The sequence below is a fragment of the Leopardus geoffroyi genome, chromosome A2, assembly GCF_018350155.1.
Source record: "Leopardus geoffroyi isolate Oge1 chromosome A2, O.geoffroyi_Oge1_pat1.0, whole genome shotgun sequence".
Taxonomy (NCBI): domain Eukaryota; kingdom Metazoa; phylum Chordata; class Mammalia; order Carnivora; family Felidae; genus Leopardus; species Leopardus geoffroyi.
In genome coordinates, this window is record NC_059331.1 from 138122871 (window position 1) to 138941108 (window position 818238).

General features: G+C 36.5%; 2 protein-coding genes, 3 long non-coding RNA genes and 1 pseudogene across 7 annotated transcripts; 2 read left to right on the plus strand and 4 right to left on the minus strand.

The window, feature by feature from the left end:
• The first annotated feature begins 184368 nt into the window (after window positions 1-184368).
• KCND2 (potassium voltage-gated channel subfamily D member 2) lies at window positions 184369-675318 on the plus strand. The gene is made up of 6 exons (XM_045495417.1): window positions 184369-186665; window positions 657572-657734; window positions 666156-666251; window positions 667114-667206; window positions 670638-670885; window positions 672664-675318. The coding sequence occupies exons 1-6, from the start codon at window positions 185551-185553 to the stop codon at window positions 672839-672841; spliced, it is 1893 nt and encodes a 630-aa protein (XP_045351373.1). The 5' UTR covers window positions 184369-185550; the 3' UTR covers window positions 672842-675318.
• Window positions 361560-364503, plus strand: LOC123606759 (annotated as a pseudogene).
• Window positions 613640-625818, minus strand: LOC123606760. The gene is made up of 3 exons (XR_006716489.1): window positions 625807-625818; window positions 616145-616150; window positions 613640-613773 (listed from the first exon to the last, which is right to left on the minus strand). It is a non-coding gene; the product is annotated as an uncharacterized LOC123606760 (long non-coding RNA).
• A 28083-nt stretch (window positions 675319-703401) lies between the features above and the next one.
• Window positions 703402-769552, minus strand: TSPAN12 (tetraspanin 12). 3 transcript variants are annotated; one of them, XM_045495419.1, is made up of 8 exons: window positions 769439-769552; window positions 768337-768472; window positions 755719-755801; window positions 754365-754500; window positions 733578-733652; window positions 729756-729863; window positions 725248-725391; window positions 703402-704806 (listed from the first exon to the last, which is right to left on the minus strand). In XM_045495419.1, the coding sequence occupies exons 2-8, from the start codon at window positions 768400-768402 to the stop codon at window positions 704501-704503; spliced, it is 918 nt and encodes a 305-aa protein (XP_045351375.1). In that variant the 5' UTR covers window positions 768403-768472; window positions 769439-769552; the 3' UTR covers window positions 703402-704500. The 3 variants fall into 3 exon arrangements, with proteins under 3 accessions (XP_045351375.1, XP_045351376.1, XP_045351377.1); XM_045495420.1 differs by lacking the exon at window positions 769439-769552 and adding an exon at window positions 768691-769290; XM_045495421.1 differs by lacking the exon at window positions 769439-769552 and adding an exon at window positions 768661-768906.
• On the minus strand, window positions 730404-733205 carry LOC123606763. The gene is made up of 2 exons (XR_006716491.1): window positions 732561-733205; window positions 730404-731689 (listed from the first exon to the last, which is right to left on the minus strand). It is a non-coding gene; the product is annotated as an uncharacterized LOC123606763 (long non-coding RNA).
• Window positions 747895-753629, minus strand: LOC123606762. Its single transcript, XR_006716490.1, has 2 exons — window positions 751746-753629; window positions 747895-751506 (listed from the first exon to the last, which is right to left on the minus strand). It is a non-coding gene; the product is annotated as an uncharacterized LOC123606762 (long non-coding RNA).
• Window positions 769553-818238: the final 48686 nt, after the last annotated feature.

Sequence of the window (818238 nt, forward strand, 5' to 3'; positions counted from 1 at the left end):
CCTCTTACACTGTTGGTGGGAATGCAAACTGGTGCAGCCAATCTGGAAAACAGTATGGAGGTTCCTCAAAAAGTTAAAAATAGAATTACCCTAAGACCCAGCAATTGTGCTACTAGGTATTTTCCCAAAGGATACAAAAATACAGATTTAAAGGGGCATATGCACCCCAACGTTTACAGCAGATTATCAACGATAGATAAATTATGGAAAGAGTCCAAATTTCCATCATCTGATGAATAAAGAAGATGTGACATTATATATATATATATATATATATATATATATATATATATATATATATATGAATATTACTCAGCCATCAAAAAGAATGAAATCTTGCCTTTTGCAATGATATGGATGGATCTAGAGTGCATTAGGCTAAGCAAAATAAGTCAGAGAAAGACAAATGCCATCTGATTTCACTCATGTGGAATTAAAGAAATAAAACAGATGAACATAGGGAAAAGGAAAAAAAAAGACAGAAGAGAAGAGGAAAACCATAAAAGAGACTCTTAACTATCGAGAACAAACTCAGCATTGCTTGAGAAGAGGTGGGATGGGCTAAATTCAATGGCATATTACCCAATGGTGATGAGTATTAAGGAGACATTTGTTGTGATCACCACTAGTTGTTATATATAAGTGATGAATCACTAATACTAATCATAATCAAATCACTATCACTAATAATAATCAAAACACTTGAAAATTCAATTTACCAGGAAACTATTGTTATAGCAAAGCAGCACATTTAAAAATTACTCAACAACATTAGTTCTTAAGGATATGCAGATTCAATTACAAAGTGATATCACTACATAGCTATTAGAAATAAAAAAAAATTCTTGCAAGTACCAGTTATGATGGAGATGTGAAGTAATTGAAATAATCATGTATGATTGATGGGAGCACAAACTGATGCACTTTGGAAAATTTAGCAGGTTCTTATCAAGTTAAACATACACTTCTCATTTGACCTAGCAATCTCACCACTAGCTAGTTACAGAGGAGGATTTAAAACATGCTTATCAAAAAACCTGTTTGCAGTTGTTTAGTGTTTTTATATATAACCTTTCCATTCCATTTGGGAATGAAAACAATCAAAATGTCCTCTAAATGATAATAATATTACACCCATACAATAAAATACCACTCAGCAATAAACACAAAATACAGATTTAGTTTTAATGTGTATTACATCATAGATGCATTATTCACAGTGATAGAAGACAGACATATTCAGTGTTTAGATAATATGTGCACCTTCACATAGGGAGTAAGTATACAAATGTATACTTCCTTTTCCCCTTATTTGTTGCTTGTGTCATTGTCATCATATATTTTACTTCTGCGTATGTGTACATATCTGTTGGGTAATATGTGGGAGTGATATGGCTGAGTAATAGGGTAGGTTTATGTCTCACTTTTTAAGGAACCTCCAAACTGTTTTCCCAATGAACTATATTTTTACATTCTCACCAGAAGTTTGAGAGTTCCAGTTGCTCTAAATCTTTACCAATATTTGGTACAGTTTCATTTTAGTTTTCTAGTGGGTGTATAGTGGCATGCCGTTATGGTAAAAAATTGCATGTCTCTAATGAATAATAACATTCAGAATCTTTTCCTGTGGTTATGCCATCAAATATAAACTAGTAGGAATAATAGTCAACTTAGCACAGTCACTGCACACAAAATTGGTATAAAAAATTGCATTTCTATATACCAGCAAAAACATATGGGGAAAAATACCATATACAGTGTCATCAAACAAGAACAAAAATACATTATCAAATATCTAATAAATGTAAGGAGGGTACCTGGCTGTCTCCATCAGTAAAGCATGAGATTCCTGATCTTGGGGTTTTGAGTTTGAGTCCCACATTGGATGTAGAGATTGTTTAAAAATAATTCTTAAAAAAATCAAGGACATATATGCAAAATTTCTTCCTTAAAAACTGCAAAATATTGATGAGTGAAATTGAAAACAATGGATGAATAGATATACCATATTCATGGATTGAAAAACTCAAGTAGACATACATGCTAAATTATCTCCAATTTAAAATATTTAACACATTCTCAAAATCTCAGCAGGTTTTTTTGGGGGGAGGGGGATGGGGTGAAGTTGGCAAATGCTATTTGTAAAATTCATATAGGAATTCATTTCACAAGGGCCAGAAATAGCCTAGGTAATTTGAGGGAAAATACCAAAGTTGGAGGATTACATTACCTATATCTAGCCTAAGCTATAAAAATATTTTCACAAGGGTAGAACAGAATAGAGAGTCAGGAAACAAACACATTTGCAATAATCTGCATTATTGCATATTGCAATAATTTGTAACAAAGGAAGCACATCAGCGTAGTAGGTATAAAAAGGTTCTTTTCAACAAAGACCCTATGTCAATTGGAAATACCAATGGGATAAAAATGAATCCTGGCCCCTACACTATTCACACTTTTTACGCTTCACACATTCTAAAAAATAAATTATAGGTAGATTTAATATCTAAATATTAAATATAAACAAAACATTTACAGAAAAAAACAATGAATTTGCCTTCATGACCTCAGATAGAAATAGGTTTCTTAAACAAGACAGGGTGCTAAGTATAAAAGAAAAAGTGTTGAAACAAATTAATATTGTTTTTTTTTGTTTTTGTTTTTTTTAAAGCTCTTTATTTTTTATTAAAGTATAATTAACATATAATGTAATATTAGTTTCAGGAATACAACCTTTTTTTTATTTAACTTTATTTTTTATTTTTTAAAATTTACATCCAAATTAGTATATAGTGAAGCAATGATTTCAGTAGATTCCTTAATGCCCCTTACCCATTTAGCCCATCCCCCCTCCCACAACCCCTCCAGCAACCCTCTGTTTGTTCTCCATATTTATGAGTCTCTTTTGTTCCCCCTCCCTGTTTTTATATTATTTTTGTTTCCCTTCCCTTATGTTCTTCTGCTTTGTCTTTTAAAGTCCTCATATGAGTGAAGCCATATGATTTTTGTCTTTCTCTGACTAATTTCACTTAGCATAATACCCTCCAGTTCCATCCACGTGATTGCAAATGGCAAAATTTCATTCTTTTTGATTGCTGAGTAATACTCCATTGTATGTATATACCACATCTTCTTTATCCAGTCATCCATCGATGGACATTTGGGCTCTTTCCATACTGTGGCTATTGTTGATAGCGCTGCTATAAACATGGGGGTGCATGTGCCCCTTAGAAACAGCACACCTGTATCTCTTGGATAAATACCTAGTAGTGCAATTGCTGGGTCGTAGGGTAGTTCTATTTTTAGTTTTTTGAGAAATCTTCATACTGTTTTCCAGAGTGGCTGTACCAGCTTGCATTCCCACCAACAATGCAAAAGAGATCCTTTTTCTCCACATCCTCGCCAACATCTGCTCTTGCCTGAGTTCTTAATGTTAGCCATTCTGACAGGTGTAAGGTGGTATCTCATTGTGGTTTTGATTTGTATTTCCCTGATGAGTGATGTGGAGCATTTTTTCATGTGTCAGTTGGCCATCTGGATGTCTTCTTTGGAGAAGTGTCTATTCATGTCTTTTTCCCAATTCTTCACTGGATTATTTGTTTTTTGGGTGTTGAGTTTGATAAGTTCTTTATAAATATTGGATACTAACCCTTTATCTGATGTGTCATTTGCAACTATCTTCTCCCGTTCTGTCAGTTGCCTTTTAGTTTTGCTGATTGTTTCCTTTGCTGTGCAGAAGCTTTTTATTTTGATGGGGACCCAGTAGTTCATTTTTGCTTTTGTTTTCCTTGCCTCCAGAGACATGTTGAGTAAGAAACTGTTGCGGGCAAGATCAAAGAGGTTTTTGCCTGCTTTCTCCTCAAGGATTTTGATGGCTTCCTGTCTTACGTTGAGGTCTTTCATATACTTTGAGTTTATTTTTGTGTATGGTGTGAGAACGTGGTCCAGGTTCATTCTTATGCTTCTCACTGTCCAGTTTTCCCAGCACCACTTGCTGAAGAGACTGTCTTTATTCCATTGGATATTCTTTCCTGTTTTGTCAAAGATTAGTTGGCCATACGTTTGTGGGTCCATTTCTGGGTTCTCTATTCTGTTCCTTTGATCTGAGTGTCTATTCTTGTGCCAGTACGATGCTGTCTTGATAATTACAGCTTTGTAGTAGAGGATAAAGTCTGGGATTGTGATGCCTCCTACTTTGGTTTTCTCTTTCAAGATTGCTTTGGCTATTCGGGGTCTTTTCTGGTTCCATACAAATTTTAGGATTATTTGTTCTAGCTCTGTGAAGAATGCTGGTGTTACTTTGATAGGGATCACATTGAATATACAGATTGCTTTGGGTAGTATCAACATTTTAAGAATATTTGTTCTTCCTATCCAGGAGCATGGAATCTTTTTCCATTTCTTTGTGTCTTCTTCAATTTCTTTCATCAGCTTTCTATAGTTTTCAGTGTATAGATTTTTCACTTCTTTGGTTAGCTTTATTCCTAGGTATTTTATGGGTTTTGGTGCAACTGTAAATGGGATCGATTCCTTGATTTCTTTTTCTGTCGCTTCATTATTGGTGTGTAGGAATGCAACCGATTTCTGTGCATTGATTTTATATCCTGCAACTTTGCTGAATTCATGAATCAGTTCTAGCAGTTTTTTGGTGGAATCTTTTGAGTTTTCCATATAGAGTATCATGTCATCTGTGAAGAATGAAAGTTTGAACTCCTCCTGGCCGATTTGGATGCCTTTTATTTCTTTGTGTTGTCTGATTGCTGAGGCTAAGACTTCCAATCCTATGTTGAATAACAGTGGCGAGAGTGACATCCCCGTCTTATTCCTGACCTTAGGGGGAAAGCTCTCAGTTCTTCCCAATAGAGGATGATATTAGCGTTGGGGCACTCATATATGGCTTTTATCATCTCAAGGTATGCTCCTTCTATCCCTACTTTCTTGAGGGTTTTTATCAAGTAAAGATGCTGTATTTTGTCAAATGCTTTCTCTGCATCTATTGATAGGATCATATGGTTTTTGTCCTTCCTTTTATTGATGTGATGAATCACGTTAATTGTTTTGCGGATATTGAACCAGCCCTGCATCCCAGGTATAAATCCCACTTGGTCGTGGTGAATAATTTTTTTAATGTATTGTTGGATCCAGTTGGCCAGTATCTTGTTGAGGATTTTTGCATCCATGTTCTTCAGGAAAATTGGTCTACAGTTCTCCTTTTTAGTGGGGTCTCTGGTTTTGGAATCAGTGTAATGCTGGCTTCATAGAAAGAGTTTGGAAGTTTTCCTTCCACTTCTATTTTTTGGAACAGTTTCAAGAGAATAAGTCTTAACCCTTCCTTAAATGTTTGGTAGAATTCCCCTGGAGAGCCATCTAGCCTTGGACTCTTGTTTTTTGGCAGGTTTTTTGTTACTAATTCCATTTCCTTACTGGTTATGGGTCTGTTCAAATTTTCCATTTCTTCCTGTTTCAGTTTTGGTAGTGTATATGTTTCTAGGAATTTGTCCATTTCCTCCAGAGTGCCCATTTTATTGGCATATAATTGCTCATAATATTCTCTTATTATTATTTTTATTTCTGTTGTGTTGGTTGTGATGTCTCTCTTTCATTCTTGATTTTACTTATTTGGGTCCTTTCTCTTTTATTCTTGATCAAACTGGCTAGTGGTTTATCAATTTTGTTAATTCTTTCAAAGAACCAGCTTCTGGTTTCATTGATCTGTTCTACTGTTTTTCTGGTTTCGATAGCACTAATTTTTGCTCTAATCTTTATTATTTCCTGTCTTCTGCCAGTTTTGGGTTTTATTTGCTGTTCTTTTTCCAGCTCCTTAAGGCGGAAGGTTAGGTTGTGTATCTGAGATCTTTCTTCCTTCTTTAGGAAGGCCTGGATTGCTATATACTTTCCTCCTATGACCGCCTGTGCTGCGTCCCAGAGGTTTTGGGTTGTGGTGCTATCATTTTCATGGACTTCCATATACTTTTTAAATTCTTCTTTAACTGCTTGGTTAGCCCATTCATTCTTGAGTAGGATGTTTTTCAGTCTCCAAGTATTTGTTACCTTTCCAAATTTTTTCTTGGGGTTGATTTTGAGTTTCATAGTATTGTTGTCTGAAAATATGCACAGTATGATCTTGATCTTTTTGTACTTACTTAGGGCTGATTTGTGTCCCAGTATATGGTCTATTCTGGAGAATGTTACATGTGCACTGGAGAAGAATGTATATTCTCCTGCTTTAGGATGAAATGTTCTGAATATATCTATTGAGTCCATCTGGTTCAATGTGTCATTCAAAGCCATTGTTTCCTTATTGATTTTTTTATTGGATGATATGTCCATTGCTGTGACTGGGGTGTTGAAGTCTCCTACTATTATGGTATTACTATCGATGAGTTTCTTGATGTTTGTGGTTAATTGATTTATATATTTGGGTGCTTCCACATTTGGGGCATAAATGTTTACAATTTTTAGGTCTTCTTGGTCTATAGACCCCTTGATTATGATATTTTAAACTCTTTATTTTAACGTCTAGATTGTCTGATATAAATATGGCTACTCCGGCTTTCTTTTGTTGACCATTAGCATGATAGATGACTCTCCATCACCTTATTTTCAATCTGTAGGTGTTTTTAGGTCTAAAGTGGGTCTCTTGTAAACAGCATATAGATGGGTCTGAAACAAATTAATGTTAAGAACTTATGTTCATCAAATAATAGCATTAAGAATGAAATACAAGAACAGTGTGGGAAAGATACATTAATAATGTATCTAACATATAACTAGTATTTATAATGTATCTTAAACTCCCTCAGATCAATAAGTCAAAGAGTATACCTACTAGAAATAATGTGCAAAGGATATGGTTTAAAAGCTTTTCATACAAAAGGATATTCAAGAGACCAAATAGCATGAAAAGATGTTCCACTTCATATAGTTGTCAAAAAAATGCAAATTAAAACTTTATGGTGATACCACTACATACCCACCAAAATTGTCAAATTTAAAAATAGTAAAATCTAGGTGCACCTGGATGGCTTAGTTAAGCATCCCACTGTTGATTTTGGCTCAAGTATGATCTCACAATTTATGAGTCTGAGCCCATGTTAGGATCTGCATTGATGATGTAGAATCTGCTTGGGGTATTTTCTCTCCCTCTCTCTCTGCTCTTCCTCTGCTCACGTTCTCTCTCTCTCTCTCTCTCTCTCTCTCTCTCAAAATAAATTAATTAATTTAAAATATTAAAAAATAATAAAATCTAAATGTTGCTTATGATAGAGAACAACCTAAATTTTCATATATTGCTGGTAGGAATATAAACAGTTTGTATAAGTGTTAGTCAATATCAGGTAGAATTGAACATATACATACTCTATGACCTAGAATTCCATTGTAGGTATATACTCAAAGGAAATACCAAAATAAAAATAGAATAGTCAGGTAAAATAGAACAATCTTTGTAGCAACACCACCTGTAGAAATCAAAAAGGCTATCAACCGTAGAATGAAATTAAACTCTAGCAAATTCACACAATAGAATGATATATAGCAAATAGAATGAAACATCTATGTGTGGCAGTAGAGTTGACTCTCATAAGAGTAATGTTGAGTGAAAGAAGCCAGGTGCAACACAGTGTTAAAACTATTCAGTGCTGTATGAAGTCAGCAAAGCAGTTACCCTTGGAGGTGGTAGTGAGGGAAGGAAACACTCAAGAAGATTTTTCTTGAGTGATGGGGATGTTCTGTTTATGTTTTGTTTAAAGATTTTATTTTTAAGTAACCTCTACACCTGACGCAGGGCTCAAACTTACAACCCAGAGATTAAGAGTTGCATGCTCCTCCAACTGAGCCAGCCAGGAACCCCAGGAATATTCTATTTATTAATGTAAAGGATGATTATATGAATGTGTTCAACTATGAAAATGGATCTCCTCTTTCTCCTCTTTCTCCAACTTCTTCTGTTAGCTAAAATTTAATGTTTTGTGCAGTATAGAACAAAATGCAATTTAGATTTCTTATAGAGCATTTGGACATCAGGCACATTATCTGGAAGTTGATCAGTTGACCTTAGAGAACAGTTTGCAGATCCTTTGGGATATCAGCTCTGATTGTCTTATGTAATGCAGTTCATTCTCAGAATCTGTGCTTTCATTAGTGGCCATTCACAAATGGATATTAAAGGAGCCATTTTAAAGCTCTCAATTATTATTAGCATTACTCAGGTCTAGGATTAAATCTCCTTTGTTAAATGTATTGCTTTTAGATAGTTCATTGAAAAGTTGGTGCATAATAAAATAGCCAAAATTATAAATGAATGTATATGATTATGAACCCTAGGGCATTCAACCACTTATAGACCAGTTATCTGTCATTACTTGATTTTGAAATTACTGAATATTTTGAACAAAATATAATATTAGGTAATTAAAAATTGTGCAACCAGACAAACAAAATAAAAAAAAAACTGTGATCTACATTATATGGAAAACTCCTCTGGTACTCTATTTTATAGTAGGCTTTCAGTGATGTACACATTTCAGTATCATACTTTATTATACTTTGACTTCAACTAGACATTGATGGAGTTTCAGCATTCAGTAAATTAAATAAATAAAAAATATTGAGATACATACTGCTGTGGTAAGGAAATTTCCTATACATATACCCATTAACTTAAGTTATGGAGTAACGGACTTCAGTTGAGTTTAAAGGCAAATCAATGTCATGTAGAATGGGGTAATAAAAGTGTGTCCCATAAAGCTCTTCTTGAATATCAGCCAAATCATGGAGTATTTGGCAGAATTCCTAGAGTTTTCTTGCAGAATATAACTTTAAAATTTCTTAAAATGCTTATAAGTACATTTGATGTACATGTTGCTAGTAAACTAAGGAACTGCAATAACTTTTCATTACTCTGATGTTCAGAAGCCAGTTGTTATATGCTCCAGTAGATCAAAATGTTTAAATCACAAAACAATGTGAATCTCTTAGAAAATGAAATTGTCCACATCTAGAGAATGCACTGACCACAATATAGCTCCGATAGCCTGGGCTAAAAAAATTGAATGGAATGCAGAGTTTACCCAAAGCAGTAAGGGTCTGAAACTGGAAGGTGGCAGATGGAAATCAAATGTGTAGACTGAGTTTGTTAATCTAAACAAGTAGATTAAACTGGAAAGATATTTAGAACTTGAATCCTGATTTCACAAATATATGAGGCAAGGTGATGCACATGAAGAGAAGATTCTCAAACAGGACATCAAACAAAAACTTTAAAGAATTTTAGAAGAGGGTTATGATAGGTATTGCATTGGGTTCAGAAGCCCAACAACTGTATCCTCAGAGAGAATGGTAGGTTTGAATGGAGTTAGGCAGAGCAAGCACATTTCTACATTTGGAAATTTGGAATTTTTAAATTCTAGCCAGTTTAAACTATCATTGTGAAACATCTAGATGCTGTGTCTTCATTTATTCATCCTGCTTACCACTTAGTTGACCCTGATTTTTTTCCCTGCATTTTGTCAATTTTGATTTTCTCTATTATCTCTTTAAAAACTGCATTTTCCAAGAGTTCCTATGAGAAAGCAAGTTAGAAATTTTGTACCTCCACATCAATGCCCCGATCTCTTGAACTTTTCTTTCTTTTCATCTATTGACTTTTATACTACATATTAAAGCCTGTCTGTTGCACATGGCAAATAATCACTTAAACTTCTTCAATCTGAAAAGGAATTCATAAGCTCATCTAAATGGAAAGTCAAGAGTAATACTGACTACAAATGGACCTGATGCACTTTCAAAGTCGCGTAACTTGGTTCTTCATGTCTCTTAGCTAAGCTTTTCAGACTGTTGCCTTTGTTTTCAGAAAATATTTCTCCTTGTGGTCTCTAAGAGGACAGCAGGAGCAACTCCAGACCTCATGAGACTCAGGAACTGAGAGTGAAGGAGGGGTAGATTTTCAAAAGAAAATGAAGATGTTATCACAAGAAATAGAGGGTACGAGTAATAGTTTCAAAGCAACAGTCACATAATGCACACTATAACTTAAATGAATTCCTGGGCTTACTAATTTTTTTTCTTTAGTCTTTCTTGCTTTGCAATTTTTAGCTCCTATTGCTAGGTCCTCGGTGGCGATACCTGTTCTCTGACTTAGAGGGCTTTTCCATACTCCTGGATTCATCAGCTGTTCAGCCAGCTCTGCCTCTTTCCCTGGTTCTCACACTCACTGATCCTGGTTGGGGGTCAATATCTCTGCTATCCTATTCGACATTATTTACAAAATGTTTATTTGCTTGGCAGATTCTACAGCAACCCTCCAAAGGTTGATTCAAATGTTGACTCTGGTGACTAGCAAATCATGTCTTTTATCTTTTGCATTAGATAAATGCTCCTGCTCATTTGGAGTTGTGGTTTCCTCCTTTATTCAAGTCCAAGTATCTCTTCTTATGAATATGTCTTATTTTTTTTACAACTTTTACTTATTTCTAGGGATTTGGGCCAAAATGAAGAAACTATACCTATCTGCTACTGAATTTTCAGTTTTCTTCTATCCATAGTACCGAAATACACATCATGGTGCTTTGCCACCTACTCTTCCCATATTCTAGATACCTTATTCCTTTTCAAAAATAATGTATGTTTTCCTTTGTTGAGATGAAATGTTTGTTTTCAGACACTGACTGATAAGTACTGATGTTACTGATTGTAAATCATTAGGTTTTCATAACATTCAGTTTATTGTCTATTCTTAGCATTCTTATTTACTTTTTTATCTGTGTATGTTTTACTTTGGAATATGGCTCTCATTTATATTGTGGACTAAAATTATATCTTTAGGACATTTTAAATCATAGTAAATATCAAGAAATACTAGATTGAAACTGATAGTTTCCAGGAAAGTAGCCATTTTTATGAGAAAAATATATTTAGTTATATAAAATAATTAATTGGATTTTTATTGTTCTTCTTATTAAACTATTTATGTATTCATCATCATAGATGCCACTGAATAATTACATTTAAACTATTTTGGGAAAAAGGGAGATGTGCTTCCTTCAGTTCTTATTTAGCTGGTGTTCTATATTCTTTCCATGTTTGTTCATCTTTAGAATTTGAGAACAGTTTTCATATCTAGTATTGTGCTCATACAGCAGGTGGGAGTTCAACCTACTCATCAGCTACATTTGTATAGCACTTAAAGCTCAGCTGGTATAATTTATAGTGTTCTACAGTATGGTTTCTCTTCTCATGTGTATAACATAGAATGTACTTGCCAGGGAGACTTTATCATCACAGGAATTTTAAAAAGCATGAACAGCTAACAACACAATTACAAACAATTATATAGTTTTTACACACTAATCCACTTTTGGCAAATCATCAAAGACCCAAAAATGAATGAAAGAATGAAAGAAAGAAGAGAGAGAGGAAGGAAAGGAAAGAATGGAAGACTGCAGGTAGAAAATTTAACAGGAGATGGTATTATTATATTACTGACATATATATGATCACAATTAAATTATGTAATTGTAAAGTGCTTTTATATTACTGAAATCTTGTATAAATTATTGGTCATTTGATTTACCAAAGCTACTAGTTAATTCAGAATAAAAACATTTTGCAAAGTATTTTCTCTAAATTCCTTTTATAAAATAGAGATTTAATGAACGGTCTGGTGCTCAAATAACAGGGCCTTTCAAAGAAGAGGATTGCCTAAGGTTTGCCTGAATGGTTTCTTTACTCATTACAACAGGTATAGAATCATGTCAAGTTTGTTCTCTCATGAATTATATACTTACCATTTCTTGATTTTATAAGAGGTATGTCCACAGTTCACAGTCCATCAGTATTGGAACAGATACATGTCTTCTGCTAAAGAAGACATGCGACAGTCATAATGGCTCTCCATTATCTTCTAACATTTTACTATTTAAACCTTTAGGAAATTGAATGTTTATTAATAAAAATAAAATTTTATGAGAGTGATTTTTGCGGGACACCTGGCTTGCTTAGTTATCGGAGCATGCATTCTTGATCTCAAGTGCAAGCCCCACATTGTACGTAGAGATTACTTCAAAAGAATCGAAGTGAAATAAAAAGAATGATTTCTGAGAGCCTAGTGGCACCAGATCCCTATCTGCCTAGTTGAGACTACCAGACTTATTTAGCCTGAGCAAGGTTAAATAAACCCAGCAGGGTGCTTACTGGAGGATTTAGAATAGCACTATTTTCCCTGCTGTCCTATGAAAAAGGTAATTTCAAACCTACATATCAAAACAAGTGAAATGGGGTCTGATAGCATAAAATGTCCATATAATTTTTGCCTTTGTAAAATAAATAAATAAATAAATTGTGCCTTTGTGATTCCATATATATATATACATATACAGAGAGAGAGAGACAGAGACAGAGACAGACCAACAATGTGAGGTGTGAAAACCTAATCACATCACTTTTTTGATCCAGTCTGGAAAGACTAGCTTGAATCTCTTTGATTTTCTTATTCTTATTGCTTACTCTTGGTGATTTTGGAAAAGAAAACAAAATGAGCAGCACTTTGACTTAAAAAATATATTTTCTTAATATAAAAGTTAAATGGAAGGCAAGGAAATCACAGAACTGAACAAAAATAAAATTTGGGGAATCCTAATGGGGAAAAATACTGAGCCACAGAAGGAAGTACTGGTAAAATACCATGCAGGTAGAAACAGCAATTCATTGTGCTTGTCAAACATGTTAGGACAGATGAAAGACTCTTAAGTCCTTCTGTATATTCCCTCATTTTAGCAAAAACAGTATTCCCATAGAAACCAATTGCAGTAGAGTTAATGTTAAATATCACTGAATGAAGACCAAAGGAAAGAAGGAATTATCTGTACCTTTCCAGGATACTTCCAGAACCTTTATGGAAAAGAGATGAAAGGCATGGAAATCTGAAACCAATTATACCTTATTAAAATGTATCTCCTTATTAGAGGTTAATGAAAGATAGACAATTATAGCCAATTTGACTATGAAATGGAACCCCTTACAGTCTTTTTGGAATGTTTGTCAACACTTCAGTGTGAACCTCTCCCAATAAACCATCTGCTTACAATTTACTTGAGTCCCATTACCAGCAACATGTACCAAATTGGTACAAAAAGCAAGAGAATTTATGTGATCTGCCTACTGAGATCTTGTACCTCATATTTCTTAAACAAATCATCTCTTGATAGTCACATACCTTATTTTTATTAACGATGTAGCTAAGTCTTCTTTATCTAGAAAATAAATAGCACCACACTATGAAATCATGATTTGCCAAATCATATAAAAGTCTATATTCTTTTCCACTTTCCCTGTGTGATCCCCAAATACATTTGAGATTTGTCAGCTGACCCATTCTGAACTAGAATGGCAATCTCCCCTACCCATGTCCTTAGACAAAAAATTAAATATTCTATAGTTGCTATATTCAAGTCCAGTGAATCACTGGGTAATGACCTAATCATCTGATGGTGATTTTTGAATGCAAGATCCTATTTCAGTAGCACCTATACTTTTAGGTTTTTTTGTTTGTTTGTTTTCAATGTTTATTTATTTTTGAGACAGAGAGAGACAGAGCATGAACAGGGGAGGGTCAGAGAGAGAGGGAGACACAGAATCCGAAGCAGGCTCCAGGCTCTGAGCTGTCAGCACAGAGTCTGATGGGGGGCTCGAACCCACGGACTGTGAGATCATGACCTGAGCTGAAGTCGGACGCTTAATCAACTGAGCCACCTGGGCACCCCGATATACTTTTAGTTTTTAACAACAAGGAAAAGTCTTTTATTTACCTTCATGAGCCCCCTGTTTCCGTGTGAGTCATATTGCCCATATGATACAAATGGAGCACATGGGAACTGATGGCAGGTGCGTATGTTAATTTGAACTTGGTGGTGTTTGGATCATTAAGGGTGGAATGGGCAGCACAGATAAAACAAGGAAAGCATAGCTTAAGGTTTTTGGCCCTAAATTAGTACTTGGAGGTTAGGTCATACACAGATTCACAGTCTTACATAAAACAATGATAGAAATAAATATTTGAAAGAATTCTTTAAGAAATGTGTTCTGTTTTTATTTTTGTTTTTGTTTTTGTTTTAACCAGAGGTTCCCATAGGTGCTTATAATTACACCTGGAGAAGATTTTGTTTTATTTTGCTTTTTTTAAAGAAGGAAGCTGTAGTCCTGGCCCTAGACATCTAGAGATTCTGGATCATGTATCTGTGGCAGACTCTGAATATCTGTTTTTAAAATCGCTCATGTGATCCCTGTGACTATCTAGGTTTGGAACACATTTTGAAACCAACTCTTAACCAGTTAACATGATTCTTTGGTTTATTCAGTAGATGCCTTTGATATTTTTAATATACTAGATTTCTTTTCTCATTTGGCAGAAATTGACTTGCAGCATAACTTCGTCAGTATTGTTCTAACATGAGATAATATGATGGCTGTTTAATTTATAAAAATACAAGGAAGTAAATACATAATACTATATACATGGTGTGTGTCCATTCATTTAATATCTACTTTCAAAAACTTAATTTCTCAAAAATTTGAAATTTATAACTGGAAATGGACTAGAGAAAAATTTGGACCATGTCTGATACAGCATATTACATTGCCAGACTTTAATCCATTTCCTATTAATTTATATTTTAATAGATTTAACAAGCACTTCATATAGCATGTACTACCTGCCAAGCTCTTTTCCTAGTACTTTAACAAATACTAATATAATTTTCAATACAGTGTTATAAATTGTTTTTCTTTTAATTCTTATTTATAGATGAGGAAACCGAAGCACACAGATGTGTTAGTGGTGTTTCATCGTTTGTTTGCTTTAACAAATCACACAGCTGATAAATATTAGAACCAAGAAGATTTGATTTTAGGTACTCTCTGGCTTATCAGTCTATAGATTTAAACTCTGAAATATACAGCTAGACTTAGCTTCAAAACAGATGGAACAACTTTATAACATTGCAATGATTAATACAACCTTAATTTGGTATGTATAAAACATTTACCTTGTATAATAAAAATGTTCAGTTTGTGTTTAATTTACAAACAAATGTAATTTAAAAACATCTGATGGCCCTGTGAAATAATTGAAATTATTCTCATAATTTACATGTAGGGATTCAAGGTTATAGAGAGTCAAGGCAGAAAAGATAGCTCTGACCTGTTCTTATCTCTTTAGTAATTCAGAATGAAAGATAGGTTCTCATTTCTCAGTGGTCAGTAATTGATGTCACTAAAAGTGATCAAATTTATATAAGTTAATGGAGTCTTCATGACCTTATCCCTTATTCTTTCAAGGGAAGAAAGTGTTTTATACTCCAAAATGGTGTGTGTGTGTGTGTGTGTGTGTGTGTGTATATATGTATATATATATATATATACATACATACATATACATATATATGTATGTGTGTGTGTGTGTGTGTGTATATATATATATATATATATATATATATATATATATATATATCCTTATACTAGGATTCAAATATTTCTCATAAACTCCTGATTTCTAGAATTTGTATTAGTTACTAAGCCTTATGAGTTAAAAGCATAATTAAGTAATCCATGCTCATGGTTTTTAAAAAATCCAACTTGAAAGTAGATTTCCCCCGCCCGGTTCAATCCTGTACTCAAATAAATGTATGTATTTAGAATTTAACACATGTTTTTCTGCAACTGGAATTTTTTCACATGATAATATATTGGAATATCTTTCTTGGTCAACATATATAGATTTATTCTATGTGATTGGATCTTTACATCCCATTGATGAAATGCATTATAATTCATTAGCATAAAAATAACTTATTTTTTCCAATATAGTGATGATATATACAAATGGTAATAATTTTCAAGTGGCCCAGAAGAATATAGAATTCAAAATAAAAGCACCTTTCATCTTTCTCACTCACAAAGGCAACCAGTGCTAAAAGTTGTTGTTTTTAGCTCTTCTAATCTCTGTATATATGTATATATGTGTATATTATATGTGCATATGTATGTACAATATTTTGCCTATCTTGAGCCTATTTTATAATTTATTATTTCATAAGAGTATTTATTGATGTGCCATCATGAATTAGAACAGTTGCATCTTAACTGTTATTCCTTACTGTGCCCATATATATCACTGAGGATATTTTTTATGAGGGTTTTTTTATTTCCTCTTATAAGGGTTATTTTTATGATTTAAATCTTATATTAAAGCTTGATATCTTAATTTATAGACTGTTAGTAGACACTGTTGCCTGTATAAATGTAAAATTGCTCCAGGAATTATCTATATTTTTTTCTCCATCCTTATTTTTTTTTCACTTTTTATTGGATTATTTCCATGAGCAAACACAATTATCTACATTTTTCCCTCCATCCTCAATTTTTCCCCCTTTTTATTGGATCATTTCCATAAACAAACACACAGTCCTTTAAAAAGTACTGTTCTTATCCCCGCTTTTCCCACCAGCTACTGTGTTTCGTATTTGCAGCAAATCTCCTTTGAAGAAGTTGATTATACTCATTTTCTCTAATTTCTGCCTTTCTAGTCAAAGTATCTCTATTCGTTTTAAACCATTTGATCTAAGACATTTGTGAGTTTTTAATCAGAAGGAACCTGTGCTTATTGAGAGGTCTATAACATTTTCATTTTTTATGATTACTGATTTATTTGGAGTTACTTGATAGTTTTTTAATCCAAAAGGAGCCTCTGCTTTTTAAAGGAACATTTAATCTACGCATAATTATTATAGTTGCTGATTTATGTGGGATTACTTGAAATATACTATTTTGTGTTTTGTATTTAAAATTTTCTTTTGCTTGCTTCATTCACCTTTCTTGATTTCTCTAACACTTATTAGATTTAACTTTCATTTTTCTTAATTTATTGGTTTGGATAATATATACCTCTACATATACTTTCAGGGGTTTTTTTTTCTTTAAATTTTAACCAAAAAATACATATATATCAATATGTATATATCCATAAATTAAAAGCTTACTTTAATTTTCAAGTTTCTCTTTGCTAATTTCTATATGATCAATATCTAAATTTTTAATTCCAGCTAGCTCTTAAAAACATCAAGTTGGATTATTCTAATTGCCATGTTTAAAAATATAGCTATATGGATTAGCAATATACTTAACTGATTTACTTGCTTACCTGTTCTCCTTGTAGCTCATTGCTTTATTCTCTGATGCTTTTTAATTTTCTTTCTGGAATGCACTTATCCCCTGAGAGTTTGCAAAGTACATTTATTTTTCTAATGAAAGACAGACTGTTATTCCATTGTAGCCAATCTAATCCTTGAAGGTTATCTATAAACACATGCGTGCGCGCGCGCACGCACACACGCACACACGCACACACACACACACACATATATTTCTTTTCTATTTTTGTTTGGAGATCTTTTGTACTCCATAAAGACTTTCCTTTCTTGTTCTCAAGATGCAATACGGCTTTACTCCAATAATTAATCACAAATCTTTCCCTTTTTACAGGAGTTGCCTTCACCTTTGGAGTAAACTAAAGTATTGAGAATGTTTCAATGAAGTATTTTGTCATTCATAGTTTAGAAGAATATTCAAAGAAGGAAATATTCCATCTTTTTGCTATCATCCAATCTTACATTATCAGACACACCCAATATACTGAATAAATTTCCATAATAATGTACACTTCACTGAACTATTTCTCTTTGTACAAAAAGTGCTAGGAAATTAATTTCTTCTGAAGGAGTTAAAGGGTCAGAAAATGTTTTTCTTTTGCTTCTGATATTAGTGCCCTTTCTTGAATGATAACTGCTTTTGTCTTCATCCCCTAAAAAAATAAGAAGCTGAGGAAACTGAGTTAATCACCTTCCATCCCTTGTCCCATCAATACCATTTCTCAGTTGCCTGTGTTTGCAAAAGTTAGTTCATTAATCACTATCCCTTGTCTACCTGGTTCAACAAATGGAGGAAATTGACCTTGTTTCAGTCACCCAAATCACCAGTTCATCTTACAGCCCCTGGAAATGCCTACACCTCTTATACAACATATCTTTGGTCTGGGATAAGCATATCATTCATTTCTTTAGCTTCTCTTAGTTCATACAGTGTCTTCTAGATTCTCTTCATACTGAGCCTCTATGTACTAGAATGCATTGCTGAGTGTATTTGTGTTCCATGTGATTATATTTTAGAGATACAGACACATGTAGAAAAGATTACACATAACCTAATTTCTCTAGGCTCTGTTCTAACTCTCAGATGTGTTTCATTCCTTCCCCTTTATTAGAAATCACCCCCTCTCAGAGAAAACATGTAAATTAAATTATTAACCATACATTTGCAACTTGGAAGTATTCTCATTTTTAAAATTTTCTAGTCTTTTTCCCTTGCTTCCTATTATTATTATTATTATCATTATTATTACTATTATTATTACTACTACTACTACTAAAGGCATGTTTTCTTTCTTCCTTTAGTCCTTAATTACATTTAATATAGGAAACAAGTATACAATTAACACTTCAATTGCTCTGCAGATCTTCTGTCTATGGCAAGAGTTATCATTACAGACAATCTTTCAATACTGGAAAAAAATAGCAGCCATGTGATTCTCCACACCCCTGTTTAAATATTCTATTTTTATATAATTTAATAAAGCCATGTAACAGTTGTTTTTATCTGAAAATATCATGACTGTCTGAATGTTGTGGTTACCAAAAGGATTATTTATTGAGGGAAAGATTAAGGATTGAAAGAGGCATTGTTTTAAATTTCACAAGGGCAAATAGAAGAAGTATGTTTAGATTCTTGAAGTACAGTGCTCATAAAATAATTATTACAGTAACAACTTCATTAAAAATAAAAATGAGCTCATTTAATTGAATTACTTGTAATTGCTAATCAATTAGAAACACTTTCAAAAAGGTTATGGTATTCTTGGGTTTCCAGTTAGAGAGCTCTCAAGGGAAAAAAGGCTCATTAACAGTTCTGTATTTAAAGATGAAATAAATTAAGACCTGCAAAGAATTAGACAATTTCTTAGAACAGTTAAAATAAAATATTAAGAAAAAGAATACAGAATTCGAAAAAGAATGAAAGAATGAAACAAATTTCTTCAGTGTTCAAGGTTGGAATATAGTTCATATCCAAACAATACATGGCTATATAGTATTTATTATTCCTAATAAAGATTGTATTTAAATTTTATACAGTGGGTATTATGTTGTTGTTAAAATCACATCTTCTATCAGTAATCTAGAATTGTCCTGTAGTTCAAGGTCTCTGCTTGTTTACCAGTGGTGTGACTCTAGTGAATTGATTGAACGATGTGTGTCTGTTTCCTGATCTATAAAATGAGGTTAGTAACAGTCAGTGCTTCTTGATTATTTTGAGAATTAAATAATATGTTCAAAGTACTTAAAACAATGCTTTAGAATTGGGGAATATTTAGTAACTTTAGTAGTTGCTGTTATTATAATAGTTATAATAATTATTACTACACGAGTAGTCATTATTGCACTTTGCTTTCTACCCACTTGTACATTTCCCTTTTTGGTTTCATTTTAAAGGACAATTTATCATCGAGAGCTCCAAGTACAATCCATTATTTCCCTCAAAAATCTCACCTTGTACATCTCTCCTTGAATGAGGCAGCACCCTCTTGTGACCCTACTATCTGATCATCTGTAACTCTTGACATGAGAAAGATTTTTCAAAACAAGCATGAACTGTTTTTTTCTGTCAACTCCTCTTTTCTAGAGCTTTATTTGTGGGGACTGTATAGCTGAGAATTTAAAATGCCATCGTTAGCACCCCCACCCCCTCAAACACACACACACTCTTCTTTTATCCTCTGTGATTTCTTTTCTCTCCTGAGAATCACTACCTTTGAATGCACGTGAAAAATGGTAGGTAACTGAAAGGTCAATACTTTGTCTAGGAAAAGAATCAGCAAACAGCCAAAATATATTTAGCTGCTCAGTTTTCATGTCATCAAAGACTGATTCTTTGATGTGGTAGATAGGCCATAAGAAAAATTTAAAGCATCTTCTATCATTTTCCAGGCAGCTGCTGTTTAATGAGAGTGAGAGAAAGAGAAAGGGTGAGAGGAAAAGACGTGGGCAGAGAGAGGGAGACAGAGAAGTAACAAAAGAAACAAAAGAAACATCCTATGTAATGAAGGGAAGCTAGGTAAATTCTTCATGATGAAATTGCTAGGGTTCGGATATGGACTCATATAACAAGATTCTGGAATTGTATGCTGCTGTTTATTCTGGTATTTACATTTGTGGGTTTTCCTCACTTTTTTAATAGATATTTTAGTGGAGTGGTAGAAGATGTTATATTAGGGGTTCTTGAATACTGTTTTAATCTACAAGATTCAATCATTCTGTTTCTGAACTACAAGAAAATGTTAAAACTTGAAATGAGTGGGTGGATGTGCATGTATGTGGCAGAGAAAGAGGGACCATTGAAGTTGTAAGTTTTGTGTGTGTATGTTTAAGAGAGGAATAGAAAAGAAGAAAAGGAAGAGAAAAAATTTAACAAAATGGTTGGTTTCTTGGTTTGATCTGTGTCAGTAGTCCTCTCCCTGATGATGCATATATTCATTTTCTATAATTTTTTATACATCAAGACTTACAAAACTTGAGTTGATTTTTTTCCATAAATAAAAATAATTGTGACCTATAACAAATAGACTACATAATTTTATGAACTGAGAACTACCTAGGGCAAGACAGCCTTTTGCAGGAACATTACCCTGTCAATCAATTGATATTATACAACCACGCTTTCATTAACTGGTTAAGGTAGTATTATTTAAGTATCAGCTAAGTATGGTTGGAAATATTTCAACTTGAAAAGGGCCTGGTATTTCATATAATACAGTCTAATTATTAGACACAAATAATGTCAACATATTACCTGATAAGATGCAGACTTAAGGTTTGCATATTCTTCATTCTTTAAAGAGTACAGTATTCCTAGGTTGCACCCAAGGTTTTCATCAGTGCAGTGTCTGGTGTTAGAAGTTTCAAGCTATGTTGAATTGTTCCCCTTTATGCAAGTATTTTCCCCTATTTGGTAGCTACAATAATTTTTGCTCAAACTTGAATTTCTGTAATGTTTCTTTATAATCTAAAGGACATAAAGAGTCTATGTGATTATGCTAGTTGCCTTGTCCCTTCTGTTTCTTGATATTTTTAATTAATTTTATTTTTTCAAATGTTATTTTTGTCTTTGACTTTTTTTTAACCTGCAAGTTACGTTTAAATCCCATCTTTTTCCCTCTGTAAATTCTGTTGTAGAGGTACTGTTTTATTGGATATATTATTACACTATTTACAGTGTTCATATCATTTATGGGAAATTTGTCTTCTGTGTCAGCATAAACTAATATGCTTTGTACATGATAAAATCCTTTGTGTCATGTGCATATATTGGTCGGCACTGCTACTGTTCCATATCTTGTCACTTTTTTCCCACTTGGGTAACTTTGTCCAGATCTTTTCTTTGCTCCTTGACATGTTTTGACAATGTTCTCACCATAACCATGTTGCTTGTTTTTCCTACTTTGTTACTATTGAATACCAAGTAATTTTCTGTTTTAACCACATTTCTATAGCCTGAAAGCATGACAGGTAAAGGAAAAAGCTTGAGTGAAGCAGTATGCAAGTGTTGTTAGAAAACCCAGGGTATGCTTTGGTTTCTGTCATGATGCTTAATGCCCACACGCTATGTCCTCAGTGCCTGCCATATTGGCACACTGTAGGTCTCAACAAATGATTATTAAATAAAACAAAGAATAACTATCTTAGACAAGAATACCTGTCACATAATTGGGTGTTTATTACCCTTCTGCTACACGATGTTTCTTCTATTCATTATGTACTTCGAAATTCACACTTCAAATTGAATGAGCAAACTCACGCAATGCTACATAAAACTGGAATTGGCACACTGCATTCATTCATATTTTATTAGTTTAAGCAAGACATAGGATTGAGCCTGCTACTGGGTAAGACATACATCTGCTGTCCTCAGAGAAGTACTAGAAATACCAATGGGAACAGGTATTTACTTATGTAGCCAGGCTGTTCTGGAACTAAACATTCTTAAATGTTTAGTAAGATGTAAATGTAAGATGTAAGATGTAAGATGTAAGATGTAATGTAAGATGTAAGATGACAAATGTAAGATGTAATGTAAGATGACAAACTTCAGATTTTTATTCTTTATATTTGAAGCTTATATTAAGAATTTCCTGGCCTCTGTTTGCCTATGCTGTGTCCCCCTGGGTTTGTAGGCTTCAATAATTGTGACTGCCAATACTGTTGGCAGTTTTTCTAGTTTCTAGAATCATGTTAATTTGTTAGTAGCCATTTTTAAGTTTTATATTTATAATGTTTATTTTAGTCTTTAAAGAAAATGAGTGTTGCAGTTGAGTTCTTCCATTGTTTTCTATAATTTGTTTATTTTTTATAATTTACATCCAACTTAGCACATGGTGCACAATGATTTCGGGAATAATTTCCTTAAGCCCCTTACCCATTTAGCCCATGCCCCCTCCAACCATCCCTCCAGCAACCCTCTGTTTCTTCCCTATATTTAAGAGGCTCTTATGTTTTGTCCCTCTCCCTATTTTTATATTATTTTTGCTTCCCTTCCCTTATATTCATTTGTTTTGTATCTTAAAGTCCTCATGTGAATGAAGACATATAATATTTGTCTTTCTCTGACTAATTTCACATAGCATAATACTCTCCAGTTCCATCCACGTAGTTGCAAATGGAAAGATTTCATTCTTTTTGATTGCCAAGTAATACTCCATTGTATATCTATACCACTTCTTCTTTATCCATTCATCCATCAATGGACATTTGGGCTCTTTCCATACTTTGGCTATTGTTGATAGTGCTGCTATAAACATTGGAGTGCATGTGCCCGTTTGAAACAGCATACCTGTATCCCTTGAATAAATACCTAGTAGTGCAATTGCTGGGTCATAGGGTAGTTCTGTTTTTAAATTTTTTGAGGAACCTCCATACTGTTTTCCAGAGTGGCTGCACCAGCTTGCATTCCCGCCAGGAGTGCAAAAGAAATCCTCACCAACATCTGTTGTTGCCTGAGTTGTTAATGGTAGCCATCCTGACAGGTGTGAGGTGGTATCTCATTGTAGTTTTGATTTGTATTTCCCTGATGATGAGTGATTTTGAGCATTTTTTCAAGTGTCGGTTGGCTATCTGTATATCTTCTTTGGAGAAGCATCTATTCATGTCTTTTGCCCATTTCTTCACTGGATTATTTGTTTTTTGGGTGTTGAGTTTGATAAGTTCTTTATAAATATTGGATACTAACCCTTTATCTGATGAGTCATTTGCAACTATCTTCTCCCATTCTGTTGGTTGCCTTTTAGTTTTGCTGATTGTTTCCTTCACTGTGCAGAAGCTTTTTTATTTTGATGAGGACCCAATAGTTTATTTTTGCTTTTGTTTCCCTTGTCTCCAGAGACGTGTTGAGTAAAAAGTTGCTGTGGCCGAGGTCAAAGAGGTTTTTGCCAGCTTTCTTCTCTGGATTTTGATGGCTTCCTGTCTTACATTGAGGTTTTTCATCCATTTTGAGTTTATTTTTGTGTATGGTATAAGAAAATGGTTCAGGTTCATGTTTCTGCATGTCACTGTCCAGTTTTCCCAGCACCACTTGCTGAAGAGACTGTCTTTATTCCATTGGATATTCTTTCCTGCTTTGTCAAAGATTAGTTGGCCATACGATTGCAGGTCCATTTCTGGCTTCTCTATTCTGTCCCATTGATCTGCCTGTTTTTGTGCTAGTACCATGCTATCTTGATGATTACAGCTTTGTAATACAGCTTGAAGTCCGGGATTGTGATGCCTCCAGCTTTGGTTTACTTTTTTAAGATTGCTTTGGCTATTCGAGGTCTTTTCTGGTTCCATACAGATTTTAGGATTGTTCTATCTCTGTGAAGAATGCTGGTGTTATTTGACAGGTGTTGCATTGAATATGTAGATTGCTTTGGGTAGTATTGACATTTTAACAACTGTTTTTCATATCCAGGGGCATGGAATATTTTTCCATTTTTTGCGTGTGTCTTCTTCAGTTTCTTTCTTAAGCTTTCTATAGTTTTCAGTGTATAGATTTTTCACCTCTTTAGGTTAGATTTATTCCTAGGTATTTTATGGTTTTTGATGCAATTGTAAGTGGGATCAATTCCTTGATTTTTCTTTCTGTTGCTTCATTATTGGTGTATAGGAATGCAACCAACTTCTGTGCATTGATTTTATATCCTGCAACCTTGCTGAATTCATGAATCAGTTATAGCAGGTTTTTTTAGTGGAATCTTTTGGGTTTTCCATACAGAGTATTATGTCATCTGCTAAGAATGAAAGTTTGACCTTCTCCTGGCCAATTTGGATGCCTTTTATGTCATTGTATTGTCTGATTGCTGAGGCTAAGACTTCCAATCCTATGTTGAATAACAGTGGTGAGAGTGGGCATCCCTGTCTTATTCCTGAACTTAGGGGAAAAGCACTCAGTTTTTCCCCATTGAGGATGATATTAGTGGTGGTTTTTTTGTATATGGCTTTTATGATCTCAAGGTATGATCCTTTTATCCCTATTCTTGAGAGTTTTTATCAAGAAAGGATGATGTATTTTGTCAAATGCTTTCTCTGCATTTATTGAGAGGATCATGTGGTTCTTGTCCTTTCTTTTATTGATGTGATGATCACGTTAATTGTTTTGCGGATATTGAACCAGTCCTGCATCCCAGGTATAAATCCCACTTGGTCGTGGTGAATAATGTTTGTAATATATTGTTGGATTGGTTGGCTAGTATCTTGTTGAGGATTTTTACGTCCATGTTCATCAGGGAAATTGGTCTCTAGTTCTCCTTTTTAGTGGGGTCTTTGTCTGGTTTTGGAATCAAGGTAATGCTGGCTTCATAGGAAGATTTTGGAAGTTTTCCTTCCATTTCTATTTTTTGGAATAGTTTCAAGAGAATAGGTGTTAACTCTTCTTTAAATGTTTGGTAGAATTCCCCTGGAGAGCCATCTGGCTCTGGACTCTTGTTTTTTGGGAGATTTTAGATTACTAATTCAATTTATTTACTGGTTATGGATCTGTTCAAATTTCTATTTCTTCCTGTTTCAGTTTTGGTAGTTTATACATTTCTAGGAATTTGTCTATTTCTTCCAGATTGCCCATTTTATTGGTGTATAATTGCTCATAATATTCTCTTATTGTTTGTATTTCTGCTGTGTTGGTTGTGATCTCTTCTCCTTCATTCTTGACTTTGTTTATTTGGGATCTTTCCTTTTTCTTTTTGATCAAACTGGCTAGGGGTTTGTCAGTTTTGTTAATTCTTTCAAAAAACCAGCTTCTGGTTTCATTGGTCTCTTCTACAGTTTTGTTGTCGTTGTTGTTGTTTTGATAGCATTGATTTCTGCTCTAATCTTTATTATTTACTGATTTCTGCTGGTTTGGGGTTTTATTTGCTGTTCTTTTTCCAGCTCTTTAAGGTGTAAGGAGGTTGTGTATCTGTGACCTTTTTTCTTTCTTTAGGAAGGCCTGGATTGCTATATACTTCCCTCTTATGACTGCCTTTGCTGCATCCCAGAGGTTTTGGGCTGTGGTGTTATCATTTTAATTGACTTCTATGTACTTTTTAATTTCTTCTTTAACTTCTTGGTTAAATGTGTATTCTGCTGCTTTAGGATGAGATGTTCTGAATATATCTGTTAAGTCCATCTGGTCCAGTGTGTCATTCAAAGCCATTGTGTCCTTGTTAATTTTCTGTTTAGATGATCTGTCCATTGTTGTACATGGGGTATTGAAGTTCCCTACTATTATGGTATTATTAATAATGAGTTTCTTTATGTTTGTGATTAATTGATTTATATATTTGAATTCTTCCACATTTGGAGCATAAATGTTTACAATTATTGGTTTTCTTGGTGGATAGACCCCTTAATTATGATATAATGTCCTCTTCATCTCTTGTTACAGTCTTTATTTTAATGTCTAGATTGTCTGATATAAGTATGGCTACTCCAGCTTTCTTTTGTCCACCATTAGCATGATAGATGGTTCTCCATCCCCTTACATTGAATCTGAAGGGATGCATCTTGTTTTCTTATCCATTCTGTTACCCTATGTCTTTTGATTGGAGCATTTAGTCCATTGATGTTTAGAGTGAGTACTGAAAGATATGAATTTATTGCCATTATGTTGCCTGTAGAGTAGGAGTTTCTGGTGGTATTCTCTGGTCCTTTCTAGTCTTTGTTGCTTTAGGTGTTTTGTGTGTGTGTGTGTGTGTGTGTGTGTGTGTGTGTGTGTCTTCCCTCAGAGAGTCCTCCTTAAAATTTCTTGCAGGGCTCGTTTAGTGGTCATGAACTCCTTTGATTTTTGTGTGGGAAACCTTTAATCTCTCCTTCTTTTTGAATGATAGCCTTGCTGGATAAAGAATTCTTGGCTGTATATTTTTCCAATTCAGCACATTGAATATATCCTGCCACTCCTTTCTGTCCTGCCAGGTTTCTGGGATAGGTCTGCTGCAAACCTGATCTGTTTTCCCTTGTAGGTTAAGGACTGTTTTTCCTTTGCAGCTTTCATGATTCTTTTCTTGCCTGAGTATTTTGTGAATTTGACTATGACATGCCTTGTTGATGGTTGGCGTTTGTTGAATCTAATGGGAGTCTTCTGTGTTTCCTGATTTTGATGTCTGTGTCTTTCCCCAGGTTAGGAAAGTTTTCTGCTATGATTTACTCACATAACCTTTCTACCCGTTTTTCTCTCTCTTCATCTTCTGAGACCCCTATGATTCTGATGTGTTCCTTTTTAATGAGTCACTGATTTCTCTAATTCTTAAATTGTGCTCTTTTGCCTTAGTCTCCCTCTTTTTTTCTGCTTCATTGTTCTCCTTAAGTTTGTCATCTATATAGCTGATTCACTGCTCTGCTTCATCCATTCTTGCCACTGTGGCATCTATCAAGATTGTAGCTCAATTATAACATTTTTTATTTCATCCTGACTAGATTTTATCTCCGCAGAAAGGGATTTTAATCTGTTTTCAACCCCAGCTAGTATTCTTATCATTGTGATTCTAAATTCTGGTTCAGACGTCTTGCTTATAGCTGTGTTGATTAAGTTCCTGACTGTCATTTCTTCCTGTTTTTTTCTCTTGGCGTGAATTCCTTCTTTTTGCCATTTTAAGGAAGAAAAGGAACTAATAAGATAAAAGAAAAAATTAAAATTAAAAAATGTAAAACAACACAAAAAAATCAAATAAAGGATGCTAGATCCTAGGCGTGTTCTGGTCTGGTTGTTGAAAAGAACTTGATAGATTAGAGAAAAAAGGGAAAGATAAGGAAATAAAAAAGGAAAATGTTTGGAAATTTGAAAAAATGAATAGAATGAATGAAATAGAATAAAATTAAATGATGGGAGTAAAAAGTAGAATTTGAAAAATTTACCAAAAGTAATAAGTATAGTAGAAAAAATTTTAAAGAAAAATATTTTAATAGTAATGGAAAATAAAAATATTTTTTTCTCTTTCTGTAGTTAAGACTTAAGAAAAGAAAAAAAATTGAATCGATGCACTAGCAAACAGACTGAAGTACGATTGAAATTACATCAATTTCTCCTAGAAGTTGAACTGTGATGCACTTTATAGTCCATAAACTAAGCAGGCAGAGACATTTATGTTGCTCCTGAAGAGCGAGGTTGGCCCAGTTGGGCGGGGCTTAGTGTAACGACTCCATTCACCACTAGATGGTGCTGCTTAGCTTACTGGGATGGATTGTTGTGGCACCTGTAGTTGTGTATGCGCGTGCACAGGAGGGGTGAAAATGGCATCACCCAGCTACCCAGTCTCTAATATCAGAACTGTATGTTCTCCCTGACCAGCAGTTGCACACCCTTTTTGTCTCTGGCTTCTGTCCACTCCTTGTTTTTACATTGTCCATGAACAAGCCATCAGTTTGCCAGGCAGCACCTCCCTCCTGAGTTTTATCTCAGATGTGGCTGTGTTTCCCAACCCCTCACTTCTGAAGGACTGTGACTTTGACCCACTGGGACCTTCTGGGGGAGGGTTTCACTAAGCAATGGCCAGATGCCGCCCCACCCCCAGGAACGATCGGGAGACCACACTGCTGCCAATGCCCAGAGACTGTGGCTGGGTCCCAGCCCGCTACAGAAAAAGTTCCCATGATAGTGTAGCAGCAGCGTTTCAGGGATATGGAAAATCACAACACACTTCTGGTGCCAGGCTTCACCCTTAAGGACCTTGTCCAGCACCAGTGAATGTGATTGTTCTCCAGGGTCCACTGGGACCTTTGCCTGTGGGGAGGCCGCACAGCCTGTGTCTACCAAATGTCCTCCCAGCAGGGGAACGACCTCTCCCATGTGTCCTACAGACCTCACTCTCTGCTCCTAAAGATTTGCCCTTCCTACCAGAGCATGCAAGATATCGAGCTGCGGAGTTTCAGACTCTGAACTCCCCCTGTTTAGAGTCTTAATGGAATTTAAACCCTCTTCTTTCTCCTTCCTCCTGTTTTTGTTCAGTCCTTTGTGTACTCTTTCTTTTCTCTCCAGCTGCTTTTGGGAGGGGGAACGGGGAATGCTTTCTGTACTCGTCCCCTGTCTCTGTCCTCTCTCTGAAAGCAAAAACAGTTCCCCTCCCTCCTCAACTTTCTTCCCCAGTTCACCTCTCCACACCAGGTACCTGCTGAGTTCTCTGGTTCAGGTTGTGCAGATTGTTGTGTTAATCCTCAAATGAGTTTTCTAGATGTGCAGGCTGATTAAGTGTTGATCTGGCTGTATTTCAGGGATGAGAGATGCAAAAAAAACCTTCCATCCAGTTCCATCATCTTGGCCCCTCCTCCAAGTTCTGCCATTTTTACATTACTGTTCAGCTCAGATGTTGGCCAAGATCTTTAAAGCAATAATATGTAGTCTGGTATTCTTTTATCCTATCATATATCAACATTATCTTATTTGTATGATAGTTTTATTTAATGCATATTTTTACATATTTAATATGTGATACATTCTAAATGGTTAGTACAAGGTTGGTGCTTCTTTTAGTATTTTCTTTATTACCTATTAATATTATCTGTATCAGAAGATTCAGAATTTCATCTGTTTAATTAGGAATCTAATTTACACTCTACTTTAAAAAGTTCAGGAATAAGGACACATTTTCAAATTTGCTGATATTTTAAATTGTACAGTAACTTCTTCATCTAATAAATGATGTGAAACGTTGGGGTTCAGCAGCAAATGGTCAAGATTTCTTGAGACATCTTTGGTGCAAAAGGGTAGTTTTATTAAAGCACAGAGGCAGGACTTGTGGGCAGAAAGAATTGCACTGGGATTGTGAGGAGTGACTAATTATACACTTTCAAGTTGAGATGGGGTTTGGTATAATATATGTCTCCAAAGAATTTGTAAGCCAGTTTTCCAGGACTTTGAGGGACTAGCTGTTGTTAGGATAAGGTTATTTACTACTGTCTAGTAGTGATGACCTCTTACTTATGAGACCCTTCGGATGTATATCAGTGGGTCATATGTTTGGGGGATGATTGCTAACATATATTTTGGGGGGCACAGATAAAGGAAGTCTCCAAAGGAATTTTTGTATGTTAAAAAAGACTTATAGGATCTGGAGATCAGGCCAATGTCAAGCTAGAGTTTCTTTTTGCCTGTAGCAAAATATCAACATTGAAGAAGTTGAGCTCCTTGAAGAAGGTCACTCTGTCCCAAGTACTTGTCAATGGGCTAAGTAGTAAGGAAGTTTATTTTGTTCTAAATTTCTTTTGTCTTTGGACCCCACATCACTAAACCATGTTTTGAAAGCCATTAATTTTCTTTAAATATGCCTTTCAACTTAAACACTTTTGGGAATATGGGATCATATTTGCTGTGTTTTCTTAGAATCTGTAGGAAAACTACTAGGTTGTAGGTCATACTGTGGGTTACAGAGAGTGATCTCAGAACTTGTGCATAACCAGAATCTATATCCTCACCAGCATTTGTTATCTTTTCTCTTTTTGATGACAACCATTCTAACAGGTGTGAAGTGATATCTCATTGTGGTTTTGATATACATTTCCTAATAATTGGTGATGTTGAGCATACTCCTTAACTCCCTGTTGGCCATTTGAATATCCTCTTTGGAAAAATGTCTCTTTAGGTCTTTTGCCCATTATTTGACCAAATCATTTTCTTGCTTTTTTTTTAACTCCTTATCAGATATATGGTTTGCAAATATTTTTTCCCATTTTATTGTTTTTCATTTTATTAATCATCTGTTTTGCTGTTCAAAAGCTTTTTAGTCTGATAGTTCCATTTTTTTAATTTTTAATTTGGTTGCTTGTGTTTTAGATGTCATATCAAAAAAAAAATCATTGTCAGAACCCATGTCAAAGAGATTTTTCCCTGTGTTTCTTCTGGGATCTCTCTGGTTTCACTTTTTATATTTAAGTCTTTGTTCTGAGTTAACCTTAACCTTTTTAAAGATTTTTTAAAAAGATTTATATTATTTTTATTTGTTTTAAAGATTTTATTTTAAGTAATCTCTACACCCAACGTGGGGCTCAAACCCACAACCCCAATATCAAGAGTTACACATTCCACTAGCAGCTAGCCAGGCATCACTGAGTTAATTTTTTTTTAATGGCATAAGATAGGGATCCTGTTTCAATTTTCCCAGCCCTAATTATTGTCATTTCTTCATGGAATATTCTTGGCTTCCTTGACAAATATTAGTTGTTACTGTTTTTAATCCTTTAACTACCTCTGTCTCTTTTACATTACAGAATATAAATATATCCACTTATTGTTCTTTCTTTCTAGTTTTAATGTGTAATTTTTTTTTCACTGTAAGGTGCTTGAATTTTATAATAGCTTAGAAAAATGTGGGGTGTTTGATACGAGAAAATATGTCGGTGTTGTTTACGTTAATTGCCCAAGATTTATAAGTGAAGACACATTTAAAGGCATAGCAAGTGTGATAATTGCTGCAATGAATGCTGCGAACTTTCAGTCTATTGTTACACAGTGCCCTAGAGAGGTGTCATTTCTAACACATTATTTTTGATACCACATCTCTTAGACATTTTCCAGCAAATGCCAAATTTATAATTTAATATATATTTCTAGTTATTGTTTATTAAATCATCCATAATCAATTGAAAAATTATCATTACAAGTCATATATCTAAGTTACAATCTAGTAAAAAATGTGGAGAGTTAGATATTAACATTTGTGGCTGTAAAACATCTCAAGATAAAACCAAATAATTTTACTTGGTTGAAAAGCAATTTTGAGGGAAAAAAACGACTAAGATGATTAAAAGTATAATAATACCACAGCCACCTGGTTTTTCAAAGTAAATACAAATGACACAGCTTGCGTCATTTAAAATATCAAAAGCCTTAGTGAACTATAATTTTTAATGTTTAGTAGAGAATAAAAACAATTTAGAATGAATTGTTTATCTAAATTATTATTAAATTAGAAGAATAAATTATTTAATTTAGAAGGATAAATTGTTTTTTACTATTTAGTTCTACACTCTGTGAAAGATGAATTGCAACCACACATGTTAACTCAATCAAAAAAACAAAAATCTACACCCTTCCAATGGCTGAAAGTCGATATGCATATCTCTGAATGTAGCTGATACTGAAACATCCCTCACTGAGAGGGGTTTAAATCTCATGCTGAGGTTACAAGGGGCATCATTTGGAAGATCTTTTTGTTTGAGATTTTCAGTTTGTATCAATCAAGATGCCTTTAATGGTCCCGGTCATCCTCACTACACTTTAATGAAAGCTTCTTCCTGATTCTAGGCCCCTGACCTCCCCTTTCATAGAGCATTTACTTTAGGAAACTTGTAATTGTAAATTCTTTCTCAGCCATGTTGAGATGTAAATCTTTTTAAAAGCCTCTTGCAAGTTTTACACCCCAGAAATGGTTTTCTCAAGGAAGTGAGATGCATTTATTTGAAATGTAATCATCAAAGGTGACAGTACTCTTATCTCTCAGTTTTGTGAGAGAATGGGGACCTAACTTCTGCAGGTGCCTTGCTCCAAGTTGTGAAACTACCTTCTGTTGTAAAGATATGACAAGCTTATTTTTCCTCTGGATAAGCCAATTGAGCAAACACAGATGACCTATAACATTCTCCCATAAATTTCCACAAGCTCACTCCAGCCCTAAGGAATACTCCCTCCCTCTACCTCATAGGAATTAGGTTCAGACTCAGTTCCAACCTCTCTTCCCCCATCACGATAGCCTTTAAAATCTTCCTTGCCTGACTAACTTTGTCCAGTGTAATTTTTTCCCTTCACAGAATCAGTGTTCAAATTATGTTGGTAATTTATGAACTTATTTTATACAGTGGGGAAAAAAGCAAAATAAATAAAAATACCTGACCATGAATAAGATAACCTGGATTTGAGTTCATTTTCTCCATTTGCAAATATTTAAAGGATATAGTTCATATTTCTTCCTGTGATCATCAAGTAAACATTAGCAACACACTTAAAGAAGAGATAAATGAATTTCCTAGCACTTTCCATAGACTGAATGTTTGTGCTCACCACCCCCTTCCCAATTCTTAAATTGAAACCTAATCCCCACTGTGATGATACTTGGAGTGGGACCTTTGGAAGGTAATTAGGCCATGAAGGTAGAGTCTTTGTGAATGGAATTATTACTCTTATAAAAGAGACCCCAGAGAACTATCTTACCCCTTGTGCTCTGTGAGGGCACAGCAAGAAGAAAACCATCCAAAGTGGGTTCTCACCAGGCACTAAGTCTGTTGGTACCTTAATCTTGGATTTCCCAGACTTCAGACTATAAGAAATTTCCATGTGTAAACCACCCAGTCTTTTGTTATAGTAGCCCAACTGGGTTAAGATAGCACCTTATATTAATTTAGCATCATCAGATCCATTTTTGTTTTCCTTCAAAAGGACAGGCATAGAGATGGCACAGTGTAGGAATAATTAAGCAGGAGCATGCATAAATTTGGTCTGAAAATTATAATATTTTGTGAATAGATACCTCTAAGAAAAAAATATACTAAGATATGTTCTTATTAGAGTTTGAATGTAGTTCTGGCAAATATTAGCACATCAAAAGGTGAATTGGTTTAAATGTGAAAGAACAAGATTTATATATAAAGCATATGCTAATTATTAGTCTAAAATGGTAAAGTAGAGCCCTTGTGAGATCTGTGTAGACATATCTTCAAATGGCAGTGTCTGATCAGCAGTGAGAACACACTCTCAGCCTACACATCGTTCCTAGCTAATATGCCTTTGGTATAATACTAATGTTACAAAAATTATAATCCCACTTACTAATTTATAGTTGCTTTATGAAAGTGTTCACCATTGAGTTTTTCAGCCAGAGTTCTTGCTGCTCAATTTTATTTTGGTTAGGAAAGCCAAAATGAAAGTCAGAAACTATCAACAAAAAGGCCAACAGATTTGCTTACATAAACATGAAGATATTCTCTGTATTTAAATATGGCTAATAGACAAGCAACATTTAGGGGGAAAATATTCACAAAAAATATAGAAGGCAAAATATCAATATATAAAGATTTCCAGAAGTACAGAAAATTAGCAGGACAAAGGAAAGATATAAGCAGTTGATTTAAAGAAATAAACTATAATTTGTCAACAGAGATACCCAACAAAACTACCAAATATTAGTGAAAATTAAGAGTTTAAATTGTCCATATGTTAGTATATTTGAAAATATAAGATTGTTAATACACAGAAGTATTGATATTAGGGTGATATTTTATCTGAAAAGTTGATTCCTACAGAAATATTCAAAATTTTTGCATATATATGAATGTTCGCTGTAACATTGTTTATAATGGCCACATATTACAATATAATATAATGACATCCATATCCACTTAGTAGGGAATGTTTAAATAAACTGAATTTTTCATATAAGAGAAAATTATAAAATCATTAAATATAATTACCAGGAGCAAAGAGATCTAAAAGTATGCTTAGGATGCAAGAGTTTTTTAAAAGTAATATAGCAAGTTGCAAAGTTACATATAAGAAAGTATATATCATCCCAAATGTATTAAAAACAAATATATACACTTGTGTCTACACATACAAGCAAATGTACAAAAATATTTTGCACATTCATATCATATTTTTTATAATTGTCACCTATAGGGTGTTGAGAGAATTAAATCAGAATGCATTGATGTACTGTTAGTTTGCTTACATTGTTTTACTTGTGAAAGAGACAAAATATTAAAGGTTGACATCAAAATTATCCCCTAATTTATTTTAGGATAGCAATTTTATTTGGACTAAACATTTATATAAAGTTATATTTTTAAAAATTTCAGTGATGGGGAAATAACAGTATTGAGTTACTTTTATTAGATATTTCTTTGTAAAATTATATCATGTCCTTACAATTTTTATGCTGTGAAGATGTAAAATTTTTAAAGTTTATTTTGAATTGATCACTTTGGGGGAAATGATTAAAAAGTTGTTATAATTTACTACAAATTCTTATAAATGTTAGAGTTTACTATGAATTCTTATCAGTGGTAGTTGACTGGAGTCCCAAGGTAATCACTTAGATAAAACCAGATGCTCTTAGGTCATGTCTGATAATCACATTTTTACCAGATAACATTTATTTCTGACAACAACTTACCAAGTGGAACCCATATTACTGCTTCCATAGGATATCACGTTTGAGAGAGTGGGACTGTCTAGGATCTTGAACTAACCTTAATTTTCAAAGCCAGCCTAGCTGGTCCAAGAGGTGGATATAAACTCCCATCCGCTTTTAGTATTTGACTCCACTATCTTGCAGAAACTGAACTTTAGTTTGTCAGTCGTATAACCTAGTTCTTGTGTTTTCAGCTGGTATTATAATTCAATCACATCTTCTTTTGTTTTTGTTTTATGAGTACTTGTATCACTGTTCACTACTACAATTTTAGCGTTGTCATTGTCAAAGACCTTCAGTTTAAGCCCTCCTTGCATATTCATTCATACTCAAGTAGAAAACAGTTCCAGTGGAGACTGCGTTTTTTGCAAAGCATATGCTAAACCTGAAGCCCTCAATGAACAGTAGCTCTTTCTGTCTCCCGGTTTCTGAATAGATTGATGGCAATTAATAGCTAACATTTCTAACGTTCTTATAATGTACCAGGTAAACTTCTAAATTATACTCTTTTTCATTCCTCAGAGCTAGTTGAGGTGACTGCAATTTTATTCTTTCTTTACAGATTCAAAAAGTGAAGAACAAAGAAGTGAAAAAAGTTATCCAATATCTTATTTCTGGTAAGTAGTGGGACTCTGATCTGAATCCAGGCTATTAGCCTTCAAAGTTTTGTTTTCTCTCCTTTTTTGTTTGTTTGTCTGTTTGTTTGTTTGTTTTGTTGTATTGCATTGTATTGTTTATTTCTGCCTTTAGACTGTACTTCAGATGGGTTATCAACTCAATTCAAAAATATGAAACATGTTAGAGAGTTGAGATTCAAAACCAAGCAGTCTGACTCAGACGCCATGCTGAACTATTGATCTGTACTATCTAAGCCCATTCCCATTATCTGTATCTATGGTTTTATCTACCTGTCAATGTATTTATATTTACAAAGCCTATATATGGACACACACGCAGATGTATATATGCTTAGTTTGCATGGCATGCATAAAGAAATAGTTATTGTATTTCAGGGAAAACATATACTTCATGAATTACATTTTCCTCAAAACTAGCTCATCCAGACAAATGGAGACTGAAACATGGGGCTCATCTTGTTCCTCACACAGGTCTACATATGGAATTAGTTCCTTTGCTGTGAGCAGAGACAATTTACTATCACCATCTGGGATTGAAAATTAAGAGTTTCTTTGTTCTCCAAACAGAAACAGAGAATCTTCAGGAACCAGCATAGTTGCCCATAATTGACCACTTCCAGGGAGTCAAGTGAGAGTGGTGCCTCTAAGAATCTCTAGAACTGAACTTAGAGGTCTTCTGTCTTACCACCCACTGTTAATACATGGCAGTGGGTCATTTGTGGGTTGGAATTTGTGATTAAAAGAGAGGCTATAGGGACACTGGACAAAGTTACTCAACTTCACTAAACTTAAATTTCCCCCTCTGTAAATAAAGAATATGAACTAAATACTCTACTGTTTGTAATAAGCTTCTGATAAATTATAAGTCCCCAACAAAAACATAAATTTCCACAAAAATAAAAATTACTGTCATAATATCCATCAAAGAAGAAGTGGTCTTTTCTGAGAGAAAGGAGAGAGTGCAAACGGTTACGGGCAGAACAGGAACATAATCTGAGGTGAGCCTGAGGAAATGTGCCACTGGGGAGAGCAGAATTAAATAAACAAGAGCCCTGAAATGGGAGAGAGACCAAGGATTCCTTTCATCCTGTACCTACAGTATAAAGAATATGGAGACAGATGCTGAAATTTGAAGAACGTCTTTCATTTTTAAATTCAGCATTTTGGGGGATGACTCAGGGGTATTTGACCATTCTTTAAAACTATGAAGAAATTCCTAAGAATATTTATTTTCATTCTCTTATATAAGAATGTGTTGAAATCTGAGAATTCTCAGGAAAAAAGTTTATAATTGGAAACAGATCATTATGAGTTCTTGTGAAGAACTCTGTTGTCACACACACACGAAAAAAATAGCCATGATGTAGACATGGTTTTGTTAACCTGAAATCTCTTGTTTCAATGCTGGGGTGCTTGGGTGACTCAGTCGCTTAAGGGTCTGACTCTTGGTTTTGACTCAGGTCATGATCTCACAGTTCATGGGCTCAAGCCCCACATTGGGCTCTGCGTTGACAGTGTGGAGCCTGCTTGGTATTCCCTCTCTCCCTCTCTCTCTGACCCTCCCTAGCTCGCTCTCTCTCTTTCTTAAAAAAATGAATTAAAATAAATAATTAAATCTCATATTTCAATGCAATGAATAGAGGTAGACTGGTTTCCACACAGAGGTAAGTGTGAATATTAATAAGTTTGATGTCTTCTCTTTCATAAATTGAAAGGAGTCAAGTGACGATATATCATAAAAGGCAATGAGAAATACCAGAGATAACATATGGATATGTATATCTATATGGATATGTATATCTATATCTATTTATCTAAAAAGCTAAAGATTCAAAACATTATACATACAGAAGTCCTAATACATCTGTGAAGAGTGAATTACTAAGTCTGCCAAAGTTTATATTGATCAAAATGCATGAGGATATTTATACATATATGCTTGTTGCATTGTTTTTAATAGCAAAATTGGAATAGTTTTTAAAAAGTTTAAAATTAAAACACACCAAAGAAAAAGTTTTAAATAACAAAATAATTTTACTAAATGTAAAAACATTATTTTTGAAAAATACATATATGAGTTTATCATAGCTGAGCAGAATATAGCTTATTTGAATCAGTGAATAAAAATATTTTTAGGAGCTCCTGGCTGACTTAGTCAGTGGAGCATCTGACCTTTGGTCTCAGGTTGTTGGTTTGAGCCCCATGTTGGATATAGAGATCGCTTAAAAAATAAAATCTTTAAAAAAATATTTTTAAAACAGCAAACTTTGTCATTTCCAGACTAATCTATACATCCCAAGTACTCTGATTTTTTTTCACACAATTCAAATAACAAATCGTCTTAAACTCAATGTCCTAAAGAAGAGAGGGAAGAGGAGGGGTATACCTTAAAGTTACTATGTTTAAAGTCACTTTCCCAGACTTGCTTGAAATTAGCAAGGCAATAGAATCTCAAAAGATGATTGAAAATTAAACTGGCTAAAATTAGTCAAAGGATGTATCTCACCAAAGAGTATTTTAATAACTTTGTTATTCATCTGTACTTCCATAAGCCTGATTTTTATTCGTGATATATATGTGAAAACATTCCTGCTTCAGAGTCAAGTGTGGACTCCTAGGGGAAAGTTATGATCAGAAATGGTTCTTTTTTTATTTCTTTTTAATGTTTATTTATTTTTGAGAGAGAGAGACAGAGACAGAGTATGAGCAGGGGAGGGGCAGAGAGACAGGGAGACACAGAATCTGAAGCAGGATCTATGCTCTGAGCTGTCAGCACAGAGACTGATGCGGGGCTCGAACGCCCAAGCCGTGAGATCATGACCTGAGCTAAAGTCAGATGCCTAACAAACTGAGCCACCCAGGTGCCCTGCAGAAATGGTTCTTTAAGGCTCTGCAGCAGGCAGAGGATTTGTCTTTTACAAAGACAAATGTCTTTTCCCCATGACTAGCCTCGGATGATGATGTCAGGTTTCCAACATGACCCTCAGATTGAGTAATTGCAAGAGAGTTTAATAAATATACTATTTTACCAAAATATGGGCAAGAAGCCAAATAAGGAAAATGCAAGTAGTAATGGACTGTCCTTGTGCTAGCAGTAGTCCACCAACAACAGACTGAAGCCTAAGTGGTGAGCAGAGGGATTCGCAGAATAATGCAGAGAGAGAGAGAGAGAGAGAGAGAGAGAGAGAGAGTCAGTCATGAGATATAGCCAGCCAAAGCAGACCCCACAGAAGAGAACCAGGATTTACCTTTTTCTCCTAACTCTTCTGGTATTTCTACTAGTACTCTTTATTCTCCAGTCTTAACTGTAGCGCAAGGGATCCCATTAGTGAAATCCATAGAGGTCAATCTCCCAGGGCATAAAGCAGAATAGGGGAAGAGTGAACATGTATCTGGAAGGCCAGGCAAAATAAATGTAGCTCACATATGATGAAGAAAGATACAAACATGGAAAATGGGTTTTGGCCTTAATACTAAGCCTCAGAATTGACTGGCCTATATAATAATTCTTCATCTTTGAGAGAGCATTCCAGTGCCTCAGTAAAAGAGAGGGTAGTGAGGACATTGATGATACTGAACCAGATATAAAACATTGATATTTTCAATTGTATTCAGCCCTTTTGGCAAACCACCTTTAGAAATATCTTAGCCTCTTAGTGAAATAGATTTACACTCAATTAGGCCATTTAAGCATACTTTTCTACTTACCCTGAGGAAACACAATGTGATAACAAAATATGACCTCCGATCAAGATCTTGCAACATAAATGCCCAGGGAGAGGCAATTGTTATCCTCAGGCTAACTTTCTTCCTGCAGCTATAGGAACCGCCTATATCTGCCAGAATGGTAGCAGCTGCCTTCCTTTTTAAAGAAGTGTCATATAGACTTCATCAATTTTGATTTGAGTATTATGTTGTTTAGAATATGCAATGAATTTGAGATAGCATACAAATTGGTTTAAGAGAGTAAGAAATGTTTTAACTGCTAAGTAGTAATACATGTTGTCACTTTAAATAAATTAAACATTATGACAATAATATAATTTCCTGCTTTTTAGAGCATATCTTAGAAGTGTATAGCCCTGTTTCTGATCTAATCAGAGATGTGATCCTGCTGGGGGTAGTTCTGCTTTACCAGCCAGAGTTGCAGATTTTATCCAAATCAGGGTGCAGGGCTGGTGTGGTGTGGACAAAAATTAGGAGAAAGCTTTGGGGGAAAGGAGGACTAGTGTATATATTTTGCTTGTTGAAACAGATGATGTTTGAGAGGCAACTGGAAATCTATCATTTTCCACAAGAAACACTGGGAAATGAATATAATTTCAAATGGTATACCAAGATAATAAGTAATAGTCCAAAAGAAGACATTAATAACAGACATTAGTATAAATATATCAGAGCCACATCCAAGTCAGAAGATAAATCCTAGGCCATAAGTAGTGTCTATCATGATACTAAGAGGAATAAAATGGGACTCCTCCCCAAGCCTTTAAAAGTCGTGTTATATTTGGGTTAAGTTGAGCTTTAACTACGTTAGAAGCATATGGAATACATTGGAAACCTTATATAATATAAAAGTGTCTTTATTCATTTTTACTCCGTTGGGTATTTATTGAATGCTATTGTGTGCAAGGCATTGTTTGGGGCACGAAGGATATAAGATAAATGAAACAGACAATAATCTGATCTAATGGAGTTTACATTCAAGTTCACAAGACAGATAATGAGTACATAAAACAAATAGATGCATAACAAAATACATGTAATGTTATATCCTTTGAAGGAAAAGTAGGATAAAGGAGGTGGAGTCCATGGAAATTATATCAGATAGGGTGGTGAGAAGGTGACATTAGAACATGAACTTGAGTGAAGTTTAAAAGCCAAGCATACAAGAACCTGGGGGAAGACCAATCCAGAGGAAGGAAACATCAAGAGCAAAGGTTTTGAAATTGATTGGTAATTGGCAAGTTGGATAAACAGCAAGGAGTCCCCTGTGTTCTATGTATGGGACAGAAATAGGCTGATAGAGGATTGGTCAGGAGCCAAATCTCAGGGCTATGCAGGCAAAGGGAAAGGATTTGAATTTTATTCTAAATGTGATGAAAGGCCTTGGGAGATTTGGGGTAGAATAATTAGATGGCCTGAAACAAAAATTGGCCACTCTGTATTGTCTATGTAGACTAAACTCTAAGGGAGGAAGATTTATTTAGGGAGGCCAGTTAGGGAGTAATTATAGTAGTTTAGGTGAGAGATGATGACAATTTTATGCCCTTAGAACTTGTGACTTGCCCTTTTAATACTAATGCCATATATTTGTTTTATGCTTTTTTGAAATCAAAACTCTATTCCTTTTATATTTCTCAAATCATCATAGAGCTTTTTCACTTAGAGGTAAGAGGGCCAATGGAAACACTAGGTCTGGAAAACACATATAACCTAAATGCGATTTGACACCTGCAATAAGTCTCTGATGGTTTCTCTCATTACTTGCCAAAACATCCTCCACTTACTATTTTGCATTTGCTTCATACAACTCAGCATCATCTTCTGTCATCTCTGGACCAGCTGTTCTGATTGTGAAACTTCAAATAGTTTCTCTAATCACCAACCTCCCATGACTGTGTTTTAAGTTCTGAAAACAACCTGGGATAAATTTAGAAATCAAGAACAAAGCATACATGAGACTCTAGGTTTAATAGCTTGTGGTTTTTAATGGCATCTGTCAGCATGTCTTTGAAAGGCTATTTATCACAATTCCCTACTGTACTGTTTTGAAATGGTGGCCTTTTTATCTTCTTCACCCAAACATTTCATGTAAACAAAATCACTAGGATGAGAATAGGAATATCATATTTGATAAAGAACTAATTTCTGCTTTGGAAAAACTTAAAGGTATCTAGCATCAGATATTCAGACAACATGAAATATGGAACTGGGGCCCCTGGGTGGCTCAGTTGGTTGAGTGTCTGACTCTTGATTTCGCCTCAGGTCATGATCCTACGGTCGTGAGATTGAGCCCCATGTGGGGCTCCACACTGAGCATGGAGCCTGCTTGGGATTCTCTCTCTTTCTCCCCCTCTGCCCCTCCCCTGTGTGTGTATGCATGCACACACATACTCTCTCTCTCTTTCTCTCTCTCTCTCAAAAAAAAAAAAAAGGAAGAAAAGAAATTAAATATGGGACTGAGCTTTCATAATGCTCATTAACCAGTATTATGAGATCACATGACATCACATTAGACATTTTCTCAGCTTCACACAAGCACTGGCAACATGTGATACAGCAGAACAGAGTGTCAGGTACGAGTAGGAAGTTTGATGTTAGTGGTTTGTTCCATGCCATTGAGCATGAGCATCATCCATATGGGCTATAATTACCTCATTTGAGAAATTAGAAATTTCAGTTAAATATATTTAAATTCCCTTTGGGGTCTGAACATTTACATATTTTTGAGCAATAAGATAAATCTTCTAGGTTTGGTTCCCCAAGAAAATGATAGCATGAATCACTAGGAAAAGGATAGATTACATCTTTAGCTCTACTAATTTAATACAATTCATTACCAAGATAGAATTTTACTCTTGAAGTGCTTATTAAATTAGTAACACACAATACAGAGTAATTTAGCTCATAGTAATTTTCAGTATAGTTGCACAATGAGATTTTGTACTATAAGGAAAACTGTTGTTTATACACATTTTAATGCATAGGTATGACGAAATTTTCTTGAAGATGAATGTCAGGTTTTGGGTTATGTTTACCGCCCCCCCCCCAACCCGCATTAACTCATAATATAAGTTTCCCCTTCTTCTTGTTTTTGGCATCTCTCCAGTGTTTTCTGAAGAGTGTCAAAGCTTCTTTGGTAGCAGTCGATTGTAAAACAAAATAATCACATCATTATGAGGATGTCATTAGGCTCAAAATCTTGCCTGTCTAGGGACAGTAAGGTGTTCCATAAGGGCCCAGCCACCACTGTCTTCAGAAATCCACTTCTATGGACTCTTTGTCTGAAATGAACATGGCAACTCTGTGAGTTATGCTCAAATGTCCTCTCACTACCCTTGGCCTTTATTATTCATTTTGCAAAACCTCTCAGACCACATCAATTGAAACTATGAATAAACTCCATATCTGTTCGTGGAATGATAATTCAAGGCATTATTATTTTGCAGACAATTTCCCATCTACAAAAAATTAATATTTAATTTCAGAGGGAAAGCTTTAGTGTAAGACAGAGTGTCACAATGCCAGTATGTGTCAATTTGCTATTGTGGTGTTTTCTGAGTGATAGTGACTGATGTATCAGAAGGACAAACCAAGGTATTCTATTCATCCCTCCAGGCAGGGACGAACAGGCCTCTTCCTGCAGTGAGATGACAGCCGGTGTGGGCATGAGCCCTAGCAGAGAAAGGAGTTTTACAGTTTTAGAAATAAAGAATGAGCTCGGTTTTTTTTTTGGTTTTTTTTTTTTTTTTTTTTTTTTTTTGAAGGAAGGGACACATCATCTGTTAGTCATAGTCCTATACATGTGAGGGTTAAAATTCACTTTCTAAAGCCTCACCAGAACCCAAATAAAAAGCAGAGGACCACTAGAAGCAGCATGACTGCTACATGTGCTTTTATCAGTTTCTAATGATAAGTATCAATAAGTTATCTGGATAGGGACTTCAACTTTTCACTTAATTTTTTTCTGGTTACATATAGCATTGTATGCCATATGTATGCTTTGTTTATTTGTTTTTTCTTTATCAGGAAGACTTGACTCTTCCTTACACTTGGACACTCACATGCCCTGAGACACTGTCCTTGGGCAGTTCACACATTGCAGAAGTATAGGCGTGATAACAAAAAGGAGATATTACTCCTATCAGATTCCTTGATTGAGAGTCAATAGGTTTTATGATGATTCCTATATTAATTTCAGATTTCAGCTGTCAATTTTAAATTACCAGTCTTCCCTGTATATATTATTTCTATGTGTTATGACAAAGTGCCAATTATTTTGTACTATAGCTTGTCAGAATTTAGTAAACCTTCAGTAGAGATGAAGCTAAACAAGGAAAAATCAGAAATAATGATTCGTATAATTATGACTAGGTTTTAAGAAAAATATTCCTAGCCGTTTATAAAACGAAATTTATGCACCTGGATATCTTATTTGAAGTGATGAGAATTGCCATTTAGATTACAGAAGCCCCTGAAACTAGTTTATTGGGTCCTATAGATCTTGGAATAATTTGAAATAGCTGTAAAATACATGTGCTATTTCTTTGCCATACCTTGTCAGTTTTAATTGGCTATTTTGGAATTGGAATCATTTGATGTGTATTTTATTCTGTTGGTACTTGATATGATATTGTAGTATTTTTTGATATTTAATTAGAATCATAATTCAATTATACCAGATAAATATTTACTTACATACATGTATGTAAGTTATTGTATGCATCCGTATGACTTTTTTCAATTTTTTCTGTAAGTTGGTTTGGTGTACGAGGTAGCACTAGAATTGTTGTTTTTTTATCCTCTTTATTTATTTATTTTACCTTTTTTTTTTAAGTTTATTTCTTTATTTTGAGAGAGAGACAACATGAGCAGGGGAGAGAAGAGAGAGAATCCCAAGCAGGTTCTTCACTATCCGCACAGAGCCCGACGTGGGGCTGGAACTCACAAAACTGTGAGATCATGACCTGAGCTGAAATGAAAGGTTGGATGCTGAACTGACTGGGCCACCCAGGTGCCCCCGCCCCCTTTTTTAAGCTACTTTTTTTTTTTTTTTTGAGTAAGCTCTAGGCCCAACGTAGGGCTTAAACTCACAACTCTGAGACCAAGAGTCACATGCTCTACCTACTGAGCCATCCAGGCATTGTTTTTTATATGTTTGTCTTATTTGAAGGGTAAAATGAGTCTGAAACAAATACCTTAAATATTTAAGGTATTCATTTTACTCATGTAATTTACTTTACTGGAGGTTCCTCTCAGATCTGATATTTTATCTATAGCCTATTTTGTGAGTGTAAAAAGAAAAATTCAATCCATTTAGCTTAGCAAATATTAATTTCAAAATCAAAGAATTGTTCTATAGTTCACATGTAAGTGTTCACTACTAAATTGTTAGTTTTCTCAAATTATAAAATATTTTAGATTTATTCAAATTCACAAGATAATTTTTAAAAATTAGATTAAAAAGTTTTCTGCATAAAATAAGACATGATTTTAAGGATTCATTTTTGACATGTTCATTATCCTGGCCTGGCCTCACGTCAAGTGTGCAATCCTATTTCATACCCCTTGATACACTTAAAGAAGTGTATCCTCTTTCTGTTATACTCTCAAGTGGGGCACAGCTCTCTGGAGTTTCTCATGGCTTATATTTCGTCCAACAATTATGAGTATAGGTGCTGTTAGATAGAGACCCCCTCATTCCTTAACCACAGTGGCAAATTGCAGATTTCTGTTAAATGTAACCGCAATAACTAAACTCACTTCTATGTAGATCTTCATGTGACCATCACTTTAGAACCAAACAGCATATACATGTTCTTAAAATATAAGGATGATTTTTTTGACAAGTAAAGCCATATTTAATATTAGTATTATCTTTGAATAGCCAAAAAAAAAGGATTTGAATATAATTTTTGGATGCACATTAGGATCCAGGGTAATACCTAGGTAATGTTTAGTTTCTAAATGTAGACTTACAGACTCAAGTCTAATAATGGCCTCTCATTATATCATTATATCACTTTATCACTTAGACTTGAAGTGAATTATCAGACATTTAAAAAGCTTTCTACAGTGGAATTTAATGGACATTATGCTAGTGAAATAAGTCAGAGAAAGACAAGTACCATGTGATCTCATTTATATGTGGAATTTAAACAAACAAAAACACAAACTCATAGTTACAGAGAACAGATTGGGGGTTGCCAAAGGCAGAGGGTAGGGGGTGGGCAAAATGGGTGAAGGGGGTCAAAAGGTACAAATGTCCAGTTATAAGTCATGGGGATATAAGGTACAGCATGGCAACAATAATTAATAATTATGTAGTGCATATTTGAAAGTTCCTGATAAAGTAAATCTTACAATTTTTCATAAGAAAAAATAAGCAACCATATGTGGTAAAGAATATTAACTAGACTTATCAGGGTGATCATTTTGCAGTATATACAATATGGATTCATTGTTTTACACTTGAAATAATATATTGTTGTATGTCAGTTATACCTCAAAAAAATAATAAAGGCTTTCTATAAGAGTAGCTTTTAAATGTAACTTTGCTATATATTTTTAATGAATCATCAACTTGGTTTTTTATATCTCAAGTTACAACTAGAATCTTCAGAAATAAAATATCCTAAAAACTCATTAGGCACTCATTGCCACCCATGGCCTAGCAATTCAGGGTGATAATCATTAGATAAATTAGGTTCCCAATTGTCATAAACTAGAGATAAATTGAAACTCAAGAATCATTTTATTTTAAACATAATTTGATCCCAAAAGGGTAATCTTAATTTTTTTTTTAATGTTTATTTTTGAGAGAGAGAGTGAGACAGAGCATGAGCGGTGGAGGGGCAGAGAGAGAGGGAGACACAGAATCTGAAGCAGGCTCCAGGCTCTGAGCTGTCAGCACAGAGCTAGACGCGGGCTTGAACCACGAACCATGAGAACATGACCTGAGCTGAAGTCAGAAACTTAACCAACTGAGCCACCCAGGAACCCCCCAAAAGGGTAATCTTAATGAGAGCATCGTAATGATTCTTAAGAAGATTCCAGTTAATTTACCATGTGAGCTACAAGGGAATAAATTGAAGCACTACAAGGAAGGAAGGAAGAAAAGGAGGGAGGGAAGAAGGAGAATTAACATAACAAAAATTGTCTTGGTGAAGGCAATTACACTTATATTTTCACCAGAAAAAATAGTGGAAAACACCAAGTCATCTGTCAGTGGGTATCACTATGGGGCACATTTTCAATAATCAGAAATAAAAGCCAGATTGGTTTTAAAAATTAATTTATTTTCAACAAATGTATTAGATAAAACGGGTTTAAAGTAAACTATCCCCAGGCCCCCTGGGTGGCTCAGTTGGTTGAGTGTCCACCTCTTGATTTCAGCTCAGACCATGGTCTCAAGATTTGTGGGATCGAACCTGGTGTTGGGCTGTGCACTGACAGATCTGAGCCTGCTTGGGATTCTCTCCCTCTCTTTCTCTGCTCCTCCCCCACTCATGCTTTCTCTCTTTCTCAAAATAAATAAATAAACTTTGAAAAAAAACTTAAAAAAAATAATTAACTATCCCCAAAATGATTACTATCCCCAAAAGTTTCCTTGACTCTTTAAGACCTCTCCTATACCTCAAAGGCAAACACATTTAATACTGATCTATTTGGGGGGCACCTGGGTGGCTTAGTCAGTTGAATGTCTGACTTTAGCTCAGGTCTTTGTCTCACTTATACCTTATATTTTCCTCTCAATATAAGTATACCTTAATTTTTCTTAAAAACATTGTATTTCCATGATGACTTTTCAGATATTGTTCACTGTGAACAAGAAATGTGTTCTGATTACATTTCCTTCCTCTGCATTGATTTTGTTACAGAAGTTAAAAATTGACAACCCCCACCCTGCTTTGATTTGGTTTTCTTTGAACTTATGAATAAGTCACTCCAAACACTCCAAAGGTCTGTAAAATGCCTCATTATAAAATTTTCCATATGGTCACAGCTTTCATCTCATTTTCAAGCATACTTTATTTTGCTGAACACATGCCTAATGGAGACGTCTGAATTCCTGCTAAAATATGACCCTGTGCACTCTTCTCCTACTCTACAACTACCACATGGATACTTCCTTTTTGCTATGATCTCGGGAATTTTTTTCATCTCTCTACTGTGTTGCGTCCCCTGTTTCCTGGATCACAATTCTATGTTGGTTTATTTTCTTGCTTTGGCAGAAATCATCCTCACATAGCTTCCTTTAAAAAGGTACAGAGAGTCAAATGTTCTATACTTGGAAAGTCTCAAGGACTTTTATTCTCTGATATGTGTTAGAATATCTAATGGAAAAAGAATTTTAGGTTGTAAATATATTTTGCCTCAGAATTTGGAAAACTGGCTCAAACTTCTTCCTGTTGCTACTGCTGCATCTGAAAAATCTGATATTCTGATTTATCATCACTTGTATTTGACTGTTTTAAAGTTTTTATTCAGTTATTTTGAGAGAGAGAGAGCGTGTGCAGGCGTGTACGTGCACAAGTTGGGGAGGGGCAAAGAGAGAGAGGGAGAGAGAGAGAATCCCAAGCAGGCCCCACACTGTCAGCACAAAGCCTGATTGCAGGGCTCAATTTCATGAACTGTGAGATCCGACCTGAGCCGAAATCAAGAGTCGGTCACATAAGCAACTGAGCCATCCAGGCACCCCTTTATTTGACTTTTCTGTTCTTTGAAATATTTTAGTGTTTCAGTTGTTCACCTTACTCACCCCATTAGTGAGGGGAGGACTCACTCTGTGGTTACAGGGATGTCTGAACTTGTGGCACCTGACAGTGAGCAGAGGAGATTCACAGCATTTTATAAGGCACATGTGCTTACAGTGCAGGGGGAGGAGGGTACTGCAGGGCCACAGAGGGGTACATTTTGGAACAGAGTAAAGGACAAGAAGCTGTGGGAGGCAGGCTTTTCAGGACCAGGAGGTTAGGGTTCCCTTCATTCCTATAAAAGGACGTGATTATCTTGTTTGAATAACACCATGGGCCTAAATAATCCATGAACTGACACCCACTACTCAAGAATAAGCAGGAGCTGTGCCTGCTCCCTTTGTTAAGGGTGTAGCAGCAGAATGGGGTAAGAAGGGACTTGCACTGTGGGACATTCGAGGCAACCCCAGTTTTACCAAATGTCAAGGAAGCAAATGTTATTTATTTTAGGACTTCTCCACTATGTGCGACCTTCCCCTTACTTTTTGTGTTCTGTAAGTGCATGATAATACACTTTAAATAAGGGTCTACTTCTCGTTCTCTGTGCTGAGCATGTTTTGGACCCTGTCACTGTGGAATCCCCTGCCCCTGCTTCCAAGTTTGTTTGCTTTAATGATTGCTTTCAAGAGTTCCTTTCCTTTAGTTTCACTTTTCTCCTTTTGTTGAAGTTCTGTTAGCCAGATTTTGGATTACTTCAATTTCTATACCAATTTCCTTTTCTATTTTCTCTTACTGAAAATCATCATCTTTTTTCTTTCCCTGAGAGGTAAGATTTGACTTTTCTTCCAACCATTTTACAATTTTACAGCTATTTGAAATTTCCAAAGTTTCTTTTCTTTTTCTCGGAATGATTTTTAAAATATTGTTTAATAGCTGCTGTATCTTCTCCGCTAGCTCTGAAGATATCACTGATATATTTTTCCCTTCCATCATTGTCACCATTTTTCCTCTTTGCTTGCTTCTGTCTGGATCATTCATCCTTAAATGTTGGCAGCCCATTTATATTTACCAATGAGGCACTAAAAATTGATTGGAAGCTCTATGTGCACTGAATTTACTGTAAGGCCGTCAGACCTCCTGCATGTGTGGTATAAATCTGGCTGCTGTTTTTCTGGATCTGCTTAGGAAAAAGAGTGGATAGGCAGAGACTGACCTAATGCAAAAAGCAGACTTCCATATTGTGCACCTGTGTCACATATAGGACATAAGGGACAAAATTCAACTGCCTTTTTTGGTTTAACCAACTTCCCATCATGCTCTCATTTTCTGTACTGCTGCCCATACTCTCACAGCACTTGATACATCAGTTCCTGAAGCTCTCCAAAGGTTATGCTAGGTTTTTCTCCTCTACCCCAACTTGAAAGCAATTAGGTATGACTTCTTCCTCTTTCCTAAGTCATTTATTATGCATTTTTCTGTCTCATGTATTTAAATACTATGTGCTGGGCTTGCAGGTTTATACTACTTTCATTGAGGATTGGTTTTGTGATGGTATAGCCTTAGGTTTATTGTTGTTGTTTTTTTCCTTTTTTTGATTTTCTTACTGTTAAAGGAAATATTTTAAGTGTTTATTTATTTCAGAAGAGAGAGAGCACACGCACATGCGCACTCTCCCTAGCGGCAGAGAAAGAGAGAGAGAGAGAGAGAGAGAGAGAGAGAGAGAATCCCAAGCAGGCTCCATGCTGTCAGCACAGAGCCCAATGCGGGGCTCAATCCCAAAACTCTGAGATCGTGACCTGAGCTGAAATCAAGAGTCAGATGCTTAACCAACTGTGCCACCCAGGTGCCCGTAAAGGAAATATTTTTAAGATTAAGATCTAAGGTCCTTATGTTCAAAAATACCCTTTATTGTGAATCCTATGGCTGTTTCTTCCATTAAACTCTCTGGACATCACTTCCTTAATACTTAGAAAGAAAAAGGAAAAATAATAATCTAGACCTCATAGATATGTTCTGGGAGTTACATCTGAAAAAGCTTTAAAAATGATTGGCACAAAAAGAAATAACTGGCACCATGGTTAGCATGTAATGTGATCTCCATCTTCATTGTCAGCAATATCGTCTAAGGTCTGTGTATCACCAGTCCAATATCTTTGTTCTTCAGCCTGACTTCTTTCTTTTGCTTACCCCCTTTCATTTAAACTAGGCATTCCAAGCAGTAACATCTTTGAATTTCTTTTTTATAGTTTCTATCCTTTGAGTAGCATTTACTTCCATTGTTTCAATCATTTCTGTAGTGTTGACTATCAATAAAACTTCACTTCTAGAAGTTTCCTTTTTCTAGAAACCCTGTCTTTTGATTACAACTTTATCCTACTTAGCTTCCCCTCAGTCTTTCCTGTGTAGTTGGAATTTAGCAGGTTCTGAAACACCAATGACTCTACTGTTCTTACAGTGTTTTAGTTTGTATTTTGATGACTTGTTTTCCATTCTTTTAAGTCCTCCTGATCAAACCCTTGGAATCAAACCTTTGATTTCCTTTTTTTATCTTAAATTTCAGTATTTGTATTTATTACCACTGCCCTATCCTATTTCATGCCTTAATTTCATTTTTTCCCCAAGCTTTAAATTTAAATTCCAGTTAGTTAACATACAGTGTAATATTAGTTTCAGGTGTAGAATTTAGTGATTTATCACTAACACACAACTCATCACAAGTGCTCTTCTTAATCCTCATCACCTATTTAACCCATTACCCCACCTACCGTCTCTCTGGTAACCATCAGATTGTTCTCTATAGGTAAGAGTCTATTTCTTGTTTTTCCTCTCTTCCCCCTGCCCCCAGGTTTGTTGTTTGTTTTCTTTCTTCAATTCCACGTATGAGTGGAATAATATGGTATTTGTCATTCTCTGACTCATTTTACATAGCAAAATACTCTTTAGCTCCATCCATGTCATTGCAAATGGCAATATTTCATTCTTTTTTATGTATGAGTAATATTCCATTTTATATATATACCAAATCTTCTTTATTCACTCATCACTCTAAGGACATTTGGACTCTTTCCATAATTTGGCTGTTCTTGATAGTGCTGCTATAAACATCAGGGTGCACATGTCCCTTCAAATTAGTATTTTTGTACCTTTTGAGTAAATACCAGTAGTGCAATTGCTGGATGGTAGGGTAGGTCTGTTTTTAACTTTTTTTTTTTTTAAACGTTTATTTATTTTTGAGACAGAGACAGAGCATGAGTGGGGGAGGGTCAGAGAGAGGGAGACACAGAATCGGAAACAGGCTCCAGGCTCTGAGCTGTCAGCACAGAGCCCGACGCAGGGCTCGAACTCACAGACCGTGAGATCATGACCTGAGCCGAAGTCGGCCGCCTAACTGACTGAGCCACCCAGGCGCCCCTGTTTTTAACTTTTTGAGGAACAGCATGACTTTGCACTCCCACCAACGGTGTAAGAGGGTTCTCTTTTCTCCATCATGCCTTAACTTTTAGTTGTTTAGAGAATTATAGTGGTCTTCAAAAAACTTTAATCATTTCTGTACAATTTATTCTCAATCATTGGCAAACACTGTTTTGCATTTATTTTGGATGTGAAAGGCTATACCAAAATCTGTAAATAAGTGCATTCAAGGTGTCATATGAGGCATATATAGATATGGAAAGAGTAAAATGATGAACTCAGATTTAGGAATACATTTTCCTATATGGGAGGATTATTCTTTAATCCACATAAAAGCCTTTGAAAGATAAATGACTTGGACAAATGGCTCATGCAATTCATTCTATACACAATTACTGTGTTAAACTTTCTTCTTCCTATCCTTATTTGAACAGTTTTAGTTTCTCCATTCCCTATCAAGTAAAACCTGGCACATTTAGCTTGACTTTCAAGATATTAGCAATATGACTCAACCATACTTTTCAGCTTCCATATTCCAGTACCTCTTTAGATGCTTAAACCATCATCTAATGTACCTGGATTGCTCACAGTTACTTCGTACACTAGCCCCATTTATTTTGCGCACTTTCTTATTTCTTCATTTTCTTTACCTCAAGCTTTCTCCTCTGACATTTCTGCTTGTTAAGCCCTATTCACTTCCTTCATGAAGCATTTTCTGATATATTCACCCATATTACCTTCTTTTCCTCAAACTTTCCCTTCTGTATATTTCAATGTCTTTTGTAGCATTGATGGTATTCAGCCTTTTTATTTTATCTGTACTAGATTATAAACTCCTTGGGAACATCCCCCCCCATTTTTTATCATGTGTGTATTTCATAATACATTAGTGCTGTACTTTCTAGGCATTCAAATATTTACTGATTTATATTTATATTCAAGTTAATTTTTTTTCTAAAACAAAACCTTTGCTGGAAGTTTTCATTTTCATAAATATTGTGTCTTCAGCAATTACCCAGAATGTAATGTCTATTTTTTTTTCAAAGTAAGGGTATTTTAAAATAACAATGAGGCCTCCAGTGCAGGTATCATTACTGAGTTTCTTCAGAGGTAGGAATTATGATAAGATGTTTCCTACATAAATTTCAGCTTAAACTGAATTGCCAGGAGGCAGAAAAAGAATACAAATTGCCTTAAAGGTAAGAAGGACCTCAAGTTTTCAATACTTCCTAGAATTCATATCTCTAAAAAAATATGCTCTGTGAATCCAATAGTTTTGTCCTGCTAGGCATATTAAATAAGTAATGTAATTCATGGTTTGATGTATGCGTGTATGTGCATACAACTCATGCTGACACTCTTATTTTTAAGAAATGCCACATAATACAATACAAAGTCTATGTTGTGTTAATACAGAGTTTAACAAGAAATACTGTATTTTATACAATCCTTTGTGAATAACACAACTATGTAGCTAACAATTACCAAGAATGTTTTAAAATGTCATTATTAGATTTGAAGCTATTTATAGAATATTTACATTTATGTATAGTTCTTTTCAAGGTCCTATACTTCATCATTTTAAGATGCAAAATGTAATTCTTAGCTGACGTATTTAATTATATTTATTTTTGTCATATTTACTATATTTATTATTAGCATTTTGTTATGCTTTGGCCTATTTTTTTTTATTTTTGTTTATTTATTTTCAGAGAAAGAGAGAGAGAGCACGAGCACACAAGCAGGGGATGGGCACTAAAAGAATCCAAGAAGGCCCTGTGCTATCAGCCTAGAGCCTGACATGGGGCTCAAACACACAAACCGTGAGTTCATGACTTGAGTTGAAACCAGGAGTCAGATGCTTAACCTACTAAGCCACCCAGGTGCCCCATGCCTGGGACTAATTCTAACAGAGATGTTACTTTGGAGGTCATGATTACACATGTGTCAATTTGCATGTTTCTTGTAGGAAAGATATCCAAGTTCATGTAGGATGGCTTGCATGAGATCTCAGAAAGGAATGAATCCATAGTATTTTCTTCTAGTCAGTACATTTCTTGTCATTAGATTTATGTCATTCTATTTTCAACTTAATAGCTATTTTGATCATAGGAATGGAGAGATATTGTGTCTTTTTCAGTCCCCATTATAATGTCTGTGATGAGAGTATAGTATGGAAATGTTAATGTTTTATGTATTTCTGACAGTCATAATGTACAATTCGATTTTGACCTTTCCAATATGATACAGATCAATTGGCTGGGCACTTTATTTCTTCCTTTGTCTACTACTGTAATAGTCTATTAAGAATAAGGGCAAAATGATCAATCAATCAAACTTTCTAATGTGTTGGATAACAGTCCTCCCATTTTGCCCAGTAAAGATAGACATATGTTCATTATTTAAATACTCCATAAATATATTCATGTTAGCATAGGTGTTCTATTATTTTGAATATACCATCATATATTCTTATGAATTATAGTTTTGTTTATATCTAATCTCATGCTTTCCATTGCCAGTTACGGATTTTGGAAAAAAAAAAAAAGAAATAAAGTAGTGGTTTTTAGCTGCTAGCTTTTGAAAATTTGGGTGCTTTGTTTGACAAAATGGAATGATTTCTCTAGATACAATGGACAAAGTAGCAAGGTCCCCAGATGTTATTTCAAAATAACAAAAGGTCTTGAGGTTTGTGCACACACATGCAAGGTAACTGAACTGAATGCATACTCTCAAATGGTTTACTTGTGATAACACTGAAAAAGAGGAAAGAACAATTCAAGTCTCATTCAAAGAGTCAACCCATTACTGTGTAGTTTAAATTGATTGGTTCTTATTTGTTTCATACAAAGGCATCTCTGCTCTGGAAACCAAACATTTTCCTCTAAAAACTCTGTAAGCGATATCAAAATCGCTGTATTATGAGTGGGAGAGAGGTCTAGTAAGTAATGTCCTGGGTCTGCCTTACTCCTAAAGAAATCAATTAATAGCAATAAGTGATTAACAGCACTGTAGGCCTGGTTCCCAGAGTCAATAATTTCCATTTTCACCACTGCAGGGATATCATAAAAGAAATACAATATGTTATCTTGAAGTTAAAATAAGTGTTTTTGCCACCTATTTGGCAGTTTTCAAAGCATTACAAATTATTGAGGGTCATTGCTTATATAGTCCAGGTGACTGTTACACTTTTGATTTCCAGGAGGAACATATCATTCGAATACTTGGAACAAAACATGTAGTATATACTTCTTTCCAAAGTGAAACGAAAAATGTAATGCAACCTCACAGTGTTTGGAGGGCTTAGCATGGTTTGAGATACTCTAAACACAAAGAACTGAATTGCTTATCTTGTTGCCTGGTAATCTTTGATGTCCACTTAATTTGTCCAACACAAGGTGAATCACAACATTTTGTTAGAGAAAGGAGAAAGAAAGGAGAAAAGGAGTTACGAGGTAACACTTGTGTTTATATGGAGGTAAAGGGTATGATTAAACACTTAAGATGCATATCTGTAACCCTGGAATCATTTACTTCTGAATTATCCCAAGGAGAAATCTCAGTTATCTTGATTACTTTGGATATGCAAGGCTATGCATCCCCTTCTTACCATCTCTACAACCACTGTCTCCTTTTCATTTAGCAAATATTTGTACAGTTCCCAGTTTATGATAGGCACTATGTTTTGAATTTCACCTGGATTTTTGCAATTTTATGTTGCTCGTGCCTCCATCTTATTAGCCTCATCCATAACATTCGCTATACAGCCATTAGATCATCTTAACATCTCTAGATACAAATTTTTTAATATGAAATTTATTGTCAAGTTGGTTTCCATACAACACCCAGTGCTCATCCCAACAGGTGCCCTCCTCAATGCCCATCACCTACCCTCCCCTCCCTCCCACCCCCCATCAACCCTCAGTTTATTCTCAGTTTTTAAGAGTCTTTTATGGTTTGGCTACCCCCCTCTCTAACTTTTTTTTTCCCCTTACCCTCCCCCATGGTCTTCTGTCAAGTCTCTCAGGATCCACATAAGAGTGAAAACATATGGTATCTGTCTTTCTCTGTATGATTCATTTCACTTAGCATAACACTCTCCAGTTCCATCCACGTTGCTACAAAAGGCCAGATTTCATTCTTTCTCATTGCCAAGTAGTATTCCATTGTGTATATAAACCACATCGTCTTTATCCATTCATCAGTTGATGGACATTTAGGCTCTTTCCATAATTTGGCTATTGTTGAAAGCGCTGCTATAAACATTGGGGTACAAGTGCCCCTATGCATCAGCAGCACTCCATTTATCCCTTGGGTAAATTCCTAACAGTGCTATTGCTGGGTCATAAGGTAGATCTATTTTTAATTTTTTGAGGAACCTCCACACTCTTTTCCAGAGTGGCTGTACCAGTTTGCATTCCCACCAACAGTGCAAGAGGGTTCCATTTCTCCACATCCTCTCCAGCATCTAGATACGAATTTTAAAGGGCTTCACATATCCTTTAAAGTTTGGATCCATAAGCATGAGTGGAATTACATATTACTTAAAGAATTGGCCAGTAACTCTTTCTCCAACAGAATCTTTTTTCTTGCCTAGAGGATATTCAAAATTACTTAACAATACTCAGAAATAGTATGTTCTAGACTAAACTACATTGTTTGCATAAACTGATTTTTAAGCCTGGAGTGCTTTAATTTTACTTGCTAATTGGCTATTTCTACTCAAACTCTTTAACCTGCCAATCTTGATTATTATAGCCCTACTATGTGCCCTGTAACAACTCATGCTTTCTTTTATCTTTGCACTTATCACTTTGCATTTCAGTTGTAATTAAACTTTTTGTTTTGAGATCATTGTAGAATCATATGCAGTGGAAAGAGATAGTACAGAGAGATCCCATGTATCCTTTATCCAGTTTCCCCCTGTGGCAATATCTTGTAAAAGCACAGTATCCCAACCAGGATATTGACATTGATATAATCTAAAGATCTTACCTAGATCCACTCAGACTTATGTGTACTTTGTATGTGTGTGTGTGTGTATTTAGTTTTATGCGATTTTAACACAAGTAAGTTTGTGTAACGCCAGCCAAGCGAAAAACAGAACAATCCTATTGCTGCAAGGATTTCTCAGTTTGACCTTTATTGTTAACTTTCCCTGTATAATAAACTCCATGAGTTTATATGGCCAATTGGTAAGTTTAATCAATATTCAGTAGTAAATTTTCTGATCATACACATGTGTATGTCTGTGTGTGTGTATGTGAATAGATGGATAGATAGACATATGTATGTATACATATATATGCATATATAGTTCTTTGAATTGGTATTTTGTTAAGTTAATTTTGATTACAGTTCTAGTCAGTATTTCTGTTTTATATGTCCAAATGTTTGCTTTTTGTGTAATAATTTCTATATAATACTATAACAAATCATGTTGTAAAGTGTGTGTGTGTGTGTGTGTGTGTGTGTGTGTGTGTGTATGTATTTGATGTGACTCTAGAAGTTTGACCCTTAAAAGCTTAGAACTTGTGGTACATGGAATATAATGTTTTTGATAGCTTGGATAAATCATGAAATGTATGATTTAGCACTTCACATGATTACTGTGATTCACACATATTTGAATTCATGCTGATGCTCTGTGCTAAATTCAGTTAGGTGCCAAGATTTGGAATTTGGGTGCATCCACAATATTTTCCCCTTTTCTGTTTATCTGCTTGTTGTGATTGGTGATTACCAGCAGCTGCTGTGCACATTTGCTGATAATAAGAAATGTTTAGAGCTCTGTATCCAGTTTCTCTTGCTTCAAACCCTCCATGATAATCAGCTTATCTGCATTTGGCTTTCACATGATAAGATTATCTTACCCCTGTGAGTTTAGTCCTTCCATCATGGGTATAAATCATTATGATTGGGCACACAGAAATGTTGGCTAGAGAACAAGTGAAAATAGGGCTCATTCTGGCTCAGTAATTGGAATCAGCCCCCATCCCTTGGAGAAGATTAAGAGTTGGTCATCAAACATGCTTTTCTACGTATCTCTTCATTGTTAACTGGTCCCTGGAGTTGGAGGACTGTTTCTTAATAGCGTTTCTGGGGAGAATGCCCAGCCATCAGCCAGAACTCTGTCATATTTGGATGTTAGTGTGAGGTTGGTTACCAGAGGACCATTTCAGACATGGTCAGCAAGTATTCTTCTGTTCCATTTTCATACTTCAGTCCTGATATGAGATTCAGAACATTGTATCTGGAAGAAGTGTCTAAAAAGTCATATACTCTGTTTTAGTTAATATCCCTATAAATATCTTTGTGTCAGAGAAGATAATACAAGAGAGAGCTAAGACAGAATGAGAACAAATCTATTGATTGAGGAGAAGTGGTAATCTTCATTCATCTTAAGAAATGTAGCTTCTTTAGCAAATCTCGTATCATTTAGTTAAGCAGCATTAAAAGATGGATCCTCACACCCACCTTTTAATGGTTTGTGTGTTAAATCATTTATCTATGTCAACAGCATCTATTCAGCAATCTGAAATACATCAAATGCTTCTAAAGCCATCTTTGTTTAAGTAAGTGAATTTCATTCCTCTGGCTTCAGATCAACCAAGAATGATTAATTGTTGGTTCCTCAAATTGTCGGTTCCTCACCTGTGAGGCATTCAACACTCCTGATGCCCAGGTGATACCCTCGTCCAATTGGCCTCTGAAAATGGGACCCAGGCATCCATAGTTTCTATAAAACTTCCAAGTAATTCCAATGAGTGGCCAAGTTGAAGAACCAGCAATTAACTGCTCATTCTCAGGCACTTATATATCAAAATAGTCTCCTACGGTTTATTGGGGTAAGAAAAATCTTTAATTTTCTTTCTCATCTCTGTCATACATTTATATATTTTAAAGTTGCTTTAGTCTTTTTTTCAGGCTCCCAGAAAGAATATATAGGCAACAAACTTCTCCTAATTTCAGTTCAGGATACAAGAGGAAACTGGTAACTTGTCTGGATGGCATTAAAGTCGACTTAGCTAAGTTATAACAAGTTAACACTAAACAAACAAGAAATCTCTGGCTTAAGAGAAAAAAAGAAACAATGAATTTACTCAATATGAAAGCCAAGTTCCAATTTTTAAATTTTATTTCAAGCTAAATAATGCACAAGTCTCCCCCCCTCCACCCCCACCCCAGGAAACTGAGCCTTAATGAAAGTCCTGGTAAAAGTTATTTGTAGGTATTTTAGTATTTGGATCATGACTACCCAAAGAAGGGATTTTTGTGAGTTTGTTTGTGTTATTTTGCTTTTTGGTTTTTTGCTTTGTTTTGTTTTTGCTTATCTGTACAAAAAGTAAGATAAATGCAATGGGAAGAAATTTGCCTTGGCATATATAATGGAAGCCCATAGGACTCCTTCATATGCATAGCTGTAGACCAAGGGCTGCCAGGGACCTTGACCTTCAATGTTCATGGCATAATATGTACAGCTTGATAAATCAGAGCTCCTCTGGAACATCTTGGGAAATTTTAGCAACTTTAGAATCATGACCAGTATTAATAATTTTCCAATTAGGTGCAAAGATATTTTAATAATATACAGCACTATGGCTTATTAATAGGTTTTACATTTTTAAAATGTTTAAATTTTTATGTAAAAAAACTTTGATAACTGTGCTTCAGAAGAACACACTAAAGTCCATCACACTTATATGATATGTGTTGAAATATAAGAGAGAAAATTTCAGGTCTAAAGTAAAGCTTTATCATTTAGAATCATTATTTTGATGGTTATAGAGAAACATTATAAGAACTCAATTTCATATATTCGGAATACGTGATTAAGAGTAGTAGGACACTTCAAACAAAAAGTGTCCTATAAAAGAACTTTCCTTTAAAATATTTTTCTTGGGTGAAGAATGTTCTTTTCTAGGTTTTGCTTGTATGAATTTAAAATATTAGCTGTAAAAGTAAAGTAAATGTACAAAGAACTATTTTTTTATATTATCAAAGGAGTTTAATTGATAAAGAGGTTAAGTGAATCATATTAATAGGCTATAAAGTTTTATTTATCTGCAACATAAAATGCTTCACAAATGTAGAATGAGAACTTAGAGATTCTGTGTCTGTTAGGGTAGGCTAAGTTACAGAAGCTAATATATAAAATGTTAAAGACTCACGGAAAGAAAAACATATTTCTCTCTAATCTTAATAGTGTAGTGCTGGTATTCCAGGTCAGTGAGAATAGTGTGTGTGTGTGTGTGTGTGTGTGTGTGTGTGGCGATTAGGGAAGTGGCAAGGAGTGGGGAAGTCTTGCTCCAAGCATTCATTCAGAATCCCAGACCGATAGGAACTCTTCCATCTTCATATATAGTTTCTCTAATTCTAGGCAACAAAAGGGAAAAGATCATGGAGGAATGAACATAGAAAAATTTAAGGGTCTGTGCTAGAGTTAGCACGTATCACTCCCTTCACATCACTTCAATTATAGCTGAATTTTATAGCCATATCTGACAGCAATAAACGTTGCCCAGGTGAAAAACAAGAAAAAACATTTTGGTAGATAGCTTGTAGCTTTTGCCATGCAAGCCAGTGTGCATTACTAATTTCTAGATTCAAGTTTGTTTTCTTTATGTCCAAGGATCTTAAATATTTTAAGAGACTGGTTTCCTCATAAACATGATCTGTTCCTTCTTTTTAGAATACTCTACAACATAACCTAGGCAGAGCACAGCCGTGTGGCTCTCTTACACACACAAAGACATAGACACAGACGCAGACACACACACACACACACACACACACACACACACACAGAAAATGATTCTGTACTGGAAGAAAAAGAAGAAATTGAAAGCTAATCTTTCTGACCCCAGGTACTGGTTTGATTTTACCTTGAACAGTCATCTCTGCTACATCATCCAAGGAAAGACATGGAGGCAGAGAGTGCCTATGAGTGGGAGATGTGGCAGCTGGAAGGAGGAAGTCACTTGTACTGTAAGAAGTGGGCACAGCTCTGGCAGCTCTCCCCTCTTATGAAAAAGGGTGTGCTTTATGAGGGCAAATAGTTGGGACAATGAAATTCTGTTGACGAGTTTGGAGCCCAAGGCGGAGTAAAACAGGCAAGAAGAATTCTGCCCTCTTACAACCATGGCCTTCTTTAGGGCCTGCTGCAAAAGCTTTTCTATCCTTTGCAGAAGTGTGAATGAAACACAAAGACTTCTGACTGACAGCAGTTGGAGTCCCTCAAGCCCTTAACCATCTAGTCCTGGATTATCATTCAAGAATCCTCATACATTTTGAAGAATCTTCCTTCCATGCTGTTCTGTTTTGCAATTCCTTAAAGTATTGTATCACTTGTTTGGACCATTCTCCTCCTTTTTCTACCCCTACCATCCCCTCAAATCTTTTGAGTTGATAATTGTGCTCTTCAGAGCTCAATGCTCTTGATTTCTGAGCATCCTAGACTGAATTAGCTCTCCCAAGTAGAGATTGCTCCCTTAGCAATGTGTACTTTACCATTTAGACAGACACTACACTTACAGTGATCTGTTAAATGATTGACTTCCCCTATTAAAATGTAAACTCCCTGAGGACAAAGAGAGGAGTATCTGCAATGCATTGCTTAGAACAGAACACAGTCCGTGGCAACAGTAGCTGCCAGTAAAATAGTTATCAGATGAAAAAAATAATATATATATATATATATATATATATATATATATATATATATATATTTTCAATGTATAGCATATATTATCCAACCCTTACTATAGGCAGTCATTCACATATAACTACTTGAAGCAATTTATTTTAACCTTAGCATTTCTAATGCTAATTTCAGAAAATCTATAGGCCTCAGAGTTAAAGTTATTCTGATTGATTCTAAAATGAGGTGTTTCCTATGTTGTTTATCTTAGTGGGCCAAGCATAATATGTGTGTATGTATATGTGTGTGTGTGTGTGTGTGTGTATGTCTATATACAGATCATATATATAAATATATATGTACTTATAAATATAGTCAAGGCTATGGGATACCATAGATTATCTTGCTAGTATATGTTTTCACCATAAGTGATTACAAGCATGTGAATGGACAATGTGATTCCATCACTATAATTAAAAAAAATAACTTAGAACAAATATTCCATCTCTGAATCAGTAGATTCCTGTGTCCAAAAAAGTTCACAGAACTACACAGATAGTGTTAGGGAAACAGCATTTTCCAAAGTTATAGAAAGGGTGGTGTAACATAGTAGTTAAGAACATACGTCCTGAGGCCAGATCATGGGGGTTCAGATCTCAGTTCCACTACCTGTGTGATTATATAACTCTCTGTGCAACTATCTCATATAGGATACATCACAAAATATTCCTCTCCTTTACCTCCTCATCCTCCTATTTTCTTTTTCATTTTCCTAATTTTAGGAAATGCTGTGCATAATTACCATTGTTTATTGTGGGAAGCATTAACGGAACATGATTTATGAAATTATGAAATAAACTGACCAGTGAAATAAGAACTTTACTGATGTGTTAATTAATACAATATTATTTTGTTAGATTACACTCTTGAGTAGTGGTTGTATATGACAAAGTTTAAATACCATGATTGTATTCTTTTTAAAAAGCTACCCTGTCTGCTGGGTACATGAACAATAGAAACTAAAATTTAGGACCAAGATTTTTTATCATAATTATGTCCTTACTCTCTTTCAAATGCAGCAGTGTTGAAAAATATTAATTATATTTAATGACAGTATCTCAATTAAATTAAGAAAACTATATTGCCAAGCAACATTTTGCTTTGTGCAATTTAGGTTTTTTCCAATAAATGTCTATCTGCTCTACATGAATCAAACCTGTAGATACTACTTGCAAAACATTTTTTTTCAAATAAAAGAAAGGAAAAACGGGAGGAAAAGTTAGGCCCCAAACAGGAAAAGCCGCTCTAAGTACTAACCAGAAAATATTATGTGTGACAAGGTGTGTGCAACTACTAAAAGACTTTGTTGCAACCAGAATGCACTAGCTTTGGGCACCAACCATAGCAGAGTAGTTCTGCTCAATATGCTGACACACAGGCAAGTTGTGCAATTTGCCCTGATTGTCACAATATTGCTTTAGTTTACAATACTATTCTGTGGAAGCATTTATTACTAGTTTAAATGCTCTAGAGTTTTCCTGTAAGGTTCATAAGTATTGCGTGGCGTTTGACTATTGAATTATAGCTATAACCTGAAAGTGAGTTGCAATATAACTTGAAACTTAGCATCAGTAGCCTAGAATTTTTTACCTCACACTGTGCAGATTGTCATTTTGACCATAATTTGTAGTTGAGATTACTAGTTACAGTTATTTCAGCGCAAGCAGTCACAGGGATCCATTTATCCAGGTCTGCTTATAGAAGACATATGTGATCATCTATAAGAACAGAAAGAGATTTCATGCTCTAATTCTGGAAAATGTTCCTTCCCGGGAACATAGAAACAGAAAGAGATACTTGGCTTAATAATGTATAAATAACATACGTAAAACAATGTTAACTATAGTATAATGCTTATGTCACAAGATTCTATAAGGACTAAATGAGCAAATGCTTAAAAACCATTCGCCACATGCCTAATAAGAGCTTGTTTAATAGGCATTACATATTATGACTAATATTTTAAGCAAAAAAAATTAATTCCTTTTTCCCGATATTCTTTCCACAAAACTCCTGATTCCTAAGTAATAGTCTCTTAAAGTAATAGGCTTATATGTGTACTGTTCTATCTAAATTAAGGATGATGAAATAACAATAAATATAGTAAGGTAAATTTCAGGTAGAAGATTTCAAAAAGCAGTTTTATGATGTATTTTAAATAATGTAACTCTTTTAAAATTTTGTTTTGAATTTTTTGAATGTTTATATCTGAGAGAGAGAGACAGAGTCTGAGCGGGGAAGGGGCAGAGAAAGAGGGAGACACAGAACTGGAAGTAGGTTCCATGCTCTGAGCCGGCAGCACAGAGCCTGACGTGGGGTGCAAACTTATGACCTGTGAGATCACAACCTGAGGCGAAGTTGGATGCTCAACTGACTGAGCCACCCAGGCATCCCAGTAATTTAACTCTTAAGAACCAATTTACCTTTCTATTTTTATTTTTTATTTTCTTTTTTTTAATTTTCTTTTTTTATTTTTTAAAATTTACAGCCAAATTAGTTAGCATATAGTGCAACAATGATTTCAGAAGTATATTCCTTAGTGCCCCTTACCCATTTAGCCCATTCCCCCTCCCACAACTCCTCCAGTAACCCTCAGTTTGTTCTCCATATTTAAGAGGCTCTTCTGTTTTGTCCCCTTCCCTGTTTTTATATATTTTTTTGTTTCCCTTCCCTTATGTTCATCTGTTTTGTCTCTTAAAGTACTCATATGAGTGAAGTCATATGATACTTGTCTTTCTCTGACTAATTTCACTTAGCATAATACCCTCCAGTTCCATCCACATAGTTGCAAATGACAAGATTTCATTCTTTTTGATTGCCGAGTAATATTCCATTGTATGTATGTATATATATATATATATATATATATATATATATATATATATCACATCTTCTTTATCCATTCATCCATCGATGGACATTTGGGCTCTTTCCATACTTTGGCTATTGTTGATAGTGCTGCTATAAACATGGGAGTGCATGTGCCCCTTCGAAACAACACACCTGTATCCCGTGGGTAAACGCCTAGTAGTGCAATTGCTGGGTCGTAGGGTAGTTCTATTTTAAATTTTTGAGGAACCTCCATACTGTTTTCCAGAGGGGCTGCACAAGTTTGCATTCCCACCAGCAGTGCAAAAGAGATCCTCTTTCTCCGCATCCTTGCCAACATCTGTTGTTGTCTGAGTTGTTAATGTTAGCCATTCTGACAGGTGTAAGGTCGTATCTCACTGAGGTTTTGATTTGTATTTCCCTGATGATGAGTGATGTGGAGCATATTTTCATGTGTCGGTTGGCCATCTGGATGTCTTCTTTGCAGAAATGTCTATTCATGTCTTTTGCCCATTTCTTCACTGGATTATTTGTTTTTTGCGTGTTGAGTTTGATAAGTTCTTTATAGATTTTGGATACTAACCCTTTATGTGATATGTCATTTGCAAATATCTTCTCCCATTCTGTCGGTTGCCTTTTAGTTTTGCTGATTGTCTCCTTCACTGTGCAGAAGCTTTTTATTTTGATGAGGCCCCAGTAGTTCATTTTTGCCTTTGTTTTCTTCACCTCCAGAGACATGTTGAGTAAGAATTTGCTGTGGCCAAGGTCAAAGAGGTTTTCGCTGCTTTCTCCTGTAGGATTTTGATAGCTTCCTGTCTTACATTTAGGTCTTTCATCTATTTTGAGTTTGTTTTTGTGTATGGTGTAAGAAAGTGGTTCAGGTTCATTCTTCTGCATGTCACTGTCCAGTTTTCCCAGCACTACTTGCTGAAGAGACTGTCTTTATTCCATTGGATATTCTTTCCTGTTTTGTCAAAGATTAGTTGGCCATACGTTTGGGGGTCCATTTCCGGGTTCTCTGTTCCATTGATCTGAGTGTCTGTTCCTGTGCCATACCTTTCTGTTTTTAAGTGCGACACTTAAAACATTAACAGTTCTCTTTTTAAGAGATTATATTAACTTATATTAAGCAGTTTAGAATTACCAATAAGCTATTTAATTAGTATTTTATAGAGTGATCTTAACTTTATTACATTATAACTAAGCAAACATACATATTCCCAAGAACTCATATATTAACAGCATGCAGCTGTCAAGTATTTTTTGAAAAGGCAATCAAAATAACTGAGAAACTTTTTTATGGATGACAGAATCCAAATGCAGAAATGCATTCGAACATCATCTGCATATTCCATAGCTTAATGACCAATCTCATCTTCATTCAGCATTTTTCAAGTCCTTGTGCTTAAAAGGATGAAAGTAATTCTAAGATCATCTTTCATACAAACACAAAACACCTCTGCAAATTACAAGAGCTACAGGGAATGCAAATGTAATATATTACCTGAGCAAAACATGAGCCCCTTAACTCTGATATTCACAGCTTTTCCTTTGAGAGGTACTACCAATTACATATCAGCCAAATGTGTGAAATCTTTTTATAGTGGACGTGCCCCCAAATCCAGCAAACATTAAAGTTAGATAGAGTTAAATACAACAAAGCTGCTTGATAAAGAGAATGAGACATCTTTTCTTATAAGTAAATCTATTGGGTGCAGATAACATGTTAGTGACATTCTTATTTGACCCTTTCTTCTGGGATAGGGACTATCTTTGGCCTTTGGATACAGAGGAATCACATGTTACCATGACAAATGGAAAATGATCAAATGATTTCTTTACCCAGCAATTAAAAGCCTCATATAACATAGAACATTTTTATTTAAAAAGCCCTTCAATTTAACGTTTTTCATTTAAAGATAAGTGTCTTCCCTTGACAATAGTGTTAACTTTATACATTAGTTTTAAACATATGTTGTGTTTCCTAAGCAAATATCTCTTAATTCATCTCAGAAGACTGAATTTTGAGTCCTTTTCATCAGCCTCAATGATTTTTTTTTAAACTAATTGATTTGTATAAGCCTGGCTTTCAACTACTTACCTCAGTTACAAACCGTCTTTTAAGGACTAGGTTTCAATTAGGGGCTTCTTGTGATTTTAAACATAAAATTTTTAGGTTTCTTAAATTGTTAACCGAGTATCTTTTTAAATTAATTATTACATGATATTCATATACTTAACTAAGTGAAGGAGTGAGATGTGAGGAACCTCAGTGTCAGAATTGGGTTTCCTTGTCTTATGAACTCAGCCCCACTCATCCCCAACCTTTTTCCTATTTCTTTGAGTAAGGTAATGAACTGAAAGTATTCAAATTGGCAATGTGCCCCTTCTGATTAGTTCAAAATGGGTTCCTCATCGTTATTTCCCCGTTCAACAATCTATTCAATTCCAGGATTGTGATAATGATGTTTTCTCTTACAGAGCTATTGTGCTACTTAATTAATGTTTGTTATATACTTGGAGATCCTTGGATGGTAGATGATATACTGGTGCCAAGTACATTATTATTTCATTAAAATTAATGCCAAGATAAAACATAATGTGAATGGTGATGGCCTGGAAATTGTTTCCTATTACCAAGTGGAAAGGATAGATTTGTTTGGCACCTTTCTAAGTTACAGTGTAAACAGGTGGCCATCAGCTAACTGATACATAGAAGAGAAGTATTTCATCCAGATGATTTAGATTTTAATTGGATTATTAGCAAAGTATATGAAGTTTGAGTTTCTTTTGCAAGGTGGAGATTTTGATGAACTACTTTATAAGAGGGCAAACAGAGACCTATAAGGAAAAAAATAAAGCACAAATGTTTACTTTGGTGTAGTGAAGAAATATGAGCTTGGTGTTAAAGAAGACAGTCTTGAATCCAGGCTCCATCAATGTTGATGTTCCCAGCACACAGACTAGACCTGTCTTTTTCACTGCCATTTTCCTAGTATATAAAATGTATCCGTGTTTTACCTACTTCATACACTTCTTAAACAAATATTCTAGTTTTTGATATAGTCAGTTTCACCAGTTTTTTCCCACAGGCTTTGTAGTTTTCATATCTTTCATTAAAAAGTCTTCTCTCAGGGCACCTGGCAGGCTCAGTCAGTAGAGCATGCAATTCTTCACTCTCAATCTCAAGGCACACATTGGGCATGGAGCTTACTTAAAAACCAAAAAACCAAGAAAGAAACAAGTCTTCCCTTACTTGAAATGATTAAAATAAATCCTCATATTTTATTCTATAAATTTTACTTTCTTTAAAAGTTTATTTATTTATTTTGAGAGAGAGAGAGAGAGAGAGAGAGAGAGAGAGAAAGTACACAGGGGAGAGAGAGAGAGAATCCCAAGCAGGCTCTGCACTAATAGTGCAGAGCCTGACATAAGGCTCAAACTCAGTGAACCGTGAGGTCATGACCTAAGCCAAAACCAAGAGCCAGACACTTAACCCACTGAGACACCCAGGTGCCCCTATAAACTTTACTTTTTATATATAATCCATTAATCCATGTGGATTGCATTATTTTGGAGTAAAAATTGTAAAAGGTAGAAAAACATGAGCAGTCTAATTTGAATTTCAAAAATTAAAGATGTATTTGGAGAGAATTCACATACTATCTTTTTTTGTTTGTAGTTTACTTTGTCTTCTAATAATGAATTAGAGTATACTTTTTTCATTTATTTTAGTTTACTTTTTGTTTCCAATAAAGTCCTATACATATTTTGCTAGAGTTATTATAGGTACTTAATTTCCTGTGTTAATACTGGAAATGGTGTACTTTTTCAAAAGGAATTTAAATATCTGATTAAATGCACTGAAATTAGAAACGTACTTCAAGAAATATCTCTGTTTTTATCTAACAAGTGCCTTTAAGTAAATTGTTTAATCTTTCTTCCCTGCCATAAATGACTGCTAAGATAGAAGCCATCACTTTCAGGAACACTTTTAGTTATAGAAACAAATTTTATCTCCGTAATTATAACTCACTTTGAGATATTAAAATGATGGCTCCAGTGTAGAATCCAATTAAAAATTTAAATGTCCAGTCAAGTTCATAGATTTTCCCTTTCCGTGGTTCAGGGCTAACTTAAGCCCAGGATGCCTGGAGTAGAAACTTCTTTTTTCCTTCCTCATTCCTTCCCCAGCCAGTCAACAACTTCTGGGTTCCCATTCCTTCTCTAATGTAAGTGTGATGTGAAAGAAAAGATGGCAGTGAGCAAAGTTGAACAGGAAAGGAGTATTTTTCAAGACTGTTGCAGTAGGACAGGTGGCCAGAGCTCAGTAAAGGATTGGAGAGTTTTTAAGAGCAGGAGTGGGTGGGTCTTAGGCCATCTATGTTTGCTAATTGGCTTTGCCCATAGGAAAAGTAGACATTCTCTTTCTTCACAGAAGGAAGTAGTTTTACAACTTGGAGCAAGGCTCCCACCAAAGTTTGGTTCCTGATAGGTGCTCTGTCTTTCTTGATGAGTACATTTCAAAGGATGGCTCTCAGGTCCTCTAGAATAACATTTTAGGTTGTAAAACTGGCAAGAGGCTTTTTTTTTTTATAATATATGAAATTTATTGTCAAATTGGTTTCCATAAAACACCCAGTGCTCATCCCAAAAGGTGCCCTCCTCAATACCCATCACCCACCCTCTCCTCCCTCCCAACCCCATCAACCCTCAGTTTGTTCTCAGTTTTTTAACAGTCTCTTATGCTTTGGCTCTCTCCCACTCTAACCTCTTTTTTTTTTTTTTTTCTTTTTTCCTCCCCCTCCCCCATGGGTTCCCGTTACGTTTCTCAGGATCCACATAAGAGTGAAACCATATGGTATCTGTCTTTCTCTGTATGGCTTATTTCACTTAGCATCACACTCTCCAGTTCCATCCACGTTGCTACAAAAGGCCATATTTCATTTTTTCTCATTGCCACGTAGTATTCCATTGTGTATATAAACCACAATTTCTTTATCCATTCATCAGTTGATGGACATTTAGGCTCTTTCCATAATTTGGCTATTGTTGAGAGTGCTGCTATGAACATTGGGGTACAAGTACCCCTAGGCATCAGTACTCCTGTATCCCTTGGATAAATTCCTAGCAGTGCTATTGCTGGGTCATAGGGTAGGTCTATTTTTAATTTTCTGAGGAACCTCCACACTGCTTTCCAGAGTGGCTGCACCAATTTGCATTCCCACCAACAGTGCAAGAGGGTTCCCGTTTCTCCACATCCTCGCCAGCATCTATAGTCTCCTGATTTGTTCATTTTGGCCACTCTGACTGGTTGAGGTGATATCTGAGTGTGGTTTTGATTTGTATTTCCCTGATAAGGAGCGACGCTGAACATCTTTTCATGTGCCTGTTGGCCATCTGGATGTCTTCTTTAGAGAAGTGTCTATTCATGTTTTCTGCCCATTTCTTCACTGGGTTATTTGTTTTTCGGGTGTGGAGTTTGGTGAGCTCTTTATAGATTTTGGATACTAGCCCTTTGTCCGATATGTCATTTGCAAATATCTTTTCCCATTCCGTTGGTTGCCTTTTAGTTTTGTTGGTTGTTTCCTTTGCTGTGCAGAAGCTTTTTATCTTCATAAGGTCCCAGTAATTCACTTTTGCTTTTAATTCCCTTGCCTTTGGGGATGTGTCGAGTAAGAGATTGCTACGGCTGAGGTCAGAGAGGTCTTTTCCTGCTTTCTCCTCTAAGGTTTTGATGGTTTCCTGTCTCACATTCAGGTCCTTTATCCATTTTGAGTTTATTTTTGTGAATGGTGTGAGAAAGTGGTCTAGTTTCAACCTTCTGCATGTTGCTGTCCATTTCTCCCAGCACCATTTGTTAAAGAGGCTGTCTTTTTTCCATTGGATGTTCTTTCCTGCTTTGTCAAAGATGAGTTGGCCATACGTTTGTGGGTCTAGTTCTGGGGTTTCTATTCTATTCCATTGGTCTATGTGTCTGTTTTTGTGCCAATACCATGCTGTCTTGATGATGACCGCTTTGTAGTAGAGGCTAAAGTCTGGGATTGTGATGCCTCCTGCTTTGGTCTTCTTCTTCAAAATTCCTTTGGCTATTCGGGGCCTTTTGTGGTTCCATATGAATTTTAGGATTGCTTGTTCTAGTTTCGAGAAGAATGCTGGTGCAATTTTGATTGGGATTGCATTGAATGTGTAGATAGCTTTGGGTAGTATTGACATTTTGACAATATTTATTTTTCCAATCCATGAGCAGGGAATGTCTTTCCATTTCTTTAAATCTTCTTCAATTACCTTCATAAGCTTTCTATAGTTTTCAGCATACAGATCTTTTATATCTTTGGTTAGATTTATCCCTAGGTATTTTATGCTTCTTGGTGCAATTGTGAATGGGATCAGTTTCTTTATTTGTCTTTCTGTTGCTTCATTGTTAGTGTATAAGAATGCAACTGATTTCTGTACATTGATTTTGTATCCTGCAACTTTGCTGAATTCATGTATCAATTCTAGCAGACTTTTGGTGGAGTCTATCGGATTTTCCATGTATAATATCTTGTCATCTGCAAAAAGCGAAAGCTTGACTTCATCTTTGCCAATTTTGATGCCTTTGATTTCCTTCTGTTGTTTGATTGCTGATGCTAGAACTTCCAGCACTATGTTAAACAACAGCGGTGAGAGTGGGCATCCCTGTCGTGTTCCTGATCTCAGGGAAAAAGCTCTCAGTTTTTCCCCGTTGAGGATGATGTTAGCTGTGGGCTTTTCATAAATGGCTTTTATGATCTTTAAGTATGTTCCTTCTATCCCGACTTTCTCAAGGGTTTTTATTAAGAAAGGGTGCTGGATTTTGTCGAAGGCCTTTTCTGCATCGATTGACAGGATCATATGGTTCTTCTCTTTTTTTTTGTTAATGTGATGTATCACATTGATTGATTTGCGAATGTTGAACCAGCCCTGCATCCCAGGAATGAATCCCACTTGATCATGGTGAATAATTCTTTTTATATGCCGTTGAATTCGATTTGCTAGTATCTTATTGAGAATGTTTGCATCCATATTCATCAGGGATATTGGCCGGTAGTTCTCTTTTTTTACTGGGTCTCTGTCTGGTTTAGGGATCAAAGTAATACTGGCTTCATAGAATGAGTCTGGAAGTTTTCCTTCCCTTTCTATTTCTTGGAATAGCTTGAGAAGGATAGGTATTATCTCTGCTTTAAACGTCTGGTAGAACTCCCCTGGGAAGCCATCTGGTCCTGGACTCTTATTTGTTGGGAGATTTTTGATAACCGATTCAATTTCTTCGCTGGTTATGGGTCTGTTCAAGCTTTCTATTTCCTCCTGATTGAGTTTTGGAAGAGTGTGGGTGTTCAGGAATTTGTCCATTTCTTCCAGGTTGTCCAATTTGTTGGCATATAATTTTTCATAGTATTCCCTGATAATTGTTTGTATCTCTGAGGGATTGGTTGTAATAATTCCATTTTCATTCATGATTTTACCTATTTGGGTCATCTCCCTTTTCTTTTTGAGAAGCCTGGCTAGAGGTTTGTCAATTTTGTTTATTTTTTCAAAAAACCAACTCTTGGTTTCGTTGATCTGCTCTACAGTTTTTTTTAGACTCTATATTGTTTATTTCTGCTCTGATCTTTATTATTTCTCTTCTTCTGCTGGGTTTGGGGTGTCTTTGCTGTTCTGCTTCTATTTCCTTTAGGTGTGCTGTTAGATTTTGTATTTGGGATGTTTCTTGTTTCTTGAGATAGGCCTGGATTGCAATGTATTTTCCTCTCAGGACTGCCTTCGCTGTGTCCCAAAGCGTTTGGAATGTTGTATTTCATTTTCGTTTGTTTCCATATATTTTTAAATTTCTTCTCTAATTGCCTGGTTGACCCACTCATTCTTTAGTAGGGTGTTCTTTAACCTCCATGCTTTTGGAGGTTTTCCAGACTTTTTTCTGTGGTTGATTTCAAGCTTCATAGCATTGTGGTCTGAAAGTATGCATGGTATAATTTCAATTCTGGTAAACTTATGAAGGGCTGTTTTGTGACCCAGTATATGATCTATCTTGGAGAATGTTCCATGTGCACTTGAGAAGAAAGTATATTCTGTTGCTTTGGGATGCAGAGTTCTAAATATATCTGTCAAGTCCATCTGATCCAATGTCTCATTCAGGGCCCTTGTTTCTTTACTGACCGTGTGTCTAGATGATCTATCCATTTCTGTAAGTGGGGTGTTAAAGTCCCCTGCAATTACCACATTCTTATCAATAAGGTTGCTTATGTTCATGAGTAGTTGTTTTATATATTTGGGGGCTCCGGTATTCGGCGCATAGACATTTATAATTGTTAGCTCTTCCTGATGAATAGACCCTGTAACTATTATATAATGTCCTTCTTCATCTCTTGTTACAGCCTTTCATTTAAAGTCTAGTTTGTCTGATATAAGTATGGCTACTCCAGCTTTCTTTTGGCTTCCAGTAGCATGATAAATAGTTCTCCATCCCCTCACTCTCAATCTAAAGGTGTCCTCAGGTCTAAAATGAGTCTCTTGTAGACAGCAAATAGATGGGTCTTGTTTTTTTATCCATTCTGATACCCTATGTCTTTTGGTTGGCGCATTTAATCCATTTACATTCAGTGTTATTATAGAAAGATACGGGTTTAGAGTCATTGTGATGTCTGTATGTTATATGCTTGTAGTGATGTCTCTGGTATTTTGTCTCACAGGGTCCCCCTTAGGATCTCTTGTAGGGCTGGTTTAGTGGTGACAAATTCCTTCAGTTTTTGTTTGTTTGGGAAGACCTTTATCTCTCCTTCTATTCTAAATGACAGACTTGCTGGATAAAGGATTCTCGGCTGCATATTTTTTCTGTCTAGCACACTGAAAATCTCGTGCCAATTCTTTCTGGCCTGCCAAGTTTCAAAAGAGAGATCAGTCACGAGTCTTATAGGTCTCCCTTTATATGTGAGGGCACGTTTACCCCTTGCTGCTTTCAGAATTTTCTCTTTATCCTTGTATTTTGCCAGTTTCACTATGATATGTCGTGCAGAAGGTCGATTCAAGTTACGTCTGAAGGGAGTTCTCTGTGCCTCTTGGATTTCAATGCCTTTTTCCTTCCCCAGTTCAGGGAAGTTCTCAGCTATAATTTCTTCAAGTACCCCTTCAGCACCTTTCCCTCTCTCTTCCTCCTCTGGGATACCAATTATGCGTATATTATTTCTTTTTAGTGTATCACTTAGTTCTCTAATTTTCCCCTCATACTCCTGGATTTTTTTATCTCTCTTTCTCTCAGCTTCCTCTTTTTCCATAACTTTATCTTCTAGTTCACCTATTCTCTCCTCTGCCTCTTCAATCCGAGCCGTGGTGGTTTCCATTTTGTTTTGCATTTCATTTAAAGCGTTTTTCAGCTCCTCGTGACTGTTCGTTAGTCCCTTGATCTCTGTAGCAAGGGATTCTCTGCTGTCCTGTATACTGTTTTCAAGCCCGGCGATTAATTTTATGACTATTATTCTAAATTCACTTTCTGTTATATTATTTAAATCCTTTTTGATCAGCTCATTAGCTGTTGTTATTTCCTGGAGATTCTTCTGAGGGGAATTCTTCCGCCTGGTCATTTTGGATAGTCCCTGGCGTGGTGAGGACCTGCAGGGCACTTCCCCTGTGCTGTGGTGTATAACTGGAGTTGGTGGGCGGAGTCGCAGTCAGACCTGATGTCTGCCCCCGGCCCACCGCTGGGGCCACAGTCAGACTGGTGTGTGCCTTCTCTTCCCCTCTCCTAGGGGCGGGATTCACTGTGGGGTGGCGTGGCCCATCTGGGCTACTTGCACACTGCCAGGCTTGTGATGCTTGGGATCTGGCGTATTAGCTGGGGTGGGTAGGCAAGGTGCACGGGGGCAGGAGGGGCAGGCTTAGCTCGTTTCTCCTTAGGTTATCCACTTCAGGAGGGGCCCTGTGGCAGCGGGAGGGAGTCAGATCCGCTGCCGGAGGTTTGGCTCCGCAGAAGCACAGAGTTGGGTGTTTGCGCAGAGCGAGGAAGTTCCCTGGCAGGAACTGGTTCTCTTTGGGATTTTGGCTGGGGGATGGGCGGGGGAGATGGCGCTGGCGAGCGCCTTTGTTCCCCACCAACTGAGCTCTGTCGTCCGGGGGCTCAGCAGCTCTCCCTCCCTTTGTCCTCCAGCCTTCCCGCTTTCTGAGCAGAGCTGTTAACTTATGACCTCCCAGACGCTAAGTCGCGCTTGCTGTCGGAACACAGTCCGTCAGGCCCCTCCGCTTTTGCTCGCCAGACTCGGGGGCTCTGCTTGGCCGGCGAGCCGCCCCTCCGCCCCGGCTCCCTCCCACCAGTCCGTGGAGCGCGCACCGCCTCGCCGCCCTTCCTACCCTCTTCCGTGGGCCTCTCGTCTGCGCTTGGCTCCGGCGACTCCGTTCTGCTAATCCTCTGGCGGTTTTCTGGGTTATTTAGGCAGGTGTAGGTGGAATCTAAGTGATCAGCAGGACGCGCGGTGAGCCCAGCGTCCTCCTACGCCGCCATCTTCCCTCCTTCCCCCCTGGCAAGAGGCTTTTTAAAAGATTTACATGTCAACAGGGCTGAGAAAGAATTTACAAGTACACTTTTTTCTAAAGTAAATGTTCTAAACAAAGGGAGGTCAGGGCCTCCAGTCAGGAAGAAGCCTGTCTAAAGTTTAGTTGTGCCTAGGGGAAGGTTAAGGCCATCTTGTTCAATGGGTGCACATTGCTGTCCTCTGTCTTGGGCCATAGACAAAATTTATGGACAACAGGAAAATTCCTTTTTCATCTGTAACTTTTTCTAATTGTTTATGCTGGTGTTTAGGAATACAAATAATTTTTGTAAATTGATTTTTGTATTATTCCAGAAAATTTGTGGAACTCCTTTTTTTATTATAATGTGTTTTTTTTTGTAAAGTCTGCTTGGTTTTGTATATAAGCAATTATTTTTCCAGCAAATTATGAAAGTTTTGTTTCTGATTAATCTTTCTCTTTTTCTTCTTTACTTTCTGTGCCCACTAGAACCTCCATTACAATGTTCAGTATATGCAGTAATGAAAGGCATTCTTTCCTTCTGCCTGACTTAAAAGAGAATGCTACTAGTATCTCACCTTTAAGTATGAAATCTGATGTAAGATTTTTAGGAGGATTCTATAGAAACAGGCAATGCCTTTATGTTTTTATTTTATTAAAAGCTTTTCCCTAGGGATTGAATTTCTCCTTTTGTTATAGGTTTGGAAATGTAATACAAATTTAATATAGTCAAAGATATCAATGTTTTATTCTGTGTGTTTTTTTTTCTTTTAGTTATTTATGCATTTTTTTTCATTTCAAGATGACCTACAAATTCACTGGCACTTTTTTCTAGTACTTTTGGAATATTATCTTTTATACTTAAATATTTAATGCCTCTGGAATTAATGTTAGTGAATGCCTTGTCACAGGGCTCCAGTAATTGTCCTCATTTGTGATGTCATTAGAATTATCACTAACATGGTGTTATGCTAGGATTTGTTCCTTGGCACAATTCTTTATGATATAATGACAGATATCACAGACTCCAGAGACAGAATACTCAGGTTCAGGATCCAGCTTCTCTACCTTGGCTCTATGTCCTTGATGGATATTTAACCACTTAGTGCCTAGTTTACTCATCTGTAAAATTGAGGTAAAAATAGTACTATGGCAGGAAATATTGTAATGATGTTCCCTCAAGAGTCTCACCTTCTGGTTATTCCATCAAATGCAAACCTAGGTACTACTGTCATAAGGCTTTGCAGATGAAATAGAGAAAGTATCTTGAATTATCCAGGTGGGCTCAGTGTAATTGCATAAGCCCTTCAATTCAGAAGAGGAAAGAAGAACACAGCCAGAGATATTTGGCTAAAGTAGAAAGCAGGAGAGGGATTCCATATATCAGAAAGACTCATCCCACAGTTGCTGGCTCTGAACATGTCAAGGAATGTGGGTAACCTCTAAAAGCTGAAAATGTGGGGCACCTGAGTGGCTCAGTTGGTTAAGCATCCAACTCTTGATTTCAGCTCAGGTCATGATCTCATGGTCCTGAGATCCAGCTCTGCATCAGGCTCCACATAGAGCCTGCTTAAGATTCTCTCTCTCTCTCCCTCTCTCCCTCCCCCTTACTTGCTCACTCTAATAAAATTAAAATTAAAATTAAAATTAAAATTAAAATTAAAATTAAATAATAAAATAAAATAAATAAAATAAAAGCTGGAAGTGGTACTTGGCTGAGAGCTAGCAAGGAAATGGGGACCTCAGTTCTACAACCACAGGAAGTTAATTCAGACATCAATCTAAATGAGTTTGGAGGTCGATTCTTCCCCAGAGCCACCAATAAGGAACACAGCCCTGAAACACCTTGGTTTTAGACTGGCAGAAATCTTGTTGAACATCTCGAGCAACTATGAATGAATAACCTCCAGAAACTATGAATAGTAAGTTTGTTGTTTTAAGTCCCTAAATTTGAGGTAATTTGTCATGGCAGTGAAGGGTTTAAAGAAAGCTCCCCTGCCCCCCCCCCCCCCCCCCCCGCCAATGTGCTGCTTTGGCATGTAGATCATTTTGAGTTGAAGGCACTTGAGGCCCTGTGGGCTCAAGAGAAACTTCTGTCCCTCCCCTTAACCGCACAAAAGAATCTAAATTGGGGGTCTTTCCTAGAATAAGGGTTATTAACAGAGATAAATTTTATCTGAGTAACCCATCTGTATGGTAGGGCAACATCTAATTACCAGACATCTGTTCTTCTTATCACCCTGTGAAATGTATTCCTGTCTCTGAAATCTCAGACCCTTTTCCCCTTCTCCTTAATTCAGAATGACATATACCTCATTTTGCCTAATTGTCTTTGGAATTTCCATGTCTGTGTGGACTCCCTGTAAGTACACCTGTTAAATTTGATTTTCTCCTATTAATCTGTCTCATGTCAATTTGATGCTCAGTCCAGTAGGAAGACTTTTGAAGGGGCAGGAATTCTTGCCCCCCCAAATGGCAGCAACAGAAGACTAACACAAGTGCATACATGAAAAAATTATCATGCATGCTAAATGAGTTTATTTGTGTAAAACACTAAGGATAGTGCCTAGCAGGAATTAAGTGATAAATTCTGATTTTTATCCAGTTACCCCCTATTTTATTTCATTCACTCAAATCAGGTTATTTATTATATTTTTATAATACATATTAATCTTTGGTGTAAAATGTACTCATATGGTCTTTTTTTAAAATGTGTTCTTAGATATCCTTATTCATTTATTCTTCCTCATTCTTTCAAATTTAAATCACCATTGGAGTTTTTATTAGGAATACTTTAACATATATACATTTGATTCTACTTTCTGTTTGACCCTATTGATAAAAATGATAGCTTTTATAGCCAGATTATTGTTATTGAATACTTTTATTATGTTTGTGCTCTCTCAGGAATTATTTTTGCTACATTTCTTACTCATATCCATGTTTATATTACTTATATCATTTTTTCTTTTATTTTCAAGGATCCATGTTATCCTTTAGTTGCATGTTATTCCCTGTCCTTTATGTGTTAGTTATTGTTGCATGATCAGCACCCCATACTTAATATACTAATGTTCTCCCATTCTAATTATGTGTCTTTATTCTCCAGACTAAAAGGACATCCTTGCGATTCTCATCTGCATCACTCATTAAATTTGATGTTTTCGTTCAAAAATAGGTCAAGTTTTATTAACTTAAAATTTTCTCATATAATATTTTCTTATCCCAGTGATATTCTCCCACCCTTTCTCCCTATCCACTCACCTGGGCTTTGTTTCTATTACTTACCTTTTTCATTTGAATTAATTGTTATCATCTCATCTTTTATCTATTTTAGATAGCGTTTTGTTGAATTTTTTAGGAATACTCAATTATATTTTTCATATTTACCTTTGTTGCTATTTCAGTTTTTATGCTGGCTTTTTTCATTGATTTTAGTAAGGAATTCAGGAGTTCTTTGTTTCTCAACTATTAAATGGAGAGAGCTCCGACTTGGCTTAGGTTTTGACATAAACAGAACGGGTAAATTGTTTCTGCTTTTCTAATTCTTTGAGTCAGAAAAGAATCTGGATTGTAAAATGTGTCCTCAACTAACATTCTATTGAAATGAAAGGGCTTTCCTTTTTTCAATGACAGGGATTTATTATTGTAATATTTGAAGCAGGCTACAGTTCTTTCCTTTTCAGAAACAGTACATGAGCCACTGTAACCCCTCACATAAAACACTCCAGGTTTTTCCATGTTTGCCCTCCCTGTGATGGATTTCACATCCTAGACTGCAACAGGTCATTGAATGTTCAACTCAGCTCTGAAACGGAAGTGGATGAGAACTAGAGCATCCAATGCGGTACACATTCTTGGGGAAAACAAACAAACAAACAAACAAACAAACAAAGGCTACTCCTGTCAGGTATATACATGTATGTTTCAACTAGAAAAAGGATTAGATTTTTTTTTTCCTTTCTAGTCTTGGAAGATTTGTTTCTCTGTGATTGGATGGAAATCTGCCATCATCTTCTCAATATTTTTCATTTTTGTATTAGGGTCCTTACTTGTGCTATGATTAGTGACAGTTTCTTTAGGACCTGGAGAATTCTTGACAAGTGATTCAGTTTTTAGTGGTTTTACAATGTTGTATCTCTATCTGTGTTCTCATGGGTATTTCAATTGGAACTGAATAGCCCTTCCTAGAAGTCATTATATCAAATTGTAGTAGAATTTCTTTATTTTTGTTGTATATTTTATCAAACCAATACAAAGTAGAAAATCATCTAAGGTTTTGGCAATAGATTGACTGTTTGCCTTTCTTACAAAGGAAGAAATTTGGGGTGCTCTTTAGTATTTTCTCAGGTATTTGAAATATTTTGTGAAAACTGGGTAGTGCAATGTCTAGTGACATCTTAAATTCTGATTTTTACTTTTTATTTTTCATGATCACAAAATAAACCAACTAATCTTTCCATATGTTTTCAAATTATTTGATCACAGTACAGAAGATATTTTTGAAATACCGTTTTGTCACACTGTTCAGGGGAGCAGTCCTCTATAGTTATGAGTCAGTCGTAAGCCAGCATAAGCCGACAGATAATGATGTGAATATCCACAGAATCTGTTTTATTTCAGTGATATTTTCTCAGTGCAATGTAACTACAGAACAGAATTCTATATGGTACACGGACTAGGAGACTACATGTTATTAAACTCATTTTGAACAGTTGACATCAAGAAGTCTCAAATGTTTTGACCTGTTTTAAGTAGGTCATAAAACTGCGTCTCACCCAACTTCCCTCTTCCTATTATTGTTTTCCATATCACTCTTTTGAAAATAATTGACTTTCATGCAATCCTTTTATCTTTTTTAAAAGCTGAAAGAGGGTCTTTATAAGCAGCAGACTAGGCAAAAAAGAAAGAAAGAAAAAAAAAAAGCTTCAAAGGAAAACTGAAGCAAAATTTGAAACTGTGTCACAGAGCTGGGAGTTGTTGAAACATAGAAAATGTTTTCAGACTTATGGTGAGCTGCCTGAATGGATCATGACTTCTCCAGTAACTTCTTGGGAGAGTTATGAGCAGTGATACATTCACTAAAACACACCTTCAAACCCTAGTTGAGGAAATATCTAGCCTTTAGTTCTGTGCTAAAGTTAGTTGACAACAACTTGCTAGCTTTTGACCCTTTCTTCTAAGGTTGTCCTATTTTTACATGTGCACTCCTGCCCTAGGCCTGTTCCTTTTCTGGAATCTCAAAGGAAGGGAACAAGGGAATATATCAAGGTTTTTGATGGAAGAAACCATTCAGTGCTATCCCCTCCTCTTTCCTCAACTCATACCCAGTCCAAGTCACAACTGTAATATATAGATATGAAATGTTATTGATAACGTGAAAGATACACAGTAGTCATATAAATAACTAAAAGAAGCCTAAGTAGATATCTCTCATGTTCATAGGGCATGATCTTTATATTTATTGATGAGCCATGGACTACTAAATGCTTTAAACAACAACCACTTTAATATGCTTCACTGTTTTGTAAGGTATAAATATGGGGTGATTTTCCTTTTTCATGTGGCAGCAATGCCCCAGGGATAGTATTTTGCTGGCAGACTGATCTAGATGGTTCAAGATGGCTTCACTCATCTGTCTGGCACCTTGGGAAGGAAAGACTGAAGGCTGAGCTCAGCTGGACCCTTCTTCCATATAGGTTAAGGGCCTTTCCAAATGATGTCTCCACCTAAGCAATTGGATATCTTTCATGGTAACTCAGATTCCAAAAGGCTTAGAAGTTGCTGCATATTTTAGAGCTTACACACAAACTGTCACCTTTGTTGGTCAAAATGGTTTTGAGCCAGCCTAGATTCAGAGGAATAAGAATACACTCCAACTCTCAGTTAAGGGAGAATTAAATAATTTGTGGCATTCTTTTATACACTTTAGGACTCAATAATATGTATTCAGTGTTTAATAACAACTTATGGAATATTTAATATCCTTCACTTCTGTTCCATCTGTGTTTTCAGCTCAATTTCAGCACTTGGCAGACAGGAATTCACATATTAATACAGCGACCACATATTCCCTGTTCTGTGTATGTGTGCTTGCAAGCACGTCTCTCCCCCTGTCCTCTGTCTTCATACAGTCTGTGTTACAGAGTGAATTTGAGCCTGAGTTTCGAAACATTTAAGTATCATGTGGTAAAAGTTGAAGAAGATAATTTCTCTCTAAGAAACAATATGGCATAAGCACCATGTATTCAGAAGTGAGTTAACCAAATGTTATTTTGGAATTATAAATGAAAAACAAATTGCCAGTGGATGATGGACTGAAGCCTAATCTCTTTGAGCCCATCAACTGCTGTATCCTTTGTAGAACACATTGGTGGGAAAGACAGCAAAGACAGAGCTAGTGAAATTGAAAGTGATAGATCATAATGTGTAGAGAAAAATAGCAGGGTTTTCTTATTTGTTTTCCTGACCATAATAGAACGCAATTAGGCAAGGGAGAAAAGGAGGGAAGGAGGTGAGCAAGGAAGGAGACAAGAAGGGGAAAGCTGAAAACATGTTGGGGGGAGGTGGGCAGGAAGAGGAAGAATACAAAGATAATGAAAAAAAGGTGGAGGAAGGAAACACTTCTTCTAGTGACTTTCTTTATCTCAAACCCAAATAAATTGTGTCCTACCAAGTATCCATCAATACAAAATGAGGTTTATTGCCATGGTGGCTATCCTCAGGTAAAACATGTTAAGCTGTTATTAACTACTAGAAGGGAAGAATTATTGGTTTCATTTACTTATCCCATGTCCTTTTCAGTATTTGACACAATGCTAGGAACTGTGTACATATTAAACCCAAGCTAAATGAAAGAAAAGATAATTTAATATAAACATTTGACCAGATTGGGATATAATGAATGGATCGCATGTTTTGGCTTTATTGTTATGTTAAATGTAACAGATTACATCACCTTGGTAGATATGATCTAAGTAAAGTAAAATTATTAAAATAATTAGATATTTGAGAATGGGCATAAGGTCCTTTTTCACTTTCTTGATAAATTATTGCAAACTTGGTTGAGGATATGTCTAAGACAAGTAGGTAAGTATTAACATATGTTCATTAAGCATCACACTTCTATTTAGAATTAGACTTTTTTCCTCATAATGCATGGTTTCTCATATTCATCATAAGGCTTATTCAACACCAAGCCACCATTGCCCAATAGCATGACACTACCCATTTGTGTAGCAGAAATGTGACTTGCTTCCAGGCTTCTATTTTAGGAATCTGGAATTAAAATGTCATCGTAAGGAAGGCCATTCACAGAATCTCAAGTCATTAAAAACAAATCTACACAGAGCTATATTGGAGATCCAAAGGAATCCTCAATTAAACACGAAGAATACCTTCTGAATGTAGATTAAGAAATATATAATCTCTAATTTTATAATAATTCTCTTTTATAATGTATGATATAATATATATATGTAGATAAATTTTTAAAACATACATATCAAAGGTGTATGCAAATCCAAAAAATGTAGCTTGACAAATACTATTATAAAGTTTTATATTTAATAGAAAAGATTTCTGGAAAGTAATTAATGTTTCCATGACCATATTTTGAAGTTGTTTGTCAGTTTATTATATCAATTATAATATATATGTAAATATTTTGAAAAACTTAATTTGAAAGTGTTGAATTATAGTGCTTTTATACAAACTTTGTTAACTACTGGAGAACTTAACGCCTCTGCATCATGTGTGTAAATGTGTGTGTATGTGTGCATATGTGTGTATGTGGGTATATATGTAGTATATATAGTAAGTATCTTGGAATGTCTGAAGCTTTATTAGCATTATAATATATGTGCCTTCTCAGTTGTTTAAAATGTTTACTTAAGGTAATCTACACCATATTTTTCAAAGAAGAAGAAACAAGAGAGGCTATATTTATATAGCACTATTGTTTTATTAAAACTATTCCTGGAGGCAAGAATCTCCACTATTTATTTAGAGGCTTATGATTTTTAATATTATTTTCTGGTTCATAGAAAAATAATCAAAAGAAGACAGCAACTTCTTTAACTTATTATATATGCATCTCATAAATCTAATCTTCTCCTAAAGTTTCTGGTATTTACATATAAAACTCACTTTATATAGGAAATTTTAGGAGCTATGTATTTGGGGTATGCTTTTCACTATCAACCACCAGTTTCAAAAGAAATTAAATATCACTGTAATGAAAACTTTACTTGAACAGTTTCTATTGCAGAACACTCTCAATTAAATTTTGGGATAATTTTTTTTCTCTTTCAACTCTTGCTGCTAACTTTCAAAATTTAAATATATGTGGAAGAAAAAGTGTATGCAGAGATAGCTTGATAACAAATATGGAAATTAAAATGCTTATATAATAATAATTTCAAGATACTTAAATTGATGCTTAAAATAAGTCCATGCATATGTACTTTGGACAGATAATGTAGCATGTATTACATGTCAGGTGCTATGCTGGGAGATGGAGATTTAATAATAAATGTATATGCTCTGGACAGAGTTAAGGAGATTTCCTGCAAGAAAAGGTATATCCAACTTGAATCAAAGCATATTCTTTGGTAACATGAACTATTTCAAATATCATTCTTTAACTGTAAAACATAGTAAGAATTTTTGCAGGTTAAATCAATTATCTAAACAAATTTTAAAATTAAATCACTATTTCTCTCAAAGATGTAAAAGGGTTTATCATTTAATCAAACATCTCATATAATCTAGTAATTGTTCTACGTTAGCTTTGATGAATAAAAATTCATTCAAGAGGCAGTCTGTTTCATTGTTTTCGGGTACCTGCAGAGCAAGATATTTACTTGTAATGAACCCAAACCTGCTGGGTGTCATTCTCAGGTGCTTGGAGGAGTGGGGGAAGAGTATATAGATAGTTTTACTATCTAAATCTTAACAATTCTAGGGGCACCTGAGTGACTCGGTCAGTTAAGCAACCAACTTTGGCTCAGGTCATGATCTCACAGTTTGTGAGTTTGATCCCCACGTTGGACTCTCTGCTGTCAGTGCAGAGCCCACTTTGGATCCTCTGTCCCCCTCTCTGTGCCCCTGCCCTGCTTGTGCTCTGTCTCTCTCAAAAATAAAATGTTTTAAAAATTAAAAAAAAAAATCTTAACAATTCTGTCTATACCACTTAATTAAATATTCATTTTTTTCTAAATTCTGTCTTCCCCACTGGAATGTGATTTCCACATGGGTGGGGATTTTCTTTTGTTGACTGTTGTTTCCTGAGCAGTTAGAACATCTCTTTCCCAATAAAAGGTGTTGCATAAATATTGGATGAATAAACAAATACAAGGTAATAATAATAGAGAGTGGAAGATGCTATTGATGAACCAGGACATTTGCCTTGGGCTATCTGAGGTCACCTATAGCTACAGACAGTTTCCAACTTGCTAAATGCTTCTTAACTTAGATGCCCTGCGTCTGTTTCCCTTCTCTGCTTGAGAGCTTACTCCCCACCATCTGATGCAATTCTATCCTGTGCTCCCCCTTGAGGGCAATGCTCCAGCAAAGCAGGATGGGAGTGAGTAGACAAGTGCTAGAACCTGTCTGCCTTCTGGTAAGACAGTCCTGAGGTTGATTCCACAATGTTTCTCAGAGGGCCCTGAACCCAGGCAGGATTGAGCCACAGTTGCTCTTAGGAGCAACTTCCTCGTTAATACACTCTGTTAGCTTTTGCTCTGTCCTACTTTCCCCACTTCTTTGCCTGTGCTTCTCAGGACTACATTTTGGAGAACCCAAACTATGGAGACTTAAAAGTCATCGATGATGATATTTCCTCTGGGCAATCAATGCTTATTATTTCATCACATTAAAGGTAATGACCAAGTCCATAAAAATTAACTTTATTTATTTTGTTATGCATCAGCATTAGGGAAAAAAGACAAATTTGGGAGCCATTAAAATTATTCATTAAAGTAACTGGGTCAATACTTTAAAAGTACTAATAGATTTCAAATATGTTTTGTGCAGAAGTGTGTATTCATCCTTGTGCTTTATGTCAGTGCCTACCTCCCTGCTGCTCCTAAGTACCCTTCTAGATTTAAGTTGTAGAAAAGAACGCAACCTTTGTACAGCATAGATCATCTCATTTCATGTTTAACAATTATCTTCCCTAGAGCTTAAAGAATTACACTTCAAGACAAGTAGGTAAAACATAGAAGAACGAAATTCTTTGTATATTATCAATAAGAATTTTTAGACTTTGTGTATAATCCTTATACTTCCAAATGTCAGTTGGAATATTACTTGTTTTCTAGTGAATTTTCTACTACATTCCATTTTAAAACACCTCATTTTGAAAAGATAAATTTTAGAAATGAAGTTGAAAAGAACTTTGAAATAACTTACTTTAGAAATGAAGTAATGAAATGAAGTTGAAAAGAACTTTGAAATAACTTACTTTAACTTTAAATGAGAAATATCAAAGGGCACGTGGGTGGCTCAGTCAGTTAAGCGTCCGACTTTAGCTCAGATCATGATCTCATAGTTCATAAGTTGGAGCCCTGCGTCAGGCTCTGTGCTGACAGCTCAGAGCCTGGAGCCTGCTTTGGATTCTGTCTCCCTCTCTCTCTGCCCCTCCCCAACTCACGCTCTGTCTGTCTGTCTCTCTCTCTCAAAAATAAAATAAACATTAAAATTTTTTTTAAAATGAGAAATACCAAAACTGATGTGCTTTTATATGTATGTAACTACTAAGTTACATACATATAATTGGCATATTTATTTTGATGTTTGGCATATTTATTTTGTGTGATTTAGCCAAATAATGTAAAATGAGATCTATGCTTTTCATTATCAAAACCATATTACTAGTTAAACCATGTGAGGAAGAAGTGAAAAAAAAAAGAGAGAGACTCTATATTTGATGAGAGGATTCGATCTTAACATCTCTTTGTGCATGTGCTATATAAGAAGGTAGTATTAAAATTACTATGCTTTGTTTCTAAATGAAATGACCATAATGAGTTCCTTGGTGTTTATAGAAGCCTCATAACTACAGTGTTTGAAAAAACAGACAAGTTTATTTCATTTTATGTAATAGTTCTAAATTAATAGTCAGTGTTTACAAGACAATTTTGCTCTGCATGAACATTCAAAAACTTGAATATCTTCCACATCATGGTGCAGCCACATCCCGTAAAGCATTTCCATTTTCTCAAAGCTGAATCACTGTGGGTCCTGACTGTTCTGTCAATGGAAAGAATAAGGCCACTATCTTGAAGACTAAACACAGAAGTGGAAAACATCACTTCTGTTCACATTCCATTGATAATCACTTACATAGACACACCTCACTGCAAGGAAGTGGGAAGTAAATTATTACCATGTTACCAGAAAGAAGGAAAGACACATTTTGGGGGACCACTCACTGTTCCATAAGCAAATGATTAGGGCTTAGTTACTAATAGGTTTAAAAAATTTCATGTAATGTTAGAATTCTTGAGATTGGCATAAGTTTAAAAGGCAATATTTGTAGTATTCATTCCCACTGTGTTTCTTAATAAACGTTGACTAGTCTTATGAACAAGGAACTTAATTTCCAATATATAAATTAAATCTAGTTTATGACATGTTTTAATAAAATATTAATGTAAAGCAATTAGTAACTTGTCACATTCAAAGAAGTTTAGAAGCAAGATGTCTCATGTAGTCACGTCTAACTGCTTGAGCATAGATTCATTTCAAAATTACTACAGAATCATTTTAAGTTATAACATTGCTAGATTTTTGTCAAAGCTGAAATATAGAAATAGCAATCATTGTACACATTCTTCCTGGGTGATAAAATTCATGAAGCTGAGCATGTAGGCAAGGACACCTTCATTTATTTTCAGAAAGCTTATGTGTAATTTAATAATATAACAAACAAAGAATCCTCAAACCCCCTTCTACTCCAACCCTTAGAGAGCTGAAAATATCAGTAATTTTATCTTCCAACACATCCTAACATATCGTCGGAGAAATTGGTTATCCAAACACACAACATAGTTAGGAAACATTTACACTTTAAATATTTACCACTATAATTATAATAAATTAATAGTAATTGTCTTAGTCTTTTGTTTCAGAAATATCAAGCTTCTATTATATAGAGATTGAAAACTATATTTTTATTTTTTTATTTTTTAAATGTTTTTATTTATTTGTTTTTTGAGAGGTAGAGAGACAGAGACAGAGCACGAGCGGGGGTAGGGCAGAGAGAGAGGGAGACACAAAATCCAAAGATGCTTCAGGCTCTGAGCTGTCAGCACAGAGCCCGACATGGGGCTTGAACTCATGCATGACCTGAGCTGAAGTCTTAACCAACTGAGCCATCCAGGTGCCCTGAAAACTATATATTTAAAATGGATAATTTGTATCCAAGACTATAACATTAATTTTACAAAACAGAAAGTCAAACGAATCAACTTCATAATGGTTTTATCGAACTTCATGAAATACTTTTTCAATGGTACTTATTTCTGAAATAAAGTAGACCTAATAGGATATAAAAATGCAAAGGTTTATCTAGTTTACTCTATGTGTAGATTGTATTATTTATCTATGATACTTTCTCTCTTTCTCACTTTTGCCATGGTTTAGGGTAGGAAAAAAATCTATTTTCCCACTAACTTTTGCCTTGGCCAGGTGATTTTATTTTTGATCAGTGGAATGTGAATAGAACAGAATTTGCCACTACTGAGCAGAGATTTTTAGAGACACTGTGTGTTTCATTCACCACTCTGGTTTTTCTCTCTTCCACATGATAACACATCTCACGTAAGATGGTTCCCAAAGTGGGGTGCCTGGGTGGCTCATTCGGTTAAGTATCCAACTTTGGCTCAGGTCTTGGTCTCACGGTCTGTGAGTTCGAGCCCCATGTCAGGATCTGTGCTGACAGCTCAGAGCCTGAAGCCTGCTTCGGATTCTGTGTCTCCCTCTCTCTCTGCCCCTCCCTCACTCACACTCTGTCTCTCTCTGTCTCTCAAAAAATGAATAAACGTTAAAAAAAAAAGATGGTTCCCAAAGCAAGGAGACACATGGAGCAGTGTTTCACCCAACTTGCATCCTGCATCCACGTCCACCAAAGATAAACCCAGAAGAGTTCTGAACAGTCACAATAAACTCTCAGACACTGAAGTAAGACATAAATTCAGGGCATTGTAAACATCAGAGTTGTCAGTAGAATGTTGTGCATAATTATAACAAAACCATACTAATACAGAAGGGGACACCAGATGTAGAATGTCGCCGTAACAAAACCTTAGCTGTGTGACATTGGCATTGGAGATACACGGTAGTCAGCCATTGTAGACAGAAAATATTCAACCCATGTATAATAGTGGAACAACAGTTGATAAAACTCTAATCTGAAATAACTTCAGGGTAGAAATTGTCCCAATGAATTCCTGAATGAGGGCAAGGAGGTTTCTCGAGCTGAGGTGATCTATGCAAATTGTGAGCAGAGACATTAAAAGGCATTGCATGTTTCTATTTACTTCTCTTGCATTCTTCCTCTCATGAAACTCCATGTCCCAGAGGGGATGGGCTCCTTCGATTTGTGTCCTAGAATGGGGAGACATGTGGCACAGACTTAATCCTAACACTGAGTCTGTGGCCAATCACAGACAAATCTAGCAGAAATAATCTCAGCAAATCACAGTAAGCAGCCAAACATGCATAGATCTGTGAGTGATTAACAAACATTTGTTGCTGTAACTCATTGTGTTTCAAGGTCAGTTACTATACATATATGGCATGGCAGATATAGATAATTAAAATTTCACTTTTCTTGCCAGAAATATTTTGTTATTAAAATATCTTGAAAACAAATATTTTTTCTAAGATAATATTGTACAGTATAATGAAATGGCTGTATCTGTAATCCATCTAAATGTTTACCCTTTTATAATTTTGTATTACATTGCTGCCTATATTTTAGAATCCTCAAATAGATTAGTACATATTTTTTAAGTACTATTTGCCTAATGGATATGTCTGGGATTTCATTCTAGATTCTTTTTTAATTTTTTTTAAGTTTATTTACTTTTGACAGAGACAGAGTGCGAGCACGAGCTGGAGAGGTGCAGAGAGAGAGAGGGAGACACAGAATCGGAAGCAGGCTCCAAACTGTCAGCACAGAGCCTGATGTGGGGCTCGAACTCACGAACTGTGAGATCATGACCTGGGCCAAAGTCGGACGCTTAACCGACTGAGCCACCCAGCCACCCCTACATTATTTTTTTAATGTTTATTTATTTATTTTGAGATAGAGCACTAGCAGGGGAGGGGCAGAGAGAGAGGGAGAGAGAGAATCTCAAGCAGCTCCGTGCTCAGAATGGAGCCCAACATGGGGCTCGATCTCATGACTGCAAGATCACAACCTTAGCCAATATTAAGAGTCTGATGCTTAACCAACTGAGCCATCCAGGCACCCCTCATTTTAGATTCTTGAAAGGAAAAATTAATTGTCGGTTTCAATCATTGGTTGAGCCAATTTAAAAAAATAATTTCTGCTAAATGAGCTGGTGTCTGAATTGCATATAACATTCTCATTAAAGACACACATCAATAATTTACCTAGAGACAATGTTTTAGCATTCACTGTCTAAAAGAGTTTGGACTAATGAGTTACAAAATCATTCACAAAATCAGTCATTGTCTATAAAAGATTCCTTCAATAATTTGTCTAATGTCCAGATTTTAGACAGGGTTTAAATTACAGGGTTTTAAAAGCTACTGCAATCAGTTATATGCATCGATAACTTTCCAAACAAATAAAACATTGTATACTAAATCATAATTTCTATGATGATTAAAAGGTAAATGTATTTCAAAAATGAATGTATTTGTACTAATATGCAGTATTTTGATCTAAATTTCAGGTTACACACACACACACACGCACACACACACACAAAGTTGGTAATAAGGAGAAGAGAATATAGTAATAGTTTTGATGCAGGCCAGCTGAGTCCAAGAACCTGGGGGAAAATCCAACAAGAGGGTCCTTGGCTTCACTGAGGATAAAAATCAAACATGAGCCAGAGAAACTGAAAACAGAGGTTATTGAATAGTGTTAAGTGACAGGTAGAGAACATTGGATGCTGTGTCTGGAAGACTCAGAAAGGAAAGGAGAATGAGCCTCATCATTGCTTGCGGCTAGGGGTTTATATTAGGAGAGGGTATGTGTTCCTCCAGGAATCCAGGGTAGGGTCCAATCGAGGCAAGCCTCAAGTGAAAACAGGTGTTCTTCCACAAATAATCAAAGGTAAGGGTGTTGATGCCAGTGTCAGCCAAGGTTTGCTTGAAGCTGATGTCCTGGAACATGTTTGGGATCTGACTCTTGTTAGGTGTTATCAGGTATTGGGAGGCTAAGACAAAACTCACAGAATCATCAGCTTTCTTGCTTCACTTTTGAAGTAGGAATATAGCTTCTTTGGCTTATTCAGAGGCAAAATATGGAACAAGAGTCAATGAGGCCTTGCAGAAAAACAGCAGAGATGGGTCCTTTCTAAAATGGAGTCCCTTTAGCTTCCTTACTTGTTTCAACTCTTTTTTGTAAAATGACCCCTAAATAACTTATGTATCCATTTTGAGAAACCTGATTTTCCTGAAGGTGATTTTGTTCTTGTGTCATCCTTAAATTGGGTCAATTCAGTTCCTCTTTCACTTATAAAATATTAGCTATAAATCTCAAACTGTTACCTATTAGTTGTGCAAAGTGAAAAAATTCATTTGTGCCTTATTTCCTCATTTAAATGTGGATAATAATACCTCATTTAGTAATTGGGAGTACAATTTCTTAACACAAAACAGAGTATCTAGTACATAATAAGTATCATATAAATGTTTATTTCCACCTCACTGAGAAATCCCCATCTCATCCCTGTGTAATCACCAATATTGTTTCCCAAAGTCTTATTTATTCTTAAAAGTAATTTTCTTTTCATACTTAGCACTGCCTATGTGGAGTAGACAAAATATTCTGGTACTACCTTATGCAAAGGAGACCAGTATGTATTTGTACACATACAGGTTACAATCCTCAACACTTATATTTGTAGCTATATTCTTAGAGAATTAAATATGAATATGTATGGGTATGTGCGTGTGTGAGTTTGTCAACATATTCATATTAGTAAAAGAGAGGGAGAAGGGTATGCCTTGTATAGACAATCCAGGCTCTGTTAGAGTACAAATGATAAAGAAATAACAGTGATATGGGCCTTTGGGTTCATTTTTGAAATGACTTCCCTTCTCAAATTTAAGTGAATCAAGTCAACTGTTTTTTAATTTGACCATAATTAAAACTCAGGTTTCTAACAAGAGCCCATACTGGGCTGTAACAATAAAGATCAACACCAGCATTTATTAAACCCTGAATCTTTTCTCTGGGTGGAACTGTCTTGCCCATTGTTTGTCATGAGCCCTGGCTCTACACTTTGAGAAACTCCTCATTATCCGTTATGCTCTTTGACCACAGTGGACATGAATGAATATTTGGGGGCACTCCATCCTTGTTACTGTACCCTCTTTAAAGCCTACTACTCATGGAAGACTAGGGATCTAAATGATTCTAAAATTCAGTGGTGTTTTTAGTTCAACATTATGGTTATTTTACTAATAATATCCCTTACAGATTTACTAGTATCACATTCGTCGCTAACCACCCACCGAGGTTTTCAAAATCATAGGTCTCAAATCTGCATTATTTTCTGCCACTTTGCTTCCATGCGCCCCATCTTCAACTAATTTCTCAAATTTGAGCACTCCCTTGTGCTCTCTGCCTCTCTTCTCTCTCTTTCTTACACATTGTTCAATAGAGATATTTTACCAAAACTTTGGTTTTCCTATCCCTTTGTTTGGAGTTAGAACCAGTGGCTTCAGCTTGAAAGACCCTTTATCCCTTCATCTCTGACTGCCAACTGGCCAGTTTGTTCATGTGTTAACCCATCTCTAATGACAAGTGTTTTAAATCCAGCCCACAGGAAGTCAACACAACCGAACAAGGTTTGGTATTCTAAGTCCCGTTTCTAGCTTCTCCCCTGGAGCAGCTGACCCAGCAAATACATGGTTTTTTTCCTTCCTTATCGCAGATGATGATTAAGTAAATCTTTTGCTGTTACAAACATGGATTACTCTTTTTAAAATCTCCAATATTAGTTTTCTCACTTTTTGCCATGCAGCTGTTAAGTCAATGCCACATATTTTTGGGTTTTGCTAAGGCAGAATCCTGCTTCAAAAAGCCACTTTCTGTATTAGTTAGGATGATAATTTTCTATATCAGTTAGGAACTATATTTAATAATGAGAAAGAAAAACTATCCATTCAGTAGCCTCTATCCTAGTATTTCAAAGAAGTCAAAAAGAATGTTCAAGAAACCAATTATTTTATGGTAAATAAATAAAAAATGCAAGATATGAAAGGTAACTTGAGAAATAATGGAAATGAAACACAATAAGGGTGACACCCCATTTTTAAAAAAGAGGATTTTTTTAATTAGTCCTTTGAAAATACCTACTTTTCAGTTTAGAATTATGAATCGAGTGTTATGCTTATATAACTAAATCTTCCTCCAGCTATCAAGGAGGCAGATGAAAAAAAAAAGCCTTCAAACAGAACAAATTGTTTCCTTACTACTAAGCCAATGTCTTTATACACTCCTGACTTTTTAGATGAATAATAAATAATAAAGAAATTGTTTAGAAATGGCTAGTGATACCCATTTCTTTCTAACCAAATAAGGATAAAAACATAAGCTATAGAGTAGAAGTTGTATATATAACACAGGATTAATTAAAGGCATATAAGGCATTATTCAAGGGTGGAGAGAGGCAAGTTTGAATGAAGACCCTCTAAATATAAACAGAACGGGGGAAATTACTTCGTTAAAGAAGCGAGCTTCAAGAGATTGATTTTTACTAATGATAATAAATAGAAATGTTCTCAGGAAAGCAAGTTCAAAAGGTAAATGAGTCCAGGAAATCACATTGCCAACTTTCAGAAATAATTACAGCTGTATTTTCTAAATGTTTATATAGAATAGGAAAAAGAATAAAAGTAGACCATATGAATTCATAGCTACATAATAATGTGAAATTTATTTTATTTTTTTTTTAATTTTTTTTTCAACGTTTATTTATTTTTTGGGACAGAGAGAGACAGAGCATGAACGGGGGAGGGGCAGAGAGAGAGGGAGACACAGAATCGGAAACAGGCTCCAGGCTCTGAGCCATCAGCCCAGAGCCTGACGCGGGGCTCGAACTCATGGACCGCGAGATCGTGACCTGGCTGACGTCGGGCGCTTAACCGACTGCGCCACCCAGGCACCCCAATAATGTGAAATTTAAATCTGCTAACATGGAAATAGGAAAGAACAATCAGGACAAAGGTAGTTAATTCAAAGATGTATTTCTCGGGGCACCTTGGTGATTCGGTTGGTTAATCTTCTGACTCTTGATTTTGGCTCAGGTCATGATCTCACCATTGTGGGATCTAGCCCTGCATCAGGCTTTGTGTTGTGCTGAGCATGGGATTCTCTCTCCCTCCCTATCTTTCTCTCTCTCTCTCCCTCTCTCTCTCCTTTTCCCCTCCCCCACTCATGCTCACAAGCTCTCTCAAATAAATAAATAAATAAATAAATAAATAAATAAATAAATAGTACTTCTAGAGTATAAAACAGAGGAAACTCCTTTAAGATATATTTTGGGTCACCACGTGGCTTAGTCAGTTATGCGTCTGACTCTTGGCTTCACCGTTCAATGGAGCCCCGCATCAGGCTCTGTGCTGATGGCATGGAACCTGCTTGGGATTCTCTCTCTCCCCCTCTCTCTGCCCCTCCCTTGCTCATGTGTGTGCATGCTCTCTCTCTCTCTCTCTCTCTTAAAGAAGTAAACTTAAAAAAGAGATACATTTTGTGTTTAGGAGGAGATAACCAAAATAAAGCAGCAATACTGTATTTGAAAGTAAATAAGATAGATTTTCTACTAATGATAGCAAACAAAGGGTATAATTCTTTTAATATTTTATTTATTTTTCCATTGGCAACAGTAATACATGCAATATAGAAAAACAAAATTCTGTCTTAACACTGCCCCTAGTTCTTTTTTTTATTATTCTCCCAAAGGCAGCCACTGTTATCTGTCCTTGGTAGTGCTTTCAAAGATGGTTTCAAATTATTTTAGGTACATATAGCTATATATGCACAAACATTTATACACATAGGCACATTTATACACCAAAATATATTGTTTTGTTTTGTTTTTTATTTTTGAGACAGAGAGAGACAGAGCATGAACGGGGGAGGGTCAGAGAGAGAGGGAGACACAGAATCGGAAGCAAGCTCCAGGCTCTGGGCCATCAGCCCAGAGCCCGACGCGGGGCTCGAACTCACGGACCGCGAGATCGTGACCTGGCTGAAGTCGGACGCTTAACCGACTGCGCCACCCAGGCGCCCCTAAATTTTTTTTTCAACGTTATACACCAAAATATAGCCCACTCTACACAGTAGTCTATACATTGATTTATTAATAAGTGATATATCTTGAAATTTTTGTATAAATATGTATGCAGCTTCTATATACTTTTTAACAGCTACACTTGTACATATTTATGTACACCTGTGTATAGCTGTATCAGGGTTAAATATCGTCACATCTTACAATAATACAGGTCAAATTATACAATTACTATATCAGAGGGTATGCAAAATTAATTTTGATAAATATTTCTAACTGCATTATAGTTGTATTCCAAACATCCAAGTACAACAGTGCCTATCGTCTTACTTTCTCTAAGTATGTTATCAAAATATGATTATACCTAATGAAACTGTGAGCAGTGGCATAATGTGATTTTGATTTTTTTTTTATTATGAGTAAGATCAAACACTTCTATATATTTGAAAGCTATTTGTATTGGCTTTTAATTGAATTCTCTGTTCATATCCTTTGTGTTTTTTATTGTGTTCATGGATATATCATGTTCACCTTTCAAATGCATTTAACAATGAGAGAATTTAGCCCTTTTTATGTGATATGAATTACAAATATATTCTCATCTTTCCTCTTGTCGTTTTTATGCACTTTCTTTCTTCATGCAGGTCTTCAAAAAGTATATGAAGGTATCACTTTTATTTTATGATGCCTAGATATTGTGTCAGACTTATTTACTCCAATATTATAAAATTATCCCATATTTTTGGAACTTTTCTGGTTTAATTTCTCATATTTAAATTTTAGATCAATTTGGAAATTTGAAATGTATCAGGTGGCAGAAGAGGATGGAACTTTGCTTTTAATGATGACACTCATGTTGTCCCAACATTATTTATCAAGTATTTCTCCGCTGACATAATACACTAAATTCAAAATTGTGGCATTTTTTTGGCCTTTCTACTCTATTTATTTACCAATAAAATACTTCTAAACATATTTTAATGGCATTACTATTTTATATTGAACTCTGATAAGCCACATAATCTCTTCTTTTTTTGAAGTTTATTTAATGGCTTGACATATATATCCATATGTGTGTTTCTAAGTCCAAAAATTGCTTTTTGGTATTTTATTGAGCCACAGAAAACTTATATATAATTTATATCTAAACTTATGAAAAATTAAACTGTTTAGGATGTTAAGGAGTTGACCAAAAATCATGGCGTGTTTTTCAAATTTTTTATGTAATTTGTATCCCAGGATACCATTTTTTGTCTTTTTTGTTTTGTATTTTTGTAGTTAAGACAACTGTAGATTTACATGTAATTGTAAAAAGGTTTTTTTTTTTAACTATTGATATCACGATGTGATTTTTTATCTTTAGCCTATCATGGTACATTACATTAATTGATTTTTGAATATTAAACCTGCCTTCCATAACGAGAATGTCCTACTCAGTTGAAGAGTATTATTCTTTAACATTTATTGGATTTTATTTGATAATATTTTATTGAGAGCTTCTACATCTATATTAAAGAAAGATATTGACCTGTAGTTTTTCTTTTTTGTAATGTATTTATCTACTCTGGTTATTAATTATTCATCAAATTATTTAATACATATAGGTCCATTCATATCATTGATTTCTCCTTATTTGAATTTTGGTAGTTTGTGCTTTTCAATTATTCTATTTCATCTACATTATTAAATTTAAGGTCATGGAGCTATTAGTATTATTTTATTATAATCCTTTTAAGATCCATGAGATCAGAAGTGGTGACACTCTCTCACTTCTGATATTTGTGATTTATGTCTTCTCTCCTTCACCTTTGTTAGATTGACTATGGGGTTTTCAATTTTATTAATCTTTTCAAAGAGCTAGCTTTGGTTTTGTTGATTTTCCTCATTTTCTTGTTTTCAATTTTATGTATTACTTCTATAATTTTTATTATATATTTCCTTCTGTTTGCTTTAGATTTAAAATTGCTCTTTTGCTCTAATTTCCTGATGGGGGAAGGTTTAGGTTATTGATTTTGGATCTTTCTTTTTTTTTCATATATACATTCAATGATATAAAATTCCCTCTAAGCACTGCTTTTGCTGCATTGCACAAAGGTTTATAAGTTACCTTTACATGTTTAATACATTCAAAATACTTTATTTTTATGAGAACTTTTCATTGAATCATGTATTCTATTAGAAATATGTTGTTTAATCTCCAAATATTATGTAATTTTCCAGTGATCTTTCTGTTATTGATTTATAGTTTAATCCAGTGTGTTCTGAGAATATACTTTGTATCATTTCTTTTAAATTCATTGAACTATGTTTTATGGTGCAGAATGTGGTCTATCATGGTGAATATTCCATATGAACTTGAGAATAATGTGTTCTTTGCTGTTGTTGGTTGGAGCTTTCCATAAATGTCACGTTAAGAAAGCAAGAATTTCCTGTAGGAATGAGTTGAGTAAGTTGTTTTATTCTCTGCTTCCTTTGAACCAACGAAGATCGGCAACTATATGGCCATTCACCCTGTTGTCTCTTTCATCACCCCTACCTCCTTGCCTCATTGAGAGATTGATTCCCTCAAAATTGCTTATGTATATAATTCCTCCATAAACATTATCTCTTTTGCTTATCTTTAGAATCTTTTGAAATCAAATGGAATCATTCCAGACCATGCACATGTATCTGTTGTCTCAAATAAGATATGATGGGTTTTTCAGAGAATACTCCTCTCTTTGGAGTATGGCAGATCCTGTTGGTTCTACAGGATTGTCTGACATCCACAATGATAAGTAGGTCAATATGCTGTGGTTAGTCAGATCTTTTATAGAGTTTTGTCAGGTGGGGCCACTTACATAAAAATTGCTTGACATTAATAGGAATAATTTTCTAAAAAACATCTTAAAGTAAAAATATTTCAAAAAATTTGTGAATAAATAGTGTAACTATGGGCTAAGTGTATAAAATAAAAGTTCAATAAAATGTGTTGATAAACTGCAGGGCAGCAGAATAAGTAATTAGAAAAAAAATTACTCGAATTAAGCACACACTTTATTATATGCTAATTATAAAAACCAATATTTGAAATCACCACTTTATGTTTTGTAATGAAACATTTGTTATAATGAATGTAATTTAAATGAAATAGAGACAGTGATGATGTAACGGGGCTTAAATGATCTCAGTGTTCCTTCTCTTAAGAGAATGTGCTCCACAATCATTTATAATATGCATATCCACCTCTTATAAATGAAAACTGTGATAGAAAACTTTAAACGTAGTAGAAATTTAAGCAGTTGGTTAGGAAAAAAAAAGAAAAAGATCTCTGTAACATTACATAATCTACTGGTACTGAAGCATATATTGTTTCAAATTACTGTTATTTACTTAATAATCTATGAAGAGTCATCTGACTCCTCCATAGATTTTTCTCTTGCCAAAGCCTATTAGAGTCTTTCCAGTGAAATATTAAACCCTTAGGTTATAAAACTTACAAATGAGTCATTACTGTCTATTAGGTCAGTACAGGTGTAAGTATGGGCCATCTCTTGGTTAAAATGGCTTTTAATATCTCAAAGATAAAAATATCAAGCTGGCACTGCAATGATTTACTATAAAAGATGCCATAAAAATAAAATGCATACATTTTCAAGAAGAAATCACTTGTTAGATGTTTGAAAAAATTTAATCTCCAAACATTTTTAAAGTATTATATTTCAAAAAATATTTTGCAGCCATAAATTTTTTAGAAAGATATATATATTTAGAGATTACTCAGATGCTATTCTAATTTATTCCGTTATATGGGAACAAAACTGGAGGAATTGTCCTAATTTATATCTGAGGCTGGAAGAACAAGACCAGAAATGAAGATGGAAAATTAGCGATATTGGAAAGAGGAAAAAGCACAGAAGTGAGTTCAGATATCTGTGTGTTAGTCTGGTCTCTGCCGCTACTCGGTCTGTTATCCTTGCAAGGCAGTTCACTTAGTATGCATTCAATCTTACTATCTCTAAAACAAGGAGCTTATAGTGTCATGTCTAAGGACAATCTCTGTGCTAAATTAAGTTTTGTTTCTTTTTAAGTTTATTTATTTAGAGAGTGAGTGAGCAGGGCAGGGGCAGAGAGAGAGGGTGAGAGAGAGGATCCCAAGTAGGGATCCCCGACATGGGCCTCAAACTCATGAACTGTGAGATCATAACCTGAGCCAAAATCCAGAATCAGGCGCTTAACTGACTGAGCCACCCAAGCGCCCCCTAACTTAAGTTTATAATTGTAAGTACCTTAATCAAAAGAAATTGAATTATAAATTCCAGTGCAATTTTTAATAAAATAAACATATATGCTTAAAATATCTAAAACTAACAATAGAGTATAAACTAAGAAAGCTCTTTAAGTAAATGGTATAGAAAAAACATTAAAACAAGTATACATGAGAAAATATAAGTTTGTTAATCAAAATTGAGGTTGACAGTGAATTTCAGAGGTAGAACAATCACATAGTTCCTAATTGCTTTTGTTAAATGAATGTGGAATTCTGGAGTGGATCCTGGAATAACAAAAGGTCTTAGGGAAAAACTAAGAAAATATTAATGTTAAGTATGAACTTTAGTTAATAATAACATGTCTGTAATATTTTATTAATTTTGATAAATTTATATTACTAATGTAAGATATTGGTAATAGAGGAAATGGCTTGCGCATATGGAAACTGTGATATCTTCACAAATTTTCTGTAAATCTAAATATATTCTAAAATTAATCTTTTCTAGATGAAAATTACTTTTGTTACCCTAGCTAGTTTATCAATTTTATTGTAATTTTCAGACAACCAGCTTTTGGATTTGTTAAATTTCTTTTTCTTATTTTTTTTGTTTTAAATTTAATTGATTTATATGCTATTTTTTTATGTTTCTTTTCTTCCACTTGTTTTAGGCTTAAATTATTCTTATTTCTCTGGTTTCCTAAGGCGAAAGCTTAGGTTTCTAATTTTAGATCAACCTTCTTTTCCAATATATTTGTTTCAGGCTATAAATTTTCTTTTAACCACTGCTCTTGCATCCCATGGATTTTTATACAATGCATTTTTATATTCACTTATGTCAAAATATTTTAATTTGTATTATAAATTTTTCTCTGACTCATTAATTACTAATCATTTGGAGGTTTTCTAGTTATCTCTGTTTTTGAGTCTAGTTTAATTCCACTTTGTTCTGAGAACAAACAGATTGGAATATTTTCGAATTTGTGTAATTTGTATAAAAGTTATATACTTTCTGTTTTTAAATTTATGAAAGTATGTTTTATGGCCCCAAAGGTGGTAAATCTTGGTTAGTATTTTATATAACTTGAGAATAATGCAAATATTGTATATTCTGCTGTGGTTAGATTGAGCATTCTATAAATGCCGCTTAGAACAGTATATTTATATTGATGTTTTGGTCAACTGTATCCTACTGATATTCTTTTTGTTTGACTTGTCACTTACTGAATAAAAAGTGCCAAAGCCTCCAACTAAAATAGTGAATTTTACTTTTAGTTCTTTTTAAAAAAAATTTTAAATGTTTTGTATATTTTTGACAGCTAGAGCATGGGGTCGGAGGGGGAGGTGCAGAGAGAGAGGGAGACACAGAATCTGAAGCAGGCTCCAGGCTCTGAGCTGTCAGCACAGAGCCCAAAGTGGGGCGTGAACTCATTGGCTGTAAGATCATAACCTGAGCCAAAGTTGGGCATTTCACCAACTTAGCCACCCAGGTGCCCCTATTTTACTTTTAGTTCTATCCGTTTTGTTTATTTGTTTGTTTGTTTGTTTGTTTTCTCATGTGTTTTGACACTCTACTGTTGGGTTTATATTATTTGGGGGGTTTTATTTTCTTGGAGGATTGCCCTTTTATCATTATTCAATGCACCTCTTTATCCTTGATAGTTGTCCTTGCTCATGTCTGCTTTGTCTGTAATTGATATAGCTAATTCAGATTTATTTTGATTAGTGTTAGCATAAAATATTTTTCTCCATCTCTTTGCTGTCCTTATATCTGTTCCCTCATATTTAAAATGAGTTACTTTTAGGGGTGCCTGGGTGCTCAGTCAGTAGAGCATCTGACTCTTGATTTTGGATCAGGTCATAGTCCCAGGGTTCTGGGATCGAGCCCCTTGTCAGGCTCCATGCTTGCTTAAGATTCTCTCTCTCATTCTCTTTCTTTCTCTCTCTCTCTCTCTATTTCTCCCTCTACCCCTGTCTCCTGCTCATGTTCTCCTTCTTGCTCTCTAAAATAAAATAAAATAAAACAAAATAAAATATGAGTTACTTTTAGACAACATAGGAGTTTGTTTTTTATTTATCAATTCTGACAATTTATCTTTTAATTGATGTATTTAATATAATTTATATTTAATTGTTGATATAATTTAATAAATATATACCATATACCATATTTATAACTATTTTTTGCATTTGTTCTTTGTTTCATTTCCCCCTCTTTACATTTACTGTGTTTTGTTTTTGAGGTAGAAAGAGGGGGGTGGGGCAGAGAGAGAGAGAGAGAGGGAGAGAGAGAATCCTAAGCAGGTTCCATACCCAGTGTGAAGCCCGACACGGGACTCAATTTCACAACCATGAGATCATGACTTGAGCAAAAATAAAAAATCAGAGACTTAAATGACTGAGCTACCCACGCACCCCTTCTTTTTTTGTTTGTTTTTTATTTGAACATTTTATAAGATTATCTCTCTTAGCACATCAATTATACTGCTTTTTTAAAAAATTTATTTGTTGCTCTAGAAATTTCTTTTTTTCTCTAGAATATTCAATAACCCATTTAACTACTCTAAATCTACCTTCAAATAACAGTATACTGCTTTGCAAGTAGTACAAGTACTTAAAATAGAGAATTCCTAATTTTTTTCTCTCACTCCTTGTAATGTCACTGTCATTCATTTTACTTATCCATATGATATAATCCCCAAAACATTGCTACTATATTAAAGCAAGCAATTGCCTCTAAGATTAATAATTTTAAAATAAGGTATTTCACCTTCATTTACCCTTTCTTCGTGTTCTTTCTCTTTACATTGATTCAAGTTTCTGGCCTATACATTTTTCTTTCTGTGTTTAGCATACATTTTAAGAGTTGCAGGGCAAGTCTGTTTAGCAATGAATCCCTCAGTTTGTTTTTCATGAGAAAAATCTTTATTTTTCCTTCACTTTTGAAGGATAGCTTCAATAGACATACAGACCTTTTTTCAAGGTCTGGATATGTATATAAATCTTATTAAATATTTCACCTTCTTACTTCAAAGGTTTCTTATGAGAAGTCCACTGCAATTTTATATTTGTTCCTCAGTGAGTAAGGTGATTTTTTTCATCTGGCTTATTCTATTTTATTTTTTAAGTAATCTCTACACCCACTGTGGGCTCGAACTTGAGATCAAGAGTCACATGTCATATGCTCTACTGACTGAGCCAGCCAGGCACCCTTCATCTGGCTTATTTTATAATTTCTCTTTGTCTTGTCTTCCATTGGAATATGATATATTTAGCTCTAGCAGGTTTATTTGTTTTAGTTTAGACCCTGTTATTATTTGTTTGTTTACGTTGGTCTTAAAATTCATTCTGTTTGCTGTTGTCTGAGCTTCCTGGTTCTGTTGTTTCATATCTGTCAGGACTTTTGGATCGATGGCTACTTCTTAACCATTGCTACTTCAAATACTTTTTTTTAATCCTGATTCTTTCTCCCTTTTCTCTCCTGTCATTCATTACACATATTTTATACTTTTGAAATTGTCCCGAAGTTCTTAGGTACTCTGTTCTACCTTTCCTCATTCTTTTTTTTTCTTTGTATTTCATTTCAGTAGGTTAATGAGGTGTGAGGAGGGTGAGAATAGTCTTCCAATTAGATCTCTTTATTTAAAAAAATTGTTAATGTTTTATTTATTTTTGAGAGACAGAGTATGAGGAGGGGAGGGGCAGAGAGAGAGGGAAACACAGAATCTGAAACAGACTCCAGGCTCTGAGCTGTCAGACCCTGACACAGGGCTTGAACTTGTGAACTCTGAGATCATGACCGGAGCTGAGGTCAGACGCTTAACCAACTGAACCCCCCAGGGGCCCCGTAAATCTCATTATTTTAAGAGCTTATTTCTTAGAACTATGACCTTCACATCTGTTTCTTCAGTGATATAGCCCCCACCACACCCACAACCAATCCCCCAGCCACCTATTTCCTTCTCTAGCTACAGTGTTCTAGAGCCCTCCGGGTTCTGTTTTTCTCTCTTCAGTTAAAACAGGAAGGCTGTATGGGGCTAAGATTAGGGTCAGAATTGTGCTTAAATTCTTTCCTTGAGAGTATGCCTTTATTATGGTGAAGGCTCTGAATATATTGTCTACTGATACTCTTTCCTTCTCTCTACCAGAGACATGAAGGTATCTTTCTTGGATCCTCACAGTGAGAAATTAATGAGTTTTTTTAGAGGTAAGCCTGTGGTCCTGAGGACTTTCTCCCTCTCGCACTAGTGCACATTCAGCAATGCATTGAAATTACACGGTAAGTAATTCCTGCCAGTTTATGGTTCCCATGCCACTTACTTCAGGTAAATAGACCTCTTGGCTAGACAGGTTGCATCTGTTTCTACAGATTTGAAAGTCTGTACCCTCAATTCTCTGATTTGTCCTGGATTCCTGACTTTCACTTTTCCATCTTGTTCTTATTGTAAGGATGATGTGATGACTTTTAAGTTCTTTAAATTAAGAAGTGAACCTCAAAGTGTAACTAAGTGCTTTTAAGCATAAAATTCTTAACTAGTGGTTTCCAAAGGCCTAGCTTTTTACATTTTTTTAAAATCAGGATGACTATGAAAATACCATTTAGGAAGCTTCTTAGAAAAACAAATTTCTAGAGATTCCCTTTCAGAAATGTTGTGATCTAGACACCAGTATTGTTATAAACTGCCCTTGGTGATTCTGTTGTGCAACCAGGTTATGGAAACTAATATTCTAGAAAATAAATGTTATTTTTGAGAGGTGCTATCAATTCATGATTCTCTGTTTTCTACTTCTAATGTCTAACATACAGCTTAACTTATTTTACAACAGTTACTATGATCTATTTTTTATATTTCTTTAATAATTTGGTCCCATAGACTACTATAATCAAACTTATGGTTATCATCCATTTGTCTCAGGCTTAAGGTCGCATATTGGGTCACATTTAACTGGAATAAAGGTATCTGTTAAAATTCTAGAAAGACTTTCAAAAGATGATACATGGAAGTATTAATCAATTTATTTAAAATGATAGAAGCAACCCATTCAATTCATGAAGGGAATACCCACAAGTACATTTAGAATTCTATAGTAAAAAATTATGAAAATTAATTAGGAAGATATAATTAGGGTGTTAAAAAATTTGATATATAAAGTAAAGTTGCTTAATATTCTATTTGCTAATATTCTTAATATTCCATTAATATAAAAATTAATTCAGGGGCACCTGGGTAGTTCAGTCACTTGAACATCTGACTCTTGATTTCAGCTCACACTTTGTGAGATTGAGCCCCACATCAGGCTTTGTGATGACAGTGCAAAGCCTGTCTGGGATTCTCTCTCCCTCTCTCTCTGCTGCTCCCATGCTTGTGCTCTCTCAAAATAAATAAACTAAAAAGAAAATTTAAAGACAATTAATTTGGATCCCAGAGTACACTTGATCTGTCTCTATATAATACAACACTAAACATATGAGTAGAACCCTGGAGTGTTTGATGAAATAAACCTCAAAACTGAACCTCATATTTGATATAAATTTTGTTTATTGTATTAAGTACTATATATGTGTATGTGCACATATATTGTAGTTATATGTTGACATACATACTTTTCCACCAGGGGAAAAGAATATAATATTTGCAGAGACAAGCAGAAAGAGAGAAAAGAGAAAGTTAGGAAGCTATGTGCTTGAAAAGCCTAGTTTTTTATTTTCTTCCAGGCAAAGCTTAATGGAAGAGATAAACCTGGAGGGCACTGTTCCTGTTTTTAGCTCTGAAATTCTTAGTCCTACAGAGAGTGCTACTTGTCCCCAAATGTTGACATGGATAAGGGAAAATTTTAAATGAAAGTTCGGTACTGCTAAAATATTAATATGCAAGTTTCAGAAGCCTGAGTAACAGATGTCAGTGGGACACCAATCTATGAAAATCTTACCAACACTAGAGATTCTATGATAGTAATAATTTCTTATATCCAAAAACAATGAGGGTATAATGGGGGTAGCCTTGACTAAAACATTTAGAGACTCTTGGCCAACAAAGAGTGCCTAAAACAAAAGCAAAGTGTATTTTAATGTATATTGCCAGTGGGGGAGACAGGAAGGAGGAAATAAAACTGTAGTTGATTATGTACCACATGATGTTCTGGGTTTTGAATGTTTTGCTGCCTACCAATTGTGATATTAACAAAGAAAGTAAAACAAAATGTGAATCTAGTAGCATGCGTTTGATTGTAAACTAACTGCACTGAGAAGATGCTGCCTTAGTCTCAGAAGGTGAGTACAAGCTCATTTAAAGTCATTTTAGCTAGCAAGTTGTCTTCATGGTACATAATAAGGTTTCCCATACCCTGGATAAGAATCAAGAGATAAAACTTAATCATAGTACATGACACTTCAAAAGGTTTTTTATCTCACTTAATTTAAGATTCATAACTAAAGCCAGGCTATGATTTTATTCTGACATTTCATCTGCTTAGCATAAGGAAGAGTCATCATGACCTCAGAATCTGAGCCAGCCACAGTCATTCAGCAATCTAATTTTATACTCAGTGGGCTGGAATACTTTTCATCATTCTGGAAATGTTCTGGTTCATCTAGGAAACACTGGTTCTTGTATTTTATCTTCTTAAATAGATAATGGAGTAGTAGTGATCATGCAGTTTAAGATTAAGTTCGTTTAATGGTCTTAAAATGTAGATTTAAAAAATCTTGTTAATGAGAATAATCCTCTTTAGGTATTTTGCCAGATGCTTGGTAACAACTGTTCTCCAGTGCAATTTATCCTGAGATATTTGCTTTTTGAAGTTTTCCTGATTAAGTGAATCAAAAGCACTTAGAATGCAATTTATACTCCTCTCAGTTCCAGATTGATCTGCAACACAGATTGAATTAGAGTTAACTGCTTAAAAATGTTCATTTTCATGCCTTCTTTTTCAAATTCTTGTGTACTTAATATTTTCCCTCTTTAACTTTGCTTTAATATGATGTGATTCTCTTCAACATATATAAAATCAGTGATATAAGACCAATCCATAGCTTTTTCAAAGAATTATATATCAAGATTCTAGCCCTTCTGCAGGTATATAGATGATGGATATGTTTTTGAATGGAGTGATTCATCCTACCACACACTAAGTAAAAACTGAGGCCCATTTGTGATTAACTAAAACATAAGCATACTTTGAATGAGGGCCTTGGGGAGGAGATGAAAATAATAAAGACTACAGTCAGTGAGTTGGGTATATGTGGGTAAGATTTCTAAGGAAAAACCAAGAGGGAGCAGTCCCTGATTAAGTAAAAATGCTTTTGTTTCATTGTGTTAGCATTATGAAGATGAATTTAGATTGCATGTTTACTTGGAAAATAAATAAAAACAGTAAATTTGTTAAATGGACAAAAAATGCTTTTAAAAATTAAATAGATCTGAAATTTTTAGTCCTTTTTAAAACATTTTTTTAAAAAAAAACTCCCCACCACCAATTTCCAGAGAGTGGAATACTATGACTGAAGCAGGAACTCAAGGAAAGGAGAAATACCCTACTAGCCAATTATCTGCTCTTTCCTCTCTCACAGTAGCCCCCAAAATATCTCCAAATAATCCAAAGATTCTGGGTAACAGAATTGAGAAACTACTTTTCATTTTTTTGTATGCCTATAGGTCATCAGCAGCATTTTTTTTCCAATTCTTTTGTTCAATATTATGCCTCTCAGCAGTGCTTTTAGAAGTGTCTCTTAAAGAGGATGAGGTCAAACAGAGTTGTGACATTTTTTAATAATGTTTAAAAGGTCAAAAACATAGAGCATGTGAAGCATGAAGTAATATAGCATTCTATGGCTACATGTATTAATACCTTACAGTTAGGAGCAGAGTTGGATTGAAGCATGTTATCGCTGAGACTATTGGTAAGAAGGACATAGAAGCTCACAGACATGCACTGGACAGGATTTATAGTTCTCCAAATGTGATTTACAGGAGACTGGTGGTCCCCAAGGACATCACAGGTTGTCTGCCAGCCCAGGTGTCTCGGCTGAATTAATGTTAAAGTATTTAATTTATTTATATCCTGCATAATTCCAAAAGTGATTTGGACTTAAAATACATTCAAGAGGAATAATTGAGTAAATAGCTTAGCTTATACCCAGAAGTTGACAAAATATGGTACATCTATGGAGATGTTATTACTTAAAATAATACATGAGGTCTTCCATCATTGTTAGAATTGACACAGATTAGGATGAGTTCACAAATGTCTACCATAAGAAGGGACAATAATTATATTAATTAAAGGGTCTATGACATAATACCTACCTTCTTAGTACTTACAATCTAATCTGTTGGACAAATATGGAGACAATTTCAATCCACTGTCTAAATATTGTGATAAATTGCTTAAACATGTGGCCTATCATAGTTCAAGATAGGAAGCAGTGAAACATGTTGGAATGCTGTCAAAGTGATCCAGGCAACTGAGGAGTTGCAGTGGGAAGAGAAAGATATAAAAAAAGGTAGAATTTATAAAATTTAGTCATTGCTTGTTTATGGAATATGAAGAAAGAAGAGGAACCAAGAAAGGATAGTGCCGCATCCGCATCTTTAGTTGATTGCACCATTCTCCAAGATTAATAAACAGGCGGGAGGAGTATGTTTGGAAGAAGGAGAAGTGAGTTACATTTTGGACAAATGGGGTTGGAGGCTACTTGGGAGAAATACAATGATTTCTGGAACTAAGCAAAGAGTGAACTTTCCCCCATGGGTCTTCTTTAAGACAGTTATGACACACTGAGCAACTTTCTCAACAATGTCTTTGTAATTAATAACATAACGAATTTCTTTGGTCATTTCTTATATATTCTTCTACATAGTCAAAAAATAATATTTAAATATAGTTAAGTAAAACAAATTTGAAGGTTTCCAAAAGTATATCGTCCAGGTAGACAACTTGGAGGGTTGGGCTGTGAATAATTTTCTTTCAAATTCTTTGGATTATTATAATGGAAACTTCCTCCCTTCGGGGATTATCAGGAAAGCTATTTCTTCCTCTCCTTTAACCCTTGTGATTATTGTTACTCAGGTGGAGTGATTTCTCTGATTTGTAGAATGACAAGAATCTCACAGCTAGTGGGATCCCTTTCTCTATTATGAAGGGCAGAGGTGTTAAAGATGACTGTTTCAATGTTGTTTTCTCTTTTCACTTTTAGGCTAGCTTATGGCAATAGATCATTCTTCACTGAATGTAGGTTTCATGAAATATGCACATCTGGGTACAAGTCTAGGGTCTGCCTTTTAGAAGCAAGTTTGAATTGCAGCCTACTTTATCCCCACTCTCAGGACAAGAGGAGTATAAAAGAGTGATTTATTTTAGGCTGCCTGAGTAAATTTCCCAACTGCAGACAAATTTCCTTATGCATGGGTCACAGATCTGGATTTTGAGAAAGGTGGCAGAAATCTTTATTTTTGCATCTTTTAATCTAATCTAGTCTTTCCCATAACTAAAACTTTTTTTTTAAGATTTTATTTTTAAGTAATCTGTACATCCAACGTGGGGCTGGAATTCACAACCCCAAGATCAAGAACGGCATGCTTCACTGACCGGGCCAGTGAGGCGCCCCAAGAAAACTGTTGTTACTTTGATGCCAGTCTGACATTTGTGTTTATATTTCAAATATTTAAGAATCTGTAGTACTAGGTGTGTAGTTTTTATCCCAAAAAGAACCCAAACACAGATCTTTCATTGGGGTGACTTTTAGAGTATTTGGAGTGGGTGTTACACATTGCACTCAAAATGGTCTAGAATAGCATTTTGTTAACTATTTTTTTGGAAGTGTTTCTGAGTATTTTAGTACTTAAATTTTGCTATAGAAATGGTAAAAATGCTTTTCCAACTCTAGCCACAAAAATACAGATAAAATTGATCTGGAGTAGAATCCAGTATATATATCTTCAACAAGAGCCACAGAATATTCTGACTCAAATATCCATGAACCTTACCTAGGAGACACTGTTATAAGTTTAGAATCAAACTTTTTTTTTAAATAGAGCTTTTGTTAAATATTATCTCAAACAAGCTTTTGCTAAATATTATCCATCTTGGAGTCTAAAACTTTACTCTCCAATAGCTACTGAAAACTAACCCCCACCCTAGTCATTGTTAATTGAAACGATGTTGGGTACCTGAATTAACACCAATGATAACCAATATTGTGGACTGAAATGTAATCTAAGAGAAAAAAAGTAAACATCATTCTCTTAATAATGGGAACTAGAAAACACAAAAAGAGTGAGTAGGTACAAGTAGGATCAAAAACTACAGAGTCAGGGGGCGCCTGGGTGGCTCAGTCGGGTAAGCATCCGACTCTTGATTTCAGCTCAGGTCCTGATCTCATTGTTTGTGAGATGGAGCCCAGCGTTGGGTTCTGTGCTGACAGAGCAGAGCCTGTTTGGGATATTCTCTCTCTCTCTCTCTCTCTCTCTCTGTCTCTCTGTCTCTCAAAATAAATTTTAAAATAAGCAAAACAAAACCGCAAAATCACAATATAGAGAAAAACTTGACAGACATAATGTATTCTCTTTCAACTAAGTTTTGTGAAAACACAAATCAGAAAATGTGCATATACTGTTATGAAACTGAGAAAAGATATTAGAGCAGAGAATAAACCAGTGGTGACAGGATAGAAAGAAATCACCATAGAGCAATGGAGTCATGCCCGTGTCCAGTGATTATCAAAGCTATAGCAAAATTCCAGCCTATGTTTTCTACTCTTCCCAAGTCCTGTTATTTGACTTGTGTGTGTGTGGGGGGGGGGGGGGGGGGGGAGAGTTGATGCATGTTAATCGTTATAGTAAATTCCTTTTACTTGGGATAAATTGCATTATCTTTATTTTTTAAAAAGTGTTAAAACAGATGCCTTTTCTGGACATGATTTCCTACAGTATCCAATCCAAAAACCATTCACTTTATTCATTTTCTATTTACCTACATTGTATATCATATTAATAAATAATATTTTAAATTAATCATTATAGTTTATGTGTTATTGTTGAATAAAAACTCATGGCATAGGATGCCATCTTAATATTTTGTAACTCAGTTCACAAAATATTTTCAGAGAACTCTGTTACCTGAAGAATCACCTAGTTATTTGCTCTTGTGCATCTGCCTTCAGTGTTGTCACCATTTTGCTATAACTTTCACCAGCTTAAATTATAGACTGTTTTTTTTTTCATTCATCCCATCTGTGGGCATTATTTAATACCATGAGATATGATGAGAATACTTACTTTTTGCTCTGTAGCAAACTTATGGACATCAGCAAATATTAGCATTAATTCTGTAAATTTCTAGGGAAGATTTTAGATTAGTCTTCATTTTCCTCTTTTAACAGGAATTGAATCAGTCAAGATCCATTAATAAATTGGAAACCACTCTTGTCGTTCTAAAAAGGAATATTGGTTACATGCTTGTTGCACGACATAAAGAGTTGAAAAAGGGATTAAGAGAAAATAAAAATTAACAATTGTAGGAAGCAGCTACCACTTCTAAGTCTAAGGGAAAAAAGGAGGAGGTCGAGTTATAAGAACCTAGTAGCACTGAGGAAGGGACCCAATAGAGCTGATTTTCAAGCCTTTATGGAGGAGATACTTCTCAATGCTTCTGTAACCTATGGGGAACACAGTCAGGTTGGCTCTGAAAATGACAAATAATGGAAATATGGAGATTTGCCTGCTGCTGCTTCTAGGGCAACAGCTAAAAACGGGAAACAGGAAGTAAATACCTTCTCCACAACTCCTACTTCCCAGGATTTCTCTAGTGCCTACTATCTAACCTAAATTGAAGCCAGCTCACAACAAAATGAATGCCAAGAGACTCAAGCAGACTAGACTAGAGAAGGTTTAATTTAGAGCTGACAAACAATAGATAAATAATCTTCACTGAAAAAAATGAATTTTTATGTAGTTTTAATATTATATACATACCACACGCTTATCATAATAGTGATTAACTTTCCTTGCTATGTGTATAGATTTTTTTTCATTTTAAGACAGTTGAAATCATTGTGACAATAGAAAATATATAAATTATAAACAAAACTATGATCCTTGCTGAGAGTAACTATTCTGTACGTGGAATGAGACTGGAACACAGGAAATTTCATGACTATTCAACTTGTATCTTCTTGAAATGTTTCATTCTTTCTTCTTTTTCCAACATATGCATTTAAAGCTGTAATTGTCTCCATATGCTCTGCTTCAGCTGCATCTCACAAGTTTTGATAAGCCATATTATTTGTTTTTCAGTTCCAAGTATTTTATCATTGCCATTGCAATTTCTTTTTTGACCCATGGGTTGTTTTGAAGTTTATGGTTAATGGCTAACCTTTGGAGGATTTCATAACTATTCTATTATTACACTGAATAAATTCCAATTTAATTCCACTTTAATCAAAAGTCTTATGTATTATTTTAATAATTTGAAATTTCTTTATACTTAAGTGTCTAGAACTTATTTTGAGAATTGTCACATCTTTATCACAAATGATATGCATTCTACTTCTCTTTGAGTGTAGGGTTATATAAATGTCAAATAGGACAAGTTGGATAAATGTGTTGTTCAAACATTATATATTTTTAAAATTTGTGTCAGCTTTTTCTTAAAATTAAAAAAATATATATTGTTTAATTATAGTGAGAGAGAGAGAGGGAGAGAGACAGAGCACGACTGGGGGAGGGGCAGAGAGAGAGGGAGACACAGAATCTGAAGCAGGCTCCAGGCTCAGAGCTGTCAGCACAGAGCCTGACACGGCTCTGGAACTCACCAACCACAAGATCATGACCTGAACTGAAGTTGGAGGCTTAACTGACTGAGCCACGCAGGCTCCGTTGTGTCAGTTTTTTCTAATAGTTACTAACATTTGTGTCCAGATATTCATTTGTATTATAAATTTACCTATTTTTCTTATATCTTCAAATTTTGGCTTTTTGCATTTTGAAACAGACTTAGGATTGTTATACCTCCATTTTTATAAGGACAATTTTCCCAGATACAATGTTTTTCCTTGCCCCTAATAATATTTCCTACATTAAAGTATTTTATATTATTATTAGTTATATCAAATGATTTTTCTGGTTAGATTTGCATATTTCACAGTATCCTTTTTTTCAGTCACCATTCCTTCAAATCTATTTATGTTCTCATCTACACTGTGACTTTTGTAATAAAATAATCGGGTCTTTTGTTTTTAATCCTTTCTGAAAATCTTTGTCATTTAATTAGAAGGGGTATTTTTTTAATGTTTAATTTAACCACTGATATAGGGAGATTTAAATCACCATCTTGCTATTTATTTGATAATTATTCCATGTATGATTTATTTCTTTATTCTTTTTTAGCCTCCCTTTGAATAATTATCTTTTATTATTTGGTTCTATCTCCTTTATGAACACATTATTTATGCTATTTTGTATTACTCTTTTACTGGTTAGTTAGTAATGTAGAGATTAAAATACGCAACTTTTGCTGCTTATAGTCTACCTTAAATAAGCACTCTTAACATGTCTCAAACAACTTGAGAACCTTACAACAGTTCAATGCTGCCTACCCCATTCCTCAACTTTGTGCTATTATTATAGGTTTTACTTAATTGTTTTAAAACTCACACACCATAGTTAATTTTTTTCTTTTTGCCTATTCAGAATACTTTTCATATTTGCTTACATATTTGTCACTTATGCTGCTGTTCATTCCTTTTGGCATCACGGAGCTTCTGTCTGGAAGCACTTCCCTCCTGTACAGGATGCACCTACAAATAATAAGCCAAAACAGTGTCTCAAGTGACTGGTAATTTACAAGAGGAATAGGAAGACCCCATCCAGAAGTTACCTGCAGATCTTGCCTCTCTGCATAACTTCCTACCCTTCTCCTCATGAAGGATAGGCAGAAAAAAAGCATCAATAACTTGTAGCACTATCCAAACAGATAAACTGTGGAAACAGACACAAAAGCATATAGAACAGAAAATTCAGATACAAAGAAAGTACAATCGAGACTCAACAAACATATCAGGAAAGCCAATAACATAAAAGGCCAATAGTGACAAATGAAAGTAATTACAATTGCATAAACTAGTATAAAAATCTAACATGAGGAAACAGTTAAATCAACCCCTACATATTATAATCTCAACGTTTCAATTTAGACTTTCTATGTTGACCCTATGTTAGAACTTTCCTTCACTGTTATTCATTATTTTTTCATACTATGTATATGTTTGACTTCCGGAGTAGGGCCAGAAAATAAAGCATTCGTGCATTTACTTTGTCTCTCCAGGGGCTTAGATAAATTTTGATTAAAATAAAAATTTTTTAGCGTTTATTTATTTTTGAGAGACAGAACCGAGCACAAGTAGGAGAGGGGCAGAGAGAGAGGAAGACACAGAATCTGAAGCAGGCTCCAGGCCCTGAGGTGTCAGCACAGAGCCCAATGGGGGGCTCACACCCACAACTCGTGAGATCATGAATTAAGTCGAAGTTGGATGCTTAACCAACTGAAGCAACCAGGCACCCTGATAAATTTTGATTTTTAATAAATAACTGTTTGTAACTTTAAAGCCTGAAAGAGAAGTACCTATGGGATTCTAAAATGAATGCAATTTTAAATTAAGTGCAAACAAATAAAATCAACAAGACAGCTCGTCAAAGAAAAGATAGATAAGTACAGTTGAAAATTTTAAGTGGTTGTTGAAATTGTTTTAAAATATTTAAATGTTAAATAGTAAAAGAGTAGTTATGCTGGGTTTATTTTTTAAAGCTGAATAAAATATTACTTTTCTAAAAGATCTAGCGATGGAATCTTTCCAAAATGCAGCACAAAGGGGTTGATAATGCAAAATATGGAAAAGAAAGACAAGAGAAATAGGAAATTGAAGCAGACATTCTAAATCTAATGGAGAATGAAGGAGAAAAGAGAGATTGGGAAAAAAGGTTCTCTTTAAAGAAAAAAGGAGAAATATCCTCCAAAACTGAGAAGGAGTGGCATACACAAATTAAAAAGACATGATGGTACAGTGTAAAAAATTAAATAAAATAATAAGATACAACCAATAAAATAAACATATAAATAAATATATATCTGGCAAAACTTATAACATTAACAAAAAAATATCACATTATTAATTATAGTAAACCAGAATCAAACAGACATCAGACTTCTCATCAAAATAGAATCTAGGAAACAGTGAATAGCATTTTCAAAGGAGAATTAACAGATTCTATACCTAAGCAGGTAGGATGTTGAGGTAAAAATTATTCAAACATGATAATTCTCAAGAGAGTATATCACCTGTGAATTCCCAGTGGAAGAATTTCTAGAGTAAACAGTTCTTTAATCCAAGAATTAGGTTTCAGGAAGATAGTAGGAGCAATGAAATTTGTAAAGCAAAATGCTAAATGTTATACATATAAGTACATACAAATGGGAAGAAATTAATAAATCTGGAAATAAATTGCCAGAGAAAATCATTAGGGGAAGTGAACACTGATGATGATAAGGAAATGGCACTCTCTCCTTGACCAGTTTGACTGAAGATATCTAAGACAATAAAAAGGTGTTAGTTGTTTGTTTTTCTGAGACATAGAATATAGATACTGATTAATTTTATACATACTTGGACAACATAGGTTAAAATATGTGTGCAAAATATCAAATGCTAAGAGACTTTTGATTCTTAAAGACTATATACAATGTTAATAGCTTTGAATTTCTACAAGCATACCTCTTATAGCATTTCTGGGTTATGGGAAAAAATAAACACCAGGAGGAACAAAATAAATAAGAAAATATAAGCTGCATTGATTGGTTTAATCAATGCAAACAATTGCTTCACCTTGGGTCAAATGCCAAAGAGAGGCTAAGATCTGGAAATGAAGCCTTGAGTCCACACCAGGCTGTGAGCACATTAGCGTGGAAGTTTCAAAGTTAATAAAATTGTTGCAGATAAGTAGTATCATTGTTTTTTCCTAGCAAAAACAGATGCAATCACAAATCTCATGTACATCCAAACGAAGCATATCCCCAACTCACATCCCCAAAAATCTCAGCAGCCACTGTGATGCCATTTGACAAGAGGGAGTCTTAAGGGGAACCCAGACTGGTAAGTGGTGAGGGGAGACTAAGGATCACATATCTTCTAGTTGAAAACTTGACAAAAGGAGGTGATCCAAGAAAACATTGCTAGAACTCCTGTTGTTACAAAAATGAAACATGGGGGTTTTGTTGTTGTTGTTGTTGTTGTTGTTGTTGTTTCTGCAGAGATCCAGCCAAACTAGGGGCCCTGCAATGTAAGTTTCTCTAGCTTCCTAGTTGAACCATCTCTGTTGCCCCGGCCTCATTCCTCCTTCCCACATGTATTTTTCATCCATCCATCCATGTTCCGTGAAGTAGCCCTTAGGAGATGCTGCAGATGGAAACTAGGCATTAATCATAAATTTGTCAGAATATGTAAGGAAATACCTGAGTTCAGATAATGCTTATTTAAATATACTTCCCATGGCTTGTAGTCGCTTTGACTTCTGAAACACGATAGAGAAGACCAGGTCAAAAAGAAGAAAGAAGAAACTTTAACTCATATACCTCAAACAAAAGTAGTAACCTGCTGAACCTACCTAGCCTATCTAGCTATTTTTCACAGACTACAATGACAAAACTTGAGGAATGGTATAATTTTTGAAAGTTTATACATTTTGAATGATCCAAGCTCTGATAAGAACATAAAATAGGGGCACCTGGGTGATTCAACCGGTTGAGCACCCAACTTTTGATTTCGGCTCAAGTCATGATCTCACGGTTCTTGAGATCCCCGGAGTGAGGCTCCATGCTGTCAGTGCAGAGCCTGCTTGGGATTCTCTCTCTCTGCTCCTCCCCTCCTCCTTCTTTCTCTTTCTCTCTCTCACTCTCTCTCTCTTTCAAAAAAAAAAAAAAAATGTGTGCGTGTGTGTGTGTGACACACACACACACGCACACACATTTTTTTAAAAAGAACATAAAATAATAGGTGCACCAAGGTTGATCTTGGGGTTGTGAGTTTGAGCCCCATGTTGGGCTTAGAGATTAGTTTTTTAAAAAAAAAGGAGCATTAAAAAAATAAAAAATTAAATTAAATTAAAAAATAAAAAATTTAAAAAAGGAGCATAAAAATCATAGAATAATACCTAGACTAGGAAAAGAAGGAGACTGTGTTTCTTTTTTTTTTTAATTAAAATGTTTTATTTTTGAGAGAGAGAGAGAGAGCACAAGTAGGGGCGGGGCAGAGAGAGGGAGACACAGAATCTGAACCAGACTCTAGGGTCCAAGCTGTCAGTACAGAGCCCCCACACAGGGCTCCAACTCATGGACCACGAGATCATGACCTGAGCCGAAGTCAGATGTCCAAACGACTGAGCCACCCAGGTGCCCCAGGAGACTCAGGTTCTAATGTCAATCTACATATTGACTAAAATAACTAACTTAACCTGATTTTTCTGACATTTTTCTTTTTTTGTAAAAAAAAAAAAAAGCAAAACTGAGTGATAAAAGGCACACAACTAGATTAAAAGGGAAAAAGTCTCTTATGATACAAATGCTCTCAGAAAACCACTTTGATATTAAAAATTTCACAAGCGTGTACAGAAATGCAAACCCATTGGTGCATATGTGTTGTTTGCTTAACAATGATGGAAAAAGATTACAGAGCAAAGGAAACAAGTTACACACTGAAACAGTACAATAGTTTATCTAATAAATTAGAAACAGCAAGGAAGAAAGACACAGAGGAAAAGGACAGAGACTAAAGTGATAAGAATGAGATAATAGGTACAAAGAGACTGATGACCTCACAGAAGTTTCCTAAAATGGAGAATGCATCAATTGAAACCTTAAAAATGTATTCAGAGAAATGACACAGCAAAATTTCCCTGAAGTAAAAAATTGCATAAGTAGATTAAATTATGCCAATTATACAAAAATGAATTAAAAGATAAAAATCAGCATTGAGTTATATGCTGAATGTTGTAAAGGTCGACTCACTTTAAAGTGTACTTGGTTCATCCAGGTAGAATATGAGAGTCACCTGCAGAGGGAAAATTGAGCTGAACTCAGACTTATTCACAAAACCAAGAATAGTTCAGCAAAATTTTAAAAGACTGAGGAAATATTATTACCAAGAAAATTATATTTAGCCTAATTTTCATTCAAGTATAAACACAAAAGGAAGATAGACTCAATTATGAAAAACCTCAAAGAAGAAGCATTCACTAGTACTTTTTGGAAAAACTATTTGGAAGAACTGAAATTTCGCTAACCGATAGTCAAAATACACACTTTGGAAATGAAGATGCCATTTAGAAGGACTGATGTATATTGACATCCTGGTCAATATTGACTGGTGTATATTGAAATCCTATAAATATAAAACTAAGATTTCAAAATAAGGAGAATTGTAGGTACACACCAGAAATGTGACTACTACAAACTCTGACTAATTAAATCTATTTTAAAAACTCGGAATTTGTAGGAAGGGAATCATTGCAGTGAAAGTTATAGTGCAAATAATTTCATCTTTCCTAGCAGGGAGTTAATAATAATAAATTAGTATAGAAATATTTTAATAGAACTATTATACAAATAATACCTTAACGATTAAAAAAATAAACAGAGTTTTAAAAAGAAAAAGGAATGACTTCAACATCTCTGATACCCATTTAGAGCAAAACTGTGAATGGCTATGTTCGCTGTGTTTCTCTCCTAAACTTGATACAGTCAGTCCTTCATCCTGCTCTCCAGAAACTGCTTTTCTGAACTCCATGTTACCATACCCAGTGGTCATTTCTCAGCCTGCATCTTATTTTCTTTATCTTTAGCATTTGACACTCAGATTACCCTCCTCCTGGCAAGACTTACTTTCCTCTCAGAGGACATCAATGTCTTTCCATTTTTCTTTGCCTTTATGGCCTGCAAGTTTTTAACATTTCAATTAATCTTTCCCGTGCTAGCAGCTATAAAGGTTGTAGTGCTCCTAGATTTAGTGCTTAAAGTTCTTTGTCTATGTGATTTCTTAGGGGATCCCATATGATTTTATCAAGAATGAATGACAAAATGAATTGACAGCATCTATATCCTGTCAGTTTTTAGAAGTATATCCAGCCTAAACCGCATCCTGGATTCTAGACTCAAATATTCAACCACTTCCTTGACATCTAAATTTGAATATCTGATAGATATCTCAAACTTAATGTGTCAGAGTGGAACTTCCCACCCCCTACTCCTTTCTCATCTTGCTGCTCATCCAGTCTTCTCCATATTAATAAATAGCAACAATATCCTTTCCATTGACTCTTCTCTCTCATATCCCATCCACAATTACTCATCAAATCCTGTTCACTCTACCTTCAAATTTATCTATCTCTACTGTAGCTTGTACAATTCATGATTAACTGTCAGTGTATCATTCTAATAGATGCCTTACAGGCTTCTCTGCTTTTATCTTTATTCCTACAATCTAGTCTTAGCAGAATGTCTAGAATGAGCATACTAAAAATTAAATCAAGTTACTTACTTTTGAACTCAAAATCTAATGTATTCCTGCCTCATAGTGAAATGTGTTCATTGGTTTTTAACAATGAGAATGTGACCTCCATTACATCTCTGCATTGTAAGAAATAACCTTTGGTCATCTGGAATGAAGAGATTATTGAAAGCAAGTCTTTGAAGGACCAATAAGCCAGTTTTTTAAAAAATGTGTGAGAGGGGCACCTGGGTGGCTCAGTCGGTTGGGCATCCAACTTCAGCTCAGGTCACGATTTTGCGGTTTGTGGGTTTGAGGCCAGCATCAAGCTCTGTGCTGATGGCTCAGAGCCTGGAGCCTGCTTTGGATTCTGTGTCTCCTTCTCTCTCTGCCCCTTCCCCACTCATGCTCTGTCTCTCTCTGTCTCTCAAAAATAAACATTGAAAAAAAATTTTTTTTAATGTACGGCAATGAGTAATTCAAGAAAAAGTTAGTGGGCTGATTGTCTCTAACTACACTGAAATTTTTTAAAGCAAGTGAATTTTAAACTTAAAATCCAAAATTCTTAGCTCAAAATCTAACCAGCACATATGAAGTTTCTCTGATTTTGTAAAAGAATTTATTGTAGCCGTAACATTTAATCTATAGTTTACTAAACTACCACATCAACTAAATTCAGACTCATGACCAGACTCATCTGTGAAAAGAAAAGTGCCTATGAATTGAGGGGGGGGCATAACAGAGAAATCAGGGTCTCCACTGGAAACAGGAAAAGTTTTTCTTCTCCTATTTTATGAGGGTCTCAATAGCTTCCCAGAAGATACTATTATGATGTCTCGAAGGTATTTATTGGCAAAGGGAAACACAATTTTTTTCATCACTTACTTGCAAACACCCTTCTAGAATTCTAGAGTCAGAGTCCAGTATTCCCCAAAGGAAGATATAAGTTTAAGCCCAAGAAGGTATGAACTCACATCTCAAGATATGCTAATTAATATTGAGAAAAACCTTGGAATGCGTGGGAATGTATTCTAAGACTATAGACCGGAGGGCTAAATTTATTAATCTGGATACATGTGCCAGGGATTCTGAATTCAAAAAAGTGCGTGATGTAATTTCTGGTTTTGTTAGTTGGTTGGTATATAGGCTCAATGGTTAGCCTGAACTAAAAGTGAATTCCCAGGGTTTCTTGGTGTGTCATGTATACTTTGTAAGTATGCCCAAACCAATGCATTCTATGTCACATGTTTTATTTATAACATCATTTTATAGGATGACAAATCCTGACATTTACCACCCTCCACCAAAAAACACAGTTGTATTTGTATACTTCCTGTATACTTATTCATGCTATCCTGCCACACTGTCCTCAAATCACACGTACAGCCTCATGAGTATTGCTTGTTACAATATCCAAGTTATTAAGGAGGAAAAAAATAGGGTCTTGCTTGACAAAAGGTTCTTGGCAATATGCTTAGATCACCTGGATTGATAGTCCTGCAGTTAGGCAACTTTATTCAAGAGTAGGGCAGAATGAAAATCCTACCAATAGTTACAAATTCAACTTGTTTACCTCACAATCTACTTAGTCCAGAAAAAGAGAAGCATGAATTCATGGGCAATAGCTAAGAGGTTGGTCAGATGTTCATAAATTGAAAGAAACATGACTGAAGGATTAGAGGCAAGGAAATTGCTCATATTGCAAGAAATGCTGTATCTCATTTAAAACTCACCAAATCATGGGGCGCCTGGGTGGCGCAGTCGGTTAAGCGTCCGACTTCAGCCAGGTCACGATCTCGCGGTCCGTGAGTTCGAGCCCCGCGTCGGGCTCTGGGCTGATGGCTCAGAGCCTGGAGCCTGTTTCCGATTCTGTGTCTCCCTCTCTCTCTGCCCCTCCCCCATTCATGCTCTGTCTCTCTCTGTCCCCCAAAAATAAATAAACGTTGAAAAAAAATTAAAAAAAATATAAAAAAATAAAACTCACCAAATCCTCTTCTGAATAAGAGTCTCATGTGGACAGTATGATCCACTTCATATCAATCAGCCATGTTTTTATTCAGGTACACCAACGTTGATCAATAGGTTTATGAACAAATAGCTATGATAACAATTACCGTTTATACTTCACTTTAACATGGAATTCTCACCATGTTTGAACTGGATACAACCAGTATGTTGATGTCAGCAACTGTCTCTGAGATCCCAATAGAGTATCATACCCAGAACAACCAGAGAGCCAACTGGTACAATATGACTTTACAATTTCTCCCATTGAGAGGGGCTGGTATTGTGACTTCCGTTGGCCAGGAGAATGTAGAATAATTATGACATGCCATTTCCAACCTCATGGATCTGGGAAACTTGTATGTAATCTTGCCTGGTTGCTGTGTAAACGGGTCCATGCTAGCCTGTTGGGGATTGAGACACCACATGGAAAAGAGTCATCTTTCCCACTTGAGCCCATCAGAGACCAGCCCAAGTTCAGTCAGCCAGTTGCTGACTGAAAATACATGTGCGAGCTCAGCCAAGACCAAAAAAAGCACCCATCAGAGCCTAGCACAAATAGTTTACTCAGAATTGTAAATGAAATAAATTATTTTTAAACCATCTGTTTTCTATAAAATGATCTCTCTACTTGTCTACCTTTCTCTTTCATATTTTCTCTTTTTTTTCATTTTTAAATATTTGGTAGAATTCACCAGTGACACCATGGGCCCTGGGATGTTCTTTGAGGGAGAATGTATTCTGTGTGGGTGTGTGTATGCACCATCCCCCAGCCCCCATGCTCCACTATATTTCCAGCAGTTAAAGTAGACTTTTGTAATTAAAGTGTTCTTGGATCAGTTAGAGTCCCAGCATGAAATAGATGGCATACTCTGTTTAGGCTAATATAATTCAAGGAATGTTTAATGAAGGGAAAATAGGTGTGATAAGGTAGAGGAGGGGATCCTAAGAAATATCTCAGTGCCTAGGTCTAGTGGCGCTAACATTCATACCCAAAGTATCAAACAGAATAGAGTGATTACTGAAATTTGGAAGAGAGAAGCTGTATATTCCTTACAAGACAAGAGCCATACTCATCTCAAGGAAGCCAAACAGAAAGGGAGCCTTAACTTTACTTTCCTCCCTCCTTCTGCCTTTTTTTGTCACATCTTTTAGGCTGAACCCAATTTGAGGCCAGAGAGTAAAGAAGCCCATTCCTACAGTTAAATAGATGATCCTCCTGGAGCGGAGAACAGGGCACAAAAGATATGATGTATCTGGAAAGCAAAAAAAGATGTTATAACTGGTATAGCACTGAACAATACATGAACATATATATATATATATATATATATATATATATATTTGAATGAATTAGCAGATGCATGGATATTGCCATATATATTGTTGCAGTTACTCTGAAGGCAATTTGGAAGCAGTTATTGGCATTTAAAATATTTGATTCCATATCTCAGAATCTAAATTAAAGAAACACTAGTACAAATGAAACAAGAGGTAAGTTCGAGAAAGATAACTTAAAGATACAACTTTGGTCACCATGTGAGATTAGTGTAGGCTTTGTGGATAATATTTTATCTGTAATTTTTTTAATTAAAAATATATTTTTTACATATTCAACCTGGGTAATTAAATGATTATTTAAGTTAAAAAAAATACAGGGGTGCCTGGGTGGTTCATTTGGTTCAAATTCAGCTCAGGTCATGAGCTTGTGGTTCAAGCTTCAAGCTCTGTGTCAGGCTCTGTGCTGACAGTTTGGAGCCTGGAGCCTGCTTCAGATTCTGTGTCTGCCTCTCTCTCTGCCCCTTCCCTGCTCATGCTCTGTCTTTCTCTCTCAAAAATGAATAAACATTTAAAAAAATTAAAAAACAACAACAAATACAGTAACTATACTAGAGCCAAGATAAAATAATTCTTACAATTAATCATTCTACTCCTGTGACTCTTCTGAGGTTCTTGGCAGCCAAGGCAAAATGAATTATATAAAAGATTATATAATACTAATTATCAAAGAAAAGCAGACCAGACGAGATAAATGTTTTATTTCTAGTAAGCTCCTTCCAGTATTAAACACGATGTTCCTATAATTTTTTTAAAATATAAGCTATCATAGAAAGAACATTTAAAGTACCATCTTATTGGAAGTTTAAAACATCCCATCTGATTGGGAGTTTAAAACAAATTGCAAAAGCATCCTTTTTCATGAACATTTTCTTACACCAAGTAGTTAAAAATGATAGACATTGCTATTTGAGGGCCCTGTAAAACAGTTAACGTAATCTAAATACATCATTTTCAAGTAGTGTAATGTGAGCAAAGAATAAAAATGCCATATTTTAATTTTATACAGTATGACTTACTATTTACATGAAAGTGGTTTTATAACAATGATTATATAACTTCACCTTTTTAATTAAATATTCTCACCAAAAACAATGATATTCCAACAATAAACTGAAACTAAGTTATAGTAGATGATCTGCTTCTGCTTTCCATTTATTCATCTTTCATGAATGAGTAGAAAAAGCAATTAATAAAATAACACATGAGCCACAAATACATCGTGTATAACAAAAGTGAAATTGTATGATTTTTCTATGCAACTCTTCTCACCTTGATCATGTCACATTTTTTTTTTCAACGTTTATTTATTTTTGAGACAGAGAGAGACAGAGCATGAACGGGGCAGGGGCAGAGAGAGAGGGAGACACAGAATCAGAAACAGGCTCCAGGCTCTGAGCCATCAGCCCAGAGCCCGACGCGGGGCTCGAACTCACGGACCGCGAGATCGTGACCTGGCTGAAGTCGGACGCTTAACCGACTGCGCCACCCAGGCGCCCGGATCATGTCACATTTAAGTGCTCCTTACTAGGATACATTTCTAGTATTTCAAGAAGATATATTTTATATTCATTATGCATACATTGGGACCGCAGCATGGCCAAACTAGTTCTGGCATAATATACAAAACTTGTATATTTGGCATTATATTTTTATGGCTTTCAAGAGTTTTATTACTGAAAGCACTGTGTGAAAGAGTTGTAGCATTACTGAGGCATGAGTTCTTGTAAAGGGCTGTATTTTACTTGCTTACAGATACCAAAATCATCAATTAAGTCTGAAAACACAAATATAAAAATATAAAAATGAGGATCTCTTTTTCAAATAAAAAGTTGATTATGAATATGTAAGCTATAATTCCTGAATTTCCTACCAAAAATATAATTTCTTGGTATGAATGCTTATTTGATTATATATTTTGGTAAATAGAATATCCTAGTGATAGTTTATTTCCCATGTATATAAATATTTGCAAAAAAGACCAGTTTAATAAAACACATTAAATATTTTTAAAATTTTCATGTATTATAGCCCACCCTCACCCCAGGAAAGGAATTTAGGAATTAGAAAAGGTAGATTCATACTCTTGCCCCTTCCCCCCACACTCACTTTATGTTGTCCCAGATGACAGTGAATATGTGTATCTTACTGGACTTTTGAAAAAAAAGAACTTAGGCAATAAAGTCAAGTTATAGGATTTTTTAAAATTCCTTTTTTAAAATTTAATATTGAAGAAAGTTTTTCTATTAAGTCAAACAAAATGTTATTTTAAAAGTTGCATTCAGAAATAAAAGTATAAATCAGATAACTCAGCTCTTATCATTGGTTAAACTGATGAGAAGGGGCATAGGCAGAGAATCCTCATCAATCTGGTATGATGGGGCTGACTGGATTGACAGGGGCATTTGGGGTAAGAAGTGCTAAAAAAAAAAAAGTCAAAGAAAGTGGATGGGGTAATAACTTAGAGCAACATAAGGTTAAGTCCACTAGATATTACTGCAAGGAGACATACAAGCAATGGTGAGTCGTCCATTAGCAAGTTACTTGAAGTTTCCCTAAAAATCCCTGTCTATATTACATCATGTCCTCATTCCAGACAAATAAAAAATGAATATTAACTGCATTATTGATACTTGATTCATCTCTGGAGGATGAGGTCAAAGTCTCAGCAATGGGGATTTTTAGCAGAGTCCTGACAACTTCAGGTCTTAGGCCAATGCTTAGGAGAACAAGCCTTTTCTGCATAGTGATTATTCTCCCACTTTAAAGGTAAGGGATTTCCTTAAATATGATTTACCCTATTAAAAATTTACATTTTCTTAATGTATGGACTCAGTCCAATTAACTTCTGCATTACCTTCCCCAATTTGGCACAAGAATCACTTCTTTATCTCTGGATAGATTTGTTATATTCTCTCTTCCTTTGGAAATGCAGATACAGGGAGGGAGGAGATGACATCTACTTGGCGCCATCTTGGCTTTAAATAAATTAGTTTATCTGAAATCATCTGAGATACCTCTTACCCAGATTTTACAAAGAACAGTGGATCACTGGCCCAAGGTCAAATGGGAAGGAAGGAATTTCAACCCACGTCTTTAATTTCAAAGCTTTTTCTTGTTCTAATAAATGATAATTTCTACTAACACGAAGCATCTATTTAGTATTCTAAGCTACAAATAATGTAGTGGATTGAATAGTTTCCTACAAAAATCCATGTCCACCCAGAACTTCAGAATGTGACCTTGTTTGGAAATAGAGTTATTGCTGATATAATTAGTTAAGATGAGTTCATACTGGATTAGAGTTGGCCTTAAATACAATGACTAATGCCCTTATGCAAAGGTCATGTGAAGACACAGAGACATAGGTGCACATACAGGGAAGAAGACCATATGGAAACAGAGGAAGAGACTGAAATGTTGCAGCAACAAGCCAAGGCATCTGAGGATTGCCAGCAACCACTAGAAGCCAGGACAGGCAGGGAGCCATTTTTCCCTACAACACTCAGAAGAAACATGGCCCTTCTGATGTTTTGATTTCAGACTTCTAGCCTCCAGAACTTAAAAGGGTAAATATCTGTTATTTTAAGCCACCAAATTTGTAATATTTTGTAGACAATCCTAGGAAACTAAGAAAAAGTCAATTAACAAAGAAGTTATAATTTGCTTGTCACAGTGCTACTGGAAATAAATATCTTTTAATAATTTAGAGGATACTTTAGAATTTGTATTTCCTCAAAATCACAACGAAAATAATTACCAATCACAATTTTTAAATTGATTTTGCCTATTGCCTCATTTGACTGCTCTTCCCCCACCTATATAGCTAAACCCAAGCATTCAACACAGCATATTCTAAGTGTTCCTATGTTTTGGGGAGAAATTCTTTAACAAAGCATTGGCAGAAGTCATCATTGAAACTCAGAGTATATGTATAGAAAAGCTGACTAGTAGAAAGTCTTAATAAAATTTTGGCAAAACATTTGGAGCAAATATGGGTCCTATGTCACTGACCTTTTCTCTTATGTATACAAAAAAACATATAAATGTGATGAAATGGGTAAAGAACTAAACTCCATCATTTTTACTCACAGCTACTGCCTCTTGAAAGAATACTTGCCAAAGTGGCAAGGTAAGAATGGGATGTATGATTTGAGACCATAATTCTGAGATTGCCCCATCTCAGTTACAAGAGAAGTTATTACCAGAAGTATCTGCATTTAGATAGAAGTCATGTTTCCAGTACCTCCAAACTCTCGATAACAGTAAGAATGGAAAAATAAAACTATTCCAATATAAGTTGATAAAGTTTCTGCATATTAATATCTTAACTTTAAACAAGTGCAAAGTACAGAATTCTTTGTAGTCATGATATTACTGTTATTCAAGTATCTACCTGGAAAAATGTGAACTGATTTGGAACTGGCTTATTAAAGAATATCCCTAATGCCCTAGTTTGGTAATTAATTTCACAACTCCACCTTTAGATATATCTATATGTTATATATTTTTTGTCTTGATATTTATACTTAAATAGTTTTTTTTAAATAATGTGTCTTTCATAACACATCTCTCTGTAGTGGGTAAAACTGTTTTCTCATCAGGCAAGAGAAAATAAAACTCGCAACCCCGAAAACAGGGAGAAGAGATCAGCTAAATCTACTGTGTGTGCTTTTTATTTCCTTGGTTTTGCTCTTCTATAAAAAAGAAAAATCCCCTCTTCCATTCATATATTGAACATATGCAGTAGCTCTCAGCTCTGCATCCCACAATTTATCACTTTAAATCAAGCTTGAACAAAAGGATTGTGACATAACCAGATATATGATCCAAGAACCTAAATTGTCTTTTGTTAAGCCCACTTGTTTCCATAACTTCACTGAATTCAAAAACACTGAATTCTAGGAGCTGCTGAGCACAGTTGATAGTACATATAGTAGGTGTCTAGAGCATCCTTGATGTTAACACCACAGGACAAGAGAGATCTATCCTTGTACACAGTACAGATCTCCACAGGGACAGCTCATTTTCTTTTGTTTTCTTTTGTTTTCTAACTTGCCATAAAACACATTTTTCCTAGAACTCAATGTTTTAAAAAATCAAGATTAAGTTCTCCGCAGCTGAAAATTGATATAGAGTACTTATAAATTTATTAAACTTGATTAGACCCACTCAAAAGTCCCTGTGTTTTTGACAATTTAAATAAGAATTGCTAAGTAGATAAATTTTTTCATCTGTTTTGACATATCATATTATACAAGTACTTCACAGTGGAGATAAAACATTGTATATAGACATTTCCAATAAAATATATCCCTTGTGTGGAAACCACATTAAACTAGCAACCAACATCTTAGCAGCAGTGTATGTCAATAGAACGCTAACTCCGAAGGCTCAGGTTTTTCTTGTACCATTTATGAAAATGTAACCCTAGGCAAGTTATTTATTTGAGCCTCTTCGAGGCTCAGACTCCTATCTGAAAACTGGATAAGAGATACACACTGCCCAACCTTATGAACTAATAACTGAGTTACTAGAATTGAGGATGGACAAGAAAGCACTGTGAAATAAATGCATCCTTAAGATATATAGATCATTCATGTTTTACTGTAAAAAATTATTTTGTTTAATAAGATAAGCACATACTTTCAAAGATTGATATCCTACTATGAGTTATTTAGCTCTTTCAAACCTTTTGCTCCATCTTGAATCTCAAACCCCCTACTCTACCCATTGCATCAATATTGAAATTGTTGGATGGTTGCATTACTATTCACTGTGTAATGTGCTAGCATTAAGTTTCCATTCTTGTAAAACTTTTTCCCCTGGATTTATTAATTACTTATTTTGGTTATCTGTAGTGAATTTTTAATTTTCTCTAACAGATCTGTCAAAGCACAACAATTGTTCTAAATGCCTAGGCCATCAGGTTCCTTTTTTTTCCTTGCACATCACCCTTCCATAGCTATCTTCCTATGCTAATTTTGACTGTGCAGCTGTTATTGGGAATGCCTTCCATCATTCACATTTGGGAATCTATTGTTTCATGAATGACATCTCTCTTTTTTTTAGTTTATCTATTTATGTTATTTATTTATTTAGAGAGAGGGAGAGAGGAAAAGAGCACAAGTGGGGGAGAGGCAGAGAGTAAGGGAGAGAGAAAGAATCCCAAGCAGGCTCCACACCGTCAGCGCAGAGCCCAATGTGGGGCTGGAACTCATGAACTGTGAGATCATGACCTGAGCCGAAATGAAGAGTCCGATGCTTAACCGACTGAGCCACCCAGATGCCCCAAATGTCATCTCTTTTTGTTTATGTTTCTTCCTTAACATATTCTCCAGTCTCTTCTAAAAAGGATTACAAAAGAATTACAATTTTCTGATTCCTTGCGTGTTTAAAAATGTTATATTGTATCCTCTCATTTGAGTGAATTTGTCCAACCATAGATATCTATCTCCCCACAATCAGTGGATTTTCTCCCTCTTCAGAGGCCATAGGGAACAGTGGGCTGTTGAGAGCTATAGTCTTGATTCAGCTGACAAGTACCGCCAAAGGCAAGAAACCCAATGCCTTCCCACATAAGTCCTGTCCTTGAAGGAATACAGACAGGTATCAGACAAAGCAATGTAGAGAGGCTCATCATCCTCCATGCCATGAGAGAAACAAAAGGTCTACAGTACCCAGAAGTTCCCAAAAGTACAAGCTGGGATTTAACTGTACAACTAATTATTTTTGATCCACCTTTTGATCTCACCTAACTTTCCACCCAATATCTTTCTCAGGGTAGAGCCACAGACTGATCACTTCTCCCCCTGCCCCAAATCAGACTGCTTACACATAATGCCATTATAATATACCAAATGAACGGAGGTTTGGGCTGTATTTTTCATGCTTCAACAGTTTTGTTTGTTTTGTTTTGTTTTGTTTTGTTTTGTTTTGTTTTGTTTTGTTTTACTATGTATCTCTTTAAAATCTTTGTGGAGAAACAGAACATTCTTTTTCTTTTTTTTTTATTTTTTTTTTCAACGTTTATTTATTTTTGGGACAGAGAGAGACAGAGCATGAACGGGGGAGGGGCAGAGAGAGAGGGAGACACAGAATCGGAAACAGGCTCCAGGCTCTGAGCCATCAGCCCAGAGCCTGACGCGGGGCTCGAACTCATGGACCGCGAGATCGTGACCTGGCTGAAGTCGGACGCTTAACCGACTGCATCACCCAGGCGCCCCAGAACATTCTTTTTCTTAATACCTTATAGATAACAGTTGGTATTAAACAGAATCGGTCTGTTTGGTTTTTTTCCTACTCTCTGTACTTTGGGCTCCATTTTTAAATTCAAGCCATCTTTTTTTTCATATTGTTAGCATACTTATAAAATACTGTGTTAAGTTGAATTTATTTAGTATACTTTATCGTCAATTTTGTCTGTCTCCAATTTACTATCCAAGGTTGAAAATTAAATGCTTTCAGAAACTTGAAGTCATGACTCCATTGTCTTCTAGAACCCAATATTGCTTTCCATTCTGATTCCAAGTTTGGATGTGTACTTGTATCAGGATGGACTTCACTAAAGAGTAGGCAATTTAGTTAGTTGATCTTGTTCTGAGAGTGTCCAGAAGCTTTAAGGTAAAAGGGTGAAACAAATCATTCAGAAGTAGAAATCTTTGCAAGAAGACCTGGGATTTCAATTACTTCCCCCACTTTTATGGTGTCAAAGTTTAACTTTTTATAACTGTACTAGGAAATGAAATATAGAAACAAAACACAAATATGGAGATTCATATAAAAATATATACATGCACATGGAAATGTGTGTGTGTGTGTGTGTGTGTGTGTGTGTGTATCTTTGGTAGCTAAAGGATTCTTTATTATACTCTTTGAAGAGATACGTGATTACTTAGCATGAAATAGTTTACTCTTTCTCTTTAAAACGTAAAATGCCAGTAATTCCAGCTAATTACAACAAATATGGTACTGAGTTCTGTTTATTGGCCTGTTTTCCTGCTTCATTGTAATTGCCTCTGCCTATTGTTTATTTCTGTTTTTGATACGTCCAACTCAAAGAGATATGTGAGCCTAAGGCTTTTTTAAACAATTGAGGAAAATGGGAAATTGAGGAAATGAGGAAAATGGGAAATAGAAACCAATATAAATATATAATCAAGAGAAACTGCCAAATTAAAAAAACAAAAAGATGGAAGTACTGCATGTCCAAAATTTTGTATATTGACCATCTGCACAATCTTAACTCATCAAACAACTTCCAGCTTTTAACCTCATTTTTCAACATGTTTTCATTGAGTAATAGTGAGAGTTAGAGAAATTACCAAGTTCTTGTCCTTTCTGATCCATTGATTTGTTCTATGACCTTTTGTCTTGACACTGTTGGACCTCAATTTCACAATCTATAAAACCATTCCTGTTAGATTTACTATTGGACCAATTACTCTGGTCTTGGGATACTTTAGAAGACAAACAAAAAAGGAGAGATGAGATATCTATCCCACATCTTTACAGTATGCCATTCCAAATAATTCATTTCTATGTCACCAATGTTACCTTATAACCTAAATTTTTTCACAGATTATATTTTAATTATTTTATGTGTTTTATATAAGTTTAAGATACTGTATTAGTAGTGACTGAAAAAAGAAACATCTTCAATCTAAATTTAAATAATTTAAAGTACAATTGGAAAACTACAGAAAGTGTCATAGAATATATGATGGCAAAAATTATATTTGTACAATAAATGTTTTACATTTTTTTTTCTTGGAAAAAAAATGAAAGTTCTCCTCTAATGCACTGAAGACACAGGTAATACCTAGAATTCTCAGTACAAAATACAACCTCCATGGACTCCTTACATAGAGTTGATGTGCCATTCTCCCCTCTGCAGATGAGAGTGTTTTCAGTTCTCTAATCTATGTGTTATAAAGGAAAGAAATCCACCCAAGAGACATACAGAAAACAATGCTCATAAATTTGGGGCAAAATATATCGAACTATACTCATGTGCTATCATTTCAACTTGTTTAGTCTTTATGCATTTCGATGGCCTTTGCAACAACATTGTAATGACAATCTCTTGCATCTTCTCCAAACCTTTGTCCTTAAATCTAAAATATCACTGCATCAATAAAGCAAATCATAGGAGTATTTGAAAACTTATTTCACTCCTAATTCAGTATTATTAGTCATGAAATTATTGCAGTTGACTGTTCAAATATTAGTCACTTTATATCTTCATAATGAAAAATTTGCTTTTATGTCATTAAAAGTGAAACCTCACCTTAAACATTTACTTTAATTATCAGTATTCTTTCCTCCTTTAGTGTAAGTTTATGTGAGTAGGTAGGATCATTAAGAAGGCAAAAAGGAAGCACATGTGCACTCAGTGTCAACAGTCACTCTACTCTAAGGTTACTTTCAAGAAAGGCTTCCTCACTAACTACATGAATAGAATTAAGACAGGCTGAATTTGGCTTTCTTTACCCCATGGCTAAGCATCTGGAACTCTTGCCCCTTCCTTCCTAAGATGACTGTTAATACTGGACATTTCTTCTTAAAATATTTATAGGCCATTTATTAAAAATCAGGAAATGTCAGCAAGTAGACTCCAAGTCAGAGGATACTTTATTAATGTTAAATATCTTATGTGTAACTTAGCAAGAATAAACTGGATTTCATAAAAGAAATTTTGGCTGAGGGGTGCCTGTGTGGGTCAGTATGTTAAGCAGCCCACTTGGCTCAGGTCATGATCTCATGGTTCGTGGGTTCAAGCCCCACGTCAGGCTCTGTGCTGACAGCTCAGAGCCCGGAGCCTGCTTCAGATTCTCTGTCTCCCCGTCTTTCTGCCCCTTCCCCACTCATGCTCTGTCTTTTTCTGTCTCTCAAAAATAAATAAACGTTAAAAAAATTTCTTTAAAGTAAAGAATTTTTGGCTGTGATATTGTGTATTAATTTTATAGTTAATATCAATGTATAATTAATAGAATATATTTGTAGCTGTATGTACTAATACAAATATAATTAGTACAGTTGAAACCATGGAAAGGCAATTGAATCAATTGATGTATAATTAATATAATAATATATAATTAATATAGAGAAAGGAATTGGAGGAGCAAAATTTTCCACTGATGAAGATATCTCTGTGTTTAAAGACCCAGAATTATTTTCCTAAAGTGTTCCTTTGGAAACATCTAATTGTAATTTTGTAACCCTAAGCAATAAAATACACATATAAAATCAACTTTTAAATATGACCCAAATTTGTTTAAATCTTAAACATTCAGTTACAGTAACTCTAGAATCAATATGAGAGAGTTGCTTGAAGAGTTATCAAGAGAAGCAGCTCCCTATTTCTCTAAAATGTAGACACTTTATCTATAGTAACATGTCATCTGCATATAGGGACAGTTTCACCTCCCCCTTACCAATTTGGATGTGTTTTATTTCTTTATGTTGTCTAATTGCTATGGCTAGGATTTCAGTACTGTGTTAGATAGAGGTAGTGAGAGTGTACATCCTTGTCTTGTCCCTGACCTTAGGGAAAAAGCTCCCAGTTTTTCAATATTGAGTATGATATTGGCTGTGGGTTTTTCATATAAAGCCTTTATTATATTGAGATGTGTTCCCTCTAGGTCTACTTTGCAGAGGGTTTTATACAACTCAATACCCCTCCCCCAATAATCAATTAAAATATAGGCAGAAGACATTAACAGACATTTCTTCAAGAAGATATCCAGATGGTCAACAGACACATGAAAAGATACTCAACATCATTCATTATCAGGAAAATGTAAAGCAAAACTAAAATGAGATATCACCTCACACCTGTTAGAATGGCTAAAATCAAAAACACGAGAACAAGAGGTATTGGCAAGTATGCAGAGAAAAAGGAATCCTCCTGCACTGTTGGTGCACTCTTAGGAGTGCAAATTCATGCAGCCAGTGTGGAACACACTATGGATGTTCCCCCAAAATTAAAAATAGAACTATCCTGTGACCCAGGAATCACATTACCGGGCATTTACAAAAAAAAAAAAAAAAAAAAAAAAAAGCCAACACTAATTCAAAGTGATACATGCACTCCTATGTTTATCGCACCATTATTTACAATAGCCAAACTATTGAAGCAGATCAATTGTCCAACCATTGATGAGTGGATAAAGATTTGGCATATATATACAATGGAATGTTATTCAGTCATAAGAAAAGAATGAAATCTTTCCATTTGCAACAACATAAATAGAGCTAGATGTATAATGCCGAGCAAAATTAGTCAATCAGAGAAAGACAAATACCATACCATCTCACTTATATGTGGAATTAAACAAACAAACAAAAAAGAGAGAGGCAACCAAGAAACAAGAGGAGGTACTGGGTGGGGGATGGGGGAAATAAGGGATGGGAATTAAAGAGTACACTTATCATGATTGAAGTAAATAAAATAAATAAAATAAAATAAGTAAAACAAAAATAAATAAAATGTAGACACTTTAGGTTGTTTAATACTTATTCAACACACTGTGCTTTATTTTCTTCTCAAGGATATTCCACAAATCCCATTTCTTAGATTGAGAGTTAAAAAGCTTTATATACAACTTTTACCCTACTCTATGTATATATAGTTAAGTATTTGTAAATATAGATTATATATAATTTATCGATCTAAGTGTCATAGCATTTGATTAAATGGCCAAGAATGTCTATTAGTTAAATAAGATGACTCACACATCAAGTTATTGACTTACCTTTATATACAGCATTCTGGTGTTGTTTCAACATAAGAATAAAGAGAAAATAGTTCCTGATAAATGAAATTCCAATTTCAAATTGTGTAATTTAGGGCTAAATTATCACTTTGCCTTATTTTACCAAGCAATTAAATTAATATACATATTTTAAATGGGCTGGACATTTGCCCTCCTGCCATAATGTAAAATAACACCCTTAATGCTGCTTACATGGTTTTTATCATCTTAATTGTTAATAGACTCAGGAAAGAGCCTAACCATCTATCACCTCTAGGTTGTACTTCATCCTGGCCCTTTGTACAGCCCCACCACATTTTGGACGCTTGTGATAAAGAAGACAGTACAGTGATTTTCTTTTCTGGGGACCTTTCTATAAGCAATTTGATTTGCTATTTAGGCCCTGGTATCCCTGCATGGTGTATCTTAATGAGTACAAGAGAGAAGAAATTGTACAGGATATGTGTGTACTACTATTGTATAACATTAGGGCAACAGAAGGCTGAGCAGATTCCAGTTTTATATGATGTCTGGCTAGCAATCAATATTTTTGGAGTTAACATGAGTCTACATTAGCTCCAGATTGCAATTCCCATGTCAATTACATGAGATGGCAATTTTGTTGAAAATCTGGCAGTAGTTTGGAATTTAATCTTTAATTCTGAGTGCTTTGACTTTTTGCTAAATCTTCATAGATAATTTAGAGGGAACATAAAATACCATAGGAACAAACCTTACTATGGTCAAGTAGCTATCAAAAAGGATATATGAGTGTTCTTCCTTGCTGACTGCTGCTGCTATCAAGATTCAAATTATATATCAACATAAAACTGGGTGATGATCTTTAGTTTGGATTAATATTAGACTAGAGAGCTCTATGTTGGCTAGAGTAAAAGATAGCCATCCATTTGAAATATGCACACACATACACAAATATGCGCATTCCTACACATTTGCACACAATGTGCTATTTTATACACTATATCTGAAATCTGCATTGTAAGTAAATGATATTGATAGGTAAATAACAAAAATTTTAATTGAATTGGGAGATGCTTTAATCAATATGATGGATAACAAATTTGTGGATTTTTGTAGCATGAAAAGGAAAATGAAAAAGAAGATAAAATGCAAGGATTGTATGGGATAGATATGTCAAAAACAAAACAAAACAAAAAAACCAACAAAAACACTTCTAAGTAAAAAATTATAGGTATTTCTCAGGAAGAAGAAGAATAAATCTCTGGAACTATACAACCTACCAGGACTAAGTCATAAAGAAACAGAAAATATGAAAAGACCAATTATGACTAAGGCTACTGAATCATCAATCAAACAACTCCCAACAAAGAAAAATCCAGGACCAGATGGCTTTGTTAGTGAATTCTATCAATATTTAAAGAAAAATTAATGTCATTCCTTCTCAAACTCTTCTAACAATTTTAAGAATAGGGAACACATCCAAACACATTTTACTAGCCCAGCATTATCCTCATACGAAAACCAGACAAGAACACTATAAGAAAATCCCTGATGAATTTAGATGCAAAAATCCTGAACAAAATATTAGCAAGCTGAATTTAACAGCATATTGAAAGAATTGTACACCAGGATTAAGTGAGATTTATTCCTGGAATGCAAAGATAGTTCAACATTCATAAATGAATAAATATCACACACCATGCTAACAAAATGAAGGATAAGAATTATATGCTCATCTCAATAGATGCAGAAAAAGCATTTGACAAATACAACATCTTTTTATGATAAAACTCAACAAATTAGATATAAATGGAATGCATCTCAATAAAAGGCCATATATGACAGGACCACAGCTCTCATCATTTGTAGTGGTGAAAAGCTGAAAGCTTTTCCTCTAAGATCAGGAAAAAGAGAAGGATGCTACTTTCACCTTTTGTATTCAACATAGTACTGGAAGTCCTAGCCAGAGCAATTAGGAAAAAATAAATAAATAAAAGATATCCAAATTGATATCTATACAAAGGAAGAAGTAAACTTGTCTCTGTTTGCAGATAACATGATTATACATATAATATATATATTATATATAATATACATATATAACCATAAAGACTCCACAAAAACAAATTGTTAGAACTACTACATGAATTCAGTAAAGTTGCAGGGTAAAAAAATCAGCATAGAAAAATAAGTTACATTTCTATACCATGAGGTCAAAATATCAAATACCAATTAATTCAGGATAGTAAATGCAGAGAAGAGGGTCAAACATGTTTTACAGAATTTACAAGGATATGGATGAATTCAAATTACTCTTCTAACCTTCTCCTTTTTATCTTCCCTTTCATATATGTGTGCATGACTCTAAGAAGATGTTAACTAAGGAAGAGGATAACTAATCTCTTTTCCCTTTCTAAACATGAGTCAAATAAAGGGGCTCCTTTCAAGGAAAATAAAGAGAATCCAAGAGAACCACTCATAGGAACTGATGGGTGGGGAGTGAGTGGGGGGGTGCGAACATGAAAGGGAATGTGCCATCTTAGTTGATAGCTGGACATCTTTTTATATAGTAAATTGTGCTTTGCCTTCTGTACTCATTTGAACAAAGTCTGAAGAGACTGGGAGAAACATGGGTTAGTGAGGCATCCACAGAACAGTCTACCGTACCCCCACTGGTAAGACAAGTACATACAAGTTTCCTGTGGGTGAAGTGTAGGCAACTGCAGTAGTGGGAGATGGGTATGGAGTTTAGGGTGAAGAAGTTTGATCACAGATAATGTTCAAGGACAATGAATTGTTCAGTTGCAGGTTCCCTGCTGTGCTCCCATAACAATCATATATACGGCTCAGTAGTTGGAAAGCTGCCCCACAGAGTCTGTTGTCAGACAGCCATTGTTAGTATAATGTTCTCTGCCATTCCCCTTCTTCACCCCAGGCTGCTAGAGCAGTAGACTACAAGAGGAAGGAGAGAAGGCATTAAACTATTTCAGGAGGACTTTTTTGCATTCCGGGTCATTTGAGCATAAGTCTAAACTAGTGTGGATGAGAAAGGAAGAGGTCACAAAGCTTTAAACTGGGTATGGAATTGGAACTTTTAAATAGACTAGACTAGGGGTGCCTGGGTGGCTCCGTTAAGCATCTGACTCTTGGTTTCAGCTCAGGTCAACATCACACAGTTTGTGAGTTCAAGTCCTGTATTGGGCTCTGTGCTGACAGTGTGGAGCCTGTTTGGGATTTCTCTCTCCTTCTTTCTCTGTCCCTCCCCGGCTTTCCCTCTCTCTTTCTGCAAAACAAACAAACAAACAAACAATTTTTAAAAACCACTTAAAAATAGACTAGACTGAAGTTTATGAAAAAGAGATTAAAATCTTTGGATTTTCCAGAGGTATCATTTAGGAACGACAAAAGAAAAAAAAAAAAAAAAAAAGGAAATTCACCAGCGTAGTACAAGGCAGTGATTGGAGAAAGTAAAGCCATTTCTGTTCGGTTGTGCGCCGATTACAGATAGTTTAATAATTGGTTAACGTAATTGCTTGACAAGAAAATTAATAATGGAAAAATAGCCTAGCATTATCACTTGTACCAAAACTCCACATAATAATTTTGACTGCAGTCTTGGAAAAGAGTATGCTAAATAATTTCATTCAGACAGGTCAATTATTTAATAATCTAGGAATGGGGGTGGAACTCTTTATAGCTAACATTTTGTGACAGGCCCTATGTTGATAGGCTTAATAATTTCTATTTCAATTAAAGTGTCTAATGTCTAATACCTAACTTTAAAATTTTAAATACTAAATTATCTCTTCAATCTATGACATTGAAATTGAGGGCTTCAGCCCATTATTTGAATAAATAAATATAAAGATACCTTTTAGGACAGCTTTGGCCTAGCCTATGGCCTCCTTATGAATAGTTCTTCAGATTAAGAGGTGATGGCAATTCTGGGAAGCAGATGCTGGCTTACTCTTTTATGACTTAATTTATAGCGGTTCTGTGAAAGCACAGGATCACCTACCAGTAACCAGAACATGCCCTTACCCAGGTCCTAATGGTTCATGATAGCACAGTAATCTGAGGTGAAAGTGCTAGAGTCAGACTACCTGAGACCAAACCTCAGCTTTGCCCCTTCATGTTTACGTTACTTTGGGCAAATTGCATAACCGCTCTGTGTCTCAATACCTTGATTTTTGCAAAAGGGGCTAATAAGCTGTTTTATTTCATTGGATTATTGTAAAATAGAAAGTCAAAATAATGTATAATGAATAATATTCATTCAGAATATTAGTATTAGCCAAGACACCAATTTTGAGTGTGCTATAAGCAGCTCTTGTGAAAAACTGACTCAAATAATCATTATTTGAGAAAGATAAAAAAAAAAGGATAAGTACATATTATTCTATCTTCCCTAAGTTTTATTCCTGTTTTTATCTTCCTAACTGAACCATATTATTTTAACACTCTGAAATTTTTCTGTATTTCAATACTTATATAGCTCAGTAGAAGAAATGGGTAATAAAGAAGATTGCATAGGCATGCCCTTATGTAATGATATGCATGATTCTTCAATAATTGAATAGCAGCAATTTTTTTTCTCTCTCGACAAAAGGATATATACTTCCTTTAACACGCAATAGGATTATATCCTTTTTTCAGTTTGATATATGGGAAAAAAGATATTCATTTTAAACCATATTCATCTAGAATCCTTATATGATCTTTCCCTTTCACATATTTTACATTTTATTATTGCAATTATAGGAGTTCAAGTTAGCTCAAACCCTATTGTTGAAGCAGAAAGAATTTAAATGATAAAATTAATTTAGAGGACTATGTGTAAACTACTGAGGTGGACTTTCCTATTCCATAGAACTAGCATTTCTTTGTAGAGTGAAATGTAGTCCAGTTAATATTTACCAGGAATCTATATATGAGTAGGGGGTGGTATATAATAGAGTTTGCCTTTGATAAAAGAGTCCAGCTAAATCCTTTATTTCTGGTGGCCTGGATAGAAACAGAAGAGAAAACAAAAGAAAGACAGATTGAGGGAGACAGGTGAGAGGGAGAAGGTGAAGGAGACAAAAAGGAGAGAAAGAAAGGGGAAGGGAGAGGGAAAGTTTAATGTTAGGTGCAAAAATCATAGACCGCAGCTTCCACAATCAGTCATGGGCTAGGGGTTAGTAGGAATAAGTTATCTTTGTTTCTTATTGCTAACCTCAAGTATAGTAGAAACCTTGGGATTACTTTTAATTGGGAAAACAGCATACAGTTATACATGGATTTGGTTATGGCCAATGATTATTTTCCACAGGAAATACTCATATTATATATGAGCATATATATTATATACTCATATATAATATACTCATACATGCATTATTTTTACTTTGTTTAAATACATTAAATATAAACTCTGTGTGATATACAGTCATTGACTCCGTTTCAATTTGCCTTGCTTTAGGAATTAGAAGATTCACAGGACACAAAACATACCCAGTTTATTTAAATTCAAAATACACATTATTCAAATGTGATATAGCATTCAGACAAACAGCAATTGTATCAGGAGTTCTTGCAACATCTCAGGTGCAGATTCTAGGCCCTCTGCCTCATAAGAGGCATTCTATTGCAAGAGATGAAACTGAAGCATGTATGGACCACTTCAGTTTATGAGCCTCTATCATTCATCAAATAACTTTTGCATTATTGCAAGTTACACTTCTTGGAGAATGTGCCACTTGAGTACAGCCGAACCCACCAATCAGAGGTTTAACAATGAACACTTCTGATACCTGAATACAAGCTACTTGATACAGCATGAACTAATCAACATTCCACATTATCTTAACTCAGTACTCTTCAGAAGGCAGAGTTATAAGAAGGCAAATCCAGGGACTCCTGGGTGGCTCTGCCAGTTAAGCTTCTGACTTCAGCTTAGGTCATGATCTCACGGTTGGTGAGTTTAGCCCTGTGTCAGCCTCTGTGCGGAAGCTCAGAGCCTGGAGACTGCTTCAGATTCTGTGTCTCCCTCTCTTTCTCTGCCCCTCCCTGACTCGTTCTCTGTCTCTCTCAAAAAAAAAAAAAAAATTAAAAAAATTAAAAAAGTTTAAGAAGGCAAATCCAGAATCATACAACCAGATCTCCCTGGAGTTCAGACCAAATGAATGAAACAGTGAAAACCAAATTTCCTTAACTCTTTAAGCATTACCTACAGATTTTACAGATTACCTATTGGTTGTATTGATCAAATTTAAAGTGAATAAAATTTTTCATTACAGTACCTTTGAACATCCTAAACAGCAGGTAAACAATTTCAAAAACAACTAATATTAAAAACTTAAAATATTGTATCACTTAACATATAACCATCATGGGAAGTATATGTGTTCATTATATCTAATATTTTGTTTATAACTTTGCTTACAGCTTTAATTGCTTGATATCCCTTATGATTCTTCTTGTAATATACCTTTGATACTTTATAAGAAGTTTACATTATTCTAGAAGTGAAGGTAAAAGAATACCAAATCAAACTAGCTAGGGATTTGAGTTATCCCTCTACTGATTCTTGTCTGAATACAGGATTAGGATTATTTTCCTTTGGAGATTCGAACGTGAGATACTCACCATCAGGCTGAGTTTAGCGTTTAACAGTTAAACTTATTAAAATGTAGGGTGTAGGTACCCATATCCCAAACTTGGAGAGCAGAGTCTGAAAAGTAGTGAGTGCTCAATTAACAAGCACATATTTGTTAAATGTATTAATTTGTTAATTGGCACTTTTTGCTTAATGATTTATAGAAGTTTTATTTTCAAAGCCTACTTTGAGTTTCAAAACATATACCATCCATTTGAAATTTTGTTGGGGCGCCTGGGTGGCGCAGTCGGTTGGGCGTCCGACTTCAGCCAGGTCACGATCTCGCGGTCCGTGAGTTCGAGCCCCGCGTCGGGCTCTGGGCTGATGGCTCAGAGCCTGGAGCCTGTTTCCGATTCTGTGTCTCCCTCTCTCTCTGCCCCTCCCCCATTCATGCTCTGTCTCTCTCTGTCCCAAAAATAAATAAACGTTGAAATTTTGTTTTACCAGTAATATGAAATCCATTACCTTAATATCATGATATCTTGACCTGTCCTGCCAGCACTATTAAAAATGTGTGCAATAAATAAATAAATAAATAAATAAATAAATATGTATACATGCCTCATTAGTATTTTATAATTAATAGTATCATTTAGAAAATGTGTCTCCTAGGAGATGAGGACTTGTGTCTTCCCTACCAATTCTTCTTTTTTTGACACATTTGGCCAAGAAAACACTTCAATCACAAAATTTAAACTTTTTTTTCTCTTTGCTCATTGTTTTTTTTTAATGTTTATTTATTTTGAGAGAGAGAGAAAATGCTTGCATGTGCACACATATGCACAAGCAGAGATGGGCAGAGAGAGAGAAAGAGAGAGAGAATCCTGAGCAGGCTCCATGCTGTCAGCTTCATCTCATGAACCACGAGATCATGACCCACGCCAAAATCAAGAGTTGGACACCCAACCAACTAAGCCACCCAGATGTCACTCTTTGCTCATTGTTTGTGACAAGTAATGTTGATTAACTGTTGGGCCCCAGGATAATCTGTCTTATCTAACTGATATTACCATTACTTATCATGTTCTTCCTTTCCCTGTAACAAGTGTGATTGCTTCTGAAATACCTGACATTATTGTTTGTTCTTCATGCTTATTAATTGCTGCCTACATCCTACTTTTTTTATACCCAACTTTTGTATCCCAATAACTTTTGATTTCCTTTTATTATCTCTTTCGATTTTGAGGATACCAGTCAGGGTAAATAATGTTAGCTGAGTAATAAACAACTCTCAAATCTTGGAGGATTAACAATATAAACGTTTATTGTTCATTCATGTCAAAGTACAGCATGGTCCCCAAGAATGGGGAGAAAAAGTTCTTCTATGTGGAGAAATTCAGAACACCAGTATAATGAAAGCTTGGCCATCTCTAATACATGGCTTCAAATTAATTCATTCAATAGAACAGGGTAAAAAGAGATTGAGAAACAGCTTCTAATTGCCTTATACCAGAAGTGACATATCATTGGTATCAACCAGTCATACAAATCCAACTATAATCAAAGGGATGAGAAAACTGTTTAACTACACTCACAAGAAGGGGAAAGTTTAGTGAGCATCTGCCCAACATTTTACATAAATTTCACATAAGCTCATGGGTTTTACAGACTCAGCTTTTTCCACAGAATTATTCTTTATCATTATCAGTATCATCCTGATACAAAACTTGCCATGCCATTTCCAGTGTAAGCTTTAATACTATTTTTTAAAAGATGTCATGTTTGATTCTAGGCAATGAAAACATATAAAATAACCCTCTTAATCTTTTTCTTTACTCAAGACAGGGATTCATCTCCCTATCCTTTTAAATGGAGAATAGTAATAAAATCAAACATAAAGGCATGAGGTATAGACATGGGCCAAGATTGCTACAACTGCTGGGTCAGTTTTAGTAGTGACATAATGGAAGACATGTGTATTTAAGGTTACAAATTCAAATTTATTTCTTAATTTAATGTATTTTGTCACAATACTTTTTTTTTTATAGTGATGAGGTTTCATTGACAACTAAGGTTTTCTACAACTTCGACAATCGTTATTTTGGACTTCAGTTAAAGCTCTTCCAGACTCAGTTGGGAGCCTAATCAAGGTATTTTCAGGTGAATGATGCTTGAGTCCAGTCATTTTTGAAATATACCTTTTCCAGTTATGACTATAATCAGAAAGCTGTCTGACTTCTTTAATTAGAAGTTAATAAGCAACTGTGTCAAAATTTTCCTTACAAGATAAATGGTTAATTGTACTAAAGATGCACTCTATTCTCTTATAGGGAGAATTGAGCTTACCATGCAATCACAAGTTGGTATAAAATTCTAAAACTTACGTAAGTTTCAGGTTTCCTTTTTCCCTTCACACTTTGAACGGAAAAGCATCATCACTTATTTTTATTACTGGAGCCTGAAATTCTAAAAGTTATTTTGCGTGTACTTCATTTGCTGGGCCTTTTCTATTCCCAAATTCATTCATATGCAGAATTGCCATGATATTCTGAAGAAAACAGGATGTCATTCTCTAAATGAAACACTTGGAAGGAGGATTATTTCTATTTCAAGCCTCCAGTTTATTTTAATTTATTTGCTGATGGAGCCAAGATCTGCAAGAACAGTCCCACTTTCTCATGCTGATTCTAAGTGCAAAAATCTACATCATGACCTTTGTATTAACAGACACAATATATCTTTAAAAATAGAGTATTCTTGCCATATGTGCCAGGGCCCTAGTGACTTCAAATATGAACAGACAACATTACTACAGAAAAGCTTCGGTCTTGAGAAGAATGGCTTTCACACAGCTGAATGAGAATTAAAAAAAAAAATGCTGAGCTCAAAATACATTGTCAGAGTACCAGAATCCAAAATAGAGTGAAAATGTATGCCTCAACTCAAGCAGTTTTTGTCTGTCACTCATCTCCTGGTTTAGAATCATTCTCAAGTGAATATTATTAAGAAGGTACTTTTATCTCCTCAGGCTCCATTTCCCCTAGGTACTTTTCTGTATCCCCATGAACAATCCCCAGAGGAACCTTAGAGGGTGACTGAGTTTGCTATTCACATTTGGATTGCATGAGCTCCAGGGATGGGGTCCAATCAATGACTCAGCAGCCTTCTCTCTGCTCATGCTTATTCTTCCCACTTTTCTAGGACCACAGAAGAAGAGAAATAACCAGTAGCAAATTTTGGAGGGAGCTACATGATATCAAAATAATTGAATAATTGATGTTCTCTTAGGATATACATGTCACTGAGTAGTATATCCTTGGAAACCAGTATAATTACTTAAAAGGAGAAGAAACTGTTGAAATTGTGAGTAGTGGTCAATGGGACTAGGGAAACCCTTAGAAGAACTAGCAGTCTGGATTCTTATCTCAGAATATAGGGAAATCAATGTCAAGTACAACGGTGTAGAGCATTGCATGGTTTCCTGTGGACGACGTCTCATTCAGGTGTTAATTATATAGCACAGGTATTATTTACAGTTAACAGCTGAAGAAATGAAGATTTGCAGAATTTAAGTGATTTAGTCTGTCTTCAAGTAATATGTGCCAGAATCAGCATTTTATAAAACTTCAATCCTATGATTCAAAATCTTATATCTTTGTTTTCTCATTTTCTTTCTTTCTTTACTTTTCTTTTTAAAACTACAATAGTGATTTTCAGATTGTATTTTGCAATGATATGGGTCTCTGGAAATGAATTTTGGGATTACTATAGGGGAAAGCATAGAATCAAAGCAAGTAGGAATGCCAATATCCAATATCCAATATCCAATGTCTCCTCTTACTTCAGTCAAAGCAACACTACCTTTTAAATGTTTATTTATTTTTGAGAGAGAGAAAGAGAGGATGCATGAGCCTGTGCACACACGGTTAGGGCAGAGAGAGAGAGAGAGAGAGGGGAGAGGGAGGGAGAGAGAGAATCCCAAACAGGCTCCACCCTGTCAGCACTGAGCCCGACATAGGGTTCCATCCCACTGCCAGGAAATGATGACCTGAGCTAAAATCAAGAGTCAGATACTTAACCAACTGAGCCACGCTATTGCCTCAAAACAACCCCATTTTTATTGATATTGAAATTGGGATTTGATGTTAAGATTACATTTGAAAAATTTTGGGGTGCCTTGGTGCCTCAGTTAGTTGAGCATCCGACTTTTACTCAGGTCATGATCTCATGGTTCATGAGTTCAGGCCGCACATAGGGCTCTGTGCTGACAGTTTGGAGCCTGAAGCCTGCTTCAGATTCTGTGTCTCCCTCTCTCTCTGCCCTTCCCCCATTTGTGTTATGTCTGTCTGTCTCTCTCTCCCAAAAATAAACACTAAAAAAATTTTTTTAAATAAATAAAAAACAATTTTAAAATTAGTTCCAATAACTAAACAACAGTAACAATAGGTTTTCAGTACAAAATATAGTACTATGTTTTGTTTTTTTCCAAATAGAGACTACTAAAAGTGATTCCTAGGTACAAAGTACACTCATCAACCATCCTGGAACTCAAGACCTTTAGATAATAAGATTAATGAACAGCTGGCTGCACTAAGGGGCAGCTCTAAATTTGCCTTAAAAAGCACAGGAATTATAAGTTCAGCAGTTTCATTTTTAAATGCTTATTTATTTATTTGGAGAGAGAGGGAAAGCATGCCCAAGTGGGGGAGGAGCAGAGAGGGAGAGAATCCCAAGCAGGCCCCACTCTGTCAGCACAGTCTCATAGGAAGGCCCTATGCCTTGGACCTGGAGAGAAGAGGGCACTTCACATATCTTTTAGCACCCATCACTATTAAATTAAATGAGATCATGACTGAGTCAAAATCAAGAGCCGGATGCTTCACCAAATGAGCCAATGAGGCACCTCGAGGTCAGGATGTTTTTAAGCTAACAATTTATGTATATCTTTTCTCTGTTAACCTTGTTTATTTTTAAAAAAAAATTTTTTTTTTCAACATTTATTCATTTTTGGGACAGAGAGAGACAGAGCATGAATGGGGGAGGGGCAGAGAGAGAGGGAGACACAGAATCAGAAACAGGCTCCAGGCTCTGAGCCATCAGCCCAGAGCCTGACGCGGGGCTCGAACTCACGGACCGCGAGATCGTGACCTGGCTGAAGTCGGACGCTTAACCGACTGCGCCACCCAGGCGCCCCTGTTAACCTTGTTTAAAGATAAAATTATAAACTCATTGTTTGGATATAGCAAATGTCCTATTAACCTGCTGGAATTCTGCACGAGCTTCAGTAGCTCTTTGTTGAGAAGGGCACATGAATCCCTTGATGACAGAACCAAGACTCTTGGCCAATTGAATAGACTGGCATCTAACCCAGGTTGGGCTAGTTTCATTACTTTGCACATGTAAAAACCAGGTACAGCAAGTTATATCTGGAAGCTGTCATATTGATAGTATAGCCATAATAAACTATAAAACTGTCCCATTTTCTGTCCATTATGAAACCTTTATTTTTTTTATATTTCCTTTGATTCCATGACATTCTCTTTTATTGCTTAAGTTAACTCAAGCTTTTGGTTTTCCTCTTTTGAAACCAACAATATCTTACTTAAGAGAGCAGTAACTTAAAAATCTATTTATGAAAGCAATACAAACTCTTTATTTGTTTCTAGTGTATTTTTTTTTTTTTAATTTTAACATTTATTTATTTTGGGGGAGAGAAAGAGGAAGGGGCAGAGTGAGGGACACACAGAATTTGAAGCAGGCTCCAGGCTCTGAGCTATCAGCACAGAGCCCCACACGGGGCTTGAACCCACGAGCCACGAGATCATGACCTGAGCCCAAGCCAGGCACTCAACCAACTGAGCCACCCAGGGGCCCAATTTCTAGTGTATTTTTAAAACAATTAGAAATGATATGAATGCAGGTAAAATTAAATTTTTGTAAAGCCTATTAAATAAATCAGTGCAGTGTTTTTCAGATATTTAATTCAATTTTTTTTCTTTTCTTAATTTCTACTGCTTAGATTAGAACTGCATTCCTATGTTTGAGGAAGCTTGAGTTTTTGTATGGTTATTACTCAGCTAACATATTTGAAAATAGACTACTTAATTTTACATCATTATCTCAAATATCATTATTGCATATGGCATTTTATCTAAGTACATACTTTAAAATAGGACTATTCTTAAATGATCACCATATGAAGTAAAATCCCTATTTTATATCTTACTCTATTAACAGAAATGTGGACTATACAAAATAAGTAATTGTGTATAAAGGAAGATTTTACTGATGATGATTAAGTTTCTGAAATTTTATTGTGTTTCACAGGGTATTATTTTATTAAGCTGGAGAGAAGAGGACACCTTGCACATCTTTTAGCACCCATCATTATTAAATTAAATAGACTATTTGAAAAATAAAATTCTCACGGTAAACTGCTGAATTGGGTCATTCTGAAAGTCTTCTAATCATTTTTATGGTTTATTCTTAATAGTTGTACAGTATTGCCCTATGTTCCCTTGGTTCAGGTACCCATCAATTCAGAATTTATTACAATAACCTCTCGACTGTCCTCCATATCTCTGGCGGCTCCTTTCTTTCTTGTCACCCCAAATCCAATCCAAACTACACCCAATCCATAAATTAATCCTCATAAACACCGTCTTCTCTGGTCAGCAGCTTTTGAAAAACAAAAACAAAAAGTACTTAATTTAATTTTAAGAGAACATTTTAATACTTTTGGGAGTCATTCAAGGTCTCTAAATTGATACTAGCTGGTCCAATACAAACCAATTTTATAAAGTCAAGCATTTGTAATGCATATTCCCTAATGCTCATAATAAACTTCTTAAGCACATTCAGTTATTCCAGTTTTACAGCTGAAGAAACTGAGGCCCAGAGAATTTAACTAATTTTCCAAAGCTATATAGCTAATAGAGCCATCTATTTTTGAACCCAAGCCTGGATTCCATAAAATACATCATGAAAAATAGGTCCCAAGGTCAAAAAGTTTTGAAAATAATGTAGAAATATATATCTATCGTAGAAATTCAAAGTTCCCAGTAGCATTTTAGGGAACTTAACAGTTGTATAGTAATAAATGCATTCCAACATGATTACTCCAGCATTTTCCAAACTTATTGGACCTCACTATCTTTTTCATGTTCCACTAATACACTATTGCTAGAAGACTATTGTAAAAGTACTTTTTGTCTGCCTACTAGGCATTCACTTTTCCCTTTTCATGGCTTCGCTGGAGACTCCCTGCTGTGTATGGCCACAGTAATTATCAATTATGCATCTGCCTTTTCCCATTGCAATGGTAGATGCACTACCCTGGTTGTTCAATGAGAGTCCCACATACTGTAGGACCCAGTAATTATTTCAAAATAAAAAAAATCAAAATTATTTCAAAATTATGGGCATGGCTCCTTAGAATCTTTCCTGGGAAATAGGAAAGAAAACTTACCTTTACAGAAGCATCTTTATATGTATGAATAATAAAGTTAAATAAATTTGAAGGATGGAGACAGTAACTGAGACCCTTAGGTCCAACTATAAAGGAAATTTACCCTTGACTTCCACAGACACAAAGGATAATGAATTTTCTTTTGGACTAAGTTAATTTGAATTGAAATTGTATCACTGGTCATCCAAAATAGTCCTGACACATAAAAACCTGTGAAATTTATGTACTATGCAATATATTTTGGCAAAAACTGCACTGGTCTATGCTAAAAAATAATGCCTTTAATTTCTTTATAGTATTATAGACCCTACTAAGCAATTTTTCCAGATTGTGTCTTTTCATTTATCATTTCACTGAGATGTGACACATACATACTTATATGTCGAAAATTATGTTCGTTTGTTTGTTTGTTGTTGTTAACCTGTAATGAACTTGAATCATATTGCTATTTAGCTAGTTATTACAACCTTATCTTAGATTCTCTAGAAGCTTAGTTTCTGGATGAGGATTCTTGAGCCGGTGAGTTATTAAGGTGCTATTCTCAGATGAAACATATAAGGGAGAAAAATAGGTGAGGGGAAGGTTTGTAAACCTGTGTGTATAGATAAAACTCCAGCTTCAGTCTGATCCCATGGGAGTTCTTGCACAGGAATGTCCACAGAGCCATCCTACCCTGAAGCAAAGTATCTCCCATACCCTGAGGGTAATTATAAGGAGGAATGGAATTCAGCTTTTAGCAGCCACCACTCTCAGAAACTGGGAGATGGGTGACCTCAGACCAGTAAAGGGATCTTGGTAAGGCAACAACAGCCTACCACAACCACCAACTTGCTTCCAAAACCTACATAAAAGAGTTTTGAGAAACCGTGCAGTATAATTTAGTAAGACCTTGATTGTTACAATAGGATTAATCTAGGTTAAATTCTAGCTCTTGAGTATAATTTCTGGGTTAATTTGGACAAATTGTTTCACATCTATTGGCCTAGAAACATTTTTTTGTGATGACTAGAGGTAGTAATGTATTTAAAGCTTTGCCACATACTAGGTACCCGATAGCTAATCAGGGTTAGTAATACGTACAAAATCAAGCACTTGGTGGCTTTTTAAAACTCTGCCAATTCAAAGAACAAATTTATTCAATATACAAAAGCAAATTAAAATAATTTGAAAGTATGTTTTGCTATAACCTCTCAAAAAAAAAAAAAAAAAGAGTCCAGTAGGGATCACATAGCTAGTACCTGTCAAATTGCTTTACAGTCTTCATTTGTAAACCCTGTCCTAAACTCTAAACCACAAGGCAGCTGTCTCTAAAGTTTCAGTTCTTCCTCCTTCTAGACTACCAGAAGCTGTCTCTCAGAACACAGCCTATATTAAGCCATCTTGAATTTTTCCTTTTGTATTAGTTTGCTAGAGCTACTATAGCAAAGGACCACAAACTGGGCAGCCTAAACAGCAAAAGTTTATCGTCTCACAATTCTGGAGGCTGGAAGTCTAATATCAGTCAAGGTGTTGGTTTCTTCTGAGGCCTCTTTTCTGGCTTGGAGTTGGCTGTCTACTACCTTTCTTTACTTGGTATTTCCTCTGTATGTGTCTACATCCTAATCTCCACTTTCTGGATAGTCTTGGGGGATTAGGAACAACCCTAATTATCTCATTTTAACTTAATTGCCTCCTTAAAGGCCCTAGCTCCAAATATGGTCACATTCTAAGGTACAGGGGTTAGGAATTCAACATCTGAATTTGGAGGGGACACAAGTCATCCCTTAATACCTTTACTGGTCCTGTAGCTACCATTTACTAGATGCTCTCTGTTCTTTTTAGAGGCTCTCTACTCTTTCCAGTGTGCTGGTCTCACAACTTTTGCTTGTTACTCTTTATTGTGATGTGTATAAAAATGGCCCCGGAGTCACTCTGGTAAAGGAAAACTCTAGTGGGCACTTCTTGGACAAATGAGAGTGAGCAAATAAGAATGGTTATGAATGAAATTTGTTCATGTCATATTCTTTAATAAAAAATAGGTTTAAAATAATTTAAAAATAGATCTTATAGTAAAATATCTGTGATATTCAACATTGGTAGCAGTAATATATGTTAAAGCAGGCACTGGTCATTCTACCCAGGATGTGAGGGAGAGCTGAAAGAACTTATTCTGTGCACTTGAGAATATTAGTTGAGGATAGTATGACTATTTCACCTTTTCCTCAGGCAAGGATTTGTTTTACTTTAATTTCAAATTCAGAGTGAAAAATACACTGAACTCTTACAGCGATGATATTTACTTTATAAAATGTAAAGCTCTTGCAAACAGGTAAGATTACTGGAAAGAAAATTACTAGATCAAGATTATTTTGTTTACATATATATCATGTCATAGTTCTAGAGAGCTTAGTGTTATATTTGCCTGCAACCTCTGTCTGAAGACTGTGCCAGGCTGGACAAACACAGGTCACTGGAGAGAGAGAGGATCTCTGACATTTTTGTAATGGAAGAGTCAACTGCTATACTGCCTACCACAGGAAAGAAGTCACTTGTCTGGGGAGAATAGTGTCCCCTCCAGTGCAGAGGAGTGGAAATCACTGCTGAAAAGAAACAGCCTAAGGATCAAAATCGAGGACCAAAGAATGAGGAAATGAGAGGTAGAGGCTATCAATTTATAAATTATTTAAACTAAGAGAGTGAAAGAGAGAAACCTAAGGCCAGTTATTAATATTTTTATTTAAGTTAACACTAATTTCTTCTGTAAACCATATTTTCTTTTCATTCCATAATTCTCCAAGGTCTATCTGATTATTGCTAAATAATCCAAAGCTTTCCATTCCTTTATTTCTTTCCAGTATGAATTTTTAAAAATGAGCTCAATAGCTCAGACCCTTCAGAATCATCATTAACTTACTAGTCTTTATTTATTAATGCCCCTTCCTTACATCTTATGCTCCCTTTTCTCCAAAGTATTTGTAAAATTCTATTCTCTTCAGACCCTTTGGCTACCATGAATTATTTCTGCTTTTTTCCCCCTTGTACTGAAAACTACAAATAATACAACATATCTTTGTTGTTTCTTCTTTCCTTCTTTTTTTTCTACTTTCAATATCAGTTTTTTATTATAATAGAAAATAGAACCATACTCGGATTTTTATAGGATCATACTAATGACTTAATAGAACAGTTTGTCATAATTATCTGTATATTTCTAGGCTCTTTGAAACAAATAAATGTATAAAGCTCATCTAATTTATGATGGCTATATGTGTGTGTGTGTGTGTGTGTGTGTGTGTATCCATGTACAATGGTGCATTCACTTGTTGTTAGTGACATTTTATACTAATACTAGCAATATGTACTAGAAAGATTGACAAAGTATGTGAAACAAATCTTATTTATATTAATCTGACTTAAAATATATGTTTATTTACTGGAGTGGTGTCATGTACCACTTAGATTCCCCTCCTAGATTGAGACTCACCTTTCCCCAGATGCTGGGAGTGTTGGCTACGAATAGCTCTTTGCTGATTCCCTCTCAGGAAATTGTCTTTGGCTGAAAAGAATATCCTTGTCTGAGGTCACATCTTCGTGGAGGTCAGCATGCAATGAGTAGCTGATACTGAGATATAAACACTTGGTACTCTTGCCTCAAACTGGAGCAATCCCAAAGCATTATCCCATCTCTAGAGTCCCCATTATATTGACTGAGACCTTTGGTGCAAATACATCAATAGTTTGGTTCTTCTGTCTGTCCAATCTTCTTTCCTTTATTCTTCTACAGATGTTGACCCTGAGGGTAGTCCCTTATGAATTTTTGGCATAAAAATCTCTGCCTCATAATCTCTTTCCCAGTCAAACAATTATAAAACTGTTGTTACAGGAATGGTCCAAGGAAGCAGACTCTAAAACAGGGTTTTGGAACTGGACCACATAACACCCAGGTGCAAAATGAGACCCCATTGGTTGCAGGCAGTTGCATTGCAACTGTGAAATTTTGCCAATAGTTAATATTTTTGAGATAAGATAAATATGCACTGGTGGTATAATATTTTTTAAAGTTCCTTAGAAGTGCAAATTATAAGAACAATTGTATTCTGATAACTCTTGCTAGGTGCCATTTATGTACTGGAGAAAGACATTAAAAGTAGAAGGTGATTAATCACTGAATGAAAGTAAGTGTCTAAGGAAGAAGTCTTCCTTGGCAGCATAAAAAGAGACTCATCTCCTACAGCCAGAGGGCAGAAAAACCTAAGGAAGAAGTCTGTGACTTAATTAGAAAGAGTAGTAGATTTCCAGGGGAGAGAGGAAAGAGAAATCTAATGAATTGGACCAGGCCTAATTATATGAGTAGCAAAGTTGACAGAAGGTTAATTCTTAGCTCCCTCTACATGTTCCACATGTGCTGTGCCAAGCATGGTTGAAAAGAGTGGGATATTGATACCTGGCTTGAGGATATCTGTTCCGCTGCACTCAAAAACCTTGGGACTCCAGACTCCACTAAACTCTCTGTGGACCTGCAGATGTGGCCCACTCCTTACTCTTAGAGGGTAAGTCTACCTTCTTTCTAAAAGCTATAGCAGAAGCTTGCCTTTCAAGAAACATGTATACCCTTTGGGATCAACCCATACCTGCCCTCATTGCCAAACACCAGTTACTAAAGCCAAGTCACAATATGCCCAGGGAAGTTCTGGGCATTCTCTTATGATACAGGATATAACACTCTGGCAAGGATCTCAGGAAACAATATTAACATGCTGCTCTTGGAAATATGGAGAAAGTAATGGTCCATGCTATGTTAAATAGAAACACCCATGGCAGATGCCTAAAGAAAAGATCAAAAGGCTCAGAGAAGTAGTTTAGGGTGGATATACTATGTAAGACTGAAAAATCTGCTAGTTAGCAATGTTCTGCAGAAGGACCTCAATGAAGAGCACCCCAAAATGGTACAGAATACACTAATGAGAGGAACACTGATATTACAGTAAACCTCAATGGTCACTGTCCTCTAAAACAGGGGCTGATGATAATAGGCACTTTTTTATAATTAAGCTCACTGATAGCAATGGAGATTGCACATTCCCCCCATCCCCAGAATAGAGGCCAAGTAGAAGCATTTCATTGTCAGAAGCAAGTAGAGTTACAATAATCCTAGTGAGAGACAAGGTTGTCATGAAAGCCAAGAAAGCTTGATTGCAAAGAGGTATGGATATAGTTAATAGAACACAGCATCTCTAGGGTCAAGACAGTTGTCAGCCAATGAGCTCATTGTTCAGTTTGCACAACCAAGGGGTGAGGAGGAGTAGAAGGGAGAGAGAGGGGAAGAGGAAGAGAGGAAGAGGAGGGGGCAAAGAAGGAACAAGGAGAGAAAAGGGAGAGAATTATCAGGAAATGGAAGCCCACTGTCTCAGTCATGATCCTGCACCAAGTTTATGGATCTGAGCCTATTTCCAGACCCTGATCCCATTGACTAAAGGAGATAGCTGGTACTTAGATGGAGTAAACCTGCAATACCACATCAGAAGCATGTGGCCCAAATCCCTGCTGCATTTACAGTTTCACTAATGCCTTTCTCTGCCTTTCACCTATGGCCACATGGGATGGAATGCAGTCTTATATCACTAGATGCCAGAGGAAGAAAAAGAGAAAACTTTGTTCAGAGATAGTTTGGCTCTGTGAATGTAGGATGAAATGGTCTACTGCTGTACTTCTGTCCCACTGAAGAGAACAATAAGGGGAATTATTTCAGTGAGCAAAGCTTCAGGTGGGATGCTCAGTCTTGCTTTATGTAAAAAGAGAAGTGCCCGAGGTAAGAATATTTAAAGACACATGTAGGGTCAGTTGGCTTGGCTAATTGGTCCAGGCCTGGAAAAAGAAAACTCTGAAGATCAGGGATAAGAAAGTACAACAAAAAGGCATGCTGATAGCATTATCAAAATGGGCACTAAGGATGAGGGTCTTTGTATTTCTTATTAACCCTCACCAAAAAGCATCCACTGCAAAAATACACTAAACAGCCAAGAAGATAGAATTACTTGACCAATAATTCTGACTTGATCAGCTGGCTTCTGTCATTGTCCACCCCACTGCAGGCATAATAGATTCAGGAAGACTCAATAGCAGTAAGGATGGAAGATGTACATGGGAAATGAGCTCCCACTCAACAAAGCTGATTTAGCCACTGCTGTTGCTAAACATCCAGCTTCCCAGCCATAAATATCAGCATTTCAGTCCTGATATGGCACCCTACCTAAAGAAAACAAATCAGCCACTTGGTGGCACATTGATTACATTTGACTCCCTCTACCCTGAAACAGTCAATAGTTAGCTTTGAACAGAAAGAACTCATATTTGAGGTATATGTTTGCCTTTTCTGCACCACTGTTTAAAAACTTTGAAAGTATTTAATCATCTGATAGACCCAGCATGACATTGTTTTTACCATTGTCATTGTTTTGGACTAAGAAACCATTATATAGCAAAGGGGTGCAGTAAGAGGCACATGATCATTGAAGCCCGTGATCTTGCCAGATACCACACCTCCCAGCAGCTCTTAACATGCTGTATCCTCAGGGGGTAGAATATATATGTCCAGGAACAGTGCATGGGAAGAGGAGTGAAAAACCTATTTGTAATCTCATCAAATGCTTTCCTAATTATTTTGAGGAAAAATTAAATAAATCTCCAATGTCGAAATACCTTGAAAGAAGACTAAGAATTTCAATCTTGATCTTGTTGACTTACCATTTTTCTTTCCACTGAGATTCACTACCTTTTCATATTTGCACCTAGATCAAAGGGCTGAACAAACAGGAAGAACAGCAAAAATAGTCTCTCAGGAATAGGTGGTCAAGAATGAACTTTAGGGCCTCATTTGTATACAACATTCACATATTTTTTTTTAATATTAACAAACTGAAATCAACCAAATATCCATCATAAGGGAATTAATTATACAAACTATGTAATAAATACATGATGCATGAGCATGCAACTATTTAAATTTTTGTTGTTGTTGACTGATTTACCCAATTGTGGTTAGTACGCTGTAGCATCAGATCTGTAACACATGATGTTTGGTGTTTAGTCCAATGGGCTATCCACCATATTTAGCTGGATGGGTCTTGATCTCCTTAGACATCACATTCTAGCACTACCACTCTTCCATGCTCATCCCATTACCTTTCCTTCCAAATTATGTACTGAGGTTGAAAAAAGAACTAATCAAGTTCTGATTAGTTAATACTAAATGTGCATATAATTTATGAATAAGTTTGATCTCTGCCATTATTAAAAATGAATACATTTTTCATTTTGTTTTTTAAAGTTCATAATAGCATGAGATGAATATCGCTATATAAAATTATGTAAAAAAATATATATATAAACTGTATAGCATGGCCTCATTTATAAACACATAATCACTGGATATTAACCAGAATATGATACAATTTAGTGTGCATTTTCTCTTTTATATTTTTCCATATTTTTCATATAATCTTATAATTTTTAAATCTGAAAACAAGAGCTATAGTAAGACAAGAATAAGGAAAAGTAAGCAAGAAAGAATGCAAAAAAGAAAACCGCAAGTTAAATGATGTAAAGCCCTACCCAAGATCTCCTGTGTACATTTTAAAGGCATTTTTTGAAATGTTGTTTCTTTTTTGAGCATTATTTCTATAATCTCTAGGTGAATTGAAGTAAATAATATTCCTCCTAAATGAATGCTAGCAAAGTTGTTCTCCAGGGAATAAAATTTGCTTGAAAAAGGAGGGGGGGAGCCCATTAGGGTTTGCAAATTACACACGAGTACACTAGGTCAAATTTAAGCAGAAATTGCTCCTAAGGCTTGATGTTGCTTCCTTCAATCTCCTCCCAATCCTTCTGTGTTAGTTTACCAATAGAGCGGAAAAGAGTATTTGTCGCATTTTTTTCTCAATTAAGAAGTTAAAAGCAACACCATGGTATATAACAAGAAATAAGGACTTAAATCAGGCGATACATTACTTAGCCACTTTAGTTTTTGCCTTTATTTTGTATTTTACCCAAGTGATACAGCTATGTTAAAAACAAAGCTATTCCCTTGGGTTCTATAACAATTGGCAGAAAGAAAGAGAGAAAGAGAGAGGGAGGGAGGGAGGGAGGGAGGGAGGGAGGAAAGGCAGGCATTGGACATGATGCATGATATTTATATACATCCGCTTTTTATGCAATGATACTTTGTAGTAGCTTCATCACAGTGCCCGATCATTTCCTGCTTTACCTCATGACTTACATGAAATTAATTATTACAGTTTCTTTGCTTATTGTTTAGTTGAAAATCTTGATATACTAATAAATAGTATTTGTTCTTTGAATAACCACATTAAAGTTCAAAGTAGCTTTGAAATTACTATCCGTATTAAAATAAGCCATAACGGGGTGCCTGGGTGACTCAGTCAGTTCAGCTGCTGATTCTCGAGTTCAGCTCAGGTCACTATCTCATAGTTCTTGAGATCGAGCCCTGTGTTGAGCTCTGTGCTGACAGTCCCAAGCCTCCTTGGGATTCTCTGTCTCCCTCTCTCTCTTCCCTGACCCTCCCTGGTGCTCTCTCTCACTTGCTCTCTCTCAAAATATAAATAAACTTTATAAAAAAAAATAAGCCATAAAATGAGAAGGTAAGGAAGTGGTTGTTTAATGTCTGATATATTTAATCATATTTTACTATACCGGTCAGATTCCCAACAGAAATCCATTAGCACACTCAAAATAGGGTATACTTCAAGGGCTGTTTATGGACCAGGAGTAGAGGAGCCTTGGATAGTGCAGTCACCTGGAGTTAGTGAGCTGGAGATCAGAGGGAGAAGGACAAAGACTCGTTGCTAGAATCTGGGAGAAGAGAGTCCTGGAGAATCAAAAGCCTTGGGATGAACAGTAATCTTCACTTGAGAGGTGTAGCCAAACCAAGGCATCCTAGCAGGAGTAAAGCCACATAAAATACCCTGACCTCACTCTCCTCTTTTCCTCTGATTTCTTACAGTGGTTGCCCATTTTCAAAATCCAATCTGATAGAGAAGGCATGGATGCTCATAGACATATTCTATATGTTCAGTTTGTCAGGGCACAGGGACAGCGAAAAGATGAAACGTGTACCTGGAGGGACAAAAGGAAAACATTCCACATAATTGGAGGCCTTTTTATCCAACTTTAATATAAAAATATAATGATAATAACAATAAGAGTAACAGTTTACATTTGGGTAGATCTTTGGTCAATTTACATGTATTTTTTATAGCGTTCATACTAGCTTTTTATGGTGTTTTCATCTGCTTCAATGTGACATGGTATCCAGAGTGGTTTAGCTTTCTGGGGGCTCACTAATTCAAAGCCTTCTAGATTTTTAAAAGTAAAGTCAGAGAAAAAAAAATGTTTGCTCTACATGATGCATTTATTTAACCAGTCAAGAAAAGTGCATAGTTTCAAGGTTTAGTTTTAATTGCTGTCAAAATTATTCATGTTTCTGTTTTAACAAGTCAGTTATATAAGGTTTGTTGTGGAAAATAATAGTTCACGCCTCTACTCTCCTTGGTTATCTCTCTCTTTTAGCATTAATTGATCTTTTTTGCTCATAACATTCTTGTATTGTGACTTCTTGATTGTTCAGTTTCAGGTATTTATTAGTGTGCTAGGGCTGTCGTAACAAAATATCACAGACCAGGTAGCTTCAACAACACAAATTTATTTTCTCATAGAAAGGCTGAAGGCTGAAGGCTACAAGTCTAAGACCAAGGTGTTTTTAGGTTTGGTTTCCTCTAGGGATTCTCTTCGTGGCCTGCACATAACCAGCTTCTCACCATGTCCTCACATGGTTGCCTCTCAGGCCATGTCTGTGTCCTCATTTCCTCTTCTCATAAGGACATCAGCCATATTGGGTTAGGGTCCACCCAAATTACCCCATTCTACCAATTGCCTCTTTATTATTTTTTTTAATTTTTTTTTACTGTTTATTTTATTTATTTTTTTTTCAATGTTTATTTATTTTTGGGACAGAGAGAGACAGAGCATGAACGGGGGAGGGGCAGAGAGAGAGGGAGACACAGAATCGGAAACAGGCTCCAGGCTCTGAGCCATCAGCCCAGAGCCTGACGTGGGGCTCGAACTCACGGACCGTGAGATCGTGACCTGGCTGAAGTCGGACGCTCAACCGACTGCGCCACCCAGGCACCCCAACTGTTTATTTTTGAGAGAGAGAGAGAGAGAGAGAGAGAGCATGAGCAGGGGAGTGGTGGAGAGAGGGAGACACAGAATCTGAAGCAGGCTCTGAGCTATCAGCACAGAACCCAAAGCAGGGCTTGAATCCACAAGCCATGAGATCGTGACCTCATCAGCCATATTGGGTTAGGGTCCACCCATGTTACCGCATTCTACCAATTGCCTCTTTATTATTATGTTTTTTGTATTTTTTATTTTACTGTTTATTTTTGAGAGAGAGAGCACAAGCAGGGGAGTAGTGGAGAGAGGGAGACACAGAATCTGAAGCAGACTCCAAGCTGTCAGCACAGAGCCCGATGTAGGGCTTGAACCCACAAGCCATGAGATCATGACCTTGAGCCAAAGTCAGATGCTTAACCGACTGAGCCATCCAGGTGCCCCCAATTGCCTCTTTATAAGCCAAATCTCAGATATAGCCTCATTCTGAGGGACTAGAGATTAAGAGTTCAACATATGAACTTTGAGCGGACACAATTCCAGCCCTAAACAGGTATTGTCTATTGACATCTTACTAGAAAGGTGATATAAAAGGCTATTTGTAATTTACCCAGTAGCACCACACAAGCATGCTTTCTGTCTTCTCATGTATTCATTATGGTTACTATGCTTAAGTCAATATTTAATGTTCACATTATTAACCATATGTAAACCAATTCATAGTGAGTGCTAAATTTACTTTCACTTTATCCTGAAAATTTTTTCACTTTCCCTAGAGTTAGCAAAACTATTGTTTTTGCTTAGTTTTCTATGCAATTACATTATTTTAACCCCAAACTGTTTGCTATTTTAAAAAAATACCCTATCCAGACACCTGGGTGGCTCAGTCATTTAAGGGTCTGACTCTTGGTTTCAGTTCAGGTCATGATCTCACAGTTCATGGGTTCGAGCCCCGTGTTGGGCTGTGCTCTGGCAGCATGGAGCCTGCTTAGGATTCTCTCTCTCTGTCTCTCTCTCTCTCTCTCTCTCTCTCTCTCTCTTTCTCCCTTCTGCCCTCTCTCCACCTCTCTCTCTCTCTCTCTGCCCCTCTCCTGCTCACACACACACACACACACTCTCTCTCAAAATAAATAAAAAAGAAAACAAACCAAAAAAACCTGTAAAATATCCTATCAGGACATTCAGAAGCATGTGAATTTCATAGATTTTATCTTCCTGGGGTAACCTTCCCTGAGCCTTCTGACCTGTTCCAGGCATGTCATCTGCTCCTGATGTGTAGTAATGTTCTGGGATCTCCATTTACCAACACTGTGAGTATTTTTCTTGCCTCTTTTCAATTAGGGTCTCTTAGATCTTTCTTCACATATCCTAACTTCACACATGGCTGAAATAGAATTCTAGTTGGGAAGAATTACCCTTCTGAATTTTAAGGACATTTCTTTTATTGCCTTCTAAATTCTAACGGTGTTGTCTAGATGTCCGAAGCCAGACTTCATTGAGACTTTGTGTCTGTGTTTTATGCTTTTCTCTCTTTGAAAACTTGTATAATTTTCTCTTGATTTCCTGTTTACTTAATTTTTTTAATGATTTGTCTTCCTCAGTTTGTTTCATCTGTCTTGTTAGGCACTGAGTATATACAACCTTTCTGCTTGGCAACATTTCCTTTAGTTTTAGGACTTTAAAAAAAAGTATCTCGTTGACCATTTTTTCTTCTCTTCTTTTCAAAATAAATATGTCCATACATAAGATCTCCTTTCCTCCCCAGGATATGTATTTTTTCTCTACCCCTCAATTTTCCTTTAAGAAACAAGCATTCTTATTGCTGAGGTCAGACATAGATTTTTCCTGTTTCCTTCATCTTTTTGCTTCATGCAATATGCCAATCAGTCTTACTATTTCTTCCTTTAAATTATCTCTCAGGATTTTCACTTTCTTGGCTTTCTTAGTAACTCTATTCTGGGTCATCTGTATGTCACTGAAATCCCAGATCAGTAAATATGAGAGCATTCAATAAATTTGTGTTGTATTATCCAAGTGAGAGATCTTGCACACCTAATGATCAATTTCAGAAGTGAATGTTGGAAATGTTTCAAACTTAAATTAAGGTAAAACCAGCTTCTATTAATTTACTCTATGTAAATATTATAATTTATTGATATCTGAAAGTGAAAGGAGATATAAGAACCAAGTGAATAAATGGTCAGCTTTTTATTACCGTTGATTTAATTCGTATGGACTTTAGAAAACACTTTCTCCAAATTGATTATTAAGCCCATCTATCTTTAAGGCAAAAGCAGATTACTATTTATTCAACATTGTCTAGTTTATATAGTTCCTACCATGTGTCAATTATTGTGTTGGAGTTTGGTCAGATTTTGTTGGAATGAGGATACAAATGTGAATAAGGAAATTAGAATGTGACTTCCAAGTCTTCCAAGTCTCACAGGAACGACATTTTACACAACAGAATGTGATATGGTGTGCTAAGTGGTGTAATAGAGGTGGGGACAAAGTGGGTAGAGGATAAAAAGAGTATAATTTTAAACTCTACCCAACTGGGTCTTGGAGTTAAGGATGGCTTGGAGGAGAAAACATTTGCAATGGTATGGATATTATGGGGGAGAGCATTCCAAGCAAACTCATCAAACAATGAGGTAGGACGACATGTCTAATCAATTGTATATTTAATTATCTTTTCACAGTTTGTATTTCCATCACCTTTCCAAAAAATACTATATACTTATTAAAATATTATTGAAAATACATTACATTTCATTAATTTAAGTGATCGTAGCATACATGTTAGTTTAAAAAAAAATATATACATATATATGAAGGTAATATTTCCTTGTGTTTTTGTTGGGTATCATTTATATTTGTGCTTGGAACTAGGCTCTATATGCTGTAGCCCCTGCCCTCAGAATGATGAATATCCCTGTTAAAAAAGAAAGACTTGTGCAAATAGCACATATTAGAACAATGTGTTCAGTATGTAGGCAAAGTAGGAGGTTTTGTAGAAAGAGCTCTGAACCAGAAGTCAGGAAAGCTAGGTTCTATTCCCAGACTTCTCTCTAATTAGCTGGGTGACCTTTTTAGAATCAATTATCATTCCTATGTCCCATGTTCTTAATTTAAAAGAGTGTCTTGCACTAGATAACAACTACGTTTCTTTTCAGCTCCTAAGTTATATGTCAGTAAAATGACAAATGGATAATTTCCCCTGCCTCTATTCTTTCCTAATTGTCTCTGGCAAGTCTTGACCTTTGCTTCTAAGGTCAGCACAGAAGCCAGTTTGTCTCTTCTGAACTCACATGGAATTGTATTTCTAGCTCTCTTAAGGTTTAGGGTAGACTACAATTTAGAATATAGGTTCTGGAGCCAGACTTCCTGGTTTAACAATCCAGCTTTGCCACCTACTTACAAATTGTATAATCTTAGAAAAATTATCTTTTTTTTTCATGTTTTTAAATGTTTGTTTATTTATTTATTTATTTATTTGAGAGAGAGAGTCAGTGTGTCAGCAGGGGAGGGAGGGGCAGAGAGAGAGACAGACAGACAGACAGAATCTGAAGCAGGCTCCAGGCTCTGAGCTGTCAGCACAGAGCTCAATGTGGGGCTCAGAATCCACGAACCACGAGATCATGACCTGAGCTAAAGTCAGATGCTTAACCCACTGAGCCACCCAGGCACCCCTTAGAAAAGTTATCTTAATATTTATTTCTTCATCAATTTATTCAACTCTTATAGAAAACAAATGAAGAGGAACCTCATTTTTATTAGGCCAGGTTTACTTTGATAGTAAAACCAGACAGTTATAAGAAAGTTGAAGACCATTTTTTTTTTTTTTTGGTCATGGATGCATAAATCCTTATTAGCAAATCTAATATTAGCAAGTCTAATCCAGCATCATGTAAAAAGGAAAACCATCAAGTTTATTTGGGCATGGTATGTTGGTTTCATATTAAAAAATCAAAGTGTATTTTGCCATATTATGAGTATAAAGAAAAAAACATCTTAATATTTCAAAGATGCAGAAAAATAATTTCACAAATTGAATACCCATTCATGATAAAAATGCTCAACATATTGGGGTGCCTGGGTGGCTCAGTGGGTTGGGCAACCAACTTCAGGTCAGGTCATGATCTCACAACTTGTGAGTTCAAGCCCTGCATCAGGCTCTGCGCTGACAGCTCAGAGCCTGGAGCCTGCTTCGGATTCTGTCTCCCTCTCTTTCTGCCCCTCCCCCACTCAGGCTCTACCCCCCCCATCCCCATCAAAAATAAATAAACATTAAAAAAGTTTTTTAAATGCTCAACATATTAAGAATAAAAGGGAATTTCCTCAACCTGGTAATGGTAATCTAGAAAAACTATACCACTAACATCGTACATAAGGATAAAAGACTGAATGCTTTTTCTCTAAGATCAGCCACATGGCAAGAATGCCCATTGTCACCACTTCAATTAAACATTGTGTTAGAGACCCAAGCCCCTGAAAAATAAGTCAAAGTTTTATAAATTGTAAAGAATTAATATTATCTTTATATGTAGACTGTGGCCCATGTGCACTGAAAAAAGCAAGCAAACAAGCTACAAAAAAAACTACTAGATTTGTCAGTAAGTTTGCATGATACAAGATCAATACCAATATGATTGTGTTTCTATATCCTAGGTAGGAACAGTTGGAAATGGAAAATCTTTAAAAATACTTTACAATAGCATTCAAAAATACAAAGTAATTAGGTATGAATTCACAAAATGCTCTGCCAATTAAAAAAACACCGCTGAGTGAAATTAAAGAACTAAATAAATGGAGGCTATACTATCTTTACTCATCATATTGACAATTATCACCAACTGATCTATACATTTATTGCAGCTCCAACAAAACTTCCATAGGCTTTTTATGTAGAAATTAAGAAAATGATTCTGCAGTTTATATAGATATACAACAGGCCTGGCATAAGCAAAACAATTTTGAAAATGTGAACACAGTAGGAGGACGTAGACTAGCTGCTTTCAAAACATATGAAGTCACCCAGTATAAAGCTACTACTGTAGTCCAAAAATACAGCTATGGATGAGTGGAGCAGAACACAGAATCTAGGGATACACCTGCATTTGTACAGTCAATTACTTTTCAAAAGTTACCAAGGTGCTTCAATGGAAGAAAAAAGTTTTTAATAAAATGGTCCTGGGAAAAATCTACATATTCATATGGGGGAAAAAAACCAACAACTTCAACCCTTAGCTCTTGTCATATGTACAGGTTGACTCAAAATGAGTCACACACCTAAATTTAAAATCCAACAGAATCTATAATTAAATGTAAAAGCAAGCCACTGACCAAGAGAAAATATTCACATTACATGTATCAAACTTTGAATTTGTGTGATGAATATTTTTTAAAAAGTTATGACTCAAAAATAAGTAAATAACTTAATACAAAATAGCCAAGAGATTTAAACAGATGGCTTATAAAAAAGTTTTATAAGTGAACAAAATGTATATGAAAACACTCAACATATCTTATCAGGGAAATGTAAAGTAAATTCACAATTAAATATTGCTACACACATGGTATTAAAATAGCTAAATTTGTAATGATTGACCATGCCGACTATTGGTGAGATTCCTTGCTGAGGGTAATATAAATTCTACAACCACCTTCCCAAACTTTTTTAGCTGTTTATTAAATAACTAAATATATTTATATATATATAAAACCTAGAAGTTTCAATCCTAGATATTTACTTAGGGAAATGAAAGCATTGTATATGTCCCAGAAAGACTTGTAAACAAATCTTTCTAGGACCTTTTTGCAGACATAAGGGATATATTCTATGATTGCTTTTATATGAAACTCTAGAAGGGAGAAATCTAAATTCATAATGAAAACAAACAAACTGAGGAGTGATTGCCTGGGGTTGATTGCAGGGGCTTAAAATGACTGGGAAGGGACATTGGGCATATTTTTGGGTGATACTGGTATTCCAGTTTGCTTTTGGCTACTCATTAAAATACACACTACTCGGGGCACCTAGGTGGCTCAGTAGGTTAAGCGTCCAACTTCAGCTCTGGTCATGATCTTATGGTTTGTGGGTTCTGTGCTGACAACGCAGAGCCTGGTTCAGATCCTCTGTCCCCTTCTCTCTCTGCCCCCTCGTTCATTCTCTCTCTCTCTCTCCCTCTCTCTCTCAAAAATAAAAATTTAAAATATACACTAACTCAAGGTGGTGGGTGGCTCAGTTGGCTGAACATCCAACTCTTGATTTGGCTCATGTCATGATCTCACCGTTTGTGGGATTAAGCCCCACATCAGGCTCTGAGCAGACAGCATGGAGCCTGCTTGGGATTCTCTGTCTCCCTCTCTCTCTGCCCCTCCTTCATATGTGCTCTTTCTTTCTCTCTCTCAAAATAAATAAATAAACTTTAAACAATAATAAAATATACACTATTCATAAGGTGTATTTAAACGAGACATTATATTGTATGTAAATCAAACTGAACTTTATTTCAAAAAGTTTCAGGGAATTTTTTTTTAATATTTAATTTTGAGAAAGAGTGCAAGGGAGGGGCAGAGAGAGGGAGACAGAGGATCCAATGTGTGCTCTGCACTGACAGCAGAGAGCATGATGTCGGGCTGAAACCTACCAACCATGAGATCATGACCTGAGCCCAAGTTGGATGCTTAACCGATGGAACCACCCAGCACCCCTCAGAGGTTTTTTTTGTTTTTTGTTTTTTAATTGAAATATAGGTGACATTCAATGTCACATTTATCTCAGGTGTTGTTTTTTGCATATGATCTTAATTGAAATCAACTAATCATGTCCAAATTACCACATCTTTTTATATTCTATGGTGTGAATTCACCTAGGTGAGCCCTGAAGATCTGAGCCAACATTCATAAGCAATATCCTTGTCTCTACCAAGATTCCAAGATACCTCACAATGGACACCTCAAACTTAGTGGAGGAAAAATCTATGTACATATATCCATAATCCTGCTGTCATTTCTCCTCTGGAAATAAATTTAATGATATTAAAGTTTGTACTTAAAATGTATACTTTGTTTAAGCTATTCATGCATTATATTATATTTCAAATGATAATTATCTGTTTGAATATTTTTAAAAAATGGTAATGCTTAGAACTCCACAAGTAATCAGTGATTATATTCTGTCCAACCTGAAATACATTTTTAAAGGGATTTATGGAGATTTTTAAGCAAATTCTATCAGAAATATGTTTAAATTTGAATTACTTCCAAATGTTCCCCACCCTCCACCCTGCTTCTTTCTGTTTCCAGAAATTACCTCCTTTGCTGGGTCCATAAACATGGAATTAATCATGAGGCAGTAACTATGGCCACAGAGTCTAGACTAGACAAGTCATATAATTATTATTCAATTTCCAATAGAATACGATAACTTTTACCCACCAATTTAAAGACACCATAGTATTTTTTAATGCTCATGTTTGTTCTTATTAGAAGTGTTTTCACATTATTGTAAAAGTCAAAATGCAGATATGTTTCACTGATACTCCATCAGAAAATAATTCAGGAATGAAAGCAGAACATATCCAGCTTTTCATCAGATAAAAGTGAGAACCACATTGTGTGTGGTGCTGGCTACCTTCACTCTTTCATATGTTATCCAGACGGTTTATTCGTGATGCCCAGCTTAATGATGCACACCTTAAATTGACCATGTTGGACTGGCTGGCTTGTAATCTGCTGTGTCTGTTTATATATCCAATTCAAAAATCTTTGATAAATTGAGCATTAATCATGATTTTCTTGTCACATATTTTTTAAATCTACATTATGACTCATATAATATGTGTTAAATTATTCAGACTCTAACATGGCCGTTTGGACATTATAAATTGCCTGCAGATTTTTTATTTTGTTCAAATCAGTATAAACTCGCATGTGGATGGAGATATCCCTATTGACTACACATATGAATAGGCTCAACAGCTTAATGTAATCCTTCTAAAGATTATAAAAGTTTGCCTAGACATAAAAATTCAACAATGAGCATGTTTTGTAAACTGAAATTGATGAGAGAATAGATCTGTGTAGAGTCTAGACACTTTACAGCTTGTGACTTGAAGTCAAATTTTATTTTTCTTTCATAAAATACATTTCTTGACTATAAGTGGCAATCTACTAACAATACTCTATTCACTGATAGGATTAATGCCACCAAAGCATTGAGGAAGGAGAGGTACATGTAGTTTAATGAATTTGGAAAAATATAGCGTCACCATGTACCTAAATCCTAATACCAGTTCCAAGTAATATGGTAATTATATAGCAGAAATCCATATACAAGCAATGTTAGCTTTAAATTTATACTGGTAAATATTTTTATGGTGCTATTTAGTTCCTTCAATCAATTCTGCAATCTCTCATTAATATCTCTGCCTATAAACATGCCTCTAAAATGATGGATAGAGTCAAAGTTCTTTTAAGGTGGTGTTTTATTGCCTTTTCATAACTTAGTGTGTTTTAAATTATGTTTAGTAACTTGGTAAATGCTTCTCATGGTTTCCTTTTCTCAAGAAGTAATGTGTAATGGAACAGTAAAAAAAAAAAAAATCACTGTAGTTAGGGTCAGAAGATAGCACCAACTATGGGTTTGCCAAGCAAGATGTGAAGATAATTGAATACCATTCCATCCGTGCAGAATTTAAAACATGATAGATATCATTATACAGACATAAGTTCTATAGGAGTAAAGAGGAGGAAGCATGCAACTTACGGCTTTGAAGAAAAATTTTAAAGAGTAAGATGTATTTGAGTAAGAAGTTGCCAGATAGAGAAGGGGAGAAATAGCATTTAAATCAGAGGATACAGACACAACATGCCAAAAGACATAAATAGAAAAATCTTGAAATTTACAAGTATTCTGACATGGCTATATTACAGTATGCATGTGTTGGTAACCATTTCGAGGGTATGAGGAGGGGAGGGAGATGAGCAGATTGCAGGAAATGAAATGGGGTCATTGCAGAGAGCATGGTAACTTTATGCGCCAGATAATTATAAGCTCTTCAAGATTCAGCAGAGGAATGAAGTGAGTCTGTTTTTCTTTTGTGTAATTTTTAATTTCTAATCTATCACTCTGCACTGTAGATCTTGCCTGGGTAGAAAGAGAACCTGTTGCAGGAGGCTAGTTAGGAGATTATGGTCATAAGCCACATGGAAGAGAGTTTACAGAAGGAATGGGAATGAAAAGGAATGGGCAGATTTGAGAGTAACTTTATACCTTTTTTTTAAGTTTATTTATTTATTTTGAGAGAGACAGAGGCAGTATAAGTGGGGGAGGAGCAGAGAGAGAGGTAGAGAGAGAGAGAATCCTAAGCAGGCTCCACACTGACAGCACAGAGACAGATGCAGGGCTCAAACCCACAAACCATGAGATCATGACCTGAGCTGAAATCAAGAGTCAGATGCTTAACAGACTGAGCCACCCAAGGTGCCCCTATATCTTTTTAAAAGCACTTTGCCTTTACTTACAAAAGTAGTTTGTAAACTTTTTGTTGACTCAACACAGAAAATGTTACAAGTATTTCAATTCAAATTCTTATTTTACCCTATTCAATCAAACTTTTCTTATACAGCCAAGGGTCACACTGTTACTTTGGGAAGAAGTCCCACTTTTTTTTTCCTCATCCAAACTTTCTACCTCATTATCCAAAAATGACTCATATTGTTAAATCACTTACATATCCTAATACATCATTCTGATTCTCTTCATCATTCCACCCAGGTCAGAATTTATTTATTTTCCTTCTTTGCTCCCGTGTTCCATATTGCCTACACCTTCTATTCTAGCTTTTGTTTTCTTTGCTATATTTACTATCTTAAAGGATCCTTAAGGGTAGGGACCCTGACATGTTTGACAATCTGTGACAGATCTTTTATCATAAATACTTGATAAATGTTGCTGAAAAGAATAATTGATTCATACTCAACCTATTTCATAATGTTATTTCCAAGTGATAAGAAGTTGCCAAGTTTTATCTGTGATATAATCTAACACAGAATCCCTAGTGTATGATTTTTATTCATCTTTAATCATATCTGTATACAAAAAATAATCATGCCTTTAAGTCCCATTCATCAATGTGAGAATTCTCTCTTGTTCTCAAATATCTTCATGTAAAGTCTTTCATATTTACTTTATTATAATTTTGATTATGAAGAGTTTTATCATATCTAACGTTTAACCTGACTTATTCAAGTCATCATTGCTACTAAGAGCAAACTATTGGTCATATAGAGTATTACTACATTTAAACAACATCATGTCAATGACAGAACACTAGAAAAAAAGTATATACCTAATTGTACCATAGTTTATTAATAAGGCTTTGAGTATGGAGTTCTGAGAACTTACTGTAACTATACCTTGATTATAAAGGCTATTTTAATTTGAGATCTTTATTTAAAAAAAAAAATCAAGTCTCTAGCATGTGTCATTCATTATTTCATAAATATGATAGTTTATACCTCAGATACATGGTAATATTTTCCCATTCATTGTAGTTGTGATAGAGTGTACTTTTAAAAAATGCCTACAACAATATTTCTAGTCCTATGTGATCTTCTAGAATCTTGCCTCTCCTCCATCACAGGGCGAAGTCTGCGTCCACTCCTCTTGATCTTGAGTGGGCCTCTTGGGGCAATAAGGAAGTAGAAGTGGCACTCTGCGATGATTGAGGTTAGTCATGTAAGTGGTAGAGCTGTCTTGCTCTCACTCTGAATGCCATCATGCTGTGAGGAAGCCTTGGCCACGTGGAGAGCTCTACATAGAAAGGAACTGTGGCCACATGCCCTCAGTTCTGTCTGAGCCTCCATCCAACAACTATCGCCAATTGTCAGCTATGTGAGTTTAAAGGTGAGCCTTCCCTGCCAAACCTTAACCATATTACACATTTACAAGCAAAATGAAATGATTGTTGTTTGAGCCCTCGTGGTATTGAGGTGTATTTTTTTAAGGTTGTTATTTATTTTGAGAGAGAGACAGATAGAGAGTGAGCAGGGCAGGGGCAGAGAGAGATGGAGGGAGAGAGAGAATCCCAAGCAGGCTCTGCACTGTTAGCACAGACCACAGCACAAGGGGCTTGATCATGAACCATGAGATCATGACCTGAGCTTAAACCAAGAGTCAGACGCTTAACCAACTAAGCCACCCAGGCACCCCAAGGTGGTTTGGTAAAAGGCAATAGTAACCTGAACGAAAGTAAACAAAGCATTAATAAGAGATATATTTTGCATTATAGAGTATTTCTTTATAATGCAAATGTGACCTCCAGAACAGCAGCACTGCTGTTTGGTTCGCTTCTGTCTTTTTGGTCCTTAGTACAGGGGGTGGCCCATAGTATTCAGTACATAAAGTAATGATGAATTTATAATGATATATATATATATATATATATATATATATATATATAAACAATAATAAAAGCTTTTGAAAAACTTATGCAATCAAAAGTGCTTGCAAATTAAAATTTTTCAGAACGTTACCCAAATTGATGAAAATGTTAGTATACATAAGAATTAGCAAAAACCATTTTTGTACATTTAAAGCTATGAGACTCTCAAAATATAATGCATACCATTATGTCACATTCAGTTCATGTTTCATTTCAAATATATATTACTTATGTTGACCCTCAACAATATTGCTGAGTTTTACATACCAAGTTTTGATTTAATAGTCTGTATTTGGTTTATTTATTTACTAGTTCCTGAGATATAGGAATTGATTTAAATATCTCAAAAATGTATTTTTATGTGTTCTTTCAAATATCATGAAATTTTGATTTAAAATGTGCTATGTTATCTCCCCCAAAGCAACGATCCTTCTGATTTCTTCATTTATAATGTAGGCTGCAAACTAGGCATGTCTTAATGTTTTCTCCTAGATGAAAAGGTCCCTGCAGACAATATCAATCCAGAGATTCAGATTCAGCCATGTGTTTTCCATCTTATCGACTTGAAGCAAAGCATATTCTCTCTCAGCAATGCATAAGGCTTTGGGGAAAGATTCCATAACTAAGAAACATGTTTTATTATTTACTCTGCATTGTGATGCAGAGCTCATTCCAAGTGTGATTGACAAGGAGGGACATTAAATAGGCAGAGGCACATAAAAATCAGTGTCAGAAAAATTATGGGATAAAAAGTCACTGAATATGATACTATTAGCCATTTTTTATTTCTGTACTAGAAAATTATCTAAGATGAATCTGAGAAGCCTCCCACAAAGATATTCAAATATGTTCTAAAAAATAGCAAAACCATCCATTGATTATTGTCGTTTATAATCAGTGGCTCAGTAAATTCAACTGTAATTTAATTTTTTTTAAACTTAAATTTATTAAATTATCAGAATATTGCCCTATTGGGGCACCTGAGTGGCTCAGTCGGTCAAGCGTTCAACTCTTGATTTTAGCTAAGGTCACGATCTCATGGTTTGTGAGTTTGAGCCCCACATCGGGCTCTGTGCTAACAGTGTAGAGCCTGCTTGGGACTCTCTCTCTCTCTCTCCCTGTCTCTCTGTGCCCCTCCCCTACATGTTTTCTCTCTCTCTCTCTAAAAAATAAATAAACATTAAAAATGATAATACTGGCCTATTTATGGACATGCTATGTCAAACAAAAAGAAATATTTATGAAATAATATAAAATTTCATTAAAATAATATTTTGTGTTTTATTTTATTCAAATAATTATCTAATGCAGTAAATACCTTAAAGTCTATTAAAAGACAGATCTGTGTTTTTAAAACCAGAAATACTCTATGGTTAATGTGAAATTGCAGTTAGTCCGGTTTCGCTCTGAAATGATCTCCCATGAGAAATTCTTGAAATGAAAAAAAAAAAAAAAAAACAACTAAGAATAATTAAATAAAATAACAACACCAAAACCTACCACAAATGTATTTAGATCCAACCGACTGCTCTCAATGTTTTTTCTCAAGGTGGTCTAGCAAAGAATGAAGATGAACAGCCTTGTTTTTCAAAGGCAAACATTTAACAGCCTCATCCATACAGACACTATATTTTACAGACACTGTATTTTAAGTTGTTGACAGAGTATTTCATATTGCATACAATACATAAGTGATAAATTTCATTTTGTAGATGTATTATATTTTGAAACTTATAAGGTGGTTCTAAAACTGACAAACACCCCAAAACATATAAAACAAAATGGTAATATCACTGAGTAAAGAATGTCAAATTTATTGCCTCTTCTGATATTTATCAGAATTTATGAATAAGGGAAAAATGTATCATAGTCTATTGCAAGAAAGTTATTAAGTTGAAGAGAACTTATATATGATTCTGTCTTTGAAAATATAAAATACCAAATAGCTAATTGGTTAATAATTTTTCAGAGTATTAATAATTTACTGATAATAGCACATAGATTTTTACTCAAAGGTGTGAATAATAAGGATAAAAACCTATTATTCTTTTTCTGTCCAAGATATCCATTGAAACACTCAATTTTAGTTATTCCCCATTCTGAATACTTCCTAAACTATTAAGATGTAACATTTAATAGAAGAGCTTTTGAGATCTGCCTTCTCTTATATTTTTGGACAAGGCTTTCCTTGAACTTTATTGCTGAGGTAACAATGAATTAGTTATGGATCCCCCTCTGCTCAATGACGTGTTGATTCCCACTTATGGTTTGTTTAAGGTGTTTCTTCTGTCCAGAAATGCCCTAAATTGCCATTTCACTTTACAAAGTTGGTTCAGTGGACTTAAAACTCAGTTCAGGAGTGTGTTTGACGTCCCCAGGACCACTCCCACTTTCAGAGACGGGCTAGAAAAACTCATAGGAGTCAGCACATAGGTGTACTCACCACAAAGACTTATACAGTGATGTCATGAGGACACATGGCTGGATCATATGCAAAAGAGGTGCAGTGTCTGGAAGAATTTATGTGGTGGTTTTCTTATGCTCTCTCCATCCCATGAGGTGTCACATAGGGTGTCCTGTTCTTTCAGTAATGAAATGCAGTGACCTGTGTGCAACATTTCTGCCCAGGGAAGCCCGTTAGGGACCTAGCCGGGAGCAGATGATGCAGGACCCTCTGCCTAGCATGTATGAATTCCAGACTTCGAGAAGGGAAGAAGGCGTTTAGCATAAAGCTTATTGGTTGCACAGTCTAGGCATAGTGAACCTTCATCAGTTAACTATGTATTGGGGGCCAAGTTTCCAGATGCAAGCCAAGGGCCAATGGTTCAAGCAGATCCTTCTATAGATAGCAGTCTCAGGTAACTTTTTTTCCCCCTGCACAAAAAGCAGCCCCCTAGGGATTCTGTCTCTTGATTCCTGGAGCGGTAGCTACTGATCTTCAGTGACCCCATGCCTATATATCTCATAGTACTTTCTACTTTGGAGTACCATTACCAGTATATTTAGCTTCTCTCCCATATTACTCCTGATTATTTTTTACATGAAACTTGGATACACTGTATGTTAGCCAACTTGGCAATAAATTATATTTAAAAAAAAATGAGTTACCCATCAGGACCCCAGTGCAGCTCTTCCTGCCCATGGGTCCTGTCCCCATGCTTTAAAAAAATCACCTTTTTGCACCAAAAAGAAAGAAAGAAAGAAAGAAAGAAAGAAAGAAAGAAAGAAAGACTTGTAAAATAGTAGACACTTAGAAAAAGCTTGTAAAAAGTTAAATAATGAATCAAGTCCCTTTTCTTTAAGGTTTAAAATCTATATAGTTCACCCCTTTTCCCATCTCTTCTTTCCTGAGCAATGTATTCATAATATCATTAAATAAGGCAGAGCAAAGTATGTGTTCACATATGAGGTGGAAAGGAAGCAGGTTGAGTTGTAGTGGACCAAGGCAGGGTCTCAGAGCTATGTGAGATAAGTAGGAATAGAACTGCACAGGGTAGGAGTAGAATAGCACAAGATGTTGAAGCCCAAGTATGATGAGGAAGGCATCCCTACAGGAAGACAACCCAGCATGCTGTGTCAGAGCCTAGAGGGTAATGGGGGAAGCCACACAGGGAAAGGCCCAAGGCAGGATTTTGGATCTTGAGGAAGGGAGGTGGGGTGACCACATAGTGGTGGACAGTGTCCTGCAGAAAGTATTGGAGGCAGCCGTGGGAGACTGGTTGATAAAAGAGGATCAATAAACTAAGTGAACTTGTGTAGGATAATTAGAAACAGGACTTTCACTGTCAGAAAGGTACTACAACTATGGAAAGGAAGATAATAAGGTTGGGTTGGGAGTAACAGGGTAAACTCATGGTTCTTAGAGAGACAGACAGGAAAACAGAAACACAAACCAACATAGAAAGATAGATAGGTAGATAGATAGATAGATATTTGCATAAATATTTAAATTAGATATTTACAATTTAGTAGGCTACATATATGTTGCTATTCTTAGTGGTCCTAATATATAAGAGAATTGTAAATAATTTTTTTTCAACATTTATTTATTTTTGGGACAGAGAGAGACAGAGCATGAACGGGGGAGGGGCAGAGACAGAGGGAGACACAGAATCGGAAACAGGCTCCAGGCTCCGAGCCATCAGCCCAGAGCCTGACGCGGGGCTCGAACTCCCGGACCGCGAGATTGTGACCTGGCTGAAGTCGGACGCTTAACCGACTGCACCACCCAGGCGCCCCAAGAATTGTAAATAATTTTAAATACTCTAACCAAATAGTCCATTGGTTATTTTGATAAAAATATATTCCTTCATTAGGAAGAGAAAAGTTATTAAGTAAATAGAATATGAGCACCAGTGAAAGGCATTATTTCTCTTGATCTCTAACAAGTTCTCAAAGGTTTTCATTTTCACCCTTTCAAGATTAATTTATTGTATGTAAGAGAACTAGAAGTGAAATTGCAGATTGGGAACAAGATACTAATATCCAAATGTTTAATATCAAAAAAAAAAATTTCCAGATGATGGGGAACTGTAAACTCAGGTATTCCACTAAACCATTCTATCTCCTGCATATAAAACTTACTGTAACCTCTATCTTAACATACCAGTATGGAAGGTAGCATCTTCTTTCTCTAAATGTTTCCTTTGATTTTCCTGTTTTTTATCCGTACTCTGAGTCACTGGGCTCAAAATTGGTATCGCCTTTTTTTTCCCTTAGACTTCCCTGTCAAATAATAACACATACTAATTTTGTTTTTTTTTTTCCTCAAAAGCTGTCTTATTATGTCCACCCTTCATTTGCTTTTTTATTATACCCTTTATCTGGAGTAGCCTTTTTTTCCTGTCAGTTTCTTCTCTTTTAGCTTTCTCCTACACATGGCTATCACAAAACAAAGCATATTTGTTATTTCCTCTTTAAGTCAGTTATAGAGAGGGAGTAAGAGCAGTGTTAGAGTACCGTTTCCAACTTCTCTCCCCTATACCTTCACAATTTATTTTTCCATACATACAATAGCTGCTCCACCTAGGGTAGCTTCACCTCATATCACACATTGTCCAAACTTGTCTTTTCATATTTCAGATGTTTTAAATGTTTATATGTTATAGGGATGCCCGGGTGGCTCAGTCAGTTAAGCATCCCACTATTGATTTTGGCTCAGGTCGTGATCTCACGGTTGTGAGATCGAGCTCTGCATCAGGCTCCATGCTGGGTGTGGGGCCTACTGAAAAAGGTTCTTTCTCTCCGTCTCCCTCTGCCCTTCACCCACTCATCCCATAAATGAATGAATGAATGAATAAATAAACAAATAATTAAATGTTATAAAATGTTTTAAGTATGTTTAAAATGTTTATATAATTCTTTATTCCCCCTTCTGAATGTGAATTCTTTGCTAGGGTAGAAAAGCTGAGGTTTCCAAATTTCTTTATTCATAGTACAATTCCTGTTTCCCAAAAAGAAATGATGTAGAAAATTAGACACATATAGACTAAAACATCAAATGCAGTCACTTGGTAAGCATTCCAAGCATGTTACTCTTCCCAAATCTATATGCACAGGACTCTTTTTAAAATCAGTGGGAGTTCTGGCCCACAAAGGTTTCACATGAGAGGAGAAGAAAAATAATTTAAACATAAATAAGTAGAACAAACTTTATTAAGCTCTCTCAATAAGTATTTACCTGAGGGACTGGAACAGCTGCAATGTAAAACCTGTTTAATAACCCTCTATTAAATAATTTTCTTTATTTAAATTAAAATCCAATGCAGGTTAAATTGTAAACAAGCAAGATTTACATAATATCAATTTCTAAAACTGGGGTAATGCAGGGATCTTCTATGAACCAAATATTTTAAAGTATTGTATTATGCTGCTTTTCTGTATACTCCACTATTTTGAGTGATTTATTAAAGTCAACTACATAATTATGTATAGAAATAATGACGCAAATATACTTGTATATCAAAGTGGCTTGCTAGAGCATATCAAGCAGTTTTAAAGAAAGTAAACAAGCAAATTAATTGCCAATTTTCTCACAGAATGTGGCTTTTTAAATGATGAAAACTTTATAGACTTCTTCAAGATTTTCAATGACCATAAACCATTTGGGGTAATTTATCTTTTTTGCCAACATCAGTAACATATGCAAGAATTTACTTTTCTCCAGTTTTAGAAAAAGCACGATTTTATTTCTTTGGAACTCTTGCTGCTGCTTTCCTGTTTGTGGTTACAATTCTCGGTTTATGGCACTGGAATTATTCCACGGCAATTAATCCCAAAGTTATAAATATGATAATGAGTCCAAAGCAAATTTATATGTTCCCTCTTATCTTCCCTCCTTTTTTCCATTTCTAACGAATAAATGGTTTCTCAGGACAAAACACTTAGGGAAGATACTCTGAAGTGAAACTCACAAGCAAGGTTGCTTTTGGATTAAAAGAGATTACCATGCTCTTTCTTATTTTCATCCCCGGTGTCAAACTCCCTGAGGGCCGCTGTTCTTCAATAACTTGGGTCATGCTAATGTCCAACTTCATGCTTTGCATGTTGTAGGTGGTTGATAATAACAATGTGTTCAAAACTGATTTTTCCCTCTAATTTGTCCCCTGCTTTGTTAGATCATAGGAACAACATGTGCATTACCATCTGTAATTTTATGAAAAATTTTACAACAAAAATATATTATTTATATTAAAAATAACCACTCTGCCTCTTCGTAATGATAGCCATGCCATGAGGCAGGATTGGAGTTGTAACGTGATGGTTAGATTTTGTACATCTATTTACAAAATGTGTTTAGCTGACAGAGTTCCAATCACACAGAATTGGACAGGGGCTCAGAACAGCATTGTGGGAACTTAGAAAGTCAAGTTCATTTCATTGTATAAAATATATTTAAGATGTTCTGGATATGAGGAATAAAGTCCCTGAAAATGGGTTATTTTTAATAGGAGACGTTCAAGGTCTGAAACTTTAAAAAGGGAAGATCCTTTGAAGAGGACTTTGAAAAGGACTTTGCAGTATTAATAAAAGGAAAAAAAACAAGTTAGAAAAAAGTTAAGCACAGGTTGCCAACCTATCTTTTTAATAGTAGTCCAAAAAAAGACATAGGTCATTGCCCTTTCCCTGATGACCATATTCTAGGGATACTGTGAGGTATTTGAAATCTCAAGTATGTTTTAAGCATTTATCTAGCCTTACCTATGCTATGACTTTCTAACGTCCTCCATATCTTAACTAGTATGTCAGGTTTTATTTTTATTTCCCTGGGGAACAAAATAAATAAAAATGGGACAGCTTGTGTACTTTTTCTAATGAATAGAGAATCAAAACCAAACCAAAATTACCTTTGGATAAAGTACATTTGCTAAACTCAAATAATATGGAACCTAGAAAGTGAATAAAAATAAACTATATACTTCTTTCTTTATAATTTGAAATTAATCAGAAATTTGATCAAATATTCTAGGGTAAAAATGTTGATCTTTTTTCTGAATATTTAACAGTATAAGCAAATATGTTACTTTACAAAAAAAAATTGAAGTTGCTAGAACTTAATCAAGATTTAATACATATAATTTCAATTACTGGATAAAACTTTTGTTCATTTCACAAGTTGATTAAATTCTTTCTTAATGTAGGAATTTTTTTCTTTAATAAAGAAGATACTGTGTTTTAAAAAACATAATAAAGAGTTATTAGGAAATAGGTTGAAGTGTTCAAAAGATACAAACTTCCAGTTATGAGGTATACTAATTATGGGGATGTAATGCATAACATGATGATTATAGTTAGCAACTTTCTTTTTTTTTCAATATATGAAGTTTATTGTCAAATTGGTTTCCATATAACACCCAGTGCTCATCCCAAAAGGTGCCCTCCTCAATACCTATCACCCACCCTCCTCTCCCTCCCACCCCCATCAACCCTCAGTTTGTTCTCAGTTTTTAAGAGTCTCTTATGCTTTGGCCCTCTTCCACTCTAACCCCCCCTTTTTTTTTTTCCTTCCCCTCCCTCCATGGGTTTCTGTTAAGTTTCTCAGGATCCACATAAGAGTGAAACCATATGGTATCTGTCTTTCTCTATATGGCTTATTTCACTTAGCATCACACTCTCCAGTTCCATCCATGTTGCTACAAAGGGCCATATTTCATTCTTTCTCATTGCCACGTAGTACTCCATTGTTTATATAAACCATAATTTTTTTATCCATTCATCAGTTGATGGACATTTAGGCTCTTTCCATAATTTGGCTATTGTTGAGAGTGCTGCTATAAACATTGGGGTACAGGTGCCCCTATGCATCAGCACTCCTGTATCCCTTGGGTAAATTCCTAGCAGTAGCAACTTTCAAATATACAATACTGAATTATTAAGAATGTAGATCTTAAAAGTTCTCATCACAAGAAAAAAATGTGTCATTACGTGTGGTGATGGGCTTTAACTAAATTTATTGTAGTAATCAATTAGCAATGTACACATACATCAAGTCATTAATCTATACACCTAAATTAATACAGTGTTATATGTCAATTATATCTAAATTAAAAAATAGGTAAAAATAAAATGAAATAACCTAATACAGACTTTTAGAAAGAAGTGTCTTAGAAGAGGTTCTAAGAATGTAGTTAGAAATACTAAACTTCTCTTATATGAAATATATAATTGAGATATTAAAATTTGTTTATCACTCTGGGCAGTTAGCATAATTGGTCAAAATATGGGGTGAACTGATGAGGTACTCCCCTTCTGTATGACACAGACTGATTTCCTGTGCTGGCCAGAGACCTCTCAGAGATGTGCCACAGGGGATGCATCTGTCTGCAACTTAGTTATATGATATAATCTTGGGAAATCTTTTAACCTTCTTAAATTTTGTTCTTTTTTGGGTAAAATGAGAGCCAACTATAGTAGGTATATTGAGAAAGCATTTTTACACAGCTATATAAATGTGGATCATTTGTCTTATTGTTAAGGTAATTTGTTTTCCCTTGTACATCTTGGTAGAAAAATCAGCTTGATTCTCTGTGAATCTTTTGGAGTTGCAATAGTAATCTATAATGGGGAAAAAGTGCATATTAACTATCTAATAAGAGCATCCAGACCTTTAACAAATATTCACTTTATTTCTACTATGTGCCAATTACAATGGTAGATCCCAAGGATATACAGATAAAAGACCATTGCCTTCTCTTCAAAGAGGTTATAGTCTATTGCCTAAGAAAATGAAAACACACACATCTCTTCTGAGCTATTCTGGTTTCTGATGGAGCATGGGAGATGGACGTAATTTAGAGAGGTTAGGCAGTGGTTCCTAGTGATTGGGACTCAAGCTGAGTGCCTGAGAGCTCTGAGAAAGAGGTGTGTGAACCAAGATCCTGAATCAAGATAAAACACACCAAATTCTGCAAACTAAAAATAGTTGAATAAGACAGTGAAGTAAGCTAATATCAAGACAGCATGAGATGAGGCTTAAAGGGTAGAGGAAACTGAGATCCTGAAAGGTCTGCTGAGGACTGATTTCTGAAAAAGATGTAAGACTATCGAAAGGGGTAGTGATATGATTGTAAGTGCATTTTTTAAAAACACACTCTAAATAAAAGGCATACAGATTTCAAAGGAAGAAATAAAACTGGCCTTGTCTTTGAGTGACATGATTGTCTGCATAGAAAAATCTAAGAACTAATAAGGACGTTCAACAAAATTGCAGATACATGATCAATACACAAAAACCAATTGTATTTCTGTATTTTGAATATGAACATACAGAAACTGAGATTTTACAAAAACACAAAATACTATATATTTATAATTGCCCCAAAGAAAATGAAATACTTAGTATACATCTAAGAAAACATGCATGGGATCTGTATCCTGAAAATTGCAAAATGCTGGTGAAATAAATTTTTTAAAAAGAGCTAAGTAGATGGAGAGACCATCACGTGATCCATCACGTGATCATGGATTCAAAGACTCTGCATAGTAAACATGTCCATTCCCCCCAAATTGATTTGTAGGTATAATGCAATGTCTATTTAAACCCCAGCAGGATTTTTTGTAGACATGGATATGCTTATTCTAAAATGTATATAGAAAGACAAGGACCTAGAATAGTTAAATCGGTTTTGAAAAAGAATAATAAAGTGGAAGGAATAACTTTAGTTGATGTTAAGTGTTACTATACAACATCAGCAATCAAGAAACTATGGTTTTATTGAAACAGAAAATAGAGAACTTAAAAATAGACCACCAAAATATACCCAACTGATTTTTGACAATGATGCCAAAGCAATTCAATACAACTGGGCTAGGCTTTTCCACAAATGGTGCTAAAGCAACTGGATATCATAGGCCAAAAAATATATATAAAATGGACTTTGACCTAAGCCTCATACCTTATACAAAAAGTAACTTAAAATAGATCGTGGACTTATATTTAAAATGTAAAACTATAAAACATTTAGGAAAAATAACCAGGCGGAATCTTTGGGACAAAGAGCTAGGCAGAGCTGTTATAGTTGACACCCACACCATGATCCATAAAAGGAAGAATTGACAAATTGAACCTCATCAGAATTAAACACTTTGACTTTGCAAAAAAAAAAAAAATCCTGTGAGGAGGATGAAAAGACGAGCTATAAACTTGGAAAAAATATTTGCAATTGACATACCTGACAAAGGACCATTATTTAGAATATATAAAGAGCTCTCAAAAGTCAACAGTAAAGAAAAAACAAACAACTCAAGTTCAATTAAAAAATGATCAAAGATAGGAACATGTATTTTGCTGAAGAATATACAGATGGTAAATATGTGCATAAAGATATGTTCAACAAAAGTAGCCATTAGGGAAATACTAATTAAAGTCACTGTGAGAAATCACAACACACTATCAGAAAGGCTAAAACAGAATAAAAAAAAAATGATAATGACAAATGCCGAGAAACCAGATAACATATAGTTTACTGGTGGGATATATAGCCATTCCGGAAAAGATTACTGCAGCTTCTCATAAAACTAAACATACACTTATCATACAACCTACCCATTGCACTCTTAGGTATTTATCTCAAAGAAATGAAAATTTATGTTCACACAATAATCAGTACATGAATGCTTATAGTAGCTTTATTAATAAAAGACCAAAACTGGAACCTCTCCAAATGTCCTTCAGGGGGTGAATGCTTAATCACAAAGTGTGGTATTAGTCAGCAATTAAAAAAAAGAATTGTTGATACATGCAACAATGTGGATGGATCTCAACTAATTCTACTGAGTAAAATAAGACAGTCTCAAAAATTGATATTGCATGATTCCTTCTACACAATATTCTTGAATTGATAAACTATAGAGGAGAAGAGATCAATGGTTGACAAGGAATAGGGAAGGAAGAGGGAGGGAGACAGTTGTGTCTATAAAAGAGGACCCTTATGATGGAAATCTTCTATGTGTTTACTGTGATGGTGGTCGCACAAATCTGTATGTGTGATAAAATTAGAACAAAATATAAACATGCAAAAATTAGTGTATGTAAACTGGTGAAATCCGAATAATGTCAGTGGACTGCATCAATGTCAACTTCCTGGTTGTGATATTGTACTGTAATATGAAAAATGTTACCTCTGGGGGAAACTAGGTGATTAGTATAAGGGATCTCTTATTTCTCACAATTGCATATGAATCAATAATTATCTTTTTTTTAATGTTTATTTATTTTTGAGAGAGAGAGAGAGAGAGAGAGAGAGAGTGCGAGTGGCGGAGGGACAGAGAAAGAGGGAGACACAGAATCTGAAGCAGGCTCCAAGCTGTCAGCACAGAGCCCGATGCGGGGCTCGAACTCACAAACCGTGAGATCATGACCTGAGCCGAAGTCAGACGCTTAACTGGCTGAGCCACCCAGGCGCCCCATGAATCAATAATTATCTTAAAATAGTTTTTAAAAAATCACTGTAAATGGGGTGCCTGGGTAGCTCAGTCTGTTAAGCATCTGACTTCAGCTCAGGTCATGATCTTGCGGTTTGTGAGTTCGAGCTCCACGTCAGGCTGTGTGCTGGCAGCTCAGAGCCTAGAGCCTTCTTTGGATTCTGTGTGTGTCTCTCTCTGTCCCTCCCCGCATTCGTATTCTGCCTCTCAAAAATAAATAAAACATAAAAAAATTAAAAAAAATCACTGTAGGTGCAGTATAAAGATAGATGGGAAATGAGGGTAGACTATACCAGCTTATTGGATCACTGGATGAGTGTGTGTGTTTTTGGGGGGTAGGGGAAGTAGTGAAGAACAGGACAGGGTCTGTGAATGACCATCAGGTTTCTACCTGAGTAAAGAAAAAAAGAGGTGGTGAATTCAATTTTGATCTTGCTGAGTTTGTTTTCCATCAACCAGGCAGAGTATATAAAATGAGAATACAAGAAGGAAGAACAGGAATCCCTGGGTAAGAGAACCTTAGAGTGAGAATGTTCAGCTGGATTTTGTATACTATACTCCTCACATAGCGTTTCAGTACATGAATGAAGACTAAAATATCAGAGTCACCAGTATATCACAACAAGGGAATTTTTGAACTCAGAAGCAAGAGTAAACATAGCAAAACTATCTGTGAGAATATCAGATACAGGAGGGATAAAATAATTTGCATTTCCATTAGACATTAAAGCAAAAAGGAATTGATACTGAGTACCATTTGTGTGTACTAAGTTCTACATTGGTGTTCAGAAGTATTATCCCATGTAATCCTCACAATAGCCCTAAAAAGTTAAATTTTATCTGCAATTTCTAATTCTTTTTAATGTTTATTCGTTTCCAAGAGAGAGAGACAGAGAGACAGCGTGAGCAGGGGAGGGGTAGAGAGAGAGACACACACAGTATCCAAAGCAGGCTCCAGGCTCTGAGATGTCAGCACAGAACCTGATGCAGGCCCCAAACCCACGAACCATGAGACATGACCTGAGTCAAAGTCAGATGCTTAATCAACTGAGCCACCGAGGTGCCCCTGTTATCTGCAATTTCTGAACAGAAGTTAAGTAATTTGTGAGATGAAACAGCCTATGACTAATTTCTTGGGCTACAATTTAATTCTAGATGTGTTTATCTTCTTTTTTTCTTATTTTTTTAATGTTTATTTTTGATTGAGGGAGAGAGAGAGAGAGAGAGAAACAGAGTGTGAGTGGAGGAGGGGCAGAGAGAGGAGGGGGCACAGAATCTGAAGTAGGCTACAGGCTCTGAGCTGTCAGTGCAAAGCCCCATGTGGGCCCAAACCCATGAACCATGAGACCATGACCTGAGTGGAAGTTGGATGCTTACCCAAATGAGCCACCCAGGCGCCCAAGATGTGTTTATCTTTTTTTTTTAATGTTTTTATTTTTGAGAGAGAGAGAGACAGAGCACGAGTGGGGGAGGAGCAGAGAGAGATAGGCAGCCGCAGAATCCGAAACAGGCTCCAGTCTCTGAGCTGTCAGCACAGAGCCCAACGCGGGGCTCGAACTCACAGACCGCGAGATCATGACCTGAGCTGAAGCCGGACCGCTCAACCCGACTGAGCCACCCAGGTGCACCATGTGTTTATCTTCTAAGGCCACATTCTTTCTACTGTATCAAGAAGCTTGTGGAGAGTGGGGGAGAGTAGATCTCAAAGTCTTCTTAAAAATTGTAGATATTAGGAGCACCTGGGTGGCTCAGTTTGTTAAGTTTCTCTTAATCTCTGCTTGGATCTTGGTCTCCAGGTCATGAGCTGAAGCCCTGGCTTCGGCTCCATGCTGGGCATGAAAACTACGTTTAAAAAAAAAAAAAAAAAAGAAGTTGCAGGTTTTATATTCTTACTTATTAAGGGGTTTTTGTAAAGTTATACATCTATATTTGCAAGTGTTCACTTTCCTGCTGGGAAGTTTTAAAGGCTCTGTTTAGTTCACCTGCCCCATCTCTATGGGAGGTCATGCCAGTTTGGCATCAATTGAATATTCGTAGCTCTTCATTCTCTAGAGACACCTGTCATGCTTGTACCTTATTGTCTGGATTAGAACGGGGTTAATTTTCTTATAGTAATTGTTAAGTAGTGCCCTCCTTTTTATTTTCCAGTGAACATTTTTTTTCGTGTATGCAGGCTATACAGATTTGTTAACAAGCATCTTTCACTGCAACTAATACAAACAGATAAACAGCAGGTGTTTTCAGTTCTGTGTTTCCAAACTTTCATGGGGCGTTGGCTCTGACTTCATTAACTACTAACATGGGATTCCCTAAACCTCTATACCAGTAAATAAGTAAACAAAAATACCTTTCCATCTGTACAAGAAAAAAGCAAACAAACAAAAACCCCTGCACATTAGGTTTGTTTTTCTCCTTCTCTGGTAAGTTTCTGTATCCTCTATTTCTTGTTAATATCTTTTCTTTGAGGTATTCCATTTCAGATTTTTAAGGTTAACACATCATCCCTAAGAACTCTAAGTCTTTAAAGTCAATTCAAGACTATACATCACAGTCCTCTTACTTTACAAACTAGGAACAAAGTAAGCCTTGAAAATGTAACTTTTAGGTAAAAATTAGACTTCTCCCCTAATCAGTATAGATAAAACCTCACTATTTCTAAGGGCCTTTATTTAATCACTGTTATTCAGTAATCTAAGTTTAATTTTCAAAGGTATTTCAACAGGGGACTCTCCACATCTTCCCATAGCCATGGAAATACAGACTCAAACCTGAGTAGTATATCTCATATAAATACTAAAAAAAGGTGGACTAAAAGAGTGGGGGATTGAGGATGTTTTTGTGATCTGCTCTTCTGCTGGGTCACTTCATTTTGATCCTTCACCTTTACAAAGCATCTGAACCTTAGGTGTAGATTTAACTTCTCTCCATTCCCGCCATCTAGTGGTTTTAAGTGGTATAGGTTTGGTTTTAAGAAATATTCCTAATGACGCGGGGAGGGGGGGGGGCGGGGTACACGAAAAACAAAACGGTTGGCCGCGACAATTTCCTAGTCTCTCACCCCATCATTTAGCCATCACACGGACACCTTTCACTGCTTTAACCATTTTTGAGATGCGCAGAGATGCGCAGAGAGAAGGAAGGGGACGCACACTCACAGAGCCTCACGCCCCTTGACGCTGACATTTAGAAAAGGATTCTAAATCCTTCCTGTCATTCTCAAAGGACGGGAAAAGGAGTTGTGGCAAGACCTAGAGCGAGGAGACTGTCTGACTTTTCAGCAAGTTGGACAGATGACATATTAGCTCCTGCAACGTTCACATCTGGTTTGAACAAATAAAAAGAGAAAGAAAGAGGGAAAAACACTTAAAAAATTCCGCCGCGGGGCTCTGCAGGTCTTGCTACCCAGTAGCCCCCAGAAGACAACCAATTCCTGCGCGTTCCGCTCCGCTCACCCTCCTTCCCACCTTCTCTCTCTCTCTCTCTCTTTTTTTTTTTTTTTTTTTTTTTCCTTTTTTTCCCACGCTCGCCGTGAACCGAGTCCCAGGGAGGCAGAAGCAAGGCACCGGTCCCCTTCCTCCTCTCCTCAACCAAACCACCGCAGCCGAGCGCGTGAAGCTTCCCTTTGTTCATCCAGGCTGCTCTCCTCCCCGGCAGATCCACCTGGATGCTCTCCCTCGGTGACATTTTGCGCCGGGGCTGGTGGGTGGCTGGGGTGGAGCGAGAGGAGCCGGAGGGGGCGGGGGCGGAGAAAGGTCAAGCCGAGGGAAAGGCAGGAGACGCCTTTCATAACCTGCGTGGCGGGGCGTGCGCGCGGTTATTTATTTATTTTCTCCTTATTTATTGATCGCACGAGCAGAGCGGCGCGGGGAGCCGGGGGAGATGCAGGACCACCCACTGGCGGGGAAGCAGCCAGCCGCCCTCCCGCGCCCCCGCGCTGTCGAGCGCCTCCTGCCTCTGAGCTCCGGCGATTGCCCTCGCTGGCCCCGGCCCCGGCCCCGGCCCCGGCCCCGGCTCCGGCCCCGCCGCGCCGCCGCCGCCGCCGCCGCCGCCGCCCGCCCGGCCGCCCCGCAGCCCCGCAGCCTCGCAGCCCCGCACCGCCCCGCTCGGGCCCCGGCGACCGCGGCGGCGCAGTAAGTTGGCAGGAGCGAGTCCCCTCCGTTCTCGCCTCCCCCGCACCTTTTGAACTTGTTGCTGCTGCTCGGCTCGCCTGCGCCTGGCTTTTGGAAGGTGAAAAGGAGGAGGGAAGCACAGAGGAATGGGGGAAGGGGAAGAAGAGCTCGCTTGAGCTTTATTTATGCCCTCTGGGCGCATCGGATTCGGCTGCTCGGGAGCTGCTTTCTCGGCTTTTCCCTTTCCGGGTGCACGGCGAGGAGAAAGTCTCTATGCAACTCAGCCCCGGCGCGCACTTTGCCAGGTATGTACCGCGAGCGAGGCGCGTTCTGCGCGGAGGCAGGTGCTGCTGCTGCTGCTGCTGCCGCCGCGGCGGCGGCGGCTGCCAGCTCCCGGCTTCTGTGACTGTCACACTGCACCTGGGCTGAACTTGAAAAGAGAGTGAAGGGGCCATTGGGCGAACGCTTTTGGCAGATACAAGGGGTGCTTGCAGACGAGGGGGAGGCGGATCTGTCTTCACGCCCTCCACCGTGCCCACCGCCACAGCACCTCCATCTCTGCAAATACGGCCCGAGGAGTGGAGGCGGCCACCGGACTCCCAAAGAGATATGGGGCAGCGGCTGTGACCGCATCTCGGAAGCTACAACAACAGGTCGCCTTTCTGAGACTCCTTTGGCGGGAAGGGCCACTTGGAAAGGGGAGGTTTGGAAGAGCTGCAAGGGAAGGTGGTAGGGTTCTCGAATTCATCAGGAGAACACCACTGAGTGACTGTCCCTCGTTTTCTCTGTCCTGCACGACGCGTACTGGCCCTACATTAGCCGGACTGTGTCAGGGGGGAAATCAGACACCTGTCTGAAGAAATTGCTGCGTCTAAAGTCACCTGTGTACTTATTCGTGCCAGGGGTGGCCTGGCCCAGCTGCTGGAAGAGATCTGGTGAGGTTCTGCTGGGTGTGATTGTAAGGACGTTGTATATATACACATATTTTTTCTTCTTACAAATCCCTGCGTTGGAGGGAAACTTACCTTTCCGAGAACTGTGACTTCACCAGGAGCCTCGCCTTGGAGTAGGAGTGATACCTCCAGACCGCAGCTCTCAGTATTGGGTTCGACGGCAGGAAGCGAGTGAGTGTGGCGACTGTGACCCGCTGTAGAAGCCTGATCGCCCTTCGTGCCTCCGCTTCAAGGAACCATGGCGGCGGGTGTGGCCGCGTGGCTGCCCTTTGCTAGGGCAGCAGCCATTGGCTGGATGCCCGTGGCCTCGGGGCCCATGCCGGCTCCCCCAAGGCAGGAGAGAAAAAGGACCCAAGATGCCCTGATTGTGCTCAATGTGAGTGGCACTCGTTTCCAGACGTGGCAGGACACCCTGGAACGCTACCCGGACACTCTGCTGGGCAGTTCGGAGAGGGACTTTTTCTACCACCCGGAAACGCAGCAGTACTTTTTTGACCGTGACCCAGACATCTTCCGCCATATCTTGAATTTCTACCGCACCGGGAAGCTGCACTACCCTCGCCATGAGTGCATCTCTGCGTATGATGAGGAACTGGCCTTCTTTGGCCTCATCCCGGAGATTATCGGGGACTGCTGTTACGAGGAGTACAAGGATCGCAGGCGGGAGAACGCGGAGCGTCTGCAGGACGACGCCGATACCGACAACACGGGAGAGAGCGCGCTGCCCACTATGACCGCCCGGCAGAGGGTGTGGCGGGCGTTTGAGAACCCCCACACCAGCACAATGGCCCTGGTGTTCTACTACGTGACAGGCTTCTTCATTGCCGTCTCAGTCATCGCTAACGTGGTAGAGACAGTGCCCTGCGGCTCTAGTCCCGGGCACATTAAAGAACTGCCTTGCGGGGAGCGGTATGCGGTGGCCTTCTTTTGCTTGGATACAGCCTGCGTCATGATCTTCACAGTTGAGTACTTGCTTCGCCTGGCCGCGGCACCCAGTCGTTACCGTTTTGTGCGTAGTGTCATGAGCATCATCGACGTGGTGGCCATCCTGCCTTACTACATTGGGCTGGTGATGACAGACAATGAGGATGTCAGCGGAGCCTTTGTCACGCTCCGGGTCTTCCGGGTCTTCCGGATCTTTAAGTTTTCCCGCCACTCTCAAGGCCTGCGCATCCTGGGGTACACGCTGAAGAGCTGTGCCTCAGAATTGGGCTTCTTGCTCTTCTCGCTCACCATGGCTATCATCATTTTTGCTACAGTCATGTTCTACGCAGAGAAGGGGTCTTCGGCCAGCAAGTTCACCAGCATCCCTGCTGCCTTCTGGTATACCATCGTCACCATGACAACACTAGGGTAGGTGCCGTCAAGGGAAATGGGGTGGAGGTTGGATATCTGTGAGGTGATCGTGGACCCAGTAAGGTTCTACAGTTAAGAGGAAGTGCTTTTTTCTCTTTTCTAAGTGGGTTTAGGAAAGCATTATCCAAGTGGCTCTGAGTAACTCTTTATCCACGAAATGGGTATGATACAGAGATTGAAGTCATTTAGGGATTTGCTGGCCGGTGTTGAGTATGGATGCCTGAAGGTGATAAATACACAAGAAATTTTAGAATTCCTGAATATAGGGAAGGATAATATTATATATATCAATACATAAAGATATGACAGTGAAAAACACAAAATTGGTGCCCAGTAAAGGTATGAATATGCATAATATATATTGAAGTGCCTAGAGAGAGTTCCAGTGTATTCAAATGAAAAGTTTTCATGTATATTTGAAGTATTATTTTCATATAAATAGATACTTTTGGCATGCATTTTCCTTCTAAGAACCATAATTCTTATTTTACAACATTGTAAAACACAGATTATACATATCATTACCCAAGGATTTTGTAATATATATACATACATATTCATATACATGCATTTTCATTTTGGATGATAGGTTATGCGGTTTTAGAATATCAGGGCTGAAACTGATCAACCCTACAAAATGAAGTAGAATGATATTTGCAACATATCTTACACTATAAGTTCATAGTTTTAGAAAAAAGTCAGTAACTATCACTCACACAGTTTTTAGAAACTACAGATCCCATCAGGCAATGGGCCTATGACCATTAAATATACTTAGAAGGTAGAACACTATCTGGTGAGATTGATGGTCATCAGGGGCTGATCGTATTATAGAATTTTGTGCATTGTAATTTCCTTCTAGAATTCTTCTGTGTGTTCTTTTATTTGGGGATAATGGTGTTTTGCAACCCAATGGGCATATTCCAAATTAATGTGTTTTTTTTTAAAGAAATATGAAGCTAGAATTAAGGTTTCTTTAGATGGTACAAAAAAGGAAAAGTATGAAATGATTAATGTTAATCAAGCTGCAGAAAAGTAGCAGAATTTATATATTACAGGACCTAATAAAATAAAATGGTTAGAGTCTTTTACTTTTATGAGTTCTTAGGTAAGCCAAGTAGTGATGTTAGTGCCCTTTCTTCAGCTTTTCTTTGCTGCTTTTCTTGCATAGTTAATCAGTTCAATAAGGCTTTGGTAATGGCTGTAGGAAAAAAGTTATTCCCAAGGCTGCTTTTTTAAGTTTTGTGTCTGGCTAATCTAATTGTCTTCTTTAAATGACCATGTGGTTAAAGTCAACTTAATTTTATTAGCCATATTGTGTTCAGCAGAAAGTCTCATGTTGTCATATGGCCAACTAATGGAATATCTTATATGTGAAGAATTTCTGGTGAAGTTAATTAAGAATTTATACTAAGCTAAAATACCATAGTATGATTTTGATTTGTCTCACATATTTTTTAAGACTGCTGGTGCACTAGAAAAATGAATCAGTGAAAATCCATATCCTACTGCTTCTATGTCCTTTTTATCGTGTTGGTAGTTTTGTGACAAATTTTGAAGGTGATAACAGAATACCTTAGCAGTGAAGGTGCTTATTTCTTATCAAAGAGAATTATATATATATGTGTGGTTTGGGGGCTTATTGTCTTTTTATCATTTGAAATCTTTGTTAAGGACAATTGGATAGTGCAAATCACTATCAGGACGTCAAATCAGAAATGTATGTGAATAAAAAGAGAATTCTGTTTTAAGAGGAAATTAAAGAAACATTAAAAGGTTACATATATATACATATATATACACACACACACACACACACATATATATATACATATATATGCATATATATATAAAACTTGGTGTCTATGGTAGTGTTTTTCATGAAGTATCAGTGAATCATTTTAATACCATATACTGTGTATGGTTGAATATCGGTATTATTATAATGGATATTGATGAGATGCTAATTCATCTTGCTATAAGTTCTAGACATGAGAAGTTACTATTATTTTAAAATTTGTTTCCTGAAATGACTTTTTTTTTGAAGTTTATTTTTATTAAATTCAGGGGAAAAAAGAGGAAGTTTTTAACCATTAATGACATTTTCTTTATTATATAAATAAAATACTTATAAGCATATTTTTGAAATCATTTAGGAAATTGAATCATAATGCCCGAGTCAAATCTATGACATGGATTTATTAGTTCATATGTTCTGTATGTAAGTAGATTAGAAGAATTAATTATATATACTTTCTCAAAACTTGGAAGCAAAATGGAAGTTACTTTTAAGACTTAAGTTTCACTGAAGTTGAAAATTTTAATTTTCAAGAAATTAAGTTAATGATCCTGATGAAATATAGCAGTCATACTTTTAAGATGTAGAAATGTGGATGCAATCAAAATACAATCCATGTATTGAAAAATGTGTATGAACATTTAAGAAAGTATATGCTTTATGATATAGAAAGCTTCTTAGAAAGATGTCTTCAGTTTCTCATCAAAACATATTTATAATGTATTTTATTTTCCTGGAGAAATAGATTTTGTTTTAAATCCTGCCTGTTTGGTGTCTTTGGTTGCATTGTGATTCAACAGCTTTATTTAAGAACAGAAAATATTCAGCAAAAGCCATTGTCTGAATTTATTTTTTCACTCTAGTTTTATACTTACAGGCTGAAGTGTTAGGTATAAACTTTCTGGAGAATATGCAGTAGTCTGAGTTAAGATCAAGCTGTGTCTGATAGATGACCAAGAATTTCCCCTTACATTTTCTGAACTCTTTTTACTTGGCTGTTATTTTTGATGGAGCTAATATTCATCAATTAATGATAATAGAAGTGAAAACGGAATCCTAAACAGTGGTTATCGAAAACCTAGCTCATATAAACATTATCTACATGAGAAGTAAAGGCAAGACCTTTGTAATTTAGGACTGACAGAATTATCTACTTCTCAGGTCCTTTGAAACAATTTCAGTTCGGTTTTGGGCTGAAGAAATGAGTGGGTCTGTCTTAGAACTGTTGTGTGTTCATCGAATCATTCTTATGCTCCCTGAAATCTCAAATATATCACTATACCATAACTTAACCATGCTTTTATATAACCAATTATTTGCTGCGAAAATTAATGCTTTGAAGTATAATTTTAAGCCTACCCATTTCCTATTAAAGTAACAAACATTAAAAGCACAATTTAAAAAAATCAGTGAAAGAAAGAGTATCAGAAAGAATTTTTAGAAAAGTGTTTAGATTGAGTGGTCAAGTGTATCTGTTTTTTCACTTCATCTTTTCCTACGGAGCATATTCATAGGCCTTCACTGGCCCTCAGTGCCCTTTTACTCCCCCCACCTCCCTCCTTTCCATAACGTAAACTCTAATTGCTGCCTTAAACAGCCTTGGGAGAAAAAGAACCTGGAACTCCTCTTTTGTCCTAATGACCCTTGGCAGATAGCATCCAGTAGTGGTGTTTCTTCCAGGTGGTAGTACTCAAATGGTACCAAGTTTAGGAAATTTTCAAATGTTTATCAGTGATCAAAAAAGATTTTGTAAAAACAATATTTAACAAGGTCCAGCATCAGTGTACCATTTATTGAACCTCAGGTTCATGACTTGTGAGTTAGAAGTGGTACCAGGTGGCACATTAAATAATCTGAGGAGCTTATATGGTAGCAACACCTGCATTTTTGGTCACGATCACTAACCACTTAGACCCTTGTTTTTAAACAGATTGTGGGGCACCTGGGTGGCTCAGTCAGTTAAGCGTGTGACTTGATTTTAGCTCAGGGTATGATCTCAGTGAGATCCAGCCCCGCGCTGGGGGAGGCTGCTTGGGATTCTCTTTCTCCCTCTCTCCTTCTGCCCTCCCCCTGCGTGTGCACGCGTTCTCTCGCTCGCTCTCTCTCAAATAATGAATACATTTAATAAAAAAAAAAAAAAAAAACATTGTATTACTCATGACATAAAACTTAAGAACTTGAGAAATTTCTTATTTCTTAATTTCTGTGGTCCACCACTTCTTTAATTTTAAAACAAAGTTGCTTTTATCAAAGTTTTCACTTGGGAAAGAAAGCTACTACATGGCATTTCTGTAAAGTTTTTGTTTAACATGCAACTTTATGATTTTAACTACATAAATTATATTCTGATTTCTGAACCAATCTAGGAAAACAAGAAGGGTGCTGTCATCAGAGACAAATATGGTAGAATTACATCTGTGCTCCCAGAAAACTTAGTGTAGTTGTCCATTTATAACTCTAAAAAAACTAGCACTATAATATTTCAATTTCAATAGGTTTACTAAATTGCTGTTTTGTGAAACAAAGAAGCAAAATAGTTTTTTTCACTGCAGTTTTCCTAACACTGTGTCAGTATCTGTGTATCCTCTTTTTGGAGTGGCATGATTGGAGAGGGATTATATATAGAAATATGCCACATATGTTATATTTTATGTACATACAAATGTGTTATATATGTCAAATACAATATATAAATATATTAAAAGTATTACATTTTATATATCATATAATATAGAACATATACCTTACATAACACATATATGTTGTTAAGTATACATGATTAAAAAGAAGAAGGAGCTTTTAAATATTTTCCTGCTAGCCATCACTATCCTGACTACATAGCTTTGGGGAACGTTGGGAGTATATCTTGCAGAATTATTTAAATAGATAGAAACTTTTCATTTACGCAGTTATTACTAAAAATGGGTAGAATTATTTTCCCCTGCACCAGCTTCTGCCCAAAATATTGCTAGCATGTTAATCAAATATCTTTACAATGTGGGAAATACCAAATATTTCTCTTTCAAATGAAAGAGCCATACTATGGGTAACATCCATTTTTATTTTAGCATACCATGATATATATTTTTATTAAATTCTTTATAGAGTGTGTTAATTGTTGGGAGTTGAAAATGAACTTTTAAAGAAATGTAGACATGTAATATGTATTCTTCTTTTAGCATTAAGGTCACCAAACTTTAACTGTCTTTATTTTGTTTTAGTCATCATTTAAATATAGACAGTATTTGACATGACATACAGGTGTATCTTTTAAACGTGTGTATTTACCTAGCATTTTTCCTTTTCTTTTTTACAAGTATTTACTTGGTTGCCAAACAGAGGTATGTCAGGAAGAGATAATATGTGTTCTATCAGCACAGCATACTAGAGTGGGATTGTGTTCTAATTTTCAGTGGGTGTGTTATGATACGGATACTTTTTATCCTCTCAGGATTTCCCTTTAGACTACAGATTAGCTTGGTCTTATTTTATTTGTAGAGTTACTTCATTTAATTCTGATGTCATGTTCCAATACTCATCTTTGAAAATGAGTTAATGAACTTCAAATGTCTTATTACCTAATTTCTAAACTTCTGGTGGAAAGAAACTTAGCTGTTACTCATTTACAGTCCATCATTTTCTACATGTAAGACTTTTGGGGGCTTACTGATAGTTACACAATTAGCAGCAGCATTTTTTTTATTTCATTTTTCACTCTTTTTTTTTTTTTTTTCTCTCAAGACCATAAAACATTATCTAGGAATATGTAATAATAGCTACCTGGAGATTACTGCTGATACTACAGACTAAGAAAAGGAATAAACTTTCTCTTTATTTCTCTCCTAGTTCCGCTCTCTGTGACTCACAGTACATTTCTCAGCATCACTGTTAGTCCTGCATTTATTTACATAGTACTGGGTTTTAGCATGATGGTGCCCAGTTGACATAACAAAACCATGTGTTCCTGTTCAGTGAACTCTTAGGCCATTTGGAAGCAAACTATATGGTGGTAAGTATTTTACCTGGCCTAATAAAGAAGAAAATAAATCAATTATTTTGCTTGAATTACCTAAAAAGAGTTGACCTGCGAGTTGTTAAAACTATACAATTTAACTTCTATTTCATTGAAAGAGCAGGAATGGTAAAAAGAATATTCACTGAGAAGGAAGTATTATTTATCCTTCAGAGCTATAATAATGATTTTACTCCCCCCCCCCATTCTCCATATGTCTTATACTGTTTTCTGATTACATATGTGTGTGTGTGTGTGTGTGTGTGTATCACCATTGTTCTACCACTGGCTTCAGCAGCTAGTTTTGGCAATGTGGGATATAGTGTGGTATTGAAAAGAAACCCAGTACTGCAATAGCATCTCTACATTTCTCTGCACATTGACACTGCTTCTCGCTTCAGTAGATTCCATTGGAATTTTTACCCTTTAGTTTTCTCCTTTGAGAACCAGTCTTTACAGTGATTTTCTCCATGAAGCCTTCTCGACCTCCCATGCCTATACCATCTATAGTTGGAACTACATTTGACATTAGTAATGTTATTTTATATATGTTACAGTTCTACGTCTTGCCTTCCTAACCAGATTGAAAGGCATTTAGTATGGGTCCATACCTTTTGGGGACTTATTACCTATTAGTGCAGTGTCTAAATGTAGAAAAATCTACATTAAGGCTTTGCAGAATCATGGTGTGAGGTGATACCTGCACACCATGGAGAGCTCCTTCGTTTTGGAACAGTGCCATCTTGACATCAGCCATCATCTACTAATGTAATCTTTCGCTTTGTTCAATGTTAGGGAAAACTGGAATTTATTATTTGAACATTTTGTCTTTGTACTATAATCTGCCTCTTTTATTTTTCTTTTTGGACTTGGGAGGGCTATGAGACTCTTCCACTCTTTGATCTGTAACTGATTTTCTTCAAAAGTTAGAATTAATGGCTGTCGATGGTTATTTCCTTAATCAGTGTGCTTTCTGGTAAAGGCTGGTAAATTGAAAATCCTCTGGGAAGCATATGGAGATATCTTATAATGCAAATGAATCAGCACAGAAATGTACTTACTGCCTTCTCTTTCAACCTCAGTTCCCCCAGTAAACATGAGCTGGCCCTTTTTTTCTTTATCTAAGCCCACTCATTAATGCATAAAATGGAAATGTTTAAAAATAGTGAAGTGTTATTTATAACTGACATACACAATACACAATAAATGTAGTCTATCAGAGAGAAGTTCCTATCTGAAGCGATTAAAAGGCGGGTATGTAAAATGTACACATATATGTGGATCCACATTCTGGCATGGTGGGCTGCATTTTGCATTGGGAATTTTGACATGTCTGTTATGTAAAGAAGATCTGAATTATAAAAAGTGTGGGGAGAATAGGCAGTGAATTATCAGAAGTTGCTAATGAGAAAAAATAACATTGAAAGAGTAGGATGACTGTTGAAATAATGTCAAATAGAATGGGAAGGTTTTGTTCTAAAAAGTGAAAGGTCTTGTCTTTTTGCTCTCATGTGGGCATGATTCTGCCATCTTCCTCATTCCCTTTGCTTTTAAGAATAACAATAATAGTGCTTTTGGAAACCCAAAGGTTTACCAGTAGCATATACTCTCAGGAAATCAAAATATGACTCATAGAGTTGGTTTCAATTTAATAGACTTTTGTTGATCACTTACTACTTGTCACTGGCCACAGCAGTAAACATAACTGCCAATTTCCTAACCTTAAGAATTGTGTTTTCTAGTGACAAAGGCAGAAAGAAAACCACACCAAGTACTGGTGGGTGCTACAAATAAAATAAGCATGGGTTAAGAAATGTATTGTTCTGGATAAGAGACAAAGACCTTTGTAAAGGGAATATTTGAGACAAAGACCTTTGTAAAGGGAATGGCTAACTGGAAGGATGGAGTGAGTTCTGTGAATATCTGGATAAAGAGCTTTTGGTGAAGAGAGGAAATAAGTAAAAAGACCTCAAGGAGGGAGGAGACTTGTTGTATTCCACCTAAGGCCATGGTAATTAAAACAAAGGGAGGGAGGGGCTTGGTAGCAAAGGCTGTCTGAAAAGTAGTAGGGACAAGATAGCTCAGGACATTGTAGACCATAGTAAAGACTTCTGGTTCTATTCAAGACATAATGGGGACACATTAGAGAACTATGAGCATGGTAAAGATAGGATATGATTTTTGTATTAAAATGTGCACAAGCTCTGAAACATTTAACATTTTTTTAAGTGGTCATTTTAACATTAATTTCTTCACATGTATAAATCCTCATCCTTAGTTAGATTCATTATACTTACCTTAAGTTAAAATTTATATCCAGTTACTCATGAGATTTTCCAGAAAAAATGAAGTATTTTATAAGAATGCACGATTAAAGTATTCCCAACAGACAAAAATAAAACTAGTTCAAATGAGAAAATGAATTCCACACTTGAGCTGAAAGGACAAAAGTGTTCCTCAATAGATGTGGAGCTATCTAGGAAGTGACTAGGGATTATTATTTATTTTGAATATAGATTTTCCGGCTTACAGTTATCAGTTCTAATGTTAATTTTCAAGAATATCATATCTGCATTGGTACTACAAGAATATTTCCATTTCTTTTTTTCTCACTTTGCAGTAGGTACATGTGTCCAAGTTCAGGGGTTTTGTTGTGAGTTTGAAAGAAAAAATAGTTTACACGTCTTAAAAATTGCCAGAGGATATGTATTTTTAAGCCCAAATCAAATTGGAACCATGCATGTAGCAGATGTGTATACGTAATGAAACTTATAGAGTTTCAGTGCTTTGGTGAGAGTCACCACGCTGGAGATAAAACATAATCATGGAGAGAACTTGGGTTTGGAAGAACAAGAATTGGATCGCCAACATAAAAAAAAAAAAAGTGTGTTTCGTAGACAAGCAACTTATGGAAATAGTACCTGACTCTAAGGGCACTCAGCATGCCATCTCACCGTGGCATTCTGCTTCCATTAAAACATCTGTCCTACACATCATTCTGCATCCCGACCAGTACTTCTGTCTGGAGACCTGACTTCGGATGGTTGTAAGCTGGGATTCATGAGGGTCATAACAAAGGAAAAAGTCCTGGTATTCCCTGTTCTTTGCACGTGAAGTTGATAATGACAATTACATTGTCAAACTACTAGACTTTTTTTTTTTTTTTTTGAACTGGAGCTAGTTTGTTTTCATCTCATTGTGGAAGTTGGAACTATATAACCCTACACCATTCTAACACATTTTGGAAAAGGAAAATCCTTATGCATATTGTTTTAGATCACACTGTGGAACTTTTGTTTCCAATTCTTCCCAAATGTGGTGTTTGGGAATGAAAAGCAAACACATGTATTTGTATTCTTCTTAACTTAGACCAACTTAGTAATGCACATTGGACACTACTGGATCAGAAAAGAATGTATCTTATGGATTTCACTAATATTTGATTTTTTGTTTCAGTCTAAAGGTATTAAAATCATGGAATTTTGATTTGCAAGGATCTTTAGGAATCATCTTGTGGAAACTTATCAATTTATGCTTGGAAAATGCTAGGAAACAAAATCACAGAGCTAGTTAGTGGAAAAACAAAAGCTTGATTTCTGGGGGATCTTTTGAAGTCTAATGCTCGTTAGAGCACAATTCACTGGAATTCTTTTTTCTCCATATTTCTTTCTTTGTTGTATAACCTATTTTCATCATTAAACAAAATAAAGTAGTAAAACTAGTGCACATACACGTATATATAACTAGGTCGTAGTCCTCCTTTTATATATATATATATATATATATCCCCCATTAGACAAGAATTATATACATAAAACTTATTGTCTAATGGAGACTTTGAGCTAGTAATGCAGATTAATAAATTCATACAATCTTATCCTGTCATTTTTCCCTAGGTCATCTGCTACTTATTAAATCTTGTTCAAACTAAAGAGAATTACTTATTAAATTGAAGTTTCAACTCTGAATTTTATTTTATTATTTATTTATTTAAAATGTTTATTTGTTTGTTTTGAAAGAGAGAGAGGACACACAAGTCAGGGAGGGGCAGAGAGAGAAAGCAAAAGAGAATCCCAAGCAGGCTCCATGCTGTCAGTGCAGGGCTTGATGTGAGGTTCGAATTAACGAGCCATGAGTTCATGATCCGAACCCAGATCAAGAGTCAGACACAACCAACTGAGCCACCTAGGCGCCCCTCAACTCTGAGTTTTAGACAATTATCTAAAGTTATGATTTGTTAATTTTATTATCAGTGGTGTTGAAAGCAGGGTGTGAAATCAGTGTCAAATCATTTGTCTGAAAAGTTGGAATTCAAATTTTGGAATATCAGATGTGTTCCTAATTTGATCCCAAAAGATCATGTTATGTTTTCTTCATTAAATGAAAAGACATGTTAAGGTTCAAATGAAAGAATATCTTAAAATATTTTTCATTTAAACACCATAATCAAGAATATATTTTGAGGAGATTGTCTCAAGCTTGCTTCAATAATACATTTCCAATTTGAAAAACAAATAAAATGTCATTTTTATATACATTTATATGTCATTTTTATATCCCTGGAATTACTATAGGGAAAACAATTCCTTCTTTAATTCCTTTGAATTTTTGAACAAGTTAATATTCTGAAAAAATTAGGTAATAAGCAGATACCTCCAGTACTTTAGGAGAAATCTTCAAGATGAAGCCTAATTGATAAATCATAAGAGAATACCTTACATTTCAATAGAGTGTATTTAAAAGAGCTAAGCCTTTGATACTGTGAGCTTAAAGAGGTAAACCAAGATGCATTGCTTTTGTCTAATTCCACATACATAGAATTTAATTAATTATTATCCTTTTTCATAATACACTTCTATCATTCATAGTCCTCTATCATTTTATTTAATAAATTTTGGTAATGTAATATGGACAAGTGAACTTATCCCCAAACTAAAGCTATATCATTGGTATTAATTTACAGTGGTTGCTAACCATTAGCACCTCTTTTTCTGTTGTGTCCCGCTGTCTTTCTCTGCTGGAGATAACCATCATCCTGTATCCTATATTTATCATTCTTAAAATGATACTTTTAATTGGGAGATTTTGTTAACCTTATGAAAGTATATCATGGCGTACACAGCCTTTTGGGCTCTTTCATATAATACATCATCAAGGTTTCTATACATTGTAATTTATTTTTTGGCTGCTACATAATATCTCATTCCATTATGTGATTATTCTACAGTTTATTCAGCCACTCTCTTGATGATGACTTTCAAGTTGGTTCTAGATTTTTTTGAAGAGTGCTTATATGCAAATTGCTGGCATGTGCAAATGTTTCTCTTACATATATAACCTGGAATGAAATTGGTGGGTCATAGGTGTGAATGTTCAACTTCGGAGATATAGCCAGTTTTCCCAAAGTTGCTGCATCAGTTGACACTTCCATGAGCTACAAATAAATACAGAGAATTTTGAAAAAGATGATTTCTATGAGGCAGTGGGATGCAATGGGAAGAGGAAGTGGATATGGTTAGATAGAAGTTACTGTGAAGAAATTAAGAATGGTTTTTATATTGGCACTATTTTTACCCTGATCTCTTTGAAATGAGAAGGTAATATAATTGTAGCAATCGTAACTTGCACTGTATTTAACTCCATGGTTTGTAGTTGGATTTTTCTTTTTCTTTCAACCCAAAAAGATTTACTTTGGTCAACACTGCATTTATATTTTCACAATGTGAAAAAATTTGGTTAACTTCAACTTTGTGTTTGAACTCAAGGCCAATATTATGAAAACATCAAACCTGAAAATATCTTGCAAAGCTTGGCTTACTCATTCATCTGAAATTAAGAATGAGGATTGAAATTGATATTCAGTTGGTTTTCTGACACTTTATAGTATCTTATAAAATGTTACATATAACTTTCTACAAGTGTGTACAATCAAGAAACTATTCACATCTCTCCATTGATATTGTCTAATTTATCACAATATTACTGTAGTTAGAAAAAATTGTGCTAATTTCAAGGCATCTCATAGACATTTAGAAGGAGATACATTACTGTGAAACAGGATGTATGAATAAATGTCAAGAGGAAATTACCTCCATTTCAGGAAATTCTTAATTATGGAAATTAAAGTGAATATTATTTCCAGTTCTTCATGGATGACCTTGCATTTTTTTGTTTGCAATAGAAGGCAAATGTTTTGAAAATGCATAGATAACTTACAGTGTATATATGTTGACCCATTTCTTTTTAAAAAATGTAGTATTTGTGCTTTTGGCTTTAAAAATTACATGAAGTTGATATACAATGTCAGAAGATAATAGTAAATATTCTCATAAAAAAGAAAAGAATGTAATTTACAAAATGGCTATAAACTCTTCTCTATGGAGAAAGACACTTTCTTTATTCAGGATTGGCATGGTTTTAGAGCAGTAAAAACTAAAGTGCCTATTGATTTCACAGAGAACTTCATTATTTTCATGTGAAGGGCCCAAATACCTTCATAATCACCTAAATGAAAAGTAAGATTATTTTATTTCAAAATTAAAGAGGGTTGTTTTTTAGTCAGGTAGCAAATTTTAGCAATGTGTTCTGAAATATACTATTTGAAGCCAAACATTTAATAAACTAAAAAGTCACTTTACATAATTCACATTATTTTACTTCTGTCTCTTCATTATTTTCCACAATTAGACAGCGTCCAGTTACTGGATCTATATTTTTTATTTTAAATATTACTAAAATATGTGTTAATGTATAATATATACTCAGATATACTTTTTAAAGGCACAAACACATACGTGATTACAAAATGTATGAATATGTAAATAAATATTACATACATGTACATAAGTTGATACACACATACTCTTTCTTTTTATTTTTCTGGGAGGACACAAAGAGAACTATTGGTGATAATACTTTTATGAAGTGGGGGAACAACAATTTTATACTTCATTTTGTAACTTTTTGTATTTTTTTTCTTTCCAATAGCCTACAGAACTTCTGTTGAAAAAAGTCTCTTTGGTGACATTTGAGGCCTTTCCCTTAATATATTTTCTATATAAAAATCTTACCAGATGTTACTTAAAATTAGATCTTTTCTCCTACAATAACCCTTTTGATGATTCATGCAAGAAGGTCTTAAATATAGATGGTAATATATTAGAAATGGCCTGGACTTAAATACCAGCTCCATGATATTGGTTAAATTACTTAAATTCTGTTTACTTGAGATTCCCTATTTTTAAAAATAGATTAGCAATACCTATCTCATAGGACGTCAATGGAAATTAAATGTAAATATGCAAACTTGTTAGAACAGTACCTTCTACATAGGTGCTGTATGAAGGATTACTATTACATTGTTATTATTAAATATATGATAATAATATTAAATGTAGTACTTTTTCTTTTTGCATAAGACAAAGTAGTAAGGGAGTAGGAAGAAACTTTGGGAGGTGATGGATATGTCTGTGGCCTTGATGGTGGTGATAGTTTCATGGGTGTATAATTATCCCCAAACTCCTCAAATTGTAGTCATTAAGTATGTACAGCTTGGAAGGAAGGAAGGAAAGAAGGAAGAGAGGGAGGAAACTAAGAATAGAAGGGAAAAAAGTTCCTAGTGGATCACTCAATGGACAATTAGGCAGGAGAAGATTTTTGAAAATGAAGAGATACTGATTGAACATACACCTTAAGTGAAGAGGTATTTCCTATTTAGAAACTGGAATTCTGAGTCATCCTATAAAACTTTTTGTTGCTGTTGAAAATTCAATAGTTAATGAGTTTGGGTTACCAAATGATAAAAATTTTACATCTCTGACAAACTTGTTTTAAAATTATATGCTTAATCATTCCTTTATTAATTTTATATCTGCCAATTTTCAGAGAGGGTATGCAACAATTTACTGTCAAATGAACCAAAAGATTAAATAAGTGCCAAGTATTAAAGATGAAGTGGAAATGATGGGGAAAAACAATTATGTTAAATAAAGCATTAGTGAGCATAAAATCAGCTCTGAATTTCCTGGCAGCCAAAGAAAAGAGGGAAAGTGTAGCATGTTTCACAGCTCTGTTTATCCAAGAAAAGAAAGTATCTTACTTCCTGATGAGGTTTTTTGTTTTTGTTTTTATTTTTTTAGAAGAGGTAGAGTCTAAGATAATCCAGTCATGTGGATCCTTGTAAGCTGGTTATTTACCAACCTAGTGAACAGTGTCTGCACCAATATTTTCACAAAATATTTAGAACTATTTTTGATTTGGCCTTTTTATGCAAAGTACATAATATTGTAAGAAGATAAAGGCATTTCCATAGGAAATATAAATGACATGATCAAAATGTATATAAATTCCACATAACAAGATTCATATGTAGAGTTGAGCAAATTTTGAGTGATGTTTCTTACTGTGGACCAAAGGCCACCAGAATTAGGATCAACTCAGTCACTTATTAAAAATGCATATTCTTAGCATTCACCTAAAACAAATCATCTCTGGAGATGGGAACCATGATGACTGCATTTTTGCTTCTCACATCAAATTTTAAGAACTACTGATCTGGAAGAATGTATCTTGAGCCTATCTCTACTGTTACCATCCTGGAATATTACTGACCTTGAGTTAGAATTTTCAAATGAGGTAAAAAAACAAACCATGTAAAATAATGTTCCAGACAAAGTAGCTAAAGTGATGGTTTTCAGTATTACTTAATAGACATGTATAGAGAGAAACATAGATAGAAATTCAATAATCTTCAATATAGGTGATAAACTATTTATTGCAAAAGCCCTGTTTTATTTTGTGCTAAGAACTAAGGTTCCATGGATAATAACCATTAGTACTAGTATTCTGGAGAACAACTGGAATAAAGAAGACACAGCTGCTTCCTTTGGGGAATTTAAAGTTGTAACCTTTTAAAGTTATTGATTTCTTAACTGGCAGGGATGAGTGGAGGCCCAAGTTAACTGACCAATTGATCATAATGAAAGTAAAGTATGTGGTGTCTTGGATCAGAGACTCAGAAGAAGGGAAGAGCTTATGAGGAACAAAACAACACCATTCATAAAGATAATCTAAATCTCATGAGATGAGAATTTTCTTCAGTTAAGTTCTTTTTTCTCCCTTTTTTTTTTCTCTTTTGCCTTATATATAACCATAAAGTTGATTTGCAAGGATTTTCTTTCCAAAGAGGATAATTTTTAATCACATGCTAAAAATTTCAACCTGGAGGGTCTAAAGATAGAAAATAGGGGCACCTGAGTGGCTTAGTGGACTAAGCATCCAGCCCTTGATCATGATCTCAAAGTTGGTGAGTTCAAGCCCTGCTTGGCATTCCGACCCTGCCCCCATCCCCACCTGTGCATATTCTCTCTCTCTTTCTCACAGAATAAATAAATAAACATTTTTTAAAAAGATAGAAATCAAATTACTGGTGGATTCTTAGATCATAATGGAGCATAGAGGGAGGTTTTATGTAAAAACCTGCTGAATGGCTGATTTGATGTTGAGCTTTTTAATTGACTCTTCATGATGTTAGCCTGACCAAAACTACTTTGTGTTGATCTAGGAAAGTATGCAATAAGTGTTTTCTCACAAGACCTAGGTGCAGAGAGAACTACCTTGTGAAAGGCTGATTGAAGATTAATATGGCCAGGAATTGAAATTCACTTTTTGCCTTGGAGGATTTCATCTGATTAGCTATGGTTACAGGATTTCTGGTCATCATCATTTGTAAAAAGAAGAAAACTATAGTCAAAAGTTGTAATTCAGTTATAAAGTTCTGATAAATATAATGTCATGCAAATTCAGATGTTGCTTAGTATTAAGGTAAGAAGGTCTGAGATGACATTTTGAAATTTTGGTTTGCAGTGAGATAATTTAGATGATGCATGTTTATCCCAAATCAGATAAATAGGAGGGAACGTCTTACAATCCCTCTGTAATGCCTCTTCCTGAACAGAATATTCATGGAGAGGGAGAGGGAAATGGAGAAAGATGTGTAAGGAGATAATCTGACTGTTACAATGGAGCAAGGAAGGGGGCCCCTACTCTGTGGTAGACACCATATGTATAGACATAAACAGTATTATTTTTTCATACCATGCATCAACTGTCTCCCTTGCTTTACCACATTTTGATCCCTACTGGCAAGAGATAAATGAAAATATGCTAAATAATTACCCAATAAAATGGAAGACATGACACCAAAATTGGACTACTCTAGTAAAAACATGTTTAAGTTCAAACAGCTAGAAGTAACTTTTAAAAATCAGGCAAACCCTCTTAGCTAAAATAAAAAGCTAGAGCCAAACATAATAGAACATGTTCTGAGAAACAAGTCTGAATTTTGATATATGAAGTTCTTCTGGGAGAATATCAGAAAAGATTCAGCAGAAAATTAATGTCCCTGATCAGTTATCCCAGTAAAAGAACTTTATGCTTCTACCAAAGATTTGAGCCTTGAGCCACAAAATAAATAAGTTCTCTTATCTTCCTGCAGAAAAGATCAGTGGATTGGCCAACAGCACTAGCTGTCCCTTCCCTGCACCTCAGGCCAGACTTAAACATCAGCCAAATGCCACACATACCATGCTTGCAAGTTGTGACCTGCTAGTGGAATCTGGAATATTGGAAACAAATGTTTTGTTTTGTTTTCACTTTCAATCCAAGATACATTTTAATTGGACCTATAATTCCTGTTCATCTGTATTTTAGTTAAGAGGAATTGGTTTTACTGAAGAGCTAGGCATAGCTTGCATTGTATTTCTGTTTATTTATAGTATCTCTAGGAGCCAAATAAGGAAAAAAAGAAATCCATGGATCTATAATGCTCTACCTGTAGACTTGTGTTTAAAGTGCCTCAATATGCCTGCTGACAAAAGTTCTCTCTTCCAAGAACCTCAGACTTGAGCTGAATTCTCCCCCACAGGTTTATAACAATACCTAGAACATTGCTTTGTAGATCACAGATGCTGAATAAAGATTTATTTTATTTTTTTTCTTTTTACTGTAGAGTTAAAGGTCCAATTCATCTTGGGAACTTACATCATTCATAATACAGTTGACCGTTGAACCCCATGTGGGGTTTAGGGGTGCCGATGCCCCCCCTCATGCACAGTTGAATATCTGCATATAACTTTTGACTCCTCTAAAACTTAACTACTACTAATAGCCTACTGTTGACTGAAAGCCTTACCAGTAACATGAGCAGTCTATGAACACATGGACAGTCCGTGAACACATATTTTGTATGTTGTATGTATTATATACTATACTCTTATAATAAAGTAAGCTAGAGAAAAGAAAATGTTTTTAAGAAAATCATAAGGAAGAAAAAATGCATTTAAGATACTCTACTGTTTTTATCAAAGAAAATCCATGTGTAAGTGGACCTTCAAAGTTCAGAGCCATGTTGTTCAAGAGTCACCTGTACTTTCTAGCTACTTCTCTCTCAATTACACATCCTTGGACACAACAGTATCTGCATACAGAAGTAAAATTGCCACAAGTGCAAAGTCTTCAGCTCAAACATACATTTTTAAAAATTGATATGTGAAATAAACTATTAGAGTTTTGATACTTTTTTATTTTTTATTCATAGACACTTTTCAAAATATGCTAATTAGTTCCTCTATAAAACTGTTTTCCAAATCCTTATTCATTTTCCTTAACCATTAAAAGAATTCCCTTAAATTTCTCTGCTATTTCTTTCACCTCTATGCTGTTGGCTCATAGCTATACATATCTACCCTGGGCCATGCTTCCGAGCTTCAGACAAGAATTTCCTGATTTATGCCGTCAGGAAATATTATGCCCTTAGTTTTTATGTACAATCAGCATAAGTAATGGCCATATAGAGAATATTTCTAAATCTAATGCAAAACCATTAGACATAGAGTATTGTCTAGCTGGCACATTACTCACTATCCCATATTATTAAGAACTATGAAAATATAAATATTAGAAGTTTTTCTTATATGCTAACTCTGTTAGAATTTGGATGTTTCCTGTGCGACTGATGAGAAAAATTCTCAGGCATGTCCAGGGTCACCAGTAATGGGTGCCATGACCAATTAGTGATGACAGTCATAGTAGGGGATAGAGGAGAGTTTCCTTACCTGACATAAGCAAAGTCTCAGTGGCAAAAAAAATTCAGGGCATATTCTGGGCACAGTGTGTAGATTAATTTGGCACTAAAATGTCTGTTGAATGTTGACTGAACAAAAATTGGGGTCACTTGTCACTTTTTAAATCTTAATAAATTCTGCTATGAGTGGATTTCAAAGTAATCATTATAACATAAATAATGATCTCTGCACTTAACAATTATATTTGTACTCGTATTTGTGCTTTTACCTTTCTAATGTGTTTTTACTTTCATAAGTGATCAATAATTATCCATGGAATGCATGAAATAATAAGTTACAAATGTCTTTCTGAGCACATAAAAATTTGATTCGTATTTATGAAATGGGAGAAATAATTTTAGCAGGAGGATGGAGCAGAGATTGACTTAGATGACATTTGAATCTTGTTTTATGGTCTTAACACTTGAGACCCCCAAATAATCTGTGACATGACAGATTTACCTACTTTACCTCACTATAATAAGGTTCTCTGTAACTATCTCTAACCATCACCTTAAGATTGGTATTTAGTAATAATCTATGAAATTGATGTACATTAGATGTTGCACACAGTCTAACATACCAGAACACTGTTGTTTAACAGAAACAAATATGATGCCCAGAAACACAGAAAAACAAATGCACAGTCATATACAAACCTAGCAAGTAAACACAGAATCCAGATTTCATTTAACTCAACTTATTGACTGTTCCTATGTGCCAGAAAATATACTTGGCACTATGAAGAAATGATATAAGTATAAGAGAGTATGTTCTGTGCAAAGCTGGGATTTTAAATCCTGGCTCTTCTCACTGGCTGACTCTGCAGAGCCTGGATGCAGTTTAAAAATATATTTGTGTTTGTATGATATAAAATGTGTGAGGAACTTTTTAATGCTCTGAAATGAGCGATCGTTTGCCTGAGTTGGAAGGAACAAAAGTCAGCCATCAATTCTTGTAGTGAAGTTAGAGTCCATGGAGCATATGAAATTGCCAGGATATTTGAACATGGTTTTTGTCCTTTCAGTACCTCCTTTCCTCCTTTTAGGCCCATCCTAATAAATAGGAAAAAATGGATGCATGTAAACTTTTATTTTATCCTTTAATTATGAATTTTTATTTATTTTATTTTTAGGTTTTTATTTAAATTCATGCATGTAAGCTAACTTTTGAGCTGATTACTATACCAGTTGTTTTTCTCTTATAAATTTTTTTTCAACATTTATTTATTTTTGGGACAGAGAGAGACAGAGCATGAACGGGGGAGGGTCAGAGAGAGAGGGAGACAGAATCGGAAACAGGCTCCAGGCTCTGAGCCATCAGCCCAGAGCCTGACGCGGGGCTCGAACTCACAGACTGCGAGATCGTGACCTGGCTGAAGTCGGACGCTTAACCGACTGCGCCACCCAGGCGCCCCAGATTTTTTTTTCAATGTTTATTTATTTTTGGGACAGAGAGAGACAGAGCATGAACGGGGGAGGGGCAGAGAGAGAGGGAGACACAGAATCGGAAACAGGCTCCAGGCTCTGAGCCTTCAGCCCAGAGCCCGACGCGGGGCTCGAACTCACGGACCGCAAGATCGTGACCTGGCTGAAGTCGGACGCTTAACCGACTGCGCCACCCAAGCGCCTCGGTTGTTTTTCTCTTATTTTTTGTTGGTTAAACATAATTGATATTTGTTTTTTTCCAAATAGTTTAAGATCATCTATATCTACTGTAGTTTTAAATGATGCACAGCAAATGGGTGAATGATGCAGTGTTACTATTGAGAATGTTATATTTGCTCTCTAATAGAAATATGTTGTTTCAGAGATAATTGCATTGAAACACATGAAACAAGTCTTTATTGTAAATGTTCTAGGTATATTTTGGTTTTTGTTTGTTTTTTTAAGATTTTATTTTTAGGGGCTCCTGGATGGCTCAGTTGGTTAAGCATCCGACTCTTGATTTCGGCTCAGTTCATGGTCTCAAGGTTTGTTGAGATCAAGCCCCATGTGGAACTCTATGCTGACAGTGCCTGGCCTGCTTGGGATTCTTGCTCTCCCTCTCTCTCTGTCCCTCCCCCTCTTGCACATGCACTCTATCTCTCTCTCTCTCTCTCTCTCTCTCAAAATAAACAAATAAACATTAAAAAAAAGATTTTATTTTTAAGTTATCTCTACACCTAATATGGGGCTCAAATTTACAACCCTGAGATAAAGAGTCATATGCTCCATGGACAGAGCCAGCCAGGCTTCCCTATTCTAGTTGTTTTTTTTAAAGACACATTTCTATGACAAGAAAGAAATTAAATATTATTTCTCAATTTTCTTAGTGCTTTTGCTCCCTGTGTCCAAATTTTCACTCATTTGCAATGGTATCCAAATCCCTTTTGATTTCGTTTTGGTCATTTACGCCATCATAACCATGATACTTAAATAAATTCAGCAGCATGTTCATAGATACAGACATTTAGGTGGGGTTTTTCAAACAGTAGTTCTTTCTATTCTTACAACCATAGAATCCTGAAAGTAACAGTTTTCCTGTGGGTCACCTAGTTCAATCTTCTACCAGTTGAAAGACTCTAGTATATTCTCTATATTTATATGGCCTTCTATGAACTTTTTGAATGTTGTGTAATTGGAAGTTTAAGGCAGTCCATTTCTTTGCAGCAAGAATCAAATTTTTATCAAGTTTTTTAAAGATTGTGCTGACATGTACACCTTCCTCTATCACCCATTTATCCAAATTAGGCTTTAGAGATTGAACACAATATGTTTTCTTTTTCACATCCTTTCTAGAACTGTACTTGAAGAGAGCTATCATGTCCCTCCTTAGGCTTTTCTCTGCTGGGGTGAACTTTCCTAAGTCATTTAAACTTTGCCATGTAAATCTCAAATCCTCTGAAGTTGATCCTACTGGAAGAAAGTACACTGAGATCATGACCTGCCATGACACTAACACTATGTATCTCTGAATAGGGCCTAAATGCAATGACTCTTATCGATCTTGTGGTAAAATAACAGGTCTTTTATTTTTACTTGAAATACTATAAAGCCTTTTCTTTCTTCTCTTTACTTATACTATTTACTACTTAAGGATAAATTCTGTCAGATTTTTTAAATCTTTGTTAAATTTCATTCTATGAGCTAATAAAAATGCATTGTTTGAGTGTTACCTAGCTACATGGCTCAAACTTCTCTATGAGTCTGTTTAATTGTGTTATAAAAATGAAACAGAACACATAATAGATGATGTTCTTCTGGAAAAGCTATAAAGGAGTCCTTTCATCAATGGAGGTGTTTATCTAGATCATTGTACCTGAGTGCATCTATCTAGACATTTAAAATCCAGTAGGTGAGGGAGAAGAGAAAGAAAGAGTATATTAAAAATCCTAACTGAATTGTTCGGGGACCCATGGGATATTCTGATTCTGTCTGACCAGAGGCTGAGGTTCATTCAGGTTTCTGATGATTTTTCCCTTCAGTCCCTAGGAGGATCATCAATAATGAGCCTATTAAGACAACTGGGATGGATAGAGGAAAAGGGTCAGACACATGCAGCTTTCCTGTACCCTTTTATTTGATCAAATTCATTCCAAGGGATGAAATGGCTGTCATCATCATCATCATGACAGAAGCTCTCATTAATGAGTAATTACCCTGGGTCAGGCACTCTGCTCAGCTATGCTTTACATACATTATCTCTTATCACATGTGATTCTACAACATAAGACATTGCTTTTACTTCATAGGTAAGCAAAATGTGACTTAGAATTGGTGTCAATTCTGTCTCTGAATTCTGTGCATTGTCCACAGAAACATGTAGGCTCATAAGTTATGTTAAATAAATAGCAGTAGGAATGTAACTGTCCGTCTGGAGGTAGAAGTGCTATAGAAAAGGCTTGGTTCAAAGTGTGTCAGGACCAGCAATGACAAAACTAAATTTTCTACTCTCAAAGTATATTTACCAAGACTGTGATAATAGAGTATTCTGGGCATGTGTTGGTTTGTGATTTGTGGGTTTCCTAATTGAGGTCACTCAAGATGAAACCCAGTCCTCAACACAGCCATTCTAAAATAGTTTAGTCAAAAGTAGGTAGGTGGTGGAGCTATCTTGATGCAGGAGGAATAAATTCTCTAACATGTTTTCTATCATCTTCTAACTGAAGTCATCATCCCAGAATATTTGAAATAATACATGACCAGATCAAATATGCATTCATTATAGCAGAGAGGATTGATTAGGTCACAACTTTAGAAATAAGGTTTGTATTGAACACAAGGAGAAGTTAGTTGTGAACCCTTATCTGACTTAAGCCAGGTCAGCAATAATGGGCATATATTAAGTCAGAAAATGATGTCAGCTTGATACACAGACAAGCAATATTTTTAACAATCGTAATTTCATTTTTCTTCCTGGAAGTAATTTTATTTATTTGCATTATCTCTAATTTACAAAATCTTATTATAATTAATGCCCTAGAAAATAAAAAGACGTGATTACAAAATACATACTTCTAAAGACATTTTCATCTAACTTAAAATTTAGAGAAGACATATACATAGGATATAATAAGCATCTTAGAATGGTGTCAGAATTTACTTAAAATTAATTAGGACTTGACTAAAAGTCATTCCTGTAATGAAATAATGTTTTATTTTTATTTTATTTTTTATGAAATAATATTTTAACATTAATGTGGCAAATTGCAAGAAAGATATGCTTCTTAAGTAAACACTCAGGCCTATTGTACATTTAATTATCTAAGTTTCTATTATATACATATCATAGATAGGTTTGTAGATATATATACACACAAATACATACAAAATATATTTGGAAAATATCTATATTCATTTCATACTCTCTTTCTCCTATTATGAATTCTTGGAGGTCAAGACCTGGATCTAACTTAATTTGATCTAATACTCTGGGCATTGAATATATTATTTTGCTGACGGTTATGTTGGTCTTGATAAAAATATGCAGTATTCTATTTATAAAGGGAAATTGTCTTGGAGATAATGATTTTCAATATGTAGCACTAAGAATTCATATTGATGGCAAGGAAGCAAACTCAATAAAATATCAGTTTAGTTCAGCTTTGGCTGCAAGAATATTATAATGTTCTGTTTCAGGAGCTATTAGAAAATATCAAGATTCTTTTCTTTCATTTATTCAGCAAATATTTGAGTACCTTCTCTGGGCATGCTCTTGCTAAGTGTTAAGGATACAAATTAATGAGACATACTTTCTGCCGTGAAGGCAATGGCCATAGTGTAGTCTTACATACACCTATGCACATGTACACACACACTCACACACACATACACAAACACACAAAATTCTACCTTAAAGTACAAAGAGTATAGTAATAAGGTTATACCAGGTAATTATGGAATCCCTAAAGAGACACACCTAATCTAGCTGGGAATCTCATAGAAGGCTTGCTGAGGGTGAGTCTTGAATGAAATATTTAAGAATGCATATGGGCTATCAAAAAATATTGGGATGGAGATTGGGAAGGTCATTACAGATTGAGGGAATAATAAAAACAAAGGGATAAGTGGGATATTTTAGCAACAATACAAATATCAGGTACTATGTATTTAATATTTACTTTGGACTAGCAAGTGTGGTGATGGCTTGACATGGATTCTCTTGTTTTTGCCTTACAACAACTTTGTAGATAAGTGCAACTTTTATCACTGCTTTGCAGATGATGTAATGCAAACTCAGAGTCCAATTGTAGGAAAGCATGGATTCAGATGCAGGCCTCTGACTCCAGAATCCCTGCTATTAAGCTTTCCTATACACTCTTGAATTTGGGGTTGGGATATTCCCAATAATTTAGAGCAGCTATAAACTATTCCCCAAGGAAAGATTCACAACAATTGGACTGGAACCCCACAGCAAGGGTTCATGGAGATTTTTGAGGTAAACACTGAATACTCAAGGATAACCTTAAGCAATTTTTTTTCTCTAATGTATAGTACTAAAGATTTAATTCTGTTTTCACACATTGAAAAGGTTGGCATATATCTTGCTAGTGATGGAAGATTTATATATAGTCATTCAGTCTCATTTTGGTAGGGTCAGGATTGCATTCATGTACAATATAAAAAGTGTAAGTGTTGCATTTGAGGATGACATTTTTTTCCAGTTCTAGAAAGCTGTGTTTATACACACCAGTTCTTCCAACTGAAGAAGTGTTTGAGGTCATGCTTCTAATTGTGACTGTTGTCCCACAAATTTTCAAAAGGATTCAAAGTGCTGGATCTCATTAAGTTTAATTCCTGGGACCATGGAGAGAGGAAATCTCTATTTCAATTTAATCTCTTAAAGTGAATTTCCTATTTCAAATAATTCTCCTGAGAAAGACTTAGTGCTAATAATTAGCTTCATATTATCCTTCATTTTTACAAAACCAGAACTCAAGATGTGCCTATAGTGTGATCATACGGGAATACTAATTGTTTATTTGAAAAAGCCTCTTTTAGTCCATAGTAAAATAGACTATGAATGAATTCTTTATAGCTGTTGTAATTATCTGGGTGGTGCTCATTACATAAATTTGGAAGAATAATTTAAATGCACTGCTGTACTATACATAGTTACTGAGAGAAGCAGTTTTCTAATACTTAGAGAAATGAAGAATCAAACATTTGAAATAGTCTTTGGATTTGTTGGCTAGGGTGAAAGAAACCAGAGCCAGACTTGGAAATGAGACATCAATAAAAGGAGCCAAGAAAGAACAATTAGAATACCCAAACAATAAACCTTTTATCCAGTTTAGCAATTATTTTCTAAGAATTTTTTAAGCTATTGGTTTTTAAGAATTGCAATTTTGATATGATAAGGAGACATGATTCCATTGTCCTTTTTATTAGTTGAAAGCTCTTACTTGGCATTTATATTTCCATGATGCCTCTTTTAAATCAGATTATTTTTAAATAGTTTCTCTGTATCATTGTTATTTTTTAGAGACTCTTTTTTAAACATTTCTACTCTTGGCTGTTTTATGAATAGCTGTCATTTCTCATGGAGTTTCAAGCCTCCTGGCCTCTAACTGAAATCTCTTGGAGACTGTTTTGGTATTTTAGTTTGTTCATTTGAGTAAAAGTCACTGTGAACACATTAACTTTTCAGTTTTAAGTTAATACTCTTTCAAAGTGTGTTGATACATGAAATTCTAGTTCAGCATTATCCCATTGAACATTCTGTGATGATAGAAATGTTCTGTATCTGTTATGTTTAATACAGTGGCCACTGGCTACCTGTGGATGTTGAGCACTTGTAATATGGCCAGGGTGATGAGGAAATTTAATTTCTAATATCATTTAATATTAATTATTTAATATTTATGTAGTCACATGCAGCTAGCAGCTACCTTGTTGGATAGAACAGTGGCAGTTAATGTATTTTAACTGTGTGGCTAGTGAAGTTCTGTGTATCTAAAGATGCATCATTGGGATAGTAACTTCAACATGCGTGCAATTGTAAGAAAGGTCTCCATATACATACATATTGGAGGCTTCTACGTGGGCTATCCTGTCCCCAGGTAATTTCATTGTAAAATTGGAACAATCACCAAAAAACAGAACTCATTCAACTAGAATACCCCAGCCATGTCATTGTGCTGTGGTGCTATTAAAAATTAAAATGTTAAAAAAAAATTAAAATGTTTTTACATTCAGAACAACCAGAAATATGAAATATACCAGGCCACTGACTAAAATTTTCTGGCCACTTAATACCTCTTCAGTCTGGCTATTTAGTGATTGATGAGTTCCTGATTAAAATTGAATATTAAGTATGATCTGGATGATGGATGATTGAGAGCACTTCCTATTCAGCCATACATTTCTGGTGCTCCTGCTAATAAGCTCTAAAAATAAATGTTGAGAACTAGTCACAAAAAGGTCTTCTGAGATGAGGATGTTGATGTAAGCCTTGGTTTTAGTTTCTGCTTTAATGAATTCAAAACAATATGTAGGAAGCGAAGTAGGAAATTTACCTCTTAATGCCTAATCTTGGAAAAAAACACACACAGAATTAAGATCCATTTTTATTCTGCTTGTACAAGTTAATAATGATTGAGCACCATTGTTAGAAAGTGTAGCTCTTAAGCTATATCGGATATAACCATTGGCTCTTGATGAATTACCCATGCAAGTGAAAGAGTGGAGGACACATTTGCTAGTCAATGCAAGATATATCATTTAGCCTCACTTTATTACTGATGGTTCTGTTTTGTCTTGTTTTCTTAGTGGTATTTTGTACTATAGGTAAAAGAAAAAACCAAATGCCATTAAATACATGAGTCACAAGGATCTTGATAAGGAGGGAACTGGTCATAGCTATCACAGTTTCACATTCTGTGTGTGTGTTTGTGTGTGTGTGTGAGAGAGAGAGAGAGAGAGAGAGAGAGAGAGAGATCGAGAGAGAGTGGGAAAATGAGCTTTTGCATGTCAAAATCTCCTGGATGTCTGAGTTTTTCACTATCTTACTATTTAACTAATATTCATTTTTAATTATTTTAATTAATTTATTTATTTTGAGAGAGAAAGAGAAAGAGTGAGCAAGGGAGGGGCAGAGAGAGAGGGAGAGAGAGAATCCCAAGTAGGCTCTAATTCCAGTGTGGACTAATTCCACACTGTCAGCACAGAGCCTGATGTGGGGCTTGAGCTCATGAACCATGAGATCATGACCTGAGGTGAAACCAAGCATCAGACACTTAAGCAACTGAGCCACCCAGGCGTCCCAACTAGTACGCATTTTCAAATGCCACATACATGAAGTTTAGACTTAGATTCAGCTATAAATAAGGGAAAACTTGAAATTAAAATGGCTTAAACAAGAGAACAATGTCTTTATTTCTCAAATAAATAACGTCAGTATTCCAAAGCTGTTTTCGCTAATTCTGCATCAGAGATTCAGACTTCTTTTATCAAGTTCTCCACCAAATTAACACATAGCTTCTACCTTATGATCAATACAGTTAATTGAGGTTTAGATATCACATCTGCATTCTGGAGAGTGAGAAGAAAAGGAAAGAAAGGGGCAAATCCTTATGTTACATGTCTCTGAAGAGATTTCTGGGTAGTTTCTATGTGAAAATTTTTGTTCATAAGTCTGAATACGGTCATGCCTCCCTGTAAGGTAGCAGATCCAGGGGTTTTTTGATAGAAGAGATGAAATATTTAGGTCCCAGTAATGTTTCCTTTTGGAGAATAATGTTGAACTAGAATGACTTTCCTGGCTTACTGTAGAAATAGACTATTATTTGGCATATATTAGAACTATTTATGATATATACAAAGCTCTGCACATAAAACTACAGAACTGGCCAAGAATATATGTGCTGGGTTGTAGCAAAGTTAGCATTAAGAAATGCCCAGTGTAAAAAGGTTGGTCCCAAAGATGGAAACAATGAGGCCAGGCCCTAATCAAAAAATATACCTGATAAAGGACAAACTATTCTTTTATTTTTTTAACTATTTTTTTTTTTAGAAAGAGCATGTGCATGAGCAGCAGAAAGGGGCAGAGGGAGAGGAGGGAAGAGGGAGAGAGGGAGAGAGGGAGAAAGGGAGAGAGAGGGAGAGAATCCCAAGAAGGCTACATGCTGAGCACAGAGTACTACACGGGGCTTGATCCCACAATCCTGGGATCACAGCCTGAGATGAAATTAAGAGACGCTCAACCAGGTGTCCCAAGGACAAACTCTTCTTACAGAATAATTTGGAAAAGACTCACTTCACTAGATTGACTTAACTAAGAATGTAGTAATTCATGTTCATAGGAAATTTATTTATAATTTTATAAATCCATTGTGTCGTGTCCAGAAAAGAGGCAGGTGATAAAACTGAAAACTCATAGCGAACTCCTTGCAAGAAATAGATGAAAGAACTAAATGGTGTTTCCACAAGAATAAATCATAAATTCATATGATGTCCTTGAGTACTGGATTTGCATTCTGATTGCTGACTTGGCAGAAAGACTTAGAGAATCAACTAAGAGCATTTAGATTGCTATTTAAGAATACTGGTATGTGTTGTTTTCATTTCAGAACCATCTGAAGCATATTGTTTATCTTTAAAATATATAATGAACGTGGATACTACTCAGGAAACAACACTGAGTGGTGAATATGTGCGAAAATTGTATTTTCTTTTTTGATGAGGTTATTTGTGGAGTTACTGATGCATTATAAAATATTCTCATAAATTTAACCAAAAAAACATAATTGCAGTTAAGTGAAAGCCTTTATTATCATCTAAAAACTTAACTAACAACTATTTTCCTCCACACACTCTGAAGTTCACTAAGATTCTGATACGTAGGCCAACTTCGTATGAAGCACAGTAGGCACGGTGCCTGTGACCCACATTACTTCTAGGGGGCCCATGAAAATGGCTTATTTACTTTTAAAATAAGAAGTAAAAGTAAACTTCATAATTGTGTATGAATGTTTATTATTAATATATTTATATTTGCACCAACACAGTTATAAAATGTAATTTAAAATTTTTGGGGGGGAGGAAGAAGCCCACAAAGGCAAAAGTCTCTGGAGCCCACAGAATTTGTAGTATACCCCTGAATATCCAAAGAAGAATCTGAACAAATACCTCCATTTGGCATGTTGAATTACATGTAATAATCAATATCGTATAGCAAACAGTACCGGAAACTTCTATATTAGTACCTGTGGAGCAAATGCTGTCATTAGTGTTTTATATAAATTAACTAATATGATTCTTGCAACAAACTTCAGAGGCGAGTATTATTATTATCATCCTTCCCCTCTTAGGGAGTCTCTACCGTCTTCCACTTCCAGGCAAGATCATGGAGATACCTGCTTCTGAGCGGTAAACATGAAAATGCTGCAAGCGCTAGATCATTGTCTCCTCAGTGGAAAGCAGTGCAGCGGAATTAGAATCGGGTGATGTTGAATTTCTGCGGCCACACTTACCAGATATCTTATTTTGGGGGGATTGCCATCCAAAAGCTTTAACAAGCTTTACAGGATTTTTTGTCGGTGATGTCTTTTCTAAGCTTAATGGAATGCAAGAATGATTTCTGCCAACTTATTAAGTTGTGGAATCGCCAACTTTCTTCATAACGAGTACTATGAAAATTGCCACCACATTGGGTCCACTCCGATGGCGGCACAGTTCTTCAGAGGAATGAAATATGGCCACCTCTGAAATGTTATTATGCCAATGTTATCTTTGCTGGAAATAGTATTTAAGTTTTTCAGTGTAAAAATTTTAGAGGTACATGCTTATGTTATGCACTTAGAGTTATGTACGTAAAGGTAGCATTTCTGTAAGTTAAGATTAAAATAGAGAACATAAATTGAATATATCTTTAATTAATTAACAAAAATAATAAAAACCATGTGCTGCCATCGGATTGCCATGGCTATAGCTGCATAGCCATAATGCTTACTTGAAGAAGAAAACATAGAGAATTAAAGTAGGTAACGAGATGACATTTTTTTTTCACCAAGACCCATTTTGCTAGAATCATAGGTTTGATATCAACATCTCTGCATCATGTGTTTCATGTCTAGATACATAGCTTTAGTTTACTTGTTAGAAATTAGAACACCAAGCCACACATATGTTACTATTTTCATATGTTGCCTTAAGATTCTGTGTATCTTATGTATTTATATATACAATATGTATGATACAGAGAACTATTTACCTAGCTGATTCATCCGCAATAACCGATATCACTAGTGAAGACTCCCTAAAAATTCAAACCAGTTCTCTAACTGGCTGCGTTTTTTACTGTAATCGAATGGGTGAATTATTGTATATACTCTGTGCTTTAGGTAATATAAAAATTTTTTTAAATTTATTTATTTTTGAGAGACAGAGACAGAGCACAAGTGGGAGAGGGGCAGAGAGAGAGGGAGACACAGAATCTGAAGCAGGCTCCAGGCTCTGAGCTGTCAGCACAGAGCCCCATGTGGGGGCTCATGAGATCATGACCTGAGCCAAAGTCAGACGCTCAACCTACTGAGCAACCTCAGCGCCCCTGTATTTTAAGTAATATTAATCAGTACCCTAAGGTACTATTTAAAAGGAGTCCTAGGGGTACCTGGGTGGCTCAGTCGTTTGAGCGTCCAACTTCAGCTCAGGTCATGATCTCACGGTGTGTGAGTTCAAGCCCTGCGTTGGGCTCTGTGCTGACATCTCAGAGTCTTGGAGCCTGCTTCGAAATCTGTGTCTTCCTCTCTCTCTAACCCTCCCCCACTCACAGAAAGACCGTCTGTCTTTCTCCCTCTTAAAAATAAATAATAAACATTAAAAAAATTAAAAAATATTTAAAAAATAAAAGGAGTCCTAAAAATGTTTTATGTATGGCTGAATGTTTGAATCTAAAAGAGTAATATAAAAAGGGCTTATTAATTTCATTTCCAGCAGAGAATATAATGTCTTCTTGTTAGAACTCATGGACAAAACTATTTAAAAGCCTATTTCTGAACTAAGAACTTTATTTGTTATCCATAACGTCTTTTAACCTGTAACCATCTCAGGACTACTGTTTATCAGAATAAATTATAAATTTGGAGAGCTTGAGTTGAATTTAAAGTTACCTAGTCTAATGCACTCATTTTATATACGAGAGAAATGAGAGGCATAAAGGTGAAGTGATCTTTACAAGGTCATGCAGCTATATAGAGGCAGAGAGGGAGTAGAAGTAAAAACAAGATATTAGATCCTCAATCCTCTTTCCCATCCTTTGTAATACACATTGTTACCTGTGCTACATGTTATACAATTCAAAGTTCTATTGCTAATATGTTTTACTTTGGCAGACACTTGTTATAAAGAAAAGATGGGAGATGGATATTACAAGTCAAAATGACTTGAAAACTGTCAAGTCAATAAAATTGGCAATAAAGTTTTCATAGATTACAGCAGGGAGAGATGAGACAATTACTTTATGAAGAGAGATACTGCAGTTTTCAAGAAAGAGCAGATAATGAGGTTTTTTCCTGGAGATCTATGATCAAAGTCACCTATAATTGTGAAAAACACAGCTAGTCTTACGTCTATAGATTATGAAACAACAAAATTGGTGATCTTTTCCCAAAGAAGTAGAGAAGTGCATTTGCAAACAGATCTATTATTTCCTTTTTTTGGAATAGGAGGTTTAAGATGTTAACAATAAGGTAAATACTTGTCCTTGCAGACTCAGAAAAGGCATGATATAGCATATGTGCTTTTTCTTAAATGCATCATCTTAAGTCATGTTTAGCATGCAGAGTAAAGTTTTAAAAATGAGTTTCCTTTCTTTTCATCTCAGTGTTCTGCCAGGGACAAAGTTTTGATTTTGGCCAGATTAGGGGAATCCCTCTTACAACTCTGACATCACTTTAGACATTCCAAGAATGAGAACTATGTTCATGGATATTCATCCAGAGCAGTAGAAAATAAGTTTAGTTCCTGCCCTCCTGAGCATCCTTAGATGGGTGAAATAGAGAACGTACCTTTCTACCCTCATTCTTACTATGTGTACACCTCCATTTTTTTCTGTGTCAGTGTCACTTTTAAAATAATGCCTGCACTGATGAATAACTAAAATACTGATCTAAGAAAAACGTACTGGGATTCTTTTTTATTTTTCCCCCTTAAGGTTCTTGGGAGGGTTAAATATCAGTCGTTAACACGTGTAAAGCACTAACCAGATGCCTAGCACAGAGTAATGTTCAATTACTGTTGTTATTAATGGTGGTTGCAGTGGTGCCTTTAGCTGTTGAGTTAATAAGACTTTTTTCACATGGCACCAGAAGATAATCTGAAACAAGTAGGCCAAATTATACTTGCACCAACAGTGAATGAGAACGCCCATTTGATCTCTCACTACCCCATCAGCATAAATGTGTACTGTTACCTTGGGTTTTTTCTCCCATCTCTGATATGTAGTGAAATATAAAATCCATTTAATCATAGCACAAATATAAGAAGTAAAGATTCTATCATATGTCTAGGTAGGAGAAGTTCAGTGTCTTGAAACAAAATAACACAGCTTATACAAATGATAATGACTTTTACAAAGGTGGCAATTGGAACAGGTTTCTTAAATTTTAAGAACTGAACTACACCTGTTTTTTTCTAGGCACGACTCCATATAGATGGAGAGTTATCATAGTATTCCTAAAGTGTGGCTCCCACACCAGCAGCCCCGGCCTCACCTGGGAATTTACAGATGTTAATTCACATCCCACCCCTCCTCCCACCCTCCTAGGCTGCATCAAAAGCTCTGGGGTTGGGCCCATTAATCTGGGCCTTCCAACTTATTCTGTTGCCAGTTACAGTTAAGAACCACTAATAAATAACTTGACCTCTCTCGCTCTCTTCTTCCTTCACTGCCTGTCTTTGGGTCTCCCTTCTCTTTTGCACCATCTCTTTTTCTCTCCTTCCGTATCCCTCTTTCTCTCTTCATCCTTCCCTTTCTGTTCCTCCTTACCTCCTGCTAGGGATTCGTGGTTGAAGCTAGTCATTGCATTATTGTTAAACTACAGAAGTTGACTAATTTGACCTAAATACTCACTGACTATTAGATGAGCCTCAACAGGAATGCATGTCTCCTTCGCCTTTAACCTGGCATTCTTTCTGCTGCACGGCAGTCTGCTAATAGGCTGAAATGCTCTTGAGAAACCTCCTCCTATCGTCAATATTATTGTCCTTGGAGACATTGCCTCTTTGAATATAATAGAATTTCAAAGCTTACTGATTTAATCTTTCATGCTTCAAATCCAGACACTGTGTTATATTCTAGGTGAAAGATTGCTGTTTCTTTATTATTAAAGGAGGAATTGTGTCTTCCTAGCTATAATTAGTTACATCAGCTTTCACATCAAAAGGGTAGTAATTTTCTGAACCAGAGCTTTGAAAAGTAGCAAGAAAATAATTTTACAAGTGTCTTTTTCAAGAGCATGAAAATTATGAGGCTGTAGGTTCAAACTATTCAGTTGAAAATGTGTCCAAGTTAAGCCCGACATAAATTCACTTTCTTTCTTTCTTTCTTTCTTTCTTTCTTTCTTTCTTTCTTTCTTTCTTTCTTTCTTTCTTTCTTTCTTTCTTTCTCTCCTTCCTTCCTTCCTTCCTTCCTTCCTTCCTTCCTTCCTTCCTTCCTTCCTTCCTTCTTTTTCCCCCCTGTGGCCCTTACTATGGTGCTATGACATTTTATCTCACCCTGAAGGCTTCATGAGGAGATGACTAGATTTAAGGTAAAGTTAAAAAAGTAGACAACCTGCAATAAAGGAAATTAAGTAGGTGACATACCTTCAATCCAGAGACAGTAAGAGACTTTTTCTTAAATCTTAATAAAGTCACGATAAAGCCTTTCCTGGTTTTCTGCTTCTGTCTTTAGTTTCCTTTAACCATGAACTCATTTTTCTCAAGACACAGTTCCACTTGCATTTTCCAACTCAAAATCCTCAGTGACTTTGCAGATCTACAGGTTCATCCCTTGAAATATTTACTCCCTGTATTTCTATCTTTAAACTCCACTACTCCCTAAATGAAGCCGAACTTGTCTACCCCTAGTCTACCCGGTTTTCTGGGACCCTTCTGTGGAGTTAAAGGAATTATAAGCTCTTAGTAATAGCTCTTAGTATAAGCTCTTTTTTTACTGCTAATTTAATTTTGACTTCATGAGCAATGTTTTAAGTTCTGAATTTGAAGGTTTTGTTTTGTTTTGTTTTGTTTTGTTTTGTTTTAATGGCTCAACCACTGCAGTTTGTGAGAATCTTCAAATATACCTGGCTTTCACTTTTGGCAAGGTTCTTAACATCTGTAAGGATGGTACTAAACTTAATATGTGGACAAAAATGCCTTTAGGGTAGAGGTTTTGAGGATTTGTTACAATGGTATACGCAAAGTGGCTAGCAGATAGTGGGCCCAGACTTGTTCCTCCAAGAATTTTATGGCCCTTCCCTTAGCGTTGGAAACCTCGTATTGCTTTATGGTCTGTCTTCAATGTCTCCTCCTCCATAAAACACCACTTAGACATGGCCTCACAAAATTTACAGATCTTTTATGACTTATTGGTAGTCCATTATGTTCTTTTCTTAAATCTATCCATGATTTTATGTTAAAAATTAGTATTTTTAAACAGTAGTTTAGTTATTGTTTTTGAGCTCTTTATGATATCCTGTTTATAAAAAATATTCAATAATCTTTGGTGAATTTAGTTTTAAATTTTAAAAATTCAATACAATTTAGGAGACTGTAAGACAAGTTGAAATACTACATAAATTTCTTGCCCCACTGTGCTATAAACAATATTTAACGTACAGTCATTAGTTATGTTTCTTCCTACCATTGTAGAAAACAGATTTTTTTTTTTGCAAAGCTTTCTCTCACTTTATGAGGCCATGCTCTTCATCACCTAATAATTGCCAGTTTCCTTAAAAACCTTCTCTGTAAAACTGCATGTTTATGTGTGTGTTTGTATGTGGTGGGGGTGGTTTGTGTATGTTGCACATATAGAACTTTTTCAAATATTGACTTCTACACCTTCTGCATATTTCTTCTCTCCTTCAGCCCAAATATGTTTTATTTCCAGTAACTCAAAAGTATGGCAAGCCATGAAAAATCTCCAGGTATAGCTACAGACAGGGGAAAGAAAAGGAGAAATAAATCTAGGAATGGGATAAAGCAGAGAAATAGAGAATATTTACACCACTCTTTAGATTGATAACTGAATGCTTTACCTTCCAGGGCATTGTATTATCATAGAGTATTCTACAGATGAATAAAAGTGACTAGAAAGTGAGAATTGCACAGAGACTGATAAAAATATGAAATCATAAGTCATATATGAGTAGCAACTATTAAAATCAGGGATATATATATATATATATGTATCTATGTGTGTGTATTTTTTAAGCAATCATATTTTAGAAACTTAGTCTTTCCTGTCAAATTGATAATAACTCCAGTAAATAGGGAAGACCAAACTCTCACAATGAAAAACACAAATCTTCCTCCCAAATAAGTGCACAGTGGAGAAGTTCCCGGTGATTCTTGGGCATGGAATAGCCCGCAGGTATTTCTATTTCAAACTAAGAACTTATGGCTCTTGTTATTTCTAGCTATCTGAGGTAGTATCTGAAAGAGAAGAGAATTTTGTGAAGGAAGTTTCAAAAATGCTTTTTAAAATGAATTAAGGGAATTTAATCGTGTTTAACTCAATTATTTAAATATAAATTGGGGACTCTCTGAAGAACATAAAATAACATGTTGTAATATATAAGCCATTCTATACAAAATCATTAGGTGTATCAGTAGCTGAATTTCAAAGTAAGTTATGTAAAATGTTACTATTTCTAGGACAGAAACTATACAAAAATATTAATGACCACTCTTAACGAAAGTCTTAGTCAAGGCAATCTTTATGTTAATGGCTATTATCATATATCCACTGATAAGAAATATGTATTTTCACAATTGCTGAAGTGTATGTTTACTGCCATTAAAATAAAGTATGTGTTTCTTATATAATTGATGAAAAATTGTTTTAGGGGTTTGGACATTACCTAACTACATATTAATACAATTGAGTATTTGTTTTAAATCCAAGGGAGGGACGCCTAGGTGGCTCAGTAGGTTAAGCATCCGACTTTGGCTCAGGTCATGATCTCGCAGTTCGTGGGTTCGAACCCTGCATCAGGCTCTGTGTTCCAGGCCTGCGTCAGGCTCTGGAGCCAGCTTCAGCTTCTGTGTCCCTCTCTCTCTCTCCCTCTACCCCTCCCCCGCTCATGCTCTGTCTCTCTTAACATTAAAAAAAAAATTAAATAAATACATTAAAACATTCAATAAAAATATTAAAATAAAATGCATTAAAACATTAATAACATTAAATAAATACATTAAAACATTAAAAATAAAACATTAAAAAACATTAAAAAATAAAAACATTAAAAAAATTAATTCCAAGGGAATATTATTAGTTCACAAATAATATTCAGTGTCAAGATTAGTGACACGTGTTTGTACTGAATGTCTCCAGAGGTTCTCACTGTAGTCTGTCATGCAAATTGTGAAGGTGAGCCACTACTCTACCCCAGCCCTAGCAAAATATATTTATTTTTAGGCAAAATTAAGCTGTACTTTAAATAGTGAAAAAGAAAGAGTATCAGACCTAAACAACGTTTGGTCACTCTAAGGTTTTGATTAAAATCAAAGTCTATTTTTCTTAAGTTTGCCTTTAAAATCCATGTTGTGTTTAAGATTAGAAGTTTTTGTCTTTTATGTTTCTTTCCTCTAGATTTTTTTTTTCTTTTCCTAGTCTTTATTTCCTCTTTCATCAAAGGGGATTATCACCACAAGTTGAATGCTTTTAGAAACATATGAGAATTTTTGTTGTTTCACAAGGTGGCAAAAGTTTACAAATAAGGGAATAGTGATGTACCTATGTACTCTATGCCTACCTTATAGGCTTCCAGTAACTTGTATTGTCTCCTTAACATAGAGCATTCATAGTGCCATGATACTGGGGTATGAACTACAACAAGCAAGACTTCTGTCTCTTGAAGATCGTTCCAAGAACTGGAAATTCTACATCCACCTTGTTTCTGAAATGAGACAGCCTTCCCAGTAATAGAAAAAGGTTGAACAAGTAGGGAAAAGTATTTAAACATGCCTGTGTGGTCAGATATATGTTGTATCACAGCATGCATTACTCATGTTGCATAATCTACTGAGAAAGCATGCCTCAGCCATCTGAGCGGAACATATCAATGTGTGAAAATTGCAGTTACTCTTTAAAACCGAAGCAAGCTTTAATAGATGCTGCGCAAGCTTCTGCGACTAGACACCATGAAGATTCTCTGGGCTATTTCATTAACAAATTGTATCTCTGCAGCCTGCATTTCTCTACTTATTTATTGAACAGATAATAGGAAATAACTACTTTCTTTGTGAAGTCGTAAATAATACGGCAGAAGGATATTAAATGCACTGAGATGTGACAGAAGAGCTAAAACTTGTGGGTTTTAGAATTTTATGATGCAAGCCTTTTTTTTTTTCTTTTTCCATGAGCACATGTAAAGTAAACAGATATATTTGAGTTGTTTATGTGAACAATTACCAGTTTAACATCGCAGCTGCTGAAAAGCAACTACCTTAACCCAGAACTTCTTCTGGTACTTTTTCCTAGAATATCACTTGCTGAAGGGCTTTACTAAAGAGAGGGGGAAAAAAAGATCCTTTAGCTTTATCCATAGTCCAGCTAAAAATGATGTAAAACCTTTTATGATTATAAAGGTGGTTTTATGTCCATACTTCTCATAATCACTGTGTGGCGCCTGTAAAGGTGATAGGAGGGCACCAGCTTTTCTAGTCCAACATAGCTTTATCCTGTTTACTGAAATAGTTCCAAGCAGTACCACGCCGAGATGATACATTACCATTCTTCCTGCTATCAGCAAGAGAGCTCTTTCTGTTTGTCCTTTCAGGGCTTAGCAAAATTTACAATTATTTTTTTTAACACTAAGTGAACAAAAACTCAAGTAAAGGTAAAATAATAGAATTAAGGTTTCAAGGGGCACTGGAACTGTAGTTTTATCGTCACAATTATCTCAAATTAATATTGGTCAATATGACTTGTTGGTTGAAGTATTGTTTTCAGTTGTTACGGATTACTAAACATGTCTTGGATATGATAATTTTGGTTTCCTTATCAAGAAATCATATTTGTTTTGTTCTAAGAAATAGGAGATAGGAGAAAGTTGCCTTGTGTAAATGGCAAGTTATGTGACTGAGAGACTCTGTTTCCTTACCTGAGTAAATCAAATTGGAGTTTCTAGTTTACAAATAAACTTGGATACATTTATCTCTAGTCTTTTCTGAGACCTCATTGAATTGAAAGCAAAAGCTAGGTGATAACAAATGAGTGTTTCTCATAAGTGTTTAAGAGATGGGAAATATGTGGATGGGGTAAATGACTCCATAAATTAAATAGGCTAAGACCTAAGTGTTTTCTACAGGGAACACCAACAGAAAACAAGCCAGTATGTGCAGGAGGAAACCATGAAGGCTCAGGAAGTGGAAGTACTCGATGCTTTGGAAGATATGGGTGGAGAATGAGTTCAATGTTTTTAATGGAGAATGATTAAAACTCAGTCCCAGTGTTTCACTCTGTATATCCAAAGAACTACTCTCCTGACCCTGGCAAAAAAATAAGATATTTATTCTTCATGAAATTCAACCAGAAAGCCTTTGAAGAAATGGAAGCTTTGTACAACAGAGAATAGAGGTGAGGCATCATATTAAAAATAAGAGTGTTTACAGGAGGTTGACATACTATTTTATATGTAACTGGATACATCCCTAGAGGAAGAAGACAGTAATGTCCGTAAGAATGGGAGAATTTCTGGAGTGAATAGTTAGAATGAAATATGAAGTATTTAACTGTTACATAGATCATTGTGTGCGAGGCTCTGTTCCAAGTACTTCACAAATAGTAGCTCATGGACTTCCTGGTAGGGCCATGTGAGGTGGTGTTACTGATTGGTCTCCTACCTTCAGATTCCCCTTGTCCCTTTAATTCAATCTCTGATCTTCTCACTCTCTAGATTAAAACAACTCTATACACAAAAATTCAAACTTTTCTATTTTGGCATACGAGAAAGACTCTTTGTTGTCTGCACACCAGGCATAGGAAATTCTTTGCCACCAGCAAAAATCCCCTCACACGTATTTGCCTTCACACATCTACCCCTTGAAGACTTTCTACTGTTTCTTCAAATCTTATTTCAATTGTTATTTCTCCTGTGACTCCTTTCCTGACTTTCTTCCCAAGAGGAACCACTGTCTTGGTTTTTCCCCATGTTTGCAGAGCTCACAGAACATTCTTCTTTTTTTTTTTTTTTAATTTTTTTTTTCAACGTTTATTTATTTTTGGGACAGAGAGAGAGAGCATGAACGGGGGAAGGGCAGAGAGAGAGGGAGACACAGAATTGGAAACAGGCTCCAGGCTCTGAGCCATCGCTCAGAGCCCGACGCGGGGCTTGAACTCACGGACCGCGAGATCGTGACCTGGCTGAAGTCGGACACTTAACCGACTGCGCCACCCAGGCGCCCCAGAACATTCTTCTATTATAGTATGGGGAGAGGAAGGGGGAAGGAGAAAAAGAGAGTGTTCCATTAATAACACACAATGTTAATTTTAGGATTAAGAAGAGCTTTAAAATGTGTAAATAAAGAATAAATGACTTATCAGAAACTAAGTCACTTGTGTTAAGCTAAAATTTTAAAAATTATATATATTTGTAATCTCAACAAATAAATTTATGGAACTTGTAATTTTCTTTCAGTTTAGTAGCATGGTACATAGTATTTACAGTTTTTAAGGAAAATGAAGAACAATTTAACTTGATTTATCCTGCATTATGTTTTTCTTTAAAAGAAACGTTTTTCTTATCCATAGATAATTAACACCTGTCAACTATTATTTACAAAGAGCTCACATCAGTTTCTGCCTTAAGATATGCAGAATGACACAGAGGATTGAGTCTGTTTCTGTGCCTTTATTTTCTGCTATAGAATTACTAGTAAATAAAATAGTGTTTAAATAATGTGACTAAAGAAATGCAATGTATATTATAAGAAGTTAAAATATATATTGTAGTTTATATTTCATTGAGTTGGTGGGTACCTTAGCCTCTTTATATTCTTTCACAGCACGTACAAATTTCCCCCCACTTTTTTATTTAGGTTTCTGACAAATAGAGCTTAGACATGTGCCACATCCTCTTGTAAGCAAAACTGTGCTCTTTGGTAATTTTTGCTGACATACCCATACTTCTTTTTATTTTTTTTAATCTTTATTTATTTTTGAGAGAGAGAGACAGAGTGTGAGCAGGGGAGGAACAGAGAGGGTGACACAGAAACCGAGGCAGGCTCCAGGCCCCGAGCTGTCAGCACAGAGCCCGACGTGGGGCTCGAACTCAGGAACCGTGAGATCATGACCTGAGCCGAAGTCAGACGCTCAACCAACTGAGCCACCCAGGCACCCTTACCCATACTTCTTGATAGAAGTCTCAAGAAGCTGAGTGGTATCTTAATAGGAATGCATATTTTAAAGATTTTTTGAAGGGTTTTGTAGATAATTATTCAAATGCCCTTTGTTATAAGATAAAATCAGAAACTACAATATAAATATTTTAAATATTTGCTAGACTTTTCCATTCCAATGATAGTGAAGACTTTAATTGTAGAGGCAATTGTGATAGAATGTGACATTTTAATTTGAAGAAGACTTGGGGATAAATCCAAAGTTTCTAAACTCCTTTTAGTAATAGCAAGGGCTAATATTTATTGAGCACCTACAGTATTTCAGTAACTATCCTGAGTGGACTATCTCCTCATATTCTTAGAATACTAAGCTACAGATAATGCTTTTATGCACATTTTTTTGGGTAAGTAAACTGATGTGAAATTGTGTAAGTACTTACTAAGTTCATGCAGCTAGAAAGTGATTGTGTAGAAGATCCTTGATTCAGTTGTGGGTATTCAAAAACTTGCTTTCATGGCTATGGCAGTAAACATTCACATGTCCAGCCTCAAAAGGACTACTTAAACTCTTAACTAATTTCCCCAGGTGTTGTTCTGTGCTTAAATCTTTCAATGATATTTCTAGCGTAGTTTTTAATGGATAAGCATGAGGAAGCATTATGATTATTGGGATTATAGAAAATAAATCCTCAAATAAATAGATATGGTGATAATAGTGACAATTGATAATAGGATAATAACCACAGAATAAAGTTGAGGGAATGGATGTATGAATGGATAGTTCTCTGCTAATTTTTCAAGAGAATCAGAAAGGAGTTTTGGTTTTGTTTTATTTTATTATTATTATTTTTTTAAGTCTGATTAGATCCTTTCCAACATGTCCACACAAACCTTAGGCTTTCAGCTCTGATAGTACGTCTGGTCTGGAAGCACCTAATATGACACAGGGTGTTAAAGATCTTCTGAAGACTTTTCCGTTGCCGAAGTTTGAAAAAGGAAATTTACTTATGACAGTTTGTTGGTCCATTTAGAACTTTATTAATTGCTTCTGCATCCATAGGGCCAGAACTGTCTACTTACTTATATACTTCCACTTTAATTTGTGATCTCATGAAAATTTCATCAGAAATATTCTTTTTTTTTTTTTTTTAACATTTATTTATTTTTGAGACAGAGAGACAGAGCATGAACCGGGGAGGGTCAGAGAGAGGGAGACACAGAATCTGAAACAGGCTCCGGGCTCTGAGCTGTCAGCACAGGGGCCCGATGCGGGGCTCGAACTCATGGACCGCGAGATCGTGACCTGAGCCGAAGTCGGCGCTCAACCGACTGAGCCACCCAGGCGCCCCCAGAAATATTCTTTATCTGATTCAGTAGAAGGTTGAATTGAAGGATACATAGAGATGCTTGTAGAATAGAAATGTAGCTTCTGTCACTGCTAACTAGAGAAAATTATCTTAAGCAAATGAATTGAACAAAGACAGTTGTTCATGCTAATATCCTAACAGATACATTATTTCTATTGTACACATATAAATTTATATATGAAAATTAAATAGATAGTGGGCAGCCTGTTTCATTGTTAAGGTGAGGACTTTGAGGGATGGAAAGCATTTGTTAGTAAACGTTTTCTTACTAAAAGTTTAAAAGCACATTGCAATAGTGTTAAATAGATAAAGCATAGCTCTAGCTGGACATTTTCTGTCCCTTCTGTTTTTCCTTTCATTAGTAATTACAGGATGTAGATGGCAAAGATAGGAAGACTTCGTGAAGTGGTAAGCAGCTGGGTCTTTGTTGAATGCCCATAGCATGCCCTGCTGGTAGCTTCCAGATTGCTTCTAGGACTCCCCTTGCTGGTGGAGTGCATAAGCTTTGTTGTATTTTAGAAACTCTACTCAAGAGGTCTACAAAGATTTTTTTTTTTTTTTGTAATTTTAAAGAGAAGTGTCCTTCTTTAGAAACATGCAATATTTCTAGAATCCTATGATATTATACTGTAAGACATAAGCCAACAGTTTACACATCCCTGTCCAGGAAGCTGAATAATAAGTAATCTTGGGAATTTAAATCTCTATTTTAAGCCTCCAGTAGGACACTCTTATTTCTTCTGTATAAATACAAAAAAAAAAAAAAAAAAAAAAAAAACATAGTTTGATCTTCTTCTCACTTCAAAAAGACCCCTATATGAGGATTTAAAAAAGAACAAATGCAGGTGGAAAGAGAACTATTCAGATTGAGTGAACTTAGTATTTTTTGAAATTACTTTTGTGAAAGCAGATTATAGGTAATGTGGGACATGTATGTATTTATTTTCCAAATGCATTTGTTGTTTCATTTGATTCTTTAAGGTCAAGCAAGTAAGACAAAGGCCATATGGACTTCTTTTTCTCTAACTCTTGGTTTAAGAGACTAATCGGTAAAATAGATAATTTATAAGCGATATGGAGGAATAAATTGCATAATCAAATTAGTCCTTAGTAATTCTTTGGCATTTCATATATTTCATTCTGACTATCCCTCAGTACCATAAAGAAGAAATTATAAATCCCATTTTATGCATAGTGAAACAGACTTTAGAGGCTTGACTGGTCATTCTTTCATCTAATACGTATCAAGACTGGCATAAGCAATGGGTCATAAAGAATGCCTGAATAATTACAAATTTGTTGCCTGTATATTTTACAATGCAAACCAGTATGTAATTATAACCAATAACCAAGATATATGTTATGTGGCTTGAAATTCATAATCTCTACATAGAATACAAGCAGGGAAATCTACATTAAATATAAAAAATAATGACATATTATAAAATGTCAGTTGTGTTAAATAGCATATGCCCATTAGCTACATTGGAAGATTAAGTCATAGAGGTTTTTCTTTGCTGAAGAAAGTTATCACCACTGAGACTTTTAACGGAACACACACACACAAATACAAATATACATGTACTGATACACATAATCTGTGACTATGAAAAGTACAATTATTGAAAGATATATTGAAGTAAATTATCAATTTACCAATTGATTAAAGCTTAGTACGGTGTAAATTGCTTTGTGAAGGGAGGGGGAAAAAGCGCCTATTAATATGATTTATTTCGTATCCATGCAACCTTGAAAGAATGAACCTTGCTCAGTATTTCATTAGGGCCTCTGCTGCTTCCTGCCATCCCCACCACCACCACATATATACCCTTGACTCCCACTCACAAAAGCAGAGTTTGAGCAGACCCAGAATTTCCTGTAGAAATTGGTGCATTCACAGGAAACGCAATTGAGTTAACAAGTATCCTTTAATCTGAAAAGGCCTGTGGATACATAGTGTAGATGCCTCTCAGGGTCTCTAGGAGTTTCAACCTTGCTAGGTTGTTTTAGGGTGACGTGGCAGAACCAGAACCATCGGATGCCTGTGGGACCTGAGTTTTCTGCAGTGAAGTGGAAGACTCAGAAGCAAAATGATACCTGAAATTATCTATTCCTACAATAGGTAGGATGCTGATTCTCAGCATCAATTCCTTTGCTAGACATAGAAAATCACATATTTAATGTCAATGAAATATTTGACAATCTGGCAGCACTCTTATGGAATAGTCCCTGAAGCCTCACAATATAAGAGTTACTCTGGCTTTGATAATGTTCCCTATATCACCATGTTGTAAATTTCATTGTCCTAAACCCATGTTGCAAAAGGTAAGGAAAGTCATGCAGTGCAACATGCAGCTCAAGTCATGCAGTGCCTTGTGGTTTTCCATGAGTGCTGTTTTTTCTTTTTTCTTTCTTTCTACTACTTAATAATTTTAAGGGTTAATGACTAGCTTCAACTTAAGAGTAAGCAGATAACTGAAATGCAATGATGCTGTATATTTTAGAATGCACAGATCTTTAAATTAAAGGAAAACATATGCAATAAACCATGAGTCTTTGGCAACTCATAGATGTTGAATTTGTGTTGAACCAATGGCTTCTGTTAATGTGTTATGTACTTTTTACACATATTGTATTTAACTCTAGAAGTATTTCTAGTTGTGAAGATCCAATAATATATAATTTTAATATTTTAAATGGCAGTGACTATATTTAATAATTATAATTCCCTTTTCCCCTTACATGTTCACAAAAATTACCTTGTTAGGTATATATTATCATATTATATATTATTAGTTAAAATTTAAAATTATACCTATATTCACCTTAAAAATTAAATAATTATTATCTTATTAAGTATTTTAGGTAAAAAACAAATTTAAAATATTTTGGGTGAATTTCCAAGTTAAAATGATCTCTTCAGTGAATGCTTAAAAATTATGTTTCAATAGTCATTAAAAGAATGAATAAAACCTCAACTTTCTTTCAAAATAATAATTCTTAGGTTTTTTTAATCATAAGTAGCGTGTGGACTATGTAACACTCCACAATTTGGGAAGTATAGCAATAAGTTTATAATTTTTATCTGTGTGATATAGTACACAACTGGAAAACAAATGGATTTATCAATCAAAACTAGTTTTTTAGTCTCCAGACTCTCTGAGAATTCTTACATCTTCTTAAAGTTTTTCCCTATTACTAAGTGGCATTCATAACCACCAACATAGCCTATTCTAATTTATAGGTGACTGAGAAACAACAAATTTTGGTGAAGAGCTATAGTTAAAGTAATTTCATTTTATTGGAATTCCTGTGACCGATGAATTTCATGATACTTTCTCCCTAATTAATTGGAAGAAAAAGATTTTCAGAATTCTAACTTAGGTACTGTTGTCTGGGCTTTCATATCTAAGAAAAATGAGTATGTTGATAGATAATATTGATACATATTCTTAGCTATGACTCCTTTCCCTAAAAGTAAAAATCAAACCACTAGGAAAAAGAAGTTATCAGGACAACTACAGTTTTAAAACACAAGATGGGTGCCTAGATGGCCCTGTCGGTTAAGTGTCCACCTCTTAATTTCAGCCCAGGTCATGATCTCACTGTTCATGAGTTCGAGTGCTGCATTGGGCTTGGCTCTGACAGCATGGAACCTGTGTGGGATTCTCTCTCTGCCTCTAAATAAACAAAACAAACTATAAAAAATAAATAAAAATAAAACACAAGATAAATTTACTTTCTCTTAATGCTACGTCATTGGACTTTTTACAATGGCAACAATTTTAATCTATTTTTGGCTTTTGATGTTGTAGGAAGTAGTTTAAGATTACAAAAAGTGAGACGGAGCTCAAGACATTGTTACTTTTTATTTGGACAGAACTACCTAGCAATTCATTGCTGAGAAGTGACCATAGCAAAGATGGACTTTTGATCACTCATAGTTGGAGAAAATGAACTATGTGAATTAATTTCATGCTTAAAAATTGTATATAGCTCTAGGGTGAGGGGTGTGGGTGTTTCCCTTAGGGGAATTCTGGCAGCAGTGTTTGCTAGACTGTACATATTAATGTAGAGTTCTGGAGGGATGGCAGATTAGCAGATGTTGGGATTTTGCCATATGTAGCATGGATTTTGAGAGTTTTCCTCAACATATTGCAAATTAAGATAGGTTCAACAAGACCTGAAATATTAAGATCTAGGACTGCCAAATCAAAGGTAATGGGATGAAGAATGCCAACAGATCTCCGCAGCAGTAAGACCTCTTGGCAAAGTATTAGTCAGAAGACAATGTGTGGTGCTCACTCAGTTCTGAGCAGGTTCATCATAGGAAGTGGGGAAGACCAAATACATAGCACAGAATCTGCTAATGTCACCTCCTAGAATGATTTGGGAAAAATAATAACACATTTTTTTCTAGAACTGTCCAGAATTCTGGTCCCCCCTCTAAGACTAGTAGTCATTTACTTCATGCATGATGCATGCATGCTTGATGACGTGAGTCCTTTTCTAATCAACTACTCTAAGCAACTACTCTCTGTTTATTTTTCTTAAGTGCTTTCACCTACCTCCTATGAGCAATACTTAATGTTTATGTTAGCTTTCTGCATTCAAAGAAACCTAGCAGATGTCACATAGCCTTACTGATATTTTTGTGTCACTTCTTCCATTGCTGTCACAATTATTATAGTTGGTGAACCAGGCTGTCCAATCAATTGTTCAGCATCGCACTAAGAAGAAACTTATCTATTGCTGACCGATGAAAATTGTATATGATTAAATCACTAGATGGCATTGCCAAAGTGGAGTTTTTGTAGGTGCATCCAAATTCCAGCCATCTGAAAGAAGTAGGCACACCTTGAAACATAAGGAAGGAAAAAAGTGCATAAATACATCAACAAAGAGTTTATGTAGTTCCAAGGGGGAAAAGTTGGAAATATTTTTTATTTATTCCCCAAACTTAAGTATATCTGTGGTTGTAAAGTCATAATACATTATTAGAGAAAACTAAAAGTATCTCCAGTTTTAGAAATTTAAAAGGTAAAACCATTTTTCATCTGCTTTACCGTGTCTTACAAGAGGTGGAAATCCAGATGCTTCTGGTTTCCATACCACTTTTCTTTGCACCTATTAAAGTTCCAATTTTGCTTTGAGAGAAAGAAAAATGATTCTACTTCTAGGATTATTTAGCTAGCTATGTGAGGCAGAGGCAATTTTCAGATTTGCATTCTTATCACTGCTGCTGTAAGCTCAATTATTTTAACAAGGTCTTTCCAATTTCCCCTAATGTTTTTCATAACTACCTCAAGCTTACATTTAAATCAAAACTCATTTTTGAAATAACTTATTTCTCTTAGACTTTTGAAGCTTTCAACATCACACTTGTGTAGCGTTCCTGTTTCTACGTATTGAAGTTTGGTGCAAAGATTTTCTTTTTATTCCAATGGGTTTATTAAGCTACAGCTAAAGTTATTAATGTAAATTTTAGATTTATATTTAACAGGCTATTTTAAAGCCATGTTGACATATTGGCTACTTATTCTGTTACTAAGCAAACATCAAAACAGCAAAGTTTCCGTCAAATGAGGTAAGTATTTCCTGGAGATCTGTTTTACAACATGGTGCCTAAAGTTAACAAAATTTTAATGTACACTTAAAAGTTTTGTTAAGATGGTAACTTTCACGTTAAGTGTTGCTAAAACAAAACAAAGCAAAACAAAACAAAACAAAACAAAACCAGCCTAAGGCTAACGCTTTTCATTTGACAATGAAATGGTATAGCTTTTTATTGTACTCATTTATTGTATTTGATGTTCAGGATTTTTAAAAATCAGAATATGACATTAATTGCAGATCATTTTTTGTAAATCATTTATGTATTCAGTGCTTTATTGAACAGAAATATATTTCAGACTTCTTTAAGAAACTATTAGGAACACTTTCTATACCAATCTGTTATGCTGAATGATAAATGGTCTTAGAAAAAATAAAACCATCAAAACATGGCATCAGATCCTCTAAATGATGCATTAATTTTAAATTAGATAATTTATATAATTCAGATTAGATAATTAGATAAAGTTTATTTATTTATTTATTTTGAGAGAAAGACAAAGGGCGTGAGTGAGGGAGGCGCAGAGAGAAAGGGACAGAGAGAATCCCAAGCAGGCTCTACACTGTCAGTATGAAGACTGATGTGGGGCTTGATCCCATTAACCATGAGATCACGACCTGAGCCAAAACCAAGAGTTAGCTCCTTAGCCTACTGAACCACCCAGGTACCCCTAGATAGTTTTTATATTAATATATTTCATTAATTTTTTAAGATATTTCAACCACAATGTACATAGGTCATATGTATCTAACAGTAAGTTTGTGTCCTTTTTTTTTTAATTTCTTTTTAATGTTTTATTTATTTTTGAGACAGAGAGAGACAGAGCAGGAGCAGGGGAGGGGCAGGCAGGGAGAGAGGGAGACACAGAATCCGAAGCAGGCTCCAGGCTCCGAGCTGTCAGCACAGAGCCCGACACGGGGCTTGAACTCACAAACTGCGAGATCATGACCTCAGCCAAAGTTGGTCACCCAGCCAGCTGAGCCACCCAGGCACCCCAAATTTGTGTCCTTTCTTTTTTTTTTTTTTTTTAACGTTTTTTTATTTTATTTTTGGGACAGAGAGAGACAGAGCATGAACGGGGGAGGGGCAGAGAGAAAGGGAGACACAGAATCGGAAACAGGCTCCAGGCTCTGAGCCATCAGCCCAGAGCCTGACGCGGGGCTCGAACTCACGGACCGTGAGATCGTGACCTGGCTGAAGTCGGACGCTTAACCGACTGCGCCACCCAGGCGCCCCTGTGTCCTTTCTATAATTACTTTCTTCTCTCATAAAAACTATGCTTTCTTAATGCGGCGGTGCATCGTGTGAGTTATGTGTCTTTTACTGAGAATATCTTACTCTAATTAAAAATACTCATGTTGGTCCTAATATGAGTCACAAGTTACAAGTTACCAAAGATTTAAAGAAAGGTTTAGTGAGACAGATTGTTTTCATTCTTAAACTTCATCCCAGTTTGATTTGTGTGAATCTGTGATTTGCCTGAGATTACAGTACAGGGCTTGAGAAATTAAATTGTCTTTGGAGATTATTGCTACTGTGCATATGTAATTAAGTGTACTCATTATTGTCTATAAAGCTGTAAAAACCTGCAGTTTTATGGGAAGAATATAAACCCAATGATTTCAAATCAATCAGTTGCAGAGGGTTCTGAGATGTTCCAACCATTAGTTTTGTGAAAAACTTTAAGAAACCATATTCCTGCAGTCGGCCTAGATGTATGAAGTAATAAAAGCTATCCCATATTAATTAAACAAGCATTCATTAAGCACCTGCTGTGTATTTGCCACCATGTACTCTAAGGTGTAGGGGAGTTATGGGATGTTAGATTTGGAAAGAACTTTAGAGTAGATCTTGGTCCAATTTTCCTACTTATTGTTGAGACCTAGAAAATACGAATGATTTAAGTTCTCACATCTAAAATTAGCATCAGTACTCGAATTAGAACATACAAGAAAAAACACAATTAAAACGAGTGAACCTAAGAGCTCAGTGTACGTGTTGAGTTGCCTAAAGATAGGAAAGTGTAACCGTACAAATTCACAGTGATGCCATAGGAAGGAAAGTCAAGGAATGATTAAATATAAAATTTGATCTCATTGTTATATCTAGATCATAGTCATCAGCTTTTTCAGAAATAATGTCAATCACTTTTACTGATTCCATATGAAAGATGAATTCTCTGTTGATTAAGGTCATTCATAATGACTGAAAACATGTGCTGAATTAATTAATACTTTTTATAATACTTTACATTTAATCATAACATCAACACAGCTTTTATATATATATGCAATATATCTGTTTGCTCTAATGGTAATGCTTACTAAGCTCATTTGGCCTTAAACAAACCTTGAAATAACTCCTTCGTGATTAAATCCAGAGGTTGGGAACCAAACAAAAGCTGATGAGAAAGTTCTTCCTTCAATGGCATATGTAACATTTTTAGCACTTGAAGACTCTCTTCCAGGCTTCACATCGTGAAGAACAAGGAAACACATTTTGTCAATCTAAACAAATAAAATTCACTGATAATGCTAGCATACCAGATTCAAAAGGTGGCTTTCAACAAATTTGTATTGCTCTGAGACAATGCCTTAAGCATTTATAAATAAATAAACAAAGGATCATTGATACATCTCATAGGATTCTAGAAACTAAACAAACTAACCCTATGTCAGCATATAGTGGACTTCAAATTTTTAAAGATGATTTGCATTTTAGAACAAATCAGGAGACTATAGATGCTGGAGAGGGTGTGGAGAAATGGGAATCCTCTTGCACTGTTGGTGGGAATGCAAACTGGTGCAGCCACTCTGGAAGACAGTGTGGAGTTTCCTCAAAAAATTAAAAATAGGTCTACCCTATGACCTAGGAATAGCACTGCTAGGAATTTACCAAGGGATAAATGGAGTGCTGATGCATAGGGGCACTTGTACCCCAATGTTACAGCAACACTTTCAACAATAGCCAAATTATGGAAAGGACCTAAATGTCCATCAACTGATGAATGGGTAAAGAAGTTGTGGTTTATATATACAATGGAATACCATGTGGCAATGAGAAAGAATGAAATATGGCCTTTTGTAGCAACATGGATGGAACTGGAGAGTGTTATGCTAAGTGAAATAAGTCATACAGAGAAAGACAGATACCATATGTTTTCACTCTTATGTGGATCCTGAGAAACTTAACAGAAGACCATGGGGGAGGGAGGAGGGGGAAAAATGTTACAGAGAGGGAAGGAGCCAAACCATAAGAGACTCTTAAAAACTGAGAATAAACTGAGGGTTGATGGGGGCTGGGAGGGAGGGGAAAGTGGGTGATGGGCATTGAGGAGGGCATCTGTTGGGATGAGCACTGGGTGTTGTATGGAAACCAATCTGACAATAAATTTCATATAAAAGAAAGATTATTTGCATTTTTAAATTATTCACTTGTAATTTTTGACAATTTATGCTATTGTTATCATCACTGTTCAATAGATGAGCAGTTTCCCTTTCCCCTACTGTTTTTCACCCTCTCCTTCCTTATAGCATTACTGCATGGAAGCATTAGAGCATTTAGTTTTATATTTTCTGAGCCGTGGTTCCCTTCCATTAACCTCGTTATTAGAGATGATTCTAATACCTTTCTTCTGAATGAACCCTAAGTTTGCTATTCATTTTTTTCCCTATTTCTTACAGGGCTCTAAATATAATCTCAGGCATTCCTCCAAAATTGCCATGAAGTAACAGGGAGTAGCTGTAGAGCTTTTTATTTTTAAAGGAGAAATTGTAGAATAGTAATACACTGTACCAAATTACTCTTTTCTTAAACAAAACTCTAACCCCAAAATAGGACACAGATTTTACATTCACTATTCTATTCCATATACTTCATATATTACAATAGACTTTTTTATTAACATTAGGCATAGGTTCTGGGCATTTAAATTTCCTCATAAGGTAGATAAGCTTATCAACAGAGCTATGAAATAGAAGGAAAATGGAATATAGAATCAAATTCTTTCTTGCTTCTAAAGGTAGGTCACAATAAATAATGCTATAGTTAATTAGTCTAAAATGTGTCATGTTTTTATGTCTTCTTCATGCATTAAGACATTGAAACAGAAAAATTATGTCCAAATCATTTTGGATTCATTTAAAAAATATCCTTCAGCGGTGCCTGGATAACTCGGTTGGCATCTGCCTCTTGACTTTTGGCTCAGGTTATGATCCCAATGTCATGGGATTGAGCCCTGAGTAGGGCTGTGCACTGAGCATGTAGCCTGCTTAAGATTCTCTCTGTCCCTCCCTCTTCCCCTCTTTCCAGCTTTATCTATCTCTTTCTCAAAATAAAAAAAATAGAAATAAGAAATATCCTTTAGATAATTATGTTGTCAAGTCAATATGTATTTCAAGAACTAGAGGTAAGATTTAATATAATTATATCTTGATTATGTGAATTCTTACTATAGAAACATTTTTGCTCTCCATTTAAGGTAATAGAAGTCAGTAGAATCAATATTACACTTCATGTTTCTGCATATACTAATTATATCATACTATGTTGTAAGCCATGAAGTATTTTCTTAGCATGCAGCTATTAGCTGGTTGGCATTTAAAAGGTTGACACCAATCCCAGTATGTGGAGAGGGGGGATTTCGCCACACATACAACAAGAAATGCCTCAGATACCAACGTTTGTCCTACATTTCAACTCACTTTGACACTGTATACAGGTTAAGAGCTTGGCCCTACAAGATTTCTCCTCCACCCCACCTGCCTCTCCCTCGCCACTTTAGATGCCAGTTGCCAGCTTAGGTTGTCACCTGTAATTTTGACTGACTGACTAGAAATCAGAGGTTTCCATGACCCCCTCCTTAGGTTTGATTAAGTTGTTAGAGAGGCTCACAGAACCTAGAGAAACATTTAACTTACTAGATCATAGTTTTATTATAAAAGTATATAACTCATGAACAGCGAGGTGGAAGAGAGGCACAGGGCAGAGTCTGTGGAAAGGGCACAAAGCATCCATGCCCTCTCCTGGCATGCCTTCTCCCCATATCTGCATGTGTTCACCAACACGGAAGCTCTCTGAGCCCCATCTTTTTTTTTTTTTTTTTATGGTGGCTTCAATATAAAGGAATGGTTGATTAAATCATTGACCCCTGAGGATTGAACTCAATCTCCAGCCCCTCCCCTCTCCCTGGAGATCAGGGGCGGGGTGGAACCGAAAGTTCCAATCCTCCAATCACATGGTCAATTCTCCTGGCAACCAGCCCCAATCCTTGGGTGCTTTCCAAAAGTCACCTCATTAACATAGCAAAAACTAACTTTCTTATTCTTAACACTTAGGAAATTCCTAAGGTTTTGGGAGCAGTGAGTCTGGAAACCAGGACAAAGACCAAATATGTATGAGAAATATATTTTGGTCATCTGAATTATCAAATATATTTTTCTTATATATCACAATATCATAGCATTAAATATTAAAGTACATGTATTAGTTTAGGCTATGCAAATACAAAAGTAAGAAAATCATGTTTTAAATATACTGAAATTAAAAACCCTTGAGTCAGGCTAAGTGATTCTGACCCACCCCGAGCTCCTTCGTCAGTTCGTACCACTTAAATGATAATAAACATTGAGTGTTTTAGAACTGTGTGTATGTGCCAGGCACTAGAGATACCCACAACTTGAATAGTTGATGTCTACCCATAGGAAGTGTAATAATGAATTATTTGGTGGCACAGGGGTGTTATAAGGGAAAGAGTGATCATATCTGCAGAGGGGAATTAAAGAAACATTCACAAAAGAAGGGTCCCTGATAGAATGGATATGACACTGCCAGGTGTTCAAGATTGGAAAGTGTCCAGGGTCTAACAGATGCAAAACCTGTAAGTGTGAAAATTTGGTATGTCTTTGTGGTTCAGTGTGAATGTGAAGTTTATCATTCAGCCCGCGCATAGCCACGTGGGTGGCAAATTAAGGAAATGCCTGTCATTCTACAAAAGGACCTTTACTTTATCCTGTCAAAGACAGAGACAGGCTAAGGAATTTCAAGTCAAGAAGCAACAATGTGGCTGCACTTTGGAAAATTGATTGAAGTGGTTTGAAATTGAAAGTAGAAAAGCCAATTAAGAGTTTATTGTAATGGCTTAAAAGGAAGAAAATGCGAATGAAGATGTAGTAAAGGAGAGAGATGCCACCTTTAGAAAGTAGAAGCAAAAGGGTAGAGTGACTTATTGAAAATGGGAGTTGGCAGGAGGAAGGTGATTGCTCTCTCTAACCTGGTTGATAGACTCAGGGTAGAACAAGACAGAGAATGCAAGAACAGCAGTTTTGTTAAAGAAGAGGAGTTCCTTTTTGTTTTGTATTAAGGCTAAAGTACCTTAACATAGGTGGAGATGTTTGGACCTACAACAAAATACTTTATGAATGAACGAAGGATTATTCAGTGTGCCTATGTTGCTATGCTTGGAATCCATGTTCAAAATACTCAATTGTTTCAGAGTACTCAATCCATGATACCTTCCTAGCTTTCAGTGCTATCATTTCCATTCATGTATTCGTGCATTCGTTAGTAAATTCATTCGGCAGATGTTTGTAGATTTTGCTAGGTAGGCACAAGTATGCATCGTTGAAGACCACAAACCAACATTCCACTATTTTATTTATTTATTTATTTGAGAGAGAGGCAGGAGGAGAGGGATAGAGGGAGAGAGAGAGAGAGAGAGTCCACACTCAGAGTGGAGCCCAGTGTGGGTCTCCATTCTATGACCCTGGGATCATGACCTGAGCCAAAATCAAGAGTCAGAGGCTTGGGGCGCCTGGGTGGCGCAGTCGGTTAAGCGTCCGACTTCAGCCAGGTCACGATCTCGCGGTCCGTGAGTTCGAGCCCCGCGTCCGGCTCTGGGCTGATGGCTCAGAGCCTGGAGCCTGTTTCCGATTCTGTGTCTCCCTCTCTCTCTGCCCCTCCCCCGTTCATGCTCTGTCTCTCTCTGTCCCAAAAATAAATATAAACGTTGAAAAAAAAAATTAAAAAAAAAAAAAAAAAAAAAAAGAGTCAGAGGCTCAACTGACTGACTCACTGAGCCACCTAGGTGCCCCTCCACTATTTTAACTTAGCAGAGAATACTAACAAGTAAACTACCGATCAGAGTACTGTGTGGTAAGTGCAGATTGACTGCATTCAAAACCAGGAGTTTATTGTTTAACTTGCATTTATATAACTATTAGGACAAACATTTAGATAATTATTACATAGTTGTATTTCTATCTATGCTTTTCCTGTGTACATCACTGGAATATTTGTCTGTTAGAAAACTAATGATTTTAACCACAGTTTGTCTAAGGTGTTTATTTTTGTGATATTAATAATCTTTGCTTATTGAAAATTTTGTCCTTCGCATTTTCTATTTAAATGGTATTTGTTGTTTGTAGTCCATTTTGAAAATTTTATTGTCCTTCACATTTTCTATTTAAATGGTATTTGTTGTTTGTAGTCCATTATTGAAACTATAATAATGTGGTTGTACTTTAAATTGAAAAATATCTCAGAAATGGAGATTACATATGTGAAAGTACATCACTTTGTGCCTAGCAGAGAATATGCAATCAACACGTTGTTTTCCATGTTTTTTACTTTCCTTACTAGCCCCCTCACATCTGTTGTCTAATGGTCTAGTTATATCCAACACACTCACGGTTCCATACGTCATCATTAAGCCTTTGAGAGAAGGAAACCAAATTTAGGATTTATTTCTGTCCTCATCAATCCCTATCATTATTAATCATTTACACAATAAGCATTTATTGAGTACCCAAAGCTATAATATTCAGGAGATGCTGAGGTACATAACATATGCCTTAAGTGCATTACAGAAACTCAGAAGAGGTGACATTTATAGTAATGAGAAAATATGAGCATGAAATTGCTCAAAAATGCCCATTAAAGGTGGTAACAATATTACAAGCAGAGAGAAGAAGTTCAAAGACTCATAGGCATAAAGTGGTAAGTATATTGGAGGCAGTAGATGGTTCTGTGTGGCCAGAGAACTGCACACATAGAAGAAAGGTCATGTAGGCTGAGAAAGGTGACCATGTCCCATGGTGAAGGGTTTGTTGTGTCATAGCAATAAATTTAAGGATTTTGTTTTTGTTTTTGTTTTGTTTATTTGTTAGACATTCAGAGATGCCAATTATTTTAAACAGAATGATACGGGCACACAGTTTTAAAAGGTGCCACTTTTTGGGGCACCTGGGTGGTGGCTCAGTCGGGTCAGCCTCCAACTCTTGATTTCTGCCCAGGTCATGATCTCATGGTTTATGAGAAGGTGTCCCCTGTGGGGTGGACAGCACAGAGCCTACTTGGAATTCTCTCTCCCTCTCTCTGCCCTTCCTCCACTTGCACATGCAGAGCATTCTTTCTCTGTTTTTTTTTTTTTCTTTCTCTCTCTCTCAAAATAAATAAACATTAAAAAAAAGTTGCCTCTTTTCATATAAGACATGATGAACTGAAGAGAAGAGATGTTGAACATATTAGCACATAGTTATTTTAGTACTTAATGGAATTTTTAACCTCTATTTTATTCATGTGTGGTGTGTGTACACGTGCTTGTGTGTAGTTTCAAAAAAATGCACATTGAATATGTATGTTTTACAGGGAGGCATATAGGGTATTTGATAAGAAGATCTTTTATGGAAAGTATTCTGAATTGGGACGGGTTAGTACTTATCTGTGTTCGTGGAAAATGATTATTGAGTATTGAGACTAGGACATCTGCTAAAGAGGAATGGGGAGATTAATTTATCTCCAGAAGTCAGTAATTCTATTTTAACAACCATGTTTGTTTGTTTGTCTTTCATTGTTATCAGTATTATTGAAAGATAGTTACTAGCAGTGTGTTAAATAATGTGGAAGATGAATTAAAGTAGATGTGGTCACTGAAATGTATGTTTTAAAACTAGAAAACATACTGGGATTAGTAAAGTGCACACTGCCTATAGATCTAAGAATTAATGAGTAAAAGTAAAACAAAGCAAAAAACAAATATTCATCAAGCAGCACGAACAATTGTGGAGTTTTATATTTTCATTTGGGGCATGCCAAATATGCTTCTTGTGAGATATATTTTTTTCAGAAATGTAAATGACAAGATGATTTTGAAAAAATGAGTATAAGAAACCTTTTAAGAATATCTATTGAACTGACAAAGCTACAAGTATAGGGTGAACGATTAAGTAGTGGGAAAAAGGCAATTTGAATAATAAAACAAAAAAAGAAGACACTGACAGAATGATTTAATCCACACTCTAAAAGTTTTGGAACCCACTCCATTACATGAAGTTTCTATAAGGTCCTAAAGAGAAGCTATCGTGAAACATCCAGTGTATCTGTGAAGTCATAATTTACTTGAAAGGGAATTAGAAGCAAGAGGAGGAGGTTCATAATTAAGGTTGATAGCTCAGATTAATTGTCCCTATATTATTTATTTGGTCATTCTTACATTTTTCAACGTAGTAATTTCACAAAGAAGCTTTACTTCTCTGAGAACCAACTTCAGGTTTTATTGTAAACAAACCTGCATGAGAAACAGTCTAAAACCTCCATTTTGCCTTTGTTTAACTTTTTTGACTAAGTTAAAGAAATGTAATTTCCGGTGAAATAAATTAGTATTTCTGTGAAAAAAATAACTTTAAAAAAATTGACATACCAGCACCTGGCCGGCTCAGTTGGTGGAGCATGAAACTCTTGAACTTGGGGTCATGAGTTCAAGACCCATATTGGGGGTAGAGTTTACAAAAAAACAAACAAAAAATTGCTATCAATTCAGTACATAAAATTGTCTAATTCATAATACATTTTATGTCAATCAGAAGCTATTTTATTTAATAGGCTTATAAGTTTTAGAAATGTAAGGAAATTTAATGCTCAGTTGTTCTAGATTCCTTATTTTGCAGATGAGGAAACTGAGATCCAAGGATATTAAATGCTTCCTATGAGGTAGGGACAAAATCCAACTCCCTGCCCTTGTCCATATTTCTTTCTGTTATGCAGCATTGATATGTATGTCATATGTTAGACTTGAGTAATTTATTTATTTATTTATTTAGTTAGTTTTTTTTATTTATTTTGAGAGAGAGATAGAGAACAAGCTGGGGAGGGGCAGAGAGAAGGGGACAGAATCCCAGGCAAGCTCCGCACTGTCAATGCAGAGCCATACATGGGTCTCGAACTCACAAACAGTGAGATCATGACCTGAGCCAAAGACAAGAGTTGGACACATAACTGAGCCACCCAGGTGCCCCAACCTGGTCGACTGAGCCACCCAGGTGCCCCAACTTGAGAGGTTTTTAAAGGAAACAGTTCATAAAACAAACAAAATGATTTTTAATTATTATAACTTGTCTCGAGATTGTTATTCTAGTCTTGCATAGGTTAAATAAGATATTATGTATATTCCGACAATTTATCCATTTAAGGAAAGAAATACATATTTTAATTTTGCCACTGACATAATCTAACATTTAGAAAATTTTCATATCCTGGTACCTGGGTTTTAGGTCGCTGTGAGAGTAAAAGATGGCATCCTCTCTTTGTTAGCTCATTCGTTATTAATATTTTCTATGACGAGTAAAAGTAGCATTATTGGCAAGACACATAATAGCTTTGTCTTTTGGTAACAGATAATTTGTACCCATAAATGGCTTTTAGGTGTTAGATCAATAAATACATGGCTTTTTTTTCCCTAGGGCCATTTTAAACTAAATTCTAGATATTACCAAAAGTAATCCTTTACTATAAAGGTAAATTTCTGATATGTAATAAAAAAATAAAACCGTTCTTAAACAAGGTCATGTGTCAGTCTATTGGCTTTCATTAATAGGTTAAAATAATGACCTGGAAGAAAACTTGTTAGTATTTCCAAGTAGAATCAGCCATTAGAAAATAACACTGTCGGCTTGCTGTGAGATCATTGGAGGTTAATATTGATGCAGTGGTGCTGACAGGTGCTTCCACGTGTGGTCGACCTTTGGTCATAAAGGTTCCCAGTACTCACAGTAGGAAAAGAAAGCTGACATCAAAAAGAAAGCAAGAGAATAATAGTTCAATTACCAGTGAAATTAGGAAGCCTGGTTTTTAAAGTTTTTCTTAATTGTACAAACTGATTTCTTTAAAAACACGAGTTTGATAAATGACGTGTGGTTGGGCTCACATGAAAACTTACAAATGAAAGCATCTCTGGGCACATTCTATTTTCTTAAATTAATATATTGTTAGACTATCCTTTGTATATAAATTTCAATATTTATGTTGAGTAAATACATGGCTGTCAATTAATGTATTGAATGTGTAATTCCTTGATTGGGAAAGACTGATACAGAACAGTATACACTGATGTTGCTTACTTTTCTTTGGAGTTGCCTGAGAAGAGCACTCTCATAAATTGAATGTAACCTTTTTAATATAGCTCAATGATAAATGTTTAATTACCCTATGACAGAGTGGAAAAGAAAAATGACATTTGTTTTATACTTTGATCATGGACATCTGGCCAAAAAAAAAAAAAAAAGTAGAAATTTCTGACTTACCTGCAAAAGCTTCAAAAGGAAAAGTGATTGCATATAATATTTGCATTAATCTACCTTTTAAATGACTTGTTCAATGACAATAATATGCATAAATGTGCATAAACATCGATGTATATTTATGGATATGGAACTAAAATGAAGAATAAATGGTAGCCTACTATTGTAGCAGAAATTTATTTTGCCTTCAAATTGGAGAATTACAAGAACTCTTCAAGGAAGTCATACAGATAATCAAATCGTACCAGAATAGAGATATTAAAAAATATATCAAATATTTATTCAATTCGTTCTTTCACATGTTTTGCAAATATGTATAGAGAGCCTATTTGTTAATCTTCTCTCTTACCCACAAGAATATAAACTGCAAGAAAGCTGTGACATGGCCTGCCTTGATTACTGCCTTATACCTTGCACTATGAGCTATGCCTACACAGTTAATAGGCATTCAATAAACATTGATGAATGAATGAATGCCAATTACTGAACTGTGTGTTAGATATATGCTGTTGACCAAAATAAGTGTAGCCTGCTATCTTAGTGTCTAGCTGAGAGGGTGAGGGTAGGATAAAAAATCAAATACATCAATAAATATTTAATAACAATTGTGCACCATGATAGGTAGGAAAACAATGACATTTTTTTTTCAGATGTGAAAATGTTACTCTTGGTTGGTAATCAATCTTCCACATTGCAATAAAATATGCAGTCTATAAAGATCACCAAATGACTTAAGTTTAAGCTCAAAAGGAGGAAGGTAAAGAAAATGTAGCCTAAGAATTCCTGGCAGTTTATATTCCAGAATTAAGGGTGTGAATTTGTATATAGTTACTTATGGTGACCTATTAGCGTAAAAGGCCTTTAGAGATTACAGGTAGTATTACCCAGGAGCTCCATTAAACCCTTAAGATGTAGATGTCCCAACATGCGTTGTCAGACACAGCTCTAGGAGGAAACCTTAATGATCACTAACTTCAGAATGTGTTTGTAAATGTTTTCATTTCCGCATTTATCTAAAACATTTCTCATATAACCTAGTGAATGTTTAGGATTTTATCTCCCTCTCCTCCTGAATCAAGAGTTACTCTCCTGAAAAGTTAAATAGGAGGATTCACCGTCACAAGACTGTAGACAAAATTTTGTTTGCTAGAATCAATCCCAATTTCAGCAACTAAAGAAACTTATAAATTAATAAAATTATAGGAAATAATAAATTCTAATATAAGACCCATAGTATACTGTTTGACACCTTTGTAGTTTTTGTTGTATTTACTCGACCCTGTTTCATCATGAAGGAATGGAAAAAAATGCAAACTCAGATTTTTGAAAGAAGCACAGAGATAATCACTCCCTCTGTAGAAAGTGACTTCCTTTAGACAGTTATAAACATAACCTTTTCAATTTTTTTAAAGTTTTGTTTGTTTATCTTGAGAGTGCATGAGTGGGAGAGGGGCAGAGAGAGGAGAGAGAGAATCCTAAGCAGGATCTGCTCTGTCAGCATAGAGCCCAACACTGGGCTCTAACCCACAAGATGTGAGATGAAGACCCGAACAGACCAAGAGTCAGATGCTTAACCGACTGAGCCACCCATGTGCCCCTAAATATAACTTCTTTTAAAAAACAAACTGCCCAAGATCATTTGAAAGTTTTTGGAATTTATTTTTTAATTGAGTTACATAAAAAACTTTGTGAAAATGTACATAATATTATTAACATGATATATGATTAAAAATATATTAATCATTACATAATATGATTAATATTACATAATATGTTACATAATATGATTAATATCCCACTGAGTGCTTTCTTCTTTGGTTGAGTTTGAAAGTGTGCCACTACAATTGTATCCCTGAGTCTACAGATATGGTGTTGTTCCCGATTTCAGTGAGTCAAATTCATTATTAATTTTTTTACTCAATATTCAGTATTCAATAATACTTATTGAATGTTTTTTTTTTAATGTTTACTCATTTTTGAAAGATAGAGACAGAGCACAGGCGGGGGTGGGGCAGAGACAGAGGGGGACACAGAATCTAAAGCAGGCTCCAGGCTCTGAGCTGTCAGCACAGAGCCTGAACGTGGGGTTCGAACCCACGAAACCATGAGATCATGACCTGAGCTGAAGTCAGGCGCTTAACCAACTGAGCCACCCAGGTGCCCCCGATAATACTTATTGAGTATTAACTTCATAGTAGACTCTCTGCCTTACCTCATTTAATTTTTAGAACCACCCTGCTGGGTAGGTACTATTATTATTCTCACTTTCTAAGTGAAGAACTTGGTGGTTCTAAAGTAATTTGGCAATAGACAATATAGCTGGTAAATAGTAAAGCTTAAAATCTAACCGGGATTATGTTTCCAGTGTAAGCATGCTTAAGGTCTGTGCTATGAATAGAGAGATATGTTGAATTACAACCTCAAGAGGAGATATTTTATCTTAATGAATGAATGAGAGGGTGAATTAGTACATGAAATATATCTCAAAAGTAAAGAAAGTCAGGAAAGTAGTATCACGAAATGGGGAATATTTTCTGATCCATAGGTTGCTTACCTTCGATTTTTACATTTTGGTTCTTAGCTTCAAAATAGCAAATATTTTTTTGAGCTTGTGTATGAGAAGCATAGGCATACTATAGCCTTTATTTTCCCTGAAATATGGGGAGTCTAATATACATTCAAATTTGTTTCAATGATAGGTTCTTTATCATATAAATTATATTAGTTAACAGATGATATTTTAATACTTATATATTTAATATTTGTGAAAACTCAGCTTTCAGTACTTTTTAACATACTATGTTTATATCTCACTAAAGTCATCTGGGAAATGTCATAAAAATATCTAACTATAAATTGTTCAATTTGTTACTTATTTGGCCTGTCTTAATTCAGTTATGAATCCCCTTAACCAAGCTAATGGGCAGCTACTGATATGTACTCTCATGGAAATAAAATATTATCATGTGGTAAGATGACACTACAAGATAATGAAAATATAACTACCTTATTATGGTTTTCTGCCCATGCATAGTTTCTGATTCAGAACCTTAATATGAATTTTCCTTGCCATTTCAAAATTAAGTTACATCTCCCAAGAATTTATTCAGATGCTGTTTTCATGAAAATACAAAATTGAATGAATTTTAAATGAGAGAATTCTTGCTTTTCAGCATTGAAAATGGAGGATTCTTGGCCAATAAAATGAGGACACATACCTTTTTCTGGTCATTTTGTCTTTTCTGAATGCTAGCACACCTTTCTCTCAAGTCCTTTTTGACAATGAATGAACTCTATTCTGAGCTCTGGTATTTGCAGTGATTTGATAAAAATCTTCCAAACTGTCCTTAAATTGAGCATTCTACATGTTAAATAACTGATTCTGTGTAGGCAGTGGAGGAAGTTACTTCTGCTATTATCCACACAATTAAGAGTTTTACAGAGTCCAATGAATTTCTGATTTTATAAAAATGGGAAAAATGCTTGCAGATTATGCTGCAGATTTGTCCGGGCCCCACACTGTTTATTCATAATTTTAAAAGTAGTGTATACTATAATTTATTGTATTTCTGTAGAATATCTGTAGATTAATAGAATGCTCCATTAATATTCACCATTTAGGAGTATTTTTCATCAGTATTTTGTTTTGCTCTAAATAAAACAAGATCTATAGAGGGAGCGTATTGATTCTGTCTCTAGAACTATACAGCCTGGGTTAGAACCCAGCTTCCCATTCACTAGATATGTAAAACTTGGGCAAGTTTGCTTAAACTTTTTTTTTTTTTAGTTTATTTATTTCTTTTGAGAGAAGGCATGAGTGCAAGTAAGGGAGGGGCAGAGAGGGAGAGTGAGAATCCAAGCAGGCTTTGTGATGATAGTGGAGGGGTGGGGAGTTTGATTCCATGAACTCTGAGATCATGACCTGAGCCAAAATCAAGAGTCAGATGCTTAACCAGCTGAGCCACCCAGGTGTCCCTACTTAAACTTTTTATGTGTCAGTTTCTTCCTCTGTAAAATTAAGATCATAAAATACTTACTCTAGATGGATGTTTTAAGGACAAAACGAGTCTATTTATTTTAAATACTTAGAAAAGTGCCTGGCACATTAAGAAAAAAAAAAAAAGCCAGTTATTCTTTTTATCAAGCTCCAACACAAAAGCTGATGAAATTAGAAAAAGGCACAAGTAGCTGTACTTGTGCACTTATATCAAAGTGATGGATGAGTTCCATTTTAGAATGTGAAAAATGATAGAACAATCATGCAGGTGCAGAGAAATTAATAAATGTAGATATTTGGGTATTTCATTATTTTTATGCTACTGTTTCTAAATAAAGCATGATGCTTTCAACACCTCAGAAAGGATTTTAAAAATAAAGTATAAAGCATCAATGTAACTATGTAAAATCTACATACTAATGTAACCGAAATTGAAATGAGGGAAGAAACAGGTTACAACTGATCTGAAGATAAAATTAAGTTGAAAATAACCTTCTAACAAAAATCACGTTGTGACTTTTCTGTTCTTTATCATTTTTTTTAAGATTTCTAAACAGCGTTATTTTCCTGTTTTAGCTTTTTACACTACTAGACTTTAACAGCCATAATAGCGTGAAACATTTAAGGAAACTACATTTTTCCAGATTTAAATTTTAATCATATGTCTTATTGAACTTCCTCAGTTTTATTAGTAGAAATAAAGAGTAATATTCAATAAATTAATATATTTAATTATAATCTTTTAATGATTGTAATTTGTAATGAAAAAGGATCATTTTTTTTTTATTCTTTAAAAATATTATGTTTTTGGGGCGCCTGGGTGGCGCAGTCGGTTAAGCGTCCGACTTCAGCCAGGTCACGATCTCGCGGTCCGTGAGTTCGAGCCCCGCATCGGGCTCTGGGCTGATGGCTCAGAGCCTGGAGCCTGTTTCCGATTCTGTGTCTCCCTCTCTCTCTGCCCCTCCCCCGTTCATGCTCTGTCTCTCTCTGTCCCAAAAATAAATAAACGTTGAAAAAAAAATATTATGTTTTTAATGGTTATAAACTTTTGGTAGTTTTCAAAATTATTTGTTCCTTGACCTGGGATCCTGGGAGTGATTTTCATAAGATAGAAAGAGGGAAAGAGAGAGACAGAGAGAGACAGAGAGAGAGAGAACACAATGAGGAAAAGGAGAGTGGGAACGAGGAAGGAGAGGGAAAAGAAAGGCAGGAAGGAAGGAGATGGGGAAGGAGGAAAAGAAAGGAAGAAAGAAGTTGAGAGAGAGGAAGATGTGTGTAGAAAGGCATTTTACTGGCATTTAACTTACAATCAGGTAAGTGTTTTTGCTTTGTTTTAGCTTTCATAACACCACAAGTAACTGAAGAAATTAACAATGAATATAACATAGTAACTATACTTAAATTTATCTTCTGAAACAACATATAAGTATTTGTCATTAAAAGAAAAATACAACCATAATAAGTTATCTTGTAGCTCTTCTGAAGTAAGTGAAAGAATCCAAAGAACTCTCAAAAGTCACCCTGATGTTTTGGCTGTGCATTTAAGTACAATATTCTAAGATTCTCTCTCTCTCTCTCTCTCTCTCTCTCTCTCTCTCTCTCTCTCTCTCTCTCTTTTAAGTAAACTCTACATCCAGTGTGGAGCTTGAACTCACAACCCCAAGATCAAGAGTTGCATGCTCTACTGACTGGTTAGCCAAGGATCTCAGTTCTAAGATTGTAAGATATCCTTTATTTTACCCCATTCTCTCTAGCCAGAGGACCCCCTCCCACCTTTTTGTGTCTCCTTTTAAAATTTCACTTGTGTCCCATTCTTCTTTGCTTTCAGTTCTTTTATCCCATTAATCATGTCCCCTTTGGAAGCAGGGATATTGTGAAGGCCTTCTGTATGCTCATCTTACCTGATCTTTCTGTTGCTTTTAACATTTTAAATGCCAGCACCTCCTCCACCTGTAGCCCCATTGAATTTAAGTTGGTATGACTGATTATCTCCAACATCCACAGCAGTGATTATTAGTAGAATGTAAAGTAAGCAAGCAAACATCAGAAGCAGATCTTCATCTTCCACCTAATTGAAACAATAATAAAATAGTTACTCCTCAAGACCAGACAGCGACTTGTGGAATCATCTTCAAAATGCTCCTAACTTTGGGGCGCCTGGATGGCTCAGTTAAGCATCTGATTTCGGCCCAGGTCATAATCTCACAGTTCAGGCGTTCGAGCCCCACATCAGTCTCTGTGCTGACAGCTCGGCGTCTGGATCCTGCTTTGAATTCTGTGTATCCCTCTCTCTCTGCCCCTCCTCTGCTTGCACTCTGTCTCTCTGTCTTTCAAACATAAATAAACATTAAAAAATAAAAATAAATAAATAGTAAAATAAAATGCTCCTAACTTTAAGCCAATTATCAGCTCCGATTGTGGCATATTAAAGCTTATTTTCAACATTGTCAAATATAAGGCATAAAGCAATATGTCACATGTATTTTATCTGTGCTTATAAATCAATGATGACATTTATGAAACAGGATTGAGGGTACTAATTATGTCAAGTAAGAAAAAGTGGGTACATGTGGGTGACATTTCTTGGAAGGTTCTTTATTAAAAGTAAGAAATCCGAATGCAGTTAGGTTTTCATTTAATCAAGTCGTGTTTCCAGTACAAATGAATGGCTATTGAAGTCATTATATCCCGTACTTTTCTTACATGCTTCGCTGAATGTTTAATACTCTGGCATCCCAGTTTGGAGCTTCCTTTAAAGGAGTCTTTCATAAAACTTGGGACAGAAACCCGCTGTATAGGACCACATGGAGAGTTGTACAAAAGAGAAACAAATTATAAAAGCTTACTGTTACTTGGTTGCTTAAAATTTCTCTTTCCCTCTTTCTTTTTTACAAGAAAAAAATGGGATTAATCACTGACCTACTTTAGGTTATAGAGGCTAAATAGTTGAAAATTTTATATAAAGGTTCACATAAAATCATTTTATTAAGTAAAAAGAGAAGCACACAGTCTTTTGAAATTAAGCAAACAAAAATTTAGCCAAGATAATAAAGACAGCTTTTTTAACACACTCAAAATTGCTTTACTTCACATACTGTTTTAAATTATGTAAATCAATATACTCATCCACAGTTGCTATGAACAGTCTTCAGTGTTTTCCATATCTTCTGAAATTAATCTTTATGACAAGCATTCCATACAGTATCCTCTGTCCATTGGAGGTGCATGGGGCTAGAAGAATAGAGAACTGGGTCTGATTCTGTTTGAGTCCCTTATGTAAGTTAATTCTGATGTGTTAAGAAAATTGAGGCTGGGGAGGATTCAGTTATCTGGAAAAGAGATTAATAATTTATTCCTTGACTTTTTCATAGGTTTATTGCAAGTAATACATGAAATATTATTTGTTTCCAAACAAACAAAAGATTATAACTACAGATTAATTGATGTAATTGTATTCAAATGAGACTTCACTGTTTGGCCGGGTCCCGTGAAAGGTTGGTTTCTTTCTACACTTGAAGATGGTTGCTGTTAATCCTGGAAGAAATGGATGATAAAATATAGACAGATTCTTAGAAATTCTACCCCATTTATTGAAAAGCAACCCAAGTCTTAAACCAACAGACAGTTTCCAAGAAAGCATTTTAGGACCTTTGCCATATGGCACAGTTTGAAGGGTAAGAAAAATACAAGAAAAAAATTTGTGGGAAGAATCTAAATATTATTTTTTTCCAAAATACAGTCCACTGATTATACAAATTTTTGCTCTCTGAATTTTAACTGATCATATTATAATTCTTTTATTTAGATCAACACAGATACTCTAACTAGCCATTTCATCCATAATAATACTGGTACTAGATTCAGTAGAATTAGCTGTTAGCATTAATAAAAATGAATTACTGTTGCCAAACTACTATTTCATTTCATGCATTTCTAGACAATTTCTGAGGGCCATTTTCCAAAATATATTTTAAGTACTTTTTTTAAAAGATTTTTTTAATGTCTATGTTTGACAGAGAGAGAGAGAGAGAGAGAGAGAGATACAGAGCATGAGTGGGAGAGGGGCAGAGAGAGGGAGACACAAATCTGAAGCAGGCTCCAGGCTCTGAGCTATCAGCACAGAGCCCAATGGGGGGCTAAAACTCATGGACTGGGGAGATCATGACCTGAGCTGAAGTCTGATGCTCAACCGACTGAGCCACCCAGGCGCCCCTACTTTAAGTACTTTTAGAAAATGTTTTTTATTTAATTTGAGACGGAGAATGCGCGGGCGCGGGCGCACGCGCACACACACGCGCGCGCACAAGTGGGGAAGGGGCAGAGAGAGAGAGGGAGACGGAATACCAAACAGGCTCCATACTGTCAGCGCAGAGCCTGATGTGAGGCTTGGACCCACGAACGGATTGAGCCACCCAGGGGCCCCTCCAAAATATTTTCCAAACATCTGTTGGCATTTCAGGTCTTAACAACTTGTGAGTATGTTTAAAATTTTTTCATTTTAAAATGTCATGTAAATACAATCATTTTAATTTTATATAAATGAGTTTTAATCAGAATTGTGTCTGCTACAGTATAGTGGTGGGAAGGTTTTGCCTCCTTTGTGGAAGATTAATTGATCATACAATTGTGGGTTTATTTCTGGGCTTTGTATTCTGTTCCATTGATCTATGTGTCTATTTTTGTGCCGGTTCCAGACTCTTTTGATTACCACAGATTTGTAGTGTGTCTTGAAATTTGGGATTGTGATAACTCCAGCTCAAGATTACTTTCACTTTTGGGGGTTATTTGCATTTGCATACAAATTTTAAGATTATTCTGGTTGTGAAAAATGCTGTTGATATTTTGATAGGAATTACATTAAATTTGTAGATTTCTTTGAGTAGTATGGACATTTAAAAAAAATTGTTTATTTATTTTTGAGAGAGCAAAAGAGTAAGTGTGCAAGCAGGGGAGGGGGAGAGAGAGGGGGAGAGACAGAATCCTAAGCAAGTTCCGTGCTGCCAGCACAGAGGTGAATGCAGGGCTCGAACTCAAGAACTGTGACATCACGACTTGATCTGAAACCAAGAGTCGATGTTTAACCAACTGAGCCATCCAGGCGCCCTGGTATGGACATTTTTAGCAATATTGGTTCTTCAAACCCATGAGTTTGACATTTTTTTTTCCCATTTCTTTGTGTCATTTCTAATTTCTGTCACCAATATTTTATAGTTTTCAGACTACAACGCTTTCACCTCCTTCATGAAGTTTTTTCCTAGGTACTTTATTATTTTTGGTGCAGTTTTAAATGGAATTGTTTTTTAAATTTCTCTTTCTGTAACTTCATTATTAGTGTACAGATATGCAGCAGATTTCTGTGTATGAATTTTATAACCAGTACTTTGCTAAATTCATTTATCAGTTTTAGTAGTTTTTTGGTGGAATCTTAGTGTTTTCTATATATAGTATTACATCATCTGCAAATAGTGAAAGTTTTACTCCTTCCTTACCAAATTGGATACTTTTTTTTCCTTTTTCTTCTTTGATTGCTATGATTATGATGTTAGCTGTGAGTTTTTCATATATGGCCTTTATTATATTGAGGTCTTTTTGAAAGGTTCTATATATTTTCAAAGGGTCATTAAAATTAAAATAAACACTGGTTCAAGAAGTTCTTTTCTCTCCAGTGATGATTTGTTAACATCCCTAAACTCTCTGTTCCCACTTGAAATGAGAAGATTGACTATGCATTGCAAGTATTTAGTAAGCATTTGGTTTGAGCTCCCTTTTTTTCTTGGTGGAACTTATATATGGAAAACAGAAAAATAATAGATGTCCATTTACACTTTACACATACTTATGTTTATCACACTGCATGATATGATCCATATCTTTGAAATATTGTTTTTTTAGTTCTGAAACAAGAATAACTATGTAATATTATTTTCCTTCTCCTGGAAAAACAGCTGCAGTTCTTTCATTTATTTAGCTTTTGCGTACAGGTAACTTAAAACATGAAGGATATTGTGAATGAATTTTCGTCCAGGTAGCAATTTTTGCACTTGAAGTTGATGTCATTTTTAAATCTATTCAAGCAAAGGTTATCAAACTTAATGTGTATATGACATAAAATATCAGAGTCTAGCAAAGACTCTGTAGCAAGACTCTATCAGCTTAGTGTATACAGTGAAGCAATGTGGAGTACCAGAAAGAACACTGCAGTAAGATGAAGCAGACCTGAATTCTGTTGAGAAGTGGTTTTTTAAATATCTTTCATTTTTGTTCCTCCATCAGTAAAATTAGGAGGTTTGAATAGATTTCTGGTAAATTCTCTTCCTATTCTTCTTTTTTTTTTAATGTTTACTTATTTTTGAGAGAGAGAGACAGAGAGACAGAGCGTGAGTGGGGGAGGGGCAGGGAGAGAGGAAGACAGAATAGGAAGCAGGCCCCAGGCTAGGAGCTGTCAACACAGAGCCCTACACAGGGCTTGAACTTAGGAACCAAGAGACCATGACCTCATGAGCTGAAGTACGAGGCTTAACTGACTGAGCCACTCAGGTACCCCTACCTCCCATTCTTTTTTTTTTTTTTTTTTTAATTTACATACAAGTTAGTTAGCATATAGTACAACAATGATTTCAAGAGTAGATTCTTTAATGCCCCTTACCCATTTAGTCCATCCCCCCGCTCCACAATGCCTCCAGTAACCCTCTGTTAGTTCTCCATATTTAAGAGTCTCTTATGTTTTGTCCCCCTCCCTGTTTTTATATTATTTTTGCTTCCTTTCCCTTATGTTCATTCTTCTGTTTTGTATCTTAAAGTCCTCATATGAATGAAGTCATATGTTACTTGTCTTTCTCTGACTGACTAATTTTGCTTAGCATAATACCCTCCAGTTCCATTCACATAGTTGCAAATGGCAAGATTTCATTCTTTTTGATTGCCGAGTAATACTCCATCGTATATATATTCCACATCATTATCCATTCATCCATTGATGGACATTTGGGCTCTTTCTATACTTTGTCTATTGTTGATAGTACTGCTATAAACACTGGGGCTCATGTGTCCCTTCACAACAGCATACCTGTATCCCTTGGATAAATACCTAGTAGTGCAATTGCTGGGTCAAAGGTAGTTCTATTTTTTAATTTTTGAGGAACCTCCATGCTGTTTTCCAGAGTGGCAGCACCAGTTTGCATTCCCACCAACAGTGCAAAAGAGATCCTCTTTCTCCACATACTCGCCAACATCTGTTTTTGCCTGAGTTGTTAATGTTAACCATTCTGACAGGTGTGAGGTGGTATCTCATTGTGGTTTTGATTTGTATATCCCTGATGATGAGTGAAGTTGAGCATTTTTTCATGTGTCAGTTGGCCATCTGGATGTCGTCTTTGGAGAAGTGTCTATTCATGTCTTTTGCCCATTTCTTCACTGGATTATATTTTTTTTGGGTGTTGAGTTTGATCAGTTCTTTATAGATTTTGGATACTGATATGTCGTTTGCAACTATCTTCTCCCATTGTGTCGGTTGCCTTTTAGTTTTGCTGATTGTTTCCTTCACTGTGCAGAAGCTTTTTATTTTGATGAGGTCCCAGTAGTTCATTTTTGCTTTGTTTCCCTTGCTTCTGGAGACGTGTTGAGTAAGAAGTTGCTGCGGGCAAGATCAAAGAGGTTTTGGCCTACTTTCTCCTCGAGGATTTTGACGGCTTCCTGTCTTACATTGAGGTCTTTCATCCATTTTGAGTTTATGTTTGTGTATGGTGTAAGAAAATGGTCCAGGTTCATTCTTCTGCATGTCGCTTTCCAGTTTTCCCAGCACCACTTGCTGAAGAGACTGTTCTTATTCCATTGGATATTCTTTCCTGCTTTGTCAGAGATTAGTTGGCCATACGTTTGTGGGTTCATTTCTGGGTTCTCTATTCTGTTCCATTGATCTGAGTGTCTGTTTTTGTGCCAGTACCATACTGTCTTGATGATTAGAGTTTTGTAATATAGCTTGAAGTCTGCCCTCGCTCCCATTCTTAAGTTGTATTTCCATAACTTGCGTTTTTCAAGAAGCTAATATGCATGTGTGTATAAAAGTACGTTCAATCAAACATATGCACGTAAAGTATATATATAATGATAAAATAAGAACGCAAGTTTAGGAAGTCTTTGGAGGAAAAGTACTCATGAGAACCAGTTTACAGAAATTTTAATGAGGTGTATTTGTTGTTTTGAAAACAAAGTTTTTCTATTTTCTGACATAGTGTCAAGAACTTGCTCCTTCTGAGAAATGATTCTAAGACACTTTGTTCTTTTGAAGCTTTAAAAGTTTTTATTGAGCTGCACAGAATAAAGTCTATTTGAACATGATAAGCTGACATGGTGAATCAAAAATGTCAAGCTGTTTTACATTTCAGAGTTTCACAGTAATAAAAATTGTCCTTTAATCCATTAAATATAACATCTTTACACAAGAGAATTCTGGTATGAAGATCTTTAGAAATTTGAAGAGTTTAATGATCTCACTGAGTACTTCAAGTTGTTATTTATTTCTGTGTTGTATTTAGGCATCCTAATTATGAATATTTCATTGTCTCTTATAATTTTATAGTTTCTTTTAAACTTATTTGAATCACAGTATGCTACACTGAGCAGAAATACAAAACATAATTAAAATGTGAAACATGTTCGTAATTCAGACATGGTGTTTAGCTTTTCTTTCTTTTTTTTTTTCAATTTTATTTATTATTTTTTTAAATTTACATCCAAATTAGTTAGCATGTAGTGCAACAATGATTTCAGGAGTAGATTCCTTCGTGCCCCTTACCCATTTAGCCCATCCCCCCTCCTACAACCCCTCCTGTAACCCTCAGTTTGTTCTCCATATTTATGAGTCTCTTCTGTTTTGTCCCCCTCCCTGTTTTTATATTATTTTTGTTTCCCTTCCCTTATGTTCATCTCTTTTGTCTCTTAAAGTCCTCATATGAGTGAAGTCATATGATTTTTGTCTTTCTCTGACTACTTTCACTTAGCATAATACCCTCCAGTTCCATCCAAATAGTTGCAAATGGCAAGATTTCAGCTTTTCTTTCTTTTTAGTACCTCTTTCAACTCCTCTAGTAGTAGAAAGTACGGTGATTTCTCTAAGTGACATAATCAGTCTTTGCCTAAATTATTTTGGGAGGGAAACTTTTCAAAGTCTTTATTTCACCTAAATTATGTCCATTCTTTTATTCTTGTTTTCATCTTTCCAACGTGAGGTGGATTTACTGGAGCATAGCATAATAGTGTTTTGAACTTACTGGTGGAATTCTCTACCTCAGATTTTTCATGAATTATCTTTCTTCAGGCATAGCATCTCTTGCTGGTACTATTTATCAGTGTCATTGATTTATCATGACAAAACTTCCAAAATAACTTAAATTTCAAAATGAGTGAATGTTTTTCAAGTTCTTTTGAGCTTTGTCTACATATACAAACTCTTAATAAAGTTTTAAATTTGACTTTAGTTGTATTAATATTTTTTTTTTAATTTTTTTTTTCAACGTTTATTTATTTTTGGGACAGAGAGAGACAGAGCATGAACGGGGGAGGGGCAGAGAGAGAGGGAGACACAGAATCGGAAACAGGCTCCAGGCTCTGAGCCATCAGCCCAGAGCCCGACGCGGGGCTCGAACTCACGGACCGCGAGATCTTGACCTGGCTGAAGTCGGACGCTTAACCGACTGCGCCACCCAGGCGCCCCAAGTTGTATTAATATTTTTAAATCATCAGTTATTAAAATAGTCACTTGGTTTATTCAGCAGACATATTTAAATGCATTAAAGGTTTTATGTACCCGATAGAATATGGTGATGGGTACTAGTCTAGCAGGCAAAAGAACTGGTTTCTGATTCTAACATTGCTATTTTCTTTAATTGCTGTGTAATCTTAGGCAACATTAAATAATCTTGACTTTTCAATTTTCTCACTGCAGACCATGTAAAAGGCCCCCTGTTACTGCAGTATTCAAGAATAGACTACAAAATTAGTATGGGAAAACGTAGAAGAAATAAACATTACACACATGACTGAATTATATAACCTTTAAAATTCTTCACAGTTTTGAGAGTCTATTGTTTTATATACAAAATTATTAATTATCCCTTAGATGTGGATCATCATATTTCACTTATCAAGGACAAATTTCCAGTTCTTTTTAGAGCTGTGTGCGTGTGCATGCACACACACACACACACACACACACACACACACGTGTGTGGGTTTGACCAAGATTGCACTATATTATTTTATACATTTATTATTTTATAGATTTATTGGGCAAATACCATGTGTCTGGCACTGTTCTAGGCACTAGGGTTACATTAGGGGAACATATACACACAAATTATTTAGGCAGCAGAAGGTTATAAGTGCTAATGAAAATGTAGAACAGAGGAAAAGAAAAGGGAATCAGGTTGCATTTTTTACTTAGGCAGTCAATTTTGGCTTCATTGAGAACGTAGCATCTGGCAAAGACTTGAAATACTTCAAGAGAATAATCATATATCCAGAGGACAATATTTAAGGAAGGAGTTATACTTGCACAAGCCTATAAAGCATACATATGCCAACTGTGTTCACTGGATAGTAAAGTCAGGTGGTTGGAGGTGAATGAATGAGTAAATGGTTAGATCTGAAAGGAAGAGGAGCCTGATCTTGATGTGGCTTGTTGTGACTTGAGTTTTACTCTGAAAAGAGGAACTAGTAGACAGTTTGAAGTAGAGGAAAGATTTGATCTGATTTGGATTTTACAAATGTCAGTCTGGCTGTTGTGTTGCAAAAGTTTGCACATAGATTGAAGTAAGAACCAGTCAAGAGATAATTATAGTGATCATTGGAGTAGTAACGATGGCTTAGTATCAAGGTAATAGCAATGGAAATTTTGAGGACTGAGTTCTGGCTATATTTTAAGATAGTATAACAGGAGTCCCAACAAATTGGACATGAATGTGAGAGTAGAAAAATCTGGAATGAAGTCAAGAATTTTGCCTAAGCAACTAAAAGGGAGGAAAGGATAAAGAACTGAGATCTAGGAAACCCCAACGTTAAGAGGTCTGGAAGATGAAGAGAAACCAACAAAGGAGATTGAGATGGAACAAAAATGTTGTTACAAGAGAAACAACAGTGTGGTAATGGAAGCCAAGTAAAGAAAATATATCACAGGCAGTACACTTGATGTTGATAAGTCAAGTGTGATAACAACTGAAAAGTGACCACTGAATTTAGGAGTTTGGATATAATTGGTGGTCTTGACAGGAACATTTCTGGTGTAATAATCAGGAGGAAAATCTAATTGGCAAGGATTAAAGAAGAATAGGAGTAATCGAATTCAGTATTACTGAGTATAGTCAAATATCGTAAGATGTTTTGCTGAAAAAGGGAAAAGATAATCAGTTATAGTTTTTAGGTGAAATGAGGCTTAAATGAGGATTACTTTTAAGATGGGTGAAAAACAATATTTTTTTGCTAGTGGTGTTTATCCCTACTACATAAGAAAACAATAATGCAGATAAAGGGGAATAAATTACATTATGTGGTTCTTGGATAGGTGATAGGGAATTGTATTTAGTGCACAAAGGTAGGTTTTAGAAAGAAGTAAGTATCATTTATTTCCAGAAATTTGAGAGAGAGCATTTGAGATATGGGTTCAGTTGTGGGTTTACATATGTGGCATTAATTTCTAGTTGCTTTAATTTTCTCAGTGAAAAAAAAAAAAGCAAAGTCATCAAATTGGAGTATTAGGATGGAGGTGTTAGAAATTTATGAAGAAAGGAGAAGATATGAAATAGTTCTCCAGGATAGTAGAAAGTACATGAACTAGTGAAATATAGTTGATTGTCGGCAGCCTTAGGGGTCCTCTAACAGTTTGTCAAGTTGAATTTAAAGTGAGATCTTTCAGAGCTATTTATTTCTGCACACATATTTAGCTGCACAAGTGCAGGTGTTGAAGAGGCGAAGAGTTAGATTTAAGTAGGATTGTAATTTGGTCTAGAAAAGGTTGTTGAAGGGCATTGAGGTGTTTATTAAGTTTAATTGATGACAGGTCCCAGTGGGATCAAATGATTGTTAGAGTTGAGACACTAGAACAAATGAGCTGAAAATATAGCAGATGATGGTCAGAGAACTGGATGCATGAAACAGAGATTATGGAAGTTTGGGCATTGCTTGTAATGAATAGGTCTAGAAATGACCAGGACATTGATTGGTTGAAATAACATGGAGGACAAGGTATTTAGGGGAAAAAAGAGCAAGCGATCAAAAGGCCAAATTTCAAGGAAGATCATATATTGAAATTGTCTATCATTAAATCAAGAGTCATGTTGGAAAGAGAGACAGGAGCTAAAATACTTGAGAAACATGAAGGATCATCCAGTGACTGCAACAATGAAGGTAATTAACAATATAATCTGATTCCAGTAGAGTAAAAGCTAGAATTTATAGGGAACAGGGAAGAAAAATAGTATGGAAATAATCATAAGAATGGAAGCAGCCATCTTTTAATGTGACCACTTTGATAAAAGGCAGTCTCTTATGTGGTTTTTAAAAATTTATTATGGCTAACATAATGTAGAAACTCATGAAATAATAATAGCTAATTGACTTAAGTGTTGATATTTAAAATAGAGAAGCAAAGTGCTTCAAACAAAAGTGTCACAAAAACATATGTAATGAGCAATGCTAGAGAGAGTTGTGTGTTAGAAAGAAAAAAAACATGAAAGAATAAGACAGGTGTTGGGTTCCACTCACTGCTCTGCCATTTATGAGCTGACTTCTTCATTAAGCTGTTTCATCTCTGCAATGGGGAGAAAACAGTACTTCACAGTTGTTGTGAGGACTAAGAACAATGATGTATGTAAAGCACCTGGCATAGAATAAGCATCCAATGAATGTTAGATCCCTCCCTTAAAAGAGAGATTCAAATATTGAACATCTTTACAGGGTACTGCAACAAAGATAGACTTCTGAGGTAAATAATGTCTATTTATATCACCAATGATAAATGATTCATGAATTCATTCATACACCAAATGTGTGTTATTTCAGTGACTTAAGAATGTGCTTGTGGACTTTTAGTTTCTTTTTCTCAATTTCTGGCTTTATATTACTTATTTAACACCAGTGGGGACAACAGTCAAAAGAAGAAAATCTGGACATTATCATTTTCTTTTCAGTGAATACTAAGCAAGCATTAATTTTTTGTTTTACATTTTAAAATTATGTGGCTATATAATTAGCATTATCATTGGATAGCATATACATATATTAAATAATGGTTAGAATATTTTATGAGTATTGAAATGCATATAATTGAATGATACTGTGACAAGTTGGAAGACAGTATGTATCTTCTCTTAAAAATATACTGATGTTGAATGAATGTTATTAAATAATTGTAGTTGGTTATATAGAGAATTTTAAAAAGCATTGAGATATATTTCTAGTCTTTTACGATCAATGAGGGAAGTGAAAAATGACCCAAGAAAAACAAGGGGTGGAGGGTGAAGCTTCATCCATGCAGTCATTGAGGCACCCAGGAGCTCTGCCATTCCCTAGAATCTTGTAGTCCTTGTTGAATCCTCTTCATGTGGCCAGTAGAAGAGTACAAAGAAGGAGAGTGCATGAAGTATTTAAAACAGTTTATAGGTCAGCCTCAGGATGGTGAACATTATGTTTGCCTACTTGCCACTGGCCAGAACCAGTTAAATGATACACCCAGATGCAAAGAGACTGGGAAATGCAGTCTAAGTGTGCACCAAGGAGAAGAAGTGCTTATAGATGAACTAGTTGGTCTATTCCAGAGCTGATGTACTCCTAGTTGTCAAAGTATGAACTCTGTGGTATTATAAAAATGTAGAAAATGGATGGATCATTTTAAGCTATCTGGGTACTAGATAGGCAGGTGATATTTCACAGGAGGGATGAACTATTGTGGTATGGTATGCCTTGCAAGATGGGAAATTTGGGTGAATATGTTTTTCAGGGAGTGAATAGCAGTGAGGGTAGCAATGAACTTGCAATACATTTCAGTGGTGAAATTAGGCTGAGTGGGGAATTGGCATTAATTACTAAGGCATAAGAAACTCTCATATATAGATAAGATAGATAAGTTGGACCATACTGAAGTCTATAGTGGATACCAAGATGGGGACTGTGTGATTATTTAGAAGCTACATTTGCTGCCATGTTATTTTAAACCATAAGAAACAGGATGTTGACAGTGTATTTATGTAAGAGGTTTATAACAAACTCAAGTATAATATTGAGATCTACAATTTGACTTTTTTATTTTATATTAATCTGGAGAAATATTCTTATCTTATATTCAGGGTAGCTTCTTTTTACAGAGAGCAATGTATAAACATATGCATGTGCACAAGCAAAAGAGTATTTATGCTTAGTCCTAGGTAAGGGTTTAACCCTTCAACTATCATTCTGGACATTACTGATAGACCCATGAGATTTTAGGGTTTGAAAGAACTTTTGAGGCATTCTAATCCTAAGTAGTCAAACGACTTTTCTAAGGAGCCACAGTTACCCTAAGTCTACATCTAGATACAGGTCTAATAAATTTTGTGGTTTAAGATTGCTATGAAGGAAATCGTATTTCCTATTCTCTTAATTATAGCAACTAAAGCGTGCATTTTTTACATAGAAAGGGTCTTGACTAGATTGTCTTATTACTTTGAAAAGGAGCTTAATTTAGCCATAGTTTAAGGAAAAATAGAATAACTAATATGACACACAAGTGGATATACATTGGAAAACAAATTGTGGAGAACAGACTATACCACCTACTCAGAACTGAACCAGACAACATAAAGTGTATAAGAACAGATATTGCAGTAATGAGAGCACAGCTGTTTAGGATTATACTGAAATGTAGGAAACATTATTCATGGAACAAAGAAAGGAAACTAAAGGAACAGCTTTAAAACAGCACCTTCATATTTAGCCTCATATTGCATATTTTACATATTTTAATCATATCTCACTTTCTTCCAAAATAGACTTGAGGCAGTTTATAACAAGATAATGTTACGAGAGCATAGACGTAAGGACAAGACAAGACGGGGTAGTGGTGGAATAAAACCAGATTACTCATACTAGATTACTAATGCTAGGGGTAAACTTTAATTTAGGACAAACGTTTGGCATTTAGCTTCCTGGCACCCAAGTCAAAAAAGAAAAACAGAGCTATATTATATTATTTGCTAAAATAATATATTATTTAGTGAAAAAGAGCAGGTGGGCTTTTATTCTCCCATAGTCCTGATCTCTAAGAGGAACTTATTTCACAGTTATTTAATAAGGCAGTTTTTACAAGAGATGGCTTCAGCAGCAACCTATAAATAAATACTGAACTTCTATTTCTTGCTTGGCTCTCTGCTGAGTTCTTGGGACACACAGATGAATATGAAGCATCCTTACCCTTAAGGAGCTCACAGCTAGTATAAATCTAATTGGGCAGTAAATGCAATAAATGAGTCACTTGCAAGACATAATGGTAGCCCAAAGGAAAGAGTGTCAGCACAGTCAAAGAGAGAAGACCTCACAGGGGGAGAAATGTTGAATTGATCTGAAAGTATGAATAGGTCAAGATTAAAAGACAAATGAGGGGCGCCTGGGTGGTGCAGTCAGTTAAGCGTCCGACTTCAGCCAGGTCACGATCTCGCGGTCCGTGAGTTTGAGCCCCGCGTCGGGCTCTGGGCTGATGGCTCGGAGCCTGGAGCCTGTTTCCAATTCTGTGTCTCCCTCTCTCTCTGCCCCTTCCCCGTTCATGCTCTGTCTCTCTCTGTCCCAAAAATAAATAAACGTTGAAAAAAAAATGTTTAAAAGACAAATGAGCAGAACTTTCTCTTATCTCAAAAAAAAACAAAACTGCAATGCATAGTTTTATGCAGATATCTGAGAGAGAATTTCTTTGAAGAACCAAAACAATATAGTTCAGATGCCTAAAATTTAGGAGAACCATCTGGATGAAAAGTGCTAAAATTTGAGGAATGAGTTGTTGGCTGATTGCTTCAACCCTATTTGAAAATAATTGATCATATTATTATCAATAATTTTTCGCCTGGTGGTATGCTTTTCCACAGCATAACTAGTAGGATGAAGACATCTCATTTTTTTATAAACCAAAGTCTGGATTGTTTTTAATTGTGGCAAAATACACGCAACAAAATTTACTCTCTTAGCCATTTTACATATATAGTTCAGTATTGCTAAATATGTTTATATTGTTAGCCAATCTCCAGAAATTTGTCATCTTGCAAAGCTGAAACTTGATACCCATTAAACAAATCCTCATTTCCCCCTCCTTCCATCCCCGGGCAACCACCATTGTATTTTCTGTTTCTATGAATTTAACTACTATAGATCTCTTAAATAAGTGCAGTCGTACAGTGATGGTCTTTTTGTGATTGGCTTATTTAACTTAACATAATGTCCTCCTGGTTTATGTATGTTTTAGCATGTGTCAGAATTTCCTTCCTTTTTAAGGCCAAATAATATTCTATTGTATGTATATACCACCTCTAGAATCCTCTAGAATAACATTTTAGGTTGTAAAACTGGCAAGAGGCTTTTTTTTTTTTTTATAATATATGAAATTTATTGTCAAATTGGTTTCCATAAAACACCCAGTGCTCATCCCAAAAGGTGCCCTCCTCAATACCCATCACCCACCCTCCCCTCCCTCCCACCCCCCATCAACCCTCAGTTTGTTCTCAGTTTTTAACAGTCTCCTATGCTTTGGCTCTCTCCCACTCTAACCTCTTTTTTTTTTCCTTCCCCTCCCCCATGGGTTTCTGTTAAGTTTCTCAGGATCCACATAAGAGTGAACACATATGGTATCTGTCTTTCTCTGTATGGCTTATTTCACTTAGCATCACACTCTCCAGTTCCATCCACGTTGCTACAAAGGGCCATATTTCATTCTTTCTCATTGCCACGTAGTACTCCATTGTGTATATAAACCACAATTTCTTTATCCATTCATCAGTGGATGGACATTTAGGCTCTTTCCATAATTTGGCTATTGTTGAGAGTGCTGCTATAAACATTGGGGTACAAGTGCCCCCATGCATCAGTACTCCTGTATCCCTTGGGTAAATTCCTAGCAGTGCTATTGCTGGGTCATAGGGTAGGTCTATTTTTAATTTTCTGAGGAACCTCCACACTGTTTTCCAGAGTGGCTGCACCAATTTGCATTCCCACCAACAGTGCAAGAGGGTTCCCGTTTCTCCACATCCTCTCCAGCATCTATCGTCTCCTGATTTGTTCATTTTGGCCACTCTGACTGGCGTGAGGTGATATCTGAGTGTGGTTTTGATTTGTATTTCCCTGATGAGGAGCGACGTTGAACATCTTTTCATGTGCCTGTTGGCCTTCCGTGTGTCTTCTTTAGAGAAGTGTCTATTCATGTTTTCTGCCCATTTCTTCATGGGGTTATTTGTTTTTTGGGTGTAGAGTTTGGTGAGCTCTTTATAGATTTTGGATACTAGCCTTTTGTCCGATATGTCATTTACAAATATCTTTTCCCATTCCGTTGGCTGCCTTTTAGTTTTGTTGGTTGTTTCCTTTGCTGTGCAGAAGCTTTTTATCTTCATAAGGTCCCAGTAGTTCATTTTTGCTTTTAATTCCCTTGCCTTTGGGGATGTGTCGAGTAAGAGATTGCTACAGCTGAGGTCAGAGAGGTCTTTTCCTGCTTTCTCCTCTAGGGTTTTGATGGTTTCCTGTCTCACATTCAGGTCCTTTATCCATTTTGAGTTTATTTTTGTGAATGGTGTGAGAAAGTGGTCTAGATTCAACCTCCTGCATGTTGCTGTCCAGTTCTCCCAGCACCATTTGTTAAAGAGACTGTCTTTTTTCCATTGGATGTTCTTTCCTGCTTTGTCAAAGATGAGTTGGCCATACATTTGTGGGTCTAGTTCTGGGGTTTCTATTCTCTTCCATTGGTCTATGTGTCTGTTTTTGTGCCAATACCATGCTGTCTTGATGATGACAGCTTTGTAGTAGAGGCTAAAGTCTGGGATTGTGATGCCTCCTGCTTTGGTCTTCTTCTTCAAAATTCCTTTGGCTATTCGGGGCCTTTTGTGGTTCCATATGAATTTTAGGATTGCTTGTTCTAGTTTCGAGAAGAATGCTGGTGCAATTTTGATTGGGATTGCATTGAATGTGTAGATAGCTTTGGGTAGTATTGACATTTTGACAATATTTATTTTTCCAATCCATGAGCAGGGAATGTCTTTCCATTTCTTTAAATCTTCTTCAATGACCTTCATAAGCTTTCTATAGTTTTCAGCATACAGATCCTTTACATCTTTGGTTAGATTTATTCCTAGGTATTTTATGCTTCTTGGTGCAATTGTGAATGGGATCAGTTTCTTTATTTGTCTTTCTGTTGCTTCATTGTTAGTGTATAAGAATGCAACTGATTTCTGTACATTGATTTTGTATCCTGCAACTTTGCTAAATTCATGTATCAGTTCTAACAGACTTCTAGTGGAGTCTATCGGATTTTCCATGTATAATATCATGTCATCCTCTTCCGTGGGCCTCTCGTCTGTGCTTGGCTCCGGAGACTCCGTTCTGCTAGTCTTCTGGTGATTTTTTGGGTTAGTTAGGCAGGTGTAGGTGGAATCTAAGTGATCAGCAGGACGTGCAGTGAGCCCAGCATCCTCCTATGCCGCCATCTTCCGACCTAAAATCTGATTTACTATTTTCTATAGCAGCTGCATCATTTTATATCTCCATCAATAGTCTGCAAGATTAGTGACCTTGTGAAAAAAGGCCCCAGGGAGCTGGCTCACTTTTGCTGTACGAGATTACAGCTGGAAGGTGCTGTGTGAGAACCAGAAAGCAGGCCCTCACCAGCCCCTGAATGTGCTGTGCCTTGATCTTGGACTTCCCAGGCTCCAGTACTGTGAGAAATAAATTTTGTTATCATCAGCCACCCAGTCTATGGTATTTTGTTATAGAAGCCCAAACAGACGAAGACATCTGCCTAAGAAGGTTAATAGAGGCATGGCTTCTGGGGACACTCACTTTCTTTGGTTGCCTTTCTCTGACAGAACGTTAAGAAGCCATTTCTGATCATGTTATTAAAGCCTCTCATAATTATGTTATTGTTCAAACGATATTTAAAGATTGAAAAGGCAGTTGATTTAGAACCAAACAAAGGTGGCCCATGTGCCAGGATAATGTATACCTTGGTAAAGCCCAGATCTTATCAAAGCAGGAGTTTAGCACTAACTAATTTTGTACCTGCAAGGTAGCTAAGACGCAGTTCCTCTGATACAAACCGAGATCAGAGGAGCCAGCCTGCTCTATCCTCCATGAGACATACCTACAATCTTACTGTGAATAAGTGCATTTTCTCAGATGAGGCATTTTCTCTAACAAGTGACATGAGAGACCAAAAAGAAAGGTTTTATCCTGCTGCACCTTAGGAAATGCTGCTTTAGCCATTATCAAAGATATGTTTAGGGATTATTCATATCTCTGCTTTTTAGAAATATAAGATTGTGTACTTCTCAATGTATGTATATATACTTGTTCTACTGTTACTACTTAGTTCTTATAGTTTATTATTATTTTTTTCAACGTTTATTTATTTTTGGGACAGAGAGAGACAGAGCATGAACGGGGGAGGGGCAGAGAGAGAGGGAGACACAGAATCGGAAACAGGCTCCAGGCTCTGAGCCATCAGCCCAGAGCCTGACGCGGGGCTCGAACTCCCGGACCGCGAGATCGTGACCTGGCTGAAGTCAGACGCTTAACCGACTGCGCCACCCAGACGCCCCTTATAGTTTATTATTATAATGTGCTTGGAAGAAGGGTGTCATGCCTTCCTCCTCAGCATATCCCTCAGCAGGATTTGAACATAAATAGCCTGTCTAATACTCAATAACTATTTGTTGAATATGTGAAGGAACATGTTGGCATATGTATCTGCGCTATAAGTTTTGAAGAATAATTTTAATTGACCCATACAAGAAAGGGTATCATTCCACTTCTTTAATATCTCACTATGTCTCCCATTTTTGTCATAGTCTCTTTCTCAATTCTCCAGAGAAATTTACTCTTGTTCTTCTACATCCAATTAAGGAAGATCTACCATGCTTTCCTGATGCCTCTCATGGGACTAATTAGATGGACATCTGAGGTTGTATGAGAAGCATAAGGCCATCACCACGACCATCTCTACCACGTCTAAGCTACACCCCCCACCCCAAGTGTGAGAGCATGCGCATACACACACACAATGTTTTCCCAGGGAATGTGGACATTTTAATACTGTCTTTCTGGAATTAATGCATCTGTCTTTGCTGTTTAACCTAGTGAGATAAGCTTGAGTAAAATGGCCTGATGTACAGCCACAAGTCTCAAATAATATCTTTAGGTGGATCATTGTAGACATATTTGATTGGCTTTTCTTCCCCCCACCCTCACCTCCTGGAGTGTGTAGCTCCTATGCTGGTTCCTCAGGTATGCCATATGCTGCTAAATCTTTTCCAGGGAACCTATCGATTAAAAGGGAAGCTTCCAATTTTTATATTATTGAAGATACTATGCAAGTTTATTTACCCAAAAGATATTTTTAAGCAGATATTATTATCCAGATAATGTTCTAGATACTTTAATCACCAAACGTTTACATACAAAGACTGGCCCCATTGGGGCTTGAATTTTATTATTATTTATCATTTATGTTGTTGTTTTCCTATCTCCTTTTAGTCTGTAGTCCATTACAAATATCATGATGATTGGGGCGCCTGGGTGGCTCAGTCGGTTAAGCGTCCGACTTCAGCTCAGGTCACGATCTCGCACTCTGTGAGTTCGAGCCCCGCGTCGGGCTCTGGGCTGATGGCTCGGAGCCTGGAGCCTGCTTCCAATTCTGTGTCTCCCTCTTTCTCTGCCCCTCCCCCGTTCATGCTCTCTCTCTGTTTCAAAAATAAATAAAACGTTAAAAAAAATTAAAAAAAAAAACAAATATCATGATGACAATGAAATCTTAATTTTATTTACTATTTCTTCATATAGTATTTTTTGGTACCTTTACAAATGTAACAAACAGTAATTGCATTAACTATATATTTCATATGTATATACACTCTATGAATTTGTCTACATTAGTGGTTAAGAATTTTGATAATTTTATAAAACATTGCATAAATAAAGTTTTGTGGATTTTGCAGGCATATAAAATAATACCATTTTATGAAGTAACTTTATCAGTGTTTATAAAAACTAGTAAATTATTAAAGTTTTCATCCATTGCCTTTAAATGCAGGTGCTGTGAGTGTTCCATTCATGAAAACAGACATCATTTTTATTGAGTGAGCATAGTTCATTTTTTCAACCAGTTTATTTTATTAAATCAGAGAATCCCATGCTAATACAATGTTAGGATTGCAAATTTTAACCTTCATAACTCAAGAAAGTAAAAAGTTAGAGTTTTCATAACAACATCAATTTCCTTACATTTCTTATGCCTTGTAATAAAGTGTACATTTAGAACACTAACCAGCAATTCAGGAATTATATATAATCAGTGTTGGACAAGGTAATGTTACTAAGAGGATCTTAACTTTCATATTCTCTGATTTGTTTTTAAATTTACAGCTTTAACAGTGCACTAATGGAAAGATTTTGCATTTAATTTTCTAATTTTTATGAAGCAGACAAGCACAGATAATAAAGGTAGAAAAGTTGATAATGATTATTTCAGTATGATGACTATTTCATTAGTGAATTTAGAGGCAATCCTGTGAATTTTTAATCAGTGTGTTTGATTCAGGATGTTAATGCTTATAACATATCCATAGTATTTCTACCTAAAAAAATTGAACTTGGGGCCGATTTCTATTCACATGATTGCCTGCAATTGAACACCTTTTAACATATACTGCAAGTAAAATTAATTACCAAGTTCTAAATTATGGTTCCAATCATACTTGTATTTTGATAAATACTGATTTAAACAATGTACACTCAGGTCCACTTTGTGTATTTAAACAATAAATCACATATAAACTGTAATAACACAAAAATGAGTCCAAAGAAAAATAGACCTTTAGCTGATATATCCCTATTAAATGTTGTAAAGATATTTAAGTATAATAAGAAAAATAATGGACTTTAATTATTGAAAGCATTGTTATGTATTATGCGTTATATATCACATATACTTCATATTGTGTATTATAGTTCACATTTTATATTATATATGTTGTTTTATTGTAAGGTATATTCATAGTACCTATTCTATTATATGTTATATATTATGTATCATATATATGTTTTTCAATTTACTTGTTTGTTTATATCGGGTCACTTATAAAATCCAAGAGAATATACACAAACAAAAAATCAAGGTTATAATCAGCACAGGGTCTCTCCAAGCCCCCAGCAGTGTTGGCAACAAATACAAAATACACTGTAAAGAAGTGTGCAGTAAAACTGGCATGGTGATTTAATGATATTATTTAGTGGCTCTTGTTCAGCAGTCAGGTACTTGGGTTCAGGGTTGTGGACTTCCTATGATTTATTTGCAAAGTTCAAATAAATATAGACCTAGTAGGCAATTGTCTTCACTTTGTGATTTCACATGTTCCAAAATGTTTGCATGCTAAAACATACACATCCGTTTGTCATGGACTCTGCCAACTCCTGCTATTATATTCTCTGCCATCTTCTACAACAACGGTTATTAGCCTTGTCTGGGTCACAGACCTCTTTTGAGAATATGAAGAAAGCAATAGACATTCTTCCCCCCACCAAATGTGTACAGAATATTCATGTATCTTCCAGCCAACCGTTGGACAAGTTGACTTTTGTCCTTCCGAGTCTTTGGAAGACACGTGTTTAAAAATGGCTCAGGACTTTGCCAATCGGGGTAATATGTTGGCAGATTAATCCTAGTATATAATTTAGCTACTGTGTGTGTTTACATATTACAATATATTTTCCTCTAGTAATTAGGTAGAATCTTAAAGAATTGAGACTTAAAAACTTCAAATAGTAATAAACTAAGTCCACATTGTAGATAATTCAGAGAAAACTTAGATTCATTAACTGATATTTAAAAAGTACCAATTATGTTTCAAATGATGTGCCATGCCCTAGGCATAAAGTGAGGAGAAGTTAAGTTTCCAATTTAAAGGAGGACATAGTCCAGGAGCGGGAAAAGCATAATCAGATAATTTTTACAACAAAGTGAGAAGAATTTTAAGGAAAGAACAGACAATAATTGTTAACATTTATCAACAACTTGCAGACATCAGGATATGTGATAATACTTTCTGTGTATTCACCTAAATAATGCTTTATAGGAATTATCTCTACCTTTGCAACCATATATGATAAATATCTTTACTTTTTTTTTTTTCTTATAAAGGCAAGCAGTATAACACACAGAGCCTGAGTAACTGCTAACGTTGCCCAGCTGGGAAGTGAGAGAGTAAGGAATTGAGGCCAGTGCTGTGTGACAAAAGCCTCATCTCTCAATATTGCATCATTTAAATTTGCTTTTTCAAAAGCTAACTTTAGAAATGAGTGAAGTATGAGTAGGAGGAGAAGGAGATTGAGCAAAGAAAACTAAATACAAGACAATTTTTTTGAGGCGCTGAAAGCTTGAACGAATCCAATCTTAATAGTGTTGGACAGAAATGAATATATGTAAGAGATTGGACATAGTGACTAATTGGATGCAAGGGTTTGAGGAGAAAGAAAAATCAAGAGTGACTCCTAGATTTCCAACTTCAATGACTTGTATAAAGATGCTACCTAAGATAGCAAGTGAAAGAAGAACAGCTTGGGGTAAGAGGAATGACAATGATCATATGACCGTTAATCAATTAAGATTCTTGAAATAGCAGTGCCTATAGGACATCTGATAGACCATTGAACATTTGGGTCTAGACCTCAAGACAGAGTTTTGATTACAGAGCTACTCAAATTGTGCTCCACAGACCCCTGGGAGTTTTTGAAATGTTTTGGGGGAATTCAGAGAGTCAAACTATTTAAATAATATTCTAGGATATTATTTGCCTTTTTCACTGTATTGATATTTGCACTGATGCTGCCAAAGCAGTGAGTAAAGGTATCTTAACACAAATGAAGGCAGTGGCACCAGATTGTCATATTCCTCATTGCCACATTTTGGTGTTTAAAATTAAAAACCATGGGGCGTCTGGGTGGCTCAGTCTGTTCAGCATCTGATTTCAGCTCAGGTCATGATCTCACAGGTAGTGGGTTTGAGCCCCGCATCAGGCTCTATGCTGACAACTCAAAATCTGGAGCCTGCTTCAGATTCTGTGTTTCCCTCTCTCTCTTCCCCTCCCCCACTGGTGCTCTGATTCTCTCTCTCTAAAAAACAAACATTAAAAAAATTAAAAAAAATAAAATTAAAAGTCAGTTTCTCTTAATAATGTGGAAGCAGTGAAAAGCTATTAATTTCATTAGCTCTGAACTTTTGAAATTTTTAATATTTAAATATGTTGTGTGATGAAATGCTAAATATGCATATGCATTTATTTAAACAAAACACTCTGGTTGTCTCAAGAAGAAACACTTGTACACTTATTCAAGTGGCAAACTAAAGTAGCCACTTTTTTCATACAATACTTTTTTTTTTTTTGAAAGAACAACTGACATGCCAACTGTGGTTATTCAGGTGTTTGGCAGACATTTTCTCAAAAATTCATTAACTGAGCCTGTCGTAACCACTACTATCAGTTTAACAACTTCCCAATACTTGAAGAATTTTCTGATATGATTAGTGGTGGTGTTGAAACATTTTTTATGTATGTATTATATGTACATATGTTTATATATGTAATATGGTACTGCCATGTAGAAATCTATCAACATTTGAAAAATGAATATAACTCAGGTAACTAATATTGTGTAGATGTCCAATGCAGGAGGTTATAAAATTATGCATGGGTAAAAAACCCATTCAACCCAATTAATGTAAGAGAAAGTGAAAAATTCATTGATATGGTTTCAGATTCCACCTTGTAACTAATCTTTTAGAAACTGCCACTTGTCAAGATTTGGTATAGTATCAAAATAGAATATCCACAGTTATCTGAAAATGCTATTAAAATATACCATTCCTTCCCAAATATTTATCTGTGTGAGTCAGGATTGTCTTCATATATTTCAGCCAAAATAGCATATCTCAACAGATGAATACAGTAGCAGATATGAAAATCCCACTCTCTTCTATCAAGCCAATCATTAAAGAGATTTTTAAAAATGCAAAAAAAAAAAGCCACTTTTCTAATTTATTTTAGAAAACATAGTTATTTTTCATGATAAAGATGTTATTTATGTGAACAAGTAATGAGTTTAATATTCTTTTTAAAGTAATTAATAAAAAGTTTAAATTAAAAAATTAAACTGTGTTAGTTGATGTGGAAGTGGCTTCAGCCTCAGTTCTAGGGGAAAGTCTCAGCCATTTGGCATTCATTGAGATTTATTTTAATTAATCTTGTGGTCTTTGATATGAGACATCCATTGCATGAATGGATACATGCACATAAAGAATCATGTGACTAAGGAGACCCTTACTTGATACAGGCAAAGATGCTTTGAGGGATTATTTATTTTACTTTAGCAAGTTCAGTTAGAAATTCTCTAAAGAAAATTTCACAAACATTTTACATGTGAGATATTCATTATGTAAATTATAATATTCTTCAGTTTTGTTAAGTATCCAAAAAATATGTTCAGTTGAATAATATTAAGGCACATGTTTTTGCAAGGAATGAGGAAGTCATCAAGTCAATATCCTGGTAAACAGCATTTTTCTTTCTTAAGCTATTACCAGTCTAAAGAAGCAAGAAGTGACCTTCTCTCCCTTGCTTGCTTTTTTATTGAACCTCACTAGCTAGCGAACATGCTTCTAGTAGAAAATTCATGCAGCAGAAATCACATATTCATCATTTTTTATCATTATTTATCATTTCTGTGGAACTTTTACTTAGTATTTCTAAATCCTCCATGAAAATTTCTTATAAATCAAAATCTCTCTAATCACTTGAGCAAATTCGCATAATTAACTTCTACCTAGATACACAGAGAACATTGATTGTATTTCTGTTTTTTCTAAATTCTTATAGAAAGGAATATTTAAGGTGTCATAATTTAAAGGTAAGAGCTCCTAGGGTATCAAATAACTCATTTAGATGAGGAAAAGTTATGAGAAAGGACAAACCAGTCTCAATGGGAGTATGAATTCTGTGATTCCTATATGTTAACCTTGAATCAAGGGAGGGCACCTAATTCTTTATGCCAACCCCATATCAGTGATGCTGTAATGGAAAACTACTGGGATGTTATATGCTCCCTGAGAAGACGGAATGCCATCCTTGGTGATTGTATAATTAGAACATTTTTCACAATGTCATGACATAATGTGTGCTTTCCTACATATGCATTTAACATCATATAAACTCTACACTGCTGAGAATATAGCTACTTTAAGGATAAGAGCAATTAGTAGGCTTTGTCTTTATACACATAAAATCTAAAGTATTTTAATGGGAATTTTAAATCGTAGATGAATATTTTGAATGACCACAGGTCTCACTGTTGTGTATCATGACAATAGGTAAGAAATGAGATGATCATAAAGTCAAAATCCCATTGCTGTGAAAATAATTGATCAGAGTAGAGGACCCTGGTTTGATTCACTGTTTGGGTGTAATCAAGTGTGGAGTTTTGAAAAGCCATAGTGAAGTCAGAAACAACTGAAATGGGAACAGGAAGAGTTACGACTTCCCTGTCCATGCTGTCTCTTGCTATGTTCCTTCTTGTCTTGCCATATTTCCTTCTCCAACATGGACTAAGTATCTAATATTTCATAGGACTCTCATCCTTTCTATACATTCTTTGATTTTGGTCTTATTCTGCAGACTAATCTCAAACTCAGTGTAAGTCCAACCATTCTCTTCTTTTGTTATTTCCAGGCTACTTAGCATTGCTGGAAAAAAGTGCATGACCCTGTGGATAGATAGGTTTAAAAAGTTAGGGTTTTAGACTGCACTGCACTTGGCAGTGCTGTTCTGCCCTCAAGTAAGCTTTTTCTTTTCCTGTTCTCTGTGCTTCACCACCGCCTCTCATGGCTCTTGTAATACATTTACCCCTTTTCCCAGATTTATTCTTTCCCTAATCTATATCCTTTCTAATTGTACTATGTCAAATTGTCAAAACAGCCAACATTTGTTAAGCAAGTGTCAGAAATTAGAGTCCAGGCCTAGCAGTTTCTTCTAATTATAATAATACTGGAAATTAAGTATTATTATTATCCAATTTGTAAAATGATAAAACTGAAAACCAGCCTGCACAGTTATTAACTGAGCAGCCAGGATTCAAAGTCAGGGTTTTATGACTCCCAAGTCAAAATCATTTCCATTCCAATGTGCTTTTCCTGTTTTATCCTGGGATTCTTAAGTGTGTTTTCACTTTTCTATCCTTGTAGTATTTTAAATCTTCCTAAAAAGTATTTTCCTCTGTAAGAATCTGAAATTCACTCCTTTATGTATGCAGGTACATAATCTTATAATATTATTGCAACAAATAAGTATATCAAGCATTATGAGAGATTTTTTTTTAATTAGATAATTTTATTTCCTGTCCTCCATGTCAGTCAACACAGGGAGATAAGTATTAATTAAATACAAGTGGTATATTAGTTTTTCAGAGCTCCCACAAAAAAATACCACAAACTGGGTGCCTTAAACAACAGAAATTATTCCTCATAGTAATTGAGGCTGAAGTCCAAGATCAGGGTGTGTGCAGGTGGGTTTCTCCTTGACTTACAGATAGCTTCCTTCTTGCTGTGTCCTCACATGGGCTTTTCTCTGTGCTTGTACTCCTGGTGTTTCTTTGCCTAAGTGTGAGGACACCACTGCTGTGGATTAAGGCCTTACCCTTTTGATCTCATTTAACATCAGTTACCTTTTTAAAGATCCTATTTCTAAATATAGTCACACAGGGTGGAAGGGCTACAACATGAATTTTGGGAGGACATAGTTGAGTGCATAATAGACAGCAAATATGACAATTATTTCCAGTGAGGTAAAAAAAAAAAAAAAGTTACTATAGGGGTTACAAATTTGAGAGTTGAGTATAGTATAGCTGGAAGTGATTCTAACATATATGCTGGAGAAAAAGAGATGTAAACTAGAACGTCATGGATGACTGTAATCTAGAAAAAATTTTGACACAAGAGAAAGAGTATTTCTTATGATGGAAACTAAGAGCAAAGGTACTTGTATAGGAATTAGCAAGGTGTGTGTAACTGGTGTATATAAAAGGTTGGCAAGTTGTGTTACTACAAATGGTGATGCTTTCAAAAATTCTCTCAAAGTTAGTATTAGGATAGTCCTTAAAGTTAGAAATGTTTCCCTCCCTCCTTCTTTATCCACAACAGAATCTAACAGAGACTTAAAAGTGTTGTGTTGGCTTGAAAATCAATACATAAATTTTAATCAGATTGATAAAAACTAAAATGATCTCTTGCTGGTACATGAGGTAAACAGTTGCCATGGTCTGTTGCATTGCATTCAGACTTTTCATTTTAGTGATTTAATGCCTTCAGTTTGTTATATTTTGCCTATCCAACCTTATCTCATCCTTTCTCCTGGCCTAACCCATTTCTACTAGCTCAATATCAGCAGTATCCCTAATGTAAGACCCTGTGTGTAAGTCTACATGTAAAGTCTTATGCATTTGTTCATGGATTTATCTTGTCTGAAGTGCTCTACCCAACTCTTCTTCATTAATTGTTTTGGAAAGACTACCTTCAAGTTTAGTTTCTATAGGGGTCAGTCTTCCTTGAGGTTTGTTATCTGTAAATTTACTAACCTAAATTATAAACTATACTCTTCAGTAAAGGATTTGATTATATGCTGTCTTTCATAGATCTTTGAATATTTTGTGCAGATAAATTTTGTCTTCATGATTAAAGCTAGGGATTTTATTTGCTACTTCCTACATTGCATTGTGGGATTATGACAGATACATTGTAAACTTTTGTTGGCTATAATAACAGGGACAATTCTGCAGCATATAGATCAGATATTTTATTATTTTATTTTAATTTAATTTAATTTAATTATTATTTTATTTTATTTTATTTTATTTTAATGTTTATTTATTTTTGAGAGAGGGAGACAGAGAGCGAGAGAGCATGCACACACAAGTAGGGGAGACACAGAGAGAGGGAGAAACAGAATCTGAAGCAGGCTCCAGGCTCTGAGCTGTCAGCGCAGAGCCTGATGAGGGGCCCGAACCCACCAACCATGAGATCATAACCTGAGCCGAAGTCGGATGCTTAACTGACTGAGCCACCTAGGCACCCCCAGATATTTTAAAAGAGAGAAAAAGAAAGACCCTCATGAGCCATAGGAGGCATTCATTGATCCTGAGTGTTTAATCCTTCCTGTTCTTCACAAGGGACTAGTAGTAGTGGTACTTTACGGATTGGAATAAGTCAGGTTATGGTTTTCAGTGCTTCCTTTAATGGCAATAGATTGAGCTCTCTCTGAAGCCTGCTTATAAATGGCAACTTTGGGAAAGAACTTATGTCATGTGCTTAAACATTTTCTTGAATGTTCTGCCAGTGAAGGTATTCCTTCTCTCTATAACAAGACACATTCTGTACATTAAAAATTATTAAGGTAATATGTGGAAGGAAGGGAAACTGTTTTATATTTGCCTCTCTGGTGACCTTTTGAACATACCGTGGTTTGTACCAACACTTTTATAGGCCACAGAATGCTAGACCTCTAAGCATTTCAGATATTATGAAACCTCATGATATTTTAAGATCTTAGGTGTCTTCACAATGTTTAGTACACCTACAACTAAAATGAAATAAACAAAAAGTTATGTCTATTTTTTATAAATGATAAGATAAATTCTGTTCCTCCTTGTTCCCTTATCTTTTCCAAAAAGGAATGGTCAATTATAAACAAGGCAGGTGGACTTTAGAAACTTCTCCTTGATAATGAAAATTGCTTTAATGTGGTAACAAGTTTCTGTATCTTCTTAACCAGAAAATTAACAGGTGTGGAAATTATATAAATATGGCCTTTTCCTTTGGGGACAGGATAACTCTTCATGCAGAATTGCAGTTAGGCTACTGAGAATGATGCTGATGATTACTTCAAGTCATTTTCACTATAATTCAGTACAACAGATTTTTAGACCTTTATTATGTACCAAGACTGATATATTTTTCAGGGAGAGGGCAAAGAGGTACATGTATTAATCTCAAGTAGCTGTATAGAGTTATCTTTTGGCCTAGTAACTTTTCTGATCAAAGATTTCCAAAGCCCTCTGTGATTGATAAAGCTTATCAAAACTCTCTCTGCTACCCTTCATCTTATTGCATATTCAATATGCTTAATACATCATATCACACTCCAGCCTTTGATCTGCAAGCTTTGGAAAACTATCAAGTTTAAAAGCCGCAAAAATTTAACAAAATATATATAAATTCTGTACAAAGATGATGCCTTTGTATCAATATTGTTTGGCTCTATAACATTCACTTTGGAAAGTAGAATGAGTGGACTGAGTGGCTCCAACTAAGTTTTTAATTAAGCATTTGGTTTAGATGGTTGGGGACACAGTGACATTTTATTTTTCCCTGTCACAGATGCTTTTTTCTATAGCCTTTCTTTATTAATAGAAATGTAATTTGGTTTTTACCTCTTAATCTTGATCCATTATCACATACATTTCAATTTAAACAAAAATAAAATTTTAGATACAAGAAAACAGTGGAACCCTTTAAGAAATTCACAAAGTTCAAAAAATGGAAATGGTGTTGGACTCATTTTACTTCATCAAAGACTTAAAATGATGTGATCATTTTTGGTTTTTTCTTTTTCTACTTTGTGATATTTATGGGCCTATTATCTGTAAGCAACAAGTAGGATTCTTTTAAAACATTGGTGCAGGCACTAACATATATCTTTGTTTAAATCAAATTAAGTTCAGCTCAAGCACCCATCCTTTCCCTACAGACACACATATGGCAGGACTTTTAGTATTGGTCATTTGTTGTTGCAAGAGAACCCCTCTCTCTGCCTACACACAAGTTGGATGGTGATTACATAATCTCAGAAGCAGCCCTTCTGTTTTGACTGTCAAAAGCCTCTATTTCTGCAAGCTGCAAGTTACTATGTGACCCAAGTATACAATGACCTAAGCCTTGAAACCAAGGGCTGCTTAATGAATTGCCTTTAGCCCATCCCAGCCTAAAAATTCTCCTTGCTTGTTCTGAAACACACACAAAAATTCTGTTTCCCACTTCTTGCTCTAAGCAGAGCTCAGTCTTTAGGAATAATTTCTTGTTGTAGTCTTAGAGACACAATTTTCCCTCTTTTTTTTCCTTAATGACTACAACTTTGAAATAAAACAAATTAATTTCTCAGTAGATTATCTGCCTACATTAAATTTTTAATAAATCACTTTCCTGAGCTGAAAAGGATAATTTGTAAAAGTCATTGATTTGAGGATGGAGAATTGTGATTTGAGGCGTTCAGGGCAGGCGAGAAGAATGAGCAACAACACGGCTTGGTGAGTGAGTTGCATGTTGAACATGTTGCATGCAAAGGAGAGAGCCACGACTGAAGATTGAGAAGCAGAAAGGCAAAAGCGGAAGTGCTTAAAAACACAGCTTCAACAGTTTCACGTACTGATTTGCTATAATCGCCATTAATCCCTATTTGGCTCATTAATGTAATGAGAGAACCTGGTTGAGAGGAAGTTCCAAAGTAAGTTATAATTCTATTTAAAGATTATTGTGCAGCTGACTAATCACTGTAAAGAAGTCTAGGCTATTTCTATACTGTCAGAGCTAAATAGAAGGATTTGCAGTTCTCGATAAATCTAATGCCTTCTTTGTGAGTCCAATAAACATCATGGCCTTATGAGGATTTCCTGAAGAAGATATAGAAAGTAGAGCTTAAAAATGATAACCAAACCAATAATCTTCCGTTTCATGTAACTATAGATGGTTATAATGAAAGCTATTCAGTATTACCTAACTGGGTGGGATTTAATCCATTATTTGTTCTCATTTGACCCCAAACTTTTCAGTCTGAAATTATAACTAGATGTGTAGTAGAAAAAAAAAATGCTGCTGTAAATTCTTTTTCAAAATTGCAATAGTCCGGCACTGTTTCCATAAATGATTTTTCGGAACTATTGTAATGTCATGGTTTTTATATAGCCCAGCTCTACTCATTTACATGTCTTTAAAAGTTAGAAGTTACATTTTCTCTGGTTTAAATCCCAGACCATCTTATTGGGGCAGATCATTTATCTACTTGACGTTTTACAATCTATACTTCTATTCATCTTGAGGTTAACCAAAGATCTCAAAATGCATTTAGTTAGAAAAGGAAGGAAAAGAAAAAAGTTTGGTTTTCAAGGCCAGGAAAGTGGTAACCTTATGCTAACAGTCTGGTATTTAATTATATTTCCAAATAAAAACATGGAGATAGAATGTGAATATTGTAGCATATGCATAACAGCAAAAGCATGTGATCAACTGAGGGGCCATATGCTCAAGTAGATTGCATGATTCCTGGGTTCTACCTCTAGCTCTGTAATAACTATATGAATGACCTTTTCAAAGTCATTTATCCTTGCCAGACTTTAGCTTCTTTCAGTGTAAAAAAAGGAGCTTCCTGTAGATTCTTCCTGAGATTCCTAAAAGCCTATAATTCCATGACATAGTCTATATATTATGGCTTACTAGCAAAATCAGTTCAACAATGAAATATGTTTTATCTTGGAAATCATACAATGTATCCTGCCTTTCTATTGAACATGACTATAGGTTGGACCAAGGATGAACAAAACCAGGAAGCTCCAAGCAGAGTATTTTCTGTAGGAAATTACTAACTTGGACCTAGAGAGGAACAGTAACTGGGAAAAGGAGGACTTAAAGGGGAGAAGAGAGAGATTTGTCTTTTAGGATGACTATGGTCTAAATTCTTGGATGTCTAATAAAGTTTCAAAGTCCATATGCCCAAAATTAAACTTCTTATCTTCCCCCCACACTCTCCTCTAGGCTGTCTCAGATATCTTAACTTGCTCAGATGATGAAAAGCACATTCTTCCAGTTTCCAGATGAAACATCTTGGAGTCATCCTTGATTTCAGTCTCTTTCTCCCATACCTGTAATCTATGACTTTATGTTCAAAATGTAGTCAGAGGGCAACCACTTCTCATTGCTGCCACACTGGTCAAAGCTATTGTCATCGCTCACCTGCATCATGGTACCAGCTGCTTAACCAGAATCCCTGCTTGATCCTTGCGCCATTTCAGTGGCCAGAGTTATCCTGCCCAAACCTGAGTTTGGTTGTGTTACTTCTCTGCACAGAGTTGTGCAATAGTTTAGAATTTGAAACAGAATGAAACCCCAAGTTTTTATAATAGTCAACATGGCCCTCTATGATTTCCCATCCTGACACTCTTCTCTGACATCTCCTTACCTTTCAGCTCCTCTGATATATCCCCAGCACCATTTGTGTTGCTCATTCCACTCCAGCCCCACCTTTCTTCTTACTGCCTTTTTGTTTTTGTTTTTGTTTTTTTTTTTTCTTTACTTGGAACACTTTTTTTCTAGATATCCAGTTGGCTAACTTCATCACCTTTTCCGGTTTTTGCATTACCATGTTATTGAATCCTGTACCTTTGTCTGTTTTGTTCACTGATGCATCCCAAGCATCTAGAACAGTGCCTAGCACATACTGAACAACTGTTCAGTAAATATTTACTGAATGTACAGTTGGCCCTTGAACAATAAGGATTTGAACTGCACAGGTTCACTTATATGCAGATTGTTTTCAATAAATACAGTACAGCACTGCAAATATATTTTCTCTTCTTTATGATTTTCTTATTAACATTTTTTACTCTAGCTCACTTCTTTATAAGAACATAATATATAGCACATATAACATACAAAATGTGTGGTAATGAACTGTTTATGTTATTGACAAGACTTCCAGTAGGCTACTACTGTTTTAGGCTAGCTAGGTTTTGGGGAAGTCAAAAATTATATGCAGATTTCAACTGTATGGGAATTGGTGCCCCTAACCCTCATGTTGTTCAAGAGTCAACTGTATTAATCTTAGATGATATATTTCTCCCACTGGGATTTGTCTTGCTTGCTCAGTTGCTAATCGCATTCATAGTGTGCCTAGTTTATAAATTCAACCCTGACGTCAGCTTTGTATTTCATTTTGCCAAGTACTCTTAGGAGGACCTTACCATTGTTCTATGTGCTATCAACAGCTCTGTACTAAGTGTTCTTCAGGAGAAAGCCTGGTGTAGTAAACGGAGGCATTTTTGATACCCAGGTTTCTTTGGAGAAAAACAGTGAAGTGAGTAGGTCACCTTTCAAAGCAAAACCATCCACAGACTAGGAGACATGCCTTAAGGACAAGATAAACTAAGATGATGACAGGAGGAGAACAAAGACTGTAAGAAGCAAAACGAAGAGTCATAAATGGCAAAAAGAATATATTGGAATATGAAATTGATATTGTAGAAAAAGGTCTAGAAAGAAGCATTTAAAAATATAATAAGATGGTGATGTTATGACATAGTCAAGGTAAAGTTCACAGCTGTTACTTATCTCTTTATATTTTGCTTTGAGATAGGATGGAAAAAAAGGAAACGAAGGGAGGGAGGGAGGGAGGGAGGGAGGGAAGGAAGGAAGGAAGGAAGGAAGGAAGGAAGGAAGGAAGGAAGGAAGGAATTCAAGAGTATTAATTGAAAAAGTCTGCTTTGGAAATGTGTTTTGAGCCAAGCAATCACTCTTAGATATGGGCAGCAAAAGTTCAAAGCTGGGTAGAGGAGACAAGACTGGGCGTTATGTCAGACAGTAGCCATCCAGCAGGTTGCATATGGGGTGACGACCTGCAGGATTAGAGAGACTGAAAGTCCAGGCACAAGTTAGGCAAAAGGTCGGTGTCTCTGTTGGAGCTCCAATTTCCTTTTTCAGTGTTTACTCAAGACAGATATGTATTTGCCTTTATTGCAGCCGAGATTTAGTCAGTGCCCTAAACAATCCTGCCTTCTCCTGATTAAGGTGAGGGCAGAGGTGCTGGGCCTGTGGGGAATGAACGCAGAGATGAGAAAAATACCAGCATGTCAATTGTGCAATTACTTAATACTTTTTGACGCACATGGTTAGGGCTACAGAAAAGGAAGAAATGGAAAATGGACCTGTAAGAAAAGATACACGAGATTTTTCGAACAGGACACACATGTTCTAAATAGAACTGTATTTATAGTATCAATGTAAATAATCAGAAATATGAAAAATGGATATTTAGGTAAAGAATCATATATCATGTTAAAAATAACTTGTAAATATGATTAAAAATATAAGGGGTAGAACTCTGTGCTAATTTAAATAAGAATAAGAATGTTTAATAGAAGTTTAAAATTATTATCCCCAAATTAATTTAAAATGCTTAGAGAAGGAAGGCTTGTAGGAGGCCAATGGCTGTATCCTTACTTGTAAGTAATTATAGATAATTATGAATACAAGTGGAAATGATTGCAGTTAGCAGAGGGCATCATGGTGAATCAAATAGTCCAGTGGAAAAGTAAGCTTCATCTTGATAGATGAGAAATCTATGAGTTTGATGACCAAACACAGGCAGGGTAATGTGTATGAGGAACATCAGGCCAGGAAGCAAGGAGGTTTTTATTTAGATTGCATTACAACTTTTGAGGGGTGGAAGCAAAGGGATGATGACCTATTAAATTTATCTCCATCTAACTAGCTTTTATATTCCTTTATCGTGTAATTTTTCTGCACTGAATCCAGACTTCCAAAACCAAGAGGCCACTTGCTCTCCCAAAGTTAAATTCTATGACTGAGGATTTACAATGTAATGTTTACCTCCAGCTGCAGTATTTTGATGCACCATAGATAACTTTATACCATCAAGATATTATCTTTTAAAATCCTCTTTCAGTGATACAGCAAATTCATCAGTCCGGATTTAGCCTTGGGGCTGGTAAGGCAGGGAGTCCTTATCTCTATGGAATCCGAGGCAGAAAGTATACATGGAACAAATAGTGGGACTAAGGAGAGAAAAAGGATTGGAGAAGGGACTCAGCCCTAGTCAGGGTGTTCAGGAGTTGAAGACAAATGTATAGAAAGTGCTGGATTATCCAGTTGGCCAACTGGGCACCAGTGATTAGGATACCACTAAAGCAGAGATTATTAAACAATACATATTAAATTAATTTTGCATTTTAAATTTGCAAATGTTAAAAGTGTCAACATGGGGAAAGTTCTAACTGTGTTGGTCTTCTTAGCCTTATTTTATTTTAGGGCTTAGTACTATTTTAGAATATAGAATTACAAAACATAATTATACATGTGGGCTTACTCATATTATCGCTTTTTTGATTTTTCAGGCTGATAATACTACCCCAGATGTGGATATGGAAAGTAGCCAAGGGTCAGGATTTTGGGAGAAGTTCCTGACTATTCTAGAATAATGTAAATACTTTTTTTCTCCCAAGCTCTGGGGGAAATAGATGCACTGTCTTCTCCTACCAACCTTGCTGTCTGGCTGGAACCCAACATGTGAGGAAACAAAGGGGTATGGTTAGAAGACAACTGTACTAGAAAACAGAACAGTTTGGTTTTAACTTTCTCCTGAAGTTCTCTGAACTTGTATCTATTCATTTGTTAAAAGAATAGGTTGAGCCAAATTATTTCCAGAATCTGAAACATTGTCAGATTCTGTGTGACCTTGGATACCCTACCAACTTTTCCATACTGTTTCTTTAAGTGGGATAATAGTTGTTAACCTCACCCATCACTGCCTCCTTCCTTTCCTTCTTTCTTCTAAGAAGTGAATGAGATAACACTTGTGAAAACACTTCAGGAATTCAAAATGTGGCATATAACTGCGAGGTATTATTTCAACTTCCAAGGGAGTATGGGTTAACAGGTATTGAATGCACATTCTGCACCAAGCATGGTGCTGTGTGTTTTTAATATGTCGCCTCACATACACATAGTAAACCGACAAGGTGGTTGTCAGACCTTTGCTACAGATGAGAAATCTGGGATTCATGGAAGTAAAGGGATACGTTAAAGGTCAAAACTTAAATAGCAGAATTTAGGATTCAAACCCAGGCCTGCCTGATGCCATTCTGTCAAGCTTATTTCCTGTGGCTTTAAGAGAATCAGATCCATGAGGTGAACCAAAAGGGTAAGGCAGCTGGATTTTCCTGTTCTGTTTTGAGTGAATATAATGGCTACTCTTATGTTCCCTTTGAAGAAAGGGTCTGAATAGCTACTTCTGTGGGGTAGACCTGGGAGATAATTTCGAGAATGGTGTTTCTTTTCCATTGGAATATTTGCATCACTGTAACAGCTCATACTAGGATCCTGAAGTTCTAATAATTGTTAAAAAGTAGGTGTTGAGGAGGAAGCACCTATATGGGGAATTTCAGGACATGCATAATTTTTAAAAGCCCCACAGATTATTTTAAACAGGCTTCCTCCCAGTGAGAACTATTCTGTGATTTAAAGCACTAAAAATGGGGATGGGGGGATAGAGGGATTTCCTTGCAAAATTTTAGAACTGTCATTCTAATTACTAAATAGCTATGGGTTTGCTTCTCAAAAGAAAGCCTGGAGACTCAGTCTGTAGTATCAATTAATTTCAGAAAATAGTGCCCAATTCATAATTGTTTCAAAAGGAAAAAGTAGCAATCAGGACACAGCTGTTAATAGCTAATTTTTTTCTTTTTCATTGTCCTAGCAAGGTGACTAGGGAAGGGCTGCATCAACCCTGACAAATATCTGCTTTAAAGCTTTAAGTTCCTTTGGGATCTTTGTTGCCAGAGTGTAAAAAGGCGTGGGATAGTTGTTTTATTTGATACTAATTCAGCTGGGCAAGCCATAACCAGGAGTGTCACATCTAAATGTCTGAACACACTGCTCATCTTCTACTGTGATTGGTCTTAGATTATAGTACTATGTCAAGGTTCATTTGATCCAAAGCATTTCAACTCTAGATTTTACCTCTCACTGGCTCCAATGAAAGAAATTTCCTGATGTAAAGCCTGAGAATTCCTTAACCTTTGATAATTCTATTATATTCCTCTTCAGATTCTTCTTGCAGATCCAGAGACATTTTTTCTCATTAATGATGAAACTGCTAATTGCAAGTTGTCAATAGGGTAGAGAGTTTTTATTTTCAGTGTAAGTTTCTTGGGTTTCAGGGAATTTTTTTTGGACAGTTTAAGTATTTTTTGTGTGGAAGCCAAACTACTACATTGAAAGAAAACAATTCAGTATCCTTAATATAAATTTTTAAAATTCTATTTGAAGTGTCCCTCAGTAAGCATGGAAAAGACCAGTTATCTTTTTTCTTTTATTCTAACAGTTAATTCTGCCTGCTAGTAGAAATCTGATTATAAGTTTAAGAATATTTGACAGCATTTTTATTTCTAATAAAGCGTACAAATGTAGCTAACCCAAAGTGCATAAGCCCTCTGTACATTCCATTTAACTTTTCAGAAGCATTCATATCTACTAATTCTCTTTTATCGTTTGCAGTTTGATTAATAATATGAAGGTGTTTATAGGAAATTTGACTATAAGCCAAATCTCTTGGAAGTAATTATTGGTTTCCATTAAGAATTTAAAAATTGAAGAGGGAAGAGGGCTATAACGAAGACACAGAAGGCTTTCATGGAAGATGAAGGACAAGCTTAAATTAAAAGGGCACTGAGGAGAAATAGAACCACTGTGTTTCTCCTCAAACAATTTACTGCATCAGATTTCATTTATTCATCGTCCTTAAAAGATTATACTTTCTGTGGATAGCCTCCAGCTGTTCATTTCCTAAACTAAGCTGGAGCCACTGATTGGACACACATATGAGGATGCTGATGGGCTGTGCAGTAGAAACTGTATTTGGTGCTGGTTTTATTATCCTCGATCCTTCTTCTTTGATAAATGCATATGAGCTAGAGTTTGAGAGTTAACAATGTTCTTGGGGTTGAGGCAAATTGGTTAAAATAGAAAGGAATTTTGAAAAGCATAATAATTTCACATTAATATTTATAAGGATCAACTCAAAGTTTCCAAATGTGCACCAATCCACTTTGTTGTTGTCTCAAAACAAAAATAAAAACAAAAAATCCTGCAAAGCATGTGGCTAATTAGCTATCTTTCATATTTTCCTCCGTTTATTTTCAGCTCTGTGAAGTTAGAAAGATGTCACATCAGTGACTTGTTTTATAAGAAAAAAGCTACTATTTTAATCTTCAAAAAACAACAGCTTGCGGGGGTCAATCTTTTAAAGTATATGCTTCACTGGCTGCAATTATTAATCAGTTTCCTTCAGGAAATATATGAAATTAAATATTAAAGTACAGATCTAAACAGTGCTACGGTCTCAGGGCTTCTGAGCGCATGATTTCCTTATTAGCCTGAAATAACTGACCTTCTTCAATCCAAATGTAGAATCTGCATGAATACAAAATCGCTCATTCTGTCTCTACACCTCATCATTTGGGCTTTATTTACTTGTTAGCACTTTATCTCTTTTAATAGGCATAATTTCTTAGAAGTTAACTTTTTATGATGGCATAGTTAACTGCTAAATAAACATTTTGTTTGTAAAAAGGAAATTTACACATTTGCTCAACTTGTGGGTTCACTCAACTAACAATATTTATTTACCATCTATCATGTGCCAGGCACTACTCTAATTGCTTGAAATCAGTGAATAAAACAAAGGACCTGTTGGAGAGGAAAGATTTTCATTCAGCCTTTAAGATTCTTTTGGCTGGTCTAAGAATTAAATGACATGTGACAGATTAACAGGAGAAAATCGGATTTAATTATGTACATGCAGGTACTCCAGAAGAATATGAGGCCCACAGGCAGCTGAGGCTTCTATGCTCTCTAGAGCTAGGCAGAAGAGGATGGAGTCAGAGACTTCAAAAAGGAGGAAGGCAATTCATAGGAATATGAAAAGAGCAAATGTTTGGTAAACAAATGTGTGCTGGGCCATAAGGAGACAATGCCACAGAGGGAGGACTTTGCTAGGTTTCTCTCTGTCTACCACAGGTAGTTCGTTTTATACTGTAGTTATCTATGATGATAGCTCCTATCCTGGAACAGATCCTCTGTCTAAATTCTTTTAGGCAGTTAGTGGGGAAGCAAAAAGAAAAACTTCTTGAGTTTTCTGTTTCTTAAAAATAATTGGCCTACAATAATTCACACGCCAAAGAAACCTATTTTGGGGTGGCAAATTTTGCTCCCCTACAGACTCTACCCAATGAAGCTTACATTTTTATAGAAATAAAAGATATTAATTATAAATGTGTATCGTAAGCAAATCACATGGTATGACAGAAGGTGATAAGTGCCTTAGCAAAAATAAAAAGAGAAAATATAGACAAGATTAAGGGGAGTCACAAGTGTCAAGTGTGTTGGGGTGTGGGGAGGAGAGTTAACAATTTCAAAACGATGATCTGTTTGCCTTATGAAGAAGGTGACATTTGGACAAAGCTGTGGAGAAGGTGAGGAACTTGGTAGTGCAGATGCTTGGAAGAAGAGCGTTCCAGGCAGAGGAAGGTACTAGAGCAAATACTCAAGAGCAAAAGCATTTCCTGGAGTGTTTAAGGAAGAGGGGAAGGACAGTTGTCTGGAGTAGATTGAGTGAAGAGGTAGCTGCAGGAGATGAGATTAGAGATGGGTCAGAGGCTTTTGGCCTTATGCAGAACTTGGAGGGCATAATTGGCTGTTGTTAGGACTCAGTTTACTCTGGGAATATTGGGAAGCCACTGCAAATTTTGAGTGCAGAAGTGATATCATTTGGTTTCTTTAGACTCTGGATACATTTTGAATGTAGAGTCAACCGGATTTTTTAATGGATTAGAATTGAGTTCAGAAAGATGTAAAATTTAAAACTGCACGTATTACCTATGGAAACCATAAATATCTTGTCAAATAATATTTATGGCAAATAATAGTAATACTCATAGTAGATATTAATAACCAAAGCATTGCCATGTGCCAGATACTTCTCTGTTTTGCCTGTGCTAACTCAGGTAATCCTTACAACATCCTCTCGGTGGTAAACTATTACTTTTTCCATTTTATGGAAGAGGAATATGAGGCACAGAAAATGAAGTTCTTTGCCCAAGATCACACAGCTGTAAGGGACAGAGTGGAATTTAATTTGGGGCATTTCAGAGTATGTGCTCATAACCTGAAAAGTTCATACAGTGAAGCAAAATTATTTATAGGAAAAATCCAAAATAAGAAAGAGTAACTGATACCTCTTATTTTAGAATAAATCTTCTTTTACTTCTTCATAAGGAAAACAAAATAAATATGGGAAATGTTGACAGTGCTGAAGGGGAATGACTATATTACCTCAGATAGTAACATCTTACGTTTATGCTGGGAGAGTGACCACAGTCTGTCGACAAAGGTTCATTTCTCCCTGGTGTCACAAGTCTCTCAAGAGCCAACTGCACGTCACTTCATACTGTCTTCATTCTGGAACTCAGGCCAATGGAGCAACCATTATCTGGGGCATGTCTGTATCATAAATGAGAAAGAGAATATGCCAAGCCATAGGCTGCCTCTTAAATCTTCTGTTGAGTAGAGACGCACATTGCCTCCGTGTACCTTTAATTGGCCAAAGCAAGTCATGTGACCACTGTTGTTTAACACAGCCATGGTATACGCACATAGAGAAGAACATGAAATTGTGAGTAGATTCTAATCCACCACAATGACACTACATTCATGCTTACATACTTTGCAGGTGCTAATCTGTTGGCATTTTCCTGGGTTGGAACCACCTATAAATAAAGCAACACACAGCATAGCTGATTCATTCCTTGAGTTGGGAGATGGCTTACACTATCTCACCCAGTACCAAGACAGAGAACCCTTCAAAATTTTGATTGATAGGTTTTCTGACTGGGGCCCAGTGGGGGGAGATGAAGGGGAGGGGTGTTCCTCTGAATTTTTCTTAGCAAATGCATTCTAACATTCCATGAAACCCATTTCTTCTGAAGGAAAATAAAGTGCCATACTCTATAATATTGGTGGGTAATCTGAACTTCAGCTAGCTGTATGTATCTCATGAAGGGGAGAATTGGTAGGACCTAAGTAAACTATTATTTCACTATTACACCTTTCTGCTTTTATTAGAGGACATATGTAAAGTTGTATCACTTTGCACATTTCTCCCATAGAACTGAAAACAAGGGCTGCGTATTCTAAGCATTTTCTCTTTACTACTCACCATAGTGTTTGGCAAATAGAAAGCAGTCAAGGAGTTCCTAGCTGGCTCAGTCAGCAGAGCATGTGACTCTTGATCTCGGGTTTGTGAGTTCAACCTCATGTTGGATGTAGAGATGACCTAAAAAATAGAATATAAAAGAAAGAAAGAAAAAGAAAGAAAGAAAGAAAGAAAGAAAGAAAGAAAGAAAGAAAGAAAGAAAGAAAAGCAGTCAAAACTCACAGAATGAATAAGTGAGTGAATGAATGAATGAACAGCTACCTCAAAACCAGCTGACTTCATTTAATCAAGGTTGTCCTGAAAGCAAGTGGTATATGTCAGTGACTCTAATACTTTAATTTTGGCTCTTTTTGCTTCACTCTAGAAAATCTTTATAAATGGATAAATTGGATCAATGGAAATGATTTTTTTCCAAGGCCTTCCTAGGAATGGGCTGTTTGGTGGAAAAGGCAAGTTTTGCATGTCATAAAAGAGAAGTTTTTTTATATGTCAGAAAATATGTAGTTTTGTTTGTTTGTGTTGTTTAGTTCACTCCTCAAGGAGGCTCTAGTTTTGTTTTAGCTATGAGTTACGAGCTGTATAGTAGAAATTTTCTTGAGATTTAAAATAATTTTATGATACTTTTATGAGAGTAATTTACCCCATTTATTTCTTGAAGTACTCGCTTTGCTAAAGATTCTCCAGTGTCCAAAGTATTGGATCTAATTTATGTTTAAATTACATGTCCCCCCAACGACTTTCATGTATATCTTAATTTGCTATAAATCATTTGATCTGAAAGGGGAAAAATATGGAATTCTGTCAGGAATAGTTGCTTTCAAAATTTAACATTACTGTTGTTATTCCATTATACCATAAAGGCCAGTTTTTAAAATCTGAATTGATTTTATTTTTGCAAAACAATTTACTTCAATATATATGTTAACTATTTTTTTGGTTTCATTTTGTTTTAAGATGAAAACACGTACTTTTGTATGTCACACACACACACAAAATCACAAAATTTGAAATGAGTTTCAATTTTTCACAAGGGAAAAACCATCTTATTGAAATGTAGGCTTATTTTATAACAAGTCTCATTTCTTCTCCTTTTTTGAAATTGTAATTCTAGAACTTCCGCCCAAATAGTCAAAACTATGAATAGAAATTTGTCTTTTTATTTTACTAATAAACTTCTTTCCTGATAGGTGTCTTTTTCCATAGAGGAACAAGACTAAGTTTAGCACTGTCAAATACTCCAGGATCAAAGCTCTCTGCTCAGTCTCCAAAATGGAATACCTACCACCAGCCTTTCAACTACAAGTCTTTATGAACCTGGACTTTTTGGACCCAAGTTAGAAGTCTGTCAATTGAATTCCCTTTATAAAGTTTTACTTCAGATAGGTGCCCTTAGCTTCATTTCCCCTCAGGGTTCCTGTAACTTCACTAGAATATTCTCTGGAAAATGATACCTTTCAGTGACTTCTGCCTGAGTCCTATCAGAATTTTTATATTAGTTGCCAATGCTCTAGTACTTTCTTCCTTCCGTATCTAACTAATTATAAAATTCTGGGTGTAATTTATTTAATTTTTATAGAGATTATTTCTATACTGGCAGGTTTTCATCTTATGTTTGCTTTCCTCTGATCTAGTACTAGAGTTTTAATTATGACATTGACTTACTTCCTTTTTCTCCCATGAAGAAAGTAGAAAAATACAATAACTGGTCTTTTTGGGTTGAGGACCAGAACCTGCACCTAAGCCCCACCTTATCTCTAACCTGTATTAACTGGCACATTTCAATCCAGAATAACTGGTGTCATTTATCATGTCACTTTAGAAAGCAGGAAACTCTTTTATAAGACGTGATTCATATGCAAATCTGAAAAGCTCTTTGCCTCTTCCTTAGAATTGACTCAGATTTGAGTTGCTTTTTCATTTTTGAAAGTAATGATGAACTTGTTCTTCTGGCATATCTGTGCTACTGTAAGGAGGGACCTTCCATAGTTTTAGGAATTTGTAAAAAAACCATCTCCACACAGGGAAGAAAGTGGTCATGAATATAAACACTTAACATTTCAACATTTAGATCTGTGGATAAATTAGGCAGTAGACAAAATTAAAGTCTATTTGTTATCAAAATTTATTTGGCCAGCTTAACCATCTATTTCCTTCTTCAACTTTTTCTTCTACCCTTCTAGGTTCTTGGCTGAGCCACTCAGGTAATAAAAGACAGGTTAACAGGAGAAAAACAAAAGTTTAGTAGCATGTGTACCTCCTGTATATCTGAGATATCCAGGAAAAATGAGCAACTCCCTGAAGTGGCTCAAACCATCACCTTAAATACCTTCTCCAGCTAAAGACAATAGATGTGTGAGTCTAGGGCAGTTATGGAAGGTTATCAGGCAAACCAGAGTAAAGGAAGGTAAGGTTGTTATGCAGATTTAAGTCTGTGTCCTTTAATTGAAAATACTTTCTAGGGATTTAGTTTTCTTACTCTTCCTGACAAAGCAGAAAGGACCCTTACAAATGGAGATTTCTTTTATAAATCTAAATGTCTTACAGGAGGGTAACTTCTGCTGGGTTTTCAGAGCTTCTCCTGTATCTGCTTTCTTAAAAATAATCAGTTCACAATAATCCTTCTTCCAAAGAGAAATATTCGGGGTGGAAAATTCTGCTCCCCTTCAATATCATGTTTGAGCTGCGAAAAATACCACCGGAAATTTGCTGACAAGTTTTCCTATCCACTGCTGAAGAACTAAGACAGTGTCATTTAAATTAAACAACTCTGAAGTTTTTCTATCTCCATTCTGATTTTTTTAAAGTTTATTTATTTATTTTGAAAGAGAGAGAGGGAGAGAGAGCTTGCACTCAAGTGGGGGAGAGGCAGAGAGAGAGAGGGAGAGAGAGAATCCTAAGCAGGCTCTGCATGGGACTTGATCTCACCTCCACATGATCACTATCTGAGCCAAATCAAGAGTTGTATGCTTAACCAACTGAACTACCCAGGTGCCCCTCCATACTGATTTTTTTCAGTAAGATTTGAAGTCACGTGAAAATTAAATATAGACAGTAATTTCATATTCTATAATTCTATGTTTTCTGGCTAGTTAATAAACCCAGAAATTTAAACAATTGAAATATTTGATCCTACTACTAGTTTATTTCTGTTTGAAAAAGTTGGTTTTATAGTTAGCATAATTTTTTTAAAGTATAAATTGAAAGTACTTAAAAATATTGTGTAAGATTGCCTTTTTCCAAAAATTTTACCTTATTTCATCTATCCTAAAAAGAAGCTTCTTTATTTTAATCTAGATTTGGATTACTCATATTTTGATTAAATGTGATTTTTAGCATTTAATCCACATGATTATCGTGGAATTGTTTAACCTTTATATATGTTCATCCTTACTACAATGCTGTTAAATTCTTTTTTATTTTTTAATTTTTGAGAGAGAGAGAGAGCAGGGGAGGGTCATAGCGAGAGGGAGGTACAGAATCCGAAGCAGGCACCAGGCTATCAGCACAGAGCCCAATGGAGGCTCGAACTCAAGAACTGCGAGATCATGACCTGAGCCAAAGTTGTATGTTTAACTGACTGAGCCACCCAGGCGCCCCACTACAATGCTATTAAAAAACAAAAGTTCAAAGGAGTAAATTTGAAAATCCAGTTGGCTTTAGGAAGGTATTCATGAATCAGGCAGCATCCCATCTAGCAAGTAGAGGGGAGCTCCAAGGTGCTGTAGCAAATGGAAGGTTCTTATAGGAAGGTAACTAGGGCAAGAAGTTATTAACAAAAGAAAAGAAAGGGTTGTTTCAGGTAGGATCACCTTCCCTTTTAGCGAAGCACGGGGGATCTTACTCAGATTACCTCATTTTTCTTTGGGGAATGGAGAGGGCCCTTGTGTCAGATTACTTCATAGATGCTTCTTGGAAAAATTCTGACTGACCAATTAAGACTACATTTCTGGAGTAGGTTGGAACTGCATATCAGTAAGGTATTGGGTACAGTTGGATGAGTTGGCCTGAGGCCATATTGGATCTGTGGTTTTCTTTTTAACAAGGTTTACCCCTTAGTAGATACGCAAGTAAAAAAATATTTTTAAAAAATTTGAAGGGAACTAAAAGGTATTTATTGGTAATCACTCAAAGATAAGGATTTTAAATGAACATTTTACAATTCTTAATTGGCTTACATCCCTCTAGAATCCAGTTTATTACAGGAGGCAAAACAGCAGGTAGGTGTGAGCTAAAGGTTAGCTGAATTAATTATATTTGCTATGCCTGTTTTAAAATAAGTATTAGTTGAATGGCTGTAAATTCCTCCATATAGGTCTCTCTCTGCCTTGTCCTATGTCAATTCCATCTCCCAAACTGCCAACAAGTTAAGCTTCTTAATATATACTTTGATCTTAATTAAGAGACTTTCTTTAAAGATTGCACATTGTTTTCAAGATAAAAGTGTAGAATCTTTAATGAACAATTCTAGTCCTTTCTTATAGGGCCCCACCTTTTCTTCCATCCTCAAAGCCTGTAGGGCTTGTTGTAAATTACTAAAGTACTTTTCCCAAATACACTTTGCCCTTTGGCATTACAATACCTTTACTTTTTCCTACTAGAGCATCTCACCATCTACCCTCCCTATTATACTAATAGTCCTTTAAGATGTAAATCTGATCATATTTATTCTGATAAACTTCACCACTGTTCATCTCTTCAAGCCAAAATACTTCTCTTTCCAGTGTTTACACATCTCTTGAGCCTTCCTTGAAAAGGAACTCACCGTATCTCTGCCTTGTAATCATCTCTCACATAGGAACCTGAGCTTGCTTAGAAGAGAAGCGTCTTGCCTCCTGCCCTACAGTCTGCATCGTGCCGGGAACCTATTAGATACAGAATACGTGGTTTTGTTTTTGTTTCTCTCTCTTTTTTTTTTACTTTGTTGTAGTCGTTTAATGAGTATTCCACAACAGCTGATTTTAAATCGCTGCAATCTCTTAGACTCTGGTGTTTATGATTTGTGTAGATATGTTTTGTTTCCAGAGGAACATACATTTTTAAAAGAATAAGTGAAATACCTCCCCTTTTCTTCATGAACCATTATTAAAAATAACAGCTTATTTAAAAAGTTATTAACTGAGAACTTCTGTCCATGTCACTTCTAATCAGAATATACTTGGAAATTTAGATTCCTTTCAGTCTCCTATATGTAAATGCTGCATGGCCTAATGCTTATTATATACCATAAATAGTCTTTTAAATCAAAGAATCATTGTTCAGTTCTATTCCTTGTCAGTTTAAATGTAGCATAACAGTGGAAATATGCCTTTTCAATATGCTACATGAATGTATATCAAGGCTTGATGGCTGAACTGTCAGAAATCCTAAATTCATCCGAGACTACATTTTTTTATGTAGATAAAAAGATGTGGTTCCCCATTATATTACATGAATTGTCATCATAATATTACAGTTAAAGCTAATGAACCATTCTCTGGCATTTGAAAAGCCAGTTAATGTAGTGTTTTCCTGATGAAGCTCAAGTTTATAAATGAATTAAGTCTGTTTGTGTGGATGTTGTAATGATCATGACATGATTTCTCAACATTTTAAAATAACCCCATTCTGCCCCCATTTAAGGCTAGCACGACCTGTAAAAAGACACAGTCATATTCATTTAATCAAAGTAAGATATGTAGGGCTTTAAGGGGAAAAATAATTCTATAAGGAAAATTATTTATCATAGCAAACATGCCTTATTGGAATCCAAGTTGTATATTTGGCCTAAAATTTTATTTATTTATTTACTTACTTATTTATCTATTTATTTATTTTTTAATTATCCAGTCCCAAGCAAGCACAGACCCTACCACACCCTTAGTATATTTCTACTTTAAGTAGAAGTACATTAATATTTGATACGTCTTCCTTGTTTCTCAAATAACAAACTAAAAAAAAAAAAGGAAATCAAAAACTCCCAGTGACTTTTAATCTGTACTCCCTTTCCTAAAATTCTGTTAAATTTTAGATGAATTCCAGTTATCATAAGAAGGGTGCTGTTGAGTGGGGGGAGACCACATTTACATTGTGAGCCAATAACCCAGTTACGAATAGATAATCCTTGCAAAAACCTTTAAGCAACTTTCAAAGAACTAATTCCAGATTTTTTTTTGCCTTATTATAAAGTTATTCAAAGACCTTAATATGTTCACTTAACAGTAATTGATATCCCCCTACTTTTATTTTTAAAGATTTTTTCTTATTTTTATTTTACATAAAAATAACATACATTTATTTAAATATAAAATGTAAATATAAAATAATTTTTAATATGAATACAAATATAAAATATTATCATGTGTGCATATATATATGTGCATTTTATTAGAATCCCTAGACCTGAACTTACCTCTTTGAAGTATTGAACTGAATGATGATATTGAGTTAGCCATTGCTCATTGACTCCTTGTATTTCAGCGCGTCAGTCAGTTCTACCTTTCAAGAATCATAAAAAACTTAGGCTCACCTGGATATTAAAATGACAGCATTGGGGCACTTGGGTGGCTCAGTTGGTTAAGGGTCCAACTTTTAATTTTGGTTCAGGTCGTGATCTCAGGTTACTGAGATTGAGCCCTGTGTAGGGCTCCAACTTGACATTGTGGGTGTGCTTCAAAATTCTCTCTCTCCCTCTGCTCCTTCCTCTCTGTTTCTCAAAATAAGTAAATAAAACTTAAAATAAAATGACCGCATTAAAATTTTATCCATACGGAGCTTTCTTTTCTTTTTCAAATTTCTACATGTTTATTATCTCTTGTAAAGCATGTATATGACTCACCAATATTTGTTTTTGATTAGCTGTTCTGATATTGTATTGACAGAAACTATGGCTCAGGTTTTTCCTCTCACATAGGAGATAAGCTTTTTGTGTAGGTCTTTTATTCACACAATGTCTCCTAATGTTTTGACTCAAAAGAAGATAGGACATTTTCATTTTTTTTTTTAATTTTTTTTTTTTAACGTTTATTTATTTTTGAGACAGAGAAAGACAGAGCATGAACGGGGGAGGGGCAGAGAGAGAGGGAGACACAGAATCGGAAGCAGGCTCCAGGCTCTGAGCCATCAGCCCAGAGCCCAACACGGGGCTCGAACTCACGGACGGACCGCGAGATCATGACCTGAGCTGAAGTCGGACGCTTAACCGACTGAGCCACCCAGGCGCCCCAAGATAGGACATTTTCAAATAAGAATTGGATTTTTGATTTAACATTAGATGTGGTATTGAAGAAAGTGCTGATATGGAAATCTGAAAAATTGGGTTCAAGTTCTGGCTCAGCCATATAACAGCTGCATGATTTTAGACAGGTTACTTAACTTTTATAAAAGTTAACTTTGTCTTCCTACCACTGAAAGTAATACTACTGATTCTTAGGTCCCTCTGATAATTTTTTAGAGGGATCGGAGAACTATAGGATACAGATTTAATTTTAAAAGCAAATTTTGGGGTTGCATCGGTGGCTCAGTCGGTTGAGTGTCAGACTCTTGATTTTGGCTCAGGTCATGATCCTGGGGTTGTGGGATTGAGCCCCGTATCTGGCTCCATGCTAAGCCTGGAGCCTACTTAAAATTCTCTCTCTCTCTCTCTCTCTCTCTCTCTCTCTCTCTCTCTCTCTCTGTCTCTCTCTCTCTCTCTCTCTCTGTCTCTCTGTCTCTCTCTGTCTCTCCCCTTTGGCCCCTCTCCCCCCCACTTGCATGCACGCTCTTTCTCTCTAAAAATGTTTAAAAGTAAAAATAAAAAATAAAAGCAAATTATAATATATAGGTGAAACATTTGCCTCAGGATATTAGAGTTTACTTCTTAATTTAAGGCATGAAAACTACATGCAGAGAAGGCAAGCAACTAGAAGTGTAGTGGGCTCAAGCCCTCAAATCCAGAAAGATTTTATGCTAGGGTTATTAAAATTTGATTCTCTCACCCCATTGACTAATTTTCTTAAGCATATTCTATTTTTAAAATCTATGAATAATGTGGTAGTAGTTTTCCTCAATATGACAGAGTTTTTAAAGATTCCAATTTTGTTTATGTGTCATTCTCTACCCCCTTAACCTAATAAAAAAAAGATATAGTGTCAAGGCAGTTGTTTAAGGGGTTGGACAGACATAAATTTATATTTAGCCTTGTCACTTAGATTCCTAAACCCTGCCTTTTTTGTAAGAGTGGGAGCCAGTATATTTATTTTGTACTGTTCCTTACTATGGCAAATATTCTAGGAACTTAGGTTGTTTTATTATATTTCCATGGCTTTGCACATGCTGTCCTTTCTGCCTGGAATACTCTTATGCAATCTATCCACCTAGAAAACTTCAGTACATCCTTTCAGTTTTACCATGGAATGTAGGATATCATTAATAATGTCTTCTGTGATACAGTCAACCAGCTTAAGTGTCCCCCTTCATATGTTTACACTACATCTGTAATGTAACTCCCAATGAAGCAATTAAATTATTTACAGCTTTTTGTTTGCTAATCCTTTCCCAACTAGATGGCATGCTTTTAGAAGAAAGAGAGTGATGCATAGCAAGTACTAGCTTCCTACTTAGTGAATGAATGAATATAGAAAACACCAAAGCCTAACATTTAAGGCAAACAAAAATGTTCTTTGGTCTTTTCTTTCCCCTTTTGTTAAAAAAAAGAAAAAGCAGGGACACCTGAGTGGCTCAGTCGGTTAGGCCTCAGACTCGACTTTGGCTCAGGTCATGATCCCAGCATCATTGGATGGAGCCCCATCTTAGGCTCCATGCAGAGCTTAGAGCCAGCTTGAGATTCTCTCTGTCTCTCCCTCTACCTCTCCCCTCCTTGTGCACAGACTCTCTCTAAAATAAAAACAAAAAAAATATATTATTAAAAAAAAGGAAAAAACATATATGTGAGCAGTTTATATATATGCTGTGTATCTGTGGTTAAATTTATATACATATAAAATTATATATGATATATAAGTATATAATCCTTATTTTAAAATGATTTTTAAAGTATTTTTATATGCAGTATTTAAAAATTTACCATATGATTGCCACATGCCATAATTAACATTTCAAGGGATAAAAAGTTGACTCATTAAAAGTGCAAAAATACACCAAAATCTAAGAATTAAACTATTGCTTTATTTCAATCGGTATAAATCTTGGCAAAGACATTTAGAGTACAGACTTTAGACCAGTAGTCGCAAGGTTTGCAGATCTCTTCTGCAAACTCACCCAAGCAAAGTGGAGGGAAGTTTTTTTCCATGGAATATTTTGTGGGAATTAAGAATAAGCTAAAGAACTCCTTTAGTTTCCATGTATTTTCTCTAGTGACACATAATACCTAGAGTTTTAAGTGAGTATAGTAATTTAACAGAATATAATATGATACAATATAATAATTATATAAAATATAAGCCCTTTTTTTAGTTCTATAAGATTTAGAATAATAGATATTCTTAGGACAAAACTACATGCAAAGCAGGCTCACAAGAATGTGATTTTTTTTCTTTGTACTGGATTACCTATCCATATAAATCTTTAGGGATAATTTCTGCTTTCAACATAATTTTAAGAGGTCCTTGTTAAGTAATAGCTCAAAACTGCCAACATCTCAAAAATGTATCAAGAAACAGAAAGTTTCCTTGAATAATTTGCTTTTTTTGTTTAAGACTCTTACTTTTTAAAAATATAGAACCTCATATATAGAACTATTCTAGGGACTGAGAGGGTGATAAAAATCTTAGTTGTAATATTACTTTTCTCAGTAGCAAATGGCTCGTGTCTTCTACTTTAATCTATGCTGGGAATTTATATGCATGTTTAAGAGGAGAACTCATTTGTAACTGAAAATACAATAAAACTGGAATAAGCGGCCAGAAAATTTTAATAGTTATTTAAAAGCAGACAGATCCTTACCCATGCAAGTTTTTTATATAAAAAATGTTCAGTGTGTTTTTTCTTCAAGGTTAACTCTTTCTTAAGAATGGAATAAAATGATTCTGACGTATAGCATAAGCCAGGAAACTAAGACAGTGTTTCTTCTACGAACCATGGAATTTCCAATCTTGGTAATGTAGTTGAGTTTGAAAATACCACTGATAATATTTTGGTTATTGGCATGCAGCCATGGAAGAAGTTCCTCATCCATATGTAATAACATATGTCAGGGAAATAGAAATGATTACTGAATTATTATTACTAAACTTTGGTTGATGGAATGGTGGCACAAAAAAAATTAGATAATGTGTCATGCTTTAAGGTCACAGCTGATTAATTTCATCTTAAATTTCATGACCCTACCTTTCTTGCCTGTTGACTATACTACTTTGAGAAATGATATGTTGAACATTGTTTATTTTAATAAAATATACACAAATGTCTGTGGGTGACTTCCAGGGAAATTTCAAATTTGCCTTTCGTAAAGTCATTCTTAAAATGCCTGCACTGCCTATTTCTGTCTGTGGCCTGGAAATTGTTCTAAAAGAATTTTTTCTAAAACATTAGTAGTCTTTGTTGAGTACACATGAAAGGAGACTTTCCAAATGTCTTGAGTTAATCAGACTACATTATGTTGAAATGTGATTTCAGTATTCAAACGTGATTTGGGCAAGTACGTGTGACATGTGGGCAGAGTCAAGGAGATAACCTTAGTTACTCAGTTTCTCTCTGCCCTGTAGCTGCAAACTGAGACACATGTCCAGATGATAGAGACACAAATTCATGTTGGCTTGGATCACTGAGGGTATCATATGCACAGTATCTGCCTTGGAGTATTACAGACACTAAAATACTTTATATGTCAATGAAGTTTAAATTCTCATTGATACTAATTCTAATGTTATTATATGATACTGAACTTTGGGGTTTGGCAGCATAACATAACCTATTCTGTCCTGAGGTATGTCTTTGTTTCTTTTTTCTTTTTTTTCCCTGAAGGACCTATGACTGCATTAAATGTATCTAGTATGCAAAAATATGAATTTATAGAAAATAGAAGTATTGCAAACATCATAGTGCCAGTTCAAAATGTAGAAAACTTTCAGAAGTACCTACTGCACAAAGAAAAGGACATTTGTGGTCATAAGTATTTTTATGGGAATAGTATAAAACCTTTCCAGTATTGTTTTACCAATATCATCATTAATAATCCTAGAAAAAGACCCAATCAGGACTGCATTTATGTGACTGTGTGTTGTAGGATGGCATTGTCTTTGTCCATTCATCTGTGTCTTTCCTCTTCCATTTATAAAGCACTGCATTTGTTGTGAAGTAGGGTCTAGGTCAGGGAGTGTGTGGGTGATGAATTGGAGCTTGACGGCTCAGGACCTACAATGGCTTCTGACCTAGCACAAATTCCTAAGTAGCATGACTTAGGGAAATAACAAAAATAAAAGTTAAGGACAATACATAGAAATTGAAATAGTTAATAGATTTTCAAATCTAAATCATCATTAGATGGATAATATTTAATAAATTTTACTGTTTTTTGTGGTTTTGTTATGAACAAATTTTAGAGCTACCAACTTACTAATGATACCACATTAAATATTTTTGTAAGGAAACTATCCAGTCGTTATGCAAGCATTGACTATTTTAGGGACAAATCATGGGCCACAATATATAGAAAACGCTGATAAAGAAAGATAGATATAAGCCCGTTCCCCAAACCTAAACTGAGACAGAATCCTGCTATATTATCAGTTTTGCAGAATTTAAGTATACATATTTATATGTTCTTAAAAATTATTTTACATGTATTTATCCCAAGAGCAGTGACAACTTACCAACAACTGTGAGTTAAATAAATTATTTTAAATTCACAAAATGATTTCTTAAGGAGTGTCAAACACATCAAAAATTCCAAGTTGTTATTTACACAAAGCTTAAAGGTAGGAAATATTTTTACAGTATATTGTTAAAGAAATCAGATAACAATATATTACACATAATAAAAATCTTATTTTGTAAAAGGTAATTATATATTATAATTGTTTTTTGCTTAAGGGAAGTGATTTCAAGTTTTATTGATAATAATATGATACACGACGAAAATAAAACATGACAGATTTATCTACATTCTGCCAAATTCTTCATTATCTTTTTAATTTCATCTAATGAGAGGGATGAAAGAAAGCCTTTCTAGTGCTACATGGAAAAATAAGTTGTAAATTAATGGGATAGAATAATACATAGAAATGCTGTTAATAATTTCAGGTATAACTGAGGAAGATTCAATTATCCTCAGAGATAGGATCTTCCCAAATATTAGCAAAAAAAAAAAAAAAGGGTAAAAATTATGAAGAAACAAAGTATGCCAAAACTGTGAGTGAAAAGTTTCTGTGATGTATTATTGTAAGGTTTAATTAGATTAAAATTTTATTTCTGGTGAAAAGTATTTTTAGGTATGCAAAAACAATTTATATTTAAGCATGACTATGCCATTTAATTTTTAGAAAGAGAAAGAAGGGAACTGGTAATTTCTCATTAGGTTAAACAGAAAACTGTCCAAACAATGATAAAACTTAAAAGTCAAATGCATTTGACAAATAATTTTGCATTTATAGATTTAAGAGTTAGGATAGTTTGTAGTTTTATGTGATTTATTTACTTGATTTTATAGGTAATTTAGAGTTCAGTCAACCTTGTCATGCAGAACATATTTTTATCTTTCCTTGAGGAGTTCAAAGAATATGTGGCTGATTATGAAGCATATTCCAACTAGTAGAAAGTATATTGTTTTTTCGTTTCTTTTTTAAGTCAAGAAAGCAGAGAAATGTTCAGAATCTGAAATAGGATTTCTTTTACTCTCCCCACATAATCTTCTCATTGTTTAAAGACTGAATATAAGATGGAGATCCTAATTAGTCAAATATCGATTAGGGCATTTAAAAGCACAAATGAAAAATTTATATAGCACAGATTTCCATGCTGGGAACATGAACATGGTAAATTTGTTAAGCTACTGGAAGAGTGCAAACAGAAAAGCATTCTATTCAACTTCAAATAATTATAATGCATATGTTTTTGGTCCCAAATGAACTAATAATGTTTACCCTTATTAGAATTCAAATACAAAGGTAATGACTTGGTGATTGTTTTTTAAGTCCCACTGCAACATGTTGCTGAAATTTCACTTTGGAACAGAAACGTGTGTTCCTTACTCCTGTTAACTTCTTACCTTTTGCTACTCTGAGTCAATGATCAGCATTAACATGCAAAGATTAATTTAAGTGTCTGTCCACGGGTATATTTTTCTCATCTGTGAATTCTAACTTTCATGTAACTAGAAAGTAGCTTCAGCTAAGTAACAGTCAAATTGAATTCTATTGCAATATTACGAAGACTTTGGGGCTCCTTCCTGAAAAGAAATCCTAAGGAGAAATGCTAAGGATTACTCTTTAATTATGTTTTAGGTCATCTTTCTGTGTTATTAAAGAATATATTTTGGTTTTGATAAGCAGTGCATGTTACCCATGATCTTTCTTCTTGATTCCTGTTCGGAGTTTAAAAATTAATGGTGTCACTCAATAGATGTGTTTGCTGAGCACACCATTCCTATTATCTTACATGACATTGAACCCTTTGAACCCTTAGTCACATCTAAGTTTGCAACTTTGACCTGGGACTCACATGATTCTAAGGCATATATTTGACTTTATTGTCTCTCTTGAAGAAAATGTTTTAAGTGAGTTTAAATGTTTAGATATTACAGAATTGTTCTGAAATTAATTTTGAATGGTATCGAACCACTGTTCTTTCAATAAAGTCACTTTCCCTTGGATTCTCAATGTATTATTTAAGCTACTACCTCTCTATCTTTTCCTTTCTTCCTTTTCTTTTTACCCTCTAGCCAGATTTCCTTTCTGTCTTGTCTACTTCTGTATCAGCCAACAGAATCCAAGCTACAAAGATTGCTTCTATACTTGCATTAATTCTTTACTGTCTTACTATCGTGGCTGCACATTATGGTCATTAATTTACCTGAATAGTTTACTTAATTAAAGAAAATAAACATTGTGAATAATATTAAAGTTAAGTTTTTCTTCTTTTTGGTTAGCAAATAGTAATTATGTAAACTGTTGGGAGCCTTTAAAAAAGTGTGAGAAAATGCATAGTCCACTCATAAAGTTTAGCACTGATATGCTCTCAAATTCAAATATCTATCTATATATCAACTATAATATATACATAAATTCAAATATATATATCAGACTATAAAAAATACAAACAATATACATCTTATATAACGTCAAGTCCTGTTCATATACAATGGTAAAATAAGTGACAGGACTTGACTTCAGTACATTATTGAATATATAAAAATAGATAAGCAGCATTTGACCCCACATTTGATGTGTGGTGTATAAAATACATTACTTGTATATATGCGTGTATGTGTACACATGCACCCACACACATTGCTCTATGTGCCATATTACCCCTGTATATCTCAACTCATAAGAAAAACACTGTAATGCAAAAGTTAATAAAAAGGACATTTCTGACAGTATTAAATAATATTTAATTATTAAGATAAAGTACACTTCACCCTTCATTTTTTAAACTCCTGAATATGGCTGAATAATACATTTTAAAGTTTTTAAATTAATTTTTATGGGACTGTTGTTTTTTAAACTGGGCATGTCTATCAGTTGTCTATTGCTACATAACAAACTGCCCCAAAACTTCATAGCTCAAAACAACAATCACTTCCTTTTGTTCATTGATTTACAGTTCGGGCAGGATTCAGCAGGTGTAGCTGGTCCACTCCATGCTGCACCAGCTGGGGTATCTCCCCTTGGGGGCTGAAGAGGCCACATCCAAGATGGTGCACTCATGTGGCCGGTAGACTGGTTCAGGTATGCCGAATACTACGTACCACTGGAACCTACATCCGCTAGATGACTTAATCTAAATCACTTTTACAGAGACACACAAAATCTTTTCTTTTTCTGCCTGAAAGATATTAGAAAGGATATAGGTAACAGGCTCAGTGAATCTTAGCTTGAAAATAACACTCTCGGCCATTCTGAGAGCAAAATTAGGACTGGATCACAATCAGGTAGTCAGAATTTAATCACATGGCCAGAGTGGCCATAGCTCACTGCAGAGATGGTGTGTAATGTACCTTAAGTGTGGGGACTTACGTATAGCCCAAACTCTGATTTTTACGAAAGAAAGAAAGGATATTTAGGAAAAACTAGTCGCCTCTCATACCTTCCCAGACTGTTTACTCTTTTCTTTGTGTAAACAAAGCCATTTATACACAACTTTACTTAAAGCAGGAATCTTACCATTTTGTTAATAATGAGTTTCTTCAACCTGAGAATCCCCTAATGTGTCTCTGAATATCCCATACTGGGATCAGTGCCTGGCCAAAAAAAAAGTAGGTACTTAGTAAATGTTAATAGGACAGATTTTCCAACTTTTGAAATATCCAAGTCATCACCAATCATATTTACCTCTAGAGCAAGGAGAATTAGCAAATAGATGAATACTGAGAAGGGGCAACTTTAACTTCTTATTTGGCACAGGAAAGATTACTCAGTTCTTCCAAATTCTTAGTCAGTTAAGGAACAGCCACCAAAGCCAATAATTTATGCAGCAAAAAAAATGCACGGTTCCAAAGGATATGATGTTTTCATTTGTAGACTCATTAATGTTCTAGAAATAGCTGAACTGTGAGCTATGCCTAGCCAAAGGCAACATTAAAGATTTTGAGGAAAGAAAAATGTTCTTGATATACACAGTTTTATCAGTCGTATACCAGTGTTTTCATATGTTTCTCCTTTTCTTCACAATTATAGCTCAGTTGGCGTATACACTGGTTTCCAGTCATTCTGCATTGAGCTATTTTCATTCCAGCACATAGTTATTTTCAGTCGCAACTGGAAATGAGTTCAGTGCCCACCTGATGATACTGATTCCATCTAGCCTTCTTTGTATTCTAAGACTGAGCACACATTATTTTTGGTTTGACACTCCTTTGTATTGATCCTAAGAATTCAGTGCAAGCCTCACCTTTTCTGTCTAGCCTCAGGAGTCTGTCAGAATGACACAGCCATTAAAATGTAGGTTTGATGGTTGGACAAAGTCAGAAGCACTTGTACAGGGCTTATTTTCCATCTCCTTGCCTCCTCCTCAGTGGCTTTTCAAACACAGGGTTGTGTTGAAAGTGAGTAGGTATTTCAGTGCTGGATGGGAACCACAGGAAGTAGCCCTGAAGGGGTCCATGAGAATGGCCAAAACAAAGTGTTAAATAGAGTTGTTTTTTTTTTTAATGTTTATTTATTTTTGAGAGAGAAAGAAAAAGACAGAGGCCGAATGGGGGAGGGGCAGAGAGAGAGAGAGAGAGGGAGACGCAGAATCCGAAGCAAGCTCCAGGTTCTGAAATGTCAGCCCAGAGCCCACCACGGGGCTTGAACTCACAGACAGTGAGATCATAACCTAAGCCATAGTGGTATGCCTAACTGACTGGGCCATCCGGGCCCCTCAATATTCTTTGATAATCATTTAGCAATTCTTCAAAAGCCCAAAGAGTCAGAATTGACATCCCTTTCTTCTATATTTAGAAATTCTTCTATACTAGAAATCTTTATGGGATCATGTCATTCTTAGCTTTTTAATGTAAAAACTAAAAACCATTTACATTTATATTCTACCAGCAATTTCTGACAGTTGCACATATTTCACTGTTCCATGAAACATTTGATTGTTCTTCACCCCTCATAAAGAGACCTGTCTTAATATTATCAATGTTGTCTTAACATTCTTTATGTTACAGCTACTCTCCAGAAGTCTTGTTTTGAAGGAAATGGAGGGGAAAATATTGAGGAATTACTTTTTGATACATGATTTTAATAAGCATCTACAATCAAATTATGACAATAATGAAAGGATGTTTCTGTCCTCATCAACTTCATTTCTTTATTCAGTGCTGTGTTTCCACTGAGGCCATTCTAACTAAGTTAACTAAATCACCATGTCCATCATCACTTGCTTTATTTTTCTTCTGGGTATTTTTCACTGTCTAACATACTATGTGCTTTTTTTTGTTGTCTTGTTTATCATTTGTCTTTCCCCATTCGAATGTAAGCTCCTTGGAGATAGGAACTTTAATCTGTTTTGATGACTACTGAATTCTCAGCAGGTGGTAAAATTATGTCTGCCACATAGCAGACTCTTAATAAATATGTTAAATAAACAGTTAAATGACATAGTGAATGAATATACATGTGATATTTGTTTAATATGTCATGTTATTAACGAGATTTTCTCAATTATTGTCAAAATATTTTGGTATAAATTGAAGTTTATGTTACTTCATTTTGTCTGTTAAAAGAAGTAAAGATGATGACTTGGAAAAATTGCCCCAAATGGCAAAAGTTATAATTGTTTTTCTATTCTAATAAATGGTTTTATGAAGAGTATTTTTTAAATCATTTTTTTTGCATTTGAGTGGCTGTATTATTGCCTATATGTCATTCCATAAACCAAATAGAGACTTTTGCAGTGAATTTCTAAGCACATGGTACTCCTCATAGCTATACTCCTGTGTCTTCTCATTATGGAAGCTATTAAGAAAGCAGCATGAAATCCAAATTGTATTTTATTAATTGATTAGGAAAATAATTCTTCAAATGTCTTTTTGTGAATGACAGAGATAGGAAAACCTGCATCATCAGACAGTTGGACTAAATGGATATTCTCTCTTAACTGTTTTTCTTTTACAATTGAGGATTTACTTTTTCAGTAGTAGTGAAACTTCTATTTGTTTTAGTTTTACGGTGCAAAACTAAACATCTTCTGAATTAGTGCTGTACCCCTTCTTAATAAAATGCTGGTGATAAAAGGTTATTATTTTTACATTAATATGAATTTTACAGTGTCTCTTGGTCATCATTACAAATGACTATCAGTCACCAACATATATTCATGGAATTCTGATGTATACATATTAACTGTTGTCTGTTTTCCACAAAAATAGATTATCATAAATGTGTTTAAATTTTTAAAGTTGTGATATATTTAATTTTTTAAAATTTATTTTTGAGACAGAGAGAGAGCATGAATTTATTTTTGAGACAGAGAGAGAGCATGAGCAGGGGAGGGGCAGAGAGAGAAGGAGACAGAATCCAAAGCAGGCTCCAGCTCTGAGCTGTCAGCACAGATCCTGAGTAGGGCTCAAACTCACGGCCTGTGAGATCATGACCTGAGCTGAAGTCAGACGCTCAACTGACTGAGCCACCCAGGCGCCCCTACTTAATATTTTCATTAAGTGGGTTACAGTTTGGGTGTTTACTAATTATTTCTGGGAAAAATGGAAATTTAATGTGTCTGATACCTATTTTAAATTATTGGCGATGTAGAAAATTTTATGGTGATTTAGAAATTAACCTCTTCCCTCAGGGAAGTATTTTTCTATAATTGAATAAAAGCCAACTTTTAAATTCAACTGTGTAGAGTTCTCTGTAATTGGGGAAATATACCTGCTGATGCAAATGAGAGTTTAGTAGGAGACCTTTGGGCCCAGCAGTATCTGTGTAATCCATTGGCCTTCCCCCAGCACCAGCATGTGGTTCTGTACAAAGTAGATTCCCAGTAAGTGTATGCTGAATGAATAACGTGTGCATAAGTCTCTGCTCAGCCAGCCAGAGGCCTGGATCTCTGACTCACACTGGGATCAAAGAGGGTGTAATAAGGGTGTGGATGATACTGGTTTGTAGTTTTAGGAAGGAGACCAAAGGGAACCAGAGCTAGAGTCCCAAACAAGGAAGTTTGGAAATAAAAGGACAAGTAGAAAGCTTTAAAGCAATGAGAACGAACTGAAAGCAAGACTCCTACCCTAGTGAAGGTTTTTCTATGGAAACCATTCCAGATAAACTAGAACAAAGCTATATGTATGGGCTTTCCATGCGTATATTCCCATGGATGTGTGTATTCACTACAATAATTTTGTTTTGCAATGAGTGATATCTTTGCTGATCATCTGAAATAAGTTAATAGAAGCCTCTTTTTTGTATATGTATATATTCATTCTGCTGCAAGATTTTACTTCTTGCTTTGGAATTTGTATGTATAAACATTTTGGTGCCATGTTGTATTTAATTGTCTAGGGCTACTGAGAAAAGAGAGAAGTACACAATACACAGATAATGCATCTTTGCTAAAGAGATGCCAAATTTCTTTAAGCCACACCATTGAAAGATTTTACATTGCCCAGTAGGGAGAGTAGTGGGAGAATCATCTTCATTTAGCATATTTGTTAGGATGGGCTTGCTGAATTCCACAGGTCATCATTTAGCAATTACTCACATTTTAAATTGTTAAAGATTATTTCATTTAGAAATCATTCTTTATATTAATTTAATTTAGAATGTTAAACTGATTTTTATTGGTTTTATAGTTTTGTTGCATTTAAACTGTAGCATTTTAGTTACTTTAGGTTTATTACAATTGTAAGCACGAGGAGTGTTTAACATATGTTTATGTTTATGTTTAAATACAGTTATACAATATAGAAATGAGTCAAGCCTGTTCTGGGTTGTTGAAGCCTTTATGTAGAGCTCTTTTCAAACCTTTATTTAGAGCTCTGGGCATTTCTCAAGTTCAAGAAGTGGAATCATGAGAAATTCCCTTGGTCAGCTATTAAGTAAAGAGAGCTAGTTGGGACTTTTTATCTCATTATAAATTCATGTTCATGGTCCTTATTGGATAATTTGTGGAAATTATTATTTTCTATTAGAATCTTTAAGGTTACATTAACTAATGAGGGGAAAATAAACACATATTTTTAGTAATTTCTTGAACCAAATACTTTCTGAGTTGCTTTTCTTTTACTTGGTTTCCTAAATATAAGATGTTACATTAACTACTAATGGAAATATAAAAATGCATAAGACTCAATTAGTTTGAAAATGACACACTCCCTGGTTATGGGGATCAATTTTGGGATGATGATTCTAATCATGATGATAATGGTGATTTCTGTCACTTACATAGAACTTGACCCATGCCAGTCATGTGGCGTGTGGTATGTGGTTGGCACTCACATGTTATCCGACTTGACCCTCACAGTAGCCCTATGAGAGAGGTTTGCTTATTATTCCTGTTTCACAGACAAGTAAACTGAGTATTCAAGTAAACGGAGTCTTCTAAGGTCACACAGTTCTTGCACAGTGGAACTGGATGTGGATTCCATTTCATTCCTGTACTGTATACTTCCCCTCAAAAGTTAGATTAGGGCCTCTGGGTGGCTCAGTCAGTTGAGTGTATGATTCTAAATTTCGGCTCACTTTTTGATCCCAGGATTGTGGGATCCCTCCCTGTGTAGATCCCTGATCTATCAGCATGGAGCCTGCCTAAGATTCTCTTTCCCTCTCCCTCTGCCCCAACCCTGCTTGTGCACACACTCTCGCAAATAAAAAAGAGTTCATTGTTTAAAAAATTAGATTAAAGTATATTTATGCTTAAGATATAGTATTAAATAATGTTACCACAAGAGATAATTATGATTTTTAGTTTTCTTCATTTTGTTTATCAATACATAAGTATATCTTTGTTAATTTTTTAAAAGTATTCAACAATAGACAAGCACGATATCTATATATCATTCATCACTCCCTGGATAATCCAAATTCAAAATTTGTGTCGATTAGAAGTGAAAGGTGTTGGTTTGCTTTGCTTTTCTTCCCTTTTCACCAAATGCATCCAAATATGAAATATCCAAAATATCAAATATGAAAACCTTGGTTATGACAGAAAATATTTTAAAAGAGGAAATCTCCTCAAAGTCAGACCTATTAATAGGTTCCAGATTCATTATTTGAATGTTATGAGTAATTTTGTCCTTGTATTTGCTAACTTTTTCTTTGGTTATTTTATGTAAAAAGTTATTTTTCACCAAAGCCCACATTAATGACTTACAAAACTGTTTCTTCACTGAGGTGGTTCTTCCACTATTCCAGAATGGCTCTACCTGAACTATCATAACATCATTTTTGCTCTTGTGGTGTTTGTGTTACAAGCAGTTAATTCATAGGCACAGAGCAGATTGTCTTTATTTAACATAACTGTGGTATTAGGATACTAAAATGATAAGTATCAATATCATAAAATTTAGCAAGACCTTATTAATCCTAAACTATTTGCCATACAGGCTTTCTTGTTCTATATAAAGTCCAGTGGTCAGAATGTATGTTTAAAGCAAACACACTTATCATATAAAATTACATATTTATTGCCATACTATATTGCTTTCACTGTTTTTTTTTCCTCAAATAGTGTAAAGGGGATGTTTGACACTCAATATGAAAAATAAAAGTTGATATAAATTTGATAGCTTCATTTTCTCTTCCTTTGTTTTCTGAACTGCCCAAAATATATAGACCTTTTGAATTAATGAGTTCTTATCCCACCTAATGGCATTTATTAACTATGTGCCCTTGCACCATATTTAATTTCTATAAGCTTTAGTCTACATATATTTAAGAAACCAGGATAATGGCATGCAACTATAAAACTTGTTGGGAGAAATAAATCAGAAAAAAAACATGTTATTTATTAAAACTTTTTATTAAGCTTTTTATTTTAATTCCAGTATTGTTAACATGCAGCATTATATTAGTTTCAGGTGTATAATATAGTGATTCAACAATTGTGTATATTACTCAGTGCTCATCAAAAGTGGGCTCTTTATCCCCTCACCTTTTTCACCTATACCCCCACTTACCTCCCTTCTGGTACCACAGATTTGTTCCTTATAGTTTAAGAGTCTGCTTTTCAGTTTGTGTCTTTTTTTTTTTCACTTTGTTCATTTTTGTTTGTTTCTTAGATTCTACATATGAGTGAAATCATATGGTCTCTCTTTGACTGACTTATTTTACTTAGCATTATATTCTCTAGCTCCATCCATGGTGTTGCAAATGGCAAGATTTCATTCTTTTTTTATGGTTGAATAACATTCCATTATGCATATATCTCTTCTTCTTTATCCATTCAGCTATCAGTGGACACTTGGAATACTTGCATAATCTGGCTATTATAAATAATGCTGCAATAAACATAGGGGTGTATATATCCTTTTGGATTAGTGTCTTCATATTCTTTGGGTAAATACCCAGTGGTACAATTACTAGATGACAGGGTACTTTTGTTTTTAATTTTCTGAGGAGCCTCCATACTGCCTTCCACAGTGGCTGCACCAGTTTGTATTCCCACCAACAGTGCACAAGCTTTCCTTTTTGTCCATATTCTTGCCAACACTTGGGGTTTTTTGTGTTTTGGATTTTAGCCATTCAGACAGGTATGAGGTGATATCTCATTGTAGTTTTGATTTGCATCTCCCTGATGATGAGTGAAGTTGAACATCTTTTCATGTGTCTCTTGGCCATCTATCTGTGTTCTTTGGAGAAATATCTGTTCATGTAATCTGCCCATTTTTTAACTGGATTATTTGTTTTTGTTTGTGTGTTTTATAAGTTATTCTTATATTTTGGATACCAATCCATTATTATATATATCATGGGCAGATATCTTCTCCAATTCAGTAGGTTGTCTTTTAGTTTTGTTGATTGGTTCCTTTGTTGTGTAGAAGCTTTTTATTTTCATGTAATCCCAATAGTTTATTTTTGCTTTTATTTCTCTTGCCCAGGAGACATATATAGAAAAATGTTGCTTTAGCCAGTGTCAGGGAAATAAATGACTGTCTATAGCTCTCTTTTAGTTTTTTTATGATTTCAGTTCTCACATTTAGGCCCTTAATCTATTTTGAGTTTCTTTTTGTGTATGGCATAAGACAGTGGTCCAGTTTCCTTCTTTTGCATGGAACCGTCCAATTTTCCCAATACCATTTGTTGAAGAGACTGTTTTTTTTCCCACTGCATATTCTTGTCTCTTTTAATTGACCATATAATCTTGAGTTTGTTCCTGAGCTTTCTATACTGTTCTATTGATCAGTGTATCTGTTTTTGAGCCAGTACCATACTGTTTTGATTACTATAGTTTGTAATATAACTTGAAATGTGGAATTGTGATATCCCCAGCTTTGTTTTTCTTTTTCAAGATTGTTTTGGCTCTTCAGGGTCTTTTGTGGTTCCATACAAATTTTAGAATTATTTGTACTAGTTCTGTGAAGAATGCTTTTGGTGTTCTGATAGGGTTTGCATTAAATCTGTAGGTTGTTTTGGGTAATATGGACATTTTAACAATATTTGTTCTTCCAGTCCATGAGCATGGAATATTTTTCCCTTTGTGTGTGTTGTTTTAAATTTCTTTCATCAGTGTTTTATAGTTTTCAGAGTAGGGGTCTTTCACCTCCTTCATTAAGTTCATTCCTAGGTACTTTATTATTTTTGATGCAGTTGTAAATGGGATTGCTTTCTTAATTTTTCTTTCTCTTGCTTCATTATTAGTGTATAAGAATGCAGTGGATTTCTGTACATTGACTTTGTATATTGGGACATTACTAAATTTATTTACCAGATACCAATTTATTAATTGCCTAGCATAGTGCCAGGCTCAGAGGAAACACTGTATTAGTTTCTTCTATCTAATTGGCATCAAAAAGTCATTCAAAATTCTTTACCTTCAACTCTTAGATACCTTCAGAAAGAGAATTTCTTAGTATCTTCTAGCAATGCATTGACTTTTCATTCCTTTTTAAGCAGGCAAAGTGCACATATGTATTGTTAAAAAGTTTTACATGCTGTCTGCAATGTTTTGTGTACTTTCTTCCCTCTTTATCATGTACCAATGTATTCTTAGTAAACTGTAGTTTGTTTAAACATCATACATCCTATGATATTTGATTATGAAAATGTATGAAGTTTTAAGATTTAGAAATTTCAGGCCAATTACTTTGTTTTGGTGCTTAGGTTACTTACAAATTGTTTCATGTGATGATTTTCTCAGCACCTCATTGAAACATCTCCAGATAAAGCCATTAAGCAACCTGGCTGAATTAAGGGCAATTACTTCCTATTTTTACATTTTTTTGAAATTTGTTCTGAGAAATTTCTTGCAATTCTGTTATGTTTAATAACCAAAGATATAAAATTCTCTAATCACTCTACACTTCAAAATGGTGACATTTTTGGAAGGGAAGCAACTTTTTTTAAACTACTCAAAAAATATGACTTCGTAAGAGAGAGTAAGTAATAAGTTAACATAGGTAGATCATCCATTATATTTTTAGAGCATAAATAATTATTCTAAGTTTATGCTATAATGAATTTATATTAGGAAAAATAATCAGAAATGGAAGGAACTTGTGATTATCTGAACTTCCTGCGGTCAAGTCACCACTTAAACCACCGAAATCAAATAAATGGTCATATATGTTCAAAGATTAATGTTGCTTTTACCTGCCTTTGGCTGAATGAGAAAAAAAGGAGTTTCTTTTAACTTTGCTGGAAGCAGATAGATTCTTCTTTGGGTATTTGGTTGTCAGAAAGGTGCTATTCTTTGCTATTCAAATTAACAATGCTAAGTATAGATTCCTTGTTGTTGAAACTCTTTTAGGACAACTCCTCAAATCTTTATATGTTACATATTTAGCTATGGATGAGTTTATTCTTGGAGACTTCTTGTTTCACATATCAATGAGGGAGACATTATCTCTGAAAGAATATGACTCTGTTTGTATTCTTTAAAAATCTTTAATGTAGTCTAAAAGATTACCCCATGTTCTTTAGTTACAATTTTACATTGTACATAGTAAATATATTTGAGGCAGTTTTCAGTAACTATTCTAATATTTAATTTCAAACTCAATACAACTCAATGTAAGTAAATGTTAACTAGTAAAATGGTTCCAGTTCTTTGACTCTTTATTTCATTTTCAAGGTAGAAACATTGACATTGACTTGGAGTATTGAATAAGCAATTTTTCCAATGACATAGAAATTGCACTTTTTCCTTCTTCACCACACTCTCTATATAAGTAAATTGCCTTTTACTTTGAGCTACCTTTTATGTTCACTTAGGACTTCCAGCAAAGCAAATCCTACAATTTTATCCATATATTGAGGAAAATGGAAAATAGATATTTTCCTGAAATTTAATTGCTGAACTTCCAAATAAAGTCAGATTAATAGATAGAAGTCCACAGTCTGAGATATACACATGCTGGCAATTACTTGTTTAATTTGATCCATGTAGATAGCTAAATTGGTCAATGTCAAACCCAGTATTCACTCTTTGACCTAAATGTGCATTCTGTGTTGCTCAAATTAATCATAAGATCAATTGCTTTTTCCTCCTAATTGTTGAGGACATTATGTGAGACTGTGAAGCTTCACAGAATCAACTCGTGTGCCTTAAGTAACAGTTTACTGATTTTTATCCTCAGGGTCAAGAAGCATATTTTAGATTGAATGCTCGTGTCACCCTACTAACTTGGCTTGGAACAACTCAAAACGATTTACTTTTTTGGACTGGATGTAATAGTTATATGTTAGCATTAATAATAAGACTTTATTCTATGATTTCATTTAAATAGAACCATAGTCAACTGAGTTGAGTTTATATTTTTCACTGCATTTGTGTTTTTATCTAGTTAGGTTGATTATCATTTGTGAGTTCTTGTTAACGTCAGGAAACTTGTGACTTACAGCCAATTCAGTTAATACTACTCAGTGTTTAGTAGTTTAAGTTAATGTGTGTGTGTATGCGTGCATGTGTGTGTGTGTGTCCCCTGATAGAACTCTTTAAATGATTTCTTTATGTTTAATAAATGTGAGCCACTGGTCATACATAGGGAGGCAGAATGGTAACACAAGAACCCTCAAAGTTCATGTCCGACATACCATAGAATGTCATGATCATATTATACAGCAGATCAGAAATGAGTGGCGATTGTTGCTGTTATTTTTCTGAGTAACTTGTCTTGCTAAATGACTTTACTGTCTTATTTTATCAGAATTTAGCATGTCCCTCCAGGCACTTGGAAAACCAAGCTATCGACATTTAATTATTTTCAATTTCCTTTAAGTTAATCTTCCTGAGTTGTTCCTGCATTGCTTATCTGATTTTCTTTCTTAGTTTATCTACATGTTCCTGGGAACGAAGGCCTTATATCTACATCTACATTTAATTCTCCATAGAAGAAAAAACAAAGTATCACCTTAACTCTGCACTATCATGAGAGAGAATACGCCTTAGCCAATATGAGTGCCCATTTAACAGCTAATATTGGCAAAGTCAAGTTGAATTTGTAGTTTTATTATTAAACTTATTCACCAAAGTAGAAAATGTCATTTTAATAAGATGCAAAACAGATCCAAGAATATTATTACTGTCCCTGGTAGATATGACTACGTGTTTTCAACATACTCTCCATTTACCCGGTCAGTAGTCGGTATTTCTTCCCTGTTCCACTGCTGTATTTAAGGTATTTGGACCATAACTACAAAATACAGAATAAAAATTAGAAATCCTGAAGGATGTGTCTCTTTCTCCTCTATAATGGTCCTTTCCAAATTAAAGACTTTGAAGCTCTCAACTCTAGTATTGCAAGTAGTTTCTATATTTTGCCAAGTTTAACAGTGCTCTTCAGTTTCTTTAAAATGTGCTCATCAACAGCTAAGTCATCACTTCTGTTGATCTATTTACTTGGCATCTACCGCCTCTGCTCTTGCTCCCTATTTTGGGTCCACTTGTTTTCTTCTCCATCAGCTCAGCCTAATTCAAAATTTAAGGTCCAGTTCATTTCAAGTTCTCTAACTCGTCCTCCCACCCACATAAGTTTCCTTAATACCTTATAAATATATATGATTATATTTTCTTTGGGACTGCTTACCAGCTACAATTTGGGATCCTTAGGGTAGTGAAAGTATCTTGGTCACTAGCAAGCTTAGCACATTATTGACACATATTAGGCCCTTATTCACACGTTAATGAATGGAAGAATGAATGAATAAAATGGTATTAATGTGTTTTTATTAGTAATTGAAGTTACCTGGGAGCTCTCACAAAAATCAACATTTATCATACGTTGATAATTATTTTATAGCATGTTAGCATGTGGGGCATGTTTTCATTAAACTTTCACACACAGACACACATTTTATATACTGTGCTTGGCAAAATAATAACCAATTTCAAATCTCTAACATTAAAAAACATGATTTGCTTTGGAACATATAAAGGAAACTATTTTGGCAAGCATAGGGGCCACCTTTACATCTTTCCAGTGCTTATTACACATTTTAATGATTCTTAAATATCTGCAGACAGTCCTTGCATTATAAGCTGTTAGGTATATTTTGACCTTAAAATATGATACATGGGAAGGAATAAAATGATACTTTTACCCTTCATTTTTTAAAATTATTAAATTATTCAGCTGAGATCAGGGAAAACATGAAGCATGACCTGATTTCTAAGAGCTTTATATGTAGTGGAAATCTTATATTAGTGCTTACACTTCTGTGTATCCTTAAAATATCTACTTAAAGTGATGTTAAATTGATTTTATTATCAAATATATGAATGATATCTAACACCAGTTTTAATTATGTGATATATTTTAATTTTAAAAGATTTCCTTCATTTTTCTTTTATTTTTCTAATTTTTTCCCCAGTGTTACTTCCTTTTGACTGTCTTCCTAGACTTTACAATGTGTATATTAGTCAAATATCTGTCATTCCTCATGTCTATATTGTTTTGTAATTCAGTGTTCACTTAACCATGTGTAATTAACATTTCCCCATATGATTAAGTATTCTATATTGTCATGCTGGTTAGAAATTATAGATATCTTAAGTCTTTATCTATTTAAAAATTGCTGCACTAAACAATATTAGAGCTGAATAATTAAATACAATTATTCCTGATGGACAGATTTCTAAAAACTGAACTGCTGCTTCCAAGAGGTTGAACAGCTTATATACATATATACATATACATATGTATGTATATATACATATATATCCACACACTGTGTGTATGTGTGTGTGCGTGTGTATGTGTGTGTGTATTCCTTTAACAATAAAATAATTGCAGTAACATGATGGAAGTGATTATTGAAAGTGAACACTAATAAATTTTTGTAAAAGCAAAGTAGAGAACATATACAGTGAAAACTGTTCTAGAAGTAATATGAAACTTCTATGATCATTCATTCATCAGTCATTCACATTTGTAAAAATTTGTTTACTGAACACACAGTATGTTCTAGACACTGTGTTGGATGACTGGGATACAAGGGTCAGTGAGCCATGGCCTCAGCCTTGCACCTGTGCAGAACATACTTACATAAAGCAGGTCCATTTCTGTCAAATGTCACCGCCAGAGATGCCTAAACAAAGTGTTATACAAGTTAGTCAGTGGAGAAGTTGGTGGAGCTTCACAGAGAAGATCATGCTTGAGCTAGCTCTAGTAGTGTGAGCAGGAGTTTATAGAAAAGTGAGGGAAGAAATAAAAATAAACCAATACAAATTTATATAATGAAGACAATGAACAGGTATTTGCTTATTTGTTTTTTAAATGAAAGAGAAGTGAGGTTGAGGTCCATCTTATGGAATGTGAAGTGAACCCATACCTTGTTAAGAAGTGCTGGAAATTAGTGTAAAAATCAAACAGATTTTTAATTAAAACATTTTTTTAGTGTTTCTTTATTTTTGAGAGAGAGAGAAAGACAGAGCATGAGCAGGGAAGGGGCAGAGGGAGAGGGAGACACAGAATCCAAAGCAGGTTCCACAGAGCCCACACGGGGCTCGAGCTCAAGAACCTTGAGATCATGACCTGAGCCGAAGTCAGACGCTCAACCCACTGAGCCACCCAGGCACCCCAGAAGAGGTTTTTAAATAAAGGAGCGGCAAACTGCTTATGTAAGAAAAATACTTTTATGGCAGAGTATGGAGCAGAGTGAAAGAGAAACTGGTGGAAAGAAACAATGAAATATGCCACGTGATAGCAGCCAAGTCTTAGTGGCAGTGGACGTGGAAAGGAGCACAATCATGTCCACTGGATGTGCTGCTTCAAGAGGTAGGAGGAGGGTAAAGATCTGAGGTTGCAAAGAAACATCACAGAATAACCTCCTTTCCCAATTAATTTTATGTGTCTAGTGTCCTCTGCTAATTTTATATGTCTAGTGTTTATGTGTCTAGTATCCTCTGCTGAGACCCCAATCCTGAGGTAAAAAGATTCCAGAGACCTCAGAGAACCCATGAATGCCCTGATTTCATGGACAACAATTCAGAGATGAGGATCTATAGTTTTCAGCAGATTGTCATCTCAGATTCCTGGATACTTTTAAAAACTATAAGCCGATAATATTTATAAGCACTTTTCTAGGGAGAAAGATTACATGCTTTCATTAGATCCTTTTAGTAGATTATAACACCAAATATCTGAAAACCATAGTCTATCTGAATATGCTTTTTATTTTCACAAATTTGTCTGTACTGAGGTCCAGTCCTTAGGGCAGGGCTGCAGGGTAATATGGCAGAAAATACGTGGCAAAATTGGCGAAATTGTTTAAACTTTTTTTAACTTCAGTTTCTTCACTTGTAAAACAGGAAGAGTAACATCTAGTTCAAATATGAGGATATTAAATAATAACTTATCCCAGCGGTTAGTAAAATGACTGCTTAATAGAAGGCACTCAGTAAGTGATAGCAGTAATGAAGATTGTTGTTATTATGGTTACATTTAATAAATGGCAGTGATAAAGTCATCTCAGTCTCCTCCCCTCCATGATGCCTTGACTTATGACTCTATCCAAAGTGAGTCTTTGGATTGTCTTTGGATTTTGAGCTCTTTGTACTTCCTTTTGATACCTACCTTACTTTAACCAAAATTATAATGCAAATGCCTTTGTCTCATCCAGCTTCCTCAACATAGGGGTATTCATCTTGTATTCCCTTTAGTGTTGGTTATACTACATTATATGTAGTAGTATAAGCACAATATTTTAAACTTTTTTAGGTTCATTTGTTTATTTTGAGAGAGAGAGAGAGAGCACATGAGGGAGGGGCAGAGAGAGAGAGAAAGAGAGAGAGAGAGATAAAGGGAGAAAAAGAATCCCAAGCAGGCTCTATACAGTCAGCTCAGAGCCTGACTCGGGGCTCAGACCCACAGAATGTGAGATCATGACCTGAGCCAAAATCAAGATCTGACACTTTGAGCACCCCACGTGCCCCAAGCACAATATTTTAAATATTTATATATCACATGATATTTGATATTTTAATAGCACGTTTGGTTCAGTGGTAACTATCAAGCACTTATCACACCATATTGTCTCCCTTATAACACAGTGGATTCAGGGCATAGTCTATGGTATATTCATAGTGTTTACATTAGAGAAAAAATGTATATATTATTTGAATCAATGACTATGGGCTTCTGACACCTGAAAAAAACTTGGGTTTTACTTTTACTCTTTAAATATTAGATGTCTTGTCACTTATGTGATATGACATAAAACTTAACTCTTTGTATAATGTTGTATGTATTGTATTAAAATAGCCCATATTTGCTAAAACCTTATGTAACTCAACATGTGGAAAAACTTAGCAACAAACAGTGTATATATAGTTCAAAGATTTGGTTTTTATAATTCCTCTTATTCTTCACATAATAATTTTTGTGTGTATTTTGCCACTAGGGTAATTTATCCCTAGGTAATTACATAAATTAAAAATTTAATAAGGCCGTGTTTAAGAAACATTTTATAAAACACACAGCAAGCAACTGACACTTCAATAAAGCAAACTTGTGTCATCCAAGCACACAGCTGTCAAACAACAACTTTCCAGATTCACCAAAACCAAGTGGGGCAACCCTTCCATGAGTTTAGAGAGCCCTGTGTTTATTTATCATAGCACCTATCAGGCTTTATTGCAATCATCTCTGACTTGTCTGTCTTTCCTATTAGAATGAAATACATTCTTGGGGCACCTGGGTGGCTCAGTCGGTGGAGCGTCCTACTCTTGGTTTCAGGCTCAGGTTGTGATCTCATGGTTCATGGGACTGAGCCCTGCATCCAACTCTGCACTTTGAGTGCAGACCCTGCTTGGAATTCTTTCTCCCTCTCTCTCTGGCTCTGCCTCTCTCCTTCTCCTGTTCTGTCTCTCAAAATAAATAAACATTAAAAAAATAGAATGAAATAATTTTTTTCAAACCATCTCTATGCTCCCAGAGCCTATTGAGTATCTAGCAAATGTAAGGTGATAAACTGTTTATGGAATCAATTAATTAAGTAAATAATTATTTAATTAAATTGCCCCTGTGTTTTTCAATGACTTTCAAACTTGAATGTACATAATAATTACCTTCCAGAACTTAGTTTTAAAATGCAGATCCCTTACTACTACTACACACATAGATTCTAACTCAATAGGTTATGCAACCTGAGAATGTGCGTCTTAACAAGGACACCAGTGTTTCTGATTCAGGGGCAAAGATAATTCTTTAAAAACATGAATAGAATGTCATCAATGTTATTAAGAATTCTTCTTTTTTTTTTTTTTTAATTTTTTTTTCAACGTTTATTTATTTTTTGGGACAGAGAGAGACAGAGCATGAACGGGGGAGGGGCAGAGAGAGAGGGAGACACAGAATTGGAAACAGGCTCCAGGCTCTGAGCCATCAGCCCAGAGCCTGACGTGGGGCTCGAACTCACGGACTGCGAGATCGTGACCTGGCTGAAGTCGGACGTTTAACCGACTGCACCACCCAGGCGCCCCAAGAATTCTTCTTGATTGATGTAAACTTCAGCAAAATCACTAACCTTTGTTCACTGGTTCTGAATTGACAGAGCCAGAGTGAATGAGGAGGGAGACTCTGTAAGAGAAAGCCTGAGACATACTGGTGAAAGCTTTACTCAAATGTCTTCGGATTCTGTGCCTGTTAGAGTCGTGAGGTCAATATTAATAGAAGGACAAACTTGGCAATGTGGGCAGACTATGGGACAACCTAAGGATACAGATAAAGGATGCAGGGTTCCAGCTGGGCTGCACTAGGTTCACTATCCAAGAGTTCAAACCAAGAAAAAAGCAGGGGGCAAAATCTAGGCCAGTAACAGAATGGCATCTCAACATACAGACCACGCAGGCACACTGACAGCAGAAACAGTCTTGAATGTGACTTCAGATACCTAGACAGACCCTTTGCTTCCTCAATTCCTATTTTAAGTTGACTTTCTCAGGGCGCCTTTGTGCTCAGTTGGTTAAGCATCTGACTCTTGATTTCTGCTCAGGTCATGATCTAGCAGTTCATGAGTTTGAGCCCCACATCAGGCTCTGTGCTGAGTGCAGAGCCTGCATGGGATTCTCTCTCTCCCTCTCTCTCTCTTATGTGCTCTCTTGCATGCATGCGCGCTTTCTCTTTCTCTCTCAAAATAAATAAATAAACTTAAAAAAAAGTTAACTTTCTCAGTGTCAGTGGATGGGAACTAGTAAAGTATGTTCTGTTCCCAGAGTGGATTTGCTTCTTTAGGTACTGGCCATGGTGGAAGTTTAGATCTTCTAAATAAAGCATTTATACTTTCAGATTCAGCACAGAATCTTTGAAAAATATTGTTTAGATTGGTTAAAACCAGATGGAATAAATCAGTATCTGAGGAAGCACACAATGGGAGTTGATTTATGAATGCTCTTTAGGGGATGTAAATGATTGGCCTGGTTATGGGAGCCATGACTTTGAAAAGCCTTCATAGATATTTCATTAATGAAAAATGTTACTGTATTTATAAGGAGTCATATTCCCCAGTTCCCATCTTTAACCACATGTTTCTGCCTCTTGCACACATCTCTCCTCATCTGTCTCTTAGTAGCCTTCTGTCCAAAATTATTTTGTTACAGACTTGCTGCTTTAGATAGTCTAACTTTCTAACCATAATGATTTCCTTTATTCCCCTTTCTGTCAGTTTTCAGTCTAAAGACTTATTTTTCTCTTCTCTTTTTTCCCCTTTGTACAATTTATACCCTACCACATATTCAAATTGCATGTCCTAGTGTCATACACATCCCTCCCACCTTTTTCTCTATACCCATATAGGTAGCACACCAGCAGGCCTAGATTTTTTAAATAATTAGGGTCCTGTGACTCTGTGTCTGAATAAGCAAGCAAGGTCATTATTCATCTAAGGATGTAAGAGAAAAGTTAAAAAAAATTGAGAAAGTTGCCTTAAAAAATGGACGATGGGTTCAGAATAGAGCAGAAAGCCCAAGATGTTTTACATCCTGACTTGTTTTAACAAGATTCTACTGCTTTGTAATTCATTTATAGAATGGTTATAGCCTCCCATTGGCTCAGTGCTCCCATTTATTCAGCGACTGTAAATAATAGCCATCAGCAAAGCTTTTGAAATCTTCAGATGAAAGGAACTAAATTAAGGAAGCTTCCCGAGTGCATCCCATCCCCACAAAATGGATGCTGCTAGAACACAGGAAGCAAGGAATAGCTAGGACAGCCTGGTGATCTTAGCAACCTAATGCAGTCCAGCTTTCAAGAACCATGAATGTTTATTTTCTATGTACTGAGGGTTCGTTTTATTAATAGTTTCTTTTTTCCCTCAATTGTAACAGGGTATGGTGGATTTTATGTTAAGATGTGAGAGATTGGAGAAGGCAATATCAAATCAGCTACATTATGTGAATTAATACTGCAGTAATTTCTTTCTTTGGTTATTGCAAAGCTGGTTGCTATTTTAAAGCTATTAGTCACATGCTACTGTACCTGAGAGTGAAATTGTTCATTTTCAACCAAAGATGATTCATTTTGTTGCTTAAAAGGGAAACTTCGATAAATAAATCTCCACATTTTTTTAATGCTCCCAGGGACTCACAATGTACCTGCAGTTTAAAAAAATTTATGTACTTTATCTTTTGTCAAGGAGTTTATTTATATAATGTACATATTTTAAATTATTAGACTAATGAGCTTGCAGTGGATGAGGTTTAATCTCATTGAAGTGCTTTGTAAAATCTTCTTAGGATATGATTGTTGAGTTAGGGAATCAGTGCTCACTCCTCTAGGCCCACAGTGTTTAATTAGATGAATGTGGTAAATAAAGTTGGGAAGCATTACTTGAAATATAGAATATGCCTAACTCAGGTAAGAGTGGATTTGTAGTTTAAAAAATTTGTGTTAGAGTTCTTTGTCCTTTCATCACTTGTTATATCTGATAATGTCAATATTCAGTACTAGGGAATGCAGTAAACAGAAAACCATGTTGCTTGCTATAAAGATCAAGTAACTGTTGGGGCATTGTGAGGGATGTAAGAAATGTAGATATGCTCTTAGCCTTCCAAAAACTCAAAGTACATTTGGTTAGATCAGGAATACACACACACACACACACACACACACACACACACACACACACACACAGGACACCTATATATATATGGATACATAGATAAGATATATTGCATTTATTTTTCAATAATGCACATCTCACATTCCCTATTTTTTAACAATTGAGTTTACAATTATTTATACCATATAATATCGCCTGTTCTGTAGCTTTAAATTGTTATTTAAATTCATGAGCTCTTTGTACCTCAGAGAAGATTCGTTCGCTTGTTTTTGTTTGTTTGATATTTGTTCTCTAAAATAACTAGGTACTGTGAATAAAAGAAAATCCTTTTCAGGGATAAAAGATGCATTGTATTCCTAATTATCATTTTGTTATTTTAGGATATAAGCATTTTTATATGCGGTTTATTTCTCTGACTTCTTAAAAGAAATAAATTGAGTGTGTTTTTAATCTATTCAGAGGCATCGTTATGTGCATCAGTATTTGTGATATTCTCAAAATGAAAATGTCAATATAGAATGGATATGATGGAAATCCCTTGGTTTCGTGGAAAAAATGCATTACTGACCTACTCTTAGGTCATTTTTTATTTTTTCTCCTAAATATGTGTGAAGCAGTTAGGTGCTTTTTTTATGCACTTTCTGCTAAATTACTAATAAATTAATATGTGGGTCAAAGGCGAAGGCATGCTTCTTCCAAGGGGTAACTTCAATTTATAAAATGATCATCTTTATTATTGATATTGATGATCCTGAGTTTGTCTGTATCTTTGAAATGTAATCTCAGAATTCTTCATTGCCAATATGAAGGATCACCTACAGTATCGCAGTATTCACCCTCTCCTTTAGAGCCCTCGCTTTGATTTTGTTCCCCATGTAGGAAGGAGTATTTTTACCTTTTGCAGCTTTTGATAGAGAATTGCATTCCTAAGAGTGGCAAGCTGGAGTGTAGGGAGCATTTTGTGACATACCAAAGATTAATAAAATTAGAAATCCCACACTTAATCTTATGATAACAATAAAATTAATAGCTATCTGATACTGTAATGTTATCTTGAGATTCCTTCATTCCTAAATTACAATTTCGATTATTTTGTGAATATTCTAGGAGATAGATTCTATTAATAAATGAATCTTCTACAAGATTCATGAAACTCTTCTAAAGCCTCAAGTTTTTGCTTACAATCTTTGTTTAAATGTCTAATGTAATTATTCCCTTTCAAATGCCATATCTCAATTCTGTGACTAATACAGCTTAATAAGCTGTATCTACTTATTTGTAAAATGCTCTTTTAGAGAGTGTAGTGGAAAGAATAATGTTCCCTAAAGATGTCTATATTCCAATCTCCAAAATCTGTGAGTATGCTCTGTTACATGGAAAAGAGAAGATCTTAAGATAGGGAGATTATATGTATTATCCTGTTGGACCAATGGTCCTTACATGGGAAAGAGGAGGCAGAAGAATCAGAAACAGAGAGATAGCATCCTGAGAAAGACACATCATTGTTGGTTTGGGTAATAGAAGAGGGTCATGGATTATGAGAAGCCTCTAGAATCTGGAAAGTGAAAGACAACAGGTTCTCCCTGGAGCCCCAGGAAGGAATGCAGCCCAGTGAGACTCATTTCAGATTTCTGACTCTCAGAAGTATGAGGTGATAAATTGGTGTTTTTTTTAAGCTATGTTTTGGTGATTTGCTACAGCAGCAATAGGAAACTAAAACAGTTAATACTAGAGTCAAAGAGAGGCATTCTTACAATGTTTCATAGAAAGTCAGTCAAACAACATTGCTGAATTCCCGTATGTGGGTGAATGTGTGGAAGCATGCTTCTCTGTAACTTTGCATCGTTCATAATTGTTGGGAAGTATAAATAGCTACCCAGTCTGAGGCCTAATGTAGAGATAGGGTAGATAAAATACTTCTATCCTGACATAGCAATGTTTTCCTGCATTTCCTTTTAAAAGCGAAATTATATACATCCATTTGCTTATTTCAGTTTATATTCACTCCTCACATGTTATTAGATAACAAATTAGAAGTCCTACAAGCTTTTGCTTTTACTGCAATGTTCTTGTTATAATGTATATATGGTGCTCCTATCTTAGTCCTTCTGCTCTGCCATACAGTTAAACAGATCATGGTGCCTAGCCTGTATTTTGGCTTAGTATGTCATGGTAAAATTGCTTTAAGCCTTCAAGAAGCACAGTCCTGAAAAGCTTCTGAGGCTACTGAAGTACAGTTAGGTTGGGTGCCACATATGTAGGCTAGATGCATGCTAAGAATATAGTTTATAAAAATAACTACAGTGAATGAATGTGCCAGTTGGGACGTTGACCTTGACTCAATCAGAGATAAGCTCCTCTTTCCACAACCTGTATTCATTAATCTGAAACTAATTTAATTCCATGGATGAGATCCATGGAGTTTGGAGATTCACTATGACGTATCTAAAAATTCCACTTTGAGCGTATTTACTGGTTAAGCAGAGATTCTCAACCTTGGCATTATTGACATTAGGACCAAATTTTTCTTTATCATAGGGGGCTGTCCTGTGAAGTTCGGGATGTTTAGAAGTATCCATGGCCTCTGCCCACTGGATGTCATTAACAAACCCCTACTCCAATTGAAATGTTTTCAGATTCTCCAAAGTGTTCAGATATTGCCAAATGGTTTCCAGATATTGCCAAATGGCTTCCAGATATTGCCAAATGGTTTCCAGTGGGGTAAAGTCACTTCTGATCGGGAACAGTGGGTTACGGTACATGAGAACTTAACTTTTTTCTTGAAACTAAGATTCTGTTTTATAACCGACTTTGAGTAGCTTGATTTACTTTGACAGCCCCTATTAGAATACCTGTAATTGTATCCAAAAATTACCTCAGAGAAGCCCCAAATTTAAATACTATATTTTCTCTAGACCTTAATCACCATGGTAGAATCTCTGCTATGATATTGCAGAATATCCTCTCTTCCTCCTCTCTTTTCATGAACCAGCTGTGTGTAAAACTCCTTGAATAAATATTCTACATTGCAGGATTTTATCCACTGACATCTGGAGACATCTTCCCTGATAGGCCTAACCTGTTGGATCTGCTCATCTAATCTGCTAATCTGTAGTCTGTCCCATTCTATTGGACCCTCATTTCTGACAGTCAAATTTGTTTAAAAACAACAATAACAACAAAAACTTAATTGGTACTGATTCTTATTTCACATGTAAACACACACCTTACCACCAATAACAATTGAGACCTGAGTACCCAATAAGACTCTATTTATAAGTAACAGAAACTAATTCAAGAATGCTGAAGTAGAAAAGCAAGGCAAAGCAAAAAAAAAAAAAAAAAAAAAAAAAAGGTGGGGGAGTAATTTTGATTAGAAATAAACTGTCTCAGGGGCGCCTGGGTGGCGCAGTCAGTTAAGCATCCGACTTCAGCCAGGTCACGATCTCGCGGTCCGTGAGTTCGAGCCCCGCGTCAGGCTCTGGGCTGATGGCTCGGAGCCTAGAGCCTGTTTCTGATTCTGTGTCTCCCTCTCTCTCTGCACCTCCCCCGTTCATGCTCTGTCTCTCTCTGTCCCAAAAATAAATAAACGTTGAAAAAAAAAATTAAAAAAAAAAAAAAAGAAAGAAACTGTCTCAGAAAAGCAAGGCATACAGAATGGCATTGTGATTGTTTGCAGCAACTGGGAAGTGGCCAGGACCTCAGGGCTCAGGGAATGGTGTGCACCCTTCTTTCATCTCTGTCTCTTTCGCATTTTCCATGTTTCTTTCTATCTACCCATTGGCTTTGTCTAATGCATTGTCCATATGGCAAGATGGCTGAGCCAAACACCCAAGAGTTTACAAGCTTTTCCTTCCAGAGATTAACCCAAACTGAACTATCATATCTGAATCCCAATTTCACATCCCTGTGAGAGAGATTTGTAGCCATGGGTGTGTGGAGGATACTTCTAGCTTCTAGGTAAGAAGATGCCTCACGAGATTACAGCCACGGATTGGTTCAGAAATTTACCCAAATAATCTAGTCACTAACATGGAATAAATTATTTTTAAGTAAGATTTGTGATAGAAAACAATGCCATATGCAGAATTTTAATTTTCTAAAAGCAACATAAAATAATACCATCTTTTACATATCAACTTATGCTTAATAATTATATAGCAATGCTTACATTGCAGATTTTATTTACCAAAGGGACATTTTAGAATAGTTTTGTGCAGATATAAACAATGATTGTTTTCTGTCTAGGAAAATAGAAAATTTAATTTTTCTTCTACAAATAAATGAAAACATCAGTATCTTTTTACAAGAGTCTCTAAGATGTTTTTGCATATCATTAAAACTAAAGTAAAAATATCTATTTCCAAGATAAACAAAAAAGATAATATAACCTTTGTGTGAAGCTACAAAGATGATTTTTTTTTCTGTAAAGCTTGTTTGTTCAGACCCTGATTATTACTTATTTCAGCAGAGCATACAGGAAATTTCAGTATATTAAGACAAAAAACTAGAAAGTTGGGACCTTTATGTTTTTCTAATAAGTATGCTCTGCTTTATTTTCTGACAGGTTCACTGACAGGGTTTCAGAGGTAGCATAAACAGTATCTGCACTTACCTGTCAGCCAGGAATGAGTCACTCTTGAATTTACTAAAAATGACATGATCAACATGGCATAGTAATGAACCCTGGGGAGGATTTTAAGATACTAGATGGCACCAGAGCCTCTCATTAGTGCCATGGGTCTTATTAGCACATGTCAGTTTTCTAACCTTTACAGCATTGCTGGTAGAATACAGCACACATTGAATATCTCTACATTTGTCGCATCTCTTAATAAAAAAAAATTGTTTATAGCTTGTAAAATTTTCTAAACATGTTTTAAAGATGAGGAAATAGTGTAAAGCAAGGAAAATGAGAAAAATTCATGGACTTTGTAGGAGGAAAAAAAGAAAGAAAAAGTATGCTAATCCATTGAATGGGAAGAAGTACTTGTTCCCTGTCAATCCTTATATCCTAGGGAAGCAATATCTGATGAGGAAGGGAAAGAACCTGTGACTCAGGCTGGGGTTCTAGACAGCGCAGCCAATAAGAATTTGTGTTACTCTTAACCTTTCTTAGTTTCATTTTTGACATGTGTGGTGTAGGAAAAGAATTCTAGGATTCTTTTTTTATTAGCATTGATTTTCTCAGAACCCTTTTTGAATGTTTCCTCTCTTGTATCCCCCTCCTTTCTTTCCCTCTTCCCTCCCTTCCTTCTTACTCAAAAACATTGAATGAGCAAGTAACAAATGCCAAGCATAGTGATAGGAACTGCAGATACAATCAGGAATTTCATTCTCTATGTGTAAAGATGAGATAATATTGTAACTCTATGTAAGTGAACTCACTCACTCCCAATACACATTTGATTGTATAGAAAACCCCCTTGGGAAAGAATTTAACAAAATCTGAATGTTGTTTAGTTTCAGTTAAAAAGATGCACTTAAAAAAGCTTTTGAAGAAGAGCTGCTGGCTTTCGAATTTAAATACCTCTCTAAATTTCATAAATCGTCTTGAGAAAGCAAAGCATCCACATTTTTCAAAAAGACCGGAAATAAAAATACCTAGTAAAGCTTTTGTATTTTAAAGGCCAAAGCAAGTAATAAAATTGTGTAAAAGTGAGTCAAGTATATCATTTGTTAGTTTCAATTTTGAAGTTAACATTTCCCATGCGCTACCTCAAGCCAACTTTACAAAGCCTGTCACTCTAGATATCTAGCGTGGTGAATCCCAGGTGAGTCCCTAATGTCTTCTCCTGACATTTCCTCAAGAGTGACTGATCACTGGGCAGGTCCAGATTTACGGAGTGGTGTGGATTGATACAGATATAACTAAGGTTTAGAAATAAGAGAGAGTGATGGAAAATACATCTCACTTAAAGATGGCATCTTATTCTGTTGACTTACCAAAAATACAGCATAATTTTATGTGAGATTAAAGAAATAACACATTTCCATAATATTTACATAAATATTTCAAATAAAAAAATAAGCACCAAAATGCATGCATGCATTTATAAGGTTATATCTGCCAGATTCCTAACATTAAATGTCACCTCAGAATCAAAATTAAGAGAAAAAATTTTTTAAAAAGGCATCTGATTTGTCAGGTAGTTACTGAACTACTTGTCATCATATGACTAATTTGTCTTCCTAAAGGCAGAATCATGACACATATTAAATGTAGAATAGAAGTAGGAGTAGTCGATATTTTTCACGGTAGTGGTTTAGACATTCAGAAAGTTCCTGGGAAAATACCATATGCTAGTTGAGACTATCAATTGCATTGAGTGTTTATTGGTTTCTGTCATGGTATGGTAGGCATTGGTCAGTGATAAAAATGAAGGAAAATTTGTTTGTTTGTAGCTTTAATTTTTCAGCTATGTGCTTTCTAGTAGGTACATTTGTCTTGTGGAGGAGGTAGAAAGGAGCTACGTTAGAATTCAGTTCTAATCACAGACAGAATATTGTAATGTAATTTGTTTTCTCTCCAGTGAATCAGAGAGGTTTAACGTATCTGCTGAAGTAACTATTGCATCAATAGTTAATCATAATAGATGAAATTTACTTTTACTTCTTAAATACAGTTCTATTTTCCTGGTAAAGGATAATCATTTCAAATAAAATTCAAAGTGATATCTTTAAGATATACATTATTTCTTCTAGGAATCTCAAAATCAACTTAGTTTGTACAATATAAAATATGTAAACCCCCATCATTTGAGGTTCTCTTTCACTGCATTAATATATGATAAAACTTATGATTTTAGTCAATCTTTTCTGCTGGTTTGGAAGCAGTAGCAAAAGATCAACCATTTATGATGTGCCTGCTTATATGTACCGCACTGAGTGAACAGGGAGAGAATTCAGGGATGGGTTAGAGTTTATAGATTTTCTTTTGAAGCCAAAACATATGCATGCTAAAAATTTAAATAACTTTCTAATCAAAAATAGAAATATGTGACAAAGTAGTACATGATTAATAGCAAAATTAATGGGTTAGGGAATAATTGCTAAAAGAGTATATAGGAGAAGATTACCTCACTGCAGAGATGAGCTACATATTAATCCAAAGATTAGAACTGAGCCAAGTAATGAAGGCTGGAGTTAGGGCCAGAGAGTCATTCTAGGCTCAAGAAATGCCCAAAACTAAGGTGAGATAAGAAATAAGGTGAGATAAGAGATAAGAAAGTAGAATGATTTCTTAGATAAGAGTATGGATATATGAAGGGTATATGTAGGGAGTAGATTGACTAGATCAGCTTAGAGTCAGGGTATAATGGCTTTTGAATGTCTGGCTAAGTGATTTTGACTTTATTCTTTAAAAGCAGTATTTCCCAGAACCCAGTCTTCAAAACTTCAAAAAGTTCCAGCACATGTGATAGCTATACCTGGGGGTGGGTAAAGATAGGAGTGAAATTTGGAGTTCAGTATATTTGGTAAATTCTTAATTTAAAAAAAGCAAACAAATTTCCTTATACTAGGCCTTCATAGAGCCCTTAATCTATTAATATGCATTGTGAAATCCCAAGGGGAGGATATAGGCTAGATGAGCCCCCAGGTTCATTTGATTATGAAATACTTGTTCTGTGGAGCATCCTACACCATAAATGTACATGGAACAAAATTTAGGAAACACCAGTGTTGATTGCTGTTGAATAGGAAGGAAACAAATGTTTGATTAACTGAAAGTTTATTCAACTCTACTGTATACCAACACCAGCTTGAAGCATAAGGATGTAGAGATAAAGTACAAATAGACATTGTCTTCACAGAGCTCAGAGTGTATTCATAAACAAATCCAAAAATTAGTGTAACATCCTTCAGATGAATGCAATAATAAGATTATGCAAAAGTAAGACTGTAGAGTTTATGCACGTGGACTTTGGATTTGAATCTTTAGGCTTTGAATTCTGGATTCACTACTAACCAGTTATGTGTCCTTGGATAAAGTACTTGCTTATCCTGTAGCTAAATGTTTTCATCCATAAAATGGAGAAAGTAATAACCAACTTCGGCTAGCTAAGATTAAGATTAAGTGCTAATGTATATAAAGCATTTTGGGAGTACTTGGTACATATTAAGTCCTATGTAAATATTCATAGTTAGCATATAAAGTAAGAGCATTAACAGAGTAGTGATGTCCAAGCTACCTTTGAAAGGAAAGGCAGAAGTTCATGAAGTGAAAGGTAAAGAAAGAAGCATAAGGGCTAAGGCCTTCCAGGAAGGCCTGATAGAGGCACAGGTGTATGAAACACCTTCGTGTATTCTAGAAGCTTAAGTAATTTGATGTTATTGAAGGACACTATATGAAGGTGTAAGAGATAAAAGATGAAGCTAGAGAGTTATACTGAAGACTTCTCAGTGTGTGCATATTTTTTATTGTGTAGGTGATGGGAGGCCAAGGAAAGGTTACAGGAATTACAGGAAGAAAGTTGTCATATTCAGATTTATATTTTTGAAAGGTCATCCCAGTGACAATCCAAGAGACTCCTGTAATCTGTCATTTAAGAAATGGGGGCCTGAACCAAGGCAATGGCAGCAGAAATGGACAAAAAAAGTCTACCTCAAAAATATTTAAGAAATATAATCCTTGGGGTGCCTGGGTGGCTCAGTTGGATAAGCCTCTGACTTCAGCTCAGGTCATGATCTCGTGGTCCGTGGGTTTGAGCCCCGGGTCGGGCTCTGTGCTGACTGCTCAGAGACTAGAGCCTACTTCAGATTCTGTGTCTCCCTCTCTCTCTGCCCCTCCCCTACTTGTGTGCACCCTCCCTCTCTCTCTCTCTCAAAAATAAACAAAAAAAGAAATATAATCCTCAATTCTTGATGATTGAAGTGATAAAAAGGAGTCGAGAATGGATGTTGAGTATGTAGCTATGGAAACTGAGAGAAAAGCAACATCACTAATCAATTTACGGAACAAAAGGAAGGGCAAAACGGGGAAGGGGTAGGAATAGTGCAAGAAGACAAATAGTGAAATCAAACTGTGGTGGTTTGGGGTTTGAGATCCCAAAGGTACATACAGAGTGATATATCTAGAAGACACTTAAACATATATCTGGAACCCAGAAGAGAGATCTGATCTAGAGGTAAAGGTTTGAAACTCACTGCTATGTAACAACATAGCATGCAAAGACATGAGGAATGATGAGAACACTTACACAGACCTTATAGTGAAAACAGAGGACCACGAAGGACATAATCTGGGTAAAATAATGAATATACAACAGAAAGATATCAAAATTAGAATTATCCAAATGTGTTATTAGAAATTGTTATACAGGGACACCTGGGTGGCTCAGTTGGTTAAGTGTCCGACTTCGGCTCAGGTCACAATCTCGCGGTTAGTGGGTTCAAGCCACGTGTCGGGCTCTGTGCTGACAGCTCAGAGCCTGGAGCCTGCTTTGGATTCTGTGTCTCCCTCTCACTTTGCCCTTCCCTGCTCATGCTCTGTCTCTCTTTCAAAAATAAAAACATTAAAAAAAAAAAAAAGAAATTGTTGTACATACCCTATCATTGTTCTACTCAAAATGGGACTTTCTCATTTCTTCACAAGTTAGTTGTGACCATTGCCCCTAGCCTGCACACACATAGGAACTTAGGTGTCCTTGTTCACTGAGAAGCACAATCATGTATAGAGTGCTCTATCTTTCTCTTACTGACATTATTTTATGGGTTTCTTTTCCCAAATAATTCCCTAATACATATTTGAAGATTTCTGTCCATAAAACACATTGCCTTTAATGTACACTAAGTGGATTCTTTAAATCACATGAACTGAGCCCAAAAACACAAGAGCAAGAAAGTGTTAGGGGAAGAAAAAAAGATAATGATATGTCAGACCTACCTTATACATGTTTCCTGAGAGGGAAAAGCCTGGAAAACCATGCTAAGAGCAAATACATCTGCTCCTTTTTTTAATATGTCTGAGAATCATTGCTACATATTTTAATCAAGACTGAGGCAATATACATGACTTACTCCAATTTGGAAGACATATTACTGCTGGGAAGTACTGTGACAGAGTGGAATGAAATGTTGGGTTTAGATAGGTCTAAGTTGTATTTATAGTGTGGCCTCATTCTTGGGAAGGAACTTGAAACAAGATATTTAACCTCTATGAGTCTCTGTTTTCTCATATGAAATATCTTACAAAATAAAAGCTACCTCATGGGATAATATGGATGATAAAACAGTATAGGTAAAGCACTTAAAAAAACCCATGATGGGGACGCCTGGGTGGCTCAGTTGGTTAAGCATCCAACTTCAGCTCAGGTCATGATCTTGCCATTCCTGATTTTGAATCCCGTGTCAGGCTCTGTGCTGACAGCTCAGAGCCTGGAGCCTGTTTCAGATTCTGTGTCTCCCTCTTTCTCTGTCACTCCCCTACTTGTACTGTGTCTCTCGCTCACTCTCAAAAATAAATAAACATTAAAAAAAATTAAAAACAAAACCAACTTATGATGACTTATATTAAGTAATTCTTGTCCCAATAGTATGTGGTAGTCATTGGTATAGGTATGCTGAGGTAGGAACTCCCAAGCTTTAGGGCTAATCCATGTGGGGACTAGGGGGTCTATAGTCCACAAACCTGTTACAATTAGTTTTAGTAGCCTTATCCATTTACCCTATTGGAACATAAAATATTATTTCCTATCAGTGCCACAACATAAAAAAGCTAAAATCAGATGAATAATTTTTTTTAAATTTATGGTAACTTAAACAGTTATACACTACCAGTTTTGAGTAGGTGTTCAATAAACGTAATTTCCAATTATGTTTAATTTCGAAATTTTTAGAGCAACTACTAACCTGGAGTTCTTCTGGTGACTAACACTAGAACTTTTTATAATTAGTCCTCCTGCTCTATATCCTGCTATGTAGATTTGAAAGAAATCAACTTTACTGAGGTAAAAACAGTAAAATTCATTCATTTTAGGGATAAACTTTGTTGAGATTTGACAAATGTATATAGTCTTTTAACTACTACCACAGTCATGATAGAGAGTATTTGTATAATCTTCCAGAGTTCCTTTGTGTTCCTTCCACCAAACCCACACCCAGGTGACCACTGATTGGCTTTCTATCATTATAGAATTTTCTGGAATTTAATATAAATGGAATCATACAGTATGTAATCATCTGTGTTTGGCTTCTCTAATTTAGAATAATGTTTTTAACACATATTCATGCTGTTGTGTCAATAGTTTGTTCCCAATGAATGGATATGCCACAATTTGTTTATCCATTCACCAGCTGATAGTCATTGGATTGTCAATACTAACGTACTGTACTGCTATGAACATGTGTAAACACATTTTTTGTGAACACATGTTTTCACTTCCATTCAGAAAATATCTAAGGTTAGGATTATTGGATATGATAAATTTATGTTTAACTGCATAAGAAGCTGTCAAACTGCTTTCCCAATTTTTTTGTCATTTTGCATATTTACCAACAGTGTGTTAAGATCCAGTTGTTATAACATAGTTACCCTTAACCAAACTTGGCGTTGCCAACCTTTGTGATTTTATTCTTTTTAATGGGTGTGAAGTAGTGTTTCACTGTGGCTTTAATTTTCATCCCTGTAAAGACTCACCATTTTAAGCATCTTATCACAGTTTGTTTGGTTTCTGTTTTTTTGTTAGCTATGTATATTGTATTCTGTTGAAATGACATTCTGATCTTTACCCATTAATTTGACTGGGTCGTTTGTCTTTGAGTTATTCAGTTGTAAGAGCTCTTTATACAATCTAGAAACAAGTTTTTTTGTTGTGTTTGTTTTCTTGTTTTTTCACCATATATATGGTATGCAAATATTTTCTCTCGGTCTGTGCTTGACTTTTTATCTTCTTAATAATCTTTCTAAGAGCAAGTTTATCATTTTTTTCTTTAAAAACTTTTACTTTTTGAGGCACCTGGGTGGCTCAGTCACTTGAGTGTCCAACTTCAGCTCAGGTCGTTATCCCATGGTTCATCAGGCTCTATGCTAACAGCTTGCAGTTTGGAGCCTGCTTTGGATTCTGTGTCTCCCTTTTTCTTTCTTCCCCTCTCCAGCTTGTGCTCACTCCCTCTCTCTCTCAAAAATAAATAAAAACTTTTTAAAAATTAAAAAAAATTTTAAATAAAAACTTTTTCTTTTGTCCTATTTTAGAAATAGTTGCCTAACATGAAGTCTCATAGATATCATATATTTTTCTAGAAATTTTATGCTTTTGGCTCTTATGTTTAATATCCATTTATAGTTTTCTTTGAAGTTTATTTATTTATTTTGAGAGAGAGAGCATGGGGGGTGGGGGGAAAGGGCGGAGAGAGAGGGAGAGGGAACTCCAAGCAAACACTGTGTTGTCAGCACTGAGTCTGACGTGGGGTTCGATCTCATGAACTCTGAGATCATGACCTCAGCCTAAATCATGAGTCAGATGCTTAACCAACTGAGCCACCCAGGTGCCCCCATTTCTAGTTATTTTTATATGGCATGAGGTAAATAGTCAAGGTTTATTTATTTATTTGAATATGGATATCTGGCTGTTATAGTGTTGTTTGTTGGAAATACCACCCTTTCTCATTGAATTATCTTTTTTGCTCTTTGTTAAAAATCATTGGACCAATGTTTATCAGTCCATTTTTAGACTCCCTATTCTGTTCCATTAATGTATATGCCTGTATTTATGCCATCATTATGCTGTTTTTCATACTATAGCATTATGTTACATTTTAAAATGAAATAATGTAATTCTTTCAAAATGTTCATGAAAACTATTTTGCCTATTATAGGCCCTTTGTATTTCCATGTAAATTTTAGATTAAGTTTGTCACTTTTTATGAAAATATCTTCTGAAGTTTTGATATTGCATTAATTATATAGATCAATTTAGGGAATATTGGCATCTTCACAATACTATGTTTTCCAGTCCATGAACATGGTATACCCCAACACTTATTTATGTCATTTTTACTTTCTCTTGGCAATATTCTATATTTTTCAATGTAAATATCTTGAGCATATTTTGATAAGTTTATTCTTATGCATTTCATGTTTTAGATGCTACCATATATGGCATTTTTTAAATTAATTTTTTTAAATTTATATCCAAGTTAGTTAGCGTATAGTGCAACAGTGATTTCAGGAGTAGATTCCTTAATGCCCCTTACCGTTTATCCCATCCCCCCTCCCACAATTCCTACAGTAACCCACTATTTGTCCTCCATATTTAAGAGTCTCTTATGGGGGCTCCGGGTGGCTCAGTCAGTTGAGTGTCCGACTTCGGCTCAGGTCATGATCTCGCAGTCTGTGAGTTCGAGCCCCAGGTTGGGCTCTGGGCTGACAGCTCAGGGCCTGGAGCCTGTTTTGGATTCTGTGTCTCCCTCTCTCTTTGACCGTCCCCCATTTATGCTCTGTCTCTTTCTGTCTCAAAAATAAATAAACGTTTAAAAAAATTTAAAAAAAAGAGTCTCTTATATTTTGTCCCCCTCCCTGTTTTTATATTATTTTTGCTTCCCTTCCCTTATGTTCATCTCTTTTGTATCTTAAAGTCCTCATATGAGTGAATTCATATATTTGTCTTTCTCTAATCTCACATAGCATAATAACCAATAGTTGCATCCACATAGTTGCAAATGGCAAGATTTCCTACTTTTTGATTGCCGAGTAGTACTCCATTGTATATATGTATACCACATCTGCTTTATCCATTCATCCATCAATGGACATTTTGGCTCTTTCCATACTTTGGCTATTGTTGATAGTGCTGCTATAAAGGTGGGGGTGCATGTGTCCCTTCAAAACAGCACACCTGTATCCCTTGGATAAATACCTAGTAGTGCAATGCTAGGCCATAGGGTAGTTCTATTTTTAATTTTTTGAGGAACCTCCATACTATTTTCCGGAGTGGCTGCACCAGCTTGCATTGCCACCAACAATGCAAAAGAGGTCCTCTTTCTCCACATCCTCGCCGACATCTGTTGTTGCCTGAGCTGTTAATGTTAGCCATTCTGACAGGTGTAAGGTGGTATTTCATTGTGGTATTGATTTTTATTTCCCTGATGATGAGTGATGTTGAGCATTTTCTCATGTGTCGGTTGGCCATCTGGATGTCTTCTTTGTAGAAGTGTGTCTATTCATATCTTTTGCCCATTCCTCACTGGATTATTTGTTTTTTGGGTGTTGAGTTTGATAAGTTCTTTATAGATTTTGGATATTAATCCTTTGTCTTATATGTCATTTGGAAATATCTTCTCCCATTCTGTCGGTTGCCTTTTAGTTTTGCTGATTGTTTCCTTCGCTGTGCAGAGCTCTTTATTTTGATGAGGTCCCAGTAGTTTATTTTTGCTTTTGTTTCCCTTGCCTCCAGAGACATGTTGAGTAAGAAGTTGCTGTGGCCAAGATCAAAGAGGTTTTTGCCTGCTTTCTCCTCGAGGATTTTGATGGCTTCCTGTCTTACATTGAGGTCTTTAATGCATTTTGAGTTTATGTTTGTGTATGATGTAAGAAAGTGGTCCAGGTTCATTCTTCTGCATGTCGCTGTCCAGTTTTGCCAGCACTACTTGCTGAAGAGACTGTCTTTATTCCATTGGATATTCTTTCCTGCTTTCTCAAAGATTAGTTGGCCATACATTTGTGGGTCTATTTCTGGGTTCTTTATTCTGTCCCATTGATCTGCCTGTTTTTGTGCTAGTACCATACTGTCTTGATGATTACAGCTTTGTAGTATAGCTTGAAGTCCGGGATTGTGATGCCTCCTGCTTTGGTTTTTTTTTTTTTTTCACGATTGCTTTGGCTCTCTGGGGTCTTTTCTGGTTCCATACAAATTTTAGGATTATTTGTTCTAGCTCTGTGAAGAATGCTGGTGTTACTTTGATAGGGATTGCATTGAATATGTAGATTGCTTTGGGTAGTATTGACATTTCAACAATATTTGTTCTTCCTATCCAAGAGCATGGAATCTTTTTCCATTTTTTTGTGTCTTCTCCCATTTCTTTCATAAGCTTTCTATAGTTTCCAGTGTACAGATTTTTCACCTCTTTGGTTAGATTTATTCTTAGGTATTTTATGGGTTTTGGTGCCATTGTAAGTGGGATCAATTCCTTGATTTCTCTTTCTGTTGCTTCATTGTTGGTGAATAGAAATGCAACCAATTGCTGTGCATTGATTTTGTATCCTGCAGCTTTGCTGAATTCATGAATCGGTTCTAGCAGTTTTTTGGTGGAACTTTCGGGTTTTTCATATAGAGTATCATGTCATCTGCAAAGAGTGAAAATTTGGCCTCCTCCTGGACAATTTGTTTGCCTTTTATTTCTTTGTGTTGTCTGATTGCAGAGGCTAAAACTTCCAATACTATGTTGAATAACAGTGGCAAGAGTGGTCATCCTGTCTTGTTCCTGACCTTAGGGGGAAAGCTCTCAGTTTTTTTCCCCATTGAGGATGTTATTAACTTTGGGTTGTTCATATATGGCTTTTATGATCTTGAGGTATGATCCTTCTGTCCCTACTTTCTTGAGGGGTTTTTTCAAGAAAGGATGTTGTATTTTGTCAAATGCTTTCTCTGCATCTATTCAGAGGATCATATGGTTCTTGTCCTTTCTTTTATTGATGTGATAAGTCATGTTAATTGTTTTGTGGATATTGAAGCAGTCCTGCATCCCAGGTATAAATCTGACTTAGTCGTGGTGAATTATTTTTTTAATGTATTGTTGGATCTGGTCGGCTAATATCTTGTTGAGGATATTTGCACCCATGTTCATCAGGGAAATTGGTCTCTAGTTCTCCTTTTTAGTGGGGTCTCTGTCTGGTTTTGGAATCAAGGTAATGCTGGCCTCATAGAAAGAATTTGGAAGTTTTCCTTCCATATCTATTTTTTCAAACAGCTTTAAGATAATAGGTGTTAACTCTTCCTTAAATGTTTGGTAGAATTTTCCCCGGAAAGCCGTATGGCCCTGGACTCTTGTTTTTTGGGAGATTTTTGATTACTATTTTGATTTATTTACTGGTTATGGGTCTGTTCAAATGTTCTATTTCTTCCTGTTTCAGTTTTGGTAGTGTATATGTTTCTAGGAATTTGTCCGTTTCTTTCAGATTGTCCTTTTTATTGGCATCTAATTGCTCATAATATTCTCTTATTTTTGTTTTTATTTCTGTTGTGTTGGTTGTGATCTCTCCTCTTTCATTCTTGATTTTATTTATTTGGGTCCTTTCCTTTTTTTTTTTTTTTATCAAACTGGCTAGTGGTTTATCAATTTTGTTAATTCTTTCAAAGGACCAACTTCTGGTTTCATTGATCTGTTCTACCATTTTTTTGGTTTTGATAGCATTAATTTCTGCTCTAATCTTTATAATTTCCTGTCTTCTGCTGGCTTTGGGTTTTATTTGCTGTTCTTTTTCTAGCTCTTTAAGCCATTAGGTTAGATTGTGTATCTGAGATCTTTCTTCCTTCTTTAGGAAGGCCTGGATGGCTATATACTTTCCTCTTATGACTGCCTTTGCTCTGTCCCAGAGGTTTTGGGTTGTGATGTTATCATTTTCATTGACTTCCATATACTTTTTAATTTCCTCTTTAACTTCTTGGTTAGCCCATTCATTCTTTAGTAGGATGCTCTTTAGTCTCCAAGTATTTGTTACCTTTCCAAATTTTTTCTTGTAGCTGATTTCAAGTTTCATAGCATTGTCATCTGAAAATATGCATGGTATCATCTTGATCTTTTTGTACTTGCTGAGAGCTGATTTGTGTCCCAGTATGTGGTCTATCTGGAGAATATTCTATGTGCACTGGAGAAGAATGAAGATTCTGCTGCTTTAGGATGAAATGTTCTGAATATATCTGTTGAATCCATCTGGTCCAGTGTGTCATACAAATCCATTGTTTCCCTGTTGATTTTTTGATTAGATGATCTGTCCATTGCTGTCAGTGGGGTGTTGAAGTCTCCTACTATTATGGTATTAGTATCAATGAGTTTCTTTGCGTTTGTGATTAATTGATTTATATATTTGGATGCTTTCACATTTGGCACATAAATGTTTACAATTGTTAGGTCTTCCTGGTGGATAGACCCCTTAATTATGATATAATGCCCTTCTTCATCTCTTGATACAGTCTTTATTTTAAAGTCTAGATTGTCTGATATAAGTATGGCTACTCCAGCTTTCTTTTGTTGACCATTAGCATGATAGATGGTTCTCCATCCCGTTACTTTCAATCTGAAGGTGTCTTTAGGTCTAAAGTGGGTCTCTTGTAAACAGCTTATAGATGCATCTTGTTTTCTTATCCATTCTGTTAAGTCCATTGACGGTTAGAGTAAGTACTGAAAGGTATGAATTTATTGGCATCATGTTTCTTGTAGAGTTGGAATTTCTGGTGGTGTTCTCTGGTCCTTTCTAGTCTTTGTTGCTTTTGTTTGTTTGTTTGTTTTTGTTTTTTCTCCCCTCAGAGAGTCCCCCTTAATATTTCTTGCAGGGCTGGTTTGGTGGTCACGAACTCCTTTAATTTTTGTTCTGAGAATCTTTTAATCTCTCCTTCTTTTTGAATGACAGCCTTGCTGGATAAAGAATTGTTGGCTGCATATTTTTCCAATTCAGCACATTGGATATATCCTGCCACTCCTTTCTGGCCTGCCAAGTTTCTGTGGATAGGTCTGCTGCAAACCTGATCTGTCTTGTCTTCCCTTGTAGGTTAAGGACTTTTTTTCCCTTGTTGCTTTCATGATTCTCTACTCGCCTGAGTGTTCTGTGAATTAGACTATGATATGCTTTGTTGATGGCTGGTTTTTATTGAAACTAATGGGAGTCCTCTGTTTTTCCTGGATTTTGATGTCTGTGTCTTTCCCCAGGTTAGGAAAGTTTTCTGCTATGATTTGCTCATATAACCCTTCTACCCTTTTTCTCTCTCTTCATCCTCTGGGACCCCTATGATTTTGTTGTTCCTTTTTAATGAGTCACTGATTTCTCTAATTCTTAAATCGTGCTCTTTTGCCTTAGTCTCCCTCTTTTTCTCTGCTTAATTATTCTCCATACGTTTGTCTTCTGTATTGCTGATTGACTGCTCTACCTCATCCATCCTTGCTGCTGTGGGCTCCATTTGAGATTGCAGCTTAGTTATAGCATTTTTTATTTCATCCTGACTAGGTTTTACTTCTTTTATCTCTGCAGAGAGGGATTCTAATCTATTTTCAGCCCCAGCTAGTATTCTTATTATTGTGATTCTAAATTCTGGTTCAGAAATTTTGCTTGTATCTGTATTGATTAAGTCCCTGGCTTTCATTTCTTCCTGCTTTTTCTTTTGGGGTGAATTCCTCGTTTTGTCATTTTGAAGGAAGAAAAGGAATTAATAAGGTAAAAAAATTAAAATTAAAGAATTAAATCAACATACACACACACAAAAGAATCAAATAAATGTTGCTAGATGCTAGGTGTGTTTTGGTCTGGTTGTTGAAAGGAGCTTGATAGATTAGAGAAAAAAAGGGAAAAAGAAAATGTTTGAAAAGTTGAAAATATGAATACAATGAAATAGAATAAAATGAAATGAAGGAAGTAAAATGAAATTTGACAGATGCACAAAAAAATAAATAATACAGTATTGAAAAATTAAATATTTTTAATAAAAATTAAATATAAAAATAACATTTTTCCTCTTTTTGTATTCAAGAAAAAGAGGGAAAAAAAGAATATTGAATAGTTTGACCAGCGAACAGACTGAAATATGATTGAAATTACATCATTTTCCTCTAAAAGTCAAACTGTGAAGCACTTTATAGTCCATAAACTAAGCAGACGGAGGATTTGTGTTCCTGAAGAGTGAGGTTTGCCCAGTTGGGCAGGGCTTACTATAACGGCTCTATTTGCCGCTCAATGGCACTGCTTAGCTTACTGGGGTGGATTGACGTGGCTCTTGTAGGTGTGTATGTGCATTTGCTGGAGGGGTGAAAACAGTGTCTCCCACCTACCAGTCTCTAGTATTGGGACTCTGTTCTCCCCAGTGAGCAATCATGCACCTGTCTTTTGTCTCCAGCTTCTGTCTACTCTCCTCTTTTACACTGTCTGTGACCAAGCCATCAGGTTGCCAGGCCGTACCTTCCTCCTGAGTTTTATCTCAGATGTGGCTGTGTTTCCAGACCCTTCACTTCTGAGAGACTGTGACTTTTTCCTGCTCACATCCTCCTGGAGAAGTCCTCACTGAGTCATGGCCAGGTCCTGGCCACACCCAGGAATGTTCACAGGACCGTGCTGCTGCTGATGACCAGAGACTGCAGCTGGGTGCCAGCCCAACCCAGAAAAAGTTCATGCGATCATGTAGCAGCAGTGTTTCAGGGATTATGGAAAATCTCAACACACATCTGGTTCCAGGCTTCACCCTTAATTATGTTGTTCCAGCACCAGCGAATATGGTTATTCTCTGGTGTCTGCTGGCACCTTTGCCAGCACCTTTGGGGGTCCACAGGGCCGCTACCAAATGTCCTCCCAGCAGGGAACCACCTCTCTCCTGTGGCCCGTGGACCTCCAGACCTCACTTTGCTCCTGGGGATACGCTCTTCCCAGCAGAGCACCACCAGGTATCAAGCTGCAGAATTTCAGACTCTGTGCTGTCCCCGTTTATAGTCTTAGTGGAATTTGAACCCATCGTTTTACTTTCTCCCTTTTTCATTCAGTCCCTGCAGCTGTTTCCACTTTTCCACTTTCTTTCCATCTGCTTTTAGTGGCGGGGGGGTGTTTTCCTGATTCTCCCGCTGTCTCCATCCTCTCTCTCCAAGATAAAGCAGCTGCCTGTCCTCTGCAGCTTCTCTCTCCCCCAGTTCACCTGTCCGCGCCATGTACCTGCTGAGTTCTGTGGTTTAGGTTGTGCAGATTGTTGTGTCCATCCTCAAATCAGTTTTCTAGGTGTGCAGGATGGTTTAGTGTTGATCTGGCTGCATTTATTTCATGGACGCGAAACACACACAAAAAAAACTTCCATGGTGTTCCACCATTTTGGCTCCTCTATGTGGCATTTTTAAATTCAGATTTCTAGTTGCCCATTATCCTTGAAGACTGTCAAGACAATATCCACAGGGAAAAGCACATATCTCTTGGTTTTTGTTTTACTTGAAACCTGGGTATTTGTTGACTAGCTTAACCTGTCTTTTTGCCATCACTGTTTTTTTTTTTTTTTTTTTTTTTTTTCAACGTTTATTTATTTTTGGGACAGAGAGATACAGAGCATGAACGGGGGAGGGGCAGAGAGAGGGGGAGACACAGAATCGGAAACAGGCTCCAGGCTCTGAGCCATCAGCCCAGAGCCCGACGCGGGGCTCGAACTCACGGACTGCGAGATCGTGACCTGGCTGAAGTCGGACGCTTAACCGACTGCGCCACCCAGGCGCCCCTTGCCATCACTGTTTTCAAGAACTTTTCCTAACTTTTCCTCAGACACAGATATTGGTGACTTTAACACATGCTTTATAGTTCAAATTTAACAATACTAAAAGAAGTTAAAAATAAGAAAGCTTTCTGTTATAAGTACAGTTCTCTATCAAGTTTGGAAAATAAATTGGAAAGTAGGCAATGAGAGCCTCATCAGATCCACTTTTGGGGTGTGACTCTGTATATGTGTGAGGAAAAAAAAAGTTGGGTGAAGTATACAGAAAGAAAAGTCCCTGTAGAAAAATAAAGAAGAGAATCAAGACATCTAGGCAGTATTTGAAAATATACTGGCAAGAAAATTACATTTAATATTTGTTTTTAAATATTTTTGTATCATGTATTGTACAGGTTATATTAATTATTATTTATAGATGAAGAAATTGAGGATTAGAAATATAGTATCTCTCCCAATGTTATGGAAATAGTAAGTAGCAAAAGATGTATCATTGCTTGGGCCTTGCGACTCCTATCTCTTTTTCATTTACTGGTTGCCTCCTAAGTTACCTAGATAGGCTTTTTGAAATCATGTAACTAATTGCATCTTTGAACAGATATACATAGACATAATTATCCCTGCCTGAGTACTGTGTAGTAGCCAAACAGTTATTTGGTAAACCTGGATTAATGTGTTTTACTTCTAACAATATTATACTATATTTTATTTTTATTTTGCTCTATGTGGTCCTAAAGGATCTTCGCAGGAATGTTTCAGTAAGATTGCTCAATCATGAGACAAGTGAAAATGTATTGACTTATGAATACTTAATCTCATTATGGCTAAACTTTATTATTGAATCACTAAGAAGTTACACATTTAGCTCAACAAATAAATGATTAAATCCAGAATTCTTGAATTGGCAAGAGCTTAGTTTTAAATTTGTTTAATGTTTATTTATTTTTGAGAGGGAGAGAGAGAGAGCAAGCATGAGCAGGGGAGGGGCAGAGAGAGAGAGGAAGACCCAGAATCTGCAGCAGGCTCCAGGCTTTGAGCTGACAGCACAGAGCCCAAGGCAGGGCTCGAATTCATGAACCATGCGATCATGACTTGAGCTGAAGTCGGACACTTCAAGGACTGAGCCACCCAGGCGCCCCAATAAGAGCTTAGTTTTAATACTGGATCTCTTTCTCTTGGAAGTAAATAATAGTTGTTTTTTTGACTGGGTTATTCCTAGTTCTGCTCTTGCTGGTTTTTTTTTTTTTGTTTTTTGTTTGTTTTTAAAGTCTTACTGTACCATTTCCTTTTCATATGTGTTGGAGAGAGCTTATGAATCCCACTATACTTTATAGTTTGCAGTTAATCTGTTACCAAGGCTTTACTTTCTTATTTGGATTCACCTTGGGTCTCTCATCTTTTCTTGCTCCTTTAAAAAAAAATTACATATGATATATGCCCTGCACCACCCCTCTTGTCTCTTACATAGTTTCCTTCTCTATAGTTTCTGGTTTTCTCCTTTATGTCTTAAAATAATTATATGGCTCATGTTGCTCTATCCCTGAGCTCTGCACCCTGTCTCCACCTGTGTGTTCACCAGACCTTTTTGTGTTGCTAGTCTTCTCTAAAACAATGCATTCACTGAAGCTGTAGTGTTTGAAATATATTTCATTGTGCTTTCTACACACAATGAGTGTTCTCAGAAAACTCCATCAGTTTAGCTTCCTGGCAGAAAATAATATCGTGGAATGTCAGCCCAACCTCCTAATGCTTCTATCTTAAGATTCTTTAGGTCACACTAAAACAGCAGCCCTTTGAAATCTACAACTTCTCCAGAAGCTTTGCCAGTATTTCTTTACACCAGATCATGTGTTCTGCATTCATATGTTAAACATAAATTCCCTGCTTTTTGTTAGTTCCATGAAATCTCAACCAATGAAAAAGCATGAAAATGCCTGCGGAAGAAATTTGATGTGATACAGGTAGAGTAGGAATTGTGATTACTAGCACCAACCTCCCATTACTATAATTATGAAGAATATTTATTTAAAATGTAAGATATTTAATGGAAGATTCAACATTCACAACATTGATGTAGTTGATAGTGGGTAATTAAGAGCAATCTGCTGAACAATCCAATGGAATGGTAAAGTACTATTTGAGCATAATAAAATTTTCAAGAATTACTGAAATGATATATATGGTTAACTCTGGTTAAGCTATCTACAGCATCAAACATTAATATTTTATTTAGATAAATTATTATTATTTTTTAATTTTTTTACGTTTATTTTATTATCAAGAGACACAGTGAGACAGAGCATGAGCATGTGAGGGACAGAGAGAGGAGGAGGCACAGATTCTGAAGCAGGCTTCAGGCTCTGAGCTGTCAGCACAGAGCCCGACTCAGGGCTCAAACCCACCAATTGTGAGATCATGACCTGAGCTGAAGTTGGACGCCCAACCAACTGAGCCACCCAGGCACCCCTAAATTATTATTATTTTTTTAATATTTATTAATTTTGAGAGAGAGCGAGCATGAGCATAGGCACGGGCCGGGGAGGTGTATAGAGAGGGAGAGAAAATCCTAAGCAGGTTCTGTGCCATCAGCACAGAGCCTGATGTAGGGCTGGATCCCACAAATTGTGAGATCATGACCTGAGCTGAAATCAAGAGTCACACCCTTAACCGACCGAGCCACCCTGGTATCCCTAGATAAATTATTTTTTCTATTGGAAAATAGCAAAGAGCAAAAGAGTTATCAGGTACTAAATAAAGCATCATTTTTTCTGGGTTAATTTGTCTGTAAAAATATGTCTACATTTGTATATTTTTTAATGTTTGTTTTTTAGAGAGAGAGTCGGGGGGGGGGGTAGGGCAGAGAGAGAGGGAGAAAGGATCCCAAGCGGGCTCTGCACTGAAAATGGAGAATCTGATTCGGGGCTCGAACTCACAAAGCAGGAGATCATGATCTGAGCCGAAGTCAGAAGCTTAACTGACTGAGCCACCCAGGTGCCCCTTGCATATTATTTTAGAAAAAAAATGTGTGGGGTGTCTGGATGGTTCTGTTGGTTGAGCGACCAACTCTTGATTTCAGCTCAGGTCATGATCCCAGGGTCGTGGGATGGAGCTTTGGGTGGGGCTCTGTGATAAGCATGGAGCTTAGTTGGGATTTTCTCCCTCTGTCCCTCTGCCCCTCTCCCCAACTCCCTCTCTCTCTCTCTCTCTCTCTCTCATAGAAGAAAGAAAGAAAAAGAATGTGCGCTTACTTTTTGACATTTCTTTGATATATAATGTCATCACTAATTCAATTTTCCAAAATATGTATATAGCACTAACATACACACACACACACACACACACACACACACACACACACACACATCTAGAGAAAGAATAATTTCAAACTGTCATGTACAACATATCAAAATTATATATCAGTAGCAATTGATCCTGTTTAATGTAAGTTATCCTTGGAATTCTGAAGTAGCATTGTACAATGGTTTATAATAAAATACGAAAAAATTTCTTCAAGTTGATAGGAAAAGAAATTCATGTTACTGTCTGTTAGTTGATATTTCCTATCTGAGTATATTAAATAAATGTTTCATGTTAGGTGATTGACATTGGCTAGCTACTTTTTCTTTTTCTTTTTACTATGGAAGACTTAGACAAATCAATGTTTCTAGGATGTTTTTTTGGCATTACAATATATAGTACTGTTTTATTCCTCAAACTGATTTATTATGTTTCAGATATCTCCTAAAGCAATTTCCTTTTTTTTTTTTAGAACATGTACAGTAAGTTAATCTATTAGACTGAAGTTCAATTTTTCCCTCTTGTGCTAAATCTGATGATGAGGTTATAATTCTTTTCTGCCAGAGAAGAAATAGACAATACAGAATAAAAGCCTCTATTAGGAAAACTTCTCATCCTCTATCATTACTGGTATTTTTTAAAATTTTATATTGAGAATTGTACTATGCTTTCAAAAATAATAATAACAAAGAATCCCTTTAATAGCTAATTTATATAGAAAATTTGGTTCCAGAGACAGAGAACTTAAGATATTATGTTTTTTAATGGTTTAAACAGATGATTCTGTGTTCACCTAGATGAAAAGCCATTTGGGATTATTCCAGAAAGTCTCCAGTGAATATTAAAAAAATAATTACCAATTTTTCAATTACCCTTACCCTGACTATTTTGCTATCATGGATCATTTAATTAAGATGTGTTGGGGTGCCTGGGTGGCTCAGTCGGTTTTAGTGTCTGACTTCCGCTCAGGTCATGATCTCGCGGTCCGTGAGTTCGAGCCCCGCGTCGGGCTCTGTGCTGACAGCTCAGAGCCCGGAGCCTGTTTCAGATTCTGTGTCTCCCTCTCTCTCTGACCCTCCCCTGTTCAAGCTCTGTCTCTGTCTCTCTCTCTCTCAAAAATAAATAAACGTTAAAAAAATGTTTAAAAAAAAAAAGATGTGTTGAGTGTACTTATTTCAATTTTCATCTGCAATCTCCTTCCTACCATGTGCATTGGCACACGTTCATATGATGACCCTTACAATACTCTAGTTACTAGAGCTTAGTGTTCGTTTTGACCTCCTCACGTCCTGTAACATTCTTTGCTACACTTTGGGCAACCAGTTGCACAGCCATGCTCTACAGGTGTCCCCCCAAAATCTGTCTCCTCCAGAAATCACTAAGCATCATACTTTGAAGAGTTTAACTTTTATTGTTGAAGTATTCCCTATATGATTATTTTTCTACTTCATTGTGACCTCCATTTCCTTGATACCTCTATTATTGGCCTCTCTTTATTCATCAGATTGATGTTTGAGGTTTCCCCATAAGATCATTCTGCCATACTCTCATGATATCAGGCAACTTCATATCACTATCATAGGCTTCACCTTATTCATTAGCTGCTCCTGCTCTTTCCTTCTGTTTTTATCTTCTTCTAACCAGCTTAAATTGGATGGATCATTATGTCAATAAGTTTATGACAACATCCAAAATTCCCTTGCCCCAATGGCTTTGACTTTTTGATCATGAAAATCATCAACCACTGATGAAGCCAACTATTTGCTTTATCTGGCCTGCATGTGTGCAGCTGGGCTCAGCTAGACACAATAACAATGCACATAAAATTAGTGCCACTGTAATTATTATATATTTATTAACCTCAGCTAGACTATCATTGCCACCACATTTTGTGTCTCCCACCCTCTGAAAAGATTATTTCAAGCCTTCTCTATTCTCTATAATACCCCAACTTCCCTGATCCTCCATTTATTCCCCAAACATAACCTAACCTAAGCAAGATAAAATAAAATCCTCTTACGTGTGAAAGTTTTCTATTTGATATGGGATATAGAGAAGTGAACAGGTCTAGGGAGCTATTCAATAGTGACTTTCTCATCAGCACCATCCACTCTATCCCAGCGTGTTACTAAGTATAGTTGAAGTTTTTGGGTCTTCTGCTTAGCTGACCACACCTTCCTTCTTGCAGCACTGTAGTGTTCTTTTGCCTATACCATCATAATTTTTTTTTTCATTTTCCTCCTACGTCTCTGCACCCACCTTCTCAATTTTCTTTGCTTGCCCATTTTTCTCTTTCTGGTAAGTGTTGGGGTAGTGCAGGCTCAGTGAAAGGCCTCCTCTTTCCTTTTCATCCTATACTTCATCCCAGGCCATTCAGCCCAGTGTATGGCTTCAGCTCAAAACCAGTCATTCATGCCAATGACTCTGATTATATTTCTAGCCCAGTTCTCTACTCATCTCTGGAGAAGTACATCATTTGTCTTCCAGATATTACCACTTGAAGTTCAGAAGCATGTCAATGTCAATATGTACCGAGTTTCACAATATTGCACTCCTGCCTTCCTCTTGTGTTTCATTCCTTAATGAAAAGTACAACCATCCATCTGTTTACAAAGCCAGAAAGAGGAGACATCCTGTCCATCTTCTTTCTTTTCACGCTTAATTCAATTCATTAGCAAGCCTTGGTGATTTTACCTTCGACTATGTTTGAGGCACTGCATTTCTCAACATCACCACCATTATCACACCCAAGTTTAAGCCATCATTTTCTCTTGCCTGGACTGCTTCAGTAGTGTCCTATCTGGCCACATCTTTTCTTAGGGCTCTCTCTTTGTATACATAACGGAGTTGGAAAGGCAAGTATTATTATTGACCTTTTTTTGCTTAAAACCATCCTTCCCTACTTTGTGCCCCAGCAACACTGTCTTTTATCAGTTTCTTTAATGTGTCAACCTTCTATTTATGTCAGGACCTTTGCACATACTCTTGCCTCTATTTCATCTGTGCTTCCTCACCTCCAACACACATACATCCCTCTCCACCACTCTTGCTGATCTGTTTTTATGATCTTGGCTCAAATATCACTTCTTCAAAGAAATCTCCCTTGACACTCCAAATAAGATTAGTCTCCTGCAATTGACTTTGGAAGTATACTATAAATTTACAATACCCTATAAATGTTTCCCATAAAAGCTGGTTTAACAATTCTAAGTATATATCAAAATAATGATACAATTTTGTGAGAAATAAGCATTTACTGAGTGCCTACTATAATGCTAGACTCAGTCTATGCTTTTGAAAATCTCACAATCTATCAGGGAAGTCATCCACATTAAAAAAAATAAGCGAAATTGTACTTTCAAAGAGTAACGCAGCCCTTATTTCAATTGAGTGAATGTTTTTTCAAGTCCCTACCATATGCCAGGCATAAAGGAAAGACATAAGCCCTGTACTGGAGGGACTCAACTAGCAAGGAAAACTTTTAAAACTTTTAAAAAACTATAACGCAATGAGCTATATATAATGCAGGTGTTTAGAAAGCTCGCAGATGAGGGAAAGGTTGAGTGAGCCTGATAAGTATTTTAAAATAAATAATCCCTAATAGATTGGACATCTACTTGCTAAATCTATAGTATCACATAAAATGATTGTGCCCCTCAGGCAAGAAATAGTCTATGGAAATAAAATTTCAAAGGGACTTATACCAAATCATGCATTTACTTTCTTGGTTGTTTAAATAAATCTGAGCTAATCATGCCCCACCCCCCTCCTCCCTCCAAGCTTTTCATTTTTTCAGATGACTGAAAAGATTTATTGAAACCTTACGGCTGTTCACTCCCTAATAAAGTTCTCCCTCAGTCATCCTGCTAATTTGGTTGACTGGTCTATTTTTAAAAATTAGCAGTTTTCAGAAACAGCCTCCAGTATTGTGGCTGTGAAAAATCTGTTGAGAAGAAATAAAAGGCTAAAACAAAATCTAATACTGTAAGCAAGTATAAATTTTTTGGAATGATATATGATCCTGTGTTGTGCCAGTTTGGTCCCTGAGGCAGGAAAGAAAGCAATCTGGTTTTCTGAAACATTCAAATTTCTCACCTAAGCTCAGCTAAGAATACATCATTATGGGAAGCAGAGTGAAAAGTCACCATTTTATCCTTTAATTTACGGTGTCAGTGGGAATAGCACAACACAGAATCCAAAGTTCAAAGAGAGAAAAAGATCTGGCTTATGGTGGATATAAACTTAATTTCTTTGAACCAGGTATCTAGGTCCTGCTGTGTAGATTTAACACTGGGCATTCTAGACTTCTTTTAATGGCCTTTCACAAATTTCAGAAATATGATAAAATATTCACTTCAAAGAAACCACTAAAAAGCCACTTGGTAAAAACTGATCTAAGAAATGATTTTGGTTGGATTATGAAGTATTTTACTTGTTTTAAGATAGAACAACTTTTTTAGATTGCCCTTCATTTAATACAAAAGGTCAATTCTACTTTCTATCTCAGTTGTGATATTAATCTATTTCTTTCTAAATCCTATTAAGAGAGAGTAGAAGCTTAACTTTATCATCTTAATGCCAAGATCTCAGCAAGCATTTGTCTAGATATAAACAAGGATGCCTTTCAGAAGGTTATATCTTCATTGTGATAATGAAGAAAGGGGCTCATACATTAATTGCCATGATTTCACAAAATGGAGTGTTTGGTAAGATTTATAAGCACGTTTTATTATTTTTGCAACCTGATAAATGAGAAAAGCTAAGGAGAGATTATCTTGTGATTTAGAAAAATGTAGCTTAAGAACAGACAACTTTCAGCAACCAAGGTCCACCTTCACATCCAGTACACCAACAGATCTCAACCCATGCTACTTATTAGCATCACCCTGGACAGAGTGGCTTTTAGAAATACCCATTCATCACCTGCTCCCCACTGAGTTTCTGCTGAAATTGGTCTCAGAATGGGCCCTGACATGGGTATTTTTTATTAGTTCCCCAGTCTATGCTTACATTTAACCAGGCTTATATTTAGCCTGGCTAGATGCTTGACCCCACCTCACCACTGTATCAATTAAGTGAGGAGGGGCACTCAGGTAAAAGCAGTGGCCTAGAGAATCTGAAACTTAACTGAGAATGCCATCTGGTCTCTCACCCACACCCCCCACCAGCGATTGTACTCTTTTTTTCACTTAATTGTTCCATTAAACAGATCCCATTGATTTAATATCCTACCCATTGCTAAAATAAGGCATTAATTTATTCCAGCAGGCAGGAAATTCAGTGGGAAAAAAAGTCATGAGTTAAATCACTTGCTTGGCTACATTGACACTTGTTCTCTCCTGAATATTCAGTCAGATAGCCCTTCCCCAAATCCTCCATTGGTGAAATAATTCATCACTGTACCACTGAATCCCTCTGCCTTTTTAAAAATATATAATTGAATATGAGTGAATCCCTGCATTATATTTTCTTCTAAAAAAGTACTGTTCCTGTTGTCAAATTGGAACATATTGTACTTCCTATATATATCACCCACAAGTCATTTTTAAACCTGGATCACTGTCTATCCTGAAATAAAAGGTCTACTACTAGGGAGGGGCAACTTTATCCTCCTGCATCTATTAAAGCTTCTGATTCCCATCTGCTATGCATTGCTGAAGGGGCCGCTGCGAATCTCCCATGGTTTCTGCAATTTTTAGGAAATAAAATTTAAATGGTCAAAGAAAAGAAAACCCTTTATAAATGATTTCTGTGAGATTTAAGTATATTTAGAATATAGACAAATCCCATTTGTCTTGGCAACGTGTTACAGGCATTTGTATGTACAAAGGAATCTCCCTTGAATCCAGCTGACTAGCAGGAGGATCCAATATGAAGCCGCTCTGGAAGCCAATCCACAATGGGTCCATAACTACTGGAGCACCTTAATTGACAATGTGGGGAATGGCTGTAGGGGGAGATTTATGAGTATATATAATACACATACACACACACACACACAGGCCTGGAATTCCATGCGTACATTAGTCATCAGGTAGCATTTTAATGATATCTAGGAGTGGGACTTGGAAAACTCCGCAGTGATGAAGATGCTCTCCTATGCCAATTCTGTGTGCTCATGTGCCTGGGAACGCACATACACATATATAGGCATAGAATTATGTGTGTATACCTGTGACTGTATTTCTGTCTATCTAACCCAATAGATCCTCTCCCATTAGGACACAGAAAAAGTTAAAACCAAAAACACCATCAAAAACCGATGTTTGCAACCTATGGTCAGAACCTAAGAATTAATTTCACTAATTATCAGGCTTTTGAAACTGAATTGGGAAAAATAAACTTTGTTGGCTTAAATAAACTTCAGTCCCAGTGCCTCTCACTGCTTGTGGGGAAAAAAATGGAAGCATGCTTTTTAAATTTTATTATTATCATTATCATTATTATTATTATTTTTTTTTTTTTTGCTTCTCCCTGAGTGCTACTAATTGAACTCTGGGAAGAGCATCAAGAACTGAAGAGCCATCAGTTTTGCATAATAGTTAAAAGTCCAGTTCTCTGAATTTGATTTCTGTTTTTTACTGGGTTCTTACAGTTTGACCTTAAGGAATTAACTAATTTCTCTAAATCTGGTTCTTTTCTAAAAATTATGACAAAAGATATGCATTAGTGTTGTTAGGAGAACTATATATGATCAATTCATGCAAAGCCTTTAGTTAGTGCATAGTTTAGAATAATTACTCTGTAATTAGTAATGATTAATACTGCACTGCAAGAAAGATATTTTTATAAGTAGATATTATAGCTATCTTATTTTTATATCTATTCAGAAGTTAAAACTTATAGAAAACAGAGAGAAACAAAGAATTCATAAACAAGAACCTACTACCTCCTATAGTTAGTGGGTAAATAGAAGACACTCAATATAACATTGCCTGGTAGGTTGTGGGTGCTCAACAATTATTTGCAGAATTAATGAGAAATTAAAGAGGGGAAAGAGGAAGAGGTGGACAGTGGTTCCTCTTGAAACAGCAGTTTCCAGGATACTTTATGGGTTTGGCTTCAGATAACTAGTTGGGAGACAGTCATACCTCAGAACAACAGGGAGACACTGCATGCTTACAATATGAGCAAAGGAGGTACGTATCCATCTGGAATGAAGAGGGAGAGAGGGGTAGTATCTCAAAGAGGTAGCTGATCAACCTTCACAGTAGACAGTGAAGCAAAATCCATAATGTTGTCACCTTGTTTCTTGATGACTGAGGAGACCAGATAAATTTTCATTGCCTGAGTATAGATAAGAGGGGAAAAATTGAATTCAAATTGAAAAAAAAAAACTATAAAAATCAAAGGAAGAGAAAAACATGTTCCAGCTGATTGCTGCAAATATACACCTCTGAAAACTAAAAACATAGGAATCAAGCATTTACTGTATCATTTGGCATACATAAAATCATGAGCTATATAAGAGCAGAAACATGAGAACAAATTGGAGTGCTGGGTGATATTGCTATAACAACAACAGTGTATTATAATTGTTACAATTACAATTATAATTATGATCACTAATAATGTGACAGGTATTCAAACCTATCAGAAAACTATCAATAACAGTAATGAATATGTCACCGAAATACATTTTAAGTTATGAGATTATACTTGACATTGTTAGATATCCTAATTGTAGCTTATGCAGTTCAAGTGCCTGCCATTTTCATTAATGTCAGATATGGCTGAGAGGTGATGATCATCCCTCAACAACAACAATAATGTCAATGTCCTTTATATGTGAATTGAGCACTGTTATCACTATTGTCATGGTAATTCTAAATGTAGATAATTACCTCTATCCTAGAGATGATAAAATTGTGGCTCAGAAAGGTTAGACAATTTACCTAGAAATAAAAGTACAGGACAAAGCCCTTGTCTGTGGCTAGGATACATCAGCATTTCCAGTCAAGTGACCTACCTGCACACATGACAACCTCGTCGAAACTCAAGTTTCTGTTCTGAATAATGGAGACCTCAGCATGTTCATCCAGTGCTATTTTGTGAGAAAAACAATGTGCAAGTGTTATAAACCTTTTACTATGTTATTGGACCAGATTTCTATGATGGCATTAGGAATGTTTTTTTCCAAAGATACATGGGTGATTGTTAATTTTCAGCCACATTGAAAGCTCATCATTTAGAAACACTATTTGACGTGAATCTGGCCCGAACCAGTCAACCTCCTGTATTCCTATACCTCAGTTCATACAGCATTCCATTTTTAGTGACAGCTGTACAAATAGTAAGTTATCATTTCAGGCTGTGTCCTTTTATCGAGGTATCAAGTTTCAAAATGGTAGGCTATTGTACTTAAAGCTTAGATAGCAAGATAGAACCCTTCTATCCACAATCTTAGTACCAGCTAGACTGACAAAACTGCTCCCCTCAGGAAAAGCAGTGGGAGGTGGTGGACTGGTGGTCACTTTTTCGAAAGTTGTGCATGGTTGGGGGGCCACACGTCAGAGGCATGGCTGCTGAGAGATTTACTGTAGAGATCCAGCAGGATGGCAGAATAGCAGAAGGCTGTTTAGTGCATCTTCCTTACAAAATCTTTAGGAAAATTACTAAGTTTATGAAATGCTAAATGTGGAAAAAGAGTGAAGGGGTGGATCCTCTCATCTGGGTCTGACATATGTAGCATGGTTGAAATTTTGCACTCTAATGCAGATAAGCCAAAATCTGTACTCTCTTTATGTTCTATAAGTGATCTAAATATCCTCATGAGCCCTACCATTCTGGCTGGTAGAAAACGAATATAAGGTTTTCAAACTTTTCTTATTTAAAACCTTTGATATTCTTCTTCAAAACCTGTCAAAACAGTCTCAAGACAATATGCAATCAATTCAAATCCCAAAGTCACCCTCAGAACTATTTTCCCATGTTCTCCCTCCTTCATGTATGCAATTATTCTTTGAGATTGGAGAAGGATCCATTTGGCTTGGGCTATCTCCTAGGTTTATGCTGCCCCACCCTCATGTGGTACAGTGGGTCTCATCTCTTCTGTAGGCATCTGTTGGTAACTGCTAATGCATTTTTGACCCTGCTTTGGTTCTTGAACACTCTGTGTTTGCAGCCCCTAATGCTGAAACTAACCAAGGGGAGAATCATTATGTTCCCATCCTTCCTAGCCAGTTCTCTGTATTTCACCTCTTCTTTTACAGATGAGGCAAAACCTAAGGCTGAGACCTTTCTTCTGTTTGGCCCCTGCTTTGGGCTTTCTAGCTCATAGTCTTAGCTACTTCATTGCTCTGTTTGTTTTGAAGGTAGCTCCAAGGCTGTCCTCTGGCTCTCAACACAGCTTTTCCCCCATACCTATTGGGACTCTGCAAGGTTTGGAGGATGTCTTCTATGTCAAGAGTCAAGATAGAATATCAGAGTAAATTCATCTAATTGCTATTTTCCTTCTGCTCAGAATGTTCCATGTTTGCAAAGGAGCACTCTGCAAGGCAGTCTTTGTCCCAGCCTCCATTCTGCACTGATAACTTTCCTCACCCATTTCTAAACTGCTGCCACGTAATGTCAGAGCCCTGCTGAATATGGGACTTCCCTCCGCAACTTGCAGTCATTATGGGTTACACCTAGAGGAGAAGAAAGAAACAAATCCCTTGCAGTGAGACTTTCCCAAACTCATCTGGTCAGTTTTCACCACCTTATTGTTTTGATTCTAAATGGAGACCTTGATGTCTGACTTCTGACTTGCTCTGCCCCCAAGTACTTCCCCTCCACCAGAAGGGTAGTCATTTACTTACCTTCCTGTCTTAGAAAATTCTCCCTATCAGTCTCATTGGCCCCTCCAACTATCCTATGAGTGCTTCTTTCTAACGTGGGGGCATACCATTGGGAGGGTTGCAGGTGAATAGGATTTACTCATTGGCTCAGTACTATCTAAAAGGTTTTCCTTTTAAATTGGATTACATGCAAGGCTCTGGGGTAGGCAGTTCTTTGGAGATGTCAGATGTAGATTGTCAGACCAAACCTTCAGCTTTACCGCAAAAATAAGAACATACTGCCCTCCTAAAGATCAATCTCATAGATCACAGTGAAATTGATGCCTGGGTTTGTTTGTTTGTATTTCTCCCATAATGCTGCTTGTAGATTTTTTACATGGTCTGAACACAAGAATCACCCTATTTAAGATGGGACACAGTTGAAACCGGGCTAACTTGTCTTCCTTTACCCTCCATGACAGGCAGGGAATATTTCTCTCTCTGGAAGAACCCATTATACTCAGGCAGCATTACTGGCTCTTATAACAAAATGATACATTTTATTGCCTTGTTTACTAACCCTTCCTGTTCTGGTACATATTGCTGGCATTTTAAAATTTGACTTTCTATCAAAACCAAACTGCTTCTTTTAGTGATTTTACTCTTCATTCCTACCAGAGCATTTTAACCCAACTTGAACAAAATAAGATATAACAATTTTGGATATATAAATTCTCACAACCTTTTAAATCCAGTTTGCCTGCTTGTATTAGGCTTAACTATAAAACATTTCCCCAATTCTTCTCACTTGAAAAAAATACTGAAAAGCTATGTTATGTTATAGACTACTCAGCAAATGGTTAATTACTCTATTTCCTCTAAATTCTGGCTCTAGCTATGATGTGAGAAACTGTTACAGCTTATGTTAATATTGATGACAAGTTGGTATTATTTCAACATACACTTGACTATCTGTAGCTTGGTGGCTAAGAAGAGGAGCTTCAGAAAGATCCTTGGAATTCAAGTCCCAACACTGCCACTGCTGGGATTGTGATCCCATGCATGTCAATAATTTCTCTAAGGTTATCATCCACACATTGCAGATAATATTTACTACTTGGCAAAACTGAATGAAGAATACATGAGATAAAGAATGTAAAGAATCTGGTTCAGCATAAGACCTCTATGGAAAGAATGAATATGTTATCTAATGGTTCGTCAGATACAATTTGCTGCAACTAATTAAGATGGTGTTATCAGCACTGCCATACAGATCAATCACAACAAATTAAAGTGGTGAGGTATTTTGGTCACATTCATTTCTATTAATGGCTATCAGCCAAGTTCTGGAAGCCAAGAAGAGATTCCATAGAAAGAAAGATATATTTAATCTGGAGCTATACAGTTTCCTACAATGTCTCCTGAAATAGATCCCCTTTCTAATGAATAATGTCTTCCTACAGATGGATTTGACCTCATCTTCTACTTAATGGGCACAGTCCACAAATCAGCCCCATGTAAAAAATCTGAACCTAGCTACTTGGGAAAATAAGAAAAGGCATAAAAATAAATGAAGTTACAACTAAATTGCTAACTTACTTGACAATAGATGTGAAATCAAGTTTAATCTACCCCTTAATCTAGAGACAAATTAGTGAAGGACATTTTTTCTCCACAGCTTTGAGACAGAGCTAGCTATATTTGTCCTTTAGTGCAACATGCATTTTTGTAGTTTATTTCCACAGTTAATATCTGCTGCTATCACAGATTTGGCCTGAAAAAAATATTTCAAGGCAGAGTTGACTAAAAAGGGGAACAAATTGATTCCATCTTTATAGTGAAACTTCAGAATCATTTCTCTCTCCCTGTTGTTTTTTAAAGGTTTACATAATTAGTTTTTTTTGTATTGCAAATCTGTATATGCCTTTTCCTCTTATTTATGTTCTTCTCTGCTATCTTTATATTTATATAACAGGTGCAAACTGAGCATATAATGGAGTAAAAAATGCAGTAATAAACAGTAATTTCTTAGCTCGCCCCCTCTATCTAGGTTACTAGAAGTACTTCTCGCCCTACTCACTCCCATTATACAGAACATCTTGCCACTTAGCAAAGGGATATTGGAATGAATACACAAGATATAACACACACACACACACACACACACACACACACACACACACACACCCTGCCACAGCCACAGATTATGTGATGCTTGGCTGAGACAGTGTTTCTCAACATTATTCAAACAGTAACTATTTTTGAGGAATTAATATGTTAAGGAATGTGACATTCAGTGATGAAGTATTTGAAATAAACACATGAATCCTGCCTTCATGGTGACTCCAGTGCCAACATCACCTATATAATAGGCAGCTACCACTGATGTCCATCTAGCTACCTTCATACTGAGCCAATTTTCCATTCTGATGCTCTGTCACGGGGTTTCCTCTGTAACGCAATTCTATTCAACTTCTCCCATTGTTGTTTAGCATAACAACACTGTGCCAGGAGCATGCTACAAAATCCCAGAATGGGAATGCTTTCTAGACTATATCCTCACCAAAGTTACATTATTCTTTTCATAGACATACAGGAAGCACATTAATCCTGGCCCTGGTGCCATGCCAGATTATGTTTATACCTGGTTTGTGGGGGAATAGGCAGATTTATCTTCTCAATCAGTTCAACTGATACTTTTCTTTTTTAAAAATTTTAAAAATTAAAAAAAATTTCCTCTAAATTTCAACAACTTCTACTTTCCTCTCTCTTCTACATTCTCTATTCCTGTCCTCTTAGTGTATTTTAGAACTTGTCAATTTTCTTTTAGAAGTAAGGGAATGTCCTAAAAATAATACTTGTGAACTTCTTTGTTTATATATAACTGTTATATATAAATCAGTATGGCTTCGACTACAAGTTTCTCAAAAATGGGATCCCTTATATGAATGAAGAACAGAAGAAGAACATTTAACACAACATCCTGATTGGGAACTGGAGAGTTTGCAATTCTCTGGATAAAGACTGGATCAAGGTGGTGATTGATGAGGTGACATGGTGGCTGAACCTGGTGGAGGAGGGTGACTGGATGACTCTCCCTGGTATTGCTGGCTTCCAGGCATTTGAGGTCCAGCTGGTGCTGAGGCAGGCCATCCCTGACATCTGGACAGGACTGAGAGACCAGGGAATAATAGTGGGAAAAGTGAGGAAACCACAACGTGATCAATTCAAGCTGAATATCCACAACCTGTTCTCATCGACATGGACAATGTGACAAAGGATATCTGGAAGGAAGTGAATTTCCCAAGGGTGTCAAATCTTTTATAAGTTTATGAAGTCCTAAACAATGACCTGAATCCTACCAAAAATTTTGGGTCAATGATTATTCATGCAAGCAAGTGTGAAATTTGTACACTGAGACTGAGTATCCCTGTAAGGCTGTGATCGATAGATTTGAATCAGTTCTTTTGAAAGCGACACACTTGCTCTTATGGAGGGTGCAGGGTGCTCGTGCCATGACTGAGGTCTCCTTTCTGCTGTATCCATGAGCTGGCTCCCTGTGTGAACCAGGTGAATCTTATCCAAGCCCGGGTCCCTAACATTAATTTTTCTGGATTACCCCAGGATCCAACCTTTCGTCCTCCTCTTCAGTGTCCGGAGATGGCCTGGGGTCAGCATGCAGCAAGTGTATCACGAGTTTCGGAAACTCTGCAAGTTTGATGTCCGGTGACTTGCTGGGTCAGTTCCTGCTCTTGACCAGTAAGTTTAAGGATACCTGGAGCATCCTGGAGGAGGACAGGAACCACCCGACCCTGCAGGTCTCCCTGCATCATATTGGAGGCACTCTTGAACTGCTTGTTACAAGTCTGTGGTTTAGTCACCACCTGGGCCCTCCTCCTACTTCTTTTCAGAAACTGTGGCAGCCTGCAGCCTCTGTCCCATCTCTGCACCTCTCTGGGACAGCCAACTGTGTGGGTTTTTTGTGGGTTTTGTTTGTGTAAATCATATTTTACTTACAGACCAATCTGTGTGGTTCTTATGAGGAACTTTGTTTTGAATGTGATCTTCTGAACTATAAGCAACAATAAATCATTAGATATGATGAAAAGAAATCGACCATATTTAAAAAAAATGAATAAGAAGATACCTCCTACATCTGAAAGGAGCAGAGCACATATTTAAATTTGTGTGCAATGATAATGCTTCACTAAATAAAAGGAAGAAATAAAAGTTAAATTCTGTTGCCTAGACATATCTTTCCTTAAACTTAATGTATTTTTTAAAATTTTAACTCTCAAAAATATAAAATACTGTCCAAATTTAATTTTCATAACATTCTCTTATGTTTAAAAGACAGAGATGTTCATTTCACACAGATCAGATGGAAGAAACAATTTAGGATTTCTCCGTATTTTAAGAGACTTACATAACATTGGAATATGGTTTAAAATTCTGATGGTCAGTTTTGGGTTTGACTCTTAAAAAGTAACAAAGCTAAATTAAAATGCTTTCATCATACTTCCTGCCACTTTAGAATGCATGACTGACTCCCTTTAGAGAATATTGTAAGGGGTGGTCTACTCTTTGTTTGCAAGTCTTCCTTGCATTTTTATTACATATTACTTCTGCCAGTGACAAAATCTTCAAAGGAATTGTCTTCATTGTCAAGTGCACCTAAAGGATACGGAAAAAGCCCAGATTGGTATATTAAGCTCATCATGTTTTTTTCAAGTCTTCAGAGTCTCTCTCTGCCATAGAGAATGGTCTTGGGGCAAATCCCCAAGTGTATTCCTAATAGTTCCTTTCCTGTTTCCTTTTCCTAAGTCAGTGTCATTTTACTGTTTTGGTCATCAACCAGCATCTGTCAATATTTCATACAAATTTAAACCCCATGTGGATCCAGAGTTCCTAACGCATGGGACATGATTCATTTCTCCTCCCCTTCTCTCACAGCCCCTGCCATGTTCAGAAATGTCCTTCTGTGAGCAGAGCCACATCAGTCTGCCCCTTGGACCACACTGCACACTCAAGTATAATTCAGCTCACCAGGACCTCTTGATGAAGTTTAGCCTGAGCTTTGGACTAACCACGTTTGGTCTCCACATGAGAAAGCTCTTCAGACCATTAACCATTACAAATGGGAAGGACATAGTAGTAGGACTCACCTACTACTATGGCAATGCCAAAGATCTGGTATCAAGTGCAGTGAATTGTGACTGGAGTATTGAAAGCTGAAAGCAAATGTATATTTTTATATGAGAAACAAAAATTAAAATCTAAGAATGTAAAAAAATGTGAGAAATGTTTATCCATATTTATAAGAAAGTTTATATCAAGTAATTGTTTAACTCTAGTAAAAAGATAATATTGATGTATTTTAATTAAAAAATCCAACTGTTGTTTGCTGCTAGAGTATTCTTTTACTCCATTGCTACTTCTACTGTTTTCTCAGCAGAGATAACACAGTTATCTAATAATTGAGAAAGATCCCTATATCTAGCTCTCCTTTCACTCCTTGACATGTCTGAAAGTCTTTCAAGACTATACATTTCTGTGGCAATAGTATCCTTTTGTATGATCATAAAATTGTTCCTGTTTCTATTTTGTATAACAATGAGCTACATTATAAGGTAAATCTGACAAGCTTTAGGTATTTTAATTGGTTTATATCTTATTTGAAAGTTTAGGGAATGGAAACAGTGTAATTATAAAACAACTCCTATTAAATTCTCAGAGCTATATTTTCAATTTGAATACTATAAACACTTGAACAAAGGGCATTAAAACAAAGCATATTTATCATCCTCAACTTGACATTTTATATTATGTATATCAACTCAGTTTTTACAAATCTATTCTACAATTAAAATTCTATAAAACCACAGCAACAGCTAACTGCCTTAGGTGATTTTGTGACAACTTCTAACAGTACTTGCCCTCATATTGCTTAAGATACAACAGAGGCCACATACAATGGAACAGTCAATTCCAATATACTGTAATAAATGCTGTGATAAAAGATGCTATGGGAGCAGAATCAGACAATGATGAAGTGTTACCTATGGTGAGACCATAGCATGAAAAGGGCAGGAGTGGGAAATGAATATCGGGAGAAAAGAATGCTTCACTCAGAGAGGATAACATAAGCATTGACTAGGAGTCTAAAGAGAAAGAGTAGCATACTTAAGAAAGTGAATATTTATTTTGCTTTATCGTAAAGTTTGATGTATATGTGAAAATGACAAAGAATGAACAGTTAGGTGGAGTTAAATAAAAATCCTCTGATTTGCCTCTACTGTTGTTACCCTCTGTTTATCCTGATTCCCCATCACAAAACCCAAGAATAGGGAATTGAGATGATGCTAGATTGCAGTCTTAAGTAAATAGGTACGTGGGAGTACCTACCAACAAGGTGAGAATAAGAAAGAGGCTCAGACCTAAGTGGGAAGAAAATTAGCTCAATGTTGGATCTTTTGAATGTGAGATTTCTATGAAGAACCAAGGTGTGGTCCACAGACCTCTAAGGCTCCCAGAATGTTTCTGAGAATCTACACAATCAACTCTAATTTCATTACGTTACTAAGGTGTTATTTTCTGTTTTCCACTGCATTGGTCTTTTTGCTCACAGTGCACACGCCATGCCAGCGACGACTCTTGGCAGTTTAGCCGTAGTCAGTTGTAATTATATTCTTCACTTACAAAAAGAAAAACAAAACAAAACAAAACTTCTAAAAGCCAATAAAATACTAATTTTATCAAATGTCAAATGTCAATCCTTGGGTACTTATCTTTTTAATAATCTTGTGAGCAAATGGGAAGTACACAAAAAGAACTTGCCACACATACAGATTGTATTCAGGAAAAAAGAAAACAAAAATACTTATGTGATTGTCTAGGTTGCAAGCTGAACTAGCCAATTTTTTCAAGGTGCACCATTTTTATCTGAGAGAACAACTACTAGACAAATCATGATTGCTCATTATCTGGCTGACATGTTGAAATTGAATGCAATCAGTCCCTCACTTCAAGGAAAACCAGTGACAGCATTTGTGGACAATAATAAAATTCAAGTTTTCAGGTAAATGTAAAAAAGTTGGAAAACTAGCATCTGCCACTGTAAGCTTGATATCCAATAAAGATAGTCTTCATGAGATTATAATGATAATTTAAAAAAATATGACTTTTGATTTATTATAAGGAATTATGTCAAAATTTGGAAAATCTGTATCTCAATCAATATTTTCCAAATGACCTGTGGATGATTTTTCAAAATTATGCATGGATATATGATCCACTCAAAGAGAAAGATAGAAAGCGTTTTAACATTACAGAGTTCTAAAATCTCATTGATCTATGTATTAGTTTGATAGTGCTGTCATAACAAAAATGCCACATGCTGTATGGCTTAAACAACAGAAATTTATCTTCTCATAGAACCAAAGGCTGGAAGTTTAAGATCAAGGTTCCGGCAGATAGGATTTCTCCTGAATTGTCTTTCCCTGGCTTACGGTTAGCCACTGTGTCTTCACACAGCCTTTTCTCTGTGTGCATATACAACCCTGGTATCTTTCCTGTTCTTATAAAGACACCAATCATGTTAGATTAGGGCTGTGCCCTTGTGAGTCATTCAATCTTAATTGCCTTTTCAAAGCTCTGTTTCCAAAGGCAGTCCCATTGGGGGTTAGGGTTAGAGCTTCAACATATGAATTTTGGAGGATACAATTCAGTACATAACAATCTGTTTTCAGATTTCACATTGAAATCAACTTTTAGTCCTCTACTGCCTGCCAAATTTTAGTTTCCATAATTCCTACTAAGGTTATTGAAATATTAATCCCTTTCCCATCTATTTCCTTACTATACTTCAACCAAAACAGCATATCATAAGAGGTTGAATGTGGGTATGAGTATCCATCTGTCTTCTATTAAGCCACACATTTACAAATATGTACAACAATGTACAAAAATGTACCACAACCTTACACTAATTTTTTATTTTCTAAGATATTTATCATAAAAACATTTTTAAATAGGCAATTACCAATTACATTTTTTACTATTATTTTTAAGGAATTAAAAAATTTCTGGCTTAATAGCTAATATACTAAGTATTAATAAATACAACACACATAAATAAAAACTCTTTGTTCCTCATTTATTTAAGTGTCCAAAAGGTTATAAAGAGCAAAAAGTTTCACATCTAAAGCTTTAGAATATCAGCTTGGATATTGGATATGTGTTTAGATATGTGGATATATTATTGGATGTGTGGATATGTGGATATGTGTTCATCCTGAAGATGATTCATCAAGTCAAAGAACAAATAAGAAGAAATCACTATCTGATTTAAGAGAAAAAAAAAAGCAAGCTTTAGGAAAACCTGTATTTATAGGCCAGATAGAGAAGGATGGACTGACAAAGGAGAATGACAAGGAAAGCCTACTTTTTGTCCCATGCTATGCTGAAAGCTAGGTACACAGAAATAAACAAAATAAACGTGACCCATGCCTTCACTGAGCTTACAGTCCAGTGGAAGAGAGTGGAAAAACAACTTTTTTTGAAAATCCAGGGAAACTAGTTTTTGGAAGGGAGTGGTAAGTGTCAGTGACTGCAGAGGATTCAATTAGGTAAGGACAGAAAGGTACTCCCTTCCATCAAGGAGGTTGCTTATGGTGAACTTGTTGAACATAGTCAGTGGACTGCAGTGGGCAAGGAATGAGTGCAAGAACAGGAAGCTTTTCTGCCTTTTCAAAATCAGGGAATGGATCATTTTCCAGTCCTTATCTCAGATGAGAAAGAAGAGTCCTCCAGTGACTTTGGGGGAAGGAAACCTTCTGGCTTATTTTGCCTCATCATTATTTTTGTTGCCCATAACCCTAAGTTTCATATTTACCATAAATAACCAGGACTTGTACTTTGATGTTATCTGGCACTGCATTTGAATTATGTCTGTTGATAGATATCAAAGATAGATCACTTTAACAATCTCTCTCTCTCTCTCTCTCTCTCTCTCTCACACACACACACACACACACACACACACACACACACACACAGTCTTCTGTTCCCAACTGTTCCTGAGAGCTTAGATATATGCAGTGTTAAGAGGGTTATTACTTCATACAACAGAATAAATCTCTGTTGCTCAGTTCTAATTCCTAAAATACATGGCCTCAGGATGAATCTACATTTAACTGCAATAAACGTATGCTCATTCATCCTATATATGTCTTATGAATCAACCAAATATTAACATTTTCACTCTGACAGACCCTCAAATATTTGAAGATAGTCTATACTTGTTCCTTTAGTATTTTGTCCCCCAGTATAAATACCAGGATTTTTTCCAAGCAGTTACCAGGTGAGAAGGTATTTTCATACTTCACTCATCCTGATAGCTCCTCCAAGATATATCCTGGTATACTAATGACTCTATAAAGACTGCCAAGAATTGCATACTGCATTTTCAGATGTGTTTGCAACTATATATGTACATTAGAACTATTGACATAGACACTACATTTTTCTTGATAACCTAAGAAAGAGTCCTATCAGTGTATATATCATATCAGTGGGCTTATTTGGCTAGTATGGCATGGGTAATACTCGGTTTTAGAGAGGCGTGTCATAAAATGGAGTACTATTCATACCTTTTATATGTGTGTATTGTACACATACATATATGTGTGTTATACTCACAGCACTTGAAGTAAGTAAATTGAAAATATATTTTAAGAGAAATGAAAATAGTCATAACTTTTTTCCAAGCAACACCATTCCTGATCATTTTAACAAAGGAAAACACCTCTACGCTTGCCTTAGCTTGAACATCATTGTCTCTCTGTTGGAGAGTTATTTGTCTCATATGCAATCCCTTCCTTGTCAGTCCTCTTCCAAGTACAAATGTAATCATTGCACTATGCTACTTCAAAACCATTTATGGTCCCCCATCAATTGCAAGGCCAAACCTCCTAACCTGACTCTCATTGCCCTTCCCAGTCTGAATCCTACCTGTGTTTCCACTTCAGTCTCCTACCACTCCCCATGTTGCTGCTCCGGGCTTCAATCACACTGGATGAGTAGGTCTCCCACCTCTAGCTGTGACTTTTCAGATAGTAGAAAGGGGATTTGGGTAGGAAGAGGAGGGGATAGTGATCACTATCATCTAGAGGCTTCTTCAAATTAAAATGTTTTCCTCCCCCTTCCTAGAGATGTTCGCATTTCCTCATTGGGAGTGGGGACCACTTATTGAGTGTGATTACAGGGATGAGTCATTGTTAATGCTGAGAGGATATCATGACACTAGTTGAAGTAAAATAGACAAAGGTGGAGCAGTACTGCCCTCCTTGCCCATGTACTGTATGAATCCAAAGCTTCTTTCAGAATTCTGCCCAAATATTACGTCTTCTCTCAAGCCCTGCCTGTCTCCTATCATCAGGGGCTCCATATACATTATATTGGTTTGAACTATATCAAATAGGCTATTATTTGGTCTTCTTAGTCCTAAGTAAACTCCTTGTGGTTTACTTGGAGTTCTATGAGCACACATCTCACTGTACTTAATCCTTTGTTTATAAGTCTGTCTCCTACTTAGATTATTCCTTAGGAGTAGAAACCACAATGTATCCCTGACAATCAGCACTATTGCCTGACATGTACTAAGTGCTCAATAAATGACTATTGAATGAAATGATGATTAATAAAAACCAGTTAACCTACTTCTAAACAATAGAAGAATGATGGCACTTTTACAATCATCAAAAATAAGGTCAGTATTAAGCACATGAGCAAATGTGAAATTATACAGTATAACAAGTTTAAAATATAAGAGCATAGTTTTTGTAAACAGGTAAAATATGTAAAGAAGCATGAATATAAGACATGTTAGAGTGAGTGATGAGATTGACTATCTAATTTTAAAATTTTGTTTTATTAACTTAATGTTTTTTAAAGAAATGTATTTTTAAGCCTGTGTTAAATGTAGGGTAAGTGTGTGTCCTACCATTTACTCACTATTGAGGGCATAGAATGTCTTAAATCTTACATTTACAATCTTACATCTTACAATCATCTTACAATCTTGCATCTCCTTACATTTTATACAGTGTATGTGTGCCATAGATGATCAATAACCCACCTGTTAAGTGAATGGAAAATTTAAGTGCCTAAATTATAAGTATGGGAAATAATAGCCAGAAAAGATTTTGTTAAGGGACCTCAATGAATCAAAGCCTAACTTGCTTCATTGCATTAAGAAGCACTGGTGAAACATGTAAAAATTAGTCCAATACTATTGGATGTCTTAACTCTCTCAGATCCCCCAGCTCTATTCTAAGGGTAGGTGGTTGTGAGGCCGAGCCTCCAGGGAGAGTCTGACTAAACCACAGAAAGGATCTACCAGAGGAAAGATGATAAGTCCTTGCTGGTCTTTTTTTTTTTTTTTTTTTTTTTTTTTTTCCTCCCTTTTGTTCTGTGGGTGAAATTATCAAAGGAATAAAAGCAGGTGTGTCCTTGTCTGGACTTCCCATTGCCTTGAGCATAGTTTCCATAGATGCCTGGGGCAGCCAAAGAATCTAGCTCCTGAGCCCTGGTTGTGAAAACCTTCTCTCCTAAGCAGGGTCTCATGGTCCTTGATTCTGAACAGAGGCTATAGTTGTAGAAATCACCATTGCTTCCTGATTTCTCTTTTCTTTCTCTCATCTTCTTTATTCCTCTATACCTATTCTCTCCCTTGTGAAAAATGCATGAATTCAAATGCAATGAAACACAGTGGCGGCTACACTAAAAGGAGAAATGGTTGAATCAAGAGCTCCTGTTCTGGCTGGAATTTATTGCTTATTTGCCTTTGGACAGTTGCCTCTTGTGGGGATAAAACAGAGAGAGACCATGAAAGCTCATGGGTCCCAATGTGACGCTTTGACCTAATTAGTTTATTTTCACTGCTGTGTAAAAAGATCTTAGAGAAAAAATAGACCTTTCCAGGTGTGAGCTATTACCCTGAAATAGCATTTCCCACCTGCACTAGTCTGTGATCATTGTCCATTAGTAGATGTCAGAGGACACATTGTCTTCTATTCAAGACTCACAGGACTGACAGACTATTTTTTTTTAAAGGAATGTGATATATTTGCATGGTAGAAAACTATTCACATCTAATCTGTAGGGGGAAACATGAATAATTTATCTTGCAAATATTAAAATTTATGTGTAGAATAGAAAAAATAAATTTTAGACTAGCTAACCCTCTCATTCCTTCTCGTTTGCATTATGCTTTAGAAAGCCAATGTTTCTTAAAATTTAAAAGTAACTAGATACAAAGTAAGGAAATTATCTCATCATTTTTATAGCAAATAGTATAATGCATAATGTAATGATGGTTATAATAAATGAAGAAACTTACTTAAAAATTAAGTATGCATTCATGCAATTTAGGACTAATCAAAACTCAGTTTGAACATTAATAATAATTTATAATGATAATAATAATTATTGTTATATAATTTTTAAATGGATCTAAACCACTAAACTGAACTATAATTTCTTCTGGCATATATAACCATTGTATGTATGAGTAGCCAGCCTCATTGCAGCCCATCCTCTGCTCTTCCCCTCTTTCCTTTCCACTGCCATATGTTTGTTTGTTTGAGTATTTGGGCAATGGATATGTTTTCTTAGGCCCGCCCCCCTGCCCCCAGCAGAGTTGGCTGCACCATTAAGGTACTCTGCACTATATTAAGGAAAATTAGGGTTCAGAATTTAGAATCTGCAGCCATGTGGTATCTGGTCTAATCAGATAAAAAATGTTAAGATATAGGTCTAAGAGTGGACTGGGAAGGCTGAAATGTTGATCAGAATCAATTACAATATAACTACAGACTTGAGAAGTATAGTGACTAAAACCAAAATAAAGAGACACACGAACAGTAAGAGAAGGGAAGGCCATTAACTGAATATACTTTTGAGATTGATAAACTACTGTTATCATATAGAAAAAGAATACATTATTTCCAGTAAAAATTCGCCATCATTGTTGACAAGCTTAAGGGGAGGATAAGAAAAAAAAAAAAAAAAAAAAAAACAGAAAGGAAACATAGGATAGAGTAGACAAATATTCTCATAGTAGATTTTAATATATACCATGATTGTGGAATGAAGGGTAATCTATGAATAAAGTAATTATGATGTGTAGTTTAGTTAAGAAACAGAGTAGTAGGTAACTAAAATAATTAGGTATATTATGTAAATACAGTAGTTAGAATGCAATATTTGATCAATAGGAATTGGCCTATATGTCATTTGTAGACACACAGCAGAGAGAAATCTCAGTGTATAAGCACAGGTATTCAAGTATGCAAGAAACCCAGTTTTCTGCATTTTGTTCTAGCTGAATTTAATTTGTATTTGGGGCCCCAGTTCCATCAAGTGGCAGAAACTCAATCTCAATCAGCCCTAACCGACTCTCCTCCAGGACTATGTCTACAAAATGCCAGGTGGGGGGCCATCTGGCCCTTAGTGTCATCAGCTATCCCTGTCGGTACCCACAGAGACTTCCTTCTTTCTGTCTGGTCTGTGGTCACTGGTCCCTGCAGGTTGTCACTGCAGCCTCCTTGTCCTCATGGCAAGGACGCATTAAGCCTGCAGGCTCTCTGTGAATTTTTCACTGGAGGAATTTTGCTTTCCCTGTACTGCTTTAGGCTAAGGAGAACTCTGTGAGCTGCTCTCAGCCCACATGCCCCATCAGATCTTGCTTTTAGAGATCCTCAATTCATCTGAAAATTTTGTCATTCTCTCCCAACAATGGGGCTTGTTCTGTGGGCATCCGTAAAGCAAGCACCCTTTCTCAATGATGTCAAAAACATTTAGATTCATCTTTTTTGTGTCTACTTTTCTTTCTCTTCCTAGCCCTTTGAAATTTTGCCCTGGAGAGGGAGCTGAGATAGGAAGAACAATTTCTTTTACTCATTGTGCAATCTTCCATATCTTTTGGGTTTTGAAACTCAAAATCTAATAACTAAATCTTATTTCTAATGTCGGTAACTACTTGATACAATGAGTATGGAACATTCTAACCATCTGAGTTAGGGGAAGAGGCATAAGATTAAAAAAAAATACTACTCACAGAATTCACATTGGTAACATAATAATATACTAACCTCCTAGAGATAATTTTCAAGTTATCGAATAAAATTAATTAATCCTATATTACGTATTTATGTATATGATAGTAACAATATAGTGATATATTTATTTTACCTATTTCCATATCAGATACTGAGTAATTATAGCAAATACATTTCTAGATTTGAAACTTTTTTTTTTCTTGTAGTAACCATTGGAAACAAACTGAAGCTATCACATTAGAATGCAGCTCTATGTAGTTAAATTCTGAATGGCTAAGCAAATGTGATCCAAGTTTATCTGATAATAAATTTTTGAGTGCTTCTGGGACTGTGTGCCTCTTAGATAATGCTCCCTAAAAATCACTTCTCTGACTTGAAGAATTAGAAATTGAAGAGCAGAGATTCTGGATTGTACTACATAATGAAAGTCTAGAAGGTTTGGCCTTCATTTTGCTCACAGAAGATAAGGTACATGCTTTGGAAACCAGATGAGCAACTGCCATGCTTGGCAAGCATGAAACTGAAGACACTTTATAGAGGACTAGTTCACCTCAAAACAAGGGTGTCAATAGGCAGCCTCATTTCCCCAGAAAACAATTTTGGATGTGCAACAGCATTTGATCAAGTGCTTAATTTGGTATCCAGAATCTCACTTTATAGATAAAGTAGTAATTGAGAAAAATTCAATCCAGATGTTATCAGGAGTTGGTCACAGTGATAGAATAATTTCCTGCTGCTCTCCTGGAACATCTTATACTCATTGGTAAGATTCTTGGTGTAGCCACTTTATAATATTGTGTTTACTTCATTCAGCCTTAAATGGAATCATTTCATATAGGTCAATTTAATGTATTCCAAACATAACAACAATAATTAGGTAGAGAAAGAGATAGATAGATAGATGGATGCATATAGATATTTATGAAGGACATTTATAGGCACTAAAGCCGGTTTGTTTTTATTGTAGTTACTTCATGATAATAAGAGTAATAAAACCATATAGTATGCATAAAGAGAATTCCTATGGTCCAATTAAATCTAAAATGATCTGAAATCCTAAAGTCAAACATTAAAAAACATATAGTGAGAATGGGAAGTGGTCTGCCAGAATATCTCTCTGTCGGCTTTGATTCTTGTAGCCTTAAGTAAATCAGATATTGTGTTCATTCAGCTGGACTCATAGCTTGCTTTTATTCATTTGTCATTCATATATATATTATATATTTTATATATTGTTATTGAAATTATAAGCCACATTATATTGTTTTAAACAGCTTTTTTCTATACTATTCATGTACTCCTCAATTCACAGTTATATATCAGCCTTCTTATTCATGCCAGAACCTTGTTCTAGAAACTGTATTGTTGTTCATTTGGGCTAGGTCTTAGTTAGGGAAGGTTAATAGTGAATATCATGCCTGATGTTCCTTTGCTCGATAAATGAAATATCAGACTGGGAGAATCAAGCATCCACTTTATTAAGAAAGCAGACATTATATTTTTAAATAAACTGAACTTTGAATTGCATTTTAGGGGAAATTAGGGTACATTGTATTTCAAATATATGTTGCAGGTGCCATGTTTAAGAAAATAATTGAAATGGATTTTTTTTCCAGATTCTAGAGCCTACCAATTAGAATAGAGTTTAAATGGGTTTTAGGTCAAAGGATCTTCTCTTAGCACTTTGTTTTGAAATATTTAGTCAAAATAGTAGTGTTGGAAGGAATAATTGAGCTCTAAACACAGAGGCATCTTGTCTCTATAAAAAGCATGAATCCAAAACTCTGAGAAGTACTTAGATTCCCATTCTCCAGCATCAGTTAAATCATGTATTCATCACCACTAAATACTAAATATTAACTGAATCCTTATTCTGTGTCATTCAGGGTATTAAGCCTGGGTACAGCAGTAAACTGAAATGACACGGCCTCTCTTCAGAATTTATAATTTTGGTTTATATATGCACCTGTGTTTCACACAATCTCTCTCCTGAAATTATACCATAAAAATTTGTCTGCATCATTGGTTCATTAGGCATTTTCTACATTATAGAGTTTTAGAGAAAATACAAAATTGGTCGTAAGATTCGAATGTACCGAGTTCCTAAGTAACCTCTTTCCTGTTCTCTCGTATGGCTGCCTGTGTACGTGTCAGATGCTTGTATTTACCTCTTAGAATCTCTGCTAAAACCAGAAGCTAGAAAGTCATAAATAACAGTCACAATTCAAGCTATTTTAAATATAATCCAATGTTTGAAGATTCAGAAGGCACAGAGGATTTTATAGTGATGACTTCATCATTATGAAACATTATTTTTCAATCTCCTGTAGATATAGTGATATTAGATAGTAACTAATTACATTTGATGTATCATCAAATAAGCCCTACTAGATTATAAGTGAAGTCTAGGATTTCTTGAATTGTGTTTACTTTTATTATAGAATTATAGTAATCAGGACCCAGTAAAGAAATTCTTAAGCTAGCTCCGTGATCTCAGTTAGCTCTCCTTAAAGAATTGTTGAAAACAAATATTGTATTTTATATTCATGTTCTAGGGAAGGAAAAGTAACAGGAATGAAATATAATTTAATCTTTGACTTTTAGATGAGGTTGTTTACAAAATTAAAGCAGATGGCTAACATTTTCAGATGAAGGATGATGAACAGTTTTCAAGAATGCAAGAATTTATTTCATTTTATTCATGTAGATATAAAGCAAGATTTTCTTCAGTTATTTTAAGTTTGTGAATTCACTTCACTGTTCAGAAATTGTCTGAGGGAATGAAGTCAGGTAATGAGATACTAACAAATTGTTTTAAAAGAAGAGTAGTTGACCAAAAATGTGTACTTAGAACTTCTGTATCTCATTTATTCCATTCATTTCCCTCCCAGAGAGGCACTTCCAGAACTTCTGTGCATAAGCAGCTCCCTACCTGAACCAACCTCTGACACACTGAATTGTACTTATATATGCCTCCTCCTGCAGTACGCCCATACAGATGCTCTGAATCCCAGGGTCTCTGATCTTGGTGAGCTTTTGTGTATTCTTAGGTTTTATCTTTCCAGGATTGCTCATCTCTGAATATATCTTCAATTATTCTATTCTTGCAGAAAGAATGTCTTTAATACCAAGGTTGTTTTTCAATAAGCAAGTAACCCAAAATGCTCAAATTTTGAGGGTACCATTTTCTGTGTGTTTAGCAACCCTTCAGTTGAGTGAGAAGCAGTCAGAGCCTTCTTGCTGTTGATTCCATTTCCAGTTACCCACGCTGATGGCATGGGTACATGGAAATAAAATAATACAAGAGCACCTGTCATAACACTACAACCAGCAATTTCATGGAAGACAAAGTCGATCAGACCAGTTGCCTGGCTTTGGAAACACAAAACTAGTTAATGAGAGAATCCATAATTTATGGATATTTTGAAATTGAACAGTGTTCTGTAGAACCAGAGGGGTCGGTGTTTTAGTCTTGAGTCTTTTCTTTGCAGTTTTGTGAAATTGCGGAAGTTATATAACTTCTCTGTTACAAATTTTGTTCACCTGTATTAAGAAACTATGCCTAAAAGTTGTTAAGAGAATTACTATGCAGTTTATGAGAGATACAGGAGTACCTGGCACATGGTAAGATTTTAATATATATTTTCTTTATGTGGTGCAGCAACAAGTGGGCACAATCCTATTCTTATTACTCTTTAGTAAACAGCTCTTTGGTTTTGAGCCTCGTTTATCAAAGTCAGAGATTATTCTTAATACTGGGAATGAGTGGCAGGGTGGGTTTTATTTACTTTTTCTTTATGTAAAGAATGAGTAGGCACTTAATAATAGTTTATAAAATAATAAATGACTGGTAAAATAAATGGGTATCTAACAGGCAACCCAGAGAAAATGGGACATAGAAAATCCTCTTTTATACAACACGTAATTAACCTGTAGAAGATTTTCCTACACCAACTAATTGCAGAATGAGTTTAACAAATGGCTAGATATGGAACTAAAATTAATTAAGGGAAATATCACTGTGCTTCAGGGAATAAGTTTATCAGAAAATAATGTATGTGCTCAAGATTATGGTTACCATACTCTGCCCATGGCTGTAAATTTCTTTCTAGCACATTGGCTATTGTTGTGGGTTTGTGTAAGCTGCCAGCAAGTTGACAGCCAGCTGATATCCAAGAAGTTTCCCCAGTCTCTACTCCTTATCCTTTCTTTCCCTTTGGTTATCTGACAGACAAGGAAGCCCATTCAGAATCCAGAACAAAGCCCAGTTCTTTGTAAAAAGTACCACGGACACTGGCATATGCTTCCTTCCTATTGAAACAAGAACCATATCACCCCCACAATTTACAAAAGAAGTTTAGAAGTTCCAGCATCAGGGGACACTATGTATAACCAACAAAGAGAACCCTCCATTGACTGTGCTGTGGAGAGTCTCCCTAAGAGGTAACGGACTGAAGGAAGCATTATGGTCTGGGATCTCAAGCTTGCAATCTGTGGGCCCAGTACAGTCAGCACATACATGGTGTGTGTCCAGAATGGAGATTGTTAAATTGTGAATATTTTTAGTTAGGCATGCTCTGCCTAGTATACTACAGCCTCCTCTGTGACCTGTTATCTTAAGTTTGTCGATTTGAGTCTGCAACTTTTGATGTAGAACAGCCTTTCTTTAATTGAGAAGGAAAATAGTAAGTAGAGACTACAGAATTCTATAAAGGACAAAAGGCCACACAAAAGTAAGTGGGGACCTAAAAGTTAGCAGAGTGAAAAGAGAAAATAGCAAATCCTTTTTGAAACAATGTGAATTAACCTATTGAACATTGTGATTTACATAGTTGGACAGCAATTAATTGCTGAGTGTGTTTAACATGACACACATCAAGTGATTTTTACAGACACCCATCTGAGAAGTTACACAACAGCATTTTCAAGAACGCGAAATGGCTATGTTACTGGTTCTGACAGCATGCTCTCTGCATAGCCATCAGTGTCCTCTATACAGAGCTGGCCAGTGTGGTTGCCCATGTGTGTCCATCATTTCCAGCTCTTGCTTTAAAGCAAGCTCAGGAAAAAAAAAAAAAACAGTCTTCATCTATTTGGGTTTTTACCTAAAGATAAATAAAAGAAGAAATATAAGATCTATGAATGTTCTCAAGATCATAAATTGGCTACCTCCCTATATTTTGCTCTAGGGGAAAACAGGTGTAACAAGAGTAGGTGTGTGGGTACATGCATGTTTGCATATGTGTGCGTGTATGTGTGCTTGCCATTCTATCACTTCCTAGTATTTCTGGGCTAGCGGCTCATAATCATGAACTGGAGTGTTGTCAGTTTTGACGGACAACCTCAGGTAGGTAGACCCAGAGAAGCAGTTCAGTGTGCTTGCTTTTTACTGATAATCAGGGTGAGGTGTGCTGCTGAAATTACATTTCTGATGCTTGCTTTCCCACTATCTCCCCCAAGGCAATGTTACTGTGACAGACTGAAGACTGGGGTAGAAGAAATTCTGGCTTTGAAAGATTAGATAGAATTTTCTACTTTTCCCAGGCATTAAACCCTCAGAAAAACTTGAAAGTTTCACTAGCTAATGATTTCCAAGGAAAAGAGAAAAGAGTTTTCCTACAGAAGAAAAGAATATAAATAAAGTATTGGAGTCCCAGCCTCCTTCCATGGAGAAATTGACATTGCCATCATTTCTCTCCTATCTGTTCTGTCTATAAAGTCCTCCTGACTGGTCTCCCTACCTCCCCATTGCCAGTTTTCCCCCAACTCAATCACCTTGCCAAGGAATACTGAATTTATTTTGTTGAATCATAATACTCATTCTCAACACTGTCAAAGATTGATCATATCATTCTTCAATTCCAAAATTTTCAAAGACTTCCCATTGCCTATTAAGACACATTTATTTTCATGGCATTTGATGTCCAGTGTGATATTGGAGCCCACTTTTCCAACTTCCTTTATCACTGCTTCCTTTTGTAAACTGTATCCTCCAGTTTTTTCTCAACTAGAGTGCTTTTAGCATTTTTGGAGGGGTGACATTTTTCCGTGTGATGACACTGATTATAGAATCCTTGACTTTAGCACAGAAAACTCCAATGGCACCTCTTCATCATTGTGACAACCAAAAATGCCTGCACCCATTTCTAAACCCCCAGTGGTAATACTGTATTCCCATTCAAGATCTGTTCTTGAACTTTACTTGTTTTCCTGCCTTCATTCCTTATTATTCTGCTTCCTTGACTTGAAATGTCTTTCCCTCATATCTTAACATCCTAACTTATGATGCCTTAATGAAATTACCTCTATCTCTGGTTCAAAGAGATTTCTCCTTCCTCCTAAATTCCCAAGGCAATTCATAATCAAGCACCTACCACATGCCAGGCAGTCTTGTTACTTGCTTTACGTGTATTTTTTCCAGTTAACGTTGTGCTTCCTTGCTCATAGTGAGTGGTATTGAAACTTACTGAGTTTGCAAAGGCCACCTTTATTTACCTTTTCCCTCTTCCTCCCACCAAAGGGCAAGTTAGAGGTGAAATCCAAATTCTCTAATCTTATTAGACCTTGAGCATTCACCAATTTCTATCCCAAGTACAAAGCCCTTTTATTAATTTTCATGAAGGCAATATATTGACTTAGTTATTGCCTAGACTTGCCATACATTTCTTACCTTGTATACTAGACTAGTAACTGCTTAAATCAAGGCATCTAATTTATCTTCTTTTTTACTAAGTACCCCAGCAGAGTACACTGGGGTCTCAAATAGGTCTCAAAAAATATTTGCTGTGAAAATTTGTATAGTGAAAATAATGACTAATGTATTCCAATGTTTAGTGCTCACTTTAAAACCTAGAGGAGTTCAAAAGAGTCAAGATCTAGAATATCAGAACATTGCTTGGGGGTAGGGGTGGTTAGATGAGAATAGCTTAAAAATTAAAACTAACAAAACTTAAGAGGTCAAATTCAGTTTTTCAAACAAATATATAATAACAATGTCATACTATAAAACCAACATAAAATGCCAGGAAATTTTTGATATTTTGGGGATGTTAAGGGGTAATGATTCAGAGCACATTAAGAAGGGCAATTGCACAATTCCCATTACCATCAATGAAACTCATATGGTAAAATTCACACACACTTCAGTGGAAGCATGACCTCAACTGTCATTGGACATGTTACTCTTCATGGTGTGTGATTTTCTTCTCTAATTTGAGGCAATTTAATTTTCTGCCCACTTCACAAAGAAATGTCAGGCTGAATGACTGGAGCATTGATGTTGAACATCTTTCTTCACACATTGTATTTACAGTAAAATTGATTCTGTTATCCTTGATATCACCCAATGAAGGCAAAAACTGCAATATACTTTGATATATACTCACTTTGAAAATAAGATTTTGGACACAAGTTATAGACATACTTATAAAACATCTTAAAATGTGAAATTAAAAAAACAAATTTTAGTTAAACAAATGAAAAAAACATTATTGAAAAACAGTCATGTATTAACTGTGTTCTCTAAAATTTCAGGATGAACTACATATCAGAAAAGATGCAATACTTGGATTGTGTGTTCATTTTAAATTTATAGATCCGGGACACATGGCTGTCTCAATAGGAGGAGCATGCAACTCTTGATCTCAAGGTCATAGTTCAAGCTTCATGTTCCGTGTAGAGATTACTTAAATAAGAAAATGAACTTGAAAAAATAAATTTTGTAGCTCAAAAACAGAGTAGTGGTTAAAAGGACAGTCTCTGGAACCAGACTGTTCACACACTGGTTCTACTGTTTACCAGCTCTGTCACCTTAGGTGAGTTATATAACATTGCCGAACCTCAGTTTCCTTATCAATTAATTAAAAGTACTGGAATTCCTACTCCATAAAATTCTTGCAAAGTTAAAATAATAAGTTTAGATCACTTTTTTGTAAGTTTATTTATTTATTTTGAGAGAGAGAGAGAGAGAGAGAGAGCGAGAGAGAGCGCATGTAACACAAGTGGGGAGGGGCAGAGAGAGAGGGAGAAAGAGAATCCCAAGCAGGCTCTGTACATGTGGGGCTCGAACTCACGAACCATGAGGTCATGGCCTGAGCTGAAGTCGGACGCTTAACCCACTGAACCACCCAGGTACCCCTAAATCACTTTTGAGAGTGCTTAGCACATGGTGATGTACAAAAAAATGTTCATTAGCATATTGACATTTATTATTAATATGATAGATATTCTAATGGAAAATAAACATAAACTAAGCCAATTATTACGTGGGTTTTATTATGATGCTCTTTCAAAGTATATTTGCTCTGATTAGTCTATTTTACTGTATATTAGGGGAAAGTATATAAATGTAACACATATGTTGTATAACTATTTTAGAGGACTCTTAATTCATAAATATCAATAAATAAGCAATGATAGGACTTACTCACTAATCCCCTTGAAATGTTTTTATCTACCTCCTCCCTCCTCCTTTACTCCAACACAGCCATTCAGTCTACCTGCTTGAGGATAGGAGGGACCATTTCCAACTGGATCCTTCATCTTTATTACCTAACACTGTCTTGGCATATAGTAGGCACTCAGTAAAAATTAATTCAATCCAGCCTTTCTCAAAATAAACATTCCACTTTATTTCTCCACCTAGCCAATGAACCCAACCATCCTTAACCATGCTCTGGGGCCTTTGATCTTTTCGTCTTTCCCACCTGAGAAAGAGTTGGAGCTCCCTCACCTCCTCCTGTACAGCGCTTCTAGTTCACCCTAATCTCTGCCTCCTCGAACTTCCTGCAACCAGATTCAGCACAATAGCATTTAGCACTACATTGATTTAGTTGCATATCAAATTTGAATCTTCAACTAGACCAGGTGCAATTTGGGGGCAGAAGTCAATTTATACTTCTTTGTAACATCTCACAGCTGGTCCTCAACAAATAATTATTATTTGATAACTACCAACACCCACACTAGGATTCTTTCCCTGCTGAATTAATCTCTCTACTTTAATTATTTGCTTTTTGTTCCAGTGTTGGAGTGGAATTATTTCAATATAAAAGGAAGGAAGATCTGTAATATTGCATGTTGTATGTCGCGGGCGCATACACACACACACACACACACACACACACACACACACATCATATGAAATTGGGAAATTGGGGCAGGATTCTAGCTTCTGACTCAGGGACACTGAATGAGTATGTATTTTCTTTGTACTCATAGGCCAAGTGGAGACTAAGTCAGTTGGTCCTATATCCAGATTCTGTTGTTATAAGGGGTGGGGGATGACAGAGCAAATGCCTTGGAGTTTCCTGAGTCTAACACAGCTATTAATCAGTTATGGAGACCATTAAGTACCAACCAATATAATTTCACTTGCTATTTTAATGTATTTTGCATTTCTAAAAAATTAGTGTACTTCGTTTTCTAATTCTCTAAAGAGTCACTTAAAGAGATACAAAATTTTAGTAGAGTAGATTTTACTACATAAATTATCACCAAATATTTTGTAAGTAATAGTTCTATTAATTGAAAGAGATAATATTTTATCCCCATTTTATATAGGTGAGGAAATTGAAATTCCAGGAAGTTAAATAATTACTCAAGATCACACAGGTTAGAAATGGATGAGCCAGATTCAAACCCAGGAAGTCTGACCAGACTACATTCATAACTACCATAGCTTACCTCTGGTGGACCCCATAGTTTGCATAAACCTGACACCCATTTCCTTTCTGAGAGCCTGTTTGCATAACAGTTGTTTTCCTGGTTTCCTCGAAGGAAAGGATGGAGGGCACAGTCTAGATCTGGCCAATAGGAGTAGCAGAAATGCATTCTGGGTTTTTAATTTTGTACCCTGGGGGGGAAAATAGAAAGATGCATAAAAGGGGCCCAGTTTTGTCCCTAATTTTAGATATTGATATGTGAGGATGCAATGCTTTGAGCTTCTGTAGCCAGTTTGCAACTGAAAAAAGAAAAAAAAGTCAAAAGAATTACAGAAAAAACTATTTAGAGGATGTGTATTTTTAAGCTTCTGGACTGACCCTGTACCTCCTTGTATATGCATTTTTTTTTATTCGAGAATAATAATCTTTATTGCTTAAGCTTTTTTGTTGGATATTGTTACCTATAGCTCAAAACCTATATATAAAATATATATATAGGTTTTGATATATAAATTTCTCAGTTTACAAAAATATAAATTATTTTTCTATAAAATATAAATTTATATTTATAAATTTCTAAAATTTCTAAAATATAAATTTCTAAAACTTAGTCAACTCTTATATCTTGTCATAAAATATAACCTTTTGCTTTTTCCAATTAGCAAAATTAGTGTTCCCATTGAATATTTATAAGCATCACTAATTATTAGATTAGATCACCACTTTGATTCATGAATTGTTAGTTACAGCATATGTTATAAATTGCATTGGCAGATTTGACAAAGAAAACCTTATTTTTAAAAATATAGATCCATTTGAATTATTTGACATTCTTATATAATAATCAGGCAAATGAAAGTACATTTCCATTTTATTCCCTTTTATGTATTTTTTTAAAGTTTATTTATTTATTTTGAGGGAGAGAGAGAGAAAGAGAGCACGAGCAGGGCAGGGGCAGAGAGAGAGAGAGAGAGAGAGTCCCAAGCAGTCTCACACTCTTAGCACAGAGCCTGACACGGAGCTTGAACTCACAAACCATGAGATCACGACCTGAGTGGAAATCAAGAATCAGAGGCTTAAAGGACACTGAGCCACCTAGATGCCCCACCGGTTTTATATTTAAATTAAACTTAAACTTGTGTTAGTATGTCAGTATGTCTGTCATACAGATTTCACCAGCCCCCTCTCACCTAAACAATCATACATGAGAAAATGTAAATCTTTCCTCCAAATTTAAAAATCTGGTTTTCAAACAGCACCATACTTGCCCACATTGTCCTACTAGCTTTTCCCTCATCAGACTGAAGATAAGAATTAACCACCCTTTAAGGAGATTTTAGATTCTACATAAGAGAGTATATGTTCCCAGTTTGTTTTATTTTTTTGTTTTGTTTTAATAAAACATTGGTTCATTAGGCACTGAGCATTTTTAATATTGGAAAAATGCTCTTCATTTAAAGCTAAGAGTTTTGGTTTTTATTAAAAGCTGAGTTTTGGGGCACCTGGGTGGCTTGGTCGGTTAAGCGTCCGACTTTGGCTCAGGTCATGATCTCACGGTCCGTGAGTTGGAGCCCTGCGTGGGCTCTGTGCTGACAACTCAGAGCCTGGAGCCTGTTTCGGATTCTGTGTCTCCCTCTCTCTCTGCCCCTCCCCTGTTCATGCTCTGTCTCTCTCTGTCTCAAAAATAAATAAACGTTAAAAAAAAATTAAAAAAAAAAAGCTGAGTTTTAATTTCATTGTGATAAGCTAAGAAATGAAGACGTAGATTTATTTACATTAATAGGAGCAAATAAATAATTTCTGAACCATTAAGATAAGACTATCACTTCCTGGGGAGAAAGCAAAAAAAAAAAAGAAAGTTTTTAGTTAAGCCTGCCGTTCACTCTATAATTTACCTGCAGTGCATTGACAACTGTGACGTCAAAGCACATAACGCTACAGCTTGCTCAGCCTATTTCGAATGTGAATCTGTAATGACAAAGTGCCAGTTTCAGCCTTCTGTAAATAAAACCATTGAACAAAACTCAGAGGTTTAGCTATGTCACTACAATCACTCTCTAAAATATAAAATTTTGCGAAAAAAACATCCAAATTAGTAAGAATTCCTACAGGGAGACATCCTCTAATATCCTCTGAAGATCTTATTACATGTGTTATTTAAATACACGTGTTTGACTCAAGTAAAGAAAAGTACCCATTCTCCACCCAAGTGTGTAATGGGGAGTGCAATAAAAGTTCGGTGATTTGAATGCTTGAGGAGGGGGTGGTGCATAAGGAGAGGGGTTAGAGTAATAAAGGCAAAAACAGCAACAGAAGGAGGACTAGGCTCCCAAAGTCCGTGGTGAAAAGCTCTTTGTGGATTTATGGGAAGCGGAGTCAGCAGTGATGCATGAACACAGACTGGAACTCTCGGTCAGCTGCAGTGTGCATTCTGTAGTCTGTGCCATGTGATTTGATTTAGAGGTATTAAGAGAAGAGACTAAGGAAATAGGATTTGGCTTAGGGTAAGTATACAGATATCTAAAGTTGTAGGCTGTGGGCTATGTTTGGGATAGAGCACATTTCCTTCATCTCATATTTCCATAAGGGAAGGAGACATTTCATCCACTGTCCAGAAGGGAATGATATTAAGGTGAATGTTACTAATACCTCTACTACTTAGCATTCCCTGAAGGAGAGATAGAGGGATTTACTACTTGTTGGCAATATGGAGGAAGCTGGCAACCACTGGGCCGGGCCCCAAAAATCAGTGGAATTTCCTTTGACTGAAAGTAAAAAAGTGGTCCTCTGTAATTCTCATTCTAATTCCCTCTCTTTTCTCATTCCCTCTTTCCTGCTCTCTCTTGCGTCTTCCTCAAAGCATTGCCTTTCCCTTTGCTCCCTGTCTGCCTGTGGCTCAGACAGAACTTTTCCATTGCAGTAGTCCATTTGGGGATGGAGGTAGGAGGCCCAAGTTTTCCACTGTTGCATGTACCAATAAAAAGTCAATACTGTATCTAGATTGTTATGTGGTGCTCTGTGTCTGCTTGCAATTGGTTGGAATCTATAGGAGGAAACTGGTCAACTGCTTGGCTTACTTTAATGTCCCATAAATCACTAGATTCTGGGGAGCATCAGTTCTCAAGAAAAAAAATACATTTAGTACTCCTCTGTGGACAGAGTAGGGAATTTGAATGGCAGACACTTTTGTTATGTAAGAAGTGTAGAAATAAATCAATAAAAAAGTAAGAAATCAATAAAAAAGTTAGAAATCAATAAAGTTTTATACCTTACTTAAATGTTTCTTAAAAAATTAAAATAATGAAAATAATAATAGGTATTCATCGAATATATTATTATAGGTCAGGTACTGTACCATGTGCTATATACATTTATCACACCAATTATTTCAAACACCTTCAAACTACAGATTGACAAGTTCCTATTACCACATAAGGACTACAGTTTTGCTGTAGACGGGTAAAGCCCAAATGACTGACACAAGGTTTATACATAATAGTAAACACATGACTCTAGTGATGTCACCTCCCCTTCTGTGCCCATTTTAGACTTTGCTAATCAAGCACAACACAATCACAACCAATCAATCTGCATTGACCCAGAGAAATGAAGTCTATTCACCATTCTGATGCCAGCATAACCCCAGAAGGATCTAAACTCTTGATTTGCTATGCTTCCATGTCACTTAAAATTCTAGAAATCTCAGTAGCTTAGATGAATTTTCTAAATAGCCAGTCACAAGCTAAGCCCATGTGTACTGATAAGTCAAGAGAGCCATCTTGAGTAGTTTTTCTGTTTTGTGAACTGTTTGCATAGTATTTATGTCTGTGATTAACCAAACTATACCAGAAGTCAGTAAAAGATGTTTTACTGACAAAAGGCTTTTTAATTCAATCACTTTCTTCTTATCTCAGAGCTCATTTTATAGAAAAGAGGCAAGAAAAATATGAAAATAGAATAGACCATAAAATCTATTAAACTATATAACATTTTAAAATTGAAAGGTTTTTGAGTATAGTGACTTAGAACGCAAGCTTTGTTGTCAAAAATCTCTGGGTTCAAGTTCTGGCTCTGCCATTCTATTTTCTTGTGCAAGTTACTTACAGCTCCACTCCTTGATTTGTCCCTTTGTAAAATAGAGTTAATCAGTAGTACTTTCGGCAGGGGCTCGATGGAAAGATTGAGTGGGAAAAGGTATCTGAAAACACTTAGACCTGAACACATAGAGACTATTTTTTAATCTATTATTGCAGGGGCACCTGGGTGGCTCAGTTGGTTAAGCACTGACTTCAGCTCAGGTCATTATCTCAAGGTTTGTGACTTCAAGCTCCACGTCGGGCTCTGTGCTGACAGCTCAGAGCTTGGAGCCTACTTTGGATCCTGTATCTTCCTCTCTCTCTGCCCCTCCCCTGCTTGTACTCTGTCCCTCTCAAAAAATAAAATTAAAAAATGTTAAATCTATTATTGCAGATTAATAACAAAAGACTGCTTCAAGCCATGCTCCTCTTAGAGAAGATTGGCATGGGTTTGGCTAAAACATTTCATTTTGAACAACGAGTAATATGATGCTTTCTGGTTTAAAACAACTGATGTGATGAAAAGATATTCCTCTGTAAGTAATGACTAGGTGGGTGACATTGGGCAATCTACCTAAGTTCTCTGAAACCCATTTGTATAAAATAATGACATCAGTTTGGATGATCTTTAATAATCTGTATAATTCTTAAAATCCATTTTTAATTGGTATTAATTATTTGGCCTTACTTTAGCACTTCAAACTTTGTGCTTATCTTTGGGTTTTTACAATATTAATATCTTTGTATCCATATAGTACCCAGAGAAATTCAACTGTTTCTGTTTTCCTGGCTTACTTTCTCTCTAGGAATATCACAATATGTAAAGGCAATTTCATTATTATGAAACTGATTATTGTATTTGCTACAAATTTGAAATTATAGTCATGTTAATAACGTGTAAAGTAGCACATTAAGAATAGATTCAGTGTAGTATATCACCTTTTGGAATGTGTTATTGGAAACTATATAAAATTGTATCACAGAGAGAAGATGCCAAAGCATTTGATCTCATTAAAATTTCATGAAAAATGTCTGAGTTTTTGCTTATGTGCAATTTCATATGGAAAGAATCCATACTATTTAGCAGGTTCTCAATTGTCAGTGACCCAAAAATCAGAAACTGTTTCTATTACCTCTCATCTGCTTCCTATCAAATCTCACCTGACCTGTTTTTATTCTTCAGTATATTCCTCCATATTTTGCAAATGACAAACAGGAAGAAAGAAGTAGGGATTGCAGCCCCTTTATTCTGTTCTATCTCAGGGTAAGGTAATGCATTTCTTAAAGTAGATTGTAATATTCATGCTTTCATTAAATGATTATTGAGCATTGCATTGGTGACGGTTCTTTATGCCAAGTAACAAAGCTAAGTATGGCTTATTTAGGCAAAAAGGAAGTTCATAAAAGGATATTAGGTAATTCACAGAACAGTTGACAATTTTAGAGAACCAAGCATTGGCCTAGGCAGCCAAAATTACACCTGAAACCATACCTCACCATTAATCTGATAAAGGGCAGCTGAGAGAAGAAAATTCCAACGTTCCCTGCATTTGTGCACTGACTCTCTGGGATATGCTCTTTGTGGATACCTCTGTAAGGAGGACCCCAGAACAAGAGTCTGGGCCCAAGACACAAGGGAGTTTGTGGAAACAAATATTTAACATTTCTACCTTCTGTAAGTCAGACAGTCTCTGATGTCAACCAGGACTCATTAGATGAGAGTATTCCAACAACCTAAAAATGGATTCAGATGGTGGATGGGCAAAATGAATAAAAGTGTTATTGATTCTATGTCTACCATAACCACACAGTGTGTATCAGGTCCCAAGAAAATGAAAATGAATAATTCACATTCTTTGTTTTCAAGAAGAACAAAGCCTAGTTAGGGTAGTGGTTAAATGAAATTTTGAAATTGTGTAATAGGAGGTATGGGAACATAAAATTGAGAGGATGAAATATATACCATAATTATTTGAGAACTGTCTAGGTATTAACTTTAAATGAAGATAATGAATCGAATGTTCTTCCTACATAGAAAATCCTTGGATTTTGTTGACTCTTCTCTTTCTCTCACAACTCTATCTGATCCACCAGCAAATCCTGTTGACTCTTCTTTAGTTTGTATCTAGTAAAGTATCATCATCCTCATCATCATTATTACTACTTCCTAATTCCTACTGTCTGCAAAACAAAGCAGCCAATATGAACCAATTAAAATGGAAGTCAGAGCATGTGTCTCAGAACCTTCCAATAGTTCTAAATTACTCACAGAAACAAAACAAAACAAAATAACAACAACAAGAAAGCCCAACTATTTAGAGTGACCTAAAAGCCCAACAAGTCCTGTCCTTCCGCCTCCATCACTACTGCTCTGGCCACTTCCTTCTTCATTGACTGCTCTGACCACAGCTTGCCTCTTGTCTGTTCTTCCAGCATAGGAGGTGTGTTTCTGTCTACAGTACTTGATCTTAATTTGTTGTCTGTTCCCCCTGCCTAGAAAGTTCACCCATAAATGATCTGCATAGCATGTTCCTTCACCTCCTTTAGTCTTTACTCAACCGTACCTTATTAGTGAACCCTTCTCTGATCATTCTATTAAAAATTTCAGTGATTGCTCCCACCCCCAGCATGGCATTCCCCATCCCTTCCTTGCTTTACATTTTTTTCAGAGCGGTTATCACTATCTGATATTTTATATCATTTGTTTATTTATTTTATTCATTGTTTGTATCCCTCTTCCCTGAGGATGTAAGCTCCATCTGAGCAAGAATTTTTATCTCTCTGGTTAGTGCTGTATCCACAGTGCCTAAAACAGCAGTTCCTGGCATATAGTAAACACTCAATAAATTTTTGTCAAATAAATGTTTGAATAAAAACCCCAACTGAAGGATAGAAACACACAGAGATTTCTTTTTCTGCCTTACTTTTTCGCCTTGTGCCTCAGAATTTATTTTCCTAGTAATTTAATTTTAGAATCTATTATTTCAGCATCCTATTTTCATCATCACTCTTGTGAATACAGTCCAGGAATCCTCCTTCTCCCCCAAATAAATGCCAGCATAAAGACGTTTTTCTTGTCCTTTAAAAAGAACAAGGAAAGAGCATCTTAATAACTTGAACTGCATCTTCTACGTGTTTCTTTCTCAATGCTTTCTTCCTTTTGCTTCTTTCTGCTAATGAGTCTCATCTTAGAATTTAATCTAGGCAGAAACATAAATGCTCCCAATTAGGAGGGAATATTTCCCTTGTTCAAACTCGGGAAGAAGAAAATTCTTTTCTTAACTGTGTCCTAGGTCACCAACTTCCTCCATAACTAAGCATAACATTATTATCTCTTTTGTAGAGTAAGTGGAGATCCCTTTAGAGAATTTTATCAAATGAGTACTGTAGTCCAGGCAGTAGAAGCTTGCAAAGCTGTAGTGTAATTTTATTCAAAAAACAATATTAGAGATCTAAATTATGAACCCCACATTACAGTTTGGAAAATGGAAGCTGGACAAAAATAGGCAATGTGCCCAAACTCAGCTGTCTAGGGGAGGAACTTCTATCCAAACTCACATTGGCCTGACTCTGAAAATGGTTCTCCTTCCACTTCCTTACATCCTGATTGCAAATACCTCTTCATGCATCCTGTCTCCTCCTTCATCATTGCAGTTTTGTTCTCAGCCGCCTAAGGCTCCTTAAGTTGCTAAAAAACTTGAGAGAATGTGTCATCACCAAGACCCCTCCCCCTTTTTTTAACATTTGAAATTTGAATCTAGAATATAAACCATAGAAATATTATCCACTTTGAACACATATAAGGAGGTAAGTTACAAAACAATCTAAAAAGTCTGTAGGAGTATCAGGGACATTTACACGCTGATGCTGATTATATTTTACAGGCTAAAGAGAAACTAGGGGCAGGCTGAACCCTCATATTAGGGTGATTGCCTCTTTCAAAGAAAGACCACTTTCTTTCAATCTAAACAAAAAGAAGCACATAGAAGACAAAAGAAATTTAAGAGGCTTGACACTCTTCTTTACAAATTCAACCAAGATAAGTAATTCTTCGTATAGACTATTAGAAACAATGAATACCTTCCAGATAGTTAAGAAAGCCTTCTTTTTCCTGCTTCTTTGATATATGACTTGGACAAAAGGGAAAATGTGTCCCTTGTTTCTACTTCATGCTTTATTGTTAAACCTACTGTGTAATTTTTATTCTGCTGTCACCCAGCACCTTCCGTCTTCCTGGATGCCAAAATTCTCATGAGACCATGTGCTGTTTGAAGGCCTCCTTGGATGTGGTTATGGTGTCATTAGCACCTTCTGCCCCAGGCACCCTGGCTGAAGGAACTTTCTATTGTAGCCCCCAGCTCCTGCTATGATTTGTACCTATTGACAGGATAGCAGCTAATTAGCCTTGGTGACTTGTCAGGGCTGCCACTGAGGTCACTCTGCTTCTGTCCTCTTCATAGAAAATATTCACAAAAGCAGGCACGTTTTCACTAGGGTTCCTAGAGCAAATTATAATTACTTTTTTTTTCTTCCCCATATCAACAAAACATTTCTTCCATCACTGCTGTGTCTTCAAGCAGGTGGATACAACTGCTATTTCACATATTTTGCCCCCCTCTCCAATTTTATTTGAAGACCCACAGATTCTTACATCACTGCCCCGTTCAAACCTACATGGCTCTGTTTTCTAGTTTCCTTTTCATTCATGTTATTCTTTTCACCATGCGTATGGCTTTAGGTTGCAAAATATTTGAGCTGCTATTTGAAATTACATAATTGACAGTCTTCTGCTGTCAGAGTTTTCCAAGAGGTGTGTGCAGCATGCTTTTTCAAAGAAGACTATAAATATGTATGTAGATTAATGGAAATTGTGTTATTTTTGCAATATATAATGCTATTTTTGCTTTAAAAAAAACCAGATTTCTGCCCTCATTTAATTCTGCTTTTGTCACCTTTCTAAAATCATAATCTGCCCACTCCTGTACTTGTAGCTTTCCATTGCAGATCTAACAAATCAGTGGGTACACTTAGTAAATTCAAGGAATTTTAAAATATACTCGAGAAAGTTGAATCCTTAACATGTGTCGTCTTTAAAAATAACCAAAAAGACAATTATTTTCATCAATCTGAATGGGAATTAAGTCGCTTAGATATAAGATATGTCAGAAAGAAAATGATAAGGTTAAATTATTTTCACAATACCATAGGATGTATAAGATTTTTAGTATTGATTGCTCTCTATGTAAGTAATTTTATTGTTGTTTCCTTAGTGGACTTCAAAATGCATTGTCCAAAGCCCAAGGAAAAAAAATGGATTTTTGTTGTTGGTGGTGGTGGTATGCCTTCTAAACAGTCTAAAGAGTTAGGGCCTTCCACAGATACTTACAACTTGATATCTGAAGTAGCATCCAATAAACAAGGTTATTAAACTTGAGAAAACTAATACAAATAGAGTATCAACCTTTTAAAAGAAGATTTAAAAGAAGGTTTATTTGCCACTCTTTTGTTTAAATTCTGGATTCTGAGATTCATTTAGCTTTGCCTTGTTGAGATTCAATTTGCAGGTAAGTGAGCATTTTAAAGAGTGAAGACCAAATTGTAATGGGTCTCTGGCCAGGAAGAAATATTACTATTTCAAATAATGTTCTTTTAATAGAATAATACTTACAAGTATATAAACCCTTAAAATGGTTTTGAAGATATGCCTTTAAAGAAAATGTACACACTCTGCCCTGAGTCAAAATAATCATCTACTTTGTTACTTTGTCATTTGTTAAGTATTTTATCAGAAGAGGTACATCCCCTTTCTACCTAAAGAAATAAAACAAGAATATAACTACTAGAAAGGCACCAGAGATGAAGAGATGAACTTTTCAAATAAGAACCATGAGACAAAACCATAGCACTGCCATGATTTTCATATTTTCAATGGAGTACACAAATACCAAATATAAAAAACAAGAGCAATAGTGAGAGCACTAGTTTGTTGTTCTGCTTTAATCTTCTTTTTCATTTACTTATTTACTCATGATTACTTCCTCAACCATCTTTAGATCAAGCATGCTGCTACAAGTAACAAATCACCAAATCTCAGAGCTTAGCACAACATAATCTTATTTATGCTCTTGTGAAATCCTGTGGAGATTGGTAAAGGAAGCATATAACTTACTGGTTTGTTGTGACATCTACTTTTTTTTTAACGTAATCTTCCTCTTACATAGGCTAAGATAATTAAATCATGAGTTAACTTTAAACTTTGGCACATATATTGTACCCTTCAAGACAGAGGAATTATGCCTTTCTCTTTCCACTTTACTCATATAATTTGGAAGAATATAATAATTAGATCTCTCAAAGTAAGTGCAATCAATGCTATTCTTAAAGTGCTTTCCTTTAAAGTTATTTTACCAAGTTTGGTTTTTCACGTTTGTAACCTATAGAGTCAGACACATAGGTGTGTAACCGAACATTAAGCTTTTATTTTTATTTTGCAAATCACGTTGTATTATATAAAGAATTGCAAGTAATACACTGACTGTGTCAAGCAGAATTCTTCTATACACTTGGGTCAGTCCATCTGGTTCTTTCACATTTTGCTATGACCTAGTGTAGAATGAGAGATTCTTTAATGTGCTGAATCTGTGTAGTTAAAACAAAATCATTCAGCTGTTAGTCTTTTGTTTTCACTATTGAGTTGTAAATTACAGGTTGAATTGACTAGTAGCCAGAGTATTTGATACACAGAAAGAAATAAAGGAGGCATCTTTGATTCCTACATCTTTTACAATTTATATCCTGGGGTATCAAAACTGAAGGGGACATTACTCTTAGAAATGGAAATTACATTACTCTTAGAAGTGGACTGCTGATCATGGATTGGGCTCTTTACCACGCAAGCAAAATCTTCGCATATAGAAAACAATACAGTCCATTCTTGAAGGATAAGAATTCTGGTACATATATTGCAGTAGAATGTCCTGACTGAATGCTTTAGATAAGGCAAACATTTCTCATCTTTCTCTTGTAGTTGAGATGTTTTTTCTTTCAAGAAGAGCATGTACCCCATGGCATATTATAGAACTGCCTGGTTTTCCCCTAGCTGCCAATTAGACTATACTGCTATATCAAAGTAGGTTGTCAGGGGTCCTGCCTCTGGCTGAGTCCATTCTTGCAGGCTAGTTGGATAGTTTGATTTGACTGCTAAAGGTTATAAAACATTTATATCCAGAGAGCCAAACCAAAGTATGACTAATTATTTGTCACATGAATTCTTTTAATCTCATTTGTTTACTTATTCCTTAGATGTTATGTAAATAATACACACTGCCTACCTTTTTGGGGACTTAAAAGCTAGAGGTTAAAGAAGAAGTCTGTGTCAAAATCATAATAGCTATTTGAACGACAGTATAGAAAAAGAACTGATTCGTTTGCTGAGGAGGAGGGAGACGGGCCTTCCTTGTTTTTTTTTTTTTTCAGTGCTACCTATCAAATTACCACAAAATTAGCAATTTACAGCAACAACCATTTATTATCTCACAGTTCTCTAGATCAGAAGTCTGAATTCGACTGGGCCACTCAAGGCTGAAATCAAGATGTCAGCAAAGTTCAGTTCTTGTCTAGAGGCTCTGGGGAAGAATCTTTCACACTCATCCAGGTCCTTCGCAGAATCCAGTTCTTTGTGGCTATAGGTCTGAGGTCCCAGTTTCCTTGGGGGCTGGGGGCCGCTGTCTTCTCTTAGAGGCCACCTGCCTTCTTTCTCTTGGTCCCTCCTCACTCCTTCGTCAATGGCACTTGAAGCCCTCATGCTTCGTCTCTGACATCTCCTTCTGCTATCAGCCAGAGAAAACTTGGCGCTTTTTAAGAGCTCACATGATTAGATTAAGTCTACTTAGATAATCTTTTTATTTTAAAATTAACTAATTAGTAATCTTAACTGCAACTGCAAAATCCCTTTTGCTAAGTAAGGTAACATAATCACAGGAGTAACACCAGGGAGCAAAGGTCATAGGGGTCTCTTTGGAATTTTACACAGTACACTTAAGGAGGTGTTTTGTTTTGTTTTGTTTTGTTTTGTTTTGTTTTTAACAGAGCTAAGTTGAACCTCAGTATTTTGGAGATAAAGTTACAGAGACAGTGAGGCATTAAAGTTTAGGTCACATTGTGAAGGAAGTTGGGGAAGTCCCACATGGCTGTATCAAAACAAGCAAGAGATATCCAATTTGGGTTCTTATGGGGAAATATTATGCAATTTCATAGACTTTTTATTTCTGTGTGGCTAATTGCTAATACCATATGGCAAATTGTGTAGATGATGTATCACAGGAGGATGCTACAAGACCGTAAAGAAGGAGCAGAGGAAGAGATATCTGATTCAGCTCTTAGTAATTGGAGAGGTCAGGAGGGGTTTACACAAAGAAACTTGAACAGAATTTTAAAGAATAAGCATATTTGGCAAGTGACTGAATGGGGCAATGAGTGGAGCACAAAAAGAAAAACACTATGAAATACTTGAAAAATTTAGAGGGGAAGAAAGTGGCAAATGCAGGAGGAAGAATAAGTTTCAGTGATAGCTGATGAGATCAGTTTGTACACGTTCATCAGGGTGTTTGAAACAAAGAAGTAGGGGTGCCTAGCAGTCAGACCAATTTGTCTAAGGTTTGGAGGTTACACTGGAACAAATAAGAAGATGTGAGCCTAATTTGCATATTGGTAATATATTCTAAACTCATGAGCTTGAAAAAGTCGTCCCAAATGAGAGCATAAGGACATAGCAGTTGAAATCTGTGTGGTATAGTAAAGGGACAATAGGAAGTAAGGAGAGCAGACAGTATGGGTGGTCTACCCTTTCCAGAAGCTTGACTTAAAGGAAAATCCATGCTATAACATAAAGAATAGTGTATTGTCTAAAACAGGGTTTTGCAACAGCCAACCGTGGCATGATTAGCATTCGAGCCTGGATAATTCTTTGCTTGGGGGACTGTTCTGTGCATTATAAGATATTTAGCAGCCATCCCTGAGTCCTACCCACTGGATGCCAGCAGCACACCTCCTTTCCACCCCCCCACCCCCCGCAAGCTGTGACAACCAGAATGTCTCCAAGCATTGCCCGATGCCTTCTGCGGGGCAGAATTGTCCCCCGTGGAGAACCACTGCTGTAGAAGGTGTTCATTTTAATTAAGCAATCAACAAAGGTAACTGCAATTAGAAGAGGGTAAGACTGAGTACTGAGACATCTAATGAGGAAGGAGAAGCAGTCTGTTGATGGGATCATTAGGAATAGGAAACATTCAAAGATGGAGGAAAATGAACCTAGGAAAAAGATGGAGAGTAGTACCATTCTCAGGGCTTGGAAGAAAACTAAGAGAGCTTGTCAGCCAATGATATCACAGTCTATGATATTCTTATCATTAGAGATAAAAAAAAATGAAGCCAACTGTCTCTGTTCCTAGCTGAATACAGTCCTCCCACTTGTGTCCTGGCTTCCAGCCGTTCTTACTTTCCCAAGATTATTATTCTGGCAATGTTCCCTTTACTCTCCCTCAGTAACAAACTGTCCCTCTCTAGAGAGTATTCCTATAGTAAAATGATTCAATAATTCTGTGAAAACAGTACTCAAGCCCACAGACTCTAAGGTTATGTGCCTTACTTTCCTGTTGCCGTTGTGACAAATTACCCCAAACTTTGGGCTTAAAATAACACAAACTTACTGCCTCACAGTTCTAGAGGCCAGAAGTCCCAAATGATTCTTAAGTATCTGGAATCAAGCTGCCTGCAGTACTGTTTTCCTTCTGAGGCTCCGGGAGAGAATCCATCCCCTTGTCATTTCCAACTTCTTGAGTCTGCCCACACCCCTTGGCTCGTGGTCCCTTGTCCATCTTTAAAGCACACAGTTCCAACTTCAGCTTCCATCATCCTGTTTCCTTTTCATGACTTTGACTTTTTTGTCTTCATCTTAGAATGACCATTGTGATTACTCTGTCACATCTCCAAATTCCTGTTTGCCATATAACGTAAAAACTGAAGAGGTACCAAGGAGGGGCACCTAAGTGACTCAGTCAGTTAAGTGTCTGACACTTGATTTTGGCTCAGGTCATGATCTCACTCTCACAGTTTATGGCGTGGAGCCCTGTGTCCAGCTTTGTGCTGACAGTATAGAGCCTGCTTGGGATTCTCTCTCTCTCTCTCTCTCTCTCTCTCTCTCTCTCTGCCCCTCCCCCACTAGCGCACACACACACTCCCTCTCTCTCTCAAAATAAGTAAATAAACATAAAAAAGAGGTTCCAAGGAATGCAATGTGGACATCTCTTGGGGGAGGGGGGGTGGTGGCTACCATAGTATTGTAAAAGGCAGACTATGACAATATGATGAGAATTATGGAAGTTAGATCCATTGGACCAGGGAGGAAAAATTACATCTAATAGACATTTTGACTAAAAATAAGTCAAACTTTAGTCGTGATACGTGGAATAAGAGAGCTAGGCCTACCCATCAGTTCCTTAATTCTTGAGACTGAACTAGAATAGGGTCAGTGTTCCTAAGAAAAGGGTAATGCACTGTGGTAGTTTCTGTTCACTCCATTTTATTCTCGTTTTTATCAATCTACTAGAAAATCTAGCAGTTTAATTTCTGGTACATTTGGAGGCCATCAGGTGTTCTTTAAATGCAGCCTCTCAAGAAAATAAAGTTTCACCAGAACCATCTGGCAAGCCTACATTCACAAGGGAACAGAGTGGCAGACCCAACCTGCTTAGGATACACATTTCATGCAAATGTGCGAGGCACGAATGCTACTGATCTCAAGTCTGGAAATGGTCAATGGAGGTCGCTTTATTGCTGTGCATTCTATTATTAGCAATATGAAATTTCCAGTCTGTTTACTTCTTTTTGTCACCTGAGATCAGTGCATAATAAGCTATACACAACACATTCTACTAAGCTCTGATTCAGGAAAGAAAACAGTTGTAACCAGAAGTGGGTGTTGATGCCTAATACATGTAAATGTAGCAAGAAACTATTAGACAATGAAAGTTAGCTCCCAGATGGTACTACCATCTGGAACGTAAATCCATAAAGGTACTTTGGTAGTATTTTTGCAATGAAAAATCAGGCCTTACTGAGAATTTTTAATGGCCACTTACGAAGTTCACTGTTAACATTAGTGTTGATAAATGACAATTATGCATATATATACAAACTTGCATTCATCAAGGTAGGCTCTAGAAGCTTCAGGCCTCTGTTAAAGAAAAAGCACACCCTAAAGTAATCAGTATCTGGGAGAATGCATGCAGCTGGTTCAGTAAATGGGATGTGGAAATTTTTAATTCCACATTTTTAAGTATTTTAAGTGCAGAAAACAGCATTCATATATTAGGACTTTTCTCTTTGTTTTCCATTTAAATCCCTCGTAAATATTAACTAAGTACTTTACTTAACTCTCTCTTGCATTCTCGTTTCACAGACATATGAATAAGAGATAGAGCATTAGTATTTATTTGCAGCTTTAAAGTAAATAACAATTGGAGTCCCTTTGCTGTAATATGATTTTCTCTAAAGCAGATAGGGAAATGAGGATGGCTTTGTCTGAACACGGTCGTCAGGAGTGTCCTTAATGTCATTATGTCATCCACAGTACAGATCTGTGGCATCCTCCAGACAGGACTGCAGTAATGCTTCTTTCTGCTGATAATTTGCACAAAACCTGCCAAATTTATACTTGTAACATTCTTTTTGGAAAAAAATAAAGTGACTTCTAGTTAGGAACTTAATTTTCTATAGGATATTTTTAGAAAATTGAATTCTTCTATGGATATTTTAGAATCCATAGCAAAAACAAGCCTATCTATATGCTACAGTTTTATTTACATATTTATGTATTTTTTTAACAGGGAATTGGTTCCAGTGTTGCTGTTTTCTATGGAATGAGGGTTGAAGAACTTTAGGGCTGAATTTCAATGTGATCTATCTGAGAAATGTGCAATAAACAGCAGACAGATTGATTTCCTAGAAACATGTCATAATGAGATTGCACAGGATATAGGCCCAGCTTCAGGCTTATTCTTCATTGATCCCTGACTGAAAACAGGGATACTGCTGACCGTGAAATCCCACTTGTTTCCATGTTAGAACTTACTAAGGAAGCATGGTCCTGGATAATAATAGCAGATTCTAGAAAGGTCTTTATGGATATAATACATATAGATACACACACACACACACACACACACACACACACACACAGAATGCCTCTCATCCTCAAAGTGCCACTCCCCACTTTAAAACCCCTGTATTTAAAAATTAAATTGAAAACTTACTAACTTTTGATCCATTATGCATTTTATTGGTATAAATTCCTCAAATGTCAAGCATGAGTAATTCACAAAACATAGATGAATTGGATCCTCTCATTTGTGAAGCCCAGCACTTCATCTTTTTCATACCTCTGTAATGGAAGAGGTTTAGTTATTAGCCGAATGTAATTTTATAAAGATGTGTCTTTGAAAGTAAAATGGAATTCATGATTTTGTCCATGAGTGGCATATTTTAAATTCTGTTTCACAGTGAAGTGAAACATATAATTCCATTTTGGAATTTTAAATATCTTTAGTGGATGCATAGCTTTTTAGCATTAAATGTGTCCTGTGTGTTCATTCTTAGCTCCCTGGTGCCAGAAAACTTCAACAAAAGGATGCAGGAGAGTCTAACAACACTAATATTGTTAGAAAGTCATTATCAGCCAATGCTCTGTTTCAGTAGTGGAGAACTGGGAGTTCAAGTCCTAGTTCGTCCCTGTCTGTTTTTATCTGCCAGATGCATAGGATATTCCCTCAGAAAGGTTCAAGTGGAATATGACAGAGTGAAAAGCCAAATTAGCAGCCCTGGACTGTGGCCATGAACAGGGGTGAAATACAGATCAGCACAAATTTCCCCCATCTTTTCTGTTACACCAATTGTGAGTGTTTTTCTGATTGAAATAATTATAAATCTGATATGAGTCTGCTCAGTTGAAAACTACCCAACTAATTACATGATACTAGCATTGGTGTTACTCAAATTAGAGACTCAAAATCTATCTTTTGGTTCATAAGGAAAAAAAATAAGAAGACTGAACTTTAAAGTCCTATTAGTAGCATAAAATGTCACACTTGGTTTATTGGTTCCTTACACAAATTAAGAATATCGTTTGAGTTATATTTTGATATTTGAGATTGTGGCTAGTAATTTACCTTTGATAGTAGGGGTACATAGTAGAATTTCATTTCGTATTCTTACTTAATATTAAGCGTATAATTCTAGAGTGGCATAAGATCTAAAATTGTTTTCCTTTTAATAATAACAATATTAACATTTCTTCCAAATTTGTGTATGAAAATTAGTACACAGAGTACCTCTCTTCCTAAGAAACACTGATGATATAACAAATTAAGAAAGTTCAAGTTTTACAGAACACCAGGCACCACTACTAAAGCCATGAGCTGTATCTGTTCAGAAGAAAGGGATAAAACGTACTCACTTTGTTAAATGAATTGTGCACTGTTATTTTCCAACTAGTAATGTCCGTAAGTCTGGGACATGTATTTCTGCAGACTCCTACTTCATCTTGCACTCTACCATCAAGCACTTTAACATAAGTGATTATATGTGCCCTGCCTATTTATCTCTTCTCTAGGTCAGCTAATGTCAACCTCTTTTTTTTTATGCAGATCAGATGCTTTATGTCCCAGATCACAAACCTTAATAACATTTTTCAAAGGTAACCATGCAAAGGCTATTGTTCCCTTCATAGACTCCCCCTCCCCCAATTCCTCATCCAATTTCCATAAACTTGTTAGCTAGAGGATATGCTTTTGTTGCTGTTGTTATTTGGTTGGTTTTGTTTTCAGGAAAAAAAATGATAAATTTAAATGAGAAGGAACTAGGTGACCTTTAACTTCCCTTTCAAAGCTTAAAGAGTTTATAATTCTGTAAGAATTAAAACCAGTCTAGAAAGGTGTAGAATGGGAACTATCATAGTAGACAAAGGGGAATAGAGAGGACTAGATAAATACCCCCTGTAACTCAATACATTTGTCGTGATATTATACATGCATTTTTATTTGACATTATATATGTAATGTATAATCTCGGCAAATGCATCCAATATCCATTTATTGAATGATGTTCTTAGTAAGGCTCCACAGTTAAGCCAGTGTGTGAATTGGTCACAGAGCTTAATAATTCCCCATATACATCCCGTTAACTTAAATAAGAAAAAAGAAAAAAAATGTGTTTGTGTGTAATATTAAAACCACTAGAAATTATAAGTGAACCATTAATAGACACGGAAGATACTAGAGTTAACGTGTTGATTGAGATTCCATGTAATCAGCCATCACACCAAATTATACGCAAACCATACCTAACCATTATATAAAATGTTAATAAGGATGTTTTTGAGTCAGCTACTGTGCTTTAATATGACAGAATAGATTACATTTCTTCTTTATTAGTATTACTTCTTGAGAATCAAATGTAAAGTCACTATCTTTATTGCCTATGTGTCCTCAAATTAAAGATGTCATTAATGGTTTCATATTATAAATCCTTAAACAAAGATAATTAATTGTGACAGATATATAAATAGTAGCAATTTATGGTTATTTTGACTAGAATTATACATTCCTCCAAATGTGTAATTGAGGAAAAGGTTATTTTACAAATATCTCCAAATTATCTCTAAATAGAAAATACATGATGAAATGTTGACACCATGGATCTGGAATCACTCACATTTGATACTGCAAAGTATACCTTTATATTAAGTAGCATTTCCATAATGGGTGTCCAGAAACTTGACCCCTTTACTGTCACTATCTATCTGCTTCACTCATAGTCAAGCTATTTAATCTAAGACTTTAATTTGCTATCACCTCACAATCACCGCCATCAGGATCTATGTTATGAGGAGACTGATGATGACAAGACAACATTATTCCTTTGAAAATTAACCCTGTTGGACAGGACACTCAATTCTACTCTCAGTTACAAAATATCAGAGTGAACATCCACTGTTCTTTGCAGTACTTATTGAGTAGCGTAAAGTGTTGGAGTGAACTGTAATAATAAGGTAACATTCAATAAAGCAAATAGGGAAAGGAATCACATACCTTTAGAGATGTAGGGGCATCATGGATGGTAAAATCTTCAAAGAACATGTGCCCAATGATAAAACAACAACTAGACTATAAAAGTAAACGTTGTTAATGTGCCTAGTATTACCTCACTATAACTATTGCTGTTATTATCTCCATATTAGATATAAGGTAAACAAAATTCAAGAAAATGATGCAATTTATATGAGGTTATATTGCTACCAAGTGATGAGGGCATGGGGGGGCTTACTACAAGGAATATGCCAAGATAGTGTAAACTCTGGAATGAGTGAACAGCAAACTAAGAAAATGCTGGAAGAGTAGCTGGAGTAGAAACCTTTATTGTACCACGGTGGAAAGCGCATGGGCTTTAGAATAACATTGTGTTAGTGCCAAATCCTTGTTATCAGCTCATGATTATGGCAATTTACCTACCCTCAAGTTCATGTAAAATAGTGATGCAATATTGTTTTCCTAAGATTGTTGTGAGGCTTGAATTACAAACACATGCACACTCACACACGCACACACACACACACACACACACACAATTTGTTTGGGGTTATTTTAGTTGGTAGATTGGTTGATTGGTTAGTTAGTTGGTTTTTTAACTTTATAGAGGGAACCTGGAGTCTTGTGAAAAGTTCAAGCTTTGGAGTGGCCATAATTAGACTTAGTGAACTAGACTCTTTTTTTTTTTTTTTTAATTTTTTTTTTCAACGTTTATTTATTTTTGGGACAGAGAGAGACAGAGCATGAACGGGGGAGGGGCAGAGAGAGAGGGAGACACAGAATCGGAAACAGGCTCCAGGCTCCGAGCCATCAGCCCAGAGCCTGACGCGGGGCTCGAACTCACGGACCGCGAGATCGTGACCTGGCTGAAGTCGGACGCTCAACCGACTGCGCCATCCAGGCGCCCCAACTAGACTCTTAAAACAGAAATTACTCAGATACAGAATGCTGTGAACAATGGGGAAAAACTGACAATAATGGTAGATTTGTAAGGACAAGTGGTGACACTTGGGAAGATATTTAGGAACAGCTGTAGCCATGGACCTGGGAATCCGCAGGAAGCTGAAAACCACAAAAAGGTTGGTAAGAGATGACAAAGAGTTGTGAATAGTTAGTAAATCAGGATTCAGAAACAAAACCAACATGAAATCCAGCTGTGATGGACAATGATGGTTAGGAGTGTACTAATAGCCAGGATGGCTGCAGACTAATCCCAGAATATGGAGTCTTCTGGTCATGACCAGCCCTGGGAGATTGCACAGGGCCAGCACACAGCCACAGTGTTAGGTGTGGAGGAAATGCTGAGGATCAGCTGCAGTACCCAGAGATGGAAGTGTCCCTGGTTCTGAGGTCCATGTGAGAGAGCTGGGTATGGAGCTTGTGGTCACACTGGTGGTTGATGGAATGTGATCCAGGGCAACCATGGGTTATACTTAATTTAAAGGACTTAACTTCAATGCACATGGCCACTCTAAAGTGTCTGGTGACAGCAACAGAAAGCATCATTATGGGAAGGCATCCAGGTCAGGTTTCATCACTCAGAGGCTCTGCACATTTTCCAACTGAAAGAATTTCCACTGTGATCATTTGGCTGAGTCTTTCTAATTGTTGAGAATGCTGCTCAAGTACCATGTCTTCCAAAAGGCCTCCTCCGATCACCCATCCAGTACTTCTACTTTCTTCTGCCCTGTTATGTTTGTATCAGGAGAGCACATGTCACTCAAACACCAACTCATGCTTGGAGGTAAAATAACTTCTTTATTATGTCTATAATTAGCCCAGCCTCCTTCGTATACACTCTGTGTACTGGTTAACAAGAAAAAATGAAAACTTTTAATCCAATCAGAAGTGTTTTTTTTTTTTTTTAATTTAATAATTTTAACAGTGTGGAGGAATATTTAGCTTCCATGGATGAAATGTGTACTCTCTCAGCTATTTTCCTCTCATCTTCTTTCCCTCCCTACGTTAGTCACCTAGTATATTGGGGGAGGGAAGAGGCTGTGCAACCTTTTGCTGAGAAGGGAGATTCAGGATCCCTGGGAGGTGTCCTCTGCCCCTTGGGAGTATAGGGTAGTACTGTTTATCCAACCAGTTGCTACTTGTCCCGTTGTTCTTCTTGACTGAAATCTGAAGTCATATAACTTGTGATGTGGCCTAATTCTGTCCCTTGCCTGTGTCTTACTTAATCCTGTGTCACTCCATGATTGCCACATTTTCTTGTCAGCTTGAGCAATGCACAATCCTTTTTACAAAGCCACCTACCCCAACTCTTTTCTGTAGTGACCACCTCTCAGAAATTCCCTAGCCACAGCTTCTAGATGGGGGCCATGGACTCCATCCACATGGGAACTCAAGTTCCCCAGTGCCTGGCCATTCTGCTCTGCCAAGTTCATGGGAAGACATCAGAGGTGCACGTAGGATCATGAATGGTGACTTCTTTTCAGAATCCTTGATGAGGAATAGAAACAGGAGCGTTCTCTGTCCTTGCTGCTTTCCTCAGCTGTCCTACTGCCCTGACCACCATCTCCCCACCTCAACACCCATGATCTTCATCTAGTTTCTCCAGGAAAGGAGGGTAGAGGATGTTGAGGTCATGTGTTTCTCACCATATTCTCATTCTAAAGTCTTTGAGAAGCAGGACCTCAATCATCTATCTGTTCTCCTCAAGACCCTTGTTTTTGACCATTGAGGACGTAGATTTAGATACCAAAACTGAGTATTGTGCGTTGCACTTCAGGGGAACTGTTGCTATAATAAATGCCAATCCCTTTTAGACATTTTTGTTCAGGAAACTCTTACGTTCAGAAAGGCAAAGGAGAAAAAAGGGATTTAACATTTTTAAACATTATACCCTCAAGAAGCAGGAGGTAATTCAATTTTTCTCCTTTAATTTAGCTCTTGAAGTTGGGATAAATAGATAGGAATATGTTCCAGTTTATATCAAGGGAAAAGATAAAGTTAACTAACAGTTGTGGAGTGACTGCCATGTGCAAAGTACTTCTCTTTATCATTTTATTTCCTCCTCCCTTAAATAAGGATCTTCATAATGATCTTGCATAATGCTTGCTATGCAGAAGGCTAAATGCTGTATCCTTTTCCTTCAAATTATTTGCAACTTAAAATTTGCATAATTTTTCAAAATTACAAAGCCTTTTTATTTACATTTTCTATATCAGATCATCATACCAGCCCTGTTGTTGTGGAGGAAGGTCATTAGTAACTATTTTAGAGGTGGAAACTGAGGTTCCCAGAGCTCAAATGACTGGCTACAGGGTCAAATAAAAAAGCATGGTGAAGGGACAAATAACATGCATGGAGGAAATGGCACTATGCTCTACTATTCCGGGTTTCCTCATGTTAACAATGATCATATGGCCACATAGCATTACAGTAAATTGTGTAAGCTGTGACAATGCTGAATGCTATGTTAACAGAAATCTGGCTGATTCAGTTAAATTTGGTTAAAATTAAGGACAAAGAGACAAAATATGATAAAGTTCCCACTAAATCAAACTGCAGTGCCTCAAATCATATACTGAAAATTACCAGAAAATGGTAATGGGAAGATGGAAAGTGCACCAGGTTTCAAAGGTGAATGCTCATCATTGTAAACAATCCTAAGAAACGCTTCTTCATTCCATTAGAGAAGAATGTATTCATTTTGAGGAAACAGTTGCTTTATTAATGGTAACCTTTTAAAGCTTCCATGAGGCCTTGGCTATGACTGCACAGACCCTGGGGAGATAGTAACCCAGTTCAAATCCCAGTACCATTTCCCACTTGCATGACCACAGGCAAGCCACTTAACCTTCAGTACCTCAGTTTTCTCACTGTGTAAATCGTTCCTATCTGATGGGGTTGTTGTGAGGCTTAAAACACGTAAGCCAACTTACCCAGTGTCTGGTACGGAGCAAGAAATTTCCAAGCATTACTAGAGTGTAAGCTCCTGAAACAAGAGATTCTTGTCTGTTTTCTTCACTATTATAATTCCAGAGTCTATATCATCACTTGACCTAGAAAGCTACTTTCAAATACATGTCAACTAATTGAATACTTACTATTTAACCAAATAAGCAAACTAGACAACATGAAGCCAACCAGCCCACCTCACTCTATTCATCTAATGAGCCCTCTAACTCAATTAATACTTTAGGCTTGAGCTGTCCTTATTCATATTAAATTGTGTTTTTCTGCTATATGGTGTGTTTGCATGTGTGTCTGTGTGGGAAGAAAGAGGGGGTAGGTAGGAAATAGTGCTTTTGTACATGACCTCACTAATTTTATATTTACGCCTTTCAAAAAATCCATTATACCCTCTCTCTTTTCAAAAGAGGTATGTGCTGACTTGTTAGAGGACAATACAACCTTATAAAATAGAAATAGAAAGTTACAACCAAAAAAAGGAAAAGAAAGCAATATCTAAACCATAAGAGTAATTGCTGGGTTTGAGCATCACAAGGGGCTCTACATTTTTGCACAGCCCTTAACCTTTCCAAATGCCAACCAGCAGGGCTGGCCTCATCTCATGACTGAAGTGTTAAATTAGGTAGCTATCACCACAGGACATTTTTGAGAAGTAGTTAGATTGTTCCATGACCCTAGCATATTTCTCCCTCTGGCTTAGCATCAAGTATCTGAAGTTAAGATACAGATGTAACAGCAGCAACAGAATAGCTTAAATTTGTTTAGAAGAGCTCTTATTATATATAGCCGCTTTACTGTAAGCTACCTAGCTTAGTATATGCTGACAATCTTACTATGTACTAAGAATCTGAGATGGGCATTTTGAACAGTGAAGCACTGAAATATATAATTTTAAGAGGAAGCATAGAATTGCACAGAACTGTCTACTAAGGCAGGTGGTCTGAGTAAGGCATTGTAGTCAAGCATGCTAGACAAATTGGGGGTTTATATGGAGTTGAGTAAATTAGAGTCATATAGGGCCAACGGAGTAATTCAGCAACAGTTGGTGGATGTTTGGATTCCATATTTTAAGATCAGCATGAACACCTATAATTATTACAAGATACACAAATTGGAGCTAAAACTAATGAGTTGCTTTCTTTTTCAAAATATAGGTCACAAAACTCTCAATTTTATCTCACATCACCAGATTTTCCTTTCAAGTACTCAGAGTAGACTCTCTTTTATATGCTAACAATATAATAATAATAATAATAATAATAATAATAATAATATTCTTTTAATCACTCATTCATCATGCATCACATTAATTTGTCAACAATTCGTAGCAAAAATAAATAAGAAACTGACCTTATAAAGTCAATTACATTATAATCTTTATGCTAACTCTTAGGATCACCCTTAAATGTAGCCCAAATGGAAAATATGTCCTAAAGCACTTGTACTACTTAAAGGATGCTACAGGGGTGCCTGGCTGCCTTAGTAAGTAGCCCATGTGATTCTTGACCCCTGGATGGTGAGTTTGAGGACCATGTTGGGTGTAGAGATTACTTTAAAAAATGTTCTAAGAATATAAAAATTTTAAAATTAAAAAAAGCATGCTACAAACATAAAAGATACAGTCCTATTATATACAGCTTTTTTTTTTTTTTTGGTCTTCCTATCTTTTATTTATGATATAATAATTGCTTCTGTCAAGTAATCATAGCAGGGCTTTCTACTTGTAATCTTCCCCAAAATAGAATTAGGTGAAAGTAAATATTTGTGCACTTTGTGGACTACCACACTTGAGATTTCGTTATTGATTTCAGTCTGGAGGTCATGCACACAATTCAACATACACACCAACTGGGTTAAGGTGATAAAAGTGGGCTGAAAGAAAGGACGGGATTTGGAACAAGTAAATTGTATTTTGCTTGCATTAGAGCCACAACGTAACCAACAAAAGCTGTGCTTGTCTCAGAGTTCTTTTATTGTAGTGTGAGGAGCTTCTAAATAAACATCTATGGTGATTGGATGGTGAGTGAGCAAACAGTGATATGGCCTGCTGGATGCTTGGCAGAGGCTTCATGTCTTCTTCCCTACTTCTTTCTTGGGTTCTTGTTTCAGTTTGTAATCAGCCAGGGCGGCCTTGATTGCATCTTCAGTCAGCATGGAGCAATGCAGTTTCACGGGGGTGGAGGAGGCAAATTTCCTTGGCGACTGTGTGTTCTTGATGGTCAAGGTTTCCTCCATGGTCGTCCCAGTGTCTAACAAGCTAGAGGCACTTGCAGAACCACAGCCAAATGTTTTAAACCTGGCAACCACAGTCTTCTCCTTTCCATCCACTTGAACCCGGCATTTCATTACATCACCCCAAGCTGGAGCCCCCACCAATCCAGTGCCAACATTTTTTATGTCTTGTCAAGAGTCCCCACATTTCTAGGATTTCCGTAATGATTAACAGTCTTCCTGCGGTAGAGGCAGAGCGGGGTGGCGGGGAAGTCAACAGCTTCCGGGTCAGCAGGTGCGGGCCCTGAGCAGCAAGGCGGAAGCTGCCCTCCATCTTGGGGCTTGCCCATATGGCACTTCTTAACTGTGCTCTTGTCACTCATGGATTTTCACTCTGTTACACATTTAAATGATCTTACATCACTCATAAATTCTCACTGGGACACGCTAGCAACCCCCATTGATATCAATAAGTTCTGATGATTTTTCAGGGGGAAAAAAAACTTACCAATAAGTGAAGTAACATTTTCACTTTACAATAAGGTTGTCACTGGAACCAAGTTCTGCTACTGTCTTCATTTTTTCTTTATGCCAGAGGCCCATGGAAAGAGTGGAAATTAATTTATCCTCAACTTAGATAATGAATCATGAAAAAAATATACTTTCCTGATGTAGTATGAAAAATAAAGAACTGCTAAAAAAAATTTGACTCTCTAATGAGATCGGTGAAGATTGGTTTAAATGTTTTTGAATAGTATAATTATAGCTGTAAGAAAATAACTGAATTAAAAAAGCTTTACTAACAATTCATATTTCTGACTCAATAACAATTTCTTGTACTGGCCTCTGGCTATCATGTTTTCTATCAGACTCGAGAGACAGAATCTTTTATCTCTTTCTCAGACAAGCGGGGAAAATAACCATACTGGAGATTTTATAATTATATCCAAGTAAAATAGAAGGAAACTTGATCCTCTCTAATTTAATAATGTATTAAACCATTAATATTTTTCTTTCTCATTATGCATTTTTTTGTAAGAAGGATAGTACCTTAGAGTCTTCTCCATGGTTCAAATGATAAAATTCATTTGAATTTGATACTAACCAGGGAAATAAGTATTTTCTGCATCTTAGCTGTAGGGAACAATTGAAACAAATGTATTGAAATTCATGACTCACACTTGACTACAGGCAATATCAACTTAAAATTCAAGGTTGTAGTGTTGCAGATGTGTCGTGAGGTTTCTTGCATACAATTTCATCAAGGAGAAACAAAAGAAAAGCAAGACCTCATAACTTTTTTCTAAGAAGCTTAAGCTACATCCAATGTGAAGCTATATTGGTGTTTGTTTATGAGAAAGATATATGTGACAGATCCCTGTTTGTTTTCATTTCAAACACAGAACATACTCAGATGTAAAATAAAGTAATACTTCAATTTTAAATACAGATTTAGTCGATCTACTCAAATTTTACCAACATATGTATTTGAATAGAATATTTTGATCATAATCATCTGTATAACAATAAGGTTAAGGCAAAAATTATACTGGGTATTCATAAAATATCAGCTCTCTTGTATAATAAGACTAACCTAATATTTTAAAAAGAGGTATGTTATCAGACATCCAAATCTCTGTTGTATCAACTAATGAAAAAACTATGTTTTAAAGCTTGACTTTGAAATACTTTTTACTTTTACTAACTTGTGAACTGAAAAGACAAGAAAGGAGTGTAAGCATTTGGAGTTACAAAAGGACTAGAAGAAATGTTTATAACCACATTGTACTCCTTAAAATGAACCTGTAATGAACTTCAAAATATATATCATTATTTTCAACAGTAGTTTCTTTTTATGGGAGAAAAATTTCAAGAAATATTTAAAAAATACATTCTGGTGTTTTTCCAGAGATTTCTAAAATGTTTATTCTGGTAATTCACAGCATGTATTTTCTATCTGATATGTTTAAATACTTCTCTAAAGGGAGAAAGAATCAGAATACTCAAATATAGAAGGGATATATCCCACTATTACATGGTAGTGACAGAATGGTGATGGAGGCTGATACTTGCTCAAAGCATAAACTTCTGGGGTGCCTGGGTGGCTCAGTTGGTTAAGCATCCGACTTCAGCTCAGGTCATGATCTCCCAGTTCGTGGGTTTGAGCGCCAGGTTGGGCTGTGTGCTGACAGCTCAGAGCCTGGAGCCTGCTTTGGATTCTGTGCCCACTCCCTCTCTACCCCTCCCCTGCTCATGCTGTCTCTCTCTCTTTTTCTCAAAAAGAAATAAACATTGAAAAAAAAACTTTTTAAAAACATTAACTTCTGTGTTCGGTGATCAAGAGTTTTATTCATAAAAAAGACTTTAAGGTTTAAAATGATACCATTAGCACATCTTCTATTAGACTCTTCTTTGACCATATAGATCAGCTTTCATATGGCAATTAGAATAAGTTGAATATTGACTGTAACTGCGTCTGTGCATATGCTAAATTCTCTTCTTCCACTGTCCAGAAGGAATAGTATTTTAACACCATGATCTGTGGATAACTGCAATACAGGAAAAGCTACATAATAGAGATTACAAAGCATTTGTAAATGCAAAATGTTCTACCTTTCTGATAAAGGCATCATTTGAGAACTTTGGACATAAGTTGCCAAACTTCTAAGAGGCATAGGGTAGAAACACATTGTTTGTCAATGAATGATTGAATAATGATTGAATAGCTCTTTTAAAAGATAGTTTTTGGTAAAATGACATGATCTAGGAATTTGTTTTAAAATACTTCAGGGGCGCCTGGGTGGCTCAATTGGTCCAGCTCAGGTCATGATCTCATAGCTCAGCTCCTCAGTTTGAGCCCCGCATCACATCCTGCTGTCTGCTGTCTGTTGTCTGTGGGAGCCAGCTTTGGAGTCTCGGTCTCCATCTCTCTGTGCCCCTACCCAACTTGCACGCATGCGTGAATGTGCACTCTTTCTCTCCCTCTCTCAAAAATAAATAATCATTAAAGAAAAAAGAATCTAAGTGGTTACTATAAAATACTTAAGAAAAATTGGGAGAGAGTGGTTAAAGCAAATGGGGCAAAATCATAAAAACTGTTGAATGTGATGATTTTAGGAGGGTTTGGTTTATTTTTCTCTCTCCATTTCTATGTTTAGTTTTTTTCATAATAAAGTTTTTTGGGACAGAGAGAGACAGAGCATGAACGGGGGAGGGGCAGAGAGAGAGGGAGACACAGAATCGGAAACAGGCTCCAGGCTCCGAGCCATCAGCCCAGAGCCTGACGCGGGGCTCGAACTCACGGACCGCGAGATCGTGACCTGGCTGAAGTCGGACGCTTAACCGACTGCGCCCCCCAGGTGCCCCCATAATAAAGTTTTTTGAGAAGATATATTTTAAGTTGCCATTAAAATTCATAAATTGATAACATGCAAGCATTTGTCATATTTTACATCAGATTTAATTCTCTTATCTCTGTGCTATTTCTAATATTACTAGCTCCAGAATTATATGAGGAAAATATGTCTTGAGTTCTTTCTGGTCATTAAAATAAACTTTTTGTGACATTTTTTAGATGCCTGAAAAATTGTCTTGAAAGCTCTTAGAAATCTATAAGGTGAAACATGTTTTCTTCTTACTTTTAAAGGCCAAATTGATTTTTTTTTTCACATTCACATACATTTCCCATTCCTCACAGCATCTAAACTTGCAGTCCATACTCTACTCAAATTAGTTCAAATGTGAGTCTAGGGAGCCTTGAAATCAGACTCTCATCATATTTTTCGTGTTTATCTAAAACCTTACCTGTAACTGCTCTTCTCCCAGAAGTAATCACTGGATAAATTAATTGCATTAATTATGCTATACAGCTAGTATAATTAAGTCTAATCAGTTAATCTTGCTAAACTTGAAACTACCATAGTCCTTGGGGCAGTCAAGCTTAGTTGCCCACTTGAAAATCCATTCTTCTTTCTCCTTACCTTATTCACAATGGCTTTATACCCAAGTAAAGAATACCTTTCACAGACTCCCTTGCAGCTGTGTTTTGAGAAACAAAAGTTAGGCAACATCCAGGAAGTATTTTTAAAGAGAGAGAGGGTGCTCTTCTCTTTATTCTTTTCCTGCTGCTTAGAAGATAGACCAGATGCCTCCAGCTCCAACTGCCATCAAGGATCATATACTATACTATAAGAATTATAGTTTATTTATAATAATAATATTTGTTAGCATTTATTGAATATTTGTTGTCTTCATTTAATAGGTGAAAAACAACAACAACAACAACAACAAAAACAACAAGGGTTGGTAAGGTTAAGGGGCTTGAGAAAGTTCACAGTTACTAAGAGGTAGACCTGAGATGCAAGCCTAGGACTGCCTAATATGAAAGCTTAGATTCTTAACCACTGGGCTGTAAGGCTGTATACCTTAAGGATTGATTAAAAAAATACTTAATTAGCCTTTTCTACCGACACTATCAGAGAGTTTAAGAAGAACGTAGTATTAGTACCATGTCTTGAAAGGTGTGTGGTTTTCAACAAAGGGAGTGTTGAGGAGAGAAACACAAGAAAAGCAAATATGATGATTTAGAATTTGCACTATTGTGTTTGAGAGGCCAGTATGATAACCAGGAGGACATACTCAACAGACAACTGGAACACAGGTCTGGATCCTTCAGCTTTTTAAAAAGGCACAACTAGACACAGAGATTTGCAAGTTATTTGCATGGAAGTGATAGGTAAAACAGAAACAGGTGATATTATCTGAAAAGAGAAATGGGAAGCTAAAAAATAAGACCAGTGAAGGATTCTTGAAAATATCTGCATTTAGTGAGAGGGGGAAATAAATAATGTAGCAGTGGTAATTGAGAAGATTCATCCCAGTGAGAGAGGAAAACCAGGAGCCTGCAGTGTTAAGGCAAGCAACAGTTAGAAACGGAAGAAAGAAGCAGTAGTAGAAAAATGTTACAGATATATTTGATAGGGCAAGGATCCAGAAATTGAAAATTAGAAAGGGATGCTAACCCTAAAGAAAGCAATTTCAGACAACTAACATAATGAAAGACTGGCTGTGTTAGATTGATAAGTAAATATGAGTTGAAGAATTAGACACACCGAGTATAAAATATTGTTTCTAGAAGTTTGACAGGGGAGGGGAGAATGGGTATGTGCAGGTACCTGAGTGGGAAGAATCAGAGAAGATTCTTTTGTTGTTGTTTTGCTTTGCTTCATAAAATTTAACGTGGCAAAACTTGAGTATGTGATAGCAGAAGAGAAATAAAACTAGGCAGAAAAAAAAAAGGAATGTGAAGATAAAGACAAATAAGAGATTCATGAGAATAAGATCCTAGGAGAGAGACATAGGAAAAGAAAACCTTTTAGTAAACATCAGGAGAGATGAGTTTTAGAAATGGGAAGGAAATACTGCCTTGGAGACAGGAAATGAAGCAGGGTAAGTAAGTGTGAAGGACACATTGATGTGACCCTAACAAATCTATTTTCTATAGAGTAGCTATTGTTACTGTCACCTAATCCTTCATTTCTTCTTCCCGCTTTAGAAAGGGCTTCAGAAATAGCTAACGCAAGATTTCAGGGTGGTGGACAGGTGTCTTGTCTTCTTGATTCTTGATGTCTCCCATCTTGGAGTTATTTTCTGTAATTATATAAAGGCATTACATCTACTTTCTGTTATGCAGCTATGGAATTTATTTCATTACACAGATAAGAGGAGGAATATCCATTTCCAAAAAGAAACAAATTTCTCATATGAAATGTATTTCAACAAACACTGAAATACATTTTAACAAATACATTTTTTTCCTAAGATTAAAAGGGTTGTTTTTGACATTCCTACTTAAACTTGCTTATTATACCTTTTAATACTGTTTCTATTCTATTTTTATTTTTGTTAACTGCTATTTATGTAACATATCAAATATATAATACAAAGTTCTTGCAGAACCTCCAATTAAGAGATGGAATCTACCATTTATGAAACACTTCATTTTATTTTAAAAATTTATCAAGTTTTTAGTGTTCAACAAAAAAAATCTGCCAAGATGAGGGCTTTATAACTTTGTTTTTTTTCTTTGTAATAAAATAAATTATACACACACATATACATACCCTATTTCTAAGATCTAGGCTTATATGCATTATACATACACACACATATGTTTATACAATTATATCATATATATTTTTATATATGCAAAAAATTATAAGTTTTACTAACATTTTTTTTAAAATTTAAATCCAAGTTAGTTAACATATAGTGTAACAATAATTTCAGGAATAGAATTTAGAGACTCATCACTTACATATAACACCAAGTGTTCATCCCAACAAGTGCGCTCCTTAATGCCCATCACCCATTTAGCCCATCTCCAGACTCAACACCCCACCAGAAACACAGGGCCCGTTTTCTGTATTTAAGAGGGTCTTATGGTTTATCTCCCTCTCTGTTTTTGTCTTATTTTTGCTTACCTTCCCCTATGTTCATCTGTTTTGTTTCTGAAATTCCACATATGAGTGAAATCATATGATATTTGTCTTTCTCCGACTGACTTATTCGCCTAGCATAATACACTCTAGTTCCATCCATATTGTTGCAAATGGCAAGTATTCATTCTTTTTGATCTCTGAGTAGTATTCCATTGAGTGTGTGTGTGTGTGTGTATACACACATACATACCACATCTTCTTTATCCATTCATCAGTCGATGGACATTTGGGCTCTTTCCATACTTTGGCTATTGTTGATAGTGCTGCTATAAACATATGCCCCTTCAAATCAGCATTTTTGTATCCTTTGGATAAATACCTAGTACTGCAATTGCTGGGTTACAGAGCAGTTCTATTTTTAACTTTTTGAGGAACCTCCATAACTTATTCGAGAGTGGTTGAACCAGTTTGCATTCCCACCAGCAGTGCAAAAGCAGTACTCTTTCTCCACATCCTTGCCAACATTTGTTGTTGCCTGAGTTGTTAATTTTAGCCATTCTGAGGTATGAGGTGGTGTCTCATTGTGGTTTTGATCTGTATTTCCCTGATGATGAGTGATATTGAGGATCTTTTCATAAGTTTTACTAGCATTTTAATCAATATTGTGAAAACTTCTAATTTGTCAATGTTCTTATTTTTAACTTAGGTTGAACTAGAATGTAATCTTTTATTTAATGTAATACAACCATTAACATTAACTGGTATGTTGGTATTAATGATGAAATTACCGAGGTTGTATTTTAGACATTATTTCTTCAGCTTATAAAGCTCTCATCTAAATATCAAATCTTAGAATGCCAATAGTTTATTATCCGAGGGTAAGAAAATCTCTATTGTCCCCTCAAATAATGGCAAGAAGGACTTGACTCCATGGCAACATGAAATATCAAAGTGTGGGAATGGAAATACAGTGCCTGCCCAAGAAAAAGGACAAAGACATGACCATAGCTTTTTGAAAAACACAAAAGAGGATAACAGAAGTCCTCGATTTGCTCAAAAAAAGATTGACCTTGAGATGTTTCACAGAAGTCCTACATCCACTGGATTCTCTATGGATAAAACCATGTACTATATATGTGGAAGACACTAGAGAATTTTTTTGTGTGAAACAGGAAATATAAAAGAAAATTCAGAACAATTGCTACCTCCTCCAAGAGGCTGCCCTGACCATTCTTTCTAAAAGAGTAATTTGCAGGGGTGCCTAGGTGTTTAAGTTGGTTAAATGTTTGACTTGATTTTGGTTCAGGTCATGATCTTACAGTTTGTGAGTTTGAGCCCTGTGTTGGGCTCTGCACTGGCAGCACGGAGCCTGCTTGGGATTCTCTCTCCCCTGTTCTCTCTGCCCACTTCTCAATAATATTTATTTATTTATTTATTTATTTATTTATTTATTCATTCATTCATTTATTTAGAGCACAAGCAGGGAATGGGCAGAGAGAGAGGGAGAGAGAGAATCCCAAGCAGTGAGTCACTGTCAGTGCAGGGCCCAATGTGGGGCTCGATGTGGGGCTTGAACCCATGAACCATGAGATCATGACCTAAGCTGAAACCAAGAATTGGATGCTTAACCGACTGAGCCACCCAGGGGCATCTAAAATTTTTTTTTAAAAAAGAATAACTTGCAGACCCTTTACAATGTTTTATTATTTTTCCTAGCATTTGTTAACACCACATGTACTTTTTTTGTTTTTGTATTTTCTATCTCCCTTTTCTAGAAAGTAAGCTATGTGAGAAAAAGGAGCTTGTTGGTGTTCCTGTATGTATGATGAGCACCTAATGTATATATGTGTCCAATATATAATTTTTAATGCATAAATTAATTAATGAACAGAACTGAGCTATTAGAACTCATTCACTCAAGAATTAATGTATTTTTAAAAATTGGAGTATAGTTGACATACAATGTTATATTAGTTTCATGTGTACAACATAGTGATTCAACAATTCTATACATTACTTAATGTTCACTGTATGACATTATTGCAATATTGATTATATTCCCTATGTTGTACTTTCCATCTCTGTGGATTTTATTTTATAACTGGAAATTTGTACCTCTTAATCCCCTTCACCTATATTTTGTCCGTTTTGTTTGTCCATTTTGTTTTGTCCATTTTGTCCACCAGTTTGTTCTTAGTATTTATGAGTCTGTTTCTGTTTTTTTTTTTTTGCTTGCTCATTTTTGTTCCACATAAATGTGAAAACACACAATATTTGTCTTTCTCTATCTGACTTATTTCATTTAGCATAATATCCTCTTGACTCTATCCATGTTGTTGTAAACAGAAAGATCTCATTCTTTTTTATGGCTAAGTAATATTCCATTTTATAGATGTGCTACACATCTTTAACCGTTCATCTATTATTGATGGACACTTAGGTTGATTCCATATCTGGATTATTATAAATAATTCTGCAATAAATATAAAAGCACCTATATCCTTTCAAATTAGTTTTAGTAATAGGAAAAATGCTGAATGAGGAATATCATAGAAATTTTGGAAACCAAGAACAAATGGAGGAGTGGTAATTGACTTAGCAGACCAGAAAAGAATGGAACTTGAGCCTGCAAGGTATAGAAGCCAAGAGGATGTATGGTAATTAATGCTGCAGAACTATAGAAACACTTAGGAATTGCAGGGACGAAAGATTTCTGAAGGTGAAGGGGGAAGGTAAGGGAGATTGATAGCAGGTTAAGATAGGGTGTGGTTAGCCAGCTAACCAAGGTAAGAGGAAAGGGCCAGAGGTTTGCTTTCTATAAAAGTAGAATAAGAAAAGCAGTATGGAGGGGCACCTGGCTGCCTCAGTTGGTAGACAATGTGATTCTTGATCTCAAGATCGTGAGTCCAAGCCCTACATTGGGTATGGAGCCTACTTAAAACAAAATAAAACAAAAACAAAAACAAAAACCAGAAAACTCATATGCGGATTCATGGATTCTGGATGCAGGTAGTGCATCAAAATTCAAACAAAAAGAATGAGTGAAAATTTCCATGCTGAATGGTGAGAAAGTCCGGGATTCTTCCTGTGTCTGGCTCATTTATTTTTTGTCCTTATCCTGGTTTGTGTAGCTCACCAATTATCTGAGTCAGTTATAGTAATTGAGACAATGCAAAGGGAATTTGTAAAATACTACTACCTACAAATGCTGTCCTTTTAAGCATATATATAATAAGCCCGAAATATATGGGACAAGAACTTGAGGAATGCTAGACATTAAAAAAGAAAATCAATGTTAACTTTCAATCCCAATTTAAATGAATTGAACTATTAAAAAATCAGAGCTACAAAGGAAACATGCTGCCATGGAACAATTTCAGTGTTCTTGACTGACATAAGCAAATTGGAACTATGAGAAGGATCAAGACTGCAAATGGCTTTGAAAGCCATAAATTGTAAAATCAATATGCTAAGCTACTGGAAGCCAATGTGAGAAGCACAGCACAGGAGCACTCCAGTGATCCAGTCTGGCTCCCACCAACGCCTGGCATCACAATTCTATAAATTAAATTTCAACAGGTTTGGCTTTCTCGCCAAATAGGCTTACAGCTTTTACTAGAAATAAGGCATGTTCTTTATGTAAAGGGGGAGAAAAAAAAGATGCCCTTAATACTAGAGCAAGCAACAATTTAGCTCTCAGTATCAGAAACAGCTAAGACACTCTTCTAGGTACAATTACACACCGAAGTCCAAGGTAGAGGAAATTGAAAACTACCTAAAACATGGAATATTGGGGAAAATGAAGGAAGTGGAAACAATGAGGCAGAATACAGAAAAGAGAGAGGAAAAAAAAAAAAAAAAGAATGTCATCAACTATCCCCAAAGTCAGTGAATTACAAAGAACTTACACAAGGTCCAATTGCAGCGCTGTGTGTGGTCTCTCCAAACTCTCCCCTTCCTTGGGGTTGTGTAGAAAGACTCCATGTTTGGACAGCATCACTATCACTTCTTGGAAGGGCATAACAATGAAATATTGGAACCACACCTCACCTCAAATGCCTACACTTCACCTTATGTAAGACCTTATTTCAAATAATATAGAAAGAATCTCAAGATTTTACACAAGATGTAAAAAACAGGTTGGAAATTATTGATTTTGGGAACCCCATGCAAATGATATGCAATTGAAAAAGGAGGGGGAGGGGCGCCTGGGTGGCTCAGTCGGTTAAGCGTCCAACTACAGCCAGGTCACGATCTCGCCGTCTGTGAGTTCGAGCCCCGCGTCGGGCTCTGGGCTGATGGCTCAGAGCCTGGAGCCTGTTTCTGATTCTGTGTCTCCCTCTCTCTCTGCCCCTCCCCCGTTCATGCTCTGTCTCTCTCTGTTCCAAAAATAAATAAACGTCAAAAAAAATTTTTTTTAGAAAAAGGAGGGGGAGTCAGGAAAGTAATATACCAGTGGCTTTATTTTCTGAGAAGTTTTAAGAGTATATTTTATCATTTACTTATATTACTTAAAAATTAAAATAACATTTGTTAATGTAAAATAAATTCTTTTACTTGGAAAAAATGTTACTCTCATTGTTTTTATTTAATTTATTTCATGTTCATTCATGAATTTTGTATCACCTTTTATGAATTGTCATCTTGGTCCATTTATCTGTACTTGCAAACAAATTTTTAAAAACCTTATTATTATCCTTTAAATAGAAGTAATATATACATAGGAAAACCAACATAATGAATTGTGATTTATTTTGAGTATCTAGCATGCTAATTAAATGCAAGTATATTTTCCAGACTTAAAAAAATAAGCACATATTCAATAAGCTCCTCTAAATAATCTGTCCAATTTTCCTCTACCATTTGAAAGTATAGAATGTTAGATCATTCAGATAAATTGACAATTATAGTTAAATGTTAACAAGTATCCTGATTAAAATTACCACCCTGCTAGAAATAAATTCAATCTTTATACGTATATATTCATATTCTGTATATTAAACATAAGCCAAAATAATCCTATATTTCCATCTAGAATAGTTTATATTTGTGTAACTAATGCATCATATCTAAAACATTTAGCATAAGTAGTAATTAATTCATATATAAATAACCTATGTATCTATAGATCATTCTGTTATTATGATAACTGTGCAAGTTAGTTCTATTCAACTGTATGTGAATGAGTCAGGTACAGATATAAATGTACATATTTTACATATATAGTATAGAAATTAAATATAAGTAACTTTAATAGAAAATTAGTTCTATTATTTGATTAGTGAATTTCTCTTTTTTCCTGGTGAAAGATAAACATCCATTCAATTGACGCAGTTATGCAACTTAAGCTACGAACCTCCAACTGAAAGAAAAGTCATCATAATATTCTCTAAATAAATAATTTTCACAAGAATTACATATCCACTACAAAGTTCCTCTCCCTCTCTCCCTGATGGATCATTCAACATGCTGACGGAAGCATATTCTACAGTTATTTTTCCATGTTACATTCACAGTGATTCCAATAGAGATGAAAATGCTTTCATTTCAATTGCTACTATTCACTCAGTCACAGCCTTATCAGAAGCAGTGTTAATCTTGAAGTGGCATTTTATGTACTTAAAGAAAGCACTAGGCTTCATGTCCCATCCCAAAGGGACATAGAAGGACCATCTGAGATCTGAAGTAGTAAATACTGTGGATCCTGTAAATTTAAGAAATTAGTAAAGATTACCTACATTTCTATTATGAGTGCTCTATGATAATTTTGGCAGAAATACAGAGGCTATCTGAAAACACTTCAGATGGTAACTCAGTCCATAACCCGCCCTCACAGGTGGGTCAGCCAGATGAACAAAGAGAAAAGGGAGAACCAGGAGAGTCATGTCACTCTAAACAAAGAAGCACTTAAGTTAAACTAGGTGTAAAATGTAGGCTTTCCCAGGGTGACTTGGAAGACTAAAAACCCTGGGGGTGGATACCAAGGGGAATGACTGTTTCCTCAGCTCACTTGGACAGAGGACAATCTGACCTGGCCTGAAGCATATTACTCACAAGAGTCAGAGATTTCAATAATATCTAGTGTCTGTGAACTTGGGAGGAAACAAAATTACAACCTAATTTTCCCCCAAATCTCACTGGTATTTATTTAGCTTTTCTCTTAGTGATGAATATAAGAAATAGACCCAGTAAGTAATATCACTATCCTGTGTTATTGTGTTATAGTAGTTGCTCTCATATACATTTCAACTTGTCATAGCTTTGTGATCTGAGTAGTGATTAGACTCAAACCTAGCTATTATTTTATATGATTTCTTGATAAAAAGGGTATCATCATTTGGGTTTTTAATAAATTTCTGACTGAACTTTAGTGTTAATGGTTTTTATTTTAATCTTATGCATTTCATTTCATGCATTTTAGAAATCTATTCAGAAAAGGAATCCATATATTTCACCAAAATGCCAAAGGAGCTCACGACACATAAATCACTAAGAATGATCAGGATGCAGAGTACAGGTTAAGCAGCGGCATCACACTACAAGTCTAAGGTGTAGAGTGATCTTTATGCCATGCCTACGTGGCTCTCGTCTATATTCAAGCACTCCCTGGGACTTTGCAAAAGTGGTAAATAGTCACAAAGGGATTTGGAGTGATTGAACAAAAGAATTCTTTACCAAAAAATATGGATAGCTCGGAAAATAATATTTTTCTCCATATTCAGCATTAGTCATCACCATCTGGTATAAAATTTCTGCTCAAGCAAGTAAATCTGTCATCTCATTGCTGAAATGATACTGAAATTCAGAGGATGGTTGGATAAAGTACCTGCCCCACAGGCCACACTTACAAACAAGCCAAGATGAGGGACTTAGTGAATGCTTAATGAATGCTAGAGACCAAACGACTAAGCAACCTGTCCTGGGCTTTCACGTTGATAAGACGTAGGAAAGAAGACTACCATTCGTACTTCTAATACAGGAGTGATGCAGTACCTCCCAACACTCAAAAATAAGCAGATAATTTTTATGATACAGCTTTATCACAATCAGATTCTAAATCGCATTTAAGAAACATGAACATGTACATTGCGTTGAGTTTGCTGGGTTGAAGATACCACAGAGGAGAAAGAAAATTTTTTATTGGGTAAGACTATGTTCCCTGAAATCTACGTATATCAGTTAATAATGAGACAAGTCATTACCGGGTGCCCACTATGGGTGAGGCGCTGTGTCATTCCTACAGCAACAGAACAGATATATGATTATAGACATTCTGGAATCACGAAGAAGGGTTTTCTAATAGTATAGAAAGGCTTTCCTTCCTACTGAAGGCTTCCTATAGGAAGGCTTTCCTTCCTAACATATTTGGTAGCATGTCATTCATAATTAAAGGTAACTATTTTTCAAGTTTCTTGGAACTATGGTAAAAAGTCTGACCCAAGACAGGTGGGAATAGGAGTCTAGATTCCTAGTATATAGCAGAGCAAGTTCTGTGCAGAGATCCATAGGAAATAGGCATGTCTTTCAGTGTTAATGACGTAGGAATAATAGCAATCTTAGCAAAATATGTGTGGATTTGTTTTAAGAACTGAAAACACATCAACTTACTTTTTAAAAAATAAATTCTCAGAATTCTTCCATCTCTTTATTTTCATTTTAGCTTTAAATCTCATTTCATGCATTTGAAATTTTAGAAGCAATTAGGGGCTGCTTGAAAGTGCTACTAGTACCCATTTGTGTGATTAGTGCAATTATGTAATTAATGTAAATAATTGCAACCTAGCAATTATGATTTGTTATCTTTTAATAAAATATCTATAACGTTGAAAGATTTCATGTAACAGTAGAAATTTTAATTTAAATCTTTGGCCATTTAAATCATGTCTAATCACACTTTTTATTAATAATACTGTGCAAAATAGCAGTTACAATTTCATGTTTTCAAGTGAAAAAAAATGTCTTCTTTATGCCTTCATAAATTTATTCCAGACATTAGAATTTTCCTGACCACACTATTTCATAGCTATCAATCAAATAAGAAGTAATTTATTTTCCTAGATCTTGGAAGACTTCAATTCCCATCTCTAGTCATTCTTGTGGAATGAGAATCTAGTAAAAAGTAAAAGATGCACACACAAAGAAATTATGTATTCTCTGTAACCTAAAACTGTAACAAAATGTGTGATATATAAAGAAAGTCCTAAGGTAGGTGGATTTCTTGAAGTCACTTTGTAGACAAGCTTTTTTATTACATTTGATGCTATCGTTCCACTGAATCATTTTGTGTGTGTGTGTGTGTGTATGAAACTTCTGTTTCCTTCCTACAACTCTGTCCTATTCTATCATCTCAGAAGTATCTTATAGACCAATGATTAATACTTTCCTTCTTTCCTTAATGATTTAAGAAGAAATTTTTAGCAAAAGTAGCATGTTACTATCTGCAAAAGACAAAACTACCTAATTGAATCACAACGCTGATCCCTGGAGAGATAAGAATAAAGAAGGTGCAGTCCTTCCCCTCCAGGATTTTAAGTTTAATCGATGGACACACACATCTGAAGAAACAACATATGGTTTCATAAAGAATTCTTGCAAATACAAAAAAAAAAAAAGCAAATGGCCAAATAGAAAATTGATAAAGGATATAAACAGGCATTTCCTTTTCAGAGCAAAGCAAACACAAAAACACCAGAAATAATAAAAATATTCTCAATATTATAAGTAATAAGAATACAAATTAAAACTGTAACAGGATAACATTTCACACCCACTATATTTGCAAAAATTAAGAATTTTAACAAGTCCAAGTGTTGGTGAAGATGTGAAACAATGCAAATTCATATATTCCTCATGGGAGTAGATATTGATACCAACACTTTTAAAATTCTTGCATGTTTGTATCATGAGAAATGATCCAGAGTGTTCACAGGAGCACAACCCAGAATAGTGTTAAACTGGAAATATCTCAAATATCCAATTGGTAAATAAATCATGATGTGTTAATACATTGGAATATTAAGTAAGCAGTAAAAATTACTGACCCACAAGTAATTATATTCAAAATGAATGAATCATAAAATAGTAAAAATGTAAATAAGCAAAAAGTGTCATTTGACTATATATAGAACAATATCATTTTTAGAAAATTTTAAAATCACCAAACTGAAAAATATACTATTAGGAAAACATGTATGTGGGGTACAAACTATATTTTAAAGAAATAAAATCATAAGGAAAAGCTTAGCACGTTTCTTTTGGGAGTGGAGTAAGATGGAAGATGGCATCCAGAGGCGCCTGGGTGGTTCAGTCGGTTAAGTGTCTGACTTCAGCTCAGGTCATGATCTTGCAGTTCTTGAGTTCAAACCCCATGTTGGGCTTTGAGCTGACAGCCCAGAGCCTGGAGCCTGCTTTGGATTCTGTGTCTCCCTCTCTCTCTGCCCCTTCCCAACTCATCCTCTGCCTCTCTCCTTCTCAGAAATAAATATTTAAAAAATAATAATAAAGTTGGAATCCAGAAAGAGCAATCAGATAGTTTCAATAGCAGTAATATCTAGATAAGAAGTTAATTAATGGGTTTTACTTTGTACCTTTCATCATTTTCCCTATAGTTTTCTATGCATAAAATTTTGTATGCATTACATACAAATGTACATATGTAAAACAGTATTTTTTTCTATATATTATGACATTGTATGTAAAAGGAAATAAGCAAGATATCTGTGGTACATTAAAACGTGTTTCTAAAAGAGCACTATTAAGGGGCGCCTGGATGGCTCAGTCATTTGAGTATCCGGCTCTTGAGTTGGGCTCAGGTCATGATCTCGCAGTTCCTGGGTTCGAGTCCCACATCAGGGTTTTCGCTGACAGCACGGAACCTCCTTGCGAATTCTCTCTCCCCGTCTCTCTGCCCCTTCCCTGCTTGCACGTGCACTCTCTCTTTCTCTTAAAATAAATAAACAGGCATTTAGAAAAATAAATAAAAATAAAAAAGCAATATTTAGAAAGCATTGCAGAGAAGTTGCATTTGTAATGGAGGAAGAAATCACTTTGAAGAGCTATGTTTACATCAGACTAATGTAAAAGATAATAAAAATTAGGTAAGTCGTGTGTCTTCATAAGAAGACATCTCCTGTCTTTTGGACAGTTTTTGTTTACCTTAGAAATACATTTGTGCTCTAAGAAAAAGCCCATTTAAACAATTCTAAGGATATCCGAATCCCCTACTAAATAGACCTGCTGTGGATTCCAAATGATATTTTAATCTTCTAAACTATGGTTGGGGATGTATTCTAATACAATTTAAGTTCTACAGAAATTCGTGTGCATGGCATGCTATTTTATTTTCCAGGGCTCTAGACGAATGCATCCTTATAGGAAATTATTATATCACTGCATGTTAAAGTGGATAACATGTCTGAAAATTGTCAAAATATATGTAAATCAGTATTTCAAGTAGGACCTAATGGAACCATTTAAACAGGCTTGTTGAAGTTTGACCCATAATTGTGATTGTAACAGTGTGTTGTCAATTTTATTTCCCACTGCTGGTTGATCACCAGAGGACATAAATAGCCATGGAGTGTATAATTGGTGCTGTGTTGCCACAAGTAGTTATTTAAATTCAGCTTCTTTCTACTCCCCTGAAATCATGTGCATTAGTAATAATAAAGCTGCTGAAATAAATAGATGCTTTGGAAATATAATCAAATCTTTGAAACATGTTAGTCTTTTTTATTTATTTTTTCTCACTAGCATACTAACCTGGAAACCCTTCATGTTTATGCTTATAAAAGCTAACATTCAAACCTATTCTACAAGCAGTAGATAATGTGGGTTGTTTTTAAGCACAGTGTTAGTGTTGTTTTGAAGATTAATGAGATCAAACATTTCATTAAAAAGAACCAAAGATATCAGCAGCCCACTCTTTGATATTTTAAAGCAGGATAGAATGACAACTTTTTTTTTTGAACCCAGTTCAACTGATTCAGCTCTTCAATGAGACCTACTTTATCATTGTGTGATAAGAAACAAGCCTGTCAAACCAACTTGCCCAGGTCACTGTGTCCCTTTCAATCAAGATAGTTGGGGCTGTAGTGTTATTGACCCAGAACTATGCAGATTGTATATTAGCATAATGGCCAATCAACTTAATGCATTTTAATGCCATTAACTTTTCCCCATACCCAGAAAACAAAGAAAATGTAGACCTTCAGTTGAGATTCTTTTTTCCCAAATTTCATACGCTAAAAGTCATTTATAGAGAAACTACATTCACTTATTCTGGTGGAGGTCAAGACTGAAAAGTGGATTACTAGAAAGAAAAGTGAAGACAATAATTAAAGTATTCTACCTATGCTCTATTCTGCACACCTTAGGGCTAATCTCTGAGTTTAGGCAAATGCAATGTGTTAAAATGGTAACTCTGTATTTTTTTTTAAGTTTATTTATTTATTTTGAGAGAGGGGGAGAGAGAGAGAGAGAGAGAGAGAGAGAGCAAGCACGAGTGGGGGAGGAGCAGAGAGAGAGGGAGAGAGAGAATCCAAGCAGGCTCCACGCTGTCAGCACAGAGCCTGATGTGGCACTAGATCCCAGGAACCATGAGATCATGACCTGAGCCAAAATGAAAAGTTGGACACTTAACTGACTGAGCAACCCACGTGCTCCAACAATAATTGTGTCTTTAAAGCAAAAAGAAGGATAAATATTTCTTAGGCTCTGGAAAAGTAAAATACTCATTTACCATATTGGTAACAGGAAGCATATCAGTGGCAGGCAGCAGGCATGTGACATAGCCAAGAAATGCTAGAAGGAGGTTGAATTAATACAAGAAACAGGCAAAATCAAATAAAAAACAGGTTGATGTAGACGGGTAGCTTCAAAATTAATGATTAAAAGTTATGGAAATCAAGGGGACAAGACCAGTGGCTGTTTGAAGAAAAAGTTTAAGGACAGGAAAAAGGGATCTGCTCTAGCTCTGAAATCTCCTTGGGCAAAAGCTGTCCCATGAACCTATATCACTCCACCTGAGGAAGTTGCCTTGATAGACTCTGAGGTTGGAGAACTTAGATCTCCAGGCCTCAGACTGACTTGGTGGATTCTAACCTCTTTCTGTAGCCCTTTTGTGTCACTGTTGGTTTTGGTTGAGGCCACAGTTAGTGTCAGATGAGAAGGCCATGTATTTTATCGTAAATGGACATGCAGCTAGTTGCACAATGTGTTACTGCCACCTGCTTCTTGATGCTTTTCCTAATCCCTGTTCTTTGGCTGTGACCTTTCTCTTTTACAGATCTCTGTTGTAATTTACAGCAGGTATCATGCTCTACTTCGCATAATAATTATTTTTGTCTTACTTTTCCTATAAGAGACTAACCTCCCTAAGAGTTGGATTTATGGGTAATTTGTATACAAACCATGTACTCCCTAGTACAATCACTTGTTGAGCTGAACAAATTTTATTACCCAACCCCATGAAAAGATATTAATCTGGCTTAATGATGATGATGATGGCATTTGAATTTGTCTAGGTTCTTTTTAAGATAAAGATAATTTACAAGAACTGTCATATATCTGAGACTATAATAATATCCTTTCTCTACTAAGTGTTATGTGTAGCATGTAAAAATACTGATTAATCATTCTCTTTGTTAACTAGACTGAAAAATAAAGGATGCTGCTAACATTTAGAGATAAAAATAACAAGCATGTAACAGCATCCAATGCTACCAAGAGCTCTTTAATTGTATTATTATCAGTTGCCAGAAAGATCCCAGATCCCCTTCATGTGACATATATTTTAAGAGCTCATCTTGCCCTTACAGATCCTTTGGAGAATCAGTATAGCCACATGGAAAGTGAAATATTCATAAGGGCATGTATGTGAATTTCCTCAATCTTGGAAAACGCTTTGAAGGAAGTGAGTTCTCAGAATGCTTAAAAACATAAGAGAGAAGTGGTAATTTATAAGATTAGGTTTACATGTTATTTAAATTAGGATTATGTTAATAGTTTTTTTTTAAAAAAGATAGATTTATATTTCCTTCATGTCATAAGTAAGTGTGGCTCTGCTTCACAAGTCCTCAGAGACCCAGGTACCTTCCAACCATCCAAGGTTGTAGCCATTGGTCTCATGATCCAAGATGGCAAATGGAGCTATTACATTCAAGATCCACGATGATGGAAAAAATGGCAAAGGTTAGAGCACTAGTGTGTTTTAAGAAGCGTTCCAGAAGCCCAGAGGCATAGGACATTTCTAGTTGCATTTTATTGACCTAAATTACTCACATAGTCTTAAAAGAGCCTGGGAGAATAGTTTTACTTCAAATGAGTATATGTACTCAGGTAAAACTCAGATGTTTTTCTATGGTAGATAAAGAGGATTATGGGTACTAGAAGACACCTATGAGCCTCTGCTACAAAACAATACAGATCACCATGGAGGTATTTAGAGAAATAAATTAATGAAACAAGAGTAGAGGAAGAAACAAGGTCTTAATAATTTTTCCAATTTGCCATACTGGTCCTTATTTAATCTCTCTTCAAACAGATCCCCATTTGCCAACAATTTTTAAGTATCAGATGTCACTTTCATCGAGATAGGCACATCATAAGGCACAGTAGCTCACAAGGGCTGTTAGAAGAGCATTTGATAAACCAAGTGAGAACAAGATATTAAAAAGCACCATAGAAACCTGAGCGTATTAGCTCTACCCATGGGAAATAAATGTTGTCCATGAGGCTTAGCCTGAGGCTTAGTGTACATTTTTTATCTTTTTTTTAATTTCTTTTAAAGAAGCCAAATGAATTGCACTAGATACTGTTCCAGCATAGTCACTTAAGATATAAGTAAAACTATTAATATATTATACAATTCAGTTCATAGGAAAATTTTTCTTTGAGACTAACATAAGGAATCTGTGATTTGCCTTGCATTCAAAATTATAGGCAGGAAACAGTTCATCCGCATGAGCCTTATATCATAAATTATATTCTAATTGCCTAACCTGTCAAGTTTCTATACTGCTAAATATTCAGCTGAAGCAAAGGGAAGAAAACCTCATTATATACTGAGCTGTATTTAAATGGATTCTCTGATAAGGGAAATTTTACAAAGCCAGCTTTTACAGGCTTATGGAAATTAATGAGTGTTCGAAATATGTTTGCATATTTTATTGTAAATAAATTATAACTGAACTAAAAAACAAATACAAAATAATCTTTATCAGCCCATTTATTTTATATTTAAATTTCCAAAATAAAGGAAAAACTACACATATTTCCTTATTTTCACCATTGGTAGCAAAAAGACATTTTGTTTCTGATTTTTGTAGGCTGTATTTGGAATCTATACAAAGCACATTAAAAGAGGTACAGCCTTACTTTCCAGGAACTTAAAACCATTAAAAAAAATAATTTTCATCACAATCTTATAAATGGTGTGGTGCTTTTAATTGTATTGTTCTTTTTATCTAGAAGGTCCATCAATTTGCTCCACTCCCCTCTGCCCATGTATCCTCCCCATCACATATGCTTCTTTTAGAGCAAATTTTACTTAACTTTCAAGACCCAGCTTGCACGCGGTCACGGAAATGTTTGGTGCTGTCCCCATCTGGAAGCCAAGGCTTCCTCTTTTCCGTTACACGTGTACTTATCTGATACCATACAGCTCATACTGTTTTGTCACAGTACTTTGCCTTCATCTTATTTCCAGCACTAGATGACTTACTTGTTGAGCACAAACCCCCATCTGATTAATTTTCGTACCACCACGGCCCCCATGTAGCACAGGGTACCCAACACATAGTGAACCTTCAAAAAATGCAAAAGTGATGGATACAAAAGAGAGCAACATTTAAAGACACCCTAGATTATGTTGGCATATTCATAACATTATGTTTTGTAAGTGGTCTTTCTTAGTTCCAAAGAGCCGATTTGCACTGTGTTCACTTATAATCATTTTACTAAATCAGAAACTGCTCTCAGAGATCGGAAAAGGTCTCTAACTTGCATTTTTGGCAGCTTCTGGTGTGAGTCAAGAAGATGTTATTTGGACCAACGGCACAATCCGGAGATGAGAAGTGACTGATAATTCTATGGTTTACTAAACCCCCACACAGAAGGGCCCAGATAGGTGCGGTCTCCATCGTCTTCACCAGTCATCTTAAACATAAGTGAATGCTTCTTGTCCCCTAAGCACTTTGGATTTCCATAACTATTTTAATAGTGCTTATTACTTTCTCTCCTATCTGATAATAAAGTACATCGTGTATCCTGAGGCCATCTAACTTGAGCCCTCACTATTGAAGCGTTCTTACAAAATTTGTGAGGGTCTTCACAATCTCCATGTTACAAAGTCCCAGGTGCTTATACCTTTTTGAAATTCTTCCAAATAAACACTTTCAGGACCAGGTGTTTAAAACTGCAATATCTGGGGGGTAATTCAACCCCAAAATAAATAAATACCACCAACAAAACCATCCAATCCAACAAACAATAACAACAGCAAAATAACCTGAAACTATTTATGTTATGCAACTTTCCAAAGGGAAGCAAAATTTCATCCAGTTACATAACTTGATATTTCTCTTGTTTCAGAGATAAACTTTTCTTTTCTTTCTTTCTTTTTATAAATTTATTTTAGAGAGGGAGAGTGTGTGAGAAGGGGGAGGGAGCAAAGGGAGAGAGATGGGGGAAAAACTTAGGCAGGCTCCACACTCAGGGCAGAGCCTAATACAGGCTCGATCCCACAACCCTGGGATCATATCCTGAGCCAAAATTAGGTGAGATGACTGGACCACCCAAGCACCCTAAACGTTGCTTTTCTAAAACACATATACCTCCACAGTTATGATTGATATGGGTTTAGGTATCATTATTGATAATTTTTCTACCTATAATGCCAAATGCCAAAGCCTGAGAATAAATAATATGACTTTTGATTCACTTTCCATTCTGTTGTACCACAAATGATGGGTTAAATCTTGTATTTGACTTCTGGCTAGAGTTTGTTCTCATTGTGTGAGCTGTGCAATGTTAAATTCACTAGGTTTTATAAGAATTCATTGAGTGTTAGCTTAAACCCTAAAGCCATGTTTTGAGGGGTTTTTTTGTTTTTGTTTTTGTTTTGTTTTGTTTTGTTTTGTAAGTAGATTACTGACTCTAGAATCTGTTAATTCATACTCTTTGTTTCTTAGTTGTACCATTGTGTATACTTTGACATATGTCATATTGGGGAACAGACCCACAGCACAGTAATGACCTTGCCAAGGACCAAGAGGTGTGTCTTAAAGAATTATAATCTCTTATAACTCGATTTATGTGATTACTGTGTAAAACAGAACTTGTTCAGCAATGATGGATGACAATGCTGCAGGTATTGACTGATCTTTAGAAATATTTATATGACAGGTCCCTTAAGGTTTTGTACATTGTAGGAGAGAATAACTGCCTACAGAAAAGAAACGAGTTGTGATTCAGGTTCTTGAGCAATGAACTTAATTATCATATTTCTTTCATACCCAGGCTAAAACCTGCGCATTTGCCCATGCAATAGAAACAAATGCCACTTAAGGAAATATCCTCTGCTTTTTCAGAGGATTACCTTTGCAAATACATACATACATACATACATGCATACATATATAGATAGATATACATATTTATATATATGTAAAAATACATATACATATATATATGATTTTGAAGGAAAGTAATTATTGAAAAGGTGAAGAATATATTTAAATAAAAATCTACTTGAATTATTGAGATTCTAAACTGAACACATTCTCTGATATATTTCCAGTCTGGGAATTGCAGACCTACATAGGCACACAAACATGAGAAATTCAGCCTATACTAACAATTCTGCTTTAGAGAATCCCAACTGTTGGTTCATGAGACCATATATTTCCTTCCATGGCTTTCTGTATTTCCTGAGGTGTTTCAGATTTTTAAAAAACATTCACTTTTAAGATTTAATTTGCCATTAAACATTTGCTTTTGGGTGGCTAGAAGTAGAATGTCTTGACAAAGTTAAAGTTTTTCAAGAACATATACTTTAAAAATGTTTTTATCAAGGAAATTAAGGAAAGCATATTCACAGAAAACAATCTGTAAAACTATAAAGTGTAAGCTGTACTCCAAATAAGCTGGACAAATGTGATGTAATCCAAAAACATTTTTATTTTTGTCCCTATAACCCGTTTAAAATTTCCTCATGGGGGGTGGTAGTTCTCTAGCCAAGGGTTAAAAATGTAGGAAGACCATAGCTGCTACCTTGTTTAGTAGCAAACAGTCCCATGTAACATTCCGTTCCATATAACAATCAAAACTCTGATTTAAGGGTCAATTTTTTCACCTTCAAAGCTTCCAAAGCTTCCAGAGCTGGGACTTGCAAAAGGCTGGCTACTAACTCAGATAATTTAGGTATTGCCTTTCCTATCTCTTTACCCTGTCCCAAGCTTTTACCCCCTCTTCCATCATCATGTGAACTAAGATTTCCGACCCCAAATACTTGCAGAAAGATGGAGAGAGGCACACGGAGAAAACAGTAAGGAGCGCCAACTGCTAGGATGGCTTTGCCTTCCCTGAGCCTAGCAGATAGTTAAGCTCTCTCATGGGCCACTTAATGAGGGTCTGTCACCTAAAATTCCCTCAGTCTGGATGAAAGTTTCTTTACCCTAGCTGGTTGCTAACTGCTTCAGCAGAACTAGAAATTCACCAGTCCACTTCCAGTTTTGGTCTGCTGAGTGTCCATTGCCCCCTCAGGTGGCCTTATCAATCAGGACTCTGTTCTTTTTCTTGAATGCAAGCTAATCCCAACAGAACAGCCACTCTCCTTTGGTTCAGCACCAAAACAGCAAGCTTCTTTCCTGTTAGGTTTCCTGAGTAGAAGTTGGACTCTGGTTCTCTGTGTCTCCCAAAGCAGGGAAATGTATAAAGGTTTTCCAAGTGGTCCCATTAAATGTTGTCTCCCAACATGCAATACAGTAGAAACACAATCCCTTCCCTCTAGGTGGAAACGGGAAGGCTCCCAGCACAGCTGTCTCCAAGAAATCTGCTCTGCTGGGGTGCCTGGGTGGCTCAGTCAGTTGAGTATCTGACTCTTGATTTAGGCTTAGGTCTTGATCTCCCAGCTCTTGGGATCAAGGCCTGTGCTGGGCTCTGTACTGACAGCTCAGAGCCTGCTTGGGATTCTTTCTCTCCCTTTCTCTGCCCCTTCTCCACTTGCGCGTGCATGCTCTCTCTCTCTCTAAGTAAATAAATTTAAAAAAAATAAATAAAAAGAAATCTCCTGTGCAAATCTCACATTTCCTATCTACTTTCCCAACCAAATTGCAGGCTCGAAGTAAGCAAGGCAAAGCTGGTTTTTCAGGTTGTGCTGATTTTTTTGAAATTCTTACAGGGTATATACCCCCTTACTTATCTGCTACCTATTGCTTTAGAGTGTAGGCTGAACTCTATTTTAACATCTTGTTAAAGTTCATCTAATCTACTTCTTTTCAGTCACTTAGTTTTTTTGCAAGCATCCTCAAATGGATGAAATTTAAAGAGAAAAAGAAGGAGGAGGAAGATGAGGGTCAGATGTTGAATGCATACTGTGTGATTTCTCATCAATTCATATTTTATTTATGAAATAAAATCAAGTGGCATATCCAGGATAAAAGTAACAATAACCCATGTAAAAATAGTACAAAGGTTATGATTTAAAGCTGGAGATTACAAATTCATGTCTTAAGTGAGAGAGCTGGAAGCTGTGGACAAGAACTACATGTGAGACTGGGGACTCTTAGTCCCTAAGACTCACATATGTGTGTCAGATTTTCTGCTCTTTCTGCAGAAAATCCTCTCTCTTACTCTTTCCTTTCCTCCACCATTCCTTCCATTTCCTTCAACTTCCTGCATTCTTTCCTTTGTTCCTCTTCATTATTTTTTCTGACAACAATGAAAACCTGCTGACAATTCTCCTAATTCTTCAGTATTTTCTGCATTTAGTCCCTTCTCAATCCTGAGGTCCCCAATGATTCAAGAGTGCAAAAGACCTTCAGATGTTCATGCATACATGCTGGTGGGTCCACTTGGTATGAAGCCTGCAGCCTTATACAACTTGAAGAGTGCAGTGCAGGGGAGGAGGACATGTTAAGCAATAGAAATAGAATACGAACTAATGAATATAAAATTAAGTTCAAGACCTTGGAAGGGACCCTTGCAAGACAGGGGCACTGAAGCTTCATGAGCTCCCCAGCAAATCCGCCTCTGCATCCACATATAAAAAGCTTTGAAAAATGTTTTACTCCTCTCTTCTATCTTTCTAAAACAGTCATAATTAGAGAGCTGCTTCTCTATGTCTTTCCCCTAGGTTATATAAGAATAAATAATGAAAGAAGCTTGTTAGTTCAGATCTTCAAGATCTGATTCTTAAGTGGGTGTTAAATATAAAAGCTACATCACAGTAATTAAGTAACTCTTTTTGGTATGCACAGATATATTATAGTGTACAAAAACAGAATTTTGGCTCATTCACCATCCTCGCACTTATATAACTAATAATGATGCCAAAGTAATATTACTATGTCTCTTAAAATAATGCTTTAGTTCAAAACATGCAATAAATAGAATAATTTTTGAGTTCTTAGACAGTTCCTTATTATGCTAACAAAATTACTTCAACACAATGAAATGTGGAACGCTAGCTTTCTATTGTTTCATTATTATTTTATATAAACCTTAAAATTGTAACTTCAAGAATATGGATCTACTTTTATCATTCATTGAAAGGCTTTATGTTGGTTCTTATTGTAAATAACTAAATTTATAATGCTTGTCCCTCATGTTATCTTTGATGACAGTTAATTGTTAGTTGGTTTTCATTATACATCATAGTCTTTGTTCTGGAGACAATCCAAAGAGTAGATCATCTTGGTGTGTAATTTACTGAAACAGTTTCTAGGCAGCCTGCCATACTGAAAGACCATGTGGTACAATTGTCATTAAAATTAGAAAAATATTGGTATACACGTTTGAATTAAGGATGGGTGGTGGTTGTATAAATTATGGAAGGCTCTGCAAAGTATTACTAAAGTTTGAGTTCAGCCAAAGGCCTAATTTCTAAATACCATTACGATACACAGGTATACTTTGTGTACCTGTGGTAGGACTTTGATGAGTGCTTCTTCTGCTGGTAGAATTCTAGATCACTCATGAATATTGATATACTCTTTATTAGCAGGTGAGTTGGTGGGTAAATATTGTTAACATCTGGATATGGGATAAGACGCTAAGAAATATTGTCCTATTACACAATATAAAGCACTTTAGCTTTTAAAATAAAGGGCCCAAATTCTGGTTAATATTTTCTTCACTTAAAGATAACATTTTAGCCAATTTAAAAAATAATAAAAAATGCTTGGGCAGTATTTAGAGTCATAAATTCATTCTTACAGAATATAAAACAACTGCTCTGCTAGCTACCATTGAGTAACATCATTAAGCATTATCTTATTTTTATTCTTTTATTTCTGAAATTCAGTAAAAATATGTCAAGCAAAGACGAGCGTGAACTGGCAAAAGAGAAAACAAAAACAAAAACAAAAAAAACTATGCACCCTTTTGAAATAAAAGACCTGTCTTCTCTCTCCTTCTTCCCTTTGACATCTATCTTAGGAATCTTCAAAAACAAATCTCAGGGCAGAGAGCAAAAGAAACAAACCAAGACAAAAATGGAACTTTGTATCTGCTAAAGTAAAGCTTTCAGCTGTAAATACAACTCTAAAAAACAAAATCAATTGTTTTTATTTTAGTGTTATGGCAAAGCAATATTCTTTTTTCTTAATGTTTATTTATTTTTGAGAGAGAGAGAGAGAGAGATTGAGCCTGGGGGAGGGTTAGAGAGACAGAGGGGGAGACACAGAATCTGAAGCAGGCTCCAGTCTCTGAGCTGTCAGCACAGAGCCTGATGTGGGGCTCTAACTCATGGACTGGGAGATCATGACCTGAGCCAAAGTCAGAGGCTTAAGTGACTGAGCTACTCAGGCACCCCCAGAGCAATATTCTTATAGAGTAAAAATTAGGAAAGTACAGAGAAACTGCATGTTTATAATAAAATAACCAAATAAAACAATATTTTTTTTTCTAAAATCAAATTTTATCAAGTCAATCAAAAATCTAACTTTCAGTGAAGTCTCTTGCCCCTGGACCTATGTCAGCTTACACACTTTCTAGCTTTGGCGGCTCTCCCTGGGCTTACCTAAACCCAGAAAGATATTAGAATGATGCACAAATAGCTAGTGAAGTGGGAAAAATTCTCCACTCAGAGTCCATACAAAAGATAAAGGAGACAAAAGAACTGATAAAGAACAGTAGGGTCACAAGGACCAGACCTACTTACTCCCATCTGATTTTACCCACCGTTCAGTATTTAGGTGCTACTTGCCCATACCTCTAACTCTTTGTTTGATCTTGTAATGAAAAAAAGCACATCTGGCATTCGAATTTATCTTCCTATCAAGGAAAGCAAATAAAATATTTTTGATATTTTCATTCTTTGATATTAATAAAAGAATTTTAAAAGTCATTTCTACATTATATTTGCATTCAGTAATGTGAGCTAATTGTTGATTTGATGCCCTCACAAGGAAAAATGGCAATCTTGCCTTCTCTATTTTTTTAATTTCCTCCCCCCCTAAAATTTGGAAATAAGAAGAAATACGTGAAAACAGCAGTCAGTTTTTAAAGTGGATAGTATGGCATTACAGTTTTATTTAATAAATACTGAGTTTCACTTCTTGTGCCAAGAGATGTGCTAGATGCTGGGTACACAAAAATAATATGATTCATACCCTTCAGCTGCATATAGACAAGGGCAGTGCCTGGTTAATTGGATTAGAGCAGCATACTAAATGATGCCAAGATCATAGATTCCACTTATGGACCAATTAGTTCGTCTTTGTTCTATAGCCATAGATTGCATACAGATTAGATACTTTCATGGGTTTGTGCATTTGTACTCTATCTCTTGCCAAAAGGAATTTGAACGAGCATACAGCAAAGATCTATAGAGTACAAAAACTCAGTGGAAGATAATGGAAAAGGTTTTTTGAGACTGTATTTCATAAGATCATTCAAACATTCAAAAAGTTTATTTGTATTAAGCCTATGAAACTCATTGAAAACAAAATTGTTGATTAATTCAGTAATGTGGAAAATATTTAAAACTGTAAAATGATTTTAATAGAGTAAGGAAGTTTAATAAAGTCCCTAATGCATTTATTAGATATCATGCTCTAAACATAGAATTTAGATTTAGAATAAAAGACACAAATATACAGGGCGCCTGGGTGGCGCAGTCGGTTAAGCGTCCGACTTCAGCCAGGTCACGATCTCGCGGTCCGTGAGTTCGAGCCCCGCGTCAGGCTCTGGGCTGATGGCTCGGAGCCTGGAGCCTGTTTCCGATTCTGTGTCTCCCTCTCTCTCTGCCTCTCTCCCGTTCATGGCTCTGTCTCTCTCTGTCCCAAAAATAAATAAAAAACGTTGAAAAAAAATTTAAAAAAAAAGACACAAATATACAAAGATAATAATTTGTGCAGTAGAGAGATTCCTTGGTTGCAGCTGAACTATCTGTAGACAAAATTTCCCACCGTAAAATTATCAGTTAAGTCCTCTTTAAGTTTCTTATTTAATTACTATCTATGTTATTTGCATAAGTCTTTAACTGGTGTCAGATTCATAGTCATCATTTTATTTATTCATTTTCTGGGGAAATAAACAATAAGAAACTAAGGATCGCATTTCTGACTAAATATCGTAAGCTGTGTTTATGTATTTATATCTATAATATATATGTCACATACATTGTTTTATAATGATAAAGCAACCAGTTGATTTAATTGGTTCAGTTAAACATCCAAACTGGTTACTTAAAAAAATTTTTTAATGTTTATTTATTTTTGAGAGAGACAGAGACAGAATACAGGTGGGTTAGGGGCAGAGAGAAAGGGAGACACAGAATCCGAAGCAGCCTCCAGGCTCTGAGCTGTCATCACAGAGCCTGACGCAGAGCTCAAACTCAGGACCTTTGCGATCATGACCTGAGCCGAAGTTGGACACTCAACTGACTGAGCCACCAAGGCGCCCCCAAACTGGTTATTTTACATTATTTAGTAAGCACATATGTGATCATAGACCATTGCCTTCATCTTTTAATCAATTATATTAAACATTTTAGAAAAATAGTTTTTCTTGGTTTTGTTCTTCAAAACAGGGACTTGAAAAGGATAGCAACATGGAGATGTTGTATCTATAACAGATATTTTATGAACAGGATTTATGATCACTTATCAAATTTGTTGAGAATGGGGGTATTTGTTGATCTCTCTGTACTAACAGATGTAGCAGAGATTTCTAGTTATCCTCAGGATATCTGTCCTTTCCTTCTTCATTACTGCTATTGCCCTAATTTTTTGCTGGGTATATGATCACATACGATAAAGACTATGTCTTTCAACCTTTCTCGCAGTTAAGTGTGACCAAAAGATGAAGTCTGGCCAATGAGATGTAAGAATGCTTTAGTGTGCATTTTATATGAAATTTCCCTTATAGGAGAGGGCATGTTCATTCTCTTTCCTCTTCCCTATAGGTTGGAATGCATACCTGATGACTAACACTTCATGAGTTGTCTTGAAATATGAAGTGACCTTGAGAAGGGGAGCCTAGGTGTTATGGAATATCAGGATAGAATGTGTCTGGGTCCCTTAGATCCTGGGACTCCTATCAGCCCTATACTTCTTAATTGTGGACTTTCTGGTAAAAAAGAAATGTGCTTTTATCTTACATAAGTCACTGTTTTTTTTTTTTTAAGATTCTTTTAATGTGCATTCCAAATTATACTTAAGCAACATATAAGAAAGCACATTTGATATGACATGGTAGTAGGATTATATATCTGTAAGTTGATTTTCATGGTAACATTTCATAAAAATAAGCCCACTGGTGGTAAATGTGAAATATTTGAAAGTTTATTTTGAAACTATATTGTCCTTAGTTTAATGATAAGCTTGTTCTCTTTAGAGTTGTTAAGAGGTATCAGGAGTCTATATTGCCACTTTGATCGTTTGAATGAAATTTGGAGTTTTGTTCATTATTAGCCACCATTTCAAACTAAGGCACATTTACAAAATTTTAATTAATCTTTTATTAAAAAACAAAAATTATCTGGGGCACTTGGGTGGCTCAGTTGGTTGAGTGTCTGACTTCAGCCCAGGTTGTGATCCTGTGCTTCATGGGTTCGAGCCCTGTGTCTGGCTCTGTGCTGACAGGTTGGAGCCTGGAGCCTGCCTCGGATTGTGTCTCCGAAAAATAAATAAACATTAAAAAAAATATCAACAGGAAGAATTGGTTGGGTTTTTTTCCTCTTTGTTTAAAATTGATTTCTTAATATTTTTAGAACAAATCAAAAATTGTTATCTATAATCTAAAAATCACTTTCTCTGTTATGACTATCATGTCCCCTGCTGATATCCAGTTTTACATAGAAAGCTGGACTGTTAAAAAAATTTAGTATGTTTCTGTTATCTGGGGGTCTGAGAATTTCAGTCAGAAAAGAGTATTTAAACATTATTTGAAACTCTAAACAAGAACTCTATTATTGTTTATAACGTCTAAAATGAACTGAGAGATTTTGAAGATTCCATGCTCAAAGGAAGTGGCTAGGAAAATGGTTTCAAGGAAGGTAGCTGTGAATAGGATTCAGCCACTCATTCTGCCCTCTGGCTACAATACACTACTTATTCACAGCAAGGTGTCAAGAAAGCAAGTGGCATTTTGAAAATTTAATTATGTCTTCCAAAATGATTGCTCTAGTAATCCTTTTCTAATGGTCTTTCACTAACGGTCTAAAAGGAAGCCAAAGTCAAATCAATGTGAAAAAAACACAAATGCAAGTTTCAAAAATGCATATTTTCGCTGTTCCCTAGATTCTATTAATCACCTTAAAAATTGGCCCCAACAGTACATACCATTGTTCTGAATGATAGAACTCCTATTCTGTCAGAGGAATTATGTATCTTTTCTGCCGACCTTATGGCATCCACTTATGTTATCTACCACCGAAGCAAAATAGGTGAATCTACTTTACACTCCTCCAAATACACACTCTCAGTTTAGAAATTGCCTTTTATGGTTTATTTTTTCCTTCAGTAGTTCCCCTGGCTTTGCCCGCAGCCCCACTGTTTCCAGAGACTGGCACAGATTAAATCGTAAATGAAATACGGGATACTGATGAAATACAACACACTGATAAAATATTAGAAATAAAACACATTTGTGAATATGCATGTGACATAAACTGGCAAACAGGGAAGCGATATTTCTGCCAAGAAGTTTTCAAATCAGCATACGGAATGTATCAATTAAGATTTTTATTTTACTGGTAATTATATTTTTAATGTAAAAATATTATGGTAGCTGTCACAGCCAAGAAGAGTCTAAGAAAAAATGACTACCAAATATAATGTGGTATCCTAAATGGGATCCTGGAACAGAAAAAGGACATTAAATAAAAACTACGGAAATCTGAATAAATGATGGACTTTAGTTAATAATGTATCAATATTGCTTCATTAATTATAACAAATGTGCCACACTAATGTAAGATATTAATAACAGGGGAAATTGAGCATGGGGTACTTGGGAATTCTATGGTCTCTAAAGTTTTTCTGGAGATTTAAAACAGTTCCACAATGAAAAGTACATGTAAAAAAATACGTTAACATTTGTTACCCAGAGTTAAATATTCATAAATAATCTCTTATCCAGGGTTGGAATGGTCACTTCAGTTCACAAGCTTCACAAAGATTAAGCTTTCTACCTCGTTTGGCAACGTGCTAGAAGAACCGGATAGCTTGTTAACAGTCAAACGGCATCTTGATGTTTTCATGTTCCTTCTATCTGTTCATGGAATGGAGAGTGCACCCTAATGTACTGACAGGTCGCTACAATGGCAATAATTTTATTGTTTATTTCAATGCGACATAAAACAATCTAGTTGCAAAAATATTTGCCAACTTACGGTCATATACTTGGAATGGATTTTACCTCTAATTAAGAAAATAAGTCCCTTAGGGGCGCCTGGGTGGCGCAGTCGGTTGAGCGTCCGACTTCAGCCAGGTCACGATCTCGCGGTCCGTGAGTTCGAGCCCCGCGTCGGGCTCTGGGCTGATGGCTCAGAGCCTGGAGCCTGTTTCCGATTCTGTGTCTCCCTCTCTCTCTGTCCCTCCACCGTTCATGCTCTGTCTCTCTCTGTCCCAAAAATAAATAAACGTTGAAAAAAAAAAAAAAAAAAAAAAAAAAAAAAAGAAAATAAGTCCCACAATTCCATCAGTAAGATATAAAATACTTAGGACTCAATGTTTTGACTTGATGTAGGGTAAGTTTTGCTTCTTCTTTCTAGCCAAACACTTGCCAAATAACAGGAGCTTTATGGTAACTGGTACAGTGAAAATACTCTCTCCTGTGTTGAACCATCGAATCATTAAATCCTATGGGAAGTCAGTCCTTTCACCCTATGGGTTTTGAGCTTTAGTATTCAAAGTAATGTTTATGCTTTTCCTACGTGACACAAATTTCCTAGTGCATGCATCGCCAGCACTAATGTTCAGGCTAACCTCAAAGACCGCTTGTCACTGAAACAGGTTGATGGCAGCATATGAAATGCAGCATGTTCTAGTTGTCAGAGGCATCCAGCTAAGGTTATAAGTACTTTACAAGTATTAAAGTTCATGTTTAACAAACCCTCTGAGGCTAGCATTGTTATTAACTTGATTGTAAAGAAGAGGAAACTGAGGCCAGAATTTTAATTCACTTGTCCAAGATAACCGACTACTAAGTGTTGGGGCCAGGTTTTGAATCAAGGTAGTGTGGATCCAAATTCTCATCACACATTGCCTCCCAGAAGCTTGTCCATGTGTGAACATATCAAGGAAAGCGTTGCTTGGGGAACTTGAAGACTTAAGTTCCAGCCCACCTTTAGCCAGAAGTCCTCACGGCACTGCATCTCAAGTTATTCATTAACAAATGTGTACAATTTTTCTAGATTCCAGTTTCCTGAAGATTGTCTAGGGGGTGGGAATTATTTGACATGTGTCTTTTAACAGTCCTCCATAGGTTTTGAGCACTGAATTCTTTTCTAACTACTGACGCCCTTGTACACTCGTTCCCACCTACTGTAGTCTCCTTACTATTCCATGAACATGTCAAGAACACTCCAACTCAGAGCATTACGGTTAGTCTCTCTGGAGCATGCTTTCACCTGGAGCGCTCCAATGGTTCATTCTCACTTTTTCCACACCTCTTCTGAAAAAATCACCTAATCAAGGATACCTCCACTGATCTTCCTTGACCCTATAAACACAAACCCTTGTTACCATGCTTTGTTTTCCCCCCAAAAACGTATCACCATTTGAAATTATTATGCTCTTAGTACTTTAATTTTTCTGTGTCCTGTTCCCCAAGTATGTGATCTTCTTGAGGGCAGAGACTAATCTTGTTTATTGCGTATTTCTAGCACTTGGTTCAGTACAGGCGTTCAATAGGTATTTGTTGAATGAATAAGTGAATCTAAAAAGTGTTGTATAACTTATGAAGTGTGTAGTGGGATGCAGTGTGTACTGGGATACATTTATCAATAATATTTCCTTTCTTCCTTGGTAATTTATTCATCCCAAGAAAGATTTCTACATTGTTTGAATGCAGTAAATTGTTACTATCTCATTTTGTGCACGGCAGAGGCAGTTGGCTTTAAATTCTGATAGTGTCATTTTTTTTTTATCTGTGGGACTATGTGTGAGGGTTTTGTTGTGTTTTTTTTTTCTTTACCTTTTGAGATTGTGTTCTCAACTGTAACGTGGGGATGATAACACATATCTTGCAGATTTCAGTGAAGAGCAATACCTTGAAGATATTAAATTAAAGTTATAGGAAATGTCAGGCTAATATACAACTTTCATCACTGAGAGCATGCATGCCCCTGACAAAATAGAATCCCAGACCAGCCCATTTGTATTATATGATAACAAACCCCCTGTCTACCACTTCCCAAACCTGGCACAAATGGAGTTTCTCCAGTTACGCTTCTGTTTCATTCAGATGATTCGAGCAACCTGAGATAAATTGCCTTTGCCTGAGTCCAGATTTTGTGAATTACCAACCTGTATTATTTATTCATACCAATGCTTCCCTTCATTGACATTGAATAATTGAGAGTTGATTGTGTTTAGGAAGATCAACAATCCGTGGTTCAATTCACTTTTCAAAGCACAGAATTTGCCAACCTTCAAAAGAATAAAGAAGAATTAATCCATTTCAAAAAATACAATGCAAGTACAAAAATACATCTACATTGAAAATTGTTAATGATATTGATGAAAAATATATATTAAAAATAAATAACTGATACAATAGTAAGAAATATTTTGAATATATACTTTATTTTTAATAAATACTAGATATTGAACACTATTAATTAATATTAATTCAACATAAATATTAAAGTTCTTATTATATTGGGGTTAGTTTTTCAAATCATTTTTTGAGTTTGCTGATAAAAAAATTTCATTGAATCTATTGGGCTATATTATTAGCATCACATTAATTTCTTCTAACCTTCAGAAATTAAGAAAAGGTAGCAATTATACTCCTAACAATTCGCTAATTGTTTAGTGTATCAACTAATTTTAGATATATTTTTAGAATCAACTAATTAATCATTCATTGCCCATGACACTAATAAGTCATTAGTCTTGTGGGGTCTCATTATAAGGAGCAATATGTAGAAAGGTTCATCTAGATAGTCCTTTCTGAATGTTGATGAGGTTATTTGTACATAATACATGCATGTTAGGATCAATTATAACAAATTAGAGGGGTTTTTTTTGTCCTTTTTTATAAAGGGAGGAAAGATACTTTCTAAAACAACTAAGAATTGCAATTTTGAGACGTGTTTGAAGTTTCTTCAAAATGGGTAAATAGAGCAATTTTCTAATGAAACCCAATGGAGACATCTTAATCTATTAACCTGAGCAACTCACAAATTTCTAATGACTGCACACACATTCTGAAGCATGTTTTGAGAAATGTACATTTGTAAGGTTTAACCTCTTAAGACTTTGAGGCCAACCAGTATAGACAATCAATAGTCACGTTACATCACTATTTTTCTTTTCTTTTCACAAAAAATTTGTTTTTTATTATCTATTCATTTAGCTTTTAAGTTCTCTTTGCCACTTATGATACAGATTTAGGTTGTATCTATGTGAGGTTAACATTTTCATTGACTAAGGTACTCCATTTTTAGAAACAAATTATTGGACTGATATTTTTCACTGAAGTGATCTTCTCATTATATTAAATTAATGGAATTAACCAGTTGCTTTGGTTTAGATAGATACATGTAAATAGATGCGGATAAAGAAAAACCTTGTTCTATTTTAAATAGTTCTAACACTTGGTGTTATTTTTTTTCCTAATTGCCAATCATTTGTTTATCTGTTTGCATATGTAAGTGTAGCAAAATATATCATTAAGGTAAAGATCACATTTAATGTGAAAAGATTTATTTTAAGAAACTAATAATGTGATTTAAAATATCCAACCAAAGGTCTTAAAACTACTGTATACTTTAATAATTGTTTTGAAGACAGTGTGATTTAAACCATGTTTAACAAAACACACAGACTAACATTCAATGTGTTATTAATAAGAATTTAAACGTACTAATGAGCATTTAAATGTGAATTCGTTAACAGTAATGGCCCAAATTCTGGCCTTGGATGTGTACATGTTGCTTCCATTTAGGTCAATGAAACATACACTGGAAGGACTAGGCAATTGACATAATGATTTATTTTTTAATCTACAGTGTACTCATACCTACAGTTTCCTGGAAAAGATATTGCAAATATAAATGATATAAGTTAAATCTGATTCTCACATTAAAAAACTGGTATGATTGAAGGTTTAGCTCATGACCAATGACCTGCTCATATTCTTACCTGTCCACACCAAAAACCCAGAAGGCAAAGAATGCTTTGTAACTGTCAAAAATATGAAAAAACTGTCAAAAGGACATGAAATCAGTTGTGAAGCAGAAGTCATGGTTCAGTTTTTTCAAAGACCATATATAAATTGCAAACGCCCATGTTATAAGCATCCTACAAATACATGTCACACTATGCCCAGAGGATTCATATCTAGTTCTTATGGATTAAATCAAACATCACATTTATTCAATTACAATGTATATCCTTATCTAATATAAATGCTTATAAAGTACATTTAAACAGGACATTCCAGTATGCAATCACGTAAAATTGTGGGTTTCTTCTTTTTTGCTTTCTTTGTTTTTTTTTTTTGTTTTGTTTTGTTCTTACTTATTTATACAGTGTTTTTGTTTTTTGTTTTTTGTTTTTTATTGCAACAAATTAGATAGGGAATGTGTACTTCCGAATGAATTTGGAAATCAGGAAGTTCACTCCTACTTAAACTGCATTTTTATTTTATTCCATTTTTAAACCTATTCTTCTCTCGTATTATTTTATAAGATGAAAAGGTCTCCAACCTGTACTTTGTGTTATTTGCACACCAAAAACCACAAGTAGTTCTGAATTGTTCTTTCTCTTCCTGTTCATGTACCATCCCTGCAGCCCGGTTGACCTGCTCATCGTCCCTCTGTGCACTCCTGCTTTCCTGCCTCTGCCATCTCCTCTTCTATTTTCCTGACCTTCAATCTCACTGCAAACATCAGTTATCTGTCACAGCCCAGTGGAAATGCAGATATTTTGTAAAGCCTTTCCTGATTGCTGCATCCCGAAGTGTATATTCCTTTCTGAGTTTTTTTTTTTTTTTTAACAAATTTCTGTTGTTTAATGTTTATTTATTTTTGAGACAGAGAGAGACAGAGCATGAACGGGGGAGGGTCAGAGAGAGAGGGAGACACAGAATCCGAAACAAGGCTCCAGGCTCTGAGCTGTCAGCACAGAGCCTGACGCGGGGCTTGAACTCACGGACCGCGAGATCATGACCTGGGCCGAAGTCGGCCGCTCAACCGACTGAGCCACCCAGGCGCCCCTCCTTTCTGAGTTTTTATGGCCGTGTCACTCCGGATCCAGTCAGAATAACAACGCATGCCACTTGCTTACCGGAGAGAATTTAATTAAGAATTAAACAGGTATATTAGGGCAAAAGGAGAGGGGAACCTTGAGGTTATAAGAGGACAATAATCACATGGAAGGAGATATTATCTCTAGGGCTGGGAGAACAGCCAGGAAAGAGGTTGGGATTATAAGAACCTAGAAGCTCGGAGGAAGGTCCCTGTGGGGCTGGGATTTCCACGTCTAGAAAGGAACATGTCCCATCGCTGTGCTGCTGCTGCAGGAACCCAGAGGAGGTCCCCCCACAGAATGAGGACTTGGAATTCTGAGAATGAGGCATCCCGGCTCTCTGGGGCTATTATCTGCTTCAGAGACCGCGAGGGAAATGGCAGGTGGAACTAACTGATGACGTGAAGGTGAAGAGTCCATTGCTGGGGTGACATTGATAGGAGCAAGAAGCAGAATGGTCGAGGGGCACATGCCTTCTCTCTCCTTCAACCATCTACTCTTTTGGTGGGCAAAAACTAAGAGGGAGCCAGATGGCGGAAGAGAAGCCAACTCCAGCATCGCAAAACACCATAGAAGGGTGCGTGCGACGCTGAGAGATGATAACTTAATAACCAGCACCTTAGCATTTTAATTAAGCCTTTTTCAGGTACTTAGCATTTTCTTCTTTCTAATGTAGTGTTCTGTATTATCTTATCCTCTATCAGTCTCTACGATCCTTGAGAATAATATCTGCATGTGATTCATATGATCCAAATTTCAATTAATATTGTTGAATAAATGAATATATAAGTTCCCCCAAATCAAAGCCCTTTCCTTTTCAATTATAAGGACTGAATATTTTATTATAAAAGAAGATCATTAGAAAATTAGTTTCTCTTTTACTTGACACTTCAAATAATTTTTCTGGGATTTTATTGAGTATGCTTATGATAACACATGTATCCAAACAAATACACACAGAAAAGTGTTCTTAAAATTAATCTCTTAGTAGTCTATATAATTATGCAAATTTTGCTTCAATTTTTTAAAGATGTATTATTTCTTAGCCAGGTTTACCCTTTTCTTCACTAAGGGAAAGTGAGAACAGAATCCCAGAAAAGAGCCCCTGATGGTATTCCAAAGCTGAGCCCCCTGAAGGAAGCAGTTGTGTAGGCCAGTGCAAGCAAAAGCTGGGGAAGAAACTGAGGCTCGGGGTGAAGATCTTTGTGCTGCTCACATCCAGAAGTGATTTACTGGCACAAGTCAGTGTATGTACTGCCTGACTCTCCAAGTGCTGTAAGTTGAGCTCATGAGGGTGAATCAGCTGAACTTCATTAATATAAATAGCCTGTGTCTAGCTTGACAGAAGATGGGACCCACAAATACATAGCCATACATACAAAATACACATGTATAGATTCAAGCAGGTAGGGTCTTTTTTGCTACATTTCAGAGCTATAGGAAGACTTTTTAATGGATGGAAAGGTTTCACAGTGTGGTCTTTCTCCAACAACTAATTTGGATAGGCCCTAAACAGTGTTGCCTAGAATTCTAAATAAAACTCCAGAGATTTTTCTGAAAAGTATGAAATCAGCATTATAACTTGTTGTCAAAATTTCATTTGCTCCAAAGGAAATCATTTGTTCCAGTGAAATAATTTTATGTATAGCATGTCAGGTTCTAATCAATGAAACAGAGGTAAACTAGGAATTGATTATTCATTTTACAAGTTATTGACAACACGATTGCTTTTATTAAAGTAACCCCATTGCATATTTAAAAAGCAATTCCACTTATCAAAATTGGATTTGCACACAATTTTACAAGTAATGATTTTTGGTGTGTGAATTGATCTGTATTGCATGAGGCACAATCATAGTTAAAGCTGATGAGAGACTTTGTTAATGATGTATTCAATATCCTTTTTGAAGGAAGTAGGGAGAATGTTATTCTCAGTATAGTTGTTGAGTCAGAATCGCATCTTCTGTAACTATTTTTGTAACTGTTGCTTATTAATACTATCCGTAGCTGAAGTTCAAGTTATAATTAATATCAGTAAGCTGTGAAGTGTCACCACAGTCATCATTTAGTGTCTGATTTCTAAAAGAAGCAGTGTAGCCTAACAGTAAAAAAGCACAGGATTTGGGTTAAAGATTACAGTCTCCTTAACATACTAGCTATGTAACCTTAGACAAATTATTTAACTTATCCAAACCTGTCAGTATACAAAATTAGGAGACTAATATCCACCTCTTAAATTTGTTATGTCTATTAAAAAACTAAGAGGTCAAATGCTTAGCACATACCTTCAGTGAAGGGTAGTTATTATGAATACACTATGCCTGTCAAGTTTAATCATTTCTATCTGTCTTCGATACATATGTAATGTGAATAACTTGTAAGTATATTCATTTCAGGAGTCATTTAAATATAAATCCTCTTGCATATCATAACCAGTTTTCAATCTCCTACTACTCTTAATCTAAAACCTCTTGTGCTAGTTAAATAGCACAGATTTAAATTTTTTACACTACTCTTGCCACAGGGCTTCTTAAAAGACTCAAGAAACCATTTTGTCCCCTGCATCTCCTATACAGTTCTTCTCTGGGGTATACTAATTTCAGCCACTTATTAGCAGCATAGTCTATAGCTTCTTCATGGCTAGAGACTATACAGTCATCTGTGCCTGAAGAAAGATGTGTTAAATAGGGTTCTGTGGTTTTGTTTCTATAAAAAAGAAGTATCAGGTCTGGAAATTTTTAAAAAATGGATGGGAAATTGCACCTGTGTAACATACTTGACCCTTTATGTGTGACCTCATAGTCAGAAAGATTCTGCTGTAACATTTTTCTAAGGCAAATCTATCCTTATTCTGTCTATCTAAGGAGTCTTTCCTAGCAAAAGAAATTTGAGTATATAGTGTCGACTCTCAATGGTTTTCATCATAAAAACATTTTTTAAAAAATTCAGTTGAGACGTTGAGACAAATGTTCACTACTTTAAAATAACCTAAAGAACTGGGGCACCTGGGTGGCTCAGTCAATTAAGCGTTCGATTTCAGCTCAGGTCATAATCACGTGGCTCATGAATTCAAGCCCCCCATCTGGCTCCACACTGACAGTGCAGAGCCTGGTTGGGATTCTCTCTCTCTGCCCCTCCCCTACTTGTGCACGCTCTCTCTATCTCTCTCTCAAAATGAATAAGTAAACATAAAAAATAAACTAAGGAACAAAATGAAGCAAATATCTTAGGTATCAGACAAAGGATAATATGTTAAATCAACAAATAACTTCTTACGATTTTTCCCTTTGAGTCGTCTGGAAAATTATCACAATTCTTCTCAAATTTTCTTAATGTTTACTTATTTTTGAGAGACAGAAAGACAGAGTGCAAGAGGGAAAGGGGCAGAGAGAGGGAGGGAGACACAGAATCTGAAGCAGAACCTGAGCTGTTAGCACAGAGGCCGACACAGAGCTCGAATTCACAGACTGCAAGATAATGACCCGAGCCAAAGTCAGACGCTTAACCGACTAAGCCACCCAGGCACCCCATCACAATTCTTAACTTCACTGGAATCCAATTTTATCCCTAAAACTCATCAATACACTAAACCATCTGCTAGAATAAAGTTTAAAAATGAAGACATATACACAGATTATATTAATTCATTTTATAAACATGTGGATATGATGTAGAAAATATTTTTGGAATGAGTCTAAATTTCATTATATTTGTTATATAGGTAAGAAATATGGAATCTGAGCTAAATTAGTAAATAGATGAGAACTGAAGCACTGAAACAACAATTTGTTTCAATATGATAGCGTTTTGCCATAGAATGGGTAATGGTTCCCAAAGATGTCAGTGCTCTAATCCCTGGAACTTGTAAATACATTTCTTAACCTGGCAAAAGGGATTTTGCAGATGTCATTAAGAGTAGGAGTATTAAATATCATGAATTTTCCATGTAGTTCCAGTTTAATCATATGACCTTTTTAAAGCAAAGAACGTTCTCTGACTGGAAGAAGAAATGCCACAGAAGAGAGTGTCTTAGAAATTTGAAGCTTGACCAGGGCTGGACATGCTAGTTTGAAAATAGAGACAAGGTGACAAACAGTGTTTGTTTCAGTAGCACATATACTCAAAAAAAAGGTGACAAGGAATACAGGTGGCCTTAAAGAACTGAGTGTGGCTCTTGGCTGACAGCCAGCAAGGAAGGAGGGACCTCAGCCCTGCAACCAGGAATTAAATTGAGCCAATTACCTGGATAAGCTTGGAAATGGTTTCTTCTCGAGAATTTTACTTCATGATCCCACATAAGAACCTCCACCAACTGACACTCTGATTTCAATTTTGTGAGACCAGGAGCAGAGAAACCAGCAACTTCTACGGGGACTTCTGAGCTAGAATACTGAAATAATACATTTATGCTATTTTAAGCCACTTAATTTGTGCTAATTTACAATGGAATCAATAGAAAACGAGTATGTATCTTTCCTCAGTTCTCTTTCATATGAAAGTGTTACTTCATTAACAAAATCATCAGGCAAAATAAAACTTAAAAAAAAATCTACTCTTGCATAGTTAGGGTTTTTACACTCAAGCCTGACTCATTACCTTCATACTTATTTAAAATAGTTTCTAAAATTCTTATGTGATTGAAGTTAATGTAATATTTATGCAATCAAAGTTAATGTTAAACATATAATGATTTTATCAGGTAAGCCATGAATATAAATTACAAATTATCATAATTATTTAAGATCACAATATTTGCATGGTGAAACTATTTTTTCAAAACTAATGGTTGTTCTCATTAATTTAGTGAGCACACTTCCACAATGAATATATTAATAATAGTTCTTTCTAATGAATAAATAATAATTACCATATAAGAATAAAAATAATTAAAATATGGGTGGAAAATTTCCTGTTTTAAATAGTTTTGTCTGTTATTTATGTATAATATGAATTAGCAGAGGATGTGGTATGTAATGAACATTGTTATTTCAATAATCCTAATTCTGAGAACCTACTTGAATGAAACACTTCTGAAAATGAAGAACTTATGCATAAGGATATTCATTACAGTGTCATTTATGGTAACAAAAATACTGAAATAAACTAGACAATAGGGAAATGCTTACCCAAGTCCTGGGATACAGACTCAAGAAAATATAATGCACCTACATAAAAGATTGTTGGGAGTATATAGCAACTCATAAGATTATGATCTTACTGAAAATATATAAAAATACAGTTTATTAAGGTTATAATTATTTTAAATATTTAAGATTTGAAAAGGAAGAGAATATATACACATATTAATAGTTCTTTTGAATATTGGAATTATGGTGATTGCTCTTTTGTTTGTGTCTTCAAATAATTTGTAGTTATATAATTTGTATGATTTTATTTGAGACGCATTAAAAATAAATATCTCATCATCATGACTATTTCTTAAACCCTTTAAGTCTGATTGCCATCTTTTGGGGTGCCTGGGTGGCTCAGTCAGTTAAGTGTCTGACTTTGGCTCAGGTCATGATCTCACGGTTCTTGAGTTCAAGCCTCGCGTCGGGCACTGTGCTGACAGCCCAGAGCCTGGAGCCTGCTTTGGATTCTGTACCTCCCTCTCTCTCTGCCCCTCCCCTGCTTGCTCTCTGTTTCTCTCTCTCTCTCTCTCTCTCTCTCGAAAATAATAAACATTAAAAAAATTTTTTTTATTATAGTCTTTCAACTCACGTAATTCAGTAACTTGATGGAGTCTAAACTTGGACAGGAATAGGTGTTGCGTTGTGCTCACAGTAAAATATAAAAAACAAACAAACAAAAAAAAAAAACTTGAAAGTGAGGAAGAAAGCACTCGCCTTTGAGATTTTGCTCATAGAAATCACTAAGAGATCCATTCTCTGCAGTTCATTTTACCAGCGCTCATCCAAGCTGCTTCAGTTCTCTTCTGCACGACAGCAACAGTCACCCCCTTTCCCTCCAGCCCATTCCTCACATCCCACTGTGGTCAGAATGACGGATTTCAGTAGGAGATCTGCCCACATTGCCTTGCTTAAACCTTCTAATAGCTCTGTTTAGCTCTGAGGTTAGAGGATAAAATTCTTCTTGGCTAACAAGGTTGAGCATGACCTACATACCCCACCAGACTTTCTAGCTGCTTTTCAGGGCTCTCACATCCTCACTCTCTTTTCTTCAGCTTCATCGTCCTTCGATCAGTGTCCCGAACATGGCGTGCTGTTGCTCTCGCTGTTCTCTCTGCACCACTGCTGCATCTGTCACGTTAGGACCCAGTTATCCTTCAGATAGCAGCTTGACACCTTCGTTATAGTTCAGGATCTACTGTGTTGTATATTCACTCACATAATGCTCATTCCTTAGGGGCACTTATTTAAATCAGTCTGTAATTATACTTTCATGTTTGTGATTATTTGATTAACATGATAATTAATGTATTGCAAACCTTGGGAAGACAGCTCTGTCTTTGTTACCTGTGTTAGTGCTTGCAACAGCAACCTATCATAGGAATTTAATAAATATTTTTGGATGAATGAATGAGTGAATAAGGGAAGGAAAGTTATACTATAAATTAACTCACACATAAAAACAAAAGCTCCTTTATATAAAAATCAAATTCCTAGTACAATATGGCAAATGAGGTACTAATGGACTTCACTGGTAGGGTTAGCATTGTTGCATAATTGGGTTCATCAGGTTACCTTAGTCTAATCCATTAAATATTTGAATTAACAAGTTGTTACTTTTCATGTTCTTTCACTAAACCTTTTGATTCCAAGTTAACTTTTGAAGTGACTAGGTTTATAGGAAGAAAATGTAATGGCTATAAAAATATGAATATGCTGGCTCTCAATTGTTAGTTTGGCAGTTCATCATGTAAGCTACTGTTAGTACTCTGATTGTATATATACATATATATGTATAATATATGTTAGTTACTGTGAATATAACCTTAAGAGGTGTGGCCCTTTCAAAATTGTGACAAAATTAAGTTTTGGGGTTTTCTGAATTTACCTATATAAATTGGTGAAAAATTTACTGAACAAAGGTAACTTACACCACCTTCTTATTGAGGATGGTCAACCGGTCATTTCCAAACAATGGATAGTCACTTATGTTTTTTTAAGGTTTATTTATTTATTTTGAGAGAGAGAGAGAGAGCAGGGCAATGGCAGAGAGAGAGAGAGAGAGAGAGAGAGAGAGAGAGAGAATCCAAAGCAGTTCTGTACCACCAGCACAGAGCCCACTGCAGGGCTCAATCTCAGGAACTGTGAGATCATGCATGACCTGAGCCAAAATCAAGAGTCAGACACTTAAACTGACTGAGCCACCCAGGTGCCCCTCAAATGTTTCTTTTAATTTTGACTTGTAACTCTAAATTACAAATCAAGGGAGTCATTTCTAAATCAATTGAGCAAGCATCTTTTACCATATCAGATTTATTTTATAAGCATAATCAGATCATCTTAAATATGTAGAATATTTTTATCATCTCTGGACTTTCAAAAACATCAATGCATTGGTTTTGATTAAACATTGACAATATTTAAATCTGGATACTGGGTAACATTTAGCAAAGGAATAGATAAAATTGAATTTTTAAGTATATTCAGTTAACACTTGGGGGGAATTTATTCTCCAACTTCTAAACTGAGCATAATAATAATATACACCTTACTTATCTCATAGGGTTTTTGTTGCAAGATTCAAATGAAGGAAAAGATATGCGAGTTGTTAGGACATTAAAAATACTTCAGGGACACCTGGCAGGCTGAGTCAGTAGAGCATGTGACTCTTGATCTCAGGGTCATGAGTTCGAACCCCACACTGGGCAGAGGGTTTACTTAGAAAATGCTTTGTAAATACAATATCTATCTGTCATCCATCTGTGTTGGTGTGTGTGTGTGTGTGTGTGTGTGTGCGCGCATGTGTGTGTGTGTGTGTGTGCGTGTGCATGTGTGTGTGTGGAGTTTGTATACATACACAAACACACCACAGGCATACCAAAAATACCTATAATGAAAACTAGCAGAAGAATCTATTAGGTAAATTGGAAGAAAGGCCTTTTTTTTTTCTGAGTCTTGACATCCCTCTGTTCTGTATCATCAGCTGTGTAGTTGCCTAAAGGCAAGTATTGCACCCAGTGATCTCTCAGGGTGCCATCAGCCTCTATTATTTGGTGTAAAAGTACAATCAAAATGATAGGGAATTGCATTTCACACACAAAGCTGCAACTCACCCTTTCTAGTCTCAGCTTCTATTTCTTCAGCCTTGGTTCTGCACCTCCATTTATGTTCCCTGCCTCTCTTCCTAATCATTCTCTTGTGTACCTACATTTGCCTTTCTTGTCCTCAGCCTTTTGTTGAGAAGTGAAATTATTATTTTTTTGCTGTGGTTCTCCATGTTAGCTTTCATTTGGGCTTTCTAGAAAAGGCCTTGTGTAAGCACTATTCAAAAATCTAAGTTAATCTACCCAGTTGGACACAGAGTACAGCATTAAAACGGGATACACAAAGACTGACTTCTCAACCAAGGACTTATGGCGTGACCCTGAGTGAAGCACTTAATCTCATCAGGCTTTAGCTAAGGGAATTACATTAGTTACTCACTCCAAGATAGAGATATTGAAAGATCAATGGGATAATATATGCAAAGTGGTCTTTGGAAGGAAGCAGAAGGGTAAACAAGACTTCTTCACATTCTCTCCTTGCTTTTAGAAATGAGCCATTCTAATATGCTTTGTTATGATCGCCAGGTGAGTTGTTCACTTTCAAATACTGCTACAAATCCTAGAAAAAGGATCCTTCAGCATGTTATAACAACAATACTAAGAATCATCCCAGATACACCAGAAAGGGTAAATAAAAGTCGTGAATACTTAGATTCTTTATGTTTTAAATACTCAGTTTGATAGAGTTTTTTAATAATGTTAGGAAAATCACAATGTGACAGGTCTCAGGTTCTGTGTCTCCAAAAGCTGATACATTTAGTGCTGGTTTCATGAATAATAAAGCAAATCTCTGTAAAGTGCTCATTTATGGATATACTAAATAACATAGGGAATCCTTGTATTCTGCCAATTTCCATTAATGCTTCTTCCCTTTTTACTTAGACATACCTGTCTTTTTTACTCTTATTTTGAATTCATAGACTTTTTTTTCCACTGGATTCTTCCTAAATTGTAGCACCAGAGATAGCAAACCCAGAGCCTGAGTATATGAATGAAACAGAGGAAGAAGGTAACAGTGTCTTCAATCCATCAGATTCTGTAGTATGAGGAAATGCTTTCTAAATGCAGGCTGTGTGCATAAATGAATTTAAAACATAAAGCCACATGCAAAGCTGAGGGAAGCCAAATTGTCCCTACCGTGATCTGGCAAGCCTTAGAGTCATGGAGCTACAAACCATCAGCTAAACCTGGAACATTTTCACATACAATATCAGACTGGACTATGAAAACATAATTTATTGGCAGGGACAGTACAAAGGGTGGAGAACAACCCCTCATTACCTTGGGGATGTCAAGAACACTTGTACATCTTGCAACAGATACACAGTTCAGAAGGTTTGCTACTATCTGTTTCTCCCCTCTTCATCAGCTAGGTTGGGGGGATCATAAACCTAATCATTTATGCTAATTTACTTCCCCTGCCTACACAGCTGCACTTTTCTAAGTCTTGACACTGAAAGTGATTTGGGTATGTGTGGATTTCACAGATCTGACTGTCTAATCAAGGATACTATGGTTAAAGTGTAGCTTTAAAGTCTTCTTTATTTTCAGCTCTTAAATCTTTCAGGATACTAATGCACTCTATGCCTTCTAGCTTTATACTGATATTTAAACGTTTATAATAAGTAAACAAGAGGATTAGTAAGTTAGCCCTATATGTAAATTTGACCTGGCTGCACCCCTGGGTACAAAGAGACTGTAGGTCTAACCCCCTAGCTCTCATTGCCAGATCTCGAATAAAGACGTCCCTGATTCATCCAGGGGAAGAAATGGCTTGCTTAGAACTGCTATAATTCTCCTATGAAACAACCGACTTCCCATTTCCTGTTACAGTTATTGTGCATGTATCTAATCTTCCACTGGTGTACAAGGTTCTAAAAGTTCAGTGTTATGATTTATTCATCTCTGACTCAGAAACCAGAATTTTGCTTCCTACTCTATATAGGATAACAACCAAGTCTACAGCTACTAAGTAGAGAGGACAGAGTAATTATCTTACCCTTTAGAGTAAGGCACTGTTGCTAATTACTTTTGTGACAATAGGCATAGACAGCTATTGTCCTAGGCAAACTGGAATGTATGGTTTTTACACTTACACAGACTTGTCATGATTTGACCATTGCCTCAGTTTCCAGCCTCACTTTCCATCAGGCCCTCCTACCCACACTGAGCTAAATTAGCCAGGCTAAATTATTTGAAGTACCCACAAGTGTGACAATTTCCTTCATGTCTAAAACTCTGCCCAAATCTCAGCCGAAAGAGCAGTTCTCCATAATCCTTTCTTCAACATTCAGAGAAAGAAAGCCTCAGCCCTGCAGGATTGTGTGCAGGTTCTGATCATTTTTTTTTCTCAAGAAAGTATTTGGTTTATTGTAAGTATATAACTAATTAAGGTGTTCAGTGAAAGAATTATTTTGGAAGAGTAACTAATCCAAACTGAGCCCAAACATTACATTCTGGTCTGAACACAGAGCCAGAACATAAAATTATATGGCATCAAATCTGGCCTCAAATTTTCTGTTTTGAAAGTGACCGAAAAACAAAACAAAACAAAACAAAATACAAACAAAACCAAAAACAACAAAAATTTTAAAAAAGTGACCAATGCATGACTTTTATATCTTGACTCACCAATAATGTTTAATAATTAAAAGATAAGCAATGTGGGGCACCTGCCTGGCCCAGTTGATAGAGCTTGTGGTAGAGCACCTTCACATTTCAGGTGTGGTAAACAGTGTTGTGCTTGTGTTGTTTCTACTATCCACATTTAGGTTCTACCTTCGATTAGTAGAAGCTATATGTTCTTTAACATGACCACTCTATTCTAACTGTGCTTCCTGTCATGACAAGGTGTTGTATAAAAATCCATGGAGACAAAAATCTATGTGTGCCCTAAATAATGAAGCAAACTTCCAGACATTGCAGAACAAGTTAGTTTTATCATTTTATTTTGTTTTATTTTATTTTATTTTTTAATATGAAATTTATTGTCAAATTGGTTTCCATACAACACCCAGGTGCCCATCCCAACAGGTGCCCTCCTCAATACCCATCATCCACCCACCCCTCCCTCCCACCCCCATCAACCCTCAGTTCTCAGTTTTTAGTTTTATCATTTTATAAAGTAAATGAATATTTACACTGCTTACGATTTTATTTGTGTGTAGCAGTCTGTGTATGTTTATATGTCTTTACATGGACAAGCAACTTAGGGTTTACATGGATTTCTTTTTAACGCTGACGTGATACGGGGTGCCTGGGTGGCTCAGTCGGTTAAGCGTCTGACTGAGGCTCAGGTCGTGATCTCATGGTTCTTGAATTCCAGCCCCTCTGACAACTCAGAGCCTGGAGCCTGCTTCAGATTCTGTGTCTCCCTCTCTGTCTGCCCCTTCCCCCCACACACACTCTGTCTCTCTCAAAAGTAAATTAACATTAAAACAAATTTTTTTTGGTTGACATGATTTGTACACAAAAGTAATCATAAGCCAGAATGTACCAATTCAGCATTTTGTAATATCTCAATGAGAAGTAGAAATATTGCAATTCTTGGCAAGCCAAACAAACAAAACAAAACAAAACAAAACAAAACAAAACAAAACAAAAAGTGCTGGATCAAGAGAAGTGAAATATCAAAAGTATAGACATTTCATGAGAGAATTTCTGAAAGTCAATACTTCTTGAATTACAAACCTGAGAGTCAGCTAATGTCCTAAAAAGGCCAGAGTCAGAAAGAATTAATGACTTGTATTAAGAATAAGAAGGGAATAGGGGCTGAGAAATAGGAATAGAGCCTGAGAGTAAAATAAAATGTGCAACTATTACATTGCTTTTTAAAGTTTTTGCTTTAATTTCATGCTAGCTCTTAAAATATAACCTAAAATGCTTTTCCTTTGGCACTTAGTCTTCAGGCAGTACTAAATATGAACATAACCTTCATTTGTTTAGAAATGTAATTTCATTTTCCATAATTACCATCCTAACTGCTATTACGGTAGGGCTTTGTTAATTCACGCTAATGACAGGGAGACAATTGCTGAATTTTGCAAATTACTAAGTATGTGAACAAATACAATAAAAGTCACGGATATTTTATCTCAGGATGTACTTTATTCATTTATTTTGACAATTTTAGTTTAGCTCTTAATTATTCTGATAATGCTGGGACTAGTCAATATCCTAATGCATATTCTGTGAAACTTAAAATACTCACAAGAGATGCTTTTTTGCCAACAAATTGCTTGGGTTAGCTAGTTTAGAATACCAAATTATCCTAAGGGATAATTAATAAGGTTTACTTTCTTGGGAGTGTATTCAACATTAGGATAGCAAAGCTGTTGTGCACTCTACCTGTACAGTGTGACTTGAACGTTGTATTCCTTTTTAAATACTTAACAATCTTCATTTATTCCTGATTCCTTTCTTTAGTCATTCCAAGTTAATGAAGTATTATAATTGATCTTGAACTATGCTTTAGGCTAAACGGCTTCTATCTTATATTAGTTACTGTTATTATTACTGTTGGTTTCAGGATAGATTCCCAGAGTCTGTGGTGTCCACTCATTCTTTCCCCAAATGTTGCTTTGCTATTCTGTACAAATTCAAGTGTCAACCACTTGGAAAAAAAATTTTTTTAGTTATATCTACAAACGATGATTTGAGGAAGAAGTTTTAAAATTTAGAGCTCCAGAATGAAGACTGAGATTTTTAGATTCTGAACCTGAGTCATAAAATGTACCGAGGCATGAAATGTACCCCCTCTGAGTCTCTGGAATTTTAGTTTCTGAATACTTACATTACTGCTTTCTGGGAATGTTTTTATTTTATTTTGGGGCACTAACTTATATTCAGAATGCTATGACTGTATAGTCTTAAATCAGCATAATAGAAGCGGGTGTAAGTGAAATAAATTCAGACTTCCTGCTTACTATTCTGAGGGCACAATTAAAGTATCTAGCAGGAAATCCCAGTCTTTCCCCCAGGTGGCTACATACTTGGTGAATTCATGCCTTTACAAGAATGGAAAGGACTCACAAATCTTTCTACACCCTTCATATAACTTTCCAAAATTTAACATTATACAGTCTTTTACTCAGCAATGCAAGGGAATACCATATGCCTCTGTAATGCTATTTATTCATTCAGTAATCATTTGCAAAATTAATGAGTGAAAAAAGAAAACCTATCCTGAATGCCCAATTGACTCACACTACCTCAGCAAGGCCAAACTGGGACTTCTTGTATTTGTTACTATGCACACAGTCCTGTCTGAATTCTCCTTTAGAAATATATTCAATTTCCCCATAGTAATAACCTCATTGTAGCCTAAATGTTTAATGTGTATTTCTAAGGCTCACAGTCTGGCCAAGCATGTTTCTCTTTTCCTTTAACAAATGATAATTTCCCTCCATAATCATGGGATTTCCCTCCTTCTCTAAAATCTTCTCTACAGGAGGATGGAAGTCACTGCCTTTTACTTTGATGCAAAGCGTTCTTGCCAATCACATTCTTTTACCATGCTGACATAGGAGAGTGTTCTGCACATTCTCTTTTATGAATTTTTATGTGCAATTCATCAGACGTTACTTTTTGATCCTGACTCAATTCAGAATTTAACTAATCGATATTAATTGAACATTTTGGAAAGATGGTAGAGTGTAGAAGAAGGAGAAATGGATCTTAAATCAAACGGTTTGGGATGAAACCCAAGTATGAAAATTTATGTGGCTTTAGGGGAAAATAATTCCATTAAACTTTCCTGAGGTTGTCTCCTTATATTGAGAAGTAAGATTATACTTGAAGGTAAAAATGTAAGGATGTAAGTGCTACTTACAACACATGTCTTAAGGAAGTTTATTACCTTTTTTGGTTCCAGTTGTACCTAGCAAAAACTTCAAAGATAGTACTCAGTAACCCATGTACCCCCAAAGAAAACAGACTGCATTCGTTGGAGCCTGATATTTTGTTGATTTGTTCATTTTTGACACCTATCAAGTGTCTAATAATCCAACAAAATAACTGATAAATGAAACTTATTGGGAGAAATTAATTTAGTCCTTAAATATCAAGTTTTGGTAATTACCCATTATATAAAACATTTATCTAAAATTTGTAATTGCTCTAATACTTGTTTTTTAAATGTCAGGATATTCATACTGGATATACCTGTTTTCAATATAGAGAATTCTGATGGTTTTCAATCTTGCAATTTCTATTGATATTTTATTCATTATCTGAAGGACCATAAGCTGAACCCCCAAATAAGCACCCAGGATCAATTTTGAGAAGAGGATAATATGTCTTTCCTATACCTGAGAGCACATGAAATATTTGACTTGAATTCAATAATAACAACAATGGATCATTTTAACTTTTGCAACCAATAGAGCTCATGATAATATAATGAAGTACATCAGATTCACTGAGTAATTATGGTGGCACTTTATCAGATCGGTACAATGTGCTGGCTGTGGAGTCACATCGATATATTTACCCTAATGTATATTGTTGAACAGTATATAATAAATTCTCTATTTTATGGTCTTCTGGGAACTAAGGGAAATGATTCAATTAGCAAGAACACGTGAACTGAGGGAAATTAAATCAACTTTAATAAAAACATCTATAAAACATGTTGCAAGCGAAGTATAGTGGTGATTAGGGACCTCATTCCTGGAAATCAATAAAACATTTGAAGGGTCATATTTTTTATAACTTCTTGCATGTTAGTTGGACTCAGCTCAAGGGCATCCCTAAAACTGCCAAACACCTGAAGACTCCTGACTTCGGGGACATCACATTTCTAATGAGGTTGCTCCGTACGCATTAGCCCTATATATTAACTTGGTCCTGAGAAAGCTTTACAGCCAGTGATGTGAATTTAACATGTCATTGGTAGGAAATGCATGCGGAGTGGTCAAACTCCGGAAACCTTTTGTGTTCCCTAAATAATAAACATTTCCGTATTTTATCAACTTCTAAAACAACTGTATGTTTTTAATTGCCATTACAAAATAAATTCATGCACATTTTAAGCAAAGCAAAAACTCAAATATAATGTCTTCGCTGCTCCCACGCTCCCCCAACCTCCTTTTTCAACTCTACCCTCTCAGGTAATTACTGTTTACAGTTTATTATGTGTTCTTCTAGAAATATGTCTGTTGACTTATGTAGAGAGAGAATGTATACATATTCTATGCCACCACATATGTATTCACCATTTTCTGGGATTCTATTATACTTATTATTCTGATGGGTCTTTTTTAATTTAATGATATACAGACCACATTCTTATGAAAGTGCCATTTTGTGGCCTAGAATGAATACACTAATATATTTAACCACTGTTTTTTGGTGAATGGTTTCATTATTTTTTTAATCCCAAGATTGTACATAATTTATCTATAATTCCCTAGTATAGATTATCCTAAGTTTACATTTTTTAACAGACATTTTTCGTGTATGCAATGAGGTTGTCTTGGCATTAGCCTACTTCAGTATTTTAACACATTTAAAAAGCCCATAGTCCATTCACTTTCTTTTTCTGTCAATGGCACCCAACCCCCTCCTCCAGGCAATGAACTTCAATTTCTTCAAGGGAACTCAAAATGTTGAGAGTCTTGATTTTCCTCTGTATGGAGCTGCAGGTTTCTTAACTCTGATGGACTTAGTAGTCCATTTCTTCCCACCGGTATGGTGTCTTGCAGAAATCCCTCACAGACTCCCTTGTTGAAAGCACATCTTCCCCATCCTAACAGAAATTAAGAAAAAATTAGCCAATACAACAAAGATAAACCATAACAGTTCTTCTATGGACTTACTTTTATATTTCTTCTGCTGCTTCAGAGATTTTGAAAGGAAAGATGTTCAATCAGCCATCTTGAGCCAGTAGCTTGTATTGCCTTTATAATCAATATAAGCTATAAAAACTTTAAAGGATTCTATGCATCCTTTAAGACCCAGTTTAGGAAGCCAGTCACCTGCTGCTAAGGTACTTTTTAATATTCCTCCAGGTCATATTTACTTTTTCCTTTGTGTTCCCATAGTTCTTTGCTTAAACTTCTACACAGCATTTATTGTAGCCTGCATTGTTTATAATGTGTCTTTTCCCCACACTGAACCCTTGTTTAATTAAAGATCAGGACAATGACTAATCCATCTTTATATGGAAATATATGCACACAGGAAGTATAAGGAAATATGTATTAAGTGAATTAATGGATGAATGTATACATAAGGAGCAGACAGGTTGTAGAGTAGGGATACTTATCCATCTGTTTTGATCACAAAGAGTGTCTGTGACCTAATTGTGGAAAGTGATAAATACATTTTTTAAATGTAGCTGTGATTTTTGTTATTGTGCTACACAATAATGTATTACAACAATTCTGATATACTAACTTTTTCCCTGTGATTTTATTACTTTTCTGCTACTAAGACAAACATTGTTCTGATACTCTCAGACCCTCAGGGAAAGAAGAATGATTTTCACAGTAGTTTATACAAACACTGCTTTTTAAATTGGATCAAGAAAGCTTCTTTAAAAATGACAGCAGTCATAGAATTTAGACTCTCAATTGCAAGATAAAATTAAATTTTCAGTTTTTCCTAGCTGTGGGGAATGATTTAGAGGTTAGATTGCAAAGGAGAAGTTGTTACATGTGTAGAAGAGGTTTTGAAAGTGATTCATTATTAAAAAAAAAAACTAAACTGATGACATTTTAGAAGGTCACTTTGCAATGAGCTATTCTAGTTTGAGGTTCTTGAATCAATCTAATTAAATATACAATTTAGACAAAATGTTAATTCATGGTCATGTAAGGTATTATATATCACTTAAAGTAAACTAAATGAAGACAGCGGTAAAATATTTTCCATAGTTTTGGACTCTCTCCATCTTAATATACACGGACTGGCCAGCACCTTCCAGATCATGGGACAGAAATTGACTAACTTACAGAAATAACCCACAATAAGTAAATGAAACACAAAGGTGAGACAAACTTCACTGCAACGATTACACTCTTTATAACCATGGTTATAGTATCACAATATTTTTCAACTCCAAGGGTACCTGGGTGGCTCAGTTGGTTAAGCGTCCGACTCTTGGTTTCAGCTCAGTTCATGATCTCACAGTTCTGAGTTTGATCCCCGCGTCAGGTTCCACACTATTAGTGTAATTCTCTCTCTCCCTCTCTCTCTGCTCCTCCCCCACTTGCTGTCTCTATCAAAATAAATACATAAATTTTTAGAAATTAAAAAAATAATTTTCAACTCCATCCTGAAGTTAACTCTTTCCTAGTCATACCACCAGTCAATTTGACCACTGTTCTCAGCTTCACTGTCTCTTAACTCCAATGCATTGACCTATGGGGCACTAAAGCCGTGGCATTTGGGGAACTTCCAAATTAACAAACCTGTTTATAAACCTCTATAACTAATTACTTCCTATAATTTTTTTCTACTAGCAACTAATACAGGATTCAATATAGGAAAGGTAGATATTATGAGTTGATGTCTCCTAAAAACAACATTTGGAAAACTTTTCTGCTTTATATTTTTCCTCTGTGGTTGTTGGTATCTTTCACTACTAAGGAACTCTAGTGAAGGTAGCATACAGCAAATGTGTGTGGTGAATGCTTATCTGGGAGAACTGGACCCATTTGGAAACCAAGGTCCTGTCTCCTTTCTTCCCTGTCCCTCTTAGGTTCCCATAATGCCAGTTGTATTAAGGTTTGACATTAGACAAGTGTCTAAGTTTAAATGAGAAAGATACTCTCCTAGTGGCTTTTTCAGCGATGAAACTAAGTATCTGAATTATTAGAATGGAAAAGATGCCAGGATTTCAGATATAACTTGGGCCATTTCACCTTCACCCTCTTCTATTCTAGAAAGCTTTTCATGGCAGCCCTCCAGCTGCTTTTCTTCCAGTTGAATTTGAAATGCTCTATTACCTTGGCTAAATTTCAACTATGTCAGTAAAATCCCAAAGAGCAAATCAAGCTAGTAGCAAAAGTGCCTTTCCTAAATAAATAGACTGCTAACCCCCAATATGAGAAGAGACACCCTACCACCAGGATTATTTCATAGTCAGTTTTAATGAATACAGTCATTTTCTTGTGCATAGGCGTTCAGTGTTTAATTCAAATTGAAACTCAGTTTAAATGACCCGCCTGTCTCCTTGGACCGGGCACAGTTCACAGCAGCCGTTAAGGAGCAGATTCCTTCTGCTTCCAGTATGACCAACACTACTGTATTCAGCACTATGAACTGCTGGAGACTAGCCTCAAAAAGGAGACTATTCCTAACAAGTGATCAGGACGAAATCTACCATGTCATACATCCTTGATTACTTCGGCTTCACTCAGAAATGCATTCCTTTCTCTTCTGAAGCAGATTATTCTAAGCATGTGGTTGCTGATGATTACACCCACCACCCTGGTGTGTGGTAGCTAGGTGACATAGTTTCCACCTACAGAGGCAGCTCTTTGAAAAGCTCATACCTGCTCTACTTTTTCATCATGCTTGGTGAGTCCATGAAGCTCTTCCATCTGATGCTTAGATACTAAGTCATCTCTTGTAACTAACTTGTCTTCCATCCCACATTCTACACCCATTCCCAGGGTCTCCCCAGACCTGGTCAATACCTGTCATCAGAGCCAACATCTCTAAGATCTCAATTTCAAATATTCCATTGTCTGATCACCACCTATTTACCCCACCACCTCACTTCCACTAGCCCAATTTCAAATATTATTTGATTCCACAGGTCCTGCAATTCATGGATGCTACCAATTTTTTTACTGTCCCTCACCCCGTTTCACCTCAGTCACTGCCCTTTTACATAACTTGGATTACATGATTCATCATTATAATTATCACTCCTTTGCATACTTCTTCATGTTCTTTGCCTGTTTTTCCCTTATCAAACTCACTTGTCAGACCCCAGCTTTGATTACAAATCGAGCTCTCCTCCTACTATCAGCCTACATCTAACCCTGACCAAGTTGGAGGAAACTAACAGTCATACTGACTGATGTTACATTTATGGCCACAGATTTTTGACTCCACATTGCCCAGAAATTCTACTGGAATTCTGTGGTCAACTCATGCTCTCATACTCAAATAACTATTTGATACCTTCTCTTATGTCCTCAAACTTGAAGTGTTTCCTCCCCCATCCTGACTCTCTCAGCTGATTACCTTGGTTTTTAAAAAAATCAGATGATAACTTTCTAATTCTTTCACCACCAAATCTACCAACCCACTTTACCTTTACCCGTATACTTCTTTTTACTCCTGTTTCAATGGATGAGCTGTCTTGATTTAATTGTCACTTAAATGGCATCCCACCCTTTCTCATGCACTCAGTCCTTCCTCTTGTAATTAATTTTATCTTTCTTCTGTGCTGATTGATCATTCCCATCATCATATACACTTTCTGTAATACCCCCACCTTAGAAAAAAAAAAACCTCTTTATCAAATATTCCTCTCCAGCCGTCACCCTTTATGGAAAAAAACTTGTCAAAAGAGTTGTTTCTGTCACGTTCTTTCTTGACAGTTTTTTTACAATCAGGCTTTCAAGCCCACTATCCTCTTGAAAGGTCTCTTCTCTGGGTCACCAGTGACATCAAGGCTGCTCACTCTAGTAGCCAAATCTCAGGCTCCATTTTACTTGATGGCTCCTTTTGACACAGTTAATTACCACCTTCTTTACAGAGACTTTTTATACATGGCTTCCATGCCACAACACCTTTCCGGTTTTCATTCTATTTGAATAGCTTCTCTTTTAATCTTGTTTCTTGGTTCTTTTTTTTTCCTATTTCCAAGAAATGTTGGAGTTCTGCAGCTGTATGACCTTGGTCCTCATCTCTCTTTAATCTACACTTACTCTGTAGGTGATCTTATCCAGTCTTATGGCTTTAAATATTGCATAAATGTTCAGACCTTCAGCTTCAAATTCTCCTCTGACTTCTGCTCTGCTGTCCAGTAGGCATATCAAACAGAACTCTTGATGTATGTATGATGTGTGGGGATTAAGTCATAATTTTAAATTTTATTTTTAAAAACCAAATCAAAGAAAAAGTTGACTCTTGTTAAATGTATGCAGTGGTTATACCATATCGATTATATGCTGAAATTTTCCCTGTGATTTGAATCCATCATCATTATTTCTTTTAAGTTAAAAATTAAATCTATGCCAATATTCTTTAAAAATATCAAGTATCAATACCTGTGAACATGTGACAAGGCTACAGAGAAATAAATCAATAAATAAGTTCACAGCTAAACGAGTTTTAAAGTATAGGCAGTAAACCTCAAAATTACTTAAACCTAAGGTAAATAGTTGTTTTTAATATTCTAATAAAATAAATGATATAGTATTAAAATTGTTATGTCCTGATTCTAAAATCCTGTATTTTAGTTTAAAAGATATTCACAAAGTTAATTGTGACATACACGATTTGAGAAAATCAGGATTAAGTATTAACTACAGAAAATTAAAGTATCCCCAGCCTGAAATAAAAAAAAAAAAATCATATGTTCCTCTTAATACACTGCAAAACAAAAGGTAAGTAAAAGTACTAAAGCTTAATGGAGGAATGATACAGAAATGCAGTAGAATAGGAAAGAACAAGACGAGAAAGTAAAATGGACTATATCAGCTATGAAATAAACAAATAGAATAAAATGCCCAACTGAAAATATATACCTTTTACACAAGTCTTATTTAAGACAAAATAACTTTAGTTATAAGAAGTCATGACAGAGGAAAATGCTCACAGGGCAATATAAAACGAAGACATAGGATAAAGTACTATTAGTCACATTACAATGTGTTAAGAGTATATGCATATGTAAACACACACAGCATACACACACACTCCCCTGGGAAGATATAAAGTAAATGTTTTCAGTAGTTCTGTGATAGAAAGTTGACAAGTGATTTTACTCTCTTCTCCATGCTTCTCCATCTTTTATATTTTTTTCAGTCAGTATTCTTGATTTTAATATCAGCAAAAGTTAATGTCAATATATTATTTAAATAAATCACCAGTTATCTTTACAACCTTTAGTCTCAACCCTTTTACAATTTATTTCACCTTGAATTTAAAAACTTCTGAAGTCTATTCCACTTACCAACTTTCAATCATTTTTCTGCCCTCTCTGTTTTCTTAAAACTATTCCAACCAAAGAGGTCTACCTTCTGATATTTAGTCACTGTGCACATTCTTACCTTTAGCCAAAGCCCTCAGGGTCCTGCTCACATCTTATTTCCTCCAGGAGGTCTTTGAAATCAGCCTACCTTTTGGAGATTTCTCTTTCCATAGATTCTCATCGCACTTTCTGTATCGGTCATCTCACACTTTGACAAAGTATTTCTGGCCTAGTTTTTAATTTCAGTGATTTTTTTCCTAAGTAAAAGAGCTATGGTTTTAAAAATGGAAAATACCCTGCATCTAACTCAGAGCTCTACCTACAAAGGTCCTTAACAAATTTTGGTATTGCTCTTAGTAATGATGGCATATATATGAACTAACATAAATCCATTACTAATATTTGAAAATAATTTCTGTTCAACTAAGTCATGTATATGTTTAATCTCAGATTAATGAGAAATATGTTGGTTAGTGGGAAAATTAGCATAGCTCATATGAATTGGATAACTGGATCTACAATATCCCACTCCTACTTCATCTTGCCAAGATCTGTCCATGGTTCCCTCCATCTTGACATATAAATGTTTTCACAGACCTCTCTTTGTGCTCTTTTAGCCACAGTAAGTAAAGGGAGTTAATACCTTGAATATCAATTACATAACATGACTCTGGATGAATAATAATTGGTACAGAATAAGCAATGAAAGTGACCAGTTTAAAGAATTGACAGTTCCCCGGTAATAAAAGTGGAATGATAAGACCAAGAAAAATTCTCCAACTCCCTGATTCACTATGTTAACCATAGCTCAAGGATTTTGAAAATAAATCTTTGTTTTGTTTTATAGCATTTCATGGTAGTCTGGAAAATGGATATTATAAATGTCTATTGTATGAATCTCCTATACAGAAGATGACCAAATAATTTATGTAGACACTCTCTACACAAAAAATGAAATATAACTCCCACTCCTTGAGTGTAGCTGTGTTTGATGAGCTATTATCTGGCCTAGACTGTGGAAGGAGCAGAAGAAGCAGGGAATAACTACATTCGGAGAAACCGGAAAAATACTGCTTCGGCTATGCGATCAAGGTTAGCATCATCAATATAGGTCCTACTGATAGCATGTGCCATTTTATGATGAGATAAGGATGGCATTTTACCTCAGTGGTCTTATTCCCAGAAACCCTAACTTCAGTCTAACCACAAGAAAAACAACAGACAAACCCAAATTGAGGGACACTCTACTAAATACTCAGTTAATATTCCTCAAAACTGTCAAGGTCATCCAAACAAGGAAAATATGAGAACGTGCTCCTGCCTGGAGGAGCCTAAGGATACATGATGACTACATGTGAGGTGGTATATTCTGGAACATAAAACAGACATTAGGGGAAAACTGATTATATCTGAACAAGGTGTGGATTTTAGTTACTAGCGATGCACGAAGGTTGGTTTCTTAATTGTGACAACGTACTATAGTAATGTAGGGTGTTAACAACAGTAGAAACTGGTAAGGGGTAGATAGGAACTCTGTGCTATCATTGCAACTTTCTATAAATCTAAATCTATTTTAAATCAAAATCTAAGAGTTATTTAAGTTTAAAAGGTCTCTTATACTGTCCAGTATAAAATAATATTTTAACATTTATAAAAAATACTCCACATACCACATCAAATAGAGTGGCAAAAGAAATAATTTTTGATCTTTGATATGTAATATTCTTTAAATGAACAGTGTGCTGGTTAAAGAAGAATGTATTCTAGAAAGTCATTCTATCATTCCAGCAAGATTGTGTTTTATGTATAGTCTTTGGTTTTAAAGAGCTGTAACTGCTACAAATACAGTTGAAATACATGTCTCAATAAATAAGAGGGAAAGTGGATGAATCTCAGTAAAACCTTACTATTATAGTAATCTTCTGGAGAATTATGGGCTATTCTATATCCTTTGGATGTCTTCATTCTGCTGTAGCTAAAGTATGACTTACTTCTGTTATTACTCTCTTTCACAAATAACAATATATACACATTCTGTGGGCTTTTCTCATTTGATGTACACAGATCAACAATGCAAGTTTACTTCTGTTGATTTGTACACTTTTAGTCATCAACTGTTTAATATTATCTTCCTCTCTACTGTTACATTACAGTTTCTGATTTCTTTTTGAAGAAAAAAAACTATTGTAGACTATCGTACAGACTTTTATTTAATGAGTGTTTTGTGCAACAACTAGATGAGGACATTTTCTTTATTACTAGTGAAGTTTATTTTGGAGTTGGAAGGTAATGTAGACTTCACTTGCTACAAAATCTTCATTCTTCAAAGGAAGAAACTGAGGCAGAGAGAGTTAAATCATTTACCTAAGAGCACACATTAATTGCAAAGCAGGTCCTGGGCACCTGACTCTGACTAATCTAACACACTTCTCACAAAGTAGTGTTTACAAGAATTATTTTCCCAATGTTTTGGATTTCAGAAAAATTATTTGGATTTCTAACTCTCATAATTTCCAACAGAATATTTGGTGTTAATGTTTTGACAAATGGAGCAACCATCTTAAAATTAGACTGTATCATTTGTGGATGATAGTAAGAAGGAAATTAATGTACTATCTGTAGCAGGATAAAGGTATCCAACTGGAGGATAGTCCATGATCCCCACAAGGCCCTTCAGCATGGTCTGTAGTGCTGAATTACTTATGTGTGGGTGAATGTGTGTGTGTGTGTGTGTGTGTGTGTGTGTGTGTGTGTGTGGCACAGCTGAAAGATAATCGAAAAGAAAATATAGTCTATGAATTCTTGTCTTTTATTCATTTTTGTGCTAGAAACCTCCAGATAATGTGGTCACTAGTTAAGTAGTCATCCATTTAAATTATTTTTTAACAGAAAATAATTATATATATATTAATTATGCATTGTATATTAATATATTAATATAATATATATTAGTTATATATTATAGGTAGATAAATCAATACATAATATATCTTATAGGCAAGAACAAAAGGGGAGATTATTACCAAAAAGTAAAATAAATAGATTATCAATTGATATATATTACAGATGCATATACATATACTTTTATCTTTAGTCTTCCTCAGAAGCAATTAAATCCTAGCATCACTGTCTGTTTCAGTTAATTTGCATATTTGCCTTAAGAGTTCAGGGACATTTATGACAACTCTCTGGATTTGGTTGCCAAAAGCTTTCAAAGTCATGGAACCGAAGTCACTGAAGAGAAAACTCTGAAGAAAGCTTTGGGACTTATGATCAGTTTGCTGATTCCTCACAGGGGTATCAATGTCTGCAGTGCATTTGATAAAAAAAGCAGGGTGTTCACTCTGAGTTTGCTAAGGAACAGTGAGCACAGGGCAGCAGAACCATGGAAGGAAGATTGGAAAAAGAGGCTCTTAGAGACACTAAGTGGTATCCCCTATGTATTTCCTGAGGATATGACTGAAGCATCACCCAAAATGGAGCCCACTGATGGAGACATAGAAACCAGCTTTGGGTGTTACATCTTAACCTGAGATAATATCTAAAGCAGCTAGACATCCCTTTAACTCTGAAGTCTTAGTATCACAACTGCAATGATATGTAGCACTACAGAGATGAAAATAAGAAAAGGTTGCTTCTTTCTTGAAGAAAATTTTCTTCTACAAGAAGGGCAAGCCTTCACCATGGTGAACCCGATAGTATGAGAATTAGAAAATGAAACAGCTAAGACATCAAATAAAATAACATGTGCTTTTAAAATGTTTTAGCAGTAGGTAGTAGATGTCCTGTAACAAGTAAAATGCTATTTAACCTTACCTTGTGATACAAAATCGTCAGTCTCTTTAAGGCTTTTGGTATAAATTTTTATCAAAATTTTAATATGAGTTTACAGACCTTGATAGATCTACATATTTATGATGTATTTTTCATATAGGCTTAGTATCATGTCCTAATATAGTTACTTAAATATTCTCTATCTGGTTTGAAAAGAGCCATATATAGAAACTTTTTGTCATACCTTGTTGATAACACTAGTTCTGACTGTGTTTTAAAACGTCAAAATTTTTTTTTTTTTAAATTTTTTTTTTTTTTTCAACGTTTATTTATTTTTGGGACAGAGAGAGACACAGCATGAACGGGGGAGGGGCAGAGAGAGAGAGAGACACAGAATCGGAAGCAGGCTCCAGGCTCTGAGCCATCAGCCCAGAGCCCGACGCGGGGCTCGAACTCACAGGACCGCGAGATCGTGACCTGGCTGAAGTCGGACGCTTAACCGACTGCGCCACCCAGGCGCCCCTAAAACGTCAAAATTTAAGAGTGACATTACAATTTTTATTTTTTTAATTTTTTTTTAAATTTTTTTTTATTTTAAATTTTTTTTTTCAACGTTTATTTATTTTTGGGACAGAGAGAGACAGAGCATGAACGGGGGAGGGGCAGAGAGAGAGGGAGGCACAGAATCGGAAACAGGCTCCAGGCTCTGAGCCGTCAGCCCAGAGCCTGACGCGGGGCTCGAACTCCCGGACCGCGAGATCGTGACCTGGCTGAAGTCGGACGCTTAACCGACTGCGCCACCCAGGCGCCCCAAATTTTTTTTTATTTTTAAAAAAAAATTTTTTTTCAACGTTTATTTATTTTTGGGACAGAGAGAGACAGAGCATGAACGGGGGAGGGGCAGAGAGAGAGGGAGACACAGAATCGGAAACAGGCTCCAGGCTCCGAGCCATCATCCCAGAGCCCGACACGGGGCTCGAACTCACGGACCGCGAGATCGTGAGCTGGCTGAAGTCTGACGCTTAACCGACTGCGCCACCCAGGCGCCCCTATTTTTTTAATTTTTTAACATGTTTATTTATTTGAGAGAGAGAGAGAGAGAGAGAGAGAGAGAATGAGTGTGGGAGGCGCAGAGAGCGAGAGGGAGACACAGAATCTGAAGCAGGATCTAAGCTCTGAGCTGTCAGTACAGAGCCCAATGTGGGGCTTGAACCCACAAGCTCTGAGATCATGACCTGAGCCAAAGTCGGACACTTAACTGACTGAGCCAGCCAGGAGCCCCACAATTTTTCTTAATTAGAGTCTCAGACATTTGAATGACGCCAAAGACTTAGGTAAATACTCATATATAGAGTAATGCTCAAATTTCACGCACTTCTTAAGTAGGCCAACTACAGAAGAAGTTATACCCAGTAAAGCTGCCTTCTAGGAGGATGACTTATCTACACAAGTGGTTCTCAACTACTGTAGTAGATAAGTCAGTCAAAATAATGATCAAAGTCATCAAAAGAATATGTTGAGTTTCTTGAATGATTTCCCTCAATGGGATTGGTTCTGCTTCACCAGAAAAGAAACATTAACAGCTTTCACTGATGAATGGCTGAATGGGTTAGTCTCTGTCCACATAGCTCAAAGATATTCTGTAGGAGAAAAATGGTTAATTTACTAACTTGATAGTTTCAAATTGGTCTGACTATTCCTTTGTAACATGTCCAATTTATTAAAAATTATTTTTTATTAAAATAATTTGGGATGGCAGAACTTACAACAATATTGTTCATTTAACTTCTCTCTACCCTGGCCTATGCTATTTTCAGTATTTTCCCCCAATACGTTTTTAAACGTAGTGAAAAAATTACTAGAAAAATAAACAAAGACATCTAGAATGCTACCAATTATTAGATTCAATAATCATAAAAGCATTCATCAGAGTGCTATTAAATGTTTAAACCTGTATCTCCGTTTCTATCCTTTTCTCAACTTAAATGCAAGAGAAGGGGAGAACCCTAGCTCCTTTGAGTACCACTGATAGAGAGTAGATTCATTGTTCTCAAATCTGGCCGAACAGCAGAATCACCACTGGGAAGCTTTGTAAGAAAGAGATATTCTGACTGAGAAAATTTATTCAGAAGGTAGAAGAGATTGGAATAATTTCCCTTATAGACTAGGGTGGGGAATGCATCATCTACCCACACCAAAAGTAGCTGCAATAATACCTCTTGAAGTATAGGAAGATCACAGAGCTCACAAGTCCAAATTCCAGAATCCTCAGTCTGGAAGAGTTTTTTCTGCACTCATGAATGAGGCTTGCATCATCTAAGCATATAAGTCCTTTCATTTGGCGGTCACCAAGACAGGTCGTTGTCCGCTTACTTTCCAGCTGTCTTTGGCCACAAGCCTGGAAGAACGAGATGATATGAGAGCAGGAGGAGGATCTTGGCCTTAGTGGGCTGCATAAACATTTTGTAATAATTCTTCTGGTCAAGAAGAAAGAGAAATGGACCATATTATATCATTAATCATGAAAATTTTATGTACATGTGTATAATTGAAAATAAGTCCACATGCATCCAGAGAAATTCTTTAGAAAATATTTAATAATCAATGTCACATTAGGTCTTTTTTTTAGCATCTTTCTTTATGATGAAGAAATAGATCATTATAAAGTTGTCCTTAAACACATATACCATTTTACAATCATTTATTTGTTCAATGTAATGTTTCCATGACCTATTTATTAAATACTTTCTTAATGCTTTAGTATCAGGAACATGGGTAATTATTTGCTTAATACAACTTGGTGAATTAATGGAGCTAGAAATAGATCCCAAAATTTCAAATCCTCAAGACTCCGCTCTCCAGTTTGAAAGGTAATAAATAAATCAAAAACTGTGTCAGTCTCAGCCATCAAACAACAATATCAATATATTGGATTAGACTCAAATTCATTACAGTAAGCACTTACCATACACTGGGTAATTTTATTTCATTTTCAAAGGTCAACACCTTTTAAGTGTTTTAAAATCAGTTTTATAACTGGCTTTGGGAGAAACCGTCACAGCACTTGACTCTGTTCACTTGGCTAATGATCATGTTGTGTTATTAGGATAACACGGTTTTAAAAGAAATTTACTCATTTTATTTCTTCCCAAATAACACAGGATTTCTAAGGTACTGCTTCTGCATAGTATGAGGAAAATAATAAAATTACCCTGATAAGAGTCCCAACTTCCAGCACAGCAACAGCACTTAGTGAATCAGACCTAATGCTAACATCGTTCTAGTTGAAATGCCCTAACCATTTCCTCCATGTTCTATTCTTTTCACTTCAGCATCTTTCCTTTTTTGTTGTTGCTGTTTAATGAAATACATCCTGTAAGTGTCTGACCCCTCCAAAACCCAGTGGAATGTATTCCTAAATAAGAGGAGTGACGTCTTGACCTTTCTAATAATCTATTGATAGCATCCTATACAATTTGGAAGCCTGAGCACATGGCTTGGGAAGCATGACTAATATTGAAATGATGTCTGTTGTAACAACTCTTTGCATTCGGTTGCAGTAAATAGCTACTATTTATTGCTCACTTGCAATGTGTCAGGCAATGTAATAAATAATTCTAGTTGTTATAACAGTCCTGCAAGGGAAGGGTTATCCCTGTTAACTGACCGTTTGATCCTACTTGCACTTCACAAAGTCAACTTTGACAATTTTGCATCTGATAAAAGATAATATACCCACGCTTGCGCGCGCACGCGCGCACGCACGCACACACACACACACACACAAACATGCACACCACTCATCCTGGTCTCTAAAAGTATTGAAAAATAGTGTAGATGTTTATTATAGTTTTTGTGCAGATTATAGATATTTCCAATGCACTGTGTCACAAAAATTCTTCTAAAAAAATCTAACCAATTTTATCTCCAAAACTTCCAGGCTCTTACTTTATTTTTCCAGCATCAGTCCCTCTGGCTTTGCTCTGTTCTGTCCACTACCCTCTCTGGCTGCTTCCACCGTCTCCTCCTCAGTCCACGTTCATACCCTCCAGGATTTCCTCAGTTTTCCCAAGGAGAGCAAGCCTTTCCTATCCCTTTCCAATTCAACAAAGGACTAGCAACTTTCTGCTTCAAAGATAGGAGAAGAAGGAGAGGATGCAAACTCTTCTCTTCTAAAATTCTTTGTCACATTGCCATATCACAGATAAGAAAAATGAAGTTAAAAATGAGGTTCTGATAGGTGAGGTAGCTTGTTCAGGCGCTTACATAGTAAAATACTACTAAGTATGTGTTAAAATACTACTAACCATTTTAGTAGTATTAGTGGGTATTTTAATAAGCATTTGAATAAAGTGGTTAATTTTTTTTAATTATGTGTTTTTTCCCACTATGTAACATCATCTTATTGTGGTAGAAATTACATCTAAATCAGTGAAATTTAAGAGTCAAAGATAGTTGTCTTACATACAGGATGTGTCTTTTTATTTGAAATTCCTATTGATTCTCAAAAATCTATCTATCCCTTGTATTTTATCTTTCTTTTTAAGCAAATGTTGCATTGCCCATCTGAACATCTAATTTGCAAAGAAGCTTGGAATTTTTTTTCTCAGCCAATCTGCCCTCTGAATGATAGATAATATTGAATGCAGCCAACTCTTATCCATTCCTGATGGACACCTGCATTTTAGGCAACTATAATCTCCTTAAAAAAGTGTCACTTTATAGGAGCTTCCTGGTTATAATGTGTAGTTGGAATAGACCACCACACTTACCAGTCATTCAGAGAAACTGACAAAGTATAAACAAGGAAGCGATGATCACATGACTCCCAAGAAGGCATACTTCTACTCCATGACAAATTTGAATTATGGGTTTGACAATTACAAAAGATTAGAATTCATATGGAAATGTTTATTCCTCCCTGAACTGGCTACTCCCAAAAAAGGTAGGTTTTAATTGAGGCAAGAGTATATTGTGGAAAATCAATTTCATGAAAGGAATAATGTTCTATGTTAAGGCAAATTAAAATAGGTTATGAGCAGTAGGAAACAAAGCAGGATACAGCTGGGAGGATTAGCAGGAATTCTAAGAAACGGTTCATGCTTGGATTCTGTTGTATAATATAGGCACAAACCTTATCTCATGCACAATTGAGAGCAATGATGTAATTTAATTTACATGTATGCTTTAATATTTTTCTTAATGATAGAATTATAAAAAGTAGGGTCATCATTAAAATATCTTATTTGTTTTATCCCAAAGTGAAATTTATCTAAGAAAACATTTTAAAATTTGTTACCATTCACAAGATTCTGGAAACAATGTCATGAAAGATTATAATCAACCTAAAGTTAGCAGTGGTGTCTTGACTTTAGCTTTGCCATTGGTTGATCCTTACAAAAAAAAAAAATCTAGGAATCATGGCTGCACCTGCAAACATCAATTCAACAATAGCAGGATCAGATCCTCAGGAGAGATTTTGTTCTTCTGCATTTCTGTCCTTAATAAGAATTATACATGTACCCACAAAAAAGTCATTTTTAATGACCTTCGCTTAATTCCTCAATAACTGCTAAAGCTAATTCATTAAGCAAAGTAGGAGTTCAAAATCATCTAGTTATCTTGGGAAGTCAGGTGATAAGAGATAAGAGCAACTGGGTCTAAGTTTGCTGAGAATTCCATAAGTTACCTTGAAAATAAGAACAAGCCTGAATGTAAGAAAATCTAGATAACTCCTACTTAAGAGAAAGCCTCCTAAAATAGTCAATACTAGTAGTCCTTTCATGGCTTTGCAACCTATTTTAGAGATCTTTTCATATTTCTATAAACGTATTCCCTCCTTCCCTCCCATATATATCAAACCAAACATTGCCATAGGTGTAAACTAAATATTTAGATTCTAGTCCTAGACACATCTTTGAAAGGAAAAATGTCTTGCAAGTGTAACTTGATTCATGTTGTCATTATATGTGGAAATTACTTCTACTTCCCACCCATACGTCTCTGCATTTCTACCACTGCAGTAGTTAGGCACTGAGAATGAGTACAATCAAATAACAAGGCAGATGTCCATTTTCCTAATCTACCTTCACCGAAGATAAACCAGGTCTCATAGAAAAAAGTGGATTAATATAAGATTATTTGCACATTTAGTACTAAATTATGTCTTACAGGTGTTAAATAAATAAGAAAATGGGGAGTAAATACGTGCCAAAAGACTTTAATTATGTAAATTACATGAGCAAAACATCCTTTCCTGATTCTATAAAGCTTTACTCTTTACTATTTACCAAGTCATCTTTGAAAGTTATTAAAGGAAAGAATCAGAACAATTTCTATGATAAATTAACCTTTTAGGCAGAAATTTGTTTTTCTGTTTTTAATTTTTCTCGTTGATCTAATTTAAACTTCAGGTATAAGCTGTGTAGAGTCTCTTTGTACCTGCAGTTTGCAAATAATAGATCAACAGCCAATATAGGACTGATACACTATGAAATGAAATGTAGGGTTTAGCAAGCATGACTTTGAAAACAAGATAGAAATAATTGTTGTCAAAGCAGTTTTAAAAAAATACTCAGAGTTACAGAAAAATATCATCCTGAAAATAAATGATGAACACGTTCTAACCTCTCATTCAGGAACTCTTTTTATCAAAAAAATAAAAAATAAGTAAAAGTCAAATTTGATATAAACCTTTCTTAGCAAGCTGTTAGAGCTCAAAGATCATGGAATTCAAATCCAGGGTTAGCTTCTTGACTTCGAGTTGACCATATACTAAGAAATATACTAAAACAAAGGGGGAAGATCATAGTCTACAAGGAGAGATTGCTTAAGAAATTTAAAGGAAAACATGCAAAGCTAAAAATATATAATAGCTTATGCACAATAAATGTAAATGTTTGATTTTCCTCCCAATATTTTGGCGACATAAACATCAAATGGTGATCATCTGACCTCTGTCTCTGGCCCAATGGGGCCCAATAACTTAGGAAAGTAATGATCTTCTCTATTTTGAAAATCAAATTTATTGGTGGGTCTCAATACTTGTTTATTGAATACAGTTCTAGCCCTTTCAATGCAACAGTGTGTGTGGGTTGAAAAGGAGAAGATATGTAGAATAAGGACATCAACAATAACATTCATCTTTCTTTCAATTTCAGAGAAGGGATCTACATAGCCATTTGAGAGAAATCATGTTATATGCAATTTTCAAAGTGGTTTATATCCTATTATTTTACATAGTCCTCCTAATGACCCTGTGAGTTAAGAGAAAGAAGATCTATCTATTACTGTTTTTGAAATTATAATTCCAAAACTCACAACATTCGAATGATTTTCTCCAAATCATATGGCTATTAAGTCGGAGAAGCAAAGCTAGAATCCACCAGAACTTCTGACTGTAAGTTAATGGCCTTTTGTTTTAAATTATTCTGCTTCCTAGAAAACATCTTCCACAAATGAATCCAAATTATGAGTGGGAGAGTTGGGTTGATAACTCTTGAACGATAAATAATTCATTGAATGCTCAAAAAGTAATTGTCTATGTGGCTAGGAATGCAACACAGATTTTAAGCTATATTTACCACTTAAGAGAAATTATCCCTTCTATACATTAGAATCTCGTATAATATGTATTTCATGCAATCTATGAGGTACTCTTAAGTGTAAATACCAAGTTTTAATTGTTCACACTTTCATGTTATGGATTCTCAGTCAAAATAAAATAATATTTATATTTTTCCATCTGTATTCTCTAGCTCATTCTTCTCATGAAATCTAGATTTTGTGATCAAAATCAGAAATGTTAACAACCATCTTAGAATCACTGTCCTTTACCAACTATAAACTATAAGCACTGGCACTATTATCAAAACAATTAATTGAAAATAAAGTACATAGTATACACAGAGTTACAAGAAATTCACTTGAGTCCCCACTAGTTACTTATATTCGAGTCTTCATTCTGTTCAATTAAAATGACTATTAGAATGTCCAAGACAGGCAAATTGTGAATGACTCAAGTCTGGCCAGCCTTGGAATTACTTGGCCCAAATCCCTTGGGCTTGCATCATGACCTTCAATAAGAGCCCAGTGACTGAAATCATTCTCCATTTCTAATGGTAACTGAAGAAGTTCTGCCTCCAATTTCCCTTTCTAGGGAAGTGGATTTTTGTGGGTCATGTTGTCCCTGAGCCTCCATTTTCTTTTCATTTCTTACTGCAAAAGAATTTTTTCTTCCCCTATTGCTCTGGCAAAATGACAAGCAGAGACTCAAGGATATGTTTGTTGCAGTTCTGTAGAAGCTATTAGAACTCACAGTTACCTCTGCTCTCTCTGTTGTTACTATTAAAGGGTCCAGTACATCTAGGGGTGATATGGATTTCACAGTCAGCCTGAGGATGTGAATAAATTATTCACTCATCTTAAAAAAGTACTTTACTTAAAATAACTCTAGGCAACTAAGAATTATGCTGTTCTTCTATGTTTAATTTTAAGTGCAAAGAGGACTAACAGGTGCTTCCTGAATGCTGTTTGCATTGTCAGTGGTATAGAGTATCATCACATGATTGATGCTACATTAATACTGACTTCGGACTTGAGTAATATACTGAGAATGTGAGGCAGTCAGCTTTGTTCACCTTTATGTGCCCTAGAGATTTTTAGATCCAGCCTTATCCAGGATGAAGGGAAGCAATAGTATTTCAGACAGAGCTTTGGCCTCAGACTCTGTCACAAATAAGTTAGGTGACAGCAACTAAGAGATCTAAACTCTTGGGGACTCAGTTTCCACATTTGTATATTGAAACAGTTTTTCCTACTATATGACCTTAAAGCATTTTGTAGTTCCCTCAGTGCTATAAAGAAAAAAAAAATGTTTCCCTAGCTAGGAACTGGGTGCTCCAGAGAATTGTCTGAAAGAAGTAGCTGGTAGGATTTCCAACAGAGCACGCATTTACCTGGGTAATCAAGACCCACTTCAGGAACCATAGGAGGAGTCTGGAGACTCATTCAGAACAGCCAAGCTCTCACTTTTGTTGAAGTCTGCCTCATTTGTAAAGTCTTCATAATCTGCCTTACATTGTGTCAGAATGAAACCAGCCCAAATCACAGTGTTAGGTGGAGAAGAAGGAATGGAGGGAGGAGGTAATTTTATCCATAACTAAATGAACTAATTAAAAGTACCGCTGAACCCTGCTTCTTTTATTTTACTAGGACAGTAAACAGGATTTTTCCTTAGTTTAAAATGGTGTCTTCAGTGTCTGTGCGGGTTGAACTAGGAGAATCTGAAAGCCCTATTTCCTCTAAAATTACTTCCCTTCCAGATTCTTTCTCCTCTTGGCAAGCCCATATCCCTCAAAGAGACTCATTTTTTTTTTCTCAATCAAACAAGGGAGGTCTTGCCTCCATAAAGCTCTTAGTGTGTAAGGAAGGTTCCACAACAGTACCTTAGCAGTGCATGCTCATTAAATATGTGTTGAGTGAATGAATTAAAAAGAAAGAATGGGGCTCTTGTAGCTTTCCCTCAGGAAGGAAGCAGAGCCTGATGGAGGTGCTCTGGTACAGAGGTTACGGTGCAGTGAGTTGGGGAAGAAGCAGGGGATTATATCAGTACCAGTTCCATGGCTACATGTTGCTGATGAAGACTGTAAAAAGGGGGAACCAGAAAAGCTGGCAAGGGAAGTGTTGAGCACAGGACAAGAGGGTAAGTGAGGGATCCCCAAAAGCTCTGCCCCAAAAGGGCTTTGAGTTCATGGACCCTAGGGCAACATTTTGTTTCAGTGACCATTTTTGTTCGGTTGGGGCATTCTTATGTGATCTTTTCACTAGATTTTAGACTCAAAAGACGTACTTCAATTGCAGGCATTGAACTTTAACAAGGTTAGTATCTCAGGAAAAACTGATCTGACATCCATTAAGAGGTCAAAAAAGCCAGAGAGCAAGGGGTGGTCCTTTTGAAGCGAAATCAGAAGCAGCACATCAACTTTAGACATGGAGATCCAGAAGGGAGGGCATCTTCATACTACACCGTAATGGGGAAAGGGTGGAAATCAGAAGGCATGCCATTTTAAAGGGAACCTCTATCCTGCTAGGTCCTTGAATAAAACATGCCTGTCTCTTCTACAGATCAGTCACGATTTGCAGAAATTAGCCGTCTTCTATTGAGGACACAGCGAGATGTGGAGAAAAGTTAAATGGGGAGAGGGCGTAAGAGAAAGCAAAGAGATGGAGAATAGAGTCGTTTTCTCTCAGGAATGGTGTGCCCCTGCCGCGGCGTCAGCCTTGGCACATTTGGTGTTTGCGTGTTGATTAACAGCGTTATAGTGTATCTGTTATTACTTAACTGACGTGTTGCTGCAAATTATAGCTGGAGCGCTGTTGTGGGTTACAGATACAAATAACATTTAAAATAATTTCTTTCCTGGATACCTAGAGGAATTGTGAACTCAACAGCAGGTTTTCCCTTTACTCTAAAAGCATCCATCCTGCTAACTGAGTAAAATAGCTGTTTTTCGGTTCATGCTGAGTTTTAAATGTAATGTGTTATAAGGTGTTTATTCTCTCACCGATTAGCTCCCATTATCATTAATGGGAGTTGCCTGAACAAGTACTCCATGAAGTAGTGCGAATATCATCTTCTCGGGCTGCTTTTGGGGGAAATATTTTCTTTCAGAGAGAATTCTTTTCTTAACCTCAGCTATTCTAAGTGTCATATCATTTGTCGTACTGTCAGGTTTGGGTTTTTTTTCCATATCGTATTGGCAAAACAAAATGAAGCTAGCCATATCAAAAGCGATTATAATAAAGGGCATAAAGACAATAAAGGATAGTTGGGAGGAATAGATCAAAGCATGGATAATTTAGCAATCTCCTCTGAGTGAGAGCCAATCTCACACATAGCTGGAGTCAGAAGATGCCTCTGCGCAGGGAATTGAGGTCTGCTCCGTGCCCCCCAGACACAGCGCTCACAGCTTCTGCTTGCTCCATTGCCTTTGGGTGGGGATGTATTAAAATTGGAGTTAATTTTTTCTCTTCTTTAAAATTTAAATACTTCTAAAAAGTAAAGTATGTTATCAAGATGATTTAGTGAAGACATACAACTAATAGGATTATTATTCCCATTTTACAAATGGAAAAAAAAATGAGGTAACACAAAATTCAATGACACGTTGACCAGAGATTGTTATCTCATAGCCCAGTGATCAGAATGAAATGGTTAGAATTGCCCCATCAGTCCATATTTTACTTAAAACTGGGAGACCCGCAAGATGTGGCCAAACTAAAGACACAGAGTAAATAATATTCAGTTGACCAAATCTCACTGTGGGCTGATGTATCTGCAGAATTGCCAAATGGTACTTGACTGTACTTGATTCCATTTTATGTTAAGAAACAGGAAATGGTTTTGCAACCAAGCACTTTGTAGTCAACCACAGGAAGCTCGCGCTGTTTGTATTCACACATGCTCTTCAAGGTCTCCAGGGAGCCCTTTGAGGATAAAACATGCCTTAACTCCCTGCCTCTAGGGTAAGAACGATTTGCCTTGATGTTTGTGGAATCTTCCTATCAGTTTGAGAGAGAACAAATTTTGAGGAAAGAGGCAAAGTAATAAATCATCTTCTTATGGACTTTCCCGGTCAAATAAACATATGAATGGAGGTGGAGGAGCAAACTTTACATTGAGGTTCTCAAATGGAAATACCTCATTTAAAAAGATTAAATTGGGGCATTATGATCAGCACGGGGTTGGCCAGCCCCAGAAGAGGATTGTGTTATGTTGGAAACCCACAAGGAAAGAGGAGCAAAGAATAAAGAGACTTTGCAACTCTTTATTGTAGAGAACCGAAAATTGAAAAATGTCAATCAACATTTAAGTACAATGAAAGCTCCTAAGTGTCTCTTATATTCATTCAGAATTTTTAATAAACTTTTAGGACTCTAATAGAGTTCTTCTTCATACTATTTTTAAAAGATGGACTCTAAGAAAGAAAGGGAACAGATTGTTACTTGGAAATATTGGAACAATTTAAGAAAAAAATTATTCCCACTGTCTGTAAGCATATAAAAAATCCGCTAAAATAAATTACGACATAATTATAAATCATTCTTATCTATTAAAGGCAGATCCCCGAGAGCCCCTAGTAGTAAAAATATTCAACACATGGACACATACCTCCTGAGTTTCCTTTATTTATTCATATATATTTACTCATTCATCAATAGTTATTATGTACCTTCCTGTGCCAGGCACAGTACTCGGTGTTGGAGATAGAAAGTGAAATGATGCAAGGTGAAATTGCATTTCTATCTGGTGATAACACTGTACCTGTGAGTCAGGTTTTTCACTGGATACAGCTCATCACATCTTCTCAGTGCACAGAAGGACGTGCCATCACATTTGTTTTATTGAAAGTTAGCTTGCTTTCACACTTAAAAAAAATTTGCTGCAGAATATTCTTGTAAAAGCCACATGATTCCTCATTAGCTAAACTGCAAGAAATCCAGATTTTTAAAGGCATTCTTGCTTTTCCTCCTATCACACTGTGTCTACTCTAAAAAAGATAGCAATGTATGATAGCCATTGTGCATAAGCTGTGGATCCATTCATTCATCTAATATTCATGGATTACTATGAGCCAGACACTCACTGTGTTCGCAGGTACTGAAAAAATGAAGGTGAATCAATCATCAAAAATGAAGGTAGCCTCTCGAGTTATAGCACTTCCTGGAAGATAATGGATAGCCAGAGACAGAATGCTAGTACTGGTTATAATGCATTGCCATCTACCTTCTTCAGGGATTGAGACACAGGATACCAGAAACCAAATGGCATATAGACTCTAAGACTATAGATTGCAGTAACTGTCCCCTCGCAAGAGAAATTAAAGTTTCCTGTAAGGATATGCAAATCCTAGAATGGAATGTTTTCTTATAATAGCATATATGTAAATTACAGTGAGATCCGAGTATATTAAAATTCCAATTATACTGGACCAAAAGAATTCACAGAAGTTACTTTCTATTGGATTAAGAGAATGGGCAGTTTGTTTATGTATTGGCTGTGAAGGAGTAACTCATGGTGGGAGAAAATTGTTAAAATCCACACTTTTTACAAGTTCATGCCACCTATTCCTGCCATTTACCATTCCTTTGAACACATTACACTGCTGTCTGTAAATTTTTTTAAGTGCTGCTTTGCTTTTACAACTCCGTAGTAGGTCCCTAAATTTTTTGGCTCCTGCACTCATACAAAATATTCCGCATACTGGGTATTCAGTATGCCATTCCTGCTGCTACAGCTGCTAATGATAAGGTTGATAAATTATCATCTTGATCCATCTCTAAATAGAGAAACGGTATGCATCTGTTCCGGATGATTTTAGGCCAACCTGCGAGCACAGAGATTAGATCACCGGGCATATTGGCCAGAGTGAGATTTTAAAGAGATGGGCTGGGGCGCCTGGGTGGCGCAGTCGGTTGAGCGTCCGACTTCAGCCAGGTCACGATCTCGCGGTCCGTGAGTTCGAGCCCCGCGTCGGGCTCTGGGCTGATGGCTCGGAGCCTGGAGCCTGTTTCCGATTCTGTGTCTCCCTCTCTCTCTGCCCCTCCCCCGTTCATGCTCTGTCTCTCTCTGTCCCAAAAATAAATAAATGTCGAAAAAAAAAAATTAAAAAAAAAAAAAAAAAAGAGATGGGCTGGAATTAAGTACAGGAGAAAACAAGAGTCTGGCAGCTTTTTGGACTTGTGTCACGTGGTTCAGAACAGGTGTGAACCATCCTGGGCTTGCTATCCTTGAGGCTCCCATCCTGGGCATTGCTAATTTTTCTGTTCTTCCCTCAAGAAAAAAAAAAAATTATTAAGCAGACTGCTTAGGCAAAAGCTGGAGGTCTTCTGGGACCATCTCATTCTGTGACTTACTGACCTTGATAAGCAGCTCACATCCCCATAGGACTTTACATTTAATGTGCTTCATGTGGGAATGACTAGTGTTTTGTTACTACTCCCAACAGGGTTAGCCTACTTTCCAGCTGAACTGGAAATAATTCATATATCCATCTTGGCCACAAGTACATATCAAATAGTAAAGAGTCACTTAGGACCCAAGAAGCAGTCACTCACATAGTAGTTAAAAGAATCAACTCAATTAGATCTTTTAAAGTAAATACAATATGTCCTTCCTGCTACTCCTGGCCAGTTTCATATCATCTCAACTTATAAATTTGAGTCGTGGTTCTCGAACATTAACTGGCAACAGAATCACTTGGAGGTCTCATTCATCACAGATTGCCAGTATTTAGTCCCCCAGTCTCTGCCTTAGTACTTTTGGGGTGATGCCAAGAATTTATATTTCTTACCTATCCAGGAGATACTGATGCTTCGCGTCCTGGTACTATACATTGAGATCCTCTGGATTACAAAAGAAGATCGCATAGATCTTTGGAGTTAGGCGCAGAATGAAACGTAGCTAGCTGTGCTTCCAATATAGCAGGTTCCACCTTTCTTTTTTTGCAGTTGCCTGGTTTTCTTGATTTCTTCTAATCTTCTTCCTCCATTTATTCATTTACATAATCAAAGGCAGTAAATCTAAGGATGGAACATTGAGAATCTATAAAGTTCTGATAGATCCCACATTAAGATGTGTGGTACCTTTCTTTCATTATATCTATCTGAATTAAAATTGAAGTGTGTGCCAGGGAAGGACATGGCTGTACCCCCACCGAGAAATCTGTAGGTCCTTTATCTTCTGATTCCCTCACAGTGACAATGATGCCACACATTCCTGGTGTCTGCTGACCCCTAGTGGCTCGAGATGCCATCCCCTACTCCTATGTCGATTTTTACAAACTGTAAACTAATTTAGGGTTGGAGAGATGGTAATAATGAATAATTCATCATACTGACCATCATTTTCAAATTGGGGGGCAGACATAGACATACAATTTTTTTTCCTCTTTTGTACTTTCTTGGAAAAAAGTAAAATGATTGGCAAAGTCTTCTCCATGAAAATCAGATCTATCAGGCCAACTTCTCACAAATTTAAGACAGAGAGCTCCCTACCAAATCCAGCTGTTTGCCCAGGATTTAGTGTCATATAACTGTAGAGATTAAAATCTGGGTGTAAAGGAGGCTGTCTGTGGTTCCAAAGAATTGTAATTTAAAGATATTTTTAAACAGGTATACAGTGTAAATCAAATGCGAAGGTAATGACAGTTATTTCAGGGAACATTTAAGTCAGATTAAGTTTCCAATTGAGTTGCTCAATGTCCCTGAATATGAGCAGATCCACCAGAAAACATTCTGGCTTTAGTACAGTATGTAGTTGCTAAATCAGTATATCCATAAACAAAATTCAGAGATGCTTTTCCTTACAGACCAAAATGATTCACAGAAAATAGATTAAAATACATTAAATACACTATACTGTTTGTATTACAGGATTGTAGTTCTTGATGTTTAAACAAGGGGAGTTTAAAACTGAGAACACTATTAGAAATTACTGGCTCTTCAGCAATTTGTGAATTAAAGGCAAACTTGAATTAGCATGCATGAGATACAGTAGAGTATTGATTACTTATACAAACTCTTTTACACCATCATCTTGAAGCTGCCTCCAAAGAGATTGATAGGGGCACCTGGGTGACTCAGTCGTTTAAGTGTCCGACTTCGGCTCGGCTCATGATCTCACAGTTCATGCGTATGAGCCTCATGTCAGGCTCTGTGCTGACAGCTCAGAGCCTGGAGCCTGCTTCAGAATTCTGTGTCTCCTTCTCTCTCTGTCCCTCCCCAGCTCGTTTTTTTTTTTTCCTCTCTCTCTCTCTCTCTCTGTCTCTCTCTCTCTCTCTCTCAAACATTTAAAACATTAAAAGGAAAAAAAAGATTGATATTAAGTGAAAAACAATGACAAAAAATCCCAAAAACCTCCAACACTGTTGTCTTTCTATCCCTCAATGCTTCAAAAGTGAAGGATATAAAGAACACTAAAATGGATAAATTCTTCTGGTGAGCCATTGAGAAGGAATCTTCTTCACAGTGAATAATCTTTAAATCAACTGCAAGCCTAACTGCCCAGAGTGCATATACAGAGAGCCTCTGATTTCAACCAGATTAAGGTGACCCAGCTATTCTGTATGTATTACTAGAAAGAAGAAGACAATAGAATGAGGATCCTCTCTTCAAGAAGCACAGAAGTCTGCTCAAGGAGAGCACAAGGTCCCACTGTGTGGACACTGTTTCCACATTGAAGCCTCTCCCCTTAGAACAGAAAGATCGCTAGCTAGGAATTTGCTTTTTTTTTTTATCACTATTTCAAAGTCTTTTTTTCTGGCAGGTTCTTTTAGGATCTCATCAGAAATGTAGCTATAGTGCTTTATTCACTATGACATTTCATTTTATTGGGATGCAGAATGAGGACTTGCTACTAAAGCCCAGATTTGGAAGAGAGAAGATTTATTGCACACATGCACAGAGAAACAGTATTACCTGAAAAAAAAATATGTGCTGGCAAACGACCTAGACTTACAATATTAATAAAACAGATTTACCTGTATAATAGACATGTAATATAAATCACTCTAAGGAATTTGTGACATATTAACATTGCATAGCGCAGAGTTATCATGGGTAGGGAATCTCTCTATTACCTTCATCCCAGGTGGACATTTTGCACTAACATTTTACAGGTGTTACCATGCACGTTGTTAAAACAAGTGTGTCAATCTGTAAGGTGTCCCACCTCTTGAGGTTTGTAATCCAGACTTTCATTTCTGAATCTTGACATCTGGCTGCTGGCGTTTCCTTTTGCCTATGTACGATAACATAGTGCTTGCTCCTACCAATGAGAAATACTTTCCAGAATATTTTGTGTCACCTTAAAAAGATTGTATACACATATCTTGAAAACATAATAAATGATGGTGCAAAACAATTTGTATAAGTAATATCTCAGATTCTCTTCCATGCCTTTAATCATGCTGTTGGGCCCACCTGAAATACCCCTTTATTTCCCTCTTCGAGTACGAAGCCCACCTTTTCCAAGTAGTGCTTCCTAACTCCTCAACACCTACATTTTTTCTATAATTTTTCTACATTTTTATGACTAATAACCCACTTAGTATACTAATAACATACTTCCAGGTTTCCTACTAAAACATATCCATATTTTAGTTGGTTTGCATAGAAGTTCAGGATTTTGTTTTCTATTGTTCCTGAATTTCACTTAATGAATATTAATACACGTAATAAGTGCTCAGTAAAAATCGTTTGTATTAAATTTCATATCAATGCCCAGCTTAATCCTAGTTTTGTGGCAGTTGTAGAGACACCTAAGAAATAATGAGCAATTAAAAAAGAATCATTCTTGTATTGTGGTTTTCAAGTACTAAACTACTGAAGAAATAGAAGATTTGAATATTCACAATGGCCTTAATTGGCTAACTTCCTGTGAACTGGCTGAGAAAATTAACAATATAGGCCTCTTAAAATTTTACTAATGTTTCCCCCTGATGCCTTTATTATTAATTTTCTTTTCGTAACTCTACAAAATATCCAGAGGCCTTTAGAAAATTATCACATAGATTTTCAAAGCATATTTAATTATGTTTCCATATAGTTTAGAACTCAACAAAAGGGTACACCTCTAAAAAATTATGATCTGATTCTCATAAGGGAAGATTTTATTCCAGACTTAAATAATAAAAGTAGCTAGAAAACTGTACAAGGGAGAGAATATAAATGGCCCTGATGAATCACAAAAGGAGGGGCATTACAATCAGAGGTATTGGGATAAGACAGTCAGAGAAGGACAACCATCACACCCTTAAATTATAGCTTACTTGGTGACATTAACAGCTCTGGAAACCTATTCCTCCCCCACACAGACACACCCTCCCCGGAACTGCTCACCCTCAGAGATAGAGGGGGGACATTAACACCTTCTTTTCAGCTCAGAATTAAATTAATTTTATCTGTGCATAGCTTGGGATTCTGGGAAGAACTAAATGGGATCTGTAGGATATATGTGAACAACTAATTAGCCACCCTGTTTCTTATAATATCTTCACTTGAATGATTCTTTCATTGAAAATAATGGTCTGTGTCCTATGGTGAAACAGATTGAGTCAGCTGTTCCCTGAGCTTTTCAAGTGATGAGCGGATGAATTTATCCTTTATTTGCAGGATAATTTGGATCTTAAATTCCTATTTTTTTTAATAATTGTCTGGTCCCTCGAAATATCTATTCCTTTTGTCTATGTAGACTCAGCCTAGTCTGGCAAGAAACAAATGCAAATATCTAGAAAATCATTATATCCAACAGGGCACAATAGGACAGAAGGAGGTAGGTAGTCCAAAACATCATGCGAAGACCCTTTGGTTTATAAATTCTCTGAGTAGATGAATGATTGATAAGTGAGATAGCCAGAGTTCACAGAGTAAACACATTTTTTTTGCATTACTGACATGTAGACATAAATATTGGTTTAAAACTGTAAATGTTAATATATTCCTCAGAAATCGAGTCACCTTTTATGAGAACATCATTAACCTTAATTGCATAACTTTAGTCCTTGATTAAATGATAGCCATAGTGCTACCATTAACAAAATTACATATTTTCTGATATTTTTAAATTCAATTTCATGATAATAACCATAGTAGTACTACTACTAATGATATTAACTAGAATTATCTGCCTGCTTTTTACTTGCCAGGCATCCTGCACATACCTTCTCACATTTGATCTGACAAACAATCCCAAATGGTAAGCAGTAATGAAGAGTAATCAAGTTCTCCCATTTTACAGTGAGAGCACAAAGGCTTAGGCAGACAACAGAATCTTCTCAAGATCATCAAAGTAGAAAGGGGAAGACCAGGGACACAGGGCTAAATATTAGCCACCACCCTTAAAGATTTACTCTAGAGATTACCATTTAATTATTATCTATCTAGTTATGGCAACATTTTCTAAATGAAAACATTTAGGCAAACAGTCTGATAGGAACAAAAAAGTATATTCAGGAGAAAGCAGGGCAGTATGTTTGAACTTGAGACTCTGTTGGAAAGTTATCCCTGTGATATAGCTTGTGTTTTAGAGTATGCCATTCAGTCTGGTCCATGATGCAGCTGAGCTGCCCTACATCAGCATTGGGCTCTAGTTAAGTGTGCTTATGAAACTCGATATGTTCATCTCTCACATCAAAATATGAGTTCACAAATTAATTTCCTAATGATAGCCATCAGATGATTAATCAAGGCCTTAATAAATAGTAACGCTGATCTCCTCAGGATGCATTGTGAAATATCCACAGTCCTTTGGAGCAGAACGTTGTCAGATGAAGGACAACACTCACGTAAAATTAATGATTTAATGGTGCATTCAAAACAACTTTCTATGGACCATGATAGAATTGGAATGACTTTCTTATTTCTCTACTGAAATCATAACGTGACTGCCTTTCATAAAATAACAATTTTAAGCAAACAGTGCATGTGGGCCAAAATTGTTGGGTTGTTCTCAGTTAAAATTTAGCATTAATATGACTGACTCATAAATAATTCAACATTGATATAAACACTGCTGGTTTCCCTAGGAAAATCTTTTTCCCAGGTCCCAGAAACCATTTTTGCAGTCCATTTTTCCTACACAGAAAGCTTCCCGTACATTAATCAGCAGAAGAAATTTTAGGTATTCAGTAGTTTTTAAAAACTACATTTAAGACTTGCTCCTTGAAGTGGAATGTTGAATTAAATTTGATTTAAAATATTTTGTCTTTTGAAAAACCTCCAATCAAATAATTGGGGAGAAAAGTGACAATAAAATATTGGAACTAGTCATTTTTAAGAGCCAATATAATCTTAAATGATAGGGATTCAGTTTCTATAGAGCCCTTTCTGGGCTCAAGGTCAAAACTTTAATGTGGTAACCAGCTTAAGCTAAAATCTTTTGCACTTTTTGGAGAGAAGGGTTTGGTATTTGAAAGAGATGTAAATGAATGCTAAGACAGGGGAGATCTTGCAGAATTAAATTTAAAAACTGTCTTTTAGAAAATCCTGTCTACCAGCCTGTCTCATTGAACTGAGCAACAGGCTGAGAAATCAAGGTCATTAGTTTAATATCCCCCTGCCTGAAATGTTCTACATGATGTGTTTTTCTCAGTGTCTTATATTTCAAATGTTGAATAATTGCTCAAATCCACTGCAATCATAAATGTTAAAGGATCATTAAGATAATTCTAGTCCAACTTACTAATTTTAAAGGAAAAGAAAATGGAACTCAAGAGAAGCTGTATGTGACTTGCCCAGTGCCACAGAAATAGGGAGCAAAATGTTCAGTTGCTACCCTAAATGTTGATTAGCCGGTGAACTGGCCATTAGTACTGTGACATCATAGCAGTTTTACAAACGGTGGGACTATTAACAAATACGCCAATGTATTTATGTCCAAATGATCAATCTTTCTAAGCAATTACTTTAAGAGGATCTACAAACAGTCCAGTGATTGACAAAAAGAGTTTTGGGGCCCCTGGTTCAGAGTCAGATTTTACAACGTAGATGCATTGACTTAGTTATTACTTAATAGTGACTGAGAGCCTACTATGGGTAGGGCACTGCAAGTAAAGAAGTAATAGCCACTGTGTCCTTGTTCTCAGGGATAGCAGTAGACACGAAGATGGACAAAAGGAAGGGTGAATAGGAAACACAATTAATAAAATTGCAAGACTGGATTTAAGGCACGCAAGAGAAGGTGGAGAGGGTGAAGATGAATAATCACTTATATATAAATGTATATATATAAATATTGTATATATTATGTATTGTATATAAATATATACACTTATATATATATATACATATATAATTATATATATATATATATATATACATTTATAAAAATTTACCCTCAAACCAACACTATAAAGTAGAACTAGGCCCATCTTTATTTGACAGATGAGGAAACAGACCCAGAAAGGGTGAGCTACTTTCCCAAAAGGAAATAGTTTTTGAAAAGACGACTTTGCCATCATTTGAGACATAAAAAAATGTGCTGCAAACTAAGATAATTGCATAAAATAAAACTCAGATGTATTATAGTAAATGTACTTAATACCATGAACTACACTTCACTCTAAACATCAGTAATGAGCAAATATGTACATCAGTAATGAGCAAATATGTACAGTAATGAAAGATACTATATGCCATTAATAAATTCTATGAGATAAAGTAGATCTGTGTAGAGTTATTTGAAAGCTATGATAATGTTCAGGAAAAACCTTCAACTGTCTGTGATACAAACAAATTTGAATTTCAAATGTCAAACAATATGAAATTTTTATATCCTTGGTTTATCTTAGATCCCATTTATTGTTTACCATAATTAGAGGTTGTAATTAGTGTTTCTTCTAAAATAGAATCCTGGCGTATCTATTAGAAGGCTCAATATAACTATTTTCCCTAGTAACCAAAGGATGTTACACCACTCTCCTTTGTAAGAAAATGCCATCTCTTAAAAGTTGAACGTTATTCTTTAAGGATATATGTGTTGTGATAAAGAAATAAAAGGAGTGCTTGTCTGGTTCGATGCTTTCAATCAAGAGCTGGCTGAAGAATGCTATAACATGTTACAGTCAGATCACCCTTAGAAATAAAATTAAACTTTCCACCTTTTCCACTGTTAGGAAGAATATGCACATACAAAGTTCAAGAATAATTTAGAAGAAAAATATTGAAGTAGTGAAGGACTTTATTCTTACCATGAAAGCCTTTCCTCTTGTATTTCCTATCTCAGATTGCAAAACTGTTCATTTAATCACCCAGCATATGAGATACCTTTCTGTACTCTTTATTTCCCTGTCACCCACATCTATCACTAAGCCCTTTCAATTCTACTCCCTTTCTATATGTTAAACCTATCTGTCACCTGTAGCCCCACTGTCCTTACCTAGATTTGAGTTATTTTTTAAGCCCTCAGACTGGTCACATTGCTTTCAATTCTGCTCCTTCCCAGTCCCTTTTCCACATTTCACAGGGATCATTCCAAAATGTAAATCTAGTATCTCCAATGTCTTGTGCTCACCAGCAGATTGAAGTCCAAATATCTCAACCTGATGTGCATGATCCTTAATGATCTGACTCATGGTTTTCTCCACCACTACGTCCAGGCCGTAGTGAACATACAGTGTTCCCTCCACCTGGAATACCCTAACTTTGTTTTTCCCACTTTTTTACCGGTTGTTACTCTTTCATTTGTCTACATAGGTGTCTTCTCCTTCAGGCCTCCCCCTGCAGTGCCCCGAAGATGAGTTAGGTATCTATCGTATGCACACATTACAGCCTATACTTACCACATCTGAACATTTATAAGACTACACTGACATTGCCTCTATGTTTCTATTTGAAGCTGCTTAAGGATCAAGAGTGTGTCTTTCCTTACATTAGGTGTGTTACCTAGCAGGAAAAAAATAAATGAATAAACGAATGGGGAAAAACCTTACCTTTGTGTATAATACACAAAACATTTGGATAAACAACTTTCTGTGATGCTCTATTTTGTCATGCATAAAAGCAGAGGATTACTGAAAAGATCAAAAGGGATAAGCAAGCTAGAACCTATTAATAATGATGCAAATATATAATATATGTTATATTGTTGTAGTTTTTGTTCTTGTTCATGATTCCTTGTGAAATGGTGCCATGGATACAGCCGCTTTTCAAGCAGCCTGATCCGGCTCTATTCTTCTTGTGCAGGACTCCATACTGCAGATCTGGGCTCTCCCATCCACATTTTGGCAGTCTATCAGTCAAAGGATTCCCTGGAGAAAACCACAATAGTAGCCCACGAATTAATGACTGGTTACTAAGCATTTGCTTCAATAAATTACAGCTGTTTGGTTAATAAAGACATTACTCAACAAGGATATAAATGCATATACTTCTGCAATACAGTTCTTAAAAGAGTGTAATAAAATCAGACTTAACCTCAAAACCATGAGAATTAATTAACTCTTTGGGGTTTTCTCCATAGAATTACAGTGGGTTAGAAGTTTTAACTTGGAAGGTTTTACATACACTCGAGAAAAATATATAAAAATCAAGGGAACAAATTTGTTTTCTGTGAAGCATGAGAAATGTCAAGAATTGTCTCTAATAATCCTTATGTAGTCGTACAAGCCTTAAACATCTGATTCGCAATTTTTCTGAGCCTAATTCTCACCTAAGACTGATAATAAAATATATAATTAATGTTCCCACTGCTGGAAATTCTGATTCAGTACTCTAGTTCAAGGCTGAGGAATTTGCATTTTAATGAGAACCTCAAATGATTCTGATACAGGTTTTAATCAGTTCACTCTAGAATCCTCTCTACGAAATGTGCCTGTCTTTGTTCTTATTTTCTTACAAAAGATACTGTATTTTTAAATCATATTTAATAGATTACTGAACATGTCTGTTCACGTAAAGTAACATTTGTAGACGTTTGTAATGGGGGTGAGTCTCGTTTTCAAATCTTGTATTCACTCATACTCAAGTACAATAATATAAAAAATATATTTCTCTTACATTCTAAATAGGACTCTATATATTATGAATAGGTACCCACATAATAGACAAAGATAATATTGCTTCTGTGTGGCTATTTTTTATTACTGGCATTATATTGGAAAATGGAGAGCAGAGATCTGTAGTGGACTTGAGATCTGTCCCGCCACTTCTGCGACCTCGGACAGGATATCTAATGGTTGTAGACATCGAGGTCCATATTGGGGCAAGGAGCCTGTACTAAATACTGCTCCAAATGCTTTCCAGATGGAAGGCAATGACATTCTCTTGCATATTAAATCATTTAATTTACAGAAGCAAATTTTTTACATCTGAGAGTGGTTGCTAATTGAAATTTCAGGAGGAAATATAGGATATTTTCAAAAGTACCGCTGCATTACACATCCAGTAAGTCCTAACACCGTTGGTTTAGGGAATTATGTTTGTAAAAATTATTCTGCACAGGTGTGATGTGACAGAGGGTTCTCTGGATAAGAATGAGGGTTCCTGAGATTCCATGATTTTTTAAATGAAGTATAGGTCTGTTATGTCAGGAAAAAGAGGCTTGGGATTCTCTTCCTACAGTGTTTCTTCTTTGAGAGATAAAATTATAGCCGTCTATCCTTGTAGAATACCTGAGAGGAAATTTGCAAGACTCTGCATCTGTCCTAGTTAGGAAATCAAAGTCTGCATTGTTGACAAATATTTTAACTTTCAGAAGTTCCGTCAAAGTGAGAAGGATTAGTCTACTTCCCAGTGATCTAACACAAAGATTACGCAATTATTCTCTAATTCCTGAGTGTACACGTCATCCCATTCATCAAAGCAAACTTAAGGGACCTAATATTGAGGGCGCGCAGACCATAACAGCTATCCACAGGGGATGACAGATGGTTGTCATGGATAGGAAGAGACGCTGAGAATTTCTGGTCCTATTAAAAGTTGCCCTTGCTCAGGAACTTACCATGTTTTTTCTTACTGACATGCATGTTGAAAGTGCCACTTTCGCATTTGTATTTTTCCATGCTGAAAGAGCAGAGCCATGCATAGATTAGGGTAAAGGAGAAAAACTAAGGGAAACTTGAGGTAAAATAGTCTAGATATTAATATATCTTTAAACTATTTGTCACCTCCTTAGCAAGAATTTCCATTTACTATTTTATCAGACATAATGAGGCTCATAGAAGTCCAAAAAATCAGCATAACAGCAGAATGTTATATATATATATATATATATATATATATATATATATACATATATTAAGACAGTGCCTATTCTTAATGTTTATATCTTTCTTCATACATGATTTTCATAGAGAACCTTATAGAAATAAATTTATTTACATATTATTTAAAAATGTTTTTTAATTTAATTTAATTTAATTTTGTCTTGAGAGAGAGAGCACGAGAGCAGGAGCATGGGAGGGGCAGAGAGAGAAGGAGAGAGAGAGACAATCCCAAGCAGGCTCTGTAATGTCCGTGCAGAACCTGACACCAGGCTCAAACTCATGAACTGCAAGATCATGACAGCCAAAACCAAGGGTGGAATGCCCAACTTAGCCACCCAGGCACCCCAAATAAATTTAAATATATTTACATTCATACCTAAATCTTAAGCAATAAGCTAAGTTGCTGGCTCACTTACAAAGTTTATGATTATGCTTACTAAAGAGAGCATTGAACAATACCATTTTGTTCGTATATAAACCTGCTTTGCATTTTTAGAAATAAGAAATTATCTTTCATCAGAACACCCATTTCAGACTTATTTCTATGGGGAAAATATCCTACAAAAGAATCCCCATGTTTTTGCTCCTGTTGTACTGAACTAGATTCAAAAACCTAGGAATCAACCCTTTTATTATCTCTTCAGTAACTGCAATGATTGCCACATTTTGCATACAATGTGAATGTTCTCCTTTAGAAAATTCTATAATAAATATAACTGTGCTCTGCTGTAGCTACTCAATTCATGAACAGCCATATATAATTGGGTATACTTAATATAATTCCCTGGTAATCCAAAATTGCAATACAAATGTTATTCAGTTTATATTTGTTATATTATTCCCTCCACTTGATACACATCACTGCCTCAGGTATATTCATTGTTTTGAAATCCATGTATCTGTCATCTGAAAATAGCCCAGGATCTGAGAAGAAAATACATCTGCCATGCTTTAGAACTCAGAAGCTAATTCTCACTCGGGTATACCTAGGAATCTTGAGCTCCAATTCTCTCTTTCAGAGAGCAATATGGTGGAGAACTTGCAGAATTTCAGCTCCCAAGGTGAGAACATCTCATAAACTTCTGCAATCACTTTTTTTTTTTTATATGCGAACAGTTTCAGAGAAACACAAATATCCTACATGAATAAATGCCTTTCTCTTCCCAATATAAAGCCTGGCTTATAATTGCTTCCCAACGTGATATTTATGCAGTATAACATTTTCATTAAGATTTATATTTCTGCCTGCAGAAAATCCGCAGATTTTAAATCTTGCACCCCAACATCATGCATGCCATCGTGCTAGTAAAGAAAGCCAAGGTTTAGGGAATAAAATTAAATATTTGTGGATAAGATCACAATCTGTAGCACTAAACTAGGTAAGTGCTTATTTTTTTTTTTTTGTACCTTTGTAGTTATGTGTATGTTGCATCAATGATGCGTGGAGTACTTTTGAATTTAGCCAATATATGCATAAAGGATTAATTTAGCACTTTCTTATGTATGTTTTTGGTAATAGACCTACAAGAAAAATGGTTGACACAAATCAGTTTTCAATTTAAAGCATTGCAAAAATATCCAGGAGCATTTACATAAGTCTTTTTCTCAACATAAGTGGAGGAACTAAGTTTAATGACTTTGAGGCAGGCAGCAAATAAACCCTTTTCTAACCCTGAAGATTAATGTAGAAAATTCAGTGGGGTTGCATAAGACTGCTATATATTAAACTAAAAATCTCAGGTCTAAATCTCTGTAAATATTTTGTGATGAATTAAAAATCATTTGACTCTAGAGCTAGTGAGTTTCTAACAAGACTGACCAGATTCCTATTTATTGTTACCAAAATGTACATTCCCAGGATTGGGATAAAATACTAATCAAAGAAAAAGGCTTACTGAACTTCAAATAACTCAAATGACTGTAAATGAATGAAAAATTAAGGGATTACACTTCTTTTCAAAACACATTTCTGCCTTACTCTAGGGCAAAGATTTTATTAAAATGAAACCCCAGGACTTTCAAAAGAGTTCCTTAAGATTATATGGCAAATGTTCCAATCATTGAAATATGATTTGGAAGTACAATTAACGATCAGGATTAGAACAATCAGGATTACACTTGGTATTGAGAGAGAAATTAGTGCATGGATTCTGGGCCAGACTGCTTGGTCTCTAACATTTCTTTGTTACCTTCAGCACTGTTACTAAACCTCTCTGTATCGTCAGTTCTCTAATCAGTAAAATGAAGATAGTAAGAGGATCCACTTCTTAGGGTTTTTATGAGGACCAAATGAGTTAATTTAGTACAGGCTGTGAAAGTGTTGGCTATGATAAAGATGATAAGGATCATTATGAATTATTTGGTATTTTGGAATTGAGCATTCATCTATCCGTGGGTGGGACCTATCTGATTTTTAAAATTGTTTTCCCTCACACTTTCTAGATAAATGCTTAATAACTTTGGCTGAATAAGTAGAAGATCCTTTCACTTGCAGTCACCCTATTTCTCACTAGCACCACCAGCAGATGGAAAGGGAAAGCACATAGGAGTAGTATAACAAATAAAATGTTAACTTTGGGCGTAGTTCTGATTTCAAGTTGAACCAGAAGGAAGATTGCATTAATACGCACATTTATTTTTCAATTTACTGATGCTGTGCTCATCCCATCTACATAAAGATATTTCTGAGGTGACCATACTGTATGTATGTCCTAGGTAGTATCTTTTTAACCACAGCATTACAAAAGAATCTTTACCAATAAGTGAATGCTCTAAGTCCAGACTTAATTCCTTGATTAATCTCATTCCTCAATTAATGATAAGAGAATCAAAATACCCTCCAAGTGCTATATTCCTAACAGCACAATTTTAACTGTTAATTGTTAACTCTGAGAATTATTTACCTAATTATTTCCTGATTGCAACCCCTTATTTATAAATAAAACTTAATATCCCAAATTATTTATTTAACTTTGGGGCATATTATTATTAGTACAAATTACAAAAACAGACACATAGATTAATGGAACAGTGAGCCCAGAAATAAACTCACAGTTCATATGGTCAATTAATCTACAGCAAAGGACACAAGAATATACAATGGGGGGAAGACAGTATCTTCAATAAATGGTTGTTAGAAAAATTGGAAAATCACGTAGAAAGACTGAAACTGGACTACTTTTTTTTTATTTGCCATCAGCTAAGGAAACCATCAACAAAGTCAAAAGTCAGCTTACTGAATGGGAGAAGATGCTTGCAAATGATAAATCTAATAAGGGGTTAATATCCAAAATTTATAAAAAACTCTTAAGACTCAACAACAACAACAACAACAACTTGATTTAAAAATGGGCAAAGAACCCAAATAGACATTTTTCCAAAGAAAACATACAGAGGGCCACAGACACATGAAAAGATGCTTAACACTAATCATCAGAAAAATACAAATCAAAACCGCCATGAGATATTATCTTACACTTGTCAGATGGCTAGTGTGAAAAAGACAAGAAATAACTAGTGATAACAAGGATGTGACAGAAAGAGAACCATCATGCACGGTTGATGGGAATGTAAATTGGGTGCAACAGTATGGAGAAAACAGTATGGAGATTCCTCAAAAAATTAAAAATTAAAATACCATACTACCCAGTAATTCCACTTCTGGATATTTGCCTGAAGAAAACAAGAACACTAACTTGAAAAGATATCTGCACCTTATGATGTTCACTGCAGTGTTATTTACAATGGCCAAGATATGGAAGCAACCTAAATGTCCATCAATAGATAAAAATATGTTATATATATGCATATATATATATACAATAGAATAGATATGCATTCTATGTATATATATGTATGTATGTATGTATGTACACATATATACAATAGAATATTAACCAGCTATTGAAAAAGAATGAGATCTTCCTATTTGTGACAATATGGATGGCCCCAGAGGGTATAATGCTAAATGAAATAAGTCAGAAAGAGAAAGACAAATACCCTTTGATTTCACTTATGTGTGGAATCTAAGAAACAAAACAAACGAACAGACAAAATAAAAGGGAGGTTCATGAATACAAAAACAGGTGGTTGCCAGAGGGGGCTGGGGGCTGGGCAAAATAGGTGAAAGGAATTAAAATGTGCAAATTTCCAATTGTACAATAAGTAAGTCATAGGGATGTAAAATACAGCACTAGAGAATGTAGTCAATGATATTGGAATAACGTTGTATGGTGACAGGTGATAACTAGACTTATTGTGAATATTTCATTATTTATATAAATGCTGACTCACTATATTGTATGCCTGAAGTGAATGTATTATTGTATGTCAACTATACTTCAATAAGAACAAAATTAAGAACTCAGACTGGAGTAAAAAAGCCTTTGGTCTTCTGCTTATTGTATTACAAGCCAGTCTGCCACCTTCCCGCTCACCCCCACACATACCGCTCTTGTATCACCAAAAAGAAATCCAATCAATATTCTAAGAAAACAAAACTGACTTTGCATCAATAAATATAAAACATTGTCATAAAGGAAAGTTTCCCTATGTTTGCCAACTTTATACTTAGCAGGTGTTGCTTAAAGAAAATCTAGTTTGGAAAATAGAAAAATAATTTTTAGCTTAAATTATTTTTTCTGTAAAACATAGTATAATATCTCTGTAAGATGATTCTGTGAAGCCTTGTTTATAAATTGAGATTCTAAGATAGAGGACAGTTGAGGTTGATTTGTTATTGGAGAGCAGCCTTCACAGGGCCACAAGAGTGACAGGTTGATTGAGCTGTAATGGAGACAGGGGACCTTTCAGATGGGGATTGATTTTCATTTGACAAATGCTAATGATGGTTGAAAAAAGATACCTGAAATGCTCCGAGCCTTGTCCCTGTTAGGTACTGCATTAAGGGTATTTACAGAAGTGTCAGTCTGTTTGTGTAAATACTACTTGTTTTAATTGATGTTCCTCTTACCTCTTAACATTTTGTAAATAATCTGTGTTTGTTAGAACATTATTTCAGAATATCTGCATACTATAAGGAAATTAGATTCTTGGAAATTAACAATTGAATTCTAGTGATATTTGAGATTCCCCTTTTCTTTAATTTTTCTATTTCAGATAATCTTTGTGTAAACCTTGCATTTTTCTCTTTTGTTCTCTCAAAAACAGTTAATTTTTACTAACTCTCTGGCTATTCTCTGCTATATCCATGTATAAATACTACCTTTCTCACTAACGATGCTTATCATGAAGGATTTGACCATTCTTTTATTTTAGTTTTATTTCTATTACAGTTTTCTTCCAGTGTTACCTTCATCTTCACATTTCTTAAAATTCCAATCACAAAGCAGTATTTCTTTCACAAATATAACAACACCAGTCTTGTTCTTGAAACTAAGTGTAGTTTTTCCTTTCCCGGCTAATATCTGAAGTGGTATAAACAGTTGTTATTTCTTACATATGTCCTAAATTGGTCATGTTAAGAAGGTCTGAAAAATAAAAAGTGTCACCAGGATACAAATACCACTGCAATTTTGTCAATTCACAGGACTGTGGCCATACTCTTCATATCTTTACCTCTTTTCTTTTCCTGTGTTTATAACCACTGCCTGCACCCCACCATTCGCCAAAACAGAGCTTCTGAGTTCTTCTCCGAGGCTACCCACATTCAGGTATTTATGACATAGTTGATATAGGGACTATGTGTCCCCAACCATCTTTTTCCTAGCTCAGCATTTACTATATTTAGCCTTTATTTGTGATTAATATATGTAGCTAGCTTTATAGCTTTGAATTAAAGAGAGAAGCTGAAATATGAATAAAAGAGGAAAAAGGATAGGGGCATTTGCGTGCCTCAGTGGGTTAAGCGTCTATCTTGATCTCAGCTCAGGTCTTGATCTCAGGGTCGTGAGTTCAAGCCTCCACAATGGGATCTGCACTTGGCATGAAGCCTACTTAAAAAAGAGAGAGAAAGAAAAGGATTTATAAGTAAAACCTTATTAGGTTTAATAAATGAATTAAAACTTAAATCAGAAAAAGTAATATGCCAAGAATCTTGGCCTAACTTGGGCACAGTCTTTAAGCTCTAAGTATTGCACAAAAGTTATTCTATATAGTGGGTTTGTGGAAGGGAAGGAGGGAAGGAGAGAAAGAAAACAGTGAAAAGTAAGACAGCGTGGCTATTCTTGGAATCGGTTCCTGAACTGAGGATGGACTAGATATTCATGCCTCTCTCACTATGTCCTTTAAAAATGTGCAGGAAACAATTTAGGTTTGCTAAAACATCATGGCAAGAAATTACTCCTGAGGGTCCCTTCACATGTTCAACATCTGTCTTCCCTTTAAAAACTATGTAAGTCTTTCTCAATGAACCACCTTGTACAATATACATCACTAAACATCTGGCTCAATGAAACCAATTATACTATTAAAAACTGAACCAGGATTTGCCAATAATATGGTTCACCTGCCTGGTCTTCCTCAAAGTTAGATACATGTACTCCGAATATAATTCTCTATATATATAATATTATAATATATATAATTTTCCATAATTTGTCTACATATATAATTTCTATATGGTTTATTCCTTACTCAGATGCTTTATGTATATATCAGGTAATACATTGCCTCAATCAGTATGACATTTTGAGATGGTTTATTACAGTTTGGCATTTTAGGAAAATGTGAACACAATCTATGCAACCAGTCTAATAAAATAGTCTCAAATGAGAACTAAGGAGACATAGATTAACAATTATATAACCTATACACATTCACATACACACACACATAAACACAAACACCAAACACACGAGGTCTTTTGTTTTTTAAAATACTATTATCCTTTTGATTTATAAAACATTTACATGTTTAACATGAAATACTTCCAGGTTTTGATGTGAAACAATTTATTAGACTGTAAGAATTCTTTTCAGATTATGCATCCCTCAAAATATTCTATCTGAAATATTATGGTATTTTCTTCTCAGTTATAGTTCTTTAAATTTTATCTTTTACCTTTAACAACTCTACTAGAGGGGCACCTGGGTGGCTCAGTTGGTTAAGCATCTGACTTCAGCTCAGGTCATGATATCATGGCTCATGGGTTCAAGCCCCAAGTCGGGCTCTGTGCTGACAGATCAGATCCTGGAGCCTGCTTGGGATTCTGTGTCTCCCTTTCTCTCTGCCCCTCCCCCACTCATTCTCTCTCTCTCTCTCTCTCTCTCTCTCTCTCTCTCTCTCAAAAATAAATAAACATTAAAAAAAATTAAGGGGCTTCTGGGTGGCTCAGTTGGTTAAGCGTCCGACCAGCTCAGGTCATGATCTCACAGTCAGTGAGTCTGAGCCCCTCGTCAGGCTCTGGGCTGACAGTTCAGAGCCTGGAGCCTGCTTCAGATTCTGTGTCTCCCTCTCTTTTCTCTATATCCCTCCCCCACTCATGCTCTGTCTCTCAAAAATGAATAAACGCTAAAAAAATTTTTTAAGTTAAAAAAAATTTCTACTAGAGCAGCAAAACTGGAGTGCTTTAATCTCTCACAACACTTACATTGCATATATGAGAAAAATAACTGTAACTCATGTTGTAATGCTTCGCTTTTTTCCATTTTTTTTTGTTCTTCGTTACACATTATCAATCAGACTTCAGATGCAATTGTACAGAGCACACTGGAAGCTATCAGCAATTATTGCCCTCAAGGTTTGACTAAAATGTTGAACATCTCTACCAGAAATGCGGAAACACAGTTCCAAATTTAGCCCATCTGAAGTTACCACAGCACTACAAACTGAAACGAGGTTTTTCCTGGAACAATTGTTCTGCAACTTGCTTTTCTCCCCCTTCAGCTTATTTCACAATTATTGTCTTCTCCTCACCATGTGTGGACTGCTTCTCCTACTACTCCAAGGCACCTAACGACATTTTTCCTAAGAAATAAAGGGAATGGAAAATGCATTATCAGTTGGCATTTAGAATCCTGTAGGAAGTCCTGTCTATTTTCACTGTTCTGTAAACCGTTCTCATCTTCAAAGAACTTAAATTTGGGCATTACAAATATATGTATGTTGTTTAACACTTACAAATCTCTGCACTTTTATTCTTGTGCTAGCATTAGTTACTTGAAGAGAGGTTAAGTTAAAGATCTTTATAGAATGAAGAAATAATAGAATGAACTTAAGTGAATCCTAGGAAACATTAAGGTGTAAGATCTCTGTCTTTGCCCTTTCACACACACACACAAAAAGAAGATAGTATTTGTATTTTTCCATCACAGAGTTTAATCCGGAATGTGAATAGAAATGACACTGCTGACAATTAGTTATAATAATGTGCTTAAATGTACTCAGTTTGAAAAGCTGAAGGACATCCTTTTAATTGCCTCCAAAAGGAGTTGATTTTAGGTATAAATTGACCAGGGTAGCTTGAACTCAGTCACTGTCGAGAGTCTTGTGACCATGCATACGAACAGAAATTCTTGCCACTAGTCAAGTTCCACATGTCATATGTGAAAATAAAAATAAAAAATGATTAAAAACAGCAATGACAATACTTGAGGAGAAACAAATGAAAGTAAAAATAGTAGTAAATGTGCCCTTGGTTACACTATCTGACAAAGGACCCAAACGTTTAAAAGAGAGAACCTGAATGTTTAGTGAGAGGCTATTGCTGCAAAAGACAAAGTATCAAAGACTTGAAAGACGTTATCAGAAACTACTAGACTGGTGGTTCTCAAACTTGGCTGAAATTTAAAATCACCTGGGGAGCATTAAAAAAATAACAAATACCAGTGCCTGAGTTCTACTCTCAGAGATTGTTCTTATTGGACTGTTCTATTGCGACTTCAACAAAACAAAGAGCAGTAGTTTGGCCTTTGGGGGAACTATATGATGGTTTTCTGTAGCTGTTTCCTCTGAAGTGTCCAGAATTTCCTTACCCATAAATAAAGCTGACCCATACTATGAACTTGAATTCCACTCTCCGCTCTTTACAAAGAGATCTATTAAACAAAGGAGGGACGCCTGGGTGGCTCAGGTCATGATCTCACGGTTTGTGAATTTGGGCCCCGCGTCGGGGTCTGTGCTGACAGCCTGGAGCCTGGATCCTGCTTTGGGTTCTGTGTCTCCCTCTGTCTCTGCCACTCTCCCACTCACACTGCTGTCTCTCTCTTTCAAAAAATAAAAATAATAAACATAAAAAACAAATGAATAAATAACTACTCATATAATAGTTTCCTTACAAAACGGTTCTGGCTACCTCGAGTCTGTACACCTGGCTCTGGTGCTGAGACTTTTGGAGGCTTACAAACCAGGAGAAGCTGCTTTTATTCAGCCCTGATTCTCAAGCTGTGTTTGGTTGGACCAGAAGCAAGCTGGTGACCCTGGCATCACTAAACGGGCAAGTGCACTTCTAATTCACATGCCCTTGGAAGAATGTTTTCATCTCTTACTTCAGGTTTCTCATCTCTAAAATAAATGAGCTTTGACAAAGTCAGAATTAATGTTTTTAACAATGCTCAGGTTGTCCATTCCATTTTCTTTTCACATCTTTGGCTGATGGTGAACACATTATGCTCATTGTGGAGAATAGAAAAAGTTATTGAAAAAGTCAACGATGTCTTTTGTTTCACCACCAACATTTTAGCATACTCTTTTCCAATCATTTTTCTTTTTTTTTATTATATGAAATTTGTCAAATTAGTTTCCATACAACACCCAGTGCTCATCCCAAAAGTTGCCCTCCTCAATACCCATCACCCACCCTCCCCTCCCTCCCACCCCCCATCAACCCTCAGTTTGTTCTCAGTTTTTAAGAGTCTCCTATGCTTTGGCTCTCTCCCACTCTAACCTCTTTTATTTTTTTCCTTCCCCTCCCCCATGGGTTCCTGTTAAGTTTCTCAGGATCCACATAAGAGTGAACACATATGGTATCTGTCTTTCTCTGTATGGCTTATTTCACTTAGCATCACACTCTCCAGTTCCACCCACATTGCTACAAAGGGCCATATTTCATTCTTTCTCATTGCCAGATAGTACTCCATTGTGTATATAAACACAATTTCTGTATCCATTCATCAGTGGATGGACATTTAGGCTCTTTCCATGATTTGGCTATTGTTGAGAGTGCTGCTATAAACATTGGGGTACAAGTGCCCCCATGCATCAGTACTCCTGTATCCCTTGGGTAAATTCCTAGCAGTGCTATTGCTGGGTCATAGGATAGATCTATTTTTAATTTTTTGAGGAACCTCCACACTGTTTTCCAGAGCAGCTGCACCAGTTTGCATTCCTACCAACAGTGCAAGAGGGTTCCCGTTTCTCCACATCCTCTCCAGCATCTATAGTCTCCTGATTTGTTCATTTTGCCCACTCTGACTGGCGTGAGGTGATATCTGAGTGTGGTTTTGATTTGTATTTCCCTGATGAGGAGCGTCCAATCATTTCTCAAAGAATTATCTAGATTGTGTGTGTATATAGTTGTAGGTACAAATATTAATATTCATAATATAAGGTTGCATTAAAAAATTGACTGAAATTGATAAATCACAAATAATCTTACCACTAACAATCAAATATTTTGAGGACTTCTTTCTTCTTTAATAGTTATAACAAAAATGTTCCAGTACCCTGTAATTTTACAATACTATATCTTAACCAATGCGAAATGTTCCATCTTATAAATTTATTTAGTTCTTACCCTACTCTTAAACATTTCAGTTGCTTTCAATGCTTTTGTAGCCATAAATAATGTTATAAGAAACAACTCTGTGTCTTTAATTACCTCTAACTATTTCCTTGGGCTAGAGTTTTGGGTTTGCGAGTTCAAAGAGTATGAATATTTTGGAGTTCTTTGTTCATATTGCCAAACTAGTTTTCAGGTTGTGGGTTTTTTTTTTTTAAATAAATTTAAACTTCCTCTAACAGCACGCGAAAGAGCCTTAGGTGCCACAGTCTCACTAAAATGGTATCACTTTTTTGTTCAATTGTATACATGAATGAAAGATTTGCTTCTAAACCTGTTTTCTTCATTCTCCCAAGAAATAGTCTCCTCCAGTCAGGCCAGCAGTAGAAGCTGAGAAGAAACCACAGATGATTACAGCCAAATAAAGATGTGCTTATGGCATAATGTGTTACTATTTCTTAAAGGGCTTTGGTCCCAATATACTTATGAAGAATAAACAAAAGAATGTTTTTTTTTTATTTTAACATTTGGAGATCTTAAATGATTAATTTCGCAGTTTAAGAAAAACTGCGCGGTTTAAGAAAAACTTAACATTTGGAGATCTTAAATGATCAATTTCGCAGTTTAAGAAAAACTGCGCAGTTTAAGAAAAACTTCGCAGTTTAAGAAGGTAAAAAAGAGCAGAAATAGTAAAGCTGGAAGGTCATCAGATTTTTCCCTTTTGATTTATACAAGTTTTTTGTTCATAAGTTATTATGAAAGTGCCAATTGTGAAATATGTCTTCCCTGGAACATACATCATTTCTACAATTCCGTTAAGTGACTTTCTCATGGCTGCAGAAATAAGAATGGAGACCCACTTGCCCGCCATTACAGCCTGTGTTAAGCAACACTAAGTTAACTATGCCTTCCTGGACTTAAAAAAAATTGGTATTTTTAAGAAAAAAACAATCCAGTTAAAATTTTATTCATTCAAAAAATATCCTCTTGCAAAGCAATGAAGCACCAACTTAAAATTCAACACGTTTTATATTGCCATAAAAAATGATAATCTAACACATTAAATCTTATCACTTATGGTAGCCCCACAGGCCTACTGTTAGCCAATAATTGCTTCATAATTATTTCCTATCCTGAACAAGGTGAGTAATAAGATATACCACTCAAGAAATAAAGTTTATAAAGTCTACATTTATTCTTCTTATAAAATGAAAACTACCCCTAGAGATCCACTCCTAAATGAGCACTTTAATAAAGATGTTTTTCCAAAGATGTACAGTGTTCATATATTTCTAATTTTACTTCAAGTTAAATAAAAAGCATTTGTTTTAACCATTATATACCAAAAATAAACTATTGAAAGAGTATAGTATAAAACTGGGCAAGTTTCCCTGTGGCTAAGTACGCTAAAGCTGAAGACAAGTTAATCACTGAGAGAATGGAGGAAAGGACCTACATATGCGCTGTGCCAGCAAGGTGACCTAAAGCTGGACACCCTGGCTCCATCTTGGATACTGAGAAATATGTGGTTTAGGACTGAGTCTTACATATGCCAGTGTTCCCTTGGTTATAGTCATGCCCATGGATAACATTTCACATGAAAATCCCACTTCTCACAGATACTAGGCAGTCCTACTATCTCCATCAGGGTTTGCGTTTCAATAGAGCTTAACCCTTCTCAGTAGGGCAAGGCAAACCTAAAGAGAAGAGGAAGAGAGGGTGAGATGATACAGAAGACCGATGAACTGTCCCTTCTCATCATCGCCCTTTTTACCCCTTCCCCTCCCCCCGCCTTCCTTCTGATCCCCATGTAGTCAGCAAAGCAGACCCAAACTTGGGACCTAGCAGAACCCACTAATCAGAATTAGGACACTGAATCCCCAAAATGATAATTATGCAGACGTCCTGTGTTGTTGATGAACACCTACCCCTGTTTCAAATGTCTAATGGTTTCTTTTGATTCTTGAACGCATTTACAAAATTCACCTTTTCTTACAACTTGTGTTCTACTAATGAGAAAGACACGGTCAAATAATAGGAAGCCATTTTTTTTTTATGTCTGACAAAGTACTTTAATATCTTATACTCTCTGCTTTGTAATATGCAGCCCAAAATAACTTGTATCACTCTAGTATGTGGGCTTGTTTTTATTCTGACACAATGATCAACCTGAAAAGGTAGTGAGCTCCCCATCTCTAAACGCACACACACACACAAAAGTCGAATTGACCTTCATGTGAGGATGGTTGAGCATGGATTCCTAAATTCAGTAGAAGACGGGATGAAATAATGTCTACATTGCATTTCAACTCTAAGAATTCATATATGACAACTATTTCCCAAATTATTGAGATGACATAAATAAAATAGATACTGTAAGTCTGCTGAACTGGAATTTGAAACTGAAACTTCTGGGAACTCAAGATTAAATGATTCCTAATGTAATGCTTAATTAGAAAATGAAATAGTAAGGAATACTCACTTATCCATTCTGTTCTGACCAGATTTCTAAGTTAGTGGCAGTGTCAGCAGATTGTAGTTTTTAGAGCCAGTATAATGTTCCTTTTTCTAAAAGCAAGTTTATAGTTTGTTTCTCACTTGCCTATAGAAGCTCCATAGAAAATACTTAATTTCTGGCTCTTGTAATGTTCTATCCTAGTCAGCCCTTAACACAGACAGTGCCTTGCACCCAGTAGGTACTACACAGAAGGGTATGGATTGAATTGACGAGCTTAAGACAGAAAGTCCTTATCCAATCCTACCTTAAAATGTCTTATTTTGTGCTAAGGAGTAAAAAATGTATCCTGATGGAGATCTAATTAGACCGTAAAAGACGAATAAAATACAACGAGGACCAGAAATAGTAGCAATTCAGTTCCTTTCTGTGTGGAGAGAAGCAATCCTCCACCTACATTTTTTCCTCACAGAAGAAAAATGTGGCCTGTAACTTTAGTATTCTGCTGAAACAGAGAGTGGGTAAGATGGAGAAGCAGCAAACTATTGGCCTGGAATCCAAAATTGGTAGATCTTTACAACTTACCAAAATGTAACAGAAAAAGAAAAGAAAGCCCTTGACCCTCTTAATATTTAAGGATAATATACATCACTCTTCATCTGGAAAATGCAGTGTCATTGCTCCTGACCTTTTCTCATTGGATTTTGCGAAACCTTTGTCCATGACCTCTTCTAGCCCCAGTACTGCAACTGTGTTCATCACTTCCTCCTGGCTACCCCCTCAGAGATCCAAACACCTCTCCATCGTGATAAAAAAATCATGTGACCCTTCTCCTAATAGCTCCTCTTCCATTTTTTAATTCTAGCAGACCTAAACTTTTGTTTTTTTGCTATCACATTGACCCCCACATTCTAATATTCTGCAGTTATGTTTCTGTCTTCATCCTGTATTAATATTGTTTTAAAGTCACAAATGATCACCTGCTCTTAAAGTGATCACCTGCTCCTTAAAGTAGTCTGTGGTTTCCTTCACTTTTGACTGCATTTTCTATTCTTAGCCACTCCTGGCTTCTCCCATGCCTTAGATTCTGTCACATCCAAGGTCTTTTTTTTCCTTAATGTTTATGGTTTGTTTGTTTGTTTGTTTGTTTGTTTTTTGAGAGAGAGAGAGATGGGCGAGGGGAGGACAGAGGACCTAAAGTGGGCTCTGCACTGACAACAAGAGCCTGATACAGGGATTGAACTCACAAACCGATAAGGGGCTCAAATTCATGAACAGATACGGGGCTTGAACTCATATACTGTGAGTTCACAACTTCGACCAAAGTGAGATGCTCAATCGACTGAGCCACCCAGGCTCCCCTGTCACACCCAATGTCTTGATTCTCTTCTAGGCTTTCAGACTGCTTCTCCTCTGTGTCTTTCATGAGTATTTCTCTACCTACCCATTCCATAAAGTGTGCTTTTCCCTCAAGATCTTTACTTTTGTCCTCATTTTTTCCCTTTCACCTTCATCCTCAGAGATCCTATCCACTTCCAGACTCCCAAGGATTAAATTGATGGGCCGGCAAATCTTTAAAGAATAATAAAAATACATGTAAGTAAATAATTTTTCCCTGAAAACATCTCTTCATCTTTTGGCCAACTTTTGTCTTATCTTTGGCCTCAGTGCTGGCCTGGCAGTGTTTTGTTCTCTATAGTGTTCATTTTCTTTCCTTCCTTTCCAAGTTTGCTTTCAGCCAGTATATAACCCAGGGAACTTTCAAATGGCTTCCTATAGTTTTCTTAGCTTTTAACTCTAATCTCTCTTACCTGGTTTCCATCGCTGGAGCTCTCTCTGTATCTGTGTGCGTGTGTAACATGTGCATATCTTCTTCCTAGCTTCACTGTATACTGCTGCAAGGCAGAAAACATCTAACATATTTGCAGTACAACCTGTAGACCCAGAAGAGTGACTTACCCATAGTCACTGTTGAATAGATACTAGTAATCATGATGGTAATTGATAAGAACTCAATCCATGTTAGGAGCATGGATAAAGGAATATAGTGTACATTTTCCTGCCTTATTTCAGACCCTACTCTGACCAATATGCTCCACAATGCAGAATCCTTTCCCTGTTCACCAACATTTTCTCTTCTTCTTGATTATTTTCACGAATTTCCCACAGATGTAATAAAAATATTTTTTTCCTTCTGAGTTTTATAGTATGTAATAATGTTATTTAATTTTTGAAACTGAACTACAGATCGTTGATTTGGAGCAAACCCACACACAGTTACATGTGTGTGTTATACATTGTATAATTTTGCTAGTTGTACCATAACAAAGTACTAGAGACTGAATGGCTTGAACACCAGAAATTTATTTTCTCACAATTCTGGAGGTTAGAAGTCCAAGGTCAAGGTGTTGGCAGTGTTAATTTTTTCTGACGTCTCTGTCCTTGGCTTGTAGGTGACTGTCTTCTTCTATGTTTTCAAATGGTCTTCGTTCTGTACCTCACTGTGTCCAGATTTCTTCTTATAAGGACAACAGTCATATTGGATTAGGACCCACCATAATTGCTTCATTTTAAATGAATTACTTTTTTATAGACCCTATCTCCGAATGGTCACATTCTGAAATACTGAGAATAGAGTTCAGTGCATAATCACCGTGTGTGTGTGTGTGTGTGTGTGTGTGTGTGTGTGTGTGTGTGTGTAGTGAAAGAAAATCAAGTAAAAAAAATACCTTAACATTATTTTTAATGTTTATTCATTTTTGAGAGACAGAGAGACACAGAGCATGAATGGGGGAGGGGCAGAGAGAGCTAGGGAGACACAGAATCCGAAGCAGGCTCCATCCAGGTTCTGAGCTGTCAGCACAGCAACCGACGCGGGGCTCAAACCCATGAACTGGGAGATCATTACCTGAGCCAAAGATGGACACTTAAACAACTGAGCCACCCAGGCGCCCCCCCCCCACGAAAAAATACCTTCTTAAAGACAAGAAACTATAGGAATACGTTAAGCTTTGCAGAAGAAAAAGAACCATGCAAAAATTTAGTTAACCATTCAGGCTAATGTCTGAAGAATTCAACTGGGAAGAAATCACAGGACATCAGGGAGGTCGTTGGATCCAACACTGTCTTGGGAAGGAAAAGGAAGTAGCTAATATACCCAGTAGAATTTCAGAAGGTGTTAATCATATCAATTTTTATTCCCTTGAGAAATTCTTGTGAAACTGAGGTAAATATCTGGAATGCACAATCGACAGAGACATATGGAGTGCATGCTTTAATAATATAAATAAGCTTTCTATCCTCTTTGGGAGCATAAGTTATATTTTGAATTACCTCATAGCACATATGCTGCCCTTGTGTATCACTAGTTTAGCATTCCATGCAGATCCATTTCCCAAAACTGTCCCTGGACCTGGGTCATTTATTGATTGTGTTCGGTCATGGCTTTTACTGATCATTTTTAGTCTCACATTTTGGTGGCTCTTTCAGCACATTTTAAAGTTTCCTTGCTGGTATCCCTGCTGTTATTTCTTAGATGACTCATGTTGTAATTTTCCAAACCGACTCTCTTAACAGTAAGAAGAAAAGCATTCACTCCACTAAGATGGATTTTATGTTCGGTGCCATTCTAAACTATCAGTGAAAAAAACTGAACATGTTAGTATTTGAAACAAGTATATTGGGAGCAATATAAAGGGACCCATTTAGACATTAGCTGCCTGCAAAACATCCTTGTGTTGGAAAGACACTCCCCCAGTTTTCCCCAAATCACAGAAACACAATATGACTCTCAGCAATTCTAACCCTTACTGGGAATCCTAAGTACATGGACTCACTTTTTTGCACATCCCCATGTATAACATGCACATGCACATGCACACTTTGGGTAAAAGATGAAATATTAGCTACAAGAGATGAACAAACAAAAAGCTGAAAACGTGCATTTGTACTGGGCTTGTTAAAAACACTTATTGTAATGCTCATCACTGAAATGAAAAAAATTCATTGGTAGAAAAAGAAGGAAATTATACGGAGACAGGATTTTTTTTTTTTTTTTGTATATTTGTATGAATGAGAGCGATGACTTTTTTCACCTAGGTGAGCATACCCTCTTTCGGATGACAGCAAGTGAGAAAATTCGTGTTAGACAGGGCTTTGTCAAACTATAAATTTACTTCTGAGTTCCTGATACCTACATGGTGTGCCTCTCCTTCTTGGGAATGACATTACTAATGCTTGCTTTTTGTGTACATGAAGTGTGGGGACATAAAAAAGAAAACATGCTGGGAAATAGTATGGTAGTATAAAATTCACCTATCTGTCCCTTGGATTCACAGGGAAACACTGATGGAAGAGCACAGGCAGAGAAGGGGGGACAACAGGTGAAAGGTAAAGAAAGGCATCATAGTTAACACGGGGGTTAATGTGGTCCAATTTGAATTTATTTTGAGAGAGAGAGGGAGCAACAGGGAGAGGGGGGCCAGAGTGGAAGGGGGGAGAGAAAGAATGTTAAGCAGGCTCTATGCCCAGTGTGGAGCCTGCCGCAGGGCTCGATCTCATGACCATGAGATCAGGACCTGATCCAAAACCAAGAGTTGGATGCTTAACCATCTGAGTCACCCAGGCACCCCTGAAACTCTTAAAACATGTGAAAGTGGAAGTTTGTGAGTTTGTTCACTTGTCAGGCACGCCTTGGGCAGACAGAATAAATAGAGGAAAGAATGCAGAGAAATATACCATGTCAGGACTTTGTAGAGGAAGCCAAGGCCTGAAATTCAGGTAGACTGGAGGAGGATTTGTTTGCCCCATATATTAAGGAGAGAAGAAATCACACACTAGGGACTAAGAGGAAAGTGGAAGGTAGGAAACAAATAGAGGGCAGGTGCCATCCTTACAAGTAGATAAAGAATGAATTACAGGAAGTAAGGCAGGGAATGAAGATGCTGGATCAGGGGACTATAGACAAAACATAGTCAGTGATACATGAAGCTATATTTGGACCCATGTACCAAAAGTGATGTTTGAAAGCAATAGGAATGTGTCTTAATCTCTTGTAAATTCATCTCTGGTAAAATAGATCATCTTTCCTGTTGTCTATGAGCCATCACTGTCTATTCATTTCTTCCACATTAATGAGAAAATTACTCAGGTTTCACTGGGTTGAATTGGTAGCGTTTTAAGATTGATCTTTTAATAGTCATATGGGTCAGTCCAGCTGAGTCTATAAATTCTGAACTCACTCTTATAATCATTTCTTAAGAAAAATGCCAGGACTATTCTTTTTGATGTCTATATGAATTTATTTTTCCATTGTAAGTATTATACTATCAGAATCCTAAGTATTTTATATATCATACAATACAAAACCTACACTGCCTATAAACAAGTACATACAAACATGTATGTGCACATGCATAAAATCCAGGTAATTACAAAATAAAGACATTGTACTCATTTCCTATGAAAATCACACATGTGTAGATAACTACACTTGTAAGCATAGCTTAATGTATCAAGATGTTGAATCACTATGCTATATACCTGAAACGAATGTAATATCTCTGTGTCAGCCATACTCACGTAAAAATTTTTTTAAAAGAAAAATATTCTGAAGTTAAACTAGTGATACAGACCCTCATTATTTTTTAATGAAGGCTTTACAATTCTCATTTTTTTCTATTTAAATCCTGAAATTCTCACCATTATTTTTTTTTTTTTGGCCTTTGTTTTTGTCAAAGGAAAAAAGAGATTTTTAGTTACACTTGACATTCACCAAAATCCTTATCCATAATTGAACTTGTAAGATATAGTGTTATTATCAAAATTACTATAAACTGAACCTATATCAGAAATTGTGAGGCATAAAATTACTCTGTTACTTTTAATAATTCTCTCTTTTCTAATCTGTAAAAGTCTACACAATTGTGCATTTTGCAGACCAACTGTCAAACAGCTAAAGATAAATTATTAGTGATTTGCAGTATTTTATTGTTAAGATTTTCAGTGCTTTCTCAATGGTTTCCTGACTTTCAGAGGATTTTTTCCCCTCTTTTTCTTCTCATTTCCTACCAGGGTAGCATTTTAAGTAGATGTTATAAATCTCTGCCAAAGGCACATTCATAGCCCTGCTTGAATGGTTTCATTTAGACTAGGCCTACCCTTACTTTTCAAGTTTCTTCAAGATCTTTATCATGGTGAAATAACACTCTGTTTTCATTAAAGAAGCAGGCACAACTTCCTAAGCAGGCTCCCAAAGTAACTAAATATAGATGATTTCTTTGTTTTTGGAATAGATCCAATATTATACCACATTATTAAATTAACTTTACATTTCTACTTGAAATACAAACAAGGATTATTAATAGTTTTTTTCAGGAGATAAGGAGATATTATCTGCGTACATATATATAATATATCCACTATTTTAGTTCTATAAATTAAGCATGTTTGATGCGTGACTGCTGTAAACATTTTCTACAAGGGCAAACAGGAAGCCGGCATCTATTTTTGCAATTTCAGTCAAACATCTTTTAAAAGACTAGTGATTAGTATGGTATTTTTCTTAAAGTTTCCAAGACCTCTAATTCAGGCCACAGATATTTCTTTAAAATGCACCAAATCTAGCTGAGAAATATATTGAGTCAGAGATTCAGAAAGGGAAAACCGGAAATAGAAATCTTTCCCAGATTCCATTTCTAACCTAGCCAAGTAGACACCAAGAATACTAATTTTTTTTCAAAGGTGTCATAATTTTTCAGAATTTTAGCCTGAAGGCAGCTATATACTATTCTTCTTGATCTGTTTCACGATCAGTAACAATGGTTTATTCATGTGGTTATAAGTGACGAGGAAATGCATATTCTAATGACTTACAGGATTTTTTTCCAGGTGAACAGATTTCTTAACAGACATATCTGTCTTTTGGATGAAAGAAAGAAAAAGAAAGGAAAGGAAAGGAAAGGAAAGGAAAGGAAAGGAAAGGAAAGGAATGGAAAGGAAGGAAGGAAGGAAGGAAGGAAGGAAGGAAGGAAGGAAGGAAGGAAGGAAGGAAAGAAAGAAAAAGAAAGAAAGAAAGAAAGAAAGAAAGAAAGAAAGAAAGAAAGAAAGAAAGAGAGAAAGGAAGAAAATTAAATGAACCAGAGATGAAATAACCTTTCTCTTTCAACATTTCTTTTTGTAACATCAGTCACTCTGTGACTTGCTATGTAATGATGAAAAACAACCACTTTCAGTTTTATAAAGCTTCTATTTTCACAAAGCCCCATTTTCATGAAGCATAACCCTGCCTTTATAATTATGCGTGTGGTCCAAACTACAGGTCCCATTTATTCTTGTCACTTTAATTTTTTAGTGTTTCAAATAATAGGAAAAATAATTTAGTAAGATTCACAAACGCTAATCTATAGATACCTCCTATAGATTTTGTGATAGATCCTGAAGGCCAAGACCTGTGTTTAGAAGCTAAGGGTATGTGGCATATACTTTTACAATGTATGTTTGTACTCCTGTTCATTTATGAGTACAAAAATGTCAGTCAGAGAAAGGGCAACCTCTCCACCTCTTTGCCCAGTAAATAGCAGAACTATCTATTTTTATTTATCAACGCTCCCCTCTCCTCAGCTGAATGTTTATACAGTTATGATTTACATGATCCTATGCTCTTTATGTAATAAAAATTCACATTAAAATTAATTAGACTTTTACCCAAGTAAAGTGAGGAATTAGTGGCATTTCTGACTTTAAGTGATGTTACTATTATTTCATTATATTCTAACAGGTGTATGGAAGGTAATTTAAAAGTCCCTGTCTCATTATAACTCACATTTTGTAATCCTAAATACCAGAATTAAAATGCTTTGAATGAATTGCATCCCTTTGAAGGGCATATACAGTGATAGTTTATTTTTATTGCATCTAGGAATAAAAATAAAGGGAAATAACTATGCAAGTGTGTGTGTGTGTGTTATATTTTTCTTCTTTTTGATTTCCTTATTTATTTATCTAATACCACCTTTTGTACAGAAGGCTCAGAGTGGCCAAAACTACAAAGACATTGAAATTGGGATTGAAAGATGGAAAAAGGCAAATGTTGGGAGATGTTCTACCAGTGGGCCAGGCAGGTGACAACATAAGGGTGTGGAGCAGGTGGACCAGGAGAGTCCAGGCCTCTCCAAGGGACAGCCTCCCCACCTTTAGCGGCTGCTGCCTCCAGAGAACACACACCCAGTGTTCAGAGTTGCCCTAGCTGATTCTCAAAAGATGGCAGAAATGCAGATTTCTTGATGTATGTGTTTCAAAAACTTTTTTTTAACTTCAGGTTTGAATGTTTGAGATTAGGAATCAGGCAGTGATTTTCCTTGGATGGATGGAGACAACCAGGAGGGGACACAGCAGGGTTGTTGGGAATGGCGCCCTCTGATTCCTGATCTGTCAGTATGTTAAAAACAAAGTGGTCCTTGGGGCGCCTGGGTGGCGCAGTCGGTTAAGCGTCCGACTTCAGCCAGGTCACGATCTCGTGGTCCGGGAGTTCGAGCCCCGCGTCGGGCTCTGGGCTGATGGCTCAGAGCCTGGAGCCTGTTTCCGATTCTGTGTCTCCCTCTCTCTCTGCCCCTCCCCCGTTCATGCTCTGTCTCTCTCTGTCCCAAAAATAAATAAACGTTGAAAAACAAACAAACAAAGTGGTCCATTCTGTGTCTCTCTCCGCCCCATTCCCGCTCATGCTGTGGCTTCGTCTCTCAAAAAATAAATTTAAAAAAATTAAGAAAAATAAAAATGAAAAAAACCTAAAGTGGTCCAAATGAAGCCTGTATGGCAAGGGACTGGATTCTACATCTAGAGGCAAAGGTCCTCAGGGGCTAGTTTAGTTCTTGGATGCCCCAGGATTTATACCCAGGGCCCTTGTGGCAACAATGATGAGCTTCTTTCTCCTCAGCGTGTCTCTCAGACTAGAGTCCAGGATCGAAACTTGGTTTGGGCCCATTATCTTAAAACTGAATCTAAAAGGAAGCTGCTTATAGAAAGCAGAGCACTATTCACCCCATTATTTATCGGGGAGGATGGGACTTGATTCTGTTTCACAGCTGCATCTGCTCCCACCTCCTCCTGACAACATGGGCTACAGGAACGCAAGCTTGTGAAAAAACTGCACTCGCTCACCAATTACAATGAAAACTTTATAAGGGGGTGGAAGAAGGAGTGACAAAAGAGACAGGAACAGGAAGAGGGCTGAATTAATTTTATACCATTGCCTAATGTATATTTTAACATTTTCCTTATTTAATTTCTTTGGGTTTGGGACATAATTATCCACCTGCCTGTCTGGCAGTATTTTACTCAATAATGCTTCACATAGCAATGCCTCAGGTTTCAGAGCATTATCTCTTGTGCTAAGTTTGAAAAACCAAAATTGAAATGTGTGCTATCTTAAAGAAAAACAAAATGTGTGCTATCATAAAGCAAGGCAATAAAACATTCATCAAAAGACACCTTCTCATAAGCCAGCCCGGAAGCATTCTTCTGAGGACACAGGCCCAAACTGACACATATTATTTAACCCTAAAATCAGGAGCTAGCACAGGTGTGCAGGCAATGCTTATTTGAACAAAGCTGAACTCAGTCACACAATAGTTAGAGAATCTTCTTTCTGAGATTAGAATTTAATTATTTAACATAAATAATGAATAATAGAATTATAAGTACATACTGGAGTAAATACTCACTAGGATATGATAAATTCATGGCACAAAATAAGTATCTGACATGAATGATGAATACGCATAGCACATGAATAAATAGAAACTTAGACTTTAAATTTTAATTACCACTGTCACCAAAACGTACATATAATATACAATATACATAAATATATTGAAGAACTTGGTAGACTGTTTTGTGAGATAAGGCTATAGATTTTTTAAAACCATGGGACCAAGAACGTTTGACAACCATTTACTCTAAGTCAAAGCATTTGCAAGGGGACAGAGTCACTATTGAAGTGCTTTCCAGCTCACTGAGCCTAAAAATCCTTGAGTAGTAGGACAAGGCAGCAGGCAGTAAAATAAAGTTTATGATTGTTACTTTTTTATTTTGACATCCATTTTAATACAAAAGTTTGTCTTTTATGAGTTCAATCTGTTTTAAAACAATTTGTTCTCTAGGGAAAATAAATGCCACATTTTGTTAAATGTAGATCTGAAATCTTTCAAAATGAATTGTGTTAATTCAGGTATCATTTCTGGAGTCAGACCTTGGGCGAGTTACTTGCCCTCACTGTTCTCCAGTTTATTTCTATGTAGAATGAATATGTTAGTAGCTAATAATTAATGTTATGAAGTTGAATGGAAACCTGAGTTGGGAGCATCTAAGTGTTCAATAATGGTATTATTGTTCTTCTTATTACTGCCATTTCATACACTTGTAGTCTGAGAGAGGCCCAAAGTTCATGTGTTGGTTGTGCTCCTTAATTTTCATAAAGGCTCTTAACCTCGTCCCCTTCACAGTAGATTCTATCTCCCTTTGATCAGTCACCAAAAAAAATACAGAGTTTTGTCAGATTTCAGCCTTCAAATCCTTATTAATTCTTACCAAAAGCCTGCTTGTGGCAAATATTAATGGGACATTAAACTCTCCATTTATTTATTGAAGGGATGTGAGGACTGGGTTTCTGGGAATAAAGAATGCCACTAAGTGTTTAGTTCTACATGTAATTTTTTTTTTCATTAAATATATTGCAGCTGTAATTTTGTGTCTGTTTTAGGAGAGAGAACTTCCAATCATAGCTGTCATCTGATTCCCAAAAGTATAGGTGGCCCCACAGACACATTTGTGGTGCGATTTTCTGAGTCTTCTAATATTCAGATCAATTCAGGCCTTCGTAAAATTGTATATGGGAACCGTAGCGGTGTTCCTTGTGGTAGAATTTTTTACTGAATGAAGTTTTGGCACCATTTCATTGCCATCTGGTTTCTTCCATAGGTCATTGTCTAGCACTACCTTTACAATACGTTTTACAATAGTCTTGTTGTGAGGACTTGACAAAATAAATTTTACTTATACCTTAGTGTCATGAAAAGTTCTGAAGGGTTGTGTTTACCTTATAGACAGGTAAACGTTTTTTCTTTGGACTGCAAGAATATCTATACTGTAATTCATATACAATTCATATACATAGAAAATTTTACTATGGATTGAGTGTTTTGCTATGATGGTTTTGCTTTATCTGGGTTTCTCACATATTTTATTTGAAACAGTAAAAACCGAACATACTTTTCCCAGTGTATACCACCACTCATGTTCAGTGTCTTTCAGTAAAGTTACATCTCAAACGCCCGGGCGACTCAGTTGGTTAAGCGTGCAACTCTTGATTTCAGCTCATGACATGATCTCAAGGGTTCCCCCCACCACCACTCCACCCATCCACATGTCAGGCCTGCTTGGGATTCCCTCTCTCTCCCCCTCTCCCTCAAAATAAAGAAATAAACATTAAAAAATAATTTTAAAAGGTTACATCTCAAATGTCCACCCATTTGGTTATGATTACAAATAAGACATTTCTTTACAAATTTAGTGAATGCTTATGAGATATTTGGAAATTTGGGGGTAACATGTAGCGGTATTAAAATGTACTCTTGGCAGCTTGCTTTTTTCTGAATTATTGCCCACTGAATATCACAGTTAGCAAAAGACTGGATTGGCCTACAGAGGGAGACAATATGATTCAATAGAAAGTGCCCCTCCCCTCCCCAACTCATGGAGTTAGAAGATTGATTCTAGTCCACACTCAGCAGCTTCAGGCAGAAGTCCTTTCCGTAAGTGGGAGACAATACTACTATACCTATATACCTCATAAGATTGGGGTGCTAGGGTAAATAGTACAGTGGAAAATGGTATAGAAATACAAAGTGTTGACAAAACCCACACTTTGAAAAAGTTGACTTAGATAAGAGGAGTTAAGATGGCAGAAGAGTAGGGGAACCATAGGCTTGCCTCATCCCTCGAACACAGCTAGATAAATGTCAAATCACTCTGAACACCCAAGAAATCGAATTGAGGACTGAGAGAACAAACTGCACATGTAGAGATAGAAAAATGGTCATACAATGGAAGGTAGGAGTTGCAGAGAGTTGATTTGGGGAAGAAAAGAGCTGGAAGGTAGGAAATGCAGAGAGATGATTTGGGGGAGAAAAGAGCTGCAGGTGCTGCTGATGGGGAGGGAGCCCTGATCACAGAGAGAGAAGTGAGAGTGAAAGAGAAAGAGAATGAAAAAGTCGATTTCCCCAACTACCCTGCTTAATAAAGAGTCGGAGCCATGCTCAACCTTGTACTTTGAACCTGTGGCTATAAAGTTTTCAAGTCATAAATTTATTTAGTCTATTATTTAGTCTGCCTTCACCACCTATTTGTTGCATGATCTTGGGCAAGTTTTGGAGCGTGCTTGTCCCTCAGGCTTCTCGCAGGTTGTCAAAAGGAATAAATGAGATAATACAGTAAAACCCTTTAGTTCAGTATTTGCACTATATGTGAAATTCAATAGACATTAGCCCTTGTTATTAACATGTAATTCCTTTGCTTTGTCCTTAGTTAGTAGGCATTACAAAATGAAATTTCAGCCCGTTTTATTAAGCTAAGATATATATGTGTAAATTGTTCCCTATTACAGCAATTGGTGACTGAGGAGATTTTATAAACAATAATTAATGAGATTTTAGGCACTAAAATGTAATGGAAAAAGTTTTAATTTAACAATTGCTGTTCAGAGTATCTCAGTCACCCAATTTTAGTTTAATGGCAATGGGTACAGTGGAGGGACTTTAATGAGGCAGCTGCTAACATGATTGTGCCGTCAGGTGTGTTCAGTCCCCAAGCACATAGTCCAGCTGTATACAACTCTGACAAAACACAGCCCTGCAGAAACAGAGCCAGAGTCCCCTCCTTACCTACAGAAGCAAACGGAATAGAATGCTGTGTTACGGTTTTAGTTGCATACACAATTTCAGAGAGAGTGACCAAATTTCCTTGGAAAATCACAAGGAAATGTTGGTAACATCCGATTCAGTAGGCGCGCCACAGCCTTTGCTCACAATCCCTTTATTATACGTTAAATCTAATTGGAAACAATTATACAAATTGCAATGACTAGAAAATATTAGTGAGTCTAAGTCTAATAAAAATAAGTTCAATCTGATCTGAAGAAAATCAAGATGCAAAATCATTAGACTCCTTGAAGGGCTACTCAAAATTTATTCACTAGAGTCCATGTCCTATCAATGCACGCTGTAGATATATTTATGCATTTTAAAAGGAGAAGGAAATATCTGCTTGGATTACAACGTGATCCTGATAAACGCTCTTGATGCTCATATTCTCTGGGAGAGTGAAGTTATTTGTTGCCAGTATGCACCGAGAAATATCAAACATTACAAGCAAACAGTTTTTGTTCAAATGTTCACAGAAAATTCACCATCGCAAATACCAGCAAAAACAGTTTGACAGTATAAGAACAAACATAACATTGTTTCAAAAAATCCTGTGAAAACCCTGTTTAGTTTAGTACTAAGATGAAATGAAAGAAGAACTCAAACCTCTCAAATATTCCTTCCCAGAGCATGCACTGGAACCCACATAAGATGTAATACCTGACAGCTGATCCACTCACATACTAATTTATCTCTTCATTGTTCCTAAGGAATACTTGATTTGGGATAGAACAACCTTCTGATTGATTCTCCAAACAGAATTAACTTAAAATGCACAAGCAAGGAGCTAAGTAAATTTCTCTACCAAATGAGGTCCATAGGCACTGTCCTTTTATATACTGAGCAGAATGTCACAGAATCTTTTCAAATATAAACTCCCTGTCACTTCCCACTATTATCACAACCAGACCAAGCAGTTGATTGTGATAGGAAAGCCACTTCCTCCTAGTCACAAATATCCTCACCAACAACCAGGTAGGAAAAATTCATCCAAACAATTTTGGGAGCAAAAGATCTTTCTCTTATGGGCCATGTTAATGGTATTCTGTAGCAATAGAGTTATAGTAATAGAAAAGTAATAGAAAAGAATGCTGAAATATATACAAATGACCAGACATAAGTTAGCAAAGGTGTAACCAGACCATAGCCACACCCAAAGGAAAAATGTGACACCAACAGAAACCAAATGTTGGTTCTCTGATCCCTTGCCTAGTTCATTGGAAAGAAATGAAACCTGCCTGTAGTCTTGCCTCTCAAACCAAATATTCCTCAAGGAGAGAGAAGGGAACATTTTCTCACATATCATTAGAGCAGTGCAGCCCCCTTACTTGAATGTTCCATTGGGCACCATTGCCTGCTGCCTCTGAACTGGCTGCCCACACCGGGCAGCTCTGGTCCATAAAGGTATGTGGAACCCACAAACCCTCTCAGGGAGTCCCAAACCTCATGGAACATCAGAATTATCTGGTAAACCCTACCTGGAGATATCATCTCTGACCAACCTAATGCGAAGTTCTAGGAGTAGAAATCTGTACTTTCAAGAAGTTCCCCACAATAAGAGCATATAGTAAAGGTGCAAAAAAATGTTATTGAATTACTTCCTAGGCAGATATAGAACCCTAATACACAGATTAGCACTTAGAAATCAGAGCTTACACCACAGTCCTTCTCTTCCTGTGGTAGAACACCTACTTCATTGTTTCGAACATAGAGAGACAGTTAAAGAGGTCCTTTAACATTCAGTAACAGACAGGAGGTCATATGTCAGAAGTATACAGTGTCCCTCTTCAGAGAGATGTTGCCTGAGTCTCCTGTATTCCAACTGTAACAGTCCCTCTTCAATCCCCACTAAAACCCGTAATAGAAATCAGTGCTTAAAAGAATCCCTCTTAAAGAAATTGTCCTGTCATTGCCAATATCTCAAAGAATACATTTGGTCTTAGAAATAGCTAAGTAAAAACAGTATTAATGATACTTCTTTATTCCACTTTTGAGAGGCCACAGTGTAAAAAGAACTGAATTTTAAAATGATCAAATGTAGGGGCATCAGACTGGCTCAGCCAGTAGAGTATGCAACTCTTGATCTTGGAGTCTTAAGTTGGAACCCATGTTGGGTGTAGAGGTTACTTAAAATGATCAAGTAAGTTTCCCTTAAAACTACAGTCTGAGTTCCTTAAAAGGTAAAGCTTTGTATTTATAGCATTTTTAACACATAAAAGGCACTCAAATCATGTAATCTGGAAGGAAGGAAAGAAAGGAGGCAGGGAGTTGGAGGCACTGAGGGACAGAGGGAATAAGTTAAGTGAATGTATGAATGAATGAATGAATGAATGAATGAATGGCTTTTGTTAACATAGACATATATTTGCCTTTGCTAACCTTTATGAAATGAGAAGGTAAAATATTTTACCCTCTTCATTATTACGATGTTCAGTGAATTTTTCCAGATAGTCTCTTTTTTCATAAGTATAACAATGTCTCTGTTTTATTTACTTGGATTTGCTGTATTTCTCAAGAAAGCAAGGCAACATGTATCCATCCACCTTTCCCTGGAGAACTCTTTTATAATTATGTTAATTTTTAGACTTTTTAATGAATTAAGCATTTAGCCAAACTATTGCCAGATTGCTGTTCATGTATGGAAATGATGATACCAACCAATATATGCTTAGAGAGTAATAAAGCAGAAATGCATTGGTTCCTAAAATATTAGGGATTTATATGCATATTTGTAGTAGGGATTTATATATTAAGAGAGACAATAACATTTTATGTTAGTAAAAATGACAAAAAGCTATGTTGCAGAGAATGTCATGCCATTTTTTTTTCTCGTAAAGAAGGAGGCACAGAAAGGTCCTGAATCTTCAAGAAGTCTCTGTATGTTGTCAGATTTTGAACTCAGTGTGTTTGACATCAAAGCTTACATTCTTTTCAGGTAAATATTATTAGAATCTGGATCAGGATTTTCATATGCCTGATAAATAAAATCCATCCTACTATGTTTACTGTGTGTTAGCTCACATGCAATTGTTGCTTAATCAAAACCCAGTAGGATCTGACATCCACCCTAAAGAAGTTCATGGCCTCCACGGAAGGGTAAAACAGTGCACAAGCTATCATACTATTTTGTGTGAAGACCTGAAAAGGAGGTAAATAGTCATAGTTAACCTGTGTCTAGCAACTGCACCAATTATATGTCAGCCTCACAGGCAAGCCGAAAAGTGGAAGCTTAGAGACACAAAGTAACTTATCCAGGAACGAAGTTCAAATCAGGCAGTCTATTTCTGGCACTCTTACATTTAATTACTATTCTATATTTTTCTCAGGTTAGAAAGTGAAGGAGAGACTGGAATAAGAGAGATCAGTTAGGTCACTGCAGTAATCCACATGAAAGATGTTAAGGACCTGAACTAGCATGGCAGCAGGGGAATTGGGAAGGAAGTACACAGGAGATACTTGATAGAGAGAAATGAGGGCACTTGATGCCTGATCAGAGGTAGAGGAGGCAGGAGGAGTGTTGATAAGATACAAGGAGGGGTCAGAGATCAAGGGCTCTGGCCCAGATGAAGAGAAGAATGGTATATATCTTTAACAAAAGTAGAAAATATAGAATCGAGAGAGATTTGTGAGGAGGAGAAATGGGTTTAAGTTCTGACATGTTGAGTTTAAGGAAGAGATTTCATAGGTGTAATAAGGTTTCTAATCAGTTAAGACCTAGGAATAAAAATGACTCAAAAAACATTCATGGCGGAAAGTCAGCTGATAAAAGTGCTATTTATCATGTATGAAAAGACTCACGTGTTGTTTAGTGTCCCTTAATTAAACCACATCTCGCAGTCAAGTCCGTTCTTTACTGGGGTCTTACACTCTTGGGGGTGCAGCACATTCTGGACCTTAAAGAGCTTTGCAGTTTTCATTACACCCTGACTGACAAAGACGTGGGAACCATCTTCTGGGAAAGTGAGACAACATAAACAATTTCTGTCCTAAAGATCCTGGGAGAGTATCCCCAAAGCTAAACATTCTATTTCTTTTACATTTGCATGCTGAAGAAGGCTATTTGGGAAATGTAAATACTTTTAAATTTGATGAGAGTCAGTGCCTGGTCATTCTTGTTTCATGAGTTGCCTTTTTGTCTTAGAAGACAGTCTGTGCTAAATTGCCATAAACTGTGATTTAAGTAAGAAAGCATCAGCCTCTGTCTCTAGAGGACTCTTCTTTTAGTCCAGAGGACCATCTGCACTTGGTGTGGGAGATTTGTTTACAGATGCTAAAAACTGCCTCCACAAAAATATTTAGCCCCACCCTGCCCATCCAGAACAACAAGCTAATTTTCCTCCAGAAAGAATGCATCAACCCCAGGCCATTGGCACTTCTACTGAGTTCTTCTGTGGACAGAGTGGTAGCTATTTAAGAATGCCAACATTTGCAAGTGGAGCTCAAATTTTATCAGCTTTTAATTTCATATAATCCACTAAGTGTTCATTCAAAAGAAAACCAACAGACTATGAAAGTAAATTGTAAACTAATTTTTCAAAATAGAAGGGACTAACAATAATAATATGTCTAATAACCAGATGAGTGCCATTGCTTATATTAAGACATTATTTTCCATTATTTATTAGACATTTGGGAAAATTGATTCTAAATTCTCTTTATTCCTAATTCTAAAAAACTTACTATGTGATTTTCAAATCCAATATAATATGCAGAAATGGGAAAATATCTTAATGCGGTTCGTGTATTATCTCAATGAAAGTTAACTGAACAACTGAATGAATCAATGGATCAATGAGTCATGTATTATTTTTCACTAAAAATTTAAATAGTCTATCATGTATAATTCCCTAATTTTGGTTCAATTTTATTTAAGTTTTTGTATTTGTACATTTTTATTAAGATTCACCTTTTATCTGATAAATAAAAAATATGTTTTTAGTACTATAAATTCAGTCAATAAGCAGTTTAAACATTTTTTTTCCTGTGCAAATCCTTGTGTGAGGTGCTGAGATTGCAAACATCAATGAAACACAATATCTACCTTCTCCAGTTTATATGCTATTCTACTGGGTGAATCAGATGCATAGCTAGTATGCAAATCTTATGAATCCCAGAGTAGGAATACATTGTATTTACTCATATTTGTGGCCATTGTGTTAAAACAATGTTTGCCACATAGGATGCATTTACATGCCTGATACCGCAGTAGTAGAACTCTAAAAAAAAATGTGGAAGGGGCACAGAGGATCCACTGACCAGTTCTTCCTAGAGCAGTCTGTTTAAGGAGATGACATTTGAACTGAATCCCATAGAAAGAAAGAAGAAGGAAGGAAGGAAAGGAAGGAAGGAAGGAAGGAAGGAAGGAAGGAAGGAAGGAAGGAAGGAAAGAAAGAAGGTAGGAAGGAAAGAAAGAAGGAATAGAGGGAAGGAGGATGGAACGGAGGGAAGGAGGGAGGGAGGAAGGGAGAGGGGGAGGGGAAGAGGAAGGGACGGAGAAAGAGAGTTCAAAGCAGAACAGCATAAGCAAAGGTGCCCTGGTGCTAGATACAGTGGTTTCCAAGACACAGGTGACTCTACCATGTAGTACAATGGTTGCAGAAACTGGCTCTTGTTAATAAGAAGTAATCTAAGGACAGGGAACAGAGATTTAGCTGTCTTGCTTAGGATCCATTTCTCTGTAGGAAATACACGTGACAGCTAAAGAAATCTAACTCTGCATTATGTTGTATAGCATGCAACATGTTAAGCTAGTAATGTGCAGTTCAAGAGTTGTAGAACAGTCCTTTGTGCTGCAAAACCACCCTGTTCAGTCCTTTTTTACCTTTCTTCACAACAGTCCCTGTAAGAGTCCACGACTAAAAGCGTTAAAGCTTCTCACCAACAGCGAGCTATAGTACCCCTTGGAATACATAACCCCTTCTCACTTAGCTAATTTATAGGCCTGCCTAGTCATGTGAGAGGCCAACATAGAATTCCATTCAGTGATTTTTGCAATTTGATCAGCTCGAGGGGGGGATAAGGGAAATCTTCAAATATAAAACTGTCCAGTGAAGATAAGAGCATATAATTTAGGACATGCAGCAGTAGACAGCATTAGTTATTGCTCTTCCCTATACGCTGAACAAAAGCTGAGAGTTCCATACCTACTGACAGAATTATGACCTCCACTTCAAGCCTTTTGTGGTACAGATGTAAATAATAAAGTCATGTAAACAGCAATAAGTGAAATTTCAAATCCTCTACATTTATCAGATTTCCTCATTTTAGAGAATTCATTGGGTGTTAAATGTGTTATTAAGGGAAAATGTTGGGTCTCAAGGATTTGTAAGTGTGGCAAAATTCCCAGTATCAAGATTAATCTGTCTGTTTCTTCTTTTCTTCTACAAGTACACCACTGAGCTCTAGTGCACATTTTTCTTGTTTGTTTTCTTCTTTGTCATCCAGCTCAGCCGCATAGGCTTCCCGCAGTCATCTGTCCAATAGGCCTGGGCAGAGCTACGTGCTTTGCAGTGCTCCATGACCCAACCCTAAGGTTGTTAGGAAGGGTCGTTAGGAAGTTGTGGAGATGCTAAGCAGAGAGAGTCATTAATGCAGGTAACATGGGTGAGGTCATCCCCTTCAGCTACCCTAATAAAACTTGAATGTTTCTCAACTTTTAGAATACTTCATTAAAATGATAGAGTATGAGTCTATAACCTAAAATGTTCAGGAGACATGCGAAGAGAATCCCCTTTAGAAATGTATTTTGCGTCAAAAAAAACCCACCTCAACTCTCTTGAGGAATGAACGTCCAAATTCAGAGAGACATCCACTGAGAATGTTATATAGCTCATCATTTTCTTCTCCAGGTGTTTCTATGGAAACATTTTAAAGGAATTCTCGAAATAGAGTAGAGCAGACAGAAATAAAGACTCCAATTCACAAGCAGTTTGTGAGAGTAAATATTGCTTTTAGAAATCTATTGAAATGTTCCTTTCTACTCCTAAGAGAAAGACAAGAAGGAACTCAACACAAATTGTGTGAAGGATGCACATATTATTAGCCTAGACTGATATACTTTATTCGAGCAAAACATGTTCTAGGAAAAAATTATGAGGACTACATAAGGAGCCTGGTGTAATAAAAAGAACACTACCTATGGAATGAAAAGATGCATGTTTCCCCATTCACTGACATGTGACCTACTAGAAGTCACTTAAATTCTCTGACTCTCCATCCCTTCATATATAAAATAAAACCATAATAGACTCTTGATTACTGTTTAATGGGTTGGTGTAAAGCTCAAATATAATAATAAATATAGACACACCATGTATAGCTGCTCCACCTAGAAGGAATCTATGATTCCTCCTTCCAAAGAGTAACTTCTCAAGTGTCCCAAGTGGGCTGCACGTGTATCAGGGCCCCAGACTAGATCATTTCCTGGAGTGAGGCTTTCAGCTTTTCTGAGCAGTGGGTAAATGCGGTGCTGAGTTCTCTGTCTGTACTCTGTGTGCACAGTTGGGGTCTGGGGCTGGTGCCGAGCCCTGTGTTTGATGTGTATTATCTGCTTTGCGGGATTATGGGAAGCAGCATGGTGCTATAGAAAGAGCACAAGGTCAGTAGTGAGAAAGACATAGGTTCCAATCTTGGCCCCACACTTATTAAGCATCTCTGGCTTTGACTTCTTGCTCTGACTCTTTGAATTGAGCCAGCTTTCATATCCTGAGCTTCTCTGGGCCCACCACAATTCCTGTGTTGAAATTGTCTTTGGTCCTTGTTTCATAAAAATATATTTGCAAGATGCTTACCATAGTGATTTTTATCTCTACTGGCAAAGGTAGCATGAAAATTCAGCTCTATGTAATAAGAATGCAATATAAGTTATATACTTTTTCCTATACTAATGATTCTTCTCCTTCTCCTTCTCCTCCTTCTCCTCCCCCTCCCCCCTCCGCCCCCTCCCCTTCCCACTCCCCTCCTCCTCCTCCTCCTCCTCCTCCTCCTCCTCCTCCTCCTCCTTCTTCTTCTTCTTCTTTTTCTTCTTCTTCTTCTTCTTCTTCTTCTTCTTCTTCTTCTTCTTCTTCTTCTTCTTCTTTCTTCTTCTTCTTCTTCTTCTTCTTCCTCTAATTCCAGTATAGTCTACAGTGTTGTATTAGTTTCAGGTGTACAATATAGTGATTCAACAATTCTATAATTACTCAGTGCTCATCATGATAAGTGTACTGTCAATCCCCTTCAATAATTCTTCATAAGATTTAAGAACATCTTTTTAAAAAAATAGTGGGAGGTTGGTATAATATAGGGGCTTCGAAATTCAAGACCCAGTCTCGCCACTTGTTGCCTGTGTGTCCTGAATCTTATTAAACCTCAGTGTCCTTAGCTATAAAATGGGAATGATCCCTTGAGCCATACTTAATAGGATCATGAAATTAAATGTAATTTAATATAAGCAGTACACGATCAAAGCCCTCCAATGAATTCTAAAATGTAGATGATTACTATTATTCTGCACTATTCAGTGTTAGTGATTCCTATATTCTCTATTATTATTCTTATTAGGTCAACTTTGATAAAGAAGCTCTGGGTTTTCTCTCTTTTTGCCTTAGTATTTTTAAACTAAGGTGATGTCTCTTCATTTAGAGAAGCCGATTTAGAGTCAATGTTCTCTCTGGCAATTAAAGTTGAAAACAGGTGCTCCTTGCATTCTCTTGTCTCAAATATGCAAATGCTTGATTTATTTTCTTTATATAATTATACTTTAATCATTGTGGAAAACAGACTGAATATTTTGCAAAACTGTGTTAAGTACAGAATGTAACAGGAAAAAATATTTTTTATGATGCAATCATCTTTCATCTAACAATTATAAAAAGAAAAATACTCATACATGTGACATCTTAATCATTATGGCATACCTTTGATGTGGTCAGAATATTACTACCTATTATATATATAAGAAAATTATTTTTCACATTACCCCTATCCTATCCAGTTGAAATTTGCTTCTTTCCTGAAGTGCGATCTAACTTTGAAATGAACATTAATACAGTCTTTTGTTGTTTTACATTTGTTATTATTATAATTATTTAATAACACAACTCTGACATCTTTCCACATCAATATGTATAGGTCTGTTCAGTGGTTCTCAGTAGGGCAAATTTGACCCACACACTATATTTGGCAGTGTCTGGAACAGTTACACAACCGTGACACTATCTAGTTCCAGAACATCTTCATCACCCCAAAAAGAAACCCCATATGCATTACCAGTCACTCCTTACTCTTCCCTTCCCCAAGTTCCTGGCAACTAATCTTCTACTTTCTGTCTCTGTGAATTTTCCTGTCCTGGACATTTCATGTTAGTGGAGTCATACCATATGTGGCCTTTTGTATCCAGCATCTTTCAACCAGCATAATGTTTTCAAGGTTTATCCATATTTTAGCATATATTAATGTATCAGTCAGCTTTGTGGCTGAATAATATTCTATTATGTGGATATACTACATTCTGTTTATCCATTCATCAGTTGATAGACATTTGGCTTGTTTCCACATTTTGGCTTTTATGATTAATTCTGCTACTAACTAATATTCACATATAAGGTTTTGTGTGAACATATCTTTTCAGTTCTCTTGGGTATTTAACTAGGAGTAGAATTGATGTGTCATATGGTAACTTAATGTTAAGCTTTTTGAGGGACTGCCAAATTATTTTTCAAACTGGCTGCAATATTTTACATTTTTACTAGCAATGTGTAAGAGTTCCAAATCCACGAAACCTCTCCAACATTTATTTATCTTTTTTATTATACCCATCCTAGTAGATGTGAAGTAGTGTTGTGGTTTTGATTTTCATTTTCCTATGGTTAATGATGTTGAGCATCTTTTTTACATACTTACTGGCCATTTGTGTGTCTTTCTTAAAGAAATGTCTATGGGGCGCCTGGGTGGCGCAGTCGGTTAAGCGTCCGACTTCAGCCAGGTCACAATCTCGCGGTCCGGGAGTTCGAGCCCCGCGTCGGGCTCTGGGCTGAAGGCTCAGAGCCTGGAGCCTGTTTCCGATTCTGTGTCTCCCTCTCTCTGTGCCCCTCCCCCGTTCATGCTCTGTCTCTCTCTGTCCCAAAAATAAATAAACGTTGAAAAAAAAATTAAAAAAAAAAAAAAAAAGAAATGTCTATACACATCCTTTGTGTATTGTCAATTGAGTTATTTGTCTTATATTGCATTGTAAGAGTTCTTCATATATTCTAGATGCACGTTCCTGTTCAGATATATGACTTGTAATTTTTTCTCCCATTACATAGCTATCTTTTCACTTTCTTGACAGTGAAGCACAAAAATTTTAAATTTGATGAAATCTTATCTATTGTTGTTATTGCCCATGCTTTTGGTGTTGTATCTAGAAAAATCTTTTACTTAATCTAAGATCATGAAGATCTACACTTAAATCTTTTTTCTGTGAATTTTGCACTTCTAACTCTTACATTTAGATATTATGCACATTGAGTTAAGTTTTGTATGTAATGTGCACACGGTCCACTTTTGCGTAGGATACATAGAGTCCTATTACTACTACTTGAAAAGTAGTACTATTCATTGAAAAAACTATTGTTTTCCAGTTGAATTGCCATGTGGTGTTCTTATAGAAAATCAATTGACTGTAAATGTGAGGGTTTATTTCTGAACTCTTAATTCTATTCCATTGATCTACGTATATTTATCTTTATGCCAGCATCAAACTGTCTTGATTAGTGTAGATTTGTAGTAAGCTTTGAAATCAAAGTGCGAGTCCTACTACTTTGTTTTTCATTTTCAAGACTCTTTTGGCTATTCCAGGTCTCTTGAATTTCCAAATGAAATTTAGGGCATCTTGTCAGTTTCTGCAAAGAAGACAGTGGGGATTTTGAGAGACAGTTTGTTGAATCTATAGATTTGGGGAGTATGGCCATAGCTATTCAAACACAGGAGGTTTTTCCATTCACATAAGTATTTAATTTCTTTCTATGATGTTTTGTAGTTTTCAGTATACAAGGCTTGAACTTCTTTTGTTAAATTTATTCCTAAGCATTTTATTCTTTTTGAAGCTATTGTAAATGAGATTGCTTTCTTAATTTTGGTTTTGGATTGTTTACTGTTATTATATAGGAATATAATTGATTTTTGTCTATTGATTTTGTTTTTTGTGATCATACTGAGCTTGTTTACTGGCTTTAATTGTGTGTGTGTGTGTGTGTGTGTGTGTGTGTGTGTGTGTGTATTACTTAGGGTTTTCCATATGCAGAATTATGTCATCTGCACATAGAGATAGCTTTGCTTCTTCCTTTCCAACCTTGGATGTCTTTTATTTCTTTTTCCTATCTAATTGCCCTGGCTAGAAACTCCAGTAAAATGTCTTCTTCCTGACCTTAGGAGGAAGCTTTCAATATTCCACTATTAAGGATGATGTGAGCTGTGGGTTTTTCATAAATTCCCTTTATTAAGCTGAGCAAATTCCCTTCTATTATTCCTGGTTTGGTGAGTGTTTTTACCATGAAATAGTGTCGGATTTTGTCAGAAGTTTTTCTGCATATATTGAGATGATTGTGTGTTTTTATCCCTTATTTATTAATATTGTGTTATAGTGATTGGTTTTCAGATATTAAACTGACCCTGTATTCCTGTCAGGCTGTTAGCTTTCATTGTGGTTATAGAGCTAATGGTTTTAAAAAGTCCTATGGAGCCAGGAAGAAGGAAATGAGAATAAGGCTGGTTAAAATATGACAAAGCTCACTTTTCTTATGGAGATTCAGTCATATTTTTGTAATAAATGCTTCCTAGGTTGTTGCAAGCCTTTGCTTAATTTCCAGAGTTTTGAAAAATGTATTTTGACAGTTTGTATCAGTGTAATTGTTGCTTTTAAGGAGATAAGGTTTCAGAGGTCCTACTTTGCCATTCCACTGACGTCAGTCCATTAAAGCAGTCTTAAGGATGACGCTGAATGCTCCTGAAAATTCAGTTTAACACATTTGTAGGGAAAGGAACCTACACACTCTCAATTTTATTTTCTGGTGCTATCTATTCTCATATTACTATTTGCCTCTGTTTATCCCTTTATCCCAGCCAAATAGTCATTCATTATATTCACTGCTTCAAATATTTATGCAGTGCCTTCTAAGCTTAAGGCACAGTGATAAACTTTTCCGTGGATACAAAATTAACAAATACAAATTATTCCCAAGGGGATAAAGTAAGACATGTGTGTAACTAAAATACATGTTAAACATGATATATACAAAAAAAGAGACAGATAATGAATTTTCAAAAAAAAGAATAAAGGAATATTTCTCTATTTTTAGAGAATATGTGCTCTCCTTAAGTGTGAGAGGCTACACAGAGTCTGGGCCCATTTGTTTTGGGAAAAGCATGAGTAGGATTGGGAATATGCAAAATGGAGGAAGAGTGCTTCAGACAGAGGAAACAGTAGAAACAATGGCATGGATATGAAGAAAACTCTAGTTCTAACAAGGAAGGGGGAAGTAAGTCTGTTCTGCTGTAACTGTCTTGAAAGAGTAGTGACAAGGGGCGCCTGGGTGGCGCAGTCGGTTAAGCGTCCGACTTCAGCCAGGTCACGATCTCGCGGTCCGTGAGTTCGAGCCCCGCGTTGGGCTCTGGGCTGATGGCTCAGAGCCTGGAGCCTGCTTCCGAGTCTGTGTCTCCCTCTCTCTCTGCCCCTCCCCCGTTCATGCTCTGTCTCTCTCTGTCCCAAAAATAAATAAACGTTGAAAAAAAAAATTTATAAAAAAAAAAAAAAAGAGTAGTGACAAATAATGGTTACATAAAGATTAAGCCTAGACTAAAGAGTACATTTAATGCCAGTCTAATGAGTGTGGGTATGGTTTTTTTTTTTTCTGCAGGAGGCATAGAATTGTTGAAGGTCACATGATTAGACCTATACTCCAGAAAAATTAATTTTCATATAAATATTTGAGAAATGTAGTTGAAGGATATACTGTGATCAATGTAATCCAGCATCAGGATAAAAGATAGCAGTATAAAAAAGATGGAGAATTATAAATTGAAATCCAAAATAGCAATAGCATGGAATGCAGGATGAAGAAGGGATGAAGGCCTGAGCCTTCTGATTATTTTATGACTTTTTTTGTTTTAGATTTATTTGCTTTTCAGAGGTTCTTAGCACCAGTAATCCTATATTGCATGTGCGAGCACAAATGAAAGTCCCAGGCAATAGGATACCATGGCAGACATAAAATTATCCAGCTATGTCTTCCATTTGCAAGTATATAAAAGGGTTATTAATGGTGTTACCATGTTATTTATTCACAGAGTCCTTGGTTATGGTGCCTTCTGGTTTTAAAGCCTAACTTCTAATCCCAGCACAGTGGACTAATAATTTGCCTCTCCTTGTTCTGTTTCCAGAAGTTCAAAGTTGAGCTTCACTGTAGTCTTCAAAGTCCTTTTTCTTTGTTTTCTCCTCTGTCGTCTCACTTCACCTGTTTGAGTTTCCCACAGTCATCTATTCTTTACTCTCAAGTCTCCAGAATTACGTGATTTCCAGTACCTTATTCACTCTACCACAGCATCGGGAGGACTAGTAATCTTTAACAGTTAAAGTTAAATATGGCCACCAATTCCTCAAAACACCTGAAGTTGAGAAAATCCTTCCCAGTTTGCACTAGTGGCTGATACAGCACAGTCAATCTGCCAGACTTCCAAAGGCCCGGTTGGCTTTCTTGATTAAATTGCCTCCTTTCAAAAAGGAAAAAAAAAAAAAAAAGTAACTGACCATTTAGATGTGGTGCCTTCTAAGGAGTCACACTTACATGGCTCAGTTGCCTGTTACACAAAGAACATCTGGGTCTTTGTGGGATTTGTTTCCTACTTAGGCTGGGATATGACCTTGGTTTTCAGTAGGTGAATCATCTTTCACAGCACTGGTAGTGTCAGGCTGTTCATAATATTCTGGACTTTTTTCTTGCATACGTAAGAATGCAATGCTGCAGCAGCTACTAAATCACTGTCTTGAGAACTTTGATAATGTCCATAGCCTATTAAGTTGAGGGAGACTAAGATCATATAATTAAAAAAGCTTCCATTTCCCCTGTGATATCTTAGAACATAGATTGGCTGAAATTGCTAACCACCATTTTTCACTTCGTTGATGAGAGGGAGAGGGTGGCATAGCACTCTGTCAACTCTGACATAACTGTTCACACTATTTTGAAGCAGTCCTGGGCACTGACTAAATATTTCTTAGCAATAAGAGTTACTGAGACTTGGCCAGAAACTGATCCATTGCTGTGTATGCATCAATATATGGTGAATTAGAGACGCGTGCATATACAGCTGACCTTTGAACAATGTGGAGGTGAGGGTCACCAACCCACCACGCAGTGAAAAACCCACAGATAACTTTTGAATCCCCCAAAACTTAACTACCAATAGCCTACTGTTGACTAGAAGCCTTACCAACAACATAAAAACAACCAATTAACACATATCCTGCACATTATATGTATTGCATACTATCTTCTTATAAATAAGTCAGAGAAAAGAAAATCATAAGAGAAAATACATTACAGTACTGTATTTATTGAACAAATCTGCATCTATGTGGATCCACACAGTTTAAATCCATATTGTTCAAGGTCAGCAGTAGTATGGATATTTTGACCTTACCCACTATTTGCCTACAATTGTCATGGAAAGCAAAAAACATTTTGTGTTTGAGTTTTGTGAACTTTTGAAACTAACAGGTGATGCTGATTTTGTAGGACAAAAACCATTTTTGAAGAATGCTCCCATCTAAAGTGTTTGCAGCGAGAGAATTTAAGGACAGAATATGTGGTTTGAATTTTAGAAGCTGGCTCTGCTTACCACTAGCTCTCTTCCACACAAGTCTAGCTGCATAGTTTTCAAAATGAAAATGCAGTTCCCATTTTACAAAAATTATTTGAAAATTTCAAGGTTGCCACAGTTGAGTCTTAATTTTTTTAATGTGAGTTTATTTTAAAGAGAGAGAGAGAGAGAGACAGAGAGAGAGAGAGAGGAGAGTGGGGGAGGGGCAGAGAGAGAGGCAGATATGGAGTCCAAAGTAGGCTCCAGGCTCTGAGCTGGCAGCACAGAGCCCTATGCGGGGCTTGAACTCACCAGCCGTGAGATCATGACCTGAGCCAAAGTCAGACACTCAACCAACTAAGCCACCCAGGCACCCCTACAGTTGAGCTTTAAACCAATTGTGGGGCTTTTCTTTTTCTTTTGTTTAGTACAAAATTTATTGTCAAATTGGTTTCCATACAACACCCAGTGCTCATCCCAACAGGTGCCCTCCTCAATGCCCATCACCCACTTTCCCCTCTCCCCCAGCCTCCATCAATCCTCAGTTTATTCTCAGTATTTAAGAATCTCTTATGGTTTGGCTCCTTCCCTCTCTGTAACGTTTTTCCCCTTCCCCTCCCCCATAGTCTTCTGTTAAGTTTCTCAGGATCCACATAAGAGTGAACACATATGGCACATGTCCTTCTCTGTATGACTTATTTCACTTAGCATAACACTCTCCAGTTCCATCCACGTTGCTACAAAAGGCCATATTTCATTCTTTCTCATTGCCACGTAGTATTCCATTGTATATATAAACCACAACTTCTTTATCCATTCATCAGTTGATGGACATGTAGGCTCTTTCCATAACTTGGCTATTGTTGAAAGTGTTGCTATAAACATTGGGGTACAAGTGCCCCTATGCATCAGCACTCCTGTTTCCCTTGGGTAAGTTCCTAGCAGTGCTATTGCTGGGTCATAGGGTAGATCTATTTTTAATTTTTTGAGGAACCTCCACACTGTTTTCCAGAGTGACTGCACCAGTTTGCATTCCCACCAACAGTGTGAGAGGGTTCCCATTTCTCCACATCCTCTCCAGCATCTATAGTTTCCTGATTTGTTCATTTTAGTCACTCTGACTGGTGTGAGGTGATATCTCAGTGTGGTTTTGATTTGTATTTCCCTGATGAGGGGTGATGTTGAGCATCTTTTCATGTGCCTGTTGGCCATCTGGATGTCTTCTTTAGAGAAGTGTCTATTCAAGACAGCACGGTATTGGCACAAAAACAGACACATAGACCAATGGAATAGAATAGAGACTCCAGAATTGGACCCACAAAAGTATGGCCAACTAATCTTTGACAAAGCAGGAAAGAATATCCAATGGAAAAAAGACAGTCTCTTTAACAAATGGTGCTGGGAAAACTGGACAGTAACATACAGAAGAATGAAACTAGACCACTTTCTTACACCATTCACAAAAATAAACTCAAAATGGATAAAGGACCTGAATGTGAGACAGGAAACCATCAAAACCCTAGAGGAGAAAGCAGGAAAAAACCTCTCCGACCTCAGCTGCAGCAATTTCTTACTTGACACATCTCCAAAGGCAAAGGAAGTAAAAGCAAAAATGAACTATAGGGATCTCATGAAGATAAAAAGCTTCTGCACTGCAAAGGAAACAATCAACAAAACTAAAAGGCAAACGACGGAATGGGAAAAGATATTTGCAAATGACGTATCGGACAAAGGGCTAGTATCCAAAATCTATAAAGAACCCACCAAACTTCACACCCGAAAAACAAATAATGCAGTGAAGAAATGGGCAGAAGACATGTGGGGCTTTTCTAAGCACAGGGCCCTGCACAGGTGCACAGGTCCCACCTCCAGAGAGCCACTCTTCTTTCAATAACTATAAATGAAGAACAGTATGAACGTCATCCTTCTTGGACTTAATGAAGTTCACATCCTGCTCATATAAGCAGAAACACTGAGTACTTAAGTATGCAATTCTATTTGGCAGTAAATTGGAAAGAGTATAGTATTATCCCACAAATAACACATATCTATTGCAGTGCCTACTAGGTGCTGAGTGCTTTCAGATATGGTATCATATTTACTCCTTATAAAACCCCCAAATACTCAATGGCATGTGTGATTAAACTACAGAGGTCTAACTGTAATGCCTTTAACTTGAAGGTACAGAAATATTGAAAGTAAGTGAGGCAGGCTTCAGTAGCCACCTCTTAGGTGAACCAGCTGCACTTCTTGGGCTCCCTGAGGATTACAGAACCATCTTTGAAACATTTTAAAAGTAAGAAGCCAGATCCCTCCACAGTAACTGAAAAGCTCACAGTCTTGGAGCCAAGTGTTTTATGCAGGGCAGCTGGGTTTAACCACCTCCATCCCCAAATGAAGGAGAAGTAAAGAATCTCCTGAATGAGTGTTTGTCCTACTCTAATATGCACATGAATCACTGAGGAGCTCAATAAAATGCAGAATCTGATTCCACTGTGTGTTAAGACCAGAGATTCTGAATTTCCAAACAAGGTTTCGAGAGGCGCCTGTACTGCGGGTCTGCAGACCATGCTTGAGAGGCAAGGCTCTAGAGGAAACATTCAATCACCTGCCCTGAAATAAACACAGCATAGATACACTATGTAATCACTATTCATGAGGAAACTAATTACTTTCAGAGCTTTGTATAGTCATTCCACGGTTATATCATCTTTAAAGAAGGTGCATTCTCTCTTCTTAAAAAAATGTGTACCTTCATACTGAAGGGGAACATTAACAGCGTGCTGCTCATCTGCTGACCTTGTTTTATCACTTGGTTATGTGGGCAAATGTGTATTTTCAGGATTACGAACTACCCTGCCCTTTTAGTCTCTTCACCCACTCAGCTGTTGTTCTTAGAACAACTCCACCCTCGCATCTATCAAAAGTCATCCCTCACATCAGTTCTGAAAACGCCCATCTTGCTACCCCAAAGAAGTCACAAATGATCTAAGTCTTTCTTCCATCATTAAGGGAGGATAATTGCTTACTAAATACAATGTCCTACAGCCTACAGCAGCCCTCTATAAGTACTGAACCAGGCCATTAAATAAAAGTTAGTAATAGACGAGACCGCCCTGATGACTAATGCCTGGTTCCTCTTTGCTGTTATTTAGCAAACTCTGGACAGTTTGCAGATAGTGCTTAATTATTATATACGTCGTTTGTCATCATATCTTGTGCTTTCCTAAAATGTGAAGCTGAAAGCAGTTCTGTTATAAATGCAAAAGTTTGTATTAAGAAATAGAATCCTAAAGAAAGCTACAATAATTGGACATGACCTCTCACTGGTAACTTGCAGCAGGCTGTAGACTTCCTCTGGCCCAGCCATAGAAGATTGTAATTTGGTACCCCCTGTTTTCTGGGGGTGTAGGTTAGCACAGAAATGAACTTTTGATGAAAGGAGCTGAGTGGGTTTTGTGATATTAATTTGATTAGAGTGGGGGTAAAGGATGTTAAAGGGGTAGTGGGAGAGAATTGTTCTTACGGCTCTACTCTGTCCAGAAAACCCTAATTGAGCTGGTGCGATTAGAAAGAAACAGATGAGTGAGGAGGTGGAGACTAAAACCTGAGAGATACCAATCTAAAAAGATTTCGTTTCCTGTTCTCCACAACAAAAAGCAAAACAGACTCTGTTCCAAGGCAAGTCTCCTGATCAAATGACCTTTCTGGACATCCTTGTAATCATATTTAAAATTTCATCAAAGGTCACAAAACCCTGGGATCATCACAGGACTGCTGCCTGTGCTTCCTTGGGAAAGACCATTAAAAGAGATTAGAAGAGAAAAAGGATGTTTTATAGGAAGAAGTCTTTGGCCCATGGTTGTAGACTCCGTAGGTAGAGCTGTGCAGTAATAGCTCTGTGCAATTTTCTTTTACCAGAAAAAGTATGTTTATGCACAACCAATCCGGGTTCTCTAAACTCTTAAATGTGCCTTATTCACAGTGAATGCAGAAACTTGGTTCTTATGGCTTTCCCCATCCACTCGACAGCACATTTAGCCTACAGCTCTCTCTACCCGAGATGTGTCTTTCGTGAATTGTTTACTACTAATGAGCAGATAGAGAGCTGTTGCACAGTTGCTAATTTGTCCCTGAATTTGTATATAAAGCATTGATAAACATCTCAGACTGAATTTGAACAAGCAACTGTATCTGAAAAAAAAAATGTAACTCGTCTTTCAAATCCCCTCTGCCCAAACACTTAAACTTCTAGTTCACAAAATAAAGTGCTAATGTTGCACTTTGGTTCCATAGCTACGTCCCCTCACAACACTTATTTTGTGTAAAGTAGTGTTTCCCATTAAATAAAGTGATTAAGAATTATTCAGCAGTGGAGGTAATAACACATAAGGTGTGCTGCTAAGGTACTAAATAAATTATGGTGGAATATGTTGAAAAGTAATACAGCCACGTCTGTTTTGCTGCATTTCATGGGAGACATGCATATTTCTTTTACATTTTTTCACATTATTTTTCAAATAACTAAGTTTGGCCCTTTTTATAGTGTGGCTCTGAATACTCAGAATATTTACTGTATGGACTCACCAAGATTCCAGTTATCCGTAGTTCATGGGTGATCTATAAACCTAAAGAACATGCATTTTGATCCTATAGGTTACTTTTGAAAAGAATGAGGCTCTTCTTATTGTATCCTTAATTATTCTAGTAACTAGCCCTTATCCTTTCTTATATATAACAAGTTTGATAAACTCATGAGTATTACCATCACATGGGTGTCATTCAGTTACTCTTTTAAGCATTTGAAGAAAGATATTAAAATAACTGAATTCCAACTGATTAATTGAAAAGGATGGCATGTTGTTCTCAGACCTTGTATCATAAATCATTTTATAAATTCAAATTATAAAGTAAAAACTTGTTCAAATAAACTTTATTATAGAATAGTATGCATATGAATTTAGGAAAGGTGCAAAGATAGCCACAAAAGTAGAGAGAGGTATTCAGCACTCTGTACAGTAGAAAACTGGATGTTTCTTTTTTTTCTGGAATGGGCTGGGTTTGGGGGACATCTACCAGCTACTATACAGTGATTCAGAAAAACAGCCTACTACAGACACTCAAAAGGTCAATTGGTCTAACTCTGTGCCTGCAGACAGCTGGACCACCAAAAACCTCAAGAAAAAAGATTGCAACCATTTACATAATTAAAGACAGTTATGATTCAGCATTTGTTTCTTTTTCTCCTCCACAATGAACAAATTCCTGTTCCTTGAATTGTTGCTTGAATTATACCATGGTGTAATTTATCCCTGATGTGGAAGGGAAATTCTGGCTGAGGAAGGAGGTCCTTCATTTTCCTTATGAGGTCCTTCGTCATTTTCAGGGCTAGAATTACAGCCCTCACTATATTTTCTTGATGGTTAAAATTCCTAAAAGTCACCTCCTACATCCCTATCAAGAGACTAACCAAAATTGAATTCCACATTTCACATCCTAGTACATTTAAACTATAAGAGGTATGCTACTTTTTTTGTTGTTGTTGGAGTCTAAATATCATTTGTATATAAAATGCCTTTTAGACAAATCTCTAATAAAGCATTTTAACCTTTGTTGGAATCATTTGAAAAAATTACACGCAGAGCTCAGTGCTCGAAACAGCACAAGTGCTCCAATAGAGAATCATTTTGAGGTTTGCTTGATTTGAACCTCAGGGCCCCTTCATGTGTAATAAAGTCTATAGATCTAAAAATTTACCTCTTCCAGTTTTATCTGCATTTGTAGAAGTACACTGCTTCATTCAATTCCTTTGCCAAAAATCTGGATTTCACCTCCCAACACTCTCTCCCCATACACACATCTTCCTTTCCCACTTTATTTATATGTTCCCCAGCTAAACTCAATTAAAATGTGATGAACATTGGATTGAAACTTCATTTGCTCACCTTATGTGTGCCAAGGGGATACTCAATGTCACAAGACAGGCATGGTGCAAATGTTTTTGTCCTGATGTTTTCCTACTTATATTTATCACTTTGTATTAAAATGAACAAGGATAAGGTAGGAGTAGAATACAATGTTGCATAACTTTTAGGATGAAACAAGGGACTTCAAAGAAATTTTCAGAAGGAGATATTTACCATTCTTTGTCTAGGAGAAAACAGAGTAGAAACCTTTAATAAGTGTTAGGTTCATCATGTTATACCTTGACTTTTTCTTTTCAAATGGCACACACTAAAAATTTAGATGCTTGACCATAGACTCATAGAATTCAGAGCAAGAAAGAACGTGTGTGATATGTAAATAAGACTTCATGTGCACATGAAGAATTGGAGTCCCTAAAAACTTGGACATGTTCATTGTTCTTTGATTCTGCTTCAGAAATCTGTAAACAGAAGGAGGACTTACTAGAATCAACAATATTGATAGAAAGTGGCATTGCCATTGATAATCATCGCCTGGAGCCTGGCTCCAAGATTATTTATGAACAAAATTTGAGTTGGCAGAAAGGTTACAAACCCCACTGAGAGGGGCTCAGTTTCTGAAGGCCAAATGGTCTCATTATAAGATGTTCTTATGCGGAGAGAATTGGCTAGCCTATCCTGGGAAGGTAATATTAGTGTAGAGGTCCAATGTGTTACTCTTTTAAAGGACAAATAAATAATGAGAGACATGCTCCCTTCCAAGGTAATGTGCCCATTGTCTTCCTGGAGGCTGACACTTGTTGTAGCTTTCCTGGGTGCATTCTTATTTGATAAGGGGCAACCCTGTCTCAGAGTGACAAGATGTTAAAGTGCTGCTGTTTCTTCCCCATAGTCAAGATCTCTTCCATGTTGTTTATTGCTGTTTCCTTCAGCATTTCTCCTGTAAATCCTGCCTGTGGTTACCAGAATTTAGTTCTATATAAATCACTGTTTTAACTGCCTGCTATTTGTACTAGAAAGTAGGAGAGAGTAAAATGTAACAAATAATTGCTTCTCCAGGGCTTGGGTTTCCTCATATTATAGTTTCAACACATGATCTGGAACTGCATCAAACTGTATGGGCTCCTTTTCTGAAGGAACATCTCCCGCTTTCAAGACTGAATGCTTTGCCTTGGAGCTACTTGATGTTCAGTGATGACCTATTAGAATGACTGGCATCACACTGACTTGAAAAATTCAGGGAGTTCTTATTTCATAGAATTTGGTTCTACGTCAATCAGGTAGGTTGTATTTTCCACTGAGTTGAAATAAACACACATTCAGGGTTACTGGTGAGAAATATCTGGGACATTATTATTATATTGTATAACAAGTGAGTTAGGTAGGTCAGTAGGGCTGGAACACAAGGTGCGTGATTGTTGAGAAGATACAATATAATGGAGACAGTCCAAGGGAATTTTGGAGAATCTTGAATGTCACTCTCATCTAAGTACCTCTGATTTTATTCTATAAGTTAGGAGAACCATAAATATTTTGGAGAAAGCAAAGTTGTAATACTCTCTAGTCGGCTTCATGAAGATGAGCCTGGTGACAGGAAAAGGGTGGAGGGGTTGCAGTAGCACAGAAGAGGGGGACATTTAGCCACTACAATAATATCACCAAGAAACAATGATATTCATTCAATATCCAATTTTCATATCCAACTGGTATCCAATCTGATATCATGTCAGATTCTGTGTTTGGGTTATAGCATGATAAAATAGACTCGTATGATGCTTGTCCTAATGAAGTTTACTTTCTGCTCCTGAAGAATATATAACAAAGAAAATCTAATAAATGCTGGAAAGAAAATAAACAAACAGGATACAGGGTAACCTAGGAGAATATACCTTCAATAGGTTGGTAAAGAATGGGCTTTCTAAGAAGTTGGTATTTCAGCTAATGTGAAGAATGGGAATCTCAACACAACCAATGAAAAGAGCACATTCAAAGGATCAAGAAGCATTGCTTGTTCAAAGAACTCAGAGAAGACCAGTGCAATTGGGACTCAAATGATGTGGAGAGAAAAACAAGAATGGGATGAGAGGGTTGGAGAGAATCATTCACAGCTATATAAGGCATGACAAAGACCAGAGTTTGTTCTGAGTGAAATAAACTTCAGCAGAAAGAGAACCCCATGCTTAGATTTGTCTGTTAAGAGGATCTTTTTGCTGTGTAAAGAATGGTTTGTGGGAAGGAGAGGGAAAAGGAGAAATGGCTAGGAGGTAACTGATGTATGATCTGATGTAGGCTGATAAAAATAGACATGGAAAGAAATTGCTGGATTTAAGATTATATTTTATAGAGAAATTTCTGACAATTCAGAGTTCTATGGTTAGAAAAAGGGAGTAATTTCAGATTTCTGGCTTCAGCAACCGGGTATATTTACTGAAAAGAAAAAAGAATGGGAAAGATAAGTTTAAGATTATGCTTTGCCCATATCAAATTTGAGGTGTCTGAAGATACCCATAGTATGAGAAGCATCATCACTCATGTGATGACCAAGGGGCTAAGAGATCCCATCCCAATCTCATAGTTGGTAGACAGTCATCCAAACCTTCACCCAAACAATTCTCTCTGTTCCTCTGTTCGGTATGACAGAAGTGTTCACACCTGGGGGCCCACTGGATGTTTAGATACTATTTTAAATGTCATATCAACTCTGCGAAAATGAACAGTACAGAAGCATTAGGAATATATCCCAAGGGGTATGAAGGTTTCTTTCTTTCTTTAAGTTACTGTTACTGTTAAGTGTTTTTACACTGTAATGTTTTCATAGCAGAAATTTTATCAACATTATCAGAACTTACATGTCCAAACAAGTGTTTTTTCCATTCAAAACAATCCCCTTAGGAGACTGCATATTTTCTCCAGAAATGCTAGCTTTATTGACAGTGCTTTTGGAAACTTCTCTTGGAATTACCTTCCAGAGTTTATAGGATATTTTTAAATGATGAAAAGTTTTCTTCCCTGAAGATTAAATATTTTTCATAACTAACCAAATTTTCAGTAAGCAAAGTATAGTGATTTTATTGAGGATCAAAATTAGACAAAGGTTACAGAGGGACTATAAACCAAGTAGATGTATTTTCCCATATGACTCATCACTGGCTAAAAAAATAATCCTTAAAGAATAATTACAGAATGATTGAAACTAGTTGTAGCTTCCCAAATTGACTCTTGATTTCTACATTAGACATTTTTCACATTGGACATTTTCTTACCATCTTAAAACTTTAAAATCACACCAAATGTTCAACAGATAACACCAATTTGAATCAATTACTGTGAGATTCTTTACGTACATTCCATGTGTTCCTAACAGTTACCACCAGTGTTAACCACCGTCTACTGCAAAAATGTTTCCATTTAAATTTATGGGAAATGGATAATGGAAGATAAGTCTTTAGCTAATAGGTTGAGTTTTCTTGTCCATTGTAATAAGCAATTTAACCTTGAATGGCTCTGTGTAGAGTTCCCTGTTTTGCCATAATTATGAAACTATATTAAACATATTGTCAGAGAAGTCAGCAGGCACATTATGAATTTCACAAGCTACATTCAGACCTGGAGAACTTGACCTTTGTTAGAACTAGTTCCATCGTAAAGAATTGCAGCAGTTCACCACCTGAGCCCTTTCCCCACAACCAAGATAACTACCAGTGACTGTTCATTCAGTTTTCAGCATGGGTTGCAACTATGCAAACAGTAACTCTAGAATGAACATGTGAATGCTCAAGGAATGAACCTTAGTCCCAACCAAGGACAGTCCAGAGTGACCCAGCATGCCATGTACAGCCTAATACCAAAAATTTTGAGATTAGAAAAATGTGGCAGGTTCATAGATTGCATATTTTGAAACTGACAAATCTAGCCTTATTTCCTGCTCTATCATGAAGTTTACAAAAAACTTCTTGTCTAAAGAAAAAATTGCCTTCATCTCATGGTCAACCTGTGTCTATTTCTGCTTTTCTGTCTCTTACTGTAGGTGTAAAATGTCCCTCAGACTTGACTTCTGTTTATCTTTCACTTGACTATAAGGGGTATCAGGGAAGTCAACTACTTACATGTTCTCAGTGTATGGTACAGAGCAAGTCATAAATAAATCTTTTTGTTGGAAGGAAGGAAGGAAGGAAGGAAAGAAGGAAGGAAGGAAGGAAGGAAGAGGAGAGGAGGGGAGGGGAGGGGAGAAGAGAGGAGAGAAGAGAAGAGGAGAGGAGAGAAAGAAGAGAAGAGAAGAGAAGAGAAGAGAAGAAGAAGAAGAAGAAGAAGAAGAAGAAGAAGAAGAAGGAAGGGAGGGAGGAGGGAAAGAAGGGTAGGAGGGAGGAAGGAAAATTTACTGGATTTCACAGGCTTAAAAATACGATCTGGAGTCAAATTGATGGTAATGGTATTAAAGTCCTCTTTGACATTTACGAATAATGTAAGGAAAATTATTTTCTCCCATTAAGCATTAATTTCATCAACTAGAAAATCTGGATACAAATTTGTACCAATCTAAAAAGGCTGTTTTTGGGGTGCCTGGGTGGCTCAGTTGGTTAAGCATCTGGCTCTTGATTTCGGCTCAGGTCAGGATCCTATGGTCATGGGATGGAGCCCCACATTGGGCTCTGCACTGAGTGTGGAGCCTGCCTAAGATTCTCTCTCTCCCTCTCCCTCTGCCTCTCCCATGCCCATGCTCTCTCTCTGTCTCTCTCTCTCAAAAACAAAACAAAACAAAACAAAACAAAACAAAACAAAACAAAACAAAACAAAAATGTTTAAAAGGCTGTTTGTAAGGACCAAATAACACATACAAAGGTGTTAGTATAATATTTGTGTATTATTTACTATTTGAACTATAAATAGCTCTATATATTTTAGCTTTTATTTATTATCTTGAGAGGATATCATGAATCCATTTGAGAATTTGATGGAAATGGACTCTCGCCTCAAATAATTTTATGTCTTTAATAAGTAAGCTCTTGAAACCTATCCATGTACAGCATATTAAGAACCATTCACTAAAATTAGTCACTTTTCCCTCCAGCTACACATCACAACTCATTATTAGTGAAGTGAAATCTACTTAGTTTTGTAGGGACTGGTAATATTTTTTAATGAAAAAGAATAGAACAAAATAGAAAATTGAATACACCTTGCATCTCATTTAATTAGGGTTATTAAAGGTAGAAGTTTTGTGAAACTTTATTTCGTGCATATATGTGTGTTAGGTTATACTGTAACTTACCTTTCTCAAGATGGGTCACACTTGAGCATCCTTCAGAACCTAATGCCTCGTTGTCTCCTTAGCCCTTCCTGTTTTTAGTTCTACCCAGTGTCTTTGATTCTCAGCCCTTTCTGGTTTTAATTCTACCTTGTCTGCTTGGTTTCCCAAACATTTGGGCACAACAGCAATGTTTGCACATGCAACAGACCACAGGGTTAATCATTAAAAAAATGAACTAAGTAACTCTGATGATCACATTAATCATTGCATATTAACCCCACCAGCAACATAAATGTCACGTTCAGAAGACAAGATGTATGCATCTGAATTCCAGATGTGCCATGTGGATGACTTATATTCCAGAGTTTCGTTGTCATACTGCCCTTTGGCTATGACCTGGAGCATGTTATACATGAAACAGGTAGAGCCAAGTGCTTCTAGTAATTACATTCTTCTGGAAAATATCCAAAGTTCCAATTCCATGCCAGACTTTGTGCTATCACATGATGTCTTATACTGAAATTATAATAAATGTGTGTTCCAGATTTCCATAATGAAACTGCTTTCAGCCAACGTATCCATTTTCTTACCTTAAAACCAGAATCAAAATATAGGTCCTGCATGAGTCAAGTGACTCTTGTATAAAAGATAATTTCATCCTGCCTTTAAAACATTTTCTATTTGAATTTTAAACACCAAAGATTATATTCACATAAGCCTCAAAATCTGTAGATGATGTACACAATTATCAAAATTCTCTGCTCAATGATAATTGATCTAATTGTCTTCTTCCTCAAGTAGTGTCTCTTTAAAATGGAGAGTTTCTAAGTGAGTCTCTAAACTGAATTACAATTGCATTAACTTTATGGTCTCTAATTATACATGTCTTATTTATTATAGAAGTTTATCAATAATTAATATAGTTAGACATATGGACATATGGCTAGACATATCAGTTAAAAAGAAACACATAAACAAAGTATGTCTTTATGATGTCCTCTGTTCTCACATTAGAGACTTCAGGAAGATTTGCCAAAGGAATTGCAGAAGTTGAAAGTCATTATTTACTTTCTCTTATCTTAAATATTTGTTGAATTACTGAGGAATGAAATAATTATATTACGAAACAAAAACATAACTAAGCTTTTTACTCTAATTTACCTGGCCTATTGACTAGATATATATGGATCTTTCATGAAGGTAAACATCTTTAACAAGCTTCAAAATATAAATGTTTGAGATGCATAACTTCATATATATAATGTGAATAGTTGAGATGAAACAGCTAGCAGTTTATGCATGAATTTAAGAAACCAGAAAAACAACTACTGGTGTAATAGTATTTTATGCATGCAAACTTAGAAAATATAATTTACAAGCATGAAATAGAATTTGTAACAATGGCAGAAACTAAACAATCAGAAGATAGTCTTATGATATGGTTCCTTGAAAAGCATTAGCCCACCAGTCAGGAAGCCTTAATTTTATTTTTCTTATTGTCATGACTATTCTTGGCCTATTATTGATCTTTTGAAAACTGAACATCAAGTTATGAATTTGTGAAACAGAAGGACAAAGGCAGGATTTATATCTGCCCTATTCAAGATAGTATGTGGTAAAGAGGAAGCTGAAAAGGAGTTGTTTTGTGAATAAATTTAATCAAGTGGGAGCTTGATTCATATAGGTAATATTCAGGCAATATGAGTATCCTTCTAATGTCTCAGAAATGAACATTTTCTATCTTATTACATGAAAAATTACTTATGAAAAACTATTTACATTGACTCAAATGATGAGGTTCTTAAGAATGATTTCATAAATACAGAATAGGTTTGTTAATTATAAAATATAAATAATCTCAATTAAGCAGTACTTAAAAATTAATATCATGAGATTTTCATTTAAATGCTGTCATTCACTCTCTCATATGAAAACTGGCAGAATTCTAACTGGAGAAAAACTCTCTTACTCTTAAGGGGCCCTCCATCATTTATTCATTTACATCCATAACGTATGGTCCATGAAAGAGTAGACTTTGGAGTCAGAGTAAATGTGGAGGGCAGGGAACATGTTAATCTTATTCACTGTTGTATCTCTAGCACAATACTTAGTGATAGTACTAGTAGGGGGAGTGGAGTTAATATGTTTTGTTCCTATATTTTGAATAAATGAAGGAACAAAACTAAATTCAGGAAAACTAAACATGATAAAGTCATTTGTCTTTTTAATGCATGGGAACAGTTCTACCAGGCATTTTTTTTTTTTTCCTGTAATGTCCTAATACAAAGGACTTTGGATTTCTTGGGGAAACTAAGTGAATTTTTATCAACTTATTGTTCAGGAGTTTGTAAAAACTCATAATTTTAAGAATTAATCTACTTCTTCCTGCCGATAGGAAGACCAAGAATTGATTTGCTAAGTTGTAAGGTCTTGATCCAAATAAGTTAGATGATACTGGGCAAGTAAAAACCATAATGTGTAAAGGTCTGGATCCTGGGAAAACCCAGACTCATCCTGGATAAAATTTTTTAAAAAATGATTTTTAACATACCTTGAAGGTATCTTGTCACCTTGGGCCTTTCTCCCGTTCTTCCAAGTTATCCCTTAACCTTTCATTTGTGTTTCTGTTAAACACATTGTAGGATGAGGTGCTGATTTTTGCAGTGACTCTGGGGACAATGCACCTGCCTGTATCATTTAACTCAGAGACTCCCAAATACAGGTCAATATATTCTGAAGTCTATGGTAACTGCTTTAATTATCACAGGGACAAAATTAAACAATACAGACAGTGAAGTGAGCTTTTCATTAAAATGTTTTTTTTTTAATTTTAAGATCTCCTTATTACAAAATGTTATCTCTTTTATAAAATATTGGTGATATTAAATGTGAGGCTGTTTTCCTAATAAAAAAAATGAAGTTGCTAAACTTTGCTGCCACCAAGTACGGATAATTCAAAACAGGTAGACAGTTGGTAATAGAAAAACACATTCTGTGACTGAATGAAAAGAAGAAAATGGAAAACACTGCATGGTCTAATGCAAGAAGAAAACAAGATTAAAAGAGTAGATTTCGGTATCTTTATTTTCAACCACTATTGACTGATGAAGGCACAAAGTCTAGGAGTGGTATGAATAGGGTTTTTTCCTCTTTTGTGCATCATTTCTGAAGGAGTCCAGCTACTCTTGGTACTTCTGTGAAGAATGGCATTCAAGTATATTAAAAATGAAGGGATATCTTTTTTGGGGTGTAGAATGAAACAATGAATCTTTTCTCCAAGGTTCTTTTTTTTTCATTAACTTATTATGACTTAACCAATGAAATGATCGCTAAAAGTCTTACAACACACTATATACGTTGTACTGGATTATAAGCAAAAGAAAAATGTCACTCACTCAGAAATAAATAATCCTCCAGTTACACAAATGGCTTATTGTCATGTTATATTGGATTTTAAATAACCTAGAACTGATGTGTCTGAGTTTGTTTTAAGAAAGCTCAACATATGTTAAGCTTTCTTAGAAGAATGGTTTAATTATTAAGACATCAACGTCAAAGTTTAGAGATGCATGAAGACCAATATATTTGCGTTGATAGGATTCTTTTTTAAGAAAGCGAGCCTGATGCTACTTCAAAATAGGTATGTCAGGTTCTCTATGAGTCGGGGAAGGGGAGATTTTACCCAAAGATTATTTACCAAGGTTGTTAGGTAACTTAAAAAATTAATTAACAATAAAATAATCCACACAAAATTATTACATATACAGTCTTATTATTGCTTACTTAAGTAAGTAAGCAATGATACTTACTTAAGTAAGTAAGTAAATATATAAAACATATCCTAAATTCCCACCATATTCTGGGATTTACAGAATGTTGGGACACTCACACAACTGCCATTTTATTCCCTCAGGCTTTAAAATAACTCTTCCTTTTCCTAACACACACACACACACACACACACACACTGTAGACCTCCCTTTACATCTAGACACGTTTGGGCAAACCATTCCAGTATATACCCTATATTACCAAAACTGAAAAAAATTTTCCTTACGAGAATTATTTTCAGATATCAATGAAATATTTATTCAGTACCTTTAATCACTATATAGAAGCAAAGAAGCATAAGGAAGACTCAAGGGTGTCAGGGTGTCTCAGTCATTTAAGTGTCCACTTTGGCTCAGGTCATGATCTCACAGTTCATGAATTCGAGCCCCTCATTGGGCTCTCTGCTGTCAGCATGGAGCTGGCTTCAGATCCTCTGTCCCACTCTCTCTGTACCTCACCTGCTTGTGCTCTCTCTCAAAATAAATAAATAAACAAAGACTTAAAAGTCTTTGCAATCAATTCTGTGGGAAATAACACATATTCAGTTGAAAGGCAAAATATGAGTAATGATATAAATAAGTGTAAGCAGGGAAATGTCAAAAAAAAAAACAAAAACAAAAAAACGGAGAAAATAGACGTGGATCAGAATCCTGACCAAGACAGTAGTTGGCTAGCATAACACCTCTTGAACCCTTTGTTTAGATGTGAAATGAGAATGCTAATAACTCTGTAACATCATCACTATGATGAGAAGCAGAGGATGTTAAAAGCCTAGCATTGGACCCTAGAGTCAGCAAATAAGTATTAATTATTATTAATAGTACTTCATGTCATTAATAGTTATGATTGTATTTGGTTGTGATCTTTTCTCCCTACAGTATCGCCCTGCTCTGGAAACCTTGTTTATGCTTCTCCCCTGACCCTTACTTTCACTCTGCCCTGATTATTTAATGCTGTGCTATTAGTAAACTGTACGAGGGCAAGTAATATGATTTGCTCTTGTGTGTATCCTCCCCAGCAGTGCTTTTCCACCTTTAATTGCCTGGAGATCTCGTTACATAGTGTTTGAATCCTGCCTTAGAAGGTCTAGGCAGGGTTCTCAGATTCTGCATTTTCAACAACGCTTTTGGTTCCTCTGATCAAGGCCCTACAGCATTTATACATTCAATAATATCTTTTGAGCTTAAAAGGTAACATGAAACACATAGAGTGTCAAATTAAATACAAAAGCAATCATTTTTTAAGGTGTTCAGAGGAAGGAATTACAGAAAACTTTAGGGAGCAAGTGAGAATTTACTCAGGTCCTGAAGAATTACAAAGATGTGAACGGTCAGAGTGGATGACAAACAATTCTAGACTTGTAGAAGAACATGAGGCAAATTGTGGAAAGAGCAAAACAGAAGGAATATTCAGGGATTAGTACAACTGGTGTGTCCAAAGCATAAGACTCAAGTAAGTTAGAAAATGTTGGTTGATGCATATGTGTGTCTAACAAGCAATGAACAAACATAGAATTTCTGAGCAATCTGCGAAGTGATCACTCTGGTTTTAGGAAAGTTATGCTGGGTGGTGGCGTGTAAAGTGGCTGATGGTGAAGAGAAGGTGGGAGGCGCAATAAGCTCTTAACTTTAGCTTCTGGCGGTGTATTCAGTTAAGCTTCCAAGATTTTAATTTGACATCAAATACAAAACAAACATACATATTATTCCTGTGGCTATGTCAAATCATATTCTAACTAAGCCTGAAAGCAGTTAGACAGGAGTATATTTTGGTCTCAAGATAAATTTGCTTCGTGGATTCTTCTACCAATACAACACATTAATTATGGTGCAGCTTTCCTGAATTTGAGCATCTCCAGACTTTTGAGATCTCTAGCAACTTTACCACCAGAAAGAAAAAAAGCACAAAAATAACTTATTGCATTCTATTGGGAGACTCGCATTTAGCGTGTATTGTCATTATTTCCCCATATTTAGTAATATTGCTATTAAACAGTTAATGCATGAAATTATTAATAACCCATGAGGGAAGAAGTAGGCCAATCATTTATCCTTCCTAAAAATTAAAATATAAAAATAGAATATGCAATTATCTAATAATACATTTAATGATTGAAGGAGCCAACAGTCATGTTTTTGGAAAGCAATTTTGATTATATTGTAAAAGAATCAACACAAGTTTTGATCAAATCTCTGAAGTTCACAGCTGAGAAAATCAGTCACTAATGTATATCTGAAAGCATCTAATTGTAATTTTGCCTATTATGTGATTCATTTCCGGGGGGTGGGAGGGGTGGGGAATAGAATGAGACTTGGCCCATCTTGGATGGTATTAACATCTAACTATAGTATACGGCTGCCATAAAATTAACCGAAGAGTAGCCCTCATAAGTGATGTCTAAGATCAAGTGATTTAGTGTGTTATATCACTTAGAACCAATGAAGCAGGGTAAGTAATTGGCAGAAAAAAAGAAAAACCATAGTAAAATAGCAAAGCAAGGCAACTGCCATTAAGAGAAAAATGTAATGATCTCATTAAAGACATTGCATGCAGTCTCCATTTCAGTTTTCACATCTCTGGATTTTTCTCTTGGCTTTGCAAAAATATTATCTACTATCACATAATTGTAACTGTAATTCAAATGTAAAATAGGAATGGGTTTTAGAACTTTAGTATAGGTTTCATACTTAGGTTGTCTTATTCCATGTCCAATATTAGTATTTTGATTGATTTCTTGTTTCCCCTCCCTCTTCTAAACTGAGGTAAAGTAATTTATTTAATTCAGAAAGAAAAGTCCTCAGGTAAGGGTCCATTAATTCATACTGTATATAAGGTAGAAGAACCTATTTTACTTGTGGGAGACTCAATAGGAATCATGAAGAACTCCAAAGATTATTGTAGTAAAGCATATTCAGAAGCGTATGTCAGTTTTTCAAATTGTGAAATCTGAATGAGAAATTCACGAGAATAACTTTCTTATGGAAAAGTTGAGGGAATTATGGTCTCAGACAAAACTTTTTGGATTCATTAGTGATTCCAGTTTTACAGTTTACTATCACTGATTATGATCAAGTCATCAATATTTTGTCCTAACTTTGCAAGTTGGAAAAGAGAAGTTTTAAATTGCCTGTATAAAATAGCTCTGGGAGAATAGAATTCTTCATATGTAGATAAGGTGCTCTAAAATTTGTGACATTTTACAATCCAAAACAAGAACCTATTTTCAGTTGTTCTAACACTGTTTATACTCCTTATAGTTTTTATTTTAAATTTAATATCACTACTAAGAATGTGTCGTCTGCATTATTTAATCACTTACTTTTCTTGCATTTTCTGTTTTATTGCTTCATAAATAAGTAGTTTATAAATTTGCCTGATTCCTTTTTGTTTCTACATAGAAAACTGGACTCTAAGAAGAGTAAGTTAATGTTCTAGACATGTAATAAAAATTTATTGAAAACACATTTTGCCATTAAGCATTATAGTGGAGGATATGTAAAGGAAAGGGCATGGCCTCTTTTTTCAAGTATCATATAATCAATTTGAGATATAACAAGGATTTATAAAAGTAGATGCCAATTATCATTGTGTAAATTAGTGTATATATTTCTAATGAAATGTGAGTTAAAAGAGTAATCATTGGTGGTGCTAACCAAGGTGATTCCTGAGGTTAATGGTTTTGCATAGAATACATGATGGGTGGGTGTAGTTTAAGTCCATCATCAAGCAATGCTATTTGATTCCACCAGTGGTAACAAAAAAATATATAGCACATGCTTAAGTCAGTCCATAATTAATGGTACCAGTCTCTTCTGGAATACTGGAACTTATCTGCAAATAAATGTTACAGTAGCCTGCACTATACGTTAAGACGCAATTGTATTCAAGATTTGAAAGCTGATTCAGGTGGGCAAATCACCGCCTTTCTGTTTGCAAGATTTTCTTCCTATTTTCTAAAAAGGAGATTTTGGTTCTGCCCACTGCAACTCATAATGTTATTTGGAAGTTCAAATAAAGCTCACAGAAAATATGCTCCGAAAAGCATAGTACACTAAAGAAATATTGCTACAAAGAAACTCTTGAAGAAAATCATGCTTGTGTTTTCATGATCCCCATGTTCCCTTCCAGCGCTGTGACACGCACCAAAGTCTCAGTCTCGTCGAGTTTGTGTAATATTTTATCTAGAGTTGGTCAACATTGACTCCTATTTGTGCACAGTACGATTTTCATCACACACGACAAGGCCATTATATTCCAATATAACTTCAAGTATCCAGTACAGCAGCAACCTAGATGGAACTGGAAATGAATTTACTTTTCCACAAACCCTTATTAAGCATCTTCAATGTGTCCAGCATAGTGCTCATCACTGGAACAGAGAGAAGACAGTTCCTAACCTTCCAGGGAGTTTCATCTAGTTGAAGAGAAAGACAAATGAACATATAATGTAGCCATCCTACTTTCAATATGATTGTTTAAAAATGGATAACTGAGACATTTTTATTTACTTTAGGAATGAGGTTATTTGATTTAAGAAGTTACCATACAATTCATAATGTTGATTTATGTCAATTTTTCAAATAAATACCTGCTTTGAAAAGTAAAGTTCATCCTAAATGTTACCCACTATAGTTTGTTTCAGTTCTAAAGGGATTGTTCTATAATTTGACTTTCTTGTCAATGTCCTACTACTAGTGAAATTTACAATATTCTTGGTGAGCTAGCCCCTTCTATTGAATTTAAGTGATGTTTTGGACTATTTCACCATTTAGAGTGGGAAGATTACAGCCTTGCTGATATAGTTTAATCCAAGATTTTCATGCTTATAGAATTGTACATAGTCGCTGTGCAGATACATTTATAATAGATTACATATGATATTAAAAACTATATATTAATTTATTATAAACAGGTAGGGCAAGCATCTAATTATTTGCAGACACATAATACTGTTTTTATTGCCTTTGCTAGGGAGGCCTTAAAGAATCCAAAGTTAAGATTTCAATTAATCTGTAATAATTAGTAATTTAAGAAATTAAAAAAGTAAGCTAGCACAGGAAGTTTGACTAAAAAAATGCACAAGGTGGTTCCAGGAATCTTTGGCACTGAGGAAATACGGGAGCATATTTTTTTTTTAATCTAAGAAGAACTGAAGGCAGCAAATGCACCAAGATAATTGGAAGGAGAAAAGCCAGATTATAAGGTATTGATTCATTATAAAGAAATAAAGACCCCAAATAATTAAGATGACCGGATTGTTTCCTTTCATAAGGAACCATGATAAACGATGATGAAAAAAAACTAAAGGTGTAAAACCAAGCAAATCTGCCAATCAAAATCTACGCTATTTTCTCAGCAATAAGGTCACCTGAGAGGTGGAGCCCAGGTACTCTTAGAGTTACCGCATCAAGCACAGAGTGAGCAAAGCAGTGTAAATTTTCCACAGTCCGAATATCAAAGGAATGTGTACATTACCAGACACTGAGGCAATGCTAACTATGATGCTGCCAATGACTGTGACTGTCCCACAGGAAATCTCCTCTGAGGAGATTTTAATGATAGTTTCTTCAGGTGAATAAGTCACATTTGGAGACGAAGTACACCTGCAGGTCTGTAAATTGAACGGGCTAAGAATGCCATTTCCCTTGGCAGAGATCTGTCATGAATAAAAATACATTAATGAAACAGCACTAACCGTGCCTCTAGGGGGAAAACATTTTTTCCCTTATGTGCCTAGGAATTCTAAAGGCTATAGAAAGAGCATATTCCTTAAGCCCAAGTGCCCAGTTCCAACGACTACATAAATGGATAGCACTCCAGGAAACTTCTATAATTAAATCCATATTTACCACATTCTTCTCAGCATCACTTCATGCAGCTTTTCCGAATTAATTCAATAAATTTTTATTGCATTCCTACTTTGTGCTTTGTGCCGTTATTATGTGCTGATGAAACCACTATGAAAACAGAAAGATCCAGAACTCAGGGGCTTATATTCTAATCAGAGGATGAAGACAACAAGTATGTGATGAATAATTTGATGAAGCTATTAAGAAAAATGGGCAGGGTAAGGGAGTGAGTTATACAGGAGCTTATGGAAGAGTTGTCTGATAAGGTGTCATTTCAGAAATGGTTTAAATAAACTAAAGAAAGAACCATGTGCATATCTGTGAAAAGAATTGTCAAGGCAGAAAAATAAGTTTAAGGATCTCTGAGGCAAGAAGTATCAGAAAGAAGTTTCAGGTGGTTGGCGGAGGGAAAGCAAGGAAAACAGGATGAATTGAGTTAAAGGAGAAGACATGAAGCAAATGAGGTCAAAGTTTGAGATGCCCATGGAGTATCTAAATGGAAATATTAAGTAGGCAGATATATATACAAGACTGGAGTTTAGGGGAGAAGTTGAGGCCGGCATTATAAATTTGGGAGTCATTAGTATAGATATCATAATTAAAGACCAAAGAGTGAATATGCCAAAGGAAAGAAGTCCCAGCACTGACATTTAAGGAAAATAAAGAAGATGAGCAGACAGTCTTGGCATTTCTCTCATTAGGGGGAAGAACTCTAGAGACATTAAACTAGTTTTCTTGCAGCGCTCAGCATTGAACCATTCATAGATAGGCAATTAGCAAGTCGCTTTCATTAGGATGTGGCGGACCCATGCATTATTGACCTCAATACACTGAGACAGTTACTCTCTGACCAATACAAATTCATTAACATTTTGGAAATGATCAAGGCACTCTGATATCTTAAAAAAAAAAAAGACATGTGAGACAAAATGTTAGTGCATAGACAGTGATACAAATTGTCAGAGTTGCCATTGCATTTCTGTAATGTGCAGAAAGGTTTTTTTTTCCAAACTACCCAAAATTTTAGGTGTCAATTTCCATTATTCTACTTATAGAAATATCTAGCCATGATCTCATCAAGTCCATTCTTTCAGACATGAATGGTAGGAACTGTTATAACAAAAGCTCAGATCTTTTTAGTTCATAGCAACTTATAAATATTTTTATAAATGAACTGTTAGGAAAACATGGCAAATAAAAATACTCATCCAATACTAACAAAATCTCTTTTTATTGTTTATGTCATTTAGGGAATTCCCGAGCTACTAGAAGAATAACTGTGGCATCTCACTTAAAGGCTATTAAGTCATATGTACTTTTCACAGTATGGTTTTCTAGGATAAATCACTTGAGTTTAAAACATCCTAGTTAAAGTTTTGCATTTTCATTTGTTGTTGTGCTAATATGAAAATTATTTTTGCCAGAAGCAGACCACAACAATATTTTAAGGAAGAAATTGAAATTAGGTATATATGCCTGCTAATGTTATGAGAATAGTGCTAACTACATCTGCTAAGTACATCTGTAAATTAGAAAATCATTGGTTTAGTGATCACATCAGCCTTAAGGAAGTGCAGTTTAAGAGCTTAGATGTATTTCTAACAACTGCTTCCAAAGCTGTTGATAGAAAAGGAAATGAATGCCTATTATCTTAAGAAATGTCTGAAAATTTTATCAAGGTAATATTTTGATCCTTTTTTAATTCATATGGCATTAAATGAAACATAGGGTCTCATGAAATACAGGTTTTGCAAGTGTAAATGATATTCTTACAGTCTTTACCTATTAAGGCATTACCTACCCAACTCTTCTTTTCTGAGATGCTTCTGTATTTATCTAGAAATTTTTAAAAAAGTGAATATGCCACATGAAGCAGCCCAGTATTCAGATAGTAACAGCGTTTCTATTTGAGACTCAGTGATTTTTAAAATCAAAACTAGTGTCCAAAGTTATTAAAACTTACTACTTTGCTTAAAATAAAGACTTAAAATAATGTAAAAGACAACATTAAAAATGCAAGCTTTTATATGGATATTTTTTACTCTTTAGGAGGATAAACAGAAATCGGCGTTAGAGTTTTCCTCTGGAAGGAAATAAAATTGCATAGTTTACTTGATGCAATGCTTTCTAAAACAGCATATTTAACTAGTTTATGGAGTTAGAATGTTGTACAATATAGGAAAGGAAGGAGTATTGTTTGGGCCACATATTACATTGCATAGATTGGATTTTATTTCTATAAATAGAAAATATGGGAAAGTAATTTTATGTATGCATAATTTATTTTATCAGCCCATAATAAGAGCATCAAGTACTTCATTATTCTCAATTTAGCCTAGAAATGGGGATTATAAGCTCTTCATTGTACAAATACACAAACTCTAGTTGGAGAAATTCTTACTAAGGAACAACAGACAAAGATTAAAATGATCGATATACTATGTAGTAAGAATTGTCCTTATTTTATTTATGTATTCAGTATGTTGTAGCTTCACAAAATAAAATCATTAGGACACTGTCTCAATTCATGATGTCAGGGATCCCAACTCGATTTCAGGTTCTTGTCATTACTCTAACTAAGACCCCAATTTTCTTGGAGGATAAATGGATATCTGTATATTTTTATAACCTCTCTGGGACATAACATGGTTTCTATATGATTAGAGAAGAGCAATTCCAGTAAATTGTATTCATAATACAGCATCTGCTATTAAAGTCTCTCAATTTTCTATTTCTAAAAAAAAGATGGTACAGAATATCTCATAATTCTGCAATTTGCTATCATTAGGATGTAATTTCAGCAGTATATATGCACACATGCTGAACAGTGGAAAACAAGGGCATGCTTCCAAAAAATAAGTAATTCTGTCTTACATTTGTATACACCTTACATCTAAGAAATTGAAAGTAGTTAAAAGAAAAGAATTTTTAAAGCCAGAGACTACAACCTGTAAATGACAGTTTACTTTCTTTGGAGAAGAGTAGTACACAGCATACAGAAAAAGAGAAGGGCTCTCTCTGGAATTATTTGACTTGTGAGAAGAGCATTCGGAATATATCTTTTGCTACTGATATATGGTCTTTCCTTTTCATTACAAAATGAGAAAAAAAAACATACTTGACCACAATTTCTCATACTATATTTGTTTTATTTTATTCATGTGATTTTACTAAATAATAATAACCATGAGTTTCACTAAATGCTGTACACACTACATAGATTATTAACCCAACATCCTTAAAACATCACGAGGTGTTCTTTACCATTTCACAGGTGAGAAAATGGGCCTGGAGAGGTGAAGCAGCCTGCCCCCAGAGGGAAGAGCAAAGAGCTGGGGTTAATACCCTGCTCTGCTACCATTAGAGATAGCCTTTGAACTTAGGACTCGCTGTTATCTAGGCCGACATCTACCTGGCTGTCTATAGCCTATTTGCAAAGAGACACCAAGAACCTAGATTAGGGTGGAATCTCCAATCTTAGCATAAGTAGAGACTTTAAACCCTGCAACAATTCTCACACTGGTAGTCAAACTAAAATAATTCCATTGGTAACAGCGCAGTTCTAGGTTTTATTAACCATTGTAAAACACACAAATAGAACCTTGAGAGAAAGGTCTCTTTTCCTTCTCAGAGGAAAGAGGAATTGAGAGGAGGTAGGGTTAACGATGTCTGCCTTTCATTTTAAATTAATTGTCTATTTGTTCAATGTTGCTTTTACAACTGGTTACCCTTTCACTAGAACTGTTTAAAGAAGAACAGTGCTACTGGTTATAAAGTTTCCATTGGGGCAAGCTTAGCAGGTGAATCCAAAGAGATTAGTCCATTTGGGGTATCTATTTATCAATACAGAGAAAATCACTTTTCAAATGTGGATCACAATATTGAGGCACGAACTGAATCTACAATAGAATTGTAGAGAGAGAAATCAAGCCTAATGCTGGAATTTGATGGATGGTTAAGAAAGAACAATACATTTGGAAGAAAGAGAGCATTTCCTATGGCAATGCTGACCCGTCCAGATTGTAATGAGAGCCAAACTGAAGTAAACACATGTTTATCAAGATTATTTCATTTAATTCTCCTTAAAAAAAAAAAGGCTCATGAGTGTTCTTATTTCCCATATTACAGATGAGAAAGCTAGAGTTAAGAAAGTTTAGGAGCTTTATCAAAATTATTTGCAAACTGTGGACCAAATATCAGAACTCAGAGAATTCATTTTCATAGCCATGTTCTCAACTATTTTGCCACTCTGAATTCATCACGTGGTATAAAATGAGAAAGATTAGTAGTTTCTTATCACAAAATGACAACCTTTGCATTATACTTAACTAAATACATAAGCCTGACCTTATGTCATTTAGCGAATACATCAGGTTTTAAATTCAATAAAATAGCAAGGATTTCAAATATGAACATCTTGGAGGTATTTTGAAGCTATTTGAGTTCAAGAAAACAAATTGTGTTAAATGTGTGAAAACTATGGTTATAAAAGTAAAGTCAGCTGAGTACTATCTAATATCACCCTGATCCTTGCATTTGTAAAATCTTTTCATTTTAGACAGTGTAATATTGATCTAATAGATAGTCTATAAAATTTGAAGCTACAAAGTCTAAGCTTGTATCCCAAACTTGGCCAAGAAATACTTTGCAATTCTCTGAGCTTCAATCGCTTTATTCATAAAATGGGGATATTCAACAGGCAACAAATATTAATTTAATAATGATAATTAATATAATACCTTCTGACATCAACATTTGGTTTATAGTTTTAAGTGAGAAAACGTGCTGTGAGCACATTAAAATTCTATCCAAGGATCGGATAGTATCATTTGACAACTCCAGATCCTGCTCCCTGTGGTCTCCATGCATATGTCTCATATTTAATAAGACCAATGCTAGGTCCATTCACCGTGTTGCCTAGCAAAAGAATTGGTGCTACTATGCACTCAATATTCAATCCAGAATCCTGGGTGTTAGACTTGTGACCTCCCTCAACTCACCTGCCATATCCTGGCCATCACCAGGTCTGTTAATTATACCCCAGTTAGCTCTCAAAGCCACCCATTTCTTGCCATGACTGCTGCCACTGTCATCTCTCACCTGGCACTTGCAGTAACTTCTGAAGGACCCATCCCATTTTCTCTTGCCCACCACTTCTTTATTCTCCACTCTGGGGCCAAAGTTGTAGAATTATAGACATGACTGTGTTACCTCCCTACCCAAGATCCGGTAATTTCTTCTCATTAGCCTTAAGGTAATGCCCAAGTGCTGCGTGACTCTGCCTCCCTCTACTCCATCCTCGTCTCAGGCTACTCTCCCATCTCCTACTTTACAGGACTAGACATCAGCAATTTTGAAATTGCTGAGGAACTGTCTCATACCATCTCTTCTTCATATCACAATCACATGCTGCTCCCTTTTTTCTGGAGTATTTTTAGCCCTTCTTCCCTTGGGTGATTCCTGTTGATCCTCAAAATCTACTTGTTGACACCACTTCCTTAACAGGCCTTTCCCAGTTCTTCTCACGAAGTTCGATCGCCCTGTTGCTGAGAATCTAATGCCTTTCACTTTCCTTCTGAAAACAGTCATGACACTTAAGTTTCTTATATTAGAAGTTTGTCTGTCCTTTTCACAGCTGTAGTCCTAGAATCTGTAACAGGTCATCATACATATATGGATGTTCAAAAATTGTCTGATGTGACTGGTGAGTGAATGGATAAAATAACAGTACTGACCATTCAGTTGACTAGGCTAGGAATCTATTTCATCTTGAGACCTCTTGGGAGAACTAAGCATTGGCTGTGGTTGCTACTGTAACTTGTCAAATATTTTAGTGTTTCGTATAAAGTTTGAGAGCAGGGACAATACCTTACTACTTTTTTTCCACCTGGAGACCTAGTAAAAATGATGAAAGCATGGTAAGAACTACACAAATGTTAGTAGTTATAAGGGAAGGACTGAAATTTGTTTACTAAAATGTAGAAGATTGAAAATACAACAGAGGTCATCAGACGAATGTTTGTTACTTCCTTCAGAACAGACTCCTTGCAGCACATATATTTATTCTGGGGGTGCTCTGTGCTTTATGATATGTGATAATCCTTTCCTAAAAATTATATTCAGGGTCATAAAACTTCTTTGGAATGCCTTCACCAATTGCAAATATTTGACTTTCAAGTGTACCTTTGAATTTTGAATTCTTTTTTTTTTTTAATTTTTTTTTTCAAGGTTTATTTATTTTTGGGACAGAGAGAGACAGAGCATGAACGGGGGAGGGGCAGAGAGAGAGGGAGACACAGAATCGGAAACAGGCTCCAGGCTCTGAGCCATCAGCCCAGAGCCTGACGCGGGGCTCGAACTCACAGACTGCGAGATCGTGACCTGGCTGAAGTCGGACGCTTAACCGACTGCACCACCCAGGCGCCCCTGAATTTTGAATTCTTAAGCCATCCAAATTTAAAAGCTACATATGGTAAGGATCATTGCAGGGAAAAAATATTGTTGTAGAGTTTGAGGGGAAAAAGTAGAAAAATAATGAAACCAAATTTCTTGGATGAGTTTTAAGCTCTCTAGGAAAAAATTCTTAAAGAATTTCCAAAACATTTACATTTTTTTTAAATTTTTTTATTTATTATTGAGAGACAGAGAGAGACAGAGCATGAACATGGGAGGGGCAGAGAAAGGGGGAGAACATGGGAGGGGCAGAGACACAGAATCCAAAGCAGGCTCCAGGCTCTGAGCTGTCAACACAGAGCCCGACATGGGGCTCAAACTCACAAACCGTGAAATCATGACCTGAGCTGAAGTCAGACACTCAACTGACTGAGCCACCCAGAAGCCCCAGAATTTCCCAAACATTTAAAGCAATGGATTAGGGAGATCTCAAATGACAACATTAATTAGCTTTTTTTTTTTTTTTAAACAATCCCTAGACCAAGAACACTATTGCTAAACTCTAAAACACAGCTGAGGCCTTCCTACTCTAGAAACTACTACCTTGTATCTGAGTTAAGTGCTTCCTGGGCTTCAGCTCTAATTCCACAGCTATTCTCTTGATTGATTGGTTTATTTGTTCGCTGACTGATGCACTTGTGTATTCATTTATTCTTTTATTTAACAAATACACAGTGATCAGAAATTATGTGTTAGAGAAGGAATATTTAACAGTGTCAAAAAAAATTTTACCTTGTGAGGTTGGAGTCAAAGCAAGATCCAAAATTATAACCACAAACAGCAGAAGTCATAATGCATAAGAGTATTTCAGGTTTACTGAAAGGAAGAACTCAAATTAGCTTCAAATTTCTTATTACTGTTATATAAGCACTCTTCCTTATTATAAAATATTTATGTTTGCACTAAAGAGTCTAGAGCATGTTTCTTTGTATTTTAATAATGCTTCATGGGCTGTATTTGCTGTGGATGTTATTATTTTTTGCATAATTAAGTAATGAAGCAATTAGCACAGCAGGCACATGTCAACTAGATAGTGGTTAAAATTTGTGATTAACTAGGATTTTTTTCTGTGTTTGCCAATATTCTCCTTACTAAATGAAGTTGCATTCTTTTCACCATGAAGAAATGGAGCTCCCTTCATATCTGAAGTTTCGCCCATATAATAATATAATGAGATGAGTCTTAACAAAATGTGTTGGTGACATGAAAGCATGTGCTGAGGAGCTGGCTATGAAGACTTGTGAAGTAAACTATTAAGACTGTCGTTTAGGTTTAAAAACACACGTAGAAGAATAAGCATTTTGCAGGATCCCTAAATTGGCAACTTCTTTTTCCACCACCCACCAAATCTATCGTAGCTCAGTCCTTCTACCCTATGCCTATCTCCCCTCTGACAAATCGACAACCAAATACTCTACAGTTAGGGATTTGCAGAACTCTAAGCAGGAAAACTGGCACTTACAAAGTCCATCTTTGTGGCTCCATCATGGAAACCAACCAGAGAGAGAAGGCAGTTCATCCAAACACAAGGTCCACTGTGTAATTTCATTCAATAGCCATTCATGGTGTATCATTCTGTGCCAGCACTTTACTCTCTGAGCCAAAGATGAGTAAGAAGTGGTGTCTGCCCTTGAGGAACATACAGTCCAGACTAAGTGAGTATCTAATTTTGAGTCATAGTTACATCACATTTCAAAATACGTAATAAATGCCAATAAATGTTTGCCAAATTTTGAGTCTCAGGAGTTCTCTAATCGAATCTCTATAACTTGGAATCTAGCTTTTTTTCATAGACTTCTAAAGAAAAGTAGTATTAAATAAATTGGTGAACATAAGAAAAAGAATCCCAGCATTAAGTCTGAAGACCACGTTTATCCTCTGCTTCTTACTTGCCGGATAAATCCAAAACTTTGAGTCCCGATTACGTGGATTATAATAATACCTGTCCTGCCAGGGCAAAAGGTTGTACTTAGACTCAAAATAGGTAATGGATTGAGAAAGTACTATTCTTTCTTAATTTTTTCTTCAAAAGTTTTGCATCTCTCGTGTATTTCAGGGTAATTGTCCACTTAAGGAATAAGAAACAACAGTAGTGTAATACTTTAATTGAGCATCAACAATAGTCTATAAGCACAGAGAAGATCCGATTTCTCTCCATTTCTGATATAAGCATTAACCTAAGGCCACAATTTCTCTCACCATTCCAGTGCTTATTTTGTATGTGGATAAGGAGCTTAACTTGATTTAATCACTGTTTAGGTGCAAAAGAAATCTATCTATGGTGAATTTTTATGAAGTCAGAGTTGGGAAATATATTCTCCAAATTTCTTAAGATGATTGCAGTGCTTGAAGTGTTTTGTCCCTATCAATAGTCTGAAGAGTCCGATAGCCATCACAGAGTTCTCGGACCCAGTTCGAAGAGATTAGCTCCTGGGTAGCTTTTGCTGAGAGTTTGAAAATGAAGACCCAGCGGAATGTCTGCTTCAGAGCTAAAATAAAGTATAAAAAGCAGACACTGGAAGATAATCATTCTTCAAAGACACAAACACAACTGATATGGGAAACATTAAAGATAAACCAAAGAAATGCATTAAAATTGAGATAGTAGATTGTGTTGGCTCACACAGTAGAAGAGAAAGAAAGTGGCTGCAGTCAATTCAAGGTCAGAGCAAAAAGTTTAGCAGGTAAATTTGGATTAGGGTCTTCCCTCAGAATTTCTTAGCTGTGTGCTGCTAAAGAAGCTATTTCCTTCATGCTCATGAGCTGTTTTTATCTTTCCCAGTGTGAAGCCCAATACAAAGTAGTGGAGAGTTGTAAAACATCTTCGGTGTGGGCTTTCCATGACTAGCACTCTTCAAGAGATTTGGCATCTGTAAGACACATTGAACCACAATCTGACTGAAGGACAGATATATTCAGTATCATAAATTTAAGAGAACCCCTAAGGGCACCTCTAGGGATGTAGCCAGTACCATAATAGATGTCATAGAAAACTAAGTTGCAAAAGAGATGATTTTGGGGAGGGATTTAGATACCCTACCTAATTAATAACTAGATATTTACCAACTCTTAAGTTTATTTTCTTGAGTATTAAATTTCATCCTAAAAGAGTCCTCTGAATAGAATATGATACTACCCTGTAGGAGAGGAGTAGAAATGATATATGTATGGTTCTCAGTTTGATGACAAATAATTTCCTTTTTAAGATTTTGAGAATAAAAAGTCCTATTTGTAAATAGTGCTGACATACTGAGAAAGCTTACATACCTCCCTGTACTTCAAAATGGAAAGTTCTCTCTGGAAATCACAAAAGTGTGTTTGTACCCAGCAGGTGCTTCATACATGCTTTGGGCTTGTATAGACATGAAAGAGACCATTAAAAGTGTTGAAGATGCATAAATTATTTAAAATCATACTATCATTGAGAGAGAGGGCGTGTGTGTGTGTGTGCGTGCGTGTGTGTGTGTGTGTGTGTACGTGCACGGGTGCGTGTGAAGGGGGAGAGGCTTATAAAAGTGAAAAACAAAAATTTGTAGGCTGTCCCTTTGCCAGGTTCCTCTTGAGTGACTTTTGGGATGGTCTTCCTTTGGTGCTTCACATATGCCCGAGAGAGCTTCAGATGCTAGCAGGCACACACACTTTGGTGTTACTGACTAAAGCCTGGAGAAGGACATACTACAACAGCTCTGATGGTATTGGAGAGATCCTGGGGAAGAGATCTTCTTGGCATTAGAAGAGGGAAAATCTTATCAACTTTTGAGACTTTATTCACAGAGCAAATACAAGTGAAAAAGAATAACTCCAGAAGAGAACAGAAATCAGGTCTTCTTTGCTGTGGGATTTTAGGGAATTTCTCCTTTCAATATGATAGATTTGTAAGCACCAGAGAATAAAGCCTAGGAAACAGTAAAGCTGGTCTTTTTATAGTGAGTAAAATGATTCCTTCCAAAGGATACGAGGGGCACGCCCACGGGCCTCTTCTTCACTTTAAAATATGATACTCCCAGTTCCAGCAGGGAACAGTGTAACTCCACCCCTGGGGAGAAAAGCTGTATTTCTCCCATTCTTCCCATTGCTGTTGGTCACTTACCGCAGCATGGGCATAGTGGATTTTTATGGATTCCTGTCAGTACTTGCCTATCATACTGGGATATTAGTCACAAAGTCAGTGCAAATTTAGGATACAGAAAATGTAGGCAGCACATATAAGTAATGAATGTATCTGATCCAACTCATCCGTTCTTAAAAGTGAGAAGTTTGTCTGCCTTGTTTTGTTACGCGTTTGGGTCATGTGGAGAATCGTTCTGTGCCAGCTAGGAAGCACAGGTGGTGCTGGAAACTGACAAACACTTCACACGAAGAGATTTCTTCTACCCCCCAAGGGTGGGGTTTGTGTCAAAGCCTTAGCATCACCAATATCCCATTTATTAAAAAAAATATTTTCCTTTACCCAATAATCTTAATACTGAAAAATAGAAAGGCAGGTAGGTGCTCCCTACAACCCTCACATCCACACACATGCATCACACTACTTCCGACACATCCATTTTTTAGACTTATGGATAGTTTAAATGTAGCTTTTTTAATAACATTGAATGCTTTCAAAGATTGATTATTCAGCAGTATTTCTTCTTTCCCTCTGTGGTTTTAGCCTTCCCTGTGGCGTGTGTTGATGAAAAGTCTTGTAATATATTGAGCCTTCACTGAAATTTATTGTCCTTTTTAGATGACACATATAAATATCCTAAATGAAATGTTGGCACCACCATCAAAGTGCTAAAATATGTCATCATTCCTCTCCAGCAATTTCATATTTTACGTGTGTTTGATGTTAATGTGAATGTTATATTCAGGCTTAATAAATATATGGTAAGAAGAAAAGTAAATGTCAATAGGCTTTTTGAACCCTTTCATTAAATGGTTGTGTTGCATAAAAATACATCCTAAACATAAGAGGCATTGTAAATCTCGTTTATCAGCATTATGTAGTTCCATATATTTAAATGATTTATATTTGTATAAATGTATATTTCCATTGAGAACAGCCTAGTATCATAATGCAAATTCTTCAAAAATGTCTTATAAGAGGAAAATTTTTATGTTAGTTGTTCTGTGAATTTAGTTATTACCAATAGCTCGTGGTGTAAATCCTTCATTTGGTTTTTTGCTCCAATAGATATTGTTCAACTGTTGGAGAAATCTAGCTGAGGACCAAGTTGGTGATATGATTTGCATTTTTTGCTACATGGGATACATTTCTCATAGGAGGATTACCGAAGGAAGACAAGGGAAAGAGAGATAGCTGAGGAATGCTATTTCCAAAACCAGTGTGGGCTGTCAAATTATCCAGAGAATTAAAATGGAATCTGATTGAAGTCCTCGGGGCTTCATCTAGGCTAGCTACTTAGTTAACCCAGCAGTTCCAATTACCTAGACTCCGTGTAGATCTGGCATCAGCTCATTCAGGGGCTGTCATTTGGGCAGCCCCCAGCTAATCCTGTAATGTTGAACCTAAGAAGAACACATGGGGAAAATGAAACGAGATAGTCTTTCTGGAATGGCTACTCAAAAACACCCTGTGCCCTCCAGATTCCCTGGAGACAGGCAGGCAAGAAGATTTCCAGCCAAGCTTTCCCCCCACTGGCATGCTTTTAGAGACCAAAATAATCCATGACCTTGTGTAAATCACACTGATAATGGACATTTTCTCCAAGTGCCTGCCTCTCTTTTCCTCTGGGTACCTGACTCCCACTGGCTTTAATTGGACTTCTACGTGGGCACCCCAGGAGAAATGCCCCCCAGATGCAATGGGCTGATGGATAAAACTTCAAAGTGTCTCTGCTTAATATCCATGCAATGACATGAAATGAAATAAGACATTATTAATGTCATTATTACATCACTCAATTGGATATTCCTTTTAAAGTGAGAATCTTATTAAAACTTTTCTGAGCAGTTTCCTTTTTTTCATATTTGATACTTAAAAATCCAATCATAAAAAGTTCCTGGGAATAGTAACCAGTATTCTGTGTTATGGAGCATAAAGATAAAAGATAATGAAAAAGAAAGAAAAGCACAGCACTCTCATACCCACCTACTAACACGTAGCCTGAAAAACCAGCCATTGTCATTTCCTGATGAGATAAGCACCTTTGACCTCACGGTTGCTGGGATTTTGATACCTAGTTTAAGTTTAGACAATAAAAATATTATTGAATCAGAATATAATTAAAATATTTCTGGATGTTTGCTATTGAGATTCTCTTTGTAAGGTGCTTCATTTTCTCTATGTCCTTATGAGAGCTATCACCACATTTTTTTTAATCTTTTCCCTACTTATATCACAAATACATCTCAGGATCAAAGATATTGACCTTGTCCTCAAAGAGAAATCCATATCCAGATCTGCCTTTTTATATAATAAAAAATATAATGTTACTTACACAAATTTTTACTATCTATTCGATATATAAAGTGTCTTTTATATACATTTCTTATTATATAAAATATGCCTCATAGCTATAATGAAATACTTTAAAGAAAAATAAGGATGCTTCAGTGTAGTTTAACAGACTTTTTCCTCTTTCGGTAGAAAGTTCACTTCTTTATGGCAAGAACTATGTTTTATCATATTAACGAATATTTATAAACTACATCAGAGTTTACAAAACATTTTCACATACTTTGTCTATTTAAATCTAACATTGTCTCTGAACTAGTCATTGTAGATTTAAAAACTAGTACTTCACGCTATTTGCTAAGATTACATGTCTAGAAAACAAAATAACTAGGATTTTAATCATGTTGTCATACCAAAGTCACATGCTTTTTTCTACAGTATGGATCAGAATTTCTCTAAAAAAAGTTTCAACTCTGCAATAATAATACTTTCCATTGCATGGCACTCTCCAACTTCCAAAGCATGTTATTCTATAAAATCGATCACAAAAATTCTTCCAGATGCAACTATACCTAGCTTTGCACACAGTACACATGAAAAAGTGTTCACTAATTAAATGAATGACAAATTCAGAGCAGCATATAATGAAATCTCTGATGGAGTAAGGTTCTATCTTCTAAAGCCATTCTTTATTCCACATATAAATATTTTTTTTGGCTTAAGTCAAGAAATAAGAGTATTAGCCATGGGAAATGCAGTTTTAATCTTTTGAGTCACATTAACATAATAAGAATAAAATGTAAAAGCAGACTTCCTGTGATAGGCTGCAGATGTTGAGGGTCAACATAGAATAAGAAATACTCTAATTTGTGAAGTTAACTTTATCACTCACTATTGAAACTTCCATATATTTCTCAAAACCATTCACTTAGAAATATATAATACTCAATTGTAAAAGCATATTCTGTGCCCCAAGTGCATATGATTTGATCACAATTATAGATATTTATATCTCAAACTATATAGTGTTTCATTTTTAATTTCCATGGGGGGTTCTAGGAAAATAAATGACTCAACGCTATTTCAGACTTTGGGGAAATCATTTCAATACTTTGGAAGCCAGTGTCCTTTTAAAGACCAATTTTGCTTAGAGACTGGCAAATAAGGATCATAATAATCTTTTTTAAAAAGTTTATTTTGATATTTATAATAAAATAATTGTATGGTTTTTAATATAATGTTATTAGCTTTATATGTTATTTCATTATTAGCTATTTTAAGGCAGATCATCCAAAAACTACAAGTAATCTAGACTTATTTCCTCATGCTATCTCACTAAAAAACCTCTCAAAATGAACTTTGGTGAAAGTATATATGTTTTTAAAGTGAAATATGTTTAAAGGTTAACATCCTAGTTCTTAAGAAACTGAATGAAATCTCTATTGGGATGCAACCTCCCACAGTTGAGAATTTAGGGTAATATTTAAAGACTAGGACAGGAATTTCAGAATATTCCATAAAGAGAAAGAAAATGGAAGAGTGTCAAATAATAATCATTATATTTGGGAGAGCCATCCATTTCAGGGACATTCCTATTTTCAAGTCTACTGGAAAATATATTAGCCACATACTTGAACCTAGTTCCATTTCTGAGGCCTAGAGATTCCAGCCAGACAATATTACCAAATAAAATCTGATGATTCTAGAGAGGTAAACACTATAAATGATAGACCTGTTAACTCTACCAAGGAAACTGCTAGGATAAATGATTTAAAAATCAATTTCCAAACCTCTAGAAAAGAATGAGTACCAGGAAATGGCCATATTTAATTTCTATAATACTAAATAATGTTAGCATAAAATATATCAAAGCAAAGAAATCATTAGCAAAGATTTTATTTCTGGTCAAGATGACAGCATCCAGTTTCATCTCAACTAGATTAAATGTTCCTCGTGGGCAGAAAATGTCTGTCTTTTCCACAAAGATAAGGAAGTGCACATCACAAAAATTCACTTAATAATTTCATGATAACTTTAAGTTCTGTTTATTGGTGAATGCTCAACACTATCAGAAGCCGGGTCCTCTCTTTGGAAGTTAATTAAGAACACTTTTACTTAAGAGCAAGGCCTTCTACAGAAATTATGTATGTGTTTAATATTTATCCCTTCTCCTAATATCTTCTAAACTCAAAATAATCTTTCTTAGTAATTCTTCTAAACTCTCATAGTTGTGTTTTCTGGTTGGGATTTGATCCTAAGTGTATAGGCTAGAATCAGACTGTATTTTGGCCATGATTTACTGATGGCTGCTAACAGTATCTAAACTGTAATAGACAATGAATAAATATTCTATTTTTAATGTGTTGCTGGGGTTTTTTCCTGTGAAGTTCTGCCTTCTGCAAACTTTGTATGTGTCCTTTTATCTGCCTTTAATCTTTCTTTGTGCCTACTGCAATGATCCCCATTCAGTAGGGCATTTGTTATATGTTGTTAAATGACTCAGGAAATTGATTTAGTAAAACAGATACAAGTTTAGAAATAGTTCTAGTCCTCACAACTAAATGAAGAGGTTGTACAGAACTGTAGCCTTGGGCTCCATTGCTATAAAAGTCTGCCTATCAGCTGGCCACGAGATAAATGGCACGTTACAGAGGGTTACCTTTCCAGTGGATGGCCACATGATAAATGGCATGCTAATCTAGGATTATGTGTCCAATGGCCAGACATCTTAAGATTCATTTGTATAAAGCCATGAAGTTCCATTTTCCCTCTCTTTTAGGGAGAATTAGAAGCCTTCACATTTAGTGAGGTGAGAAAATAGATACCATCGTGTAAGCATCCACCACCAGGATGTAGCTCTGTTATGTTTTGTGCACATCTGGACCATGAGATCACTTAAGAAGGATGACAATGTGACACTAGGAAATTAAAAACTGAGATCTGCTGGAATTATTTTGCAATTCAGACATTTCCCTCTGATGATCTGACCCAAGGTTTTCTTCCTCCAACCATATGTGATGCATTTAACACAGGCCAGGAAGTGGCTCACTCCTTCTGAATGAGCAATGAGAAAAAACTTGAAAAGCATTCCCAAAAGCCATGCTACAGCCTTGGCATTCTTGATCTCCCCTGGGCCTGTTTCCTGTCCATTCCTCTCCTTCCAGTGACGATGGCTCCCTCTTTTCCCTTTCCCACAGCTTGGACTTGTTCTACTCTTAGATATAATCATGCCCAAAGACATTGAAAAAAAGAAATTCTGTTAGTGATTTTGTTGATAGTTATTTATCTAAAATTAGATATCTGTCTTGCAGTCTTGTTATTTGTGATTTGTTTTCTGTCTCAGCTCTCATCTTTACCTTTGTTTTGTAGGTAGTCAGATGTCTCAGGTGTCTTCTTTCTGATTTCTGCCCAAACCAACATGCAGTGAAAGACCTTTCCCGTTCCGAGATTATATAAAGAGCCACAGAGCTTTCATTTTATGGGGGGTGGGAGGGCAAAAGGAAAAAAACCCTAGAGCTCAGTTTCTAAACAAAGAAGCTATTTTAAGCAAAATGCAGGGGAATTTACAGATATCTTACCAGTGAGAAAAGAAGTAATTTTGTTTTCATCTTAGCAAAGAGATTCAATACTGAATTAGGGCTACTCACATTCCTTTAAAAAGGCAGCGATAAGAAATATACACTTTCTGTTAACCAAAATACAAGCCTCACCTTGGTTTTTGAACATTTCCTTTTGATTGCATTTACTCGTGTGTTTGATCTTACGGAAAAACGACTCAAAAGGCCATATTTTTCTTAAAGTTTCAGTTCCTTTTCTCAGAGTTTTAAGTTTTAAGAGACAGCCTAAACGATAAAGTGTTCACTGAAAAAGATGTTAGGTTGAGAGTATTTATTTCATCTGAAACATTATGAAGTAATAGTCTCTATACTACAGCAACTTGAACTTGGCTTCCAGTGTGATTTAAGTTTCTTCTGTTTTCAGCTCTACCCTTGTGTGCAGTGACTCTCCCCAGTGATCAAATATTTCCGAAATCAAAGACTTGTGATCATCATTTGCCTTACATTAAACATCATATCAACCTTCAGAGCATAGACTTTACTTTCACTGGATCAGCCCCAGGCTGCCTGACTGCCCTTAAACACAGCTGTCTGTGGCTGGTGAGGTAAGGGGATAGTACCTTCAAAGAGTTAAGTCACAGCTGCCATGGCTTTTAGCAGAGGTAGAGGATGCATCACCATGGACATCCCCTGTCTATACTACTATTCTACAACAACTCAGTGACCACATGCCATTATTTTTATTTCATGGCTGATAAAACCATTTGTCTTCTGTGTATCCTACACTCTGAGATTCTTCTCATCTTCCTCTCTTCCTGTATAAACACATTAATTATTTTAGGAAAGTAATTATTTTATTGCCACTTTGAAAATATACTTTTTTTTGTTTCTAGTCAAGTTAAGAAGGCAAGAACTACTGACAGATTTGGGTATGGGAAAAAAGATAATCATTTTATTTCTTTTTAATTTTTTTAATGTTTATTTTTGAGAGAGAGACAGCCATAACATGAGAAGGAGATGGGCAGAGAAAGCTGGAGACACAGAATCCAAAGCAGGTTCCAGGCTCTGAACTGGCAGCACAGAACTCAATGCAGGCTCCAACTCATGAACCGTGAGATCATGACATAAGCCAGAGTCGGCTGCTTAACTGACTGAGCTACTCAGGCGCCCCAGAAAGATAACCATTTCGTTTACATGAGTAGCTTACCATTTATGTCTAATTGTTGTTTAGTATAATACATTAATGTACTTCATTAAATATCTGTCAGATTAACTTTGTTGTAAGTTTTCATTAGTTTTGACATTCATGTTTGTTTATTTGTGTATGTGTATATATGTACACTATATGGTATTCATAGTTTTATGCTCACTTAATGTGGAAATATACTCACAACTTTTAATAAATTTAGTGATAACCTTGATCAGAAAATATAGATTTTATTGTTGCGTATATGGTATATTTATAGACTTAGCTATGCACATAGATATGGATATGGTTCTTTTGTGTGTGTTTATATATAGGTGCTTACAAAAGTATTGCCTTGCTTATGAAGTCACATCCACGCTTGTTTGAATATTCAGCTTTAATATTAGCAATGGAAATTGCTTTTTATTTTTTATTGAATGAGTAAGTGGATGAATGGTTTCATACTTATAACAAAGGATATGACTTTTTTAATCTCTTTTTTTTCCTCACAAATACTTGTCTTATTCTCTAATATTTAGTCCCATGGAGAGAGACATAAAAGCCTAACGGCACATAGCAGAGACCCAGTAAGTATTTGATTAAAAGAATGAGTAAGTAGGGGTGCCTGGGTAGCATCTCGGTGGTGCCTCAGTTAAGTGTCCGACTCTTGGTTTCCTCTCAGGTCATGATCTCTCAGTCATGAGATGGAGCTCTGCATTGGGCTCCACAGTGTGGAGCCTGCTTGAGACTCTTTCTCTGCTCTTGCTCTGTCTCACAAAATAAAAAAAAATTAAAATTGAAAAAAATTTTGTAAACGAATGAATAAGTAAAGGTAATGATAATCACAGATTGGGATGAATGAGTTTTATATAGTGCAAATTTAAAAAAAGTAGAAGACAGAAGAAGAATTTAAAAAAAAAAGCTAGTAATAGGGGGTGCCTGGGTGGCTCAGTTGGTTAAGCGTCTGACTTCAGCTCAGGTCATGATCTCACAGTTTGTGGGTTCGAGCCCCATGTCGGGCTCTGTGCTGACAGCTCAGGGCATGGAGCCTGCTTCGGATTCTGTGTCTCTCTCCCCTCAGCTCTTCCCCTGCTTACACTCTGTCTCTCTCTCAAAATAAATAAATCTTAAAAAAAATTTTTTTTAAAAAGATAGTAATAGGAAAATAGGGGCCCAACTCTGGGGTGTCATAGAAATGGAAGTGAAAAGTAAATGCAGGGTAAGCAAATGGAAGAAAAAGAGAATAAAATGAAAGAATATATGTTAATATAAAGACATCAAACTAGAGAAGAACAGTATGAGAAGATAGACAAGGAGGTAAAAAGGAAGAGCACAGTTGTAGCGAGATGTGAGAGAAAGAAGAGGGATCCTGAAAAGAGCAGGTAAGGCCCAGCAGCACAGGTTAGCAGACATGGGCAGAGAGGGATCTGAACAGTGGGAAAAAGGAAGGAACATCTCAATGCAAGAGGAGGTGAGCTGGACCACTGTATTAGCTCTGTGCCTCCATATGCATTAATGAATTTTGGTCGATTTTGAATTTCAAATTTAAATTTTCCTTAAGCTTTTTAAAATAATAATCCATGTAGATTAGAAGACTTGATAACCCTGGGGCCCCTGGATGGCTCAGTCACTTGAGTGTCCGATTCTTGATTTCGGCTCAGGTTGTGATCTCACTGGCGTGGAATTGAGCCCTGAATCAGGCTCAGTGCTGAGTGTGGAGCCTGAAGATTCTCTCTCTCCCTCTCCTTCTGCCTCTCCTCCACTAGCGCTCCCCACCCCCTCTCTCTCTCTCTCAAAAACAAACAAACAAACAAACAAAACAAGACACTTGAACACCCTGAAGAATTAGACTTCCATGCAGACTGTATATGCAGTCTACTATGGAACCCCCAAAACATAACTCACTCCGTGTATTCCAAATGGAATAGCATTTCTTATAAATGGTTACTGTGGTTCTTATAACTTATAACTCTTAGTAATACTACAAAGTCACTGCAAATTATATTCTGATTTCTCAGAAGTCAATTTTTATTATATGACATTAATGTAATTAAAAACTCATAAGCCATCTAATCACATTAATGAAGGTTTTGCTTAGCAAATTGAAATGCACCTATTATAAAAGCAAGTCATTTCATAGACTGGTTGACACTGGAAGTAAAGATCTTAAAGATAGACTAATCCTAACCTCTCATTTAAATGTTGAGGAATGTGAGCCTACAATTGTTAAGGGACACTCCCAAGGACATATAAGTAATTAGTGGCAGAATTATGGACAAGAATTCAAAATAACAGTTCTTTTCCCAGTTATAATCCAGATCTGTAGTCTTGTGGGTTTTTTTTTTTCATGTAGGTCTATATTATTATCTAAGAAATGCATCATTACTTGCACATTAGCACTGATAGAATTTTTTTAATCCTACGGCATAGTTTTATAATATGGAGATAGTGAAAAATTGAAATTCATTACAGAGAAGAAAAAAGAATCTTCTAAGATAAGTAAAACAATAATGTTCCATGGATGAAAACTAGAATATTTCAAGAATGTCTGCTTAAAGTAAATAGTTAGAAAGAAGTGGCAGGAGGAGAGAGACAGAGACAATGAGACAGGGAGAGAAAGAGAGAGAGAGAGACCTAATAAACTATCTTTTCTCCACAGGGCAAGAATATTTTATTGAGAAATAAAGGAAATTAATTAACACTGGACTTAGATTGAATTAAGTCTCATGTTTATGAGTTCGTAAAAATCAAATAGAAATAGATCACCAGAACTACACCTAAGGTTTCATACATTGAGTATGCATTTTACAAAGAGTGATGAAAACCACCATTTCATAGTGGATCTGGCTTCTTGATTATTTTGATGGTCACTCAACTAGACATTTTGATCAAAATGGATTACCAATGTGGGTAAGAATTCCAAATCAGTAGTTGATTCAAATATCTCATAGTGCTGTGATGTACAGGCCTATAATGAATAATACAAAATAAGTATCATTCAGTTACTTTGGTATAGCTTGATAGGCTTTATATGGTGCTTTCACATTCACTATCTATTTTTATACAATAATGTGTGAGACAAGTAGAATAAATCTCAGGTTTTAAAATTAGGTTAGACATAGGTGAAGTGATTTGCTTAAATTCATATAGTGAGTCTGTCTTGAAGTTATGATTAGAATCCAGTTAACCTAATTCCTAGCTTAGATCTTCTTTCATCCTCAAGAAAATATATCCCAAGATGACAGGAATTTTTGTCTGATTTGATTACTTCTATATCTCCACCAAACTGCTGGGCACATTGTAGGTATTTAAAAAGTTCTTGTTGAATTAATGAGTGATAAATTTACATCATTCTTCTTCTCATTGTTATCCCATTTCCTTTTTCTAAATTTTAAATTTGAGTTCATAAATCATTTTAAGATAATTATTCAAAGCACATTATCCTCCACCTTAAAATAAACAAGCATATCTTTGTTTGTCTTCCCAAAAGGAAAGCATTTAGTCCCCTACGAACACCTTACACATTTCTGACTTTATCAATATACTAACAATTCTACCTATTTTTGGTGAATAATATGTTTCAATCCAGCTTATCAAAGCTAATGGAAATCTGTTCATTTTAGTGTAAGGGGAATTGCCTGGCTGCGCCCAAATTATCCAAAAGCCCTCTATCGCAGATAGTACAATAAATGTAATGGGACATGGGTCAGAGTAGAAAAAAGAAGAACTAAAAGAGTAGAAAGACAATGTGGGGCACCTGGGTGTTTCAGTCAGTTAAGCATCCGACTTCAGTTCAGGTCATGATCTCACTGCTGTGGGTTCGAGCCCCACATCTAGCTCTGTGCTGACAGCTCAGAGCTGAGAGCCTACTTCAGTCTGTGTCTCCATCTCACTCTGCCCCTCCCCCACTCGCACCCTCTTTCTCTCTCTCTCAAAAACAAATAAACATTTTAAAAAATATGAAAAAAGAAAGAATGTGATTCTGCTTTAGATGCCTTCATACCTCTTGACTTCAGCTGTCTGTATGTTTCAGTGATTAAAAAAAATAAAAACTAAAAAATAATGGAGGGACCCATAATTAACTTTAACGCGGAGACTGTGAGAGTGGACATAACTGATCAGAAGCTCAGGTTTCCTTGTGTAGTCTGGGAGTATGGCCCTTGAAAACTATGAAGACTTCTGAAAATGATCTTAAATGGATTATGGTGGCAGTAAATGGAGATGAAATTTATCTCTGTTGTTCCATGAGCTACCTCTTAAGTTGATGCTTGGAACTTTGTCCATCATAGCTCTAACTTTGGTTCTTTCTGTTGGAGAGAGGAAATCTGCCATGGGTTGAGTTTGGAGAAAAAAAGAACCTGAGATATATAGATACCATAAAAGAAAAGTATCTTGTAAGGTTTTCAGATCTTTCATAATTTCTTCATTTTGTTATTATGTTGTTTACCCCATCTTTTATCTCTTGGTGATAAGCAGGAAAACTTTTAGTATATAGAGGATGTATTTTTGATGATAGCAAGAACAGAGATGACTGGAGAAACTCACTTTCTCTACAATCCTCCTTCATAGAAAAGAACCCCTGGGGACAGTGGAATAGCCAAAGCTCATTAGAGGAAAGATTTGAGACCAAATCTCAGTGACTTTGTAAACCTAAATAACAGGCCACTTAGTGATCTAAATTTGGCCCAAGGGATGCCTTCATTAATTCATTTGCTCCCGAGCAGGCTGTATCTCACCTTTCATCCAAAGTCTGAATTTAGTATTGGAAAGTCTTAAGACATGAGTTCTGCCTTTGCAACTACCTAATATGTAACATAGAACAAGCTATTCTTTATAGATGTCAATTAGCTCGTCTAAAACAAGAATATTATTTATATCATAGATTTATTGTGAGAATAAAAAGAGATGTTGCTCAATGTCTATGTAGTCATAAAACAAACCATAGTTAGAGGCCTGCTATGTACCAACTGTTACACAAAATATTGAGGATACACAAAAACTCACATTCCTGACCTCAATGTCTCAGAGTCCAGAAAGGGTGCTGAGAAGTCAATGGACAAATACAATCAATACACAGTGAGAAGAGGAGCCATATAAATACAACACAATGAGAATATAGAAGAAGAAGCCATTAACTTTGCTTGGGGAAAGTTAACAAGCAATAGACTTTAAATTTTTTTTAACGTTTTTATTTATTTTTGAGACAGAGAGAGACAGAGCATGAACGGGAGAGAGGCAGAGAGAGAGGGAGACACAGAATCGGAAGCAGGCTCCAGGCTCTGAGCCATCAGCCCAGAGCCCGACGCTGGGCTCGAACTCAGGGACCGTGAGATCGTGACCTGAGTTGTAGTCGGACGCTTAACCGACTGAGCCACCCAGGCGCCCCAGCAATAGACTTTAAAAAGACATGTTTTTGTAGAGGGTAAAAAAAAAAAAAAAAAAAAGAGAGGAGAGGAGAACCAAGAAACAGACTCTTAGCTATAGAGAACAAATTGATGATTCCCAGAGGGGAGGTGGGTAGGACATGGGGGAAATAGATGAGGAAGATTAAGGGGAGCACTTGTTGTGATGAGCACCGAGTATCACATGTAAGTGTTCAAAAACTAAATTCACACCTGAAACTAATCTTACACTGCATGTTAACTAACTGGAATTTAAATAAAAGCTTGAAGCAAGCAAACAAACGAAAGACGTGTGTTTGTATACATTCTCTCTACCCATCTTTAAATTGTGGCTTAAGTGTACGCAGATCATGTCCAAGTCTGAGTTCTGTTTACAGTACTTCTTGTATGGTTAGTGCTCAACAGATGTTTATTATTAAAAATTCTTTTAATTTCCTTTTCCATTACATTGAATTATATTGTTGTATTACAGAGAAGGCAGGGGAAGGCAGAGAAGGCAGAACTCAACTTACTATTGAGTTCAATAGTAAGTTGTGCTTGATTGTTTCTTCCATATCCTAGGATCACCCCAAGAATTCAAGATATTTGATATTTTTAATAAGAAAGAAGTTTTTTTACAGAATGCAAAACATCATATTCATGTTGAATTAAGAAGGTATTTGTTGTACTTCCAGCATAAAACACTCTGTTAGTGAATGTGAGGAGTATTAGACACTCCTATTCTTTGCTGGTTGGTATGTTAAATGGTACAATTAATATGGAGAGTGATTTGAAAATAGCAATCATGATCTATATTTCAACAACACTAATTCTAGGAATGTTTTCTGCAGACATATTGACCATTTATGAAGTGACATATGTAAAGGGATTTTTACTGTAGTGGCTATAGTAGCAAAAGATCAGAAACCACATAAATGTTCAACAAAGTAGGGATTGGGTTAATGAATTATTAGATAATTTCAGGTATTTTATGTAGTATATATTCAAACAGTTTTATACAATGGAATACTATGCAATGGTTAAAAAGAAAGAGACAGCACAATATATACTAATATAATAAGCAAAACTGCCACGTTCCCTATTGTAAGTGTAGTATAAAGTCATCAGTGCAAAAAGAGGTAGGTATATGGTTGTAAATATAAATGTCGCTTCGGATGTGGATATGGATACACACACATACATTTATATAATCTTGTGTATGAATATCCCTAAGTGGATATACAAGAAATAGTCACAATGGTTACAGGGGAAAGAGGTGAAATAGAAATATCCACTTATTATTACATACACCTTTGTCCTTTTTGAACATGATATTATGTGGGATTCCTATTAAAAATTTACTAAACAAGCCAAAGACACATGAAAAGATGCTCAGCATCACTAATCATCAGGGCAAAGTAAATCAAAACCACAATGAGATATCACCTTACACTTGTCAGAATGGCTAGTATCAAAAAGGCAAGAAATAACAAGTGTTGGTGAGGAGGTAGAGAAAAGCGAACCCTCATGCACAGTTGGTGAGAACGTAGATTGGTGCAACCACTGTGGAAAACAGTATGGAGGTTCCTCAAAACATTAAAAATATAAGTACCATACAACCCAATAATTCCATTTTTGAGTATTTACTCAAAGAAAATAAAAACTCTAATTTGGAAAGATACATGCAACCCTATGTTATTGCAGCATTATTTACAATATCTAAGATATGGAAGCAACCAAAGTACCCAACAGTATTATGCTAAGTAAAACAAGTTAGAGAAAGACAAATATCCTTTGATTTCACTTATATGTGAAATCTAAAAAATAAAACAAGCCAATGAACAAACGAACAGAAACATTCATAAATACAGAAAATAAACCGGTTCTTGCTAGAGGGGAGGGGGTTGCAGGGCTGGGCAAAATAAGTGAAGGGGATTAAGAAGTACAAACTTCCATTTGTAAAATAAACAGATCACAGGGATGAGAAGTACAACATAGGGAACATAGTTAATTGTATTGTGATGATGTTATGTGGTGACAGATGGTAGCTACACTTAATTGTGGTGAGCATAGTGTAGTGTATAGAATTGTTGAATCACTATGTTGTACACCTGAAAATTAAGAGAACATTGTACATCAGCTGTCCCTCAATTTTTAAAAATGCATTAAATGAGTTAACAAAAATGCCTAAAACACAGAAGGTCTTCAAACCATGTTTGTAATAACTGTCATGTTGGGAATTTTCTCTGTAAATTCACAAGAGTTATACTTGTTAATCCACTTTTATATTTATGTAGAGGAAAGTTTGAATTTTTTCTGGAGGGAGAATATTTTTTAAAATCTTTAAATTACTTTTCCCCCCCAGGAAGTCGATAAACTTCAATTACTTTACTCCAAAACAAGCAGCGTCAGCTATAAAAAAGGGATGAATCCTATATTTAATAGCATAAATGAGGCATAATAATCAAAGAAAAAACTTCTGAAAAGAAGAATGTGTGAGCTACTGGATCCTTGGGACACCAGCCGTAATTTACACACCATTACTTATTCAGGGTTGCATTCCTAATTACTGCTTGGAAAAAAAAGATAATTATTATACTATAGTGATTACTCCTTTCATCATACAAGAGAAACAATGCTGATATAGGCACATCTTAAAGAAATATAACTTTAGTCTGTTGAAAAATTCATTTATATACAATATTTTAAGGGGAATATATTAATAGCCAAACACATCTCTTAAAGGAGCATTCAGATCTCCAGTAAACTTGTACTCAAGTATTTCTAGAAAAATGTGGATAAATAAAGTCAATTTAATAATAAATTCTAGGTTGTTAATGACCTATCAGCTTTCTTACAAACATTCCTTACAAACTAGTGGAGAAGACACTACTGAACTATACGGTTAAAAATGATTAAGATAGGAAATTTTATGTTAGTTTTTTAACCACAATATTAAAAAAATAACTAATGGAGGGTTAGGAGAAAGAAAAAGGCAAGGAAAAATCTGCCTCTTTAATGTGAATAATTATCTACATTCTATTTACAAAAAGTTGAAAACATAAGCATTATTATTTGCCTACAATTACAATTGGGGTTATCTATAAAGGTATGTCAATCTAATCTAATCAATATAATTATACAAAACAAGATTAATGAAGCAAGGCTATGTCTTGATTGCATATACTTAAAATCTGAAACTTTCCTGGTTGCCTGGGTGACTCCTTCGGTTAAGTGTTGGACTTCAGCTCAGGTCATGATCTTACAGGTCCTTGGGATCAAACCCCGAGTCAGGCTCTGTGCTGAAGCTCAGAGGCTGGAGCCTGCTTCAGATTCTGTGTCTCCGTCTCTCTCTGCCCTTCCCCCCGTCATGTTCACTCTCCCCCCCCAAAAAATGAATGAAAACATTAAAAAAATTTTTAAAAACCAGAAACTTTCTTGGTTTTCTGTTTAAAATTATATTTAGTTCATGCTTTTGCTAATAAAGAAAGAGAACTTTTAATATTCTTATGGATTATCTGTATCATGTATTTAATACTAAATGGCATTCCATACTAACCTGTATCTCTTTTCATGGTCTGGCTTTCCTGGTCATCAGTTGAGGTACATTTATAAATACAGATTTTAGTAATATCCTAAGCCAAACAAAATTCAGAAGGTGAACATGCAGAAAGTACTTAAGGGTATATTCTAGAGGCAAATGTGTGTTCGTGCTTTTTAGATTATGCACATCACTGCCTCTTTACATTACTGTGGACTAGACTTGACTCATAGGTATTTAACCAAATGAACCATAGAAAACTATTTCCTTTCATAATTTGTCACTGTAAAGCGAATGTCTAAATCTGAAATGGTAGAAATGGATCGTTTATTATATTTTTAAATACACAGAGCATACTGAGATTAAGTATTTAGAATTCATATCCAAGTGTATCTATAACGTGTTTTAATAAGGTCATGAATAATGAAGTAATTTTACACAATGTGGAAAAGCTGTGAAGTGTAGCATTCAAGTGATATTTATCTATGAGGTGTATCCATTTAATAGTTCTCTTTTCATAAATTTCATTTCCACTTGTAGAGTTGTGTCCTATGCAGACTAATTAATATGACTTATCCTGTGGCTAAGCAGGAATGTTTTTCACTTTTCCTTTATCCTTTCACCTTGTGCAAAATTATTATTCCCCTCAACACCTCATTTATCTCTCCCATCCACCCTAGGGAGTCTCTCGTGCAGAACAACTAGGAGGTGTATACAGAGGAACAACAATCTGGCAGCCTCATCATAAAATGTGATATGTTAGCTATTTCCCTTTCCAAGGGACCTATCCAGCTGAGACTGTATGGGACCTCTGGGCCACACATGCAAATGCAGCAAACTCACATCCCAAGAAAACTTTCTGCCAAAAAGGCAGAGGGAAATAGCTCTTTAAAAGAGCTTGCACAGAGGGAAATAACATTGTGTTTTCCGGGAGTTTGTCACGTCAGAGAAATAAGCAGCTATAGCCATGTGACGAGAGAGTTATTTTTTCTGGACCAAATATGCTTAGGAATGGAGTTCAATTCCATGTATTCTTAGTGCTAATTCTGGGAAGATTGTCCAATTCTGATATACAAAGGCCATTGAAAAAATTGAGTAAGCTGCCATCAAAAAAAAGTAAATAATTTGAGCTTATGTTATTAGATTGTTTCTACCCATAACAGATACCAAACAGGTGTTGATAAACACATATATCAAATTTTCTCTGCTATTATGATATTGTCCCTCATTTGAGTCTATAGCTGACTTGGTAGGTAGGAAGATTTTATTCTTAATTTATGTTCTTCAGGCATGTGTTTGCCTTGTGGCTGATTTTCAGTAGTGGACAGATTTATGTAGGCTTATGTTACTTGGGTTTACTCCTAAGCAGTAAAACACATTCTGAAGGATTTTACTAATATTCATGCTTAAGCTTGTTATAGAACTAAGAAAGATAACTAGCCTGGACACTGGCTAACCTCATACCTAATCCATATTTCCATCAGAATGGGATCAATCTCCCTAATCAACCTCAAAGAAATTGCACATGTGTTCTTGATATTTTAGACAGGGACAAATTTTTTTCAAGAGGAAGAGTTATCAGTAGTGATATGTGTAAGCTCCAAACAGGCCTGAAATTGAGTCTGTTCTGTTCCTGCTATATTCCCAACATCTAGAATATTTCCTGTATTTGTACTCTTTCATGGTTTAGATGCAACCACTATGCAGAATGGTCCCCAAAACATGAAGCCATATGAGTGACTTCATTATTTTGTGCGTTTGTTTGTTTGTTTCAAATTATTATTTAGATTCTAGTTAGTTAACATGTAGTATAATATTCGTTTCAGGAGTAGAATTTAATGATTCATCACTTACATATAACACCCAGTGCTCATCGTAAAAGTGATGTTATTATTTTATTCAAACAAATTTAATCTGTCCAATACTTACCATATGCATAATGTCTGCAGGCTGATAGGCATAAGTAATAAACAGTTCATCACATATGTGATTGAAATTATTATTTTCAACAAGCATCTCAGGTTTTTTTTCTTGGTGTTATTCTTCCACTCATTTTGACCTGTTTTGGGGAGTTTTTCAACTTTGGCTTTATTTCCTAATATGGTATAAAAAAGATGCCCTTATCCATATCAGTAGCACCATCATGCATCCCAATATTCAAATTTTAAAAGAAAAAGTCCTGATTTCTTACCTCCAAACAGAGAGTGGTTACTTGACAGGGTCCTAGCCCCAGGGACTTTGCTCTGGTATTCACTCTTTTTCATCATTATTATAATCTTTTTACTGCTTCACATTAAAATACTGTTCAACTACTCACTAAAATGCTTTAACTTAAGGTATGCTTCTTAGACACATTCCTTCCACAGTTGTAGAGCACTTGATAGGCATTGTGGGATGGGTCTATAAGACCCAGCAAGAATGTGTTGAGTATTAGAAAAATACAAAGAGGAATACAACTGAACCCTTCCTTCAAACTAAATACCAGTAAGAGAGTTAAAATATATGCATGGATTGAAACCTTCCTGACTTTGTATGAAAAAATCCTACATGTGTGACTAACAGAATGAGTAGTGTCTTAGTCCATTTAGGCTGCTATAATAAAAATACAGTAAATTGGATGGCTTCTAAACAATAGAAATTTATTTCTTGCAGTTCTGGAGGCTGAGAAATCCAAGATCAAGGTACCAGCAGATTTGGTGTCTGCTGAGAGCTCCTTCCTCTTTCATAGATGGCCATCTTTTCCTGTTGCCATATATGGCAGAAGAGACTGGAGAGCTCTCTGGGGTGTCTTCTGTCATAACACTAATCCCATTCATGAGGACTTTACCCTTATAACCTAATCACCCATCCAGGCCCCACTTCCAAATACCATCCATCACATGGGGTATTTGGTTTCCACATATGAATTTTGGGCGGACATAAACATTCATTCTCTTGCAATAGTTCTTACCAGGATTGGATTTTTATAAAACAGGAAAACCCTAGGAAGACCTAAAATTCAGAGATGGTGAATTTAGATGGTGGAAAGGGAGAAAAAAATATGCCACCTGGAGGAAAGAGGAGGAAAGAAAAATGATCATTCAAATTGTAGAGATTTCACAGTTTTACTCTGAATTTGTCATGTCTTCATCTGTGCAAAGGTATGTAGATGGTATATCTTTGGACTATAGCTCTAGCATGAGTGGATCTGAACTACCATATATCCTACACTAGAGCTGATACGAGCCAACTCCCTCTTAAAAACTCTGTACTACCTTGAATCTGAGTCACAACTACTGATATAGATGACATAACCACGTGGTTTCCTTGATCAGAGACCTTAGTCCAACGCACATGGCAATAATATCAAAGACACCACCTGCAAAGAAGTATTTGTGTGTGGGATTATGTGACATATTTAAATTCTATATATACAATGGTGGAAAATGACTGGCAAATGCATGGTTGCCTCATATATTTAAATTGCAATTGTGAAACTTTTCTTTGATTAAGATGTTGTAGTTTTGATTGCATACCATGAGGAGAAAATAGTAAGTAAATTTGCAACTGTCCTTACACGTCAATCCAATGAGTCATTTATATTTAAACAGAAAACTGATTTCCACAAGGCAAATATAGCAAGAAAGATTACTTTGAGATTTTCTAGTTCCTTCAGAGATCACAAGGAAAAATTACCACCCTTCAGAATTCTGTAGGTTTACATGTGAGTGAGATATTATGGGTGGTCATGGTTGGTCTGTTATAAGGAATATAACCTGTTGTTATAGATACTTACCCCTACTGCAACATATGAGTATGTCATAACTTTACTTATATTATTCAGATTCAATTAACTTTTTAAAAACTTGGTAACTGGTATGCAAGAGGAAAGCAAGTTTTGATATCAGTTCAGAAGTCTTTCTTCCAATTAAAAGCACTGACCATTGTACATTCAGTCTTCTGAGTAAAATGTATACATCCTTTCTTTTTTTAATTTTCAAAAGGGAAACAATGACTGGTCATGTGAAGAAGGCTCCTAATCAAGAAAAATGTCTTTTCCTGAAGTAAAACAAAAGTAAATGTAAAAAGGAATCTTCAATTAAGAACGGATCATTTATTTTCCCTATACATCATGACCTCCTATTTCTTTCCAGTTGGTTGGATTTCAATGGAAATAACTGTTATGTTAAGTTTGTTTAACCTTAATTTGCTATGAAAACACAAACTGTGCCATTATTATTGATTAGAATAAGACTGCCAGCATGGCCTTGGAAAACCATTATATGCAAATGTGCAAACACAGACCGTTATAATATGAACTAAGGCTTGCTTGCATACCAAAGTGTCGATGGTATTAGTATAGTCATTAAAGATTTTTAGGAAGAGTATGTTGTAACAGGCTTGTAGTTCCAATGAAGAACTTAGAGTGCTCTTGAGTTTGATTTAATGATGTATTTATAAAAAAATGTATTCATATCATATAGCTTTTTTCCACCCAGCATTTAAAAAGGAACCATCCCACAAGCCTTTTTCCTAGAAACTGAGAGCGTTGAGTATCATTTTCTGTAAATCCTATTTTATATGGAAACTTTCTCAAATGATATTTAGATAAGGCTTTTTAACCTTAATATAGTTTATAAACGCAAGTGGGCTCAAAATACCTGAACCTGAATGGTAAGACTGGGGAGGGATTGACTCTCCTAAACCCCAAAATGAGTCATCTGTGCTGCTTCTAGAAGCCGAGGCATAAACCTCTCTTGTGTCTAAACATTTGCTGTCAAGAAGCAGTTTGTTATTCTTTTAAACACACGATATTCTAAGGTGCCATTAGTAGTGATACTCATGGCCACAGGGGGCTGAGGCTTGGAGTGAAGAACACAAAGCAGGAAAAGTAAAAGAAAAGAGGGAAGCAGGGTCTATGGATCTGCACAAGCTGTTGGTGGATGGCGCTTCCAATTATTATAATGAGTGATACCTGAGAAAGTAAAATAATATGATGAAAGGCTTCTTAATGCCAACCTATCCCATGACTGGGCTTTAGGCTTTTGCCTGTTGTTTGGACACTTTCTATAGAGTGTTCATTCTGTGTTACTACAGTGTTTGCTCTAGACAGAATTGGTGGGTACTTCATACATTGTTTTCATTAAATTTAATCGAATAAGCATTATAATCTTCTAAATATCTCTAAGCATTTTAAAGAGTGTTGCTTTTAGTCATGTAAAAGTCTTGTTATAACAATTATTATTCGGGGTATCAGAAAATTCTGTATAACTAAGCTGTATCTATATCCCAGCATACCTCCCAAATAAAGAATGATTCAGTGACCTGATTATATTGCTTTCCTTACAATACAATTTGTAATGGCTTCCTCTCCCTCTCTCTCTCTCTTTCTCTCTCTCTCTCTCTTACTGTTGTTGGCTTTTTCTATTGCTTTACAAAAAAAAGGATGCTATTTATAACATGCCAGTGGAGGCAAACTGAGCTGACATATAAAATAGAAATATTTGTTCTTTTGTTCTCTTTTTTTAAAAATGTTTATTTACTTATTTTGAGAAATTTGAGATAGACAAAGAGAGAGAGAGAGAGAGCGCACAAGCAGGGGAAGGGCAGAGAGAGAGCTCTAGGAAAATCTAAAATTCAGAGATGGTGTTAGCACAGAGCTCGATCTTATGAACCGTGAGATCATGACCTGAGCTGAAATGAAGAGTTGGACGCTTAACCAACTGAGCCACCCAGACACCCTGTGTTCTTTTACTTTGTTCTTAAATGAAGATGAAATTATCCTTCAAATTCTCTTAACCTTCCTGCTCCAAATAACTCAACCATCTAAATAAAATGCACCTATGCGCCAGATGATCCACTAAAACAAAAGACCCACAAGAAAAGATATGAGACCAGCAGATAAGGGTACAATAAGATCTGAACCTGATCCTGATTTCTGACACCTATTCATTTTCATCAATGGATTCCAAAGACTTTTCGCTTGCAGCGACTGCCAACACATTGACTGATTTATCCGAATGCTTTTAGGCTAGGAAGAACTTTTAACATGTGGCCCAGCTTTGTTTGTTTATAAGGATGACTACCCAGGTATATAACTAGAACTATTTTAGTGTAATCAGAAATCCTTTGGAGTGCTCCAAACAATCTGGGCCGAGCCTCAGTATGTGAAAGAGCAGGTTTCTCTAGAGGATACCTATTAAGTAAAATGACTGGGGAAGGTATATTTGTGCATATGATGGTAAACGGTATGTTGAAAGTAATTTAATTTCCTCTTCTAATGTCTTAGAGAACTTTCTAACTACTTGTCTTAGGGAAATAATAACATCACTTTTCTTAATATTGGAATCCACTTTCAGTCCACATTGACCATTTTAACAAAAAGGAGAGGATACAAACGAGGTCAGTTTTTGATCAGATTTCATCAATCAGCAATAAGAAGTGCAAAATAAAAATGTGATTTTTGATTAAGTGATTTTATGCCTTCCCTACATGCATGATATTTAAATGTTTTTATTTTACGAAATAATGGGACAGTTTAAAAGATGACAACTCCATGATAGTCTTCCAATTTCATAATGATTTTGCTAATTTATAATAAATGAAACTTTAAGAATGACTGCAAATTTTTATAAACTTTTACTTTCTTATTCAGTTTTTTTATTCTAAGAGCAAAACAGCTAGCTATAACAATAAAATTACAATAAAGAATAAAGAAAACAGGGGCGCCTGGGTGGCGCAGTCGGTTAAGCGTCCGACTTCAGCCAGGTTACGATCTCGCGATCCGTGAGTTCGAGCCCCGCGTCGGGCTCTGGGCTGATGGCTCAGAGCCTGGAGCCTGTTTCCGATTCTGTGTCTCCCTCTCTCTCTGCCCCTCCCCCGTTCATGCTCTGTCTCTCTCTGTCCCAAAAATAAATAAACGTTGAAAAAAAAAAAAAAAAGAATAAAGAAAACAATGTAATCATTTACCCCTAACATTCTCCAGTTTCATTTCCCTGATGTAACTGATACTAATCTATGTATTATTTATATTTCCTCACTTTTTCCTATGCTCACAAAAATATGTTTACATATTAGGGGAGAAAAAATTTTTTCTCTACCTTTTTAGGTTCTTTTGGCTAGTCTATTAATTAAACTGACATAGGACAGATTAACCAAAGAAAAGCAAATTTGAGTCAGGCAATTGAAGTGTGTATGCCATCTTGAGCTAAGAAGAAGGTAGGAATCTGGGACATCAAAAGGAAGGAGGATAAATCACAGGAAAATGGGAAGACCAAATGTTTGGTAAGCAAATGTTTGGCATGCCATGCAGAGACAACTGGACACAGAGAGGAATTTGAATAAATAGGCTGAACTGCCCCAGCTTACTACCACACCTAGCCCCTACTGTTTGTAGCTGTCTCTGGTGATAGCTCTCTTCCAAGATCAGGCCCTTTACCTAAATTCTTTTAGGCACTTAAAGGGGAGCTGAAAAGCTCTTCCTGGGTCTTTCTGGCCTTGATTATCTTCAGCTCAAAATAATCCACATGCCAAAGTGTCAGGCAATGGGGCAGCCTGCTCTGAACCCCATCAGTTCCCTTCTTTGAAACTTCCCTGGAAGTTTCATATACTAAAACCTGAGCTGGTAGATTGCTCCATTATTTCACTGATTAGTCTGCTAGTCTTGAATATAGGTCAGTTCAGTTAAAAGTTGTGTCTTATTTTAGGAGGTGGTGATGAACCTGGCCTTTCAAGTTAGGCTTCTATTGTACAAGAAGTCAAGTATTTAATAAAGCATTTCTACAAAAACAGAAGGAAAGGATGGTTAATTATTGGAACAAATCATAAATTAGTTTTTGAGCCCAGGGAGCAGCCAGTGAAGATTTCTATATATCAGGGTTGAAGCATCTTTTATGGTTTGAATGTCTCTGAAAATATCATCAAGATTCAGGCAAATTCTCTGAGTAGCCCACATAGCAACAGGCATGAAGATTGTCTAAACATGAGTTATTGTGGCAATTTCTCTGATGTTTATATCAAGTCATTCACAGTAAGTTTGCAGGACTTCGGGAAAAGGACGATTTTTTTTCTTAGTTATTCCGACTCAAAAGTCATAAAAAATTGGAAGTTTGGAGAGTTGTACCCAAGGAAACTAGAATTCAGAATCAAGTTGATTTACACATAGAAAACAAAACCTCAAAGATAAGTAGCAACACTAGAATCTGATACCCATAAAGGGTATTTGGAAATAGGTAAACTCTGCCATAACTTTCAAACCAAATAGTATCAGAATATTTACCAAATTTTCATCTTACAGTCCCAGGCCTCATACCCAGAAAAATAAAAGGGTATCTGTCTACAGAGAAGCTGAATATAATATTTCATGTAATTTTTTCTGGATTATTACTTTTTATTTTACAAGATCCATGAAGCCATGTTTGTTTTAATTATCCATATTTTAAAACCCAGGGACTCAAATACTGATAATATTTCCAGAAAAGTTGAGTTTTGTGTGGATGGCAGTGGCACTCCAGTTTATAAACTTAATTACTTATTGCCACTTGGTTATAATGCAAACAAGTAGATATTTAAGGGGATGATAGGTGGAGGGAAATAATCTTTGTGTAACATCATTATAAAACAAACTATTGAGAAATTGCTGAAATAATCTGATTTTATGAGTTAGTTGGTTGACGAGTTGATAATCATTTATGTCTTTTTGTAGCTCTACATTTAAAAAACACACCAGATATTTAAGTTGAATAAGACACATCTACTTCTCTCTTAGGCAATCCCAAGCTCAATGTGTTTTACATGTACACCTTTCCTTGATATATCAGTGCACTTTTCATTATCTTAAATTGAGTTAATTCCTCATTAGCTAGTTTTATTTTACTGAGTCACATGCCTGTATAGCACCAAAAGAGATTCAAGTTCTCTGTTTTCTTCCAAATCTTGTCAACAGCTTTAATTCCTTCAGGGTATGGAGGAGAGGTGTTGTGTATGCCTCTGGACTTGCTAGCAATAAAGCCAACATAAAATTAGTTAAGGAGGAAGACGGGGAATTGGGAGGCTTTCTGTACTGCTTTACTAATCTAAAAGAAATCACTGGAGTCATTTACTTTCCATTCTCTTTACGATAATTGACTCACACAACCCATCTCTTTTTCTTCCAATAGTTTTGCAATGATCAAACTAGATTGGATCTTTCTGTGGTTGTATCTTTTATTTTACAAGTACAGTTATTCAGATAACAAATGGGAAAGTTATCCATAAGCATGCACACCCAATCAAGGATAAATCTACAATTGCTCCATTAGTAATTATAGGTAGTATTTCAATTATGGTCAATATTTTTGTGAATACCTGAACATACTAAATGTTAAGTTCTTGATTGGACAGAATCCCAAATCAATCAGAAGAGAATATTGGAGGAGAGAACAGAATTATTAAGAAAACTATGATTGAGTACAAGTCTTTCAGAAATTTGAAAGGATTTTATTTTAAAAATTCAAGCAGGTTTGGGGCACCTGGGTGGCTCAGTCAGTTAAGCATCCAACTTCAGCTTAAGTCATGATCTCAGTTTATGAGTTGGAGCCTCGTGTAGGGGCTCTGTGCTGACAGTTCAGAGCCTGGAGCCTGCTTCAGATTCCGTGTCTCCCTCTCTCTCTGCCCCTCCCCTATTCATGCTCTCTCTCTCTCTCTCTCTCTCTCTCTCTCTCAAAGATAAACATTAAAAAAATAAAAATAAAAACTCAAGCAGGTTTGATAAGTATTCACACGTGAGTTCATCATGCCATCCCACATTATATTGTAAAATATTTCTAATTGGAACAATCTGATAAATTGTCAGCCATTTTTCTAAGTATAACAGTTTTGGGGAAAGGGGAGGGACAAATGAGATTTAAAGAACATTGTGATTCATGACCTTGAAAATGAGGAATGAACAGAAAAACCATAATCAGCAAGGAGAAAAAGTGAATTCCTACCACATAGGATTAAGAAATGTAGGGGCACCAGGGTGGCTCAGTCCTTTGGGCGACTGACTTCGGCTTGGGTCATGATCTCACGGCTTGTGGGTTCGAGCCCCGCATCGGGCTCTGTGCTGACAGCTCAGAGCCTGGAGCCTGCTTCCGATTCTGTCTCCCTGTCTCTGCACCTCCCCTGCTTGTGCTCTGTCTCTCTCTGACTCTCAAAAAAATAAGTGTTAATAAAAAAATTAAAACAAAAAAGAAAGTAGTCAGTTTTTAATACCTAATATGTGCCAGGTATGCAAATAGTTTCTTTTTGTTTTTTCTTTTTTAAGTTTATTTATTTATTTTTGAGATAGAGAGAGAGAGAGGGAACACATGCATGCAAGCGGGGGAGGGGCAGAGAGAAAAGAAGAAAGAGAATCCCAAGCAGGCTCTGCACTGTCAGTGCAGAACCCAATGTGGGGCTCGAAATCATGAACTGGGAGATCAGCGGGGTTCAAACTCAGGAACCATGAGATCATGACCTGAGCACAAATCAGGAGTTGGATGCTTAACCAACTGAGCCACCCAGGTGCCCACGCCAACTAGTTTCTAAAAATACTACTGTAAAAGATGCAGTTATTTGACTTAAAGAATGTGCAATCTAGTACACACTAGAATAGTGCCATTCTGATAAAACCAGGCCATGAAATGTACGTGTTATCGTAGGTTACTCTTAGGAAATTCAGATTGGAGTTTTGCATCCGTATTTATTCAAGGATAAATTAACATATGTGCAAGTGAGAACGTCCCCATTTTCTTGTTTTTTGTCCAATTGTGAGATATGTGTAAGTTCTTGTAGAAGCATCTCCAATGCATACCATCTGGACCCACCCCAGAGTTTGCTAAGCTAAGTCACCACAGATAGCCTAGCCTTAACCACTAGGTTCCTCCACTACACCCAAAACCAAACTGCAGCAAAGGATAATGCTTCAACCTGCCCCTTTTTACCTACCACTGACAGGTAGTTCTCTAGGCAATTCAAGGGGGTGAGGGGAATCCCTCAACACTTAAGACATTAGCAGTAAAGAAATTTTAGGGCCAAATTTTTACACACTAGGTCTCAGTTCTCTAATTTGTCCTTTTCTGCTACACAGAGAAGAGACAAAGGACAAGTGAGAGAAGAGTGGGAGGAGAGAGAGGAAAAAACAGAAAGAAATAGAGAAAAAGAGAGAAGACTATGTAAGTCCTACAAAAGACTGTATAAAAGAAAATATATCGCAAACTGGACATCAATCTACAATCTATGGTTTAGGCAGAAAGCAGCAGACTATAAACTTAGACTCCTTTCTCCCTAGTAGAGCAAGACTTACTATAGCAAAGAGAATAGGCTATGATTTCTCATTTTAAATTTGATAAGGAAAACCTGGCATGGCTTTTAGTTAGAGCAGTGTGATCCATTTACAAAGATTCTTAATTTGGGGAGACATTTAAAATTCTAGTAAAGGCTCTGTGCATGTATACAAAGTCGTTTGCATACAACTTCAAGGTGGTCCCAGAATCCATGCAGCCATCCATAAATCCAAGTTTGGGTTAACACATTGTCTTAGTTGCATTGCTAGTTAATTATAGTAATGACGAAGAAAAATGTGAACTTTATGCTGTATGTAGATCAAAAACTAAGAAGCAACATATTCTGGGCCAGAGTAACTCATGTATGTAATAAGAATGGAAGAAACTACACAATGGATGAGATTAATGGGCCTGCAGCCCCATATTCAGTTTCTGAGTGGTCTTAAGAAAAACTGGAGAGCATGAGAAATACCTCATGATTCTCATTTTATCTAAAAATATTAGAGTTCTTCAACTAAATATATCTAACCTCCTCTTAGTAATCCAATTTCTGTCTCCACTCAGCAGACGTGAATATACCCAAACTTGTCTCTTTCTTGAACTTCAGAAAAAGGAGAAAGAAAGAAAAAGTGAAGAGAGACAACTGGGCCAGACACATCCCTCCACTTGACCTCAGCTTCTTTCCCTCACAAGTAACACAAATCCTCTTCCCAAGAGTAAGAAGGTAAAGACGACATGTAAGACCAGAGTAAACTGATTACACACTGACTGCCCCAAATAGAAGCACAAGGCACCTTTAAATACTTCCGCAACTAAAAAGTTTATTACCATTTCTGAGAGACCGAAAAAATATACATATTAAAATATGAGTGTCTCATATCCTCCAAATGAAATCAAAATTCACTGAAGCACTCTCAAACAATGGCTTACTAGAGAAAAAAAAAGTGTTAAGAATAAATTTTTCATGGGAGAAAGTTGTGCATTTAACCAGTGTGCCTGTTATCCAAATGAATGGATTTTCTTCCTTGAAAAATTTCACACATCAATGGTAACATAAAGTTCAGTAATTATCTTCTATCTTCTATATTTCCAACATTGTGTGATGCAGTGATTCTTCTATGTCATGATATAAAGCAGGGGATTGAACAAAATTAACACACACATTTCACTTTGGTCATGATCTGAGAATATCTTTTTTGCCCAAGTGAAAGCCCTGGGGGAGGTGGGAGAAGAGAAGGGGGCTTTCCTGAGAAAGGAAAGGTGTCATAATAGGCCTTTAAAATAATTATCCCTGCACTAAAAATGCCAAAAAGTAAAATTATAATAAATTTGAATAGTCCTTTTAAAAAGTGTTTCTGATTTTTAAAATGTTTCTTACATAAAATAATCAAGATGGCTGCATGAATAGTAAAATTACATTGTATCAGTTTCAGGGTATTAGTTCAAGTCTAATAAAATTTTAATAGAAATGTGTTTGATGGCTTTAACTTACTGCTGAATGAATAGTATTCTGCAAGATTTGATAGTATATGACTCAAGAAAAGATTATTAAGAAGACATATAATGCACTTTTATAAAAGATATTTGCAGGAAACCATTAGATGATACAGAAAATCAATAATGCCCTAGTGCCAATTTCAGCAACATAAAATTACAGTGCTCATTGATATTTATGATGATAGAGGTACCAAATCATTTCATTTTTATCTTTCACTACATTGACGTTTTTCTTTGTTATCCAGGACCAGTTGCAAATTTGATTGGTTTCTTCTAAAAGTATTTTATGATGATCTTGTTTCTAAACAGCTGTTCTCAGGGAACTTTAACAGTCCATTCTTCCTAATTCAGTGCATAAATGGATTGGTAAATCTCTTTCCTTTTAGGGAAGCCATAATAATTGTAAAATATTAAGACGTTGAAAATGGATCTTAGCAGAACCAAGTGAACAGGATTTAATAAACAGAGTTTTATTTCCATGAGGAAAAAAATAATGATGGTCTAGCCTCATTATCTCCCATGTGTAAAACTGAGGTCCAAATAGCAATGAATTATCCAAGAGTAGTATTCTATATAGGGTACAAACAAATCTCTTGAGTTTCAACCATGTCCTTTTCCAAGGTCACCCAAAGTATCATACAAACAGGAGTATAGAGCTTACATTTATTTGGCTTCTGAAGTAACTCTGTGATTTTTTTCCTAACCTCCTAGAATGTCATTGCCAATGGACTTTAGATAAATTCAGAGAACTAGAAGAGAAAATAATGGATATGATGAAACACTGTTTCTACAGTTTGCTAACTACAGTTTGTTTTCCAGCTAAAGGAAAACAAGCAGTTTGACTCCATTTGGTTACTAGGCTTCTGCATAGGTAAAGAGATACCATGAGACACCCCACTGGAACGCTGTCTAGGACTGCTGTCTCCAACTTGAAAAGGACAAAAAAAATTCCACGATTTCCCAAACCCTGAGCCTCTCTAACTGGAATATAGAAATGGCAACTGCCAGAAGCAGAGTCTTTTCACCATTGGCTTGCATGAGTTAAGAAGTCTACAGCACTAATAAGAAGCTAAGAGAAACCTTTCAGATCTTATCCCATACTAATCCCATACTAAATCTCCTTTTAATCATCTGTTTTTCCATAGTAACCAGTCTCATATACACTAACACATGTAATAACGGCAATGATAATGAAATATGAAGGAAAAAGTTCACATACACCCTCAATGAAATTTGTTTCAAAAGATGACTCTACTGTCTATAAAAATGAAGAGAGGTTGGGGCGCCTGGGTGGTGCAGTCGGTTAAGCGTCCGGCTTCAGCCAGGTCACGATCTCGCGGTCCGTGAGTTCGAGCCCCGCGTCAGGCTCTGGGCTGATGGCTCAGAGCCTGGAGCCTGTTTCTGATTCTGTGTCTCCCTCTCTCTCTGCCCCTCCCCCGTTCATGCTCTGTCTCTCTCTGTCCCCAAAATGAATAAACGTTGAAAAAAAAAATTAAAAAAAAAAATGAAGAGAGGTTAATAGTATATAAGGATTTCTGTAGAGCCATAGGCCTCTGGAGCTTTGAAAGTCATAGATAAAATTGCATTTTGACGTAAAAATTTCCAATTTGCTCTTCCATCCGGACTATTGTATCATTTTTCATGATCTATATATAGAGTTCCCTGGACTTCATCTTCCAGGTCAATCCTGAGAGCCAAATATAATTTTTACATTCTCCCTGGGTGATCCATCTATTGTTATGGTTCTTAAATTAGCAGCAATTGTCAGTGAGTCTCAAATCTATCTGTAGATCAGATCTGTTATGGGCTGAATTGGCCTCAGAAGAAACCAAATCTGTCAACCCCTTGATCTTGGACTTCTAGCCTCCAGAACTACAAGAAACAAATTTGTGTTCTTTAAATTATCCACTCTGTGGCATTTTGTTATGGTAACCCTAGCAAACTAGTACAAGATTCTTCTCTTCAGCTCCAGATCCATAAATATAACAGCATTCTAGTTATCTCAAACTGTATGCTTCATAACTTCCCAAAACCTAACATGTTTAAAATTAAATTCACTTTATCTCTCTCAAAATCTGCTTCTCTTCTTTTAGTCCCACACTGATGGTAGGCATCTACATCTAACCAGTTGCTGAACCAGAAATCTGGGAGTCTTCTTTGGTACATTCAGTTTCTTCACCACCATTCTTATTCAGTTACCAGATCATGTTAATCCTACAGATGTCAAGCCCATCCTCCTTATCCATGCCGTTATTTTTCACTTAAATGCTTCAGCAGACTCTTAACTGGTCTCCTGTCTGGTCTTGCCCTGCTCTAATCAATCCTTTGCACTGCAGCCAGAATGAGCTTACCAATATGCAAATCTTATTACGTCGTGACCTTGCTATAAATCTTCTGATGCTTCCTCATAGCCTACAAAATAAAATCCAAATTCTCATTATGGCGTAAAATGCCCTCCATGACCTAGGGACACATCAGTGTCACTGGCCTCCCTAGTCTGCACTCCAGACTTCCTAAACAACATGGAGTGTTTGCATGTTAACTGCTCCTCCTTCCATGCCTTTGTCCCTTCTTCACCTACCTAACTCTATTTTTTTTTCAAAAGTCAACACAGATGACCCTTGTAAAAAGCCTTACTTAAATGGCCTACTGCAGGCAAGCCTAATCTACGTGCACCTCTAATGAGTTCCAATAGCATTTTATATACATTAGTCCAATAATAGATGCTTTACCTATGGATCTAAGGCACTAGATTTAACGTCTTTGAAAAGCCTTGTCTTTGCATCCTAAGGGTCTCATATGAGTTCAATAAATGTAAATTGATGGAAGAATAAATTGAGGAATGAGTGTAGGTTTAGACATGTTAAATTGTATCTAGAATTTCCTGAGAGAAAGCCATTAGTAGACCCGGTTATATTCTATGTGTCTGAGAATTTTTGTAGATAAATATTTTCAGATAAATACCCTAATCCTTCCAGTTATTAAATTTTCCCTTCTCCAATGAAAAAATTAGAACCACATTCTAAAAGTAATTTATTGGTATGTCTTCCCAGTTCTACAGTTTCGTAAACCTTCTGGCTTCATGGTCAACCACATATGCCCATAAGCCCCAAGGCCCTCAAATTAATATTGCTGCATTCTACTTGTATTTCACCCAGAGTATATATGTGGGGGGAGTGTTCTTTTCTCAAAAAAAGTTAAATAGTAAAGTATGCCTTTAAAACAAAACTGATTTCAAAATAAATATACCTTCAGTGTACATTGCTTTATAAAGTAATTCCTTGATTTTTACAGAATTTTTATGATGACCATTTACTAAAACTTCATCTTATCCCAGCCTTGATTAAAAGTTAAAAAAACAGGGTGCCTGGGTGGCTCAGTCAGTTAAGCGTCCGACTTTGGCTCAGGTCACGATCTCACTGTTTGTGGGTTCAAGCCCCATGTTGGGTTCTGTGCTGACAGCTCAGAGCCTGGAGCCTGCTTCAGATTCTGTGTCTCCCTCTCTCTCTCCTCTCCCCTGCTCGCACTCTGTGTCTCTCTCAAAAATAAATAAATATTTTAAAAATACTTAAAAAAATAAAATTTGTTTTAAAAAAGTTAAAAAAAAACAAACTTTTCTTATCTGAAGTTTTTTTTTTTTTTTTTTTTTTTTGGAAATATGGCTTTATTTACCTGTTCTTCCTATAAGCCTTTCATCAAATGACAACTTATTCATCTATCTAGTTATTTAGAATCAATACAAATTGTTGAACTCTGTTCACACTACTGAAGTTTAGTAACTCTGTGGGTTTTTAACTTTATGATTCTTTATTGAGTTTCCCCTGTTTTTATATGGTGAATGCATGCTTATGTGCAGCATATGTCTGAGTTTCTGGAATATGTATAAGAATGAATCGTAGAGAGACTACCCATCTGCCACATACCTATTTCCATCTCAGGCCTATATGCATTCAGCCAGAACGTGGATGTCAGGAATGAGAATGACCCCAAATGTTATTATGCTCTCATGACACTTTGCTTATTCCTCAATGATCTCACTTATCATGGTATAATAATGAGCTATATGGCTGTTGACCCCTTGGCCAGTTTGTATCCACTGACTCATTTTTTTTTATTCCCAGCACCAAAGCACTAGCTCTTAGAGATGCTCAATAAATGGTTGTTGTATTGAATTGTTTTGGCTAGATAGATTTCAATTGCCAATATTGAAAGGATTTTCTATGACTGTGTGTGTGTGTGTGTGTGTGTGTGTGTGTGTGTGGTCTTTTTAAAAATGCTTCCCTTTCTTTTTTGCAGTTAAAGAGAATTTTATCATTAACTGAAAATGCATTTTTAATGAATTTCACTTTGTTGAATTGCAGTTTAGGCATCATGTAGTCCTACTGTGATCAGCTCTGCATCATTGAATTTAACTGCACTAACTTTAGTTTCTGGATGACTTTAAATTGTATGGGTTGTAGCATTACCTGGAATATTTTCTGTCTCTGGTTTACCACTACATTCATGCATTTTAGAATACAGGAATTCTATATTGGTCACAAACTCATATTTCTTTAATAATGCATTGAATACTATAATCTGATTCATTTGAAGATAGATATACTTCAAGATAACAAAGATGAGTTAAGAAGTGAGCAAAAATCCTGATCAATGATTTACATCTCTCTTGAGAAATACTGTACATATATTTACCATGGTACCAGACTTATTTTCCAGTTTTCTTACAATATTTCTTCCCCTGTGTCTCTGGCTGTTTCAAAGTACAATGACTAAAATGCTTACAAATCCAATTGTTTGATGATTCAGGATAGAAAGGAAAAAAGAAATCTGGGTGACTACAGTCTACATAAGAACTAAGAATAGTATCTTTTTAAAAAGACTTACGTGAAGCAATCAAATTTGCTCTGTTGTTGAAAGACAGAAACCTGAGATCATAAAATCATAAATAGTGCAATTTGGTCCTGATTAAATAAGCATTCTGTTGATTCAGTGGCCAATCACTATGGAAAAATCAAACAAGTGCATGATCACAGTAAGGTAAAAACTGTTATTCATATATTGGAGACCCTGGCAGCGATCAGACTGTCAGGATCAGAGGATGACTATAACAAAGCCCTTGAAACTGACTAAAGGCAGAAATTATAGGCAATGGGCCTATTCTTTTTTTAAGAATTGATGGCAATAGAGACAGAGCTACCATAAAGATACTATGAGTAAATGGGAATATACAACATTTACATGAGTGACATCAGAGTGCCTGTGGTAGTCAGTCACCTTGGAATGAATCAGTTCCAGGGAAGAGTAAGCCAATAAGCCAAGAAACTCATAAGATCTAGGAAAGACTGATGAAAATAAGATGAGAGAGACCATTTGCCAGTCCCCCATACTCCCTATTCAGCTAATTTTTGTGAAATAGTTAAGGACAGAGGTGGGTCTGCTATTGAATTGAACTTCCATGACCATCTATAATTGGTGGTGAGAAGGCCAAGTATATATAAAAGATCCAATGCTGATCTAAATGTAAGAAAAATTTTAATATCTAGAAGATAGGATGTTGGAACACTTACTTTCAGAGACATTAAGAGCATAAATTAGATGAGGTTCTTTAGTCCTTGAAACATCATCTCCGATTGTTAGATGTGATGTTAGTACTTTCATTTTTGCTTTCTAAATGCTAAGATACTCCAAAGACTAGTTTCAGTAGAAAAAGATTGCAATATGAATGAGTTCTTTAATTTCTAAGTTGACTAAGTTTGGCTTATGTTTTGAAAGGAGATTAAAGCTTATTTTCTGGGTCAGTAAGAATATGTATAGCAAGTGTTATTTTAGGGTTCATGAAACTAATCAGTAGTCCATATAGCTTAATCTGTGTTCCATCTATATATTTTATTGGAAATATAATCATTAATTTATGAGCCATTTTTGTTGAATTGTCAGTGCAATAGAGGGCTGTAATGAATTGAGACTGAGGCTGATCCTTTATGCCATTTATTGAAAATAAGCCTTATCTGAACAGAACACATGCACTGTGTTAGCATGGGTTACATTTAACTTCATTATGATTTCTGAATATTAACTGTAAGACAGTTAGGGGAATCTAACCTTAGCAAGAACATCACCTACATTTATACCAGAAGCTAAATAAGAATTGTGAATTTCTGATTCTGTATTGTATTCAATTGCATAGGACTTAGTACCACAAAAAAAACGTGTATATATGTGTGTGTATATATATATATTTATATATATGTGTGTGTGTGTGTATGTGTGTATATCTATATGTGTGTGTATATCTATATGTATGTATATATATGTGTGTATATATGTGTATATATGTGTGTGTATATATATGTGTGTGTGTATATATATGTGTGTGTGTGTATATATATGTGTGTACATATATATATATTATTTCCTAGAGCTCTTAAGACACACACACATATGTGTATGTGTTTGTATAATACGTATATTTCATTTTCTCATACTTATTTTATATATTTTATATATATTTATATTTTCTCTCAACAAGGACATACTCTGAAACAAAAGTCCAGCTTTTGGTATGTGTGTAAGTTTTAGTTCACAACATAGAAACTTGACCCAATTGTACTTGACTTTTGAGTTACACTTCTAAGGTAACAGTTCTTTCTAAAATATGTATATTGTTGTTAAACAGTAGCCCTTGAAAAGCACTAAATGTGCTAGGGAATATAGACAGAAAACATGCTTAAGCAGTTACATAGCTTACATAAGCAGTGAAGTTTCCAGATTTGTATACATTTCCCTCCTGTCTATATTATTCCATCTGGTAGCCTACCCTGAGGCTTCATTTTATCACCCTACTTGTCCTGTAAAGTTTCTTGAGATTTTTATTGAAAGAAACAATGAAAATGCAAATTAGTTATATTTTTCATCATAATCTTTTTTTATACTGAAGGATCCCTCTCCCTTTCCTGTTCCTGCCTTTGTACTCTACTTCCAATGAGTTTCATTGCCCCAAAGCTATCACTTTTAGGCTTCTAATATTGTTTTCTGTTCACAGGGCTTAATAACTACTTTTTAATGGATTCTGTTTACCTCAGAGGCAGGCATTTTGGAGAATTCAGCTTATATTAGGGCAGGATTAAAAACTTCTATGTGGCTTTGGGGGCTTCTTCCCACAGAAAATTAAAACGGTTTAATTTTTTGACTGAAAAAGGAACTAAAATGATCCTTCTTAAAATGAGACACTTGGGATTCGAAAGAGATCACAAAAGAGACAGTCCTGCTGTCTTTAAATGCATAGGCAGCATATTTTATGCATATACATACTTATGTTCTTTTAATTATTATTAAGATTTTACCTGCTTAAAAAATGGTGACCTAATCAAACACTAGAAGCAGATGTCTATTGCTCCAATAAAAATAACCATGGAGTCCAGTTGTATATCGCCTTTAAGAGCTTCTTTTTAGACTTAAAATTTTCTCCATTTCTCTGTTCCCTTCAGTCATAAAAAGTCCATTTTATAAGTTATTTGAATAATGCCGAACTCAATTCCCAAAAAGAAGTCCTTTCATTTATTCACTTATACATGTGTTGCGCATGTGCCCCTAATACCTGCGTAGATTGACAGGACACAGAGAAGTCTCTTCACACTGCACCTACTGATAGGTTAAGACAGAGGAAGAAGTCAGGAGATGGTTTAAATTTGGGTAGACTCAGATAAGAGAATTAAAAGAAAAAGCTGCCTTTCGTTTTAGACATGATTCATTTACATGTGAATACTTGCCTCCTATAGGGCAATTTAAATGAGAGCAGCCACTAAAACAATACTCATCACCTACAACAAACTTCTATAGTCCAAACAAAGCACAAACGGGGAAGGTACTGTGCTAGGAAGGTGAAGTAAAAAGAAGAAAAATGTATCATGCCCACCTCCTTAATATGTGTTTGGGAAGACAAGATTAATACAAATAAGCACTCTCTCCATTTTCTTTCCATCTTCTGAACCCCCTGGCACTTTACCAATATTTATCTCCTTCATTTACCATTATCTTCCTTGTTTTAGCTATTCCTGTGTACACATGTGATCTCTGATTCTAGAGTGTGATCCCTGTGAGTTCAACAACCTGTGACTGTTTCATCCAGTGTAATACCAGGCAGCTCGCCTCACAACAAAAAGGTACCTAATAATGAAGGGATAAAACAAATTACAAGGCAAAACAACACATGCCAAGTGCCACATACATAGGATCTTCAATTAACTGTCATACTAGAGAGGCCTTCTCTGGCCACCCAGTGCATATTTTTCCCTAGCCCACCACCTGTCTGACCACTCACGCTTCTTCATGGGCAAAGTTTTTATTGCTACCTTTTATTATATTAAATATTGATTTATTTTTAGTCTAATCCAATATTAGGTAAGCTCCCTGGAAGAAGGAAAAGGGAATTTGTTTATTTTATTCAGTGCTGTGAAAATCCTTCATTTTAGAGCACTACCTAACACAAAGAAGTACTCAATAAATACTTGTTGAATAAAGAAATGAAGAAACACAGTTGTAGGAAATGGTAACGACTTTAATTTTAGATAAAAAGGATTTAGGCACTGGCAAGTCATCCAGGTAGAGTTAATAAACACCCAACACCAGATCAAAAGACACAAGTCTCCAATGGTCCTGAGGGCCCTGACTGACAGGCTAATGTGGTACTACATGTTGGTGTAGCTATTGGACTATCAGTAATACCATGCTAATTAGTGTTTTCAGGAGATATCCCATAGTTCATATCCAAGCACTGAGTTGTTTTGAACAACTTATTCATACGTAGTGCGTCTCAAGCTGTATAAACATGCAATTATCCAAAGGAGACATTTCACACCGGCATTTGGATGGGATACGTGGCCTCTAAGGAGTTGAGACTGCCCAAGAATATTTATTTCAGAGAACTGGACTGAAATTAGGAGTTCAGGACCTCTGCTGCTACCAAATAATTTAGGAGCCTTGGATTTATGTGTCTTAGTTTCTTCCTCCCTGGATAGAGGTATGGGGGGTATAGAGTTGGTGTACATGGATTATAAAATCCCTTCCAGCTGTAATGCTTCCAGATTCTATGATCGTCAGTGGGGAAGGTTTTGGTAGTGAGAGGAATGGGGAAGATGAAGGAAAAAACAAGACCAACATGTTCTAACTAAACACATTCATTCTGCAAGCATCATTCTTCACCTGCGCTGACATCTGGTGACATTTCTCTTAGAAATATTTAAAATGCATCAGTAACAAATAATTTCTATATCCATCTCTATAAAATGAAGGAGTAAGCATTATGATTTTGGTAGAAAGGTACAAACCTTCTTTCCATTTACTTGCATTCAAACTAGAGTGGCTACGTAAATGAGTTTTGGGCTTCATAATTTCCCTCTATCTTTTGGTCATAATTATTCATATTTTCATTGTTGAATATCAAGAAGCCTACTTGTCAGCAATATTTCTAAGAAAAAACAGAGTATGTGAATGCTGGTTTCATATCAAAGATTGAGAGTTATTTTTAATAGCATACATAGAAATATCCTATGCTGAATGTCCATATATAAAAATTTTATTTATCACTTAATAACATAATTAGAATAACTAAGCAGCTAATACTGACTTAGAGATAATTAAATGAAACTCCCAAAAAGGCACAGTTAAACTTTAAGTAGATAATAGTGCAATAGAAAAGACTCTGCTTAAAAGCAAATGATAAAATCCAACATAATGTAATGAATATAAATTAACTTTAATTGTAGTTTATCGTCTCATTTTCAAAAACACAATCTCAAACTCTGCTAGAACATAAGTTATCATAACTTCAAGCAATTCATTTCATCAATGCAATAGTAACCTTTCCTGGTTTTCCTTTTTCCAAATTAAGGACATAAACACAATTTCACAAAATTTCTGTATGTTTTCTCTAAGTGAAGGTTGTTTTCATTATATCAGTTATTTCCCTCAGAGATATGTGGAGGAATGAAAGATAATATTAACAAATATTAGAGCAATAATACATCTGTTGATGCACACAATAAATTATATTATTGGAATATTTAAAAATTAAAGTCAACAATCTTTTCAATACATTTTCAGTAATGGTCACTTTTCCTAATTGATAGAGTACAGAGTAAATTAAAATCTAGGACTGTGAATTAAAATAGAATGTAAAATGAGTTAAGATTCATATGGTGCGCTATTCTTTCCATAAGACACCAATATATCCAAAAAGCACAAAGACTCCATGGAACCAGCCAAAAATTACCCCAGGGCTTCACTAATAGTATTAAAAACCCATCCTACTGATCAGCCATTCTAATTATTATTGAAAGACATAGCACTCTATTATAACAGCATTACACAGCTAAAGCTGAGGGAAGGCTTCAGAAAGGAAGCAATGACTCCAGATTATTTGAATGCTAAACATGGTGGTAACATATATCAGTTAAGATTCTTTAGCTATATATAACACAATGCTCAGCTAAAAGTACTTTGAGAAATAGTCATTTATTATCTCTCTTAACAAGAAATCTGGAGTTAGGCAGTTTCATGGTTGACTCAGTAGCTTAATAATGTTTGTTCCATTTTTTCTGCTCTGTCTTCATTTGGTGTGTTGGTAATATTCCCACTTTGGGCTTTAAGATGACTACAGCAGCTGTATCATATCTTCATAGAACGACTTCCAAATGAATAAAGGAGTGTCAGCTTTCCCTTGTGTCAGGGACTTCCTACAGACTACCCAACTGGCCTGTTGGCAAAAACTGCTTCATTATGTCCAGTCGTTGTCAAACCAATCCTTGGCAAAGACAAATGGGATTGCCATGATGGACTTGGACAACATATGGTTTATCTCACAAAACACTGGGTGGATCTTATTTTTTTCAGAGGAAAACACTAGCCCACACCTGAGCAAAATTGGACTTCTTTTAGGAAAGAAGAAAGGAGTATGACTGTGGGAAAAGAAAACACCAATAACTACGCCCAAAATTTAATAGGAGTGCAATTTTTCACCAAAACAATCTGGTTAAATCCTGACTTTTTACCAATCCTGATAGTAGAGAAGCCATCCAGAGTTAATTATTTCCTCCTCCTAGCCATCGGAGCCAACCTCTATACCAAGCACCAAGCATGGTGCCTGTCATTCAGTGCATGTTTGATGAGTAAATGAAGAAGTCCTACAATTATTGATTTGCTTTCTCTGATGGTGACACTGTGAGGAGAGATGGAGGAGGAACTTTAGTCCATAGTGACGTACTGGTTGACATCTCTTAAACAAGTCAGAAAGAGGACACACTAATAATGAGTTTCCTAGAGACTCTGTAGGGTACAGTGTTGGAAGTTGTCAGTGAAACTCAGAAATGCTTTATCCTCTGTGAAAAAGGATAACATCAAAAGAACTAATTGGAAAGATATTGGTCACATCTTTATAGTCAGTGCAAGAAGCAAACACCCAAAACAAATGTGAAAGTTCTATTCTCTAAGATATTTAGCAAAAGGAATAATTATTAAAATAATATTACACTAGCATTTAATATATGTACAACTTGAATATTGTAACACAATTAGGACATTTCATGTTCAGGAAAAAAAGAAAATTAGGGAGAATGAAAACAGCACTAGAATCAATGACCAGATCAGATTGGCATAGTTATGACAAAAGCAAGTTCTAGTTCAGAAACTTAAGTAAAATAGAGGAAGAGAATTCTAAATAATCAAAAAGTTAAATCCCTTTCATTTTTCCTTAAGAAGAAAAATAAATCAGAAGTGGAAATAGTGCTTCAGATACTCAGAAGACTTGAGGTCTGAGAGCTTAAATACAGATAGAGCAATGGTAGCTATGGTGGAGTAAACACAGATGATTCCACTGAAGCTTGTATAAAATCATCTTGTTCTCTCTCGCTCTCTCTCGCTCTCTCTCTTTTTAATGTTTTTCTGGCTTCCTACATGAGCCATTGGGATAATAGGGGCCATCTCCAAATAGAGCCTTTGTGTAGTAAAATAGTTGTAATAAGAAAATGGAGTACTTCATCATCACCTAAAAGCAAAAGGGATGCTGCTGATCAACTAGAAAGCCTCTCCCAAGACAAGGCCTAATTTTGTACAAAGGATTGAACTCTGTGTGCATGCTAGCGTGGAGTAGCCTTACACCTGGGGCCTTCAAAAATAGCAAGTTCATCTTTGCTAAAATACATTTCATAAAGTTCAAGTTAGCACACTGCATTTCAATGCCTCAGGCCTCACGGCTTAAGCAACTCCATGTAAGTAGAAGTTATTTTCAAGGAGGCAAAGATTAATAATAAAAAAAAATTACAAGAAGCACTCCTGGAATATGATAATAGGGTATGTGAATTTCTCCTTAGATAATAAGGACTATGGCAGATTGGTTAATATTGTTCATCTTATTCTCACCAGCTTGTAATTTAAGTCAGTCTGCACTCCTAGACTATTTTCAGATACAAAGGAAGTTACACACCCTGGTTAGACCAAGTGCCCCAGGGCAATTACCCTGGGTAGACTCCTATAGACAATATGGCAGACCTTCAGAGTCAGAAGAAGTTTACAGCAAGGCCCAGAGGTAGCGACGTCGATGAGTGCATAAAGGTAGTGTCTCTGTGTATGTCTCCACCAAGACTAGGAGAAAGAGGATTCCCCCTACAGACTTGGTAGTTATCTAAGCACCAAGGTCATATAAACTCCAAGGATTCTACAGAGTTGTTAGACCTGTCATGGCCCAGGAATCCACCCAGGTTCTCACAAACACTTCTTTCCCATCAGAATACCTGTATAGGGACAACCATCTGACAATGTGTGAGGAACACGGTGCTACTAGCAAGTTGATAGGATGGTATCAGATGCCACGGTGTCGGTTGGCAGAATCTGGAATTCTGAGATAAATGCAGGATCACACAGCTGAAGACAGAAATATCCGAATTCAAGCATAGCCAACACCTGTTCTATGAGCCGTTTGTCATTGCAGAATCTAGTTTCCATTCAGCATTTCGGTGTCAACTCCATATCTGCTGTCACAAAAGCAGTTAAATTTCTACCCTACAGCTTTATTTGAATCCTGATAAAGTAGGTTTTGTTCTGCATAAGAGAGAAAGCTCTTTGAAAAAGCAGTTTCAAAGGAACATTCTGGTCAAGGCAGGTTTTAAAGAAGTCTCTCTCACTAAGAAAAAGTAGAAACTGATAGCATTCCGATGAGATGAAAACCTCGTGCTTCCCCCCACGCCCCTGGTGATCAGGAGTTGTTTTACTAGAATCTGTTTCTGCTTCTCCACTGAATCTTTTATAGGGAAAAGAAGCAAGAATTCCTAGGTCTCAGGGAGCATATTCAAGAGACTGAAAAGATTAATCATTCCCCTTCTCCCCACATGCTCTTCTGTACACTAAGCAGAAAGCAATTAGAAAACTCTAGAAGATGTCAGGACATTGGTCCCTGAGGGATATATGGAGGATCTTTACATCAAACATGCTTGCATTTCTGGAGCCCCACTTAGGAATATCTTGATTCTAAATTAAGATTAAATGGTGAATCACAATTAGCCATATTCTAATCAAGGTTTCCTATGAGATTAAGGGTGCGTAAATACATAATCCTTACAGTTAGTGAAATAGGGATTGAAATTTGCCTTTTAAAACATTCTACCTTTTAAAAAGTTCATTTCTGTCGAAAGTATCTCTTTTGTTATTGAGGTTCAGCTATTCCATTGTACTTTTAATAGGAAGATAAGGGTAGACAAGGCAATATTGCAAGTATGGAACACATTCGGCATCTAGTCTGGACTATGCGTCTGAAGCCCTACTGTAATCTGGAGAACACGTTCCTGGATCTCAGATTCAATCAAGTATGTGGATGAATGTGGCTTTCTTAATAGTTAGGACTTCAAAAACTAAAGCTATATACTATGTAACAGATATGTTTATCCCTGAGTTTATATCTAATGTAAAAAATTGCAAATGATCTACATGTCAGTTTAGGGAAGAGTTGCATAACTTGTACCAGGAGTCCACAAGCCTTTTTCTGTAAAGCACCAGAGAGTAAATATTTCCAGCTTTGCAGTCCATGGGCTGTCTATTCAGCTCTGCTGTTGTAATGTGAAAGCAATCACAGAAAATATACAAACAAACGAACATGTGTGAGTTCCAATAAAACTTTCTTTATAGGTACTGAAATTTGAATTTCATACCATTTTTATGTGTCATAAAATATCCTTTTGATTTTTTCAGCCATTTAAACCTTTAAGAGTTATTCTTAGCTTCCAAGCTAGGCAAGAACATGAGGCAGACCAAATTTGCCCATGGGCTGCAATTTGCCCAACCTTGCTGTATAGATGGAGGTCTTCCTAGATCCTGAAGATGCTACACACAGCAATGAATAATTCATTGTCCTCATCTTTGAGCTTCTGAAAACCATGTTTTTCTTCCTCATTCTTTGTTTCAAGACTCCATCTTGATTCTGGAACATAATCCTTGAAGAAAAAAAAATTTAAGACTAAGACTCAGGCCTGTTATGGTTTTAAAAATAAAGCTACCTGCACTGCTCTGAAAATACTTTTGTCCCTATTTCCCAGTGTTACTGCTCTCAAAAAAGATCTTTTATATATGACTGAACACAAGGAAGGGAAGTCTTACCTCCTGTATGCCAATAGCTAGCTTCTGAATATGAAGGGGAAAAGAAGTTTTGGTGTTTTTTTTTTTGCAGATGGGATAACTCAGTAATGTATCCAAAAGCAGACTCCACGTAATCAATCCTCTCTTCCAACTGGTGCCCCCCTCTGTTTCACCATCCCTCGAGATGTTTTAGAGAACCTTATCATACTTACAGTACACACATAATGTCACTATGTTGCAGTCTTATGAAAAATAATACTATGGGTTGAAAAATGCACAGTAGTGGGCCTAACTCATGGCCTAACTTGCAATATCACACTGAATTTTCACTTTCTGGGAGAGAAAAATGCAACACAGGACACAAAAGTAAAATACTGAACAAGCACCATTCAGAATACCAGGAAACATTGGCATTCTTTGCTTTTTTCTTGTCACCAATTTTGAGTCACAGTGAATAATACTGCAAATAATTTTTTAAATGTTTATGCTTCAGATACATACATTGAAATAGGGGTTTAATTTTTTCTTTGAACTGAAATGTTTCCAGCTCAGTAATCCAATTTCGTAGTTTGCTAGATTTTTGTTTATAAAGAGTAAGTTTAAAAAAAAAGTGAGTTAAAGTCACCATCTGTATCATTTGGACCTAATATTTACTTGAAATATATATAATAAATCCAAAATCATAAAATTTATAATGCGCATTGGCCCTCATTTTATTTTTGGATCAATATTCTGTTTTAGTAATTATGATTTATATAAAAACTTGGTCATAAATCATCCCTAGGCTTCTTTCAAAAACTACTTGGATAATACACTTGAAAATTGCAATAATGTGCTTCTTTGTAGCATGGAGTTTGTGTAGGTCGACTTCATTTTGCAATTCTATTTTTTTCTCCTCAGAGACAAATAAATAAAATGAGGGTAGGAGACTAAAAAACTTTGTGTCTTGGGAATATTCTCCATTACATAACACCCCAGAGCATCCTCTGGTTACCAGCAGGGTTATTGGGCCTCTGCAGCAGTGGAGGAGAGTGGGAGAGCTGAGAGGGTATTTATGAGTACTCATCTCTTAAACCCTTTTAACCATCTGCCATGGGGTGTGTAGTTCTAATCAAATCAACAATACTGTTCGATACTTCCTCATCTTCTCTTTGGCACCTTATAAATTATAGCACAAATCTTTCTATGTGATTCTGGCATTAGAAAAGGTTTCTTTTTCCAATGATAATTTTTGAGTAAAAAATGGAAATATGATGTCAGTGATAGATATTCAATAAACAAATATGTGCCTTGGAACTTGCCCATGAAGAGCTAATATATTATGCAGGTATAAGGCATGGACCTTCTTTAAAATGACTTTGAAAGATTTTTTATTCTTTTTTAAAAAGAATAAATTCCTTTTATTCTTTTTTTATTCGGTTAAGCATCTGACTTCAATTCCGGTCATGATCTCATGGTTCGTGGGTTTAGTCCCACATTGGGCTCTGTGCTGAAACCTCAGAGCCTGGAGGCTGCTTTGGATTCTGTGTCTCCCTCTCTCTCTGCCCCTCCTCCACTAGCACTCTATCTCTCTCTCTCTCTTTCAAAAAAATGAATAATACGTAAAAAAATAAAAATAAATCATGTATACTCACAAAGATAGTTATATTACCTTTGCATGTAGTACTTATTGTAATGGAAAAAAAAATTCACAAATAACTTTGAGAGATCTTGACACTCAGCATTTATTTATTTTTTTGTTTATATTTGAGTATAGTTGACACACAATGTCACATTAGTTTCAGGTGTACAGCTTAGTGATTTGACAAGTTTATACACTATGTTATGTTCACCACAATACAGCTACCATCTACCTCATTACATCACTATTAAGGTATCATTGACTGTATTCCTTATGCTGTGCCTTTTACTGCCCTAATTTATTCACTCCATAACTAAAAGTCTGTATCTCTCTCTCCCCTTCACCTATTTTTCCCATCTCCTCAACTCCTTCCCCTCTGGCAACCAGGAATTTGTTCTCTGTCTGTATAGGTCTGATTCTGCTTTTTGTTTGTTTATTCATGTTCTTTTTTTTAGCTCCACATATAAGTGAAATCAGATGGTATTTGTGTTTCTCAATCTGACTTATTTCACTTAGCATAATACCCTCTAGGTCCATCCATGTTGTCTCAAATGACATGATCTCATCTTTTTAACGCTGTATAATATTCTAGTGTGTGTGTCTGTGTGTGTGTGTGTGTGTGTGTCTCACACTTTCCTTATCATTCATCTATTGATGGACACAGATTGCTTTCATATCTTGGCTGTTGTAAATAATAATCCAATACTCTAAGGATGCATGTATCTTTTCGTATTTGTGACACTATAACATTTATTGTTTCCAGGTATCATTGAAAAGGTGGCCTCAGGGTAGTAGAGAGAACCATGTGCTTGCACAGACATGCAGAGACACCAGATCTACTACCCCATACAGTGACATAATCCTGTTTGCATCATTCACACCATCACTTTTGCCTATCCATCTAGCCAGTGAGGGTGCGGTCATTGAAACAGTGCATGAGAAGTAGATAAGAATAGGAAAGTACAGATACATTAAACAGGGTGATGATGAATTTTAGAGTCATAAATAATAAATCCTATTTCTGACAATCACATTTGTCCAATTAAGAAATATTTGTTGACTACTTGTATTGGTCAAGCCCTGTTATAAGCAATGAGAATACAGCAGTGAATAAAAGAAACAAAATCCTTTGCCTTCATGGAACTTACATTTTAGTAGGAGGAGGGGGTGGTGAAGGCAGATCTAGGCAAAATGAATAAGTAAAATATGAGGCATGTTAAAGGATGGGGCAGGCTATAGAGAAAAAGAAAACGAATGAATATGAAGAGTGTTGGAAAGAAGTGTGGATGTTGAAATGTTAAGTAGTGGCATCAGGAAATTCCACGCTGAGAAGATGACATTTAAATGAAGACCTACAGGTCTTGGGAAATTTCTTGGGAAAGAGAACTCCAGGCAAGTACAAAAGCAGAGAGGCAGGAGCATGTCTGGGGTCTGTGAGGGGCACCAAGGAGGCCTGTGATTGGTGCTAGTATGGAATGAGGTGAGGGAGTTAGCTGGGTATCAGATAGTGCATGGCCTTGTGGGCCATTTCAGTGACTATGGTTTTATCCACAGTAATATTAGAAGCCAACGCAGGATATTAAGCAAAGAAGTAACAAGTATACCACATTTCTAATGTCTACTTTATTAGGATCTCTTACTAGACTAAATGGGTCTGTGAGGGACAAAGACAAGCAGGGAGATGAATCAGAAAGCCATTACAGTAATCCAGGAGGAGAAGATTGTGGCTGGAACCATGGTGTTGGCAGAGGAAATGTAGACAAGAGATTGGACGGACAGTATATCTCAGATGTTGAGCTGACACAGTTTTCTGACAGATTGGGCAGAGAATGTAAGAGAAAGAAGTCTACGATGGCTCAGAGGTTCTTGGCCTGAACAACTTGAGGAATGATGAACCTTAAATAAACTGCAGGGAGATAGGGGGCAACAGAGCTGGAGGGGAGGATTAGGAGTGGAGTTTGGGTGATGTTAATGCTGAGATGCTTACTAGACATTGAATGGACATGACCCATGGGAAGTTGGATATGTGAATTTGAAATCCAAGGCAAAGATCTAGCCTGGAGCGACACATATGGGTGTAACCCGAGTATAAATGTTAGAAAGCCAGTCACTGAATATGATCACCAAGGGAGTGAGAACTGGGTGGCTCCAGTGCAAAGGGGATGATGTAGCCTGGAGAGTAAGAAGCAGAGGCCAATTAGGTAGGAGGAACACCAAGGAAGGCAGGATCCTAAAGCCAAGTGAAGAAAATGTGTAAAAGAGGAGCTTGTTGTCAGGTATGTCAAATGGGCCAAGTAACATAAACACCGTGAATTGACCTTCAGATATAGCAATTTAGAGGCCCTTCAAAGGAGCAGTTTTGGTGAAGTTTCCAATTGGAACATGATAGAGACACAATGAAAGGTGATCAAGATGGCAATTCTTTTGAGGAATGTTGCTGTGAAGAGGAAAGAAATGAGGAGGTAGCTGGAGAAGGAAGTGGAATCAAAAGTTTTTATTTATTTGGTGATGCGCAGTGGGAGGAGAAATAACAAGTGTGTGTGTGTGTGTGTGTGTGTATGTGTGTGTGTGCACACGCATGTGCATGTGCATGCAGGTGGTGTAGTATATTACATGAAGGCCATCGCCAAGTGCAACAATAACCATCGCTGATTGGCACTTCTGAAATGACAGTCCTTGACTATGGTACTTCATGGATCATTTAACTCCAAATTCTCTATTACAGACTGTTGGTAACTATCTTCTATTTTTCTCTTCTAGTTTTGTCCATAAAATAGTCACTTACTATAATGACAGGAAATGTTACACTAGATTATATTAATATGACATAAACACACTGAGAGGGCCCAAATTCTGCAGCCTTGGCAGGCAGGACAAGAGAAGAAAGGAGGTTTCCCAGGCAAAGTCCTTTAATAAAAAGTTAATTTTATCCCAGACTCCAAGGCCCCCTGCAAAGAACCCATCCCTTCTAGGATTAACAAGAAAAAGAATTATTACCCAATAAGAGAGTGTCTTGCTGTTTGTGACTGCTGACTTTTGTCTCTTCATGGCAAGAGTTCTTACGTAGATGGGGACTTTGAGTTCTCTATTCTGTCTAAGCCACAGGGCTTGGGAGAGGCTTTAGGCCTACAGGGCATTCCATACTGTGAAGCTGTCTCAGCTCTATTCATTATGATCAAACTCCTATGAGGAAAGAAGCTTTTTTTTCTATTGAGTGGTTGTAATGTGATTGAACATAGAGTTTTGGAGAAACCCACTGTTTTGAATTCCAAACTTCATTTTTCTCCCTAAGAACAAAGGAATTCCTACTCATTTAATCAGAGGAAGAATAAACCTATGGAAGTCCACTAAAACAACTACTTATCCAAAAATAAAAAGAACAAAAGAAGCATAAGATGCAAACATGAAATAGAAATATTTTAGGTTGTGCTCTCTCTTATTTACCTTCCTTATTCCAGAATATCAAAATACAGAAGTACCAACAGTCATACATTTTCAAGACCAATCAATCAGCATCTAGATGTTTATATTAGCTATTCATTTTCTGTGTTCCAATCTCCCCTAGTAGAAGGGGAAAAGGAAAAGATATTAACATTACAATTATTCACTCTCATAGCGCCATATACTTCTGTTTCATACAGTTATATTTTTTTATATTCACTATGTCCTACTTTGATTAATGTTTGTCTCTCTTATTAGATTGTAAGCTGATGAGAACAGGGATTGTTTTCCAACTTATCCTCAGTGCCATACATAATATTTAGCAAATGGAAAGTGGTTAAAATATTTTCAATAAATATTCAATAAAGAATGAGAGGAAGGAGGCAAAAAAGGAGGGATGGGGAGAAGGAGAGATAATGGAAGAGGGAATGAAGGAGAGAAGTAGGGAACTAAAATAACTTCCAGTATGTGATTATGTCCTGTCTGTCTCTGTGTTAGCTATTTCATATTTGCTGTTTCAATTAATCCTCACCAAAAAACTAAGTATTATCATTCCTATTTTACAGAAGAAAAAAATGACACTCAGAGAGGTTAAGGTCATACAACTGACAAATGGCAGCTAGAACACCATCCAGTCTGAATATCCAGTGTATCTGTACCTTTCCCTCCTACTATGCTGGGACAATAGGAGTAGCAATTATGGTGGAGAAAGGCCTGAAAGAAGATGAAAAATATAAACATTTTAAAATAGAAGAAAAATATTTTTCTTTCTAGGATGTAGACTCAGAACCAACTCTTGGCCACCCATGTTGACGCTTCCTTTCCCAAGCCCATTTGTGCTAGTGCCTCCAGCTTGATGCAGTTATTGTCTACATTTCTCAAAACTTTAAAAACGTTGTCTCCATTTCCCATCTCTACACATTTGTGGGGCAGGCCCATCCCAGCTTGTTATTTTCGGGAACAGCCCTTCACGTTGGACATCTATTACTCACAAGTGACCTTTACAAAGCATTGTCATGTTCATATGGGCTACACAGTCTGGTGTTTGTGGTTAGTTAAGTCAGGCACAATCTAGAAGTAAATAAGTATGACTTTGAAATCCTTTCTTCTACTGGAAATGGCCAGATACATACTTAAGTTGGAGGACAACTATCTCAAGGACAACTATCTCAAGAATGACAAATTCTTTCAAACAATGACAAGTTCAAATTCAGCTGCCCTCTGCTCCCATGGAACTATGGGTAATTTTTCCTTAACCATGTTGTGCAGCCTCCAATTATAAAAAATATTAAATCTAAACTGAGTTAAATGTACCACTGCAATTCTATTTCATGTTGGTATTACTATCCACTGTGATGGCTACAATGCTCTGAGATGTTTGCCCTTGCCCTGTGCTGGTTAATTGATGACATATAGTTAATCCTCAGTATTGGGCATGCTCTGAAGTCACATAACTTACTATTCCAAGTAAGAAAATCTCTACAAAATACAGCTTTAATATATGACCTAGATTACCAATGATCCGAAACCACCTGTTTCTGCAATTATACCAACTGGCCTGTGTTCCACTGTGTTTCTCTACCTTTGTTCAAGATTTTCCTCCAGGATAGAATACCATTTAGGATCTCTGTCATCATTCTCAAACCCTACTTAACCTTCAAGGCCTAGTCTAAATCTGATTTCTTTCCACTAATTTTCTATAACACTTTTGGTCTCCCCAACACATTTTAGCATTTATTGTAAACTGGGTTGATGACCAGATTCTTGCTTCTCAACAGTGTTTACAAATTCCTCAGGGATTTAGTTTTAACCTATTATTGAGTGCCATGATGCTGAACACATGATAAAGCATAATTTTGTTTTATAGCAATAAAAACAGGGGAAAAAAAGATCAGTTCAAACCATACATATCCTAGAAGTTTTCTGCCTTATTGGTTTACTTTGATTTCAAGAAACAGCAAGCATATGCAGAAAAAGTATGTTCCACTCTAATTATAAAGACAAGAACATTTGACAATAGAAAACATGCTAAATTTAATGTTTTTTTTTATTTTCTTTGTTGATGAGACAATGAGATTTCCCACTTTATGTCACGTCTTTTATGAGAGAGTGACAGTGTCGTCTACCACACTATCTGCTACTTCTTAACTAGGAGAGAAATCAGGCTAGATTTAAATTAGCACATTCTTTTCCAGTGAAGATTGTTTAATTAAAATATGTTGCCTAGAAATCCAAATCTCTCAAAGTTGGTGATATCAGAGTGATAAAAAGTGGTGAAGATAGTATTCATTTATAGGTAGAAATAACTGGGAAGGGGTAAAATACAACACTCTTGAATACTTACATTTAAAGTTATTTGTAATAAAAAGAACAATTCTTTTTCTAGAGTTCTTGATATATAATTGACATATGACCTTGTGTACATTTAAGGTGTACAATGTAATGATTTGGTAATAGGTATATATTGTGAAATGATTACCACGATAAGTTTAGTTAACATCCATCATCTCACATAGTTACCAAAAGTTTTCCTTGTGATAAGAGCTTTTAAGATCTACTCTTAGTAACTTTCAAAGATATAATACAGTATTGTTCACTATAATCATCATGTAGTACAATATATACCTGAAATTATTTATCTTACAACTGGAACCAAATCCCCAACCCACATACCCTGATTCTTGCAACCACCAATATGATCTCTGCTTCTAAGAGTTTCGGGTTTTTTAGGGGGGCACCTGGGTGGCTCAGTCGGTTAAGCGTCCGGCTTCGGCTCAGGTCACGATTTCGCGGTCCGCGAGTTCGAGCCCCGCGTCGGGCTCTGGGCTGATGGCTCAGAGCCTGGAGCCTGTTTCCGATTCTGTGTCTCCCTCTCTCTCTGCCCCTCCCCCGTTCATGCTGTATCTCTCTCTCTGTCTCAAAAATAAATAAACGTTAAAAAAAAAATTAAAAAAAAAGAGTTTCGGGTTTTTTTAGATTCCACATGTAATGAGATCATACAATATTTGTCTTTCTCTGACTTGTTTAATTTTGCATAATTCCCTCACGTTTCATCCATGTTGTCACAAATGGCAGGATTTCCTTCTTTATTATGGCTGAAGGGTACTCAACTATAGATATGAGTAACATTGTATGTTATAATATTATATATAATAAATATAATATTTGTTATGTGTGTGTGTGTGTGTGTGTGTGTATATACATTTTCTTTATCCATTTATCCATAAATGGACACTTAAGTTATTCCCATACCCTGGCTATTGTAAATAATGCTATAGTGAACATGAGGGTGCAGATATCTCTTGGACATAGTGAGTTCACTTTTCTTTGGCTATACACTCGGAAGTGGAATTGATAGATCATATGATAGTTCTATTTTGAGTTTTTTGAGGAACATCTATACCATTTTCCATCGTGGCTGTACCAATCTACCTTCTAACCAACACAGCACAGGAGTTTCCTCTTCTCCATCTTCACCAACACTTGTTATCTTGTCTTTTTGATGATAACCATTCTAACAGTTATGAAGTGATAGCTTGTGGTTTTGATTTATATGTCCTTAGTGATTAGTGATGTTGAGCATCTTTTTATATACCTGGTAGCCATTTGACTGTCATTTTTGGAAAAAAATGTCTATTTGGGTCCTTTGCCCATTTTTAATTGCATTATTTGTCTTTGAGCTATTGAGTTGTAAGAGTTCCTTATGTATTCTGGATATTAATCCCTTATGAGATGTGTAGTTTGCAAATATTTTCTCTCATTCCATACGTTGCCTCTTTATTTTGCCCATTATTTGTTTTTCTGTGCAGAAGCTTTCAATGTTATGTACTCCCACTTGTTTTGGTTTCTTTTTTTTTAATTTTGTGACTTATGCTTTAGGTGTCGTATCCAAAAAAAGATCACTGCCAAGATGTTTGTCAAGGTTTTTTTCTAGAGGTTTTATGATTTCAGGTCTTACATTTCAGTTAATTTTTGTTGAGTGGTAAAAGATAGAGGTCTTGTTTCATTCTTCTGCATGTGAATATCCAATTTTCCCAGGGCCATTTATTGATGACACTCTCTAAATTAACATGTTTTAATAATTCTCAGATGTGTATGCCTTCAAGTGAAACAATAATGAAGAAAAAACAGAAAATGGCAAGTGCATGTGTGAACTTAATAAATATATTTATTGATGATGATGATGATGACAACAGTAGAAATGGAAATTTCATTTTCCTCTGCTTACCCACACAGCCCTCCACTTTTTCCCCTCTGCATTTAGAACCCTTGATTCATTTATTTTTAGTAAAGTTTGAGATGATATAAGACTAATCAGAATACATATAAAGTATCTCAAAGTAGAAGTACACTGAGTAGTTTGCAGATGGAAGTTGATTGATTGGCCACACTGCCATGAGTTGATTTCAAAAAGAGGTGTAAAATGAAATGCCAAAATAAATCAAAGAGTCAACTAATCCTCATACAAGGGGCACCACTGACTGGAGTTCCATATCACATCAATCCTTTTATTTAATAGTCTCAATGGAAACCACTTCTGGGAGCATCACACAAGGCAACCAGCCAGAAATGTCATTATCCCAAGCAACATTTCTGTTGCGTAAAGCTACCTAACTCCAATTGTAATTTACTTTGAGAAAAATCTGGTTTTATTTTCTGGGACAATCCAATATGAAGTTATTTTACATATACGTTACAGATATTCTTTGTTGGTACTGAATGGGTAAAAGGAAATCATTTCACTATATACATTTTTTTCTTAACTGAAAAACATTTTTGCTGAACTGAAGGCCACGTTGGCATTTTGTAAGAATGCCAGAGCCAAGTTTAATTTAGCCATTCCCATCACTAATTAGGAGTGGCCTGCTAGGACCCCACCCAAAATGTATTACTTTGATGGAAGTATATTGTGACCTCTTGGGTCATCTTTCCGTATTTAAGTGGTCATATTACAACACTGTGTGAATTGAACCTAAACCCTAAATTACCTTGTTTGACCAAATAAGTAAAATCCTTACAGATTATCAAGCAAATATAATGACTTAAGTGTTTGAAAAACTTAGAGTTACATACATTTGAAAATAATAACATTATCCTTTTTAAAATCTTGAATGCATTCTATTTTATACAGCTTTGAACTGCTAAGTCAGTGAAAGTGTTACCATTTTCACATAAGAAGAGAGTGTATTGTGGGGATCAGTCTTCCCTAAACACTGATAAATGAGTGAGTTAGCATTCTAATTACAGATATGGTTTATGTGTTTTCTCCTTTCAAATGAGATTAGTAAGAGGTAAAGTAATCAGTGGATAACTTTTTATACTGCAGCTGATAATTTTCGCATTACTTAACGAAGCATCTTTCTAGTGTTGATTTTTAGAATGCCAACCCCTAAAAAGTTAATATTTTTTCTGCTTAGATGGGTAAAATAATTCCCTTTTAGATTTATCTGGGTGTGAGAGGAATTTTTTATTATAATTATTTGTTTTTGAAGCTAAAGAAGAGCTTGAGGATATTTAAAAAGAACACCAAGATACCTCATGATAAAGAGTCCCCAGTCTGATATGCTAAACAGGTTTTAAGAGCTTTTGCAGAGTATAAATTTTTCTGTATACTCTAATATGTAAGTCATGCATGCAGGGATATACAGATTATCCTTCAGAGAGGTTTCATAAAAACGTGAGAGCATGTAAAATTCAAAAGAGTGAGGAAGCAGTAGATTTACCCCAGTGGACCAACTGTAAGAGAGTGAAAACTAGAAGCTGAGAGGCTAATGACAGGATAATGGCAAGAACAACAATCAACAAAGCTGTGAAATACAGTTAAAGTGAAAGTAGCCTGCCACTAAACAATGAAATACACTCAGCAGGGCCTCAGATGGAAGAAATATTTTTAACATCCTACATCAGCTGCTCTCAAATAAAATTACTGGACATTTTAGAAAATAATAAGGAGCCTTTATTTATTGTTCACCCAATTGTGGTTGTGGATTTTTAAATATCGTTATATTTATACCCTGAAAAAATGTCAAGGAATAATTATGCAGATTACCCATAATCCTCATATTTTAGGGAAGCATATCTGGCTATATAAATTTACTTTAAATATATATTTGGAGCCCCTTTGTCTATTGCAGAACAGCTATTACGGAATACTTAAGAGCATGCATGCTGGAACCAACCACACTGCTGGGCTTAGTTTCAATTCCACCATTTGTTATTGGTAATATTCTAAACAATTTACTAAATCTTTCTGTAGCTCACTCTCCCAATTTATTAAAGGATAAAATAATAATAAATCTATCTAATAAGGCAGTTATGGGGATTAAATGAGATAGTACATTAAAAAAAACGTAAGAAAGAGTGCCTGGCACATATTGTGTTCTCAGTAAACGTCAACTTTTCGTGATCAACATGAGGTATGAGCCCATGTGCATATCATATCTCAACTTGAAAAGTGGATAAAGTTATTTGTGCATAAAATCATTCAACAAATATTAGTGAGTACCACGCTATAGATTGACAAGAGTTTAGAGTAAATCCCAATGTCAGACCCCATCAGTAAGCCAGGTTTCTAATCACAATTATTACCCTGTAGAAGGAATTTGGGATTGGAATCTGACATGTATTTCTCCCTTACGACCAAGAAAATGGCCATGTTCTCTGGGTTCAAAAGATGAGGAAGCAAAAAAAAATCAACTATCATCCTTTTGCAGTTCTTTCCTATACACATAGGTATTTTTTTACGTAAAAATGTCTCTAAATTAATAGGACTTAATTTATAAAAAGAAGAAGACTAGTTGGGATGAGAGATGGTTAAAGCCTCACAAATGAAAAATGGGATGAAATCAGTGAATAACGGGTCCAAATTATGGCTCTACTTGCAAAGGTTGAGGAAACATTCATTTATTTATTTAAAAGGATTTTTTGAGCTCGTTTATGTGGATCACTATAGTAGATCCTAAAGACACAGAGATAAACAACTCAAAGCTCAGCTCAAAAGGAACTAACAGTGAAGTGAGGTTGATTTATAGGTAATTTAAAAATGACAACTCAGGGGCACCTGGGTGGCTCAGTCGGTTAAGCATCCGACTTTACTCACGTTATGATCTCATGGCTCATGAGTTCAAGCCCCACATCGGTCTCTGTGTGGACAGCTCAGAGGCTGGAGCCTGCTTTGGATGCTGTGTCTTCTTCTCTCTCTGCCCCTCCCCTGCTCACGCTCTGTCTCTCTCTCAAAAATAAATAAACATTGAATTTTTTTAAAAAAAATGACAACTCAGGGTGAAAATATTAAACAGAAGCAAGACCTTGGTGTTACAGGGACAAAGAGCAGGAGCACAGAAGAGGAAAACCTCTCATTAAGGTCAGGGACATTTCCAAGCAGAGATGAGACTTGAAATTAATCTTAAAAGATGAATGAGCTTTCCAAGGCAAAGAGAGATAGACAAGGAAAACGATGATGCCATCACCCAAAAGAAAATACTGTTGGATGAGAAGGTGGAGGCAACAGCTTGACATTTAAGGTGGGTGAATTCAGCCTTAGATTTGTGGATTTCTTCTTAACGATTACAGAAATACAACTCTAAATTTCAGGAAATAAAACGTACACTCATGAGTCATCAGAAAATAGGTGGTATTTGAAGTGAGAAAGAAAGAAACTCAAGATAGAATCCTAAAAAAAACCAGAAAACAAAACACCAATATTTTAGGCATCGTGGAAGAAAAGACACAAGTGAATGAGAATGAGGGGTGGCTACTAAACTGGGAGATCCAGGACAAGAAATCCCATGGAAGCTGAGAATCAAGACAGTTTCAGTGATGATGTGTGAAACAGTGGCAAATGCCAAAGGTTGGTCAAGAAAAAACAGATCAGAAAAGCTTCATGAAAGTGAGAATATAGAGTGAGTTTAGACTAATCTTTCCTGAAGTTTCTCTCTAAAGAAAAGGAGATAAATAAGACAGTAAAATAGATAGATATTGACTAATAACAAGAGGGTCATTTTTTAATGAAAATAATTTAATCATGTATATTCCCTGCAGATAAAGAGCCAGTAGATAGGGAGAAACTTTGGGGCACCCGGATAGAAGCATCCGACTCTTGATTTCAGCTCGGGTCATGATCTTGTGATTGGTGAGTTTGAGCGCCACATTGGGCTCTGCAATGACAGTGCAGAGATTCCCTCTCTCTCCCCTCTCTTTTCCTCTCCCCCACTCACATTTCCTCTCTCTTTTAAAATAAGTAAGTACACTTCTTTTTTAATTTTTTAATGTTATTTATTCTTGAAAGAGAGAGACAGAGAGACACGGTGGGGGAGGAGGAGGTGCAGAGAGAAAGGGAGACTCAGAATCCCAACCAGGCTCCAGACTCTGAGCTGTCCGGACAGCGGTGACGCAGGGCTCAAACCCACCAACCCCGCCAGCCGTGAGATCATGACCTGAGCCAAAGTTGGACGCTTAACCGATTGAGCCATCCATGTGCCCCTAAATAAGTAAACTTAAAAAAAAAAAAAAAAGAAATGGCTAATTCATATAAGGCAAATTACACTTTAGAAAAGAACACTTGCAATGCTACCTGTATCCATATTAAGTTTCCACCTAGTATCAGTGTGCCTTACTGAAGCTATATGAGACATTATCTCAAAATGAGTGATAGCCTATTCAATTTACAAAGCCACATTTTTATTTGTGGCCATCAGATGAAACTATGACATGATAAATAAGCTGTTTCTTGTTTTTTTTCTTCACATCAAGTCACTATTCCATTTAGATGTGATCTTACTACCATGATATAAATCATAGTTAACACATTATGATCCCTGTCAACATGCAAACTTTTGAGCACTTAAAATAGAAAAATTTTTGTTTTAAAAGTTAAGACAACAGGGGTTCCTGGGTGGTTTAGTCAGTTGAGTGTCCAACTCTTGATTTCAGATCAGGTTATGATCCCAGAGTCATGGGATCCAGCCCTGCGTCAGGCTCTGCACTGAGCGTGGACCTTGCTTAAGATTCTGTCTCTCTCTCCCTCTGCCCTTCTCCCCTGCTCATGCTCTCTCTCTAAAATATGAACATTTCACAAAGTGTTGAGGGACCTAGACTCCTTCCAGATCATTGCTCTCCTATCCTTAGAATGTGGCCCTTCTCCTCATGACAAAGAAGGCTGACAGACTTCCTTCCACCTACTACATTTATGTTCCAGGCAATGGATGGTAGAAAGGGGGGAAATAAACTTTCCTTTTTAAGGAAAGTTCCCAAAGTTCTTTCCAACATTTCTGTGTATATTTCACTGGCCAGATCTTAGTCACATGGTAATACCTAGCTGAATTAATACCTAGATGGATGACTGCAGTGTATAGCTAAAAATTAGGGTTCTAGTTCTATCCTAAGGAAAACATATATTCACTATATCAAGTATATAGCAATTTATGAGATATGGTAGCAATTTCCGCCACAGGGTTCCATTCACCATGAAGATTTAAAGTTTCCCAAGCTCCCTTTCTGCCTGGTAGGGAATGGAAAAAGAAGTGAAATAGGTTCTAGATGAATTTAGGATGGAAACTAGGATGACTTATTGGTCATGTCCTAAGGGACTGAAAGGACTGTTCATCTTCCTAAATCAGCTGCCTAGGAAGTTGCTGCATTAGTTCACTTCGTGATTGTTCAATGTCTTTGCTCCATTTATACAATTCCAGTATGTCCATGAAAAGAGTAGAAAACTTAGCCTCAAATGTGGAATATATAATCTAGATGTCCTAATCTGTCTAGTGATAATGGGGGAGGGGGGGCTAAATTGGCATTATTGAGGAACACTTAAATGGCTGCTGTCAAAAGACAGAAGGTATCTGAACATGAGTCAAATTTTCACTCATGCCAATTTTCACTGGCATGTTAACTGGATGCAACTACAACTGGATACATCGCTGCAACTAACTGCCTATTAAATTAACAACAAAATCACAGCTTCCCCTACCCTTCATTAGCAACTTCCTTCAGGAATTATCCAAGGTCAGTGCTCATCCATTCTTACTTCTCATGACAGGAGTCAGCATTTAGCCATCACCCTCCAGATGGTGATATTCAAGACCTTTGGCAAACTGCTTGTCAAAGGTTGTGAATCCTAGTAGTGAATAATTACCTGGATGTTGAACTGATTTTTTCACCCTTCATAGTTAAAGCAGTTGAGAGCAATTGTGAGCTATGTTGACAGAGTGTATTTGGCTGCCAATTTCTCCTTTGATATAACTACATGTGGAAAGTGACATGAGCCTGCTCATCTGCTGTAACGTTCAGAACAGTTGTCATGCTAGAACCGAAATGGGGGCCCTCAGTTCAAGAAGAGGGAGATTGGAATTTTTGGGAAATGTATCCAGTTGGGAAATTGGATATTTATTAGAGGTCTGTGGCACTTTCTGGAGGAAAATTGCTGATACATTGCAGGTGGCACTGGCCGCACTGTGGTGTCAGCAATGTCACATCAGCAGGTCAGGTCAAACTTCCACAGTAATCGACAAGGGCTCTGACGTGGCTGGCACAAAGCCAGGTACAAACCAAATCCCATCTTATAGCTACATAAAGCCCTTTATTTCACCAGTAGCCTAGCACACTCACATGTCTCATGAAACATTTGACAGAATGCTATGTTCGTTTTAGGAAGTCATCCACATCTCTGATGGTTTCCCTGGCATCTTTCTATAGCCGATAATAAAAATAGCAATAGCTAGCACTTATTGAGCTTTTACTGTATGCCAGGCACTATGCTAAATTTATTTTCATTTCATCTCACATTATAATGGCTATTGGCCGAATACTATCCAGCTCTATCTACTTTCCTTCTAATAGAATCCTGAGTGAAAATGTCTACATAAGGAATATTACCTTTCATAACCTCTATCTGTTTATTCAAGAAAAACAAAAATCAATATCAGTGTAATCACCCATAACATACCCAAGAAGCAAATTTTAGAAGAGGCATTTCCAAAATATCAGAATTTCATAATAAATTCTGATTTATTTTGGGAGACTGCATTATGCAGGACAGTAGAATTCCCAACACATTTTTTTCAAGGGGCTTAAGTAAATCTTCTAAATCCTTGAACTTCAGTTTAAAATATAGAAATGATTCTTAAATCTTAAAACCCTGGTCAGGTGAGTTATTTTTCTTATAAAGTATCTTTTTTTGCAAAGGCTATTCCTGCTCAATGAGAAAATTCACAGCCCTGAATATTTATGCACCAAGGTTTCTATGGTAGGAATATTTAAAAGCCATTGACCAGATCGTTGATTCCAATGCCAAGCCATAATCATTTCACAGATAGCAAGAAAAGAAACACAAAATAATAAGGGCATACTATAAGCCATGTCCAAATGCCCATATTTTTAATTTTATATATGTTAAACTTTTTTTTTCAACGTTTATTTATTTTTGGGACAGAGAGAGACAGAGCATGAACGGGGGAGGGGCAGAGAGAGAGGGAGACACAGAATCGGAAACAGGCTCCAGGCTCTGAGCCATCAGCCCAGAGCCTGACCCGGGGCTCGAACTCACGGACCGCGAGATCGTGACCTGGCTGAAGTCGGATGCTTAACCGACTGCGCCACCCAGGCACCCCTATATATGTTAAACTTTAACAAATTGGTAAAATATTTGTTATTTGTAGTCAACTAAGACCTGGGCTAAATCCTCTTTTGTCTCTTACCATTTGGGTGGCCCTGTATTAGTTAATTTATCTAAGTTTATTACAATACTACACTATGAGGTATTGATACAGCAGGTGCTATAGATAGCAAATATTATTGTCATTGTTCTAGTTTTTAAATAAACTAGATGACATATAGAGTAAAGCCTTCAATATGAATAAACATGTGGAATAAAACTTAAACCCTTTTTAAAGGAATTCGTATTTCAGTTCCTTTAATATTGCCTATTAGGGTTCTTTTTTTGAAATAAAAAAATGTAAATTATTAGGTGTGAATCTACCAAAGGCAAATAGTTTTATTCAAGCAGAAATAGTATTAGACTATTCTCATTAATTTTTGGAATAGGTCAATTTTAATGGAAGGAATCCACAAGATTCCTGTTCTTGGTTCAGCTTGGACACTTAACTCTGGAACCTTGAACGACATCGCATATAAAACCTTAGTGACCTTAAGGCAAAACTGAGGGATTAGATTAGATTATCCGTACGGCTTCTAACATCCAACAACCATGTGTTCAAAATCATGTATAGAGTTCCATCAGCAGAAATTAATTCCTTTGGTTTTAGACATTGGCAGGCAGTATGGTATAATAGAAATAATGCACATTTTGGAATCAGACAAAACTGAATTCCAATCCAGGTTGGTTTTCCAGTTACATGACCTTTAGTAAGCCACTCACCTTCACTGGGGCTGTCTTCTCACTTACAAAATGTTGATGTTAGCTACCTGCTGGCAATGTTGTAAAGATTAGAGATGGTGTAGCTATTCAGTTAATCTGGCCAGCATTCAATTAATCATAGCTATTTTCCAGAATCCTCCAGTAAAATGCAACATCATTGGGAATGTTGACTTTTCAGGACATTTTTGATTGCCATGAAAAGAGAGTCACTCAAATCCCAATAAATGAAAGATGTGAATCATGGGGTTACAAGGTTATAGATCGTTCCATGGATCTCAAGACAGAAGGTGTGGAAGTGGGAGTCAAACAGAAATAAAGTTCCCTCTGCTCATGTGATGTATATTCTTCTGGGAGATCATTTTTCTCTTTCCAGCTTTAATGCTCACAGCTGCCTGGAACTTCCCCCTCCATCTCTCTCATCCCCACACGGGGTCCCTGATTTAGTAACTTCTACTTTGCTTTCAGCTAGAGATGCTACAACCAGAGGGTGGAGACATGTAGTCCCCTGTCCACTTCACAGAGTTAGGTTGTAGGAAGACCCTTTGGAATGGGTACATAGCAGAGGTTAGTACCCCAACGTAGCACTAGCACAAAGGACAACATAAATGCTTATTGCCACCCTAACATTTGTTTTCTGCTGATAAGATGTACGGAGCTAGAGCTGGGGATGGGTATAGCTTTTATGGATCCTGAAGCCAATATCATTATGAGGCCTGTCTTTAAGACAAAAAAGCAAAGTTATGAATGCAAAATTGTATCGAAAAGTAATTTTTTTAGAATTAGAAAAGAAAGTACAACAAATTATACACTTTAAGGAAGTTGAACAGTAACAAAGATGTCACAAAGTTCAGAAGATATTTCTATGAATTCATTGCTTATCACACATATCTAGTACTTTTTCCCTACATATTTCGGTTGCATACTTACTTATATCACTTCTTTGTGTAATAACATTTGGAACATTTCTTCAGAGACAATGTAAACAGTTTTCCTATTGCAAGGTTGACCGAAATTTGGTTTTATCTCATTGATAGTTGAGATGCATATAACAGACATACTTATTTTTTTTGTTGTGCAATTACAGGTTTGTTTCCTAAAAGACAAAGTATTCTGCCTTTCTAGAATGTATTTAAGTTTAATTCTACTTTAAATTTTCTATTAAAAGTGAATGATGCAGTGAACCCTGAATTATCAATTCTATCCCTGACAGGAGAGAATTTGTCTTTTGACCTGGCATTAATTAGAACCGAAGTTTTTTGCTTACTAGTTTACACAGATAAGGATTGCAAGAATTTTCCTCAGACGAGCTTCTGACTAGTCTGGGAGAAACCTACCTACCTCCAGTGCCAGGTGATTTCCAACACATTTATATATCGATACAGATTCTAACCTTGTGCCTTTGTGTCAGGTACAGGGAGACAGGCACAGAGGGTGGTAGGTGTATTCTTGGAAATAGTCCCTACACCAGGAAAGCTATAACAATAATAATTATTTACAAGAAACAACAAGTGTTGGCAAGGATGTGGAGAAAAAGGAAACTTATTGCACTGTTGGTGGGAATGCAAATTTGTGCAGCCACTGTGAAAAACAGTATGGCAGTTCCTCAAAAAGTTAAAAATAGGGGCGCCTGGGGGGTTCAGTCGGTTAAGCATCTGACTTCAGCTCAAATCATGATCTCACAGCTCGTGGGTTCGAGCCCCATGTCAGGCTCTGTGCTGACAGCTCAGAGCCTAGAGCCTGTTTCGGCTTCTGTCTCCCTATCACTCTGCCCCTCCCTCACTTGTGCTCTCTCTCTCTCTCTCTGTCTCAAAAATAAATAAACATTAAAAAAATTTTAAGTTAAAAATAGAACTAAATCCAGAATACCCTATGATCCAGTAATCACACTACTAGGTATTTACTCAAAAATACAAAAACACTAATTCAAAAAGATACATGCACCCTGATGTTTATAGCAGCAATATTTACAATAGCCAAGATAAAGAAGCAGCACAAGTGTCCACTGATGAATGGAATTGTGTGTGTGTGTGTGTGTGTGTGTGTGTGTGTGTGTATGAAAGAGAGAAAGTTGAAATGGAAAGAGACAGCAGCATTAATCTGGACTGGTTACAATACCTTACTTTGGAGAATTAAACATATATATGCATGACTCTGTGGACACATTAGCAGACATCCTCTCAGCGCCTGAAGTTGATGCTTTGTTAGGATAAACAAGGGATTATCAAGCATTTGGATGCTACTGGGAGAAAACAAGCCAGGCTGATGTAGAAGGACACTATTCAGTCACCTTAAGGGGTCTGGGTGTTCAAGGAAAGAAGGCTGTAAGAAAGCTCCTGACGAGGTACATGAAGTTACAGCAAAGACCAACTTCACTGATTACAGTATTTTCCCCAGGGGTCGATTTACATTTGCTAGCATCTCCCACATGCCTCTGCTCTAAAAAGAAACTAGTTAACTTGACCTCAGGCCTGGGATTCCATCAGTTAAGATGACAAAAGAGGCTGTTTTCAGAGAAAAGAGGCCTATGGGAGACACCAATTCCATGACTGGCAGAAAGGGAGAGACGAAAGTGACAACTCGTAGAGAAGAAAGACATTTTTTTTTCATTTTCATAACAGTTGTTAAAAATCAATGACAAGTAAGAAAAAACTAAAGATGAGAAGCAAAGACCTTCATTAGCTTTTTTAAGTGAAATGCTATTATGCCCAAGGGGAAGTGTACGATCACAATACACTGAAATAAGACTGAGTCTGACAACATTTACATTCACACCATGAACTACAGGCTTCCTAGGTAAATTTATTAGAAACTTATGTATGTGTCTACGAAGGACGTCTTCCAAGGAAAGAGAACTAACAGAATGCAATTGTATTAGGTACTTAAAGGTCAGCTAAATATCATTAAATGAGTGATTTTGTTGCTAATACCATTAAATGAGTGATTATGTTGCTAATGAACCTTCTAGAAAAATATTTACACACACATTGCCTAATATGGTGAGGATAAGGCTAAAATTCACTTTACGACTGACTAATATCAGCCTTCTAGTAATGACAAAAGCTGCTCACGCATTCATTATTAGCCAGGACTGTGCTGTTTTCCATATGGATCACGTAGGCTTCACAGACTTCTTGTGAGGTAGGTATTTTCACTTCTTCCCGTTCCCGATTCTCTTCCCAGTTATCTCCTACTCATCTTCTGTGTCTCAACTTAAATATTTCACCACCCAAAATACATTGTCTCAACACCCTCCCCAACTTTTTTTTCCCCAAATATCCTGGACTTTCTTCACAGCACTTATCATAATGTGGAATCATGCAATTATTTTTTGTTTATTGGGTTACTTTCCATCTTCCACTTTACCATGTAAGGTCCATGATGGTGCAGAGAGTCTGTTGTGTTCCTCAGAGTATACGCAGTGGGCTCAGTGAATGTAAGTTGACTACATAACCAAATGATGAGAAAAGTGGAGCCATGGCTAAGAAGCAGAATATGATTCCAATCAAGCTCTCAGGATCTTCAAAGCCTTCGGAATGAACCAATGCATTACCCTATCCAGCCAGCCAGGCTGCATTATTTTCAGGGCTCAATGCAAAATTAAAATGCAAGCCCTGGGACACCTAGGTGTAGGTGGCTCAGTCAGTTAAGCGTCCGACTCTTGATTTCGGCTCAGGTACTGATCTCACCATAGTGAGATCAAGCCCCACATGGGGCTCTGTGCTGAGCTGGGAGCCTGCTTGAGATCCTCCCTCTCCCTCTACCCCTCTCACTCGGTCTCTCTCTCTTTCTCAAACAATTTTTTTAATGCAATCCCTTATTTAAAAAGCAGTAGGGAAGTGTCATTAATGGTATTAAACTGTAAAGCTTTAGCCTTTCTTCCACAGCTCCCTTTCACTTGACATATTTTTTATTTGCTATTGAATGTGATTCTAAGTAAAGAAAACTTAAAACTTTAAATTATTACCATGAATTTTACTGTTATCTTTATATGGTGTAATAACAGTCTTATATTCAAATATGAACATTCACCTTGTATACAGAACTCTCGCGTATGGAGAAGCCCCCAGTATTCTGTGCGCGGATGACATGTGGAGTGCCATATGCAAATGCAGCAGCAAGGAACAGCTGACCCAAATGTTGTGTGCATCTCCTCTGCTCACACACGTGCACCATTTTCCCACAGGATGCCACTTGCAAAACAAAAATCGAAGACAGGATTATTAAGAACTTAAGTAGCAGAGCGTTAAAACAGGCGAGGGGCCCCGGTGAGCACTTGGTCTTGTGCTGCTGCACAGGTCACACTCCGATGAGGCCGCCCTGTATACTGTCTTAATGTACTGTGTGTCACCGCTCTGTACCTGATGGTGCCATGTACAAACTCCAAATTCACAGCAATGAAACATATAATAATAAGGTAAAGATACCTGATTTCAGTGCACTGTGAGGACGACGAAGGATGACAAATAGCTCCCAAGTCTTTTTCAGACTTCTGTTGTAACTAGTAAAGGAGGCAGATACATATGCTTGCACACCAGGAATAAGGAATTATTTTTATTTGCAGACATTTATAATTGCTTTGCCATTGAATGAGCTATTAAATATTCAAATCTGAGCAGGGAGCAGGTAATTTAGTGCAGCAATATTTTCTCCTCTGCTTCATTATTAAAATTGAATAAAAGTTAAATTATACAATTATGCAATTGCAAGTATTTGAGCCAGGAGGACATGGTACTCTTTAGTGTTTGTTGAAGAGAGAGCCAATTACAGACAAGGTCAACCATCCTCACAGTTCTTTGGGTCTGGGCTGATTTTGCATTTTTCCCCAGTTTTCCCTGCCATGAACCCTAGCTCTGAGCCCATGTGCTCTAGCAACCCTACCAAAGACAGTTTTTCATATTTGCCATCATGACTTGAGACTGCCCTGGATTAAGGAGCCATTACTCAGACCGTATCAAGAAAATTAACAAACTGAGGTTATCTGATCTGTTCAGCAGATGAGAAAATGTAGTCTCAGAAAAGTCGAGTAATTGACACAGCTAGTAAATGGCAGCATTAGAATCTGTACCCAGGGCTAGCAGAGCATGCGTTCTTAGCCCATTCATTCTCAGAAAGCTCACTAAAATCAGAGATACCCGGATGATAATACCTGTGTGCTTCTCCTGAGCTAGAGCTATTGTATCCTTTTCCCCCACTCTGTCTGACTGTTTGCATTTACATTCATCACTTAGCTTTGTTACGTTCTTATGCCCTGAGGTACACATTTTTTGTCTGTCTACACTGTTTCTCGCACATTTTTTTAAACATTTCTGCCACTATTTATCTGAAGATATAAATACACAGCATATCTCCTTAAACCTCACTACAATTCGAAAATTTTGTACTAAACTTTTTCCTTAGTCATTCATATATGTCATAAAAAAATATATTAAAATGTAGAATATATATCACATTTTATATGCATTAATACATATTACATATGATTTACAAATGATTCAATGTAAATGACAAAGTAGAGTCCTTAATTGTGTGAGAGATGTCATACCCTCTCACCGAAAATACTGATTTTAGGGACTTCTGGGTGGCTCAGTCTTATAACATCTGACTCTTGATTTCAGCTCAGGTCATGATCTCAAGGGTTTGTGAGATCGAGCCCCACGTCAGGCTGCATGCTAACAGTGCCCAACCTGCTTGGATTTTCTCCTTCTCTCTCTGCCCCTCCCCTGCTAGCTCATGTGTGCTGTCTCTCTCTCTCAAAATAAATAAACTTTTTTTTTTTAATTTTTTTTTCAACGTTTATTCATTTTTGGGACAGAGAGAGACAGAGCATGAACGGGGGAGGGGCAGAGAGAGAGGGAGACACAGAATCGGAAACAGGCTCCAGGCTCTGAGCCATCAGCCCAGAGCCTGACGCGGGGCTCGAACTCCCGGACCGCGAGATCGTGACCTGGCTGAAGTCGGACGCTTAACCGACTGCGCCACCCAGGCGCCCCATAAATAAACTTTTTTTTAAAAAAACAAAAAAAAAAAGAAAAGAAAATACTGATTTTGGCATTTGATTAAAGACTCAAAAACAATGATCTCATCATTATATTGCCAAAGGTACATTTAGATCTCTAAGTTTATGTTCCACATTCTGTATAACATTTACTACTTACTCGGTATAATCAAAGGTTAGTATACGCAAAGCAGTGAATTCAACATTGTATTTGAAGGACTTGCATTCGCTTTACTGGGATGCGTAAAACAGTTCAATGTCTGATGGTTATGAAGATGTTCTTTGTCAAACTTAACTTGAAAGGCATCAAACACCTGCACTGAAGGAAATCATGTTCTCTTATGAAAACAACCAGAGCCAGATAGGCTGTGGAGAGAGGGTCATGCCGTGAAAAGGAGCCCAGTAGGGTTCCCTAAGTTAGACCACACTAAGGAAATAGCCATTCTTTTTTTTTTTAAGTTTATTTATTTATTTTGAAAGAGAAAGGGGAGGCCAGAGAGAGGGGGACAGAGGATCCAAAATGAAGTGAGCTCTGTGCTGACAGCAGAGTCCAATATGGGGCTCAAACTCATGACCTGTGAAATCGTAACCTGAGCCAAAGTCGGACACTTAACCGACCGAGCCACCCAGATGCCCCAAGGAAATAGCCGTTCTTGTCACTGAGGATTTGACATGAATTCTTTGTATTTCTGGAATAAGTAAAAGATTTCAAACGGTGTTTATGTTTTGTACAAATTCTGTTCAAAGTGAGCGCAGAGAATATGCTAGTTTTATTCCTTGAGGCTTTGGTTTCTCAGCAAAAGCAGCTTGGTACAGATTTGTAGGAGTGAGATTATTTTTTATTTGGGTTCATGTTAATATGAGGGTACATCAAAGTCTGTATTTATGGTTAGGATCATAATTCTTTTTAAGTTCCAGGTTATAATCAGGCAACTCAATAAATGAACAAATCAAAATACACAAGTGGACAGTAAAAGACCTTATTGTGTAACAGAGACTCTAAATAATGTTAAGGAAAATTAAGAAGACTGAGTATCTATGCTCTGAGTGATAGTTGATGCCTCAGATACTTCCTCCCAATTTAAAAGATTAAAAGTTGATGTGAACAGGCTCAGCTGATGCTTCTTGCCTCTCCTCCTTGTCAACATGGACCATAAAACAAATGAGATAAGAAAACTGTATCTTTTTGGTCTGGTAGGGCTAATTTGTACTTGTTTTTTTTTTTTTTTAATTTTTTTTTCAACGTTTATTCATTTTTGGGACAGAGAGAGACAGAGCATGAACGGGGGAGGGGCAGAGAGAGAGGGAGACACAGAATCGGAAACAGGCTCCAGGCTCTGAGCCATCAGCCCAGAACCCGACGCGGGGCTCGAACCCACGGACCGCGAGATCGTGACCTGGCTGAAGTCGGACGCCTAACCGACTGCGCCACCCAGGCGCCCCAATTTGTACTTGTATCCATGGAGCCTTTTTAGTTTTTTAACACTTCAGTTTTGTGGTTTCCTTTTGAATTTTGGATTTCTGAATTTTTTAACTTAGCTTTATAGTCTAAGAAGAATATAAATGAATAAAAGAGGTATTAGGTAAGGATAGCTACCAGAAGTCCATAATGAAAAGAGGAAAGCATTTCCATCTAAGAAAATAAATTTAATTTGATTTTAAAACAGAAGGAAACTAAAAGAAATAGTCATCTTAAATTGGAAGTTCAAAAACCAGCTACAGGTCCCTGAAGTGAGGGCTGAACCTAAATTTCCTGAAAAGATTGAGGATTGATCCCTGTTTGTTCTTTGGAAGACTTGTATTTCATCTGCAAGGCCCTGGATGCCTGGGCTCAGATTTTGGCTCTGACGTTAATCATGCACAGCATCTGTCTGTACAGTATCATTTGTAAATCTTTTGACCACGTGTGAACCCTTTGAAGAATGTGAGGTTCGGCCCACCTAGCCCTTCTTGCCTCTCCTGTGATTGTCCTTCCAGGCACTTAGTCCCATGAAGACTCCTTTCTCCTATTTGTAAAATAGAGGGAGTCACGGTATCTCCCTCATTGTGGGGTTATGAGCTCACTATAAATGTGTTTTTCCGTATAAGTTTCTTACAATAGTGTCTAGTAAATGAATTTGCTATTTCAGCCAAGGTAGACTAGAAATGACCGGGCTCATGGACACTCAGACCCTTGTAAGGGAGGTTCCTTGGGAGTCTATGGGGACTCCAGGCACCAACTCATCTCAACGGCAAGGAGTCCACCTGAATAAGACAATTAGGAGTAAAAACTTCCCTGGTAAACTGGGAAGTAGAAAGAATGGCTATGCTCATCCCATGTTTGATACATAAGCAAACAGTCTCAGGTTAGATTCTTTACTCAACAGCACAAGGCTGGTAGGACATAGAGCTGAACTTGACGGCAGGTGTTCTGACTTCATGTCTTGCCAAGATTAAAATGAAATAACTCACTATCATGTTGCTGCAGATATTATGCCATCAACCAGCAAACAGTAACAAGGGGTATAATACATTAGCATTTGACAATCACTAACAGTAGCCTTTTTTTATTTAAGCAGGTCACAAATCTGGGCAAATGTGCCATCAAAGATGGACATGAGTAGTGACAAGTGCCTCCACATAAAGCCCTCATTCAAATGATCCTGTCATCTCTTGCTAATCTGAAATTTAGTTGCGTCATTTTTTTTTTTCTGAAACCCACTAATGTGCCACGGGGATTTGCAGACCTCATTGTCATTGGGAGGTTTTGCTGTCATGCTATTAATTATCTGAACTGCACAGTTTTAAATGTGAGGATAAGGACTTCGGAAGGTCTGGATTGTGTTACATACTATTCTTGTTTGGGTTTGGTTTAGTGTTTTGGGAAAATCAGAAGCAAATTCTGACATAGCAGTAATAATAGTGACTCGATGGCAAGCATTTTTGTCTGTGCAGTAGCTTATTCCGGGAAAGCTATAGAATAAAAAGAGGTTTTTGCTCATATTTGGGGGGGTGGTACATCTGTTATACTGTTCTCTTGAGCACATCAATTATTATTTAATCTCTAATGGTAATAGATATGTAATTAACACAAGAAAATGAAACATTTAATATGTAATTCTGAGCCCTATGGTCCTTCAGTTTCCCTAAACAAGCTCACTTGTTCTCATCCTTAAAAAAAGTCATTTCCTCCCATACATGCTCCCATTGAAAATGGTACTAACATGTTCAATCATTGAGAATTTTAATTTACCATTTAAGTTGATAAGATAAAGCTTTCTTTAGATGATAAGGAAGTTCTGACAAAGAAAATAAATTACTGTTTTTATCTGATTATGTAAGTAAAAACATGTTGGTTATAGAATGCAGTGTAATTAACATATAAAAAATGTTCGCCTAGAATTCATAGATTTGTTTGTACTACAACACAGGATGAGCCAACATTGTGCTTTCAAATAACTATCCGTAGATACAACTGATCACGTGGGTGTCATTAACCAGTTGTTATTTCTGATCTTTGAATTCTTGTTCCCAGAATTGTATATTAATCTGGTATCATAAGAATTTAGCAATGTTCAGATACATTTTGTCTGTTCTTTCTGTATCATCCTGTTTGCTCACATTTAATATTTATGACATTTACCTTCCCATGGGGGGCAATACGGCATAATGAAATAGAGCATAAGAATGGAAAATCTCATTACAGTAGCCATCCCTAGCCTTTGGGAATTGAGATGTCCTTCTCTTCATGTTTTGATTTTATAACATGCACACATTTTTAATTAGAGAGGAGAATTCCATATATATATATATATATATATATATATATGCACACACACACACACACACACACACACATACTTTTCAAGTGAATTAAATATAAATTAGATCATGAAAAAGCTTTTTGGAAATAGTAAATAGCCCTTGAGATAATTAGAGTCTTATTGAGATACTAGCAATTGATCATTGTGAACCAAGAGTTTAGAGCCTGAAGATAGTGCAGACCAAATATACCCAATATACCTCCATACATTTCCCTGCCTTCCCTTGGCATTCATCCTCTGAGGCATTGGAGATAGGACACTATCATTGGTGATCAAACTTGACTTATTAAAAAGGATTTTTGTTGGTAGAGGCGTTGCTGTGGGTGACACACATCTCTTGGCTTGCACATGGCAGGGATTTGGCAGGGTGCCTAAAATAAGATCATCTCTGATGTCCCCAAGGTTTGTTTTGTTTTATTTTGTTTTAGAGATGTTAAGATTAGTTTTGAAAAAAAAAAGAAAAATGATAATTGTATAACGGGCAAACTTGTTGAAGAGTGATTTTGCTTCTTTAAAACTACTCAGACTTTACATACCTAAGTTATGAAAGCATAGAAAATATTTCTATACTTCTGTCTTTGCTTCCAGTTAATAACCTTAACTGCTGGCTGCATTTCTTATCTGAGTCCCTTACTCTGTGAGAGTGAGAGTGAGATGTTCCTGCTCTCAGTAGAAGACATTGCCAGGTGAAGGGTGGATGTTCTATATACCAAGGTGCAAAACAGCAAAAACAAACTTTCTTAAATTATCCTCAAAGTCACTTACTTACAATGTTAGTACCCTAGATTTATAATTATAGTGCAAGATTACTTTTGCTTTTGAGAAGGAAAACAAATTAAAACAGCACAGCACACATCATGATAATGATCATAGGACTTTTTTTTTTTAATTTTTTAGCGTTTATTTATTTCTGAGACAGAGAGAGAGACAGAGCATGAGCAGGGGACGGGCAGAGAGAGAGGGAGACACAGAATCTGAAACAAGCTCCAGGCTCTGAGCTGTCTGCACAGAGCCCGACGCGGGGCTCAAACTCACGGACCGCAAGATCATGACCTGAGCCGAAGTCGACGCTTAACCGACTGAGCCACCCAGGTGCCCTGATGATAGGACTTAAAATCCTCTTTCATTAATGGCACCATATTTCAGTAGGTGTAGAGTGACAGTGCTTCATAGGAACCAGAATATTCTGACTTTATATTAAATTCAACATATAACTTTCTTTTTTTAATGTTTATTTATTTTTGAGAGAGAGAGTGCAAGTGGGGGAGGGGTAGAGAGAGAGGGAGACACAGAATCCAAAGCAGGCTCCAGGTTCTGAGCGGTCAGCACAGAACCCCACGCAAGGCTCGAACTCAGGAACTGTGAGGTCATGACCTGAGCTGAAGTCAGACGCTTAACCAAATGAGCCACCCAGGCACCCCTGAACATGTAACTTTCTATCTATGTTCTCTACTTGCTATCTTTCCTAAAAACCACTTCTAGATTCATTTGACTTTTGTCATTAATTAATAGTTAGGGAGCTAAACTTGTATTCATACCTAATCAGTTCAGTCTATTTTTTTTTAAAAAAAAAAGCTGTACTTTTTTTTAAATGTGAAATTTGTTTGTGTTCATTCAGAAAAATAATTAGCTAAGAGAAATTTCTTACTTTCTCACTTTAGTAAGACTAAGCAAATTTCCACTCAAAATTAACATGTTTCTAGGATAGAGAGAGCTCATATTTGAAATGATTCACTCATTTCAAATCTAGAATCTTTTGAGATGTTTCAACAAGAAAGCCTCACTCAGGCAAAAAAAAAAGTGTTTTTTTTTACATTTTATTCTTTCTAAAATATAAAATAATTAGCAACATACTATGCATACACAGTAAATAAAAAAATGAATAAAGTTAGAAAGTTGTATAAAAACTTGTTTTTCGTCTGACTTCATTTAATAGAGTTTAATGTAAGAAAAACAAAACCTGTTGGTCACATTCCCCTTTTGACTTCCCTACATTAATTTGCTTATTAGATTCTGTGCTCCCTTCTCCACACAGAGGAAGGTTTCATAAATGCGCATTGACATGCCCACTGTAGGCTTATGTGGAAAAGAGAATTAATCCTCCATGGTGTAGCAGTCAAGTCCTATTTAGTGGCTTGTCTGTGAAGATCAATACAGGGTCTCTAAGGCATAATGGCTGGCTCCATTCACTCTTGCTAGACAAACAAATGCCCTTTTAAAAGTCAGTTCACGAGGAAAGCTTTTTCTAGGCACAACCTAGCCCTGGGTAAAACTTTTAAACGGTCCAAGTTTGCATTTCAGTGCTGCAGGCTTCATTTCTGGGCCCTCTTCCCTGCTTTGAATGTGACTTTGCCAACCTCTCCCCATTAAAACCTGCCTTCAAGAAAATAATTTGATGTATAAATTCAATCCCAAAGAGATACTCATGAGTTCAAAGGCTTAATGTGTTATCACTCTCAAGAATAGTTGTATTTTAGCAAAGACAAGAATTCTTAGGCAGAATTAGCCTCTAATTGTGGGATTTAAGTCATTCAAAGAGCATGAGAGACATTTATCAGAAAGTTATTCCAATATCATCATAGACGGGGACTTGGCCCCACCTACTCGTAAGAACACTCCTGTGCTGGTAATTGCCTGAAAGCTTCCTCACAACACATTCTTTCTCTTTATTGTTTGGCGAACTCCTTTTTAATCTCCTAGATTCAGTTCAAATCTTGCCTCCTTTTGGAACTATTTCTCAAGTACACTCAACTCTCGAGGAATCCCACAATCGTATCTATCATGGTAGTTATAACACTTCATTGTTACGTCCTGTGTTTTCTCTCTCCCTCCTAGAAGTCACTAAGAACAAGGACCACTACCTTTAATCTCTGCCTTCCCACATTTAGCACAGTGCTTGGCATGTTATACATCCTTCCCCCACCCCCTGTTCCAAAATTATGTAAATAGTAGACAATAACCAGGGCAATCAGCTCACCCCCTTCCATCTATTAGATGCCCACTGACACCAGGCAACTGGTAATAGTGGAGAGGACAGTAGTGAAATAGACGTAGATGAGCTGGGATACAGAGGGTCCCCTCTTCTCTTTTTCCCAGGATGTACATTTCCCACAGTCAAGAATTACAAAATGTGTGATGAAATATGTTTAACGGTATTGAGGTAATGTTTTGTTTTTAAAGTGTTGGTAATGGCTTCAAACTCTTCCACAGGGAAACAATGGTTAACACTGTGAGTTGATTACACAAAGAATGGTCCCTCTGAATGGTCTCTGGCAAACTATTACCCACAGGTCAAATACAGCATTTCCTGTTTGTATATTGTTTGAGATCTTAAAAGAATATTTACATGTTCAAATGGTTAGGAAAAAAAAAATAAGAATGTTTCTCAACAAATAATATTCTATGAAATTCAAATTTCAGTGTCCATAAATAATTTTATTTATTTATGAACACTGAATTTTTGTGGGATTATAGTCATCTTATTCATTTTGGATTATCTAGGGCTGTTTTTGCACTACAACAACAAAGTTGAGTGGTTGTACCAGAAGCCATATGTCCTGCAAAAGCCTAAAATATTACCATCTTGCCTTTTATAAAAAGAATGCTCTAGGGGCGCCTGGGTGGCTCACTCAGTTAATCATCCTACTTTTGATTTCAGCTCAGGTCATGATCTCACAGTTCCTGGGATTGAGCCCTGCATCCTGCTCTGTGCTGTCAGTGACTGGGATTCTCTCTCTCTCTCTCTCTCTGCCCCTCCCTTGCTCATGTTCTCTCTCTCAAAATAAATAAATGTTAAAAAGGGGGGGGCATCTGGGTGGCTCAGTTGGTTAAGCATCCGACTTGGGCTTGAGTCATGATCTCGAGGTTTTTGAGTTGGAGCCTTGTGTAGGTGCTCTGTGCTGACAGCTCAGAGCCTGGAGTCTGCTTTGGATTCGGACTCCCTCTCTCTCTGCCTCCTCCCTGTCCATGCTCGGTCTCTCTCAGTCTCTCAAAAATAAATAAACATTTAAAAATTTTAAAAAAAAGAGTGCTCTAAATGAGCATTTTAGGAACAAAGGTAACCCAATGACATTGTTTATATCTCCTTAAAAAAATAGTTCAGAGGGGCGTGTGGGTGGCTCAGTCGGTTGAGCATTAGATTCTTGGTTTCATCTCAGGCCGTGATCTCTCAGTTCATGGGTTTAAGTCTTGCTTCTGGCTCCATGCTGACAATACAAACCCTGCTTGGGATTCTCTCTCTCCCTCTCTCTGCCCCTTTCCCTGCTTGCTCTCTGTCACGCACACACTCTCTCTTTCTCTCTCAAAAGTATATAAATTTAAAATAATTTAGGACATAGTTCAGAAAGAATTAGGCCTGAGGAAAGGAGATTCACTTATGGTTGAAGAGAGTAAGCCATTGGTGTGTTCCTCCTTAGTGTGAATAGCACAGGTGTGACCAAGAGAATTAACACTTATTTCTAGTAGCAGTTAGATCAGATAAAGCACAATACAAGCGATAACCTTAGGCATCTTGAAAATAGGGGGAAAAAGTACATAAATATATAGAAACCTGAGATCCTGAGAGTTCAGTTATTTCTTTATTACTCTAACTTCCTTCCTTAACTGTGAGATCTTTTTGGAGGAAAAAAGAACCAAGTATTAAATCTATTCCCAGTATGAAACTACCTCACTCAATAGAAGAACTAGATAAAATTTCGAGGAAAGAAAGAAGGAATGGAGACGAGAAGAAAGGAAAATATATTTAAGACTAATTTTTGCTTTCAGCTTTTGTCACTGACTTTACCTTTATTCCTGCAGACAATTTTGTTTGTATTTATGAAACCAGCAAATGTTTTGAGGGATATTTCAAGGAATGTTTCTTCAGCTCTTTCACATCTAAGCCTTGTTTTCTCATAATGAAAACCAACCCCCATTGATCCCATAGTGACTCGTCTCAGAGGGTAAGACACTGTGTTGTGAAGGCTTTACCCTACAACTGTAAATACACCATTATCATAAGATCTCATTAGTGCTAGGGACATCAAGTTGTCAAACAAATTTTAAAACAGTAGTCTAACTATCCATGTTAATGACATCCATAATGGTACGACTATGTTCTTTCTTGTGTTTAATTCAAAGCACACATTGTATATTTTCATTTTATTGCCAAACCCTCATCTGCCATCTTATATTCCCCTTTAAACATAAGAATTTTTTTCTTTATTTAAATTTATAACTAGCAGCCAGGCTCCGACATGTTTAGCTATAGACTTTCATTACTGTAATAAAAAAAACAAAGAACAAAACAACAACAAAAAACAGAAACAAAGAAAAACTCCTGCAACTAGAGGGTCATGAGCAACTGCACTAATTGTGGAGCCATGTTCATTTTTAAAGGCAACTTGGTTTTACATATACTCACCTGCCCTTAAAATATGCTTTAATTTATTACTAATGGTATTCTCAATGATCTGTTGAAGGATACAACTCCGAAATGATTTATTCTAATTAAGAGCCTCTCACTAGCACTTAGTTACCATGAGGCTTAGAAGCCCCAGGGACCAGCTTTTATTACACTCTGTGCCCATTTCATACAAGTGGAACATTTTACAATCATCGAATCTAATTGGACATCTTTATAATGTAGCTTCATATTTAGCATTTTTCCCTCACTCTGACAAAACAGATATTTTGGTTCTTTAACTTATTTTCAATGTACAATGGATTGAAATGCACAGAAACTGAAAAGCCTTGAGCCTGCCCTAGAAGAAGATCCAACTTTCCTTCCATCCTTAAGGTAGGAAGGTTGATATGCTTGTGATGTTTCAAAATACAGGGTGACGTGACACACGGTGCAGCCACCCAGAGAGGACCCATCAGTCTCACTACTGGGATTCTAATTCTGATCAAATGTAATTTTCTGCTTTTAGGGGGAGGACTGGAGTCAGTCAACAAAATAACAGCTCTGAATCTAGGTCATAACATCTTAGGCCAGGACGGATCTTAGCAATGAACTACAGTGAGGTAGTTAGAGCCCAGCTTTGGGGGGAAAACCCTGGGTCCCAGTCTGGTTATGGGCTGCGTTTCCCAGGCTGGCCTGTCATCTGATTTTCTGCCAGTTTGGACAATGGAATCATTGGCAGGAGATTGGAGGATAGGGGTGGGAAGGAGTAGCCAGGGTATCTGTCCTTTGCATCTTCTAAGGCAGCAGCTGACCCTCTTCGATGGCTCTAGTTCCTTCCCTAAAGATCTGGTAAAGATCCAGATTCTACCTGGAACTCTGCCTTGGGCTCAGAAAGCTGTCTCCTCCTTTGCCTCTCCAGCCCCACAGTGGTTGTGGGGGCTACCGTCTCCTGCTTCATCTCTAGCCTTGTGATGGTTTCTCAGCAACTCCATTACCACACCAAGCCCCCTTCATTCCTTTCATTAAATTCATGCTGCTGTAAAGAATTGGGGTGCTTCCTGTTTTCCTGCTTAGACCCCGAATTCAGACAATACTATTTTAAAAGTGAGGTATTGTTTCTATAATCTAATCTCACTTCCAGAAAAATTACAGGTAGATAGGAACAGAGAGAGAGAGAGAGGTAAGAAATTATGTATTTTATGTGCTTGGAGTGTGGGATATATTCTGCAATTTTCTAAATTTAATTTCTAATTTTCAACTTGTTTTCAAGTACTATGTTTCCTCTTTTTCCTTAAAATGATACATCAAGAAAATAATGTTTTTTTAAAAATTTAATTTTTAAGTAATCTCTACACTCAACGTGAGGCTCAAACTTACAACCTGGAGATCGAGAATCATATGGTCTACTGGCTGAGCCAGCCAGACACCCCCAAAATAATTTTTTATAGCAGGTTCTTTTTAATTCATTTATGTTTATTTTTTTTAATGTTTAGTTATATTTGAGAGAGAGAGACACAGCACAAACTGGAGATGGGCAGAGAGAGAGGCGACAGAATCTGAAGGAGGCCCCAGGCTCTGAGCTGTTAGCACAGAGCCTAATGCAGGGCTCGAACTCACGAACCATGAGATCATGACCTGAGCCAAAGTTGGACGCTTAACTGACTGAGTCACCCAGGAGCCCCAGTTCATTTATGTTTAACCAGGTGGACTTTTTTATTTCATTTATTTTATTTTATTATTACTATATTTTAATTAGATACAATCAGAATGCAACCACAGGAGCATTTTCATATAGAAATCTGGCCAGTTAGAGCTATAGAGGTAGAGATATGAATTCATTTAAGACCCTCTTCATTTATGCTTATTTGGGATACACCCTAATTTACATAGTTCATAGAAAGAATGACCATTCAATCAATGTTTTAATTGCCTAAGAAAAGGCAAAAGAATCTAAATATAAAATGCATATAATACCTTCATTTAATTTTAGGAAATAATTTTGTCTCACATTGAGCAGAATAGAATTGTTCTCCAAAAGCATCTCTAATGTAAATACAGTCCCTTGAATTCTCATCAAAAACAAAGTTTGTTTAAGGATATAGAAACTTCCTAGGTTAAATTGAAGACTTGAATTTTAGTAGAAATACCTGGCTGTCTTTGGGAAGTTAAATCACAGCTTCTCTGCTCTCCCTTCCTTTTGTATTTAAACAGCTGTGATTCTTTACATGAAGATAATCATATTAAATTATTTATGCCTAAAGAATTTTGGAACTTTCAGCAGGAAAGAAGTCCCTAGTCAGTGACTGGGCAGAGCCGTGCATAGATGAGGAAGGAAAAAGGTAAGTCTACCACCTGGCTGTATGACTTGTGAGAAACTGCCCTTGATGGTGAGTTACAGACCAGATCCTCACCTCCACCACAAGACAGGAAAAGTCCAGGTTCTGCCCAGGGTGGTCAGTTGAGTGAAGGGTGTTAGGACATTCATGGGACATTCATGCCATTAGATCATGCTACAGACTGAATGTTTGTATCTCCCCTAAATTCTTACGTTAAATCCTAACACTCAATGTGATCATATTTGGAAATGGGGCCTTTGGGGGTGATCAGGTCATGAGGTGGAGGCCTCATGAGTGGGATTAATGTCTGGAGAGCTTCCTCCCCTTGCCACCATGTGCGAATGCAGTGAAAAGACAACTCTGTGTGAACTAGGAAGTAAATTCTCATCAGACACTGACTCTATCAATGCCTTAACCTTGGACTTCCCAATCTCCAGATCTGCAGGAGGGACACAACCTGCTTTTGAGTCTCAGTCAGACACTGCCGCTATCAAAACAGAGCCATATTCCCTGCCCTAACAGAGAGTCAAGTGTTAACCTCCAGTACAGTTAGAATTTTGTGCATTCTTTTCAGTAAAGCTCAAGTAGACAAGAGGTGGCAAAATTATCAGGCCTTCCTGGACAGAATTAGAAACAAGAGATGTGTTAGGTCATTACTAGATAATCTATAAGTAATTTTAAAAGTGCAGTCCAAAAGAAAATAGGTAAATACTTAAAGACATCTTAAGGGTGTCATGAGGCCTATAATAGCTAATAGGTTTGAGACTGTGTAAACTCGGGTGGAAAGAAATGAAAACTTTCAGGATAAACATCCCCACTTCATGCTTGTCGGCTGCAAGCTGAATTCTCCCATAAGACTGGCCCTGCAAGTGTAACCCTTGGGACCAGCTCCCCCTTCTTCGCATGGCAAAGGCACTTAAGAGTCTTCGAATGGGTCGTAGGCAATGAATAATTTTGGTGGTATCAGCAAGTGAGCTGGGAGGCTGGTTATAAAAAAACAAACTTATAAACAGAACTGTCTAAATGGCACTGGGATTTGGCTCCTTGGGTGACCGCCTGTAGTGCAGAAGCAGTGACCCGGACTCACACACGGTGGGGAGCTTCCTCCAACAGTTACTTTTCAAAGGACAGGAAGAGAGGAAGCAACAGCAGCAGCTAACTAAAGAAAGCCCCTGGTGTGAGAGCAGCTCTGATAGTGATGAAGAGGAAACCCCTGGGATGTGAAACCAAGATAGGCATCCTCTGGAAGCTGGTGCAATCAGCCCAAAGCCAACATGGCCAGACATTTGCTGGGACCTTGATATGCTTGATGAATTAACTTTCATTTGAGGGAAGACAAGCATACCTCCTCCAATAAACTACCAAGGCATAACCAGAAAGGATCTTGTTAAGAAAATGGATACCAAACAATGGAATTTTCAGAGAATTGCTAGTGTTCACTATCTAAGATTAGCATCATCTTTGAGCAGATTAGAGAGAAATGGGAAGACCCAGCCATTTCCCAGAATGATATGTGAGATTCAGAGAACCACAAGTCCTGTTCCTTCAAGTTGCTGGGCATCTGAGGATTGCAAAATCTGTCAAATTTGGGAGAATTTGTAGTTTGAAATTCTAGCAGGGTACGTGTTGGCTAAGCATGTGACAATGAAAAACAAGTAGGCATTGGAAAACTGTCAGTTCTCTCGGCTTTTCTGTTCATTTAAAATCATGTAGGTTAAAAATGATTTCTCTGGGTATAAAAAGTGAGATTAATTGACAGTGTAGAACTAGGTTATTCTGGGCATATCATCTAAGTATCCAAAGAGGAATTTAGACATATTGAGGAAATGAGATGGTGCCAGGCTTGGAGAAAGAAAGGAACTCTGGCTAAAAGAAAAAGAGCAGTGGATGTGTATTCCCCTTCACTCCTTCCCATATTTATTGTTTACCATCAGACCTCTCCCTGGAGGATTTATTTAAGCAATAAACATTTATTGGGCTTCAACTGTTTGCTCAGCTCTGGACAAGGTCTGTGCTAGACTTGGGTTTATAATGATGACATAATCCTTGACCTCCTGGACCTCCTAGTTTAGCAGGAGCAAACAGACTTGTACGAAACTAATTGTACTCCATTAGTTGCAGGCAGCATTGGAGGCACTGGAGAGGGAAAACATTACTCTGGTTGGGCAGAGGTAACGTAGTCAAGAAGTTCTCCAAATAAGAACTGATCCTTGAGCTTTATCACTGTAAGTTAGGAGTTTACCCAAAGGATTTATGAGAGGGGAGAATATTCTAGAAAGAACAACATATACAAAGACACAGGAATGGAAAGTCATGCCAGTAATTGGAAGTGATTTGTTCCAACTGGAACATAGGGTGTGTGTGGGTGAGCTGTGGAGGATGGGATGGGCAAGTCATGAGGAGCTGTGTGTGTCATGCTAAAAAGCTGGAGCTTTTTCCTGCAGGTGATAGAGCAACAATGAAGGCTTTCATGAGAGAGAATGACAGGATCAGACTCTGAGCTCTGTGAGGGTGACAGGATAGCTCCAGGCAACAAAGACTCAAAACCCAAAGCGGGAGAATACATTTCCGGTGGTCCTACAGCTGGGGAAGCCAACCGCCAGTGTTTCTATAATGTGTGCCTCACAGTAATCAGTCGTACATGCATTTTTATAGCTTTGTTAAAAATGAAGAATAAAGTAAATGTTACAAATCTAGGCTCTGATTAGCATGCTTTGAAAATAAGAAAACACTCTTTAAAGGAGGCTATAAAGACTTTTACTGATGATAATTCATTTGGTAAAAAGCACTTTATTAGGATATTCGGTCATAATCATATGTTTCATGTATAACCTTTAAAGCCTCATGTGATCATATAATAGGCTAAAAGCAAAGAAAAAAATCAGGAGTCAGGAAAGAATTTGCTTTAGAAAAAGGCACAAGCCAGAGGCACACAGTTAGCAAGCCCGACTAAAATCTAACGTTGAGAGAGCTCAGAGTATAAATGTGCATAGATGTGCTAAAAGCATTTTGGCCCTTTCCTCAATTTTCCCCTTTTCTACATGCAAACTCAATCCTTTAATTTACCCTAATTTTCACACTGAGGGTCTTGGTTAAAGGGCTCCGTGTTTAAAATTACGCTTTAGTGATATCTCACATTACAGAAATGTCCCTGTCTCTCTGAAAGAAGAAGAAAAAGCTGTCAGAATTATTTTGCATCTTTTTGGAAACACCATGAAAATAGATAATCTATGAAATTGGTGAGGTTTTGTCCTGTTAAACTATTTCCAGAGGAATAAGATGCCCAAAATATATCCTAAATATTGGATGTGTGTAGGCAAAGATAAGGAATTGGTACAGGCAATTTACTGGAAATACTTTTCTCTCAGCTTAGGAAAACCAAAAAAGATCCTGGTTGGCTTCCCAACTTTCATTTAGGTTTTTATGCCCTCTAGTGGGTATTTGGGATTTATGCAGTTGTAAAATAATATTTTTACAGCATTTCCTTTGTGCCATATGTGTTCAAACATTTATCTCAACAATATAGGACATTGACTGATAAGCCCTTAAATAGTCAAACCAAAGTGTTTAACATTATTTGAGCCATAAACTTTTGATAATTTAATAAAAGCTCTGAAAACTTTTAGGAAAATGCCTACGAAGACACACTGTCATGGAGTTCTCTAACCACTTGAATTTTATCCATGAATTCCTTCAGAGTCCATTGATTCCTGGTTAAGAACCTCTAATGAAGCTGAGGTGTCCTCTAGCTGCCCCCTTTTTTTTAGTAGATGCTAAAATGATTAACGTTTTGAACAACAGGAAAAGGAAACATACATTTTTAAAAGAACAGTAGCTAAAAATTCGGCTTAGACTTAAAGAAATAGGAGAGAACACAGAATATCTTAAATAACTAGATACCTGAGATAATCCAAAAGCTTCTCAAGTTTTCAACGCAGCTAGGATAGTGTAGGATTAATCCTACAGGCAAGAGAGGTGGAAACAAAATCAAAGCAGCTTTTTAGGCAAATATTGATTTTTAAAATGTCAAAGAGAAATCTGTCTATTGTTAAAGTAATATGAGGGCCTCTCTGGCAAACAATTTGCAAAGCACAAGCAGGTGTTATATAGCAACACTTAAAGAAAAGTCATTTGCTATTTGCAAACATTGCAGCTACTATAAAAAAATTAGCCATCAAACTATAATCCTTCTCGGATGCCAAACTGATATCAGAAGATCCATAAATAACTAGCCACTAAGACCCTAAAGGATAGAATGATTAGTTGAGAAGTGATCCAGATTTCAGGTCAGAAGAAAGGAGTTCACAGACTTCTCTGACCAGTGGTCATGTCTAGGAGAAAATTCAAACACAAAATCAGTAGGTAAAATACACACACACACACACTCACTCACACACATGCGCGCACACACACACACACACACGGACAGTTCATAGCTTTTACCAGGTTATTATTATACATATCACTTTCATCTAATTTCTTAAGGATACTGTCTTAGTCCATTCAGGCTGCTGTAACAAAATACCACAGACTTGGTACTTTATAAAGAGCAAACGTATTTCTCACAGCTCTGGAGGCTGAGAAGTTCAAGATTATGTCACCAACAGATTCAGTGCGGTGGTGAGGTGTTGTTTCCTGGTTCATAGACTGCCCTTCTTGCTGTGAACTCACAGTAAAAGGGGCTAGATAGCTCTGTAGGGCCTCTTTTTATAAGAATGCCATTTGTTTGGGCTCTGCTTTCATGATCTAATCACCTCCCCAAACCCCCGCCTCCTAATACCATCATATTAAGCATTAGGATGTCAAGGTATGAATCTGGGGGAGACACATTCAGACATATAATAGCGATACCTATTTTTCGAATACTTACATTTCCAAATACAGATTCATGTCCCCTATGAAGTTGTGGGATTTTTTCCCCCCTAATGTAGTAGTTGAAGCACAGCTTTATTGAACCAGCACCTGCCCTACACAATGTACAGGGTGCTCCCAGAGTTCTGTGCAGCTGCATAGGATCCATTCACTCGAGTCCTTCTACCTAGCAATTTAAGACCTTTTCATTGTGAAAAAGAAAGAGGGAGAGTGAGAGATTGAGTTACAGTAAGCATTGAGGTTTATATTTAAATAAGTATTTCCTTCCTGTTATTTGAAGATCTTTCCTACCTTCATGAGTGTTTATAAAACACACAGCTTTTGTTTTCTTTCTTAGTATCCATGGGAAATAGCTTAACAGATGAAAAGTCATTCCTTAGCTGGGGAGGTTTGCTTATATAACATTTCTCTTTTATAAAATGAGCCTACATTTATACTCTTCAAATAAAAAGAGAAGAAAAAATAGAAACTATATGAATAGGACTAGGAAGCTAACAGTATTGTGTTTGAACGCTGCATAAGAAAATTCCAGGAACTACTTCTCCATTTGAGATCTAAAGACAAGCACACTTTAGCCATAGGATTTCTGGACAAATGCCAAAAAGGGAAAAATTGTGTGGAAATTAATAAAATTTGCTTTGCAATATATTATGTTTAAATATACATAGATGGATGGATGGATGGGTGGAAGATATATGCATTCTACCTGTTTGTCTGAATTAACCTGATTTAGCCCCTTCTCTATCATTGAGTGCATGGCACAATTTAAGTACTTTGCAGAAACTTTTCAATGATATTTAAGAGTAAAATATTCAATAACCAATAACTGAATCTTTTCTGGGGAATTGGTCTTCCATTCAATATGGTCTTTAACACATGACAAATGATATAATTTTAAACAAGCATTTGGGGCAGTATGTGAAAATTTAGAATTAATATTTTTACGTGAATAACAATTCCATGTTGTACCTTTTTAACTGATATGAGGAGGGAAAGGAGCAGTAAATATCAGGTTTGGCATATGTCCAGGGTAAAAAAAAAAAAAAGCAGAATGAAACAGGACTGGCTCTACATGGTAAATGTAAGAAAAAGTGGAAGGAAGTGAGAAATGGAAGAAAGTAGAAAGATGGGGAAAGCTTCCTTTCAATGAACAGTGTTCAAGTCTGCCTATTTTTATTATGCAAAACTTTTGGAGAGTGATTCCTTTTATATTATGCTATCTTCTCCCCTGTTTTCTTCTATCTTTTAGGAATTCAATGTTTATCTTAGCAGACCTTAAAAGCCCCTTATAATCTTTTAATAAATTTTGTTTAAATATAGGAAAAAATGTCTCTATGAAAACAAAACCACATCTACATAAAGTTTTAGTGTAAATCTTCTTGGGAAATGGATTTTTGAAGACTGGAGAAATAATATTAAATTCTGAAGAAAAACAGAAAGACTAGAATATATAATATTGCTGGGTTTAGCATAAATTTAAGAGTAGGGAGTCAGGAAAAATGAGGCGTGCTTTTATATGGAACAAAAAGAATAAAATACCAACCAGTAAACAACTTGCCTTGGATAGAAATAATCATTAAAAGATGGCAGTATTGTAGGCAATACTTAAACTACATGATCAGTTAGCTAGAGTGTCACCTCTCATTATGAAGCTTTCTATTCTAAGCCTTTCCTCCACCGAGTTTGAGGTATGATTCCTGAGGTGTATAATGCTATTTTGCTTCTTACTACAAGTATGAATACTAGTTAAAAGATCTTTTGTTAAACAAAGGAAAGCAGATGGTTTTGCCAGAGAGCTATTTCCTATCCCCAGTAGATTCTGTGCCCAATTATAAGTTTGCAGATAAAACTTCCATTCTCAAGGTTATCCTAAGTGAGAAGAGAGACACAACGGACAATGTAAGAATAGATACAAATCACACTGTGTATTTGTGGTGATTCTCCAGCATATTCAAACAAGTGAAATATGCTTAAAATATTGCAAATATCAACAGCAGTCCAATCTTGAAAAGAAGTGGGGAACAGGAAGAAGAGCAGAAAGGGCAATAGATACAGTTCCAAGGGGATTGTGGAAGGAGATGGCAGGTGCTTCTTGGCAAATCAGCCTGAGGGTGTCCTAGCAAGCAATCAGGGGCAGCCCGCACCTCCCCCCGGCCCCAACGGCAGCACCCTGCCCTCTCTGCTCCCTGTGCCCTCCTCCCATCTCCCTCTACCCTAGGTTCACAACAGCGGAGACTTGGGGCCCATCCTCATTTTCTGTATCTTGAGAAAGGTCTGTCCTTTGACTCAAGAGTAAAAGATGGAGAAGATGCCCCCTCCAACGAGCACTTTGTGGTCCCTTCTGCTTCCCTTCGTGATCACTGCAGTCCTGGCCAGTCACCTCAAGGGTCACCTTTGCTTTTGATTGTGAAGAAAATTTGGATTGTAAAACAAATACGGTGGAGGTAAATAATACATGTAATTGCATTTGATGCAGATTAGCACAGTTTCATGACATTAAAGTACCCCTATTCTATCTGTTATCTCTTTTTCCTTATGGATCCTTCTAGACTATGAATTTTCTGCCTTTCAGCAAGCTGGCTCATATCTTTACTTTCTACCCTTTTGTTACAAACTGTATAAGAAATTTCACTTTGCCCATTTTTTTCCCTCTGAGTACCAAGTTCACTTTCTGCTTTATGTATTTATTTGTATTATAATCTCTGTTTATATTCAAAAAGGATTTGCAGTGACTATTTCTCTAGTTGAATCCTGCGCACTTTGTCAAAAATCGCTTTCCCAGGAAAACCTGCTTTATCAATTGGCTCAGAATTCCTTTGACTGAGTCCCTCAGAGTCTATTTTCTCTCCTCTTCTCTGAGGTAAGGTCTTTCTGAACATATGATTAGCCTCCATCCCTGCCACCACCACAGCCTGCTCCTTGAACTTACAAACCTTCTGTCTTCTTAAAGTCTTACTGAGCTTTGGGTCCATACCACACAGTTTAGCCCTCAACTTCCTCTAATAATTACAAGAGTGCTAGCCTTGCCTACTCTATTATATAGTGAGCCTAGGATACAAAAATAGCTGATAAATACTAATTTTTAAAAATCTCTTAGAGAAAGACAGGAAAAACTTTATTTTGTGTTCATTTAGCTATTTTATTTATTTTATTTTATGATTCATATCTTACAAGGTTTATTTTATTTGCATGGACTCAATGCTTATCTATTCTGGCCACAACAAACATAGTTGAGTTTTATTTATTTTCCCCTTTTAGAAAATATTTCTAGATCCTGATTGGTAGACATTAAAATCAACCCCTCACCCTTTTTTTTTTTTTTTTTTGAAAAGCTGCTTGTGTGTTTCAGACTTATCCAGGACCTACTGTACAATCAGTGCAAAGAGAAAAAAGATGTCTTTAAAATATGGCTGGGCACTCAATGTAAACTGTGGCAAACATAGAAATTGGCTCATGTGCACACAGCATTGTATAAAACATTGATCTTCCAATCCCACTGACAGATCCCTGTAGGACAAAAGTCCTCAAGACTTGATCATTCACCTTATAAATTCTTCTATGTGTGACTGTTTCCTTACTAACATAAACTTCAGATTATAACTTAACTTCCCTGATGGACTACAGAAAAATACCCTGTTTCATATGGACACAGCATTCCAGTTCCTGGATTTATTCTATTCTTTTGTCTGTCTGTTTGTCTCACTTTTAATTAATACCGCCATTCTGATGCCAAAACCTGTGGGAATTTTAGTTACAGTGAATTAGCTCAACTGCTGATCACCCACAAACACTGACAAGAATGAGTAACTGGAACCAGAGCCTGGAATGGGTTATCGAATAGGCTGTCACCACCAGCCTTTCCTGGGCCAATTACCCTGCAACTTCCCTCTCCCACATTGACACACAAATGTTTTCCCACAAAACAAAATCAGAGTGATCATTTCCTGGGCCACCCTTCAAGATGTAATGCATCCCCATGTCCTCCTAAACCTCCTTGAGTCTGGATTCCAAAACCTGAGCTCCTCTCAGAGTGCTGAGCACCCCAGACCCCTCAAGTGAACATGGAGAGGTTGGGGCTCTACAGGCACAGCCGGGCAGCCTCTGCAGTAATACGATCAAAAGACATCCTTCTTGCCCCCTCTCCAGAAATGAATTCTTAGAAGAACTCTGTATCAATAAGGTAGAGAAAATGGATTCTTTGACTAATATTTATTGAGGCAGCTTTGTGCTAGTCGGACTAAATAGAGCAGATCTTGCTTTGTCAAGGTTATATTCTAATGTCAGCAGGGCAGGTGGGTGGTCAAAAAATAAATATGTTAATAAGTTATAAAATATCATGTGTTAATAGTACTGTGAAGGTCATTAAATGGGAAAATGTTAAAGAGAATGATTAGGGGAGAGAATAAGACCACTATGGATAAGGTGGCCAGAAAATAACTTCTGGAATGGAGACATTTAAGTCTCAACCTGAATAATGATGATCTGGGGGCTGCACATTGTGGACAAAAAGCCAGATGGCCCGCAAAGCTGGAAGACAGTGGACTTGGTGCAAGGTGGTATGAGATACAGGTGGTAATTAAATGATATAGGCCCTTGGAGATAAAACTGAAGAGTTTGGATCTATTTTAGTTCCAAGTCTATTAGAAGGTTTAAGCAAAGTGGCACCAGTGCACTCTCCATTCTAAAACCATAACTCCGACTGCTATGTTGGCATGAATTGTAAAGTGGTAAATATGAAGGAGAGAGTTAGGGTAAGAAGCTATATCTATCCATCACTCTGGCAAGAAATGATGATTGCTTGGGTTGTTGTGGTAAAATGGAGGTTGAGGAAAGAGACCATAATAGGACATAATTCAGTTTGGTCAGAGATAACAAGACTAGCTCAAAAATGAGATGCGTGACTGAGAATTGAGGTAACTCTTTCAATTTTGATGTGAGCAGTTGAGTGGTTTGCAGTTCCATGGAATTGGAGGTGATAGACTGGGAGGAACAGATTTGAGGGTGGCAGAGGAAGCTAGGGAAATAAAAGTTCCTTATTGGCTAATTTGTTTTAATTGGCTCTTAATTGGTTCTTAAAAATCCAGGGGTAGGAAAAATCAGACTAGACCACTGAAGACATGAGTCTGATTTTCTAGGTAGACATCAGGGTTGTCAACATAAATTAGGGTAGCAGCAACAACTGCAAGCTATGAGATTGGATGATATCACATAGGAAAGGGTTTATATGGAGACAGTAAGAGTCTGAGAGCTAAATTACTCCAAGATTTAAAAACCAGGTAAGGGGAAGGGGGGAGCCAGAAAAGAAGACAGAGGAACAGCCATTGAGTTAGGAGGACCGCGAAGTATTTTCCAATACTGAAGCCAATGGAAAGTGTTCCAAGAAGAGAGAAAACTAATCAAGTACAAATGAGAGATTGAATAAGATCATCATGAAGAAATAACCATTGTATTTAACAAGTGAAAGTTAATGAGACCTTGGAAAGCTTTTTTTAAGTGATTATATCTGATAAAAAGAATGTGATATAACACTTTTTCTACTTAAATTTCATAACCAATCTAATGCTGACAAAATTAAGTGGAAAGAGATGTTATCTAGACTATGAAATTCAGCATGGAAATACTAACTATAAATAAATGTAAAGAGGGGCGCCTGGGTGACTCAGTCCGTTAAGCGTCTGACTTCGGTTCAGTTCATGATCTCACGGTCCCTGAGTTCGAGCCCCACTTTGGGCTCTGTGCTGACAGCTCAGAGCCTGGAGCCTGCTTTGGATTCTGTGTCTCCCTCTCTCTCTCTCTGACCCTCCCACATTCATGCTCTGTCTCTCTCTGTTTCAAAAATAAATAAATGTTAAAAAAAATTTTTTTTAAATAAATGTGAAGAATTTTGCCATATTATATAAAGGACAAACTGAAGAGCTGTCATTACATCATCTGGCTTAAAACATCTTCCAATCAAAGAGATATCTAAATATTGGAATCAATTCCTGCAATATTGAAAGATAATTTTTTCATATTCAGATATTCATAATTTCTGGTTTATTAAGGTCTTAACCCATGTATATGGTAGTCATGAAGTAGAGATAGATTGGTCTAAAAAATCATTTGACTTCGGGTAAAAAGCTATTTGTAGCAGGTGAAAATAAATTTCTGTGACTTAAAACCATGTTTTTTTCTCTAACCCAGGTATGGTGACATGGTACCAAAAACCATAGCAGGGAAGATATTTGGTTCCATCTGTTCACTGAGTGGGGTCTTGGTCATTGCTCTACCTGTTCCAGTGATCGTATCTAACTTCAGTCGGATCTACCACCAAAATCAACGAGCAGACAAACGGAGAGCACAGAAGGTGTGTATTCAGCTCTGTGCAATCATGATTTAACATCTCCCCCTTTTTATAGTGAGCTTTAAAAATCCCTTACTGGCTATTCAGTGTTCCAGTTTTGGTCGATAGTTGCATAAGTCAGCACAGGCTAGGTTATACTACAGTAAAAAAGGAACCTTAATATCTCAGTGGCTTAAAACAACAAGGAATATTTCTCAGTCATGCTGCGGGTCCATTGCTGGTCCAGTGATAGAAACTCCATCTTGACAAGGTATTCTGCAATCATTCAAGCCGGGGTAACAGGACATGATGAATCACGCTGACTCCTAAAACCTCCTCCTGGAAGTGGGCCAGGTCACTTCCATTTCTATTGCACTAGCCAAAGTAAGTCACATAGCCGTGTGTAACTTCAAAGTGGGTAGGGGAATATAATCCTACTGTGCAATCAGAGGCAGAGAGAAAGAATTATCTGGTAAACAGCACTAATGATAGTAGTAAAATCAAAGATAGATTCTTGGCAAATTTTATCAGAATCAGATTTCTAGATCTAATTCATTTCGTCTTTGCCCATCAGGGATCAAGCTGGTTCCAGTAAGCAAGGACTATTAAAAGGAACTAAGATATGTCTCAGATATTTTAAATAGTTGACCCAGGAAGTAGGAGAAATCTGATCATTAATAGCTGAGTTTTATTCCTGGCCCAGTTTACTGTTTCTCTGAACTTCGTGCCAGTTATTAATCCCTCTAAGAGTAAGGGTGTATACACAACTGTAAGATGGGGAAAATGTACCTACCTGAAAAATTTATATAAATCTATATGAGTATATCATAATAGTAACAATATTTAACATTTATTTCTGGTTTTACTATGTGCCGGGTACTGGTTTGGTGTTTTTTTTTAAATAATTCATATTGTTTTCATGAGTCTAGGAGTGAGTCAACATTATTATTCCTATTTTTTAGATAAGGATCCTAAAGTACGCAGAAATTGAGAAATTCAATCTAAGCCAACCTGACACCCAGGTTCATACACTTAAACATTATGGTAGACTGCCTCTCAGAAAACCCGACTAAATGTTAACACACTTCCCTTCTCCAGTTTTTGTCAAAACAGTCACCTTTAGAGTCAGGGCCCTTGCTGCTTAGAAATAATTTTGGAGGGGCGCCTGGGTGGCTCAGTCAGTTGAGCGTCCAACTTCAGCTCAGGTCATGATCTCACAGTCCATGGGTTCGAGCCCCACGTCGGGCTCTGTGCTGACAGCTCAGAGCCTGGAGCCTGCTTCCGATTCTGTGTCTCCCTCTCTGTCTGGCCCCTCCCCTGCTCATGCTCTGTCTCTCTCTGTCTCAAAAATAAATAAAAACATTAAAAAAAAAAAAAAAAGAAAGAATTTTGGAAATCTCTTGTGTAGTTTCTTTAAGACCATGGCACTAAATTTCCAGTATTCCTCATGGATACTCCATCGTTGTCCTTTATGGATAGATAGTTTTTAATATCCACAACCATGACTAAAATGGATCCACAATGCTGGTAATGTAGTATAACTCTAAACTATCATGAGACATTTGGGTGCAGTTCAAAGCTACTGGCTTTGTAGCTAATTCCAGAACAGGATTTTAAGTATGCTTTTGAACAATGTTGGTCTTTTAGTCGAGTATAAAATCTCAAAAAGTAACTCTCGGGAAAGTTCAGGGTAATCAGTGTGGTCACAGAGCATACTGTCCAAAGAACATGTTCAAGTCTAACATCACAGATCCTCTGCCTTTTGCAAAGAGTCACTTTTTCAGCCTTGTCCTTTCTTGCTTTATAGACTCTGCCAAGTTTGGACAGTACCTAGCCTTTAATTATTGTAAAGAATAGAGTAGTCCAATTAATATGAATTTTGGAACTGATAATTCAATAAACAGAGGCTAGCAAAAGGCACCTTCTGAGCAGTTTTGTAGTCTCACGTAAGGTATATCTTTGGAGATGGAGAAATTGTGACCACCGTTGGCCCCTCCCCCAGGACTTTCATGCTCACAACTGTGGCTCTGCCCACACCTTACAATCCTTCTAACTGGGCACACATGTACATTGTTTAAAATGACAAAAATCCTACAAAAATCTTAGATGTCCAGGACCCATCCATCTTCATTCTACGTTTATTTATTTTTGGGACAGAGAGAGACAGAGCATGAACGGGGGAGGGGCAGAGAGAGAGGGAGACACAGAATCGGAAACAGGCTCCAGGCTCTGAGCCATCAGCCCAGAGCCTGACGCGGGGCTCAAACTCACGGATCGCGAGATTGTGACCTGGCTGAAGTCGGACACTTAACCGACTGCACCACCCAGGCGCCCCCCACCCATCTTCATTCTAGAAATCCCTTCCTTGATATAAGAGCATAAGAGCTACCTATAATTCATTTTCCCAGTGGAGGAGGTTGGGGGGGGGGGGTGGGGAAACTACCTATATGGAAAACGTAGGAAGTACAAATCTGATTTTCAGATAAATTGAACACCAAAATATCTGTATTTTCTTCAAACTTTGTCATCTGCAACAATCAGATCAGGAAAGAAAATCTTAGAATAATTTAGAAGCCTTTTTGCATAAATAAATATAGAATTTATTCCTTAGTTAAAGGCAGTTTAGGTTTATCTGGAATGAGGTGATTTGACAAGTATCAAAGTTATGAAAAATTAGCCACTAATTCAGTCAAGCAAACAGTCCATTTAGTAAAAACATCAGTCAAGCTGAATAATAAGGAATATTACAAAACACTTTTTTAGACCATGTTTTTCGGCGTTTGGTCCTTTTTTCAACTCTAAGCTTAAGCAAAAGTGTGAAATATATCCAATATGCATCTGAGGGGTGCCTGGGTGGCTCCATCAGTTAAGCATCCAACTTCAGCTCAGGTCATGATCTCACGATTCACGAGTTCAGGCCCCACATCAGGCTCTGTGCTGAGAGCTCAGATCTTGGAGCCTGCTTCAGATTCTCTGTCTCCTTCTCTCTCTGCCCCTCCTTGCTCACACTGTCTCTCTCTCTCTCTCTCTTAAAAATAAATAAACATTAAAAAAATTTTAAATATACATTTGAGAACACTCTCCTCAGCACACAGAGTGTATTATTTCCATTTTACAGATGACTGTCTTATGCATGCACACCTACTGATTAAAGTCTAAGACAAAGAAATTCTGGCATCATTAGAGTTATGTATTTTAGGGATTTTCCTATAGATAATTCTAAATACAGTGAGAAGTTTTGAATCAATGAGCCCATGTACAGCCAATGGACAATGTAAGTACAATTTTTTACTTGTCACATAAAAATGTTGGCACTGCTACAGAAAGAAGTTACCAATACTCAGTCTTTTATCATACTTTATTCTGGTGGTTGCCAAACTTTAGATTCATTGGAATCATCTGAAATAGAATATAAAATATAGATTGTTAGACCCACCCCTATAGCATTTGATTCAATAGTGTGGGATTACAGTCTGAAAATTTCCTAAGTGATGGAGATACTGTTGGTCTGGAAACCATACTTTGAGAACCATTGTCTAGTACATTAATTAATGTCCAAATCAAATATTTTTATAGGATTCTAGAATAAATAAAATAAATAATAATAAATACAGCCTGAGTATGATCTCTCTTAGATTATCCAATATTAAAAAGTATCACTCAGGCCCTACCCCACATCTCTGTGGATAACTAGATGTTTATCTACAGTTTAAGAACCCCCATTATCAACACATGTAAGAGTCTGGAGGTTATATACTTCTTGATATCCACTGTATGTTTCAGTCTTATTGAATTACTGAGTTCTGCTCTTAAGTCTCCATTCCATCTTCATACCACCTGGCAAACCCCTACTCAGGGTGCAATACTCAGCTCAAATATTACCCATTTTATGAAGATTTCTCTAAATGATGGTGGTTTCACCAAATAATGGTGGACACCATTAATTGCTCCATCTTCCCTTCTACAACATTACACGGACTCTACTATCATGTAGTATACATATTCTCCCTCTCCTCCATTTGTCTGAGTGTGGTGCCCAGCGTAAAATAGGCACTTTACAATTTGTGAAATGAGTGAAAGAATGAACAGTGAACTCTTGTTCACCTTGACAGTGTCCTCCATTCCTAAGGTTGGGTGGACCGTCCTAGGGCCAGTTGAAAACAATATTGGGAAGCATGAGTTTTGTCTTTGGTACCCTCCCACATCTTCTTTCAGTTCTTACCTCTTCCCACCTAGAGAACTCTCATGGCCCTCTCTTTCACTGACCCTTTCTTTCAGGGTCCCTTCCACTGACCCAATTGCCGGCATTGTTTCTGCCCAGCCCTGCAATTACCAGGATTAACCAAGCTCTAGAGCTGACAGTTTTGCACTATCTTCAACTGATTTCTTCTCTCTCTCTTTTTATTAGTATTTGGCACTAACTTGTCTCATTTCTAGGGGAGCTATTTACCTTAACAAATGGAAAGGTTCCAATAAATCCTTAAATCTGTAAAAGCTGTTAACGCTTACTCTGCTACCTCCACATGAGGCATTTTACTAAACCTTAAATGAAAGAAACAAGTCTAAGTAAAATTTCCAGAATAAAAGGTACATGCAGCATGCGGGCTGGTATTTGAAGAGTAAGGAATTGCCTCACATTACAAAGGAGAAAGGTCTTCTCTACCTGACTTGTAAAGCTACCTAGGATACCTTTATTTTTCAAAGGTATTGAAAACATTTTGTGATTTGACAACAACATCGTCCAATAACTCCTCACAATCTACCTCCCACTTCATTTAGAAGATAGATCACGTATAAGAAAATTGCTATCTCAGTGGGTTTTGGCTCATACCATCTCTGATTGGGTCCCCTGCTGTTTCAGGGAATACATTGTAAAGTTTATATAATGTCATTTGGTACAATTAAAAAACAATCCACTTGCTAAAAACCACTGCATTCTAACCTCTGAAAACTCTACAATAAAAGGGTTCCATGTCAAATTAGTTTGAGGAAAATTATATACCATATCCCCCTTTTGACTTCACAGTGAACATCCACAATATGTTGTAAGGAATCCAACAGCAAAGAAACCTATTTGACTTCTGGGCATTTCCAAACTTCTCTTGACCACAGAACCTGTTGTTTGTTCATTTGGTTGGTTTGGATTTTACCCATAACACTTACTAGTTCCTTGGACCCCAACTTTGAGAAATCCTGCTGAATTTAGAGAATTTAGATGAAAACTGAATTTATGAAGAATTGAGATGCTTGGGGGAAAATGTGCTTATGAGACAATTTATTTTTACCAACACCATCGGTGTTTCTCAAGAATTTGAAAATAACTTCAAAGCTATGTTTGTTTGTTTTTACATAAACAATATAAGCCTTTTTGTTTAATTAAAAATCTGAAAGCCTCCTATTTTCCAAATAGGCTAAAGTATTTAGTGACACTTTACTTTCACGCCATAATATTTGCTGGTACTTGACTGTGCCAAGAAGTTGTATTTCCTACAAAATAGGGGTGGGGGCTGCAAGGAATACATTTCCTCTCACTAGCCGGTGATTTTCTTTTAACCTCTCATCTACAAAGCCACAGTTGCCAAGATCATCATACTGAGTGGGTCAGAAATAAAGTGATTTTCTAAAATATCTTCATAAAAGAAATTTCCTCAATTACCTACTGAAAGCAAAGATGTAATCACAGGTCATAAAAGCTGGCATTATTCAACAGGCATTTGGTGTGGTGCTCCACAAGACCGATTAAACCAATTAACTCATATACTATTGTTATAAAATGAAAGAAAAGTCGTGATTGAAATTGGACATGGGAGGCTTTTTCTAACATAGTACGCGGCCTAGCAAAATGGCCATTCTGTCCCTGCAACAACTGCTTGTTTTCCCCTAAGCTTAGAACTACTTCTGTAGTAGTGGATGCCACCATATGTAGGCTTTCCCAATGTGGAAAATATGTGTCATTTTCCTTTGCTGGACACTATTTTTGGCTAATGTAAATAAATGTCTCATTTGTGAAAAAAAATGTTTTCTAATACTGCTGCTGAATGCTTGGAGAATAACATATGTGAGACTAGGAACTAAGATACAGGCAATGTAATTGCATGCATTAATTGCAGAAGGAAGGAAGGAAGGAGAGGTGTAAGAAAGAAGGGAGGGGGGAAGGAGGAGGGAGGGAAGGAGGAGGGAGAGAGAAAAGGTGGGGGGAGAGGGAGACCCCCCCCCCCAAAAAAAAGGCATTGACTGTTTCAGGAGACCAAGGAGACTTTAGGACTTAAATTTCCACAATAATCCCTTTCTGGAAACCAAATGTATATTTAAATTAATTATTTCTGAATTATTACATCTATTCAAAGTCATTTCCAAATATGCTTGTCATTTCCCATTGTTTTATCAACTCTGGCCTGAAATCCTGTCTGGGCAGCACAGCTTTTGAAGTTAAAATTTTCCTACCTTCCCACTTCATTCTCTAGTGCTTTGAGTGATCTAAACAGTATGCTGCCAACAAAGAGTGAAATTTGTTTATTTTTCCCATCATTTATAAATATGATCTTTGTACGAAGTATTATTTTAAGTTGGAATCAACAAACAGGAAGAATAAATTCAGAGAGGAAGAGAGAAGGGGTAGAGTTGAAGCCAGATGATATCTTAATGCTATTTTGAGAGCTTCAGATGTCTCAGTGCTACTCTTAAATGCTGTGAGTGAAAGGGCATCTTGGTACAACTTTGGAGGGAAGTTTGGTAAAACACACACACACAGACATCCTTTGATCTAGGAATACTTCTGCTTCTAGAAACTGTCTTGCCGAAAAGCACATCATGATGTTCAAGGCAGGACCCATTGCTTGTAGTAGCAAAAGATGCTTTAAAAAATTAATAGTAGTTGGCTGGTTAAATAAATGGTGCTTTATTCATTGGTATATTATATATTTATAATGAATGAGGTGGATCTATATATTTAGATATGGAAGGAGTTCCAGTATGTAATAAATGGAAACAGCTGAGTGCAAAGGAGTGTGAGGCGTATTGTCCCAAATGAGTAAAAATATGTGTGTATAAATGTATGAATACACACACACACACACACACACACACACACACACATACACGCTTTTATCTCCCTAGAAAATTTCTGGCAAGACTCACTAGAAATATTACCAGTGGTTGCCTCTGAAGCATAGCAGTAGGGTAGCTCCAGGGTCCAGAGAGACTTACTTGTTTTTGATGTACTTTTGTATTAATAAAATCTTTGTCATATGTATGTATTCATTTTTCATTTTTAAAAAGCTAGATAATTTTTAAATTTTTATTTTCAAAAAATCTCAGGGTTAAAGACTACAGATAGTATTTATCTGGGTTGTTTAGAAAGGGAAAAGAAGGAGTCTTTATGGGGTAATTTTATAAGAACTTGAGGAAGCCATCCCAGTTGCTTACACTTGCTAGATACACATCTTACAAACAGAATGTTCATCAAAAAGTGCCCTCCAGGAAGTGAAAACCAGACTCATTCCATGACTCATTCCATACACAAGCATCAGTTCTAAAGTAGAATGGAATACCAGATATCTGGCTAAATAGTTAGTTTGCTTAGTAATATACTTTGGTGATCTCACTGTAACTGTGAACAATTGAAGTAACCACCCTCAGTCTCTAACTGGAGAACATTCTCTACACATAAATGTTTTAAAATTAAAAAATAATTTTATAAAGCTCCTTGGAGGGACTCATTATGTTCTCATCTCAACAAATTCCAGAGAGAAATAGAAATCAGATAAGCATGCTGCAGTATGGGCCAGTGTCAATAGAAAAAGTGGATAAATTAGGGATTTTTTTTGAGACTACATGTTATTCGGCATGGGGTCTACATTGCCCAATTTAACAAAAGAATTCCAAAAAATGCTTTTTGATATTTGAGAATGCAGATACAGTGCATTATTATTTACCCTCCATTGTTTAATTCAAAGCATAAATGTATTTTTAAAATACATTTTTATAAAAACCTTTTTTAAAAAAAAACTTTAAAAAGTAAGGAAGGAAAGAAGGAGGGAAGGAGAAGAAACAAAGGAAGAGAGGCAAGCAGGCCATTGGTTCCTGGAATATATTTACTAATATTTATAAAGACATTAGTTTAAATGAAAATGATTTGGAAGGTCGTATGTTAAGTCTTCATTTCATTAAGTTACTCAGATTGAGATAAGTGAAAATATAAATAAAGGAATACTGTCATTTTTCTCTTAACACAATTGACAGAAACAACAATGAAATAACTTGATCTTACTAAAACGACTTAATTCCAAATCTTAAATGCACCGACTCCAAAGTAGTTAATTAATCTTACTGGAAAAGTTCACGGAAAAAATATATATGCTGACATTAGCATTACACCAGAGTGCCTTCGCTGTTTTAAGAAAACAACTCATGAGTATTAACATTTATTTCTCTTCTGGCTTATAGAAAGCCAGACTCGCCAGGATCCGGGCAGCCAAAAGCGGAAGTGCTAATGCTTACATGCAGAGCAAACGGAATGGCTTACTCAGTAATCAACTACAGGTACAGTCAAGCATTTCACTTTTTTTAATGTTCGATTTATTAGTGTAATATTGATTTAGTTCTATTTAACCACATAATTTTATTGTGGGCAATTATGAAAATGGCTACTGAAACAACAAAAGTGTCATTTTTAAATAACCTTGCCCTGTACAGTCTCATTGGCTGTATGTAGCAGATTAGAACCTGGGCTATGAAATATTGCCAGTGAATCATGACTCCCATTCATGATTGGGCAATATTTCTTCACTGCCTTGTTGAAACATGGGAAAGGTAAAAAATTCTCAACGACTCAAGTACCTATTTTTATTTCAAAATTATTTATGTTCCTTAAAATTCATTTGTGTGGGGTTATGATGTCTTGTTTTACTTCTTAATGGAGGGGAACACCATTCAGTGTTCTAAAGCTCACTAGTAGCAAATACAAGAGAAGCTTCACTTTTACCTCAAAATTTTCCTTTAATATTTAGGATTCCAATCATCTTGCAATCAAAATAGCTTTTATGTAGGTGAGCACGATCATGATTTCAGGATTATCTAAGTACTAGATTAAAATTTATTATCCAAAAAGAATAGCTCCCAGGCTTTCAAAGGTAGCTGGTAGTTGAATGAGCAAAACCGATTTAAATTTTCAATTCAGGGAGGCAAGTCTAAAAGCCCAGACCGCTAATTTGACAGAAATATAAATGCTGATTACCAAAATTAAAAGCAACTGCACATTTGTCCCTTTTTGGTTAAAAGAAAATTAAAATGCTGCCATTTAATCTCGGGAAATAGGCTAGCTCTCTCTCTGGAAATGTGTAGCTGAGGTTCTCATTGTTTGCAAATGAAATAGAAAGCACTTCTGTCTTCTGTGTGGTAACAGTCCTCAGAGGATGAGCAGACCTTCATGAGCAAATCGGGCTCCAGCTTTGAAACCCAGCACCACCACCTGCTTCACTGCCTGGAAAAAACCACGGTAAGGAAAAGGCATGACTGGCCGCCCCTGTACGGAGACAGTAATGCCATTTGCTTTTGTGGATACTGAGCGTTTCCAAGTATGATTTCACTGTCTACATTGCTGGAAAATATACTAAAAATGAAAAAAGAAAGAAAGAAACCCACAATATTTGAAATTGCTTTGAAAGACTCTAGTGACATTTCAACTTGAAAAGTATTTTAGAGAATTATTTAAAATGTTTTTATCTTCAGAGATTATCTTAACTCTAGTCTAAAATATCAGTTTAATGCCAATGGAAAGTCGTTTCCCAACAGCTGACTGCAGGTCCTGTAAAATATTATTTTTCCTCGGATAATTAAAATGATAATTAAACAAAAAACAATGTAGTTCATGTATTACTGACATCTAGGTAAAGGGAAAAACAATAGCAATAACAACAACAAAAAAAGAGAGTACCTGAATATAAGCATCTTTCCGTAAACAAGTTGTAATAAACAAGATGGGTAATAAAAACTATGTGTTCCCATAAGAAAAATGACACATTTAATAGCTGAAGCCCATTGGAACTGAGGATTGAGCCAGCACTTCTTCGCTTAGAAGCTTTCATTCGGATCTCCGCTTTAGCAAATGTACCCTTTCCCTAGCTGGCTTGTCAAAAGGGGTCACAGTCTTTGACCACAAGGCAAAACAAAACTCTCACCGTATTTGAATCAAGTCTACTCCATCACTCCCCAGAGGTACATACTTGTATTCTCATTTCCAACATATTCCCCATTCATTTATTCACTTCCTTATGCAATCATTCAACAAATTTGTATTACTTGCCTATCATGTGGCAGGCAGTGAGCCAGACCCTGGATACACCATGAAGTCAGGTGTGGCTTCTGCCTCCATCAAGCTTCCACATATGGGATAAAACACAGATGTTACCGGAAGAAGGGTCATGAGTTGCAGAGGAAAAATGAGGCCACAGTGCAGTGCCACAGAGGGTGGAGTCACTAGGGGCTTTCCTGGAAGAACTTGCATGGAGACCCACAGGATACCTAGGAGCTAGTTAGGCAAAGAAATGAAGGAGCTAAGGGGTGATGTGAGCACCCGGGGACAGGGTGGGGGGTGGCGGCTGGAAGTTGGCCTAAGAGGAACTGAAAGAACTTGAGGGTGACCAGAAGATAGAGCATACAGAGACTCAAGCAGAGACAGGGAAAGTCTAGATAATGGAGGCTTTGGAGGCATGTGAGTAATTTTGATCTTTATCTCATAATAAATGAAAAATTACTTGAGGACTTTAAACAGGGTAGTTACATGATTATATTTGCATATATATATATGCAAGAGAGTAAGCCAGAGGGGAAGGGACAGAGACAGAGGAAGATAGAGAATCCAAAGAAGCATGAAATCATGACCTGAGCTGAAGTCGGCCGCTCAACCTACTGAGCCACCTAGGCACCCCTATATTTGCGTTTTTAACTGAAGAGCCATAACTTACAGGATAAGGTCTACAACTGTTAGGATACTCTTTCAAAGGTAAATGGTAACATTAATAATCAAATCTATTTATCCCCATGCTCTTCTCTTTTATTTTCATTTTTTACTATCTCACCTTTTATTTTTACTATTTTACCTTTCAAATAAAAATTGTCTAGCACCAGTTAACATAGTTTAAATCGAGCTACCTACAAAAATAACCAGCAACAGAATGACTTCTTCACTTCCAATCACCGATGTGAAAAATTAGAATCTCATGCATTATATACTTGTATTTTGTGTGAGAATTGTGCATGGTAAAAGAAAAAAAAACAGATTGTGAATCCTTTGTGAGCTATATTTTTTCTATAAAATTTGACATCAAAATTCACTTCTTAATGAAATTCCATCTTATCTGGTCATATTATTCTCTGGACTTTAAACAGTAGATTCTTAAATTTCAGTTACCTCAAAATGCTTGTCTCAGCAAAGAAATAACAAAATGAGTAACTAAAACAATCTATTTGCTATTGGCCAGTGAATTGCTTCAATCGTTTCACTAATATTTTAGGATGAGAGATGGTTATGTGGAACTTGGCATGTGCAAAGCCTTCCATTATAAGATTATTCCCACCTACACAATGAAAAAAAATAGTAATTGAAGTCATTCTCCAGCAGTTCGGACCAAAATTTTTTCTCTTACATTTATGAGGTAAAATCTTACACAGGCATTTTAGGAAGCGATTCTTTATTAAATACTATAAACACAAAATTTGCACTGTGTTTTGTCTAAAATGCGGCATACAAAATGATGCCCATCACTGCCTCTTGGCCAGAAGAACTATGAATACAAGCAGAGCTAAGAGGAGTACAGCCAGTGATGTATCACAAAAGTAAGAAAGGAGACCTCAGAGTTCAGTGCTAACCTCTTCTGAATCAAACATAAAGTGGCACATTTTGCAGTATTTTATTTATTTAACTAATGGGTCATTTTCTATACTTGGAAATTTTAGAGGAACATCTGAAGAAACAGAAAGTATAGAGGCACCTGGGTGGCTCAGTTGGTTAAGAGTCTAACTCTTGATTTTGGTTCAGATCATGATCTCAGGGTCATGAGATGAAGCCCCGAGTTGAGCGCCACATCAGGCTCTGCACTGAATCACTGAATGTGGAGCCTGTTTAAGATTCTCTGCCTCCCTCTCCCTCTGCCCCTCTCCTCTGCTGGCACTCTCTGAAAGAAAGAAAGAAAGAAAGAAAGAAAGAAAGAAAGAAAGAAAAGGGAAGGAAGGAAGGAAAAAGAAAGAAAGAGAGAGAGAGAAAGAAAGAAAGAAAGAGAAAGAAGGAAAGAAAGAAAGGAAGACAAAGAAAGAAGGAAGAAAGGAAAGAAAGAAAGAAAGAAAGAAAGAAAGAAAGAAAGAAAGAAAAAGAAAAAAGAAAGAAAGGAAAAGAAAAGAGAAATAGAAAATGTTTTAAATATCTCATTTTCTAATTAAAAAATGTTTTCAATCTCATGTGAAAATATTTGCTAATGTAAAACAGACAATCTAATTTGGGACATTCTATTAAAATAGCCTCTTTAACATAATTCCAAACTGTTTAAAAAATAAAAGTCAATGTGAATTTACACATTCACTGTGGGTACTATTTTATATGCATTTTCAACCATTTTTTTCTTTGCCTCTTAACTTCCAGAAATGATGTTTAAATTAATAAATGATATTTCAGGATAAGGTTAGTCCATAAAGAGACACTAAATCAGCCTGCAGTTGTCCATCTTAAAGTCTAACAGGGAGATTTTATTTTCACACAAATGCCAGCGTGAGCTGGCTTTCATATTCCTGTATTTATGAAAGCGGCTAGTTGCCCACTGGATAGTCTAAGTGTATGGGCCTATTTGGGTTTTAAAAATAAAGCCATTCATTTCCTTTCTTAAAATCACAATGTGTTTGTTGCCTTTTTCGCATGTTCTCATGACTACGGAACAGAATCACGAGTTTGTGGATGAGCAAGTCTTTGAAGAAAGCTGCATGGAAGTTGCGACTGGAAACCGTCCTTCAAGTCACAGCCCTTCTCTCTCGTCACAACAAGGAGTCACCAGCACTTGCTGTTCACGACGACACAAAAAAACCTTCCGCATCCCTAATGCCAATGTATCAGGAAGCCACCGAGGCAGTGTGCAGGAACTCAGTACGATCCAGATCAGATGTGTGGAGAGAACCCCGCTGTCTAACAGGTACCCGAGGTTAATCTGTGTGGGTGCACACACCTGTGCCTGTTCCCAGAGCGTGTCTCCACCTGCAGGCATGTCGCTATCTTGGTGTATTTGGCATTTTTTGGTATTGGGGCGGGCGTGGTGGGGCAGCAAATAATTTTTATTTACTTATTTTTAATAAATACACCTTAGAAGTACTGGGGCATCTAAATCCTAGTTCCTAGGGTTTAGTATGAGACAAACTAATCCCGTAATAAGTATGCTGTAATATTCATTTGAGTCAAAAGTAGCAGTTGTACAGTGTGAAAAGTAGAAAGAAGACAAAACGGTCAGGCACAAACAAGTGTACTTCTCCCTCCTTACCTCCACAACTTTTTCTTATTTCGGCAGACACCTTTATACTCAGGAACCCCTTATGTAAATGCAAATAGCCTTAAATGATGTTCAACACTTACTAAATGTGAGTAAGATGTTAGATGTCCAACACTTACTAAAGGAGACCCATTAGATTGACACTGGTATCATTGGAAAGTACTCAGCAGCACCTAAAATAAATCGACACCTTCAACGTAACAGTGAAAAATAAAACTATGCCTATACAAGGCTCTTGAACCAATATATAATTTTGACCATAAAGATATTTTGAGTTACCAGAAGCACAAAAATCAATCCAACACACAAAAAAAGATAAGTGATATGCTACAATTGTTCACCTGTGGTTAGTTTATGGACAACTTAAGTGAAATTTTTCTGATGGTATTTTCCTTTGCTTGTCTTTATTTGCTTTCTGTTTTTCCCACAAACACGTATGTGCAACACAAAGTAATCCATTTAAACTATACAACTCATTAAAATGATCAATTCCTGCCAAAATAATTTTGCTTTGTTCTTCAAATTAAATAGCTATGTTTTTATATTAACAATCCATTAATTCAGGGCTGCTTCTTTGTTCTCATTCAACAATCTTTGTGAAAAACCTGGATGAGATTCTGAATTCAGGCTGTGTTGATTTACATAAATCAGATGTCTCTGGGACCAGAATATTAAATTTTAGAACAATGAAAGATTTCTGTCTCTAAATGTTCCACCTCTGCGTTGCAAAATTAAGTAGAAAGCAGAGAAGTACTTAGAAAGAAAATTTTAGGACATAAACATTTTAAGTAAGATTTCCATGAAAATTATTAGATTTAAGTATATCATGTATACCCTTCTTGTTCCTTTCTCCTTTTCCCTCTATCCACATAGAGTATAAAAGTCGTGCAAGAATACTACTTAGGAAAATCTTGAATTATTGGTAATGGCTAACATTTTAGGGTTCTTAACATTGGCTGTCAGTAACTTGAGAGCTTAAAGGGCATCATCTTTCCCAAAGAGACAAGATAGTAAAATGATTATGTGGTCAAAAGAACTGAGACACATTCACAGGTAATTGAGGTACATCCCTTTCATAGGAGCAGCTCAAAGCTCTCAGAGGTCCTGTCTTAAAGAAAGCGATTTTACTTTGCCTAACCCTGGCTTTCCAAAACTGGCCTGAGTCTCTTTCTTGCATTTTCGTAGAAAACACTTTGATAAACACTGCCTGAGCCAAATTGAGCTGGCTGTTAGACACTCATTTAATATTAATGACCTGACCCATGTTCACTTCAACATATATTAAGGTTTAGGGCTTCATGTTTTAAAAATCATGGTGACTGTAATTAGATATTTGAAATGTGACTGACAAAATACATTCCTCAGTTGCAGGGAAATTTTTTTTAAGTAAACAACTTACTTTTTTAAATCTATTTTCTCCTCATCAGCCGATCCAGTTTAAATGCCAAAATGGAAGAGTGTGTTAAACTAAACTGTGAACAACCTTATGTGACTACAGCAATAATAAGCATCCCAACACCTCCAGTAACCACCCCCGAAGGAGATGACAGGCCAGAATCTCCTGAGTACTCAGGAGGAAATATTGTCAGAGTATCTGCTTTGTAAGACAATTGGAACCAGGTCTAAGAGAATTTGAGCTCTGGCTGTGGAAAGAATTCCAATGTGGAAGAAAGAAGAAACAATAAACCTTTTGCAGATGAAAACAGCAAGGCAAGAAGGTTGGCAGTGAAATAAAAACAAAGCTTCCAAACTTGAGGATGGAAATAAAACCACCAAATGGCATTTCTAGACAGAGTCTGACCTGTTCTACAGAGAAGTAGTCTGTGACCCTTTGACTTTGTGATTGAGCACAATGAAATGCCGCCTAGCGATGCTTCTTATGATCTGAACTCTTTTTTAATAAAATAAATAAAATAAATCTTTGAACATAATGTTCCAGTTGAATGCAAAACAAAAAAATATGGAAAACATTTTGATAAAAATTTTTCCTGTTAAAACCATGAACATTGGCTATGATGAAGATTATTACATATTAAAAAAAACTCATACAACACATTTGTATTGACTGAAGGAAACCATCATAATGCATGCTAGAATTCTTTGGAGCAGTGATCTCAGTGTCCTTATGTTGTCTTCAGAATAGGCATGATAAATTATAATTGTAGAAAGGGGGACTTTCTGTGCACTTACAACAAGCTGATTGCTCATGTTCCATGGTGGGCTGTGCAAATTAACTCCTTTCAGAGCTGCGGTATTTCTCATGGGGATGCTCATTAGTAAATCTAAAGCGTTCGGATAGTTCAGTATTAATTATCATTTTACCTTGCACCTAGATACTGTTACAACTGCAATAATTCATTGTACACCTGTTGTATCAGGAATCAGGATTTTTGTTGTTGTTGTACTTTCCAGATCCTCATAGATACAGTAAGAGCCACATACATAGAGAAACTTCTGGTGTGGCCAGATTTTAGATAACTTTTTAATCCAAAACTATTGTGCCATAAATGTTTTTCAGTAATATTCTTTGGTCCTCTGTATTCGTGTGACAGTGCATTATCTGTTCTTGTATTTCTATAGCACCTTTTCGTGGGTTTATCGTCATCAACTGGACTAACGTTTTGTAGCTCAAATGACTTTCCTACTTTTGTATTCCCCAACATATTAGCTTGTAAGTAGATTACCATCATCAATCCCCTTGTCAAAAATTAGGAAAAAGGAGTTGACATCTATGAATGATCTCTAACTTCTTTGCTGTTAGAGAAAAGCCCAGACACTGGATATATCGTTCTGTGTTTCAGGCAAAGAGTAAGCTGGGATGAATATCACAAAATCGGTGATCCCAGAGTCTCACTTGATGTATTATTTATTTTACTTTAGATCTCAAATACATTTTGAGAATAACTAATGTGAATTGAAATGCAGAGATAAACTAGAGTGCTTTATGTAGCAATATTTGTTGAAAGCACGCTTTCTATGCCATTGGAGAAGGCAGCACAAATTTATCTGAGAAAGGCTCCTGTAGACTGCAAGGAGCAATTTTCTCCACTAAATCAGGAGGATAGGAGTTTGATGATGCAAAGTTGATCTCTATGTACATTGAAGTGAAAAGTCTTTATACCTTTTCACCTTTAAACTATATCAGCAGACATGTCTGCACGTGACAGTGTAAAAAACTTGTATGTCAAATGAAAAGTTTCGTTCATTCCAAACCACCACTGTAAGAAATAAAGTTTAGCTTCTGTACATGGAAAGAATTAATAATTATCCCTCTACTATAGAGATTTTAAAATGCTTATCATAATTTATCATAAAAAAGACTTAATCCAACCATTTTCGAGTAAAGCCAGAAATTCTCGCTTCCCATTTCTAGAATAGCTTCTAGAACAGTGCTGTGCACACAGTAGATATTAATAAACATTTGCTTCATAAAAGTAAGGCAAACTCTACTATCTCTCGGGAAGAACTGGCTTTATACCTAGTATGTCTTTTAAAAAGTTACTAATCTTCCTGGAGCGTGAATATTAACAATTATATTAACACCTGCCTCATGTCACTTTATGCTTCTAGAGAAAATATATAGCGAAACTTCTTTGATGGCAGTGGTTGAAAAACTTCCTAAAAAGTAGACTAAGGAAACCACAATCAGGAATACTTAGGTCTTTTGATTCCCAATGAAAAGTTCTATTTTCATGTTCTTAATACTACATTTAAAAAAACGAAGTTAGATGATTTCAGTTGACAATTCTGCCTCCTTTTCAACTTATCGTTTATCCCAAACTATTAATTTCTTTAGATTTTTGGAAAAGAAAAAAAAAACTTTCTGGTGTTTTAGGTGATTTAAAAATCTACTGTGTTGGTGGTGAATGACTATTGATGACTGTGTTAAGTGCATCTGTATCGTAAGTGAAATGTAATTATTTCTGTGTACCATATGGAGTAACCAAGGTCATTGTTTTTGGCAATTTTGTTTGAAATTCATATATCTTATTTCAAAGGATAGCATAATACCTGCATTATGCTGGAAAAAAAATAGACCTTTGGAGAATACTTAAATAAAACATGTGCATGCTTGAACAGGACAACATGGTTGACTGTTGCTCTTTTTTCTTACACTTCCTCCCTTTCCAAAATCTAGGCTACATCATCCTCATATTTGGGGGAACCTTGTAACATGTGCAAACTCAAAGAACCCGTCGATTGTGAGTAACACTTAAATCTGAACAGTGGAGATAGATTTCTGCCAACAATGGGAATTGAGGAAGAGACTTTAAGAAACAAAAAAGTTAATATCACCTAAAGAGTGTCACTGCTTTAGATGATAGTTTTTGGAAATATGTTGGCAAGTACAACTCCATAGCTACTAATTTAAGTATATTACAAGGTTTTGTTGGTCATTACCAAAAAAGGGTAGTATGTTTAAAATCAGTTGTTTTTGTATATGTGATATTTTTAGAATGCTTTCTGCAATGTATGACCCAGTTTATTAGCCAGTACCCTACATCCCACATGCCTCTTGGACAGCGTGGTCCACAGAGAAGTAAGGCTGGTGCCCGAACCTTACATACTTCTTGACTACCACTACTTAAACAAAGTGAAGCTCTGAGTTGATGACATTGGTGAGAACTCAATCAGATTCCCAGCCAAAGACTCTTTTCAATTTAGGAAACAAAGTGTTATATTTGTCTAGCTATATGTGTGTGTATATGTATATTTATATGTATTTATTCATATACCTACACATAGATTTTTATTCCTTTTTTTTTATTGCACATCTGACGGTTTCTCTTCAGGAGGAAACAGAAAACAAGGAAATTTTAAGAGATTATCAGAAGAGGGGAAAATTCAGAGTAAATCACAGACAGTGATTCTGAATAGTGATAACTAGTGATGCTCTTGGTGGATAGTCTCTTTTTGTTCCTGTTAATTCTTTTCTTTTATAGTCTTTGATTTATTGAGATGCCAATCCTGCGTTAAAAAGGTTTAACACACCTCCCTATTCCTTCAACTGAGTTACAGTGTTGGCTTGGAAATAGCCTCCAGGGAGTTATATCAGTGGCTGCCGGCACCATTACTCAAAAGAATAAAAAGGGTTCTTCATATCAAATACATGACTCCTCAGAGTTTCATAAGAAAGGCATCTCCTCTTCCCTGGAGTGTTATTAGGTGTTTGTTTTATTAACTCACAGGTACAAAAATGATTGCTCTGCACTGTGTAAATTTCATCAGAATTTTCAGCACAATTGCATAGGCACACTGTACTTTAAAAAAAATAATAAGATTTTAAGTTGGATATACATCAGCTGGTTGTGTTTAGGGTAGCAAAACATTCTCAAAAGAGTAAGATATTTTACATGTGAGGAATTATTACTTTTGAACAACAGCGCATTTGCTTAAGAGAATTATGAAATGTATTTATTGCAAAAGTTTTTAGTGGAAATAATATTACATCAATATCTTCTAATTCTTTGTTCTTTACTGTCCACTTTACCTTTTCCCTCCTTTCTCTTCAAGCCATTCTTTTACTAGATTATTCTCTCCCTTCCCCTAATCATTTTCCCCTGTTTTTTTCCTATGGAAATCCACTAGGTAACTACTGCCCATTCTATATATAATTCAAATTCTTGAGTGCATCACATGGGTCAGACATTGTGATAGGTGTTGGGGAAATAGAGATTAAAAATCCAAACCAAATCCTCTCCTCAAGGAGATATATACTGGAAAACAGCTTAACATGCTCTCTGCTTTACGCTGCTAGGCATAGTCTTATACTGCAAGTATTTTTCTTTCTGCCATAATAACAGTCATTTTTCTGCTTCAATCTGCTGAAAACATGTCTTCGAAGGAGGCTACATTGAGATAGTGTTCTTCAAAGTACTTTCTAAAACCCTCCCATCATATGATTAAAATCTTTGTGTAGGCCATGGTCCTCTTTCTATGGGGATGCAGGAAAAGGCACATGAATCCCTACCTGCCTGCTTGGAGAGAGAGTAGAAAACAAGGCAAGGCAAAACAAAACAAGAAAAGAGGCAGAACTTCACATTTATGATGTGAGCATGGTAAAAAACTAGACTTCCCCAAGTTTGCACTCTGCCCTTCCTACCATCGCCCCAGATTATAAAGAAAACTATTGAAATAGCTTTGCAGGAAGAGTCTCACATAACACTGTTGTGAATCCTACTGCCCCTCCCCAAATTCACTCATCCGCTTAATCCCCTTGAAATATCTGAGAGACACTCTGACAATAAAAGCAGCAGGTCTAGAAAGGAAGGTGAGTTTGTAATTAGCACTCACCAAAAAGGTGGGCCCAGGTGGTCTGTGTCAGTTCCAAGGAATGAGCCGGGCTGAAGAAGGGTATTGAAGGAAGAGTATCAAAGATGTGGAAAGAGATTTAGAGGAACCCTAGAACAAAGATGTGGGTGTTGACATGGGCTACAAGGTGGTAGAGAGGCATCTTTGGGCTTTGATTCTAAATTCAAAGCCTTTTTGACTTTAATCAAGTTAGAGCTTTGTTAGAGCTACAAATCATAACACCAAAAGGTATTATCTTAATCTATTATCAGTTTTTACTATTCAGGCATAGACAAATTGCTCAGAGATCTCCTGGGCTCCCTGTACAACAGAGAACAAAACTCTAAAAGAGCCAGTTCTATAGTACCAGTTCTATATTCTGGTACTGAGAAATGGGAAAGAGATTTGAAAGAGCCAAAGCATGAACCTTGACCTTGGCAAGATGAATCTGTTAAATTTCCAAACCGGAGGCACTGGATATAAAATTTTAAAAAGTAAAAATGTCATGCTCATCACAGGTTTCCATATGACTTATCTGGACTTCATGAGCATTATTTTTATTCCCAGCTACCTGGTAAGGAACCAATGGACAAGCCACAGAAGTTAAACCCAAAGGTGTCCTTTCCAATACACAGTTTCTTTCTTCTGTAAGTTCACAATGAACAGTAAACAATTATGATTATAGCCACCATGAAAAGATAACAACAGTAATAATGACTGCGAACTTCTACTGTGTTCTAAATATATACCAGGCACTATGCTCATGACTTTATATGTATCAGTCCATTAAGTAATTATATTATCCGAATTTCTGTTGAGAAGCTTTAACACTGAAAAATGATGGTTCTGAAAATTCCTATTCAGGTAATATAAATTTTTGAATTAAATGATGTATTTCTGGATAAAGTTCCCTTTTGTAGAAATATAGATGACATTTGTTTTTCTAGTGTAAAACAGAACTTAAAGAAAAGTTAAGTTCCTGGGGGCAGGAAGAAGCCTGGTTATAACCATGCTGTGTTGGTTGCGATGTCATTATCAAAGACAATCACTGTTTCTTCCCATTTTCATTGTTCTAAATTTCTCTTATCTTGAAAAGCATGCTACTAATAGCTAATCCTGATTGACTATTGGTGAATTAAAATAAAAATGAAACCTAGCTGGGAAATATATCAGTGTCCTAGTTGACAAAGATTTTTCCAACAACCCCATAGCGTGGCATACACATTGAGATAATTTTCCAGTAACAAAAATAATGATGTGTTAGGACATCCATTATCTCTCACTTGCTTCCCTTTTTGAAAAAGGCCTGCCAAAATGTTCAAGGTTGTTGATCAGGGCTGTGGTGATGACTGTGGCATCTCATTGGCCCATAACTCATCTCCCGGAGGCATATAATAATGGAACAGAAATGTTTTGGAATTCAGGTCAATAACCACAGTTCCCATCTTTCATTAGGTTTTATATTTTCCTCAGATTCTTGTAGGCAAAAATCCCAGAGGATGGCTATGAAGTGCCCATTGGCATGTGAAATAAGGTGCAGAGAGATTTGGATTGGCAACATAACTGTATAATTCAGTATCCCAAATTAAGATGATATAATTTAAAATATCCTTGGAGTTTCACATCTTCACAAAGAATTCCAAAATTTTTCTGCAGGTCGTTGATAGTTTTTATTTGCTCCTAATAAAATACAGAGCTTCAATAAAGGTGTAAACACAGACATTTGATTTATATAGAACTGTAGAAAATTTAATGTACCTTTTAAAATGGTACTTGGGATATAACTACTTGTCATAAAACTTCTTCTTTGGGCTTCATCGTTTGCTTGTTTTATGTTCCAAAATAACATTGGGCTATTAATAATATCTCTTTACCGTCCATCTCACTCTTTCCTTTCCTACTTCTCCATAGGTAAATGTGTTAGTCATCATAAGTATTAACATTGTGCCCATTCTTTTCCATGAAAACTTAAGTCAAAATTATGATTAAAAAGAAATGTAATGAAAATTGAATATTACATATGGTTAATCATGGTCAAATCCTACTGAAGATGATAATGAAGGGTAAAAATTCTCATGTCTGTTTTTCTTCCAAAGTAGGAATATACAGCAGGTAAACCCTAATATAAAAAAATCACAGTATATTTTGAAAAAGAGACATATATATAATATCAGATGGCTCAACTAGTGTCCAAAACAAAATATTTTATTCATCCAAGGATATATGGGCCCATTAATGAGAGACTAAAAGAAATGGATCCATTTGTGACCAGAGAAACCTGATACAGAGTTTGAAAAACCAGACAAATTTAACATCATCTCTGTTTCTCTGGCTATCATACCTACTGTTCAGTTCCCTGGCAAAGATCCTGAGAATTTAGTTCAATTACACCGCAGTTATTTACTGTCTAATAAGACATAGATTATGAATTTTCTAGGATTATCTGAAATTAATTCAAGTCATTTCCCCTATCACTTAGAGCCTCCAATTATAAGTATCTCAACATACGTTTAGACTGAATGCTAAAATGATTATAATAAACTCAATTTAGGAGAATAAGGTTAAGGCCATCAGTCAAAAAGTGAGGGTATAAATGCCTCAGTTTATGTGTCCGAGTATCTCTGATTCTAATTAAATATATTTCTATAACAATTCCTTACTCTAGTCAAAATTTAAATACAGATGATCTTTAAAAGTACTATTGTTTGTTTTTAAGTAGTTGCATTTCCCTTCTTATAGCAGAAAAAAATACTTGATGTCCAAAATGTGTTATAGCATAGCCTCAACAAATGGCTTTTACAATATCAGAGAGAGTCAAACAATGGGCTCCTGGGTGACTCAGTTGCCCGTTGAGCATCAAACTCTTGACTTGGGCTCAAGTCATGACCCCAGGGGCATAGGCGAGCCTGTTTTGGCTCTGTGCCAAATGTGGAGCCTGCTTAAGATTCTCTCCCTCTCCCACCCTCTACTCTCCTCCCCTGTTTGTGCTGTCTCTCTGTCTCTGTCTCTCTCTCTCTCTCTCTCTAAAAAATAAAAATAAATACATTTAAAAGAGAGAGAGAAAGCCAAACAAATAAGTGAATGTAAGCGTCCAATGCATTCTTTATAATAGAAACATGTAAAATAATATAAAATACTACTATAAAATAGAAATATTTCTTAAGAAATGTCTTGTATGTACATTTCTGTGTTTAATCATAGATTCCTGTATAATTTATGTAGTGGTTCTATTATGAAATGTCTTTTATGTCTCAGATAAAACTCAGAAGAAAAATGTTGGAGGGTGGGGTACACACCCAGGGAAACAGGCAGAATGTGGAGTCCCATTTATGTCACTACCTAATGAAACAGAGGAACTTCTTAAAAGGACACTTTCTTGCCAGTAACATTGTATCTTCTGGGGCCTGTTTTTCTTCCACTGTAGAAAATTATAATGTAGCCATCTAGTTTTTTAAATAAATTTTTCTGAAAAGATGGATCAAAAATAGCATTTTTAGGGGGTGTCCAGGTGGCTCAGTTGGTTAACCCTCCAACTCTTGATTTGGCTCAGGACGTGATCTCACAATTTGTTTGCTTGGGGCCCTCATCAGGCTCTGCACCGGGCACAGAGTCAGCTTGAGATTCTCTCTCTCTCTCTCTCTCTCTCTCTCTCTCTCGCTCTCTCTCTGCCCCTTCCTCACATGTGCTCACACACTCTCTGTCTCTCAACGTAAATAAATAAGCTTTAAAAAAAAAAAAAAAAAAACAGCATTCTTAGGATTACCAAACAGCATTATCTTTTGTTTAAAGTTTAATGTGATTGCCTGAACCTGCGTTAGTTAGCACAGGGAAGAAATAAGTTAGGGGTGAGCTGGAGAGCACACGTGAAATTTGCAAATGTATGGAGGGAGGATCTGTGCCTTTTAGGTGACTTTTAAGTAAACAATACACAGGTTTCCTTAAAATTTAACCCATTTCTTGGCTAAAGTTGTTTTAAATTTGAAGGTCATTATATCCAATAGTGGAATTGTGGAAAACTACCATATTTTATTGCCATGACATTAGAAAGAACACCAAGAGTTTGAAATTCTTGCTTTCAAGATGTATCTGGGAACTTCTACCCTGTCTCCTCCTACATTTTAAGCGGCTAAACCACTTTCTCTGGATTCCGTAAATTGTAAGGATCACAGAGTATACATATGCCTATGTTCTCTGGGTCATGTTAATCATTGTATGTAACGCTCTGTGGAGAACTGGGGACACCAAGAAGAAGGAAGCAAGTTTTCTCATTCAAGGGGGATGTTAATGCATCCTGAATATTAAACAGTGTGTTGCAATTCCAGAAAGTTGTTTGAAGCTCCCTTAATGGACCGTATAATAATGTCCACAGTTTGGTTTTAATGTTTATATATTTTTGAGAGACAGAACACAAGCAGGAGAGGGGCAGAGAGAGAGGGAGACACAGAATCCAAAGCAGGCTCCAGGCTCTGAGCTGTCAGCACAGAGCCTGACGTGGGGCTCGAACTCACGATCTGCGAGATCATGACCTGAGCCAAAGTCAGACGCTCAACCGACTGAGCCACCCAGGCAACCTGCCCAGAGTTTAAGATTACACAAATTTCAGGAGAGCTTCTAATAGACATTTTTAAGGAATGATTTTGCATTATACCTCGCCTATGATGAAAACAGGACTGCAAAGGGGCATAATGAAACTCGGGCTGTGGAGATGGCCGTCCTTCTCATTCATTTTCTTTGTGAGCACATTATATGCTCTAGGCATATAATGCTGGGTGCTGGGGACAAACTGAAAACAAAATCCTGCCCTTGGTGGTCCTGTAAGGGAGGAAAGAAACATTTTCTATTCTTCTGAGTTCTTGTCTGAGACCCCCTGTAACAAAAACAGATTACGAAGAGAAAAGCAAACATGTTCGTTCACATGTATACCTCAAATATAGGCGAGAGATACCAGGGAAAGTGAATAACCATCCGAGGTGGCCTAGAATTCAGGACTAAACAACCACCTTATAGGAAAAGAAGAAAGGTGATATAGGTCTCTTAGCAGACAGTAAATGATATTGAGGAAAGAAGAATAGATAGAAAGTATGATCATTTGTGACAAAGTTTGCCTGGATGTTCTAGGCACATAAGGGGAAATCAGAGGAAGGCTCTCTGCATTTGCTATTGTTCACATACCTACAGCTCAAAGTAATCAAAATACCAAAGTGGCATATTTGGGGGGTCCTGAACTCCTACAGCTGTATTTTGGGGAGATGGGCTCTGCTACCCTTCAGTGTTCATAGTCTACTTGTTGACTTGGACTCCCAAACAGGTAGAAATATAATTAAGCATATGAAGTTCATAGTGACACGTATTCTAGGAAAAAATATACAGGGTTCAGATCAGCAAAGACACGGTGATGATAGAGGAGGTGAGCAGGGGAAATGCTCAATATGATGGTAATGGAAGAGTCTGTAGGAAAAGACATGTGTGACCCTGCAGAAGGAAGAGTAATTGGAAGAGCATTCCAGGCTGGGAAGCACATGCACATTTGCCCTGGGAATGTAAAGAGCCAATCAGTTGGATTTCAGGAAACTTCATGGGTTTTAATTTTTCCCTTCTAGTCTCTGTTATCTCAGGTCTCTATATGATTTGGGGCCACATTTTTCTGGATATTTTAAAGAAATTAACAGTTTATCACTCTTAATTCCTATTCCTTTCCCTTTCATAATTGAGTGCCAGAATAAACATCTTGTTGTGAAAATGACCGCTAACGTTTACTCATTAAGCAATCAACACAAGCCGAGCCATTCACTTCCTTTCAATTTCTCTGTAACAACTTTAGAGTTGTTATTAAGATAACCACTTTCCAAGTGAGGAAACGTAGGTCAAGGGAAGTTAAGCAACTTGCCCAAGGCCACAGGACTGGTAAACGATTAAGATGGAATTCAGACCCACGTTTGACTGCAAGGCCTGGGCATTTAGCCCAACAGAATCTCCCATTTGTCAACAATAATATTGAATAGTACTAAATCTGAGTATAGCATGCAACTCTGGATTTCGAGGTAAGAAGTTTAGGAACATCTTGTGACTTGCTTACATTTGTGTTATTGTGTTTTCATCACTGAGATGACAAATATGATCCCTGTCATTACAGTGTTTGCATCTAGTTGATAAGACTACCATTAAGCAAATAAACACACAGATATGGGATCATTGAAATTAGTGCCGCAACGGGAAATAATGGGGCACTAAAAATGGGCTAACAGAGAGGTCCTCAGTCAAGATTCAAAATTCAGCAAAGTTCTCTTTGAGGAAGTGACATTTATGGGGGCCCAACAGAGAAGTGGGAATTATCTACAAAGGGGAGAAAAACATTCCTAGAAGCAAAATTGCATCCCACAATATAAAACAGCTCTTGCAGCTCTTGGAAACCTGTGAGAAGGCCTGAGTGGTTGAGCCCTGGTGAGCGAGTGGTGGGGTGACTGCAGAGGGAAGATAGATGTGGCAGATATGGATGAATTCAGAGACCCTTCTACTTAAGGGCTTTGGATTTTGCCCTCAGTCCAACGAGACACCATGAGGAATTTTGAGCAGAGGAGTGACATGATCAAATTTACAATTTTTTTTTAATTTTTTTTTTTAACATTTTATTTTTAAGACAGGGAGAGACAGAGCATGAACAGGGGAGGGTCAGAGAGAGGGAGACACAGAATCTGAAACAGGCTCCAAGTTCTGAGCTGTCAGCACAGAGCCTGACGCGGGGCTCGAACTCACGGACCGTGAGATCATGACCTGAGCCGAAGTCGGCCCCCCAACCGACTGAGCCACCCAGGTGCCCCGAAATTGACACGTTTTAAAGATCATCCTACTCGGGGCGCCTGTGTGGCTCAGTCGGTTAAGCGTCCAACTTCGGCTCAGGTCATGATCTCTCAGTTTGTGGGTTTGAGCCCTGCCTCGGGCTCTGTGCTGACAGCTCAGAGCCTGGAGCCTGCTTCAGATTCTGTGTCTCCCTCTCTCTCTGCCCCTCCCCTGCTCACAGTCTGTCTCTCTCTGTCTCTCAATAATAAATAAACGTTAAAATTTTTTTTTAAAGATCACCCTACTTAAGGGACGCCTGTGTGGCTCAGTCAGTTAAGCACCTGACTCTTGAGTTCAGCTCAGGTCATGATCTCACAATTTGTGATTGAGCCCCATGTCGGGCCGTGCGTGGAAAGCACAGAGCTTGCTTGGGATTCTCTCTCTCTCTCTCTCTCTCTCTCTCTCTCTCTCAAAATAAGTAAATAAACTTTAAAAAAAAAATCACCCTAGTTGCTTTAGGCTGAAGAATGAGTTGGAAAAAAGGCACAAAAGGAAGCTGGGAGAACAGGTAGGGAACCTTTTCAGTAACTCAAGTGAGCAACAAGGTATGGCTGAGTGAGAGAGGCACCTGAAAGGACTGGATGACCTAAAGGACATAGAGTTAAAGTCTAGGAGACTCGGTAATGATTGATAGCAGCAGGAGAAAATTCTAGGAAAGCTGTCAATTTCTGATACAAGGTGAGTGGAGGAAAGTGTCATTTGCCAAGGAGATCAGATGTTCTGCTTGAACATGTCCATGAATCATCCCAGAGGAGAGGGAAAATAACAACAATATGAAGAATTAGTAAATATTGATTAAATGCCGACTATATGCCAGACATAGTTTTTAAGTGCTTTAAATGTATTACTTCATTTATCATCAGGAAAACCCTATAAAATATATACTCAGCTTCTCCAGTTTATAAAGAAGCAGAGGCACAGAAACGTTACATAACGTACATAGGGTCACTCAACAAATAAGTTGCAAAATTGGGATTGATCTCCAGGTATTGACTCCAAAGCCTGATACCTCAACATCCAGGGACCTCTCACTTTGGTCTTTAAGCATACAGTTAGATACAGCTGTACACAACTTTGTGTACACAGCACAGTGCCCCCTGGGTTTCCTTTTTGGAGCCCCTTGCACTCATTCTTACCTCTGATTATTGTCAGTCTATGCTAGGAGGAACACAGTCTAATTGCAATAACTTGTAGGAAGACACAGATGACAGATGCAACTCCCAGGATATTTGCAATTGCAAAGAGCTCACTTCAACTTAATGAATCTCTGGAGAAACATCCATATTGAGAGAGACAATATCTGTGGCCCCTGAGTATTCTCAAAAATGCTCCTTTACCCAATCTACCTATCAATCAGGGTGTCCCTGCTTACACAGAGACATACCAAGATACACATACAAGCCCGCACACACAGACACACATGTGCATATAGTCAAATACAGTAACACATTGAGACACATGTACATTATACACACCCACACAGCATGCACATACACACACACGTTCAAAATGTATCTACACGTGTGCATACAATGTGTGTTAATATACCTAAGTACTGTGTATTTTTAACATGGAATATACCTTTATTAATAACCCTTATATTACCATCTTTATCAGCTTATCATTCACTGAATTAGAGCTTCCTACTGGTATGCCCAGCTTACTGATCCCAATCTTCCTCCTCATGGTTTTTTTCTTGGGGGGAGGGGAGGGTTCTTTTGTTTTTGTTTGGTTTTGGGTTTTTTGATATAACATGCACAAATAGAAAATCTCTTTCACTTTTATAGTGATACTCCTGACTTTGGGTTATTTCGTTCAATTCTTTCCCATAATTACTACTCAAACCATGTGTTCTTTTTAGTTACAATTGAAATAAGGTAGAATTTCCAGTTACATGCTTTTTTAACCAAATCATATATTACATGTGAGTGAGTGTGTTTGAGTGTATGTGTGTGTGTGTGTGTGAGCGTGTGAGTATGTGTGTGTAATCAGTGTGCCTGGCTAGTGGGCAGGGGCAGAAATCTGTAAAAAATTATAAGAGCAAAGAGTTTGGGTTTATTATTCTAAATGAAATAGAAAGCCACAGTGAGTTTTAAACAGAGGAGTGACAGGAACTGATTTCATTTTCACAGTGCCACCATATATTCTCTGTACTGCAGAGAATACTCTCAAGGGCAGAGAAAAGGTAAGAAAACCCATTAGTAGCTATTGGAGCAGTCCAGATGGGAAGACACATAGCCTGACCCAGATGGTTAACAAAGGGGATGAAGAAAATTCCGTCGGTGCAGGAAAGATCATGAAGAAAGTGCAACAGGACCTGCTGGTGGAGTAGACATAAGGCAAGGAAGAGCTTGGACAACCGGGTGGACTTACTAAGAAAGAGAAGCCCAGGAGTAAAGCAGGGAATCAAAATTCTCTTAGCCACGGCATATTGAATGCCTGTGAGCCATGTGGAGATGTCGAGGAGCATCCCTGGAATTGCAGAGAGAGGTCAAGGTTGCAGACAAATGTGCTTCATACACCATGGTACTTAGCAGGTAAGCACATACATGAAGAAGACGTGAACAGCTGGGACTCGCCAACATTTTCAGGCAGAGGATGAGGGGCAGCAAAGAAAATAGAAGAGCCTATCATTGAAGGGTCAGAAATAGCAAGAGAGTTTTATATCAGTTTTACCAGCATGTGAACCAGCTGAAAAAAATAAATCTATTTTATGTGCTTTCTTCTGCAAAGCTAAGAATTAGAGTGAGGCATTGCAGTGGTTTTTGAAGATGTGTCCATCATGAGTTCTTTGATACTTCTCTCTCTAAAAAGTGGGGCTGACTTTCCCTCCCCTTGTGTGTGGGCTGCATTTAATGACTCACTTCTAATTAATTGAATTCGTGATGGTGATGGGCTATCACTTCAAGATGAGGTTATAAAAAGATTGCAGCTTTAATCTTGGGTGCTCTCTCTTGCTTTTTCTCACTTTCTCTTGGATCACCGGCTGCTGAGGCAAGCTGGCTACCACATTGCGAAGTGGCCCAGAGAAGAACTGAGACTCCAGTCAAAAGCTAGTATCAACTTGCCAGACATGTGAGAGAACCAACTGGGAAGCAGATCCTGTGTTGCCAGTCACACCTCCAGATGACCGCAGCCTCATCTCATGCCTTCACGAGAGACCCTGAGCCAGAACCACCCGGAAGAGCAGCTCTCAGAAACTATGAGATAATAATTGTCTGTTGTTTTAAGCCACCAAGTTTTGGGGTAAAATGTTAAGAAGCAATAGATAATTAATTCATCAGGCATAATGGAGACAACAAATGCTATATAACTATGAATAATAAGCTTCCCCTACAATAGTTTTGTTACTTCACTCCTAAGGGGGAAAAAAAAGAAATCAAGCATGTTAAATGTGTTTGGAGAGACCAGAGTCGATATCATCTTTTCTCCACAAAGAAGTGAGAACATGTGGCATGGACTCCCATCTGGTTAACATTCATCTATTTGGGTCAAAGAATTGTCTACCTCCAATAGTATTCCTGGTAATGAAACACAATCTCTAGAGGTTGGTGTCAACATGCTATGGGTTTTGTAAAGTATTCCCAACAGGAATTACTTTAAACCCTCCCCAATCACCCTGAAATTGAAAGGTCAAGACCACATACAGAGAGTAAGGAGAATGAAGAGTCCGTGAGATCTAAAGGAAAGAACAGAAGGCCAGGCTCTCCCCACACCTGGCTGTGGGCTTTGGAAATGTATCCAGCCTTTTGAGCCTCATGTCTGCATCTCTAAAACGAAGTTCTGCCCACTTCACAGACGGATGAAGAGTTAAATAAAGTAATATGCGTAAAAAGACTTTTTAAATGACAAGGTTTTAGGTTGATCACACAGGCCATCCCTGTCTACTCCCTCTGCTATTGGTATGTGGATAGGAATAGCTGGATAGAGAACAATGGTTTGTTTGAGGATAGAATACATTCAGGTGACATTGAATGTTCTTCTCAAATTGTTCATATGTTGTATGAGCTCAGCACATTTTACTCCAAAGCACACAATTCTACCTAAGTATCCCTAGATAGCCCTATACACTCTACTCAGCTATTCTCCTGTTTTACCTCTGTAAGTGATCATTAGGAGCTTATTCCTTCTCCTTTTTGATTATTCTTTACGAGCTATTTTATCTAGATTAAAGACAGAAAATCTCAGGGCATAGCTGTGGATTAGCTGGCGTTTTTAGCATCAATTTTCTACACTTATTTCTGAGTTGAAATCATTAAAAAGAATCACACTAATCATGGCAGTTGAATGTAAGCAGATAATCATATTAAAGTTCATTTATAAGTAAAACCTACACTCTGAAAAATCATCACAGATGAAATGTGTATAAACAAAATATATGTGCTCCTAGTTGGTTCTTCAGGGAACTGTAGCATCAGACTTATTGTTATTACTATTATTTTAGCTTTAGCCTTTCCTAGCCTTTAATATAAAGGAGAAGGGCATTCCTAGGGAAAACTTCTGGTCTCTAGGAGTGAATGAAGAAAACCATCCTAATGACAAGTTTAATCTACCTAACCAGTCAAAGAAACATGCAGAATTAGCATCTCTTCATTAAAAAATTTCAAATTAGAAGGTAAATTTCATCTATTTTTGTCTTTGTCTTCTTAGAAGTTAATTTTTTTGTGATCAATTCTTTTTAAGGGCCTTTATTTTAAGAATCACTTTTCTGAACTTTAGCAAATGTTTTGCAATGCGATCTATACTACAAACACGTTTGCTTCCCACTTTTGGCTTCATCTCAAGTGTTTCAGATGTTAAAATATTTTTAATATGAAATATTTTGAAAATACTGAAAAGTAGGAAAAATAAACAAACACTACATTCTCACCACTAAGATCCAACAAATGTTCATATTTTGACTTGTTTGTTTCAGATATTTCTACTATTTTTGAAAATGAAGAATTAAAATAACAGGTAAAACTTTCCAGATTCCAATTCCACCCTTGCTTTTCCATACACAAACATTACCCTGAGATTTATTTAAGCCTTACAATGTTCATTTGTGTTTTAATCATTGTTCTATGTACGTGAGTATGCAGATTAAATAAAGTTGAGATACCAGAATGTCTTTGGTTTATTGTAGATGAATGGATTCAAAGGCTGGGAGACAGGAATTTGGAATGGTTTTGTCATGTGTGACCCACTCACCCACCCATGAACTCTGTCTTAAGGAATTACCCGGAATGCACTACCTTCACTTTTACATTGAAAAATACACCGGTAAAGAATGGACCTACATTTAGGACCTACATCCTAAAAAGCTCAAGGTACTTCAAGCCCTCAATGATGTTGAGAGATGCTCCCTCTGAAATGAGCTCCCTGATGCTGGGGTCCTTTGGCACAGCTGGAGGTGATTGTCAACATGGACGGCAGGATTAGAGCTATAATCAAAAGAGTTTAACCTAAGGAGATCTTCGGTAGTAGGTAATTGATTATGGTGCTCCTCAAAGAAATATATTTGCACGGTCTACACTCTAAGGAAAATACATTAATCTTTAATTCTTATGAACAGTCTTGACTTTAATTGACTCAATGGAGCCACAATGTGTCACGTAACCCCCATTCTTGAGCCAGTTTGTAAACACGAGCTCCTTAAATGAAAGGACCAGATTCCTTCCAGTTTAGCTAGCATGTTTCTGCCACAGTACCATTAGAGGTTGTGTAAATCTTCTTGAGTTGCCCAAAGGCACCAGCAATCATTTACTAGTGTGGCTGTGTAATGGAGAAGGTGAAATATTTAGACTTTTCAGAGACTATTGGACTGACTAGGAGCTAACACAAATTCAGGGAAATTCTCTAAGTCAGTGGCCCGGTAGTCAGAATAAGGACACAAGAAGTCAGTGGCCTACATTAAATGGAGTTGAGAAGCCAGAAATTCTTTCTTATAATGCAGAGGAAGGAATGAAAATCAGAGTCCATCTCACAGTGGACTGAGTGGGTCTATCGACTCGCTTGTGCTTAACACATAGTTTCTGAATACAAATCATACATTCAACAACAGGAAGTTACCTACTTTGGCTCTTTTATCTATGTAGTAAGGACAATAAGGCAGGAAGGATCAAATGAAAATGGCTGGAATACTCCCTCCCTTCAAAAATCAAAAATCACCAATAATACTTCAGAAATTTGTGCCACTATCAAATTTCAAAGATGGGGGGTGGGTGTTTCTGTCACCTCTCCCAATTAATTCACCTATGTAGTCTATGCCAAGGACAGATGGGTTTATAGATTTATGTGGATTATCATAAATGTAATCAGGTAGCATTGCTACTTGCATGGTTGTTCAAGCTGTGGCTAATAGTATGCCATCATTAAATCTGGCAAAACTTTCTCCTCTGGACCAACTAGCAAACAATTTACTTTTCTGTTGCAGGGGCAGTACTATAGATGCCCTGTATTAACCCTGTGCTTTGAAGACTCTGGCTCTTGTGATAACCAAGTTCTAGGGATCTTCATCATTTACCAACCCACCAAACATCACGCTGGCCCACTATTTTGGTAGCACAGTTCCAGCTGACCCTGGAATGAAATGTGTGGGAATACTATTACACTGAAGCTGAATTTCTGCATGTCACCCCTCACCTCGACAAACGTTACACCTTTTTCTCTGTGTGCAATCTCACTGTCTTTGTTTTGCCCCTTTACCTGATAAAAAAAAATCATGTCTCGATTTTCCCTTACGTAGCCTCTCTTACAAGGTGTGCTCATTTTTTTCTTAATTTTCTGACCATTTCTTCTCTGTGTCTTTCACTGACTCTATTTCTTCAACACACACACAAATAAAGCTCAGTCAAGTCATTGCCCATAATCTCTGTACCCAGAATACGCTTTTGTGTTATGATTCATGAGGAAAGAGGTCTCCAGTGTAGAAATTTTGAAATATAGGGAATTACAAGCATACACATCCTTAGAGCTGGAAGAATCAGAAGGAAGTCTGGGAGATGGCCAGAAATCTACAAGTGATTTCTCCCAGTTGTGAGGCCACCAATGAGAAGCCAGATGACAACTGCTATAGGAAGAAGTGAGGACTGAGCCTTCTGAACTTCATGAAAGTGGCTCTCAAGAATGATCTACCCTGAAACCATATAAGAAGGAAATTCTGAGGACTCTTTTCCTAAGTAATGTAGGACAGTGAGGATACAGAATACTGCTGAGTTGACTGAAAACAATCCAACTGTTTTCAAACAACTGTCTTGAACCTGAGCTTTTCCTTTAAAAACTTACAGTATCCTGAATTTGCCATGATAATCTCAAACTTGAATCCAAAACAAAATCTTTACAACAGTTCTCCTTTCTAGTTTTCTCTTCTGTCTCTGGCACTGTATTCTTAACGGTCTTTCTGACTTATAAATCAGGGAGTCAGACTTTATTTCCTCTTTGTAATCTGTGAACCTCATTGTTGTTTTAACTTCCATGCTTGGTTTCTTTCTTCCCAACAATGCTGCAAACATAGTACTTCAAGTTGTCGTGATCCAGTTCTTCATATTGTTATGTTCAGTTCTGTCTTCAAGTATTTTCATTGTTCAGTCTCTTCTCCGTGCTATGCAAATGTAGACTTCAAAAATACAGCCCTGCTGATAAAAACCCACGTGGGGCTCTCCACAGCCTCAGAATAAAGTCCAAAATTCATAGAAAGCCCTCCTCTATCTGACCCTGTCCTACCTTCTCCAACCATAACGGGCTCCTTCCTGCTGTGAACACACACCCGGCTAACGCCTGTCTCTTTGGCTTATTTATAATGACCGTAACCTGAAATATGCTTCTCATTTTTTCTCATTAAAATCTGCCCCACCACAAGTATAATTTTCCCGTGATGTGCCAAAACTTCAGCCTGCTTTGATGTCTTGCTTTCTCTGAAATCCCATATCTGTACCACATACTTTTGCATTCAGCCTTGTACAAATTTTCAGTGTTGTTGATTCAATTCACACATTAATGAGTACCTTCAGCTGCCAGAAACTGTACCAGGCACTGGTTAACTATTCCATGTCCACTTGCCTGATCTCTCCAATTACACTATGAGTTTCTTGAGGCAGGGATTATAGTTTAGTTTATTTACTTATTTATTTATTTGCTGCTCTTCACAGTGTCCAGCCCAACCTATTCTACATAGCAGATGTTCAATGAATCTTACTAAGTTGAATTGAATTGGTCTCAAACTTGGCAAGAGAAAATAAGATGAATTCCAAGGAAAACTAAGAGAGAATAGAAGGGAATTAGGAGCCATCATTAGAAATCCGATTGTCAGATTGGTTCATATTGAACCATAAGCAGAATCATATAGCACATTATACCTTCATCACAGCAATTTTCTTCTCCAATTTTGCCAGAGCACAGCTTTCCAGAGGGGAATAGATTTTTAAGTTTTGCATGTGTGAAGAACTTAACAACACAAGGGCAGTTAAATTCTCACACACCTTCTCCATAAGAGGTAATAGTCCGAGGTGTGGTTTTTAATTCTGGAAAATGCAACTTTTTTCCCCGTTTAACTGTTCTAGCTTCAAGAACCTGCCCTTTGACAAGTATTTGAACAACAAATTATAAAACAAAGGGAAGTCTCTCCTGCCTCAGTTACAGATGACTTCCATCTTTGTTGCTAGATCAAAGGTCATTATTTATAGGCCTATTTTGTTAAAACTTCTTTTAAGAATAGGAAAAAAATATGTCCTGGAAGCAGAGTAGCAATACCCTGCGTTGGAGTAGAATGAAGTCCCTGAGAAATGGAAGAGATGCTGTATCTGACTGCCTATCTTGCCGAATCGTTACAAGGCTCTAAAGGATCATTTTTAAGAGCAGGCTCAATACTCAATGTGTTCATCTCTGTCCGGGTGAAATTTTCTTACACTAAACAGGAGAAACTTAGCCACATCCTCATAAAGTATCAGCTACTAAACACTAAATTTAGTAAATTGCCCAAATGGTTAGTGAAGAATGGGTATCAGCAAAGCTCAGGCCAGGCCTGAGAACTCCAGTTCAAGCAAGAGAAAGGTCAGAGGTGACGAAAGCCCCAAGAGGCAAGTAGGGACCTAACCAATCCTCCACATGCTCAGAGGTTGGGACACATCTTCAATTACTTATCATCTCCATGACTATTTTAATTTTTTCTCCCTCCCTTTCTTTCTTGAGGCAACCACAGATCTGCTTTTGTCATTGTCAATTAATTTGAATTTTCTAGAGTTTTATATAAATGGAATCATGTAATATGCATTATTTATTGTTTGGCTTCTCTCACTCAGCACATTTCTTTTGATTTTTACCCATGTTGTTGTATATATCAATAGGTCATTCTTTCTTTTTTTTTTTTTTTTTTTTTGCTAAGCTCCCTTCACTAAGCATAATTACTTTGTGATTTACCTATGTTGTTGCAGGTATCAATAGACCATTCTTTTTATATTATTATTAAGTGATATTCCATTATATGGGTTTAATGCAATTTGTCCATTCACCTGCTCATGGACATTCGGCTTGTTTCCAGTTTGGGGCTATTGCTGATAAAGCTGCCATAACCATTCATGTGTGAGTCTTTGTATAGAAATATGCTTTGTTCTCTCTTCAATAAATAAGTACCTAGGAGAGGAACAGCTAAGTCATATACTAAGTGTATGTTTAGCAATTGAAGAAACTGTCAAACTGTTTACTAATGTGTGTTTTTTTGTTTTTGTTTTTGTTTTTGTCTTTTAAGAGAGAGACAGAGAGAGCAAGCAAACAGGGGAGAGAGGCAGAGGGAAAGAGAAAGAATATTAAGTAGGCTCCATCCTCAACGCAGAGTCCAACAGGAGTCTTGATTCCATGACCCTGGAATCATGACCTGAGCCAAAAGCAAGAGTCAGGAGCTCAACTGACTGAGCCACTCAGGCGCCCCATGTCAAACTGTATTCTATTGTGATTCTGCCATTTTACATTTGTACCTTCAATGTATGAGAGATCTAGTTCCTCCACATCTTCAACAACACTTAATATTGTCAAACTTTTCATTTTAGCCTTTCTTGCAAGTGATACATTGTGGTTTTAACTAACAGTTTCCTAATGAATAATGTGATTTAGTATTTTTTTTCATATGCTTATTCTCCATCTGCAAATGTTCTTTGTGAAGTTAATGTTCGAATATTTTACCCATTTTAAATGGAGTTTGTTTTCATATTGCTAAGTTTTCAGAGCTTTTATATATTCAGGATACAAGATCTTTATCATATATATGTTTTGTAAATATTTTCTCCCAGTCAGTTCTTTGTCTTTTTATTCTGCTAATGGTGTCTTTCAATGAGCTGTGTTTTTAATTTTGATCAAATCCAATTTATTAATTTATTATTTTGAAGATTATGTTTTGCTATCATATCTAAGAAATCTTTGTTTAATCTGAGGTTGTAAAGATTTTCTGGGTTTTTTTTTTTCATCGTTTATTTATTTTTGAGAGACAGAGAGAGACAGAGCACGAGCAGGGGAGGGACATAGAGTGAGGAAGACACAGAATCCGAAGCAGGTTTCAGGCTCTGAGCTGTCAGCACAGAGCCCTACACGAGGCTCAAACTCACCAACCATGAGATCATGATCTGAGCTGAAGTCGGATGCTTAACCAACTGAGCCACCCAGGCAACCCATGATTTTCTTTTTTTTTTTTTCTAGAAGTTTATTTTAGTTCCACATTTAGGCCTGTGATTCACTTTGGATTACACCATTTTATCTTCATGTAATTGTCTTGTACCATTTATTTAATGGTGCAAAATATAGAACAAGTTTTGGGGTTTTATTTTGTTTTGTTTTTTTGGTTTTGCATATAGGTATCTTATTGTTCCAGTACTATTTGATGAAAAGACTATCCTTTTACCACTGCATTGTCTTTGCATCTTTGTCAGAAATCAGTTGTCCATATATGTTGGTTTATTTCTGGACTCTCTATTCTATTGGATCAGTACCACACAGTGTTAAAACCCAGTAGTATTGTTAGCCCTCTGACTTTGTTCTTATTTTTCAGCTTTTTAAAACTACCAGAGGTTTTTTGCATTTTCATATGAATTTTAGAACTAGCTTGCCAATTTCAACAAAATATTCTGCTAGGATTTTGATTGGAATTTGAACCCAAAGATCAATTTGGGGTGAATTATCATCTTAACAATATTAAGTATTCTAATCCATGAACATGCTGTAAGTCTTCATTTACTTAGGTATTCTTTAATCTCTCTCAGCCATATTTTATAATTTTCAATGTATAGGTCTTGCACATCTTTTTTCCCCTTGGATACATCCTTCAGTATTTAGTATTTTTAATGTAATTGTAAATGGTGCTGTGTAATTTCAATTTCTGATTGTTCTTTGCTAGAAAACAATTTGTTTTTTCATACTGACTTTGTATTTTTCATTTTTACTAAAATCACTTACTAGTTCTGGTAGTACTTTTGTAAATTCTACTGGATTTTCTGCAAAAAAGACAGGCAGACAGACTGGATGCCTTTTATTTCTTTTCCCTGCCTTATATGATGAGGGGGAAAAAAGCCTTATATATTTAACCACGTAGCAGACCCTCCATTTTCCTTTAACATTTCCTGTAGTGTAGTCTGCTGGCAAGGAGTGCTTTTCAGCTTTTGTATGTTTCAAAAGTCTTCATGTTACCTTCATTGAAAAGATATTTTCACTGGGTAGAAAATTCTAATTTGACAATTTTTTTTTCTTTCAGTTTAAGATATTATCCCACTGTCATCTTGCATGCATTACTTTTTCCAGTAACCATTTCCAGTGGTTATCTTGATGCTTGTCTGTATAACATGACTTCCCCCTTACCCCCCTCTGGCTGCTTTAAAGATTTCCTATATATTGCTGGTTTTAACTAAAGTGATTATACTGTGACTTGGTGTCATTTTCTTCAAGTTTTTTGTGGTTGGGTCCTTTTATATTCCTGGACTTTTGAAAATCAAGCTTGGAAAATTTTCTAACATTACTTATTCAAATCTTTCTTTTGCTGCTCTTGCTTGAGGACTCTAATTGCATGTGTATTAGACCACTTGACATTGTCACAGTTCAGTGATGTATTTTTCACAGGTTCTAATTTATTTTTCTGTTTCAGGTTTCTTTTGTATAATTGATATTGCTATGTCTTGAAACTTGTTAATCTTTTCTTCCACAATGGCTTACTTGCTGTGAGTTATAAGCAGCATATTTTTCATGTCATGCTTTGAAGTTTTTATCTCTCAAATTTCAATTTGATTGTTTTCAAAATTTCTTCCCTATCTCCATTTAATTTTTCTAACACATGAATACCAAGGTAATTGTTCTTTTAATTCTTTGTCTGCTAATGTATCTGTGCCAGTTTTGGATCTATTTTAACTGATGTTTTCCTCATTATGGGTCATGTTTTCTTGCTTTTTAGCATAACTGGTAATCTTTGACTGGTTGTCAAACATTGTAAATTTTCCCTTGTTGGGGGTTGGTTATTTCTTTATATCATTAAATATTCTTCAGTTTTGTACTGGATTCAGTTATATTACATGGAAGAAGTATAATAATCTATGGTTTTGCTTTTATGATTTGTTTGGTGTCAGTAGAGCCCTATTTATTCAAAGATTAATTATTTCTCACTACTGAGGTGGGACTTTCTGTACTCCACTCACCGCCCTATGAATTATGGGTTTTCTGGTCTAGCTGGAGAGAATAGCACTATTGCCAGCCCTCTAGGGACACTAGGTACCATTTGCTCTAGTCCTTTTGAATGTGTTGATCAATACTCTTCTGAATACCCATTCTACATATCTGTTGAGCTCTTGATCCATGCATTTCTTTTCTCCATCACTCTCAAACTCAACTGCCTTGGTCTCCCTGTATTCTGAGCTTAATCTCCTCTAAATATGAAATCCAGGCTCTACTTAGATTCTCCCTCCTTCACCACATACTGGAAGCTCTCTTAAGGAAGTAAGTTGGAGAAACCACTGGACTCACCTCATTTGTTACCAGCCTCTTACACATCATGGTCTTTACTGCCTAATATCCAGTGTCTTAAACAAAAATCATTGTTTCAAACATTTTTTTCTTATTGTTATACTTCAGGCATAAAGATACATTTGATCCCCATTATTCCATCTTGGCTGGAAGTGGAAGTCTCATTTTGCATTCTTAATGTTGATAATAGATATATTAAACAAAATTTTATCTCACAAATTAAATACAGTATTTATACCTTCCAAATTCTTAGACTAAAATGAAATTTAAAATAAATACATTTATAAGGCTCTAGCTTGTCCTTGATATAATATCTATCAAAGATAAATGAGTTAACAAAATAAATGAATATAACTTGTGAATATATAAAAAAAATTCCTAAAGAAACATTAATTAGCAAAATTCAGCAATATATTAAAATAATATGTCATGACCAAGAAATTAAGAATATCTAGGAAATCTGTTAATATACTAGCTCTCTTGTGAGTAGTTAAGAGCAAAGACTTTGAATTTAGACAAACCTGGTTAAAATCACACTTACTGTGTAATTTGGGGTATGTTCCTTAAGATTTCTGATCCATAGGTACATTTTCTTTATTATAAAACCTACATCATTGGTATTATGAGAAGAGTAAATAGAAAACTGTATTTGAGGCACTCAGCACAGAACTTTTGGATGCCACATATTATTTAAATGTTTATTTATTTTGAGAGAGGTAGAGAGGGTGCACTCATGCACAAGCAAGGGAGGGGCAGAGAGAGAGAGAGAGAGAGAAAGAGAGAGAGAGAGAGAAAGAGAGAAAGAGAAAAAGAAAGAGAAAGATAGAATCTCAAGCAGGCACTGTTAGTGTAGAGCCCGACTCTGGGCTCAATCTTAGGAACTGTGAGATCATGATCTGAGCCAAAATCAAGAGTCAGACGCTTAACCAATTGAGCTGCCCAGGTGCCCCCACCATACATTTTTTTAAGTTGCTTTCTAGAATTGCATGAAAATTGCAAAATTAGTGGTGATCTGCTACAATCTTTAATTCTCCAGAGATTTTTCTCAGTGATGTATGTGAACTCAGATTTTACTGTGTACACTTCTAGTTTAACAAGTGTAGATTCAAAAGTTAAAGGGTTTGGGGGTAGGCATAAAAGCATTTTATAAATGTGAGACTCTATTATTTTATTAGACCACAAGTACAACTTGATAGTTCACTCAGACATTCATAAGACTTTGACTGAGCTCTAACCGCATTCTACAGATCTAATCTACATCCACTTACAGCTAAATGAGTACTTAGCCCATGAGAACCCAGTGTCCTCAACCCCAGTCAAGAACAGATGGCCTCCTTTAGAGTACTTTCTCCTTCTTGAAATCATTTTGGATAATAGCTTTTGATTCATTAAACTAACTCATAATTCATGCATGTATTAATTCATACACATAGTGAAGAGATATGCACTGATACCTAAGAAACAGTACCCAGCCCTAGGCAGTGTTGAGTGGGATACAAAAGAGCATATTTATTCTCAAGAGACACCAGACATACAAAGAGAAAATAATAATATAAATGAAAAATAGTGTTGGGGCGCCTGGGTGGCTCAGTCGGTTAAGCGTCCGACTTCGGCTCAGGTCATGATCTCACGGTCCGTGGGTTTGAGCCTCGCGTCAGGCTGTGTGCTGACAGCTCAGAGCCTGGAGCCTGTTTCAGATTCTGTGTCTCCTTCTCTCTCTGACCCTCCCCCGTTCATGCTCTGTCTCTCTCTGTTTCAAAAATAAAAATAAACGTTAAAAAATTAAAAAAAAAAAAGAAAAATAGTGTTATAAAACAGAAAACACAAGGATCAAACTAGATATCATGGCAACAAATGCTGAGCTCACAGACGGAAGCTTTTCTGTGGGCTGGAGTTGTCAGGGGAAGCTGCTCATAGGAAGCAGCTGCTGAGCTGGGACCTAAAGGCTGAGTGCAGGGTGAGCTGGTGGACACGAAGGTATGTTAGAGGAACACCCTGATGTGAGCAAAATCAAGGAGGCCTCAGATATATCCCACAATGTTAGCGGCAACTAGTAGACCATGGTTGGCCTGTGTGGCTCGTGTGTATTGACCTGTGGGAAAGTGCAAGGGGACGGGTTTGGAAAAATAAATTCATGCGGAAGATCTTATTCTGCAAGTACTGAGGAATGTGGCAGAGATTGCTAAGTGACACCTATACCAGTTTCCCCTCCTTCTATGGTCATAGAACTTCCTGGTTCAACTGGATACATGGGTGCCTGGAATAAAGACTGTTCCCCCAGCCCCCTTATAGCTGTGAGATGTGAATGGAAGCTATGTGTGTTTCTGGGTATGCCCTGAAAGGGAAGAAGCACGTCTCCTCCCATCCACTTTCCACTTTCTCCCGCCTGCTGCCATATATGTGAGAGTAGAGTGTGCTATTTGGGGCCATGTGAGCGTGGGAAATGCCTTAATGCAGCAGAGTGGCAGGAGAAAAGGGCTTGAGTCCCTGACTCCTTCAGGCAGCTGTACCTTGGGCTACTCACACAGGTACGTTTTATGAAATATAAAATCACTTCCATTTTGTTTAAAGCACTGGACTGCAGCCAGACCTGGGTGCTGAGCTATCACTTTCCTGTAGCCCTCACTTAATAGGGCAAACCTAGGATGGCCAGGCCCCTCTGGCTTCATTTATCCCAACGTGCCACATAATTGCCACATACACAGATGAGCTGGACACCTCTGTCTTAATCAAAGCCAAGAACTCCTGGGAGGGTTTGAACAAAGAAATGACATGACAGGAATTGTGTTTTATAAAAATTGAGTGACGTAAACAGTGTCACCTGGGGCTAGGAGTGGGGATTGTAAGGGATTTACAGCAAAGGCATGTAGTGGAACTTTTTGAGATGATGAAACGTTCTGTATCTTGATTGTGGTTGTAGTTACATGAGTCTATAGATTTGTCAAAACTGATACTTACAAATATATATAGTTTATCACCTCAATAAAGTTGATTAAAGAAATTAATTTGGCTGTGTATATGTGCAAGATAGATCAGTGGAAGGAGACCAGAGATGGGAGAAGAGAGAAGAGAGAAATGTAGCGCTTCAATCGAAGTTTTAGGTAATTTGAACTTGTTCTGGGAAATCGTAGGACGAATGAAATCAGAAAAGAGGGTCATTTTGAAGGAAGAAGTAACAGAATTTGGAGGCAAGTTGGGCCTAGAGATGCTGATGGCCATGGAGGAGGACTTGGCTTTTCTGTGTAAGGCAACAGCTGCACTTCACCACAGGCTGATGAAGACACCGTGTCACAAAGTGGTGAGGCAGGGAGAGTAGAGCACTGCCACTTTACCTAGTTAGATGTATTTCTTCAATATCTCCGGTCTCTCTCCTCCATTTGTATCACAGGGATCATGATGCCTATGGATTGCAAAACGGTTGTAGAAAGCAGAGAAAATATGTGTAATACACCTGGCACCCTGTGGCCTGGCACCTCATGGGCACCCACGAATGCACGAGATGAGTGATTGCAGTAACATTCTAAGTGAAAATAAATGACTATCAAATGGCACGAGAGACTCTCCCCAACATGTTTCTAGGGTGCGTGGAGGCGAGGAAATAATTCGGTTAATAGGAAAGAGGAATCCGCTTGTAAATCACAGGATGATAACAGGAAGTGGGGTTGGATGAGCAACATAGCGCTTGGCAGTATTGTTTTAAAAGGGGTGGCTCCTTTTGCCACAGAAGATTCAGTGGTTTATTCGTTTCTCCTTTCTTTACCTCGCTTGACTCATCCACAGGAGTGGGAGTTCAGACAAAAGGAAGCTCTTGTAGCATCCTACTTAAGATTCTCCTCATATTAGATTTGGTTCTCAGCCCATTTTCTGTCAGGCCTCCTGAGATGGGAAAGCAATGCATAAAAATTCTCAGGCTCCCAGTGAACTCTCTGAGCTCCAGACTGGAGTTTACAGCTGCCTGTAGACATCTCCGTCTGCATGTCCTTCAGTCCTGGCCCACTTGGTATGTCCCAAAACAAATTGATTACCCTCCCACACACCAGCTCCCCCTCCAGTCTTCTATCTAGGCTAATGCCATTGACAATTTACTAGCTACAAACTCTAGACATTTCAGGTCTTTTGCTTCTCAACCCACACTCAATTTGCTGCCCATTTTTGTGGATTCACCCTGTTGTAATCTGTTTTATGCTTTCCTTATTTGTTAATATTATTATTTACTTCCATTGCCCTAGTGAGGATCCTTCTCTCTCCAGGACCACAGCAACAGCAATCTATCCAGCCCCCCTCCAGAGTCAGAGTCTCCGGTGTTCTAGAACTCTGGACACCTGGTAGCTACACGAGGTAAAGAATGGCCGCCCCACAAGGATGTGTAATAACTATACCTGTCTCACTGCTCACTGGCTAATCCAGTTAAGTTTCTGAGAGGCAAATCCTTTCTGAGAGTACTTCAATGACTTCCCATTTAGCTTACAAAATGAATTTCAAAACCTAAATTTCACTCATTTCCTTTCTCATGGTATCTCTTCAAGCATCCTGTGCTCTAACCACATCAAAGGACATGCTCTGCCCCCAAAATAATACATACTTATTAACTTCAGAGTCACGGAATGTTCTCCATGAGTTAGCTAAACTCTACTTTCCTTCCTGACTCAGCTTGAAGGCCTTTTTTTGGTGTTGCTGCCTCAATTCCACTCTCCTTAGTCTCTCATTCCTCAGCACGAACCCACTCACTGCATGTTCTCCTAAGAGTTTTATCTGTGGCTGGCACAAGGGTCTCTCCACCACATTTTACAGTGCTTGGGGACAGACTCTATCTCCTACTGTCATTTCTGAATCTCCAGGGCACTTTGAATAGACTATTAACTAGGCTGAAAATAATCTTAAATTTTCACCAAAAGTGGTGATTTTTTTTTATAAAAGAAAACCTTTTAAAAACTTCCAAAGAAATAGCAATTTTTTTTTCTTTCTTTTTTTTTTTTTTTTTTTTTTTTTTTTTTTGCAGTATACGCAAACAGTGAACTCCCTCAGCTCTACCGGATTAAGTACACTTTTGGAAGTCTCTTGCAGTTTTATTTTTCCAGGTGCACTGCCACCGTAAGAGGCCCGTGTAGACCACGGCTATAAATGTCATTTGTTCCCATTAAGCAAGTGTAGTATATGTAAGATGTCTGTCTAAATTTATGTTGACTCTTCTGGAGTACTAAGTCAGGTAATATATCAAAAAATCTAAAGTCTAAAAATGTGGAAATTGGATTTTATTTAAAATTTGCAGATTTTCAACTGAGGTCAACACAATATGTACTTGTTCTTCCTGTGACTGAGACACATCAACCAAAAAGCAGCCATTTAGATAATTTGACCATTATCCAAATAATTCAAATAATAGTCATAGCTGTCTCGATTCCTTGGGCATTTTAGGTGAAGTTATGGGGAGCTGGATGTTGAGGAAATTATAAAAAAGGACACTTTTGGTTCTGACTGAGCAAGGAATTTACTCAGTTTTTATTTGAATCTATGGGAGAGATAAAATCTGGCAGTTAATTTCAAATGTTGCATTTCTTAGACTCATTTGCTTCTAAAAGTTACTTGAAGAAACTGGGATGTGAAAACATTGAGAAGATGAATCGGCATGAATGTGCATATTTTTATGTTCTAGCAAACAACTACATTATTTATCATTTAGCTCAAAAACGAACCTGAAAAGTAAGTGGGCATCTTTTTGTCTTTTCTCACTGAGGATACATCCTCTTATAGATTAGTTCCAGAGTTTGGCAATCATTATTGTTACTTAATCATTTCTTCTTATATTTCTCTCCTCTTGCCAATCATCGTGAGAGGTAAAAGTGTTCATTGTGTATAAAAATTAGACACAGACAAATTATTACTCTCTAGAAAATATTTATTGACACATTTTAATTTTCTTTTCATTTTCTAATAAACATTATACACAAAATACAGTAAAATGCACTCTCCCCATTTCAAATAAATATATTTTACTCTTGTAAAAAAATTAATAATCTGTGTAATTCACCACAGTATCTCAATCAGTGAAATAAAGCAAAGAAAATCTCTAAATTGTCACTTATTTTAATGATTCTCTTGGCATTTTGCTGGAGAGAAGGGACAGTATTCTCTATGGAGCTGTATTCAAACTTGTGGACTATTGCCTATTGTTTGGAGAAGACAAAGGCTTTAAAAAGTGTTGAGTGTCAAAAAGAGCCTTAGTTTGGGAGAAAGGCAGCATCCAAGATTTTGCTAAATGAACTACCGTTATGTGCAAACTTCCTTGGAATATTTCCTAGAGACCAGACGACATTCTGACTTAAAATGATTCCTATGCATCACACTGGCAATCTTTCAAAATTAGTGGTTAAGTATTTAATTAACAGTTATGTACGTAATATAAGCCCAAGACGGATATTTAAAGCTCTATTACAGGAAAGGTTAACAATAATGGTGCTATACAGGACAAATTTATCCTTTCCACTCACAATTGTTATTCTTAACATTATAAGAACTGAAATCTACTGAATTATACAGACTTACCACAGACTCTTATATACACATAGATCCCTGATCAGTTTAAGACAATGTGTTAATTTGCTCTTGTTAAGTAACAAGAATATTTTAGTAACCAGAAAAAAAATCACATTTAGATAGTCACCAATCTTCAGAGTTTTCTTATGTATAATCAACCCACTCTCCAAAAACTATGTCACCAAGTAATACAATTCATTAATACTGCCTAACTTCCTGTGTTAGCAGTTCATTGGTACTTGATATACTAGCAAGCTTATGAAAGTAAATCAAACTTTACTGTGGCTCCAATGCCACCAGAGCATGGGTTGTTTACATGGATGCGGAAATGCTGGTCAAACTAGGCCAAAGCATGAGCCTCAAAGAATAACTGTGTTCAGTAAAAATCTTACACAGGCTATAAAGTGGGTATTGGATCTGTCCTCAGCATTATAAAGGGCAGCAACCGTTGTCCAGGTGGTGACTTACAAAATGGAATTTTTCCCTCTTCACTTTAAAGGGTAGAAAATTACATGCTCCGGCATTCCTTATGGCAACATTTTTATTTCTACACATTTCTGAAACAGATAAGTGTGTGCTCAAGAATGCACGAGTCCAATAAAATAAATTTGCGGTTTCCTTCTTTGACATCCTCTATAATTCCTCCATCTCGAAGTGTGTAGTAAAGCTGTTTGTCATAGATGTGTGTTCAAAGATCCTCGACAGGCTTGGTTTCAACAGTTCTACTGAGTGACATGACAGGTGCTGAGTCGTGTCATTCTTCAGGGACATCATTTGGTCTGTCCCAGGCTCCCTTCGATCATAGTAGAGAGCCCAGAGCAGAGTAATGGTGAGAATCATGGCCAGGATCTGTGTCACTCCAATGGAGATCCCCAGAAACCTTAGCACCTGCAGTTGTTTGGTTCCCCTCAAAAAGGAATACATTTTCTTCCCACAACCCTGTAAAAGAAATAACACAGTCAGTATTACTTTGGGTACATCACAGAGGGTCAAATAGTGAAAACAAACAATCTGTGCCAGTTAATGGAACCAAACAACTGGAATCTTAACAGTTTAACACAGTGACTCTCAGCAGGGAACACCTATGAGAAACTGGAGGGGAGATGGAGAGGAGCATTTTTTGAAAAGCCTGCCCAGGTGATTCTGATGAGCTTACTCCTTTTTCTGTCTTCCTCGACACCTGACATTGAGAATCACCAGCACAAAACACAACTAGAGCAGCGTTGGTAACCTTTTGTTTGTGTCTTTGTTTGTAAAGGGTCAGATAGTAAATCTTGAAGCAAATCTTTGCCGGCCATATGGTCTCTATTGCAATCACTCATCTCTGCCACTGTAACAAGCAAGCCACCATAGACAATATGGAAATGAATGCATATGGCTGGCTGCCTTCCAGTGAAACCTCACGAACCAAAAAAGCAGTAGGCCACATTTGGGGCACAGGCCATAGACTGCTGACCGCTGATATAGACTGATCCAGATTTTGCAAAAATGTTTCCTTATTATTGTTGGTATTCACTGTTAGGTTATAGCTCATTGCTGGAAGCCCAGCTACCCAGCCTGAGTGGCAGAGCCCGGGCTGTGGACGGATTGGTGACTGCAAGGCGGCCCACCAACAGCGAAGCTTCTTGTCCTCCCGCTTTTAGGTAATTCGGCCTTAAAAGTACCTGGGGTATTGTCTGTTGGGGAATTGCCCTCGGCAGGCCCCCTGGGAAAAGAACCATTAGGGAAGAAGATAAGGTTCTGCAAGAAATTGTGCGGTCTTACGTTTAGCCCTTGCCATTCCCTATGGAGACTCCTCTACTTGCAGGAAGGATGGCCTTGTGCAGTTGCCAGCAAAGGCAGCCAACGAAGGAGAGACATATGGATCCGAAAGCCCCACTCCGGTAACTAAGGAGTGTATCTATGGACACAGGTCACTCTGACCCCTGGGCCCACTTGGCCCCCAGGAGGCATTCCAGATGATGATTGAACCTAGTCGGTTAAAGTACAGAATGGTTCATTGGTTCCTAGGTGCATTGTCTCTCTGAGAATGTATAAGGCGTGAGTTTCTAAGGCCCTCTTGGCCCCCTTCCTGGCACCTCGGACCCAGGGGAACACTTTTGTTCTTCAAAACCACGAATGGTTCAGGGAAACAACTAATAGGCCGTGTCCCTGTAACTGTTCCACTTGAGGTGTTGAGAGATAAATGACCTTTCATGAAAACAGCAAAGCAAATACTTTATAGATTATAAACATAGATACATAATAAAAACAATAAAAGAAATGAATCAATAAGCAAAGGGCAGGAGGGAACGTTATGGTAAAACAATCATGTTATTCCTTATGGGGTAATTATACAAAGGAACATTTTCAAAATTAGATAATGTTAGAAAAACATAGATGACGTATGTTACAAGGAAATCACTAGCATATATAATGCCACGTTTACTGCAATAGATCGGCCAGTTCGACACACTGCTGTTGTCTGTGTCCATTTTTATTTTTGTTTTGTTTTATTTTCACTTTTTCGCCGACGCCGTTCATCCTTCGGGAACCCCTGGACCTGCTGGAGCTGGACTCCGGCAGCTCATTTGGTCACAGACTTTTCCCCAAGGATCAGGAACGTTTGCCCAGTCTGCTGCTGAAACTTGCTGATAGGTGGAAATTATTCCCTTTCACCTACCATCACACACTTCTGTCCACTGCCTGAGAAGAAACACAAAATGGGGGGAGGGGTGTTCCTGGCATGGCATCGAGTCTTAGTTGGATTCATTTATTTAATTATTTATAGACAGAGAGAGTGCATACGCGAGCAAACCAGGGAGGGGAAGATGGAGAGGGAGAGAAGGAATCTTAAGCAGGCTCCACACCCAGCATGGAGCCCGACACAGTCCTCAATCTCACGATTTTGAGATCTTGATCTGAGCCAAAATCAAGAGTTGGACGCTTAACTAACTGACCCACCCGGGTGCCCCAAGTAAGGGTTTGAAAAGTATCCTTAGTTTCCCTACACGCTAAAGACACCTGACTTAAAAGGATTAGCAAAGTTTCTGTTTGTATTTAATTTTAAGTATAAAAGGCTAAGGAGTGCTTGTGGTAGACAGAAGAGAATTTTGAAAGAAAAAGAGAAGAGAGGAAAAAAGGGAAAGAAAAACTATGACTAAAGATAATGGCGGGGGCAGGAGGTGCAAAGGAAAGGAGGGAGAATGCAACTAACAACTGTCCAAGTCACTTCTCCAGTGAACAAAGCAGAGAGAACCTGCCAAGTCTCTATTGAATCCACAACAAAGAAATGATAATTCCCTCTTCCAAAGGGAAGCTGATTCTAAATGAAGGTGAAAATCTAGGAAAGAATTTTATAATAATAAATTTCAAGGACTTGGAAGATTCTGAGTCTTTGCTCTACTTGGAAGAGAACAAATTTGCCTGCCACAGTTTCATGGACTTTGGCAGAAGACAGAGGCCAAGGACTTTATTACTCATAGCAACAGCAACAGCCAGAGTATGTGCCAGTTCCTCGAGATCCAAGTGCAACATGGAGACAACCAGATGATACCTGCACACAGTGGACTGCATTATGAAAGAGAAACCTGAAGTTTAGGGAACCCTAATCTTTCATAATGGGCAGTAAGCATAAATGTCCTTTGCATCGGAGAAAGATACCATCTTTATTATACTGGACAGTAAATAAGCCTGCCCTTTTCTTTGAAGGGAGACACCATCTCTATCTTCAAGGCTGTTTCTGTGCAAAAGCCCTTGAAAAGATAGTCCGGAACAAAGGCATCCATTGCTTCTGCATATAAGACATGAAGAAATGCAAGAGACCCATGGGAAATTATCTCCTAACAAGAACTTGACTTTTCAAAACTTTTGTTCTGAGTTTGTGCAGTGATTCATTCTGCTTACCCTATTGAGGCAGCTACTTGAATAAAAAGAAATTGATAATTACATTGAAAATTTCCTCCTTGGGGATAAGTTGGATAAGTGTCCAACTTCGGCTTGGGTCATGATCTCATGGTTCATGAGTTCGAGCCCCACATCGGGCTCTGTGCTGACAGCTCAGAACCTGGAGCCTGCTTTGGATTCTGTGTCTCCCTCTCTCTCTCTCTCTCTCTCTGTCCCTCCCCTGCTCGTGTTGTTTCTCTCTCTCAAAAATAAACAAAACAAAATTTTTTTTTAAAATTGCCTCCTTGTTTTCTTCTCTAGATTTCACAAAGAACTCAAATAAATCAAGGGAAGCAAGACTACTGAATCAGTTGTGAATCTGTGCATTATGTTGGAGAAGAATGAACAATACATAATTCTTAGATTTCCAAAGGCATTGATCAGTAACTTTACTCCAATAAGTCATTATGTTCAAGAAATACAAAATCGTGTAAAACGAGTCCTAGACATGCTTCAAGAACTTTTTCTGGTAAATCATGTAATGCAAATTAACAGCGAAAGATTAGCTAAACTTCATCAATTTCACCAAAAATGAACTTAAAATATTTATAATTTAATACTACTTAACATGGGCTTAATAAAATCACTTCTTTGGCCATCTTACCTTTTTAATACACACACAAAATGCATGTATGCACACACATGCACACACAGTCTGTGGGAAACCAAAATAGCTGTCACAGAGAAAATTCACCGAAGTTCAAATACCTTTCAAAGAATTTCATTGAGCTAGTTCATCAGAGCCCTCTCACCCTTATGTTTATGTGTAATTCTAACAAGTATCCTTGCATGACACAGTATAGAATAATAGTTAAGACCATGAACCGCAGAGCCAGAATTCTGAGTTTCATATCCCTGCTCCACTTACAAGCTATGTGACTTTGGACAAGTTACTTAATCTCTCTGTGCTTCAGTTTTCTCATCTAACCTGATGAGGTTTTTTGGGGTGATTGTGGGGGGTCTGGAGCCAACGGCCAAGAAAGAATTCTTGAAGATGTCTTCAGTGCAAAAGGGTGATTTTATTAAAGCACGGGGACAGGACTGGTGGGCAGAAAGAGCTACCCGGGACCATGAGGAGAGACTGATTTTATACTATGGGGTTCGGGGAAGTAAAGTCCAGAGGAAGTTTCCAGTGAGATTTTCCTATGCTAAAGAAGACTCCCAGGATACTGGAGGCCTAGCTATTGTCAAGCTAAGGTTGTTTTTCCCTCTAGCAAAGCATTAACATTAAGACAGCAGGGAGTTCCTGGAGAAAGTTTTACTCTGCCAGCCTCAAGTGTTTGTCAATGGGCTGCAGGTTATAAGGAAATTAAATTCTATCTGCCATTTCCTTCTGTCTTTGTTTCCCACACCAGGCCCACTAAGGATTAGAAAGCTCAAATTAAAATAGATAAAAAATTAGGGCGCCTGGGTGGCTCAGTCAGTTAAGCATTTCTCAGGTCATGATCTTGGTTTGGGGAGTTGGAGTCCCATGTTGGGCTCTGTGCTTACAGCTTCGATCCTGGAGCTTGCTTAGAATTCTGTGTCTCCCTCTCTCTGTGCACTCCCCCAATGGCACTCTCTCTTTCTCAAAAAAAAAAAAAAAAAAAAAAAAAAAAATTAAGTTAAATTAAATTAAAATTTAATTAAAAATCAGAAAATAAAATGATAGAAAATCTATAAAAAGCAAGTATGAATAAACAGGTACAAGGAAGGTACAACATTTTTTAAAAGAGAGTGAAAATACCAAATCACAGCATTGTGCCATCTCTGAGTATTGATGCAACAGCCCTTGCTCACAGGAGCCAAAGTGGCTGATGCTGTTTCTCAGGGCAGTGAAGTAACCATCTAAAATGACTATTTGCCACTGATACATTAGATCACTAGCCTTCTCATGGAGCAGAGAAGTATTAATTTCTTTTTGGTTTATTTATTTCTTTTGAGAGAGAGAGAGAGCATGCACAAGTGGAGAAGGAACAGAGAGAGAATCCCAAGCAGGATCTGCACCATCAGCACAGCCCGTTGTGGGGCGCAAACCCACGAACCGCGAACCATGAGATCATGACCTGAGCTGAAATCGAGAGTCAGAAGCTTAACCAACTGAGCCACCCAGGTGCCCCAAAAGCCATTTTATATAGTTTGGAAAGGGTCACATTAAAGATTGTTAAATTTAAAAACTTTAGCTTCAAACAACCGGAAATTAATTTACATAGATATATTATTTAACATCATTGCTAAGTAAGGCAGTACCAGATCACCACATCCATCTTTAGGAAAAAGAAATGGATATAAAATGGCAGCGGATTATGTTTAGTTAATTCCTTACCTATATTCATCAGTACTTAGAATAAAAATGGATGTTTAATAAGTAAATAAAGGATTAATTAGAATAGATAAATCAATAATTTGGTAATAGTAATTAAAATAAACTTCAGAATTAAATGTAAACCATTCAAGAAATACATATGCTAATGATTCAATCCTGTGAAATACCATAAGTCAATTATCATTTGATTTTTACTTTTTCAGTTGTCACTGGTACTTAAATTTTGCCTGTATAGTTCTTCTGCTTCTTCTTTTGTGGCACCATGTTATGAATGGCGTAGCATTATCATGATATATAGTTCTTATTGTCATAAGATCTCCCACCCCTTTTGGCTAACTCATTCTAACTTGAAAAACTGCAGGAAAGGTAACGTTTCTTGTTTAAATCAGTGAGTAAAATCAAGCAGAGACTGATAACCAAACTACAGTCTATTGTGTTTCATATTTTGGCTTTGGGGAAAGTCTGTTCTAACTATATTTTAAACAACCACATTTGTAAAAAAGGTATAGTAAACTATATCCTCTGGGATGGTTTGGGGGATGTGATATACTAGCTAACACTGAACGTTCTAGAGTGGGAGGAGACCTTGTAAGTTAATAAGTTCAAGTTTTAACCTTTAAAAATATGGCTAAAAACCACTTCCAGAACAACATCAACAAAACTGGCAGAGAAAGGGCCTCTATATAGTTTCTCTTCCACATAAGTAATGAAAGCATTAGCAAAAATTGTCACAATCAACTTTTTTAGAACTCTGAAAATTAACCAAAGCTTGTAGCCACCTGAGGAGCATTATTCAGAAGTACCTGAGTCTCAGTAAGAACAGCAAGCTCTGTCACATTGTAATTAGCCCTATCCCATCCCCTCTCCCCAGCTCTGCAGCAGCCTTGAAAATCAACAGCCCATAACTATGGTGAAAACCAGTGGCCTGGAAGCCAGAGGCAACAGAATATGACTGGAGCTCCTTCAAAGCCCCAGTCTCAGATAACTGTCATTATTTGTCCTATCTGGTGGTACCCCGGAAGACCTCATTTGCAAGGTTGTTTTTATTTGAACCTGAGTTGGAGCTCAACCGGGCAACAGCCTTTTCCCTGGGGGTATTTGTCAAAAGCACCCAGAGGAACACTGAGGCTGCCTGAGGCAGTGCATAATAACTGCACACAATGAGCTGGTCAAAAAGTTTAAAAAGAAAATCTGGGGGAATGAGAAGTCCACAGGGGCCTTGGCAAAGCTCTGGGATACTTGTGGAACTTTCCAAAGTTACACACAAGAACAGGGCAGTGCTTATGTTCAGGGCTGTGTGCATGCTAAGGGAAGTCCTAAGAAGGCCCTGCAATCTTACCTCTGGCTAACTTTGAGGCTCTGCACACCCTTGACAAAGACCGGGAGGCTTATTGGTTCCAGGCATCTTAAGGAAATCTCTGATCGTTCATTAACTGTCCCTAAGTTAACAGGGCAGACTTTAGTGGCCACACATGACAAAGAATACAGATTTTACAGAATTGATTCAGGAAGGTCACTAATGAATAAACAAGCAACAACAAACTCTGGGGAGGGAGGAGAATCTGATTTCCAGAGTTGCCACATTATATTATTTACAATGTCCAGTTCTCAACAACAATAACAAAAATTACAAGGTGTGCAAAGATACAGGAAAGAATGACTCCCATACAAACAAAAAAAAGTCTTCAACGAACATGCACTTCGAATGAGAGGAATTCACTGCCCCACTAGACAGTTTTGTCCACGCTTGAACAACATTAATACTTAAGCTTTTCCTTATTGGAACCTATCTTCTTAATAAGATGCATTGGTCCTGGGTCTGCTCTCAAACTCTTCTATAAGGTAGAGAGTCATATTTGAAGAGCCATCACTTTCCCTTGAACTATTCTCTTCTCCAAACTAAACATTCCCAATTCCTTCAAGTTTTCCAGATATATACATGTCATCAGCCTACTGAGCTCTTTTTGGATTGTGCTGATTTGGTCCATGTTTCTTTGAAAATAACACTGATTTTTAACTTTAAAAACTAGAAAATGCAGTAAAATATTAGTGTGGCAGAGCACCTCCCTAAGGAATGTGGTGAACATCTCGAGACATGGGAAGGCAACCTGGCTATGTGTGCATGCATGACATTCCTCATGGCTCTGTAACACAGACTGCACATTCAGACTGTATGTTACCGTATATGGGAGACAAAGGAGCAAAAATTGTACAAGAGGCAACCCCCTACTGCGCCCAAGGCTCAGCCTTTTGGGTCTTAGCCCTCTGAGCCCATGCTGACATGAACAAACCTGCTTCCTGGAAAGAAAAACCTCGGTGTCCCGACTCTGTGACTCACTACTACATTCGGACAACCAAGACTGTTTGAATGAGTTTGGATCCTGGGCAAAAAGCTTTGTCAGGTTCCCCAGAAGTGTGGACATGGGATCGTATCATATGACACGTAGTAAGGACCCAGCCTCCTTCTGGATCTTGGGGAACGCTAAAGATTATTTCCACGTCAAGGTGGGCAAGGGCTGTTTATTCAAGGCAAAGGTCTTAGATTCCTCAATTTATGTAACAATATGTCGGCCTTATCACTACCTCATTTAGTTTATAAGGCATACAGATAACCCCTCAAACAAGACAGAATTTTAATACTTAAGTTTGTCATTAGAATTCATTAAATACAAATCTCTCTATACTGCACACAATTTGATATTTTTTTGATGATTCAGAGGGCATTGTAGAAATTTGCAGTATATCAGGCATCATGCTGAATATTTGTGAATCATTTACACAATTACTTAAAGTTAAGGATTAATTTTCCAAAAGAATAGTCCTCTTCTTGAGGACAATATTTTTCTGGATTTCTATATAAGCATTGTCCTCCTTAGCCGCTCTCTTCCATTCCGTGCCATTGAATAAAACCAGTCTGAACACAAGTTGTGAGCTTATTTTCAGTCAGTCAGATAATCATGCATAAGGTTTACACTTTTCAGTGCAGACTTGGACACTTTTGCTGAAAACCAAGACACCAAGTCTAGAGAAGAAAAAAAAAATACAGATGTGTCTCTATACACTCTATTGTACTATTCATAGAGATTTAGTTGCATAAACAAACATTTCTGTTGAGTGAGTCAAAGAGGAAACAGAAATGTTAGAGTTCAAAACCGCATTCCATTTCACAAAGGGTGTTTTATTCAGAATTGGAAAGAACTCAATTACACTTATTTGCTTTTCTCAAAATAAAATACTCTAAGTTGATTCACCTTGAATGTGTTTTCTTCCTACATAAAGCTATGTTAGTCCTACATTAATAACTTCAGAAAACTCAAAGGTATGAATACGCATGTGGTCTAACCTACTTTCCTTGCTGCAGTATTAAAATCCTGGTCAACTATTAACTATAAATAATAACACTAACTTTTTATTAGAGAAAAAAATCACTAAACCCTACATTTCCTAGAATCTATTGGAAGGCATGTCAGGATGCCTCATTTTACTTGAGGAAATGATACACTTGAAATTATGCTCTGATCTATCTCCAAAACGATTTTCTAAAATTGGAAGCACCCCATGGCTTTTTGTTATTCAATATTCACAAGCAACAGAGAAAAAAATTAGGCAGGCTTCTAATCAGCTTATGAAGATAAAGTATGAATTCAGTCTAGGTGCCAATACATGCCAATATTGATATTTTTCTAATTGATGTTTGGTAATAAACGTGGCTCTCAAGTTTGAAATGACTGTTTTAATTATCACGTACAAATACATAATCTTCGGCCTTATTTCTTCTAAAATTAAAAAAGTGAATGTGCTTCATGAGTCTGTGATCTTTACACAGGTTGGACCAAATGTTCTCCACTGATAATCATAAGTGCTGCAGGGAAATGAATCCTTCCTTTAAAAAAATTAAATAGCAAGTAATAAAATTCAACATAGGACTTTCTGTTCTCGTTAAGGGTAAGGCTAACCAAACCCGTGCATCGGAAATGCAGTAGAAAAAGTCTTCCTATTTCTTAATGATGGTCCCTGGTATCTCCATTAATTCTCACAATATCCCCTTTGGATAGACAGAATCACCAAATTTAAAAGACTGCATCTACTGAATATTTTTCAATTTTTACAGAAAGACGTGGTTGTAAAGAGACGACAGAGTCAGAAAACCCAGACAGTGCTGTTCTCCCTTGTGAGGCCGGCTCCTGCAGCAGGCGCTCCCTGATTGACTGAGCAGAAGCACATTTACGAGCTGCTCATTCAAACGTTATCTCTCATTGGGCCCTTTGGCCGCCTAAATTTCATCTATAAGAAGAGGGGAGGTGTTAAAACAAGTGAAGTCAGAAACCACATGAAGGCCCCAAAATCTTGACCTCAAAATCTACCTTCAGCCAGCACAGATATATACAACCAGAAAATGCTCACCCTTCCTGTCTTTAACTAGCAAAACCGGGTGCAATTTGGCTAGTTAAAGATCTAATTATAGATCGTTAATTACTCTATTTACTTTAATAAATGTTAAAAATTAACAGTTATTATTGTCATTACTGTCATTAGCTACTGCCATGCATTGGAGATTTGTGTTTATTATATGCCAAGTGGTTTGCTAAGGGTTTCTCATTACAAAGCTTGATTTATCTTTGTAATACAAGAGTGAGGTAGGTAGTATTATTATCTCATTATAAAAATTAAGCCATTGAGGTTTACAAGTGAAAAAAAATCTACAAACATTCAGCTTATTCCTCACCATGTATTCCATATCTCAAAATTTTAGTGTCTAAAATCTGGGCTTTGGAATCAAATAGATCTAAGCTCAGTCACTGACTAGCTATGACACAGGACTACGTCACTTAGCCTCTTTGTGTCTCACTTTTCTCATCTGTAAAATGGAGATAATAATACCGCACCTTAATGGAACTATTTTAGGGCTTTAATGAGGTAATGCATGTTTATAGAGCTATATAAATGTGTATCTTACTTAAAAATTCCTAGGTGGACTTTCCAATCCCTAATTTACCTTAACTTTCAGCTATGACTGGTAGGATTTACTACAAACAGGCACTGTTCTAATGGCTTTAATATGTTCATTCACTCTCCAGACAACGCTGAGATGGGTACTTTGGTTATCCTCATTTTGTAGGCGAAAAGAATGAAACACAGAGACAGGAACACCTTGCTCGCGATCACACAACTAGTAAGGCGCAGAGTGAAGATTTAACCTCAAGAGTCTGACTTCAGAGCCTGATCTTCACCTCTGAGCCATGCTTCCTCACTCAAGAAAACTCATTCCTAAAACCCTCTCCTTCCTTGACTTCCAGGACACCGCTTTCCATTTCTCCTCTGCCTACAATAGGTGGGGCTCCTCCTCTGCCCAAGTGGTGCCACTCCCTAAATTTTGTCCTCTGTCGCATATGTCACACCATCTCTTTGTGGGACCTGATCTCCTCCCCATGCATTCATTGCCTCATCTACACTGATAACACCTGTAAACTGTTAGTCCCCCCCACCTGCTCCAGGCTGTTTTCTACTTCTTCATAGTAATCAGTGTTGTCTATGGGAATGCAGTCTCCTAGCCAGAGGCCACATTTCCCAGCCTCCCTTGCAACTAAGCAGGGCCAAGTGAGCCCTTGCCAATGGAATGTGAGCAGAGGTGATGAGTGTAGAGCTGCACACACCGGATGTTCTCCTTCCCGTGTCTTCCTTCCCTCTCACCGGAATTGGAGAAAAACAGGAGCAATTTTGGAAGGCAGGTATTAAAAAAAGGTGGAACTGGGGCGCCTGGGTGGCGCAGTCGGTTAGGCGTCCGACTTCAGCCAGGTCACGATCTCGCGGTCCGGGAGTTCGAGCCCCGCGTCAGGCTCTGGGCTGATGGCTCGGAGCCTGGAGCCTGTTTCCGATTCTGTGTCTCCCTCTCTCTCTGCCCCTCCCCCGTTCATGCTCTGTCTCTCTCTGTCCCAAAAATAAATAAACATTGAAAAAAAAATTAAAAAAAAATAAAATAAAATAAATAAATAAATAAATAAATAAAATAAAATTAAAAAAAAAAAAAAAAGGTGGAACTGTCTCACTATCCTGGGTCCCTGGATGAAGGCAGCAGAGCTGTCTGGCAGTCTGGCCCACCTGACTGGTTTATGGGAGAAAAATAGACTCCCACCTTATTCAACTCATTGCATATGGAATTAGCTCTTTCCCTGATCGGTCCGCACAAAATCCTCATCTCTGACTGAATTAGGTCTACTGAGCTTTATATTTTCTACTGGTTTCTGCACACCAAGTACTTGATAGGAACCTTAAACCCAGCATTTCCAAGAAGGACCCAATCAAATCCAACCTATCTCCTCAGTAAATGGCTTCTTTATCCAACCAGGATCCGAGTCCAAGGCTAGTGTCCTTACAGCTTCCCTGTCATTCGCTCTGCACAACCAATTCATCATTTTGTTTATTCCCCCTCAAATCACTCACATTCATCCCTTCCCTCTGTCCTCAATGGCACAACCTGAATCCCAGCCCTTATCATCACTCACATGAATCACCTGCAACAGTTTCCTACCTCTCTTCCAGGCCTCACGACCTAGTCCTTAGCTCCACTCCTCTTCACAAGGGCGACACAATAATTTCAAGGCATAAATCTAAAATTGTTACTTTGTGAAGTACTTCTTTCAGGTCAAATATTAAAATGGCTTTCTTATGAGTAAATTCTAAGGGTAAACCTTGCAAGTCTTCATTAACAAAGCAAAAGAAGAAAAGTCATTTGAACGGTGACTAGGTAAGGTGACTAGGTAACGGGAAACCTACAAGTGAACTGTGCCAGAAAGAGAGGGAAAGAAAAGAAGAACGCATTTGTATACCTTAGGCAAAATCAGCAGAACAGTTCAAGGCCCCATTAGATAAAGCAAAGCCTGAAGATAAAAGGGATGTTCCCCCCACCAAGCACAAACTGGTCCTGCAGGGCTCTGAATGATAAAACAGATATCACCCCAAGTCAGAGTGAACCTGACCCCTGCGGGCAGTTGCTGAGGAGATAATGAAGTCAGCAGAGAGGCAGGAGGGAGTGTCTTTGACTTCATATAAAAGAACCCTGTGAATGGAACTTCTTGGGGATATTCCATCTAAATAACCACTGAGCCTGAAAGCTGCCTACCGATTACTATCTGTGCAGGAGGTTCTGTGTGTGTTTATCTGAGAATGGAGCTTCATTATTAATAAATCAGAATCCCATGACTACTCAGCGTTAAGCTTTCCTATCATAATAATGCCTCAAATTTGTGAATGTGCTTGCCTTTCTACTTGGCAACTATTCACAGACTTTAGCATAAAATTCATGCGGTAGCAGGATTTACGGGGCTCTTCGTAATCCAGCGTAATCCAGCGCCTGCCCTGGCCAGCAAGCCAGGAAGGCCCTCTCGCCCCAGGCTCCAGCTCTAACTTGGCACGATTGCCTCTTTGCTTGCCCCTTTCCGGCCGTGCCACCCAAATATTTTCTCCACATGGCTAACACCTGCTCATCTCAGGGAAAGACTAGCCCCTCTGTGTTCCCGATGCACATCTCACAAATATAAAAAAATGGTAATTAAAGATTACCTACCCATGTCTGGATCCTTCTCGTGCTCCAGTTTAAAGTCACCAATTCCTCTCTCTTATTATAACCACTGGTATGAGGATCATTACTATGCAGACTTGGTTAACTTCATGTTAATGCAACTGGCCAGTCCCTAGCCAGGGGTCTAAATGTTACTTCGGGCTTCTGGTCTTACACTTATCTTTCAACATTAGCCCCTCATGTTGTTTTTTTTGTGTGGTGATGTACTTGGTCCTAAAGAATCCTACTACTAGTAATTTAAGAGCAGGGTTACCTGGGAGAAAAATAATCAATCTCATAACTATGTAGAACTTGCCAGAAAGCCATACCCCTATTCCCTACCATCTCCTTTTGGATCTACAATGTATGTCGTGTCTCCACCACAAAGAATTGCTAAGGAAATATTTCTGTGTTTAGGATGTTGTGTATGAAAATTATAAAATCAAAGTTGTTTCTATTAGTCAAAGCAGACTATATACAGAGTTGACTCACTTTTCTAACTGTTAATAGAAGAGTGTTCGTCAAAGGTGTTGAAGGCTAAGATGCTGCCCAGAAAAGTACATATGCACAGATTATGAAGCAAATACCATTTGCTGATCACAACAGGGTACAAAGGAGATAAGGAGGAACAGGACCTCCAATCTGTGAGGGACGACAGCATGAGTTCATGACTCAGCTCACACGGAAGAGAACACGCGAGAGAACAAAAACTTAGAACGAACCATCCCACATGGGTTCATCATGAGCTGGCCCACCTTTAACCTGGGGGAGCATCCCTAATATGTCCATGTACCTTCTCGGAGTACCATGGACCTCTAGATGCTTGTCACCATCTGGGTTCTTCGTGCTGTAAACGGAGGCTCAGAGAGATCACATCCCTTCACTTCCAAGCTTCCTGGCCTTCCCTATCACCCTATCCATACAAGTTTTCTGTTACTCAGAGGCAGAAGTGGTTTGGGGCAAAATTCCTTGGGGAATTATAAAGAATATTTGCTATTCAAACCCAACATCACATGGAACATAAAAAGACTAAGGGTCTAAAGGGAAAGTATTCCAGGGGCACCTGGGTGGCTCAGTCGGTTAAGCATCTGACTTTGGCTCAGCTCATGATCTCATGGTTTGTGAGTTCGAGCCCCACATCAGATTCTACACCAACAGTGTGGGGCCTACCTGGGATTCTCTCTCTCTCTCTCTCTCTCTCTCTCTCTCTCCCCCTGCCCCTCCCCTACTTGCTCTCTCTCTTTCAAAATAAATAAATAAACTTAAAAAAAAAATAAAATAAGGGTGCCCGAGTAGCTCAGTCGGTTAAGCATCTGAATTCAGCTCAGGTCATGATCTCATGGCTTGTGGGTCAGGCTCACATCAGGCTCTGTACTGTCAGCTCAGAGCCTGGAGCTTGCTTAGTATTCTGTGTCTCCCTCTCTCTCTCTGCCCTTCACCTGCTCTCACTCTGTCTCCCTCAAAAATAAATAAACATAAAAAAATTAAAAATAAATAAGATAAGTAAAATAGAGGGAAAGTGTTTCAAAGGCACCCAGCTGTGCGGAAACCATCTCTCTATCCAGCCCTCACATAAACTGCTGTGAATAGTACTTTTCCGAAGAAGCCAACAATATCTTTTAACAGTGGTCTTTCTCCTAACTACAAAACGAAGGCATGTATCTCTGGAGGTACCTTTTACTTTACTCTCTGTTCCTCTTTGTTTTACATTTTGAGTTGGTCCATTTGAAGGAGGGCCTGTTGTGAACTTGTTTACTTGCATTCATTTTTCTTGAGGCGGCGTACGGAGGAAGAAAATTGCATTCCAATCCCTCTGAAAAGATGTTTATTCTTCATTTCATAACAGGGGTACCAAACACTGCAACTATCTCTACAACTGTGGTTCTTCACACTTTTTGGTATGAAACCCCAAGAAAAGCTGATGAAAGCTAAGGATACTAGTCATTGAAAAAAAATGCATATAAAATATTGAAAACAATTTCAGCACTATCACCTTTCCCTTGAAGCCCATCCAAGAAGAGCACAGGTCCATGGGCAAGAGGTTGACAGTCCACACTTTGCTAGCTTTCTTTCTTTCTCAGTCTCTCTGTTTTTCTTCTCCAGATCAAGTCTAGACAGAGAACTTTAGTAATGACATGGTGGAAAACTCGGCAGATGAGAGAAGGAAGAGACACTGCAGTCCTGTATTCTACCAACACACACCCTGAGTCTGATGTTCTGCTGAGGCCAAGTCTAACATCTGGTATTTAGAGAGTGTGGTTACACAAATAATCCCAAAGAACAGGGTAGTAAGCAGTCAGTAATCACTGACTAGTCTACCTCTGGGTGAGTTTTTGCACTCACAGTTTCACAGGCTAAAAAATATTCTTCAGTGGATTTTTTTTTTAATTTTCTTTTAATGTTTATTTATTTTAGAGACAGAGATACAGAGCACAAGTGGGGTCGGGGCAGAGAGAGAGGGAGACGGAATCTGCAACAGGCTCCAGGTTCTGAGCTGTCAGCACAGAGCCCGACGCGGGGCTTGAACCCACGAACCGTGAGATAATGACCGGAGCTGAAGTCAGACACTCAACCGACTGAGCCATCCAGGTGTCCCAGTGGATCTTTTTGTTTTTTCTAAGTTTATTTATTTATTTGAGGCGGGGAACGGGTTTTCCATGCATGGGGTAGGGGCAGAGAGAGAGAATCCCATGCAGGCACTGCACTGTCAACACAGAGCCCGAGGTGCACACTGTCAGCATGGAGCCTGATGTGGGGCTCGAACTCATGAATTGTGAGGTCATGACTTGAGCTTAAATCAGGAGTCGGATGCTTAAGTGACTGAGCCACCCGGGTGCCCCTTCAGTGGATCTTTGCATGGCTGCAGCCTTCTCATCGACTGCTCATCATTCAAATGTCACTTCCTAAAAGAGTGGGTTCCTAACCATCCTAAGTAGCTCCCTCACCAATAAAGCCATTCTCCAGCACACAACCCTACTTAAGAGTCTTCAAAATGCTTACCATTATCTGAGATTATTTTTATTGTTGTTTTTTTCTTGCTAAATGTCTATACACCTAACTAGAATGTAAGTTACACAGGAGGAGAGATTTTGTCTGCAACTTTCTCTGTTATATCCTCAGCATTTCCAATAGCACCTGGCACTCACAAAACATTGTGAGTTGATGAGTGTGATGGAACCAGGTTGATGGTCAGAAACATTTTCATCTGTGATTTTTGCATCTGTACTTTTATACAAGTGCGTAGCTCATTACAGGTATTGGAGGAGCTGTGTGCCAAATCCAACAATACTTCTGATGGGAATGTTTCTAAAATGTGCAATTGTTTTATTTCTGCTCTGTCATTTTTCACAGGTTTCAAATGTGTCATAAAACATTATTGGGTCAGGGACCATGCAGGCCACCAGATGGTTGAGAATGATTTATTTCCTTGATTTCAGACTCCTGAAGAAAGATTGCAGGAAGAAAGCCAGTTCTTATCTCTGAGCTTACAGAATATGAAAGATAAAAGGGACCTTGAAGTTCATCTAGTCCAGATCCACTCTTAATTTAAAAACCCATTCTATCTGCCAATGACATGGTTATCTGACCTTGACTTTAATATTTTTAGTGATGAGCCACTCATTATTTTATAAGAGAACCTGTGTCACAACTGGACGGATTTTGATGAGCAAGGTCTTCCTTCTATTGATTCAAAATTTCCTTCCTGTAATGTCTGGCCCTTGGAGCAACAATGAGCAAGTCTAGTTCCTGTTCTGAATGATGAACTTTGAAATATTTGAAGACATCTAAAATATCTCCCCCTTAGTATCTGCTACTTCAGAATAAGTAACATAAATACCTCCAGCTGTCCCTCACTTGTTCCTCCCTGTTAGACCCTTCCATCTTCCAGGTGGATAGTCTCTGGGCACTCTTCAATTAGGAAACATGTTCTCCAGGGCAAAGTGGAATTGAGTCTTATTTTTAATGATGGGTTTAATTGTACTTGTACCATAAAGCTACTAAGTGATCCACTTTTGTAAGTCAACTATGCATATAATTATGCACTGTATCATTACCAATACCAGCATCTGTTATTAATTATAAAATGCAAAAGCAGAGCTACTCTGATATAATGAACCTCCATCTCTGCTGGAAGTCTATCTAAAGAATATCTTGTAACTGGCAATGTCAGCTTGCTACTGAAAATCTTTTGATGAAAATATGAAAAAGCTTTTAAAATAATCTGGCTTCTCAACTTGCACATGCACAATAATATGGCTTCTATCAAACTCAAAATCCATAGAATAAGTAATTATAGACAGCCTGAATGTAAGGTATTCCATTATAAATACTACCAGCGGAAATAATCTAAGATAAACTAGTAAAAATGAATGGCATTCTTACAGCAGAAAAAAAAAAAAAAACCAACAAAACTTATCAAATGTTTAATTGAAAGCTTTTCAACTAAACAAAGCACAAGTGCAGTGAATCTGTCCATATTCAGACTTAACGGGAAGATCTGGCAAATTGATTTGTGTTTTGTCATTCTTATGATCAACATTGGTTATAATCATATTATCAGTATTAATCACTAAAACGGGTAGAGATTATATATAGTGTTGTAGCCCAATATTTTCCCATACTGACTTGCCACTCCTAAAAACTAACAAATGGATTAAGTTCACACTAGGAAAGTTGATAGGTTTCAACTCACATACACACTTAATATCTATACTGTAATCATCTGTGTTTTTAAAACCTAGTGGTAAGTTATAATGTATTTGAATATCCACAGTTATGTTTGCATTTAATAATATCTTAGAAATATTAAGCATTGTTTTCTGTTCTATGGCATGAACAGGACCTTAACTATTTAACTTGTTAGCTGGCCATCCTTATTTCAGACTTTCACCTGGAAAAAAAAGATGTAGCATAATCACTAAAGAACTCAGAGACACTGAGCGAATGATTCTTTGATTATCTTTTAAAACAGGCAACCTAGGTAATTCAGTGGTTTCAACAATTCTTGTTATGAGTTGAGTCGTGTTCCCCACAAAAGCATATGTTGAGGTCCTAATCCCCAGAACCTCAAATGTGATCTTATTTTGAAATAGAGTCATTGCCGATGTAATTAGTTAAGATGAAGTCATACTGAAAGAGGATGGGCCCCTACTCCAACATGACTTGTGTCTTTATGAACAAAGTGAAATCTGGACATCTATACAAACAGGGAGAATTCCATGTGAATATGAAGGCAGGGATTGGGGTGACGCTTCTACAACCAAGGAACACGAAAGATTGTCATCCAACTGCCGGAAGCTGAGGGAAGGACATAGAACAGATTCTTCCTCACACCCCTCAGAAGGAACCAACCTTCCTGACACCTTGATCTCAAGCTTTCTAGCTTTCAGAACCATGAAACAATAAGTATCTCCTGTTTAAGCCACTCACTTTGAGGTACTTTATTACAGCAGCCCGAGGAAACAAATACAATTCTAAATCCCTTAAAAAATCCTTGGCACACTTCTTTGTGGCACTTCAGGGCCCAAAGCACTTTATTTTGGATATGCTTAATGTGGCATAGTCTTGTCCTCTGAGATGAATTCTTTAACAGCCAAAAGCTACTTATACGTAAGCTATAAATACAATGGATCATTGGTGGAGGTATTCCGTCATTTTTCTCAAATAAGTTAATTTACACCATAAACTAATGAAACTGATTTTTGTGCATCTCTGCAATTGACTTTGGCAGCCTAAAAGATGTTTTGAACAATAGGATTTTTAGGGAAAGACATATAGCCTCTTAAGATTACTGTCTTGAAATACATAAATATATATATAAATCTGGATGTTCTGTTTTAAAAAAAGTTTTGCTCTTTATCACCATGCTTTATGGTAAGCCGGAGGTTTTCAATGGTGCTTTTGGATACCCAGATACTTGACTGGAGATGTTATTGGGAAATAATCCCAGCCCCTCAGCCTGAGCACCCTCCCTGCCATCTGATTTACATTTTGAGTTTCCACTCTAGATCAAGACTGCAATAAAATTTTCTGTAATGTGGAAATGTCTTATATCTGCATTGTCTAATACTGAAGCTGCAAGTCTCAAGTGGCTTTTAAGCATTTGAAATGTAGCTATTCGAACTAACGAAATGAAATTTTAATTTAATTTAATTTTAATTTTAATAGCCACATGTAGCTATTGGTGACTGTACTGGATGGTATAGTTCTAGATTTTAATTTGAATTAAGATTCTGCTGCTAACAAAGTTTGAAAATCACCACTAAAAAGGAAGGAATAGGAAAGCTTCTGCTAACAAAGGAATAACTGGTTATTCTGAAAATTTTTCCCAGAAAATGCGGATAGGCAACTTTCTTGGGCATGTGAGGATTGATTTTAAACCCAGTGAGGGGGCACCTGGGTGGCGCAGTCGGTTAAGCGTCCGACTTCAGCCAGGTCACGATCTCGCGGTCCGTGAGTTCGAGCCCCGCGTCAGGCTCTGGGCTGATGGCTCAGAGCCTGGAGCCTGTTTCCGATTCTGTGTCTCCCTCTCTGCCCCTCCCCCGTTCATGCTCTGTCTCTCTCTGTCCCAAAAATAAATAAACGTTGAAAAAAAAAAATAAACCCAGTGAGCATCTAATTTCTTTTTTTTTTCTTTTTTTTTTTAACATTTATTTATTTTTGAGACAGAGAGAGACAGAGAATGAACAGGGGAGGGGCAGAGAGAGAGGGAGACACAGAATCTGAAACAGGCTCCAGGCTCTGAGCCGTCAGCACAGAGCCCGACGCAGGGCTCAAACTCACAGACCGTGAGATCATGACCTGAGCTGAAGTCGGACGCTTAACCAACCAAGCCACCCAGGCACCCTACATCTAATTATTTTAAATCAGCTAACTAAAACTAACATCGCTGATCATTAGCCAGTAGGGGGAACTGAAGAGTAGAGGACAACGTTTTCCCTGGAGAGTGGGATTTTTTTTCCTACATATGTTTTCGTCTCTGTGGAGGCCCTAAAATACATAGTCTGTTCAAGAACTCCAAACCTTGTCTTCTGAAATATTCAGAGTTCTTTATACACTCCGCATGCACCTGTTTCCAAAGGATCCCTAGGAGGCAAGAGAACTTGGTTCTAGACAATATGGTTTAAAATCCAATTGATTCTAAATCTAGTCTTCCCCAATTCCTTTTTTGTTTAACTTCTTTTTTAACGTTTATTTATTTTTGAGAGAGACAGAGTGTGAGCAGGGGAGGGGCAGAGAGAGAGGAAGACACAGAATCTGAAGCTGGGTCCAGGCTCTGAGCTGTCAACGCAGAGCCTGGTGCAGGGCTTGAATTCACAAACCACGAGATCATGACCTGAGCCGAAGTTGGACACTTAACTGATTGAGCCACCCAGGCACCCCCTACCCCCCACCAATTTCCTTTGTTAACACATGATGATTTTATACTGATTTTTAGTGCTATCCTGTTTCTCCACAAATTAGAGAATAATTTTAAGGGCCTTTATATTTAGATAGAAGAGGAAAATTTCATTGGCAAATTGTTGATTCTTTACCTAAAAGTCATTATAAGAAAACTTGTATGCATGATAAGTTCACAACATATGGCCTTACCTCTTGATAAAGGTCACTGAGATCTTCCTGGTGGGCCTGTTTGGAACATCCTGGGAATTCCCTAACACAACAGGAATCTGGGGGCCAGTCCATCTCTGTCATTTCCAGCCAGTCGGTGAAGTACACTACCCCACAGCATTTAAACTGCAAAAGAATGACTGGTCAGGCTCAGCAACTACAAAAATATTTTCTTAACTTACAGAAGATTAAACGTTAGATTTCTTAAATTTTTGTACCCAGAGCCAAACTCACCTCTCTCATTACCTAACGATGTGTGTACATTCTATGTTGATGACAAAAATGCAGCCAAGGACCCTATAATGGAACACTTCTGAACAATAATGCTCATAACACATGCAAACAGATCAGGCATGGCTGAATCTCTCCACGACTGTATGGTCCTCCATAAGTGATCATTCAGCAGCAGACTGAACATTCACAGTAACAAAATCATTAGCAAGAATCCTATATTTACCATTAAAACTTTAGCTACTAAAGAACAGTTGATCCATCTATTTGCATATCACCTAGTTTAACTAATATAACTGCTTAATAAATTCAGACATTAAATTACAAGTTTCCATTATCTCTGTAGAAAGAGTTGTTGACCAAAAGTCCACATCACAAAGATTACCCAACTTGGATTGATTAACCACTAAATTTTCAAAAATTTTTCAAAACATAAACACAGGTTTGGCCAACAAATTTTTATTTAACTGAATGAGAATCTTGAAATAAAGTATCATATTCTAGCACCATGATCTCAGAAGAAATGATATGCCTTTAGCTTGAATAAAATTGGATTTAAGGAAAATTACTGTTGTCTTTTGTTTCTTTTTATCTAATTTCACCAAGGATTAGCAAAAACTTTTTCTGGTGAAAGTTTAGAAACACTGCTTAAGGATATATGTAGATTAGATTCAGAATAATTAACTATGATAATTTTCTGCCCTTGGATAGAGGGAGTTACTCTTCCCTACAGTCAAAAACAAGGACTCCTGGCAATCACTGAAAAGAACTTTGCCAAGAGTGACTGGCTCTGCAAATTATGTAGCCCAACAGACCAATCTGTGTGCAGGATTAACACCGTATCATAAACTAGCACAATCCACCATTTCAAAATCCAACTAAAATCATCTATGAGGAATTCTGAACTTCTCATGTAAAATGAAACAAGGAAAATACTAAAAACCATTTTACACTTTTCCTTTTGCCTAAATAACTAATTTAAAAAAAATCTTCAGACTATTGTAAATGATGAATTACTGATGCCACGAGTAATACTAAAATTTTCTGAGAAACATTTTTTATATTTTTAGTACTTTTATATTTTTAGTACTCCTTTTATAAACTTGTTCTAAAAGCTACAGATATACCATAAACATCATAAATTAAGTCAAACATAATTTGACATCATATATTTTACAAAAGGCCTTGAGTATCCATAAAAAACATATGTAGTAAAAAGACTTCACTTTCTAAAAATCATAAACTACTATATTTCCAAGGCAGGCTTTTTCAATTCTTGCACTCAGAGAAAACCCACTTCTCTCGTTTCCTAAGGACATGTGTTTTCCTATGTTGACGACAGAAGTACAGTTCTTGGAACTCAAGCTCCATCCACAATAGAACAGCCCATTTATCTGGTCTGGTCAGGAAATGAGGTGCTCCACAGAAATGACTTTTCCAAATAACTATAGCATACCATGTTCAGTGCCAGATATATTTTTTAATATTAATAAGTCACTGAGTCATTTTTTTTCTTTTTACATAGTTGTTTTTCTTTGTCAACAGGAGATACTAAGTCGGTAATGAAATTTTCCCTGAGAACTCCCCTAAGTGGTCCCTCCACGACACTAGGCATGACTGTGGCCTACCTCTTCTCACGGTTTTCTCACCACCTTTAAAACCACATTATTGAGAGAGGGCCACTCTTGCTAGCATCCTGTGAAACTGGAAAATACCACCACCACTTTACATATAAAGAAAGGTTCTGACGGGCCAGGTAACTTGCAGAGACCAGTATGTGGCAGGAGCCTATTTATTCCAAAGCCTGTACTCCAACCATTAAGTTAAAATAAATAAGTAAATGCACCTTTAAAACGAGTTTTTAAAAAATATATGAAATAAAGATCACTAAGGCTTGAGCGAGAGTCCACTAAAATGAGGTACGTGCATAGAACTGCACTGCATGAGGGTCAGACAAACTGGGGCCCCACCAGCTCACTTTTAGCTCTACAGTTTATTTTGGGAGAGGGGTGTTATGGGCTGAAATGTGTTCTCCCTTCCCAAAATTCACCCCAAAATGTGACCACATTTGGAGATAGGACCTTTACAGATGTAATTAAATTAAAAGAACGTCATAAAGGTGGGATCTACTCCCATATGACTTACATCCATATAAGAAGGAGAAATCTGAACACAGATACATACAGAAGGAAGACGACGTGAAGACACAGGGAAAAGACTGCTGTCTACAAGCCTGGGAGAGAGGCCTCAGAAGAAATCACCCCTGCACCCCTCGATCTCAGACTTCTAGCCTTCCAAATGGTGAGATGATGCATTTCTGTTATTCAAGCCCCCAGTGGTAACTTATTATGGCCATAGCCCTAGCAAACTAATACATAGGGGCTTTAAAAGACTCTTTCGGGGTGCCCAGAGATCTTCGCCATCTCCTTTCGGGGGAACTGGGCCTATGATACAGAGGAGGGAACTTACCAGGCAACGAAGCTAAAAACATGTACTATCATTTGCAGTGTTGTACTTCATCTACCTAAGTAAAGCCCCTCTTTGTGCCACTGGGAAAAAACTCACTTTGCTTTCTAGCCTGTTTTATCATGGTCTACATCAGAAATCCCAGAACATAAGGAGCTCTGGACAGCTTCCACCCAGGGCAGTAGCTGAACACATCTTACCATAAATTCCCTAAGGCCTCACCTTTTTTCCCTTCATGTTGCCTTTAGTACAAATGAACAGTAAACAAACAAAGTCAGGAAGCATTTAAATAAATAGGAAATCTGTGTCACTATGATAATTTTCACCATCTCGACAACTGTAACACAAGGAGCCAAATTTGGAGATTATCCTGTACTTGAACCTCTGCCCATATTCCAGACAGAGGAACTGAGCAGAAAGCTGGATATCTATCATGGAAGACGCTGCCTCTCACATGAGTTGTGGCCCAGCTCTAAATGAAACGAAAGGAAACAGGCATACTTGGTCACCCCAGCATCTCCAATCACAAGAAAACTGCTTGGGCAGAGAGCTTGGTTTGAAGCAAGATCAGCGGTTAACTTCAAGTCACCGAATTTTAAGCATCTAAATATAGTCTGTGTTTGAGAAGATGATATCCATGGGGCTTTATGGAAGTTAGGTAAGAAAAGCTGAAAGCACCTGTGCTTTGTAATGCTATAGTTAATAACCTTAAGCTAAATGAGATCAAGCTTAAGATCCCGTTTATTCTTCTCAACAATCCAAGGAGGCAGGTAATTTTATTATCCCTATTTTACAGGTGAGGAGACTGAGGCTAAAGAAGTTAAGTAAATGAGAGAAGCTCATGTAATATTAAGGAGCAGAGCCAGAATCTGAACCAAGATCTGACTAGAAAGCTCATGCTTCTTAAAAAAATGTTTATTTCTTTATTTTGAGAGAGAGAAAGCATGAGGGAGGGGGAAAGAGAGAGAGAGAGAGAGAGAGAGAGAGAGAGAGAGAGAGAATCCCAAGCAGACTCCATGCTGTCAGCACACAGCCTGACACAGGGCTCCTTCCCATGAACTGCAACATCATGACCTGAGCTGAAATCAAGAGACGGACGATTAACCGGCTGAGCCACCCAGGCGCCCCAAAGCTTATGTTCTCAATGATATACTGATGCTTAATTCCCCAATAAGAACCATTATTTTTTTTTTTAATTTTTTTTTTTAACGTTTTATTTATTTTTGAGACAGAGAGAGACAGAGCATGAACGGGGGAGGGTCAGAGAGAGGGAGACACAGAATCTGAAACAGGCTCCAGGCTCTGAGCCGTCCGCACAGAGCCCGACGCGGGGCTCGAACTCACGGACCGTGAGATCGTGACCTGAGCCGAAGTCAGCCGCCCAACCGACTGAGCCACCCAGGCGCCACGAACCATTATTTTTTAAAAAATTAACTGTTTAAAAATAAAGACAGCCCTAAAGGTCGTGAAAAATTATGTATTCAAATAAAACTTGGATATATATCAAGAAACTCTCATAAAACTTCACAGTAGGTTAGCAACATGGCTCTTAAGAAATTCTTAAAATATATGTGAAGCATGTGAAATGAAGGGAAAAATGGTACACACAGGAAGAAAAGAAGGGCATGGAGTTACTTTAGGTATTTCTCAGTAAAGAATTCCACCCAGGGTAACTGAATCACAGGCTTCACTTTTCAGCACAGAGAAAATGACCAAAGCCAAAGCTTTGAACATTTGTTTTGAAAGTGTGCCATTTATTCCATACCCTCTGCCTCAGACACTGTAGCACTTACCTCTCTCTGGAAAAAATTCCAAGCGTGGGTAAGCCACCGGTATCTAGGTAAGCCATAATTTGTCATTCTGGCTTTCAAAGTGACCATGTCTGACCACTGTACTGGAACCTGGAGATAACAAACAAAATATCAACAGCTGGAATACACAAACACACACATACAGGAACACAAACGTTCACATATTCATAAATACAATCACTCACAGACTCATACACATACTTGGAATGTATTGCAATTAACAGATGCTATTTTAAACTTATATTTGTGGCCTAAATTAAGCTCAAGGTTATTAGCTATGTATTAAACAATCTCTATGTGTAGATGTTTATAGTAAATGAGGAAGTTCTTTACATTAAGCAAAGGAAAAAACAAAATCATTTAATGCTAATATCAAGCATTAGAAAGTCACAAAACAAGCAGTTTACTGTATATCCTACAGATCCAGCTAAAGAGCTCCTCATAACAAATGATCTTTGCCCAGAAAAGTCCTCTGATTTGATTTCAGAATGCTATGGAGTTGGTCTTTGAAGTGACTGCAGATTATACCATAAAATAATGGGATAAGAATTAAGAAGGAAAAGAATTCAGCTCAAGTCAAGCTTCACTACGGATTAAGTGTGTAAATATCTTTCCAAACATTGGGTTTCGGGTGCATGCTAGAATTTTAGAAAGAAAACCTCTCAGATTAAAGCGCTTTTTGTGCTTCTTGCCCCCAGTCACCTAGCACAGTCTCCCTTAACAGAGTGTTTAATCATGACAGCTTCAGGTACACAACCCAACAGTTGGCCAGAAACCTAGTCAGCATATCATGCAGTGCTTTATCTACAATGCCAGGGGAGAAACTGATGCATACACATCATAGTCTCACCACACATGTGGTATTAGGTTTACAATATGTAACTGGGAAACTGGACAGATATCCATATCCGATCTACCGGGTAATACAGACCAAACTTAGCCAAACAAGCTTGACGCTAACTCAAGATTAGGACTATTTTGAAATCTTATTTTGAAAAGACAGTAATACCAATAGAAGTAGTTTCAAAATTCCTGACCACAGAAATTCTTCATTGTTTTCCTTTGTTACTTTTCTTTTTTAATACTTGGAAATGTGCATATAAAAGGAAACATGCCAACACTGGGGCACACAACTTTGTTCCCCCCCCCCGAAAAATGGTCTGACCAGGTATACTCCATGTTCGCACGGTTTCGACAAAGTTCAGGTAACTAAACCAAAACTCAGGCTACTCACTATAAGTTATTATTTCATATGCTTTTGAACATAATATACATAGAAAGGAAATAAATCCTCTAGAAATTTATCATCTGAAACAGTTAATATTATTGATTTTTCTAGAGAAAGAACGAATAGGAGGTAACTATGTATAAGCAACAGAAATAACAGGGAAACAGACTGACGTCAAATCTCTTGATTTGGTTATCAGAATAGTCTTATTTTAAATTTTATTTTACAAAATAAATATAAGTTGTTTCCCTCTTGTGACCACAATCAATCTGAGACCAAATATGGCAAGAAACAGAGATCATTGAGGTTCTGGCACAAAATACTGTGATTTGGCCATAAAGGAAAACACACAGTTATTGGCTCCTTGCATGGAACAGCTAAGAGCACAAAGCCCATTCTATGCAAAGGCTGGGTTCTGCAAAATTTGGCAGCTAATAAACTTTAATGGCACTTTTCTTTCACACTGCTATTAGAGCAAAAGCAATAAAAAAAATTCTGACAAACTTTTTTTCCAAAGAACCATTTTCCACGTTTCACTTTTAAACAGCCCAAACAGCCCTTGCTCTATCCTGATGACTTAGTGGGGAAGATTTGTATAAGCAAACAGTGATGTACGCACTCAACTGAAATGGCGCTGTGCATCCATATAGTACCGCTATGACACCAAGAAGATATGTGGCGACTGTCCCTTAACACAACAGAAGAAAGTATCTTCTAGAATTAGATTATATTAGAATCAAAACAGTTACTTTCACATACCTTAAATTAATTCATTTCATATTTGTTATAACTTGGGAGATTTATCAAATATCAGTATGACATAAAAACTATACAAACCATTTTAAAATCCATAGAGAGCAAACTTATTTCTAAAAACCTTTAATTATCAAAAAGAACATGATCAAAAGCTGAGCTGACGGGATCAGAGGTTAATTATACAACTACTATCTATTGCTTGAATGTCAAGAAGATATATGTATCTTGGGAAGAAAGAAAAAAATTAGAAGAGAACATCTCTTTATCAATAAAGTATAGAAACTGAGTCTGGAAGAACTACTCTTTTCACTCTCCTAAATATACGATGTTTCTAGGGATGGAGTGAAAACGTGATTCTCAAAGACAGCAAGAACATTCCTATTTTAATAGGAGATTTTGTTTTAAAGAAAGCTTTTAACTTTCTTAAAATTAGTTAGAACCTGACCTGACTTTTCAATTTTTAACAGAAAAAAAAATCATTATAAATTCTCTCTTCTTACTAAGAGCTGTCGGACAGGGGAAGCACTACTGTTTTTGGAGGGGTTCAGAGATGTGGCTGTGCCAAAGCATCGTTTACATGCAAATTAGCATATGCAAAGGACCCATTAGTCTCTAATTACCTCTTAGGATTCAAAACAGTCTCACAGGACAGTAACAGATTCACCACAGAATCTTCAATAACTGTATCGGTATCAAAACACTTCTATTTTATTACGCAACTGCTGAAATGCCTCTCTGAAATAAATACAAAATAACCTCTCTCTTTTTAAAAGCTCTTAAATGTTAAAATGTTGAGGATTCACCTGGGGAACTTGTCACAAATGTGGATGCCTGGTGCCTGCCGTTTCCTCTTCTGCTTTCCCCTGTATTCTGGCCTAGTGCCCTATAATGTGCATTTTAAAGACTGCCCTGGGTGACTCCTGCTGTAGACAGTCCAAGGACTACTTGTTGAAAAACATCATCTTCCCGAAACAGAATTACTCCAAGATGCTCGCAGTGGAAAAATCTGGCCTGCCACCATGAAAACAGCCAGCAATCAAATATGCAGAGATGTTCAACCTCATTGGCGATAAACGCACCAATTTTCATCAATGACGTGGGCAAACGTTAAAAAAGTAATAATGCCTAGTGTTGCGCAAGGGTGAGGGGCAAGTGATAAACCAAGCAAGACTGGTAAAATCTTAAGACTGAGAGACTCTGACCCTTGTTCCTTCTCTCATTCATAGCTATAAAAGTTTATTTCAGTTGATAAAATGAAAGGAAAAAAATGCTTCAGAGCTGTTTTCAGGTAGCCAAGTCTCAAACTAGCAGAGTGTTTCTAGGCTAAAGTAAACACACAGCAACTCTTCAAATATAATTCTTAAAGTAGAAGATGGCTCAGCTTGTTGCGAATAGAAGATGGATGCTTCCTATTCATCAGCATACAGCTGCAGTAGGCATTTTCTGAGGCTTACATGTAGACTTTCAAGCTCTCCCAGATCCTGTTGCAAACACAAATGTTTCCTATTACACACTCAAAAGTTGGCACAATTATTTTAGGACACCTATTATTTGTAGTCTGTTGTATCCATGTTTAAGCAACCTGTGGAATTAAAGACATATAGTACAGCAAATAAAACATTACAAATTATGATTTGGAACTATGCTTTAGACACAGACAAGAAAATGTTAATTTTCAGAGGTATTGGGACCATCATTGTTATCATATACTATAAACATTCAAATTAATAATCATGTGCCTAAATAACTCCAAAGTATGTGATTTAGAAGTCTGCACTAGAGATTGTCAAGATTGTAACTGTATCCCACTTTGAACTCACCATAATCTCCTGTTCATACGTCCAAACACCGCAAGCCAGTTCCACACAGAAAATGACGAGCAAACTTCCAAAGTACTGTAGGAGAACAAACAGTTAATGCTGTTAGGATAGAATCAAAACAAGATGCAGTCATTAGACACAAGCTAAATATTATTCAGCATTGTTTATCCAGTGGACAAGAAAACAGAGGCATTTAGTCAAGAAGCTCCCTTGGAAGTAGATGGGAGACGTGTCAGCAAATTTAGAGAAATCTGCAGACAACGTCCAACAACTCACGTACATGGACCGTTTGGCTGGTGCTCTATTTTATCAAGTACTTTCATGATGAATTCACTCAAACACCTTGTGAAATGGACAGGACTACCTCATTTTATAAGTGAGAAAATTAATGCAGAAAGTAGGCAGTGCGATTTGCTCAAGAATGTGTACAGCGAATTCTGGAGGGCTAAGACCCTCGCAGTTGTGTCCCTTAAGCCATACCTCGACACCTCTCCCATTGTGGAGGTACTGTTGCAGAAATAGGAGGTAAAAGTGTGAGAAAGAAAGGGCTCTCTGAAAGTTCTCTTCACTAAATTCCAGCAGAAATAAAACAATACCAGTGCTTTCTGCATCTTACGTCACTGGGTCAGGGTGGGGGTCCCCGGGAGTGATGATTAGTGATTAACCCCAGTTACTGGAATGACATTTCCCTTACGGGCAGGAACTTTACTGTGTTCCTTGTTACAAAAAAGGTGCTCAATAAAGATTTGTTATCTAATAGAATAAATGACAACAAAGCAGAGTGATATCACTGTAAGAGACTGGGAGCTGCCTTGGACTGGGTGATCTCTAGGAAGGTGATTTTTAGGAAGGGTCAGTAATGACAAGGAGAAGGCAATGCTGATAAGATTCGTGGAAAAGCAATCCAGGAAGGGGAACTATTAAGTGCAAGGTCACCTATCTGAGCATGCTAATTAGTTAAGAACTCCCTGGTAACTGGAGTACAGAAGGAGGCAGGGTGGGTACAGGGAGTGTAAGTAGACCACGATGAGGAGTATAAAGAGCCAGATCTTCATGGGCAGTAAAAAGGATTTTGGCTTTTATTCAAAGTGTAATCAAAATCCAGCGGCATGTGACAAGATCTGACGTACATTATAAAAACATAATTCTGGCTGTTTTGTAAAAAAACGACCTGCAGGAAAGCAAAGGTGTGATAATAAAAAAAAAAATTGCTAAATAAAAAAATTGATGAGCTAGGATGGTAGCAGGGAAATGGGCTGATACAGGATTGTGAGCCATCAAAACTTGAACGCTGAGCTTCTTTGCTCATCATTTTTGCCAAGAAAGGGGAGGAGGAAATAAGAAATCTAGAAAATTGAGCTGATTTTCTACTACTTCCAGGATATATCCTTATTATTTAAAGACATCAGTCACTGCTACTAGTTTTAATTTGCTTCTTTCATATAAAAAAATAAAGAATATGTAGCTGCATAATCTCGTAGATCATAACATGGTTTGAAAATAAAAATTGGTTCAAAAGATAAAGTGATATTTTTTAAGGTATTCCATTTTAGCACTTTTATTTTCAACATATGCAGTACTCCTGGTCAGCATCAATCTACTCAAATCTCATTGCCTTACTTTAAAGATTTTAGTCTTACAATGATGATCAGAAGAAAGTTTGTGAACACAGTACTCTAAGTCAGTTTTTCTGTAAACTCTCTTTCATGGCTTACTTAAGAGATTTCTAGACATGAACAATACTACATTTCCCCCTTATGTTACAAAGAGCAAATATTCAATAATTGTATACTAGATCAATTTTTTCTACATTTTAGAAGACCCTGCAAGAGAGTAAGACTCTAGAGAAAAATTATACCATGGGATATTTTTGTTTTCTCAAATCCGTAACTTTTCAAAATTGACGTTAGGTTACAATGAAGACCAAAGCAGCCCTGAAAAGCAAGACATCTCTAAAATAAAACATAGATATGGACACTGTTGCTTGTCAGGAGATAACCTTACTTTGCCTTGCAGATCACCAGGCAGATTTCTGGATTGATTTTATATCCTTTTAAATTCCACTTGAGTCACTTCTTTTGTTTCTTGCCTCCTGGAGTCACTGGCCAGTGAAGGGCCAGCAGAAGGGCCCCAAGCACAGAACCCAGGGCAAAGTGCCCAGATGTAAGCAATGCTTGTAATACCTGGGTAACTGTGCCAGGCCTATGGATCCAAACAGTGTAGTAACTACTCACACGCCAGCACCTCTGATTTCTTGTGGTGAGCATTACAATGGGCTAGCAACATCATGACCTAAGCATCTCCAGGAATACATAAATAAAGCCTACATAACTTAAACAATCGCTTATTAAAAACTCAAAACTGAGATTACCTATCATGAGAAGGAAGAAGTCCACATAAGTTGGACACTCCTTTAACTCTGGGAAAACTCTAAAATTATTTTATCTTTTCAGATTTCCAATGATGTCACTGGATGCAAGTTCTTTCACATAAAACAATACTTCTGTCTTTATTCTACTTATACTCGGGAGCACAGATTTATTTCAGCTTCAGATTGAAAACGCACATTTCATCAACATTGTAAAACCTCCTTGAACTAAATTAAATCTAAAATTTAATTCAAATTATACATATATATATATATGTTTGTTTGTTTTTTTACAAACAATGTTGCAGTGTAAAACCTCCTTGAACTAAATTAAATCTAAAATTTAATTCAAATTATACATATATATATATATGTTTGTTTGTTTTTTTACAAACAATGTTGCAGTCTCATGGTCAGATGCCTTTGCTTTGTTGTCATTGTATTGGCCTCACATATCTAGTCTTCTAATTCCAAGGAAAATGTTAAATGCCAAATCCATTGTGAACACAACAAAGAGAGATCAACCCCATTTACTCCTACTTTTTCTTTTTCAGTGAGCTCTGAGTCTTAGATGGTCATCCTCAGATTGACTATTGACCAGAGAATCCCTCTGCCAGTATTTTGTTTAAGGGCTGGACCTGAGTGAGGCATCTGCTAATCCATAATTTCAACAGAACAAAGCTAGCAAAGAATAAAGCAATGGCTCCTGCTGACCTTTGCTATGGTATGAAGTGCACATACGTATCACATTTCACTAAAAAGCCCTCCATTGTCCTCGACAGTACTGGGAACATGTGCATATCTCCCCTGACGGTGTTAGCCTGTGTCTCTCCTGCACGTCTACATCTACCATCCCCCTGCACACGCCTGGGTGAGGTGGTCTGTGCCAATCTAGTTTGTAGACCAACCAGCTACTCTCATCTCCTTCCTGAAACTTGAGAAGAGCTCAGAATTTGGAGTCGGAAGACTGAAGTTCAAACCCAGATCTGAACACACTCTGTGACCTCTGGCAAATCATTAAACTGGCCTGGCTTCAGTTTGCTCATCTGTATGGTCAAGATGCAATAAAGCCTTCTTTGCTATTATCATCAAGGTTGATGGGAGGGTGGTTTGAAAAATTTTTTAATTTTAAATTTGCAAAACATTATACAAATGTTATTCTGAACCAGTGTGTGAAATGCAATCCAATGTTGACTTGTCCTTCCTTGCCATAGAGGAAGTGCATTACCTACAACATGACCCATTTTTTTCCTCATTATGGTTCTCCAGCATTTCCCCTCTCGTTCTTTACCACTTTGCTTTTCTCCTTCCCTCCGTGTATGGCAGGGTTCCCCCTGTGGTACATCAGGCCTCAGAGGCTTTGGCTTTTAAACCAGTGAGGTGCTTCACACCTAAGACACAGTGCTCATTAACTATTTGATTATTGGTTCTGCCTGGCAGGGATCTAGTTCTTTTTTTGTTTTTTTAAGTTTGTTTATTTTGAGAGAGAGAGCACAAGCAGGTGAGGGACTGAGAGAGAGGGAAAGAGAGAATCTCAAGCAGGCCCCGTACTGTCAGCAAGGAGCCCAACATGGGGCTCAAACCCACGAACCCTCAGATCATTACCTGAGCAGAAACCAAGCGTTGGACGCTTAATGGACAGAGTCAGCCAAGTGCCCCTGGCAGGGATCTTGTTCTTAAAGATTATTTTATGCCCCGTACCTGAGCAGTACCTGTCACACAGCAACTAGTCAGTAAATGTTTGGTGGGAATAATAGTTTACCAACGAAAAAGACCAATTTCAGATTTCCTTGAGATTCTCCAATTCGAACTGTTTCCTGTTGACGTTTGACTCCCCTTGACTTCTGCTTACACATTTAAAGAAATTTTAAATGTTGCCTTTCTGTTTTACTATTGTCTTTTTTTGTGGGTTACTATATGATAATCCGGTGTGCCTTTAAACAATTGGGATGATTTAATGAAGCTAAATGAAAGGAGCTTTCCTCAGTTACCAACTGAACATTTTCGACAAATGAAGAATGTGAAGCTGTGTGTTTATACAAAAAAAAAAAAAAAAAAATTCAGAATGCGATCATTTGCTTGACAAACTATTTTATTTGCTTTAAACATGATCCAATACAGAGTTCCTTAAAATAGCTAAGCTCATCTACTGTAACTCAACCAAAATTTGTGTTCTATGGATAAGCTTTATCTCTAAGCATATGTTCATGAAAAAAAAAAAAAAAACTGCATCAAATAAGGCAAGCAGACAGTAGGACACACACCCCAAAATATGCAATTAATTAGTGACTTTTTTTAACCAAGTCTCTCAGGCTGAGGGTAATTACTGTCAGCTAAGAACTGAGAGCCCTCCCTAGGTTAGATAAAAGAAGATCAAATAAAACACTGTATGTCAAGTCGCTTTGTTGACTCTTTTTAAACGAGACAAATGAGAAGAACATGGGATCTGAAATAAAATAGACTTGGCCTCCAGATTCTGGCTCATGTACGTATCAATTGGATGAATGTGGGCAAACCACTAAGCCTCAGTTTCCTCATTTGTAAAATGAGAATGTTAAAAATAACCTTGCGGTGTTGTGCTAAGGATTCAATCAGGTAAAGTGTTCTTGGGTTGTAAACACTCCCTAAATAGCAGCTATTAGTAACCATATCATAGCACCTAGTAGAGTATAAACTCAATGAGGACAAGACATATCATTCTGGTTTACATACTTAACATACTGACTGGGATAGTGCACGTACTCAAGGCCTATTTCTTGAGTAGATGTGCTAGGATCAGAGGAGGATGGTGAGTAACATGGTTCATTTCCTTTTATCAGCGGCACTCCCACTAAAGGATGTCTAATCCTACAAGCTATTTGACAAAATCTTTACTGAAATCCCTATCTAATGTGAATATAGCTGGTATTTTTCCAAACATCTCTATTAGGAAGCCAAGGAGGAAGTAGTGGGTGGGGAACCGAACTTCTCTTTAAAAAGGACTGAAATCAAGTTGTTATTTTAAACTAAGATTGGCCACAATATCCACAATATGGCAAGAATGGCATAGGGTTAACCACTCCCTTTGTCCACTGGAAATTTTTGAGGAGGAAGAGAAGGACATGAAATCCCACCTTCCTATTTAAGCCCTTGGTGACTTGTGGGTAAATGCATCCCCCAAGAGAAACAAAGGAGATTTATTCCTCCCTATTAAAGGTTATTTCATCTCATTATATGTATACACACAAAATAGTAAAATCTCAAGGAAGTCCTTTCCTAAAAAAACATTTATTTACAAAAATGATTTGGTTCCCTGATACCATCCGCCCCAGGATTTCCTCCTAAAGAAAGCAGATTAATAAATACATGTCCCTATCCCTTCTCCCTCCTGAAATTTCACTAAAAAAAGGGGGGAGGGGGCATTTTTTTTTAAAAAAAGGTATATTCCCAGAGGTAAAGGAAAAGGAGATAGCAACAAGTATAGTTTGGAAATGTACAAATTTATCAACAGTCCCCCAAAAGCTGAGTCGTAACCTAGTGGAGAAATTTGAAAACAACAGGGTCCCCCAAACGCTCAGATATTGGCAGCTGGGATACCACTGAAAGTGGATGAAGGTAGAGCTAAAGAATGACTCGTTGCAAACCTGTTTATGAAGAAGTGAGACCCCTCAGGTCCCTTTCCCCACACCAGGTAGCTGGGTGACTACCCAACCCCACCCATACGGAAGTTGGGGATATTCATTCTCTGGAGACAGTAAAACAGAGTGTCAGGACTAGGGACACTGGATACAGTAGAGGATAAAGTACCGTACTAAAAAAGAGAATTGAAGTTCAAATTTACACACCTTTTCCACAAAGGTTCAAAACTCCAGTCGAACCAAAATAAGCATTGGCTTTCTCAGTAGAATACCGGAAGCGAAAGGGCAGTGGAGGAATGTCCTCCACATTCTAGGGAAAAAATGATTTCTAACCTATAATTCCGTAGCAATCAAAATTATCATGAAAAGGCAAATAAAGCCATTTTTAGCCATATAGGCTTCAAAAAAATTGTCTCCTCTTCAGCAAACAACTGAAAGATGTGCTTCCTAAAATGAGAGACTGAACAGAAAATGGCAATGACTTGGAATCCAAAAAACAGGGATCTAAAATAAGAGAGAGACAAAGTAAATCCCAGAATGGTAGTAAAGGGATAGCCCATGATGCAAAAGCTTCAGTGGGCCTAGACTGGAGCATGTCTAGAATGTTCTGAGAGAGATTTCTTAAAAAAAAAATTGATAGAATGCCCCAAATATTTGGACATATAAAGAGAACAGTTATACCAGAGGGAGTTTAGAGTTGAATTACACAGAAATACATAGAAAATAGAGTTATTAATTCCAAGAAAAACAAAGCATTATTCCAGAAAGAAAAATTAAACCCAGTACTTTCCTGGCCCAGCTGTGAATAGTATTTACATAGTCCTAATCCTAAGCACTGATCTAAGCACTGATCTATCCAGAGTTATGACACGTCCGTGTTGAGGTATGATAGGAAGTATGCATGAAAGGTTGGGGCATGAGGGCAGGAAAGGGCACCAGTTCTCCATCTTAATAAGTTCTTCATCATAAGAAGTCAGTGGGTAGTGCTTACAGCTAAAAATTTTTAAAAATGAGAATTTACATAAATATGAGATTTAGAGATGGGGAAGTAAATTCCAAGGGAATCTGTGAAAACAAAATTGAGAGCAGCTGCCACTTAGGAGTGGAAGATGGCGTAAGACTACTATTTCTTGTAATAAGGCCTTGAGAATGAAATTAACTGTAAATTATGTGCATGAAGAACTCTGATACAAATAAAAGCAAAATTAAAACAAACAATAGTCCCCCTGAAGCCCTGACACCAAAGAGAAGAAGCTTGGAGACAGGATTATCTATGTTCTACATAGAAAACGTTATTCAAACAGGCTGCGAATTTTAAGTGGCCCAATTGTACTTCATGATTACTGGAACTAAAGGCGGTGGGTGGCAAATGGAAACTTCATGCTCAGGTGCTGTCATCTTTTTGCTAAATGCACCTTCAGTAGCTTAAAATAGGAGTGCTACAACAAAATACAAAAGTGTATACTTAAATGTGATTTCTAGACCCAACCCAGGGGTCTCTCTGTATTACTAGATCCTGTTTGGCAATTCGGATCTCTCCTGCAACATTGCTCATTAAAACCACACATACAGTCTTCTCAAATTAGTGTGAGTTGGATTATTTTCCATGATATTTCATTTCAGTCAAAAAATTATGAAGCTTAGAATTCTATTTTGTGGGCAATTTCATTCAATGAGAGGGGCCTGGTTTTAGTTAACTTGCTGGAGAGAGAGATATATTTGTATACTCAAGTCACGTGAGTATATAACATTGTAAGTGCACAAAAGTATATTAAATGTATGTAAAAAAATCAAGTATACTAATATAGCTATGCAAATATGTGTATGTGAGTGCATACACACACACATATGCATACATAATTTACTGTGCCAGAGATTTACATGCTATATAATTTATATAATTATATAATATGTAATATACAATTATATAATGCTATACTATATAATTTACTTCTCAAAAAATATTGCAAGAGCATCATTATGCTATTTTTAAAAAGAGAAAATGGAGCTAGGCACATTCTCACATAAGTGAGAGGCAACAGAACGCTAAGTTTTTCAGAGCCCAGGTTCTGAAGTCAAACATCCTAGATTCAGATCCCAGCTTTACTACTTAATAGTTGGGCAAATCACTTTTCTAGATCTCAATGTCCTCATCTGTAAAATGCGGATAACAGTAGTGAAGCCTCATGGTATGGTTGGGAGAATTTACATACAATACTGGCTGGCACATAGCATGTTATTATATTAGGGATATTGGTGGTGGTGTTAGCGATATCTCACAATCTACCATTTAATAGACCCCCAACTTATGAACATACATGCACACAGGGACATGTTCACATATGTTTATATAAAACTTTTCTTATCTTTGAACTGATGGAGAATGACCTAAAAACCTTATGTTCCCATCTTTGACCTTTCCTAGCTGGAAAAAAAAAGACTGCCAATAATTTCAAAATTTTAAAGATGGCAAAAAAAATGTCCTTTTTTTGTCCATTTATAATAGCTAGTTAAAGGTACAAATGCTGTTTTACTGGCTATGGAAAATCCTTGACAAGTTATATCAGAAATTCCATCTCTTATTTTTATGTTTTGAACTTCTATTAAGTCAGTCAGATCAGCTTCTTTCCAATAGTAAAATTAATTTTTATTCTTATTCACATTTTACAATTTTATAATGAAGTCTGGTGTCATGTAGGCAATGAGTGCTTAACTGTTCATTAAATGGAACTTTTATGAAAGCACTAATAAATGAAAGTGATTTTTTATACCTTTAATTCTTTACTGTTAACAATCAATAATAATAAAATTTCTAAGAAAGTAGTATTTATTTTTGTATAAAATATCAAATAATTTTCACTTTTGGGAAAAGAGAGTAATGTTTAAATTTTCATTTCCAGCTTTGATCAGTCTAATGAAAACATAAAAGCAATCAATGATTGAGTGTTTAAGTTTGAAGAGTATTACATTTTATTTTATTTTATTCTAACGTTTATTTATTTTTGAGAGACAGAGAGAGACAGAGCATGAGTGGGGGAGGGGCAGAGAGAGAGGGAGACACAGAATCCAAAGCAGGCTCCATCCAGGCTCTGAGCTGTCAGCACAGAGCCCAACGCGGGTCTCCAACTCACAGACCACGAGATCATGACCTGAGACAAAGTTGGCGCTCAACCAACTGAGCCACCCAGGCACCCCTGGGGAGTTTTAAGTTTTATAAGCAGTTGAGAAATAGAGGAAAAAATATTTTTGATTACTAAGAGCATCTTATAGAAAATATATTCTATTACTGCAAAACTTCTATCTTCATTCGTTCCAGCTTTAGAGAGAAGACTCTGAGATATACAGTATCTAAAGGAAACCAAAAGCCCTAGATCCAACCTACCACAAATAAACCAGGCACTTATTTTCCAAACTGTTTTTCTACATAAATACCAACTAGAAAATAACTTTTACATTAAAACAAAATTCTAATGTTTTCCTTGAACACTGTCATATAAGTTTCTCTGTGCAAGCAAGCGGATATTCAGCCAAGTATCACAGAACACTTTCAGTAAGAATATATTTCACTGAGAGAAAAGTAAAAATTATAGACACTGTAAAAACTATTTTAACCTGCTATGCTCTTAATTTATAGCTAAAAAAAAATTATAACTAAAAACTCAGGCCGTTTTATCTTAAGAAACATTCAAAATATTGAAAACCAGAAAAGTCAGATTCGCTTATCTTGGAAAATTAGTACAACCTGAGATTCACCTCCCTGCAAATGAAAACAATTTCAAAATATAACATACTTTACTGGACATCTTAATATTTTTAAAACACGGTGCCTTCTGACTCCTATCTACACACTACATACCCAGCACTTATAACAAACAAAAAGTTTGATTAAAAGCCTACATTCATGAAATGATAAATGATAAACTCCAGTCTCTACCCTGTCAAATACTAAACTCTGCAAGCTTTCAGTGCTAAGTATCTCTATGTCAGTTGTTTATTTTTCCTTTCCTGGTGATTGGAGGTTTAAAAATATTATATTACTTATAGTTAGTAAATAAGAGAATTCCAGTGCCAAATATTTGTACAAGATAATGGAACAGCCGACATTTTGTTAAGAATCCACTGGGACTAAACTACTAACAGTGCAAGAGTACTTGCTGCTTAAAATATACACCCAGACAAAGCCTCTGTGTTAGCCTAGTCTCAAAACGATGTCATAGGCTTGGTACTTTCTGACGGCTAATTATTCACCACATTCTATGTCTCTCTACAAATTCTTCAAAGAAAAGGCAACGTTAAATGTCCTTTTTTTTAAGAATCACAAATGGAGTGAGATCAGTCTAATTTAGGAAAAAACCAGAACTATAAACCAATTTTTGAAGAAACATAATCTTTTTTTTTTAACTTTTTTAACGTTTATTTATTTTTGGGACAGAGAGAGACAGAGCATGAACGGGGGAGGCGCAGAGAGAGAGGGAGACACAGAATCGGAAACAGGCTCCAGGCTCTGAGCCATCAGCCCAGAGCCTGACGCGGGGCTCGAACTCACGGACCGCGAGATCGTGACCTGGCTGAAGTCAGACACTTAACCGACTGCACCACCCAGGCGCCCCGTGAAGAAACATAATCTTGTAACTCCTGAGCCCATACAAAAGTTCAGGGTAAGGTAAGAAAATATGGGCATGATATGGTCCTTTGTTCATGCTTATGTTTGAATAAATATAGAGGAATATTTCTAATAGCACATCTTAATTTATGTTCCCTTTCAATTTTATCTTCTCCAGTAATTGCTGGGCTGATTTCTTTATCAAGGATGTTGGTGAAGTTCAAATTAGTACGTGTTTGCTTCATGTGCTGTTCAAACTATTTGAGAAATGTGCTACACCAGAATCTGAGGGACTTAGCCAAGGGCTACGAGTTCTCAGGGTCAATGATCTATATCATGAGAAGTAAAGCATTAAGGGTGAGGCAATAAAGCAGCTGGACATGCTAGACAGGTTACCACATATATAGCTTCTGTTGCTTTGTAAGCTAGGTCAGCTAAAGTCTGCCTGCTCAGCCCTATCTCCAAAGATTTACAGGGTGTTACTGGTCTCTGAAGAGGCTATCTTTACATATAATTGGGCCGTTTCTCAGAATTTGAGACAGGGGTTCCCATCACCAGACCCCGGGCAGAAAAGTGCAAACAGGAAGGAGCTTTAGAAATATTCTAAGCAACAATAGCCAAAATAACACCAGACCTGCTTCGTATCCAGACTGCTCCTCTCACATAGACCCATCCAAAGGTGGTCAGATCCCTCCCGAACATACGAGGGGCAGGAGTTCATTATCACAGGCACTTTTATGACAGCATCTTTTATGAGACAACAGGTTAAGAAACTGGAAATTTTAAAAGATGTTTTATTGGGCAGGAAGAGAACTTACACTCTAACCTCAGTCAGTAACTTTTGAACCTATTTGTAACTCTGTGTCTGCGAAAGTTATCTTCTTCTAAATCACATTATTTTAATTATTTGACGCTTATTTTGAGACAAGATATGCACTTTAACTTATTTTTGTATATTCTCCAGAACACCACAAACCCTATTTGTTAAAAAGAGTATTATAATAAAATGTTTCCTTCAATTGTACACATCTACACCTACAAATATTTATTATAAGTACAGAGGGTTGTTTTCTCTTTCTTTCTTTCTTTCTTTCTTTCTTTCTTTCTTTCTTTCTTTCTTTCTTTCTTTCTTTCTTTCTGTTTTGATAAATCTATTCAAACAAAAAAACATTCTCCCTAAGCCAAGAATATACCTTCTTCCTTAAAAGAAGAAAGTCATACTTAATGTTCAGGGAGAGAAAAATCATTAAATTCTCACCAAAGTTGTTCAAACATCAATATTTCAGCCTAAGTGATAGAAGGAATCATGTAAATTAAACAGCACGAGGGGCACCTGGGTGGCTCAGTTGGTTAAGCGTCTGACTTCGGCTCAGGTCATGATCTCGCGGTCCGTGAGTTCGAGCCCCACATCAGGCTCTGTGCTGATGGCTCAGAGCCTGGAGCCTATTTCAGATTCTGTGTCTCCCTCTCTCTCTGACCCTCCCCCATTCATGCTCTGTCTCTCTCTGTCCCAAAAATAAATAAACGTTGAAAAAAAAAATTTAAACAGCATGAATTACAGAACTATTTTAAAGAACTGCACCCTTGTCACAACAAATATTTGAGCTACACCAATGCTGAAAAGTAGAAATCCTCCAAGACCTGCTTTTATCAACAGACCAACAATCATTTGAATGGAGTATATCCATTATCTATGGGTAAATGCTTCTAACACGCTTGGAAAGTTTATTCTCCAACAAGTTAAGCAGTTCTACAACAATCCTCTGACACCAGTTAGTTATTTATGGAACTGTTTTTTTTTTCCCCTGAGGCTGGAAAATTGCTGCAGCACTTCAAAGAACTACTGTTCTGACCCTTCCACAAGAGTCCTTGAACCTGGCTTGTCTCCCTAAGAACACCTTAGCCCTGCACCCAGTTTCCTGGTTACTGCTTTAACCTGATAACCATATTTTTGCTGGGACACCTGAACTAAACACACCCAGATTCACAGAACTTTTTTTATAATGTACTTCTGAAAAGAAAATTCTAAGACATTAGACTTCCCCACCTCAGTACCTTCATTTCTTCATCAGTAAAGGCACATTGTTAGAATAAAGTTTGTCTTCCATTCTCTCTTCTATCATTAAAGAAGGCTCATCATTAAAAAATGTGAAGCCCCCTTATCCCAGAGTGGCAAAACCAGGTACTATTTTCTCCCGGGTAAATGAGCAGAAAGCCCAGGGCAAGCAGGAAAGGACGCTGCAAAAGATAGATCACATGACTCTTAGGCTCACAGAACTTCCAACTGCAGAGTAAGCACACACAACATTCAAGACTCTCCATAATGTGGCTTGAAAGCTCACAGAGCCACCTCTCTACCCTGCATATCTGGCCCACATTTCTCATATGACTGACACATGCCCTTCTCCACACACACCAGGAGCTTCCAAATGTTTTACTACAATTGCTCTATCCACCAGCCTTTCAGTTCCTCCAGAGGACCTTCCCCCCCAGCAAGGACCTTTCTGTAAGCCACCTCCCACCTCTGCCCCCGATTCTCCCATCATCTCCTTTTCCTGTCCGTGTATTAAACGTGTATTAAACGGTCTCAACAGAACAAGGTTATTGTTCCTTAGAGCTCTTTTAGAAAAGTACTTTAATAACACAAAGGGAAAATGTACAGAATTAAAATATTCTAATTACAATAGACAAACGTCAGCCCATGCCTTCAACTCAGTTTGTAAAGCCTGCACAGAACATGAAATCCAAAAATATTTTCAATGCTAGTTTCCTTGAAGAGACGCTGAAAAAAAATCATCTTTGTACTTAATGAGAAGTAACTGTTATACTGGCAAATATCATTTCATAAATGCTATCTTCTTAAGGACAATATTTCTACAATGTCTTTATAGCTGTGATCACTTTGATGAAATGTGTAGTTTCAAAATTTTAAAGTTCTAAAACTAAAAGAATGGTAATCTAAAGAAAATTCAGGGATAACCACTTATTTTAGAATAACCCAAATATACTGCTCAACAGAAATAGTGATATAACAATGCTTATACATTTCAAACAAAATTTAAAGCAGTGTTTGTCATGTGAACTGAGAAGATTCATCTTAATCTGAGCACATAACCAGGACCCGTTATCACCCTTTATCTGAAAAAAGGGCAAATTCTATGGATCACAAAGGGTTTTGAATTTATGAAATTTCATGGGAAAAAACTCAAATTTAATTAATAAGCTATTATTTCATCATTAACTTCATGAGACACTGCATAGAGAGTAAATACTAAGCATCATTTTCTAACAAGTTTATCTGAAAGCTATTTCTTCAATGGCTGAAATGACTTAATTCTCTCACCTTTTACGTGTGTCATTTGCCCTCTTGCTTGAACTCTGTACTCTAGGGACACTGATTCCTGAGTCAGTCTTACAGCTATATGATTTTACATAAATGCCTACTGTTTTACATTTGCCAAAGGAAGCCAACAGACTGACAACGTGGAAGCAGAGGACAAAGCAAAACCACAGCACAATTGCTGAACTGACCTCAAGGGAGCATTTGCTGAACCGGTAACCAGCATTCACAGCTGGAACGAACCTTTCAATGGAACGTGCTGGCAGAGAAATACCTGGCTTTAAATGCTACGCAGACTAAAGACGTTCACCAAATTAATGGATATAGATTTACATGGCTTATATTTAGCCAAAGCTATCTCATCGTATATATTAAGAAACAACACACAATAAAGCTTAAAATGTTTACTATGATAGAGTACACCTAAATTATGCAAAGGTCAGAAATATAAAAACTATTCACACTTCAAACCCCAAAGTAAGCAGAAAGTCCAATGAGCGCTCAAAATCCCGTCACAAAGACCCAACACTAAGGGCATGAATATCACACAATCGTCCCAAGCCCCTGTCTTGGACACATTTACTTTTAAAGACATCTGCTTATGTGCTTTTCTGGGGCATAATCAGAGGTAGTCAAACCAACATGACTTAAGAAACAGAAGAGGTCATGGAACTCTGTGCTGGGCTTTTGTGCATACAAAAGCAAGTTGTGCAAACTGAGAGCCTCTGAATCCAGAAATGCCTACATCATCTTCAGTTTCCTCCAAAGACCTGAGACCCTTTGTGAGTTTAACAACTAAGTTTGAAAACTATAGCTTTTAAAGAGTTCTAGTTGAAAGGTCACAATAATATGCCTGTATTGCAGAGATGTGTTTTGATCATATGAAAAGTGCATCAGTGTAGAATAATACCTCATTTCCTGATGTCAAGTAATACAAATTGTACTGTCATGTACAATTCTTTATTCATAATTCCACTTCAGCAAGGTCTACTGAATTCATCCACCTTCCATCCCCAAAGTCTTGGTTCTGACCCCAGCCATGGCTTTGAAGACTACTGTGTGATCACTAACGGGGCTTCCCAATGCCTCCAACCCTAAGTACTAGAAAAATCCACTGGCTCTTCATAGCCCAAGGGACAACATCAGACTCTCTCCTACAAAGACCTTCACAACTGGGCTACTTCATGCGTTTTTCTCAGTGCAGTGACACTACAGCCACACAAAATTTCTAAGTTATTCCTCTGTGTCTTTGCACACTTTTCATGTTGTTCTAGAGCCCCTCCCTCCCCTTCTCCACCAGAAAACTCTGATGCATTCAATATCTTTTCAATAGCTCAAATAAAGACCCTCCTTCGAAACCTGTCATAAGTCTCCAGTCGCTCCTTATTCTGTGTTCCCACACTTATTTACTTCTAACTTTAATATTGTATTAAATTTTGTTATTTTCTTTCTATTCCCCCCTTTCATCTTTGTATCTCAAGTGTCTACCACATGCTGGTCAAAGGACATCTGTCTAAAGAGGGAAAAAGGAAAGAAACAGGGAGTGGGAAGGAAAGGAGGAGAGAGGAAAGGATAAATGGCTGGATTCTGTGATAAAAGAAGAGGGAACTATGGTAGAATTTTTATGATAAGGGTATTAAAAGATTATATTTTTAAAGGCTAAATGACCACTGAATGCCTTGGAATTATAAATGAAGCATATTTAAGTCTTAGAGAAATAATGCCAATAATTAATTAATGTATTTTAACAGTAGTGTGGTGTAGTTAGTGAACCCTGCATGGGCTTGAGCAAGGACTCTATTTGAAGGCTAATGATGGCAACTAGCAGCCCTGAATCTTTGGGCACCCTTCCTTCCCTCATCTGTACAATAAATCAAACCACAAAAAGTCGCTGTATTTTCTGAGGAAACAAAGTAAAACACTGGGCAGGTGCTGAATATGTGGTCAATAATATGATGGACCTTAATTGAGAAACATAGACGCTAGGCTACCAACCAAAATCATAAACAGAAAATAATAAAGATATTTAACTCAATAGTTTAATTTTAACTTAATGGCTTATAACTAGCTATATAATTATAAAATTTATAACTGCTTGAAAGCAGGCCTTAAACAGAGAGTCTGTAGAAAATTACCATTTAAGATATTCTGGTTTTGCATTATGATTTCAACCAACAAAATACTCAAGGATGGTTAATGTCCTTGTGGCCACTGAAATTTACTTGATTTCCATTAAGAGCATCATTAAAAATCCGGTTCAATCACTGTATATTTTAAGAAAGCTTTACACGCGCTTCCATATAATCACTAGCTTTATGCAAATTCTCTGGAGTAATAAAAATGGAAAAAAAAAAAAAAAAAGAAAACCTTCCATTTGAAACACAAGGTGCTTGGTCTTGAACTTGTTAGGTGCATCCAACTTCAGTTCTGACCAGTGCCTGACTACTTGTGATTTGCTGGTGGTTGGATGTATATTAGCATCATGCTCTGACAAGTGACGATCTCCTGATGGTGACATTCAGCTGTTGTCGATACTGTAAACATGTGCGCTCAATCTGTTTACATTCCCCTGAGCGGCCACGGCTTTCCTAATGCCTGTGTTAATAGCAAGGTAGAATTGCAATAACAAATGAATTTCATTTAGTCTACAACTAAAAGCCTTGGGAGTACCCATCTAAGGCTTAAAACCAATTTCCATGTAGCTGCAATTTCTCTTTAAAAACGAGAAGGAATTTCTGTTACTAAAATCACTTTGAAAGTCATGGCATATGCAAGTTTATTTTCCTAGTCGTTTTTGGTTTGTTTTCCTAACATAATTAGAATTTAGTTATTTTTATAAATATACAAAATATATTCTTACAAAGATATAAAAGTTTCTGTTCTATGACAATCTCACATGTATTAAGAACAAATCTAGTTAGAGTAGGGTTGCCAGATTTAGCAAATGAAATTACAGGATGCCCATTTAAATCTGAGTTCCAGATAAACAATGAATAATGCTTTGTGGATGTATATCCCAAATATTGCATGGGACATACTTATACTAAAATATTATTTGTTGCTTATCTGAAATCCAAATTTACTTAGCTGCCCTACACTTTATATAGGAGCCCTAAATTAGGGTATTTTAACAACTTGTATCTATAACTCAATAGAAGGGTGAAATTCATGACTAAAGTTCACCAGAAATGTTTTCCTTTGGGTGGCCTCTTAGCCTGCCCAGTTGTTGGTATTTTAGGGGGGTGGTGTAAGGAGAGGGCAGGTTGGTTATAAAGACCTGTTTTGAGAGTCTCCCATTTTTTCTTGATCAGTCTGATAAGTAATGGCATTCTGACTTTTGCTTAACAGCACCGTAGCCCAGTTGCCAGCTCTTTTTGTTTTTTGTTTTTTTGTTTCTCTTTTGATAATCATTCAAAAGATATGGCAGCTCTCAGAGATACTGGTTGTCTTAAAATAAATAAATAATAAATAAATAAAAATAAGCCTCTTCCTACTAATCTCATTTACAGTTCTTAAAAGTGAAACAAGATTTTGAATACAGGGAAATGAATTCAAAAGTTGGGTTGAATGCATTCAACTTCTTTAAATACTAATTAGGATAAAAAGCTAAAGGGCACAAAGGAAGAAAACATGAGAGTTGTCTTGCAAATATTTGCCAAAGACCTAACATCCTGTCCTATTTTGCATTAGTACCCCTCCCCTCCTTTAAGAAGCCATTCCCCTTGTAGTAGAATCCTATCCAATAGGCTCCTTCTTTATTTTATCTTATTTTATTATTGTTTTTTAAAGATGATCATTTTATATGGTGTTTTAACAATTTCACAATATAAGTTTAAGCAATAAACCTGCTTGGAATCAACCCCGATGTTCAAATAACATCCAAAGATAAGGTGGCGAGGATGGCAGTTTATTTGCTGCCCCCAAATGAAGATCCGCTTTGATTCAATTCCAGCATCGTTACAGTTTAGTGGGTCGGACTCCTCCTTTAAAATCTCACTCTCCTCGGGGCGCCTGGCGCCTGTGTGGCTCAGTCGGTTAAGCGTCCGACTTCGGCTCAGGTCATGATCTCGCGGTTCGTGAGTTCAAGCCCCGCGTCGGGCTCTGTGCTGGTGGCTCAGAGCCTGGAGCCTGTTTCAGATTCTGTGTCTCCCTCTCTCTCTGACCCTCCCCTGTTCATGCTCTGTCTCTCTCTGTCTCAAAAATAAATAAAGGTTAAAAAAAAAATTTTTTTTAATCTCACTCTCCTCATTGTCTTCCTGGTTCCATCTTCCTTCTGAGGTGCTGACCGCTCCTACTTGCACTGTTCTAATGTCCTGTCCATTATTCAATTTGATAAACACTTACTAAAGCTATAGGCAAAGTGAACAGTTCATATTATCAAGCTGTTTGTAGTCTGGTAGTTTGGGCTGGTTATAAAACAAGGAAATTTATAATAAGGTAAATGTGCCAGGCTTCAAAGGTTGAGACACATCTACTAGAGACATCAGTAAAGACCCAATGAGAATGGGCTTGGCAGCCAGAAATATTGAGGTTTGAATCAAAGCAACACCCATTATTGTTGAGTGACTTTGGACTCTGAACCTCATTTATCATTCTCTACCTTAGACGATTGTTGTCAAGTTGAAGAAGCGAAAGATCATAGAGAAAGTATTTGATAGAATGTGAGAAACATTTATAAGCACTTAGGAAAAGGCAGCAGAGTAATATAGTGAAGTTGTCACATATATGTCGTACTGGACAGCTATGGTCTGAATATAGCAGATTCTCCATTTACTAGCCATGCAAACCTAGACAAATCAGCCAATCGGTGCCTCATTTCCTCATCCATATTATAGAAATAACAGTATCCATTTCATTAGAATTGTGGAGAAGACGACATTGATTAATTCATGTAAAACTCTTCATGTAAAAAAAATTCACATAAACCTCTACAACATCTGTAAGCACCTGAGAAATGTTAACTACTTTAACATCAGCATCTTTGTCATTATTATGATTCCAGTCCTCCGTGTCACCTTTGCATCATAAGGTTCTTTCCAGCCTCTCATCACAATTCTCTGTGACTCATCCTGCCTCAAGTAGCAACCAAATTACTTAGTTCTTTGTCAACTTGCTTTATGAGCACTCAAACAGCCTAATGGAATGCATAAATGGTTTTCAAAATGGGTTCCTAAAAGTCTTTGAGGTTCCATGAAATATGCTATCCCACCCTCCCCAAACACACAGTCCAGGGACCACCCAGAGTCACACAAGTTGGAGACAGGGGGAAGACTAGTCATTCTTAAATTGTTGTGTAATGGGACATCATTCTAAGACTGTGGTTTTAAAAAAGGATTCTGAGATTTTTTTTTTTAAGTTCAAAATACCTCCTCCGTCCTTTAAGCTATGAGTTTCATATAAAGTAAGTCCTTGAATTTATGTTTAAACTATTGTCCAAATGTCTTAAATGACAAAGTAAGATTCCAAACCTTTCTACCACTCTCCTCACTATATACGAAAGGGGAGAAAAGTAAGGTAATGGGCATGTTTCCCTTCTCTGAGTGTAATTTATTTTCTGCAGCATTTTCTGTTTTCCAATCATGGACCTGAAGAATCCATGAAGCCAAGAGTTATCTAATACTTCAACACAGGTTGTTCCTGTGAAATGCAAAGCTTTAGTTCAGTTTTGCACTAAGATTCTGTTTTAATTGGCTTGGGATGGGATCCGGTCGAGCCCTGGCGTGCGGGAGTGGCTCCTGACAGCCACTTGTGCTCATCTCTCCCCTCTCTGCATTCAGGGACACCACTCTGGTGGCCTGAAATCCACGATGCTGCAAGTATTCAACCCATGGAGATCTTCAAATGCTACAAATCAGGACTTTTTTCTCCTCAGATATCTGGCGTACCAACACACCATTAAAACTTTTTTTTTAAGTTCCCTACAAGAAATTAATGCACAACTAATACTGAATCCTACTGCAAAGAAGGGCATATATCCAATGAATTAATTTTTCCAAAATCTGAGATGTCTGCAATTACATGTTAGCAGCCTCACTACCTAGTGCCACTAACAAGCAATATTTTATACATGAAACGTGCTTCAAAAAAAAGCTGTGTGTGTGTGTGTGTGTGTGTGTGTGTGTGTGTATGTGTATATATATAGGTGTATATATATGTGTATATATATATATATATATGCTATAGTTTAAACTGACTCAAATTTTTAATGTTAAAAGAGAGTTGACTAATTTTTTGAATTAAAAGTCTAATCATAGATTTTAGAATCATAGATTTTGCATGCTGAAGGGAATTTGAGAAGTCGCCTAGTCCAACTCTTTCAGAATCAAAACAAAACAAAACAAAAGCCACTAAGATTATGGAAACGAAGACTCATTTTTATCCACTAACCTCTGTAAAGGCGGTGCTGGGATTTTAATATCTGTCTGCTACTTCATCACCTGAATTTCCACATAGGTTTTTTGACAGGTTTGTTTTTAAAAAAGGAAGAGAGAGAGAAACAAAGTTTTGTCATGTCTTCTTCATTCTAGTCCCAAGGAGCCTGTTTGGGTGGTAATAAGGCTCATGACACAAGAAAAAAACTCGTACTTTCAAATGAAAATGTCAACACCTAGCCTGAGTGAAATAATTAAATAGCATCCATATTTCCATACCTCATCATTTGAGGACAACAAATACTTGTGCTGAAGTCATCCCCCATGGAAAGAACGCTTCCTTTCTCACAGGATGTTGAACAATTACCACAGATTAGAGTACTGCTATCACGGTTCCCTAAGCACGTAATCTTGTACACTGATGAAAAAATAATGCAGTCCTGGTTGGTCTTTTTACCCATAATAAAGAGAAGATATAAACACCATACCCATGCAAGAAGTAACAGATTTCTTTTCACTGTTCCACAGTATCCTAACATCCCCACAATGATAAGGAAACAGCAAACAGCAATCATGACTGGATGAACCACAGGAAAATAAGTCAAGATGACAGCCTCCTCTACCCTGAAAGAAGAACAATAATGTCACATTATACATAAAATAGAACCAAAATGCACCCAAGACATAGTACAAGACACAACTGAGATTCGTGTTAATAATCCTTTAAATCATCATGTCTCAAAGCTGATGACTGTATCGCTATTTTCAAAATCACTGCACGACCACTGACTTCCTTGCTTGTCTTATTTTTGTTATGTTTTGTTTAGTTTTTATACAAGTGGTAGCACTTCTACCTCCACTCATTTAACACATAAGATAGGGGTCCCCAGGGGCACTTGGTTGGCTCAGTCAGTTAAGCATCTGACTCTTGATCTCAGCTCAGGTCTTGATCTCAGGGTAATGAGTTCAAGTCTTGCACTGGGTTCTATAGTGGGCATGAAGCCTACTTAAAAAAAAAAAAAAAGAGGTCCCCAATAAGAAGTCAATCTATCATTTGCTCTGAAGCTTTAGCCTGAGGAAAACACACAGGCCCCACCGAGAAGAATCTCCCTCCTCTTCTCTGATCTGGAAATCCACATGCAGCACTTTCTCTGCTCGGCAACTAATCTTTACCCCCAATGTGAAACACTGCTATGTAAAAGGATATTAATCTATATTAAAAGAAAGAGGAAGGAAGATGATTTTTGCTAGAAAACTTTATTGCTATGAAAAAAATCATTAACTAGAACCGTACTAGTAAGAGTAATAATAACAAAAAATTAGGCATTACTGTATACTAAGCTCCACTTTGTTTAGGACTTCACAAAATCTATCTCAGTTAATCCTTCTGACATTTCAGAGTGGTATACGCGACAGTCCCCATTCAGAGATGAAGAAATGGAGACTGGGAGAGGTTAAGTAACTTGCTTTTTGTGATGTTATCGGATCAACCTTTTGAAATTTGAGAAGACAATGGCAATGCTGAGTTTGGTTTTCCTTAGCTGAGGGATATGAAGGTAGGAAGGTGTTGGCAGTGATTTTCCTACAGAAAAATAGCTATGCTGTCCTTTTCATGCAAATGTGACACAGCTGACCCACTCTCCAGAGGACAGCAAACTGATATTAGCATACCCAGAAGTTTTCTCTGGGACAAGTGGCATACCTTAATGAGAATGCTAGAAGATGTAACAAAGTTTATTGATTGTGGAAGAGTACTACCGTCTAAACAGGGGCAAAGTTACTTAGAAACTAGGGTCTAAGAAAACCTGATGAAAGAAATCAATCATTAATTATAAAGCTTACCTTGTTTCTGCAGTTAACGTCAGAACATTATTTAGGTAGTCCCTCATCCAAGCAGAAACTGCCAACACACTGATGGACATTAACTGGAAAGAAAAAAAACCAAATTGGTTACCAAGAATTTATGCAACATTCTCTGCAAGATTAACAATTTTAAAAATTAAGGATTTTCTGTTACATAACCATTATGCTTTTTTCCCTACATGGCTGATTCTGGGTTCAAGACAGGATTTGCACAGGCAGGATAAAGAGGCCACTGAATGACTAAACTATCAGATGTACAAGATGACCTAAAACACGTCATATGCAATAGCAAGGAAGCAATGAAATCCATATGACCGATATTGCCAAGAAAGTCACAGGAGCTAACTTGAAAGGGCTTCCATTAGCTAAAGTCGAACAATTTGAGCACCAAAATAATAATAATAATAATGATAATGATAAATGCAATGCTTTGAAATATCACATGCTAAAATCTATGAATTCATATAATACTTAAAACTCACCTGTCACCTTTGTAAGGATGGTGGATACTCATTATTCAGAAAACTGGTAAGAATTAAACATTTATCCTACCTTTCCTGTACAAAGGAAAGAACTGAAGACTTCATGAAAGTTCTTATAGAAGAATTTCTGCTAATTCATGCAGAAAGCATAATAGAGTATCACTATTTAACAACCTCACTGAAATAATGGATCTCTAGGCAAAGATCCTCAGCAACTGCCCAAATTATCAGGTTAGTAGTTCTCAGTCCTGTCTGTACATCAAAATCACTTAAGACTCTTAAAAAACAAAAAAAAAGTACTGAGCCCAGAACCACCCTGGAAAAATTCTTGAAAGTGGGGCGGAGGCACGAGAAATGTGTAAGGTTCCACAAATGTTCTAATATGTAGTTAGGAGTGCAAACTGTGACACGTGAAAGGCTAGCTTCTAGAAAGGAGAAATCAAGTGGAAGAAAAAAATGCCATACCCCACTGCTTAGTTTTAGTGTCATAAAGAAAAGACAATGTGTCCCCCAACATGATACAATCGGAAGCACACAGAGGTGACTTTGAAGTATTTTTACCGAAACGTCAACCTGAATCTAACCCAGCCTCCACCTCTAATTATCAGTTTATAAGAAATACAGGGACTAGATTTAAATTTGTTAAACACCACCATGGGGATGCAATCAGCAAAATTGAGAATATGAGAAATTTCACAGGACAAATGATCCAATTTCTTCAATTAAAAAAAACTGGCCAAGTGGAAAAAAAGAAGGAAGGAGAAACTATTATAAATTAAAAGAAATTTAAGGGATTACCCAATGCAATATGTTGACCTGATCCTGATTCAAACAAAACAATCACAGAGAGACATCCATGAGATGGCTGGAGATATTTTCACTGACTAGATATTTGAAAATATTAAGAAATTATTGTTTTAGATATGACAGTGGTATGAAGATTTTTTAAAGGATCCTTATCTTTTAGAGATATATGCTGAATGGTTAAATAAATAATCATAATGCATAGGATTTAGTTGGGAAGTGGAGATTATGTTGACAATTGGGTAATAGGTAATTAAGGATTACTTATATTGTGTTTTCGACTTTTGTCTATATTTTAAATTGTCCACAGGTTTTTTTTAAAGCAACTATATAGAACATGTTCAAAACGAGTCTTCCTAGGAAAAGTCTTCAACTTTTCAAAAAGTTGAAGGTTAACCCCTAACCCTCTCCTATTTAGATGGATTTATTTTTCTAAAGTGTGCCTTCTACTTATGTTCTTAAGCACCGTATAGTGAAAATTAACTTCATTTGATTTTTAATAATTTCTGTCATCTTAGTGAACATCGATTACCATTATGTATCATAGATTTAGCTTTAAATTCATTAAATAATGAATATACAAGACAGGAATGAGTCTGTACTGACTGAGTCAAGCAGTGGTCATGAAAATGCTTTCTGGATAAAGGCTCAAAGGCAAACAGAACATGTAGAGCTCTATGACCTCTGGTACAGGGAAGTATGGCTACCTGCTCGGAAAATCAGGTAGTGAATTTGCTCATTCTTCATTCAGTGACTGAATACTGAAGTGACTGAATACATTCAGTGACTGAACACTGACTCAATACCTACTATCTGCCTCATACTATTTGTGCTAGATTTAGAGACCCCACAATAAATAAGAGATGCGAGATCCCAGCCTTTGGGAAGCTTCTTGTGGGACACAAGGAATAAACAGATAAAGCAGATAATAAAGATTATAAAGAGTACCACGAAGCACAGAAAAATGAAGTAATCTGTTCAAGGTCTTACAGGTTCTCAGTGGCAGAACCAAGATTCAAATTCAGGCCATTGGTCTTTGGAACTTAAGGCTCAGTCACCAACTGCCTTCCAAATTTAGAAATGACCATATCAGGGTACCCGGGTGGCTCAGTGGGTTCAGCATCCAATAGGCTCAGGTCATGATATCACGGTTCTTGAGTTCCAGCCCGAGGCTGCTTCAGATTCTCTGTCTCCTTCTCTCTCTCTGCCCCTTCCTTACTGGTGCGTGTGCACATGTGTGTGCTCACTCTCTCTCTCCCTCTCTCTCTCTCAAAAATAAATAAACATTAAAAAAATGAATGTATCTATTTCCACAGTGAGGAGACTAGCCTGCACAGCATGCAGGGATCTTTTTTTTTAAAGGGAGGGATAACATGGGGGTCAGTCTGTACTTGCCAGGCTAAGTCTGAATGTCTTAACTATATCCTTTGGGGAATAGAGTCTCAGGAGTCATGGCCTAAAACAGATTATGAACCCTGGGACCACAGCTCAGCAAAGAATGAGGCTAGTTATTACTATCTTCTTTTCTGTTAGGAATAAAAAGACTGTAAAAGTAAAAACTAATAAAAGTTACCCCGTGGGTCAGCCACAGTTTATTAACCATGCTTCTAGCTTCTGTGAATTTGATGCTTTAACATCTGTTCTACATGTTCAAGCCAGACACACCTTGGTCAGAACAAACTGATAATGTGCCTGAGCCACCTTGCCTTGGCCTCCTGCCCTCCACCACCCTTGAGAAGAGGTCTTCTCCCAGGTTCACACTTGTCATTTTCAAATAAAAACCAACCATTCCAGACCCCACACCCCAAACACCTCTTTTATTGCTCTCTCTCTCACTCTGGGCCACTCTACACCTGCCATAAACATGCCAAGGTCCAGGTGCCAGACAACCAGGGACAGCCCCTATACTCCAGAGGCTGCTGAAATTAGTTAAAGTAGCCAATCCAGACCCTACTTACTTTGTCTTGCCCATTTCTTCTTGATGTAGCCACAATGAAAGTACTTGCCCAGTCCCTTTCTCTCTGCCTTGTGATGGACCCCAGTACTTCCCCCTTGGCCCTCGTGATGAGGCATGTACTCTCTCTCTCAGGATCTGTAAGTATAATAAACTATCTTTTCAGTGGTAGTCATCTGATCTTTTGACTTCTCCATGGCTAAATAATAATAGAACCTATTAAAACACACAGGGCTAGGGGCGCCTGGGTGGCGCAGTCGGTTAAGCATCCGACTTCAGCCAGGTCACGATCTCGCGGTCTGTGAGTTCGAGCCCCGCGTCGGGCTCTGGGCTGATGGCTCAGAGCCTGGAACCTGTTTCTGATTCTGTGTCTCCCTCTCTCTCTGCCCCTCCCCCGTTCATGCTCTGTTTCTCTCTGTCCCAAAAATAAATAAACGTTGAAAAAAAAAATAAAATAAATAAAACACACAGGGCTAGCAGGGCACCATGGACTACTTGATTATATCTAAGGCTGCATGCTCTTCCTCTACTTGACTTGTAAGTGGCCTTTTAAATACCTTGTAAGTTCCACGGGAGCCAGAAAATTCTATTAATGTGATAGTTTATTTACATCAAATTCTTGTGCAATTACAAATAATTCTCTCCTCTCTTTATCAATCTTTAAAGTAGTAACTGATCTTGGTTTCTCCATCTTCGAATTTCTTACTGGCTGTTTAGCCAATTTTCAGTATCTAAGCTCTGAGACAGGTGTCAATAAATTATCAGATTCTTCATTTTGGTACAGTGTATCATCAGTGGTTGTCATCATACACATTCTTCCATTTATAACAAAAAATGTGTATATCTTTTAAGTGGCATATTCCAAAACATTTCTAACAGGGTAGATTTGGTTAAGTGCATGGGTTTTGAAGTAATTCTTCCGTTCAAAAATACATATTGATCAACTGCTCTTGGCCAGGTCCTTTGTGATGTGGTAGAGACACATGGGTGGGCAGGAAAAGGCATCATCTCTATTCTGTGGTGAAATTTACTAAGAGAACACACCTTAATCAACCCATCAAAGACATAAATGTGTAGCTACAAACTGTAATAAATTCTGGGAAGGAATAATACTGGTTGCTATAAGAATCCTATTTGTAGTGCCTGACCTATTCCACGGAGTCAAAGGGACTTCTCTCAGAAAGCTGAAATCTGAAGGAGAATTACACAAGTTCATTACAGAAAGAGCAGTTGGAAAGTACATTCCAGCCAGAAGGAACAGCGAAGATCCCAGGATGGAAGGCTGCACGACATGTTCAAGGAAGGGAAACTGGCATGTGGTAAGAATGGAAAGCCAAGCAGGGACCAGAATACATGGTCTCAGAGGCCATTTAAGGCACATAGTCTTGGCCATAATGGCTATAAGAAGCCATTGAATCAAAAAGCTTTGGTTTGAATTCCACCTGTGCTCCTTTTCAGTTATATGACTTTGGGTGTCACTGAATCTTTCCTAAGCCTATTTCCTCACATACAAACTGTTAGGAAAATAAGACCGACTTCACAGAGGATTTATGCAATGAAAAGACAGACTAGGATTCTTATATATATTACCTACTACTATCTCAAGTCACTTTTGACCTCAGGGATTTCTCTTAATCTTTCTCAGTCAGCTTAAGAGAAAAGACAACGCCTAGATTAGTTCAGAAATGGAATCTTCAGATATTTGAAGGTCTAGCACACGGATGAGGAAGAAAGCTCTGTGATATAGCTATCTATTGCATTGCATGGCCATTCTCAGTTTTGACATCTCTGAGAAGGTGCTCATTTCCATTCCTCTCAAAACCTGCGTGTCCCTCCCACTGTGTTTCCTATCTCAGTAAATGGTATAATCGACGCTTCAATCACATAAACTGGCAACTGGGCAGGCAGCCTGAACCTCTCCCTCTTCCTCAGTTCTCCATCTAATTATTTTCAAGTCCTACAGATAGTTCCTGCACCACGGCTGGTGAATTCCTCCCCCCTTCCTGCCACTTCTGGCTAGTTCAGGGCCTCAATCTCTTGCCAGGTAATTACAATCACCTTCTAATGAACTTTCCAGCTCACAGAGTCCACCTCATACTCACCCTTCAGTTAGCTTTAGGAAACACAGATTGAGTTCTTCTGCTTATACAGCTCCCACAGCTGCCCTGAGGGGGGCCTTCCCAGCTCTGGCTTCCACTACCCCCAACTCTTTCCTAGAGAGTCAAGTTTAAACACTTCAGCAGGGCACAGAGGCCCTCTTCAGTCACCTTTAAAGGATCTCTTCGATCCATTCCCTGCCTGCTCCTTCCCACACACATTCTGTACTCAGATACAAAAAGCTGCCTGTACTTCTCCAGCAATGCACCATGCAGACCCCCCCAAGCCTCTATGTCTTTGCCCATGAAGTTCCCTCCCAATGCACCCTGCCCCAGCCTTCCCAACCTCCCCAGCAGAGCAACTCAACCTTACCCTTTGAGACCAGCTCAAACAGCTAGCATATAAAGATGTTCTCCCAACTCCCTCCTTACCCTCTGGGACAACTTCACAGAGCAATTATCTATTGTTTCCTATTTTCACCCACCCATCTCATTCCACAGACCACTGCCTAGAGCCCAACCACACAGCAGAGTACCAGGCCCAGCAGTGAGGCCCAACAGATATTAGATGAAATGAATGCGACAATGATTAAACTAAAGGGAGGCAATTTCAACTTGCTAGATGAGCTAAGCAAAATTAGGAGATGCTTCAAGAAGAACTAAGCTTTCTACCACTGGAAGTTTTCCAGTAGAGAGATGCCTGCTGAATTACAAGATCAAAGATTTATATATCAGGTCAGAAGCTGGTTTAAGTGTTCTCAAGCGTCCTTTAAACTACAAGCTTCTACTTGACTCTACTGTTCTTTTGCACAGTAGTTACCCAAGCATTGCAGCTGTGCCCAGAACATTAGTCAAAATAAATAATATCAATACAAAGCCCTATCTTATGGCGAACAAGCAACTCTGAGAATAAAACTGCTTTTTATTATGACATTATTTCTAGCTGCATTAAATGTCTGGAAACAGTTTCATTCTCAAAGAGTGATTTTACTCACTAGGGTTGAGAAAATCATAGCAGTGAACAACATAGAGTGCATGCTGTAGCAAGGAACAAAGCTAAAAGGAGATAAGGTCACCTCAATACAAATCGTGCTATTAAATCTACAAGCACAAATAGTGCAAGCAATTCAGGACCCCTTCCTAATAACAGCATTTTCTACTAGGCTTCCAAATAAAAATAAAATAATTCTTCAACTGTCATTCATTATGATTAAATTCCTAGGAGCACTATAATTATCATATGTAACTAGGCATAGTTTTCTGTCTTGAAAAACATTTAGAAAATGCTAGCTCTCAACAAATACTTGTACATATGAAATTTGCTATTGCTGGAGATATATTCTGGGTTTGTTCAAATCTAATTATGTAAAAATAAGTATTGAATCAAGTTGTTTTCTCAGTCAGAATTTTACATGTATGTGGAGTCCCTAAACTTATTATGAAATGTATGCCTTTGGTTTCCACCAAATAATAAGGGCCTAGTCATAAGACAGACTTTCTCAACGTTTATTTATTTTTTTGGGGACAGAGAGAGACAGAGCATGAACGGGGGAGGGGCAGAGAGAGAGGGAGACACAGAATCGGAAACAGGCTCCAGGCTCCGAGCCATCAGCCCAGAGCCCGATGCGGGGCTCGAACTCACGGACCGCGAGATCATGACCTGGCTGAAGTCGGACGCTTAACCGACTGCGCCACCCAGGCGCCCCAAGACAGACTTTCTAATTCCTTCAACTGTCTGCCATCCATAATCTATAATCTCATTTAAGAGAGCAGTTCAAGGCTCTCTTGCAGAAGTTTAAGGCTGACAGATGTTTAAAACCATCTACCTTAACTTTACTTGTTATGTCAAATCTGGTAGCAAAGAGCAGAATGCAGGAGAGAGATGGGGAATTTAGTTACAGTTCTATCTCTGCAGAGAACTTGGACAAGTAATTCAAACTTCTGGAACCTTTGTTTATCCTGAAAATGGAGAATTGAACTAGGTGCTTTTAAAATTCCCTTTGTCTTGGGGCGTCTGGGTGGCTCAGCCAGTGGGTTAAGTGTCCAACTTCAGCTCAGACCATAATCTCACGGTTTGGGGGTTCAAGTTCCGCTTTGGGCTCTGTGCTGACAGCTCGGAGCCTGGGGCCTGCTTCGGATTCTGTGTCTCCTTTCCCTCTGCCCCTCACCTGCTTGCACTCTGTCTCTCTCTCTCTCTCAAACATAAATAAACACTAAAAATTTTTTTTAATTGCCTTAGTCTTAAAAAAAGGTTTGAAATAGTTATTTACTGAAACATGAAGTTAAATCAAGTCTTGATTATTTGGAGGCTGGCAGGCCAAGGTCAGTACTATTCTGCTCTGCCACAAGGACATGTCCCGAAAAATCCCCCACACCCCTCTCCAAAGTGTGGTCCTTATGAACCATGTGATGGCTCATCTTTGCTCAGTTGGGGCCACACTGTATGAAAAACATGTACCAGCTTTGCCCCTGAGACTAAAGCTTATTTAATATTTATTTTTAAAAAGAACTAACGTTTGTCGGAAAGCTCTCCCCTAGTCACTAGAATTAAAGAAAACTTCAAGGACTTTCAGAGTATAAAGTTAGGGGTAACAATTTAAAAAGTTGTATTTTTATATGACTACATAAATGCCATGTGAATACAAATGTCTACATGCCAAGAATCTCTGTAGGGTCTGCCATGGGTCAAACACCTAAGGTTCACTACATATGGCCAAGGAAAAAGAAACAGGACATTAACCTTCTGTTATTTCATTTGCCCTGCATATATCCCAAAAGTATGAACTGGATTCCCTGTCCACTTTTAAGGTTTTCTTTTATAAGTTTCTTTTCTTAGTTCACTAGAGTAGTTCCTCTCTGTTGCTACTATCTTTAGTAATGGTAGGTGAAAAACAATGGCTCTTATCTGCCAGTGAGAAATGGGGCTTAAAAACTACAGATGGGAAATCATATTTTTAGAAAATAATAAGCAAACATATTTGATAAATGTTAAGTGCTCACCAACTTCAAGAACTTCCAAAGACAACCATATTTATCCATAGTTGTAATAGCAGAAAATTATCATCTATGAATGGCAAGCATTCATATCATAAAGCCACAGAAGTTGTCTTTAAAATGGAGGAAAGCTTTCATTTACTCAAATAATATGCCATTTAAATAGTAAAAGTGGGATAAAACTGAAGTGAAAATAGCTCATTTCCTTGCTCCTTTGTGGCCAGAATGTGAATCATGGTTTCAAAAGAGCTCTTGGGGCAGTTCACCCACGTGCACCGTGTCCCATGTGACCTCTCCCATTACAAACCCACAGCACTCACGACAAACCTAGAAGGTCCAATATCTGTGTGCCAGCTCCCCTACAGCTATACCGGGATCGCACTTCGTCAGAACGTGGAAGGGCCACTCAACAGATGACACATCAAAGTCACTGGATCCATGGCAATGGAGAGAAGCAGTGCATTTGTGATCGTGAATTGTTTCCTCTTAGACATATCTCTGCCTCACATTTAGAAAAATACTCAGGATGCACTTTAAAAACACACACACAAAGCACGCTGATTTCCAACTCTCAGAACAGCAAAGCAAAATTCTATACGTCCTCAGTTAAGATTTTAGTTTTCTTTTCCCTAAAATCCTTTTGGATAGAGAAGGAAAGATGGTAGCAACATAGTAGAAATAGGGAAGGTGGGGCGTGGGGGGACTATTTAAAATGTAAAATGAGGAGTAAAAGGCTTCAGCTTTGAGCCCAGAGGTAAAGAGGGCAGGTTTCTCAATCCTGCAAAACTAGAGGCAAGAATAATCCCCTCTCCATACTCAGGATGTGAAGTGTGATGTAAGAAGTTGGGCTCATACACTACACTCGTTTGTTGTGCTTCTAATCTCAATGAAAGCTGAACACAAGGACTAAAGCCTTGCTCCTCAATACGTGAAGCCCCTGCCACACTCAATCAGACTCTGTATTCTAACAAGACGCCGGGGGGATTCGTAGGCACACGCAGGTGAGAAACGCTGCTCTGGAGGACTTGTTAGGAGTTGGATAGCTTATCCCTTCCTACTGAGGGTGTTTACCTCTCCACTGCAAATACATTCACCCCTATTTCCAGTCCTACAACTTCTATCACACTTGGAGAAGTTTGAACTTTGAGTCCCTGTTCTGCCACTCACTAGCAAGTTATTGAACTTCTCTGAACAACCTCTCTCTACCCAAAAAAATAAACAATTTTCCAAGGCCCTTGTGAGAATTAGATGAGACAGTAGGGCAAGAATGCCCAGGAATGTGCCCAGCACAAGGCTGAAAACTACATCTGACTCAGTAAGAAAACACAAGATCTGCAAACATTGTTTTAGCACTGAAAGAATAATGCCGATTCTCCCAAAGTTGATATACATCTCATACAATTCCAACTAAAATCCCAAAGATAACTTTAATTATATCAAATAAGCTTAAAGTCCACTGGGAAAAAGAAACCCTGACTAAAACAAGAAAGGCAGGTGCTTTGAAAGAACAGAAGAACAGAAGAAAGAGTATATAAAATCTTATTTAAAACAGCCTATAAAAATTTGTTGAACTGTTGTATAGTAACAGCATAAATGAAATCAATGGACAAACAATAAGACAAACCTAAATGGTAAATGTGACATACTTACTGAATATGAATTATAAAATGATATAACATATATGAAATATATATGGGTCTAAAGAAAATGATGCTCATGCTCATTGGAGAAGAGAGGAAATAAAAAACAAAGCAACAGTAAAATAACACTTTAAACCTTTCAAACCGACAAAAATTTCAAAGTGCCCTAACACCAACAAGATGGCAATAAATATTTGTGTGCATATAATGGGGTGTATCGGTGTTCTTCTTTCTAGGGAACAAATTCCCCAGGCAGGATTTCTGGGTCAAGGAAATGTAGTAGTGGTAGCAGTATTAATCCCAGGAATAACAATTGCTGCTATTACCACCACGGGGGTTCCTTTGAGTGAGCACTCCACCTCCTGATAATCTACTTGAGTGTCATTACTGTAGTAACAGCGGTAACAAACACAAGTACTACTACCTACTGTTACTGCCACCACATAGATAGCACATTTAGGCACCACTGTTCAAACCCCTTGTGTACATTAACTCTAATCCTCAGGACAACGCTAGACAAGAGGAACTATCATTCCTATTTCACAGGCTAGGAGACTGAAGCACTAAATGTGACTGGCAAACGGAAGAAGAACTGTATAAAGATTAGCTCTTTTGTTGTCGTCTGTATCACATATCCTCCCCCAAAGCAATCCCACTCCTGCCACTTGAACCCGCATGAGAAAAAAACCATTTTAACAAAAATATATTGTGAATATACGTATAAATGTACACGAATGGGTATATGCGGACAGGTATGAGTAAATACATCTTTGTACAAAATTTTAAAAGATACAGAGGTTAACACGGATTATTTTGTTGGAGGGGAAGTTGCAGAAGAAGAGGGCTGGAGAAAGGGGGAAGGGATCTCAATAAATAAATAAAATACACCCACAGAAAATGAGAAGCCTGAGGTACAGGATAACAGCAAAGACATGACATTTTACATTTTGGGGCGCTAGAAAGAGCCCTGGAGGAATTTAAGAAATAGGTTTTTTGAAGCAAATTCAGTAGTCGGAAGAGCAATATTTTTGTTCAATGATTGAGGTTTTTTTCCTCCCACATAATACAGATTATTAAGAAAATTTCCAAATCATTGTTCTTTGGACAACAACAAAAGTCCTAGTAATTTCAAGACTGAGAACACAGTAATCATTCACGTAAAGGCACTCTTCGGGAGCGAGAAAGCTGAGTTCTGCTACAGGAACTGTCACCATCAGGCCATCTGACCTCTGACCAGTCACTAACTTACACTTGGTTTTCTCATTCACAAAGTAAGGAAGTTCAACCAAGTCATCTTTAAATTCCCTTTTAGTTATAAAAGTGTGATGATTCTATAATTAAAAAGCATAAAGTAGAAAAGTGAAAAACCAGTAAACTGAAGTGATAATTACCACACATTTAAAAAAAAAACACAAAGTTCAAAATCTTAGTAACTTTATAGCTAAGTAGGTGATTTAATGACCCATTGAAAAAACGTACATATTTAGAATTAACATCTGCAATGAGATCAATTAGTGATTTTACGTTCCCAAGTGGTGAATTTAACTATGCAATGATTTTTAATTCTCATGTAGAAAAAAAAAAAAAAGTTGCCAATTTAGATATCTTTTCAGATTACTCACGGAAGGAAGGCTTAATTTGTCACTTCAAAATGGAGTCACCCGTAGGGACTAGTTGAAACCAAAATGTCATCCTCTAGAGACCACTTGCACCAGCCTTATGAAAGGAGGCTGGTCAATGCCAGCCAGTCGGCCAGATAAATAAATCACACATTAAAATTTCTAACAGAAAATTTTGAATGTAAGTTATTAATAGAATACAAAATTGGCAAAAATTTACTTGCTTAAGGATGACAACTTCTTGAAGCAACATTAAAAGTTTTAATTTTTATATTTTCCTCATAAATTTTATAAATAATAATGTGATTTATTAATAACACTTAATGAAAACTTATGCCTGGGCGCAAAGCATAGAAAGTCACTAGCTCATACAGCATAAAGATTTCCATGAGCTTGTTAAATTTTATGTATTTTATTTCCTTAAATGGTTATGGGATTTTCCAAAAGCATACACAAAATTCCTTAAAACTTTGCCAACTTAGAAATAGTTACATGAAAACCACCTTTTTAGCCTGGATGGAATCTCTACCGGTAGAAAAATCTACCCAGTCTCTCGATAGGCTATCTATGCATGAATTCTCACGAAAACATAGTAAGACTGCTTTACGCCAACCAGATTTTATAGGCTAGGATGACGTAAGGAAACAATTTATGGCTTGGACAGTTATCTGAAATTCCTGAAAACAAGCAGTTCCCTAAGTGGTGTGCCATAATTTTCTTATCTACAAGCACAAGCACGTGCATTTATTTATATCCCTAGCTTAACTTCAAGTCTAATTTTACTGCCACCAGTATCCAGGCGTCGATTTCTTTTTTCTAATTACAAATGGCACTTCAGCTAGATCAAAGGCATTTTAAGGTCAAAACGGACTTCTCTGAAAAATAGAGGGTGTGATCCTCTGTAATTAATTAATGTTTAGCTATGCCCTTTGGCGCATTAAGTGGTGGCTGGAGGAGACCAAGTCCAGCCGTCCCCACCTGTTGGTGCAGCGGAACTGTTTGACTTACCCAAAAGAGCAGATTGAGGGCATAGAGAAGGCAGCGCAGGCACTTCACGGAATCTTCTCTGGCCATTGTGAGCCCCGTATGGGAGAAGCCCCATCCTTTCACCACATCCTACTCTCACCGGCAAAGTAGCTGCGGTCTGCAGGGGGCGGGGAGAACAGGGCACTTCTCATCACCGCGCTCCTCGCCCCCACCCCCCCGCCCCGCAGCCCACCCCTCCTCTGCAGCTCTCAGCTGGGTCCCGAGTCCGGCCCGAAGCCTAGGTCATTTGAGACATCGCTTCATCGAAAATCATTTGTTAAAGTTGTAACTGTAACCTCAACTCCCCTAAAGTTCCAAACCGGCTTCAGATAACACCTGCTGAGAAGAGAAAAGATTGACTCCCGGATGAATGAAGGCACACAGTAAACTCCCGTTCTCGGGGGACGCGCGGCGGTGTCCTCTGCATTCTGATGAGACGCTCTGGAAAACGTCCCTCAGTCCGCGCCCCTCCCGGGGGGGGGAACAGCTCAGCTCGGAACCGTCCCGAAGGTTGGAAACCGCACTACCCCCGGGAGACGTCACCGGCGCCGCCGGCGAGTCCGCGGGTGCGAGCGTCCCCCGCATTAGGACAGCTCCCGGGCCCCCCAGCTCTCCGCACCCCCCACCCCACCCCGCCGCGCGAGTGTGAACAGGGGGCACGGGGGTGGGGGGCGAGGCGCTGAGCTGGGATTCCGCCGCACGACTAGGGTTTCTCGGGGAGAACGTGAGAAATGGTGCTCCGGCCCGGAATGATGGATTAGCCGGGGGCGGGGGCGGGGAGGGGCGCGGGGGAATTAGGGCCGGTGCAGCTGTGCAGACGCCGGGTTAGTCACTCACGGCCCCCTCCCCCGGCCGCGGCCGCGACCCCGCGCCGCCAGAGCAGCACAAAGCCGAGCGCGGTCCCCCGCCCCGCCACCGCGTCCGCGCGCCCCCGGCAGGGCGCGGGTGGGGGGTGGGGGGAGCGCCGGCGGCGGGGGAGCCCCACCGCCAGCCTCTAAGTAGTTTAGCACACAGCGCCGGGGACAGCCGCCGGCGGGCTGGCGGGACGGCCGGCTGGGGAGACGGGAGACGTGCGGCCACTCACCGTCGGCGCTGGGCTCCGCGCCCCACTCCCGCCGGGGGACGGTCGCGGACGCACTGCGGGGGCTCATCGGGGCAGGGACGCTCCTCCCGGAGAGCCAGAGGGCTGCATTGGCTCAAGGAGGAGACGCTTCCTTCTCTTCCTCTCCCCCGCCGCCGCCGTCGCCGCCTCCTGGGAAAAAGAAAAAAAAAAAAAAAAAAAGAGTCCTGGGCAGCAGTTGCTGGAAAGTCTCTGTTAAGCCACCTCCCAGCGCCTCTGTCCCTCCCAAGTCCTCGCCAAGTCCGGACGAGGCAGCGGCGGCAGCCAGGGCCAGCTGCACAAACTCTCAGCGCATGCTCCGGCCGCTGGCTGCCCGGGTTGGATCCGAGTGGGTGTTTCTTGTCCCTTCACCCGGCGTGAGCCCCTCGAAGGGACGCCTCACCTCTATGAGACGCGGCCCAGAAAGAGAGAAAACCTATGCACTGCGGGGAAGTCCGCGCAGTAACCCCCTTTAAAATGGTGGTGTCCGAGGAGGGGAGGCTGGGTTATAACCATAGGGAAACAGGCTTTTATTATATGAAAATATTTGTGTTTGAGAAGGGGGGGCGAAGGAGTGGCCCAACCCAATTCCTGCAATGAGAAACTAGTTTTCACAACCTTTCTGGAACCACCTCCTGTGATTTGTCACTAACATGGTGCCCTATGGTCCTTCTTATTGCTTTGTTGCCCTCCTGATTTAAAATTTAAAAAATAAAAATAAAAATAAAATTGACAAAAATAAAAAGAGTTCTTTCCAACTTCCATGGTGCACTGACAGCATTTATGTAAACACCAGAGTAAACGTGTCCGGATCTGATATCCAGAATAGAAAGAAAGAACATTTTTAACTCTTACACAAGTAACCCGAAGGTTCCAAAATTTTCTCCCAATAAGATTGTCTGAGTTTTAACTGGGTGTTTTATCTTTTTATTTACTTTTTTAATGTTTTTATTTATTTTTGAGACAGAGAGAAACAGAGCATGAGCAGGGGAGGGGCAGAGAGAGAGGGAGACACAGACTCTGAAGCAGGATCCAGGCTCGGAGCTGTCAGCACAGAGCCCGATGCGGGGCTTGAACCCATGGACTGTGAGATCATGACCTGAGCTGAAGTGGGATGCTTAACCCACTGAGCCACCCAGGAACCCCTGGGTGATTTATCTTGAATTGTGTGCAGAGTAACGGGTCTTTAAATTTGTTTTTAAACTAGAATTTCAGGAAGTATTAAAGTAATAATAGGAGACTATCTTTCCAAAGTACCTTTCCTTTCGGAAGTAAGAAGTTTCACACTTAAAAAAAAGAAATCACTCAATCATAGTTTCCATATAAAACGTTGATGTTTTGTGCCCCATAATAGTTCACATTTCTATGATTACTTTTGTGCACATTGTGTGGCAAATAAAACTAGACTAACAAATACAAACTCCATGAAACATAAGCAACATCTTTGGGGAAAACCTCATAATGGAAGTTCTCCTTAAATTTCTTTAGGGGAAAAAGAAGAAGTTTGCAGTGCTGTGTCTATCATCTCCTGTCTGGAGTCAGTAGCCACATGACCAGAGTGACGATGAGACACATGCTGTCATTTGGGTAGAAGTAAAACCAAGACTAAAAGGGAAGCTGAGAGTTCCAGGTTAGGGTCAGGAAAATTCTTGGTAAGCAAGTCACTAAACCAAATGTAAGGTAGCAAGCCCAAAAGAGCACAAAATAGCCACCCACACAAAAGACGAAGAAAAACATGCAGTAGTCCATCAGATGACTCTACTCTGGCAATAAAGTATCTCCTGGAATCGCGGATAAGAGGAAAGAAACCTATTTTTTTATCCTCTAGCAGTTTCTGTGCAAATCAGGATGGACCCCAGTCCTCAGCAGGGGACTACTGAGAATCTTGCCATCTGAACACTGTTGGTGTCACACGTTCCTGTGAGAGGCAGAACCATCCCCACGTTGAGGGGCGTCTATGACTGCCATTATAACCAACAAAAAGGAGTGCAAAGAATTCCCATGCCACTGAACACAGCTCCCCCTCTATTTTGAGAAAGCAGTAAGGTTGCCTTTTCATAATTCATAAACTTTTAAGGGCCCTAGAATAATAAAATTTTGGAGGACAGTGCCTTAGAAGTATATACACCCCACCGCCTTTTGATAAATAAGGAATATGGAACCAAGAGAAGTTAAGGAAGCTGCTTAGTGTTACACCTCAGGTTAAATCAAATTCCAAACTACAATCCAGAATCATAATTTTTGAGCACGCTAGTTCAGGGATTCTCAAAAGTGCTGTACCTTTGAATCAGTTGGAGAGCTTTGAAAAAATCCTTAATGCTTAAGCCTTACCCCATAGCAATTAAATCAAAATCTCTGCAGATGTGGCCCAAGCATCTAGACTTTTCAAAGTTCCCAAGTTAATTTTACTCTGCAGTCAAGTTTGAAAACCATTGCGACTAGTGATTTACAGATGCCTGAAAACCAGCAAAGGAGTCTCTTCAGGTTTCGTTGGACCAAATCCCTCACCTGTGAGCTGATAAATTGGGGTTAATATCCCCATTTTTCAAGTTAGGTAGAAAACAGAGCTGCTATAATATTCCTGGTAAATGGTCATCAGTCTGGGAGTCAATACTTCAGGAGAGGAGTCCTCAATACCTTTGAGGCATTGCGGTACTAGGCAGTTCTGACTGTTTAAACCTGACCCCACCTCCCTTTATCTTATATCCCTCAACTTTAGTTCTGCTTTGTAGTGTCCACAGCATGAGCAGTCCTCCCATCTGGCAGCCGTCAGCTTCGTAAGGGCAGCGGCTCTTCCCTCCTTCTCCAAATATTTTCTTCATCAGGATTATAGGAGCACGGTAAGACTTGACATCACAGCTGCCATTCTGTGGGCTTTATATTTTTCTCTGTGAGAATAACTTCCTTTGCGCATGAAAAGGAAGATAGAAAAAGTATCAAAATGGCATGACGACTTGAATACAGAATAACCCATTAGAAAGATTGTATGGTCTATGCATTGCCCATGAGGTAGGAACCCAATTCCGTGGCCATTTATGCTCATTGTATACCTTTTGGGTGTGTGGAATGCACTGTGCCACATGCTGAAGATACTAAAAAAGAGATGGGTCTCTATCCTCCAAGGAAAGGCAAAATTATTCTTCTTAGTTTAGGTACTAACAACAGCTATAATTTATGAACAATCTAATAGGTGCCAGTTTCAGAGTCAGGAGTAAAACTCAGCTAGGGGCAGCTGGGTGGCTCAGTCTGTTAAGCATCCGACTTTCAACTTCGGCCCAGGTTATGATTTCACAGTGCATTAGTTAGAGCCCCACATTGGGCTCTCTGCTGTCAGCACAGAGCCTGCTTCAGATCCTCTGTTTCCCTCTTTCTTTGCCCCTCTCCCATTTGCGCGCACCCCTGCGTGTATGTGTGTGTGTGTGTGTGTGTGTGTGTGCGCGCGCGCGCGTGTGCTCTCTCTCTCTCTCTCTCTCTCTCTCTCTCTCAAAAAAACAAGTATTTAAAAAGAATTTTAACAGTGCCTTGGTAGCTCAGTCAGTTAAGCGTCCGACTTTGGCTCAGGTCATGATATCAGGATGTGTGGGTTCGAGCCCCGCATTGGGCTCTGTGCTGACAGCTCAGAGCTTGCAGTCTGCTTCAGATTCTGTGTCTCCTTTTCCCTCTGTCCCTCCCCTGCTCCCATTCTGTCTGTCTGTCTGTCTGTCTCTCTCTATCTGTCTCAAAAATAAACATTAAAATTTTTAAAAAATATATTGAAGAAAACCACTCACCTATACAGTAATGCAGTACGAGGTCCTCACACCACAAAGCATCTCATTTGTCCACATCTTACTGCACTCACTCTGCTCAGGTGTGTGCAGAGGGAAGAAGCAGCATCAGTACTTGTTTGGATGAATGAGTTTCTATTGCTTCTTATAATATTCTTACAAGTGCACCTAAGAGAGTTCTTAGCAATCAATACAAGAAAGAGAGTTAATATGTTTGAAGTAATATGTACCTGACATGAATGGTGCTTCTCAAAATGTATATTAATTCTTCATAACTACATACTGAAATACTGAGACTCAGATGGTAGATTTCTATTGCCCCAAATAGGTGGTAAGTAAAGAAATGGAGACTTTAGGATCTCTTTCTACAGTTAATCTGCATTAAAATAATATTTCAAATCATGGTAAGGTTTCATTGACAAGACTCAAGAAAAAAGTACTTTAGACATTTTTACCAGTTCTAGAGAATATGAGCCTGAATTCCAAATATGTATACTCAAAGTATAACTCGTCACTCTATTTCACATTTTTACCTCTGAAAGAGCATAGCCAATAGGACCCGAGGAAAGCCTTTCATCACCGAACCAGGTAAACTGCTCTCAGCAGCAAGTTTAATGTTGACAAATAAAATACAAGGTGTCCAGTTAGATCAGAATTTCGGATAAACAACAAATCATGACAAAGGATGTCCCAAATATTGCATGGGACAAATACCACATTAAGCATATATATACTGAAAAATTATTCATCATTTATCTGAAATTCAAACTTAACTCTGCAAGCTACATTTTTATTTGCTAACTGGCAACCCTCTGCAAGCTAGAAAATTCAACCAAAAGTGCCACAAGAATAAGGATATAAGTAAATTCATTATTTCACATAACAATAAGACCAAAAGTAGCATTGTCCACTCGACAATGATATCAAAGAATAAATTCTTTTTCCACCTTGCTCTTCTGATCCACGCAAGGTGTAAGCTCCTGTCCTTTGGCTTCCTTTTCTCATGATTGCAAGATGGCTGTGCAAATCCAGGCATTGTATTCAGTTACTACTTCTTCTAGAGGAGGAAGAAACTATTCCCTTCCATGGGTCTCTCTTAGGATCAAGAAATCCTCTCCCAAAAATTTTGTAGGAGGTCATCCCTGGTGATTCATTGCCTAGAACCCCGTGTCATACTCATGTATGCATCAATTATTGGCAAAGTCTATGAATCTGTTGTGGCTGATTTAAAGCAGTCGCAATGCACTCCCTGTGTCTGGGGCAACTCTTCTCTGAAGCACATGGCCAAACAGAGGACAGATAACTGAACAGAGGCAGATTTCTGCCTGCACTTTGAGTGGAGAAAACAATGGATGCTACCGTCTTCTTTCCTGTTCAGTACTAAAACAACCCAGCAGTCAGCCAACTGTTTCTTGGCACTACTCGGCAAAGCCCTTGGTTACTGAGAGAACCACCGAAGCAGGAACATATCGGCAATGGCAAAGGATCTTAAGAAAACTCCATGGCGTCATTTCCATCTCATGACGAAATCTTACATCCTGCACCCATACTTGCCTTTGTACACCACACTGTTGATTAAAGGATTGCCTCAGTCAGAACCCTCATAAAAACCCCTAGAAGACTTTCCTCTGAAAGTTTATCCAAACCCAGCCTCTGTACAAAGTTCAGAGATTTGGATACATTTCACCAGCCAGCATTGGTGCAAAGAATCCATTCCTATTCGATAAATATTTATTGAATTGTTACCGCAAACTCAGAACTCTGATGGGAGTTCTAATGTAATTTTGACTCTCAAAGAATTTACAACTTCATTAGCATACTTCCTGTTCAGAAAGCAGAATTTATACAATTTAAGAACTCTTTCCCTTTGCAAGAAGTCTTAATTCACAGTTCTTTGAAATACGCTGTACAGGTTCCATTTACAAACAGCTGCTAAAGCCTACCTTTCTTACAAAGATCCCCCAGGAAATATTCTATTGTTCCACATTAGCTCCTGGCAATGCCCACAATGTAACAACTAGGAGGAAGATAGTTACCATAAATATTAGACATTTGTCTTCATCTGCTGCCCCTTCTAATCCACTGGCGGTGCTTTAAGGCTTTCAGGTTTGCCCAAAAGTGCATTAATAAAACCTTTATTTACTTACACTAGGTAAAAGTGTTTAATTTTAGAAATTATTTTCTAAAATAATGAGCTAATCCAAACTCACTAATGACCTCATCCTACCATGTGTAGACCAACCATTTTATGTAACCAAAAAAAAAAAAATGTGATTTTGTGGTTAGAATTCAGCTTTTACAAAAGGTTTACATTGCAACTAGGACTTTCTATTCCTATGTTATTATTTGTATGCATGTGTATTGGGTATAACTGTATATGGCACGCTAGAGATGTAGTAATTTTTCATTTCGTATTTAATAGCATGAACGCATAGAGGATTGACCAATGAATAATAAAAAAAAAAACTAATGTCTCCGCTTCGATGATGATCCATTTTGTTCATTGCAAAGAACTGACAATTGCCATTATGTTTTATTATATTTGCATTGTCAGTATTCTTTCTTAAGAAGCAGTATTAAATGATTTCTATTCATGGTAATAATAAAGGAAGAGATACCATGTCAGGGACATAAAACATCCATGTATAACGTATACAGTTAGTTTTTTAAACATACAAGCATCTCTATCATTTTAATGCCTTTCTTAGTCTATCATCACAACTGACTTAAAAAAAAAAAGATTCGGAAGATAATATGTTTGATTTAGCAAACTTATATGTATTTTTCCAAATGACTTGCAGGAATGAAATTATATGGGGTTTTTTGGTGTAAGTTTTACATTGATGGTGTTTTATGATCCACCATCACATTAGCACTGGGTCATGGGGAAGAATCTTTCTGGCCTGCCAAAGTGGAGACAAGTTGGTTCCCTCTCCAGGGAAGGTGGCCTGAAACATAGCAGCAGCCAACGTAGGTTGCAAGGGTGACCATATGTTAACTTAATTAACTAGGTCCCAACAGCCATTCCTTGGATCAGACGTTAAAGCTGAGTCCATAGCAGCCAAAACCTTACATTACTTGGGTGTACTCTGTTTCTTGATCTTTACTTTCTTTTACTGTTCCCAACTTGCACATATACCAGCAGCATCATAAATCACGTCCCCTCTTCCCTCCCTTCCACAACCTCCCTATTCAGGCTAGTGTTGCCAGCTATCCCATGAACTGATCATGTTTGTTACACATCCACAGTCTTACAAACGTGCCTCATTCAGTTATGGGAGTGGGCAGGGATGGCCAGAACCTAAAAACTAGAGCAATCAATTAGGGTGTGACTGGAACTGGAGTGAAGACCCATCAAAAGGCAATGTAAATTCAGGCAGCCGAGCGGAACTAAGTATGAGGGGAATGTGCTGGCAAGCTCGAGGTGGAAATCTAGCAGGAATACAGATGGCAGCATCGGAGAAGCCCAGCAAATGGGAAGAGGCAGGTGCCCTGGCAGACAAACGGAAGTCAGGGGCACAGGAGTTGGGCAGCAAAAAAGCATGGAAAGCTTCACAAAATCAAGGAAAGCTGCCCTCCCTGTCAAGGTGATTTAATCCTTCTCTGCCAAGGCCCCCACAGGGAGGCTGGTCCGGGCCGATGAATGCAGTTCTTAGAAACACAAGATTCGAGAACAAGAACCACAGTCCCAGAGAAATGCCTCTAGTCCCTAGTTTTAAGAGTCATCATGTTAAGATTAGAAAAATTTGTGGTTTCCAGATTAAGGAAGATCCTAAATGCTGGGCAGAGGAGTTTGCACTTAATTCGGAAGCAATGACAGCCACAAAAGGATTTTCATATGGGCAGAAGAACAACAGAAGGAACCTACCTCAGGGGTTTTGAAGTCAGCCCTGGATTTGAATGCTCCCTTCACCGTATGCTGGTAATGTGATAATGAGCAGATGTCCTTACCTCCATAAGCCTCAGTTTCCTTATCTGTGTACCTTCCTCTTAAAATGGTCATGAGCATTATGTAAGGTGCGAGTGACCTAAATTTAGCGGGGGTCACACTGTCCTTTGATGTTTAAATAGGGTAGGTTGAGCCTCCTTCCCACATGCAGTGGATAAACTTGTTCTCCTCGTGCAATCCCTCTGAGGATTATTTGGATGAAAAAGAAGGGGACACACTTCTTCTAGAGTTCTGAATCAATTTATGGATCATCTCGTCATCCCATGCATGCTATCCTTTTCTCTGAAGGACGGCAGCCTTCAAGAAAAGATTCCTTCCCTCTCAAAGTATGGCCAGCACAAGCCTACACTCGTAGTTGCCTTTGACTGAAGTCTCAGAGAGTGGGAAGGGATTTCTGTAGGAGCACCACGTACAACTCAAAACCAAATATTAGCAATTGTCTGGTTACTCTAGAACCACTTATTTGTTCCTTGCTGCCTTTCCCTGAAGTTTTCACGTTGACTGATACTCCTCTTACCTGTTCTTCTCTCTCACTGCTTATACTCCAGCCTCAAATTCCTGGTAACTTCTCATGCAGACGACAAAGCTATTTATTTTGTTTTACAGTCGACTTTGAAACTATGCCCCAGATGTCTCAGCTTTCACACAATTCTCTCCCTGAGCGACATTCTGGTGTGAGGCAAGTGTGAAGAGATTCATGGATCTAATGAAGATACAGTGGACTGTGGACAGCTAGTTTTCAGAAGAGAACCTGCGATGATGACAGTTTTGGGGAGTCATTTTGGGATCGGAACAAATATCAAACACTGACCTCAGAAACTATTCCTTTCAAGAAATCACATTTTGATTGGATGACTTTGTAGAGGAATATATGCCCAGGGACATTGTTGAAAACAATACCATAAGTGGCAGGCACTTAGTGGAATTTGCCAGCTGGCTGCGGTCAGGGAAAGAGTAGAAGAGAACTCTACCAGTGCCACAGTCACCCCAGGGTGGCTGTGGCACACCCCACACTGTGCCTCCTTGAGGAATAATATCGGAGGCTTAACACCAAGTGGGGGAAATGGGATTTCACCAAAATAATCCAGCCGATCACTAAACAAATAAACAACCGAATAACAATAACATGCCCCAAAGTGGGAGGGAGCAGCCGGTACCTAGAGTTGCTCCAATATATTATCTAAAATGTCTGGTTTCCGACCAAAAAAATTGAAGCCTGAAAAGAAACCGGAAGGTATGACTCACATACCAGAAAAAAAAGCAGACAACAGCAGCTGCCTGACAGTGACCTGATGCCGGATCTCACAGAAAAAGAGTTCAAAGTAGACCTTATAAATATGTTCACAGCACCAAAGAAAATATGACTGAGGAAGAAAAGGAAGGCGTGATGGCGGTATCACATCACATAGATAATATGAGCAAAAAGATCCAAATTATAAAAAATAACCCAATGTTGCTGTATGTGCTAGACCCAATAACACAATTTATATTTATAAGAGCATTTTATATAAACAGTTATATGTATGTATGTATATATATAAAACCATTCAGTATGTATAATTATATGTGTGTAAAGTGTATTGTTGGGCCTAGAACACACAGAAATGTCATATAATTGTAATATACTGGTCAATGACAGCACAAAGGAGGTGGGTAGGAGCAAAGCTATAATGGGCTACAGGAAATGACTATAGGTGATAAAGTAATAATTATATAAAATAGAAAAAGGAAGAGAAAGAAAGAAAGGGAGGAGGGAAGGAAAGAAGGAAGGAAGGAAGGAAGGAAGGAAGGAAGGAAGGAAGGAAGGAGGGAGGGAAGGGGGGAAGGAGAGAGGGAGAAGAGAATTCCCCATCTGCCTTATCAAAGACAATGATGCCAACTCCTATCTTCTTTAGCAGATGCTCGCTATATGCCTGATGCCCCTCTTCTGTAGGCTCAACCCAAGTCTGGTGCAGAGACAACCCTGATATTGTGATCCAGATGCCGTAACAAGACAGGAGAGCCTATTTGCTGCCAGGGCTTCCAAGAGTCCCTCTGTCCCCCAGTTGCAGCCTATCCTTATTGGCTCTATTGCTCCAGTACTAACTACGGGTTCTGGCTTCTGCGTTTCCTACCTGACATTGCAATTTAGAATTATATTTAGAATCAGAAATCCTTCCCCAAACCCCATCTTCTTGGTTAGGCCTTAGTACTCTTCTTAACCTCTCCTTCCAGAGGCTAGATCTTGCTCCCTATGTTTCATTTGCTTTCTTACTTTTCTGGGACCTGTTGGGATCAGACCCTTAAACCATCACAGTGTTACATCCTGCTTAACTTGGGGTTTTCTTGACGTTGTGCACCATCAGCCCCACCCCACCACCCTCCATACTTACACACACACACACACACACACACACACACACACACACACAAGATGTTGGAGCTTCTTAGTTACAAAAAACAGCAGGAAGCAAGTTTCCTGCCTGACCCTTCAGACATGTACCTCAAGTCCAAGAGCTGGGGCACTGTCTCAGCCCTTTCCTATACTGGCCTGTAGGGATTGCTATGGTTTTTGTGTCTGTATTTGTTTTGCTTAAACACCTTTGACTTTTAACAGTGAATGCACTAAAGTGTCCTCAGTGCTGATGTCACAGCTTATGTAAATAAGCAGGTTATTAGCTTCTCTGCTAGGTGAATTTGTAACATAACTTCCTGTCGCCTCACTGTCAGACTGGTTTTTGCTGGTTCGTTTGTTTTTTTTTTTTTGCTAGTCAATGTGTGCCTGCAACAAGCTGCATAGCCCTCCCTCCCCCCCCCCCCCATCCCCTGCTCTCTTTCTTACCAAAAGCAAAGGAACAAATTTTCTAATTTACTCTGGGCAGAAAATCAGAAGAACCAAAATGATGCAACCAAACTCAGAATCAGAGGAAATATACTCCAATGAGACTCTAGAAAAGCCCCTGAGAGCTTAAGTGTAAGGATTTTGTGATGTCTGTGTTTGCATGAGGATTTAATGCAAGCATCGTATGTATGGTTGTGTATTTTCATGTTTTTACTCATCTGTGTTCTGTACAGTTAAGGTTCTAAGATCAGTGGCTTCTGGTCATGAAAGTACTACTACATTAACTTTTGGGGGGAAAAAAAGACTCTGGGAAAATATGTGAAGGGAATTTTACTTTTAGCAGATTACAATATTTCTGAGTCTAATTTTGTATCTGAGCTTACTACACACTTATGTAGTGGGTGAAATGACCACTGAACTGGGAAGTAGAAGACTGAGGTTCAAATCCAGATTCTTGCTGAGCCAGGAAACCTAGAGTTGTTTAATGGTTCTCCATCTAGAGAGATAAGAAAAAATCTGACCTAGTTAATTTTAATGTCATAGTTCCAACTTTGAACAGTTCAACCACATTTCTGTCCTTCCTACTTCTGACAAAAGTTACTACCCATAGTAAATTTTTTAGAGGCAAAACATTAATGACCTTACATCCCTTTCTTAAACCTAAACACTAAGTGCTGATATGGGTGGATGTCCCTCAATTCTATTGACAGCAATTGTTGAGCAATTTGATATTATTATGACAAATCGCATCCTAGTTCTTAAGGTTCAAAGTTAGGTTTACGATATTAGTTTACATACTATTATTAATAAAAAAAAAACAAAAATAATCTCCTGTTTGTAAGAGATCTTTAGAAACAGTCTTTGTGTTATATAAACCAAATACTCACGTCTCCTCTAGGTGTATTTAGGCTTTATGGATGTTAAATTTGTTTTCTTTCTTATTTTTCTTTTGTCTTTCAACTTGGAAGATGGCTGTGATTGAACCATACAGTTGTATTATGTATCCACATTCATACTTAGTCCTGCAATGTTTTGTTCATTGGACATTCATAGTAGACATAATTGTACTTTATAAATCTGTGTTCATTGGTAGCTACTAATTTCCTCTGTTAATTCAGATTCAAGACCATAAATCATGATGCATTTAACCTACCATTCTTTCATGTATAGGATAAAAATGACAATGTGATATGATTTTTATGACTTGACAGTCATCACAAAATAATTAGTACATTAGTAATCAGTGATAGCTCAGTACAAGTACAGTTGAGATTCGCAATTGAATAGAATGGGGGGAAAGGTGGTTTTCAAAAGACATGTTTTCTGCTAAAACTAACAGTAGTGCCAAGTGTTTTAGAAATTTTTGCAATGCAGATAATAAAACTGCAGTGAATTGGACTAGAAATATCAAACTCATTTCATATAACTGGCTTGTTCTGAAGTCAGACTCCCCACTTTGCACCAGGCATCCTCTACATGAATACTGAAAAAGAAACACTTCACTCGCCCTGATGAATGCAACAATTATAACACAAAAGAAATCATTAATGCATCAGAACAGAAGAATATGGTCTGTTCGCATCTAATTAGGCTCTTGCTGTAATTATCCTCCATTTGAGAAATTTTCTTAATGCAAAAATGATAAAACAAATCATGAGTATTCACTTAGTTTAATTAGTTAGCAGCACTAAGGCACATTTAGTTTAATCTGTATCCTTTTTATATACTTTGTTCCAAGGATCTTAACTACAGAAAAGCTGAATACCCTACCACTTTAAACTTTTTACAATATCCACATCATAAAATGTTTCTTGTACACTCCACAAAACTTCCTCAGACAAATTTCCAACATTGTGCTTGGTTATTTGTGCTGAAGGGCTACAGGAGGAGGGGAAGGATTAAGGAAGCATTGTGTGGCTAGAGTTGGAGCAGAAAGAATGAGGTGGGGGAGAAAGCAGGAAAGGGAAGGGATAAGATGGAAGAGAGATTTTGACAAAGGAAGGAAGACCGGGAAAGGGGAGGGAAGGAGAAGACTGAAATAAAGAAGGAAGGATGAACCAGAAAAGGAAGGGTTGCCGAGGTGGCTGAAATAGAAGCAAGAAGGCAAAGACTGAACTCATCACTCATTGGTGATCACATTACCTGTCTGTCTATCTATCTATCTATATATCTATCTATCTACCTACCTACCTATCATCTATCATCTATCTATCTATCTATCTATGCACTTCTACTTGGCAATGGATTTAAAAAAAAATCCTTCTTTCTCTGGGAAAAAGCACAGGAAGAGAAGACTACATTCTGCCTATGATTCTCCAAAAAAGAAAATTCTCCAAGTTCCCTAATAACATTTTTCCATTTCTTCCATAACCAAGGAAACTTTCAGCCACTTAAATGGACCAAGTCAGTCTTGATTCTTAGGATCACAAGTTCTTGCTGCCCCCTTAATCAACAGAGAGCTCCTAAGATGATAGGAACAAACTTCAGTTCGGTGATGGAAAGCAACCTAATGTGCATGCCTCTTTGTGGATAGGCAAGGCAGCACTCCATCTAGACATGCTGGCAGGATTGAGTTGTATCCAAGTCATTTTCTTCCCCTATTTGTATCAATGGAAGAAAAAAAAATCATCTTTCCTACTAGTAATTTCTTTTATAATTTATGATCAGTAAAGCTTGTTTACTATGCTGATTAAATTTTTAAAAACCATGCTTGGAAAGACTGTGCTAAATGAGTTCTTCCCAAATCTTTATGTGTAATGGTCCTGAGATATTTCAAATGCATGTATACATTAAAACGTTTCAGTACATGAGTGAAATCTTGATTTGGGCCTATAAAAGCCATCTGGTAATATTCAGCTTTGATTATAGATCTGATGTATAAGGAAAGTTTCAGAATAAGTGGCTCTAAAATCTTTTCTATCATCAAAATTGATGTTTACTAGAATAAATACTTGATGAATAATTAAGAAAGCATGCTCAGATTCATTCACTGAAATAAAACCAAAAATATGCTGTATACCATTGATTCAAGTTTTTAAGAGGAGAGAAGCTTTTGAGAACCGTTATTTAATTTCATCAGCTTATATTCATCTGGAAAGCATTGATATGGCCATACTGGTCATTAACATATTAAGAGCTCTGAACTACTTGGTAAATAGCTGCAGCTCTGAGCCTTTGACTCCCCAACCACCCTGTCCACTCTCTCAATATCTTTGCACTGCCTAGAAAATACAGCATTAAGGTTGGGGAAGCATGTGCTCTCTAGGTTCTGTCCCAAGGCTATAGAACATCCATGCTACTTTGTTTGTATCTGAACCATAATGGTATTCGATATTTTATATATAACCTCTGAATGGAATGTGTGTTGCCAGTTTTTGTCTAATGAGAGAATTAAGTTTTCAGGGGGAAGGAGTAATATAATTACCATAGGGTTTTTTTGTTTTTTTTTTTTTTTTTTTTTTTTACTGTGTTTTTAAACTGTAAGCTTGTATACCCTTCTCTCCTTTGAAATGGTCCAGCCTATTTCACCCAGTCTGTGGATATCATTAGAACTTTATTCTACGGACACAGGTGCCAATACAGTGGCTCAACTTCCATTGCCAATGTTGATCTCCATTTCAGTACCCATTTCTACCCTAGAGATGTAGGCAAATCATGGCATGACTGCATTGCCATTGTGTCTCCTTTCTTCCCACAGTCTTTTCCACTCCCCTCTTGGGTGAAGGAGGAAAAGGATATGTATGTGGAGGAGTGAGCTATTCTTTCTCCAGCCAGCATAACAGATCTTTTAATAGGTTCATGATCACAGTTGTTTGGGACCCCAGGCTTTTCCTGTACAAATTTTTTATGCGAGTTCTTGATTTATCTTTGTGGGGCAAGCTTCCTTTGGAGCTGGGTTGTGGGTACCACAACCAAAAGAAATCAACTCTTCTCACTAATAATTACATTCGCAGGTCTAAAATGAAACACCTTTACTTTTCTCTTTTTCAAATTGAGCTCCCCAGGACTAGGACCACTGTTGAGAGAAATCCCTCTCTGCTCTAGAGGCTCATCCCAAAAGTCTTATTTCAGCGCTGGCATGTCCAGACTTCACATCTCTTCCAGGAGGTAAATGAAACCTTCGGGGCGCCACATTGGTGTGAGATGAGGTTCGTGAGATAAAATGTTGTCTGGATCTTCACCACACACACACACACACACACACACACACACACACACAGTGGGCTAGAAGAATGTCCTTCCTTTCCCAATCTTCCTTACTACATTTAACATCTTTTTAGTTATTATCTTTAATTGTTCCATGCTAGTCAAAGACATATCCGAAATAATTGTGTGTTTCTATTTCACGTGAAAAACTACAGAATTGCTAAATAAAAGAGCACCATCTCTTCTTTCTGCATTTTGTGAGAAGAAAATATTTTGCTGACGTAAACTCTCCTCGTTTCAACTTCATTATTTTGTTTTCTGCCTTTTCTCAGAGTTAAAAGGGCTTCAGGTGAGAAGTGATCGAACATTGAACGTGTCACATGAAACTTTCTCTTTTCCGCTCAGCACTAATGAAAATATTTGCCTTCTACTTAACTAACAGGTCTTTTCTTTAAAACTTGCTGAACTTGTTTTTTACCTGAATAACTTCGGTGTGAACCATAACAGGGATGCTTTAGATTTTCATCTCTTTCATTCCTCAGGGGAAAAAAAAAAGAAAGGGGGAGGAAAAAGTCCCCAATTTTACAAGTTCAATGAAGAAAAGTTTCTTAGTTCATAAAATAGTAATTTTAAACTCTCTTTGGCTTATTAAATTACTAGTTTTCATTAAATATGAACCCAAAATCACTTACTATCACCAACACAGTATTTGTAAATTGCCAATATATTTTCATTTTATGTAATCACAATGTGGAAGGCAAAACTAAAAATGAGCATTCATTAACAGATAAGTAGTACTTTAGAATTTTAGCAAAAATGTTGTTCATTCAGCTAACTCAAACTTAACATATGGCATATCTAAGTTTTTTGCACCTTAAAAACATCTGAATGTCCTGCTGTAAATCTACTGGTGCAATTAAAAAAATTGGTAAGACATATAGGTATATACAATCAGCATAAGAATATTTTAAACTGTTTTATCTACCCAACAAAATTATTTCACTGAAGCTAAATAAATAGTCATCAAATTACTACCCAGAAAAGTCAACAGCTGCTTCTATTTAAGACTTTCATATATGTCTTTACTGTCCCCTCCCTACCCAGCCAAATTAACCCGAGAAAGAGACAGTGGGATTCATTTCAAGAGCTCTTTCTCCCTGCAGGGCACTGGGAGATGATGGAATGAGAAGCAGCTGCATTTCCTGAGCCATTCTGTCCCTTCTAGTTATTTTTCTGCCTTTTCTTGCCCTCCACAGTCTCTCCCTTCCCATATACAATCTCAATTAGTTCTCAAGCTTTAAATTACATTTATACCTTGATGACACCTAAAAGTACCTCCCTAGCCCAGACTGTCTCTACTGGGAACTCCAGATGCCGGTATTCAACCAGCTGCAGAACATCTCAAGCTTCATGTGTGCAAAATGGAGCTCCCAGTGATGGAACACCATACCACTTCTCAGTAAGTATTAGTGGAATCACCATTCATTCATTTTTCAACCAGAGACCTAAATTTTATCCTTGATTCAAATTTCTCTCTTATCCGTATATTGAATTCACTCTGATGGAAAGTTCTATTAATTCTATTGCAAAATATACCTCAAATCCATCTTATTCTCTGTCTCCATCCCCAACAAACTAGTCAAGAAAATGGCAAGCTCTCAGCTGAACTACTTTGTCAGCCTTTGTCACATTAATATTTGCTCTCAATTCATTCTCCATAAACAGTAGGAATTCTTGTCCTATTGTTACAAATAAGAAAACTGAAGTCTCTGATGGTAAATAAATTTGCCCAAGTTTACATGGCAGTGAAGGATAGCATTAGAATTTTAAGCCAGGTGAACCAGCTCAAGGTTCAACAATTTATTCAATTTCATATAACTACAAATTGGATCTAGCTAGTTCAAATTTGGGTTCTTTTTACTAAGTTATACTGTTACTCTGTATTTAAAGGAGCAGTGACTGCTTTTTATGGCTCCCAAATTAAAATGGACCAGGAAAGTCACATGTGTGTGCCTGTGTGTGTGTGTGTGTGTGTGTGTATACATATATTGTAGAAAATATCAAAACGTTAAGAGATGTTAAGAAGGGAGTAACAGAGAGGTGAAATTGTGATTACTTAATTTTCTTCATAATTTTCTATTTCTACATTGTCCCAAATTTCCTACTAATAACATATACCTGTTATAATCAGAAAATCACCATAAAGCTTTAAATAGGTCTGGATATAACTAAAATATAGATTTTAAGTAAACTAAATTAAACTGAAACATCTGACCTGTTTATATGAACTTTGTGACCAAATTTTCATTACTTTCATAATTTTATGACTTCATTAATTTTTATTAATTTTATAAATTGTATTGTACAGATTGGTCAAAAGATTCTTTGCAATTGAAATGAGAAATTATAATTTTTTAAGACTTTGCTTCCTTCCTGTATTTTCCTGACCAAATCTATCATCAAATGTCTTTCTCTTTTAATTCTTAAGCCATTCTAAATACTTACAGGTGAAAGGCATATTCACGTACACTTGGAAGTAATCATAAGGAATAGCATAGCGTTTACATACAAGTGCTTCTTAGAGCCCTTTGATTGTTTTTATAATTGTGAATGGTCCCAAGAGTTCCACCTGTAACCTTTACTTGCTCCAAAATTGCAACATCGTACTTCCATCTTCTATTGACAACTCTGGCATTTTCAACAACATACACCTAAAACTGAACTTGTTGACAGCTCCAGGCTGAATTAAGTGCCCCTCATTGATGCTTCCATAACACCCTGTGAAACTTCTTTTAACACATAACTTGTGTGTCGTAATTACCTGTTTGTCTATGTTCTCCACTAGATTGTAACCTCCTTAAAGGCAGTCTCTCTCGTCCATCTCCTCAGTGTCTAAAAATTGTCTGTAGGGATTTTGTCAACATTTTTTTTCAAATTAAATTAATGAACATCTTTAAAATAGTATAATAAAAATAATTTCACCCAATCAAAATCTACATGATAATTAACTCTTGAAGGCAATTTAAAGTTAGTCAATCAACATGTATTTCAATGCCTAAAAGATTCAGTTTCCTCTGGACCAGACTGGGAAGGGTTTAAGGATACAGTTTATCAGTTGGAAAATTTTGGCTCTTGGCACACCAAAGAGAAAATATCAACAAAGTGTATTCAGATGATGGCAAAGTATTTAATTTCAATGTTCTTTAGTTCACGGAGTTGGTCCTCAGTTTTCTTCTGTAATTCACTAGATCTCATCTCTGTTATTCCATTTAGAAGGTGTCTTTAAATGTACAAAGACTTCATTGAAGAATAATGAATTTCAGCAAAGGCTGAAATAGAGGGGATTGTTTCCCTTTCATACAGCTCTCTAAAAACGTCTCACTTTTTGTTATCCAAGTATTGTCAACATCTTTGCAAGCTCTCTCTCTCTGAATCCTAGATCATTGTATTTGATTCTTTTAATGTTGTTTAGCGTTGGTGCCTGATATAAAATGACACTTTCAGAATTTCATCAACCACAACAGTATGTAGACAACAACCATTTTTTACAGTTTCCACAAGAGTTTCAAAGTCTCATATTTTGCAGCAAATAATCATGGTTAAAAAAAGAAGAAGAAGAAGAACTCAAGCATCCATTGGTTAGATGAACAAAACTAACACCAGGGTATTTGGCTGGTGAATGAAGGAGACCTTAAGGACTTAAGTAGGCAGCCCCAAATCTAGTGTATGGTAATTGTTGGGCCTAGGGATTCTTCTCACTCCAATGGATATAGGATATGTGATCTCTGGGAGATTGTATGAGGCCAGAGTTTCAACCCCATGAAGTCTGAAGTTAGAGTTCCTGCAGGGTATCATTTACACTAAGAAGATCATTGCCTAACATTGTACAAGGGTCTTTGGAGCCTCTGGCAGCCAGCCATGATTCACTGCAGCAGCATGTTTTTGAGGCAGCTGGTCCTCTGTGTACACACACACACACACACACACACACACACTCAACCCACTGCAGAAATTAACCCTTTCTCACCTAATAATACATTCATACCCTGACTTCACACTACCCATAAGAATCATGTCTTACTCATTGAGAGCCAGTTGTGTGCCAACTCTTCCCATGTAATGTCTCTAAGCTTCACGACAATCCTCTAAGGTAGGTATTACTATTCCCAAAGGACAGATGAGAACTTAGAGGTTGAATATCTGCTCAAGTTTTCAGAACTAGTGGAAGGCTTAACTGATTTCAAACCAAGATTTGTCTGGTTCCCAAACCCTCTTTCCATTAAAAACTAGTGATCTATTCATGCATCACGAGAGGACCTGGAGAGAGAACAAAAGCTTTTTTGAGGTGAAAAGTCATGAAAAACCATTAAGAAGTTAGGTAAATTCTATTATTAAAATTACAAGCCTATCTTCCTTATTATCAGAGCTGACTTGCTTGAGAACCACAAGAACCTGTGATTACTTTAAAGTGTGTGCTTTAATCTCAATGATACCTTGTATTTTAAATATTCATATTCTAGGGGCATCTGGGTGGCTCAGTTGGTTGAGCATCTGACTTTGGCTCAGGTCATGATTTCACGGTTTGCGGGCTTGAGCCCCACATTGGGCCACTGCTGTCAACGTGGAGCCCACTTTGGATCCTTTGTCCCCCTGTCTCTCTGCCCTTCCCCTGCTTGTGCTCTCTCTCTCAAAAATAAATAAAACATTTAAAAAATTAAAAATAAATAAAATGATATTCATTATTCTAAAGAAATAACTCACTTTAATAAAGCACTACAAAAGTTGTTGAAGTTTCAAAAAAGGAAGGGAATTACCAATAATGTGGTCAGAATGTCATATGGGAGAGGTCAGTTGCCCATCTCCCAAAGGGACATCTGAGGTTGGCCTTCTCTAGTGAATTTACCATGGCCTAACTGAGGCACTGGCTTTAACTTTTTGATATCAGAAGGTTGATTTGTGTCTGATACTAGAAGTTATTTCTATTAAATGAGAGTTTTTATTCCTCCAGACTGGTTTTTACATGGGGAAAAAATCATTAATAGGTTGTTAGTTTTTTAAATATTCAATTTATTATCCTTATAAGGAAAAAAAAGATTAGTTCTTCTTTACAGTTGTCAGTTCACTTTATAAACCTTATTATCCCATGTACAGGGCTAGCAAATTTTCACACTTTAAAAGAGGCCTTTAATTACTATCTAAAAGGGGTTATAAACCTTGTTAATTAAACTACTTTTAACATTGTAAACTGCATTAAAACGTTTAACACACTCAAATTCTTTCAACACATACATAAATTATCTAACACACTTTTCAAGTATTTAAGCAATACTTAGAAAATTAACAAATGAAACTTTGAAAATGGTTTCCTTTAAGTTTTCTTAAATGCTCAAATACTGTATAGGAAATTAATTGTATTCAGTCTAGATGCACATTTACAAATCAGTTTTTAATTAGCCATTTTAAAATGGTGTAAAAGTGTCCTATACATTACAGATTTTTTTTTAAATGTTTTATTTATTTTTGAGACAGGGAGAGACAGAGCATGAACAGGGGAGGGTCAGAGATAGGGAGACACAGAATCAGAAGCAGGCTCCAGGCTCTGAGCTGTCAGCACAGAGCCCGACGCGGGGCTGGAACTCACAAACCGCGAGATTGGGACCCGAGCCGAAGTCGGACACTTAACCTACTGAGCCACCCAGGTGCCCCTATTACAGATTTTTTTAAGTTTATTTGTTTTGAGACAGTATTGCATGGGAGGGGCAGAAAGAATTCGAGAAAGAGAGAGAGAGAGAGAGAGAAAGAGAGAGAATCCCAAGAAGTCTCCACACTGTCAGTGCAAGGAACCCAATGCAGAGCTGGAACTCATGAACCCATGAGATCATGACCTGAGCCAAAATCAAGAGTCTACCACTTAACCAACTGAGCCACCCTGGTGCCCCTACTTTACAAATATTTAATAAAGCAAGTATGCATACATTAATTAATGTAAAAAGATTAATAATAGCTTCTGGATCTCTAAAACATTTCTACTATTAATTCTAAATCTTCCTAGATGTGTAACATTCTTTTCCACGAAGGAAACATATACCATCTCACAAAATTTTAGGGGTTATATCACTATACAACTTTTGAAACTGCCTCCTTAGCTTCTCAATGAATTGAGACCAGTTCCCTGATAAGACTGGATCCTGTCTTTGACAGGGATGGAACATACTGAACCCTTTAGAATATAGCTGACAATAATAAGGACTTTAAGTGAAAGAAGAAAACTTCATGGGGCTCATAACCATTAGAAATGAATCACACCATTATCTAATTTTCAAGTCAGGTTAGAGTCCTACCCAGGTGGCCATGCCTCTTAATTGGATTTTGCTTTCCTTAGTTCTTAAGTAAATATATTCACATCTAGGTATAAAGACATTTGAATGTAAGGAGGTCCTGAATTTTCTCACACTAATCAAACTACCCAACTCTTCCTGGTATTAAAACCGTGTTGGATTGAATTCTGAAATGTCTTGGAGTTTTGTCTGACAATTTTGCTCACAACTTCTAACATCACTCTGTTGACAGACCCATCTTTTAAGAGCAGATGCACACTAACCAGGCTCACAAAAATAAATTATCAAAACAAAATGCCAATGTGTTAATTACAAGGAGAAGTAGGACTGGTAAGGAAGCCAGGCACTTAATATCTTCTGGTGCACACATTATCTTCCTTTAATCAAGGCTCATAAAGAGGTGAGTTATTACCTGAAGATTGCCTGGTGAGTATGAATCAGAATAAGAGAAATTAAAAATATGACTTGGATAATTAACAACATCAGCATGACATAATCTCTACCTACCAGGGTTTGAAGGAGCATAATAGATAGCATCCTTTCCTGCCCCAGAAGTTTGGTACTAAGTAAAAAGCAAATATGGAGTCAAACAGATACAGCTCAAAATGTCAGCTTTATTACTAATGAAGGCTAGAGACACAGCTTTAGCTACACAACTAAATGCACTTGGCGCTATTTCTTCACTGAATTAGACCAACTGACTTTGTCACAAGTACAACTGCTCAATCCCAGTTACCCTTATAGACAGACCCCTGACTACAGGGAAGGAGAGAGACCAAAATGCATGCATCCTGTGGGAAGACTGGTTTCCAAAGAGGGGAGAGATTGAGAGAGTGCCATCTCTCTTCCACATTTCACTTATTAGATAAGACATCTCTTCTGCCAAAAGGGGTAAACTGGGGAAAGAGAGGCCAGGAGTGTTTCCCTAAGGGAATCCTTCCACACAAAGACTGGGGAATGAATGCTCCCTGAGCCTTGGTGATAACCATCTCCGCAGGAAGGAGAGATCTGATCTGCCACAGTGCCAGGAAAGGGTTGTTTGCATACGTGGACCAGGACCGCTTCAGCCCCTGTTGGAGGCAAGAAAGGCACTGCCAGGATCTGCTCCTGGAATTCTCATCTCCCTCTGCTTCCATTGCAGATCAATCCTTTTTCTCATTTGCGAGTAGGTGTGGTATGCGTGTGTGTGTGTGTGTGTGTGTGTGTGTGTGTGTGTGGTTTTTAAAAATTCTGTTAACGTATTAAATCAGGTTGATGTCAAGTTCCATGGGCCTGGAAGCTATTCTGCCTTTCTAAACACTCTTTGCATGTCTCTGCCATGATCCATTATTCCTCAATCTTAATTCTCTCTGTTCCAAATTCATGAAGGATGACCCAGTCCCCAGGAAAGTCATAATAGATTCTGTGGAGCTAACACTACTCTGTGAGATGGAGAGATGCTCTTCTGTTTACATCCTCCCAGGAACCTTCACTTAATGGCAGTAATTGATTTCTTTTTACGGATATGTCTGGTTTGCTGCTCAGTTTTTCAAAACTAACAAATAATTGCTTAAGAATGAATACATAGATGCTGCATCTATTTTTTCAGCAAGGGAAGCTTAGTATAAAAGTAAAAAGTGAAGTTCCTACTGGGAAGAGAGGAAGGGAAATGCGATTGGGAAGGAGCACAGGGCCTAAGTACTATGAATGTTCTATTCCTTAATCTGAGTAGTGAGGACACAGGTGTTTATTATTACCACATATACATTAATTATGTGTCTTCATATGTTTGTATACAAGTGATACATTTCAAAGAAAAATATAATTCACCCATGATAAAAATGGCAAGTGTAATGATTCTATTTATGTAAAATTTTATGCGTGTGTATGTATGTATAAAAATAGAGACGTGTGAAATGACAATCATAAAAATGTTAATGGAAGATTTCTCAAGATAATGAGATTTCAGATTGTTTTGGTTAGTTTGTGTTTGAGGGTTTTTTTTTGGCATTAATGTTCTTATGTTATGAATGTAATTAGAAAAATCAATAAAGCTATTTTCACTGAAAACCAAAAAGAAACAGAACTGCTGCACACAAGAAGTTATTAAATGAAATTGTATATGTAGCTTTGTGCTTTGAACTTGTTATTCAATTGCATTTCTATGCACTTATTTTTCTCTAATTAAGGGAAAGGTGGTACCTAGTATCCTGTGTGCTGCATGGGTTCAAACCCTACTGCTGGTACCAAAATCAGCATTATTTTTCTATTGCTGCTGTAACAAATTACCACAAATGAAGCGACTTAAAACGGCACACATTTATCACATTTCTGAAGCTCGTAAGTCCAGCACGGGTCTCCCTAGGTTCAAATCAAGAGGCTTGCAGAACTGCTTCCTTTCCAGAGCCTCTAGGGGATGGTGTGTTTGTCTTTCACAGCTTCTAGAGGCCATCCATACTTGTAGGCTTACGGCCCCCTTCTTCTATCTCTCTATCCATTCTTCCCTCTGATTCTCTCCTCCGCCGGGAGGGTTCTTTTAAGGACTCATATGGTTAGGTTAATTTCCCCATTTCAAAGTCTTTAAGATTAGTCATATCTTCAAAGTCTCTTTATTCATGAAAGATAATATGTTCAGAGGTTCTAAGAATTAGGACAGAAACATCTTGGGGTGACTATTATTCCGCCTACTATGTCTGGCTTAAAGATACAAAAATACAAATCTGTGTTTGTCTATATGTAATTTTTCTCTAAAAAATACAGAGGAAAATTCATTTTAATCTTCAAAAAACACATTGTCAAATATGAATGTGATTTCAATTTATTGAAAATAGCTTCTGAACAAAAACTGGAAAACATTGTTTATGATAATGATTCAGTTGAAAAATGGGTACATTGACAAATTGTCAAATAAAAATGCAGTCGTGTAAATACTGAAAGCCCAAACCTTATAAATAATTTAGGGTTTCAAAAAATAAGGTATCTTCAACAAGTTTTTAAAAAGATTATAAAATCAGACATGCCACAAAGCAGGAGTAGGAATTATCATATTATATATATATCTCAACCAGGGTCAGCTTCCCAAACAGGTGTCAAGAATGTCAGTGGGAGGGGAACCTGGCTGGCTCAGTCTGTAGAGCTCATGACTCTTGATCTCTGAGCTGTGAGTGCAAGCCCCACATTAGCTGTAGAGATCTCTTAAAAAAATAAAAAATTAAATTAAATTTAAAAAGGATCCCAGTGGGAGCCATTCACTGCATTCTATTCAGGCCTCTTTTTGCACCTCATCTATGACCTTTACTGAAAATTCTTCCAGGAAGGATTTATTCCTTTGGGTTCAAGTCCTCTATTATAATGCCAGCTCTCAGAATATAAGCTAAATATTGGCGAAAATCTTGGCCTCAGCTTGTTAAAAACTAGGGTAAAACTTGACATTTGAAGAGGGAAGTGCATCAGAACTCCACGAGAAACTAGGAATGGCTCATTGAAATGGAAAATACAACAATCGAACTTTTCCGATTTTCTATTTTTTAAATGCATCATCCTGTATCAATAATGACAAGTCATACCAACCAGCCAGGGGAAAATAAAATATAAGGTTATAGAGGCATTTTTATTGAATTTAAAACATTTGGTGTTCTGGCCAGAGAGGACAGTGACAAGGGATTCTTGATGAAATAATATGAGAGGTAGATGTAATTTTCAAGAAATGGAAACAGATACATGCAGTCTATCATAAATCATTGATCAGAGTTATGCCTAATGTTTTGTAACATTTTCCATGCAGTGCCTATTGTTGATTCATATTTATCAAAAATAACCTGAAATTAGTGCCAAATGCCCTCAGAAAATATTGCAAAGAAAGGACATTACTTACAGGATTACTTCTGCTTCTGCTCAAAAGAGTTTGAAAGCTTTATATCACTCGGTGGCATATTTCATTTAAAGCAGGTTTGTCTACTTTCATGTCTGTGCTATGTATAGCACGCTGAACTATCTTCATTAGATCAAAGGGAAACTCGCTGTACTTTATTTACAAAGGCAAATTTAATGGGTAACCAAGGTACTCATTTTACTAAACTGACTAGTGCCTTTGAACTAATATCTTCACTGATCCATAGACCATGCTCAAATGTGGAGAAGGCTTCCTTGAATCTGGAAAATGTTCTTAGCCTAATTGGTGCACTTTCTTTGAACTGCGTGCCATGGATTTTATTATGCTGTAAGTGCACAACAGAGGTTTCTTCAGGACACATGAGTGCTAAAATACTTTAGAAAACAAAAAAACAAAACAACTAAAAAATATACCAACGCCGCAAAATTGAAACTATTTTATTTCATTATCAGTGGGTAAAAATAACTCGCTCCGAAGTACATGATTATGGTATTAGTAGTTTATAATAATAGATGCAGTAATTAGCATGTAGCTGGCTATCTAATAACTTACAATGCTCACTTCTACATTGATTTAAGTGGAAAATATGTTCTGTGTGTCATATTAATGTAAATATGAATGTGAATATTAGTGAAGCAACATGATGCAGTTGAAAGAATATAGACTTAAGAGTCTTACATTCTAATACTCCATTATAAGAACAGAGTGATTTTGCCAAAGTTGTTAATCTCTCTGAACCTCAAATTCCTCGTCTTCAAAATAAGGAGACTTCTTTTTTGATAGACATCAATGCTCCTCACCAGAATTTCTGGCTCTAATTTTGTGGGGCACGAGAGGGAGTTGTATTCTCTCGCCCATTGAGGTTATTATGCATGGTGCTGTAACTTGCTTTGGCCAAAGAAACATGAGGGGAAGTAATATGTCATTTCTGGGAAAAAGTATTGTTTGACATTCTGAGACTTTACAGAAGTATATTTCTTTTCTGGGACAATTTTGGAAATATGTATGGATATGATATGGAGTTGCAAGTCTGAGCCACCACATGGAGAAGAGCTGCTTTTGAGAATTAGTTAAATCTAAAATCTTGCTGTTTGGGGGGCGGGGGGGGGCACCTGGGTGGCTCAGTCAGTTAAGCATCTGGCTTCAGCTCAGGTCATGATCTCATGGTTCGTGAGTTCGGGCCCCACATCTGTGCTGACAGCTCAGAGCCTGGAGCCTGCTTCAGATTCTGTGTCTCTCTCTTTCTCTCTGCCTTCCCCCACTCGTGTTCTGTCTCTCTCTCAAAAATAAATAAGCATTAAAAAAATAAAGAAATAAAATCTTGCTGTTTTAAGCACTGAGAGTTGTTACCACAGTTGTTGCCTGTTCTGACGGAATATCCCTGTGAAAGTAATGAAAGGATTAAGTAAAATCATATAAATAAGACACCTAGCTGAGTGCTTAGCACATATCAGTTGATTCATAAATGCTGGTTCTTTTCCTTATCTTTTGCTCTAATCTTGTCCACTTTTAAAAAAGTGAACATGCTATCATAAGCTTACAATGATATAAAGGTAATAGTTTTCTCCTCATCCCTTCCATCCTTTCCTATTATCTTTTCACCTCTCCTTCCTCTTTCCCTGGGTCACAGCAACCAGCTATTACAGGCAGAAGTAAAAATATATACATATATTTTATAAAAATTTCCACACTCCTCATAGTGGTAATATCAAGAAAGAGAACTTTTTTTCTTATTTTAGACAAAGAGAGCACATGCACAGGGGAGAGGGGCAGAGAGAAAGAGAGAGAGAGAGAGAGAGAGAGAGAATCTCAAGCAGGCTCCAGGCTCAGCATGGAGCCCCACGCAGGGCTTGATCCTTTGACCCTGGGGTCATGAGCTGAGCCAAAATCAAGACTCAGACACTCAACTTACTGAGCCACCCTGGCACCCCTCAAGAAAGAATTTAAAGATTGGTTAGATCACCTGAAATTGCTATTTTTGTCCTCCAGAAGCTGCAAAGGTAGTCTTCTCTGGATTGTCTTCCTCTGATGCTGTTACTTTTAAGTACTTTCCAAGATCCATGGCAGTTCCAAAGAGTATTTTCCATTACATTTACTTCAGTGTCACAATTTCCCTTGGCTTACTTGGTCTGTGAATAGCTACATTTCTGTTTATCTTATCTTGGTCTATATTGAATGTTTTTGTTTGTTTGTTTTTTAATTTACTGCAGTACCTGGAAAATGAAAGCATAACAGAAATATACAAAGAAAATAATTTTTCTGGTTCCGTGAATGCGAGAAATGGCCCAGAAAATAATATCATTAACATATATAGACTACTGACTATGTGCCAGGCACTTTGCTAAGCATTTGGCAAGCAACGCTTTATATAATCTTCATGATCCTATGAAGTAGACACTGCAATCAAGAATGATAAAGCCGCGGGGCACCTGGGTGGTGCAGTCGGTTAAGCGTCCGACTTCAGCCAGGTCACGATCTCGCGGTCCGTGAGTTCGAGCCCTGCGTCGGGCTCTGGGCTGATGGCTCAGAGCCTGGAGCCTGTTTCTGATTCTGTGTCTCCCTCTCTCTCTGCCCCTCCCCCGTTCATGCTCTGTCTCTCTCTGTCCCAAAAATAAATAAACGTTGAAAAAAAAAATTAAAAAAAAAAAAAAAGAATGATAAAGCCGAGTTTAGAGGAACTAACTCATCAACATCCCTAGCTACTAATGAGTGGAGCAGGACAGGTGCCCAAGAAGTTTGACTGCAAAGTCCACACCCTTAACCAATTCCTAGTACCCATATCACAATATTGGTGTTGCCCATAAAGTCATTCTGTAATTTACTAAGTCGTGTGGTTATAGAGGTATATTAGCAGGATTGTTCTACATTGATTTCTTATATGCCAAGCTCCATCCTTCAATCCCTACTAAATAACTGACCACATCCCACATTCCTCCATAATGAATGGATTGCCCACATGTACATATAAGAATATCACATATAGAGAATATGTGTTTCAGTAAATTTCCTGGAAATCAAAGAATGGAAGAAGATGGGGGTGCTTTTGTTTTCTCTTTGTCATTCGGGGCTCAAGTAGCAATTATTCGTTTATTAAACTCTTGGATTATTTACAGAAAACATTTACAGAGGTATTTTAACCCATATTTATTGGATTATTGAATATGGTTGTATAGAAGACAGTATACTAGGAATATTTATGAAATACAGAGATTTGATCCTAGCCTCTCCAAACTCAGTTTTGGAAGGGAAAATGGTTGAAAGATATGCTAGATTTTTGTTGTTGTTGTATAGCTGTGGTCACCTGGTACAATGGAGAAGAGAAGAACACAGCTCTAGTTTTCTTTGTATATTTTAATTTCATTCCATATTTAAGTTAATTAAAACTGCTATGGAAAATTATCTCTAGTGCCTTCTGTTCTCATTCCATTCTGAGGAGGAAAGAAAGAGAAGACATTCATTACTCAACCCATTAATTTCCTCAGCATTAATTTTTTAGTGTAAAGAGGCTGCTTAGAATCCTTTAGAAGTTCTGAGGTAGAAAGGAAATATTACATGTAATAACCGAAAGAACAGAAGGATAAGATCAAAGAGCAATTGAATAGTTATAAATATGGTTTGCTAGATTAGCAAACAATATTGCTTTAAAATGGTAACTGCATTTTAAGATGGTAAAATGTGATTTTCTCACATCATCTTTATTTCTACCTCAATTGTATATATATATTTCTGGTATTTGAACATATATGCATACATATACTTATGAAGGATTCTGAATTTGTGCATAAATGAGTTCATAAGACTTTTCTAATTGAAACATCTTGAAAATCTGTCATTCACTTGATTCCATTGTAAAATATTCTCTATTGCTACAGAGAAAGAGTTTTATGGGATAACAATTTTGGGGGCTAAAATATGTCACACAGTTTTATATAATTTAATATGGATGAATAAATATATGAACATAAGTATATGCACAGAGTCAAAAAGAGCATGAGAGGACATCAAGTTCATTCCGTGTCTTTAGGTAGGGGGGATCCTTAAGTTATCAAAGGCAGACAGCTATTAAGAACATTTGCTTGATTAATCATGAATTTGCTGCAGGGAGAAGAGCTATAGATGCAGGGATAGTAAGCTGATATTTCCCCAGAGAACAATTTAAGATCTTAATTTTGATAAATGTCTATAAATTAGAACACTAACACATGCTAATGATAGCAACTGACTGAAGCAAAAATTACACAAGGATAAAGGAAGATACACTACTTCACATTTTAGTAATTTATATACATGTAATCTGAGGACAACAGAGTCCGAAATGGATGAGGATTACACTCTAGGCCTAAACCTCAGTGGTAAAAAATTCCTAGATGACAAAGAAATGCTTACCTATACCTTGATCCAAGGTAATACATTGCTTTGTCTGGAAAATATCTCCCCCAAAATATATTTAATGCTTTGATAGGAATGAATTGTTACACCATTCCATAAGTAATTCATTGCCATGAATTTATCCTCACTTTAAATGGGATTTAAGAATACAGTAAGAATAAAATAAAAATTTTATTTTTAGCAGTTTTATCTAATTGCCAAAAATTGGAACGAGTTACATGACCTTCAGTTGTACATCCATCAGTGGAATACTACTTAACCATTCAGAGGAATACACTGCTGATACACACAGCAACACTGGTGAATCTCAAATGCATTATGCTGAGTAAAAAGAATTTGCTGAGCCAAGGCAAAGAGTTACATTGTGTCCAGGTCTGTTTGTGTGACTTTGTGAAAGTGGCAAACTATAAGGATGGGAAACAATGCAGTCAGGGGTTTTGTATGTCAGGGACTGAGTATGATAATGAGTAGGAGTAAGGATAATGACAAAAGAGACATAAGTAAATTTGGGAGAATCAATGAAATTGTACTATACCTTGATTGTGGTGCATTTTTCAAAATACAGAAAGAATGACTTGCATTCTGTGTAAACTATGCATCAATTAAAAAATACCACCACTAACAAAAAGGAACATATTTTGTAGTAACTACAAACATACTATGGTTAAAAGAAATATATAACTGACAAAACTGATGCATTAACTTCTATGGATTTTCCTGAGGTGAAAGAGATGACTATAGTTTGGCACAGAACTTCCTTTGGCATTTAATTCACAAATGCCTATATATACATATGTTTGCCTCTTTAAAAATGTATGTTGGGGCGCCTGGGTGGCGCAGTCGGTTGAGCGTCCGACTTCAGCCAGGTCACGATCTCGTGGTCCGTGAGTTCGAGCCCCGCGTCAGGCTCTGGGCTGATGGCTCAGAGCCTGGAGCCTGTTTCCGATTCTGTGCCTCCCTCTCTCTCTGCCCCTCCCCCGTTCATGCTCTGTCTCTGTCCCAAAAATAAACATTGAAAAAAAAATTAAAAAAAAAAAATGTATGTTTTGTGTGGCATAAGCAAAAAGTTAATGGCTTCGCAGCTGTTAGCATTTGTGCAGTTTTCATTATTTGATGTACATGGGAAATAAATCTATTCTTTTGTCAGAAGAAGCAAAACATTTTCAGTTTTATTAAATAATTATTATTTTTTTAATGTTTATTTTTCAGAGAGAGAGAGACAGAGCATGAGTGGGGAGGGGCAGAGAGAGACAGAGAATCCGAAGCATGCTCCAGGCTCTGAGCTGTCAGCACAGAGCCTGACACGGGCCTCAAACTCACGAACTATGAGATCATGACCTGAGCCAAAGTTGGCTGCTTAACCAATTGAGCCACCCAGGCACCCCATTAAATAATTAGTTTAAGTGATATTTTTGAAACTAGAAAGACCAAGATAAGTTGTGTCATGGTTTTTAAAATAAGGGAATTAATTAAAAATTGTTTTTAAAATAAGTATATATGTCAATTTTAGTGACATAAAAATAAATCTTTCAGGAGAAATTATTATAAAATACAACTAATTGCTACACGATGCAAAAGATATATACATAAAAGGCACCAGTTCAATGAATCTGTTAAGAAAATATAAGGATTACTGTAGAAAAAAGAGATAACATAGAAGGAGGCTATCAAGAATAGACATTCATTAGATTTCTGGAATTTTTGACTAGTTACTCTCCTTCTTAAACTGATTGTGTGATCCCTTGGTAGCCAGGGCCTCGATCCTTACAAATATAGAGCAGTTAATAACAAATTCTATCCTGCATAATTTTTTTTCTAGCAAAGCACCCTTAAAAATACTTTAATGACTTCTCATAGTGATATTCACGTAGGCATGCATTTATCTTTTTTTTTTCTGTGTATGTTCTTAAAAAATTTACCAATGAGTTAACTTGGTAAATGAAATAAAATATTGCTGGCATGCAGTTTTATTTATTTATTTATTTATTTATTATTTATTTCTGATTGTGATTTTTCAAAAATTTTATATTCCATTTCAAATAAATATAGATCAAGTTAAATTATTATGAATGTTTGTCCATTAGCAAGTTGATTGCAAGGGAACTGCACCAAATCCTAGCCTATGTGATAAAACAAAATTTCTTATATAAATTGAGTTACTTCATGAGATCTTCAATTTCTCTAAAAAAATTTGTAAAGAATGTTAATTCTTATTTTAGGACTTTTTGAGCCTACATTCAGTTATCTTTGTTTAGTAATAATCTTTGCAGAGAAGACAGGATGGTATGTAAAATATTAAGAAATGATTCTTAAGGAGACAGTGGAGAATGTGCTGATCCAAATATTCTTTTCTGCGCAACTGTTTTAACAACGGTAGTGAAAACAGGATATATGTAAGTGACTCATCAACGCCATGTTAATCACAGAAAAGACAGTCTCTTACTCAGTGGTGACTGAAATTTAGGCCTGAGTAATTCCTGGCTCACTTGAGATAAGATCTATGGAATGTCTCAGTCTCTCAGTGTTTGGGAGTCCTAATACAGCAGAGAAAGTCTGAAGGCCTTTGCCTCAACGCAAGAGGTGCAGGGAAGATACACATGCATCAGATTTAGCCCTCCTACTTCAGCCCCACTCCACTTAAGTAGAATATCATGGCCTTGCATCCTTGCAAGAGTTGGAGAATACTGATGCGGGCCAGAAAAATTCAGTGTAAGATAACACTATGAACCTCTGAGTGGCATGGCTCCCTAATGGATGGAGGTATGGGAGTCACAGTTAAATGTCATGGTGGCATTTACTTTTTCTTCCTAGAAATATCACATACAGAAGGAAATGAGAAGGCTGATGGAAAGCTGAAGTGGCCTTCAGAAGGGAAGCCAGACACACGCACATTCTTAGAGAAATGACCAAAGAATCAGAGATTATGCTTCTAGTTTAGCTAGACAAAGCTGCACACAGTGCAACAAGTGGTTTTTTGGGAGAAACTAAAGCCTCTAGGGTTTGAACTGTGTACTCTTAGGAGGGAAGGAAAGGAGCATTTGTGATACTCTATCACTTCCTCATCAAAGGTTTCAAAGCTGTGGCAGTGCTGGAGTGGTACTTCAAGCACATTACAGGGATCAGTCCTGTGTCTCCGCCCAAGGCTGGAAAACTAGAACTCTGTCTAAAGTGATTCCACCAGTCCCTAATTCTCAAGATAGAATATCATCCTCCTCAAAGTGATTTTTTAATGCATTTATTCATTTATTTTGAGAGAGGAGAGAGCACCAGTGAAAGCAGGCCAGAGAGAGGGAATCCCAAGCAGGTTCCATGCTGTCAGGACAGAGCCCCATGGGGAGCTGGAACCCATGAACCTGTGAGATCATGACCTGAGCTGAAACCAAGAGTCAGACGCTCAACTGACTGAGCCACCCAGATGTCCCTTACTGAAAGTGATTTTTCATTACAAATAAGGCTGAGGGGAAAGATTGTATTTTTGAAGGTGTGTGAAGAGTAAAATTGAAATGAACTTGTAGCGTTTCCTCGGGGAGGCTTACTGATGGAGGCTACTACAGGACTTCCCAGGGAGAAGCAGGAATTTGAGTGTAAAGAAAGACTATAGTCAGGGAGAGTAAAGAGTTCATCTTAGTTGACTAGTTTACACTTGTAGAAAAACAAAAACTTGAGGGGAATAGGTTTTCCTAGTACTTCTCATAGTGAAAATCAATCAGAATCACCATCTTCAGGGGCGCCTGGGTGGCGCAGTCGGTTAAGCGTCCGACTTCAGCCAGGTCACGATCTCGCGGTCTGGGAGTTCGAGCCCCGCGTCGGGCTCTGGGCTGATGGCTCAGAGCCTGGAACCTGTTTCCGATTCTGTGTCTCCCTCTCTCTCTGCCCCTACCCCGTTCATGCTCTGTCTCTCTCTGTCCCAAAAGTGAATGAACATTGAAAAAAAAAAAAAAATTTAAAGAATCACCATCTTCAGTTAGGTTCTGTTTCATTACAGGATTGAAGAAACAAAAATTCAAAATAGCAAATTATATGTTCTTAAATATATTAGAGGTAGAATATGAGTAAAATTTTATATCTATTATCAAAAGCTAAAAAAAAACCTTCATAGAGGTTGACATTACGTCTGGGACCATGGAAAGGGCAAGCTCTGAAGCTGCCCTTGATATTGACCCTTTCTGAACCCTTGAGTCACAGAACATGGGTGCAGATACAGACGACCCAACCAGTTCATCCTGATGAAAGATTCTGCCCTTGTCTAAACCTCAGTCAGGCTCTTCTGAGCCCTTTTTCAATGCATCCTTGACTTTTGGGTTTTTGTGTTCATCTCTGCATTGTCCAATTTTAGCAAGATTTCTGTTAAGTTGTTTTAGCCAGAATCCCCCATCCTTGATATCTGATCATGTGACTTCAATATCTAATCAGTTTCCTTATCGTCTGATACCCACTCCACAAGTGACATCTGATCACCCTGGTCTGCCTTCACCAACAGCCCTACTAGGTCAGTTTAGCCCGAATTCTCTCTTACTCCTGATACTTTCCTTTGGTAATTATCCATGCATCAACCCTCAGCCTGGCTCCTTGGGTAAAAATTCTCGCTTTCTCTTGTTGTTACACTCAGAATTGAGCCTAGTTCTATACTGAGGTCTTTCCCCTATTGCAATAATTTTTCTGAATAAAATCTGCTTTCACTGCTGTAAGTATTGTCCAAGTCTGGTTTTTCCTTGACAATCCTACCTCTGGTAAGACCACCTAGTTAATGAGAAGGCTGTTTTACACTAGACGTTGATATTGAATTTGTAAATAACTCTGGGTCGAACCTGATCAGGCTCCTCCAAAAGGTTGCTTCTCTGGCAGGGCTCAGCCAATGCTAACTCAATGCTGTGGTTCCTTGGCAGCATTTTATGGCATTCATCGTCTTTATATATTTGAGATCCATGTAGCCATAAATAGAGCATTGGAAGCTAGGCTCTTTAGCTATAGCTAGGTGTCTTGTCAAACTTACTTAACTCAGGTTACAGCAATATTCAAGTCACATCTTGCCAGGACATCTAGGCCTTCACTAACTGTATTTTAAACCACAGGAGGCTTTTTATAATGGCTAAAATTATGAGGCTTACAGACTGTCATCAATTATTTGACTTTGGCCAAGGGACATGCATTATTAATCCTTTCTTATTTCCACCTTTTTAGCTGTGCCAACAAATAAGTGAAGTGTGTGTGTGTAAGAGAGAGAGAAAAACAGAGATGGTGGTGGGGGGAAAGGGAGAGACTGGGGCATGAAGGCACATCTATATACATGTCTATCTGTATGTTGATGGTATATCTGAAATTTATGCGTGGAAGGAGAGACAAAGCTAGATGGCTGGGTAAGCAATAAAACGTATAAAAAATGAAAGGTTTGAAACTATAAGAGTAGCTCCCTAACTGTAGAGGTCATGTCTTTGAAAACTCCTGTGGGGGAGAATTTAGTTGAGAAAAATAGAATAACTGAAGTCAGGAATTAACCAATTAAAGCTGTTACACCTTTATGTTCACTACACAAAGCAGAAAATAAACTCTTATCGTTAAAGATAAGATCAATATTGACTCATGAAAGCAATTAATAATTTGTTCTCTACTATTATTTTTGATTTACCACCTAAGTCACTATAGAGGCTCCTTCTCTTCACTGCAGCCTTAACAAGACATATACACAGCTGTTGGATGTTTCTAGAGTCATAGCCCATGAGGTCCAGGCTCAGATCCACCATATCGTCAGAATGCAACCAAAGAGATAATTTTTAAAAATTTAAGTCCTTCACATGTATTTCTTAAAGTCCACGAGGGAGGCGTATTTCTAATGTAATATTTAGAACTCTTTCCTCACTCATCAGCTCCTCTCGTATTCTGGGCTACTCTTTTCAAAATTCCTCTGAAAAACTTCCATGAAAGTTTTAATCTTCAAACCATTTTATACTCAAATTCAGTCCACATTCCTTCGTCTAATAGTTCATCACAAAAGCCCCAAGACAAGTGGAACAAGACAGGACCTTTTTTGGAGATCAGTGGGGATGGGGGGTGGGGGTGCGAGGAACTGACTAGATGAAGCCAGAATTTATTTTAGTATATCAGGGGGAGGAGAAAAGCCAGCACCATTCAGTGTTTAATAAATTTGCCATCTCACATCCAGAAGACATTTTTTGCTTAACGCCTTTCTGATTTAATGACTTATAGATGCTGACATCTGCATGCCAACCCCTCCCCCTGCTTTCATGCCTCATCTTCCCAGTTCATCTCCATCAGCTTTATTTTGTACATGACCCAGCTCACTCAGTCCTCTTCTAAGGATGAGGTTTTCCTACTTTTAACATTCTTTATCTTTCCAAGCCTTAACCAAGAAAGAAAAGTGGTCTCCCTCTTGCTTGATTTACTTTCCTTTTCTACTCCTAAGCTTAGTTCTTTCTTCTTTAATCGACAGGAGTGTTTTGAGAAAGCACATGCGCTAAAATCCTGAATTAGGTACTTTTTGACACAAATGTATACATACATAAATTAACAAATTCTCTAATTTTACCAAGGGAGGAACTTTTATTGGGGAAAGACTACTGTATTTCCAACTCTGCTTTAGCTTCTACAAGCAAACTCTTACCCAAGAAGATTATGTTTTGTTCAAGGCATTATTGCATTACTTGAACTTGCTTTGTACAATTTGCTGTGTGTTTTTTCAGCTCAATGACTGCAAATACCCCCTTTCAGCTTTACTGTAACAGCTGCTTCAACATCCCGTTCACAGTGGTGTTGGGTTGCATCAAGGATCACTGAAACGCCAGAAGACTGGCTATGGTCCAGGGTCTTGGTAGTGGTGATATTATCTGGTCATTTTAGATAAAGTATGACTCCAATTGATGGCGATGAAATATATTAAGAATAAGATATAGTCATTATGACAGATGAGATCCCACAAATATGCGATAGGCCACAATTTGCCACCGTTCTTCAAGCCTTTAGTTGGATTAGGAATCTAATCTAATATCATAGCCACATGATATTAGCCAATATCATAGACTGCTCTGTCTTCCAACCCACCGGATTTTGATTGACTATTTCAGTTAGTGCATTATTTCACAATGTGTGCCTAAGCATGTGTCTAGTGATAGCCTTAATTTTACTGTGGCTGATACAAATGTTCAGTACATGCAATGTATCTGTGTATCCAACGTATACTACTACACTAAACTTCCAAAATGGTTGTTTAATGCTCAATCATATAGCATGTGTCAAATGTGCCTAGAAACCTGCTCAAAGCATTTTGGATGGTGAATAGATCATTTCCTGACCCAAAGGAGACATGTGGCCCAGCAAATTCTAAGAACTCTACTTATTAGAGAAGCTGTGATTTGGAAAGAGACTAACTGTGATCATATGACTCCCTTTTTGAGAATATGAATGCAACAAAGAAGCTGCAGTTAGTAAAAAAAAAAAAAAAAAAAATACAAGCAGACATCTACGTAACAGAAGTAATGGGAACAAAACATTAGGGAGAATGAAATCACACACAGTAAGATTTCAAAAAAGACCTTGCCATTTACTACGGCTACAAGTAGGAAGGAATAAGGAGGCAGCCATAAAGTGAGGTTCTTTGACTGGCGTTCCTAGGGATTATGATTTATATCCACCAAAAAGATGATGGATTTTATGTCATAAAGCAAGTTGATCATGGCACCATCTTTGATACTGACGTATGAAAAGATTTTTCCAAACATATAAAAAAACTTAGAGAAACCTCTTAAGCTTTTTAAAATGAAGTATTTACATACTAACCATGCATTTTTATGGTAAATATCCATAACCCGAAATTTACTGTTTTAACCATTTTTAAGGGTACAGTTTAGGAGCATTAAGTGCATCCAAAATGTCATGTAAAATAAAGAGGAGCAGGAAAGAAGGGTGTAAGGTTGTTTTGAATAACCTCCTGCCCATAATTTTTACTGTTTTATATACAAAGCTTTTGCTATTAGGCAAGATTTAAAACTGCCATCTTTAAAAAAATACTTGGATTAAAAAAACTTGTGATAATTAAGCTACTCATTTATTCTTTAGCCTGTGGCCTGTTCTTAATCAAACCAAAAATTAAATCTTAGTTTTGAGGCTAAGACTATGCTGGAAAATATGGTTCTTAATCAAAACTGTTTAATTCATATATATTTTAACTACATATAAATGTATACATATGGTCATTTAGGAAAAATAATTCAAAGTCAAGTTTTTTATATTTTTACAAGTAGGTGTTTCATTTTAAAAAATCAAGTACTTTTTTTTTTTTTTTTTTTGAGAGAGAGAGAGAGAGAGAGCACATGCCTGTGCCTGTGCGCATGCTTGAGGAAGGGGCAGTGGGAGAGGGAGAGAGAGAATGTCAAGCAGGCCCCAAGCCCAGCACAGATTGGACACAGGGCTTAATCCCACCACCATGAGATCATGACCCCAGCTGAAATGAAGAGTTGGGCGCTTAACTAAGTCTCCCGTGCATCCCAAACATCAAGTACTTTTTAATTGCTTGATTGGAGGGCACATTTTCAATTAATTACAATTAGAGAAATCGAAATTTCTGAACAACATTTTAATTTTAAAAAGTATGGTGTAAGAATCATACTGTGCAGGGGGCTCCTGGGTTGTTCAGTCAGTTAAGCAGCTGACTTTGGCCCATGTCATGATCTTGTGGTCTGTGAATCCGAGCCATGTCATGATCGAGTGGTCTGTGCTGATAACTCAGAGCCTAGAGTCTGCTTTGGATTCTGTGTCTCCCTCTCTCTGCACCTCCGTTGCTCATGTTGTCTCTCTCTCTCTCTCTCTCTCTCTCTCAAAAATAAACATTAAAAAATAAATTTTAAAAAAAGAATCATACTGTATGAGTGCTCTTTTGAGAGATTAAGTCCTGCATCTATAAAATAAAGATAACTTTATGTGTTAAACCAGAATCGCTAACATTTATACGTCTTCAAATGTCAGTGGCTATTCAATATCCCTGAGAGTAGTTGGGCTGGTATATACAGTTTGGAGGCCCTCATTAAGAAAAATAATAGAAATACAAAAATTCAATACAAAAATCAGTATTTATTCATAATAAAGAGTCTTAAGTTTACATTCTTAAAAAAGTGACAAATATCACAAATATTACAAAATCCAAAAAGATGGGCTAATGTGTTCTATTGATTAGTCTGACCTGTCTTTGAATTATTCTTTATTCTCTATATTTTTGGCTGTATATGGTTCTAATTGACTTTTTATACGATGATAATTTTTTTTAACTTTTTTTTTTAACGTTTATTTATTTTTGAGACAGAGAGAGACAGAGCATGAGCAGGGGAGGGGCAGAGAGAGAGGGAGACACAGAATCTGAAACAGGCTCCAGGCTCTGAGCTGTCAGCACAGAGCCCGACGCGGGGCTTGAACTCACGAACCGCGAGATCATGACCTGAGCAGAAGTGGGCCGCTTAACCGACTGAGCCACCCAGGCACTCCTATACGATGATAATTTTATAATATTGTTTCCATAGAAAGAAAAGAAAGATAATTTCATCTCTTCTCAAAAAGTTGATCAAAATTTATTTTTTAAATATTAATATAGATAGACAATGTCATATAAATATTTAGGATTTTTGTAAAATTTGAGAAAACCTCTGTCAAGCTTATAATTTCATAAATGAGCTGATGATTTTAGGGAAGTTCACATTTTCCTGTGTAGTTCCTAATCTTAAATGCTATTTATATTGACAATACTCATTAACCAGTTTGCCACTAATGTTTATACAAATTGCTTTTTCATTATTCCTCAAATCAATGTTTTAAGTTCCTATTTAAACATTTACTGTTTCTCATCATTTGTCTTTTCAATGTTATTCATTTTCCATATTTTCTAGGATTTTTCTGATTCTTTTCCTTATCTTTGTGATTTCAAACATTAGGATTTTTTTATTTCAGTTCATTAATGTACAGTGTTGTATTAATTTCAGGTGTACCAGATAATGATTCAATAATTCTGTTAATTTCTCAGTGCTCATCAAGATAAGTGTGCTCTTAATCCCCTTTATTTACCATCAGGATTCTTACTGTAAGACAATAAAAGAGTTTTTAGCATTTTGAAACTTCTATTCTTCTTTGTTTCAATTTACATTTATTTATTTATATTTTTTGCTTCAACTAGAATACTTCCTGACAATCATATTTGAATTTTGCTGGAATCAATAAATCTGGAAAAAAAATTAACCTGAAATTAAATGAAATGCATATTTTTTTTTTCAACGTTTATTTATTTTTTTTGGGACAGAGAGAGACAGAGCATGAACGGGGGAGGGGCAGAGAGAGAGGGAGACACAGAATCGGAAACAGGCTCCAGCCTCTGAGCCATCAGCCCAGAGCCCGACGCGGGGCTCGAACTCGCGGACCGCGAGATCGTGACCTGGCTGAAGTCGGACGCTCAACCGACTGCGCCACCCAGGCACCCCATGAAATGCATATTTTAAACTTGCCACGTACAGAGCTGTATAATATGTAATCAAATCACTCTAATACTGCACACATTTACTTAATGTGACTTAACACAATCTAATATGTTGGAAAGTATAAAATGGGTAACTTCACATATAGTACTACTAAAATTGGGTGCTCTAAATACAGAGGCATTCTGGTAAGTAAAAGCTTAATTTCCATGTTGAAAAATATACATTGTGCATTTATAATTCTGAATTTCGCATTATTAAGTATATGCCTGATAATAAAAAAAATTGTTTTTGACAAGGCCTTGATGACAGCTAAATCTTTTGCCTACAATGATTGGAAGGAGTTTCCACATATTAACTTCTTGTTTCGCAAATTTAAGACTCCACCTCTTTTACTTGACTTACATACTTCCAGTGCTGGTTGCTCTCGGACACATTCATATATGACATACTTATGGCCCTGCACCTTGGTACCGTGACACTATGTGAGTCACTATAGTGGGCACAAAAGAATTCCCACAAGCCATCCCTACACCTGGATGCTTGCAATAACTTAACTGTACTTACAAGTGACAAAAGGGGGCTCCTGGGTGGCTCAGTCGGTTAAGCATCTGACTTTAGCTCGGGTCACGATCTCAGGGTCTGTGAGTTCAGACTGCGCTTCTGGCTCTGCGCTGACAGCTCTGGAGCCTGGAGGCTGCTTTGGGTCCTGTGTCTCTCCTCTCTGCCCCTCCCCCACTTGCCCTTTGTCTCTCTCACTCTCAAAAATAAACTAAAACATTAAAAATTATAAAAAAAACTTTTAAAAAGTGACAAAATACATAAATATATCCTCCTAGATTCACATTAAATATATGTCCAGCTCAAATTCCCATCAGATCCTTGAATTGCTTACAACTCCAAAGCCACCTAACACGTGAAAAAATATGACAAACACTGAAATGGAAGAGACATGAGTCTTAACCGAGTGCATTTGAAACAACTTTTTTTTTGCAAATTTTATAAGAAAATGTGTAACCACATCTAGTGGCTCCCCAAAAATATAGCTGTGTCCTAAACCCCAAACTTGTGAATATGACCTCATCTGGGGAAAAGAGTCTTTGCAGATGTAATTAAGGATCTCGAGATGAGATCATCCTGGATTACTCTGGTGGGCCCTAAAACAACTGACAAGCATCTTTCTAAGAGTAGAGAAGACCCAGACACAGAGAAGAAAACGATGTGAAGAGAGAGGCAGAGACTGGAAGGAAGCTGACATCCACCGGCAGCCAGAGAGGCAGGAAGCGTTCTCCCCGAGAGGCTCCAGAGGGAGTGTGGCCCTGCCAACACCTCGATTTCAGACTTCTGGCCTCCAGGACAGTGAGACAATAAATTTCTCTGGTTTTAAGTCACCAAGATTTTGGTAATTTGTTATGGCACACCATTTCAGCACAAGAGCCTTTTCTGGGGCCTTCGAAGAGGTCCCACAAGACAATAAATTTCCTCTGCCTTGAACAAAAATAGGACAGCCAACCTTTCTGTGTATAACTTTATATTTTGAAATATTTCAAGTTTATCCTTCACTCAGACTTCCTAATTGTTAATATTTGATAACATCTTACCATACATATATATACGTTTTGAACAATTTAAAAGTAGTTACAGATATGAATCCCTCTGCCCCAAATACTTCAGGATATCTTTATTTTCCGGAAAAAAAAAACATCATTCTTACACGTCTACAGTACAATTATGAAAATCAGAAAATTAACAATGATTCAATAACATTATCAAAAGATGCTTTTCATTTTTCCCAGTTGTCCTAATAACATCTGTAAGGAAAAAATTCCAGTCAAAAACATAATCAAGGATCATATGTTGTGTGTAGCTGTTATGTATTAGTCTTTTTTAATATGAAACAATTTATGTGCTATTTTTCTTCTGTCTTGCATGATCTAGACAATTTTTGAAGACTATAGGCCAGTTATTTTGTAGAATATTCTTAATTTGGACTTGTCTGATATTCCTCCATGATTAGATTCAGGTTCTACATTTTTTGCAAGAATGCTACAAAATTAATGTTGAGTTCTTACAAAGCATCAGGTCAGGAGACACGTGATATTGGTTTGCCCCATTTCTGTTGATATTAACATTAATCACTTGTGTTTAGGTAATATCTGCAAGATTTTTCCATTGTAAAATTATTTATTTCCCTTTTAACTAATAAGTACTATGGGGGAGATACTTTGAGACTAGGTAAATACTGTATCTTAGTTCTCATTACACTTGTACCCACTTGATGATTCTTGCCTGAACTGATTGTGGCCAAATAGTTACTTTAAAACTCCATCATTATTTTAACATTTAATAGTTGATAGTCTACTTAAGAGTTTTTCCTCCTGAGGTGGGGCCAAGATGGCAGAGCAGCATGGAAGTTAACTGCTTCTCTCATTCTTGAATTGCAGCTAGATCAGCACCAAACCATTTTCAACACCTAGAAAATTTATCTGAGGACTAACACAATAATCTGCATAACTTGAGCCACAGAACTCAGCAGGTACACACCGCAGAGAGGTTACCTGAGGGAAAAAGAAGCCACAGAGGGTAGGAAGCTGTATTTTTTTGTGGAGAGAGGATGGAGACAGGAGGGAAAACCACTCCACCCCAGAAGCAGCTGAAGAGAAAGAGAAATAGTGGAAACACCCATAAGGAACTGAACAAGAAGGGGAGAAAAGAGAAAGGAGAAAGGAGAGGGTTTCAGTACCATTAAGACTCTATAAACAGGGGAATGCAGAGTCGGAAACTCTGCAGAGTTGAAACCTGGCAGTGCTCTGGTGGGAAGGCTGAATCCCCAGGAGCAGACAGCAGGATCCGAGGGGTCCTCGGGCCACACAGGGAAAAGTAGTTCCCTTTCTGGGAGGACATTTGGTAGAGGCTATGCAACCTCCCCAAATGCAGAGGTCCCAGTGGACCCCAGATTACAGCTACGTTTGCTAGTGTTGGAATAAGGACGCTAAGGCACCAGATGCATGTTGTAATTTATCATAGTCCTTGAACCACTGCTGCTACATGATCACTCAAAATTTTTCTGGGGCAAACTGGCACCTGGCCACAGTTTCTGGGCCTCTGCAGTAGTGTGGTAGCATGGGCATCCCCTGGGGCAGGCCAGCACCCTGCTGTTGCTCTGCAAAACTTTCCCCCAGAGGATTGGAGCAGGTCCAAGCCACAGGGCCCTCAGAAGTGAGGGATTTGGGGGAGCCTGGATGGCTCATTTGGTTAGACATCCAACTTCAGCTCAGGTCATGATCTCATAGTTCATGAGTTCAAGCTCCGTGTTGGGCTCTGTGCGGACAGTTCAGAGCCTGGAGCCTACTTTGGATTCTGTGTCTCCCTCTCTCTGCCCTCCCCCCACTTGAGCTCTGTCTCTCTCTCTCTCTCTCTCTGTCTCAAAAAAAAAAAAGTGCACTTAAAAAAAATAAGATGTGAGGGATTTGGAAACACAGGCCCATCTGAGATAAAATTCAGGAGAGAGGTGCCACTCGGCAGGCTGACAGCCTGGATCACTGACAGTGTAGAAGCAGGGAGTGGACAGAGCCAGAGACAAAGGAGAGGCGCTTGATTGCGCTGGGCAAGAGTGCAGAGTTCTGATGCTAGAGACTGGGAAGCTGGGTGACACCATTTTCACCTCTCCCGCACATGCACATACACGTGTTCACGAACCACAACAATCCACCCCAGTAAGCTAAACAGCACCGCCTAGTAAATAACAGAGCCATTACACCAAGCCCCATCCAACTACACTAATCAAGTCCTAGAGGACCATGACAAGTCTCTTAGTTTACAGACTATAAAGTGCTTAGTTTATGTACTATAAAGTGCTTCCTAGTTTGACTTCTAGGGGAAACTGGATGTAATATTCAGATTTCATTCTGCTCACTGGTCCATCTATTCATTTTTTTTCTTTTTCTTATTCTTGGATACAAAAAGAGAAAAAATTATTATTATTTTTTTATTTTTTTAACGTTTATTTATTATTGAGAGAGAGAAACAGAGCATGAGCATTGGAGGGACAGAGAGAGGGGGAGACACAGATTCTGAAGCAGACTCCAGGCTCTGAGCTGTCAGCACAGAGCCCAATGCGGGGCTTGAACTCACAAACCATGAGATCATGACCTGAGCCAAAGTTGGACACTTAATCAACTGAGCCACCCAAGTACCCCAAGGAAAAATTTATTTTTATCTTCCCTTTTTATAAAAAATTTTTTCTTTAATTTTTCTATTTATTTTTTGTAAATTTTTAAGTCTATTTTAGTTTCTTCATTTTGTTTTATTCTGTTTTATTGTATACATCTTTTAAAATTTTTAACATTTTCCTACTTTTGTTTCCTTTTTTAAGTTTTCTTTTCTTTTCCTTTTTCTGTATTCTATCAAGCTTCTTCAAACAACCAGACCAAAACACACCTAGAGTCTAGCTTCCTTTATTTGATTATTTTTTTTAATTTTATTTTTTTATTAATTGTTTTTCTTCCTCCAAAATGATGAAATGAAGGAATTCACCCCAGAAGAAAGAACAGAAAGTAATAACAGCCAGGGACTTAATCAACACAGATACAAGCAAGATGTCTGAAGCAGAATTTAAGATCATGATAATAAGAATACCATCTGGGGTTGGAAAAAGCATAGAATCCCTTTCTACAGAGATAAAAGAAGTAAAATCTAGTCAGGACAAAATTAAAAATGCTATAACCGAGATGCAATCTCAAATGATGCCATGGCAGCAAGGATGGATGAAGCAGAGCAGCGATTCAGCAGTATAGAGACAAACTTACAGAGAATAACAAAGTAGACAAAAGAGGGAAACTAAGGCAAAAGATCACAATATAAGAATTAGAGAACTCAGGGACTCGTTAAAAAGGAATAATATCCGAATCATAGGGGACCCAGAAGAAAAGAGAGAAAAAGGAGTAGAATGTTTATACGAGCAGATCATAGTAGAAAACTTTCCTAACCTGGAGAAAGACACAGACATCAAAATCCAGGAAGCACAGAAAACTCCCATTAGATTCAACAAAAAATGACCATCAACAGGCATATCAAAGTCAAATTCACAAAATACACAGACAAGGAAAAAATTACAAAAGCAGCAAGGGAAAAAGAGTCCTTAACCTACAAGGGAGGACAGCTCAGGTTCACAGCAGACCTATCCACAGAAACCTGGCAGGCCAGAAAGGAGTGGTAACATATATTCAATGTGCTGAATTGGATGAATATGCAGCCAAGAATTCTTTATCCAGCAAGGCTGTCATTCAAAAGAGAAGGAGAGATAAAGAATTTCCCAGGCAAACAAAAACTAAAGGAGTTTATAACCACCAAACCAGTCCTGCAAAAAATCTTAAGGGTTCTCTCTGAGGGGAGAAAAGACAAAACAAAACAAAACAAAAAAACCCAAAAGCAGTAAACACTAGGAAGGACCAGAGAACACCACCAGAAACTCCAACTCTACAGGCAACATAATGGCAGTAAGTTCATATCTTTCAGTACTCACTCTAAATGTCAGTGGACTAAAAGCACCAATCAAAAGACATAGGGTAACAGAATGGATAAAAAAACAAGATCCATCCATATACTGTTTACAAGAGACCCATTTTAGATCTAAAGACAGTTTCAGTTTGAATGTAAGGGGTCACATACTGGGACACATATCAGCCCTCAACAGCTACAAAAAAATCAAGATCATACTGTGCATATTTTCAGACCACAACACTATGAAACTCAAAATCAACCACAAGAAAAAATTTGTAAAGACAACAAGAACACCCTACTAAAGAATGAATGGGTTAACCAAGAAGTTAAAGAGGAAATTAGAAAGTACATGGAAGCCAATGAAAATAATAACGCCACAGCCCAAAATCTGCGACGCAGCTAAGGTGGTCATAAGAGGGAAGTATATAGCAATCCAGGCCTTCCTAAAGAAGGAAGAAAGGTCTCAGTTATACAACCTAATCTTAAGCCTAAAAGAGCTGGAAAAAGAATAGGAAATAAAACCCAAAACCAGCATAAGATGAGAAATAATAAAGATTAGAGTGGAAATCCAAACATAGGGGATGAATCACTGGATTCTACTCCTGAAATCATTATTGCACTATATGCTAACTAACTTGGGTGTAAATTTAATAAACAAACAGACAAACAAAACAAAACAAAAGAGTTTTTCCTCCTTGGATGCTTAGGTGGCTCAGTCAGTTAAGTGTCAGCTCTTGATTTTGGCTAAGGTCATGATCTCATGCTGACAACATGGAGCCTGCTTGGGATTCTCTCTCTCCCTGTCCCTCTGCCTCTCCCTCTCAAATAAATAAATAAACATAAGAAAATAAAATCTAGGGGTGCCTGGGTGACTCAGTCAGTTAAGCCTCCAACTCTTGATTTTGGCTCAGGTCATGATCTCACAGTTCTTAAGATTGAGCCCTGCTGGCAGCACAAAGACAGCTCAGGATTCTCTCTCCTTCTGTCTCTGCCCCTCCCCCACTTGCATGTGCATGTGCATTCTCTCTCTCTCTCTCTCTCTCAAAATAAATAAATAAACTTTTAACAAAATCTAGAGGGTTGCTGGAGGGGTGTTGGGTGAAGCAATGGGCTAAAATGGGTGATGGGCATTAAGGAGGCCATTTGTTGGAATGAGTTCTGGGTGTTATATGTAAGTGATGAATCACTAAATTCTATTCCTGAAACTATTATTACGCTGTATGTTAACTAACTTGGATTTAAATAAAATTATATTTAAAAATCTGATAATTTAAAAAAAGAGTGTTTCCTTCTCTCATTTTTCTTTACCTGCTTTGGCTCAGAAACTTTAAATCAAATAAGAAACAGATCTTGGATGAAAATAGCTTCAATAGCCCAGGGTAGTAAGGGGGAAGCTAGGAGGTAGAAATGAAAGTGAAAAAGCAGGGAGTTTTACTCTTCACACTGATCCTCGACCTAAGGGTTCCTCTGTTCCTCTCAGGATCTGATGATCCTCCCAAGTCTTCACCAAATTATCAGAGAAAATAAGATGACAGACTCAAATTTTACAGTTGGACTTTGTCACTGACAAGGATGCAAGAATGAGAGAGACACGCACAAGTTCAACTAGACTCTCCACAAACCTCACTTCCCTAATGGGACTTGCTCGATGTGCAGTTTATGTTCAAGAAGCAATCAAGAGATTTACTTTAGGTACATCAAGTCACAAAGCAAACCGATCATGGCATTTATGCTAACTTGTGATGGGTTGGCCAACTTGGAGTTATTTAAAGGAATACCAATGAGTGCTGATAGTGTATTTTAAAAGTGGCCACAGTATGTCTGTCCAAGGAAAGTAAAGCACACGGATATTATTAGTTTGTTGAGCTCATAACTACATACATGGTATGTTGTTTGGACTATTATGGAGATTAATTTCTTCTTCTAGAGAAAAGAGGGGAGGTTGAGTCTCAGAATGAGTAGGACATTACACAAACAGAGTAACTTCTAAGGTTAAAATTACTGTGGTTGTTATTAAGATATAATGTCCTCTAGGGAAAGTGTCTTGGAATGGTGTAGATAGAGTTTTCCTGATAATCCCCAAATCTCCTACTGCCAGAGTGACAGCCACACCCTTGCTTGGTTATAGGTTTATGCTAAGCCAATAGGCTTAATAGATTAAATGATACCACTTTGGTTGATTAAGTTTAAGGATATCTTATTGGTTGATGTATCCTCCTTTTTTCTACCCTGTTATATTCATACCAGGCTCCTTTCTGTTTCGTAACACACCAGGCATGCTCTTCCCTCAGGGATTTTTACTATTTGTTCCCTCTGCCTAGAACATTCTTCCTCGAGATATCTGCCTATATCAGTCAGTTTAGGCTACTATATCAAAAACACCATAGACTGGGGATATTAAACAACAAACATTTTTTTCTCACAGTTCTGGAGCCTAGGAGGTCTGAGGTCAGTGTCTACAGATTCTGCGTCTGGTGAGAGTTCTGTTATTAATATGCAGATGGTTACTTTCTCACTGTGTCCACATATGGTGGAGAAACAAGGCTCTGGTCTCTTCTTTTTTTATATATATAAGTATTTTTTTAATGTTTGTTTTTGAGAGGAGAGAGAGAGCGAGCGAGCATGAGTTGGGGAGGGGAAGAGAGAGAGGAAGACAGAGGATCTAAAGCAGTCTCTGTGCTGACAGCAGAGAGCCCCGACCCAGGGCTCCAACCCACAAACCGTGAGATCATGACCTGAGCCAAAATTAGATGCTTAACCAACTGAGCCATCTAGGAGCCTCTGGTCTCCTCTTCTTATAAAGGTATTAATCCTATCATGGGGTCCCACTCTCATTACCTCATCTAAATCTGAGTACCACCCCAAAGCTTCACCTCCAAATATCACATTGGGGAATAAAATGTCAACATATGAATTTTGAAGGGCACAAACATTCAATCCATAGCACAGCTTCTAAGCAGGTCCTAATTACTCTAAGAGAGCCTCTTGCCTTCTCCTTCTTCACTTCCTTTTATTGTTCACCTTTTCATATGATTTTGTTGTTGTTGTTGTTTATCCCTTCCTAACTGTAAAGGGTAAATGGGTAAAAGATCAGCAGGATGCAAACTGAAAGCTTAGGACTAGTGGAAGTGAAGGGGAAAGTATTTCAGTTCCTTTCCCCCAGCATTTTCAATTTTTAATTCTATGAGCTTCAAGAATACTTTCTAAAAATTACCAGAAGTTAACTCATATAGCTTGTTCAATGAGCTGTTTCAGGAATTTTTAATGGGAAATGCTGTCTCCTGTGAATTTCACTGTGTCACTGATATATAGTTTAATAATATCTTCTAAGGATTCCAACTTGAAAGCAAGGAACTACTTCCTAAAGAAATTTGTTTTGCTACATTATACTGTGTAGTAATAAATTTTAGTTGAAATTACAGTAAATAAAATTAATAATAAGAATAAATTAACTTATACTAGCTATCACACATTTATTCCAAAATATACATTTAGAAAAAATTTAGGCCATTGATTCCTCTTTCATCAGGTTTTAA

Excerpts from the sequence above, each read along its gene's own strand:
- TSPAN12 (XM_045495419.1), bottom strand. The coding sequence starts at position 768,402 with ATGGCCAGAGAAGATTCCGTGAAGTGCCTGCGCTGCCTTCTCTATGCC. Across the intron at positions 755,802-768,336 it reads CCCTCAATCTGCTCTTTTGG|TTAATGTCCATCAGTGTGTT; the intron begins GTAAGTCAAACA and ends TTTTCTTTCCAG. Across the intron at positions 725,392-729,755 it reads GGAATTTTTTCCAGAGAGAG|TTTAAATGCTGTGGGGTAGT; the intron begins GTAAGTGCTACA and ends ATTCTTTTGCAG.
- KCND2 (XM_045495417.1), top strand. The coding sequence starts at position 185,551 with ATGGCGGCGGGTGTGGCCGCGTGGCTGCCCTTTGCTAGGGCAGCAGCC. Across the intron at positions 667,207-670,637 it reads ACTGCCTGGAAAAAACCACG|AATCACGAGTTTGTGGATGA; the intron begins GTAAGGAAAAGG and ends ACTACGGAACAG. Across the intron at positions 670,886-672,663 it reads AGAACCCCGCTGTCTAACAG|CCGATCCAGTTTAAATGCCA; the intron begins GTACCCGAGGTT and ends TCTCCTCATCAG.